This window comes from Meriones unguiculatus, chromosome 2 (genome assembly GCF_030254825.1).
Source record: "Meriones unguiculatus strain TT.TT164.6M chromosome 2, Bangor_MerUng_6.1, whole genome shotgun sequence".
Lineage (NCBI taxonomy): Eukaryota > Metazoa > Chordata > Mammalia > Rodentia > Muridae > Meriones > Meriones unguiculatus.
The window spans coordinates 172440350-173577397 of record NC_083350.1 but is presented as its reverse complement, the minus strand read 5'-3'; the positions used below and the strand labels follow the sequence as shown (position 1 = coordinate 173577397).

Here is a 1137048-nt window from a genome sequence, read left to right as displayed (position 1 = left end):
TTCTTTAATATTTTACAATTCAATTCAGCTTGAAAGTGACTATCTAGAGTTAGCTATGGGTACCACAAAGGCCACAAAGCACAGGACCACAGCTGATCGCCTTTCTTCAGCTTTCTACTGCCCTGAGTGCCCAGGCTGTTTGCACCTGTGTCTGACATGGCTCTACACCCAGGGGCTCCCATAGAGCCCCCTCCCTTTCAGGTTTGACAAGTCAATAGAATTGTTTGTAGAATTTTCTGGAAGTCTTAGGCTTTATTTAGAAGGATAAATGGAAATGCAAGCAAGCACATAGGAGGCCTATAGAGCAAGGCCTGGGGAAGAGGCAGGGCAGAGACAACTTTGCACTCTGACCTTGTTGAATTCAGAACACTGTCCTTCTTCCCTCATCATGACATGTTCAGCAAGAAGCCTCTTCCCCAAGTCTTACTGACTAGAGTTTTCTTGGCTTTGTTTTTAAAATCAAGGTTTAATTACATATGCATAATTGATTGAAACGTTGGCTTTTGACTTAGGGTTTCTTCTGTTCCTATGATAAAACACCAGGACCAAAAGCAACTTGGGGAGAAAAGGGTTTGTTTCAGTTTTCTGTTCCATGTTGCAGTCCATCGTGAAAGGAAGTCAGGACAGGAATTCAAATGGGGCAGGAACCTGTAGTCGGAAGCTGATGCAGAGACCATGGAAAGGTTCTGCTTACTGGCTGGCTCCTCATGGCTTGCTCAGCCTGCTCTCTTATATAGACTCCAGAACTAACTCCCACCCACTTCTGCCCTGAGCTCTGTTGAGAGAAATGCCATTATATGGTTGGGTTTTCTGGCCATCTCATCCCAACTAGGCACCTTTCCTTCAAACCATCCCGTTTATTATCATACAGGACAGTTCCGGAACTATCATACAGTACTGTCCTATCATACAGGACAGTTTTGGAACTTCAGAAGATCTGTGCCGCTTAGTCTCCTCCAGTCTCCTGAAGATCAAGAAGTTATTATAGACCACCCCCTGGTCTTTGACAGTATCTTTCATAATTAAAAAAAGGCATACCCTGCTGAGTATAGCAAAAGTACCATTTGGAATTTCCCAGTGCAGCTTACCACACTGGTAAGCTTAACCAGGCCAGTGTGAATCACGACTGCAATGTGATAAGCGTGACTAAAGATGCTGGAGCGTTACCTGAGCTCTGTCTAATCTCTGTTAATATGGACCTTTGCCATTTTGAATGGCCAACATACCTCTCAGATAGGTCCCCACAGGTTTACGTGCGTCAGATCTTGTCAGCTTCCAAAATAAGAACAGGTCTCAGCAACGCATGGTGTCACTATTTCCGTCACCGGGTTTGTCCAGGGCCCATTCGTAGTCTTCCATCTACCTCTACTTCCAAATGTGCCAGCATCTGTCAACACAATGGATGTTGGTAGGGCCTTCTGCTTGTCGCTGCTGTGGCCTAGACTTGTATCTGTGGGATGAGTACCTGGATTCTCCTATCCTTATTTCCTTCTTAATTACTGTCACGTTCTTGGGCTTTAAAGGGCCCACGTGAGAAAGGTAAGACAGTAGATCTGTTGAGGATCCTCAGCTGTTGATTCTGTAGCAGTAAGGTTTGGTGGGATACTGTTAGGGTGAGGACCCTAACAACAGCATTTCCTATGACCTGGGTGGCAGATACATTCAGTGGATGTTTTAATCATAAAACAGGTTATCGGCAACGCTGCCTCGTCAGGGGATCTGTTTAGCATTTAAATGGAGTACCGGAAAGCACCTTCAGCAAGGGCATTTTGTACTCTTCACCACAGCTGTTATTCAGTCCACCAGGATGGCCATTCCCTCTGGAATCGTCACCTGCTGTGTGAGCATATTATGTGTAGCTTTCTGTGAAAGTGCCATGATGAGCCATGTGGAGATGAATAACTTAAGGCTATTAATATAACTGAATTTGAAACCAAAGACACATAGAAACCTTCAGTCCATTTAAGATAAGGATTCTTAGCTGGACCTGCAGAAGCAGGAAGATTTCAAGGCTAGCATGGGCTACATAGCAAGTTCCAGGCCAACCTCAGCTATATGGTGAGAGAGTTTGTCTCAGAAAACTAAAAGCCAAAACAAAACAATAGCGATTCCCCAAGGAGCTGATGCCAGGCACCCACAAGATGGGACAGTGCCTTCATTTAATAGCTGGTTTCTTGGTTTTACCCTGTCTGTGTGGAATATCTTCTCGGTGAGCAGAGGCCTTAGCAGTCCCTTTTGCTGTGCCAGGACCAGTTCTCTTTAGCTAAGTGTCCCATGACTCAGACTTGTCAAAATCTGAGCTTGGTTCAGGGTCAAGGTGTTTTCTAGTGTTCTCCTTTACACTCATGTTAACTATTACAGGCAACAGCAGTGATTATATGCATATATGTGTTTCTTATTTTTACCTTATATATCCTAATGAGCCACCCCCTCTAACAATGAGTCTGCCACCAGTTCTCAATTCCATTGATAAAATTCCGTTCTACCTTTATCAGCTGCTTGTAGTACAGTCACAGTTTCATATCTTGGATGACTAGTTTCCTTCTATGGTTTCATATGTAGAAATTTAACCCTACTGTCTGGTACAGACAGCGACTAGGTGCTGTGATTTGAAGGCCCTTGGAGGCTTCATGCATTGCAAGTTAACCTCCACTGCGAGGTATTGAGAGGGTGAAAACAACCTAGCTGGCATTTACAGAGCGAGGCTGGGGTGTGGGATTAGATGAGATCATTACCCATCTCGGTGATGGGGGAATCCTTCTAAGAGGGGCACACTCCCTGTCTCCTGCTGTGTGATGCTGTATGCCCTGAGGGTCACCCAGCAGGAGGGCCATTGCCAACCGTGAGCCTGGGAGCCGAGTAAACTAGGCTGGACTCTTAGCAACAGAAAGTGGACTAACACGGTAACCCTCAGAAAGGAAGGCACCTCCTGCGGTCCGCATTCAGCCTTTCTCTCTGCAATTCATATTATGAAGCCAGTCTTGCCATGGAACACGTCACCCAACCAGTTGTCTGGCACCAGCTGCTGTCCTACAATTCAGTTTTGAAATGAACTATCGCTGAATTGGTGTCAGGTCCCACAAGCTAAAGAATGCTAGAGCGATTTCACAGAGCCCAAGACGCTAGTTAGAATTCAAGTTTCCACACACAGGATGCAATTTAAGAATGACCAAGGGAGAGAAATGCACCTGCCAAGTTCAGAGTGGGAGTGGTGTGCAGCGGCAGATAAGAGGTGAGGATCAGGGTGAGACCTGATCTCTGGAGACTCTGTGTCTCTCCCTGTCGAATCTGCTCGTCATCAGCCCTGCACATCCCTGTCTTTACCAACCAGCTTCCGTGTTCTCAGGTGTTTTGATTATTTGATCAGCGCTTCATTACACAGGCAAGACTAATTCCCTGACCAAATAAATAAACTCAATCTCCAAATCCATCTTGCCTCTGGAGCCAGCTGACTGAGAGCTCTGGCTGCCTAATCTCAGGGCTGTACTGTAGCCTGAAGCTGTACTCTCTCCTGAGTGTCTTATTAGCAGAGCAAAGTCCTGTGTCTCACTCGGGACTTTCACCAAGACCAGATGCAGTCAGTGTTGTACCAGAAAGTCATGCGCCCATTTTGAACACTGTGTTTCTAGGTGAGTCTGTCTTATATTAATGTAATAATTACACACACATATATGTCTCACGTGTGTGTGTGTGTGTGTGTGTGTGTGTGTGGCATGGGTGTGGCCAGTTGTGATGGCACGTACCTATAACCTTAGCACTCGGGAGACAGGCAGGAGGGTTGTCCCAGTTTCTAGGACACCTTGGTTTACATAGAGCATTTCAGGTCAGGCGGGGCAAAGAACCTCCACATTTATCATTGAAACTTCTCAGTTGCTTCAACATTTAAAACTTTTATAATCTTGATAGAATTTTGCATATATATGTAATATATATCTCAACCTATCAAGTGAAGAAGAATGCCTGCCGTTGGTCTGTGCTACAGACTGGTATTTCCAAAGTAATATTTTGGACAGAGTATGGGACATGGAATAGAACATGCATTATGGTAAGTTTTATTCATGTTTTTTTTATGATTTTTGTATATGCGTGTGTTGTGTGTGGTGTGTGCGCCTATGCATGTGGATACGTGTGTGTGTGTGTGCAGGTTGACACTGCTGTCTCTCCCTGATCACTGTTGACAGTTCAGCTGGGCTAGGTGAACAGTGAGCTCTAGGGATTCATCTCTCTATCTACCTCTGACCCCAAGGCTAAGGTTACAGTCCAGGCCACCATGGCTGACAGTTCTGAGGATCACACTCAGGTCCTTACACTTGCTGAGCTGTCTCTCCAGCCTAAGATATGACAAGATTTTTTTTTAATTTTTTATTAATTTCACTTTATTCACTTTGTATCCCTCCTGTAGCACCCTCCCTCCTCCCCTCCCAATCCCTCCCTTCCTTCTCCTCCTCCTCCACGCATGCCCCTCCCCAAGTCCCTTGATAGGGGAGGTCTTCTTTTCCTTCCTTCTGATATGACAATTTAAACATTAAGACTGAGCTGTCTCTCCAGCCCAAGCTATGACAAGTTTTAAACAGAGCTTAAAGTACATGTATATTTTAGGATGTGATTTGCTCCAGTAAAAAAATTACTGTATGTGTATTAAGAATACCAGCAAACTTCTCATGCACACGCAGACCATGTGTGCTTTTTACACAGTGCCTATTACTCAGTGCCAGGTAGAGCCTTTGCCTGGCATGAGCAAGTCCACGAGTGAGGCCCCCACTGTGGCAAAAAGCAAACATCAAAAGGACACATTCTGCTTTTCTGAAACCAGTGTACACTATGGAAATCCTATCCAGGGCCATACTCTGCCTTAATTCCACTTCCCAAAGTTCTCATTAATAACGGGACAAAATAGAAGTATCGTGTACACACCACAAAAAAAAGTTGTTATGCAAAAATAAAATATGCAGATTAATGTTCTTGGCTGAAAAATCCTTGTTGAACTGCAGGTAAGATTGCAGAGAAATCACTGGTCAGGACTTCACACCACAAACCGGTTACCAAAGAGAAGGAGATGCCTCAGCTCCTTTCAAGAGCCTCGTCTTTACCTTCCACACTGGCGTGTATTTCTCCAGTAGCTTCTGTATGCTGGCAAATGACCTTCGGGCTAGAAAATTTATGCTTCTGTCTTGACTTTTTACAGCCTCTGACAAAGCCTCTCCCCTCGGTCCCCTCTACTTGGCTGGAGCTGCTGCAGTGTCCTCTCCCAGTGGCAGTCCTGTGTGCCACACTCTCCGCATTCCCTTTACGTATTACTTTAAACGTGGGGACTTTTAAGACTTACTCTTTCATACACACCCATTTCAAAACAATTCGGGGCAATTCAATGCTTCAGACATTCTCACATGTTCTAGATTTATGCAAAACTTGCTTGAACTGTAATAATCTACAGCAAAACAACTTTTATAGTATTTTAGTGTATATAATGAAAATTATTGGAACACATTCCTTTCCTTGTCTTCATTTTTGAGAATACCATCACCAAAGGAGAAAATGTCAACAAATTACTTCAAAAGCTGTTAAAACATTTACCTAAAGTGTATTTTTTTCCTCAAGTTGACCAGAGCTGTACTATTTGTAGTAGGTAGATGAGTAGACAAATATATTTCCTTGCACAAGACATCAATGAACAGCGTCATAAGCCACAAACCTCCATAATTTCTAGCACTAAGTTAGACTGTATCTAGGTTTGGTGGCCCAAGCCTGTCTTAGCACAGGGGAGGCTTAGGCAGAAGCATTGTAAGTTTGCCTGAGCTACATAGTGGGACCTGTTTTAAAATAAAAGGGAAACAAAACTTTAGTGGGACAAATGATGAACTTTAAAAATGCATTTCCTCCAGTGAGTATTAAAAAAGCAACAAAATATGGCTTTTACAAAGGTTGAAAGAAATGGGGAAGAATTTGAATGTTAGAGTCAACTACATCACTTTAGAGAATCTGTTTGCTGACTGGGCCAAAGCAGCCAGAGTTAGAACTTCTGCGCTGTGTTATCTGAGTCTCTCTCGAGACGGCTTCCCTGAGCTTGGCATCCGTGGTTTGCCTTTGGCCTGCCGTGAGGATTTAATTCTGAGGAGCCCCACTGATGTGCTTAGTGCACAGACGGTTGGGCGCTTGTTATTCCTGACTCAACTGCGCCTTCTTCAGAGAACCTACATAGCTTCCCCACTGTCTCAGTCCCCTGTGATTCTCCTCAGTAATCTGGATGTTTTGTTCAGCATTGTAAGCTTTTCAACCAATAGGACTCTTTCTTCGAGTTACCTCCTAACGTCTAGAGCCAAGACTGAGCCTGACCTTTCAACTCTGCTTCTCTTTACCTCACGTTCTCTTCTGTTTTCAGGGTGTCTTTTAGACTGTGCTTTTTGTGAACGCCTTTAAGTCTATTCCACTGTAGAGTGTGTGGCTGGGTCTATAGGGAGTAGATGAGTCCTGTCTTCTAAATCTTTACGAAAGAATACCAATTCCACAGGCTTGACTTTTAAGTAGTTAAAAGTTATTTTCCCTGGGGTTGGGATTGAGGTTTCAGTCCCTCCTTCAGGTTAAATCAAGAGTTTAATGAAGCACCTTTACTTGTGATTCAGTTGCACCATTTGTGAGTGGGTTTTCGTGTCCATTGGCTCAGTTCATTTGCCCTCAACACTGACCTTGCTCTTTCCTGCCTCCTGTCCTCACCTCTGACTCCGTTCCTCCAGCCTCATGTCCATTCTCCCAGGACTCACTTCCAAAGCCACTGCTTCAATCCTGTTCTTCCTCAGAGCTCTTCTAGCCCGGAAGCCTCAAGATTCAGTTTCAGATGCTGATGGCAGTTCCTCAGATCATTCTCAGCTCTCTCCACCATATTTGTACCTCAATATCACAACCCCCCCCCAACACATACACACGATCCATCCTTCCAGATTCATCACTCTGTAACCAAGTCCTTCCTGGCTTCTCTCAGCCCAGAGTCTCTTTGGCTGACCATCTTACACCACAGGGGATCACAATCCAACTCATGTGAGCCTCTGCTTATTGGGTGTATGAAATCATTTGTTCATTTCATAAATTCTTTTTCATCAAAGTAATGCCCAAAATAATTGTAAAAGTTTTGGGATTCTCATGTAAGTGTTTCAGTTTCACACTAAAAGAGGCCGGTGCCAACTTTCAAAAATTTTTAATTATTTTTTCTTTTTTATTATTTTTATTATTATTATTTTACAATTTATTTACTTTGTATCCCAATTGTAGCCCCCTCCCTCATCTTCTCCTGGTCCTACCCTCCCTCCCTCTTCCCTCACCACCTCCCTCTCCTAGTCCACTGACAAGGGAAGTCCTCCTCCTCTACTGTCTGACTCTAGCCTATCAGGTATCATCAGGACTGTCTGGATCCTCTTTCTCTGTGGCTAAGACCACCTCACCAGGGGGACGTGATCAAGGGTAGGGCCACTGAGTTCATGTCAGAGACTGTTCCTGTTCCCCTTACTAGGGAACCCACAGGGCTGCCTATGGGCTACATCTGAACAGGGGGTCTATGTCCTTTCCATGCATGGTCCTTGGTTGATTCATCAGTCTCTGCAGGACCCCCTGTGCCCAGATTTTTTTGGTTCTGTTGCTCTCCTTATAGAGCTCCTCTCCCCTCCAGGTCTGTCTATCTCCCCCTTTTTCCATAAGACTTCCTGCACTTTGCCCAAAATTTGGCTGTGAGTCTCTGCATCAAAATTTTAACTGTTATTATCATATGTATATGCATACATGTTGAGGTAGGAGTACACGTGCTATCTGTGGTGTGCATGTGGAAGTCAGAGGACAACTGTGAATGTTTTGACCCAACCCCCCAATAGATTTTCTTCTAGAGTTATCTATAAACTGATGTAGATGACTGTGTAACTTTCAAATTATCCCTTTTTTTCTTGACACTTGAAAAAATAGTTTTGGTGCTTTTTCAACACTTGGTAGAGAAAAATACAGTTCTAAAATCTATTTTTTATCTCACTGCTCTAGTTTTCTATTTTCTAACTTTTATCTAATTAAAGTATAATCACAGTGGTTTTCTCTTTCCACTTTTTACTTGAGGTGCGGGAATTGAACTCAGGTAGCCAGGCTTGTGCGGGAAGCACCTTACCCTCTGAGCCATCTCACCAGCGCCTGGTGTCAATCTTACTCATTAGTCCTGGAGATCCATTTTTATACTCCAGAGGCTATGTTAAGTACTCTGTACACATTGTCTTAGTCTTCATAATATCTTTTATGGTAGGTGTTTTACTGGTAAGAAAATAGGTTTAGACACACTAAATACTCTATGGCTAGATTTATCAAGTTGGGCTGGACAGCCCAACTCTGAACTGCTACTGTTGTATAGGAAATCTTAGCCACAACATTCTCCCTAGACTATACAGAGAGCGCTAACACAGGCTCAGCACAGGGACATGGTGTTTTTGTCCGTGCTGTTGTCTCCCTTGACACTGGATATTCAGTTATGTTACACTCTGTGGTTTTCAGTCTCATGTTGAGCACACAAAAAAACATTGTTCCACATTGAAAACACTAACAGGGTTTTTTCAGATCTTTTAAGGAAAATCTTTAAAAAATTTTTAAAGTTAACTAAGTCAGATTTTTAAAAAATGAACTGGATGGAAACACGAGTCACTTTTCAGACATCTTTTATCATTAAACATGTCCCCACCGCACACATGATCGGAAGCCATTGTAGGTTCCCACACACGCTTTATGATATTTTTAATAATGGTTCCTTTAAATAACATGTAGTAACTTCCTTATTTTGCTTGTGAAAAAAAGGTGAGTCTAATGTGCAATAAACCCACCTCCTTGACTCAGAAAACAAAATAAAGATGCTGAGTTTCTAGCGTGGCCGTTGCTGTCTGCATCAAAGTGCACAAGACACCCATCCCCAGCTCTCCTGTGTCTATCTGTCCTTTAGTCATTGCCTCACCACCATGGTCAAGTTATGCAGGGTGAGGCATACAGCTAGTATTGTTAACTTAAAGTTGTTATCGTTTTATCATGATAAAAAAAGAAAAGTCACCTCCACAGCGTGTGCCATTATATTTAAGGACATGTTCTTGCCCATCTTTTATTTTGTTAGGTTTTACCCAGTAAGCATGTCTATATCACACAATAATCGGGAGTTGTCATAGGTATTCCCCCAATAAGAAAGGCTAAAATGTGAATTGGTACCAAATGTTAAATTAGAGCAAGCTAGAAGTGATGCTATAAAGTGTTTCACTGTGAATTGTATGGCACACGCTTGTAACCTCAGCGCTTGGGAGGTAGCGACATGAGGATCAGACATTTAGGTCATCTTGAGATACATATGGAGTTTAAGACCAGCCTCCTGGGGTACATGAGACCCTGCTTCAGATATCCAAAAAGAAAAAAAGAAAGGAATATAGAAGCTGTGCAAGACAGATAAGTTATCTGAGGAAGAGATAAATTGGTGTATATTTGTAAGTCACTATTCCTGGGGAGACGTAATCAAGTGTTCACTCATCTGAGATAGGAAACCGGCAACAGAACAAAGGAAGACCACCAAAGTCCGACTTGAACAAATTAGCTTGTTGGGATTACTTCTGGGAGCATGGATGACGCTGGCTACCGAAAGCCCACTTTTGATGACCCATGAAAGCTAGAACCCTGGAGCACTATTTGCAGGCAGCTTGACAGGTCAGAGAATCTCCCGTCCTTGGCAGTATTTACAGCTTATGTAATGTTGGGAAAAATTTGCTTTTTCTAAATACCTCTAAATCTATTACACAGTAAGAATGTATGGATAAGTCAGCAGGGGATACATGAGATCTATCTTCTAAATCTCTATAAAATAATACTAACTCATTTCCACAAGTCTGTCTGGTGAATCTGGTAAGTTACAGAGACTTCCTGAGACTTGTGAGCCATTTGCTTTCAGAGTATACAGAGAAGGAAGAACTTCAAGGACTTGAGCATTGCAATTCAAAGTCAATTTCTACACATAGCACTCTAAAGCATAAACCAGACCCAGCAAGAACTCTGAGAACCCTCCTGAAGAAGCTGAGGACACTAAGAGAAGATGAAACTAAGAGCTATCTGAGAGCCAAAGGCTATCACAGAAACACAAAGGCTGTCACAGACACAGAAAGAGACCGATGAACACTCTGATGGCAAGTGGACATGGCATCCGCACAACACCTGGAACCTTTCCAGAGAAGACTCCAGAACTAACAAAGATGCGAACAGACATAGGAAGCTGCTATGGACACCTAAAACAAAACCCGAATTCATGGAAGACAAGGAGACCCAGCAGCTCTGAGAGGCTCCACCAACACTTAAAAAGAGACTCCAGGATAATGATATTCATACAAAAATAAGGAATTTTGTCCCCTGTGTTTTCCAGAGCACAAAACAACTGGTAGAAAAATCAAAGCATAATTCGCTCAAGGGGCAGGGAAAGCCTTCCCTGTGGAGGGCTCCCTTTGTAAACCTTCCAGGCAGGAACAGGACCAGGTCCCGCTCCTCTAGCTTCTCTAATGGCCCTAATGATCATTCTCTCATGGTTTTAACAGTCATTCCCAGCCTTGAGGCAGGAGAGTGCCCAGACCCCACCCTAGAAGAAAAATCCCACCAATCCCTGGGCTCCCCCAAACTCAGGGCTTGAAGTCCTGCCAATCCTCACCCTGGAAGTCTCTGCTCTGGAGAACCCTGCCCCCTAAGAAATTCTGTATAAGCCGCTACTACTGTTCAGGTCCCTGCTTTCTCCTCCTGGGAGCAGACGCAGCCATCGTTGGATTTGTCCCTGCAAACCCTGGATTCATCCCTTCCAATAAATCCCTTTTATGAGATTTGCTGCCTGGAGTGACTCTCTCATTGAAAGAAGCCAAAAAGCAAAGAAGGGAAGAAGCAAAGAAATGGAGTGGGGTCAGGCTCCTGAGCACCTCTGCTCTGCTGCAGATACCTTCCCCTGGGCGCTGCAGAGCCGAAGAGGAGCAGCACGGAAGCAGAGCTGTTCCACTGAAGCACTCCAGCTCATCCAGGGATATTCTCCCTCAGGGCTGCACCGCCTCAGCTAAGGAGGCTTCTTCCCAAAGCTGTGTGGTTTCCTGGGCTGCTGATTAGGAGGACACTGTCCCACCTCAAAGCTGTCAGAGCCCTGTGGTTCCTGAGCCCCTGAATCCGAGGATACCTTTCCATCTGATCAGGAATGCCAACAAGGAGACTTCTAGGAACAACTGGGAAAACACAGTTAAAAAAAAAATCTAAAAGGTACTAAATAACTTATTAAAATCCCAAACCAAGCTGAAGCAGTAAGAACTTCCTGTCCTCCAAATGGATATCTGGAGAAAGCAAAACTTTACATCAGGAGTTTGTTTAGGTTTCTCAAAGATTGGGCAGAACCCAGGAACACAGCAGAAACCAACAATTCAAGAACAAAAATGTCCCCATTTTAAAAACGGTCCCAATTCCAGCCTAAGGAGCTCCCCGTTTCCTGGGAACAATACTTTCAACTTCCTGACATCAATACCACAAATGTCCTTCCAGCCCTCTGCCCCATGGCTTACACCCTCACTACCCCTATAAAAACCCCAGCCTTTGAGGGAAGTTGGCTCTTTAGCTTTCTGTCTCCTGGTGAGAGCCCTCCTCAGGTGCACGCAGCTGGCCAGTGCCTCGTCTGTCTTCCCTTCTTACAAACGGACATAGAAATCCCTGCAGCGAAAATCCCTGGAGCCAAAATGTCAAGAGAACCCCGGAAAGCTCCTGGAAAGAAATGCCAGTCAGTTGAATCTTTGACAACAACCACGAAGCTTCTGAGATTGTCTCTGGATAAGACTGAGCCCAGAGGAGACTGGACAAGGACCTACAGACAGAGCTAGAGAGGATAGCCGAGGAGAAGCCTTGATGGGTGTTGAGAACCTCCTGAGAATTCTGAAGTGGAGCCAAGACTCAGAAGACAACATACCACGCTTCAAGGGACTGCTGAGAACTCCCAGGGTGGCTCCAAGAGATCCTCAGAACTTAAAGACACGTCAGGTTTGGAGAACGTGCTTCCAAGAAGAAACCCTTCTCACAGATTCAGGTATGACAGGAAAGCCTGGAACACCTGTCAGACAGGGCTTCTGTGATTCTTTTAGTTCAAGGTGCAGGCAAGCTTTCAGTCAAAAGCATGCCAATGACCATCTACAACACTGACCACCTAGAACACTGTCTTAGGGTTTTATTACCTTGATGAGACACCATGACCAGCGCAACTCTTATAAAGGACACGTTTAATTGGGGCAGGCTTACAGTTCAGAGGTTTTACTTTAGTCCACTACTGTCACAGTGGGAAGCATGGCAGCACGCAGGCAGACGTGGTTCTGGAGAGGTATCTGAGAGTTCTCCATCTGGATCTGCGGGAGTTAACAGTCAGCCACTCGGCCTGACCTGAGCTTCTGGGACCTCGAAGCTATAAACAAATGCCAGAGGACCTGCAAGACAGCGTTCGTCACTAAACAAGACCAGCCCCCCAAATGAGGTTCACAAATGTAAACGCCTGTCTATTCAAACAGTGGGCAGATGAGCTTAAGTCTCAAGAAAAGGCAAGCCAGAGAAGGTCTCTCTGTTCCAGCCACAAATACGGGACTGACGGGTGATAGCAAGGTCTTAGGCTGCCTCTGGGAAGAGAAAAGATTCAAGTAAAGATACAGATATTGTGAGGAGCTTCCAAGAACACAGCCTGGAAGATTGGTCTATTGTAGCAAGCCTGAGCGCATCATGGGACAAGCAAACTGCCCCTGGGGCTGCAGGAGCCTGGCAGTTGGCTAATCCAACGAGGACCATGGGTGTCAAGAAATGTGACAAACTGATGAAGACTGTCCAGACTGGGTTGTTTTTTGTTGTTGTTTTGTTTTTTAATGAACTTGACACAGTAGAGTCATCTGGGAAGAGCGAGCCTCTGTTGAGAATATACTTTAATCAGATTGCCTGGAGTTAAGTCATTGGGGCATTCTCTTGATTCATGATTGCCATGGGAGGACCCAGCCCACTGTGGGGGAGCAGACCTGAGCAGGAGCTCCTGGGTTATCCAACAAAGCCACCTGGGAGAGCCGCGAGGAGGAAGCCAGTGAGCAGCTTTCCCCCATGGTGCCTGCCTCCTCCCCTCCTGCCCCTACTTACCTCATTGATTGACTATGGCCTGGACAGGGCCTATCAGCCAAATAAACCCAAGCTGCTTTTGGTTAGGGTGTGTTGTGAATGTAAACAAGTTTTTGTTTTGATCCCAGGTGTAGGATATGGGACTGATTGAGATGGTCCACAGCAGCAAACTGTTTGCCTCATGCGGGCTCTGAGAAGGGGCCCTTTGCCACAGATAGTTTAATTCTGAGGACTCTGGGAGGGACTTAAGGCCAGAGCCAACAGAGAACATGTGGAGCTCCAAGAAACAAGGCTGCTGATGCTTCCCCCCTGCTGCTCCTGATTGTTGGAGATCTCCTGAAAGGAGGGCTTGCCCTAAGGAACCCTACAACCCTGGCCATCAGGAAGTAGCTAAAGAGAACTCCTCCCCCTTTCCCCACTAACATTCCTTCTCTCCTACCTGGTGCTGAAGTGTTGGAAGGGGTTGGGGTGGGAAGGGAGGAAGAGAGATGAAGAAATGTAGAGTTAGAAAGTACAACAATGGTGCTCATCACATCAGTAGAAAGCAAACCAAAACAAAGACTTTGTATCAAAATTAAGCCTATAAATCAAGAGATGAGACATTTAAGACCTAGAAAAATAATCAAAATTAGTTTTGATCTGGTAACATCTTTGATTGGTAATAAAAATAAAACTCATACAAACTGAAGAACAAATGAATACATCCGGAAGCAATCCTTTCTCTAATGAGACAAATGTGACCAACCAAGAGGCAAAAGATAAAATAGTTGTTTAGATAACAATGAAGTTATTTAAATCATAAGATCATATAGAAGCGAAAATAAACAGGGGTAACTTGTAGTCTAGCCAATAAAACAGAGATACTGTGAGCAGTTTGAGAAGAACATGATGAAGCATGTAAAAGAAACAGCAATCCTAAATCAAGTTGCCTTTGAGGTCTCCAGGTTCCATAGTCTATGGAGGGATGGGGTCTTTTATTCAGGACAACAATAAGACTGTTGGCAAGCCAACATGAGTTTACTATCACTATGCACTGTGCACCACGGAAACCACAAAGCCAAGTGAGAAAAAAACTGAGGGGAAAGATACAACAGTCTATAAAGAAGTAATATATGCATAAGGTTTGGAAGCAGAATAAGGTCCCTGTTATGAAGAAAATGCAAAGGTCAAATTCTTTCTCCAAATATAGCAGAGAACATATTTTTGGAGCAAGCGAGGGAGAAGTGTTGACCATCCTTTCCAGAATAGCTAGTTGAGGGACCTTAAAGAGATAACAGCGAGTCAGGGGCTAATGTGTTGGAGGTCTAGAAACATTAAGATCTCGTCCTTTACCCAGAGTGGGAGAGAGAGAGAGAGAGTTCTATACATAAAAACTAAAGGGGGAAAAAGTTTACAGTCCTTTAATGGATAAAGAGGAAAAACTTTCTTGGCTTAAAATGTAATCCTACAGAAGTCCAATGCAAAGAGTAAACAAAGAAAATGCTAGAAAAAGAATGATTTATAAGAGTTCTGTGCTAATGGTGAAGTTGTAACTATAGCACTGTTGAATTACAGCAGAGAGGACCAAGGAGGAGGAAACCTTCTAAGGACAATGCAGAGCAAGAACACAGGAGAGAAAAGAGAAGTAGGATAGCAAAGCAATGGGATATTTAACTAAGAAGCTGAGGGATGCGGGCTGACACTATTTAAGTTACTAACAAGCATAAGTGACACTCACTCCTCCCACAATTTTCTTTTTTGTTCTGGTTTTCTCTGTGTAGCCCTGGCTGTCCTGAAACTCGCTATGTAGACCAGATTGGCCTTGAACTCACAGATGTGCCTGCCTCTGCCTTCCAAGCAATGGTGTGCACCACCACTGGCTGGATGATGCAATTTTTTGATAAAATTAAAAGTGAATTTTTGCCTGGGTTGGCTACCCAGAGGCTATTTAAGCTGTGGGCTGGCTTTCCCCAGGGTCCGAGGATTGTTCAAGGTTTCTGAATAAACTGCATTGAAAAAAAAAAAAAGTGAATTTTTGTAGGTAACAGTGTATAAATAAAATCAGGTTCTCTATGATTTTTATGAATAACCAAAATACTGGTTTATTTAACACTTAATGATTTCTATAGCATTTTAAAGGAGAATACTACAATGTCTCTGTGATTGGCCACATGAAAGGAAGAACGGTTTGCTCTACAGTTGATGAGCCATTTTGGAGAGATGGCTAAGGCTTTTTACTCAAAATTCAACACATACCACTGTTTCTCTCCACCAGGAAATCTAACTTAGTTACAATGTATGACAAGTCACTGCAAAACACTGTATATATCTGAACATCACATTCCTGCTGATAACAAAAATACTTCAGCTCTGAGCTGTTGGATTAATTCCACTTGAGAGAAACTATACACAGAAAAAGGGCATCGGGGTTACGTAGCATATTGCCTTTTAAACTGTTAATTGAGACCATTTCCTTTATATCCCCTTTGGCCTTTACAATAACATCTCCTTTTCTTTACGTGGTACCTTCATGCCCTTTGGCATAATTGCCAGTGCCATTTTGCAGGGCTGGAGCACCCTTGTGTTTGCAGAATGTGGTGATTATGGCCTTTTAAAACTCATTCTTTTTTTTTTGTTGTTGTTGTTTTTTTGTTTTTTTTTTCTTTTAGTAAGTTGTTTTCTTTTTTCTTTCTTTCTTTTTTTTTTTCAATGCAGTTTATTCAGGAACCTTGAACAATCCTCGGACCCCGGGGAAAGCCAGCCCACAGCTTAAATAGCCTCTGGGTAGCCAACCCAGGCGTGCCACGTGGGCAATGCAGATAGGTCCACATACATGGAAGCAAGCCAGATCCTCAGCCTTAGCCAAATGTGGAATTGTTCGTGACAGAGAGCACTCACCATCGGGAAGGTGGAAGGCGGAAACCAGCTCCATCTTTAAGGCATAGCATTCCGCAGCTCTCTACAGTTCCCCCTTTTTGTTTTAGACGCATCAGGCAAGAGTAGAGGTCTGATCTCTGATATTAGAAATAAATTGGGACTTTGTACCGATGTTCGTTTAGGTGTCATCCACCCAAAGAGCATTAAAACTCATTCTATCTTTAGAAGACATTTCCCCTTTGGTTATGATATTCAGCTCTCACAACAAATTGCTTTTACACAGGTACATACATGTATGTATGTATGTATGTATGTATATGTTTATCTAGCATGTAAACTTCTGTCTTCTAGATGAGTTACTATAGTTGGGATTACTATTATCTTTTTTTTTTTTTTTTTGGCAGGGGCTGAGAAGAAAATGCCTGAGCCTCTTCTGGAAAACATGGCTCTCTTGAAATCATTTGCTTAAAATAGATATGCTCTATAATTAAGCGCATTTTATGATTAATTGTACTGATAGCCACATATAGTACAAATTTACTGTCTCCGAGGAGCATAAATATATAATTCAGTATAATTATGCTTGATTAAATCTTGTATCATTTTCAATGAATAGAATCTCAACTACTAATTTTTTCTCTGTCAGTTCACACTTTAGGATTTCTTTTAAACAAGAGATACATACTTTACAGCTTATTGTTACTCCAGGGTCATAAATCTGATAAAATTGTACAAAAAGCCAAGGATGCTGGCTTACAGATACGATCTCAGGACTTGGGGGGCAGGGCCACAGAGACTGAGGTAGGTTTGAGACCAGCCTGAGTTGTAGAGAGAGTCCCAACCTGGGTTACAAACTGAGAGCCTATCTTTAAAAAAGAAAAAGAAAAAAAAAAAAAACTGCACAGAGAACTATTTCAGTGGTTTTCTGTTTTAATACATTTCAGATGATTTTCTTTAATGACAGCGTCATTAGCTTTGAGAAGTTTAAAGCAAACCATTCTTTTATTATAATTCATACATTAAAATTTTCCCAGGACATCAGATTTTTTCAATCAGCCTTTAAAAGTTAAAAGCAATCAAATAATTTTAAAAAATCAGATAACTGAAGATTTCTTAGGCCCACCCAGCTTCTTCCTAGCCCCATGTGGATAATCTTTCTTAACTAGTCACACTTCTCCAGGGAAAGCTGTATTCCCTTTCGCCTTTTCCTTTCCTGCTAGCAGTAAGCTACCACAGCTACATGGCACACATGTAGAAGTTGTACACAGACAATGCTACATATACATTACACACGACGCGTTAACATGTATCCTTGTATCCTGTTACCCTTTGCTTAAAGCGAGTGTCCCACAATGGCAGAACTAGTAAAATGATAATGCTTATTTTTAATAAAGATGGCTGGGTGACTTCTTCTTTGCACATGACTGCAAAATCACAGGTTTAAAGTTACAAGTCCGTTTCTTCTGTTTGGAATCACACTGGATAATGTATCTCAAGTGAAAAAAATGGAGAAATACAGGCAAGCCATCTTGCTCCATCCATGGTGTGGCAAATATGTACCAATGATCTTTTTACATATAACCCCATGATGAATGATACAGTTAAGTCCCAGACTACACAATGTACAGTTCTTATAAAAAGTTATGCGTTATGCTTCGGTACTAAAAATAAAATATATTCTCAAATAGTGAAAATAAGATATCCTTCATGTTTTTATGTCACATTTCCTGTGACCATGCCCCCCCCAAACACCTTTAATGAAATAGTGTGCAACACTAGTAAACAGTGACAGAATGTTGGTGGCTTCTTGACAAGAACTGGCCTAAAACAAAACTGATTTATCTTGTCAATTTATTAAACCGTCTTCCTGATGTGTTTAATGCATGATGAAATATAAAAATAAAAGACAAAACAAACACCTTATGTACTGGAAAAAAAAATCAAGAGTCCATCGGTACCATACTACAAAAACCTGTCTGGATTAATTAGTTGCTACATCTTCAACGGATGCAGCCACTAATCCATCATGGTACCCCATCCCCAACGTAACTGGGAGCCATCAGCTGTGACTATTTGCTTGGCCAAGAAGACACCGAAGGGTCTTTTGGGTCCTTCTCAAGAAAGGGATCCCGTTCCGGTCAAGCGCTGGCTCCACAGACCCGCCCGCAGCAGTCACTGGCCGTGGTCCAGAGCCAGCAGCACCTCACCATCCTGTCCTGGGAGACTGCGAGCCGTCCGAGCGGGACGGGAAGGAACGGAGCTGTGCCCCTCCGCTTTTAACCTGAAAGCAAGCCGCGGCTCTCGAGACACACCGAAGGGTTTACGCGGTCTTTTGGACTGGAGAAGCAGGCACTTACAGTGAACACGGAGGGAGGCATGGCAGAGGGCGGGGACGGCCGTTCAAGAGGAGCCGGGGGCTAGTCCGAAGGCGCTGCCCTCGCCGAGCTGCCCAGCCTAGAGCCCACAGAAACAGAAACACACAGGTTCCCCGGGAAGCGAGCGGGAGGGGCCGACCCCCACCCAGGCGCGGGGCGACAGGTGGTGCGGAGATGGTGGGTGTGGTCACAGGCAAGTCAGCCCCACCGGCTGTGGCGCGCCCACCGCGGCCCCCAACCTGGTGACGGTCCGGGTGCCCCCCGCTAGGTGCCCTGCGCTCAGATGAGCGGGAAGCGGCCCTGGCCGCCGTCGGGGTCCCCGGCACCGCCGCCTCGCGGACGGCCGAGCACCGACACGGGCAGCACGACCTCGGCAGGGCTGAGCTGCTGCAGCCGCATGGACTCCTCGTAGGTGGGCAGGTACTTGACCTCCTCGTAGCTGGGCAGCTGGAGGAAGACAGGGGCCACCGCGCGCAGCTCGTGCTCCGAGACGCAGGCGGGGGGCGGGCGCCCGCCCCCTCCCCCGGCCCGGCCGCCGCCGCTCTCCAGCAGCGAGTCCTGCGAGCCCGCGGCCACCTCGTCGCGCAGCAGGGCGGGGGAGTCGTCGTCGTCGTCGCCGTCGGGGGGCCCCGCCGTCCCCGGGGGCCCGGCGCCCCCGGCGGGCCCGGCTCGCGCCTGGCCCGCTCGCGCCTGGCCGCGCGGGTACCTGCGTGGGCTGGGGCAGATGATGCGCTGCAGGAAGTAGCCGATGGCGAAGAGCACCAGCAGGATGAGCAGCCCGGAGAGCTTGCGGACGAACCAGCCCACGTTGTCCAGGAAGGCGTGGAGCGGCAGCTTGCAGCAGCGCGCGGCCGTGGCGTTGGCCGAGTCGCAGCAGCGCTCCCGCTCGCCGCACGCCAGCTCGGCGCAGCCCCCGCCGCCCCGCGAGGGCGCCACCAGCGCCAGCGCCAGCAGCAGCAGCAGCGGCAGCGGCGGCGGTGGCGCCGGAGCGGCCGCCAGGCCCTCGCCGGGCACCCCGGGACCCCACATGGCCGGCGCGCCCCTCCCGCGGCCGTCCGGCACCGCGAGGCTCGGAGCTCCCTCTGGCCGGGCGCGGCGCCGGGGCCCGCGCTCGCCGCCTCCCGCGCCTCGGCTACCTGCGGCCCGAGCGGTGCTCACTTGGCCACGCCGGGGAGGGAGGAGGAGCCCGGGGCGCGCCGAGGCTGCGGGGGGCGGCTGCTGCTCGGCGCCGAAGCCGCCCCGGGAGCCGGGCACCGCGAGCCGGGGCTGCGGGACGCCGGGGTCCCGGCCGGAGCGTGCGGAGCGTCGGGGCCGAGCAGAGGCTGCCCGAGCCGGACCGCTCTGGGCATCTCGGCCGGCGACGGCCGCGCTCTCCCTCCGGCGCCTGGGTACCCCGCAGCGCTGGAAGGGTTAAGGCTGAGCTCTCAGCCCAGGAGCCCCTTGATCTTGATTAATTCAGGCAGCGCGCTCTTCCCCGCCGGATGGGCGGGGCGCGAGCGCTCGCTAACGTAGGTGTCTCGGTTTTAAGTGATTGGGTTGCCTCAGGAATATTATTTAAATTGACTCGGACCGGGTTTCGCTTACCATCTCTCTTGTGATCTGTCTGATTAAAAATGGATGATGGCCATTAATGGCCAGGGCAGCCCCATTGCTGCCCTAAGGTTCCAGGGTGGGAACTGCTGGATAGTTCTGCTGCCAGGTGGGCAAGTCCGGGTTGTTGGGGAGCCGGGACCCTAAGAAACTCCAGAACAGGTAAGAGAATTCTTTGGAGGGGCTCAAGCTACAAGCCTCAGAAGTAGCCCCAGAGGGGCGGAGAAGCACTCTGTTGAGGTGACCCCAGCTCACCAGCGAGAAGAGAGAAGACCCTTGCTTCTCAGAGGCTCTGGACTCAGCCCTGCGCTCCACGGCGCCCAAAGAGGACAGCGGGGATTCGAGTTGTGGGGTGCACGGGCTCCCTCATGCAGCATAAATAGCTTGTCTGCGATGGCGGGAGAGTGGGGGCCGGGGGGTTGGGAGCGGTAAGCGAGCGGTTGGCAAGGTTCCTGATCTCAGTCTGAGCAAATCTGAGCAAAATCTGAAGGTCTTTTTCAAGGTTATTCTTGTTTGCAAAATCCGACTTTAAAGGGAGTCTGTGTTTCTACTTAGTACTTAGGAAAGGCTCAGCGCATCCAGACCTTTTGACCCCCGGGGAAGCCACGTTGGTTGAGGCAATATAAAACAGAAACAGGTACACAGGAGGACTCCCTGAAGAGAAAAACTAATGGGGAAATTTCAAGGTCGCTGTGAGGAAAAAAAAAAAAAGTAAAAGCTAAAGGACACACTGAGACCGAACAAATCCAGTTATGAGCCAACCTTTCTCTCCTCAAGAGAAATAGATCAAGAAGATCCGGATGGGTAAGGGATGGAGATGAAAACTCTTTACTTCTTTTGGTGGGAACACCTTGCTTTGCTTCAACTCCAAAATGATGCTTTCTCTTCTAGGAGAAGTTTCCAATCGTCACTCAGACAAGAGACTGCATGGGACTTCTTGAGCACAGGGGTTTTCTAGGCTCTCGTGAAGCCAAACCATTTTCTGGCCATGATCGATGGGGAAGACTGGGGCCTAGTCCATACAATCGACAATGCTTTCAGCCTATAGCCAGATGGGGGATGGAAGAGATTTGCTCGGATACAGTGTTGATTGTTATTTTCTGTTTTCCCTGTTCCTTTGCTGAGATTACATTGAAAATGTTTACTAAACATGGTCTGTATTCAAGGAAAACTGTATTGATAAAAATAAAAATTCTCCCAAGAATGATGTGACCTCAGTTCTGCATGCCAGTTTCAAAGAACAGAGTAAGGGAAGGATTCCACAGGGAAGATAAATGCCAAGTGTCTTCTTTCTTCATGACTTTCCCAAAGCAAAGATGAAATTGATGCATTTCAAATAGTCTCAGGGATAAGGCGAGTTTGTGGCTTGAGGTGGGCTGGGATTCCAAAATGAAAGAAATGCAAAGGTCTCTTTAGGCTTTTAGAATCAGAGGTCTTGGGGTTTCTGCCAGTCATCACAGAAGTGATGGCAGAAGGACAGGAGGTGCTGGGGCATTGTGTGGCTGATGAAAGAGGAGGGTGGCCTGCTGGTTATTTTGAAATTTGAAACAAAAGCACTTAAAACTTTAAATTATGCTTTATATATTTATCTGGGGGGGGGAGGAGAATATATTCGCTCCATTCCTTCCCCCATGTGGGTCCCAGGAATCAAACTCATGCCTCTGGCCTTGGCAACAGACACTTTTACAGTTTAAGCCATCTCATTGGCCCCTAAACAACAGCATTTAATTTGTTTCATTTCTGTCTTCTTTTAATGAGTTAGAATTTGTTTACAGCATGTTAGGACACAGTTAAAGAACATAGGCCTGGTATAAAACAAACAAAAACTTGGAGAAGCCTTGCTTGCATGAAAGCAAAGAGTGAGCTCTGGAACGTGAATATGGAATGGAGTTTTTATTTTTGCTTTCCAAACTGATAGTCCCAAAGCCTCATCCATTAGGTCCCTCTGCAGAAACTCCTTTTTTTCCTCAGAGCCCTCAGTTTCACTTAATCCATCTTTACTTGCAGTGTAATTTGTTGTGCACAACCCTTTGGAGGAAGGAAAAGGAATCCTAGAACCGTTGAAGCCTCACAAGAGCTGTGTCCTCTACTTAGATTCTTTTTTCTTTATGTCTAACACACAAATGAATAGAGCAGAAAGATAGAAGTTAGTTACGTTTCACAGGAAAAAGTACAGTTCGTTCAAATTTGCATCAGATTGTGTTAATAGGTGCACGTGAAAGGGAAAAACCAGATAGTGAAAGGTGACTACTTTAATCCAAAAGAGCATGGTTTGCTGAAATAGAGCTTGATAAAAACTGAGAACATCAGGGGCTGGGGAGATGGCTCAGCTGGTAAAATTATTACTGTGAAAGCAAGAGGAACTGAGTTTGGGTTTCCAGCAGTCATTTAAAAAGCTGGGCAGGTCAGCACATGTCTGAGGTGGAGAAAGCCAGATCCTGTAGGCTTGATAGGATTAATTAGCCCTCCGTTTACCAAGAGACTCTCGAAAAATAAGGTGGCTAGCAACTAAGGAAGACACCTGATGTCAGCCTCTGGCCTACACACACACACATAAAGTAAGAGCGTGAGCTGGTCACAGTGGGATATGTGTTCCTGGAAGCTGTCCTGATAGCTCAAGAAGAACTGAGCAGATCCACCATGAAACCTTGTAGCTCGTCACACTGGAACAGAAGAGACTTTTCTTCCTCATATGTGCTGCCCATGGGCTCTTGCCTTCAGGCCCAAGATACAAGCCTAACCTTTCCATGCCCCTCCTTCCAAATGTCTAGGCATGAGCAGTTTGGACCATGTAAACAATCCAGTGTGTAAAAAGCTCTCAGGATGTACAGCGTGGTCCTTCTTGCTGAGGTTGCCTCGCTATAGTTGACTTATTAGGCACCCTCCTCTTGTGGCTTCCCTTCACTTGTAATAAACCTTCCCTGAATAACAGTTGAGGGTTTTGTGAATATTTGTATGAATGTGCCTCCCTAGAAATGATTTGTGACCTCAGATAATCTGCTTTGGAGTTTAAAAAAATGTTTTTATCATGTTTCTTCCCTCACTCACTTAAAAGTATTTAATGTGGGCCCTTCTCTGAGCTAGGTACTCTGTCCCACCCTGGGAATGTTATGAAAGCAAGCCTTTCTCTGTCCTCTGGAAGTTTATTGGAGAGGGGTTAGAACACAAAGAAAAATGGTCAAAGTAATGAACTGACATCCCATTCTGAATGCCTGTGATGGGCAGTGTGCCTCCTGCAACATTTGCTGCTGTAGATGGGCTTTAGGCCACTAATGATAACCCTACAATCAGTCTCAAATCCAACCTGCTTCCCTACAGTGATCTAGGAAAGAGATTGCAGGGCTTCCTGTTCTTCCTGTCTTCCAGTTCTTGACTAGGGTGTAATTCAGATTCCCTCTTTCAACATTATGAGTTCCTAACTAGCCAACAAAAGGCTTCTTCAAGCCACATGCTAGGAGAAAAAAAATCTAAGATGCTAGAAGGAAATGGAGTGCTTTCTCCAGGATTGGAGTCGCAAACAAAAGATTGAGAAATTACAAGGCCTTATGAAAACAGGGTCTCGATATGTAACCACAGGTTGGACCTGTGTTTGCTTTACAAGTTTTCTAAGAACTTTCATGTACATCGCTTTGCTTTTCTCCTTATTCAGTGACTATGAGATAGGTTAGGCTATTATTATCAAGCTAACATAGGTTAAAGCACCTGAATTGGGCTGAGGTTGTAGCTCATTTGGTAGAACACTTACTTAGCATGTGAGAGACCCAGGATTCAGTCCCTAGAACCACAGACAGACAGATGGACAGACAGACCCACACCTGAATCAGCACAAATTACTGACAGTACTGAAAGTGGAATCCAAGGCCTGTCAATCTAGGTCTAGCTGGTAAGGTTGGGTGGGCAGCTCACCCCCTTATTTAATTGGACCAGTGCAGGGAGGGATGTTATTCTTCACTTTGACAGCTCCTACAATATGAAAGAAGGAAATCATGAGACTAATGAGGAAACTGGGCACTGTGTCCCTTAATCCCAGCACTCCAGAGGCAGAGGCAGGCAGATCTCTGAGTTCCAACAAGTTTCAGGACAAACCAAACCAAACCAAAACAAAACTTTTGAGGGTGAAGCTGGAATTAGTCTAGACCATGAATACAAAAGAATTCTGAAACAAAACTTTTATGCCTGTCATTTTGTGGCCACTTTTAGTAACCAGTTACTAATGCTTTAGGTAATAATGTGTTCAAGTCACTGTTTTTGTTTATATTTCTGCAAATAAATAAATTCTCTCCTGCGTTTCAATTAAGCCTACCAATGTACCAAGTCGCCTAATGCTAATCAATATGAAATTATATATATACTTTTGAAAATAAGGATACATTGAGTTTTAAAGCAAATAAATATATAAAATTATTTACTAATGACTTAAATTTCTATATTTGTTATTGATTTATTTTTTTGTTTCAGGGATGGAACCTAGGGTCCTGCATATGCTAGGTAGGAAGGGTCATAGCTTTCATCCGGACCCTCATGCTAGGACTCCAGGCCACCTAGCCACTGGTGGTGGTCAGCCCTTGAGGTGAAGCTATGGGGTGCTGGGGAGGAAGAGGCTGAGCTGGCGGAGGGGGCCTGGGACCTGAGGCTGCTTGACCTCTGAGCTGTTGTATGTAACTAGCCAGGGGTGTGTGCTCCTGTTTGTGTGTGTGTGCTGTACGTGTGACACAAGTATGCAGGTGATGGAGAGTCCAGAAAAAGCACCCAGATTCCTTGGAACTGGAGTTCCAGGCAGTTGTGGGCTACCTGGTATGAATGCTGGGAACCAAACCTGCTTTCCCTGAAAGAAGAGTGCGTGCCCTGGACTGCTGAACTCTCGCTCCAGACTCCAGCCCTGAGCCTTTGTTCCATAATAACTTACCAGTTAATTTCTCATGGCAACCTTGTAGAAGAGGTTGATAACATCCGCTTTATTGCTGACAATAAGAAAGCTAAAACATGAACATTATGAGAAATACTTAGTGAGGCCCTGGCTGGCTGAAATCAGAATTCTAGTTATGTTAACTGAATGAGTTTCTTCATGCTCGTTGAAATTGTTAGATTGTTGAAGTTAGAATACATTTTTTTTTCCCAGAGGCTGATGGCGTAGCCAAATGCTCACATTGGCAGAAAAATCATACAGCATGAAATTATTTCCTAAGAAGAAATAATTTCAGGAGGTGCAACATTTTTATGGTCCATTATTTTCACTTGAAGCCGGCAATACACCTTCTCATAACAAGGGGAACTGCTCATGGCACCCCACCCTGCACATTCTCTGTAAACCTGGGGGCCTCATGACAGTTCCCGCTCCCTCTTCTTCGAAGACTCTGTGCCGGTGGCATGACTCTGTCCTGTTGCTGGGGACACAACACCTGTCACAGACAACTTAACTGTGAAAGGATTACTGTCTTGTGCTTCAAAGGTTTCAGTTCATAGCTTCGGGCTTCACTGATTCTGGGTCCCCGATGAAGCAGAACATGATGGAGGTAGGCTCACATGGCAGGGAGTACTGACGTCATGGTGGACAGGAAGCAGGAAGAGGTGAACTCAGAAGGGGACACAGCCGTCAGGATACGCCACTCCCTCAGCTGGAATTGATCTCCCAACATGTCTACCGTCTCCCACAATTGCACCATAGGCTGGGGACCAAGCCTGCAAGACAGGACCCTTTGGCAGGGGAGACTCCATATGTAAACTATAGCAACTATAGGTCCATGTAACCAGCATCCTTCCAGGGCTGAATGTAAGAAACTAATCCTCCTCCAAGACATCTGTCCTAAAAGATTTCCAGTCTACCCCACATATTTGAAACTTCTTCCAGCAATTCTCATGGAAAATTTATCCAATCATGGGTTTAAGAGGACACCTCAAATATAATCTGAACCTTCTTTCCTGCTTTCTACTCCTTTCCTTTGTGCACATTTGCTTCTACGAGTGGCTGCCCGGTTCAGCTGCTCAACACCCATTTGTGCGATGTCACAAAGCTTTCTCTGTGAGGCCAGCGGGAATGTTTTCCCTGTCTCTGCAGTTCAAAACCATACAAGACACACAAGGCCTGATGATATCTCTTCAAAGCCTTCCACATCCCCAGCTCCACCTTCCCCAGCTGGAAGCTATGCTTCTTCATGATCCGTTAGCACCATCTCCTGTGCGAGGCACTTCTCTCTGCCTCACATTTCTGGTGCGCATGTACACACTGTAAGCTTAGAAGTTTTAGAAATAAGCTTCTGTTAGAAATATATTCTATGAGAAATTCAGGTGGCAAAGTTCTCAGAGAGTCCTTCTCAGGCACCATCTCAGACCTCACTGTTAGAACGACCCTCTCACAGCAGGACTGCTGGACACAAGCTACAGACCCCAGTGGCCATCTTCCTAACAGACATGGCCCATGCATATATAGGCTGACCTGGGTGGCGATGAGAGCAGCACATCCATGAATGGCTTGGAAGACTTAGAATGCCAGGATCGCGCCATCCTAGAACCTCTGCCAAGTTGTTCATCATGCCACAGAAAACGATTTTACGGAATTTGCTTATATTTACGAAATTGGATTTTCAGTTTGTATTTTCTTGTAACAAATTCTAGGGCTCTAATGTCTACAAAATGCAGTGGGTTTTTTTTTCCCCCCTGGGGTTTCGTCTTTCAAGGCCAAAGTGGATTGCTGCCGTGCTAGAAGAACCTGGGATTTGGAGAGTAAGCAGTAAATTAGCCTGTGACTTGCCTCCTGAAGCCCAGATGCTCTAGCTCCTAGAAGATGGAAATTAGGCATTTATTCTGTCAGCACCTGAGCCAGTCTCGAAGGCCTTGTTTTCTCATTGCTTCCTTAAACTTTTGCAGCTCAGCCCTGTACCACAGGGGGGCTCAACCTTGGAGGGTGCAGTTTCTCTGTGGGTAGAATTCTGGTTGCATTCTGCCAGAGAGATACTGGAGGGCAGAGGGGGGTGGGGGCAGGCAAGGTGAGGTCCTAGCAGCTCCTGTGTACCTCTCTTTGGGCTAGCTGATTGAAAGGGGGGCACCCCAAGGCTTCCATAAGACCAGGACCTTCCTTCTCCGGGCTGTCTCCTCTTACCCCGGCAGATTTTGAGTTCATTTTGCAACTAATTTCTTGTTGTAAATTCTTTTTGTGTTAAAAACTCAGAGGTTCTTGTTGTTTGTTTGGGCCCTGTATTAATTTCTGATCTTGTTGTGTGATAAACTAACTGACAAAAGCAACTTAAGGGAGAAGGGTTTATTTCAGATCACAGTTGGTCAGGGTAGTCTAGCTTGGTGGGGAAGTCATGGCAATGCGAGCTTGAGGCAGCTGACCATGTCACATCCTCCAGTCAGGGAGCAGAGAATAATGAACTCTCAGAACCTTCTCCTTTTTATGAAGTCCAGGACCCCAGCTCAGGGAATGCTGCCACCCACAGATAAGGTGTGTATCTCACCTCAACAAACCTAATCTAGATAATTCCTGAGAGACACGTCCAGAGGCCTCGCTCCAAGGTGACTTTAGATGCTGTGGGGCGCACAGGGACACTGGCCATCACAGACCCTGACTGATGCTGTGCCTCTGAGCCATGCACTCCAAGCCTAGAGTGCAAAGGCAGCGAGTTGGCTTCTGATTTTGTGGCCAGAATGTTGTTTCCCTTCCCCCGCCAACAAAGAGGGAAGTTGATTGAAAACACTAGCTCCAATAAGCAGTGTATTAGCTATGTGACCTCGGGCAATTCCTGATCTGTGAGGACTGGGTGGATGGATATTTACAAAGTGCTTAGAGCACTCTGTGAGTGTTGGCCATAATTATTATTTAACCACAAAGGGTATGTGCCTCCTCCTCACTTGGCTGTTGGTTTGATTTTTAAAATGGTGAACTAGAAAGCTATTTTTTTTAAGGTTGCTCATTAATTAGATTTGCAACTTGTCTTCCTGAATTGTCCATAGACAAATGGAATCTATTAACTGTGTAAAATTTAATATTTGGCTTTCAGGCTTATCATTGGCAATACCCTGAGAATTAACATGTCTTTCTCACAGTGTTCTAGAGATGGCTCTATGAAATTCTCCTTTTAAAAGATTTCTTTTCTTTCTTTCTTTCTTTCTTTCTTTCTTAATTCCAAGCCCTGAAGCTCTATCTTCCTTATACAACTGTGAATACTTTCTTCTTTATCATCATGGTTATGTAAATGGTTGTGAACCCCTTTCTATTTTGTCACTAGAAAACATGGAGCTAAAATTAAAGTTATAATATTTACGTTTTTTTAATTTATTCTTCTACTTTAATAGGACCTTTTTTTCTCACTCTGTTGATGAAATGATTGGTTGATTGATTGAAACAGGGACTCATGTAGCATAGCTGGTCTCAAACTTGAGATGTAGCTAAAAATGACCTTAAACTTCTGATCTTCCTGCTTCTACCTTCCAAGTGCTGGGATTATAGTCATGTTCCACCATGCTGGAACAGTGCTCTTCTTCCACCGTATCTGGTTTATGCTGGAATGAGACCTGGGACTTTATGTGTCTTGTGCAAACACTCTACCAACTAAGCTATAGCTCCATTTATTTATTTTATTCTTTATTCCTATCTTGCCATTTACATTCATGTTGTAAGTGACAATATAACTTTTTGTGGTAAGATAAATGAATAACACTAAATTTTACCACCTTTTACGGTATCATCTCAATGCAAAAAATAATCACATTCTTTATTATGTTTTCTGGGCTGTGCATGCTCTGGCATGCTCAAGTGTTTTGGTCACATGCTGGTTATTTTATTTCAGAGTCAATTGTAATAGCCTTTAGCAAATGCTCATGGGGCATGGATTCTGTGGTATGCTATTCTTGTTTAGAAAAAAATGGCTTGTGGTCAAGTCAGTTTGGGAAATGCCCAGTGAACTTAGTTACCTCATCATTTTCTAGAACCCTTACTTTGTTAAGTTATAATGTGAGTCTCTAAGAGGAAATAATGGAGGGAAGAATGGCCCCAGTTTACGTGACCAAGAAACTCCCTACCCTCCTCCTTACTTGAAATTCCAATTATTTTTTCAGTCTTTAGGGCTCTCTTGCACTAGGTGACACTGTCAGGGTTTTTCCTATACAGCCTGGTGCTTTTTCAGGAAGTTCATAAGAAAAGAATGGAAGGGCTGCTGTTAGGGTTTGCATGTGAAATGTCTCTCGTAGTCTCAGGGTTCTAAGCACATGGTGCCCACTTAGTAGGACCATTTTGGAAGGCTGTGAGACCTTTAGGAGGTGGGGTCTCGCTGAAGGAGGTGGGACCCTCTTGACAGGCCTTGAGGTCTCACTCTGGCCCTGCTTCTTGCCAGGTCTCAGTTTCTTGGTCCAGGGACATGTGAACAGGCAGTGTCTGCGTACTTCTGTGTCGCAGTTGTGCGACACTGCCACTACCATGCTTTCCCAGTTGTGCAGGGCCCCTCCTTTTTAAGTGGCTTGTTGTTGGGCATTGGTGTTCAGCACTGAGGAAAGTTACACATGCAGCCGCTAGCCATCAGTTAGGAGCGATCTTCAAGACATTTTAATTTAAAAAAAAAACAATTATAATAATAAAAGTCAATTATTTGAAGGTTAATGCACTTTTTAATTGAGGTACCGGCACTGTTTTTGCTTAAAATCTAGTAGTTTATCTGGTAGTAGAAATAAAAATGTAGGGGCCTCATCATTCATGTGGTACTTTAGCTGTTAATATTAGGCAGCTAAGGTTTAGTATTAGGAGCCAAGTTAGATAGGAGACTAAGGATGGAGTTAGAGGGATTAACTGAGAATTTTTTGACTGACATGCTTAGGAAACAAAAGGAATCACTTTTAGGTAATTTCAAACACTGGACATAATTTTATTAAGATTGTCAACTCTAATCTAAATCAAGCTGTGTAGAAAGCCATATCACCTTAATTTCCTTTTTATTAAAGCAGAATGAGAAACATAGCACTAAGTGAACCATGAAAGAGGAGCATCCTGGGCCTGGCTTTGGTTCAACAGTGTAGCAGCACAGGGCCAGAATGCTAGATTCCTCTGTTTATATGATGTGTTGTTGGCATACTTGTTTTTCAGCTTTTTTGTTGGTTTCTTATATCTACCACCCTTTACCTCAATTTCTTCCAACCCCCAACACTAGGTAGGTGAGAAAGGTTAGAGGGGAGAGGGGTGGAGACCTCCTTGGACTACATCCTGCTTATTAGGGGCATGAGTTCCTAGAGGCAAGTCCAATCTTCTTTGTCAGACTATCCAGCAATCCAGCAATTCAGTAATCCGGCAATCCAGCAGTAGCAAATGCAGCAGCAGGGACAGCAGCAGGGGAAACAGTAGCTGCCACAGCCCCTCTCTAGGCTCTTCCATTTATAACCTCTCAAAAGTACCCAGAATTAAGTTATCTGCAGTTGGCAACAAAAACCACTTCCCTGCCAGAGCACGAGACACAGCAGGGTTAGCAGACCCGTTTCCTCCTGGGATTAAACCAAAAACATATTCACATATCATAACTGGGTTTTTTTTTTAAAAAAAAAAAACAACAAAAAACAAAATTCTCACTGCACTGTATATTCTCACAGACATGATAATTTCTTTAAAAAGTTATTTATTTTCACTTGTGTGTGCATGTGACGTTTTATGCACCGTGTACGCTGCAGAGGACAGAAGAGGGTGTTAGATCCTGGAACTGGAGCTACGGATGGTTTTGAGCCACCACATGAATGCCGGGAACAAGAAAGTCCATCTCTTCAGGCCCGGCTGACAGCCCCTTGCAGCACAGGCTTTCCATCAGAACTGCTAGTATGTGTTTCGTGCCTAATATTTACAAAGTCCTTGCATCTATACTTCTGTGTTCATTATAATGATAAACAGGATCAGGAGAGCCTAGGTCGGTCCAGTTTGGTATGTATGCAGCTAAGAGTTAAAGCCATGGACTGAGACAGATCTGATCTTAGATTCTGTTCTGACATTAACTCTGCAACCTCAGGCAGGTCACCTCGTTGCTCCAAGCCTCACTTCCGTCCTCTATGAAATGAGAGTAATACTAAAATCTAATTTATAAGTTTTTTTTATAAGGATTAAATCATAATCCAAAGAGCTTGATGCATAGTAAGTGCTCAGTAAATACATGATTACAGAGAATTTAGAAGAAAATGAGATTCAAGAAGAGTTGTGTATTCGAGGTTGCAGGAACAGAGAGCACTAAGATTCCAACTCTGGTGTTCTGTTTACAGCAGGAAAGCGATAGGGGCCCTGGGCTGGGTCGGCTGCCTGTCTGGGCATCACTGTTGATGCTGCCCTATGGCCCTCAAGCACCAGCTCTGCCACTGTACCAGGAGAGAATTTCGTGTGTTGGGGGATGTCTGAGTGGTAGTTTCAAGTTTAAACCCAAGTGTTGCTACTTACAGTGAGCTTGGGTCAGTGGTTCCTAATCACTGTGAGGACTGAGTTTCACTGAGATGGTGTTCATGAAGTGAGCAAGGGGGTGTTAGCGCTTGCTGAGGAGGCATCATAGGTTAAGCCTCTGCTCTGCAGCAATTGGGAACGGGCCCAGCCCATACCCAGCAGGGGAGAGACTTAGACAAGCCTCCGTTTATTCCCTCTGCTCAGATGTAAAGAAAAAAATAGGAAGGCTTTCCCATCCCCAGTACTTTTTTTCTTAACAGTTGTGTTTATAAACTTTATCTACATAATCCAAAATAAAATATTTAAGCTGCTTAATAGGCTCTTAAAAGCAAAGATTTGGCAAGCTCTCCAGAGTATGTTTACTGCATCTTGGGTTTGTAGTTACAGTAAGCCAGTATGTATTTTTAGATGAAATTTGAAGTTTACACTTACATATTAGATGCATAAAAGAACACCAGAGAATAGGATATTCCCATGATGCCCCACCAACATTTGCTATTCACTAACATTAATTGGGAATAACAAAAGCATCAGATGTTGCAAAACTGATATCTTGGATTCTGAGGGCTGGGGAAGGGAGGGCGCCCTGGGAAGCAGCTTCCCCAGCACTGGGTTGAAAGGACATTGGAACTGAAGGTTGAGAAGGAGTCAGGAGAAGGACAGACCCATGGATGGTTGTAAAGCACAGGTCTTATGATCTATCAAGTGCAGCAGCTGGGTGTGATGGGGCATTGTAATTCCAGTGCTTGCGAAACCAAGCAGGAAGACCGCAGACTGGGCTAAATGGTGAGTGGAGTTGCAGGTTATCCTGTGCTACAGAATAAAATCCAGAAATAAAAAGGAAATAAGGAAAATAGTATAGACAAAGAGATAACAGGTGTCAGAGTACATATACCATAAAATTGAATAGTAATTCTCCTCTTCCCAGACCTATGATAATATACATATCTCCTTGCCTTTTGCCTCTCCTATGGCCTTCTGGTAAGAACTATTGCTGTCTTTGGTATGTCCCATTTTACATGGCTGCTGTTTTGTTTTGAGACCAGGTCTTACTTGGTTACTTAGGCTGGCCTTGAACTTTCAATATTCCTGCCTAGCCTCCAGTGCTTACTTCAGCTGGAATTCATGGCTTTCCCTTTGAACCAAATGAATATGGCAGAAATGAGCCAGGATGAATTTCATGGCTAGGCTATAAAGTGCAATAAAGCTGTCATCCCCTCTTCTTTCCCTCCCCTTCTCCCACCCTCTCCTTCTCTCTTTCCTTCCCTTCCCTCCCTCTGTTTCTCTTCTCCTTCTCTTTCTAGATAGGACACAGAGAGAGACCTCATGTAGATGGCATAGTTGAAAAGCCACACTCAGTTAGGTCTTTAGCCAACATCCAGTATCATGTGAGTGAACTAACCTCCCAAGACACCCTGCCCTCGCATCCCTGCTGAGGTCAGTGGGGAACTGCCATACTATCACAGTGCTCATTTCAGTTCCTGACTCAGGGAACAGAGGGATGGAATAAGTGGCTATTATCATTTTAAGGTGGTTTACTGTAAAACCACGGGAAACAAGGTGAGTTCTCTCACTTCAGCTAAGTATGAGAACCCCTGAGGCCTTCAAGTACGCCTTGTGACCGTCTGTCTAGGTATTTTAGCGTTGTCTTCCGTCCAGTGGTCACTGCTCAAGCAGCTGTCCCAGCCACGGTTCGTCCAACTGTCACAATTTCAGTGGGCATGATTAGAGCCAGTCTAGCTTGCTTGGGAGCCTTCACATGTAGTGGGAGTGCTTTGATCAGCTCTGCGATTAGCTGGAGAGCATCTGAGAGAGGAACAGGATGGGCAACCAGCCCCTGCTCTGCATGTGTGGGTGCTTTCTGGGGCCTTTTGTTTACACGGCTATTGCATGTTGCTTCCACCCATCACACAGGACTCCCAAACAGGAGGAAGAACAACAAATCTTAAAAAGTGTTTACCAGGTTTTAAAACCACTCTGCCACTACCTTAAGGAAGCCAAACCCCAGTAACAATGCATAGCACACCATGGAGCTGAGAATGCTCCCACTACAGATTTGTGAGGGACATCGAATGTGTATTTTAGTAGGTAAGTGCATCCTCCCAAACCAAATGGAGGGTCCACTGGCTTAAAAACAAAAAAAGTTGTGTATCACACAGCTTGTGACGTTTCCTGTGTGTGTTTCCTGGGACCGATTTTAGCTAGGCTGCAGAAAAAAACATGAGTGACCATGGGACCATCCTTGGCCTCAGCCAGAATGTCCCCATGAACGAATGCTATCATGGTCAGGAGAGACAAATGGCATTAATTCGGCAGCAAGCTTGGGCCTTGAGGAGCCCCACCCCACCCCGAGGTATCTTCTCTATGATGATCCATGTGTGGTGCCATGGGTGCATCAGGCACCTGGTGTGTTCTGTAAGGTGGTTTCTTCAGACTAGGAGCATCTGGCCCTGGCCAGGGGCTCTGTGGAGCACAGCAGGCATCGTTCACAGGCCTTGATGAATTCCTTGATATGACCCTGGAAGAAGTTGATGTTCTATGCTTATTGGATGGGATTTTCCCTCTGAGGAGAGAGGAAAGCTGGTGAGAGGCCATTATAGGTGTCATCCCAGAGTCTGGGCATGAAAACCTGAAGAGCAGACATCCTCCTCATAATCTCAGTGGATTTGGTCTCTATTTCAAGAAGGTCAAAGCAGGTCCCGATGGGGGCAGTTCTCCACTAAGTGGTGATTTGGAAACCCAGGTTCCTTTCATCTCTCGGATCCTTCATCTTCAAGCTCTCTACTAATTTGCTTAAAGCCCATGGAGGCTGAGTGAGCATGCAGGAGAGCTGGGCTATATGTTGAGTCAGGTGTGTGCAGTGCCTCGACTTGAAATCATGGGACTACATCTTATTGCAAAGGAGTTGGGAAGCAGAATCCTGCCCTGTACTCAGGAAGCAGGGATATGGGCCTGCCAACTACTCGCCAGTGTCTTCCATGGAGAAGACAGCAAAGGCTAGGTCAAGATTAATAAAATCTTATGGATGTGGCTCCCTTACACTCATGAAACCCTGCATTCAGTCTTCAGAATCACAAAAACCAGACATGGTGGCATGCGCCTGTAGCCCCAGCACTCGGGAGCCAGGAAGGTCAGAAGTTGAAGGTCTTGCTAGACTACATAGCATATTTGAATCCGGCCTTGTGCTGGCTATGTCAGCTTGACAGAAATTGTAGTCACCTGAGAGAAGGAAGTCTTAGTTGCCTCCATAAGATTGGGCTGTAGGAAAGCCTGTAGAATATTTTCGTAATTAGTAATTGATGAGGGAGGGCCCAGCCGCCCCTGGGCTGGCATTCCTGGGCTCTATAAGAAAGCAGATTGAGCAAGCCATGTGTAGCAAACCAGTAGGCAGCACCCCTCCATGGCTCCGCATCAGCTCCTGCTGCCAGGATCCTGCCCTGCTTGAGTTCCTGTCCTGACTTCCTTGGATAATGAACAGCAATGTGGAAGTATACGCCAAATAAACCCTTTCCTCTCCAATTTGCTTTTGTTGGGTCATGGTCAGCAACAGAGACCCTAAGACAAGCCTGAACTAAAAGAGACTGTCTTAAGTCAAGTCAAATCAAAATGAATAAAATCTTGGGGCCAAAATGGGGTTTCAAAGTTATTTAATTCACCTTTATTTTGATTTTAGTTCCATTTCAAGTCAAGTCAATGAACTTTGTAGACACTATGCTAGGCTCTTTGAGGGCTCCTAAGGAGAAGCTGGGTCCAGATTTACCCAGTGCCTTGCCTTGAAGAATGGCAGTGTCAGTGGGAGGGGGCAGTTGTGTGTGAAGAAATGTGAGGCAGGGTGGGTGGTTGCTAGGCAACAGAGGAAGCTTCAGAGGTACTCAGATTAGGTGTTAGTAGAAGACATTAGTGAGAAGATGGTGCTTCAAAGCTAGTAGCAAGCAATCGACATTAGCTTCCAACAGGACCCGTGGACCTTGAAGATCCTATGTCTCCTGGTTAGAATTTTATACTCTCAACCCAGGTCCACCTCGTAAGAAACCCCAGGGCCGAATCTAGCAGTGTCTGCTTTACCAAGCCTATCAAGTGATTATTCTAATATGCACAGTTGGAGAGTGTGGGTATCGTAGCTCACTTTCTGTTGCGATGATAAGATACGCTGACAAAAGCTCACCGCTCAAGGTACAGTCTATCATGGGAGAGAAGTCCAGGATCCTCTTCCCAGAGAGTGGTCCTTCCTATAAGTAAAGATGGGTCTTTCCACATTAATTAATTTAAGCAAGATAAACCCACACATGCCCATCTCCAGATGGTTCTCGATTCAGTCAAGTTGACAATGAACACTATTATAATGAGCTTCCTCTATTAGCAGCTTAGAAGTTATGTCTTTGTTTTGCTTCTCTGTGTTTAAATGTTGTAAGGTCTTCTTCATCATCAAATACCCAATATATACTAAGTTCAGTCATTTACAGATCAGGATTACTTAATTGGCTAGATTAGATTGAAGGTGCTCTTTAAAGCACCTTATGAATCCATAGGTCCATGAAGGGCCCAGTGTTTCCAATTCCTTTCTTAGAATTTAAACCATGGGCTTTTCCTTTGTGCTGAATTTCACAGAAGCATCAGAACTTTGACAAGTCAAGGAACTAGAATGGCTCATAGGGACCATTTCATCCTGGGCTGTGGACTTCGAGTTCTCTAGGAAACAGAGCAAAGCGATGTAGCAGAATGGCCTACATGACCCGGGCTTGGAGGTTCATCCATGGCCAGCTGCACGTTGGAAAGGCTGAGAGCTCATCACATGCTTGGTCCATTAAGCTGGATGCTTTAGCAGCTCCAACCTGATGCTACAGTCTTGGAGGGTTCCCGGAGATCTGCTGGTCTTTATTCTACAGTGGAATGCTGGAGAAGCTGGATTCCAGTGTTGCAAAGGTACTGGCAGCTACGAGGAGGGGAAGCAGGCAGGCAGAAGCAGCGCCTCTTTTCTCAGACATCTTTACATCTGCATCGCCCCCAGAGGGTGGTGCCCGCTCTAAGACAGGATTTTTTTCTCTCCCAGGTTCCTCCTTCCAGAACACCCTCACAGATCTACCCAGAGGCCTGTTTCTTACTTGATTTCAGATCCAAGCAAGTTGATAAGTGAGATTAATAACAAAAGGGTACCAATGCCCACATACATGTTTTAAGGGGCAGGAGCCCTAGCTTTCAGAAAATCTAAGAGGCCCATAGCTCAAGAACACTACAACAGTGGACCACCCTCACGTCTCTCAGTGTTACAGAAGCTGGAAGCATCAAGGTCTCAAGATGACAAGGAAGAATGTGTCCAGCTGAAGTGGTGGTAGAGCTGAGACTTAGAAACAAGGCTGTCAGACTCCCAAGCACCTTCTGGACTCTAAGAAAAGCTGCCATGTCTGGTCACCCCAATCACAGTTAGCACCACTCCCATGATGCTCCAGCACCCCAGGGCACTGGCCTCTGACACTTGCTATAACCATACATTTGAGTGAGGGTATGCTATGCAGGGAAGTCTAGTGAGAGAGCTGTTAAGAGCACTGGCTACTCTTTCAGAGGACCCAGGTTTGCTTCCTGGCACCCCCACAGTGGCTTAACAACCGTCTGCAGCTCCAGTTTCAGGCGATCCAATGAAACATTGGCTGCTTTGTGGGCAAGGCATGCGCATAGCACACAGATATACATGAAGGCGCCCATACACGTTAGCTGAAAATAAAAACTGAAACATTTTTAAAGAGAAGGACTAGCCTTTCTTATATCAGAGTGTACCTGTGATGGTGGTCCATCGCTTAGCTTTATCACTGATATGAAGTACAGTGGGCCATAATGTATAAACGCCACTTTCCATATGAAATCACAAGGGTAGAATACGCTTATGGGCCAACTGAATTCAGTACTGGTTGTTAGATCTTAGTGTTTTAGGATGCCCAACTATTGTGCCAGTCTAAAGCAAAAGCAATTTGAATAACTTGAAATATAAGTTAATGCAATTTCTTTTTTTAAAAAGAGGTATGTATTTATTTACTCTGTGTGTGGGGGGGCATGCATGCACACATGTATGTGGAGGTCAGAAGACCACCTGTGGGAATCCATTGTCTTCTGCCACCATATGCCCAGGGATCCAACTCAGGTCATCAGGCTCGGTGGCCAGTGCTTTATCTGCTAAACCACCTCACCAGGCAAAGTAAGTGCAGTTGCTTTAGGTTATATTTGGTTAGATAAATGAGCAACTCACCCCCAGATTTCAGATAGGAAAAAAAAAAAAAAGAAGTTGTAAGTTCATACTTGAGAGAGGAGAAATAAAAGTTTGATGTGTTCCTTAAGTTTTCGCTCCTGACAGTGTTAGGCAGGAAGCAGCCTGCCATAGCTCAAGCTATTTCATCGTAATTATCCTTCATCTGCTAATTTCAAGGAAGGAAAAAAAATACGATTTAAATGTGTTTCCGCACAGCTGTTGATTAGGCAGAATGGCAGAGTAATCACGGGAGAGTGAATAATCAGAGCAGAGCTAACGCTGGAACATCATTGTCTGAGGAACTAGGGGCTCCAAAGCCAGAAACAACGTCCAACAAACCAACCATTCCCCTGACATGCCTTCTCTGTGTCTGCCCTTCAGCATCAATTAAACAGTGCAAACTAGAGCCAGTTAATTACATCAATTTTGAGGTCAGCCCAAATCTCTACAACGCTTTTTTTTTTAAATCAATACATAGACAACAATTTTACTAAGAGAAGCCGCGAGTATTTAGCAATACCATCAAGATATTCTAAGCAAGTCTTGTGCCTTATGGCCTCCTTCTGCCCTGTTCCCAAATGAAAGCCTCCTCATTCTGCGCAGGCTTAGAGACGGCCCAGGGAAGCTGCAGCTTTGCAGAGATGAGGGTCTTGCGAGGACCAGCGCTCTGTAATGCATGGGTGTGGCTGGAAAGCAAGTGATGAGCTCACTAATAGGACGGCACCTGGTTTCAAGCCTCAGGGCTGAACACAAGGGGCTCCTTGGAATGCTTAGGTCATCCTTACATTTGTTACCCAGAAGTCCAAAGTGAGCAGAATTAAAGGAAAGGCAGAGGTGCGCAAGCTGAGGAAGAGCGAATGGGGTGCTCACTTGTCTTTCATTGTTTCCTTGATTGAAGGCCACTGCCAATGTCTGTTAGGGCTAGCCACAAGCCAGTGGAAATCACTGTGGACAAAAGTGACCAAGGTGACTGTCAGCAAGGGCGGGGTGGCTGGATGCCCAGGTATAGAGAGAACTGTAACCCAAAGGTGTATTCTAATGAGGGTTACCACATCCGCCATTGTCTTCTGCTTCTGCCTCCTTTTCCTTTTCTTTCCATAGACTTAAATTTTTCGTATCAAATCAATCTTAAAAGGAAATAGCAATAAGGAAATGGATCACCCATTAAGAGTACCTGCTACTCTTTCGAAGGACCTCTGTTAGGTTTCCAACACCACATGATGACTCTCGACCTTATGTGACTTTAGTTTCAGGGGCTCCAGCGTCCTCTTCTGGTCTCTATGGGCACCAGGCATGCATGTGGTGCATACATATATGTCCAGGCAAACACTGATACACATGAAAACAAACAACTGTTTAGATTTCTCAGATTCTTTCCCACAGTCAAGAATCTGAAAGTGCCAGACTCCCTCCACAAAAAGAACTTGAGTATTTTCATGGTGACAGTCAATCCAGGTAAACTGTCTCAAAATAACTATTCTCCAATATCTCTCTTTTCATTTTAACTTTAACAACAAATATGTAGAGCCTGATGGGGCGGGGACACACGCCTGTGTGTTTGTCTCAACACTTGGGGAGTTGAGACAGTAAGGCCAATGGGTTCAAATCCAGCCTGAGCTACATAGTAAGACCCTGTATAAAAACAAAACAAAGCAAAACTAATTTGCATTTTTTTCCATGTAGACTTCCAGTTGGACCAGCACCATTTGTTGAAGATGCTGTCTTTTTTCCATTGAATGGTTTTGGCTTCTTTGTCAAAAAATGAAGTATTCGTAGGTGTGTGGGTTTATTTCTGGGTCTTCTATTCAGTTCCATTGATCCACTATTCTGTTTCTATGCCAATACCATGGAGTTTTTATTACTATTGCTCTGTAGTACAACTTGAGGTCAAGGGTACAGACACTGCCCGATGATCTGTTGTTGTACAGGATTGTTTTGGAAATTCTGGGTTTTTTTGTTTCTCCATATGAAGTTGAGAATTTTTTTCTCAAGGTCTATAATGAATGTTGTTGGTATTTTGATGGGAATTGTACCGATCTGTAGATTGCTTTTGGCAGGATGGCCATTTTCACTGTGTTAATCCTACCCATCCGTGAGCACTAGAGATCTTTCCATCTTCTGATATCTTCTTCAATTTCTTTCTTTAGAGACTTGAAGTTTTTTTCAAACAGGTCTTTCACTTGCTTTGTTAGAGTCATACCAAGGTACTTTATGTTATTAGTGGCTATTGTGAAGGGTGTTGTTTCCCTAATTTCTTTCTCAGCCCTTTTGTCTTTGGTATACAGGAGGGCTTCTGACTTTTATGAGTTAATTTTGTATCCAGCCACTTTGCTGAAGGTGTTTATCAGCTGAAGAAACTCTCTGGTTGAATTTTGGGAGTCGCTCATGTATACTGTCATATCATCTGCGAATAGTGAAAATTTGACCTCTTCCTTTCTGATTTGTATCCCCTTGATTTCCTTTAGTTGTCTTGCTACTCTAGCTAGGACTTCAAGTACTAAATTGAAGAGATGTGGTGAGAGTGGGCAGCCTTGCCTTGTCCCTGATTGATTTGAGTTTGATGATGGCTCTAGGCTTGCTGTATATTGCCTTTACTATGTTTAGGTATGTGCCTTAAAAACAAACAAACAAACAGACAAAACTAAACTACCACCAGCAAAACCAAATGTGCTTTTTCTCTCAAGAGCTACTGAGCCTCACCTTCTACTTAACTACTGCTTTGACATTTTCTTATCTATTCGTATTTTTAATTATGTGTAAGTATGTGTATCTGTGTGTAGCTATGTACACATGAGTACTCATGGAGGACAGAAGAGGACATCAGATCCCTTGGAGCTGGAGTTACAAGTGGTTGTAAACTGCCTGATATGGGTGCTTGGAATTCAATTCAAGTCCTCTTCAAGAGCAGCAAGTTTTTTGTTGTTGTTGTTTTTTTAAGACATTTATTTATTGTATGTAAGTGTTCTATCTGCATGTACACCTGCATGCCAGAAGGGGGCATCAGATCACATTATAGATGGTTGTGAGCCACTGTGTGGTTGCTAGGAATTGAACTCAGGACCTCTGGAAGAGCAACCAGTGCTATTAACCACTGAGCCATCTCCCTAACCCTTGCTCTGACATTTTAAGAGAAGAAAACTGGCTATGAATTACAAAATCACGTAACCACTTTCCCTTTATAAGAATGTGGCAATTCATTAATCTCCATTCATCAAGAAATAACATTTATAACATTAAGGGGAGTGCCTTGTAAAGATACTCCCCTAAGATTGCTTCTTGGAAAATCCCAAACTTCTAATTCTGGTCACTTTGACAGGAGAAGAAGAATGGCCTAATATTTGCAACTTGCATTTAAAATCAAGGAGTTCTTCAGATGTCCTCTTCCCAGGCTCACTTTAGGAGAAGGAAAAAGATCAATAGAAGCTGTAACTGGGGGGCCAGTGAGATGCTCAGCAGTTAAAGGTGCCTGCTGCCACGTCTGAGATTCCCATGGTAGGAGGGAACCAACTCCCAAAAGTGGTCCTCTGACCTCTGCATGCTAGAGGGTCAAATCCCACATGAACACAGAGAAGATGTACTAAAAATAGTGCAACTGTGAGGAGTCAGGGGATGACGAAGACTTCACAGGGAGAAGCAGGAGCCACAGGGAAGAATGGGAACCATGGCAACCTCTGAGGTAGGATTAGGAAAGGGATCATCTTGAAAGATATTGGTTGGTGTTTTCCTCAGTGTTTGGTTTTAGGCATCCCTAGGTCCCTACCTGCTGCAGAACATGACTGGCAAATCCTGCCTGCTACCCTGAATTCCCTAGTCCAGGGCTGGGGCTCCCCCAGAGGCCCTTTACTCTGTAATCCAGACATTTTGGTGCCCCCTCCTCTGATCTCTTTCTGCATCTCTCTTCTTCTCCTTCTCTTTCTCCTCTCTATGTGCCCACTTCTCTACTCTTCCCCTTCTTGGCAGCTGAGAGCTGCTTCCAACAAACCTGCATTTATATAACTTCGTCTTGCCATTAGCTGATTCCGACATTTCTATCACTCGGCTCTGCTCATAAGGTTGTGGGCTTCATTGCCCACTCTCTTAAGTTCCAGTTGGAGCCCTGAACTGTGGTCTTCCAGACACAGGAGGATGCTTAGGCCCTTGGAAAGGAGACTCATTTATGTTCCTCCTGGACTTTTGGCACCAGATGAGTGAAAATGAGAACATGACTGCTTTAAAGTATGGTTGAGGGGAAGGGTTTATTATAGATATGAGAAAGAGTCCAGATATAGATATGTGGAAAGGTCCAGAGTAGGGAGAGAAAGTAGACTAGATATGACCAGTCCACTGACTGGGGCCATGGGGTAGGGGCAGCAAGAGAGGAAGAGGAGAGGGGAGAGGAGAGAAAGAGAGAGAGAGAGAGAGCCACGAGGAGAGAGAGAGAGACAAGAGGAGAGAGAGAGAGGGCCAAGAGGACCAAGAGTGAGAGCCAAGAGGACAGAGAGAGAGAGAGAGAGAGAGAGAAGAACAAAGGAAGCGTGTGGCTCAAATGGCAGGCTTTTATAGGAATAAGAAGCTGGGGGGAAAAAAGTGAGGCCCCTGGGCAGGAGAGGTTTAGGAAAGTTCAGAGAGGAGCCACAGGTCCTGAGTGAGACCTGAGGCCCACCATGCACTTTTGGTATGCTATTAGACACCACAGTTAGCCTTTTGTTCCGAGTTTCTTTGGGACCTGAAAGACCTCAATCTTAGTTCCAGGAAGCAGTTCCCCACATCATTTGTGCCTCTTTCTTTGGCAATGGCTCTGCTTTCTTGCCTGGTATGGGATTCCTGGCAGTGTGCTGGGGGACTTGATCCCATCATCCCATAGCTTCTTTACACCCTCCTACATTCCCATACCCATTTTTTAGGTCATTTCAATGTCATTTAGTAGAATTGATCCAGGTCACTAAGGCAAAGTTCCAGTAATAGTGAGACATAATATTGAGATTAATATTGAGAGTAATATTGAGATTAGTGTTTACACTGCATCATGAAGACTCACAGGAAGCTCTGACGTGCCACGGGGTGTCCAGAGACTTCAGATCTACTCATGTAACCTTCGCGTCTTGTCATTGCCACATTTCATTTTCATTTCACTGGATTTCCTAGTTTTGATGCTCTGCCAAAAAAAAAAAAATGCTCTTGCTATCACCAAGCAAAGATGCTGAGGTGTAAGGAGTCTCTTACACATTGGAAGGGCTTGGATCTAGTGTGAGAACAGGATTGTATGAAATTCTTTGTATGAGCTCATATCCTTGAAAGAGGCAGTGCACATGCTGGTTGTGTGTGTGTGTGTGTGTGTGTGTGTGTGTGTGTGTACACATGCCTCTGTTGAGTCCAAAATCACCGCATGGAGACTGCCGCTCACATATGCAATTGGCAAGAGTGTTTTATTTCTTGAAAACTTGCACACAAGGGTCAAAACACTTCATAAAATGGTGACCCTAGACAAAGGCGAACAGGCCTTTTTATAGGAAACTAGGGGGATTCTAGCAAGGGTTGGGTAATCTAAGACCTCAGTGGTGGGTGCTGGGGAAGCTAAAAGGGTCAGTTCCTCATTGGCTTTCTTCCAGGTAGTTGGTGTGCTGTATTCCTGTGCCATGATGTTTAGCTACAGGATGAGACAAGGCTGCCCAGCGCAGATGCCCCATCTTGAGACAAGATATATTCCCATTCTTGTGGTTATCTCCAGGCTGTTCCTTGGGTAGGGGATTTTATGGTCTTGTTCCTGGACTTGGTGACCTATGGCCTAGTTCCTTTCTTTTAAAGTCAGGCCTGGTCCTGAAATGGAGACACACTGGGGTTTATGTCATCCTCTCACCTCTACCTGCTTCTCCTCCTTGACTTTCCACACCTTCATCTCTGCTGTCACTCTTGCCTGTGGCTGAGGATTTTCCCTTCTGCATTATTAGGCAAATAAGGCAAACTCACATCTGAACACAGGGCGGGATGCCCCTCTTGCTGAATAGAGGAACAGGTGCCATGTTCTGCTTGTGCGCTCTCTCATACCAGGATCCAGTTGCCTTCCTGAGGTTGTTGTCTTTTAGTTTTTCCCTTTTCTTCTCAACCATCTCCCTCCATACCGCATTGTTGCCATCAGTAGCCAAATGTGTCTTGAAGAAAGGAAATCGCCACTTTAAATCCACATCTCTCTGCTGCTTCTCTGCTCTCTTGATAGCACTATTTGGACAGTGGGAAGTGGGGGCGATGATAGGACTGAAAACGGGATACTCTTGGTTTAAGTACAAATGCATTTTAAGTGTAAGGGCCATTTTCAAACAAAGAAGATTGTCTCTCAGGCTCCATTCTCTAAGGTCTTGGGAAGGTGGTACATTTGTTGTTAACATGTTTTGTGTTCTTTATCATTTACAGATGGTGCTCCGTAGGGTGCAAGAGAGATGCAACCCAGGGGCTGAAATAAGTAGGAGATTACCTACCTCATGGTTCAGGTAGAGAGCAGGGTGAATGCCATTTGTCACAATACTTCTGAAAGTCCTGGCCTTTCTCTCTTTCTCTTTTTCTATGATTGCCTTCCATCTGCTTTACTGAACTACAGCTCTGTAGTTCTGGTTCTGGCATGAGCTCAACCAAAGCAAAGTGTAAGGTGAAGTGAGGAATGCTGGCCATGCCAGTGTCCTTTGAAATGCTTTCTCACACATCTAACCAGTGAGTTTCATTTATTCCACTGGTCAGTGTGGGCTTCTTCGCTATAAGGGAGTACAGAGCAGTGAGTAGTTTAGTTTTCTGGCTTTTTTACGAGAAGAAAGGGAGTGAGAAGAGTGGGCTGTGAGTGAGGTTTTGGTGTGTGTCGAATGTGACATGTCACCATTTCTTTGAAGCAGCCCTACTGTCCATTACAGTCCCCACGGGGAGCATTTGAAGTAAATGGCCAGGCAACCCTTGGGGCCAATTAAATTAGGTCACTGGGTAGGGCACAGCATCAGTAACTTTTAAAAGGATCTTTAAGCAACTTCGGTATGTAGCCAAGAACTAGAATTTCTTTTCTAAATGCTGCCCCAAGTGTTAATTCTGACCCAGTTCTCATTGGACACTAGTGATATATTAAAACGTGCTTGCAATGGAGGGGACTTGTTGGTTAGAGGAGAAGAAATGTGTAAGGTGAGATCTAAACTGAGTGAGGAGCTGGGGGTGAGAGAGCTACACCCCCTGTCCCTCCCACAAGCAGCAGAAACCCTCAGTCATTTCCCCTCACACCCAGGCAAAGGCAGAGAGGAACCTGTGGGCTTGGGGACCAGTTCACCCTGATCCAATCTGCACTAAAGGTGAACAGAGCAGGCAGCCTGGGATGGGAGCGGCGATGATGCTCAGCTAAAACCCAGCTTGGGACATCTGTGTAATTGAAATGTCTGTTTACTCCCAAGCCACTTCCGGCTGAGTGGGATGCTTAGGGTTTGAATGCCACGGCTTCTTCAAGGTCACCCAGGCTATTAGCTTTGGCACTGGGATGGAAGCCCCAACCTTTCAATGACAAGGAATGGATGCTTTATGCAAAGCAGAAACTAAACACATATAGACTCATCGCTGTCTAATTATTGTCCAACCTTCTAGGGCCCCCCGACCAAGCCCATCTTACAGAAGTGATGCAGATAGTGAAGGGAAAATCAAACAACTCCGTGCTCTGCATTGCAGCCTGGGCTGTTTGCACCTCCCATGGCCTGGCTTCTCCCCAGAGGCTTGCGGGGCGGAGCTGATGCCCACAAGCCTCTGCCCTGCTGCCCATTATTTAGAATGCCTCCACAGGGGTGCAGACATTCCAAGCGAGGCAAAGAGAAATCAACCATCTTAGGGATTTATGAGGAAAAAGCTGGCGGTACCTGGAAGTCATGCACAGACTGATGTGCGTTTACGGTAACGGGCTCTCAAAGCTCAGTGTCTTAAGTCCTCTAGGTGACGCAAAATGATTGATTCTGAAAATGAACACTGAAGAAATAAATTGATTCCTTTGAAGTAAGCGCACCATTAATTCGTGACCGTAGAATCTCTACAATGTTTTAAAAGAAGTTGACTTAGCAGTTACTTCATTTTATGGAATTAACTCTTCTTTTCCCCCTTCTTTGGTTAAATTATCTTTTTTTTTGGGGGGGGAGGGGGTAGCCAACAAACTTCACAATTCCCAGGAAAAATAAACAGAAACAGCTGTGCATCATGATGTCCCTGTAAAGCCTTACATCGGTATGCAGTTGGGGTTGAAGTCCTAGCAGGGGTCAGGTGCGAGCGATTGAATCTGTGGAAAGCATAGACCTGCCTTCCCAGCCTCCCTGGAAATTGGCGGCAATTTGAGTCATTGGTCTAATGAGATCTCATTGTTGAGGCTGGCTGTCCCACAGAATCTTAGGGGCAGCCTGCTGGAACTCCCTGTGAGACACACTTGTTGCTTGGGTCATGCACATTCAGCTGAGAGAGAGAGAGAGAGAGGGAAGGAGAGAGAGAGAGGGAGGGGGAGATAGATAGATAGATAGATAGATAGAGAGAGAGAGAGAGAGAGAGAGACTCTTCTTTATCAACCTCAGTGACTCCCTCAAGGCTGGCCCTGCAGGAACTCTGGTGACGAGTTTAACCTCTATTCATTCTTCTTGAAAATTTCTTCATTGAGTGCACCTTTCCTGAAACCACACATAGTGGTTGCCTACAGAGGTTAACAGTTATCAGCTCTGGGCTACAGAGCGATTTGAGGCTCACATTATGTCTACATTTTGTTACAAGTCAAACAGACTGTTCAAGCAGATTAATGTTGGTATAATGTTCTTTTGAAATGTATACACCTTGCCCTTGTTCATTCCAATGCTGATTTCTCTCCCCCACTCTCTGGTTTCAATCCCGACATTGCATTGTGATACTTATTCTAAGCATCACCTGTCTCAACTTTGTGTAAACATGCCAAAATAAAGCAACCAGCCACGATGTTGAGCAATAGAAAGGAAGCAGGAAGAGAGGGGAGGAGCCAGAGGACAGGAAAAGAGTGGGAGGCAAAAGGGGGGCAGAGCTAGGAGAGAGCTGGGAGAACAGAGGCAGGAGCAGAGATCTTAGCTGGACTAGACCTAATATACCACCAAAAGCAAGTATAATAGGTAAAATCTAAATGTTAGGAAACTAGGAGGGCTTGGAGGTTTAAGAGGGAGTAATTATTGCCCAGCATTGTGTTCTAGGTTACTTAAATAAACCAAGTCTCTGTGTGGTGATTTGGTTATACAGCTGTTTAGGATTAACAGCAAGCTTTACCAGAAGATATATCAATAGTAAATATTAATAGTCACCTACAACAGATAAAGATCCGTTCTAGAGCTTCCTGTGTTCCACATTGAAAGTTGGTAAAGAGCCCTTATCCCCAGCTCTAGTCCTTCCTCTGACTCTACCCTGTCTGTCCAGTACTTGGGGGAACTTTGCAGTATGCACTGCCATTTGGCTAACTGTTAATCCATGGTAAGGGTCTTACCTCTGGGAGGAGGTGCATCTGGGCCTTGGAAGTGGAGTTGGGGATATTTAGCCAGGAAATTCTGACTCCTGGGTACCCATGGTGCTGTTTGGAAGAGAAGGCAGAGCTCTGGATGGGTAAATCCATTTAGCTTCGTAATTTCTTGGCTCAGTGAGACCCTTTAGGTATTGCTTCAGTGTTCAGAGACATGGTCCCATCTGGCCCCATCTGAGGATGGTGCTGTGTGACAAAGGCTAGGAGGTCACTCTATATACCCAAGGTGCTTTTTATTGGAATCACAGGGAATGCTTTGTTGCTTCTAAAATGAACAATCACTTTCTAGAACAGACTCAAACCAACTCCTACTACCTTCGAGGTTGGCTCTTGATGCCCTTGTCACGTCCCAACTATCCTGGGAGGTTGGTTACTCTATCGGCAGGTCAGAGGATGTGGCAGGCTGTGGAACTGATTCAGTCTGGACAGAGCGTCTCCTCTGAGGCCTTTGCTCCCATGAGGGAAGGCCAATATTCTCGGTGTTCCCTGTCCAAGGCTTTGAGCATGATCCAAGGGACCATGTCAGAGACCCAAACCAAGATGGCAACACCCTGCTTGATACCGAGGTAGTGCACGTCCACCAAACACACTCTTACCAGGAGCAGCAATGCAACTGTTCACCCAGCCACTGCAGCCCAGGACTCCATCTACCAAAAAGAAACAGAGGCTGACATCAGGTCATGGAGATTCTCTCTAGGTCACCTTTCTTCCTTTGCCTTCTGGGTTGCCTGTTAACTTCAGTTCAGAGTAAGCTCAATCATCTCCAAAATACCTTTGACATCTTCCCAAGGTCTTAAGTTAAAAAAAATCCCTTAATGGGCTGGGAGTGGGGGTGACATTTGCCTGGCACATTCAAGGCCCTGGGCCTGGTCTCCCAGCACAGCAAAACACACTGCAAAAAACAATCTTTCAGGAAATGATATAACAGCAGTAATGTCAACAAGGGCTATAACTTCCCCACTTGGGGCATTTACCATAATCCACAACTGGGTACTTTAATCTCCTGGCCATTTCAAGGAGGACCCCCCTTTTTTTTATTTTTAATGTTTGTGTTTAAACCGAGAACCTCACAGTGTGAGACAAGGCATAGCACGGCACAGCAAGGCAAGACCTCTGCCAAGGCTCCCTAGTCTAGTCTCGGAAAAGAAATCTTTTTATCTAAAGTTTTTTAAATTAGATTCATTTATTTGCATCACACACACGTGGTATGTCTGCATGTGGAGGTCAGAGGACATCTTAGAGGATGTGAGTCCATTATGTGAGTCCTGGGGAGCAAACTCAGGCCATCAGGCTTGCTGGCAAGGGCCTTTATCTGCTGAGATACCACACCAGTCTCAGGAAGATAAATATTAATGTTATTTAATGGCTTTAAATATCTCTTCGCAGTATAGGACACCACCCTTAGATGGAATGAAGAGAAAGATGTTTCCAGCCCAGAATGTTTACTTTTCATATCTCTGATTGTTGGGCCTGATAAGGCCTGCTGTATCTACCTGAGCCTGGCTTGAGTTTGGAGACCTGTCTTTAGCTTCCAATTTTAGAGGCGCCACTTCCGGGCAAAAGTGACTCAGCATATCCGCCTTAAAATCAACCCTGCCTAGTAACTGTTACGTGGAGTTTTGTCGCTGGCCCACCTCTCCTTGCACCACCTAACCTTGCCCTCTACGTCATCTTACCTCACTTCCTTAACCCTGCCCCTCCACCCAAACCTATAAAAAGGACTGCTTAATTCAATAAACGGAGTTCCTGCTTCGACAGGTCTCCTGGCTCGGTGGTGTTTTATTCCCTGGGGCATCCGGGAGGTCCAGGCCATCAACACTCATCACCCAGCTCAGCCACGGAGGGCGTCCAGCTGGACTGGCCACCCTCCTCTCAGCTCCACCTGCCGGATATCGACCCAGCATCTGATTCCATGGATTTAGAGGGAATCGGCAGCTCAGGCCTCTGGCACTGTCCTCACAAGTGTGTGTCTCCATGTGGACGAGGCTGGTACTTCATTGAACACTGGTACCTTTCGCTCTGACATCCTCTTTTCCTGGCCATTTTCCTTCTCGTGCCTTAGGAATCTGTCTCAGCTCTTAGAGTCATTTAATATTCTGGATCCACACATCTGGACGCCTCCAGCTTTCTGATGGTGACATCTGCAGGCATTTCCTTTTGAATAATCCACGCTCAGAGGATGATGTCCTCAGACTCAGCATTCTCCTGTACGTGTGAGCGGGAGACGTGCTTTCTAGGAGATGTGGAGATGAAGGAATCAAAAGGAGCTGTAGAAGGGAGCTCTTGAAGGTGACACAGGCTGGGCCTTGTTTTCTGAAGCCCCGAGACAAGCTTTGCGGAAGGGGCCTGAGAAAGGCTGGGGTAGCAAGGAGAGCTGCAAACTGCTGGGTAAGGGCTCTGAACTTGAGCCGTATGGTAAATCCACAAGCATTACCAATGCTATCATTGTCCTGGGAAGACAAAGCAGGCAAGATTTTAGATCCCAGGGAGTTGCCATGATTCTGCCCCCGTAGCTGAAATCCCACTGTCAATGCCAATTCCTTCCCTCTTTCCGTAATTCAGCGTGGATGTGCTGAAATTATTTCACAACTCCTGCGGAGGGCTGCCAATCCTGAAGCACAGTAGCTTTGACTGAGGCATTTAAGAGCCTAGAGCCTATAGGAGGCAGAATGGTGCTGGACCCTCAGGACAGGCCTGGAGAGGAAGCTATGAGCAGGGAGCCAGTAGGGCTCTGGTCTATTGTATTCCCCAGGCTAAGCTCTTGACTGACATCTGCACTGATTGCAGATTATGTTGCTGATACATTATCCATATGGCTCAATTGATAACGTTTTGGCAGCTACACGCTTTATAACTAAAGACTCCCAAGGTGAAGATAACCAATTAGGAAGCTGGAGACGGGGGCCGTGGAAGTGCATACCCTGCTTCCTGTGGGCAAGGATGTGTGTGTGGGTCAATGTCTGGGTCTGGCCCCTGCTCTGCACTGTAGAAAGCCCACCTGCCCACATCACATTCCAGTCCTGACCTGCCTCTCCCTAGGGCTGTCTTGGATGGGCGGCTCTTCCTCCTGCCTCCCATGTGCTCATCATAAAACTCTGGCAGTGTAGCTGAAAGTTTATTTTCAGTGTTTAAGAGCTCTTATTTTAGTCCCAGACTCACAGTCACATGGTGGTGGTTACACTTGTTAACTGGCCTTCATTTGTTCTCTCATTTGTTCTAACTCGTGATGCTAATCAAACGTGACTGTTTCTACTAAAGCTAAAGATTGCCTCATTTACAACTCACCAGTTGGACACAATTGCCCAAGATAACTGAGTGTATGTGTTCTTTACAAAAACACATATGTGGGAGTCTTTAAAAAGATCTTTTTAAATTATGTGTGTATGTTTGTGTCTCGGTGGGGATGTGTGCATGTATGAATGCAGGTGTCCACAGAGGTCGAGAGGAGAATGGATCCCCTAGAAGCAGAGTTACAGGTAGTTGTGAGCTGTCTGATGTGGGTGCTGGGAACCAGATTCCGGTCCACTGCAAGAGCAACACGGAACTCTTAACTGCTGAGCCATCTCCCTAGCCCATACATGCGAATCTTATAGAAGACGTGTGTGTAATTGTCTCAGTTGACTATAAGGTGAACAAATACACAAACATACCATAACCATACAGCATTGTACCACCCAGAGGTTGAAAGGAATAAAGTGGGAGCTGGAGAGATGGCTCAGCAGTTGAGAGCACTGGCTGCTCTTCCAGAGGATGTGGGTTCAATCCCCAGCAACTACATGTCGGCTCACAACTGTCTGTAACTCCAGTTTCAGGGGATCTGGCACCCTCACACAGATATACATGCAGGTAAAACACCAATGCACCTAAACTAAAAATAAGTCTTTAAAAAAAAAAAAAAACAAGAGGAGGAAGAGAAGGAAGAGGAGAAAGGGAGAGGAGGAGGGAGAGGAGGAGAATAACTGCCAATACACATCACTAATACGGACCAGTGTCTGCTGCTGTGTTGAGCAAAATAAGCCAGATGCTGATGGCTGTGCAGACACACCATATACCAAGTACAAATCAGGTAATACCGACTGAGCTAAGCCGGAATGCTGATCATGCCCACGGGAGCTGGTTATTGACTGAAACAACAAATGGGCAACATAAGGGCAAGGTCCTTATGTTCCGCCCGTCATGTCTGCTGCTTAGAAGCAGGCCTTCTTTAAACCGGGCTCTAGAAAATGTAATAAGCTTGCTTTCCACAATGCCTGACCTGAAGGCACCGTGTCACCTCTGAACCCCTGGGCAATCTTCAGGGTAAGAAAACCTTTTAGTCCAAACACTCACAAAGCCACAGTTGCAGCTTGCTACAATCTGGCTGAGGGAGTTTCTTCTCACGTGTCTGATGCCTGAGCTGGGAGGATGTTTGCAGTGGGGTAGGCAGAGGCAGAACCGATTCAGTCTCTCAAGGTTGTTTCTTCTTTATTACCATTGTGTGTGCGCGTGTGTGTGTGTGTGTGTGTGTGTGTGTGTGTGTGTGTGTGTGTGTGTGTAGGGGCATGTGTGCCACAGTATGCATGTGAAAGTCAGAGGACAATCTCATGAATCCATTTTTTTCCTTTTCCCTTAATGTGGGCCCAGGCACCGACTCCCATCACCAGTTTTGTGAGACAAGTACATTTTTGCCTGCGCCTTCTCGCTGGTCCCAAGACTAACTGCTTGGAAAAGGACCCCATGAAACTGGCTGGTGGAGTCCACAGTTAACTGCTCCAGCTTCGGGCTCCGTGGCTGCAAAGTGAGGAATCACAAACAAATACTATCTTCAGAACTTTCTGCTGACCAGATACTGTGACTTGGATACTTAAACTCTACTGTTAGTATCAGGTTTTTTTGTTTGTTTGTTTTTCTCCTAAGGCAGGGTTTCTATGTGTAGCCCTGGCTGACCTGGAACTAGCTCTGTAGACCAGGCTGGCCTCAAACTCAGAGATCTGCTTGGCTCTGCCTCCCACGTGCTGCTGTTAAAGGTGTGTGTCACCACCACCCAGCAACGTTATTACTCTTAAGAGAGCTTTGCTGTCCCCTCAAGGCTGAGGGATCTATGCTGAAGAGGGGACAAAATAGTGCTAGAGACACCAAGAAAAACAATGTCTTCCAGATACAACAGGGCTGGTGCATGTGTGAGCTCCTGGCAGTGGTGACAGCATGCACAAGGCCTGCACAATCCCAACCCAGACAGCCCGGAGCATGGGAGGGGGGCACAAAGTCCAGCCCCTGGCAGAGGAGCTATTGGCATTTGATGGAGGTTGGGAGACACAAGTCGGTTTTCCCTGGAGGGATACTTGGTATATGAACCACCTGCTAGGATAAGCCCCATGCCCAGGAGCAGCTGACCAACACAAACTGGATTCTCTCTCTCTGTCTCTCTCTCTCTCTCTCTCTCTCTCTCTCTCTCTCTCTCTCTCTCTCTCTCTCTCAGAGAGTATGAAGTTAGTAGCTAGGGAGTTGAGGAAAGGAAATAAGTATTACCAAAATCCATTGTATGAAATTCTCAAGAAATAAATGAAAACATTGTTCTGTAGGCTAGTCTTCTATCAACCTGACACTCAAACTTAGAGGTATCTGAAAGGAGGGAAACTTGATCAAGAAAATGCCTCCAGTAGATCTCGCCGTGGGGGAGGGTCCAGCCCACAGTGGGTAGTTCCATTCCTGGGCTGGTGGTCCTCCGTTCTGTAAGAAAGCAGGCTGAGCAAGGCATGGGGAGAAAGGCAGTAAGGAGAACCCCTCCACGGCTTCTGTATCATCTCCTGCCTCCAGGTCCTTGCCCTGTTTGAGTTCTTGTCCTGGCTTTCTTCAATGATGAACAGTGCTGTGGAAGTGTAAGCCAAATAAACCCTTTCCTTCCCAACTTTCTTTTTTTGGTCATGTTTTGTTGCAGCAATTAGAACCCTAGCTAAGGCCAGTGGTTCCAAGGTGGGGTATTGCTGTGACACACCTGACCATGTTTTAGGGAGGATTGTGGAAGGACTTTGGAACTTGGGGCTAGAAAGCCACTGAGTGTTGAGCTCTGTGGGATGTTCTTTAGGAGCTTGGGAGATAAGAAAGTTGAGGGCAGTGCAGAAGATGGAGCCCTGTCTTGTGAAGTTTCACAGGGAAGTTTAAAGACTCTTTTCCGGGCCATTGGCTATTTTGATTTAAGGTTCTGTGGTTCTGGTTAGGTGGGGCTTTAAGAATCAGCTGTGATTAACAAGGCACCTAAAGTGGAACCTTTGCTTTGCTGGATGCTTAATGCTAGTCAGCTGGAGCTGAGACTCTAGTGGAGATTAAGAGGAGCCCTTAATCTCCTGTTGAGGTGAGATCTCCTGGGGAGTGTTTCCTAAGAGCAGAGAGGTGGCCAAGGTTGGACCTTGTTGGCATGTGTGAGAGTCACCCAGGTTGTTTGAAGCCATGAAGGGGTCATGGAGAGCAGCTGAGACTTGACACTCTGAGGCCAGGAAAGGCCATTGGTGAAGGTGCAGCCTTAGTGGCAGTTGAAGGCCCAGGACTAAGGGGGTCTTGCAGAGAAGTTGGGCCTTGGCACCAGGAAGACAGTCTATGAGAGGCTAATGGTGCAAGTGAAGTTCAGTTGCAGCAAGGGACCCCAGCAGTTTTGGAGACGCCAGCACCATGGTATGACAGCCAAGAATAGCAGCAGCAGCAGTGGAGTGGAGCCAGGCTGAACCCAGAAGACAAGCTGTGTGTGCTGCAGAGGGCAGAGCTGGAGGAGTGACTCAGGCTTCCTGGAGAAGCCCAGAAGATCATGAGTGAATCCCAGGTAACTGGACATTGAGTTATATTTATACTGTTGAAATTTGGTTTGGTTTTGTTCAGATTGTGACTGTATCCTGCTTCTTTCCTCTTGAGGAAGGTGTTTAATATTGATTTTTACAGGACCCTGTAGCTAAAAGACTTTGAACTTTTAGAAGAGATTTTGTGTTTTTAGCGAGATTGGACTTTTTAAAAAGACTGCAATTTTAAAATGCTTGAATTTGTAAAGACCGTGAGACTTTTAAAGTTATTTATGTTTTTAATGTCAAAACTTGGGGACAAATAATCAAAACACTAAATTCACAGAACAAAGTGTTAGGAATTATAAAAGAGATGTAGAGGTTACAGAGGTTACACGCGGGTCCACAGATCACACCACGAGATCGGTTCCACGCAGGAGGTTTATTAGGTAGAAGGGGGTTACAGAGAGGGAGGTAGATAGAGATAGAGAGAGGGAGAGAGACAGACAGACAGAGAGGGAGAGAGAGAGAAGGAAGGAGCGAGAAGGAGGACAAGGGGAGGGGCCCCAGTTCTCTTATAGGGGGGTCCAGAGCATGCGCGGTGGTTCCAGGTGGTCAGCAGGTGGTCTGGGTGTCTTTCCAAATGCCTGATACCTGCTGAGTCTGCCAGGCCCCAGGGGCTGCCTGTAGAAATGCCTGCTTGCTGATCCCAACACAAAGAATATTAAAAGCTTCAAGGGAAAAAGGCCAAGTAACAAAGTTACAAAGGCAGACCTATCAGAATTATGTCTGACTTCTCAACAGAGACTCTAAAAGCCAGAAGGACCTGGACAGATGTTCTATAGCCTCTAAGAGACCACAGATGCCAACCTTGCTTATTATACCTATTAAAACTCTCAATCACCATAGATGGAGAAAACAGTATATTCTAAGACCAAACAAAATGTAAACAATATCTATTCCCAAATCTGGCCTTACAGAAAACACTAGAAGAAAAACTCCAACTTAAGGAGGTTAACTACATCCAGGAAAACACAAGAAATATATAATTCCACACCAACAAGAACAAAAGAAAGGAAGAACACACAAACATACACACATACCAACATTGCCAACATCAAAATAACAGGAATTAACAATTATTGATCACTAATATCTCTCAACATCAATGCCTCAGTTGCCCAATACAGGCTAACAGAATGGATGTAAAAATAGAATCTATCACACAAGAAACATGCCTTGGTAACAAAGATAGATATTATCTCAGAGTAAAGGATGGAAAAAGGTTTTCCAAGGAAACAGACCAAAGAAGGAAGCTGGAGTGGCCATTCGAATATTTAGCAAAATAGACTTTCAATCAAAATTAATCAAAAGAGACGGGGAAGGGCACTTCATACTCATCAAAGGAAAAATCCACCAAGATGGCATCTCAGTTCTGAACATCTATGCCCCAAATACAAGGGCACCCACATTTGTAAAAGGAACATTACCAAAGCTTAAATCACACTTCAAACCCCATACATTAGGAGACTTGAACACCCCTCTCTCACCAATGGACAGATCATCGAGACAGAAACTAAACAGAGAAATAATGAAACTAACTGACATTATGAATCAAATGGACCTAACAGATATCTGCAGAACATTTCACCCTAACACAAAAGAATATACCTTCTTCTCAGCACCTCATGGAACCTTTCCCAAAATTGACCACATACTCTGTCACAACGCAAGCCTCAACAGATGCAAGAAAATTGAAATAACTTCTTGTGGTTTATCAGAATATTTTATATATTTGTATTTTATAGATTAAAGCTGGACTTCAACAACAACATAAACAACAAAACACCTACAAACTCATAGAAACTGAAACACTCTCAACTCAATGACCACTGGGTTAGGGAAGAAATAAATTAAAGACTTTCTAGAATTCAATGAAAATGAAGACACACATACCCAAACTTATGGGACACAATGAAAGCAGTGCTGAGGAAAGTTTGTAGCACTTCATAAAAATAATGGGGAGTTCTCATGCTAGTAATTTAAAAGCACACCTAAAAGCTCTAGAACAAAACGAAGCAAACACAAGAGGGGTAGATGGCAGGAAATAATAAAACTTAGGGATAAAAATCAATAAATTAGAAACAAAGAAAACAACTCAAAAGAATCTACAAAACCAAGAACTGGCTCTTCAAGAAAATCAAGATGGACAAACTCTTAGCCAAACTAACAAAAGGCAGAGGGAGATTATCCAAATCAACAAAATCAGAAATGAAGAGGGAGACACAACAACAGACACTGAAGAAATCCAAAGAATCATTTGGTCTTACTTCAAAAACTGTACTCCACAAAATTGGAAAATCTAAATGAAATGGATGATTTTTTTTATATAGATAACACTTACCAGTGTTAAATCAAGATCAGGTAAACAATTTAAATAGACCTATAACCTCTAGAGAAATAGAAACAGTCACTAAAAGTCTCTCAACCAACCAACCAACAACACTGGGCCAGATGGTTTTAGCACAGAATTCTACCAGGCTTTCAAAGAAGAGCTAACACCAATATTCCTCAAACTATTCCACAAAATAGAAACAGAAGGAATGTTGCCAAACTCATTCACCACATTTACAAACTCATTTACCCTGATACCTAAACCACACAAAGACTCAACAAAGAAAGAGAATTTCAGACCTATCTCCCTTATAAACATTGATGAAAACAATATTCAATAAAATACTCACAAACCAAATCTGAGAACACATCAAAACCATCATCCATCATTATCAAGTAGGCTTCATCCCAGAAATGCAGAGAGGTTCACCATAGGAAAATCCATCAATGTAATACACCATATAAACAAACTGAAAGAAAAAACTACATGATCATCTCATTAGATGATCTCATTAGGAAAAGCCTTTCACAAAATCTAACAACACTTCATGTTTAAAGTCTTGGAGAGATCAGGGATACAAGGCACACATGTAAATAAAGGCAAAGTACAGCAAGCCAATAGCCAACACCAAATTACATGGAGAGAAACTTAAAGCAATTCCACTAAAATCAGGGACAAGACAAGGCTACCCACTCTCTCCATATCTATTCAGTATAGTACTTGACGTTCTAGCTAGAGCAATAACACAACTAAAGGAGATCAAGGTGATACAAGTTGGAAAGGAAGAAATCGAAGTATTGCTATTCATAGATGATACGATAGTATACATGAGTGAAATTAACTCAAAAAATCAGAATCCTCCTTTATATAAGTGACATATGGGCTGAGAAAGAAGTTAGGGAAACAACACCCTTCACAATAGCTACAAATAATATAAAATATCTTGGTTACTCTAAGCAAACAAGTGAAAGACCTGTGTGACAAGAACTTCAATTCTTTGAAAAAAGAAATTGAAGAAGATATTTGAAGATGGAACGATCTATGCTCATGGATCAGTAGGATTAACATAGTGAAAATGACCATCTTACCAAACGAAATCTACAGATTAAATGCAATTACCATAAAAATTTGAACACAATTCTTGAAAGAGCAACCATCAACTACATGTGGAAAAATAAAAGCTCCAAAATAGCTAAAACAATTCTGTACAATAAAAGAACTCATAGAGGTATCACCATTCCTGATTTCAAGCTGTACTACAGAGCAATAGTGATAAAAACCACATGGCAGTAGCATAAAAACAGACACATTGATCAGTGGAATCAAACTGAAGACCCAGGAATAAACTCATACATCTATAGACACTTGTTTTTTTTTTTTTGTTTTTTGTTTTTTTTTTTTTTGTTTTGTTTTGTTTTTTACAGAGGAGCCAAAACTGTGCAGGGGGGAAAAGGCATCTTCAACAAATGGATGTCTGCATGTAGAACAATGCAAATAGATCTATAGGTCTCTATTTATCACCTGCACAAAGTTCAAGTCTGGGTGGATAAAAGACATCAACATAAAACCTGATGCACTAAATCTAATAGAAAAGAAAGTGGAGGAATAGCTTTTAACTCATTGACACAGGAGACAACTTTCTGAACAGCTCAGTTGCTAAGATCAATAATAAATGGGATCTCATGAAACTGAAAAGCTTTTGCAAGGCAAAGGACACTGTCAATAAGACAAAATGGCAGAATACAGAATGGGAAAAGATCTTCACCAATCCTACATCTGTCAGAGGGCTAATAGCCAAAACAGATAAAGAACTCAAGAAATTAAATACAAACAAATAAAATAACCCAATTGAAAATGGGGTACGGAGCTAAACAGAGAATTCTCAACACTGAGGAATCTCAAATGGCTGAGAAGCACTTAAAGAAATGTTCAGCATCCTTAGTCATCAGGGAAATGCAAATAAAAATGACTCTGCGATACTAACTTACACCCATCAGAATGGCTAAGACCAAAATGCTCAACATGCTGGTGAGGTTGTAGAGAAGGGGAACATGCCTTCATTGCTGGTGGGAGTGCAAACCACTGTGGAAATCAATCTGGAGTTTTCTCAGAAAAATAGGAATAGCTCTACCTCAAAACCCAGATATATTATTCCTGGGCATATATCCAAAAGATGCTCCACTATACCACAAGGCCACTTGTTCAACTATGTTCATAGCAGCTTTATTTGTAATAGCCAGAAATTGGAAACAACCTAGATGTCCCTCAAATGAATGGTTAAAGAAAATGTGAAACATTTACACAATGGAATACTACTCAGCTTTTAAAAACTAGGACATCATGAAATTTGTAGGCAAATAGTTGTAGGAACTAGAAAAGATCATCCCAAGTGAGACCCAGAAAGACATGCATGGTTAGAACTCACTTATAAGTGGACATTAGCCATAAAGTACAGGATAACCAAGCTACAATCCGCAGACCCAAAGAAGCCAAGGAGGGCCCAAGGGAGGATGCTTGAATCTCACTCAGAGGTGAAACAGAATAGACATCTGAATGAAGTAGATGGAGGCAGTGAACTGGCTGGGAAAGGGGGTGGGGAGGAGGCATGGAGAGTGTGGGGTGGAGTGGGCAAGGCTTCCAGAGAGAACAGAAATCAGTAAGGGGCATCTCTGGGACAGGAGAGGCTCCCAGGAGTCTACGGGGGTGACCCTAGCTAAGACTCCTAGTAGAAGACCTACAGAGTAAAGGAACCTGGGCCCATGGTGGCTCACAGAGAATGAGCCACTAGCCAAAGAACACACATGGGCTGGACTTGGGTTTCCTACACATATGTAGCAGATGCACAGCGTAGTCATCCTGCTGGTCCCCTAACAATGGGAGTAGGGACTGTCTCTGACTGTGTTTCCTGCCCTTGAATCCCTTGCACCTAGCTGGGCTGCCTTGTCAGGCCTCAGTGGGAGAGGATGAACTTAGTCCTACTGTGATTTGAGGTGCCAAGGTGGGTTGGTACCTCTTGGGGGCCTCCCCTTCTCTGAGAAGAAGGAGAGAGGGAAATGGGAGGAGAGGAAGGAGCTGGGATCAGGCTGTAAAGTGATTAAACAAACAAACAAATAAATAGGAAAAAATGGAGAAGAAAACGACAATGATGAAGAAGAAAGAAGAAGGTGAAGAGGAAGAAGAAAAAGATGGGGGGGGATCAGGTAATGAGACTCCAGTCCCAAGTCTGTCCTCAGTATGTGTTCCCTGAGTCTCTCAGGACTTCAGCTGCATTTCATAAACAGAAGGGCTGGCCCAGAAGATGTCCAAGGTGCCTAGCTTTAACTCCTATGGGCTCTAATAGAAATGGATGAAAACAAGTTTGTTTTCCTTTTTGTGTCAAGCTTTCACTTGGGCAAGTGACATATTTTTACATCAAAGGTACTCCAGTCATACCATGTCAGAATTTGCCTTTGGCGATGGAGTGCAGTGTTTCTCTTCATGCTGAGGCAGTAGTCTTCAGCAAGAGATGAGTGAGGTATCTTGTGATGAGACAGTCCTTGGATCAGACACAGCATCTTTCTCAGAAATGCTGTCTTGGTCCATCCACTTGCTTCTGTCTGCCCTCTGCCCACCTAACATTTGATGCTTAAGCTATCCTGTAGCCTTGGTTTGGAAGCCTCCTCAGCAGTTTGGATTTCTGCAGAATGGATTTGTTCCACCTCCCTGGAACCCTAACACCCTTCTCATATATCTTCACCCTTTGATCTCAGCTCCTGCCCTTCCCCCAAATCTGCAGACTGAGCCTTGCTCTAACTAAAGACCATGGTGACAGATGAAAAGAAGGGAACTGTCCTTAGAGACTAAGGTCTGCATGTGCGAAGTCCCTAACATTCCCTAGTATGCAGTCTCAGGAGCTCCCGACACTCCTTCAAAATGGGAATGCCCAGGCCTTCAGCAGTATCACCCTCCTCCCCACGCAGGCTCTCAGAGCTAGCTACGTGCAATCACACAGGTTATGTAGCTGCCCTGTAAACACCCAGCACCAGGGAAGGTCCTTTCTGTTTTCCATGGACTTTGAAGCACAGGTTCTATGAAGAACTCCAACCATCCCAGCTATAGGACCACATCTCCATAGCAACCTCTTCAGGCTCCTACAAGTCAAACCATCAGGCACTGCAGTTCCTCCATAGGCGAAGGTAGAGTGCTTATCTCTTGACCTTTAAGCATCATCATCTGTGCCCACACATGATTAAATTTGCCCATTTGTCACCAGCCAAGAGGAGGAACTGAGCTTAGAAGGTTACGGGGAAACAGCTGTGACTCATAACTCAGTGTATCCTGGTAACATTGATTTGGGTGTTGTAAATCAACATGGCGGTGAAAGCAGCACGGACTTGAGATTTCCCATCCTAGTGGGAAGTGAATATGAAAGTTTACCTTGGAATCTGATTTGTGGTTCCTGCTCTGTTCACACAGGCCTTTGTTCATCTTGAACTGCCTTCTGAGCTTCAGATCTGGTGTGACTGACTTTTGGAATCTGTGGTGCCTTGAAACTCTGGAGCAGCTGGTGTCCCTGTTTCCTAGCTGTCAATAACAGTGTGTTCTTTTACATGTGTATGCTTGTAGCTCTGCCTTCTTGCATGTTATGGCTCTGATAGTTTTTGCTTTCACACTGTTGCCTGCTTTCTTACCCTCTGGGATAAAAATGACATATATAAATTATGCATATGATCAATAATAGACTGGTTAGTGTTAATCTTCAAAGTGATCTAACATTTCCAAACACAAGGTGATTAGCTCTTATTTAGCTCTAGTTTGATAAATTGGTCTTGAAAAACAAGTAACAAAACAGATGTCTGTTGGCACATCAGGTGCCTTTTGACTCTCTATCTTGACACCAACTGCATTTCTCATGGATGCAGGATCTACACACGTGCTTCTAAGAGCACCTTTATGAAGAAGAGGACAATCACTGCATGTGACTGTACAATATATAGACTAACTCCTGTGCAGTCTTCAAATGAGTGTTTATCACCTAACTGTATTGTATAGAAACTTTAAAGCATTGAAAACAGCTAAGCACTTGGTCCCTAAGTGTCACATTCTGAAATTATCATATCCAAGGATGAAGGGTATTTCTCTCTGACTCAAAAACCTCCCATCTCTGGCTCAGAAGCTATTTTAGAAGTGAGATGACTCTGCAAGTTGGAACCAAACAAAAGGAGATGGGAAGCATTTTGCTGTAAGCAAGTTTTTTTTTTTTTTTCAAGCTTTGAAGACAGTTTCAGCACTTGTATAAGATTGTGGTATTTTCTCTCTCAGATTATGCTATTTTTCCCCTCCTAATAAGTTGGAAATTTGATGACTTAACTTCATTAAAATTTGAAACTACTGCAGTGAAATCATATCAATCCCATGGATGTTGTCAAATTTCCCAGAGTCTAGTCTCGTGCCTGCCACTTAACGTCTTTATCAATGAGTGTGTGAAGGATTAATCAGGAGGATAACTTGAACAGCATTTTTCACGTCCTTGTAAGAACTGTTCACTGTAAGATAATCAGTGTGTGCGCACACCTGCTGTGAAAGCATGCCACATGATTGGTATGCTGCTCCTAACACAGGACACATGATAAAAACAGCTCATACAGAATTCCTGAAATGTACAAAACCAGCTGGTATATTTACAAGCCTGGGAAACTTCAGGAAAATGACTCTATATAATAACAACAATCAAAAGGCATATATTTTTACAATGATCAGGGTTTCCAAACTAGAGTTTAAGTAGTGACATTTCTCAGGCTGTGGTGATGCTATTGCATGGATTTTTACAGAGAACATTTTGCTTCTGATATTAATAACTTATCCCAGCCTCTTTCTATTATTTATATTTAAATATAGAAAGAAATCTTTTCCTGTTCCTCTTTCTTTGGATTTTGCTTTTCAACACCCACACAAAACCATGAGTCATAAATGAGACTATGAAAATGAATGGTCCCCATCACATGAGAACACACACTGACTGCCCGCATCAATTCAGATGTTCTCGCTGTCGAGGTAGGTTAAAACTGCAGATGACACAGTATCTATGTGAGTACCATTCAGGAAATAGAGAAGTTACAAAAGTGACACATTACTCTCATTCAACAAAATACACACAAACACACCTTTTCTGAACTTTCACATAAATACTGAGGAAAGGAATGGGATTTAACAAATGGAACAAATGGAGTGGGACAATGGGGACTTAGCTGCTAAGGTTAGCTCTCAACTCCTGCTTAGGTGACCTAAGCACAGCCCCTATAAAACAGACATCGACGTCTGTTTGCTTCCCCAGCATGGCTCCAAATGTGATTTGATAAAACACATAAAGTGTTTTGCGTCATTGTTAAGTTTATGATATATATTACTGTTTCTTAAGTGACTGTAGAGGCAGAAGAATGACCAAGCAGTGGACTAAACTGACAAGCAGATTATAAATTTGACTGCTGCCACAAGAATATTTAATGCTCAAACTTTGTCCATAGGGATCTGATAATAAATTAAGTCCTGTAATACCGAAAGACATAATTGATCACTGTAAGTCAAGTCCAATTCAACCTGAAGGATCTAAGGATGAGTAAGTACCAAATGTCCAGGACAGAGAGGTCCATTGCCTTCTGCAGCTGAACTCAGTTTACAGATACCCAGGAGGGAGCTGCTCTTGCCAAGCTCCATCTCCATCACTCTGGGTGATTTATGAACAAGTTGTGCAAATGTTATGCTCCAGTCTTCACAATGGTGATCTAACCATTGGGGATGGGCAAATCAAAGTCTTAAGGTATATTGAAATGTGATCAGAGGTGATTACATAGTACAATTATTGCGTTGAGATAAGTGGTTTTGGGAGTTTAGTTTTTGGTTTGTTTGTTTTTCATTGTTTTTTGAAATGGGGTTTCTCTATATAGTGCTGGCTCTCCCGGAGGTCACTATAGACTCTCCTGCCTCCTGAGTGCTGGCATTAAAGGCCTATGCACCTGGCTTGGGGCAGAAGTTGTTAGAATATTTGAATTGCTTTTTGTAAATGTTTTTAGAATAAAACTATTAACTGAGCTGGGTTGGTCATATGTAAAGCTAAAATTTTTAAACATTAAAAAAAAATCAAAGGATGATACTATAAATGGTGAAAATGCCACCAGTTCTAAAGAATACATAAGTAAAAATTTGTCTTTCTATCAGGGCAACCCAAAAAGATCTAATTCTCTTCCTTCTAAGAACATACTCTTACAGGCTGGTGTCTGTGCCTACAGACACCTTTGCAAATGAGTGTATCCATATATTATAAATGATATTGTGGAAATTCTTTCTCTGCCCCCTCTTCCAACATCCCTCTATCCCTCTATAATTTGCTTTTTGATACATCATCTTATTCTGAAGCAAAGATTGACCTGGACCCAGCTCTATATACAATATATATTTATATACATATAAATATAAATATATATGTAAATATATATATAACAATGTATCTTGACATTGTTCTATAATAATTTCTATAGATCTGGGTCCATATTTTTAATAGATTCATGATATTTTATTTCATATTTGAAGGTATTATACTTTATTTAAGCAGTGTCTTATTTTTGGATAGTATTTTGTACTTCCAACAAAGCTAAAATCCTTGTGTATATGTTTACCCAATATTTAAAGGGAAAAATGAATTGATACTCTCTGATTTTGTAAATCCAAATACAGATATAATAAAACAAAGAGGTCATTGTTATTTTTAAAGTCTGAAAAACCCTCTAAATAACCAAATGAGAAAACAGGACCAAATGCCATAGTTTCAGGAAACTTGACCTGACACTGGTTAGCATACTGTGATATGGGACCGAGCTCTTCTGGAACCCACACTGAGATCTCATCAGAGCTAGCACCTGGCACTGGAGGAAAGGCAACTGTTGAGTTTCCCTCCTGATCTGCGGTCCTCTGCACCCTCAGTTTCCCTCTTCAGTTTCCTCATCAGTCTTCTGGCCCTCTAATGCACATATTGTTTATCTACCTTTCAGCAAGAGAACTGTTGTCACGACTGGGTGTGATTGCACCTTCTGTGGTAGTGGGTGTGTGAGCGCCTGTCCCTGATAATGCCATTTCACTCACCAGTGTCCTCATCTGAAAATCCTGTGTCCCCTCATTTCTGGAAGGGACAGACAAATGCAGTGGGCCATAAAATGGATGTGAATTACTCTGACATTTGTGGATCACTGTAAAGATGTCAGCTTCCTAGTGATTATTTATCTTATCTCTGCTGCTTTTATGGCCCAGTAGGTCCCAGGGCCTGATGGGAAGGGAGTTCTCTGAAGATGGATTGCACTTACCGGGTTCTCATTTTCTCTGCAGCCAAGCCAGTTTGATTTCATAATGATCCTAATTCCTTTCACTGCCTTAATGGCTGCATCTTTTTCTACCATGGATAGACTTGGGGGATGGGAATTTTTATGGATTTTCCCTTTTGGCTATCGTTCCAAGTGGTAATGCCTATTAGGCTTTTGTTAAAATTCTCTCAAGGAAGATTTCTAATGTCCCTGCTTGCCAATGTCCTGTTGGCAGGAGGCTGCATTGTTGAGCCAGCCAGTCGTAAAATTCTGCTGCCAGGAACCCGGGCAGCTGTGGAGAGGCTTGGGGAGCGGAGCCACACTTCAGGCCGGATCTTCTCTGCTCCATCTCTGACAGACCCTGTCTCCTCTGCCCACTGAAACAATATATTGTTTTCTTATGATTTCAAAAGCAAATTAGTGCTTATAAATAATTTAAACAACCTGCTATAATTTAGGAAGCCAAAAATTCATCCAATTCCTTCTTTACACTGCTTAGAGCTTGTCAGCCATTTCTCCAGCTTTCTCTCTGTGCTTCTACGAGGCGTTCCAGTCTTCTGCCACGGTTGAGTCCACTAGACTTAGTTCTGCACTGTGCACTGACAATTACACGTGGGACTTTTTCATCCTTGCTAAAATCTGTTTCGTTTTTGTTCGAGTATTGCACAGTCTGCAGAGGTGTATTTTGCTTTTATTAGACTCCTACGTGCATATTTTTGTCCCTTCCAATATTTTAAAGTGGCCACCATAAACATTTTGTTGACGTTCCTGTGAAGGCTTGTAGTAATATTTCAGTTGGGTAAGTTGCTGGGTGTCTCAACCGGCTCCTCTAGAAAAATCTTAAATGTTGAGCTGTGGAATAAGAGAGTGGGTAGTGCTTTGTTATTAGAGAAAATCACAGTGGGACGAGGAAGTTCTCTCACACCAAGGAGGTGTGGGCTGTTTTTCACAGCTCCTGCCGGCTTCCACCTTGTGCAGAGGTCGTTCTGAAAGTCTCCCTGCTCGCTTCCTGGGTTCCTTGTTAATAAGGAAAGCGGATCTGAGATGTCAGTAGCTGCCCGTGGCTGGCGTGAGTCAGCACCACACAGCGGAGTGCCAGCCTGGCCTCCGCAGCCAGGAGGCCTCACTTCACACACTCACTCACTTACTTGCTTACCTTAGCTTTCACCGTGTGAAGTGAAAATTCCAGCGAGCTGCAGTGAGGAGTCAGTGAATTCCTGTGAGGGAGACCCCTGGGGCTGCCTAGGCGATAGGATCAGCACCGTTCTGGCACGGGCACAGCAAAGCCACTTCTCAATTATCTAATCTCTGCCAGTGCGGCCTCGCCAATCCCTTATTGCAGAGGAGGGGATTGAGCCTGCAGAGCCCACATAACTGATTAGCATGCTTCTGCTGGGGGCTTAGTTAGGGTCTGTGAAGAGACGCCGTGGTCACGGCAGCTCTTAGAAAAGAAAACATTTAATTGGGGCTCCATCACAGAGGTTCATTCCATTATCATCATGGCGGGAAACATGGCGGCATGCAGGCAGACATGGTGATGGAGAAGGAGCTGAGAGTTCTACATCTTGATCCACATGCAGCAGAAGGAGATTGTGTGACACTCTGGGTGTAGCTTGAGCATAGGAGACCTCAAAGCCCACCCCCACAGTCACACACTTCCTCCAACAAGGCCACACCTCCTAATAGTGCCACTCCCTATGGGCCAAGCATTCAAGCACTTAAGTTTATGGGGGCCACGCCTATTCAAACCTCGACAGCAGCTAATAGAAGAGATGCCCATACTGATATGGCTCACGGGGAGGGGTCCAAGGCTTGTCCAGGAGGGCTGTAACAAGAGGATTTTTCAAAAGTAAATATGGATTATCCAGAAACTATTAAAAATTGTCCCATTGAAATGGCTCAGTCAGTAAAGTGACTGCCACACAAGGGCCTAAGTTTGGATCTTTGGTCCCCAGGTGAAAAAGCCCAGGGCTGTAACCCTAGTGCTGTGTGGACCAGAGACCAGGGTATCCTGAGACTTCACTGGCCAGGTAGCCTAACCTAATTGTTCAACTCTGGGTTCAATGAGAGATCCTGTCCTAAAAGATAAGGTACATCAGGATAGCGGAGACATCTAATGTGAATATCTGACCTCCACTCGCATGCAAATTACACACACACACACACACACACACACACACACACCATTGACAGTACAGGAGCAAATAGGGTGAAAGGAATAAGAATGAGAGTAAGATTTCTCTGAACCCACTTTTTTTTCCTATTGTTTTGACTTTTGAGTGTTCTGTTTTACAAACTGAAGACTCAAACTAAATAAACCAGGCGTAAAAATTTGTATACTAATATAAGTTATTACTGCGTCTTGATAGCTAGAAGCCAGACATGGTGGCACACACTTAGAATCCTGGTACCTTGGAGGCAGAGACAGGAACATCACTCACAAATCAAGCAGCCCGGATGACGTGGCAAGATTTTGTCTTGACTATCCAAGGGGAAGAGACCATGGGATAAAGAAACAAATTTATAACATGAAAAAAAAAGGTGCAGATAATTTTTTAGCACAAAATTTCAAATGCATATTCTCAGTGGAGTATATTCTGAGGTGACGAAAAGTTCTGGATTTAACAGTAGGGTTGTGGTTAACAGCAGAGCTGATAATGAAATTCTAAACAGTCTTGTGTGTATTATCAGATAGATGGACTTAATAAACACATTAATATTTTTTTGTGAGCCAGGACTTCCACAATGGGTGAAGAGGGAGATGGAAACAGAGTATGGGGAGACGCTGGAGGAACCCTGAGCTACCAGATTTGAATGGAGGGGAGGATCAGCATAAATGTGTGCGTGTGTGTGAGGGAGTGTGGGTGAGTGGGTGTTTTCTTTTTTTTTCTTTTTTTAATTTAATTTTATTTTTTTCTTATCAGTTACATTTTATTAACTCTGTATCCCAGCCGTGTCCCGATCCCTCATTCCCTCCCAGTCCCTCCCTCCCTCCCTCATCTCCACCGTGCCCCTTTCCAGGTCCACTGAAAGGGGGGGACCTCCTCCCCATCTGATCCTGTTTTATCAGGTATCTTCAGGACTGGCTGCAAAGCCCTCCTCTGTGGCCTAACAGGACTGCTCCTCCCTGGGGGGGGTGGGGAGGCCAAAGAGCCAGTCATTGAGTTCCTGTCAGAAATAGTCCTTGTTCCCCTCACTTTGGGAAACCAATTGGTTACTGAGCTACCACAGGCTACATCTGAGCAGAGGTTCTAGGTTATATCCATGCATGGTCCTTGGTTGAATGTCAGTCTCAGAAAAGACCCTGTGCCCAGATATATTTGGTCCTTGTGGAGCTCCTATCCTTGGGTGTTTTCTTATCTGCACACCGATAGTGACTAGAAACAAGGATGTCCTTGACTAGAAATGAGCATGTCAGAGTACCTAGACTGGCTCCTGCTTCCCATTAAAGAAATCAGTGTTCTCGGAAATGCCAGAGTCCATGCCATGGACAGAAAAAGTACAAATGCAGCCTGGAAAATTCTGTTGGGTTAAAAAAATAATGAAATGCTGAAAGACTAATGGGGTCATGCGGAAAAACAAGCTTGAAGGGGCTCCTACAGGCCAGCTGAGCCAACAGCACGTTGAAGAGAATGATAGCACCAAGTAAGGGCAGAATAAATGGTGACAGAGTGACAATGAGAAAGAGAGGGCCGGGACCATCGCTCAGAATAGCATGCTTGATTAAAGGGGAGGGAGAATTTGGAAAAACTGGAATACGACTTTCACATTATATAATAGTATTACATGAAAATTAATTAGGGGGATGGGAAGTTGTTGCTTTGGTTGTACCTGGTGGGAAAGTTCTGAATATTTGGTACATGACAATATTTAACATCACTGACTTGTCTTTTTTGGAGGGGGTGGTTTTGAGATAACTTATCTCTGAGTTATGACATTAGACTCATATTCTGAAGCTTGTTTTTTGATCTAGGAACGCTGGGTCATCTGTGAGGAAAGCCTATATTGAGAACTTGCCTGGATAGGATGGACCGGTTGTTAATTAATGAAGGAGCATCTGGTTCCCAGGAGACAGGACCATTCTCTGGGCAGGTGGTTGTGGCCGTGAGAGAAAGCCAACTAAGGACGGGTCAGCGAGCAGGCCAGCAGGTAGCGTTCCTCTCCTCTTCATGGCTTCTACTTCCGGTTTCCGCCTTGGCTTCCCTCAGGGATGAAGTGTAACCTGTGAGCTAAAATAGGCCCCGCCTCCCCTGAGTAGTTTTTGAATAATGTTTTATCGCAGCAACAGAAAGTTTAGAACAATTAAAACATTTTTAAAAAAATCTTTGAAATGATTCATGTTCTGAGGTTTGATAATGGTATATCAACTGTAGAAAATCTGAGGAGATACAGGGATAAAGCCATATGATAACCACAGCTTACTTTCAAGCAATTTAACAGAAACGAATACAAAAGTCTGTTAAGGTTTTCTTTTTGAATCTTAGCAAGTTTTTAATCTATTTATGGGCACATAAGCAGTTTGAGTGCTCATCCCCTTCCAAACTCAGTTTGAAATTTAATTGCCATTGTTGAAATATCAAAAATTGGGACTTTTAGGATAAATCGGTGGGGCATACACTTTTAATGATAGCACTAGGAAGGCTAAGCAGATGGAATTCTGTAAGTTCAAGGGTAAGACACCATGTCTCAAACTTTGTGTTTTTTTGTTTGTTTGTTTGTTTGGTTTGGTTTTACCAAAAAGAAGGGGGACTTTAGTCTGGCTGTGGAGATGTCATTACCACGAAAGTGGGACCATTATCACAGTGATAAGGTTTTTATAAAGGGATGTTTCCTGTGCTTTTTACGGCTCTCTTGCTTTAACCTTCCCAGCTCATCTTGACACAAGTGGACCTTTGTTAGCATGCTGATTCTGGACTACTGAGCCAGTCCTTTTCCTTCCGTGAGGGTGACCCACGGAATTGTTTGAGCAACACAAAACTGAAAAAGGGCAGGCACACGGTACAGGGAAAGACATCTTCACTCTCTTCTTCTGAGTCCTCCCCAACAGTAAAGATTTTTCCACCTAAAACAAAACCTTAACTTGTTTGCATTGTTTTCCTGAAGGAAGCTGGGTGGTTTTCCCTTTTCTGATTTACTGGTGCCATCTTCCTGTGATCAACCCGATGTGAAACCTCTACTTGCCCAGTCCAGTATGTCTCGTTTTTCTGAGTGTCTCTCCTTTTTACCTTAAAACTTAAATATGCTGAAAACAAACAAACAAACAAACAAACAAACAAAAGAAACACCTGTATTAAAACTCTACTCTGCTTCATAAACTGTCTAGTCCTAAAATTCTTTTTAGTGTCAAAACTATGAATCCAGTTTGGCCTGAGTCTTGAGGTCCTTAGTGACTAGGGGAGCCTCTAAGACTGGTGAGGGTGACACTGGGGGACTGCAGCCCTGCCTCTGTCCCTGCAAAAGCTGAAAGGAATGCTCCCAAGTAAAAGGAATGGATTCTCCTTGGAGAAATAGCTGAGTCATAACAAAGACAAGGAGAGTAAGAAATAAACCAGAATATTTCATTGTACCTGAGAGTAAGGAAAGAATTAAAAAGCAGTGGAAACTTGGTAAAAGGTGCTGAGGCCAGATACAAAGGGTCCAACTCACCAAATCTAGGACAACTTGGAAATCAAAATAAATAATGACCAATTAAAGAAAAATGCATCAATCAGGGATTGGCATTTCCCATAAAGGACTAGATGATAAATATTTAAGTTTTTAAAAGCTGTACAGTCTCGGTCACAGTTATTCTGTTCTACTACTGTAGAACAAAAGTAGCCCTAGACATTATCGAAATTGATGGGTGTCTGTGTTCTAATAAAGCTTTATTCACAAAACAGGCAAAATGAAACAAAACAAAACAAATATGGCCCATGGATGAGAGTTTGCCTACATTTGTGCAACTAGAGAAACTGCAAGAGGAACAGATAAGTAGGTAAAATAGAAAACTTGCTGTCACAATAGAACAGGAAGTAATGAAAACATAGGCATGTAGAAGTAGAAAAAAAAACCAATAACATGGCATCCATCACAGTGACTATTCTGTGAGGATCACCAATGATACTACAAATACTGCATAAACGAAGAGTGAGGAAGGAGTTGCTTACACAGTTTCTGAGCATCTCCATAGTGAGTAATTACTAATTACCAAAGGGGAAGATATCGCTACGGTGGGGCATCATCGTAATCAAATAATGGATGTTCACCAGCGAGGGGATGGATCCACATCAATTTCCCCCAGCTGCATTCCATAAGGCCCCTCCTGTGATATTCTTGCCAAAGAGACATGCCTTCAGCCCAACCAGGAGGCAGACAGTTTGAGTTGTTTCCAGTGAAGGGTGTCCAGGGAGTGTCAGAGGAGACGGCAGCAATGTGTGTGTGGGAATATGGGTACTCGTGCACACATGTGTGACTGTGCGTGTATGGGAAAGTGTTAGTGTGTTAGTGTATATGTGTGAGTGTGTGGTGTGTGTGTTTGTATGTGTGAGTGTGTGTGCCTATATGTATATGCATATGTGTGAGTGTGTGTGAGTCTGTGTGTGTTGTGTGTATGAGTATGTATGTGTGTGTGTGTGTATGTGTGAGTGCATGTACATATGTGTATATGAGTGTGTGTGTCTGTGTATGCTTTACTGAGTTGAATACCAGGCCTCGCTTGTACTATGCAGACTCTTACTAAAGACAAACTTTCAGTCCAGATACTGCAGGGCTGACGGCAACAGTGGCAGGGTGAGGGCCTGGCTCACTGCGGGGCTGTTGCGGGGCTGCTGTGGCTGTCACCAGCCGGAGGCTTGCACAGCCCCAAGTCCCTGCCGTTAGAACGGGTCACACGTGCTTCAGTGCTCTGCTGTTACTTCGTCTTCCTTTTGCTTTAGGTTTAGACAGAATTATTTATTTGTATGTCTATGTGTAGTTTTGCCCGCATGTATGTATGAGTGCCATGTTCATGCCGGAGGGCAGAGAGGGAACTGGAGCAACCTGGTCCTGGAGTTACAGACGGCTGTGAGCTACGGGTGGGTGCTGGAAGCTGAGCTCAGAGCCTCTGCAAGAGCAGCAGGAGCTTTCAGTGGGGCCTACTGACTGTCTCGATCATTTTGAAGGAGGATCCTGCAGATTCTGTTTTCTGGTCTGGTGACAGTGATAGGACCGTGGCGTTGGCTGCTTATCTTGGCTGAGGGATTCACACCTGTCCTTTAGTTTTATCTGGAGACGCCTTGGGTTCTGTGATTCCAGTGATCGCTGGCAAACAGCAAACAGCCAGCTTCATGGAAAACCAGCACACACCACTGAGTGCGTTTGCCTGCTCTCCTGGTGTGAAAACGCTCACCACGGGTGGGCTATAGCTCAGTGGCTGACTGTGTGCCTAGCACGAATGAGGTCCCAGGTTTGACAACAATTCTTGTTCACTGCTGCTGAACGCAAGCTGTCAACGTGATGCCACCTAAGCGATTGGGGAGATATGAAATAGCGTATTGCTATTGGCACTTGCACTACACACATGCACCAAACATTGTATGGCCTTCCAGAGTACTGATAGCAATAGACACTCGTAAGGTAATTAGCACGTGGTTTTTACACATCTGTTGTATTATTATACTGTATTATTTGCATAGTCTGAGTTAATCTGTGATAGCTAAAGTGATATACAGTCAGATGTCACTGAATGATGGGGGTATGATTTGAGAAATGCATCACCACACCGGTCCTCACAGTGTCAACATCAGAGGAAGAACAGACAAACACAGATAGCGGGGCCTGCGGCACAGCTTGGCCACGTGGCCTTGCTTATTCCCCTTTGAGGCAGGCAATTGTACTGGAAGGCACAGGCAGCCGAGCACAGAGGTAACTATTTGTAATTCAGCGTATATGTGAACATAGGAAAGGCCCAGCAAACACATGGGATAAAATATTTAAGCGATGGTACACTTTTAAAGGACATTTCCAGGTGTGTAGGGTGGAGAACTTGGAGAGTGAGTGATGAATGAGGACCAGAGCCCTGGGCACTGCCACAAGCTCCATCAGCATGTACATGTAGGCTACACTACATTTTATTGTTGTTGTTGTTGTTGAGACAGGGTTTTAGGTAGCCCAGGCTGGCCTGGAGCTCACAACATAACCAGGGATGAACTTGAATTTATGATCCTCCTGCTCCCACTTCCCAAGCGCTGACAAGATAGATGTATGTCACTTGCCTGGCTTTTCTGTGCTAAAGAGTCTTTTTAAAAGGTTTTCTTTCTTTAATGATAAATTTACCTCAGTTTAAAAGAAAACTTTCTGACATTTTTAATAGTACTTATCTTAAACACATCATTCAGCTGTGCAAAAAATAGACATTTTTGTGCTCTCACTCTGCAAGCTTTCTTCTGTTTTTTTTTTTTTTTTCATTTTGTCAAGTCTTTGAGCAAAAAATAAGACATCATCATAGACATGAGGTTAGGCCAATGAAGGACCAGAATCACCGGCGTCTCTGTCTTCTACCTTATTTGCCCTCCTGGAAGGCCTCAGGCTCAGTGTGCATGGAGTTGTCATCCTTGACTGCCAGTGTCTTCTGGGATCCCCGAGGGAGGGACCGAAGCTCTCCTTGAGGATCTGTCTCTCACTGCAGAAGCATGCTCACCACAGTTGACACTGTTCGTTCCTCCGTAAGTAGACAGCACACCACAAACTTTCTTTTTCTCTTTATTATATCTTAGTTAAGTTTTTTGCATGGCCGGGTGGGGGAGGGGCAGGCGGGAGCTGGAGTCCAGGCAAGCACACAGTACACAGGTAGGGACAGGAGGAGAAGTCACAGGAGCTGGTTCTCCCCTTCCACCCGGGAGCCCTGGGAACGCAACTCAGGTTCTCATGTGGCAGGTGCAGCTAGCGGCTGCTGAACCACCCTGCCAGCTCCAGTACAGACTCTAGAATCGGGGGGTCCATCCACATACTTTTTTTTTCTTTTATGTATCCCAGGCTGGTCTGGAACTTGCTATGTAGCCTGCATCCCACATAGGCCTTGAACGCCACAACCTCGTGCTTCTGAGTGCTGGATGTTAGATGTGTGCCACCACGATCACACTAGGCCGCCCTTCCAGCCTCGTAAGGAGCTTGCTGGGGTCTGCAGAGGTTTCTTCTGAACCCTGAACGGTGGGTTCTCAAGGTGGTTGCTTTTATTCTCCTGCTGCTCCCTTGTCTTGCCAATTCTTTGTTCGATCATCCCTGTTCCAGTCTAAGAAATCAACAGGCAATTCCTTGGGAGCTATCTCTAAGACCAGTGTTTAAGAAAGACCTAGAATGCATGTGGAGAAACTCTTAATGACCTAGACTAAAAACCAAACACAGAGCCAGGTGCAGTGCTGCACACTGGCTATCCCAGCACTCGGGGAGGCAGAGGCAGGCAGAGCTCTGTGAGTTCAAGGCCAGCCTGGTCTACAAAGTGAGTCCAGAACAGCCAAGGCTACACAGAGAAACCCTGTCTCAAAAAAACAACACACGAGTGCATATCTCTGAGCACTGTGATAAAGCAAGAGGGAAAGTTGCCTCTGATATTAAAGGAAGAGTCTGACCTGGTGACTATGTTGAATTTACAGCTAGCCACGGCTGGTTTAAACTGCTCAGGAAGTCTTATGTATTCATTAGCTGGTGTGAAAGTCAGTGTGGACTCTACCAGTGCTGGTGTGAAGCCAGACATAGAATTTTTTGAAAATTACAGATAAGTTGGCCATAGAGGAAAACTCACCAGAGCAAATCTTTAATCTAGATGGAATCTCCATATTCTGAAAATGGTGCCTAAGAGAACTGTTATCCCCCAAGGAGATAAAGTCACTCCCAGGTTTCAAGATCTTGAGGGACAGGACAGCAGAGCTGACTGGGAGTGATGCTGCAGGCACAAACACAAACCCTTTGTTAGCCGGCACAGTGAGAAGCCAGGCTTTCCTGCATCAGGGAAACACATGGCCAGTGTGCCACAGGAGCAGTCAGAAGCCAGGCACAACCCTGGTCCTCTTCCAGGATGGCCTCCTCATTTGCTCTGCCAACAAAATGGCCAAGGGCTGTTTTTAGAGAAAAACACAACTTTTAAAGTGTCTCCTATTAATGGCATTCCCACACGCACTCCTGTTGGTGATCTGTGTCTGTGTCAAAGCCTGTTTCTCAGGGACTGGGAGGATGGTATCACAGGGAAACTATTTCCCATGTGTTGGGATCCCCAGCAGCCATGTAAACGTGGGCACTGAAGCCCATCTGTAACCCCAGTAAGCAGGAAGTAGAGACAGGCTCTCCAGAGCAAGCTGGTTAACTAGACTAGGCAAATTAGCAAACTCTGTGTTGAATGAGAGACGTGCCTCAAAGAGTAAGGTAGAGAGTGATCAAGGAAGACACAACCTCAATCTCTGGCCTATGTGTGTGTGTATGATACACATACACACACGCACACACGCACAGACCTGCACATCCATGTAAAAACACATATACATACAGAAATTCTGTTTCTCTCTACAAACACTGCCTCTCTGGTCCAACTAGCAGATCAAAGCCTGCTTCCTGAGTCCTTTTGTCCAGATGTTCTGCCATTAAGGAACACAAGGATGCAATTCTGGATGGATGCTAACATCTACAGCTTCATCAAGAGTTCTGCTCGGGCTCAGCACGGTGGCACAAGGCTGTGTTGTCAGCACTCAGAAGTGCAGAGGCAGGAGGCCAACCAATCTACACAATGAGTTCTAAGCCAGTCGGGGCCACACAGACCTTGTCTTGATAACTAACTAACTAACTAACTAACTAACTAACAACTAACTAACAAACTAAAAACCAGCTTTGGTTTGAGGTATTGTCTTCCAGTGAATTGTGAAAGGCCCATGGAAGAGGACCCTCAAGAGGTTTGGATGTGACTCCGAAGGGCTTGTTAAGGATGTGGCGACTCTAAACATCAACAGGCTATGGTTGGTGGAGAAAACTTTTACCTTTGCTGTGGATGCAGATGCCCCTAGAGAGGGTCTTGTCACCTTTATGCAGTAGATGCTTTAGTGGCCCCTGTCACTCATTTCTTGTTCATGTTCATGTCTATAGTGAATTGGAGCCAACCTGACTAGCAAGAAATAACCAGTATGGATTTTCCATTCTGCAGTTCTTACTTTAAATCTTGTTTTCAGGTCAATCACTCAATGTGGCTTCTCACCAGTAATAACAGATGTAAGGCATAAGGTTATGTGTAATTCACACGCTGGTTTTTGTATCCCCCATATCTGGTTTCAATTCTTGTTCTAAGAATCTCCCGTCTCAATATTGTGTAAACACTGCTCCCCAATTGTATAAACAATTTACAGTTTACAGCTAGTCTCTGAGCAGGGGAGAGAATAGGGCTGGACTTTCTGCTAGCCGGGGAGGAGAGAGAGGAGGATGTAGATTCAGCCACAGGAGAGGTCCAACATACATCAAGAGAGGAGCTAGAGCAAGGAAAGCTACAAAGCATAAGTATCTCTAGGATGTACACTGGGAGGAAGCCAAATTAGCTAAGAATAAAGTAATAACTGCTCAGTTCTTGTGCTGTGTTATTATTAAACAAATATAAAAGAGGCTCAGTTATTTGTGTGATAGCCAGTTTAAGAGAGAAACTGAGAAGAAAACACAAAAAGATAACTTCAACAAGTAGCAGTGGATTCTGTATGGTTGGAGGCTACAGTGAATACATCACAAAATTGAGTTAAGCACAAGAGAAAATGATGTTTAAAGGATTAGTAAGCTCCATGTGGATGAAGCTGCCAATGATGTTGCATAGCCAACTATAATCTTTTCTCAAAACAGTTTCAATTTACATGTTGAGAGCACTATACACATGTATTTTGACCAAAATACATTGCATATGTATATGGGAAGGAAGGGGTATATGTGTATTTTTACCATATCTATCCTTCCTTCCCGTTTCAACCCCTTCCAGACTCTTTTTGCCATGCTCCCTACTCCTCTCCCAACTAAATGCCTCCTTGCCCTTTATAACACAGTTAGTGTTGTCCGTCTACTCACGCGTGTTATTCACTGGAGTGTGGTTGACATGACACGGACCATTCTCCAGAAAACTGACTCTTGCTCTTCCAGCATCCTTCAACTAACAATAACTCTTCAGCTAAGAGCGCCCATACTGTCCACACTGCCCATGCTGTCCACGCTGCCCATGCTGCCCAGCCCATGCTGCCCATGCTACCCACGCTGCCCACGCTGACTGTCCTGATCTTTTGCAGATCTTATCCTGCAACTGTAGCTGCTATGAGCTCATGAGCTGAGCGTCCTGTCATGTCCTCAGAATGCGATTTCACAGCACTCCTCCTCCTCCTCCTCAACCTTTGGCTCTTACAGTCTTGTTGCCCCCTCTTTCTGGATGCCCCCCGAGGTGTGAGCAGACAAGGTGTGATGCTGATGTCTTATTTGGGGTCAAGCACTCCACAGTCACTTATCATCTGCACGTTGACCATGAGTCTCCGTATTAACTGCTATCTGTGGCTGATTGGGGTTGAGAGCTGCACTGATTTATGGAGACAAAGATAAGTGTTTAGGAGGCAGGTTGATACTTAAAATAACAGTAGCAGGTTCTTCTTTAGGGTCTATAAACTCTCCAGCCTTGTGACCAGGTTTATAGTGGCAGAGGGATTATACTCTAAACTAACAATAAAAGGTATAGACCAGTAAATACATAAACTAGTAACTTAGTCGTTGTCATTGTGTAATCGGTATTGTTCTTAATTGCTCATGCCATGCTTGTATAAAGCCTGTGACATTGAGGGACCACCCGCCCTGACTGAGAGAGTGACTCAGGAGTGTGAACCCTGGAAAGTCCAAGCCTCCAGCAACCCGCTAAAACTGAAACTCATCAGGGATAATAAACTCTCCGACCAGTACTCGCCTTCATCAAGAAACGTGTAAGTGCAGTTCAGGTCCTGATGCTCCAGAGACAGTATCAACCTCTCCCTGAGGTTCATCCACAATTTTAGGGTTAAAATTGAGGCAAAAAGAAAAGGGGGGAATGAGGGACCACCTGGGAATGAGAGAAACAACTGTGATTATTTGAATTGAAGCCAGGTGCAGATAACTCTTGAAGGGCAGGGTGAACTGTTCTGAGAAAAACTATCTACAACCAGCTGTAAACTATCTTCATGCTATTCTTGCTGACCAATCAATGTACAGAGCAAAAGTGGTCTGATTTTCAGGTATAAAAACCCTGTACTTTGCATGTTTGGGGTCGTCTCCTGTCTTTGGAGAGGCGACCCTATCGCGATTGGAATAAACCTCTTGCTTTTGCATCGAGTTGTGGTTTGTGAGTGTTCCTGGGAAGGGCACGATCCTGAGCTCCTGAGCAGTGAGACTCCAGGTCTTACAACATCATAGCTTTGCTTACACCAGCATTGCCTCCACCTTGTGAGAAATGTGTTTCATGGAATGGGTCTGACATATTGGCAATAGGGAATTTTCATCTCCATCATAATCTTGTGAGGCCACTGCTGTATATGTGGTCTATCATCGAGCAGGAGTCACTTTTAATTAATCACCATAACTTTTGAAATAATAGGTGGCTTAACAGTTCTCTTATAAGGGCTGTCAAGATGGCCCAGCAAGGTGAAGGGGCTTGCTCCTCCCCTTATTTCCGACGAGCTCTCTTACTGATGCTGGAGTTCATCAATTCAGCTAGACAGGTCGGCCAACACGCTCCAGGGATCCTCCTGCTTCTGGCTCCCTAGTGCTGGGATTACAGATGCACTGTGCCACATTCAGTCTTTAATCTGCGTGCTGGGGTTCTAAACTTCGTGTGTGGCAAGCCGTTTTCCAAGTGAGTCATCTCCCGACTGTATGGTACCTCAGGATACACCTTCCCTGAGCAGCAGCCTTCTAACTTTATTCCCACTTACAGATGAGGACTCAGAACCACAGGTTCTGATCAAGGTCACACTTGAAAGTGCGGAACTGTATTTGATGATGAATTCTCATCTGTGAAGCAGGTACTGCCTGTTCTGTTTAAGAGACAGCAAGAACAAGGAGGGATAAGTACGTAGAAGCTCATTAAAAAGGTCACGAGGAGACTGTAACCATGGCCACCGGGGCTTTATGAAGCAGTAGTTGTCATCTTTTCCCTCACAGCTTTCATTGGCTTCCTGGTGTCTGTCTGATGAGGTTCCTGAAAGCCTTTCTTACCTGGGAAAGTCTCTTTTGTTCCACACACTGTAAACAAGATAAATTATAACTTGAAGATTAAGAGCACCATGCTGTCTCCTACTTAAAGTAATCTCCCTGGGGGTTGGGGGTGCAGATCAGTGGAATTTGTAGAGTTCTTGTCTAGTATGCATAAAGCCTTGGGTTTAATCCTCAGCATCTCATAAAATAGGCGGGGTGGCTCATGTTTGTAATCCAAGACGTGGGAGGCAGAGGCAGGAGGAGCCAAAGTTCATGGTCATTCTCAGGTGTGTAGGGAATTTGAGGCCCCTTAAGACCTTGTCTCAATAGAAAAAAAAAAAAAAGGCAACCTCCTTTGAAAAATCCTTACTACTTCTTGTTTTAAATACCCCTGGCTTTTATTTAAGTCATTACTTACATATTCCAAGGGCAGAGGGCATGGTGTCCCATGCAGGGCCACGTGGATTGGTGACAGAAAGAGAAGAGGAGAGCCTGGGATACAGTCTTTGCTGTGGTCTTTTGGGGGTGGAATGGTCAAGGCCACGTAGATGTGGCACATTAATACTAGAGGTCTCAACATTGTCAGCAGCTCAGGGCTACAGGAATAATCTATGTTGTCTGGGACTTGGCCTTGGCTGATTTTAGGAAAAGAACAATATCGGCTTGGTTTCAAGAAAGGAGAGTGGTTGGTCAGCTGTATGAGAGGTTTGGTAAACGCAGGGAGCTTATTCTCTTTACAATAATTAGCTCATCTTATGACAGGCTGTCTCTCCAGGAGGGGCAAGGCCCTTAACTAATATACCTTTCTTCTCTTCACGCATTTCCAAGATGGATTTTTGTTGTTGTTTTGTTTTTCGAGACAGAGTTTCTCTGTGTAGCCCTGGCTGTCCTGGAACTCTACCCGTAGACCAGGCTGGTCTTGACTCAGAGATTCACCTATCTCTGCCTTCCAACCGCCCGGCCACCAAAATGGAATCTAGTAAGAGAGGAATTTAGGTCAAATAAGAGAACAGGTTGACAGCGTCACACATGTCTTTGGCTTTCTCCCTGGTGTATCTCAATGTCTGTTGAGAGCCAGCTCCTGAGAAGAGGTATAGGGGCTGAGGTTCACCTGCTCAGAGTGACAGCTGACTCCACTGGCTCTCTGGGGCCATGGTGTTGGCACATGTCAGATTATCCAATTCAGCTATTGCCTCTGGATGGGAAGCCCAGCTACTGTGCCTTCTCTCTCAATCCCAGCCTACCAGGATCATGGAAATTGGAGTCTGGCAGGTGAGCCATTAAGTGATGACAAGTGTGGCTGTATCATCCCAGAATATTGCTGACCTCTGAGTCCTTGCTGTACTTTGGTGGGTGTGTTGAATGATGGGCACGAATAGTCTTACATGGGTGCAGTGGGGTGTGGCCTTGTGAAGACCAAATGACCTGTCTTAGTTTGCAAAAGGCAGGTAGTAACATGGATATTAATTGCAAAAAGGCATTATCTGAAGTCTTTACAGAGATGAATGTCTAAAACAATAAGCAGATCCATTACCTAAGATCATTCTTAATGGAGCAAGGTATTCATTTGGCCCAACTGAAGTTCTTAAAATCAAAATGAAATTATGGCTAGACCACAGTGCTTGGTCTCTTGCCAAGTCACACCTCCAGGAGGGATTCTGCTGACCTGCAGGATACTGTTTTGCTAAGGTCATCTGTCTCAGGAGAAAGCAGAAGGAAGATGTCTGCAAGATCTCACCCCAGGACCTTCAGGTTTGCATCCCTGACAGGGAAGAAAACGTGTTCTTTGTTCTGCAACTGTAACAGGTTTGAAAAGAATTGAGGGGCTGGGAAGGCAGTTCAGAGTGCATACTGCTCCTTCAAAGGGCCTAGTATCCCTAACAGGCACCTCACAACTGTTTTTAACTCCAGTTCTAGGCCTCTGCCATCCTCTGCATGCTTGCATGTGCACATGAGCATACACACACATACACACACACAGAAATAAATACACCTTTAAAAAGCAGAATTGAATCAGAAGGTAATGCTGTATTTCTGGCATAAACTTTGCAAATGACATCTCTTTTGTTTACTTATTTAGATTCAGTTCCTTGTTCTTGAAGCCTCAGCATCTCCAGCTCTTGAAACATATATGATCCACTGAATGTCTGTATATTCAGAGACTGGTGATGGAGGGGAACTTTACTCCTGAGCCACCAAAGAACCCATGGATCAAGAAAATCTCTTTTGTCCACTACAGAGAAAAGATGAGCAGGGAAAGGAGGATGGAAGAGATGGAGGAGGAAGTACAATTTAGCACAACCCTGTTGAGATTAAGGCTTATGTGAGACTTCCACAAACCTTTCCCACTCCCTCCACCATATTCTTGAGCTCCATGGATGGATTCTCCATCCTTTCTGCTTTGTTAGAAAAGCAGCAAGCAGACAGAAATGAACACCAACTTGAAGTCATTTTTCTTATTTGCTCCCACGCGCATATAACCAAGCCTCAAATCTAGTGTCCCCACAGAACAGAACCAGCACCAGGCTACCCCAGGCACCTGCCCGGCTGCTAGACTGACTCAGAGCTCTACTGAAAAGCCATCCCTGTCTTCCTGTCTCCCATCTTGCTGCCTCTTCTGTCCACCACCACTAGAGGAACCTCTGCAGATACAAACCAGCTCCTGTTGAGCCTTTCAAAGGCTTTCAAAACCATGTCACTAAAAAATAAATAAATAAATACATAAATACACAAAAGTCACGCTTTACCATGAGCTCCAAAAACCAATATGAATGACTGTCTTCCCAGAGCCTCATCTTCATTCATCCTGCTCTGCTGCCTGGAATTTTATTCCCCTGGCTCTCCATATACTCTCAGGCCTCTGGGCCTTTATATACTCTAGTCCCAGTGTCTCGAATGGTCTTTCTCTGGATAGTCTATGGATCATCTTCTCAGCCCCCAGAAATCTTGTATGAGTTCTCTGCACACACAGGCAGAGGAAGGAGGCAGACATCTGAGAGTATCCATGGAATTTGAGCTGGATGAACAGAGAAGCAAGGACAAGAGTGGCCTGAGTGACAATTTAAAAGTCATAAATAGATGGATTTTTCAATCTGTTTGAGGAATGAGATATGTCAGAGCTAGGTAGCAGTACCCTGAAGTACTTAATGTTGGATGAGCTGAGTACTTTGAATTAGAAGAGATTAGAAGGCTTCAAAGACAAGGTCTTTGTAATCTTCTCTTGGCAATCCCTCCAGCCCCTTTCTTAAAAGTGAGTCATAGGACACAATTTTGTTTCCCCAAGGATGGTCATAGAAACTAGAGTGCCACCCCATCACCAGAACCTTCTCTCCATCACAGCCATCCATACGGCCTAGAAAAGTCAAACTCCTTTCTTCCTTCTCCCACAAAGGTTCTCATTCCAGAGGGGTCCTGCCCCATACCCAGGAGGAAGACAGTGTAGAAGGTATTTTTACATCAGCACACAACCCCTTCACCTAGGTACACATCTGCAAGGATGCCCATTTGTTACAGAACCTAAGCTTAAAAGTACACCATTTTTCCTGGGTATTTTGGGCTTTGTTTCTGGAGTTTTCTGTGTCATGTTAGCCTTTGGCAGAACAACTTTGTTCTGCTTTCCTCTTGTCAACCTTTGGTATGGGAATGTTGGTTGTGACCCTTGATGGGTGAGATCAGAAATTGCCTTTTCTGTCCCCACAAATGGGAAGTTGGGAGGGCCTGACAGAGTGGTCAAGATTTCAGAGGGTCTGTCGATATTAAGGAGCTGAGACATGACAATGAGTAGCTGGGTTGGGGTATGGACCAGATCATAGGGGGAAGAGACAGCAATGGAGACGGTTTTAGGAGAGGCATCAAGACGGAGGAAATTCCTAAGAGAAGCAGAGTGACAGGAAGCTGAGAGCTAAAGCATGTCCCCAGGAGACTGTAACAAGGACAGGAGTACATGAGCCTCCCAAGGACCCAAGGTCGAAAAGTGCTGGAAGTGCAGTGTGAGAGGCCAGAGAACACCTTCTTCCCTCTCCAGGGTCAGTGGCATGAGGCTGGCATGGGCTCCAGGAGGCCTCTGGGATCATCCCAAGGCGAACTGGCTCCCGCCTCAGTAAGAGAACTGTAGTGGAAGTTTTGGTTTCTTTAAAAACTCAGTTATGTTAGGTAAGCAGATTTTTGTTAATCCCAAATGTGGGATATGGGAGTGCCTTAGTTTGTCCACAGTTGATAACAGCCTCGTAATCTTTGTCAGCTGGAAACTGCCTCCTGTGTGTGTGTTCGAGGGGGGAGGGAGTTGGTCTTTGCCAGCTGGAGTTAGTGGAATGCTGAGGACTCTGGGAGACTATAAATATGAGAGCCCAGAAAGAGTAGGAGAGGGCTTCCTGGAGACAGATGGAGGAGGAAGAAGGCTGCTTATTCGTCCTGCTGCATTTGGTGCTTGCTGGACTGCTAGATATCCTGATGACTGAGATTGGTATTTTCCCAAAGAACCCGATGACCCTAACCAGCAGGAATTAAGTCTAAAGAGGTCTACGTCCCCTCTCCTTTCTAACCTTCTTTCTCTCCCACCTAGGGTTGGGCTTTTGAAGAGAGTTAGAAGCTTGAGGAACCCCAAATAAAGTGGAGTTTAAAAACTAGTGCCTACAGTGAACTTAGCACTCACAGGTGACAAGAAGTTTTGCTGTCGACTATGAGTACATTAAGGACTTGGGGGAGCAGTTTCAAGTGAGGATGATGGAGAATGGGTTAGGAAAGGACACAGGGACAGCCTGAGAGTAAACAGCCGGAAGAGAAGGAAATCTGGGGTCTTGGGTTCTTTCAATAATGATATAAAGAGACAAAAGTTGGAGGCATGGGTCATGGCTCCTTCTACTGGTTTATATATTTTTAAAAACATTCGAAATGTTTTCCTTTTTTATGTATATGAATGTTTTGGCTGCATATATGTCTGTGTATCAAGTGTATGCCTGGTGCCTGACGAAGCCCAAAGAAGGTGTTGGGTCCTCTGGAACTAGAGTTACAGATGGCTGTTCATGTGGTGCTGGTAAATGAATATGAAGACACGGTTGCTCCTAGGTATGGTCAAGGAAAGGGTTTTTTTTAATAGATATGAGGAGAGAACAGCCAGGGCACCTGGAAGAGTTCAGATTGAACATGGCTGAGGGGGAGTAGGAAGCAAGAGAGAAAGAGACGAAAGAGGGCAAGCAGACCAAGAGAGAGCCGTGAGCAGACCGGAGCGGAACCAGAGAACACTTGGCCAAAATGGCTGAGTTGCGTAGGAAAGAGAAGGTGGGGAAAGGGAAGCTAAGCTCAGGGGTTGGAGAGGTTTAGGGTAAGGGGTGGGGATGAGAATTTCTGAGAGGAGCCAAGACTCTGTAACAGGTACTTGTGATGCTGAGAGAGCCTGGCTGCCAGCACCAGATTTGATGTGTTAACTAACACCTTTTATCATTTGTCCCAGGTTTCTTTGGAACCTAACAGCCTGAATTGAACCCAGGATCCCCAGAAAAGCAACCAGCTACCATTGGTTGACATTAAGAAAGGAAAGTTTTATTGTTTTTTTTTTTTTTTTTTTTTTAAATTTAATCATACAGCTGGACCGACTCAGCAAGTTGAATCATAATCTACTTGTTAGGACTTTTTGTGGCAGAAACAATGTTAGGATTTAAGTAGAGTGCCTTGACTCCAAGTGACCAAGGTATTCCACAAAGATCACACCACTCAAGAGATCTCATGCAAGAGGTTTATTGGGGGTCAAAAGACTGTCTTGCAGCAGGGGCATGAGAGAGACAGAGATGGAGAGACATAGTCAGAGACAGAGACAGAGAGGCGACAGAGCAAGAGAGAGTGAGCAGGAGCACAGGAGAGCAGGACCTTTTAAAGGGTACAGTAATCACATTTGGCGACTGGTGATGACATAGCTTCTGGTGCCGAGTCGGCAAAGGCAGGCTGGGGCTAACACTACTATTGTGAGCAAAAGTAACATTTTTGGAAGTCACTCAAATATAAAATAATAATGCTCATGGACAAAAAAAAAAAACATAATTCAAGTAATTTCAAACAGTATAAATTAGAAAATAAAGGTCACCTACCTTCCATTCTCACTTCCAAGAGGTAACCACTAGAAACAATTCTTAAACATCCTTGCAACAAATTTTAATGCATGTGAGATGGATTAGGAGAATTTCTTTCTCTGGGTTTCCAGGCCATGTTTAACACTAAACATTGTCAAAGCACTGTTAAAAAACTATCCAATCAATATCTCTGAGTTCTTTTTGTTGTTGTTTGTGAGTTCTTATCATAAACATGGCTTCTGACGTTTCGGGAAAAGATTTGGAGATGGGGCAACTTGACACTCTAGTTGCTAGTTCTCGCCCTTCCTCCACCCCCACTCGATGCCCCAGCTGCCCTAGAGCAAAGAATTATCGGTCAAATAGCCAATCAATCCTTACATCAGCGCTGGCTGTTGAGAACACTCCACAGATGCTTCGAGGAAACTATGTGACAGATGCTTGTCTCGCATCTGAAAGTGCAACCCCAGCCAGGGCTGTTTCAAATAGCTGGCACCAGCCTTTGCCATCACAGGGCTCAGTGATCCGAGCCTGTGTGACCTTGCAACCGTCTCCACTGGGAGAGAAGGGGAGGACACAGAGAAACTGCTGCCGCTGGCGCAGAAGCAAAAATGCGGCCACGGCTGCAAATACAAGCCTTCGTTCTCACAAAAAGTTGACTGATCGGCGCAATCACTTCCTCCCTGGCTACGTACGCAGGCCGTGGTCTCACCTGGTGAGCCAGTCGGGAGACACCAGCCTGCGCTACTTCCCCTCTATGTTCTAATATTAGACGCAATAAAAGACTTTTCTGGAATGGCTTTTCCTTGCCAGAGGTCACGGCAGGAAAGGAAGCAGCAGAGACACGGAGCGGTGAGGAAGGGACGGCCACTTTCACAGAGCAGCTGCGGCAGCATGGCCAGCATGCCCGGCTATTGGAGGTGGCAGGGTGCCCGGCTGCTTTGATGGCTGCCGCAGAGGCTGAGCCACGGAGACAGCCCTCCAGTGTATAGGACAGTGGTCGGGGCAAGAGGAACAATGAGAGCAGAGAGAGCAAAAGATGGGAGAGGGCTGAGATGGAATCATAGGGGACTGTAGTCAGAAGAGAAACCGCCCTGGCCCCTCAGAGATTTCTGTCCGGGTAGAGGTGAAAGACTCCAGCCAGCTGCTTGTGACACACGAACGCTACAGTGCTTTAAATACAAATAGATGGGATCGTTTTCTATGTGACTCCTTCACAGCTTGGCTTTATTCATTAATAGCATACTTAGTATACAGTGCATGCCTGTGTAAACATCTCATTCTTGTACAGAACGTTTTTAGTGCACCCAGTCCATTAATCTCCTGTTGTTGGACACGCATTTCTCATTTTTGCCTTGTAAGCAATGTTGCAGTAAATATCCCTAACTGTAAGGTTTTGGTTTCCTTCCTTTTTATTCAGTTTTGTTCATTAGCTGTATGTGTGTTGTTAAAATAGTTGAGACGTTATTATTACAGCCGCAGATGCTCAAGTATGTACAGAGCAGATGTATAATTATGCAGAAGTTTCTGGGACTCGATAGACGTTGTTTAATCCAAGAGCTTTAAATCTTTGGTTTTACAAGGTATCTTCTTGCTCTTCAAAGTATATGTCTATCGTGTATCTTGCCTGACAGCTGGGCCTAAATTGCATAGCCTTGCCTTTGTTATCACTTGGGAAAATTTCCCTCTGCTATATTATTAAACATTATTTTCTGTTTAATTCTTCCATTCTCCTTCTAGGACTCCTGAATTATCTTCCTAGACCTTTTGTTATTGTCCAATAGGGTTTCAAGAGTTCGTTAAGGTTTTACATGTATTTTTTTCCTGTTCTTTAGATGGAATTATTTCCAATGGTAAATATTCAGGTTCATCGACTTTTCCATTATCATCACCATTCTTCTATGAAATTATTTAATTTTGTGTTTTTTTGAGATAGGGTGTTGTCAGTAGATCAAGGCGACCTTGAACTCTTCAATCCCCTGCCTCAGCTTCCCATGCACCAGGACTGAGGGTTACAACATACTCAGCTTGAAATTTCAACTTTAATGTAAAAATCATTCTCCCAGTTATTTTTGCATTTCAGATTGTTGTTTGTGAATTTCTATTGATGTTTTCATCATCATCATTATTATTTTTTTATTCTGTTGAGATTCCTTGGTTCTGGGAAGATACACTTCTCTATTTGTTTAACATCGAGGGCTCACCCTTCCTTAGAGTAAGGCTGGGGCTGCTGTCCTCTGATTGCCTTTCCTCTAGAGACTGGATCACAGTTTTAAATGTCGAGTGATCTCAGATTGCATCTTGAAGTTGTGGTATACATTCTGTGTTGTGTATACTTTCAAGGTTATTGTATATCCTAGAGTTTTTGTAATTTTTTTTGTTGAAGGCAATTACTTAATTGGACTGAAGCCGAAACCTACCTTCTCATTGAGTTCTGTGTCTTCAAGCGGGTATAATACGGAACCTGATTCCTCTAGCTGAAGAAAGAGGAAGGGACAATAGGAAAGAGGCACAAGATAGGAGGGTGGGAACGGAAATGATCAAACCAGATGTGCTGGTGCATGCCTCTAATCCCAGCACTCAGGGAGGCAGAGGCAAGCAGATCCCTGTGAGTTCGAGGCCAATCTGGTCTACAGCAAGTCCAGAATAGCCAGGGCTTGTTACATAGAGAAACCCTGTCTAGAAAAACAAAACAAAATAATCAAAATACATTATATGCATATGTATGGAAATATCAACATGAAACTTGTTATTCATAATTAATGTGTTATTAAGAAAAAAAAACACCATTTTTTTCCTTACTCGCTAATCAGTGTCTATTCTACTTTTTGCTCTTTCTAGTATGGCTTTCTTGTTTCCTTTATTAGTTTACACTCTGCTATCATAGTCTCCAAGTAACTGTGCTATCTTTTCAGATTCTATCCCATCGCTTGAATTTCTTTGAGTTTTGTTTTTCCCTGCGTTCATACCAAGTCTTTGGAGCACGGAGAGGAATTTGGCTGAGATTCGGTTTCTGAAGTGATCTGTCTGCTCTGAGCCTTTACTCTGCCCTTTGCTTATTCCTCCCCCTCCCTCCTTGCTCTACAGGCTTGAACAAATTTACCCTGCAGCAAGTCTCAAGTTACACCGAAGGAGGAGGATATGATGTAATGATGAGCTACAGACCCTGGAGCACACAGGTAGACGTGAAATCTCTACTCTACCACACAAAATAAAGGAGGTAGAAACACATCTCCTTTATTGCCTTGTGGCATTTTTCCTAATTTTAGGAATTAAGTGCTGAGCACAGTGCCTTGTGCACAGTACTCAATATCTATGGGAGAAAGAGTCTTCTGCTTATTACTTGGGTAAGGGAGCAATAATACTTCAGCTATTATTTGACACACAGGCACAAAGATGGCAATTTAATTCCCGTTTGGTTTATTTCCCCCAAAGTTACAAGTAGATTATGTGTGACGGTGGTTATCTAACAATAAAGACCTATCTCCACGTGGTGGCCACACTTAAGAATTAAGAATAGTCTCAGGTTCTCAGGTATGGATGGCATGTCCCAGAGCGGGCCTCAGTCAAGTCAGACATTGGTTGGCTGCGCCCATAAGCTGTGAGCCACCTCTGCTATGGCATAGCTTGCAGGGGGACACTCCTGTAGAGCAAAGGATGGACGGCTGGGTTGGTGTTTGTGTGTCCACTCTAGTACCATGCAGGGTGCCTCTGGTATCGCAGATGCTAGCATATAGGGGAGGAGGCTCTCTGTAGGCGCCCACTTGACTTCTCCATGTTCTAAAAGTTGTGGAGGTGTTGTCTCCAGCAATGGGGACTTGTTGACAATTTGTGGAGCACAACCTGTAGTTTTGGCAACAGCGTGCGTTGTTTTGGCCAACAACTCAATTCAATGTAACCCAGTCCCCAACCTGGAAACTTTATTTGGTGACAAGAGATGTCCAATTGGGGATCTACCCCCCACATTATTTGGTGATTTCATTTAGAGTATACATACATACATATCAGTCTCTCTCGGTATTCCTTCCCTTGTCTCCCTTTTCCGTCCTCCTTCCTACTTGATCCTCCCACTCCAGCCCCACTCCCATTTACTCATGTCCCAGAGTCCCTTGCTCTCTACCTACCTTCTATGATTCTATGGACTGTAGCTTGCTTAACCTTGATTTACAGCTAATATCCACACATAAGCAAATACATACCATTTATCTTTCTAGGTCTGGGTTAACTCACTTGAGATGATTTATTTTTCTAGCTCCATTTATTTACCTGCAAATTTAATAATTTCCTTCTTTTTTTTAATAACTGAGTAATACTCCATTGTGTAAATGCATCACATTTTCTTTATCCATTCTTTGGTCGAGGGACATCTAGGTTGTTTCCACTTTTGGCTATTATGAACAACATGGTTGAGCAAGAAAGTGTCTCTGCAGTAGGATGGAATATCTTTTGGGTGTTTGCCCAAGAATGGTGTAGCTGGATCTTTAGGTAGATTGGTTCCCATCCTTCTAAGGAACTGCCACATTGATCTGCATAGTGCCTGTACAAGTGTGCATTCCTACCAGCCATGGATGTGGGTCCCCTTAGTCCACAGGAAACTATGGTAAAGCCAAATACTACTATTCTGAACAACAACAAATGACTCCTAACGGCATTTTTCCATACTCATAGATGAGTGCCTTGCTCAGCCATCATCAAAGAAGCTTCCTCCGGCAGTAGATGGGAACAAATACAGAGACCCACAGTCAGACATTATGCAGAGAATAGAAGCCTCAGAACACTCATCACTAATGGATATCTCCATCAAATCCCTCCCTTCAGGGCTTAAAAAAAAAACCAAAAAACAAAAAAAACCAAAAAACCTGAGGAAGAGGAGGTGAGAAGAGTGTAGGAGAGTATGGAGGACACCAAGAAAACGAGGCCCTTTATGGCACATATGAACTCTCAGAGACTAAGGAGCATGCACAGGGCCTGTGGGTCTGCACAGACCGGGGCCTAGAGATAAAAGGAGAAATGCACACATTTATGCACCCATCCCTAACCCAGAAGCTCTCTCTAATCGATAACAGTGCAAATGAAACTTGTTTTACTCCAAGGAAGTCTCACTGGGGAAACAAACTACTCTTACGGTTGGGCTGCGTTGCCAGCAGCTAGCCGGCCAGCAGAAAATGAACCCTGTGGCATTGGAGGTTCCTGGTCTCATGATGTCGTGTCGGGGCTTTCTGCTTTTGCTTTTTAATTTAGTCTTATTTTGTGTTTTATATTTTTCTCTCTTTTTATCCTACGGGCCCTTTTTGTAAATATCATGGCTTCCAGTTCTGTTTTTATGGGACTGCTTGTGTAAGCAAGTGGTTCGCTGTGTCTGGGTCTGTTTCTTGTGCTTTTTCTTGGGCTCTTTTCCTTCAGTTTGTTTCCTATTCTGGTGTGTTTGTTTTATCTTCATTTATCTTCTAAGGCAGGCTTAGATGTCTGCCTGTTTTCTAATAAGAGACAGAAAGGGTGTGGCTCTAGATGAGGAGAGTGAGGAGGCATTGAGGGAAGGGAAACTATAAATCAGTATATATTAGGCAGGAAAGAAATCTGTTTTCAATTAAAGGAAAGAAAAGAATTAGAAGTAAAAATCTGCTCCTTCATAGATGCTTCCTGTTGAAGCTGCTGTGACGGTTGGTCTCCCCTCTCACACATATGCACGCTCACACACTCTCAGATTGGCCAGCATCTGGACTTTGTGCTGGCTAATCCTTGGCACACTGCTTAATGGGTGTAAGTTTGTTTCCAGTGTAGAATTTCTGTCTGTCTTGGGTTCAGGCCTCCCGAGTTTCCCTTTTTGCAGGGCTTGGCGGCTTCAAAGAATCAGCTCTGAGTCAGCCTGAAGCACTGTCCCAGGGAAGAGGCCCTCTGTTCGTGCTATTTCCTCCTCACACCCGCTGTTGCCCTCCCAGGCCCGCCAGCTCTGTAAGCAGTGCATCCAGCATTTCCATCAGTGTTTCACGGGAGAGAAAATACCTCTGAATTAGCCTTCTTTAAAAAAGATGCCAGAGAGCACTGTAGTTAATATTGCCTGGAACTGAATCACAGCAGACTGGACATAAAGGCCAAAATAGGCCTTGGCTCTGGGGCTTGCAGTTTCTGAGATCCAGGCCTTTTGTCAGAGCTTTCCTTGGGTAAAGCGAAGTCACAATCCATCCCCGGTTCCTGGGGACTCTCCATTGCTGTGGGTGGCATACACTGGCTCAGAGTGGTCACCTGGGGAGGAGATGGAGGAAACACCACCAGTGCAGGATGGACGGGAAGACCCCCCAGACCCTGCTTGTGGAGTTCCTACATCATTGGTGACAGCTTTTCTGCTCGGCTTGCTACTTTCTTGTTGCCATGGCAACACTGGCTGACAAGTCAATACCCACTCCTGCCTTCCAAGAAACTATCACTTTCCCTCTTCAGCATGAGCTCAGCAGGCATCTGCTCGCAGCACTCTCCAACCCCGTCTCCATCTGATTCTCAGGGACTCTGCCCCTCAGCTTAGGCACTGACAGGAAACTCTTACTCCTCATTTTCAGGGATGGAGCTCCTGCCTTTCGTCCTTTCTGTATATTCCTAATCTCCGCTTGCAGAAAACCTGTTCCTTGAGGGAATAAGTATTTCTTGTCGTTCTAAACCGTCGCTTGTTGATCCAGTCTGCTCTCCTGTTTCTTTTCCCCTGATTTTATCAGAGCCCAAAGATTTTCTTTTTTAAACTTTTAATTTTGAAGCACTTTCAGACTTTCAAAAATAAATGGCAAAACTCCCACATACTGTTCAGTCCTCAAACACCAATACAAGGGTCGAAACCAGGCATTCATGGTCACAATTCCTTCAGATTCCTCGAACTGTCCCATCACCTCCATTCTTCTGAACCAGGATCCAGGTCCAGGCTCACATCGAGCATCATATCTATGTCTTAGTCTCTCTAATCTAGACAGTTCCTTCTCCCTTTGTCTTTGCAGACACTGAAACTTGGAGGGATCTGCTTGTCAGTTTTGTAGGACATTTCTAACATTTGGTCTGTGTAATGTCTCCTCATGGTCATACGCAGGTTTTCGCATATTTACTAAGAAAATGCTTTACAGTCATCATGCATGATAGCATGTGCCCATCATCTCAGCGTATGGGTTGTGAAAGCCAAATGATCAGAGTTCAAGGGCAAGCCTAAGCCATATAAGAATAACCCGTATCAACAACACAAAACAAACAACCAAACAAGCAATAAGCCCAAAGGCTGGAGATGTAGCTCCGTTGTAGAATACTTGATCCACAGCACAACAAATGGCAATGACAGAAGCAGCTCCCATCACACTGTGTGAGGACACAGGATGTCTGTTTGTGCATCACTGATAATGTGGATGTGGACCGTTTGACTAAGGTGGTTCTGACAGCATTCACCACTCTAAAGCTGTGGCTTTCCCTGCATACTCAGTGGGACCCTCGTAGGATTCTGCGTAGCTCTGCTGGTCCTCATCATACCCCCGAGCACTGACTGACTTTTGGTCATTCTGGACTTTGATGATTATTGTTCTGGTGTCTTTCTGATTCCCAGATTTTAGACGGGGCTGGAGATCTAACTTACCCAGGGTGCACCGTTCAGTACCCAGCCCTAGGATGACCACAGTGCCTCCTGCAAATGAACCTTAGGCACTTCAGGTGGACTCTGGATCACGGGGAACTTTAATATGAATTGCTCTCTTTCCCTTCTCTTCCCTGCCCACCTCCCATCTCCTATTTGTGGAGACAAAGAGGCCCTCCTGATGGGATGGCAGTGTTCCTGATGAGACACCAAGAAGGGCTATCACAAGTAAATTGATCATGACTTAATTATTAATTCATGCTCCTAAAGTACATACTGTGGAGATCAGTGCTCTAAGCCAAAAGATCCTTGGCTCACATTTTTAGAACTACTGTCTTAAAGGACGGTTGCCTAAGCTCAGATCATCAAGGTAGAATATAATAAAGCAAGACCTAATGTCTTCAGGGAAAACACTTCTCAGTCCATTTGGAACTATGTCATGGAACTGGTGACCTTGGGATCGTTTCTAAAACACTCGGGCAGAGTGTGGTTGAATTTGGGGGAGGGCTTGGAAGAGGTATACATTTTTGAAAAGTGCTATAACTCTGGGTCCTTGGCAGGAGGCCTGCCGGATTCTGTTAATCCCCAAATTGTGGATGTTTATTAGTGTGAGTTAACATGATCTTTCTTTTTGCAATGAATGCCACAGCTAGACCTCATGGCGATCCAGTTGGACTGAATGCTATGGCAAGGGAGGCCAAGATGATACAGATCTATACACTTTCAGGTGACTGCAAAGCAGACAAGTGGGATTTCTGCTCATGGGAAGTCTCGCTGGGAGTTTGGACCCCCTGCTTTTTGTCAGGGCTGGGGTGTAGAATCAAGAGATGGACTGCCTGTTTTTGAGCAGAGGTCAGCAGTTTCCCGGTAAAGCCAGAGAGGACGTGAGGCTGGCTCTCACTGATTTCCTTGGACCTGTAGAGCAAAACTCTATACAACTAGGATTTTCCTCGTAATTTAGGCAGACTCTTTGCTCAACACCTAGGAAATTCTTTCTGATCTGCCTACAGAGCTGGAATCACCTTGTAACAATTCAGAAAGACACTTAGAACCAAGTGTAGAATTACATACTTATAATCTCAGCACTTGGGAGGCTGAGACAGAGGGATTGTGAGTTCAAGTCTAGCTCGCTACACAATGAGTTTCAGGCCACCTGGCCTATGTAACAAGACTTTGCATTCGTACTTCCTCCACCCCCTAAAAATACATAATGGGCTGAAAAACCCAGGCTGGAGGGGTGTGGAGTGATCAAACCCATGTCAGGACCATTTTTATAAGGGGTATTAATTTGGCTTTCTGTGAAGTGACCATCACACAGTCCCTCTTCCGGAACACACCAAGGTCACATTAGAAGAGAATAAAGGGCAAAATGTCCTTAGAACAAAATACCATTCCTTTATTAAACGAATCATGCTGTTCAACACTTACTGAGTGACTAGTCAGTGTCAGGGACCTTGCTGGGTCTAAGAACTAAGGGCAATAAACGGGACAGCTGATGTCTCACAACTGGGGAAGCTGATTGCTAGTGGAGGAAAAAATCAGAGAAGAAATAAATGAGCTGGTGTAATATAGATGATTAGTAGAATAGAGAAAAGAAGCTAGAGGGAGGTGACAAGGCCTTGTTTGGAGTTTAAGGATGGCTCCTTGGCTGGGCATGGTCTCCCTGATCTCAATGCCTGCATCACTCTGGTGATGTAAAGGCCCATGGAGTGGGGGTTCCAGGCATTGGGGCCTCGCATGCACAGGAAGAACACGGGGAAGGTCAGTGGGGCAGAGGTCAGAGAGCAGGCTGGAAGGTGAAGGCAGGGCAAGGAATCTAGACAAGATAAAGGCAGTAGGCAGAGGCTGTGTCACGGAGTCTCTTAGGTCTAGCCAGGAGTTATATTCTGAAATAAGGCTTGGAGGGCTCTTCTTGTTTAGCACACTCAAGTTCAGTGTAACAATTAGCCTCTCCTTGGTTTCACAGTTATGGTACGTTAATGGCAGCTAAAAAGCCTATCGTTCCACCATCAGAAGGTGGGATTTATTTCCCTCGCTCTTGCTTCTGGGCTGATCCTGTGACTGCGCTAACCAAAGGGTGCGGCAGAATCAAGATGGTCGGCTTCCACTTCCTCCTTGACAGATGGACTCCTGCAGCCTCAGCTGCTGTCTAAGATGTCCTCTCACCTTGTAAAACACACAGCAGAAAGCAAAAACATACAAACAAAAGCCCAAACCCAAAACCCCAAAAACCAAACCAAACAAACCCCAGGAAGAAGCAGACGAGAAGCCCTGAGGTACTGAGGTGCCCAGAGCCAAGCTGTACCAACTACTCGTGCCAGCACCGTAGCCATGCTGGTGATGGAGAAACACGCTGGGCTTTCTGTCTCAGCCCACATCACACTGATCAGAAACACACCAATCCTGGCTACCTTGTTGTGGGCCTTAGCATGGTGCCCACATTAAATGGCGGCCGTTTGCATTCACTGTGTATCGGGTACTTTGTCACCCAGCTGTAGGTCCCTGGAGAAAAGCTTTGAACAGAGAATTGGAAAATCACCTCTCCGAGCAAAATCAGTGGCTTTACAAGGAACTGGGACAGCTCAGCTCAGGCAGCTGAGAGGTCATGGAGAAGGCTGGCTTGCCAGAGAAGTACCGTCCTGAGCTGGAATCACTGCACTCTGAGCCTCTTGGGAGTCTGCTTGAAGAGGTGACACCCTGCCACTGCTGGAGTCCTTGGAAAACAGGCTGTGTACAGAGTAGAGAAATGGCTCAGTGGTTAAGCGAGACTTCCAGAGGACTCAAGTTCAGTTCCCAGCACCCACATCACAACCATCTGTGACTCCAGCTCAAGGGGTTCTGATACCCTCTTCAGACTTCCCTGGGCACCTATACACACGACTTATAATCATGCAGACAGGCACGCATTCACAAAAATAATACAATAAATAAACTGATAAATAGATGCAGTTTGGGCAGTGGCAGGAGCAGGCCTGTCATGACTCCCATGAGTTAATGTGCTATGTTTGCACAACGCTCCACGCATTGCGTTTGCCCTGAGGACCTTCTCCCTTTAATTTTTAGCTGCTGATCAAAACCAAAGTAAGAGCTACTGTAGCTTAACACCTCTCTACCCTTGCTCACCCACCCTCTTCATTTCCTGTGTGTGCCTGCTTGTTTTTGATTTTTATTCTCCATCTTAGCAGACAGAGTTCCACATTTGCCTTAGAGGATTTGGCAAGCACCAGCAAGTGAGTTGCTGTTGCTTCGATGTCCTTTAGTTTTTGTTGTATTTTTAAAAGCCCATTGCTTGTTTCCTTGTGAGTATGATATAAAGATTTCCTTGAAAATAAAGGAAACGAGTCAGTGTTAACGATTATATTAGGTAAGGAATTGTACAAGTGGTAGGTACATGCTGTGACAAGATAGGATGGCGTTCCAGGTGTCTGGTACAAAATGCCGCTCCATTGAGCATCCCCCAGGCTCTGTCTATGGGCCTCACTTTGAGTTGTCACCAACAGGAAGAGCTGACAGAGCCACTGACTATGTATTCTCCTTTTGTGTACACTACCGTACGCCTTGAATTCAGCAGAGGCAGGATGGGGGAACCTGTGAGGGCCCACAGGTTGAGCCCACATATTGAGCATCGTCTCTAAGCCTGTAACGTGCAGCTGGTTGGCAGCTCTCTCAACGGCCCTGGACCGTGAGCCACCGTACCTGCCCTGGAGCCACCGTACCTGCGCTGGGACTTCTGCCCTGGCAGCTGTGTCAGCTCAGCTCTCTCTGACCTTCCCCCTGTCTGCAGCTCTTGCCTCCCTAATGCGCTCAGCACTTTTAGCTGTTCTGTGATAGTCTCTGAGGGCGCAGGGATGAGAGCCTTGCTGAAAATGTGCATCTTCTGCAGAAAAGGGCCACAGAACACTTAGAGAGGAAAAGGGCAAAAGATCAAAGCGGTTTGGAACAGAAGGGGGAAAGAAGGGGCCATAAAATTTGAATGAAGAGCCTGGAAAAAGGAACAGGGGAAGGAAGATAAGGCTTTGTTTGTAGTTAGAACTAAGAGGAGAGAAGGGAGGAGGATGGGAGCCCTTTCAAAGGAAGGGCTGCTTCAAAGCTTTCCATGCTGATTTTGTCTGATAAAAGCAGCACAGCCCACCCACACTGTTGATCTTGGGTGCTGGACGAAGCTGCAGCATTTTTTTCTCTGGCACACAGGTTCTGTGGCTCCCCTCCCAGGTGTCACCTCCCCTGGGAAGTCTCCTCAACTCATGGAGTCTAAACCACAACTCTCCTTGCTCCCTAGTTCTGATCTTACCGTGGGTTTATTACCTGTCAACAGTTGATTTTACTAGGTCATTATTGACTGACATTCCCCATTAGATAGTAACTCCACTTTTTTCCTGCCAACTTCATTTCCTCATCTATAGAGGCATCAGTAAAAAAAAAAAGTTTGGAGAACTAATCCCATTAGTCAATGTATTTCCCTAATAATTTATAGAGCATGACTAGTTTCAGAAGGCTCAGTATGTGCTGGACACTACATACATTGTGCTATATTTAATAACTAGCGGTGATGCGCAATATAAATATATTGAGCAGTAGGCACTGCACACAGTGATCTAAGCAGCAGAGATCCGAAACACCGTGAAGATCTGAGAACCAGGAAGGAGTAGAGCCCAAAGCGCACAAAGGTGGGCGTGGCTTACTCCACATCCCACTAGAGCAGTGCTGTATTTGCATCCTGCTGTAAGCATGAAATGATCTTTGCTGTCCAAACATCTTCCAGAGGAACTGAGAACCCCCAGGTAGGGCCCTGGAGGATTATAGCCTCCTTTTAGACTGCCATTATAAGTATTTAGGCACCCGCTTCTGGGTTGCCTAGCAACCTATGATGTCATCACGCGTCACCCTTTTGTGTCCTCTGGGAAACCATGTCCTTTGAGCATCATCCATTCGGGGTGGCAGCAGGCTGAGGCATCTTGCAAGGCTCTCCTGGGCCAAACAGTTCTCTGTGCCTTTTCTTCTTAGGTGAGAGGCTATGGCGGTGACAGAGCACACTCACGTCCATGTGCTCCTTCTGTCTGTCAGCTCTCTGTGCTGTCGGTTGTCAAGTCACGTTTTCCAAGTTCACTGTTACAAGATGGCGGCCGTTCTGACTCAGCCAGCCAAGCAACTGCAGCAGACTTTCCCTGGGCTCACCCCCAAGAGAGAGTTCAGGTTTACCTGGCACAGCAGCTTGAGCTTGCCATCTCAGACAGTGTCTTCCTAATGCTTTCTGCTCTGCTTGCTAAATCTGTTCTGACTACTTCAAATGCTATCATCCATCATTCCCTTCTGGTATTTACAGTGTCCACCTTAATGCTCCTGGGCAGGGCTGAGTGCGTGCCTTTGTCCTAAGTCACTTGTGAGAAAGTTAGTGAGGGTGGAATTAAATCTTGTGCTCATTTCTCTGCATGCTCTCCAGCTGCTTTCTGAGACAAACCTATGAATTATAAATTGTGGAGAAATCTGTATTTATCTTTCTGGGCAGGTCTTATTCTCTTATGTTACACTAGGAAACTGAGGCTTAGGATGGGCAAGGCACCTGTCACAGTCTTGTGGGCACTGGGCAGTGGTGATCTGAACCTAGAAGCCTCTGACTCCGGAGCTCATCCAACCAGATCCGGCTCCTTGACTCTCGTGTTGCCTCTGTTGAATCCAGTTTGGGAGCTACTCAACAAAGAAAGACTTGGGTATTTATGCAAGAAGAACAAAGGCCACATGAGTGACTGGGTTAATCAGGGTAAGACAGTTCAAAGCCAAATTAAAAAAAAAAATCTCCAGTGTGAACGAAGCAGACAGAAAATATTACAGGCTTTTGGAAGGAGGTCACTGAATACAAGGCTTTAAGAATGTTGTGAGCTGAGGGAGGCCAAGAAGCACAGAGAGAGCGTGTGGACCACAGGAGGAAAGCATCCTATCCAAGACATGCAGGGAACCAGCCTGAGGCATCAGGAGACAGTGGGGGCGGGGGGCGAACAACCAGACATGAAGGCCTTGACGGGAGATGCGCAGCTTGAGGAGGTAGGGCAGGGGGCCATGGAAGAGCATGCTGGCAATCTGGACTCAACTTGAGGCAATCCAGAACCATGAAAGTAGAAAGGATGAAGGGGGGATAGTCTGAAGAAGACTTGGGGTGTTTTGTTTGTTGCAAACAGGGCTCTATCTTCAGTGGGAATCACAGGAACGTGACTCCGAATATCCAGAATGTTGCTTTGAAGGCACACTGATGGTGGCTGATGCCATGATGAGTCAGTCCTTCCTGAGTCGGCTACCCTTCTTCTCTGCTTCCAACACTGGGTTGGAAGTGTATTCCTGTACTGCATAAATCTTGTGGACTGGGGACAAACAGAGATGTCGCTGGGCTTTGTCTCAAGTCATCTTTCCAGCTTCACTTCCCTCATCTGTATGAGGACCAAGCTGGTCCAGGCATTTTCTAAGGGTCACACTGGGGTACAGGAGCATGTGAGTCACAGGCATGAAGGCTACTGGCAGAGGTGGACATTCACACTCTACCTCTGTGTGTACATGCGTGTACATGCTGAAATGTCTGTAGTCAAATGAGATGCTGTCTGTGGAGCACACATACAACCAGACTCCTTACTGCAGGTGGAGGATAGAGTGTGGAGTTTCATTACACTCTCTCGACCACTTTGACATAGATTTACATTTTCATATAATGAAAAGTTAGGAAAGCAGCACACACGCCTGCATTCGGAGAGCCAGGCTGTGGAGGATCCACGGTGGCTGCTGAGTGTTCACTGCAGCACCTACAAAACAGCCTGACAGTGTGGGGGAACCGTAAACCTGATACAATAAAAAGCAATTGGCTGTATCTGGCAAGCTCTATGGACCCTCGCCTTCAATCACTTGCTGACGAGAATATTTCCTCAGGGTGTGTCTGACCTTTTGACATTGTGGCCAGACACTGTCATCTGCAAAAATTATACTTTAGAATCACGCAGTTGTATTACAAAATTAAAAAAAAAAAAACAAAACAAAACATAATATTTATGGTCTGTTTCGGGCCACTTTTGTAGCTGTCCTCAGCCATAGGAAGCCTGTGTGGACAGACCCACCAGGGCGAGTTGTTATTTTCCTGCCTAAAAGTGCAGCCTTCTGCTTTTTCATTCCTTAGGGAGTTTTTGTTTTGTTTTGTTTTATTTTGTTTTGTTTTGTTTAGCTGCAAGTTCACCTTCTCCCATGGGCCAAGGTAGCTGCTCCATCAGGGACCAAACAGGAATGATAATAGAGTTTCCCAACCTTTTGACACAAAATCTAATGAGTGTGTCTATGCATTGTGCATATCTGTGTGTGCATTTTTGTGTATGTGTATTTTTCATCATGGACAATCACAACTGAGATGTACGTTTCTCAAATAACACTTTTTTGCTAAAAGGAATCAGTCTGGTGTTTTCTGTTTTGTTCAAATCTGTCCGTTTTAGTCCAGTATTATAAAAGGTGGTTTTGTTCTACCAAAAGGATTTCAAGATCACTAGGGGATTACAGCCTTCTCTTTAAAAACCAAACTGGCCATTTTACCAAAAGCAATCTACATATTCAATGCAATTCCCATCAAATTACCAACACAATTCTTTACAGACCTGGAAAGAAAAATTCTCAACTTCATATGGAATAACAAGAAACCCAGAATTGCTAAAACAATCCTCTACAATAAAAGATCTTCTGGAGGTATCTCTATCCATGATCTTAAGCTGTACTATAGAGCAACAGTTATAAAAACTGCATGGTACTGGCATAGAAACAGAATGGTGGATCAATGGAACCGAACAGAAGACCCAGAAATAAACCCACACACTTATGGACACCTGATCTTTGACAAAGATGCCAAAACCATACAATGGAAAAAAGATAGCATCTTCAACAAATGGTGCTGGTCTAACTGGATGTCTACATGTAGAAAAATGCAAATAGGTCCATGCTTATCACCCTGCACAAAACTAAAGTCCAAGTGGCTCAAAGATCTCAACATAAAACCAGACACATTAAATCGGTTAGAAGAAAAAGTGGGGAATACCCTAGAACTCATTGGTACAGGAAACAACTTCCTAAACAGAACACCAACAGCACAGGCTCTAAGAGCAACAGTCAATAAATGGGACCTCATGAAACTGAAAAGCTTCTGTAAAGCAAAGGATACCATCATCAAAACAAAACGACTGCCTACAGATTGGGAAAGAATCTTCACCAACCCTTTATCTGACAGAGGGCTAATATCCAGTATAAATAAAGAACTAAAGAAGCTGAAAAGCAGCAAACCAAGTAATCCACTTAAAAAATGGGGAACAGAGCTAAACAGAGAACTCTCTGTAGAGGAATATCAAATGGCAGAGAAACACTTAAAGAAATGCTCAGCGTCATTAGCCATCAGGGAAATGCAAATCAAAACGACCCTGAGATTTCACCATCAGAATGGCCAAGATGAAAAACTCAAGTGACAACACATGCTGGAGAGGTTGTGGAGAAAGGGGATCCCTCCTCCATTGCTGGTGGGAATGTAAACTGGTACAACTACTCTGAAAATCAATCTGGCGCTTCCTCAGACAATGAGGAATAGTGCTTCCTCAAGAGCCAGCCATACCACTCCTAGGCATATATCCAAAAGAGGCTCAAGTACACAATAAGGACATTTGCTCAATCATGTTTGTAGCAGCTTTATTTGTAATAGCCAGAAGCTGGAAACAGCCCAGATGCCCCTCAACTGAAGAATGGATGCAGAAATTATGGTACATCTACACAATGGAGTATTACTCTGCAATGAAAAATAAGGAAATCATGAAATTTGCAGGTAAATGGTGGGACCTGGAAAGGATCATCCTGAGTGAGCTGTCCCAGGCAGAGAGACACACACAGTATATACTCACTCATATAGACATATAACATAGGATAAACCTAATAAAATCTGTACATCTAAAGAAACTAATCAAGAGAGAGGACCCTGACTAAAATGCTCAATCCCCATCCCGAAAGGCAAAAAGGATGGACATCAAAAGAAGAAGAAAACAGGAAACAACCTAGGAACCTGCCACAGAGGGCCTCTGAAAGGCTCTGCCCTGCAGACTATCAAAGCAGATGCTGAGACTTATGGCCAACTGTTGGGCAGAGTGCATGAAATCTTATGTAAGTGGGAAATAGTAAGAGCTGGAGAGGACAGGAACCCCACAAGGAGAGCAACAGAACCAGAAAATCTGAACACAGGGGTCTTCCCAGAGACTCATACTCCAACCAAGTACCAGGCATGGAGATAACCTAGAACCTCTGCACAGATGTAGCCCATGGCAGTTTAGTGTCCAAGTGGGTTACATAGTAATGGGAAGAGAGACTGTCTCTGACATAATCTGATTGGCCTGCTCTTTGATCACCTCCCCCTGAGTGGGGAGCAGCCTTACCAGGCCACAGAAGATGACAATGCAGCCACTCCTGGTGAGATCTGATAGGCTAAGATCAGAAGGAAGGAGAGGAGGACTTTTCCTATCAGTGGACTTGGGGAGGGGCATGCGTGAAGAAGGAGAAGGGAGGGTGGGACAGGGAGGGGAGGAGGGAGGGCTTATGGGGGGATACAAAGTGAATAAAGTGTAATAAATAAAATAAAATAAAGATTAAAAAAAATACCAAACTAGTTAGGGGGGAAATACACTGGGCAGAAACTTACCGCTCAAAACATCTGGTGTCAGAGCCTAAGCCCCAGACAGCTGGAATTCATTTTCCTCTGACAGTGGAAAAATCTTCCTTCAAGTGCGTGTAAGTCAGATCTGCAGCCCAGCCAAGGACAGACTGAAATGCCGCATTTTCGCAGATTTGCTAATGGATGATCAATAAGAAGAGTTCCCAAGACCCAAAAGGATGAGGAGTCGGTTGGATTGGGCTGTATGTGAGCCATTTCAGGACAGGGAAATAAAGAGATCATGGTTGTTAGGGGCAGCTGAGGCAACCTGGCAAGGCAGTGTGTGTCTGTCAGGACCAGAAATTATGCTTTGGATCTCATGGGCGACTGTCCAAGTGATTGTAGTCCTATCACATAACTCCCCTGAATTTCATCTTTTCTCGTTAAAATATAAGGATACTATTTCTGTGACGATAAGATAATGCCGGCTTCTTTATTTCTTATTACATTAATTCGTGTGTATCTGTGTGGGGGCAGGTAGGGGATGGGGGTAGGAGGTGGGGAGTAATGGGTGTTGCCCATGGGAGTAATGTTGGACCATCGAGTGCATCTGGAAGTCAGAGGACAATCTGAGGGGGCCAGTCCTCCACGCCAGGCGGAACTCAGGTCATCTGCCTTTTACCTACCGATCCATCATCCTGGCTCAAAGAAGAAAAGATTAGCAGCTATTCCAAATCTCAACTCAAAGGCAGACCTTTAATGATCATTTTCTTCTTTTCCTGCCTGGCACAGAGGCCTTTAAAGCTTTCTTCGATGGCTGCTCCAGCCAGTGATAAATTCCCTTCAGGATAAATCTGTCACCCCTGCGTTGCCCAGAGCCTTACAGGAAGGTTGAAAACCAGGACAAAATCTAATAGAGACAGGAAGGAAGTGCCAAGAGATCTCCAGACCAAGTGACCGGGGCCTTGGCTTGCCAGACTGAGGGTCCCGTTCCTCCCTCACCCACTGAAAAGGTGAAATACCATCTTCAAACATTCTCTGCTTGTGCTTTCTTAGACATTTAGCTTCCTGGGCACTATCTCAGATTCGGTGGCTCACAGACATTCTAACGGTGTCCAGTGATTCATCAAGTCCTTTCTAGTCCGACCACCATCTTCCCAGACATCCCATTCTCCACCCCGCCCCCGCCTTTCTTCCTTAACCTCCCTGCATTGCCAAAGAGACTTCTGCTGTGATGCGTGTCCCCATCCAGTCTCCACTTTGCAGTCAGTCAGAGAGATGGCTTTACAGAGCAAACTGATGCCGATACCACTGTGGAATCCTCCCTAGTGACTTCTCCATGACTTTCTTGTCCCCCCTCCCCCAACACACACACACACAGTCCAAATTCCTCTCCTGCTTGTCCCCAGGTTCATCTTGACCTTCCCAGTACCTTCATGCCTTCTCTTTTGTTCATCTGTCCCATTGAGATGCCAATTTGGCATATCAGAAAGAGTGTCTCATGCTACTGAAGAAGGCTCAGTGCCTGAAAAGTCAGACCCAGCCCGGAGCTGTGGTGCATGCCTTTAATCGCAGCACTTCAGGAGGTAGAGGCAGGCAGAACACTGTGAGTTCAAGGCCAACCAGGTCTATAAAGTAAGTCCAGGACAGCCAAACAGAGAAACCCTGCCTCAAAACAAACAAACAAACAGGAAAAAGAAGAAAAAAAAAAAAAGGAATAAAAGAAAGAAGTCAGAGCCTGAGAGAAAGAGCAGATCCTGTGTGCCAGCTGAAAAATTCCTAGTTATTTCCCTGATACTAATTAGGTAAAATCAAGTTTACTATAGTCTCATCATTTAGGTGCAAAGATGACTCCAAGATTTTCAATGGGCTTTGAAAAGCAAATAGAACCCAGGTGTCTTTCCCATGCCCTCCATGATACCCTGAGTAGTACTTGTAGCTGCTCATTATTTCTAGGTCAATTGTGTTGGCTAATTTCTCCCTACTCACCGTGGAAATTATCATGCATTATGGTTATCCGTCCACTTATTAAGTATGTGTGCTTAAAGCACTCTGTGCTTGATAGGGGGTATGTGTTTATGAAGTGCCTCTTGAATGAAAGTTACGGGTAGTCAAAAGTGATGCAATTGAATAATGGTCCATAATTAAGGCAAAACCACGTCAGTTAAATAATGAGCTTGAAGGAATTAACAGGTTTGCTTTCATTTCCTCTTTGTCACTGGCATTATTTAACTACAAAGCACCATCGACACAGTGACAATGAAAACTCGGCTTGGCAAAGCGGGGTTCCACCCCAAGCAAGCCTCGCCCAAGAATCTTCCCAAGAAACACTAGAGAGGGCATCAAAGAGTGAGAGGGACTGGATGATTTATTCCCGGGGCCAGAGAGGCTCTCAGCACAGGGTGCTCTGGGTAGAGTGTAGGCAGCTTCCTCAAGCACAGGAGAGCAACTCTCACCCACGGTGTTTCCTAAAGTGGTGACTCCCACATCAGGACTGATTTGGGGGTGCTCCTGAGGCATTTGGGGTATCAGATGAGATCAACCAGCCCAAGAGTTAGGATGGAGAGACAAGCAATAGGTGTCTTCAAGACTTCCCCCACACGTATAGGGCTTTCTTTCTTTTTCCTTTTCCCCCATTGGTCCAATACTTTCAAGACTCCACCTGAGCCTCCAACTCTTTATTAAATTGCCTCATCTTTGGGTTCCTTGCCTATTAGCCGTGTGTTAGCCCGCCAGCTGGCAAAATGAGGAGGAAGCAGGTAAGCCATAATGTCCAGGACAGCGGGGCAGGGAGAGTGGAAGCAGGATTGTTATAAAAGTATCTTTTATCCATCTGGTTTAACTGTCATCTCAGAGGCTTGCTGCCTCTGTCTGCTACCCTAGGCCTAGCCCTGGAAGCTTCTAGCTCCATACAATCTTATCAAGGTCTAGAATGTTTTCAGTCTCTGAGACTTACTGCCTAATAAGCTCACCCTTTTTTGTTCTTTCTGAACTCTGGCTGGCTGGTTCAGTTTAGCTGTTCTGGCTCAAACTTGTCTCCAAGCTGACTGATTCAAAACTGGCTTTTCTCAGTTTCTCACTGAATTGCTCTGCTTGGCCACATTCTAACTTCGGCAATATGTTCTAATCTCCTTCTCTGGCTCATTCTCTCTTCACCTTTGTCTAGCTTATTCTCTCTCTATACCCTGTCTCTGTACAACTGTCCTAGAAAACTGCCCCACACCCTCTCCCTGCACTGCTCCTGTGTAAGTAAGCTCTCCTTATTCTCTGCTGCCACAAGAGTTGGGCATATCTTACTCTGTCAAATCTTTCTCTGATTCATCTCTCAACTGGACAGGACTGCTTCCTTCCACCAACTAACTTCACGTTCATTGTTTGGGATTAAAGGTGTGTGCTAAGGGCGTGTTTATAGTCCTGCCAGGGTAGCCGTGTTGCTGGATTAAAATCCCTCTACAGATGGCCAGATTTTGCCAAGATCTAGTTCTAGCAGAATAAACCTCCCCCCTTACTCTTTCTTTTTAAAACAACAACAACAACAACAAACCAAAATCAAAAAGACCTGCTCCCATAACAAAACAAAACAAAAAGACAAAAACATTTTGTTAGGTGTGGTGGCTCACACCTGTAATTCCAGCATCTTTGTGGTTGAAAAGGAGGTTGATGAATTACACGCAGCTTGGGCTATCAAGTAAAATCCTAGTTCAAACAAATGCGGAAACAAAAGCACTTGTAACGATGCTTTGTTGTGGGAGGCAATGAGTAGGTCACATAACGCCTTTCTATCTGTAGTCGGAAAGGATTCCCTAATTATAACATGGAAATCACCAGAGAAGTAATCCAAGCATGTGTTGCCAGAGAGCTGAGTGCCGCCCAGGACGTCAGGAGATGATGGGGGCACCTGAGGCTTGGATTTAAATCTGAGAACCCTGGGAGGGTTCCCGGTGAGATGTGGCCCTGTGGGCTGTTCAGAAACTCAGAGACGGAAATACTGCCTAGGGTGGGACCATACAAAGCTGCCTCAATGTCAGGCCTCACTCTCTTCCCACCGGAAACGAGGAAAAGGTGACACGTAAAAAACCTGATGACATTCTCCTGACGAGGCCATGTGCAGCCGTCATCAGCGGTAGGTGCAGAGTGGAGACACTGAGCAGCCTGAGTTTTTTCAGAGCCATACTCTCAGGTAAAGCCAGACACTTGATTCCACCATAAAAAAGACTTTGAGGTTGGGCCTATATGAAAGAGAGCTAGGACTTACTAAAAAGTGCTTTTTTTTGGACTGTGTATATTTCCTGTGTGTGGAGGCCAGAGGCTGATGCGGGATGCCTTCCTCTGTCACTATTTTGAGGCAAGGTCTGTCAATCCAGCCTGGAGCTCTCCAGTTCAGCTAGTCTAGGTAGCCAGCTTGCTCCCCAGCTCCCCTGAGATTACAGGTGATCCGCCACACTCACCCAGCATTTACAAGGGTGCAGGGATTCCAAAGGAGACCTCGTGATTACGCAGGAAGCACTTTTTTCTCAAAGCCATCTCTCCAGCTCTTGAAGGACACATTTAAAGCACAGAGTCAATTGGGGGGGAAAAAGGTACTAGATGCTGTGGGGAAGGACGCGATAGTTACAGTACCCGTATGTAGAATTGTGTGAATTCTGGCGCTATTCCCTTTAGAGGGTTGTTAATGAATTAAGTGAGACCACGCGGTGGCTCTTGATTTTTCCCTGGGCAGAAATACAGTTGATAACTTAAAACGAAGGTGCCAGGAAGGAAGGAAGGAAGGAAGGAAGGAAGGAAGGAAGGAAGGAAGGAAGGAAGGAAGGATGGTTTCACAGTAAGCAAAGTTTTAGACGAATTCTCAGACGCTAACTGATACAGGCCACACCTGAGGTCAGATGCATCCATGCCTTGTTTTTACTGCTCTTTCTAACATCCTATGTGGAAGCATTTTGATATGAAAGAAACGCTGTGTTGGCAGCCCTCACAGCGCAGCCCCAGAATTCTACAGAGCGGGGGGCTTTCAGTGCTACCTCACGGCCCAGTACCAGACACACAAAACCAGCGCCTCAGTGTGGGCATATTAAAAAGGAGCCTAACCTGACAGGTAAGTGGGTTTGTGTTCTCTTGACACCCGAGGGTCCAGGTGAGATCCTGTTACACAGAATTCTGGTAGCTGGTGGCCAGGGCCCCTCGGGAGTTTGAGAGGGAAGGGCATGGAGATTGTTACTCGCTGCAACCTTCTCTTGGGAAATCCACCAGTGTGATGGCAAGAGAAAGGGATCAGGGAGAGTTTGGGGAGTAGGATTAGTGCCCACCATGCTTTGCACAGGGTTTCAGTGTCCCCCAAAGCTTCCTGCGCTGCCCCACCCCTAAATGAAGAGCTCCTGGCAATCAAGGACTGCTGAGAAAAGGAGAATTCCTCATTCCTTGGGGAAGTGTACCCTAATGGTTATTCAATCCCTAGTGGTCAGCCCTAAAAATATACACACACTAATGCACTCAGCAGTTTGTATTTATATGTTTACACACACACACACACACACACACACACACACACACAGGTAACAATTAATTAATGAATAAGAGACCAGGAATTCAAAGTGGGGGACACAGGAAAGGCTAGAGGGAGGAGAGAACTATGCAATCATATTTTAATAAAATACTCAAAGAATTGGAAAAAATTAAAACCTGCCATGCTGGAATTTTATCCCCACGGTGAAGTGTCCTGAGGGTGAGTGGGAACAATGCTACTGTGGTGTGTTGCTCCCTGATGGTGCCTTGGAAGTGCTCAGATTCAGATAAGGCCATTAGAGGAGATCCTCTAGTACAGAGCTCTGGTAGCTCTCCAAGAAAAAAGACATGAGCATTCACACACACACACACACACACACACACACACACACACACTGCACATGAGCACACTTGTATGCTCCCTGTCTCTTGCACTGTGATGCCCTGAAGTGGCTCAGACTTTTCCAGCCAGAAAACTGTCACTGAATACAGACCCCAGATCTTGACAACAGGAACACCACCACAACAAAACACAGCTCTGACCTCACAGAGGCTAATAAGAGCCAGTTTAATCTAGAACCAAATGTCAGTGACCATGCCTCGGGAAACATAAATTTACCTCAAATTCCAAGGAGGCAACAGTTCCACAAAGTTTTTATGGTAAAAAACAACAACAGGAAGTCACAGATAAAAAACACTTTTCAAATACGTTGGTGGGTCCATCAGGTAGGCAGGTTACAGTGAAACAGAGAAATCTCTGCTATAGGACTCAGATATACCTGATGACAGGCTTGGCTTTTGGGTTGGTAGAAGCTAGTGTCGTGCTAAGTTAATGTACCCCATAAGGTTTCATGTGATAGTCACAGGGTGTTAGCTCAGACACAGGGGCAGGAAATGGGTGGCTATTAGGGGACTAAAGATGGCCCGAGAAAATTTGGCTCTGGACCTGCAATGGTCCAGCCTCTCCACAGTCACTGAAGTTCCAAGCAGTTAACCAACCTTTGTAGAGCACACAGTGGAAGATGCGACTTACTTTCTCCTCCTTTAGTGTAAATATAGAGGGATGTGAGCAGGAATATACCCCACTCACTTGCAAAGTTAGCCTGCCTTAGACATGCTGTTACAGAAACAGATGCAGATTAATACAATCTCTGTATGTAAATTACCCCAGAGCACTCACTCACCTTCTTCTCTCCATGTGAGGTAAGACAGACTAGAACCAAAAGGAGAGCTTTCAGTGTAACCACACCCGCCATTATCACACCTTGCTTGCATCCTCCAAAACTGTGAGAAATTAATCTTTTTAAATTTTTTAGCTGATTTTTTGACAGTTTTGTACAATACATTTTGATCATACTCATCTCCCATTAACATCTTTTATCTCCCTTCTCCTTCTTCTGGATTCCTTCTTCCTCTCAAGTTCTCTTCCTTCTTTAATGTATTAAAAAAAAAAAGCCACTAAGTTTAATTAAAGTTGATTGCACAAACATGATTAATTCTTATTTACTAGAGTATGGGCAACATACCAGTGGCTACAATACTGAAGGGAAAAAAGTTATTCTCCCATGCCCAGCACCCATCAACCTCAGGCCACTTCTCAGGTAGGTGTGGGGTCTCTTGACCCCCTCCCCCACACTGCTGGAAGGTTGATGGATTGTACATTGTGAAGTCAGCTGCAGTGCTGTGAGCTCATGAGGGCCATACATCATGTCCAGAAGAGAGTGACTCACAGCAATCCTCCCCTTCCTATTGCTCTTAAATTCTTTCTACCTTGCTTTTCCAGAATGTTTCTTGATCCTCAGTGAGGGGTGCAGTTGGTGGTGATATAAATACCCTGTTTAGAGTTAAGCACACAGAAATCACTTACTCGTATCAGTTTGATAAGTTATGAGTCTGCAATAACCACTGCATACCATGTAAATAATCAGAAGGCAGTTTGACAACATAGTCCGATTACCAAAACAGCAATGCCAGGTTCCCACTTCGACTTGTGGCCTCCCTAGTCATAGGCTTTTGAGCAGGTTTAAAATATCAGTATGACTTCCCTTCTGTGGAATAGGCCCAAAATCTACTCAGAAAGTGGTTGTTTACCCCCATAATAGGCATGACATGATTACACCAGTGGGCAGATCGTGCCTGGAAGGATGGTGTTGAGAAAATATCTTGTGTACTTTATGGATGCAGCACCTGTTAATTAAAAATCTGGTGGCCAATAGCTTAGGCAGGAAATAGGAGGTGGGACATCCAGCAGGCAGAGAAAGGATGCTGGGATAGAGGCAGATGCAGGGGATTTGACCTGCAAGATGTGAAGAAGACAGATGCATGGTGCCTGAACGCAGATAACCAGCCATGTGGCTAAGTGTAGATTAGTATAATGGGTTATTTTAGGTTAGGGGCTAGTCAGAGAAGAGCCTAGGTATACTGCCTAGGTGTTTGTAAATAATATTTTGAGTCTTGTGAGTCATTATTCCAGGAACTTGGGACTGGGAGGAAAAACACAATCCCCCACAAGAGATGGGTATTTTAGCATGCAGGGGTAGCTCATGGGGAAGAAGGTACCAGCTCCATTCCAGCTTGGAACCAATGGCTCTTCATTGCTTCTGATCTATCCAGTCTCTAGAACCTTGTAACGGTGTCCTAAACAAATGAGGACCCATGTGAAAGATGATCGGAAATGCAGTAGAAACATATGAGTAGTGCTAAATCAGAGGAAGAAGACAAATGAAACATTTTCCCAGAATTGAACAGAAACAAGATGGCACAGACAAGAGAGAAGGCACAATGTGCAAACCCAAGAATACAAACACATGAAATAGAAACTTCTAGAATGAGAAGACAGAGCAAAAGCTGTGATTAAATTTGAGTAGAAAATTACTGTTATTTTCTCTTCACACTATTACTTTGCTTTCTCCCCCCCCTCAGCCGATCATAGAATGTGCTACTTAAACGCTCATAAAACCACAAAGTACAAACAGCACACAATTCAACAGACAAAAAAACAAAAAACAAAACAAAACAAAAAAAAAAAACAAAACCAACCAAACAAACAAAAAAACCCTCTTTTTAGAACCCCTATTTTCTTTGCATTCTGAAGGTAAAGATCTTAGAGAACTCAGGGAAGAAGCCAGACTGAAGGACCATGTGAACCATGTGACTGACAGCGCTCTGGCCAGCTCAAGTGTGGTAAACATGGCTCCAGTAGGCCTTGCCTTTCTTCCCATTTCCTCTGCTTTGCTAAAAACTGTTAGCTTACATCCCTAAAGCTAGTCACCAAGGTCTATTTCCTTACTTGGCCACTTCCTCCTCCTGAGGCTGATTACCAAGGTCCAGTGAGCAGGCTCGCCTAATCAACATGCCCACTTGAAATTAAACAGTTCGTGCTAGCGCAGGGTTTTCCCTTTATCTTCATAAACTGTCATTTGCCTATGGGACACATCTGTCTTTTCTCTATCCAGAGACATTCCTTGGCCCCCAGGACAAATATCCCTACCCCCTGCCCTTGCCCCCTTTTTTCTTCTCTCCTTTGTTACCTTCCCCTTCTCCTTCTTTCTCTATCTCTGTCTTTGTTTTTTTTTTTTTTTTTTTTTTTTTTTTTTTTTTTTTTTTCCTCCATGCCTTCTATCTCTCTGGGGCTAATAAATCTCCTTTGTGCTGAGAACTTGGTCTTTGGGTGTCTTGCATGTGACTTAGCAAAGGCTGACCCTTGAAGTGAATGTTGCTGATATCATCCAAATGTGTGGACCAAGGATGACTATCACATGGGTGGCCCATTGGGAAGTGGCATCCGGTAGGACCAAACTTAGAGAACCCCTCACTTTGCTCTGGTGACCATGGCTAACCTGTGTTGCAGTTTCTGTGGCTCTGAGTGTTACAGCCTGAACGTGTTTCTTTTCCCACAATTCATGTGTTGAAACCGATAGTGTGATGGCTTTGGCTGTGCCTGGGCCCTTGGGAGAAGATTAGATCATGGATGAATGAAATTAGTGTCCTTAGAGATGGCACCCCAGAGAGTTCCCTTGTGGCTCCTCTCCTGGAAGGATGCAGCATTCTTGATCTATGATCCAAGGAAAAGGTCCTCATCAGACACTGAATCTGCAGGAGGCTTAATCTTCTACTTCTCCACCTACAGATCTATAAGGAATATTGTTTACAAACCAATAAGTCTATAATGCTCTGTTACAGCAACCAAGACACTAAGTGGTCAAATCTAGGACTCTCACAAGGCTGGACATTTGACCCCACAAAAGTCAACAGCCAGTGGCAGGGCTCTTGGCCACCAGTAATCACTGAGTAAAATGGTATCTTCAGGAAAAACCTAACAGCAAGTTCTAGTTGGTGATACATGATCTTGGGACAGGGGTCAAAGATCCAGAGAAAAATCAGGCCTGATTACTGCTCACCACAGAACTAAATGTCTTTGTCCTTTAGTTGTGTTGATGATGTTCAGTAAACCAAGTTGTCAAGGGAAATCTAGGTAGCATGATCTCTGAACAATGATGCATTTTAAGTGCATTTATCACAAGTGTGTTTGATGGGCAATCTTTATTCAGTTGTATTTTTAAAAGAAAGCCCTCTAAAATCCGGGCTAAAGCTGTGTATTCTAAAACTCCAACAAGAGGTCATCTCTACAGCGAGCAGTTCCTGCTTCGCTGGTAGAGAGCTCAATTGTTTAGGGCTTATAGATTTAAAGTGTGTGGGTGGGTGTGTGGGTGTGGGTGGGTGTGTGGGTGTGGGTAGGTGCAAACGTTTTCATGGCTTTTCTCCTCCCACTTTCATGGTGATTCATGGAAAATTTATTACTTATTTGGCCTTGTGTGTTTTATAGAGGTTCATTTACACTATGAAGCCACATTTATTGGGCATTTACTTTGGGTCACCTTGACTGATAAACTGGCCTTTGATGACAGAGTACTACGCAGATTTGGAAAGGTGTTCTCTGGTGGACAGAGGTGGAGAAAACAATGAGCTGTTATGTAAATTATAGTCTCTTCTAGTTTAAGAAGGAAAAAAAATCACATTTGGCCACATAATAATTCAAGAATATCTGTGTTTTTAGGTGCAGACAAAATTAGAAAAGATTGTGAAGAGTAAAAGAAAGTAGAGTTTACTATGATGTCTATAGTGGTCTAAAAGGAGAAATAGGTCAGGCTGAAGTAAATCGCTTCATTCTGTTATCTTGAGTATATTCACTGGTACACTTTTTCTTCCATTATTCACTACTGAATGTAAATCCCATTAAAGGGCACAGGATTCTTTTTTTTTTTTTTTTTTTTAATTTGAACAGAAGGAACTCTATTGGCTAGAGGATTTGGTCCATGGAGAATTCCTAACACAAGGATCAACATGCTCAAACTTTTGTAGTGAAACTCGTAAGAGCCAAGTCTCATGTGACAAGCGTACGTTATGCCACGAGTTAAATGCAAGGTTATTTGCTGTGTGGATTATGTTAGTTGCTAGGTCCTTGAAATTAGTTCATTGCTGGGTCCAGACCCCACACAGAGTATCTTGGCTGAAGAGCTCCCCTTTCTCTCCTAGCAGGTGGCCTTGACTTAGGAAGGACATGCCAAAGAATGAACCATACACGGAAATTCTTAGATTTCAAATACCTTAGATGGAGGTATTTGGTAGTGAGGGCATGGGTGAAAAGGCATGTCATAATCTGGAAACTGAAAGGCTAGGATTGAGGATGCATTTGAACAAGAAGACTCTTAACACAAACTTCGATAAACTTGAATGCATAGTTGAGAATAAACACGAAATGACAGTGTTGCCAACTACGACTTTTATCTTTTATGTTTATGTTATGACAAAAGAAATAGGGAACATTTTTTGACAAAAATGTGTCCAGATGGAGAGGTGCTTCGGGGAGACTGCAGTTATCCAGGGCTTTGAGAGACGGCACAGCAGGTAAAGCATCAGGTCCTGGGCTTGGATCTTCAGCACTCAGCTGAAAGTGAGAAGGCATTGTGACATGGATCTGTAACCGAGGCCCTGTGGGGGGTGGATGGACAGACAACAGAGACAGTAGGATTACCACAGCTAACTGGCTCACTAGCCTAGCTGAATCAACGAGCTCCAGGTTCAGCGGGAGACCCTGCCTCAAAACACAGGGTAGAGCATGATTGAAGAAATCATCCAATGTTGACTGACCTCTGGCCTACACACACACACACACACACACACACACACACACACACACACACACAGACCTACATGTGCATAATTTTATGAATATACATATATAGCATGCACACCAGATAGGTATTTTTTTTTAAATGGCACACAACTATCCAAGGTTTCTCCCAAGGAAAGTCATGCCAGTTCCCCTCCATTCAGACAAAGACCTTGTACCCTGAACAGCTTGCCTGAACCTCATGTGTTTACATAGTTTTCTGGGTTCTGGGAGGGTCAAACAAGCTGGAATCCTTGGGGGAAGTTCTGTATGTCAGATGCATGGCCTCAGTGGAGTTGTGGGGTTACATCTGGCAGGGGCACGAATGTCTGGACTCTCACCCTGTTCTGTGAGGAAGCTGGGCCACCAGCTTGTACTTGGGGTGGAGCTGGGCTGGAAGGGAAAAGACTTTTGATGCAACTCTATGCCTCTACAGATGCTCACAACCCTGCCATCGCTCTGGACCACGTCGCTGCTTTGAGGTCCTGCATCTTCAGCTCCTGCCTCCCTGCCAGCATGAGCCTCCACCTGAATCTTCAACTCCATCAGCTCTAGGCCTTCTAATTCCATTTTGAAGTCTTTGTCCTTACTGGCCCCTGTTTTCCCCAGGAGCCATACTATCTTCTAGGATAGGGAAAAGATACTTTCCCTTTGGACTCAGCGGTCCTAGAAGCTGGAGTCTTTCTTCCTTTCTTCTCTCTGGAGCAAAGGCTGAATGGTTTGTAGGCAGGGATTTTGCCTGGAAAAGCGAAGGTGGGGTGAATGCCAGCAAGACGTTTTTGGTGAATTCTTTGAAGTTATGAGATTGTCAAAAGGTTACTGGAAGTCATTAGATTGGGAGCTTTGTGGTGTCTGAATTGGTGGTGTGGACAGGTCAAGTGCAGGAGTCTTAGGCTTGAGCCTCCAAATTTCCTTCTCAAGCATCCTAATCATATTCCAAGCCAGTAAGAGGGCCATAACTGAGAAAATCCCAGCGTTGGATCTTTGTGTGGGTTTTAGTTTTAAGCATCTCCACCCATCATACACAGTGTGGGAGAGGAAGAAATCCCTAGCTCAGTGGCCTGGATACAAATTCTGGCTCCAAATCCCCTTGTCACTTTTCATTCCTTAGAGGAGGGCTCTCCAGGAGGAAGGTCCATCAGGCCTTTCTTTCCTAGCCAGAACGCTGACCGAATCTATGCCTGGCCTACAAATGTCAACCAAGTCTGTTGGCACTGTCCCAGTATGTTACCCGTACTGTGAGTCCAGGAGGATGCATGTGGCCATTCCTGCTTCTTTGGAACAGGCAAAGGGGATGTGGTTTTCCTGGTGTAGCATTCCCCAGCTCTCTGCACACTCAATTCCATGGCCTCCTCAAAGGGATTATCACAGATTTTTCACTTCTGCTCACTATGGGTGATAGGCGCGCTGGGGGCTAATGGGAAAGCCATCTCAATGAACCCATGTTCTCTGTAACCACGGGTCAGTGGGTGGCTGTAGGGAAAGGCTTGTCACCTCAGCTTAGCTTTCTTTTTCCCCACTGAAACTCTCATAGGGAGAAAGCCTTCCGCTCTTCCGTCTGCAGGAAGTTGACCTCTGTTTGTGGGGCCACTTCTGGCCCCTCTTGGCTGTTGGGGAACACTGGTAAGTCATTTGGGGCTTTACTCCTGACAACTCCCCAGTCAGTCCTTACCTCCCTAAGCCGGATAATTCATTTTAGGTTAAATTTGATGACATTTATGTTTCAGTGCCTTTGGTTATTAGCAGAGCTGCTGAGATGCCAGCCAGCCAGCTGATACCATCCTGGCAACAGATACTTCAGTCTAATAACGCTAACTTCCAAGTAGGAAAGAAACTACAGACTCTGGGGTGCTTTGCCTGCTGCATGAGCACAGAACACATGGAAGAGAGGATAGACTGGCAAAGAATTGTGATGCAGTTTTCAAAGTGAGGCTGGTAATGCCAGCCAAAGGGCAAGGAATCCTCCCACCCAAATCCAGCAAAAGGGGCTTTAAGGAAACCCAGGGGAAACCCAGCTGTGGGAAGAAGGTGACTTTGAGAGCTAGTGCTGAGGACACTGATTTGAGAAGTGATGCTGGGTGTCTAGGGGTGGCTAGCCACCAGCTTTCATTATGAGCAAAGGATATGACAAAGTGGGATGTAGGCATACTCTAAAAACAAACTCTTTTGTTTATATTTCTTATCTTTTCTCCCTACTCTACCCCAATCCCTTCCAGCACCCCAACATCAGGTAGGAGAGAAAAAAGGTTAGTGGGAAAGGGGGGGCAGATCTCTTAGATGTTTCCTGCTGGTAAGGGTCTTTGGGGTCCTTGCAGCCAGTCTAATTCTCATTTCAGATCTTCAACTTCTTGTCTCACAACAGCAAACAGGAGCAGCAAGGCGGAAGCAGCAGCCTTGTTCTTTCTCAGATCTCCACACTCTCTGGGCTCTGACATTAACTCTCTCTCCAGAGTCCTCAGATTCAAACTGTCTGCAGCTGGTGAAGAGCTCCTCTCCAGGCCCACGCAGAGCAAATAGTCTGCTGCTGTGGACCATCTGAATCAGTCCCACATCCCACACCTGGGACCAAAACAAAACCATGTTTATACCCACTTCAGTGGGACGAGATGGCATTAATAGACTCTCCCACACTAAAAGCATGTGTCTCCTGCACACTGCTTTTAGGCCATAGCATGAGAACTGGATGAGGTCATCCAGGTCTTACTTTAAATTTCTCCTAGAACCAACAGAGCTGAAAGAATGGGCTGCCCTGGCTGGGTTCCTAGAGGCCGAAGTTTTGAGTTGGGTACCAGAGAAGTGGAGATGAATCTACTCCAACATAGCTGCAAACTAGATGATCTGTGCTCTTGTTTGGGGCTCTGAGGTAGAGATTGTTTTTGTTTTTGTTTTTCCAGTCAATCCAATCTTGTTTCTCTCAGAACCAATCTTTATGGACTTTACAAAGAGTTTCCACGTATTCACTTCTGACCTGCATTTAGCTTACTTTGTTCCTCAAGGAGATTCACGTATGCTTTGCTGTGAATGCAGGATCGAGTTAATTATCAGCAGAGTAAGTTTTCACCAAATTGTGCTGTGCTTAAATATGCCTAAAATAATCTGCCCGGGGTCAGACTCCTGAAGTTTGACTTAACACCAGCTCCAGAGTCTACTGGACCAGCTACAGAGTCTCCTGAACCAAAATGTCTTCTTGCCCCCTGTGGATCATCGCTTTGCTGGCCAAGGAGATCAACATCATCCCCCTGCCCACAACCCCCAAGGCTGGGAGGCCCTTGGGCTGGATAAGCATGAGCATAGATGACCAGGCAACTTCTTCCATGCGGCCTTCCAGTTGAGGCCCTTATAATGGTCTGTAATCAGGCCTGACAAATATCCCACATGGGGTTCCCTCCCGGAGCATCTTAGCCGTGGAAGCCTTTGTGGGATACATGCTTTCCTTCCCTTGGCCAGCTCCCCTCCCCCACCAGAGGCCAAAGTACAAGTGATGGCCACAGATGTTCAGAGCTTCAGAATTCACTTCTCCTAGTCAGGGTTGCCATAGCAATGCCAGCATCCCTAATTCTGCATCATATTAAACAAGAATGAATGGTATTCTAACCTAGCAACTGTCAGCTCCAGAAGCATGGTGGATAGGAGTGAGCTAGTTAAAACAATCTGTCTGTAGATGTGGAATCTGCAGAGCCCCAGTTTCCTTATTCCCTGGCCACGTATTCAGTCCATGAGCCGAAACTGTCTGTGCCTGTTTCTCATCAGTAGAATAGGCATATCAACGTCTCCGCATGCAGGTGCTCTGGAGAATTAGATGAGGTAATTCATGTGAAGCACCTGGCTCAGGGTTTCACATGTGACGTGTGCCCAGTGCATGACAGGTGTAGGGTAATCAGGTGCCTGGGAGAAGGAGGCTGGCTGTGAGCACCTTGGCTCCTTTGTAGCTTCAGAGATCATTCCCCAAGCTAGGAGGGCATTGGAGTGACTTCAGATCCTTGCTTCAATCTTCTTCAAAGTAAACCGTCATGCCATAGGGCTCTGGGGTCGAGGCACTAGTTCAGATCAGAGAGGGGTTGTCTGTTTGCCAGGTCTGAGAGTGGCTGATGCCAAGTGTCTTATTGGAAGAAAACCAACTGTTCAGACACTTCCCATTTGCTCCTACTCAGGATAGAAAAAGCTCGAGTGACTCGGAACTTCCTCAGGACGCCTCCTCCTGTGATCTTCCTGCCTCAGCCTCCTGAGTGCTGGGACTAGAGGCACGGGCCACCATGCTCAGCTTTATAAATCATCTCCTAAGAAGAAAAGGATTTTCTGCCTTTTAAAGTAGTAACTGCTACTTTAAAACTCACTCATGATATTTTTATTACACTTAGTTACTTATGTGCGTATGCACAGGCGTGACTATCACAGTGTGCTTGTTGAAGTCAGAGGACACCTTTTATGTATCTTATTATTTAATTTTAAAAATTTATTTTATGTGTGTGGATGTTCTGCTTGCATATATGTTTGTGTTCTGTGTACATGGTGCCTGCAGAGGCCAGAAGGCGCTGGACTCCTTAGGACTAGAATTACAGATGTTTGTGAGCTTCCATAAGGTGCTAGAGATTGAACCCAGGTCCTCTGGAAGAGGAGTCAAGTGTTCTTAACCACCGAGCTATCTCTTAAGCTCTTTTTTTATTATTAAAATATAATTACATAATTTTCTCCCTTCCCTTTACTCCTTCCAACCTCTCCCATTTATGGCCACCTTGCTTCCTCTTGAAATCATGACCTTTTTTTTTAGTTGTTGTTATATATGGATGTCTAAATATCTAACTACAACCTGCTAAGTCAGTGAATTTGTGTTGGTTCAGGGAAAACCATTTCGTACTAGATAATCTCTTAGATGGCTCATCCCTGGGAAATGAAACTGTTTTCTCCCGCATTTCAGCATCCCTGGGTTGCCTGTGGTTCTTTGTCTGTGGACCCTGTCAGGTCCAGCACTTCCCCGTCAGCATGTCTGTTGCTCTTGTACTTCTTCAGGGCTTGTTTAGGCAGCAACGTTGTAGCGGTATCATGGGTATAGCTCTCTAGGAGACAAAAATCTCTCAGCAGATTCTCTGGTCTTCTGGCTTTTACAGCTTTTCTGTCTACTCTTCCAAGGTGTTCCCCAAGCCTTAGGTGTAGGAATTGTGTTGGAAATGTATCCACTGGGGCTAGAGTACCCAATAATCAGTTTTTTCTGCATTCTGACTAGTATTGGTTTTCTAAAATTGTCTCCTTCTGTTGCAAAGAAAAATATCTTTGACAAAGACTGAGGGCTCCACTTACTGTGGGTGAAAGGATAGAGATTTAGGATGCAGTTAGGAATTATGCCGTTTAGTAAAATGGCAATAGTAAAGTCCTAAGATCCATGACCTAACCAACCCTGAAGTGTTTGACTAGGTTTCCAGGAGTAGGAATGCTTTGTGTCCGGCTGAGTGGGCCTTGTGGGCCATGAGAGAGCTGTTGGTTTCGACCTTCCCAAGACATGAGTGCCACTCTTGCTCTGAGGGTTACTGCGGCATGCTGGCACCATTGTGGCTCACAGGAGTCACAGCTGGGTGGCACTCTGTTGCCTCCCTCTCTTGGAAGCTTGCATGGAGCCTTCCGGCACTAGGAGAGCTGGTCCTCAGGGAGGAGGCTTTCGAGCCAGAGCCAGCCCTGAGCCTCCAGGTCTTGTGTGTGAAGCACATGGTTCTTCAGCAATACAGACTTGCTTTCCCCTCGAGGAGGCCACCAGGGCAACAGCAATAGCCTGCATTGTTTGGGAGTCCCTTGGCCTCACCTGACAACTGAAATGGGGGTGTCTCATGCTTGGTGTTGGGTTTTTGTTAGGTAATCTATAGATCTTGGGGAAAGTATTAGTTCAAGTGGGTCAACTTCATTTGAACCATATAGGTATACACAGAGACCTATATGCATTGTATACACAATAAAGTTAGATAAATAAACAATACGATTCTGTATGGCTTTTTCAGACCTCCTTAGTGTTATTACCCGCTTCCTTCTGTATTGATCTCTTTTTTCCCCAATCAGCCTCCTAGTCTTATCTATTTCCTCCTTCAACTCACTTATACACTTCTGTTTTCTGTCGAAGACCAGCTTCAACATTCATCTTGGAGAAACTGAGTCAGGGCATAGATACCGCTGCTGCTGGCTGGCTGGTGACCTGGCAGAGTTTTTTTGTGAGGGTATTTTCCAGGGCCTGAACTGGCTGTGGCCTCCAATGATAGTGGTGGACTAAGGAGCCAGAATTAAATTGCTGGCAGTGGGCCAGTGCTGATGGCTTCCTGGCGGGGACTAGGGCTGTTGGCTCCTAGTGGGGGCTTCCATTGGTTGTGGCAAGCATCTAAGAAGAAAAGGAAAGAGGGAAAGAAAAAGATCACATATGCACGCACGCACACATACACACACACTTACGCTTGATAAAGTAAGACAGACTGCAGCAGGTAGGTTCCAACAAACTGCTTTTCTTTATTTAACTTCTCTTCATTTAGTTTCTCTTACAGGCTTCTTCTACTTTACACACACACACACACACACACACACACACACACATTCACATATTGTGTGGATGAAACAACCTCCAGAGAGGTATCTCCAACCCAACCTTATATACATACATATACGTACATCTTGGTGGATGGCACAAACTCCGAAGAGTTAGGCCCAAACCACACACTTTTACTCTTTTTCCTACAGCTAACAAATACCAGCAAGACCTTCCAAACAGTAAAAAAAAAAAAAAAAAAAAAAAAGCACACTGCTGTTACATTCTATTTTCCTTAAAGTGAGTGATTACAATGAATATACATAAGAAAAACATGTTCCCCAATACCTTCACATGATCAAACGTTTAACATATTATGGGTAAAAAACAAGTTATTCCCAAAAACCCATATACACTTGTAACTAAACAGCTTGCTATAAATTAACAAGGTGAGCAAGCAAGGTAATTTCTCAGCCAGCGTTTCTTTACCGGCAGGCTGCAGTTTGCAGTAACAAACAAAGAATTCATTATCTTAAAAGATAATCTTATGAATATCTTAAAAGAATCACAAATCTAAACTTATGTATAAAAAACAATCAGCCCACGGCTGGGATACAGAGTTAATAAAATGTAACTGATAAAAAAAAAAATAAAAAAAAATATTTAAAAAAAAAAGAAAAAAAAACAATCAGCCATCTTTACTTTAAATCTTTAAGGTAAACATCTGCTCATTAATAATTTTTATTAAATCATAACAGGAAGCTGAGGGCAAAAATGGGTACAAAAAAATTAATCACCTTGAAGCCCAGCTTCAGTGAGAGAATCACATCAGCTAGTGCTAATTGGGGTATTATTCTTGCTCACCAACCTCAACAAGTCCCTGGCTTTACTATTAAGTGTATTTCCTGAACTTCAGAAAGTTCTCTAAGATTTTCTACATCAGAACTAGTAGAAAAAAAATATCCTTACCTAACCTTGCTAAACAATCTGTTTTTCCCTAAGATTTTCTATGTCAGAGCCACTAGAAAAAACATCTTTACCTAACCTTGCTAAACGATCTGTTTTTCCAAATTCTTGCTGAGGGTGGTGGTCATTGCTAACAATCTACACCTGTAGGTTCTTTTCAATCGTGGTGGTTAAATCATTAATCTGCTCCAGCAGCAATGCCTGAAAGAGATCAAACGTTGTTAATTCTAAGTGCCAGATATACCGCCTAGTCGCGGGCTGGAAGCCCCTTGGAGTTTTCACAGAATTCATGTCTTAGGAGGACTATGAGGTCCGAAAGGATAACAAGCAGAACTATGCTTGTTATAGCAGCATGAAGTCCTCAGGACACAAGCTGAGACACACCCATCCTGGCTTTGATAACTGGTGAGCCACATTCCATGAGTTCTAGAGCTGTTTTGCTGTTGCTCCTTCATGGTTCCCAACAATCTCCTCTCTGGTGTTACCCCCACCATGGGAGTGGATGTTTTTCCTTCTACTATGTGGGTGAGAGGGGTCAAACTCAGTTGGTCAGATTTGGTGGCAGGAACCTTTACCCACTGAGCTGCCCGGTCAGCTCAACATCTTTTAATTCTGCAGTAGCACACAGAGAGCTGTCGTTCCTGTAATAACAAGGCCTTCTGGAATAATTCTGAAGGAGCAGCCCAAGGCATCTACAATGGAACGGGAGTGTACTCTAAAATAATGATGCAAGTCTAATACTGTAAACATGATTTACCATCATTGGTACGGGCCAGGCTCCTCCGAAAGAAATATATAGCACTGTACTGTTCTGACAAATGTGACCTCGCTAGGTGTTAATTTTCAGCTCCATTATGACTGCATGAGGCTATAACGGCATATGCTCTCCACCGTTGACCTAAGTGCTGTTATGTGGTGCACACCTGTATCTTTTCTAGAAATACACTCCCGTGCTGCCCATTTGTTTAAATCATTACATGCGGAACTGTATCTTCCCAGGCACGATAGGATCAATACCAACTATCGATCATACACTTGGGCCGTCTTTCATCACCTGTCACATTCTGTAATGCTACCTGCCATTCTCAAGCGGTATGTCTGATCGTGAAGACCATGCAGAAATCCACAACGAAGTGCAATTTTGAGTTTCATATGCGATGTAGCTCGCACAAACACTGAGTGTGGCAGTGGAGGGTTGGAAGACTCACACCCAAGCGTGGCAAGCAGGAGGAAGCAGTTAACAGCAAGGGAAGAGAAAGCCAGGAAGTGAGATTCAGCAGGCACGTATCTCTCAGTTTTTCTCACTTGCCTCTAAATTAAAGGCTGGGACAACTGAAACCTCTTTTTCTGTTCTTCCTGCAGCTGTCTGGAAGCAGAAGGCTGGGGTTCAAGTCCAGTTTTCCCTTTTACTAGCTACGTGACCGTGAGAAGTTTACATCACACCAGCCTGCAGATCTGGGAAGAGTAACTGCTTAGCACGTCATGAGAATCGAGTTATTGTATCTCCTGTTCTCACAACAGTTCTGCTGGGTATCGAGTACAGAGTCATTGTGAACAGGACCCAAGGAAACATGATTGGCACTTATGGATTGTATATTTTGGATGAGATGTGATTCCTGAAGTTTAAAGACCGGGCAGGCCAAAGCCTAGAGGTCCACAAGCCCTGTGCCGCCCAGTGCTTCTTGGTCAGGGAGAAGGATGTCAATGCCTGAATTGCTGAATCGAAGGTCATCGGCACTGCCACTCATGCAAGGCTAATCCAGGTCCAAGAACAGTTGAGGCATTCCTTTCTTCCTCTTCCCATCCCTTACATTTTCTTATGTTGGGTTTCTCAGCTCTGGATCTACTCACACAGAGTTGTGATTCTCACTCCTATTCCCTCTGTAACGTCGATCCATAGCTGGCATGTGTAATTATGAAAGCACTTGGTCAGTTGTGTCTTGCCTTTATCAGAAGGTCTTAGCACTGGTCCAGCCATGCTTCTAAGTTTCTACTGAGAGGTTTCAGCTTTCGGGCAGGAGGAGGACCCTGAGTCGGATTGTTCTTTGGGGTAAGAGGTTTATTAGAAGAGTTATTTATGTGAGACAGGCAGCAGGAAGGCTGTGCTTCTGAGGAGAGTTGAGGCCCATGTGGCAGACTCGAGGCTCCTTTTTACAGATTTCTGAGTAAGGAGGGAGGTTGTCATAGTAGCCCATAGTATGTGCTTGCAGTCAGACTGTCTCTGAATCAGCCATGAGTATGGCAGAGCAAGACTCCAGAAAAATAAGTCACTTTGGAAATCCTATATTTCAGGATTTGTCAGAGATCAACCAAAAAGGAGGAGCTTTACAAAATGTCATGGCCCTGGCTAACACCTACTATTTGCTTTAGTACTCAGTACTCACTCTCCCTTAATTAGTCAGCAGTTAGCGATCAGTACTGCTCTAGCGGAGGACCTAGGTTTGGTTCCCAGCATTCAAACCAGACGTTTCATAGCCACAGGTAACTCCAGCTTCCCGGTCCCTGACACCGTGTGCTGGCCGGTGGGCACTGCACTCAAGACCGCAAGTCCACACACAGTCACACATCTATGCACATACTTCAAGAAATAAAATCTTTAAAAAAGGTGGGGTGAGCCTTCTTCAGAAGCACCCGGTGTCTTCTGTCTGCTGACTTTGTTTCCCTAACAGGGTTACAACCTGCCCACTCCCTCCCACAGGCTCTTCAGGGATCCACCAGGCTTTTGCTCCATGAAGGACATCCTGGCTGAAAACTGAGGTGTTTTTCAGTTGCTTTTGGTCTCTTGAGCGTGGTGACACCTAATTACATCCTTGGCTAGCAAAAGCACAAAATCCCAGCGTCAAACGCGGTGGTGATTTGGTGACAGGATCCCACCCCACTCCCTGCAGTTATTTTGCTTGGTCTGCGATAGTCTGACAAGACTGTTCAGCTTGCACTGTTTAACTGATCATTTAATCCAAACACGATTATAATGTAAAATATTTTAAGCATGTCAGGGCAGGGTTTCCTACAGGTAAGAGGTGTGGGGGACACAGCCCAGGTAAAAAAAAAAAAAAAACTTAGGTTGTGTCAGGCGGCCCTGGTGGGGGCCAAAATGGAAAGATGTTGACTTGAGTCATTGTTAAGCAACGGGAAGGCTCGCTGTCCACTGTCTTTCCCATAGCTCCACACTTGCTGCCAGGTGTCTGTCCCCGACCCTCTGTCTCACTGTCCTAAGCCAAGGAGAACCTGTCAGTCAACTTAAACACCCGGTCTGTAAAGAACAAAAAAACTTTATTTGGAGTTAGGACTGAAGGGCCGTAAGACAGAGTAGGGGTTTATGGCGGAAAAAGAGCATAATAAGACAAGGTAGCTGAAAGGGAAACCTCTGCTGGAGGCGGAAGAGGATGTAAAATCTACCAGGCCGGCGTGATTGGTGGCAGGTGAGGATGAGCGCGCATGTGCACAGCAGAGCATCGGGAAGGCCGGTCTGATAAAGGGCTCCTGTTTGTCTTAACACAGCGGGCACAACCCCGTTATCCAGATCCCTGGAGGCGAGGTGGGCAAAGCTCCCACGCCAAGCAGAGCCTGAGGTGTGCATAAATCCTGCTTCTCAAGCCCAGCCTCCTGCCTCCGCATCGTTTTAGTCTGTCCTTTATCTGCTTTCGTTTATGAGGTAAGTTACCTCTGCAGCTCAGGCTGACCCTGAATGCCAAGTCCTCCCGCCTGAGCTTCCCATGTGCTGGGATCACAGGTGTGCACCCCCACACTGACCTCCGGTTTCTCTTCAGACACATTCCTTCGACTTTCCGGTTGATCTTCAGCCACATTCTGCCCTTAGGGCTGTGACTCAGGTGCATCTGAAATACTTACTGAAAGGGCAAAGACCTGGACAATCTGCAGAACAGAGCTGAAGAGGCGGGGTTGTGGGGCAGAAAGAAAAGCGGGGCCGTGTTCAGTGAGGAAATGGGTGGTGTTCAGACGGGAGACTAGCCTGGTGTGGTCAAAGTCTCCTCAGAGTGCCTTCCCTTCAGACTTTATGGAGAGGAGTGGATGGGTTTTCAGCAGTGACCTGACAGCTGGTCCTGCATGGTCACGAAGAAAGTCTATGTCAGTGACCTGAACAAGATTTTTGTTAGGGAGAGAAAGCAGGAAACAGCTGATCTAACAATTCGTGAAACAGAGAACGGGAAGGAAGGGTCTGTGCCTGGTGCTTCTGCAGATAAACAAGGAGTCCCTCTGAATCTTCTGTAATCATATCAGGGGGGCTGGCTATTTACCCAAGTCCTGATAACACCACAGGCTGCAGAATCTCGGAAGATGCAGGTGATTAAGTGTCCTGTTTGTCAGAAAAGGCCCAATATAATTAGTCTAATTTATAGACCCAACTCCAGTGTGAAGAAAGGATGCCACAAATCCCGAGACACACCTGAATAAGGACACCTCTGCCCCATTACCGCACTTCATGCCTGCACAGCGGGTAGGACATTACGTCCTGGCCTGCACTGGGCATCCTGTCACTGAACAGGAGTAGTCAGCACTAGAGTAGCCTGGAGGGCAGTGCTTCGCCCAAGGCAAGAGCTGCCCCGCAGTTTCACACTGAGTGAGGGTGTGGACCTGATGCTGAAGGGAGCTGCATATTTTCCTGAGAAAATGGAAAAGAAGACTTTTAAGTGAAACCTGAAGCATTAATTTTTATTTAGAAAATAAAGTTAACACACAGAGTTAACACAATTTCATCACGTAAAATCCCCTCTAAAAGTAGAGGCTGGGGCTGGGAAATGGCTCAGTGGGGGAAGGGCTTGCCTAGCCAGTGTGAAGACTGGAGTCCAGGCCCCAGAGCCCACATAAAAAGCCAGGTGGCCTGCTTGTGAATCGCGCCTTCTGCAGAAGGGATCTCAGGGCAAGCTGGTTCAGTGAGAAACCCTTCTTCAATACATGGTGGTAGAGAGAGGTCTAGGAAACCACTCAGCACCAGCCTCTGGCCTTTACATGCACTGGCATGTATATGAACCCCCCCTCCACACACATATGCACATGCATACACACACATATACCACATACACATACATTTCAAAACAAAGCAGAAATACAGACAAAAGAACAACAACAACAACAAAACGCTTGAAATTCAAGCGAGTTTTAGAAAATTGTGCACAAAATTTGTGGGAGGGGCTCTCGCTTTAGACCGAGCTCCTGTTCTAGACCCATTTTCCTGATGCAATTTGTTATCCAGCCCTCAAATCAGGCTCAAGAGAAGAAGGAAGCAAGAATTTCAGAGGCTGTTAGTGTTCACCCTGAAAGGTGCACTCTATGCCTTAACTTTTGTAAGGAAAGTAAGTTTGAAACAACCAATCCACTTTTTGTTCTTTGTTTCTGCTTTCTTCAGCCCTTCATGTCAGCAAAACCAACCTTCTCCAACCATCTGAACACTCACTCCATTCTATAGAAAGCAGTATTGTCTGATGCTAGATTTACAATTAAAAATGGCTGAGACTGCCGGGAAATGTGTTGTGTTCTGTTGCTGTGTGAAAAGGCACCATGACCAAGGCAACTTACAAAAGAAAACATCTAACTGGTGGCGCTGCAATAGTAGCTGAACGCTTATATCCTCAACCACAGACGGGAGTCAGACAGAAAGCGAGACTGGTCTTCACCTGGGTATTTGGAACACACCTCCCCCAACAAGGCCACGCCTCCTAATTCTTCCTGACAGCCCATCAACTTGGAACCAAACATTCAAATACATGAGCCTAAACTTGTTTCTGAAAAAAAGATAATAATAATAATAATAATAATAATAAAACTATTCAAATATATGAGTCTGTGGGAGCCATTCTTATTCAAAGCCCCACAGAGAGCCATCAAGAAAACGGCAGAGCACCGACTTGCAAACTGCAATGTAGATATTTTCTAGGTACAGTCCACAAATAGAACTTCATTCCTGCAGCGTGAGGAGGGCCCGGCAGCAGATAGTCTATGTTACAAGGGGAGATCAGTGACAGAGGAGCTAAGTGAATCATGGGGGTCACCCAGCTAGTAATCATGAGGGCCCCAGTTGGAGCCAGCCATCTGGGACTACAGCGGCTCTTGCTGCTTACTGTGCTACCCGGGCCCAATCTCCTTTCTATGGATAGGAAAATGGGATCATCATCATTTCTTTTTCAGCTCTGGCATTCTGGGCAGCTTCCCTAATGCAATTTGCAATTCCAAGGAAGAATCTAGCAAGCTTGGGAGCCCTACCCCACATCACTCAGTTTAGAAAACGAGCTATACTCACTCTCCCAACGGCTGGCTGATTTACTTTTTAAGCTGCCTCTCCTTCTGGTGCAGAATCTAAAATGATAATTGAGACCTTAAGGGAGAAGAGATGAAAAAGAGACCAAAAGAAGGGAATTTTTTTTTTTTTTTTTCTGACTGGGTTGTTGGCCAAGGACCAAGACAAATTAATTATAAATAACAACTGCTTTTAACTCATGGAGTTACTTCTTCTCTTATTTATAACAATGATAAAAGTCAAATTGTAAGTGACCAGAGGTAGGATAAACTTTAATTTCTACAAAAGTCTCTTCAGCAATCACAGGTTATACATTCTGTCAGTTCTCAGGACCCAACATCCCACAGAAAGGTGCCATGGCTGAGCACTTTAGACAGAGGGTATTGAAAGGCCTTAGCGGAAAGGTCCCTCTGACACCCCCTGCCCTCCTCCTATACCCCTGTCACCCTGTCCTGATATCCCCTGTCCTGCCATCGTCCTTTCCTGACATGGTCCTTTTCTGACACCCTGTCCTGTTATCTCCCATTCATGTCATCCCCCTTTCCTGACCCTCCCTGTCCTGACACCTCATGTCATCCCCTGTCCTGTCATCCCCCTGTCCTGACAACCCCTTTCCTGACTCCTATCCTCATTTCTCTGACAAAAACTAGAATTTTTTTCTTCCCTCAAAAGGGATCACGAAAACCAGACGCTCCTCTCCACCCCTGTCCCAGACAGGCATGGATACTAGGAAACCACGCCCCGCCTCTGTTCCCTCCTTGAGAACCCTCATTCTAGAGACGTCTGCCTGCAAATGCAGCCAAGTTTTTTTTCAACATATCCCCACTGTGCCTTTTCACCCAGTTGCAGTCCTACACAGAAGTCTTTTTTTCATTGAGACAAGACAAAAACATAGCCTTTTTCTGCCTTTAAAGGTCATTATTCTGAGGGATATTATGCTAGATGAAGTTTTACTGAATACATTTGTTATGCTTTTGTCTTGCTAACCTGTATTTTTTTGAAGAAGTGTTGCCCATGACCCCTGTGTGGGGTAGAGAGGGTAATTCCTTCAACTCTAAGCTAGTTGCCTGATTTATCTGGAGTCTCAAAAAAAAAAAAATCAACAGTAAAATCAAACAGTAAAAACGAAATGGCTTTCGTTGTCTTTGTTTTTGATTTTGATTTTTTTTTTCCAGATAGGTGCTTGCTATGTAGCCCAGGTTAGCTTTGAACCCATGACCCTGCTGCTCAGAAACGAGCCTGTGACACTTTATGATCTATGAAATAAAAGGGTTTACTAAGCTACTGCCAACAAAGAAAGGACCAGGTTCTGGGAGAAAGTCCCACAAGTACTGGCAGTGGGCTGGGGGGGCAGCTGGAAAATATTCATCAGGGTCTATGGGCAAGGGTTAGAAAGAGGTTGACGCACACTGTCTTCCTCCATTGCTTTCCATGTTACTTTTTGAGACAGGATCTCTCACTGAACCAGAGCTCATGGATTTGGTCAGAGAAAATCAGTGATGTGGGTGTTGGGCCATTCAAGTAGGTGAGCCTTCTCTCCCTTTTTAGGTGAGAAACAGGTATCTAGGAGTCAATTCTCTCTTATTTGTCAGCACTTAACAAGAAATACCTGAAAAAGCCCTTTCTATGGGGCAGAGAGTATTCTGGAGGTAACTCTTTCATGAAACCACAGACGCTTGAGTAGAAGGGGGGGCGGTGACAATGTTCTTGTCCCTGGAAAGAAATTATTTTACTAAAGAGTAGATTTTCCTAAACAACAAGCTCTCGACATACATATGAATCCTCTTTGGTTGCTAAACTGTCTAGGGCAACAGAGAAATACACCTGGGTCTTCCCTTCATGATTTCAAAGAGTGAAAAACCTATGTTTTCAAAGAGGGTGGCACAGTGACCTGAGCCAGCATTCATGCTTAAGTTGTCTACAAAGCCTGGATAGGTCTTTAAAATCTCAGCAGCATCACCACCACCACCATCATCATCGTCGACCAAAGAGACAGCTTAGCCTGGAAATCACTTGCCTGACAACCTGAGTTCAATTTCTGGGAATCCTGTCAAAGGTAGACGTGGAGAACCAACTCTGTCCTCTGACTTGTACAGGGGTGCTGTGACACACACACACACACACACCCTTCTGCATCATATCACACACACAGTAAGAATAACCAATAAAAACTCAGCTGAGCGTGGTAGCCCACACCTTTAATCCCAGACCTCAGGAGGCTCTGCGAGTTCAAGACCAGCCTGGTCTACCTAGACAGTGCCAGGTCTTCCAGCACTTCAATGCTCCAGGGAAATGCTGTCACTTGAAGCAAGGAGAACGAGGAGCTTCAGTATCGGTGTGCAATGTCTAAGAGAATCTAGAAATACTTTCATCAGCAGATCACATCAAATTTCCCCTAAGACCTGCTACTTCTTATAATCCTTTCACAACAGTCTGTTTTAGTGACTGTTCTATTGCTGTGCAGAGGCACCATGAGCAAGGCAACTTACAACCACAAAAAAGGGAGCTTGTTTATAGTTTCAGAGGATGAGTCCACCACCACCACTGGAGCCTTGTGGCAGGCAAGCAGGCAGGCATGGTCTTGAAGGAGTAGCTGATAGCTAACATCTTATCTGGAAGATGTTAATCAAGAGGGGTAGGGTTGGGAGGGGGGAGAGGAAACAGCCTGGGTCTGGCATGGGCTTTTGGAACCTCAAAGCCTACCCCCACAACATGACCATACTTCCTAGTCCTTCCCAAACAGTTCCACCAACTAGGGACCAAGCATTCAAACATATGGGCCAAAGTGGGATAGTGGGGAGGGGGTTCTCCACTTTTCTGAGGAGTGGGAGAGGGAGAATGGGAGAATGGGGAAAAGGGAGGGAGGGAGGAAGGGGGCATGGGATCAGGAGGAGATGGGGGTGTGTGTGATCCGGATGTAAAGTGAATAAAAAAATAAAAATATCACAATCTGAAACTAACCAGACCCAAAGTCTAGCCATCTCTTGAACTATACAGTTAGAGGAGCCATTCTGAAGCTATGGAGCTTCAGGTTGGAGTTTACCTTTTCCATTTTAATGCTCTTCCTATATCACTTTATGCATTTTAACATCCCTTCTTCTACCAAAAATTCTGATTAAAAAGATGTTATTATTGCTAACTATGAGAACCAAATATATTTAGATTTTTGAAAAGTATACACAAGAGAAATAACAAAGTATATAAAACTTTTGCTTGGTGCGGGGAGGAGGTTCAGCGTGTATGGAACCTGCTGTGTAAACATGAGAACCTAAATCTCAAGAACTCATCTAAAGCCAAATATGACCACACTTGCCTGTAGTCTCCGTGATTCTATAGCGAGATGGTAGCAGAAACAGGAGGAGGATTCCCAGAAACGCATGAGTGTACACACTGATAAACAACAGAAAAGCTGTCTTAAAGAGGAAGGCAAAGACCAAGACTGAAGGCTGCCCTCCAACATCAACAGGCCATGGTATCGGCTCCCCCACATCATATACACGAACACACACACCATTTAACCACATCAGATGCACTTACTAATAGACAAGTAAACTTTTGTTTAATAATTTATATTTAATATTTAAAAATTATTCCTATCCTATACATACAAGCAACACTAAATGGAGTCGGAAGGTTGTTCCTTTATATTTATGTGCATATATTATGTATATTGTATCTAACATGTTATGTATGATATATGTTATATATACAATTATATATATATAATTAAAGGAGAAAAGAGCATGGATTTGAGAGGGAATGAGTGCAGATATAAGAGGGGTTGGAGGGAAGAAAGGGAGGAGGGGGAATTTATGTAATTATATGTCATTAGAAAATATTTTCCCAAATTAAAAATTATTAACCAGTAATTACTCCCTTTGCTTAATTTAATATACCATCTTAATATGTCAAGTAACTTCAACAAGTGTGTCTGCATGAGTGCATGTGTGTAGGTGTGCTTGCATGCGTCAGGGTGTGTGTGTGCAGGAGCCAGAGAAACTTACGGTGTTGCTCCTTCGGTACTCTTCCCCTTAGTGTTTGAGATGGGGTCTTTCACTGGAACTAAGGTTTACTGATTTGATGAGGCTGGCGGGCCAGAGGGTTCCTGTGTCACCTCTCCAGGCCTGGCTTTTTACTGGGAGCCGAGGCTCAAATCCTGCTCCTCCTGTTTGCAGGGCGAGCAGTTTACTGGCTGAGCGTCATCCCTGGCCCTGACATAGATTTTTGAACCGTGAAGTGTTCATTTCCAAATGTTTATCCCATTTCACGCTCAAAAAATTCACTTGTTTTAGCAACTGTGTCTGAATTGCCTGTACAAATTTTATGAGGTGTTGGGTAAAAGTAGCCGACCATCATCTCAAGCATTTGCATTTCCATATCATGTGGATGGTAGGTAGTTGTTGCCTAAGCCAGAGCTCGAGTGTTAAATGCTTGGCGATTAGAGAACACTCAGCTGGCCACGTGGTTGATCACACCTGAAACCCAACCAGGAAGCCTGCAGTTTCCAGGCCTGGTTGGGCTACATATTGAGACCTTATTTTTAAAAAAAGGAAAATTAAGTAAATGCCAAAATTGAGGTTAACATCTTTTCCTATTGTAGCAGTATACACAGAAACACAGTTACAAATGGAAATTTCCTTTATAGATTTTCATTTCTTTTACAGTGAGCTTCACTGTAGTCTTGAAGTAGAACTTGGGAGGTGGAGTCAGGAGGATTAAGAACTCAAGGTCTTCCTTGGCTACACAGTGGGTTCAAGAGAAGCATGGGCTACATGAGACCCTGTCTTTCTCTGAAAACCAAAACTGAAAATGCCACAAGTTCATACTTTGGAAATTGATTTAGTTGCTAGGGTAAGCCTTAGATCACCCCCGAATTTGGAAGTACACATATGTGGTCTCATGTAATGAGGACAGTCTAGACAACATAGCATGACCTCATCATGAAAGACGAGAACAATGGAATGTGTTTACTGACTGTGGACTTTAGGAAACAGTCCTTTAACAAACAGGACAAAGGAGCTCTACCAAAGGGCTCCCCATAATAAATGAGAACCTCATAATGCTTTCTTTTACCATTTGAATTTTGGAACAGAAGGGAGAGTTGGATAAGTGTGCTTAGGAAGGAAGATGGTTTGTGTTTGGGAAAGCCTCTTCCGAGCTTTTTAAAGTTGCAGTCATTTTAGAGAGAATCTTGCAGGAGAGTAAGTATCCACAGACAAACTACTAGCTTAGCATACCAACTGGAATAATCTTCCCATGGTAATTGTTGAATACATCTAATGTTTAACTTAGGTTGCCAAAGACCTATGTTTCCAGATCCCGAGCTCTGCCAGACTCCTGGGGGCACTGTTGCCCTTCTCAGTCCTTTACCTTCCTGCCTACGGATCTTCCCTGAAGGATGGAAACTGTTACCCAGCACTCCACACCTTCCTTCCGTTCTTACATTCTTCCCACCCTCCCTTTTGCAATGTTCCCTGAGCCTTGGAAGATGACCAGAGATGTCACAGAAACAGGCCACCAATGGCACAGTAACAATCACTTGTTCTCAAGAGCACCACCAGTGGTTATGAGTCTAGGCTGATAACAGTGACCGATGGGTGTAAACACACGTATTTACAAGGCCAAGTACATCACAGCCATCGAGAAAAACCACAGAAGTTGCTTCTCCATGGGACCTCTGACTGCCCAGCTGCAGGCTTTGTTCTTCCTTACAGTTCGAGGCTTGAAGTCCCTCTCGCGGAGTAGGTCTTATATCCAGTGGGAAAGCTGTTGGTTTCACCCACAATAGCCAAGCCACTACTGCATACGCAGGCACATCCTGCCTGGCACATCAGTATTTTGGCACACAGGGTACCTAGCCAAGCAGCAAGGTCGGTGACAGTTCTCCACTGGTGGCCTGAATGGCCCCTTCTAGCACTATGAAAGCCAGCCAGCAGGTGGGAGTTTCCAGTTCAATCCCACCTTAATTTCTCTGTGTCCTACAGATGAAGCATGGGCATTCGTTGTTTTCAGCTACAGGGCCTTTCCTCTATTTCTAGAATACAACTAACAGCAGTATCAGTAGATTTCATGATTTGTGGGGCCTCGGGGCTTCCCTGACCTACAACTCACAGGAAGGTAGTCCCCATCCAGCACTGGCATTTTCATTTCATAAACTTACGTACTTTTCTACTGATATAGGGTGCCTTTTGGATATAAGCTCTCTTGGTTGATGGTCTCTTACTGGGGGATACTCGGTGTCTTTAAAGGGACAAGTATCTTAGGACAGCCTGCATGCCATGGGTGCTGGGGCTTGCAGGCACCATAGCTCCCTGCTAGAAGTATACATGCCATAGGGTTTGATTCTGTGCCACACCAGAAAGCAGTGTGGCCAGGAGGCCTTCAATCCAGTAATAATAATAATAATAATAATAATAATAATAACAACAAAGCTGTCTTTACAGTCACCGAGATGGAACCAGTTATGGATTCCACCTCCTGCAATGCTTTATATACTTCCCACAGTTGTTGTTCTGGTGCTATGTCCATCGCTTCTGTGACTGAGATCAAAACTCTACAGGAACCATGTGCCCAGTCTGCTTTTTGCCATTGGAGACTTCTAACAGGAAGGGACACTGGGGTATTGGGACACACAGCTGTTCCGCCTGTCCTCCAGCTGTTAGCCTGGTCAAAAGCCTCCCGAGCCTTTTGTCCCATATAATACTCTTTACAAAGTTACATGGAGGACAGACAGCTTAGGCAAGACAGAGCATGAAAGAATGCCAATATCTTAAGTGTCCCCCAAATGCTTTTGGCTTCTTTACAGCGCAGGCTGCTGAGGGATTTTGTCAATAACGTGGTCAGGTGTCTCATGCTTATTACTGGGCCATAACGCCGTAAGCCTTTTACAGCCCTCTCGGTCCTTGCACCTTGTGCAGACTGAGCTCCCGTCGGTCCTCGTTCCTTTAGCTGCACCTGTGTCTCTTCCGTGGATTGCTAAATCTGCAAAACACTCAGAGCCGGCATTATGTCTTTTCCAGAGGATGGGTGGGGCTGGGCACCATCCCAAACCATCATCTCATAACAAACAATGGAGACACGAAGATGGCCTTGGTGAGACACCATCAAAGTCCCTTGTCACCTGTTCACAAGTGTCAGGTGATCCCAGAAGTCCACAAGTAAGAAGATACAAAGTGGAAGGTGAGAAGCTCTAACACGGGACGCAAAGGTCCCACCCTTCTGAGACAGTTGCTTCCTCCACAGATCAAAGTCGGCTGCAAAGCATGAACGAGAGGTGTTAGCTTGCTTGCTTGGCTCTCTGTAGTCCTTGCTCATTCTGTACGAGCCATTGCATTTCCTTATCTTGGAGCTCCTCCATGGGGTCTCCCTCCATTTCTCTACCCTTGATGAACTCAGGGCCGTGGGAGAGCAAGGCCCTGGCCTCCCCGGCTGTGCCTGTTGGGTCCCTGGGTGAGAGAGACCCTGGGGTGGAGCTGTGGACATAGCTTCAGCCATTGCCTCCCATGCACCATACTGGACTATTGGGGTGTTCTGTCTGGGCACGCCATCTCCACCCCTTAGCACGCATGGCCTTCTGCTAGAGGAAACTGCAACCTCCTACGTCTGCGGGGACAACTGCCTACCCCCGGGACAGGCTTGATCACCCTTCCCTGTACTGTTCTGTCACAGATGCCTTCTGGGAACTGCTCCACAGGCTTTAAAGCCTCCAGAAGCTCCTTAGCACACACTTTGGCTTTCTAACAATTTTTAGCAACTCCAGCTCAAAACAATCTTGCCACATTTGTCACTGAGTAAGGCAGATAGACTTCTTTCCCTGCTTTATCATTTTCCCGTCTCCTCTAGCTTGCTTTCTCACTTTATGGACACTCTTTACATGCGGCTCAAAGTCACTAAATATGCCAAAGCCTTTCCTGCTTTATAAAGATCTTGCCCTACGAAAGGGCTCAGTGAAGACACTAATGGTCCATACCGGCCTCGAGGTCTGCTGGATGAGTTTTTTAACTCCTCTGTAATTCTATCTGGCCCACTGAACTGGGCTTCAAACACAGCTTCCCTTATTCCTAGCTCCCTTAATAACGCCTTTTCCTCCTCTACTGTTATCTATCCCTGGATTTATGGAACTTCAGATGGAGATAACCAAGTGTTCCTAGCAGCTCTGATGAGCCAGCCTGTCATGGACTGCCTTCCCTCACACTGCACAAGGTATGCAGCCATAGCCTTAGGAGTGTGGCTTGAGGAGGGAAGTTAGAGTACTCAGTTTTTCTGCCTCTACAGCAACCAGACTGGCCCCATCCACTCCCATGTCCCACAGCCTCACAAGGCAGGCTGTGACAGGCTCTTTTGTTGCTTGTTTAAGTCTTCCCCAATTCCAGCAGTTTGAGAGAGGAGCATTTCCTGATCATCGTAGTTTCTTGTACGGTCCATTATTAAGGCCTCCATCTTTACATCGGATAACAGATTTTCCCTCTTTTCAGTTACAGGTCCGAACCTCAGGGCATCTTCTGTTGCTTTCCCGTGTTCTCCTCCCTCTCTGAAACTTCCCCTGGATTCTAGCCTAGTTCCTTGCATCCCAGGAAGGGCTTTTGAGCACAGGTCCAACTTGTCCTCTCTTTTTCCTTCCAGTCCCAAGCCCTAGGAAGTGGCAAGCCAGCACCTCCACCTCACCCTCTCATTTATCTACTTCACTAGCCAGATCCTAGGCTACTGTGGAGGATGCTGCCTCATCTTTCTTTCTTGCCATTGCTCCTTTACACAACCAAGTTCCTGTTTGACCACCATCTCAGCCTTGGACACATTTCTAACCACACACAAACAGTGGCCAGGCAGCCCCTGCCACGGCTTGCCAACACCAACCCTTGTGCACTGATCTCAAAGACTGCAAAATTTCCCCTATACCGTTAACTGTTTTCACAGCATCTCGGTGTTCACGTGGTGGAGCCCACACACCAAGCAGGCATGTCCCCCCACTGCACGGAAGAAGAAGCTAAGGCCGAGCCTGAGGATTAGGAGTATCTATGGGAGAATCCCAGATGCTCCCCCCTTGGGCTTCTCAGCCTCAGCTGCATGCCTAGAACCATTCACTTACTCCTCCCCAACTTTGGTTCTGTTGTGTCCTTGTTTGGGTGCCAATTATGTTGTGAGAAAAGTTTTCCTAGGGAAGGAGACCCAACAGATAGGAAGCCCACAACAGACCAAAGTACGGATAGCACAGAAGTCCAACCTAGTGAGCTCTGAGTTTAATTGGGATTACTTGCAGGGGTATGGTGGTTTACTTAGAGCAGCAGAAATGACTCAAAGACAGGTGCATCACCAAGGCCCATCCCAACCTGGGTGACAGCTCACAAAAGCTGGAAACTTGAGCATACTGGCCAGCTTGCAAGCATCTCCAACAGGATGGAGAGTGTCCTTTCCAGCTGGTCTAAACCCTTTCTAGGCAGCTCAGCTGGTTTATGCTCCTTCTAGTCAGTTGGTCTGGTCTCAGCCCAGCACGTCTGAGAGGGACACTCAACATTTATTACTTACTATGGCAGGGAGGGGTCTGGTGAGTCTGGTCAGTTTCAGGTACTTCGGGAAGCTATCTTGAGTTGTTTACCTTCCTGCTCAAAGAGCTTTCCTACAGGACGGAATGTTTCAACGTTGGAGGAAACTGTTTCACAACCTGACTCAGGCCAGAGGCCTCACTCTCAAAACCCAGCCTCAACCTGCTCCAAGGTCCTGGAAGATGAAGCATGATATTGTTCTCAAAAGCTCTGTCTTCAGGAAACTCAGGTGCCAAGATTCATTAGATGAAGGGAGGAAAGGCAGGGGTAGAGTTGGAAAGCTGCGTGCTCTTCCCAGCGTTGCGGCTAACCTGACTTCCTGGGATAGTAAGAAAAATGCTGCTTTTCTGAAGTTAAACATCACAGCAGTGTTTGGACTTTGTGTCAGTCACTACAATAATTAAGTAATATGGATGGGCATTCAGTATTGGGCTGTTTCCTGAAGGTGACTGGTGGTTCTGCATTCAGTAAATCTAGAGAATATGATATTTTCCTTAAAAATGTTGATTTTCTTTTAAAAATTCAAATTAAAAAAATTTTACATGTAAAAATGTTCCATCTGCATGTGTATCTATATACCAAGTGCATTTAGCTTGTGCAGAGACCAGAGAGGACGCTGGATACCTTGGAACTGGAGTTACAGGTCGTTGCGAGATGCCCTGTGGGTGTTGGGACTCGAACCTAGGTCCTCTGAAGAAGCAGCCAGTACTAGCTGCTGAACCATCTCTCCAGGCCCAAGAAAAGGTATCTAGCAGTTAAGGGCTTAGTCATTTACATGCATCTTGTCTTTCAGGAGTAGTAGCCTGACAGAGGGCAACTTGGAAATTTGTCCCACGATTACAAACTTTAGAAAAGTTACTCCATTTTGCTAAAAAATAAAAAAGAAATAAAAAATTGGCCTGGCACTTCTCACATATAGCACCAGCTTGTGTTTCAGAAAGGGGGAATTGGGCACAATTTCTTTTATAACTCATCACAATTTAGAACAGTTGCTTTCAGAAGGAGCCACAGGTGTTAAATTTTAGTTAAATCCAATTATGATTGCACCAAATTGCCACTAGATGTCACTATGAATCAAAACTATTTTAGACAGAACTACCCCAAACCGACCCAAAAGTGCACTATTAAGCTCAAGCGACTCTCCCTCACATACAGTCAGGTTATGTATTAGGTTAGAGGATTCTCTTCATTGTGCTTGAAGGCATCACCTCCACAGCTCACTGGTTTTCTAGGTTGGTATTTATGCCACAGAGGTCAAGGGTAGCCCCAAGAGCATGCGCAGATCTACTTCTTGGACAGATGCTAGATTCTACGGCTGCCACCATATTGTTTAACAAAACTCCGGAGACTGGGAAAGCCCAGAGGCAGAAAGCTTCCAGGGAAGGGAGTCGTTGCTTTCGAGTGATCCCGCGGCCGCTGTAGACAAGGGAGGACCGCAGGCGATGGAAGCGGAGCTTTGGGAAGGGATAGGGCGGAAGGATATTTTGATCCTGGGTGGCTCCGGGTTGTTAGCTAGCAGGGTGCTGTACATGGATGTGGAGATGAGGTTTTTCACGTGAACTGAAGAGCATGATGTCACCTGAAGTGTTGACTGTTTAACCTCCTGAACTTTCCTCCCTCCATCTTGGATCTTTCTAATCAAATTTAGGACACCTCAGAATTTTCCTTTTGTCACAATAGCAATTAGATATCTCAAAATAGTGATAATAATAAAGAAACTGGCTTTTTAATCTGAGCAGTGCTCAGAACAGGGACGTCTTCTCTTGGCCCTCCCTGAGGCTCTTGTAGTGAGCTGCCGTGGCTGAGTAAGACACCCGTGGATTCCATTTTTCTTTTGCCTTGCTGTACTACAGGAATTTTATTTTTCTATAGTTTGTGGTTAAAAGCTCAGGAGGTTGAGGATCCGGGAAGGCAGCCAAAAAACATGTCACCTTCTGAGAAACAAAAGCCATCAGGATAAAAAGCATGAACTGATTTCCAAGGAAATAACATACGTGTTTATTGGTAAGAGGGAAGAAGCTAGTTCAGATCAGAGCAGCGCCTCTCAAAAGGAGTGGAAATAGGACCCTTCTAGAAAGAAACAGTCTTAACGGAACATAGCTTCTTCAAGTGGGTAAGAAAATGTGGAAACATGCTTGCTTATTGTAGGAGTTCTCGTGTCCGTGTGTGTGTGTGTGTGCGCGCGCGCGCGCGCCGTATACGTGTGTACATGTCTGTGGGCCTGAGTGAGCTTGTGAATGTTTCTGTGTGTAGGCCAGGGGTGAAGTCAGCTATCTCTCACACATTCCGTGGAGAGCTAGGCTGAGAGACCACTCTTTTTTTTCTGAGTTATTTATCTATTTGTTGTTTGTTTGTTTGGGACAGCGTCCGTCACATCACTTAACCCAGAGTTCACCAATTCAGAAAGACTAGCTGCTCAGTGAGCTCCTGGGACCATGATTCCAGGCGTGAGCTACCACGCTCAGCTTTTTTGATCCTGGAGGTCTGCACTTAGTTGCTCTTTCTTTCCCAGCATGCCCTTTGCCAGCTGAACCATTCCTTAGCCCCTTGGAATTTTTGGGCCGTGAGCATACATCTCCTCTCTGACAGGAGCACCTAGCTCTCGGGTTTCCACTGGCAGAGGCTGTTGAGAATCTTCTGTTGGGAAGACTGGGGCGGTTAGGAGGGATTATTTAGTCCTCCCAACCAACCTTCAGAGTTGTGAGTAAAACCTTTGGCTAAACCACCCTGAGCCTCCTCCTGGGGTAGTGGGGTGAAGATGTCCTAATTTCTTTTCTGTTGCTCTGATAAAATAGCCCTAGAAAATCAGTGTAAGCAAGACAGTTCGAAGCATAGTCCAGGTTCTCGTCTGTCATTGGTACATCACAGAGGCAGGCGCTTGAGAGAACCGGTCACCTCACGCACAGTCGAATGAGAGCCCAATGAGTTAGCACACACATGCTGCTGCAGGCCCTCTCTCCTTTTCACTTACCAGAGGCCCGCTCATGCAGGAGGGCCACCCCCTCCTGCGGTGGTCATCACTCCCCAGGTGGCATTGGTAACAGTGAGAGTGTGTGTGAGAGTGTATATGTGAGAGGGTGTGTGTGAGAGAGTGTTTGTTTGTGAATGAGTGTGAATACGTATATGAGTGTACATGTGTGAGAAAGTGTGTGAGTATATGTGTCACAGTGTGTGTATGAGTGTGTATGGGTGTGTGTTTGTGAATGAGTGTGAGTATGTGTGTAATCTGTCTGCTGACACGGCTTGATTTCTAAAGTTCCTCAGCTAAATCCTTCATGTCAGCACCATCACTTAACACACCTTGAAGCCTGTGGCCAGAAGGCCTTTTCTGACCCAGCATGCCTTAGGTTTTCTGTTCAAAGTGCTCACGAGTTAGTAAACACCCTTGCACGAGGCACGCTCTAGACACCTAGTAGCTGCCTGCAGAAGGTTCTAGCTCCTGCAGAAGGTTCTAGCTCCTACAGAAGGTTCTAGCTCCTGCAGAAGGTTCTAGCTCTCCCCTTCTATCCCGTACTCGTTTCTTCTCCTTGGAAATAGAAATTTGGAATTATTTCGCCATTAGTCTTTCCCTCAAATTTCTGCAGTCTTGTTTACAAAGGGGGAAAAGCTTTTATTTTGTGTTGTAAATTCCTCAGGGCTTACTTACATTAGCCTTGGCTGTGTTCTTGTTTAAAACCTCTTCAGGGGGTAAATAATTTATTTGAAAGCTAGTAGAGAAAAGCACTTTAAAAAATTAAACCAGGCCAGTAGATTTGAAGAAAGGGGGAGCTTTACCTATTTTCAGATCTAAAGAGTTTCTCTCTCTCTTTTTTTTTTTTTTTTTTTTTTTGCTTTCTGGTTCTAACAGATAAAAATGGCAACAATTTGAAACCAGGTGTTATTTTTTTCATTTTTATTATTCCAAGTGTTTGTTCTTAAGGAAGACAGTGAGGCACATGTTTAAGGGTGTGTGCGAGGAGCCTGAAGATGGAAGTGTGGTGGTCAACGCTTCCACAGCAAATCCTGAGCGCAAAGATGTTCCCACATCCAGATCTGAGGATGGACCAGTGCCCCTCGCCTGGCTAATGCTCCCACAGCAGTGGAGGGCTCTGTGCGGTCCGAGGCTGACTTGCCCTGAGCTTCCACAGCATCGCATAGGAAGATTTACCTAGGCAGGAGGTCAGGGTGGATTTGTAACTTTCAAACACGGACAGTTATTAACTTAGGAAGGCTCAGAGAACCACTTTTTAAAACTTCTCAATGGCGGGGGGAAAAAATGATCTCATTGACTACAGACTGAACTTAACATTTTGAATTTTGTCAGTTTTTTTCCAGGTTGGCAAAATGGGGCTACCTTTCCACCCTGGATAACCGGAAAAAAAAATCACAGCTTCCAGCCAGCCATGAGACCAACAGGAAACACCCCTCACCCGACTGTGCATTTTGCTGCTGGATAGGTCAGGTGTGTCCAGTGCATTCTAGGTTTTTGTTCTTGTTTGATTTGTTTTGCATTTATAATGCTGAAGACTTGAGTGGCAGCGCAACAGCAAAGGGAGTTTGGCGGCCAAATAACAGAGACGTGGGCTCTTTACTCACAAAGGTCTCTCCACTCCCTCTACTTACTGAGCTGTCTCACGGGCCTCCAAATTAGTGATTTTGAGAGAGTTTCACTTTGTGGCCCAAGCTACCCTGGAAGTCATGACCTTCCCCTGTTAGGCCCCTGAACGCTAAAACTGCAGTCTGCACTATCGTATCACTATCACGCACATTTTTAAGTCGGTGAAGAGCAAGCGAAGGTTTATTATTAACGTTAGGACTCTCGGTGCTCATTCGCACGCACCGCTAGCTATGCGATGAACTAAGTGCATTTTGTAGCAGAAATCTAAAAGACAGATGTCTGCCAGGCTGTAATTGGAACCACCCACGCCCGCACACACTGATTCGACATTACATAGAGAGCTATTTCCAGACGAGGGACTTGAGACTACAGAGCATTTTAAAAACAGCAGGGCAGAGCCTGAGGCGAGAAGACCCACCCAGGGCCTGGCTTTTTGCTTTTTGCCTCTGCAGCAAAGGTTTGGTGTGCACCTCATAGAAAAGATTGTCCAACAATCACACTGAAAATCGGGGAAAGCTATCTGTGTGCTGAGCCTCCCCCAACCCCGTCCGCCAGAAGCCTGAGGCAGGCTGTTGGTCATCTCCATCCTCCCCACACAGCCAAAGCACTGACTAACATCTGAGGACCAGTTAAGGCTTATAGAAATTTTCTTGCTGATGTTGTTTTTGTTTTTTTCAAGACAGGGTCTCTACGTCACAGATCTTCTTGTCTCTGCCACCCAAGGGCTGGGATTAAAGGCGTGTGCCACTTTGCCCGGTTTAGGCTTAAGACCTCTCTGAGTGGTTAAATTTGCTATCAATTTTGAGAATCACTGGTTTATCAGCTTTTTTTTTTCTTATGGGACTGAGGATTAAACCCATGACCTTACTTTCATTAGGCAAGTGCTCTACCACTGACCCACTCCCTAGTTTAATGTATAATTCTTGGAGAACGATGGGGAAAGTGCTTTTGTACCTCTGTTGAACTGATTGAAAACCCCTATTTCAGGCCTTTGTGTTTAGCTATAAAAGCTGCTGCAGAATTTCAGAACGTGTGTAAATCTGTGTGTCAGGGACTCGAGGTGAAATATTCCCAGACACGGAAGTATACAACTGCAGTTGGGGTGACAGGATCTCTCCCTTCCTTCCAGAATAGCACTGATCTTTTATTTTAGTCCACTTGGCATTTGATAAGGGAATAATTTAGCCTGGTGGGTCATCAGTCGTGTGTGCGTGCGCGTGTTCGTGCATGCATGTGAGTGAGTGCGAGAGAGGTATCTTAGGGAGTGTTTAATTTTGGCTCGGCTCATGGCTTGAGGGTACAGTCGGTTCATCGTGGCCGGAAGCCACGGTGGCAGGAGTGTCAGGCAGTTGGCCACACTGCGTTGGGAGTCAGGAAGCAGAGGGAGATAAAGGCTTGTGCTAGGCTCACACGCACTGATTTAATCGCCCAGCCCATGAACTGGCTTACATTCAGGGTGCTTCCTCAGGTAAACCTTTCTGGAAAGTCGCCACAGACACACGCAAGAACGTACTTCCGTGCTGGCTCTGGACCCTCTCAACCTTCTTAATGCCACGACCCTTTAATACGGCTCCTCATGTTGTGGTGACCCCCCAACCATAAATTATTTCGTTGCTACTTCACAGCTGTACAGTTGCTGCTGTTGTGATCCTATGGTAAACATCTGAAATGCAGGCTATCTGACATGTGAACAGGGGTCGTTTCACAGCTGTAATGTTGCTGCTGTCGTGATCGTAACGAAAACATCTGATACGCAGGCTATCTGATATGTGAACAGGGGTCGTTGGGTTTCTGGAGGGGTCGAGACCCACAGATTGAGAACCACCCCTCTACTGTTAACACTGACGATTAAATTTCACACGGAGTGATTTCTAAAGAACAAAAATACATTTCTTACAGATTCTGGGGGTTGGGAAACCAAGGCCAAGGAGAAGCCTAGGCATCATTACATAGTAGGATTTAAGCCTCTTTACGAGAACACTACCCACACGGGAAGGCCCGCCCGCAGGCCTGATGTCTAACTAAAGGACTGGTTTCCCACGAGGTTTGGAAAGACCCAAGCATTCAAACCTAAACATCCTTGTACTTGGGAGAACCTCGGGCATGAGCAAGCGGGTTCCTGAGGTGCCAGAGTGCAGACGAGCAAACAGATCGCCAACCAGTGCCTAGGCCAGCACAGCCCACAAGGAGGCTGGCGAGGGGTCAGGGTGCTTTGGGCAGCACGGGTGCGCGCACGCAGGGCCCTGGCGAGGCAGCGGTTCCTTTCTGGGAGCCCGCATGCCCTCTGCGAGAGGACGAAAGGGCGCTCCATGCCCACAGTCTCCAGGCAGCCCCTTCGGGAACCTTCAGCCAGGGCTCTCTTACCATCAACCCATCAGAAGGCGAGAGCGCCCCAATTTTCCCCCTCACAAATACAGCACCCCGAAGGGAGCTGTGCCTGCCTAGAGCGTCTGGGAGCGCAGAGACGGTTCGCCTCGGAACCCCGGCCCGGGTGGGGGTGGAGGGCGGTCCCGGTACAAGCGAGGGATGCTCATCGAGGATGCATAAAGCCAGGCCAAGATTCTGAAACGAGAGAAGGCTGCTTTCCACCCTCGGTCCTCCGAGCTGCAGTTCTCCGCCTGACCAGGCGGCGGCAGTGCCTCGGACTCCAGGCCCGCTCGCAGAGGGCTTTTTGGGGGAGTCAGAGCAGACAGCTCCCCAGAACGCGCGAAGGTGGAGGTTCTGCCCCCGGCTCTAATGGATGCTGCGGGTGCACGGTCTAGGCAGACCTGGCCGAATGCCACGCCCTTGCAGCCATGGCTGAGCTCGGTGTTACTTATTTGCAGACATTTCAATATAACCAGTCGGTTCTTTTCTACACGTACACAGGTAAACAGCTTCATTGTGCTTCCCAAGACTTAACTTATTTTTCACTCCTGCAGTTTGAAAGTCAGAGAGGTTACCGCACCCTCACGGCAGGGTTTCGATTTGACTTTTCCTTCCGTTGAGCCTGGGGTCTCCAATAAGGTGAAGCCTGAAGTTGGATAGATGAGAGGTGGTGTTTATATTTGATGATGACGTCGGAACTGCAGCAAACATACGTCTGGGGATGACATGAAACTGTAAAGAGCTTTGAGTCTGGTGAGGAACCATCCGGGCTCCCCCACTCTGCTGCCTTTGGTCTCTTCCTTCACTGTAGTACCTGCGAAGGGTACCCCCTAAGCCTGGCTCACAGGCATCAATCTCTGTGCAGAGGCAAAAAAGGAAGAGACCAAAGGAAGTAAAAACCGCGGGGACTGGACAGCTTCCTGCTCTTCGCTGTTGGTGGCTGGCGCCTTCCTGTGCATCGCAGCGCCTCCTCCTCGCTGTGAGACCGCCCCAGCAGGGAGCTCGCCGGCCAGTATTTTGGTTCACCTGGTCTTGGGAGCTTCTCACTCTCAGACCAACCGACAGAGGAGATAAAGAGCTTTGTGTTGGGTCGTCCGCATGGTCAACCGGCCTGGATGGAAAACACTCCTCTTGACAGAGAGTAGGATACACCTTCCCTGAATGTGGGTGACACCATTCCATGAGCCAGGCCGCTAGATCTAATAAAAGGGGGGGGGGAACCAAGTGTGACCAGCGCCCTCATATCTGGCTGCCAGCTTTCCCACCTCCATGAATTGTGCCCGCTTGTAAATGGTAGGGTAAACCCTCTTTCCTGAAGCTGCTTCCCGCCAGGTATTGTCATAGCCCTGAGACAAAGAAACTAGAACCAACACAGGCTTCTTCGGGGCTGGAAGAGCTGCCGTATGAAGGGACTATGCAGTGCTGGCCGAGGGAAAAGTACGCTTTGCCACAGGTGCAGATCTGGTCAAGTGGACACGTGTTGTGAAAGATTGGCTCGCTCTGCGAACTCACTAAAATTAACACGTGGAGTGACTCTATTGCAAGAGGCTGGATTGTTTTTCAGGCCTTTCGTTGAGACCATGTGAGTCTTTTATTTTTCATCATCTCCCAGTTTGAGGTTCATGCTTTCCCTAGGCCTTTTGAACAGGAACTTAAACAGGAGGAAACAGCAATTAAACAGGAGTTATGGCTGAAGCCAGAGAGTTTGTGTATTTTTTTTTTACAACCATGAGGCTTGGGAAATAATAAGCGTGTAACAAGTTACAAGCGCCGTTGGGAAGGCAACTGTAATGTGCCACTGGCGTTGGGATTGCAGGTTGGAGGGTGGGGAGTGGAGAGAAGACAGAACATCAAGTTAGTAGCCGGGGTCAAAAGCCTCACTCTCTGTTTTCAAGGTGCGTCATGATGGGGTAGTTAATTAACCCTTCTGAGCTTGGATCTCTGCCTTGGTAAATGGTCCTTATAGACTTATCAAAATGATTCAATGAAGATATGAAGCTTATCCATACCTATAAGTTCAAACCCTGCATTCTTCCTGTCCTCTTCCTCCATTCCTAGGAGATCTGACTCAGTGGGCCCAGGAACAGTCTTCACAGATCCAAGACACAGTTTTCCCTCTGGTCCTCAGAGCATATCTTAAGAAATGCTCTAGGGTGGGTGAGCAGCCAGTTTCTGTGTCTTGAACAGGCCCGGTACTTAGGAAGCCCTGATCCTGGCCACCTTTGAGCTCAAGTTCCTTAATATCTTTTTTTTTTAAAGTTATTTTTAAGTTAGCGTGCAAAATGTTACTGTCATGTCCTGTTATGGCTCTTTATACAGCTGCGCCAGCCTCCGTGTCAGCGAGGCGCTTCCAACGCTGCTGCCGCCAGCCACGTGACCTTTTTTTAAAGCCGTCCTGTAACCTGTAGGTCACCGTGTGCAACTGATGTGTGATGTGGCGATTGACACTGGGGGAGTGCAGGACCCAGGCTTTAAAGGGCCACGAGTGCTACCTGAAAGCGGCTCTCACTCACTTCAAGCTTGGGCACAGCACACGAACCGACTGCTGTTAAATAAACCTGACATCGTAGCAAGGAAGCACTCATCTATGTCATGGACAGAGCTTGCTCACAAGGGTATACCCAAAAACATGCACAATTGTTATGTTAATTAAAAAAATTGGAAGACTTTAACAAGATGGAAATGTTAATTCTCCTTATATGATTATTTCACATTGTATATACATTTCAAATTACTCATTGTGCCTGGTAATTCTGTACAGTTGAAGTTACTTTTTTTTAAATGCCCTTTTAAAAGCATGAAAGGGTGACTCATGCCATCTAGTGGTTTTCAGATACGCGACTGATTGCTCTTGGCTCTCACAACCTCCCTTGCCTGTGCCTGGCACCTGCTACTGATGGTGCTTTTCAAAACGGTCCCATGCTGTTAACCATGAACCCAGTCACCTGCCAGAATACAATAAGCATCGATTAGAAACACCTGTAACACATTTCAGGTAAAGGACTCGGTCTGCAGACTGGGGAGTTGGCTCCACAAGTGAGAGAATGGCTCGAGCATGGGGACCTGAGTGTGAACCCCCAGAACACACATAAAAAGCTGGATGTGGTCACGTGCTCGGTGCTGTGAGGGGTGGAGACAGGAGGATCGCTGGGGCCTGCTGGCTGACAGCCCCGCTTCAGGACCCATTCTTCCTTGCTCCTCAATGCAGAGTACAGGCACAGGTAACCAGGCCTGTAAACCATGCCTGTCTTTTACATGAGTGCCGGGGGTTCAAACTTGCAAGAGTTCTCACACTTGCAAAGCGAGTGTTTGTATCCACTAAGCTGTCTTTCAGCCTGATTTAAATTTTTCTGGGACAGGATGACACTACATAGCCCGAGATGGCCTTGAACTTGTGATTACTCTGGCTCAGTAGACCAGATTAACTTTTTAGAATCATTTTAAATGAGTTGGTGCGTTATGAGATGTTTGTGTCTCCTGCCCCTTTCTGGGCTAAGATGTCGGCCAATTTAATACTGTTCATCATGGTTTGGGACTCTTACTTCCGTAGATATGTAAATCTGTGGCAGACACAGACATCTGGTAGAAGAGAGGCTACAGTCCAAGGGAGGAAGTCATGTCAAAACACATGGAAGTGTCTAGAAAGAGCTTTTTAGGCACAGGGTTTTCCAGTGTGGAGGATGACAATGTAGTGCAAAACTTTCTATGACACTTCGTCGTAAGGCGGGCAAGCAGAAGCCTCGTAAGTATATAGACAATCAAATGCTTATTTCCAATAACCCATGTCTCATCTGGCAAGTGATGGCAGTCATCCTCCTGTCTCTGAGCTACTCCTCCTGTCAACTTCCATCAACCTGTGTAGATCTTGTCTCCTGGACCTGGGAACTGAGGACCCGAAAGAATGAGGTGGACTGCAGCCCAATGCTTAGACAAGGTTAATTCAGTGGTGTGCTTTTATATATGACTGTAACAAAGAAAGCCAGGATCCGAGGAAGGCTGTTTGACTTCAGAAAAACATGTAAATAAATGCCAGGAAGCACATACTAAATAATGACGGAGCAGCCTTTCTCAGGACAGATCAACTTAAACATAATTTTCTGGCATGTAGTATAGATTACATCTGGGAAAACACACAAGCAAGTCTCCTATGGTGACCTTGTCTCTCACCCCAATCTCCCACATTTCCTTACAGTCGCACCGACCTGATTGGTGGTTGCCGCTGCTTAAGGCCAGCATGGGATGGGCTGATTGGCCTTTCAATCACTTAAAGGCTGTTACACTGGACAATAAAGTTAGATCTGCACCTTTGAGTCTGGTCTCAGGAATCTGATTCCTGGGATTCTGCGTGGGTTCCATCTCCACTCAACCTCTTCCCTCGCTTCCTGATCCCCACATTTGTTTCCTTGCAGGGGGAGGTTTCAAGGGGAGAGGTCAGATATGAAGGGATAGGGAGATGAGTGGGACTGGGGTGCATGACGTAAAATCCACAAAGAACCAATAAAAAGTTTTTTAAAAAGCAGCGGGCTTCTGGATGTGTAGGTATATCTTAAAGGTGGTTAGCACGTCCTCCTTAAATAAGGAGAGTTTGTTTTGTTATAAGTGACTGGAAAACTGTGAGAGGAACTAATAAATGCCTCACTCATTCTTGTGTAGAATGAAGGCTGGAATGCCCTGAGCAGATACAGAGTTAGGTACCCTGGCTAGGAGGCTGGGGAGTGGGGATAAAAATGGCTGTCAGCTGGAGCAGGAGGGTAGCAATGCTGATGATCTGAACAGAAGTCACGGATGTTAGAATATGCGCACTGAGGACACTGAACTTGAGGCGTGATAAGGGGCAGCGTTCCGTCCTGCACAGCATTTCGATAGCCGCTGGGAAGGTGCCATCTCTGCCCTGGAAGGTGAGCATGAAACGATCTGACTTAGTGTCTTACTTGTAATCCAGGTGTGTCCTCGGGGAGGGCCGTGTCTAGTACGGAAAGTGTTGGCTGTTTGCTTACCAGCTTGAGTTCAGAGAGCGATGCAAATTCAGTGGTGAGCTCAGGGCTGCCGTCCTGTGCTACCACCGTGCAAAGGGCTGGAATTCCAGCTCAGGTGACCTCAGCAGTGGCTTACCTGTCTTCAAAGCCTCTGTCTCCATCTGCCTGAGGAGGGCAACATCCCTTCCGTCTTCTTGCTATGAGAGTGACAGAAGCAGATGCCCGTCAAATTCTAGGTACGCAAGAAGCCACACTAAAGGGTAGATGATGGCAGTCTGGTGCTAGAGACCCAGCGGGGATAGATTGTGATCGTAGGCGCTGAAGCAGTGCTCAGTGAGGCCACTGGGTGGCAGCAGTGGAACTCAGCCAACACTTCACAGACCCCAGAAAACCAGTTGTGTGTGGGGCTCAACCCAGACCAGAGAGTTTTTTCCTTTGTTTTTAAGCTTCTGGGAGAGAGGGGGAGAGGGCAAGAGGGAGAGGACATTGTTATTCCTAAACTCAAACCTTTGATCACTTACTGTTTATGTGGTTAAGAAACACTGAGCTGCTCCTCAGACTCTCTGTTAGAGGCTCGTATGGAACTCTACCCCCACTTTTTCTTCTCTAAAAATGTAAAATTGCATAAAGGTGCCACTAGAAGTCAGAGCAGTTTTCAGGTAGGTGTGGTTAATCGTGACTTCCGATGTGGCAGAATTTAGAACCACTTAGGAGACACACCATGTGCGAAGATGCTTTCACAGCAGTTTAGGAGGAAGGAAGACACGTGCTAAAGATGGACAGCACTGTCTTATGGGGCTGAGGTCCTAGACTGCATGAAAATGGGAAAAGGAGAGACCTGAGGCCTAGCCTCCATCTCTCTCGGGTCCCTTGCTGCTGACAACATAGAACCAATCACACTGCTGTGCCGTCCCACCACAACAGACGGTGCCCTGCACCCTGAAACCGTGACCCCAATAAGCCCTTCTTTCCTTAGGTCGCTTCTTGTCAGGTAGTTTGTCAGAGCAAAGATGAAAAGTAACTAATAAACAGGCTTCTCTACGGTGGAGCGACCGCCCAGCAGGTTGGAAGCCTTCAGCAATCCTCTGCAGCAGGGCGAAGAGGACAACAGACAAACAAAGATCAAAGGACTTCACTTTAGAGTGCTTTTCCAAGCCGTCTCTTCTGCTTCCTGAAAAGCCAAGCTCTTTTCCAGGACGGTTCCTGAGGTCTGCTGCCCTCTGGCGTTTGCAAACAAACTCCAGCCCGCCTAAGGTGTTCTCTTAATTCACTCACACCGAAGAGCAGGGGTATGCTGGTCTCCCTGCAGAATTTCAGGTATCTCTGTAGAGGACATTCAAGTTTCATCCCTCACCCCACCGTAAGACTACAGGGTGTGACTTTCAGTTCCGGGTCAAATTACAGATGAAGAGAAGAGAAATCACCCTTTAACAGCTGCTCATGTTTTCTTTGTACTATTATTTACTTTTAAGTTATTTTGGAGGGAGAGGGATCAAACCCAGGGTCCTGAATTTGCTACTTAGGTGATGTGATTGGGCTTCACTCCCAACTCTGTGAGCCACCTTTTAATTATTTTATTTTTTTAAAGTGTGTGTGTTCAGGTAAGAGGCCAGAAGAGAGCATCAAATTCCCTGGAGTTATAGGTAAATGTGAGTCATCTTATGTGGGTGCTGGAAACCAAATTGGGGCCTCTGAGAGAGTAGTATAGACTCTTAACCAGAGAGCGTCTGTCTATACAAGTCACTTTTAATAGCGTCCTCTTCTGAGATTGTTGTCATCTTGGTTCTGTGGGCATCAGATGGCTTTGAACTCAGCTCTCCGATGCTTGAATGGGGAGGCTCCATGGATGTAGTCCAGGTAAAGTAGCTCACGCAGCTATTCGCACTGGTTTGGGATAACTGTATGTTCCCCTTCTTTCTTCACTTGAAGAGTAAAGCCTCTTCATCTCCAGGGTGTTTGTATTTAAAACCAAGGAGTTTCCTATTCATTCCTGAGCAGATGAGGAAGGGGAGGGGACTGTTCTGTATCCTGGGCTCACAGGGTTGTACTGGTACTTGTTGGATTTATAGGAAGTTTCCTCCAATGAATTCTCATGTGGAAGTATATTTCATGCCGTTCCCTAAGGACCCCTGTTTGCTGATTGTGTCCCCATAAGATTGGTGGTTTCTAGCAGGTGGGGCTGGGCGCTTGTCCGGAGTCCTTGGGGTAGAGAAGTTGGTGCCTGCTGAAGGGCTTAGCCCAGCCTAGGGGACCCGGGATGCAGTGCTGCCATGGGGTTTCCAGGCAACCTTTCCTGGCCTCCGTGACACTCTGCTGGTCTGGGGAATTCTGACGATGGCTTTCCAGCTCCTGATGCCGGTGGGAGGCCCTGGGTGAATTCGGGCTGCTGGTCAGCCGAGACCTTCAGCTGTGCCCTGGAGTCCAAAGACGGAGTGATGCCCATTTTTGCCCTGTGTTGGTGGACATCCCTCGGTTGGAGTCCCTTGGGCCAGTCCTCCACCTTCTTCTGGCAGGAACCTATCGCTGTTGGTGCCTGTCTCAGGAGGGCCACATGCATTTGCAACAAATTCGGTTTTCAGGTGAGAGGATGCTCCTTGCACTTATAGTAGCAGTTTCTTCTTGGGCAAGCTATAAAACTTTTCAAGCTATAAAATAAAAGGTGAAAAGCTAAAGGTTCTGTTATTTAGAGAAATAAGTACACAGGTGGCTTCCATGAATTCAGTGAGGTTTTTTATTTTTATTATTTAAGTGTTGCTTTAGTTTCAAATCCTGGTTGAGTGAGAGTATTACTTCCTTTTCTGGTCTCTGCGACAGAATACCTGACCAGAACAACTTGAGAGAGGAGGGTCTTGCTTTGGCTCGTAGTTGGAGGGGCTACAGTCCAAGGGCTGGGAAAGGCTGCGGCCATGGCGTGTGAGGCCATTCATCACGGCTGCAGTCAGGATGGAGAGGGTTCACGCTGACAGCCCACTGAGCTATACTCTTCAAAGCCCGCACCCAGCGATGATCTGTTTCTACCATCCAGACACCAGCTTGAAAATTTCACAGCCTTCCAAAAATGGTGTCAGTAGGTGGGGCCCAAGCTTTCAAACATCTGAGCTTTAATGTGGGCTCATTTTACACTCAAATCATGATAGAAAATAAAACTTACCTGGAGCGTGCATTGGAAAACCAGTGAAAAGTGGAGCTGCCAATGTAGGCGGTCATTGAGAAGGGAGGGGTTTTGGGGGTGGGGAGGAGGTTGTTACCAGGAGTCCTTTGGGACCCCCGAGCTGCTTCAGGAGCAGTGCAGAGCAGAGCATGCAATGACTGCTTCGTGTTATGGTTTGGATCTGGCGTGTCATCAAAGGCCTTGGGTGCCTGCTGGTGGCATTCCAGGAGCGGTGGAAACCTGAGGAGGTGGGGCACAGTTGGAGGACAGAGGTCTCAGACGTTGGCCTGAGGGTGACTTGGGAAACATCCTCCCGCGCTCTCTGCTTCTGCTCCACTGTGAGGAAACCCATTTTGCTCTACCTCTGCCCCCAGCCATGGTTCTTCCTCCTCACATAGGGGTGCAGAAGCGATGGAGCCAATTCCCTGAAAGGTCTCAGACTGCTGGGAATCGATTCAGTTAACCCAGCTGCTCGAACGCTAGAGAAACACTTCGCCAGCTGAGCTTCAGCCCAGCCCGGGGGCTGTTTCTAAGACTTCCACAGCCTAACAGGAAGGAAACCACACTTCCCAGTGTGGTATGCTCTGCTAGCAAGAGATTATTTTTCAAGTCTGGTAACCGCTTAACCCCAAACCAGATATTTAAATTATTTCTGACTTAAGAGGCCTACGAACCTGGTATGTTATGACATGTATAGTTGTTTTGAAACAAGCAACACACACACACGCTTTACCTTTTCCTTCGGTAGCTGAAAATAATTATGGAGAACAAATACTTTGTTGATTATATTTTGTTTAGAAAAAGAACTGAGAAATGTGGGGAAGCCCTCGGAGCTTTCTTTTCTGGCTCCTGTTAGGAGCTGGAGGCCCAGCTATCTAAGCAATGTGACACTTTCTATACTTGACATTCCCTGGGGAGGTGGAGCAGGACAGAAGCCCCAGCCACTGTAATGACCGCGTAGCTGTGGGGAGGGATGTTCCCTGGCCTTCCTGTGGTAAGGATGTGCGTCTGTCATCTACTCGCCATGAGAACTCATACGGCTTCCAGGCTCAGGCGTCTTCTCTACAGTGAGGGTTAGCGGAGGCTCCTGACACACCATCGTAAGCGCCTCAAAACTGCCTGCTACCTGGCAGGCACACCAAGCATTAGCTGCTAATTTTCCTACTAAAAGGATTCTACAACTGCGTTACCGGATGCTCCATCGACACCCTGGTTTACAGTCTTCCTCCCGCTTTGGCGCTGGGATCAAACCTGGGCTTTCACCCGTGGCACACAGAGCTACCGCCTCAGTTTCACACTCCAATTTGATTTTTTTAAAAGTTATTATATTATCTTTTTGTTTTATTCTATTAGCGAGATACACTCTCATTAAATAGCCCATTCTATGTCCTCTAACTCACAATCCTTCTGCCTTAGTCACCCCAATATTCAGATTATATATTGGCCCTTATATTGCTATTTTAAATCACTTAAGGACACATAGATACAACCGAAGTGTTCTTTTCAACCAGGTACATTTCAAACAACTTGTTGGTAAACATTCAATTACAAAAACTCCAGTTCGCTTCCAGTCTTTATTTAAAGCACACCTCCTGACAATGCCTAGGACAAATGCAACTAGTGTGTTCCTCTGTGCAGATACAAACCAGTGAAGGAGACCTTCCCCTCGCTTGGCTTGACTCAGAGAGGAGTCAAATAGCCGGTGTCATTCTCAGGAAGGAGTGACCAGCTGCTGCACAGCCCATGAGATTCTTCCCATCCAAAGCGTGGACTGCGACCCGTGCTGCTCGGAGAAAAAAGCCCCCTGGAGAACAGTCCTTTCCTGGGAGGAGCCCTGGCCTGCAGTTCCCCAGCTATTTGTTGAATCTGGCCTCCAGTGATGTTTATCTGATGGGCAGAGAGTAGGAATCTGGACAGTGAGTTTGTCACGGAGGAGAGGCCACAGTTATTTCCCTCCAGATCCCTGGAGATGAGTGGGAAGCCCATTGGGTGGGAAGAACCAACTTGGAAAAGGAGCCTCTGTAAAGAAAGGTCTGAGAGCCTTTTCCTATTAGGAAGGGACACAGCTACCCCAGAGCCAAAGGTTGTGCTATTCTGTTGTGGGCCTCTCTAAATTCACACAGCTTAAAGAACTACAAAGATTAATTCTAAGACCAGAAGGAAAGACACTTCTTCAACCAAAGGAAGGCAATTATACATGGGGTTCAGGAGAGCATTCTACATAATTTAAGCAAGTAGAGAGTTTTTCTGTTTGTAATTTTAAAAAGGACTTCCCTCTGAGAGCCCAAAGGGTCACAAGAATTAGAATAATTTAGAGAGCCTGGCAGTACAGTTTTTTTTCCAAGTTGAAGAGTATGATAATGTATTTGTTTAATGCACAGCAGGTCAGGGCCTGTGGTTGTCAGGGAGAACATTTTTGTGTGTTTTACTCTGAGACTCAAATGTTGAACAAAAATAATAAAGTAATTCTTAAACATCGTAATTCGCACAGCCACTTGAGTGTTGAGCCCTGCCTCGTCTCCCTGAGAAAAACAAGATGAAGGGGATGGGGAAAGGAGTCACAATACTCTGGCTATTTTTTTTTTCATGTATATCTCTGTGGTATGTGTTTGTGTGATGTGTTCATATGTGTGTGCAGGCGTGGTGCAGGGATGTACCCAGAGCTCATCAGTTTGGCTCGTCAGCCCAGCCGGTTTGCTCCAGTATTCCCGAGTCTGCCTTATGAACACTGAGATTACAGGTTGGGGGGCTGGGGATGTGAACTCAGGTCCTCACATTGTGAAACAAGCCACCAAGCCGTCTCCACAGCCCCACTGTGGCCATCTTTGCAAGGCTGGGTTTGTTCAAATTTTATCAGAATTGTTGTACTTTTTTTTTTTTTTTTTTACCGTCAGCTGGGCCCTAACTGGTGGCATCTAGGAAGACAGAACCACAATTGGAAAAAAAAAAAATGTGTTCAACAGACTGCCCTGGGGGTAAGTTGTGGTGACATTTTCTTGATTAATGATTGATGCGGGATGGCCGAGCCCAATGTGGGCAGTGAAGAGTAGCGTGGTGGTCCTGGCTTGTATAAGAAAGCAGACTGAGTAGACCAGGGAGAGCAAAGGGTAAGTAGCATTCCTCCACCTCTCTGGATCAGTTCTTGCTGCCAGGTTCCTGCCCTCAGTGGTAGACACACAGACAGACACACAGAGATAGATAGATAGATAGATAGATACTCCAAGAACATCTGTCAAGTGCTTGCATCACTTTATTAAAACCACATAAGTTATGTTTCAAATTGATTTATAAGAAATATTATAATAAATAGTACATAAATAAATATAAATAAGCTCATATACTTTCATGAATATAAAATATAACAATAAATATTTTTAAATAAGTGGTGACTGAGTGTTTTCATAAACACTTTGGTACAAAAAGACTAGCTTATCAGATCTTGCCCTTCTGCCGACACTTTCAGGGAGGACATTTTCTTACAAACAACGTGCATAATAAATATGAGACATGACTGAAGGGGCCGTGCTGAGGTAGCTGTGCCACCGTTGATGGGGGGTGGGAATGTGATAGGAGCATCGGTTTCTGCAGGAACTTAAGGTCAACTAGGCTAAGGTTTCCTGACTCTTAGCCCACCTCGTATTAAAATTTCTTTGGTTCATAGTTTTGCAAAGAGGGCACTAAAGGGGAGGGACTGGGGCCTTTCAGGAGGAGTTCAGATAGCTCATCACTTTGTTGATGGTCGTGACTCGGATGCTGAAAGCATGGAGTTGAATGCAGAGATGCATTTCCAATTTGATAGGGTCTCTTTCTGCCAGGTAAGGTTTCCGGGGCACAGTCTGCCCATTATGATTCAGAGCCTAGAAAGAAACAGCAAGCAGGACATATGTACAATTTCAAAATTAAAGCATTGTCTGAAAAAAAAAGGGTGAAGTCAGTGCCTAGTCCAGAGCCTGCAACCTAGCCCCTCACATCTAGACCCCCTTCACATCTCCTCCTGGGTGGTGTTCCTACAAGAATAGGGGGAAGAAAAACTCTCTTGCAAGCACACACCTATGTCTTTAGTGAGCTCTGAACTGCCCAGAAAAATCATCATTGGGGCTTGTCTCTCAGAAACTATGAGTCTATGAGGTGGCATCTGCAGCAATAGCTAGTTAATTTTACCAGGTTCTGTTAAGAAGCCCAGACCCTTTAGAAGAGGAGCTGATGGGGTGGACTGTCGATTACAGCTCACGATCAGTAACAGACCTATTTCTGATAGAAACACCATTTGTGTTAGATAAACAAACCAGTAGCATGCTTTTCACTCATTCCTTTTGACTTGATAACATAGAATAAGAACTTAATTTTACATGGTGTTTAATAGTCTAGCTTGCTCCTCACAAAATCCCAAGAGAGAGGTAGGGTATTTAAAGTCATCACATTTTACAAACATGCAAACAGGAGTTAACTCTGTCAGCATGGTTGTCTGGTTCCTGGTAGACCTCTTTCTACTGCCCAAATCACCTGACTTCTGGGCTGGTACATGCAATATCAGTTACAAATATCTGTATGGTTGTTTGGCACATCTATAAACTTCACTGTCTTTCAAATAAGTAGCCTGGCTAGTTCTATGTTAATGTGACTCAAGCTACAGTCATTTTGGAAGAGGGAAACATCCGTTGAGGAAAATATCTCCACCAGATTGGCCTGTAGGCAAGCTTGTGGTCATTCTCTTATTGATGATTGATGTGGGAGGGACCATCTCACCCAGGGCTGGTGGTCCTGGGTACTACAGAAGGCAAGCCAAGTAAGTCACCAGGGTTCATCAGCATCAGCTCCTGCCTTCACTTGCCTGGAGGAAGCTATGGGCTGCAAGCTATAAGATGAAATAAACCCTCTCCTCCCCAACTTGCTTTTGGTCATGATGTTTCATCAAAGAAATAGAGGCCCTAACCAAGACAGTGTATATGAAATGAAAATGCTTCTCAGACAGTGACTTCTGAACATATTTCATCCCTTGTCCTAGTTATCAAGATACTCATCTCTCTTGCCTGTGTTATCGCTGTTTTGTGTTTTGTGCTGCCATCATAAAGCAAGGTCCCACAGATACCTAACACCATGGATTTCTCTACGTGATAGATCACTTTTCATTTTGCTCACATTTTGGTTCAAAATAGATTTTAACTAGACACCAGCCCCACTTGTTTTCCCTAGTAATACCTGAATATGTGTGCAGCCCCTAAAGTGCTCATCCTGCATTTTTAAAAAGGGATGTGTGAATGTTTGTGTGTGTTATACACATGTACACATGCATATATTTGTGCCTACAACGTGCAGGAGCCAGATAAAGAAGTCTTATGTTACTCTCCATCTTATTCCTTTGAGGCAGGGTCTCTTCCTGAACCTGGAGGTTTCATGGCTAAGCTGCAGCAAGAAAGCCTCAGTGATCCTCCTGTCTCCACTTTCTTAGGTTATAGGCCAATTCAAGACCACATCCTGTTTGTTGCATAGGTACTCCAGTCCAAACTCAAATCCTCATGGTTGCCATAGCAACTGCTTTTAATCACTGGACTGTCTCTCCAGTCCTAATCTTAGACCCTTAAGAAAAGAAAGTATTTAAAACAAAAAAACCTTTTGTAGGGGGCCCTAGTTCAGCCTTTTACAGGCTGTCTGATCTTGGATAAGAATCATCACTCTCCTAAGCTTCAGTTTCTTCCTTTGTACAGACCTTATTTGCTTGCTGTGGGGATGGTACGAGAAAAAGGCATTTGAAAAGAGCTTGGTGAATGGTGTACATCATGAGGTCAACAAATAGAAGGCTGCTTACATTTGCCACTACTGTAAAGGGCTCCCTCAAGGCTGTCCTAGCAGATGTAACCTTACAAGGCCTTTCATGGGCACTTGGGAAGTGGAGGCGGGGCCACTTCAGGTCTCTCCCAATCCAAGAAGGGCTGATTCTATCATATGTAATAGGAGGAAGCCTCACCTGCATCAGCTCATCAATGGCTGCCAACATGTCCTTGTCCAGAGTGATCTGATTCTGACGCCGAAGCTCTGCGTCTATGGCCTGGAACTCTGTCTGGTAAATCTTCAAGTCCTCATAGATGCTACTAAGGCACAGGGTCTAGATGCCAGGACAGGATGGGAAAGAAACTACTGAGATGGGCTGAAACTCCATGACCCTGCTGCACTTGAGAAAAATGGTGTGTCTTACCATCATGGAAGAAGTCTTTTGGGGAAGCAGGCAGCTCCCTCTCTAGAAGAAAAAATGACCAGACATCAATATTCTGAATCTGTCATGAGGAAGACATCTCTGTATTGCTTACTTACGATCATGGAAGAAGTCTCTCCAGCCAGGCAACTCTCATTCTAGAGGAAAAAACATATGAGTATTATGAGTATATTAGTTCCTTTTTTTTTTTTTTCTTCAAGATAGGGTTTCTTTGTGAGCCCTGGCTGTCCTGAAACTCTCTCTGTAGACAGGGCTGGCCTCAAACTCAAAGAGGTTTGCCTGCTTCTGCTGGGATTAAAGGCTTGCACCACCACCGCCCAGCCATTAATTCTTAACATAAATCTCTCTGATGGTTTATCTTCAACTAACTTTTCATTACAGTAAAAAGCCTGGCAAGCTTTACCATCATGACTGCTTTTGTGTGTTTGTGTGTGTGCAGGTGAAAGCCAGAGGACGAGCTTTGGCATCTTTCTCAATCGCCTCTTCAGACCTTCTGTTTTCCGACACAGGGTATCTCCCTGAATCTGCAGCTGGACCAGCTGGGCAACAAGGCCTAGGTATCCTCCAGCCTAGTGCTGAGGCCACATGTCAAACCATCACAGCCAGCTTTTACATAGGTGTGGGGACTTAAGTCTCATGCTTGGGTACAAAGAACTTTCCTGAGCTTCACCAGCCCTCCCCTCCCTTTTTAAAGATGAGATCTTATTCTGTAGCCCTGGAAGCCTAGAACTCAGTCAGTATGTAGACCAGCCTGGCCTCTATGTCAACAGAGTGCTGGAATTAAAGGTGTGTACCACCACACCCAGCTCATAATTATCCAGTATATCCTTCAGCTTCCTGAAGTGTTCATATTGTTGTGATGTTTTTCTTCCCCAAAATGTAAACGTTTGGAGACAGCTGAGGTTTGCTGCACAGCTCTTGTGCTGCATGTGTTCTGGGGAAAGGTCCTCCATACCTTGACCAGTTCCAGTGGTAAACAGGCCTTCAGTGTGCTGGTTTTGTCTTTTGTGATGTCTTCGCGATCGAAGTCTTCAGCACCACAGTAGTTAGTTAGCTTTTGTCTGGCCTGGGAAAACCATAAAAAGAAGCTGAAGTGATAGTCTCAGCAAGACAGCTGGCTCCCTCGGAGACTGGCGCCCCAGGGTACCAGAAGTGCCTGAGTTGGCTACTCCGAGCCTTCATCTCTTTGACCTGTAGGAAATTCAGAAGAGTCAGGCCTCCTACGTTCTCTCCCTGCCTTCCCTCCCACTCTGCTTAGGCTGTTTGTCAGCAGGGCGTTTTTCCACCATGGGAACACTGTGGTCCTTGCCACAGGCCGTGTTAATCAGAATCTGCAAGGCACTGGGATGCTTGCTTCTGGTGAATCCTGATGTTTTTTTCCTTTTGCCAAGCAGCTGTGCTGCATGAATATCTTTTTCAAGTGTCAACTTCTAAAGGGGAACTGTTGAAGTCACAGCTTGGTGGCTGTAGCAAATCTGCAAGCCCTAAATACTAGTTGAGCTTAATTTACATACACGGGGACTATCTCTTACCCCGTGGTGTGTTGGAAAGCACCACTGAGCAGAATTACACAACAGATTAAGAAGTCAAGAGCTCTCTGATGGAAGGTTGAGATAACTTTTACATTCTGCTGTAGTACTAGGGATGGGACACGGAAGGGACAGTGATATGCCCTCCTGGATTCCAAGTTCAACTAGGGAAAAATAACCCAAACTCAGACAAGATGGGAGTGGAGAAAGGAGGAGCAGCTAGTTAACTTTGAAATCCTACATCGCCTCCATGTCAAACCTCACCTCAGGAAGGCAGCCTCTCCTGTCTGCAGGTATTCCTTAGGGAGCCGTCCTTAAATTTTTTCCTTAATTTTAAGGTTTCATGTGTGTAAGTGTTCTGCCTCCATGAATGCATGTGTGCCATGTGTATAGTGCCCACAGAGGCCAGGAAAATGACAGATTCCCTAAGACTAGAGGCACAGATGGTTGTGAGCCACCACGTGAGTGTCAGGAATCGAACCCTGGGCCTCTAGAAGAGCAGCCAGCACTCTTAACCACTGAGCCTTGAGGAACAGTCGGCAGCCCATCATGTGAGATTAGAAGAAAAGGAAGGACTTCTCCAAGAAGGCTTTGTGGAGTGGAGCTTATCTTGGGATAGTCATGGGCAGCAAGCTAGAAGTTCCTCAAGAAAGATTTAAAAACAGTAGAAAGAAGGAGTCTCCCACTCTTCCCCCTCCCTCCCCCCCTCCTCTGTTCCTGTCCCCTGCTGGGGATGGACCAGAGCTCCTCATTCATAAATAAGCCAGAACTCTGCCCCTGAGTTACAGTGGCAGCTCCAGGCTATGGGGAACACACCAGTGTTTACCATAACTTTGTAGCGAAAGTGAGAGGAAATCACTGTAATTTTACAACAGAAAAGGATAGGTTGCATTCAAATATGAAACCTGAGAAAATTGAATTGAACTATAAAACCGGATCACACCTGCCCCAGAAAAAGGAAGGTTGGACATGACCTCTGATATCCCAGTCCTCCCTGAGATGTGCCCATCCAACAAGAGCTGCATCACTGTGTTGGCAGTCAGTGAGCAGAGAGAGCTTCACCTTTATGGCTTGTGAAACACAGAGACTGTACGGTGACTGTCTCTCTCTCTTTCTCTCTCCCTATTCCACCTGCAGTGAGGCAGAGCAGGGAGCACCGGACACATGTCCTATGTGCAGCCAGGCCGGGAGGGACATTGTAAGTATCCACTTTCCTGCATGTAGACACAGTCCAGACTGATGCCATTACAATTTATTACCATCCTCCCCCCTCCCCGAGACAGTTTCCTTTAGATTGTATTGGAAGGTTTGAACCGTTTCCCCTACCGCTCCTGCCAGCTACCCAGGAACTACGGCTTCCTAGCAGATACCACCCGGTGGGTTAGAAGTCATTTCAACAGTGCTGGCTTCGAAGCCAGAAGGACACTCACCGTCTTCAGCGCGTTGTCCGTAGTCCTGAGCAGGGTTTGGGAGCTGTTAAGACACCGGGCGGGTCCGGAGACCGGCTTGGCTCTGGCCAAACTGAGGTGGATTAGGACAAGGGTGACCAAAAAGAAGAGGCCTGGAAGGGACAGGAGGGGTAGGTCGAGCCTGTCAGCCTGGCTTGGCCTCTTTCTTCAGCCGTTCTTGGCATCTTTGCCATCCATTTCTTCTGAGGCTGACCTCCCTCCACCCATGTTTCAACCCCTTCCTCGGGGCTGACAGATGGCTGAAGACCTCCCGGGTCTTTTTGGGGGGGCACTGGCTGAGACCTGCGTTTTTCTTCAAGGCTGGGCCTTAGTTTTCTTCTGTGAAATGGGCGCAGTGGTAGCACCCGGGCTGCTGCAGAGACCATGCCGGTGCAGCGCAGACCCAGCACGGCCGTCCCTCCCATCCTCCTTCCCTTGGCGGGCAGTTGCTGTCCGCCCTTTCCCCTCCCTTCGTGGGTCCAGGGCTTCTGCCTGCCCTTCCGCGGGCCTCCTTCCCTGACCCTGTCACCCTCGTCCCGGGCTACTTACGGCGTGACTGACGCATGCTGGGCCGGCACTGAACAGGACAGCTGAAAGCTGGAGGTGAGGCAATTCGTACACTGACCCCAGGGGACACATTTTTATAATTGCCTGGAGACCCGGCAGGACTTTCCCAGGACTGTCTCTTGCTTTCTCTCTCTGTCTCTACATGAGCTTCTCAAGGACGCGTGCGTCGGTCGGTCGCCCCCGGGGCGGGTGGAGCTTTCGGGTTAACTCTCGGAGTGCGCTTCTGAGGAGGTTCCGGGACCGGCCCGCCGCCCACCGCAATCAAAGCGAAAGGGAAAGCGGCCGCGAGCGGCTGCTCCTGTCCCGGGACAGGTCTGCCTCCCCCACTGCCCCCTAGCCACAGGGGGCTGCGCCGTCTCCGCCGTGGACGCTGAGTCTGACTGAATGTGCTTTGCGAAGGTGTCTGCCTTAAGCATTTAAAAGGGACAAAACCAGTGTGGCTAAATAACTCTTAGAACTCGGTTCTGGCAGTTCTGATTCAGTGCGATGGCTGCACAGCATGCTGGGTAAAAGGCCAAGAGAGCGTAAGCCCATGCATGTGGCTCTGCAGAAGTCTAGGGAGCAGCGAAGGCTCCTGCAAGCCTACGGGGTCTGCAAGGCGGCTTTACAGGGCTGCTAGTGAACGAGTTCTGGAAATGGGAATCAGCTCTGTAGGGAGGTAGAGAGGAGACGGACCAGTGGGTGCTGCAAGCTGTGATACTGGTGTAGATGTAGCAGGCCACTGCTGAGGTTTTGGACAGCATCCTTAACCTCTCTAGAGTTTAGCAAAGAGAGAGCCTTGGCTTTGCATGATGGGAAGATCCCTTCAGCAGCAATGTAGAAGCCTCATGCCAGTGGTCCACTCAGATTCAAGGGAGTAGATGGCAAGACATGGTTACACCATGGCTCCATTCAAGATGGGGAGCAAAGGTGAGCGGAGGGGATTCCCAGTGGGGCAACAGGCTACAGCTTGGTAGCTCTCCAGGCTGAATGGGAATTGTTCCAGTTCACGTAGGAGAGGAGTAAGAACTTAGAGCTTGCAATCACAAGTTGTGATTTGGAGGTTTGGGGTAGCAGGTTCCCTGGAACTTCACTCATTTCTACCCCAAGACAGTCTCACTGGGCATGCACAGAGGGGAGGGCTCGCTTGGCCATCAGCTCGCAGCCAGCCATGTGTCTGGCTATCTCCAGACTCATACAGGGAGGAGGTCAGAACCATCTGGCATGCTGTGAGCACCCAGCAGGGAGGGCCTCTGCCGAAAAGGGCATCACAAGGCCAGCAAGAAGAAAGCTCTGATCTGTAAGGTCCCCGTGGCTGTGAACTGGGGACAAGGGACAATCGATTTTCAGAATACATGTGCCACAATAGTTCATGTGAGGCAAATGACAGGTGTCCAGCGGTGCTTGTGTCTAGAAGATTAAGATGATGGAGTTCATCACTCCTTTCCTAGAAGGCACACCTCTTACAAAAACGCAATTCCTGCTCTCTAGATGAGCCCAGAGCCTCTGTTCAGGGTAGCTGTTGAGATATAGTTCCTGTCCATGCTTTTCTAGTACAACCTTTTCATATTTAAATCGATACATGCATATAATCTGTGTTGGTCATATTCATTCCCCACGCCTCCACTTAACTTGTAGACCCACAACCTACCCTCCACTTCCTTCTGACTATCATGTTCTAAGTTACTTTTTTAAAAAAAGAACACATGGAGTTCAATTTGTGCTGTTTATGCACTCAGGAGTATGGAGCCTTCCATGGGAGCATAGTCAACTAACCAGAGGCCACGTCCTTAAAAAAAAAGAGAAAAAGCCTGAATGTGCCCCTTGAAGAAGCCATTAACGCCAACAGCTCCTCAGCTAGGGGTCGGGGCTCATGATCCCTTCTGGCTCCATGCTGGGATTTTGACCGGGGTGATCATGGGAAGGTGCTGTGTAGGAACCACAGCTGCCGTGAGTTCCTGAACACAGTGTTCTTACGTTGTCCGGAAGACACCGTTTCTCCTCAGTCTTCCCAGACCTCCGACCTCTACATTTCCCCCCTCTCCTCCTCCATGCTCCCTGAGCCTTGTGGTGAAGGCCTTGTGTGATACGCTTGTCTCATTCATAGGTGAGCACGCCGCGGTACGTATTCTCTGCCTACTTTGTCAAATGTTTCCTGGTGTTTTTGCTTTCTTCTGTAATATTACTTCTCTAAGATTTTGAAAATACCTACTAGGACTAATATATGCTATTTAGCATTGTATTGGAGATGGTGGTCAATGCTAGAAGTAAGGAAAAACAAATAAAAGATTTTAATGCTGGAAACAAAAAAACAAGACCCATCATTTAACAATATTTGGTGTTACAGGCTTTTAATTTCAGTTACTTGTGAGGCTGAGGCATAAAGTTCAAGGCCTGCCCAGCTACAGAGTGACAGGCCACCCTCAGCAAGTAAATGAGATTCCGTCTCAAAGCCAGAAACTTTTTAAAGATTTATTATGTATATAGTGTTCTACCTGCATGTACATCTGCACACCAGAAGGGGGCACCAGATCTCATTATAGATAGTTGTAAGCTACGTGTGGTTGCTGGGAATTGAACTCAGGACCTTTGGAAGAGCAGCCAGTGCACTTAATCTCTGAGCCATCTCTCCAGCCCAACAACTACTTTCTTCTTCCTCTTCTTCTTCTTCTTCTTCTTCTTCTTCTTCTTCTTCTTCTTCTTCTTCTTCTTCTTCTTCTTCTTCCTCTTCTTCTTCTCCTCCTCCTCCTCCTCCTCCTCCTCCTTTTCATCCTCCTCTTCCTCCTCCTCCTCTTTCTTCTTCTTCTTCTCCTCCTCCTCCTCCTCTTTCTCCTTCTCCTTCTTCTTCTCCTCCTCCTCCTCCTCCTCCTCCTTCTCCTTCTCCTTCGCTGGTGAGATATCTCAGGGTCAGAGCATTTGCAGGCAATTTTATGTGTGCCATTCATCTTGAGTAAGTCACTATTTTCAGCTGTTTCGAGGATTATTGATAGCAGCCATAGTTTCAGTTTTGAGTGAGTGAATTTATAAAGCAAGCAAAAGTCAACACAAAAGTAAATAGCAAGTGGCAGTAGAAACAGGGAGAGGACAAAAATATATCATCAACTCAGGGATTCCTAACGTCGGGCAGAAATGCCTGGAGTAGCCTGATTTCGAGAACAGATCAGATCAGGGCCTTACAAACATCCACTAGAAACTGACTGGGGAAGGCAAGGCAGTCACCTAGAGTTCCAGGTTGAGCTTTCTTCCCCAGAATGTGTAGCCTGATGTAATCAGCTGTGGAAAGTTCCTAGCTATTAATTAGCTCTTCAAATAATGCCTGTTGTTTTCAACTTGGTCTCATTTTAGGTTTCAATCTAGAACCTCCTAGAATTCTAACCACACACAAAGCCAACCTTTTAAAATGTTCTATCTGTTTAACGATGCTTTTTGGATTTTCCTCCTCTTTTCCAGGAACTGGGCTCTGGGTGTTTCCATCAATCTATTTTCTACAGTGCAGTTCTAGGCCACTAGCACTTTCTTCACTTATGCTTCAACAATTGCCAGATTCACTTACTGAAGGTTAATTTCAGTTACTGTTTGTTTGTCTTTTGGTATTAGAACTTCTACTCGGCTTTTCAAATTATAGAGACTTCAGTTCCTGGATGCGCTTCTCCATCTTGTCATCTGTTTTCCTTATCACGTTGACAATCTTTATATTCTGAGCCTGATCATGCCAACATCTGGATCACGAGTGTATGATCCTAACGTACATTTCCCTCTTGACCCTGTCTCTCCACTGCTGGCAATTTTCTATTGACTGGTAGACATTCCATACGAAAAATTGTTTGTGGTCAGGGGGGTTAGCAGTCAGACCAAAACCCAGAAGCCCCTGAATCCACCAGGGATCAAGCTGGCTGGAGGCTCCATTTCTAAAAGCTAGTCTTCTTTGTATGTATTTTTGGAGTGCGGCTCTGGAGAGTTCCTGCCGGAAGTAGGTGCTTCCTGAGGCCTCTCCGCTCTGGTGGGCTCTTAAACCCAGTGTTTATTTGCTCATCTCCACAGGACCATGATTACCTTTGCATAATTTCTCAGCTACTCTTTGCTCTTGGCTAACTCCTCCCCTGCTCTGCTTACGGAGGAGCAAAGAGCAGCTCTTTCTCCACAGGCATCTCCATTTTACACTCTCCCTTCAGGATTTTGTCTGAAGTCCTGGTTAACTCAGTGACTCTAAATTTCAACTTTTTTTTTCTCTTCATTGAGTCTCCCCAAGCCTGATTCTCTTTTTTGCGAACAGCCATTTTCTGCCCAGCTTCTCAGTTTTCCTCCCATCCCCACTGTGCTTAGGAATTCGCAAATGCCTCAGCAGAGAGGGCCAGAAAGTTGGGCTTTTCCACTGAGTTTTCTGTCTTTCACAGATCTTGTCTTTTCAAGGTTCTAGCTATATAGAAAGCTCATCAAGGCATCTGGAGTAGAAGAAAAAAGAAAAAGGATTCTTTTAGCCATCTACCAGCTTCTCCACTGAGGAGATGCGTGAGGATGGACCCCAGGGCTGTGCAAGCCTTCTACCACTGAGACACTCTCCCGTCCCATGCAAATGAAGGGACTTTGAATGTGGAACTATGCCCAAGGCTCCGAAGTTGAAGATTCAACTGCCCCTGTTCTTTTTTAAAAGTAGTATACTACTTAATATTCTCAGTGCTGGATGGACTCTGATAGTCAGAGACAGTAATAATGTGAGCGGATATTGTTATTATTACCTCTGAGATGATTGGTTTTGATTGTCAGCCTGATTGAATTAAGGAACGGCTAGGGGATCAGTGCAGCCCACCTCTGAATATGTCTGTAATGATGTTTCAGAGGCAGCTGGGCCATGGGAGCTCTGGCTTAATCAATGGATTGATCCCTTGTTGAGTGCGTAACGTGAGAGCATTATTGGGAGGTGGCAGAAGGGAGAGGGCTGACCAATCAGAGGAAGGAGGCCATTGGCAGAGGGCGTGGGGGTGGTGGGGAGCGTCCTTGGGGTTATAGCTCATCTGGCTCGCTCTCTCTCTCTTAATTTCTGCCCTTTTATTACTTGAAGATGTAATAAATAAATAATCCTTGGCACATACCCCTGCCCCATGCTATTCTACCTGAAACAGAGCCGCTGACCACGGAGTGAAGGCTCTGCAACTTTGAGCCAAAGTAATACTTCTGCCCTTAGATCCTTTCTGTCGGATATTTTGGTCACAGTTTTACAAGAGTAACTAGGACAATCCTCCTCTTTACAAGTGAGGAAACACAAGTACAGGGAGTCAGAGGTGGTGTGAGCAGCCGTGCTGAGATTGAATCTATGCGGTGAGATCTTCCTTTTCACACCCCGAAGTTCTCCACACAACGAGGCACATGGACAGCCACTCACTGGAAAGCGTTTGAACTTGCAAGTGAATCAAAGCCTAAAGTTACATTTTACCATTTGTCCTTGTGGCTTTCCTTGTGTTACTACCAAAAATATTTGTGAAAATGGAACTTAGTGGGACTGGAGAGATGGCTCAGGGTCCTGGACCCAGCACTTATCTTGGACTGGGAAGGGATAGCTCACAACTGCCTGAAACACCACCCTCAGGAGCTCAGCACCATTTTCTGGCAGGAGAAGACGCCTGTACCCGTATGCATGTATCCCCACACAGACAAACATATGTAGACGCAGAATTAAAAAAAATAGTGGAGGGGAAAATTTTTATGGGGCCCTACTCCTTAGACAAAACTCCAGGTAGCTAAGGAGTGCTGACCCTGGGAGAATTAACCTTCCCTAGGGTTGAGCCTTTTAATTGGTTACCCAGTACCAACTGGCCATACAAGCAACACTAAACGCACATGGCAGGTTGTGTTTATATAGTTACCCACATATATGTACCAGCGCCCATGAACTTGAGAGGGAGTGAGGTGGGGCGGGACACAGGAACGTTTGGAGGGGGGAAGGGAAAGAGGAAAACAAAGTAACCATGTTTTAAATGACAAAATAAAAAATTCTAAAACGAAAATGGGAGTTGTGGTTGTGTAGTCTAGGGCAGAGACTCCCTGGTGCCTTCTGGACTGGGCGGAGCTCCTTGCTGCTGTAGCTGTAAGAAGCTGAAGCTCCCTTTGGGCAGTTCTAGGTTACTGAGAGTCTCCAATCTATCTCACTGTGTAGTCAACCATCTCTCCTGCTGGGGAGGAAAGGCGGAACCACACAGCTCTGCTCACACACCTCTGCTTACTCGATGACCAGATGCTTGGGAAATTTACATGGACTGATGACTTTGGTTTCAAAGAAAGGGGAAGGAAAGCTGACAGAAAAACACTGGGCCAATTTGCGCTTCGGCGGATTAGCTTTCTGCCCTGACTGTTTCCTTTGGTGTCAGAACAAAGCTTTGCATTCCAGTTGGTTTCCAGAGAAGAAGCTGCAGGAGGGATGAGACCTATCTGACATCCCACAATCTGTTGTTTTTACGGAGTGAAATGCCCCAGTGTTTCTGTGAGGACAGGAGTGCTCCAGAGGTCTGAGAACACATTCTGTGTGTGGCCCCTGCTAACAGCATCCTTTACCTAACAGGTGTGGAACAGCTCTGAGCAGCTTCTCTCTAGTAATGTTCCCACGTCCAAAAAATATATAGCTCTATAAAGAGATTAAGCTAATGCATTCTTGTAACGCAATAGAAAATGATCTATTTTGTATTTAAACGGGGCTAAACTAATTTCCTGTTTCAGGGCAGCCATCTGACAAATGGATTCGACAAATCTACAAAAGTGGATTCTACCAATTCTACAAAAGGCCATTACCATCTGAACCAAAAATTGGGGGTACAACAAATAAAAAAAATACGCTGAATTGTGTACAAAGTCCTATGAAGACTGCCAAATTAATAAGAATGTTTTGTTGTTGTTGTTGTTGTTAACAAACTTTTTTTTTCTTAAGCCTCATAACTCAGATCTCTTTGGGGAGTTAAGGACAGATGGGTGCCTGTAGGGCTGTGTTGTGGGGATGAACTATGAGACTGTTTACACTGATTCCATGGCTTCTAAATTGGATCTGTTTCCCCATAAAAACACCCAACTGTTTCCTTTGGAATAATAAAGAAAAATATATCACTGTTAAAATATTATACAGAATGCAGAGAATGCCTTTTAGAAAGACTGTTTACTCCAGTAGAAATCAATAGGATGATATTTTGTTTGTTTTAGTTTTTCCAGAAAGGGTTTGTCCACGTAGCTCTGGATGTCCTGGAACTCACTCTATAGACCAGGCTAGCCTTGAATTCAGACATTCTCAGGCCTCTGCCTTCTGAGTGCTGGGATTACACGCATGTGCCTGTGGCTGTTATTTTTTAACACCAGGGTCTTTTGTGTAAATAAGATAGTTGAGCACCTTTATTCATTAAGCAATGTTGTTCTTCAGGGAAGTTTGGTACTTTTTCTACTTGTGTTGAAGGGATTTTTTTTTTTAACCTAAAAAAGTATTCCAGCTTGAGTGATTCAGGGAGGAGTGGCATGACTGCTTGCTGGTGACAGTCGCTAATGTTTATTGAATGCGTGTTGTTGCCAGGGATTGTCACAGACAATTTCCCATCATCGTTTTGTTCAGTCCTCGTGAACCCTATCTGCTGTCACTGTTTTACAGATTAGGATACAGCTTTTGAGAGCTATAAATCACCTCCTGAGGTAAGAGGTGGGATTGGAACCAAGCATACTGCTGCTGCTCTCTTAAAGTACAGTATGGGGAGGGGATGCTTGAAGATACAAGAATAGTGCGCAAATACAGCCTTTTTTTGGAAAGGGTTCTTGGAGTTCCTGATTAAAAGCCTTTAAAAACAGTGTTTTGTTTGTTTGTTGTTGGTTTGTTTTAATAAACCACAGGACTCTAGTTTTAAGGCCCTAGTTAGCAGCACCAATTTAAAACTTGATAGTATAGACACATAAAAGAGGGAGAGTGAATGTTTTTCTGTGCTCTAATACTCAACACAGAACACCCTGCATCTGGTAAGGTTTGGGGCCACTTTTTTTCATTGACTTAGCTAATGATATTTGCTATGGATCATTGTTTGTGTGCGGCTGATGCGGCTGTTTATCTGCTGTTGCCTTGCTGAGTCCATTGCAGGACCCAAGAACGCAGTTCATTTTGCTTTCCTCTGTATTCCCAACAGACATGACAGTATTTGGACAAAAGACGACATTACACCAATTTAGCCTAACCGTCTTGTCCTTGTTTTTTTATTCTAGAGTTGGGAAGTATTTCATTCATGAAATAGAAGCATTCTGATGAACTGAGCACAGGAAGTTGGAATAGACAGAAGGGAGCTGAATTGCCTAACTTGGTGTTCCAACCTGTAATGCCAGCATTCAGGAGCCTGAGACAGGGGGATCCCAGTCAGCCAGCCTGGGTTATATACCATGAAGCTTGCCCCAAACAAACAAACCAAAAACGAAAACAAAAACAACACAGGGCTGACAGAAGTGGAAGCATCCCTACCCAGAAAAAGAAAAGGAAAACCAGAGAGATTGATATCTGGGGAGAGTCAGAGAAGCAAAGCAATGGAAAACCTAGCTGACAGGTTAGCAGGAACTAAGACAGAGGGGAGTTTGTTACAGAGTGAGCGAGCAAAGGCTGACAGTGGCTCCTTGTTAGCTTCCTCTGCACTTCCTCACTTAGACATGGTTGGAAGAGCAGCTGTGAAGCCTGCAGGAGGTGGAGGGCTTTTCCTTCTCAAGCCATACCCTGAGAATGAACACAAAGTTGGAGTTACTATCACTAAGAACCATTTAAATCAACAGTATTGACGTCACATTACATCTCAAAGGTAATGCTCAATTTGACGCTGAAGATGGGACATTGGGACTCCTGGTTTCATCAGAAGGAATAGTCCATTTATTTAAAGCTGGATAGAGATGGAAGAGGATTTTGTGATTCACTGATAACATTGCTGAGCCAGCCGCTGGGACCATATATATCACAGACCAACAGCAAGAGGAGGGGCTGCCATGGAGCTAGGCGGAGGCTGTCTATAGCTCCAGCAGCGATGGAGGTTTTGATGGCTATGGCGGCTACAGGTGGGAATGGTACCTTTGAGGATGGAGTGAGGAGTGAGCCCTGAGGATGGACACAGTGCTGTTGCCCATGAGCAAGTTTGGGTTTCTGTGGTGGTTACTTTGTATGTATGAGAGGCTTGTCTTTGTGTGTGTGTGTGTGTGTGTGTGTGTGTGTGTGTGTGTGCAACTGAAAATAACATTGCTGATTCTCAGCGCTGGGATCCAACTCCAAGTCATGCTGATTTTGGAGCTGATGACAGAGCAACAGAAGCAGATGTAGAACCCACAGTACATGAGGATGCTGCCTGCCTTGTGCAAAGATTAAAATAATGAGCTGGATCAGTGAGCCTTCCTGGAGGTGTCCCTGGAATGGGAGACAGGGAAGGAATAGATCATAGGGAAGGAGATATATGTTTTAAGAAGGGGATTGGAGAGCCATTAGAGTAGAGGCTACCGAGCTCCTGATAGCTCGGGTGGCGACGGCCATGGTGGTGAAGGAGGGGGAGTTTACCATGGCAAGGTGGCATGGTGGGGGTGAGTGTTCTCGATGTACTAAAAGCGAAGCCACCAACATTCAAGTCCCTCAACTACTTCTGGTCTGCTCGACTTTTTCAGATTTCATTTTGTATTTTAAGAGCTTTATAATGCTTGAAGGGAAATGCTTTCAAAGTATTGTTTAGGTCTGGCAGGTCCGGGGGTTCAGGTTTTTAATCACAGCTGCTCAGAAACACAATCTCAGCATGGAGCTGGCGGGGCTGGAGGGCGCAAAGTCTTAGCACCTGCTGGAGATGTGTTGGGCTCTGACAGCTGATGGTAGAGTTGTATTTTTTTTAAAGGGTGTGGCCCCTGGTAGGTCAACCACACCCCAAACAGGCCACAAAAAGAGATAGGAGAGGGGAGGGAGAAGAAGGTGCATCTGAGAGGAGGGGGTGACTATGACCAAAATATACTCAATGAAATTCTCAAAGAATTAATAAAAATTTTAAAAACTCCAAAAGGACAACGATTACCTGGGTAGATGGGACATTTTTTTTTTTTAATCATCATAACACGACATTTGCCAGTCTCTAAAAACTAACTTTCATGAGAGATGATACAAGGTTTCCAAACCAGGAAATCCATCTGAGATTAAAGGCAGAGGCAGGTGTAGGGCACCCACCTGCAGCCCCAGCAGAGGAGAGGCGGGGACAGGAGACTCAGGGACCCACAACTGCCAAACTGGAAAGTTTGTCGCACGAGTTACTGTGTGAAATTTATCAGTGACACAGACAAAATAATGCAGAAAATGAGTACCCTAGTAGACCAATAAGAAAAATCAACAGATAATTTGTGAAAAAAATTATAAATAATGAATATATAAAGACAACAGGAATCAAATACAGGTAAATGAAATAATTTTTTTAAGTTGAAAAAGGTGTAAAAAGTGAATTCATAATGAAACTTTCTGAAAATAAATTTGAGAAAGTTTATTAAGAATCTTAAACTTTTGTAGCTTTTGCTCCCAATAAAGCCAGCAAGCTAACTCTAAGAAATTTCAGGAATGGGAAATGTCGGGATCAGTAAGCAGGCACCTCTACGGCCAGCCCCAAGGGACCTGACAAACCGTTATCAGGCATTTGTGAAGACACCCAGACCACCTGCTGATCACCTGGAACTACCTGCGCAGGCCCTGGGTCACCCTATAAGAGAATTCCTGGAGCCCCCCCCCCCTTCGGCCTCATCTCTCTGCGACCCCCTTCTCCCTTCCCCTAATAAACCTCCCAGGTGGAACCGATCTCGTGGTTGATTTGTGAACCCGCCGTGTAATCTTCACAGGCGCACATTTCCTAACAGGAAAGGCATATTTCGTAATAATGAAATAAATGCAAAAATATATGTAGGTCTGACATTAGAGAGATTTAAATGTAGTATATTATAGAATATCATGCAGACTCACAATTAAGTTACATTTGTCAAAATAACCTAAGAACATTAAAAAAAAAAAAAGATAAAAGCCAGTCAGTCCTGTGTTTAAAAAAGTGTCATAAGGCAATTTGGGAGGAGGCTTAAGGTGCTGCAAAATGACTAAACCTGAAGCAGCCTAGAACAGGGAAGTCGGACCGGGGACAGTACAGGAAGTGGGAAGAACCTGCCACAAACTTCCTGTGCAGGCAACAGGAGATAAACACACAGCTGGACCAGCCCGAGGCGCCTGGGTAAGGTTTGGCGGTATGCTTTCATGTCAGGGTAAGGAAGGCATGTGGGGGGTGCTTGTTTGAGAAATCAGCCATTCAACAGAAAGCCACCAAACATGTATGGGTACTGTGTGCCCGGCACTGTCACATCAGGGTGTGGTGGTATGTCGTGGATTAAAACAAAGGCTTCTATCCTTGGGGATGGCTGGGAGAAGGACACAGACTACTTATTAAGCTCAATAAGCTGTGCGATTGGTAACAGTGGAAATGGGGGACCTTGGAAGTCCCAACCTGCACCTATTTTAAGTCCATTCCTTGTTCCCCCCTTAGATATTTTTGAATTATTTTAATAAATTCTCATAACATGTGTACGGAAGTGTAGACAGCCCCTTCCCTGCTTTGATTTCTGAACAAGTGTTGGATGGGCATAGCAAAAGGTAAGATTTTATAAGAGGGAGTTGCTTGACGAACAATTTATCAAAATAATTGCTTGGTACACGCGCACAAAGCCACCTTCTTTAGAGGGCTAAGGGTATGTCTAAGCGGTAAGGTACCAACATAGCACGTACAAAAGCTTGGATTTATCCCCATAACGGGTACCCCTCAAATTAACAACATAACTAAATATGGAACTGTGCAAATATGGTGATTGCGACTTTATCAGATAATAGCACCTGTCCAAAGTGAAGTGCTTGGGGGTCGGGGAGGGAAGCCCAGTGGTGGGACGGTGGAGAGGGTGAACATCAGAGGCACTGCTGATTGCCTCTTTTCTGTATTTGCTTCTGCCTTGTTTACTTTTGAAATGGCCAATGACAGCTGGGCGCCCTAGTGCATGCTTGGAACCCCAGCTTGGATGCTGAAGAGGACTTTGGGTTCTAGGAAAGCTTGTCTAAGAAAACAACAAACACACATTCAGAAAGCAAACAAAAAGCCAAAGCACTCATTACGTAATTCAGTCACCGATGCTGGCTCAAGTACAGTCTTGATAGAAAGAGAGGTGTTTATATAATGATGTTGTTTATATAATGTCTATTGTTCTTTGCCCTATGATTATCATGGCGGTATTACTAAACCACTATCACAATCAAATAAAGATCAGGTACCTGTTAGATCTTATAATTGTCTTATTTACCTTGGGCTGGGCAGATGTTTCACCTACACTGTCTCAATATCCTCACCATCCATCTCCCAGCTCCCACCCAATGCCATCCTCCTTAACCATCCTCATCTGGGCTACCTTCCATCCGTAATCTTATAAATACTTGCTAGTATTCTTCATCTGGGCCTTTCCACATCATTATTAGAGTCTTTCCTCCCAATCCACATGATTCCTTTTTCATGCTAACCCATTCTGGCATCCTCCTTCCTCCTCTCTTCTTGTCCACCTTTCTGTTTCCCATGAGTCTCCTCTTCCCAAAGCCCAGGAACCTTAGCCACACCTACCCAACTCTGTCCTGCCCAGGTTTTAGGCCTTTTAATCAACCAATTAGGAAAAATGTCTTAGGCAGGTTTGCAAAATAAAGGTAAGTGTATCCAGGCAGTAACCAAATCTTGAGAGAGCCAGTAATTAGCATCAAAATACGAGCATCAGATCAACCTCCGACAGGAGGGAGTTCCGTGGGTGTCGCAGCTAGCGGTTACTTACTACTCCAGTATAAAACAGGAAGGCACGAAATATACCCTACATAGCTAAGGCCAAAGAAAGAAACAGAAAAATTTAAAAATAAATATGTTTTGCTCATTAGCTCTGAAGTTTTCAAAAACACTTTGACCATGTACAACTAAAAAGCAAAACAAAACATCACCGAGGCAGGGCTGGAGAGATAGACGGCTTGGCAGTCAGGAGCACTGGCTGCTGTCGCGGAGGACCCGGTTCATTTCCCAGCATCCTCGTCCTCCCGCATCGAGCAGAGAGCTCCAGAGTCTGGATGTTACTGATACGGGAGTGTGACTGCCACCTTTCAGGGATACTTCCTTTGCTTGCCAAGGAGTCCGTACGAACAGCTTGTGAACAGTGTCCCAGCATGCCTCTGTGAACCCCCAAAATGGGTCAGGAAAGCATTAAGCCGAGTGTATTGCCACTCGATGATAGGTAAGAACACTAGCATAAAAAGCTTTTATGTCGGTCTCAATTATTTAATCTCCGCCAGTTCAGATGAGCGTCCTCTGCCTTGGTGCTAATAAACACTGGCATGTGCAGTGAAGCGAGCTGTTTCCAAAGCATTCGGGAACGGGAAGAGGGGTGTCAAAGGAGCTCGGGAAGCACAGCGAAGAAATGGCGTCTGTGAAACAGCTGCTGTTTAAAAAAATGTGCCGGGATACCTACCAACAAGACTGTGCATTTACACAGCAGGTCTGTGAAATGCTGGTCATTTTGAGCCATTTGCTCTGATGGCACAGACACCTCCAACCACACGGGCTGTGTCTGTAGATAATTTCTGAGACTAATTCTCTAAATTGCACTTTTAAGGTAATCACAAAGGTATGAGATTTCCTTGTTGGAAGGAACCTTAAAGGCCTTTAGTTCTGACCTTTTGTTCAGTGGAAGCAGTTCTGTTACTCAGAGTGAGGAGGTGACCTGCTAAAGTCAAACTGATGGATCATGTCAGGGTCCGGAAGAAACCCGAGGCCTCTCAACTCCCGCTAGAGTCCTTTCTCCTGCTCTGCCTGAAAACTTACCTGTACGGGCCATTCTCACGTGGCTCTGAGAACACGTATAGAAACCCAGACTTCCAGGGTCATACACACAAAGCCATGTTCTGTGTTTCTGAGGGCAGGTTGATGGGTGATTTTGGGTTTTATGTGTACAAGTGTGTGTGTCCCTTTCTTTGTGTTTGTTGTTGTTGTTGTTCTTCCTATAATGAGCCTGCTATTGCTTTTGTGTATTCAAAGAAACTCAACCATTTTAAGAAGGATTTCAGGGTCCAGGTTAGAAACAGGTCTCATACACATGTAGGGAGGGCAAACACTCTACCAAGTGAGCTAAGTATAGCCCTATCTACAATTCTTTATACTTTAAAGCATCAAGACATGACATCTCATTTTTGTTTTTTAGACAGGGTTTTACTATGTAGCTCTGGAGGCCAGTTCTGGCTGGCCCTGAACTTGTTGCGTAGATCAGAGTGACCATGAACTTTCATGGTTCACCTGCCTCTGCTTCATGTGCTAGAATTAAAGGCATGTGCCACCATGCCCACTTAAGACCTCATTCTTTACACTCCCAGTAAATGTGTGCTGCTCTCTTTGCTCTTATCTCCTCCCACAGCTCATCCTACTTCTTGGAAATGATTCTGAGGTGAAAACTGTAGTCTTTTGAATTTTCACATAGATGTTATGAAGGGAGCATCTCTCAGTTTCCGTTAGACTGATTACTTTCTTTCTTACAGGATATATTTGTTGGGTATAAAATTTGAGGTGGCCTTAATTTTCTTCTTTTACTGATGGCATCCTTCTGCTGCCTTGTGATTTCTGATGTGTTCATTAAGAGATTAACAGTTTAACAGGTGCTTCTTTGTAGCTAGTTTGGATTTTTCCTACTTAGATGCTTTTAAAGATACATCTCTGCCTCTACTGTAATGATCTGATTTTTTTTAAGCTATTTTGCTTGGGTGTTTTAGTGAGTTTTGAATCATGGATTGGTATCATTGACCAGTTTTGGAACACTCTCCGCCATTATCTCTTAGAGAGTCTTCTATTATATGTAGGTTCTTTTTGTCAAAAATTAAATGCATGATAGACCTTCAAGTCTGTCTTTTATGTTTTTATTCTTTTCTCTGTGTTTCTGCACTGCACTGTGGATATTTTTTTTCTGATCTATATTCTAGTTCACTTAATTTTTTTGTCACCTATTTCTGGAGAGGCTAAATTCCCAGCAACCACATGGCAGCTCACAACTGTCTGCAACTCTAGTTCCAGTGGCTCCAACACCCTCTTTTGACCTTCCTGGGCACCAGAACAGTGCACAAAGGTACACTCATGCAAAACACCCAAACACATAAAAAAATAAAAACAAAATAAATAAAGACTACAAAGGATTATAATATTAGGTGATCTCTGGCTTCCAGAGAGCAAAGATAAAGAGGCCAGATACAAATTTAGTCAGACTTGAAGGCTAGGGCTTGGGCTTTGGCATTCCTGGGAGTCCAGTAGAGAGGTGAGGAAGTTTTGTCCTAGTGGTCCTGGAGAATTCCCTGCCCAGAAGCTTGGGAAACAACTCTAGTTCCACAGCGATCACTGCTGGAAATATTTCCTGGGCACTGAGGCTGGGAGGCTCTCCTGTCTTCTGTATCATTCCGGGTGCAGTTGGCAGAGGCACTTGCTTATTTTAAAGGACAGAGTGGTCATTTTATACTTTAAATGGCTGCAGAAGTTTGTAGTCATAGAAGAGTTTTATGACTCATCACTTGTGATCATGAAGCCCAAAGGAGGGTTCATTTGGTCCCGTGTAGCCCCGTAAAAGCCAATGACTCAACAGAGTAGCAGGAGAGGGAAAAGAGTCATCTAGTGGCCCAACAATGAAGATGAGGGAGACCCTGCTTACAAATCAGCCTCTTCATGCCAGAGAATTGAGGAGCTATAGATACATGGTAGGAATAACGAGGGAATGAGGGAGGATAATAAGAGGGAGAAGTATTCATGTCTTTTCTGAGAAGTAGAGAAGACCTTTCAGAAACTAAGGTAGCACCACTGTTAGGCCATCATTTTCCTTTGGTCATGGTGCCTGCTAGGTATCTTTAGCCCACAGGTCAAGGCTTCAAAAAAGACAGGAATAGTTTGAAGACAGAGATATTTCAGCCACTATATCAGACACCTGCAGGTCTAAGGCAGAAGTCAGTATTTTCAACTACAGTGGATCTCAAGTCCTAGAAAAGTAACCTGGGCTACTGTTACCACCATAACCCACACAGTTGAGTGCAATCTATAGCAAAGCTAGTGGGAGTCTAGTAAGATGTTGCTCGGCTGTTTGATATCCAAAATTAGTAATTTTTAGGTCAACAAGACAAATGAAGAAAGAAGGTTTGTTTCAGTTTTTCCTTGGTAACAGTCTCTAATACATACATACACACACACACACACACACACATATAACATATATATATATATATATATATATATATATATATATAAAACAAAACCTTGAAATCTAAACCAGATGGCAGCTCCAATTATAACATGTTCCCAGGAGAAAAAAAGATAATATTTAATGTTATAATTACAGATATATCCAAAGATATCTTAAAAAAATCTCTAAGAAAACACATCAAATTCTAAAGAAAAATTTGTATTTTGGGTAGAAAAGTTTAAAGGAGGGAACAAGAAGGTAGAAAAATCATGGCTTAGGCAGGGGCCAAATAAAACTAATGATGTAGGAGAACCATAAGGAAGTCTAACACTCAGTAAATTAATTATGAAAATATTTTTTAAATTAATAAAAAAATTGGGTCAGGTATAGTTAGTACATGTCTTTAACCCTAGCACCTGGGAGACAGTGGCAGGCTGATCTCTATGGGTTCAAAGGCCACCTTGTCTACACAGTGAGTTCCAGGCCAACCAGAGCCATATAATGAGACCTTGTCTCAAAAACCAACTAACCAACCAAACCACAATGACCAACAACAAAAGAATTACAATGGAGTGAGTTACCCCAAGTGAGCTGATAAAGCTACTTCTCCAGTCTATAGACTATGAAGTTAATGGGGAAGGAGAGGAAGAGCCAGTATTCCTGAAAACAACCCCTTACCTGTACTCCTATAAACAACCCTAACAACTCTCATTGGGCCTTTTTTTTTTTTAAAGACATGAAAGAAGGGGACTAGTTGGGAAAAGGAAGGGAATCAGTGAGGTGGAGGAACGCAGGAAAAGGGAATGGGGTGAATATCATCAAAATACATTATATACATATAGAAAAGTTAACATACAGAGAAACTCATTATTATATGGAACTAACATGTGCTAATGAAAAAGTAGAAAAATGAGCAGTTCAGGCTCCATATCCCTGCCCATTACAGTGAGATCCTGAGAAGGGGAGGGGGGAGGGCAGAAATGGCAGGGGGTGAAAGAGACCTCAGGCAGCAGTAGGCACAGTGAGAACAGACTTTTGGGAGACACCTTCAGTGAGACAACTTATTTCATTGGGGGGAAAGAAAGGCTATTTAGACCTTGTGGGTTTAAGGGGGAAGGGGCTTTCAGGATAAGTATACACTATTGGCTGGGGCCAGGGTGCTGGAGATGCCTCATTTGCATGAGGAGGAAATCCAGGCACTGCTAGACACGATCTTCTAAGGGGAGAGGAAGTTTAACCTGGCTACCAGACTACATGACCTCTTCTGGGAGGGAAGGGTAGGGTAAGGGGCTACCTGCTCCAGGACATGCAGGCCTGGGGCGGTGGTGGAATAGTCCTATTTCTGTCAACCTCAGGACAAGATTTCTGGGGTTGGGATATGCCTCCACCCTACTCCTCTCTGGGCTGGTCCCCCGTCCCATGGCTCCCTGCCCCCCCCAAAAAAAACCCTTACATATAAGTGTACATTATTTGTATAATTAAAAAGATAATGGAGGTTATTTGGGACCAGAAAAAAGGTGCTGTGTAGCCTACATCTAAATTAGAATAATACACAAATCATCTGTGATGTGGAACTAGAATGCAATTCACTATCATTTCAGAATGGCACATACTAAACATGAAGGAAGAGCTAGAAATACAGGAGGAGGTATCTAATGTTCTCAGCCTGTGTGGGTGGCGCCATCCCTGGGCTGGTAGTCCTGGGTTCCACAGGAAATCAGGCTGAACAAGCCACGATGAGCAAGACGCTCATCAGTACTCCATGGTCTTCTCCTCAGCTCTTGGATCCAGGTTCCTGCCCTGTTTGAGTTCCTGTCCTTATTTCCTTCAACGATGAACGGTGAGGTAGAGAGTAAGCCAAACAAACCCTTTCCTCTACAGATTGCTCTTGCTCAGGGCATTTCATCACAGCAATGGTGATGCTACTGTGGTAGTTTGAATAAGATGGTCTCACTGGCTCACATATTTAAATCCTTAAGTCACCAGAGACTGGAACGCTTCCATAGGCCTAGAAGGATTAGGAGATGTGGCCTTGCTGGAGGAAGTGTGTCACTGGGGGAGGGCTTGGGGGACTCAAAGGCCCATCCTTGCTCAGGTGCTCCCTCTGCCTATGGATCAAGATGGAGCTCTTAGCTACTTCCAGTGCCTGCCATGCTGCCCCCGCCATGATCATAATGGATGGAGCCTCAGAAACTGCAAGCAAGCTTCCCAATCAAAGGCTTGCTTTTTTTTTTTTTTTAAGAATTTCTTTGGTCATGCTCTTTCTTTAGAGCAACTGAACAGTGATTAAGACGTCTAACTAGGGCAGCAATTGGTACCAGGATGGTGGGTAATACTGTGACAGACCTGACCATATTGGTTTGGGGACGATTTGAGGAAGGCCTTTGGAACTTAGGATGAGAAATGCCATTAAGTGTTCAAAGCTTGGTGGGCTGTTCTGTAGGAGCGTGGTATGAGTGTTCTAGGTGGTGCAGATGGTGGAGGCCAAGTTTGTAAAGGTTCAGAGGAAAACAAAGACCCTCATGTACATTTTGTGTCAAGAATATATATTTGGTCAGATGGAGCCGAAGACTCAACTGTGATTTACAAGAGAACAGAACCATTTACGATGGAGCCTTTGCTTTGCTCGGATGCTCAGTGCGGGTCAGCTGGCGCTGAGGAGTTAGCAGGGACTAAGAGACCAGCCCATTGATTTAAAGTCTTCCTTGAAGTGTTTCCTCAGCATTAGCACACACGAGCCATCTTCCAGAAGTGGCATGCTGGCAGCCAAACTTAGTATTGGCGGAGTCACCAAGGTGGCACTGGTCTCAAAGGCCCAAAGGGGTCATAATGAGCAGCTTGGCACTGCGTAGCAGGGCTGGGGTCCTTGAAGAGAGCCCAGGAGAGGCTACTGGTGAAAGTGCAGCCCATCGCAGCAGAAGACCCAGCATTTTGGAGATGCCAGTACCCATAGATGACCATCAAGAACAGCAGCAGTGGAGTGGAGCCAGCCAGAGCCCAGAAGACAAGCTGGGTGCGCTGCAGAGGGCAGAGCTGGAGAAGTGACCCGAGCCCTCTGGAGGAGCCCGGAAGATAGTAAGTGGATCCCAGACACTGGACATTATGTTATTTACACTGTCGGAGTTTGGTTTTGCTTTGATCGATTGTGACTTGATTCTTCCCTCTTGAAGAAAGTATTTAACTTAATGCTGATTTTTAAAGGAGCCAACAGTTGAAAGACCCTAAATTTTTAAAAGAGATTTGAATTTTCAAAGAGGCCTGATATTTTAAAGAAACTAAATTTTCATGCATCTGAATTTATAAAGTCTGTGAGACTTTTAAAGTTTTAATTAGGAGAATTCCCAGCATAAAGGAATAACAGATTGAGGAAATAAATATGACTATTTTTCTGATCCGGTTGTTATATGTTACACATGTCATGCCTTATATCAAACATACAATTTAATTTAAAGAATGTGTTCATTTAAAGAATGACAAACCACTATTAAATAGTGGTTTAATGGTGGTGACAAACCACTATTAAAATATCTCTTACGTTCTAAGAGGCGGCAGCTTTTGCTGGGCCTCCCAGCCAGAGCTAACAACACACTTCAGATCTCTGTGTACTGTCCGTTTGTTCAGCTTGCCTTTAGGAAAACAATGTAGCAATCAACCTTGCTTGCCTTGTATTTCCCAGTTGGTGCACCTTTACATCCTAAGCTAATGTGTAGCTGTAATCTTAAATTACGTACTCATCCATGCCCCTGCCCCAAGAGTAATGCAAGGATGTTGCAGGCATGTTATAACAATCATTTGCTGAAGACAGCAAAAACAGATATTGAAGGCGATTTTATGAAATGAGTCTCCACCATGGATGCTGAACACAATATACAGATACTGCTTACAAGGATGCTCCTTTGTCATCTGAGTCAGTTGGGGTCAGTGACTTAAGCCCCTTATAAAACCCTCTGAAACATTTCTGTAAAGCATCCCCCATTCCTTTCCCACAGGATACTTTCTGTGATGCTCAATAAAAGAGAGGGCAAAGCCATTGTTAGGGGACGGACACCCACAGGTACAGTTGCACAGTCGCAGGCACACACACTCTCAAACACACGAGCTGAGTCATCAAACAGCCCCTCGGCAGGCACAGACTCAGCCACGAATGACAGATGGATGAAAGAATGGAAGAGTGAAGGAGAGAATTCAAATCTGGGCTTGATCTTGATTAAATGACGTGAACAGTGAGGGGTGCTTTGCTTTGATCTCTGTTTAATGTGATAGTGGTGCATTATTGGTGATTCTGAGTTAGATTTTGGTGCCCTACATGAGGAAACTTTTATGTGTTTAATGAACACGCACTCACGCGCGCACACACACACACACACACACACACACACACTGCTGCCCTATGTGTATTGTATCCTTTTGTGCCCCTGCTCATCTGCCCACAGAAACTCCTCAGTTTCTTGTTTCACCATTCTCTGAAGCTTGAGTCTAATGTCACATTCTCTCCAACATTCTCCTTTTTCAAATGCTCCCATATCACTGAAAATAGTTTTGTACTGGAGGAAGTTTTCCTTTCAGGCACTCTGGCTCTGGGGCAGCCACTGTTTTTTTGGGGGACAGGCTTCAGGGTTGCATTGCAGTGTATAACTCAGCACACAACACTGAGCTAGCACGTAGGAGGGTAGAAGATCACCTTCTGTCACCCATCAGCAGGGGCTGCAGCATCTGGAGGCATTAGTGTCTGTCTGTCCGACATAGCCTCTTCCAGGGTTTAGGCTTTCTCGCAGAGGGTGGTACCTAGTTCTTCCAAGAGGGATAAAAACCAAAACAAAGAGGAAGCTGGCTCAGAAGCTGGTTGGCTCTGGGTATGTCATGGAGGAGCAGAGGAGGAAGGAGCAGTGCAACCAGGACATCATGAAGTAACTGCATTCGCCTTTGACTCAACGGGTGAATACTCACCCTTTTTTTAAAGGAGGTAAGGTTGTGTGGCCTCAGGCGTAGCTCTTTTCATCCCCCGGCCCTCACTGCCTGCAATTTCCGGGCTATCCCATTAGAAAATGACATTATTTAACCCCCAGATAGTTAAGATAGGCCTGTGTGTGACCGAAATGAGCTCAGTGTGACCTCAGTTTCCTCAGACAGCTAACCCCAGGTCATGTCTCTGCCACTTCCCTCACTCCACCGCCCTGACCACTCAAGTCCTTGAGTTCTTCCTTCTCAAAGTCTCTTACATCTGCTCTTTCTCCTAACTCCCACATCACCGTTTCAGTTCAGGCAGTGTGGTCCCCAGGACTGTTTTCTTTGACTCCAGCCTCTCTCTACTGTGATCTCCACCACTTGTTTGTCTGCCAAGGATGGCTACTTCTCCATTCAAAGCTCGTTAGTGGTTTGCTCCTTTTAAATCTTGTCTTGTGGCTCTTTGTGAGCTAATTCCAGCTGCCCTTTTAAGTTCTGTGTAGTGGGAATTGAATTGGGTTGTAGACTAAACAGCTGCAGGAAAATGACCTCAAATCCGGTACCTTAAGAAAGATGAATGCTCAATATTCTCTCTGGGGCTCCAGAGTGTTGGAGTTATAGGGATGGATCATTGTGCCTGGCTTCTTCCTCACTTCTTGATCTGAGACCTCTATTGTTCCCTAACCTCAAACATCAGGGAAGCTCTTTCAGTGAGATGCTTAGATCTGAAGAAAGTAGGCTACTGTTATACCCATACCCTCTTTTATGGAAGAGGGTCTTCTTTCCTGGGTCTCAAAGTTGCAGATGGAAGATTGTGGAATTTCTTGGCATCCACAGTCACGTGAGCCAATTCCAATAAAAATATCACTGTGTGTATGTGTGTGTGCCCAATTGGCTTTCTTTCTCTTGGACCCCTAACCATTATCTATACATACAAACTGATATTCCACAAAATTAAATGATTGTGAATAAACTGGTATAAAAGCAGCCAAGGGTGGTTGTTTCCTTGAGAGGCCAAGACAAGAGAATTGCTATCTCTTCGAGGTCATTCAGAACTATAAAGAAAGTACCAGCGAAGCCAGGGATACATAGCAAGACCCAAACTAAAAAGAGGAAGGAGGAAGATCTTTGACGACCATATCCTATATTATAAACAGGATACCTAATATTTTATAAAACGCTGTTCTCCTTTTCAAGAGAGAAAATGAAATGAAAGGAGTCAGATATTTTTTCATTCATTCATGGGATTGCTCTGAAGATGAAGCAGTACTTTCCCACCCAAAAGTAATGTGCGAACACATTTACTCCTCAAAATTACTTTCAGTTAGCTACATTAATGAACGACAAGTAACATCAAGAGAGATGGGAAGGCCCCCATCTTTTAAATTAATCAACACAAACCCCTTTCTGTTGGCTTAGTGATAGAAAGATTTGCATAATGTCCTGGTTACCATGGCTGATAAACATCCTCTCCTTTAGTTAACTCTTAATGGAGAAGTCATGTAAGAGCCTGTAAATGACCGCATGAATTATGTATAAAGGACTCAACTCAAGCCATGCATATAAAATGGGCATTAAGACACAAGCTTGGCTTTATTATTCTTTTATAAACTGTCCCACACAGAACTCACTAGCACAGCCATAGCCATTTTCTGGCACAAAAATAGAGTTTGAGTGACTGGTTTGAACTAATTTACAAAATGGAGACAACTAACTAAGAAAATAAAGCTTATAGATGCAGTCGGCATCTGGCTAATAATTCTACCAGTGCCTCTTAAAATCGTGTATGTCTTGCATAATGTTCTGTACATTCAGTGGCTTGTGAAAGAGGATCCCTTCTTTGCCCATTTAGCCAAGGAAAACCAATTTTAGATTGGTGAGTAATTTGTTGAGGCACTCAGAGGGACCCAGAGGGATCCATAACCACATTACTTAAGGAGCCCAGAGAAACAGCACCAGCAAGGCCTAGTTGGGAGTGTGGCAAACGTCATGTCTGAGAACCAGTGATGCCGACACTCAGCAGAGTGCATGGCAGAAGAGAGATGTCCCAGGCCAGATGGAAGAATTTTCTTTCCTCTGTCCTTTGTTTGTTCAGGTGCTCAAAGAACTGGATGCCAGCCTACAGTGGTGAGAGTGGGCATCTTTTTACATGGTTTGCTGATGTAAATACTAACCTCTTTCAGAAACAATTTCATATACACACCCACAAACAGTATTTCATTAACTATCTGTGCAACAGCGATGTTAATCTTTTATTACATTTTAGTGGTTCCATGGTGTGTGTGTGTGTGTGTATGTGTTGGTGGGTATGACCACAAGCATGACTGTGCATGTGTCACAGCACACATATGGAGGTCAGAGGACAACTTGTGTGAGTCAGTTCTCTCCTTCTACCGCTGGGTATCAGGAATTTGAATTCAGATCATTGGGCTGAGCTATTCTGTTGGCTCTGTGATGTTAATATCGATTGTTAAACTGATAGGAATCAGTTAGAATCACCAAGGAGACAAATTCTAGGTGTGTCTGTGAGGGCAATCTCAGAAAGATTGAACGGGAGTGAGAAAACCCACCCCCAAAGGAGAGTGACACATTCCCTGGGGGAAGCTGGCCTTGTTTAACACTCACTGCCCTCTGCTCCTTCACTGTGGGTGAGCTGTACCCAGCCTGTGTAAGCTCCTGATGCCCTGACTTCCCAGCACGGTGCACCCTCAAACTGTGAGCCAAAATAACCCTGCTTCTCCATAAGTGGCTTTTGTCCGTTTTGTGTGTGTGTGTGTGTGTGTGTGTGTGTGTGTGTGTTTTAATCACAACAACAAAAGGGTGTTAGATTGTATCTCCTTAAGGTCCTTTATACTTCTTTCTATTGCCTAGAGTGACCCTAACACTCCAACTTGGCTTTTTATGGCTCTTGTCATGTCCATTCTTTAAAACCTGTTTTATTTATTTGTTTTTGTTCAGACTTTATAGTCCTGGCTGGCCTGAAACACACAGAAATCTGCTTGCCTCTGCTCTGATATGCTGGGATTAAAGACATGTACCACTACCACCAGCTCTCATCTTTATTAGTGGTCACTGCCACCAGAGAATCTTTTCTTGACAGGTCAGCATGAATTAGGAGTTCTAGTGCATACTTAATTTTATTTTCATCTTTTCTCTACCCATATTTCTTCCTTCCTTCCTTCCTTCCTTCCTTCCTTCCTTCCTTCCTTCCTTCCTTCCTTCCTTCCTCCTCTGTCTTATCTAACACAATGTTTTCACACAGGCTGGAACCTTATTAGCAGCTTTTCCACTGAGTCTCAGGGCTACAGTGTTGTCTGTCACTGGTGAATAAATTTATTCACACAGTGAATAAATGCCTTTGTTTTCATTTGGCTGAGTCATCTTGGAAAAATATACTGGCATATTTCCACTTGAATTGTTGCTTCATTCACTTTATAAAAACAAATATTTTGCAGTTACTGTCTACTTATGGTGTAATAATAATTGGTAGGTAAGCTGTCTCAAACTTCAGTAAATTAATGTGCTGTATTCCTTCTGTGTTCAGTTCAAATCCCTGAACATCACATCTGACTTGCACTTGTTCATCCTGGAACTCACTCCTTTCTGGGCTCCAAGGATTTGTCCCAGGTCTCATGTCTTCTGTGACCCTTCAGCTCATGGTACTGTCCTCCTCACCCTTTTGTTGTGGTAAGTGTATTGGTCACTCCTCAGGTTGTGGTTAGAGTGCGGCTGCTAACTCTTCAACATGGTAGAGATCTGTGTCTTATTTCTTGCAGGCTTATGGCGTGGGCTCCTTCACACAACATTTGTGCTTTGTATATACTGTAAACCTACGTGACTAACACCATTTTGTTGTTTCTAGTTTGGTTTATTGTAAAAATGACTGTCTGCTCTGAGCAGGAATTGGGCCACAGGAAGACCTGAGTCTAACTTTATGACCAGTGGCAGTGGCAGAGTTCAAGTGTCTTTACAGGATGCCTGAAGCAGGAAGAGTGCTTCCCCTTTTCTTTTTGGTTGTGATTGTCTGGTGAAGTCATTCTTAGCCGGAAATGGGTTGTAGAAATGCAAGAACCAGAACCCTTTGCCTGTCAAAAAAGATCTCCCCCTGCCCCAAAGGTGGGAGATCCTGACAACTGAGCCAATGCCCAATTTTAGCTCAAGACCAAACTGCCCAAGACCATTTTCCTTTGTACCCAGGAAACCCACTTAACCCCACTTACCATGTAAATGATGCTATGTTAAAGACATGCTCATGACATCATCTTCCCTTGAAAAATGGTTGTAATTTTGGAATAAACCTGGCCCTTAGTGTAGAGGCATGGTAAAAATCTCACTATTCTGAATTCCCCAGCCTACATACAGAGAAAGATGCTATTTCAGGTGACTTTGGCTAAGACGCTCGGCATAGATATGGTGACATTTGAGGACAAGCATAGGTCCCGATACTGCTTTCTCAAGAAGAGTGCTTAAAAAGTACAAAGAAAATTTCTGTCTCCGAATCTCTCTCACACTTTCGAGAGTTGTGACCACAGAGACAGGTTCCATTTCATTCTGAAAGCCTTCCTGCTTTTAGTACTTTTTTCACAACACGGCTTTCCTGGGCAGGAGAAGACTTTGAGAGGCATGCTCAGTCTTTTGACTCTGTGACATAATGTTGTCATCAGCAAAGTTCATGATCTAGAATCCTGTTTCACAAAAAAAAAAAAAGTCACAAAATCTCCCAAACTGTTTTGATTATGTTTATAAATTTGTGCTGGGCTGCGTTCAATGCTGCCCTGAGAAGCACGGGACCACAGGTGGACATGTCTGCGAAGCGTCCTGTCAGGTGGCGAGTTCTAGGTCAGACCTCCTCATGTCCAGCCCTGGAGCCCACAACGCTTACAAAGCAGAACGCATCCCTTGTTTCCATCTTATTGTTTATGTCTGTGCCTCCATTGGTGGCAGGCACCCCAGAGACCCTTAGCTAGGGTTGAACACAGCATCCAGCACGGGCAGGCTTTAATATTTCTGAGCAAATGAACACTACTTATAGATGTTTTCAAGTCCAGAAGTGAACTGAGTCTGGCATAAAAGTAATTGGGGGAGAGAGAGAGCTCTTTGCTGAAACAGAAAGGGACCCCAAACTTCCAAATCTTTCACCCCTAGCCACACAAAACATGCGTAGTAGCCCTAGAAATGCTTCAGTCGAAGAAAGTGGAAGCTTGTAGGCTCTTGGGTCTGCCTACTTTTTGTTAGCACTTATTTCCTCACTGTGCCGGCATCCCAGGGCTCTTCCATTTGTGACCGTGGTGAATTGAACACAGCAGTTTCATCCCACCGCTAATCAGCAAAATCCTCTTCTTGCTTAGGCATTTGGGGTGTGAATTCTAAAGATAAGTCTGGAAGCTGCTCCTTTATTAAACCAAGGGGATTGATGTGAGCTCCCATTTGCCTGTGCCAAGATAACAGCAACTTGATTTTCTCAGGCTGTGTCTCCCTTTACAAGAAGAAAGCAGCCTTTGCTTCCCACATGCTGAGGGAAAGGGCTCTGTCAAGCAGTGCAACCGGGCACTGGGTCTCAGGTCCCGGATGTCCAGAGAAGGCAGTGGGCTCCTGGGAGTGCTTGCTGACAATTCTAGTCACACTGTCAAAACTGTGTATCTCTCTCCAATTAGGTGTGGGTGCTTTTTAGGAGCACTTCTCTTCAAGTCCAGAAACAATAGCAACAACAGCTAATCTTTCTGAGCAGCGGAAGCCACTTTGTGAGTGCTTATGCCTGTGTGAATTCACCGAATCGTCACAGCGGCCCTACAGCGTAGGGACCCCGGTGCTCTGAGGTAACGCTTCTGGGAACTATGTGAATCGACGGTTTAAGACCTGCACCTGAGCAGTCCTCTCCACACTGAAGTGCTTTACTTCTTGGGTTCCTGTCTCATAGATTCTCAACCCACTCAGCTCCCCAACTTGTCTCCCTCTTCATTATCCCTCAACCTGACACTTCATTTCCATTGTAGAGTCTGACTGTTAATCTGACCTTTGTCTGAGTAGCCAAGGCTCTGAAGTCACGGTCTTACCGCCCTGCCCTCATACCTCTGTGCCCTCTCAATCCCCTACTTGGGGTCAGCCAGCTGGTTCAAGAACATCTGGAAATAGAGACCATGGTTGGGTAAAAACATCAGTCCTCTTGCTGCAACAGGTATTTTGCGCCCAGCGTGTGGCTGCTTATGGGCATAAGAGGCACAACAATGTCTCATTTTCATCATCTGTAAGTTTCTGCCCATTTCCCTGGTCTCCAGAAAGTGAGATAGAGTCTGCATACGGTGAGTTACTCCTCTGAAAAATCTGCGTTTAGCACATCATTCAGAGCGCAGCTTCTCCAGGGGTTCGAGCAAATTTCTACCAGGGGAGCCACCCTTTCCACCATCGTTCTCATCCTTCACCATCTGTCATCCTCTGCCCCTTGCATTGTTTCTCCACTCTTTCACCGTCTTGTCTTCTCGTCCTCCTGTGAACTGGCCATCGTGCCCACCCGCACCCTCCTCACATTCTGGCACTTCCATCCTGAGTGGCACTGGTTGTTCTTGCTTCCATTCCTTCTGTGTGCGCACTGTTCCTCATGGAGGTCCCAGAAGGCGTCTACGGTGGCTGTGCTCCCAGCACCTGCAGCATCTAGTCAAGAAGCAGACAGCTCTGGACACAACTCTACCGTGGTTCTTACCGCCATGCTCTGATGTGGGACTTAGACCCGTCTTGAAACCCAGGGTCTCTAACGCCGCTGTCTCTTCTTAATACAACTTATGAGTCTAGAGTAACCTGCTGCTTTTAAAAAATGTTCACCACTAAGTGCAATTTTAGGTTCTTTTACACGTTAAAAAGTACAGTTTAGGTTCATGGCAAAATTGAAGGGGAAGCACAGACGTGTCCCAAATGCCCTCTCCATCTGCTGACACAGTTTCCCCTTTACCTGCATCCCAGACTAGAGCTGTACATTTGGTGTCACTGTGGAGCTTGCGTTGACCCATCATTATCACCCAAGAATGCCACTGTACACTGTGTGGATATAATACACAGCGCCACCCATTCCAGATCATATGGGGGTCTGTTATTCATGGCTTTCCTGGAGTCCTTTTGCTCAATTTGGATAGAAATCATGAATAGACAAGGAGCAACTTCCTTAGTGTTGGCAGCCCTGAGCTCCTGCATGCCATTGGCCATGCTTTCCAACCTTAGAGACATGTAACTCTAGGCCCTGAGGCCTGAAGATTAATTATCCAAGACAGGCATTCAGGTCAAAGTAGCAGCTGGACCTTCAAAGCCAGCAGCCCTGGCACCCAGCAGCAGGTAGCTTTGAGTGTTGGGACTGTCAGCTCTTAACTTTTGGCAGTTCTTAGAAACTCCTCCAACAAGCAGGGCTCACTGTCCCTACTGTTCACAATTGTCTTCCTCGTATATCTGAAACCCTTTGTAGTTTCCATAATCACTGCTTCCCAGCCACTCTCTGGAAATCTTTGGCCACCACCAAGTGCTGAGGAAGCTAAGGGCTTAGAGAGTTGCTGGGGCTTCATAGCCTTTGAGTCTCTCTCTAGTCAGCTTCTGGCTGCTGATGCTTTTTGGTACCTGGGGCTTGAAGCCCAGAGTTTCCTTCACTCAGTGTTAGCAGCTCACCACCCCAGAAATCAATAAAAGGACTGTCAGGGAAAGCCCAATTTGGGACTCAAATGGTACAATCCTAGGGCCACTCCCTGAAGTACAGCCTATTTACACAGCTAGGAAAAGGGTGTAATCCATGTGCTTGGATCACAGTTCTACCAGTCACAGCCATGTATGTGTGTGGCTTCTGATTCTGTTAATCACAGGCCTCACTTATGAGCCAGTCACTTTGCCAGGTCAAGAAGGAGACGTCATCTTCCCTACTGAGTGGGACACCCTGCAAGGTTGGGGGAGACATTTGGAGTTTCCTTGTGGCTTGTGTAGCCCATAGCGGATCATTCCAAAACTGGGGCGAGTTGCCAGAAGCAAGTCCTGGCATCCTCAACAATTGTGGTTGCAGAAGCCCTTCCAACCAGAAAGGCATTTCCTTAGTGTAGTCCTCAAGTGTTCAGACAGCTGCAGAGCCCTGAGGGCGGCCCGATCCATTGTCAAAGAAGGGGCTTCTTGGTTGACATCTCCCCACTCAAGGTAACCAAATACACACAAGGGCCTGTGAGCTGCCAAACAAGTGATATAATCTTCAGAAGAAACCCAAGATGGGCCTCCAAGGTGACTAAGTCTAGGGGTCTTGCACACAGTCATTTTCTCTGCTGCTAAAAGGCAGGAAAAATCTCAAGCACAGAAGGTAGAATCAGCAGTTGAAGAAAGGCATTTATCAGGGATGAAGAAACACATGTAGCCAGCACACAGAGGAAAGAGACTCTGCAAAGGAGAACGAAGACTCAGAGCCAAAAATCTGCCTCTTCTGGAGGTCTGGGGCTTCTGAAGCCTTTGAAGAGTCTTCCGCTCCTTACTTAGGGCTGGTCAGTTCTTTAGGATGGCCCATTGGTCCAGAGCTGTTCCGTGACATGTCCTGAACAGGCCTTGAACTTGTTGATCCAGTCCATCAGCAGGGAGCCTGCTGGTGAGAGACAGAAGCCTACTGGGTCTTTGTTTTAAGTTTCAAGGCTTTTACCTCAATCCAGAAGATAGGGGGAAAGGTAGCCATGTGGAAAATTGCCACCTTTATTACTTAGCTATGACTTCTCTATCTTCCTACCTTGGAGAGTCTGTCTATGACAAGTGGCCTAGTGGCTTGCTCCAGCTACTTGGTTTATTTAGGTAAACAACAACAACAGAACAAGCCATCCAAATCTACAATCAATACATGGAAATTTCACTCTCAACAATACTTACAGGTCAGAATGGAGAGTTAGCAATTGTTGGCATATTTATTATCTATGGTTGCATAGAAAATTATGTATTTATTGTTGGCTTCTCTGTGCCAGGAGTTTGGGAGCAGCTTCATTCTGTTCTGGCTCAGAGTCTCTCCGGAGCTAAACCAGGCTCAGTCATCAGAACACCTGGCTAGCATTACACTGCCCTTCTTGCGTCTCAGGCGGGAAGCTGTGGTCCCCTGCCTTTGCTGGAGGGGGCTTGTGCTGCTAAGCCCTTGCTAGTTTGGCTGCTGGCTTTCCCAAGACAGTCAGTGATCAAAGGTGAGCAGGAAAACAGCCTACGGTGTCCCTTATGACCTAATCATTTCTCATAGATGCTGTTTGTCAGAATTAAGTCACCAAGTGTGGTCCACACTGACAGTAGAAGGAGTTATTCTGCATTCTTAAGGGAGAGATATTTTTGGATATGTTTTATGACTACCATGCCTACATATCCTAGCCATGCTGCTGAGAGCTATACAAAAGGCTAAAGGTTGTTTCGTAAAGCGCTGATTGTTACATCACACAATGCAAGCGCAGACTTACACGCTACTCTGTTTTCCTTTTGTGGGCCATGGGTGCCGTTGAGAGAAACAGCCACAGCAAAATTTCTCCATATATGTTCCTTCCTCCTCTGTGGGCAGAGCCTAAGACCCGTCCCTTGTTTATTCTTGTGTGTAGGTCGGAACAGCTGCCCAGGTTTATTGCAGAGTCAGATTCCAGGAAGGCATTCATTTGTCCAGACCTTAATTGCATACTGTTTCCTTCCTCTGGGAGCCAGGGGAGGATGCTCCATGTGAGCTTTGCTTGTAGCATCATTTTGTGAACCAAAACTGATACTGCATTAAAGTTCTGGGCAAACACAGAACAAACGGCAATTAGTCTTGTCATAGCTCTTTTTTTTTTTTTTTTTTTTTTTTTTTGTTCTGACATGAGACATAACATTAAAAATCCTAAAGTGAAGACACCTATGTGTTTTAATAGCTCTTTTTGGTAATTTTCTGTTCTGACATGAGGCATAAAATTAAAAATCTTGAACTCAAGGGACCTATGTGTTTACCATGAAGCATTATGGATCTTTAACCTAAGAAATAGATGATATTTCAATGATTCCTATCTTTCCTTTGTTCTGTTACTATAAAAATTTCATGAATCTTCTTCCACGCTGGATCATGTAATTTGGGGTATCCTAAACTGTTTCCAGGCCATGGTCTCTTAGATTTGGTTCCAGAATAAACTATCTCTTACTCTTTTTGTGTTTTTGTGTCAATTTCCAGCAAACTGAGTTTGAACCCCAGAATCCGCAGATGTCATGGCAACTCCCCATCCCATCCATCCATAATTAATAATGATATTAATAATAATAACAAATTTTTAAAACTTAAAAAAAGAGAGGAATAATTAGTGTGAGAAGCAGAAAGCTTTCACTAGAAGCCCTGAGTAAGCAGCAGCATCACTCCCCGGACATTGCTCCCAACAGTTACACAGTGTAAAAGCTCCTGAATATTTTCGTACCAGTTGTTAGGAAATCAATATAATAACAAAATAGAAACAAAAGAGCATTGCTCAGCTGTGATGTTTAGAAGAGATTTCTGTGGCTTCATAGAGAAATGTGCTTTACACCTTTGAGTTTCATATCCTAAACTTAGAAGAGGCAGAAAGGGGCATTGTCCAGACCTCCAGTTCCTCCTAGGATAGAAACGTTCTTTAATAATGAGGTAGGCTCGCAGGCTCTGACTCATTAACACAGTTCCTGGACATGAATGAACTCCCCAGTTTGGGCTGACAGATACTCTTAATTCTCTGGAAACAGCCTGATTTACGCAGCAGGGTTTTCCACAGAGCTGTGTAGCCATATCAGCTGTGAAAGGTTAAGCAAAACAAAACAAGGCGTCAAGTTTGCTTGATATCTGTTGTGGCAATGGGGCTCAAAGATAACCTTAAAGTTGAGTGGCTTCCCCATAATCTGGCCTGGAGTCCCTCTTGGGATTCTCCTTTTTTCCGGTTCTGGGAGTCAGCACTTCCCGGTTCCTTTTGGGGGTATTTCTGAGGTTACAGATAGTTCCATCCTTTGACTCCTGCTGGAAGATCTGAGCCACAGCTGCATCTGCCAATACCCCCTTCCTTTAGGAACGTTGTGTGGGAGAGGCTCCTAACGTATGCACTGAAGGGAGATGCCCCTTCCTGCCAGTGTTACAACTCCTGAAGTAGCACAGAGAAGTGCATCTTGGGAGATAGCACAGTAGGTAGAGTGCTCGATGCACAAGTGTGAGGACCTGAGTTCAGAGCTTGAGCTCAAGCATGTCAGTGCCAGTTTAGTGCCGGGGCCTGTCTGTGAACCACAGGCTTCTGGGATAGAGAGGGCAGAACCATGGCTTGCCAGACTAGTGGCGTGCCTGCGCTCTAGGCTCAGCTGAGAGACTTGCGTCAATATTTAAGGTGCAGAGAGACTGAGGAAGACATCGGATAATGAGAAGTACTAGAAAGAGGTTGTATCTTCAAAAGCTGGTTGACTGATTAGAACTAGTGATGTGGAGAGAATATGGAATGTTGCAGCCCCAGAGCCCAATTACAGTTTATCTTGGGCTTTCTTTCACCTACCAAATAGCCATCCATCCCCTGACTTCCTGGGGTTCCTGAGGTCATGGTTCTTAGAGGATAATCTACTACTGCCATTTTGCTACACAGGCACAATCCCTAATAGCATTTTAGATACTTATCTTTACACCCACAGATAAGTGTAGCTGTCATCACCCATCAAAGAAACTCCTCTTTGCTTCAGATGGAGACAATTACAGAAAACCACAACTCATCAAAATTTGTCTGTTTTGGGGGATGCCTAACCCTAACAGATTTATTTACAACACATCTCTTCTACCTAAAGCTGGGAGAATATCACAGAAGTAGGAGCAGGGGGATTATAAAAGTCAGAAGACCAGGAAATCCGCTGCAGGATTTTGTCTTTTAAATGATAGGGAAGCTACACCCATGAAATTTCAACAATATGGCTGCCTAGACAAGACCGGAACAATAACAGTATGTACACACACACACACACACACACACATACACACACACATATATATATATTCACAGTAACATCTGGAAAAATAATAATTAAAGAAAGAGTTCAAACCTTTTTAGAACATACTGAACTCAAATACTTGGTATTACTTTAACATGTATTTGGAGACATTTAAGGAAAATTTGCATGAAAATGAATTTATGATCATGAGGAATACTCTGATCATGCCTTATGTAGTTTTTGTTTTGTTTTGTTTTGTTTCTGAGTTAGTGTCAAGAATTGGTAGAAAAAGGCTGGAGAGATGGCTCAGCAGTTAAGAGATCCAGCTTCTCACCTTGAGGACCTCAGGTTCAACTCCCAGCCCCTATATGGCAGCTCACAATATCTGTCACTCTGGCACACCCTTACAAAGGCACACATGAGGCATAACACCAATGGACAGAAAATAAAAATAAAAATAAAAACAACTTTTTTAAAAAAAAGAATTGGCAGCAAAACTTCATAGTGTGGTGTACTGAAGTTAACAAAGCTTTGAAGTCAGGCTTTCATGCCATTAATGTCTGAGCCTCAGTTTCCTCACCTGTGCAGTGGCTAGGTACCTGCAGCTGCAGAGGCTCATGGTCATCATACTGCCTTATTTCACGGTCATTTCCTTACGCCTCATGCTTGGGTCTATGTCCAAGTCCTTGGCTCTGAACACCGGATTCTGCTGACTATAGATATTGAGACGTTGAGACTTCCTCTTGATCCTCCTCGGTTCCTCTTCCAGGCTACCTGCTTGCGTAATGGGAGGAAACCTCTCATTAACAGGGGAAGAAAACTCTCCCTGCCCTTCAGGAGGATGGGCAAGCAAAGGTGCCAGGTTCAAAGTTCCCATGAATACCTTTATTTGAAATGTTATGGGGGGTGTCCTCCAGGACACTGAGTAAGAATACTGAGAGAAGAGTTGAATCTGCTTGAGTTTGGATTAATTAATGAATGAAACTAATGATCTATGATGTGTGTATGTGTGTGTTTGTGCATGTGTGCATGATGGAAATCGGGGGAGGAGAGGAGGGAAAGGAGAGAGAAATGATAGTCCTAAGACTACTAGAAATCTGGAGAGCAGGTTTTTGTTCGTTTGTTTTTCAGAGAGATTGTGTTGATTTATTGATGTTGCTTTGTAAGAACAAATTTACAGCTCAGGGAGGTATCCTTGGGGTAGGGGTCAGGTGGATAAAAGGCTACACAGCAGCTTTGATGTAGGGTGGCAAGAAGGCAGCCCTGCCAGCAGCTGGTGTGTTTATAATGCAAGGCTGGAGATGGGTGGCTGTGCCTGGCAGCAGGCTGCTTTACCTTCCCCTACATCACGCCCACAATGACCCCCAGAGGCAAGAACTAGGAAGGGGAGAGCTGCTGGCATCTCCCAGTCTCTGGAAGCTGGAGAACTGAGGAACTAGGTGTTGATGTAGGTGTGAAGCCACTGTAGACCTTGCAGACCACAGGAGGGGGGCAGCTAGGAGTCCAGGAGGAGCCGAGGAAGCCGACCCACATTCACAACATCAGGGTCCTCTGGCTGGGAAGACAGCGGCTTCTAGGGCAAAGATCCTCAGGAACTCTGCCACGAGCTGTTGAGCATCTCCACTGACTTTAGTCTTGCAATCCCTGAGGGGCAGATGCAGTAGTCTGCTCACCAGCTCCTTCTGGAAGCTGCTGGTTTCCTCCATGGCCAGGCCACTGTTTGTTTGTTTGTTTGTTTGTTTGTTTTTAATTCACTTTTCTTTCATATATTACATCCCGACTGAAGTTTCTCCTTGCACCTCCCTTCCCACCAGCTCCCCATGCACTCTTCCTTAGTTTCCTGTCAGAAAAGGGCAGGCCTCCCAGGGATACCAACCAAACAAGGCACATTAAGTTACAACAAGAGTAGGCACATCTCCTCATAATAAGGCTGGATAAGGCAACCCAATAGGAGGGAAGGGGGCACAAAAGCAGGCAAAAATAAATAAATAAATAAATAAATAAATAAATAAAGTCAGAGACAGCCCCTGATCCCACTGTTAGGAGTCCTACAAGAAAACCAAGCCACAGAACCATAACATATGTGTAGAGGCCTAGGTCAGACCCATGTAGGCTCCTTGGTTGTCTGTTCAGTCTCTGCGAGTCCCTGTGGGCTCAGGTTAATTGATTTGGTGGGTTTTCTTGTGGTGTCCTTGACCCCTCAGGCTCTTAGAATCCTTCCTCCCTGTATTCTACACGATTCCCCGAGCTCCACCTAATGTTTGGCTGTGGGTCTCTGCATCTGTTTCCATCAGTTGCTGGGTGAAGACTTGTGGAGAACAGGTTCTTTTTTGGGGGGATGGGTTTATTTTTAACTTACATCTGTCAGGTCATGCTCTATCACTTAGAGAAGTCAGGCGGGAACTCAAGGCAACAGAACCCATGGGTGTGTGGACGATTTCCTTCCACATGTACTGCTTTGTGCAATAAGTGGATCTGAGTTCTAGACATCTTTCAAATAGGCCCTATGGAAGAGGAGCGACTGAAGCAGATTCTTCCTACACGCAGAGACTAGATGAGAAAATAAGGTGGTGAGGTGAGTGTATACCATAGAAAGAAGTGTCTCAGAGAGACAGAGAGTTGGCTTCACTTGGTGTGAAACACATGGTGGGTGCATGTAAGAAAAGCTGGGTGAGCTGTGATCCCAGGGCCAGAGTACACACACTAACCTAGACGTCTTCCCTCCCTCCCTCCCTCCCTCCCTCCCTCCCTCCCTCCTTCCTTCCTTCCTTCCTTCCTTCCTTCTTTCCCTCCCTCCTTCCTTCCTTCCTTCCCTCTTCCCTTCCTTTCTCCGTTTCTCTGCCCCCCCCTTAAATCAGATGTTCTTCAAGGAGTCTCTCTCCACAAAGAAAGAGGACTGGGCTTAAGGACAGCTGATGATCTCATGACAGCTTTAATATGGTGACATGCGCCCTTCAGCTGATGATTTCTGCAGCAGTCAGGTCCAGCTGTTGGAGTCTTATCGGATGGAACTGACATGCACACCACTAAAGGAAAATGAAGGAAAAATCTGATGATGTCTTTACACCAGCTATAAACGTTGGTCACTCCCGATACAGAAAGGAAAAAAAAAAAGCTTTCAGTAATGCAGAATGAGTAAAGTCTAAATGTGCAAATAAGGACACAGCAGGCAAACACCTTAACTAAAGCCAACAGCAGCAATGAAAATGTTAGGGGCAGGAGGCTGAGAGGGGAGAACCCGAAGGTGTCCCCACCACTTGGGGCCTAAACAAGGGTTTGAAGGAAGAGGAAGGTTTATGTCTAGGCATATGTAAAGCACCTGTGGTTGACTGGCAGTTGGCAGCTGTGCGCTCCTTGAAAATAAGGCTGTGGCCTCCCTGTTCAGTCCTCCATGTCTGATCCAGGTTTGCCTTGTAAATTCCAAGTTAACAGTCTTGTCTGGATACAGATAACACGCCTGCAGTCAGAGCTAGACCTAAGAGTAAGAGTAACAAATGGACCCTGTCTTTAAGACACTCCTTGGGCTAGTGAAAAAGGATTTGTGTGAGCAGGTGAGCGTCGATGAAGAGCACAACAGGGCCAGTCACAAGAACACTGCCCCGAGGAGGTCATGTTCAGCCTGGATCAATGACAGGAGGCCTTAGGGTTTTCTTTTTATCAAAAAAATATTAGGCTATTAAAAACTCATCATGGAGCTGGGCATGGTGGCCCACACCTTTAATCCCAGCACTTGGGAAGCAAAGCCAGGTGGATCTATAAGTTCAAGACCAGGCTGGTCTACAAGGTGAGTTCCAGGACAGCCAGGTCCACACAGAGAAACCCAGTCTCAAAAAACAGAACAAACAATGACAGCAAAAACTCATCATGGTGTACATGTCTGTGATTCCAGCACTCACATGTTAATGGTAGGAAGATCAGAAGTTCAAGGTCATCCTTTAGCACATAGGCAATTCAAGGTCAGGCTGGACTACAAGAGATCTCTTTTTAAAAAAATTAGGTCAATGCACATTTGTTGAACTAAAGGAAGTTTGACAGTGAGCTTGAGGAGAGAGGACTGGAGCGAAGGGTTAACTGAGTTGTGTGTGAGTGTCGAGTTGTGGCAGGGTGTGTCTGGATGTGCAGTTGCTCAGGGGTGCAGTCAACCGAGGTGCAGCTTGTCCTTTGCTGTAGGGTTTGTTCTTGGGCAGTCCTGTGGAAGTTAGGGTTTGCCTAACTGTTTTAAGAGTTGCTGCTGGTATTGTTTCCTCTCCACTGGCATGTCCCGTTAGAAAATGAGCTAGATTCTTTGGTTAGTCCACCAATGGAAAGACTTCAAAGGAAACACAGAAACACAAGAAAAATAAAACTGAAAGACATGGCTTGACAAATATGCAAACATACCACAACACGCATCAAATAACACCGTGTGCACATGGCAGATACATATATACCTTATATATAACTATATGTATATAGTTGTATATATAGCTTATTTATATACATACATATCTATCTTATATATAACTAACTGTATATAGTTATACTACATAGTTATACATAACTATATATAGTATATATCTTATACTGTATATACTATATAATTAATATAGTATATTTATATTTATAACTATATAAATATACTATATTATATAGTCATAGATAAGATATATGCATAATATATAACTGTGTATACCATATATATATATAACTATATCTATATAACATATATATGCATACTATCTGTAGGACTACCTCAGCCTGCTCCACTCAATATGGTGGTGGCTTGTTTACAGACTTGAGGAATCAGCCAGGCTTACCAAATGCTTGTTGTATTAAGGTAGCCAACCTCAGGGTCGTCAGGTGGGCACAGCACTAGGACCAGAAAAGGTCAGGTGGAGTCCCTCTCCATTCTGTCAGGACTGCCTGTCACTTGAAGTGTAGGCAGACCCAGGGTTCAGGGGTATCTGAGGAGTCTCCCTCTCATCCCCAACCACATTCACACCACAGCGCATCATTGGAATCCTCCCCCAACTGGTCGTAAGACACTTTACTTTACAGTCCATCTCGAAGCATTGCCTGCGTTGCTTATCCTTCTGAAATGGGTGCCAGCTCTTGTTCTGGGGCTTTATTTTTACAAACGAGCCCAGTACTGTCCAGACCTACAGGCTATAAAAGGCTTCTGAGCCGAACCAACTTTCTGGACTTGGCCAGGAAGCCACAGTGTTCCTCTCCTAAGAGAGAAACACACATTCTCATAGGCAGAGAAGTAGGCCAGGCTTGCTTTTTTTTTTTCATAGAGAAAACAGGCTTCATTTTCCCCCCCTACTGCCATAGAAACCAAACAGCTTGAACAAAATTTTGTATGCAAAACTATCCCAGTAGTACAAAGAAATAAGGCTAATTCAACAATTAGACATGTCTACAGATAAATACACAGGCTATAACACAAATATAGGTTGTCACAGAGCAGATTTTTAAGGAAAACTTTAGTCTGTAATATTTACAAATCACATAGCTGATTATATATAAATTTAAATGCGTGCAAATCTCTTTCTTCAAATGGATTTTGCTTGAATCAAATAGTTTAAGGACATCACTGAATGGGATTCGTAAGTCAGAAAATGATTTGCTGTTAGTCTGTAGTGTCTAAGTTTTAGTTTTGAAAGGTGTAGTCATCACACACAAAAAAGGGAGGGTAGGCAAACACATTATCAGCTTTCCAGTGTTCTAGGGCAAGGCTGGCCCCAAACTCACTGAACAAGGAATGGGGTTGGTACAAGGTGGGCTGTGTTTGCCAAATGCGACCTGGCGCTGGAGGTCTGTTGTCAGGTCTGGAATCAGAAAATGAGCCCTGTGAGACACCCAAGGGCTCCGGGCAGAGCCGCTCTCCAGCCTGTCCTCCCAAGGCCGACCAAAGGGGTCCCGGGACAAGAGGGCTAGCCGGTCATCACAAAGGGACATTTGCTCAGCGTGCTGGAGAGTACCAAGCTGCTGTATTTTCTTAATAATTAGATTTGAAAATTTGTCCTTAAACTTGTACACAAATGCTTAAACTTACTAGGATTACATGTGGTGTAAGAATAAAGTTGCCCCTGTGGGTAGGAGGGAGGGGAGGGACGTAACAATGAGAGAGGCATATCAGTTTCAGAACATCAACTGTCAAGTATTTTATTTGGCCATTTGAATATATTTAGTTCAATTTAATTTTTTTCTTTTTTTGAGGGGGGAGGGAGAGGTATTTTGAGACAGTATCTTATATAGCCTAGGCAAGTCTTTTTTTAATTTATTTTATTTTTTTAATTAATTACACTTTATTCACTTTGTGTCCCCCATAAGCCCCTCCCTCCTCCCCTCCCAAGCCCACCCTCCGTCCCCCTTCTTCACCCATGCCCCTCCCCAAGTCCACTGATAGGGGAGGTCCCCCTCTCCTTCCTTCTGATCTTAGTCTATCAGATCTCAGGAATGGCTGCATTGTCATCTTCTGTGGCCTGGTAAGCCTGCTCTCCCCTCAGGGGGAGGTGATCAAAGAGCAGGCCAATCAGTTCATGTCAGAAGCAGTCCCTCTTCCCATTACTATGGAACCCACTTGGACACTAAACTGCCATGGGCTACATCTGTGCAGGGGTTCTACGTTATCTCCATGCATGATACTTGGTTGGAGTATGAGTCTCTGGGAAGACCCCTGTGTTCAAATTTCTGGTTCTGTTGCTCTCCTTGTGGAGTTCCTGTCCTCTCCAGATCTTACTACTTCCCACTTCTTACATAAGATTCCATGCACTCTGCCCAACAGTTGGCCATAATATGTTTCAGCATCTGCTTTGATAGTCTGCAGGGCAGAGCCTTTCAGAGGCCCTCCGTGGCGGGTTTCTAACTTGTTTCCTGTTTTCTTCTTCTTCTGATGTCCTTCCTCTCTGCCTAGGCAAGTCTTAAACTCAATATATACACAAGGGTGACCTTGAAGTTCTGGTAGTCCCGTCTCTGCCTCCCAATTGCTAGATTACAGGTTTACACTACCATATCTAGGCTTTAACTTAATATTCTTTTCTCTTTCTGATAAATGATTTCTGTATAGATATGACATCATTATAAATGAGCATCAGGACCAGTGAGATGGCTCAGCAGACACAGGGGCCTGCCACAGGACCTAATGACTTGAGCTTGGTTCAGGGATCCACATGACGGAAGGAGAAAACTGACTGTTATAGATTGTTCTTTGGCCTCCATACATACACTGAGGCACATTCACCACCTTCACCTCTCCTACACACAAGAAAATCGGTAAGTGCAAAAATATCTTAAGTGAATATGCATACATATGGGACAAAGAATTCACCACAACCAGCTTTAGGCTCTTTATCACCTATCATATTTCCTTGGTATCTACAGTTGGCAAGTATCTCAAGGGATGTGGACACCAAGGAACAGACATGCTAAATGTCATCGGACACTTGACCTTCCAAGTCAGTTGTCCCTCTTAGTAATGCTGCTACGTGAAAACCTCACATACTAAAATTTCTGTTTAACTACTCATTTGAATCAGGTGTTCGGGGCAGAAAGGACACAAGAAATTGCCCCAAATCCATGTTATTTGGCATCTGCCAATCAGCCAAGATCTCTAGCAAATGTCTCATCCAAGGCCAGCATCCCCTCCCACTGTGGGTTTTTTGGGGCAGAGGGGCTCTATGAAAAGCTGAGTGTATAGTTAAGGGTCCTTTCATGAGCAACAGAAAATAAATGTCTTTACAAAATAATTTCAATTAGCTTTGGCCCAATGATAACTAGCTAAGTCATTGGCGAATAAATTATATTGGTAGAGAAAAAGGCCGCCACTTTTCAAAACTAGTGCTATATAGTCGTGTTTCATGTGATGTTAATTGGTATACAGTAAAAAACTAAGAAGGATCCTTCGGGCATGTATTGAGCAAATTATCACCCTTCATAAATGTATAATGCACACTATCAGGTAAAGATTCTGAGAAGGTCTACAGATTTGTACTTAAGTCGTGCGTTCAATCTTAGTGCGTGAACTGACAAAACAAACAATTCATGTGTTCAACATTACTTACTGCGTACTTATTTTGCAGCAAACCGTTCTAGGCCCTGGAATAGAGTGACATTCTTAAACTTCGGGTTTCCACCACTCAGGAGAGCCTAAGTGAGATACTTCCGACGTAAGTAACTTCTGCCAGGAGTGCTTTGTTTGCGTTCTTTCAGAGGATCTCAGTGTGCTGTGGCAAGGAAGGCCTGATGGAGCAGCTTCATTCGTGGCTGTGGGAGAGTGTGACAGACTAAAAAGCAGAGATGTGACAGGAGCCAGGGTGTGGGTGCAATCTTCATGGCCTACTGCTGGGGAGCTACTTCTTCTGGCAAGGCCACAACTCACAAAGGTTTCAGAGCCTCCCAAAATAGCACCAACAGCTGGGGGAAGACGTTCAAATTCTGAGCCCATGGGGGCACCATTTGGATTCAAACCTTAACACCCAGACTGCTCTGAAACTCACGGGTTCTGGTGGTTCTTCTTTGTCCCAAGTAGCTAAAACTATCCATATGCATTGCCATGATGAGCTGGGATTGTGGGCTTTTCCTATTCTAATATGAGCTGTAGGAGATAGCCAGGTCTCCCATTTTATACTGGCATTCCGGCTGGCAGGTATCTTCCAAAGAAGAGAGTCTTCTTTGGGGAGCTAAGCTTCAGGCACTGGAGGGGATCTGGAGCGTGGGCTGGGATGTGCTAACAGGCTGTAAATCATGAAACTGAACGCATGACAGAAACTCATCTAAGGCAGAACAAAAGCAGCCCCTCCAGACAGCAGTAACCACGCAGAGCCAGTGCTTGGGAACAGGTGGCATCTCAGGAAATCTAACAGGTGAGGTAACGTTTGTTGTCCAACTGTGATCTATGAAAAGCCTCCAGCGCTCTCAAAATCCCTCAAGCTTTTCAGTAAGGGAGGTTGCCTCTCTCCCCAAATGGGGAGAGGGCACTTCTGCATGCTAACTTCTCAGCATAAAGGAGATCTGTTACCCCAGAGGGATGGGGGGACGGGTCTTCAAAGGTAGCCGGCAAGCAACAGCAGCAGTATCAGGACTGAAAGTAACAAGCGGCAGCAAGCAGGAAAATAAGCAATAAGCAAGCAAACATTTTGTTTGTTTGTCTTTTCAGGAGTGGGTTTTTAAGGAGAAAAGGTGGGAGGCTGTGCTAGGGTGAGTTGCTAAGTCCTGGTTGAACGTGTTAGCTAAATAATGAATTCTGATTGTTGGACCTTGGTGTTTTGTCTCAGGAATGGTTCAGTGGTCAAATAAGGGAGTAAATCTTGGGGGTCTAACTTTAAGAATGCAATCTAATGGTTTTTAGCAAGGGGGAGAAGAAGGGTAAAAGGCAAAACTGTCGACACCATGTTTGTCACGCTCACGCCAAATAGAGCCCCTCAGCGTCTATCAGCACTGCTTTCAGGCGCTGGTGATCTTGGCTGTGGTGGGGAAAGAACTTTCAAGGATGCAGGTGATAGCTAATGCACTGCGCCTATTCCTATACAGCCGTACACGTGCAGCTGCCGTATTGGAAACGGGCATTTCCAGAGAGAAAGTCAAAGGACGACTTCCACAAAGGCGCACACTTCCAGGCTCCCTCCTGGCATCTGGAGCAAAGGACTGTAGGTGGAGGTGCAGAGTGAGCCCTGTGGATTTGAGGTGGCCCTGCTACAGTATTTTACACATCATTTCCTGTACTCTGATGGTCTCAGCTACTCTCGTTCGTTCTCTGAGTGCCGACAACTTCCGTAGGTTTTTCTTCATCAACTTACTTCCCCAGCTCATTCATTATTTTCATGGATCACCAAGATTCTTTTGGCTTCAGAACTTATTTTTGGAGGCCACACTTAATCATGGCTTCACATAGTGAGGTCCCCTGTATCAATATACTATCAAGGCCTGATATCAGGGGAGCTGCAAACTCAGGCACTTCAGTTTTGACACTCAGAAACAGGATGACATACCTCAGTGGGATAATCATCATTTTATTATTATGTCAACAGAGGAGGTGAGATATCCCAGCTTTAATTATAAAACCACCTCAAGTTTGTTTATTTATTTATTTGTTTATTTGCGATAAGGTAGTCCAGGCTGACCTTGACCTGGCAAGCAGCCAAGGATGAGCTTGAATTTCTGGTCCTCCTGCCTCCACCTTCCCAGTGCTAAAATCACAGTTGTGCTGGTTGCAATTCTTGATTTTATGTGTTCCTGGCATTCAAACCCAGGACTTCGTGGATGCTAAGCAAATGCTCTGCATTCCCCCTCGTGTTACTTAGCTCTGTTGCTGGAGGCTTTTGTAACCCAACCCAGAACAGGTCAGTTTTTCCTACTTGCCATCTGAAATGTCTCAATAAAGACGTTTGTGATTTTGATTTAACACACAACTGCTTGTTCCTTGCTTGATAATTGTTCCTTACTCCTGTTGTGAAGGCTGAGGTTATGTTTTAAGTTTAAATTACCTCTAATGAGTAAACCCCACACACCCAAGAACCGATAACTTCCTGGAATGCTGGGGGCTGCTGTTTATGTAAGCCATGTGTTTTTGCTTCTGTAAACAAGCTTGATTTCCCCAACTGCACAGGATGTGTGCTTGATCACAAATAGGAAGAAGTGTGTCATGATGTATGTTTTAGAAGCCTCTGACTAATGTATTTCATGGCCATACTCTGGGAATCCCTGGTAGGGACCTGGCTAATGTCCATAGTCTTGGCCAGTATTTAATAAAGCTTGCTTCAAATTTGGCTCAAAAATTATGGCAGTGGGCTTATCCTCACCCAGTGGGATTAACACTGTTGGAAAGACTCCAGAGGCAGTTTCTATTTGTCAAGAGGACTCTGAAAGGACTAGTGTGAGCTTCCAAACATCAAGTTGTCTTTTCTCTCTGAAGCTCCTCTGAAGATGAGGTACAGTCTAGAGCATGCTGTGGCCAGGAATCATTGCTGTCGTTCTGTCTATCCAGAGACCTGTCTCACAAAGCCCAAGTTCCTGGACAACAAGAGGAAATTCATTCACCCAACCCTCCTCACAGACCCACAGTTCACATTTGTGGGAGCTTTAGTTTCCCTCTTTTTGAGGTAACCAGCTTTCTTCCACCTGACCTGAGCTGGAGCCTCTGCCTCACTTTGGTTTTTACAGTTAGTGCGGTACCAGGACTTAGGAGCAGGGTGCCCTCAGGGTCCTGATCACAGGACTGCTTTTTGCATGCCTCACCGTTCCACTGAGCCTTCTGGGGTTTCTCAACCACTGGTTTTGAAGAGTGAGACTCATCGGGGCAGTTTTTGAAGTAATGATGTAATGCTCTTTCTGGTGCAGTAGCCATGATTAGGAGTTGCTGTTCAAATCTTCCCAGGCGCCCAAAGAAAGTGAGAGCCCATGTCCACTCTCTTCTGTGAAACACCCATGTTCTCCTCAGGCTTCTTCCTTAAGGCCTGCCTTTGGTTCCCTCTGGTGTTTGATACAGAAAGTGAACCTGTCCTCACGGGTGGAGGTGGGGCAGCTTGAACAGACTTTCCCTTCCTTTTCCCAGAGCTGCGCCTCAGTGAGCCTGTTGAGTTTCCTCAGACAGAGCCCAGTCAGATGCTGTAACTTACCAATCACAGCTCAGGTCAATCATCGCTCATCTCTCCTGTCTGTACGTCCTCTCTGAGTGCTATTGCTGCTCTGACCTTCACATTAGGTGGGGCATCCATTCTTTACAAGCTGAGATTTTCTATCTGCTACTGTAGAACCTTCCTAAAGTATTTACATATATAAAGGGGTGGGGTAGATGGGTAGATGGTGGGAAGGAATAACACTTTCCCAGCTATCAATGGATGCCAAATAAAAAGTCCATGAACAGGTATGGACTAACCTCTTTTTGAGTTGTTGGGCAGTGGGCTTCCATAGATCTCCCCAAATGACATGCTATTGTCACTGCTCTTCATTACCCTCCAGAACTTGCTGGTAAGACTGTATTGCAGAAGATGCCACCAACCTGAATCATAGCACACGGAGACTGAGGAAGAGTCTTGACCTTGAATACCTCCCAGCTACTCACTAGTGCAGTCAGATGTTGAGCCTAGACAGTCATACTCTCTTCCAAATTAATACTCTCCTGCCTCAATTAGAAAGCACACACCACTGTCCCTGGAGGGGGGCGGGGAGAGTAGGAATAGAGGAAAGGAAGAAGAAAAGCAGGTAGTTAGGCTTCCAAAAGGAGGTACCCCCTTTATACTGAGTTGACCCAAGTTTGGCAGGTGAATAGAGAAGGAAAGATACTGCAGAGAAACAAATTTATTAAAGCACACACACACACCTAAGGGTGTGAGGAAGAAATGAATACTCAAGGAAAGCCAAATTCTGGAAATGAAAATCTGACAGTGCTGATTACGGAAGGAGGGTTGACTGTGCGTAGGAAACAGATTGGCCGGGAAATCAAATCGGGCAGCAAGACAGGGAGCGCACTGAATTCCACACAAACTTGTTCGGGTTTTGTCTCAGTGGCATTGCAAAGTGGTGGATATGTTTCAGGCAAGGCAATGGTTAACACTGACATAGCACTGTGTTTAGGGGGTCCCCCGAATCCGTGTTTCCTATTTCATATTCAGGTATCCTCATTGCTTATTACCGTAACTTTTTTTTTTTTTTTTTAAATCTTTGAGCCTACCTCTCTAGCCTTTCTCATTTAAGCAAATGATAAAAATACCAGTGTCTCAGGTCAGAAATGTGTCTCTCTGTGTGTGTGTTTTGTCACCATCAGCCCCTAATAGGTAGTAGCAATCCAGCTGTTACACAGATGGCCCTGGTTAAATTAAATTAATCAAGCAAACAAACAAACCAAACCCGAAGTCGTGAATCTGGGGAAGTGACTGAGGGAGCTGAAGTGTTGACAGCGACGGGAAGGAGAAAAGATGTGGAGTGACTGTATCATATCCATGTAAGACATTTTTAATACAAATTAATCGATGAAAATGGGGGAGTCATCCTCAGTTTCTTGCTTTCCTACACAGCCTGCATCTAATCTGTCAGGGTGTTCTCTGCGAGGTCTCCGAGTCCATTCACTGCCCTCATATCCATCCTGTCTGGCCCTGCCCCTGCTTAACTTTCTTCTGTCCCTAACTGTACTAGAAACTGAAGGGATCCTTGAAAACAATCAGACTATGCTAAATACCTTTGTCTTCTAGCACCATCTTGAATCAGAGTGGTCCTCTCCGCGTGTGCTAATCAATGTTTAATTGCTACAACAACAACAACATCCTTGAAGTGAGCATCTCACGAAGAAAAGAGGTTTACTTAGCTCACATATTTGGAGCTTCCAAGATTTGGCAATCCCGTTGGTCAAGCATTTGGTGAGATGACATCACAGTAGAGCGTGGTGAACAGGGAGGGAGAGACCCAGGAGCCATTATTTTATAACAACTCATTCTCCCATGAAGTCGCTTACTCTATGAAAGCAGTGTTGACCTCTTTTGAAGGTGATGACCTTGTCCATGACATAATCACCCTCATTATGCAGCACTTCTTCCTGGTTTTGGGTGTGCACACAGAACACAGAGCCCTACACTCATAAGCCAGTACTCTACCACTGGGCTAAGTGCCAGCCCTAGGCTCCATCTCTTTTTTTTTTCTCCTTTCTCCTTTCTCCTTCCATATATTATATTTTATTTTATTTTTTTCACTTTTCTTTCTTTCTTTCTTTTTTTTTTTTCAATGCAGTTTACTCAGGAACCTTGAACAATCTTCTGACCCTGGGGAAAGCCAGCCCACAGCTTAAATAGCCTCTGGGTAGCCAACCCCAGCATGCCACGTGGGCAATGCAGATAGGTCCACATACATGGAAGCAAGCCAGATCCTCAGCCTTAGCCAAATATGGAGTTGTTTGTGACAGAGAGCACCATCGGGAAGGTGGAAGGCGGAAACCAGCTCCATCTTTAAGGCGTGGCATTACGCAGCTCTCTACAGTTCCCCCAGGCTCCATCTCTTAAAGGCCCCACTACCAACCTGGTCACTTCACCACATTGGTTACAGCATATGCTTAGAGGACACACTATGGCCACAGCCAACCCACGGCGTTCTCATGAAGGAAGAGCTGTGCTGTCAACGCCAAGCAGTCAGGCTTTCAAGATATCCAGAGTGCTGCCTGCACCTTTAATTTTGATTGGTTTTTTTCAATAGATTTCATACGATTTTAAGGGGAAGCTTGTTTTTATTTGTGCCTTTCATGATACCTACAGATTAATGTCATTTCTTTATTTTTTATTTATTTTTATTTATTTTTTTAATTTTATTTTATATGCATTAGTTGTGAAGGTGTCAGATCCCTTGAAATTGGTGTTACAGTTGTGAGCCACCATGTGGTTGCTGGGAATTGAATTCAGGACCTTTGGAAGAGCAGCCAGGGCCGTTAACTGCTGAGCCATCTCTCCAGCCCCCGCCATTGCTAATTTTACTATCTAGTATACAGTTGTAGACTATTTCTTCATCTGTCTTCCACCCTTCCAAGATCCACGGCCGAGACCACCACAGGCAACTGGCAACCCTCTTGTGACCCACATGTTTCATGGCCAGCATGTTTTGTTGACCCCTGACACTAATTCAAATCAGTTGCCAACATTAAAAACTGGTCAGTTTTATATAGTAATATGAAGTTATGGCTTCTATTGGGAAATAGCAAGCTCTTACAATTCTTGCCCATAATCCTTCATGGGAACCGTTGGCTAGAACAGATTAGAGGCCACCCTATTTAGAGGCCTGAGGATACTCCCAGTTTAACACCATCACCACTGCTCTCTAGGCCCCACATGCAGCCAGCTTGCTCATTTACTTTGCCGGCCCAGCGCCTGAGGGCTTTTGTACAAAATAACTCCTGCATCCAGTTCACACTATAGAGCCACAGCTTTATTCGTGGTCTCGTGGGCTTTCAGTGCAATGCTTCTCTGCTCTGGTCTCCCCCTCTTCAAGGGCCAGGACCAGTTGTTCTGAGCGTGTGGTCAACATGAACTTCCTCTGGAGCAGTTCAGAGCAAAGTGTTCGGAAGGATTTGCATGCAGAATGCAGAGAGACTGGAGGTATGCTGTAGCCGTTTGGTTAGGAAGGGGTCAGGGAAAGCTCAGAGATGTCTCCCAAACACTCGTGTAACAAGATCAGCGAAGCTCTTACTTTTCGGGCTACTGATAGAAAAGGATAGCCCCGATAAGGAGATTGGGTGAACACAGTCTCTTTCCCCACACCAGTCTCTGCTCATAAGACCCACACTCCAGCTGTGGCTATCACAAAAGTTTTATTACACACACACACAAAAAAAAAAAAAGTGAATTAAGTCTGTTAAACAAACAAAATCCTTGGGGTTTGAGTACTATACTTTCTGTTCTGTTTTTCATTTTCATCCACTCCTTTACTCTTTCAGATGTATGGCACACCTATAAAGCATGGGTGCCTTTTCCTTATCACTGTCAATAATCTTGATTGTGTTAACCCATGTGATCAAAGATCAGCATTGGTATTTATTAAGCAAGTATGTTGGCAATAAAAAACAGGAAAAGTTCCATTACTTAAAAAAGAAAAGAAAAGAAAAGAACAGGGTGCCCCCTACCCTTTCACTCTGCTCTGTCCCTTGAATTCTTCCACAGGTGCTGTCTCCAACATCATCATGAGTCTCTTTCCTGAACTTCCCCAAACCCTTAAAGCTCAATCTTCCAAAAAGGTGGTATTTGAAGACCAGGGCTTGGAGCTAAGGACATTTAGATCACATCCTGAGGGTGGTTCCTTGGTGGTAAGACGGGGCCCTTGTAAGAAGGGCAAAGGGAAGGAAGCTTGCTCACTCTTATATAAGCAGACAGCTAGATGCATGGTGAAAAGCCACAGTGTGGGCTCAGCTACACCTTGGGCATGCTAGAGCCCTGATTTTGGCCTTCCAGCTTCCAGAGACAAAACAAAAAATTCAGTTTTTGAGACACCCAGTCTGTGTTGGCTTCTAATAACAATTTGAAAGGAACACAATCTTCAAATTGCCAAATCCTGAGGTTCCAGTCTTGCCAAGCGGACTCTGGCCAGTGTGAGAGATAAGCCGAAGGTGCCAGTCCCCTCCACTCTTAGCCTCTGCCTCTGGATTTTAAGTGCAGTTGCTCAGCACCCAACAGCCCTCATTGCCGCTTGGAGACTGGGGATTCAGCGCACTCAGCTCCTGGCGTTACAGGCCCTTGGAAGGCAGAGCTAACAACTCTTTTTGTCAGCTTGAAGCTCTTCTGCAAGATGGGCTCCCCACAGCCTTGATCTTTTCAGCTCTTCTGCCTTCCTTCCCAGTCTCTGCAGTGTGGACTCCCTGCCGCTCCCGGGGACTCTTCTGCTTCCTGCTAGCTGCTGCTGCCGCTCCTGGGTATGCTTGAGGTCGGCAGCCCCAGCAACTGCCTGCTCTTTATGTTACCAGCTTAGCCTTGGCTTCACAACACAAGACTGCAAATGGGCAGTAACATCCGTGGACGATGCTTTACTGGAGCTCGGTCTACAACACCGAGGAAGGAGTAGGCAGATGTTAGACCTACCGCTACTCCAAGGAAGGAAAGAGGCATATGAGACTTATCCAACCAGTGGGTCACAAAGTGCGCCAGCCTCCATGAGCCGAAGAGGGATGGCTCCCCGAATAGATGAGGAAAGCTATGTGTGGGACTGAAGCAGCCTGGGCTGGGTGGCCTCAGGTTTGTGGGAAGCTGCTGTGGCCCAAGCAAGTCCTACAAAGTGAAGCTGGGCTCGGAGCAGGCAATTAGGGTAGAGCCAGCTGTACTGGGACTGTAGGGAAGTGTCTTCAGGCTGCCCAGAGCTGCTCTGAAGTCTTCAGACTTCTGCAGCTAGATCAGTTTCCCTGAGTAGCCAAGCGATTTGCCAACAAATCGGAGAAACAAGAGGGAAGCAGTTACTTGATTGACAGCTCCCACCGTTCCCGGCAAACACTGGGGCTGACGTTCTGGTTGCCCCTGCCTGGCCGACCTCCAGAAGAGATAGCAGTAGCCTGAAGACACTTCCGGCCTCAGAGCCCTGGATACAGCAGCTGAGCTCCTATCTGGTTTTTGATCCTGCTGGGCCTAGTCAGACTTTATGCCGGCACAGGCTGATCTGTCAAACAGCCCTAACTGCTTGGGGGGAGTCAATTTCAGCCATTTAAAGAAAAAGGCACTTCAACGTTCTGACATGAGTCAACGTTTTATTTTCAGGGAAGGTTGTCTAGCAACGGGTAACCCCAATTCTAGCCTAACAGCCTTGGGGGACAGTTGGATTCATCTGCTCTGTCTCAAGTTCTCAGCTGTTTTCTAGTGGAGTGTAGACCACCCGCAATGGTGGTGGACCTTTCCCGCTCCCCGTCACAGCCAGGCTGGCTCCTGACATGCTCGCTCTCATCCTCACGCTCTTCTTGTTCCTGCACCGCTCCCCTACCTTTTCTAGGCTAGAACTCTGCAGAATAAGTTCAGACGCACTTGTGAAGCTTTGCTTTTCAGGGTGGGCTAGCTGCCCCTAAACCCTGTCATTTCCTGCAGAACTCTGCCGTGAGAGCACTACGCTTGGAAGTATCAGGTGTGGAAATGTCTCCCTCGCCTCCTGGTAAGAAAGACAAACAAACACGCCCGTGGGATAACACAAATGAACGAATCCTCTCCATACAAACAAAATGAAAACGCAGGCAAACAAACAGTTCTGTCGTAGTTGGTATGTTCCACAGGGACCAGCAGAAGCCCTGTCCACTCCTCTCGCTGGCTCTTGAGGGCTTCTGCCTGGTAGACGGGTGTGGAGAGACGGAAGTGTGAGCACGCGGCTCACAGGCTCTGGGTTTTTAATCTCAGTGTGCACAGTATAACCTGGAGCCTGGTTTACAGAGCAGACATGTACAAGAGATGAAAGGCAGGACTGGAAGAACAGTGAAGAACTGGAAATGGGAAAGGAAAGTGTAAGAGAGCGAGCTAGTCAGCAACACACCAAGAAAATAGACAAGAAGAGAACCCAAAGGGCAACAGGAGAAAGCTGTTGGTGTGCAAATGAAACACATGTGACTGACCTTGGCTTTACTGCCCTGACGGGAACGTTTGGTTCTGTGCTTGATGGCAGCATGGTGGCAGATCCCCCTTCCATGCACACCCAGTCTTACAGCCAAGGACTGTCTCCCTGAAATCTGCTAGGACGTGACATACCACAGCCTGTCCCTTCACCTTCCTGAGCTCTCTCTGTGGATGTCAAGTCACAAAACATCCAGAGGATTCTTGGCCAGAATGCTTCACAAGGCATCACCAAGCAGCCTGGCAGATTCCGTGGCCTTCCTTTCGCTCTGGGACGCTTTCTTGAATGCAAGAAGATGTCTTTACTTTCTGTGCCACATTTTAGACATTCAAGTCACAATGGCAAGGCCGCTGGCCATGTTTTGATTTTTAATTAGTTCTCAGAGTTTTGATATAATGAGAATAGAATGCCATTCAATAAAGAGAAGCTTGCTTTTTGTTACAGATTATTTTTTTAATTTTGTTTTGTTTTTCAAGATAGGGTTTCTCTGTGTGGCCCTGGCTGTCTTAGGACTAGCTCTGTAGACCAGGCTGACCCCAAACTCAGAGAGATCTGCCTGCTTCTGTCTTCTAAGCCACTGCCCGGCTACAGAGAATATTTTAAAAATAAGTAAAATATTAATTTTTTTATGTAACCACAAATACCTTCTTCTGTTTCACTTACATAAATATTTTCTGTGTGGCTGAGGACCGTTTATGTGTGTATGTCATGTACCATCAAGGTGGACATTAGGTAGTCAGGAGGAAAAAAAAAAACTATTCATACAGCTATACTTAATCCAAATTATTTTTATTAGGTTTTTTAAAGCTGAACACCATTTAAGCTGAAAAATAAAGACACTTTTAGCTTTTTCCTTATAAGAGATCTGCTTAATTTTGTTCTGTATATTTAAAAGAACTTGGTTTTAATAATCTGAATATAAGAGTACTGGCCATGAGGAACCAAAATGAAAGTTTTTAATGTGATCTTTTACAGAAGATGAGGAGGAGGAGGAGAAGAAGAAAGAGAAGGAGGAAGAGGAGGAAGAAAAGGAGGAGAGAGAGGAGAGGAGGAGGAAGAGAAGGAGAAGAAGGAAGAAGAGGAGGATGAGGAAAGGGAGGAAGGGAAGGAGGAAGAAGAGGAGGAGGAGAAGGAGGAGGTACCTTGACTGTCCTGGAACTTACTATGTAGATCAGCCTGCGATCAAATTCAGGGGTCCTCCTGCTGGGATTAAGGAGTGTGCCTTCACTGCTGGTTTAAGATTCATAATTTTTGTCTTTATGAAGCAGGGCTGCAGGTCAGGCTCATTTCAGACCAATCAGAGTACAGCACCCTTGGCCACAGGGCTGGACTTATAGATGGGCCTATCATCTGATCACAAACCAGTAAGTTCATATGGGAATAAGACAGTCTAGGTGGCTTTGTCAAGTGCAACTTCATGCCAGGGAATGTAACTTTGGGTAGTAACTTCCAGCGAGTTTGTTGTTGGAGACAAGAGCTCATGTGGGCAAGAGCAGTCTTGAACTCATGATCTTCCTTGGGTCTGCCTGCAGAACACGTCACCGTGCTTGGTTCCTTAAGCTAGTTTTGTACCTGAGAGAAAGAAATGTCTTAGGACATTCTTGTTATTGACTAGGCCAGTTCAACACCCTCTAAAATGTTACTGGTCCCAGGAAGTATCAATTGCTTGCTTATTTATTTATTCGTTTATTTTTGCTTGCCAGCATGTTAGTGTGTGTCTACTTTACTAGTTCCTAGTGGATAGTATGATGTTTTAAGACACCATAAAAGCAGGGCAGTGATGGCACATGCTTTCAATCCCAGCACTTAAGAGGCAGAGGCATGTGGATCTCTGTGAGTTCAAGGCCAGCCTGGACTACAGAACAAGTTCCAAGAGAGCCAAAGCTACACAGAAGAAACCTTATCTCAACAAAACAAAATAAAACAAAAACAAAAAACAAGACACCACAAGAATAATACCTTTGTTATATATATATATATATATATATATAAAACATATATATATATATTTCAAACACATTCAAATACATTTTATCATGTTAGTTAACAACTTGGTTCTTATCATTTTAAGGCTATGATTGATGCCAAATATGTCCTGGGATGGTAGGCCACCTCCCAAAACCCGCATGTTCATATGGGAATAAGACAGTCCAGGTGGCTTTGTCAAGTGCTAATTCACGTCAGGATCTCTGAATACTGGGTTAATGTTGCTCATAAATTAGGAAAATCCTTCATCACAAACTGTTAAATCTATGAAAGGACAGTGTGTAATCTCCTTTCCTGCATGTGTGTCTGTGTGTGGGCACACACGTGGAACATACGCATGTGCAAATGAGTGTATGCGCGTGTGGCAGCTGGGCGTTGACACTGGGAGTCTTTCTCAATTGCTCTGCATGTTCTTTACTAGGCAAGGTGAGGCTGAGGACCTGGAGCCTGGTAGTCAGCTGGGCAGCTGGCCTCTGATGTGTCGGGTTGCGCTCAGCCTGCCACACCTTACCAGCTTTTGTGTGGGTCCTGGGGATCCGAACTCCGGTCCTCACACTTGGACGGCAACCACTTTATCTACCGAGCCACCTTCCCCATCCTGCTCTTACTGAGCACTGGAGCACAGTAAAATATTTTCAAAACCTTTCCTCTTCTTTTGTTGCGGAAAGGACAAATTGTGTTGAAAACACTGACCACCCTGCAATTCGCTTTCTTGACTCACAGTCACGTGGGCTTGTATCTCCAAGATTAGAGCCATTTCATGTCGGGCAGCTTTCGTGACCTCTTTAATTTCTGTGGCTCAGCAGCCGGGACATGGTGGACCTGACTTGTAGATAATAAGAAGTGAACTAACAGCGAGTGACTCCAGGCATTAGTAATCTGTGGAGCACTGGTCTAAGTATGTCATGTGCAAGTCTTTCATTTCCTAAAACCACTCCAGGAGACATTATTGTCATTAGCCCTATTTTCCAGATGAAAGAGTGGGCTGGTGTTTTAATTAGCTGGCTGAAGGTCACAGAGTGGCCTGGTAGATGACTAAATTTCAATTCAGGTAGTCTGCCCTCGCTGGCTGCAGTGAGCTCCGCACTGGAGACCACCTCACACATTGTCTTCTTGGCTTCCATTTGGTTGTCTTAATTGTGTGTGTGTGTGTTATTTGCACACTCGAGTATGCTGGTGAGTGTACCCCTGTGACTAAGGCCTGGGTGGTGCTTCCACTTTCTCTATTACTCTCCACCTTATTGCCTTGAAACGATGCCTGTCCCTGAGCAGAACCTCTCCATTTTCGGCCAGGCTGGCTGGCAGCAAGCTCCCGACTCCACCCCTAAATGCTTGGTTACAGGCAAGTGCAACCATGCTTGGCTTTTTTACCCGGATGCGATGGATTGGCACTTAGGTCCACAGGCTAGCAAAGCGAAATTATCTTGCCATTGAGCCATTGCCCTAGACTTAAACCTTGATCTTATCACTGAAATATACAGGACATGGATATAAGTTCATGTCCTATCACATGAACATAAGATCCAGTGTGATAAAGGCTATTATATATGTTTTGTAATTTTTCAGTCTCTCAAATGGGGTTAGCATGCATTTCAAAATGACTGTGTCATTTAAAATATTCTGTGGTGTCTAATTATTCATCCCTAAGCCAGAACTATAGTTCTTGAGTAAATATGTATTTCAGGCCTGAAAGAAATATTTGTTTTATTATTTTAAAGTTATGTGTATGTGTGTGGGTATGTACATATGAATGCAGTGCCCACAGGGACCAGAAGCAGTGGATTCCCCCTGACGTGGAAGTTACAGGTCCATTTGGGCTACCTAGTTTGGGAATTGAACCAGGAAACTTGGCAAAAGCAATTCACTCTCTTACCTGGTAGACCATCTCTCCAGTCCCATGTCATACACATTTTTCACTGCTATTTCTTTTGTCTTATCTTGGCCACCATCAAATTTCTGAGTGATGTTCAGCCACCCTGGCTCTCCCTGCTAAACTCATCTTAGGAGAATGTTCTGAAAACCAAGAATCAAAGCTGATGGGACACTGAGAAGCTGAGCACAGAAGAGGCCTAGATCATGCTGATCATGAGGCCTAGACTGCAGACACCCAGTGGGGTGGAACACAATGGCATCTCTCTAGAACACAATGACAAAACTGGACAATGTTTTCAGGGCTGGGTTCTGGAAGTTGACCAAGACCAGAGCAGAGGCTGAAAAGCTTCCTTGCCCATGAGGGACTGTTAGGGTTGGTCAGAGTCTAAATTATTTGAGTTGTTCTCAAGGTGAACCTACTTCCTGCCAGACTGCAGGAGAAGACCACAATGTTGGTGGCAAGTGCGAAGGGAAGGCCAGACTAGAACCCTAGAACAAAAGGTGAACCATAGAACAAAAGGTGACAGCGGAGAACTCCAACAGAGAGATGGTGGGCCTTGTGAAGTCCCTCCCCGCAAAAGATCTGAGGTGTCCACATCTTCCTGGGCCATAGAGGCTGAGGCCTTGCAAGTGAGATTCAGGGGGTAGGTGGGGCACCCGTGGGCACATGAGGGGCTTCCTAAGCAGGTAAGAACACTGTCACATCCAAGGTCAGGTTGATTGCTTCTTACACAATTGTTGATTGGTAGAGTTGTATTCTGGAAAATCCCTTTGAAAGAAAATTCAGCAATACCATCAAATGACTGATGTTTAATCTTTGCTCTGGAAGTGTCACCTTTGGGATGTTTGCAAAAATGGATACTAACAAGAAATGAGTTAATTAAAGTGCTGTCTCTCAAATGGAATACAATACAGCTGTGAAGAGGCAGCCTAAGGGGGCTGGCTGAGAATGATCTATAAAACATCTTCAGTGTTCTAGCATTCTTCTATCTATCTATCTATCTATCTATCTATCTATCTATCTATCTATCTATTCATCACACTTTTTTGGTGTTCCTCTTTGAAAAGAAATGAGAGCTTATACGCCTTTTTATCCAACCTTCCAAAAACTTGGGACAGGGGTGGAAGGTAAAGTTAGGTGTGAAGATTTATCCAGCTTCCGCTGGCCCATCAGGTTCTGCAGCTGCTACAGTTGCCGGGGCCACCACAGGAGCAAAAGGGTAAGTATTTGTGTTTTTGGGCTTTTGTTTGTTTGTTTGGTTTGATTTTTGTTTGTTTGTTTGTTTTGTTTTGTTTTGAGACAGGGTTTCTTGTGTAGCCCTGGCTGTGCTGGAATTCATTGTGTAGACCACACTGGTCTGGACCTCAGAGATCCACCTGCCTCTGCAAACAGAGTGCTGCGATCAATGGTGTGCGCCACCACCATCTATGTTTTCATTTTTGAAAGACAGTAAAGCACAATGTCAAGGATGGACAAGAAGTGACTTATACAGAGCATGGCACTTTGGGAAGCTTTTATGGCAGTCCTGGTGAGAACTGACAATGCTCAGAGGCATTGGTCCTCAGCCTGTTCAGGAAAAATGTATGGGATTCATTTAGAAGTGGTAACAGCAGGTCCTGTTGGTGACTGCATTTGAACTAATAAAAGAAAAAACAACAACAACAACAACAACAACAAACATGTCAGACATAAGCCTCAGGTTTCAGATTTGGATACCTGGACAAAAGACTGGACTATTTGCTTAGCAGGAAGAAATCAAGGATGAGAAGTTTTAGAGGAAAAGATAGTGGGGACGGGCTTGAAACATCCTTGGACCTTTTAAGCAGAGACACCTGCAGGCAAATGGGAATCCCAGGCTTAGAATGAGAGGGGGGTTAGCCAGCCATAGATTGAGGAATCGGGAGACCTCACTAGTTTGAAGGGCAGCTAGGAGACAGCCTCTTCTTTTGGGGTCCTCTAGCTGCTCCTCCTCAGTGGTTTCCAGGATTTCTTATTAGAAGGCCATGAGCAGGAACAATTCAGGCAATGCCATCTCAACCAAGTGCCACAGAAATGAAAAGTGAAACCACAGGGGGCAGATGTAAAAACCAAAGCAAATTCCCTTCTTAGAAACACTTTCTTTATTTGATTCTTTGGTTTCTATTTGTGCCAGTGTAATTAAAGAGCTTTGTTTTTTTTTCCGAGGAATCTCTTTATCTGACCACAGGGATTTCCCTCTGGAGGCGCAGTAAGACCCTGAGACCTCAGAACACCTAAGGAACCTTCCTGACAATCATCCTGCTAATGCCTCATGGGAAATTTGACCTTTGGTCTAGACTGCAGGTGCCAAATGAAACTGTGGTCTCACATTCACAAAACACCCCATTTATCAGACCAAAACAGGAAAGCACATGGCGGGTTGTGGACGCAGTCATTCTAAATGGCCCAGTTATTTTCCTGTGAATCCAAGGGATCTAAAAAGAAAGTCATCTTCCTTGGCCAGGTTTGCTTTATTTTTTTCCTCTCAAGAAAGAAGAAATGGGGGCTAGGAAAATGGCTTAGTAAGTGAAGCCTCTTTGAAAAGTGTGTTTATCTATGTAAAAAAGTTTCACAGAGAAATGAAATCTTTCTAAAAATGAAATACAATGTTATCAGGACTGAAATATAAGAAGAAAGTAGAATGGGAAATAAAAATTTCTGTCTCTTAACAAATAAATTTTAGTTAAGTAAGAATTCATATATATATGTATATATACTTACATTTATCTATGTATATGTACATACACATATATAAAAACATTTTCCTAAAAGTCTGCCAGAGGCGGAATCCAGAGCTTTGTGCATGCTAAGCAAGTGCTCTGCTGTCAAACTACTCACTCAACCCATATATCAAAATGGATATCATGATCACACGACTCTTGCACGCGTATCCCACTGCATACATTTGGGAAAAAAAATATACCATTGACTATGTCAGATATATTTGAAATTTTCACATTTAGAAAATTTTGGAAATAATATTATTTGCGGTTCTTTAATCATAGGGTAGAAAATCTTAGGCCAACTTAAACGTGAGCAGGGAACATATTGTTTTATTTTGGGGGAGGGAGGCTTTACAAAGAGCCGAAGAAGTGATACAAGTGCACACGGGTGGCCATCTGATTCTGATCCTATGGTTACTTACTACTAAGCTTCGGGAAATGCCCTTCTTACCCCCTGTATATATTTCCCTTTCTGCAAAATAAAAATCACACCAGCTTGCCTTTCCTTGTTCTTAGGAAAGTTCTGTGACCATATGAGGTAATAAAGTGGGATGAAAAGACCAAAATTGTTTCCTGGGGGTAAGCTGAAGATCTCTGGGAAGTTTCAGTAACTTTTTCAGGCTGTAAGAATACTGGCTAGTTCCCCAAAAAAAGGTAAATGAAAGACCATCTTATTATTACCTCTATTTGGACCTGACTTCCCACTTTTTCTAGGAATGATACAGTCATTGGAACACTGATACGCAAACTAAACACCACGGGATCAGAATTGTCTCTGCAGAAGGAACCGTCTGTCTGTCAAGGCTAAACCCAAAGCTCTACCCTGATCATCAATAGGAGCAACCAAAATGTACACACCAAGACAGCCAGGAAGTTGAAAGTCCTCTCAGATGGCTGTGAAAGGTCAGCCACTCTACACTCAGGGTACCGATGAGGTTCTGCCACACTCATGCATGTTTGGATACCTGAGGATGGTCAGTTCATGATCCATGTTGCCCTCTTAGCTTGAAAACCACCTGCTGTCCTATATGTAATTCAGTTCCACTTAAGACTGCTTGACATTTTGTGATTCATTGATAAAGCACATTAGGCTCTGATATCCAGTATGCCTCACGAAGTTTGCCTCAGGATCTTATGAAAGATTGAATGCCTTATAAAGACTTGGGAATGCCTTCATCCTAAAAAGATACAGAGTTTGGGGCCCGTGAGATGGTTCAGTAAGTAAAGGCACTTGCTATTAACCCCGACAGCCGGAGTTCAATCCCCAGGATTCGCAAGGCTGAAGGAGAGAAATGAGAAATTGTCCTATGACCTCTCCATGGACAGCTTAGCTTGGCCCTTGTGGGTGCATGCGTGGGCATGGGCGTGTACTAGCAAACACACACACTTGCATGTATGTACTCACACACATGCACAAATAAATTATTTAAAAATACATATGGACTTTTAAGCAGATGTATATGCCTCAGAATTTAAGGAAGAAATGATGTGATGAGTGGTGAGAAGCGAGAAGATTCTCTGTAGGATAATATGGACAGTTACTGAAAGGGGAAGATAGTGTAAGCAGAGGAGACTAAACAACAGAGAGGGAAAAAAGGAGAGGGAGGAAGAGAGAGAGGAAGGGAGGAAGTGTTGTGGATATAACATGTTTTTGTTTTGGTCCCAAGTGTGGGATGTGGGACTGATTCAGATTGTCCACAGCAGCAGACTATTTGCCTCATTTGGGCTCTGAGAGGAGCTTTTTGCCAGCTGCTGATAGTTTAAATCTGAGGACTCTGGAGAAAGAATAAATGCTAGAGCCTAGAGAGTGGAGCTCTAAGAACAAGGCTGTTCCTGCTTCCCCCTTGCTGCATCTGGTTGCTGGTGTGAGACAAGAAGTTGGAGATCTCCTGAAAGGAAGACTGGACTGGCTCCAAGGAACCCAACAACCCTAACCAGCAGGAAACAGCTAAAAGAGCTGGATAATACAACAAATAGCAGTAAATACTGAGGTCAGGACCTTGGGAATGCTAGGCAAGCACTCTATCAGAATTCCCTAGAACTATTTGTTTTTGTTTTTTAAAAGACAGGTTTTCACTATGTATCCCTGGCTAGCCTGGAGCCCTCCATGTAGCCCAGACTGCCTTGAGACTCATAGCAGTCCTCTGCCTCCCAAATCTTAGAATTATACATGTGTACCACCATACACAGATAAATCAAGACTAGTTTGAAGTCTGAGAAGAATATGGAGAAATCAGCTCGGCTCAGCACACATAAGCAGCTAGCTTTTCTTGGCTATAAACACTCTTAGTCATTTATCATCCACATTGTCTTATCCTCAACTTGCTTCAGTTATTTGATTATGTTGTGATCCCTCGAATGTGCATAATCACAGTAGTCCAGTAATCAAGCTGTCATGCTCCATACTATGAACCCATGAGATCACTTTGCTGTCCCCCTTTCTCTCTTTTCAGATGTCTCTAATGCTAGTTTCATCAAACACATCTTCTGTTCTCTTCCAGAATCTTGGAGGATGAAGTCCTCACATTGTTCACTCTTTTTCTGCTTTTGGCCTCAAGATTTGTGGGGTAAAGCCACTGTCTTCGTAAAAGCTCCATTCTCCATCTTCTCACCTGTGATGGGTTGAGAATTGTCTGTTTGTGATGGCATGCATGACTGTCCTGGAAGCTGAAGCCCAAGGAATTCCCAGCGAAAACCCTTTCGATGTTGAGCGTGGGGCAGATTTGAGCTGGGAATGATGATGAGTGCTTGTCTTAGGACCCTGAGGTCCGCCTTTCACTTTCTGGCGCAATGTGAAACAGCGACACTTGCCTACTTAGTTGGAAGAAAGGCAAGTCCATGAGTTTGTAGTTGAACATCTTCCCTTGAGTTTCAAAATTCTGAGCAGGGTTGTTTACTTGGACCCAGCTTGTAAGTCCAACAGGGTCCTGAGATGTGAAGTCAGTGCACGGATGAGGCTTGTGGGGAGTACTCAACAGTGTTAGATACCAACCAAGACATCCATGGTTCTGTAGCCATGAGTTCTTCACAAAAACCATGATTGAGGAAATGATACATATATGCATACTAAAAAGAGGAAGCGGGCATGTTGAAAATTTTTTTTAGTGGCTTAGCGAGTGCATTCTTACTACATTATTAACATAACATCTATGCAAATCAGGGGGCTGAACTAATTATAAAAGGAACAAGAAAGGCAAAAAACATGGCAAGGAAGATGGTTGACCTAGGTAGGGCTCTTTTGTGTGAGACGCAAACGAACATTAAACTTGAAGAGTTGCCCCCAAAGTCTTGAATGAGCCCTTTGGTGTTTTGTTTTTAAGTACTGGTTTTGTCTCTTCCCTCTGAATTACACTGATTTATATTTCTCAGATGATGTTTGCCTCAGTGTTTGGGAGGAGGTGGTCCCCAAGATCAGCTTGGGAAGTAGGGAACGCTCAAGACTTTTCACTACAGAGCGCAGGAGACTCGGCACCGCTGCATGGACACCGTCTACAGCCGAGCTCGGGTCAAGCCTCAGCAAGAGGCTTCAGGTGGGTTATATACTGCCTACAAACCGGACAGTTGTTCGGCCTCTTTTCACAAATGCCTTCTGGACCTTAGCACTCCTAGAACTGGGTGGGCTCCGTTCATTGGGTACCGAGCCAGTGACTTCAAGACTGTTTCCTTGGCAACTGCAGATTGATGAAAGGCAGGCTTTGGTTCTCTGGCTCCCTCACCAGATTACTCCAAGCAAGATGCTTGGCCTGAGAGTTCAAAGTACCAAGGTGTGTTTAGAGAAAACTGCTATAACAAGGCCTTAGAGGAAGCTGCTGTCTCTATCTAAATTCCACACTCCACCTTGCACTGTGTAACACAGACTGGGAACTCCAAAAAGGCCTGTGTGGTATTTCACTCCCGCTCTTGGTTTAGCCAGAACTGCTTGATATGGGTTTATGACTCCCTTGCAAACATCCCCACTTCCAATTATTTTTCTGAGGCATTCATTATTTTCCTTTAAAAGTCGCTTAGTAGGGACTCATGCTGAGAGTGGAGGAATGATTTTTCTCAGGGAAGAATCCCCTCCTCCCAGGTGGGGATACCTGTAGTCATCCCTGAGATCACATAGGTGACATTGTACAGACTGTATTTATGGTGCATGTGTGTGAAATACATATTTACATATATATATTTAGTAATATATGTTGAAAAAAGAGGCTAAGATTTGAGAAAGAATAGGAGAGATAAACGAGAGTTAGGGAATGGGAGAAATGCCATTTTAATTTCAATAAAAAATAAAAAAAATTACAATAGAAAAGTTGCTTAGCCTGACAGAGCTGCCATATGCTGTTCTTGGCCTGACTTGTACCTGAGACAGTGACATGCTTTAAAGTCAGCTGTCTTATCAGTGGGCATGAGAGTCTGTTAGTTCCCTGGAAAAAGGAAATGGATGGTTTGTGATAAACAGGAAAGCTTTCTCCTGATAGCATCCTTACTGTCTCCTTTGTGAACATCTAAACTGTTTGGGAGGTGAAGGATAGGCACAAGGCTCATTGAAATGTCATGTCTAATACACAGGGAAGCTCGGAGACCAAAAGAGCCCAGCGTAAGGTGAGATGGTGTTTCACTACAGGCTGTGATTTCTTCTGAGGACAGACATTGGGAAGGAAGCAAGTTTATGAAGCAGAAAATTAAAGAACCCATTTCTACCCTCACTGTGCCTTACCTGAGTTAGAACACACATGTCTGTTTTCTGAAAAGCCAGAAAACAGAGTATTGATTGAAAATAAAGAATCAGGCAATCTTGTAGTAAATAATCAAAGCGAAAGCTTGAGTAAAACAGAATTATTTCCCCATAGCCATCCTTTTCTACTTTCTGCACGTATACCTGGCTCAAAGAAATGAATTCGATAACTTTTGAAGCAAGGGCTGTGTTATAAGTGGAGCCCAGTATTAATCCAGAAGAGCAAAGCACAGAAAGAGGTGTGTTCTTCGAAAGAACTTACTGCAACTGACTTTTCTTGGCAATTCTTTGTAAACCAAAGCCCCAGACTGTAAAGTCCTTTGGCTTATTTTCATTTTGTACAGGCAGGTGATTAATTCATAAATTAGCTATATTACTTTATATTGACAACTGGCTATAAGCTTCTACTAAAGTATTCCAAAAAAATCATCGCCCATCAGCCTATATCAGCATGAATGCACCACAGCTTACAAAATAAGTGAGCATCAGTGCAAATGGTATTTTGTACTTCCCAGAATTCAGCTGGGGTTGAAATAATCAGTGTGCTCATGAGGACTTAAGGAACCCAAGGCTTTTCCACATACATAGCAAAGAGATCTCCTATGTTCACTTGCCGTCATTATAAAACTCCGTATTTATTTTTAGAAAGGATCCTTTGTTCATAAATCTTATCTTGGCCTTCTTTTGATTTCTGCCCCATGGACAGAGGATAGAAAAGGAAATAGGACTTAAACTAAGCTGGAGGTCAGTGGACAGAGAAAGAGTGAGTCACTCATTTTCCCGAGAAATGAAACAGTGTGGTCTATTGGTTAACAGTTTGTTCTCCTAGACCAGAACTGGTTTTCTAGCTCCTTCTTAAACAAGGCTGCCCTTGCTGAGGATCTACATTTGCTAGTTAAATGCTAATTAAAATTAAACTAAAACAAAACAAAAAAGACCCCCCCAACCAGATTCAACTAAGTGTAACAGTCCAATTGTCATTGTTTATTTTTCACTCCTGTTACACCCAAACATGAATCCTACTAGAACAGCAGGCAGCCGCCCCATGCAGTGACTCAGGGACCCACACTCCTTCCGTCCTGTGGCTTGGCATCTCCTAGGTTTTGAGATTGCAGCCGGTGTGAGGAGAAAGATGCTGGGCAGATCCTCTTCAATGCCTAAGCTGGAGCTAAGACACATCATGGCCATTAACACTTAATTGGGAAAAATCAGTTAGTCATGGAGCCACCGTAGGCACAGGGAGCTGGGAATGTCTCTGTCTGATAAGCCATGTCCTAGGGACAATTCTGAAACTATGTAGAGAGAGGCATAGATTTTAGTATATGGACAGCTATATCTGTGATAGGGATATTTATTAGAGATGACAGATTCAGTAGAAGAAATCAACAGCTATCTGCTCAAAGGTCAAATTCTTTAGGGAGAAAAAGGAACCAATCATGGGGATTAAACCTGACAACAGTGAGAGATGCTGAAGTGACAGTCCATCTACAGGGCATATTCTTCAGCCAAGAAGAGAGGCGCTGCCCGTTAGGAAGACGGGAGTGCTGGCGGTCAACCCTAGAGTCTTCAAGTATGAGTTGTCAAGTTGTCGGCTTGGTTCTTTGCTGAGGGCTGTCATTACCAATCGGCAGAGGGTTGCCTCTGCTCTTAAACAGGAAACAGAAAAATCGGAAAATTCTTTTAGGCTACATGTACATGTACAAAAGAGTTCAAAAGGAGTGTCATTGAAGCTCAATGTTTAAATGACAAAAATGGGTTGTGTATTTGTCAGATACAGGTCTAATTTTGTCACAAAGAATCATACTTCTCTGCTGTGGCCTTGCCTGGCCTTCCCTGTGCTCTCTCCCTGAACTCTGAGATATAGTATAATATTAAGAGACAGGAAAAACAAAAACAAAGAGCAATGAGCTGAACACAGAATAAAAGGCAAAAGGAGAAGCTAAGCAAGCACAAGCAAAAATGTGACACAGTGCAAAACTTTGGAAAGATCTCCAAAGAAAGTGGTTGAAAAAAGCAGGGCCCACCAGTGTCGAGTTTTATGCAGTTTAAGAACAATGGATTGGGTCTGTGGTTAAATGACTTAGACAGTCAAAAAGAGTGGCCCGCTTCCAAATTTTGGGCAGAGTGCAGAGAATCTTATGAAAGAAGGGGGAGATAAAAAGACCTGGAGGGGGCAGGAGCTCCACAAAGAGAGAGAGAGAGAGAGAGAGAGAGAGAGAGAGAGAGAGAGAGAGAGAGAGAGAGAGAGAAAACTGGGCACAGGGGTCTTTTCTGAGACTGATACTCCAACCAAGGACCATGCATGGAGATAACCTAGAACCCCTGCACAGATGTAGCCCATGGCAGCTCAATGTCCAAGTGGATTCCCTAGTAATGGGAACAGGGACTGTCTCTGACATGAACTCAGTGGCTGGCTCTTTGACCACCTCCCCCTGAGGGGGGAGCAGCCTTACCAGGCCACAGAGGAAGAAAATGCAGCCAGTCCTGATGAGACCTGATAGACTAGGATCTGATAGAAGGGGAGGAGGGCCTCCCCTATCAGTGGACTGGGGGAGGGAGAGGGGTGGAAAAGAGGGAGGGAGGGTCTTACTGGGAGGGGGTTACAGTTGGAACACAAAATGAATCAACTGTAACTAATAAAAAAATAAATAAATTTAAAAGAGTGGCTAGGACATTTGCAGAAATAGATGGAAATGGGAATTATTATACTGAGTAAAAGAATGCAGAAAGACAAACACCACCTGCTTGTGATATTTACTGCAAGTGCACACCTGTGTGTGTGTGTGTGTGAACATCCACGGACAAAGCAAGTTGCCGAATGCTGTTTTATGTAATCCCACTTTGATGGAACACACTGGAACACAAACATTCCCATGTGCATCAGGAGGTGCAGAGGAAGGGTGGAAGGACACGCCCACAGCCTAGCACTGTATTTATTTAGAGGGAGGAAGAGTGCTCCACAGTGTAAATGGCTGGGTTGGTGTTTTCCTTAAGCAGCTCCACTCTGTAAACTAATACACGAGAGACAAACTGACCAGGTGTTGTCAAATCTAGAAACGGGGAACGCACAGCTTCCCCACCCCGAAGCCGTCTTCGTCATCTTTTGCTTTCTCATCCAGTGGTTCTCGTTGCTCTTACGGCGAGTGCCAAAGCGCTCTCCTGCACATGACTGTTTTAGCCACTCTCTGCAGTGGATCCAGAGACAGTATTAGTAGGTGACAAGACACAGCGCCCCAGCAGCTCTCCCGAGATCACACCCCCAGGAAGCTGGCAGAGCATTTCTTAGCCAGATCTGGATCTGGGGCCAGAGTATCGTTGAGTACAGCTCTCTTCATGTGGGAAAGAGAGGTGGTGTCCTACTTTCTGGGTCAGTTCAGCTAGCTGACTTCACTTGCAAGCATCCCAATTTACGTGTGAATCAAGGAGGACCCAGCAGACCTTGAAAGAACAGCTTTGGAGGTGAGCCGCCCAGGACTAAGGAGGTTTGAAATTGGTTACTAGCTAACTCACCTTTGAAACTCTCCAGGGGAACTACTAATCTCCTAGCAAGACTGACCCTGGGAGGACCCTGCGGGGCCTTTTGGTGCATTTTCTGGTCTTGTGTCCTTCCTAAAGTTGTGATAGTTTTGGGCTGGGGAGATGGGTGGAGAGACAGGCTGTGGGTTCCTTCAGACATGTATTTGTAGCTGTAGAGAAAGCATTAAGACAGAAGACGGCATTGCTAAAGTTTGCTGGGTTGGTTAATGCTGGCAAGGGGCTTTAAAAACTAAGGCTGTCTTTCTTGGCAAGTGGCAGCTTCAGCTGTGGGTGTCAGTGCAGGAGGCTTAGATGGCCAAACTCCTCTCTCTCACCTGAGCAGAGGTGTGGTCATACTTTTTCTAACTTTGTGCTCTCCCAAAGGCTCACATGAACAACTGGCATTAATAGGACATAATACTTGAACTGAAGAAAAAAAAAATCACGACACTGAAAAGCGTAGTTTAGCCATAAACTAAAAAAGAAATTCTCTGACTCTGGTTGTCAACTTTGGCATTTGGTACCTTCTACAGGTACCAAGGGGCTGATGACCTAAGTCAATCCCTGGAACCTATGTTGTGGAAAAGAGAATCAACTCCCGAAGCTGCCCCGATCTCCACACATCAGCGTGGTGCCTACATCCACCGCCAACCAGTGTTACATAAAACATTAACGATGCCAAGGCCATGATCAGACCCGAGCGCCAGTGGCCTCTGAGGCTTCCATGTGATTTCACTGCACGGCTGCAGAGGAGAAGCGCAGGCCGGGCGGGAGCAACACAGCTCCAGAGGGTCGCTAGGCGACTCACAGAGGTTGCTGGAGTTCAGCAGTCATCGCCATCAGGCCAGTCACCAACTCTCAGAGCTGAACGACATTCAGGATGGCAGTCTCCTATTGTGAATGGAAATGCTGACCGAGGCTGCAAAGGTGATGCGTGTTACAGCTTAAGAGGACCCATTTTGCCGAGCACGAGCCAAGGTACCCCCCTCAGTGACTTACAGTGCTGGAGTACTCCTGGGAAAGGGGCTTGGGGTAGGGGTTTCTGACGTGTCGCCTATACGGTGGACTCCACAGAGAAACCACTCATTTTTCTCCGCTGGTGGTTTTCTAATCCGTCTGTGCACAGCAGCTACTAAGTGAGTCTCTCTACCTACTAGAAAACAGCCTACAATCTTCTCTAGCGCTGAACACTTTTGGGATCAGTGAAAGCACTTTGAAAAATTACAAACAGCAATAAATAGCTTTAGAAACACAGCAAACGTGCCATGCTAGCTTTCCTGTAGAGCCTGAACAAAAGTCTAACTTTACTTCAGACAGAGCACCAACAACAGACCAACAAAATGGTTCCACTCATGTCTAACCTGAGGAATCAGTGGGCTGAATTGGAGTTGTTCACAGGAGCATGGGCGATTAGCTACAAACCCGACGTGAGTCCTTCAATGCCCAGCAATTATTAACTGCTCATACATCCCCAGGCAGCGGAGAGGCTCCGAGAGCCCTCCCACCCTTCAGGAGAGAATGCCAGTGGGCCCAGTCATGGGAGGGTCTTGTGCAGGTAATCACAGCTGCTCTGTTGTGTCAGGCTGGCATTCCACAAAAAGAGTACAAACACTGTTTGGTCACGGGGCACGTTTGTTAACTGGAGTTTTGATAATTGGCCCGACCAAGCTGAATGGGTATTAATGAGTGGAAACATTCCACACGGGTAGCTTTAGCCAGTCCCGGAATTGCTGGCTCTGCATCATTGCCATTGTGTCCACTCTCTTACCTTGCTACCTCCTTTGGAGCGATTGGCACTTTTCATGGAGAGGAGCTTTTTGGTGGGGATTTCGTGGCAAAGGAAAAAGGGGCAAGGAGGCAGAGCCAGTGTTTTTGTTAGTGAGCAAAAGGACATATCATATGAAACAAAGTTTTAATTTTTATTTTACATATTTATACATAAAACTTTCAAGGAACCATGTGGATCCAACAGAATGTTAATAGCACATCTAAGAATGAACCTCAGGTAGTCAACATTCACAAAATGTTGAAAACTGATTAAAATATACGTAGTATGGAGAGCTACGACTTCACTACGGGGCAGGCATGTGTTTTGACTTGTATAGCACCGTCATTTACAGTTCCTCTTCAAAACTACAGTGAAGAATGGAAGTAGTCAATGGTCAAATACTGCTCCAACTCAGAGTCTCTAAACAAAGAAAAATAAAGTTAAAACTACCCTCTGCGTATCCACTTTTGGTGGTGGTGTTAAGCACTGTACATTTCTTGTAACAATATCTCAGTAAAAGGCCTGATAGTAAGTGGCACGAGTAAAAAAAAAAAAAAATAAAATAAAATAAAATAAATTAAGAAGCGAAGGCCAGTCACGGGACAGTAAGCTCGGACATTACCAATGACTAACACTGGTGTCTGGTTCAGAGCCACCTTTAGCGACAGCATTTTTTACGACCACGGAAGCAAAGTAAATTCTAGCTTGTCCTCTGGTGGGTGCCTCGCTTTCACTTCGCAGGCATTTTCTCCGCCATGTGCTTCTGCTGACTCTCGGCGTGTCTGCAAAAGTCAGGGATACAGCCGCTCAGCACTGAGAAGAAAGACCCAGACTGCTTTCCAACCGACAGCTCCAACACCCTCCACACCAACATTCAGGAGGGGACCCCGAGTCAGGGAGGAGTGCCTCCTTTAAGCTCCATTGACGGTTCTAGGTTTTACAGTAGGCGATCATGATTCCTGGGTTTTGTGACTCTGAGGCTGGCAGATATTAGCACTCTGAAGAAGAAAAGTGCTGTGTCTAGAGATGTCAAGAGGTGAGGAAAGGGGATACCTGCATCAGTGAATATTTAAAATGTGTTGTTTTTTTTTTTTGTATGCCAGCCGTTGCACCCAGGGCTGAGTGAGGCTGAGGGGTCCTTGTAGGGAATGTCCCAGTGGACACAGCTAGGAGGGGAACACACGGCAAACGAGGAAAGGACAGCCAGAAAAGGAGCATTAAAGGTGGGACTGCAGCTCCATGCGGGGCACTTGCCTCGCACGGAGGATGCCCAGCACTCCCGAAACCAAGAAGGTAAAACAAACAAGTCAAGAGCAGCTGTTGCCATCGAGTGGTCGAAAGTGAGCCGAGGGCTTAAACACACCCAGACGGGGCAATTAACTAAAGCCAACTGGAGCCTGGGGCTGGCTAATTTGCTCTTAGGAAAACTTAAGTCAAATACATGATGAAAAGCTCTCTGTGGATACAAAGATTTCCCACGTCAGCTGAAGTCCCCCACCCCCAGTTCATCCTAAGGGCATAGTCACGACAATAAAATGGCCAAGGAGGCTGTGATGCAAAACTTGGACCAATCCAGAAGGTGGATGGTGGGGACAGGATGGAGGGAATGGCTAGGTTCTTAGAAATCTCCTGAACAGGCACAACCCAAAGAATTGTAAGATCTGTAGGCTGCACAAGTTAAGGGTTTTGAAGGATGATTTTAGGAAATGACAAATCTTGTGTGGGGCTAGGGCTGTGGTTTCCAGCTGTCATCAGGGTTGGGGACAGCAAGGGTGCCATCTGGATGTGGGGAGTCAGTGACGCCAAGCTTCATGGCCTGGTTTCATGCAGAAGGCGTCCTCTCCGTGGTGCACAGAAGGCAAACCACAAGCAGTTTCAAAAACCGGGCAAGTGACAACAGCAGCCTTGCCACATGTGGAAACCCAGGAACACAAGCAAAACACATTTAGCAATAGGAACCCAGGGAAATGCTACTATTGGCCTTCCCTCCCCTAACAAAGCAGACCACCTTCCCGCTGATGGAAATGAAGAGCTATGGATGCCTTTCACATAGCAGTCTATGAGCATGTCAAGCAAAATCAATTCAAGAAATGTCCTGATGTTCTGTGATGGAAGATTCACTGTAGCTAACTGAATTGTAGTTCTTACAGCGTTTGTTTTAAACTATGTGTGCACCACACAGAGGTACATACATCAAGAAACTTTCTGCAGGGGCAAGAAGTGGCAATAAACAGCTTTAGACTACATTAAAAGCTATGAGGTTTTTTTTTTTTTTTTTTTTTTTGAGATACCCATAGGAAGGATTTTGTTAAAATTTTGAGAGGGAAAGACTTTCAATAAACCTTTTCATTAATCGCTTTACATTAAAGTCCTTTATAAGATGTGTGTCATTCACGCCCTGCAAAGATGTCTTTTTTTTTTTTTTTTAAAGTAAACAATCATTACTGAGGACCTGCTATGTGCACGGCAGGCCCAGTGTTGAAAGTGAGACACAACAAAGAATCAAAATGGTGTCATCTCTGCTCCCAGGGTAGAGAATTTATAGTCCTCTGGGGAGAAACAGGGGGGGGGGGGTAGGGGCAACAGTCTTGTTTGGGTGTTACTGTAGTAATTCAGCTGCTGGTAGACACCTTCACCGATGAGGCCTACGTTTTTCCTTTGGCAGATGAGGGATGAAAGAATTTAAGACAAGGGTCTGGGAAATAGCTCAGTGGTTACAGCACTCGCCATACTAATGTGAGGACTGCAGTTTGGATTCCAGAATCCTTGCGCACATGCGTGGGTGTGGAGACCCGCCTGTAATTATCGGAGAGAGGGACTCCAGAGCAACCTGGCTAGTCAGACATCAAGCAGGATTCTTGCCATCAGCCTGGGGCTTTCACATACAGGTGCTGACCGTGGCTGTTAAAACCGAGCCTCAGCAGTATGCAGCTTTGGTTTTATTACCAAAAAAAAATTGTTCTGGTGACACTGCATGATTAGAAACTCATTGTCACCTGTTCCTCACGGAGGCGGGGTCCCATGGCCGGGCCGAGAGCACTGGCACTACTTATGTCTTTGGGCTTCTGGGGGTGTTGTGGAGCACATGCTTAATGCTTTATGTCATGGTGGTGTGTGAGTCCTTTCTTGGGGAGTCTCTACCTTCTTCTCATTCTATTTCTGGACTCAAAAGCAGCCACTGTCTCCTGGTTTAAGAATGCCATAAGCACTCTCTAGGAAAAGGCGCCACCATCCGTTTGAAATCACAGAAACCTCTGAGGTATTGTATGAGCTTATGTACATCATCTATAACACACATGTATGATTCATCCTGTATGTGTTTGGTGGGCTTTCCGATGAGGGGGTCTACTAAGAAGTGAGCTATCCTGACCAGCACTAGCCTGACTTATTACTCTAGCCTGCTAGGCAGCTTGACACTCAGCTCTCAGTTTCCCCACGGTGACGACAACATGGTGGCACCCAGGCTGTGGAAGGACACCAGGATCCCTGCCTTCCTGAAATGGCAGTTAACGGTCAAGAGATGAGCCACATAACTGCTGTCCGTTTGTGGCACCAACCACGTGGCTACTCCTGTACTGGAAACCAACGATAGAATGGAGTGGATGAGGGCCACCCGCCTCGTGGGGAACAGAGGTTGTTCTAGGCTAGAACTGTTGCCCTGATTTAGAGGAAAGTGTCAGGAGTCCTCCTGGATAGACAGCTCTCACCATTCTGGGCCGGGTGGTAGCAGAGTGAGTAAAGTACTCGTTCCAAAAGTGTGGGGACTGGAGTCTGGAACCAGCGTCCCTTGTTATCTTTAACTGTCAACTTAACCTAGCTTGGAGTTGTCCAGAAAGATAGCTTTGATGGAGTAATTGCCAAGATCAGATTGACTGGTGAGCCCAGCAGTGGGAAGATGTCTTCATTTTAATTGATTTGGGAGAGCCCTGCCCATTGTGGGTGGTGCCATTCCCTGGGCAAGTGTCCTGGCCTGTCTGAAGAAGCTAGCTGAACACTAACTGTAGTGAGCTGGACAGTAAACAAGACAGGAAACAGTACTCTTCTGTGGTTTCTGCCTTAGAGTTCCTACCCTGAATTCCTTCAGTGATGGGCTAGAACCTGTAAGATGAAATAAACCCTTTCCTCCCCTAAGTTGCTTTGGTCATAGTAATTGCTGTAGCAACAGAAACCCAACTAGAACATCACAGAAAGCTGGACAAGCACCCTGTTCTGCAGATCTAAGACTTGTGACCACAATTTGGGAGCTGGAGACAAGAAATCCCTAGAAGCCCAGAGAACAAGAGATCCTGTCTCAAGCAGAGAGAAAGCCGAGGGCAGACTCAGGGTTGTGCTCTGACCTCCACATGCATGCCCCCACCTCCCTCCTCTCTCTCCTTTTCTTACACACACACACACACACACACACACACACACACACACACGCACACACACAAAAAATAATGCATATCCTAAAGAGGATTTTGAGCCTCTAAATGGCAAATATCAACAGCTGTTTGCTGAGTTAGGCACAGAAGTAAGGGATTAAGTCTCAAGAGCTAATTGTTGCCCTTGTCTTTCAACTTCAGTCTCCCTAAGGCTTCCTTTCTCCTTAGGAAGGGGGAAACCAGACTGACCTAGTCAAGTCTTCTATGTCCACCAGCATGGCATCTTGTTCTGTGTGAAGCTCATCCCGAATGAGGAGCAGCTGGACCAACTCTTCATTCAAACCTGGGGCAGAGAAGGGAACATTAGAAACCAGACTAAGCCACAGCTAAATCTGAACATGCAACTCTGAATGGCCCAGTATGTATGTTCACAGACACAAAAGTACATCTAAACAGTTAAACATCCTAAGAATCTTTTCTTCTTCCATTGTGTGTGTGTAGCTTGCATGTGAGTCTATGTATAATATGTGCATGTATGCGTGCATAACTGTACACATGGGAGCCCAAAATTTATGTTAGGAGTGATCATCAATTGCTCTTCCACCTTGAAATAAAGACACCTTACAGTCACACCCACAGCCCACTCACACGGCTAGTTTTGCTGGCGAGCTCGCTTTAGGGATCTGCTCTCTCCCCCTCCTAAGGTAGGATCCCGGTGAACCATCACACCCAGCCAGCATTTAAGTGGGTTCCTGGAGCTCTGAGCTGTAGTGGCCTCTTACATTAGCATCTTCTATGGTCAGGTGAAACACCCATTGGCACAACATGACCTGTTTGTAAAGTTATAAAGGTGCCAGAGAGCTGGGCACTGCTGGTGCACACCTTTAAGCCCAGCACTCAGGGAGGCAGAGGCAAGGCGGATCTCTATGAGTTTGAGCCTGGTCTATAAAGCTAGTCCAGGACAGCCAAGGCTACACAGAGAAGCCCTGTCTTGAAAAAAACCAAACCAAACCAAACCAAACCAAACCAAACCAAACCAAAAGGTGCTGAATACAAGGATTAAAGCACAGACTGAGTATCTTTTATCCAAAATGTTCAGGGCCAGAAATGGCTCTGCTTTCTAAGTTTTTTGAGTCAGAGTATTAATATAATCATTTAGATGATTATAAAATATAAAGAGGGTTGATAAAAGTTAATCAACTCCCAGTCCAAACTATGAAACTCTTTGGATATTTCACAACATTTTGTATTTTAGATTTAGAATACTCAACCTGTATTTTCAATTCATTCATAGTGTAGTCGGAGAAGAAATTGCTAGCCACTAGAAAAAGAGCTGGATGTAAAAGCAGGGCTTTAGGGCTGGAGACACAGCTTTGTGGCTAAGAGCACTTTTTGCTCTTGCAGAGGATCTGGGTTCGGTTCCCAGCACCTACATGGGAGGTCACGACCATCTGTAAATCCAGTTCTAGAGGCTCTAATGCCCTATTCCGTGCTCTGCAGGGACTGCATGCATGTCCAGGCAGACAAAACACTCATACAGACAAAATAAAGATAAATGAAATTTAAAAACCATGTGCTAAAGAAATGTCTTTAAAAGAAAAGTCAGGGCTTTGAGGAAGTGTAAAGAGCCGTGTCTGGATTGTAGTAACTTATTTTGCATGTATGGCTGCATAACCCTTCATCTTGAGGAGCTGCTTGAGCAGCTGTGACACCTAGCTCAGAGGGAGGGGCTAGAGAGGAGCGTTGCTCTGAGAAAGAATATTCTCTGGAATCTTTCTCTTGATTCTAAAACATTACCTGGGCACTGAACACTTCTCATTTTTTATTTGGGCCTAGTGAAAAAAATTATTTTTTTCAGTTGCTCCTGGATGGCTTTCTCAATTACCACCCAACAGTGTCCACACATAGGAACCTTAGTGCACAGGAAGTTTGTTTTTGCAGACCTCTACCCCAAGACCTATATAAACTTTTAAACTTTCTATTAAGGAAAATTTCAAACTAGCATAACAGCAGAGAAATCCAGTTAATGACTCCCCACAGACCCTGCTGGCTTCAACAATGAGTAGCTTGGACTGAATGAGATGCTGAGACTCATAACCAAGCATCAGGCGGAGCTCGGGGAGTCATAAGGAAGAGTGGGAGGGAAGGACAGAAGGACCAGGAAGGGGCAAAAACACTGCAAGAAGACCAACAGAGTCAACTAAACTAGACCCATGGCAGCTTACAGAAAGGGGAACACCAACCAAAGAGCATGTATGGACTGGACCTAGGCTCCCTACCCATATGTAATGGATGGGCATTTTGATCTGCATGTGGGTCCCCTAGTAAGTTGACTGGGTGCTGTCTATGACATGGACTCTGCTGCCTGCTTTTGATCACTTTGCCTTAGCCAGGCTGCTTTGCCTGGCCTTCATGGATGAGGCGGAGCTCAGTCCTGATGTGACTTGATGTGCTGGGGCGGGGGGGGTTGGGCGTAGCTCCCCTTTTCTGAAGACAAGGAGATGGCAGATAAAGAGGGAGGGAGGGAGGAATGGGGAGGAGAGGGGGGGCTATGATCAGGATATGAAGTAAATATATGAATTAAAAATAAATAAAAAACAAAACCATAAAAAGTTAAAACAAAGCAAAACAGTGATTAGCTTGAATCATTTCTCTCCTGAGTCTATAGGACCATTTTCCAGCCATGACAGAAACATACCATTTTATCATTTTATCAGTAAATGTATCACTATGCATATCTTATATTTTTGGTTGTGAGCCTAGCCTTTAACGGCTGAGCCATCTCTCCAGCACTATACATATCTTAAAGAAAGGACTTTTTAAAAAACTCACAAGATTCCCATACCTTTAGCAAACCTACAATAACAGTGATAACAAATTGGTCTGTTTGAACGTATTTGATGGGCATTTCTCCTGCCCCTTGGAATTCCTTTCAACTGTGTAAATCCATGGGATTATACAGCCATATTCTGGGGGCTGGTGACATCACCTGGCTGACCATGCTGCCACGGGGGACTCCATCTTTTACCGGGCCAGCCATTTCTCTGTCCAATAGATGACCTCCAATGAGGGCGGTCCCTACCAACTCCCCACCCTCTCTGGATGCTTCGAACTTATACTTTGTAACTTTTCCATATTTGGAAATATACATTCGCCAGCATAAAAAAAAAAAAAAAGTTAAGTCTCCTTTGATGCGCACGATGACAGATAACTACAACAAACGTGTGCATAGTAAGGTAGAAGGGAAAACTGCAAAGCTTGCAGCCATAGAAGCTTATTCCAGAAATACATGCAGTTAAATGCATGCCCTGTGCTAGGAGCGAGCAATTTAGAAAAGGCCTGTAACCATGGTGAACACTGAACGATTTTGAAAGCTTCTGACATTTTATAGCTTAAAGGAACAAAAAGGAAAGGAAACAATAACATAGAGCTGTGACTGTCTTGATCTTGCAAACATGGAGGCAGCCCAGTGAAAACACCGAGTGATGGCCCCACGGAGCGATGGCCCCTCGGCGTCTTCCATGTCCAGCCTCCTTCCACGCGGCCCTCCCACTTACTTTCGATCTGCGAGTGGAGGTCATTGACGATCACTTGTAGCTGCCCAATCGTCATGTCTCTCAGGTCGGTGGGCTTCAAGCTTCGTTTCATCAAGCATTCGCTGATGTGAGGCATGTGAGGCAGCTGGGGACACAGGGGCGGCGCGGGTGTGAGCAGGGCACCACCGACCCTGGGGGAGACCCAGCCTCACCCTCCCGCTTCTGTCCAGGTTGGGAGCCTAAAAGGCTTCCCAGCCCCTGAGCCGCCCAATGGGGGCCCCGCAGCTAACATCCATTTCCTACGCTGATGTCCTCTGCATGCCCAAATGATACGTTGTGGGTGATCACAGGCTTTCTGGTTGGTCTCTGACACCCGAGTGACAGGGGACATAAGTGAACAGGAATAGCCCGGATGAAACGAACAACCTCGGCTGCTGTTCACTGCGCTGTACCTTACCACCAGCACGTGCTGTGCTCTGAGGGCTTTTTTCCTGGGGTCTTCAACACTCCTACTCTCACCCAGGCGCTGCTATCCACACTGCACATGGGAAAACTGACACGGGAGCCCCCCCCCCCCCGCTCCCGTCAGACCCCTGCGGCAGGCCAGCAGCAGAGCTGGCCGTGACTGCTAAGTCCGGGGCTATTCATCGCACCATACTGTCACCCTCGGAAGGTAGGGACAGCGACATCGCACTTGGGATAGAACACAGGAGCACGGGAGACCTGAATCAAGGGCCAGGGTTTACTTCCGTAAAATGCTGCCCATGTGTTTCTCAGTGTGACAGTAGAAGAGAAAAGGAAACAGGCTTCGTTCTTTCTCAACTGCTTTTAGCCAACGGCCTCAGAGAAACCCAAGTTTGCATAATTCTGGGAAAGAACCCATCCTCAGCCCCAAACGCTCGCTTGCAGGCCAGCCTCCGCTGCTTACAAGATCAGCGACGGGAGACTTTTTCCTGTTCTGTTTTTCCACTTCTACTTGCATTTTGGCCATTGGTTTGGCCATGGCCAGGGCCATTTTGGCTTCAGCTTGTAACTTCTTTTGCCTTGTGAGGAAGTCCATGTCATCCAGGGATTCGGATTCCTCCTCAGTAGTGTCTCTGTCAGAGTAGGAAGAACTCTGCTTGCTCTGGGAAAGAAGGAAAAACAGCAGCTTCAGACGCCACTCCAGGGACCACGCACTCAGGAAAGGGCACTGGCACCTGGGTCCTCTCTCAGCATGGCTGGAAGGCCTGGCAGTAGGGTCACTACCCACGTGATCTGATTGCAGCCTGCCCGTTGGTCCCAAGAATCCTACAAAGGGGCCTACTTAGAATGATTCTGTTCTGAGCACAATCAGAAAGAGCAGGAGAAGTTATCACGGGGCTGTGTTTAGTGATGGCAACCAGAGCCAGGGTCTGAGACAGTTCTCTAAGATCAGGCATCCAATGGTATCTGCCCTATGCTCAGAGGCCAATACGCACCTGCTGGTCATCGGTACAAAGGTGAAAGCCACCACAGAGGGGAAAACATCTGAGCAGCAAGCATCCATGGTTATTCTAGACTGAACACTTGGGAGAGGGCTGAGCCTCTAGTTCTAAGCCCGACAGGGAAGAATTTTCTCACACGTGTATGTATGTGTGGGAGAGTTTCCTTATCTAGTCCTGGCCACGTCTGAACTCACTGTGGAGTGAGGGCTGACTTCAAACCTTGTGATCCTTCTGCCACAGTGCTGGGATTACAAGCACACACCACCACGTCCAGCTTCCTTTTAAAACCTCTAAAAGTGTAAGTGATTTCTCTTATCGTCAACAGCTTCGATCAACATTATTAACCTCATCATGCCGTGATTTTGACTTTGCAGGCATTGTCATATTCTCGAAGCATGTGATCTCCCAAGATGCCTTTTCCTCCCGTACCCCTTAGAATGGCTGCTCCTGGTTCGCAACAGAGTAAAAGCTGAACAGCCAGGAAAGGGGACAAGGCGAGGCCTCTGCTGGTGGCCGTGTGGACTTACCATGGGGGACAAGGGCGTGTCCAAGCTGGTTTCAGTCTTGCTGTCATCGGCATCACTGTCCTTGTCACTGCCACTGTCGTTGACAAAGCATATCTGGAGGTTCATCCCGCTCTGTAGTCTGGGGAGGAACAAACAAGGCACCAATCCATGTAACTATTTGTTATCTGGCCGTAGCTAATTAACTACACTGAATTTACCAACAGAAAATAGTTTCATGAGTTCTTCATGTGAAAAAAATAATTCTATGTTGGAGCAATGTTTTTGTGTGGTGTGTTAAGGTTGTCCTTGCGGATTCAAACGCTGGTTTCAGGACCAGCAGAGAGCTGAGCACAGACCTAGCATCACCTGTCTCAGGATATGTAGACATTGCTCTCCAACTCCTTCAACTGGTTACCTCCTGGAGAAAAGGCAAGAGAGAGAGGCAGGACTTCTGGAGAGAACAGCGCTCAGGGAAAAAGAGGCACGAAGAGTCACCAACTGGATACGGAGAAAGTTGGACTAGTGAAACTGAGGAGTTGTTAAAGAACCACGTGCTAAAACATAGATGAATACAAAGGGGTTAACATAGACTATAAGAGCTATTTGGAAACAACACGAAGCTAAGGCCTAAGGCTATAAAATAAATATAAGTCTCCATGTCATTATTAAGAGCTGCGGCGGGCATAGAGAGTCCGTATGCTTTTACTTCTACATTTCTTTTTGTGGTTGTTCATGTTGGGACAGGATTTTGCTATGTAGCCTAGGCTGGCAGTCCTCTGCCTCAGCCTACTCTTTCCTGCAAATAGAAATCTCATTTTCCTGCAAACGGACCTCCCAGTATTCCATTCTTTTTTTTCCACATCAATTTGTTGCTTAAAGTTAGATGTTATAGCACCCAGTGGATAACAAACACATAGTTGGGACACAGGAAAAGATGCTTTGCGTTAGCAGTTCTGCCAATCCAGGTGAATAGACTTCAGGCGATAAAGTTGTGTGATGCAACTTAGGGGTCTGTTCTGGAAGGACAACGCAAAGAAGTTCACTGTAGCCCGTACCTCAAGACTACAGCTCTCTGAAGAAAGTCTCCCTCCTTTCCAGTAAGAGGGGATCACTTCAAGGAAACCTTTATTTAAAGCAGTTGCCAAAAGCCAACGGAGGAAGCTCACTTATGTCACTCAAACACCATAGGTTTGTCCACCCAGAGAAGCATAAAGACATCCCCAGGTGTTCAAATTACTAGAACACACGTGCTTCCGCAGACCACCTCCCGCCCTGCACCATGAGAAGACACACTGCTCGGGAGCTCGTCAAGACTCTGAAACTCCAGAAAGGATGCTCTTGGCAGCGGAGTCAGGAAGGGCAAGCACTGGCGACGAACATGGCCAGAACGGGGGGCTCAGCTCTCGGTCCTAACTTGCTTTTGAAGGTGACCCACATTGCAGTACTGTTTGGTGATTCTCAGCATCTCCAATACCCCAGGCCTAGGGAGAAGCGAGGGAGACTCCGGTGCTGCAAGGGACCACCGTGAGCCAGTCTAAGCCAGCTTTCGGGTAGAGGACACCAAACCTGCTCAGGTGTTACTGCTGTCATGAGGCTCTAATCCAACACCTGATATTTGTGTTTGGTGCTATTTATCCTCAGGAGTGAGAAACTTTGCACACATTGCTCATATGACTGATCTGACTGGAAACACAGTATCCATTCAATTGCCCGACCCTCCCCCACAACTGCACCCCTAAGTGCCTCAGCACTGCAATTAGGATGGGTATGTACTGCCACCTATCGTTAAATTTTATAATTACACAAGCTCCAGCTGACTGCGCCTTCTCTTCCTGAGTAAGTGCAGCCAGGCCACAGTCTCTGAGATGACTGGTTCCAAACCCCGAGTTTGTCCAGAGCTTGGCAGGAGGCTTGACGTGTGCTCTGTACGTGGGAAGGTGGGCAAAGGGACAGAGTCTCTTGGAGCTGACATGAGTTTCTAAAGGAACCTTACTCTAGCACTGTTCACCCATCCACTGCCATCTGAGGCTGTCAGCTGTCTGTCCATAACTAGCCCTTCATTGGTGCTGGGACATGCCTCCCTCAAACTTTCTTCACGTAGCTAGCAGAATCTACCACGTTCAGGTTTCCCTTTGATCCAGACAAATCTAATTTAACAAATTTGTGATATATGCAGTTTGCCTAAAAAGTAGATCCAGGCAATTTTAGCAATAAACTCAAGATCTAAGGTTTGGAAGGCGACAGCAAAGACAGATTGGGAACACGTTTCTATTCCACCCGAGTCTAGGATTAGGTAGCATCTCCCAGGTGTGAGTAACATCTTACAGAGAAGCATCGGCACGCTGGGGATCGACTGTGGAAATATAAAACCAGCAAGAACATCACGGAAACAAGTCAGGTGCCCAAGGACAGACATCTTCGTTCTGAAGAAAGTAGTATTATGAATTCTGTAGCTCTGCTCCAAGCTGGTCAACCACCACAAGAAGCTTCTAACACAATAGCCCCGTGGGAAACTGAACGGAGCTTGGGCGGGTCGGGGGGGGGGGGGGGGAGAGGGCTTGTAATTCCTTACAGTGGTAATCGCCAAGAATGTGACTCCCAGGGATGCTGTGACATCACAGGGTTTCAGTAAAGACATCTGCAGTGGGCTCCCATTTCAAGAGGGATTTTTCTGCCTTTAGCCTTTAATCGCATTTGAGGAGGAAGGCAGCTCTGGGTGAAACTCAACCGCATTCCCCAAGCAGAGGAGTAATGGCTGTGGGGTAATGGGGCACCAGGTCTTCTAAAGGCCCCTGTGCCACAGAGCCAAAGAACAGATAATCCCCATTCTTGCCTCCCAGCCTGGCAATGAGATGCGCAGCTGTCTGCCAGGCTTATTTCTGAAAACTGCGCTTCCCTGAGTCTCCGCCCCCACGGTAAGTCCTGCAAAGTTCAGTCTGGGCCTCATCTTCCTCTGTCTCTCGAGCACAGTGCCATGAGAAAACAACAAGATTTTGTTTATGAAAGCTATCATTTCAAAGTATCTCATGCAGGGTCATTTAATATTAAAAAAAAAAAAAGATTTATTTATGTGTGTTTGTGTCTGTGTGAGTATATTTACATACATGAGTTTGAGTGTCTGTGGAAGCCAGAAGAGGGTATCAGACTCCTTGGAGACGGGTCCTCTGGAAACGGGTGCTGGGATCTGAAGTCTGGCCCAAGCCATCTCTCTAAGGCCTTAGCTTATGTTTTGAGTGGTATTTAGCAAAACAATGCATTAAAAAAATGCCACTGGTAGGCAGTCTGCCTGGATGGTTGATTTTACTTCTGGAAGGTCTAGGCAGCGATTATCCCAGGAACCTCTTGCTGCCAGAGCTACGGACATGGAGCATCCCATCTGGGTCTGGATAGAGGGTTGCTGTTGGAGAAGGCTCAGACCCTGAAGATGTATGTCTACCGAACAGACACAACAGCATGACCAGAAGTGGCTCCCGTGTGATGGTCTTGATTGCTGAGGTGGGAGGGCACTGGGTGGAGAGATTCAGCGGCTGTGTTTTACAGGGAGAAGACCGTCTCTTGGAAGAGGGCTGCGCTGACTTCAACTGCAGTTATGAGGAACGCTGTCACAATGTGCATGGGGCTGGGAGGATGGCAGACACAGAAAGCTCTTTGCTACCAAAGGAGATCTCAAAACACAGCCAGTGGCAATACAACTCGGTAAAACAACAAAACCCAAACCCCAAACCAGCTCTTCATCAGGCAGTGATATACACTATACCCACAATCCTAGCACACAGGAAGCAGGGGCAGGAAGGTTGAGACTTGAGGTCGCCCTGGTCTGCATGAGGAGTTCTTGTCTCTAAAAGCCAGGGGACCAGCATACAGCTCAGTGATTACAACAGTGGCCTAGGACAAACAAGGCCCTGGATCTGATTGCTAGTACTGATGGGGGAAATCTGTATCTTTCAAAAATATGAAGACAACACTTGTGTTCTCTAGACAGAAGCAACTTCTTGGTTTAAGTTTTCTGGTGACTTCCAGGAGGGCAGGAAAGATCGTAAAGTAGGTTCTTGTCCTTGGGCTCAGTTTGGGGTGGTTAAAGTCTGGTCTGAGAGCAGCTCTGAAGCCCAGAGTTCCTCCTTGCTTTCTGGTTCTAGAAATTAGGATCTGGCTTAGGTATCAATGCATGATTATTTTTTTAAAAATTAATTTACTTATCCATTTTACATCCCAATCGTAGCCCCCTCCCTCCTCTTCTTCTGATCCTATCCTCCTTCCCTACTCCTCAGAAAAGAGGAGCTCACCCTACTACTAACCTACCCCTCTCATTAAGTCCCATCAGGACTGAGCACATCCTCTTCACTTGAGGCCTGGCAAGGTAGCCGTGACATGGGAATGTGTATACGTGTGTGTGTGTGTGTGTGTGTGTGTGTGTGTGCGCCTGTGTGTGTGCTCGCTGTATGAGTGCACATGTGGAGCTCAGAGGAGGTTTTCCTCTACCTCCATGCAGTTTATTCTTTTGAGACAGGGTCCTTCACTGAACCTGCAGTTTTAGCTAGGCTGGCTGGCCAGTGAACTCCAGGATCTGTCTCCATGCCTCCAATCCTGGGGTTACATGCCGTTGTCATGCCCAGCTTTTGCTGGGGATCTGAACTCGGGTCCTTGTGTTTGCACACAAGCATCCTCACTCACCAATCCATCTCCCCTGTTTTAAAATTCCACAGTCTTACAAATAAAGCTGCTACGAACACAGTTGAGCAAAAGATGCCCTTCAATGGAGGAATAGATACAGAAATTGTACAAGGAAATCGTGAAATTTGCAGGTAAATGGATGGAGCTATAAAAGGTCATCCTGACTGAGGTAACTCAGAAACAGAAAGACATTCATGGTATATACTCACTTATAAGCAAATATTAGCCGTATAATATAGGACAGCCATCAACAGACCTAAACACTAAGGAGGACCCCTAGGGAGGATGCTTAAATCTCATTCAGAATGGCAAACAGGATAGACACCAGAAGCAGTGGAAGAGAGGAAGCAGGAGGGGAGTCTACTATAGAGGGTCTTCTGAAAGGATTCACCCAACAGGGGATTGAAGCAGATGCTGAGACTCAGGGCCAAACTTTAAGAGTTCAGGGAGTCTTACGGAGGAAGAAAGGGGTGGGAATAGAGTGACATGGAGGGGACAGGAGCCCCACAAGGAGATCTGAGCCTAAGGGGTCTTGCAGAGACTGATGCACCAACCAAGGACCATGCATGGAGAGGACCTAGAGCCCCTGATAAGATGTGGCTGACTGGCACCTCAATCTCCATGTGGATCTCTGAGTGAGGGGAACAGAGGCTGCCTCTACCATGAACTCGGTTGCCTGCTCTTTGATCACTCGCCCCTGGTGATTCGGCCTTACTAGGTCAAAGAGGAAGAGGGTTCAGGCAGTCCTGATGAGACTTGATAAGCTATGGGCAGATGGCAAAGGAGCAGACTAGGGGAAGGGGATAGGATTCAGAAAGAAGGAGGGAGGGTGGGACTAGGAGTAAGTAGTTGAGGGAGGGGGCTTCAATCGGGATATAAAATTGTGAAAAAAATAAAAATTAAAATAAAAAAATTCTACAATCTTCTCTCATACCTTGACTCCACCATCAATCCCTGAATAGGCTCTCGTGCTGGTGGATGTGTGTCTTCATCTCAGAGATCAGAACCAAAGCCCCAGGAACACAAGAGCTCTGACGAAAGCAGTGAATGCACCCCAGTGTCCTCTAGCTGGCTGCAGACGTTTGAGCAAGGCCATCCACGCTCAAGTCAGATCAGCAGAACTGCCCAGCTGAGGTGGGCTCTGGAGAAGGACCCTTACCACTGAAGGCAGTGGGTGTCACTGAGTGTCATCCTTGTGGCAACGGGTAATGGTCTGAGGTTGCACGCAGAGCAGGCGATCACACGCTGGACTTCCGATTTTTGAATCCAGTGAAATGTCCTCCCACCAAACCTTAATCAAGTCTTTTTGTTTAGTAGAAGCTACCTCTGTTTGACAGCATAATTTTACAGGGCTCATGCCTCCCATCGTTGCTAGTAATTTCAAGGCGACTGTACAGCCTACCTCAGGAAACAGAGCAAGAGGGAACTTCCATATGCCTATGGGTTTCCGGCTTGCACTGCTCATTAATCGTCTACAGCCAGTGTGGATTGCTAGCCACGGCCTGCAGTGCCATTCATAACTCAACAGCTCCGACTCGTTTGTGGCCAAGCTGTTGGAATACATTATTTCCATTTATTTGAGTGGATCTTTGATGCATTATTCAAAGGTTTTATACATAATGAATACTCACCCATATTTTTCATGGCATTTTTTTTTCCTGTTTCATATTGATTTCAAAAGGGACAGAGCATAAAATATGGATTATAACTACCCAAGGGTATGTATAAATGCATTTCATTTCTCTGGGACTATGTCATGATACATGTGAGAACAACTACTAAGTTTTGGGTGAGTGCTAGCTGCATGCTGTGTGGGAAGGTTTACCAAGTCAAGAGGACATGCTACTGCTTGGTAAAGAACTGTAAGATACTTCTCCATCCCACAAACTCTGCCTCGTTCTTTCCCCCCATTTTCTGTGCCTTGTAGATATTTACCTTGGAAACTACACTAATGCCTACTGCTGTTTAAAAAAAAAAAAATGACAAAGGAACGAGATTTCTACTTTTTCCACATTTATTATGAAAACCCAAGGCTACAGCTTATTTTATTCTATTGGGATTGTGTAAACTTCCTCTTGCTTAGGGGTATAGTCAAGAAACAGGAAAACACTCTATTGGACTTTAAAAAATCATTTTGTCTATGTAGTAGCTGCTGATGTTGCTGGTTCAACAGATGGCATCACCACATAGAAGCACCGTAAATGATTTTCCTACGCATGCATGCAGAGAAAAGTATTGCTTGATTGTTCATTCCTTCATTCATTCATTCATGGATCAGGCAACACACTTTTTAATTTGCTACAGCACCACTACACTCTATTGGTTTTAATTTGGATTATCTTGCTCATTCCAGTTCATTGTTGGACCTGACAGGCCTTTTATTGGTTCTTGGCCTCTATAACTGGAGGAGGCCTGGCAGTTGAGAGAGCACTGAACCCAGGTTTTCTAACAGGTAGCAAGTGCCTGAGTCATCAGTCAGAAATGTGGAAATACACACAGTGGAAGGGAACTCAGAACACTTGGTGGACAGTCCCCCATTCCATAGATGCAAAAGTACACACTTTTGCTACCTGGACATTAATAAAGTAAGGTGCTATCCAGGAATGCTAAAGCAGAGCGCTTCAGATTAAAGGAAGTAAGGCTGGCAGACGGATGAACCCAGGAGAAAGCCGGGAGGGCCCTTCTCCAGAAACTGTGTGTTCAGAGAAGCTAATGGGTATTTCTAACTAGGTGCCAGCTAATGGGTGCCAGCTGATGGGGGAACGTGTCACTTTATGTCTTGTCCTGACCTGGCATCTTAAAAGATAGGGAAATAACTCTAAAGGCGGTGAATGTGTGAACCGCTAGCTATCACTGGGGTTTCTTCTCTGTACCCCCCGAACCCCCCATTCTGCTCCCACCTTTAAGGCTAGTTCTCAGTTCTCCTTTCTGTACACGTCTGCAGCACGGCTGACAGGCTTCCAAGGCCTCAGAGTCTCCTCAGTGGCTAAGCAGCTGGCAGAATCAGGGCCTCCATCCACCAGCCCATTCCCTAACCGAGGCCGGGGGGGGCTATAAATACTTGCATTCCTCAGACAGCTGTTGGTTCTCATTCCACATCAGTGTCAATTTCCTTCACTAATGACCACTTCCCCGTAATTGAATTTGGAATTACAGGATTCTAATGTCGGGAAAATGTATTTCCAAGAGGAACACTCTCCAGTATGAATGGAAGGCCCAAACAAGCCCTCTTAGGTGGTAATAGGCACAAAATAGCTGTCCCTCCTAGATGTCAAATGTGGTCTACTTTCATCTTAATTGAGTTCTGATAATTTCCAAATGGCCTATTTATGAAATAAAAAGTTGCCATTTTCGAGCATCTATTTTATGCCAGGCCCTTTACCTACCTTCCTTAGGAAGTACGGCGTGGGGACCTTGCTTTACACATGAAAGGTAAAGCCCCAGACAGGTAAACTGCACAAGGCCCCAGGGGCATGTGTCCTCCCTGCGATAGGACACTTTAAGAAGGGTAGAATGAATTCATAAATGAGAGAGAGAAGATGAAAAAAAGAAACAAAATAAAACCAAAATGAGACAAAAAGCTGGAAATGGAAATGCTTAAGAATAAACGGTGAAATATGATGAGTTACTCAGCTAGCAAACGCACTCACTCATGCATGCACTCATGCATGTACACACACACACACACACACACACACACACTGGAATAGCTATAAAGGCCTGATATAGCCTTAAGTGAGAAAAAAATGGCCATAAACAGTAGCTACAGTATGATTTCAGTTTTATACACAAAAATGCATACAGAAGGGCCAGTAGCTGGGCGGGAGAGACACACCTGCTGTGTCTGATGAGCTAGGTTTAGTCCCCAGGACTCACCATAATGGAAGGCACCGACTCTTACAAGTTGCCTTCTGTGGCCACGACTCACACGTGCTCCCCACCCCACAAAAAGAGAGAAAACGTAGGCAGTATTTCAAACATATAGGTAAGATGGGAAAAAATAGACCTAAAGACTTTTTTGACGGAAGACATTAAGTTGACTTTAGACTTGTCTCTCTTGAACGCCTCTGAGCTGTCATGTGTGGGTGCATAGTAAGGATTAAAAAAGGGAAAGGAGAGAAAGTGAGAGTTGGCGGCCGAGCCTGTGTGCTGGAGGAAAGGTGAGTGGGGCTCAGCGTTTGACAGCTGCTGTCTGACTCAGACCACACTGAAGCACGCCGTGTATGACTCACGCTTGAGTCAGTCCAGGCTCGGGTTTGGCAGGCTGCTCTGGACAGTGGAGATGATCCGTGGGCAGCTAGGAACCCGATTCCTTGTAAGGGAACAGTTCTGTGGACAGTCTCTTATGGTCGCCCATGGGCAACCCTCCCAGCCTCAACCCCATTCCTCTCCTTGAGCCGGCCATAACCATAGACCCTAATAACTGGCGGAAATGTAAACTGTTGCATTTTTCAAAGCCAGCCATTCTGCTTACTCTGCGCAGGCCCTGAACTGAAAGTTCTCTCTCCTGTTGATAGCTGCTAAAGCCATGCAGGGTAGAAACGTAAGCCTTCCTTTGTCAGGTGTCTAAGTGCCTCCTGTGAAAATATGTCGGACAAGGGCCAGCGACTGTGTGATCTTTGAGAATAACTGGCTTGGTCAGGTTTGTTTGTTTGTCTTTTGGTATTGGTGATGGGGTGATGGAACCCAGAGCCTCTCACACACACCAAGATCAAGCTCCACTGAGCTCTGAAGTTCTAAATGAATACTTTAATTCAGATTATTTTATACTTTTCAACATGGAAACACAGCTCTCGCCTCTTTCATGGTCATACTGAGAAACGCTTAGAGGTGGCTACTTGACCTTGGTTCCATAGTAAGCTTTGCCTTAAAAACAGCCCTTTCAAGGTTACCCTCTGGGGCTGAGGAGATGGCTCAGTGGTTAAGAGCACTTGCTGCTCTTGCAGAAGACCTGGGTTCTGTTCCCAGCACCCAGCCGGCAAGGGTGCCGCTGTGGGGACAAGAAAGACAGAAAGGTGCTATGGGTGGTGTAGGAGAGTTCAACTCTGATGGGACACGTTCCAGGAAACCTTCACTAATGTGTTTCTTACTTTTTTTTTTTTTTTTTTTGGAGCGGGGTCTCATGTGCAAGAGACACACACGATAAAGTGTCTGTCCATGAGGACAGCTGCACACATGAATTCATAGCACTGTTGTTGCTTTCACACATGATCTGTGTGACCGAGCCAGCGGCATTCCAGCATGGAAGGGAAGGAGGTGCACGAGTCCCTACCCTTGACTGAGAAGCCGCTGGGGGAGGGAAAGTCGGGGTTTGTTATGGGTGTGGCCCCCGGCAGGCGGCTCATAGGCCAATAGATGTCCCCACCCCAGCGTGTGGGCAACACACGCGGGACGACGTGGAATAGCAAACAAGAAAACACAAAGCTGGGAGGGGCTGAGAGGTGGCAGGCAGTTCTGAAAGGAGTTAGGGGGAGAAGTGGGGATGAATGCGTTCAAAATAACTGTGTGAATTTCTCAAAGAACTGATAAAACAGCATATAAAAAAGTACATGTCCAAAGAAGTCTAAAATGCGTCTCTCAACAACTAACATCAAAATTCACAGTGCCGAGGGGGCATTTAATAGGCAGTAGTGTGCTCACGCGAGTGCACATGTGCACACACACACACACACACACACACACACACACACACACCCTTCATGTGCTATAATGAGCACTACGCAGAAGCAATAAAAATATAACAGAAATAACGATAGCAAATAGACCAGGCCCCTTTCTGGGTACTCTCTCGCTGTCTTCACGGGAACCTTTCGAAGAAGGCACAGTTATCACCCCCATTTTACAGATCAGGAGACTGAGGCACAAGTGACGTCATCAGCAAGCACTACCAAGTGGCAGTCAGGACTCCAAGTCAGGTCCTACCCGCCATGCTCTCCTCACTTCTAATGAGTGACCCAGACGGCGCTCTGGAGCACGTGTAGGTGCAGAGGCACTGATGTGAACGGAGTGAGGGGGTGCAGCTCGGCTGAGCTACCCGGCTGAGCGCTTGACAAGTATCAAGGTTCTGAGCTCAGGGACCAGCACCGAGAGAGAAGAAGTGATGCTCTGAAACCCCAGACATCCAGCTCACTGCTGTCAGCGGTCATAACTTCCAGGCCCAGCCCACGTGCGCGACCACTGTCCAAAGGGCGTGCAAACTGCGCTGGGGGTATCATGAGAACATGTCAAAGATGATGCGAATGAAAGCTAAATCCTTGAAGCTCTTTTAATTAACCATTCAGCTGTCCGCCGGAGCCATTTTTAATATAACATGTACCCTGTGACCACCCCGCCTATTTTTTTCAATAGCTCAGACAATTGAATTCTCATTGTTGATAAAAAAAATTCATAAGACAGGGTACAGCTGGTTATGCCTTTAGCAAGATGTCAAATTCAGCCTGCACAAAATTAATTGCACCTAATTAAACTGGGGTCATTGGCATTATTGTAAAGCAAGGGTATTTATTAGACAAGGAAAATTTCACAAATACCAATTTACTTTTCTTTCAGTTTTGTGAAAGAGAAGAATTGCTTACTTAATTAAATTTGCTTTGCTGTTTTAATCTTATTACTTCTCAAAAGATCCACTTTAAATCCCGCCTCGCTTTTGAAATTGGGTAATATTTTAGAATACTAGAGGTCTTCTTGAAACAGTCAAAACAGATAGGCTTTCTGGGGAGTGCCAGGTGACTACAAAAAGTTAATGCACAGCCATGATCTGCCGTGATGCTGGTGCTACCAACTTGAAGAGTTTCTAAAACCAATGAATGGCATACATGTGAGGTTAATGTGACATTTCAAAGGTGCACCGTGCCCTACAAATAAGTCACTTTGGTATGTACATCTTATTTCAAGGAAGATGCTGCAGAGCCAATCTCGCTGCACTGAGGCAGGTCTTCCTCTCTCTCATGCTGGGCTGATACAGCCGCTCCTTTCACTTCCAGGAAATTATGCAAAAATTATTACTGTTAAAAGTCAAGACAGTGATTCATTTTCCTGGCAAATAATGCTGGCTTGTTTCACACACACACACACACACACACACACACACACACACACACACACACACAGTTCTCATATTGAAAGCTCTGTGAATCTCATTTCTTTAAATCCTCCTTGTTTCACTGTTAACGGGTCTAGCTAAGCTGGCCCTGCTTCCTGCCCTCCACCCAAACACAGAGGAGGTAGCAGTTGCTTGCTACTGGCCTTGCTTCAGCCACTCGCTCAAACATAGAAGGCCAAGAAAGAAACGAATTCATTCTTCAAACCAGCTGCTGAAAAACACTCTGGGGAGTTTGTTTTTATCGTACAGCCTGGAGGGGAAAACACGGCTCATCTAGGCTAGTCAATGGCGCCACATGCATGATAAAGATGCTTCTCTACTTACATAGGTCAAAGAAAATCCATCTCGGAGTTAAGGTAAGAAGAGAAGGAAAACCAGGTTGATCTGAGGCTACTGTGAAGAAAGGAAGGGGATGTTTTCTTCTGGGTGCCAGGTTGGGGTGGAACGCTCACAAATTAAAGATTTCCTAGCTGCCTATGGGTACTGACTATTCCAACAGCTAGGCCTGTTCCTATCCCCTCAGTGCTAAGCTATGTCATCTTAAAATGTGGAAACAATAACCTATCATTACCGTGGCCAGTGAAAAGTTTCCAGGGAAGCGTTATGCTAGTAGCAAAGGAAAGCTGGGAGCAGTGACATGCTAGTATACTCAGCACTCGGGGGACTGTGGCAGGTGGACTGTGGCAGGTGGACCGAAGGGTGAAGGCCAGCCTTCACTAGAGAGCAAGATCTGCTCCCCACCAAAAACACTACCCAACCTGGTATTTCTTGGAAACCTCATTTCAAAAAATTGGTAATCCATTTTTCTTATTTCCTACTAAGCAGTTAAGACCTTCTTCAAAATGATAAAAGAACGACAAAGATCACAGGGTCTCAGGCTAAGCAGGCGATTATGTCCGGATTAGCAAATCTTGAAGGGAAATGTGGCACTCCGCGGATACCACACTCCGGTGCAAGTCATGTCTAATGAGCTGTGTTATGCAGCAATAGCCAACGTTCTTTGGCTATAGTATTAGGCATAAAAATGTCTTTATGGGATTATTGTAAGCCTAGCTTACATTTAACAGCTTACCACTTTTAAGAAACTGCTTTAAGAAATATCAGCACCTAGAAAAACCCAGCCGGGCTGAAACCTACTGGACCACCTCATACTTGAACACATTTGGACTCTCACCTCCTTCAGATCTCTTAGAGAATATGACTATTTTTTTTTTTTTCGGATAAATTCACATCCTTTAGAAAACATAAACAGGAGACAGATTAGGTTTCCAAAGATCCTTTTCACTTCAGTAGGCCCTGCCTTACAAACCAAGCTCACAACTTCAGAATCCAATATTTGGCAGGGTGTTTTTGGACAGGGTCTCTCTTGGTGACGCCAGCTTGCCTGGTGCTTGGCACACTGGCCTCCAACTCACTCTAACCCTTCTGCAGCAGTCTTCTTGGTGCTGGAGCCTGCACTATCAAGCCTGGCTCTGCCAATTAATCTTAAACCCTGCACTCCATTTCATATTGAGAACTATCAGCTTCAGTGTAGTGGATTCACAATAGGTCTCTCCGGTTCTGGTTGTTTAACTAACCCAACACACACCTGTTCTTGCACATTCTGGAGTGCCGTACTGCTGAGCCGACATCCTGAAATACCTTTGTAGGATGCAAAGCATTTGCAGCCCAGTGAAGTGCTTTTGGAACGACTGGCAGGGACTGGGTGGGAGGGAGATGCAGAAGGGAGAGAGTAACCAGCATACATTCTAACCAAGCCCAAAGAAAAACTACATCCCAATAGCCTTGATGACCACAGGTTATGTAATAAGGATACATAAAAGCAGTTTTCCTGGAGTTCCCTCCTCCCCCACCTACATTATGGCTGATGAGGATGATGACGGTCAATCATAACAGACTTTCTATTTACAGGATAAAGTGATGTTTCTTGGGAACACTTAGGATCCTCATTAAACATAATCTTGAGGGAAACTAGAAAAGTCATCATGGTCTCACAGATGATGGGCTCTTCTCAGAACAGAGATGAGCCCATCTGAAAGAACAGGCTATAAATAACCTCTCCAAGGCAAGCCAACAAGCACAGCTTGTTATGTGCTACCGTGAAGCAGATTTGTGTTTGCATAGCTGTCTCCAGGGGGAAGAGGAGCCAGTGCTTTTCCAATTTGGCTCTGCTGGAAGTCTCAAGTGGTTCTGGGAATTCTCGGGGGACGGGATGGAGGGAGGCACCAAGGATACAGAAGGCGGAAGAGGAAGGAAAGGAGGGAGCATTTTCAGATGCCCCAATTTCTGACTATCAGTGCTCCTCAATTGGAAAGGGACCATTTTGTTTTTGCATATAGGGTTTCTTCATGGAATTTTACCTGAGAAGATATTTCTGCTGAAGTTGGGTAGGTGTACTTTTTTTATTCCCAGCACTTGAGAAGCAGAGGCAGGCTACTCTTGGTGAGTTTGAGGCCAGCCTGGTCTACATATTGAGTTCCAGGCCAGCCAGAGCTACATAGTGAGGCCTTGTCTCAAAAAACAAAAACAGAAAACCAAACCAAACCAAGACAAGTATTGCAAACCTCCATGAGACTTAAGCATAGTATAGTGAATATCACTATCTCTCTGCTCTTAGGAAACTCTACTAAACTAACATCTGTCAATGAAAGAAAGATGGAAAGAACAGGGAAAAAACAGCACATAAGAGTATGAAAAACTCTGGAGGATAATGTGAAATGTACAGAGGGATTTAATGTGTGTGTGTAGTCTTGATAAGGGTAATAGGGATAAACAGAAACCCAAATCAAGATCAAGGTAAGTATGAAAACAACGGGAACATGGATGTTTCTTTTTAATAAAGCGGCCAGGAAAGGTCTGAGGAGATGATACATTAAATAAATAAATAAACCAATTAAACTAAAACCTAAAAGTTTCGATTCTTACACTTCTGAAAGTGTAAAGAAAATGGAGAAATACCTAGAAGAATACATCTCATCAGAATTGACTCATGAAAGAAGTAAAAAGGTGCAATAAGATACCATTTAAGGAATGGAAGCAGTTTTGAAACAGACACTTAGCTAGCAGACCAATGCTCGTGACTTCACAGAAGCAAATCATTACAACCTTATGTTGACATTTTGGGGGATAATATGAAATTTAAGTGCCCGCTCATTTTTAAACCTGCATAATTCTAAAACCAGAAAAAATATTATAAGAATATGAAGGACCCATGTCAATCATGACTATAAATGTAACAGTCTTAAGCAAGATAATAAAAATAAAATGGCTGAGCATGGTACATGCCTGTAATCCCAGCACTCAGGGAGGCAGAGGCAGGTGGGTCTCTGTGAGTTCAAGGCCAGCCTGGTCTACAAAGGGAGTTCAGGACAGCCAAAGTGACACAGAGAAACCCTGCCTTTACCACCCTAAATAAATAAATAAAATTTAAAAATAGATAAAGAGAGAAAGAAAGATAGAAAAAAGGAAAAATATGAAAAAAAGATAATTTACTCCAATCTGCTTAGGTTTATATTGGATAGGCAAGGATAATTCAACATTTTGAAAATCTATAATGTATGGCACTGATTCATTAACAGATCAAGATAAAGTGACAAAGATATTTCAGCAGTGAAGAAAATTCATGTGGTAGAATTAAAGGTCCACATGTGATCAAAGTTCTTTGTAAATTATTAATAGAAGGGAACACTACTAATTCTATAAAGAGAATGATTAGATAAAACATATAATTAACATCACCCTAAACAGGGAAATTGTAGAACTAGTCTGTTCAATATCAGGAATGAGCTAAAGATTCTAACCACTGTGATTTCATTCACTGTTTTCAGATACCTATCACGTACAAAAGAAACAGGGACAGAAACCAGAGGCACGGTGTTGGAAAGAAATAAATCAAGCCACTGTACTTTGCAGAAGATAGTATTGTTTAAAAATCCCCAAGCCTTTGGTAGCCCACAGATAACTATGAGAAATTACAGGTGATGTCAGCCATAGTAAAGCAGGTATAGGACCCACTGGTGATAGAGCACAGTGGTAGTGCACTGCCTAGCACGCACAAGGGCTGGGTTTGAACCCCTGTACGGAAAGGGGCTAAAGACGGTAAGCTAGCTTAAGAGGTTAGTTGCATTTCTCTTCAGCAGCTACTAACAAGAAGACTTTATTAAAGAGAGTTTAGGGTGGCAGAAGAGGAAGTATGTACAAATAAGTATATCAAAGCTTCGGGGCATCTCTAAATGGAAAAACACAAATCCTGAGTTTCAAAAAGATGTAATAAATGAAAGACAGACCATGTTCATAGATAAGAAGATTTTGTATTATAAAAACGCAATTCTTTCTAAATTGATGTATACATAGATTCAATGATGAGCTTTAGAAAATCTGTGAAAGCATTTTCCTGAACTTGATTAGATGATTTAAATTTACGTGGAGGAAAAAACAAAACAAAACAAAACAAAACAAGATGTCTTCTCTCATTTTATTAAGTGTTAATTTTTTTGCTTGGTTGTAAAAGATTAAGGAGACTTGACTATCCAAGCATTGTGATGTATTTTGAAGCTATAGTAATAAAAATTATAGTTCTGGAGCAACAGTAGAAAAAATGAAATAAACAGGTGAAATAAATAGTGTGAAATAAATAGTCCCATGACTGTAGCACATGAGCAAGCATGACCTCCGAGATCCTTGAGTAAAGGATGGGTTAATCGTCAAACAATAGAATTGTTGTTATAAGGGCAAGAAAAAAGCAGTTTTCTCTCTATAACTTAAAAAGAAATCAACCCAGTGATTACAGACTTCTAAAATTTGAACACTTTCAACTCTTGGTAAGAAGACTTGCAAATATCTGTGGCACCATGAGATAGAGAACGTTTTCCTTTGGTTTTTGAGACAGGATTTCATATAGCCTATGTTGGCCGTAAACTTGCCACCTAACCGAGGGGAGTCTTGAGCTTCTGATTCTTCCACCCACACCTCCTGTGTGCTGGGATTACAGGCAAGTGCCACTATGCCCAGTTAAGAAAGAATTCTTATGCAGAATTACAGGCAACAGTGACTAGAAAAAAAAATTGGATTATCTATATTAAAATCAAGACTTAAGGTCACAAAGACATAGGAAAGTAAAAAACAAGTTACAAGCTGGGAAAAGGTATTTGCAATGTGTATTTAGGATTCATAATATGAAATAATATTATGATTAAATAACCTTGATTAGAAAAAGGACACACATTAAAAGAAGAAGAGGAGGAAGAAGAAGAGAAAGGAAGAAGAAGGAAAACAGAAATTTGAAATAATACAGACATTTCACAGAAGCAATACAACTAGTTAATAAACACAGCAATATGCTGCCATATTCCTATTCAATTAACAAACAGTTTTTGAAAGGCAATTTAAATGCTGAAAGGTCTCAGAGCCACAGGATCTCTGATCTACAATGCTGGTAGGAGAGTATCCTGTGGCTGCTGTGTTGGTAAATGATTGGCATTATCTTGTCAGTGTGAACATTCACGTATTTTTCTCACAGGTCCGTCCTCACGTGCACACCCAGAAAAATTCTCCCACCTATGCAGAAGGCATGGACAAGAGGGTTTATGAGCAGCAATGTGACAACAGCAAGTATTCTAAAGCATCCCAACGACCATCATGACAAAAGTGGCTCTATAAACTACTGTAGTCACTCGGTAGAGTATACAGTGGAATTTATGCGTACTTGGGCAGAAAGTATAAAGAGCCAGCTCCTATCCCTGTTACAACAGCGATGTGCCTCAAGTAACTGAAACATGCTACACGGGTATACTGGCTGGTTCTGTGTCAGTTGACACAGCTATAGTTATCAGAGAGGAAGAAGCTTCAGTTAGTGATCAATGGGGGAGGTCCCAGCCCACTGTGGGTGGTGCCATCTCTGGGCTGGTGGTCCAGGGTTCTGAAAGCAGGTTGAGCAAGCCACAGGGAGCAAGCCAGTAAGTAGCACCCCTCCACAGCATGAGCTCCTGCCTCCAGGTTCCTGCCGTGTTTGAGTTCCTGCCCTGACCTCCTTTGATGATGAACAGTGCTGTGGAAGTGTAAGCTGAATAAACCCTTTCCTCTCCATCTTGCTTTTTGGTCGTGGTGTTCTGTTACAGCAATAGAAATCCTAACTAACACAATGGGTCAGGTGGAATGTCTGATCTTATTAACACACACGTTAGATAGTTAACTGATCCTAAGAAAGGAAGGGTAGGTAGCAGGTCTGTGGGCGGAGTGTGATGAAGATAAATTCCCCCCCCCCTTCTAGAGTTAAAACAGTAGGTGGTTATTTGAAATAAAACCTGGGAACAGAAGCATGCTATTTAGAGATACGTCATCGGTAAACACCTGAGGCAGCAGCCGAAGAGCTACACCATACCGCTTCTAGAGAGGAGAACAAGATGGGGGAGTGTGCATGAACACACCTTACAATATACGGTTTTGTACATTAAAGACCGCAGGAGACGGGGAATGATGAATATGATTACTGCCACCTTCCTGGAGACATGTAAACACTTCATTAATATGTAAATACACACTTGTTTAATACGTAAACACACTTTGGATTAATATGTAAATACATCCTACCAAAATACCTGACAGATCACAAATATACTAAACACATCTGATAAGAGTATGTAGGTCTGAGTTTACAAACGAGGCCTCTCCCCACTTGTACCAGATGGAAGCACACTGCTGAGCAGGAGACGGGTCTCCTAGACAAGACACTCTGGGCCCTTGGGGCCAGAGCAGAGGGCAATAGCAAATCTGAAAGGCCATTACACAATGGTCCAATCTCCTTATTTCCCACTCAGAGGCATAAGGATGAGTAAAACTAAATGAACTCTTATTGTCATGATGCAAAGTACATTAAGAAAAAGCCCCAGGTCTCCAGACCAGAATGCTTTGTGGCACAGCCACTGGGAGGTGAAACGCCAGTGAGCAGACTAACTTTCTAGCTCCTCGGGGGAATTCTGTGGGAGGAGGCTGGCACCCTGCGAAGGAAGCGATGCCTAACATTCCATGGGCCAGTTAGTGCTTGCCCCATAGTGCACCCACTCACCAGAATCTTGAAAAAAACATGCACTCACTGGAGCATATCTGTCCTCCAATCTGCGCTCGCTTACATGACTCTCTAAGGATCAGGCAAGGCTGTTTAAGATCAGACAGGGCAGGAAGAGGGGGATGTCGGGTTCCCTCATTCTGGGCCTCACATGTGGCAGGGATTCGGTAGTGATCTGATTGACTGACGGCATGCGCACGACCGTTTGCTGTTAGCACTGGGCTCAATGCGGTCAACATATGCAGCATTTACGTAGGGTGCATTTGCACTAGGCTCAAAGGACAGAGAAACAGACACCGTGAAGGATGAAACAGGGGATCAAGGGCTGCGGATGGGTCTTCTGTTACCCTCTTCTTCATGAAAACAGTGTTGAACATGCTTTCATCAGCCACTCGCAATGTGAAACTTTGAAAATTATCCATTTATCAAAGTAGTCCACGGAATGGTGGCATGGTCGCCATCTAGGCGTGGCACAGACATGTGGGATTTCAAGCTCAGCCAAGACACACTGAATCAGAACCTTCACCGTAATTCCCCGGGCGACACTGATAAACACACTCAAGGTTGAGAAGCCTTCTTCGTCTTCCTGGCAAAAACTGGAACCTTCACATATTTTATTTGGCATGGAAAGCTATGCAAATTACCAATAAGACCTTGAAATGAGTAACGATAAGGGAGTAATGGTGTCCTAAATCAGTGGTCCTCAACCTTCCTAATGCTGAGACTGTTTAATACAGTTCCTCATGTTGTGGTGACCCCTCTAACCATAAAACTGTTTTTGTCACTACGTCATAACTGATTTTGCTACTGTTATGAATCATAATGTAAATATATGATATGCAGTCTATCTGATAAGCAACCTCTGAGAAAGGGTCATTTGACCCCCAAAGGGGTTGCAACCTGCAGGCCCAGAACCACTATCCCAAAATAAAGACCGAGAGAAAAAACTACCTGGCAATCTAAAAACGGTGAAGAAGTCAGTGTTCCGTTCAAAGATAAATGAAATACAAAAAATGTGACCTCATGTAGCTGGGCATTGGACCATAGCAACAATCACCACTGAAAATAACCCAACACACAAGTGGGGAGGGGTCTGCCTAAGACCCAGAACTAACCACGCAAGGACACAGGGATGCTGTTTATTAGACATGTAGGCATCACATGGTCCGCCCCGGAAAACCAGCTCAAAAGCACACTCACCTCGATGAAAGGCTTGGCTTCCCACTCTTGCTGCAGCTGGTATAGATTCCTGGGCCATCGTCAAAGAAGCTTCCAAGGGCCAGCTTCTGTCTGATAGACTCTCTCTCATTTTTCTGTGCCTAAAATTTCAAGGAAAAAAAAAAACAACAACAAAGAGCCAATCAGTGGGCAGACACAACTCAAGCACAGGCAGTCCACCTTGCTAAGTACACTTCTTAGAACGTAACATTAGACAGAAAATGTTTCATTAGCCAGAGATGTTTCAGTTATTAAGAGCTGAAATAAAACCAGTCTCTTCTGGCTCGAATTCCAGGTCTTTGGTGCTGTTTTGTGATCTCCGGTTCAGGTGGTCACCGAGGTGCCCACTCCATCTTCACTGGGTTGGTTGCAGCTGGTTTTTAACAACCATCCTTCTCAGCCGCTGGTCAGGGCCAGCCAACAACTTCTCCTAAATTCAACCGCTCCAGGCCCAAATGAGGCTTCCCCCCAGATCTTTCCTTCTCTCTCCCTTGCATGTCCCTTCCGCCCACACTCTCAATAGCAAGAACAGCGACTCATTCAGCTGTGCATACTGCATTCTGCGAGCTGGCTGATGCCATGGATTGGCCTGGCACAGAACCTACCAGACCAATACTACAGCTGCCTGCACTGGGCTTACAGTCTGGCTGGCAATGACCGTTTCTGTCTGGGAGTCGGCCTCCTATTACCAGAGTGTGTATGAGCATGGGTAGATGATGCCTGTGATAGTTGGAGAATTGTAATTGGCCTCATCGGCCTCATATTTTGATTCGGAGCATGCCTAGTAAAAAGACTTGAACTATGCTACTGTGATCATTTGGTTATGTTTACAATACCCGGCTTCCCATTAAATGCCCCATAAAAACCCACCACGCTGAACTTTTAAGCCCTTTAAACAACAGGGGAGAAGATTGGAAATTATTTCCTTAGTTAAAAATAAAACTGCTACAAAAACATCCAGAAAACCTGGGCTGGGAAGGTTTGAGGGTTTCATATTTTTGTGGGATGATCAGATTACAAGGGGGACCGTTTTCCGTGCTGAGCGTTAAGGACTGCTCCTCCCATCCTTGCACGGCCAGAGGACTTAGTGGTGCCGGCGTTCTCCCTACAGAAGGTTCTGGAGCCGCACCTGTACACGCTTGTGCCAGGAAGATGAGCTGAGCATTGAGTTGGAAGGATGGGCTGGCAACTGACTTACTTAGTTCCCACGTGAAAGACAGAACAGCAAAGACTACTCCACGCCCCAGCACACTCTGGTCACATGTGGCCGTCTGCATTTCAATCTAACAATTGGTTAATTAAAATTTAAATCCAGTTCCTCAGTCGATCTGGCCTTATTTCAGGAGCTCAAGAGCCACTGGGGATGAGTGAGGATATCATTGGACAGCACAGTATAAAAATATGACAGCCCAGTATTTTACAATGATTCCCATGCTCTAGCTTCAACAAGCTGTGTCAGAAAGAACGAGGGTTTTTAAAGCACACATTCTAGGGTGCTAGATCCAGACACTTAATTTCAGAAGTTTTGAGAACTTGTAATCCAAAGAAGCTCACCCCTACTCTCCTCTTCTCCAACATTTTTTAATTCTTGAACACCAGTAATTTATACTTTGCAATGATATCTGTCTATACAGTCAGTCTCCCCTTCTCCCACACATGTCCTATGCCAAGGAGATCGTACAGCCACAGAGTGAAAGAAATATCTGCTTTTATATGGAAAACAAAACAAAACAAAAACAAAAACAAAACAGGGAAGATGCTGATTTCATTGTTGCTGCCCTGTTCCAATACAGAGCGCTAAAAAAGTCACTATGAGATTGTCAAAGAAAGCAGGAAGGCCTTTCATGTGGCCGACCACTCAAAACTGAAGTACTAGCGTCTCCCCCTCTCCAACATAGGCCAGCCTCGTGAGACACGCCCCATACCATCTGCATTTAGCACAAATTTAGTTCAAGTCAGTGAGCCTATGTCTCAACCACAAGTCCCCAGCAGTCAGAAAACTGCTAAGTAGAACTAAGAAAAAGCCAGGAGATAATATGAGTGGTCATGATTAACGGTCAACAATTTGCTCCTCCAACACTGATCTGCATCTATAAGATGCTTTGATGAGGGGCAACAGCTACCTCCCCGCTGTGGTGTGTGGGCACACCCTTGGTTTCCTGTCAGTTCTTTCTGGAATACAGAATGCTACAGAGACTGGGGGAGCACTATAAAACATTTCCCCCTCCCCTCTGTTTCCCTTTCTGGATCCCACTCAACAAAATAAGGAAAATAAAGAGAGTATAAATGTTAACGTTAATCCTGTTACTTAGAGTGATCATTGCTAACAGTTTGTATATTTCTTCCTAGTTTTCTTTTTTTAAAACTGAGCATATACTGAAATTTTCCCATATAAGCACTTCATATTCTTTAAAAACACACTTTCAAACGATGGCTTAGCATCCCACCCTATGGAGTCTCCCTCCACAGCTAGCCATTTGGGGTTGAGTCAAATTAAAAATAGCATCTTCACATAAATTCCTGCCCACGTGTCTGATGGTTTCCCAGGGATGGGTTCCTGGAAGTGGGATTGCCAGATCAGCTGTGTGTGAACATTTGTTGAAGCTCTTGACAAATCCTGTCACACCGCTCCAAAGGAAAGCTGTTCCACTTCACATGCCCACCAGCACTGCAAAGCCGGCTTCTGTGGCACGGGCTAACAGAACACTCGTTCTTGTTTTTAGTTTGAGAGGCAGTCATATTCTCTTTGTTTTGCTGTTTTTTTCCATTCATCAGTGAGAATAAATGTTTAAGTGTTTGTGTTATTACTGTATTTTCTTTCCCTCTGAATTACTTATTCCCAGGTTTATTTTTCTACAGAGATCTTAGAGTTTAAATTTTGCTACATGAGGGGAATTTGCCCTTTTGACTTTTAGCTGTGTTTGTGGTTAAGTCGATAGCTTGCTTCCTCTGTCGCATTGCTGGTGGCTTTTGTGCATGATGACTCTGACTTTGTCTCCATCCAGACTGGAGAAGAATTTCTGTTAATGGTGAAGGGTGAACTGAGAGTTCTTAGCATCTGGCTGCTGGAGATGTAGCCAGCGATAACCGCTAACATCATGGCTAATCCAAGAACTTCTGTTTTGAAGAAGAGAAACAGATAACAGAAGGTGACCCTCGTGTTAGGGAGAAGAACAAGGGTTTGAGTTGATGCTCTCTGGTTCTGTAGCTTTTTTCTCTTCTACATTCAGAAGAAAAGTGTGCAGGTGAATAATAGTAACGAGCATGATGGCGGGCCCATTGTGAGACTAATGATGGGTCAATTTCTTTGACGTGGATGTGTTGCCTTTCCAGAAAAGCACACAACACTGGGTTGCAGGCAGCATACTGCCACAGACCAACTGTAAACAGAAATCTCTGCAAACACTGAGTTGCAGAGCATGCATTACCACCAAGCAACTATGCAGAGAGGCAAACAACTTCCGAGCCACCTTTCCTCATCACCACAGCTCGGCCTTCTTTCTGGAACCTCTGGCTCCAAGTGTTTCAAGTCCTACTATTCCACTATCTAGCAAAGCAGGAGTCTTTTGTTCTCTTAGGAAGTCTATCCATAGGGTAATTGAGATGCTCTAGGTCGACGCCTTTGGAGAAGGGGGGTGGGGCGCTAAGGCAAAATGACACTGGTTTGGACGCACTGTGGCCAGCAGGGCCGCATCCACTACTTAGAAGCATTGGAAAACATGCTCCTAGAACAAGATCTAAATGTCAAAAACTGAAATTGCTAGCAAAGAGCTGAAGAGTAACCAAGGAACAGTGGCCAGGACCACAAGGTAGAAGAGCTGCTCAGAACCAAGATGGAATTGAAATTGTGCTGAGATATTGATGCTTAATCAGCCCCAGGCAGGTTGCCCTCAGCCACAACTTCAATTCTCACTGCCGCATACTGGGTCTGGGCAGACATGACTTACGTTGGCCATCTAGGGCGCAGTGCAAGCTATGGATGTCTCACGGGACACTACACACAGGACACTCCATTCCCAGGGTGAGATCACTCTACTGCAATCTCCCAAATGTGGTAAGCAAAGTATTTCCTAAAGGAACCAGTAGGGTGTTCTGCTCGGGCAGACACTGTCGATTTGAAACCCACCTGTCTCCAGGTCCTTCCTATACTGTCCTCAGGACACAAACCCCTCCCTTCTATCCATACAACGATAGCATCTGGACATCCTATGCTAGGTTCTTCCTGCTCACTTTGGCCTGTGTCACTTTGTTGGCGGCATCATGATAATCACTGAAGCAGGGGGACCTGCCATTTAACATCATAACCTGCACAGAAATTTCCAAGGGAGGGACTGGGCACTTGTCACATTTTTAAACTCTATTTAACTGGCTCATAGTGTTTACACGGAGACACACTGTGAGGCATACTGAACGCTCGCTGGGAAACAAAACCCTAAGCCTAATCATGAAGTCACTGGCGTTGAGGACACTGCTTCCTCCTCCTAACTCAGTCACATCCAGAAAGGCTTGTCCGGAACTTTATCTCCCCCAAGGATATGTGTGTTTATAGAGTTTCTGCCTAAAACATCCCAGGACCTAATTGACGAGAATTGCACAAAAACACTGAGAACTGATGTAACTGATGTTAGAGATGGCTCAGCGGTTAAGAGTACTGGCTGCTCACGAGCCTTCACTGCCCTTTCTCCATCTTCTCTGCTGCTACAAACTGAAGGAATCGCTTGCAAAGACAACGGGGTAAACGCAGCGGGCTTCCCTATCAGCAAGTCTCCTATCTGAGATTCAACAGTCAAGGGCGGTATGCGCTTGCAGGGAATCTGTCTGGACGAAGCATGTGCACACACGTCATTCTTGTAATTCCCTGAGTGACTACAGACAAGATACTGATACAATATCTATATTGTATGACAGACAAAGTATATGAGAGTCTATGCAGACTCTGCGCTCCTTTATGCTGGAGACTTGAACATTTATAGAATTTGTTATCTGTGTCTGTCTCTCTGTCTCGTGTGTGTGTGTGTGTGTGTGTGTGTGTGTGTGTGTGTGTGTATCTTGGAAGCAATGTCCCACAGATACTTTCTACAAGGCTAACAAGGAAAATGGTGCTCACAGAGGAAGAACTTTCTAGGTACCATGGGCTGTATCATCATCTCAGGAGCCATGAGTCTCTCTCACCTAGAGGAAGTCAGTGTTCCAGGAGTTGCTAAGGTAACAGTTTGCCAAGTGGACACTATGCATGTACACACACACACACACACACACACAGACACACACACACGCTCTCTGTAGGTGACACATGTTAGCTGAGTCAGTAGTTCCCCAACGTGTATGTGCATGGCCATCACCCAGAGGGCTTGTGAAAGCACAGGCTACGGTTCTGTGCTTGAGGTCTGGCTGAGAGCGTGCGTTCCTAACAAGCTTCCAGATGCTGCTGATCTAAGCACAGAGTTAATTCCCCTTCCCCCATGCCCACATCTGTTCCATGTGGCATGCCCGGCCTCTGCAGCCAGGGGCATGTGATCTGGCTAGCAGTCTGGCCTCCCCTGTGAGGATGCCTGTTTTGAAGCAATTAATGATCTTCCTGACTCGGTGCAATCTATCACCTAGTGATACCTGGCTCCTCACCATTAGCAGGGTCCACCGGGGAGCCCCGCCGGGATTCTGAGGCTCCCTACGGAAAAGCACTCTTCCTTTAGGAAATGGTGGTCACTTGTTTCTCTCCTCTGCTCGGAAGACAGCTGGGCTGTAATAATTGTAGGCAGCTCTCTGGTGTGGGCGAGGGCTGAGGCTCTAAACAGCAGGAAGCAGACACGCAAGATGTATTTGTTTGGAGGCATTGACTTTCTTTTAAACTGAACAGTAAAAAGAAAACTCAGATATATTGATGATACTCCTTAGTTATTTTCTTGCCGAGAAAAACCATGGATTTGTAACAAGATCGGAACAGAAAAATAGCATTTTATGAGAAAAGAAATGGAATACTTTTGAATGTCAAGTGCATAAATGCTTGCATACTTCGATTTACTTCAAATTTTTGCATTTTATTTTATTTCCTGGGAAGTGCTTTTAAATTATGAGTGGATAAAAAAATTATGAGTCGATATAGTAGTTAAATGTCATCAGATCTTTCCCCAGTATGGCTGAAGAGATATTAAGCCTGGACCCTTTCTTCTTCATTTAGTATTTCTGACATTATCCAGCTCACACAGTTACACTAAACATTCTACAAAAAGGTTATAATTATGAGATGTCAGCTACAGGTTTCCTGAATTGCCTTGGAAATTTCAGGACCAGTACTTGGAAAAGATGGCCTTGAGTACCTATTATCCAGGAGGGGCATCATGGCATACAGTTCATCTGTTTTACCCGAGAACGGCTGACATGCAAAAGCAGTGGGCTGCTAGTGTATAGGACAAGCTGTTTGCCTTAGTTAACTGTGAAGGTGGCTTTCAACAGTGTTGTTGAATGTCGGCCTTCTCATGCTCTAAGGGAACCAAGTGTCGCTATACAAAGACCCGATACCGGAACGTTCTGATGGTTAAGGCAAAGGTGTCTAATAAGACCGAGCAGTAGCTCGGCAGTTGCTCAGAATGGAAACTTTGGTGATGGGAGAAAAAACACAACTATCAAGCCTGACTGCTAGAGGCGTTTAAAGTGAAACCCCAAAGGGACGCAGCTGCCTTTCCACCCTCTGAACAGCATATCCCAGAGAACCTTCTGGAGCAGCCTGTGCTCGTTTCTAGTTCTCAGATGACTGCTTGCACAAATGACTTCTGCACAGGACGGTGTTATCTGGCATCTCTATTTTTAACAGGTGCCAGTTTAGGAGCCTGTAAGCCCATCACAGTCACTGAGTATCACTGTCAGGAACACAACAGTCCCAAACACTGCCTGGTTATGAAACGGCCCTGGGCAACTGCCAGGAAACTGGTGTCTTCAACCCACCAGCAGGACGGGCTTAGGATCTGGGAGAGTGGAAGACAGATGGCCGATCTGTCTTCTGGCAGGAGCTGGGCCAGAAGACACAGGCTGGAGACTGACGCTACCCAACTTACAGAAAGTCTTTCAGCCTCAGGGTCTTTGTTTTACTTTTTTTTTTTTTTTTGAAAGAGATAATACCTATGTCTCATGTCATTGTCGTCTAAACTATTAAATATAGGAAGGACCCGCCATGTTGTCTGATGCAGAGAGAAAATGATAGCTGAGTATTTACTGATGGTAGCTGATGTTAAAAGGATTAAAAGGAAGGGTGGGCAAGATGGGGAGTGCAGAACAGGAAAGAAAATTTCAGGTGCTAGAAGTATGTGGAACAGGTAAATCCACAAAGACAAAGTAGCTGTCAAAGGCTGATGGACAAAGGGATGATTGCTAATGTGGAATGATTGCTAATGGTCCCAGGTACCTTTTGGGGGAAATAAAATGTTTTTGAACTAAAAGTGTACAAGGTTGTGAATATACTAAAAACCATTTTTAGAAAGGTGTGGGGGGGTTGTTTTGCTTCGGTTGTTGTTTTGACAATGTCTCACTATGACGTTGGCTTGCTAGGTAGACTAGGCTGAATTTGAACCTGAACTCACAGAGATCCTCCTGTCTCTGTCTCCCAAGTGCCGGTATTAAAGGCACGTGCTACCAAAGGGAATATTAAAAGGGAGAATTTGATGTATGAGAATTATATATCAGTTTTCATAAAATACCGCGCTGACTCCCAAAAAGAAAGAGCTAGAGGCCTAAAGTAATTACTAAGAAGAGAAGAAAGTAGAGAAGGGAGGACCCATGGGAAGGGAGGACGCCATGACAAGAAAGGGGATGCAGATGGTCTGCTCATCGAGAAGAACCCCAATGTGCTCAGTGTTTCTGTGAGCATTCCAGAAGCAGCCCATTCCCTGACCGTGACGGCCGACTGAGGTGTGGCAACTGCATGACACAACTCACCAAAGAAAGGGAGATCCTGGTCCTCAGGCTGGAAAGGAATGGCGGGTGCACACACACACACACACACACACACACACACACACACAAACACACGGGACGCAGGGCCCACGCTTAGGTGACTAACATGATTCTTTGAGTATATTCGTGCCTCTGAGACAGGGAGACGTGAGGGTTAATGGGGGTCGGCGGCTGCTTTGCCTCAGTAATTGTGTGGGGAGGGCAGAGCTTGTCAGGAATGGCAGCTGGCATTCAGTGCTCCTGTTTATTGCAGTTTATCTCAGGCAGTCATTTCCATTCACCTTTTAAAAAAACATGAGGCGCAGCTGTGGCTTCACGTTAAATATTTTTCCTTCCAGCCTTTTTTCCCCCCATGGGGTCCTCCCTAATCTTTCACTGTAATTAGATGGAAGACACCCGGGACAGCACCTCTGTGGGACAAAGCTGAGCCTGCCTGGTCCTGGGACTGCGGGACTGCGCTGCTTCCCTTATTCTGTGCAAAGTGGCCTGGGAGCAGAAGGCAAATGCAGCCCCTCTAAGCTTCCTCGAGGACAGAAGTGGAGCTAGTCTCAGCCAGTCCTCAGCCTCAGGATTTGTGCTAAACCAAATCCTGGTGACTTCCTCTCTCCCCTGTCTGCTGATGTCCACTTGGATATCCTCTATCCTGGTATAGCCTTGGGTAAAAAATAATAATAATAATAAAAATGGAGGTCTGTATTGTATGTGGACATTCTTCCAGGCAGCACCTATTCAGATAGCTTATTTTTCTGTTCCTCCTTAACTGGATCCTAAGCTCCTAGATGGAACACCCCCCCTCCCTTCCATGATCTCGGTGTAGTATATAAGAGATAACTAAGGCTGCTGGCAAGTGATGGAGGAGTGAATGAAGATGAACAGATGCTGAGGCCTCCTTGTCCTGACACAAGCTGTGTGGTTCTTCCTTCCTTCCTTCCTTCCTTCCTTCCTTCCTTCCTTCCTTCCTTCCTTCCTTCCTTCCTTCCTTAAGATTTTTTTTAATGACTATGAGTGTTTGGTTGCACACATGCATGCATGCCACATGTGCGCCTGGTGTCTGGGGAGGCCAGAAGAGACTGCTGGATCCCCGGGATGGGATTTACAGGTAGTTGTGAGCTGCCATGTGGGTGCTGGGAGCCAAACCTGGGTTTTGTGCAAGAGCAGCCCATGCTGTGGGTGCTGGGCTGTCCTCTCTCCAGCCTCCGGGAGCTCTTTGAGCAGAGACTCAAAAGTGGCCAGAGTGGAGCAGGGAGGTGGCAGTCTAAGCCTGCATCCCTCACCCGTGGCTAAGATCTCCACGTCTCCTCCTAAGCACTACGATCTGTTTGGGTTGGTTTTACTATCATTATTGAATAAGCCGGGTTCTTAATGAAACATCTTTCTTACAGGCAGGGCCTTCCCCAAGGAAAAGGGGCAGATGCACAATCTTTTCCTTCCTCTGCCTTGCTGAATCTAATTTTAGTCATTGGAAAGTGACCTTTCCCCCTGAAGGCTGTTTGTCTGACTTTAAAACAGCCCTGTAAAACAATCCCTATACGCATGTGGTATTTATTAATGTGACCCATTCAGGGAATTGCTACATCTGAGCAGCAAACTGATTTTCCAACTGTTTTTGACAAAGGACCCCATTGAGGGGAGCGTTCACAGAAGAAGAAAGAAGGTTTCATTAGGACTTTTATTTTTATTTATAAGCATTTTATTCTCTCAATTAGCTATTTGTGGATATGTTTAAACATTTAATTTATGATGCTAAATCAATATAACCTTGGAATAAAATAATATATGCATACATGAGGCACAGGCCCCGATACATTTAACTGATGGGTGCAAGATCAAAATGCCTGTAGAGTACTTTTTATGGCACCTAATTGATTTTTTTTTCCTTAGTCAACCAAAGTCCAAAAACATTAGGGGGATAAAAACTCTGAAAAGGAGGACTCTAATTAGGTAAAACGATTTTTTTTATACTAAGAATTATTTTTTCTCATCTCCGCACTTTGAAAATAGCCTATGTTGCTCTATTTCAGCAGAAGCTCATAATGAAATTATGTGATTTTTTTTTTCTAAGCACAACGAAGCCTTCACAGCGACTACAAGCGTAAACAGCACTGCACAGTCACGAAGGCGCTTGCCTAAGGACGGTAACTAAGAAGTGGGTATGGCAAGGAGCAAACTTTATGCTTAGGGTCCTGAACACCACCCTCTTACCTGTGAACACCCTTCATGTCTAGAAGATGCACCTGATAGGTCCTGAGACCACACGTGGCCATCTCCTGCCTGTGCTTCATGGTAGGCGACACTAGGTTTCCTTAAAGCTCCTAGAGCCACGCCCATCTGTAGCTTTGGCCAGCCCTGTCGCAGGTTGCCAGTGTAGCTCACTTATTCCGGGCATCTGGTCCCCTCCCTGTTTCTAGGTAGGGTACCAGCACAGTGGTCATGATTTTATTTGTTAGGGAATTGGCAACGGTATGCCTTTCATTTTTCCTTAGTGTGAACTGATCTGGCTTTTTTTTTTTTTTCTTTAAATCTGAAAAAAGAGTTCACAAAGAAAACCAGTTCTTTGGCACTGAAAACAGGACACAAGAGAACTGCACCCTTGCTCTGCAAGGTTGGATAAGTGATCTGACTGACGGCAGAGTGTCCCAGGTGACTTTTGTATATCAGCTTCCGCCGAGTGGGGGCAGGGTGGACGGCTGGGGTTTCAGGACACACAGTCACCACACTGAGTACTCAGTCCCTTGTCAGAGACCACCAGGGGTGAAAACTACACAGGGAAACACGCCGGGTCACTGAAATCTCCTGCAGTTAAGTTATACCCATTGAAAAAGGAATGCAAATTATTACGAAACAATAAGAAATAAACACTTGAAAGAGCCTCTGCATTGACGAAAACTAAGGTGCAGGTGTCACAGAAGACTATGCTTGAGGAATGCGCATTCATTCCACAGCCTTCTTCCTCAATCTCACTCTGGGCGAAAACGCTTACATCTCTGATCACTTTTCTAAAACTCCAGCAAGTTTCACTGTTCTGCTGGACTTTATTCAGTGATAGTTACTTCTGAAGAGAAACAAACCTTTGTTTCCAGGTCCACAATGGAGGGTCCTATTCTTCATGTTGTCCAGCTAAGAACTACACTTGGCTTTTGTCAAATAATAGGCGAGGAAGGCCAGTGTGTGTTTAGGCTTCTGTGGACAGACAAGCATATACTTGTAGTTTGATTTCATGACCTCACCCATATAACTAAGGCTATTTTTACTTGGGCCTGTTATTACTAGACGATCACCACATAAAACATTCCCAAAATATACTTACTGACTTTCAAAAGAAAAGGCAAGAAGAGAACATTGTGTGGATTTTTTAAGACCCCAAACTTCTCCGTAAAACTTTTTATTTTTCATTGTAAAAAACAAAAACAAAAACAAAACAAAACAACAAACTTAGATCAGTTAGCCCTACCAAGTAATTATTTCTATTGATCTGTCCATAATAAAATATGTCCATAATTTGAAAAAGAACCCCTCTGCATAAGATGCTGCTTAGCAATGAAGCATACAGTAGAACTTGTCTCAGCTTTAGAACACTGACATGTGGGGTTTAGCTGTTGCTGTATTAGTGACTGTAAGCCGGGAAGATCTGGAGGTCTCCGGGTTTACTGTGGATAATTCTGTGCATTTAGTTTTTCTTCATTCTATAACAGCAATGACCACCGTGGGTGGAATTTGGCAACCTTCCTCCAGGGCAACTTTGCTCACGCTTAGGAAAATGGTCCAATTGTTTATAAACAAAAGAGCCCCCCTTACCTTTTTATAATTCCCCTCCAAATCCAATGGGGATTCTTGACTGATGATGTCATCCATTCCATCACTGTCCAAATTCATCCTTTAACTCTTTAGAATTTCACTTAAGAAACAATCTCCCATGAATTCTGACAGGCTGAAGTGCCAACTGCCCAGTGCCTAGGTTACCACTCATGCTGGCATGGACAGTCAGCTAAGCGCCTGTGCCTGGCTGTAGTGTCCTTGCCCCTTTCTGCCTCAGACACTGCCCCGCCCGGCCTGCCTGGCTTCTTTCTCCCGGGCACTGGGCAGCTGCCTGCTCTAAAGCCTCCTCTGTTCCTGACAATCAGTTTGTTGAGAGAGACCGGCCTTCCCACCATCTGCTGTCACCTTCCCTGAATGATCTGGCCCAGATTCTTCTCCACAGCACCTTCCCTGCTCCCAAAAAGGAGAATGGGAGACCGTAAGCTTCAGCTCGCTGACCTCACTGCAGTTCAGGGCTCAGTGTGAACCAGAGCTTGGTGGGGCAAGGAACTTAACTGTGAAGCCAGGAGACTGCAGGATAAAAATAGAAGCAAAATACTTACAGCCCAAGAGATCTCACTGCGAGCTGAGTCGGGTGCCCCACACAAGATGAATACTATCATTTCAGGTGACCTGTAAGACAGGTACTTGCCATTTTTTTTCTTTTTCCCATAATCAATGGGAACGACTTCATTTCTGTTTTCCAAATCATTCCTTAAGATAAGATGTCAAAGTTTCATCATCTAAAATGAGCACTAACCCAAGACTGAAACTGATTCCAATCCAGAGAAACCCTCCTCTGCCCCAGGAGCATGGCTTTGTTCTGCTTATATAGGCAAGAGAAAGGGATCCATCAACTTTTCTTTAAGATTCAGGCACTGATGGACTTTTTCACAGAAGCATGCTCTCTTTTCTATTGCTCTCCTTAGCCTTTTCCCATGGCTTCTGGTTTTGTTTATGGGCTTTACATGCAGCCAGGGAGAGGTCCACAGCTGGAGGATGTTTTGCTCAAAGAATCAGGCAAACAGAAGTTCACAGGCACACGCTCACGCATACTCATACACATCAAGTTAATACTCCCATAAACTAAGAAATAAAAACGCCATCACTTCACAACAATAGTTTGCGGGAGGACAGGAACTCAAAGGCCAAGCTTTCACTTAGCAACAGACTTTACCTTCTGACAGGCTCGCAAGGAAAATCACAAATGCACTAGTCGATCAATTCTCCAGGACACATTCCTGAGCAATGGCAACATTGTTAAAAACAGTTTTGAAGCAAAATGCCATTCAATATAACCTTGTTTGGCACATCAACCTATGCTGACAGGCTCACCTTTAGCTGCTTAACTGTTTTCCCTCCATAAATATAAATTAAGTTTGTGTTGGACTGTGATATAAGCTCACCTCACTGTGGTTTATGGTAGCCCTGTTTCTATCAAGCAAATATTTTCCTCTTGCAGCCCAGATCCAAATCTAAGTCCTTTTATTCCACTCTCCTCTCCGGCAGTCCTCCTCCCCCCACCCCCAAGGGGATGAATAGCCCTTTTGTCAGGTATCACAGTGACAAGTTTCATCTTGTGCAAGGGCAAGGCTTCCTTTGCTGAGACCTCCCTGTCTTACTCTGGTCCGGACCCCTGGACCCTCCTTCCAGAAGGAAGTGTCCTGGAGTGTTTGTCTGGATTGTGTGGCAGTGGTGGCCACGGAGTGCTGGCCAGGGCTGTGAGCACCATGCAGGGCAGCCCCCGAGGCCAGGCTCTGCTCTGATCCTCTGTGTCTTAAGTCTGGGCGGAGGGGGCTTGGCTGAAATGAAGGAAGCGCACATCTTCCGTGAGCTGAAACCACATAGCAGCAACAGTTGTGCTTCCCCGGGGCCAGGCACCTCCACGCGCCTCTTGTACCTTTAATCCTTTCAATAACCCTAGGAGTGTGTAGTATGGTCAGCTGCATCTTACAGCTGAGTGGGGAGAGGCCCCAGGGATGTTAAATAACTCTGCCAAGGCATGGTTGCTAGGTAGCAGTCAGGCAAGAATTTGAACCTAGGTTCCCTGCCTTGGTGGCCCACACAGTAAATGGGGGTGCCAGCCAGAGCCCCCTACTGGCTGCCCCGGGGAGCAATAAACAGGCGTGATGAAAGCTTATTTTTTAAAAATTAGGACGCATGGAAGAGAAACCCAGCAGCACCCCCCAGTCGCAATGTCAGATGCTGTGCTGTTTTCTAAATCACACATCTGGAACAGCCAGCATGCACCGCCTCACACCTCCTGCTGCGGGTGCCTTCGGAAAGGAAAGCAGAGCTGCTGGCCTCGTGACCTAGCACACAGTCTGCTGAGTTTTCTCCTCTGCTTTACCACGGTGGCTTCTTTCTGACAGCTATTACTTTTTAAGGCTCCCCCCCCCCCGATTTGTGTGTAGTCATTTAATTCACCCTATAGTGTCCGGGACCTTGTATTGCACACGGTAAGTGGTCGGTGAAGAGGTCCTGCCTATGTGAACAGGAAGAGGCACATGTGCTGCCGGAAACGCTCCCTCTGGATGAGCTGCCCCCAGTGAGGAGCAGTAGGCGCCAACATTAGTGTTTTTCAACCTTCACTGTCTCGGGGACCCACACGAGGCTGGCTGGCTGAAGGAGGAAGGCCACCTGCTTGCAGGATGCTCCACAGAGCCTTTAGGATAGCTCCTTCAGGAATTCTGAAGGAGCTACACACCCGACAGGAAGGAGCCTAGAAAACTAGCTTCCCCATAGGAGAAGCGAAGTTACCGCAGCTGGACTCATTTCTGCTTCCCTGCTCATTCTACTTCAGGTTCAATTTTAGTCACTTATTTGGGTTCCTATGGTAAGTTACTAAGCAACCAAAAACCAATAACAAGCACGAATAAAGCTCTAAAATCAGAAGACAATAAGATAGACAAAATTCTAATAATACCTCTTTACCTTCATTTTAACTAGGTTAGCTTCAGCACACAGTTGAAATCAGAAGAACTGAACTTTTATCATTATACACAGAAATTATACAAATAATAATACATTTTGTATTATATATAATATTTATTGTGTATATTATATTTACAAATATTACATACAATACAAATGTACTATTATTTGTATGATTTGTTGTATAATTAATGTGTACAATACAACATATTATTAATAATTCATTAGCTATGTCTATATATGCAAATGTGTAAACACATATATCAATAATATTGGATCTTTTAGAAACAGGACACTGACTCCAACATGGAAATTCCACTTCTGTAGTCACTACGAGGATCAGCAATGGGAAAGCGCTGAAGGACCTCCCACCTCCTCCTCCTCGTGAGTGCTGTGTTCCCACCAGCAGCCCAGAGCTGCCTCCGAGAGAAGGCAAGAAGGGCAGCAATTTCACAACTCTCTAGATGAGTTCTCACACACAGGCTCACTGCCCGAACCCGGGAGTCGGTGTCCCCTCATGTGTGACAAAAGTGATCTTTGATGCTTCCGGTTTTGCTACTCCGGATGACTCTTGGAGTAGAGCTTCAACAAAACCTCTGGAAACACAAACTCTCGTGCGCAGCTGCAGGCGTGCCAAAGCAGAAGCCGCACATATGGAGAGAGATCCCTGTGACCTCTAAACGCAACTTAGGTTTCTGAAACACTTCTAGAGAACCTAAAGGAAACAAATCATGAGTAGCCATCTTTCTTCTGTTTCAGATCGCCTTTTCAGACAGGGTGGGAAACTCCTCTGATTTTTGTTGCTTAAGATCAACAGTGTAATAAATTCCACTTCCAAGAGGTCCTAATGAACACAAGACTGGAGGAAACAAATCCAGCCACCTCGCTGCATGTGGGGCGGGAAGATTTGCAGTAGCTACCTAAGCTAGGGCCATCACAGAACGCCTGTCCTTCCCGCAGAGACTGCTCTAAAAGGACCTACCTATCCAGCAAGACAAGCCTAGACACTAATGCCCTCTGAGAAATTGTGCTTATAGCCTTTCCAAACCTGAGGTTGAAAGCTCCGCTCCCTACCCTGAAATCCAAGGACGCCAAGCTATGCTCTGAATGGCAAGGCATATTTCTCCTGTGATCTAATGCTTTTAAATGATCATTATCAGCCATTGGTGGAAATTATTGACTCTGAGAACCCTGAGCACATTACTGGGAAATCACTTATGGACTGTCAAAAGCCTCTCCTACTCATAGGTGGAAACTCAAGTTAATCTTCATTAACCCTTCAGCTTTCTGATCCCTTCTTTTAACATCCCTGTTCCCACCTTCAACATTATAATCTCTTTCAAATCATTTTTTTTTTAAATGTAAAGCTCAACTGAATTTGGTTTGCTTTTCGATTAAGGTATTTATATGGCTAGAAAAAAAATCCATGCAAATCTGCAGCACTTTAAAAATGTAGGTTTAAAAATATTAAAATAATGACACTGGGAGGGATGGGCAAGGTACTGCAGCCAGCCAGCGTCACATGCTTCCCGTATCCAAGGAGCGCGGACCACCTTTGCAGAGCTTTCTGCCAGGCTAAAATCCCAAGTACTGGAACCTCCCCCGCACTCGCGGCCACGGCCCAGCTTCCAGGTAGGACCACTAACGCCCGCATTATGTTCCTCTCTGTGTCCCACTCCATAATAGCTCCCCTGTGCCAGTTGCCGCTAGGCTTCCCTAATGGCTGCTTTCTTTCAGGCTCAAGCAATTTTGTCAAATTACTTTCTATTTCAGGAGGCTTAGTAGTTTCTGACGCTTCAATACGGTGCACGTCACAAAGTTTGAAAATTTCCCCTGGTATAGAGAATATAAATACATAATGAAAAAAGGCTCGGTTGGTTTACTGCCCTGTTCGTGTTTTCTTTTGTTTGTGAAACTGGGATTGGTCACCAATAACTGGTGAGGATTATGTATTTATATGATACATAATTGGTCAGGATTATGTATTTATATGAACACCTGTGTGCATGTATATATGTGAATGCAGGGTCTCTACTCTCCCAAAAGCTTCCGTGCAGTAATATGTACCCCAAAGGGGTCCCATTACTTTTCCATCCCGTATCACCACTATCCTTTCCAAGAGAAAATAACAGGTCTCTGGATTAAACTGGAGTTTAAATATTTACTTCTTTAAATTGCCAAGTCTGATTCACGAAGACCGAGCCCTTACAAGAAGGCCCTGTACTACAATACATCTCTGTCAGATGACATTCACAGTGAATCCTTTCACTTGCCGGCTCTTGTCACTTGCCCTCCTTTTGTGAGAAAGCAGAGACTTAGATTTTCAGACAACTTGGCTAATGACATAGAGGCATTTACGCCCAGAATTACTCTCTTAATTGTTACTGTTACCAGCTCCTTATGAAAACTGTATCTCAGCAGACAGAACACGGCTACTCTCTAACCAGGCAAAAGCATGAAGCTAGAACACCCAGGACTATCTACTGAGCAAACAACACTTCCTGGCAAACCCAAACTCTACAAACTAATAGAGACAATCACTTCACTGAACTTATACTTAAAAGCCTGCACCCCAACAGTGCATGAAAATGCTTTGGAGTTCCCTTTTCACCCTGAAGCCTTGTGTTTTTTCCTCTGTGCACATGAACCCAGGCTTATTCTGGCACTCTTGGGAGAACTCCAATTTGACACCCTGTTCCTTCATTCTCAGGAGGAAGAGGAAAAGGAGCTGGTGTCAGTTGGGATACATGGCTTTCTTTGCCCCTCTTAACCCCGACACCTCCCTTAACCACGACATGATCCACCAGAACCTGGGTGTGTCGTGTCGGACTGGTTACTGCTTTCTCTACTGAGAATTTGAGGGTGTCTCAATGAATGATTTAAACTGATAGGCTCTCTAGCTTGATCATTTGAGACCGAGATGGGGTATCTTTTGTTTTGTGAGCTGCGCATGACATTTTTCACAGTGTTTTGCTCTAGAAAACTTAGTGTTCTCCGAGGCAGTGAAGTTCTTCTTCCATACAGTAAAGGAATTAGTGAAATATGAGGGGCTGGCGAGAAGGCTCAGCAGGTAAAAGCACTTGCTGCCAAGCATCATTACCTGAGTTCGATACCTGGAACCCACAAAGAGGTGGAGAGAACCAACTCCCACAAATTGTGCGCCGTGTTCCCCCAGCTATGCAAGAAGATAAATAAGTAAATAATCCCCAAATTTCAGAAGTTTTAATGTATGAACAAAAGCAGCAAGGCTTGGTAGTGCAAGCCTGTAATCCCAGCTACTTAGGAGGCCAAGACACCAGGATCATTGAACTGTAGTGTTTCAAAGTCAAAACAAGGAAAGACTGAGAACAGATGATGCAGCTCAGTGGTAGACTTGCCTGACATTCAGGAGGCCCTGCCTGGGCTTAGTCCTAAGCAGGGGTGCAGGGAGGGAGGAAAAAGAAAGGGAAGGGGGGAGAGGAGACTAGAAGGAAGGAAAGAGAAGAGGGGAATGGAAGGCAGCTTGGGGGAGAGTACCTACCTCAACTAAGTATGGGTATTTTGAGTAAGTGTGGAAGCGCCTGGAGAGAGACTATGAGGGTCACCTTGGCAAGATCCCTGAGGTGAGCTAGGGAAGCTAAATGTAAGGAAGGACGAGGAAGGACTGAACGCAGGTAACAGACGCGAGTTATGGGAGAGAACAGAAAGCTAGTTAGCTTTATGGATTTGTTTGTTTGGATGGTGGATAGGTGCATAAAATATATTCGGCACCAAACGAGTAAAACTTAATGTGAAGCTTCAGAGCTGCGTTTGAATAAGAAGTTCATCAATCTGTGCAGACGCTGGGTCTGGCTAATTCTGGTGTGTGATGTTCTTATTTATTTGCACAGGTTTTTAAATAATAAAGCTTACAGGAAAAGGTTTAAAACGGACCGGAAGATATATCATGAGTTTCAGCTTGGCAAAATCTTGGAGTGAAATTAGCCGGCCTGCGGCATTTCCCTCAGTAGCCGGGGTGGGCTGGGATGCCGGGTGCATCACCTTCATTCACTAACTGTGTTACCCTAGGTCTCTGTTCTGTCTCGCAGGGTGTTTAAAGCCTTGGGAGTGGAGGCTCAGAAGCCTGGGAGCAGGTCCCTGTAGTGTGGGGGTCGCTGGTTCCTTGCTGCAAGGCAGAAACCTGGATTGCTCGCAGATTCTTGGGGCTCTGAACATACCAACTGTAGGAGATGCAGTTGGGTTACAACACACATTTATTGGCTACATAATCCACGTGTAAGGCAGAGCCTTCTACAAATGGACACAAGGATCTTGTCTTCAGGAGTCTTCCTCTAATGGGAGAGGCAGGCCCGCCTTTAAGCCTTGTAAAGAGGTGCTAACGGAAAGAAGCCTGCTGGGGAGACATTTTGGTGGTGAGGAGGAAGATTTTCTGCAGGAGGTGGTGGCATTTGCGCCTTGAAAGTAGCTGGCAAAAGGTGTGGGCAGGTGGTGCGTGGGTGGAAGGCATCCCAGCTGGAGACAGAACTGCAGGGAGAAAGTGAGGGGGCAGCGTAAGATCTGGAGGGAAGGAGGGAGAGAGGGAGGGAGGGGGAGGGCGTCATCCAGGGGTTGGATCCCTGCCAGGCCTTGAATCCATGCAAAAGGGTCTGGAATCTATCCTAAGGGACTGGAAAAGCATTAAGGATTCTTGACCACGCTTGAAGGAGGGACTTTGTGCTGGGGAAGGGAGGTGGATGAGACTTAGTCACATGCCATTTTATCTTTTCTCTTTCTCTTTTCTCTTTCTCGTCTCCATTCCCACAGTAGCTCGGAATTCAAGGGTGTGATCTGCATCAGAGCTGATCATTTCAGCGATGGCAAGGCAGGGATGAAAGCCTGCCATTGTTTTCACTTGGTGTACTTACCCCAAAACAAAACTGCAGGAGAAGAGAAAAAAAATATTGGGAGTTTTTAAGCTCCGTGGACCCCTTGACCTAAACTTGTGCTTACAAGTTAACAATATTTCTAAGCTGTTTATCAGAAAGCATTTAGAAGAATTTGGCCTTTTGAAGGCTGCCAGGCCTGAAGCTGTGGGCAAGATTCTTTCACGAAGAGATTGGCCTCCTCCCAAGACTGGCGAATGGAGGTCGACAGCTCTTTCTTTTAACAGGAGTGAGGATGGAAAATGACAGTACATGTCTTAGAGATCTGGAGGTTCATGGGAACCTGGGGGGTGGGATGGGTGGCAGGGGGATGATAAAAGCAGGATGACCTGAAACTATCAGGAAAACTTCTGCAGCAGAATTCCTCTGCCCATTCTCCCTTGGCTCAAGTTGCTTGGAGCACAGAATATCCAGATACTTGCTTAAGCTGAGACCCAGAAGCTCTTGGGCTGGGCATAGTCACCCATGGGGAGAATTGATCATACTTCTATCAGCCCCAAACAGTTGAGCCTGAAGTGACTTGGCTTGACTCATGGCTTGATGAGGTTCCAGAAACACAGAAGAAACAGTCGCAGGAGCAAGGTAGCTCTGAATTGATGGCTGGCTTGTTTTGTGCAAAAGGGTGGCCTCTGGCAGAGAACCAGAGAATGATCATGCTGTGTCAACAGGCAAAACCCCATTTCAGAGATGAGAAAATTAACATCAAGGGCATCTCAGCAAAACAGTGAAAGTCCATAGAGGGAAGAAGTTGGTCAGACCCATATTCTCACCATTCTTGGCAACTTAGAAAAGAACCCACTTTTTTTGTTGTTGTTGTTGTTTTGTTTTTTGTTTTCAAGACAGGGTGTCTCTCTGTAGCTTTGGCTTCCTGGACTTGTTTTGTAGACCAGGCTGGCCTCGAACTCATAGAGATCTGCCTGTCTCTGCCTCCCCAAGTGCTGGGATTACAGACGTGAGCCACCACTCCCAGCTACAAGGACCCATTTTCATACAGCAATGGAAACAGACCACAGACAAATAGTCAGGTAAGATGTGTGCTGATCGATGGTAGTCAATGCTTAGTATAGAGACAAATTTGGGAACTGTAACGTAAATGCCGGAATAGAACTAGGAAAAGTTGAGGCTTGAGGAGTAAGTCCAGAGAAAAGGCCTGAAGAAAAGAGCAAGGCGTGGGGTAGGGCTGACTTGTGCATTAAAGGATTGCTCAGTGCATCCTGAATTTCAGATAAACGGTGAACAAGTATGAACCCTGTGCTAAATGTGACAACCCTAAAGAAGGTGTAGGGGAGGAGCGTGTGCCAGGTAGACCAGAAGGACTGAACAGAAGAATAAAGGCAAGCAGAGCTAGACTCCGGAAGAGTGGACCTTACTGCTCTAAGGCCCAGGCCCCGTAGGTAACTGGTTCCTCTTCTAAGTGGAATGATAAACTTTCAGAATATCTGGAGATGTGGCATCTGATCAGACTTTAACCATTTTAACAGCTCATTCTAGATACTATGTTGAAAAGAAACTGGACAATCGGAGAGCAAGGACAGAAACAGGCAAGCCACTTAAAGTACTTTGTTGCCACATGAGGATGATACCAAAGGTAGCGGCAGCAATCTCCATTTCTACATGTGCACCAAAATATGCACATAATGTGCAGGAGACTGGAGCCTGCACCCCCACTCAAGGCCAGGCCATTAGCGTGTTCTCCAGAACATCACCGATGGGAGAAAAGTGATCAATCCTCCAATAAAATTCTCTTAACTCATTAAGAATGCCAGCCTGCTGGGAGTGGCAGCACAGGCCTTTAACTCCGGCACTCAGCACTGGAGAGGCAGAGATGAATTGAATTCAAAGCCAGCCTTGTTTACATAGTGAGTTTCAGGTTAGCCAGGGCCTACAGAGTGAGATTCTGGTTTAAAGAAATAAAACAAAACAAGACCCCACTAATGTAAGCAATATGCCACAACCACTCTGCACTGTCATTTTTTAACAAATAAATAGGCCCTTGTCAAAAAAGGGGAAAGTTTCTGAGGAAAAAAAAAAATCAAATTGTTGATATCACCAGTGACTTGGAACTACATCAAGCTAAGGACTCAGAGAAATCACTTTTTCTAAAACCCAAACACTCATGATGCCAGATGGGTTCTAAAACTAAGGCTTCCAAGGGGGATTAAGACTGGCTTCAAGGCTAACATTTCTGTCTTTGTTAGCTAGCCCTGAAGGAAAGCATTTCAAAAGAGTCCACACATGTGCCCCCATCGGTGATACACAGTCTATTAACTACCATTACCACCTGAACACACATAATTTTACAGTGGAAATAAGCAATAAAGACTTCAAAACTATTAGGCACACAGTGCCACTGTTAAATACTGAGTTGCTGTCAAGTCACATCTGTCTTCCTTTGGAAGAAACATTTGGCTAACATGGCCCCTCCTTCTCCAGATGAAATTGCTGATACTGACCAGTCTTTCACCTTCCAAAAACAATGAGTTCATTCTCGGCCTAATGAGAAAATACAGGGAGTACCCTGCCCTTCAACATAAATTGCAGAGCTTCTCTGAAGAGAGATGGAAAACTATTTTAATTATGACAATAATTTAATCTCCTGCGGCCGTACTGAGCCATCCACACACCAGGCTCTCCACGGCTGTCTGACATTCCCTACCCTAAATGTGTTGACTCTTTCCTAAGCTCTCCGACTTTCTCATGGAAAGAATTCCCGTGAAACACAATCTTCCTACCTAAGGAGGATCGATTTATGTCCCCTAAAGTGAATATGCTGTAAGACAGGCCCATGATTATAAAATTCCAATTAATAAGCACAAAAAGAGTGTTCTGTAAGCACGTCTTACTTAGCTAGCAACAGCTGCCCTGGGTCTTGTGAAATGCACCATTCTGCTTGCAGACACTCACACTGAAACGTGACCCTCAGGAAATACCTGCCCGACTCACTAACCCACCTCCCACAGGGAAGAGGCATTGTTAGGGTAGAGAGCTGGTCTCTGAGAAACTCCACCAGGGGAGAAACAGCTCTGAGTCAGCCGCCCAGGATGTGGACCAACCATGCCCGCCACTGCATAGGGCGATTGCTCTGAGAAGGTTCTTGCTGTTTACAGTGTTGCCTCCACAGCCTGAGTGGCAGGAAGGAGTTATGAAACATTCTAGAAGGCAGCTTTGGAAATTGTCTCAAGTGTTTAATTCCTAACCCCAGGTAATAAGCGAGCACATGAAAGGATGAACATGTGTTACTGGAGCCTTCTCTATGTCAAGTTTTTAACCCACGCCAGCACTGCCATTCTTACCTATTAACCATTTACAAGAGCGTATTGGTAAAAATAGGCGCATGAAGCGATGGGAGTGCAACCTTCAGTGCCGAATGCCTGCTGACTGGCTTATGAAAAATTCCAAGATCATCAATTAGGACTCTTGATTTACATCATTTCCTCACAGACAGTCTTAAAAACTGGACGCTAAGTAATTCACCTCTTACGCAACGAACAGTAATTACATTTTCCGGTGTTGTACGAACCCCCTTGGATTCAATCACAGTTCGGAGCAGCTCCTCTTATTTGCACAGACCTACAGCGTGCAGAGCACGCATCACCTCCCTGTATTCCACAAACGCTTTAAAGGCCAAAGAAGCAGTGTTTCTGCCCCATTACTCCTCGGAAAGCCTCATTAGAATTCAGATACTGTATGCGATGAAGGCCGGGAGTGGAGCCCAGGATGGAAAAAAAAAAAAAAAAAGCCCCTGAAAATCCGACCAGAGGCAACCTGCTGCCCTAGAGAAGAGGAAGGCCTCTCCCATAGGGCGAGGGCCTCAGAATCAGGCTTTCCAACCTTACCTGGTACGAGCAGTTCTCCTGATGTACCATCTCAGAGCATCCTAGGGCGCAGACCCTAAAGCTGGACTGCTGGGCGAGGCTGCGCAGGGGAAGCGCCCGAGCATCCACAGGCGCGGGAGAACGCCCTGGTTAGGCAGGGGCTCCCCGCAGATTAAAATGGATGCTGTTCCGCTGAGCAACCTGCGCAGTGGCACGCTGTGCTGGGAAGCGCGCAGCCACCGAGCTCGCTCTGCAGCCGCCTCTGCTCTGCTCCTCGGGAACCGGGAGGCAGGCTGCTGAGCCGAGCTGGGACCGGCCTGGGGGAGGGGGCGGGCGCATCACCCGCACAATCAGCCAATTATATTATAGGCACAAAGAAAAGGATCTGTCTGGGGCTGGTGTGACCTTCTGGTGCTTTATGAAGGCAGTTAACTGATGTGGAAACATTCTAGCACTCATTAAAGAGAAAAAGGCCAGTGAGGGAGAGAGAGACAGACAAAAATCAATGCTGCAGCTGGACATTCCTAACCTGCTGCAGCACCCTTCTTGCCCACTAATGCTGCTTGGTTGGTGCTTATCAAAACCAGGCCTGGAAGATCTTTTCAGAACTTTTAACGTGCCGAAGGGAAAACAGCCCATTCTGAACACTGACATGCAAGGTTTGTATTCATCTTAAAGTATCTTGTCAACTTTCTAACTACAGGAAGGACTTTGTTTAAAATATGTATTATTTTAAAAAAATTTAAAAAATTTTTTAAAAATCTCATTTACTTTTTTTCTTAACTGTTTTTAAGGCAGACAAAGGTATGATGGAGTCATTATTTCTACAATTTGGGGGGGAACTTAGTTAAATGTTCAAGTCGGTGTAATGTATTCACTGCATACAGACTAAAGACTAATTTTTAAGGTAAGGCCTTGCATGTGTACTTTACACTGTATGAGGACTTGAATTATAGGCACCTCACTATGACACAGACTGTCCTCAGAGTCTGTAATGGGAAGAGCTTGGGACCTGCAGATCTTAATCAAATGAAAGACAAGTTGGATCGTGCATGTTTCTAGGAGAAAATGGGGGCCAATCTCTGAATGGTCTCCAGGGCTCTGGGGTACCTAGGAGCGAGCAAGGAATTTTTCAACGTAATGACACAAAGTTAAGGGGGGAAACAATAAAATGTCCTTATTTACATTGCTTGGCTGCCCCAAACAATTCACACTGTGGTGTCGTTTATTTGTGTCTCCGTGCAGGGTAGGTGTGGCACACGTGTGGTGATCAGGTTAGTTCTCTACCACGTTGGTCCCCAGGATCAAAGGTCAGCAGCCTTGATGACAGCACTTTGACTCACTGAACTGTCTATCACTCTGGCCCTTTGACAGAAATGGTCCTCAGAGAAACCCCAACTGGCTGCAAACCATCATACTGTAAAGAAAAAGTTCCCAAAGACGACGTTCTGAGCTACTTCCTGCTTCCGCTTCACGGTACACCCGTGTGCACGCTCACTTCAGGCCTCCTATTAGGAGGATTAAAAAGTGACAGAAGAAGTCCAACCCGTGTTCTCTAAATATGAGCAGTGGGTTCTTGGAAAAGGCACAGTGGATGTGTGTCCTGCAGAACCGTCTGTCTGTCGCTCCAGTACAGTGGGAGGTGGCCAGGCTGGACAAGGAACATAAGCTACCTGAAGCAGGAGTCTGGGGGTAGTGACAAGTGCACTTAAACCTAAGATGGAAGAAAGACTGAGACACTGCTGGGAAGCAAAACAATAAACAGCGCAGCCCGCCCAAATGCAAGCCTCCCTGCGGTCCACACAGAGCGGGGACCAGTGTGGAGCACAAGGGAGCAGGTGACGTGAGTGGCGCTCCCACACTGTCTATGACAGAGCAGCTCACTTCAAAGGCTGTCAGAACTTCACTCCAGCAATGGCTGTCATCTCCTGACTCTGGTTCCGAGTCTGCGAGTCTAAGACAGGCAGACAACACTCTCTCTCTCTCTCTCTCTCTCTCTCTCTCTCTCTCTCTCTCTCACACACACACACACACACACACACATACACACACACACACACACACAAATTGCTTTCTGGACTCTGTTCTTTTCCAAAAACTGAGGGTTCTGGGATATATTACATAGGCTCCTGAAGATATTTTAAATTTATTTTTATAATCTAAACATGATCCCACTCTTCACAGTTGCTGTTCCAGAGACAGTGGGAGTGAGTCAGAGGTGGCTTTTTGGAGAGAACAGATTTCTGACACTCGTGTCCCATATGCTGTCAAAACATACTCCTCCCAGAAGGTATAAACAAGACAAAAGGGATAGGTTGAACAGGCTTGTATGTGTAACTGTCCACCAGAAAGGACTCTGTGTTATGATTTAAATTATGATTAACCAGTACAGAAAAAAGAAAGAAAGAAAGAAAGAAAGAAAGAAAGAAAGAAAGAAGGAAAAGAAGGAGGGAGGGAGGGAGGGGAGAGAGAGAGAAAGGAAGGAAGGAAGGAAGGAAGGAAGGAAGGAAGAAAAAGGAAGAAAGGAAGAAAGAAGAAAGAAAGAAAGAAAGAAAGAAAGAAAGAAAGAAAGAAAGAAAGAAAGTAAAACAAAACCAGATGCCCAAGAACATCAATTCAGCAGGACATAATACTTGTTATTTTCATCTAAAAATACCGACAAACTTTTTGTTCTAAGTACAGTTTATATAGCACTGATTTTTTTTTTAAATCTTTTAGTTTCACTTCCCATTAAAACGACTGAGTTGAAGGACAAGTGCGATGTCCTAGTGCTCCTAAGCCTGACCTCAGCTCGATTCCTGATAACCGCACGAAGAGAACAGAGTCCATAAAACTGTTCACTGACCTACACACACACACACACACACACACACACACACACACACACACACTTAAAAAAATTAAGTATTAAGTTGAGTGCCAAGCACTGTGATACTGTGATATATCTCTGTAATTCTAGTTCTGAAGAGGAGGATTAAGTGTGATGACAGCCTGGGCTACACACAATAAAATCTAAAAATAAAGAAAGCCGAAAATTGTAAACTATTGGTATTTCATATTTAGATGGGACTTCCAGAAACTATTTAATCCAAAATTGTTGCTTTGCAGTTATGTAAACTGAGGCCTAAGGATGCTGTAACAAGGCTACTAACATAGAAAGAGTATCCAAGGGAAGGAAACTGAGAAAGGAACACCGGTTTCCAGGTTCCTATCAACTGAATAATCTCTAGGTCCAACAAGGCTGCTTTTGCCTGATAAAAAAGGCAGTTTACCCACAGTGCAAAGCCATGAGGAGGAGGCGCTTCTGGGAGGTCATGAGGAGTAACCCTCAAGAATAGGATTCACACCCTCATTAAAAGAGGCTCCAGGCAGTCTTGCGCCTCCTAGCACCTATGGGCACAGTGGGAACGGGCTGTCAGTGAATCAGGAAGCAGGCCCTCACCAGGCCCTCACCAGACACTGAGCCTGCAGTGCCCTGCAGCGCCTTGCTCGGGACCACCGAGATTAGACTAGAGTTCCGATGTTAGGAAGCCACAGAGTTTCTAGTTTGCAGTAGCTTGATGGACTAAGACAAACGTTCAGTAGGACTTGGCAGAAACCAGCTCACCTGGACCAGGCCAGAGCAGGAAAATCCAAAATCTTCGTGGCTTCACTTAAACCTTAAACCTCACTTAAACCTTCACCTAAACCTCATTCAAAGTATGTGTGCAAGGAAGAAAAGCTAGAGCACTTCTCAACTAAGATACATGCTTATGCCGCTATAAAGTAGTTGTGTTTTTAAATCCCCCCCCCCCAAAGCTTCGTTTCCCTATTGTGGCAAATACGAGAAACACATACAGATTTATTTTTTATTTTATGTATATAAATGTTTACTTGCCTGTATGTCTGGGCACCATATGCATGCAGTACCCACTGAGGCCAGAAGAGGGTCAAATACCCTGGAGCTGGAGTACAGATGGTTGTGAACTGCCTTTGTGTGCTGAACTGACCCCTGATCCCCAGGAAGAGCAGCCAGTGCTCCTAACTTCTGAGCCATCTCTCCAGCCCCAGAGGGCTGGTTTGAACAGTAACTGCAGTAGTAAGAAGTCACACTCACGGGACAAAAGGAGCCTGGGTCAGGGACTGATGTGAAGGGGGCGAGCACAGGAGACTGTCTGGCATAAGCTACAACAGCAGACTGTTTGGTTTACATGGGTATATGCAAGTCAACCTTCACTGAGTAAAATATTTAAGACTTGTGCATCTTATTATATATAGTATTTACCTCGAAGAATTAAAAAGAAAATAGGAGCTAGTTAACACTTAAAAAAAAATTCTAGTTAAGTGTATGCAGGCTAACGTATTTACAGGGACACTTTCTGATATGAAACTTACACTGAGATGAACCAAATGAATGACATGACTTGCTGGATGAGTAGAGAGCTCTGTCAGTGGAAAGCTCTGGCCAAGCATGTTTAGTAAAACATCTGTTGCAGACTCTTAAGTGGTACATAAACCACCATTTGTAAAAGGGTGAAGATTCATGGGCTCCAAAAAGAAACTAACATAGTGTCTGTGAAATAGAGTTCTGCTTTAACATGTCCACAATGAAATGTCAGGGGTTGTAACTGACATAAGGAGGACAAGGCAGATGACCAAGGCAGTAACTTTCCTTCACCTCCACTCAAAGCAGCCAGGTATCTTGTACCTTTAAGGTCTGTGACTTTTTAGGATGATAAAAGAAAAGAAGTTGAGAGGAAAATTAATCTTGTGGACTTGTGAATCCTTGAATGGCCAGGCTAAAGAAGGGGAGCTCTCTTTGTTGTCACCAACACTTGTATCAACTCTAACCTTTGAAGGTGCTTCACAACCCAGCAAGCACTTCCCCAACAGCTCCCTTCATCCTTACAACCTTATCATTAAACAGATTCCTGTGAGGTGCAGTTCAAAGCAGGGTGCCTGCCCTGAGGGTTTGTAAGACTACAGTACACAGATAACCGCATATAAGAAGGCGTGAACCAGATGCCTCCAGAAAGACCTCGTGTGTGTGTGTGTGTGTGTGTGTGTGTGTGTGTGTGTGCGCGCGTGCGTGCGCGAATGGAGAAGAGGAAGAGAGCTCTCAGCTAGATGCGAAATCCTTGCTCACTCTGTACTTCACTCCTTGAACATCCATTTTTCTTACACTGGTTTAGATTTCCTTAGAGCTTCGATCTCAACAGGCACAAGGGAACAGGGCTTATCCTGCCAATGAAGAGACTCGGGGCAGCCTGGAATAGCCAACAAGTCTCTTTCTCAGAAGCTAGCAATACATACATACATACATACATACATATATACATACATAATCCCTCCAACAAACAAATACTCCCCATACAAACACACACGCTTGAGCATACAAACACATACAACACATACATGCACAAATGCTTCAAAACAAACAAACAAACAAACAAACAAAACCCCAGATCCTTCTTCTTTGTGTATGTGAAAAGTCTGTCCATTGTGTCAGCTTTGAAGACAGAAGATGCCATAAGAGCAAGGACAGCCAGGTGCGCTAGAAGCAGGAGACGAAATTTCTCCAGAGCCTCTCAAAGGAACATCCTGATTTTTGTCAAGTGAGAGGCCTGTCAAAGTTTGTAAGTCCATTGTTATAATACAATAAATTCATGTATTTCTGTTGACTTAAACTGACTTGATGACTTACAACGCACGCATCCAAAACTAATCTTTCGGTGAGAGTCCGCAGTCTAAGGGCAAGAAGCCAGGGGGATGTGGTCGGCACAGTGAGAGGAAGGTGAACCACCATGCAGGGGTGAAGGAGAGAGCCAGGGGAGCTGACAGACATCAGCTTCAAACACTTCAGTGTGGGAGAGACACCCCCAAAGCCACGTGTCCTGACAAAGAGGAAGTTCTAAGTTATTCTTATGGAACTCCGAGCAGTCCAGTGTTAGCGATGGAAAGCCCTGCAGCCTTGGTTAAGAAGTTCAGAGAGTAAGTAAAGAGAGCGGTTTGTAAACAATCTTGTTGACCAGAGTACCAGGTGGTTCCATGAACGTACTACAGAGCCTTACTGGTGGAGGACCAGTGGCTGGAGAGGTGTCTCTGTGGTCAAGAGCACTCACTGCTCTTCTGGAGGACCCGGGTTTGATTCCCAGCACCCCCATGGTGACTAACAACTACCTGTAACCCCAGTGCCAGGGAATCTGTCACCCTCTGCTGGTCTCCACAGGCACCAGGCACACACGGACAGACAGGCAGGTTAGAAAGAGAGACAGTGTGTGGAGGACCACACATGAGGTGGGCATCAGGGAAGGAAACAGCCTTAAGGGAGGTGTGAGACCTGAAGTCTGCAATGAGATCAGAGAGGCTGGACAATTGCAGGGAAACCAGGAGTGTTATTGTATTCCTTGAGAAGTCTGGTAGAGAAGGACCACAAAAACAAAGAGGGTAGTTGGAACTCCTAAGATGTGTTACGTGTAGGTAATGAACACGCAACAGCTGAATAGGTGAAAAGCAGTGTGCGTGTCAGCATTAGACAATGAATAAGCCAGCAGACACAGTCAGATTTCATGAAACATGTTCAGTGCTGCGTTAGACCTAAACCAAGCGGGTATGCTGAGTAGAGCCACGGCCGGGAAGAAAGCCAGTGCCCATTCACACACTGTTCAGCAGATTCCAGGACGGCTACTGGTCACTTCCATTCTTGCCCAGGTTGTCCTCTGGATAAGAGGTGAATTACAAAAGCAGTCAGCGGAAATCGCCTCTGTTTCTCTGCTAAAGGAAGTGTGTGCTGCTGACGGATACCTTCTGTTTAATTGGGAATCATTTTCAAAACCTCTGCTCTTGGTGCAGAGCCTGACGACCTATCAGGTAGCCTGCTGGGGAGAGGCTGGGCACATGAGGGCTGCAAAGTCCTAGCTGAAGGCAGGGCGGCCCTTTCACAGCCCTGCCCATCGCAGTATGTCAGCGCACCCCACTTCCTGTCTTTGCCTTGAGTTTTAATTAGATTGCTGAACGAGCACCTTAACTGGGGCTGTGACACTGGCCTCAAGAGAATTCTACCTCAGAAATGTTTAGAAGACCAAAAACTGGAACTTAGAGGAAGATAAAAATTAAAAATGAGACACGTTTTATATATATATATATATTAAATATATATATATTAAATATTATTATATATATATTAAATCCCTGTAACTACAAGCAAGAAACCTGAGATACTTATAAATAATGTAAAAGAATTTGCTCAAGTTTGATTGTTCTGACTCTGGCTTAATGCTTATTATTTTAGGCTACACTGAAAATAACTTCCTCTGAAGATTATTAGTGTGAATCAGTGGGGCTGATTTTTATTTTGTATAATATTACAATCTCCCTTTAAAATTAAAGTGTAAGTGCAAAATGATTTTTTAAAAAAGTTTTTATGAGGATAAAATTAACTTGAGCTCAAGCTTGCATTTCACTAGATGGAAACATGGAATTCTTCTGTTACCTACAAGTGTTTGAAGGCACAATATTAAAGATGGCTCTTACAGTCTCGTTCCAATTAGAGCCTGACATTTCTTTTTCTATTTTGCTCGGTTGTGGTTGTGTCTTATCAAAAGAATCCCATTTCACAGAGGCAAGTAGTGGCAAGGGGAAGCAGCTCTGTGTGATGTACGCTCAAGTCTCCGGAGAATTCCCGGCTGAGCACATCACAGAGAAGAGAGAACTTCCTCACAGGTGATTTGCTGACAGTATACAGCAACTGCTCACATTTCTTATAAACAAGATAATAAAAGACAGAAGACCGATATTTGTAGCAGGACTGTCCATCTGTGACAAGACTTCCTCATTTGATGGGCAAGGCATTCTCTTATCATTGTGCAAGCTGTGCCAGGCAGATGAGCCTTGACCTCAGCCTGGCATCGAGCCAAGCCTGGCTTCTTGGGCAACTCAGATCATTCTTCCTGCCTAGAGATTCGCAGGCATGAAGTTTTCAGGAAAGCTGGCACAGAGCTACCACTTTCACAGTCAAAGGCATATCAACGAGTTCAACTATCTGAGAACCACGCAGAGCAAACTCAGTCTGCCGGTGTCAAAGACGGAGGTGGGAATACTTTTCATAAATGAGAAGGGGGTAGACTCTCTGTGACATGCTACATTCTTCTCATCACAACTCCACAGATTCTTCTACCAAGGCCTACAGATGAGCTCATGTGTATATGTCTTATGGATTATTTTCACATTTTAAGACTCTAATTTCCAGTTTTATGTTTAGGGAGACTTGAGGATGAGGTGTTTAGCAGATCATTATCATAGGTGCAAATTAGCCTCTAAAAATACCTGCTGCTGCCCTGGGTTTCTATAGACACAGCATGGAAGCAGGCAGTGTTATTGCGGAGCTCTCCCTACAGAATAATGAGACAGTTATATTTCCACGGGAACTGCCAAGGTGCCTGTTTACGGCACAGTCTTAGGTTTCTCCCCAGTGTGCTTTCTGCCCAAGGCAAGACGAAATTTGCATGCTGTAGAAAATTAGCAATTGATGCATCGATGCATGGTGCAATGTCTACGCGGCTTTCTTTCCAGTTGTTTATATCCTTAATGACGGTTTTGCCTTCACTTCTGGGGTGGGGGGAGGACAGGACACTAATGAGGCTTCCAAATTTCCAAATAAAACCGAACAGGTTTTCCCAGAGAAGCCCAGAGTAACACCAAATGTGTGTGTGTGTGTGTGTGTGTGTGTGTGTGTGTGTGTGTGTGTGTGTGTCCCCGCACACGCATGCGCGCATGGGATGATTAGGAGAACGGGCACGCTTTCCCTTTGCCCTCTGGGTCTTCGAGTAGCCTTGATAATCTTGTCTATCAATCTAGGCACATTTAGCTGAAGCACTACATGGAATTTCAGACAACAGCAATAACGATGATGATGGGGTGGTGGTGGTGGTGGTGGGAGTGATGATGATGATGGCTATTTACTCCTCTAAAGCTGGGGGAGGGGTTGATTAAAATCAGTTGGAAAGGTGACCTCTAGAGGACAGTCGTGTTTATTCAGTTAGCTTCAATTACGGATAGGATGACAAAACAAGAAGACCCCCAAAGGCAAGAGAGAAACCTGTGACGTCTAAAGAAACAAGAATAACATAAGCACACAAATTTAGTCATGTCAGTAAAGAATCATAAAGGTTACAACTATGTCCAAAGTTTCCATTCAAGCCATCTTATATGTCTCAATAGTGGAGACAGCCTTGGACCAGGATTCATGGTCATTTTTGGCTTCGTAGTACAAAGGCATCCTGGTGACATGAGACCCTGACGCAAAACAAAACAGGAACTATTTCCAGGCTTGAGAGTATATGTTTCCTTGGCCGACTGCTTCACAGCTAAGGCCCTCTATTCCCTGACGTATAAAATAAGTTGATTTAAAAATTGTCTCTTCCCCTTTGGGGGCTGTGAGGTGACTGTGTTTGAAAATCAAGTTGACTTTTATATCCTGTGTTTTCCAAACTAGCAATACAAAATTCATATAACAATTTATGTTTCATGCACAGCATGGGATCAGTCAGGAAAAAAATAAACTAGACTTCAAGCAAAGTTAAATTTCATTAAGGTAAAATCAATTACTAATTTTTGTGTGTCTGTGATTGATGTGTGTGTACACTCGTGTGGGCGAGTGCGGGCACACGTGTCGTGGCAGTTATGTGGAGGTCAGGGGACAAGCCTGGGTCTTGATCCTCGCCTTCCACCTCATTTGAAACAGGGCGTCTCTCCTCTCTTGTTCTCCGTGGTGTAGAGCACGCTGGCTGGTCCACGAGCTTCTCAGGCTCCCCGTCTGCACTTCTCACCTCCTACACTGAGAATGAGTTACCAAGACCAGTTCTCACCTGGGTTCTGAGACTTTGAACATAGGTCCTCAAATTTCCAGAACACAGGTCCTCCCATTACCCACTGAGCCATCCAGCCCTCGGTTATCACTTTATCACCATGGAGGGATAAATTATAATAACATATGATTAAATAATAATAATGATTAAATTGTTAATATACTATCTAAAGAACTATTAAAACGCAACACTCGTCCTTACATACACTTTTTCAAATGCAGGAGTACTGTTCAAATGCTCTTATTTGCAGTGGGGTGGTGGCTAAAAGTTCCTTCAGGAGCGTTCTGGGCAGCAACATGGACTGATTTCTCAATCCTTTGCCGTCTCATGGCCTTACCTGATTTTAGCTTAGAACAAACAGTAGTCTGAAAGTTTTTCTGATGTGTAAGAAAATTGCCAGAAACACATGGTCTAATGATCTAATTAACTTGTCTTACTTAAAGCAACTGAACTCAGATGCCTCTGTTTTTGAGGTTTATCTTCCCAGGACATGAAAGTACTGGTTAGGAAATGATGGCAATTGGAAGAGAGTTGGAAGGTGAGCTCCCGAGGAAGCCTGACGTCAGTCATGGACTGTTCCAAAGCATTCAAGTCAATCAGGATGTTAAATCTCAGCTCCTCTAAAACTCAAATTTAAGTCAGTTCTCCTTTGAGAAGAGCAAAGCCAGACTTTTTCAGGCACATCCTGGGCCCTCAAGACGCTCACCTGTAGAAATGGTCAGGGCTTCTTCATCAGTTACCAACTATGCCGAGACAGAAATGAACAGCCTATTAGAGGCTCAGTGCTCTGTAGGTAAGCCTGCTTTACTCCCATGACTCCGCTCTCCTTCTGAGACGACACTGAAGGGGGAAGCCAGGTTGTTTTTATTCTCTGGCTGTGTCCACGCATCTGTGGACAGTACCAGTGGACTTCTGGAATCTTCCTCAATTATTTCCACCTTGTTGTTTTGAGTCACGGTCGACGCTCACCACACGGGCTGGCCAGGGAGTAAACCTGGGGCCCTCCTCTCTTGTCTTCTGCAGCACTGGGTCTGCGGCATCCAGGTTCACATACACACGCACACACACCCCTGCCAGCGGGTGCTGAGGACTGAACTCAGGCCCTCGGGACTATACTGCCAAACACTTAACCAACAGCGCCATCTCCCCAGCCCCCATGTTCACCCTTGACACTAACCTACAGGAGGAAACCATAGAAAAAGCTGCATGATCCACTGGTGCAACAGCTCTCTGTGTCCCCTTCCTCTTGCTGCTGTCACTCTCTCATCCATACAGTGAGTGGCTGAGGCATTTGCTCCACACACCTCAGTGGAAACGCACTGATGAGCATGTAGGGCTGTTCAAGACTCTCACAATCAAATGCCTTCCCCCGAGCCCAGCGGAGAGTTCTTCCAGAGAGCTGTCACCACAAGTGCAGCAATCAGACCTTTAGCCCGATTTTTTTTGATGGCGTGAATTTATAAAATACCATTTAGAAAGAAATTTAAACCCACTACTCGCCTTGTTCCCCTGGCCTGATAATTTCTTGCTTCTTGATTTAGGTGTCAGTGTTATAAAACATTAAGGGCTGGCAGCCTCACCCTTCCAAATTAGATATGCTTTTCAAGCTGTAACGGATGATGTCACGTCTAGTCTCATCTCAGTCATTTCCCACAACACTTAAGATCACACCCTAAACCCTACCACTGGCACTGAGTTCACCTCCAGACCACCATCTTGCTCACTCCTGCAGCTTAACTCCCAAACACTCCCCCAATGCATTAAAGGCTTGCTCACCTCCATCTGGAACCAATAGGTCCTTTAGTGGGTAACGGAAGACGATTAGGGCCTTTCCTGTCTCCTTCCATTTCGCAACCTGGGTACCACGAGGTTAATAGGTCTCCTTTGCTGTGTTTCCTTATCATAACGTGCCTTGCTGCTACAGGGCCAAAACTTGGAAAATGTGAGTAAAAGTGAACCTTTCCTCTTTTTAAGTTGATTTCCTCAGGCACTTTGTCAGAGTGACGCAAAGTGAACTTACTCACTGAGCTGTAAGCCACTGGTGGCCTTCCGACATCCGGGAAAAGCCATGCTTGCGCCTGCTCAGGGTCTGCACAAGAGTGGCTTCTTCTTACCCTGGACACTAGTCTCCCATCACACAGGTCACCTCTTTCCCTAGCCCCTATTTTAAACCATGTTCTATAAGGTTTCTTCCCCATACCTCAGTTCAACGTGTAACTATTCAGCCAGTTTGGAGATGTACGGGGTTGAACTGCTCCATGAGACAGTTGGAGTCCTACTGCTCATCTCTACAACCCTACATCTAGCAGTACCCAATGGCTGAACTAATGAACACAAGCCCCAGGAAAAGTCTCTTCCTTCCGGGAAGGGACGTGCCCTTAGCCAGCTGTTCTGACTGCTGGAGCCAAGCTGTACACGGGGCTACTTGCTTGTCTGAAGTCAGCTGAAGCTCACCTGGGAGCCAAGTGGCTGACCGCCAGCTTGGAACTAAGCCTGGGAGGCATTTTGGCCACAGTTCCCTCTTCAGTTTGAGCCATGGTGATGGCGGGCTCTAGGGGGAACCCCTCGCCTTGCACATCTACCCACCACGGGGCCAAGACTGGCTGCATCAGCTGGACCTAAGGGCAAACAGTTGCTGACAGGAACTCAAGCAAGGTTATCAGTTACTAAACTGCAGTAGCTAACTGCTCCCAATTCAATATGAAATTAGTGAGTGGAAAGAGGTGGGGTATGGAGTCTTCCCCACCCCCACACAGCTTGCCACCTTGAGAGACGGAATTGCGGTGAAGGGATAACCTGGTAACGTAAGCGGCTGACTTCTCATCGCCAACTTGCACACGCTCTGAAAGCACACTGATAAATACCTAAAGTCAATTCTCACCTTTAAAGAACGACAAAGTACCCTCAGCGGCTTTCTAAGCAAGAGAACGGATGCTAAGAGACCAGTTTGAAGGCAACCTGGGCCTGGGGAAGATGGATACCTTTATATTTGCCTGCTGACCGTGGAGGCCCAGGTACATTTTTAAAGGAGATGAAATAATAAAGAGAACAAGCTAACTGTTAAGACCAAGGTGAAACTTAAGAGTTTAAGCTGTGGCTTTCCATAAAACATTCTAAAGTGTTATAGAGATAGTGAGTATGGCTTGTGTCTCTTTGATCCATCTTCTTTCTTTTCTTGGTGTGTGTGTGAGAGAGAGAGAGAGGACACCTGTGTATGTGCACATACATTAATATGGAAGACAGAAACCTATGTCCAGTACCTTCCCCAATCACTCTCCATCATAATTTTGGGGACAGTGGCTCTCACTGAACTTGGAGCTTGCTGATTCAGCTAGACCAGCAGACACCAAGGTTCCGCCTGTCTTTTCTGTGGGGCATGGATTGTAAGAGAATACAGGCACGCGCGGTTTCTTAAACTTGAGTTTTAGGGGCTTGGATTCAGGTCCTTATGCTTGTGTGGCAAGCACCTGACCCTCTGAGCCATTCCCCAGCCCCCACATTCTCTCTGTAGAAAATGATTCCCATCCTCACCACAGTGCCACTGAAAAGGGGGGTCACACAAAAGAACTACGGAGGATGCCGTCCTCATCCTCCAGGATGTGGTGACAGATCAGGCATGGGTCTGTGTTTGGATCAGAGAGTGCAGACCTGGACAGGCTGACTACAAGCTGTGGACTCTTTGTTAACATCAGTCCCCAGGATCTCGGCTTGAAGGCCACACCTGGGGAGGGACTCGGGGTTTTCCCAGCCAGTGAGTAGGTTAGAATCCTGTCTGCATGGACAAAGGAGGACAGTGTGGTGCGTGCTCCTGCTCAGCTCTGCCTGTTACCTTCTTGAGATAACACACTACAGGAAATCTATGTTTCCTGTGCAAACAGGACAGCTCCCAAATCCAGGCAAGCAGTGCTCTGGAGAGAGGATTTAGTGCTTTGCTGTGACTGGCAGTTCAGTCGGGCTTTGCTTTTAGTTAAGAACTTCCCGTAGAGGAAATGACACTCAGGAGGGAGAGCTGAGGGAGAAGACAGAGCTAAACTCTTCCAAGCGCCTCCCACTGGCCAGCTGCTGAGTGTCAAGCTGGCCTTGCTTTCACCACCATTTTTTTCTGGCTCTAATCACATCTTCCTATTCTAGATTCCAGGACCCATTACCCTAAGCCCTCCCTCCCCTCAGCTCACTTGCCCCCTCCCACTTCACACTTACTCGGTTAAATCCCACAAAGTACTCTGTGTCAGCTCTCAGGCTGACATAGATGGCTAGGGAAAAACTGACAGTCAGACTAACTACTCTTTCTTTAAATTCATGGCCACTACCATCAAATTTGCCCTTGGGAAGGTCAAATTTCCTCCAACCATTCACTCACACGCTCTCCTGGACAACCACAGAACTTTCTGAAAGAGCCATCCAGACTCACTGCCTGCAGTTTCTCTCTATCCTTTATTTTCCTTCGAACACTTTCCAATGAAGTGTCGCCTCCGCAAGCAGCTGCCATATATCTCCCGAAGCCCCACATCAGCCTGTAGTCTTCCCTGTGTCAGATCCTCAGTAGGAAGGAGACAACCCAGTCACCTTCTGAGGCGTCCAGCTTCCTCTGGTCCTTTCCTGAGGTAAAGGCCTCGTCTCTCTTGGCCCCTTTTCCTTTCTCTCTCTCTTAATGTACAAGAGAGAGAAATTCCTATCCAATATGGCAGCCACCAGCTACACATGCCTACTTAAGTTAAACACCGTGTCCTTCAGTTGCACACATCATGCTCTAAGTGTTCCCAAGCTGCATGGCTCTAGTGGGTAGACTCCTGGACGACACAAAGAATTTTCTGTTCTCCCTGAATGCTCTACAGAATATAGCTTTCCTGCAACATTGGAGGCTTACTCACAGGACCAACTGTCTTTGTGTCTCTGTCCCTCCCGTCTCTCTGAAGCACCTTTCATCTCTTCCCCAATGACTTCCAGACTCCTGTCTCTCTCCTGGACATTTCCCTGGACTCCAGACTCCTTTAACCAAGCTCCTGGCCTCTCCCAACCTCTGACCCCCTCAACCTCCTGCCTCACAGTCTTTCCCATTTCACAGTAAGCTTCGTGCTCTGACCACATCTGAGAGTCATCCTGGACTCTTCCCTGCCCCTCTTCCCACAATCTTCTCTGGTTGACCTTTCAGAAGCCCTTGGGGTTATCAGATTCCACCGTCTTTCCCTGGATTGTTACACACGTATTTTCCCTGATTTGGCCTAGTCTCAGCAAAATAACCAGAATATAACAAGATAATCTGATTCTACCATTTCTCTTCAAAATTTTCTAATAGCTTCCATCTCTCTCAGAGCAGACACCAAGCCTCAGCCAGGAGGAGCCAGTGTTGCCTGCCTTCCAGGACCAGCGAAATCTGTTCTGCCTTCTAAGTCAGAATGTACCCGAAAGCCTTCTGCAGCCATCCTCGGGAAGGCTGAACAATCAGTTGAGTCTTCTGGGAAGTCTTGGGGGGGTTGTTTCTGTACTCCTCCACAAATGTTGCCGTGGTAGAGAGGTCTCCCCTGACAACCCTGTGGCCATCTCTCCTGGACAGCCCTTCCTAACCCACTCTCCTCTGTTCTCATTTCTGCATTTATTCCATGCTAACTATGACATCGGTGCTTGGCTCGTTCTGGCTGAGCTCCCAGCTTACAAAGACCTCAAGATATCAGGAGACAATCTTGCCCAGTTGTTTCAAGCACAACCCCAGGAAGTCACTTCCTTGCACCATCTCTGACTGAGCATGATTGGTGGAGAAGTCCACACACATTTTCTTTCCTCTTCCTTGGGTTCCGCTCCCCAGATCCTCCAACCTCTCATCAGGATAAAGTTCATTTAATTTCAGGCTGAATGAAAGTTACAGATTTGAAATGTTCTTATAATCTACTGACTCGACTATGTATATAATTTCCCCTGAAGAATGACTTGTCTGTAATTATTACCTTTAGAGGTTTTAATCATTTCATCTCTGAGGAAGCTATAATTCCAAGTGCCGGGTCCTGGTGTCTGAATTCTCTCGTCAGAAGGAAGTTCCTAGTATGTATTTTGATTAGAGTGGGTTTGGTGGGTGGGAAAAATACCTCAGCCCCGCAGCTGGCTCTACAACTTTACAGTTAATCTTTGCGCTGTCCTCTGGGGCCACAGGCATCTTTTACACGGTGTCCATCTGGACTCGGGTGGCAGGGTTGGGAATGGCCAACAGCAGCATTGTCCGGGCTGTCATGTGTCAGCCGGAGCGCTTCGCTCCAACCTGTGTGGTGGCTCCTGGAAGAGCTGACCAAGCCCAACCAAGACCACATGAGTCAGGGAGGGATGACTCCCACCCAGAAGCTGATTCCCTGGGCCACCCACGTTCGAGAGAATACCCACTCAAAAACCCCTTCATCCGAGACTGGCTCCGATTAAAGGAAGCAGGAAGAAAAATGTGCCTGGTAGGGTCTAGGGGAGTTTGCCAGGCACTGGCTCTGCCACTTGCTGATTCCCGTAGGCCACGGGCAAGCAGGAGAATGGGAATTAGGTTCAAGAGGTACTACCTGGCCCTTCAGGCCTTCATTGAGATGAGCCGTGATTGATTATCTCTACACAATTCCAGTACCTCTAAATTCCTTTAGAGAGTATGGATTTCTGTGCTAGGCAAACCACATTTCCACCGAGAAGCAGGGCCACGGGGGGTGGGGGAGGTGCTTTTTCAACTGGAGCTGCTGGTGGGGAGAACACGCAGGTGACGGTAAAACAGGGAAAGAACACCAGAATTTACTGTAATTTACTTCCAGTGGCCGCTGCTCGGTACTTTTTCCGTTGTTTGTTTGCCTCAGAAAATGTAAGAGGTACTTTCAGAATGAGCCCATCAGTTCCTTTATACCTTTCTATGAAGAGGTAGGATCTAATCCTTAGACTTAGCCTGGGTTCTGTAGACTGATGATGCGGACAGAGGGAACTTGCACCACATCTTAGGAATAAACAGCTATGGAGGAGGCCATGGGCGAGGAACCGAGGCCTCCAGCCTCCAGCCACGTGTTCCTCCTGTCCCCAGCCAAGCTTTCAGATGGCTGCAGCCTCATAAGCCACCCTGGGCTAGAACCAGAGCTACAGAGCTTTGGGTGGGATTCCTGGCCGTCAGAACCTGGGAGAGAAAGTCTGTTAGGTTAAGCTGACGTACACTGTTTTTACAGCGACGGATAACTAGGTCATAGGATGAGGACCACACAGTCGGGCCTTTTCATTTCAGATAACCTGGAACGTGTGGCTCTGCCAATGTATAAACAAACAAACAAACAAACAAACAGGCTGGGCAAAAGGAAGAGGACGCAGTGTGGGTGCGCAGTATCGCAGGGCCTCCACATGGGTCACAGCTGACCCCATCTGCAGCTTTGGGCACAGCCTGCTCAGAGTGAGGCCCAAAGCTTCACAAGGCCAAGATGGCCAGCCCTTGCCACCGTGGTGGCACTGATGGCAGTGCTGGTGTCTGTGTGAGTGACACTGCTGTGGTGTCTGCTCCAGGCTGCCCACGGCCATACAAAGACTCTGACGCTGCCTGGTGGGCCACTGGCCCCGAGTTGTCCCAGGGTGCTCAGCCGTGGCTGCATGCTGGCCCTTCTTGGTGAAGATCCGAACCCAAGGGTATAGGATAATACTCCCGAGGGGCACGGGGCTGACAGCATTGTCAGGAGGTGTGTAAGAGACTGAAGGCCTCACACTGTTTGCGCAGTTTTCTGTTGGTTTTGCACCTTAATAATCTTACTGCCCCTATTTCAAAGTAAATCCAACTACTGTTTATATACAGCTTTTCCATGTTTTTTTTTTTCCTCCCTAGAACTTGAGTGTGACACACAGCTCTCTAACTTGGGGCATTTTATGAGAGTATGGAGGAAAAAAGCTCCTTCCTCACTGAGCATTATCTGAGCATGAGTGAAAGTTCCAAGCGCAGCTTGCTCCTCATGTATGCACCTGCACTGTTACCCTAGCTTTTCCCGTCACTGATATTTGATTCCTCATCTGAACTACGAGCTTTATTGAAGGCTTAAGCTAATGTAGGCATGTTAATAGGGGTCAGGACTATAGAAATGAAATGAGATATATTTGCATACAAAATACATGTTATGCGTGTATTTTGTACATGCTTGTTTGTGTATGCGCAGGTGTGCATATGCATGCAATGTGAAGGTCGAAGGATAACCTGGTATCATCCCTCGGGAGCTATTTTTTTGTTGTTGAGACAAGGCATCTTCACTGGCCTGGATCCTGCTAAGTAAGCGAGGCTGGCTAGGCAGCAAGGCTAGGTGCTGCGATTACACGTGAGTGTCACAACCACACCTGGCTTTTTCCATATGGTTTGTGAGGATAAACTCATGTCCTACCTTCCGGCCCCTGGGTTTGAGTCTGTGACACTGGTTATTGGTTAGGACGTGTGATCAAGCCCCGAGTGGCGGGGTCAGGAAGGTGTCTGCAGGATGAGTGCCCTCAGTTGCACTTCAGGGATGAGGAGGGGCTAACTGAGCGGATAGGAGACAGGATGGAGAAACAAGTCAGGCAGAAGAAGCCACAAAGGCACCAAAGTGCGAGCAGTGTAGGTTAGGTGGTTCAGGAGAATGGTTTCATTAAAGCACAAGTGGAGAGAAAGTAAAACAAAAGTAAGTTGGGCCCAAATATAGGATGCCTCTGGTGCCCATATAATTAAAAATAAAATTTAAAAAAAAGAATAAAAGATTGGAAAGAAAAAAAAAGAAGCCTCCTGCCACCTTACACCCGGGCAGACCTGAAGTAAGTATCAGTACATTCTAAACAAACAAACAATCAAATTACCTATTTCTCTTTATTTTTCAAGAAGTGGAAGCTCTAAGACTGCGTAGCCAGGAAAGTTGGCAAGAGCAACCTAAAATCATGTCTTCCCTTTCCAGATTCAAGACCTTGCCATGTGAGGGTGAGCAGAAAGAATATTAAAGACGGGCCATCATAGTCCCTTTACAGAGGGAATATCGGGGTCTGTGTTGGCTACTTACCATAACTCTGTAACCAACTACTTGGCAAGAAACACAAGGAAGAAGGAAGGACTTATTCTGGCTTATGGTTTGGAGCTAAACATTTTATTACGGGCTGAGGGCAGGGGGCTAGGGGTATAAGCGTAGAGATCTCAGGGAGTATGATGTGGTTTGCTTACATCTCTTCCAGAGGACACCCAGACAGAACCAAGACGGGATACAGCCCACAAGACCACAAACCATCAGTCCACTTCTTCCAGCAAAGCACCACTGCCCGAAGATTCCACAACTCTGTTGGTTAGTCGTTATTGTCAACCTGACACAACCTAGGCCAGTGGTTCTCAACCTTCCTAATGCTGTGGCCCTTTAACATAGCTCCTCATGTTGTGGCGACCCCCACCACGAAATTATTTTCACTACTCCTCATAACTGTAAATTTTCTACTGTTACGGAATGTAATATAAATATTTTTGGAGACAGAGGTTTGCCAAAGTGGTAGTGAGCCACAGGTTGAGAACTGCTGACTTAGAGTCACTTGGGAAAAGGGAACTTCACATGAAGAGCTGCGAGATCAGACTAGACTGTGGAGGTCTATGAGGGATTGTCTCGAGTGTTGATGGAGGGGGGACCAGTTCACTACTTGCAGACCATGCCTAGGTGTGTCTAGGCTGTATAAAAAAAGGCAGCAGAGTATGAAGAAGCCAGTGAGCAGCACTCTAGTTCTGCTTGAGTTCCCATCTGTTTTCCCCTCAGTGATGGACTGTGACCTACCTAAAATGAAAGAAACCCTTTCCTCGCCAAGTTGTTTTTGGTCACAGCGACAGAAAAGCAAAGTGGGAAACGACCTTCCAAAACAGCACAATCAAATGAGGATTAAGCATTAAAACATGGGAGGCCGTGAGGAACATACACCTCCAAACCATAGCAGGTTGATCTCCAGTGGCCACATAAACTCCATGTAGGCCAAGCTAAGACTTTCCGGGTTGTTCTCCACTGTGACTGACATCTTACTGTGTCCTTCAAAGGCCCCCACGATTGGCCCCTTACTCGCTGGCCCCTATCTTAGGGGAGAAGAGTGCTGAAGAGTTCCCTACAGATCAACAACTGGAAGGAATGAAGCAATGAGACAGAGCAGAGGTAGGCCCTGAAGTCCAATGCACCTGTAAACAAGGGTCTTACCGAAGCAGCAGAGAGCCTGCAGCTGGGTTGGACCTTCTAAGTGGTTCCAACCCTGGAGAGAGCAGACCTTGCTTGAAAAAGGAGGCACTATCTCAGGCAAAACAGCTCTGGTCTCAACTGTGCGCTGTCAGCTGCCAACATTCCTGGCAGCTGAAGGAGCACTGCACTCCTAGAAGGAGGGGGCAGAGTGTCATGGCAGTCTGGCCTCCTTGTCTGTATGGCTCTGGTGGTGCTTCCCCACTTGATTACTCAGTCTGCCCTCTTCCAACAGAACTTAGGGGCTGGGTTTGGGGGTTCTATTATGTGGACTCTAGCTTTTGTGTATCATGTGAGAATTAGATATATCTCTCTGTTGAGACTTCAACAATTCCAAAAGTTTTACCCTTATATACTAGTAGGGTTTATGGAAATGATTCATAATCAACATGTGTGCTGACTAGTTTAATATCAACATGACATAAGCTATAGTGATGAGAGAGGAGGGCACCTCAATCGAGAAGACTACCAAACTATATGTCACTTAGTTTTGTGAATCACATTTCACCATTTATAGCAGGGAATAATTAAAACAAATCTTATTTTATACAAACTCCAGGATTGCTAAAAGAAACCTGAAGGTTTTTTGTTTGTTTGTTTTTGTCAACTTGGCACAAGCTAGGGTCATCTGGAAAGAGGGAACCTCAACTGAGCAAATGCCTTCATAAGATTGGTGTGTGGGAGCATTTTCTTGATTAATGACTGTGGAAGGTCCTAGCACACTGTGGGGCCACTTTTGGGCAAGTGGTCCTGGTGTTTAAAAAAGCAAGCCAAGTAGGCCTTGTAGAGAGAGAGAAGGGGGGGGGAGAGCAAGCCATTAAGCAGTGTTTCTTCATGGCCTCTGATTTGTTCCTGACTCTAGTTTCCTTCCTTGACTTCCCTTCATAATAGATCGATTGTACACTCTAGGATGAGAAAAACGCTTTCCTCCTGTGTTGTCTTTGGTCATTGTGTTTATAACAGTGAAAGCAAACCAGGACATATAACAAATTCAAAATACTTTTAAAAAGAAAAAGCTAAAACTAGTGTTTAACAATGTTAGGTAATAAACACACACCCATTCAAGGGGGAAACACTGAGCTGAAAAGTGAGATATAGCTATTTCTGAATATGTATGTTTATAAATATTTCTAAAGGAGTGGGGTAGAAGATTTGATATTATTAAGACATAAATTCTTCAAATAGATCTATGAATACAACAAAAGTTTTTTAAAGTTCCAAGTCTTTTGGGCAGAAACTGATGAACTGATTCTAAAATTCAAATGAGCACATGAAAGATTTAAAAAAGCCAAAATGAACTTGAAAGGCAGAAAGGGAAAAAAAACAAAACAACAACAACAAAAAAAACCCTTATACTTCCATTTTAAACTTTATCATTAAGCTACCTTAATTAAGATAGGATGGTGCTAGCATGGAAAGACAAATAAATCAACGCAGTAGAACCAAGATTCTACAAATAAATCTTTGCAGTCATTAGGTATTGATTTTAGGCAAAGGTACCAAGGTAACAAGACAGTGAGAAAGGATAGACTTTCTGACAGACAATGATGGGACAACTGGATAGCTGAATGCAAACAAACAAACAAATTAAAAAAATCCAAATGTTTGTTTGTTTTCATGGCAACTTGTCCTACTTTGGTTCCTATTGCTTTGATAAATATTATGACCGAAAATAATGTGGGAAAGAGAAAGTTAATTTTCTTATACAACTCTCAGGTAACAGCGCAGCACTGAGGGAATTCAGGGCTGGAATTCCAGGCAGTAACAGAAGCACAGACCACAGGTGAATGCTGCTTACTGGCTTGTTCCCAGGTTCATGTTCAGTTACTTTTCTTATCACTCAGGACCACCTGCTGTAATGAAGTTTTGGTTTCTTTAAAAATTCAGTTACATTATATAAATTTGTTTTTGTTTTAATCCCAAGTGTGGAATGTTAGTTTGGGCTTTAGTTTGCCCACAGCTGGTAATTGCCTCCAGCAGGATGTGGTCTTTGCCAGCTGGTAAGGCCGGCCTCCATGCAGCACCGAGAAGGGTGTGGTCTAGGACTCTGAGGGATATAAACAGAAGAGCCCAGAGAGAGAAAGTATGGCATGTCGAGTGGCAGTTTGGAGAGACCAGAGATGCTTCATGGCACAGCAGTGTGGGAGAAAGAGACAGAGGAGACTGCTTGCTGCTTTTGCTGTTGAGGGAGAATTGGTATTGCCTCAAAAGAACCCATTGACCCTAAGCAGCCAGAAGAAGTAAAGGGGTCTGTACCCCAATTCTCCACTACCTTCTCTCTCCCACCTTAGGGTTGGAGGGTAGGAAGGGAGAGGCTTTAAGGAACCCCAAGTAAAGTAGAGTTTTAAAAACGAGCATCTATAACCTGCCTAGGAATGGCACCGCCCACAGTGGGATGGACTATCCTCCTCACTCAACAATCAAGAAAATGTTCCACAGACATGCCCATGGGGTAATATGATGGAGGCGACTCATGACTGGGGTTCCCTCTTCCCAAGTGTGTCAAGTTGGTAGCCAAGATTGGCCATCACAGCAACATTATCATTCCTAATGTGTAGAGAGTGAAGATAAAACACACATCTAGCAATGAACAGAGCAACTGTGGTACAGGTGTACAATGAGATAGTACTGAAATATTAAGAGGGACACAGTGATACATGCTACATCATGGATGACTACAGAAGACAGAAATAAGGGAGATGTGGGCAGCCACAGGTGAAAGATGACATACTGTATAATCCTGTTAGAATGAAACACCCAGAAAGCACAAATCCACAAAGCCAGAAAGCACATGAGTGGTTGCCTGGACTGAAAGAGGAATGGAATGTGACAGCCAATAGGCAGAAGTAATACTTCAGGTGACAAAAATGTTTTATGTTTGGATTCTGCTGTGTCTGTATAACCCTATACATTTTCTAAAATCACTTATTTGTGCCCCTAAAACAGGCCAATCATGTTGGCATGTAATTGTATTTCAGTAAAACTGTTAAAAACTAGAGAGCTTATTGTGCCCACACAGTGAAGGTGGGCAAGTCCAGGCTGGTCTGATGGTGTCTGATCCTCCCAAGGAACAGACTTTCTATCTGTGCCCCACCTACCTCTCCTGTGCTCTTGACCACACACCGACTTCTTTCCTAGTTACAAAAGAGAAGAAACTAGACAGTGAAGAAGACATTGGCCACTGCCATCAAACCCTGTGATGTGTGTGTGTGTGTGCCCAAAGAGGCCAGAAGAGGGAATCAGAGCCCCTGGAGCTGAAGTTACAGGTGGTTGTGAGTCACCCAATATGGATGCTTTAAACTAAACTTGGGTCCTCTGCAAATGCGGTGCTTTTAATCATTGAGCCATGGCTCCAGCCCATGGGTTCTCAATCTGTGGGTCCCTGTGGGTCTTGACCTTTGGGGGAGGGTCACATATCAGATGTCCTGCATATCAGATATTTATATTACAATTCATTAACAGCAGCCAAATTACAGTTGTGAAATAGCAACAAAAATAAGTTTATGGTTGGGGTCCCCACAACATGAGAAACTGTATTAAAGGGTCACAGCATTAGGAAAGATGAGAGCCAGCCACTGTGCTAGCCCCACACAGGACGGTTCTTAACCTCAAAGAAACATAGGCCTGTATGCTGTTCCCCATCACCTAAGGCCCATTAGCAAGAAAGAATGGCAGGGCCGCTCACAGCCTTGGTAATGGAAAATAGTTCTTGCCGTCCATCTAAACACAAACCCGGCCAGCACTGCTCACGCTGTTAGTGGTGTCTGGTCATGAGGTGATGAACCAGGATGTGCTTATCATTCACAGCTGCTAATTAAAGTGAAAACTAAACGAATCCTCAGTAAAAACAGAAGGGTTCCAAAGAAGCTGTGTGTTAGCTGAACAAATGTTCACTGTTCTTTATATTTTTAGTTCCAAGGCAAAGAACCTGAAGGCTGGGGACATTTGGTACAGTAGAAAAACAGGCTTCTCAAGTTAGAAATGCCTGCATTTTGAACCTCGGTGGTATCCTGAAGTAACTATGCCTTGGGCAAATGTCACTGTAGCTCAGCCTCAATTTCTTCATCTTTACAAAGGGCATGCTGACAGTTGCCTCGAGGGTAAGGAGAGGGCTTCACAAACAGGGTGTCAAGCCTTGCCCTTGCTTAGCCCTCTGCTCTCACACAGCAGAGTGGTTCAGCTGCCTCACACAGCCAGCAAGAGTGAGGACTCGCTGCTTTTCCTGCCAAAATTAAACAGCTTTCCAGCCACAGTTCTCCTACATTTCCCAGGCTGACTATGCTTCTCAAGGGAATTCCTAATTAGAGATCATCCATTCAACACAGACACAAACACACACTAATTTGGAGGAGGGGGAGGGGAAAAACCCAACCTAAAAAAAAAAAATCAAAAAACACCCCTCCGCCCCAAATTCAGAAAAACAAAAATAAAGATAAAAGCATACAAAAGAACAAAATTCTAAAAATACTTAAAAAACAGAAACAAAACAAACAAACAAAAACCCTCAGAGTATTCTAATCTTTCTAATGGTTGATTCTTTGACTCTTTTGCAAAACCATAGACAGCACTTGGGAAAACAAGCTGACCGATCCATGTCCTGGGCACATGACAAAAGGCAAGAAGCCGGTTTGGGTGCTTGTGAAAGTGAATGTGGAGGTCATCACACAGAAGCTTGGGCCATCCATAAAAGGAGGAGAGAGGGTCAGAGGGAGGGAGTGGGAGAAATGGCATGGGGGGGGTGATATGACTACGAGCCTGTACCGAGATACAGTCAGGGCTGGACAGACAGCTCAGCAGGCACAAGGCCCTGCTGCCAAGCCTGACAGCCTGACTGGAAAGAGTGCTGAATCTCAAAGGCCTGACCCTCCCCATACACTCGCTCTCTCTCCCCTTTACACACACACACTAAGTAAAAGTAAAAGAACAACAACAACAAAAGGTGTCCTATTCAAACTGGTAGTGATCAGCCTACAACTTTTAAGTGGTCTGCAGTAACTGTGGTGCTTTTCACAGCTGCCAGTTAGCACTGAGACTGAACAGAGTCCCAGTCCCCATTTCTGCAAGAAAGCTATGCCACAAGGGTGAACTCCAAGGCTGTTAATGGGAATATAGAACAAATACCTAATAGGTCTACTTGCTGTCTACAAAATATCAAAGGTGTCATCATGGTAAACTCACTTGGTGTGTCTAATCTAATGACAGGTGCAAGCCATGCCAATGTCAGCTGTATTAGTGGCCTTGCTGCCTCCCTGTGCCTCCCTTATCTGAGGCTGCAGCTCACCCGAGGGTGCCCTCCTCCTGCGGGAAGAGGCAGCGAGAGTGGGGCGGAGTCATCTGCGCGGACCCCTGGGCAGCAAGCCTTCAACCCTTGGTTAGCAGCAGCAGGTCTGCTTGCTAAAGCCAAACAGCTGTCAAACACCTGCCCCTGTCTTCCAGAACTTTCCTCAGATGCCAGATTGAGAAATTCTATCTGTCCTCCAGTGCCCTCCACAGATAATAGCAGTTAATTTCTAATCCTTGCTTTATACAAAATTCCCCTAGCTGGAGAGTTGCCTCATTTCACACTTGAGTTAGAAATCAGTTACAAGCAAAAGAAATCAAAGACATTCTCTCTTTTTCTTGGGTGTCATCCATTTTCTTGTATAATGACCAAACCTCTGCCTTTCCTTTTTTTTCGTACAACCCAAAGCCAGGAAAGCAGTTAAAGTCTTGTATTTCCAAGTGGACAGCCCAGAGAGAGGCTGCATATGGCACCCCTTCATCAATGGCTCAGGTCTGGCACACAGCAGCAACCCAAGCTGGCCTGCTGAGTGGTGGTGCCTCTGGCCAACTGGAGCCAGCCCACAGCGCAGAAGCAGAAAAGAAACTGCTATTCACCTGTTCCAAACGTTGTCTTGCAGGCTTATTGCCTCTGTCTGCTAACCTAGGCCTAGTCCTGGAAGATTCTAGCCTCTGTACAATCTAACCTAGGCCTAGAATGTTTTCAGCCTCTGAGACCTAATAAGCTCACCCTTTCTTATTGAACTCAAATCTGGCTGGTTCATCTCAGCTGTTCTGGCTCAAACTCCTCTCCCAGCTAACTTTTTCATTCTGGCTTCTCTCTCGGCCCCTGAATTGTTCCGCCTGGGCTCAAACTAACTTTAGCAATCTGTTGTAATCTCTTGGCTCCTTCTCATTCTCTGGCTCATTTGGTCTTCACCTGAGTACTCTCTTTCTCTGCAACCTGTCTCTCTGTTACTGTCCTAGTAAAACTGTCTCCTCTCTCTCTCTCTCTGCATTGCCCATAAGTAGCTTCCTTTTCCTCTCTCTTTTTGTGAGAGTTGGGTGTATCCTATTCTGCCCAACCTTTCTCTGATTCATCACTTGTTCTGCCCTTCAATTAGACATCACTTTCAAATATGGGTGCTTCCTTCTGCTAACTAACTTTACCTACAGTGTGTGGAATCAAAGACATGTACCACCATGCCTAGACCTAAGCTTTTCTTCACCTGAAACTTGTTCTATACCAGGCTGGTCTTGGACTCAGATCTGCTTGCCTCTGTCTTCTGGATTAAAGCTGTGTTTGTATTTCAGTCAGGTCAGACAGATCGAGAAGGCCTTTGGATGTGATCTCTTGCCAGAGCAGCTGTGTTCTGAATTAAAATTCCTTTACACTGAACAGATGCTCAGGTGTGCCTTCTGGGCTATTGGAATACTTTGTATAACATATAGTTTACAGACACAACTGACTGCTGACTTCATCATTGTGTGTCCTCTATGAGAAAAAACATAGCTGAATAACACCTGCACTCCTATTTCTCTCTTTGTTTGTTTATATATACTTATTTAAAAGTGTCTCCCTGCACAGTACAGGCTAGTAGGGAACTTGCTATATTCGGCCCAAGCTGGATTCCTATTTGGTCTCCTCCTGCCTCTGCCTCTTCAATGCTGGGCTAATAATGGGGGGAGGGGTCTTCACCTACCCAGGCAATGTTCACTAGGAGTGGAGGTATGCATCATGTACCTATGTCCCACCTCCAAAAGCATCCAGGGAAGAGAACCATTTAGTTAAGATTGACAGGGGTGACCAGGATTGCAGCACTTTCTCTTAGAATGATGGTCAGGAAGGCCCGCACATGTGTGCTCAGTGTTTTGTGTTTGAGATGGGGATCTCACTCTGTACACCAGGCTGGCCTGGATGGAACTCGCTTGTAATCCAGGCTGGCCTCAGACTCTCAGAAATCCTGCTTTAACCAGCTAAGTGTTGAGAGTCACAGGCAGGGAGCCACCACACGAGAGTCCGTGCTGAGTCATAAAGGGACCTGAAAGGCTTCTCATTAAAACTCACGGCTTGTTAAAGTTCTACACCGTTTATTTTGCTCACGACGTCCTGTTCTGTGAGGGTGGCACAGCTCTGGGGCTTCTGTGTGGGAAGCAGCAAGTCTCTAGACTTTAGAGCCAATGCTTTACTGAAGACACTAGGGGTCAGCAGATTCCCAAAAGTTGTGAGTGAAACCAGGAGCCCCGGTGTCCAGGGGATTGCTGAGTGATGCCCACAGGAAGTGTCTAACCAGCACTGTAGCTGCTTCCCCAAGCCAGGCTCTCCTCTTAGCAGTACCTTCAGCTTTTATCTGGGTCCCTGACGTCCTCCTGAAGTGCCTGGGTGCTCAGAGGCGCTGGTGGGGTTAGTGGCACAACCCAAGCTAATTTGCATTACACCTCTCACAGCACTAGCCCTGCCGCTGCCTGCCAGTTCATTGAGACATGGCCTTATCTGGACCATGAGCTCCTCCATGGGACCGCTTCTGGGGCTTTTAAGATCAAATGGGATGGAGGTGAGAATGAGGGTTGGGGCAGGGACTGAAGAGATGACTCGGCAGGCAACTAAAGACCTCACTGCTCTTATAAAGGAGAGGCGTTCCGTTTCTAGCACTCAAGCGCCCACATCATGAGTCTCAGTGCTGACTGTGAAGATCCTTCTCCTGGACCCCACAGGCTAGGTACTGCATTCACACATTTGTGAACACACACACACTTACTTAAATAATCAAAATTTACTAAAAGATTGCACACACACACTTACTTAAATAATCAAAATTTACTAAAAGATTGAATGGAGGGGGTAATGGACAAATTTGCTAAGGACACCTGGTTCTTCTGACAGAGTTCCTGGAAACCTCCCCCTAACCCCTCCTCTAACTGTGTAAGAAACTCAAGGCTACGGAGTCACATGATCAACAGCCTGGCAATAACCAGGTGTGGCAATGAGGGGCAGCTATAGAAAGAAGCTGACTGCAAGAAACACAGCAGAGGTTTAATAAAATGATCACATTTAGCCGGGCCTGGTGGTGTTAATGCCAGCACTAGGGAGGCAGAGGCAGGCAGATCTCTGTGAGTTTGAGGACAGCCTGGTCTACAATGTGAGTCCAGGACAGCCAGAGCTACTTAAAGAAACCCTGTTTTGAAAACAACAACAACAACAAAATGATCAAGTTCTGGGTAAAATCCTATTGAGTGAAAGAAACAAATTCTAAATTGTGTGTGTGTGTGTGTGTGTGTGTGTGTGTGTATGTGTGTGTCCCTCCCTTGCTGAAAATGGAACCCAGAGCTTTGTTGAGGGGCGCTCTTCCCTTGAGCTCCAGCCACATCACAAGTGATTTCTAAAGAGCTTTCTAGGTGCTTAAAAGCCAGGTTGAATTTTTTATTATATATATTTTTTCATATTTGCATTTAATGGCATCTTACATAACACACTGAGGGACACAGCATTTCAAGCTGGAAAATGTGAGAGCAAATGACCTGGAAGTTAAAACTTTGTGAGCTGTATGCCAGCCCAACCTGTGCTGGGGCACCAAAGCTTCTCTGGGTGACTGAGACCATGTACCCAGATCTCCTGACTGGGGAAAGGGCTCTAGCCTCTCAGCTGCTGTGAAGACCATTTCATTGCTGGGTCCTCCTCCTTCCCATGTGTTCAGCAGCATGTGTGTGTGCCTGTGTGTGTGTGTGTGTATGTATGATATACATCATATATATATATATATGAAACGTACTGATCAGAACTACACTCTCTGCCACTGCCTCTGAAGAGCAGAGTTGGGAGAGTACAGGCCTCCACTCCAGCTGTCTTCTAAGGTCCACCCCCTACTCTGCCCTAAGCACTCTCTGGGTCCTCAGGGCTCAAAGGCCTGGGCATTTCCTTCATTACCAAGATGGTTATTTGAAACTTAGCAGACAATCAGAAAGAGAAGGCAGGGAACACTACGGCAGTCAGCTCTCCACAGCAGTGAAGACTGCATCTGCCGATCAACTGCAGAGAAAAAGCATCTCTAAGAGGTCTGGAGAGTAGGTTTGGTGGCTAAGAGCACAGGCTGCTCTTCCAGAGACCACGGCTTGGTTCCCAGTGCTTACATGCAGTGGCTTACAAGTATCCCTAATGCTTTTTCTGACCTCCTCCTGCACCAGATGTGAACACGGCACATACATATAATGAAAGTAAACCATTCCTACACATAAAATAAATAAGTCTTTTAAAATTAAAACCAAAAACAAAAGACACTTAGGGCTGCTGAGATGGTCCCTGGACATAAAGGTGCTTACTGCCTGATGACCTGAGCCCAACCCCCAGTCCCGCTTCGTAAATGGAGAGAACTCACCCCTGCAAGTTGTCCTCTGACCTCCACACATGAGCTACGGCACATACACACAGATTTGAACAAATGTAACAACTGTAAAGTAGCATCGGTAGTGAACACGTGCAGACCTTAATCTTGCGATTATTCTCTAAAGAGCTCAGTCTAAAAAGTATTTCCATCATGTTTGCCCCGTGTTCGTTATTAGAAGCAATCGACCAAGAGCTCAGTGTTTGGGAGGCCATGCCTAACAGGCTGTGTATAAACACTACTTGGGAAGTGAGCACCTGTGCATCTTGGTAACCATGGGGAGTCTTGTAATAGTCCCCAGGGAATACCAAAGGATGACATATGACCCCAGGGAACAGGCAAAACTGACTCCACCTTTTGGCTTCCCTCAGTTTATTACATACTACAAAACAGAGCAAAGGTCCTTCGCGTTCGTGTCCCTTTGATGAGATAGAGCTCCGTCTACAGAGGGTATGGATGTTGGAGTTCATCACCTCAGCTCAAATCTCAGCAACTCCCCTGGGATTGGGTGACTTCATCTCTATCTGTAAACAGGTGATGGATGAAGCCTGTCCTTCTGGATGCTATCAGGTTTTTCTGTAACATGGGTTATGATTTTAGCATTGAAAACAATAGCTGCTAGGACTCTAATCTCAATAGTCCGTAGGAGGAAAGCATGCCGTGACCTATAGAAAAGCAGCCAGCTCTTGACGCATTCCCACTGCCTCTATTTATTCCCACCTGTGCCAAGATTCCCTAGGTATACACTGATAAAAGTTGGTTGCAAGAATTTCCAAATGCAGTTCCCTGCATACAAAGAGAGACACACAGGGCCTGTATCTCTGATTGATTGGAATCTTAGATAAGCCACAGCACTCTGAGAATAATTACAGGTTTAATGCTTGTGACTTAGTAACCATCTGCTCCCTGGAGAGTCTAGGTGCAGTCTCAAAGGACGTACTGAAGACTTAAAAGTTACGGCCCTCCTTGCTTTTTCCTCTGCTGCAGGTGTGTCGTGCATTGAGGCACGTGAGTGCAGTTGTGGGAGTCTGTGTGTGGAGGCTGGAGGACAGCTTCCGGTAGCATCCTCAAGAATGCCATCCACTTCTTTGAGGTGAGGTCTCTTGTGGGCCTGGAACTCAGCGATTAGGTTAGACTGGCTGGCCGGTGAGCCCAGGATCCTCCGGTCTCCAACTCCCCAGCACTGGGATCATAAGACCAATGCCAGCCACCAAGCCTCGCACTTTCAGATGGGTTCTGGGATAAACTTCAGTTTGTTGTGCTTGCAAGACAAGGAATTTCTCCCCAGCCCCATCTTTCCTTATTTTATTAAAAAAATAAAAATAAAAATTTCTAAGGATTTTAGTCAGTCACTCAAAATCAGGTGCCCAGAGGGAAAGTTTAGAACCCACATATACACCTATTCCAGGATTCCTGTCAAGGCGGCAGACACTGGGCTATCTGGGGACCAGAGCAGTGATGGAAGCAATCTCTCCATGCTGCATGGCTGCATGGCTGCACGGCTAACCCCTTTCCTCCTCTCTCTGGCAAAATTACCAGTTTCCCACAACATCTGTAAAGTGGCCTTAAAGTGTCCCTTCTCCCGAAGGGTTGGATTACATGATGACGGGTGCTTACACAGCCATCATGGACCATAAACAGGTACAAGACGAGGATGGGCCAGAAGACCAAGAAGAATCCACAGCTAACATTCAGGCAGAGACTTCAGCCGGCTTGAAGCTGCCGTAGGTAGCAGACCTCCACATTTCTTCTTCCCTATTCCTTGTGCAAACCCAACCCTGAAGCTCTGATGTTTGGAACATGGGTTATTCACAGTAACAGTCTGAGACTGCTAAATCTACTCTTCATGTTTCCTCTCCCACTTGTGGTATCAGAGCCACGCTGCTCCTAAGATAGTGAGTCACCTCTAAATGGGCTTCAGGCTGTCAGTCATTCCCCTCATACCTCTAAAATCCCACTCACAGCTTACAGAATGAATTCTACCCACATACATTATATTGGAAAGGTAGGCTCACTGATGCAGAAAGGAATTGGGACTTAAAAAAAAAGCTGGGCATGAAACCTTTTTTTTTAGAGAAAAGTGATCTATTCAAAACCATTGCTTTTGCCTACTGTCACTGGCACTTTTATGGAACTAAGAAAATGTTCCCCAGCTGCAGCAGGGCCACCTTAAATTTCTACAATTAAGTGATTTAGGCTCTTATTCCCAGCTTCTTCACCTATAAAATAAAAGCTCACATTATACCTGCAAAAAAAAAATTAATTGACCAACTGAGCTAATGTGTGAAGGTCTCCCAGTACTTAAAGGGTGATTCAATAATGTACTGGCTACTTTTACATCAATTTGATACAAGTTTAGAGTCATTTGTGGAAACCTCAACTGAGTAAATGCCCCTACCAGAATGACCTGTGGGCAAGGCTGTGGTACATTTTATTGACTGATATTGATGTGGGGTGGGACGGGGTCCAGGTCACGTGGGTGGTGCCACCCTGGGGCTAGTGGTCCTGACATATGAGCAAGCCACGAGGAGCAAGTCAGTAAGCAGCACCCCTCCATGGCCTCTTCATCAGCTCCTGCTTCTGGGTTCCTGCCCTGACTTCTCTTTATGAGGAACATGTCAGCTTCCAGCCACACCACTCCTAGGCATATATCCAAAATATGCTCAAGTATACAACAAGGACATTTGCTCAACCATGTTTATAGCAACTTTATTTGTAATAGCCAGAATTTGAAAACAACCCAGATGTCCCTCAACTGAGGAATGGATACAGAAATTGTGGTACTTTTACACAATGGAATACTATTCAGCAATTAAAAACAAGGAAATCGTGAAATTTGCAGGCAAATGGTGAGAACTAGAAAAGATCATCCTGAGTGAGGTATCCCAGAAGCAGAAAGACACACATGATATATACTCACTTATAAGTGGATATTAGACATATAATATAGCATAAACATACTAAAATCTGTACACCTAAGAGAGACTAAGGAGGAAGGAAGACTCTGGGTAAGATGATCAATCTTCATTAAGAAAGGCAAACAGGATGGACATTGGAAGAGGGAGAAAACAGGGAACAGGACAGGAGCCTACCACAGAGGGCCTCTGACAGACTCTACCCAGCAGATGCTGAGACTCATAGCCAAACTTTGGGCAGAATGCAGGGAATCTTATGAAAGAAGGGAGAAATGAAAGACCTAGAGGGGAGAGGATCTCCACAAGGAGAGCAACAGAACCAAAAAATCTGAGCCCAGGGGTCTTTTCTGAGACTTCAACCAGGGACCATGCATGGAAATAACCTAGAACCCCTGCACAGATGTAGCTCATGGCAGCTCAGTGTCCAAGTGAATTCCCCAGTAAGGGGAATAGGGACTGTCTCTGACATGAACTCAGTGGCTGGCTCTTTGATCACCTTCCCCCTGGGTAGGAGGGGGCCGCCTTACTAGGCCACAGAGGAAGACAATTCAGCCAGTCCTGATGAGACCTGATAGGCTAAGATCAGATGGAAGGGGAGAAAGACCTCCCCTATCAGTGGACTTGGGGAGGGACATGGGAGGACATGAAAAAGGAAGGGTGGGATTGGGAGGGGATGAGAGAGGGGGCTACAGCTGTGATACAAAGTGAAGAAATTGTAATTAATAAAAAAAAAGAAGAAAAAGCTATTTTTTAAAAAAGGACATGTTATCTGAAACAAAACCTTTTTTCCCCAAGTTGCTTTTGGTCTTGGTGTTTCAGCCAAGGAACAATGTTTGTTTGTTCTTTTGGTCTTTAATTGATACAAGTGAGAGACTACTTGTAAATTTGCAGAACTGCATTCTTATGCATGAGTTTTTATAATCAGAGTAGCCTTAATTACTAAAGATTGGATTTCTTCAATCAGAATTGTGACAACAGCAATAAAATGATTAATTGTAACCATAAAAATTGCTAACATGTTGTGTGATTATCAGATATTAGGCACTGTGCCAAGTCCTTTATTTTCGTTATTGCGTTAAAATCCTGTTTTCCCCCCCATCCTCTAGAGATGTTTGCGGGGTGGGAATAAAAATGAGGATATGTACAGACACTGTTTACAAAAGGACATTTCAAGTCAGACACGGTAGGTGGTGATGTTCACCTTTAATCTCAGCACTCAGGAGCAGAGGCTGGTGGATACCTGTCAGTTTGAGGCAGCCTGGTCTACACAGTGAGTTCCAAGCCAGCCAGGACTACATAGTGATGATAAGGTATACAGAAATATGGAATTGTTACTGAGTGAATAGCTAACTCCTTTTAGGAGAAAAAGACCTGAACGGATTTAAACTATAATGGGTGGATCTGTTTTCTTTAAAGACTTAAGACAACATATTGATAAATATTTATGAAGTTGCTTACTCTAGAGAAGATGACAAAATGTGTATGCAGAACATACTGGACTCCCTTCCTTCTTTCTTTAAATATTCTTCATCATTTGATCTGGGGAAAAATAAGCATCATATAATTCTTAAGAAAAATAGGGTGCTGGAGAGAGAGCACCACATCAGGAAGGGCCGAGAGCTCTTCCTGCTCTTTCAGAGGCCCTGAGCCCAGCACCCACTCCAGGCAGTCAGCTGGAACGCCAGCTCCAGAATACCCTGTGCCCTCTTCATCCGCACAGACAGCTGCAGTAACATGCATGTCCGTATACAGACATAAATGCATACACAAAATTTAAAGTAAAAATGAAAGACTGACTGACACGTGCTGCACATGTACAATTATACATACACGGAAATATAAATGCTTTTTCTCTTTTGCTCATGAGTAATGGCTTATGTTCCGGAAATGTGTGTGAGCTGACTGAAATCCTGAAATTTCCCCCCTTAGAGAAACAACATTTCAAACATCTTACTTAGATTAACTGCTGTCATCCCCAGCAGAAAATTCCTGTGTGTGTGTATGTATGTGTGTGTACATACACACTTACTTTTATACATAACTTTCCCATAACTGCAAGAATAAAAATTAGAACTGTCGTTCATTTTTATTGCATACAAAGGGGGACTATAAGCTCTAGGGTTGGGAAATGAAAAGGAAAAAAAACAAAAGCCCAGATTCTAAAACGGGAATTTCTCAGGTTCAAATCACATACTTTTCATTTTTCAGTACAGCCAGAGCATTGGGCGTGAGCAGTACCACGCAGAGCCCTTATACCCCTGCCCTCCACAAACGGGGATTCCCCTCTGCTCCGTCTGTATTGAAGGGGTGTGAATCTGACCTGTGAGCAGAAGGCCTCTGAGCCTGCCTGTCACTCTTCCCCGTGAGAACTCAGACACCCCTGCAAGAGCAGGTCAAGGGCCCACAGAAATGGAAGAGGGCCCTGGCACGGCTCGGCTCCTCTTCCTTTACCGGGACCCTCAGCCTAGCACTCCCATGTGGAGACCCTGCCAGACCGCTGCAGAGCAGCAACCAATACTGAAGTCAGTGCTCCTTAGGCCTGTGGTCCGCTAGTGTGACAGGAACTGACAGTGACATTCTGTCCTCATGGGGGGCTGCGGCTGTGTCCCTTGTGGGGAGCAGAGGAAGCCCCGAGTGACTGAAGTCTGGAGTAAATGTGTACTGTTTACATGGGCATGGCCATGGCAAGGACTGGTGCCTCAGCGCTATGGGAGAGGTAAAGCCTTCCCTGCATGAGGCTCAGAGGGATGGAAAGACTTCCTCTGATCTAAATGTGAATGTCGACAGTGTATGCAAAAGAATGTCCGCCATAGCTTTCTCCCCAAGTTTTTTTATACCCATCCCCAGGTGCTTGCTGCTTCCTATAGAGGCTGCTCCTACTGAGCTCAGCTAAGCCTACTTCCTTGTTCAGTTGTATATACTCTTGTTTATCTATATGTAATAATCCCACCTCCTGATTCCACTGTATATACTAAACAGGATGAGCTTTGGGAATGCCATGGCTTCTCCATCAGAGCCCAGGCCACCCAATCCCAGCCTTTCTGTGCATCCATGTTTGTCTTTTCTTCCTTCCCTTGCAGCCCCAATTGGTCAGCCCTTGAAAGCTGCGCAGGATATAGAAAATCCTGCATCAAGCAGCTCTGATTCAACCACTTTCCTGCATCTGTTGGTGGGAAAGGGAGGACCCATGAGGGGTTCAGAACAGATTACAGACTCTAGATTGGGATCAGGATGACTTTTCCAAGCAGACATGTGACCGTCGGGGCTGACCTGAGGCTTGCCTACACTTGACCCCTCATTTTATGGTAGAGATTATGAAAGTGGGTTCAACACGGTCACATCAGTGTAAGTTCACGTACTGTCACTCATGCCATCACATTATATGGCAACTGAAGCTCCACTGAGGTGGGGACACTGCTTTGTATGTGAGTATGTGGCACATGACATGCTCCATTCACATGTGGGGAATGAGTCAGTGGATGGAAGCGAATCTCCTTTCCGGAAACCTTTCCAGGCCTAAGCCCTTCCATCTACCCTGCAGGACTTCAACTCAGACATTCTAGCTCAAGTGAACCCAGGCTTGGCTGCAGCTTCCCCCAGCCAATCTCTGTCCTGCGTTAGCGTTCCAGACTCCAAATCTACCGTTTCCACTTTACTGAAAATGCCTCAATAAGTCTTCATCATTCTAGGATAAAGTCCAAAATTCCTGACGAGGTTGAGAAGAACCTGGCCCCAACTAGTCCCTCCCACCTGAGCCAGAATTACTGAGCACTGTGTCTGGGCCCAGCTCTCCCTCCCACCTTCCAACAGGGTGTGGTAAACTCCCAACAGCCACTGTCACCTCTTTATCTCTCCTTCCCCTTGCAGTGCTCCTTACAACCCTTGTTGGGCTGTCCTCAGGTGCCTGGTTAACTGCCCTGCTTTTGTGCGGCCTTTACGATGCCTCCTGAAAGCAGCCTGGCAACCCTTACTGGATAAACATATTTGCTTTTGTGCCAGTTTCACTGCCATGAATGCTGTGATCCTCTACTCTGTGACTTCACAGATGAGAAAGTGAGGCTTTGGAAGGTTAAGCCACTTGCACAGGGCTAGGGTTCCTGTGCTCCAAACTTGGCTGTCTTTCCACTACTTGGCCTTACTTCACCTTTCTTTACCCTGAGGGTAGCTAAGGCTGCATACCTGAGCCTGACTGCCCTCCACTGTGCTGGCGGCCCCTTTTACCTCAGGAAGAAGGAATGCCTGAGGAAAAAGAATTTGCTGGTGGCAGCTCCTATATGAGCAAAGCCTCTAGAACAGCAGAGTGAAGGAATGTAGGTCAAATAATTGCCCGGCCCAGTCTCTCCTCAATTGCCTAACTTTTGTCATTTGCATACGTGTGGCCACAATCGAAAATCATCAGATGGAAAATTCCAGCATAGCAGCTGTCACGAAAACGAAGGGTTTTCAAGTCCTCTGTTTTATCGCCTGCTCATTCTAATTCAAAATTTCACATTCCACTACTGGTGAACGGCCAGCCGTACAGCAACCACGGCGAGGGTCTGCAAGAATCAGCCTCGTTGGGCAATGGTAAATATGGACAAGGGCTAAGGTACAGCTCAGTGCTTGACTAGCACACCAGGGTCCCCAGCACAGAAACAAGGAAGAGATGATAATGATTACAAAGATGAAGAAAACCAGCTAAGGTCAGTTATCGGTCAAGTACATCCTCGTATCAAGCCTGCTATTGACACCCACACTCCACAGACATAGAAAGCAAAGCAAAGAAAGTTCATGGAAGCTTTTCAAGACTGAACAGCTAACGGGATGAGAGGGGTTAAGGAAAGAGCTTGTCAGTAAACTGCCTGCTTGCAAGCTTGAGAACCTGAGTTTGAACGTCCAGCACCCACATGAGCATGATAGTACACACCCGCAATCCTAGAGCTGCAGAGGCAGACAAGAGGAGCCCGGGGTTTCCCAGCCAGGAAGTGAGCTCGAGGGTGAGGAAGAGATCTTGTCTTCCTCATTGAAGGGCAATTAAAGAACCTGACACAGAGAGACTCTCAACACCCAAACACACACACACACACCTTCACATACTCACACACACACACACAGACTCAAACACACGCACAATACCCAAACACACCCACACAGAATTACAATACATAAACATACACAGACTCACAATAAACAAAACACACATGCACAAACACAGCCTCACAATACCCACACACACACGCACACACACACACAGACTCAAACACACGCACAATACCCAAACACACCCACACAGAATTACAATACATAAACATACACAGACTCACAATAAACAAAGACACACACACAAACACACACACACACACACACACAGTCTATCTGGTTCCAAGCCTATTTTTTCTCCCCAGCTTTCTAGTTTGTATGAGACAAATGAATAGTAATACAAATAAATCATATTTATATTCTCCAAAAGAATCAATTTAAAATTTAACAAACATAATATTATTTCAATAAAAATTTACATCTTACCAGCACCCTGTTTTCAATAAGAAACTTTACAATATTGATCCTTTCTAAGTAAAGGTAGAAAGAAAGAAAAATGCCTTGTTAGAAGAATCTGAGGGCAGGATTTATATAAGCATAAATTCCACAATTAAATGGACATGGTACATGTTTTTTTAGTCCCAGAACTTGGGAGGCAGAGGCAGGGGTATCTCTGTGAGTTCAAGTCAGCCTGGTCTACGAGTATTCAGGATAGTCAGGGCTGTTACACAGAAACACCTTTTCTTGGGAAAAAAAAATTCTCACATTTGAAAACTAGACTCCTAATAAAATAAAGTTTTACAGTAACCTGTGAGATACCGTTATTAACATACAAAAAGTACATGTTGAGGTTCAAAAGCATGTGAGGTGTGATGTGTCAAGAGGAGGCCACGGGAACCAGTGGGGCCAGAGCCTCCCACCAGCTGACATGAGGTTGTGTAGCAGTTTTAACCTTCCATCCCGGAAGGAGTCTCATAAAGACACTCCATGCTCAAGGGGGCCTGAAACAGGGTATTATAAAGAAGTGTGTAAAGACACAGGAGGTCCTAAGGCAGCAGTTATTAACCTGTGGGTCACGAACTCTTATCAGCTAGCTTGCATATCAGATATTTAAACCATGATTTGTAACAGTAGCAAAATCATGAAGGAACAACTGTATAGTTTTATGGGGGTTTTTTGGGGGGGGTCACTGAAATATGAGGAACGGTATTAAAGGGTCTCAGCATTAGGAAGGTTGGGAGTGGCTGTTCCTAGGAGAGGTGAAATATTCCATCCGTCAGGGAATGTTCAGAAAGTAAACAACTCAAAGTCGGTTTAGGAAGTCCCTTAAACTGACCAGGTTCACTAGGCCCCTCCCCCTGCCAGTGTGTAAGCAGTGAAGACTGCGGAGAGACTCTACCACATGCTGAGCTGCCAGAAAGAGGCTCGGGCGGACCGATCTACCTGGAAGGGTGGCCACTCTCCACACTGTTAAGCTGCCTGTGGGCTGTGCAGTGCACTCCAGGTTCCCAGCTTTTGTGAGCTGTCAGCCATGCAGGGGTGGGCTCTGGATGCAGCTGTTTCTGAGTCATTTCTGTTCCTGGTAAATAACCCCTCAGGCGTATTTCTCCAAATAACTCCAATAAAACTCAGTGGTTCATCAAGCTGGACTTTGATCTGTCATCTGCCCCCTAAGTGGGGCAAGTAGACATTTGTTCACAACTTCCCAGGAACAGAGTCAGAAGAACAGGAGAACTGTTGAGAACAATTTTGAAGGGTTTGAGGTTGAAGCAGTAGACACAAATCTCTTTGGCAACCAGGGTCCAAAGACAATAGTCAGAGTCAGCTAGTCATGGAAAAACAGACTAATTCAGCAGCTTGTCCTATGAGTCCTTGTTCTAATGCCATGACATCATCTGGAGGAAGACACTGTGGGGTTTGTTCAGAAACTTGCAGTCATTTCCCTCACTGGCACTCAGAATGGAGAGCTTTAATTTTTACCTTCCATCCATGATGGTCCTCTCTGTGCCCTCCTAAGAGTTGTTATTACTCTGCTTCTCTGCAGTCAATACAGAGCTTGTCGCCAGAGTTAGCACGATGCTTGTCCGTGGCAACCCATGTCCCAAATCACAACTCCGAATGCCCCTTTTCTCTCTGCATCATCACCTAACAATTGTTAGATAATGAGAGTCGTGTCTGCTCCCATTTTCTACAGGTGTCTTTGCCTGAGCCATGCTGTGTTTACAGCTTGTTTTCCTGTAGGGAATCTGGAAAACATGGCTCCTGAGCATGCATCCCACTAGGTCTCCCTTACCACAAGTTATATTACATATATTCCAACCTTTGTGTCAATGACTCCCCCAAACTCAGACTTCTGTCTGGTTCCTCAGTGCTCCTCCAAGCTACCTTCATACACAGGTCATCTATCTACCTGTTTGTGTGGACTTTGTTTCTGTCATCTTGTCGTCTACAGCTCCAGCCTCTCCTGGTTCAGGGGTCCTCACTCAGGACTGTGGTCTCCCTGCTGGAATAGACTCACCACTCTGCATGTCTCTTCCATAAATAACACCTCACCCCCACACACTTGTTGAGAATGGTAGTTCTGAAAACTCAGATCTCACCTGCAGGGGCTTTGCCCAATCCAATCACCTTAGCATGACAAGGTTCTAGGTATCTAGCTCTTGCCTAAATCCTTCATTCAAGTGGTTTGCTTCATTTAAAATATAGATTTCGATGGTCGGTGGTGGTGCACACCTTTAATCCCAGCACTGGAGAGGCAGAGGCAGGTGGATCTCTGTGAGTTGGAGGCCAGCCTGAGCTACAAAGCAGAAGAAGCAAGCTTCTAAAGAAAGCGAGTTACAATGAACAACACTTGCTGACCTCTCGCAGTCCCGTGTCTGCCCAGACCCTTGAAAGCTTGCCTGTGCCATTCATTATCTCTATGTGTCGGAGGCTAACGTACAGTGGGTGCTTGGTGGATCATCGCTGCAAGAGCACGTTCAGTAATAAGCCACACCCACAGCTCCTTGAGAACCTTTGGTTCTGGTAGCAGAAAAGCACCCCCAGTTGAGAGAAGCCCGCAATGCGGCCGAGCTCACGAGATTCTAGCGTTACACAACCCATTTCTAGAATAAGTTCTTACGGCATCTGAAAATTTAAAAACCGGTAGCATTTTTTAAAAATGGAATTAAAATTCTGAACACGGTGCCTTCCTTCCAGCCTTACACAGAACGCTCCTCTCTCGCCTTCAGATGCTGTAGGGAAAGGAGGCGGGGAAGGAGGCCTGACTCAGAGGTTGCTCTTCTCGGCAGAGTTGAGGGGAATGTCTTCCGGCTTAGGTGGCACGGTACACTACCCTCCCCAGTATGGCTAAGTCTGAATCCTCAGAGCCCGTGACTGGGTCTTGACGCTTTCTTGCAAGCAAAGGAGACTTGGAAGGTATGGGGAAATTAAATCGTGAGGTGAGATTATCCGGGATAACGCGGACGGCCCTAACACAATCGCAAGTGTCCGGAGAAGAGGGCTGCAGGAGTGTGAGAGGGGAATGTGACAGTGGATGGTGATGTGAAAAGAGTGCAGGGCAGTGAACCACAGCATGCAGACGCCTTCTAAAAGCTAGGAAAGGCCAGAGAACCTCTAGGCCTGCAGGAGGATGGTCTTTGATCCGTGAGACCATTTCAGATGTCTGGCCTCAGAAAGGTGAGATAATAAATATGCACGAAAAATTGTGGTAATTTGTTACTGCAGTGCAAAGCAATAACAGCAACCGCCCTTCTCCAATGAACAACAAAATGGCTGACACACAGGAACTATGAGCAAAAACCTGGGACATAGTTTCATCTTTTGTCTATATGCTACGCCAGTATCTTTGACCTTGCGTTCTTGTTAGAGCCATCTGAGAAGCTTCAATAGACAGACATAGGCATCAGGATAATAGAGTCTGACAGATAGTTCATAGCACATACATACTAATGCTGGGCCCCGAGTGAATCAGAATCTCTGGTGAGGTACATAATACCTTGGACGGAACGTGTTAAAGCCATTTGAGGGTCATGACACACAGGAATAGTAAGAACCCCGCCTCATAATGACAAAGCTAGGGTGGATTACAGCTCTTTACAGCCATCTCTCCAGCCCAGAAACAGTTGTTTTTGTTGTTTTTTTTTTTTTTAAGGGAAGACTGTGCCTTCACTTAAATTCTAACCAGAAAAGAAAGCATCTATGAAGGGCACGCACCACAAATTCTCATGCGGCTCACATTCTCTTTTCATAAAAACAGTGTGTGGCACATGTAACCAAAAGTCTCACAGGGCTGGGGCAATGGCTCAGTCGGTAAAGTGCTTGCTGGGCCAGTTGGAAGGCTTGAACCCAGATCCCAGCAAGCTCGTAAGAGCGGGGTGTGTCGGGGTAGGTCTGTAAATGCTGGCACTGTGGAGGTGGAGCCAGGAGGATCCTCAGGGCTCTCCTCCACATGTCCCTGCCTCTATGATGTTACCATGGAGGGTCAAGGGCCCTGGACTGTCACCCCTGCAACTATGAGCCACTCCTTCCTCCTTGAAGTCGCTTCTGTCAGGCATCTGGCGGCAGTAGCAGCTTCGGTTCTTATTGCAGATCAGCAAATTGGCATCAGCCTTTTCACACATCAGTAGTGTGATCTTGACTGGCTGAGAGCCACCCCTGAGAAAGAAACCTAACTTTCCTCTGAACACAAAATCAGCTTTGGGGCCATGAGGCTAAAGTGTAAGTTCTGGATCATACAGACCCGGCAGTTCTCAAAGTGTGGCCCCGGGACCAGCAGAATCAGAATCACCTGGGGCTCGTTAGAAACAGGAGTCCCTGGACCCAGGCTTCCACAAGCTATCAGTGTTTTAACAAGCATTCCAGGGGATTCTCTGTCTGCTCAAGCTTCAGAGGCATCAAATGAAATGACGTCGTTATCTGGAGGCAGGTGCAGTAACAGAGGGGAGGGAAGGAGGAAGGGAGTGATGAGTAATTTTATGTGCCAACTTTACTAGGCCAAAGCGCCCCACTGTTCAGTCAAACATCAGGCAAGATATCCCTGTGAAGTCAGCTGACTTGCAAAACAGTAGATTCTTTTCCATATAGTACGCCAGTCCACCCACTCAGCGAAAAAGGAGACAACACAGGTCCCAGAAAAAGGGACTGCCTCTCAGCTTTGGAGTCCCAAGATACACATCAATTCTTGATCACCTTTCCCCTTCCCTCTACACACACCACACACACACACACACACACACACACTTTGGTTCTTTCTTTGGAGAACTATGATTAATATGGGCTTGGGAGGAGAGATTTAAGGCAACCTACATTAAGAGTAGGAATTTATTCCTTTCTTTTCTTTTCTTTTTTTTTTTCCCCAGTATACCATATGTTCAACAATTAGTAAACCCCCATATATTTTTGGTAAACTCACTAAGAAAGGGCAATGGATAATTTGGCCCTGAGGAGTCTCTTGGAAAAGCACCAACCCCAAAGACACCTCCACTCAATCTGTGTGGACAATAAACCTCTCCTCAGGAATCTTCCAGACTGTATACATGAGCCAACGGGAAGTCACATCCGGGAACGTGTTGAGTGTGCCCATGCTTAATTTCTTTAAGTGGAAGAACACTTGGCACTCGGCAGGCCCCTCTTCAGCTTCATGCCCAGCCGTGGCCCTGCTGTTTTAAGTGTGTTGGTGTGGTGGCTGCATCTTGTCGTTACTGCCAGGCTTTATATCCAGAGAGAGCTTTTAGGGTAGATTCTTATCTGGGCATTGCTCTTCTGATAGCGTGAAGTTGAAAATCCAGCCTTAAAATATTGTATATTTTAGTACCTTCCACAACCCATAATGGAAAGAATGTGGTTTCCTGACAAGAGAACAGAATTCACGACTTGCACATTGCAAATTTCCAGGGGGGTGAAAGCTAGAAAAACGAAAGGCAAGGTTGCCTCTGGGCTTTAGAGATTGTTTTCAGTACACTGAAAGTCATCCTGATGAGGCCATTATGTGTCCTCCAGGATGGTAATGTTATCTATTACATACAATTATAAAGGAGTAAAAGCATACCTTGGTTAATTTTCTTCATTCCTCCCACTTACGTCTAAATCAAGTTTCTCGGAAGCTGTGCCAGGTTCTCAGTGCTGGCTGACCGTGTTTCAGGCTCAAAGTAGGAAGAAGAAGGCAGCTGGCCTGAGGGAGGACTTGAGACTGCACATATGCCACCAACACACTACTAATCCTCAGGCTCGCTCTTTGGGAACCTTGTCCAAGTTCAAATGTGTCCTATTATTTTGTTGAATCTGTTTTCAGTCACATATAAAAAACACGATGAGAATGAGAAAAGGATTCCTTATTACACCGCACATCCATTCGGTCCATCTAGCATTTCACAGTTGGCACAAGAGCCTCTTGAGCAGCCCAGGCATGGTGAAGGGCCACCCCATGTTCAAAGAAAACAAACAAACAAACAAACAAACAAACAAACACAAAGGCCCAGGGCAGCTGGGAATGTCTGAGATGCAGAAGGATTCGTTGGAAATGTAGAGAAGGAGGCTCATAGGCCTGTAGCCTTTACACAGACCAAACACACGGCCATACAAACAGGTTGTGGACTCAGCAAACATGCTCCAGCCATCTCCTGCTGGAACTGCTCTGAAATAAATTTCAAAGCAAGCCACTTCAGAATTGGCGATTCTGGTGGCTTAATTCCCTGATATCTTTGTGGAAGTTGCTCCATCTTCGTGGGTCTTTTCTCCTCATCTTCTTACTGACAATGTGCATACGCTCAGATCCAAAGCTAGGCCTTCTCTTGCCCGTCAGTACCAGAGCTGACCAACCATGCCTCTATGCTGGCTCCTCTGCCAGGCTATGTCTCTCTGAGTCCTCTGTTCTCTTCAAAACCATCCTTCCAAGTTAGTATGTCAATTAGTGCCACCCTTGATTGGGTCTCGAAGTACAAGCATCCAAGGAACGCCGAGAGCAGGAGAAAGAGTATTCCCAGGGAAACTAACTCCAACAGGTTATCCCATACCAAGTGTACTGGTAACATTATACAGGCAGGGCAGGTTGTGTTTATCATTTAGGAGCACACACACACATACACACTCACACACACACACACACACCAATTAAAGAAGAAAAAACAAAACAAAAAAACAAGAAACCCGAACTGTCTTTAATGCCTGCATCAATCTATTTCTCACAAAAACTTCTGGTTTCCTGAAGGACGAAGAGATCATTCCAAAGTGAAGCGCACACAGGGCTGGCCCAGTGTGGGCCTTCAGGTCCGTCAGCTCCGCAATCCAACGGCACACCCTGCCTGGTCTCTCTGGGACTCAGCTGGGCTTCTGATGGTGAAACATACCACACTCATGGCTACTCCGCTCCCTCTCCTGCAACCTTCCTTCTCACTCGGCACATGCCTCAGTATACTTCAGAGGAGAAGAAAATCATCAATATTTTAGGAAAATGTATTTTCGAATAGGCCTATGCTAATAACACCACCAGTGTACATTATTTTAAAATCCCTCAAGTATGTTCTGAGTCCACCTTGACTAAGTTGAATCATTTAAGAAATACCAATAAAAAGAAATTTGAGGTGCTGGGAATCAAACCCTAGACCCATACACACTAGGCACCACTCTACCACTGAGCTGCTGAGCCAGCTCCTTCCTGATTTTTGGAGAAAAGCTCTCCTTGTATCGCTCAAGATGGCTTCATACAGGTCATCCTTCTGCCTCTGCCTCCACTGCTGATTTTTATGGTTGTATGCACCACACCTAGCTGAGAAACACAATGCTTTCATAAAGCATCTGTGAAGTTCAGGAGGCCTGGAAGGGGGTGGCACTGACGCTCAGACAGCTGTCACCACACAGGTGGTCCAGGCAGCTCAGACCAGGAGACGTCTAGGAAGTTGCTGGAGTAAGACGCCAAAGTTTTAGATGGCTATATTTGCCGAGCAGACCTGTGCTTAAATCATTCTAAGGAATAAACAGTTTCATGGCATGCAGGGACAGCGAGTGAGCGTGCCTTCTAGGTGTCTATTACAGGGCGTTCAAGCCCTGTGATGGAGCTGGGGAGACAGCTGTGTCTGTGAGCTGCCTGCTGGCCACGCAAGCGTGGGGAACGGGTTTTGGTCTCTAGCACCCATGGGAAAGGAGTTTGAAATTTGCTGACCTGTTAGCCTAATCGAATTGGCAGCCAGCTGTATCTCAAAAACATATCCTAAAGTTTGACCCTTGGGCTTCACATGAACACACACACATACAAATTCTCTCTCCTTCACACATACATACAAGCATGCACATACACCTATATTCACCCAAATGTATGTACAGTTAAAAAAAAAAGGCATTGTAATAAAAAAAAAAATCAGATCTTACAATAAACGTTATTGCCAGGAAAATATACTGAAGAAAAACTTATTTTCTGTAATTATAATCTCAAAAAAGGAAGAAATTAAAAACAACAACAATCTTATTTTCTGTTAGAAAACCAAGGTAAACATCTGTTTTTCCCCCAAAAGGGGGGATAACAATTTTGTGATTTAAATGGTCAACCTACAACAGTGGCAAGAAAGAACACAGGCAATAAGCACAGAGTAGAAAGATGTATTGAAGTTTCCCAATCAAATATTCATGGCCCAGAAGGGAATCTGATGATTCCAATCAGTTTGTTTCATATAAACCAAACAATCAGAGTCTTTGAAAGTAAGAGCTGTCCTGGCTCTTTTGTTCCCACAAACAGGGTGTTCAGTGGGCACCCTGAAAGAACTGTTAAAACTCACAAACATCCTCTTTGTTATTCAAATTGATTAGGAAAATATATTTTCTTCTGACAGAACTGGGTTGCTTTTTAAGGAATTACTTGTTTCAAATTACAGCCTTCTATTGGAGCAGTTGAATTTGACACCTCATGCATAACTCAGGACTTGCCCACTTCCTAAGAAAAAAGGCTGGGCCCTGCGGGGATGGTTCTGTATTTACATTCAGCCTCACACATCAGCATTTACCAGGGTGAAGCTGCTGGCTGTCAAATGCTGGCTCTTAGTCAATATTTAATCACTGTGCAGTTATGCAGGGAGAGGGAAGCATTCCGTGCCCCAATAACATGGCTTTACTATGGAAAGCCACTTTGATTTGTCTATGGAAGCATGGCTATGGCTCTCAGAGAAGTGATCAAGCCGAGGAGGGTCTGTACAATGCCCCACTGCAGCATTTTAAGAAATAACTAGTAGGTGTGTAAGATGAGTCATATTCGTGTGACTTTCTAAAGCTGTATTACAGAATGTGGGCTTCTCTCTCGAAAACATTTTTTTTTTTAATTTTATAGATGGAGAAACTCATGCAGAATCCCCCACAATCCTTATCGAGTTCTTAGCTCTTGGCCAGGCTTAGTTACTAGGTTACAGGGCAGGCAGCCACATTAAGGCCAAAGGTCAGACTGTTTCTCACCTTTACTTCAGGTTAAAGTTCATTGTTCTTTTTTCTCCCCTTTTTATATGTGTGTGGTGCGCATGCTCTTGTGCCAGCTGTGTTCCTTGATCTTTCATGTACTAAGGCAGGGCTTCTCACTGAACCTGAAGCCCAGCACCATCTTACTCCAGAAGTACTTTAGGAATTCCCCGAGATACTTCCCGGCATGCTGAAGTGTTTCTTACAAGCAGCAGAAGGATGGATCCCATTTCATCACCCATCCTCTTAGCCTTTTTTGGGGAATCAAGTCCACTGATAGTGAGAGATGTTAATGACCAATGATTGTAAATTTCTGCTGATTTAATGTCGGTGCTAGTGTTTGTGTGTGCTTCCCTTCTTTTGTTTTTGCTGGTGCAGAATTATTTCCTGTATTTTCTTTTTTTTTTTTAATTTATTTAATTTTATTTTATGTGCACTGGTGTCAGTGCACTTGGAACTGGTGTGGGTGCTGGGAATTGAACCCGGGTCCTTTGGAAGAGCAGAGAGTGCTCTTAACCACTGAGCCATTTCTCTGGCCTATCCTGTATTTTCTTGAGTGTAGTTACCCTCCTTGGGTTGGAGTTTCTTCTAGTATTTTCTGCAGGGCTGGCTTTGTGAATAGATATTGTTTAAATTTGGTTTTGTCTTGAAATATCTTGTTTTCTCCATGTACGGTGATCGAGAGTTTTGTTGGGTATAGTAGTCTAGGTTGGCATATGTAGAGGCTACAAGTCATCTGCCCAGGTCCTTCTGGCTTTTAGAGTCTCTGTTGAGAGTAGGTATGATTCTGATAGGTCTGCCTTTGTATGTTACTTGGCCTTTTTTCCCTTGCAGCTTTTAAAATTCTTTCTTTGTTCTGTAGATTTAGGTGTTTTGATTATTGTGTGGCAGGAGGATTTTCTTTTCTGGTCCCAGCATATCTGACTGCAGGCAAACCTCCTCACCTTCCCAACTTTTGACATGGATGCAGGGCCTGGAACTTGGGTCTCCACGCCTACATTCGAGCCATCTCTGCAGCCTCAAGTTTTGCTCCTGACTGATTTGTAAACCATTTTCTCCAGCCAAACACAGCGCTAGGACACCATTTCCTTTTCCATTCCTTCGGCAAGCTAACTAAAAGAGCACAGGCCATCGCTTAAAGGAAAATGGCAAAGGAAACAAATGGGCGATGGCCACCGTCCAGGGAGTCCTTAACCTGTCTCCCCAGCAAAGCTTTCCTGTTTCCTGTGTAGCAGGTGGCTCCTCTGTCAAGACGTCAGCTGAGCAGAAGAGGCTGTTACCACGGCAAGGAGATCTCCCAGGATCCACGGGGAGGGTGGCTGCATCACACAGTCAAGATGGAAGGGACACTGCAGAGAGGGTGAAAGTTGGAGTGGGGAGCCGGGATGTTAACGCTGAAAATGCCTGGGCTCCAGGTCACAGCCACTCTCCTTCGTTCTTCCCACTAACCAATGGCTGAATGAGCAGGTGTGAACTTGCTCAACTCCGAGACATGCAGAGGAAAACATTTTCCCTTCAAAGTTGCAAAGCAGACCTGCCCTTCAACAGCTTTTCATTGCAGGTGGAAGAGGCAGGCTTCTCCTTCACCTCCTCTGGAAGAGGCAGGCTTCTCCTTCACCTCCACTTGCTACGATTCACTGGTCATGCCCTGACAGAGTAATTACCCTTCTTCATTCCAAACCCAAACTTCAAACTCCAATCATGCAAATCCGGTGGCTGGGCTGGGAAAGGGAGGGCCTGTCTTGCTTCTCCAACAACACACTATAGGTTCCAGAAGGGACCAATGGGAAGAGTTCACACAGCGTGTGTGAACTTATAAGCAACTGTCAGCCTCTCTACCCCACGTCTTACTGGTGTGACTGACATGTCTGTGTTAACATGGTCCCATCTCACGGTATATCTGGATCTGCAGAAACCCCCACAGATACGCTCACTTCCTTCAACCAAAATACTCAGGAAGTTTCCGAGGCCTGAGAATTACACATCCAGTCATTACTAAATTCAAACAGCTCCCTTCTGCCCAGTTCCCTAAGGCGCCATTCCACACCACACCACACCTATCTAGGCACAAAGAAATGACACTTCAAGATCTGGAATTATTAAAAAGAAAAACAAACACGGAGGACAAGTGCCTAGAGTACAGCAAACTCCACCCCTACGTCTGAACGATGGAACTCATGCCATTAGCAGGATAGGATGAGTCCCATGTGCCTGCAACACCATCCGTCAAGTCACTGATGCTACTTACGTCCATCCAGTCACCCCATAAATGGCATGATGGGACACAAGGGCAGGAGAGGTGGGCAAAAGGGGTGCGGGGCAGATGTCCTGGGGCAGAGAAGTCCAGTGGTCTGTGTAGGTGTTCAAGGATCACGTCCAGTTTATAACAGCTTGCATATCTCTTCCACTTAGTGTGGTTATTCCCCCTCCTGGAACAGGAAGGACACTGGGCCAGGTGGGCCTGAAGGCCGATCAAAATTCCAGGATTTGGTTCAAGAGGTCTACTTAGGTGACAGCAGGCCTACAGCTGTCACAGTCTGAGCCTGACACTTAGGACGAAAGACCATCTGCCATTACCAGGGTTCCTATCCTGTAAACAATGAAGCCGTCAGTGCTGATACTAAAGCAGAGAATGGACAGGAGGTGGGTTCACTGGACATAGGCAGGAGCTGAGGGAAGAGAGGAAGCCACACTTCCTCCAGGACACAGGCCGGACAGCAGTGACCTCTGACAGCTCAGAGGATCTCACAGCCAGCACTCTGAACCTAGCTAGAGTCAGGCTCTTCCACCCATGGCAGGGCTGGAGGAGGGACCACTGAGAAGGAAGCTCCCAGAACATGAGTCAGCTGCCTGTAATCACTCACTAACCAAAAGCACACACCGCACAAACAAAAGAGGTCATTCCCCGAAAGGAAGCTGCAGAGCCTCAGGAAGCTAACTCAGGCTGCCCTTCGCACCCACAAACATCCTCTCCCGGACAGTCAGCTGAAGATGATGGTCTGGGAAGCCAGTGTGGTTCTGCCTGGAGGAGAGCACCTAATGAGCAGGAAGGAGCACATAAACTGAAGCAGTCATTCAAAACATTTGGGAAACACAGTTTTGCTGAAAGAAATGTTGGGTTAGTGCTAGCATAATCTACAATACATCAAACATGTAATTAGGAAGGGAATTTCAGCGAGCCTTGCGCCTCGGGGAAGAATCCCCTGATCCTGTCAGACAAAGGCAAGGAATGAGTAAACAGGAAACCCGTTTTAATGGGCTACATTGAATCACTGGAACAAGCTTCTCCTGGAGACACACTATGTGCCCAGTACCCGTTCAGGGTGCACTTTTAAAACTCTGATCATCTGGTCAGCCAGCAAATGTTGAACACCCCAATTTGCCCATTTCTCTTCCTCTTTGTGGGTCTGCCGGAGTCTCGACACTTTTCCTATGCCATTTCCAATCTGGGGAGTCTCCCGGGCACCTTCCATGTAACCAATCCCGTCCTCCTAGCCATAGGCTACTTCCACCTGTGGGTTACACCCCGTCACTCACCCTCTGCCAGGCTTCACCCAGCACATTCACAAAACCCCACCCCAGCTTAGCTTTGAAGGCTCCCATGTGGTTCCCTAGTGAGCACAGAGTTGGCGCCAAAGAGCAGCGCCAGCTGTGGCTGTCTGCAGCCAATTTAGAAAAGACAGTGGGTTAGCACGCAGACTGCCTCTGCTTAGGGACTCCGGATGCTCCTCACTCCCCGCACCCAGCTTAGGAGGTTCTTTCAACCTTAGCTCCGCCCTTGCTTCTCTGACTGCCTTTCTTTCTTCTCTGCCCAGGTGCCTCAGTGCCCTGGGGTCAAGACACCCTTCCAAGCTCCTATCCCCGATTGGCCTTGCTTCTGTTCTGTCTCTGTCTCATACTGGCCTTCCCCACAGAGGCAGCTGCAGGGCTCCCTGCCAGAGCAGCTTAGGCAAAACAACTGGAAGGAGAAAGAGGGAAACCCCATCTTCAAACTGCATTGACAAAGCAAACACTAGCCAGTAGCCTAGCTTTTATTTACATAAAGACTTTGGGGGTAATGTAGGCTATGTTATTTATTAATTTTGTCTTGACAGTTTTAATATAACTTTACATCTATTTATGCATGTATTTATTTATTTTTGATCTTTCAAGACAGGGTCTATCTCACTATGTAGGTTTGGCTGTCCTGGACTGGCTTGGTAGACAAGGCTGCCCTCAAACTCACAAGAGATCCACCTGCCTCTGCCTCACGAGTGCTGGGATTGAAGGTATGTGCCACTAAGCCCGGCAACGTTCAAGTTTTTAAAGTCACTGCAAATCCAAATAAAATCTGCGATTTAGGTCATAATATGTGCCACTACTCATTTCTTGATTTTGACAGATAGTTCCTTAGCGGTAACATGAGGAACGCTCATGTTTCTGCACAACCTTTGCAACTTTTCTATGAATCTACAATTACTCCAAAATGAGTTTTGAAGGAAAGCCGATCTTAATGCTTCCTCACTTTTGAAAGAAACTAAATGAATAACCCAGACTTGTCTAGTTTGTTGTCTGTGTTGACTCTGTACTTAGCCAGAAGTTCTGATCAGGAAAAAAAAAATTAAAAAAGAAAAAACAAACAAACATCCAGTTATCTCAACAAATCCTTCTCCATATTAAGAAGAAAAGCTGCAATAAAGAAAATCTGAGTGCCACCCAGCAATGTTGAAATGTCACTAGTTTCTGGGTAAAATGGAAAGTCTTGTAAGTTTGGTGGGTAAGGACTGTAATTGTGTCGAAATGAGTAAATGAACAGTAGAGGGTTGGGGTGAATACTTGTCCAGCAAAGGACAAAGCCCCAGCACAGTAATAAATCAAGCATGGAGGCACATTCCTGTAATCATTGCTTCGGAAGCTGAGGCAGGGGGATCAGAAACTCAAGGTCATTCTTGGCTACACAGCAAGTTCAAGGAAGAGAGAAGGGGTGGAGGAAGGAGGAAAGTAAGGGTAATGGCTTACTTTTTAGTCTATTATGACCTCCATAATAGACTTTATTTAGAGGCTAAGGCAGGAGACTCCTACGTTGAAGGCCTTCCTGGCCTACTGAGTTCAAGGCCAGTCTGAACAATTGCTTGAAACCCTGTGTGAAAGTAAATAGTGAGGGCTAGGGACAGAGCTTGGTGGCAGAGCACCAGGCTAGCATGTGTGGGGTCCTGGGTTAAGCCCTTGATAGCGCTCCCCCTCAAAATCAACACTCACCAACCATTGGAAAAGGGTCTCAGATGACTTTCCAACAATATAGGAACCGAGGCTGCAATCCTTCATTACAAAGTGTTTACATTTCAAATAATCTGTTCTTAAAGAACCCTTATCTTTTCACTGTTCGTAATAATGGAAACTGAATCTAAACAGCAATCACTTTTGGAACTGCTCTGAAGAGGAAAAAGAAACTAAATGCTAACAAATGAAGTGCCCCTGAAAAATTAAATGAAACAATGAGATGTGTTGTATTTCCTGTTGTTTTTCCTCTTGTTATCATCATTTCAACCTATGATAACCCCCCAAAAGAGGGAAGAAACCAGAGAAGCCCCTTCATTAAATCAGAACAGCTTTCCTCATGGGTTCTCTTTGAAATCCTCATTTCTAGAAGCTCAGGAGACCTCTCCGTAAACTTCCCCCTTTGCCCTGACTCACCCCACTTCAGGTAAGGCATGTCACCTGCCTGGGCCTCAGTTCTCTCATCTGTAACTTCAGGAGGTTGAGGTGTGGGAGGAGAAACTGGAAGCCTGAAATCGTACTCTGACCTGCAGTTTTGTTTTTGTTTGGGAGTTGTTTGTTTGTTTGTTTGGTTGGTTGTTTTGGTTTTTCGAGGCAGGGTTTCTCTGTGTAGCCCTGGCTGTCCTGGACTTGCTTTGTAGACCAGGCTGGCCTGGAAGTCACCGAGATCCGCCTGCCTCTGCCTCCTGGAGTGCTGACTGTGTTACCGCACCTTGCTCCTTGCCAGTATTTGATAGTCAAGGTATTTATTCTGTTAATTACGCTGGGGGATACATATCTGACAGCACATGTATGGAAGTCAAGGGACAACTTACAGGAGTCGCCTGTTTCCTTTTACCGCATGGGTTCGGTAAATCCAGTCAGGTGGTCAGGCTTGGCCTCTGGCACTCTTATCCCTGGAGCCCTTTCACTAGCCCGGATAAGATATTTCTTGACGTATCAGAATTCCGAAACTACATTGTGCTGTGTCATTAAGGAGCAGGCAAGGCATAAGAGCCTCCTGTCTACCTCTGGGAGACATTGCTCACCTGGAAGATAGCTCCTGTGGGTTACTTGTCTGAAAGCAGTTGAATGAACCAATCTTGCTTCTGGAGTGTGACCGTTCCCAAAAGACATGAATCAATGCCGAGTCAAGCACAGTGGAACGTGGTGGGGAGGGGAGATTACCCAGGCCACAGCACAATCAGTCCTGTGCATCTGTCTTCTTAAGGGTTTCTATATACCACATGAGAAAAAGTGAATCTGAGAAGTAAATCACTATATTCCATAGTAAATCAGAGATTTTTTTTTCTTACCGCCTTTCCCTTACTCATTCCTTCCAGGATGAGATCTTATTTTGAGGGCTATTTGGGTCAGACTATGGAGTCTCCGCAGGCTGGATAAAAACATTAACAGATCACTGGTTACATAATTTAAGTGGTCAAAAATAAAATCCCAACCGTCTGCTCTTTTGCTCCTTGTGGAACCAATTTTACAGTAAAAACAGAGCAGATGTGAGCTCGTAGGTGAAGCTGCCCATAATAAATGGCCAGACCAGGTCAAAATGGGTCAAAAATTTATAAGATTGCACAAGAAAAGAAATCTGTGATTTTCATAAGTGGGATAATATTTAGCTACTTGGGCCATGAGAAAAACACCACAGAGAATTAAATTGATCTTGAAACTATTTATAAACGTGTTATTTTTAGCAGAGAGAAGATTAGCCTCGAGGTTCTAAGACGCTGTACCAGTCTCCCAGAAGTTCAGACCCTTACTCTGGATATAACTGAATACTATGCTCTCTCTGGGTGGAAAAGAAAAGCAAGAGCCATTACACTTCTGAGCTTGATATTAAAAACGCCAACATTTCATAACACAGCAGCATTCCTGGCATTGTTTTTTTTTTTGTTGTTGTTGTTGTTGTTTTGTTTTGTTTTGTTTTAATATCCTAATTTCAAATCTAAATTTATTCCACTGCCAGGGATTTTAGGAACTGTCAAGAAGTTACCTCATCCCCTTTCAACTATTTTAGAAAACTAAGCTCTTTCCATTTGTGGTAAAAAGAAGGAAACAGAATCAAGTTGCGTTAGCTTAGGAACTACAACAACTTTCCCATTTTTTTTCCCCAGCATGCCTGTAACCACTTGTTAGCAGCACCCTCCTCACAGCCACTGGCCAGGGGGAAGGGATCCCTTCCTCCCCATCCTGTAGCAGAACATGAGGAGACCTGGCAAAGGGTTCCTGCCACCAGAGGTGCCCCTTGGTAGGTAAGTCATTTTCTCGGGGACTTTGGAGAAAGCACAGAGAGGTAACTCGCCCAGAGGCTGAAGGGGAAAACAGGAAGACTGGAGGCCATACTGGAAAGAGGTTTGTGGAGGAAGCAGTGTTATTGCTAAGAGCCTGGGCAGCCATGGATCGGCAGGCCACTGTATCCAGGCCTGGCTGCTAGGCTGTAGAGACAAGGTGGTGCTGAGTTTCTGCCCTTTGCCAAACATCCTGTGACCAACATCATCTGCCTATCTGAAACGGTGTAGCTTTTGCCCATGGGCCTAAGAAAGCCTAACCCACACACTTTATTTTTTTCTTTTCTTTTCAGTTTTATTTTTTCCCACGTATAGCTGCTTTGTCTGCATGTCTGTGCACTGCATATATGTGGTGCTGTGGAAGAACATAAGAGGGCACGGGGTCACTTGGACTAGAGCGCAGACCGTTGTTCAGCCTCCTGTGGATGCTGGGAATCAAACCCCAGTCCTCTGGAAGAAGCCTTAACCACGGAGCCATCCCTCTATCCCAACACACATCTTCTTGATCACAGTCTTCTGTAATATTTTGTGAAACAAGAGCAAAACAAGTCAACAACAAAATCCAATTATGGGAATAGCTAAGGCATATCTACCTGCCGGAGTTTTGATGGGATCAGTCACCTCTCTTAGGACACAGGAAATCAAGGCCTTTGAACAGACAATAATTCAGAAATCAGCTGCTAACTAATGCCCTTTAAGCCACAAAGAAACAGAATAAAACACCAGGAAGCAGAAAGACCTTCCATGCTCACTGACCGGTAGAATGGATTTTTGTGAAAATGGCTCTATCACTGAAAACAGTCTACAGACTCAACATGATGCCCACCAAAACTCTGGTAACGTTCCTCACTAAATTTCCCAATAACATATGGGCTCTTTTTCAAAAGATCAAATATTACCAAGTGAATATTCCCAAAAAAGTTCACCATCCTTAGTCATTTAGTAACAGAAATTACCCTTTGGAGATTCCACGTAAGCCCAGTCAGACTGGCTGCCATCAAGAAAACCATGACAGCAGGTGTTATGGAAGATGTGGGGGCAAAGCTTATTTTACTGCTGATTCGGGTGGAAATGGGTGCCAACACTATGGACGAAGCATGAAAAATAAAAACAGCTACCATAGGACCCAGCTACATAGCTCAGGGGTATACACCCAAAAGACCCTGTCATGGAGACACTTGTATGTGCATGTTTGCTGCTGCTGCTGCAAATGGAACTTGTCTAGGAGTCCATCAATACATGCTGGATAAAGTGTACAATCACATGGTAGAGATTTATTCAGCCACAGAGCACAATGGAACCATGACATTTTCAGGGAAGTGGATGGGAATGGGCAGTATCACGATGAGCCAAATAAGGAAGACTCAGAACGAGAAATGCCAGGTTCTCTCATAGCGTGTGTGTGTGTGTGTGTGTGTGTGTGTGTGTGAAGCTAAGTCATGAAACTAGAAAGAAGACTATGAGAAGTAAAAAGATCTTAAACAGAGGAGAAAAAGAGAAGGGTAATGGAGTACCTGAGGGAGCAGAAAGGGAGCTGTGGGGAGGGGAAGGGGCTGAGCAGGAACTGGGGAAGGAAGAGCATGGAGAACAAAGCCAGATGAAGATTTCACAACAGAACACATTCCTGCAGAGGCTGACTTTTAAACTAATGAAAAATAAAGACACAGGAAAGTGAAACGCAGCAAGTTAAAGGACGGTAGATTTAAAGCCATGCTTTACCCTGAAAATGTGTGTGTTTTATAGTTGAAGCGCGTCTGAAAAAAATCTGTAGTGGCACAAGCAAACTAATTAAAAGTTTAAAAAAAACCACTGGAAAGTGCAGAAACCTCACACAGGAAAGAGAAACCTCACACATGCCTCCTTCTCCTTCTGCCCATTTTTCTATTCTCTGCTCTCACCCATCTCTCTGACTAAGCCAAGTGCTCCAATTTAGACTCTTTCGTGGGCCTTACAAATCACAAATACCTTTTGTTGAGTGATTACTTATACGCCAAATGACAGGTCACAAGGTCTGAGTCCTACCATCTACTAATTTAGATTCCAATAAACTGAAGGCAGCCTGAGCAAGTGTGTTAGCACTCATTAGCCAGAACAGACTAATGTAAGGCTGGCTGAAGCTCCAGAGTCACAAAACACTGCTCGCTACTGTTCACAGATAAGGTCTTTGAGAACAATTTGATCCTTTTTTCTTCAAAGAATTGCCTTATTTACCTAGTAGACCAGAAAAACAAAAAGTCAACATGGATGCCGGCTACTTTCAAATACGGGAAAAAACAGAGAACAAAAACTGATTACATTCCTAAGACACGAGGTGGAAAGAGCACCTTTTAGGGCTAAGTCTGTGCAAAGGGTTTGCCTCTCTGTACACAGTGACGGACCTACAACAGCACAGAGCAACAACATAATGTCTTTCAGAAGAGCACAACCCAAGCTCTGTGGTGGTGTCCTAGCCCACATTGGTGCTCCGGTACCAACCCTCACAGCAGGCCCTACTCTCCACTCACAGTAGTTTGCCTGGATTCCTGGATTGAGGCTCCACAAAGGCTAAGACAGTCTCCTGAGCACCATGGACGGTCCTGCAGGACGGTCCACTTAAGTTGGACTGCCTTCTCCACAGCTCCTGGTCATAGGCTCTTCCTCCGTTCAACCATATCCTGGGTTCCTGGACGGCTTCAGCCCAGGGTCTTTTCCCTGCAGACCCTAGGCACTGACTGAGTTTCCCATTTCTCAGCCTGCAGCACCAGCTGAATCCCTTTCAAAGGGGCTTGGGCCTTGCCTTGACTTCAGGGACACCAAAGTGGGCTGTCCTCCAACTTGTGTGATCCTCATGCCTCCAACTCCCAACCGCAGGACTATAGGAGCACGGCACCACACTACCACACTAGGCCTGTGAGTCGGGGTATAGCCTGGGCTATCCCACAACTTGCTCTGTAGACTAGGTTGGCCTTGAACTCAGAGATCTGCCTACCTCTACCTCCAGAGCCAGAACTACAGGCATGTGCCCCCACATCCGGCAAATACTTTTTTTTTATAAAGCCTTTTCCTGTTTGTTTTTGTTTATTTGTTTGTTTTGTGTTTTGGTTCATAACAAACTATCCCCTTACAACATCTGGATCAGCTGTTCTCAACGCAACCCCCAAAGGGGTGGCCTATCAGCCATTTACTTTACAGTTCGTAACAGTAGCAAAAGCACAGGTGTGAAGTAGCAGCGGAAATAATTTTATGGTTGGGGGGTAACACAACATGAGAAGCTGTATTAAAGGGTTACAGAAGTGGGTCCCCAACAGACTCACAGTAGTCATAACGCCACCTGTTCTAGGAGCTCCAGAATCACAGGGCAGCTAAGGAGGCATGTGGACGCATCTCTTAAGTTACCCAGGAGGAGATTTCAAAATTTTGAAAGCAAAACTACACAAGTCTTTAGGGGAGAAGGCCCAGGAGTACAAACTTCTACTTTAATATGCAAGTGCAATATCATATAATTTGAGCAAGGTTTTAAGGAATAATGATGGGATTTATGGTTATTAGAACTAGTAAAGTTCATGATAGCCCTCGGGTTTGAGAAAATTAAAGAACAGAAACAAAAATATGGTATCAAATACACTAGTTAACCAACTAGCTAGCCAGGAAGCACAAGAGGTCTGCTTTCCGAGGAAGGCCTCGAACCCTCCTCTCTGTGTAGATAAGAGACACACCTATAGGAAGACAACAACTAGCCACAACCACCGATACAAGACCACCAGTAGCTAGGCTGTCCCTTAAAGCCTGGGACCCGGGGCAGAGCTCGACAGGGCTGATTTGACTTTTGTCAGCCACAAGGCTTTAAACAAGTCCCTGGACCTTACTTGAGTCCAAGATGGCCTGTAAGTTTAAGGAGGGCTTTAAAGTCTGATCCTCCTTTTTCATCTCTTAAAGTGGTAACCTTAATTTGTCTAATTTGGACATTTGGCACGAAATCAAACATGACAATAAAAAATTGAAAGCCCTTTATGACTCGGGTACTAATAAACGGAACCTATGTGGAATAAAAGTTCAGGGAGAGAGGGGCTGCCCAGAGCTCAGCTGACCTCGCAGCCACAGGTCAAAGCTCAAAGACGCCTGGTGGAGGCTGTGGATCTGCTCCTGCACATGATTCCTAGCTGAAGCTGCCCAAGCATGCCTCCTCAGGAGTCCCAGCAAGGACCTGCAGTTCAGAAATGCAGGGCAGAGCCAAGCAGGGCAGATAAGCTGTTAAGTCAGCTGGCGATGACAGCTTCCATCTGCATCAGGGTTTCAGATCACCGTGCTCCTTCAGGGGGTTTAAGCTGCTACACACAAACCTATGAGGAGGCACAGTTCAGTCACAACAGTTCAAAGGACCCTTCTTCAACACACACACACACACACACACACACACACACACGAGAGAGAGAGAGAGACAGAGAGAGAGACAGAGAGAGATTCAGAGTTAATGATACATTTTCAAATTTTTAGTAATTGTTCAGTTATTCTATTAATGTGCGCTGTGGTTAATACAGAAACTCACTGGTCAAAGTGCAGAGTTAACTGTCAGTGGAGCGCCCAGCTGCCTATGGGAGGGGGTACCCCCCCCACATCCCACAAGGCCCAGGGGCCACAGAGAAAGAGGGGCCGAAAAGACTGTAAGTGCCAGAGGATTGGGAAGGACAGGAGCTGAACGGTGTCTTCTAGACGTGACAAGTGTGCTCCGTTCGTGAACGCTCAGCAGCTGTGGTTGCCTCCACAGGACGACATGACGAAGCCCATCAACTTTAGCATGAAGTGGAAAGGAGCTCACCAGCTCCATCCCTAACTGAGGACTATGGGCAGTTAATGGCTTCTGGGGAGGGGGGTCAGGGGTGGTCCGTTTTCTTTAAGGGTGAGTGAGACCTCTGGTACACTGACCACGCTCCAGAGGTTGACTCCACACTGAGGAGTCTATGGGCAGCACAAATTAGAGGCAGTGGGTTACAATAAATAGATAGGATGGATGGATGGATAGATAGATAGACAGATAGATGGATAGATACACAGACAGATAGATGGATAGATACACAGACAGATAGATGGATAGATGGCAAGATCACAAAATTGGCATCTATGTGAATATGATCAAAATACATTGCATGGAATTTTCAAGGAACAAAAATACTTTATTAAAAAAAGTTTCTCACTTTCGGTATTCCTTAAATCTGTATCTTTTCTTCACTGTTAGGCACTGAATCTAGGGCCTCTAGCATGATTAGACAAGGACCCTACAACTAATGTTAGATATTGAACTCAGAGCCTTGAGCAGGACCCTACAACTAAGCTGTAGCTTCAGTTTTGGCAAGCCAATTTTTTTCTAGCTGGTTGTGGCACCACACACCTTTGATGCCAACACTCTAGAGGCAGAGGCCGGAGAATCTCCAAGTTTAAGGTCAGCTTACTCCATACAGTGAGTTCCAGAACAAACAGGGCTATATTACAGAATATATATAAATATAGATATATATATATTCTTTTTCCCTTTGTTACTATATTGTTACTATTATAATGTGTAGGTGCATGTGTGTACAGTGTGGGTACGTGTGTGTATGGTGTGTGTGTTGTTTGTATAGTGTGGCTCCATATGTTCTATACTTCCAGGAGATCAAATTCTGGTCATCAGGCTTGGTGGCAAGCACCCTTTCACTGAGCCACCTGGCTCTTTGAAATCTTGGTTCATGCTGATGCAGAAGCCGGTCTCTCACAATCAAGAATCAGCACACATCAGCAGAGTAGGCAAAGATTTGACCCTCCTTCTAGATATTTCAGGACAAACTGTTGAACCGTAGAACAAATACATTTATGGCTCATAATATCTTTTTTTTTTTACTTTTTATTTTATTTTATTAATTACAGTTTATTCACTTTGTATCTCAGCTAGCTGTACCCCTCCCCCACCCCCTCATAATTTCTAATCACAGAAACAAACAAAAACCCTTTACCATTGTTACAAAGTGTGTTTTCTGATAGAAATGATACTTGTAGCGCACACAGTAAGTTTCCAATGTTAGGTCCCAGACTTCATAATCATCTAACTTTACATCTAAACCTTCCTATATATATTTTGTAGGTGCGGTAAGGGATTTTAATTCAGTCTAGAAAACAGGGACTCGTGCAATTTAACCATAGCCCAAGTAACTAAGAGAAAAACCGCTCAGCCATTTAGTCACTTCTGTAGCATTGTGCTGAATAACTGGGCTGTAATTCTTACAGAACAATACATTGAGTATAACTGGTAATTAGCACTATTCTAGGGAGAAATGTAGGTAATTTAAAGTTTGCTACTAGCTAATAGTATAAACAAATAAAAAGACAAATTATTTCTAAGTACTTTAGAAATAACCTCATCAGGAGGTTTACTTTCAATTAATGTGTCAATTAAAATAATTCTTAACTTCTCATTAAATGAGGAAAATATACCTGTCAAGGGCACTAAAATATAATACAATTACACTTTTAAAGGATGGGTCTACAACTAGAACCCTTATCTAATTTTTAAAAAAAATGGCATCTCTCTTCTTTTGAACAGCGTTGGAGTGAGTTTGGTTAGATATAATGGATGATCTCTTTCCTACCAGCTTTCCCAGGAACCTGAGCAGCAGAATTCAAATGACACAGACCAGCCGCTAGGAAAGGTGTACAAGTCAGGACAATGGCGCCGAGGAGATGGCTCTGGAGGTCAGAGCACTGGCCACCACGCCTGATGACCTGAGTTTGACCTCTGGAACACAGATGGTGGTACATACACACCCAGACACATGCATGTGTACACACTGGCACACATACACAGTATGTGTGTGGGGGGGGATAAATAAACAAATAAAATGTAAAGAAAAAATGTTAAAGGGTCAAGGCAGTGGCCACCTAAAATGGTACTTCTTTGGAAAGGGAAGGCAGCATCTAGGAAACTGAACACACGCCCACATACCATCCATAACAACACCCACATATGTATCTAAAGAAAATGGAATGGAGGTTCACATAACGATTTGTGCATAACTGGCCACAGAACTGTTACTTATAATAGCTAAAAACTAGAACTAATCCAAGCGCCCATCACCAGATGACTAAGGAATAATATGCATATCCGAAAACGTAAGTCAATTTATAGTACAGAAATCAGGTCAGTGATTACCGGGAAGAAGACAGGGAACGCAAAGGGACTCAATGATTCTTTTGGGGCTGACAGAGCTAATACCTTGACTTTGATGATACTTTCACAGCTGTGTCAAAAGCGATGCAAGTACTATAGAAAACATGCCGCTTACATTATACATCAGCTAGACTGCCATAAACAGGGCGAGGCTTCTGTGTGCGCGTGCGTGCGTGCGTGTGCGTGTGTGCGTGTGTGTGTGTGTGTGCGCGTGCGTGCGCATGTGTGTGTGTGTGCGCGTGCGTGCGCATGTGTGTGTGTGTATGTGCGCGCATGTGTGCGTGTGCGTGCGTGTGTGTGTGTGTGTGTGTGTGTGTGTGTGTGTGTGTAGGGCACATGCAGTCGTGTGGAGAAGACAGTCAAAGGGTAACCTCAGAGGCCAGTCTTCACCTCCTACCTTGTGTGATATAGGCTCTCCCTGTGCACACTACTGAGTATCCCATGCTAGTTGGCCCACGTGCCCTGGCAAGTCTCTGTCTCCACCCCCCATCTCTCTGTGGGATTATATGCATGGACTACCATACCTGCCTTTACCCAGTGAGCCAAACCCCTAGCCTAACAGATCTGCTTTTAGAGAATATACGGGGGCAGGGGGGAGAGCAGTTTCCAGACGTGGGTTAAACATGAAAGATCGCACATACCAAAGGAGGAAAACCCTCATGGCAAAACCATGAAGAAAGCAAGAGGATGTTTTCCCATTTGGAAAGGAAGACATTGAGGCAGTGGGCCTCTACCCCACCTAAGGGAAGAGTGCAGGGAGTCCCATGAATAAGAAAAGTGAGTTGCAGGAGGGGGCTAGAGAGATGGCTCAGCTGTTAGGAACACTGGCTGCTCGTCCAGAGGTCCTGAGTTCAATTTCCAGCAACCACATGGTGGCTCATGACCATCAACAATGGGATCTGGAGCCCTCTTCTGTCTAATGCTCTCTTCTGCCATGCAGGCATCATGCAAATAGAGCACTTGCATACATAATTAAATAAATTCAACAAAAAAGAAAAATGAGTGCAGCAGGACTGAAGTAAAGACAGATGCAGGGGGAGGCCAGCATGCCCACCGCATGGGGAAAGGCCCTCATGAGAAGGAAGAGAGACGGTTCTATTTCCCTTGGGACTGTCTGCACCAGTTCTCCAGAATACAAACAGGCAGGGAGGAATGAATTTAAGATGAACACAAACTTCCTGCAATCAAAGCTCTTATCTGACAACAAAACCAACCTCCAGGACTATCTTTAGTCTGTATCTGGCCCTTGAGTTCGTCAAGAACTAGCCCACCTACGGAAGACAGGCCCAGGCAAGACAACACATGGGCAGGCCCAGTCCTGCTAGGGACAGTCCTCTCAGGGTAGTTGTGGCTTTGAGGTAGAATTTCTGAGGTTCCTCACACATGGCAAGCTGGAAGTGAGCCACTGGAGATAGGGCTGCAGAATAGTTTACACTTGCTGTAGCGGTTGGCAATGGAGGACTGTGAAGGAGCCTCTATCTCCGGGAAGGAAATAGCAGCTGCTTCCATCAGGGTGACTCGGGGCTTTCCCTGTTATGACCCCAGAAGCTCTCCAGCAGCCTAGCTCACATCCTTCCATCATCTCAAAAGCAGTGGGATTGGTTATTTCTTAGTTTACTTCTGTTCTTACTGCATCTCTCAGGGCTTCTGGTCTCAACTGTAAGGCAAGGGCTCTGGATGAGATCTGGGATATGTGGGTGCTATAAACACTTCTTTCCTTGGATAGAGAGAACCTCAGACACACCAAGTACACACCTGTAATCACAGCACTTAGGAAGCAGGTGCAGGAGGAACATGAGTTCAAAGCCAGCTTCTGCTATCTACAGATCCTCATGCAGCCAGCCTGGGGTACATAACAGCCTTTCTAAATTCCAGATGACCAGGGTTCAGTTCCCAGCACCACATACTGAGCCATCCCCCATAAGCCTTGGGCATCTGAATAGTTGGTCCCCAATTGGTGGCTGTTTGGAGAGGATCAGGAAGTGTGATCTTGGTAACGTAAGTTTGTCACTGGGAAAGGGCTCTGAGATTTCAAAAGACAATTGCAATTTCAAGTTAGCTCCCTCTGCCTCCTGCTTGCAGGTAGAGATCTGCCATCAAGGACTCTAACCTTCTGGAACCATAAGCCCAAAGTAAACTCTTGAACAAATTGCCTTAGCCATAGTATTGTATCACAACATGTAGCAAAGTTAACTAAATGCAGTAGCTTTCAGCCATGCACAACTCCTGTTCAAAGGAATCCCACACCATCGTCTAACCTCTGCAGGCACCAGGCATGCTCATGGTACACATAGGTATATCACAGGCAAAACAGTCATACACATAAAGTACAATAAATAAACCTTAAACTTTATTTTAAACAATTCCCAAGCCGAACCAAAATGGCGAGGTAAGATCCCTGTACCTTCAGCTACATTCCTTTCCCTTCTCTCTTTCTCCCTCTCTCTCAACAGGGTTTCTCTGGGTAGCCTTGGCTGTCCTGGAACTCACAGAGATCTACCTGCCTCTACCTGCCTCTGCTTTAGGGAGGGTGGCCAGGAATAACCTCTCAGAGCTGGTGAAGCCGAACAGAGACTAGCCGAGGCAGAGGAACCAAACCGATAGAGCAACTAAAGAGGTAACAGCAAGGACAAATCCCTGCTGTTGGCTCTTGGGTTCTGTGGTAAAGATAACCACCCTCCTGCACCCTCACGGATGCAGCCAGCCCTGTATGTGTGTTGACATACCACATTCTAAAGAGCAGCACCACACCATTGGACTAGACCGTCTCCTTCACGGTAGGCCTTCTACACCAGAGATTTGCTGTTCTCAGGCTCCTGACCACACGGATGCTTAATGATAAACAGGATTTACACGATGTTTTTAAAACTTTCCGTAACAGGAACCCACAGTAGATGGCCACAGAGTGCATGCACAGAACAAAAAGTCATAAAAGCAACCTCTATGTGACTGAGTATGTATATATGTATGTATATACTACAATGTTTTTAAGTATTAAGATGACTTCATGGATAACATGGAAAACAACATTCTAAGCAAATATGTAGTAATAACTTTATTCAAACACAAATCAAAACCGGCTTTTGAGATGGTTCAGCATGTGAAGGCACCAGCAAACCTTATGACCAGTGCTTAATCCTCAGGGGCCACCTGAAGAGGGAACAGACTCCCAAAGGATTTTCTTTGACCTTTGCATGTGAACCCTGGCACATGTACATCCCTTACCCCAACAAATATATATATGTGTGTGTGTGTATGTATATATGTATATGTGTATGTATATATGTATATATAATAGAGTATAATATATAATTGTATATAGCATATATAGCATAACATATATAATATATTATATAATATATACCATCTATAACATACATCATCTATATGCTATATATGATATATATAGCATATATATGATATATATAGCATATACATATGAACTATGTATAAACTTCTTTAAAAATAAAAACAAAGTGCAACGACTTCTAAAAATATCAAGAGCATACATTTTTAGAAGAGGTGGGGGCCTGGTAATCTGGGAAATCAGGAGAAAGAAGCTCCAAATTGCCGACGAAGGTAACACCTTAGGTTTTAACGGCTTCCCGATAGTGAGGCCATAATGACAAAAGAAAGCGTGGGCACTGGGATGCCAAGGGCTCTGTCAGGGAACCCTTTAAATGTCAAGTTCCCAGAGGGTGGACAGTCCATCCCCTATCTCAGCTCACCAGACTCTCAGCCCAGTTACAGCTATGTAACTGCTTATCTTCAATCATTACTCAAATCCTGAGAGTTTGATGGGGAAAGGCTGCTTCCTCTTGCAAGGTACAAGAACTAACACGGGCTGTAATGGAAAGATTCCGTGTCTGTTAGTGACGTGGTAAACTGATAAACAGCTGGGATTAAAGCCAGTGTGTTCACTTAATAGGTAATCTCTCAAGGGGCCCTAACCAAGGGCTCCAACGGACAGACGCTGCCAATTTCTCTGTGAAACCCTGTGACCACCCTCACCCCTGAAGTCAGAAGGGCATGCACCCAATTTCCAGGAGCCCGGGAGACCCAGAGTAGCCAAATTACACCTGCAAGGCGAGCATTTTCCTACACTGTCACACAGCTGTCACACGCAGAAAGCAGCTCATTTAAACTGTGCCCTTCAGCCCTATTTAGGGATATCGCTAATGATTTCAAATTACAACTGTTGCTTTATCTCAAACAGTGATAAAAGGGGGAGCTACATTCATGATGCTTTTCTTTTAAAGCCATTTATCTGCTCTCCTCTCGGGGGCAAAAAAAAAAAATGTTGAGACAAACCTGCCTGAGCTTATTATAGATGCAGCCCTCCTTCTCTGCCCTCCTCCCCCTCTACGCCGGCACCCCTCCCCGTCTGGCTTTTCCAGAATTGAGGCAGTAGCCTCCGGTAAGGAACTATAAGTGGTTCTTTTTATCAAAACAAGAAGGGATGCGCCGGCAGGGAGTGAGTCAGGCTAGGGAGGCAGCAACCCCCTCCCTCATCCTGGCAGTTCAATTCACCCGGTTCCTCCAGGTCAGCAATCGCTCAGGTTTCATGGAAGAAAAGTCAAAAAGGGCCTTTAATCCACCCAAATGCAGGAGCCGGGATGAACACACCCGGCAACAGATCTGAGGTGTGGGCAGGCGACTGCGTGCACGTGCTCGGGCACAGCCCGGCCAAGGGCGAGACGTGAGTGGCAACGCTAGGAAGACCCTCCAGGATGGACAAAGCCACAACTATTACAGTGTGAAACAGCCCCCTCAGGCACCGGCTTCGGTGAGCAAATCTCCCTAGATTTATTTTCAGGCAAGTGACTCACAACCTAGTCTCCATAAGTAATTCCATCAAAATGAGTCGCGGGTTCCTCCAGCCCGACTTTCCGCTGCCCTCTGGCTGCCCCTCCCTTCTCTCCGCCCATCCTGAAAACCCAGACAGCTCACAGACTGAGCAAGCGTACCCCAGGGGAACAGGAGGCAGGCTCTCCGGCCCAGCCCCCACCCCCGGGAAAGGATGAATGGGGCCACCACCGGCGGGAGCGCGGAGAAGGGGCGTGTGGGCTGCGCGCGAGGTGTGTACACGGGTGTGCGCGCGTGGGCACGCACCCCGGCCAACTTACAGAGGTGGAGTTGGTCCTCGCCTGACCCTGGTTTCGCACCTCCTGCTCCCGGAACTGCAGCCCGGCCAGATGCTTCTCCAACGCCTCCCAGTCCATCGGGGGCACCGGGGGTTCTTCCGGGACGCACGTCCCGCCGTCCGGAGGCTGAAGGCAGAGCCCCCCAGATGCCCGGCCCCGGCCTCCGCGCCGGCTACCGGGAAGCTGGGTCTTCTGGAGAGCTCGGCGCGGAGCCCGGGAGGCGTTTGGCCGGCCGGCCACCACCACGTTGCCATTGTGCCTGAGGTCTTGAGGGTCGTGCGGGTGGAGGTTGCCGTTAGGCACGGGGGACGGCATGGCGCTCCTGTCCCCGCCGCCGCCACTGCGGATCCTGGCGCTCACGTCCCCCGGCTCCCGGACCGGACAGCGGTCATCCCGATACCCTCGATCGTCCTCTTCTTCCTCCTCCTCCCCGTCTTCCTCCGGAGCCCACTCATCAATCACCTTCTTCTGGTAGACCGGGAAGGGCTCTTCATAATCCTCCAGAGCAGACACCAAGTCCAGACTGCCCCCCGGCGACGATGAGGATTTGCACTCGGAGCAAGGGGTCACTTTGGTGGAGTTGGACTGCGAGCTGGCGCGGCTGCTGCTGCTGCTGCTGCCGGCGTCACTGCCTAGATCCATCCCATCCTCTCGGTAGTCCTGAGGGGAGGAGGCAGAGAGAGTGAGTGGCCGGGTCGAGCCCGCTGCTCAGGCCGCCCGGCGCCCGCCCCGACCTCCCCGCGCCCGGCGCCCGCCTGCGGTGAAGTGCGATCGCCCTAAGGGGCCTGGAGGCGGGAGCCAGCAGCCGCCTGAGCCACCCCCACCCGTCCCCGCACAAGTTGACTTCCTCCGGGTAACTAACCCGCAAATTAGCAAAGAGGTGCGCGGCTACGGGCGCGCACTTTTCACCCTCGGAGCCCAGGGCCGCGCGCGGACTTTGTGTTAACCATTTTGCGCCAGGCGCGCCCTAGCACTCCGCCCCAAGGATTCTCCCAGACACTTTCCCACTGAATTCCGATTCCCTGGGGGCGGGACCCGAGAGGGAGGCAGAAGCTGATTTCGCACCTCGCGGGGGCACTGGGACCACCCCCCACCTGGCCCCGCCCCGCCCCGCCCCCTCCCGGCGGCCGCTGGGAGCCCCGCGCCCGGCGAGCTCCGCTTTACTTTCTAAGGAACCGCAGTAGTCGCAGGGCGCATCCCGCCTGCGCGCCTCCTTGGCCGGCCTCTCCCGGGAAGGATGGGGACGGGGAGGGGCGGGGGGGCGCTGTCGGCCCACGCCCGCAGGATGGCACTCCTCCACTCTCGCTTCCGCCAAAGGTGTGCGGGGGCCGGGACGCAGTGACGGTCGCTGCAGGCGCCGCCGCCTTGGGGGAAGGAGGACGCACCCTCCCGGCGGCGGCGGCGGCGGCGACAGAGCGGGTCCCGCCACGGAGCATGCCCAGAGGCTGCCGGGTGCGGTGCAGTCCGCTCGCCCGGTTTTCCCCGCCGGAGGCTGGGGCGAGAGGCCGGCTGGGAGAGCTCCTGAAGACCGGGGATGGGGGTGGGGTAGTACCGGCGCCAGGCTTGCAGACCTCGCCGCGCGGGAGGGCCGCGCCCTGGGGAGGGTGCTGGGTGCTGAACGCACCTCAAGGCCTCTTCCGCTGGGTTCTTTACCAAGCCAATGCCTCCTGGAGGGTCGCGCGGGGCCCGGCCTCCCCGTCCACAAGGAAGTCCCCAAGTGAACCTGGGAAGGACCTCCTGTCACCCTCACAAGCAAATACACAAGCCCAGTGAGAGCACCAGTGACCACTGGTCAAGCCCCATCAGTTCCTTTCCACCTTTCCCCTTGCCGCTTCCTCGCCCTTCGCCGCCCAGCTCCCGTCACCGCGCCCTGGTATCCACTTCCAAGTTCAGGCAGTGGGTGGAACCTGTTGCTTTTGCTCACGTTTCCTTCCTCTTCCCAGCGGCACTGAGGATGACCTCAGCGAGGTGTGCGTGTGGCTACGAGGGGGAATGTGAACTGGGACTATAATCTAACGTGGAGGTCGGGAAGTAGGGTGGAGATCTGTCCTGAAGGTGGGCGCCAAACGTCCCTTCCGACAGAACGGATCCAGAAGATGGTAAAGGAGAAGGAAAGGCGATCCAGAGTGGTGGTGCCCCGGGCACCTTGGCTGGCTTTGCTGCCTTTTTTCCTTTTTTTTCCCCCTGCAGGAAATTGAATCAAAGAAATCTATGAGGAATTTTCCAGGACCATACATAGGCTACCTGAACTTGCCAGCTCTTCTCTTTAGGAAAAAGGCTGGATGGCATGAAGATCTTTGCTTTGATGGACTGCAGAATACCTTTTAAGGACTAAAAATTTCCTCTGAGCGGTCTTGCCCCGTAAGTGAACTAGGAATGAGTCCTCTGCTGTGAGAATGGAAGAGTGCTTAACTCCACATGGACTGGAGAAAACCAGTTTCCCTGGACTTCCAGAGTTAGGCCTGTAACTAATTTATTCCAGCAGGCTAGTCTGGACCCAAACACCCATCCATGCTTGGCACCCCCCAAATGGAGGAGCAGAAGCATGCTTGGGATTCCTTGGCAGGGAGTGGCTGCCACTCTGGCCATCAAGGCTCTTGTGGGGACTTGGTGCAGCCACCCTTTGTCCCTTTGTCTCAGAGATTTCCTCTCCTTAGGTAAGCCCCTGTCCAGGAAATGTAAGCAAAGCTTTTAGCTCATCTGGAGGCAGCAATCCTGTGAATAACAGGAAAAGAGGCCTTCTGGTCTGGCCAACTCTTCAGTGGGAAGGGACTGGTTATGACTTAAAATACAGTTCACAGGAACATCTGTAAACAGCCTGCTTAGTGCCCCAGATACGGTTTGAGAGGGGGCAGGGGAGTGTTGGCTGCCACTGAGGAGTGTGGAGGTGGTCCTGGGTTCTGTGATGTGGGGGGAAGCAGCATCCTAAGATCCGGCCGGAAGACCACCAGGTGACATGACAAAGCTTAGGTCATGACCCTCCGCCTTGTCGTGTCACATGGTGATGTAAGCTACGCAGAGGGCTGGAGAAATGGCTCCCTGAGTAAAGTGCTTTCTGGAAAAGCCAGGAACTCAGTGCTCCCTGTAACCCCAGCATGCTGGGGCTGGAAGTGGAGACAGGTAGATCGCTGATATTGGGAGTCAGGGAACCCCAAACTACAGCCCCTAGGTTCAGAGAGAGACCCTCTCTCAAGAAAAAAATAATCATAATAATAAGGTGAAGTAACTGAGGAAGTCATTTTAATGCCAAACTCTGGCCTCAGACGTTTCTCCACGGGCAAGTACACTTTCATGAACATGTGTATGCACATGCGTATAACACACATACACAGAGCTACCTCCTCTGTGGCAGATGCAGGTGACAGGACCCTCATAGTGACAGTCCAGTTTTTAAGCACCAGGCCCTCCCGAGTCACCCACCCACACAGCTCATCAGCTCTGATGCTCTGTGATCAGGAAATGTAAAATAAAGCCTAAATGAAACATTTGGCATGGTAAGTGCACTGCCGAACGAACATGCATGGTGTTCCAGAGCCGCCTGTGAACACCTTGGGGTTATCTGTACTTTCACATTATTTTCTGACCAGATAATCTGGGTCAGATGGGAAGTACCCAGTTTCCTTTTCTCCACTCTGCATGGAAGGTGCTTGGCCAGTTAGCATCCTGTCTCCAGGCTCCTGCCAAGGGCCCTCCCACTTGGGAACAGGAAGGCCTGCCAACTTCAAGGCGGCAATAGTTAGCAGCTAGGTCCAGCAGGATGGAGAAAGGATTTGCCAAGTGTTTGAAAACTCGTCTTCCTCTTCAGGGAGCCTTCTCTCAAGTCAGTTTGGTGTTTTCTTCCTTAGATCTGTGCCCTGAAACCTCTGTGAATCAGACATCAGAGAAGTAGGACAAGAGAGAGTCCTCCTTCCAGAACCTTCCTCATGCATCCTGTGCTGCCAGTTCAAGAGTCCCTCTTGAACACCCTCGGCCCTCACCCTAAGCACTGCACTCTGAAACAGTCTCCTAACTAACCCCCGACCATCCAAGAGCACCCTTCTTAAGAGTGTAGACCCCTCCACAACTCCTCAAGGGTTGCCTCTAAGGGACCTGCTTCCCATCACCACCTCCAACTTCTTTCGACTTTTTTTTTTTTTTTTTTTTAATTTATCCTAAGTCTCAGCCAACAGGTCACTTTCTCTTCTAAGGTTTGGCTGCTTCTTCCCGCTCACCTGGGTCAGAGGACGTTCCCCTGAGCCCACGGCATTCACGTCACTGTGATGTACACTACCAAAGTTGCCTTTAATCCCTCAGCTTCTCTGAGAGCCTCAGAGTAAGAATTATTAAAACTCAGGCCACACACGTATGTAAAAATAAATGCAAGGTTAATGAAACTCTTACTTTGTAAGTATCCTAGTCGAGGGCTCTAGAGGTGTAGCTCAGTAGTTAGAAGGTTGATCTAGCATAGCAGAGACCCTGAGTCTGATCCCCAAAACCATCTGAAATGGATGGTGGTGACACAGGCTCAGACAATCAAGAGGTGGAAGCTGGCGTTTCAGGCTCATCCTTGGCCTCAGCCACCTGGCTGTCAAGTTTTAGACCTTATCAAAAATCTTACTCTAACTTGTAAAACAAAGCAGGCTATATCTTTATACCTCGCTGTTATGACTTTAAAATCCTTATGTGGGATGGGATTTTGGTATGGAAGAGAAAAATACCCTGAACTCCATGAACAATAGGGCTATGAAAGGAATAAAAGCTTGATAGACATCTGTTGTCAGGCTTATTATTAATATTTCCCAACTTTCAATTGATCCTCAAATTTTCTGCGAGGAAACTATTTTCCTACTCATTTGCATGTCAAGAAGTGAAGGGCTGTGATATTAGGTAATTGTCCAATATCACAACTGACTGAGCCAGGGTTTGACGCTGGATAGTTTGGGTTTAGAATTTGTCTTCTTATTCCCTCATCTATAAGCCCAGTAGCTCGTAGTCCCATGTGGATCCATTTAGTAGGAGAAAAATGTCAGAAAGGGTCTCCTTGCCACATCCTCAGCATCCTCAGGCTAACTCTGTCTCCTACCAGGAAAGGCTCGGTGGGCAATGTTTGTGTCTGTGTCTAAAGCAGCTGGCAGGTTGTCTAAGTTCAGCAATATTCAACAAATGAGAGATCAAGCTAGAAAAGGAAGAGTATAGGGCCTGCAAAGATGGCTCGGTAGTTAAGAGTATTTGCTGTTCTATGCAACAACCTTGGGATCCGTTTTCAGCATCTACATTTGTGTTCACAATCTATTTAACTCCAAACAGCCACTTCTGGTCTCCAAGAACATGGCATGTTCAAGATACACATACATGTGTGCAGGCAAAAGACTAATAGGAATAAACAAAAAATGTTGATGGGTAGTGGTGGTGCTTGACTTTAATCCCAGCACCCAGGAGGCAGAGGCAGGCAGATCTCTGTGTTAGTGGCCAGCCTGGTCTACAGAGTGAGTTCCACGACAGCCAGAGCTACAACAGGGAGACCCTGTTTCAAAAAACAAACAAACAAAAGTTTTAAAGGACACTTCAGCAAAGGAAATGCCATGTTGCTGTTGGCTACATGTGTTAAGTTCCTTCCCTGTCTCCCCCACATCCCCAAAAACATTAATGTTAGGTCGGGTACTTATTTGTCACAGATAAGTAATTGTATTCCTAATCAGACAGTGTCCCGGGAGAAGATGGTCACGCCCCTAAGGGTTAGTGCTGTTTCCAGGGTTTTAATTTGTGAAGGCAACATCCAAGGAAGGATCTGTTTGAAATACAGGAGTCATAAAAAGTGTTTGTACAGGGGAAAGAATTCTTTGCAAAATCTCCAAGCTGGTTCTGAAACAGCCCCGACACTAAACTTTCTTTAAATTGTGGCATGTATAGTAAGTACTAAGGAGCTGGCTAGCAAAGGGCCTGTGTGTCATTTGTATTCCTGTGTGTGAATTCCATGCAAGTCACACACAGGACACAGACGTTCTGCTCTTTCATCACCTGTGTGTAGCTCTCGGGATGCAGAGCAGCTCTGTAGGGCGAAGTGTCCTAGATATAGAACATCTGGGCCTTCTCTCCAGCCCAGTCTCCAAACAACTTTATGACCGGTTTGCAGATGAAAGATTGTGGGCTGCATGTTGAAGGCATTTGGCAGTGAGTGAGTTTTCTTCCAGTCTAAAGGCCCTATGGATTTCATCCTAGGAAAGATGGGAAATGTGATGCAAAAATGTCTCTCAGTCCTTTTATTACCTTACTTACCAAAAGATACCAAGTCTCTCTCCTTCCCACCCCCTTGCCTCTCACAGGGGTGGGAGGGAGAGCCCACCCTGAGGTCATGAGAGCCTGAGAGCTGTCCCCCGCCCTCACCAGCATTCAGGAGAGCAGCCCTGCACCTCACCTGTGCAGCACAGCAGAGCTGTGACACCTGTCCCTAGCTGGCTGTGACATTAGGTGAGCTAGCCCAGGCAGTGCTTGAGAGCTCTCACCCAGGTGGTGCAGGCTCAGGAGAGCTAGCCGGCTGACCAGCTCAGATACCTCTCAGGCCCAGATCCAGGGCTGCAAGTTGGCCCACCCCAACATCTATCTCATCTATGATCTGCTAGAGCACGTGAAAGGGCTGGTCCTACAGAACCAAGACTACAGGAACTCCATGACACAGGGCAACAACAAGATAGCCAAGAAGAGTGACCAAGTATTGATAGTGGAGCAGAAGCCAGAGGCCTCGAAACAGACTCATGGCAATAAACATTTGCAAATAAAGATGTGTGGACAAAAGCGTGTATACTGTGGGGCACATTGTGACACACTACAACATCCATGACAATATTGGCTTCTTATTCTATCTTATTTTATCTTCGTTTTGAGGGGGAGGTTGCAAGGACAGAGGGCAGATACAAAGGGACTGGGAGATAAGTGGGATTGGGGTGCATGATGGGAAATTCACAGAGGATCAATAAAGTTTTTTAAAATACCAAGTTAATTTCCTGCATTAATCTAAAACCAAAGTATATTCCTGTTAAGCCGGTGGGCCCTCTTGGGTGCGTGGCACCCCTACAAGGAGTCATTTTTCACTTACCTATCTGTGAATGCATCGTAGAGATGGATCCTCAGCATATCTGAGATTTTATTTTCCATCGCCATTGACAGTGCTGTACTATAATAGAAAAATCTCTTCAAAAATCACCACTTGGGCCATCTACATTGGTTCGTAGGCATTAGTGACCCAAAAAGGCTAAGTGCAGCAAAGATGTTATCTTTATCAGAGAAAAGTCACATAAATATGTCCACCAGGCCCTCACCTGCACAATAGGTCCCTACTGCTGGGACCATTTGGCACTATTCACGTAGATGACAATGTCAACGGACCCCTCTAGGAATGTGTAGAGCACAATATAAACAAAGCATCCAGGGGCCCTGCTGGGATTCCATTAGTAGGAATTTTGCTCTCTTTTGACAAGAACAAGAAAGGGAGCGTGCGATACTTCTAATGAAGTCCTACCTTGGAGGCAAAGAACAATACGTCAGCTGCCTAGACTTTCCTCCTGCGGAAGTGTTCTGCCATCACCGTTCACATACTTCAAGCCCTCGGCAGTTGAAAGGTCTGGTAGCAACCCTGAGCTAATTATCTGAGCTTCCCTGGAAGGTATAACTCAGCAGATCATTACGACAAGCTGGGGAAGGTTGTAAGACTCACTCTGAGGGTTCACAGTAGCATCCCAAATGATAGGCCCGGAAGCCTGTGTCATTTGACCACGGCACATGAGCAGCTGCCATGGAGGACTGGTGTTTCTGTCTTATGCTTCCCAAAGAGCATCTTTGCAGGAGACTCGGGGAGGTGTAAACTCTTTTCTGGTCACTTCATGATACAACTTGGCTGCTGGTACTGCCAGTACCATACACAGTGGACACACTTGTACGGCAGGAAGGAACTTTTCCAAGAGCATTGGCACTGGGTCTGAACAGCCCTGCATTCAGGGCACGGAAGTCCCTGCAGCTCTCTGGCCCAGTGGCATCCTTGTGAAGTGGACACTAGGAAACTGTCTGAGCCTAGAAACTGCTGAAGCTTCATGTACTGTGTGACTCAGATGGCTGCAAGAACCAGGCAAACGCATGGAGTGAGACTAGGGCCACCAGGGAGGACCAGGGCAGTCACTGCATCATTGTAAGTTCAAACTCAAAACCAAGAGTAGGTTCATTCTCTGCCCATCTCTGTATCATCACTTGAACTTCAGTTCTTAGCTCTAGGCATACAGAATTTAAGTCTGCAAAGTCAGAGCTGAAGAACTGGCACCTTATAAGACTTCATCCTTGCTGTCCTGTATTTATGGTCCTTTTCCATCGCTGCTATCTTGTGTGGCTGGTCCTTCCCCATCTCTGCTATCTTGGCCTAATTGTCAGCACTAATTTTTCGTTCTCCAAAGTGTCACAGCCAAGTTAGAAGGTAATTGTCAGGTCTAAGTGAACTTTGGGAAAGAAGTTAATTTTATCCAAATTCACCCAAAGTTTCAGATGAAGGTAAGTACATTTGGTGGCATTGCTCTGTATGTTGAACACAGCTTAGTTTAAATAAGCTCCCAAATATCTCAACAAAAATGAATCAATAAAAGCAATGTGTAGTAAATTTAAAAAAAATAGAAAATACCTAAGAGACGGTTAGTGTTTGGAGCAAATTCATAAAATTCACAAGGAAAAGCATAATTACTCATTTTGTTGTTAGACAAGGTCTCACATGTAATAGACCTGGCTGGTCTGGAACTCACTGTGTAGAATAGGATAGCCTCAAATTCACAGAGATCTGCTTTCCTTCCAAGTGCTGGGATTAGAGGCATGCACCACCACGCCTGACTATAGTTATTTCTTAAAAAGCTACCAGCAGGGTGGAGGGATGTCTTAGTAATTGATAGGACCCGGGTTTGATTCTTAACACTCTTCTGGTCTCCAGAGCCCCTGTACATATGTGGTACACAGATAGACAAGCTGGCAAAACACCCATACACATGAAAAAAATACGTAAGAATAAAAAGCCAAATGAAAATTTGAACTGGAGCTAGATTAATCTTCAGTTAGTCAAATAATAGCATTGTAAAGCTCTGGATTTTTTTCCTACTACAAAAGGAAAGACGATAAAGACACCAGCCTAGAGTAAGGGAATTCATTCCTGTTTTCTACAGGAAGGAGACTAAGAGGAAAAGGTCAAAAAGAGCAATATCTTAAAAGCTTATGTGTTTTTTAATGGGAAATTGATTCTATGCAAATATGTCACAGAGTTGGCATTTTAACTTTCCAGGCTAAAAGTTAAAGGAAAAGGTTAAAAAAAAAAAGTTAAGTGAAAATCTTTTCATCTTTCTTCTCTAATGTTAAGGTTTGTGGTATCATGAGGGGAAATTCTATACCTTTATAACATTCTTCTCAGTTTCATGGTGTAAATATGGAAGCCACTCTGTCCCCGATCCCTCCCAGTCACACCACCAAATGGAATTAGGAACTACTACTGCTGCTCTGCTTGGCCACAGGACTCAAAGGTCTCCTGTGGGAGGAAACGTAATCTGTGCCTCCATCAGAGCAGACTTTCTGGCTGTGCATTCCACTTATCCTCTCTTCCCTTCCTCAGCAAACCGCCTGCACCCAACCCCTTGAAAATCTGACCCTAAGACACTAAGACAAAGGCTGGGTATAATGCCAGTGTTCAGGAGGCAGAGACAGGCTGATCTCTACAAGATTGAGGCCAACCCAGTCTACATAGCAAGTTTAAGGACAGCCAGGGCTACATAGCAAAACCCCATCTTCCCCCTCCCCCCAAAAAGGACACTAAGACAAAATTATCATGTATGGCTGTGTGTGTGTGTGTGCGTGCGCGCATATTTGGAAGCCGTTGGTCAACTTCCAATGTCTTCTATTGCTGTGCGCTTGTTTTTTGAGACTGTCTATCAGTGAACCTGGAGCTAGCTCATTCTTTTGACTAGACTGGTTAGCCAGTGAAACCCAAGGATCTGCCTGTTTTCCACAAGCCATCCCCCAAGCCTTGGGTCCATAATCACAAATAGCCTGGGCAGTGTTAAGTGTGTGCTGGGGATCTGAACCCACTTCCTATGCCTGTCCAGCAAGCTCCTTCCCTGTGGATTCACCTTCCCAGCCCACCCCACCCACCTTCTTTGTCCTTGCTGTTTGGCCCTTATGAATAGGATGTGTGCTTGGAGACAAGTTCCTGGGCTTGAGTAGTCTTATAAATTTATTTTTCTATGTCTAACTTTTAAAATTTAGTGTACAGTGCTAATGACTTTAAAAGTATCAGGAAATGCTCCTTATAAAGCTATTCCATGAGAGAACCCATAAACAAAGGATTTAGAAGAGACAGTGTTGAATGCACATGACTATTTAGAACTGCTCCTAGTGTCATTAGTCCCAGTGAGCAGAAACAGCTGCAGACACATTACCAGCTTTGCTAAGGTTACTGATTATATTTTAAAATCATATATAGTCAATGGCCTATGCATGATTTTCTAGGACCTTTCATTTTGTTATACAGTAACAGGTTCATTGATGCTCAATATTATGTGACTATTTGCTGACTACAAAGAATGCCTTTATTAGGATATGCATATTTATTCCATTTCTCTTTCAATTATACCTACATTAAAACCTTCATAGTGAAGTTTACAAAAGCCGGCTACGCGCATGCAGTGGAGCCTGTATGACTTGTGACCTCCTGCTTTGTTGCATTGAGGCTAATGATTCACAATAACCTTCAAGGATGCAGATTAGAACTGGGGATGCGGTTGGGCTCTCTGGAAAATGCTGCCACTGTGGCCAGCAGTTGAAGGCCTGGCTGAGTGCAGGGTCGGTGCTACAGGGTTGAGAGAGAGAGTCCTGATGGATACTGCAGTTTCCCAAACTACACTAAACCCATTCTTTTCCTCACTCTTCTTAATCCAGAAATAGGAAACAATCTACTTCTTGCACTTTTCCAGTGATATAAGTTCTGATAGATGTTCTTCATTAATCTATTCCAAGTGGAAATTCTATTATAAGACAAGCTAGTAGACCATGATTTGATGTGATAATCTCAGAAACAAAATGTTTTGTTAGCCAATTTTCTTTAATAAATAATTGAAATTTAAAAACCAGCATCAGCCGGGCAGTGGTGGTACATGCCTTTCATCCCAGCACTCTGGAGGCAGAGGCAGGAGGATCTCTGTGAATTAGAGGCCAGCCTGGTCTACAGAGCAAGCAAGTCCCAGGACAGCCACAAGCTACTCAAGAAGCCCTGTCTAGAAAAACCAAAATCAATCAATCAATCAATCAATCAATAAACATAAAACCCAGCATCACGTCCCCTTCCTTGCTAAGAGAATGGATTCAAAACAAAGCAAATCTCTGAATATGCTGTTGTTTAAAGAGAGGCAAGTCTGGATTGCTTTAGAACTTGTAACGAGTCTACTTTCTAGACCTTTCTTTGTATAGTTATACTCCTCAACCTAAACACAAACCATTCTCCTGGAGCAGCTGGTGCTCTGAATCACATGGAGCCAAACAGCAGTTAGGCCAACACCTGGATACCACCTCTGGGGCCCTGCTTAATCATAATCTGTATTATACATACATACATATATATTTTTAAGTGGCTCATTCTAAAATCAAACTCATTCAAAAGGAACACTTGAGATCACTGTTATCAATAGAGTACAAACATCCCTTTGCTAAAGTAGAAGTGGCCTGAAGTTTCTGTATTTCATCAATGTTCAGACACTCTTTAGAAATTAGGAAGTATCTTGCAATCAATGGCACCTCGCAATTATTAATTACAGTGCTAGATTCAGATCTACTACTGAGCCACACCCCTTGCAATTATGATTGATAAATAACAGAAGTGGTCTCATCCAGTGCTGGGGATTAAGCCTCATGCCTCATACACACACACCAGGCAAATTCTCTGCCCTTGGGACCCACTGCTGTTCTGTGAGATGGGGAGTCAGGTGGGTGAGTGTGTGTGAACCACAGAGGGCAGAAGATGGTGGCATTGGATCCCCTCAGGCTGGAACTCTAGGCAGCTGGCTGTGAGCTGCTTGAAGGGATGCTGGGATCTGAGCTGCAGTCCTTGGGAAGAGCAGTATGCAGTCTTTAACACCGAGCCACCTCTCCAGCCCCATTGCTGTTCATAATGGCACCTAAAACAATGACACGCTTCACATATCACTAACACATGGACTTGATGAAGTATAGTGCACTTTATATGAGCAGTATTAGTAACCTTTTATAAACCAAAAAAGCAAACGCAGCACCTGAGAAACGCGATTAATTGAACAGAAGGATCAACATTGGCTCTCCTGCTGGATTATCACTGACGAAGGTAAGAATTCACACCAGTGACAATCTACCAGCTTTTAGTTTAACCTGTGAATTAGAGGCCAGCCTGGTCTACAGAGCAAGTAAGTCCCAGGACAGCCACACAAAAAACTGTGAACACGTGGGTGGACAGTTAACCATTTCCTCTGCTATAATTCTGTTACATGCAGGGTGTGAAAGCATAAGGCTGTGATCTCAGCCATTGGGAGCCAGAGGTAGGAAGATGGGGAGTTTGAGGCCGGCCTCAGCTATGTAATGAGTTCAAAGTAACCTGGGCTATGTGAGCTGCTGTCTCATATGAAAAATGTATTCGTTTATACTTTGTATCTTCAGAAAGTGACATTTTAGCATGTCTGTGATCCCACTGTCACCTTCCTACAGGCATGGCCAAGACTTCAGTTATAGAGGGCTTGGGGCACCTATGATTACACCTGAGCATCTTCTGCTTGGTTTATGAGGCTGGGTAAAGTTGATTAACAGCACTGCCTATACTTTCCTAAATAATATTCTCTGTGAAGTAACAAGGTTTGATGCACTAACTTCTCTTCCCCGTGCTTGAATGTAAATAGACGACTGTTAAAAATACATGTAGTTGAATATCATAAAAAAAAAAAATAGTGTGTATCACACTGTTGAAACACCAGAGAAGGATTTAGCAGAGGTTCATAGTCATCAGGTGACTGAAGAGGGATGCTGAAAGGCAGAGGAGGGAGAGGTTGCCAGAGGTCCTTGCATAGGGAGCTGCAGCCTCAAGAAGATACCATAGGAGGCTTTGATGCATTCTTCTGTTTATTTTGCTGTTTATTTAACCAGATACCTACGTGACAGACACTGAGTTCTGGAGAGAGAAGTGAAAGAGGCCAAAGGGCACAGCAACTAGGAAGGCAAAAGGATGCCAACAATTACAGCCAACAAGGATGCAAGAGGTCACAGTCAGGGTTCCAACTCTCAGGGGAGGCATCCTCAAAGAGTGAAAAAAAAATGCCAGAGAGGGATTAAACTCTATGTGGGTGGCTTAGAAACCCCTCAAAAGAAAAGAGGTGTTTGAGTTGAATCCTGAAGTAAACAAAGTTGCCGAAGTCCTCCAGGGGAACAATGACTAGGGGAGGGTAGCAGAGGCCTCCCTGGGTGTAAACTCTCCAGGAGCTCAGAGAGATCCATTTTATTTCAGCCCATTAGACCATTTTCTGCTCCTTAAAAAACAATCCCTCCTCCCCTTTTTAAAGCTCATTTTAATAAGGAAACGCTGGCTTCACATAAGTGAAGAGTAGGATGGGGTTTCTGTAGCTGTAAGCCCCACTGCAGCAACTCCACTGCAATCTCACCCCGACCCCGGCCTCTCACCGCCCTCCCCCCACTGGAATATTTGGAAGTGCGTTCCAGATAATCATGCCATTTTAAGACACTGACTTTCCATCTCATCAGCCTAAACCCACGTCACAATCAAAGCAGCACGAATCTTGCTCTGTGGCTCATTAACCAAATAACCAACACCAAGATCAGTTCTACCCTCTAATAGGATTTAGAAATAAGAGAATATTAGAGTGATTAGGCATAATTTCCAGAAAGGGATAAAACCAGAGTAACTCATAAATAATGTTAATCTGTCAAATTCCTATCACATGCATATTTAAACTTATTAAATATATGGGTAAAAATCAAAGGGATTTTTAATTTTTTTTAAATGTACAAACTAAACTATGAAAGAAAAAAAAAGTCATTGAAGTAACTACTAGAATAAAAAAAGAAGAAACCAAGAACAGAAAGAGTCAGGAGTTGAGGGTGGGGCGGGAAGAACACTTAGTGCCAGGTGGAGTGTGCCAGCCATTTAGAAGCCACCGAAATGGATTCCTCCCATTGGTAGTACTTGCTGTGCGCCACCTGTGCACCAGGCCCACTTGGCTCCAGCGGAGGGTGCCTTGGCAAAGCATCGCAGCATCCTTGAAGAGGTATCTATCTGACTCAGCCTGAACCTCACCCAGATTCTATATTAAACACCTGAGAAACGAGAGCAACTGGAAGGGGTTCAAAGAAGTGGAACAGAAGATAATTAAAAGAGATTGATTTTAGCAGAAAGTTCAGAGAAACCAAATGCAGGGAACATGGCAAAGCCAGGGATCAGAATAAATGAGCTAGCTGAGGTTCAGTGTGACCACCGAGCAACAGCAGGCAGGGCTGCCAAGGGCACGGTGCTCACCTGGCACTGGGTGGTACCACAGCCGCATCCTACAGGCTTCTACCCCAGGGCTGCCACGTAGTGGAACACCTTCTGTAGTCAATACCAGAATAGCTTCTGGAGGGGGGCTGGGGGGCTGGGGGGGGTGGTCCTTGCACCTTTCCACTCTGGCAAGTAGGATGGCCAGGAAAAGTATTTCCCCTTAAATGTAATAATGTTCTCCACTCCCACAAAGTATTTTCTAGTCAGTGTGTGAGTGAGAGAGAGAGAGAGAGAGAGAGAGAGAGAGACTGACAGACAGGCACTGACACGTGATGGTAATCCTGGCATCTAAGAGAATCAGATTTTCAAGGCCAGCCTCAGCTACCTAATGAGTTTCAGGCTAACCTGGGCTGTGACCTTCTCTCAAAAATGACACATGTAGCTGGAGATGTAGCTCAGTGGCAGGGCACTTGTTTGGGATACCCAAGTCCCTGGGTCAAATCCCCGTTACCAAACACCCATGACACAGACAAAGAATATGTCCAAAATGAGCCAGAATAAGGTTTATCATTGCCATTTTTCTTAGTTAGAGTTATGATTGCTATGATGAAACACCATGACCAAAACCAACTTGGCGAGGATGGGGCTTATTTGGATTACACTTCCACATTGTGGTCCATCACTGAAGGAAGCCAGGACAGGAACTCAAACAGGGCTGGACCCCAGAAGGCAGGAGCTGTCGCAGAAGGGTGCTGCTTACTGCCTTGCTCCCTCTAGCTTGTTTGGCCTGATTTCTTACAGAACCCAGGACTACCAGTCCAGGGCTGGCCCCACCCACAATGGGATGGGCACTCCCACATCAATCACTAGTTAAGAAAATGCCCTACAGCCAGATCCTATGGAGGCTTTTTTTTTTTTTCTCAGTTGAGCTTCCCTCCTTTCTGATGACTCCAGCCTGTGTCAAACTGACACAAAAGCAGCGGGCACACCATTCAACCTCCATTTGTATCACGGCTCACTTCCAGGACAGAATTAATAAGAGGCCAAGGAACTTCCTTCTTTACAAAATGAACAGGAAAATAAAAATAATTGAGTTCAAAACCTTTGCCACCTATGTCACAAACAGGGCTTAGAAAAATGGATAAATGAGCCCTCCACAGCACACCCAGATGAGGAAGCTGACCATGACAGTCTTCTGCCTCGCGTTCAACAGTATGTTCATGGAAATATCCCTGTGGAGGCAATTCCAGGCTTTGAAGGGCAGTCAGTGTTTCTGCTGTAACCCTGGGGTGGCATCACCCCCACCAAGGGCCTTCTGTAGCACTTTCTTGAGGCTGAGCTCAAGTGCCTCACGCACAGGCATTTCTGATCTAAGACAAAGAATTCGGCCACAGCTTCTATTTCAGACTTAAGTCCAAGCTCCCAGAATCCATCCAGACGTGGGTTTGCGTCCTTGCTCCCAGCTCCAGGAGTGCATTACCATTTTTGGTAACGTGAGTGGACAGGCCAGGAGTTTGAACTATGCTCTTTAGTAATCTAATGATGAGGCTTGGTAGTTCTGTATTTCAAAGGATGAAAGGCTCCAAGCTTGTGCAAAGAAGGCAGGCCATTTTCAACTCTAATTTAGAGTTGGTTTTTGTCTTTCTCAATGAGGAAGATCTCAAAGAGGCAAAAATTAAATAAGGAATCTGGATTTTCTTTTCCCCCAAGGCAGAGTTTCTCTGGAAATCCCTTGGGTGTCCTAGAACGCACTCGGTACACTAGGCTGGCCATGAACTAGAGATTTACCTGCCTCTGCCTCCTGAGCACTGGGATCAAAGGTGTGTGTCACCATCACCCAGCTGAATCTGGAAATTTTTACTAGTAAGTTTATACTAATTTTTTAAAAAAATAAATATGAAATGATCTATAAAGGCTAGGCAAGACTAATATTTTAACATCCATGTGAAATGTGCATCTTGGCAGAAATACAGTATTAAAACTAGTATCTGAAAAATTATTATTATTATAACATCAAAGACTCTCTTCTCTCTTGCTTGCTCTCTCATTTCTAAGAAGTTCAGGTCTTATGGTAGGAATACATGATTTTAAACTAAACTGACCTTGGAACTTTGAATTGATTGGTCTTATTCTCTAGTTTCACATTCTTCCTTGCCCTTCATTCAGTGAGCAAAGATTAAACATTGCCTATGTCAGGGACACAACTAAATGCTGGAGAGTCAAACAGCAGCCTACAGACTGGCTCCCTCCCAGATGCGAGAGAACTGGCGGAGGAAGAGGGATGCAAAGAAAGACAGCCTGGTTGTGCTGGGACACCAGGGGAGGAGGCCTCGAGGAGGAGAAAGGGAGGATGCAGAGATCAGCCTCACAGGAGCACGCCGGTCTGAAAGAGTCCTCCTCTAACATCCTGTTTCCTAAAACCAAGGTGACCTTATTCAAACTTTGTGTAATTCACTGCTAGGCCCAGCAAGGTGTCCAGATGCGAAGGGTGTGCTTTCTCTGAAACAGAAGACTGCTGCTCCCTCCCCACGTTTGTTCTTGGCTGGACAGTGGTGTGTAGGGCCACAGCCTGAGACCCTGAGATGACAAAATTCTTGTTGTGTTTTGTTTGGAGACTGGGCCTAATGTAGCCATGATAGACTTGAACTCACTTTATAGTCAAATGACCTTCTGCCTCTACTTCCCAGTGCTGGGATTATACAACCATGCTCAGTTCATGAGGTGCTGGAGTCAGAAACCAAGGCTCTCTGTGATCTAGGCAACTCTACCAACTGAGGTATATCTCAGCCTCCCCTCTGTTGCCCCCCGCCCTCTGAGACAGAGTTTCTCTGTGTAGCCTTGCTGTCTTAGACTCACTTTGTAGAGCAGACTGGCCTCCAACTAACAGAGATCTACCTGCCTCTGCCTCCCAGAGTGATGGGATTACAGGCATGTGCCACCTTGTCTCTGGGATTTAATTACTATAGGAGAGCCTAACTGCTTTTTATGTTTTGGTTGTTTGGTTGGTTTGGTTTGGTTTTTTACAATACAGAGGGTTGTGTGTGTGTGTGTGTGTGTGTGTGTGTGTGTGTGTAGCTGTGGCTGTCCTGGATCTCACTCTGTAGACCAGGCTGACCCTGAACTCACAGAGATCCACCTGCTTCTATCTCCCAAGTGTTGGGATTAAAGGTGTGTGCTACCACTGCCCATCTCGTTTTGTTTGTTTGAGACACAGCCCTGATTGTCCTGGAACTCATTATATAGACTAGGCTGCCTTCAGACCCACAGAGATATGCCAGCCTCTGCCTCCCGAGTGCTAGGAGGCAGGCAGAGGTGGACTGCTACAATACTTTTGTACCTTGAAAAGGGAAGGTGTCAGGGACTGAACCCTAGACCTCATCCATACTGAGCATGCATGCTCTACCACTGAGGCACACCCTTCCCTAGGTACTTCTTAGTTCCTGGGCTGATAAAGTTTTCTCGATAAGTTTAGAGAAGATGTAATTTGGAAGGAGGGGTAGTCTTGCCTTCTTTCTGTTCTTCCTCAGTTTCACTCAGAAACTGGAAGGCAGGATATGAGTTGATGAGCACCTGATTCCTTCCACATAGAGGGAAGGTTGGTAGTTACTATATGGCCAGTAGCCATGCTTGGCTCTGAGACTACATGTGGGAAGGAACCTGCTTTGACTGCCAAGGCACCTGTCACTCGGTGGAAACACTCACCAGTAGACAGACAGCCGTCACCTACATTTTCCTTCATTTTACCTGCTTGTAGGCTCAGCCAGTGGACAGCATGCTTATCCCAAGGGCAAGAAGTGGGTCCTGAGAAGGTGAGTCACAGGCTTCTCTTGCCTTGGGGGCTCCTGCAAGTAGCGATATTCTGGGGACCACTACTCGCTGAGGGGTGCAGAATGCGGCTATGACAGAAGATCCTCTAAAAGTCCTGGAAGCTGACTTGCCTGGGTTGGGGACATGGAGCTTATGCACCTGGAAGCTATTTGCAGTTTTAATACTGTAGTAAAATTAGCACTAAAATGCCTGCAATCTCTTCAAGATATTTTGATGTTACCCTTTCAGCAGAAAAAATGACGACCTGGTACCTGTTATTCATGTCATTAGACACAGGTTTTATAAAATGATACAAGTGGGATCATTCCTGTTGACCCTTCCTGGAGGAAAATTACATATTGTTGTTTAGGGAGTGTGTGTTATTTCACCTCTCCCTGAGAGCTGGAAGCAAATCAATTCTTTCTCTGAGGAACAGGCATTTGAAAACGCAGGTGGATGGCAGGGCGAAAGTGCGAGGGGTCTGGCTCACACTGGAAAGACTCAGCTCTAGAATTCGACGCCACCAAGACTCCTTAACGAGTAAAGGAAACCAATTGATTTTTAAAATGGAAAAGTCAAAAGGAGATAAACAGGGTGTCACGAGAAACAACATACGCTTAGTAGGCTTCTTTTGTTTGAGAAAGGGTCTCATTGTGTGGTCCCAGCTGGCCTGGAACTCAGGGAGATCCACCTGCCTCTGCTTTGCACTGGGATTACAGACCCTGTTTGAGGTTGGTCTAATGCTAACTACTGGACCTCAAGATCTGGGTATACCTATCCTTGTTGTGTAAACCTGTCTAAGTCATTATATCTGATTGGGTAATTAAATCACCTATACCTGGGCAGGGCAGATGGGGTAAAGGTGGCTAAGGTTCCCGGCCTTTTGGGTTCAAGATGGGAAGAGAGGAAGATGGGAAGGAGGATGCCAGGGTGGGTTAGCATGAAGAAGGAATCACATGGGCCTGGAGAATGGCTCAGATGAAGAATACAAGCAAGTAGTTATAACAATACGGATGGAAGAGAGGACGATTAAGGTGGATGGCATTGGATTGGGGCTGGGAGATGGATGGTAAGGATATTCAGACAGCATAAGTAGGAATACCTGCCCGGTCAAGGTAAATAAGGCAATCATAAAATCTAACAGGTGTCTGTGCCTTATTATTTGTGATAGCGGGTTAGATAATACCTCTGTGATAATCTTAGGGCTAACAATAATAAACATTATAGAGCCCAACATTCTTCTTTTATTTACTACAACAAGACCCGTGACACCGTCCTGACAATAGCCTTCCTTTTGAAGGCAGGATCTTCTAGAAACCTTCTTGCTATGTGCCTCATTCAAGCCACTACCGTCTCCGTTGCGGATGCTGGAATGACTTCCTGTTAAAGCCCGTTCTTTGACTTATGTGCTCTTTCCATTCTCCCTCCACTTCACTAGCCCAAGCAACCGTATTCACTCATTCCAGACAGGGCCTCAGACTGTAGCCTTGGCTCCCCTGAGAACGCAGAATTTCTATGTAGCCCCAAGCTGACTAAAGACCCACAGCCAGCCTCCTGCCTCAGCCTTCTGAGTAGTGGGATTATAGGTAAAGTCTAAGACATGATTTATATTTCTGAGACATGGTCTCACTGTATAGCCCGGGCCTATACAGTGTCCTAAATATAATATGTAGACAAGGCTATCTTCAAGAGTGCTGAGGTTAAGGACTGGGGGCCATTGTGTTTGATCCAAACTGATCTTGTAAGGATACTTTTTAAAGTCCAAAATGCTTCAGTAGCTTCCCACTAAACTAAGCAAGCTGCCTTAGGGTTCCAGAGACTTCTTTAATAGAGACCACTTCTTCAGCCTAGCCTGAGCAGGACAAACCTGTGTGCGTGCCACTAAGCAGCACAATGCATGGACTCAGCACCCGGACTCGGGCTCCTAAGTGCCAATAACTTAACCTAGCCCAGGCTGGCCTATAGCCTTCTAGAGTGCTGAAGTAGTTGTACGGGTGGCCAGCCTGGGGTATACGGAGAACTTACTTCAAAAGGAAGAAGGAAAGAGGGGAGGGAGACAGGGCAGGAGAGCACACATACAGCCTCCCCACTGTGAACAGCTTTTACATTCAGTTTCTGCCTTCTTTCTCTCTCTTTTTATTTTCTGTTTTTCTTCTCTAGGATGTAAGTCCTGCTCAAACAATCTCGTTTCTTTCTGGTGTATATTCAGTGCCTAGGGATACATTTAATAAGTGGGTTTTTTTTGGGGGGGTAATGGATACCATTAAGTTATATCATTTTATTATTCACATCAAATGTTAAGATGAGCCGGCCATGGTAGCTCACACCTGTAACCCCAGCACTCAAGAGGCAGAGGCATGAAGACTACCATGAGTTCAAGTCCATTCTGGGTTACAGAAAGAGAACCAGGCCAGGCTACCCTACAGAGGGAGACCATCTCAAAACGAATTTAACAAACAACCAAATAAATGTTAAGATGAAGCAAAAAGGCATTATCAAGCTCATTTTTGTATAAAAGGCTGAGAAGGTGCCGCGCACTGTCTGTTAATGTTGGAGGGAGGGCTGACGTGGGCACAGCATTACCTCCTTATTAACTTATACTGGATTGTTTCAATGTAAGGCCATCGGTTGTGTCGTAATGAAAGACTTTTGCATACAAGGCTGCAGTGAATGTGCTCCTCCCCTCCTCACCAGTTTACAGCAGACTGTCTACATTAGTTTCTGTTGCCTATAAATCATGTGCATCCTATTTTCTTTACTTTTACATTTTCCTTTTACTTTATTTTTATTATGCCTTCTCCAAAAAAGAAAAAATAATGGGAAAAAAATGGAAAAATGGATTTCCCCTTCTGAGATGAAAAGGGAAAGGCAAGTTTTGTTGTTCCTTATGGAGCAGTCATCAGAATGAAATGCAGCTTGAGCTTGTATTTCTTATCTGAGCGTGAGATGTAACAGAAGAGGTCTGTTTTGGGCAAAGTAAGACATGATGTGAGGACATTGTGCAAGAGCACATTGCTGCAGCATTTGGGGCTTCACAGGCGTGGCCTGTCACTCTAGAACCCCCAACAATTAGTGTGTCCACGTGTGACTCCTCAACCCAGCACCCTAGGCAGCCACTACCAATGAAATGTTGTTGACAGACAAATTTGAATTAACTTTCCGGCCCAAGAAGAGTGGAAAGAGAGAAAACTTTCTGGACATGTCTGAGTTGAGGATCAAATCTCCCTCTTGTCACTAGCGAGAATTTGGTTATTTGATCACTTCCAGTTTGCTTTAGGATACCAAGCAGGTTGGGCTATTGGGAGAATTTCATATTATATAAGTAAAATACAATGTTTGTATGATTGGAGTTCAATACACATTAATAAGTAAATTTGGTGTGGGATATGAAATCTTTTTTTTTTTTTTTGTCAAAGGTAGTAAACCCAGCAAGGACTCTTACTTCCTGAGCTTTTATCTTTATCTTTGTGCCCATTAGTTAATCCAGTTAGACTGTGAGGTTGACCACCCACCAACGGGATGAGAGGCTGCTACCTGACCTATATCAGGGATTAAAGGTGAGGTGGGAGCCATCTTGTCCCTGGCATGCTTTGGGTTTGGTGCACCCTTTTTACAAGAAGAATTGCCTTGTTGAGCTACTTTTATTTTGTTCTTGTATTCCTTTGTTCAATACCAAGATTTTTCTTTGTTTTTTAACAGGGAGATGGCTGTAGTACACACACACACACACACACACACACACACACACACACACACACACACCTGAACAGAAGAGTACAGGGCCTTGGAGCACTAGAGCTGAAACTTAGTGTTGGGTTATAAGACCTATTCCCAAAGTGGGGCTCCCAGACTATTGGGAATGACAGAAGATTGCAGATTTTCTGGCCCTAGGCCACATCTGTGGATACTAACACAAGGGATAGGGTCAAAAATCTGATCTTAACGAATATTTTATGTTTCTTATAGTTTGGAAATTATTGCAACAGAGAGAAGGAAGTCAGAGTAGTCAAGGGTAGGTGTGATGGAATGGAAAGAAAAATGTTTGCTCCCTCCTGTGATGGTTAGTACAGAAAAAGCCAGAAAGCCCTGCCAAGCACACATCTCTGGCAAGATCCACAAGCCTCACGCCTCGCTCCAGTGACAATTTCCCACAGGCAGATAACAGCTTGCCACAAACATCAAGTACAAATCCAGAGCACACTAGAGAAGTGTGTACTTATCTCAAAGGCAGCCCCAAGGCATCAATGTTGTTGTAAAAAAAAAAAAAAAAAAGAGTGTTGGGCTATATAATGTTCATTATTATTATTAGCCCTATAATTATTATGATGGTATTACTTAACCCGCCATCACAAATAATAAGACATAGATACCTGTTAGATTTTATAATTGCCTTATTTTCCCTGGGCTGGGCAGATATATCACCTACATTGTCTCAATATCCTCACCATCCATCTCCCAGCCCCCATCCAATGCCATCCACCTTGATTCTCATCATCTGGTCTACCTTCCATCCTTAATCCCATGGTACTTGCTCGTATTCTTCATCCGGGCCTTTTCACGACATTATTGGAGTCCTTCCTCTCAGCCCACATGGTTTCTTTCTCCACACTAACCCATCATGGCACCCTCCTTCCTCCTCTCTTCCAGAGCATCTGTCCCCCATGATTCTCCTGTCCTCTCTAAGTCTGAGAACCTTAGTCACGCATACCCCGTTCTGCCCTGCCCAGGTATAGGCCATTTAATCAACCATGCAGGTATGTCTTAGGCGGGTTTACAAAATAAGGATAGGTATAACCAGATCTTGAGGGCCAGTAACACCCATCAGACCAACCTCCAACAAGGTAGGTAACTAAAAACTTTCCCTTTCCCTAAGGGAGGTGCTACTGTTCTTGACTGTTCTAAGTGCAGCTTTAGCTGAAGCCTAGACACTGGTGAAGACAATTCCCCAAGTTTCCCCATCATGGCTGCCTCATGAATGAATAAAGGCATCTGCAGAAGTGGAAGCAAACAGCTGGAGATGTGGCCAGAGATTCAGATCAGCTCCACCCAAGCCTCCAGCTCACCTGCCTAATGTAGGACCACTTCCTGCTCCTCATTCCAAGCCTTTCTTCTTGTTTCTCCCATGGGGTTAGAGGCTCTAAAGAACACAGTCCACAGCCCTATGAGACCCAGCAGCTTTTCACAGATCTACCATCACCCCAACAACTACTTTTTGGCTCTACTTAAGCACAGACTTACATTTTTTTTTAAATTAAAGAATGAATTTATGGGGCTGCAGAGATGTCGCAGTCATTCAGAGCACTTGTTGCTCTTACAGAGAACCCAGGTTTGAACCCCAGCATCCATATGGTGGTTCACACCCACGTCTAATAAAGCCCTAGTCTCTGGAGATCCAACATCTCATGATCTTTGGAGGCACCAGGCATACATGCAGTGCACATACATGCAGGCAAAGCATGCATACACATAAAATAAAGTTTAAAAAATTGAACATTCATTTATGTATTGTTAGAAATATACCTATACTTGCAAATAGCAAATCCACAAGATCCAGTGCTGGCATCTTTTAAATTTTTTATTTTTGTACATATATGTGGCGTGTGTATATGTTTGCATGTATGTTTTCATGTGTGTTTTCAGGTGTGTGTCCACAGACAAGTCAGAGGACATTGGATATCTGCCTTGATTGCTTTCCACCTTTTTTTGTTTGTTTGTTTTTATTTTTTATGATAGGATCTCTCACTAAACCAGAAGCTAGTCAGCTAGGTCCTGGGATGTACCTGTCTCTGCTCTTCAACAATGGTGTGGCAGACTTCTCGGTTCTTCTGATTTCACAGCAAGTGGGCTTTTATCAGCTGAACCCCCAGAGCCACTGTTTCATGAGTGAGGTACACCAACTCTGTTAGGTCCTGTTAGGCATTGGGTACAGTGACAGGGTCATCTGCAGTGGCCATGTTCCTGACTCTCCCCGTGTGTATGTTCTCGGGGACCATTATCATTCCTTTATGCACATGAACTAGACACAGACACACCAAGGAAGAAGCCTACAGTCTCACGTCTAAATTTAAACTGTCAATTCAGTGGAGTCTAAATCCAGCCTGTTGATGGAAGAGGTATTAATTCAGACCAGGAGATCAGATGTGGGGATGGGAGGCCTTTCAGCTTTGCCAGCTAGTGTATGTGCTGTGACACGTACCTGAAACACTTCTGCTGGTGAAACGTCTCTCTACCTTCCAGAGATGGCAGAGAGATTGCCTTCCATACAGAAGGCTGTCTTATACATTCCCGTTACAGGAAAGCACCCTTGCTCTCAGAGCGGCCTGAATAATGAAAACAGAGCAAATAACATCGGCATTCTTAAGAATGGATGTGAATGTGTTAGGAGGATTCATAGAAAGGCAGCAACTGGTATTATTGATGCACACGGAAGAATTGCCCTATAATAGCAAAACAAAATCCCTTAAATGCTTTTTATTGGACTGAACCCCTTCTACAAAGATGCTAAGATGGTTTACTGTTGCTCTTCAAAGAGCATGGAATGGTTTTACGCCTACGGAAAAAGTCACCTATTCTTCGTCTCTGAACACAGAATAAGTGGAAGTGAGTTTGCTGTAAGAACACCCGCAATAAGCCGGATTCATAACTAGGGATAGGGCTGGAGGGATGGCTCAGCCCTTAAAGGCTAGGCTCACAACCTTGAATAACTAGGGATAGGCTTCCTGGGAGCTGGTGTCCTTCCCTACAGGCGCCTGGGAGAAGGAACGGACCCACTGTGGTTCTAAACTTGTGCTACAGAGCTGCTTCCTGCTTCCAGACCTCGTCTCCTCCTCCAGGGGTGATATGTTTCTCCAGGTCGCAGGGAGAGAAGAAATGAGTTACTCATTTACTTTGCAAACAAGGTCACTAAAGTGCACACTAGCTACGAAACTTCTCTGCAGTCATAGACTAAGCGAAGGGACTGGCGATGCAGCCCAGACCTGCCGAATTCCAACTGGTCTTCCTACGTAGTTGGAAAGTCCCTTCTAATCCACGTGTTTGGGGGAGGGGGCTGAAGCATGCTTCAAGTAAATGGCCCTGTGAAGTCATACAGTAGGCATGCGGCTGAAGGTCACTGTGTGAGATGTTTAAGAAGCTGTATTTTTTAAATGCCTTGACTTGGTTTACAGAAAATCACAGTGTATGCCTTGTAGAGAGTTCCCAGGGGATGAGATTTTTATTTTCTCGGCCACATGCATATTGAAAGCAGTATACACACATGTATGTATGCATGCATGCATGAGCAAGTGTGTGTGTGTGTGTGTGTGTGTGCAAACAGATGCTCTTTATGCCATGCTGCCCTTGGAAGTCAGTGGACAATCCTTAGGAGCCAGTTCTCTTCTGACACCTTGCAGGATCCAGGGATTGAATTCAAATCATCAGGCCTGCAAGCAGTATTTTTGACTCGTTTTTCTGCATTAGCTTGATGCAAAATGAAGCAGAAGTAGGCCGCTAAGCCCAGACCTCGCCTATGTTGTGACTGTGAACTTTTTGCCTGGGCAGTAGCATTTGTGAGAGAAGGTCAAACTCAAGAGAGTCCTTTCTGAGTTCAGAGCTCAGTGAAGCAAGCCAGAGTTAGGCTTGGCCCACCTTTCAGAATCCAGGCTAGAGAAAAGCCCTAGAATAGAGGAGGCCCTGTTGATCAAAGCAAAATATCTCCAAAGAGTCTTTAGGGAGCACCGACAAGTGCATAGGACACTCATTAGTTGATACATTAGTTAATAAATTCTTCAGCGGCTACTCAGATATATGAATATTTTTACAAGACATAGAGTATGTAAGGAATTTTAATCTAATTTTAAACCTTCCCACCACTGAGCACTGCACCGAAACCGGCTGGCCTCAGAATGATGAATAGCCCTTGACTGAGCAAGGAGGAAAGGCAACCCCCAAAGCCCTGCAATGCACTGTCTCTCTTTTAAATTCCTGGGCAGACTTCTCTTTTGGCTGGAGCTGATGAATGGGCTTCGTTAAAAGGCTTGGGACAGGAGATAAAATGACCATCAAGTATTTTTCCTTCTTTGCCACACCCACTTCTCCTTAGGCTATCAATAAAATCCCAGTTCAAAATGAATGCTCCTTAGCCTTTCCTAGACACACGCCCTGCTAGTGTTTGGACCTTCAAAAGTTCTGTTGCTCGATTTCAGATTGGTAACTTAAGAGGCTGTAGATCAGGGGAGGAACCATCTGGGAGCTGAATTAGTAAATGATGGTGGTATAATCAGCTTGAGTGCAGCCAAGTCTTCCAGGCTTTGGCTGGTGGATGACAGGATTCCAGAGCGCTTGGGGGATAACAGCCTCAGTTCCCCAAACCAGAGTCTTCCTCATCCAATTAATCTCTTATTATCACCAGGCTTCTCAGAGGTACCCTTCCCCGGTCCCACCTCGAGTCTGTGACAGCCAAGCCTTACTGTCACCCACACGAAGGGTTAAGTCTGCAGCTTCCGTGCCCCAGCTGCTGCGAACGGCCCTTCCTTCGCCAGTACTTTTCTCCCCTGCAGTCAGCCCTGTACTCCAGCTTCCACAAAGCCACCAGCACTTGCATTGTTTCCTCGCGTCCCCGCTTGCTTTAAACTTGCAGCTCACCAGTTTATAAAGCTCAGGAGTCTTAAACTTACCCCTCATGGCGTTACCTAGAATCTGCTCTCACTTTTCCTGTCCTGGAATGCCTGGAGGCTTCCGGGATGGAGAAGTTAGACGCATCCCGCATCCCTGCTGGCCGCATTATCGCACGTGTCTCTATTAACCTTGCATTTCCTTGAACTCAAACTTCTGCAAGCAGCACCCTATCTGCGGACCCTAAATTTCTCTAGCCTCTTATAAACGCATTTGTAACTCATCTTGAGAACAATTCTGGGAGGGGGCGGGTGAAAGTGGGGAGAGAAGGTTTGGGAACTCACCTGCAGAGCAGCAGCAAGGACCGGTTACCCGCAAACTTCCCAGAGACCGTCTGCAGCCAAGTGTCTTGGCCTTAAAGGGGCAGGGCACTTTTCACCATATAAGGAAGCCAGATTTGCTTCTCTACTGCTTCGACAAGGGAGCTGGTTTCTCCGTGTTGAGGAAACTTCTGGGGCATCTGGAGCCTGTCAGTTCCCCCCAGGCAGGTTAATTGAGCCATGATAAGGTGCAAGAATGTTTGTTTGGGCATTTTAAAGGCCAGGAAAACCTTTATAGGGCTTATCTTCTTACAAAGAGAATTCCTGGCAACCTGGAAGTTTTCCTGACTGCCAGGAAAGGGTTTCTGCTTCTAGTTGGGCTTTGGCTTTGTGGAAATGAGTGCTCTTCTCAACCACGCAAGCAGACTGACTGCTTTCCTCCTGAGAAGGAGGCAGAGGCTTGGGAGAGTGAGGAGGATTGTTATGAGACTTTTGTTTAAGACAAATTACTTCTGCACCAGAGGCAGGACAGGAAGGTACAGTGAGGTCTAAGCAAAATTAGGATCAGCGTATGAAAGACACCAGTGGCAAAGAGGCTGGAAGCCCTACACTATGGCCTACAGGTAAGAAAATAAAGCACGTGCGGAAAAACAGCAAGTGGAATGAAAATAACCCATAAAAAGGGCAGCCCTTTCATGGCATTCTGGAAAACTTCCAAGGTTCTGGACCCAGAACTGCTGAGCTTTGGACCCTTTTCCAGCTCAAGCATTCCCACTGTTAGAAGTGCTTTCTCCTGTTAATAAACCAGCTATGCACACATGCATCTGTGTGGAATTTCTTCTTCTGGGACATAAGAACCTAGAAACCCCACCGGGCGCCCACCATCAACCTCCATATCTACAATAACACACCCTAAAGATAAGCGGTGTTTATTTTGCTCCTTCCCCAACAGATAAATGCCCACTGTCCTCCACCAATCACTGCTCCAGCAGCCCCCACTCTTAAGTGCCCCTCTTAGACTCAGCCTCCAGCTGAATCTGGCAGCTGCCTTCACCTTCCAACAGCGTTAGGGGAATGTGTTTCAGCAAGAGAAAACATTTCCTGCTGCTGATATCTAAATGCAAAGCTGTCTTGTTCATTTGGGGGTGGATTAAAGGCAATTATAAAAGGCTAGCTTCTAAGAAGAAAGTGGAATTTAATTTAGTCATCACTTGGGTGGTAACATGCCTCTTCTTTGCAGCCAACTGGCTGTGGTCCTTTGAAAATGCTTTTAAGCCTGCCAGGTAGCTCTAGCCAGCTCCCACTCTGCACTGTTTAGCTAACTCTGCCGAGTGCTGCCTTGTACTGTAGATCTGGGATTCTTTAAGAATGTAATTTGGCACCTGGTTATAAAGTCTCGGGTTACCTTCTTACACAGATCCTTGTTTGTGTGTTTAAGGACAAAGAGCACTTCATTTTCCTCCATACATATGGTGAAAGAGGCATAGAGCAGACCCGGAAAGACTTGTCAGATTCATTCAACCACGTGGAAGCAGTGGTTTCTGTTTGGTGTCCATATAGTTTTGTGACTAAAGTAGATGCTTGCTAAGTTCTGGTTATGTGGTTGTTGTCAAATGGACATGGACTTCTTTGCTTCATTGTCTCTTTCAGCTCAGTTAGTGTTTCTTTTAAAGGGTAGAGAGCAACGAAGATACTTTTTAAAGTTTTCATTCTGCTACCTCTTTGATCCATTAATATGACTCCAAGGAAATAACTCATCAGAAGCAATACATGATGTGAAGATGCTCCTTATATTGCTATTTGTAATGAAGAAAATAAGTGACTTAGACCCCAAGATCACGAACTTGGTATACCAGCTCTTGTTTGATATGTGCAACATACTATGTTAGAAACTTACTAGGGACAGCTCAAGCCTCAAGGACAGAACTCTGAGATAGAATGGCCATCATGCCACTTCCTAGGCCATAAAACAGAGGCAGAGAGCTTCAGAAACTGATTATCTATCTATCTATCTACCTATCTATCTATGAGTGCACTATCTGCAGGTACACCTGAATGCCAGAAGAGAGTACCGGATCCCAGTATAGATGGTTGCTAGCCACCATGCGGTTGCTGGGAATCAAACTCAGGACTTCTGGAAGACTAAACAGTGCTGTTAACCACTGAGCCATCTCTCCAGCCCCTAGTTTGGGTTTCTATTGCTACTATGAAACACCATGATCAAAAAGCAAGTTGGGGAGAAAAGGGTTTATTGGGCTTACACTTCCACCTTGTAGTCCACACTGATGGAAGTCAAGACAGGAACTCCAACAGGGCAGGAACCTGGAGGCAGGAGTAGAGGCAGAGGCATGAAGGGGTGCTGCTTACTGGCTTGCTCCCCATTGCTTTCTCAGCCTGTTTTCTTATAGAACCCAGGACCCCTAGCTTAGGGATGGCACCACCCACACCCATCAACCATTAATTTAGAAAATGCCTTCTAGGCCTGCCTACAGCCTGATCTCATGGAGGCATTTTCTCAATGGAGAGTTCCTGTTCTCAGATGACTGTAGTTTATGTCAAGTTGACATAAATCTAGCCAGCATAGGTATGTTCATTCTGTACTGAACATCATTATAGGCACTGGAGACAGACAGACTGACAATTCAGAAAGGAGCCTGCCTTCACTCAATGGTTAAACAAAGCAAGTACACAAGACATGGTGGTTATAATCCCAGCATGCTAAAGACAGGCGGGGAAGGCTGAGGGAACTGCATGTGTGTCTGAACTGGAGGAGGGTAGCAGCCTCTGCTACATAGTGAGGCTATCTCAAGAAAACACAACACAACACAACACAATAAAAGAACAACTCTGAAGGATGAGGAGGTAATGCAGTTGGGAAAGTGCTTTCCAGGCAAGCTGAGTCCCTGAGTTCAAGTCCTCAGCATCCATGGAAAAAGCTGGGATTAAAAAAGCTGGGATTGAAGGTGTGCATTACAACCACCCAGCTACAAGAGTGTCTTTTGATGGTGCCTGTTATGGTTGAGAAATAAAATATCCTCTGCAGGCTCCAGGTTTGAACACTTGGTCTGAAGGTGGTGGAGTTATTTTGGGATATTTGTAGAACCTTTAGGAGCTGGGTCCTAGCTAGAGCATAGGCATCCTTGGGCCTTTAGTGTTATATCCAGACTCTTTTGGTCCCAGCTGTCTGTTCCTGATCTATATTAGGGCAGGATATGAAGAGAGAGAAAATCAAGGTCAAGTTGGAAGGGAAAGGAGCCACTCGCTCTGGACTCTACTTGAAGTTTCTCCTAAAGTGAAAGCCTATAATTCAAACCAAGCCTAAACAAGACCTGAAGAAAGACAGCACCAGAAGACACACTGAAGTGGAAAAGAGAAATCCCACAGGGCTCCACCCTGGTCAAGTAACTACAGACAACCAGGGAATGCGGAGAGCAGGGGAATCATTCTTAAGGATGAGTCTCCAGACTGGCTTTCCAATGCCAACTGGTCACTGTGATATCATATACATACAAATAATACTGTCTCAGCAGGTATATTTTTGTGTATTTCTATGATTATATATGTGTGTACACAGATATTCATTTATATGAGTATTTTTGCGATTATGTATATGTACACGTGTGTGTGTGTGTGTGTGTGTGTGTGTGTGTGTGTGTGGTGTGTGTACCAATAACAGTAAAAGAAAAATAGATCATGGATTTGAAAGGGACGAAAGACAGGAAGTGGGGAAGTAATGTGATTATATTTTAAATAACAACAACAACAAAAAAGAATTTGAGAAAAATTAACATCTGCTTCAAAGGTTGCCCACACAGGGGTAATATTCCTTTCTCAAAGAGATATTTCCAAACCAGAATATTAAAATAGCAATGAGCTATGTTTAAGACCTGAGAGCATATGACCCGAGAGAGAGCATATTACTCCTCTTCCAAATGTGAGCCTGCAATCTTTTGGGAATCCCATAAACAACACCATCAGGTTTGTTTACAGTGAGAACAGATCTTAGCTCAGGTACAGCCCTAGGGAATAGAGTTTTACTTCTCACTTGTATTCAAAGTAAAACAGGAACCACCCTGTAATCCCATCTAGCAACCCCTGGAGATGTAGCTTCAGATTCTGACCAAACTGTGAGTATTAAATGTGACTCACTTCAAAACACACCCATGTTTGGGTGTGTGCACCCGGTTTTTTTCCTAATGTCTCTCTATTGACCCATCACTTACATTTATATTAAAATCTCTTAATAAACTCCAACTTGCTTCAAACTGACTTGTTCTATAGTTCTGTTCTGTGGCAAAGTCAAGAATCCTGTGCTGCTCAGGGTCAGCCACTTTGGACCCAGAGAAGAGCATGTCTGATTGCATGCGGGTTGATGCCCCAGGTCCCGCCTCTGAGAAAAAGGTATCGGACGGGTCTGATGCTCTTTGGGTGGTTGACACCTAAATGAACATCAGTACAAAGTCCCAATTTATTTCTAATATCAGAGATCAGACCTCTACTCTTGCCTGATGCGTCTAAAACAAAAAGGGGGAACTGTAGAGAGCTGCGGAATGCTATGCCTTAAAGATGGAGCTGGTTTCCGCCTTCCACCTTCCCGATGGTGAGTGCTCTCTGTCACAAACAACTCCACATTTGGCTAAGGCTGAGGATCTGGCTTGCTTCCATGTATGTGGACCTATATGCATTGCCCACATGGCATGCTGGGGTTGGCTACCCAGAGGCTATTTAAGCTGTGGGCTGGCTTTCCCCAGGGTCAGATGATTGTTCAAGGTTCCTGAATAAACTGCATTGAAAAAAAAGAATCCTGTGCTGGTGGCTCCTGACACACTGTCTCTGTAAGTGTCATTTGGTAAGCTGACACTTAGACTGACTTCTGGAATGCCTTTTTTTTTTTTTTTTTTTTTTGCTAGGATGAACCCTACCTCCCCAAGCCATGAACCAATGTAAATATTTTACCTGTTACGTTGCTGTGAGGGCTAAAGTTATATTTTAAGTTTTAATTACTGTGCTTAAGAGATCTATAAAACAAAAAAGGCCTCGAAACTATGAGCCCTACTTGCCCAAGGACAGATAACTGCCTGGAATGCTGGGAGCTATTCTTCATGTAAGATAACAAGAAAGTGTTATCACTTCCATAAACAAGATTTCTTGCCCCAACTGCACAGGATGTTTGATCACATGTAGGCAGGCAGGGAGTGCATCAGGATGTATGCTAACCTCCAGATGGACGAAGGCAGGAAATACATAGCCTTGTGGGTTTTGCTGCTGTAACTTGCGGCCATTCTCTGGGAATCCTGGGTATGGATCTGGCTAGTCATCTATATCCTGGCCCATATTTAACAAAGCTTGCTTCAAATTTGGCTAAAAAATTCTGGAAGTGGACTGTCAGTTACAAGCAAAGAAACCAACAAAGGTAATTGGCTGTAACATTATTAGGGGTGGCGCTCTGCTAACAGAGCAGAAAGAACGTCAAAGAAAGCATTGTGACCCTAGAGAAATGAGCAAACAAATAAATTAAGGTTTTTCTTTTAAAAGTTAATTATATAAACTATAATTTAGTTCATGAAATATAGGTTGGCTTAATTTATTTAATATTCTAGTATGCTTATTGCCTGGATATGTATGTTGGCATCCTTAAGCAGGCATCTCTACGGCCAGCCCTAAGGGACCCAACAAACTGGTTATCAGGCATTTATGAGGCCACCTGCAGACCACCCGCTTACCACAGGAAACTACCTGCGCATGCTCTGGGTCGCCTTCTAAGAGAACTCGAAGCTCCTCCTTCTCTCTCTCTCTCCTGCCTTGTCCAGAGACGGTGTCTGCCACCCCTTCCCTTCCCCTAATAAACCTCCCACGTGGCGTGATTTGTGAACCCGCCGTGTAACTCTTCAGCACAATTCTATCAATATATCTCTGTTAGGTGCTAGAAATGTGGGGTATCTTCCCTGGAAAGCAGCTGGTACCCAAGGAGCCAGTCCCAGAGAGAGCTTACTTTGCTGCAGACAGCAGAGGTATGCAGTGTTGGGATAGCCAGGCTATTTGGAGTCCAGATGATGACATCATGTGCTAGAAACACTGGACAGGGGCCTGTAATCCCAGCACTCAGGGAGGGAGAGGCAGGTGGATCTCTGTAAGTTCGAAGGCAGCCTGGTCTACAAAGGGAGTCCAGGACAGCCAAGGCTACACAGAGAAACCCTGTCTCTTTAAACAAAAGACGGAGGAAAAGAATACTGGACGTGGAACTATAGGGTTCGGTGTTTGCCCTGTTGGATTTGGACTTGCTTTGGTCACCTTTTCTTTGCTCTGGCCTATTATCATCTTTGGAAGGCGCCTGTTTACCTCTGGGCCGTTGCAGGTTGGAAGTGTGTGACTTTAGTTCTGGGTTTTTGTTTTTCTTTTTTCATTTGATTTTACAGGAGCTCAAGCGGTGGCCTTGAGAGGAACAGTGCTGTAACTGTGGGGTGATTGGGACTTTCCAAGTTGAACTAAAAGCTCTTTAAACCGTGAGCTGGCCATAAGCCTGTGAGAACCAGAAATGGCATGTTATGAATTCGTAATTAGTGGGGGCATCTATCCCAGTCTCACCTCTCGCCTGCCTGAGAGCCCTCTCTTGCTCTCTACTTCCCGAGAAAGCCACACCACATGTTCTCACCATCATAAAATTGTCATGCCTTGCCCGCTGTAATGGCATGTACTTTATCCAACCTCGAGCCAGGTAAATCCTTCCTCATTTAAGTTGTTTCTGTTTTATCACAGTCATGAAAAAGTAACCAGTGCAATCATGGTATAGTATGTTATATATGTTAGAAAATTAAAACATGAGTACAATAAAAACAAACTAAGAATCACTGTGAGTCAGGTAGTTGTAATTCCTTTGATGGACACGCACTTTTTGGATCTTGTGGTGAGAGGTATTTGTAACAGATATTTTATGTATGATTTATTTATTTGGTTTTTTTTTTCTCCAAGACAGGGTCTCACTGTGTAGCTCTGGGTGTTCTGGAACTCACTATGTCGTCCACACTGGCCTTGAACTCACAGATATCTGTATGCCTCTACCTCCTGAGTGATGTGATTAGAGGTGTAATATACAGTATTTTTTACATACTTAATATTATCCTTAGAGATATCATAGTTGTTTGGTTTTAATATACACTTACCCTTATTTTTTGCTTAAAAACAGTTTTTGAAAGACCAATTGCAGTTTTTTGGTGACTTTTAATTTCTTTGGTTCAGAGTTTGGTTTATTTTTGATTGCCTTGTGGGTTTTGCTGCTGTAACTTGCGGCCATTCTCTGGGAATCCTGGGTATGGATCTGGCTAGTCATCTATATCCTGGCCCATATTTAATAAAGCTTGCTTCAAATTTGGCTAGTCAAATGGAGCGTCAATGCAGAGTTGACTTAAGTTCCTTCTATTATCGGTTGCCGCTTCCTCAAGATCAAAGAAAAAAAATGCAATGATAGTGATCTCAAATTCTGGCCAAGAAACACCTGCTAAATAACTGCCAATATCATTTGACAATTTTTTTCTTCAAGCAGTTTTGGAAGCTCCAGTTGTATTTCTGTAAAGGTTTGCACCTGGGCAGTGGCACAGGGCTTTTACGAGGAGCGCTATTAACAGGATTCTCAGTGGAGTTGAGCAGAGAGAGGCCACAGAGAGCCCTGTTTTATAGTACAGTAAGGTTAGCCATTTACTGTTCCCATAAGCTATTTCACTTGCAATAAAGGTCAATGGGCCTTTTTAGGGAGGGGAGACAGACCCCTGTCTCAAGCTGCCATCTGTAGCAGCCAAAATGACAGGCTTTTCTGGAAAGAAGTAGGTTGTTTATTTACCAGGGAGAGTGCTTTCATTTGACCAGTTGATAGACAAGGATATAAGAATTCACTGATACCAGTGCAGAATTTCTAAGCTTGACCTTGCCTGCAAAGCTGAAAAGGTACGGTGGCCTGTGGATCTGGTTGCTATCTTGATATGTGAACTCTGCCAAGAATGGTAGCATTTCTCTACCTGGAACTCTCTCTGCCTACATTTCCAGGGTGTTGATGTTCCAAATTCCTGTGCATCGGAGACAGTGGAGAGGCAAAGTATAGCATAGTAGAATGGTTCCACTTATTATCGCTTTATCCTTACGCTGGAATTATAGGGTTCCACCACCACTCTCAGTTTATCTGTCACAGGGGTCTGAACCCAGGGCTTCAGGATGGAACCCAGCCAGGGCCTGCCCAATTGAGCTGTATTTCCAGTCTGTTAGCTTTTTAGAAAAGAGTTCTACTTTATTTTAATTATGTGCCTATGTCATTATATGCATATAAGCGCAGGTGCCAGCAGAAGCCTGGGGCACCAGACACCCCTGGAGCTGTATTACAAGCAGTTGTGAACCACCTGACATAGGTACTTGGAGCTAAACTTGGGTCTTCTCTATGAGCAATGTGTGCTCTCAACCACTTCAGCCCTCTCCTGCCATTTAGTTATTTAATAAGGAGACAATATCGAGTGGACACTGGCCTAAACACAGTGGTGTGTAATATTTCCTGAAGAAATTAAGAAATTTTGAAGATTTCGTATTTTTATTTGTGTGTATATGTGTGTGTCCCTGTGGTCGCCGAGTCCAGAAGAGGATATCAGATCTCTGGAGCTGGAGTAACGGGTGATTGTGAATTGCTGCATGTAATGTTCTGTGATCTGAACTCTGGACAAGCACTCCTGGCCACTGGACCATCTCTCCCTTGCAGCAAAGGATTGAAAGCCTACTTTTAAAAATTACCATGTGGGGCTGGAGAGATGGCTCAGTAGTTAAGAGCACTGTCTGCTCTTCCAAAGGTCATGAGTTCAATTCCCAGAGACCACATGGTGGCTCACAACCATCTATAATATGAACTGATTCCCTCTTCTGGCAGGTGTAAATGCAGATAGAACACTCATATACAAAAAATAAATAAATCTTTAAAAATTACAATGTAATGTAAATAAATTATCAGAAACTTACAGGATGGAAAATGATATATGGTCTGTGTAAATACTAGATTCTAGAAAGAATAGTGTTATTCTGAAAGGGACTACAACTATTTCCTGTCCTAACAACTAAAGCAGGGCTGGGTTTCTTTCCCTGTTCTTTCTTACTCCTCTCTTCCTTTCTCTTCCCTTACCCACTATTCTTTCTCTTGCTGGTTGAATGCTAGTAACTTTGAGACAACAGAGATGGAAAATGGATGCAGTACTAGCTGGAGACCTTGGAGAAGAGCTGAGATTCACCTCATCCACATCAGGCCCTGAACTGGCTGAGCAATACATTTTCACCGAATGAATAGTTAAGCTTTTAAGTTTGTATGTGGAATTTTAGGTTGGAAGCCCCATCTCCAGCTGTCCCAACAAGCTAGGCTAGCAAAACCACCCAAAGCTCTGATTAAAGAAGCTAATAGCGAAGAAACTAGACACAGATTTCATCAATAAAAGGGGGCTGATGTCAGGGTTCTGATTTGAGCGTCAGAGGAAGGCTTGGGACAGGCGGAGCATGCCTAACTAAGGAGTCCCTGGTCAAGCTGTGATCATGCACAACATGGTCTTTGTTGTAGTCCTTTAAGGTGGACCAGTCTTGGTCCTTTGGGATGAGTCCTGTGCTTCAGGGTGTTGCCCTCCTCTGAAAGGATCTATACCCGCAGGCTTTGTTTCTGGAATCCTAGGTGACTGAAGGTTGGATGGCCTATCTTTGTGCTTTCAGCGTTGTGGGCCAGTACAGTAGGAGGTGATGGCACGTGCCTATATCTTAACATTTGGAGAAGTGAAGGCAGGAAGATCAGGAGTTCAAGGTCATCCTTGGCTCTGTAGTCAGTTGGAGTCCAAGTTAGGTTATATGAAACAGAGTCTCAAGAAAAAATCAACTTATTACTCCTATTAATAAGTAAAACTAGAACAAAAGCAGCCTCTAAATCCCTGCCACAGTGTGTTGGCATTTTAAGGCAGCACACATCATCCAATGCATATCACACCACAACTGATCAAAGCAATGTGGGCATATTATAACTTTTGATAAGTGTATCAGGAATAAATAACTTTAAAAAATTTAAATTCCACTGAATGAAAACAGAAATCTTGTTCATGGAAATAGGAATGAAGGCAGTTCTGGTTATGTCACTCTCAGAATTATATGCATGTAGTGATCTATAAAACCATTCTATAACAATCTATCAACTGCCAACTGAATTGAATCCTATTTTAATTTTATTGAAGGCAAAGATTTAACAATCATTTGACTTGCACAGGAATTTGTTACCCAGACTTCCACGTGATTCATTTTCTTAACATTCTTACCAACTTCTAAAATTATTCTTATCCTTAATTAATTAATTAATTAATTGTGGGCAGGGCCTCGATCTCGGGGTACTTTGCGCATCAGTACGGATCACCATCAGAAGATCCTGTAAGAATATAGTGGAAAAAGATGCCAGGAAGGGACTCTTCAAATAGAACCTCTTATATGAGATCTGGCCTTTTGTTTATTTAAAACTATATGTGTCTGTGTATCTTCGAAAGTCTCTATGAACAGATACCCAGAATAATTATGCCCCCAGTAAGGACACTGGTCTAGGGAAGAGGGGTCAAAGGCCAGGAGGTGGAGCCCTTGGGTTAGGAACTCCTAAGGTTGAGTTGGGTTCCTTTCCCTGCGCTTTCACCCTCCTCTCCTTTCCTCCTCCCATACCCACTTCTGTCTTTCTTGCTGGCTGAATTTTAACAACTTTGAGACAATGGAGATGAAAAATGAAAGCAGGACTGGTTGGAGTCTTGGAGAAGAACTCCCAAGGAACTCCTAACCCAATCCTCTTTGGATTATAGACTTTTCCTGAAACTCTGGGCTTTAGGTCTTTCCAGAATTTTTTGCTTAGCCCATCTTTTCCTGTCTTTACTTCTGACTCTCACTAGCTCACCAAAAAAAGGCTCATGATCAAGACCAAAATTTGCAATATGTAAGGAGTCATTTTAAATCCGTGAGCCAACTCTGATGATTCCAGCAGAAAAGAGCTTGTGGACAATGATATGAACAGGTAGTTCCCACGAGAGCTTCCAATAGGCCAGTCCCATAGACAATGTTTAAAAGCACTCTGAGATCATAGAGATGTCACTCAAGACAATAAATAACGTTTGGAAAATCAAATTAGAAAAATTTGATTAACATCAACATTTGGTGGTGGTTGGGTGGAGAATGAAGGGTTCAGTGAATGTTGGAAGCTATTACACAGTACACATAAAAGCACAATTGAGCTCACAACCCCAAGTCTCAGGATTCTTCTAGTGAAGAAAACACAAGTGTTGGAGGAAGATTCAGTCTCAGGTAATATCACAGTGTGAATTTCAGTCAAGGTTCTTTAGTTTGCAAGTGTGTTTGAAATGCCTCCTCTCTGTTGCTTTTTCCTGGTTCTCCTGGCCATGATTCTCAATCAGTTTAAAGGAATGGCTTGTGTGACAGTACACTGATTGACTTCACCTGAGAGGAGAAACGTGGCACGATGGGTTTGGTTCATCTTTCAGCATTCACATGTAGAACTAGGGTTAGTTTTCCTACAAAAGACAGGATGTGAGCATTATCTTCAGTGCTGAAGAAAGGAACTGATTTAAAAAGTCCAATCTGGGATGTGAAATAAACTCTCGCCAAGCAATGAGGTAGTCTTTTTCAGCCCTCTGGAGACAGTCTGACTCTGTAGCTCTGGCTGTCCTGAAAGACGCTGTGTAGGCCAGGCTGGCTTCAAACTCATAGGTATCTATCTATTTACCTGCCTCTGGCTCCCAGTTGCTGGAATTAAAAGTGTGGGACACAATGCCTGACCTAAAAATGTTCTGGAAGAAGACAAATGATGTGGGAGTAGGCTCGTACTGAGGAGAGAGCGCTGAAAAGGAGAGTATACAATTTCCTTTCACATTTTTAACTTGCTCACAAAGAAGGGAATATTACATATAAAGCATTAGTTGTAGGGATAGACTAGGGTGAATAGCTAGTCCTTCTGAAACGGTTTCTTTCTAAACGAATCACAATTAGCTTTGAAAGCATTTAATAACAATAATAACAACAATAAAAAACAAGATTCAGGACTTGTTTGGCTTTAAGAGGTCTGTAAACAAGAGTAGAGCCTAATTCCCGGGGGACAGATGCTGGCCTGGGACGCAGGCACAAGGCGGCAAACAGTTGCCTGGTTCTGCCAAGCACACGGCAGGCTTGGCCACGATGGCAAGCTAAATGAGTACTGTAGGTGGACGATGAAGACAGCCCCCATCTCTTCTTTAGGCTCTCCGCTTTTCTCGGAGAGCTTTCAAGCCCTTTGGCTGAGTTTAATGAACGTGTGCTGTGTGAAAGCATGCAGTGTAGGGAAAGGAGTATGGGATTCAGTCACGGAGGACCCAAGTCTGCTTCACTGGATATCTTCTTGAAACCACAAGCCTCCTGAGCTACAGTAAGATGAAGATGGTAACAGGTTATCTGCTTCCTTATATGCTTGCATGAATTGCAAACATACACACTGCATGGATCTCCTCCCATCTATCTATCTATCTATCTATCTATCTATCTATCTATCTATCTATCTATCTATCTCTATCCATCTACAAAAAATTTGTATATTACAAATGCCATATATATCATATATATATACAGAAAAATATATAAAAGTATATATATGTTACAGCAATAAAAATTAGAAGCCTAAACTCTTGGCTCAATTTCAATGAAATTATAGATCATGACTTCTTGGGATTCAAGAAGAAGGAGAAGAGGAGGAGGAGGAGGAGGAGAAGGAGGAGGAGGAGGAGGAGAAGGAGAAGTAGTTTGGATGACCTGATAGCTTTCAGAAGTGTTCATTATGAGTCTTCTCCACAGGTAAAAAAGAAAAGGTTAAAGAATATGTATTTCTGGTGAAAACAGGAGCCCCATAAACAAGAAATGTTGCTGAGAGACAAGCCATGGAAACAAAGGTCTTTATTTAAATTCAAATGTTTTAGAATGTTTAAAATGCCACAGAATTTTAGAATATAAGAAATTATAGCTCTTTCTTTTAATGTTCATGGAATCATCTTTAAGATATTCAAATTTTAACAATAAATGTGGACATTAAGCCCAAAGTCTGTGATTACCACAAAACTCATAAAATACATTATGTGGAAATTGTATTTGTTTTCTTGGCTACAGGAAATTGTATTTTCATACAAGTCTTTCACTTGCTTGGTTAGAGTTACACCAAGGTACTTTAATTTATTTGTGGCTATTGTGAAGGGCATTGTTTCCTTAATTTCTTTCTCAGCTCATTTGTCTTGTGTATACAGGAGAGCTACTGTATTTTTTTTTAGTTAATTTTGTATCCAGCCACTTTGCTGAAGGTGTTTATCAGTTGTAAGAGTTTTCTGGTAGAATTTTTGGGGTCACTCATGTATACTATCATCTCATCTGCGAATAGTGATACTTTGACTTCTTCCTTTTCAATTTGAATCCCCATGATCTCCTTTAGTTATCTTATTGCTCTAGCTAGGATTTCAAGTACTATCTTGAAGAGATACAGAGAGAGAGGGCAGTCTTCCTTGTCCCTGATTTCAGTGAGATTGATTTAAGTTTCTCTCCATTTAGTTTGATGTGTGCTATAGGCTTCCTGTATATTGCCTTTACTATGTTTAGGTATGTGCCTTGTATCCTTGATCTTGCTAAGACTTTAAATATGAATGGGTGTTGAATTTTGTCTGGCGTAGAAACAGACTAGTGGATCAATATAATTGAACTGAAGACCCAGAAATAAACCCACACACCTACAGACCCCTGCTTTTTGACAAAGAAGCCAAAACCATATAATGGAAAAAAGATAGTATCTTTAACAAATGGTGCTGGTCTAACTGGATGTCTACATGTAGAAAAATGTAAATAGATCCATACTTATCACCTTGCGCAAAAGTAAAGTCCAAGTGGATCAAAGACCTTAACATAAAACCAGACACACTAAATCTATTAGAAGAAAAAGTGGAGAAAAGCCTTAAACTCATTGGCACAGGAGACAACTTCCTGAACAGAACACCAACAGCACAGGCTCTAAGATCAACAATAAATGGGACCTCATGAAACTGAAAAGCTTCTGTAAAGCAAAGGACACTGTCAATAGAACAAAATGACAGCATAAAGACTGGAAACACTCTTCACCAACCCTACATCTGAACGAGAGCTAATATCCAGAATATATATAGAGAACTCAAGAAATTATGCACAAACAAACCAAATAATCCAATTAAAAATGGGGTACAAAGCTAAAGAGAGAATTCTCAACAGAGGAATATTGAATGGCAGAGAAAACACTTAAAGAAATGTTCACCATCCTTAGTCATCAGGGAAATGCAAGTCAAAACAACTCTGAGATTCCACCTCGCACCCATCAGAATGGCTAAGATCAAAAATTCAAGTGACAACATATGCTGGAGAGAAAGGTGAACGCTCTTCCATTGCTGGTGGGAACACAAACTTGTACAATCACTTTGAAAATCAATCTGGTGCTTTCTCAGAAAACTGGGAGTAGTTCTCCCTCAAGACCCAGCTATACCACTCCTGGGTACATATCCAAAAGATGCTCAACCATATAAGGACCTTTGCTCAACTATGTTCATAGCATAATAGCCAGAATATGGAAACAGCCTAGATGTGCCTCAGCTGAAGAAATGATACAGAAATTGTGGTATATTTACATAATGGAATACTACTCAGTTATTAAAAACAAGGAAATCAAGAAATTTGTAGGCAAATGGATGGAACTAGAAAAGATCATCCTGAGTGAGATAACCCAGAAGCAGAAAGACATGCATCCTATATACTTACTGATAAGTTGATATTAGCCATATAGAATAAATGATATTAGCCATATAGGATAAACATACTATACTAAAATGTATAGACCTAAAGAAGCTGAACAACAAGGAAGACCCTAGGAAAGATACTTAATTCTCTTGAAGAGGGGAAAACAGGATAGACACCAGAAGCAGTAGAAGAGAGAGAGGAGCCTATCACAGATGTCCTCTAAAAGACTCTACCCCGCAGGGAACCAAAGCAGATGCAGAGACTCACAGCCAAACTTTGGACAGAATGCAGGGAGTCTTATAGAAGAAGGGAGAGATAGAAGGACCTGGAAAAGACAGGAGCCCCACAAGGATACCAACAAAACAAACAAACAACAACAACAACAAAAACTGTGCCCAGGGGGAACTACAGATACTGATACATCAACCAAAGACCATGCACAGAGAGGACATAGACCCCTTCCCCAGATGTAACCCAAAGACAGCTCAGTCTCCATGTGGGTTCCCTAGTAAGGGGAGAAGAGACAGTCTCTAACGTGAACTCAGTTACCTGCTCCTTGATCACTTCTCTGTGGTGGGGTAACCTAGGTAGTCCACAGAGGAAGAGGATCAGGACAGTCCTGATAGGACCTGATAGGCTAGGGTTAGATAGTAGGGGAGGAGGACTTCCCCTATCAGTGGATTAGGGGAGAGAAATATGGGAGGAAGAGGAAAGGAAGAAGGAGTGTAGTACTGGGAGGAGATGAGGGAGGGGACTACAACTGGGATACAAAGTGAATAAATTTAAAAAAATAATAATAAAAAATAAAATAATTCTGGAAGCTAAAAAACCATAACTTTTATTTGTTTCTTTGTAGGCTTCTTGACTTGAGGCACAGCCTGTCAGTTGCCGCTGTATTTTCTCAACTTCCACATTTGGACTGGCCCACAATTATCTTTTAAGTGGAATGTATTATTGGCACTATGATTTGGATATGTCCTCTTCGAGACTCATGGTAAAATCTAATCCCCATTTAGAGATACTAACAGAGAGGATCAGGAAGAAGCTTGAAGGAATGATAAGGGCTCGGCTCTTAGCCGATTAACGGATTAATAGGTCAATAAGTTGTTTCCAAAGTGAGTCTTAAATAAACTTTAGTTAGCCTAGGTCACTCACGAACTCCCTCCATGCCCTCTCAGGACCCTGCCAACGAGAATGCCATCACCAGCTGTGGCCCCTTGACCTTGGACCAGAACTGTGAGCCAAAATAATCTTTTCTTTGTAGATTACCCAATCAGTAACCCTGTGTTATTAGGAACTGAAGAGGACTAAGACAGCCAACATTAAAATTTTCAAATGAGTTTTTTCAAATAAAGTTCTGTATAAAGATGCAAAATAGGTAGACATAAAGGTTTACTGTCCTGTCTACTTCCACCTACTTCCATGCCTTCTGGTATTGGGCACTTAAAATGGTTGGTTATGAGATAGATGTGCAGCTATGACCTAAGTTTGTCTTTGATCAGTCAGTCATATGCACTGAAGTGACATTTATCAGGTGGCATCCTCTCTGTCTTGCCACATCAAGTAACAAGGCCTTGAGTTGTCAAGGGCACGCTGGAATTTTTATAGCAACATTCCTGCCACCAGCTTTGTGGGGCCAGGGTGTGGGGATGGCTGCTCAGTACCCTCTTTTAGCTGTTGCTACTGCTGTTTATGGCTTGTGTAGGCATAACGGGGGCACAGCTCTGGAGTCAACAGAGCAACAGTGCTTCCTAACCTTTGGGGTTCCTTCTGAACTGTTGTGGGGTGCGTGCCCTTTTGATTTCCCATCAGCCTCACTCAGCTGGTTCGTCCTGGCTCTTCTGGAAGCCCAGCCTCCGCTCATTTTAAGCACCTCATTTCCTGTGCCAAAATGCTTTGCCCTTTGTGCTTAAAATAGAGCGATTCCTGTCATCTGAAACAGAACCATAATCCACAGGAAAGTGAAGAAGGCTGGCAACATCTGGTCCCTGTTTGGTTACGAAGATAGTGGCTGGGGAGGGACAGCAGACCATTGGGTAGCATCGGCTCCCCTGTACCTTGCTGTGCTCCCCAAATAGAGGCTATTTGTCAGCTGCCATTTTGTTCACTGTTCTTCAAGTGTTTGTTTTGACAGACATCTGATTTTTCTTAATTATTTTGCCTTTGTGTCCTATATTGAATTCAGCTCTCACTGATTCTTATTCAAACTTGGTTTGAAAATACAGTTTATTTGTTTGTTTCCACGACTGGAGGGACAGGTCAATAGTTAACACTTACTGCTCTTCTACAGGAGTTCAGTTCTAGAAGACCCCCAGCACCCACTTCCGGCAGCTGGCAATCTCTTACAACTCCATCTCCAAGGGTTTTCTGTAGCTTCTGGCCTCCTTAGATACGCACACTCATGTGCACACAAACAGACATACACACGTACACACACACACTTACTAAAATACATCTTAAAAATTACTTTTGACTCCTTGAAGAAAGTAATCCTTCCATGTTTTGAGCATACTTCAAAATAGTGTCAACTCACCTAGGAAGCTCTACACCTAAACGACTTTGGTTGAGTCTCTGCTTCTTCTACCAAAATATAAAATTAGTTTTGCCAGCTTTAGTGATGCTGTTGGGTGAGTTGTAATGGCACTTCTGTGAGGACACAGCCAGGAACTCATGAGACGTTTACCCCTCTGCGCTACCATGTGAGTGCTGAGAATTGAACCCAGATCCTCTGGAAGAGCAGACAATGCTCTGAACTGCTGAGCCATCTCTCCAGCCCAGAACTTTTTTTGTTGTTATTATTTAGTCTTGTAGTTTCATGTGTTCACATTTAAGTCCTCAAATGCTCTTGAGTTGCTTTTTAAAAGTTGAAAATAAATTCTGTTTTATTATTTTTCAAGACAGGAGGATGTAGCTAAGGATGACCTTGAACTCCTGATCCTTCTGCCTCTACTTCCCAAGTGATGGCATTCCAGAGATGCACACTCTATTCTAAGTTAATGCAACACAGGGATTCATATATATTAAGAAAGTATTCTGCTATTGAGCTGTATCTCTCGTCTTCCTTCTCTGCTTCTTATCCTCCGCCTCTCTCTTTCTTTCCTCACATATTTGTGATGCTTGGAACACAAACCAAAGCTTTGTGCATTCTAGGTGAGGATGCTACACCAAGCTGTGCCCAAGCCTGATTTTTATTTTGTTTATTTTATTTTTTGTTTCTCTGTGTCACCTTGGCTGTCCTGGACTCACTTTGCAGACCAGGCTAGCCTGGAACTCAAAGATCCACCTGCCTCTGCTGAGTGCTGAAATTAAAGGTGTGTGCCATTACGGCCAGCCTCTTTTTTTTTTTTTTTTTTTCTGGTTTTTAGTTTTAATTGACAAAATGGTGATTGTACATATTTATGAGGTATAATATAAAGTTTCAGAATATTTAAATTGTAGGATAAAAAATCAGGCTAATTAACATACCTGTCATTTCTTCTTTGTGGTAAGAACATTAAAATCTATTCTTTTAGCAGTTTCTGAAATAAGCAATTCATTGTTATTAACTATCGTCTTCTTGCTCTGTAATGTATCACCAGTCCTTATTCTCCCTGTTTGATACTTTGTAATCTTTGGCCAACTTTTATCTTTTCTCTGCTAACATCCCTTTTCCCCATTTTGGTGACAAATGTTCTACTCTCTATATTCCTATGACTTCAAGTAGATAGAATCTATACTTGCCTCTTTTTTTGTTTGTTTGTTTTTGTTTTTTAGATAGGGCTTCTCTGTATAGCAGCCCTGGCTGTCCTGGACTCTCTTTGTAGACTAGGCTTGTCTCGAACTTATAGAGATATATCTGCCCCTGCCTCCCGAGTGCTGGGACTAAAAGCCTGCACCGTCACGCCCGGCACTTGCTTTTCTGTAAGGACCTATTTTACTTGGTAGAAGGTCATTCAGCCATGTTGGGGCAAATAACCTTTTTTTTTACCCTTTTTTTGTAGTTGAGTATTACTCCAATATGTATATATACCATATACATCTATTGATGGACACTTAGGCCACTTTCCTATTTCAGCTACTGTGAAAAGCTCTGAAGTAAACATGGGAGCACACACACACTGACTTCATACCCTTTGGCTATAAACCGAGAAGTAGGATTGCCAGATTGTAGGTTAGTTCCATTTTCAAATTTCTTGTGGCAGCGCCATATTGTTTTTCCAAATGGTTGTACTACTTTACATTCCCACCAACAGCATACAAGGGTTCCCTTTTCTTTATATCTTTGCCAACTCTAGTTTATTCCTTTTTAGTCTGTTTTTTTATAAACCTTTCTAACAGGTGTGAGATGATTATTGGACTGCACACCTGCTATATCCATATTTAATCTTCTTGTAACAAGATAGATAATGAGTAAGTATTTAAATCAACTGCCCCCACTCCTACTGCAGTATTCTGTTATTGTGGTGGAGGCACCTTTTCCCTTAGCCTTTCTGTTTTTCTGTCCTCAGGCAGAAATTTCCTCCGAGTCTCAGCAGACCAAGGTTGTTCCTGGTTGTGTTTGAAATTTTCAGTCTAACAATATTTTAAAGGTGGGAGTTTTGTTTTGTTTTTAAAGATTTATTTATTATTTATACAGTATTCTGCCTGCACTATGCATACACACCAGAAGAGGGCCCCGGATTTCATTATTAGATGGTTATGAGCCACCATGTGGTTACTGGGAATTGAACTCAGTACCTTTGGAAGACTAGCCAGTGCTCTTAACCTCTGAGCCATCTCTCCAGCCCAAGATGGAAGTTTTATACCCATGGAATACTAACAGTATGGTTGCCTGTATAGGCACTATATACAAGACCTGTACAAAGACAACAGCAGCTCATTTTCAACATCAGTGTGGGAACTCTCACAAGGCCTCATCCCTACATGAAAGCTCCAGGCAATTGGCTGATGAGAAACTCAGTATTCCCCAAGAAGGAGTCCCTGAGAGCGTATCTAATCCCAAATGTTATCCCTTAACACGTGTATATATAAGCAACACTAAAAGAACTCAGCAAGATATAGTTATGCATTTTTATTTATATGTAGCAATAGTAATTGAAGAGGTCGTAGAGCTGAAGGGGGTATCAGGGACAGGGAAGGTGCTGGGGAGGGTGTGGAGGGTGAAAAATGTAAATACTGCAATCAGGTATGAAATTCTCAAAAGGGGGAGGGGTCGGAGCGATGGCTTAGCGGTCAGGAGCGATGGCTTAGCGGTCAGGGGCGATGGCTTAGCGGTCAGGAGCGATGGCTTAGAGGTCAGGAGCAATGGCTTAGCGGTCAGGAGCGATGGCTTAGCGGTCAGGAGCGATGGCTTAGCGGTCAGGAGCGATGGTTTAGCGGTCAGGAGCGATGGCTTAGCGGTCAGGAGCGATGGCTTAGCGGTCAGGGGCGATGGCTTAGCGGTCAGGGGCGATGGCTTAGCGGTCAGGAGCGATGGCTTAGCGGTCAGGAGCGATGGCTTAGCGGTCAGGAGCGATGGCTTAGCGGTCAGGAGCGATGGCTTAGAGGTCAGGAGCGATGGCTTAGAGGTCAGGAGCGATGGCTTAGAGGTCAGGAGCATTGGCTGCTCTTCCAGTCCTGAATTCAGTCACCAGTAACTAAGTGGCAGCTCACAACCATCTATAATGAGATGTGATACCCTCTTCAGGCATCCAGGCATTCATGCAGACAGAACATTGTATTCGTAATAAATAAATGTTTTAAAAGTTCTCAAAAAAGTAATGAAATAGATTTTGAAAATGTGGCAAAGTTGAAGCATGAGAGACATTCAGCAGCAGTGATTTATTTCATGATTGCTATTGAATAAAGATCCCAGAAGGTACAGATTTCTGTCTGCATAAATGGAAATCACTATGTTTGAGGAGCAAATAATTGCAGTTCTCAGGAGAAACATCCAGCGTGTGATCTGTGCTAACCTGTTTTTCTTTTATAAACATTTTATTTTGATATAATTCACACAGAGTTCAGAATACTACGAGAGATCTTGTATCATTTGGTCAAAGGCAGTACATACAAAAATTTAGGTATTTAAATTTAAGTATTTAACTGTTGTAGCACATGTTACTTCCCTTGTTGTGACGAAATGTCTGATGAAAGCAACTCAAGGAAGGAAGACTTTGCTTTAGCTCACGATTTAATTAGGTATGTCGTCCATTATGGCAGCAGGTGTATGCTGTAGCTGATCACGAAGCAAAAGGCAAGTAGAGCCAGGCTCTAAATCCTCAAGGTCCATCTTCAGCGGCACTTCCTAGAGACAGTTCCGCCTCCTAAAGGTCCTACAACCTTCCCAAAGAGCGACGCCAGCTGGGAACCAAGTGTTCAGACACTTGAGCCTATGGGGACAGTTCACAGCTAAACCACACCAGGATAACACCAGATCTAGGATGCCAACATTGCTATAGCCAAGAAGAGGAATATTTCTACCTTGATTCCTTTACTATCCCTTCTTTTATCTGCCGTGATCACTCCTCCCCTATCCCCCGAAAATGGCCTTAACCTTGTTTCATTTTAAGAATGAATTAAATCTTTTTGTAGCAGTAATGATCATCCCAGGTGACGCCACTGTATTCGCCACCACTCTCTTCCCACGTTAACCCATTATTGCCTCCTTCTTTCCAACTTCTCTGCCTCTCAGGAGGCTGCCCTCTGGGGGATCACATTGCTCAGGCTTCCTTCTTCTCTGGCTTCCAACTGGGCTGGGCTCTAGAGACATTAGCCAAGGAAGAAGGTGTTGGGGGGCGTTTTAGAATTCATTCTCCTGTGCATTTCCCTGACACAGTTCCTCATCACGGCTCTAATGTTGGCTACCTTAGCTGGTTCATATTTTCTACCTGTTAGAGCCTAGGCACTGTGCTAGGTACTGCTTAGGCTCTGGTTTCATTTCCTCTTAGCTTTATGGATGGTGACAGCTCCTACTTTTTCATGGATAGCTCACTTTTTTTTTCTTTTTTCTGTCACGGCTGTAAATGTTGAGAAGCTCATGAAACCTCCATCAATCACATTATTTGAGTACCCATTTCTCTTTGCTGGGACCTCACTGATGGTGACTTTATGAGCTGATTTAACAATAGTTTCCCTGTGCTTCTGATTTGAGGCTTTTTAAGAATGCTGAATTTCACTTATCACATTTCCATCCATCTATGCAAACATTTAATAATGTTCATTCTAATATATTTTATGTCCATCATTCCTCATCTTCTGTTTTTGACCACTAGCAAAACTCCAAATGCTTCATCTAGATAATTTGAGTTCTGCACTAGGAATATTTCGTCTTTTATCTAGTTACTTCCTTTCTATAGTCCCAAAAGAAAGGATCAAGTTTTATCTGAAGAGCCATCCTGTGTGCAAGATGTATTTATTTTTCTACATCACCAATATTCGGAATGAGTTCAGAGTTTATTTTTGAATTATTACCACGGACCTTCTCTTTGTGCTTTCATCGCTCCCTGTATAAGGTGTACAAAAGCCATGTCCTTTGACTCTATGTTGGTAGGACCCAGACCCGCTTTGAGTGTGGTAGTGTTGTAGTTTGAATCATCAAGGACACTAGCTTGGTGTTCTAGAAGACAGGAGAGCTATTTTGAGAAGGAAGAAGGGATGGGAGGAAAAGAAAGATGAAGAAAGAGGAGAAGGAGAAGAAGGAGGAGGAAAAGAAAGGAAGGAAGAGGAATATTAGAAAGGATAGAATGACCTAGATGAAAAACACAAAGTCTCTGGCCAATTGAGTTCTGACTATTGAGTGGCAAAGCGATTTTGGACAAAGAATTTGTCAGTAATGACTTTGATAGACTGAAGATTAGAAAAGATGCAGGAATCCAATAACAATTAAGATTGAATTTCCTGATAGAGAATAATTCTTTGATCCAGGAAAAAAGTTTCTCAGTCTGTATAAAAGTAAGATTTAATTAGATTTAAAGTAAAATGAAAAGTCATGAAGTTTCACACAAAGTCTGTGCTCCCTTCATTAATGGTTGGTTTGCCATCCTCACTGCTGGCATATTCAGAATCCAAGGGTCCTCTGTCTCCTTATGCTCTCCTTATATGTCGTGTCATGTCCATCCATAGACTAGAGCCCAAGCTTACTAAATAGGCTATATTTGACTAAATCACTTTGTATCATTACCTAATTTGTCTTATTCAGCAATCAGTGATATTTTCTTGATTTTACGGATAAGAACTCTTAGGCTTAATAAAACTTATAACTGACCAAAGGTGTACATAAAATGAAAACATGGGAAATTTTGTATTTTTAAAGATTATGATACTTTGTCTTGCAATGAGGCGTATCATTTTTAACCTGGAAGTGGAAAGAGAGAAAGGTACCTTCCAATGACCGGACTGTTCTTTTTTTCCCCCTGGATTATCCTTTAGATATTTTGTATCTTTGATCAAGAGGCAAATATCCTGAGGGAGCCAACGTAGTGGTTTGACTAAGAACGCCCCCCCCCCCCGCCCCCGGGCTTGTATATTTGAGTGTTTAGTTACTAGGAGCTGCACAATGTGAAGGATTATAGGGGTTAGTGGATGTGGTCCGTTGGAGGAAGCGTGAGGTTTCAAAAGCTCCTGGTCTCAGTCTTTCTTTCTCTGCCTGTAGATCAGGATGCAGCTCTCGGCCACTGCTCCAGTGCCTGCTGCCATGCTTCCTGCCATGCTGATAATGGACTAAACATATGAAACTGTGAGCTAGCCCTCAATTAATATTTTTATGAGTTGCCAGTTTTCGGCAACAGAGCAGTGACGAAGATAGCCATATTTGTATAGCCCCTCATAAAAGTTTTTATAGTGTGTGGGTAGATCTTTTTTGTTTTCGTTTGTTTTTTCTATTGAGGTGGGGTCTCATTCTGTAACTGGGATGAGCTGGCACTCACTATATATACTGGGCTAGCCTTAAACTTGCATAATCCTCCTGCCTCTGTTTTAGGAATGCTAGGATTACAAGTGTGATGAGTCACCAGGCCTGCCTTATGTTGTTCTTGATGTAACACTTATCACTGAAGTTTGTGCTTGCTTGTACCATTCCCTGGCTCGACTCTGTTTTTCTTCCTCTAGACTGTAAGCTTTTGGTAGAGGTTATGCTTTGTTTTTCTCCATTACATGGGTTGACATGTAATGAAAGCCTGCCAATCATTGGTCATGTGAATGATTTCTTTATTGCATAGAATTACAAACTCACAGTCAGAAGACACTCCGTTCACCAGAGATTCTCTGCCGTCATTATAAACGACTGGTCAACCATATGACCCTGAACATTGTCACTGGACAAGAGTCTGCCCAGGCTGGAATTCTTGGGGACTGCCCTAAGGAGCTCTAGTGTGCTCTCCTTCATCACCCCAGCAGTTTCATCTACATCTTCTCCTCGTGCTCTGAGTACCTGGCATCTGAGACTGTCCTCATGAGGTCATCTTGACTACATTGTCTGACCACATGTTCCTAATATTCAGATCTTACAGAAAACATTTAGACTTTAGATATGTTCTGCCCAGATTTACTATATTTTCAACAGAGATTATATTAATGTCTCACTGCTGATCCATACTGAGCTTTTGGACAATCCGGCATCCATTTCAAATAAATAGTGGGGATAATTTGATCATCGCCCAATGTCTTCTATGTACCTGTGTTTGGTCCCTCTCTTTCATATCATTCTATTTCCTTTGCTGCACTGGCAATCAAATGTTTTTCCTCCAGTCCTGGGGATTGGACCCAGGGCCTCACATAAGCTTGGCAAGCATTGTACCACTTAACCGCAGTCCCTGGAAATCAAGGACTCACTCTACTTGTTTAAGAGAGACTGGTAAGAAACTTTAGGTTATATGGAGTAACCGAGTTTTAAGGAGTCCTAGAGTGTGCTTAAACTGGAAAAGCCACAGGTGGAACACCTGTCGATAAAAGCCATCACAAAAGCACCTCCCAGCATGCTGCAGGTGTGCCTTTTCAAGTGATAACTAATGATGTTAGCTTTCCCAGCACACTGAACTCAACCACCTTGGTGGTTTGACAGTCAAGTCTTCACCTACACTAAGCTTTTCTCCTGTAGTACCCTGTAGCCTGGGTTATCTCGTTCTCATCCCCTTACTGCAAGCATTGAATGGGCATCTCTGTATCTTCTGGTCCTCCTCGGGAAGGACGGAGGCTGGTGGGTTGATCCTTATCTAATATCTTTTAATTTTGCTGAGACCTCCTCAAGATGTCAGATTTCAAAACCCTGCTTCACAGTAAAAAAACAAAAAAGATGAATCATTCATTCTTTCTTATTCTCAGGCCTACTTTCTCTGATGCAATGTAGTCATGTAAAAGAAAGCTGGAAAGGAAAAAGTACAAAATGAATTTTTAAAGATAGCATCTTTCTGCACTTTTACTGTTCACAAGCACTATGTGTGCCTGGGCTATTGATTCTTTTAGCCTAAGAACAGGATCTAAATAATTCTAGATAGGTTTTTTTTATATTGAAAATATTATTTCCTTTTGAGGAAATTCCTACTTTAAATTAACCATAGAATTGCCTAATGTAAGAATAGCTTTTCTCTCAAAAAAATCATTCACCAAAGAAATCTCTATTAAATTACTTCTGGGTACCAGATTTGCTCTTCTAATTTCCTTATTAAAAAAGGATGTGCCTGGGAACCACAGGAATCAATATGCCATTTGTTAATGAAGAAGGTAAGCTAGCATTCTAGCACAATTCTTCTGTGAGAAAATTCATTCATGCATGCGCTGAGCTGGAAGGCATGTACATACACATGCCCAGGTAACATGGGAAGCACTCAGTCGTTTTTAGGTTATGAGGCAAAGACAGCCACAGAAAGGAGGTCAGGGAAGGCTTCCCAGAGCAGGTGACAGTTACACTTTAACTGCTGGATGAGTGGGAATTTATCAAGGGGAGAAATACAGGGTGGAGATTTCAGAGCCTGCAAAATGCTGAGGCAGGGGAATAAGGATTATGTTTGGAGAATGGCAAATTGCATCGAGTTGGGCCACATTGAAAGGCCTTTGTTCAAATATACTTCAACACAGAGAGAAGAACTCGGGTTCTCTGAAAGCCTGTTCCTACTTTTCCCCCACTGACAGAAGCTTGGCAGTGTAAGCAGATCTCACCCAAGGCTTGCTGTGTGCATGGACTCAATGATGCCGAGAGGCAGTAGGCTTTCAAAAATGCTTCAGGGTATGAGAAGGCCAAGATGTATTAGGGTGGACTCCGCTATCAAGGTTGTCTGGGAAAGCACTTTTGCTTGTCTTGTGATATGTTCTGCTCAGGGACCTCTGGTTCAGATCTACAGTGTATGTGCAGCACAATTTACCCTAATTTCTACGGCAGGCCATCTACAAATATGGAGTGAAATCCACCCCATGCTACTTTGGTGCATTTTTTTACTGGCAAGGTTCAACTCAACTTTTCTTCTGTCAAGTGTACTTAGGTTGGTTCTCACACAGCCCAGACTGGCCTGAAATTTGTTATATAGACTACCACAAGCTTGGAATTCTGCTCCCCCTGCCCTACCTCTTGAGTGCTACCATTACAGGTGCTTTGGTATGACCGCATTATGGGGTGCTGGAGATAGAAAACAGGGCATTTGCAGGCTAAGCCGGCTCTCTACCTACTGAACTACATTCCCAACCCCCGATGAAGTAAACTTTGGATTCAATCAAGTTCTCCAGAACTGTGTTTGGCATTGCAAGCCAAGTTCTCAAATCTTTTGCTTATGTCTGATTCTTCTTTCCTGCTTCAATCCAAGCAGAAAAGTATCACACTGGATTGGAGTCACCGGGCAGAACTAAGATCAAAGCCTGAATTAGCTCTAGGCCCCAACAACAGTCCTCTCCTTTACAGCCTCAGTCATGAAGAGTGTGACGGCCAAGGAACGGGTGTGTATACACGGTCAATTATCCTGACAGTTATCTAAGGAGGATTTGTCATTTCTACGAGTGGAGATGAATGTTGAAGGGTTGCATTGTATGTTTTAGTGGACAAATCTAGTAGTTTTAAAAGCTGTCATTACTAACTTCTACTGTGCCTTGGTTTTGGAAGCAACCCTTCTAGTGGACTGAAAAAAAAAATCGAAAGGTTTTAAATGTATAAACCAAGTGGTTCGTGGTGCAGCTGAAGCCTAGACAATTAAGTTCATGAATACAATTGAAGTTTCAGTCTTACACGAATTCTCATTTTCTGAAAATTTCAGTCAGGACTAACATGAGCTTTGAAATTCACCTGCTACAGGATATTGGGCAATTTATTTTCAGAGTGTATTATTTATTTATTTATTTATTTATTTTTTAAAAAAACTTTCAGCTTCTTGCTCTTGCTCGCCGACATTGTCAGATGTAGAGAGTTCTGCACCAGGCACCTGGAGTTAGGATGCGACCCTATGGGCAGTTACTTTACAGATGCTCCCTGGCAAGGAGAAGTTTTTCTTTTTTCTGCCTGTGTACATTTATGGGCTATTTGCCAAAGGGATGACAAAAGGATAAATGTGTAGGTTTGCTCTTTTGAACAAACAGCAACCCGGGAAGTGCTTTTTGAAGGAATTAGCCGGCCTGACTTGCTGGACAGTTTCATGGTCTTCATACATTGTTTTAAAGCGAAGGGTCTCAAGCTTGTCGCTTGTCTAGGCTCTCCTGTGTGCGCTGTGTTGCCTTCTCTGTTGGTTGAAATAACTTCGTTTGCTCTGCAGGCATAAAGCTATCACAGGCCTGCATAGGGTAAAATGGGTGGCCCCATGTCTGGAATCCCAGCCTTCAGGAGGTGGAGGCAGGAGGATCAGAAGTTCAAGACCAACCTGGACTACTACATAAGACCCTGTCACAAAAACATTTCCTTCCTTCCTTCCTTCCTTCCTTCCTTCCTTCCTTCCTTCCTTCCTTCCTTTTTTCTCATTCATTTACATATCAGAAAGGATCAAGGTGCAACCTACCTTTAGGGCTGAAGAGCTGGTTCAGAGGTTAAGAATACTCACTGCTCTTGGAGAAGACCTGAGTTTGGATTCAGTTCCCAGCACTCACATGGTCACTCACAACCCTCAGAAACTCTAGTTCTAGAAGAACCAGCACCATCTTCTGGCATCTGTGGGTACCAGACATGCATGGTGCGCACATACGTACACGAAAGCAAAGCACTCACACACATGAAATTAAAAAATAAACCTGAAACATAGACAGGAGGCTGGAGAGACGGCTCGGTGGTTCAGAGGGCTTGTTGCTCCCAAAGAGGACCCAGTTTTGATCCTCAGCACACATTTGCTGGCTCACAACTGAGTGTCACTCTAGTTCCAGGGCGTCTGACACCCTCTTCTGGCTTCTGTGGGTACAAGGCTTGTACATAGTGAGCATACACACATGTGATCAAGACGTTCACAAACATAAAATAAAATAAATCTGAACAATAACATACGGCCAGGAAGTTCTATATAGATGAACACTGGTTATTCTGAAAGCTGTCTTGTGTGTTCAGAATGGGATGGGGTGGGGTAAGGGACGACCAGGCAGATACCCCAAGGTGTCAGGCAGGCTGGCTGCTGCTGTCTACAGGCAGGGTGTAGACCAGGACTTTCTACTGACAGCAGCGATGTGGGTACATAAGGCTATACTTTGGCATTTATAGATGCTTTCAGAGAGCCCCCGAACTCATAAAATTATTTAAAACTCCCAGATTAGAAATAAATAAATACACTATGTGGGCTAAGTGTTTGTGAGCTACCTATTTTTGGCCATAAGTGTAAATTCACTTGCTTTGTTTATTACAGAGGCTAGGGTTCCTTTCAGGGCTTGCCATCATTTTTTTCTCCTTGGGCTCACAGGTCAGACAGTATAGCCAAAACAGAGAGTTCCAGGTCCAATGTCTCAAAAAAAAAAAAAAAAAAAAAAAGAAAAAGAAAAAGAAAAGAAAAAAAAAAGGAGCATGATAGAAGACATTTCACATTGATCATTGGCCTCCACCTGCACGAATTCAGGAACACCCACATACACATATCCATACATGTACCACACATGCACACTCACACATACAAAATGATCGATTATATAGGCCACAAATAAAACATGGACTACAAATCATTCAGATTATAAAAACTGCAGGTGGTTGTCATGGTTAGTTTACCCATGAATGAAGACGTAAATATTTTCTTGTGCAGGGCTGGAGAGCGAAGCTAGGGCCCAGTTCCGTGCTAAGCAGGCACTGCTCTGTGAGCTACCAACCCCAAATATAACTTTTTCAAAGGTAAAACTCACAGGCATACACTTCTTTGATGGGTATGCGATTGGATTTTATAGTCACAGGCAACGCACCCATTTCTTGGGCTACTCAAAAGTTCCACCTCTGTAACTCAGTTTCAAGAGGGTACGCTGTGGTTGGGGTGGGGTAGACATAGGTGGCTGGGCGAGCGGGAAGCCTGCGCCGTTGCCTCAGCTTTGCTCTGAAGATGAAACTGCTCCACCAAGGAAGTCTATGGATACGAAGACAAGACGCATACATGGGCTCTCATTCTCCCTTTTATTCTTTAGAGTTAGTTTACCCAGGGTTTGAAAAGGTGCTAGGCAGACGTGCACAGCACAGCAGAGAGCACCTTTGTTTGACACTGACGATCTCGGACTTGAATGGCGATGGCAGTCTGTGTAACAGAGAGAGGGTCTAATCTCGCCACAGCTTCCTCTCTCGATAGGGTTGCTCAGACCAGGAAGCCGTGTAGCTATTCCAGCAGGATATATTATTGCATGTTTACTCCGCTGGGCCTTGTGCTTAACATTTAATTTCATAGCAGGGGATGGAAACATTAATTATCTTCATTTGTAGATGAGGAAAAGTCTCAAGTTAATTTACTCAAGATCTAATAGTGGGAAGTGGCCTTTACATTAAAGTCTAGTTTTTCTGATTACAGTACCTTGTCATATCATGGCTGTGGGCTGTAATTTGTGCCCCTGCTCAGCCTTAACTTATGAGTTAGTAACACCTTTTCCAATGGAAGAAGACTGTTTCTACCTCTGTAATAACAAAGCAGTGACTATTCTCTTGCACACCTATACTCTCTTATCCAGATATATGCTTAGGAGAAATATTAAAATTGGTACCACCCAGTGGATGGTGGTTAGCCCAGAAGGTTGTGACCGGTCAAAGTGAATCAGGGTCTGTGGAGTGCTGAGCTACACATGGAACATCTGTATCACAGCCCACCCCACAAGGCTCAGGGTACATGGAAGAAGAAGGAGGTTCAGGCTGTAGAAACCGGAAGTGGCCAGGGACCAGGACAGAACAGTGTCTTGTGGGTGTGACAGATCATTGCCCCATGAACTCACAGCAGCTGTGGTTGTTTACAGATGTGAACCTAATCAGCGGTCCAGCATCTGGGGGGGAGGGGCTCATGAGCCTTTACTTCCAGCTGAGAAGCTATTGACAGTTGATGGCTGCCAAGAGAGGGAGAGTCAGTTTTCTGTAGGGGCGTGGTCCCTGGTGTGTTGACAGGGTGGACGGCCCCCAGCCGTGTGTATGTGGGCTTGGTGGGTTATGCAAACGACAGAAAATGAGATGACGAGGTTGGGAGGGAATGTGGGAAGGTACGGGTGTGGATTCAGCGGGAGTTGGAGGAGTGTGAACATGGTCAAAATACCTGTACAAAGTTCTCAAAGAAAGTTAATAAAATGTATTGATATTTTAAAAATAAAATTGTACTATTGTGTATCTGATCTTTAACATCTTACTCCAATCCTTACTATTTCATGGCATTGGTTTGTTAGAGAAACCACATGAGTTGTCCTAAGGAAAATAGGGTTTGGCTGGCCTCCAACTAGCGCTGTAGCTAAGGCTGGCCTTGAATCATCTTGCCTTTGCCTTTCAAGTGCTAGGATTTTAAGAGTGCTATCATGCCTCACTCAAGTTCAAGAATGGTCTTCCTTCCTCCTTTCCTCCTTGCCTCCTTCCCTCTCTCCCTCCACCCCCTCTCTCTGTCTCTCTTTCTGTGTAACATAGTATATTATGTGTGTGATTGTGGGTACCTGGTTACTTCTGATGACTACAGCAGAGGAAATGGACGGCCTGATGTCATGAACACAGCAACTGCACTTGTCTTCCTAGCTGCAGGCGGCAGGCTCCAGAGGTCACCCCCTAATCACCTTCTGTACCTCTCATTTCCTGTGTCCCGTCCAGAGCCCTGGGGCAATGGTCCAGCACAAAGAGCTTGCCAGCTGGGGCCATTTTCATTGCCTCCTTGGCTTAATGACACTCTCCTTTTCCCTTAAACCACTACAGAGTACTGTTTGGAAGGGAATTTCCCTGCAACCCTTCAGCACCTGCCTTGCTTTACTGATGAAGACATGGAGAGGCTGCTTCTAGGTTCTGCCAAGGTTTTCTGGTCTCCTCATGCTCACCTTTTCCTCTGCTCTTGGCTGTGATGCTTTGTATAGCTTTACTTTACAGCCTGAGCACCCTTGCAGCATAACTTTGGTTCTCCCTTCTTGCTTACTCCTTAAGTTTGTGTGCTGTGGATAAACTTTTCTGAAGGCTTCGCTCAATGGCACCCTAACTGGGTTCGATTCCACCTTCAGTGCAGGACCCTGCCAAGAAATCAGATACATAATAACTTTGCAGTCAAGAACTCAGGCTCTGGAAACAGGTTGACCTGGGGTCAAGACCCAGCCAAGGTATTGTCCAGCGGTCAAGTACAAATATTCATTTCATTCTTCACAATATGGTTAGTATTTATTACGTATGCTTCTTGTGAAGATAAAATGAGATAGGGATGCTTGGATCCCTATGTGGATGCTTGGATCATGGTAAATGCCCAGAGAATGGGAGCACCATCATCAGCTAGATCATCTTAGATCAAAAATGGTGATGCTATGTCTCTAGGCCTTTGACTTCACTGGGGATGGAGGCACAGTGTATCAACCACTGGCATTTAATGGAGAGCAACTATATAAAATAATGATGTAAAGTCAAATTCAATAAAGCTGAGATAGCTTAATGCAATAAAATGTTTCTAGGGTGAGAACTGTAAAATTACAGAACTAGAAGGGAGTTTACAAGCAGACAACTTAATCTCTCAATTTTGAGTCAAGACAAGGGAGGTGAAGACAAGCTGTAAGATCTCTTTTTAAAACTTTTTTTTCTCTCCTCAGTCCTGTTGCTACTTGAGTCTGTTACCCTTCACAGTTACCTAAAATTGTCACTTGAGAATTATCTGTCAGCCTCACACAGATGACGGGATTCTATACCAAAACTGAAAGAAAACTCTGTGTTGTATCTTTGAATAGGGGGAAAGAATAAAGAATAACTTAATTATGAAGGAGGTGGGGATTAGAGAAATGGCTCAGCTGGTAAGATAGCTTGCTGAAAAACTTGAGGACCTGAGTTCAAATCCCCAGGACCCACGTAAGAAGCTGGGTATGGCAGCACAGGACTATAACCCTAGCTCTGTAGGAAGCAGATTGAAAGATTGTTGGGACTTAGACGGCTAGCATAGCTCCAGGCCTAGTGGGAGAGCTTGCCTCAAGAAAATGGGCCAGGGGGTGGGAGAAAAGACACCTGGCAGTGTCATCTGGCTTCCACACACTGGGTGCAAGCCTCCCAACAAATTCTCAGACACATACAACATTCCACACACACACACACACTCTCTCTCTCACAAACAAGGGGGAGGAAAAGAGACACTCTTAAAAATTCCTGGGAATTTTTCAGGAAAAATTTTTAACTCGTTCTTTGAATGGTGTGGCCAATATCCATCACATTGGTCCCAGAGAATGGATTCAAAAGGTCAACAAAAGATCCAAAAGATACAATGAGTTCCCTTTGAAAATAATTGCTAATCACCATGATAATACACAGAGGAGTTAGTTTTGCTGTCTTGCAGCATCTAAATGTTCTGAGGGGAACTGTGGAGGATGCCGAGCAAGCCTCCATGACTGGCCTTCACTGAAGGCAAGCTTGGGTGGTGCCGCATGTATGGATTAAAGGTGGCTAAGTTTTCCATTTCTCTCTATCCTTTCTAATCTCTTGCTAATTATTATGCACAGACAAATACGGTTATCAAATTTTAATTGCACCGTCACAGACTTTGTACAAATGATCACAGTAAAGTAGCATTTGCAATCTGCTTTGGTAATTTCGGACTGTAGCTGTGCCTTAATTCGTGCAATTGAAGTGCATTTTATTTGTCTTCAGAATCGTTGTTATTCTGCCAAACTTTTATTTTCTGATTTAAATTACTCATTCCAGTACGGCTTTTCTAAAAGCTTGGTTGATTCATATCAATACAATAACACACTTTGTTGTTCAGTATCTTATACTCAAAATGCTTCAAAATTCAAGCTGATGGTTTGACCCATTCACTCACTCAACAAGAGCACCAAAGGATATGCTGTATTCCAGGCCCAGTATTAGATCTTGAGTATTGGGGACCCAGAGTTCTCCCTGTCCTTACCTAGAGTCTAATGAAATTGTGCTCATCTTCTTGGCATTAAATACAATCTATTCAGTGACCATCAACTTTCTAGACTTCTCTCTCTTCTTTCAGCTTCTAGATCCAAGCATATTCAAAACACACTAGATAACCCTACTAGTCTGAAAGGCATTTCACATCAGCATGTCCCAGTCTTTGGTTATCATCTTAATCACATAGTGGGTCTTCATCTAAACACTCCGAATATAAGACAGTGCTTACAGCTACCTGAATCCAGACATTTGGATTGGACTTATCTATCACTGCTCATTCTCAAGTGCCCTTCTTTCCATTAAGTCCATCAACTTTGTCAACTCTACCCTGTGAGCAGGAACCAAAACCTTTCCACTTTCCCTCATTGCTCCTGGTGCTAAGTGGTTCAGCTCACTGCCATTCGACACTAGGGACTAGGTGGATCTTAATTAGTTTCTGTTTCTCTCCAAGATGGCCACAGGGACCTCTCAGGAAAATTAAGTCTCACCATGCCACTTTTCCTAACGCCAGGCAATAGGCTTCCCATTGTTTAAAGGATAAAAGTCTAATTTCCTTAATCATGTCTTCTGCAGCATCCATCGTCAGCATCCCTTTGACCTCTCCATCCTACTAGTCTTGCCAGTTTTCTGCCTTTTTTCATTTGTAATGGACTTCTCTCACCCAGGAGACAGACCTCCACCAGTGTACCCTTGTATCTAGGCTATTAACGGGTTACTTCCTTTCCTAGATCACACCTCAGGCTCACCTAAAGGATGGCTCCCTTGGAAATGAGAACACTTTCCTGGCCTTCAGAGTTGTATTAGGAGTCCCCAAATACATGAAAACTTTCATTTTTCATCTCACAACACTTAACCATTATATCATTTACTTTCCTCATTCTTGTGACCAAATGTTTGACAAAAGTAACTTAAGAGCAAAATGTTTAATTTGGCTCACAGTTGAGTCTATCATGGGGGGGGGCAGGCGAGAGGAAGGCATGGCAGCAGGCAGCTCTAAGGCTTTAGGGTTATGAGGCTATTTGCTCAGATCCTAATGGGTCAGAAAACAGAGATAGGGGAAATGCTGGAGTTCCGTTGGCTTTCTCCCTTTTCCTTTTTTTTTTGTGACCAGCCCCACCCCCATGGGATAATGCCTTCTATATTCAGTTAGTTTTTCCTCCCCCAGGTAATCCTGTCTAGAAAAGCCTGCCCAGACACACCCAAAGAAGAATGTCTCATTAATGCCCCCCTCCAAGGCATTTCTTAATATAATTAAGTTGACCTTTGGTATTGGTCATCACACGTTATTTCTCACGTGTCTTTCTTCCTACCAGCCTGTCAGTGCAGGAGAATAGAGAACAGGCCTAATTTGCTCACAGTTGTTCGACACAGCAGAAAATATTGTTTGAACAAATGCACGAGATTAGCTAAGTAAATGCTTCTTGATTTAAAAGATACATTTATTTATTTATGTGCATATGTGTGTGGCCATGAGTGCCGAAGCATGAGTGCGGGGGTCAAAGAACAATTTTCAGGAGTAGGTTATCTCGTTCTGCTTGTGGATCCTGGGGATTCAAACTCAGATCTTCAGGCTTGGTGCAAGGGCTTTTCCATGCGGAGTCATCTTGCTGACTCTTAAGTGTTACCTTTGATATTCTAGTGATATTCTAGTTACCTTTGATATTCACAGATGCTGAGTGAGTGATGGCCATCAAAGTGGAATTAGGACTTAAGGAATATATGTGCCATTTAAAAAGAATCTTTTTCCTAAGCTGTGTATGTGTGTGTGCCCTTCAAGGCCAGAAGGTGTTGGATCCCTTGGAACTGGAGTTACAGGTGGTTGTAAGGTCAGAACTGACCTCTGGTCCTAGACAAGCACAGCAAGTGCTCTTAACTACTGAGACACCTTTCTTAGCCCCTGAATGAACTATTTTTAACACAGTGTATGACACACAGTAAAGTGAATTGGAAGGACCCGAACCAGTTAAGTTCATGGGAAAAGGGGCATTCAAGGGGAAGAAAGAGCTCCACTTACGAAATTATGGCATCTGAGCCAGCAGGAATTTTAGGTGTTATGCAATATTCCATATGGATTGGGAAAAAAAAAATACTTGGATACATGATAGCTTGGTGGAAAAGGAAACCACAAATATGGACAGGACCCAATGTGGTTTGAATATGAAATGCTCCCTGCCGGCTCATGGTTTAAATGCCTGGTCACTAGCTGGTGCCATTCTGGAAGTTATCTTTGGAGATGGGAGCTAGGTGGAGGAAGATTGTGTGTGTGTGGGGGGTAGGATTTTTGTTGGGGCTATATTGTTCCTGGTGACTTCTTGCCTTGCTTCCTCTGCTTCCTGACTGACAGGAAGTAAACAGCTCTCCACTACCCACACTCCTCCTGCTGTCATATTCTTGCCCAAGTAGATGAGGCCAGTGACCATGGGCTGAACTTTCTGAAACAGTGAACCTAAGTAAACCTTCCTTTTCTTGAGTTGCTAATGTCAGGCACTGTCACTGATAATAAAAATAATTCAGGATATGAGCATTATGCTGCCTTTCTCCTAAGTGGCATATCTGTCTCCTTTCTATCAAAAGGCAGGCCTTTGTTCCTTTGAGAAAAATATTCCTCCTTCTTCTCCCATGTTTCCTTTCCCCTTTCCCTCATCCTCTGTCTCCTGTGTTTGTCCATCTGGGGCAAATAAATCTCCTTTGTGCAGAGAACTTGGTCTTGGGAGTCCTGAGCCGTTAACTTTCTTTTCAGCATCTGTTTCACAACTCCTTCTCTCAAGGTTCAGGAATCATTAGGAAGAGGGGAAGAAAGACTGTAAGAGCCAGAGAGGGTAGATGACAGCAATAACAACATTTAGAGAACCCTGCCATGTCAAGGAAGGGGCTTTGGAGGCCAGAGGCAGACCCTGTAACTAAGTGATTTCAAGGGGGTTTATCAGGTACTCACAGTACAGAGAACAGGAAGAGAGGAAGTTTCCACTCATACCAGTCCAGCCCTTGAAATGGCTTTTTGTTATGGTGTTTGTCACAGCAACAGAAAAGCAAAACAGAACATTCATGAACCAAGACGTCTGACCTTCATTTTGAAAGGATTCACGATGTGAAATGATACGTTTAAAGAACTGTTCTGGTGCAGGGAAGGATGAGTCTGAATGGAGCAAGTGGGTCAGTTGAGAGAGTAGAATACAATTCAGGGCAGAAATGATAAGGATTCAAATACGGCAGAAGTGAAACTAAACCCAAAAGGCTTTCAAAAGCTGAGAAAGGGCTAGTGGACTGGACATATCTTGTGTTGATTTTAGAATTCTGGTTTAGATGATCAGATGGATGGTTGGTCTTCTCACCAAGACTTCTGGCTGGTTTGGAGAGAAGATGAAGCTAGCTGGGAGGGATGAAACATGGAGGCATTTAGGGCAGCAGGATACAATGTGACTAGATCCTCAACACAAGGCTCACAAAGCTCCTGGTAACCAGAATATATCCAAAGGGGCTCAATTATGTGTCTTACCCTGGTTCTGGGTACTTCATTAAGCTCCAAAGTCCTCCAGGATGCTTGATGCCCTCTTGTGTCTTCAACATTTCAGAATCCTCAGTGAGAAAAGAGATGAAAGTAGGAAAATGCCACCATCATGACGCAACAAAACAAATCTCTCAAGCCAAACCAAAGCACACAATACGAACAAAACTAAGTACCTAGACTTTGGATGGAACAGCTGGGCGTTTCTAGAAAAACTGCCACCTAGAAACCAAAATTCAGGATTTTGGTGAGAGTAGGGGACAAATGTCAATTTTAGGGGGTAAGAAGAATGGATGAGAATAAGAAGGCTTTTGAAGGAAGGACATTGGAATGTAATAAGAAAGTTAACAGAGAAAGAGGATTATAGAGAAGTGGCCATTTAAAGCCATTTCAAGGGCTGGACTGGTGTGAGTGGAAACTTCCTCTCTTTCTGTTCTCTGTGCTGTGAGTACCTGATAAACCCCCTTGGAACCACTTAGTTACAGGGTCTGCCTCTGGCCTCCAAAGCCCCTTCCTTGACATGGCAGGGTTCTCTAAATGTTGGATATGTTAATCAACTCCAAAGTTGCAAAGAGTGATTTTATTTGGAAGGAAATCTTGCCATAGAAACAGGAGAGCAAGCAGTTGGGATGGAGCTTGTCAGCCACGGTGGGGACAAGCTTTGTAAATAAATCACCCTGCTAATTGTACTACATAGCAGTCAGGCCAGCCCGAGACCTGGTCTGAGGGACACAGTGAGCTTGTTCAACCAACTTATCAAGAATCAGAAAGCAATTGAGCAAGCTCGGCTGGAAGAGATTGAAGGCTGCTGTGTGAAGTCCACAGCCCTGGTTTCAAAGCAAATTGAGCTGAAATATCCATTTATACTATCAGCAGCTTCTGGAATTAGCAGCAGGCCAAGGAGAGACTTTTGTATTTGGAACCAATGACAGAATTTGTTGTAAGGCTAGGAGGCTTTGGGTAAGTTTTACTGTGTGAGCATTTGATTTTTAAAATATGTAGTTGTTCATAATTTTCATCACAAAAATATTCTGTGACTCGGCATGGGATTTGACAGGCCTGAAAAAGGCCCCCCATGTGTTCCAACCCTACTGCTTAAATAGAGCCTGACATGATGAAAGGGAACTTCTGCTCTTGAGAAGGCCCAGGCTTCACAGCGGAGTGTGTATGAACTCACTCCCTGTGTGTTCTCACCGAGGACTGAGTTCCTGGCCCAGGCTGAATAGAGGACAAAGTGGGAACTGAAGCACGAGATGGTAGTTGCTTTGGAAACACCAATCACCACATATCTGTTCTGAGCTATCAGGTTCTGTAAGTGACTTAGGAATGGGTGGGTTCCCTTTCTGAAGCAATGTTTCCAACCTATTGACTGAAATCTTAAAAAGGGGAAAGACTCAGTAGTCCCATTTTTTTTGTGAAGTTCATTCCTAGGTGAACCTTAAATATCCCCAACAGGAGTATTTTCCTTGTTGTTTGTTTGAGGTGCAGGCATGGAAAATAAACGCTGATTGCCCAGGACTGACGTGGACTCTCCCTCTCGTCATTATCCAGAATGTGCCAAGAGAATCATGGATGTTGTCCTCTATTCCTAATGCTTTACCTAGTTTGTCTTTGAAGCCTTTCAACGCTGGCTGAAAGGCACTGTACACACATCGAAAACATTAAGAGCCAAGTTCCCAAAGCTATGGCTCAACTCTGTGACGGATGAGATCCACTTAATCGTTTCTGATAATTGTATCTGCTTGGTCTATATCCAAGACTGCTGGCAGAAAAATCCTCTCTCCCTCTCTTTCCAAATGTAAAGTTGGAAGATTTTGCCAGCTCTCATTTTATGTGTAGCTTTTATCTTTGAAGGAAACAGGGGTCTTAGAATTTGCATTTTTCTGTAGTAGAAATTTCTCCACCAAAGAAATCCAAAGGACTCTTTAGACTAACAGATACTGCAGTATTTCAGATGATGAGTAGAGTAATTTGTGTATTGTTAGTTTACAGCATCACTTTTTAAAAAAGTTTATTTATTTTACTTAATATGTGTGAGTGTTTTTCTCTATGGATGTATGCATAGCACATGCATGCCTAGTTCCCTTAGAGGTCAAACAAGGGCATCTGAACCCCTGGAACTGGAGTTACGGATGGTTGTGAGAAACCATGTGTCAGAAACCAAGCTTGGGTCCTCTTCCAGAGCCTAAGTGCCCTTAACTTAGGATGAGCCATCTCTCCATCCCTCTGACATCAACTCTTACTAAGGATAGCATCTCTCCATTGGTATTCAGGGGTGAACTAATGACCCCTGTGATGTTAAGGATGACATTCTTAATTCTGGGATTTAAATTTTTTTCATTTTACCTTCATAACTGCAGCTAAGTTAATGTTAAGTCTTTATTTCAAAAGTTCAGTGATCCTGAAACATTATTTCTGCCTATGCTGTGGGAAGCACATGGTAAATTAATACATTGTGATAGAATTAGGCTCTTGAATCTTACACACTGATTGGATTCCATTCTACAAAACTGCATGAATTAGAGGAACAGATGAAGACCAGGTAGCAGGTCAGGGGACCTCAATATACCTCGTCGCTGGGGTGAAGGAGTTCTGCTAGTGACGGTGAAGAGGGGCCGTGGGTACTTCCATGGAGGATTCAGTGAGGAAAAGCACCAATGAATTCAGAAGAACTGGGGAAAATAGGGAGACTATCCAAAAGAAGACAAACTTATAGACCAGGCCATTTAGCTCTGAGTTGCTGACTGCTGCATTATCATTGACCTTCAGAGAGGTGACCCCAAATCTGCAGGAGACCAGGTCCTCTTTAGTTACTTGAAGTGTCTACCCTTATCAGAAATACCATCTGTGGGTACAACATGGCCAGCTTCACCATGCTCCTGCCTTCATTCCCTCCCTGTCATGATGGACCCTGTACCCTGGAACTGTGTGTCAGATGAACTTTGCTCTTCTTGAGTTACTTCATCAGACATTTTGTCACAGCCATGAGAATGGGGATAAGTTCAGTTATGGAAACAAACACCTGCATCCTCCTCCTTTTAATTTGTAGAGATACTGTAATTTCAAAGGAATTTCAAATTTTTTGGGTTCTTGATCATTTCTGATATTTTTGGCTCTGAAATTTCTCTAAATGTACTAATTGCCTTTTCGTTTAACTACCTTTGTGTGGGATTTCTAGTATGGAAGGTCGGAGTAATTTTCTTACCTGTTTCCCTGCTGGTTTTTGCTTTAGGTACCTTGTCTCTTTGTGTGCTTGCACGAAACAAAGCACTTCTGAGGATTCCCCAAGTCTAATACAATTAGGTTTCTTCCCTTAGGTGAAAGTCAGCATTTGCCTCCAAGAAGGTTCAGGTTCAGCATGGTCTTGTGATGCTAAGCTGCTTTTGCTTCTTGGCTGCAACACAACTCGTATATGGGTTCCAAAGACTCTTACGGTTGTAGCCTCTCAGAACTGAGTCCCCCCTGTCTTTTCCTCCTGCCTGGGCTTTGTTCTGGGTTAAAGCAACTTCCTGGTGGCTATGGCAGGGACTCATTTCTTTATAGCAGAGCCGTTCATGTTTCACTCTAACAGGGCGTTTGCCGTTTTAGTCTCCCTTTGAGGGGCCTTGAGATCTGATTTCACTCACCTCACCCAGTGAATCCAAGGAAGCCACAGTTTAATCTCACAGTCTAAATAGGCAATCACCCTTGGCACCAAAAAAGCTTCCGGCCAGTGGCTTCCTTCTATGTTTCCCCACTCTTGGATTTGGCATCTTGGTGTCCTGGCTTATTAATGTTTTAAAATAAAGACTAAAGCACATATTATTCAGTACTTTTTAGCAATTTTCAGTGGAAGGATCGGTGTAAATAAATTAGACAATCATAGCTGGATGCCAGAAGTCAGACCTGAGATGCAGCAGGAAAATTCACACTCAATGTACCTGGAGTTCTGCAAGACAAAGGAAACTTTGACTTCTATAGGTCTTGGTGGGTAGAGGAGGGTAGGGTTTGGCAACCACCATACCATGTGACCTAGCCTGAGAGGCTAGAACTTAAGAAGATACTCATAAAGATGGCTATAAGTCACAGTGTTTTGGGGTCTGGGCAGTATCGAGGAGGGCAGGTTTGCAGCAGTGAAGAGAACTACAAGGCAACAGCATACTTTTTCAATTCTCCGTCCCACAGAGAGAGACGGCAGGGAGAAGGTGTGCTCTAATTTCTGGGGTGAGGGAGGCACCCGGAGGGTTGGTGGCTGTGACCTAACACCCATCGGCAACAATTAGTTTTTCCTTAAGAAATTTGGGTCTTTGATTCTAAACAGAACCTAAAGCATGAGCAGGAAATCAATAAAGAAGCTGATATTTATAACACCATGAACTTCCACTAAAATAAAGCCTTCTTTACTTTGGATTTTGATGTTAAGACAGGACATAGCTCTGTCATTAATTTTGTATAATTCTGTTATGACCTTAACTGCGTTAGTTTTGCTAAGTGCTATGAAAGGGTGTGAGACAAATAGAACAGTGATTTCCTATTATGAAACACATGTCTCTCGGAAGTGAGTATGCCTACAAAACTGTGACTTCCTCCAGGGACAGGATTATTTGTCCATTTTATTCACTGTTACATTTTCAGGGCCCAAAGGGGTCTTGGTGAGTGGTGAATAAACGTGTCCTGAATGCAGACAGGAAGTGGAATAAAGCACTTTCAAGGAGTTCACCCAGTCTGAGGGTGGGAAGGACTGCGGGGCTGGCCAGTTACATAAGACATAGCTGTGGCTTGAAGATGGTTTTGAAGTTTGTTGGGTGATTACGTATTATTTATAAGGATGCTCTGCTAGTTAACTTTAACCTTCCAGAACCCAGAGTAAGTCAACTGAGAGGAAATCCTCAATAGAGGAATTGCCTAGATTGGATTGGATTGCCACAAGAATGTTCTGATTATCAATGCAGGAGGGCCTGGGCCACTCTAGGCAGCAATGTCTCTAGGTGGGTGGTCCTGAGATACGTGCTAAGGATGAGCCTGTCAGCAAGCAAGCCAACAAACAGTGCTCCTCCAGGGCTTCTGCCTCAAGTTCCTGCTTGAGTTCCTGCCGTGACTTCTCCCAACGATGACCTATCACCTGCTACCTTCGGTGAAGGTACTCTATCACAGTGATAGGAAGGAAAGCAGAGCAGAAGCCTTGAACAGAGGGTGCTTTTAAAACATAGACATTTGCTTGCAGAAGTATGCTTGAGTTCAATACACAAATTGAACTAAGTTCAATACACAAATTGAAATAAGGCCACTGAGAGAATGTACTGTGCTGGGCCTGCCACATGGACCAAGCCACAGTGTCAGGCGGCAGGAAGAAGGCAGCCTTAAGAGGAAAATTTACTGGGTTATGTGAAGCAAACAATTTAATTACTGGTTATAGGTGAATGGGCTTAGGCTCTGGATGGCCTCCAGCCAGCTATCTGAACCTGAATGGTTTAGAGCAAAGATTAATACTGGTTTAATGAATGAGAGAGAGGTTGGGAAGGAGGTCCCGGGATGCAGGCTAGATCACCTGGTCTGAGTACTGAAAGGTATGCTTAAACCCCAAGTGAGCTCTTAGCCTTCTCTGCTGTTACCCGGGTCAGCTTTATGATTAAAGACACCAGTGGATGACACAAATGAACCGTGGTTTGAGCGCTGGTTGTTAAATCTTTACCTGATGAACTTTTATGGCAGCACATTGACAGAAGTAATCCTAGTCCCCAGAAGTAGATCAAGTCGGTCAGGCTATGATGTCATCCTTTGTCTAGTGTGCTCAGGTCACGAGGTTGATTCCAGTCATGCATATGTGTGGTGGATTGAATAGATATGGCCCCATAAACTCATGTGTTTGAACGCTTGGCCCAAATAGGGAGTGGCACCATTAAGAGGCGCGGCCCTATTGGAGTAGGCATGGTTTTGTTGGAGGAAGTGTGTCACTGTGGGGGTGGCTTTGAGGTCTGATATATGCTCAGGCTACACCTAATATGCCAGACGGTCTCCTCCTTCCTGCCTGTGGATCAAGTGGTAGAATCCTCAGCTCTAGGACCATGTCTACCTGCATGCCTCCATGTCATGATGACATTGGACTAAACCTCTGAAAATGTAAGCCAGCCCCAACAAAATGTATTCCTTTAGAAAAGTTGCCTTGGTCATAGAGTCTCTTCACAGCAATAAAACCCTAACTAAGGCAATATGGTGACATACTCAGATGGTTTCTAGAAAAAAGAACACAGTTTTTCTTTGGGCAGATTTAATCCTAAAAAGCCACAGTCTTGAAAGACAAAATCTTGAAAGAATACCCACATATTTTTAGAAAATTTTAATCCTGAATAATTAAAAGCATAAGTGTTGGAATCCTGACTGAAATTCTTTCAAGAATATTGCAGCTTTGACTGTAATTCTTGTCGGGAAAAAATGTCATATAAAGGAAATAGAAAAGATAATTTTGGGGATAGGGTTAATGCATTTTCCGGTTACGCACAAAATAGTTGTGATTATGAGTATTCAGTTGTCAGAATTCTACTCCCTCACTCCCTCATACATAGCATCCTGTTTGCCTTAAAACAAAACAACAGCAAAAAACCAACACTTTATCAGAAAATCAAAGTAATAAAAAAAGTCCTTCATATTGGCGAATGATGGCATTTCCATCCATTTAAACACATTTTGTTTTATTTTTAAGTTTTGTGTATGAGTGTATGTCTGTGTCTGCGTTTTTGAACGTGAGTGTCAGTCAATTCTCTTCTGTCATTTTTACATATTTTAAAAATAAACATAACAGTAAACAAAGCGGGGCTGGGGGAATGCTTTGTCAATAAAGTGCTGGTGGCATAAGCTTGATGACTTGAATTTGCATCCCTGGCACCCATACAAAAAGCTGGTGCAGAGTCTGTAACCCAGTCTACTGTCCAACTAGCATCACTGACTCTATGCTCATCAAGAGACCCTGTCTCAAAAAAACAAGGTAAAGAGCAACTGAGGATGACTAGATGCCTCATTCTGGCCTCCACACGCACACGCACATGCACACACACACACACACCCTTATATCACCATGCACACACACCATACACATTAAAACAAAACAAAACAAAACACTACATGCACACACAGTAAAAAGGACACATTTGAGGGTTATTTTTGTTTTTATGATTGCATTTTGGAGATTTTGATCATTTTATGAGATTTTAGCATTTAGGATTATGGTGCTTGGAATCCTGTCATTCGGAATTATGAACCAGACGTTCTCAGTCCTGATGTGGCTTGATGAGGTAGGGTGGGTGGGCTGGGAAGGTGGGGGGGCTCCCCTTTTCTGAGGAATAGGAGAGAGGGGTTGGGGAGGAGGAGAGAGGGTGGGACTGGGAGGAGAGAAGGGAGGGTGCTATGATCAGGATGTAAAGTGAATAAATAAATTAATTAATTAAAAAAAGAATTATGGGCCAAACTTTTTTTTTTTTAATTTAAGATTCAGTGTTCTCAAAGACTCAGCACCTGCGCTCAGCACTCTCCACTTGGAGTTTACCACTCACCATTGAACTTACAGTTCTTGGCATCATTGTGGTCCCACAGGAAGTGGTACACTGTGAGCACCGCAGCCTCAGCTGGAGAAGCCGCTCCAGTTGACTTCCCTGGTCCGAGGCTCCACCTCCCAGGAGCCAGCCCACCCTCCGACTTTTCCAGCAGCTGTGACTGTACCCAAGGTGTACACTTGCTATTCACTTACCATAGGAAAAGGGAAGAAACCCGTATTTATTGAGTGCTTTCCGTGGGCTAGACCTCGGACCATGCACTAAATTTAAGTTACTTTTTGTAAAGTTGCTTTCTAAGCCGTTACTTTGAGCTGAGCTGAGTAAAGAGCAATACATTTAATTTATTTAGTGACAGGGTCTCACATTTCTCAAGCTAACCTAGACCTTTGCCTCCACCTCTTCTATCTTGTCTATGTGGTGCTGGGGACCAAACCCAGGGCCTTGGGCCTGCTGGGCAGGCACTTCCTCCAACTGAGCTACATCCCAAGCCCAGAGCCTGTTACGTTATTTGGAGGAAAGATGAAGAAGGCGCCTTGGAATGCCAGAGTAAGATAAGCATGTTAAATGGGCTTCCCTCTGGCCCCATCCTTGTACAGTTCATCTGTTATAGTCTCCAGTGCATGAAGAGGCTTGTGGGATGGCACTGGGATAATGCCAGGTTACGCCAAACAAACTGAAATATTTAGTCAAAGTCCAACCGCCAGCAAGTAATGAAAGGAAGAGACGAGAAAGCCGGGCGAGGAGACGGGCAACTTTCCCTGAACTGCCAGTGACTCAGAATTGTTATTCAGGAACAAAAATGAGTTTAAAAATACTGAGATAATGTGGGTAATGTTTCTAGCAAACCATTAAAGAGGAAAAAAAACCCCACTAAAACTCGAAATGATTGTCTACGCTCTAATTGTAACTGCACGAACATAGGTATTCGCCTAAATTGGAAGTGGAAGGAAGCATGAAGTAATGGAAATGGATGTTTGTGAAGTGGAGAGCTCGGGTTGGGGCCTGCGGATCCCCAGTAGGCGCACATCTGACGGAGCGGGAACGTTCCTTGCTCCCTCATCCGAACAACAGCTGGCATGTAGATTGCGTCTTCCTATGAAGGAGGGCTGCTTGGTGGTCCTTAGTTTTTGACACGACTGGGGCTTCACCCGCAAGAGGATGGATGAAGTTCTGTGCAGCATCATCAAAAAAAAAAAAAAAAAAAAAAAAAGGAAGATAGTGGGAGATCTTCCGCATCCTGTGCGAGCTCTGTTTGGATATCCTGGCTGTTGGAAAGAAAACTGTGTTGGCATCGCTTGTCCTTTGTGGCATCCTTTCTGATTCTCTGCGGTCTGACAGGCATCTATCTGCCGCCAATAAGAACATATGCCGGGCTCGGCCACATGACCCAATGAACACGCAGCAAACACTGTGATCTCCTTGCCGTCCTGAGAACTACCAGATGAAATATTCTTTCTGTCATTGCCTCTCTTGCCTCCTGCTCTCCTACATTGCTGAAGATGGCGATTATGCCCTGGCCAAAATGAAAGAGGATCCGGATGCTGTTCCTCACTGTCTCCCACTGGTACCCCAGCCTGGTCCAGAAACCGGTAGACCAGGGCTCGTGGCCCACGATGGAGAACTTCAGCACTAAGTGTGCAACTTAGATGATTGAAAGAGCAACCGGAAGCCATGTGTCTTTATTGCAACACCCTTGACTACCAAGTTAGTGAGGTGGAGCCCAAGTACTACAGAGGATGGAGAAGACCCATTTGCTGTGAAGCGAGGTCTCTCACAGACGGCAGATGAGCTGAGATGGCGCTGGGTGCTGAAGAAGGTAGATTTGTGGTTCTGGGTTCCAGAAGACTCAGAGAAGCACACTTCTTGGTTCTGAAGAGCCTGTCAGCAGGAGAGCCTGGCTGGACATGACAGTGCCAATGACGGCACTGATGTCCCAGACGGCTCACAGGACTTGGATTCTACCACCTGCTTGAGCATTACAAGTCCTTGTATTTTAGCCTCAGTTTTATTCTGACCCCTGGCTGTGCTCTTCACTACCTGATCTGGGGTCATCTCGCAGTGACCTGGGTGGTTTTTCGTTTTCAAGGCTTAACAGAAACCTTTTACATAACATACTGTGACCATGAATGCACACGTGAACATAGATGTTCAAGGGCCGGGGAAGCTTGCGAAACGGCCACAGTAGCCCCTTCCTCGGCTGCTGCTATAATGACTTACAGTTGTCTTGCACTGATTATTTATATTCTGCAGATTTTCGCCTGCAATGCCAAACACGAAGTGGGGACAACCCAGGAAGTTCCCCAGTTTTCAGCGTTTGCCATTATTTATCCGGGTCTTTATTCTTGGAGGAGTCAGGGCCATTAGGCTAGTCTTTATGCCCTCTACCTCTCTCTGGCAGAAGTGCTCTCTTTCTCTCTCTCTCTCTCTCTCTCTCTCTCTCTCTCTCTGACAATTACTTTCTCTGACAGCTGCTCATGCCCTACCCTCCCTCTTTCTGAGGAAGAATATCTCCTTTTCCCGGAAGGAGAAGGTGATGGGTATTGGACATCTACACAAGCAGAATTTGTAGATCTTAAGCAAAGGACAAGCAGAAATTAAACTGCATTCTTTAACCTGAAAAACTAAAAATATACAAAAGAAAAAAAAAGTGGTGAACTTGCCAAAGCCTGTAAAAATTTCTGCTACTTATGTCACTAGCTTCATAATAAAGCAAATAAGAAAATGTCACCAGAGAATTGGATTGCCCTTTCCTTTTCATTAAAAGTATTTTCCCGTTCCCTGGGAACCTAGAGGCCACATCAGACAGAGAAGCAGGTAGGCTAAGTGTAGGTTTGCACCCCTCCCTCCTCTTCTTCACATAGCCCCTCACTGCTTCACCCCCAGCACCGTGGTAGACCAGCTGCTGTTCCCCTCATCTCCAGCAAATCACAGAGATTTTCTCTTCCGGCCTCCCCTCCCCCACTCATCCCCTTACTGCAGCCCCATCTCCAGCAGGAACTCTCTGGGAACCTGCAGGCCACTCAGGCCAGGAAAGCAGGTAGGCTAATTGCAGATCTGTATATTGTCTCCAAATCCAATCCCCAGTCTCACCCCAGCTCCGCGGCAGGCCACCGGCTGCGGCCTCCCCTTCCCCTCCGCTCCACCTCCAGAGCGTCTCTTCCAACCTCCCTTCACACTCATTCCATTGGCCCAGGCCCCAACTCCAGCAGGCATCTTCTGGGAAGCAACCCACCAGCCAAGCCCGCCAGAGAAGTAAGTAGGCCAGGGAAACAAGTAGGAGAGCTTTGGCTCTTCATTCTTTCTCTTCTCCTCCAAACCCAACTCCCCCTTCTCGTTGTCAGCCCAGTAGCAGACTTCCTATTGTGGCCTGTTCTCACTTTCTGCCCCTACACGCAGGGGGCTAAGCAGATTCTGGTGGAACACCGTGCTTTTCTCTCTCCTGACAGAGTGGTCCCTGTCCTCATTTCTAAGTGTCAACTCTCAATAAATACCTAGAAACACATTCTACCCAGAATCTCCAGTAGCCACACCTATCAGGAGTCCAGAAGAATTTCCCATTGGTCAATTTTCCTATTAGAATCAGAGAGGTCAACAGAAACCAAGGAACAAAATACTCAGCCAACAGAGACAAGTCTAAATATCAGAACTTAGAATTACAACCATCCATAACTCATATTCCTAGATTCCTGCCTAAAACACAATCAGTAACAGTCAGGACAATACGTCACCACTACAGCCCAGCTCCCTTTCTGCAGTAGGCCCTGGGAAATGCAGCATAGCTGAGACATAAGACGAACAACTCACTAATGAATAAAAATGTGTCAAGACAGAAATGAAAGAATTTCTGATTTGAATGAAAATGAAAACTCAACACACCTGAACTTAGGGTACACAATGAAAATTTAAGAGGCAAGTTCATAGCATTAGCAAAAATTCAAGCGATCTCTTACTAGTAATTTAACAGCACACATGAAAGCTCTAGAACAAGAAAAAAAAAAGTCAAGAAATAATCAAACTCCGGGCTGAAATCAATAAAATAGAAACAAACAAACAAAAAAACAATACAAATAATCAATGAAACAAAAGTTATATTTTTTTTAGAAAATCAGTAAGAGCAATAAGACCTTATAAAAATTAACTAAAAGATGGAGAAAGACTAGCCAAATCAAAAAAATTGGAGATGAAAAGGGGGATATAACAATATACTGAGGAAATCCAGAAAATCATAAGGACATGCTTTATTCATACCTGTATTCTACAAAATTGGAAAATCTAAAAGAAACAGACAATTTTCTTACTACAGATAATTTTATTCCAAAGTTAAATCAAGATAAACCATTTAAACAGACCTATAATCCCTAGAGAAAGAGAAACAGTAATTAAAAGACCCCTTACAAAAACCACAAAAAGCTCAAGGCCAGATGGTTTTAGTGCAGAATTCTACCAGACTTTCGAAGAAAAGTTAATGCCAATATTCAGATTCACAAAATAGAAACAGAAGAAACATTGGCCAATTCGTTTTATGAGGCTACAGTCACACTGATATCCAAATCCCATAAAGACTTTTCAGAATGTCATGCAAAAATGAGTGTTGTATGAGGAGAATTCTGAGTGCTTGTGAGGAAGCACCAAGTAAACAAGACGGGAGTCCTGTGACCTCAGTTTCTTCAGAACACAGAATTGTTCTTGGAATGAGATTTTGGTTCCTCCCAGGTGTAGCAGAGAAGAGTGAATTTCCTTGATTATTCATTGCAACTGACAATTGTTATTTGTTTATATGCCGTGTGCAGCTTGTCCTTTGATTATATACAGCTTGAACTTATGAGAACTCTACTCATTTAGACCTTTCTTAACCCTCAGAGTATAAATTGTCTGATGCTCTGAATAAAGTTGGCTATTGCATGAGACTTTAGTCTGCCTCAGTTTTAGGCTCTGTTTTTCCTTTAGAGTGGTAAACAAAGAAAATTATAGACCAATTTCCCTTATGAACACAAATGCAAAACTCTCAATAAAATACTTGTAAACTGAATCCGAAAACACATCAAAAATGTCATCCACCATGGTCAAGTAGGTTTCATCCCCAATATACAGGGATGGCTCAACATACATAAACTGACAAACTTTATCCACCTCATAAAGAAACTGAAAGAAAAACCATTATTAGATACATAAAAGGCCTGTGACAAAATCCAACGTCCTTCACAATAAAGGGCTTGGAGAGATTATGGATAAAAGGGACATACCTAATGTAATAAAAACAGTTTACAGCAAGCCTACAGGTGACATCAACATAAATGGAAACTCAAAACAATTCTGCTAAAATCAGGTACAAGGCAAGGTTGTCCACTTTTTCCATATCTATGCAACATAGCACTTGAAGTCTTAGCAAGAGAAATATGGAAACTGAAGGAGCTTAGGGAGAGTAGAAATTGGAAAGGAAGAAGTCAGATGATATAGCTTACATAAGTGATCATAAGGAGTCTACCCAGAAACTGCTACAGTTGGAAAACACTTTCAGCAAAACAGCAAGATACAAAATTAATTCATAAAACTCAGTAGTCTTCCTATAAACAAATGACAAAATGAGAAAAAAATCAGAGAAATAATACCTTTTACAATTGTCTCAAAATATCTTGGGCTTACTCTAACAAAGCAAGTGAAAGGCTTATATGGTAAAAAGGTTAAAAAGGAAAAAATTGAGGAAGATGGTAACACCTGCCATGCTCATGGATTGGTAGAATTAACATAGTGAAAATGGATGTTCTACCAAAAGCCATCTACAGGTCCAGTGCAATCTCCGTACAAATCCTAATAAAATTCTTCATTGACCTTGACTGAAAAATTTTAGCTTCTTATGGAAACAAACAAACAAACAAAAAAACCCAGAATAGCTAAAAAAAAAAAAAATAATAAAAATAAATCCTGAACAATAAAATAACTGCTGGAGGTGTCATCAGTCCTGACCTTGAACTATAGAACTATAATAATAAAAGGTTTTGTGGCATTGACACAAAAGATAAAAACTTATCAATGGAATAAAATAAACCCATACACCAAAGACACCTGATTTTTGATTTAAAAAAAGCCAGAAATACACAGTGGAAAAAAAAGAAAGATTATTAACAAACAGTGATTATCCAACTGGAGGGGTGGATGGAGAAGAATCCAAATTAATTTATACTTAGCATCCTGCAAAAAAAACAAAACAAAACAACAACTACAACAACAACAACAAAAAACCAACCCTCAACTCCAAATGTATCAAAAACCTCAGCATAAAACCAGATACACTGAACCTGATAAAATAGAAAGTGGGGGACAGACTTGAACTCATTGATACAGGAAAAGACTTTCTGAACAGAATATAATTCCCACAAACACTAAGAGCAACAAGTAATAAACAGGACCTTATGAAACTGAAATGCTTCTGCATGGCAAAAGACACCATTATTAGAGCAAAGAGGCAACCTACTGAATGGGAAAGTTTTGTTTTTTTTTTTTTAACCAACCATTCATTTGATTGAGGGTTAACATCTAAGAAATATAAAGAGCTAAAAATACTAGATATCAAGATAACAAATAACCCTATTAAAAATGTGGAATAGTTCTAAACAGAGAATTCTTTGTCATTTTTCTCTCTTTCTTTCTCTTTTTGGTTTTTTTGGACAGGGTTTCACTGTGTAGCCTTGACTGTCCTTTGATCTCTCCTTGTAGACCATGCTGTCCTGGAACTCACAGAGATCTACGTGCTTCTGCCTCCTGAGTGCTGGGATTAAAGATGTGCTCATTGCCACTGCACTAAGCAGAAATCTCAAAAGAGGAAAAACTCAGAAGACAGAGAAACACTTACAGAAATGTTCAACACCCTTAGTCATCAAGAAAACGCACATTGAAACTACTGTGAGGTTTTATCTATCTGCACTAGTCAGAATGGCCAAGAGAAATAAAACAAAGGACAGCCTATGCTGTTGAAGGAGAAATAAGGAGAACACTCCTCCATTGCTGTTGGGACTGCAAACTTATACATCCACTATGGAAATAAATCAGTGTGGCAGTTCTTCAGGAATCTGGGAATTAGGATTCAGTATTTCACTCTTTGCTATATACCCAAAGGATGCTTCATTCTGCCACGGAGCCATGTAAGCAAGCATGTTTGTTGATGTTTTATTCATAATAGCCAGAAATCGGAAACAACCTAGATGTCCCTCAACTGACAAGTGAATAAAGAAAATGTAGAGGGGAACTTGGGAGAGAATATGGGGAGAGACAGCTAAAACTAAGGAGCATTTGAGGGGCAGTATGGAAACCTAATATAGTAGAAGCTTCACACACACACACACACACACACAAAGCTATCTAAATGAAATTACAGAATAATGAAGGAGACAGAGCCTCAACTGGACATTTCTTGTCTCTCAGTGAATCTTCCAGTACTCAGGTTGGGTTACCTCTAATTGCGTTGTTGGCCAAAGGAGTCCTATGGGAACGCCCCCCCCAAACAAAACAAAAACAAACAACAACAACAACAACAACAAAACCAAAACCTAGGCTGTTTCTAAGGCCATACGTTGCTCTCTAACTGATGGAAGACAACATTTAAACAACTCATTGAAAATGGAAAAGTGAAGCTCAGGCCTACCTAGAGCCTTTCCCCCACGGGCTAGTGTTTTTGCTATCAGAAGGTATTCTGCATGATACCAAAGCCAACATGAACCCAGCTACAAACCTTTCACTCTACAGTGGTTTCCTGCCTGCAGGATATGCTAGTGCAATAGTGGCACAAAATGTGAGGGAGTAAACAAACAACGTCTGATTTGACTTAAGGTCCACTCCACAAAATGGAATCCATACCTGATGCTGCATGGGTGACCCGGACCTGAGACTAGATGGCCCAGGGACATAGGGTAAGACCAAACTCTATTGTTTACTAAAGAAATGTAGCAATAAATTGACTCCTAATGACATTCTCTAGGTCATTGCTTTTCCCAGTCTTCATCAGAGAAGCTTCCTCCAGCAGCAGATGGGAACAGATGCAGAGACCCATAACTAGACAATAAGCAGGATAAGAGTCCTTGGAACACTCAGTCCTAAACTGGGTATCTACATCATATCTTTCCCCTCAGGCCTCAGGGAACCCTGCAGAGGAAGAAGTAGAGGAAACGTCAGAGCCAGACGGGACAGAGGCCTTCTGAAGACAACTGGACCAGCACACTTAGGAACTCACAGGGACTGGGTCCATGCACATAGGGACTGCATGGTCTGTACCAGATGGGGGCCTAGAAATAGAAGCAGACGTGTCCCTGTCCCTATGCCACAGCTATCTCTAACTGATAGCCACTAGCAAATGAAAATCGGTTTCCTCCCAGGGAGTCTTACTGGGGAAATAAACTACTCTTAAGGGTAGGCGCCATGTCCAGCAGCAGACGGCCAACAGAAAGTGAACTCAACCACAGCCTTACAAAGACATTGTTTAATGAAGTCGTGTCAGGCCTATATTTTCCCAAATCTTATCTTTTTATTTATTGATTCATTTGTTTGTTTATTTATTTACTCTTACCCTACAGGCACTTGGAATTTACATTATAGCCTCTGGTTTTGTGTTTTTTTTTTTTATGGGATTCTTGACTGTACAAAAGTGTGGATCTTTTCATCTGTATTTACATCTTGTGCCTTTTTTGGGCTCTTTTCCTTCTGTTTGTCTTTGTTTTTTTCCTATTCTAATGTTTAAAAAAATCTTATTACTATATTATGATATTATATATTATTATATATGTTGTAATATATTATATATTATACTTATTACTATATTATTATCCCATAGTAGCCTGTTTGTTTTCTAATGAGAGAGAGAAAGGGTTGGAGTGGAGGTGGGGAGGACCTGGGAAGAGTAGGGAGAGAAGAAACTGTGATCAGAATATACTATATGAAAAAAACCGTTTTCAATAAAACATCTTTTCTTCTCCTCGTCTGAGTTCGGGAAATTGCTGTTTTGCTCATGTTCTGCACAGCCCTCAAAGCAAAGAATGAATGAAGTGTGTAGCCCTCTGCACTGCAGAAAGGACAGCACCATCATGTGCCCGGGGCCTGAGGAACCAGCATCACGGAGTCCGAATTGAGGAGCTAGCGTTCAGAAACCATCACTGATGAGTCAGTGATCACTTCCCAATGTGCACAGCACTTTTCTGCTTTCTCTCAGGTAAATTAAGCATATGTGGATTGCAAGCCCTCGGCTCTATCAGTGAATATCCAAAACATATGTGCAGCAATGGGAATTTTGGTCATATTGAGACTAAATAGAAATAACACCTTAAAATATATATTTTTAGACTGAGTATTCAGAAGAGAACATGGAACACAATTCCTTGGATCTTGCTATTCATGAGGTAGTGTGTAAAACTGGCTAAATAAGAGACACGTAACGTGTTCTGTGTTGTGAGTGTTGAGGAGAAGAGAACGCAAAGAAGGGAGACTGGCAGAAAAGAGCCCTTGGGAAAGGTGGAATTGGATTGGCTGCATGAAAATGGGTGGCTGTAAGCAGGGCTTTATGGGGAACACTCCTAAGAAAAGCATGGCACACACTTTAATTGCACCCTTGGATGCTAGAAGTAGGAGAGTCAGGAGTTCTAGACCAGCTTCAACTACATAGCAAGATCAAAGGTGGCAAGGGCTGTATAAGATCCCATCTCAAAAATTCAAGGATATGTGTGTTGAACATGTGTGTGTATGTGTGTGTGTGTGTGTGTGTGTGTGTAGAGAGAGAGAAGAATATGAGGTGAACTCATACTGTCTTCTAACCCCCAACTACCTAGTCACAGGCTCCTTTACTGTGGGCAAATAAGGTCAATTTTGGGGTCACAGCATTTGTGTCTTGTCTGCACTAACCGTCAAAGCCAGGGAAAACTCACCCTCACACACCACAGTCTTCAGATCTGGGCGTCTCTCCCTGTTGTGTAGAGAGGATGAAATCAATTCTCTCCTACCACTTTGTTCTTTGAAAAGGTATTGGAAACCCCTTTGGGGATCCCTCCCCTCTTCATAATACATATTTGCCAGTAAACTCTTTCTCAGTTTAAAAGTAATTCTCTGGGGTTACAATCATCTTCCCACATGCTTGAGTAATGGAGAGGGTTGCAATGCAAATTTAACTACGACTTCCTAAACTCGGACTGAGAACTAACTTGGGGATTAGAGGAAATAGCTCATCAATAGCATCCTCCGGGCAGCACTGACTACTGAGCAAGTGTCTCCTGTGTTTCGTCAGCTCCCATCCCTGCCTAAATAAATAGCTAGTGAAGTTTACAATTAGCTTGCATTATTTTATTGGGATATATTATTATGTCAACCTTAAATATAAATAAATTATAACTATGTTTTATTGATATCAATAATGTAAATGTTTTAACATGAAAAGCAAAAGTTTTTACCCATCTTGTGTCCAATATGTATGTATAATAGCTACCATCTGAACTTACTCAATTTATTTAATCAAAGCTTTTTTTTTTTTCCTTTGAGACAGAATTTCATTACATATTCTAAGCTGCCCTTGAACTTGTGACTCCCAGCCTCAGCTTCCCAAGTGTTGGGTCTACAAGGATGAGCCACCATGCCTGGCCAATCAGAACTCTGTGAAACAGTCAATGTACTTGGAATGAAGAAGGTGATTGCCAATCATCCATACTTTAGTGTGAATCAGACTCTGTAGATTGCTTTCATTCACTTGGAAAAAATGATTTTTAGTGTGGAAATGGGACTTGGTAACAGAGTTGTGTGTCAAGGGGGAGACAAGGACAACTTAGGAGAGTTCAGGCTTGGGTGAGGATGCTCTTGTGAGGTCAAAACACTGGGTACTTGGGAAATAGCATACCTAAGCCACAAGCTCAAAGAGATGAGATGTACATTCAAGGCTTCTTCAAAAGGTTCCCACTCCAATTCCTAGAGCTCTCATGTGTTTGTGAAATAGCTAGAGGAAGAAACACATGCCCGGAAAGGTCCACTCCAAGCTGGACTCTGGACAGTGACAGATGGGCAGTAAGAACTCTGTGCTCAGAAGAGATGGCTGGAGCTGTGCCCCCAGAGCAGCGGAGCAGGCTCCTGGCATGGAGATTGCCCTGGCTGCCCCATTTCTCTAACACTGAGGAGCCCTGGGACAGGAGAACAGGCAGAAGCCTTCAGAGGGAGTTAGAAGTTGTCAATTAGGCTATTAATTGTTAATAAATATGCTCCTGCAAGGTGGAGGCAGGAGGATCAAGAGTTCTAGCTCATCCTCAGCTACATAGGGAGTTTGGAGCTAGCCTGAGTATACAAAAACAATTTACCCTAACCAATATATTCTAGTACATAAAAGTACCTGGGAGATTAGGCTCAGATTTAGAATTCTAACACGTCTTAGAGTTCCTACAGAGTATGGTGCTGCCAGGAGGAAAATCTGGCTGAATTCATCCTGTAGGCCACTCTTTTCTCTCCTTATTTCTGTGCCCTGGGACTTCGTGAGCACACATGTGGATGTTCTCAGTTGCCTACCACATGTGCAACTTCTGTCTGGATTCCTCCGTAGATTTCTGTGTGTGTCTAGTGGCAGAACCTACCTTTGGGGAAGGCTGGTGGGGAAGGGCCTTTGTGAGCTAAGAATGCTGGCTAGGATCATTTGAATAGAGAATCCTAGAGTCCCAAGTGCCTGGATCATCACCTAGAAGAGCAGCCGTGGGGTTCAGGTAGACAAGACCCACTGAGTCTTGATACACTGGGAGAACACACAGCTTGGGGTGTGGCTGGAGCTGGCCCTCTCCAATGGGAAGGGGTCTTCTTATCTGGCTTTGGAAACTCAGTCCACATCTAGAGGTAAAGACATGTTTGCATATACCCATGGTGCTTTTCTCATTGCCCATGTCAAGTGGGAAAACACTTGACATGAGCAATGTAAAGAAGGAAAGGCTTGTTTTGACTTGCAGTCTGTCATGGTGGGGAGGCATGGTAGGAAAAGCATGAAGCAGCTTCTCTCATCACATCTACACTTACTAAACGAGAGAGGTGAATGCTGGCACTCAGCTCACTTTCTTTGATTCAGCCTATATAATAGTCCTGCCGACATTAAGACTGTATCTCCCCTCCTCACTTAAACTTGTGTGGTAGCTTCCTCATAGACAAATCTGGAGCTTTTTCTCTTAGGTGTTTCTAAATCCAGTTAAGTTGACACTGGGGAGTTCTATCTGATAAAAGCACACCCACCTGAAGATGACATTTCAGAGAAATGTCACTGTTTATTTGTTTTAAGAGATGGAAGAAACTTTCTCTACTCAGACCAATCTAATAATTCTGCGTTAAGAGAAATTACCTCACATTGGGCAATTACTTAAACATCCACTCTAACAATGAAACAAACATTCCTGAAGTACTCAATGAGCTTATTAGCTAAACAGTAATTGGCTATGATTTGAATAGAAGATATTTCAAGATGTGAGCAGAACAGGCCTGTTTATGTGTAGCATAATCTAGTGTTTGAGAGCACTCAATGCAGACAGCGGGAACTTAGGAAAAATATCCTTCTTAGAAGGAATACACTTTTTTTTTGGGGGGGGGCTCGAGACAGGGTTTCTCTGTGTAGCCTTGGCTGTTCTGGACTCACTTTGTAGACAAGGCTGGTATTGAACTTACAGAGATCCATCCACCTGTCTCTGCCTTCCAGAGCGCTCGGATTACAGGCCTGTACCACTGCACCCAGCGGAAAGAGTACCTTTCGTTATAGGAAGAACTATAAAAGAAAAATCTTTCTAGAACCTTCCATGGACAAAGAAAAACCTCAGTTTTGTCAAAAATGGCAACACCCTGTACTTTGCCTAGCCACAGCTGCAAGTTTTCTTCCGGGGGCAAAGGTGAGCAGCCTCCACAGTTCTGTGTAAGGGTTTCTTTGCCAGGTAGGCAGGACTTTTCATTCTCTCTGGTGTTCCAGCGAGAACATTCTTGATGCTAACTGTACTGACTACTAAGTGAAACTGGGGCTGTTCCTGAATTGTCCTCACCAGAGCTAAGGAAACATCTAGTCTTGTCCACAGCTATGGTGTCCCGATCCATTCATGCAGGCCCAGACAGCAGATTCTGGTGTTGGTAGTGTACTCCAGAAAGATTGTGTGGCAACGCGGTAACTGTGCACGGTAACTGTTCTAGGAGGGTCAGAAGCCAAGAGCACAACTGGACTCACACTTGAGCTCAGCTTGTCACTGTCTCCTTCGGGGATGGCATGCTGGCAGTGCCTTGAGTGCTTTGGGATGCCCGAGCACATGTGCACAGCTGTGGTTTTGCTCACAGAGTGTGTTATTATGTATGCCTTTGTCGGCTTCTCATTGTTAGCCACAGCAAAAGTGGGATTTTATAGAACAGAAAGAGGCTTGCCCTGCAGTCTTCAGCCTTCCCGTTTTTGTCAGGAGATACACAACTGTGTCAGAGTAGTAGGTCAGCAATTTCTGCCCCGGTTTCTCTAAGGACATAACAGCTGCCTTTTTAGACCTTCTCCACCTCTGTCTGAAGCTCTGCTTCCAACCCTCTGAGCACAAGCTCATGCCTGTATCCTGAGCTGTTTCTGGTCTCTCTGGCCGGACTCAGGATGACTACCTTCCTTCTTCCTGAAGTTGGAACAAAGGTGTGCCCAAAACTCACAGGGATTTTCTTGCCTCAGCCTCCTGAGTGCTGGGACTAAAGGTGTGCGCCACCAAACCCAACATGCATTTCTCTTTCACTGAATGAAAGTTAAATGAAGCCTCCACATGGAGTCTTTGATATTAAGTCACTTCCTGGTGGGAAACAGCATACATATGTACATATATGTATGTATACACACATCCATATCTGTATCTTTGCAGGGCTCTTTTTTGTCCCTGCTCTTACTTCATGAATCATTGCCAGTTAGAGCTAGGCTCATATGTTCAAGAGGTATGTTCTGTGGATCCAGGTGCTCCAGATACAAATCATATTAGGAAGTGACCTAGTTAGGATTGCATTTTTCTTGGTTCTCATGTACTGATCAGTGAATTTGCTTAAATAGTCTACGCTTCCTTCTTTCTCCTGTTCTCAATTCAAATCCATTTTCACCCCTAGGTGTAGGTCTTCTCAGCGCTGGCTAGATTCTTGGATCTTGGGTCTATAACTAAAACACCAGACTGATGTTCTGCCTCGTGTGGACAAGTCTCTTACAATGTAAAAATGTTTGCACTTGAACTTCCAAAAACCATTTGTCCTCCAAGCTTTGGTCTAGTTCCCTGCTGGATATGTCAGGCACAGACATGGGTGATGAGTTGTCCTTCTCTACCTGGACTTGCTTCCCATTTCTCTACCCAGCGAGGGCAACTTAGCTTAGCGTCCCTCTTCAGATTGAGATCGGTGCTCATGTCCTGTGCTAGGTCATAACATAGATGGGACTGCCTTTCAGGAGTTTGTAAATCATGTTTTGTGCACAGAGAAAGGGGATGGCAGAGGGAATTTGCCATATGAATAGAGCATAGGTGTTACTCGGGGTAGAATTTGCTGATGGTTTAGGTTTGGAACTGACTTTGATAGACAAAGAAAGCATTCTCATCAAACGTGGAACGGTTACTTTAGGGAGGTTGAATAACTCCCTGGAAGTGATTGAGAACTTGATCTGAGACTCCCGGGTGGTAGGTAGGAAAGTTTGCAGGAGGCAAGGGATGCATGGTGAAGTCCTGAGAGCAGGGATGGGAATTGATTCATTGCTGTGTCTTCAGGCACCGTTCAGTGTCTGAATATGGACGGTATTTAGCATGTATCTATCTATTTATTTATTTATTTTGAGACAGGATTTCTCTGTGTAGCCCTGGCTGTTTCGGAACTCACTATGCAGATCAGGCTGGCCCAAAACTCACAGGGATTTTCTTGCCTCAGCCTCCTGAGTGCTGGGACTAAAGGTGTGCGCCACCAAACCCAACATGCATTTCTCTTTCACTGAATGAAAGTTAAATGAAGCCTCCACATGGAGTCTTTGATATTAAGTCACTTCCTGGTGGGAAACAGCATACATATGTACATATATGTATGTATACACACATCCATATCTGTATCTATATGTATGTATGTATGTATGTATGTATGTATCTATCTATCTATCTATCTATCTATCTATAGTCATCTCCTTGCCTTTTCCCGTTACTAAGTGGCAAGCTGGCTTCTGCATGTCTAAAGATATGTCTTGTTTCCTTTAGGGAGGAAGGATTTCACCTACCTCTCAGAGGAAGATTTCATCTCCTGGGCCTGTGCAGGTGCCCCCATGAGAACTTGTCAAGTCAGCCTTGTTACAGCTTTTGATAAATGCAATGAAATACGAAGTAATTCCGATATCCAGATGTTTGAGAAGTGGTATAGAGAAGAACCAGGAAGTCAGAAGCAGGGAGATTAGGTGGCAGAAAGAAGGAATAAACTGCATTTGGTTTTGGGGTGCTGGTCTAGTGCCTGGGATGCAATCATGCAGGTTGCTCTTGTATAGTACCACTGTCTTCAGCCTGCTGAAATGCTTGTACCGTCTTGTGCCCAAAGACACAGGCTCAAACATATCCTGCTTCCTGTGATTGTAGCACCTTTATTAAGGCAGGGAGACACCTAACAGAACAGTGCTGAGAATACTTGCATAGGTCTGTGTGTAAGAACTTGATATATGACAAAGATCGTACCTGGATTAGTGGGAAAGGGACTCTGTATTTAGTTATGATTCACACACACACACACACAAAGTGTTAAGGTTCATATAAAAGTGAATTAATTCCGAGCTGGGCATGGAATCCCAGCTCTCTAACAGAGGAAGATAGCTACAGGCTCAAGGCTAGCCTTGGCTACGTAGTGAAACCTTGCCACAAGAACACAAAATAAAATGAGAGGTGAATTTCAGATAGATTAAAGGCCTTAAGTTGAAAGATAAAATGACAGACCTAACAGAATGAAAATGAATAAAGCTCTTTATGATCTTGGGAAGGGAGGGGCTTCATAAACATAACTCAAATAACAGAGGCTGTAAAACAAGATGATTGTGTATCTGTACCAAAATTAAAGATCTCTATTAATTGAAAAAAAAAAAGGCAGAGAGACAACCTATCATTAACTGAATAACAGAACAGAGTTTGTTTTCAACGTGTGTGCTGGACAACTGGAGAAGGGATGAAACAGTCAGAGGGGAGGCCCTGTGGTCCTCTTCTTTTCGGAGTGACAAAAAGCCTACACACGTGGCTTGTGTCTCCCTTCCCTGCTCACGTCTGAAGCCTGTGTTGAAGGGTGCCGTTACCACCGTGTATCAGCGCTGACATCACTGTTTCGCTAAATGTGCATGCCTCCTTTCTGTATTTGCTTCTGGCCATAAGAGCCCTGTAAGGCCGGGGCTGCTCATGGTCCTTTATAGACAAGGAGGAAGCAAGGTCCAGGACCCCCCAGTGGGTTTCACAGAGTGGCTTCTCTCAGTGTGGTGTAAATGATGACAGGAGACTGAGGGGATGAACTTTGCATTGTGGGATGACCCCTATGTTCTGGCTGCTGGGAGAGCCAAACTAATCGTGACAAAGAAAAATATCTCCGGGCCTTGCCAAGCTAACCTGATTAGGGGGGTGTGGGAGGCAACACTGCCACTAGTTAGGAATCACTGCTCACAGGACAAATGTGTGACCCAGACTGCAAAGCTGAGCCTGCCTGCCTTCCCAGCCAGCCCTAACCCACTGAGAAGAAAAGTGACGTAAGAGCAGCGTGCTTATGTGAACACACAGCCTTGCACGGCAGCGTCGTCATCTTTTCTGCTCTGCTTGTCAGTTCAGAAAAAAGGAGACAACAGCAGCTGCAAGTATTATTAAGTGCTTACCCTGTCTCAAGGACTGTGCCTTGTTCTCGACACACGCTTGCGCACTTAATCGTTTGTAAAGCCTTGTGGGAAATGATATGCTAGAGCTTTGCCACACACACAGTAAAGCCGATTGCAAGGAGAACATGCTGGCAAGCATCTGTAATGACCTTCAAAGTTTAGATCCGGAGTCCTGTGTGTAACCAGGTTTTGCCGCCACAGCTATAGAGCATGCCTGGCCAAACTCGAGCTGCCATGGGGAGAGTGTTTTGAATAATTGTTACCTAGCCAACCAAGTAGCTTATGTGGTCATACAACCCCTTTCGGTACCAAGTGCTCTATTTCTGTGTAATTGGCTGCTTGGAAAGAGAGAGAGAGAGAGAGAGAGAGAGAGAGAGAGAGAGAGAGAGAGAGAGAGCGCCTGCTGGGAAAATGGGATCTGCTTACAATTGGCCTTTGAATTTCTGATTCTTGGCTCCCTGACACTGTCACTCTCAGGAGGCCCTTGGTTTTGAAATTATTCTTTTTTTTTTTAAATTATTCATTTTGCGTGTATGAGTGTTTTACCTGAATGTGTTTCTGTGCATCATGTGCATGCTGGTGCTGGAAGAGTCTGGAAGACGGCATTGGATCCCCTGGGACTTGAGTTACTGATGGTTGAGTGCCACCATGTAGATGCTGGGAATCAAACCTAGGTGCCTGGGAAGAGTAGCCAGTGCTCTCAACCCTCCAACTTCCTTGAAAGTATTTTCTAAATCAAAATTCCAGTCACAGAAAAGACACGTGACTGATAGCTCATTGGATTAAGCCAATAAGTAGAGTGATCATTTCAAGGAGACACAGTTAAAGTCTAATTAATAGAAGTATTGGATGCAGACAGCATACTCCATACAAAGGAAAATCTGGTGCAGGCATTAGTCTATATCTTGAGAATAAACAGAATTACATTCCAATTGACATAGAGAATTCTAACTTCAGGTCAGTGATTATACTAAAAATCTTTCCTGTTGGCATTGGTTTATGGAACACAATGATTGAACAAGGTGCGGAAAGAAAGATGAGCCTGAGAGGAAGAGACATAGATGCTAATTTAAACAGAAGATACCTCGGCCATAAAGAAGTGGGGAAAGGGAGTGTAAAAAATGAACCAACAAGGATAAGCAATCTAAATGGTTAGGACTAAGAAGGAGGCTATAGGTTTTTGTACTTACATGGGAAGGTATGTCTTCCTGCATTCATCATTCCTCTGTAAGACCGCATGGCTAATTGAGTATATGTAGTATTGACAGAATGTGCAAGAAAGCATGGCCCATGTAGCTGAAGAGATCATTGGAGAGAGTAGAGGAAAAGGCTTTCTGTGGCACATACCCATGACCATGACCACATGCCTGTGCTTATGGAAAGCCCAGCCGATAGAACTTTGGAGTTCTTAACGGTTATTAAATAAGGGAAACTGGTGGTGTTTCCATTGCCGATGAAGCTCTTATATTTATGGTAGTGAGGCTAGCCTTTAACGGCTGAGTCATCTCTCCAACTCGAAGCTCTTTCTCAATACACTTTTTCCATGTGCCACGTCCCCATCACTCCTGGACCCCAGGGAGGATGGGTTTGGCCAAGACGAGGCTCAGCAGCAACTCCAGTGTGGTGTGAGGACATAGCAGAGGAGGTCCTTAAGAGGACACACTAACATGCTCCCTCTTTAATTTTAATATCCCATTAAATATGACATTTCATAGGCTTAGTGGCCTGTTCTTTTTATAGAAAAATAAACATTCTTGTTCATATAAATTATCCAGCCTACACAGACTTGAGGAAATATGACACTATGTAATAAAAGTAGAAGGGTTAGTTTGAGGCCAGCCTGGGCTACAGAAGATCCTGTCTCAGAACACTAAGAAAAGTCGGGATTAGTGAGGGGGACGCCATCTGAGCTTCCCCTTGCATTGAGTTTGTTTATTCTGCTTGACTTTAGTCAGGCCTGTCCTAATAGCATTAATGGTCTAATCTAAAAGTAGATGCATTTATATAATCAAGACTTTACTATTAAACAGAGCAGACTTTGCTCATATCAGCTCATTTCCTGAGTTTTGGTTGATATCTTCCCTCAAATGTTTTTTATCTGCATAGAATTCATGGACTGATGCATCTCTCTTCCCCCAAAGGCCCTTACCATGGAGTTCATGGCCCAGGGGAGATAGTGACTCAGGCTCCTGCCATAGTCTCAGGCACCCCTCGACGCATGACTTGAAAAGCCCAGCACCCTTCGTCCTGGGCTTGCAGATAAAATCCAGCAGGCTACCTTTGCAAAGAGCCTCCCCATTGGCTTTTCAACCCCAAGCATCAGGAAACCTGTCAAGTATAACGTGGGCACAACATTCGGAGCTGCAGGATTGTTCAGTCATTCTCACATGGCAAGGCACTGGCAAGCATCCTTACATGCATGAAAACAGAGTAAAATGAGGGGTTGGGAAGAATTTGAAGATGATGAAGGACCCAGGGCTTGGGAGGACATGTCTCTTAATGTAGGAGAATGGAGACGATCTGCCAGTCTGGTCTCCAGTGAAGCCAACTGTCCAGCCTCAAACTGCTTATGCCACATTGTGACTCGAGTGCTGCCATTTCACATACATCTTGTCCTCCTTGGAGACCTTCCTGGCTCCAAGCACTGGCTCCACCATGCTTCATGTATTGAGGTGGGCAGAAGGCACCTCAGACAGTGACTCAGGGTGACCGTAGTCGCTGTCCAGTTCCCTTTCTGTCGTCAATCAACCTTTGACGATGGAAATGATAAGGGCACGTGTGACTGTGATCCTTCCCAGTACCTCTATATGCTGAAAGACAGGCTCTCTCCTGATTTACATACATTGCTTCTGACCTTTATAACATGACTGCAAGGTATTGTTATTATTATTATTCCGGCCTTCCAGGAGAAATGGAAGGTCAGAACTTAAAGCAGCTGGAACAGGTGGAGTGCTTACTGAATGGCTCAAGCATGCCCCGGCATGGCCAACACAGGCCTGAGCATGGCAAACATGCCAATGACAGGTTTTGCCCTATCCTTCCTTTCCCTCTCTATCATACTAAAACCCATTAGATTACATCCTAATGCTAGCCCCCAAGGTCCACTCCCCTCTGGAGTCATTCCTGAGACTAAACTGCAAAGTCCAACAATTAAAATTCATTATTTGGCTAACATGTCTGATTAGGTCTTACCAATGCACCCTGACACAGACTCACTCTGTTTCTCCTTAGAAACCCGCTCCTGCAAAATAAAACAAAGAAAACAAAACAAAACAAAACAAAACAAAACAAAACCAAACCACAACAAACCCCTCAAAACCACTTGCTGGCACTTTCTGGTGCTGCTGCTGCTTGCTGTCTGCGTTTGTGGCTTCTCCCATTGTTTGCCCTTTGAGGGTAGTAAGTCTCCTTTGTGCTGAGAATTTTGAGTCTGGGTGTGTCCTGTACCAAATCTGAGGGGGCCATGCCCTCCCTTACACTCACTTGCTAGTAAAAGGTACCTTGATATTTTAATTTCAGAAATCTGATTGCACCAAGTGAGGAGAAGAAAGGAGCGGTTCTGTACCTCAGGACGAGGAAAGAGAGAGAAGGGGCTGGAGCTGACTGAGCGGCATCTCTAGAATGTCCATGTAGTAGCCCGGGCTAGTTTCAGGAAGCACTTTTTCTTTTCCACTGATGCCAACCTGGACACTAACTCCTTTGGGAGAATTCCCTCAGAGAAGCCTGGTGCTCTGGCCATATCGGAGTGTGCAACCTTCAGCGCTCCCCTGTAAAGGCCTTTATTGCAGGTCAGGCAAGGATACAAGTCCTTGCTGGACTATTAAGCTGGGCCACCAGAAGCCTGAGGATTTGAGCCAAATAGTTTCCCTTCAGTTAAGACAGCCTGTTGGATTAAAACAACTTTCTTGATGACCTCCTCTGCACAAGCATAAGGGCTTCATGAAGCAGGCTAGGGGGTCACTGCTGCAGTCAAGTGCTGAGCCAGGAACTTGGCCACTACTGAACACCTCTTTAAACAAAACTTCTTACTGGCTTGGACCCAGGTTCCAAACCTTGCCAAGACTCTTCTTTGCTTCCCTCCGTAAAGCAGTGTTTTGAAAACTAAAACACAGCAGCAGTCAACAAAAGAACAAGGATGGCCATAGTATTACCAGAGCACAGCATCCAAGGTAGGGCAAGAGGCATCTTGGGATGCTTCCCCGGGTTTGACTGTTATTGTTGTTGCTGTTGTGTGTATTTGTGTGTACACACATGTGCACATTTGTATACGTGCATCTATATATACATGTCCACGTGTATATGCCTATGCATTTCTGTATGCCTAGGTGTGCATACATGTGTATATGTGCTCACATACATGTACACATGCATGCGTTTCCATGTATTCATGCGTGTGCCCATGTGTGATTGTCAACATGTTTGTATGCAAGTTCTCATATGTGTATGTTTGTGTACGTGTGTGCACACATGCATGCGTACATGCTTACGTGAATGCTGGCATGTGATGTAAAGTCCGTGGCTCACTCGGAGCTACGGCTGGAGAGGCTGAAAAGTATTGCCCCCACTCCTGTGACCTCAGCTCTTCTGTGTTTCTAATGAGACGCCGTTACAGACTCTTCTCCTTCAGGGTCTTTCTGGCCCTGGACTCAGCATTTCATCTCAGAAATGCCTCTTGAGATTTTGGTTGCTGCGTGCACCACCATCACCACCGTGTCAGCCCAATCCTTTCCCTGCCATACAGCACATACCTGCGGTCTGGCTGGGTCACTGGCTGCCCTGGTAATTCATGTAGGTGTAAGCCAGGAAACCCCCTATATAATTCAGTTATCGTTTTCACAATCTTTCTCTTCATATATATAACCATAAACTCCCACAAGTTTGTAACAACCACGAATGTAAGTAAAGATCCCTTACTTTAGAAAGATAATTCTAAAATGTATTTAGTTTTATTCTTAGTTATGTGTGTGTTTGTGCCTGTGAGTATAGGTACCTGTGGAGGTCAGAAGAGGGAGTCAGAAATCCTAAAGCTATAGGCTGGAGCTCTAAGCATGTCACAACTGCCTGAGAGGCGGGCAACTGGACCTGGGTTCTCTGCATGAGCAGCAAGTGTTCTGAGTTGCTGAGCTATCTCCCCAGCTCTCAGAAAGATATTTATTGAGCAGATGGCAACATGGAGTTAGAGGAAGACTTGAGGTCATCATTCTAGAGAATGTTGTGTGGCACAGTCCTCCACTCCTGCTTTGCCTCAGAGAAGGTGTGTGTACGGTAGTCTGCTTCCTGTTTGCTGTGACAGAGTTTCGAGGACAGTTTGATGTCCTCTTGGCCATCTTTGGGTTACTCGGTGTTTGATCTGCTGCGAAGCAGCTCATGGGTTCCCCGGGGCTCATCGCCACGTCATGCTTTTCATTGGCTGACTGGAGTTGGAGCTGTTGAAAGAGAGGTGGCTGTGGAACAGGGAGGTATGCCGTGGCTCGTTTCCCATGATTCCTTGTGCTTTCCCACAGAACCCCAGGAAATGCTTGTGATGAGGATAGGTGCCTCACTATCTCTGCACAGTTGCAAGACAACTGAACAGCAGCAGTTGGAACAGGAGTCCCCAGGGAACCAGGGAGATGCCAATCTGAGCAGGCAACTAGTCACCCCAGAACCTCTCCTGAGTAAAAGGCCCGCCCCTACGGAGACTGCTGTACTCCAGCTCAGCCGGGAGATGCTGAGGAAGGAACAGCCATCTTTAGACTATGTGTGTGTTTGTGCATGTGACGGTTAATACTGACGTCAACAAAACCACTGTGAGTGAAGGTGTCACCGTCCTGCGAAGCAGAGGTTTGGGCTGAGCATAGGCAACTATTGCTATCTGCTTCCTGACTGGATACCATGCGACCGGCCGCCTCATGCTTGTGTCCACACGTTCCCTGCCATGATGAGCCTTCACCAGAAACAGAGCTAAAATAAACTCTTCTTTTCGGAAGAGGTTTGTACCAGGCATTTTATCACAACGATGAGAGAAAGAACTTCTCTAGCTATCCCCCATGACCTTGCGTCTTTGGGAAGTCCTATGCACACAGCACTCACTCTCCAGAGACCCCCGGACAGGAGTACACGGGATTTCGCAAAGTGGGCCAATTGTAATGGCCTTTAAAGATGCATATCAAAACAATCTTACGTTCTCATTGTGTGCTTGTTCACATATAGGAGGGACTCTGCCTCTTGTGTGAGGTGTGTTGAGAGTATGGTGGCCTGGGGACACCTGAGGAGGGAAGATCCAGGGCTTTGGCTTCAACTCACATTTGCTCTGATGGGGATAACGGTGATGATTTGAAAGAGGTCATGCTAGCCCTGGAGCTGGCTCCCGGAAGCAGGGGGATGACACGGCTCTGTTGCAGATGCCACGTCCCGATCCTGGCTCCTCGGGAAAATGAGGACCATCATGGCACTAACATCATCACTGTGTGATGTGATGGCGACTCACCGACATAATGTATATAAAGTACTTGTGAGAGTATCTGTAGAGTGATACTGAACAGAAGTGTCTATCGATGGGCGAAAGGGGGGAGGAGGGAGAGAAAAGGGGCAGGTTAGCCCGCTGTGGAGTGAGCTATGAAAGAGTGTGAGCAACTGGCCTTGGGGTGGGCGGGGGGCTTGGTTTTCATGTGCTCTCATGGCTCAGCCATTTTGGGATGGTTGAGGGCAGTTCTCAATCTGTTTGATTTTCAGCTTATAAGCCTGCTTTGAGACCCTCCCTCTTCGGAGATGAGGTCCCAACTATACATACTTCATCAATATTAAGGTTCTTCAGTGTCAAAGGCTTTATGATGAACAAGAATGACACTGGACCGAGGGTATGGACAGTAAATACTGCTTTTTAAACTCAGAAGGGGAAATGCTAATGTCTTATTTGGCTTCATAGCTGTCTACTCCTCACTGCTCCTTACTCAAATAATTGCTCTAACATTACAAATTTCATACTTTAGACATATTCTTCTATCTGGCTAAGTGATGACTTAGTCTGTGAGAACAGATGTTGGCTTCATACTACTTAGGAAAGAAGAAGTTTCTGATATCAACAGTCATGGAGTATTGCTACCAATACCGGTATAGGCCATTAGAAGACGGTGTTAATTACAGACCAATAGCGTCAGGATGAAACTGGAGAGAACTCCTTTTCATTGTAACCCTTTTCCTGTCATTGGTGTGTTGCATGTTACAAGCCTGCAGTCTAAGCGAGACATTTTCAAAACTGGTTCCATGGTAAAGTGAGCTGGTGGGCTTTCGGAAGACATCGCTGTATGTGTTTTCCTCATACAATGGTTTGGGTGGATCTCAGCTGTCATCACGGCTGTAGTTACAGCTGTTTAGCTGGGCTAATCCGTTACGTTTTCACAGTGCCTTTGAGTGTTCTCTCCACAGCTGCTCTCAGCCCACGCGAACTGAAGCATCAGGACCACTGAGTGCTCTTGCAACACTGAAGCCCACCCCAGAGTCATGGCTCAGTGGATCTGGGATGGAACGAAGGGTATATATTTCTTGAAAGTTCCTGGCCTCTGCTCCTGGTTCCACATCTTGGGGGTCATTTGCACACCCAACTAGCACCCATCAGGATTCAGGCTCTCTCTAGTTTCAGTTCTTGCCCATTACCCTTTTTTCCTACTTCCTTCTTCCCATCCAGAGAGCCTCGGGCAGTGTGCTTGCTTTACCCGGAAGATGAGTCTGTGATGGGCCTTTCCCTGCAGCGCTGGTCCATGTGGCCAAGGCGACAAACCACTACCCCAAAAAGACTCCACAATGCCGTTCTCCATTGGCACTGGGTTTCTTCCAGTCACCATAAGTTAGGGAAATTGTATTGAGTTTGTTCATGTTAATATACATACTTTTGCAACATGCTGTTTTTCATTTAATAAAGTCTTCATTCCCGCACCCAATTGAATGCAAAAATGAGCTACAGTTGTCCTCTTTGTGAAAAGGCACCAGCAATGCTTTCATGCATTTTGCACCACTCCGAGCCTCCTCAGACCATAGTTTGTAAGGAATAAATGGGAACATAGAACTGTTGTATTATCAGCAGTAGAAACTCAAGTGTGGCACTGAGTGCGTAAGTAGCCGATAGGTACAGGGTCTCCTGACCCTCTACCTACACTGGTCAATGTCTCCTTTTGTGGGGGTGATGAGATTGCTCCAGGAGAAGGCACTGGGCAGAGTGAGAGTGAAACAGTCTCTTCCCATGTAGGTTGCTGAACAAGGCTCACCTGATCCCCTTAAACTCCAGGGAAAGGACCGAACCCAAAACCAAACAAACACATAGAAATCCAGATGATGACATCAGTGACATTGTTCATTGTGAGCTTTGCTTTTTCATTATGAGTTGGTGATTTTAAAAGTAAGGAAAACTTATCGGGTCTGTCAAAACTGAGGTCTGAAGCAATTCTATTTTACACGTTAAATGTCATTATACATTAATGAAATGGATAATTTTGATTTTTTTTGTCAGTGAGAACTACTGAGAATTATGATTAAAGCATTTATCATCTATACTATCTGTTTTATGCTTACCTATGACATAGCTATATATCAGGCGAATATACAACTACATGTGTAAATAAATATTCACATATAAAGAAATGCACAAAAATATATACATCAGTACATTCTAACATATTATAAATAAGTACATAATACCACAGTATCAGTAGGAAGGAAATACGTGTGTGTTTGTGTGTGTGTGTGTGTGTGTGTGTGTGTGTATCCACCCGAGGAAACATGTAAACAAGGAAAATAGCTACTGCCTATAGCAATTATTAGCATCCTAGTCATTGTACTAGGTGACGGGTGTGTGTATTAATACACACACACACACACACACACACACACACACGTATCAATTGATTACACTTCCCGGGAGGTAGGTACTTTCATTGTCTTCACGCCACACAGGAAACTGAACCACCCAGAGGTAAATGATTCACCTGAGTCTTGGCTGCTTACAAGAGAAGAAATGCCATGTGAATTCAGCAGAAACGTTCCTTTTAAGATCTATTTTTATTTTTAATTTTTATGTGTATGTGTCTCTATGTTCACCTGATTCACGTGAATGGAGAGGTCCATGCGTGCAGGTGCTCACAGAGGCCAGAGGATGATTTTAGACTTTCTAGCTCTTGAGTTACAAGTGGTCAGGAGTTGCCTGATATGGGGGCTGGATCTGAACTCTGGTCCTCACGGCTGGATAGCAAGGGCTCTTAACCACCGAGCCACTTCTCCAGACCTTCTCTTTTATTTTTAAATTAGTTTTCTATATTTATTGAAAGTGTTATATGTATATACAAAGTACTCTATTTACATGATATAAATACATCACGTAGAGCTGACAGAAATTTGATTTTGCACACATTAACTCATAACAACTGAAATAGACTATCAGCTAGTTAATCAGTTTACTGTGTCAGGTTCTTACTGTGCAGTTTAGGCTGTCCCTACATTTGTGATCTTCTTGCCTAAACTTCTCAAGTTCTGGGATTACAGCTGTGCACACCACACCTGGCTTAGGCTCTACTTTTTTTTTTTTTTGGTATTATAGGTTTGCTTTCAAAAGCAGTTTAAGGGAAAAAAGGCCAAATGGTATCATATTCAATCAAAGAGGTGACCCTGTGGGTTTGTGCCACTGGCTGGTTCGTAGCTGCCATCTGTTAGGGCATCCTTTCAGATTCAGTCCCCACCCCCACCCCCACCTCCCAGTGAGGTTGCTCACATGGTAGAGATAAGCGGAGACTGGATTAAACCCAAAGCCTTCACCTGCTGTCTCCTCTTTCCTTTCTTCCTGGGGATCATTTCTTCAGGACTTGGATACCTGACTTCAAAAATAGGCTCGAACTCACCGGCCATCAAACAGAGAGTCTTAACTCTCTCCAACAGCTGCTGGAGTGAGAACGAACTAAATGTGGCATCAGGAGATTTCAGTGTCCACAGGAGACAAGAACACACAAGCCCATCTTTCTGCACGTTCCCTTCCCCCATTTTTCACATTTTAACCTTTTGCATGAAGGAGAAACAATTGATGCCGTCTGTGAATTATTCATGTCACTTTCTGTTCTGCCAATTCCAGCTCAGCACACATTTGAAATCATTAATATGTCATGACTTTTGTTCATCTGGCTTTCTCACATTTTTTTTTCTCCAAATAATGCAGTACCACAAAAAGGCACCATGACTCATTAACATGGATATTATTTTTAGATTTTTTTTTAGTTCATTCTTCTCAACCTTATTAACACAATTTTAGAAGGATCGACTGTTTAGTGAAATAGATACTGAAGACGCCATGCCTTCAGTAGGCTGTTGGGAACAGTGTCATCAGACTCAGGGTAGCGACTGGAAATGAAGGCATGTCAGATTAGAAAACGGCTCCACAGTATGGGCACCTGTCTACCACGGTTACAGAACGGGCCCGGTGGGTGAACAAGCTGAATGCTCCTGCCAGTTCTGTATCTCAGAAGGAACATTTCAGAAGGAACTGGCTCTGCAGCTCCCTTTATGACGTCAGGGCTCCTGCTCACCTCCTCCTCACTTTGGCAGGCAATTTGCAGCCCTTTCTCGTGGGAGGAAGTGAGCCATGCCCTGCACTTGGAACACTAGCCAGACTTCTAAGCCTAAGCCTCTGACTGCCAGAATGATGCTGGGCCAAAACCAGCCTTTGGATGTGACCTCAGAAGCTTCATAGCTGTAAGTCAAAGCAAAGGGCTTCATGCAGACAATGACATCCGTGGTTCCAAGCGCCCTGTGTTCCAGCTTCTGTCTCCTGGAGAACAAACGTATCACCATAGCAACCAATTCACGTACTGCACAACTGAGATCCTCAGATCCTTCCAGTTGCTTCTTCCCCATGGATGGCACTTATTAATTCAACATCAGATCTAACAATTAGCTTGTCTTCAGGAAGCTAATATCTCTCTTGATTCCCGCTGCTGCACCTATGCCTAGGAGCTTCTGGGTGCTTATCACTGCTTCCTGGAGAGTTAAATGACATTCAGGCAGCAGGAAACGTCTGCCAATAAAATCAAAATCTAAACTGGTTGCCTTTTATTATCACTTAAATTATTCTCTCCACTTGACATGGATTTATTGGTCAGTTTAGACTGTGTGACAGATTTGGTTGTAGTCACTTGGAGCGTGACTAACAGCCTTAACTACAAGCCTATAAACGGAGTGTGATGTGCCCAGACATTATCACCATCTCATACTATCTGTAGGCTAATTACATAAAGGCTAGAAGAAATGGACGCGCTAGAGGCGGTGGCATGAGCCCAAAGGGGGATGTGTGTGCTCTGGTGGCTGGCTTGAGCTCCCAGGCGAAGCTGTGACAATTGAGGGGCTCACTGGTCTGTGTCTCTGTTGGAAGATGGTCACTTTTGTCCACTCCTACTGATTCAGGGTTGCTTTGAAGCGTATTTCATCCCAAATGATTGACATTACATTTTTGGCTCTTAATGTGCGTAGACTTCCAATGAAAGTGTGATGCGCAGGGCAAAGCCATTACATTTCTAGTCTTTGCTGTGTGGTTTGCGAGAGTGTGTTCTTAAGAGACAATCCCTACCCAGTCAGTATGAATATGACTGGATAGTAACATAGTCAGGTGTCCCCAAGGGCTCCAAGGCGCCACTTGAAAGAAAGAGGCTGTCTTGTGAATATACCTCATCACCATGGAAGAGGCGGGCCTGGGAGCAGTGGGCTAGGCTTGGGATCCCATCTCTGTCACTGCACAGATGTGTAGCTGGGTGGTTTGCAAATCCCTCTGAGCCCTGGTTTCTTCATCCGGAAACTGCACACACGATTTTATCCAGAGTGCTAAGAAGCTAATGAAGGTAATGGCTACTGCACGGAGAGCACACTGGGGCTTTTGCCACATGGACTGTTGAAGACTATTGTCCACGTGGCTTAGTTTTTCTCAGGGAAACCATTTGAGGGGGTCATCATGTAATGCCGACAAGAAAAACCACGGAGGGAGTCCAGTGACTTTCCCAAAGCCACCAACCCAAAGCGTTCCATAACCTCAGAGTACCGTGTTATTGTATGGGCTACTGAAGGCTTTTGCATAGATGACATGGTGACATAGCTACTTGTGGGTCAGTGGAGTGTCACCTTGGAAGTACAGAAACCTGGCGGTACTCAGCCCACACAGTCCTAGCTGTGACACCCACACCACACCTCACATTGTCTTTTTGGACTGTGTCCTTCTCTCTCTGGGTAACATTTCAGTGCTACAGATCACTGAGCACTGGGAGGGGTTAGAAATTTATACATTGTTCGATGCGAGCGAGAACTAGTTGGCTGTGGATAAGAGGCTGGTATTCGCCGAACACTGTTGCTACTCCGTTTTCACTCACCCGAATCAGGATCGGCTATTCCAAAAAGGTTGACTTTTGAAAGTCATTCATAGCTTTTTATTCCACACTTAGAGATGAAAAGGAAGTTGATGAAAAGTCTGGTCACCTACAGAGCAGCTTATCCCACTAATGAAGTAGCTACTATGTGCTAGATGCTTCCTTTTTCATTTTGATAAAGTAGGCCCCGAGGGTTCCCGAGACTTGTTTAAGTTCATGGAACAAAACAGAATGCAGAATGCGTGCACAGATTCCATGCCCGTGACAGCCTAACTGTACTCCCCTGAGAGGGTCTATGGGTGACTGGGAGCCCAGCTAAGGAAGTGACATAAAGAGCCTGGGCAGCAGCCAGTCCTTGCTGGTCCTGCTCACTGTCAACTACCAACTGTCAAGTGCTAAGAAATCAACGTGCTGCTTTGAATGTGTGCAGATTGTCTGCATGACTTATGAGAAATTCTGCTACTTAAAGTCACAGCCTCTATTGTAAAGTTGCTTCATTTTTCAACAAGATAGAAATTGACAACGTGCTGTTTCTCGGCTTCACCCTGTCCACACCTAGGCTCTACCTGGATCTCTATCACACATGCGTGCGCGCGCGCACACACACACACACACACACACACACTGCCCTATGGCCCCATTTTCCCTTTCACACAGACGACTTAGGTCTCCATGTCACGTGCCCCCAGGACTCATATGGACGGGTGCACTTCAGATATGATTTCCTCTGAGGTCTTTCCCCGCAGTGAATGGCCCTGATTCACTCCCCTTTCTATTGCCTTTAGCGTGACCTTCACAACACCCGTGCTGGCTCTGACAGTTGTAATGCATTTGTACCCTGTATCCTCCCAACCTGGGCTGCCACTTGTTAAAAAGAAAACCCAGCAAGGAGCAGGTTACACCGGGGTTCGCCCACTAGCTCAGGGAAGCTAACTCTTCAAAACCTCAAGGTCAGCAGAGACTTGGTTGCTTTTATTCCCCTTTACGTACTTAACAGGGGCCATGGATGTCGAAATAACGACATCGGCGAAGACAATAAATGCAGCAAATGCATATTTGCAAAGTAATAAAAGGAATTTTTTTCCAGATAGTAACGGCATCTTGAGGGTGTAACAGGTCCTAATGAAGGCAGGAGCCTGGGTGATGAAGAAATTGCCTGTAGACTGCCAGTGTGTCCCAAGTGCACAAATGCACAGCAAAAGAGTGCTTTACTTTCCTCTGCATGTTCAGCCTAATGTGAACAACTCTGCTGTATTTGTGATGTTTTGAAGAGTGCAACGATAAACTGCTTTAGGCTTTTGCATATCCTCTACGTTTTTTTTTTTTTTTTTTTTGTAAAAAGAGAGTTTACTGACCTAAAAGTAATAGAAAATGACAAGAAAAATTGGTTGAACACTTTCATAATTATATGATTTTTTTCCCTTTTATTTTCCAACTTCTCTTCAAAGGTGCTAATGGAAATTGTCAAATCTTTAGTGCACTTATGGAAATAAAATGCATTAAACATCATTGAGGTGATAACCAAACAAGCACATTGTAAGCAGCAGGTGGGGCCGGCTCAAATGAGGCTCTTTCAGACAGCGGGCTCCTTCTTCGCTCAGGTGTCGCTAAGGGTTGGGCTGTCTGCCCTGTCTGCTTAACGAAGAAATAAGTGCAACCTGGGGTTTCACTCCGGATTGATCTATTACCTTACTAAACACACCTCTTCCTGTTATCCTTTGAAAACTTCCAGTTATCTAAAAAAGCAACACATCCTGAACAACAGTTCCAACAAAAATGAAATATCCCTGTGAGGTTTGTAGTCTTTGTTTTCTAATTCTGCCTATAACTTCTTTTGTTATGATGCCTTTATTTCTCTTTTGCTTATAAACATAAATGCAAAGTATTATAACAATAATTAAATGATAGCAAATAACACTCAGGCAGTGCTTAGGCTACATCAAGTATTTTTTAGGACTAGACAGATATTGTATTATATTATTCACATACCCCCTATCAAAGATGTATTCATTCCTTCATCTTATTTTGTAGATTAGGAAGCTGAGAGACAGAGAGGTCAATTAATTTGCCAAATGTCATGCAGCTACTGAATGGCAGACATAGCATTCAAGTGCAGGTATTCCTAATTGCGAAGCTCCGTGCTCGCTCATGCTCAGTGTTCCAGGCCTGTTTCCATGAGCGGACTGTCCATCATTCCGACCTTGCCACACACCTGACGACATCACTGCTCTCCTTCTGGTGGGATAAGGATTGATCCAGATGTTCATGGGCATGGCTACTCTGCCTCCAGCCCATGACGACACAAACATGTGGATTGTGTTAATACCGCTTTGTACATGGATCTATGCACTGGCGATTTTGTCTTTCTCAAATTGGGCTTTTGGGACAAAGGGAGTCAAAGAATAGGCACATTTTAGATCTTGATAAATGTTACCACCAGCTCCCCCAGATGTGGAAATTTGCAGTTGTGCTAGGAGGGAGAGGAGGTACCTGCTCACTCTACTCATCCTCAGTCTCTTTTTGCTACCTAGTCTTCTGAGTAAAACTAATATTGTGGGGCCAGCAAGATGGCTCCGCAGGGAAAGGTGCCTGCTGGGAAGCCTGTGATGGGCGGAGATTCTACTAAGAGCCACGTGATAGAAGGAGGAAACTGACTCCTGCAGGTTGGGCTCTGACCTCCTTACATGCCACGTGCTGGCTTAGTCACATGCTTATATGCACACACACACAAATAAATATATTAATCAATAAAGAACTGAAGAACTTTTATGAATATATAACTTTATAATGGTTGACACTTTATATTTGTTTGCTATTTTATTTTATTCCCAAGACAATATGTGTGGGCTGATCATAAAACGCTTAAGTAAGTGGAAACAAAAATAATTAAATGGTGGAACTGAAAGTTTGGAATTTTCCCAGTTTTAAGATTGGTTTTTCCCTGGCAACCTTGTCCATTTTTGCTATTCATTCTCATCCACCTCTCTCATGCTCCAGAGGACCAGGAAGGGACAGACCACCATCTGTCCCTGGCAGGTTTGTGCCAGATGATCTTCCAAAGTCCCTCCCAGCTCAAAAATTCTTGGAAAACATGATTTTTTTTTTTTAAAGTCAAGCTACAAACTTCAGGATTCTGGCTTGTGATTTTATAGTGAGTGTGTGGTTCTATTAAAACAAACAAACAAACAAACAAACAAAAAAAACAGAACAGGTAGCTATACTATTAACATATGCATTAGGTCCCTGAGTCCCAGAAAATAGAATCTCTAGAAACATGGAAGCAAGCAGAACTGTTTGGAGGTGTTACACTCAGCTGCTGTGGAGGGCACAGAGTACCTGGATCCTCCTGTAATGATGCTCATTTCAACTTGCGTTAAACAGACGTGTTTTAAGCAGACATTGATGGATACTCACTGAGAAGCAGTGATTGAGATAGACTTCATTAAAGGGATGGAAATCCTTTGATCTATTTTTCAGAGTTCCCAAATCTGGTTTATCCAATGTAGACTTTATTTTGTTTTGCTTTTTACCCACTTTACAGGTTTTTTGTTTGTTTGTTTGTTTGTTTTGTCTTTGGAATGGACACGTAAAGCATGGTGCGGCCACTGGATACATGCATCCCCTGTGCAGTGACCTCGTTGGCATGCCTAGTTCCCTAAACACCTAGCATCTCTTTGTGTTGAGAGGGTTCTGATTCTGCTCTGTAGTTCTTTATAAAACCTGTAGCTGGAGGGAGACAATGCAGTCAGTCCTGATGAGACCTGATAGGCTAGGGTCAGAGGGAAGGGGAGGAGGACCTCCCCTATCAGTGGACTCAGGGAGGGGCATGGGAGGAGAAGAGGGAGGGAGGGTGAGCTTGGGAGGGGAGAAGGGAGGAGGCTACAGCTGGCATACAAAGTGAATAAATTGTAAAAAATAATAAATTAAAAAAGAAAAATAAGACTGTGGTCTCCCTCTGTGCCTCAGTGTTATCTCTCACCCAGCTGTGCCCTGGTGTTTTGGTAACTGTAGCTTTTCTCGGTCTTACCTCTTCTTCCAAGTCTCCAGAGACAATATTCTACCATCTACTTAAAAAATTAGCAACATTTTATTTATTATTATTTTTTGTGTGTTTGATGTGAGTGTAAGTATAGATGTACCATAGCATTCATGGGGTGGTCAGTGGACAACTTGTGGAGTTGGTTCTCCTGTCTTTACATGGGTTCCTGGTGAAGCCTAGAGAATGGTTTAAGGTTTAAAGCAAATTCTATGGTCCCTGGGAGTAACACACAAGAGATTAGAGTATTGAGCAGATGGTACAGAGTTTGCTTGACCATGGCTATGTTTGATAATAAATCTATCTGGGACTGAGATGACTACCCGGAGGGTACTACCCGGAGTGAGGAGGAAGAGGACATGGAGGAAGTAGCAGAAGATACCCATAAAGTTCCTCCTTTCATAGAGGAGAAGGGAAAGTCTATAATTCAACCTGCAGACCAGACCTCATTGATGGTCCAGCACAAGAAACTCTGATAACTGAGGAGTACTGACCACCCTAACTGCTTGAATTGAGAAGGACTTCTTAGAAAGGCCCCTTACAAAGCTGTCAGCTATAGAGGCAGACAGGATCAATTTGAGTGTTTGGAGGCAGAAGAACCATGTAATATAACCACCCATCCCTAGTTAAGACAAAGGAAGGCTGCAGAACTTGAGGAAATTAGAGAGAAACCTGTCCACCACGGACTGGCTTATGTTACTTTGTGTGACTGCTGAGTCCTGTGGTGGTCTTCATGTGGTAGCTGGGGCTTGGAAAACCTAAGTGAGCCACACCATCATGAAAGTTAAATTCCTTAATGTTTTCATTAGTTGAATGTCCACACCACACAAGCTAGAATCATCTGGGAACAGGATCTCTCAATTGAGAAAATACAAGATTGCTCCAAAGGTAACTCTGTCTGGCATTTTCTTGATTACTGGTTCATGGGGGATGGTGCCAATAAGAAAGTATGACCTGAAAGTTGTAGGATAAAGTAAATCCTTTCCTCCCCAAGTTGCTTTTGGTCATGGTGTTTTATCACAGAAATAGAAACCCTGACTGAGACAGCTGTTAAAGCACTCAGGAGATGAGGAGAAAACAGATTATGGGTTCGGTCAAAATTACTTGTGAACAAATGTGTTAAAATTTGTATTGAAGAAGGGGAGGGGAGGGAGGATTCTGGGAAGAGGGACGGAGGGTGGGACCGAGAGGAGAGGAGGGTGGGGGCTACGATTGGGATGTAAAGTGAAAAAAAAAGTTGTATTGAGGTGAATCCTAGGGAAAAAAACATAATACAAGACAAAATGTTGTGCTTGTGAGTTTTTGGGAGACTTTAAATCTGGCCAGCAGTTTACCAAACAGTTGAGCAGGGTAGAAGAGAGGAAGGTAAGGAGTTCCCCTCTGTACCCCTTGCTACAGCAAAGGATGGTTCCTTCTAGACCACTGAGAGGTTCCTTCAGGTGAGGACCACACACGGTGGCCAGAAATCTCATGTCAAACTGTGGATTCAGTGATCCACTATAAATGTGCAAAATACTGGAGCTTTGGTAAATACTGGATTTACCAATGATTTTCAACAACCAAAATCACCAGGTGTATACAGCATGGATGGACACTGAGCTAAAACAACACAGGTAAAAAGGACCAAGCTTATCCTAGATATTGGTAAAACTCTCCTTCCCAAGAGTTTATGTGTGTATGTCTCCACTGCATGAGAACATTCTTGGGGCAAATGTATTGCTGGGGCACATACCACTGTTATAGAGCTTTGCCGAAGGGTAGAAGAAGTTACGCATTATTGGGTGGAATGGAGACCTGCCATGTTGCCTACGCAGGATAGGGCGGTGAATACCAATCAGTATAGCCTGCCTGGGACTATGATGAAATCACAGAAACATCAAGAGGTAGAGATTATTTGCTCAGCCTAAAGCTCATTGAACAGCTTAGGACAGCCCTCGAAAAAAGACATATGGGTTCTGGAACATGACTGTGGATTATAGAGAGCTCTAGTCGGTCAGTACCCCTTCATATTTGCAGCATTGGTCTTTTTGCTGAACAACTGACACAGGCAATGGGGTCTCTCCATGCTAATGCTTTCTTCTTCTTCTTCTTCTTTTAGTATTCTCTTAGCTTCTGGAGCCAAAGACTCACTTGCGTTCACTCAGGATGTTCAGGGGACCTTCAGAGGACTCCCCCAACTTTACCCCCACAGTCCTGCTGATCATGATGGGTGGGGGTCTGGGTTCTTGCTTTGTTATCCTTCCCACCCTATGCAAATGTTTCTTTGCATACATAACATGATACAAGCCCCTGAATGTTTTACAGATTTAGAAAAGTACCCAAAATAGATAAAGGTACATCCAAAGTTGTGATGATGGAGCTGGGCACACACAACGTGCAAGGTCCCAGCACAGCTGTAAAATTTGTGTTGGTATGACGGTGTGCGAGCATGCATATCAGGCCTGACAGAGTTGCTGAAAAGGTTCTGTAACAACCTGTGCCTGTAAATGTAAAAGATCTGTACTACTTTCGGGGATCCTGGAACACTGATGGATTTTCATATTCCACCTCACCCAGGATGCTCATCCTCTGTGGAACCTGATAAGGAGGAGGGGCATATGGGATTGGCATAAAAATGACAAACATGCTTTTGTGCAGACTATAATCTTTGTACACAAGCTAAGCACAGGTGGGCCTCATTGTCCCAATGTCCCTTTGTGTTAGAAACTACCAGAAGCCCAGAGACTGTAGGTGGGGGAGCAATGGCAAAGAGTAACCTAAGCCAATGGTTGTAACAGAATTTCTGTCTTGGTCATGGAGAAGGGCAGAATCCCATTGTGCCGTGCTAGAATTGCTGGCTGTATGGAAAGCACTGCAATGGGTGGAATCCATCACTGGCCCCATCTCACTAACAGAAAAACAACAATTAAAAAAAAAGCAGTATTCAATTAAGTGTCAGACTGAAGGCCTTTTAGGGATGGCTCTTTCGGGGATGGCACAGAATCAAAGTCTACAAGGTGGTGTTTGTCTCTGCGGTAACGTGGCATGGTGTCTGTAAACCCTCTCATCCAAGCCGTGCAGGCTGTGCTGGGGCCAGTTCACTTTCAAACCAATGACCCCCTCCAATAACTGAACCAATAGCTAAGCTAGATAGAGTGATAGAGGAGACACTGCCTGTCCCTGGATGTCTGATGCAGAGATGAAATAGTAGTAACGGACAGATGTGTAAGTGTAAGTGAACACAGTGACCGTGTGTCTGAAGAAACGAGAAGGAAATGTAGCCACTGAGCGGAGAAACGAGTAACCAGTATTACAATAACCCATGAGGTTTAGCTTGTGACAAGCTGCATTGATTATTGGGCATACTCAGAGGCCACATTTTACAGCTGGCCCAGTGGGAAAAGGAGAACTGGCTGGTGTTGGGTACTCTTTGCAGGGGCAATAGATGTGGAAGGTAATATATAATGGAGTTCAACAGGAATCAGGACCCCAGGTAGGTTTTTTTGTAGCAGACTGTAGCCCACTGAGTCCTCTAACACCAGGAAGCACAAGCCGACAGGCCATCTGCTCTCAGGTGCCACTAGAGGCTGCTCACTGGGTTCATGCAAAATCTGGTCACAGCGGAGCCAACAGAGGATGGAAATAGCTAAGGCAGTTGACATCACTGTAAAATATTTTGATATCTTATGTGTTGTCCAATCACACGAGGCCTTTCTGTTTAGGTGCTAGGATGGAGCATGTTTAGCCATAGAAGTTTCACTGTTGCTGTTGAGAATTCTCAGAAGTACACAGCATCCTTTTTAACACAAAGACCTTGACAGAGAAAGATGGTCTCCCCAGAGCTCTGTCTCTCTCTAATTCAGTGACAAAGTTCTACAGGTAGCATTGGAGACTTCCAGTCTTGTTGTATTTTGTGGACAACTCTCATCTCTCTGGCAGTTTGGTCATCTATTTCTCCAGCACTGCCATACACTGAACTCACATGACTCATGGCCTTGCTTGACCTTTGACACATTTTTCACTGTCTCTTTCTCCCTTATTTTTATGTTTCTTATTCTCCTTGGCTTTGTCTCACAATACTTCCCTCCAGTTTTTCTTCTGTATTTCTGCTTCTTCCCTTTCTGCAAGCTTCACTGTTAAGTTTTTTTTTTTTTTTTCAATGCAGTTTATTCAGGAACCTTGAACAATCATCTGACCCTGGGGAAAGCCAGCCCACAGCTTAAATAGCCAACCCCAGCGTGCCACGTGGGCAATGCAGATAGGTCCACATACATGGAAGCAAGCCAGATCCTCAGCCTTAGCCAAATGTGGAGTTTGTGACAGAGAACACTCACCATCAGGAAGGTGGAAGGTGGAAACCAGCTCCATCTTTAAGGCGCGGCATTTCGCAGCTCTCTACAGTTCCCCCTTTTTGTTTTAGACGCATCAGGCAAGAGTAGAGGTCTGATCTCTGATATTAGAAATAAATTGGGACTTTGTACTGATGTTCATTTAGGTGTCATCCACCCAAAGAGCATCAGACCCGTCCGATACCTGATACCTTTTTCTCAGAGGCAGGACCTGGGGCATCAACCCGCATGCAATCAGACTTGCTCTTCTCTGGGTCGAAAGCGGCTGACCCTGAGTGCAGTGCTTAGCCTTGCATCCTGAGCGTATCATTTTAGCTTTTTATGGTATCCAACCATGCTTGGGGAGACTGTCCTGCTTCAATGGCTATAAAGGCCTGAATAATCATGGCTGCATTATGCTGTTGTGAGACTCTAATCTTGCATATACACCACAGGCAAACCAAGTTTTACCTCTCAGTGTGATTACTTTCTGGATCCTTTCTTGGATGTTGCACACTGTTTCTTAGCGCCCTCTACACTGGTTTGGGCACCTTATCTATCTTCACTCTTTATGGATACTTTCCAGTCTTGAGTACACACTGCTCTCTTATGTTCCAGACCCGTACAGACAGTGGCTTCCTTGCAGCTCTTGATGCTAACCCTCTATACTCTGCTCAGACCCCCTTAAGTCCCTTTCTAGAATTTCCATATGTCACAATCCTCGCCCTCTCCAACGCCTGCCAGAGGCTGCCTTTGGGTTCCTGGTACTGCTTTGCCTGAATGCATCGAATGTTGCAACTTCCTGTGTGTTCGTGTCGTCCGTTTCCCTCTGTGTCCCATTGCCAACCCCTTGACAGTGATCACTGGTACAGAATGTGGAAGACGCGTTTCCTTACGTGGTGAGCTACACTGAGGCTGCAGGAGGCTGAGGCCAAGATGGAGTTAGAAGTTATCAGGTTATTCCAGAACTGAGCACAACATATCTGAGGATAGAAGGGAGGAAGAGAAAGAGAAGACAGAAAATTTGTAGAGCACGAGGTGGGTTTGACTCCTGTGAAGAGAGGAAGAATGAGCCTCAGAGAGAGCCAGGGTAGTTCTGAGAACATTCTGAAAGTCTAATGTGGCGTTCCAAGGTAGAGGCTGCTTTGAGAAGAGGCTCAGAAGTGAGTCATATGACCCTATGTGGGTCCAGCTGGAGGCTGCCTGGCTTCTGCTCTCAGCTAGAAGCTGTTGCTGGGAGCACCAGGAGCTACCAGCTCTCAGATCCACGCACCGCTTACTTCGTGGCTCCACAAGTGTGTGTGTGTGTGTGTGTGTGTGTGTGTGTGTGTGTGTGCACTTCATCCATCCAAGTTCTTCAGGGCCCCGGCTAGAGCTCTCACTCTAGAATATTTTCCTGTGATCACATCCTTGTCTGCTACCCTCCTCCCATTTCCTCACTTTCCCCACACCCTTACTAATCTCCACGGGAAGCAGCACTTCCTTTTTTATCAGCTGCAGGTGAACTCAGAGAACCCAGTCTAAGGTTGACAAATCTATCATGCTGGGTTTTTTCCAGGAACTTTATAACTGCATGAAACCTGGACACAATCATATTTTGTGGGGAGCCAATGAAGTCCTGAGTGAATGTTTATGGATGACAAGGGCACAGCCATGTCAAGGATCTCAGTGCCTCAGACCCATGGGAATGGCAAGGCTTTCCTCAGTCAGGCCCAGGCAAATGGGAAACCTTCCTCTGGCCCAAATATGGATATTTATGAAAACTTGACATTTAGCTAAAACCACTAAGTGCAGAAAGCATGGACTGCAGCTTCGTCCTGGATGACTGCAACCTGAGACTGTTTCCCTACAGAGGTTAGTTTATTAGTCCCCCCTTCCTCTTCACCCCCTTCTTCCCCTCCTCCTCCTAGTGCTTCTGTATATAATTAATGAGCTGAGTTTTGGGTTGCTATTGATGCACGTCTCATAAAATGCATGACCTTCCAGACCCCAGCTTTTCTGTACATGTGTCTGTCGTTTCTTTATTCCCCTAGCTAGGTCAATCCCCAAAGCCCTTCAGGCCACATCAGTCTTTTCATTTAGACTTTTCATTGTTCACAGCAAGCTGCACCTCCATTCACCTAGTACCTCCATCCTGAAATTGGCACCAGTCCTTTATTTCTGCCCATCTTTGCTTTATGCACCTAGTTAGGAGAAATACTAATTTCACTTATCATATTTTCTCAGATCTGGCTGGGTACGGTGGGTCATGCCTGTAATCCCAGGTACTCAGGAGGATGACAAGTTGTGGCACAGTTCCTTTTTAAGTTTCTCGGGCAGTTCTCCTGTGCGAGATAGTGTCAATTGGACACAATCTAGAAGCAAGTGGAAAGAGAGCCTCACCAGGGACCTCCTGTTGTGGACTTATGGGAAGGCTCGGCATCTTGTGGACCATGGCATCACTTCATGGGCTAGGCCCTGAGCTTGAGGAAAGCTGAGAACAAGCAACTGAGAAAGCAAGCAGGGGAGGACCCATGCATTCATTTCTCTCTGTTCTTCATCGTGGATACGATGAGAAGAGGTGCTTGAATTTCTCCCTCAACTTCCTCTCAATGGTGAACTATAACCTGAAATTGTTTCCCCCTAAGCTGTTTTTGTTAGGATGTTTTATCATAAAAGAAATAAAACTAGAAATAAAACCTTCCTATTCCATGGCTTCTTCCTTGCCATCTTTATGCCAGTGAATCCCTCTCTGGACACCCTCGCCCAACCCATTCTCCACAGCACACAGGCCAAGCGAACTAAGCACACAGTTGGGGTCTGGAAGAGGCAGAACCCATGTATCATTGCAAGACTACAGCGGTCATTCTGGAGGTGGCAAGCCTGCTTTCTATTCTTGAGTGTGAAATGGGATTTAGAGTAATCTACTACTTTGTTCCAGGAAGAACCTTTCGAGTTGTCTCTTTTGATGAGAGAGGTTTAAGGAACAGACAAGTGTCTGCTTTGGAAGAAGCCAATGTCATGGGTGCTCTTTGGCTAACAGAAGTCCTAGGCCTTAGATACATTTGCAGGTAGAATTCCTTGTTTTAGATAAGGGTGATCAAAGGGAAGAGGGGAAGCAACTGAAGGAGGCACTTTCTTCAGTTCATGCTCCAAGCACATTTTCTCTCACTCCAGTATGAAATGTCTTGCCCTTTAAGGACTTCTAAAAATGAAAACAACTGCCTTGCACCCTCTCCTCTACTTGGTTATACTAGATATATTAGATAAATTGAAAAGAAGATCAAGACAAGTAAATGTTCTGTATGTCACACTTGTGGGAGCTGGTGTGTGTTTTAGAAGCAGTCAGATAGTGGCAAGACTGTCAAGGTTCAGCTTAATGCTTTCATCACAGCCTTCTCCCTCCACGCCCATCCTGTGACATCCTTTGGGGTGGGCTGTCTGCTCCCATCCTCATCTCCCATCGTTCCAAACTTATGTCAGGCACTCAGGACTTTTGTCTCTTTGACAACTGGTCTCGCTCTCTGTTGCAGAAATGCTGACATTTCAACTTGAAAGGTTAGAAAAACAGATATGCTTTTAATTTTGTAAGAAATAATACAATGACCCAGCCAAATTAGCTTGAATTTGGTTGGATTACTCAGTCTTTAGAATTGTGCTCTACCTTGCTTCCTCTTGGAGAAAGAAGCACCATTCTGGTCCTGTTTATTGGTCACTGTGAAATGAGTGTTCAAACCAGCCCTGTGTTAATCTGCCCATGGTCACTAGAGCAAAAGAAAAATGGTTTTCACAGAGATCCAAATGGCTAAGAAAAAAGATCAAGAGGAACTGTGTGTGTGTGTGTGTGTGTGTGTGTGAGAGAGAGAGAGAGAGAGAGAGAGAGAGAGAGAGAGAGAGAGCTGTGGTTCTGGGCATTCATTTCACAGTTGTCATAGATAGCCTGCAGGAAGCAGAGAAGATAAGCATTTGTACTTATTCAGTCTACAGTATGTAATAAAATATTTCCATAGATCACCATTAGTGACAAACCTCTTCTAACATGTTTGGTAGACTGTTTTGATATACCAAAACACACAAAATAAATTTAATTGAAGCGCGATGGTTACTTTCCACTGTCAGTGTCGCTGCATTCAGAACCATCATGGAAATAAACCTGTGCATGCTTCTGTGAGGGTGTTTCTAAAGACCCTGGGTGGGGACGCTGACTGAATCCTAGAGTAATCGTGGGCTGATGCCTGGCGTTTGTCTTCCTCGTTTTCGAACTGTGAATGCAATGTGACAGCTGCCTCAGGCTCTCACCTCTCCACCTTCTCATACATGGTGGATTGTGTCCTCAAACTGGGAGCCACAACAAACCCACCCTCTCTTGAGTTGCTTTTGCAGGTATTTTGTCCCAACAATAAGAAAAGCAGCTAATCCAAAGAGTGGAGAAAACACACTGCTCAAAAGTCAGGGAGACACATTGTAACCTCAAAGGCAGTTTTGGATGCTCTGCTTATTTGAAGCTTAATATAAGCGAACGATGCACCACAGCTGCTGAGAAAAACACGTTCTATCTTAGAAGTAGAATGTGAGAAAAGAGGGTGGTAGGATTACAGTTTTGTAGAGACCTGTAAGCCATACGTGGTTGGCTCTTCCCCTACTCACCAGGATTGAACCCTGCGCTGTACCCGTGCTAGGCGAATATGCTTGAGCTACGCACCTCCACGCTGCATGTAAAACTAAAAGATACACACACCGACAATTTCTATGGTTTATGTTTAATTGGAAAAGTAGAGACCATGTTTAAATTTCCTGTAACCACTGTGAGTACATCGCGGTGGAGGCGTGGGTGCCCTCTGCCCTCTCCATCGACTTCTGCCTCTATGCAATTTGGGAAATATTGACTCCTAGAGTGAAATCATAAAATCCACTACACACTGGGTGATGAGAGAGAGTCTATGCCAGATTAAATATGCATTAAATGAATATGGAAGAAAACATCAGTTAGAGAGGTGGAACACAGGGAAGAAATGACTCATAGAGAAAAGGAGCCATCGTGGCTAGCTGGGATCAGATCAAGGAGAAAGATCAGAAGCTAGGAGGTTTTGCAGAGAGACAAGAATATTCCTATAAGGCTAAGTGGCTACTAGTGCCAGCTGAGCAAGCAGGAGGACCTGAGTTAAAATCCCAGAATGCACATAAAAAGCTGGATGTGGCCACGCGGGAGCCTGTAACCCTGGTGTTGCTGGACACAAAGACAGGAAGGGTTCTGGGGCTTCATAGCTACTACCCTAGCTCCAGACTCAACAAGAGACTCTGTCCCAAGGAAATAAAGCAGCGTGTGATCAAGTAGGATAGCGATGTTCTCCTCTGTGTGCCTATCTATGCATACAGGTTTTCTAGAGGCAGGGGTGGGTTCCCAAAAAGCAACAGGATCAGCTTCTGTTACACCCTTAGGACAGGGCAGGGGAACTACGGGGCCAGCATTCCTGCCAGCACTGGCAACCATTGCAGCTCTCCACTACCATTCAGGTTGACTGTGCTATCAGAGATTCAGGGCTATTTCTGCTTTACCTTACTTAACCCTCCTAGTAAACAGCGAGACACATCTCCTTGTGCTTAGCCATTCTGCACACAGGGAAATGAAAGCCCCACAAAGTCAACTCCCTGACCACAGAGTGAATAAAAGGCAGAAGTAGGCTTCAGAGCCACTGTCCCCTCCCCATCCGCCCCCAGCTGCTCTGTTCACAATAGAGTAAGTTTGCAAAAATGAGCTGCATGGAGATCTAGCTCAAATTGAGATCAAAGCAATAAAAATCATCTCATGTAAAAGTTTAACAAAATCATTTCCCTTCTCTGCCTTAATGTAGACAGCCTTGGTGCTTCAATAAAATGTCCATAAAGAATTTATCACCAATATCTTACCCTTTAGAGCCTAGCATTTGTTCTCCACCCCTGGAAGGGTATCCACGGTCAAGAGTGGGTCTCTGATATTTCCCAGTGCACTGTAATGTGCCCACGTGCCACCCATTTGGGTGAATTACACTCACCGAGGAGCCTAGGCAAATGCCAGACACTTGCTTTGTAATCCACACATGCCGTTTTTTTTTTAAATTTCCTGTGAAATACTGCTTCATTCAAGTGCCTTTTCTCAGTCAGTCGTAGGATGTGGTTGCAGTTCTCAAATGAAGATTTGAAAATAAAAAGCCCTATTCATATCCAGCTACTGAAAACCAGTTAAAAACCACCTCCTTGAAATCGATGTTAAATTTTAAGGGCAAAACTGTACTAACTCTTAGACAAACGAGAAAATGGGAAAACTGTGAAGAACACAGGTCTTTGCAAATATGGGCAAACGTTAGAATTATTAAATCTGTACACAGGGAAGTCTTTAGAGCCCGACTCTGGTGCCATCAAAATCATTAATGATGAATAATTGATTATCCAGAGAAACACAAATCCAAATCAATGATAAACGCTGAAAAGAGAACTTAACTTTTCTGTCAATTCCAGGCTGGAAAGAGAAGACACAAACAGGAATATAAACCTTCTTGTCGGTAACAAGTGCAAATAATGAACACCCAAGGAGAGGCCGCTAGGAACCAGTGCAGGAGTTTCAACAGTTCTCCACTCAGCTGCGTGGTCGGCATTACCTCACATAGTTTACTCACAGGAAACCCAAATTTCTATTTTAGGATTCTTTTCCCCCAAGCCCACATAAATAGTAAAGGAACAAACAAGGAATCCTAACCCAGGTCATCTGATTCTCAGTTAAAGCTGTGTATCCCCTGTGACAGGCCACCTTCCAAACAGATTATGCAAATAAAATCATTGTCTCCCAACCCTGGCAACCGCTGCTTCAGAACTCATTAACCTTCCTCCTATCTCTTCGCAGGGTGAACCAGCAGCTGAAGAAGCCAATCTTTTCCCTGCATCTGTCAGTCCCAAGGCCACTAGTGTGGGACTTCCTGGCCATCCTAGAGGACGAGGCCTTGAGGTCAGGCATGGGAGCCTGTCTGCATTTCTCATTATGGGCCCGAACCTTCTCTTGGTCTGAAAGTTTTTGAAAAACCTATCTTCTTGTTTGGAAGCTCATGATAAAAATTCCAGCCCATGTTTCTTATAAATTAAGGCAGAGACTATCTCCGTTTTTCTTTTGTGTATAGACACAACTTATACTGAGTTGAATCTGACCACATATAGGCAGGAAAGCTAATGTTCCCTGCTTCCCTCCTAGGAATAAGATAAGGTTTATCCCTAAAGATGGAGGCCAGAGGATTACTCAAATCACCAAATGGAGGGGATTAGAGTTGGGCCCCAGACGGAGACCTGCATTGTGGGGCTGACCCTGAGAAGGGATTTGTGGATCTCTCTCACACAGTGGCTGGTAGACTCAGGATTAGAGCACCTCCATTTCTCATCTGTACCTCAGCTCTCAGATAACTGCACACCCTGGAAATTGATGTTCCATATCCTAGAGGAACAGACAGGAATGCACTAACAGTTTTTGTGCTTATTGTTACATGGCTTTCAGGCTCTCTTATCTTCCATCTCCAAAATGTAAGAAGCATCAGAGCATCAGTTACTTCTGTGGGGTTCAATAAAACTATCAAAGGGTAGGAGATTATCTGCATTAGTCAATGGAAAGCCACTGGACATTAACCCCAGCTAAGGTAGTTGCTTGCTACTGAGCGGGGATAAAAATGGCAAGCAGAGCTGTCGTGAGTAAGTATGTGGCTGCTCTTTGTTGACAGTGTCCCAACAGCTTTGTAAACATCATGTCTTCACAGCAAAGTTAAAAGGGAGATAGTGCCCTATTGTGCAGAAGACCTGGCAGACGCTTGGCAGGTGAGCGATGCTCAAGGGTAATTATGTCATCAGCTAATGATTGAAACCAAACTCTGCTTTAAGGCTTTGTGTAATGTACATCTGACGGTCTTCCAGCTCAGACAGGGTGATGAACATCTAAGAGGAGACTTTATGAGGAAATAAAATAGCTTAAAAAGCATAGGTCGTATGGTTTCCTTAATGCACAGACTGCTTTTATATTCTGGCAAGTATGTTCTCAATCCTCCTTGGGTTACTCTGACAACTCTAGAACATGCTGTGTGCAGGAGAGGCAAGGAGAGCATGCATTTGTTTCGTAAACTCATACAAAATAAAATAAAACATTTTTTTGTCTGCGTCTGATTTGGAAATTATCAAGAGTTGTTAAACGGCACAATTCTGTGAATGAGTTGTATGGATAAGCCGGAGAATAGAATTAAAAATTAATAAGGGAAAGAAAATAAGTGTGATCATAAAATATCACACTTAATAAGATGTAATTATATGCTCAGGAGCGTTTGCTACCCTGTCGGCATTTGCTCTCTTGTTGTTGTACTTCACCTGCATGTAAGAAAGCATCCCAGTAAGAGGAAACACATTTAATGCCCACTGAATAATTTGGAAGCAGAGGCAAAAAGATCAGGGTTCCAGGTCATCCTTGGTTATAGAGTGAATTGAAGGCCAGCCACAGCTACATGAAACTCATCTCTAAAAGTAAACAAACGAATAAATAAAATTTAAAAATCAATTAAATGGTATAAAAGTGGTCTGAAAGCAAGGGTTTAAATTTTTAGACCATTATTCCTTGGCAACTTCACACACATACACACACACACACACACACACACACACACACACACACACATACACATACATATACAATGCATTTTTTTCATTATCTTATCTCATCTATTTTCAATGCTATTAAAACTCATTTCCCCATTATGTTCCCCTATTACTTCAAGGTCTTTGTGTGTGTGTGTGTGTGTGTGTGTGGTTGCTTGTATGAAATGGTGGAGAATTAGGAAGGACAGCTTTGAAGGGTTGAATGGGTGAAGAGACTTACTAAGAATGATTGATAGGTGGAGAGTCTTACTGATAATGATTGAGCTATGTGCTTGGTGAATTTGACCTTCAGTTGTCTTTCTTTTGAAAAAAAGACAAAACTGACCACTTTTGATAAAAGTATAAAAGCATAACATTTTAAAATGAAAACACAAGTTTTAAATTAAGACTTTAAATGAGTATGAAGAGGCACAACAGGTTAGAAAATTATTTATTAATGATGTAAATGTTTGGGTCATTCAGAAGACTATTTTCATTGGAACATCTCACAAGCATTCAAGACAATCGCTAAGGATTCAGAGGATGTTGCAACTTCCATTTCTACTCATTTTCTGTAGTCTCGTGCTCTTAAGGTTTCTGTTTTGGTTCATATTTTATAATCTACATAATCTACCAGTTTGTTATCATACATATATGAATAATGTCCAATACCTATTTGTAAGGATGACAGTGTATATATAAATATTGACATATTCATTGTTGAGGAGGTGTGAAATCACCATACTTTGGCAAAATGCTCTAGACCCAAGCAGACCCATAAGTGGAACAAGCTCCCATCTAATTACTACCCAGGCCTGCCTCTTCTTAGCTCCCCAGATCAGGCACAATCAGGGTGGAATGGTTGAAGACACGGGTCAATCGCAATGAGAGCAATAAAAGCATCTAACAGCAGAGCCTTAGTGACTGATTGTTTTATATCATAGACCATAAGGGGTCTGGAGATGACTTTGAAAGGTTCTACTATGGAGTCATTCATATTCTCATATCTTAGCAATACCCAAGCCCTACAGAAAGAAAACAAGATGGAGTAGCTTAGAGTGACATTCAGCTAGCCAGACGTACAGTCTTTTCCAGCTATGAGTTGGACTTGATGAAGCTGACTAAGCTACCATTGCTGGGTTAAAGTTCAAAAGTAGAATCTCAGTCTAAAGTGCTTCACTTTCAGGTGGAGAAATTAAAGCATGAATCTAGTGAGATAACGTAGTGACAGTTTTTGGCTTCTTTAAAAACACGGAAATGTTATGTTAATACATTTTTGTTTTAATCCCAGGTGTGGGATATGGTGCTGCTTCAGGTTGACCATAGCAGTTGACTATGATTTGTCTTGTGCTCTAGCACAAGATTTTGCCAGGTTACCTTTGGAATTCTGGGGACTCTTGAGAGGGTATATGTTCAAGAAAGGGCATGTGGCAGCTGATGTTCCCCCTGACACTGCCCCTGCTGTTCCTGCTGTTCTTGCTGTTGCTGGTTGCTGGTTACTAGTTGGAGATATCCTGACAACAAAGATCAAATTTGCCCCAAGGAACTTGATGTCCCTAATCAGAAGGAAGTAGTCTAATGATATAGATTATTTTGCCTCTAGCCTTCTTTCTAGTGTTGGGGGGGTTGGAAGAAGTAGGGGTGGTGTAGAGAGGTAGAAAAAAATAACCCAATTAAATCATCAAAGAGTCTGGTTATAAGAGAAGGCAGTGTACAGTTGAATAAGCTCCTTGATCATCGGGGCTGGGACTTCTGCTAATGACATGCCTTTGCTGACCAGTCTAGGAAAGTCACTAGGATGTCAGTTATGAATTATAAAAGGCAAAAATCCTCACAACATGCAGAGAAACTGTTGGGATTGAGAAGCCTTTACTGGTGCAGGTGAGTGTGGTAGGAGTGAGGTTTGGAAGACCTTACAAAGCTTGCAGAATTAGCATACAGAATGAACACAGTTGATAGAGATGACTAGAAAGCCCTCAGCTGAGGCTGCTTAAATCTGACCACTGGTAGAGGGTCAGAGGCAAGCCAGAGTGTCTGAGGGCAATTTGGGACTCATTAGAATACTAAAACATACAACCCCCTGTTGAGATTGAAGATACTAATGACACATATGATATATGAAGTTGTATGTAGAGCTACATGCTACACAGCATGTACAAGAAAGCTTTCACTGAGCCCCAAAGAACACACTATCTAAATTATCTGGAAAGACCATACGATGTGACAGAAAGCCCCAGTACTTTGTAAAACACTGCCATTGAACAACTAAACTATCTCTCTGTTTTGGCCTGCTTCCTCCTCTGCAGAGAAGTATATCTCAGTAAATTGCCCCTGCTTCTAATGCATTTGGTATCTCATTCAGTTCTTTGTTACATGACATAAGAACTTGGATCTCCTCTGGAGGGGCCCTCAAAACTCTGCTGTCATCAGTATCCTTAAGGAGCATCATCTTGTCTATCATCACATTTAGTTAGCAAACCAAGGTGCCTGGTATCAGAGTAAGCATCTCATTAATGTAGGATGTGAGGATATTCCAGTGTTTTCTGAGCCAGCCTCAATCTTAGCCAGGCTCAAAAGGAGGACATGGTAGTTGAGAATATGAAAATATTTCATTTTATAAGTGACACAACAATAGTAATGGACATTAAGTGAAAATTACAGCTTTGGGTTAACAGGATGAAATCTCTGGCCTGGGTAGAATATTCCAAGTGACCTCAAACATAAATGAGTTAATCCAGTTTATCCCACCAATTATCTGGTCAAAGAACCCCCTTCAGAAAGGTAGACCACCCATAGAAGCCAGGCTTGCCTTCAGCCTTGATGAAGAGAGAACAGAATAATTGTCCCTTTCTGTACTTTACTGTAATTTTCCTTCCCAGAATTCCCACGCCTCCCTAGAGTAGTCTATGAGCTGCTACAAGGTTTGGCTGTGTCTGTCCATCTTTCTGAGTCCTAACTCAAAAAGGCATAGTGATTTCTTTTTTTCTTTGTTTTGGTCTTTCTTTCCATTACTGGCGAGAGAGAGAGAGAGAGAGAGAGAGAGAGAGAGAGAGAGAGAGAGAGAGAGCGCCTAAGTATGCCTTTTCAGAATCTCTGGGCCTCTTAACTCTTTCTCTGAAAGTCTCTTCTCTGTCACTTGGCTGCTTGTCTCTGTATGGCTGACTTCCATGCTGGCTTAATTCAACTGACCTGTCTTTTTCCTCTCCTCTCCTCCATTCCCCTCCTCCAGGCACCTGCTGACATTTACAGCCTGCTTGCCCTGGGGATTTTCCTCTAAACTCTAATAAAACTGTCCACTTTGAATAAACTTTGCTTTTACTTGATTTTCAAACCTTTGCTGCCTTTTAATTCTTCAATCAGCGGAGAAAACAAACCTGTTCTTGTGTCCCCAGGCAGGATTTACCATACGAATGTAAATTCTATGTGACGTGTTAGCCTTTCTTTCCCTTTTGTGTAGCAAACCCTGTGTGTGTGTGTGTGTGTGTGTGTGTGTGTGTGTGTGTGTGTGTGTTGAGGAGGGGTGTGGCAGAGAGAGCGACAGAGAGACAGAGAAAGACAGAGAGGGAAACTGACACAGGTTAGGGTCATTTGGTAAGGAGGAGCCTCAGCTGAGAAAATGCGGTGGGTAAGCCTTTGGGGCATTTTCCTGATTAAATGATTAGTGCTGGTGCACTCATCCCTTAGGGGGCAGTACTGCTCTTGGGTGGGTGGTCCTGGATGGTATAAGAAAGCAGGCTTAGCGAATCATCTGGAACCTGCCAGTAAGCAGCACTACCTCCACGGCTGCTTCAGTTCCTGCTTCCACGTTCCTGCCTTGAGTTCCTGCCCTGATTTCCCTCAGTGATGGATGCTGACCTGAGAACAAGACCTTTCCTCTCTCCAAGTTGATTTTGGTCGTGGTGTTTTATCACAGAAATAAAAATTTTAACTCAGGCAAGTGTGTATTGTGTTACATGGATGAACTATATGTAACATCTAAAAATATCTAAATTCACCAAGTCTTGGCCTTAATTCTATAGGCATAAACCATTTAATATCTTGCTTATTCTCTCAGTGACAGACTATTTCAAACATGATAGAAATATGGCTTATGATGGTGTTTTTCCAAGTGTTTTTATAGCTAGTACTTCAAAAGTTTTCCTGTTCTTTTTTCCTTCTTTCCTTTCTTTCTAAATTGAAACCAACTAAGAATATAATGCAATGATAACTTTCAAAAGGAAAATATTAATTATTTCACTTTCTATGAATTTTCCAAAGGAATCTTTGAACCTCTGTACATTCCATTCATTTAAACATAGGGTTTCCTTGAATGATTTCTGTTTAGTGAGTTTCTGTGCCTCCTATCTGGGCAGCTACCTTTCCTACCTGGATAAGGTCTCAATTTTCTGGCAAACCCAGCAGACAGGTTGCTCAGGCCTCCAGGTTCCTCTGGCTTCCTATGTACAGTGGAGAGCTAGTAAGCTGTCTTTTTTTTGGGGAGGGGGTTGTGTGTATGTGCTGCTCTTATGGAATTCTTTAGGCTTTGCTGCAGGTACTCGTATCACTGTCTGTTCTCTAAATTTTGAGCTCCAAGAGAACTGTGATTGTGTCTCCTCTATTTCTATAACTTTGGTGTCTAGCAGTGCTCTAGCTCCTGAAACACGCTGCTAAAGAAAAGTGAAATTTAAAAATCTTGTTAAAGAGCAATGAAAATGACTCCAAAGTCTAACATAGACTACTCATAGTAATTGACTTTCTTTCAAATCATCAGCTGCTCCTGTATTCAAGAAACCTTTCAGCTGCTGTAACCAAATGCCCTGTATTTGATCATGTCAGCCGGGGCTATCAATAATTTAATTCTGTCACAGCCTCAGAATGAGCCAGAGAATTTCAGGTAGTTATGTTTTGAGAGCATGAATAGCTCAAGCTACAACAGACAAATATTAGAAAGGCAAGATAACTTGGCTTTAGTCCCTTCTTTGAAAATTGTTTATTTTAGCTTGTTTCTATCATCTTACATTAATAGCCATAGCTCAAAAGGAATTATTACTTTAATATACTAGAATTCTCTTCTGGTCCTAGGCAGCCATGCAATGGATGCTTTAAAACTAGAGTCCCTTGATAAATTTATTTTATGCCAATTGACTCTGGATAAACATAAATGTTTTCACCTGTGAATCTGCACTTCAGGTCCTGCTGGATCGGTGCATTGCGTGTGCCGATTGCTTCCTCATTTAAATTAAGGGAGGAAAACAGCTGCAAATTTTATGACCTAGATAAAAATCATATTTCTTTACAGTCTCTTACCCTTAGAGCTTGATAACTTAGGTCCTGAGAATTGATTTAAAAAACAATCTAATTTCCTGCTTGCTATTTATGGATTTCTCTCCTTTTCTGTTCTTCAATTAGCTTCAGCGGGGAGAGCGGAGCGGCCAGTGTGATGCCTATAGATTGAGTATCTTGTGTTAATTCAAGCCTGAAACACTGCAAAATGAGAACACCGCTTGCCGGTTAATCTTCATTGTTAACTTGATTGGATTAGAGTCACCATGGAGACACACCTGTGGGTGTGTCTGTAAGGGCATTTTCTGAGACTGTTGACTAAGAACGGAGGACCCATTCTAGTTGCACCTTCCCCCTTGGGCTGGGCTTCCAGGGGAACAGCAGCATTTACATCTGCTTCCTGGCTGCAAAGGTAATGTGTCCCTGCGCTCTGGCCACCACCAGGGGACCCGCAGGTTGAATGCCCCAACTGTAAGCTGTAACAGTTCCTTACTTTCTTACGGTGATTTTGTTAAGTATTCTGTTACGACAAGAAAACTATCTGTTAGAACCACCAACGAAATCTTTATCTTCTTCAAAAGACTACATTTTGGTATGATTCTTTTTCCTTCCATGAGTCTTCACATCTGCCTCTAACATTGACAAACAAAACATATTCTCATCCCCCACCCCCCAAGCATTCATTATGTCAATGATAACTATTTTCTGGAAGAAAGACAGTTGAATTGCCGCCTCTTTATTTCTGAGTCTCTTGGTCCCCCCTGCAAAGGACAATATTTATGCTTCTGAACAGTCCTCCTCATCCTAAAGCTTGTTTCAAAGCAGTTTGAGTTTCAAAGCAGTCTGAGCTGAAATGGTGGGGAAGCATATGGCACACTGAGGTCTGTCAGCGGGAGTAAGGAAGTAGGGCTTGGAAGCAGGAATGATTCGTCATTCATTTGTGTGGTTATCTGCTCACCCAGAAGCGCCATGTCACACAGAGGAGTCTGATTCTGAGGCTCCCCACAAGGAACATACAGGATGGAATGGAAGAAGAGGTTGAATTGCAATGTAACTATGCTGAAGACTGAGGATACTCCCACAGACAGGTGTGTGAGACCCACTGATAGGGCTCGTCAGCTTAAATTGGTCCTATGCTTGTCAGTCACTCCTCTTGGCCCGGATTCCTGGCTGGAGATTGCCCTTCCTTCTCCTATCATCCTGCAGATATAAACCAGGAAACATGTACTGGCCAGGAGCACCAGCCTTGGGCAGCTCTTTGGATTGGCCGTTTACTGGGCAGTTCTGATAGGGAAATATTTGATTTAGTGCCCTCAGAGAGAGGATGCAGAGGGGACAGATTCACTGGGCAGCACACGGGGTGTTAACTGCCTGTGAAGTTAGAATTGTATATCGCACAGTGGTTCCACTTTGGAACTCAAGTTTGCAGTGTCTTCAGAAATTCCTGGCTCTTCTCATAGAAGACAAAAGCCTAAGCAGGGCGTTTATGGATCAGGTGGAGCTGTGCAAACACTGCAGTGGAAGTTTAGTTTCTTTGTTTGTCACCCATAATTTCAGCTTGTGTTGTCAAATTTGCATTTGAAGGCGCTATTAGACCACAGCATCGAAAGTGATAACAGTTGCTGCAAAATACCAGGAATCATAAGAAACAGGAGAAAACGCTCTGGAAAGAATGGCTCCAAATGCAGTAATTATGCAGAGCGGCGACGAGCCTCATTCACACATAATGTATACTTTGGGTGAGGGAGGAAGTGCTGTACAAACAAATCTGAGAGGAACCTACAATTCCCATCAGCCGAATGCTGTGCTGGGAGCTCCTGTGGCCAGACAAGCAAGCATCAATTTGCAGTGGAGCACAGGCACCTGGGGAAATCTGTCAAAATCAGTTTGGAAGTCATAACAAAGGAAGATACATTGGGTTTGTTTGTCTTTGTTAAACCAGCTACCAGCCCCGAGAGGTAGATCTCTAGCTGTGCAGGTTATTTTGGCTGGAAAACCTTTCTTCCATTGTACCTGTGTGTGTGTGTATGTGTGTGTGTGTGTGTGTGTGTGTGTGTGTGTGTGTGTGTGTGTAGGCAGAGGACAATCTTGGGTGTCGGCTTCAGGAGTTTCACCCACATCTTAACTGGCCTGGAGTTTACCTTCTGGTCAGAGCCCCACAGGTCCTAAGGTCTTCCTCACTTTCTGGTACTGGCATTACAAATGAGTGCTACCTGGTGTTGAGCTCAGGTTAAGCTCGAAGACAAGTGCTTTACTGACTGGAATCTGCCCAGCCCCTGATCTGTAAAGAGTGAAACATTTCCATCATTTCCCCCTTTATTCTCTTATTTACAGTGCACCAAGAACCACTAATAGTATTTCATTTCTACCTCCCAGAGGCAACTCATTTTACCCCTTTCAATGGCTTTTCTCTCTGGGACACACTCCTCCACATTTCTAGCCAGCATATTAATGTCACTATTGCTTGTTTACCGCTTTAAGCAGTATGTCTTTCCCTCCTTTTATTGAGCTCTCAAACTTAATTTCTCCATAGTCTATGCTGGTCACCATGTCGCAACATTTGTTTAAATTAAATAATCTGTGAATTATTTTCACTAGATACTGTGTACTGGTGTGTCAATAACTTATTCTAAGATCACAGACCCTCCTCTCCACATGCTTAAGTGCTTTCTCCACTTTATGTGTGGGTTCACATCTATGTTACAGAACTCCCATTCTGCTTTGCTCCAAAGACACATAGGATGCGTATTTACTAATGCTTTCCAAACATGCGGTGAGACCAGGCAATCTGACCACTCTACTCTCTTTTAAACAGACACCTTTTAGTGCCTAGCCCTTGTTTTACTACTTCAAACCAGACTGTTTTCTGCAGACTCATTGCTGTATGTCAATATCTAAGGCTTTCTCTTGACTCGAATCTCTTCACTTTACCATCTGTCCTGGATAGGTTTCTGTCAAATAGATACAAGCTAAAGTCATCTGAAAGGAGGGGACCTCAATTAAGAAGATACCTGCATAAGATCTGGTTGTTGGCAGGCTGTAGGCATTTTTCTTAATTAGTGATTGATAGTGGAGGGCCCAACCCATTGTGGGCTGTCCCATCCCTAGGCTGGAGGTCCTGGATTTTATAAGATGACAGAATGATCAAGCCATGGGGAGCAAGCCAGTAAGCAGCACCTCTCCCTGGCCTTTGCATCATCTCCGGCCTAAAGGCTCCTGCCCTGTTTGAGCTCCTGACCTGACTTCCTTCTCTGATGAATAGCAATGTGGAAGTGTGAGCCAAATAAACCCTCTCCTCCACAATTTGCTTTTTGGCCATGGTGTTTCATCACAGTAAGAAAAGCTCTAACTAAGACCCATGCCAGGTCCTCTTTGTCTCTGCTCACTCCTGGCAGCAGCTGGCCAAAGGACACTTAGTGGGATGAAGCAAGAAAGGCTTGGTGACAAGTGTTTGCTCCCACACTGTGGACATGTATTCCACACCCTCAGAGGAGATGGAGACCCAGGAAAACCCAGCTGGTACTCGCATCCTGCCTTCTCCTCCACTGAGAACTTCTGCTGTGGCTCCTCTCCCTCTCTGAAGAGCCCTTCAGGGTGGCTGGGCAGCTGTTCTCCAAGGAGGATCATCTCTTTAAAGCTGGAAGCTCTGAACGTCTTGGCTTGTTCAGGGCTGGGGCTTTGGATGGAGCTAGAACTATGAGGATGGTCACCTGATTTTGGACAAGAGAGGGTTCCTAAGCTACACATTGATTTTTTAGAGATGACTATGATTTTGACTCAACTTGAAATTCTCACTAAAATCTAAGCACTGAGAATTAAGCTTTACCAGTATTGTTCTACACCATCTGCAATTGGTTGCACATTGAAGAAAATAGGACATTAGCACATTTCTCTGACACAATCTTTAGTTAAAAGCTGTTCTATTAGGTGTTGGTTCATATTGTTATATGCAAGTCTCGTTGTTTTATAGGGCAAGCTATAAATAGCTTCACTTATCAAAATTATCCCTCTCACTGGTCCCCAATGGCCAGAAGCAACTTCAGTTACCTCCTGTGTCATCTGCAGTCATTGCGCGTGGGGTCTTCTCATATATCAAGTGAACATCTGTTGTATTTGTACCAGGTCAAGTCATCTTCCCGTGACCACAATCCTGACCATGTGTGCAGGTTCCTTTCACGGAATAGTGGCATCCTCGGCAAAGAGGCAGGCAAGTTCAGGGAATGCTGCAAGATGGTCTTCTAACCTCTTCAACCTGTCCAGAAATCTCATGCTTCACACTGCTTAGCAAATCTCAACTAGCCACTGAGGGATAAATCTTCATGGTTTAATTCCTTAGCTGTGTCAAGGATGAGATGAAAGCCGGATGCACCTGGCCTCACTTTTCTTTCACCCAGCTGTAGAGCACATCCCTAACACATCTGGAGTGTTACACCCCAGCTCTCTTACAGTTTCCCTGGTGGTGATACAAGCAGATGTTCAAAATGTCCTGAGGTACCTAATGTCCTTGTCAAGGTTTTGCCCAAATTTTGGTTGATAGCATCTAACAGTTTCTAGAATTCTTTGATCTTTCTTGTTCATAAGGTCTCTGTCAGTTCACACTCCTGACTCCCTGCTCCTTGGATTGCTTCCAGAGTCTCTGGGAATCGTAAGATGCACAGACAGGCTCAGGCTCAAATTGCAATTACGAGTGGTACCATTTCTGAGCTGGTGGTCTTGGGTTCTATAAGAAAACAGGCTGAGCAAGCTATATGGAGCAAGCCAGTAAGCAGCGTCCCTCCATGGCCTCTGCATCAGTTCCTGTCTCCGGGTTCCTGTCCTCTTTGAGTCCTGCCCTGACTTCCTTCAATGATGCACTACAATGTGGAAGTGTAAGCCATATAAACCTCTTCCTCCCCAACTTTCTTTTGCTTATGGTGTTTCATCATAACAATACTAACTAAATAACATACACATTTTCCATGCTTTTGTTCACCTCTGACTGGAGATCTTTAATTAAACTCTCATCACACATGATCTTAAAAGCTTCTGTAAGTTCTTGCCTCTTACTGTTAGGATGATTGGCCACAACATCCTCAACTGACTGCTTTTCTGTCCCAAATCCCTTCACTGATTTATGGAGAATTTCTGTGTCTCTTATAACATCAAAGCTGGGAACTGGCTGCATTGCTCTCCAAATGTTCCAAGTCATTGCAGTAGGCTGGCTACAGTAGGGAGCTTGCTCTCTACCCTACAGAGGAGGCCCTGGCACCTGGGATGGTCTACCACCATAAGGGCGGGCGTGTGGCTGTGTATAGCCAGCAAAGTCTGCTGCACAAGTATGGCCCCACATCTTTGGTGTAGATGAACTCCAGGACAGGACTGTTCAGTCTCCATCTCCTTTGGAGCTAAGGTTGCAGGATGAGTAGGGAGCCAGGGTTCCTCAGCAAATGCTGGGATGGATCCGAACTTTCATCCTCATGCTATAACCTTCAACCTTAACTGCTGAGTTCTCTCCAGTTTCCTCCCTTCTTGAGCAGAGTTGGTCTCCTCCTTTTCCTTCTGCTACTTCTCACATTGTTTTACAAACGGTATTTACTTTCTGTCTTCCATTCTGGGCCACGTGGTTCTCGAGCTCTGAGTGCATGTCATATTTATGTTCAAACTGTGTTGAGTGTTCAGTGAATTAAATGTGGGAAATCGCTTATGCAATACCTGACCTGTCTGTAAACACAAACAAGTCCCAGCACCCCCACCCCCCTTTACATCCTAGGGCTCAGGGAACAAAATCAGCAACAAACAGCAGCAAGCATCCTAACAGCCAACACAGCTTCAAGGTCCTCATGGGCTTTCACCTACTCTGTTTTGCCTATTCTTTTGGCTTTGCCACAGCCTTGGGAAAGGAGGTAGATTGGCCCTTAAGTGATAGATGCCTAGGATCAGGGAAGGTTTTGATGAGCCTAAGGTTATAAGTCATCAGTATTATCATGCAATAAAGCATTTTTATTCTAGAAATCACAATTTGCTGTTGATCTGTCAGCGCCAGGCCCATAAGAAGCATGGATCTTCCTTTAAGCCAAGTGCCCAAACCCAGAACAAATAAGAGTTGGGAGGAATAAAATATTAATTCAGAAGTTCAAAGGAAAGCTCAAAGTCTTTGTCCAAATGGGATAGCTTACACAAATCTCTGAAATAAGCAAACAGAGAAGATTTACCCAGAGAAAGAAACCCAGCATGACACAACCTGCTGTGCTGTGCTGGGGTCGCCTCCCGTCTTTCTTTACAGTCTTGGCCTTCAAGTCCTCTAAGGCTTTAAAGACCTTCCAGAATATTTTCAATTTAATTCAGCATATCATTGTGATTATTTTCTCTATAATACGTTGGCTCTAGCCATGTCATTTTGATGATTTCAATGAGATTTCTTTTACAGTCTCGAGTGTTTAAATATTTGGCCTCTAGTAGGTGGTGCTGTTCTGGGAGGCTCAAGAGGTGTGACTGTCTAGGAAGAAGTTATGCCGTTGGCCCCACGCAGGCTTTAGAATTTGAAGAGCCACTTCCTTTAAAGTTGGCTCCCTCTGTGTCCTGCTTGTGGTTCAAGATGTGAGCCCTCAGTTTCCTGCTCCGGTTTACTGGCTACCACACTTTTCCACTATGGCAGAATCTTATCTCTCTAGAATCACAAACCAAATAAATCCTCTCTTCTATAAATTGTCTTGGTGTTTTATCACAGCGATAGAAAAGTAGATAATAGAGCCATATTACTAGGTGATGATTTCTTGCTCCCCTGTATGAAAAGTTTTGGCATCCTATTATCTTTAAGTGACTCATTTCAAAATCGCAGAATTTGTCTCTTGCCCCAGTGCTTTTAAAGTTGGCTCAAGATGTACTTGCAGAGAGATGCATGCTCATCAGGCTCACTGTGAGTTAGGCTTTCGCTTCTGGATGACATATCACACTTCAGTGTGAGGATCTGGCTTTGTGTGCCAGTCAGACCTAAGCGCAAATCCTGGCTCAGCTGACACTAAACAGTTGTCAGCTTGTGGGCGATTATTTTGCACTTTTGAGACTTCATTTGTCTTTTGTAAAATGAAGATTATAATAATACTATAATAATATAATAATATTATTCTTGAATGAAGCCCTGTGCCTAGACCAGTGCCTGACAGGTAGTGACTTTTTCACCTTTTGCCAAACACACCTTTGTGGACATAATATATTTCCCCTGTCATGCAGTTTGAGTGTAAGAAAGACTTAAACATATCTTTTAGAGTAAGTTAGACCCTGTGTTCTGCATTTTCACTAGGAACACCATAATTTCCACTGTTAGATGATGACTGACTGGCAGTGCTCTCTTCCCTGAAATCTTTCTAATCCTAGGGTATGTATTAAAGCATGGCTGGGTGTGGGGGTGCACACCTCTAATCCCAGCACTCTGTGAGTTCAAGGCCAGTCTGGTCTACAGATTGAGTTCAGGACAGGAAAGGCTACACAGAAAAAGAAACTCTATCTCAAAAAAACTGGAAAAAAAAGGAAGGTTCTTCAGGAATTACTCCAGGGAAGACATAATATCACAGTTAGTAGGTTACCAGTGTGAGGAAGAGATTCCTTCCTTACAACTGAATGGTTCCCTAGGTTTGTCCTGAAGTGTGAAAAGTACTATTACTATTTATAGTTTCTATCACAGGCAAGGTTTTTTGTTCGTTTGCTAAGCATTGTCTGGTGGAGAAATGATTTAAGCTGTTGGGTCTGTTATTTTATATAGCAGTCTCTTCATGCCTCAGGTGAGCCTTTGTAAATGGATGAAAGACACAGGACCAGTAGGAGTTGGTGAGAACATGCTTGACTAGGCACCCCAAGAAGCAAAGAGGGGAGCAACTGACTTCAGTGGCCAAGTGAGACAATGGCCCAAAGGGAACATGGTCTCTAAGTGACTATATAAGTCCACTTAACAGACCACTCCCCAGGTAAACAAGTTATTCCTTTGTTTTTTGTTATTGTTGTTATCAAGCCTAGAAAGAAGGAGCTTAGCTCCAGAATGGGGTTCCCTTTATCTTGGTTTTAAAAGCTATCAAAGGAGAGAGAGAGAGAGACCGAGAGAGAGAGAGAGAGACAGACTATTGTAATCATGTTCAATCCTCCTGAAGGGAAGCTTACTGTTAACCTGGGAAAGGTTTCAGCAGCAGGCCTCTCCCATCCCTCTGCTGTCCTGTTTTGTCAGCTTGTTTCTCTGTCTTTTATATCTACAGAGAAGTACAGTCAATCCTCTGGTAGAGAGAGGGAAGCTGTGCAGCTTGAGGATGGAGAACGAATCTGTTCTGGGGTGGGTGGGTGAAGAAATGCTGGGAGCTGAGGAGCAAAGCTTTGGAGTAGTTAGGTGTACTTTGGAGTGCTGGTTTAGACTCAGGATGCTCAGGGAGCTTTGCCACAACCCCAGCCCTGAACCAGTCCCTCAGGGGCTGTGGCCTACACACTTTTTGCTTGAAGTAGGTTTTAGGGGTGGGGAACTTCTGGGTAACAGATTTTCTTATTCACTTATGTTCAAGGTTATTTTCTTGGCACAGATAGTGCTATATTATTTGTAGCTGTTCTTCTGATGTCTATGTGAGTTTAGCTGTCTGCCCTGCTCATGGTTTTGGGAATCATTTATCAAAGGATTCCATGGTTCTTTTTTTAACACGATAGGGTGCATTTATTTATTTATTTATCTCAGGGAAAAGAAACATGTACATGAGAAATCAAATTATTGGTGAAAATATTATTGCAGGCAGGCTTTCTACACCTTCTCAGAGATTCAGTCACCTAAAGCGCAGAACCTTCCTGTGCACACAAGCATAATACAGAAATATCTCCTACTGCACCAATTAAAAGACAGACATTAACTGACCAGATTAAAAACAAGGCCCATTATGTTCATGCCACTATTGAATCCACGAGCATATCTCACCATGCTTGTTATCATTGTAGCTCACAGTGTTCACAGCTGAGTAACACTGTTAATGACTTTTTCAACAGTCTGCATAAAACCTTCCAGTATTATAAAAGCTAGCCAGCAGGGGAGGAAATTTCCTGGTCAGTACTGACTCGATTTGTCCATGTCCTGTGTGGTGGTTTGTACTGGAATGGTCCCACTAGCTCATATATTTGACTGCTTGGTTGTTAGGGAGTGGCAAAACTTGACAGGGATTAGGAGTTGTGGCCCTGCTAGAGAAAGTGTGTCACTGGGAGTGGGCTTTGGGTTTTCAAATTTGTAAGTCATGCCCACTGTCTGTCACTTCTTGCTGCTTGCTAATGCATAAGTAGAACTTTCAGCTACCTCTCTAGCATCTTGTCTGCCTGCAACAAACCAAAAAAAAAAAAAAAGGGAAACAAAAAGGCAGGCACACAAATACTACCATCCTGATGAGACCTAATTGACTAGGATCAGAAGGAAGGAAAAGAAGTCCTCCCCTATCAGTGGACTTGGGGAGGGGTATGTATGCAGAGGGTGGAGGAAGGGAGGGATTGGGACTGGAGGAGGGAGGGAACCACAGGGGGGATACAAAGTGAATAAAGAGTAATTAATAAAGAAAAAAAAGAAAAAATAAAATAAAAGGAACTAACAATAATTGATTATTAATATCAATATCAATGGACTCTCTAATAAAAAGACACAGACACAGACTAACAAAATGGATATGTAAACAGGACCCAACATTCTGCTGCATACAAGAAACACACCTCAGCAACAGAGATTGACTTTACTTCAGTGTAAAGGGTAGAAAAAATGTTTTCCAAGAAAACAGACCCAAGAAACAAGCCAGAGTAGCTATCCTAATATCTAATAAAATAGACTTTCAACCAAAATTAATCAAAAGAGATGGGGAAGGTCATTACCAAAGGAAAAATCCACCAAGAGTACATTTCAATTCTGAAAATTTATGCCTTACATTTGTAAAAAAAAAAATTATGTATGCTACCATACTTCTCACCACAATGATAATGGACTAACCTCTGAACTGTAAGCCAACCACAATTAAATATTTTCTTTATAATGTTCCTTTGGTCATGGTGTATAGTGGAAGTTTGGCTTCTTTAAAAACTCAGTGATGTTATATAAACAGGTTTTTGTTTTAATCACAAATGTGGGATATGGAACTGCTTTTAGTTTGTCCACAGCTGATAATTGCCTCATGTGTGGCTCAGAGAGGGGCATGGTCTTTGCCAGCTGCAGTTAGTTTAATTCTGAGGACTCGGAAAGGATATAAATAGCAGAGCCCCAAGAGAAAAGGATAGTTCAAGGAGACAGTTGAGAATGATGAGAGAAAGAGAGAGAGAGAGAGAGACAGACAGACAGACAGACAGGGACACACACACACACACACACACACACACACACACACACAGAGTTATATAAAGGAAATCAATCTACCAAGGAAATAGAAGCTATAAACAAGCTGGTATAGCTATTCTCTTATATGACAAAGCATATTTAAAGGAGATAAATTAGGCTATTATATATTAATAAAAGGAACAATTCATCAAGAAGATATGACAATTGTAAATACACATGCTTCAAGGGTTCAGCTTCCAATATTATAAAACAGACACTCAAAGGCAGGAAATGTCATATAGATCCTGATCTAGCAATAGTGAATGACTTCAATACCTCATTCTCATCTTTTAACACATACTTTTTAGTTGATTAGTTTTGTTTGACAATGTAATATCTATCATTTCTCTCTCTCCCATCTCTATTTATCTATCAGTCATATTCTGATTATTCATCCCTCCCTTTTCTTTTGTCCCCCTCCCATCCCTGTCAACTCTTCCTCATTCTTCCCTTCTTTTTCCCAGGTTCATGGCTTTAGGATTTGCGTTGTAACTTATTTAATTTACCTAAGACCATCTGTATGACCCCTGTATTGGAAAAACCCATTGGAGCGTGGTGGGATTATTGATGGGTACACAAATACAGGTTATGTCTTTTTTTTTTTTTTTTTTTTCTTTTTTTAGCTTCTGGAATCTAACAGTAGCAAATAGTTTGGCAGTGAAAAGTAGGCTCCCTGAGTTCTGCCTTCATCCAAGCCTGATTGTTGGGTGGCCCATTCTTTTACAGCCATGTAGGCATCCACAGCTGCTGTGAATTCATGATTGCAATGGTTGTGTTTTGCCCAGATGACATTTTCAGGCTTTCTCACTGTTTTACAGTTCTTACATTCTTTCTGCTTTCTTTTCTGCAATGTTCCTGCAACCTTAGAGGAGATGGTATAGCAATGCATCACTCTCATCATTAGAGAGATTTTCCAATGAAAAATCAACAAAGAAAGAGCTAAACTATACCTCAGAACAATTGGTCTCCAACAGATAAGGAATACATATTTTCCTCAGTGTCCCATGGATTATTCTCTAAAATTGATCATGTTATAGGCAACAAAACAAGACACGACACAAAAACATCAAACACATAAGAAATAAAATTTACATAACTGAAAAATAACTCCTTGTTTCTTTTCAGACTACAGTGGAATAAACTAGAAACCAACAGCAAGAGAACTCACACAAGATACACAAATAACTGGAGACTGAACAAAAGAAGTAAAAATGATACCACATCCTATCAGAACTGCCATAAACCTAATAACTGGAAAATTGATAGCATAAGTGCTTACATTAAAAAGTTAGAAAGGGAGAGAGGGCTCAGTAGTGAAGAGCACTCTCTTGCAGGGGACCTGGGTTTAATTCCCAGCCCCTTCAATGTTAGCTTGCAACTCCAGTCCAGGGACTCTTCTGGCTTCTGTAGGTGCAGAATAAACACACATGATACATAGCTATACAAGCAGGCAAAATACTCATACACATAAAATAAACTTAAAAAGTCAGAAAGACCTCAAATAAATAGCTCAACAATTTACCCTAAGGTTACAGAGAAACAAGAAGCCAAACACAAATGTGGCAGATATCAGGAATAAGAGAGATTAGGGCAGAAATCCATAAGATGTAGACTAAAAGAATAAATATTACTAATCAATGAGTTCTTTGTAAAGATATGCAAGCACCAAACTAAAAGAGAAAACTCAAATTAACAAACTTACAGGTAAAAAAGAAGTTGTTTCAAAACTCCACCATTAAAAACTTATATTCCAAGAATTTGGAAATGGATACATCTCTAAATACGTACTGACTGGCAAATTTAATCAATAAGAATTTTTATTTATTATAGACCCAGATTTTGTTGGGTCTAAAATAAATAATGAGGTTGAGGCTGTTATTAAATCTCCTCATAAAGGGAAGATGGAATCACTGCTACATCTCACTGAACTTTCGGGATCTATTTCTGGTGTTTCTTAAGTGCTTCTATAAAATAGAAAAGGAAAGAACAATGCCAAACTCATTACCCTTATACCAACGTAATGTAAGGACAATAATAAATTATAATTCAATTTCCTGATGAATGTTGCCTCAAGAATTCTCAACAAAATACTTACAAGCTGAGTTCAAGGGCATGTTAAGAAGATTATGTAACAGGGTGAAGATGGTTTCATTTCAGAGGTGCAAGGTTGGTTCAATGAATGTCATGTAACATAAAAGTAGATGTAAGGATAGAAGTCACATGATCGTTTCAGAAGATGTAGATAAAACAAGTTGATAAAATTTAACACACCTTTATTATAAAAGTCCTGAAGAAAACAGGGATAAAAGGTCGATATCTCAAAATAACAAATGCTACATGTGACAGGTTTACATCCAGCTTTACAGCTTGCCGGCAACTGGTCTCTTCCAAAGGCCTGAATGAGAGGGTTGTGCTCACTCTCACTTCTCTACTGGGAATCTTAGTGAGAGCACCCACACAAGAGAATGAGACAAAGGAGATACAAATAAGTTGTGAAGAGCCCAAACCATTTCTAGTTGCTGATGCCATGATCCCAAAGACTTTAAAAGAGCCTAAACACTTTACCAGAGCGGTAGATCTGAAACACTTTTGGCAAATTGAAGGGGTATAAAATCAACATACACAAATTAGCAGCTTTCCCATATACTAATAAAAAAAAAAAACGACAAGAAAGTAGGAAAAATATTCTTCATATCAAAGCTTAAAAATAGCTAGGAATAAACACAGCCAAGGAAGTAAAAGAAACCTACAAAGTATACCTTAAGACACTGAAGAAACCTGGGAGTGGAGGTGCACACCTTTAATCCCAGCACTAGGGAGGTAGAGGCAGGTACATCTCTGAGGTTAAAGCAGCCCAGAGCTACACAAAGAAACCGTGCTTCTGAACACAAAACAGAACAAAAAGGCAGTGAAGAAAGAAATTTTGGAAAGTGAAAAGGCTTTCATGTTTGTGAATCACCGGAATATTGTGAACATGGCTGTATTATCAAAAGGTGGGCTGTGGATTCAACACAATAACCATCAAAATTCCAATGATAGTCTTAACAGAATAGAAAAAAATTAAAACATACATGGAAACATGAAAACTCCAAATAACCAAAGCAGTAATCAGCAGAAAGGCTGGTGCTGTAGGCACCACAGTGTCTTGCTTCAGATTATATATCACAGTGATAAAGACAGAATAGTACTAGCACAAAAACAGACATGCAGATAGTGGAATAGAGAACTCAGCTCTGTCACAACACAGGACATCTAGATCAGTCTCCCCAACATTCAGGAAATGCCACAGTAGAAGTGATGGAAAGACCGCAGGAACCAGAGGTTGGGGAGAAGTATTGTGAAGCAGTGTCTTTTGGACATGATAGGGCCCTAGCACTCATGAACTCACTGCAGAAAGTTGGACTAGTCACCATTTTATCCTGTGTGGTTAAGGAATCACGAGGCCCCACCCCTCTCTGAGGGACAATTGGGCGGTTAATGGATGCCGGAGAGGGGATGCAGTTTCTTCAGCAGTGTACCTGCTGCTAAGTTACCCACGTTTTAGTAAATTCACGATCATGCAAGCAACCACAATTTAAACTCAACGGTGGAAAGACAGCAAAGTAGGAAGAGGCTTAGTAGAAAAGATTTCAGCAGGAAAGATGGGGAGGGATAAGATAGGGTAGTTAGGAGTGGAGAAACAGTATCCATCTTGTTGAATGTGTCAAAGAACAAAAAGAAAAAAGAGAATATAAGATTCAGTAATAAATCCCCTCTAATGTTTGACAAGTGTGTCAAAAGTACACACCAGACAAAAGACAGTTTTTCAATAAATGGTACTGGAAAATCCTGGTTTCCACATGTAGAAGAATGAGTTACATGGACATTTCTCACTTTTCACGAAGGTCAGTTCAACATGGGTCAAAGAGCTTAATCTAAAACACCCACATGCAGCTGTTCAAGGAAAGCACTTGAAGATACAGGCACAGGTGAGAACCTTCTGAAGAGGACAGGAAAGAGCCCAAGGGTTTCAAATAGGATTGCGTGAAATTAAAAGGCTCTGCTCAGCAAAGCTGAGAATACGAGAATCGGCAGACTAGACTACAGAATGGAGAGAAACTTTGCCGGGGGCTTGCTTAATATTTAGAGTATATAAAGACATGCAAAAATTAAACACCCTAAAAGCAAATCTTCTAATCAATCAGTCAGTCAATGAATGAAACACAGTTCTTAAGAGAGAGAAAAAAAAGAAAGAAAATAAATATTTTAAGTGTTCAACAGCCTTAGACATCAGCAAAAACATTAAATCTCCTTCAAGATTCCATCATACCTATCACAATGATGAACATCCAGAAAACAAATGAAATAAAAAAAGCTAGTGAGGACGTGGGGAAGAGGAATCCTTATTCACTGCTGATGCCACTGCTGATGCAGTAGAACCACCATGGGAATCAAGGTGGAGGCATTTTCCAGAGCTCAAAACAGGGCTTTGGCTGAGCTCAGAGGCAGAGTGCTTGCCTAGCAATTGCCTAGGTTCAATTTCCAGTATCACAAACTGTAGCGCACAATGTATTGGCAATTGGTCCTGAGCTTTCTGAGCTTGCTGGGATGTTGGTTCTAGAAGGGGGATGCTATAGAAACCATACCTCCTTTTCAGATTAGGGCGTGTTTGCCACAAAATGTCCCTCAGGGCCCCTTATCTGACGTGTCCCGGGTTCTCCTCACTCCATGACAGGGAGGAAAGACAATAAAGCAAGGGTAAAAACATCATGTCCTGGAGAAGAGCTAGAGAGTAGAGCATTTCCAAAAGAGGACAAACCGGGTCCCACAGAGAACAAAGTACTTTTTTGTCTCATGATATAAACGTGCCTGCGGTGGGCAAGAAGCTGAAGTCAGCCATGGGGAGCTCATCCACAGGAAGCTCACCTGGGAGCCCCAGCTGACTTCTCCAACTTCCTCATTTGGTTCCTGGTGCATATTGAGTGTGCTTCGTCTGCCATGATTTGCTCTTTTGGTTGGAAGTCTCACCTGAGGGGACACTCTGCTCTGCCTGAAATGGGAAACTCCAGCCGGTTGCTTTAGTGGGAAGTTCTCAGTCAGTTTCTGTCGGATGTTTTAAGTTCCCAACCTGATGATGCTGTACTCTCTCTCTACCTGCCACTTGCTGTGTGTGTTTTTACTTTTGCTTGCTATACAACTAATAAACTCACTCATTCAAGACAAAGAGCATGGCTATCACACATCATTCTCCGCAGTGTACAGAAAACAGGCGAATAATCAAATAAAAGATAAAACAGCCATATGAAGCAACCTTCCAGCTTCTGAGTATAGACAGAGTTCCCAGTGGACCACAGAGGTCCGTGTTTATAGAAGCACCATTCTCAAGAGTTGAGAAATAGAACCCGTCTAATTTCTATAAGGCAATGGAAGAATAAAGAAGTGAGGTACATACACACCATGGAATTTTATTCAGTCATGAAGGAAACTGCATGGAGCTGGGGATGATTCTATCAGGTAAAGCAACTCAGAGCAACACTTTCTGCAAGTTTGCTCCCACACACACATGATAGATTGCAGTTTTTACAGATGTGTGCATAGAGGTCTCTGTGTGTTGGGGGTTGTGTGAGTCATGAAACTAGACAGAGGACCATGTGCAAGAAGGGGTCTTGGTGGGGAAGGTAGAAAAGAGGGCAGTGGAATTCATGTGACTTGCAAGGCCCCTAATCTGAGGTCGCCCTTCTCCTGGGAGCAGTTTGAGGAGGAAGAGGGTAAGCAGGCAGGCACAGGGTTAGGGGTAGAGGAGGGGAGCAACAGGGTAGAGGGGTGAAGGATCAACAAAAACAATGTATGGGTGAAAATGCCATGAGGAAACCTATTACTTGTATGCTAGTTAAAGAATACCGATGAAAAGGTAAAATAATGTTCCAGAACAGTCTACTGCAGTGTTAAGTGCGTTATTTATAATGCTTACAAATTATTCAGCTGAAAGAGTTAACTATGATTCAACTCTGCTAACTATGTTTTTTCTAATGGCAAATATATAGGCCATTGACAGTTGTAATATAAGACCATAATAAACATCTTCGAATGTGTGGGCGTGCCAGAAACACATTACACGTGTCTACACACATGTATAGCCTTGCACAGGCCTTTCCGCCTTGTGAGTCAGCTCCTTGCGAAACATGTTCTGTATTGGAATTATTATTAATGGAGAGTAGTGTACCTGCTGTCAAGTTACCCACATTTTAGTAAATTCACGATCGTGCAAGCAACCTCAATTTAAACTCAATGGGGGAATATATATATATATATATATATATATATATATATCAATTTTTTTTTGAGGCTTCATTTGTGAAACTTACTGCAATTGTCATGGTTTTTCAGATTCAGGGGCGAAGGAAACTTTAATTATGCTCTAAGCCCGACATCTTATTCTGTGAGATGGAACTCTGTTCCGTTTCCACAAACACCTCAGAAACATCCAGCAGTTCCTTCAGCTGTGAGTCTCTCCAGTTTAGACAAACGCTTTGTTTACATAGCTGTGCTAGACCGAAGTCGGAAGAGCCCTCTCCCCTGAGCACCGCTGGGCTGGAGTGACAGAGGTCTCAACTTTGCTGTCTTGGACTTGCGTCTCGCGTGGTCGTGTTAGCTTCTGGGGAGCTCGGCACCTGCCCGTGTACTTCGGTTGGCTCCCTGCCTGCTGGCGAGGAACAGCACCGGCTTAGCAGGCCTGTGTCTGGAGCAGTGCGGATCTGGGGCCTGTGTTTGGAGCAGTGCGATCTGGGGCCTGTGTCTGGAGCAGTGCGGATCTGGGGCCTGTGTCTGGAGCAGTGCGGATCTGGGGCCTGTGTCTGGGCAGTGTGGATCTGGGGCCTGTGTCTGGAGCAGTGCGATCTGAGGCCTGTGTCTGGGCAGTGCGGATCTGGGGCAGCTGACCGAAACAGCCTCTTCAGGGTCACCATTGGAATCCCTGGAACTGTTGAGTTACTTCTTCAACAAAGTGGAGTGCTGCTGTGATGAAAGGCAGGGTCAGAAGCCATGCCAAAGGCCTCGTATCTGAGAGACAGATGTCCTAATTTTCACATGCGCACGCGCACACACACACACACACACATACACATACACATGCACATATGGACACATACACACGGACACACATGGACACACACGGGCACAGACACATTGCTGTGGCTTCCGCAGCCTTTTAGAAAAAAAGTGAATGGCCATTGTGTTACTGGAAGTTGAGAGAATTAGCAGGCTCCTTGGGGTGGGGGTGGGGGTGGGGGCAGTGTCATAACATTCCCCAAAGTTGGTTTTACTCTTAGCACTAGAGATATCAATGAATAGCATGAAAAAGCTGGCAATAAATTTCAGTTTTATTGAACGTGCCCTCACAATGCCCAAACATTAGGAGAGCTCAGAGCCTGTGAATAACTTTTCTGCCCTTTGGAAAGCCTGGCTGCCAAAAGGAAGCAGTCTTGAATGTCTGAGATTGTCATCTCCCCTTCCCTTACTGAATTCCCAGTGAGTTTGGGAGGACAGGTGGTGTGTCTTGGAAACGTGTATAATTCCTCTTCTCTCCTGTCACTGCCTTCTCAGCCTTCCCAGCTTCCTCCATCCAATAAACCTGCAGGGCTTTGGGCGGCAGCCCGAGCGGATCTGTCTATGGGAAACCGGACCGCATCACCTACTGCTTCTCATCACCTGGCTTGCCTGTGCTTCTCTTTCTGACCACAAGGTAACTCAGACACCTCAGAGATGCCAGAGAACTGGGAGGCACTTGCTTGCTTACCGAAGCACATTAACACGGGACAGGTTTCACATGGCCAGCTGTTTGTGCAAATTGCAGAAAATATACGTTTTTGGGTGTGCTCTGACTAAAAAAAATTCCAGGATAAGAATATTTCTTTTTGTTTTGTTTTAATTTAAAACAGAATTTGTAGATAAAAGGGGGAAAAAAAGGATCACTCTCGCTCTTTCCTGTCCTGTCACTTTCCTCAACACAGACTGTCAATTGTGGCACTAGGTAAGCTGCACACCGCCACCACAGAGCAGTGACCACACCAAAAGCTGGTCATGAGAGAGACGCCGTCACCAGTGTCTGCTTGCCTCCATTGGTCTTTCCTCAGAAATGTCCCGCCAGCTGAGCTATTTCTCAGAAATTACAGGGCCAACTTCTTTGGCGAGGCGAGGCGATGAAGGAATAGATAGGACACAGGACATAGTACATGATCTTTTCTTGGCAGCTTTCTAGGTACTGAAGTCTCTAATGGTTGCCATTGTCTAATACCCTTCCCCAGTTGAGACTGGGTGCATGTGTATTACAGATGAGTTAGATCTTCAATGGATGTGCTGTGCTACAAATGTAACCCTGGACTATCACTGTGGTTTTAAAAGGCATTTATTTCCTTCCCTGTTGCCCACTTTTCCTATGATGAACTAAAACAGCATCTCAGATCAATATGGAATATGCAATGACATCCAGGATATATTGTAATAATTGTAAAATTAACAAGGCATCGTCACATTTTTTTATTTTTTATATCGCTTTCAGGTGAAGCATTATGCTACAAACCCACTGTGCAGTCAGAAAGCAGGTGTGGAGAGCGAGGCATCTGCACTGTGGCAGGGAAATGGCTCACCCACTTCTCGCTGATTTGTGATGCCTCCGTGTATGATCTTACAAGAAGATGGGCCCTGACCTGTGTCGGCGCAGCCATCCATAAAGTGGGACAAAGGCATCTTCCGTTTACCCAGACACAGTGTGCTTATGAAGATAAATTTGCTCTTATTAACGCTTTTACTACCTGACAACAGCTTTATACATCGCTGGCTTCGTGTTTTAGCGCTCCCTTTTCTTAGGATTTTATTCTGATGATGATAAAGCAAACACCGAGGGCTCGGAACCTTGACTATGTAATGTTACACAAAGCACCGCCATTTGTTTGCTCTTTCCAGGACAAATAAAGCTAGAAAGCAGAGGCTAGCGGATCACTCATGCTGCAAACTTCTGGACGGCTGCCTAGATTAAAAACAATAATAACAACAAACAGAAAACGCCAGTTTCCCCAGCTATACAAATTTGTTTTATGGGCTCAATAAATTCTTGACAAATAAAAAGGCCAAAGCAAGCTGCAGCCTTTGTTTGGCTGGAGCCAAAGGGGATCCATTTATGGGGAGGAGAGAGAGTTTTCCTCGAGAGAGGGGTGCCAAGACTTGGAAGGACTCGGGCTGGTGGGAGGGCAAAGCTTACAAGGCACTAATATTGGCAGCTCAGTGGTGCTTCTGTCCCAGGCTCTGTTAATTCCCCTCTTTTCGGAGCAGGGGGAGAAACCAACTTTGCCCCAGAGGTGAAAGTTGTCAGGCGTGCAAGTCGCAGCCCAAAGTGCAGGCTTCTTCTCCCTGTTCAGACTCCATCCATGTCTATCGTGCTCTCTGGTTCCTCTTCACCTGAGCATCATCTACAAACACGCTGTATGTGCCGGGCAGTTTGTCTACAGCACAGAAGCGCCTTGCTGAGAGCCATGAGGATCACCTGCATTCAAGTTAATGGGGATCCACGGCCGAGAGGGGCGTGCTTCTCTTTGTCCCGTAAAGATGCCAGAAAGGCCGCCCCCCTCCGTGTAATTTACCGGCTCAAATGCAGTGGCCGCTGCTCTTAGCCTCCTGTCTTCCTGTTCAGCCTTCAGCCACTGTGAACATCTGCCAGTCCAAGTCAGGTGTAGACACTCTCTCCGCAAACAGTTCCGTCCGCAGACAGCTTTCCCCTTTACCACACGACACCTGATTCTATCAGACACCTCCTTCACCGACCCCTGAGCTCAGGATTAATTTAGACTAGTTGGCCAAGGAGTTCAAGAGCGCCTCCATCTCCGCTCTCTTCCCTGCGCGTGTCCAGGTACAGGTGTGCACCACCACGCCCACTTTTTATGTGGGTGCCTTGGATCCGAACCCAGGCCCTCAAGTTTGCAAGGGGTCTCAGCTTCTCTTCAAGCTGTGCCGAAACCCTCTGACAAAGATCAACTTAGGGCGGACAGAGTTCATTTGAGCTCCTAGTTTTAGGTTATGGTTCATCATGCGTGTGAAGTCAAGGCATGAGCTGCCTGGAGAAGCTGGGTCTTCTTACATCACTCAGAGGAGCAGGATCGGTGCATGGGTGCCAGTGTTGACTTCACTTTCTCCATCTTTATGCTTACTGAGTCCGGGACGCCGGCTGAGTGAGCGCTGCTACCCACAATGCACAGGTCTTTCCGCCACAGTTGACGTCATGAAGATAATCTACCACAGACACATTCAGAGGCCCAACTCTAGAGCGCCTACTTTCCCCTGAGGTCCGGTCAAGGGATGACCTCTGAGGAAACTTTTCTAACTGCCCATGAGGGGGCTGACACCCACGTCCACGCACCCTCAGTGGGCACCGGTTATGACAGCTATGGCACATTTCCATCCGCACATCTGTCCTCCGGTCTGCATCTCTTGAGCGTTCTGCGAAGCCTGGAGGGCAGCGTCTGCCAGTCCCTATTTTACTGTGTCCCTTGGATCCAGCATGAGGCCCACAGGAAGCAGCCTTCTCTTAAACGTCTGCGAAATGAATGCAACTTGATTTTAGGTTTAGATGCGCAGCTCTCCAGTGAAACTCACCGGAAATGGAAGCTATTTTAATTTCAGGCTTCCTCTTCAGTGTTTCTTTACTGAAACACAATAATATAAACTACACAATAGCCTTGGTGAACTTGTTATTTTCAGTCTTCTGAGAACCATGAAGGGCTGGCGGGGAGGGCTGGGAAGAAGCACAATTGAATGTGCTGTTGTTTTTGTATTGCTTTTCTTACCTGAGCTTCCCAAAATGCAAATGGAAAACAGAGCAACACTGTGGCTAAGTTTAAAGAGATAAAGCAGCCGTGACCCCAAAACAAAACGACAAACAAAGCCCAGTTAAGGGTATTCACCCAGAATTCTTAAGGAACACTGTGAACAGCAATTTAACTGAAGTTGGTTATGAGAGGAAAACTTACATAAGAGAAAATGAAATCCCTACCTGGAAAGGACATTTACAATCTGGTCAAAGAATTCATGCGTGAGAGTTACAGTTGGAGGGCGTTGCCTTTCGTGGTGTCAAATAGAAGGCTCACGCTTCAGATTCTCAATTATTGTGCAAAAGGAACATTATTATTATTATTATTGTGTGTGTGTGTGTGTGCGTGCACACAATCCGCTTTCTCTAAAGACACATAAGAATGTGAGAATGCTCAACTTCACAGGCTCCGGCTCCTCGCTGCCTTTATTGAAACCCCGGCTCTAATATTTCATACTTGTGTAAACTTGGGCACGTTAAAGGATCTCTCTGAGGGGCGAGTCCTCATCTGTGAAATGGAGATGATAATGGTATCTTTCCCATGGGGATCTAGGAAAAATTTAGTGTGTAAATACTTTTACAGTAGTGAGCAGCTCAGTGTCAGCTGGTGTTATTACCACCTATAAAATCATCATTGTCACCACGAGCACCAGCACCACTGTCATTGAAAGGCCACGGTGATTACAATCTGCAGAGGAACATTGCCCCCTTGGCCTCTGGGCTGTTATTCCCTCATAATTTTGCATAAAATTCAATTTTTTATTTAATGCTTTATTTTATGTGACCTTACAGTTTGAAAAAAAGTAAGCACAGTGGTTATGTTTTCTTATTCTGTCTTAAAGTATACACTATTAAATTATAGCTGTACATATTCATGGGGTTAAAAAGTGTTTTTCATCTCATTTGCATTTCAAAAACATAATAGGTGAAGAACAAATCATCAATTTTTTTATTGTCTCTCCTTTCTTTTTCTTTATTATTTTATTTTCAGTAGGTTATAATTCTTCCAGTCTGAGGACAGAAGGTTGCTCAGCAGTCACAGACCAAAGCTGGTTCTTTCATTGACAGTCTTGATGGGCTGCTGTATTTATTCTGCCTGTGGCTTAAGAACCAGCAACCAACCTGTCCTGTGAAGGACTGAAGGGATGCTTATGGATCCAGTCAATCCCCTTAACAAAAAAAGTGGGCGTTGATGAATAAGACTGACAGCAGGAATATCTTTAACTGTGTATAATATTTTAAGTAAAATCAGACATATATGCTTAAGTTAGAGAAAAACACACCAAGCACAAAATAATTTCATAAACCTATTGATTATTTAGTTAGCCAGTTTTTCTGATTGTCTGATAAGTAACTGTTTTAGAACTGCCTTCATATCTTTTGTACTTTTGTGATTGCTCTGAAAGAATCATGTAGTTCAACATGAAGTATAACTTAAAGGTTTTTTTTTTCTGGTTAGTAGCATAAAATATAAAATAAATATATAAATATAAATAAAAAGTCCAATTTTGAGGTCTTTTTCATATGCTCCACTATTGAGATAGACTCATCCAACAGTATCTTCCTTTCTGTCTTACTGGATCTCAGAGATGAAAAATGATGATGTTGGTCTCAGTTTATAAAGCAAATTCATTGTTTTGTTATTTACCTAGGTGACCAAGTGTTTTCAGAGCTTTAGCAATGTCATTTCTGTGCTTAATTGTCCCTGTCTTCATCTTTGGCCAAAAGGGAGTTTTATTTCTGATCTCTTTAAATTCATACTGACTTGGAATTTGGTTTTTAAAAAGTTAGAAAATCCAATAGTCAACTTGTTAATCAAATAATAATTAAAGCAACACGAGAAAAACAACTGTAATACAAGCATTTGAATGAGATGAGAACTCAGGTCCAAAGAAAAGACTTGCCTGACTGAGAAACCATTCACAGGTTTCTGATAGCTAATATCCCCGGGAAAGACTTTTTAATATTTACTGTTTTGACCTCAATATTCTTTCTCTGAGGACATTTTTAGTAGAATCATTGCAGTCAGGATCACACCACATGAAGCAATTTGGTTTCTGAAAGTCCTTTCTGGATTAAGAGCTTTGGGTCAACTCAACTTCCTGATTAATTTTCAATAGAGTATGTTTAATGATTTGTAATTTCTCTCCACTTCCCTTTTGATTTTACTGAAATTATTTTTACTAAGATCAATTCTTTTCACTTAAATCTTATGTCAGTATTAATTTTTGTCATTGATAAGTTATTTTAAAAATTATTATAGCTTTAGACAAAATAAGTTTTTCTTTCATAGTCATTATTTCTGCAAAGTGAAGTTCCTTGGCCTAGGCTTTTCCTAACTAAGTATCTCAAGAATAGTTTTATATTTTCACTAACTTTTAGATAGTAAATTTTTATCAGTATATTTTAATTCTTGAATACTTTTCAATCTAATATTCATGAGGAATTTTTTAAGTATTACAAATAAGTACATAATAATTGTACATATTTTGAGGGTGTTGATTTTTATATACACAGTACAATGTTCAACCTTTATATCTGTTTCTTAAAAAATTATTTGTATGTGAGATAGAACACTTAAAATTCTTTCTTCTTGGGAATATCAACCACACTTGAGGACAAGTCTCATGTCCAGGAAGAGCTGGTCAAAACGTCATGGTTTTTGTGAGATTTTTATTTTGTTATTTTCTTCTTCTTCTTCTTATTATTATTTTAATATTCATTTTTGAAGGTGGGCACAAAGTTGAATGGGCAAGGGGTGGGGAAGAGAACATAATATCAAAATAAATTGTATGAAATTTTAAAAATATAAACACACACAAGGATTCTTTCTTGCAGCTTTTCAAAATCTACACAAGCCATTGTTATTTTTTACCCACAGTCATTCTATTGTACAACACAATGCAAGATTGTATCACTTATGTCACCAAAACTTAGTAATAAGTGACTAACTTTTTATTCAGTTCATAATGAATTTTTTTTTTCACAACTTACAATTTGTGGATACTTATTAGCTATCTCATGAGAAAAACTGTATGGAACGTTTGTTTTTGAGAATGAAGGAGAGAGAGAAAGAGAGGAAGAAAGCTCTATCTATCTATCTCTAGAGAGGGAGAGAGAAGAAAGAGAAGAGGGAGGGGAGTGGGACAGAGGAAGGAAGGGAGAGAAGGAAAGAAGTATTCAGAAATATACAAGGAGTACAATTAGTCAAAGATAAAGGCAAGGAGGGCTGGAGGGACACAGTGATCCGGGGAAGCAGAGGCGATGGACATCTTCAGTGTACAGCTAGAGTCAAGTATTTGTCTGGGAAAATATAAAGTGTGCTATTCATTAGCAGGATACTGATAGAGTCCCGGTTTTCATTTAGCTTACTTACAATCTCACAAATATTTAATGAGTAGCTGACGTGCCTAAGGACAGGGACTGTAGGCCTAGCTTCTAGAGCCTGACTGTATTAAAGGAACTGAGGTGTGTCTATGTGCGCTCGTGTGTGTGTGTGTGTGTGTGTGTGTGTGTGTGTGTGTGTGTGTGGCTTGTGAAATGATATGCCAAGAGGTTAACATTTGGCTTCTGAAACTCACTTCTGCTCTGCCTCTGCAGGCCTTGTGCCATTCTGTCCATGGCCAGTGGTTAAAGTTTCTTCCTTGTAAACCAATGAGGAGAAATTTTAGGGCAGGAAATACTTGACCATCTTTTTATTATCTATTTTTTCATTTTCACAAATGTTTTGCTAGATTATAGGTACTTTTATTTCTTTAGGAATGATGGTTTCTTTTATTTGTAAAATGATGTGAGATACTTGGAAGAGAAAAAAATGTATGAAGACAGAAACAACCATGAACAGGAGACTTTTAAAAATACATTATCATACTTTATTGTGTATTTATGATCATTGTTAATGAAAGGAAAGTTCACACTGAAGAGGTCATGACCTCTAACTTCTAAAGCTCATACCTTAACCCTGACCTAACCAAATGTACCTCCTTCCTCTATAAATGGGGATAATTCTTACCTTGCCTTCTTCTTAGAGTTTTCAAAAAGACAAAACATTACAATAAACATGAAGCTTTTGTTGCATGCTGTAAAATATACTAGATCAGAGTAATGTCATTAAATATGGAGGTTGCTTTAGACGTTGGGTAACTGATGAAATCCTGGCACCAGCCACATAAGGGAGGGGTTCTTCTTTTATATTTCTAACCATAGTCCTTGGCGTCATTAATTCTAGAGCAGAATGTTTTAGTGGTGGGAGCCTGCATGGGTACTTACCTCACAGTGCAAGTAAGTGAAGGAGAGACTGAAAGGGGCCTCTGACAAGATACAGAGAAAGGTCACAAGTCAGTGAACTAGTTTCACCAAATAGCTCTATGTCCTAAAATTGCCAGGACTTCTGTAGGCTTTTGTAGACAACTCCCATTCAATGCATAATGGCATATTTTCAAAACACAAGCACACTTTCCATTATGGGCAAGGTTGATTTCTGGGCTCTTCCTCTGATATTTGCTAAACAATAACAAGAATTTTAAAATTCTTAAATAACAAAATTTTAAAATTCACCATTACAACACTATTTAGGACATAAATTTCAGTTAATCCAGCCTCCACTTGAGCAAAGAGGGCAATGTTTTTTTTTTTTTTTTTTTTATGCTGTCCTATGCTAGATTATGAGTCCAGGCAAAAGATGAAACGCTACACTAATGACAGCTTCGAGAGATGTAAACAGAGCCCCAGCTTCAGAAATTGTCTGCCAATAGATTTGGTTTCAAGCTTCACATGATAAGTGTTTGATGTGGAAAGAAATCAGGGCACCCGAGTGGAGACAGATGAAGGGGGAGGCTACAGGGGCTGCTCTCTGCAAGTGGCTTGGAACTGTATTTGGTGTTCCAAGTATGAAAACAAGCTGGGTGGATGCCTTAAGGACAAGAAAAAAAATAAATAAACAAATCCAACTCCCTCAAAGCAAAAACAAGAAGAGGTCAGTTGCGGCCCATCGCCCTCCACAAGACCTTGGATTCGCGCCTGGTTGATGAGTAAGCGAAGAGGTTGTTCTGCTTGCATACTGACGCTCTCTGTTGGTAATTTTGTCCTATCAGTGTGTCCTCCATAATGCGTTTGATATCGTCTGCTGTAGTTTGCCTCAGCCCTGCCATCTCAGCATGAACACTGGCATAATACTTGATGGGAGATTTTTAGTTGAGGGAATGTGTCTTCTCAGTAAGACAAAAGCTTTTCCAAAGTAGCGATTGTATTTTATTCTTAGTTTGAATCTCTAGAATGTACTGTTTACCTGGACTGTATTTGATCTAAACAGGATAAGTGGATATGGCTTAAGTCAAAGGATGGTCAAGCCAGTGATCCCACATTAAGGCCAACAAAAGTTAAAGCGGCTGAGTGTCGCACCTGCCCATCACTGTGCATAAATTACTATAGCAACAACAGGAAAAAAGTAGAACGGAAAGATGATTGGGGGATTCATGGAATTATTTAGAACATCAGCTATCTTCTCCTTCCTAGACGAAGAATGTATCAGATAGTCTGAGGTGTTTCACAGGTGAACAAACCTATCTGAAACCGGAAAGCTGAGTACTCATGGACCTCTGGGACAAGGCGTTTGCGAATCATTCTCCCAGACACACACGGAGACTGCTGTTTGTGCAGTGTTTCACGAACACTGTCACTGGGGAAATTCAGCATAGCGTGGTGCTTGGCACTTTTTACTCAGAAGGCTGGGAATGCAGCATGGAGCATTGCAGAGAGCCCTGGAGGGTACGGCTTACCTCTGAGTGACCTGCAAACTTAGCACGGGGACGAAGGGCAAAATTACTCTCTGTCTTTCTCCTGGAGAGCGTCACTAGTGCTTCATGGAGCAGACGGTTTGTTCCCTCTGATACTTGTAGCTATCAACTTAACCTCAAGGTAACTTCCTTGCATGAGGAGAGCCTCAGTCAAACAACTCTAATGAGAATCTGTCCTAGAGCATGACCACTTAACTAGCTACGATGCAAAATAGCACCGTGCTGGCTTTCCTCACTTAGAGGATTACAGATGTGGTCAGAAAGATTTCCAAAAGTCTGTAGGCATGCCAGCCCTAAGTGAAACCGATGGAGTTCAAACCAGTTTCAAACCTACAAACTAGTTACTAGGATTTCAAATCATTTAAATATATTTAAGTGTGTGTGTGTGTGTGTGTGTGTGTGTGTGTGTGTGTAAGTGCTCATGTGCATTTGTGATGGTGCACATGGGGAGGTCAAAGGACAGCTTTCAGAGTGAGTTCTCTCCTTCCACCACATGAGTGTTGGGGCTTGACCTCAGGTCATGAGGCATGGCAGCAAGTGCCTTTACCCGCCAAACCATTTCACTGGCCCATTAATTTATCTTGCCAGCATTTGAATGTCTGTCTGTGTACTGCTGTGACATTTAATCTGGCAGGATAGAAACATACCTGAATAAAAAGGGATTCCTGAACCTGCTGCTGGCAGCCTTCTAATTCTTCACCCGTTTAAACTTTATCCCTGACTATGGAACTGAAGGTTTCAGCTTCATGGAAAACCTGATTCTCCTGACTGGGAAGGTCATCACCGATATGCTAGCACATCTTGGGCTGGCCCCATCGGGAACAAGTTTTCTTCACCCTTGCTGGTTTTTCCTTGGTAGGAGAGATTACTTCTCCTTTTTGCTAGACCCGGGGCCCTGTACCATGCAGTTTGCTTAAATGGTGTTCACTTATTTACAAATAATGGCTGCACATCACTAGCTTCAGCTTGTAAGGTACTGGAAAGCACTATAGGAACTATTACATGAGAATGTGTAAGATAGACCACAAAAGGCTTTCAAGTTCTAAAATGGATATTATTTTCTTTCCCAGACCCCTCTTCTGAAACTTCAACTTTTTTCAGTCTTGTCTGTCATCTTGGATACTGTCATTCCTCTGGTCTAAATTTCAAGAATTAAATCAAGTTGCTCGGTCCTGTTGAAGATGCGGAAAAACCTTAGTTAGGTCTCTGTAGTCCCTCCCTGGGCTGCCATCTGCACAGTCTACAACTCGAAGTGCTCAGGGAACACCCCCTATGCCAATTCCCTGGCTTTACAGCTATAGCCACCTCCCTCTTCATTTTGAAGATAGCTGGTACACCAGGAGGTCAGTGGGCATGAGGACCACTCTGTGTCTACAAGCAGCCTCACACTTGGTGATCAGGAAATGGCCTGCCCTCTCTGACCTGGCATTTACAGATGCTCATGCTCTCACGCAGTTCTCTTCACTAGCAGATCTTGCTGCGGCCAGTGACTAACTGAATCTCATTTGCCTTGTCACTGACTGGGTGACTGTAGTATTTTCCCTGGAATGTGTCACAGAATGCTGGGCAGAGGTCCCTTCAGAAATTGCTAGATTTAGGGGCATTTTAGGAGAATGAGGCTCTGGGGCATATTTTAAGAGAATTAGGCTGTGGGTGGCCATTGTATTTTGGAAGCCTGGCATCCTCTCCATCTTCATCTGTATGGCTCTCAGGACACAACAGCCGATTAAGCAAACAGCCAGGCTTCATGGTTTTTCAGGCAGTGTTTCCATCACTGAAGGACATAGCGGACTGAACAATTTGTGTATTTGGGGTAAACATATTTCAGAAATGAATGCATTCAGCCATCTGAGTTTATACTCAGACATGAAATTATGGTTAAATATAGAAACAATTGACTCCCCGCTATGCTGAAGACACTGGCAAATGAGTTTTCGAGAGATTAGCTCCATAGATTTCCCAGCTTCAGTGAATGATGGCTGGGGTTTGTGTTTTATGGACTCCTGCACCATTTGTGATGGACACAGAATCTTGGATGACTGATGGCTGGTTGATTGAAAGCCAAGCTCTCAGAAGCGTTATATGTGGACATATAAAAATCACTTGGCCTACAATTTCAAATATTGTATACTCCCTGGAATGGACCGCAGCCAGTGTTTTTGTTACTAACTTCCTTCAATTAACTTTGCTTTATCTTAGCAGGTGAACATGTCTGATTGTCACCCAGTGTCAGAAGGCAATTAACCCACCGACATAACACAAGGAAAAACATGTTCAAAGACAAAGCAAACATGCTCAGGAAAAATTACTTGGTAATTTTTTCTTCTTAATTAATTTCCCAGCCATCAAAGTCTATCTTCAGCTTTTGCTTCTTCGCTTCCCTTTTGCTGCAAGTTCCTCTCCCTTTTTTTTTTATCAGCCCTCTAAACATAGAGGACCAGTATGTCTCCATGACCCCAAAAGTCTGTGACAGCTACATTGCCAGGGCCTTCTGATAATGTCCCAGGACCTTCCCACATAGGGGAAAGCCAGGGTTAGCAGAGGGCAAATCCTGGAGGGGCCCCAGAGTGACTCTCTGAATAACCTGGGGGTTTTCCATGTTGTGGCTGAGGCAGTGGGAGAGAAAGCCAGCGAGTCAGTGGAGATGAATCAACTCAGTCTTTCTGAACCCAGAATGCAGAAATCATCCCTCTGTCTTCTGTTCTACCCAGGGTTAGAGACATCTGGAAGAGAAGCAAGACTCAAAGGGTCTGGAGAGATGGTCCAGTTTGTCAGATGCTTGCTGTGGAAGCACGTGTGAGCAGGAGGATCTGACTTTCAGATGTTTTGCACCTATGTAAAGTCTATGCTCGGTGACATGTGTCTGGAATCCCAGTGAGACTGCTAGGATGACAGGTGGATCCTAGGATCTCCCCAGCTAGCCAGAATTGCCAAACAGTGAGCTTTAGCTTAAGTGAGAGAGCTTGTCTCAAAATATGTGGTAGAAAATAATGGAAAAAGATAGTGAACAGCAGTCTGTGGCTTACACACACACACACACACACACACACACACACTCACATACGGACATATATGGGCACACACACACATGAACCCATGCATACACACACTGCCCAGTTTAAAAACAAGTGCTGCACAGAAGTGCTAGCTGTGCAAACTTGCCAACACAACTTCTTTTTTCTTCATAAAGGCACAGTCCTTCTGAGCTCCATCCTCTTCTCAAATCCCGAATTTCTTCATGTAGACAGAGAGGAGGGAGAAAAGTGAGGGTCTCGATGTCTGGGAGAGTCCTTACTTATTTTTGCTTTATACCAGGTCACCTGATAGGTGGAGGGAGGCCTGCTAGGGACTTCTTATCCCTCCATAGGCTCTCAGCAGAAGAAAGTTCCAAAGGCCCAGGTTCATACATCTATTGAAGATGGTTTCCTTAAAGCCTTCACCATTGCCCAGTCTGGGATACTCTGAACTACAGCAGCAGACTTCTGGAGAGTAGGGGTCTGCATTAGATTTGTCATTAGGGCAGGCTAGACAGGAGGGAGCTATCTGGTAGGACAACCAGCTTGCTTGTCCTCAAGGATCTATTCTAGTTGAGTTTCCACTGGCAAGTCTTCTTTCCTTAGCTCCCCATGACTTCACCCAGGCACTTACCCTGGAATCCTGACTTGGTCTGGCTTCCCAGTCTTAGTGTTAATACCAGTCTTTACTGAACATTCCAATATGTGTCAGGATCTCTTCCCAAGACTCCCAAATACGCTCTCCTTTAGTCATCACAACACTTACTTTCCTCATTCTACAGATGAAGAATCTGGGGTGGTACAAGATGAAAATATTGCTCAAGGGCACACAACTAAAATGCCTGCTCTCTTCTAAGCCAAGGCAAGAGATTTAGCTGCATAGGTACCAATTAACTCTTTACTTCATCCATTTTTCCTTTTCTGAAAGTCAGACAAGTCATCTACTCTGGAAGTGGAGAAGGTCCAGTGGAGGCTGTTTGCCCCTTGGATAAGCACATCTATACCCCTGAACACTCAGCTGTCCATCGTTCTTTCTTCTCTCGGTTTGTTTAGGCGTGGGTATTGAGCATCACATGGAGACAATGGACTTGTGTTATGAGAGATGCTGGAACAAAGTATTGAGTAAGCAAAGTACAGGGAGCCACAAATGCCTCAGAGAACAAAGAAAGGCTTTTGCAGAGAGAACAGAAACCGCTGGATTGGATTTAAAGGACAGACATCCTCCAGGTGCAGAGGGCTGAGGGCTTAAGAACAGGAGCAGCATATGCAAGGCTGTGGGTGGTAGGAAGGGGCCTGAATGTTCCCCCGAACAAAAGCATTCTGATGTTGCTCTAGGGTAGGGGATAGAAAGAGTGGGTAGTCTCATAACTGGGTAGCCGCCTTTCTGTCTCTGAGTTTGTGGAAGTGTCTGGTTAAGATCTCCATGGATAGGGTCAGGGCTTGAGACTACAGAGAGCAGGAAAAAGATTGTGGCAGCTGCACTAAGAGACCATACTTTACCTATGGGGAAAGCAGAGAAAGAAAGAAATCTGACAACAGAGCTCAATGGAGGTCACAGGTCTTCATGGAACCTTTCCATTCAGAATGACAAACAGTAGAAAGTCTTATGGCTTGAATGTGGAATTTCCCTTGTAGACTCATGGGTTTGAACACTTGGTCTCCAGCTGGGAAACACTTGGTGCTGTCTGGGAAGCTGTCAATGAGTGTGGCTTAGAGGGAGGAGTTGTGGGGCAGGTTGTTGAGCATTAGAGCTTGGCTGCCTCTGCTTCCTGGTCTCTGTAGAGATGTGACTGGTGACCCACAGAGGACAAAGACTGGGCTTCCCCTGATGCCATGTCCTCTCTGTCACTGTGGACCAGGTCCTCTGAAAACTTGACTCAAAAATTTACCTCTCTTGGCTGTAAGGTGTTTTCTTACAGTTAGGAGAAAAGTAGCTAATACATGTAGGATAATCTCATGTCAGCTCTGTAGAATGAACACAGGGTGGAAGTGTCACAGCAGAGGACAGCAGTTCTACATGCACCCATCTTCCTTTGCTGATGTGGGAGAGGGGATTGGTCCATTTCCAACAGATAGAGAGCTGGGTTATGGATAGTCCTCATGCAAATTTTGTTTGCAAATACTAGGGCAGGGTATAAATGCCAGGCCCAGAGAAGGGTGGGGGTGCTCTAAAGAAGAAGGAGAAGGAAGAGGGGGAGCAGGAAGAGATGAAGAAGGAGGAAGAAGAAAAAAAGGAGGATGAGGAGGCGGATAAAAAGAAGGTTGTTCCCCCCTGCTGTTCCTGGTTGCTGTTGTGGTTTGATGAAGAGAAGTTAGAGATATCTTGACAATAAAAGATTGGACTTGCCCTAAGGAACCCAATGGCCGTAATCAGCAGGAAGTAGTCTAAAGAGTCCTATGCCCCCTTTCCCCTCTAACCCTCTTTCTCTCCTACCAGGTGTTAGGGAGTTGGAAGGAATAAGGGTTGGAAGGGAGGTAGATATAAGAACCCAAAGTAATAAAGCTAAACTAAAATACCAACAAAGGAGATAAAATGATGGGGGGTGGTGTGAGAATGGTAGAGGGGAGTAGAAAGAGTTCCTTTCTCACATCATGTTCCTTAACAGTAAAATCATAGAAGGGAGAAATAGAGGAATAATAGAAGTCAACACCCCAAGACTTTCCTGAGCCTAACGTGATTAGTTTTACAAGTAGATGGGGCTTTCTGGGAGAGAGACTGTAAACACACATAGAGAGAAATGGCTCAAGGGCAAGAAGGCCGCTGCTTTGGATGGATGGGGGGCACGTACTGGGTTGACTCATGCCCTGCACTGGGATCATGGGATAGGTGGGGTGGGTTAGGCACTGACTTCTCAGTGTGGCAAGGCTGTGCCTATGTCCAGAACATGTCAGAGTCTGTGAATATTGGTCCTGAACTTGTTCTTAGCTTTGGGGTCTGGTCATAGGTCCATCCCTCTGCTTCTACCTTGGGTCCCTCTGGTTTAGTAGAACATAGGCCCCTCCTTCTGAGGTTGCCAGAGTTATCAAATAAAAGTACAGGATTATTTAATCTTGGAATTCAGGTAAGCAAATTAGGACATACACTAAAAATTTATTTGTTTAACCGAAATTCAAGCTTAAAATCCTATTTTAAATCTGGAAACACTATTCTTTCACTCGTTTACTTCTTTTTGTTCCAAGGCTTCTGAGTTCATGTTTGAATGTTTCTGCCTCTGCTGCTGATATTTTGCCTATCACTGACCTGAAAATGCTTCGTATGGAGTGAAGCAGAACACTGCAGAGAAAACAAACTCCCTAAAAGTTTTTAGAGCTGAGTCCCTCTGACTGAAATCCTTAGCAGATTCGTGTATTAGTTCTAATTTTACTAAATAATTTTGTCACGTCTTGTTAGGATGTGTGATCTCGGTTAGTACAATGTGTAGCATGCATGCATGAAGTTTATCTAAAGAAACTGACATCTAGTTAAAATTGTGTGTGTGTGTGTGTCTCACACGGTTGTTTAGAATAATCTTGCCTATGTGTTAACAGTAACTGTCTCTTTTTTAATTTTTTATTTAACTTTTATTAATTACACTTTATTCATTTTGTATCCCCCCATAAGCCCCTCCCTCCCCTCCTCCCAGCCCCCCTCCCCCTTTCTGCATGCATGCCCCTCCCCAAGTCCACTGATAGGGGAGGTCCTCCTCTCCTTCTTTCTCATCTTAGTCTATCAGTTCTCATCAGAAGTGGCTGCATTGTCAGGGTTCTAGGTTATCTCCATGAATAGTCCTTGGTTGGAGTATGAGTCTCTGGGAAGTTCCCTGTGTTCAAATTTTCTTGTTCTGTTGCTCTCCTTGTGGAGTTCCTGCCCTCTCCAGCTCTTACTATTTCCCACTTCTTACCTAAAATTCCATTCACTCTGCCCGACAGTTGGCCCTCAGGCTCAGCATCTGCTTTGATAGTCTGCACGGCAGAGGCTTTCAGAAGCTCTCTGTGGCAGGTTCCTAGGTTGTTTCCTGAGTAACTCTCTCTTGCTAATATTTAGTGCAATCATATTTGATTAATATTTCTGTAGACTTTTAAAAGTATTATCATGAGAATGTAACATTTCATTATAAATAACGAACCTGTCATTTAAAAAAATTTTTTTTTCTTATGTTCTAAGATGACACAGCTTTGAATGTCTTATCAAGTTTGGTCATATAACTGAACGCCCTAAAAGAAGAGCTCCTAGAAATTACACATTGCTTCCCTCTCTCACCACAGAAAAAGAATTTATGGTTTGGAGCTCAGAAATTAGTGTTTTTGAAAAGGCTCCCAAGTGGTTCTGATGGAGCCTAAGTGGTATCTGCCCTTGAACTGCCCTTCAGGAGGTAGGGACTTAGAAACAAACAACTTAGATTCCTTCCATGTGAAGAAAGCCCTCCTCTTTCTGTGACAGCCTTAATGAGGATGAATAGCTACCTGTCCAATGCTACCTGCTGCCAAGTAAATTTCCTAAGTGCTGCTGGAACCATCCTTTGAGCTATTCTGCCTATTTGGACCAGCAATCTTACTGAATGAGAGAGTGAGCGAGCGAGCGAGCGAGAGACAGACAGACAGACAGAGACATGACAGAGACAGAGAGACAGAAACATAGAGGGAGAGAATGCGTGTTTTTCTGCGTGCACACATGTGCATGCAGATTCATGTCTGTGCACGCATGCACGCATGAATCTGTATGAACACAGAGGCCATAGATTAGCATCATGTGTCTTCCTCAGTCACTCTCCACCTAGTTTTTGAAGTAGGCTTTCTCACTGAGCTTAGAACTCACAGATTAGGCTACACTGACTATCCAGCCAGCTCCAGGGAATTTCCCTTTCTCTGCCTCCCCAGTGCTTGGATTGTAAACCCAGACTGCCATATTTAGGTTTTATATGGGTGCTGGACATCCAACATCAGGTCCCCGAGCTCCTACTGCAAGCATTTTCCTAATTATTCTGTCTCACAGGCCTTGGTGTTCTTTGTGACACGTATTTGTAGTTTGAAATGGGAGGGTCCCAAGCTTTGCTGTGGATCTGCAGAGGGTGGTTGTGGACTGTTCTTGGGCCCAACTTGGAAATGGGAACTTTCCTATTCCAGCCAACCTGGGAGCAAGGCAGGAGGTGAGCTAGTGAGTTGTTACCATCCTGGAGCAGGGGAGGCTAGGCTTCAGAGCACTGGCAGAGCTACTGTCCATTTATAAGGATGTGTGTCTCAGTATTAACACACGCCTGCCCACTATCACATTTGATAGACTGAGAAGAAGAGAGTGAGAGGAATCACAAAGCTAGGTAAGCAGCCTTGATGCAATCTGCTTTCATTTGTCACTTTCTATTCATGGCATGGCTTTCTAAATTAACTTTTATCTTTGAGTCCTGATTACTTATGGAAATTAGAGTCCAGTCAGCGAGGCTAAAGTGATTCATTCTTTCTGCCTTCCACTTAGGGGACAGGACACTGCCTCACAACCCTTAGCTTCCCCGACAGTTGCTGCTTCTTATCTTTCTGGGGAAAGAAAGAAGGATGGTTAGAGGAAAAGACATTCCTGTGACCCAAAGTACCCGGAGGCAAATATCCTATCACTCAGTTTCCTTTATCTGATCTCTGACATAGTTTTTCATTTACAAAACCCTAGGTTTATCTGACAGATTTAATTTGAGAAAAAAAAAAGCATTTAATTTGTTTCTGGAGTTTCAAAGGATTGGTCAGTTATCTTAGAGCAAAATAGAACAACCAGCATAAAACTCATATATCCATCCATCCATCCATCCACCCACCTACCCAGTAATTTTATGCTGAACAAGAAGTATGTAAAATTTTGAATAAGAAACAGTATCGTCTTTAAGACATTAATAAAATTAGCAGGGAAGATATAGGCCCCAAAGTGTGTATTTTAAATGTTAATATAAGAATAATTATGCAGGAATGATTGATATGTATAAGGAGATGTTCAGCAGGTGAAAGAGATTGCTGTTCAAGCACAAGGACCTGAATTTGAATCTCCAGCATCCATGTAAGAAGGTAGGCATGACTCCATGCAACTAGACCCAAGTCCTGGTGGGAGGAGACAGAATGAAAATGTGGGCTTGCTGGCTGCTAGCCTGGGGGTGGGGGGTAGGCAGTGAGCTACAGGTTCGGGGGAAAGACCCTGTATCCTAGTTTTGTCTCTTCTTTATGATAAACACGAAATCATCTTGTGGGAGAAAGGGTTTATTTTGTTTATAGCTCCAGTTCACAGTTCACAACTGAAGGCAGTCAGGGCAGAAATTCCAGGCAGGAACCTAGAGGCAGGAACGGATGTAGATTCTATGGAAGAAAGCTGCTTACTGGTTTGATCCCCATGCATTGCTTAGCCTGCTTTCTTGTACATCCAGAACCACTTGATGGATGGCACCATCCACAGCTGGTTAAGCACTCCCACATAAATCATTAATCAAGAAAGTGGTACCCACGGCTAAACCTACATGCTAATCTGATGGAGAAATTTTCTCAGTTGAGGTTTCCTCTTTCCAGTTAGCAGGCCTTGTATCAAGTTGAAAAACAAAAGCAAACAAAACAAAACAAAACAAAAAACAAAAGCAAAACAAACAAACAAATGAACCAGTATACCCTGTCTCAAAAGAATAAGGCAAAGAGTAGATGAGGAAGAAATCTGATATCTTTCTTTGGCCTCTGTGCATAGGTGCATGTATGCACACAGACACACACACACTGTACACTAGAGAAACAGACAGTACAGTTCAAATCCTGTTGCTTTATATACTGTCTCTGCAAACTTGGGCAAAACATTAATCTTTTGGTACTCTGGCGTTTCACTTATAAAGAATGGTAAATGTCGTATGTATTTCATCTGCTTTTTAGGAGGATTAAATATGTTATCTATTTATTTAAAAGAACCCTGAGATTGTAATATGAAAGGTAAACATAGAATCAAATAGGGCATTTCTGAAAATATTTCTAATTCCTTCCTAACACTCCTCTCAAGCTTCTTCTGTACCTGTTTTCTTCACCGTTCCTGAGTAGCACACATCTGGATTTTCATGATAAACCCAGGCACTAGAGAGTAATTGGTTATAAGAGAAGACTCTCCTCTGAAAGAAAATGCCAAGTTAAGTCTGGAACAGGGCTTTTGTTTCTAATAGGGCCATTGACTGTTGTAAATATTTCTTAGGCCATAGTGATGCATTTACAATGTGCTAAATATAATCATGGTCACTTAGGGAGCAAAGCCAAAATTGGCTGCTCAGAGATGTTTACATTCTGGAAAAAGGCAATTAGCCAAAAGAGAAAGAGAAACAGCATGGGTGGGACAGGTCACCATTCAAAATAGGTGGGTGGGGACAGAACTCAGCGCGACAATATGTGAGCAAGGGCCTGGAGACCTCGTGGCTGTTGACCGCATATGGACCGGAGGAGGACTGTTTGAAGTACGTGTCCAGGTCCACTGTACTGAGGAAGGGCACACTGGAGGTCCAGTCAGAGGGAAGTGTGCCTGGAGTTGAAGTAAGAAGGGTAGGAAAAGAGAGATCAGCAGCGGAGAGACCTGTCCATCCTTTCTGTGCAACAATGGCTCCCTAGCATCTCAGGGCTACTGAGAACACGATCTGTGGAGGGCCTGAGTTTTTAACATTTCTTCCTCTTATTTTTTTTTTAAGACAGGGTTTCTCTGTATCTCTGTGTAGCCTTGGCTGTTCTGAACTTGCTTTGTAGACCAGGCTGGCCTTGAACTAGTTTTTAACATTTCTAACAAATACCCAGGAAAGGCTGCTTCTGGAATCTGGGGACACAATTTGGAGACCCCTTATGTAGAGCACAGTTTCACTAGTTTGTATATTTCATAATGAGTCAGTTGTATTTATTGTGCAAGCTTCAATATTTTGTATGACATCTCTATACATGCAAATTATCTATAAAACTTGAAAATATGTTTCTTATATTCAAATAATCAGAACTGTTTTCTTTCTTCGATATCTCTTATACCTCCTGCCCCGTATGTATATTTGATGGTGTTGCTGGGTACCTGTATTCCTTCCCAGCTGCAACTTAGGAATCCCAATACCAGGACATAATAGATTGCATCCATAGGTCAGCCTAGTAGCCCTGTATCTGCTCTCACCTCTTCAACCATCTGGAAAGGAAGCTCAAGGTTTGACCTCAAACTCAGGGTAGGGTGGAAACAACTCTTACAGTGTTTCTGATTTAAGCTGTTGGCTGTGATGATGAAGTCCCACTGTAAACACATTTTATTATTGTCACCAAATGAGAATTTGTGGAAGACTTTGATACCATCATAAATTTGGGCCTTATGGAATAATGTTAATACTAAAAGCCTTTTCCTGGTGTGCCCATTAGTTTTTGTCAACTTAACATAAATATAGACATATCTGCAAATGAGTAGCCTTGACTGAAGAATAGCCTTCCTCAGATTAGCCTGTGGGTGTGTCTGTGGGACATTTTCTTGACTGCTAGTTGGTATTGAAGGGAGTAATGTGGAAGACGCTGGACTTTATAAGAAAGCAGTTGAATGCTGTAAGCAGAGCCTAAGAGATTCCGAGTGGGAGCTTGGAGGACATTAGCTATGAGAGCTGTGTGGGCTGCTAAGGCTAGCTCAAGAGGTTTCAGAAGGCAACAACATTAGCAACCAGGCGGGAGACTTATTCTTAAAAATATTTCGTTAAAGAATGGCTGCCGCTTACCTTTCTCCTAAGACTCTGACAGAGACAAAACTGAAAAGTGATGGGCTAATTTCTTTGTAGAAAGAAATTTCAAGACAACCTAATATTGACTGTCATGTGGGTATGCAGGGCTACCTTGGGAAAAAAAAAAAGCAACAGGGGCAGAAGGAAATAAAAAATGTACGGTATAAAGAGCTCCAGAAAACTTAATGTCGGAGCCAAGGTTTGTACTGAAAGAGATGAGATTAAGGAAAGGCCTGACCGAAGTTGGAGTAAAGAGAGAGGTGCCCCCAAGGCAAGACACCATCCATCTAAGCTTTCATCTGCTGAAAGGAAAAGGCCGAAGGTATTTTTTTTTTTCCTCCTAAAAAGCAACAACCAAGGAAATCTGCTGCAAATTTGTTTCAAAGGTCCCTGGCTCCATCCCAAGTGAGCAGCCAACTTTGGCACATGCTGTCCATGTGATTTTGGCTTGAGAGTCGTGAAAGATACGTAAGTAAGGGGTGGTGGAGTCTTCCTCCTTGCGTAAGGAGAGCCACTGAGGCCAGGGAACATGTTGCAGTTCCTGAAAGGGCAAGAGGCCAGGAGAGATCTCTGCCTAATGCTGCTAAAGTGAAGCTTGGATTGCACTGGAGACGCTATGATAGTTGACGTGCCAGAGCCATGAGACATAGGCCAAGCAGAGCCGCACACAAGGTATGGAACCAGCCTGACAGAGACGCGTACTGCAGCCAGCAAAGCATGACAGGCAGAGCCATCTCAGCCCTTTGACATCAGAGACAGAGCTGCAGCATGTAGAGTTTTTCCTGCTGGGTTCGGGTCTTTACGTTTCTTTTTTCCAGTATTTCTCACTACGCCCTGATTCCTCCCTTTTGGAATGGTAATGAGTATTCTATGTCATTGTATGTTGGATGTATGTGATTGCCTTTTTGGTTTTATAATTAAGAGATTGTCTTAAGTCTCAGAAAGACTTTGTACTTTGTACACTGAAGCAAAAAGACTGTAAAAGACTATGGGGATGTTTGAAATTGGGCTAAATGGATTTTGCATTATGATATGGCTGTGAGCCCATGAGCCTCTAAAGGCCAGGGAGCGGAAGGCAGTGGCTTGAATGAGGATGGCCTCTTTACACTGATATGTTTGAATACTTGGCCCCCAATTTCCTGAAACTGCTTGGAAAGGATTAGGAGGGATGGCCTTTTTGAAGGATGTGTGTCACTAGTGATGGCTTCAAGTTTCAAAACTCTTGCCATTCCCAGTGTGTGCTTCGCCTCCCGCTTGTGGGTAAGGGATATGTGCCCTGAGGTGCTGCTCTAGTGCCAGGCCTGCCTCCCTGCTGCCATGCTCTCTGCCAGGGTGTCAGTGGACTTCTATCCCTCTGGAACTGGAAGCTCCAAGTAAACCTCTTCTTCTGTAAGTTTCCTTGGTCACGGTGCTGCATCACAGTGATGGAAAAGTAACTAACACACCAAATCAGCCAGGAGAGCAAGCCAGGAAGAACCCTTTTTCCTCGTTGTGTTTGCTTCAAGCTCCTGTCTTGGCATCCCTCAATGGATGGACCTGTAAGATGAAATAACCCTTTCCTCCCTGAGTTGCGTTCCATCAGAGTGCTTTATCCCAGCAGGAGAGAATCCTTCTAAGACACGCAGACTTGCTCTATTTCCTTCCATCAGAGCACACGGCCCTGCCATGTATTCAGAAGAGAAGATGAAGAACCTGCTGTGTCACACACAGCCCCTCCTCAGCCGGGTGGCCCTCCTGTCTTGAGGAAAAAGAGGCAACTAATCGCTAGACCTCTGAGGAATACAAGATTTGTGTGCATGCTTTTTAAAAAAGAAGCTGAAGTAGTGCTCAAAAAAAAAAAAATCCAGAAACGCCCTGGTAAGTACTTGATGTGAGGAGTGAGTGTGAAGACTGTTAAGTGGGAAACAGGGCGGGAGGGGGGCTGAGGAAGCACGAATCAGATAACTTAATCACTGCAGCATGAGGTCTGTAACGTGTGCAACCTACTGGGTATTTACTAGCTTTTGCAAATTAGGTGGGAGTGTGATCTATAGGCTGAGTATGGACAATTATGCATCATCTGGGCACTCGAGAGAAGAGGTGCTCAGCCACAGAATGGAGATGCAACTGGCATGCTGAGAATGCAAATAATGAGGACACACACAATGAGTACAGAGGGTAGCCCGGCAGTGATTGAAACCACGCACAGACTAATGGAATCATTTCCTCCTGACACGAACTGTTTCTTCCAGGGAGAAGCTGAGCTATAAAACGTACTCAGTGACTCTGATTTCTGCACCTAGCTGATTAATGTCAAGCCTCGGGGGGATTTAAATTATAAAACAGTGCCTCGTATTTTGAAGCAATTACTGTGGCGTTATCACACACGTATCTCTCTTCAGTTTTCTCTGACGTTATATTCTAGGTTTGTAGATAGTGCTTCCTTCTCAGTTGATAGCAAGGGGACCGTCCACTATCCATTTTAGCAGAGCCCACATCTCAGTTAAGCTGATGCGGTGCTCACCAAAAGGAACAGTGGCCTATTACTGTTCATTACTGTCCTTTCGTGAAGACACCGCCTCAGGGATGCTCTTCAACCAGTTGGACCATTTTGTGTGTCTGAAAACTCGTAGCTCACTAGTAACTTTGGTGACCACCAGGGAAAGTCATTAGGCTTGGGCCTCTGTTACCTTGGTTAGAGTTTTTGCTGTGCTTTATTATGGGCGATCTTGGGAGAGTCACTTTCATCTCAGAGAAAAAAAAATCTCAGTGATCCCAGCTGAGAGGCTGTGGGCAGATCAAATACGCATTTAGTGTAAATATGTTTTCACATCCTGAAGTGCTGTGCAGAAGTTTAGTGTTTGTGTGACTAGTATTTGAAGAGCGAAATTATACATTTTTTTTTCAGAGATATTGCTGGAGGGTATGAAATGTTTAAATAAATGGAGTGCTTACATGTAAAAAAAAACATTGTATTAACAGTAAAAACTGAATTAAACACCTGGGAGATGTGCATAGCACGTCACAGCGAGTAGAACAGAATATATATCTGCATCAGAAACTCATGATCCCCAACTATATTAATTAACACGAATTTGCATTAAACAAACTTACTTCAGATAGAATGAGTTATCATAAGTTAAGAATAATGGTTTCGCTGGGCATGGTGGGAAGCAAGGGTAAGTGGAGCTCTGTGAGTTCAAAGCTAGCCTGGCCTACAGAGTGAGTTCCAGGCCCCTAGAGCTGCATAGTGAGGCCTGTCTCCAAAGAGAAAGGAAGGGAGAAAAAGAGAAAGAGAAAGAAACAGTAAAAATGACTGTAAATTTTGAGAGCATAATGGTTAATTTTGGTTGTAAATTGCTCAGATCTGAGATCAGCTAAGGCACAGACCCCCTAGGCTGACCTGTGAAGGTACTTTCTCTCCCCTAGAGTTGGTAGCATCTTTCAGTAGTGGCCCAGACAGAAAGAAAGAAGAGCAAGGCTGTTTTGCTTGACTGCCTTTGTTTGTTAATGTTGAATGCATCTACCCTGTCACTGCTACTGCTGTTGTCATCATTTCCTACATCGAAACCCAACTTCTGCCTTCCCATATACACAGAAGATCTGAGGCTTTCTAGAAATATTTCAGGCTGAACTTGGGGGAATCCTGTGAAAGAAAGGAAAGAAGGATTGTAGAAGCCAGAAGGGTCAAGAACACCACAGGAAAACCCATAGAATCCACCAATTCATAGGGGCTCACAGTCAGTAAGCCTGCATGGGTCTGACCAGGTTCTCTGCATATATGTTATGGCTGTGTGGCTTGGTCTTCTTGTGGGGCTTTTTATGGAACAGTGGGAGCAGGGTCTGTCTCTGACTCTTGCCTTCTTTTGGGACTATTGCCCTTCTACTGGGTTGCCTCATCCAACCTTAATATGAGGGGAGGTTATTAGTCTCACTGCAACTTGATATGGCATATTTAGTGGCTATCCATGGGAGGCTTTTTCTTTCCTAAAGAGGGACAGAGGACAAGGAGTGAATCTGGAGAAGAGGGGAAGTGGGAGGGAGAGGGACTTGGAGGAGAGGAGGAAGGAGAAACTGGGGTTGAAATGTAGTATATGAGAGAAGGATAAAACAAACAAATGAAAGAAAAAGAAAGAAAGAAAGAAAGAAAAAAGAAAGAAAGAAAGAAAGAAAGAAAGAAAGAAAGAAAGAAAGGACATTCTTTATGCCGTCACTGACACAATGGGGCTGAGGGAACAAGCTTGATGAACTGAGCAACCATGTTCTCAGCTTCTCCAGCATGTTCACAGTCACTGTGGGACTACCCAGCCCCTACTGCATGAGACAACCTAATAAATTCTCTCTATTAACATATGTCAATTTTATCATTTCTGTTACTCTACAGAACCTTATTATTTATTGACACCACAAGTAATTGAGTTCTGAGTCTTGCTGGAGCACACATGGTTAATTTCAGAGTACAACTGTAAATAGAGCTCTTATTTCTAAATTTCCTAGTTGTTATTTGTCCATATTATAAAATTGTGCAAATTATCTAAAATAGTTTAAAAAAAATCACAAACCAATCCTGACTTTGCATCTGGATTTTTGGCTTACAAATCATACTCAGAATATTTTAAGATGTGGGTTAAGGAGATGGCTCAGTGAGCTTTGCAAGACATCCTGAGTCTGGATTCTCAGGTATAAGTAAAAGACAGGCAGTGCAAGTGTCTATAACCCCAGAGTTTCCCTACATGGAGACAGGGCAAGACAGAATTGCCAGCCTGGGGTTGGCAGCAGCGAACCAGAGAGAGTGTCATCAAGGTGGAAGGTGAAGGATGACCCTCAGGTTGTCTTCTGTCCATGACAGGCACACAGTAGCATGTGTGCTTACACACACACACACACACACACACACACACACACACACACACATTTATAAACACCCTCTCCAAATAAATAAATAAATATTGCAAAATGCAATGCTAAGTATTATATAAATGTGACCCACAATTCAGCTTTAATTTATAGAGTAAAATAATAATTTCTCCAACCTGTGAAGATGGTTTAGAGAGAAATGTAACTTTCATATTTCCTGCAAAACATGAACTCATACAAAGGAAATAATATTAAATGAGCCTTACTGAAATATGTCAGCTATAGCACAATATTTTTGAAATAGCAGTCTTTCATTTGAGATAATTGAAGATTTACGTTCCTTGATCTATGTGTCTCCCTCAGCCAGCTTCATGCTGTCTTGATTACCTAGCTAAACACTATCTCAAAATTGAATTAGCGTTATTTTTAAAAACTTTTTTGGATATTTGACTTCTTTTCTCTTTCCATACAAATTTTAGAATAATCTTCCAGGCGAGACTGGGAGTCTAGGCTCTTTATACAGTGTTGTCTGAGGCCACAGGTTCAGGGCACACTGATGTCTGATGTCATAGGTGGGAGGCACACGGATAGTTGATATCACAAGGGGGACGCTCTGATGTCTGATGTTGTTGTTGTTGCTGTTGGTGATAGTGTTGGTGGTATTGGTGATGGTGGTGTTGGTGTTGGTGTTGTGGTGATTGGTGATGATGGTGGTGGTGATGGTGGTGGTGGTGAGGGTGGTGGTGGTGATGGTGATGGTGATGGTGGTGGTGGTGGTGGTGATGGTGTTGGTGATGGTGGTGGTGGTGATGGTGTTGGTGATGGTGGTGATGGTGATGGTGATGGTAGTGGCATATTAATTACGTGTTGGCAAGTGTGGACATTCTGGTTCCTTACCTGGTTTCCTGAATTATTCTAGCATGGGGTCTGGACTCCTATGGCTTGTGCTATCATGGTTTGGCCTGCCAGGGGTTCTCAGCATTATCCAGTATCAGACTGAAGCAATGCGAATATCGTGTGAAGTTCTTTGTCTTACAGGGGTTCCATTGGTCAAAGAAGTCAGGCATCTGTTGAGATTTCTTTTGCTTGCATCCATTTTCTTTATCCTTAAGTCTGGGACAAGGAAGAAACCCTCCCTGAAGATCCAGAGGTCTCGGTCACCCTGCCTTCTTTGCTTTATGGGCAGTAGCCAAGATTTTTACATGTAGGCAGTGAGGGAGAGCCATCACAGCAGGTCTGTCCTGTCTTCCAAGAAACAGAAGTTCTCACCATAAGCTGTAATATTTGTTCATCAAAATGCTATCAGCAGTGCTTAGTCTTCATTGTAACTGTGAAACAGAGGTGACAGGGAGAGATCGTGGTGCACACCGAGGGGCTTTTCAGATCAGAGGCACGGTTTTTCGGCCGGACCTGATCACTCTCTGTGAGGTGTGGCAGGAATGTTACATTTGCCACAGTCTCCAGAAGCCCCCAGGATTACGGGAAGTGCTCGGTGTGGGCCCTGCCTGAGACTCCATCTGCCACTAGTTTTGATTCTAAAGAGGAAAGCCGTCTCGCTTCCAGCCATGGTTTGAGCCAGGTGGAGACCACTGGGCCTTTACTCTTCTCTCCATTCCTCGAAAGACAGCCAGGTCCTGTTATTCTCAGAAAATTATACTGGGGTTATTCATGTTCTCTCATATCGCTGAGAATGTGACTTAAACAAGCTGAATTCCCGCAGGAGCCAGCCCCTTCTCTCTAGCCTTACTGTTTTTTGTTGTAAAAACACTCAATACTGTTGGGGGGGGGCATTCTGTACTTTATCCAGTAAATATTTCATGAGACATTCAAGCGGCACTGTGAGTAGAGGCATGTTTTTTCTCTTCTGGATTGTTAAGAGCTTCAACTCTCGAGCTCAGCCTTCACCATCCGGCTCAGCGCAGGCATCTCTCTTTTTCATTCCTCCGACCAGTTGGGAAAAATTGATGCCCAGTCACCCGTGAGCTCCAAACACAAGGCAAAGAGTGAGGCAGGGTGTCTGTCCCGGCTCTGGAAATGCCAGTACTTAGAGATGCTTAATTAACAATCGTGCCATGGTTTTCCAGGCTGTTTCCCACAGGTTCCTCCAATCAGAATCTTGGGGGAACCCTCAGGACAGAGTTGCTGTTTAATAGATGGAGGGATGAATGCATAGATAGGAGGCTAATGTGTGTATGTATAATTCATGAATATGTAAATGTTCTGCAGTGGTGGTGTATTTAGACCATAGCAGAATCTTAAATGTTTTGAAATGTGTAATAAACTAGACCATGTGCCTCCAATATTCCTGTAAATTGGCTAGTTTCTGCTATTCTGACAAGCTAGTTTCTGGTTGCCTTTCTCAGGTCTAAGTTTTATGCTGCAGACAGGGAGTGTGAGGGTGCAATAATTTCCAGGCCTGTCTTTCTTCCCCTTTGCCCTCATTTTCTGTGTCCTCACTTCCTCCATTGATCTACCCTCCAAGGTTAATGTTTAAGAAATGAAAAAAGGAAAACTCACTCTTAAATGAAATCGAAGTCAGGCAATGCAGTTGTTAGATTTGATGCTCAAGATTGCTTTCCAGTCTTCCAGACCCAGCTCATATTTTTGCTGTGGTTTGAATGCAAAATGTCGCCAATACTTCCATGCATTTTAATGTGTTGTCCCCAGCTAATGACACCATTTGGGGAGGTTGTGAAACCTTTAGGAAGTAAGTTTCTGGGGGCAGGCCTTGAGGTCTTACAGCCCAGCCCTAACTCCCGAGTGCGACCAGCATCCTCCTGCCCCTGCCACCAGGCTGTTCCCTACTGGCTGCCATGTCTTTTCTGCTGTGATGGGCTGCATCCCTGTGCAACTGTGAACCAGAATAAGCCTCTCTCCTGAAGCTTTCTGTACCTGGGTGTTTCATCACAGCCACCAGAAAGCAACGCAGATGCTTCCAGTCCTCCAAAGAAAGACTCCCACCTTCTGTCCTTTCCGTGTAAGAGGATCTTCACAGACTGGAGTCTCTCCTTAGCAGCCTCTGGCTGTGAGTGCCTTTCACTTCCTGCCTGGGCTGTCTAACACTGGTGCTTGTATCTTATTTCTCCACTATGTTGTGAGCTCCTGGAGTCCAGACTGGTGCCAGCCCTTCCACAAAAGCTTAGGCATAGGAATCCTGCCCCCAAGATAATTGTATAAAAAAATGTATAAATAATGTAAAAAGTAAATTCTTCCAATGGGTACCTAGCTCTGCAGCTATGTTATGCTGTATTTGAATTGTTCTTATTTGTCCAGATTTTATCCCTTAAATTGCTACTATCTACCAAGAAATGGAGAGGACTGAGGACATGACACATGTCCTGAAGATTTTGGTCTTTTTCTTTTTTTCCACATTTCTTTTCTGTCTGTCTATACGTCTGTCTGTCTTTTTATGGCATGCATGTGGCAGTCAGAGGACAACATGCAAGAGTCAGTTCTTTTCTATCATTTAGGTCCCAGGATTGAACTCAGATTGTCAGGCTTGGAAACCTTTACATGCTGAGCCATCTCACCAGTTCCTGGATTTGTGATAATCTGTGATGTTTACAGACACAAGGTTTTAAAAAAATCTATTGAAACTATGTAAGGTTCAGACTTAGGATTGGAATGAAACATAGTTTGGTGATGGAGTAGCTGCCAAGTGGCCATGAAGCTCTGGGCTCATATTCTTCCACTACCATAAAAATCCAAACCCAAACAAAACAAACACTAAAAATGCACTGGGTCTTTTAGCCAATACTTGGGACTGCGATACTGAAATAATAAAGCCCTGAGCTTCTTATTCCTAAATGCACTTATACAGTGATGAAGGGAGGAGAACATGAGGAAACACAACCGGGATATTTATCCAGAACAGATAAATACTGTGAGAGGCAAGATAGCCAACCAAATATCCACATTCTAATCTCACACGGTCAAGTGACTGTGTCAGTGTATTTAATGATCTTGAGGACATCAAGCTAGAATACTTGGAGGAACAAAATACAACTACCGAGCTCCTTTTGGGGAGGGAGGTGAGGCAGGGGAGGAGATACTACAGTAGAGGTGACAGTGGTAGAGGAAAGAGAGAAAGAATGTCCTGAAGACTGTGTTGACAGCTATATGACTCTGAAGATTGAGGCCAAGAACAAAGAGCAGATAACACAGGTGACCTGTAGGAGCTAAAAAAAAAAAAAAAGTCTCCCTTAGAGTCCTTGTTGGTCCCAGTACTGTAAGAAGGTGAGTCTGTGTTGTTGTAAGCCATTTAATTTATGGTAATCTGTTGCAGAATTTGTGGTTAACTACTACATAAATATTACAGTATATGTAAATATAATTTAAATCCTACATACATAACTGAAATTTTTCTTCAAGTCATATTAAATGAAGTAAAATAATAAGAGGTGAAATTAATTTAACTAATGTATTTTATTTAATTCAATATGTTCAATTATATACTATATTATATATATTATATAATAAACACTTCATTTTAAGATAATATTTTTTATATTTTTGAAAACTTAAACAAGCAGGTAACACATTTTGATCATATTCACCCTCTCATTTATATTCATATTTTTAAACTAACATCTAATTTTATATGCTTTTTTTCTTGTTAACTTTTAAAAATTCAATATATACTTGACACAGCACAGTTCCATTTTTTTTCCAGCCAGTTCAAATGTTTGGCTCCTGTCTGTGGCTGGTGTCTACAGTATGGGTCAGCCTGGACAGAGATCTTTCAATCACAGTCCATTGGATCCCTCTCCATGCCATTCAGGTGCGGCTTGCTGCCGGCATCAGCATCTCCTGGGTGATTGACAACATGAGCATCCCTGTTGAATGTTGCACAGCATTGCTCTGAAGACCCCATCATTCCCACAAAAGCTCCTTAAATATTTGTTTCAAATGTCTCACTCCCAAATCATCAACATTTCTGGTAATTTCTTTACAGATTTTTAACTGTTGTTGGGAAAATTCAGAGTTTTCCTCAGAGAATTCTTTCTGCTGCACCTTTGGTCCTCTGCAATGAAAGACTCCTTATACAGTAACTTGGTGTTTGGTCCAGCTGCCCTCAAAGTAGAGTGGATATGAGTCTATTTAAAAAGTTAGCCATCTCACTGAGTAGACCCTCAGTAAAGCCTAAAAACATGTCCCAAACCACCTGCTTTCAATAATGTCATGTTTAGTCCATGTTAAATGTCTGGCACAGCTGCAATATGCCAATCCTGTGATAGGGCAAGACAATGCAGAGGTTCCTCCATTTTGTGTTCTTTTTGTTAGTTTTAAGACAGGGTTTCTCTGCATAGCCTTGTATGTCCTGGAACTCACTCTGTAGACCAGGCTGGCCGCAAACTCACAGAGATCTGGCTGCCTTTGCCTCTCAAGTGCTAGGATTAAAGTGGTGTGCCACCACCTGTATTTTTGCTGAGGCCATTTTAGGTTTAACTAGGATTTGATCTTGATGGAGAATCCTGTGGAAAGTAACCCAACTCTACTTCAGGAACCCAAGGTCAAGATGTCGCAACTAACTTATCTTAGCTTCCATTAAACAGCTTGCTTGCTTCAAAGCTCCCCCTGTAGCTACTGAGTAAGATATCAGGATGTGTTTTTTGTTTGTTTGTTTGTTTGTTTTGCCTTTAAAAACCCCTCACCCTAGACACTCAGAGCTACAAATACCGGAGTGTAATCCCAGCTGGCTGGAAAAAAGACTTTCAACTGGTTATAAACTGTGTGTGAGTGACGTCTCTGGCAGGCTCCCCATAACAACCCCATTGCTTGTTTATAGACATAAATTATTATTACTGAGAAGGCTAAGACTTGTGTCACCTTCTTAAATTATTTACAGCAACCAATGTTTCTGCCTTGGGATTCTGTGATTTCCCCACTTTGAGATGGGAGCTTATCAATACACTTAAAATTAAGAGTAAATTAATAGTAAAATTAACACAATAGACGTGGGTACTCCAAAATGATAAGGAAATCATTTGACCAAATTAATACCACAAAAACATCAGCAACTGGGTGAGATAAGGAGATCCAAGTATAAGCCTGGAAGACTCAGGTGCTATCCTTTCCTGGGCAACGTGTCCATCCATTCACATAATTTTTCACTCTGTTATTTGAGGGGAGGAATTTGGAAAGGAATCTCCAGCTGGCAGTAGAGAAAAGCCAGTTCTTCAGTATTTTACTATATAAATAGTGCAGAAGAAGAATGAAAAGAATGTTCTTTATTAATGTGTATATGTGCACCATAGTAGAAGATCCTGGGGTGTTTCAAAACTATGATAAAACAGACTTCTGGGACCATTGAGATGGCTGAGTGGGTACAAGGGTCTTTTGCCAAGCCTGATGACCTGAGTTCTGCTCAAGGAACCCATACAGTAGAAGAAGAGAACCGACTCCCACAAGTTATCTCCTTATTTCTACACATATTCTGTTGTCATACATGCATGTGCACTTACACACACACACACACACACACACACACACACACACAGGTTTTGGTTTGGCACATACCATAGTCTGGTCTTCTATGGTTCTTTTCAGCTTCAAAGTTGTTGGAAAGCAGATAGCATGCGAGGGCCTATCTAGCAAGTGCCCCAGGAATGTAAGGGAAGGTCAAGAGCAAAGCCAAAAGCCAGGGTGGTCGGTGATCAGCTTTCAGGGTGTTGTTTATTGGCAAAAGGAAGAATTCACTTTAACAGACATACATGAGTAGGGTCAGAAGGGAGGCAGTGCCGTGGGTCCATCCTCTGTTAAGATATGAAGCTGAGACTTCCCTACAAAGCTGGAATTATACTTCCTTGTAAAGTGTAAGAAATATTGGACAACAGCCCCCTATCTGATGTGGAGTTGGTGAAACTCTTCCCATTCTTTAGGCTGCCATTTTGTCCTCCTGGCTGTATCCTTTGCCTTACAGAAGCTTTTCAGTTTCAAGAGGTCACATTTATTGTTGATCTCGGTGCCTGTGCTATCAGTTGTCTCCTATGTCATTTCCTACTTTCGCTTCTATCAGGTTTAGTGTGTCGGGTTTAATGTTGAGGTCTTTGATTCATCTAGACTTGAATTTTGTGCAGGGTGATAAATATGGATCTATTTGCATTTTTCTACATGCAGATATCAGTAGGAAGGCTATTACTTTGCATCCATTGACCTCACTGAAGGTCTTTATCAGCTTTAGGAATTCCCTGTTAGAATTTTTGAGGTTGGTTCTGTATATTATCAGATAATCTGCAAATAACAATCCTTTAACTTTTTCCATTCCAATTTGTATTGCCTTGATTTCCTTTAGTTGTCTTATTGCTCTAGCTAGAGCAGCAGGAAGTACTATAGTGAATAGATATGGAGAGAGTGGGCAGCCCTGTCTTGCCCCTGATTTTAGTGGAATTGTTTTAAGTTTCTGTCCATTTAATTTGATGTAGGCTATCGGCTTAATATAAATTGCCTTTATTGTATTTAAGTCTGTCTCTTGTTTCCCTGATCTCTCCAAAGGCTTTTTCAGCATCCAATGAAATGATCATATGTTATTTTTTTCTTTCACTTTGTCTATTTTGTAGATTACATTGACTGATTTTTGTATGTTGAACTATTGCTGAATCTCTGAGATGAAGTCTTCTTAATCATGTTGGTTGATCTTTTTGATGGGTTCTTGGATTTGGCTTGCATATTGTTGAATAATTTTTCATCTATGTTCATAGGAGAAATTGGTCTGTAATTCTCTTTTTTTGTTGAATCTTTATGTGGTTTGTGTATCAGGGTAACTATGGCCTTGTAAAATAAATTGGGCAATATTCCTTTTGCTTCTGTTTTGTGAAATAACTTGAGGAAGTGCTAACTCTTTTTTGAAAGTCTGGTAAATAAATGTCTGTGTTAAAACTGTCTGGCCCTGGGAATTTTGGTTGGAAGACTTTTAATGAATGCTTCTATTTCCTAAGGGTTATAGGTCTATTTAAGTTATTTATCTGATCTTGATTTATTCAAAATATGTAAATAACTCAATAATTTAGACATTAATACACCAAATCATCCAATTAAAAATGGGATATAGAAAGTCAGGAGGTGGTGGCACATGCCTTTAATCCCAGCATTCAGGAGGCAGGCGCAGGCAGATCTCTTAAGTTCTGAGTTTGAAGACAGCCTGGTCTATAGATTGAGTACCAGGGCAGCTAAGGCTACACACACACACACACAAATAAATCTGTGTCAACAAACAAACAAACAAACAAACAAAGACAATCTCAATAGAGGCAACTCAAATGGATGAGAAATGTTACACATCCTTAGCCATCAAGGAAATGTAAATCAAAACCACTCTGAGTTTTCATCTTAAGACTACAGAATGTCAGAATGGCTAAGATCAATAACACAAGTGACAGCTCATGCTGGTGAGGATGCAGAACAAAAGCCACTGTTGGTGGCTGGTGTGATTACAAACTTGTACAGCTACTATAGAAATCAATATGGCGGTTCTTCAGAAAAATCTACTTTAAGACCCAGCTATACCACTCTTGGGCATATACCCAAAAGACACTCCATTCTACCACAAGGACACTTGCTCAAGTATGTTCATAGTGGCTTTATTTCTGATAACCAGAAACTGGAAAGAACTTGGATGTCCCTCAACTAAGGATAAAGAAAATGCGATACATTTACAGAATGGAATATTACGTTAGCTATTAGAAATATATATATATGTGTATATATATATATATATATATATATATATATATATATAATGCGATTTGCAGGCAAATGGATGTAACTAGAAAAAAAATCATGCTAAGAGAGGCACCCCAGACCCAGAAAGAAAAACATGATATATAGTTACTTACAAGGGGATGTTAGCAATTAAGTAAAGGATAATCATGCTACAATCTACAGACTCAGAGAATCTAAGTAACAAGCAGAGCTCTAGGAGGACTGCAGGGATCTCCATGGGAAGGAGAAACAGAATAGATTTTGTGGGTGGACAGGGAGCAGGTGGGGATAGGAATAGGTGGGTGCTAGAGGGACAAGGGGAAAGAGTACAGGGAGAGATGACTGGAGTAGGGGGACAATTGGGGGTGGTGTGGAAACCTAGTGCAGTGGAAACTTCCTGGAATGTATGAGGGTGATCCCAGCAAGGTATCCTAGTCATGGAGAATATGGAGCCTGAACAGTTATCTTGTGTAATCAGGCAAGGCTTCCAGTGGTGGGACTGGGACACCAACCCAGCCACAAAACCTTTGTCCCACAACCTGTCCCGTCTGCAGAATGTCTGAGGAAATGGTGGCTTTCACTTTTGGGAGTGGCCAAGCAATGACTAGTTTAACTTGAGGCCCACACCACAAGAGGGAGTCCATGCCAGACACTGCCTGGATGGCCAGGAACCAGAAGCTGGCTAGCCCAGAGACCTAGGGTAGAACCAAACTCTTATAGCTCCGTACCTAGCCCAATCTTCATCAGAGAGGCTTTCTCCAGCAGCTGATGGGAACAGATGCAGAGACCTACCACCAAAAGTTAGGCAGAGCTCAGGGAAATCCTGGGGAAAAGCGGTAGGAAGGATTGTAGGAGTCAGAAAGGTCAAGGACATTAGGAGAACACACCCCACAGAATCAACTAACTAATCAAGGTTTATAGGGGCTCACGGAGACTGAAGAGGCAGTCTCAGAGCAGGCATGGGTCTGTGCTAGGCCCTCTGCATACATACTGTAGTTGTTTAGCTTGTTTTTTTTTTTCCTTTCTTTCTTTTTTTTTTTCTCAATGGAACTCCTAACAGTGGGAGTGGGAGCATCTCTGACTCTGTTGTCTGCTCATGGGACCCTTTTTCTCCTACTGGTTACTTTGCCAACTCTTGATATGAGGGTTTGTGACTAGTCTATTGCATCTTGCTATGCTGTGTTTGGTTCATGTCTCAGAGAGGCCTGCTTTTTTTCTGAAGGGAAATGGAGGAAGTGCAGTGGATCTAGGAAGAGGGAAGTTGCAATGGTGTGATGGGAAGAAAGGGAGGGGACTGTGAGGAGTGTAGGGAAGGGACGCTGCAGTCAGGATGAACTGTATGACAGTAAAATATATAAAAGAAAAAAGAAATATGGAATAATAGTCTTTTCTATTAAATACTATAAATCTAATATTTTGGACAAGTAATCACAATGTTTTTATGCAAATGTTTTAATCCTCCCCACTCAGTAAAGCCTTTGTTTACACAAAGGCTCAGGACTCTATTCTAGGAATTTGATGGCCTGAAGTAGTGACCCTTTTCTCCTTGAAGCATTGACTCCTTTTCCCTTATTCCATCACGTCTGTGTTGCAATTCTTTTCAGATTAAATGGAAAAAGATTGTGAGGTCGAACCTCAGCCATTGGAGAAAAGACACAGCCACTACTTGAAGTACAATAACCAAGTGTACTTTCCTGTCTAGATGTGCTTGCTCATCCCCAGCTCACCCTATTGATCAAGTGTAAAGTCTGTTCTGCCCAGACACCTCGGTAGGATTAGTGGTCTCTTTGTGACCCTTAACATATTTCTTACAATAGCAAATTCATGCTTTGCTGGAAAGGTAGACTAAAGATTTTAGTCTCTGGAAAAAAGAGGTTTAAAAAGTCTCTAGTAGAGAGAGAAAATAAGAGAACCATGGAGAGTTCTGCTTAAGAAAGATGCTTGCTGACAGTTTGGCAGAACTGAGGAGCAACAGGACTATCAGAATGAGGGAGCACAAACAAATCCCAGATCCAAGACCAAACAATGTTCTGTAAGGTGACTCAGAGCACAAAGAAAGGAGAAAAGACCTAATCCAGAGTGAGATAAGGCATTATCTCAAAGGCTCAGAGAAAGGGTAAGGTGACTAGAATGCATGGAGCCTTGGCTGATGCTCCAGCATCACAAAAGCAATCACATGAGAATAAGCATAAAAGAAATAGCAATTAAACAGATAACAGAATGCTATTGAGGTTTTAATTAGCATATAGCAATGATATGTGCAGTAACATGAGTATCATTGTAGCACTCCTCTACTTGTACGTAATGTATTTTGATCATATTCAGCCACCATCACCCACTTTTGTCTTCCTCTCATTCTAGCTGATCCCATTTCTCTTCTCACTCACCCCCCTTCTACTTTAATGAACAAACAGAGGAACTTTCAGACTGGGCACAGAATGCTCAGGAAGGTGCCAAATAAAAAATACCTGCCAACTCATCATTCAAAAAAAAAAAAAAAAAAGGTGTGATAGTCATTTATGGCAAAACTAACTAACAAACAAATGAATGAACAAAAACTATGAGTTTACCACCCACAGGCAATCACTAAATGAACTCCCAAAGGATGTGTTTCCTGAAAAATTAAATTCAATCCAAAAGAGAAAATTGAGGCATAAAAATGACTAATGAACCATGTAATTAGAATAGGAGGCTAACTATAAGTAAACACTGGTTGCATAAATCAATAGACAAAACGACATGAACAACAACATTCTGATAAAGAAAAAAACAGCCAGAAAACAATGAAAATCATTGACATGCAAACAGGAGAGGACAGCCAGAGCTGCTGTTAGAATGAATGCAAGTTATTTACAAAACAGAAATAAGTCGGTTATAGCTAAAACGCTGGCTCCAGATTAGTGGAAATCCACTCATTGTCTCTTTGCAAGGGCTGGATAGATAGCAGAACCACTTAGAAAGGTTAAAAGGGAAAAGAGCACCAATACACTTCCAGGAAACTAACTCTAAAGTAGTTTGTATTGTAATATAAAATCAAATGGTTCCTAGAGTGAAAAGTGTTGTCAGAACTCAGAGCCACAGCATAAGGAGAAATGCCCTTGACTAGAAAGTGTAATATTTCTTACTAAAATAGACCTAATAACAAAATATGAAGAAGTAAAATTTGCATACTTACAAGAAGACACTGGCAAATCCTCAATTGACCTGTGAGAATTCAATGCTGTATGATAAGCAATTGTCAAAGAAGATGAAACCTTGGTGATAATATAGAAAATATCAACATCATAATTATCATCTTTGCCCTGTCCCACAGGCATGTGCTCACTCCCACCATAATGCCAGAGAGACACATATCCACCAACTAGAAAACATTTACCCTTTTCTTTTGTTAAAAAAATGACTGAAGGTGTTGACGAATCAGTTCCAACAATGCATTAGAAAGTTATCAAGCCAATTAAGGTAATCATTAATGTGAAGTTTATCTTAAGAAATTCAGCAGGTCCAGGAGTAAAATAAAAGCAGACTGGGCATTTGATGAAAGTCAGTACAATCTAGTGACAAAAATTTTTTGTGAACTGAGAAAGGAATTTAATTAGGTGCATGTGTAATGGTGAACATTATACTTACAAGTTTAAAATTATTGTGTTTAAGAGAAGTACAAAAAAAAAAAAAAGCCTCTAACCTGTAAGACCCAGCTGTCCAAAGACAGATAACATTCTGGAATGCTGAGGATGTGTTCTTGTAACTGCTCAATTTTTTTTCGTGCAAAGTTTCTCTAAACAAGTGTGCCCCTGACTGCACATAAGCAGGATATGTGCTTGGCCGCATGTAGAAGGATGTGTACCTGATTTCAGGTGAACAGGAAGTGTGTCAGCACGAAGACAGGAAGTACTTAGCCTTGCGAGTTTTGCCTTGCGAGTATAACCGCCCGAGTAGTGTGCTTTGGAAATGCATCTTGAGAGTGCTCTCAGGTACAGGCCTGGCTCCTCACTGGGTGCTGCTTCCTGAGTAAAGCCTCCTCTTTGTTAAAAGGTATTTCTGGTCAGACTGGTGAGTCTCTGAATGACCGCAGACCATAACACATGAAAAGTATCAACAAAAGCCTTTCTCGGAAGTATATAATTGTGGAATGTTAGCCATTTCTTGTACAAACTAAGGGTGATAAAACAGGCCCCCACTTCTACTCCAAAGTTGAGCTGAGAGCCTAGCCACTGAATTAAAAAGAGACAATAATATATGGACGGCAAAGAAAGAAATACAGTTGTTCTTAACATGATTTTCTATGTAGAAGCCAAAGGACATGCAGAGTAGAATGATTGTAATGAATCAGAGGGCTTAGCAAGCTTCTTGGGCTAAAATAATACAAATCTGCACCGTTAAACCCAGAATAAAGTTAACAAGCTGAGCCAGTTGAGGTAACAAGCTAACAAGCCAGCTCCCCTGCAATGACTGAAGTAAAACCGGAATAAAGTTAACAACTGAGCCAGTGGAGGTGACAAGTTAAGAAGCTAGCTCCCCTTCATGGCCTCTGCATCAGCTCCTGGTCAGGTTCCAGCCCTCTTTGTGTTCCTATTCTGACTTCCTTCGGTCATCACTGAAGGAAGGACTATGATGTTTAAACCAAATAAACCCTTTCCTCCTAACTTGCTTTTTGTTATGTGTTTTGTCATAGCAATAGCACCTCTAAGGAGGACATGTGTACGAATTCACAGACTAGAGAAAGAAACAGCAGGGTGCTTAACTGCCAGTTATGATTCAGAACATATAAGCAAGTGCAAAGCAACTGAAAGCCACCAACAGCCAACAGATGAGAAAAGACCAGCAAACTCTCTTGCATTTGAGGCTACAACCTCACTGCTGTACTGGGCAGCATCTGGCACAAACCAACCATCCTGCAGCTGCAATGGGAGGCATTTCACGACTTAAAAGTGAAAATATCAAAAATTGCAGAGGTGTGGAATAAATGTTTACACATTAGGGATGAGACAGGGGCTCAAATATAAAGCTCATGAAAATGCAAAAGTTATACAGCTGGGGACAAACTGGGAGATACCTAGAAAATCACAGCTGCTCCCCTCTTACAAACTAGCCATATGAACCCTTGTGCTGAGGAGATTACCATGGATACTTAAAGAGGGAAAGCTCCCATGTCCATTGTGGTTAACTATCTGAATGTTGAGGCCTTGTCCTTTTGGCATAAGTATAGCCATTTTTGTTTCAGGCCCACCAGCCACATCATCTCAACTTGTTGCTGGTGTAAAAGAATCTCTGTACAAGGTCAGCTTGACCAAAAACTATGTTTATGTTCAGCATACACTGTGGCCTTGTTCTTCCTAGAAATTCGCCAACCGTAAGCTCAGCTGGACCTAACCATAAACCTCACGTGGGACCAATGAAAAAGATCAGCTAGAACTGCTTTGTCTAGTTAGCAAAAATAACTTGAGCCAGAACTGACCACGCTGAACCACTCTCCATCCCCATGTACAAGCTAATGACTGTGGAAAACAATGTCACAGTTAGGCTTCTGAGTTCCTTTCTGTGTCCCTGACCACAGTCAGTCTTGGGATTTTTGGGATGATGCGTTTAATAAACTATCACTATCTCACTGAGATTGGTTCACTAGTGGTGTGTGTGGTATTTCTTGAACTATAACATGAGGATATTTACAGCATTCTTTCTCTCCTGGTCTGCTTCAGCTGCTCAGCCACAGAGGATCTTCTTGTTCCTAGTTCATACTAGACACATTTCACACTAGACACAGGCCCTTTGCATTTGTTGTTTCTTCTTCCTGGTAACTCCAGAGTTCAGTTTTTACTTGAACCTGAATACGCCACTGAGATTTTAGGCCTTCCTAACTTACCTTCAGTACCAGCTCTATCATAAGCATAATATATACCTTATTTATTTACTCCTTTGTAGAATGTATGTTCACTGTGTACCCTTTGATCTGCTTTTGCTTCCTAAAATGTCTCTGGTATCGACCACAGGACCTATTTCTCAAAAAGATGAAGGAACTCTGTCCTGTGTGGAAGCACTTAAACACGTCCATTTATATCAACATCTTCTCCGCTGAGAGAGAATACAGAAGCTACGCTGTATGTCAAGTGAGGAAGCAAGAAGGAACGTTAGTGGCCGGAAAGGAAGCAGAAGTACCAGTGGCCCAGTGAAGTCCAGGTGGGTGGGAATGCCACATGACAAGTGTCTAACATCCTCAAAGGACCTCAGGTGAGTGCGGTCACCTGTGTGGAGTAGAAATCTGAAATCTGGCTGGATGGTTAGCTCCGAGCACATCGCACAGTCTAATAAGCATGCCTCCTGTTCTCACCAGCTCCAGCTGAAGAGAGGACGGAGCCATGCTAGCCAGCTCTCAGGATGCGGAGCCTCGTACCTGTAAGCTGAGCACTGAGAGCCAGGTGTGACCTTGACTGTCCCCCAGGCTTGGAATTGTTTGGTTGCTTAAACATGCCTAGCCCCAGGGAACGCCAGCTTCCGAGAATGTTACAGAACAACATAGCATGCTTGGAAAAAGCAGAAGAAACTACTTCTTTAAAGTTGAGTTTACACACAGGTCTGATCCAGAAATCCACTTTCTGGGTGCATACCTAAGAGAAGAGGTGCTCTGTAGTCCAGAATGTGTAAGTGTGTAATAATGTCTGAGCTAGTTCCAAAGCCTGGGACTGGGCACAGACCAAATACCCATCTAAATTCATAGAGATAAGAATAATCATTCTACACAATATTGTATAGTGATGAAAACGAACAAGGTACTGCCATATGGTTGGTGTTAAAAATCACAACATCAAGTGAAAGAAGCAGATTTCAGAGTCAAAAATTATGGTGTTAGAAGGCATGTTCATTCCTATGGGTGGGGGTGGTACTCCATGAAGCACAGAGAGTTTCAGGGCTTCTGGTGGTGCTTGTGGTTTGGCTTTCCCATCGTGAAATCTCATCTAACTGTGTGCTCATGGCTCATGTGCCTGCATGGTTGGCGAAGTGGCTATGGCAACAATATGGCATGTGGCAGGCATTGGTAGATGTGGGACACTGAAGTCTGACAAAGAAAATTTGGGGATGGACAGATTAAGCAGCATGATTGAAGAAGTGATGAAAGGTTAGGTCAGGAAAGCCTGTGGTTTGGCTGAGAAGTATGAGGAGGCTTAAAGGAGACAGGAATAAATGTTTACACATTAGGGATGGGAAACGATACGTGGGCAGAGGTCAAAGGGGCCTTTGTTTAGTCAGAAATAGGATGAAGATTAATCACTAAGGGAACATTAAATGTAGGTGGGTAGGGGTGAATGGAGCATTTCACAATCTTAGGAAAATATACAGGTAGCAATTTCTTGTGTTATGTAAATTTAAGTATAATGATAAATATATTTATATATAAATGCAGGTAAGTGGACATTTTACATATTACATGTATATGAATATGCATCTAGTTGTGTATATGTAAATATGTTCAATTGTATAGGAAACATGCTATCTATTTGTCGAGAAAATGAAAAATAACAGTGCAGAGAAAAGCATGACTTAGAACTCCATTTTCAGATAATGACATTGTGGAAAGCTTTGTCTGGAAATGGTGAAGATTTAATTAGTGACTCAGCATAAATCACATCAAGATTTACAGTGAAAAGGATCTGAGCAGAAAGCTCAGGTCTTCAAGTGTGGTACTCTTGTCAACCCCAACTTCCTGTTAGAGTCTGCATTATCAGGCAGTGGGACAAGCTGGCAAAGACTTTTCTTTCCTTTCTCCCCTCAGATAATTTAGTTACCACATTCCTGTTAAGATGAACATGTCTAAAGGTGTCCAGTCCAATTACAACCTCCACCCTCCCCCAATAAAGGTATGCATGGGGAAGGTGAAGGGTGCTTGTCTTGTCAGTCTGGAAGGCAGGGTTTGAGAGGCTGAACGCAGGGAACAAAGAAAGGAGCTGGGTCCTGATCTAGCTGAAAGATCAGATAGTGGGTTGAGGTTCTAGAAGGCAGAACTTGGGAGTGAGGAGTAATGATTGCTCAACTGTTGCACCAAGTTTATTAACTTTGTCTATCCCGGCATACTTTTCAAATCTTCTGTGTGGCTTCGTTTGGTAGAGGAGAGACTGAGAACAGACTTGTAAAATTTCTGTAAGCCAGGAACGTCAAAAACCCCTTTATAGCCATGACCTGGGCACACTGTGACCCGACTAACAAATCTCTGAAATTTTGGACACTCAAGGATCCTGTCTCTTTTTTTGACCAATTTTGTCACAGAACCTAGACCATGGCTCTGAGGAAGTCTGGTTGCCAAGAGGATTTTTACTCCATCTTCCATCATTATTGTGTCTTCTGATAGACATGAGGCTTATTTCCCTTCCCTGCCAACAATAGCTCTGGTATTTTGGAACTGTTTCCTTGGGAAGGACATTCATTTGTGATGAATGCAGAACAGTTCCCAGAAGTCCCCATGTGGCCGCACCCCATGCTTTCTTCCTCAGGGAGACTTTGCAAGTGGCTTTCTCACTCCCTGTGATTATCATTTAGATCTAAATCTCTTTATGTATAAATATGTATATATCTGAATTTCTCCAGAGATAATGATGGTGAAGTGCAGACATCCAAAGGCAAGGTGGTCGTTTTGTTTATGAACTAAAAATGTGCCTGTTTGTTTTTTTAATGAAAGAATGAGAGAAAAGGTGGGGAGTTGGGTGGGGAGGTAGGGAGGATGTGGGAGGAGTTGGGGAAGGGAAAACCATGATCAGAATATTTGTATAAAAATTATATTTCCAAAGGGAAAAAAGGGAACAAAGGACTAAAAGGATTTAGAGTTGATTTCATGGGTGTAAATCAGAAATAACAAAGCCCAGAGCAGCAGAGACTTCCAGGAAAACTGACCTCCATCCAGCTCAGGAAATTCAGGGAAACAGACCTACCCTTACCTGCTTAGGTCAAGGGTATTTGGTGCTCCTGTAGTTTGTTAAAAAGAATTCTGGTGCTATTCACAAACAGAATGCTTAAGTTTACTCTAAGGAAACAATTACCAGGAAAGGCAAAACCACAGTGGGAGAAAGAGAAGGACCTTCCGCGCTCACATCAATGCATGTTAAGAATAATGGCTGAGCTTCATTTTTCCAAGGGGACTAATTTGTCCCTTTGTTTCACTGGATGTTTGCCAAGCCCCCCTGAGTAGTTGAGAAGGTGTGCCACAGACCACCATCTACCTTAGTCCATTAAAATTGATGTGTCCTTCACTTCATTCAGATTCACACCTAGAGACTTACGTTTACAAACAAACTATGGATTATTGCCTCGATGAAAAATTCTTTGCACAAGGATGAACTACAGGATTTCTTTAAGTAACATATTTCCCTGGTGTGTTTTACAATACAATTCTTGGCATGGTAATTTGATCTGCATATAATTTTCCAAGCCACATACACCTGCTGGGTCAAACCGGGTCAAGAGTGGAATGCCTGTATATTCATGATGGTTACTGATGTGGCTAAGCACCTCAGCATCGAATGTGTAGGGGTCGGATCTGTCATTGAGCAAGTTCCTGATCACAGCTGCTGCTGCAGACAACTCGCAGAAAGCTTTGTTTTCTGGCTGCTGATCTCCTGTAGGAAACCCAGCAGGGAAGGGACAGGCAGACCTTGCTTTAGCTTTACACGAAGAGGAAATGTCTTGATTAGTTTCTGGACTGACGGATTAAGCATAGTGATTTAGAATCATTCACTCACTGTAATATATGCAGACATTTTTGACTTAAACTGAAAATAACAAGCAGGGCTGTTATTAGACACTAAGAGGACAGTGTATGAGGATACAGGATGCACTTAAGTGAGGATGCTGACACATTAACTATGAGTATTTATTACTCACTCTCTTCCCAATGGTTAAAACAAAGAATTGATCCTGAAGACAATGTGATTAAACATGGAGGCTAATTCTGCTTCCAAAAGATGGCACCAAAACTAAAGCTGCAATAGAAATGTATTTGCCAAGATATCTAGCTCCAGTTTAATATACGAAAGGCTGGAAACATTCAGGTCCATTAACCACAAAGCTGATGGGATGTTTCAAGGCTCGCACATCACGAGGCAGTTTTGTGACAAAAATGACTGGAGTCCCACTTCCATCTGCTCAGGGCACTTGACACTTGCCAGCCCAATGAACTGCCCAGAAGTGCTGCTGGCCCCTCAGTATTTTGAACACAGCTTATCAGCAGGAAGAACCATTACGCAGCAGGAAAGAGATACAATGAGGACAATAAGCTGAAGGGGGTGACTGGAGAGCAATAGGGGAGAATGAGAGGGATGGGAATTTACATGAACAGCAAGTTCAATGAGGGGAGTAAAGTCAAATGACACGAGGGAAGGTGACATGGGAAGACAGTGAGGGTGTTAGTATGGAGAAACAGAGGGTGATTTAAAATATCAAGAGGAAGAACAGCTCTCAGAATCGAATGCAAACAGAGAAGCAGAGCGAAGACCATGTGTTAAAGGTGAAGACGCCACAGGGCTCAGGAACTCTATTTTGAGTCTGTAAAACAACGGGCCAGAAAGCTACTTCCTGCAGGCAGCTTCCCCATTAGAAGCAGGAGTCACTCTCCTGCACTGGTAGTTGTCATTTTGGGGCACAATAGCATATCTGCTATATTAACTCCTGACTCAGCTTCCTTCTGGCCTGCAAGAAGAAATCAGAGTTCCTGGTTTTTAACTTGCACCCAGCAATGGCCTGTTAATTTAGCATCGTGTATATGTTATATTTACATACTTTTCCAGGACACTGTGTTACTATTGATAACTGACTAGACAAAAAGAACTTGTTGGTAGCATTAGAACTACAGTCGTATGGGGACTATACTTATAAGAAGCTAAAGTAGGTCCTTGACCTGCTGTTATGAGTCATGGGAAAAGTGCTGATGTATTGGACACATGTAATGCATACTCTGCTTTTTGGTGAGATTTTGTTTAGGACTGAGCAAGAGCTAAGGGGGACTTCTACACTACAACAAGTTTCCTTTTATTTGTAGAAAACTGCCAGGCATTTGGAAAATGTTCAATTTGTCTTGAGTTGAAGCCAAATGTCCCTAAAGTTTGACTACAGAGGTTAATACTAAAACCATTACTGCATAGCATGCAAGCATGGAAATGCTCTGATGCATCTTGTGAGTTGCTGGCTCAGGCAGAGGTGGAAGGGTGCTGATTGACTAGGAGGGGATGATGCCGGAGTATGGGATGAAGAACTATATATACATCAATAAGAGTAGGATCATATAGCCCGCACCTTTGCCCAAACTGAGAGATGAAAGGAACCCAGCAGGCAGAGAGACACTAGAGTCTGTGAATTTCACATTAATGTCTGTAAACATGAGCCTGTAGTAGGTGACTCCATTTTAAAACATTTAGATGCAGGTATTTTGGCTTTGAAATGCATAAGGCAGTAGTTTGCCCATAGCTAGAAGGTTGTTCAAATGCACAGACTGTGAAAACAACACATAATTCACACAGTAGGCTATGATAAGCTGGCCTGCTTCTGCCTTAGGCTTGAAAGCCATCTTATAGTAAAAACCAATCAGGCTCATTCTTGTTTATGATTAATCTCTGCTTCTCAAGGATTGGGCTATGCCCTACATGTAACCTTAACTACAAGTGGTTCTGTAATGCCTATTCCAAGAAATGGCAGCCATGTCTTTGTTCCAGAAGGTTGTTTTGACTACCTGGTTATGCCTAGCTTGTTATGACCACCTTGTTAGGACTGCCTTGCAGCCGTGTCTTTGTTCCAGGAGGTTGTTATGACCAGCCTCGTATGCTTAAGTTCTGTTTCTGAACCCCACCTATTTTCAGGCCAGATCCTCCATTAGAAAACCCCTACTCCTGGACTATAAAAGCCTATCTCACCCATGTCCAGGGCTGATCTGCTGAATCCTGCCTTTAGGGGTAGACAGCTTGTATATATTAATTAAAAAAAGGAGCTTGCTTTAATTAGTTGTTTGCTTTAATTAATTTGGCTATGATTTGGGTCAGTGGTCTTTCTCCTAGTATTTATGGAATTAATAGTTACATGGGATTCACTCTAAGATTCTTCTAGTTTATCGCATGCCTAAAAATGTCATAGTAAAACATTGGGGTTAAAAAGCAATACTTTTTAACCTATTGTCTTGCAATAGATTCTGCACAGAAGTTAAAACCATACTTAATATGAGAGAAATTAGAGCTGGGATCTGGTCCTTTAATGCATTTTGGAGATTCAGGCAGGAATTCTCATCTGCACAGTGTTTCCACTTCTTAGGAAATTACTCAGTCCTGAGCAAAAATTCCTTATATTATCTTAAAAATTATTATTTGAGAATAATTTAAAAATTATTATTTGAGTAAAAAGAATCCTTTTAAATGGACTAAGGCCTTGTACCAATCCTCTTACGCTTCTGCTCCTTGGCTTTCTTTCTCTGTTACTGAGAGAGCAACATAGACCATCATATTATAGTTTGGAAACTGTGGGGTTCCACAGCCACAGATAGTGCAGAGCAGAAGAATGAAGGGGACACAGTATGCGCTAAGGAGTTTGTGATGGGACAGCAAAGCGTCCTAGAAAACTAAGGTAGAATTTATGGTAGAATGACCACAGAATCACTAATACCAATAACCAGTGTATGTTGGTTTTGAAAACAAACCATTACAGATAGAAACACGAGGCTCAGGGCCTAGCAGCATACTGTTAGTTTTCTAATCAGAATTACAACAAAGATAATGCCTCCTTTTCTCCTTATTAGGGTTGCTTATGGCCAATCTAATACCTTCAGTAGAGATAAAATTAAAAAATTGAAAAGCAACCTGGGGCTGGAGATATGGCTCAGTGATTAAAAACACTTACTCCAAAAATTTAAAGAGCTCAGGTTCAGATCTCAGAACCCAAGTAATAAGCCATGTGCAGAGTTAGGAGGATTCAGGGAGTGTTGTGGCTTTTAGCCTAGTTGAGAATTTGAGTTCCAGGTTCAGGGCTGAGCCTCTGACTCATAGTGGACACCTGAACCTCTTCTGGCCTCAGTACTTGCGAATAGGCACATGCAATGGCTTCCACATGTGCCTGGACACATACAAATCCATCCATCCATCCATCTACCCATCCATCCATCCATCCATCCATCCATCCATCCATCCACCCACCCATCTGTCCATCCATCCATCTACCCATCCATCCATATATCCATCCATCCATCTATCTGTAAAAATAAAGCTTTTAGGAAAAAATCCAGCCTGATGCCTGCTTCTAGTGAACATGTATGCAGATAAACACACAAGATTTGATCACCAAGAATGAGCAGTTTGTTGGTTATCTAGTCCAATTTGCACCAAATTCAGTTTAGTAGAGTGTCCAGTCTATACATACTATGACCATGAAAAAGCCATTCGGTGGTAAACACATGTCTCTGGATCTTGTATAACAAAAGTCAAAAATCAAAAGACAGTGTATCAAGTGCCAAATAGCAGAAATCTTAATGGGCCATAAAGATTACTGGGAAATGGGCAAACAAATGGAGCTCAGGCTCTGCAAGCGTACATATTTGGCCTCCTTAACCTTCCACTGTAACCAGGCCAGAGTCACCAGCTATACTGGATTTGGCCTGTTTCTTTCAGTAGTGAAGGGAATAGGCTCTGCCCAGGAACCTACATGAAAAGTGAAGACTCAGTGCTGTTCTGAACTCATCCATTTCAGTTTTTTACTTGTAAGAAGGTACCAAGAAAGATCGACTAGGCAGACAAGATTAAGTTCTTTTTTTTTTTAATTCTTTCAGAATATTTGGTGTGTGTGTGTGTGCGCGCACACACATTTTGCTGTTAAACAGGTAAGAATAACTTTTGCTTTTATTCTCCTTTTATCTAAAATCTTCTGTGTATTCACATCAAATTCGATCCCTTCCTTTTCCTCTCCAAGGGCTGTAAATTTCTTTTAGCTTAATGAAGAAGGTAGAGGTAGAAGCATATAAAGAAGGTGAGAGCATTGTATCTGCCACAGCAACTTGGGAAATACAGGGTCCACCCTACTTCCTAATATGTAGGCTATATGCCTGGAAGGGGGTAGCCAGATCATATGGCAGACCTCACTTTTAGAGCTGTGAGGGATCTCCACACTATTGTCCAATGACACACTGATTTGCCTTGTTGCCAATAGCACAAGAAGGTTTCTTTTTCTTTAGCTCTTTCCCAGGATTTGTTATTTTATTTTTGCTAATAGTCTTTCTAACTGGAGCGAGCGGATGTCTCATTGAATTTGGATTTGCATTTCTCTGATGGCAAGATGGCAATATGTTTATTCACATATTCTTTGGTCATTTGTATGTCTTCTTTTGAACCTTGTAAGTCCTTGCTAAATGTAGAACAATTCACAATAGAACCAATCCAAGTACCGATCAAGTACATATACATATATACCATTATAAATATATGTGTGTGTTAAGTATATATATGTGTGTGTGTGTGTGTGTGTGTGTGTACACAAACATATTTGTGTACACACACATACACACAGTGGATTCTTAGCTACAAAAAAGAGTAAATTTTGTAATTTCAAACTACAAAATAGAAGGATATAATGTTAAGTAAAATACACCACACACAGAAGACAAATACCTACATTTTCTCTCGTATACTAATGATAGTTTAAAATAGTAATTACCAGAGGTTGGGAAGCTGGGGGAGGTGAAACGGACAAGAGGGGGCTGGATTTGATCAGTTCATGCTGTAAGCTTGTGTGCTGGATAGTTTTATGCCAACTTGACACAAGCTAGAAAGGAGAGAACCTCAATTGAAAAAATTCTTCCATAAGATCTGGCTTTAGACCATTTTCTTAATTAATTAGTGATTGAAGTAGGAGGCCCCATTGTGGACGGTACCATTCGTGGGCTGTTGGTCCTGGGTTCGATGAGAAAGCAGGTTGAGGAAGCCATGAGGAACAAGATAGCAAACAGCACTCCTCCATGGCCTCTGCATCAGCTCCTGCTTCCAGGTTCCCGCCCTGTTTGAGTTCCTGTTCTTTGATGATGCACAGTGATGTGGAAGTGTAATCATGTATGTGTCTAAATATATATATGTTCAGGCACATATGTACACACACACACACACATATATGTGTGTGTGTGTGTGTGTTCAGAGAGCATTGTACGGAACTGACAGCTATAAGTCACCTGATGTAGTTGCTGGTACCCAAACCCAGGTACTCTGTAAGAGTAGCAAGTGCTCTTAACCTCTGAGTCCCTCTCCTGCCCCTCAATTATCAAATGTCACTTTTCTTCTCCTAGGCAGAATAATAATGGCTATACCTAGACAATATCATTCAAGGCAAAACAATGAACATCCAGACAATGACTAGTTATTGCTACAAAAGAAAAAAAAAAACAAACAAACAACTCAGAAGTTTTCTCATGACTGAATTTGTACAAAATCCTGTGTAGGTGAATAAAATAAAAATATAACTCCTTTCTGTCATTTCTCATAAGACAAAAATGTCAATTTCCTTATTTTCCATGTCTGTTTTTTCATCTTTCACATTTGGATGAGTATTTTTTTATAAATAAATCGATTTTGTTTCCTGACATTAACCTAGTTAAGCCATGAGCTGCCGTCTAGAGCACATACACAATAATTTCTAGTTGTATAAAAGTTTTGTAATGGGAATATGGGCTTACCGGAAAGGAAAATTATTTTCCTTACCTACACTTAATAGGTATTGTCAACCATGCATTATCTTTTGGGTTTCTAATTTGTAAGGTGATATGATGGCACTTTTTGACAGTCACTAAAATGATGTATAGCCATAAAGATACAGTCTCATGGTTATAAGAAAGATTTATGATTTGGGTTATAGAAGATATTTTACTCCTCAGCAACACTATAGGCATGCTTGAAAGCCCAACAAAATAGAAATAAATGTTCAGAATGAGCAAGCTTGTCAGGTAATAAAGGAAGTTCTTCAAATCAATGGTAAGGTTACAAGGGGGCTGGAGGCTTCCTTACGGCCATAATTTTAATGCTGTTTAACAATTTCACCCCAAATGTTTCTAATCTGTATCTGTTTATATTTAGAAAGGTAATTTTCCTATTAAAGCTGCAACCCCAAAATATATTGAATCTTTTTTTTTTCAGAGTGCTAAGTATGTAATCTTATACCCAAGAGTGTGTTTTAGGAACACATGCAAAGGATGTTTCCAAAAAACTGCATGTATTCAAAGCCCTTGCTATATGGCAGAACAGTCTTAAAACTGAGTCGACTACACTTAGGTACAGCAGGCCCGTCACACCTAGAGTCAAGTTTGAAAATGGAAGCCACCACTTCTGTTGATTTGTGTGTTGCCAGGGAGTGAGGACTGAGACGCTCAAGGTGAGCTGAGTCGGGGAGGGTCCCTGTCCAAACATGAAGAGTTCTCGCTAGAATGCAGGGAGGAGGCGGAAAGGATTAGTGCCGAAAGCGAGCACTAATTAGGAGAGTCCGAGTTCTATCTTAGTGAGCCCCCCCAGGGTACCGCGGTAACACACTGTTTTTGTAAATGGTGCTCGTGCCACGTAAGGCTAACACTTCCTGGGAGTGACGCCTCCCCTGGAACGCTGGCGTTTCTAATGTAGCTTCATATGGTGACACAAGAGTATCACTTTGACCTCATGATTACTCTTAGCCACTTTCATTCAAATTTGTTAAATCTCTTAAGTGGAAAAGACTGGGTGGTCATAAATAACATTCAACGGCTGTATAACAACAAAGTCTCCATGGAATAAACATTAAGAATCTCCATACCTGGAAAGCATATGTAAGTGTTGGACTTTCTACTCAGCATGCTGTAGGTTTTATAATGAACATATTCTTAAACCACTGAGCCATCTCTCCAGCCCCCTTGAACATATTCTATATCATTATTTTTATAGTTAGCAGGGTTGGGAATTTTTTTTTTAATAAATACCAATTCTATTCTGTTGGAGAAAATGTTTTTCCTTTGTAGTCACATGCCCCACCACTGCATTAAAGCTGTGATACAAGGGAAGAAAAGAGTCCAAGACTATAACACCCAATAGAAAAACACGGCAAAGGAGGCTGTTTGAGGTGGCTTGGTCAGTCTTGATCAGGTGAGCATGTGTGTGGCCTGTGCCACCATGCTCCATTGCACATTCTGGCATGCCCTTTTGAAAGTAAACCTTATCATGACAGGTATCTGTAAGGGAATTATATTCTCTATTTTATTCCTTCAGGGCCCCTGGGCTTATACACTAATGGGATACCAATGTCTGTAAACTTCATGAGGGTTCTTTTAGGAAACAAATAACAGCATTAGGCTCCATTTCTAGAAAAAATAGAATTTGGTATAAAATTTGTCCAGAGCCAGTGAAGAAGCTGTGGGCTTCATGCTAGGCCCTCTCTCATTTAACTGGGGACTTCTGTTGTGGTCTGAACAAAATAAGTATCCCCATTAAGAATCAATGAACATAATTTAGAGACTAACTACAAAGTTGACTCCTCAAAATTCATGATTTTGTACAAAATGTAAACATATACTGTATGAGGTGGTGATGCTGATTTCCAATGATGGATTGATCTGGCCTCCATTATCTTCTTGGGTTTGGTTTTACTTTTGACTTGTGCCAAATGTGGTGTATGCTAGTGTCCATCAGAGAGCCATTTCCCAGTAAAATAATCTCCCTTGGAATAGTTAAGTATGCCTCAGACACTGATTACATACAGCTCACCCTAAGCACATAATGATTTTTTGCCTTGGGATCAGAGCTATGAGATAAGGTTAGGCAGGTGAAAAACAAACTTGGTTACAAATAAAAGCAGTTAAATATAAGCAATTGGAACTTTTCGCTTCCTTCATGTATGTGTAATAGAGTATCTCCAGGTAAGAAGATAGCCATGTGAAGGTGGACTGGCTACAGGATCCCAAGAACTACTAATTTAAAAGGGAGGAGTATTATTAGAGATCATGATATATTGCACACCATTAACATGACAGTTCTCCGGAATATAGAGCAATAAAGACAAAAGGCAGTTAAATCTAGTGATGTAGATCAAAAAATATAGGAACCACTCACCTAAACAAATAAACAAAAAGCAGAACTAAAGAAGGCATTTTCATATATTGAATCTAAGGATTTAGTATTCATTTAGTAATAACAATCAGTCAAAATTAACAAATAATGCAAAAGATAAAGAAAGTGCAATTAATAGCATCAATGTGCTAAAGAAAAGACTTGAAATTCAAAGATTTATGCTCATTTCAGCAAGTTGGAGGAAAAAGTAAATTAAACATCCTACACACATACGCACACACAAAAGACAAATATCACTCTTTTAAATGTCTTAAAGTAAAATTTCATAAAGCAAAAGCAGCGTTTACTTCAGGAGAAAACAAACACATAATTGGAAGATCAACTAAGATGGCTCTTTAAAACAGCAAATAAATGTGATAGACTCCTCCTTCTAGAATCTTATTTCTCCCCAGGTTAAAATATGAACTTTGGACACCACACATAGCAAAAATCAATCCCATACCCCAATTCAGAGTTACTGGACAGTGAACAAAACCAGGTAGATTCGGGGGGGGGCAGGGGCAACGCTCAAATTTGTGAATTGTCTGGCTTTATGGCTTTTAACAAAACAATAGGAAGAACAGCAGCACAACTTAGGTAAAATCAGGGCCCCATGGATATGCTAGATGGCTTAGGCATCCATGACAAACCTCATGGACCAGGTAGCTTAAACAAGAGAAATGCTTTCTTTGAAGTCTCAGATTTGAAGTTCAAAGGCAAAGCAGCAGCAGGGCTGGTGACTGAGAGGGCTTTCCTGTTGGATGGAGAAGGGTTGCTGATTCACTATGTGTACACGGGACCTCTCCTTGTGTATGTATATAGAGATGGAGCAAGCATGCTCTGAGGGGGTTTTATCCTATTTGATACAGGCCTACCCTTTATGTATGAATTCAACCTCAGAAAGTCCTTCAGAAGCCTTATTTTCCAATACAGACACGCTGGGTTTAAGAGCTTCAATGCAGATTCTGGAGAGATTAAAACATCCAGCCTATACCATGAGGTAGCTATGATTCTAGTAGCAAACAGCCCTTTCCCTGAGAAATTAGAGTCAAAGAAATTGAAGAATTAGCCACAGACAGAACAGCTGCAAGCAGAAGCTTCAAATTTAAAAGTGGACTTCACCTAAATTTTTAGTGAATGGATTATATCTTTTATGGAAAAAGACTCCAGCCAGGTGTAAAAGAGATGAACTTAACAGAGCTGACACCCAAGGAAAGTTTGCAATTTCAGTCCCACCAAGTTAAATGATTGTAAACATTATAATATCATATACCTCTAAGGAGCAAGTCAGAATCCAGAGTTTCATAATGACCACGATGTCCAGCATCCAATTCTCCAAGAAAGTGGGCAATGAAAGCCATCTCACAAGTAAAGAAAATCAATGGCGTCTAAATCTGAGATGACTCAGACGCTGAAATCAGCACCATACTCTTTTAAAGCAGCCACTGTTCTATGCTCAAGGATGAAAAGGAAATTTGCTGACCGCAAATGAAAAGATTTTTGAAGACCTCAGCAGAGAAATAGAAACTACAAATAATCAAATGGAATTGTAGAACATAAGATGACAAAATCTGGAAGTTTTAAAATGGATGTACTTAACCATGAAAAGGACATGACAGATGAAACTATAAATGAACTTCAAGAAAGAGAAATAATACGAGGTAAAGAATTTGGAAAAACATAGTCAGAACCTCAGAAATTTGTGGGATAATAACAGGAGGGTTTCAGTGGAGTTTTAAAAAGAGACAGAATGGGATAAATTACACAATTTTTGGTCATGGGAGAGAAATGGAGGAAAAGATAAAAAAAGGGAAAAAGGGAGGAAGGAAGGGAGGATGTGAGACAGAAAGAGAAAAAAAAACATAAGCCTCAAAGTGTGTTTTTTATGTAGATTGTATAATCCTTAAAAGCAGAATGAGTACATATTGTGATGAATTTAATGACAATAACCTTAAAAAATTTTTAGTGAAAACCACAAACTTTCTTTAAATATTTGCCAAAACTAACTTCAGAAGGAAGAATAAATATGTGTAATAATCTAGTAAGGAAATTAAATGGATGAAATGCATAAAGAAAAGTCCTTAGAAAGCACAGGTTAATGGCTTCTCTAACATTCTTCCAGTTCTTTAACACAGAGATAAAACCAGGTATGTCACAAACCTTTTCAGGGTACAGAAATTCACAGGACACTGTCCACTTACTTTGTTCTTGACTTTAATATTAACTTGACTTTAATATTAATGTATGACAAGCATATTCTCAGAATAAAACAGGCAATTTCTAGTCCTTTCTGATCAATCTTATTTATGAACTTAAGCATGAAGAAATTAAAACCCAATATTAGTAAATTGCATTCCAGGATAGAGAAAAAGAATAATGTTACTTTATAGTAAAGATGAGTTTATCAAAGGGTTATAAAAATTGTTTAAACATTCAAAATAAATCCATCAGTGTAACTCATCACCTTAATAGGATTAATGAGAAAATGATATGATTATCTCAGTAGATAGAGGAGAAGCACTCAAATTCTGCATTTATTTGTGGTTCAAAAAATCTTAGCAAATAATAAAAATTCATTACGTATCACAGAATTTTGATGAAAGAATATATCAATAGAAATAAATTGTATATGTTTGAAAATGAAAGAAAAAAACATTATGAGTACAGTCAATATGGTTATATATGTAAAGATGCTGATGAGTGTTGAATTATCATTAAGATTAAAAAAGTTCTTTTTGGGACTACCCACCCATCTGACCCCAGTTGAGGCTAACTGAGGACCTCAGAGAGCCCTGTGCCCTTCTCCACATGTTAGAGAATATCCACCCAGAACCTGCTGACTTCACAGGGGTTTGCTCCTAAGGTCAAAGCTACACCTTGCCTGAACTAGGACCCCTTTCAATATCCTGGTTTCCCACCAAGACTAAGCAATCCTACAACTGGACCTCAGATAGTATTCAGCTATTTCAAAACCTGGCAAGTTGTGGTAACAGCACAGAGAGATCAAAATATCCATTCAACTAAGGTGAGACAGCCATTTGTAAGAAAATACACGATCAAATACTTCACTCCAGGTTCAGTGCACACACACACACACACACACACACACACACACACACACTCACACACACCCTCACATAAAAATGACAATAAATTTCCTCTAAAAATTGAGATGCCCATGGTAAAAGTCCCCTTTACCATGGAACTGTCACTAAAATAGACTAAAGTAATGGGACACAAAAATTCTTTGAAAAGATTAAAAGGATTGACAAACAATTAGCCAAACTTACCTAAAAGAAAAGGCAACAAGAACCAAGATTAATCAAATTAGAGACGAAAAGGGAGAGATTACAACAGACACTGAGGAAATTCAGAGAATCACGAGGTTGTATTTTAAAAAGTGATATATTATAGTTACCTGGAAAATCTAATGAAAGATGGATACATTTATATATGCATGTGACTTATCAAAGTTAAATCAAGATGAAGTTAATAATTTAAACAGACTTAGAACACATAACAACATAAAAGTAGTTATCAGAATTTCCCTAGTGATAAAAGCCTAGGGCTACATGGATTTAGGAAAGGATTCCACCAAACCTTTTAAGAAGAACTAATGCCAACACTCCTCAAATTACTCCATTAAGTAGGAAGTGAAGGAACATTTCTAAGTTTTTTTTTTTTAAATAAAGTCACTATTGCCCTGACAGCAAAACCAGGTAAAGACTCAAACCCAACAATAACAAAAATAAAATTATAGAGTAGCTCTCTGATGATTATAGACTCAAATATTCTTAATAAAATACTTGCAAGCCAAATTAAAGAGTACATTAAAAAGATCTCTCATGGTGGTGGTTTGAGTAAGAATGGTCCCTGGGCTGGAGAGAGGGCTCAGAGGTTAAGAACACTGGCTGTTCTTCCAAAGGTCCCGAGTTCAATTCCCAGAAACTACATGGTGCCTCAAGATCTGTTGCCCTCTTCTGGTGTGCAGGCACACATGCAGGCAGAAATCTGTATAAATAACAAATAGATAAATCTTTAAAAAAAATTAAAAGACATTTTAGTTCATTGAACATTAAAAAAAATGGTCCCTATAGGCTCATATATTTGAATGCTTGGTCACTAGGGAGTGGCACTACTTAAGAAGGATGAGGAGGTGTGGTCTTATTAGAATAGGTGTGGCCTTGTTGGAGAAAGTGAGTCACTGGAGGTGGGGTCTGGGGTTTTCAAAGGCTATACCAAGTCTAGAATCTCTCTCCTTCTGCTCCCTGTGGATCTGCAAGTAGGCCTCTCATCTACTTTGCTGGCACCATGGCTGTTTGTGAGCTGCCATGCTTCCCCCCTCAACATACCATGATGACAATGGACTAAACCTCTGAAACTGTAAGCAAGGAACAATTAAATGGTTTCTTTCATAAGAGTTGCTGTGGTCATGGTGTTTCTTCACAGTCATAGAACAGACTAAAATGCCATGATAATTTTGGCTTCATCCCTGAGATATGGGAATGGTTCAACATATGCAAGTCAATAAATTTAACTCACCACATAAATAGACTCCAGGAGAGAAACAATGTGATCATTTCATTAGATTCAGAAAAGGCCTTTGACAAAATACAACATCTCTTCACAATAAAAGTCCCGGACTCCAGGAATACAGGGGATATATCCCAGCATAATAAAGACAATATATAGTAAACTCACAGCCAACAACATACTATGTAAAGAAAAACTCGAAGCTTCTCCAGGGAAATCATAAATAAGACAAGATGTTTATTCTCTTTACCCTTGTTCAATACAGTATTTGAAAAATTAGCTACAGGAATAAGGTAACAGAATGAGATAAAGGCGAGATAGATAGGCAAGGAAATAATGAAAGTATTCTTATTTGTAGACAATGAGTGTATGGATAAAACCTCTAAGAACTCTGCCAGGAAACTCCTGAAGCTGATAAACACAGTCAGCAAAGTAGCAGAATACAAATTAACTTACACAAATTTGTAGCATGGTACTGGTATAAAACTAGACACATTCATCAATGGAATAGAAACAATGGCTCATACTACTATAGCTAGCTTGAGTTTTGGTCAATAGGGCAGAAATATACATTGGAGAAAGCATCGTCAACCAATGGAGATGGTCTAACGGGATCATTACATATAGAACAAAACTAGATTCTTGTCTCATATCATGCATAAAACTCTAAATATGTCACAGAGCTCAACATAAGACCTGATAGCTCGTATCTGAAGAGAATGCAGAGAACACTTTTCCACTCACAGGAAGAGACTTTTGTACACAGGACTTCAGATGCACAGGCATTATGACCAACAATTGAGAAATGGGATCTCAGGAAGCTAGAAAGCTTTTGTACAGCAAGGAAAACAAATAATTAAGTGAAGTTGAAGTTGCCAGAGTGGACGAGAATCTTTGCCAGCTATATGTCTTATATAGGATTAATATGATTAATATCCAGCGTATACAAAGAAAAACTCACACACACACACAAAATCAAGGAAACAAATGATCCTATTAAAATGGGCTACAGGTCTGAATACATAGAGTTTTCAAAAGAAGAAATACAAATGGATTAAAAAAATATTTTTGAAGCTGTTCAATGTCCTAAGCCATCAGAGATACATAAACTGTGTAGCACTCATTTTAAAAACTCTGCTTTATTTGGGGTATTTGTGCTTCTACCTCCTTTCCACCAACCACGGAAGCCTAGTTGGAGAGATAAGGTTGGTGGGGAGAGAGAGTGCAGACTCCTTTACTTTCCCAGCTGTTTAGGGTCAATGGTTTCTTTAGGGCTTTACCCATCTCTGTGAATGGCAAATGCAGCCAGGTGTCTCCTCCAGACTACTGGAGTTTCTCTCCTTCTTTCTGCTCCAAACCACCACACTGTCCATCCCTTTGCTCTCTACAGACTGCCACACGCCACACACCAACACTGCATGCCATGCCTTCTGTTTCTTGGCTCTCTAATTTATATCCTCAGAGCTGTAGACCATGCCCCTCTCCATGGCAGGCTGCTACCAACTGGCAAAAGCTATATCCTGCATGAGACAATTAACAACTGTGACTAAACTATAGCCCAACTAAAATCCCATACTTGGGATTAAAACAAAAACATATTTACATAACATAACTCGGTTTAAAAAGAAACCAAAACTTCCATTATAAAACTGCTTTGAAATTTCATTGTATCCCAGCCAGAATTTCCAAGATAAAAACAAAATGATAATAAATAGTATCACGGGGCATGGAGAAATCAGCCTGGTACTGACCTGAAAATTTCATCCCCATCGTAGCTTTCATCATGCTAGGAGACAGTAAGTACATTACCAGGAGAGAAAAGTAATAAATAGTCTTACCCAACGCAAACCATAATAATGTCTGATCAAGCGAGACATGCCCATTAGTGTAATAGTGGGACCAATCAGCCATTTTCTTCCTCCACATGACTAAAGTCATATCTGGCACTCTTAAGTGAGGCAAGAACCCAGGCTGGAGAGATCATAGACTGAAGAGCTTAAGTTAGCATGGGTGATTCCATTTTGAGTTGAGAAGCCATCTTGTGCACACCTGTGACTGCGGGGTTGAACTCAGGTACCAGGAAATATCACAGAATGTGCACTTGGCAGAAAACAGAGTTAACTCTCCTAGCAACAGCTTCCAGGAAATATCATAGAATAAATGCTTGGTAGAAAATAGAGATAATTCCCTTGGCAACAACCAATGAGAATCTGGTGGGAAAATTTTCCCCAATGTTCCAGATGTAGTTTAGAAGAATAGACATTGTAAGTTAGGCTTCAGCTAAAAAGTACCTCGCCCCTCTGACTTTTACTCAATCCTGTAATGCCAAGGCATGGAACACCCCAGCTTGCAGTTTTTCCCTTTAAAAACTCTGTTCACCCAGGGCTCAGGGTCCCACTTCTCTACTGCTACGTCAAGGAGACTCGGGTCCCGTGTTCAAACACGTAAACAATAAACTCTCATGTATTTACAGCGGAGTTGATTCCTGATAGTCTTTGGGGTCTCATGAACTGGGCATAACCAGACCCTGGGGGGAACCTACCACTATTAAATGACCAGAGCAATAAAGTGCCCTGTACTTGTCTTCACACCTGCAGATTAGTGTCTCTCAACCCTCATCAGAGAGGCTTCTTTTTGCAGTAGATGGAGATTAATACAGAGACCCAGAACTGGCTAACAGAGAAGAGACTGAAAAACACTTAGCTCTCAACGGGGCCTCGATAGCACAGCCATTCCTCTCAAAACTCAGATTCTCTGAGAAACCGAGGACAAGGGAATCCACAGATTGTGAGGAGCAAAGGTCAAGTAGATGGTCCTCAGCAATGCAGTCTTTTCTGGAAAGGAAACTGCTGTTTCATGCATGAATTCACTGCAGCTGTGACCATACACACACAAGACCAACATAAAATCACGAAAGACAAAGCCCACATGTGGAGGAGGGAGGAAGGGATGTAGATCCCCCCTAGCTGAGGATCCCCATCAGTAAATAGTTGCCAGGGGGAAGAGGAGCCAGTTGTCTTGGAGGGTGTGTGGAACCCTGAGATGCTGTCCGTCTTCTCTTAGACAGCTCTGTGTCCATACCTGTACAGGTAGCACTGAGCAGAGGGTTTTAAAAAAAGAGCAAATGAAGTTGGGAGGGAATAGAGGGAAACTGGAGGGAAGGAAATGAGGTATGAGGATGGATTTGATAATTTACCTTTTGAAAACAGAAAATTAAAACATTTTAAATTGAAAACAAATGTTTTTGCCAAACCGGCGCATTGAGGGATCTACTAGAGCAGCTGATGTTGCTGAAGTTTTAAAGGTTGAATTTGTGAAGCCCAGCTATAGGACTTTTGGGCACATACCAAAAGGGTTCTCAACCCTACCACAAAGACACTTACCAAACTATGATTATAGTAGCTTTATTCATAAGAACCAGAAACTGGAAACAACCTAGATATCTCTCAGGTGAAGAATGGATAAAGAAAATATGGTACATTTACACAAAGGAATATTATCCAACTGTTTTTAAAAAATGACATCATAAATTTGCAGACAAATGATGGAAAAAAAATCATCCTGAGTAAGACAAGCTAGACCCAGAAAGACTAACATAATCAGTGTTTAGCCCAATTGACATTTGAGAGCTTCTTCTGTTGGCAATGGGAGCAGATACAGAGACCACTGCTTAACATTAGGCAGAGAGGGAGCCCACATGAATAACAACATCACGCCATCCTACCTAAGGACGGATCAATAAAGATATATAAGACCTATACAGAAAAATGTAAATATTTTGGAGAAAGTTTAAAAAGAAAGTAGTGGAATGGAAGCACATCCCATCTTATAATTTTTAATTTTATTATTATAAATTTTAATTATTCCTAAACCAATATACAGATTTAAAGCAATTGCACTATCCAGACAGATCTACATCCACTTGTGCCAAAGGACACCGTATACAGTGTGTAAAAGGCAGCATTCAGTGTATAGTGGTGTGCTGGTTGCCCATGCATATGTGAAAAATGGTTTTTGATCATCACAAATGTCAATCAGTCCCGGGAAGACTGCTGGCTTAAATGAAAAAGGGTCATGCCAGTGTCTTTAGAATATACCAGAGGATCTTCATGATTTTTGGAATAGGCAAAAATTTCTTTCAAAGGAAAAAAAATGATGCTAACTATGTTTAGAGAGATGAAGACATTGATTATGTTAAAATTAACAACTTTTCACCAGACACATTTATGAAGTGAAACAGTAATTTATGTATGGGAAGAAATTTGCAAAACATACAACCAAGAAGGACATATATGCATGTATGGGTGCTCAGCTTGATTAGTCTTTAGGGAAAGTAAACCAGCAAGTATAGTGATTGCTATCTACCCAAGCGAATGGCTGAAACATCAGCAACCTAGCCACACAATTATGTTGAGCAACAGGATTTCATGTGCTGATGGCAGAACTGAAAGTTGGTGTAAGCTACATTGGAAAACTGACTGACTTTATCTGTGATGCTTGAACATGTAGACACCGGGCCACTCAGCAATTCTACCCTTAAGTATATAGCCAACAAGTATGTCAACGCTCTTGAACCCTTGCCTATCATGCTCTAACATGGCAGCACCCCCAAGAGAACTTGAACACGAGGATGGTTAAAGAAATTGTAGTGGAAAGATAGTGATGAATATGAAAAAACCACTATATGGAGTAATTTCATAAATGCAGTGTAAACAGGAGTTTGGGTATAAATAAGCACAGAGATAATATAATCCATGATAGGATGTATATAAATTCAAAAACGAAACCAATCAATTGTGATAGAGTCAGATTAGAGGTTGGCATTGTGGGTATAGGTGGGGTGATGATTGGGAGGTGCCCTGCCAGGGTCTTCTGATGGTCAGATTTGTTATCTTTCTAGATTTAATTGGTCATATATACTTGTGGTCATTTCCTTTAGCAAGTTGTTCGCTAATAATTCATTTTTTTCTATATGATTTAATAAACACACACACACATATCTGAACTCATTGCCCTAAAAAGCATGATTTTACTGTAGTTCCCTATACTCAGAAAAACATATTCCTGATACATTCCTACCAAGAAAATTTGGAAAAGGCCCCTGAACACTTGAGTCAACTGATTTTATGAATTTTGTTGCAGAAACAAAGTACACTTGACAATCTGCAGCATGTGTGCTAATTTCTTTATTTTTATCTCAGTACTGAAAGGCCAAACATATCACTCTGTGGGAGGCAGAACTCTGTTCTCTCAATTACAGGAATCATAGCTCAGTGACAAAGCCAGCAAATGGCAGGCTTGGGAAATTCTTTGTGAGAGAACATAACTTATCATTAAGTATCCCATCATACCTCATGCTGAACTGACCTGTGGGTGGCAGGGCGCCTGCCATTGCCGACTTAGTTCCTCGGCCCTGTTCAGCAGAAGGCCTCGACACTCGGAGCAAACCAAACAGCCCTCTGAAGGAATGCTAGAAAGGCTTTGGGTGTTACCCAACAGAGGATTTTCTTGCTGAAACTGAAGCTTAGACTCACCATTGCAATATTAAGAAAACGCTGGTGTATTTTATTTTCATTTATAAGGTACATTAAGATGAAAGAAGAATTAGAGAAGGAAAATGAAACCCTGAATACCATTTACCATCTAGAATTTTTCACAAAGTCATTTGCATTTGGGACCACCATACAGACCTAAGCTTCATCTGTAAATTGAAGACAGGCGAAACGTCAGCCTGGAGAATGTGGCTCTATGTAATCCAGAGCAATTTCACAGTTCCTTCCAACTTTATTATTTCTGATTTTGTTTTCCTCTGTGAATGAACCTTGAATTTACCATTTTAGGGAAAAGAGAACTTTTTCCTTTATAGAGTGTGAGCTTCATGAACATTTAGAGAGACTTTGATGATTTGCCTTTACTTTTAAAACCTTCGCAACCATCGACTCATTGGAACTGCTTTTGGAACAGTAGGGTAGGTTTGTGTTGATTTGGATCAAGTAGGGATTGACATGAGCTGTCCATGCTCACTCGTTCCTGTTTCCTCCCTCCCTGCCCCCGCCCCCACCCTGCTGAGATTGGGTCTGGAGAGAGAGCCATAAATCTATCAGCCACCAGAGAGCGTACCATGTCTCGTGGATTTGCTACAGTGGATCCGTGGAAGCCCCTTAGGTAACTGCTCTCTGGGAGGTAGATTAATCAGCCAGGGAAAGCAGCAGAGAAGCCGTCATAACTCCAGCGCTCTTAATCCGTTCCATGATCCAAATGCACACGTCCCATAAAAAGCTCCCTTAAAAAAACATTTTAGAATGTTTATGCTCCTCTCGCCATCTGCTCTGACTCGTTTTTGTATCATCCTGGTTTATGATCCTCCAAAACGCATATTACCCGTTTTCTGAATGGGCTTGCTGATACTCTTTGCTGTCAGTTCCATCTAACTCCCGAGTCCTGTGTATTTGCGATTCACAAGGGCAGCCGATGTGCCCATCATTTCCACTGCATCAGCCGCTCAGTTCTTGGGCTTAAACTTCTGTTCAGTGTCTTTATTAGCTCCCCAGGAATGCGGCCATGGAGTGAGTCTGCTGCCTCCTCAGTCGCCTGTTACGCTAATGAGTTTCCAGGCAGTATTTTATCAAAGCAATGTGTCAGAGACTTTCTGTTATTGCTTCGTGTTTTGATGGGCTAGTGTTAGTTGTTAAAGGAGAACACACACTTTCCCCCTCCCCTTGACAGGCACATTGAGGGCTTTCTGCAGTAGGTGCCAACGCAGGACCATCTGGTGGACATTTAACAACGGTGCGTTGTTGCATTGTTAACTTAAAGCTCGTCTGCGCCTTGATAAACACATAATGCGCCTCAAGAAATTAAGACGAAATTAAATGTAAATGTTTCCACAAACTATATTTCCTTTTCTTTCCATTCAGTCATCTGTACTTGTGCTTTCTGCCTAAGCAAAAGAAAGGACTACTTCAAAACTCCCCTAGCCTTCCATGAGACAAGGTGCCAGAAGAAAGGCTCATCCTTTTTCTTCTAGACAGCAGCTGCAATTGAGGCCCAATGGCTCCACAGTGGTCTTGTTCAATTGTTTAAGTGTTGCCTGTGATTTCTGAAAATTAGCTAGATGGTTAAGAGAAATCTACCTCCCCTTGGCACAAAAGGCCCTGTGTGAAGTAAAGTATACTGCAAATTTGCTGAAAATATTTCTTATCCTATTATCAGTTTGGGCCTCCAATTTTACACATGGTTAAATGCTAAAAATGCATTGTCTTCTTTTTCCTACATTTCTGGGAAAGTGCACCAAATAGCCCTTTCCACGGTGAAAACTCACAGATCCAAGGGAAGGAAGAACATTTCAAAGCCATCCCCAGTGGTTGGCATTCTTTGGAACAAATAAGTTTTTCTCTTAAGCTATCAGGCCAGGGGCATTGTACTCGAGATAGGCCTGTTTGCCTTTCTGAAGAAACATTGGGGTCTAAATACAATTGAATTGTCCATGATGTAAAAGGGATGGAGAGAGCCAGAGGGCAAGTAGAGGGGAAGAAGAGAGAGAATGAGAGATACAAAGTAGGAGAGAGAGAGAGAGAAGAAACCAGAACAAAACAGTTTATATACATTTTCTGAAAAGACATTTCCCAAAAAGAGACATCCAAATGGCCAAAAAGTATATGAAAAAAAAATTCTCACAACGAAGATACAAATTCAAACTACAATGAGATAACATCCCGTCCTAGACAGAAAGGTCATAGTTAAACAAGTACTGCGTGTACTGATGGTCCGAGCGGAAGCTGGTGCAGCACTGAGGAAAGAAGTAGACACTCCATATGAAAACTAACAATAGAACATGATATGATCCAGCCACCCTATCACTGGATCTACATCCAAAAAGATCAGTATGTCAAAGAAATACCTGTGCTTCCATGTCTATTCCAACACAATTCACACTAGCCAGAGTATGAATTAACCAATGTGCCCACTGATGGATGAATGGATAAAGAAAAAAACATACAGGAATGTTATTCATCCATTAAAAGGACATGCTGCCATCCTGTCATTTTTAGAAGTGTGGCAACATGGATAAAACCGAATATGATTATGGTAAGTGAAGTAAGTCAGGCACAGAAAGACAACTGCACACTATCTCACTCATATATGAAATCTAAAAACAGTTGCTTTCAAGGAAGCAGGGAGGAAAGTGGTTTCTAGGGGCTATGGAGGACTGAGCAGTCAGGATAAAGGCAGACTGGAAAACAGCTAACGCCGGCAGTGCCACAGGAAGAGCAAGCTCTCACAGGAGGGTGAATGTGTGTCATAATAATCTGTTATATTTTATAAAGAAAGTTTCCAGCACAAATGACTGACAAGTGTTTAAGGAACTGGAGGTATTCCACCTGATTCTGTTTCTGTCCTGACTACTGTTACGCATACATCAAGTTTACTGCAACTCATACGTATGCACAATTATTGTATAACCAATAAAAGCCCCAAAGGGGATTCAGTTCACAATGGTTTTTACAAAACGCAACTCTGCCATAATGGTCTTATGACTGTGTGACATGCTCAGTTCTATGCTGCTTACAGTTTGACAGATGGACCGGACTTAGGGATCTTTTGTTATTATATGCATACACCCAGTGTTTGCTGTATATAGTAATAAAAATTGTGGTACATAGAAATGCTTTGACAGCATGCGTGTAAAGGTTAATTTCCATGTAAGAATACCACTGTAATGATGTTCAGCATTCAGTGGTAATATATGGCCATTCATGTGTGAAGGCATGTCATTCTACAAGCAGCAAAAAATAACGTCTCTTTGAAAATATGTAAATTTGAAAAAGACCATTTCCATACGGAAATAAAACAAGGAAGTGACTTTATGCACACATAATCACCAGGAATCTTTTGCAGAACTATCAACAGCTTTTCTCAAGAAAGAAGAGAGTGGTGTGGATGAGATGGCCCAGTGGCTAAAGGTGCTTGCTGCTAAATAGGATGGTCTTAGTTCAATCCCCAGGACCCACAGGTGCCCACATTCTCATGCTCAGCCATCCTCATGTCCAAATAAGGTAGCACCAAAAGAGCTAATTAAATGTTGTTTCTAGATTGAGCTCTGAGGATCCACCCAGCCAGCGCTGGAGAGCATGGTTGTGATAGCTGAAAGAGTTTCTTGTTGCACAGGTCCCCAAAGACAATCAGATGTGTTTGTCTAGTTCCTACACTAAACACAAAACCTGGTGTCCAAGGTGTTCATACTAGGTCACACAGCAAAACCCACTTTAGGGTCCTAGTCTACTTCTCCCATTATTCAACAGAAGAACTTGTCTTTTATCCACATTCCAGTTTGTCTAGGGTAAATATCACACAGATTTTGTTCCTTATAGGTTTGGAAAGTGGACATAGACATTTGCCAGGATGTGGTTTGGAGACCTTCCTGGCATTTCAGGGACATCGTGGTAATGAACTGGACACAACTGGCTGCGGGAGGGGCCAAGAGACGAGGGGCTGAAGTCATTAACTGAGTGGGAATCTAATTTTCAGAGTCTAAAGATCTCTGAGTGTACTCCTAGGAGACTCTAACCCTTAATTACCTTATTTCTGGTAGCAGGTGGAGAAATTCCTGTGGGTACGAAGACTTCTCACTCATTTCTAAAGTGATGGGAATGAAAAATTGCCAAGGCACTGACAACTGAAGAGAAATGTGGTGTTCCCAGCTCTTTTGAAAATACCTTATTTTATAGCACAGACCCAATTAAGAGTCAAGAAACAGGAAAAGGTAGAGGTGACACTAGAGAAGGGAGAACGTGGTACTATTTTGAGTTTCATCTTTGAAACAGTATTTTTTTTATACTACTGGAATTCTTGTGAGGGAAGAGAAAGCTGGAGTCTATGTATCTATCTATGTGTCTAAGTATCTACATAGCTATCATCTACTATTCACTTATCTATATAGCTACATATCATTTATTTAGCTACCATCCACCTATATCATACATCTATTAATATAAGAATATAAGTAATACATATCAATCTAATATCTTCATAGATATAAGCAGACAGGTAGACAACAGATGGATAGATGATAGATTTTTTAAAGGAAATTTTCATTACTTTAAAATACCATGAAGAGACCCCTTTTTCCTGACTAGAAAGCACCTCTTCAGGACCAGAGTTCTCACATGAGATTTCCAGCAAATACAAAGTTATATTTTTGCTTTCTAATGATTGCAGTGTATGTGGTGCCATAGCATGGTTGAATGTCCTTTCCTTTTGTTATCTAGCACACACAGGAATAAGAAGTAGAATTTTAACAAAAGCAACCAGAGGATAAAAATGTATTAAATAAAATTAAATGGAAATAGAAAGCTATGTTGGGGTTCATTCCTGAGGCAGTCTCACATTACAGAGACACACAGGACTATATATTTAGTCTCAAGGATCTGGCATTTTAGACAAGATTTATGAAGGTAGAAAGGACAGGAAAATATGCCAAATGAAAGCAGCAATATTTTGCACAATCTATTCTGGGTAAACAGATTTTTTTCTGTATCAAATTATTTAGGATATATTGATTATTTTCTACTTTTTAATTAGGCTTTTAAATTTTCACTTCATTAATGTTCTAATATTGCTGATTTGTATGCACTGAAAAATTCACGTGAAGCAAAGATTGTTAGATTGTAAGCACTAAATTAACTGCTGATTTTTGAAAATTGACTTGTTATTGACTATCAAAACAGTGCAAAAATCCATTTGGAATATAGACAGATGCTCGTAAGTAAATTTATCTGTATGTGTGTGGTGTGCATGTGTGCGCACATGGGTGATGTTGTCACTCATGCATATAACTGTGGAGACCAGAGGTTTTCATTGGGTAGCTTTTTTTTCATCATTCTTTATCTGGAGCTCATGTATTATCTGGACTGGCTGGCCAGGGAGCCCCTGGAATCCTCCTGTATATGTCTCCCAGACGTGGGACTACAGACATGGGCCTCACTCTCAGCTTTTTTACATAATTTGCTGGACCAGAATTTAGGTTTTTGTTTTCCCGTAGAGCCATCTTCCCAGCCACAGATAACGTTTTAATGAGTACTATTTAGTCAAATATTCTACCTTTATAGACCACTATGGCATTACAGAGCAGTGATTTTTATACTGAAGCCCGAATCAATGATATGCTTAGTGTCAGGGATTCCTAAGGAGGGTGTCAGGGAGGGTGAAAGCCGAGGAGTGAACAGCCGTAGGTGGGGGATTGTTCCTCAGGGCACCAGACTGGAGTAACACAGAAGTTCTCGTACACAAAATGCCTTTGTTCGGATACAGAATATTCTTGCCAAAGCACAGAGATTGTGTCTACAGTGGATGCTCTTAACATGAGGACGGGTGACACGGAAATGCAAATACCTGCCCACTGGCAGCCATCCCGGGTTAGGCAATGGACATTTAAGAAGAATAGCATGGGGGGAATGTCTCACTTCGTGTACTCATCAGTGAACAACACGGGAGGCAGTTACTCAAAATGTCTGAAAGCAGTGTTTAAAAAGTTCTGCTGCCATCACACAGGAGGTGTAAAGTCTTAGAAATTAGCAAGAAGAACAATAGATTTCCAAATGTCCTCAAATTCAAGTTCTGCACAAAGGACTTTACAAAGAGCACAAAATACCCTTTATTTTTGTTAATTAAGAAGAAAGCACTTTATAAGTGAGAAAAAATACCAAGAGGGGATTAAGTTAATTCCTTACCTTGCACAGGAGAGAGGGAGGGGAAGTTTTGGTTACACATTCCCTTCCTCCCACGCAGTTGCTATCATGGATGTTGTCTGTTGCTTGAATAATTTATGGCTATACCCTCAAATTTTCCTCTTTTTTTTTTTCAGTGATACTGACTGCGGTTTGGATTTCCTACTTTAAAATTACCTTCTTGCATTACACCTTTTCTTTCCAAGTTCAAGGGCTTTTGCTGTAATCACTGTAGTCACGTGCCTGCCTGTGACACATGCTGTCCTGGATTTCTCAGAATGAGAACATCTGGTCTTTTGCTCCAGCAACACGGCTAATCTTCCTTGATCCTCGGCAGTGTACAGATCAGGTCATGAGAAAGGACGTTTATAGTGTGTGTGGGAGTTAACTGAGCCTATGACTGTTGTCTTCACGGCTAGGCATCACTTCAAGTCAATCCTTCAGGGACTGGCTTTAACACTGATGTGTGTGTTTGTTAATGACATTTGTTACTTTTAATAAAGGATGGATATTTGTTAGTGACATTTGTTACTATTCTTTAGACTAAGTTGTTTAAAACTTTCATCAGCTGCCAGGCCTGGTAGAGCGAGCCTGAAGTTCAAGAGTATGGAAGTCTGAGGCAAGAGGATGTGGAGTTAAAAACCAGTCCTGGGCTACACCGTGAGACAGAGTTTCAAACAACTAAAGACAAACAAGCAAACAGCTGAAAATGGTTAATCTCTTTTAAGTCCAGTGGAGATGCCATCCTAGTTTTACAAAAATATATTTCGTAACTGTAAATGCAGACAGAGAAATTAATGTTATGCCAGACACCGTGCAGAATTTTTATATGTAGGCAAAGCCTCCTCTCTAGAGAAGTCATGCCTGTGGTTTGTCATCTGAATCCAGGTCATGGAAGGGACCGAGAAGGAGCATCACCAGAACTGTGGTGCCCATCAGGGTTAAGGTTAGATGAGCAGGGTCCAGCGCGATGAGGTTCTTGCTAGTCTAGGAATAGCAAGAACCCTTCTGCTTTTTGTTTTTTGTGTAGTTGAATCTATTTTCTGCATCAGAGAAAACTTACAGTATCTTTCTTGTTACTTTTTTTTTTCCAGACAGGGCTTGTCTGTGTAGCCCTGGCTGCTCTGGACTCACTTTGTAGACCAGGCTGGCCTTGAGCTCACAGGATCCCCATGCTTCTGCTTCCCTGGATGCTGGGATTACTTACAGGCGTGTGCCACGGCCCCCAGCTTTGCTACCTTTTCTTGATCCACTCCCACACCCTTTAGGTTTCACCCTGCCCCACATCGTCTCCCTTCTATTTTATATCATATACATGTGTTAGATACATATTTAAATCTAGCTGTACATTTTAAAAATCTAGGTTAAAATTATATATTTACATATTTTATGTTATAGTAAATACATCAGCATATTATATTAAATGCAAATATATTATATATTTTATATACTTATATATAATTTTTTGAAAATCTAGATCAATGAAGTAACACACAATATTTTTCTAAGTTTGAGTCACTTTCCTTAAAATTATCTTCAGTTCTGTTTATTTGCCTACAAAGATTCTAATTCTTCTTTATGGCTAAATAAAATTTCATTGTGTGCGTTCAGTATGGCTTCTTTATGCGTTCTTCTACTAATAGACGTCTGGGCTGGTTCCACATCCTGGCTCTTGTGACTTATAAACTAGATGTACTTCAATAAACGTGGATGTGAAAGCGTCTTTGTTGAATGCAGACTTGGTTTCCTTCGAGTATGTATTCAACTCCAGGAGTGGTAGAACTTGATCTTTTGGTTTTTATAGGAACTTCAACACTGACTTCTGTAGTAGCTATATCAGTTTGCATTTCCATCAGCAGTGAATAAGGGTCCCCTTCTTCACATTCTTTTCCTGATATCCGCCATTCTGATTGTGTTAGATGAGCTTCAGTGTAATTTTAACTAGAAATTCTCTGGTCATTTGTGCTTATTCTTTTTAGAACTTTTTGTTTAATTCACTTGTTTATTTATGGACTGGATGGTTTGTTTGTACTGTGTTTGATTTTTGTCTATAAAATTTAGATATTAATTTCCTGTTTGGTATACAGCAGGCAAAGGCTTTCTCCCATCCTGTAAGCTGTTTCTTCATTCTACTGAGTAGTTCATTTGCCATGCAGAAGCTTTTAAAATTTGTGAATTTCCACTTGTCAATTCTTGGAATTGTTTCCGGGGCTCCTAACACCCTTTTAAAACAAGTCTTACATAAACACCACTCTGCTCAGTGTTAACCTTCCAACATGGTGTGTGGATGTGGGCAAAGATGTGTGGCAGCAAAACTTATTGGAACCACACATACATAATAAAGCAAGAAACCCCCTAACATAATTCAAAGTCAAAAATTTGTAAGAGATGAGCTTTATGTATTTATTACCTGTAGTTTTAATTTGACTCACTTAATTATAAATTCATTTAACTAATTCTAAAATAATGACTGTTTAACAGTGGGCTACAAAAATCCTGATAACTTCATTGGCTTTGGCTCAGCTGTAGGAGATGGCGTCAGTCCATCTTTAACTTCCCTCCCTAGTCTGTCTGCTTCCCTTCCTTTTTACTCCCTATATGGGACATTTGGAGGAACAATTGTCTATTCTATTATTCTGTTTTCTTATGCCCTTGGAATGGTCTAGTCTCTGTTTTGATGGGTTGTAGTTAGATACTTAGAGGTGACATTGTCCTGTCTTCCTGTCTGTGGTGAAGGACATTGTGGTGGTTTGAAGAAGAATGGCCCCCATAGGCTCATATATTTGAATGCTTAGCCATCAGGAGTAGTAGTACTTGACAAGGATTAGGAGGTGTGGTCTTGTTGGAGGAAGTGTGTCACTGGGGGTGGGATTTGAGGTTTCAAAGCCCAAACCAGGCCCAGTGGCTATCTCTTTCTGCTCTGCATAGATCCAGATGTAGAACTCTCAACTATTTCCATAGTACCATATCTGCCTGTATGCTGCCATGCTTTCTACAATGCTGATAATGAACTAAACTCCTGATATTACAAGCAAGCCCCAATTAAATGCTTTCTTTGATAAGAATTGTTAAGGTCATGGTGTCTCTTCATAGCAATAGAACACTGACTAAGAAAGGCATTTTGGAGTTTGCCTTGAAGATTGAGACTGTAAGTTGGGAAGAGCATAACAATAAGACTGTATCTTTAAGAGAATTATTAAGACTGATGGGTCAAATAGAAGGGAAGGAGGACCTACCTTACCAGTAGATTAGGGGAGGAGCATAGAGGGAGAAGAAGGAGGGAAAGTGGAATTGGGAGGAGATGAGGGAGGGGGCTACAGCCAGAATACAAATTGAATCAATTGTAATAAATGATAATAATAATAATAATAATAATAATAATAATAATAAAGACTGACTGGCTAATTCTTATCAAAAGCCTAGACTGTTATTTGGGGCAAAAGTCAAGTTTGCAAACCTACTTCTTCTTTTTTCTTTCTTTCTGAATTTGGCTCCTATTACTTGTGAAAGAATGATGTATTATGGTGAATGGGTTATGGTGAGGGTGAGTGACTGACTTAACTGCAAGAAAAATGGTAGAGATGCAGAGAGCAGACAGAAATTTGAGGAGTGGATTGATCTAATATAATATTGTAAAAGTGACTCGTCTGGAACTAGTTTCTGTACCTGTGATGACTAATTAAAATCTGTGATCATGGCAATGTTCTTTGTTGTCTAACTTGGTAGCCAATAGTTGTAGATGGCTACAACTACTTGAAATACAGAATTAAGTCAGTATACCTAAGACAGTTAATTTAATTCAGTAGAAACAATTTTATTTTATTTTTAAATAGTTGCATATGACCAGTTGTTCCATATTGGGTAGTGTAGCTCTATGACAGGAATCAGCTATGATATGCAAGCCAAATCTAGTCTGTACTTTTTTTTGGTATGGTCTATGGTTTCTAAATTTTTAGTGCTGAAATAAATCAAATCCACACACATGGTGGCACTTAGACTTACATCAACTATAACCTATAACGTTTAATATGGTTATAATGGAATATGGTTTTTAATGGAAATGTGTATTAATTCTCCTTGTAGATATTGTATTAGCCACTCTAGAATGATAATGGTTACAACAAGGTCAATATACTTGCTGTGACACAAACTAGTCTTTCTTCACTGAAATATCCTGAGGTCCTCAAGGAGGACAAAGCTAACTGAGGAGTCTCAGTCCTATAACAGGAAGGCAGGAACTGAGCAGAATGAAGCCAGGTGCAAGACAAGAGCTAAGAAACTGAGGCCCACAGTGTGACTAGAGGAGAATCAGGAGCAAGAGAGACACACAGACACGCCATAACAGCTACTTCCTGGGCATGCTTTGGGACAGAATAGCAACACAGCTGAGTCTACAGGTAGAAGTAAACCAGTCCTACTTGTACAATTAGAATAGTGGTCTGAAGAGCTTTTAGAAAAGTAAGGGGGCTTTTCACCATAGCTATTTATCTATGAAAGAATTTTTTCCCCTTTTTCTCTTTACTATTTTCTTATACAATAATCCTTCCCCTTACTTTTCTCAGTTCCCTCTCTCCCCCTCCTCCATTTCCATTCAGAAAAAAAAAAGATCAGGCCTCCCAGGGATATCAACTCTCCTTGGCATAACAAGCTGCAATAAGACTGGGCACAAATCTTCATATCAAGGCTGGATAAGGCAACCCAGGTGGAAGAAAAGGGTTCTGAGAGCAGGCAAAAGAGTCAGAGACACCACCACACTTGCCGTTAGGAGTCCCACAAACACCTGAAGCTAAATGACACAGCGTGTGTACTGAGGCCTCGTGGCGACCCATGCAGGCTCCATGATTGCAGCTTCAGTCTCTGTGACCCCTTGTGAGCCCTTCTTAGCTGACGTCTGTGGGCCATGTCCTAGTGGTGTCTTTGACCCCTCTGGCTCCTTCAATATTTCCTCCCTTTCTTCCTCAGCATTCCCAGAACTCCACCTCATGTTTGACCGTGGATCTTTGCATCTGCTCCACATCTGCCAGAGGAATCCTCTGAGAGATTTTTAATAGGAAGGGAAATTGCAAAGTAATACTGGATGTCAAATATCTAACTATAGTGGAAATATAAAAATAGTATATCGTTGTTTTACCCTTGTCCTTGCACTATATGTTCATTGTCTCTCTCATGGAACACACCTCCTTTAGATGTACCTATTTTATAGTTTAAGAAAATGGGACTTAGACCAATGAGAAGGAGCTGTTTTTTCTCCTGTGCTTTCTAGGATGATGTATTCTAGGAGGCTTCTTCCTGCCAGAGGGAAGAATGTGACGCTCATGGAATTGGGGTGAAGAGTCAGTACTACTTTCCTAGATGTAAAATCTGGTTTACCTGTTAAAGCATGGATTGTGTTTTTTCTGTACTCCAAAGTATCAGACAGCATAAGCTTTAGGAAAAAAACAATTCCAAATCCTTCTGGTCTAGAGACTGTGAATCTGTGCAGAGTTGTATCAGATGGACCACATGATGAAAAACCCACTTCCCCTCTCGGGTTAGATGCGGCTGTGGGATGGAGTTCTGATTTGTGAAATGTGGCAGGTGACATATACAGCATCCCAGGGCGTGGCCCACAGACTGCCACATGACCCTACACTTCCTCTTTCTTTTGATTCCTGGTGAATGGACATTGACACCCAGGGCAACCATGGGATGCACATACTGACTATGGCACCGCCTCTGTGGCCTTAGTCTCTATAGCGTGTGGAGGACAGCTCCCCATCTGTGACTGTTGAGATTCAAGAAGAAATTAACATCTACTGAGTAAAACTCAGTGGGGTTCTGTCTGTCAATATAGCCATCACAAATCTACCCCAGCTTCCCTTCCAAATACCACAAACAAGTACTTATGTAGTTCATCTCCTGACATGATCAAGTATGGTTTATTTATTTATTTATTTATTTATTTATTTATTTAATTTTTATTTTGGGGAAGCAAGGGCAGATCGTTTTGTCCTAGAAAGAAGCTGATGTTTGATTGGCTTATACAGTAACCCAAACATATCCAGGAAAGGTGAAATATTGCAAAGGTAGAATTCTAAAACAAACAAACAAACAAACAAACAATCCACCACCACCACCAACAAAACCAACCATCCAACAAACAAAAAATAGAATTCACATTTAGGAAAGAGAAGTTTCTTCAGGTCAGTATCATCTTTAACCCTTACAGATGACAAAGAGTGTGTAAAGAACAAAGACAACAAAAACTCTTGCAGTCACAGGGAGGAGGAAGAGGTGACACTTTGCTAGGGAAGTTGAGGCTGAACTTTCAGGATCCAGAATTAACATGATTGCTAACCAGAGAATATCCTCAAAAAGTGTTCTGATGTATCTTGTCTGGGAAATTACTGACTTCTATAAGAGTTTTAAAAGCTGAGTGTGGTGGTGCATGCCTGTGATTCTAGCACTCGGGGAGGCAGAGGCAGGCGGATCACTGTGAGTTCAAAGCCAATCTGGTCTACAAAGCAAGTCCTGGACAGCCAAGGCTACACAGAGAAACCCTGTCTTGAAAAAGAAACAAATAAGCAAGCAAGTAAGCAAGCAAGTAAGCAAGCAAGCAAGCAAGCAAATAGTGTTAAAAGCTAAAAGTTGCCCTCTCTCTTCTCTGTCTACCAGAAGACTCTATGCTCAATAAAGACCACAGCACTCTAACTGCGGCTTTGAGAAGCTGATCTGAAGGGTTAAGCTTCAGTGTTCCCTTGAAACTGACAAAATTGCCGCATGCAGTACCATAGGTCAGAGGTTAGATGGAGGCAGAAAGTTCAGTGAATGGAGGAGGAATCAGGACCCTGGAGATGTGAATTCTCCTCAAGCCACTTACTGGCTGTGAACTTGGAGAGCTTATCAAATGTGCCCTCTCCATATTATAATTGGTTTATTGGCTACTGTGAAAAGCAAACAAAACAGGGCATTAAGATATTTTCCCCAATAAAACTCAAGGTGAAAACCATGTAGGAACCCTACACGATTCAGGATGGCTGGCTTCTTAATACCACCCCTCTGCTTCTTGCACACTTCTTTCCTTTTCTTTCCTTTATCTTAACCTGTGGGGTCCCTCCCTGTGCCAACAGTATACCTGCTGTGCCCTTCCTACCACCTCAGCCTCTTGCCTCAGCTCCATTCCTTCTTAACTTTATGCTTGGACTCTAGCTTCCTTCTCCACCTGTCTCTGTTTAGTTTGGTCATTCATCTGTGCCATTTGGAGAATACCCATTTTATTCACTAGATCATGAGCAGGCATGAAAACAATGGTGAATTACCTCCTAAACTGACCAGCAAATATTCACCTACTTCTTTAGATGTTTGTATAACACTTTGGGTTGATTTTCTGGGTAAATTCATACTGAAAGTGTGCATTATACTCAGAAAGCACATTTTGTGGTTGGAATTTGTTTGGTGACTTTTAACTTGCTTGATATTGATTGTCATTACATTCTCACTTGCAATGGAACCATGTGACAGCTGCTTGGCAGAACCCTAAGCATTAGTTTCTTTGAGGGAGCACAAAGCTCTGAGAGCCTGCTTAGGCCATAGGAGCATTCCCACGGAGAGCATAGACTGAGGTAGTTATCCTGGCTGGAATTCAGCCATGACAGTAGAAACAACACACATTGCTGCAAGCAAGCCCAGGGATCTACTTTTCCGGCATACCTCTTGCCTTGAGGTTTGGGTATCTTTTCTTTAGGAAACTATTGTATTTGCTTTGCTTTTATATTTCTTCCTATGATTCAACAAAGAAAAATTAAGAGCAGAAATAAATAGATGAAGCCCATGGCAGTTCAGTGTCCGAGTGGGTTCCATAGTAATGGGAAGAGGGACTGTCTCTGACATGAACTGATTGGCCTATTCTTTGATCACCTCCCCCTGAAGGGGGAGCAGCCTTACCAGACCACAGAGGAAGACAGTGCAGCCACTCCTGATGAGACCTAATAGACTAGAATCAGAAGGAAGGAAAGGAAGACCTCCCCTATCAGTGGACTTGGGGAGGGGCATGTGTGGAAAAGGGGGAGGAAGGAAGGGATTGGGAGGGGAGGAGGGAGGGAGCTACAGGGAGGATACAAAGTGAATAAAGTGTTAATAAATAAAACAATTAAAAAATCTTTAAAAAAAAGAATAAACACCACAAAGACATTAAAAAAAGAAAAGACCAGCAATAAAAACAAAATTTCAAAAACATTTATAACACAGATTATTCCGAGCAAAGCTCAGATAATTTAATGTTTTGCATTTTCAATGTGCACACAAGTGAGCCGAATGCTGTTTAGATTTTTCTGGGTTCTTTCTCAATAATGGGTCAGATAAATCACTGTCTCATCGCCTATTACGTTCTTGAGATTGCACCGCCAGTGACTGGCAGTAAAAGGCCCCAATTCAAACTCACTTGTGTGCAAAATACAAACATTGTTTACCATTTTTATATTTATGCCAATGATTATAAAATAGTCAACATCCAAAAGGCATTTAGAAATAAAGCAACATATTGCCTACAGAAAGAAATCTCTGATGGAAATTTTTCTCTATTTCCAGCTGATTATGCTGCCTCACAATGAGACAGTGATGTGAGATACGCAACAATCCTCAGAGCTCCTTAGAGTTTTGCTATCAATTACGGAATAATAAGCCGAGGAATGCAAATGTGCTGCATATTAAGAAAAAAACAATACTTTTGTTTGGCTTAATATTCTGTTTCTCTGTGCCTATTTCAAAACTCTTTTTTTTCCATTTTTTATTTTTTATTTTTTTTATTATTAGTTACATTTTATTAGCTCTGTGTCCCAGCTGTATCCTGTTCACTCATTCCTTCCCATTCCCACCCTCCCTCCTTCATCTCCTCCCTGCCCCTTTCCAGATCCACTGATTGGGAGGACCTCCTCCCCTTTCATCTGACCCTGTTTTATCAGGTATCTTCAGGACTGACTGCAAAGTCCTCCTCTGTGGCCTAGCAGGACTGCTCCTCCCTAAAACTCTTATGATTGACCCAGTTTACTGTACAGCTTTTCTTTGTCTCTTTTTACTCTCATGTTGAAATAATGCTTGTGGTTGCAAACATTCGTATCATTCACCAGGCTTTGTACATTCATCCTCTGCTTTGATTTGATATTACGCTTCAAAGAAAAACAAAACAAACAAAACAAAAATCAAGGAAAACACTTTTCAAGACCTGTAAGATGATTGTCTAATGTTTGGTTAAATGGTCACGAGGAGCCTAGACTCATACTTCACTTCTTTGAATCTTTACTGTTGGTCAAAGATAATCTTGTTTGTTAACTTAAGCTCGGGGACATACATTTCCGGATCAAGTTGCCAAACAACTGTGCTGTTCTGTTGCTGAATGGAGAGTTGGCTTTTTCCACTGGCCCGCCGGTTTCTGCAGGTGTGGTGTCTTGCCTGTGGCGTGTTAAGCTGCTTGTGTGCACTTTACAAATGGGAGAAAGCAAAGTAGAGAAAAGGTAGTGGTCACACGCAGAGAATGTGATAATAAGCCCGTTCCTGGGTGGGCTCGAGATCGGGCTGGAAGAAGATGTCTTTAAAGGTGAAACTTCAGTTGGATCTTTCGGGGGATGACGGCCTGACGTTGTCAGGAAAGAAAAGCAGATGGCTATCCCAGGTGGCCGGGATGGCACGAAGCATCTCCAAGAACCACGTTAATGGTTACAGCGAGTAATTAGTGTAGTTATTCCCTAGTATGTCTGCAAACGTGCATTTTATAAAATAATTTATCACTATAGGTAGTGTCTGATTCTCATGAGTGTTGGTTAAAAAATAATTGCATAAGGTTTTATTAATTAAAAATAGCCAACCTTCATTAAAAGTTTGGACTCTCTCATGTTCTCTTGTGGTGAAGACAAGTGTATGTGCTATAAGCCAGTATATAGATTCCATTTTGGTCGTGCTTTGATGAGGGCAGTGAAAGGTTTGGGGGAGGTTTTGCTTCTTTGGATTTTTAACGGGTAGACTTGGGGCTGTTGTTGTGTTGAAGGTCATTACTCCCTGGAGGATATCAGAGAATGTTTCTGCCATGTCACACACGCGTTTCAACCCCCCGTTCTCTTCTCTCCTGTGATCAGACCCTCATATATTCTGGGCAGTGTAGTGCCTCTATAGGACAGAGGCAGAGGCAGTGAAGGACTCTCCAGCAGGGTGGCCAGAGAGTCCGGCAGTGTGAGCGATTTCTGTTAACCTGCTAATTCATTTCCCTCCTGCCATGGAGCCCTCCGAGGGCCATAGCAGAATGAAGTGCCCACTGAAAGCGAAGCATGAATCTGCTCAAGGGTGCCACAGAGAAGTGGGAGCCTGCATGGGCGAAGATGGATATTGCTTGGTGTCAGAGGGCTGCTGGAGAAAAAGACTGGAGGGCAGGCAGAGGCCAGCCATCTTCTGGGAGGAAAGTAATGGGCAGGCACACGAGGCTGGGAGAGCGAGAAGGATAGCCAGGCTTAAGATACAGTCAGGCAAGTAGAGGTACTCCTGAGCTTGGAGCAGCCGACCCAGTTGCCTTGCAAGGAGAGTTGGAAAGGCAAGGCCGCTGGCTGAGTGACGTGAGACTGCCTCTTATCCGCAAGAAAGTGGGTGAAAGCGGGCAAACATGGTTGATTGTTTACACCTCGCACAAATGTCGCCTCCTTACTTCCAACCTCGAACTTACATTTTCACTAGTCAGTAGCACTCCAAGCTACTATTTGTTCAGATTTTATTCAGTTAATGAAAAGAGCGTTGCTCGTCAATGAGAGTATGTTAGATAACCAAGGATTACTATTGTGTGTCCTGAGGTCACGGTTTTCAGTCAAGTGGCTCTTCTGACTTGTGCAGTGTTCCCATCGTGTGTGCTTGGTATCCACATTCTGCAGACATGGCAGGCATACCCCTAGGTGTGCGCACTCTAACTTGTTACTACCAAGCAGCAGTAACAGTTTCTGAATATGAACTGGTCCTAGTGATTGACACTGGAAGCACTCAGGTTGCCGGTGTCCAGGTTGTGACCTCTTCTAGGCAGAAAAATTGTTCCTGGTGCATGAAAAAAGTACTTGGCAGAGGCTGGCATTTGGTGAGGAAATTTTATTTCAGCTTTATTTTTATAGGATTCTTTTTCTTTGGGACCGGGACTGAATTGAATTTTGCAGTTCAAACAGGCCTGTCTGGGAAATCCTGAAGTAGTCCTGTGGCAAATCATCCCTTTCTTACCATGATGGCTGCTTGAGGTGATATCCATATCTCCTGCCTTATGAGTGAGCTGAGCACTGGACATTCTGTGGCTGGGGTGGGACATTCTGTGGCTGGTGTGGGGCGTTCTGCAGGTGGTGTGGCCCATGGAACTGTTTCTCAAAACGTGAAAGGACGGCTGAACTTTGGGACGAGATGTCAAGAGGTACCGTTTGGTGGACTTGTTTCTGTGTGTGCGGGCTTGTGTGCATGTGTGTTCTTTAGTGTATCTCTTTTATAAAACCATTGAACAACTCTTGCCTTTTGCTTGTTCTCAACCAATGTCAATAAGGAATTTTTGATGTGGCAGAAAAACTGGAGCTTGGGAATAGTGAGCAGTTGTCCATCCTAACTAGGTCAGAAAATCTATCACACTAATTTGCATTTGTAGTAGGCAGACTTCTTAATAAATTGCTTGCGAGGAAAGTGGATTTTAATTGGGGAGGGTAACTAATGTCCAGTGTGATTGATCTTATTAAAAAAATAAATCTTTCATTTATGAGGTTTTAATATTTCAACCATGAAATTAGCACTGTTATGTTGTAAACCTCATTTGAATTGTTTGCCAAGGCATGAGTGAAAAACAGTTTCAGCTCATATAAAGTCACACGGCAAACAAATGATGGCAGATAACTTGCAGTGGCTTTCAGAATAATGTTCCTCTGACAAGGTGATTGCCAAGTCAAGATTGATACATATCTCGCAGAAGATGTGTGGTGATAACCACCTCCAGGAGTTTATTACTTCACAAAGCATTAGGATAAGTTACCTCCGGAGAAGGAACTCTGGTATCTCTGTTGCAATGAATAATGTGAAGCGTTGTGGAAATCCGTGCAGTCCTATTTATAAAGGAACACCTGGGAAGCTTTATTTGGAGCTTAGAACAAAACATAAAATCGTTGAGAACATCATATTTAAATGTCCTCATTTACATAGGCAGATTAGCAATGGTAAAGCGGCTTTGCTGATGATCTGTCTCCTCACGGAATGGAAAGGCCCAGCAGTGGAGCGCCCGTGAGTGGGGGCAGAGGGCAACCCTGGCATTGGCGACTCTGTGGTTTCTTCTCTCCCCACCCTTTTCTGCTCTTATCCTTTCATTCACCCCACTGTTTTCTGGCCCAGCACAGTGAGAAGAATTGTATTCTCCTCACAGAAAAAGGGAAAAGTCTTCTTCCATTTAAGGTTCTGTCTGCTGCAGATGTTGGAGACACAGACGTGGGCCTACACTGCTATAAGGCACCGTTAGAGCTCCTTATCGTCAGATGTTTTACTCTGCTTAAGTAGAAATCGAAGTAAGCCCTAGGATCAAGCGCTCTGTCTTCGCTCTTCAACCTTAAACTCTTTTTTAATACATCTTTCATGAAGTTGTCTCTAGAGGAAAAGTCAACGAGAAGAGTGGGAAATATTTTGCCAACATGGAGGCCAGAAGAAAAGACAATTTAAATATATTTTGAGCATGTGCATGGAAATGAACTTTATTTTTGGTGAGTTTGATGACTAACTGTAGTTATGACTGGTGGGAAACTGTGAAGTGAGGCAATTCTAAATATGTGTTAAAAATGGCATTATTGCAGAGAATAAAGTAAACAGCTCGGTCCAACCTTAAACAAAACGATGCATTTTTATTAATAGAGAATACGTTTCTGTAATCCCACTAAAGGAAAGACATGAAAACCAACTCACCAATTCAGCCAGGCTGGCCACCTGTCCCAGTCACTTCAGACAGACAGACGAACATACCTGGGCTGCCTTCCCAACTGATACAGTTATGGAGCCCTGGAATTACCTCAGGCCATGTCTATCCTAAATCAAGAAAACTGAAAATGGCTAGTAACCTTGGCCCTTCCTCTCTAGCCTCATGTCCTTATTGCCCTATGTTTACATATTCATAGCTCTCTAGGAGTTAGCAGTGTTAAATTTGCCCCTCCCAACACTATTACCAACACCTCCAATCCATCTCAATAACAATATTACCTATGTCGTTGGTATTGCCATTAAATGGCTGTTTCAGGATCTCAGGGCCAAGAGTTATGCCTCGCTTTGCATAACACACAGGGCTCCTCAGCTCATCACTCTATCCATTTACCCACCCCTACATTTGGCAAAGGTTTACAGAACATCTCCTATATGCTAGGGACTGCTTTAGACACTAAGGATATAGCAGTGAACAAAATGGGCAAAATCTTTGCTCAGGTAGCGCTTGCACTGCATCGAGATAGGCAATAAGCAAATAAATGGGAAAATGTAGGATATTATCAAGTAGAAGAAAAACGAAGCAGGGAGATGACACCAAGGCAACTGGCGTGAGTGGATGTGCATCACACCTTTGAGGAGGAGAGTCGAGGTAGGCTTCATGGACAGAGGGACACTGAACAAGCCCTGAGGTGGACAGGGAGCCCCGAGGATGCTGAAGGGAAGAACTTCCCCCCAGAGGGCACCGTAATGGAAGCGGAGCGCTTCAGGCAGGACCCCGAGTGCTGTATGTGACTGGAGACTGAGTGTGGAGAAAGAACAACCGTCCAAGGGGTCACCCACTGTCGCAGGTGAGCTCATCGGCCACTTGCATTTGTCCATTCTCCCTGAATCACCAGACCTAGTGACCTCTGGGCTCAGCCTTCTGTCACTTACACAGTCCCTAAAATCTCAGGTTTCCGGGGCCTCCTCTAGACTCCTGCCATTTCCTACAGAAGACACTGCCACACCGCAGGGCAGGATGCTTAAGGGAAGACATTCAGCTGACCAGAGTCTCCCTTCTGCTCCAATGCCTTATGCATATAAGTGGTTTTATGTATTTATATGAAGTCTGGGATCCACAAATGAGAGAAAATAGGAGATTTGTGGGTATTTCTTTTTGTTTGTTTTGTATGTTTGGCTTATTTCACTTAACATTATTGTCCTCAGTTGTATCCGTTATCCAGAAATGACAATTTCATTTTTCCCATGGCTGAATAAAGCTCTGTTTCATACATATACCACATTTTCTTCATCCACTCATTTGAGAAATTCCTTACATGTGTGGACTTTCTTTTTTGATTTCAGTTCCGGTTGTAGTAAAGCTGACAACGAGCAAATAGCCGTCCCAGGTTTCTAGGCTGGTTCGATAACTTGGCTATTGTGAATATTACAACAATAAACAAAGAAGTACAGGTAGCAGTGTGATATAGAAAGCACATGCCCGGGGTGCTATATTCAAGTCTTATGAGTTTATTTTTAAGCTTTAAAGAAAGGTCCACCCTGACATTTATAGCGGCTATACCAGTTACACTCCCACCAGCCATGAATAGGGTCCCCTTTATTCAGATTCTCACCAGCATTTGTTTATTTTTGGTTTTCCTTATGATAACAGTTCTGACTGAGATAGACTCTCAATGTGTTTTTTGTTTTTTTTTTTTTTGTTTTTTTGTTGTTGTTGTTTTTTTTTTTTAATCTTATGGCCCCATTGTTCTCTGGTTGAGACATCCCTCTCCTTAGTTTACTTTCACTCCTTTATCAATAACCATGGTTTTGAAATATCTTTATTCCATTCGATATTACTCACATACTATGATCGCTTTTTTCTATTGCTTTTTTAATTCTTTTATTTTTGAAATCATAGTATAATTCCATTTTCTTCTTCCCTTTCTTCCCTCCAAATTCTCCCATATAGCCCTCCTTTCTGCTTTTCAAAAATTTTAAATTGTTATTACACATATATATGCATACACATATATTCCTAAATTCAAAAAATGCACTTCTTCATCTATATGTTACATATACATACACACATACACACATATATATTTTCAAGAGTAAGCATTTGCTATTGGAAAACTATCTGTGTTCTGTCCTGGGGAAGGCTACGTCTTCCACCCTCAGCATGCCTCAGTTGCCTGTAGTTACTTGTTCAGGGTTGAGGCCTCTTAGGCTTTCCTCCATTCACTTTGGTATGTCTATTGTTGTCTTTCTTAGGCAGTTATGTCAGGAAGACTTTATGGGCAGAGCTTCTGAAATTATGAGGAACATTCCTCATAATTTCACACTTCTGAAATGATGTGAGCACAGTCTCACACCAAACTCCTCGATCCTTTGGCTCTTAAAGTCTTTCCATCACCTCTTCCACAAAGCACTCTGAGCTTTAGGTGGAGTTGTTTTTTGTACATGTATCCACTGAGACTGGGGTGTCCAACTCTGCATTTTAATTGATTATTGCTTTCTGTAATGTCTCTGTCTGTTGCAAAGAGAGGTTTTCTTGAAGAGAGGTGAGCACTACACTTGTCTGTGGGTATAGGGACACATATTTAAAGTGTAGTTAGGGATCGTGCTGGTTTAGAAAAGTGGTTGTAGGTTTTCCTTCAAGATGCATGTCTTCACTAGCTCTGGGTACTTGGCTAGAGAAACATTTGTTTTTATCTTAACCTCCATTGACACAAAACACACCTGAACACATTGTCTTCCTTCCCTGTCACATGAATCTCTTTATGAAGGATGTTTTAAGTCCCAAGCAATTTGCTTTAAAGCAACTCTATATTCCTTGCAAATCTTAATATAAATCCTTTTGATATGTTTAACTAAGATTTGCTAAAATAAAACCCTGGGCCTCTTTCTTCTGACAAAACTGCACTCATATTCTTATCCTCTGTTCACATTTTCTCCTGGGGGGTTTTGTCATCTTTATTCTGCATGACTGTATTTATGCAGCAACTGGAAAGACTTCAGGACACCTATTTCACATGCCTTTATTTCTACATGGTCTTTCATAACTAACTGCTTGCAGAATTATGACACCATGCACAGACATATAGCTAATTATGCTTTTGGACTTAGTGGGATGAATATAATTCTGTCCTCTGATCACAAGCTAGATATTTAAAATTTTAATTGGCTATTATTTTTCCAAGTGAGCTTATTATAGTTTGAAGTTGAATTAAATTGGAAAGTATATGTGAGCAAAATTCGTGTACTTCATGTTTGAAGTTTAATGTTACATATATTTCTAATAATAGATTAGCAATTATATTGTTTGTAGCTGTGTATATTTTACCCATGCATTGTGACTAGATTTGAGTATGTGTTTTATGGTAAAATCTCTTTATAATGTATGGTTGGCTAGGACATACCAACTCAGAGGCCAAGCCTACTGCAATTATTTCTGATTATTTTTAAGAATATGGTTTAAAATTCAGTATATTAAGATCCATACCTAATTTCATTTAGAAGTGTTTATCACTCCAGCTGTACTTAGGGTGTTCAGACTCTTCAAGCACTGAGAGTGACTAGACAGTAGCAAACATGAACCGTGTGTGTTGAACATGCAGAGCCTTGGCGGCATCTTCTCTAACTACGGGGCAACACACTCAGCTTACACCTTTTGTTCAAACATGACATACCCAAAATTTCTAGAGAAGCCATTACCCCCGAGTTTTTGTGTTACATCTCATGATTTTAAACCACTGGCTGACGCTGATCTGGACTAAGCCATGATGGAAGGATCTCATCTCTGAACACTGCTCTGGAAGTTCTACAGCTTGCTTAGCTCCTCAGTGCATCTGCACGTTCCTTCTTATCAAGGTAAGAATGTCCTAACCCTCTCACAGGTGCTCTGCCCAGAAGAGACACAGAGCTCAGCTGAGCACAGTAGATGGAAAACAGCAGGGAAGGAAGGGGAATGGGGGGACCTGTTCTCAGAATGGTGGGAGAGAGCAACTGAGCAGTGTTCAAGAGACTTTTATCTTTATATGCTGTCTTTGACTCAACCATTATGCTCCTATACATTTATTAGTAAGAAAACGACTAATATTAAGTCACTAGGTTTAAAGTGATATATGCCTATAAGGTTGGCCATCTTATATGTGGTGGTTAATTTTGAAATGACCAAAACAAGCAATGGTTGCAAATTGAGTCAACTGTGGTATCTCTTTTGTGTAACGTAATGGTTGGTGTATTTAGATAAACACAAACACTATTTTAAATGAAAGGAACTTGAAGATACTATCTATCTTAAAGAAGTTCTAAGCCTAATTCATTGGGGTGGAGAATTAGTTGAATGTTGTCAGTTTTACACACTACAACAGATAAAGCGTTGAACAAGAAATAAGCTGGAAGAATGTGTGTCTGCAACAATGATACAGAATGTCACCATAAGGTAACCCAAGGCTTATAAAATGCACGGGACAGTCAGGACTTTACTGCAAGGCTTTGGCGGCATCTGCAAGTATAGCTTGAGCATATTGTTTATGTCAGATCTAGCCGTTTGAGCGCTCACAGAGGCAGCGCCCCTCAGACGGACCTGCCACTGGGCTGTTTCCTGTCTTTGTGTCTTGGCCATTGCTGCGCATCTCAGAAGCTCCTGACACATCTTCTCTTCTCGAACTGTTCCTTTTCCTGTCAGGTTCACCCTGACAGCCCTTTGCTGAATCCTTTCTCCTCACTGTGCTCCACCTCACAGTTTTTCATCTGTTTAGACTTCTGCCTTCTATACCTGGCTGAGAGCTTTCATAAAGGGCAAGGTACACACACACACACACACACACACACACACACACACACACACACAACTGCATAGTCTCCATTAACCAATGTCAGAGCAATTACAGACTTGCCTTGTTAAGGTCTCTACCAATTATCAGCTGGAATTGCACTGTGCACCTTCCCGCGCCCAGACACAACTGTGTGTGGTGGCCTTTTGGACCTCAGTGGCCTTCAATTTCATGCATACATTTGTCTTTTTTCCATTACTAAAAATACCTTTAGGGCCTGCTTTCTATTTGACTGAGTGATTACATGCCTGTCCCCAGATCCTAACTCCCAATATCCAGTACCAAGATATTGTTTTGTACAATCTTCAGCCATAGCTTTATATTAAAAAGTCTGTATTTTTATTATATAAGCTCAAATTTTCCTTGGTTTGGGACATTAAGGGGCTTTACAATTCTATTTTAAAATATGGGGGAAAGGGTAGCATTAATAAAGATAGGCCATTATATAATTCCAACAAAAAGTACTCTTTTTGAAAATGCCTTCTTTTTATTATTCTATCAATTGGCAGTCAATCTTCTTGACACTTCATCTCAACAATCTGTAGATGAGAGAAGTTGGAAAATTAAAATGAATTTTTGTTGGGGTCATTTGAATTTCTTTTCTTAAAAAATACTTATTTTGTGGGCATGAGTGTTTTATCTGCATGGATGTCTGTGCCCCACACAAGTCTAGTGCCCTCAAAAGCCTTGGGGTGGGGTTACAGACAGTGTGAGCCTCTGTGTGGGTGTCGGAACTGAACTCAGGTCTTCTGGAGGAACCTCTCAACCACTGAGCCATCTCTCCAGCCCCTCATTTGAGTGTTTACCTTCTCAGAAGCTCCTGACCCACCTTCTCTTCATTGCAATCTTTCAGATTTTGGAGTGGCACTTAAAAACGTATAACGATTGTGTGGTCTCCATAGTAGTCTTATCATTGTCATCCACAAGTGTGGAAAAGAACACTGTGGGGAGTCACAATGACTCTCCCAAATGCTACATATGCCTAACAACTTCCGACCACAGACTGTCTCCTCCACAGACACCGTGAAGCCCTCTTTGCTTGCTCTTTCCCCTTGAAGTGAGATAGCATGGCCCTTTGTAGGCTTTACCCTAAATTTGGTTTATAATTTTAAAATATTTATTTATTTTGCTTCATGTGTATGAGTGCTTGACTGCATGCATGGGTATGCGCCACATGTATTCATATGCACTATGTGCATGTTTGTCGGCCAGGAAGGTAAGAAGAGGGGACTGGATGGCCTAGAACTGGAGTTACGAGTGGTTGTGAGCTCCCACGTGAGTGCTGCTAACCGAACCCAGGTCTTTTGCAAGAACAGCGAGTGTTCTTAGCCGCTGAACTGCCGCTTGAGCCCCGGAACCACCTTTTTCCTTCCTTCCTTCCTTCCTTCCTTCCTTCCTTCCTTCCTTCCTTCCTTCCTTCCTTCCTTCCTCCCTCCCTCCCTCCCTCCCTCCCTCCCTCCCCCCCTCCTTCCTTCCTTCCTTCCTTCCTTCCTTCCTTCCTTCCTTCCTTCCTTCCTTCCTTTCTACCTTTCTTTCTTTCTCTCTCTCTCTCTTCTTTCTTTCTTTGTTCCTTTCTTTCTTTTACATTTCTATTAGGGTAGGAGTTCGTAGAGGTTCAGGTATAAGCCTTTAAATTTGGAATACCTCTTTTAGGTTCATAATATCTTATTTTATTAAATATTACTTTTTGTTCAATGTCATATATTCTTACTATTATAAAACTTGGCTTTAAATGAAAGTCATATATTAAAAAAATGAAATGGGATACAAGTTAAATAAATAGAAACCATAGATTATCTTGGCTTAGACATATAGATTTTCCTGTCAAAAATTTACTTGGCTTTTTAGGACTAAATCTATTCTGAAATAAACTTTGACATGATTTAATAAAGATGTGTTATCATTTTTAAAGTATTTTTATTAATTCTTTGAGAATTTCATTAAAACTTACTTTGATCATCTTCACTTCTCCCCTGACTCTTTTTGGCTCCATCTCCATTTCCCAACTTCCCAACATTGTGTCTTAAAAAAAAAAGTCTCACTGAGCCAAATTTGTGCTGCCTATCTTGTATTAGACGTGTGGCTTTCTCTGAAGGGTGGTGGGCCTCCCAGATATCAGACCCTTCATGAAACTGACTCTCTCTCTCCCGCTAGCTCTCGATCACCAATACCTTCAGAGCTGGGAATGGAACTTCATGGCCCCACCTTCTCCTTCCTTGCTGGGATTTTATCTGGCTTGAGCCTGCACAGATCTTGTGTAACCTCTCATAAACACCGTGAGTTCCCATGTGCAGCTGCCCTGCTGTGTCTGGAAATCATAACCACAGATGATCTTGCAGTTACCTGCTGCCACAGTCTCTCACAGTCTTTCTTACTGTTTTCCTTCCATGATCCCTGAGCCTTGGGAGGAGCGGTTGGGATACAGATGTTTCATTGAAGACTGAGAACTTCACATTTTGTTTGTTTGTTTGTTTTCTTTTTTCTCCTTTTTTTTTAACCTGTTGTGAGTCTCTGTGGTAACTACCATCTATTGTAAAAAGAAGCTTCTCTGATGAGGGTAAAAGATGTGCTATGGCATTTCAGCAAGTCATTAGGAGTTGGTTTAATATTATGTCCACTTAGCAGAGTAATAGTTGTAAGTTCTTCCCCTGGGCCTGTGTGTGGCCTGTGGCCTGTGGTCTGCCTAAACTCAGGTTCTTGGTGCTGATAATGGTACCAGCCATGGGTTCCCCTATGTAAAATGGGCCCTGGGAAGTTAAATAACACTAAAGACCTTTTGAAAAAAGTATGGGAATCTACTACTGTAGAAGCTTCCTAACATATATACATATGCATATACTTATACAACACACACACACACACACACACACACACACACACTCACATACCCTCAAACACTCCAGGCTAGTCCCATTGCTCTTGGTTGTCCTCAAGAACTTGATGATAAGACCGTATTGCTGACGACGTCACATGCTTGCATCACAGGACATGGAGAAGGCGGGCTGGTGCTCATCAGCTTCCTCCTTGCTTGCTGCCCTTCACAGTGCTCTGTGATGCTGTGCACGCCACTCGAGGGGAAGGGAGGGGAAGGTTACCATCAAGTGCTGTGGACCATGCATGCTACAGTAACGGCCGGCCTGGCAAGGTAGGTCTTCTAGTGTAAGAGACACAACATGGCGAGTGTTACGGGAGTTACAAAACACTCTCTAATTGTTACTGGTACATTTTGCTTTTCTTGTGTTTATAGGAGATATCATATTTCTAGAAATGGTTGGAAAAATATGAGAAGGTGATGAAAGTCCAAATCCCCATGCCTGCATTTTCACCTGCTTTCGGTCCTAGAAATTATCTCTCTCAGTTGCTCAGTCTTTCAATGTTTTATAGCTAACACTCTGAGGGAGTTTTCTCAATGGGTGGAAAATGGGGCAGCATATATTTTTAGGAAGCCACAGCAGTTCCGTGACAGCTTTGCAAAAATAAATAGAACATCACAGAATGCTTTCGCTGTGGATGTAAGTCTGCAAAGTTATCACTGTTGTAATGCCTTCAAAGAGATTTTTAAAAGAAACTCATCTCCAATTAAAAGAATTTCAGTGTCCACAGACATACAGAGAATAACAAGGGAAAAACTACATATTCACCAGGAGTGTGAGTATTCAGACATGGAACTAGCCAGCCAAGCCCTTTCAGTGCCCTCCCTGGATCTCATTTCTTTTTTCCAAAAGCTACCGTTATTGGAACTAAGTGCGTGCTACTTCTATGCATGCGTTTTCATTTTTATTACATGTGAATACATCTAAAGTAATAAACTCAAGATTTCATATCATCTTGTATGTTCCTAAATGATGCACAAATGGTTTTGACTTTTATACATCCTCCTGTCGCTCACATCGCTTCTTTTGCTCAAAAATTGTTCCTGAAAATTATCCATATTACATATAGTTCCAGTTTCTTTTTTTTGCAGTTATATAGAATGACATTGTATTGATAGAACATACTTTCATTTTCCAGCTTCATCATAATGGACATTTAGGCCCATTCATCACCCTTGTTACTACCAACAAAATCCCATTGGACATTTGTTCACAGACGTGAGGTTCCAAATGGAGATGTTACAGTGAAACCTGCATCAAGTCTTTCATTAATGGATCCCACTAGTTGTGCTAAAGGTGTTTTCTTTGTTCGTTTGTTTTTAAATTGACTACCTTTCCTGAGTACATACCTTCACAGAATGTCATTTTAATAAACTAATTACATGGCTTTGGTGTGCATTATACACACACACACACACACGCACATACACACACACACACTTAAACATCTCTTTGTATATAATTATATTTACACATTTGTATGTGTATTATGATGCCTATGCATCAGTGAATTAAAAACATCAAACCTATTTATTTAGAAAATATTAAGCTAGTGATAAAATTTAATTCCAAGGTTTGGGGGCCTAAAGGCCAGGCATCTTTAGGAGGGACACAACATGTATGAGTAATACTATCCATTATCAACGAAGATCCTACAAGGTATTGTACATTATAATCCCAGCACTTCGGGAGCAGAGGGAGGGTTTTGACAGAAGTCTGTGGCCGGCCTGGTTCACAGAATAAAATCTTCTCTCAAAAATTTCCCAGGTTTACAATACTAAAATGTTCTCTTCATTGCAAAATCTACTTAGTTAATTTTTTATGTCCAATCCAAACATCACTCCACTTTGAAGGTGTGTATTTATTTTGTATCTTACATTTCTGTGGGATAGCTGTTCTGAAAGTCCTTTTTCCTCATAGTGAAGGGGAGACACTCACAGTATTCATCTTCCCTGAAAGGGAAAAATGCCAGTTCAGCTTCACATTTGCTAACACTTCTCTTCTTTTCTTCTTCTCCTCCTTCTCTTTCTCCTTCTTTCCTTCCGTCTTTTTAAGTGGAACTTGGATGATAAAAGACTTTATAACCATTGCTCACTTTAGTATAAGAAAAACGAAAATGTCCTGATTCTAATAATGCACCTCACAGAGAATGTGGCTAATGACTTTGGATTAAAATTTTCCTTGCTGTGTTGGAACCAGGCGGGAGCAGGAGCACCCGGTACTCTCTATTTGGGAAACATCTTTCTACCTTCAAATCTCCTTCTCTGTGCTGTCAACGCTTGGCTGCTTCTACCTCATGGAAGCTCAAGGTTGAAAGTAAACAGAAATAAAAACCTGGGTAGGAGGTCCTGGATGGTATAAGAAAGCAGAATATGCAAGCTACAGTGAGCAAGCCAAGAAGTAGCTCCATGGCCTCTGCTTCAGTTCCTGCCCCCAGGTTCTTGCCTTGAGTTCCTGCCTGCTCTGACTTCCTTCACTGATGGACTGTAAACTCTTTTTCTATCCAAACTGCTTATGGTGTTTTCTTATAGACACTGTAACTAAGACACAGGTAGTAACTTGTACATTTACTTGTTATGCCATGCAATATTTCAATGCATGTGTTTCCTATATTCTCACCAAACCAGAAAAATCACCATTGGTATTACTTCATTATTTACTGTGTCTGGAACCTTTGTATTATTAGATCTGTTTGGATAAATAAAGCACTAAATGGATGAACTGGATTTTAAACTCAAACCTATTTCCTTCCCATATGGTCATTCTGGCTTTTACATCCCAGAGAGGAACTCTTGAGTCATTCATTCCTGCATTTATCATAAAATGGTCAGAAAGGAGGAAGCAGAAACATATGAAGTTTCATAGAGAGCAGAGCTTGATCTGTGGCAGAAACTATTGCAAGAGCTAGTGGGGGGGGGGCTGTGCTGGTTCATAAAGAGGCAATTTGAAAACTATGTTAGGAGTAACGTAAAAAGAAACCAGAGGCAGAAGGAAAGATGGCCATTCGAGGACAACCAAAATCATCTCAAACCATGGCTTTGGAGATGCTGAGATGCGACCAAACTCTTGATTTGTTTGGAGGCTGAAAAGAGATATAGGGAATTTCTGGAAACACTGGATATAGAAATACATGGATGCAATATGAAGAAAAGAGAAGAATTCAGGGTAGCCCTGAGTTTTGTTTTTTGCTTGAATATGAAATGATATTTTCTTTTCTTTTCTCAGGGATCATGGAAGGAAAACAGTAAGAAAGACTGTGAGAGACTGTGGCAGCAGGTAACTGCAAGATCGTCTGTGGTTATGATTTCCAGACACAGCAGGGCAGCTGCATATGGGAACTCACAGTGTTTATGAGAGGTTACACAAGATCTGTGCAGGGTCAAGCCAGATAAAATCCCAGCAAGGAAGGAGAAGGTGGGGCCATGAAGTTCCATTCCCATCTCTGAAGGTATTGGCGATCGAGAGCTAGCAGGAGAGAGAGAGAGTCAGTTTCATGAAGGGTCTGATATCTGGGAGGCCCACCACCCTTCAGAGAAAGCCACACATCTTTTTTGTTAATTTTATTTTTTTCTTATCAGTTACATTTTATTAACTCTGTATCCCAGCTGTGTCCCGATCCCTCATTCCCTCCCAGTCCCTCCCTCCCTCCCTCATCTTCTCCCTGCCCCTTTCTAAGTCCACTGATAGGGGGACCTCCTCCCCATTCATCTGACCCTGTTTTATCAGGTATCTTCAGGACTGGCTGCAAAGCCCTCCTCTGTGGCCTAACAGGACTGCTCCTCCCTGGGGGGGTGGGGAGGCCAAAGAGCCAGTCATTGAGTTCCTGTCAGAAATAGTCCTTGTTCCCCTCACTTTGGGAAACCAATTGGTTACTGAGCTACCACAGGCTACATCTGAGTGGAGGTTCTAGGTTATATCCATACATGGTCCTTGGTTGAATGTCAGTCTCAGAAAAGACCCTGTGCCCAGATATATTTGGTCCTTGTGGAGTTCCTATCCTTTCCCCATCAGACTAACTCCCCTTCTTTCTTATGATTCCCTATACTCTGCCCAAGGTTTGGTCATGAGTCTTTGCTTTGAAAACACTGCTAGTTAGAGTCTTTCAGATGCGCTCAGTAGACTCCTGTCATACGTTCAATGCACATCCCATCTGTCTTTCTAAACAAGGATTGATCATCTTACCCCATGTCCGCTCAATTGATTATCTTTTTTAGGTGTATAGATTTCATTATGATTATCATATCTTATAGGTCTATATAAGTGAGTATATCCCATGTTGAAATGATACTTTTCATGAATGCTTATGAGTGGGCTTGAGAAGGAGTGTAAAGAATTCTATTGGACATGGAAAGGCAGAGACTGTGATTGAATATACTGGTGGAGATGCTGAGCAGTTGAGTACCCAAGCCTAGTGTCAGGGGATGGAGTCAAAAAAGTCATGGACTTACTTGAGATTCAAACTGTATTTAGAATAAAAAAAAAGTAGACTTAAATAAAAATAGTTTTTAGTAAAAAATATCCTGCTTCTCTTTCTCTACTCATAAAATAGTGTGACTCATTGCCAGTACCCAAATAACAACTTCATGACCCCTGATTGTCATTAACAAGACTCATTAATTCATTTATGCAAGGTGGTAGAATTGTTAGGTTTGGTTACACTGACCGTCAGGAAAGAACTGTCTCAACTGTTAATAAACTGTACTGAACTGAAATCTGGTTCAGAATTCATTATGAATCACTGTATAAGCAAATAAATAATTCCTTTCAGAAATGCCTTATAGTGTCTTATAGTGACTGATTCTGTAAGTTGGGAAAATGCATCAGCAAACACAAGTTTCAAAACATCACCAGCACAAGGGTTTTCCTGATTCACATGTAGCTTCCTGTGTTTTGGACAATTTCCTGGTTTCTTTTCTTCTAGGCCCGTGGAGAACTGGATCATCGGTGAAAAGTACTTGGGCTCAGAAATGTCGGCTTCCAGCTGACCAGAAGTTAATTCCACACTGATTTGGTTATCACAACTTCCTGCTGATGAAGGCTCACTTCCCATCCTTCAACTGAATCGACTGAGATCACTTTTCAAATGGGATGCTAATGTCAGACAGGCATGGTATTTTATAAATAAAGAGTACAACCTTGAGCTAGGAAGATGGCTCAACTGGTGAAGCAGCTATCACCCTAGGTACCCAGTACACATGTAAACGCTGGGCAGGCATGTGGCCTACCTGATCCCCAATGATTAGGAGGTGGAGACAGGGCATTCTTGGGGCAAGGTGGAAGGCTAGACTAGTTGAATTGGAGAGTTCTCAGTTCAAGTGAGAAATTTTCTCTCAGTGAACCAAGGTGGAGAATTTTGGAAGATGTGTGGTGTCAGCCTTTAACTTCCACGGCACCCATACGCACATGTGAACACACCTTTATACCACCATAAACCCTCTGTCCCTCTCTTTGTCTATCTGCCTCTCTACCTCTCTGTCTTTGTTCTTATCTTACCTCATGTGTCAATGGGTATTTGGAACACTAAAACGCTGCTAACAAGGGCTGCTAGACCATGTCTTAAAATATGAAGAGAGAGGCAACCGAGCTCCCACAGCTTACCCAGGAGCATTTCTGCAGCCATTCGTATGGGCGACAGGCGGTGTGAGCCTGTGACTATCAGCACTGTGACGGAAGCAGGCTAGTTGTTTTGTTGAGCCTGAGAAGTATTTGTAGAGAGATGCAGTTCCTGTCTTCCTTCAATCAAGTCTGTTCAGATGGTCTCCACAGCATCAGTTCACTTGCAACAAAGAGTGGCAGCTGGGCTGGAGGGAGCCGCGGTGAGGGCCAAACATCTGGCTCGAGTCCTAGTTCTGTCATTCAATTAGTTGGTTCAGAAAAGACACACAATTTAAATCTCAGCCTGGTTCTCTATTTAGAATAATGAAAGTGGGAAGGTAAGAGGAAATAAATGTGAGTCTTCCTAATGTGAAATGTCAATAGTTGTGGTTAAGCATCTGTGAGGCAAATAGAAAAATAATGGAACATTGCAAGCATGCAGAAAGTGTTGTATAATAAGGAAATATGCATTAGCACAGCTTGAGCACAAAGCACACTACAACAGCCAGGGTTTTGTCCTTGCATCAAATCCTTTCCCCATGAAAAAATAACTGGGAATCTAGCAGGTATCCATTCCAAACACATATTTTGCATGTGCAAAATTATGTAATTATTGTACATACATGACTTCTAACTAACGCAAACAATACACTATCATGGCATACTTTAAATTTAAGCAAACTGTATCTTGTTCTACTATGCTGACACTTCAGTGTCTAGGAATGCATTTTGGGGAAACATCCTTACCCTGTAGGTATATTTGAAAATTTGTCTTTTCTGACAAATTACTCTTACAATAGGTAATAATGCACACTTCTCTTACTAAGGTTTAGATACCTCAGTTTTTCCCAAACTTGGTACTGTCAGAATTGGTGGCATGAGATGCTCTTTCTTCATGGCTACATCTCTACATGTTCCCAGTTAGTGATCCTTGCCTTTTGTCCATTTCTGCTGCATTCACATCCCCCTACACCCATCCTCTCTCTCTCCTCCCCCCCTTTGCTCTATCCTTACTATTGATTTTAAAAGCCTTTTTCTATATTCTGGATGCTAATCTGTTGTTGTGTTTTCACTTTTCTAATGGTGATTTTGATGCATTTGAGTTGAAATTTTAGCATGACCACACAACAGTTTTTTATTTCTCTGTAGTTTTGTTTCTCATGCTTTGGGTTTTCATTCATCTGTAATTGGTCTTGTGTATGCCAAAAGCCATGGGTCACCATTTTGTTTTTCTTATAGTTAATAGTTTCAACATAATTTATTATTATTATTATTATTACTGGTGTTTTAGAGACAGAGTTTCTCTGTGTAGCCCTGGCTGTCCTGGAACTTGCTCTGTAGACCATGCTAGGCTTAAAGTCATAGATCCACCAGCCTCTGCCTCCTGAGTTCTTGGATTAAAGGCATGCATCACCACTGCCTGGCTTGATATAATTTATTAAACTATATTTTCTTTCTTGAGATCTTCAAATTAGATTTTGCCAAATGCCATCAACACACACACATATATCCTTATGGGCTATTTATCTATCCTTGTATGGAAATTATACCGTTAAAATTACATGGCTCAATAATAAGTCTTGGCTTAGAATATCAACAACCTTGGCAACTCTTCCAACCCTGTTCTCCTTCCTTATTGTCTTGGCAGTGTGCTTTGTATTGTGTATACATCATCTTGACAAATAATTTGGGAAATCCTGTGAAATTTCCATTTGGTTGCATTGAATTCACACATCAACTTGGGTAGACAGAGAGGAGGTGATGCACATCCCTTATATAGCAGTTCAAATGCTGGCCCCACGCCAGAGCCCGGGGCAAAGCTACACAGGGAGCATCTTGATCTGGACCTGGCTTCTTACAGCCCCTACTGTCTACATCCCACGTGGCTCTCTGCTCCCACACCAGGCACCTCTTCCCTGGGAGAGAAAATGCTCCACACTTCGCTCTGTTTTCCTGAGTGTTGCAGATTCTCTTCTGCTTGGAGAGCTCTTGGCTCTCATCTCACTAACTCCCACTGTAGGTACATGTTTTTTCCTTGAGAACCCCCTTTGTCTTGTTCAGTAGAGTGATGAGCACAAGGCATCCTCTGGCCTTGTGCCTCCACTGCCATAAGCCTTCTACTGTGGTACAGTTGGTTTCCCTTTCCTATGGGCTCTCAGCTCAGTGAGGACAAGGATTACTCTGTGTTCTTCCCAGAAGTCCCTCCTGCAGTGATGACTTAACACTGGCCACCTGGTTGGTACTCAGTAAACATAGCTTTGTATGTTGATTATTTAAAGAAGGGAAGTGTTTGTGATAGCCAGGCTTTTTCTTGGCGATCTGCTAAGCGTGTACAAAAAGTTGAACTTGCAAGAAGGGGGACCTAGAGTCTGGTGGGTTACTGGACTTGTATGTGTCAGTCATCCCAGACTGTCAGAAGTAACTGATGGTAGATGGCTCAGTCGGCAAAGGCACTTCCTGTAAGCCTGATAACTTGAGTTTGACCTTGAAGTCCCAGGACCCACATGGTGAAAAGGAAGAAATAGCTGTACAAATTGTCCTCTGACAATTGGGGACTCGTGCTGTGGTGTCTGCATCCCCCTTCCTCTCCCCAAAAAAACTAAATAAAGAAATAAATTTTAAAGAAGAATTAATTGATTAAAGATAAGTGTACAAAAAAGCTACTATGTTCCAATCAGTTTTTCTCTTGAGTGTACATAGGTTTTAGGATTACTTCAGCTATTTTAATTTGTTTAAAACATAAATATACCTTAAAGTTCCACTGATACTTTAGTAACTTCGGACAGATCAAAATTATAAAAAACACTGAATTCCATGGCAGGTAAGAATTGATTTTATTCAGATATAAGATATTCTGAGAGAAGAATTTTGAGAGTTTCTAGTTAACTCTGCACTCCACTCTACATCACTTCCCCTGCTGTTTCTCATTTGTCTATACCAGGTTTCAAAACAATGGATGAGATGGTCTCATATCTCTCATTGCTTGACTGTGAGCCCCTGTTGTCTTTTCTGTCACATGGTCTCTTGCTATTTCTTCTTCCTTCCACTTGTGGCTGTCTTACTCCTCACTCCTGATCTGAGCACCATCCTGTTTGGTGTGGCTTCTGACCACATGGCCTAGGGATGGAAGGCCAACGCCAACACTGATTCACCACAGGAGGCCTTCACTCTTCCTCTCCTCGTTCTTCCTATCACAGTCTTTTGCTTGTATAATTCTATCTCCAGTTAGGTGAGTGCCCCAAAGGTAGGAGCCTGAGTTATTCTGCTGTCATCTTTGAAGTCTGGCAAATAGAGGGTTGTCATTGATGACCTTTCTTAGCTTTAACAGATTTATTTACTTATTTTTGGTTTTGATTTTTGTCAGTCACATTACTGATTCAGCTTTGTCCCCAGCTTTTAAAACAAATTCACTAGAGAAATTAAATATGTATTTTTTGATTGGATTCTAGATAGTCCACTTAAGTTATTAGTTTTATTTGATGAGTTGATAATCCAATATGTAAAGATAAAGTGATAAACTTATAAAAACCAAAATAATTTTATTTTAAAGTGAATTTCTAGTAGGAAAAAGTTATCAACTTGTCAATACAGGACCAACAACATCTTGATTCTTTTTTAATAGGTATGAGAAGGAAGTACTTGCATCCAAGGATCCAAAGTTCTGCTATGATAACACCTAAGCTAATTATGTAAAAACAGCCTCAGTCTGGAAGCTTTAATGTCATTTTCCTGCTAAGTTCTTCTATGAACTATTCGACTCTTCGCTTTCCTTCGCTTTCGACCTCCATTTTCTCCCTGGTGAAGGAGAACTGATTGCTCATCGTTATAACCAGGCAATATCTGGCAAAGGCCTCACCAACTGCTGATTTTGATACTGGTGCTCATGCTCCATGTTTTAAATGCAGCATTGTCATGGCTCACAAGCTCTAGCATGCATCAAGTCACCTGGAAGCGACATATCTGTCAGCTCTTAGGTGAAGCAAATGCCGCTGATCCAGGACCATGTTGAAAACAGTTGCTTCTCCTCATTTCACCTTCATCACAGTTCTTTGATACTGACATTTCTGCAGAGAGGTTAAGTCACATCGCAGCTGCATCAGCTGCTAAGTAAGTGAATTCCACGAGGGGTTGAATAGCCTTTATCCATAACTTAAAAATATCTGCAGGAGATTATGATGCCCTCTGTTCTTTGAATTGTTTTATATAAATGTTTCTAAAATCAAGTTTTATGAAAGAATCAAAGGGAGAGGAATATGCAGGGGGCAGGATGACGGATACCTGATGAAAGAATTGTCATTATTGGACACTGTGGTTCTACCTAATGGTACAAACTGTTCATCTATTTGGTTAGCTTAGTTGGCTTGGCAGTAAAAAATCACTTGAATTTCAACTTAGTAAATCCTTTTTAACATGTCAGTCTATCTATCATTGCAAACACACACGCATTTGCGTGCTTACACATATACATGCACACATGTGCGCGCATACATGCATTCATACACCTGCGCATACTCACAGACATGCCATGGTTTGTATGTAGGGTTCAGGGAAGAATTTCGGGAGTCAGTTATCTCCTTCAGCTTCTCAGTTCTGGAAGCCGAACTCAAGCTGTCAGCTTGAATGCTAAGTCAGCCTTAGCAGCCAGTGTCTTTATTCAAGGATCCATCTTGCCAGCCCTCAATGTCTAGTTATGTCTAGATATGGATTCCTAATGGTTGCTTAATGTCTTCAAAGAGATCACATTATGATAGAATTGTGAAGAGCAAAGTTATGCTATATGCAGAAGTAGGCAGTGGTAGTAAAGAAACTGTCAACGTTTCTTTGCGAGGATTACAGCATTTTCAAAGTTGGAAGTACAGACATGACTATTGTGATGTATTGTGATGGCTTTAGGTATTAAACAACTTAATGAAAACTTTCCACATTGGTTGGGTCTGTCTGTCTTTGTGCCCATCTGTCCCTCTCTTTCTCTCTCCCCCACACAAATATTAAATAAAATTAAAACACTTAACAGATTGCTCTGAAGAGAATGTATGGTATCATTCCGTAAAGCCTGAGTCTAATCTTTGGAAACGCAACAAGGCTCTGACATTCTTCTCTGTGCTTTGATGTTACAAAGCTAATCACACAGACATTAATGGTGCAGAGAAGAAATGAGGGCATAGATGAGAAAAATGTGTCTCACGCTGAGCTGCAGAAGCTGACTGTTAAAAAAAATACACCAGAAGGTTAAATAAAGAAGACCCTAGTCTTAATTGTAAGAGGACATAATTAGACAGGTAAATGACAATGTCAGTGAATTAAAAACTATTTGCTGAATACTTAATACACTATGCCATCCCTGCCCCCACAGAAGTCTATAAACTGAGATTGTACCTCATCACCAGTGACTTCTGTGGCATTTACGGTCAGGGAAATATGGCAGATGTTTACACCATAATGTGTTGAATCCTGTCTTTACTAGTAACTCCAGCCACTGCTGCTGTACACAGTCAGCTCTCAGGAACTTGGGACCCAAGTATTTTTCTGTAACCAACTGTCTCTTTAGGTGAAATGTGCCTGATGAGAGACTATTTTGAAGAGATGTAGATGGAAACATGACAGCATTTCCTTTTCCCAGTTAAGGCTGGATTGGTCCTTAATGTCAACACAAAGAATGCATCGACAGGACAGACTCTTCCCCCACTCAGCCCTTTGGGTGATTGCTCTAGGAAGTAAAAAACAGACCAACTCAATTTCCTTTTCCTCTGACATTTATCGAAGTAAAAGGATTAGATTATTTTTAGTTAATCTCCCTAACCTTTCCTTTCTTTCACAACCTGCAGCAATTTTCTCTCACAGTGGAAGGGATATTTGTCATTCTTTCACATCTTTTTCATATTCGTGGATAGAATTGTTGCCCTTTGAACAAGACAATTATTCCCTAAAACATAGAAATGAGTTTACTTCCCCCATGGTTCTGAAGTAATTATATAAACAAAATTTTAGAATGCAAGTGAGAATAGAAATAGAAAGAGCTGTTGGCAGAGTTAATTGGCTGATCTTTTTATGTAGATCTAATTTGGGATGTCAATTGAATTTTTGGAAATCATTGCTTATTTCCTTTGAGAATTATTTATTGCTTTGCATAATTTGGATGTATAATGCATAGTTTGTTCGCTTCTGTATTATAGCTTGATTGAGAAAAACTACTTCTATCAGGCATAAATTAAAAAATATTTTTGAATCAGGTTTTCTACCCTTCCAGTATTGGTTTAGAAAAATATACAGATTTAAAATGAGCATGTAATGAATTGTTAGACTTAACCACAGTTTAATTATTTCCTGACAGTGGAAAGACAGTAGAGGCACAGTGTGAGGTACTTAGGGGATGTGAACTTTGTTCTGAGCTTTGTCTCTTAGCAGTTGTGACCTTGATAAACTCAATGCACCTCTCCCCAGTCCTCCAACATAAATGTGTAAAATAATCTAACACTGATAACTCCTCCAATCCTTCTCTCTCTTCTTACCCTCTCTCTCCTTCCTTTCATTTCCCCCCTTTCCCTCTCTGCCTCTCTCTTTTTCTGTTACTTCTTTTTCTTGGTCTCACTCCCCTCCTCTTGTAGGAGACAGCACACTGACTTCAGAATTAGACAAATGTTGTCTGACATGCTAATTCTGCAACGTGGTGACACTGGCAGTTTGCCTCACTCTTCTGGCCCTGTCTCTTGCATTGTAATACGATAATAATCCACACTTTCAAGGTGACTTTCAAAACTGCGACAGCCTAAGAAAAGCACATAGCAGAGATGCACACCAACCCCTCAGTAAATGACAACTGTTTCTCTATAATGTGGCTGTGAAGAGTACGTGATAGGACAGCTATAAAAGTCCCATATCAACATGAAAAATGGTGTCAACTTGAAATGCAGAGTTAGCACCTGCTCCCTTTGTAAGTCTAACCGAGTCTTGAGTGTGGTGGCTGGGCTTGGTGCCAGCATCGCTCTCTTCCTGCCTGCCCAGAACTTGCAAAGTGCCTACTTCCGAACTTCTGTGGATTTTGACAAGTTCATAAACCTATCAAATGTCCCTTACAGAGTGACTCCTTTGCAATTGAAACTCAAGCCGAGATCTTTCTTGGTAAAGCCGACAAGTATTTTAAAAAATGATATACCAGGTAACTGAGCATGCAATCTTCTTGGTGTAGTTACATTGACTAGTGAATCATGTCCCTCCATATTGGCACCTCTATATAAATGGACAATCTGCCAGGTGCCCTTTAGGAAGAAATCTAAAGACCTATTCGTTTCTCTCCACCCCAGGACAGTCCAATCCTTCCTCCTGTGGAATTGCATAGTAAATCTTATCCCCTCCCACGCAAAGGGTTGCACTCTGAATTCACAGCATCGGCAGACTGCGGAACAACTCATTCTTAGCATCATCATTTTCCACTGCTTACGTATCTGTGTGTATGCCCTTGCACGTTTATCGAAGTACGTGACACACTGTAGGCAAACGGCAGATATCTGTTATGTTGGTGATAAAAGCGATTATTTGTGTCTGTATTCTGTAGAGAAAACGTATCTGACTCTGAAAGTTCACTTCATTTCTCCCTCTTCACTTGATTGCTCTCCCCACGTTACACGTTCATATATCAGTTCATGGTACTGACAAATGCTGTAACTTCTGGAAGTAAAACTTAGGAGCACCGTTGTTGTATTTACCCTCTAAGTAAGACCAAAGATGCTCTGAAAAGCGACCTAACAGAAGCGTAAACACAGCTTCATTACGAAATATTCAGTTTGTATGACATCACCTCAGTACACCGAGAGCTCTCTTCAGATTCAGCGAAAAGTGGCCAGACCCAGGGGTTCCGAGTGCATCTTCTGATTTCATTCTCACCAGATTACATACATCAGACATGTAAAACTTTAAAATAAAGACACCTTGTCATATTCATTTAGTCTGCCTTAGAACTCGTCTCTCCACACATTTGACTATTTTAAAATTAGCATCTCTTTGTGTATGATGTATGTCTGCACACATGCTCAAGTGCATGTGTGCGGGTACCAGTGTGCGAGGAATGAGTGTGGAGGTCAGAAAATCTTGGATGTTGGTCCTCACTTTGTATCTCAGTTAAGACGGGCTTTCTAATGTCCGCCACTGTGCGTACCAGGATGCGTAGCCCATAAGTTTCCAGTTCTCCTGCCCCCACCTCCCACCTTTTCACAGGAGTGATGAGATGACAGACACTGTAGCATTAGTGATCAGACATGAGGATCCCAGCTTGGGTCCTTACACTTGCTCAGCAAGCGCTTTGCCCCTGAGCCCTCTCCGCAGCCTCTGACTAGCTTTTAGAGCGTCTATCGATTGTTATGTCATGCTGTGGAATGGGAGCTTCGTGCTGTTCCTATGTGTGAGGGCCTCAGCCCCATGGACTACCAGGCACAAAGTACTGCTCAGAGGGCATTCAGTTCAGAAACATACAGCTCAGTACTTAAAACTATGATGCAATTTGTTTCCCCCAAATGCTCACACATTTAAAAAAAATGTTTTGGTTAGCATACAAAGAAATGCGGTTTGTTGTGGCATAGTCACACATGCATGCCATTACCCTTTGTTCTCCATCTCTCTCTCCTCTTATGGGTACCCCTTTTTTCCCAAATAGCTCCTGTTTTCAGGGAGTACACACTGTTACACTCTGGCCTCCTCTCCTTTTCCTATTTAAAGCTCTTCTTTCCTCCCCTCTTATGTTCCCTTTCTGTTTTTATCCCTCTTGCACTTGGATAGGTGTCAATTTCTCTAGATTTGGAAAACCTTCCTCCATGATTTATTCAATTTTTTTATGCTGTTGGCATGATTTCTTTGCCTTCTATACCTATAATTTGTAAATGTGTGTCTCCAAACTCTTCTATGTTCTGCTTGTATTTTTAAGTTTTTTTTTTCTTTCCTTGACTTGAAGGGAAGATTCAACTCTCCTAGCTTGTCTTCAGGCCTTCTTGTTCTGTCTTCCACACAGCCCAGGCTTTGTTGGTGAGTCCTCTCTGTGAGCTTTATTTGGTCTACTGAATGTTCCATTACCAGCATCCTTTTAGTTTCTTTTCTTTTTTCCAATAATTCTATCTTTTTATTATTGAACTCTGTGATTATAGCTTGAAAAGTTTTCTTCTTTAATTCAGCTGTTTTGTCTCATTGAATGCATATCTTCTTTGAGTTATCTGAATATGTTTATAGTCATTCTTTTGAATTCTGGGAAAGTTCTTTTAAGTTGCTCTCATTGGGGGTCATTTACATGGGACTGGCTATTTTTGGAAGAAACACATTGTCTTTGTGTATGTGTGTGTGTGTGAATGTGTGTGTAACTTTTGTTTCTTGTAGGAACTTGCACATCTAGAGTACACTGTTGGCTGAGGCTTCCTCTCTCTCTCCCTTCTGTTTAAGTGTCTTTTTTTCTTTCAATGGAGACATGTGCATTGTCAAGAGAGGCCTAAGCAGGGTTGAGGTGTTTTTTGTTTTTGTTTTGCTTTGTTTGTTTTGTTTTCCCCTCTGAGGGATGCTAGTCAGTTTTGTGCGCTCTAGCTCTGGTCTACAGACTCCAGGTCCTTCCCTGTTTCTGTCACTGCATGTGGTTTCCTGTGCCTGGGTGTCCTACTCTTATCCGTTCTGATCTTCCTTTGCTTCTGCTGTATCCACCTCATGGCTTGGGTTCCTGCAAGCCAGATAGATGCCCTAATGCATAAGGTCTGGCCTCATTCCCACCTTTGCCATGTGTTGTTGGTTGCTGTGCATCTGGCTTTCCTGGCTTGGGTAAACTCCAGCTTGTTCTCCACTTTTGCAGCCTTCACTATTGTGGGTTTCTGGTCTTGCATGGCTGAGTGAATCACCCTGGGGAAAGTTCCAGGCCACGCCCCGTCACCACTGCTTGCTGTGAGGCCTGCCCTAACCTGGATCGGAATCCAGCCTGTCCCCATTCACACACCATTTATACATCATCCAGGACATTTCGTGTCTCTCTTCCGTGGGTCAGGTCTGCTCATTACTGTAACATTTCTACTCTTCTGTCCTACATGAATGGCAGCTGGATGGGGATAGATTCCTCAAATGAGAGAAAACAACGATACTTGTCTATGTGTCTCTTATTGTGTTTAACATAGTGTTCTCTAGTTCCACCCATTTCCTGATAATGTCACAGGTTTTGTTTTTTTCACTTCTGAATAAAATCAGACTGAGTACATGTACCACTTTTACCAATCTGTTTGTCTGCTGGTGGGCCTCTGGCTGGTTCCACATCCTAGCTGTTTTGAGTACAGCAACAACGGACATGAATGTTCAAACATCTCTGTGCTGTGCTGACTTACAGCCTTCCAGGAATGGTCTAGCTGAATCATACAGCAGTTCTATCGCCATTGTATAAGGAACCCCCGCATTCCTCAGTGGCTGTGCCAGTTTACACTTCCATTAGCTGTGGAAAGGGTTCCTCCTTCTTCACCTTTATCAGCATTCCTTGCAGTTTGCTTACTTTTAAAAATCTGTTTATTTTTGACATCTTAATGTAATTGCTTTGTTTCTCCCTTCCCTTTTCTTTCTCCAAACCCTCCTACATATCTCTCCTTGTTCATTTTCAAATTAATCAGTAACTGTTGTTACATGATTATACGTAGGTGTATGCATCTCTTTGTAAATGTAATCTGCTCAGTCTGTATACGGTTACATGTATGTTTTCGGGCTGAGCATTGGTACCGGATAACTAACACCTGCGCTCTCCCTGGGAGAGGACCGGTCCTCCCACTCTCAGCGTGCTTTGGTTGCCTGTGGTCTTTGTGTAATATTGATGCCTCGTGAACTTCCCCCCCCCCCCCCGTCCACCACAGTTTGGGTTTGATGCTAAGAAAGCAAATTCTGCCTAGGGTGAGATGGTTCTCAGATTAGCTTTAGTTTGGATTTCCCCGAAGGCTAAGCATGTTAAATACTGTTTCAAATATAGTTTTCCACCTGTGCTTTTCCTTTGAGAATTGTTTAAACAATTCAATAGCTCGTATATTGATTGGATGACTTTTTAGATATTTCATTTTTGAAGATTTTAGAAACAAGATTTCAGGTATTAATCCCCTGTCTGCTTCTTTCCCTTCTATAGGCTCACTGTTTTTGTTGTTGTTGTGCAGTAGCTTTTTAATTTTATGTAATATAATTTTTCAGTTCTTGGAATTATTTCCTATACTGCTGGACTCTTTTTCTAAAGCCCTCGTCTATCCCTGTATCTTGAATGAAGCATTTGCCCATGTTTTTCTTAAGCAGTTTCAGAGTTTTAGGTAGTACATTAAGATCTTTGGCCCATTTTGAATTTTTTTTTTTTGATTTTTAAATTTGTAATAAAAGATGATGTAGTTTCAGTCCTCTGCATTCAGATACCCAGGATTCTCAGCACAGTGTTTTGAATAGGATTTCAAAAATAAGGTAGGCTGTAGCTATGTGAATTTCCTTCTGGGTTCTCTATTCTATTTCAGTTTTGTGCCAGAAACATGCTGTTTTTATTACTATGGCTTTGTAGTATAGTTTGAGATCAGACTACCTGATACTTCCAACACTGTTCATTCTGTTTGGGATTGATTTGGCTATTTGAGGTATTTTGTGCTTCCACATACATTTTAGAATTATTTTTATCCAATTCTGTCATTGGAATTTTGATGGGGATTATTTTGAATCCTCATCAAAAGAATCAAAGATTGCTTTTGGTAATATGATAATTTTCACAATCTTAATTCTTCCAATCTATGAGGAATGGAGGCTTTTCCATCTTCAGTATTTACCTGATGTGTCAGTTACATTTTATTTTTTGGCAATATCTCATAAAGCCCAGAGTGAGACATTCTCACTTTAAAGGAGAGAGTGAGATTTTCAACTCCTTATTTTGATATTGCACTGTATGTCTAAGTACCTTAACTGTATGTAAAAGTATGACTGAATAAATGCAATGTTTTGTTGTTTATGGAATGGCAATTTAGCATGAAGTGTTGGCTCGTTCCTACCTGACTAACATTAAAAGTATCCCTAATCACATACATCTTTTGGACTCAGTACTCTCATTTAGCATGACACAAGTTCACAGAGACAAATGGAGTGAACACTGGAACAAAAAGGGTAGAATAACCATTTTAGTATTCATCAACATATGATTATTAATGCTTCATTTTCAAGCCAAATTTAAAAGAACATACTGTAACAGCATTGTATAATTAAAATAAAAGTTAGATAGTACTTTTTTATAATTTAATCAAAATGTGAAATGAGTCAGTGTTGTGGCTCATGTTCTATCACTGCGCACAGAGAAGCAAGAGCAATTAAAACGTTACATTAGCTCAACACTTATGAATTTGGGAAATAAGCATGTACCCTAAAAAAGGACCCTAGAGAAAAGCAGAGCCTAAGAATTACCGTTTCATTCAACTTGTGCTCTATTATTTCGGGAACTCCAGAATCAGGAACAAAATTCTCACAGCTAGGCTAATTACTTTAATAAGGCCTGCATTATTTAAAAATAAATCTAAGCGGATGTCACAACTGGATCTGGTAACAAATATTTATCCTCTCCCTGGGCTTTCTCACTGTGGCATTGAACAGTTGGCTCCTGGACTCCACTTTTGGTGCTGTCAATTGGCTCTTTAACCCTTGCCAAGTAGACAAGGTAGATTGCCCATTCTCTGTAGGCAGCCATGTCATTTCTGTGACGTTTTTCCCCAGATGTCTATTTTTCTCGTAGTTGCCAGACTGTGCCCTAAGAGAGCCATCACCTCTGCTGCTCTGCTTCCATAGCCACATCTCAGCCTCCTCATTATCTTCGGAAGACACTCATTAACATCTGCATCGTGCCTAGCATCACACCAGGCCTGTCAGGGCCGCAGGAGGAAAACACAGTGCCTGGTACTAGGAACATTTCAACAGAGTGGCATTTTCTACAGTTAACTTGATAAACTTACTTATGATCAAGTATTGTGGAGGATGAAAAGAAATTTATCCCACACCTTAGATGGGCACTATAGTTTAACAGGACCTTTAAAAAAGTAAGTAATACAGAAACTAGATCCGTGTCACAATACAACAGTCTTTATTTATTTATTTATTTATTTATTTTTTTGTGATGAGGGGCATTTTCATGTTTAGCAAACAAGCAGCCAGTTTTCTTAGGTGGCTTTAAGTCACACAAGCTTTTTATAGATATTGGCTTTTTAAAAAATAAAATTTTCGGTCCAATTATGGCTTATCTATTTGTTTTATCTTCATATCACAGATATATAATTTCTAGATCGCCCTAGGTCTTGTGTGGACTCAGAGTAGATTGGAATAGATTTTGCATTTGAGTCACATGCATCCTTCTTCACACTGAGAAAGTAGCCGGGCTGCTGAGGGCTGCACTGTCTGTGTTACTCTCTGTCCAGATGTCTACAGAGTAGCCCTTAAAGGGTCCAGCCTTATTTGAGGACTACATTACCTTGTGGAGAAAGACTTTCACCTAGGGCAATAGGACAGAGACACGTCTCTGCATGACATGTGAGGCAACTGTAAGCCCCAAATACAGTGTGACTAAACTCAATCAAACCCAACAAAACAACAACCACAGAGGTAAACTGCCGCTCTCAACTGCACACCACAGTCCTTGCACTTAAAGAAAGTAAATGGTAGCTTACTCGGCGGAGGAGAAGCCTCGCCATTTTAGAACTGCCGGACTCCACACTGCAAAGTCATCTCCTGCAGCAACCTGAGCAGACTGCTTTGGGTTACTGTCACCACCACATCCCTCAGACAACTGAGTGTGGGCAGTGCCAGGTTCCCATTTTCCTTGCATCTTTTAAAGGAATTCTTTTTCAAAATGTGATGTTTGGATGCAGATGTGTCTATGGTAGGGTGTCGGATCCTCTGGAAGTGGGCTCGCAGACACTCATGAACTGTCACATGGGTGCTGGGAATAGAACTTGGGTCCTCTGGAAGAACAGCCAGTGCTCTTAACTGCTGAGCCATCCCTCTAGCCTTCTAGATTGTTCTTTGAACACAGTTTTATTTGAGTAAATAATACGTTCAGTGAAACATCTCCTCCAGATACTCCTGCAATTAGGGTGGCTATCTGAGGGTGGCTATCTCATGAGATATCAAGAGAAAGGACCTCCCCATTCTCTCTCTTCCTTTGCGGACTCTTGCACAGAAACCATGAGAACAAAAGCTACACGCTGAAGAGAAATAGCAGATAGACAGGAAAAGCCTGTGACTTCAAGGATGGCGATGATGCTGCAGAGGAGCAGAGCAGGCTGCAGCCATCTTTCTTGTGTCTTTATGTGACATGAATAAAGCAGATTGCTGCAAAAAGCAGATTCTTGACAAGCATTGAAAATGCTTTCTTTTGGTATTAGAAAATGTGTTCCTGAGACTTCAAAAGTTGTAAGATCTAAAAGGTGGCTCAAAACCATCTGTAGCTCCAGTTCCAGGGCACCTGACAAATTCTCTGACCTCTGCAGGGACCAGGCATGGAAGCGGTACACATATATACATGCAGGCAAAACATTCAGTTTTTTTTAAAGCTAGACATGATAACATTTGTCTGAAATTGCAAAACTTGGGAGTTGGAAGATCAGCAGTTCAAGACCAGCCTTGGCCGCATAACAAGTTTAAAGCCAGTCTTGAACACTCTGAAACTGTCTCAACAAAATAATTTTTAACAAAAAGTCATGAAATGTGAAAACATAAATTTCTAGAAAAAACTAGAGAGCACAAGTTCCTTGACATTGGTTTTGGAAATAATTTACTTTTGGATATGACCCTAAAGCACAGGTTTTAAAAACGGTAAAATGAACAACCCAGATGCCCCTCAACTGAAGAATGGATACAAAAATTGTGGTATGTCTACACAATGGAATATTACTCAGCAACAAAAAATAAGGAAATCATGAAATTTGCAGGTAAATGATGGGAACTGGAAAGGATCATCCTGAGTGAGCTGTCCCAGAAGCAGAAAGACACACACGGTGTATACTCATTCATATAGACATATAACATAGGATAAACCTACTAAAAATCTGCACACCTAAAGAAACTAATTAAGAGGGAGGACTCTGACTAAAATGCTCAATCCCCATCCCAAAAGGCAAAGAGGATGGACATCAGAAGAAGAAGAAAACAGGAAACAACCTAGAACCCTGCCACAGAGGGCCTCTGAAAGGCTGTGCCCTGCAGACTATCAAAGCAGATGCTGAGACTTATGGCCAACTGTTGGGCAGAGTGCATGGAATCTTAGGAAAGAAGTGGGAAATAGTAAGATCTGAAGAGGACAGGAACTCCACAAGGAGAGCAACAGAACCAGAAAATTTCAACACAGTGGTCTTTTCAGAGACTCATACTCCAAGCAAGTACCAGGCATGGAGATAATCTAGAACCCCTGCACAGATGTAGCCCATGGCAGTTCAGTGTCCAAGTGGGTTCCATAGTAATGGGAAGAGAGACTGCTTCTGACATAATCTGATTGGCCTGCTCTTTGATCACCTCCCCCTGAGGGGGGAGCAGCCTTACCAGACCACAGAAGATGACAATGCAGCCACTCCTGATGAGATCTGATAGACTAGGATCGGAATGAAGGAGAGGAGGACCTCCCCTATCAGTGGACTTAGGGAGGAACATGCTTGAAGAAGGGGGAAAGAAGGTGGGATTAGGAAGGGAGGAGGGAGGGGTTTATTGGGGGATACAAAGTTAATAAAGTGTAATTAAAAAAAAGAAAAAAATTATTACAGTCCACTAAAAAAAAAAGGTAAAATGGTATTAGTGGGACTACAACAACAAAAAGACTTCAGCACAGAAAAGAAGCAAGAAACAATATGAAAAGATCACCTACCACACAGAAGAAAATGCTTGCTAATATGTCTGATGAGACATTATGTCTAAAATGTATCAGGAATGCTGTAGTTAAGGAAGAAATAACTTGATTTAAAAAAGGGAAAAGAATTTGAATAGGTGTTTTCACAAACAAAATTTAAAATTGGCCAATAGGTACCTAAAACTCTGCTTAACGTCTGCTTAACTACAACAGCGGCAGAACTACAAGGTCGTATTACCTCTCACCTGTTAGGATGACCGTAACCAAAAAGTCAAAGGTTCTGGAGAGGAACTGAAGGAACAGGCAACCTTGTCTTCTGTGGTGGGAATGCAAATCATGATGACTAATTATTATGGAAAAAAATTTTAGAGATTTCTGTCCAGTAAAGTTATAACTGTGTTGTAAATTATGACACGATCACCAATCCTACTTCTGTCTATTTATTCAAAAGAAATGATATTAGTGTCTCAGAGAGACATTAGCAATGTTGTACTGACTGTAACACAACTCACAACAGCTAAGGTGCGAAAGCCTAAGTCTCCATCAAGAGATGATCACAAAGGAAAGTGTTATTTACAAACACATGCCCACCCCCACTCCCCATACACATTACAACATTATTCAGTCTCCAGGAAGAAGAAAACTCCACCATTTGCAATAATGTGAACTAACCTGAAAGATATCACGCTACAATCAGGTACAAAAAGATTTGATAGTAGTTATACTTGCATGTGGAGAAAAAAAAATCACAGAAGCAGAGGATAGAATGGTAGCTATCAGGGATGGAGGCTGAGAGGGATGGGGAGATATTGACAAAAATATGCAGTTTCCGTTATGAGCATGAAAACCTTCTAGGGATCTATTACATAGCATTGCATATTTGAAATTTGCTAATAGGGTGCATCCTAAGTGTTCTTGCCACACGCTAATGATGGCTATAGGAAGAGATGGATGTCTTAATTTGCCTAATTATAATAAGTTTGCCATGCATATCAAAACATCACACCATAAAAAAATGAAACAAATATTAGGCGTTATGAGATCTTCACTGGAGTTCATGGTCTATCCACCTGGCATCCCAAGACGTAAGAACTGGCAAAGCTTTCTGCAAGCTCTAAGTGGGCATTGGGAGAAACAGCTCCCGGTTCTTTGCCCAAAGGGACAAAACTAGTAACGAGGAACTCAGCAGCTAACATACACATAGTGTTCTTTGATGGTAAATTGTTTCTGAAAACGGTATGTCTGTCACTTACCCACTTCCTTCTAGATATAAAGACCATTGTACATCTGGATCTTAAGTTCTCATAACACTGCTGTGGAGACACTGTGTGGTAGATTGTTAGACGTACAAACACAGAAAAAGAGCCGCTTGCTCAAGATCACAAAGAGAAGTGGGAGAGCCTTGCCCTTTCAGCCACACGTACGTTCTTCTCGATAAGCCCACAGGTAATCGTATACCTTATTTAACTTGGTAAACACTCAGACATAACAGAACACTTTCTCACAATTTCTTTAAGTTCTAAATAAACGGCTCCTTCTACCAACGTGCAGCACCCCAGAGCTTTCCTGAATGCCTCCTCTCACTAATTAACTGCGCTACGGGTGGCTGGTTCTATGTGTGTTTTCATATCTGAGAGACCAGGAAATGGAAGCACTTAATGGTAGCAAGTACTCAGTCCCTAAGAGAAAGCCGTGGCTGGGATTCGACCAGGGCTCTGGGCTCCTGGGTCTTCTTTCCTTTCCTTCCACATCTTTTAGTCTCTAAGAGCCACCTTGAGATCACACCAGGCAATGCCAGCTGTTCAGGACATATGAGAGAGTCAGGGAAAATGGATTTCCTGAGACCAGCATGGAACTGAACATTGATTTTGAGAACTCTGCTTTTATTTGGGCAAGAGAGAAAACCCGGCGCATTCCTCAAGGTCAAACAGAGAAGGCACTGTTTAGTGCTCTGAGTACAGCTCTGAAATGGCTGTCCACGTCCAGGATGTAAAATGCCCATTTGCTCTTTAAAAACAAAGGACAGAGGAGTGGGCAGCACACTGAAAAACTAAATGTTTTCATCCTTAATAACACAGCTTGGAAATTAATGAGCTGTAGGAATGGAAAGAGACATTTTGCCAGGGCTCAGGCAGAAACCTGATGGGATTCTATGCTAATGCATTGGAGAGCTTTTTAATTGTTTCTCCAAATGGTCAATAGTTTTAATTCATATGTAGTCTGCGATTTTAATCAGCTGGGCAACTATTTTTCAGGTCCCTTTGCTCTTTCTCACAGAAAGTGCAAAATTAGCGATATTTAAGCAAAAGCCCTCATTGAATGTTTCAAGGATAAATGGCTATATTTAAGAAAATAGAAGCTGGGACCTAAAATTCTATCAATGGTGTGTAGAGGAAATTACCTTCTATGTCATGTGGACTTGTCCACTTGGTCCTGGCTTAGAAAATTCTGACATTAACTGGCTGGGAGCATTTGGAGGACCTGGACTAGCATGAGCAAATTCAACCCTGGCTGTACCTTCCTGTGCTCTGGCAGTTGTATCTATAATACTAGCCAGAGGAGGCTGTGCTTGCCTTTAGCTAAGTTTTTAAACTTCTCCAGTTTTGATGATGTCATATTGACATACACATTGAGGCACTAATTAGGACATTATTTATTTATTTATTTATTTATTTATTTATTATAATTTTAGAGTTTTTTTAATATAATTTTTTATTTATTACAATTTATTCACTTTGTGTCCCTGCTGTAGCCCTACCCTCATCCCCTCCCAATCCTGTCCTCCCTCCCACATCTCCCCCCATGCCTCTTCTCCAGTTCACTGATAGGGGAGGTACTCCTCCCCTTCCATCTGACCCTAGCCTATCAGGTCTCATCAGGACTATCTTCCATAGTCTTCCTCTTGGCCTGGTCAGGCTGCTCCCCTCTCAGGGGGAGGTGATCAAAGAGCTAGCCATTAAATTCATGTCAGAGCCCCTGCTCCCCTTCCAAGGGAACCAACTTGGGCACTGAGCTCTGTTCTTGGGCTGCCTCTGTTCAGGGAGTCCAGGTTATCTCCATGAATGGTCCTTGGTTGGAGTATCAGTCTCAGAAAAGACCCCTGTGCCCAGATATTTTGGTAGTGTTGTTCTCCTTGTGGAGCTCCTGTCCCCTCCAGGTCTTTCTATCTTCTCCTTCTTTCATAAGATTCTCTGCATTCTGCCCAAAGTTTGGCTGTGAGCCTCAGCATCTGCTTTGCTACCCTGCTGGGTAGAGTCTTTCAGAGGCCTTCTGTGGTAGGCTCCTGTCCTGTTCCCTGTTTTCTCTTTTTTCCGATGTCTATCCCATTTGAATGAAGACTGAACATATTTTAAATACAGTGACAGTAAAGGTTTTCGCTGGCACCACATGGTTGATCTATAAAAGAATTGCTTAGCAGGTTCTTCTGGTTTACCAGCAACATGGCATACATGACTAATGATTCTCACTTAATCAGAATATAACGCATATAACTATGAGTATTAAAATAGAATTGACTGGCTCTGGTCCTAATCTCTCTGTGTGTGTGTGTGTATTTGTGTGTGTGTGTGTGCACGTATGTGTGTGTATGACTATGAATGCAGGCACACACACACACCATAGCTCATGCGTGGCGGTCAGAGAACAACATTCGGGGTTCCACCTCCCTTGTGACACCATCCATGCTGTTTCTGACCCTGCGCTGTGCACTGCAGGTTGTCTGGCCGGCTAGTTTCTGGGCAATTCTGTCTCAGCCTCCCACCCTGCTGCAGGAGTGCTGGGAACAGATGTGAGCTGCTGCATCCAGCTCGCCATTGCCATTTTAAACACAAGAGGAGGATATTTGCCTGCAGAACTGTCTCAGTTTCTGTTGTGTGTCGTAAGTGCAATGGAACATTCCCCTCTTCTCAGAGGAAGTGGCTTACACACTTGGGAAGCCGAGGTAGGTGGACTGAAAAAGGTTTGAGGCCATCTGGGATACATCATGGGTTTCAGGCTAGCCTGGGCTTCAAGAGGAGAAAGTCTCAGAATACCACCAACTGTAAGAAAGTTCCGCCTTTGTTATTTTAACTGTTGGATATTTATGATATTACAGACTCAGTGAAAATATGTTGTTTTCTTTTATGAATTCATTGTACAGCAAAGACACTCCACATTTAGACTTTCTGAACTCTGCTTACCATGTCACAATAAGGCTTTGTCTTCTTGTTAGCAATTATGGTCACTGTTGATCAATATGTCATGGTGTGACAGAACATTACAGACATAAATACATACACATTTATATGTTTTATATCCATGACTTTAAATCTGTCATTGAGTAGAAAGTCAATATGTGATGCAAAAATGTTATTAATTTCACCACTGATTTTGTTTCTAATAAATCCCAATTCAGTATGTTTTGATACAGTGAAATATAAGAGGCTGACATAATTCATGCTTCTTTTTTATAATTAAATTTATTTATTTTTATTAATTACAGTTTATTCACTTTGTATCTCCCCATAAGGCACTCCCTTCTCCCCTCCCATTCCCATCCTCCCTCCCCTTTCTTCACGCATGCCCCTCCCCAAGTCCACTGATAGGGGAGGTCCTCCTCTCCTTCCTTCTGATCTTAGTCTATCAGATCTCATCAGGAGTGGCTGCATTATCATTTTCTGTGGCCTGGTAAGGCTGCTCTCTCCTCAGGGGGAGGTGATCAAAGAACAGGCCAATCAGATTATGTCAGAGGCAGTCCCTCTTCCTATTACTATGGAACCCACTTGGACACTAAGCTGCCATGGACTACATCTGTACAGGGGTTCTAGGTTATCTCCATGCCTGGTACTTGGTTGGAGTATGAGTCTCTGGAAAGGCCTCTTGGTTCAAATTTTTTGGTTCTGTTGCTCTCCTTGTGGAGTTCCTGTCCTCTTCAGATCTTACTATTTCCCACTTCTTTCCTAAGATTCCATGCACTCTGCCCAACAGTTGGCCATCAGGCTCAGCATCTGCTTTCACAGTCTGCAGGGCACAGCCTTTCAGAGGCCCTCTGCGGCAGGTTTCTAGGTTGTTTCCTGTTTTCTTCTTCTTCTGATGTCCATCCTCTTTGCCTTTTGGGATGGGGATTGAGCATTTTAGTCAGGGTCCTCTCTCTTGATTAGTTTCTTTAAATGTACAGGTTTTAGTAGGTTTATCCTATGTTATATGTCTATATGAGTGAGTATACATCGTGTGTGTCTTTCTGCTTCTGGGTCAGTTCACTCAGGATGATACTTTCCAGGTCCCACCATTTACCTACAAATTTCATGATTTTCTTATTTTTCATTGCAGAGTAATACTTCATTGTGTAGATGTACCACAATTTCTGCATCCATTCCTCAGTTGAGGGGCATCTGGGCTGTTTCCAGCTTCTGGCTATTACAAATAAAGCTGCTACAAACATGGTTGAGCAAATTTTGGATATATGCCTAGGAGTGGTATAGCTGGATCTTGAGGAAGCACTATTCCTAGTTGTCTGAGAAAGCACCAATTGATTTCCAGAGTGGTTGTACAAGTTTGCATTCCCACCAGCAGTAGAGGAGGGTTCCCCTTTCTCCACAAACTCTCCAGCAAGTGTTGTCACTCGAGTTTTTCATCTTGGCCATTCTGATGGGTGTAAGGTGAATTCATGCTTCTTAAGCTTTCTGGAGCTTTGGCTGTATTTGGGGTCCCCATGGTCCTCTCTGGGACTGAGATTGATACAAATACCTCCTCCACTTGTTTCAGCACTTGGCTTAATAGCACACACGGCATCTGGGAAACAAGAAACCCTGGGTTCCCACAGAGACAAAGTGTGATTGATCATCCATTTATATCATGGAACAGATGAACTTGCTGGTTCGTTAGAGAGTTTCTACTTTTCTCACTGTTTGCTGCAGATTAACTGCATTATATCTCTGCCTATCAAAGGATATGGTACAACATAAGGCAAACCTTTGTTTTTATGCTAGAAATTACCAAATACCATCCTTGACAGAGATGGGAAGAAGAGCCAGCCATGAACATGCTTCCTAAATTTCAATTCATTTAGGAAAAAAAAATCCCCTAAACAGCTGCCTGGTTAATGGCTGGTGAAGATAGTGGGAGCCACATCAGTGGTTTCCAAACTGTAGCTAAGTTAATTGCTTGAGAGGCTGCCTTGAAGGTAGGCTGACTATATGGCTTGCATTTTGTGAAGAGAGACATTGATTTTAAGAGTTCTCTCTTATCTCCTCTTAAACAGAAGCAGGGCAGTCCAGACCCCTAAGGCTGAGCTGTCTTTCCTTCATCATCTTTCCCGTTCTCTCACCCTCCCACTCCACTCCCTGGCTGTTTGCCCACTTGTCACTCAACGGAAAGACACTGCTCGCTGTTAGACAGAAGAAAGACTGCCCCTGTCACATCTGCTGCAAGGGTACAAGGGCCATCTGGGCTCGACTTCACCCCAAGTATCATTCCCTAGCCTAAGTCTTTTTGCATTTTAAAGGTAGGAGACATAGTGGGAGTGGGAGTTTGATGGCTTTTGTACCATTTCATACTCCTTAGTAGCTAATGTGTATATGTAGGAGAAAAGCAAACTGAAAATAACAGCTATTTCTAGTCCCAGTTAAGGAATACATATTTATGGAAAATGGTTAATAAGAGAGTCATTTGCCATAATTTTCACAGTGCTTTATAATTAGTACCTGCAGGTCAGGACGCACAACAAGATGATTAGATTCATGAACTGTGTTCAGTGGTTTCCCCTTGGCTCTTCCTACAGCTCACGGACTCATTCAGCCTCAGTAACTTGTGTTTAGAAGACTGCTGCTCAAGGTAGCCTCAGAATTTAACTCCTTGTACTTCAGGACTCTTCTCTTAAAAGCATGGTTTTTGGTTTGTTTGTTTGTTTGTTTGTTTTTGAGAGGCATGGTTAGTAAATATGGATGAGTGCCTGCTTTTGCCTAAGCAGGCACTAGAATGAAGGAGAGCATGCAGTGTGAAGGATAACGTTGTCATTGGTGCCAAGGTCCTTGTCTCCAGCTCAGCCTTTCTCAAGGATGCTTACGCAAAGTGTCATTTCTAGTGCCTTACATCAGGATCACAGTGTCAGCTTTCTAATCGGACATGGACCCTCTCCATCCCACCACCCCTATATGTGCATACACACCCTTGACAGAAAACACTTTCTTCCAGCTTGCTCATTGTCATTTGGCTCTTTTGCAAGCCACTGTGCCCAAACTGTACCCCCCTCTGTCTTTCTGACTGATTTTCTGAAATATTCTGGAAGGATCAGTGAGGGGATGCACTTTGCATTCTCTTTTTTAGATTGGGAGGTGATTTTCTTTTTTATTCATGATATAGTTAAAGGAGTGATATTAAGTATGATAATTACTGTTTTCCCAAATCACATCAGGCAACAAAGTGCTTATTAAAAGCAAAGACATGAATTACATGGTACTTTCTCTTGCCAGCTTGCTGGGCTGGGCGGCAGAATCAAACATGAGGCCACCTGGTGCACCAAACTGGTAAGAACTCCCACCTCTCAGATCTCACAGAATAATGAGCTGGTGATCGGGGTACAAGACTTAAATACAAATACAGCGTGCCTGGATAAATTAGAATATGAAATAAGCAACATTTTTAAAAATATAAGGATGTCCCAAACATTGGATGGAACAAATTTAAAATAAGAAAATTGAAATCCAACTTTAAGTAGGTATTTTGTATTTTCCGGGCCAAACTCAGTAAGTGAAGATGCAAGAATGAAATTACCGGGTTCATTCTGTGTTAGCAAATCACTTTAGCATTCTGATGTGTGTATATGTGTGTGTGTGTGTTTGTATGTTTGTGTGTGTATATGTCTGTGTGTGTTTATCTGTGTGTGTATTTCTGTGTATGTTTGTGTGTGAATGTCTGTGTGTGTGTCTGTGTGTGTATCTGTGTGAATGTATATTAGTGATTGGAGATCCCCTTGGTGTCATTTCTCAGTTACCCTCCATGTTGCGTTTTTGAGACAGAGTCTGTCAGATCCCCATAGCTTGCTGAATAGGCAAGGCTGGCTGGCCAATGAGCCTCAAGGATCTGCCTGTCTCTAGCTCTGAACCCTGAGATTACACATGCCCCGAGCCTACTTGTTTTTTCATGTGGTACTGGGCATTACAATCAAGTATTCATGCTTGTACAACAAACCCTTTATTGACTGAGTTGTCACACAAGCCCCTAAAATTTCAATCTTTGCCCCTAACACCTTACTCTACTAGTATCGCTTGATGTAGAGGCTTTGACATTCTGTCTTTCTAGGTTAATATTATATTAAATGGCTCATGCAAAAATATTACTTTATATATTGCTGTCTATTAAGAGAAAAAGCACCTTAATAAGAAAGCAAGATGTGAACTTGCCACCGTTTCCTAATGATGTATCATATGTACAAAACCAAAGCTCCATCAAAAAACAAAGCAATTAAAACTGATAAACACATTTAGCAGAGATGAAAAGTTACAAATTCAACATGCAAAAGTCAGCAATGTTCTTATATGTCAGCAATGATCACCCAAAGGAAATGAAGAAAAACTATCCCATTTTCAGTAAGAACAAATAAAAATGAAAAGAGTTACATGCTGTGGTAATTTGAGTAAGAATGTCTGCCCTCTTCATTGACTCATATATTTGAATGCTTAAGGAGTGGCACTATTTGTTGGAGTCTGTGTGGCCTTGTTGGAGGAAGTGTGTCATTGGGGGTGGGCTTTGAGGTTTTAGAAGCCCAAGCCAGGCCCAGTGTCTCTCTCTTCCTACAAATTGTGTATCTGGATGTAGAATTCTCAGCTTGCTTTGCAGCACCATGTCTGCCCGTGTGTGCTTCCATGCTTCTCACCATGATAGCAATGAACTAACCCCCCTGAAACTGTAAGCAAACCCTAATTAAATGCTTTTATTTTTAGAGCCACCTTGGGCACAGTTTCTCTTCACAGCAATAGACACATGCTAGTTTAACCAGGGAGGTGAAAGATTTACTTACAAAAATATCTAAGACTATGATAAAAGAAAATGGAGAAAACATGAATAACTGGAAAGCTATTTCATGCTCAGAGAGGGAAAGAATTAAAACTGAAAGTGTCCATACTCCTACCCAAAATGATTACAGATTCATGCTATGTGTATCAAAATTGTAGTATCATTTTTCATAAAATAAAAAAGTAAAACACATGAAACCACAAATAATTAAAGTAATCAAAAATGAATAACTTTAGATGTATTATATGCTCTAATTTTAAAGCCTATTATACAGTGATTGAAAGCAAAGTTGTCTGTCATTGGTCTAAAAACACATACTGGCTGACAGAGGGGATAGAAAGTGCAGAAATGACCCACACATTTATGCAGAATTGATTTTTGATGAAGATGATAAGACATGTAATATGCAGTGACTGGGAAAGAACAGAAAGCTGCTCAGTGAGTGATGCTTGAGAGACTGTATACTCATGAGGAAGAGTGAAGGTAAATCGTATAACACACCACATACAAAGATCAATGCTAAAACAACTAAAGATTCCGAGACTGGAACTGTCTGAAAAAAAAACCTAGGGGATGAGCTCTAATACAGGTCTGGGCACTGATACGTTTTAGAGATAGTGGAAGGCATCTGAACCAAATAGAGAAAAGGACAAATAAGACGCTATCACTCAAAAGGGTTCCACACAGTAAAGGAACCAGCTAACAAAGTGATGAGGCAGCCTACAGAATGGGAGACAGAATTTGTCGAGCATTCATTTGATTAAGGTACTAACAGCCAACACATGTAAGGAACCTGGCAAGTGACCCAGCATCCTCCTTTTTGCTTCTTCTCCTCTTGACACTCCATCTTTGAGAGTCTCCTGAAGCTCTCCAGTCTACTAGCCCACCTCAAGATTCTCTTTAGCCATTTATATAGCACAGGTAACACACCTGGTTCCCTTGAGTCCCTCTCCGCTGTACTCTTTAAACTGCTGAACCTACCATTCTGATCAGGGCCTGGGCCAGCAGACTTAAAACTTCTATCAAAAGCCACAACCAGAAATCTAACTCCAGAGGCCTGGGTCCCATGAAAAAGTAAGACAAAATGATAATAAAAACAAAATGAAACTAGACAATCCTTACCCCTCAAAGATTATCAGTACTATAGGATGATCTGTAGCCAAAATAGCTGAGATGAAACTCAAGGTACATAGTACAAAAGAACAATTGTAGGAAGTCTCAGTGAGTTCAAGGAATTCAATGAGGACATGAATAAACACCTGAATGAACTATGAAAGGACAAAGAAAAAAAAGATACAAACATTAGATTTAATTTCGTAAGAATGATCATCCTATCCAAAGCAATGCACAGATTTGACACAATTTCAATAAAAATCCCGATGACATTCTACACAAAAATAGAAAAAAAAACTTAGAATTCATATGAAAACACAAACACCCTGACAGCCAAAGCAATTCTCAGCAAAAAGGATAATGTTGGAAGCACTACTATTCCTGATCTCAGGTCACATTAGAGAGACATAGTAATAAAAATGGCACAATAGTGGCTTAAACACAGACATGTGCATCAATGGTATGGAGGTTTCAAATTTAAGCTCACACCATTATGCATACTTGATATTTGACAACAGTGCCAAAATTATACACAGTAAATAAGACAGCATCTTCAACAAATACTGTTGGGAAATTTGGATGTCTACATGCAGAACAAAGCAGAATTCTCTCCCAACCCCCCAAAGAAAAATCAACTTCAAAATACAATGTGAACTTCTGAAACTTCTAGAAGGTAAACACTGATAAGGACTTTTTAATCTAAGAGTCCAGTCACTTAGGGAACAAGGACAATTGACAAGTGTGAGTTCATGAAACTAAAGCCTTCTGTATGGCAAAGGGAAGAGTGAAGTGACAGGGCAGGTAGAGAATGGGAGAAAACCATTGCCATCTCTATATCTAATAGAGAATTAGTACCTTGAATACATGAAGAACCAAACCAAACCAAACCAAACCAAACCAAACCAAACAAACAAACAAAATCACAAAACATCAAGAAAACAAACAACCCAATAAAAATAGTCTACAGATTTGAATAGAAAAATTTCAAAATAAAAACAAAACTGTCAAATGAACACTTTAAAAAAGTTTGTAACACCATTAGCTACCAGGGAAATGCAAATTAAAACTATTCCACCCTAGTCAGAATAGCTAAGATTCAGAAAATGAATGACAACAAATGCTGTCCAGGTCTTGGAGAAAGAGAAGCCTCGGTTCATTGTTGGTGGGTGTGCAAACTGGTGCAGCAAAATTGCAAATTAATGTGGAGATTTCCATAAAAGATAGGACGGAACTACCATATGTCCCAGCAACCCTACTCCTGGGACCTTTTAGTCTTATTCAGGCACTTGGTCGCCATGTTTATTGCCCTTTATTCCTAATGTCTAGGAAACAGAAACAGACCAAACGTCTACCAGTTGATGCATGAGCCATAAAAACATGACACATGTACACAATGGAATTTTATCCATGGGATTTTGCAGGTAAATGAATAATACTGGAAAACATTACACTGTAGAGGTAACCCCAAGTACAGAGTAACAAATGATGCATGCTCTCCCTCATAAGAGGATACTGGCTTTAGATCTCTAATTCTGTGTGTTCAACTTGGGGTCTGATAGAAGCCAGGAGTCTAGGAAAAGGCCACTGGGGGAGGGGTGCCTTGAGGAAGGGACAGTAGGAGAATGAAGGTAATTAGAAAGTAGAGAGGGGAGCACTGGAGGTGAAAAGGTTTAAGCACAGAAGAGGAGGAAAATGAGAAAATGAGAGGCTGAGGGAGGGATAAAAAAGGAGGATGACAAAATGATATGTGAAAATACTCAGCATCACTAAATTAGGGAAATGCAAATTGCGATGACAATGAGCCATCACCTCCCACCTGTTAAAATGGCTTTTATGGCAAAAATAAGTGCTGGGGAGAGTGTGGTGAAAAGGCAGCTCTTACACAGTGTTGGTGGGAAAGTAAGTGTAGCCATCACGAATAAAGCTTTTGGGGAGATTTCTAAAAGTGCTAAAATGAGCCTACCTCATGCTCCAGTGTTCCAACTTCTAGGCAGGAGACATTGAAGTCACTGTCAAAGGCATATCTGTGAGTATGTCCACTTGCCCACTGGCCAACTGAAGATGTGGAATCTCAAGTCCATCAACAGATGAATGAATGAAGTCATTGTGGTATCTATCTCTTTCTCTTTCTTTCTCTCTCTGTCTATCATCTGACTATTGACACATGGATATAATGGAGTACTGCTTAGCTCTATAAAGAAGGAATTCTATTATTTTTGATAACATGGATGAACTGGCAGAGCATCATGCTAAGGAAAATAAGCTAGGAACAGAAAGACAAAGGTGACACAATACTATTTCCACATTAAACATGAAAAGTTCCATGGGTAGAAGCAGAGAGTTAGAACAGTGGGCACCAGAGGCTGGAGTTCTGGGAGAGGAAGAAAACAGGAAGACATTGGCCAAATGGTACAAAAATTCAGAGAGGTCAGTTTGGGAACGAATTTCATAGCATGATGGTTGTATCCAATCAAATGTAATATGTATATTGAAATAAAATTTAAATGTTTCACCATCTTAAAAGTGATAAATGGGGACTGGAGAGATGGCTCAGTGGCTAAGAGCACTGTCAGCTCTTCCAGAGGTCTTGAGTTCAATTCCCAGCAACCACATAGTGGTTCACAACCAGCTATGCTGGGATCTGATACCCTCTTCTGTCATGCAGATAGAGCACGCATATACATAATAAATAAATACATCTTTTAAAAAAGTGATAAATGTGGAAATGGACATGTTAAGTAGCTTGATTTAATCTCTGTGCATTGTATATAAATCTCAAAATGCCACATTATATATAATTATGATACGTAAAGGTAAGTAAATACTAACAATGCATCATCATTATTATTTATTAATAATATTTATTACAGAATTATTATTAATTAATATTAATAGTAAATTAAAAGTTGTTGCATAACACCTTAGCACCTAATTTACCATAGCTTATATTTACATATACAGATTTATATTTTTGCTTTGTTATGGCTTTTGTAGAATTGTCTATACTAGTAAGTGAACAAAAGCATTAAATAAATCATCTGCTGGCTGCTCTTGCAAAACTTTTTTATTTAAAACTAATACATCCAACTCTTTTGAACCTCTTTCAATCAAGTGCTGCAGTTACCTTTGTAATTGCCATTGAAAATTAGTCTATAAGGGACACTATACCTGAGAAATTTAAGACATACTTTGATAAAAGAACAAGGCTGGGGATTCAGAGTATTATAAATATTAAGGATGATAACTCTAACTCAGTAGCATCTCAGATCATACCCATAGTATGCGCTACCATACAGCATAGTATGGTGAGTACAGCAAATCAGTTTTGATTTATCAGCTCTACAGATCCTTGGGACATCTGGGGCTCTCGCCTGTAGTTTCATTAAGGTACCTGTAAAGTCCCTTTGACTTAACTGAATGAGCCATCAATGAGAAATACAGTTGTGCTTCTCTGATTGGCCTTTTAACCTAGCTGTTCCAACTAAAGTTCCTGGCGTGAGATGGTCTGCCCTGTTCCTTAGTGGCAAACCCAAGGCACAGCTTGTGTGTGCAGATCAGTGCTTGCTTTCCCAGACACAGAGTAAGATCAGAGGCATGGGGGTCTCCTTCAGTTGGCAGAGCACTCGCCTAGAGTACATAAGACACTGGGTTAGCTCCTCAGTACTGCATAAAATGGGGGTTTCGGGTTGCACCTGTCATCGCAGCACTTGGGAAGTAGGGATATGCAGTTCACAAGTTTGCCCACTACATAGGGAGGGAGGCTTAGGGTAGAAGAGATCCTGTCTCCAAAATACAAGATGAAACACAAAAAGAAATGCACTGTGTCTAGCTTCCTTGCTCTCATCAAGAGCTCTCTACAGATGCTTCAGCCCTGCTGGACCTTTTATCCCATATGACCTTCTGTTGCCCTTCCCTAATTTTTCTGTTTCTAGCTCCATGTGGAGTGATTCTCAGATGATTTAGCGATGCTTTTGGAACTGTCAAAAGGAGAGAACAGAAATGGGTCTGGAAATTTTAAGCATGTAAAACTCGAAGAGAGTTTTACGAGAGCCCGCCTCAAGTGTCGACAGGAAGCTGTAATGAAAAGTCAAACCAATACGTAGGGATAAACAAACTAGGGTCCAGACTGGGCTGTTTTGTTGGAAGTGCTTTGCCCGCTATCAAGCTTATTCCTTTAAAATGTACACCACCAGAGTGTTTAGCAGTCTTGCAGTTCCCTCTTCTCTGATGACTCTAGCTTGTGTCAAGCCAACATAAAAGTAGCCGGCACACTATTGGAAGTGAAGTATTATTGTGTCGTGGCCTAGGCTTAAGTTTTAAAGTAATGTTCACAGCCGTCCCAGAATGAGTGGTAGGTCACCAGACATACTTTGATGACTGGTGCTGAAGTTCTCTGGGCAGGGTTCTGCTTGAGACAGATTTGATCAAGGATGTGTCTCACTTGGTCAGTTTTTGGGCTTTCATTTCCCACATCTTCACTTACCTCGAGGCTTCCCTACCTCTTACCTTATTTACTATCCAGAAAAAGACGCTCCTCATGTTACGCCTGTTACTTTAAATGTAATTCTTCTGTGGGATTTATAAAATAAGTGTGTGTGTGTGTGTGTGTGTGAGTGTAGGTGTGTGTGTGTGTGCATGCATGTCCATGTGAAAGCTTAAAGTTTATATTGATTTTCTTTCCTTTATCACTCTCTACTGTTGTATGAAATTAAAATTTACTATTGGTTTATTTTCTAGTAATGCTGCTGTTAATCCTCAGCAGGTGTATAACCAAATCACCACACAGAGACTGGGTTTTTAGTTAACCTAGAACACAATGCTGGGCAATATTTACTGCCTCTTAAACCTCAATGCCCTCAGTTTCCTAACATTTAGATTTTCCACATTATACTTGTTTTTTTGTGAAATCTTAGGTCTGGTTTATGCTCCATGTCCTCCAAGCTTCCAATCTCTCTCCTGCAGCTCTGCTCTCCTTGTGCTCTGCTCTCCTCCTGCTCCTCCTCCTTCTCCTCCCACCCTTTCCTGTTCTCTAGCTCCTCCCTTCTTTCCTGTCCTCTGGCTCCTCCCATTGCACAACATTGTATCTAGTTGCTTTATTTGTGTCCTGTTTACACAAGAGTTGAGACAGGATGCTTATAGTGAGTATCACAATGCAATATCCAGATTGAAACCAGAGAGTTGGGGGTGGGGAAATCAGCATTTGAATTAACAAGGGTAAGGCATATACATTTTAAAAGAACATTATACCAACCCTCTACCTTATTTCTGAGTCAGGATCAGTTACTGAACCTCGAATTCACCTAGATTGGTGAATTTCAGCTAGACTGGCTCGCCACCGAGCTCCCAAGACCCACCTGTCTTGCTTGGCCTTTCAGTGCTATGGTAATAGGAGTGTGCCAACATGTCCCAATTCTTACAGGAGGGATAGGGGTTTACACCGGGAGCCTCATGCTTGTGCAGCAGGAGTTTTACAGAGCCGCTTCTCATGTTCCTCTCTGAACTCTATACCTCAGCATCTGGGTATCTTTATCTTCTCATTAAGAAGAGTGAGTTTAGATGCAACTTAGAAGGTCTTTTAAGTACTGGGGTATGGGACTAAGCTTTCTGAAATATGAAACTTACATTAACTAAGATACTTACTATGCTAAAGATTCTCTTGAATTGGGACTTAACACTGCTTCTCCAATTGCAGCAATTTGTGACCCATCATTTTAACATCGCTAAAGCCCGTTTAGTGACCCCAAAATGACAGGAGCATACCTTACAAACTCATTCCATGTTTTTTTAGTTGCACTGCTTAAAAAAAAAACAAAAACCAAAAAACAACATGAAGTTTGCTTAAAGATCCCATGGCCTAGGGGACCCCAGCGAAAAGGGGGTAGAAAGAATGCAAGAATCAAAGGATGGGGAGAAGTGCTGCAAAGCGTCTCTCTATAAATCATGGCCGCTGCAGCTATGAACACACAGCTGCGGCCTATGCTCAAATAAACAAGCCACTGTCTGCGTTCATACAAGCACTCTGTGTTAAACCTAGTTGCCAAGAAAGGAAGAAAGAAAGAAAGAAAGAAAGAAAGAAAGAAAGAAAGAGAGAGAGAGAGAGAGAGAGAGAGAGAAAGAAAGAAAGAAAGAAAGAAAGAAAGAAAGAAAGAAAGAAAGAAAGAAAGAGAGGCAGGGAGGGAGGAAGAAGGAAACAAAGAAACAAAATAAAGGAAGAAAGAAGGAAAAGAGTTGGGTTGGGAGGGTGTCATCAGGAGTGAAAGGGAGACAAGAGGAGAAGATACAGGAAATATTACAGTTTGTCACCAGCCATAACGATTCCTCCCTGTTTTAGGACATTCCCTTTTGTAATTCAGTATATACAAACACTTGTCAAAAATTTGAAAAAATTCATATCCTGTATGAAATGGTCAAAAGCAAGCAAAGATGAAATCTAAGCGGGGTATTTTTTTTTTTTTTAGATGGCAGCCACCTCGTAGGGAGCGCTGAAGAAGGACCTAAGCGGGGTAGTTTACTGCTATCTCTGTAATGAGAAGATTGGAGGTCGTCAAAGAGTGTAAAATACAGGTTACTTAAGAATGCTTCAAAGGAGATCGGTCTACACAATAAACGGATAAGAAATAGCCTGTTTCCAAAGTGGATCAGTGTCCATCAGAAAGTAGCCATTGTAGTTAGAGGGAACTTCAGTCTACATTTTGGTACAAGAAGAATCTGTGTGGAAGACTGAAAGATGATTTCAGGACACAGGAGGGACTCGAATCGGTCACAAGACGATCATTTCAAATGATGTCTCACAAGTCACTTAGCACCGGAAACAACAGCCACAATGACTTGTCCCCGTTTTAGAACATCCCCTTTGGTAATTCAGTATGAAAAAGGAGAAGGAAAATGTCCGCACACCAACACGTTTCTTCTGGCTTCTTGATTTCCAGTGTTTTGGTGAGCTTTGCGCAGGTTCTGTGCCGTTGTTGTCTTTTGACTTCTTTTTCCCCAGATTTTGTCTACACCTTTGGAATCCTGCAGCCACGTTCCACGTAGCGCAGATTTGAGCACATTAGAAACCATTTTCTAAATTTGATAAAACTAGGTTTCAGCCCTAACTATACTGCCACAATCATACAGTACAGGCTGTAGTGAAATTTGCTGTGAAGAATTAATAGAATTTCCCAAAGGATATATTTTCCTGTCAAACCTAATCCTCACGATCAACAACTGTAGCTCCAAGTAATACTTGATGATTTCTTTTATTCATGCTTTTCCAAGCTTATTCTTACATATCCTCCAGGGTAACTTTTATTATAGGAATTGCTGGCTTTTCTGCCAAAAAAGAAACATGCTTTATATTCAGATGGCAGGTAACAGAGTCAATGTGGTTCTTCCTAATGTTACTTTAAGAAATATGGGCAATTTTTATAATTCTTATTATTCTCCAATTGCGGTCTGAAGCACTGACATTGTCCTCTCTTTCAGGAAGTGGAGATAAATTAGGCAATTGCCGTCAATACTGCTCCACTGGACTTTCATAAGTAGTTTAGTTGCCTAGCTACACAGGTTTGTGTACAATTGGTCCAGCCATTTCACTTTGAGTTGGGGCAATATGTTATTTCTTAATTGAATTCATTGAGAAAACAGAACCTCATTGTTTTCTATGCAGCTCAAGATAACGACCTCACACTGGGCCTGGTGCTTCAGGGTTCCATGGCCCTAAGGTGTTGGCGCAGCTCAGCCAGGGAGAGTCGGAGGTCAGACCTTTGACCCTCCGCATCTGATGCCACTGTGACGATTGCACCGGATGCGCAGCTTTGCAGGGAGACGGAAGCCAAGGGCAGGGCCATCTCTGTTCTCAGCTCCTCTGCCCATGACTCACACACGTGCCCCTCCCCCATCCCTGATCCATGCAGCTCAGGCCAGGACACCCCGACAGAGGGTGGATCTTCATTTTGTAGTCTGAGAACAACGCACAGGCCATTTTCCGTCAGCAGACAGGGGATGCGCGATGTCCTTATTCTCCTCCACATTTCTCATCTCTTCCCCCGAGACCTCTAAATGCCTCTCCCTCAAATGTTTTAATACGCACATTTAATTAAGAACATTGCAAGTGTCAAGAGTTTATTACTGAGGCCACAGAATGCACTAGTGAAAGCGACTGGTATGTGTCAGTCATTGTGTGGTGTGAGCCTGGAAGTTACCGAATCTTTCTCTAACCCAGATTCCTAATTGACACAATGAAAAACGCAATGCTTTGAGGCGGCCAGTTACACAGAAAGACTTGGCCCACTGCCTGGCAGTGTGAACTGGGTAAGCATTTGCAGCTGCGTATAAGCAGCGATGCCTTATTTTCTCTGCACATGCCTCTTTAAATATCCACTTCTGCATCATGCTTGTTCCATTCGAGATCACAACAATTGCTTCCCATGCTGTTTTATAGTGCTGGCATTCTAATGACTGTACTATTCTACCCCATACAATGTCCAAGTTGACTTTATCTTTTCCCTGCTATCAACACTGCTGTAATAAATGCCTTTTATTTGAACTAATAAAAATACAAACAAGCAAAAGTGGGGCATATTTATAATTCAGACATGGTTTTCTGAGTGGGGTGTGTAAGTTTTACTATTAGGGACGAGGAGAGCTCATCAATGCCACGGTCTCTTACAGTAAACATTTATATTTGCCGCTTTCATTTATTGTACAATTGTTTATATTTGCTTTTGTGCTGCTAGTGACTATGTGCCCAATTATCTGCCTCGGAATTCCGATGTTTTTTAAGAATTACATTTGCGAAGAAAACAAAGTGCCTCTGCTGCCGTTATTTGAAAGCCTCCATCTTCCCACTGCTTGTCTTTTAATTTTTATCTATGGGAGATGTATATGATTAGATAGTAGTTTGACTGTTGTTATGTACTGATAGTGTTTTTAAATTTCTTCGACTTCTTGGAAATAATTTAACACTTAAGATGTTCTACTGATTGTCAAGCAATCTTCATGAAATTTAATTTTATTTTGTGGCTTCGGATATGAATCTAAATGGAGAGCCCTCTCTGCACGTAGCATTCTGTGACAATAGACCTTGCTTTGATGAGGCTGCCTGAAAAACATACTTAGTCACCATGTAGGCAGAGGCTGATTGGGTGTACTTGCCTTCACCATAGCGGTCCATCTGTCCTCCCACAGATGAATCCCCGCTGCAGCTTTTTGCTTTGAAAGACATTTGAACATCTGGTAGTGCAGCCAGCTCATTTCAGGGAGAGACTTGTAACTGTCCATTTTCTCTATATATTGTGTGTGTGTGCATGTGTGTGTGTGCAGTTAGAGGCCATAGAAGGACTCTGGGTATCTCCTGGGGGGTCTAGTATTATTCCTTTGAGAGTGGTTCTCTTATTGAACCTTGCTGCCTTGGGCTTTTGGCTAGGCTATCTGGGCAGTGAGTTCCCGATACCTGCCTATCTCAAAGCTGGGGTCACAAGCATGCACAGCCAGATCTGGAGCTTTACGTGGGAGTTTTGGATTTGAACTTAGGTCCTTATGTTTGTTCAGCAAGCATTCTTACCCCCTGGGCCATCTCCCCAGCCCTCCACTTCGTTTTTAGAGGTTTTTTTTTGTGTGTCTAACGAAAAAAAAATGTAATCCATAGACAACAAAATCCAGCCTTCTACACACTTAGAAAATTCGCAAAGCCATAACCATCACTGTCTTTCCAAATTCTCCTGTTCCCCTTTTACACATCTTCCCTGCTCCTCCAATCCAGTCAACTATTTATTTGATTATTTCCCCTATTTTTTACTTCTCCAAAATGGCATATAAATAGAATTGTAGCTTAAGACTGCATTTTGAGTGTAACTCCTTTATGATATTGTAACATTTCTGAAATACATCTATGTTGGTGTGGAAAATGTAGATTTTCACTCCTAACTACTTCTTTTTCTTCCTTCTTTCCTTTCTTCCTTCCTTCCTCCTTCTCTTTTCCTCTTCCCACTTTCCCTTTCCCTCACTCTCTCCCTCCCCTTACCTCCCTGTCTTCCTCTTTCCAATCTCTGTGGTACTGGGGCATGAACGTAGAGCCTAGACTACGCTAAGCAAACACAAAAAGCAGTCCACCAGCTCTGTTGTTTATGCCAGTTTTTGAATATAGCACAATTTGTTTATCATTCACCAGCTAAGATACATTTTTTATAGCCTTTGGAAGCCAGGAATAATATTACTATAAACAGTTGCACCTTGGCTTCTGTGTAGGCAACTGTATTTGTTTTCTTCCCACTTGAATTTTCAAAAATATTCAGTTATAAGAAAATACTGTTAAGAATTGGTTGGTGTTTATGTAGCTATTTTTATGGGCAAGAAAATGACATCTTATGGCATTTATTTTTCTCAACTACAAAAGAAAGTAATTTAAGGGGTTTATATTTTCTAAACTCTTTAGTATACATGGAAGTAATTTTCTTAAAATACAATATACATTCATCCTTACCTAAAATTATTATTTGGTAACATTGTAATTCTGTTGTTAATGTGAACAAAGTATTTTAAAATATTATCTTTGAATAGTTGTTTCTGAAAGCATAATGTAGTGATTATATGTTATCTTGAATTTAATAATTGTGTGAATATTTTCTTTTACGGCAAACTGTTGGTTGCTTACCAGTTTCAACAGTGTGTGTGTGTGTGTGTGACTCTGTGTGTGTGTGTGGTCACACATCTCTTCTCTATTGTATAAGACTGCTATTTATGTTTAAACATATAAAGCATAATTACTTTGGGAATTCTCTTTACTGCAATTAATAAGAATCAAAATGAGTTTTTGTTTGTTTGTTTCTGATTTTGGTAAAAATCCTGCTGGTCATAATTAATCACATCAATAAAATCTTTATTGTTTTAAGATAATGAAGTTGCTTAATCTCTTGGCTAAGTGAGGAGATGGAGCTGTCTGTGCAGCCTATCTAGTGACACAGATAACCCTGCTTTAGTTAATATGTACCTTCTGAAAATGATCTTACTCTGAGAATTTTGACATGTGCCATGTCGAAACTGTTCATTAGCAAACTTGCCTGCTATTTATTCCAGAGTTTTCTGGGTTGACTTATAACTGCTCATTTAGATTCTTTTTTTAGATATCACCAATAATTTTATTACCAGAAAACATAGAGGGACAAACTTTGAGTAATTGTGAACCAAATTTTTCCTGGTTTTCTCAAATTCCTAGGATGACATAAAAAAAGAGTTTTAGCGTTTGAGTACTAGAATGCTGGAGCTGGGAGTGGTGGCGCACGCCTATGATCCCAGCACTCAGGAAGGCAGAGGTAGGCGGATCTCTGTGAATTCAAGGCCAGTTTGGTTACAGAGTGAGTCTAGGATAGCCAAAGCTACACAGAGAAATATTGTCTCAAAAAACAAAACAACAACAACAAAAAAAGAAAACAAGAAAAAAAAGCAAGAAAAGAAAGAAGACAAACTAGAATGCTGTATGTAGGGATATATATCTACAGGAAAAACAAACAAACAAACAAACAAACAAAGAACATCAAAAAGTCTACCTTAAAGATAAGCCTAAGAATTGCTTCAAGAAAATGACAGAGACCCTGAAAAATACACCATAACTGTTCATTTATCAAAATTTATAGCCACTAAGTGTCCAAGGAGATACGAATGTCACGTGATAGACTAAGACCAGAAGGAAGGAGAGGAGGACCTCCCCTATCAGTGGACTTGGGGAGGGGCATGCATGAAGAAGGGGGAGGGAGGATGGGACTGGGAGGGGAGGAGGGAGGGCCTTATGGGAGGATACAAAGTGAATTAACTGTAATTAATAAAAATAAATTAAAAAAAAGAAGAAGACAGGTTTTGAACAACAAAGTTATACGGACAGGAAGCTTCAAATGTGACGTTCAACAAGAGCTGAGGGTCCTGTCTTTAGTATTCACTCAGGAGACTAGAGAGAAGAGCTACACTGAGCTAAGTCAGTGTTGGCTCTGGAGTCTCCACCACAGTGTGGGCTTGTAGCCATTCAGCACAGATCAACGACCCATAGGAACTCTGAAACATCAGACACCGCCAAGAGCTGGTTCATTTGGTCATGAAGTCAGACACTTCAATTAAAAAGTTTTGTTTGTAAGGTGGGATTAGGAAAGAAGGGGGGAGGGGTTTAGGGGAGGATATAAAGTGAATAAAGTGTAATTAATAAAAGTTAAAAAATAATAAATAAATAAATTTTAAAAAAGGAAAAAAATTTTGTTTGTTCAACTGGCAAGACTTACTGCAGATAAATGAAGTTGATTATTTTTTTCCATCAATATTCTTAGTGTTTAAATATTGCTTTGCATCAAATGAAATAAGTAGGATGAATCTATGATTTCTTAATTTTTTTCAAGGTTTTGTTAATAAAACTAATCTTTCAAAAGAAAGTTGCTGTTAGCATATAGGCAACCTTCTTCTGGGTTGCCTAGTAACCTATGATGTCATCATGTGCCACCTACTAGGTGTGGCAAACGTGGTTCAGCTGCACTATAAAAACTATAAAAGGACCAACTGCCCCTTTGTCCCTCTATTAGTCTCTTCTCTTACTCTCTCCACTTCATTTTCTTGCATGGGGGATCCCACCATGTCTCTCTCTTGCCCCCTCTCTTTCTCTCCTCCTTCATCCAATAAATCTCTTCATGTAATATCTGTTGTATGCATGGTGCCATTTTAAAATAAATGCTAACAGTTGCTTTCTGCATAAATCTTAAGACTGGGTTAATTATCTTCTTTTCAAAGTCAAGGATTAAAATACAGTGCCCGAGCTTGTCATTTTTATATGTGAACACTGAGACAGCAAGCATGAAGTCAGCCCTCCAGCCCGCTTCTAGAAAATACTAAGAAGATGGTAAAAGAGGCTAAAAGAAGGTGTTGAGATGGTTATCATAGGCACGTGACCTGACTTTTAAAGTGACAACTAGAAACTAAAACACTCACTGAAGAATTATTAATTATGCTAACATCTATATAGTCAACTTCATTGTACCCACTTAGAGAAAATAAAGTTTTTCAACAAAGAAACATACTTACTATCTAGTAAGTAAAAAAGACAAGCTAATTGGGGCTGGACAAACGGTTCAGTGGCTTAGAGCACTTGTTGCTCTTGCAGAGGATCTAGGCTTGATTCCCAGCACCCATATGATAGCTGACACCAATCCAGAGCTCCATTCCAAGATATCCAATGCCCTCTTCCGGAGTCCTTGTGCAAGTACAGGCAGCACTCATGCTAAGTCAATTCTTACAAAAGAAAAATGAGATTAGATAAACACGTTTGTGCGTGAGTGCTGTTGTGGATGTGCGAGAGGCGGAGGTAGAGACAGGGAAGTGTTTGGTGAGAGCTTCAGCAACCCACTAAGAGAGGTCACACAGAACAGGAAGCAGTTTCATTATTTTCATCTTTACTTCGTTCTTTTAAAATGTTAAAAATTACACTTATTTAGGATCTGTCTCTGACTTGAACTCAGTGGCTGGCTCTTTGATCACTTTCCTCTGGGGGTACAGCCTTGCCAGGCCACAGAGGAAGAAGATGCAGCCAGTCTTGATGAGACCTGATAGGCTAGGGTCAGATGGAAGTGGAGGAGGGCCTCTCCTATCAGTGGACTAGGGAAAGGGTATAGGAGGAAAAGAGGGAGGGATGGTGGGACTGGGAGGAGACAAGGGAGGGGGTCATAGCCAGAATACAAAGTGAATAAATTTTAATAAATAATAAATTAAAAATTACACTATTATTTATTATTAATGTGAGTGTGGATATAGACATCAGAAAACAACTTGCAGGGAGTTAGTTCCCTCCTTCCACCATGTGGGCTCAGGGGATGGAGCTCAGGTCACCAGGCTGGCAGCAAGCCCCCTAGGCACTTAGCAATCTCATTGTCCCCTATTAGTTCATTCTTATTATTGTTTGCTACTTCCAGTGATTTTTCATTTGGAGGTGTTAAAAAAAAAAAAAAGACAGGAAAAAAAAAAGATAACAGGCAAAGTGCCAACCTGAAAGGACCCTGAGAATAACTGGTTAGAAAAATACTAGAAAAACCAGGAGATGGCATTCGAAGATTAATTAAGGAGGATGGGCTCAGAACCTTGGCTGGAGAGAGAGCTATTCTATTGGCAGCTGGATGCTCATTGCCTTTCTTCTGCGGCCAATGAAGCTACTTCTCTGCCAATCTCTGGTTCAAATCCTACCCCTTCTTACACATACTGACAGCTCATGCAGGAGAGTTGTGAGAGCAGCTTTGTTCTCTGCTTAATTCCAAATCCAGTAATGACACACCTCCTTGACTCTTGTCCCCGGCGGTGTTTTCATTGGTCACTTGAATGATATGTCATCAGAAGAGCAGCTGCTGTGGGGTACTCTTCTTTAGATCCTTTCAGAGCTTTCTGGTCTTTAATTCTGAGGAGGACCATGACCATTTTTATCCTTTTTATATGGACTGGGAAACTGAGTCTCAGCAAATCTTGCCAGAAGTCAGGGCTGGTGGTCAAACTCCTGAGTTCCAACCCCTTTGTTCTTAGACTTCACCCAGCACTAAGCCTGCAGGTGTCTGCTCTTGTGCCCACAGAGATTATAACCTTCTTGAAATTCATTTCTGCATTATTCCTTGTCTTCAAATGAATTACTCAATTAAAAAAAACTTTTTATAATCATGTTTGAAAGGATTTTTTTCCTAAAATTTGCTTACATAAGTTATCTCTAAAAAACTGTCTAGCCCTGCACATGCTATGGAAATTCATTCAAGAGACAATCAGCTCCATCACTAATCAGGTCATATTTAAATGCTTTGCTAGAGTTTATCAATATTGCCTGCTTTTTGGTTCATTTAAGTACTTTGGACTTGTAGTGAAAGAATCCTATTTCCCATTTCACAACAAGGACCCAGGCACTCACTAGCCTTTATGCCAACATCTACCATCAGATCTTTTTTTTTTAAAAAAGATTTATTTATTTATTATGTATACAGTGTCCTGCACACCAGAAGAAGTCCCAGATTATAGATGGTTGTGAGCCACCATGTGGTTGCTGGGAATTGAACTCAATGACCTTAGGAAGAGCAGCCAGTGCTCTTAACCTCTGAGCCATCTCTCCAGCCCCTACCATCAGTTCTTAATGGAACCAACAGCACAAAAGAAAGATTCCTTCAAATCAGAGTGTGGCACTGTATATAATGAGCCATTAGCCTCAGCACAAAATCTGATTTCAGCAGAGAGAAATATTTACAACAGCTCAAAATAAACATTGACCTTGGTTTTTCTTTAGCCAAAATTTATTTCCCATGTAATTGAATTTCAGTATTTACCCGAAAAGTCAAAATCTATTTCCTAGAAGCCTAGGATATCTCATTTAGTCCTACACAAAATATTCCCACAATTCCCAGTAACTGTAATTCAATTACTAAATTTTCCAAAATCCTAACCATGTCTCTCTCTGTGTCTTTCTCTCTGTCTCTCTGTCTCTCTCTGTCACACACACACATACACACACTCAGACCACTATACATCAGCCTAGGAATGTGAGAAATCTTCGTCTTTCTAGCTCACGCTTCCTTTTGTTCAGATTATCTTTGGCCCAAGAAACAGAACCATGACTGAGGAGGACAGTAGAATGCTTAGCTTCCTACTTCATACAGGGGGTAAAAAACTTCATACAGAAAAATCCCTTTGGAGACAACAGTCCACAGCTCTCTTTTGAGTCTAGTTTCTTGAGGTGAAGAGCAGAATCGCTGGAATGAGATCCCTAGGGCTGGAACACCATAGGTTTCTTCACGTGAAGAAGAAACTAGGTTGTCTACGAGCACACTTCTTCAGGCAGCTTTCATTTTTGAAACGAGAGAAATTAAGCCCTCCTGTTACCCCTTCAGAAAGACAACTCTTGTTTCCAGTGAAAATTCTGTAATTCTTATGCCAATGTGTATTACATGGCTACTCAAATATTAAATACTGAGAGGCAACATCAGGGCAGAGAAGTCCAACCCTGTTCTCCTGTATGAGCACCAAGCAAAGCAAACAGATGAGGGGGATAAATGAAAATCAATACACTTGAAAAGGCCTCTTTCATCCAATTGATTCAAGCTCAGTGGATAATAGCAGAGCACAAAGTGAGATGGTGTTAACGTGGCCCGGGCACACATCCCATCTACAGGAATTACAGTAAGCGAATCAAGGCATGAGGGAATTTAATGGACCACAGTGAACTCTTTACTGTGGAGTTTTACGGATGTTTTTAATATAGTCTTATCACCATACTATTTGAACTTCAATGAAGCAAGATAACACTTTATGGTATGCATATTATTTTTCAAAATCTAGGATGCCAGAAGAGCAAAGTGTTATTTCGAGTTAGGAAAGGCGGACGGTTGGAGTTAGAAGTTGGAAGGTCTTTAGAGAAGAAGAAACAGGAGTTTCCAAAGCCATCATTTGTTGCTCAAGGTGGCAGAGAAACTTGTTGGCTTAGTTCCCCAGAATGCACGTGACTGTTATCTTAGGGGATGCTGGACTAAGCACGCAGGCTATGACAGATGAAACATCAGAAAAACACATCAGCTGGTTGCTAGGCTGAACTCTCTCGTTGCTGCTAAACTTTCAGAAATTCCGGTGGTAGAAATAAGCCCCCGGTTATAACAACAAAACTTACAGACAGCATAAATGGTATCCATGGGAACCAGTTAAATGATTATAGCACACTGAGACAATAAATTATTATAAAAGTGCTAACACATAATTTGAGGATGGTTGATGTGTAAAGATACAGGAAGACAGTATTTATTTTGTTTTTTTCCATTTCTTTTTGAGACATGATCTCACATAGCTCAGGGTGGCCTCAAATACAGTGTTTTGCTGAGCATGGTTTTGAACTCTGCTCCCTCTGCCTCTACCTCCCTAAGCATGTGCTTTTAAATGTGAACAACTAGCTCAAAAATAATATTCAAAGTGATGTCATTTATATTAAATCCGAAAGCTTCTTATAAGCATCTATGATCTGTTTTATATCTATATATATTATCTTTCTGTGATGTTATACTTTTGGTTGTGGGTAGCAGGTTTTGGGGAACAGAAATTTAGTAATGAACAAACAGTTCAAGTTACTAAAAAGGTCTCATTGACTAAGGAGTAAATTTTAAGTCACTTGTAGTTAAGGATTACCCTTTGGCCTCCATGGTCACTGTTACTCTGAGTCAGAGAGTTGACCTGGAGTTTACTGTGACTCCCAAAAGTCACAGATCCTTCAAGTTCTAAGAACTTCTTTTGACAGGCCTATTTGCAAATGTCCATGGAATTCATGAAACAGCAGCAGACCTCTGTGTAATAGTGTCTCCTACATTGCTTTTTCAACATGGCAGAGGAACATGACAGATTTTGTCTGCTTAAAAGTTAGCGTGTGAGACCCTTTGCAATTACTTCTGACCTACATTTTCTATCTTATTTCTGGCCATTCTGCTCCATAAACCTTGTTTCTAACTCCCAAGATACAGGCTGCCCAACCACCTCAGTTAGTCCAACTTTATGGTTGGCTTTAAAGTCAACTTGCTCCAAATTACAGTCACCTGAGTAAGGAGTCTCAACTAAGGAATTGTCCTAAATGCCTTATCTGCCATGGGAAGACCCACCCAAAACACAGACAGCACCTTCTGGTAGCATCCCAGAGGAAAAGGGCAGGGCAGAAGGAAGCTCATTTGTTTTTTCTTGTTGTTTGTTTGGCCTCCCTCTAGCTGCTAGTTTGACTTAACCCATGTGTTGTTGTTATTGTTGCTGCTGTTGCTGCTGCTGCTGTGATTCCTTCACTGATATTAGGGCCAGGGTTTTCAGGCTTCCACCTTGGACTAAGGACAAAAGGCCATCGAGGAATCGTCCAGATTTTCAGTGCCATTTTGGGACAGCTGAGGCACACAGCCTCGAACACTAGCATCTGTGCGAGATGGCCATTTGAGGACCATTCCAGGTGCCAAGGCACCCAGCCGTAAGAGCCCAGCAACTACAGCTTCTCAGCCTGTCAGTTGTAAAGAAACTGTTGTGACTCTTTCAACATAAGCTGCTTTAATAAGTCACAAAAACTCAAGTGACAACACATGCTGGAGAGGATGTGGCAAAAGGGGAACCTTCCTCCATGGCTGGTGGGAATGAAAACTTGTACATTCACTTTGGAAATCAATCTGGCTCTTTCTCAGAAAATTGGGAATAGCACTATCTCAAGTTCTAGCTATACCACTCCTGGGCATATACTTAAAACATGCCCCACCATTCAATAAGGACATTTGCTCGACTATGTTCATAGAAGCTTTATTTGTAATAGTCAGAATCTGGAAACAACCTAGATGTCCCTCAACAGAAGAATGGATACAGAAATTATGGTATCTACATAATGGAGTACTATTCAGCTATTAAAAACAAGAAAATCATGAAATTTGCAGGCAAATGGATGGAACTGGAAGAGATCATCCTGAGTGACGTAACCCAGAAACAGAAAGACAGGCACGGTATATACTCACTGATAAGTGGATATTAACCATATAAAATAGGACAGCCATCTACAAACCTAAAGAAGCTAAACACTTAGAAGGACCCTAGGGAGGATGCTTAAATCTCATTCAGAATGGCAAACAGGATACACACCAGAAGCAGCAGAAGAGAGGAAACAGGATGGGAGCTTACTATGTTTAGAGAGTCCTCTGAAAGGATTCACCCAACAGGGGATCAAAGCAGATGCTGAGACTCAGGACCAAACTTTGGGCAAAGCACAGGGAGTCTAATGGAGGAAGAGAGGAGTGGAATTAGAGGGACACAGAGGGGACAGGAGTCCCATAAGGAGACCAACAAAACTAAAAGTTCTGAGCCCAAGGGGTCCTGCAGAGTCTGATGCACCAACGGAGGACCATACATGGAGGGGACCTAGACCACCTGCTCAGATGTGGCCAATTGGCAGCTCAGTCTCCATGTGGATCTCTGAGTGAGGGCAGCAGGGGCTGCCTCTATCATGAACTCAGTTGACTGCTCTCTGATCACTTGCTCCTGATGATGCAGCCTTGCCAGGCCACAGAGGAAGAGGATCCAAGCAGTCCTGATGAGACTGAACAAGCTATGGGCAGATGGCAATAGTGGAGAACTCCCCCTTTCAGTGGACTATGGGAAGGGGATAAGGGGAAGAGGGAAGGAAGGAGGTAAACTTTATTTGATCTCTGTCTTTGGCTCTTTGTTGGTTATCTTCATAGTTACACTGACTAACATAAAAACTTTCCTTTTGGATCTTTATCTTTTGTGGTTTGGACAGAATTCATTTCTCTGGGATGTGCCCTTGTTGAGTCAAAGCTACACTGTGAATCATGTTCCCTAAGCCACAGCAGGTGTCCAGACAGAGGTAGGCAGAGGGGAAGAATCTTAAAACATATAAGAAAGCATGAGATGGTGTAGTGAGAAATATAAGTATAGAATTGCCAGCTTTGCTTTATGGTTCCAGGAGTCAGCACAGGAAGATTCTTGGGGGTCCTGATATGGTACCCTGAGGTGCGTTTCACAGTTGCCATGGTAAAATAAACAGGGTGTGCACCTTAATGTCCTCATGTGATCCTCCTCTGTCCAAATCTCTGCGTGAAGCCAGCCTGTACTTGGGTTATATTCCAGTAACAATCTGATTTTAAGTTAATTATGCCTTTAAAGAGTACTGCCTAGGTGCAGCTGCAGTCTCCATTCTGGGGTGTCTAGCCTCATATATTCCTGGCTTTGATAGATTAACTTATCTTTGCTTTGGGGGCTACACTCAATTTAATTTTTACTCAGTGCCATTTTTTTTTCAGAAACATTCCTTTGTGTAGAGTTTGGTCACATTTGTCAAGTACAGTTTTCACCTAGTAATAAAATAATTTGTTCAGATGTCAACCTTCTGTATTAGGTTGTATGTAAACTTCTCCAGGTGAAGGCTGTCACCCCCATCTCTAATTCTACCCCTTTAGGTTCTGATGTCACTATGTAAAAGGCTGGCAACAATTGTAAAACGTATGAAAAACTGATTTGCTGTTAGGAGCAAGAAGCCTGGAAGAGTGGGGATCCTTTCAACCTTCATTTTGACAATTTGGATTAGTAGTTTCTGGGCCAGAACCCTAAGATGGTTGCAGTGGAATCTATGTGCTCTAACCTCAGCATCATTCCACCACTGCAAGACAAAGGACAGTGGCAGTGGCAAGCAGGGAGACTCTAAGAGGGTAAGGGATATGAAAGGGTGACAAAGATGTCAGAATCCATGTCTGCAGAGACCACATGCCTTCATCACATGCTGCACAATAAACCCAGAGAGAGGAGAAACTTAACTATCCTCTCTAATCTGAATTGTCAAATACATGTGTGATTTTAGATGCCAAAGTTTACAACAGTGATGAAGAATGTAAGGACAGAAACAGGAGAAAGTTATTCCACAGAATCTCAGATGCTCATGGAAATGTGTTAAAGTGCATTTTTAAAAGCTCTTGGCTCCCCTGCACTTCCCAGAGGAAACATGGTTCCCCTGGAGCTGTCCTTCTCTCTGTCTCTGCCTCTCTCTCACTTTAAATCAGATTTTTAAAAAAGACCATTTTAAGCCTTTCGTTTCTTAACTTCTGAGCTCCCAGGGGTTAAGGATTAATTCCCTAGTGGCATTTCACCATCATTTATCAAGTTCAGATGTTGTAAAGAATTCTTCTTCTTCAACGAACAGATTCTCTGAGCAATTATCTCTCTGTGCTTTCCACTGAGGTGAGTTTGGCATCAGTCCAAGAACCCCTTTCACTACCTATTACAAGCAGCAATTACAACCATCCCAAACCATTAACTTAAAAAAAAAGTTATCTCCCTGTTAGGAGGTTAAACTAAATGTGTAACTTTCAACAGATGTCTTTGTTTTCAGTAGTCAAAGAAGAAAAAAAAAGAAGCAGAAGAAAAAGGAGGAGAAGAGAAGAAGATGAAGATGAAGAAGAAGAAGAAGAAGAAGAAGAAGAAGAAGAAGAAGAAGAAGAAGAAGAAGAAGAAGAAGAAGAAGGCAGGAGGCAACAGCTGAGCCCAGAAACTTTCTGATATCTGGCTGGGGTCATCTTCCTGGCTTATGGGTTGGCTTGGGGAGGTTATATCTGTCAAGAGTGGCTTAGGTATTGTATATGAGCATGGTTGTGTAACCTGGGAAGAGGTGGACTTTTTTCAAGAGAGGTAGACGTAGTAAAGTGGGCTTGGGTGCCCAGTCCCAAGAAAGGACAGTTATCAGAAAGAAAAAGAGGACTAAAAAGGGAGCAACATGTAAGGGTCACAGAGATGAACACATTTTTCAGAAATCAGTCGGAGTTCATGTCGCAATATTTAACATTCCTTTTGGGCTATTTCTCAAGAATTCTGTGGCAGCTTACATACACATCAAGATGAAGTGCACTGCATTATTATTATTATTATTATTATTATTATTATTATTATTTGGTGCATGCTATATGCCTGTGGGTTCACTCGTATGCACTTGCATGTGCACAGTGAGAGGACAAACAGATGTTATTCCTCAGATCCTGTCCACGTGTGGTCTGTGATGCATTCTCTCACTGGCCTGCTTGTCATTCATTAGCCTAAGGCAGGGAGCCAGCAAGCTCCAAGGACCTGCAAGTGTCTGCCTTCCTATTGCAAGTGTCATAAGCATGTGCCACCATGTCCAGAGTTTTGGCATGGATTCCGTGGAGTGAACACAGATCTTCATGACTGTTCAATAAAGACTTTACTGACTGAGCAGCCTCCCCAGGCTGATAATGTTCTACTTTACATATTCTTCATAGAAGACATGTTTAAAAGTTTTACTAACTGGCAAGTTCATTTTGAAAAGGTAATATATTTTGTCATATATCAAGGGGACCCGGGAATGGCTCAGCAGTTAAAGTTCTTATGCTAGCATGAGGATGGTAATTTGGATCCCCGTTACAGATATACAAATGCTGGGTGGGCGGTGTGACCTGCCTGTAATTCAAGCCTCAGAAATGCAGAGATGGGGATTCCCAGAGTACACTCATCAGCAGAACTAGCCACATTTGTGAGCTCTGAGTTTGAGACACCTTATCATAATGCATGAAGTGGAAAGGAGATTACAATTCCTGACACCAACTGCAGGCCCACACATGCACACACTAGTATGGACACACACATGTACTAATACACTCACACATACACACTTGTACACCACAAACACACATTCACACACACAAAAACACAAAAAGGGAAAAAAGATTTTTGTAGTATTCATTAAAATATATAGATCTTCCTTTGGCCTGTCATATTTTAGTCCCGAATCAGTATCTAATGCATGCCGTTTAAAATAAAATATCAATAAAACTAATCATCCTCTCTCCAGCTTCCTTTATTCTTTTCATTAAAGAATCTACAACTAAGGTCTCATATTCATACAGTTCAACCCATATCTGCTTACAATAAAGTTTCCAAAGTGTTGTACCAACTTTCTGATTTCCCACCCTCTACTGATCTATCCATATCAGACATTTATTCATCTATATCTCCATGAATCCATCCATCTATTCCTCTGTCTATCTGTCTGTCTGTCTGCCTGCCCATCTGTATATCTATCATCTATCTATCTATCTATCTAATCTATTTATATCTATCTATCTATCTATCTATGTATCTATCATCTACCTTATCTTTTTATCTGAAAAAAGAGAAACAATAACAATTACAAGAATGGGTAAGACAAAGATATTTACCATATTTGTTTTCAAAGTTATCTCTTCATACAGTTAGCATGCATCATTAGCACAACGCAGAATACATTCTAATTTGTGGATAATTATCTCCAATTAGATTAGCCATCATTCTTGAACATATACTAATTATTAAAGCAGCATTTCTTAATGAGAAAGTTGAGCTAATTGCAAACATGATCGTCAGTAGTCATATCCAGTTTTTCCTATAAAAATAATGCAAAAATGAATATAAAAGGAAATAGTGGTGCTTACAAGTTTTTAAAAATTTTTTTGTCATAAACTCCTACTTGAAAAGTCTTTATCAAAAGTATATGTATGGGTTTTACTTTGCCACTTTAATTGTATAAAATCAACCAAGTAAATATGTACAGCATGAGGGTGATGCAGCTTTCACAGCCTTCTGCGCTTACAGGTGTGTTTCTAACAATTTTTAAAATAAAACTTATACATTTTCCTGCTTAGTTTTATAAAGATACACACCTAGAGACCGACACAGTCAATTTCTTCACTCTTACACTTTCAAGGTCAGGGTCTACGCAAAGCTGACTTAGTGGTTTTGTATAGAAAATGCCCATCAAGATCTTAATAAATTTTTATGAGGTGGTGTATTTCACTCTGTTTAACTCTACTTTCCTGACAACTTATCTCTTTTCCAAGCTCCTCCACCCTCCACCGTGCTTAAGCCATTTATGTAATTACACAGATAGGGTGATAGATCTATGTGTGTGGGGGTGCATGATGTAGGTTTCTTGTGAGATCCTTTTTTTCATGGCAATTCTTCTGGGGTATAAGGCATGCTACAAATTTTGTTCATCTTTCCAAATCAAAGTGTGAAAACTCCTTGTAGCCGTATAAATGAAAAGATCAATTTATCTGATTTTCTTTAAAATGAAGCCCATTATTCTCTCTTATCATTTTCTCAGCTTAGAATAAAAAAAAAAACACGGGGATGCTTTTATTCGTTATGTTAAACAGTTTCTGTAAGTCTCAGCATATTCATCTGAGTAAGCTAGGGATACAGACTGTGAGAGGACATCCCTCACAGCCAGTCATTGCGCGTCCACCCGGCTCCTGAGGGAGGAGGAGAGAGCCACAGAGAGAATGTGATCAGTCACCCTAAAGTGGGACTGAAACCGTCTGATCAGAGTGAAAAATTCCATTAAGTTATTTTATTAGGTCGGAGCTATATCTGAGTGGCCATTTCAGAGAGGCTTAATACTGTTCAGTTGGCTTGGATGATCTTCAGTGCAATACAGGTGTAACCTGGGCGCACAAGCCATCCACATCCCTCAGAGGGTGGGTATTTCTGACTTCCACCAACCCAGGCTAGCTCATACTCAAAGATAGCCTCACCAAACCTGCTTCCTGGTGTGTCGGATTTTCATTACCTAAGAATTTAACTGAAAGGAAGGATTTGTTTTGCTCAAAGTTTTGCATATTTCATTTCATCGTGATGACCATGGATGTCCACACGGAGTGTGGGAGAGACTGCCCACACAACATGCTTTCTTACTTCTTTGCTTTGCTCCATCTCTGCCTCAGCCTATGGTAAGGTCTTCCCTATTCCTACCCCCGCTCCCCCCCCCCCACACTGCACACCACACACACATACGCATCCACAGGAGGAAAGAATTTATGTAGTGTTTATTAAAGTACACAGATTTTTCTTTGTCTTGTCATATTTTATTGCTGAATTAGTATCTAACACATTCCATGGTCCTCTGTAAACACCCTCACAGACACACCTTTCACTCATCTCCCAAGCAGTTTCCAGTATAACGAGGCTAACCATGATTAACCATGAAGTTAATCAAAGTTAACCAAATCCGAGGATGAAATATAAGCAATCATTGCTTAGGGCTGCCCACATCTACACTTGCCTGCCTTGACCTCTCTTTACTGAACTCATCACCTGGTGATTCCGTCCATTCAGGATTCGTGTTGAATGGGTTTCCTTAGGATCTGGCTCAAGAGCTGATAACACAGTCACTCTTAGGAGTCCTGTTGTAGATACCAGCTACCACACCCAAGACAGAGGAGAGGAACACTAAGGTCCTTTAGCGCAGAATACAACTTGGCTGAGAAGAGCTGCATAAACTGGCTCTCAACTTTGGCTATTGATTACATTCACATGAATCATGCTTTAAAATTCCGGATAATTATTTCTCCAGGTTCCACTATGTCATAATGAGAGGGACATGCTCACACTTGTTTCTTAAGTTATACATGCCAAGGCCAGTCAGTGATGAGAGTCATTACTGTTCTTGAATCTTCAAAGGAGTAAATGAGAAGGAATGAGATGGGGATTCCAAAAGTCTAGACAGGAAATTACAGACGGGAGGCAAAGACACCTGGAACTGCCAAGTTCTGGAAATATCATGCCCTGTCTGGTGCTCAGGGACAGGGTGCCAGAGAAGAGGATGGGTCTGAAATCACCATCCTGAGATGGAGGGCAGGTGGAAGAGGGCTTTGTGGAGGAGAGGCATGTGCACATTAGGGCAAAGTGCTAACTAAGCCTGCCTCCATCACTGTCAAGGTGCTCTAGAGTCTAAAAAGTTAGTCTAAAAAGTTGAATGAGTGGAAGCCTTGCAGACTTCTCTGCTCCACCCCTAACTGAATGCTTCTAGGGAGATCCCAGCCTATGCAGAGAGTTGAGAAGTTGTTCAAAATATTATCAGCACACACAGAGATCAATTTTAGAAAAAATGAATGTATCTGTTACATTTTCAAATAAAATCCTTTTGATTCAGAACATGTTCAAGATTGTGACAGGCAATGAGTTTACGGGAGGTCATTGCGTTGAAGGAGAGAATGGATGTGGCCCAAAGCCGGATTTGGATAGTAAGTGCCACACTTCTGTTCTGATTGTGTCCACTGGAGAAGGCTCTGAGGACAGTGGCTAAAGGAGATTACCAAATGACATTTTACCACCATAAATCAAAAATTCTTCATCTATAGTATATGTTTTAGGAAAATGTACTCTTTTGTCCTGAGTCTAACTCTGTTTCAAAAGCCTTAGCTACCGTGAGGATGTATGTTAGCTACCATGAGGATGTATGTCAACACACATCACAGGATTCTCATGGGACCCTGCAGCTAGAGACACTTTTTGATGTTTAGATTCAGGAACTAGAGCCCACTGATGAGACACTGCTCACTTCATATGCCTCACAGCACCACCAAATTGTGAATTTATGGTAGGAATCCCTTGTTGTGACTTTTACTGTCAATCAAAAACATAGTCATGTAGAACATTACTGAATGTGGGACTACCTACTAGCATAACAAAGGCAAGGGCACCTCTAAATTAAGTAGAACAACTCACTGACCTGGAAACCTTGAACTCTTTATTAAAAATGAGTCTGTTCCTGCCAATAAGAAAGACGTAAATGCTCACTAGTAAGAGACGTTGATTCTTTCTGATCACTTGTGGCACTTTCTTCCCCACTCACAATGCCACAGAGGCTAGGATTCCATGTACTCTATCTGTATGTTTCCTCTTTTGTTTTGACCATGTGATACTTTCTAACAGCCCCCCATGTTCTTCCCTCCCCTTCCTTTTATTCCTCCTCCCAAGCTCACTTTTTTTCATCAGTTCTATCCCATAGACAAACGCTTACTTCCAAGATTGTTCAATCAATTTCTGTAAGATTAGATCAAGGTCTAAAGCTATTTCTTGTTCAAAGCTAACACCTGTGTGCCTTTGGACAAATCACTTTGAACCAATAGCGATTTGACATGCAGCTATCTACGTAATTCACGAAATACTTAAGTTTCAGTTAGTATCTGTGTACTTATTTTTTACTTTATTAAATGGAAAAAAAGAGTGCCTTTTCTTTTCCAAGCAGTGAAAATATCTTGAGAAGTATTATAATATATGGCTGAAAAGAATTCTTACTCCTATTATTAAAGTATTTTTTCTTCATTATTGCAATGTCTTTGGGCCTGTTGGAATCCCAAGCTTCATTTGCAAAGACACAATTAAATGACTATTGACTTCATTTTTCTGTATCTGTAATAAAAAGGGGAGGACAAAGAGATACAGAACATTGCTCTTTGCCAAGAAAAACTCCCCCTTTCTTCTACATTTATTCTCAGGCCCCCTGCTTGAGTTTACTGCCTTGTGAATGGCTCTGGTTCAGCTTGCAGCCTTCTGTTCTTATCCAAGATCTACCCACCATTTTACAAATGGAGTCAAGAGAGGTACATTAGATTAAATATTGATTTAACTGTAAATCCATCCTTCTAATATTTGGGAAAGCGGAAGGGCACCAGGCTAGCAGCAGGGAAGGCCAGGCCTGCTGGATGATTAAGGCAGGGTGTGGTGGAGTCAAGGGCACCTGATACACAGCACCGAGCTGAGACATGCAGTGACAAACTGTGCTTTGACTGTTGCTTTCTTTTTCCCCAATTTCAATAGCTCTCCAAAACCTTGGGCTAAACAAGTTGTTTTTTAAAGAGGGATGGAGAAGGACACTGACAAGGCTGTACAGATCCATTTCCTATCTCTCTTGTTGACCGTTCTGAGTAGTTCTTCAGAGAGAATTGTCCCTTTCTGGACCACTTCATACTGTCCCGAGGACCACGTTACTTCAAAAGGAGATGAAGTGCCATTGTCTATAACACAGGATGACACACTTGATCGGTAAAACGATGGTCCCGTTTCTGCTTTTTTTCTATTACTCTTGTTCATAAGCAACAAGGATGTGTTGCAAAGGTGGCTCTCTTGGTTTGTTGGACATCCATTCAAGCTTATCTTCTATAGAAAATCCTCTTGTGGGGGTGGGGTTGTTGGGATCAGCAAGCAGACCTGGAAAAGTATCAAGGCAGCCTGTTCTTCCTGGACTTGGTCAACACTTCAGCCTTTTGACCTCCCTACGTCGCCCCCAGTGTCAGCAGGAAGTAGCCAGAAGAGAATCTACGCCCGTTATCCACCTGTTGTTAACAAAAGGCTGAAGTGGTGTGCTTCAGGACCAGGACAAGCAGCTCCAGGTTCTCCCAACGTTCCCCAGTCCTTCCCCACTGCCTTGCACGGCTGGCAACTCTCTCTGTTAAAAACCCTCTGCCCTAAATTTTCCAGGGCAGAGACTTCTCTTATTCTTAACCTTACAACCTGACCATTTGTTGCTATAATTCCCCTCTCTCTCAACCTCTTACATGACAACCAAGAGCTGCTTCCAATGAGCCTAAATTTATATACTTTAACTTACCTTATAAAAGGCATCCCAAGCTCCCTATTTTTAATTATAGAAAAAGGGGGGAATGTTGGGATCAGCAAGCAGGCATTTCTACAGGCAGCCCCTGGGGCCTGGCAGACCCGGCAGATATCAGGCATTTGGAAAGACACCCAGACCACCTGCTGACCACCTGGAACTACCCGCCCGCATGCTCTGGACCCCCCTATAAGAGAACTGGGGCCCTCCCCTTGCTCTCTCTCTTCTTCTCGCTCCTTCCTCTCTCTCTCTTCCTCTCTCTCGCTTCTTCTTCTCTCTCTCTCCTTCTCTATCTCTATCTACCTCCCTCTCTGTAACCCCCCTCTACCTAATAAACCTCCCGTGTGGAACCAATCTCGTGGTGTGATCTGTGGACCCGCGTGTAACCTCTGTAACGTCCACATCTCTCTTTTTTATAATTCCTAACAGGGGTGAGCTACACAGATTCTCACACTGGAGCTTTGGCTGGCCAAGAGCTTTCTATGCAGACCAGCCAGGCCCTAACCTTGTGGTAATTATCCTTCTTTGGTCTCTTAGGTTCTGAGATTAGAAATATGCACCAGTACACCTAGCTTCCGTAGCAACTTTTAAAATGATACAATTTCGCCAACACACAGCAGCCTCATTAGACACATGCTGACCACCACAACTGATGCAGGAAGACTAGACTGAACAGTGGGAAAAGATTGCCAAACATTTACCTATTCATGAAGTTATTTAACCCTCACAGTGACATAGTGAGGATATAATGTCAAAGGCAAGATGGTTATTCTGATTGAAAAGTGAGGAAAGCAAGATTCAGAGATGTTACAAATGTCCTGAACAATCATAATGAAGAGGCAATATGGCAGTGAGAGGCTAAAAAATGGTCTGGGCAGCAGTTCAAATTCGTGGTCTGGTTAATATCTGGTCTGGAGGCAGGGTTAGTTTGGAAATCACAGTGTTTCAGATATCCTTGAATTTGAACATCTATTTCCCCATCATTTCCTCCACTCCAATTTCTTGTTCCAGAGTACCACAAACCTTTCAGCTTATGAAGGCATTTGGGTTCATGATTCTGACTATAGACCAGATTATTGGAAAGTATGCTGAAAACGAACTAACTTCTTTTGTACTTGGACAGCCTTATGGCTCCTTAGTTCCCAGATAACTCTCCTGTCATTCAGCCATTTAGTCAGACCAGCAGCAAGGCCCTACGTGATGGTGGCCACGCCATCTTTCAAGGCATGAATTAGCCTCCATATCCTCCAAAAAATGTCCTAATCACTTTAACCCAGACATGGTAAACAATTATAGTATGAGTGTATCCTTGATAAGTGATGGTTCAACTCATGATTTTCCTCCTTTAATGTGATACAAACCCAATACACATCCCAGTGAAATCTTACACTGAATTTATTTATCTATTTTCTGAAGCCCTAGGTATTGAATGGGTTTTTAATTAGATTTTTTTTCTGAGCTAGAGACACATGGTGTGATCTTTCTTCTTCATGCTGGGCAGCAGCAATGAGCCACATTTCCCAGTCAGCCATACTGTCACCAGGGTAACTGATGGATGCTCCACAGTACACTGTGATGCTAAGCTAAGATCTTGAAGACATCCTGCCTTTGTAATGAGCATATCAAATGCCATTTCAAATTACAACAAGTTTACTGGGGTCACAACCCAATTAAGTTAAAGAGCATCTATGTTTGTTATCATGCAGTTAATTATTGTTTTAACCTATACAGTTAGATAACATTATTTAACTGTTCACACAATGTACATCTGTGTTGTATAAATCAATTTTATACTTGGTAATTTTATATTTATATATATATGAATATGTGTATATATATTATCTTTACATACAGACTACATGTTACAGTAATCTATTTTTTTGTGTCTTCTTCATACTTAGGACTTATTCTATGTTCTTATAGATGGTTAGGGAAAAGGTAACTTAAATAAAAATACATGTAATGACATACTATTAGCCAAGTATTATCTGGACATATGTCCAATTTTCCATGAGCTCTGAACCCCAAATTAGCAAGTAAAAACTGCTGTGCCAGAAATTTTATACAGAAGACATTATAGCTTTTCTGATTTCACCAAGAATTTCTATGATCTTTACCTAGAATGGTTTTCAAGATATCTTCCTGATAACACTTAATAAAGTATCCACGATTTCTCATGTATTACGCTTCTGTCAAGGGCCAAGAGGATCCGTTGAATTTTCTGTTTAATAATGTGTATGCATGGGGTGGGGTGGGATGTACAGATGAGTGTAAATACCAGTGGAAGCCAGAGGCATCAGGTCGACCTGGAGTTAGAGTTCCAGGCAACCGAGAGCCTTCCAGTGAGGGTGCTGGGAACTGAAGTTGGGTCCTGTGCAAGTGCAGTGTGAGCTCCCGGCTGCTGAGCTGCCTCTGTGGCCCAAAGACTAAGAGTCTTAACAAATCAGGTTACCTTATTTTCACAATAGGTCTCATTTTCACTGTACCATTGAGAAAAACTGAGACGAGGATTAGTACCTGGCCAAAGTCATGCAGTAGTGTCTTTTACTACCAAGTGTTTAAAAAACAAACAGTCTCAGAGAACACCCCTGGGCCCATATTTTTGGTTCTGTTGCTCTCCTTGTGGAGCTCTATTCTCTCCAGGTCTTTCTATCTCCCATTTCTTTCATAAGATTCCCTGCACTCTGCCCAAAGGTTGACCATAAGTCTCAGCATCTGCTGTGATACACTGCAGGGTAGAGCCTTTCAGAGGTCCTCTGTGGCAGGCTCCTGTCCTGTTCCCTGTTTTCTCCTTCTTCTAATGTCCATCCTCTTTGCCTTTCTGTATGGAGTTTGAGCATTTAGCCAGAGTCCTACTTCTTGATTAGTTTCTTTAGGTGTACAGATTTTAGTAGGTATATCCTATATTATATGTCTAATATCCACTTATGAGTGAGTATATACCGTGTGTGTCTTTTTGCTTCTGGGATAGCTGACTCAGGATAATCTTTTCCAGTTCCCACCATTTACCTGCAAATTACAAGATTTTCTTGTTTTTTATTCCTGAGTAATATTCCATTGTGTAGATGTACTACAATTTCTGTATCCATTCTTCAGTTGAGGGGCATCTGGCTTGTTCTGACAAAATCTGGGCACAGGTTTTTTTTTTTCTGAGACTGATACTTCAACTAAGAACCATAGATGGAGGATAAACTAGAACCTCTGCACAGATGTAGCCCATGGCAGTTCAGTGGGTTCCATAGTAATGGGAACAGAGACTGTCTCTGACATGAACTGAATGGCCTGCTCTTTGATCACCTCCCTTTGAGCAACCTTACCAGGCCACAGAGGAAGACAGTGCAGCCACTTCTGATAAGACCTGATAGACTAGGATCAGAAGGAAGGAGAAGAAGACCTCCCCTATCAGTGGACTTGGGGAGGGGCATACGTGGAGAAGAGAGAGGGAAGGTGGGATTGGGAGGGGAGGAGGAAGGGGGCCACAGGGGGATACAAAGTGATTAAAGTGTAATTAATAAAAATGAAAATAAAAATGAAAAAGCAAACAAACCCTTCAAGTGTATAGTAGAGTCCAGCACATAAATGCCAAAAATATATTGATGATGTTAATGTGGAAATCAAGCTCCCTACTCCCATGCCTCTTTATTTATTCTTTATTCCCTGCATGTCTTGTTTTGCTCTCTTTTGTCACATGCATCAGCAATGGAAAGTGGCCTGAACACATATTTGATCACAGGAATTCTTCCTTATATATAGCTCCTAACCACAGAGCAACAGGCCATGTTGCTCTCCTCTGAAAGCCACAATCATTTCCATTGCCTCAAGATGATTGGTTAACTTTTTAACTTCTTTGCACACTTCCAAGTGCTAGAGTCAGGGCCACATCTCTAGGTTCCTTGTTGAGTGACACAAGAGGATTTTGGGTTTGAGGTTAACCTGGGCTACACAGCAAGACTGTATGAAAAAAAGGAAAGGAGAGTCAGAGTGAGAAGGAAGAGAACGTAGGAGGGAGGCATGAGGGAGGAGGGAGGGAACGAAAGAACTTAGGAAGAGGAATAGAGCAACAGTCGGTGAACTATTTACTCGGCTGCCCTTTTGCGGTTGAGACACGTTCTCTGTCTGTCAGCTTGCCCGCGTTTGTTGACATGCACACAGACAGCGTCCCCTCTATTACAGCAAATGTTGTCTTGTACTTTTCTACTTTTTATCTGTTCCTCACAAGGAGTGTCCTGCCAAACCCTAAGATAGATGACCCACTAGGCTTAATTAGGAGATATCATTGTAACAGTATTAGCAGTGTGTGTGTGTGTGTGTCTGTGTGTTTGTGTGTGTGTGTGTGTACATGCACTGTAGCAAAAAACATTCTCTTTGCTCTGATACAAAAAGAAAGGGATTACACACTTATCAGAGTTGAACGAATCTCTGTGTGCCTGGTAGATCAGTTGGAAGCCCGTAGGACAAACAATACCCTGAGTCCAATATTTTAGAGCTTTTACAATTTCAGTCCAAGAGAACTTATTATGTTCCCCTAACTCCCTACCTTCACCATCCAAATTGTTTTGATCTGAATTTTGCCCTTTGCTTTCCGATTTCTGTGTGTTCTTTGTTTTCTGTCCTCTGCATCTATGATGATTCTGTTGCCTCAGCATGGAACATCTATCCTTCCTGATCCTGAATATAAATGCCAATTCCTGCCTTCTACCAACAAGTCACTCTTGGTACTCAGGATAGCCATATTACAATGCACAGACACTGAGAAGATAAGCCCAATGGCCAACTTAGGCATCATGTTGGCTCTCTAATTAGGGGAGTGGCGGATATCTCTGACACAAACTATGTTGCCTGCTTTTTTATCACTTCCTCCTAATGGGACTTTCTTAACAGGCCACAGGGGAGGAAGCTGAACTCAGTCATCATGTGACTAGATGAGCTGGGGTGTTTGGATATGGGGGTTCCCCTATTCTAAGGAAGAGGGGAGAGGGGAGGAGGAAGGGAGGGTGGGAATGGAAGGAGAGGAGGGAGGGGACTATGACTAAGATGTAAACTGAATTAATTAATCTAAAACATACAATAAAAAAAATCACTCTTGGGTCCCCCCACCCCTTTTCTGTCTAGAGGTCATCTGTCTCTTCTCACTCTGTGTGTGACTTGTTCTGTCTCCCTTCATTCATTCCTCATATTAAGACTTATCTTAATTCCTGTCTTAGAATGTAAGATTGTAAATGCTTTTGGAACATGATTCATGGTTGACTATCAGCTCAGAGTGTTTCCCTCAGAGAGATTCAGCCTACGTCAATTGATGCAAAGGAAATGTCTTTAAAGAAATACATCAATTTTTTGAGTCATTTAATAGTTTTCCCAGCTGTTGGCTGTGTTAGCTGACGGTTTCACTTCATCATGTCCTCTTGGCCTATCCTGGAGCGTCTCCATGGATGACTCTTGCGCATATACATGCTTCTCAAGCACATTCTCTGATTCCCTGTCTTCAGATGTGCTCCTCTCCACACTTGCAGAATAGGCTACAAGTACTTCCTTCCTTAGGAGGAACTGGTCAACAAATGAAGAGTTGCATAAGTGTTCCATCTCCCTCTCCTGTCAGTGATGCCCTTCTTACGTGAGTGCCATGCAGTTCCACAGAACGTATCTAGACATTGAACTCCTCTAGCTCATGCTGTTCTGCATGTCTCTGCATCTCTCTGCCTTCTATCTATTCCTACTCTCCCTTCAATAGCTCTGTTCCCTAAATAGTTTACTTCTCCTAAATTCTCTTCTTGGGATCTGTAGTTGTTGTTGTTTTAAATTTCTGTCTCTCTAAATTTATTTCTGTTTTGCTTTTTGAGATTCACATTACATCCTGGTGGTAGCCCTATCCCTCCTCCCCTTTTAGTCCTACCTTCCTTCCCTCTTCCCTCCCCTTTCCTCAGAAAAGGGGAGCTCCCTTTCCCATCCACCCCAGCTCATCAGGGTGCATCAGACTGAGCATGTCCTTTTACCCTGTGGCCTGGCAAGGCAGTCCTGCCAGGGAGAAGTGATCAGAAAGCTGGCGAATGAGTCCTTGTCCAATGTAGTCTCCCGTTCCCGTTCCTTTACTAGAGGACCCACATGAGTCCTAAGCTGACCATCTGCTACATCTTTGTAGGGGACCTGGGTCCCAGTCATACATGGTCGTTGGTTGATGCTTCAATCTCAGCAAGCTCTTCTTGGCCCTGGTTAGTTGGCTCTGTTTGGTCTTCTTGTGGAGCTCCTGTTACCTGTTACCTTTTCTCTCTACTCCCACTTTTCCACAAGACATCCTAAGCATCACCCAATGTTTGGCTGTGAGTCTCAGCATCTGTTTTGAGGTGCTACTGGGTAGAGCCTCTCAGAGGACAACTCTGACAAGCTACTGTTTGCAAGGTTAGCAGAGTATTTTGAATGGTGTCAGGGGTTGGCACTCTCTCATAGGGTGGGTCTTTGGTTGGGCCAGGCATTGGTTAGGCATTCCCTCAATCTCTGCTCTATCTGCTATATCTTTATCCCTGAATATCTTGTAGGCAGGGTAAATTTTGGGTCTATCTAAGTTTTTGTGGGTGGGTTGGTGTTCCCCTCCTTCTGTTAGGAGACTAATCTAGTTAGAGGGTGCCCTCTTCAGTCTCTATAATCTCTGCTTCCAGGAGTCTCTGCTTGAATCCCCCTTATATCCTTCCAGGAGCCTATCCTGACTTAGTTCTTCAGCTTGCCACAGAAATCCACTCCCCTCAGTTTCTCTTTTCTCTACAGGCCTTCTGTCCTCTTTGCCCCTACTCTCCCCAGGTCTGATCTCCACCCTCTTAACTCTCTACACCCCCATACTGCCTTGTTCCCTGTCTTCGACAACTACCTCTGTCTAGTCTATCTTCCCTTCAGAAGTGAAAATAGAATAGATACCAGGAATGGTTGAAGAGAGGATAGAGGATGAGATTCTACCATAGATGTCCTCTGAAAGAGTTCATCCAGCAGGACTGAAGAAGAAGCTGAGACTCAGCCAAACTTTGGACAGCACACAGGGAGTCTTAAGGAAAAGTGTGTGTGTGTATGGGGGATAGAAGGACCAGGAGAAGACAGGAGCGCCACAAGGAGACCAATAGAACCAACAATTATAGGCCCAGGGCACCCTACAGAGACTGATGCACCAATCAAGGACCATGCACAGAGAGGACCTAGACCCTCTGCTCAGATGTAGCCCATGGCAGCTCAGTCTTAAAGCAGGTTCCTGAGTAAGAGGAACAGGGGTTGTCTCTGACATGGATTCTGTTGCTAGCTCTTGGATCACCTCCCCCTGGCAATGCAGCCTTGCTTAGCCATAGAGAAAGAGGGTACAGGCGGTCCTGATGAGACTTGGAAGGCTGGGATCAGATGGTAGGGGAGAAGGACACCCTTTTTCTGAGGACTAGCTCCACCAAAGCCATCTGAGGCTGCTGGGGCTGCAGCCGGAGTTTACCAGAGAGAATTCGTCTTGGAATTATTACTGTTTTCAGTGTTGAGAAAAGGGACCGGCTGTACTGGAGGGCCCAAGAAATCCCCCTTTTGCTGTTTGGATAATAAAACAAAACTGGTTACCATATGTTTGGGAGTTCTCAAACATGCTCGCCTAGAATGCTGAGGATTTACAGAAGCAGCACATGCCTGAAGATGAAATGCCTGATCAGAAAGGTTCGCACTTGTAACAGTAATGACATTTTTACCATTCAAAAAGAGCAATTTGCTTTCCCAAGTTCTTCCTCTCCCTATCTCTGCCTGCTAGGAAAAAAAATCACAGTCTCACACATGAAATATTTTCAAACTAGAGGTGGCAGGTTTATGGAGGATTACACTGAATGTATTTGGGCTCCGACCAACTCTCGCAGCTCTATATTATTCACGATAAGCATGGTTTCCAAGTCTTGGCTTGTCAATTTTCCCATTAATTGTTAATATAACAGTGAAGTCTCCCTGGGGTGTGTGTTATTTTCTCATTTGTAAAATCATAAGGCTTGGGATAATCCCTCATTAGATCAACAATATTCTCATCAAATGAATGTAACATTGTCCATGTGCGAAGACTCTAGTTGACTGTCACAGTGAAGTGCTGTTCTATTACTCAGTGGATTTGTCTCCTCAGCTTCATCTTCAGATCCATTTTTTGAAGGTTTGGCAGCTTTTACTTGGACCGAAGCGGTGGTCTCCCAGTGAGGCTTGTCCTGCCAGAGTCCTCTAAACATCTCCCTCGCTGTCATCGTCTGGTTAAATTACAGAGCTGAGCAAGCGATCATCTGCTGATCATCTGCTCAGCAATGGCTGCTAATTTCTGTGGAGGCACTTTGAAGTCCCTGCATCCACCCCCTCCTTCTACAGAGGATGCCCTTTGCTTCCTTTTTAGAGGAATTTGCCTTCCCTTTTAGGGCACTCTTCTCAACACCTCCTTCCTCTCAGGTGTAGGGAAGACAGCTGGATGCTGTGTTTCAAAATTGTGGATCTTGCCTTCCTCTGAAGGCCAAGATCAAAGGTCTGAATCTGCCTTCTGCTGTCTTTGCTATCTACTCTCCAAATGCACAGTTTTCCTCCCTAGCCGAGGCCCTGTGTGTTATTGTTCTTCCTACCACTTATCACCCTTTTATCAGCCTTTTCCATATATGTATACAGAGTTCCTCCAGTCAGGGTCTATGACTGTTTCCTCTTCATTACCCATGGGACACTATGCCATCTGGAGACTGCATTTGTTGCATGGTGGTTAGGAGTCATCCTTTGTGGTTTTAAATTTTATCACTCTACTCCTCCTCCCCTGCCAAGAAGCTGCTTTTTAAGTTGTTTCACTTAAAAAATGGGTAACACTCCTTACTTGACACCATTGGTGTGAAAGTGAGAGTAGGCAGGCAAGGAGTCAGACATGATGTAGCAAAGAAAAATGAGCTATAACTTGGTTGCTGGGTCTTCTGGTTCAGTAGGGAGTTACCTGTGAGGTTACCAAGGAAACTACAGGTGCATCTCAGTACTTAATTATTAAAGTTCCTCTTTGTAGTTAGAGAACCTTAAAACTTCAGCTGGGTTCTTCCCACTATATCAGAAAATAAGGCATCAGACACTTTCAAAATGCCTCACTTTTGCAACAACAAGCATCCAGACAAGGAGAGAAGAAAAAACCTCAGGGACATATTGGCCCTGGGGCGAAATGAAACTGGGAAAACTTAATAATGATATCACAAGGAGTGGGGAGACTTTGTGAAACTACTTACAAATCCACAACACAGACATAATGGGCTATCTGAGCACCATCAAGTTAACATGCTCCAATTTCTCTTTGGAGGTTTCTGTCACTTTGCTTTGTCAAATAAACTTCTGCTTAGACTACCCATGTTGTTCAGCTGAATTCTTTCAAGCAGACGAGCACACAGGAAGATTCCAACCCCCCAACAAAAGATAGTTCCCATTATCACCCAGAATCCAAATTGTTAGCTTAAAGAATGATGGGCCTTAGCTACCTATAAAGTCTCCTTTGCTTCATATAAGGTTTACTATTTAAAAACAAACAACCCATAAACAAATGTGTGCGTGTGTGCATGTGATGTGTGTGTGCCTGTGTGTGTGTGTGTGTGAGAGAGAGAGAGAGAGAGAGAGAGAGAGAGAGAGAGAAAGAGAGAGAGAGAGAGGTGCTATTTGAAGGTCTCTCTTTTGGCCATACAAATAAAAAAAGGAAAACTTCTTTTCTGTGATAGATCAGTATATTCTCATGCAAAACAACAAAGCTAGAAATGTCTACATTAAAATCCTTGTGGTTATGGTTTCTAAATGCAGTCATACTAACACAACTCTCTTTTCTCTTGGAAAAATGCCAAACAGCTCTACTGTAGGCTGTAAGAAGTAAGAAACAGAGATGCATTCTTCTCCCCATCAACATGAGCTTTCAGTACCAGTAAAGGACCCATTAAGCTGAGTGACATTACTAGCCAGTGACATTGCCAGTCATTTTTGCTGAGTTAAGCAAATGAGCAATAGCAACTACATTTGAGTCTGGAATGGTTTATGGGTGTATGTAATTATGTAGTAAGACAGTTTTTCTGTTCAAATATAGTATATCTCCAGAGAGTACAGCCATAACCTATTTGCGGACAGGTTCAAATGATAGTATATTAATAAAAAGTCCACTTGAATCTCTAGAATCCCAGGGAAAGACAGACCTCTGGGCATTCTGTGTTGGGGGAGGGGTGGTTCTGGATTGCTTTACTTGAGGTACCAAGACCTACCAAGTGTGAGGGGAACTCCTCTTTTTAATGGAATCCTAGAGTGCGTAAGAACAAGAAAGTGAGTAGAACAGAAGCACTCATCACTCTGTTCTTGATCACCAATGCAAGGTGACAAGATGCATTAAGCCTCTGCTGTTGTAGCAGTCCTGCCATGATACACTGTGACTTGAACTGTGAATTGAAATAAACCCTTTCCCCTTTAAGTTGCTTTGTTGGGAATTTTATCACAGCAAAAGGAAAGGAAACTAAGATAGCTCATAATGAATTAAAGGTAGGAAAAATTTAAGGTATTTATCAATAGAAAGAAAAAAATTATGATTCTATTTTTGCCAAAAAATGGTGAAATGAAGCCCATTTCTTCACTAGCTGTACATATTGCTTTCAACTTTGAGATGCAGGCCTTGGAATCTAAATGCATTTCTTTAGTAGACAAAAGACAGCAAGATGCAGCCTTTTCATTGAGCAAAAATCATTAAGCAAAAAATTTTGAAGAACCACTCAAAAATGACTACAGAAGAAAAACATATAACCTGCATTCTTCAGTATACCCCATCTTATAAATGTTGTTTTTATTTCTTCAGTGGATTGGATGAGATGAGAACAGCATCCAAGCTTTACAAATACATGGCTTGGGCTGAGCTCAGAGGGTTTCTATTTCTGCTCTAACTAACCCTAGTATAGGCCTGGAAGCTTCCATACTCTTTACAGTCTAATCTAGGCCTAGAAAGTTTTCAGTCTCTGAGACTTACTGCTGAATAAGCTCACTCTTTCTAGCTCTTTCTGGCTGGTCCAACTCAGCTGTTCTGGCTCAAACCTCTCACCAAGTTGATTTATTCAATCTGGCTTCTCTCGACTTCTCACTGAATTGTTCTGCCTGGCCTCAAACTAAGTCTGGCAATTTGTTCTAATCTTCTGGCTCCTTTTATCTTCACCTGCCACTTGTCTCTATAAAACTGTTCCAATAAAACTACCTCTCTCTGAACTCAACTGAAGTTAACTGATTCCACTTTCTCCATGCACTGTTCTCTTAAGTCCTCTCTTTTCTGTGCTGTACTCATGAGAGTTGGGTGTAGCCTATCTCTGACTCATTCTGTCAAATCTTTCTCTGATTTGTCACTTTGTCTGCCTCTCAACTAAACACCACTTTCAAACATGACTTCTTCCTTCTACAAACTAACTTTACTTTCCTTGTTTGGGATTAAAGGTGTGTACTAAAGGCGTGTCTGTATTTCAGCCAGAGGGATTAAAAATGTGTCATTCCAACTGGATCATACAGACCAAGAAGATCTTTGGATCTTGCTATAGCAGCCGTGTTGCTGGATTAAAATTTCTCTACACCATCTGAGTGCTTGGCTGGATGTGGGCAGTTCTTTGGAGAAGACTGATTGGGATTAATATTTGGGTTCCCTGGGTTGTAGGGTCCCTGACGCTTAGTGGGGTACGCTTTGGGCTCTTTGACTATCAAATCAAGGCTCAGTGTCAGTTTTCCTGAAAGTGAGGGGTCTTGTGATGATTAAGACTTTTCAGCCAGGCTCCCATATTTCTAAGAGTTCTAAGGAATTCCCAGGTAGTGGAGAGGGGGAAAGCTCTGGATTTCATCCCTGTCCCCTCTTTAACACCATGGTTCTACATTTTATACTATACACATATGAAATCTGTTAAGGTTGTTTCTTAATACTTAGAAGAATATTAATCTACACAATCAAGAATGAACATAAACACTCATGTAATATTTATTATGTACTAGACTCTTTTCTAAGCCCTTGTTTACATTTATCAAATTGCTTTATTTTATAACTCCCAAGGACAGTGCTATTATCCACACTTTACTGTTAAAGAAACTGAACTGTTAAACAATTTGCCCAAGGTAATAAATCCTATAGGCAATAAAACTGGGATTTGAACCAAAGCAATCTGACTCCATTACTGGTTCATAATCCCAGTGCCATGCTCCTTCTCATAGTTATTCCTGCTCAGAGTCTTTGACTCCAATGCTAGAAACTTGGTCTCATTTAAATATAGACCTTATTTTATAAAACTAATCTAGATTTACAAATTATTCTCCATTATAAGGCTGCCTTTGATCAAGAATTCAGGCTTATTACCTTTCAGCAAAGGGCGGGTAGGAGAATGACTTTTGTTTTTCCTTAGTAGAAACTAGACATTTGAAAGACAGATGAGGATCAATTTTCTTTCTCTTTTCTTTCTTTTCATTTACTGATTATCATTTACTGCTAATCTTTCATAGACCAGAAACCAAGCTGAACAGTGGAGACAAGAGAATTGAAGTCACAGTTTCTGACACCACAGATCTCAGAATCAGAATGAAATGAGTATCTGTAAGTCCCATAGTATATTCGTATACTCAGAGACAGCCATAGGCAAGTATGGCATGTCAATAAAGATCACCAGCTCCTTGGTGCTGAGACAAAAAAGAATCTAGAAGAAGAACCTTCACGTGTTAGACAATAGTTACAGAGAACTTTGGCATGTAGTAAATGGAGATGTAGCACAGATGAGCACAGAAGCTTTGAACAAGGTATACAAATCAAAAGGGGCTCCCTTTGGCTAGTTATACATATTCAAAGTCATGAAGATGAAAGGTACCATAATATTCTTGAGACTCTTCAAATAGTTGGCATTTTGGGAGAGATAAGAGGTAGCAGGACTATTTGCACAATTGGCTCAAAAGAAAAGTAAGGACCTGTTGAAGGAAAATGTCATATGCTAAAGATTTTGGATTTTGTTGTCAAGACAATGAAATGCAGAATGGAATTGTGGCAAAGGAATTCAGGAGATAAGAATGGAAAGGATAAACAATGTTTAAATAGTATAAATAGAACGGCATCTCTGTAATCCAAGGCTAAGATCTGGAAGGAGTTGGTCATATTCATGTTATTTACCCTATAGCTCCTCAGAGTTGCCCGACTCATGAAGCTTAGACACCTGGTGTGTACCACGTGCAGATATCCTCACTTCCTTCCCCTTCCTGGGCATGTAGGCCACAGCACCCTGCACAGCAAACATGCTGCTTGTTCTACGTGTTTTGCTCCTTTGCTGACCCTGAGTCCCACCGTTCTTTTGTTTTCCATAGTTTGGTCAAAATAGACTTTACCGTCCAAGTGTAAGTCCTAATTGAAATATTGAAATGTGTATAAGCTTTGCTCAAAACTAGGCTACTGTTGAGCACCAACCATGGAGACAGAGCTTTATCTGAATTCTCTCTAGGCCTTAATACGGCTTGCACCTCCCAGCACCCACATGAGGCAAGTATTCTTCACATTTTACTGATGGAGAAACGAACGTACAGAGACATGACTGTGGTTCCAAGAATAGGAACTGAGGGATACCTGCTTAGTTGTGCTTGACAGCAACACCTACGCTATTGCTGCCTATGCAGTTTATATAAAGGCTTGGAATAAGGTAAAGATACAGTGTGCCTGAATGTGCAAGGGTGTGTGGAATGTTTCAGCTTGAGTTGTTGGTTACCAGTGTTAATTAAATCACTGATAAATTGCAGGGTTACACAGGCCACACCTGTGGAGTGGTTTTGGCCCCTTTCGGCTCACCCTCATTTCCCAGCTGAAGCACTCAGTGGCTGTCAGGTCCTATCAGTTAATACACATGCTTAGGACTTCCTTATCACACAACCAGGAACCATCCGGTCCTTTTGCCACTTGGCCTGGCTGCCTGTATCTCCTGCTGGGTGATAACATTCAGCGAGCTTGGCTCTGCAGCTGAATTCAGGTTCATGCAATTCTTAGGCCCGTATGTCCCTCCAATGTCTGCAACGATTTTGAGCTTGGTGGGAGAGAAAGTCACACCTGCTTAGCGTGAGGAGCATCACACATGGTCTGAGGAGATGACATCCCCCAGAGTGGCATTTATGTGGCAAAAGGAAGCGCCACACAATTCATTAGCATCCATCAAGTGCACAGCAAGATCAAGACCCCATTACATGCATCATGTCTGAACAAATGTTTCTTCTTTGTGACCAGCCTAAGGCAGAGGGCTCTTTACCCATGTCTCTTTGTTCACATTTAGTAATTTTGGAGGTGCCAGAAGTCCAAGGGGGCACACTAAAGCAAGAAGACAAAAACTAGCACTAGGTAGAAACGTGACAGCTCTGAATTTCTGCATGAGGGCTAGCACTTGTCCCTTTAGACATGAGGAAAAGAAACAAACAAACAAACAAACAAACAAACAAAAACTAGGGACTAGTTTTGAATTGCTGGCTGTTTTGATATGTTTTGATAGCTGAATACATAACGAAGTTATGATAATAACAGTTTATGAAGGATGTTCCCCTCAAGTGTTCTCTGAAACTATGCGTCTATAAAAATAAAATGCATATTGTGTGGAACATCTCATTTAGCCCACACAGTAACCTTGTTCTTTGTCGTTACTGTTGTTGAGCCAGTCTCTCCCTAGATGACTCTCGCTGGCCCAAACTCACAGCAGCCCAGGGTGACCTCAGATTTCGGGGGCTCTTGGCTCAGCAGAGAGCTGGTGTTCCAGGCAGGTTTCCTCAGCTTGGCTACAACCTTGCTTCTGAGCATGACTTTTATTTACATAAGGAAAACTCTGAGGCTGTGTGAAGACATGTAGATTTTCAAGGCTCTGACTAGCAATAAAATGTATTAACTCCAAAAATTCTGCCTCAACGCATAAAGTATTCACTGCCCCGACTCACAGGTGTGTCCGGTGGCTGTGGTCAGGACCTGCCATCCATAGTCACAGAGTGTCTAATTCTAGGCAACCAAAGCCGAGTGAATCTGTGAGCACCACCTACTCCCTTCCTGTCCCACAGCTTGAAGACAGAATGGGGATGGGAGCAGTATAACCTAACACCCAATTGTGGGTAACCAGATGTGGGTAGCTCACAGATGTGTTTGTTTTCCTACATTTTATTGTGTGTGGAGAACAGAAGAAGGCATTTGATCCCCTGTACCTGAATTTACAAGCAGTTATAAGCTGCTCAGTGTGGGCCCTGGGAACAGAACTTGGCTCCTCTGCTAGAGCAGCAAGTGTTTTAAATTGCTGATCCACCTGCCCACCCTCTACACTGTTGTTTGACTGCCCCAAAGCCATGCCCAACCATCTTCTCTTCTGCCTGCTTCTCACAACTCCACAGAGGAGAAACTCAATTCCCTGCTCCCAACCCTCCCCTTGAGAGTAAGGATGTCATCTTGGACAATGATCTGTGAGAACAACCTCCTGGAGAGACTTTGAAAAAGCTTGTCCCAACTTGAGGACCATCCCATGGGAGACAGCCAACTCCTGACACTATCAATGATACCCTGCTGTAATTACAGAAAGGAGCCTAACATAACTGTCTTCTGAGAGACTTCAGCCAGCAGATGATGGAAGCAGAGGCAGAGACACAAAACCAAACAATAGGTGGAACTTGGAGAATACTGTGGAAGAGTGGGAGGAAGGATTGAGGGAGCTGGAGGGGTCAAGAACACCACAAGAAGATGATACTACAGTATCAACTAACCTGGGGCCATGGGGAGTCACAGAGACTGAACCACTAACCAAAGAGTATGCATAAGCTAGACCCAGGCTGACTACATATATGTAGCAGTTGTGCAGCTTGGTCTTCATGTGGGTCCCCTAAAAACTGGAGCAGAGAGTGTCTCTGACTCTGATGCCTGCCTTTGGATCCCTGTCACTTCCCCTAGCTGGGCTCTCTGTGGAAGAGGATGCACTTAGTACTGCTGTGACTTGATGTGCCAGGGTGGGCTGGTACCTATGGGGGAGGGGCTCCCCTTCTCTGTGGAGAAGGGAGAGAAGCATGATGAAGAGGTGGTTGTGAGGGAGGGGCTGGGAGGAGAGGAGGGAAGGGGCTGCCATGGGGCTGCAAAGTGAATCAATAAATTGATGGAAAACAAACAAACAAACAAACAAAAGGAAGTAGGCACAGGGAGCTTGGAGCTTTTACTGTGAGCACATGTCACCTGGAGCCTTGGAAGCCATCCTGATGCCCTGAGAGGAAGCATGGGTATTGCTGATACACTTACCCAGGACCGGCTATCAGGAAGAAGCAGAACCAATGAAAGCTGACTCTTTGTTGATCAAGCACTGTGTCTTTAAGGGTTAAGCCACAGAGAGTTCGGCTTGTTGTTACCTGCTGCCTTACTTAGCCAACTGGGAGCAGGAAGCAGAGGACAGAATCTCTACTTTCTCTCCTCCTCTCTTGGCCTCTGGGAGAGACCCTGGATTCCGGATTGTGAGCTCTGTTAGAATGCGGACAGTGTTTATCTTCGGTATAGCAGCATTCCTGCAGCAGCAGAGTAGATGTTCGATAATTATTGGCTGAATCATTTTAATTAATTACCACAGATATACTCTGTGCACTCCAGTTGTATATAAGGCATGGAGATAGAGTTAAATAAGAAGAGGTGGCCACACACACATGCAATGTTAACGTGTGGGAAGCGCCCAACTACAGGGTGATAGCAAGATGTTACTGGAGAATAGGGTATGGTATGTGTATGTGTGTGTCCACACATGGCTACAGAGAAACTTACGGTGCAATAAAGACAAAAGAGAGACTTCTAACAGAATTTGATATATTTAGCTATCTTAGTGTTCTGCCCCAATATTTATTCAGTACATCCTTTGTTCACATCGCTCCTATCATTGCCAGAGCGGCTCATCCTCACCAAGCATAGAACGCACCAGTTCCTGTTGCTTTGTGAGTCACATATATGTAATTTTTGGTTGCTCACCACAGCCTAGGACATTAGGTGCTGTTATCCTTTCATTCACAGATGGGAGAAAACAGAGACTGAGAAAGATTAAATCAACTCTACCCCCACACAGCGAGTAAGTGACAGACAGAAGTGAACCCAGGCCATACGCTGCCAAAGGGCAGCTTTTAACCAGTGTGTCGAAGCCACGTTCACCATTCTCATGTGTTTCCAAACAGTTGACCAGAACGAACATAGGTGCTCCTTACATTTGATCGAGCATTTTTTTTCCTGGGCTCTCATCCAAGCAGGAAGCAGGCCCCTCCTTTGCGCCTGCAGCAGTCCCCCCTTTTCTTACCGAGCACACAGATAACCTGGAACATGACTCCACTGATTTCCACCTTCGTTTTAAATGTGGTAAACGCAGTTCCAACCTGGGCTGAGAAAATCTTTCCTGCATATGGAAAACGAGTCTAAAGATACTTTCCACTAAGGACATTTTTTTCCTTATGAAATGTGAGAACTGTGAAGTCTAATTACTTAGCTGCATCAGATATGCTTTTTCAGCTTCTGCTAGACTTAGCTCAACACAAACTGTGCTCATCCTTGCATATACAATGAGCCGCATTAATTCCTTTCCCCTCCAAGCTCACTGAAGGAAAATGGTAGCAGAATGGTGGGGGAGGGCAAATTCATCTCCTGGTAGCATCTCCATGGGCAGCCTCAGCTCAAAGCTGACTCTGTCCACTCTTCCACGGTTGCCAGCTAGCTGGGGTGGCCAGAATGCACAGAGAGTCTTTGTTTTTCCCGAGTATTACATCAGAGTACTTGCTGATGTCTGCAAAGAAGAGGTAACACAGTTCCATGGTCTTCCTTCCCGACTCTCTATTACACTAGAAGAGTTAAGTATTCTCCAGTCCTGTCTCAGACACCCCATGGACATGATGGAATGATCTATCCTCAGAATTGTGCACAGCCACCCAGGCCTGCGTGTGCAGAACAGTATATCACCGATTATTTCAGACTGAATGAATGTCAGGCTCTTTAAGTATATCACCTCTCCAATGGGACATTCCCCAAACCTCTTAAAAAAGGGTACAATATGGACATTTTTTTACAACATACCCTTTACTTTGGCTGCTTTTGTGCATGCAAGACCATGGTATAATTAAATCAAAAAGAGAAAAACTATATTTTTATGCTGTTGGTATCATTTATATGTAGAGAAAAAGCAGATTTGGTCCCATGACAATAAAAAGCTTTCACTTTCATCATGTGTACATACACTCTTCATTGAACCTACCTGAATATTTGCTGCCTGTGTACTTCAGCCACAGTATTCTTATTAGCACTTAGTAGGCATCACAAAATGCTTAGCCTCCAGACATTTGGAGGCTAATGGAGACAAATGGAGGTTTGGTAATCCTCCATTAACAAGGTAGAGGTGGGCAGCCTTCCCTCAGCATGTGGGCTCTACGTGAGTAGACCATGGCGGGAGAAATCGTGTGGGTTCTAGTGCCAGATCACTGAAGGACTTGGGATACATCCCGCCTCTGTCAGTGTCTGCTCTAGGGACAACTAGCACGCCAGAGAGGTCCCCAAAGGGGCTCATAAAACTTCCTGCCAAGAGCCAGCACCAAGTGTTGCCAAGTGTTCAGAGACCTGACATGGAGGTAAATTCTCTCCATATTCTGTCCAATCATCAGGCTCGGCCAACCACACACAGACCTTTAGCCGGGACCAGCAGCCAGGGGACTGGCAACAGCACTGTGATCTCGTAAGGGTTTTAACTTATTACAGTTTAGAAGCACCTGTTTAGCAAATAGGCAATTAACATAATGTCAGGTAAAGAGGTTAGTGACCCACAACAGAATGACATCAGCGTTGTCATGACAGCACCTTTGCCATCAGCTGTAATGACTGAGAATAATGAAAAAATCTGAAACATTTTACAGATTTTCTGGTGTTAACCTTGTGCTTACTTTTGTGGCCAATCTCTTCTGTTTCCTCTTTGTATTTGCTGTACTTGTAACTGTTACTTGCTTCTTTGCCTCTCCCCAACCCCCATGTGTTCACTTTCTCCTCCTCCCTTCTTCTACCTCTGTGAAAAATTTTTATTCTCAAACCAACCAACCTCAAAGAAGGCTCTAATCATTCTATTTCATTTTTCTGTTTTTCCTCCTCAATCCCTGTTCCTCTTCCATCTCATTGGCCTCTCCTTCCTGACAAGATACTGTTTTGAGCACCACCCATCTCTATAGTTTCTCTCAAGAGACCCTACCTCCCCCCCACTGTTGCCCACAGCACTTTTTGCCCACTAGTGACTGCTCTGCCCCTGCCAATGTGTGTGGGTAGCCCTGTGGCTTTTTCTACGTCACCGCTGGCAGATTCTCTCTGGTGCTGTGTTTTTTTTTTGTTTTGTTTTGTTTTATTTTGTTTTTTCCCCTCCTCTGGATTAGCCACTGGACTTCTCTTTTTAAAAACAACTCTTTTTCACAGAAAGTCATTCACTATGTACTTTGAATTGGTCTTGAAAGTCAGGCCCTAAGGCAGATTTCCTTCCTTGGAGCTTTTGGCTCTAGTTCTATTCACAATTCCAGCCCTGACTTCCCTCTTTATGTCTTGAGCCCCATCGTCTATCTTATTTACTGGAAGTCTTGCTTTGGGCTCCTGTGCTAGAACATCTGTCTGATGTGGGGAAGAGGGATGCAGGGCTTTCCTAGTAGACTACTCTACTGAAGGATGCTATTCTCTTGGTCTTCCTCATAGGCCAGACTTTCCCCTCTCACTCTTTACAAAGTCTCAGGGTGCAGTGATTCTGTTGTAATATTTGGCAGTTTCTGCTGTGGGGTTTTTATCCCAACAGTGCTCAGATGGACAGGAAAAAGACACTAACTAAACATTTTGCTTTCTCATACCACTTCTTTTGCCTTCTTTGTCTCCTGTGTAATGGCTCCAGTGCCCTCAATATTCACAGAAAACCCTTGGGAGACCCGACACACAGAACCAGAGCAGAACGTCGCCTCAGGAAGAAATCCTTTCTGTCTGGCACAATCACTAGCTCTGATTACTTTCCCAGCCTACTGGTTTTACAAATATAGGTTGTATCTAAAATTAAAATAGATGACTCCATTTTAAACAAATTATAAATATAAATGGAGAAAATTTTTATAGACTCCTTTCCTCTGGTAAATAATTAATTTTTTAAATTTATTGTTTAAATAATTTATTCACTTTACATACCAATTGTAGCCCCCTCCCTCATCTCCTCCCAGTCCCATCCTCCTTCCCTCTTCCCCTCTCTTCCCCTCCCCTAGTCCTCAGAAAGGGGAGCCCTCCTATCAAGTCTCATCAGGACTGCCTGCATCCTCTTCCTCTGTGGTCTGGCAATGCCCTGCCTCCCTCCCCAGGGGGAAGTGATTACAGAGATGGCAACAGAGTCCATGTCAGAGATAGCTTCTGTTCCCCTTACTGGAGAATCCACATGGAGACTGAGTTGTCTATTGGTTACATCTGAGCATGTATGTCCTCTGTACATGGTTGTTGGTTGGTACATCAGTCTCTGCAGGTCCCCCTGGGCCCAGATTTGTTGGCTTTGTTGGTCTTCTTATGGAGCTCCTGTCTGCTCTGGGTCCTTATATTCTACCACCCTTCCTAAGACTCCCTGCACTACCTAAGTTTGGCTCTGATTCTTATCATCTGCTTCAATCCCCTGCTGGGTAAAGTCTTTCAGAGGACATACATGGTAGGTTCCTACCCTGTTTCCTTTCTTCAACCATTTCCAGTGCCTATCCTATTTGGCCTTCTGAATGAGAATTAAGCGTCCTCCCTAGGGTCCTACTTAGCTTCTTTAGTTCTGTGGATTGTAGTACGGTTATCCTGTATGATATGGCTAATATCCACTTATAAGTGATTATATACCATGTGTGTCTTTCTGATTCTGGGTTACTTCACTCAGGATGAGTGAAAAGATCAGGATGATCTTTTCTAGTTCCATCTATTTGCTGCAAATTTTATGATTTCCTTGTTAGTAAATAACAATTTAAATAAAACTTGTTACTTGGTTAATAGATGATCAAAATTGCTGTGGAGCAGCTATTTTATAAAACTTGAGAAGCAATTCAAAACAAGATGACCATTTCTGATCTCAGCACATGAAGGGTCACACAGTCCTTTGTTCTCTGGGTTTGCAAGCCTGTCTCATTCATCCACACTTTTTTTTTAAGGTAATTTTTTTTTTAAAGTTAACCTGGATTGGGGATGGAGGAAGCCAAGTGGAACCAACTTATTATCCTTTGCCAGGTTCCATGTTTGAAAACACTTAATATTCCTTGTTCCTCTTCTGCCTCTTCCAGGTCTACCCCAGGGGCCGTGGCATCATTGATATCCATGAGTGACCATGGTAACAGTTTAGTAACCAGATGATAAATCCATCTCTCCTGTCACATGCAACAGAAGTTCTTCAGAGGCTTTATTTATGCAACTTAGATTTTTCAGGCTTAAAATAGGAGGTAATTTTATTTCACAAAGGCCCCAGGCAGCAAAGCATCTATTTTACACTCCTGGACCTCACTGAGGATGTGTCGTAACCTGCTCTTGTGTTTATCTTTCTGCAAATGAGTGACATAATATGAAGATGCCACCTGTTTCATGGTAGGAGAGCAGGAGAGAAGCGGAGGATTAATTAGTTAATATCTACAAAGTGCTCTGCAGATGGAAAGTGATACGCGAGTGTGAGTTTTCATTATGGTTCGCTGCTCTCTTTGGTGCCGACCGGGGAGGCAGAAACAAATAGGTTGATTTCTTGCAATAAGAAGCACAGCTCTAATTTATCATTTAGATGCTTTGGTTTTCAAGAAGTTCTGTTGTGATGATGGGAATATTTATTCCCAACCAGAGTCCTCTGTGGGAAAGGTAAAGAATTTGCAATCTTTAAGGCACCAGAAATAGGGACCTGAAGAAAACCTTTTATGAAATCATCGTTAGCAAGCATGTTTTACTCTTCTTTTCCTTTGGGAGAACAACCAGTTTGATTTTAGAAGAGTATGTAGAACCTGAAATTGTGCTTCTCGGCACATGGAGAATTGCCTAACAGAATTGCCTGCCTGCTTCCACCTTAATTCCAAGCAATGGAGTGCCTAAGGCAGCATTACTCACAATCGCCACACATTGGAAACTGTCCAAATGCCCTCTGAGAGTTGAAGAGATGGATAAATAATTCTACATTCACAGAGAAGAATACAGTACGGCAGCGGAAATGAGCGATCTGCAAGTAAATCCACTCCAAAGCATACACTTCACAAACATAATAAAAACAGAAGGAAGGTGAACACCAGAAGAGCACAGGCTTTATGATTACACATGTACAGGCAGCAGTGAGAATGAAGCTGCACTGTTTTTAGTGAGGTGAGGGGGTTACCCTTGCCAGGGCAGGGGGCAGGGTGGTAACTGGAGGGATTCATGGAGGTTAGTACTGCTGTCAATGTTCTGCTTCTTGGCGTGGTGTTTGCGTAGGTATTGCCCTAGGCAACACCTGTGGAGAAAATATTATGGAATTTATACTTACTACTTATATAAGATTCTCAAAAAAATATAAATAAGAAACAAAATGCTAGTGAAATGTTTAAGAAAAATAACAAAATAATTTATTCCAATAACATTAGGTGAGCTGAATTTCAAGGTACCTGTAAATAAATGTATATAAGGGCTTTGCTAGTTACATATCATATAAGAGCTATGCTAAGTACATGCCATGTGTGGACCATGCTAGGTACATGGCATGCGAGGGCTATGCTAGTTGCGTGTGGCAGAATTCCCACAAGCTAGGACATTTCAGGTGAAATTCAAAGACTTTCCTAAAAACTCATTTATGTCAGAGGATAAGGTAGTGACACGCTCTCCCCTTTTTAATTCATAGCAGCTTGGCCCCCACAGATTCCTGCTAGGCCTGTCACTGTACACACAGGACTGACAGCCTCAACTGATGACCTTTAGTATTTAAATTCAATAGTGAAATGAGAAAATACAATGGGATGCTCACTCAAATACCCCACATTTAGTCTCAAAATTACCGTTGGAAAAGTTTGTCCTAAGTCCTCATTTAGCCTGCTTTCTCTTGGGTTTCTTTTTGAATGACGGTGGTGCTTACACAGTTTACAGAATAATTGAAAACACTGTCCCTGAAAGGGTAACCATGGGCTTAAAGAATTGGGAGTGAGTGGAAAATGAGGAACTCTATAAAAACCAAACCCAGTGGATAAAATGAATATCCAATTTGATTATTTTTTCAGAACACATAATCCAATCCTCAACTGCAGTTTGTTAAAAGCCACAAGTGGAGTTCTTTATGGTGACTCAGAGATGTAAATATCATACTTTTGACTTCTGTTGGCTTTTCTAAACCAAAACTTTATCCTGGCTTTTGGTGAAGTAAGAGCAACCCAGTTTTCATTTGATACATCTGTGACAGTTTACTGCGCATACATTCAATCAATATTGAAACAATTCAGAAGGTGACTGGGCCTGAGCGCGTAGCTCAGTAGCAATGTGAACACCTCCCATGAGTAAGACCCTGGGGTCAGGCTCCAGCACCCTACTCCTCAACTGGCTTATTTTTCTCCTTTTGCATTGGATAAAATCTTTGATTTCTAGAATAATGAAAAAAACCAGAGCCACATAATCCAGTGTGGAATGGGTCTTTGGAATGTAGGACAGGGTTTTTCTCCATCCGCTGCCTGGCTACTTGTGGCTGTGATTGCTTATTCAACTGAACAGTGCTTCCGACATTTGAAGTTTACAAACTTTCTATGATGCAGACACAGAGAACAGTACAATTCTTGCTCTTGCAAGATACATATTTCACTAAAGTCATAACAAACTATGAACTTAGTAAATGAGAGTATCATGTCACATGAAAGAAGGTAACAAATCTTTTGGCACAAGAACACAAAACCCACCAGGAAAAAGGGCATAGTGAGCACAGACTCATGGTGCATGGAAAGAGGTTAAAAAGTTCAGTAGATAGGTCAGAATCTCTGGTCTCACTGAAAGGGTGAGTTGTCCCCTGAGGGACACTGTCTCCTTTCTTCACAGGAAACAAGCTGGCCTTTAGCTTTACTCCAAAAAGAATTGTTCTGTTTCAAAACCAATTGTATGTCATGCGGCCATATTGGCTGTTTTTGTGGTCATCAAAGCAGGTGGCGCCAACTGCCCACCATAAGCCATTGACATGTTTTAATAAGGCTTCTCAGTAACCAACAGACTAACTTGCTTCTTGGGATGATCAAATAGAGCCAATTACATTTAGAGGACATCTGCCAAAAGCAATGCACTTCGTTTCTGAAAGGTTGATAATTATGTCATTCTCTCCAGCAATAGTCAGACAGCAAGATGGGCGGCCTTTTGAGACCTCTTCTAGTTCTGGACAATCGGCCCCAATGATCCATGAAGAAGAGATTTCTCCCTTATTCTCAGTAGTCTAAGTGGCAACCAGCCACGAGCTTTCACTTCATTAACTTATGAATTAGAAGTGAGGAAGGACACGCAAGTGACTTTAAGGTCGTAATCCAGTCTGAACGTAATGCTTTCCCTGTATGCCGTCCCATCCCTGCCACCTGAGGAACCTATTTATATTTTTATGCTCCTTGACTTTTTTATTAATTAATTCAATTTACATCTCGGTCATAAGCCCCTCTCTCCTCTCATCCCAGTCCCACCCTCCCTCTCCCATCCACTCTCCCCTATTCTTTAGAAAGGGAGCCCCCCTACCAAGACACCCCATTTCATCTATTCACATGAGGACTGAGTTCATCTTCCCCATGACCTTAGGGCAGTCCCATCAGTTGACTTTTAAAAACTGTGTGCCTTTGTTCTAGCTACCCCTCACCCCCAAAAGACCAAGAATCCTGTGCTCAGTTTGAATCCTCATGGTGTTTTCTTCCTCTTTGTGTGGCCTCACTCTCCCTGCAATTTCTCTTTCTTTGCCTCCTAGAAGCATTTATTTGGTTTTGATACTATATCTTGGCACCACCCATAGACTTCATTGGACAGTTAATCATGTTTTATGTCTGTGCCCTCAATCCCTGATGACATTGAAAGACCCTCCAGGGCTTTGCATTTCTGGGTCTCTGCCCAGATGCCTTCACATTTTTGATGGATGGTAATGAGATGGCATTAGTTTGGAGACTTGATTGCATCCAGTAAGAATAGATTCCAGTTTTTCCCCAAGAATTCCTTGAATGTTCATGAGCAGAAACTGTGAGAAAGTCCAGCTGTTTCATCTTATCACCAAGTTTTTACATGCCCAGTCAAAGGTGATGCCATTATGGGTACAGGCCATTTTATGTGCAAGATGACAATCTGCTCTCTTAGGGTCACTACAGTTACACAAATAAAGGCACTAAGTATGACATCCTACTATGTGCCATACCAGAGGCTAGATGCTTCTTACGAAGTGCCTGCCAATCTATGATGAGAAACAGGAACAGAAGAGGGGTTTACTGCTCATGTTCAATAGCCCTCAAGAAGAAGCCCTGGAGCCTCCCAGTCGGGCTTGAAATGAATGCTCTCTACCACAACAGCGTGAGTGACCCTGTAGCTACTGCCTGCTCTCTTGTTCATAAGCAGCCACAGATTTGAGTAGACTAGATGCCACAAAATGTATCATCATTCTCCTGTGCAAATGAGGAGAGCTGTTTGGAGCATGCTCAGACTGTTACAGTGTGTAGAGGGCAAAACCTTGATTAAATCTGAGTGTTAGTGGAATGAGATCTTCCATTTTTTCCATTGCTGTCATGGTTTGGATACAAATGTTCCCCCACAGGTTCAGGATTTGAGTGCTTGGTTTTCAGATGCTGCCACTAATTTAGGACATTGGGAAATAAGAGATAAATACAGCAGAGTAGGAGGGAGCATGTTATTAGAGGTAGATCTTTGGCGATATATTACCCGTGGCTACTTCCTGTCTTGTTTTCAACTTTCTGCAGAGGGTGAAGTAAAGATCTGTGTTCTGCCACTCTCTTATTACCATTACAACCTGTCCAAGTACATGGGCTCAGACACTAAAACCAGGAGCCAGAAGAAGTCATCTCTCTCTCTGCCCTTTGGTCATAGATAAACAAACGTAACTAATACCTTGTCCAAGACTGAATAGGTGAGGGTCTCAGAATGAGCAATTAAGTGCTTGTGGCCACAGAACTTTGCCATCAACTTCCCTTTACTGTACCATATTGCTGGATCTGGGAACTTGAACTGTGCACTTCCAATCCTGTCTAAGAATTCATCGGGCCAGACCCACTGAGGCAATAGTCTGACAGCAAATAGTTTCTTATATTTATACATGTATTCCGGGGTTGCAGAGATGGCTCTGTGGGTAGGAGCACTTGCTTGGCAAGCATAAAGATGTGAGCTCAAATTTCCAGCACCCGCAGGCGTAGATGGGCATGGCTACATGTGCCCACAACCCCAGAACTAAGAGCAAAGGTAGTCATCTGTGGACAGCGTTATTGACAGTTTGCCTGAGTCACCTGTGAAACGCATGAGTGGGGCTGCATCAGCCGAATAGTCAGACAACCGTCAACTGTGCAAGTGCAACCAAACTAGCGAAGCCTTTGAACTGCTCTGTGCCTTGTGGCCACCAAGTCTTACTGGGTGGCACAGCGAAAGGGTGAGATGCTGAGAGATCTTACCTCAAAACAATTAAGGCTCAGGACAACTGAGGAAAACGTTTGATGTGCTGCTCTAGACTCCCCGTTGGTGTATGTACCACATAGGTATACATATAAGCACACACAACACAGACAATCACACACATATACAAAGCACCTAGTACACACGGATACATAAAAGACTGTCAGAACATGAGTGATAGTGGCTACAGTCAAAAATTTGTAAAATTTGAAGGAAAAAAAACATATATAAGCTAGAGTTAATAAAATTTAGAAATTAATAAATACCAAAATTCTGTACCTTTCTTTCAAAAGACACATTTTTCTCAGAAGAGGGCAAAAAGTTTCCCTGTCCTTAAAACAAAATAATGACTTAGGGCAGACAAGTTCAAGGCAAGTTGTAATGGAAGTAGCTCACAGAATCTGAGTGGTGTATGTCCTTTGACTTGACACCTTTTCCTTTGGGAATATATATTTTACATCAATGTGCCAAATGTGCAAAGATTCTTGTGTGTGTTCTTATTGTTTGGCTAGCAAAAACCTGGAAACAACTTAGATTTTTGGTGATAAAGAATGAAATAAATCAGATTATACCTGGAATTTTCCAGCTGGCAGTTAAAAGCGAGAGATTTGTGTTTGTGTGTCTGTTGTGTCTGTGTGTGTGGTGGTGGCATAGCTCCAGGACATGTCAGTTACCTACTGTCATGGAATCATGGCTTAACAAATCACTGAGCCCAGCAGCCATCGCTATGTGACCATTTCCCAAGCCTTGGTGGTCACACGGGGTAGCTGAAAGGCTTTGCTGACCTGGCCCCACGCTCATAGTTGAAGGTTGCCAGGCTATTGGGCTTATGGAGCCTGGGCAATAACCTGGCTCTTGCATGTCTCGAAGGTGAGCCAGGCAACCTGTCAAGATGATGAGAGAAGTTTACAGGAGCGTCTCACTGCACAAGTGTCTTTCCGATACCCTGCTACCCTGCTTATCAAGAGAAGGGGCCTGACTGTGTCTAGTGCCAATGCCAGGATTATGAAGGTATGTGCAGGTCAGTTTCCCATGGCAGGAGAGGACTGCAGAGTTCCAGAATGGAGTGAGGATCTGGTACCACAGCTGCAAGCTGCCAAGGTTGTCAGAGGGGAATCACATTGTCTGTGATTCCATCTGTGCATCCGTCTGTCTGTCTGTCCAAGAACATGTACATATATGTATGTACATGCATCTATAGCTCTATTTGTACCTAGACATTTTTAGAAGATTTTCAAGAAAACGTAAAAGAATGGTTATTTCTTCGGAGTGTGAGCATATCTGATAAACTTTTAAGTCAATTTTAGAATCTATATTATTTGCATGGTTATCATGAACTGACTAATTTTTGGGAGGTTGTTGAGGCCATGAGGTTCAGGGTGATTGTGCAACTCTGACTTTGGATCTCCAATTCTTCCTGCTAGTTCTGTCTCGTAGGTTGTAAACAGTTCTTTAGATCCCCCTGCTAATGACTGAGCCCCCGGCTTGAGAGCCCCGGCACTGCTGAAGAAGAGCTCATTAGCAGGCAGGATAAATCACACAGACTAGCCTTGAACAAACGCTGCCAAAGGAAGTGGACAAAAGGCATTGAAATATGACAAACATAACTGTCCCTGTGAGGGGAACCGCTCTTGGCTGAAACAGAACACACAACCCCTTTTCATTTCCAGCTGCATAATAGCTTGGTGTTGACCCAAATCATAGCAACATCTGTATTTCTTCTGTGTGGCTGTGTCTGGCTTCAGGTTTCTTCCATTGAGCCATACTCGCCCTCCCAACCACAGGGCTCTCTCTCCCAAAGAAAGCAGGAGCTCTAACCACACAGACAGGTCTGATACAGCTGCTGCTATGCCATTGGTACTCTGCTATTGTTACATCAATTTAGTACCTGCTGGCCTACCCACATAGCCACACCACATGGGTGTGTCAGATACTGAGATGCTGAAAAATTAATGTCTTCCTACTTCCTTTGGATTCTATACTAACAATACTAAATCAGGGCTTTAAATGTGGAAATCAATCCAGATTTAAGATTTACTAAAGTTGGTTGATGAATTATTGACCGTTTAGGGGACCACAGTGCAAAAAGAATATCTAATTAGGTTAGCAAATAATATTTATGGGTGGTCTTCTAGAAAAATAATAGAAGAATTAAAGAATGCGTGAGCTATGAGGATTTGGCAGCTTGTTCTGTGCCAGACGCTGCTTTAGGCATTGAGGATATCACAGGAATGAAAAGATATGTGCTGCTCAGAGTTAGGTACGACTTTTCTTGATAAAACAGCTAAGTGAGAAGAAATAACTAGATAAAGGAAATAATATCAAATGGTGATAAATACTGAGAGTGAGAATGAGAGTAACAAGATGGATCCATGAAGAAGAAATAGACCAGGACCAGAGATGAATGATAAGGGAGACATGTCCAGAAGACACACTTGTCACATTTTTTCTAAGACATAAATAATGAAATAACTCCATAACCATGAGGAACATCTATGAGTGAGATATGGGTAAGACAAAGCTCCTGAGATCGGAGACTTGGAGCAGACACTAGAACTACTCAAGATAAGTAAGAATAGAAGAGATAGAAGAGCCGTGAGATGAGACAGAGGGGCAAGAGGGGGATGGATCATGGATGCAATGGAGGCCATCTGTCATTGTTACTTGCTGACACACATTGGGTTTTAGCCCATTGCAAGAGCACCAGCACCTTTCCCTGATGAGAACAAAATTGTCTTTTCTTCTTTGCCTGTTTGGTTGATAGAGTGCTGTGGTTGATCTGGGGCTACTATGTCTTCAAGTGTTAATTGCTTGTCCTCTGAGGCCTTTACTGTTCTACAAGCAAATGCTCACATAAACCAAGCAATGACGTGTAACCTTGCCTCCCAGATTATCCCTGATCAGCCAGTAAAATTACCTATACCTGGGCTGGGCAGAAGAAAGGCAGGCTAAGGTTCGTGGGTGTGGAGGGCAAAGGAACCACAGGAGAGAAGACTCGAGGAAGGGGAGAGGAGAAAGGAGCAAGTCACCACGGGTTAGTGGTAACAAGATGCATGTAGCCAGGCGGAGCTTGCTCTGAGGATTGGTGTGAAAGAGAGAGGCAGCCCAGATGGAAAGCATGTGCAAGTGTTATGGAAATGTTGGATGGAAAGTAGCCAGGAGAGGAATGATTAGAGCAAATGAACTGGGAGGTATGGAGAAAACTAGGTAGCTTAGGGGGTTTATCTACCCATCTCTAGTGTTTAAGGTTATTAAAATTCTAACAGGTTCCTGTGCCATTTCTTTCTATATAGCAGTTAAATGATAACTGCAACATTAATGATCATAGGAATCAATATTGAATATTAATAATAATACCACAACCAATGAGAAAGAGACAGGAGAGAGCGAGCTTCGAGTTGGGTGGATAGAGAGTAGGAGGATCTGAGAAAAGCTGGGGCGTGGAATATGTGGCCAGAATATATTGTATTAAAATTTTATTTTTGCCAGGCATGCTGGTGCATGTCCATGATCCCCACCACTTGGGAGGCAGAGGCAGGCAGATTTCTGAGAATTCAAGGCCAGCCTGGTCTACAAAGTAAGTCCAGGACTGCCAGAACTACTATACAGAAAAACCCTGTCTTGAAAAACCAAAAACCAAACCAAACCAACAACAACAACAACAACAACAAAAACCCAAAACTTATTTTCAATAAAAGAAGAAACCAAACACAACAAAAATTGCACTGTAAGATGGTTAATTCTCTGTCAGTTTGGTTGGGTTTAGAATCACCAAGAAACCGAGGCACTTCTCTGGGTGTGTGGGCAAGGGTGTCTCCAGAGAGGATTAAGGGAGGGAGATGACCCCTCTGAACGTGGTGGCACCCACATACTGCTCCTCCCCCCGAATAAAATGCAATCAGGAAAAACCGACGTTGCCCTTTCTCTGCTTCCTAGTTGCCGCTGGAGAACGGAACCCCCTGAACTGGGAGCCGAGAGGAACAATTGTCCCTGCACGTGTTTTGTCACAGTGTCAGGAACAGTATCGAAGGCAGCATACATGCTGACGCTGTTGCCCAGACTCTGGTCTTCTCACAGCTTGTGACCATTGCAGCATGTGTTTGCTTAAAGAACAGTAAAGCAAAAATGTGTACAAACTCTGAGTAAACTCTATTATGCATTCATTGGACTCATGTATTTATACATTTCAATTTCAGTATTAACTTTGCTTGTTATTTTTTTTTTAATCCTCAAAATACCTAGTATTACATTATTTATTCCATTTTATAGACAATAAAACAGGAATTCATATGCTTACAGCAATTTACTCAGTCATTCCCTGTTAAGTGTGGAAAATAATATTTGATACATATATAATTTAGTCTCCGGATCTAGACTTTTTCTCAACATGTCGGTGTCAAATCAACTGTATGCTGATTCCTTTAGCCTGGCTGTTTGTGTGATGTCAAGATAACATATTTAACCAGGGGATTTAGTCAGGAGACATAGGCACAAGCATGGGCATTTAAAGAGAGCAGCTGGCATATGTGGGCATCCACAGGTATTTGGCAGTGTGCTGCCATCCTCAAAGACCCTTCCAACTCAACAGCATAGTCAGGAGGGCTGGAGAAAGCCAATCTGACGCTGAAACCAGAAGCAATAGAAACTAATGTGAATGGAAGGCCCAGAGCGCTTGCATCAGTTATCGGCTAAAGGAAAAATAACAACATCCCCCAAGGACCTGAAACCACACCTAGAGTTCCAAAGCCTAAAGTTCCAAGTATTCAGAATATGATTCAGACATCATCCTTTCATGAGAAAAGGACTTGAAGAAAGAACAACCAAGAGGTCCCAATGACACTTCAGTATGCTGCTTTTAAGATATACTACATATGTTATTATATGTTATTTTAATATATAATGTCTTTATATTCTAATTTTAATTTTTATATTTTTAATATTTAATTTTGTAAGGCTGAATACAAAGAATGAATGGTTAAAAATTTGAATCTGTAATTAAACAGCTACCAAAAGGGAATAGCTAGCTTTCCATGGCTGTGGACTCAAATAGCATCTCAACTGTGAAGGACAGGCCGTTGATAGAGGACCAGAAAAATGGAATGAGTCCCTATCATGGAATTTTCAGAAGCCCGTCTCGTGATCCCAAATACAAAAACCTCACTGGAAGTATAGCTGCTAGCAACAGAGGGCTGTAGCCTGCTATCAGAGAACTTTACGACCGTAGTCTCCAATCGAGCACCCAATACTGGTCAAGCCTGATGGCTTTTAGTCACGTGGCAGAGATTACACAGGTGGAAATCGGGGGTATGTGGTTCATGATAAGGTCGCAGAACCAGCCGTCGGGACTGCCGCATGGGATTCTGTGCCAGAGAGCTGCACGCAAGGTAACTCCCCCTAACCAAACAACGCTGCTCGTAATGGAGACCCCAAACCCCCACTGCTATACTACGGCAGGTACCACCCTCACTGCTGAGCCTCCTACCTCTTACCGTGGACCTAATCCATTTGTCTTCTTTCTGCTCTATTCTATAGGGTGCATTAATTCACTGCCAACCGTTCCCTTGCTCACCGGACAATACACTGCTTACCTTCCCAGTACTTAGTCAGAGACACTTTACCTTTTATCCTGGACCATTATTCCTATATCTTCGATTTAAAAAAAAACCAAAACTATTTGTTCTAATCTTGTGTACATGGTTTGTGTCTGCATATGTCTACATAAGTGTGAGTGCCTCTGGAGGCTGGAGGTATCAGATCCCCTGCAGCTGGAGTTACAGAGAGTTCTGAACTGCCTGGCGTGGGTGCCGGGAACAAAATTAGGTTCCTCTGGAAGGGCATTTGCACTCAGACATCTCTCCAGCCCTCGTTTCCTCATTTTTAAGTGGAAGACAATAATGCTTACCAGACAGACGTCTTGGAAGGTTTAGAGGTGACACATGTAAACCTCTGTGAAGGTTGAAGAGAGAAAATATTAATGTTCATTTTCCCCTTTCTTACACTAGCTTGGCAAATGTTCCCAGTGCTGACCTTGAAATGAGATTTTCTTCTTATTTTGGAAAGGGGCAATAATTCTGGAGCCTTGTCTTCACTTCCATTGCAATAATAATAGAGAGAAAAATAGAATTTCTCCTTCAGCCACTGTTCCCTGTCACTGACTGGCTTCTATGGAATGTTGGGTCACATAAGGCCCACAAAGAATAGAGGAGTCAGTCTTCTCTTGTGATGTCCCCAAAAGAGACCACTGGAAAGATTCATTACACAGTGGTCAGACAGCCACACCTCTAGCTCAGCCCCATTGTTGATTTATGTGTTATTCTTTTGATTTGCATACTACAGAAAATACCCAATCTCATGCATTTACATACATTTAGACTTTTAATACTGAGAAGGGAAAAGGTGAATGATGCATTCCCAATAGCTTCTCAGCATTTTGGCCAAGAGTAGCTGTGGAAAAGCCCTTCCCGAGGCTGACCTGATGGCAGAGACAGCAAAGTCACAGGACTTTAGAGTCAGAAGAGAGCTTGGTTAAGTGTCGACCAAGAGGATTGAAGGCTAGAGAAGAGCTGGAAAACGATTGTTCATATAAATAACTTTTAAAATGTGCCACCTTGTGTAAGAGCACTTAGGTATACAAAGGAAAAATATGGAGTGGAAAGAAGACAGAGAGGTGTATTAGGTCCACCACCAGAGGTAGGAGGCTGAGCAGTGAGTGTGGTACCTGTTGTAGAATAAGGCAGTGGGAGCTTGGGGCCTCCAATATGAGAAGCATTTGTTTGGTTAGGGTGGGTTATCTTGCGTTCAGTTTTCTGGCACAGAATCCTAGAGCAACAGGTTAGGAAGCTACAGCTGGGTATGTCACCTCTGTGACAGAACTACTTTTCTTGCTGACTAATGGATATTAGGTTCCGGCTTTGTAACTGGGTACTGGCTGTTCATCATCTGTATAAAGGTTCTTGCTTTCTTGAAATTCCATAGTGCAACATGGCTCCACAGAGTTCCCAAAACACCAGTTTGGATTCGTACAATTGATTGGTCCCTTTCAAGCCAGGAAAATAGATTTTCTCCAAGTGCACCAGTGGTCTCTTAACGTATCGTTGTATATCACAATGGTACTCGGCAGGTGTTTGTGGTATACCGTCGAACCTTGTATGTCCAACTAAATTGCAAACTGATGCTTGAATTCTTTAGACAGGCAGGCAGGCAGGCAGGCAGACAAACAGACAGACAGCCACCACTAGGATATTAATTAGAAAGATAATAAAAAAGCTTTTAGATCCCTGTTTGTAATTCTAGAAAATACACAACAAAATTTTTAACGAAACATTCTTTACTGTCAAAAGAGTCTTAATTTGGACAGTAGTCCTGACATTAAGAAAGTCAGTTCTACCTTTGATAACATGTCAGCTTGACAGAATATTAAAACTGGAATGCAATGGTGGACCGGGAAGGTGGTTTGAGTCCATAGGCTTTGGGTTAAAAATCTTGCTTTATATGCAAACACAACATTGTATACATAATAAATAATCTTTAAAAAATCTGGCTTCCTCTCTTCTGCAGCTAAGTGATCCTAGGAAAAGTTGCTTGCCCTTTGTAAAGCCCAAACAGAGACAGAGAACAGTGACCACCTGCTAGGTTTGCAGTTCACATAATCTCTGGCATGTAACAAATATATTGCTTTTAGTAATAATAATGTATCAATTCTGTTAAATGTTAAGTGACCTTTACTTCTTGCTTTGATGACTTTCTGTTTTATTTTAATCCTGGGCTTTGTTCAGTTACTATCATTCATTCTTCCTAGAGCGACTCCATTGTCCCTGTCAGTGTTGGTCACTGTACCTCATAGACAGTGCCTGTTTCAGGAACTTGAGCTTTTCAAAGTGACTTTTGGGCCACTAAACCGCAATTTTAGTGGTAGTTACATTGTTACAAAGGAGCAGTTCTCATTGCCTGGCCAGTGGCCTGAGACCCAGAACCAAAGTGCACGTGCTGACAGAGTTTTGTGAGTGGGTGACATGAGAAATCTCAGATTTTAGGTTTAGAGTTTCTTCGGACTATCTTTAGAGTCTTTCATTATCAATCTTCCAGTATTTATTGGTTCACCCATATCTTTGACCTTCTGCTTTCTAACTGCTACTCTTTCATGTATACACTGCAGTTCAAGGGAGAATCATTTATATTCTCATTGATGTAACAGGTACATATTTAATCCTCTCCAATTTTTGCTACCAAGGAGATATATCTCAGTTATTCATCTCTAAGTCCTATCTGGCCACTCACAAAAGAGATGTCCTAGGAGCTGTGGGATTTCTACCCTTACAAATGAGCTTTAGTCAGTTTGAGAGTTCCTAATACTTCTCAGTTTAGACACTAAGTTAGGTTTACACTGAGGGGCCACTAAGCTTGATTTTTGGAGTGTGTTTCTGTAGATAACTCACAATGCATGTGGAAAAGAGGAAAAAAGAATTAAAAGTTGTAGAAACATTTCCCTGGTTTTGAATACTGGTTCTTCTTCATTTCTATAGCCTTCTTCTCTGCCACTTTTTTTTTTGTTGTTGTTGTTACATGTACTATAAGAATGCATTTACCTTCCCTTTTAAATAAGAGATGAATTAGTTCCTAATTGATGGCCTTGGTGTGAAGATAAAATGGACCTGTGTGTGTGTGTGTGTGTGAGAGAGAGAGAGAGAGAGAGACAGAGACAGAGACAGAGACACACACAGAGAGACAGAGAGAGAGAGAGAGAGGAGACATATAGCAATAAATTAAAGACATAACTATAAGATAAGGAATGGTAACCACTTACATTACCACCCAAAATGACTGATATCAGCAAACAGGTATCATTCAATATCGTGTACCAGGACAAGTATGGGGCTTTTCACTAAGTCAGGATTCATTTTGCACACACTCTTGCAGTACAAACACCCAATCAGACAGTGCAGGTCTGATGTTGCTAGAAACATGAATATGTACCAGACTCCAAGTGAACATATCCGTCAGTATACTGTCCTCCACCCATGACCATCTTCTAAACCCCTCCTTCACTCACAAGAGTATACCTATCCATCCAGCCAGAGCAGGAAGCTTGGAGTCACCCCCAAATTTCCCGATCTCACATTCCCACGTCACCAAATTCCATCAGTGATTGAATCCTCTGAGCGCCCTTACTCTTCTGCATGCCCTCAGTGTCTGAGTCAGTCCATAGCACAGGTCCCCAGCTCCACAGCTGATGCCCCAGCCAATCCTTCCTGTCCGTTCTTGCTCTCTTGCCTCCATCATTGCAGTCACTATTCCCAAGTTACTTCTTTTTTGAGAGAGCCATTTAGATCCTTTTTATTCCTTGCATTGAAATTCCCGCACAACCACTGCTAACCCGCCAGAGACTCCGCTGTGACCTGAGGGCCCTTGTTCAGTTGGCCTAACCTTATAAAAATTCTAGACAGCGCATTGTCTTAAAATGTAGTTGTGTTTTCAGTTTTTATTGGAATAGGACCGTAGGCCGCAATCCTCTCACTCTGCCACTCGGACTGATGTGTTGAGGGCTCAGCCATGACTCGAATTGTTATGAGCTGGAGCAGGCAAGATAGGTAATGAGATGTTCACCATCCCTGTGGTGCCTCCAAAAGTTGAGGCCCTTAAAGGAAAACAAAGAAGGAAGAGATTCAGAGGGATTTCCCTTCCTCCTCCAAATAGGATCAACGCCAAGTGTCCTAGCCAGGTTTCCAGAGTCTACCTCTATCCTCCACTAACAGCACAGGCAGGCACTGGAGAGCCAGTCTCGCAGAGCTGGGTTTACAATCAGAAGGCTGGCCTTGCCATCTGGCTCGCTGTACATATAAGCGCAGGAAGTCACGCAAAGCCCAGGTGTCGTTGCTCCCTTTGTAAGATGTAGAAATTAGCTTTAACGGCTCCAGCCATGTGGTTCCACCATCCACAGGGTGGGAGTCAGCAGGAGAGAGAGGCAAAGGGGAAGGGGCAGATAAATGTGCTACCGGGCTAGAAGAACAGGTGACGTTTTCCACATGCTCACTCATCCCATAAATATTTATTGGGCATCTACTGCATGCCAGGTCTGCGTCTTGGACCTCAACCTAGGCACTGAATAAAATTCCACCGAATGGTAGAAATAGTTTATCTATAGATAGACACTGCACAACTTAATTGCTTCCAGGTGAATGCCCCACTGAGCCCACCTAGTTCAAGGCTTTCCTTATAAAATGTATCATTTTTTTACATTATGCCTTCAGTACTATACATTAAACCCCTGCAATAAAAGAAAAAGGTCCCTAACTGCCACCTTGAAATCTAACATTTCCATGAAATAATTTTAATTCATGAATTTATCAGGATTGCTATCAAAATGATTGAGAGCGTCAGCCCCAACAACAAAAAGTCTAGAAGAACCAGACCTTTAAGAACTGATCTTTTTTTGTAAGCAGTAGAAACTTGTCCACTATAATGGGACAATTTAAATGCATAACTGTTAAAACAAACTCCTTAAACTATTCCCTGCATGTCCCAGCATTCATCATGTTGACTAGTGAGACATCAATTTTTCATAAAATAATATATAAGTGAAAAGGAGACATTTAAAGGAGAGGAAAAAAATTGAATGTGCTGTTTCAGCTCGGGCTCTGATGATTCGGGCATTTTATAAGGTGATTAACTGGCTGGGTGACCGGGAGAGGCAGGTGTCACTGGCAGAGATCACAGGCAACCTCCATCTCCTGACATTTCTCACTCCTTAGGCTCCTTTCCACAGTTTTTTTTTTTTTTTTTTTTTTTTTTTAATTTTGAGACAGGGTTTCTCTGTGCAGCCTTGGCAGTCCTGGAATTCACTCTGTGGACCAGGCTGGCCTCCAACTCAGAGATCTTCTGCCTCTGCCTCCTCAGTGCTGAGACTAAAAGCTTGTGCCACCGTTGCCTCACGGGCATTTCCTGTGCGGCAAAAAGCAGCTATCTACATGATGAATTCTACACTATTCTGCCTCTGCTTCCACTGCCACAGATAACCCGTGTCTGTAGCCCAGTATGGCAGGGTGGGTTAGGACAGGGGCCACTGTGTTCTGTGGAAACTTAATACCCGTGCTGCACTTCATCTTGGTAATGGGGAAGAAAGCTGAGGATGTTGGTTTTTTTTTTTTCGTTCCAAGGGCCCTTCTTGATAAACTCATGTTTACAGGAGCTACAGGTGTTCTGCTTGATTGGATGCATTTGTTTATTTATTTATTTATTTATTTATTATTTTTGATGGTGTTTTTTAAATGGAAATATTTTTTTTCCGACAATATGTTCTGATTGTGGTTTCACCTTTTCCAACTCCTCCCAGGTGCTCCCCACCTCTCTACAAAATCCAATCCACACCCTTTCTTCCTCTATTATGAAACAAACAGGCATGTAAAAACTAATAAAAACAAATAAAAAAAACAGATTAGGATAAAACAAACAGAAAGAAAAAGAAAGAGCCAAAGAGAAAGCACAAGAAAAAATTTTAAATGGGTGCAACCTGGGTGTCTCCAGGTTGGTGTCTGTAACATCATCCCCATTCACAGAAATTTTATCTTTAGTCTAGGATACCATGACACAGAACCTCCAGGAAGTGTTCTCTGGCTCCTTTCATTTGGTGAATAGTTGATCATCCTCATCCCTGTCCAAAGAGACTGTTACAATATCACAAAGTGAAATCTTAATCTCAGAGTAAAGCTCATGTTGATTTTGAATAAGAACAGGCGGCTAAATTTACAGCAACCTTGAAAATCAGTTACTGATACTAAGCAACTACTTTAATATTGTCCTGAAGTATAATTTCTGCTGAATATCATTTTTTTCAGAGTCAGAAAACCATCAGGCATGCTGCCCAGAGAAGCTCTTTTCACCCCAAAGGAGCCAGTATCCACTGCATTCCTTGAAAGCCACTGTGTCAATGCCCAGGCAATGATCGCAATGCCAGCTTAGTCCAAAATGTCAGCCAAGTGCCACTTTGCTCTAACATGAACTCTTTCGCTTGTACAGCATCTAATGTGTTTACAGAATACCAGCCAAGGGTTGAGACAGAAAATCAACCAGTCCTCATTCCCACCCTTAGCAACTCAACAGTACCAAGTACATATTGAACAGCTACCATGTAACAGGTCTTCTTTGCTCCCTTGAGATATGTTAGTAAATGAACAAAGGCAGGAACTGTCTTGTGCCTGCATCCTAGAGGAGAGTCAGATAGTGCCCATGCTGTATGCACACATATTGTTTAAGAAGGAGATATTAGAGCAGGGTGAAAGTATCAAGAGCGATTATTAGTAAGACAAGACTGTCAGAGACAAAGGGATGCTTGTCTTGAAGGTCATCAGCTATGCAGGTGTAGAGATGAGCCTTCGAAGTGGAGGGAGCAACCAATGAAGGGTCCTAAGGTGGAGTGTGCCTGGGGTATGCAAAGGACAATAAGAGGACAGCAGGGGAAGGTGGGAAGTAATAGGTGTGGGAGGAGAGATGCTTGGAGAGGCAAGGGAGACAGTGCAGGTAGCCATGGGCAGGCTGGCTCAGAGAGCTTAGAAGCCAGTTGAGATTTGGAACAAAGTGGGAACTGGCTGACTAAAATTCTCATGCATCCTAGGGGCATTGTGTCAAAAGCAGACCACAGGGACAGAGGTAAAGCAAAGGGACCAGTTCAGAGGCCATTAGACTTCCGGCAGTGGTGGTACAGCCCAGAGCCTAATGATGTTAATGGCAAGATGAGGTCATGTTCTCAAAAGAAAGGGACTTCTGGGTCGTATATGGGATATGAGACAAACGAGTAAAATCTGGTCCTAATGTTCTGACCTAAACCAACAGATTTTCTAAAATGCAAAGTTCCACGTCAATTAGAAACTTCACATGTGATGCATAAGGCAGCTGCCAAATCCAGATGATTGGGGCTTGGGTTCAAAGGCCACTGTCTCAGCACTCATGGCTCACTAGCTACCTGGTACCAGTGGGATTTGCCTAAAACTCCGTTTGTGTTTTATTAATCCACTCCTTGTATAACTTTCAGTACCAGCTGCCTTCAGTGACCAACTGCACAGAAGAACGTTCATAAACAAATGACAGTAAATTAAGTGCCTCCTTGTAAATCCAGTTCATGAGGTAGTTAACATTTGCCCACATGAAATGCACACTTATTTGGTACTTTTACAGCATTAGCAGTGACTTAACTAGCAAGTGCTCTTTAGGCTCTTATAAACTATCTTGGACTCTGTTATCCCATGCATAAAATATCTTAACTAGAGCACAGCCCACTGCTCCTGAGAGATGAGGGCTTTGGAGTCAAACTAGACCTGGTAACAGTCTGGCGAGCTACAGACTGAGTGGCAGTGAAAGAGGCGCTAAACCTCAGTTTCTTCCCTGTATTCTTGGGCTAAAAATCCCAACTTGCTTGGAGCTTGTGAAGATTTTGAACTACATATATAAAGACTGGAATTTGGTGGATCCTAGGAAATAGGGTTGCTATCATAGCCTGCACCATGCAGCCGTCAATGGCTATTATATATTGCTGTGGCTTAATGTTGATGTTTATATATGAACACACTCTTCATAGGATTTAATCACAATGACAATGATACAACAATGCCAGGCAGTAGACCCAAAGCAGATTCAAATCTTTCTCTTTTTAACTCAGAATAGCCAAGGGAGTTCTCTGTGCCCCTGTGGTGGGTTAAGTTTTGGTGGCCCATATATTGCCACTGGTTATGATGGACGGAGACACATGTCAGCCTTAAACACATCAGCAGTTGATGGGAAACGGGGCAACTGACAGCTGTCTCCCTCTGTGGTGCTCTTGCAAGGATGAGAATACAGAGGAAGACTATCGGCCAGAGGCCCAACATAAATACAATGTGTTATCAGCCACCCCCAATTTCAGACCTGCTCATCTTCACAGGTACTTCAGAAACCTTCAAAGGCTTCTTGACTCAGCATGTCAATGGGGCTGGACTGTCAAACTTTCCTTCCTGGGAGAGTAAGATTCCTTTAATATTATTCCCTGAAAAATCAACCACACTCCATGTTCAAAACATATGGGCAGCACAAATTAGAGTCCATAAGCTGAAAAAAAAAAAAAACCCTCAATGTTGGGTGGGGAGGGAAGAGGGGGTAGATCTAGAAAGAGGTTTGAGGGGGGAGATAAGATCAAAGCACTTTGTACAAAATTCTCAAAGGACTTATAAGTCCACACACATACATACACACATATAGTCATTTGTGTATTTTTTTTTTCTGTAACAACATCTAGCAAACTGGGATACCAGGTAAATTAAACCTACATTCTAGAGATCAGAACTCCAAACTGCTTGTGTATTTTTTTGCAGAAGATCCAAGGGAGGGTCTTAGGAACATCACAGTGTCCATAGAACTCTCGACTTGCTGTGCAGTTCTTTTGGAAAAGATGAGGAAAAGGCACGTACTCCATAACCTAAGTTGCAGCAGACAGATGGAAGACCTGATCCACCATGGCGGACATGGTGTTGGCATCATGTTGTCTGGCTGACCTGACAAGGTGGATGCTATCAAAACTGAAGCGGGGAGAGATCACATTAAAAAAAAAAGCCTCCTCCCCATAGCCCGTCCACAATAGGGCTATGAAATGAGAACACAAGTTACTGCTCCCTCACAGGGCTTGCTGAGCCCTGGTTCTCAGAGATGTAGGACTCTGTCTGTCCCCGACCCCTGTCCACTTCCCGCCGGGAGGCCAGGCACCTTTTCTTTTGTCACTTGCTTAGTACCCACAGTGCCACTAAAGTAGCTAGCTGTATTCTGAATTACAAAAGTAAGCTAATCCTGCCAAAGGACCTAGAAGATTCTTACAGACAGACCCAGGCACAGCATAGTAGATTGTACTTACTAATAGAGGACTAGTAATTGTGGGATTCTAATCTTCAGGCTTGTATGAAAGCCCTAAAAACCTTTTGGGGGAAATTAAAACTCACTCGTTCCAGTAATTACCACTGATATCGCTCCATTTTATGCATCAATGTTTAACCACCGCAGGCTATAAAAATCATTGGCTAATGAAAAGAACATCCTAGGTTTTGATTTATTGTCCCTGCTATCAGAGCCGACCACAGCCACCTTTACAAATGTATAAACAATCTCAATGAAGGTTTAATGTGCTTTTATCAGGGGTCTCCACTATCCGTGCCCTGGAGATGGAGCTCCGTATGCCTGGAATCGTGTAATTAAAATCCTTTCACTCAGAAGAAAAGCAATTCGGTTATCAACTAATTTATGAAAGCTGCAGGAAGACTCTTCGCTTACCAACAGAGCCTCGGCAGGAGTTCTGACCCAGGCATGGGCATTATTAATCACCACCGTGGCTTTAGAGGCACTGAAGTTTGCGATGTTGAACCTTCCTGAGAGGCTGTGTCTGTATGGCAGTAACAGATGATGGTGGACAGATCCAAGTACCAGCATTGCTTTCGATTACCTGCCTTCCTGCCAGAGGGAACTGAACACAGTTGTAGATTCTGAGCGTTTTGTTTGTTTGCTTGTTTTTTCTTTTCTTTCTTCTCTTCATTTACATAGATATGTAGACTATCATTAACTAACTGAAAACAAAAAAGAAAATCAGATTCTGTCCTCGACTGGTGAAAGCCAAAGACACACCTGGGCTGTGGCCAGGAGGAAGGTGCTGGCAGAACAGGGGCTAGATGAGCTAGTCATTGTGTTCTTCTGGGATGGAAGGGTAGGATGCTCTTTGGGGACAAGCTGAAATTGCCCAGCTTGTCTCAACTGGAAATCAGGCAAGTGACAGGTATATACATACATGTCACACAGGTCTTGGCTTTCAGAATTCATTACCCTTTCCTCAAGCCAGAACTAGCTAATTTACCTCCAACCCCTAGCAAGCAAAACTTCTTTTTTTTTTTTTTTAAGTTAAGGCTGTGAAGAAGAATGAAGTAAGAATTGAAGAGCTTAGACGGCCTTGAAGATTTACGTGTGATATATTACTATAGAGTAGTTAACCTCTGATGACAAATTCAGGTGCTTAAAAAACCCACCACACCTAAGAACTGTAAGTGTCAAACAGCCTTTCAGTGGTTGATACACTCTCCTGACTCTTTCCTAAATGTTCTCCTCTCAGTAAGCACCATCAATGTTGGGTCTAAAATCCAGCTCAAGCAGAAATAGCAGGAGCGAGGTCCACAAACGATGGTGCGTGAACTCAGGGGCCGCAGGAAATCCACAGTCAAGTTATGCAAGTTGGTACAGACATAGAGAGACACAGAGTGGTCACTGTTCCAGGCAAACCCACAAAGTTTAGCACTTGGAGAAGATGAAAGAGAATGACAGACATCCCCTCAGGAGACCCCAAGGCTCGAAATTAGCTCTTTCAAAATCCCGCGTCCTTCACTTGGAGCCCAAGGGAAGAACAAATGAGTCACACAGGCACCGACTTGGAAGCTACATACAAATCAAGAGGTTCCAAGATAAAGGGTGAAGCTGAAGGGTGTCCCAGGGAATCAGATGGCCGGCGGTTTTCTCGAGGAAGGAACCACTGACTTTGTCAGGGTGGCCAGCTTCTAATGTGGGACTGGCCCAGGAATGTGAGTTCCCTAGAAAACCCTTGTTGCTATGGCAACTTCTGGTGAAGTCCAAGAGGCATGTGCAGCGCACGCTGCTGTTGCCGCATTTTTGTGTGAGTATGTACGGAACCACAAGCCTCTTCTACGCCGATTTTGCGTCCTCCAGAAGACATTTTTTATATCTATTTGCTTTTTTAACCCATTGGCTTGAAACACAGATTGCCTCAGTCAATTGACACAGTGTGACAATTAACCTAACTTAGGGCTTGTCTTTGTGACACGTGGGAGATGCAGCTCTCCCCACAGCCACTTTGCTGTTAGAGACCCTAACTTGCTCATTCCCTTCCCATGCCCTCCCCTGCCTCTCCCCTTTCCCTCTTCTCTCTTCAAAGTGTCTTCTTTGAGATGTGCTGCTTGCCCATCACTCTGCTCAGCTCCTCTCCCCTTCCTATTTGCTCTGTTTGTGCTCCTCTGATTTAGAGTCCCAGGTCTGAGTACCCAGGCTCTCCCTTTCCTACACCTAAACACTTAAAGGTTACAAGTCAACAGTTGACTCAAGCATCTCCCTTATTTTATTCTCTTGTCTCTTGTCAAATACACATTCAAAACTTGGAAGATTTTGAGGTATGTATGCAGCTATGGTTTTATATGTTCTCTTAATACTAGAAATATTAGAGAAATAACAAAACTGAGTAATATTTTGGTAAGAATGTTAATTAGTACAGCCATTTTGGGAACCATATGTGGCCTCTCGTGTGTGTGTGTGTGTGTGTGTGTGTGTGTGTGTGTGTGTGTGCGCGCGCGCGCGCGCGTGTGTGTGTGCCATGCTGACCTCAGACTCACTCTGCAGCAAGAATGACTCTGGACTTTTCATCTTCCCGCCTCTACCTCCCAAGGGTTGCTATTATAGGCATGCATCCGCCTGAAAGTAGGCTTTTTAGAAAACAAAACCCCAGAAACAGAATTACAATGTGGCTGAGAAATCACAGCTTGGAGATTTGGAATCAGCAATTTTAAGATACATCTTCACCTCAATGCCCATTGTGGTATTACTCGCAATAGCTAGAGTGTGGCATTAACCCAGATGTCCCTTGATGGAAGGAGGTACAGAAGAGCAGTACATACACAGTGGATTATTAAGTGGCCTTTAAAAATAAATGTTCTCACTGTGACAGCATGGGTGGGATTGGAGACCATTATGTTAAGAAAATATAAACCAATCACACACACACACACACACACAAACTGAGCTCTTCACATTCTTAAGTATATATTGAATCTGAATCAACCAAGCTTCAAGCAACTGAGAATGATGGCAGGCAAAGATCAAGGGGGAAAGAGGAAAATGATAATCCAAGAGCACAAGGCTCAGCTAGGCAGGTGAGCAATGATTTCGTCTCTGGGATACATTGCTCAGCAGGCACATATAGCAATCAGTATATGCTGGACATGTCAAACCTCCCATGAGGATGAGTTTCAAAAGTTCTCACCTCAAAACTGGTAAGTACTTGAAGGGCCAAACATGTTAATCAGATCCAATTTCTCATTTCACAATGTATTCATAGATCATAACATCACAATTATAATTTATCTATTCACAATTCAAAAAACTAATAGATCAATAGAGGATATTGAGTCATTTTGGCTTCAGTACCAGAAATCCTAAACATCTGCATAGCTTTGAATTTTTTCTTTTATTTAAAGAGACTGTGTTCCTGTGGCCTAGTGTTTCTGGTTTTTAGGGGTCAATAAAATGTAATATAATACTCATAAATATTTTCATTTAAACATAAAATTAAGAAGTACATGTAGTTCATAAATTAGTCTCATAACTGTGTTTTCTTTCAGATGTTCTGTGATTATAATCAAGGTCTCCATGCATTCTGTGTTCTTCTGATGCTGATGATCTGAAGTGGGAGTCGGCACACCTTTTCTAGAAGAGATGACCACTAACCTCAGCACTGAGGCTGCAAGCCTCTGTAGCCACTGCTCAGCGCCGCTGAGGAACAGCCAAACAGCGTGTGTAACAGGTCATGTGGCTCTGTCATTTATGCACACGAAAATCACAGTTTCCTGTTATGTTTTTTAATAGCGCAAATGTCACTGTTTTGATAATTTATTTTTCAGAATTGTTTTGAAAAATAAAGAAAAATACAGAGCTTGTGTCGACCGGATTAGTTCCTCACACTATACACATTGCTGACCTTTAGCCTAAACGAGCAGAAATAAAGTGAAATCTGTTTCAAATATATGCCAGGCTTGAATATGTTATAAAAATAAACATAACTTCTTGCATAGAATTATTTTGATTCTAAGCCAGCCATAGCGGCACATGCCTGTGATCCTAGCATGTGGAAGGTAAAGGTAGGAGCAGCAGGAGTTCAAGGCCATCCTTGGGTATACAGTGAGTTAGTTCAAAGCCAGTCTTGGCTACACAGAACCTTGTTCAAAAGGCCATAAAACAACCAAAATAAATAACTAACTAACTAGATAAATAAATATTTCATCCTGAAATATTAAAAAACTATCAAAATAAAATAGAAAAATGTGTCAGTCATTAAATTAAACCAAAAAGTTATAAAAAATTAAACCAAAATTACTTAAATATTTCACATGTGCTCAGCTCCCACTTTTATTGCCATAATTCTTAGCTCGTTAGTAATTCCAGTTCCAAACACAGGCTACTTTCTATATTTTTTGAAATTGAAGGTCTTTGTTTTAAGCCCCTTCTGTTCCATTCTCAATTCTATTTAACAATTTGTGCACTTGAGAAATACAGCATGGTTTATTTTGAGACTAATTTTTTTCAGTGTCCTATTTAATTTATAGTCAGCCTAAGAAATTGGAGATAACAGCTCTTAATTACTAAAAAATTATTTAAAATGCTTGGGCATGGTAAATATTTCATGTATTCTTTGATCAATATGAATAGACTCATTTTGATCATTTAGTCCAATAAAATTCAAACATATATGGAATGTTAGTTGTTATAAAGTTGCACAATAGAGTATCTTAAGAAGTTGTTCCAATGACAAAAAAATTACCACTGGTAAATGATAGCGATACTCCTTGCATTTCATGATTGCATTATTTCATAAAGCATTTCTATATACCATTGATGTTAAATTTTAAAGCTTCATGGTATGGGAAATGGCTTATCTATGCCCTTTTCCTATGCTTAGTACCTCTGCCTCATTCAATTGGTGACATGCTACTTAGCTGAACTTGAACAGTCCTTCATCCAAGAAGTTTTCTCAGTCTTTTCTCTAGAAGAATTAGATGTTCCAACTTCATTGTAATCAACAGACTTCATAATTACTCTTCAAACGCACTCAGCTGTTATGGTAAGGGTAGGCAGATGTTTTGACTTCCATGTGACCAACAGACTTCACATTTTTCTCCTAACATACTCATCTATCTTGGTAAGGATAGGCTCACATGTACACATTATGTGCTTCCAAGGGTTTGGACCATCATTTCTTCATCTTGCAGTCTTCAATAGCCATGACGATTCTTGGCAGACAACATCTACCAGGAGATGTATAACCAATTGATCTGTATGGTCAACATATATTTTAAGTGCCTTTTATGTTATAGGGATGATACTGGGTGCTAGGAATGTGAAGGTAAATAAACATAAAAAGTTCCCATTTTCATTCATTTCATTCTAGCAAAGTAAGACAGACAATAAACAAAGTGAGGAAATTAGTCAGGAATAGCCATAGGAATGGAATTAATAAGAGATAGGCAGGTAGAGAGCTATCTAGCTAGATAATTAGCTAGATATAAATGATGTATAATGATAAACATGGACACATGAGAGACTGGTGAGGAATGATAAATAGGGATCATAGATAAACAACTGACAAGAGATGATGGATTGTAGATAAAGCAGGTTAGATAGATGGTAAACACATGCAGAAAAGTTATAGGTGCTACAGAAGTATAGATTATAGATGGTAGGTGTAAGTAGGTAGATAGACAAAGACCCATTCTAAGATTTGACTTCTGTGTTCATGGATGTGAAGATAAGTCACTATCTGCCAACTTGAGCTACAGAACCTAGAAAATAGGTTGTGTCATTTAGTCCAAAGCTTGAGAAAGACGATGACAATGACACATTTTTTTTTAACATAGAGAACATGATGCTAAGGGAATGTTGCTGTTTCTGGAGTTTAAGGACCTAAGAACCAGGAGCTACAATGTCAGAGGGAAGGAGAATATTGAGGTTCTAGCTCAAGAAAGGGGAGAACTGACCATTCTCCTGCCTTGTACAGTGCCTGAGTCCTTGGTGGGTTGGATCATTTTTTTTGATTCATCTGTTATTCAAATGCTTTCCTCCAGAAATGCTCTCAAAGATATGCCCAGATGTAACAGTCACTCCCTGGCTCATTCAAATCGACTCAGAATTCCACACCACAGGCTGTAAGATGGGTGGAGTATCTGAAAGTCCCCAGTGCCATAGACAGATAGACGTTGAGCAAGGGCAGTCATAAGGCATCCTGAGACAATGATTATTCAGCAAGAATGCTACATTTCAATGAGAATTAAGGAAGGGTGGAAAACCTTTCTCTTGTGGAAAACTAGAGAGAAAGTGAAGGAGTGTAAGCACTTTGTTGAAGACAGAATGGGAAGAGAGGAAGAGCAGTGAGAGCAACCCAGGACACTGCTATAAAGACTGGCCTTTGCCCCATGGGAGAGCGTTGGAGGTTTTGAGCGTAGTATTGATATAGTAGATATATATTGACCTGTTGAAATAAGGCACATTAGAAAACTTGATGCATGAAGAAGATATCATTTGCCAAGATCACACAACTGTTACACGGAACAAGGATATCATTTGCCAAAGTCACACAATTGGTTCACGTGAGAGCTTCGCATAGGCTTCTTGGTCTACGAGTCTCATATGGCTTCCCCAGGAGTAGTTTTCAGGAAAGTGATTTTGGCTAGAAAGAATAATTTACTTTTTTTGAAAATTGTTCATTGATTATCTCTAGGGCCTATTGATTATCTTGAAGAAAAATCAGAAAAGAAATTATTCAATCCCAATATTCTTAGCAGGCAACCTCAGCATTCTTCATGTTTTCAAAATGCTAATGTGTTTGTGACTGTCCAGACAGAATATCAAGATCTGAGGCCAAATTGCTCACTTTTTAGTTGCCCGCCTGTGGGTCATTTATGTACCAAAATGTCCTTCTTATTTTATTTGTATGTATGATAAGCATCACATGAAAGAAGTTAACAGTGAATTTGAAAGTGCTCCATCATTCCTTTCTTTCAGAAACAAGAGCAAAACCCAAAGTCACCATACCCTTGCATGTAAGCACTACATATATTTATTTTTTTCTACTTAATCTGAGATTCTGTAGCTACAAATGATTGACCCAATAGTAACATTATATCAGCATAGAATTGACCACTGTGTTTTGAAATCTGCATTCTTGGAATGAGAAAGAATATCCACCTCTATAGCCGTCAAATAACCCACAATACAACAAAGAATCATCAGCATTGTAACAAGGTTAAATCTCATTATCTAAAGAAAATCCCCAGACAACACATTTAGATTGTTTATCATTTCATTGGCAAAAGAATACCATAGGTGATTATTAAACGAATTACTGAAACAACCAAAGTGATGGAAGTTTCAGGATTTGAAGATAAGAGGAGCTGTAAATATCTAATAAGTTTTCACTGAAGATAATAAACTGAAATAAATAAAAAAATAGTTGTCACTGTCATCACACAATTCTTGGAAGCAGAGAAAAGCACTTCTGTTTTTATGAAAGAATATAAAACCCCAGGAAGGAGATTGTGGATAAGAGGCATGCCTAGAGCTGTTCCCAGTTGCCCTCCTCCTCCCTTCCTTGTCTCATAGCACCAGCAACCAGAGTGAAGCATCAGGAGGGTGAAGTCATCTCTGAGCAGTAATAATTCGACTTATTTATGTGATGCTCAGTGATTACAAAGGGCAGTCACACACATGGCATCTCATCGGCTTATGTTTCAGTTTGGTTACAATCAGTTACCATAAAAGTACCGTAACTAGTATCTGACCCTGTCTTTCTTGACTTAACCACTCACTGGCTCTTCAGGTCCACCCCTCCCACACATCTGGATTTAGAGCTGTGTTTTGTTTGGTAAATAATGAGCCATATAGTCTCTTACCTGTGTCTCTCATCATACCTGCTACCTAGGGCTTACCTAGGGTGTCTGCTTTGGGTTTGGCTATTGACACTTCAAAAGATAATTTTGTTGTTGATGTTAATAGTACAGGCAGAGGCTGTTTCACAGGGTTTTCATTTTTTTTTAATTTTTTTATCAAGAAATAAAAATTTATAAAGTGGGGATTTTTGGCATTTCTGCTTTTCTGTGTTCATTATTGCTTCAATGACTCATTACAAGTTGCTTCTATTAGGACTTAAGCCTTGGTCTTCTGATTTCTAGAACAGTGCTGAGAGTGGGCTTATCTCTATGAAATCATATGGCTTGTTTCTAAAAATTAGCATCATTAAATAAGTGGGAATAAATGTGGTGGAGATAGGAGGAAGGCTGAGGAAAGCCAAAAGATGAGGCTTGATACATTAAGAAATGTATAGCAAAGGAGAAGTGAGGAAGCATCCATGAAAACCAGCTAAGAAAGGACTAAAAGGAAGCCAATAATCAGGAGTCTGCAAAAACTTGTATGCAGATATGGCAAATAGGCTTGATGACAATCACTTTAGGTGCATGTAAGAATGAGAGGTTTGGACAGGTTTGCTCTTAGTTCAAAGACTAAAGATGGGAACAAAGGGAGGTGTTGAAGGTGGTTCTCAGAAAGTCCTTAGTTCTACATCCGACTGCTCATCAAAGGAGCAAACAGGGGTCATTGCCAAAAGACACCAGTGGTAAAAATGCAGAGAACAATTGACTATGGGATTTCTATGCCTACTGATGCATCACAAACACCACCCCTGTATCAAATGCTCAAGGAGCACGGCACAAAAGGAGACAGAACGAATGTAAGAGCCGAAGAACCATGCCATCTGCTGACAGAGTCTTCTGTATATGACCAAGAAGCTACATTCATGGAATTTCAAAAATATGGTTGCCTAAATAAGAACTGAAAAATTTCAACATCACTTGACACACCAACATGGAAAGGGGAAATCTCAGAAGGTCCCATCCCTAGATAAAGAACTGAAGGCAAGGAATGACTGTGAGAAAGAATCAGTCTGCTTAAGGAATGGTACCTCCTGATAGATGATCCAATCCAAACAGACAGCCCTGAACTCATGTGCATATAAGCAACACCAAATGAGCTTAGCAGATTGTACTTATAAATCATATATATATATATGTATATATACATACATACATCTTTATATATGTAACAATAATAATGAAAGGATAAGAGGTCATGAATTTGGGGAGTTGAGGAAGCCATGGGAGAGTTAGAAGGAAAAGAACAGGGAACAAAATGATGTAAAAATCATTCCCATATATGAAATTATAAACAAGCAAACAAACAAACTAACTAAAAATTAAGTAAAGGCTCCTGAGATCAGGAATTAGACAAGAGCTAGAGGTTTGTAGTAGAAATAAAGAGAACTATCATAGAAAACTAAAGAGAGCAATGTGCTCTGTTGAGCTCACTAGGTGAGGAAGACAGAACAAGCCTGAAAAACCTCCAGTTCCCATGGATTGGTAGACTTGGCATTACATTATTAAGGAAGTCATGATGGTTGAAGAAATTGACAATTTTAAGTGTTATTATAATAGTCACTTTCACACCACTATGAACAAATGCCTGACAATACCACTTATAGGCAGATTTATTCTGGTTCACACTTCAGAGGAAGATTCAGCCCATCCAGGCAGGAGAGGCATGGCAGTTAAAGTGTGTGAATGAATTCTGTCACGAATACAGTCCGTATTTCCTATTTGCTATTCATGTCATATAAGCAAACTGCCTGGTGTGAAGGCATGTGTCTCCCATTCAGCTGGCAGGGAGACTTATTAGAATAAGAAACAACTTACAACATTCAGGTCAGAAAGCCCCGTGTGAGGTTGAGCTTCTGACTAAGTGGGATCCACCACCAGAAAGGTTATCTGTGTGGGGCAGAGCTTAGGGCAATTACCCGCTACAGGTAGTTACCAGAAAGAAGGGCAATAGTGCCAAAAGCAAAGCTGGTCTCAAACCCTCGGACCCTCCCTTCACGACCCTACGTCAGTCAAACAGTCCCATGCCCACAGGTCCCTAAATTATTCTACCAGCTGGGAATGAAGTATTCAGACACGTGCACATACGGAGGGCGTTTTGCATCCAACCATAAGAACTGTTGTTAAACAATGACTATTTTTCTTTCCTATGACGTGAACTTCTTCCCTCAAAGTGTTTCTGAGATGCTGCTGGCCCAGGCAACATGTCAGAAGACCCCTTTGGACTAGCAGGTGCGGAGCACGGAGATGAGGTAGTGTGCCTTTTACTTCACGGGGGCCAATTTTTAAATCCAGTGGGGACTGTGAAAGAGGGTTCTGGAAGGTAGGAAAGGAACGTGTAGACAGAAATTATTAGTCATATTAACAAAAGAACACAACTGAAGGTGAACTCTGTGCCATAAAGGAGCCAGGTATTACCGTTAATATTTACAAGAATGGATGCTTGATGGTAGGAAAAGGGTAACTTGTGCAAGGGAACAGGACGACGAGAAGATTTGAACCAGTATCTCTTTGAATTTAATGTCTTACTCACTGAGGTATGCTGACTTCCATTAGTGTTAAAATCACCATTGAAAACAGTGAGTCTAGAAATGAGTGCTGAAATTCAGTATGGAAGATACATTAAGACCGAGATGGCTTTCTTCAGCAAGACACAGTGGAGACTCAGGTTGAGAACCAAAGCACAGGTGCTACTGCTTTTGGCCACCGTGCGTTCACAGGAGTTGAGGGGTGAGATCCTTCTGAGCGTCCTGGGTTGGGAGTTACACCAGAAGGAAGTGAGACTCTGGCAGCATTACATCGCAATATATAGCTCCAAGTAAGATCAACAGCACTGTGCATAGATAATAGGAGCCTAGGCTCAGAAGTAGAACTATCTCAGTGAATATCATTTATTAATTTGGCAAATGTTTGAAGAAGTTATCACATGTTCACCAGGGGCTGCTGGTGAACATGTAGACAAGCTCCAAGCTCTCCTGAAACTGAGAGAGAGAGAGAGAGAGAGAGAGAGAGAGAGAGATAGAATCAGAGAATGGTAGTATTTTAGAAAGTGTTTTATGCATCATAGGTTTCTGACCTTGAATTTCCACTTTCAGAGAGAAGGCTAACATGTCTCAACATACTGCCCTATAACAGAATAATGTTATAAAGTAGTCCACGCCATTCAGTTATAATTACATGATATTCTAAAAGCAGAATATCTGTCTAGCGAGAAATATTAAGTCAGGCCAACATGATCATGCTTCACACAAGAAGCAGGCTATCTTTTAGGTAGCCCATCAGCCTTTCACTCTTCAGAGAGTGGATATGGGAATGGATTTGACTCAACATAGGTGCTGCTCGCAGCCTACTGTCAGGTTGTTTTCGCTATGATGCTAATGGCAGTTTTTAAAGCCAATATGTGGATGCCTGAACTCTAAAACTCATACGAACTTTATTCTGCACTGAAATGTTTTCAAATCTGATAGGCTATCTATGCCAGTGAAATGAGCCAATTCAAGCCAAATTAAAAGTAAAAATCCAAGTTTATTGGGGACAGCTTTCGGGCAGGTTCACCAGTTCCAAGGAACTGGACCAGGGGAGGCACCATGCAGGGGGAAACAGAAAAATGGGGGAAAGAGGGAGAAAGTGTGCATGTGGGGGGAGGGGGAATGAAGGGTGGGGGAGAAGAATCCCCATCCCTGGGCTGAAAAGTTCAGGACAGGGGGTGGGGTATGCTGGCCATGCCCAGGAACAGGTAGGGACTGAGGGATGCTGGGAGAACCTGGGAGCCAGGCCCGCTTTGATTAAACGTCACCGCAGCTACCTGTCCCAGTTCTGATTCCCAGCAAAAACATCAATAAATTAGAAAGGCTAAGGAAACAAATAGTCCCCTTCCTCTTTACTCCCATAGAAACATGTGTATTAGGAATGGAAATACCCAACAGGGAATTTGATAAACTCTCTTTCTTTCAATTCTCATCCATCCCGATGGGAAAGAGCTGTATAAACTATGTATGATTGAAGGCTAGGTAGTCAAGCGGAAGCCTTGTTGTGAGTGTGAACCTGCGACCCTCTTCCTCACAGTCACTCCAACTCTTTGAACTAGTTATGTTCCTCACTGGATTTGCCTAGACTCACAAAGCTTTCTGTTTAAAATCAAATTCTTTGAAAAGTTCCTGACAGTAAATTAGAGGCAATATTCTTCCTGGGAAAACCACAGGGAGAATATCAGAACATATTTATTTGATTTTCCTCTTGTAGGTCCATTCTACCAGTGCTCATGGACTACCTGTGTGGCAGACATAAAGGCCTTAAGACACCAGTGCCTGTAGTGCAGACAGCAGCAACATGCTTCTTTTCTCCCTGAGTGCGAGTTTGATTGCCACAAATGGCTTCATCATCACTCTGCTGCTTATACCATATACCAGTAGTTCTAGGAAATCCATACCTTTATGGGTACTGAGCCCTACCAAATAAATCAGAAAGTCTTTTCATTGAGTGTCTACTGTGGGCTAAGAGTATCATTCTCATAGATTGTGATTTATGGGACACTTGGAGGATGGCATCAAACTCCAGACCCCTGCATCCTGGCTGTGCTAAGTGTGCAGTTCTCCTCAGATCAATGGGGCATCAGCAGAGCTTTGGTAGCAAGACATGGTATTGACAGAAAATAATAACAGGCCTTTTCCTTTGGGAAAGTCCCAAACTCTGTTTCAAATTATTACAATATTATAACCAGCAATGAGTACAGTGGGCATGTGGTTTGTGAGTGAAACAAAGAAGCAAGGTTCGCCACCTCAATTAGAGTGGCCAAAGAACTTCACAGTTTGCACTAAAAGAAACATTATGGAATTTTGACTTCCCTTTCCCCATTGATTCCAGGTAGGTTATTTTTTTTTAAATGTCTTTTCAGCACCAAGTAAATATAGAACTTGTTATACATTTCAACAACCATATATTTATTTTCCTGGCAGAATGGAACTAAATAACAATAAGCAAAGACCTTCAGTGAGCCAGTGCCCACTGCCAACACAGGAGCAAACCTGCGAACGGATTGGTGCTGCCGGCCAACCGCCACAGCCTGTAGAGAAGAGGGGAGGTCGAGCATCCTGTTCAGATGTAAAAATAGTAGTTTGGGGGTGTCTATGGGATGGAGGTCGTTTCGATAGGGGAAGTGAAGACACAGAGTTAATGAGACATGGGGTTCCCTACTACTTGCTCTGGGCAGATGGTACTTGCACAATCCTGTCTGGTAGAAAAGAACAACGCATGTTGTATTTATTCAATATTTCATTACTGGACAACTTGCCAGGATCCACCATCCGCTAGGCTTGTTAAATCACATTACAGACTTTAAGGGCAACTCAAAGCAATCCCACTTTGAAAATCAGGAACAAGACAAGGCTCCCCACTCTCTCCATATCTCCTCAACATTGTTCTAGAAGTTCTAGTTATAGCAATAAGAAAACAAAAGGAGGTCAGGGGGATACAAACTAGAAAGGAAGAAGTTAAAGTATTGCTATTCAAAGATGATGTGATAGTATATATAAGTGAGCCCAAAAATTTCACTAGAGAACCTCAATACCTGATAAATGCCTTCAGAAAAGTGGCTAGAATATAAGATTGATTTTAAAAAGTCAGTAGCCCTCCTGACTTTTACAAAAGACAAATGGGCTGAGAAAGAAATTAGGTAAACCACACCCTTCACAATAGTTACAAATATTGTAAAGTATCTTGTTCTAACTCTAACCAAGCAAGTTAAAGACCTGTATGGCATGAACTTTAAGTCTTTGAAGAAAGAAATTGAAGAAGAAATCGGAAGATGGAAAGATCTCCCATCCTCATGGACCTGTAGGATGAACATAGTAAAAATGTTCATCTTATCAAAGGCAATCCACACATTACGAACTTATAAATCAACATGTTAACTGCTCAATCCATTCCTTGTCCTCCTGTATTTCTCTCCACTCTTTCTGAATGTAGGAATTTTGTTTGGTATATAAATATAAGGTCTTTGATCATTTTTTTTTTTGGAACATTGTAAAACATCCAACTAAGGTGACTTACTTGTTAGCCCATTTTCTTTTGTAAAATGTCTTCATTTTACTCATTTCACTTTTGACATAATAACGTGTGAGTGCTTTTCTGAAACCGGGCTGTGGTCATCATCAACTGAATGTACTCGTATGGGAGTAAGAAGAACAAAGGAAAGTTTATGCTCAAAATTATCCTAACTGAGAACGCCAGGTGTGAGACACTGAACGGTGGAGTAAAATGGGGTGAGTGGGCATTCCTGAGGCTCTTTAGACCGTGGTGCTGGTTATACCTGTCCCTGCCAGGTTGTCCAGTCTCTGTTACCCCAGCTCAGGAGAGGCTGATGTACCTCACTCATCCCATAGTGGAAATCTTTGGGTGACAAAGCCTAGGGAGTATCCCAGTGTGATGAGCTTTGGGGCTCAGTAACATCTTGCTCTGCATTATGAAAGCTCCACCTTATTCCAGAACCTTGGTCACAGTGGGCAACTTTAATTATCCAGATACATGAGAATTTTAAAGTATCAAAACCACCCAATCAGCCAACCAAAACAACAAAACAAAACAACCAACTAGACCTGGTACCAAGAAAAGTTCAGCAGTAAGTCTTATTGGCACTCCCTCCTTCACAGCTGAGACTGGAAAATTCTGTATCATGTGTCTGAATAAAAATTGGAAGTGGAAATGTACATTTAATGAATGGGGAAAATGTTAATTTTTGCTCACTTGGCTCTTTAGACATATGAATAATTTAAAATTATCTTCATTATTAATCAGTGCTCACACAGATTTAGTGACTGACAAATATTTCATTGTAAAAGTAGGAGAAACATGATTAGATGATTAAAACTCAGCACTATGCAAAAAAAACCTTCTCTTCCCCTTTCCTCTCCTGTGCATGGGGGAAGATGACAGTCCTGACAGATATGAAGGTTCAGAGGAAGAGGAAGGAAAAAAAGGAAAGGAGGGAGGAAGGAAGAAAAAGGGGGATGGAGCAAGAGAGGGGCTCTAGAAAACAGCCAGGCCGAACTGTAGGGAGCATTTATTATGGTAAGGAATGCGACTTCTCCACCTTGCTTCAGGCTCATAGTCCAGCGCTGCTGTAGACTCAGGGGAAGAGGATGTGTTGTCATTTGCAACCACAACAAAAGAAAGTCTCTGAATTGAGCACTAAGCAAACATAAGCGCCCACAGCCTGAAAAAATATGTCACCACTTTTCAGATGACATCCTAGAAACAGGCTCCAAGGAGCCTGAATTACCAGAGAAGAGTTCCAGCTAAGACATCTTCTTATAGATGATGTGTTTGTAGTTAAGAAAATTTCCTTATAAACGTGCCCATGGTATCATATCTGCTTACAAAAGGCCCGATGAATCCTGTCACATGGCTGGACGGAGTTAGTAGAGTCCTTTCCTTTTCAAGCTCTACCGAGAAGTATTGCTTCCAGCAAAACTCCAGTTCAACAGGTATGGAAGCTACATCTGCTCCCGCAACCAGTCAGGATGTGGGCTCACTGTGGTATGGTATATTTTTATGGCACAGGAAGAGGATACTGTTGTTTTTAGGTAGAATACACAGGATGTGGAAGGGTAAAGGAGCTAAAGGCCATCAGCACTGCAGAAAATGCTGTGCACCTTCATCCCCTGTGGCAGTGGGGCAGAGGGTAGACAGGGCAATTCTTATGTAAATTACCTGAGTGGAGTCTGGCAAATGTCTAGCAGCTACTTATCTGCCCACCTCCTTATCTAAATATCAACTCACCCATTTTCCAAAATTTGTGCTCATGGTACCTTGGACACTGAAGTTTGCAACATGTCCCCAATTGCTCCTTATACTCTTTCAATACTGCTCCGTTTTCTTGTTCTCTTTGTAGTTTCGTTAAAGGCTTGTCTGGGAGATTTTGTTGTCGAGGACGGAAGGCCAAGGATGGGGAGTCGGCACACAGGAAGCCAAATGGAGAAAAATTCAACGTAGTCACTGCCCAGCTACTGCTCTCTTCTCAGTAATAAAATTCCTTACAAGTTATCTCTACTTGTCTCCAATTCCCTCCTTCCTTCCCTTCCTCAAATCTCCTTTTCTTCATTCTTTTCTTTCTTTCAGTTGTGGAGGCCAAAACCAGAGCTTTGCATGTGCTAGGAAAATGCTTTACCACTGGGCTACAGACCTGGCCCCAGCCCTCATTAAAGACAGCCAGGCGGGCTCTCACCAACACTCTTACACCAAAACTGCTTGTGATAAAGACATCACCTCCCTCCTCCACACCATTAAAACTCATGGCTTATCCTCAGCTCCACCTTACTTATGTTTATCTCAAACTTCTCCTTGTCATGTGTCCCCCATTGGCTCCCTGAAGTCACGTGATCTTTATTTTTCAACCCCCACCTTTACTGTTCTGTATTTAGGTGTCTCTAGTTAGTTCTGCCTTCTCCCTAATTATTCATGCTGAAGGCTTTAAGGGTGCTTTTTGGTCCTAGCTTTGATTCTGTGGTTTTCATATCTTATGTTATCTAGCCTGGTCTGATGTCATATAACATTTATACATCATGAACTCTCAAACTGGTAACTCTAAATGTATTTCCAGCTCCCAGATTCCACATATAGCCAAATATCCCTAGAGAGTTGACATCTTACATTAACCATTCCTCAGGGTTAGCGATACAGTTCAGTAGATACACAAGAAATGAGGCTGGCTTCCCAACACATACACACTAAGTATGATGGTGTACACCTCTTATCCCTGAGCGAGGGCGGGAGAGGCAGAATAATCAGAGGTTCAAGATGAACCTGACTGTATAGCAAATTCAAGGATAGCCTTGGATACAGGAGACTAGTACAAAACAACACATCTCTGTCTCTCTCTCTCTCTGTGTCATTCTCTCTCTCTCTCTCTCTCACACACACCCCACACACACCAGATGGCTGAGCAAGTAGAGGCATTCATCGCCAAGTCTAATGTACTAAGTTTGATGGCCAGAACCCACTTGGTAGAGGGAAATCTCATTTTTTTTTTTAAAAAAAAAATGTATTTAATTTTATTTTATATGCATTACTGTGAAGGTGTCAGATCCCTTGGAATTGGTGGTACACACAGTTGTGAGCTGCCATGTGGGTACTGGGTATTGAACCCAGGACCTTTGGAAGAGCAGACAGTGCTCTTAACCACGGAGCCATTGCTCCAGCCCCCCCCCCCCAAGGGAAATCTTCTGATGAAGTAAATAAGTGTAAAAATTAGAAACAAAATCCAAAACTTATGTACTGACTTTTCCTGTATCTGTGATATTCATATTCTTTCTGATCATTTGAAAAGAATTTGAACTTTCCAGTTCCCTGGCTCAGAAGTAAATGATTTTTTTAAGCTTTCACAGACTGGTCTCAAACTCAGGGCCTCAAGTGTTTCTTCTGCCTCGATCTCCCGAATAGTTGGTAGTACAGGCATATATTACCATAAAATTATGTTATTTCCTAATACTATTTTCTGATCATAACCCATGTTCTGTATAGAGAGTGATCTATCCAGACTCCAGCTTCTGGGTATACCATGGTCTGTCTCCACTGACATCACCTTTCCCTTGAATTCCCATCATAGATCCTCCATATCTTCATTGCACTCTATGATCTATTATCCCAGGTCAGAGGAGTAATTCTAAAGTCTAAATTGCACCAATGTTTCTTCACAACCCCCTGCAATGTTTCGCATCTCCCTCAGAGTAAACCCAGGTTCCAGGTACTGTAGAGCGGTCTATGGTCATACTTGCCTTATTCCCCTTCCTCAGTTACTTTGAAAACCTCACTACCCCTTAGTCACTGCTCCAGCCAAGCTGGCTTTCATGCCCAATCTTTGCACTGGTGGTGTCTTTGGATGGCAGTACTCTTTCCCCAGAAGTTCCATGCTTAACCTTTCCCTATGAGGTCTTTGCCAAAATGCCCCCTCCTGTAAAAATGTCCCTGACGATCATTTAAAATGACACTACTATCATTTCCTAGCACTTACGAGTTTCACTCTGGCCGTTTCTTTGCATATAACTCTTCATTTTCTAATATGCCAAGCAATTTACTGAGTTATTTGTGATTTATTATTCGCCTCCACCAGCTGGACTGTAAATTTCACATGGTTGGGGATTTGGATTTGCTCACTGTTTCATCCCAAGTGTCAAGGATGGTGGGTAGTATTTTATACATGTTCATGTGATGAATAAATAAGGGTGAAAATAACCCAGATGTTGCACAAGGAAAATCAAGAATTCCATAGCAGACACCTGGCACCAGGGAGGTGTTGGTGGAGGGCAGATATGAGGGTCTTTCATCTCCAAATCACCAGCATTGAATATGACACCTGATGTTAAAAATGACTGATCAGTCATTACAGGATAAAGCTTGGTTTCATTAAGGATAGAAACCTACTGATGCTCTTGAGAAGAAAGGCCCAGGGCAAGGAGGACATGATCCTGTCAACCTCATGTAGAAAGAGAATGAAGGGAGAAGGCAATCAGCTGGATCGGAGCTTAGCTTTCTTCAGATGCACTGGTTCAAGTGCAGCTTTATAATAACTTGTCATAGCTCAGAATCAACCTCAAGCAATAAATGCCAGTACAGTGAGTAATCCCATTCGTGGTTTTCTGGGAAAGAAGAGACTGACGACCCAAAGAGCAGACACAAAGAACAGACTGGCGACTGTAGCATGTTAGATATGGGGAAGAGGCTAACAGTAAAGGGTCTGTCAGGTCAAGGCAACTCCTTGTGGCCTTAGCACTGGTCTGTTTCTTGTTTTGCATGCTAGTGACAAGAATCTCTGCATGTATTAAAATTCTCAGCACTGTGAGCTAGAAAAAAAAAAATGAATGCCACTACATGTAAATTTGTTTAAAATGACATCCCCCGTTTACAAGATACTGCTGATGCGTTGCTAAAATCTAAGCTGGAGGCCACATGCTCATAAATTTGAAAGGAAGTGGAAAGCTTAATGGTCCCTGGGCTCCTCATGATGCTTGCACTGAGCATCTTTGGATGATCAAGGAGGACTCCTCTGGGCCCAGATATTTACATTTGTCCAGTCATGCACTATTTGGCAATGGAAAACTCTGGTTATGTGCTTACTCTATGGTGTCATTTGTTAATGCCACTCCGTCAGAGATGGCCGGTCATCTCTATGTGTGCTGTTAGCTAACAAACAAAAGGGTATGCAAAAGTCTTGCTCATGGTTTCTGCTCTCGCAGCAGGCCTGTTGTTCTCAGGAAGTGCATCTGCTTAGATCTGCTTCTCTTTCAGGCTTCCTTACTTCAGGTTTCTATCAGCTGGCCCTTTTACAAGAGACTGGTTTCCTGAAGTTGCACTGTGTTTGATACTTGCTTAAGGCACAAGCTGTTGTTTTCTCCCACCTCACATTTTTGCTCTATTTGAATTCCAAATTAATATGTGGTATTAATTTATTTTCAAATAAACTTCATCTTGTGAGCCTTGAAGTTGTTGCATTTATTAGTATGGTAATATCTTAGTTTGTATATATCTTACAGTTTGCCAGATACTTTTCTCTGTGTAGTATCTTTTCATCTCATAATAAGAAGTGGAACTGACATTTCAGGTAAGATCATTTCCATTTTAAAAATTCTGACTCAAGCTCTAAATTGGTTAAGTAACTTTCTCAAGGTCACATGACCCATCAGACATGCAGTGTGAGAATTAGATTCCATTAAATGCATGAGATCAGTCACCTTCGCTCCTTTAATGAAAAATGAATCCTCACACCATTTTATGTGACTCTGAAACCTATTGGCATACAATCATCTTTGCCTCATCCTTTAAAACGTGGGTGAATACTAAGTATCACAGGCATTTGACTCAATTATCATATGAAATTCCATATGCTCTTCAGCACCAAGTCACGCTTACATTTTTATTTATTCTACCAGAGGCTATCCTGTAAGTGTTGTAGAACACCCTCCCTCATCGCCAGAATCACACCTCTTTTACAGATCGCCTTCTAGATTTAACAGGTTGAGGAATTGCAAGTCTATGTAAGATACCAATTATAATTCCACCCAGTTAGTGGACAGGTGTTTTAGGCACCCATCTTGTAAAGTCTTCGCTTAGGAAGCTTAAAGGCCAACCAAGTCCTCCTGAGAGCAGATTCTTCAATAGCAAATGGTCTTTGGAGGGAAGTGAAGAAACTGAGTTAGGGGTTTTTTGGGTTCCCTACTTGCTCTTGCAGTCCACACTGTATACGTAGAATTCCTGCCAAGGGCATTGTTTTCCAAAAGGAAGTGCCACAATAATAGACACTTTGTACGTGCTTCAGACTCAAGCCACAAAGACCCATTTGTGTTATCTCCCAATAACACTCCTGGGTTTGATTCAGCTCTTTCCTCTCCTGGTGGGAGACCCCCAGGACTGACTATGAGAAAAGCTAGCGATAATAAAAGACAGACACATGCAGCAGAAATGCACAATCTGGCCTTTTAACGGTTCCCCTGACCTCTCTCCTCTCTTCAGGTCATGTATTGGCCATCATGACAGCCCTTGATAGCTCCTGGTTTTTAGTGTACCAGTTCTCTTCTGCCTAGCTTTCTCCTCTTACCTCTGCTCATTTGTAAACCTTCCCCCAGGCATGGTATTTTGTTCTTCAAAATGTGTTTCAAGTGATGCCATCCACCTCACGTCTGAGGGGACAGAAGGAACTGTGCTTTATTCGGAACTCCACCCTTTACCCAGGATCCTCACCACGCTTCTCAGACTTAATCCACAGTCGAGCATGCCGGATGAGCAATCCCACGGTGCCAGCTCCTATGTGTGTCTAAGCTCTCAGCAGACATCCAGAAAGTGGCAGATGCTGGCTAGATGCTCAATAAATATTTTTGATTACATAAATAGATAGAGAGATACTATTTTAGAATTCATACATATTGATACAATGGAGGAAATAAAACCAATGAACCACACACATCGACTCTGTAATGACGAGCCAAACTCCTTTGTTTCAGGAATTTAACTGTCAGAATCCACTCAGGACCCTGGTTAGTGAGTCACCTTCTACATGGTAATTTCTCCCTTAAGGCCATCTATTTAGAAGGGCATGCTTTCTGTAATTTCATTGGTGAACTCAGCTGAGCATTTTTGATTGGTTGTCCAATGCGCATGTGTGTATGTGTGTGTGTGTATGCTCACACTTGCTTAACTCTATGTTAAGCCCATCATTTGAAATACACGCATCATTCTAGAACATGTAATCCTCATTGATCTTGAAATATATTTGGTAGAAAGCTTTCCTTACTCTTTCTTCACATTTGGGTGTCTGTAACACCCCAAGAGTGTCTGTAGCCCACCTCCCAAACTCATGTTTTCTTAGCTTTGTTTTAGTAACAAAGCCTAGCAGAGTAGACAGTTAAACATGAATTCAAGTGATATTTCAATTATAAGAGTCACCTCTATCCTGAAACACCTTCTGTCTTTAAGAGCTCATTCTCCAAATTCGTGTTAAAGTGTTTTTTATCTTAAATCTGATCTAACCCGATTCAAATAGTGCAGTGAAATTATGAGAAAGGAACACATAAAGCTCAGTTGGTTGTTCAGACTTATTTTCCTTCAGATATTCAATTTAGTTTAAAAGAATTGAATTCATTTGCCATGTTCTCTTTGGGAAGCATTGTGAGAGGTATAATCTAAAACCGCGCTCTCTTTTGCATGGCCTCTGCGAGAAATGAAGGGGGCACACAATGTGTGCTTCTCCTCTAATGAAGGCCCTGCTCTGTCTGTCTGCCTCGGTGTGAATTGCTCCTCCAGACAGAAAGTTAAAACTTTAATGAGTCAAAAATTCTCCCAGGGCCTAAACTACTCCTAGGGAGTAAATGAGATACCTTTTCATGCTTAACCCTTTCAGACCCCAAGACCCTTTGGAAAAAGTTGCCAATGCTTCAAGAAACTCTTTTTCACTGTCACAGCTGTCTCGTTAATGATAGGTAATATCTACAGACCATTTTTTTCCAAATTACAATACCTAGTTCATATTCTAGCAACAACAATGAAAATTGTCATATTTCTTAGTCTACTGTTCTCTAAAAAGGACTGTAAGGACAATCTCCTAAAGAGTGAAACTACTTTTGAAACCCAAACAAAAATTCTCACCAAAGCCTTCCTATGGCCACCCAGCCTGAGGGACTGAACTCTGTATGCAGGAGGGGAGAAGGCAGATGAACAATGGCTGAAAGGAGCATATCACGTACAAGGCATGCTAAGCGTTTCCTTGGCCTACACAACACACTCAAAGGAAGAGCACAACTGAACCCCAAGTGGAAGAATTCCTATAGCTAGAGCTATTTTTCAGTAAAGAATTTTTCAATATTGTTTGTTTGTTTGTTTGTTTGTTTCAATTTCTTCATTTGTATCCTGGCTATAGGCCCCTCCTTCATCTTCTTTCAGTCCCTCTTCTCTCCATCTTCTCCCCTTATGCCCTTTCCCTAAAGAAGCTAAACAACAAGGAGGATCCTAGGGAAGATGATTAATCCTCATTCGGAAGGGCAAACAGTATAGACATCAGAAGTGGGAGAAGAAAGGGAACAGGACAGGAACCTTCCACAGAGGCCTCTGAAAGACTCTACCCATCAGGGTATTTAAGGAGATGCTGAGTCTCATAGCCAAACTATGGTCAGAGTGCGTGGAATCTTTTGGAAGAAGGGAGGGATAGAAAGGCCTGGATGGAACAGGAGCTCTACAAAGAGACCAACAGAGCCAAAAATCTGGGCCCAGGACGACCTGCAGAGACCAACATGCCAACCAAGGACCATGCATGGAGAGAACCTAGACTCCCTGCTTAGATGTAGCCCATAAACAGCTCAGTCTCAATGTGTGTTACCTAGTAATAGGAACAGGGACTGTCTCTGACATGAACTCAGTGGCCTGCTCTTTGACTTCCTCCTCCTCGGGGGTAGGGGGGTGGAAGGCAGTTTTGCCAGGCCACAGAGGAGACAATGCAGCCAGTCCTGATGAGACCTGTTAGGCTAGAGTCAGATGGTGGAAGAGGAGGACCTCCCCTATCAATGGATTAAAGAATTTTGAATCAAATCATTCCTTCCAAATTCTAAAACAAAGCACTGAGTTTAAAAATGACCTTGTGAAGTAGTTTTTTTTTAAAAGTAATATTCTAACTCACTAGGATTTAATAGCTCCCAAGATTTTATTTAATTTGTCCTGGTAAAATTTACCTTCATCAGGAAATATATAATAGGGTAGGATTGTGGACTGAACACAAAGGGTGGGCTACGAAATTACAGAGAGGCTGGCAGGATTGTTAAGGAAAGAGGCTCTCCAAGAACTGAATATAATTTTGAATTCAGGATAAATACTGAGGACCAGACACACAATAGATTCTTATCAAGTCTCTATTCATGCCTCTCGGGAAATTGATTTTCAGATTCTGAGTTTATAGCTATCTGCTTTTGTATAATGTCACCTTCCTGTGAGCTAATGACTAAGATGAATGTTCCCAGCCCTGGCTATTTTGATTAGTCATTTCCTTATTTTTGCTCTGACATTTCCTTATTTTTGTTCTGTAATAGTGTCGGGAGGCTCAATGCAAGATAGACGCTGTGTTCAGAAGAGTGTCATTGATGTGTGCCCTCTGACAGACTTCCAGGGAGCAAATTATTAGGTTCCTTTTCATGTTTTCGGAAGATTTACTCTGTTTTTAAAGACACTTTTCCAATATATTTGGGGTGCGTGTTGAGGGATGTATTTGTTCCCATGTATTTGAAAAATCACCAGCTATGCGCAAACCAGCCTGGCTTGTTATAATGTCTTCAGGATAGAACTCCGAGGGCTGCTGATGAGACTCAGCTTCCCTTTACAAGTCTGGTAGATATCCAGCAGCCCTGGCAAATGCTCTGTCAATATCACAAAACATTCAGTCCATACCAAAGATACATTGGGGTTGACCTGCTTAATCTCAAAGCAAGGTTAATGTTTATTTTTCTGTGTGCATGGATATTTGTTTGTGTATGTGTAAATTCGTGTATGCATGTTCATGTGAGGTTAAACATACAAGTGACTGAACATTCATGTGAACAAGCTTAGACACCATCTTCCTCAGCAATGTGCACTTTGCTGTTTTTTTTTTTTTTTTTTTCCTGAGAGGTTGCTCACTGACCTGGAGTTTGCTGACCTTGCCAAGGAGGCTGACAAGTGAGCTGGGACTGCCTGTCACTGGCACATTAGCACTGGGATTACAAACCCTCAGGGATGTGACTAGCTTTCTGTTTTTAGATGGGTTCTGGGGATTGAACTCGGGTCGGGTCCTTGGGCTTGCATGGTGTGCTGGATAGTTTTGCGTCAACTTGACAGAAACTAGAGTTATCTGAGGGAAGGGATTGCAACTAAAAAAATGCCTCCATAAGATCCAGTATAGAGGGGCTGGAGAGATGGCTCAGTGGTTAAGAGCACTGTTTGCTCCAAGGGACCGAGGTTCAATTCCCTGCACGCACATGGCAGATCACCACTCCCTGTAACTCCAATTCAAGGGATCTGACAACTTCACACTAATGCACATAAAATAAAATTAAATAAGCTATTTAAAAAAATCTATCTATCTATCTAGATAGGGTTTCTCTGTGTAGCCCTGGCTGTCATGGAACTTGCCTTGTAGACCAGACTGGTCTCAAACTCACAGAGATCCACCTGCCTCTTTCTCCCGAGTGCTGAGACTAAAGGCATGTGCCACCACCACAGGGACATAGGGCATCTTCTTAATTAGTGCTTGATGGGGGAGGGCTCATCCCTGTGGGTCGTGCCGTCTTTGGGACTGGTGGTCCTGGGTCCTATGGGAAATCAGGCTGAACAAATCAGGAGGAGCAAGCCGGGAAGCAGCGCTGCAAGTAAACACTCTTGCATAGCTTCTGCATTAGCTCCTGACTCCAGGTTCCCGAGTCTCTGTCTTTACTTCCTTCAGTGATGGAGTGCAATATGGAAGTGTCAGACAAATAAACCCTTTCCTCCCCAACTCGCTTTGGTCACAGTGTTTCATGGCAGCAATAGAAACCCCGAGACACACCACACAAGCGTGTCACCACCTGAACCCCCTCCCTGGATTCACCTGTGGCATCTCAGCAGCACAAGCAAAGCAAGAGGCCCTTCTGGTGCTACAGGCCACCATGCGCTGACTTGTTTTTATTATCACCACGAAGAGCAGCAATACAGTCTCCCTGGCATCTCACAACTTAACAGTTCTGGTCACGATGTGGAAATAGAAGCTGCAAGTTCGCTTTACTCTATATGAGCCTATTTACCATGTGGTTTGGTCATGCTGGCCCCGTTAGTCCCCTTTAAAGAATTTTCCTTTCCCTAGCCCTGAACTTATCAGATGTGGAAGTCAGAATTAACCTTGTTCATTGAGATTATTTTAGGTCACAGTGAAGCTGTTTTCTCCCATACTCTTTCTTCAGGAGAATAATCACTCTATATGCTTCTAAGTTCCAATAAGAAGATTGCTAAACGGGATGACTTCATAAATTCAGGACATGAAATGAAGATTCCTTCTCTCCCCAAATAACCATTGAGAAACTCAAGACACATCTTTCTGAAAGAGAATACGCTACCTCTCACAATACCCCAAAGGAAATTCTTATGAATTAATGCAGTGATAAATACTGCAGATATAGCCCCTCAATATATAGTAACATGCTGTTTTCTAATTAGGATGCAGCAGGATCCTCAAACACAGTCTTCCTTTCATATTAAGAGCCAGAATTAGAATAACATGTAAAAGACGACACTCGCCCAGGCACGCTTCCCCGTTCTGTACTTTCAGTGAAAGCTGACTAATTTCTGTTTAGAATGTAATGAAACCGTGGAGTGCACCTCATCGAAATAACAGATCTGCTGGTCGTGTGGAAAGTCAGCAACTAGCAAAAGTTTCCTTTCAATTTTGTTGGAATTGTTTAGGACATCGTAGGAAATAAAAGCACAGGTACAAATTTAAAATAACCCTGGGGTTTGGAACTTAGTTTTTTATCAAATGCGATTTATATGTCACCAAGAAATAAAATAGTTTATAACTTTTTACTGTTCAACTAGTTGAAATTAGCATAAATGCAGGAAGTAGCCCCCAGCTCCTGGAGGCTTACTTGGCTAGCAGTAGAGTAGAGTGAAGCGTTCCCTGGGCTGGGACTTCATTTCCTCTGGGCCGAAGCATGCACGCAGTTTTGGGCTGCTCACTGGGAGTTGCGGGGAGAGGGAAGAAAAGGCAGGGCATTTTCTTGAACACTTGGCACATGATCGGCAAAACGGTGAAACAATGGTAAGAACAACTAACTGATGATTTCATTCTACATCCCAAATATTCCACCTTAAAATTTTCGTTGGCACAGTAAATGAGGACACCGAGAGAATATTAAAAAGCTGAAAATCCTAGACCTACAGGCAAGGTGTTCCCTACCTGAGTTTAATGTGGCCCACAGATGACAAAGCCAGTCCCTGAGTTACCAAAGCTGATGTTTCGCAGATGGAAACTGACTGAAGAGAGAAAGCCTTTTTACTGGAGAGCAGATACAGGCAGAAAGAGCATCCTGCCAAGGGTGCTGGTTCCTGAAACTGGAGAAAAAGACCCTTTCCGTTGTGGAGTTATAAAGGTCAGTTTGCCCATCCAAGCTCAAGGACGGGCTGGGAGAGCTTGGGACAAAGGAAAATAGGGCCTGTACTCTCGGGATGTAATTTCTTAAAGCTTCTTTTTTCAGCTTTGAACCCCCAAACGGCAAGTGCCAGGGTGCACTTACTGACAGGACCAAATTCCGTTGAGTCAGTTCAAGAGTAGATAGACTCCACAAGCCTGGGCTCAGGAGATTAGCTTCTGTATTGAAGTAGTGGCTCACTTGAGAATACGACCTCCTCAGATTAACTGATGTCCAAATTCAATCATGGAGCACTAGTAGTTACCATCTTAAAGAGCTGCATCTTTTCAGCTATGTGTCAGAAGTCTGTGAAAAGTCTGTTTAAGTGTAAATAAACTTTGTGCCATAGTATCAGATATTTTGTCACAATAAAAGTACAGATTTTTATTTTAAAAATGAAAATAATCAAGAAAAATTGAAATGTTGGTGCTGAAATTTTCTTTTAAAAATAGAAAACCCATTTTGCTGTTGTTGTTGTTGCCAAGTCTCTAGCAGAATGAAGCAGCAGAGATGGCTCATAGTCACAGAACTATATTTTTTAAGCCAAATTCTTCTTTCTTTCACTTACAACAAAGGTATAATTTTGTGGACATATGTAAACTCCTAAAATAACTAACTAGATAGATGAATGAATGAATGAATGAGTAAATAACAAGCAGAAAATTCTTGTTTCCTTTTGGAAAAACTAACATCCACTTGCTCTTTTAATTTACGTTTTGTTTCCCTCTTCACCCCAACAAATATGTGTCATGAGTGGAAAGCAATGCTGTTTTCCACAAGAACTTTGAATGTCGAGACTCTGCTACATCATAATTTTCTATTCTAGTAGTCCGTCAAGCAGGGTATATGGAGGCTCTTCTGGGCTTAACTTCCCGTGTCTCCTCACATTGGACACAACCAGCTAAGTTTATAACTGGGTTCTGAAAACTGAGCCTGCACATTGGGTTGGAGTGCCCAGCCAGTTCAGGGTGACTTAGAATTAAAGAAGACTGAACAAACAGATGGGCTGTCTCCATCCAAATAGGTATCTTTTTGTATTTGTCACATTCCTCCCAAACACATTGCCTACCTATCACCTTCACAACTTCAGTCCAGCTTGTGTATCATCCGAATTATTAATTCCCTTGTCCATTTAAATTGACTACTTTCAAAAGCAAAACTTAATTAACCAAGTTACTTTGATCCTAAGTGGTGTCTGTGAAATCATGGTTCTGACATAGCATTTTTTTTCTATGTTAACTTTGAAAACACAGCCATAAAAATATTTGTGTCTTAGCAAAATTGAAGCTGGGAATAGATTGACGGCTCCCAAGGAGGAAAAGAGGAAGGTGATAGCATATAAAGGGCAGCTCAGCAGCCTCATGGGGCTTCTGTGTCTTGACTGTAGTGATCACACAAATTTACATGTGAGGACATTGAATCAACTTAGAGTTTTTTCTTTTTCTTTTTCTATTTTTTCTTTTCCACTTTTTCAAAATTACTTAAAGTTAGTGGACTGTGTCTTTGTCAGCTTCAGGAATATATATTTCTGATATACATATGTGTGTGTTCATTGCAGTATTTGGGATACATTTGTTCTAATATGTGTTGTTTATCTGAGATACAGTTTTGGTCAGGCATATTTTATTTGCTTGGTTGTGCCTTGATATGTGCCAAGGCTGACCTAGAACTTAGGGTCTCCCTGCCTCCCATCCAATATTAGGATTACAGGGCACCATCTAGGTTGGCATCTTGTGTTTTATACGGTAATTATACATTTAGCCTAAGAGAGAAAGCAGGATAGCTCTCTAAGTGCATTATTGGTAGAAAACAGTCACAAGTGCTTGAGGCAAGAGCACAGTTGATTTAGCTATCAAGCTGAGTGAAGCCTGTGAACCCTGTTGGGAAATGGAGCAGACAAAGTGCTGTGTGGATTTGAAACTCCTGTAGTTTTTCCACATAGTTTAGTGGTGTGGTCAGAGCTCTGTTCACTGTAACCTCTGTTCCTTGTGCTATAACATTCAATTCCTTAGTGACCCCATTCCTACCTCACCCCAAAGCAAGGGAATTATTCAGGCTTAGATGAAGAATGACTTTCCAAGTATCAGGGAAGAAAAGACACACTTTTTATATTTATTTATTTATTTATTGAGACAGGGTTTCTCTGTGTAGCTCCAGCTGTCCTGAAACTCATTCTGTAGACCAGACTGGCCTCAAACTTAGAGATCTGCCTGCCTCTGCCTCCCAAGTGCTGGGATTAAAGGTGTGTGCCATACCACCTGGCCACTTTTATTCTTTTAATAGGAAGAATAAGAAAAAACAGATAAATCAGAGGCTAGAGAGATGGCTTAGTGTGTAAAAGTGTTTATTGTGCAGCTGTGAAACTTGGGTTCCATTTCCCAGAACACACATAAAAGGCCAAGTGTGTAGTTCAAGTATCTGAATCCCAATGTTCCTAGGCAGAGATCGGAGGTGGAGCAGGAGAATCTTCAAAAGCTTACAGGCCAATGTGCCTGATGTAGTCAGCGGAAAACCAACAAAGAGATGTTTGTAAAAAGGTGGAAGATGAAGAACAGATTTATTCTCCGACCTCCACATACACACCGTGACATTTGTCCTCCCACACTCACACACATTCACACACATGGACACACACGTACACACAATGCACACACACACACACTCACAGATACACAAACATGCTCACATGCACACACACTAAATGCACAGATCATATATATTAGAAATCATATATATTAGAAAGTTGAAAATATTTTTTCACCTCAGTAGTATCCAAAGCTCTCCGGTATTAATGGTCTGTAACCTCCTTACTGATGAAGCCAATGGTTGTTTTTATTTTACTGTGCCCCCGAAAATCTGAGTAGCCAGAGCCATTCTTTTCCTGTCAAAAACCAGCTCCTCCTTTTGTATAACACTAGCACAACAAATACATTCCTTTGGCACGTTGGTCTATGCCCTTTCTGCTCATCTTGCTCTGTACTCGTGTAGCATGAACTGGGAGGTGACAGAAAACAATTGGTCTAAGAAGTTATCTTGAAAGTCCATCTCCCACACACTACAGCGTCCCACAGAATGAAACAGCGCCTGGGCCTGCATTAGCTTCTGTAGCTACTCTGTGGCAGTGTGTGCTGCACAAGATGCTGGCTATTTTTCTCTGACTCTTTGAAAACAGAAAACCGTAAGTAATGCTGAAATGGGTGCCAGCGCAAGCAATGTGGTTTGGGGAAAGACAGCACTTAGACGGAAGAGCTCTGGGTGTGACTCCAGCCTTCACCTACCAGCCCCAAGAATTTGGAAGGGACCCTTGGCCTCTCCAAACCCTGTCTTTCTTTGTGCATTAATTTATATCTGCACGGTCAGCACCCTTGGAAAATCACTGTTGCTTGGGAAGGCACAGAAAAGGAGATCTGCTCATCACAGACTGCTTTTCTTCAGTCCCCCGGCTTTGTGAGCAGGAAAGTCTCTGGAACACCTCAAGACAAGACTGACACATCATTGTCTCCATCAGATTCTGAGACTTTACCAGGTCTCTGAAGAGAAGAAATCATGCTATTCTTACTCGAGAAGCAATTTGGAAGTATATACACATTTATCCTTAAATTTTTTGTATCTTTGTGTTTAGGTCATGGCTCCTAATCATTTTCAGGATAGTACAATTTATCCATGTTTCTTTTTGAAGTGGAAAGAATCTTGAAGTAATTAATCCGTTTCCCCAAGAAATTACAGACAAAAATCTTAGTGAGTTAGGTCTCTGTGAAAGTTAATATTAACAATATCAGATTAATTTGAAAGAAAACTTCTGCCCTCTCCCGTTCCTATCCTCACTACTTGACACACTTGTCATTCCTGCTCACAGAACAGCTCCAGTGACGGGCATTATGCTGCTACTCATTTGGATTGACCTAAGGAGTTAAGAGGTTTAAGGAACCTGCCCACAGTCATAGAATTAACAGGAAGTAGAGTCAAATCCTAATCCAGTTCTATCTGAATACACTAGGTGATCTTTAACCATCTCCTAAAGTATTATAGTGCTTTCAGAAGAACAGTAGGAAGAGTAGCATGTGAAGACCCTCTCTTATCTCTGTCCCCATTTACATTAGAGACCATGAACATCACCTCACAATTTAAGGACTGACGTAGATGCTGTCCATTACCATTGGGGAAAATCAAATGAGTTCTTGGAAGCATGGCTGGCATGCTAATCATCACCAATCCTGGAAATTGTAGCTCTGAGGACAAAAAGATGGCATTCATTTAAATAAAATAGAAGGTTCTTGCTCAGTCCTATCCCAGTTACACCAGTCACCCAGCACATAACTCTTGCATTAGGGCTCAGTAGTGTTGTTGAAAAGGCAGCCAAACTATTAAACATATGAGCAGAGATTTTTTTTTTCAACTGCTCTTTCCTCATGAAGAGAAAAGGTAAGGTATGTATTAAAGAAGGAACTGTTTGCCCAGGACAGTTCAAAATGGGTGGAAGCACTATAGCAATTTCCTTACAGTTGCATACTTCCTTAGCTTATTAAATTTTGAAGAGGTTATCAATTTGGAAAATAACCTAAAGAGTTTATGTTTCATAATTTTACTTTATTGCTGAAATATTTATGCAAATATTCAGTGTAGGAAGATGCTGCCAGATGGAAATGCAATAGTTGTGGAATTCTTCCTGGCATTTCCGACAGAATGTATAATATCAAGAATCACTTTATGCTAATGTTTTGCAATGGAATACATATTTTATAGCTACTTTGAAATGCAAATTTAAAAGATCTGAAAACTCTCAAAATCATGCCAATGTAAAGTAAACTAATATAAAAAGAAGGAGTTAGATAAATTACAGCCATGCCAGATCAACTGGATTTTGGTAAAAGTAATGAACCATTTCTTTATACCTGCTGTGTAAATACTCTTTGATATTTAGAAACAGAGCTGTGTTTGGCCAGGTTAACATTAACCCCAGGATCTTATGACACCTGAACACTGCCTTCTGAGGACACATTTCTACTTCACTTCCTCAATCCCATTTTGATCTGGTAAAACTTGTGATGGGGGGGTTTATGGGATCCGATTGCATCCAAGCCTGGTTGGAAAGTTTGAGCTATGCGCCACAGGTGAGTTTGAATCACGAGAGGGTTAACTTGGTTTTTATCAAAGATCACTAGCACTGATACTCGCTCACTACAGCTTATCAAGTCAATTCTACTGCCATGGCTTACAGTTTGTAAGAATTATGACCACACCCTAACCCCATCATCCCTAAAGCCTGTGCTCAGAACTTGGCATTTAACACTCAGACCTGTGAAATGACATCAAAATTCACAGCCTTCTCACTGAGTTCATGGAACTATTTCCTTTTTTCACATTGGGATATATTTCTTCCAGGATTAAAAAAAAAAAAAAAAAGGCATTGAATTTTGAAAGGTGTGATTGTTCTTGACAATGATCTCAATTTATATTCTCCCCTTTGAGCTATTTTACCACTAATTATGACTCAGAGATTGAATCTGGGCAAAAAAAAAAAGAATATTTGTGTGCATGATTAAAATAATAAACCCCAAAGCTTGATTAAAATAACCATTTTGGTTCACTTCATGTCCTAAATATACTCTAGAGTATTTTCTCTTGTCCCATTCCTCCCCCTTCCCAAAGCTATTAAAGAACAACAAACACATTAATACCACAGGGATTTTTTTTGCAGATAACAGAATATTCTAATGCAGAACTGATTTGAAAGATGTTGCTGAATTCCCTATTACTAAAATATATTACAGTGTTGATTTTTTTTTTTAAACAAAGCCCATAGCATGTGGAACTAGTCATTATTCCACTCGTGAAACTGCAGATTTGCATGCAGGTGGGTGAGGGTAGCTTCGTAGCACGGGAGAACTCACTGATGGAGGGGAAGTGTCTGCCAAGTGTGGTTTCCTGTATGATGCTTCAGCTCTCATCGTTTCTGCTATGACAACGTGCGGAAACTGTGATTCATGATTCCTCGTGATCATTTTCATCTGCTCCCTCTCACCGAAAGGAGCTTGTCTGAACACCCACTGCTTTCTGGCCCACGCCTTTCCACTCCCTGAAGCCCACAGACACAGACCTGCTCAGTATGGCATAGCTTATGGTCCTGGTGCATGCTTCTGCCGTCCATACATGGGGACTGTTCGGGGTAGCTCTGCCGAGGACAAAGTGTGTGAGGAACTCAGATATAGTCAGTTGGGTGTGAAGCTGTGGGAGGAGCAAAGGAGGAAAAACGGAATCTCCCACCCCGCCTTTTTAGATGCCCCGACCACCATGAATGGCCCCCTGCCCAGCAGTGTGCTTTGCATTTGCAAATCCCAGACCGAGACCCCAGGGGTTTTATTTATCCATGAAGAGAGTCTACTTCTGTCTGGAGGGTGTAGGCATTGAAGTTTTACACAAAACTCTTGTTCAGGTCATTAGAATTCCAAGGTGAGTTGCTGTAAGGTACCCCTGAACGCGCCAGTGACCACAGTGACTTCCGTCACTTAGAGGAGATGCTGTGGGTGATTATTCTTCACAACAAAATTACTATTCTCAACAGTGCACGAGCTTAAGCTAATGCGAAGTGAATGTGGCTCCCGACACATTTGAGGTAAATTAGGAATCACCATCTGGCAGAGAGCGTCTCTTCTTAAAATTGCTCTCTCCTTTTTTTTTTTTAATTAAAATGTGTTTTAATTAAAAATAGACATGTCAAGAAGTGCTGTATATCAATTACATGACTGACAATATGCTTACATTTTTTTTTTCTAAAACATATGAACCAGAAATGGGATGTCATGTTACCTCTCAAGAAAACAATGCAATTCAACCCAGAGAAAGTGAGGTTTGCCACTGGGAGCCATTATACCTATATCAGAATTCAACTAAATATTTTCTGAAATGTCTTATTGCTTTGAAAAAGAACATTAAAAGGATATTTACTACTCATTTCATGCAAATAATGGGGCTTTCATTCATTCCTTGCCATGAATGGTTTGGAAAAGCTCTCATGTTCTCAGGAGCCTAGTGGGTGAGCTTGATATTCCAAAACACATCTTTAATGCCCAGTCCTGCTTTGAACATGTGTGTGTGTGTGTGTGTGTGTGTGTGTGTGTGTGTGTGTGGTGCACATGCATGTATACCTGTGAATACAGAATACAGAGGTCAAGCTCTCCTGTTTTTCACCAGGAACTGTTCATAATTTTTTTTCTTTTTTAGTGAGGTTTTCTCACTACTACTTAGGGTTTGCCAGTTTAAGTAGCCTGTCTGGCCAGCGAGCCCCCGAGATCTGTTCATTTCTGCCTTCCTAGCACTGAGGTTACTAGTGCCAGCCACCATCGCTAGCTTTTTACTTAGGCCGGGGACTAAACTCAGGTCGTCATGCTGAGTGGCAAACACGTTATGGAGTGAGCTATCTCTTCAGTCCCTCAGGATCCCTTTGAGCACTTTCCTGTCCCTTTTCCAGACGAAAAAGCACAAAACAGTAAGTGCAGCAATGTGATGGGTAGAGTGTGTAGGTGACCGTGAGAGGTGAACATTAAAACCGCAGGAAGTCTCCACACACACACACACACACACACACACACACACACACACACACACAGAGTCATACACACACATGGATGCACACACAGGCCCACACTAGTGTGTGTGTGTGTGTGTGTGTGTGTGTGTGTGTGTGTGTCAGAAACCCACAGAAGAGAGAGGGAGACTAAGAGATGTTGTCAGATAAGTGAGTCTCCCTGGCATTAAGACCAGTATTTGAATATTCCCATAATTGCCCGAGGGAGTCCCATGACAATTATGTCAGAATACTCAGCTCTAAATGGCTGAAGTTTAGATACGAATGGTCACAGTGAGACACATTTCTAGCAATAATCATGTAGTTTTGAACTTTGACCGATTTTCTCAATTGACACATATCACCAGATTCTTCTTTCTTGGAAATGTTTTTTTCTGTTCTTCATCTGACAGTTTATTTTGCTCCACGATGTCACTATAATTTAATTTTAGAAAGAAAACCTTTGTAGATGTTTTTAGTGGGTGTTTTGTCTGCATGGGGTGCCGGAGGAGGCTACCAGAGGGCCTCAGATCCCTTGGAACTAGAATAACAAACTGTTGCGTGCCGCCTTGTGGGTACCGGAACCTGGGTCAGTAGACGTCCTCTTAACTGCTGAGCCATCTCTCTAGACCAGCGTTTCATTAGAAACCTGTGGTTTGCAACCCCTTTGGGACTCAAATGTCCCTGTCACAGGGGTCACTGGAGACTGTAGGAAAACACAGATACTTACATTACAGTTCCTAACAGTAGCAAGATGACAGTTGTGAAGTAGCAATGAAAATGCTTTTAAGGTTGGGGGTCACCGTAAAACATGAGGAGCTGGATTAAGGGATTGCAGCATTAGGAAGGTTGAGACCCACTGTTCTGGCCCCGACCGGATTAAATTTTCCTAGTAAACCTTTCTGTTTCAGAATAGTTTTACATTTACATGAAAAAAAATGTGGAGGGAGTACTGAGTTCCCAGTTTCCTCCACTATTAACATATAAATCTCATGCTATTAAAAAAAACAAAGTAGCTACATTATTGTTAGCTTAAGTTTCTGTTTGACTCTGATTTCCAAAGCACCTCAGGTCCGTTTCTGCTGGATTCACTTTCAGGACACCTTCACTACTTCTTCTTCTTCTTCTTCTTCTTCTTCTTCTTCTTCTTCTTCTTCTTCTTCTTCTTCTTCTTCTTCTTCAATAATTGATTATTTTTTAATTTTATTTTTATTACTTATAGTTTATTCACTTTGTATCCCAGATGTAGCCCCCTCTCCATCCCCTCCCAATCCACCCTCCCTCCCTCTCCTCCTATACCCCTCCCCAAGTCATGCTTATCCTGTCTTTGGCTTCCTCTTGGTTGGGGGGAGTTTCTCAGATGGTTCTCATTTTGGATGACCCTGATACACATGATAGTCACACCATGGGTATGACCTGACTCATACACATGGGACAGGTGTCTGAGTTTGTGTTTCTGGAGGAAGATCATAGGAAGTGCTATGTCACCTCCTCCCATCAATGGAACTTCCTGCTGCTTCGGCACAGGCAGCAAAAAGAATAACTGCCCATGCCTTTCTTTGTTTTAGCTGACATCTATTTTATTAAGTTTTGCTCTTATTAGTTTTTACATTACACGTCTTTGTGTAGGTTTATGGATGTGAGGGCAGGTGCCGACAGAGGGCTTTAGATTCCCTGGTGCTGAATTTCCAGGCAGTCATGAGCCACCTAATGGGGGAGCCGAGAACTGAACTCAGGTCCTCTGCAAGGGCAGCACATGTGCCTTACCTCTGAGCCATTTCTCCAGCTCCAACCCCTAAGGTTTTTTTTTTTTTCTCATAAAGTTAATAGTTCTAAAATATATAATTCTTGACATAATGTATATATCAATCTTACAGATCAAGTTGAAAGACTGCTTTTAAATAGAACTAATAGAATCGGATGCCAAGAGAGTCACCACCTGTTTTAATACATATGTGAAAGTGGCTTTTGATTTGGATGTTGATCCAAATCATCCTTACTCCTGCCCTAAGAGAAAAATTTTAAAACGATGTCAAACAAGCTACCAAAATAAAACAAGAGCCTGATAGGGTATAAACATGCCTAAATTAACCTCCAGAAAAGGGCAACTCCTTCATGGGGAAGCAGAGAGCCATAGCTGCTCCACAGAGAGGGGTGGGAAGGAGCCAGCCAACATTAGACAAATGTTGAGCAGCTGCTGGTGGGCTGGCGTGATGGATTGTTTCCCGGGGAGGCCTAACATCTGTGAGAATATTCATTTATCCACATACTCCCTCACAGGTCTTTCGGGGGTATGAAAGGAAGTATGACCAAAGCACAGAAATCAAAGGAGGCGAGCTGAGGGTGTTGTCCCTTTGAGGTACGTAGCCATTGTCCCAGGTCAAAGTCCCCTGAAAGGTGGAATTGTTGGGGGACTCTGGAGAACAGCTGACGGAAAGCACCAGCAGCCAGCAGCAGAAGAAGCAAGGGCGTGCCTTCCAGGCCATTCCAGGACTCCAGGATGCACAGGGCAGCAGCACTGCTGCGGACTAGCGGGCTGGAGATCGCCACTGCTGCAGAACAGGAAGGGCAGGTGACACCCAAGCCAAACGGCAGCTGGGCGGTAAGCAGGGAGGGATCACCCATGGCTCCAGAATTTGGCAGCTGAACTCTAAAGCACAGGGAGGCTTCTGGAATCTTTCCAGAGCTTTGACATAAAGCCGTGTTGAAAGGAAAGGCTGGGTCAGCCCTCTCAGGTATCTACAGTCAGGCTTGAACCACATAGAGAGACAGGTGCAGGAAGCCCCCAGTCTGAGCAAGCACAGTTCAGAGCCGCAGTGAAAACTTCATAGAAGAGGGGTCTTATCCTTTCTTCAGTCTCTGCTGACCGTTTATATTAAACACACACACAATCATACAATGTACAAAAATATTAAGAAAATAAGACTCGTGATCAAGAGAGGAAAGACTCAACAAAAGGAGATCCCAAACTGGCCCAGAGGTAGGATTTTCCACATGAGGTGATAGTAACTATACTAACTTTGTAAAATGGTCTAGAGTATGGGATGGACACAAGAATGAGTGAGTGAGCAATTTTATAATTTAATTCACATATTGAGTACAATATGAATTTTATACTTCAAAATCCTTCATTGATTACTCCATGTAATTCTGTGTAAAATTGTAAAATATAAATTATTTTAAAGTTATGTCCTGACTATAAAGATTCCAGTATTTTAAATATCTCATTTATTATCATTATTATTGTGGGTTCTGCACATTTGATTAAAGCAACAAATTTTGAAAGATAATTATTAAAGCTCAAATTATTTTTATTAGAATAATATTATTTGCGAGCTGAGTCAAATTATTTTTCATTTGATAATTTATTATTAAGTAAGAATTACCTCTTAACAGAACAAGACAGGTTTATGATCGATTCTTTTTCTATTTATCATTTTAAATAAGCCTGAGAATCTATATGAGAATGGATAAGAATTCATTTGTTGACTAAGTCATTGATAATTCGACTTTCACCACCACAACATGTCATCAAATAATGTTTGATTACCTATCAATTGATGATTGTGTTGAATCCTCTTCAATTTTATTAAAGACAAATAATTAGAAGTTATATGACTTGTAAAGCTATTTGTTGCCCTGTGTTGAAGTTAGGGCTACTATTGCTATGATAAAACAGCATGAGCGAAGCAAGATGGCGAGGAAAGGGTTCATTCAGCTTACATTTCCACATCACAGTTCGTCATCAAAGGAAGTCAGGCCAGGAACTCAAGCAAGGAGGCAGGAGCTAATGCAGAAGCCACGGAGAGGAGGCTACGGAGGGGTGATACTAGCTTGTTCCTCATGGCTTGTTCAACCTTTCTTGTAGAAGCCAGGACCACCATTCCAGGGATGGTACCACCCACAATGAACTGGGCCCTCCCTCATCAATAAAAAAATGTCCTACAGGCCTATCTGTAGCCTGCTCTTATGTCTGCGTTTTCTCACTTGGCTAGCCCCCTCTCCGATAGTTCTAGCTTGTGTCGAGTTGACATAAATTAAGCAGGATGCCTAGTTATTCGACTCAGTCTTTTCATTAAAATCAACATCAATGTGTTTTTATCTCAGAGATTCAGGTGCTGCTAAATACAGTGCACACAATTTGGGATGGATGGAGGATCTGTATTTTTAAGTAGAAGGGCAGCTATGGAAGAAGGAATGTTCTCAAGCGTGGTCATTGTAAAGAATGCCTAACTGAAAGATGAGGCTCTGAACGGCAGTCCATTAAGTTCCTTCCATGCCCTCACAGTCTTTGGCAAATATTTTTGTAACTGCACTTTGAGTGCCATGGACTTGAAACATCCGCTAAATAAGTAAATGCTTAGACTGCGTTCCTTTCTCTCAAAAGCTATGGAAGGAAGCATTGTTCGTAGATAATCGAATCACTGCATCAAAAAGAGCTTCATGTTCTATAGAAAATACATCCATTTCCATCCAAGGAGGGAACTTCCTGATTCTCCCACCTCTTGAGGAAGCTTCTTGAAAGAGCCAGTGGTTCTGGGGAAGGTGATGCTGTTACCTTGCATGGTCTTTAAAAAGCCCATTGGCAGAGATAAACAGCAGTGTTCATTTGTGTGGAAACAAAGAGTTTCTTTACCAAACTAGCAAGAAAACAGATGTGTGATCAAGCATCACATTGCTGTCATCCTAGTCAAAAACACTAAGGGCCTTTCTTCTAATTATGTCATACTTGGTTGGCAAAGACAGTGCTTGTCATTTTAAAGATTTCAGAAACCTTTGTGCTTTCTAAAACGAATCAAGATGACAATTCTTTGATGTGGGTACAACAGAAGAGATCCAAAGCTAGCTTCATTTGACTATTTCATGAGCGTGGATGAAATAGTCTGTGGCTATCTATGGGGTCCAGGAATATTTACACCGTTAACTGTCAGCGTCAGGAAATGACCCCAACACTAGAGATGGATCATGCTAGCAAAATGAAACAAAATGAAGTATCATGTTTCTTCCTCAGTTAGAAGCTATCTCCAGGGTGTGTGGGTTCGAGTTTCTAGTGGAATGTCTTTGGCTGGGAGTTGTAATACACTTAATATATGTTCTTTAAGCATAGAATTTTATTTGGTAAAAACAAAAGCACTGATTATATCCCAATGTGCTGAAAAGGAGTCTTAGGATCCGCCATTGAATCCAATACCTGAATAGACTTTTCAGATAGCTAACCAGCAGTGGGAATGGATTTGGGTTTTCTTTGGTTATTGCTGTGATCCAAGCAACCATAATTATTTACCTGGATGGCAATAATAGCCTCTGAGTTCGTTTTTCTGTTTTCACTCCTGGATTCAAGCTTGTGTTCTACTTTTAATGGTCCCTTTCATTGTTTTAGGGTCCTATTTAGTATGGTCTTCCATTGTCTCTGTCCTCTCATCTGCTGCTAAACTCTGGCTTCCTCTGCACCGGCCACACTGAGTCTTGACTGATCCTTGTCCTTGTCACATAGGCTGCTGTCTCAGCCCACCTCTTGTTTCCTCAGCCTATCCATAGTGGCAGAGCTATCTGGAAGGCTCCCCACCATCTTTCTCAACCATCACCTCCACAGAAGCTTTCCCTGGCTCTCCTACTTAGGGTTACAAAGCTCAATGATTCCCTAATATCTTTTTGTTGTTTCGTTATATCTTATTTGCATTTTTTAACTTTAAAAAATTTATTATTTTTTATCATAATTTATTCACTTTGTATCCTGGCTGTAGCCACCTCCCTCTTCTCCCATTCTACCCTCCTTCCCCTACGCCCCTCCCCAAGTCCACTGATTGGGGAGGTCCTCCTCATCTGACCCTAGCCTATCGGGTCTCGTCAAAACTGGCTTCATTGTCTTCCTCTGGTCTGGCAAGGCTGTACTCTCTCTCCCCCAGAAGGAGATGATCAAAGTGCTGGCCACTGAGTTCGTGTCAGAGACAGCCCCTGCCCCTCTTACTAGGGAACCGGCTTAAGTCAAGCATTTATATCTATTTTTCTCACTGTGGTATTTCCTTTCTGGCCCAAAAAAAGAACTCAGCAATTCAGGTTGTAAAAGAATCTACCAGACTTCTGCTTCATCATAAGTGGTAATGAAAAAAAAAAAATAATGCATGAAGTTAGCTGACTGCTCCTTGACTTTCCTTATCTCCTCTCTCTCTCTCTCTCTCTCTCTCTCTCTCTCTCTCTCTGTGTGTGTGTGTGTGTGTGTGTGTGTGTGTGTGCGTGCATGGTTGTGGAGGCCAGATGATGATCTTGGATGTTGTTCCTTAGGAGACACCCTCAGTATTTCTTTGACACAAGGTTTCTCACTGAGATCTGGGGCTTTCCAACTTGGCTAGACTGGTTGGCCAGCAAACCCTGGGATCCACCTGCCTCTACCTCACAGGCCTGGGATTATAAGGAAGTGCTAACCAACCTGTTCAGCTGATTTGAGTTCTGAGGAACAAATGCAGGTGCTCATTCTTGCACAAGAAACTTTTTACTTACTGAGCTGTTGTCTCAGCCTGACATTTTTCAGTATCAGCCTTGAAGAAAAACCCAGTGTAAGCGAAGATGAATGCCATCTAGATAATAGCAGGGTGTGTTCATGACTAATAAGTATTTTAGATGCAATAGGAAGGCTATGGTAATGGTTTCATAATGCTTGATTGGATCCATGTCTATCTCCTGCCACCACACAACTTGTCTCTATTAAAACACGACAAGTAGTACAAACTAAAGAATGTGTTTCAAGATTTCTTGACAAAATAATTTAGACATAAAGTTTTTACTTGGCCCTTAATAGGACAAAGAATAGAAACCATGGCTCATGTTTCTAGCCCATCTGACTAAGTGAGCACCATTTAGTCATTTTCTAAATCTAATGTTTACTTGAAAACTCATATTAGCAGCTGCTGGGATGGATGCAATAAAGGTGGCTGACTCTAGCAAGGGCAAGGTTATAGAATCTCTCAGGCATTGCTCACATGAGTACAATATGATACAGCCATTCTGAAAGACAATTTGATAATGTCACATATAAATAATTTATCCCAGCAACCCACCTAGTTCTTTTACTCAAGGAAAATAAAAACCTACATTTATACGAAAGCTGTATATGAATATTTATGACAGCATTATGCATAAGCTGTAACTAATTATACATAAACTGTAAACAGTTCAAATACTTAATGAGAGAATAAGCCAACAAAATTACAAACATACAATGGAATAGAATAGTATTCATCCATATAAAGGCTCAAACACATTTGCAGGTATTCAGGTCACTGACACATGATAAGGATGAAAAACAATCATATATACGTATCATGGTTTTCTTCTGTTAATTCTTTAGTCAAACCAGCCCACATTTCTTAACTCTTAATAATGCTAACCTGTTCTTTATCCCATGCCTTCTCCAAAATGGCAGATAAATGGAGTTATCCACTGTGTAAGACTGATAGATTTCTTGTGCTTAGTTGATTGCCTTTGAGAGCCATTCATGTCTTAGCAAATACCACTAGTTTGAGCCTTTATATTGATGAATACTATTCTGTTCCATTGTATGGTTATAATTGCACCTAACTAAGCCATTGAGCTCCATGTTTCAAAATTTGCAGGAATATATTTAGGTCTCCTTTTTCCTATTATCTGTTTGGCCCAACAACAACAACAACTATATATTTTTTTCTTAGGATTCAGAATTAACTATTTAGAGCATGTTTCTAGCCCATTACTATGAAATGCTAATCAATCACCTCCTATATGCCAATGTTTACTTAAGAAATTATATTCTTGCCAGTCCTGACAAGACCCGATAGACTAGGATCAGAAGGAAGCAGAGGAAGACCTCCCCTATCAGTGGACTTGGGGAGGGGCATATGTAGAGAAGAGGGAGGGAGGGTGGGACTGGGATGGGAGGAGGGGGGTGTTCACAGGGGGATACAAAGTTAATAAAGTATAATTAATAAAAATTAAAAAATAATAAAGAAATTATGTAAATTGTATATAAGTTTTGAGTATCTCCCAGCTCCAGGTAATATGGAATTTCCTAAAAGCTGATATAAAGATATTCTATATTTTGGTAATTTAAAGCTCAGTCAAGAAATCGGCCTAAGTTTGGCTTCAAGTTAGTGTGTCCAAAAGAGTTATTGAAAGAAATCTCATGTTTGTAGCAACAATCTTTAATATCTTCTATTTTCCATTCATGTCTCCTGTGACCTTATCTAATGAAACGATGACCAGTGGATAAATTGTGAATTTTAATTTTATCTTTACAGGAAGCATCAAGTATGTGTGTGTGTATGTGTGTGTGTGTGTGTGTGTGTTGCTAATAGTTACATATTGATTGGTTTCCATATAACAGAAGAATAAGATCATATTAGTGAGATCCTGAGCACACATTTGTTTATTTTAGATACTATAAGAAGAGTTTTGCTTCATATTTTCAATTATTCCTCCTATAAATTCTTACAGAGCTTGGATTTCTAAGCCTTATATCTCTCCTCTGGGATCTAACTGTCCCAGAACATAAATGGATATAAAGAAAACATGCTTGCAATTTTAATTTTATAGACAATTCAGCAAATATTGCTTATTTTGAAAATAAGGAAACTGATGGATTTTGTTGCACAACATAAAAAATAAAAATGAAAACCCCTTTGAGGCTGACAGTTTTATCTTTTGAAATTATTTCCTCATATTTTCCAAGGTATGGGCTTCATTTCAGAAGCAACACATTTCTGCACCGTCCCATTCACTTGGCTTAAACACAGTGGCCACTCTGAGATGCCAACATACTCTGAAGATGATGAGGGCCAACAACGTAGACTGAGGCTGGTGACAACTCTGCTAGGGGACTTGAATCCATAAATAGTGCAGCCCCCCCCCAAACATCCATGAGACTGCTGTGTAATTTGATGGATAATCATCTCTCTCTCTCAATCAGTGATGTGTGAAAATTTACAGCTATGTCCCAGATATGTTCACCCTGAAATCCCCAGTCTCCTGTGCCTCATATAAATCCTCTGCACTGTCCAATGGACCCAAGATTTTTCAGATTCCTGAGCTCAGATGTGTCATGGAGCTAAGTGGTTTGTAGGAGTTCTACTGCAAAGTCACAAGCCCTTCTCGGTAAGATGTAAACAACTTGCAGTTCTGGTGTTCCTGGTAGATGAATATTTCATCTTCAGGAGAAGCTTAAAAGTAAAGAACAAAAAGATTCAGGCTGTTTTCTTGAAAGTTGCAAAAGACAAAGATGAAGAAATGTTTGGTGCTTTTCAATATCTAGATTGACATGATTTAACAGAAAGAATATAGACTTTTGAGACTAACTTGATGTCAAATCTCAATTTGATAATTTATTGATTATGATTTTGAGCAAGGTGTTTGAATCACTAGTGCAAAATTAAGGATGGCTTAAGGATTAATACATATTTTAAGGATTAACAAAGGTGAGATAAGCAAAATAATTGAAAGCTACTTAATGACTACCTATTCTCAGCAAATACTTGGCAAAGTGCTCTAAATTTGAGATTAAAGGAGAACCAGTCTGCAGGGAACATATTCTGAGTTGAGGACATACACAAAGAAGAAGACAGTGATACTAGGTTGGCTAAGACGTATGAGTTTCATCCTCCGAAGGAGAGATGCGCTGTCAGGAGTAGACACTTGAGGGCATGAACTCTGTTACAGTTTCACTCATGAGCTAGGACCAGCAGAGCCTGTGTAAAAACACGGGAGCTGTGCGCGTGGCCGAGAGTGAGGCCAGGAAAGTGAGCTGGGACAGGAATGACGACAGCATGAAGGGCAGCATGATGACAGCACGGGGTACAGCGTCTTGCACTGTTACGGAAGATTTTAATCAGAGAAAGGTTGTTCTTTAGGTCTCATTCAGGATGCAGAGAGATGTGTATCATTGGTAGGACCGGAGGCAGAGAGACAGGTCAGGGGGTGAATACATGGACTGTGGAGAAAACAGTTAGGGTCAAGTAACCAGATGTCAGTGGTGTTGGTGAAAGAAAAAAGTGGTCCCATTTAGAGCTGCAGACGAGGCAAAATAGATAAGACAAGAGGAAGCTGGTGAGGTAAGGTGGGGAGTAGCTCCTGAATGGATGGAGGTGAACACACTCTGCTTTCTCAAGGCAGATCTACAACAAGCGTGGGGGCAGAGTTTGGATATGCAGAGCTTGATGGATGAGGAACAGGAGTAACTCTAAGTTGCCATCTGTAGCATCTCTCAGAGTTCCCTATTGAGATCAAACCCAGGTGCCCACCACAGGAATCATCTCCATAACATATCCTTAATCCCGTGTTATCCCCACTTTCCCAGTGGAGCTATCTGTGATGGACACCTTCCTCAGTTCACTGCTTTCCTTCAAGTCCTGGCATGGGAGTTTGCTTACAGAGAGCCACCAAGCCAGACACTCATCGCAGACATGAAGCATGCACGTCTCTATACTAGAAGAGGTCTGGGAAGGAGAGATAAACTTAGAAACTCCCACATATAAGAGGTGATGGAAAGGCAAAGTAAGGAATGAGTTCACCTTGAGGAAAGGAGCCTGGGACAGTGATTGTGACATAAGAGAAATGAAAAATAATTTCTTCAAAGTTTGGGGGCTGGATAGCGTTAGGACATTCCAGCTTGTTCTTTAATGGTAATCAATGTCAGGAAAGTTTTCAAAGTTGTCTGGAAACACTGGACTAATTATTTTATAGTTATATAATCAATCTAATTTATGGTTCTTCTGCTGTACCTTGAAAATTGAGTATTTACTGGTCCTTTATGAGCTGTAACATTTTATGGCCTGTCAGGGCATTGATTGATACAGTGCACTGAAAAATAATCACATAACATTACCTTAAAATACGTATCAGTATCTGTCATTTTGACAGTGGAATTGCAACACTATAAATCTGCAAAGATTAAAAATTTTAAGTGGAGTGTTCTAAGTCAAATATTTATTAAAATATCTCAACTACAACCAAGAAAGAAACAGAAAAAATTCTAATTTGACTCCAAGAAAAGTTAGCTCTGGGATTCTGGGATCACTACAGCTCTTCTATTTTTTTTTTAAGTTTTTAAAGTTACCCACTATTCTTATTATGTATCTCATGACAAATATTTTCCAAACTAGCATGCAGCCTTAGAAGATATCAAGTATTCAATTTCATTCCTAAGCAGTCTCTGAAAATAGCAAAAGGAATTACTGATTTGTGCATTCTTTGATAAGTCTACTCTAAAAATCTGGAGAAAATAAAAAATGTAGATGATTGACTATCACCAACTTGAACTAGCTGGCTGTACCTACCGAGTCTTGCTATAGCCTTCCTTCATATACTATATTTGACCACCATTTTGCACAAACCTCCTCACCTGATCCCTAAAATCCCCACAATAGCATGCTGACCAACTTGTATAACACAACTGCAAACTACTCAAAAATAGGAATCAATTCCTAGTCACCCATGTGCTTTGGGGGTATTACAGTCCAGTAGAATTTTCTGGAATGAAGTAAATAGTCTTCTACTTCATCAATACAAGGTCATTTGTCATGTTTTCTGTGGCTTAAAATATGGTTGATGTATCAGAGGAGTTGAACTATGAATTTTCTTTAAGAAAATCAAACTCAAATAGGTCCAAGTGGCCAATGACTATCATATCCGATAGTTCAGCTGAAGGCCAGGGTCTGGAACATATTTACTGAAATGGACACGACTTCTCTGTTAGGTCACCTAGGTTTTCCCTCTGGCCTATCTCAAGTATTTGCTCTACTTTAAATTCTTCTCAATCGCTTCAGTGATGGAAACCTCTGAGCCATTTTTCATTTTGCCCATCTACCCTCCAGGCCTGGCTGACGGTGCGTCCTTCTCTGTCTCAGGGCCCCTTTAGACCACAGATTTGTTTCTTTTGCCTGTTTCTCCCTCATTCCTCACTTCTACAGAGGCTATAAAACAGGACTGGATTTCCACCAGGGTCTCCTTCACAGCGTGCAACCATAAAACACAGAAGCAGAGTTATTAAAGCCTCAAGGGAAAATGTAGGAGCAAAATCTCAGCCTGATTCATTAGGAACAGTTATTATAAACAGTGGGCTTGCCAGTAATGACAGGAAAACTAATTTGCATTTGCAACAAAATTATGCCACACACACACACTGCAGCTCACACCCTCCTGCCTATTGAATCACTGAGACTTTTTAATTAAAGAAATCGTGCCAACTTAGAAGGCTTTGGGGTCCTTGGCTTCTGTGTGGGGCTCAACTTGAAATCTTTGCTAACAATGTGGGTACTATACAAAATTTTAAGGAGCTAAAAAGTCCACTCAACACCCAAGAGGAGAAACAGCTCTGAACTATTAGGTACTGACAACGTTACGGGCAGTGAGAGGAAAAAATAAATAAAACTTCTAGCCGATCCTGGAAGCTTCAGGTACTCTAAGGAGGGGTGTTCTAGGAGGAAGAACAAAAGTTACTACTTCTCCTACGCTAGGAGCTACTCAGTCCCAGATCCTATATTCTTCCTCTTGGCCTCTCTCAGGTGTCAAGTTCAGTACCGCAACTGATGAACTCTAGAGCAGATCATTTAAGTTTTAATCATTTTCCTCTCTCTATAAAATTCTATAAAATTATCATGAATCATACTTTTAAAGATAGCTTTGATTTCTTTATAATTATATATATATATAAATAAATAATAAATATATCCTAATTCCATTCTCTCTTCTCTCTTTAAGTTTCCTCTTCTGTAAATGTTTCTAAGAGCTTCATAATCATCTAAGGATGAACTCTGGATAGGCCTGTGCTGGCTTGGTCTGCTCGGTGCTCCAGGTAGCTGGGTTTGGCACTCTGCTGAATTCAAGCAATGTTCCGTGGAAGGAACTAGAACTGCCTATAGACACACCGCGTACAAAGCTGAGCTTAGCCAAGTATTAGCTTGGGGTAACTAGTTTTGCCCTTGGCTCTCAGCTGCCTCATTCCATAAAGTGATCAAAATAACAGCTGGGGCAATATGGTAGCTTTTATGAGAACTGAATTAGCATTCTCTGCATACAAAACTGCTACAGCATCAAACAAATCTAATCTTAATGTCACTTTATCATTAATATGTATAATTTACATAATTAGCATGTTTATTAAATTAGTAAAAGACTTCAACTTAATAATAGAGCGTCTTTGGTAAGGGTAGGGCAGAGGGATAGAGAAATGGAACCCTCATCCTATAATATAATGTTTGGACATAACTATAATGAAGCAATATGTTATATAAGAGAAAAATGAGTATCATAGTTATGGAACCAAGATTGGCTTAGTATACCTTTGGTATATATATATATATATATATATATATATATATATATTCTGCCAAATGATAGGCTATAGAATAATATTGAGCTCCAGAATCTATATTAAATTGGTTTTATCTATATTAAATAAGTGTTTAATATTCTCTTTAAGGTCTAAACAATAATAGTCATCGAATTCTGCTATTCCCACGAATCAGTCCCTAGCCCAATAGTCATCAGAGAGACTTCTTCTGGCGGCTGATGGGAACCCCACTGCCAAGCATTAGGCAGAGAGAGCTCAAATTGGAGATCTCCATCAGGTCCTTCCCCTTGGAGCTTGGGGAACCCCTGCAGAAGAGGAGGAGAAGAATTGTAGGAGCCAGAGCAGTTGGGGGTACCAGTGAACCATGGTCCACAGTTTTAATGAAGCAAAACTCGTAAAACTTCACGAGACTGAAGCAGCAATCATGGGGGCTGCATGGGTTTGTGCCAGGCTCTCTGCATATATGTTATGGTTGTTAAGCTGGTTTTTGTAGGACTCCTAAAAGCGGGAATAGGGGTGAGGCTGATTCTTTTGCCTGCTCTTGGGCCCTTTTTCCTCTCCTGGGTTGTGTTGCCCAGCTTGATCAAAGGGTTTTGCCTAGTTTTAGAGCACCTTGTTATGCCATGTTCCACTGATATCCCTGGGAGGCTTGCTGTTTTCTGAAGGGAAATGGAAGAGGATTGGATCTAGGGAAGAAGGAAAGTGGGGAGGAGGGAGAGGAACTCTTGTCAGGATATATTGTATGAGAAGAGAATAAATAAAAATTTTCATCAAATTAAACTGTATTTTCACAAGGGTAGTAGTGAATTAAAGATACAAAGTAGCGTAATAGTAAAAAAAAAGTGTCATTGTGAACTAGTTCCACCATCTTCTCAAGACCTTGGGCAAGCACTCAGCAAGTTACTGAGCATCTCTATGCTTTAGCGCCACTGCTACTGTCTACCAGTGAGAGTCATAGCACTAAGAGACAGGGTTGCTACGAGGAGTAAATGAAGCAGAACATGCAAACCTCTTAAAGCAATGCTTGACACGTTCTAAGAGCCCAGTCATTGTTCAGTGTAAACATGAAAGGTGACTTACCACAGGTATTTCAGCTGTAAAAGCCCATAGCTGTAGTCATCCAAGTCTTTCAGTATTCAGCCTATTACTACAGGTAACGTTGGAGGAGGTTACTGGTCTTTTTTTTTTTTTTCCAAACTAAAAATGTTAAAGGAAAAGGTAAACAATTGACACATCCTGTGATTGGATGGTGGTTTGTTTGTTTTTAATGAGGAAGTAAGTTAACATTCCTACCCTGGACTGCAGCCATGCTATGGCGAAGTAAAGGAACAGCAGGCATTCTTACGTGTAATGGTGATGACTAAATAAATATTAACAAAATACCAGTCTGAGTAAGAATTACATAGACACCTTATATATGATAATCATATATTTGTCCCATAAGCCTACTTTCCCAGACCAAGAAAACTAGATTTTAAGAAAATTCTAGAGCGTGAAGGTCCATGAGAGTTCATGCACTGTGTTGTTCACCGTTCCCCATAAAACACGGTAGCACACAGAAAAGGTAAGTGATTTACGACTAGCTCCCAAAAAACAACTGTGAGTCCCTAACCATAGAGCTGGGGATATTAAAGCAAAGAGCTACACAATTGTCAAGACAAACCTGGAGTAAATTTATGACTGTGCCGTAAAATACTGCTAAGGCTCATCTCAGTAATTAAGATGGCTTCTAGAGATGAGGGCAGGGTTTCATTCTTCTCTGAAGACTGTCACAGTGATAGGCATACTACATGCTGTATGGAACTTGTGGAATTTGTTTGTATTGTATGTAATGGAAACTATCCAGTGAGCACTTGGTTCAAAGTTATAACACAGCTACCTCAGAAATACAGAAACTTTTTCTAAAACCAAGTACACCCTTGATCAGGATTATTTCAAATTATGTTAAGTAGACAAAGTGTCTAAGGCAAGATGTTTTGTTTCACTATTTCATTTTAGGCTGATCAGAGGAATGAGATTTTATTTCTTGTGAAATGGCTGTGTTTCTCAGTTTCTTCAATTATAATCCCAAATTTCAGCTTCACCTTCATCATAAACACTTTTTGTCCATCGATGGTCAATCTTCTATGAGAGAAAGAGACCCTTTAATATGGGTGCTAATAAGGGATTAGGTAAGAAATCCCGTGATATAATTCAAATGTTTCAGACATGTCCTTTCTTGGTTTCAGGTTGAATTTTTAGGGCAATAATACCAAATGTCAGAGAGTTTTTTTTTTTCTCAGTTTGCTCTTTAGTTGGGGAAAATTAAAAACACACACAATAAATACACAATATCAAAACATGAATAGATAATATTCAAAGAAAAACACAATTTTACAGAAAATTTCTCAACCTCAATCACAAATTAAATTGTCCTCATATATTATATTTTACCTATCAGAAGCACAATGGTAAAAAGGACCAATAATACAACTTTGCTGTCTCACTACAAGTAAAAGGACACTACACACTCATCCAGCTTTGTAGAAAAGCTGCCTCTGCCTCTTCCCTGTAGAAATATAGAATATAGATAGACGATAGACAGATTAGGTAGATAGATAGATAGATAGATAGATAGATAGATAGATAGATAGATAATGCATATAGACAAATGGGCAGATAACTTTGCTAATAATTTTACTTTGAAGAATTATATTATAAATATACTCAAACATATGTGCAGAAAGGCTGAAAATACCAATAGATAACAGTTAGATCATATATAAAAATAGGACTCTAACCCACAACAACCTAATCAGGAAACTAACCCGTTTCCTTCGGTAAACAGACGGCTATGAGTCAGGGTTTCAGGAAGACAGATTGCTTTTTCTGATAACAATCCAGGAATCTAAACAGCACTTTCTTCAGCAATCATCACCAATTGACCCTTTATTTATGAAAATCTAATTGTGTTTCTAATTGTTCTTCCCTTTCTAACTTAGCACCAATCAGAGAAAGCTCAGTATGCATTCCTAACCAATCAAATAAGCTGTCCCTCTCCTAGACAGCCCACATCTCCATGCCAACTGTCTCCAACCAGTCTCTTTACATGAGAAATCTGCTTCTTACCCCCCTTCAAAGTTTTCCCTCTCCTCTGCCAACTTTTGATAATCTGCCAAATACAAGTGGCAATGGCCAACTCAGAGTAGGCTTAGCTTTTCTCAATTAATCTTTATTTGTTTCTACAGTGTGCAAAAGCTACATAAAGAATATTTGTTCCAGTGATTCTTAATGCATCAAAGGGCTAAAAGCAACTGTCCATCCCAAGAAGAATTCCATTTATGAATGTGGTCCATTCATAAATGGAATTGTGTAGACATATTAAAAAGAAAGAGGTCGAGGGATGTGTGTGTACATGGACATTCACCAAGGTAGACCTTGTAATAAAGACATTTAAAATGTGTATCAGGAAATATGCCTTGTAAATAACAATACAAGCCTAAATATCTCTAAGTCAGCTCACAGGAACTTGATAAGAATAGTTGTTTGGGGAAGAACAAAAAAGAATGGGATGCCAATGTACTTTTTTATTTTTAATTTATTTTGTTACATGTCATAAAAAATAAACATGATTCATGTTTTTTGAGACAGGGTCTCATGTGGCCCATGCTAGCTATGTAGTCAAGGCTGACCTTGAACTTGATGATCTTGCTGCCTCTATCTTCCCCCTATTAGAATTATAGACTTGTGCTACCAGGACTCTTATATGAGGTACTGGGGAAATCAAGGCTTCCATGTGGTAGGCAAGCACTCCACAAACTAGACCACATATATTTTAATAACTTTTACAATATCTGATATAATGAAAGAGTTGCCACTTCCTCATTAAGACCCTTAAACCAGGCCTTATCTCCAGCCTCCGGCCTACCAATATCCTATGGAGGGCTCCTGGGCCCCAAGGGCATCTAGCCTGTGACTCAAGGCTCTACCCACCTCTGAAGGAGACCAAAGTTAATCAAAACAGATGAAGAAGGACACTTCATACTCAGCAAGGGAAAAATCCACCAAGAGACATCTCAATTTTGAACAACTATGCCCCCAATACAATGATATCCACATTTGTAAATGAAACATTACTAAAGCTTAAATCACACTTCAAACCCTACACATTAATAGTGGAAGACTTCAACATCCTACTTTCACCCATGGACAGATCATTGAGACAGAAAGTAAACAGACAAATAATGAAACAAAACAGACATCATGAATCAAACGGACCTAACAGATATCTACAGAACTTTTCCCCCAAACAGAACAGAATATTCCTTCCTCTCAGCACTTCACAGAACCTTCTCCAAAATTGACTATTTAGTCAGTCAAAAGCCTCCACCAATATAAGAAAATTGAAATAACCCTTTGTATTTTATCAAATCACCACAGATTAAAGCTGGACTTCAATAACAGAAACAGCAAAAAGCCTACAAAGTAATGGAAACTGAACAACCCTCTACTCAATGACCACTGGGTCAAGGAAGAAATAAGAAAGAAATTAAAGACTTCCTAAAATTCAATGAAAATGAAGACTATTGCCAACATCAAATTAAATGGAGAGAAACTTGAAGCAATTCCAATGAAATCAGGGACATGACAAGGCTGCCCACTCTCCTCATAACTCTTCAATATAGTGCTTGAAGTCCTAGCTAGAACAATAAGACAACTAAAGGAGATACAAATTGGAAAGGAAGAAGTAAAAATATTGCTATTCACAGATGATGTGATAGTATACATAAGCGAACCCAAAATTCTACCAGAGAACTCATACAGCTAATAAACACCTTCAATGAAGTGGCTGGATACAAAAAAAATTACTCAAAAAAATCAGTAGCCCTTCTATGTACAAATGATAAATGGGCTGAGAAAGAAAGTAGGGAAATAACACCTTTTCACAATTGTCACAAATAATATAAAATATCTTGGTGTAACTCTAACCAAGCAAGTGAAAGACCTATAAGATAAGAACTTCAAGTCTCTGAAGAAAGAAAAAATTGAAGAAGATATCAGAAGATGAAAAGATATCCCATGCTCATGGATCAGTAGGACAAACATAGTAAAAATGGCTGTTTTACCAAATGCAATCTATAGATTCAAAAAATTTCCATCAAAATATCAACACAATTCTCTATAGACCTTGAAAAAAATTCTCAACTTCATATGGAAAAACAAAAACCCAGAATAGCTAAAACAATCCTGTACAATAAAAGAACTAGTGGCATTACTATCCCTGATTTCAAGCTGTTCTGCGAAGCAATAGTAATAAAAACTGCATAGTATTGGCATAAAAACAGACAGGTCAATTAATAGAATCTAATTGAAGACCCAGAAATAAACCCACACACCTCAGGACACCTGATTTTTGACGAAGGAGCCAAAATTACACAAAGAATACAAGGAAACATCTTCAACAAATGCTACTGGTCTAACTGGACGTCTACATGTAAAAGAATTCAAATAGATCCATATTTATCATCCTGCATTAAACTCAAGTCCAAGTGGATTAAAGGCCTCAACATAAAACCAGACATAGTAAATCTAATAGAAGAGAAAGTGGGGAAGAGCCTTCAATACATTGGTACAGGAGACAGTTTCCTGAATAGAACATCAACAGCTCAGGCACTAAGAGCAATTAATAAATGGGACCTCATGAAACTGAAAAGCTTCTGCAAGGTAAAGGAGACTGTCAACAGGACAGAGCATCAATCTACAGAGTGTGAAAAGATGGTCACCAACCTTACATCTGACAGAGGGCTATTATCTAAAATATATAAAGAAGTCAAGAAATTAGGCACTAACCAAATAACCCAATTAAAATGGGGTACAGAGCTAACAAGATAATTTTCAAAAAGGAACCTCTAATGGCTGAGAAACACTTGAGGTAATGTTCAATGTCCTTAGTCATTAGGGAAATGCAAATCAAAATGACCCTGAGATTCTATCTTACACCCATCAGAATGTCTAAGATCAAAAACTCAAGTGACAACACATGCTGGCAAGGATGTGGAGGACGGGGAATGCTAATGGGAGTGCAAACTTTTACAACCACTGTGGAAATCAACCTGGAGGTTTCTTACAAAATAGGGAATAGATCCACCTCACAATCCAACCCCAGCAGATACCCAAAAAATGTTCCACCATACCACAAGGACACTTGCTCAACTATGCTCATAGCACCTTTATTCATAAATGGCCAGAAACTGGAAACAACTTAGATGTCCCTCACCTAAAGAATAAATAAAGAAAATGTGGGACATTTACATAATGGAATACTACTCTGCTTTTAAAAACAAAGACATCATGCAATTTGGAGGCAAATGGATGGTACTAGAAGATTATCCTGAGTGAGGTAACCCAGACTCAGAAAGACATGCCCAGTATGTACTCACTTCTAAGTGGAGTTAGCCATAACATACAGCATAATCATGCTACAATCCACAGACCCCAAAAAGGTAAGTAACAAGGAGGGCTCAAGGGAGGATGTTTGAATCTCACTCAACAGGCAGAATAAAATAGGCATTGGAGGTGGATGGAGGGAGGAACTGGGTGGGAAAGTGGGTAGGGAGGGGAGCAAGGGTGGGGATTTGGAGTAGGGAGAACAGGGGAGAGAGGGCCAGGTAGGAAAATGGAAATCAGTGGTAGGGGTATCTCTGGGAAGTGCCAGAGACCTGGGAAAGGTGAAACACCAGGAAGTCTATGGGGCCACCGTAGTTGGACTCCTAGCAGTGAGGATATGGATCCTGAGATGGCCACCTCCTGTAGCCAGGCAGGACTTCCAGTGGAGGGATAAGGACACCAACCCTTCCACAAAACCCAAAATTTATCCTCTCTGCAAGCTGTGTAGGGACAAAAATAGAGCAAAGACTGAGGGAGTGGCCATCCAAAGACTGGCCCTACTTGAGACCCACCTTATGGGGGAGAGCCAACTCCTGACACTTTTAATGTTACTCTACTATCCTTGTTGACAGGAGCCTAGCATAAGTCCTCTGAGAGGCTTCACCCAGCAGCCAATGGAAACAGATGCAGAGACACACAGCCAAATATCAGACAGAGCTTGGGGAATCCTAAGGAAGAGTTGGTGGAATGACTGAGGGAGCCTGAGGAGTCAAGGACTCCACAAGGAGACCTACAGAGTCAACTAACCTGGACCTATGGGGGCTCACAGAGACAGAACCTCCAACCGAAGAGCATGCATGGGCTGGTTCTAGGCCCCTTACACATATGTAGCAGATGTGCAGCTTGGTCATGTGGATCCCCCAGCAACTGGAGCAGGGGCCCTCCCTAACTTTGAGGCCTATTTGGATCCCATTTTCCTAACTGGGATGCCCTGTCTGGCCTCAGTGAGCTAGGGTGGGCCTAGTCCTGCAGCTACCTAACGTGCCAGAGTGGGTTGGTCTGCCACATAGTGGGAGCTCAACCCAAACCCAGCAGGCCAAAAGTCCAGCACCCCACAGCCATGCTTAGGAAATCAGCCTTATGTTCAGTTCATTTAATGACTCAGCTCTAGCGCCTTATCTTTTTCTCCTTATTATCATGTGCTTACGTTCACGGTGTGCATACATCCGTGTATATGTTTTTGAATGTGTGCGGGTACATATGCATGTAGGTGTGTGTGTGTGTATGTGTGTGTATGTATGAAGTCCTGAGGTTGATATCAAGCACCTCCCTTGATGGGTCTCCCACATTATTATTTGAAGCAAGATCTCCCAGTGAAAATCCAAACTCAGCAACATGGTTAGCTTTGACAGGAAGCTTGCTCTGGGAATCCCGCCTCTGCCTTCTGAGCCTGCAATAGGTAGGCCTCCACAGCCACCATGCATTTATGTGGGTTCTGGGGATCTGAACTCTGGTCCTCTATCTTCTTGCTTGCCACCAGCCTGAATCCCGTGCTCTGAAACCTCCACAACCTCAGGCCCCTCTGCCCTGACAAAGTGATATGAACTATTGCTCAAGATGGTTCCTAGAATAATTCTTTGTGCATGGATACATATTGAATTCAAAGCAAAAGATATCCCTGAACTTAGAAGTAGTAATCCATGAGATATTTCCCAACTGTCACAGTTACTGACTATAATACTGAAATCACTGCACTACACTTAAGAGAATTATGAAAAGAAATTCCAAAATCTGTACTTAATGCCAATGTTTAAATGCACACATTTATCTAAAAAAGGCTTACAAAATTTCATCTAAATAGATGATTTTGTCTTCTTTAAATAGCAATGAGTTCTTGAGATGGAAGGTTAAAAGCCAATAAAAGAAATGTATTTTTGAAAAATGAAAAATTTCCTCAATTCAGATTAAATTGTTTTCTGTAAGAATAAATCATTGATGGGGCTACCTAGACACAGTAGGCAAAAGCACTCCCTGACAAACCTGTCAAGTGGAGCTCAGTCCCCTGGACCCATGTGGTAGAAGGCGAGAACAGACTGCTGGGGGTTGCCCTTCTGACTTCCACATATGTGCCATGTGTGCAAGCCCACATACATATCGTCACAATAAATTAATAGATATAAAGAAAATGTTTAAAGAATAAGTCACTGTCAGAATTTTCTAATGTTTAACTATCTTAGCCTAAAAGACTTTACATAAAGAAGAAAATTCTATCTCTGGAAATAGTAGAAGTGTTTATCTCCCAGATTCCCAGTTATTTATTCAATTAAAATGCAGAGATCTTCATATCATCATAGAAACATGAAAGGTCCCACTACTGAAGACACAACACATGCACAAACTGAAGGAATGTTTCTTGAAATTAGGTTAGAATAACCATGGAATATCAAGTTTCCACTTTAAATTAATTACATCCAAATCTTCCCAGGCAGATTCACGGAGTTCCCAGGAGCCACACTGCCGGGAAGGTGACAAAGGGGCTGTCACTGGAATCACAGGTAGCGATACTCTGGCACAAACTCATTCCTTGCTGCCTTTGCATGTTTTTAAAATTATAGAACTTAAAAAATATCCACTAGCAAAAATGCGCTTCATCCATAGAATCTTTGATCATTATACCAGCCAAGATTACACTGTTTTTAACAGAAATACTATAACCCATCACAATGTGTTTGAGATCATAGTCCTCAAAGACAAGCCACCATGAAGATCTGGGCTGGCATTTGATTGATGGCCAGAGAAGAACCACCTGAACCAGGTAGCCAAGGCGATTAGTCTGTTATGGCTGCTGTAGCAAAATACCTCAGACTGGATGACTTATAAAAGTGGGAACTTATTTTTCACAGTGATGAAAGTTGGAAGTCTGAGCTCAAGATGCCAATATGGTTGGCTTCCTGTGAGGACCCCTTTTGTGCACATTCAGCCAAATACTTTCTGTGCCCTCACAGGTGGCACAAGGCACAGGGACAAGGCAGCTTTCTAAGTCTTCTTTTATAAAGAGAATAAATTCATTCATGAGGGCTCCATCCTATTGACCAATTCCCCTGCCCAAAGGCCTCAGTTGTTAATGACATCACATTGTTGATTAGGTTTCTACATAGAAAATAAGGGGTGATAAGCAATCAGACCAGAAGCTAAACCAGCTGACATTACATGTGCCGCAAAGTGTTGCTGTGAGAATGTCAACAGAGCAAACCTGTGAAATACTTCAACACTTAATTGGCCAACATTAAATACTGCTTGACAGATTCAAATGAAAAGTAAAGCATGATTATGAAAGACCTTGAGAGAAGGCTTTTATCACTAATTATACTTGGAAAGTTGAAAATAACACATGGGTGCTTTTTTTTTAACAGAAGACTCTCAAATTTGAAAATCAAATAGAAATAAAGCCCTAATGTTAGAGAAAGTATCTGCTTATTGAACTAGACTTTAAATATTAACATCAGCGCCCAGTGAAAGTTGTTAACTGTTGACATTTTAATGGGGCTTTAACATACTGGGTAAGTGATCTGGCCTCATTCTTGGCTACAGTCCATGGTCTTAAGATCATACCTTCAGGAAGTGTGCAGACATGTGTGGGAATTTATAACATCCATTTAAATTGTTTACATCAGGGGATTCCCCCCCCCCAAAGTTTTTAGATGCTGATAACTGTCTCCTATTTGGTTCTATCTTCTACAAACAAACAACTGAGGCCTTTTGTATCCCAGTATATGTCATGGTGACCCCAATTACTGCTCACTGGTTTAAGCTCAACACGGCAGGAAAATGAGTCCTTTTCTCAGAAAAATTTCCACACCTCATGACACCATACTCTACACTTACACGTGAACCAGACAGCCTAGCATCTTTTTCTAGGGCATTTAGATGGTGATGTCAATGTCAGTGATCCCTCTAGATCTCTGACATGGTCTTGGGGGTTGATATGGAATACAAGTGACATCTAAATTTTAAAATGCAAAAAAATATGGGAATTATCCAACCCACCCCTTCACATAACCGATGATCCTGACACAGTAAGTGCTTTGATGGAAATACCTTTTCTTCCATTGAACCCTCTGTGCTTGCTGGTATGTTTTGTTTCTCACAGGTCGTAAGACTTAAGCAGATTCTGTTCTACAAAACAACTCCTATCTTGAAGAACATGGATGAGCACAAAAAAGAACAGATGAGAAATGGGTAAGAAAGAGCTCACTCATAGAACACAGATAGCTTTTGTGTTTCTCTTTTTGCCACTTTTAAGTATAGCATAAAGGCATTTGTTTCTGCTTATTAACTGTTTCCTGTAGTTTTACAATAGTTTATACTTGGGTCATAGGGTTGACTGGGACAACGAGTCAGAAATGATCTCTGGCTTCAAGGTTATTTTCGGCTTGCATTTTGCTGTCTTTATTTTTATATTGGAGACTACAGAGCTAACATATTCTCATATATGCAGGTATATAGCTATGGAAGTTATGAAAGTGAATTGTTATCTAATTATATTTCCTTGTTAGTACAGCATATTTCCTTTAGAGTGTACCAGCACACATCTTTACTTCATATCCGATAGTCAAAAGTCAATGGCAAACCTGTTCCAAAGGAAACTGCTGGCAGAAGGAACGGAATGATGTGATTTAGCCTATAGTAACCTCTAGAATGGAATCCTAGAACACTGACCACTAGGACAACTCAACATAGGGGTTGATGTAAATAGAATATATTTGAACTCCAAATACTGACTTTATGGCCCCTGCTGAGTAGAAACAGTACTGGTCTCAAACAAACAACAAAATTACAGAGAAAAGTACCTTTACAGATTTTCTGTTACCTACAAAAGGCAGGTCAACCAATGACCCAAAGTCTAGGGAGAGTCAGGTAGCTACAAAGGAAAACAAGATGCAAGCACTGGACCAAACTTTCACTCCCAAAATATCTGTTCATTACAAAGAGGAAAGCCACCAGGGGGTCACCCGAGAGGCTGTCAAGATGCAGAAGCCCCGAATCAGTACCAACATCATAGTGATGGTGCAGACCACTCCTTGCGTGATACACCCAGACAGGAGTTGTATTGCTGGTTGCTCTTCACCCCAAACCCATAACTTCAATGTGACTCCAATAAAACAGCAGACAAATCAAAATTATGGGACGTCTTAAAAATGCTAAACAGTATGCCTCAAAGGTGATAACAGAAGACAAGGGAATGACAAAGAACAATTTCAGGCCCATGGAAGTGAAGGAGGCATGTGAGGTCAGTACAACTAAGGATCCTGTGTCAGATGCAGAAGTGGGCAGAGGACAGCAGTGGAAGATAGGACGAGATCCAAACTCTACAGTGGTTATTGGTGCCATTATATCAACTGAACCACTTTTTTTTCATGAGAGCTATTGTTTTGTTGGAAGTGCTAAAACACACACACACACACACACACACACACACAGAGCCACACTCTTCCAGTCCCAGATTCTGCGAGAGCCGTGGGTTACTGTGCAGACAAGGCCAAGTCCCAGAACCACACCACACACAACCAATTCCACAAAGGCACAGAAATGGCATCAAGAAATTCCAGTCACAAAGATATGAATCTCTAAAGGGGTGGATCCCAAGTTTTGGAGGAACATGCACCTTGCCAAGAAGCATAAGAAGAAAGGCCTAAAGAAGAGGCTGGCAAACAATGCAAAAGCAATGAGTGTGCCAGAGACCATCAAAGCCCTTGTGAAGCCCACAGCCAGCCGTTAAGCCCAAGATGCCAAAGGCCCCAGCCGCAAACTCAGAAGTCTGGTTTTCATCGCTCACCCCAAGCTTGGGAAGCAGATTCAAAGCTACATGGTGAAGGGTCACAGGCTCTGCCAACCAAAACCCAATGTTCAAACCAATACAGAGGGCACAGTTCCAGCTAAGGCCCAGGCTTCAGTCCCATCTCAGGATCCCAAACCTGCCCAGGCCCCTGTGAAGGCCTCATGGGAAAGGCTTTTGCCAATGTGAAGACAGATGGACTGGTGTGACACACCCACCTACACACTATTTACAGATGACCAGTGTCCTATGGTGTTTTTACAAAACAAACCTGAGGCAAGATCTGTTAAAAAAAATAAAAAGGAAGAAAAACCTACAGTCACAAGGCATGGGAACCCTCTGTACTATGCTTAAAGGTCTTCCAAATCTAAAATTATTCTGAATTAAAATTCTAAATGACAATTCTAAAGATCCTCTTTTTCTTATTTCTGGGTTAGAAAATTCAGAAGATATTATCAAACTCACATTTTTTTCTAGTTTTACAAAGTGGCCTTTGTGAATGTCACTATGGTACCTGAGAAGTAAACATATTAACAGACAAATACAGAATGCATCATAGTTTGGGGAGATATAGCAACAATACAAATGCCACAAAAGCAAGAGCCTCTGTTCACCCACTATGCCCTTACTGGCTGCATATCTTACTTTAGAAATAATTTTCTTAACTGTTTGGGCTCATAAATCTTCCATAATCCCCATAATCACTGATAAAGAGACTCCTCTTTTTGCCAACTCTGTATGTGCTCTAAATCACAAGGACTGTAGAGGATTTTACTAAGTGGCTTTAAGGTAGCTAATCTGGGCTACAGGAGAGCAAGCAGGTTGACTAGCTTTCTTAGTATGACACAAATACATTGGCGATTTCTCCAGAGGAGTAAAAGCAAAGAGAAAGATGACATTTGCGACTGAGTCTAAAAAATAACGCACGTTTCTGTGAAAGCAAATGGAAGAAAAATGCTTCCTACCTGACCGTTGACTGTCTGCCTTCTATGCAGAAAATGTCATGCGTGATGATTTTTACTGGTTCATGGAAGGTATGGCAGGGCCTTAAGGAATGGCTAATTTATCTTTCTAGGTTACAGGTCAGTAGAGCACCAGAGGGTCACACGGGAAGCTTATTGTAAGGGCAGGAGGGAGATGAAACAAGTACTTGGTGACCTAACTGGTGAGGAATGACACATCTTGCTATGCATTGCCTCACACTCTTTTTTTTTTTTTTTCTTCCTCCTGGGTGACTGTCAGGCCTCACTTGCAAGAGGAGTTACGAACTCAGTTCTGTCCATGGAACATGTGAAGAAGCGATATGTGTCATTTGCAGAATGGCACGTGACATGTCTTCTCTTTGTCTTCTGCTTCTTTTTTGCCAGGTGCTTATCCTCAAGAGTCCCTCCTTGCTTGTCCCTTGTCACAGAGAAAGGAGTCCTTGTCTTTAGAGGGTTCTGCACCATGATGTACTAACCACCATTCCCTCCCCAACGTGATGGACGATGTGAGTGGAAACAGACACTCAAGCCACTAAGGTTGATGAATTCTTCATTACAACAGGTGGCCTGCCATTAATAATAGTTTCCTTTATGATTTAGGAAATATCGATATAGAAGCACTCTGCATCTCAACCTACTAAGCATTGTTTGTTGTGTCCAGATGTCAGGGAGACATGCTTGGATGTTTTTCCAGCATCTGCCCCATCTTTGTCCTTTTGTCTTCTTGTCTGTCATCAGATTATTGTAGTTGGGCTTTTGATAAGTGAGGTGATCATATACATATACCCCAACATGATGACTAGCATGAACCTTTCACTTTCAAATTTTGTATTTTAAACTGTATGGTTACTCTAATCTTGAGCAATCTTTTTGTCTCCTGCTTGGAAGTGTATGAAATAAAAAAGCATGACTGAAATAGATATGTCACAAGGAGTATCTTATAATTTTATGAGTATGTGAAGTTGCATGTTTCTTCTATTTCTCTTTTAGATAACCAAAACATGCACTTTCTATCCAGGATATTACATTTCTTTCCTAGTATATCAGTTGCAATGATTAGAAAAATGATAAAATGGGAAACTCATAGTATATCCCTATAGAATTATTCAATGGCTTAACAAATTGTTTTGCTGAATATTTCATAGTACATTATAATTACTATGATGGGGTTATAATTTCAGTTATCAGGTGATAATAATTTTAAAACTATAGCATAATAGTTTGGGATAAAGAAAAATCTACCCATGAGCTTAGAATTCTCATGAGAAATATAACTGGAAAATAGAAATGGATCACCCACGCATCTGTAAACTTAAACTTGTATTAAAATCTATGCATAAAAATTAATTCCATGTGAATTTTTTCCATTTGAAAGAATTTCAAATTGACAAAAAAATACTTTATTGTCAAACAGGGAGCAATTCTTATTTTCTGCATCATTAATTGCAAATAGACATTTCTTCACACTCCTTTGAGATAGTTTGAAGAAATCACTTTAATTTGGACTAATTTTTTTTCCAAAACAGGTTTTAAAATGAAACAATAAAAGGGAAGCTTTAAGTTTAATGATGACGTCAGGGTTAATTAGAAATTAACCTTAAAATAGTGTCTTCTTAAACAATTACAGTGAAGACCCTTCCCTTCCAGGAAAAGACAGTGTGGAAAGGGAAACGGGCTTTGTGAGTATAGAATTGTGACTAACATCACATAATATAAACACATAAATAGCAAATTCATCTTTCCTCTACTTCCTCAGTTATTCAAACCCTTGCCATCCTAAAGACAGATCACAATCTATTTTAATTCTAACATGCAAATGAGATTGATTTTATTCAGGTCACCATCTGAACCTACATCATTGAAATCTCTCTCACCTTAGCTCAAACTTAGTGTCAAAATGCCACTAACCATTCATGAGAATTAATCACAAAACATGCTGAAATTTTGTGTTATAGCTTGTACCTGCAGACCTATTTGAAACGTGTCCTACTTCATTGAGTTTCTGTCTGAAATAGCTGATTTAAGCCCTTGATATAGTAGAGCTGGTCCCCCATTCATTGTGTTATCATTTTATACAGTCTGTCCATAAAAACCCCAAGAGAAGAATGCACTGTCTGTCCATGAAAAATAACTCACCCTCTGAGGCTTATGGAAACAACAATAGAATTTTAAATACCTTGAAAAAGCGAGGCATGGCTATTTGTATGATTTTGTCAGCGTTCTTCTGGTTGAATGGCAACATTCAAATATAATGAACAAAGGAACACAATTAAACCTGCACTCTACTAAGAAATGGAGGGCTGAGATTTTTGTTACTTTTCAAAAACAAAAGCTTCCAAAATGTAAAGTAGTGAAATAACATGGCTGCTGGAGAGTAAGGGATGAATTATTAGACACAGTAGTGAATGTCAAATATAATACAGTGTAGCAATATTCTTCAGTTTGACTATGGCTCTTTTATTTCTCATTCCCATGTATACCCTGCTGTTAACTGTTCAGCTCCCATCAATTTTATTCTCATCAGTAGATGCCCTGGTCAGACACAAAGACTATCTTGGTTTAATTAAATGTCCCCACTAATAAGAGGAAGCTAAGCAGGCATGGGCATGCCTAAAGCGCCAGCTCTCACATTTGAGCAGGTGGTAACAAGCCTGGGGCTTACACTGAACTCTGGATTTTATATCTTCTTGAGTTAAAGACATAGAAAAACTTCTCAGAGTCTTGAGGCCCTGCAGAATGAGAATAATTTATACTGAGATAATTATTATTGATTTTTGCTACATGGAACTCTGTCATAATGACATCAGATATATTAAGCACCTAGTGATTTTGCTTTCCGTTAAACTGTGACACAAACATTTCACTATGGACTTTTCAAGGGGTTTGGCTAAGCCATATTTATTGGAATTATGGGTTAGGTGTTGAAGACATTATTAGTCACTTTCAGATCGAGCAATAATAGCATGGGTACCTTTGCCTCCGCTGTACCCATTTTAGTCTGATAGAAGGAAATTAGAAAATGAGGAAGGGAAATAGTTGTGTGTGATCCAGTAACCTGAAGGGGACAGGACACCCTCCTCATGAAAATGGGATTCCACGGCTCATCAACATTATCAGGTGAGCATGACTCATCAGCCATATCCACATCTGTGGGGTGGAAATCGGATGAACTAATAAATGGCTGCAGAATGTCGAGATTTTTGAGAGCAACAGAGAACAGAAATATCAATGTGTCCATGGCTGCTCTTGGAATACTCTTAATGGGCTGACCATACCTATTTGAACTGTTCCACACCTAAATTAGAGACGAGCCTAATTTGTAGGATAGCTTTGAGGGATTTCTCTTGCTGCTGGTTTCTTCCTATTGCTTATGTGTTACATAACACAATCATTTGAAAATTAACCACAAATTTCCTCACCCCCAAACCTCAATTCTTAAAAATCAATTTTCCCTGCTAGTCACTGCTTTGTGTGTATGTAACAAATCAATGCCTCGTGTTTTGTCTGTGCCACTCTGAATATTCATTTAACCCCCACAAAAACCCCCGGAGAGTGCTGCTCCAATTTTCAGGGCAAACCCTAGGAAAGCTCAGCAAATTGCCATAAGTTGTCAGACAAGTCAACATATCCCAAGACTGATCTTTGATAGGTTTCAATCTTATGTCCCAAAACCCTTGAAAAATTTAGAATGCAGCTCCTGTCTTACATGATATGACCATGAATGGTCACCTTGTACCCTGCCTTTGCCTTTTCATCGTGCTGAATCAACTTCTCATCTCTGTTATTGGTTGACTAAAACTCACTTGACAGAGCGTATTTAATTTAATAGATTCACCCTTTCAGGACATTTATTTACATCTCATAGCTCTTCCTATATAGGCAGCACTGGAGCAAATATTTTCTCACATAATCCCGTTTTTCTTCTTCTTGGTGTATAATTCATTGCTATAGTTAAGTCCTCAGAAGTTGTATTGTTTGTTTTGGCAAGAGATAAAAACATAAAATAAAATAGTTGATGATTTTAAATGCATATATATGCACATATACATTTTAGAAGGCTTTCTGTAAAAAGGTTAGAATTATAGTACATTATTTCGGCATTTTCTGTGTATTCCTGTTGTGTGCTGAACACACAGCTGACTTTGTGTATACAAACAAACCCACCAGATTATCAGGTCCATCCTTTCTAATACATACTGTGTAATAAAAAATTACCTAAGTATTCAGATTTCAACCAAAGAGACAATTTACCTTTGGATATAATCAACTGAATTTTTCCTGGATATTATACTGAAAATTCCAAAAATTAAAATCATACCGTTATACTAGTTACTAGAAAGTTCTGATATACACAGGAAAAGAGGAATTAAAAGCATTATATCCAAAGGTGATAATGTCACAAAATTAAAATAATAAGAATTCAACACATCATGACAAACTCCTCTCGTGGTCTTGCACTTTGCTTTAAATTTGTTCTAATTGGGTTCCACGTGTTGGGTATGTGTGATAAGATGTGACATGAAATGATTACAATAATTGTGGCTTCTCTCTCTTTCTCATGTGTATATAACTAAGGAGAAGCCACATTTTGCTAACATAGGCTGTGAATTACAATAAAAAGTAGAATCACAAGCTGGACCAAATACTGAAAATGTGCAGCAAAATGTGGAAAGAACAGGAAAATGGTTGTCATTAGTTGAAAGAAAGAGAGGATTAAAAACACACACAAACACACTCCCTCCCTCTACTTTTTCTTTTGTGGAATATGGCTACAAGCTAATGAGATTTGTTTTTGTTCCTAAAACAATATTTACCAAATTATAAGTAATGACTTATGGGCCAATTTTTTCAATTAAAGAATTAGTGGAAAAGTTTAAAATGCAAATACAGATTAGCCAATTGATTCACATTTTTTTCCTGAGTTACATTAAAACAAAACTCTAAGCAGTTCCTTCTAAATGATTAAAAATCCAAAGGTTAGCATACTGAAGTATTTACATCTATTTTCCAGGAAGGAAGGTAGCACCTTTAGTTGCCCAGTACAGTAAACATTCCCATGCTTTGAACAGATCCTTGGACCATTTACTAAAGCTCAGTTTCCTCTTCTGTGAAATATGTAGGAATATGTTATAGCATTAATAATATGTATTCTGGATGATTAGTGACACTTGGTAAGTTCTCAATAATGACGTATTATTCAGGGTTCTCTAGAACAGGACTTACAGAGTAAACAATTACAGGGCAATTGTTAGTATGGCTTACAGGCTGTGGTCCAGCTAATCCAACAATGGCTGTCTACAAATGGAAGGTTCAAGAATTTAGTAGTTGTTTAGTCCATGAAGCTGGACGTCTCAGCTGGTCTTCAGTATACACAAGAATTCCAAGGTAGTAGGTCCTAATGTCAATGAAGGAATGGACTTGCCAGTCAGAGTGAGGGCAAGCAGGCAAAGAGCAAGAGCTTCCTTTTTCTATGTCCTTTATATAGGCTGCTGGCAAAAAGTGTGGTCCAGATTAAAGGTGGATCTTCCCACCTCAAAGATCTATATTAGAAGGGGTTCTTTCTACTTCAAATGACTTAATTAAGAAAAAAAAAATCTCTCACAGGTACGCCCATTCATTTGGATTTTAGTTAATTGCAGATGTAGTCAAGTTTACAACCAAGAATATCCATTACAAGCAGTCAACTGATTCAGTAGTGTTCTGGAGGTGCTTAAACAGGCCTCCATGGGCAGCATTTATACCACACAAATTAGCCAACAATATTCATCAATAACTAAACAATGAGGAGGACCCTAGGGAAGATGCTTAATCCTCATTCAGAAGGGCAAACATCTTGATTCTCTGATCTGGCCCAAAATGGAAATAATAATAACTAATACATAAAATTGTTATGGAGATTAAGTAAGACAATATGTTCTCAAGTGACCTATATAAAGGCCTTTGATACTATTCAAGCTTCTTTTCTTTTTTAAGACAAGAGAATCTTATAGATATTATAATAAGAAACTCAGAGAATTTATTATTGATGAGGCATGATTTCCAGAGAATTGGAAGGATGGTGACAGATACATCCAGTCTGTGGCCAACATGCTGTAGATACCCAGGATAGCTATGGATGGTGCCCAATACAGATCTGTAAACTTAATTAAAGCCTGTGAGTGAGTGTGTGTGTGTGTGTGTGTGTGTGTGTGTGTGTGTGCATGCTTATTATTCTTTTAATTCATCTGTGCTTCTCTAATGTGACCTTGGTAGGAGACAACTTCATTCCATACTATCAAAGGTTTGATATACCTGTAGGGTAATCTGGAAGTGTCAGCTTTGGTCAAGAAGAGCAATATTTATTTTTCTGAGAAAAAAGAGAAAAAGGTAAAAGTTAATTTAAATATAGATAAATGTACAGATATAGAATGGGAAGGTCAATAAGCTTACACCTCATGGCCTGTTTCCTCTGTGATAATAAACAAAAAAAAAGTTGTTTGTTTTTTTTAAATCTATGAGCTAAGGAGTTAGGGAGTAAAGGAACATGAGAAAGTGAGGAGGTCCAGGAGAAAGACTGAGCAGCCCCGTGAACATAGCTTGGATTGGAGACCACCTTTATCAGGCATCCCTTTATTACCAAGCCAGCCAACCTTGAGACATGTGCGGAAGACGAAGGCATCCAGTAGCATGGATTGGAGCACCAGATTTTGTAAAGCAAAGGCCACAGAAAACAGAACAATTGAAGGTTCTACTTCAAGAAGGGTAGGAATGTGAGTGCAAGAGAGAAAAGTGGGGAGTCCAAGCTGCTGTAAGAACCTAAGGACATAAGATGAGTCCAGAATCCATAGATGTCAATAATTGTAAAGAGCAACAGCCATGAGGATAATGGTGTGACACAGAAGAGGATGTTGTCTTAACTGCAAGTCCAGGAATTTCTGAGCTAAAAGTCTTCCGTGTCAAAATAAGGTTTGAATCAAGCCAGTGTTAATCAGAGATGAGTCTTCTAAGAAAGGAGGTGATGAGGCCAAATAACAGAACTGGAGACTATGACAAGATAGAGGATACATTTGTAGAGTGTCTGAAAAATGTCTAAGAGGATTAGAAAGAAGGAAATAGAGCCACAAGCTCAAATTAATTAAAATCTAATTGAAACCAGTAATAAAACACTTTGTTACTTCAGAAGAGGCAATGCAAATGTATCCATGTGCTTCTGTGAAGAAGGCTCTTGTTCCTTTATAGGCATGTGGCAGCTATAAAAGGCTTGAAAGCTGGGTGAGAGCTAGTTAGTCCATGAGGGCAAATATAATCATGAAAACACCACTCTACATTCTTTAACAAAAGGAAATTTTTGGAAGTATCAGTTAAATAGAATAATGAAGAGAATTGTGGAATGTACCCATGGTATATACCAAAAATTTATATTAACCCTCTAGAATAATTTAATTATTCCTCGAAGAAAAATAAAAAAACAATCAGCTTTGTCCTAAGTTCTAAATCCTAAAATCACAGATGTCTTGTAAATTGCCAAATTTCCTCCCAGCCTTAGAAAACAATTAGATTTTACTTGATTATTCTGTGGTATGAATTATCTCTGCAAGTTAAAATCAAGTTCCTTGTTATGGCAGAGGGTTAAAGATTCTTTAACAGAACAACACCAGCCAATGGAATGTTGGGTTGAAGCAACCTGTCATCCTGACATCACAAGCTTAACTCTCCTTGGTACTCCTAGCAACCAACAGGCAAGCATAGCAACAGCAGCTGGTGCACCGGAATGGCATTGTTTAAAATAAATATTCTTCCGAGTTGGCATTTGCAAGTGATCTTTTCATTTCCAGTGTTGAAAATGTAAGTGTGAACACGTCCTAAGAAAACAAGTGAAAAGAAAAAGCACTTAGGTATGAGAGAACAATCATGAGAAAATGCTCACTTCCGAAAGAAATGTGTGTGTCTTCCTTTACTGCCATCAGTATTCCACTCTCAGAAGAGCCAGAGGCTGTATGCCCAATTGTTCTCCAAATTTAGAATGTTACAATGCTCTAAATAAAAGCCATCTAGGTTATTTCATTCCTAAAGTACTTGAAGAATGCTTCCCATGTGCCAAGAGCCACAAACTGCCAAGAGAAGAGATACAAGTAAAGCCTACAAGTAACTATCAAGACACTGTGTGGAGGAGCAGAAGCATGGCCTCTGGGTAGAGAAGTAGGTCTAACTATGGTTTACATCTTATCCATACTGTGACTGGCTAATTACTTAGTTCCCTGATGTTCAGTCTTATCACTGAAAAGCAACAGTAACAGTTCTAAAAGTTGACGTGAGGCTGAAGTGAGTTAATTTATACAAAGTGTTGTTTAAAATAATACCTGACATAGCAAGGGCTGTAGATGAGTGTGCTCTCATTAATTTTTGACTCAGAATGGGGAGGATGTCATAAGATTGGCTAAGAAGCCATGCAATGACTAGCTAAGAAAGAGGCAGTGTAGCGTGGAAATTGGGCAAAAGTCTAAAAAGGAGGCAAGTTGGTTTTTCTATGGATAATGATGATAAAGGTACTCCATCAACAGGGAGAAAGAATAGACTAGTGGCTTGGGGAGGGGAGAGGGCAAAGGACATACAGAGGACCAGAAGGGAGGCACTGGGCATCACTAGACAGTGTGATTCTTCAGCAGCTTTCAGGATAAGTGCAACAGGTCACCGCAGTCAGTAAACTTAAGGAACTCCAAGTGTTTGATATAATAGCTAAGTTTCAGAAATAAAAATGCAAAGAGTTGAGGTTTATTGGAGGTACAGAGGAAGGCTGTGGAGTGGAGGAGGAGGTGGCGAGAAGGGAGCTGCAAACTCCAGTGATGTCACGCTGAGGAGCTGGACCTTACTATGTCAGCTGGTGTTCCTCAGTGTATCACAGCATCTTCTCAGGGTATCAACTTGAGAACCTTGTAACATGTTGGTTAATATGTATATGATATATATAACATGAAAATATATAACAATATATTAATATAATAAATATATAACATATATTTCTTAGGTGAAGGACAGGGTTTTGAAGTTAAGAGAAGATTGCAGAAAAAAATGGAGGCAGAGGAAGAAACTTTGGAGGAAAGAGAACATCAGATAGCCCACTCACACCCCTGCCCTCAGCTTCTTCTTCTCTCTCCCAATCCTGAGAGATATAAGCATCTTGTCTCCACGATGGATTTGCAACCATCAGCGTCACCTGTGAATACAGGCTTTGAGATCCCAGCACTTGGGAGGAAGAAGCAGAAGGATCTCTGTGAGTTTAACACCAGCTTGGTCTAGAGTGAATTCCAAGCCAGCCAGGTCTACAGAGTGAGGTACTGTCTCAAGAACAAACAACATTCAAAAACCCTTCAAGGCTCACTGTAGGCGAAGTAACTCCTTCATACAAAAGTTACAGCAACATCAGAAATGAGCTAGCCTGTGGCCATTTTGTGACATTCCAAAAAACATATTGCACAAGATCAGGAGGGGCCTGCAGACATGTAGAACCACTGTTACAACCATTGTCACGCATGGAGTGACCCGCCCAGGCAGCCCAAAAAGAATCCCCCTGTGTCGGTCACCCTGTGTTGGATGAAGATCATGTAACATGAAACAGACACCTTGGATAAAAGCTATGGAGCTACAGGAGTGAGAAACACATTTCTCTGTGTGAATAACCTAGAGATTCTTCTCAGGACAGTGGCTATCTATCTGAAAGCATCTCCATGCTCTCCCAGACGCTTTTCAAACTCTCCGCATCTCTGAATGCTTTCTTGCTGTGTTTAAAGAGCCACCTGTGCCTTCAATTTGACAGAATGGCATATGGGTCTGTTGTATTTCACACAAAGCAGCCGCTGTGCATTTCTGTTCCTGTTCGTGGCTAAAAAGTCGGTCTCTGCTGAATTTCAGAATGCCGGGGTAAGCAGCAACGGGCTGACTGGAACAGGTAGGACAAGTTCCTGTACAGCCTTCAAGGACAGGTTCTGACAGCCAGGTGTGAAAACACACACACACACACACACACACACACACACACACACACAGATGCACTCTCCCCCACACTCATGCATACATGCTCTCTCTCACACACATATTGTTCTCACACACACATACATACACACATACCCTCACACACAAGAAGACTCTTCTTAAAACCTGAGGTCTATAAATTCCATGCTTTAAAATTAAATAATGATTTAGTGCTGTCTTGGTTAGAAGGCTTGGCAAGCTGCTCAGCCTTAAATCTTCTAGAATTTGTATTATGGAAATGCAGAACTTTGAATAAAGAGTTAGAGGATAAAGACACTCACGCACTGTGTGAAGCTGGTGCCATCTAGATTTCACCAGGGCCTGGACGTCTACAGATCAGACCTCTTCACCTTTGTCTCCTCCCTTCTGTATCACAGAACGATCTCTTAGAGTGGTTCTTCTCCCAAGACCCCACAAAGCATAACTTCCAATATCTAGTACCAAGAACAAGTGGGTAGGTGATAACAGCTCTAGCGGTAATTGTGCTCGCCAGCTATTTTTTATATTTAGGTTGATCTTTTCCACCCAGAAATCCTATGTCAAGAACAGATAAGAGCATTGTCTTTCCTTGTTTCTGCATTTCTCAAGAAAATAAACACATTCCCAAACAGGGAAACCAGCTGAATATGGACCCCTAACATTAGGGTTTCTGGGTTCGTGGTCTTCATCGCCAAAGCTTTTCTGCACAAGACCTCAGTGTTGAATGCCAGAAGCCCCAGAATCTGGGTTTGTGACATTGCCTCTTTCCCGTCTTCTTCTCCACCCCAACTCAAGGCCACACGCTCATTAGTGTGAGCTTTCTGCTTCAATCAGAGTTTACAGGATATTACAGGGATGTAAAAAGCAATTTTCCTATTCTCAACAGACAGATTGAAGGACTCACGATATCATATTCTTTAAGTGTGTTGTCACACAGTAAACTGTAAGCAGAAACTTTCTTTTAAGTTCTTATTTAAGATAAGCAGAAAAAAGCAAGATAGAGTGAAGTATAATCCTTTCAGGGTGCGGAGGGACAACCTGAGTTTGCATGCTCGTTACAGGGCCACAGAAGGGACTGGAGCAGTCAGCTCATGTACCAGGAAAGTGCAGCATGTAATAAACTGGCTAAGCATGACTGTGGTTGCTTCCATGGTTTGGGGATGGGAGCCAACCAGGCTGTGATTCCATGGTGTTCCAGAACCCTGGAGTCACACTGGAGTTTTGAATCCCTGCCTGACTCGTGTCTATAAAGACAGTGGGCAGTTCCTTGATATCTCATTCTTCTATTTCCTCCTCTGTAAAATGATACTGCTAATAGGATACATCAACCTAGGGACTAAATGAAATAACATTTGAAGCACTTAGTGTCTGGCACACGAACAGTGACTGTCTATAAAGAGTAGGTACTACCTTATTCCACTTTTTACAGGGAGAATGGATTTCTTGTATAATTTTGAAAATTTAAGAAGACTAAGCTAGTAAGAGAGAAGAGATGATTTAACTTCCAAAGGACATGCTAATGAAGTACTACAAACCAAACAGCTTGAACAATTGTGTTGTAATTCTGAATGCTAGGACTCCATGACCAATGAGCAGATTTGGGATGTTTGAAAGGTATAAGAGAAAGATCTGTCCATGGCTCCCTTCTTGCTTCTAGTGGTTTTTCTGGTGACCGTTGGCATTTCTTTGCTTGTAAAAGCATCATGCAGCCCTCTGCCATCATGTCCATGTGAAATTCTCCCGTGTACAAGTTTGTCTCCTTTTATGCTGACATAAAGGATAATGGCTCACCAAAAAGGGGTTACCTAACGTCATTATCTGTGAAGATGGGCCATGTGTTGGTCAGCCTTCTCATTTCTGTTACTGAGAGACTGACTAAAACAACTTGAAGGGGTCGGGGGATTACTTATTTTAGCTCATGATGTCAGAGAGTTCAGCACATAGACTATTGCTTCCATACATTTGGGGAAAATAACATGGCAGCAGTAGTGTGAAGCACAGACTATTGATGTGTTGGCACATAGGGAGCAGAGTGAGAATCACAATGGAGGTGGTGATGAGTTACCCTCTAGGATCCATACCCAGCGACTTACTACCATCAGCTGGGCCCTAACTCCTAAAGCCTCCAGAACTTTCCGTAATAGTGTCACTAACTGAGGACAATGTTTTCTGCTCATGAGCCACTGCAGGATAGTTCATATTCAGACCACAATAGATTGTAACTTATAAACTACTGTTACCAGTGGTTAGAACGTCATTGATTTGGGGTACACATGATTCAATCTAAATTGCAGAGAAAATCAAATTAGAAGTTATTCGAGTTGTCTAGATATTTATCTAGGGCCCTAGCCACATAGATGGAAAACACAGAGGGGGATACCGTGCGAATTTGTTACTGGACCTTTAATAAATACTTCCAGCAAAAACTATTAGAGTAGTAAAGTTATACAACAGGAAGAAACCAGCAATGAAGCACTTATGTTCCAGGAGTCCCTAAGTTGTTTGGTGCATCACACATTGTAGTACAAACATGTCAGAGAGCCTGTGGGTGACACACATGTGTGATTTGTTACCAGATATTTTACACACAGGAATACCTCTACATCCATGTGGGTGACTTGTGATGTTTTCTGGGCAGAAAGAGGGGAAGACTAGTAGGAAATTGTTTGGGAAGTGTTTGAGTAAGAGGCAAGAGGCTTCTGGTCTGTAGGAGCTTAAACCAGGGAAGATGTCCTCCAGGCTTTCCAGGTTCTGAGAAGCTTTCAGGAACAGTGATAGGGGTGGACTTGGCAATTTACTAAGGTGGCCAAAGAAAGGTTTTGAAGTAGATAACATTTGAAGTAGATGGCAAAGCTCTGAGGACAGTAAAGGAAAAGGGTGAAACTATTTGACTTGAGAAAAGAAAATTTTGGAACAAGGTAAAAGGCTTTAGCATGAGAACATTGATTCGAAAAGATCAGCGTGTTTTTTTTTTTAACTTTCAGGGACTATATCGTCTCTAGAATATGGAAGCAACATAAAAAATGGAGCTCACTTGAACAGAAACATGTCTGACTTTTTTTTTTCTCTTAAAATTCTAAACTCACCAGTTTGGAGGAGGTCCATTATGTAATGGAAGAGCTATTATCACCTCTTAAAAATCTGAATGGCAACACCTATCTTAAAGCATTAAGTATAAATGTTGGTGCAGATGTCAATAGGTCAACCATTACAGGTGTCAGTGTGGCAGTTCCCCAAATGATTGAAAACAGAACTGTAGTATGGGCTGACAATCACACATTTTTTTTGGGTTTGCAGCTAAAGCAAATGAAATCACTATGTTAAATCAGATTTGCACCTCATGCCCATTGCTGTACTAGTCACAGTATCCGGGATACAGAGGAAAGCCAAGTGTCAATGAATGAAAGATCAGAGAAGAAAGTACTGCATGGTAGAATGTAACTCAGCCTCAAAAGGAGAGAAGGCTTCCCATTTGTGACACCATGAACAAACATGAAGAACAACAATGTTGAGTGAAGTCAATCAGACATGGAAAGACAAATACCGCATGATCTCCTTTATTTGTTGACTAAAAAAAAAAAAAAAAAAAAAAAACAAAGAAGAAGAAAAGGAGAGTGGAATGATGGTCCCCAGGACCTAAAAGGTAAGGAGAATTGGGAAACGGTTACAGGGTAAGAATGTATACTTATTGGTTCTGAGGATGTGACTAATGCATATCATGCTAACTATGATTTGGCGATGAGTCACACAGTGCTTGCTGGAAATTTTGTAAGAAGGTAAACTTTAAGCATTCAAACCACCCAGACAGACAGAAGTCATAACGACAGGTAATAACGGAGATGATAACCGATTGGATGGTGGTAATCAGTATATAATCCTTATGTGCATCAAATACTCATGCTAAATATGTGCAAATTTTTGTCAATTAAATATTTTAAAACACAGTGCTCAGTGGTTAAGAGCATTTGCTGATATTGCAGAGGTTCTAGGCACCATGATGGTGGCTTACAACTGTCTGTAACTCCAGCTACAGAGAATCTGATGCCCTTTTTTGGTTTTGACTGGCACCGCATTCATGTGGCACAATGAAATATATGCAGGCAAGACACTCATGCACAAAAATTAAAATAAACACATTCTTTAAAAATAAACACTCTACAGGATCTGGGGTCTGTAGAAACTCAGATCCAGCTAAAAGGATGTGGATTTACCTATATTCCCATATATGTGAGTGTGTGTGCTTGTAATACACACAGATAATATGTATACATAAAATATATACATATAACTACAACTATATAAATTGTCTGTTGAAATAATGTTTGTTGACACATTCTTACCTGTAAAGAACAAAGGCTTCAAAGTATGGAAACTGCTTCTCGGAATCTTGGTTGCTTTCTTCCTTCTCTCAGGAAAATCATCATTTATTGTTGAAAATTGAGATTTGGTACAGTGAAATGTAACTGCGCAACGTGGCACAAAACCCAAACACTGGTAATCTCTGAGGTTTCTGGTCTAACTGTTTTCCTCTCACAGTTATTCTTCATTTTGCTTAAGTCTTTCAGTAAGTAGCATAGACAAGTATATTATTAATTACATATTAAGGATAATAAATGCAAGCAAATTCCATTAAAATGTAAGCAATATCTATTCTGTGTAATTTCTGAGAGATAATACAGTGGCCAACACCAACCACATCTGCCTTCCAGTCACAGTCGAGAAGGAAAAATACGAACACAGTTTCACTCAGTGTAGTAGCAATGGAAAGCAAGATCTATTAAGCTGGACAAATGGCTCTGTGAGTAAAAGCACTTGCTACATAAGCAGAAGTATCTGAGTTTGGATCTCAGTGCCTTCATAGAAAGCTTCTCTCCTTCCTCCATCCCTCTATTCCTTGCTCTATTCCTTCTTCCCTCTACTAGTGTTCTGGTTTGGATTCTATTCTGAGATTCTTAATCCATATGTTTCTAACTCTCACGGACCAGACAGACATGGTACAGAAAATATATCTATAAAAACTGGAGTCTCATTTGCAAATAGAAACTTGTTGCCAGCCTAACCATTCGTGTAAGCACCTAAGACCTACGTCTTATTTCTATGGGTAAAGACAGAAGCCCGTTTTCCTCCCATTCAGTCTTTTCTTCTTTGAGAAGTTGACTCTTGATTCCCTATGAAGACTTTAAAATGTTTTGAGGGGAGAATCTGAAAAATAACTACAAATATACTTGGCAGGATTTGAATAATTTTTCAACTTTCTGCAGTGTATGCAGACAGCAGACAAATAAAATTATAAATCATGGCATGCCGCTTGAGAGTTTTGTTGAATGAAAAATGTCATCTCAAATCTTAGCCAAAAGGTGGGCTGTAAATAAGTGCCCACATATAATGAAGTTATAATTTCTGAAGTTGTTTTATCATGAGGGGCTGAAGAGATATTTTTTAAAGCATCTCATTAGCAGCCTTGCCTTTTAAGAGCTTCTGGGAAACCACAAACAAAACAGGATGATAGTAGTGTTTGCCATTTATTGTTGATGAGCAGGTGGAAATACACAGGCATTTGATGCTGGTATGCTGAAACTTGTCTACATTTTCCTTCACTGCTTCAAACAAACGTTTGCGGCTTTTGGAAATGGGCCACCTGAGTTAGTATACAAGCCTTCAGAGTTACACCTCCGCAAGGTCATAAGAAGCAACTAATCCAACTTTTTCATCATACCAGTGTCAACACACATCCCTACGGTACTTCAATGCTTGGTCCACACTGTTCAGCACTGTTCAGGATGGATGCTCACACAGCTCCAGAGGCATGTTCCTGCAGAGTATTAGCTTTGGCATAGGACAAACCCAGCCTGTTCTATGGTTTCTAATCTGAATTTTAAAGTATGAATACGCTGTTAATCCTTGGTCCTGTTGGTTCTTGGCAGTCTCCTATGTTACTTTAATTTTCTCAAGGAGAATAATGATGTGAAGAAAGAATGAGCATCTCTCTTCATTGCATGCTTTCTGTCCATTTCTTCCCTTTCACCTGGGGGAGGGGGTTATTCTCTACCTTAACTATTAAATTAATTAGTCTGCAAAGCATCCTGGCTATGACAAGTCCCCAATCTCCAGAAGGTAATTTGATATCAAGACAATAAATAGAGAGAAGGAAGGATGGAGAAAAAGACTTGTGCCTCTGATCTGTCTGAGATTCCTTTCACATTAACCACCTGCTCCTGGCATCATTTATAATTCCTCCAGACAGGCTGCTCCTTTGCATTGTTAATATGTCTCAGGAGTGCATCAGTACTGCAGACCACAGGTCACAACAGAAACAGGGCTGAGTGTCACACCACTTTCTCCCCACGTTAACCCTTCTCACCTCTGCGTAAACATGGTGCCCACTAAGATGAAGGGATGAAGCAAATTCGGCTGCCCAGATATATTCACAAAAGCCTCAGGGACATCCTTTCAGATTTTTTAAAAGATGTTTTCCCTTTGGATTTGGAAGCACAAAAGCACAGTTAATTCTTTATTTAAAGATGACATACCAATGTTCAAACAGTAACTTCAGAAGTGATATCAGAGTTTGTCCAGGTTATTTGGAGAGAATATTTTTGTATAAGTCTTCATGCATCCATTAACCAGACCAAACTGCTATCAAGATCTTCATACCCTTCATAACCCTCTTCTCTCTATAGCTCTCTCTTCTCTCATTATATGATTTCATGTGCATGACATAATTCCTATGACTCTCTAAAGCATTTGAATAGAAATTGATGCAAATATTCAGAACTCTGTGTACTGAATGAGTACACCAATGAAAATGCAAAGTCATGGAATGCAGTAGTTGGAAACATTAGCAAATCATCTTAGTTATATAGCTTTTATTTACATTCTAGGCCCTGCCACAGCACCTGAAAAACACAACCTATCAGTCCATGTGAGTTTCCTGCTGAGAATATGCTAGCCCAATGCTTAGTTCTGCTCTCTGGGTTCTCCTGCTTGCTGAGATTTCACTAGTGTGACTCTTCCTTTTCTTGACACATATTTAACGCTTCCTCTAAAAACCACCCTACTCCTAATATTGTCATAATGGATGACTGGAAAAGACAAGAAGATGCATACCTCTCACAAGGCACAGAATATTTGTCTCAATTAGCTAGTCAACTAGCCAAGATTTTATAGCTCAGAGTCTATTGTTGAGGCCAATCCAGTAAGAACATGCAAGAAATTTGTCAGCTACTCTGTGCTTGCAATGTGGCTCCACAGATTTTTTTTAATGAAAATTAAGTGACATCAAAAGAGATAATAGCAACACAAATGTCATTTTAAACTGGAATTCTATCAGTAAGCCTCTCAGAAACATCACTACTAAAGGAGGCTTGATTCATGATATTGAGTATGTGTGCATTTTGTTTCATTTTTCTTTAGATCTGCACACAGTCTGTACTTCAGACCCCCAGAGCAGAGCAAGTAACAGACTCGAGCTCCTGTGACATGACTTTAAAGAGTTTCAGTTCATGTGATGTATCCCGATGTGATGCCGAGAAGATTAAATCAGACTCCATATATCACATCTGACACATCACTGCTTTTCCTCCTTTTTTCTTCATTTCCTACTTGCCCAGGAAGCTCCACTTTCATCAACTGTGTGCTATCCTGACAGTGCCTCAGAAACTGATTTTGCATATGAAGCTCTGCATTAGAGTCTACAGAAAGCTGTTGAATATTAGCCATTTACTTTTCCATTTTAAATTAGAAAATTCTTTTATTTGTCCAATTGTATGTTGGCTGGGAACAAGAGCAAAGAAGTTAAGAAATAAAGTTTTGAGCCAGATTCCTTTCTGTTCTGTCTCTTACTAATAAGAGAAAGCTACTCAACCTCTCCAGATATTTACCTGTAAATAACCATATATATATGGGTTGACCCTTGTCAAAAAAAAAAAAACAAGAAAAAGCAAAAAAGAATGTGTTGACTAATGCAAGGTTGCTTGCCATTATTGACATATTTCAGTTATGAAGAAGCCTCATTTCCTAAAAGCTTTAGATGAATCTGTCTTTGCTGCTCTTGGTTATAGAAGCAAATAGCACTCCCTGCTGACAAATCTCATGTCTGTTGATCTTTACGAAGATGCAAACTTCATTTAAAAGAGTAAATCGGTTTTTGAAGAAGAGGGTTGGAAATACTGTAAGGGTCCATGGTTGTGGAAGACTGGGACAAGACAGTGCTTTCTGGAAATAAGAGCTTTGAACTCATGAACTCATAGCAGCTGTGGTTGCCTGCACAAGACTTATACAAGATCAAGCCGGTCAATATTCCAGAATGGATGGGAGAGGAGTACACAAGCTTCCAACCCTAGCTGGGGACTATGGATAGTTGACTGCTAGAGGAGGGAGAAGCAGCTTTATTCAAGAGTGTGGTTCCCTGTAGCCTGAACATGCTCTATGCATGGCACCACACCCATGCTGCACGGGGAACATAGTCAGACTGCTTAAAAAATAATAAGAGGAATGAATTTGGAAGTGGCCACGTTGGAGTAGAGGAGTGGGAGTGGGGTATGAATATAATTAAAATATGCTGTATGTGTGTGCCAAAGTATCAAAGAGTTAAAAGAGAGAGAGAGAGAGAGAGAACAAGAAGGTTTCAAACCGTGCTGGAACTGAGCAATTCTTCGCAACTCCTTACTTTCTAATACATCAGTATTTCTAAAATCTAAGTGAGTTCATTTTCAGGCACAAATATGGGAACCTAAAATTTTAAAATGAATCCCATCCAAATGGAAAAAGCCATTTGGAACCAGCTCCTCTGAATTCAGCAAGTTTTCCTTTCTTCTCTCTTCCAAAATCATCAAAGTTAAGTTCCAAAAGGGTGAACCTCTCTGCTCTCCATTTTAATTAGCCTGTTCTGTGGTGGAGTTGCTAAGGGCGACACTTGCAAAGCCTAAAAAGTTTCTGTGACTGTTGGGTCCACATGACCGCTCAGAAGCCACCCAGCCATAAACAGCCCACAGGGCACAGGGAACTTCCATGACACATGGATGTGTGGATGGCTGCTTCCCCAGCCCTTTCCTCCTGGCACAAGTCAGAGGTGCTATGCCAAGGGTGAACAGTGGGTACAGGCAGCTGCTGGTGGGCGCTGGAAGATGGCCTGGCACAGTTCACCCCTCATGAAGGCTGAATGCCATCCCTTGGGGACAGGACCATCAGGAGCCCAGAAAAACACAGCTTTTAGCTGCTTGGTGCTGAAAATTTCAGGCAAGATTCCAAAAGCCCTCAAAGCTAATGTCAAACTGACAAAGTGCCAAAAACCTCTCTGGCGTTAAATTTCCACTCTTTATTTCCCCCTTCAGGTTAACAGCTTGTGGAAATAATAATGTGATAATGCCACCCTGTGTTCCAAATATCTCCAAGCACCATCTTGTTAAGTCTGGTGTCCCTTTGAGACTAATGGGAATGGAGCCGGCTCATTCGTTCTACAGAGGAGAAAACCCCACAGGAGATGGGTCAAATGTCTGGGCAACAGCCAAGCAGACTTATCACATAGGTTGCAGGTCTGAATTAAGTTCTCAGACAAGGCCCAGTGTTGTAGAAAAGGGCCTGAAAAGCTCAGCTAGCATTAAAAAATAAAATAAAAAGGGGCCAGAGCAGGACTCACACAGGATGCTAGATGGATTAGGGTAATCAGCTGGTGAAAGTGATCAAAACACACCCTGAGAGAGGCAACGAGGCTTAGTCTTCAGCACTGTAATAAAGCAGTTTGGGCATACGGCCAGCCGGAATGGGTGAGAACCAGCATGGGCCATCACTAGATCTAATGAGGCAGTAGGGGACTCTCATAGCCCCAGGCACAACAGTGTGTGTGTGTGTGTGTGTGTGTGTGTGTGTGTGTGTGTGTGTGTATTTGCGTTCCCCTTTCCTAGGAGTACAGAGCCTTTATGGAAGTAACACTTTGGAAAGGGACTGTAGCCCCTCAATACAGAAGCATCCTTCTCCTGCATCTTAGCAATCTCACCCAGGTAATGGAATAGTTGAGCTCAAAATCTTTAATCTGAATGAAGTGTCTCTTAGAGGAGCAAGCAACAATTTAGAATATCATGGTCATTGTACCCAAAGTACTTCAACAATATTTTCCCTTGCCTGGGGTTCTAGACAATCAAATTCCTTTAGTTCCTGTTTAATTTTAACTCCCCAGACTTCCTGGCCATTAGTGTGCTTTTAATGTATCACTTTTTGTCTGAAATTAACCAGGGTCAGCTTCCACAGTTAACAGCCTGAAAGACTAAAGCAGACACGGAACAGAGTTCAAGGTGTGGAAGAAAGAACTGAGTGCTCTAAATTTCTTGTCCCCTTCTTATCGCTTTGGAAATGAGAACTGCATTTCTGAGTCTTCCTGACAGTAGGTGTGTCGTGGATCTGGGTTCAGCCAGGGATAATGTGAGTGAGGTGCTGTGTGCCCTTCTCAAACAGGATCACCCAGGCCGCCCACATGTTGCTACTCCATATTCTGTGTTGTGACTTCTGGTTTTCTGGAAGGAAGGTAATTACATGTTACATGTTGGCTTTGAGAGCCATGTGCCAGAGAAGGCAGAGCTCATGACATCCTGAGTTTTCTGAACAGCTGTAGGAGAAAATACCGCTCCACTCACTGGCTCACCAGTGTCCAGTGTTAACATCTAGTTATAAAATAAACCTCTGGGCGAGGGCTACGGCTCAGCAGACAGAAACAGTAGCCACACGAGACCTGAGTCCCATCCCCCAAACCCACGTACAAAGTTGGGTACCAAGTGTGCATCTGCAACCCGGCATTTTCAGAGATGGGAGGAGACGGGAGAATTGGCCAGAAGCTCACAGTACAGCAGCAGAAGCAAGAGAGACCCTGTCTCAGCAAGATGGAAGGCCAGAATTGACTCCCACAAGTTATCCTCTGACCTCCATAAGCGTCAGGGCTTGCAGACTTTGATTATTTGGTGTCTTTATGAGTGGGAGCATAACTCCGAATAGAGTTTTGGTTGCTTCAGTAACCTTACCAAAGAAACATTAACTAAGAATCTGAGTGACTTGGAGTCAAGTCTCTCATGTACGCTATGTGTAAGCAAGTGTGTCCATGCAATCATGTATGGGCTCAGGCTTATATAACCATGTATGTAAATACATGTGTTGGACTAAATAACCCCTACGGTCTTCTCCAATTTGAATGTAGAAGGGAAGCAAGAATATAAGGTTGTCTCATTAAGAAGAGGAGGGCTGGTGAGAGTTCAGCAGTTAAGAGCATTGGCTGCTCTTACAGAGGACCCAATTTGGTTATCAGCACCCATGTTGCATAGATAAAAACTGCCTATAACTCCAGCTCCAGGAATATAATTCCTTCTTCTGGCTTCCACAGGCTCTCTCTCTCTCTCTCTCTCTCTCTCTCTCTCTCATCTCTCTCTGTCTCTCTATGTCTCTGTGTCTGTCTCTCTCTCTCACACACACATTGCACACACACACACACACACACACACACACATCAATTGATTTTTTTTAAGAGGAAACAAACCTCTGGGGTTCTATTTGTTGTGAGTGAGCCCCAAAATACGCCATGTATTTAAACAGTTAAACAAACAAACATTAATGAAGCATTCACATTCAGAGCAACACTGACAATATTGAGCTTACAAACTGATAGCATTCAGATTTGGAATTCTTCCTAATTATAAAAAAGAAGTGTTAACAGCTGGGACCCTCAGAGTCTACTATTAACTATAGATATTCAAGGTAGGCAGATGCAGGCAAAGACCAAAGCAGCCCATGTGACTCTGAGGATAACCACAGACGTGGTTAGAGATCAGTAGTTCTAGTTCTGTGTTTCTTTCCCACACGTTCCATCATCTCTGCAGCAGAAAGAACAAAGACATAAATTATACTTCTGGCTCAGCTTGTTCCCTTTTATTCTATTGTTTCCCTTTTCCAACAGCTCCAAATAATGCATCTCACTCTGCTTCCTAGACATTTTCCAACTCCTGAGGTTTAAAACAGTACCATAACCTCACTCTTAAAAGATTGGCTTCTTGGGACCTCAAGAATGGTTGGTTAATCACATTAGTCACATTAGTCCTTAAAATGACACAGTGATCAGAGTGTATAGCCAGCGAAGGTTAACTGAATGAAGGTTTGTCTTCATTGTTAAAATTTTATTTTATTATATTTTAGTGTGTGTGTGTATGTGTGTGTACGCCAGAAGAGGGAATCAGATCCGTGGAGCTGAAATTATAGGCTGTTGTGTGCTACCCAACATGAATGCTGGGAACCAAATTGGGTCCTCTGAAAGAACAGCAAGAGCTCTTAACTGCTGAACTCTCACCAGCCCTTTCTCTTTTTAATGAGGTAACATTACACTCTTGCCGCCCCTCCATGTTCAAATTGGGGAAGACCTTATGGATTATTTATCATGATATAGATATTATTTATATCTATATAGGTATTATTTATCTATACATGGTCATAGAAGTATGATCACATATGTGATTGCACAGGCACACTTGCATACACATAATGTAGACGAGAGACTTGAGTACAAGTCATTCAGATTCTTAGTTAACACTTCTTTGGGGAGGCTATTTAACCAACCACAACTCTATTCAGTTAGAATTATAATTCCATTCACAAAGACACCAAATAATCAAAGAAAATTTACATACGATGCCTGTATTTATGTTTCTAGTATTCCCACACAAACGAGACATGGAAAAATTATATAGCTTTCTCTAAGGCATTGAAGCCTGATGTCATTGCCTCATTACTCTCAAACCATTAGACTCAACCAACATTGGGTCACTTTGAAAGCCATATTGATACTTCACGGAGAATCAACATGCTTCCTTGTATCACCACCTTTTCTACCTAGTACAGTCTTATCAAGGCCAGCCCACCTCAAACAAATTCAAGTGGAGAAATATTTCTGCCCTATCATTGTAATGAATAAATTCCAGAGATGAAGACTCCAAGACACATCCTGAAGATGACTATAGCATTCACCACTGTAGAGTGCTAGATTCTGAATTTGTATCACTCAAAATTTGTTCTTAATGGAGACAGGTTATGTGTGGCAATGTGTTGCATGCAGAAATACAGAATCTATGACATAAGAACAATCCAAGAAAGATGAGAGTTCAGAACATGTGATAGATCAAGTAAGATGGAAATGATGGTTGTACATTCCCATGACTAAGCTCTAGCTGCTTAGGTTTAGGCTTGTGTATTCTGAATTATGACTAGGTTTTTAAAAATTATTATTATCATTTATTACAATTCATTCAATTTGTATCCCAGCTATATTCCCCTCCTGCATCTCCTCCCAATCTTTCTCTCCCTCCTTCTTCTCTCCCTTTGCCCCTCCTCTAGTCCACTGATAGGTGAGGTCTTCCTCCCCTTCTATTTGGCCCTAGCCTATCAACAAACTAAGTAATCCAATTAAAAAATGGGGTACAGAGCTAAACAGAGAATTCTCAATAGAGGAACATCGAATGGCGAAGAAACACTTAAAGAAATATTCAACATCCTTAGTCATCAGGGAAATGCAAATCAAAACAACCCTGAGATTTCACCTTATATCCATCAGAATGGCTAAGATAAAAAACTCAAGTGATAACACATGCTAGAGAGGATGTGGAGAAAGGGGAACCCTCCTCCATTGCTGGTGGGAATGTAAACTTGTACAACCACTATGGAGATCAATCTGGCACTTTCTCAGAAAATTAGGAATAGTGCTACCTCAAGACCCAGCTATACCACTCCTAGGCATATATCCAAAATATGCTCAACTATACAACAAGGACACTTGCTCAACTATGTTCATAGCAGCTCTGTTCATAATAGCCAGAATCTGGAAACACCCTAGATGTCCCTCATCAGAGGAATGGATACAGAAACTGTAGTACATTTTCACAATGGAATATTACTCAGCTAATAGAAGTAAGGAAATCGTGAAATTTACAGGCAAATGGTGGGAACTAAAAAAGATCATTTTAAGTGAGGTATCCCAGAAACAGAAAGACACACATGGTATATACTCACTCATAAATGCATATTAGCCATATAATATAGGATAAACGTCTAAAATCTATACTCCTAAAGAAGCTAAACAATAAGGAAGACCCCAGGGAAGATGCTCAATCCTCATTCAGAAGGTTTTTTTGTTTGTTTGTTTTTGTTTTTATGAGAGAAACCCAGGTTCACTTACAGGCTCCAGGATGTGAAATACAAATGAAAATGAAAAAATCTGTAATACCTAGACTTATATCTCGTTTTTAATCTTTTAACTGAACAGATGGCCTCCATGAAAATTCTCTAAATTCTTTTAAACTCTCTGAAACAGTTCAGATAACTTCATTATTTCTAATAATGATTAATACAAATCCCCAATTGATATTCTGTAAATATAGATTTTTTTATATAGGTCTAGCATACAAGATGAAGTTAGAATGTTTCTTATATGTATAACTGGGAAAGTGAAAGAGCAACCAACAGTAAAATAGAGCAGCCAAGACGAAACTCATCGGAGGACCTGCAACTGAAATATTCCCAGTCCAAAATTCTTTGAAATATAAGACTGTTCGAGTGGCGTAATGTACAAATTGTTTGAAATTTTAGATTGTCTTCAGATTATATATATAAAGTATATGTAAGAAAATAGTTAATTGCATGTTTAGAATTGAGTCCAAAATTTAAAATCTGTGGTGCCAGGAATTGCAGATAATGGATCTCAATGTGTGAGAGCTGAATGAATCTACATTGATGCATAAATTCAGAGGTATTTCTTGGGAAACTGGGTCTGCTCTTAAGACCCCAACATCTATTAAGTGCCACTCATAGTGGCAGAAACCTTTTATATTAAGTCCAGAAATCATTTGGGACCAACCGAATTTAAAGAATCCCAGGAACCCAGTACCTCTCTGAAATATACTTTCTTTTACAATAGCCTACTCTCAAGATCGCCTGTATGAGGAAGACTCTAATATGACTGTGACTGGGGAAGCCACATCTGCAAGTAGCTTTGATGAAGAAGGATGCAACAGTAAGAACCATTTCCAGGCCGGAAGAACCATTTCTAAGATCAACTTCTCTGACGACTAAAAAGGGTTAAATACAGAAGGGAAAGCATACCTATCATCCCTTTCTATGGCCAGCATTCCTACAAAGGATTTCAGCTGCAGTGGGGTTTGCTAAACAGATACATCCCTTTCAGCCAAAGGTTATAGAGCCCTGCAAGGGTGGGAGGCCCACAAAGCTGTGAGCATATTTTTTACATTGGCAAGAAAAACAAAATGTCAGTCAACTAAATTTAAGATTGTTCACACACATCTGCTACCAACAGAATGTTGTAAAAAAGGAAAAAGAAAGAAATGGAGATAGCTCACAGTCTAAATAGATCTGGGTAATTTCTGTTGTTTGGATGATTTGCACTCTTTCAACAGTGATTGAAATGCTATCAGAGCAGAAGCTAACATCTGTTGGTGGCTTGTCATATAGCAACAAGTTCTAGTTAAGCAAATACATAAACAACCATGTCTCAAACTGTCTAAGCTAGGTAGCTGTGGTTATAAATATCTCACCAAAATGTTTTCGAAAGAGGAACAAATGTAAAATGTTGCACTCCTGACAATATCATACTGTATCATGTCCTTGAGAGACTTAACGGGAGAAAAAGATTGACAGATAACAGATCTCTGAATCTAGCAAGCCTCAATTTAGGAGTCACGGCAGACACAGGTTATGACAAGAGCCTCACATTGTCTGTATTGTTGAAGGAGAATCCCACCACCCAGAAAGACTTGTCCAAGGCCCACCTCCACTAGGGAATAGACACAGCACACAATAAAGGGGATATTAAAACTTAAAGTCACACAGTATGCTTTTCAGAGGAAAAAAAACCCCACTTCTCCCTAAAACCCAGGCAGAATCATAAAATCTCAAGCAAACAAAACTAAAAAAGATAAATCTATCTTTCACACATTTCAAAGTGGTTAGTTATTTTAAATATTGAGATCAATTTAGGAAAACACTAGTGTATCAACGAAGCAAAGATGACTATATATATATATAACAATATCACCTTAAAACAAAACTAAGTCACAGCTTTTAAAACTTTGTGCTTCATACACTGCCAAGAATGAGCACCTTATCTAAAAATCAAGTGCCAGGTTACTGGAATAAAGATTAATAGTAATTCACCTGAAAGAAATGTCTATACTTGAGGTTTTTAAATATAAGAACTATTAAGAGAAGTAAATTTTATGTCACAATAACATTAAAAGAGCTTCATTATACTTTAAAGAAAACGATCCAGTATAAATGTCTAAAACTATATTTAATGGCCTGGAGAAAGATATTTCTTAAATTATGTTTTAAACAGCTCCATGCTCTCTTACACAACTCTGAACAAAAAACCAAAATATCTGCTGGGGTCATGATTGGTAGAAATTCAAAGTATCTTCTCCATTCATCATATGAGATCTTAATATACAGCTGTCTCAATGGCTGTAAGGACATGGTTAAAGAACGATTTTTAGGGGAATGAACTTCTTGGTTTTGAAATTTTGTTTTAAACAGTTAAGTTAGAAAAATTTGAAACTAAATAAATATTTTTAGTGATGGTAAAATAACAACTTCAACAGCCTATATGTAATCATTTGACAAAAAAAAAATAGTTGCTCATAACTTTCCACCAGTTTTCACTGTATGAATTCAATGCAAGTAAATGCTAGTGTTTTAAGTCACTGAATATCTCATGTGTTTGAATATTAGAACAGCTAAGCGCTTGTTTGGAGTTGAAACTATAATCCATGGTCTAAGAGTTTAACTGTTCTTCAGGATAAGATTCCTTCAGAATCTTGTCTTTACAGAGGTAACAAGCTGCACATTTGCAACTACGTATGTATGGCTATGCAATTCTGTTCCAAAACATCTGGTTTGTCTAAGGACAGTGTAATTAACTGGTGTTGATTTTTTAAGTTTTTACATTCAAAATGCAAAGTACAAACGTTCACATCAAAGACTGCAGTATTAAAACATTTTTAAATTAGTATTTTGACTTTCTCCAAAATGAAATTGAAGTATCACTTAAACATGCAGTGGAGAGCCGGTATTTTACAGCGTCGGTCTGAGTGACTCTCTCACAACTTGGGGCCACTTCTCCGCACACATCTAAAACGTGCTGGGTGCACAATGGATGATTGGATGTGGAGAACTTACTCTGTCCGATTGCTTGTCTGGGCCACAGTCCCACGCTGCCCTTAAGCGCTGGTCAGACCTCTCCATGGTGCTGAAGACTTACCCTTGTCCATCTGAGAAGGGTGGGCTGTTCACTGAAACTGGCTCGGAGAGGAACCCCTGGGGAGCCACTTAGCAGATAAAGTTACCTGGAGAGTTCCAATAGCACATGCTGCAGGGGGAATTGCTTCTCCCCTTTGGTTAGCGACCCAGGCAGCTCAAAGAAAATTTGGGATCAGAGAGCTTCAAAACTGAAGAAAAAGAGAGGGTAAGTTCCCTGACAGAGAAACTGCCTGTTTTTTGTCTGCATTGTTCAAATTGGAAGGAAAAAAAATAAAAAATAAACCACAGAACCAGGCTCCTTGGAGAACAGAGGAATCCAGACAAGTTCTTGATCTTAATGAAGAGAACAAGCCCCCATTAGTCAAAAGCAGTTGTTCCACTTCATCTACATAGAGAAAAAGGAAAAGGAGAGGAAAGAAAGCCAAGAATTCCACAAGGCACCATGCACTGTGCAAGCAGCTTTGCCTCCCTCTAGTCCCGGCTTCTGTCTGCTGGAGATTCTCACAGCAAAGACCAGATTCTTCTGCCTCTCACAGATTATCTCTTTCTGAGGCTGGAATGTATAAAGAGCCACATGACACCCAATGATGTCATCTTTAAAGCAGGTCACAGTTGCTGCTGTATGTAGATGAAGTCCTTCTATTAAGTATTTAGCATAATGATTTTTTTGAAAATCTATTTGCATCAAATAACCTGCTCTTCTACCAATATGCTTAACCCTATCACTAGACTGCCTCAAAGAGAAAATCAATTCACAGCTCACATATGAAGCAGTCTCTGGGTGAGCCAGGATGAGCTGCTGGTGCTGCCTCAGGAAATGAGTAATTATAATTAACTCATAAAGAGTACAGTGATGAAGCCCCTCCCTCCTCCCCAGGAGCTATGGTAGAAATGAGAGGATTTCTTCAGACACAGAATCTACTCTGAAAACAACTCAGAGTTTTTAGCACGTTAAAAATCAGACCACCATGATTACAAAATAAAAGCTAAAGCAACTTCCTTTAACTCCTAACACTATTTTATTTAATGGAATAGAAAGTTTCAGAATAATTGAAAACTTACTGCTTCTGAAAAGACTAAATTTTATTTTCAAAAGTTGATAGGGAACTTTCTTTAATTATTTATAGATGTTTTAAAATCAGGATGAAGAAATAACTAACATGTTATTTATATAATCTGTATAAGTCGCTGTAAGAGATAACATACAGGTATAGGTTTAAGGAACTTATGACGGGATGCCTATTTTTATTCTGAGCACCAGGCTTCATTTCTAGTTCTATTTGGATACATATCCTAATTAAAAACGTTCAGTAATAACTGATAAACTGCCATTCAGTGACCTCGGTGGGTTATTAAAAAGGAGAGGAGCATGCATGGGAGGAAAAAAGTGGGAAGAAAAAGGGGAAGACTCAACGAGGAGGGAGTGGACGTGGACATGATCAAAATTCATTATATGCATATAGAAAATTATCAAGCAAAAGTTGTCACAAAAGTTCTAAATACAACACTCAAATATTAATATATCCCATTGCATATAAACATGTAAAAATAAAAGCAAATAAAAATCAGAATGCTATGTATGCAACAGGATAAAAATTGTTGCATTGAGTGTTTGTGTCACCTTAGTCCAACTTCAAGTTTCCCTAAGGAATCACTTTCCTAAAAGCCCTTGGCCACCAATGTCCATTTTTCCTCCTCTCCGTGCAGCAAGATTAGGAACTACGACCTCTGTGGTCCAGATTTGCCTCCATGCTCGGGCGTCCCTCAGCTTTGCCTTTGGGTGAGACCAGCATCTCTCAGTGCTACCTGTGGCTGTTAACAGTTTCTGATTCTACAGTCTAGTAATAGAAAGCTCAGCATTGCCTCTGTCTGAGTTATACCCAAGATCCTCAAGCTCAGTTTGGATCTTTCTTGACTCATCTCTCTTATCTCCCAAGAAGGAGTTTCTCAATCAAGAAGAAAAAGAAACTATCTACTAACTTCTGAAAACCCCACTTCTAACAACATTGTTTTGTTGACTGGACTTGGTTGGGCTATAGTATATGTGTGTGTTATAATATATATATATATATATATGTATATATATATATACATATATATATACATTCTATGATCCAGTTAGCATAAGAAGTTTCATGTGCAAACTAAGTAAATAGAACATTCATTTGTACAATGTAGTTCTATAATATAGGCCTATAAAGGAAAACGCCAAAGCCTCAGCTAAAAGTAGCCACAGTGCTCTGCTCACTTGTGAATTCCAGCGCATGCAATTTTTCTTTAACAACTCTCCAACTGAATTTCATGGATCAGTTGTCTGCTAAGATAAAATTAATATTCTATTTCGTGGAGAAAGAAGCTTGGAAATGTGGGAAAGTATACTTCTTTTTGCATGTGTAAGTGTGCTGTGACACAGCAGAAATCTCCCAAGTCCTAGGGTGAGTGAATTGATTATCTCATCTCCCTTCCAAGTAACATCTGCTAATATCTATAAAGCTACTATTTCTGGTACCACCATCTGGAAAATTCTGCTCTAGAAGATATTGTAGCAGTTAGATTTTATTAATAATAAAATGTTTCAAGTTTCTACAGAAGTAATAAAACACAATCTGAGTATCTCCAGCATGTGTGTTCCAAGAGTGGCCAGTCACGCTCAGGGAGTTATATAAATTCAGCATGGGTACAGGTTGTCGGGTTTGCTTGCTTTACTGGTAAGCACTGTGTCCTGGTGTCCTAGTGAGGTGGCCCAGCACATAATAGTCTCTCATTTATTTGCAGAAAAAGTGAATGGAATTAAGGAGGAGGATCTAACCCAGGACATGAGTAACTGTGCCCTCTACCCCCATCAAAGATGTCTCATTCATAACAGGCAAGCCCAGACAAGCAGCTATGAGAGTAGAACTCCTCCTCCAGTCCCACCACATCCCGCCTCTCTTTCGACCCTGGTACATTCTTCATTCTTACAAAATGAACACAGTGATCTCATGTGGTCTGGTACAATATTAATGAGGGTGCAGTCTGGATCTAAGAGAAAGGCCCACCCCATTCTGTCACTTAAGCTGTAGAGCACAGACAAGACCAAGCAAGGACAAGGGCCAGGTCTGCGCTTGAGGAAATGGAAACAAGATGAGATTTCTGTTGTATGTACTATGTTTATCGAGTACAAGGTACCTGTGCTTTGCATCTTCACATAGGCCTCTACATAAACTTTCAGTGCCAAAGCCATCTTAATTACATTAGGAGAGTAAAGGAGTCAGCGATCAATGAAATCACACTTTTGCACATCACTCAAAAATTTTAAAATTTTTGTTTATTTCTTATGTTTTAAATATCCATATCCGTTTTAAGTTTTGAAATTATTATTATTATTATTATTTTATTTGGTATGGGTGTTTTGCCTGCAAATATAAATGTCTGTGAACCACATGCATGCTTGGTACCTGCGGAATCCAGAGGAGAGCCACCATGTATGTGCTAAGAATCAAACCCAGGTCCTCTGGAAGGGTAGCCAGCATTCTTAAATGCTCAGCCACCTCTCCAGCCTCATAGCATTTTGTCATTTTTTTTTTAAATTAAAACATAATTGCATCACCTCTGCCCTTCCTTTTCTCCTTCAAATTCCTCTCAGGTCCTCCCCCATACCCTCTTTTTCTTCAGTTATTATTGCTGTGTGTGTGTGTGTGTGTGTTTTCATAAATACACAAATACAACCTGCTGAGCCAGTTTGTGTTGCTTGTATTTAGATGATTTCAGGGATGACCACTATGTGTTGGGTAACCAAGCAGAGGCTCATCCCTAGGGAAGACTAATTCTCCATTGTTCAGCTGTCATTACTTGCCTGTAGGTCTGTCTTTGTGTAGGGTTGAGGCCCCATGGGAATTTCCCCTTCCATATTAGCATATCTGTTAGTGCTGTCATTGTTCAGGTCTTGTTCAAGCAACCATATTCAAGTATCATGGGTACAGCTTCCTTGCTAAATCTAGGAGACAAATTCTCATGGCAGGTTTCCTTGTCCTCTGGCTTTTACAATCCTTTTTTTTTTGGGGGGGGTGAGGGGGAAGAAAGGGTTTATTTCAGCTGGCTCTTACAATCTTTTTCCTCACTTCTTCTACAGTGTTCCCTACGCCTTGGAGGTTTTTGAACCCCAAACCAAGACAGCTTGCCCAATTTTAAAAACCTGCCAGGGGGAAAAATGTCTTTAAACTATAAAGTTAAGGAATTCTGGGGAAAGAAGTCTGTAATATGAGTAAATAAATAAGAGTGTGAAAACACTTTTATACAAAAATATCTTCTTGCACACTGTCATGCATTGTTGTACATTATTTAAAAGATTCCTGAAACTTTGCAAATTTATTTCCAGTCACTCAGGTTTAAGGAGGACTGTATATGCTCCTATAGAAATCAGAATCCTTCCTTTTTAAATATGGTTACTCTATTCTCTGTGCTATTTGTGGGTCTGAGGCATGGGGTGGAAAATGGAATTTGGGTACTAAAACACTAAGACTCAAGGGACCTAAATTTGTAGCAGCTGGGTACAAGCCTATAACACGCCTCTGACCTGGAAATTTAGGTTATTAAATTATTAAATGCACACAAGACTTGCATTATCTACAATTATGACACTTGAAGTTGCGCTGGAAAAGGCCCCAGCAACGCCGCTTTTAGGACCCAGTGTGCCCTCATCTTACATGGGCATGACTTGACTGTAAACCCCTTTAGTTACCAGATTTCTCCTGGGGGATTTCAAGTCTGGATATCAGAGACCCAAAATGAGTGGAAAGACTTGAGCACGATGTGAGACAGGCTGAAGGTCTGACTTTAGGGCTATCACTGACTTTTGAGGTATTTGGAAAGCTTTGGCGGGTCTAATGGCAACCATTCAGCGGATGTCTAGACATCCTTGCTAAAAGCTAGGGCCGCTGAGACATCAAAAGAGCAGACAACCCTTTTCTCCATGATGAATGAGGAGCTAGGACCTTCAGGTGGTCCAAACGCCTTTCCTGGAACTTACTCACAACTATAATCCCTTCGCTTGAGACTGAGGTGACCCCTGGGGACTGGGTTTCTTCAGTTGCTGGGACAGAGCTCACCTCTCTTTCTATGGACGAGAGCCTCCCAGTCGTCTGGGAAGAGGAGAATGATCTCACCTCCTTCACTACGCATGGACTCTGATTTCTTGGGAGATGCCCACTCATGCTCCGGCAAACACTCCTGTTTTGTTTCCTTCTTAGAAATTAAAAGTCTTTGGTAAGAATGACACTAAAACACATGTTGAATGACGTTCATATACATGTATGTGTATCTGAATATATAGTTGCTTGCACATACGCACATACACGTTTATTCTAGGACAAGCAGACTCTGATGGATGAGTTTGGACTCTCAGACAGATGCTGGGCCCCAATCAATACCAAGTCAAAAAACCTTCCTTTCTGCAGTGTGCAAATTTCCCACAGGGCTACAGCAAAAGTGCACCGAACACTACCAAGAACAGACCCAACCATTTTTTGAGAGCTCCAGGCTCTGTGCGGAGCTTTACAGATGGCATGCCAGTTCATCCTCACAGCAATACCAGTCCTTCTGTGAGGTGGGTGTAAGTTCCAGCTGCAGAAGAAGGACTTCTCAAGTAATGTCTTAGGCTCATGGAAATAGTGGAGACTCTATTTTAGGCACACGTTTTAATCAAACCAGCAACTCAGTCCGTGTTCCATACTGCCTCCTACAGGCTGGAGGATAACATGAAGCCCATTGGGAGGAATGGTCTAGAGGGGCAGGAGGGGTCTTGGCAACCATGTCAAGCCAAATGGGACTAAAAACTCCTCCAAAGAAGTTTTCTCCTAAGACCGGAGAGTTTTCTGACTTTGTCTGCAGGGATACATGCTAGTGACTTCTAAACAGGTTACAGGCTCAGAACCTGAACCTGATTAGACAAAAATTCAAATCCTTTAGGCCTGAGAACTAACTGTATTTTAACATGGCAATCTGACTAATACAAAGAACACACTGTTCGTTATTGTGAAATCATGAATGTTTCTGAGGTAGAAAAATTAACTTTTCCTCACCCTGACACCTACAATTTTCCCAATAACAGATCCCCAATATCAGTTGCTATTCAAGTTTCTTGTTTCTAAACCAAAACTTTCCAGTTACCACAAGATGCACTACAGTATGAGGGCACTTAATATGCAAATTGCTAACATAACTTAATATTATCTTCCCTCCTGTTGCTCTTTAATTTGGCGCTGAACAGCTGAGGTTTGAGATTTTAATCAAAGAGCACGGAATAAGGCAATTTATAAAATCAAATGGGTTTTTTCAATTGTTTCACTCACTGTTTAGAGCTATCAAACTGTAGCCTTATAAATCAGCATTAGCCGACTGCTACCCCTCCAGCTTGGCCATGCCTAAATGCAGGCTTGCTTTCAAGAGACGTGAAATGATGGAAGGGAGAAGCATGCAAGCTCCAGACCAATGCGTAACCCAAGGGCACTTGCTTATCTTTTAAGTTTCATTCTCGTCATCTGTAAAATGGAGATAATTGTGCCTCCTTCGTATGGACACTGAGAAAACCAAATGAGGAAACCGATGGAAAGTATTAGCAAAGGGCTGGGTGTGTAACAAATCTTCAGCTGAAATTGAGAGCTCATGTTTAAAATGACTGCTGTGATGGATTCTAAAGCAGACATACTCTGAGAACTATATTACCCACTATGCTCTGCCAAAACAATGAGCAGAAGCGCTCAGAAGCGCCATTGTCAAGTCAGTGGAAGGACTCAGATCAAGGAGCTGGTTTCCCATGTAAACCATTCCCTGTGATGGGCAGCCGGGGCAAGACAGGCAGTAACTGCAGCTATGACACTGGAGAGCAGCTGATCTAGTGCAGAGAAAAGTCATACAGTTAGTCGATCAGAGTCAAGGACAACGATAATGGTCAAGGCAGTGACAGCAAGAGGTTCAGCAAAATGGAAGAGAAGAAGCATGAGTCAGGCCCAGGGAACTCTCCAGGGTGACAGCAGTTTTCGCCTTTGGCTGAAGGCCTGAAGAAGTAAAGAACAGATAACATGATGTGACTTGATGACATGCGACCTGATGGACTGAAGCACCAAATCTCTGAGCGGTTTTTGTTGGTCATTGGCAGGACCTCCTGTCTCTAAGACAGGCTTAGTTCATGTTGGATCAGGGCCATCCTATTCTCTGCATAAACCTGAGCCCCACTCACAATAGGCAGGGAAACCAAGCCTCCCACTGTGGGCCTCCGGAGAGGACGTAGGGTGCAGTGTGTCTAGCAGGTAGCTCAAAGTAAATCAGAATAGTCCACTTTATTTCCGTGTGGGCTGCAAGCCCCAAATGATGTAAAGATTCTGTTTCTGCAAGGGCCCCTGTTGCTGTGATAATCACGGAATATAATGAACGTTTATCCAGCTACAGTGACTTCAAACCACTAAACACATTTTTTTTTAATTATGCCTTGTAGACTAGGGCGGTAGCTCTATGGTAGAATACTTGCAGAACCCATGTAGGCTTGATGTCCAGCATTGAGAGAATACAATTAAGTCGTGGATATTTTGCTGTCCTGACAGCCTGGAGGCTTGGAAACAGTTCAGCTTCTAATATTGCTTAGGGCTTACAGTTTGCATCTATCTTATTTTTGTACAGTTGGGTCACATGACTGCCATCACGAATATCAAAGTCAATATAATCAATGACCTCTATCAAAGTCATGAATATAATCAATGACCCCTATCAGAACTCCGAGCAGGCTCTGCTTGTTTTCTGATGGCAAACGTCAGTAATGATTCTTTCATAAAAATCTGTTTGACTCCCATGTTTTGTAGAAATCTAGAGACTTCTTTGCCCTTCAACCCACAGAGCTAAAGGTGACTATCAGATTGGACAAAGCTTATGGAAAAAAACCAATCGACAGGGAGAAGTTTGCACGAACTAAGCTCCTCTATCAGAAAAAGACGCAGGGAACTCGGGAAATAGGGTGGTTTAAAGGGCTCAGTAGCATGAGCAGACACAAATGAACAGGACGACCCACAGGTGTAGGAGAGCAACCATTTACTCAAGTGTTTACCAAAACACTTGAGGTGCTCGGACTGAAGGAGTGTGGCAGTGAAAAGGTGAGGCTAAGCTCCAGCCTAAGATTTCAACAACTACCAAAGGCAGAAGAACACACCCAAATGATGGGTCTCTGGGCGGCAAGGCCGCTGATTGCCCTGAACTGGGTCAGAGCAGCCCTTCTCGACCTTTCTAAAGCGGCGACCCTTTAATATAGTTTCTCATGTTCTGGTGACCCCAACCATAAAATTCTTTCCGTGGCTACTTTACAACTGTAATCTAGTTACTGTTATGAACTGTTGTGCAAGTATTTCTGAGCACAGAGGTTTGCTGCAGCGGCCGCGACCCACAGGTTGAGAACCACTACTTTGGCAGGGTCAGTGAGTGTGAACCCCTGCCTCACAGACGAAATGATTTCTGAAATCGAGTTTCCATCCTTCAAATAGAATCTTCACAATCATTTAATTGCATTTTTTTTTCTATTGGCATTCACAGCAAAGGCATCCTAAGCTCTCAATTTTCACTTCCTTTTTTGCTCATAAATCAAGCTCTGCCCAGCTCGAAGGTCCAGCATTTCCCAATGCGGTTCTCTGGCGCCCTCTAGTGACCGGGAGGCCAGTGACCGTGAATCAGTTCTCAAAATGCCCAGTCAAAACCGGATCTGCCTCTTCCACTTCCCATAGCTGTAAAACCAGCTTACTCTTTCTTCTAAAGCAAAACAAAACGAAACAAAACACCGTATACCGTCACAAAACTGTTAGACAATATGCCAACCCGTGTAGTCTTCTGAAAACACATTTCAAAGAAAGCAACATTTGTCTGATCTCATCACATGGCTGGAAAAAGCAGGACCGCAAAGTAGAGAAAGATTTTTAAAAAATAATAATATACTTTACATAATCACCTCCTCCAAACTTTTCATCGTTTCAGTGACTACGTATGAATAAATTATCACAGTGCGAAACTCACTGGTCTCCAGTTTACCAGCCCCTAGTGATGACTTCTCCCCCTCATCCCGCCAAACACACAGGCATATTGAGAGCTTAAGAAACCCAGGCTTCACCCATATCCCTGCACTGGAGAGTTCTTAAACTGGTGGTCAGTGAGACAACCATAGTGTAAAAGACCACGTTTCTCCTTTACACCCTCTTCATGGCCGACATCCCTTCAAACTCTGGACTCCAGGCCTCTCCTGGAGAACTGTGCTTGTCAAGGACTGTCCCGCTGCTGCGGGTTTCTCTGGGCCCTGGCAGCAGCCCATTTAGCCACCGGACCCTCAACCCCTATCAGCCGTTTCAGTTTATGATCACCTTCAGTATTTCCTGCCAAGAGTTCCCTTTCTAATCCTGATGGCGGATCTGACTTTCAAACCAGATGAGTGTCACACAAGTGCACACCAGAGGAAACACGCCACAAGAACGGGGGGGAAGGGGCTGCGCCCACCCCAGCGATAGAGAGGTGAGATCGCACAAAGTCCCCTCTCTGCGGATGCAGTCAAGTTCAGAGCCCCAAGGTTGGTTCACTTGCAGCAAATAGGCAACACAGACATCACCCTCGCAAACAACCCAGAGGCCTTTTCTGGGAACCAGAGCCTGGACTGTCCGCGCGTGGTGCAAGCCAGTCCAAGCGGGCTGACGGGGCACTCACCGGCGTGCTGCTATCGGAGAAGGTGTTCATGCTGACAGAGCTGCTCAGTTTGTCTGAGGAGACAGAGGGTGGGGACGGGCTCCTCTTCTCCAGCGGGTCCTGCCTCTGCAAGTACTCTCGCCATGCTCGCTGAATGCTGCAGAAAAACCCAGCAACGTGTCACTGTCAGCCATCACTGACAGACTGGGGAGGGCACAGGGGCTGGGGTTGGTTTTAGAGACAGGGAAACTGCAAGACAGAGTGTGCTTCAGGAAGGGACACTGGGGCTTTAGCTCCATTTTGGCCACCGAGACTGGATTTCAAAACAAAACAACAACAACAAAACCAATTAGATTGTCTCTCTCAGACTTGACTGGGCTAACTCAGTCTTAAAAAGTCAATTTACTCGGGTGGAGGGGGACCCACATCAGTTAAAGTCACACTGGTTTACACACTAAATGCTTTCTCATTTATGGGACACCAAATCCTTCTATTTCTCATCTTTGAGAAAAATGAACAGGCTACTGACTATATATTCATTCATTCTGGATAGAGACTACAGAGCACATTTCTGGGATTCGGCTCACACTGACCTCAAGGTGAAGGGTGGCAGTGTGTCTGTGGGGCCAGATGCAGTGGTCTGGTGGCCCTGAGGAGGGGACAAGACCACCTGAACATTACAGTCATTTACTTGACATGCTCTGGAAGCTACAGAGGTATAAAGAAATGCCTGGAAGTGCCCTGTGCTTTTTAAGACACTTAAGTAACAGGTCACTGACTTTTTGTTTTGTTTTGTTTTGGCTTGTTGTTGTTTTGAGTTTCTCTGTGTAGCCTTGGCTGCCCTGGAACTCACTTTGTAGACCAGGCTGGCCTTGAGCTCACAGAGATCCATCTGCCTCTGCATTCTGAGACTAAAGGTATGCACCTCCACATTCGGTTTTTCCTTTTTTTTTTTTCCACTTGAACCTGTGGTTAATATCAGAAAGAACAACAACAACAAAAAAAAAACCAAAAAAACAACAACAAAACACATACATACACACACACACACACACACACACACACACAAAAACATTTTGAAAATAGGCACCTGTCCTGTTACTCAGTGAAAGTTAAGGAACTTTTCATGGACCAACTTTTCGTGGCTCCAACATTAAGCTTTAATTCAGCGAATGTGATGGAGTTTTTTCCTGGGCACGAATGTGCACACCAACTACCAGGATTCAGGATTCTGAGGTAAGAAAGTAGACGCCTCTGTCCCAATCTCTGTTAGACTCCTAGAGGCACCAGGCCTCCTGCTCTTCTTCCATGTAAGATGAATCACTAATGTTACAGGCATATGACTAAACTGATACCTCTTTCTCGAAGACATCACCTCTCATCAGCCAGCAGATATAAAGAGCAAAATATCCCATCATATTATTGAACTTGCATTGCTTTTCTAATTAATCAAGGCTTTGTGAGTTATAATGCCCAAGGAAAATTCCAGTAGGTACTATGAAAGCCATACCTCGGATTCAGAGGCCAAATCCCTGAGGCTATGAAGCTTAAGCATGACGGATTCTGCTTGGAGGTCAGATTCCTCTTCTAGGACCTTGTTCTGTGTTCCTGGTGGTTTGTGTAAAATTCCAAAGAAAGATTTTTAAGGCCTGTGGTGGTTTGAATAGGAATGGCCCTCATAAGCTCATTTATCTGAATTTTTGGCTACCAGGGAGTGGCACTATTAGGAGGTGTGGCCTGTAGCTGGATCTTTGTCTACTTTATGGGGTATTTCTACCATCCTTCTCCCTTCCAACCTTTCAACATTAGGTAGGAGGGAAATAAAGGCTAAAGGGGCACTCTTTAGCAATGTTATCTTTAGACCACTTCCTGCTGATTAGGGCTTCAGGTTCCCTGGGGCAGTCTTGGTGTCTTCAGGATATCTCCAACCAGAAACAGTAGGAGCAGCAGCACTGGATACACCTCTCTCAGGGCTTTTACGTTTATATACCCTCTCAAGAGTCTCCAGAATTCCAAACATCGTACTCTTGCAGAAACTATCTGCAGCTGTTGTAAAATCACGCTCCTGCCAGAGTGCGAGGCAACGCATTGTCTGCTGCCATGGGCAAACCTGAAACAGCCTTATGTCCCACACCTGGGGTTAAGACAAAAGCATTCCCATGAGATTTCTATAATTGTAAAGAAGCTGAAATTTTCACTACAGTGGCCTTGTTGGAGTAGGTGTGGCCTTGTTGGAGGAAATGTGTCATTGGGGGTGGGCTTTGAAGTTTCAAATGCTCAAGCCAGGCCCAGGGTCTCTGTCTGCCTTCCTGCTGCTTGTCGATCTAGATGTAAGCCTCTTGGTTCCTTCTCCAGCACCACGACTGCCATCATACACTCACGCTTCCTACCATGATGATAATCGACTGACCCTCTGAACCTGTAAGCCAGATCCAGTTAAATGTTTTCCTTTATAAGAGTTGCTTTGTCTGGTGTAGCAATAGAAAGCCTAAGACAAGAGCCCTCCTCATACAGCTCAAGCCCCCCTAAGGCAAGCTCTGATTCTGTCTGAATGATTACTGCTCACTGCTTGAACAAATCCCTTTTTGATTTCTTCCCTGGGTTCAAGGTTTTAAACAGAATTTTTTTCCTTTGATGTTTTATTTTTCTAAACCCAATTTAAAGTCTTACAGACGGCTGGTGGTCTCACTGTTTCTTCTGTGACATTCTTTATCAGAGAGCAAAAAGCTTTTGGAAGCTACTTGTGAGTAACATGATATGAAATTTTGGCTATTTCAGAGTTCAGCTAACACTTCAGGAGCATTTGGGATAAGCCTTATCTTTTAAGTCTCAAAAGATGTTCCTTTTTTTTTAAAGTGAAAACTTGAAAAAAATATATTGATGGCCTAAATAATATCCAAAATTTTGTAAGACTCCAAGGCATCATTCTCTAGCCTTTGTTCTAATAAAATCAATCAATCAAGCAAGCAAACAAACAGAAAACTACCTTGATCATTCAGAAAATAAAGAAAATGTGCCATTTAAAGCTTGTTACACTTTAACATGCTGAACACCAGGGGGCAGTATAACACTTTAGAGCCTCAAACATTGTTGCACAAACCCAAAGTAAGGGGTTGCAAAGAAGTTGATTAAACATCCCCCTTCCCTCCTAGTTTTATGGAACCCAGAGGGTGACATAGTAATTTTTCTTACATCAAAGATTAATAAAGCAGGGTTCATTTCTTCTAAGTGGATAGATATCTTTCATTGAAAAATACTGTAACAATATCTAATACCTTTTGAATTCTATGAATATATACAGTAAAGTATTAAATATTTTAAATGTGCATTAAAAACATTTCTATGCTCTCTTAATTTCTTAATACACGTTATTTTGTTTTTGAACACCTGACTTACAGCTATTGTGCACATATATAGAAACAATTATATGTAGTTAAAAGAATATTGTCCTATTATTATTGATCTTTGTAATTACAATCTTAAAGATCATATTGCAGATTGGATAACGCCTTTAAACTTATTTCAGAGGTTAAAAATAACAGGCCATTTATTCATATTAGGTTTTTATACTAAATTATGACATTATATATTTTTTTAATGGTCTCTGGGCCCGAGAAAAGTATTTTTATCCAACACTACTTATTCACCTTAAACTATGCCTCCAACATGACCAGTAAAGTGTTCCAGTATCAAGTATGGTTAATATCATCTTCAAATTCTGGAAGAGAAGATTAAAAGAGAACCTTGACACTCCTCACTTACTAGTCACAGGCATCACTTTTCCCTGCTAGCTTTACCATAATCCCCAACTCAGGAACCTGTTATGGATGCAGTATAAAATACAGATTGCCTTGACAGTTTTATTTTTTAAATTAAGCTATATTATCACATAATGCTTTAAAAACTGGTTTAAATAAGGAGACTATCTTGCTTACTCCTACATCATTTGTAACAGAAGCTAAACATTTTTTTTAAGTCATTTCTTCTTAGGTTATCAGTTCTCATTTCTCATTTCTCATGTGATTTTCTGGCTCTGACCTTTGTCGGTTTATTTCCATATTTTTTATAGCAGGGGCTGACAGTGAGTACCATTCTCATTGCTACTGGATAGCCGAACACCTGAGAGCAGAAGAGAGGGCTTCTATAGGTGGGCTGAGATGCTCAGGGAAGATTTCGGGGAGTTCTGGGTTTGAAAAGTTCCTAGAAGGTGGATTCGAGGTGAAAGAAAAGGCATGAAAAAGGGTAGTTACCAGGCAGGGGGCTCTAGTGAAGGTGGTGAATCTAACAGAATGTGGAGACAGCTCCCTCACAGCTTATAGTTCAGAGAAATTGAATCTTAATTCAGTAACACTCTTCTCATCAGGAAGACAGAGTTTTAATGAGATGGGATCCGTAGGAAGCCAGGAGTCCAATACGAAAGAGAGCTCCCCCAAGATGCTTTTAAACACTGAAAACCAAGCCCATCAGATTGTGTCTCTTTCCAAGAAAGTCCAGTTTCCTCCCACAAGACTAAAACCCTGGGCGAGATGATCGGCCACACGTATGTGCCACCGTCCTGTAGTTGTGGGATGATGGTGAGTCACTGATTAACAACTGTTTCTAACACCATGTTTAGAAACAGCTTAAAGATAAAGTTCTGCCTCGAGAGGAAGTGTGCGTGGCATGATAGATGCTCTTGCCTGCTTTCTCTTCTCATTGGCTGTGACTTAAGGAAAACGTGGCCTGCCTTTTGCTCTTCCAAAACAGGGTCATAATGCTACGTTCTTCCTAATTCTTTCAAGAGGTCAGCTGATAGCATATGCTTGCCAGTTAGCTGCACACCTGACAAACAGAGCAGGTCTGTATACGCTATTATCACTACTTACAAAAACACAGGACATAACGCTTTCAGGTTACGTGCAAATCGCATATCGATGTGCTCTTCTGGGTTCCTAAAAACTCCACAGGCTTTGACTACCAGGTAGACATATAAATATTCTTGAAAAAGATACATTTTTGCAGAGAAGATAGAGTAGGATGAACTCTTTTCTCTGATGCTCTCCCAGAAAGGTCATTATGGACCTGCTAGGGACAAGCTCGAGGGAGGACAGAGGCTGCCAAGATTCCCGATGCCACATGGTAGGTGAGAGCCGGGCTGGGCTTTGAATCTAAGGCGCTCACACTCCAAAGTTTGTAATCTCAACCTCTCTTCCCACTTACCTTCTTGAAGTGGAAGTTTCCGGTTTCTTTGAAGACTCAGTTTTGTCATGTGATGTTTTGCTGCAAGCTGGGCACATGATATTTGGTTGGAGGCTGGCTTGTGGGAGGGCACGTGATGTTTTGCTGTGAGCTCTCTCGTGCAAGGGGCATGACTTTGGCATGGCATACATTCTCAGCTGAGGAGAAGAGATATATAGAGGCTCACCCATATTGAGGGTTTGCTTTTTGGATCTACATTACTGTGCTGATCTTTGTGCTTCGATGCTTGACTTTGCAGAGAGAAACACTCCAGAGAACTTCTTGGGGCAATCAAAATGAGTCTTGTGGCTTTTGCTGACTTGTCATGTTGCTAGTTGGTGTTGGCCTTTGGACTGGACTGCTGGTATCCTGACAACTGAGTTTGGTAATCCCCTGAAGGCCCATCGACCCTAATCAGCAGGAAGTAGATTAAAGAGGCCTACAGCCCTTTTCTCTACTAATCTCCTCCCTAAGGTCGGTGTGGTTGGAAGGGAGGTAAAGGTGTTTAAAAAGCTGGAATAAAGTAGGTTTGGTGAAAAACATACATCTTCTATCACACTTTTGGCTGCAGTCATGTTTTAGTAGTTTATGATAAAACACTGACCAAAAGCAACTTTGGGAGGAAGGGGTTTATTTAAGCCTATGGGTCCACCATTGAGGGAAGCCAGAACAGGAGTTCAAGGAAGGAACCCGGAAGCAAGAACTGCAGCAGAATACATGGAGGATGCTGCTTACTGGCTTGCTTCTTTAGTTTTATTTCTACAACTCAAACCACCTGCCAAGGTATGGCACTACCCACAGTGAACTGGATCTTCTGATATCAACTACTAATAAGAAAATGTTCCTGAAAACACCCACAGGCCATAGGGATAGAGGCGATTCCTCAGCTGAAGTTCACTTTTCCCCCAGGGACCCTAGCTGCACCAGTTGATATAAACTAGCACAAGCAGGTGGATATTATGCTTTAACAATGCGATTCAGCCAAGCTTTTTATGAAATATTGTCACAAATTCTGAAAGCTCACAGGTGTTTTTCCTTGCAATTTATCTAAACTTGTCAAATATATATTTTAAATGAAAAACAATGATTAAGGTGCAATACACTTTTAGGTTGTTCTATCAGAAAATATTGAGTAGCGGTTTAAGTTGGGAGACGTTTTTTGACACTCACAACCTGTAGACTGAGGCCTAGACATGAAGTGTGATGCTGAGGGGACTGAGAGATGGCTCCATTTTCCACAAGGCACAGACATTCATTTGCTGGACATGTTCATGACCAGTCTGTTCTAGCCTCCATTCAGAGCATCCTTGTCTTTCCTCCCTAGGCTGGGCCAGCATCCTTCATGTGGTGCTTTCACTTGACAGTCTGATGTAGGCTTCTCCTGATGTGTGGGAAGCCTGCCTTTCACTCCCACAAATACCTTCCCTAAATTCTGCGTCATCCTGATTATTTTTCCCTCTTGACACAGCCCACTGATCATCCAAGTCTGAAACTGAGAATGGCCTCCTCCTGGCTGTGTTTGTGAGCCAGGTAACATGCCTTTGCTGGCACTTTACATACCCCCTCCCCGTTCTGTCACCTATTCAGGCCTCCAGGTCTTTCTTCTGACTTCACCCCACCATATGACTGCTGTGCTTCCTTCCAAATGCTTTCCTTTTCACAGTGTCCTGCATGTGCGCGAAGCCAACTGAAGGAATCCTGTCCTGCCCCATACCCTGTGCTTGAGTTCACACTCACTCGGTCACACAGGTCAGGCTGCTGCAACTGAGAGACGTTCTCTTCTTGCTCGTCTTTTACAATTCGGAGATCTGCCTTCTGAGAGCTCTTGCTGCCTTTGCTGTTCAGGGCTTCCCACCGGCTGTCCATAGCCTGCACTACAGTCTACAGTGCCTCTTCACCGGGGAGGAGGGAGAAGTCTCCAGAAGAGTAGATGGATGATAAAATGACCCCTAGTCTTCTCTTTCATCAGGAGCACACTGATCTTCATGCTGTCACCACCAAGAGAGGTCGGAGCCTAAAACAAAGCCTGTGACACTGGAGGGTGACCCTAACTGCTCAGACAAATGCCACATTTATACTAGCTCCAATACGCCTGATCATTATCCCTTGGGAAGCAAGGATGGATGTGCCCTCCCCTGTAAAGGTACCAAGGTTTGGGGGGGGAGTTGTCATAAAAGACCTCCCTAGAAGAGCAAAAGGCACAGCCAACGAGGGGATGAGGCTGCATCGTTGGTGAGACCTTGGGGTAGGCCCTGTGGCCTGTCCTCCAGGACGCCAAGCCTTGGAGTCACCTGAAAGGATACAGCTGCCCAGAGGCCTAAGTGCTCATCTTTGGCGGGAAACCTGGACGGAGTTGAGTACAGGGTGGGTAGGACAGTCTGGGACAGAAAGGAGAAGAGGGGAAGGAGGGGAGAAGGAAGGGGAGAATAGAGGGGGTGAAGGTGCGGCTGTGTGCCCTGTGCGCTCTGTCTCTGCCTTCTGCTGCTGTCGTCTTTGCGTGTGTGCGTGTGAGTGCATGCGTGTGTCTGTGTGTGTGTGTGTGTGTGTGTGTGTGTGCATGTGTGCCTGTGTGCCTGTGTGTCTCTCTAAGGGAGTTGTGCAAGCTGCCCTGGGAGTTAAGAATTTAATAACCAGATTAGACAGAACTCACTGAGCTGGAGTGAACTCTGATAGGACTCAAATTCCATTATTGGGCAAGATTGAGTTCTCTCCCCTCGGCCCACTAGAAATGGGGCTCAGAGTTATTAGGAGAGATAAAAAGCATTCATTCATACTTCACTGAGCTGAGACTCCTCCATCAAACCAGCAAACAAAATCCTAAAGCCTCTGCTCTCTCGGCCAGCTGGACTCACAAACTCTGAGATTTATTTATTTATTTATTTATTTTCCTCTACTTATTCTTCCTTTTGCCACCCGTTCCTCTGCCTTGATATATTGGAGAGGATGATTATATATATCATATATATCACAGCAACTTGCCTCTGCTGCACCTTTTCATTTAATAGAACTCATCTTAATGAGCTTCCTAACAATCCTGCAACCTGTGCTTGCTTATACTCCAGCATGCTCTGCAGTGAGAACACACTTGCTCTCACGGAGCAATTCAGTATCCAGATTAATTCCAGCCAGGAAGGGAGGCACAGAACTTCCTAGCAGGGTACCTGGCTTGTTCAGAAGCTGTCTCTGGCTTATCAGGAAGGGGAGGCTGGCTGCTCCCACTGTGGCAATCTTCTTAAGGGTGTGTATGGCTGGTACAAATTGTAGTGGTGTGGATGGCTATTTTCTTCCCTCAGCGGGACATTATACTCCTGTCATTCCATTCCTGTTTAAATCCTTAATCTAGCGATGACATATTGTTCAAAGCTGCACACCCCCTAGGCATCCTTCTTCAGAGCGACTTCCTCAGGCGTCTCTGCAAATGATCTGTAGTTCTCAAGTTCAAACATGTTTGAACTCTATGGGTGTTAAACTTCTTAGACCTTTAATAGGAGAGGGGAGGGAGAAGGGGGAGACTGTGTACCAGCATTGGCAATTCTCATTTGTGTCTCTGAGAGAGACGTGAACTGAGAGGGAATCACAGAAATTAGTCGTGAGTGGAATACTCTGGTAATTACCAAGAAGATGCTGGTATCTCCTTTCTCTCCTTAAAACACCTTGCTCAGTCATAGGGTTTATTTCCCCAGTATTATTTCATTAATGTTACAGCACAGTTAGCACTATTTCCTGGTGATAGTCCCTTATAACAGGAGGTGAGGCTCATGTGGGTCTGTCTTGGGAGAAGCTGTGCAAAAACAACCTCCCTTCATGGGAGCAGGAAAGATAAGGGTCATTTTCCCCAGCATGGGAGGTGGGAATGGAAATAGGAAGAAATATGGGATTTAAAATACAATGTCTGTGCAAGTATGTAAGGTGATGGCTCCAGCAGATAGATGAAAGAATGAAACATGATAGAAACACTTGTGCTAGACTTGAAAGGAAAAAACAGTGTGTGAAAATTTCCTAAAATATTTCCGACAATTTGCCCAGTAGATGGCGGTATGGGCCATAAGCATCTCTTGCTGTATAGGCCCTGGCTGAACCCACAGCAGCACATAGATGTGAAATAAAGAAATGCATGTTTCTGTTTCACAACGCTGTTTGTTAACACACACTCACACACACACACACACACACACACACACACGTAGAACTAAACACTTTATGTCACGTTGCAAGGACTCACATTTTCACCTTTGATTCCAAGGGCTGTAGGCTGAGGGGATATTTTTCAATGTTATTCTCCACATCTGTGGCCAGCTGGTGGCTAGAAAGAGAAGTAATGTGTCAATATAGCTCAATCCAGAAGTTCATTGTTTACAATGATAATGCTTCTAACTTATATGATTTTGAAAAAGGCCATGTAGATTTATTAATGGAATCCTAAAAGTGACTTCACTGTAAAACTATTGCCTTCTCTGCTGCCTTTTCTACCCATCTCTGCTACTCAACTAAATATTCACAGCTAAAGCATGAAAACTGACTCTTTTGGATAAATAAAGAAGAAAGGTTGGCCTTTCCCAGAGGGGTTAGACCCAAGGAAAATAGTACACACCTTGGAATGACTAGGGATTTATAGAGAACTTAAAAAAAATTTTTTTTTGAGACAGGGTTCCTCCTCCTCCTTCTTCTTTGAGACAGGGTTTCTCTGTGTAGCCCTGGCTATCCTAGAACTCACTTTGTAGACCAGGCTGGCCTCGAACTCAGAGATCTGCCTGCCCTAGAGAACTTGTTTTAACCCCTTACTTTCTTCTTATTTTTACCCCTTATGTATCCCTAAAAAGGCCACTTGCAAGGAGCTGTCTCCTTCAATCCTGTAAGCTCTCCCTGAGCTCCCATGAACTATGAGCAGCATGGCCATAGCTTCTTGCAGATATGGCGGTCCCTCACTGGGTGCTCACTGGCCAGTCTGAATGCTGTCCTTGCCTGGGTTTCAAAGAGTGGATAAGAAGTTTAGAGTGAAATAACAAAGCATAAAACAGAAATAGAAGTAGAAACAATCAAAGGCTATTTTTTTTTTCAGAGATAAAGGGTAATTTAGCAGAAGTGGGTGATAAAAAAGGGAAGATAGAAAGAAATAACTTAGAATAAGCAGGAACAAGATTTTGTGGTCATGATGTAGATGGAAAATCTGAAGCTCAGTGAAGTCCATCCCACACTGCAGAGAACTGCATTGACACTGTCTTGCTACATGCTCTCGAAAGACACTGGCTGACAGATCTGATATCAGGCTTGAGATACTCTGATTCAATGCAGTTTAGAGTTTGGGCCTTTTATTGTACTGTCCAGGATCCATGCCCGCACTCTTGGATAGTTGTTTGCCCTCTGGGCACAAAGCTAGAGTCATGTGGGAAGGGGGAACCTCAAGAGAGAAAGTGCCTCCACCAGACTGGCCTGTAGGCAAGTCTGCGGGGAAATTTTCTTGATTGATGTGGAAATGCCCAGCCCACTGTGGGCAGCGCCAGCCCTAGGCAGGTGGTCATGGGAGGTATAAGGAAGGTGATTGACAACAACCTAGAAGTAAACCAGAAAACAGCATTCCTCTCTCTAGGGTCTCTGCTTCAGTCCCTGACTCCAGGTTGTTGCCTGAAGCTCCTGCCTGATTGCCCTCAACAATGAGCTGATATAAACCCTTTCCTCCCCAGGTTGGTTTTAGTCGGTGCTTTATCACAGCAATAGAAAAATCAAACTAGGATATCAGTTATCGTGTACATGTAAAGTGTGTTTGGAAGAAAAATTTATGTGTGTTTAGGTTTCTTTAAAGGCCAGTGGTGACCTACGAAGCTGTAACAATCCACCAGTGTATGGGACCTCCAGTAGGAGAGCCAAAGCTGCAGGGAAGCAAAGGATTTAGAGCAGGGATTATAGACAGGAGGTTCGAAATTGATGCAGGAAATTTAATCACACTGTGGATCCTGAGATTGTGCACTGGAAAAACCTATTTCTAATTGTGGTATGCCTCAGCCCTAGCACACAGCTTTAATCCAAGAGCTTTCTGTACACAGAACTAAGTAAAGTTAACCCTAGGTCAAGAGGCAGAGCAAGCAGCCAGTTGACCGGAAATGAACATAGGGAGTGAAAGGAAGTCTGGAGGACGGATGGAGAGACGCGCAGGAAGTAGAAAGGAGGAAGTTTTAGTTTGAGGGTTTTTAAGGACAGCATGGAGAAAGGCTTTTTCCTTCTGAAGAGGGAAGGCCAGCGGGGTGCTTTCTCTGCCTCTCTGAGCTAGCAAGTCTTTATTGGTAAAAATCGAAAGTTTGGGATTTTCTTTTTTTATAACAACAGGAATGAGCAGAGAAAGGGAGAATAGTTAGACGGCTACACACGTTAACGAGAACCATGATTAAGACAGCAGAAAAACAAAAAAACAAAAAAAAACACAGACATGTAAGGGGGAAAGTGATCTAGAGCTAGCCTATTGGGGTCACTTGAGTAGTCTTTCCTATACCCCTACTGAAAAAACATGACAAGGCAGGTAAATTCTGTATGGCCACGAGGTGGTGCCATGAGCCCAAAATAGCTCAGCCTGATTGATGAGGGGTAGGAAATGTCCCTGTGGCACTGGTATTCAGAATTTGCTGTTAATTCTTTATTATTCACCCATGCGATTCCAGGAATGACTCAAAGCCTAGGGTCAAAATCGTGAGATGGCTTGTTCTCTCAGTCTGGGAGGTATGCGTTATAAATGTGGGTACTGTGTATAACTGTGTGTGAGCGTGACTGATGTTATTAAAGAGGAGACATAAGCAGAGCCAATGGGGGGGATGAGCGTGCAAAGACTCACTTCAGAGTCACGTGATCTTACAGGGCAGCAGCCTCATAGCAAGGGTGTTTTAAAGTTTGAGTCTCTTCAGCATGCCATGAATTCGCAAATTGGCAAAGAGTACTTGAAGTAGACAATATGAGCTGCAATAATCAAAGACAATGACAGCACTATTTAAAAAAGAACACACTTAAATGGCCTGATTTGGGCATTTAACTTAGACATTACCAACAAGCTATGAATGGCAAACATCTACTGGATTAAACTGACTAGTGCTGGTGCAGTTCATCAATAATTTTCTGTAGTCATTATATGTCAATACAACGGTGGACCACGCAGTCACAAATCTCCTACCAGAGATAGAGCCTAGTTCGATAATCACAAAAAAGAAAGGCACTCAGACTAAGGCCTTTCTTACTTAAGTTAATAAGTAATTCTCACAAACAGTAGACTCCCAGGAAGCCTCCTAATTAATAGCATCACCATTACTTGTCTCCATTTTTGGACACTTACCAAGCTCTATTGTATCTGTGTGTATGTGTGCACATGTATGTGTATACACACATGTGTGTGTAAATGCCCTCAACTGGCCTTACACGCATGGAGCTGTAGCTTCCCTGCCCTTCACACTGACTGTCTACCACAAAACCCTGTTGAGCATTTGGAATAAATGTAATGTTCCAAAGGGGAATAACCGATCAGCTGCTTTGACACAGCGAGCACTTAACTTACGGTCATTTTGAATAGCGGAGGTGATTTACATCAGCACCTAAGTCAGCTACCGCTGTAACGAAATACTCAGCTGCTCACTCAAAGCACCCCAGGTTTTTCCATCAACTCTGACAGTTTTCAAGGGCATAGTCCTGCCTGGAAGCAGACCTGGAAACATTTTCCAGCAATCTATGCAAATGTACGAAGAAATCCATGTAAATACTGGGTCTGGTGCCCATCGCATCTGCTTCCTATCATTGACAAGCCGGACTTAAGAGACCGTCTCATTGGAAGCTTTTCCCTGCATGAAAGGGCTTGTGCCTGCCTGTGGGTTTTGAAGTGAGCCTGCTCCCATCCTGGAATCTTCCACCCTCACAGGATAACACAGCAAACCTGCAAGACCAACAGGCCACTTTCAGCTGCTTTTAGCTTTCCTGGGTCCCTGGATAGCACAAGAGAAAGAATAAGCTGGCATTGGGGGTGGGGTACAAGCTCCCACATACTTCACTGTTGCTCACGTGTCTTCCTGAGAGCAGAGGGCTGGGGAAATTTACATGGTGGTGGTAGTGGGAGATTAAAATGGAGCTGTGGTCAATTAGCAAGGAAAAAAAAAACAACTTTTGGAGTTCATTTCCTACATCTAAATCAATAATGAAAAACGAACACAGCTCAGTTGACTGAATGAATGGGCTGCACATCACAGAGGCAGTGTGCCCTCAGAGAATACCGTGGCTTGGGGAGTTTGTTGAGTAATTGCAAAGACTGAAAAGCATCTCCTCCCTGGTCCTCAGGCCAGTGCCTCCTCAGAACCACATGAAAGGAGCTGTGAGATGCTGTCTCCAGGGCCCCAGATCCAGGTTGTCTAGGGTAGGGCTTGAGCGGGACATTTTTGGTAAGCTCTCTGGCTGACTCTAAATATTCAGGACAAAGAAGTGTTATGTAGACCTAATGTCATTATAGCATCCATAGAAGAAAAGTCTTCCCCAAATGAGCTAAAATTGTCATTATTATTGTTTACATATACATACATAAATGTGTGTGTGTGTATGTGTGTGTGTACATGTATATGCTAGTGAAAGCGTTGCTAGGAAATGGTTAACTCTTTTAAATTTAAGTTTGTTTTCAATGAGTGGAGAGAGCTTGGGCACACTAAGGGTGACAGTCCTTGCTGCGCCATCAAGAAGCCTAGAAATCAGGCCCCAGCACTCATGAGACAAACTCAGAGGCTGATGCATGCCTGTGACCTCAGCTCCCATGTGCTAAAGACAGGGAGACCTCTGGGCTCCTTAGGCCTGCAGCCTAGCCATGGGCCCCAGGTCCAGGAAGAGACAGATAGAAACCTCTCGGTCCTATTCAACAGTAACTAATATAGTGCTCTTTCTTCACTCTTTCTCTTCCCCAGCCTTCCTTCCCCAGCCTCTGGAGACTCCCATTCCACCCTTCACTTCAATGAGATCAAATGTTTTGGGTTCGATATATGAATGGTATGAAGAGTTCTTTCAGTATCTGACTTGTTTATTTAATATAATGTATATAAGCTTATCCATATTATAAATGATGACAGGATTTTATTCTTTCGTAAATGCATAATATTCCATCCTGTATATGTGCCACATTTTCTTTATCTGCTTATTGCCCCTGAGGCCATCACCATGTCTTGGCGGTTCATGATGTGGTAACCATGAGAGTACAGATGTTTATTGAAAAACTGTTTTCATTTCTCTTGGATGTATATTTTGTAGTGGGATTTCTTTTTTATATATAATTTATTTAATTTTTATTTTATGTGCACTTAGTGTGAAGGTGTCAGATCCCTTGAAATTGGCATTACAGACAGTTATAAATTAACTGCCTTGTGGGTGCTGGGAATTGCATCCAGGTCCTTTGGAAGAACAGACAGCACTCTTAACCACTGAGCCATCTCTCCAGCCCCTGTAGTGGGTTTTCTAACTCATAAAGCTGCTCTACTTTTTAATTTTTGGAGAACCTCCACAGGATTTTCCTTAGTGAATAAGTTCCTTTATTCTTATTTACTTATCTTATGAGACCAAGCGTAATAATAATACCCTAAATCAAATGTGTACATAACTCAGAAACTTCATCTAACCAATAGAGAAAAACTGTCCTTTAGTAGGTGATGTGACAAGGCCATGAACCACAGAAATGAAAAAACCTAAGATGCTCTGTCCAAACACCCACTTAGCTGTGAAGGGAGGGGGACTGGCACTTAGGGTGCCGTCTGTCCTGGGCCATCTCGCTTGATGCCTTCAAGAAGATTTCCCAGCTGGTGATGATATCTTTCTTTATTAAAGATATTTGAACCTGGGTCTCAGGTGGTTAAATGATGTATCCAGATTCACAAGGCGAGAGAAAGGCAGGAAGAGAAATTACACCTAAGGTGCTCCACTTACAGAAATATTTCCCACATCCTGGCTGTTTTCCCTTCTAGGGCACTCCTTGTACCTACCAGCTCAGTTCTTAACCAAAGCATCCACTCTGGTGTAGTACAGGCTGGAAGGCTGTTTCCATAAACCCTGTTCACTAATCCTTGTTCTGCTTCTCAGAACAGAAGAGCAACTTAGCTGCTCCTTAGAGACCATTCCTTGAAGCCTTTAACTGCAGCCATTGTGCTTCTTCTGAGACTTCTTTTCTTCTTCCCCAGATGCTCGTCTTTAGTTCTTTGTAGCAGTTCATGTGATTTGAGAGTGCTCACGGTTGTAATTTACCTACTTTTGTATTCTCACAGCTACTAACATTCTTTCTTCAGTGCCAGAACCATGCGTGACGTGACACCCATACATGTTGGCAGTACATGAGGCCTCAGCTGATGGTTGTTGACGTAAGGGAACTGGAGGCCTCCGCCCTGGGTTTTATTCTGATCTTTACTAACTAGTGGAGGATAAGTAACTTGGAGAAGTTTCTGGAACTTCTCTTTATCTCCTTTCTTAACTGTAAAAAGGTCATAATCCTGCCCATGTCAAAGGCCATAATCAGAGTTGGATGAGGAAACGTCTGTTAAGCTTTAATAATAGAGACTACATTGTAAGCCCTTTTCCTTTGTCTTGACATCACATTTGTTCATCAGTTGGACATATTAGTGTTTTAGAATCCTTATAAAACTACAAGCTAAAAGTAAATAAGCCCTTGAAGCCTTTGGTCTCAAGTGGAAATCGGATGGGATTCTCATACACTCTAAATGTATTCATTTTTTAAAAGGCAAGTGTAAGATAATTTATCTTTCTGGTTTGCTTTTTGTAGAGCAATTTTTTTGTTTTATTTCATGTTGAAGTGCTATTTTGAATGTACATTCTATTAGTCTAGTTTGCCCTTGCATTGCATCCAAAATTATGCTTTCCTGTGGTTAAAACCAAAGATAAAACAGAGTTAAGTTTCAAGTTCTTGGACCTTTACACCAGACATCTTTGCATTTCATTGCTTAGTTAGTGAGTAGAACTAGCCCTAATCTATCTACCTATATCCCAATTGAACACCTTTCTTAGCCCAAAGATACCATAAGCAAGTGTCAAATTTACTTATTCGTTTTTGTCTTGTCAGAATTTATTTTTCATGTCATCTTTCCAAGCTAGCAAATAATGTAACTGTCTTTGAATGTTTACTTACTTCTCAAGCAAATATTTTCCATCATCAACTTGTTCTAAAGAATTCTGTAATCTTTTTAGTTCTTCCTGTAAAAGAGAAAAAAACCACAAATTAATATCTTGTGTTTTAGTCAATATTGTTTGAGATCAGTTGTTAGCAACATTGAGGTAATGATTGAATTCTGGAGAGGGGAAGTAGCAATGATTAGGGCTTTAAACATGCAATGTCATTTAATAATTGCTTTACTTGGAATATGATATGTAAGTCAACTGATTTTTTTTTCATCACTGAAAAGAATGCTTCTTACTATTTTTCCATGATGGGTATGTTTTTATGAGTCCACATACATACTCTTTCCAAATAGGAGTTTACAGTAGATTGCTGTTCGCTAAATGTGGCTCTAACTAGAGTGTGTGCTGGATTTGGCCAGCCAACAAACATTCTTTCTTGTATCATGGTAACCCTTTCTATGTAGTCCACATGTGCACTTGTACACACACACACACACACACACACACACACACACACACCCCTCCTCTGAATTTTAAATATTTGTAGTCACGGTGATCTCATTTCTATGACTAGAGGGATATTACATAAGTTGATGTGGGTACTTGACAAGACTGCAAACAGATTCTCAGTTTTAATAATCACTGAAGAGGAAACTAAAAGAGGGTATGTGGTATTCTGTTCCCGGGATGACCATTCCCTTAGGCCGTACTATGTGGCCTGTCCGCTGAAAAGGCTGATGTGACTAGTCCCAAAGGGAAGCCACAATCCCTCACTGCCTGAGGGGTATTGATCTAGGATTTCTAAGGACGCCAATAACCCAGGTGCCCAAGTGTCTTACGTAAAGTGGCATAATGTTGGCATATCTTTGTGTATACCTTACACAGCTCTTGGCACTGCTTGAGGTCATAGCTGCACTGCATTGTGCATTTCAGAACTTGACTCAATGCCCACCTCTCTCCAGTCCCTCTAATCTTAACGGCTGGGCTGTTTGCAATGCTAGTTCTTCATCAGCAATAGCCTCTTCCTTCAACTGCTCTGACATTCCCTAAGTTATCTTGTTTTAGCAGACCCATGCCTTGTCGTTTTGGGACTAGCTAAGTTAAGGCGAGAACGAGATCAACAGCCTGTCTTGAGAAGAGTTTGAGCAGTTGGAGGATTTTACTAACGACAAACGTGGCCGAATCCCTCTGTCTTCTTTCCTAAGCCCTGTTAGGGAGGCACTATTTCTTCCTATGAGCTCCGTGGTACATGGGCCAGAGACAGGAGGGGTCCTCCTTACCCCTGATACGTCTTCTGGGTTCTCTCTATCCCTACACACCTCAGTTCTTCTGGCAACATACCAACTGCCCCTTTGGGGCTTTGTTTGCCCTGTCTGTCATTCTTACTACCACTTCTCCCTACTTCCTGTGGAATTTCATCCAGTCTAGATAAAGAAGTAGTTAGATAATTGATAGTTTGGTAGATAACCAACAGTCCTGCAGAACACCCTTCTCAATTTTGTACTTAATATTTTGCTATTACAGTAAAATTCTTCTTTCATTCTATCAACTTATTCTTCACATCTGTTTTCTTCTCTCCAGGGTTTTCCACTTACTCTGTCTTATCTCACCACACTTTCAATGGCACAATCAGGAAGTGCAAGTTATAGAAATAGTGGTGCTTAGACTCACTTTTATGGAGAATGAATTTGTGTGTGAAAAAAAAAATCTTCAGTTATTCTTGAAAGCCAGTGGTGAACTTTCAGGCCTCACGCATTCCTTTTCACCCTACACATTATGGTTAATAAAGAGCACGAGCTCTTGGTAGTTTGCCCAGATTCTCATCTACCATGTGCTGTGACGTGTGCAGTTGAGAGAAGAGCAGGAAGGAAAGGGTTCGAACACCCTGTGCCAGGCACTTTTCTCCATTCTTCAACTGGGGGACTTTCCTGGGTGGGACAGGCTTCATTCAACCTGACCATGGATGTTCTAGGAAACTGTATTAAACAGAAGGTCTAACAGAAGGACTAACCCAAGCATTCTGAACAGCTGCTCTCCTGCCTGGGGACTGATTTAAGCCTTTAGCTATTTCAGCTAGCCATACAAAGCCTCTCACTTCAGCTGGCCCAGAAGTTTCAACCCTTGTCCTCATCGTCTCAGAGATGAATTGTGAAGTTTGGTTGCTCAACAATCCCAATTAGAGTTTCGTTTCTGAGAAAGTTCTGTTTTCTCATTAAGAGCATATATAAATAGTCTCTGTCAGCATTTTCTCACACTAGTCCTCTCTGTGTTTAATTTTGTATCTGGCAATTTGTTTGTTTGTTTGTTTGTTTGTTTTTCCCCAGAAACCAATAGTAGCTCCTTGATGCTGTGAGGATGGAGTCTATGCCTATGGCTGAGGTCTTTCTTTTTCTCTTTTCTTTTTTTTTCCCCCATTCCAAGACAGGGTTTCTCTGTCTTGGCTTTCCTGGACTTGCTTAAATCAGGCTGGCTTTGAACTCACAACGATCCGCCTTCTTCTGCTTCTCAGAGTGCTGGAATTAGAGGTGTGTGCCACCAGACCAGGCCATGGCTGAGGTCTTAACACAGTAGAAGCCAGCTGGCCTCTTTCTGCTTTTCCTTCACTCTTCCCAGACTCCCCTAGGCCTGCTCAGATGAAAGGTCACACGGCAGCATAAGCCACGTGCTCTCATCCATGACATTCAATGGCTGTCTTCTCAGCTCATCCATTCTTCTTTCAGGAAGCCTCTAACACCCCTGCCCCTCCACAAAGGTCTTCCCAACCCTCTGAAAGGGTTGTGTCTCTGGCCCAAGTTGCTTAGCAACTGTCATTATTCCAGTTTTCATACTTTTTACCTTCCTCCCCAGCTAAATCCCTGGGGGTCTGAGCTGATGACTCATTCACCTGGTGTATCCACCTCCAGAATGAAGCATCTGTGGGTAGCTTAATAAATGCATGTTGAGTAATTGAACTGGATCTGTTGTTGTGTCAGAGATACAGATACTTTAATAACCCCAGGTTTATAGTTTCAGCTCTTCTAAATATTCCCTTTCCTGCTCCCAACTATTCCTCTGCGTTTTAGGGAGCTTGTGATTTAGGTTTTGGTCAGCCACGACCCTTTGTTCACAGCTCTTGGGAGGGAGGCACCGAGAAGAGTGAGAAGAGCAGAAGATGGTAGCAGATGTGACGTACGCTCTTGCTGGAAAGCAGGTTGGTGGGAGGTGAAGGCCATAGCTCCCAGAGGCCTCTCTCATGGTGCTTCCAGCCACAGTATGGTAACATCTCCCTCTTATTCCTCCTCCAGCATCCTTACATCCCTCCATCTCTTCCCTTATGTTCTTTCCCTTCCTTTTCTTCCTCTCTTCCTTCTCCTCTCCTTTCTTCCAAACTATCCATTGATAGCTCCAGATTCTTCCCCAAGCCTGGAGCATCACCCCTGACCCTGCCTTCACTTCCTTGTCCTTTTCCAACTGCCCTCTTAGGTGGGTTATCTGCTTTAGCCCTGGGCTCCAGCTAAAACTCTAGAATCCTAAGTTGCTTTTGCTTGCCCTACCTGGCAATTCCAACAAACACAATGAGTAAAAGGAATAGTCAGATTAAATAACAGAGTATCACATCTACTCAAAGCCGATCCCTTGTAGGAGAAGCTGTTCCACCCCAAAGGTCCCAACTTACTTTATGTCTCAGTCTCGCTAAAATAAAATAAATAGTAAAATAAGCAAAAATAGGGCAATTCCTACCAACTCTATTTGGCTACTGTCTGTTTTAAAAATTTAAGCTCAACATCTCTGCAAAACACAAGTTGAATTATTCAGGTACAACCCATAAACACAGCACCACCGTGGATTTGAACTCTGTTATGAGTGGTGAGGGAGTGCAAGCTGTACCGTTACGGTGAATAATTGACCAACTCTATGTCAGGCTTCCCACTGCCAAGAAGAGTTTTTTTGAAGTAACTTGGGTGTGACATATTAGAATGAACGGCCAATAGGGTATTTGACTTTTTGTATCCTGCTTCCCCCTACCGTCTTTATCTTGCCAAGTATTCTGTCAAACACAGTGGGCTACAACTAAGAAGAGACTGGCAAGTTCATCGCTGTTGGCCCCATACTCAGCTCCTGGGCCTGCACAACAATCAAGATCTTGTCTGTCTGTTTCTTTCCTTTGTCTTTACCCCACCTGAGTTCTAAATAGGTAGAGTATGTTGTTCGGACAGGTTTAAAATCAGAAATCTTTTCAATATTGCCTTTCCTCTAAAGTGCACTTATGTCTAAATCGAACCTTTTAACTCGTCTGAATTGCACATTGGTCATGTTATTCCCAGCATGCTCCAGGGCGTCTAGGGAAACTTAAAATGTGAGCACAATCTACAGTACACTTCATTCTATAGCAATGGGTGACAAAATCAGTGACACTCACATAAATCAGGTTTTTTTGTATGTTGGCAATAATTTCATATTAACCTAAGGGTAACTATTTGAACAGAAGTTAAAAGCCAAATGTGCTTTTGATGCTTTTGACTATTTAATCATTCAATTAAATATTAATGGGTTTTTTCACTAATTCTCCCCCCCCATCCTTTTTTAAATGGAAGTATAATAAGGGCACTAAAAGGGGGGTTACTAATGTTTGCATAATTTGGAAAAGTAGAAGACATAAAATCTATACTAATTTTAGCTCTGCATCATTAAACATGAAATATTGATTATTACTCTTTGTAGCTGAGTTTATGAAGCTAGGTAGGCTGCTGCGTCCACATAAAGTGAGTCTGATGCTTTGCCCTTGGACCCCAGCAGCTGTAAATGATGCCCCTGGTGACAGCTGGGCGGCAGGCATTCTGAGCCACAGCCTTAGGAGATGGATTTCCCAGATTAGGCCAGGGATGACCCAGCTGCACAGCTCAACTTCAGAAAATTAAATTGGAGGGAGTCCAACCTCTGTTGAAATAACTGTGTGAATTACAACGCTTCTATGGGCCTTGTTATAATGTAAATGTACTTACAATTTACTGCCATTTCCCCCTACCCCTGCTGTGAATATGGGCATTAATAGTCATCCCATATATTTAAAGGCAAAAAGGCATCAAAAAACAAAATTGCAAGACTAATACTTTCTCCCTTTGGAAGAAGGCAGGCAAGTTTTCCTTTTCTTTTTTCTTTTGCTATTTTCTTTCTTTTTTATTTTCTGTCAAAAAGAGCGTGCAGTTTGTTTATGTATTATGCATTCCTGCTCTTTACAGCTGGCAGACCTGTAAATTTCACAGGGAAGTTACCTAGCAGCTGAACATGAATTTGTAAAGGAGGGAAAAATTGGCTGACGCGACATCAACAGCTCATTTAAGAGCCTCATTCAGGTAAGTTATGGGCACATAGGTAAGATGGTAGACCTTAAAAGACATTTTTCCTGTCTTTTTCATGTCCTAGCACTCTGAGGACATTTTGACAGTCCCTGGGCTGTTAGAAGGGCTGGTGAGTTTATGGCAGCAATCATCAGGTGAGGGACAGAGAGTGCAGGACCCCCTGTGCCTGTTCATAGCACAATTGTTATTCACAGTAAACATAGGACACAACAGGCCTTCTGATCGCTCACTCTTTATTCCTGTCTGGCTACCCACAAACACGCATGGGACACTCTAACATGTGACTTCCAAATCTGAGCATCAAGTACCTGAACTCTTTTAAACCAATACCAAAGGACCGTGTTACACACCACTCAATTAAAACTTCTGAGTCATTGTCCTTGCTCCCTAGGTCTGAGGTCATCTCAGTCCTCAGGATTCTCTTAAGAGTGCATGTTGTTTTCAGAAATCCACTGACAATGATATCACTTGGAGCAGCCTTTCCGTGACACCAGCTAAGCTGGTGGAATGAGTCAGCCTCACATTATTTTGAAAATTATGCTTCAGAATGAAATGCCCTCTCTATCCTTTTCTAAGCTGGAGTGTGTTCTCATGAGCTTTTGCTGACTTCAGGTCACAGATATTCTAATGCTATCCCTGGAAAACACTCATTATAAAGAATATTACACACACTAATAAATCCAGACTGTAAGGTAGTTAAACAGCATTAGTAATGATTTTAAAATTGTTGCTTTACTCAAAGTTCTTTTAGGGGGCTGATGAGGTAGCTCAAAGAATAAAGGCACGGACGGCCAAGCCCAGCATCCTGAGTCCCATCCCCAGGGCCCATAGGGCAAAGGAGAGAATAGACGCCCACCAGTAGTCCTCTGATCTCAATATTCATGCCTTGGTACTCACACACATGCACACAAGTGAGTGTGTGCATGCCTGTGCGTGCTTGCTTGCGTGCACTAGCGCACAGGCGCACACAGTTCTTTTTTCAAAAAGTATATTCAGTATAACAGCAGGATACGTGTAAAAGAAAACCAATGGAAACTAAAATACTAGGCACTAACATTTCACACTTTATGAATTTTTACATTTGGGGGGTGGGCAGCTAAGGAGAGTGGGAATCCCAGAGACGTGCTTCACACTGATAACTTAAATATGAAAATCTTATAATCTCACACATAAATAACTGTCGGAATTCAGATAGAATAGCAAATCAGGTATAAGTGAGTGGGAGCCCCATGCCGTTCTGAATGCCAGTGCTTTGCTGTGGTCCTGTGGCACCGGAAAGCAGGAGTTGGAGCATGAGTCCACTTATCCACATTTGCTTACTGTTAGCCTAGCCTAAATGAAAATAATCTTCAGGATTTAAAACACCCCCAACCGCCTACACATACAGTTTTGTCTCTTCACCCCACCCCTGAAATCCTTCAAAATTCATTTCAAAGTGAGGTTTAATATATTTGAGTATTTCCTTCTGCAGCCAACTGCAGCGCCATTTTACTACTATTGTCCCTATTAATATCTGATGAATTTTATTACTTGCACAAACTTTTCAAATCATGTCTGCAGGGACCGCACAGTGGCCCAGTAAAGCATCTGTCATGTGAGCCTGAGAACCTGAGGTCAATCTCCAGGAGCCACCTAGCAAGCTCAGTGAGGCAAGCTCAGTGTGGTGGTGCATGCTGGAGTGTCAGTACTGCAGAGGTGAAACAGAAGCGATCACTGGGGCTTACAGGCTGGCCAGCCCAGGCTAGTCAGGAAGCCCCAGAGCTCCAAGATCAACTCTAAGAAACCACACCCAACGTTGACCTTTGGTCACCAAAGCACAGATACAAGCATGCACTGTGGATGTATGTGAGTGGGCACACATGCACACACCGGCACATGTATGAATACTCACGCCTTCCCATATCCACTCAAAATCGTGTTTGCAAGAGATGTAGTCGGCCAATCTGAGCAGCTTGATTCCAGAGTCTCAAACTCACCCTTTCCACTCTGGCCCCACGAATGAGCTGAGGCCAGAGGTATGGCAATCAGCAACTTTACTTCACCAATGGAGCTCGTAAAGACGACGTTACAGTGATTTGCGGTATACTCATATTTACCGTCTGACACATTCATGGTACCTACCTGCTTGCTTTCTGATCTTAGCTAACCTGTTTTCTGCCTGCTAGGTGTCAGTTTCATTGTTTATAGGATGATGGCGTCACTGGCCACCACACATTGCTATGGAGGACTAATTACAGCGACAAATTTAAAAGTGTTCAGGACACTCTTGGGTGCTGACATCCTCAGGAAGAGTCGTTAAATTTCACAGTGGAGACAGCAGGTATATCTCATCATTCCTGTGGTGAACTAGACTGGATTGCTCTCTTCTGGCTGTGGGACCCCCCTCTCTGAGACTAAGTCGTATCTTCTATAATGGGGATATTAATTGTCCTAAACTTCAATAGTTGCTAAGAAGTATAACAGTCTAACCACGTGCAAATCATTGTCTTACACTAGAGAGTGGGTTAATTTCATCGTTGTTTGCATTCTTTATTATTACCCGTCTCTCCCTTGGTTAAAACATTGGCATACACACAGACATGTATGCACTAGTTTTTCAAATGCTATTTTATTTGGGGGTTCCTTAAAGCTTATACCTCCCTTCCAACCCCCCAACTCCAGGTAGGGGAAGAAGAAGGTTGGAAGGGAAAAAGGGATGTAGACTTCTTTACTTCTTCCTGCTGGTAGGGTCATAGGATTCTTTTGGGGGCAATACCAATATCCTTCATCAGGAAATCCAGAAGTCCAGGTAACCAGCAAGCCAACAAGAGCAGCAAACAATCCTCCTGGGACTGTTTCAAGCCGCCATGCCTTCAGCTTTTAGGCTGTCATATTTATACCCCTCCAAGTCCTCAGAATTTAACTAATTCCAGCTGGCAAAGACTAAGCAACAATCAGCTGTGAACAAAATCCAACACTTGGGATTATAACAAAAACATGTTTACATATCATAAACCAAAATGTCCACAACACAGACACCTTCTCCTGGCTCTCTCTAAATCTAGAACTTTCTTTCTATTTCCTAGCTGTTCAATGTCATTCAACTTCCACTGTCCTTAGTTGCGAAGTTATTGCTGGCCAGAGTGAGCAAGCTTACATACAGTTTTCGGACAGTTGCCTTCCTGGAACCTTTCTTCCTCTCCATCACTAGCAGGTAGATCCTAAGCACTTAAGCCTCACAGAGTCCCAGAGAAGAGTGTTTGTGCCCCGCTGTGGATACATCTTCAGCCCCTTCACCTGACCCTTCTACCCTTACCACATGCAAACCTCTTACAGGTTTAGAGGTTAGTGGTCATACTCTCAGAATCGTAGAATGAGTCAGTCTCAGTGCCTGGATGATTTAATTAAATCTGACAGTCAGGTATAGTGGCTCATGCCTTTAATTCACCACTCAGGAGGAAGGCATGAGGAGGCTCTCTGTGAGTTGCAGGCCATCCTGGTCTACACATTGAGTTTTAGGCCAGCTAGGGCTACATAATGAGACCAAACAAAACAAAACAAAATCCACATAAAACAAGGATAAAGCAAAAGCAACTCCTTAAAAAGGGAAGCAAGAGAGTAGTGCGCACTACAATATGCAGTGTGCACATAGATCATATCAAGTAGCTCCGTCTTGTCCCCATAATTATTCCTGTCTTTCCGTTACCTGGAGGGCAGTGTCAGAAAATGTCAGACTTTAAGCCACAACTTTGAACCTGAAGGCAAAGGCTTTCAAGGCCCCAAAGACACATAAACACAAGTAGTGTCCCAATTCCACCAAAGTTACTTTGAAACCTTCATTTAAATCTTTCTCTAGAAAACAATTATTAACATTGAGGAAGATAGTAAAGGGATGCTATAAATCAGCAAACTTTGCCCCAGCCATTTGAAGCAGCCCAGTCATTCACCATCCCAGTCATTATTTGGAAAGTGTAGTCAAGTGTCAGGCACTGTCCTTAGTGTGAGACTCTTGTGAATGAGACAGTGGACACAGCCCCATTCTCCTGCCAGGTGAAGTCTAACATCAGCGGAGGAGAAAGATGTCTGGTAGCAGCTGTTGAAAATGTTCACATTCAAAAATTGGTTTATATATTTTGAGGCTGGGAGCAGACTGCAGAGCAATTACACAAGCCTGTGTGTTTCAAGACATTATTCTGGAGAGGGCTAAGGAAAGTGGACTCATGAGCACATAGGGGCTGCTGTTCCTCATGGTTTTCCATGGTCTACCAACATGGAGACTGTGTAAGGGGCAACAGAAATTCCACCAGAGTTCAGATGTTAACTGCCAATGTGGGAGTTACAGATGAGTACATCTATTAACCAAGAAAAGCCAAGCCCACCAGAGAACAAAAGATAGTGTGTCAGGAAGGGCCTTGTCATGAGCCATGACAGCACTGCCAATCAGAATGACCACTTTCTCCCTGCATATTTTAATTGATTAGCAAGCCTCTGAGTATCACACTATGGCTAGTAACACCTGGAAGTCAGAGCTTGCACAAGATTAACCCTTTAGAGTCATACATTCTAAACCAAGTGTTGATTTTCTTGAGTAGGCAAAGCGACACAAGGACAAAGTGGTATTAGGTTCATGTAAACAGAATACCATCACTTGAGACCAACAAGGCAGCCATCATTTTCAGTAGGACAGCATCATTCTCTTCACCTGGAAAAGCCCCTCTTAGTGCCCATTACACTCTAAAGTCTTAGCCATTCCCGGAACTGCTTCACAACACATGGGTGAAACACTTTGCTAGAGATAAGTATTTTATTTTAAACAGATATATAGTAGAATTGGTATTTTCTCTTCAGACTGTGATGGCAGAATGTGTGGAAAGAATGCCTCAGTCCCAAGAGGACATCAAGCTTTAGTAGAGTCCTTTGTATTGCAGCTACTTTTAGGGTATTTGCATGTTAATCTCTATGTACTCGCGAGATCGATGCAATTGATATTTAAAAAACAAGCAAACACACACACACACACACACACATATGTATGAGAGCCATCTAAAGATGGAGGACAAGGAAGGAGAGAGAAGATCAGGATCAAAACATGGAATGCTGACCCCACTACCCAGCACTGATCAAATCCACGAGTGTGGCCCCTAGCCTCCAGTGGAGAGCCCCATGGAAAGCTCTGCAGTGGAAAGTTCTCATTCCCAGCTTGGTTAGTCCTCTTCTTTCTCTTCCAATTTTCATTAACTTGCTTCCTGGCTTGCTTTCTTATTCTGCATTTAGTACGAAATTGTCATGGCTAACATCAATGAAATTCTCATGACTGGCATGCTAGGTTCCACAGTGACTGAAGCTTCTTGATGCCTTTGCAGTGATATCACATTTACACTATGTTGAAAAGGAACTGCATGCTGTCTTTTCCATGAAACAGCTACAGCAGTCTCCACTGAAACTGTCTACTTTGCTCTATGGAAATCCACCTAAATCCTCTCTGAGGAATGCTCTAGTCAGAATCAGTAAGAAAGCTCTGATAGAGAGAATCTCCAGGTAGCCAACATCTGTTGAAGTGCATTCCGGTGGTCCTAGCTGTCAACAGCTTTGAAGCAGGACAGCCACTAGATCCATAATGCCACATTTAGAGCCTATTCTAATACCAAGCATTAACACTGTTGTAAATTGAACAGAGTCAAATAAATACATTCTGGAACAATCCCTTAAGGGAAGAAATCTGATATTTCAACTCACCACGCCAAACACAGAATAATAAAGATGCTTACTCTAGGCAAGGGGGTTTTGAAGATATCAATAGAGGAGTTATATGCTTTAATATACCTCGGAATTCAGTTAGCTGCAATTTCATGGTAGCTAAATAATTTATGGTAATTGACAATTCATTAGATTGTAATTCACCACTGCCAAACCTATGGATTTCCCGATATCTTTTACAACACACATTTTCAAGGGGAGGCATGGCATTTACTATGTTCATTGCTCCCACAACTGCCTAATTTTATTAGCTTAGAAGGTAGGCTATTACTTAAACCTGGATCATTTGGAGGTTTTCCCCTCACACAGAGACATAAACCTAAGAGCGTTGCACTATCTCATTAAGCCTTCTGATTCCAGCAGCTGTCTGGCATTAGCTGAATGCAATCCAGTACGTGAGCTTCGCTGGCACCCTATACACCCTGCTCCACCCACAAAAGCACAGGCAGAGTGGAGGCATGTCTGCCAGCGCACATGGCGCTTACACAGCTCACGGACAGCCTGGTGGGATTATCAAGTAAATTCTTGTAATTGTTATCCAAGGCAAGAAATAAAACCTTACCAAACATGCCCCCCCCATTACAGTTCCTTCCTCTCCTTGTTATGCCCTCCTTACATAGCAGAGGATGACTTTGAACTTCCGAGCATCTAGACCTCCTCAGTGCTGGTATTACAGGCATGAGCCACTACACCTAGCCACTCACTAAGCTTAGTGTCCTACAGTCCCGGGGATCAAACCTAGCTATTAGAACAAACCAGTCAAGACTTACAAATCGAGCTACATTCTCAGCCTATGAAAGTCGTGAGTTTTGAAGTAATTACAGATTCATAGAAAGTTCTGAAAAAATGTATAATAGGAACATTTATTCTGTTGGCGGTGGAGGTATTTGTGTGTGTTTGTTTTAAGGAAGAGTGTTACTGTGTAAATCAGGATCATCTCAAATTTGCATCAATTTTCCTGTCTCTGCCTCCCACATGTTGAGACAGCAGGCCAGTGCCACTGTACCTGGGAAGCACCTTTTATTTTAATAACTGGCCTTAGTTCTGACTCCTGATGCTAGGCCTTACAAGAGCTTTGGCATCTCCAACTGATAAGAGCACCTTTCGTATGTTGATGAGATAGATGATGGTGACTGGGTCCCTAGATGGCTTCAGGATGGGCTGGTTGTGTTATTAACTAGTGATCATGAATATATCGTTTAATCAATCATGCTTATGTAATGAAGCCTCCATAAAAATTCTGACAAATGGGGTTCAAAGGCCTGGCAATGATGTGGAGCTCTTGAGAGGCTTCTCATCTGGAGAGGGCTTGGAAGCTCCAAAGCTCTTCCCATAATGCTTTGTCTTATGCATAACCATCCATTTTCTATGCTTGAATTACAATCTTGATAAGAAACCATTAAAGTGCTTTCTTGGGTTCTCTGAGAAAATTTTCTCTCATGATTGAGGTTGTGGGAACCCCTAATGTGTACTTTGTCAGATGGAACTGTAGAAAGCCATCTGGGACTTATGAACAGCTACAGGGGTGAGAAAAGTCTGGGTAACTGGAGCCCTTTGATATATGGGATTTGAGGCTAACTCCATGTAGATAGTATCAGAGTTGTATTGAATCACACTAAAATACCAAAATACACAGTCACTGTTAGTGCAAAACCTAAACCAAACAAACAAACAAAACCCATACACATTCGGTGTCAGAAATATTGTGACTATACAGAGATAGGCTTGGTTTTATGTTGATAACTCACAGAATTTACTCAAATGTCATCCATTATATAGACACTCTATATTCATAGGTTACCATATACGCAGCTTTGGGTAACCACAGCCTTCATCAATACACAGACCTGTCCCCTCACCATTAGGCACCTCACAGAATCTTCTTATGGCTTCAAACACCCCTTCTCATCCTAAATCCCATGACTCTTGATAATTATTCATTTATTTCCCATCTTCATGACTTCTTTAAGAATATCAGGAATAAACTAATATAGCATAAACCTCTGAGAATGACTTTCCCCACATATCATCATTTCCTTTTGACCTACTCACTTTATCTAATAATAGCTGTGTTCTTTTATTATTGAGTAGCAAGCCGTTATATTGTTATGTTGATTGGTTAAGGATAGAATGATTGAAAAACCACACAGATTGAGTCCAATTTTAGCTATGCTAATGAAGCTGCCAAGAACATTTATGTATGGATTTTTATATGAACATAACTTTTTTTCCATGATAACCAAAGAGTGAAATTTCTGAGTTGTATGCTCAGTGTGCATGTGGGGTTTTTTTTTGTTTGTTTGTTTGTTTGTTTTAGAAGAAAATTAAGCTATTTTCCAGAGTAATTGTGCCATTGTACTATTTCACATTCCTACCACTAATACATGAGTGACTCTATCTCTCTGAATCCTTTCTAGGACCCTACACTTCCAACTTTAAAAATGAGCAGTATGGTGCTAATTTATAGATTTCTCTGTGTTGCTTTTCTTTTCATTTCTATTAGTTTATGAAGATTCTAGGCTGGTAAACCTACAGAGTTTCCTAGTCTGGTTTTTCTGAGTATATGCTCATATGAACTTCAATTACAGGCTGGAAGCAGAGATTTAATCAGATCTAATATGGCCCTCTGTGGAGATATGGGCTGTGTTCTTTCACAGGAGCCTCACAGTGGTCTGATGGTCTCTGTACCTCTGATGTTAGCCCTTGAAGCTCAGGGCATGAATCTATTCATTTGTGTGTGGCGGGTGTGATCAAGGCCATATGCTCATTGGATGTTTTTATTTATTGGGTGAAACAATTGTCTAAAAACCCTTTCCATTCTCATTTGCTTTATACAGGAGTAGCAGGGTAAATGCTGGTATTTTTCTCTTTTTACTCAGCCTTCAGACCTTGCCATCTTGCCTGCTGCCTAATTATTTTTCTACATCACTAGGAATTCGTGAATTTGAACAGATGCAATCCTTTTTTTCTGATTGTGGTGGATATTTCTAATAACTACTAGTTTGCTTTCTATACGACTTAAATCATGAGCTGTGGATGTAGCTCTGTCAGGAGGGTTCTTCCCTGGCTTGAGTGAATCTCTAAGTTTGATCCCTAGCACTGCAAACTAATCCCAACACTTCAGAGGTGGAGGCAATAGGATCAGGTATACAGGCCATTACTGACTACACAATGAGTTCAAGACCAGCTGGGCCACATGAGAACCTGTCTCAAAACAGACAAACAAGAACACCCGACATGATTCCACTTCAGGGCTATGGGAGCCCCTTCTAGTTAGCTCTTGAGTCTTTTTGACACAAGCCCTATAAAACCTGGCAACTTCCTGACAATTGGCTGTGACAAACTTGTGTGGATCTGCACATTTCCTGCCACAAACCCAGAATCAACCATTTTCCCCCAAGAAGCACCCGCTCCTTCTAGTGGAAAGGAATTTTTTTGTTTGGTAGACATTGCATTTGGATGTGACTCCAATGTCATTTTCCTTTCCTTTGGTGTTCTTCCTTGGGGATGGACTGCCTTGACTCTTCAATATTTGGCATATTATCTAAACTTCCTTTTTCTTCTCTCTCCCTTAATTTCTTTTGATTTTTTTTTTAGCATTTTCCTTTATTACCTTCTTTTTCACTTATGGAATTACCCGTGTGCCTATTCAGTCTTATGTTTCTATTAGCTTAATGCTCATTTCTACAATTTTAAGTTCTAGTTTGGTTCAGTCCCCTCCTTGGCAGAGATGAGGCTGTGTGGACAAGTGCTCCAAGACAAAAGAGAGTAAATGAAATGGCTTTTAAAAACTGCTTATAAAAAAACAAAACAAAACAAAAAACTTCTCTGAACTGCATCAGGGCTGCGACTTCAGGTATCTGCGGCTTAGAAAACGCTGGACCTGGGCAAGGTGTGGAGGCTGCCAGGTGGGCCATATCTAAATCTCCAGGGAGCCTTTGCGATGGTGAGCAGGACCTCGAGGCCTTTCAAAGCACTGGTGTTTGTCTCTACTTAGAGAAAATTGTTATAATTTATAATGACTTTGCTCTCTGTGGGAAAACACTCAGGAGCAATCACCTGCAGGGCATTCTCTTCAGAATTCCATTCAGGCTCTTTTAAGAACAGGTTTTCAGAATAGCATTATTTAACCCTTCAAGGTCTGTTGTCAAGTCTGTGTGGTGCTGGAGAAAGCAGCCTACAGGGTGTGGAACACTTGGTGTCAAGTTGTTCTAGTTATTATATTAATTAATTGGACATAAAATATAAGGATACTATATCAACCAGGGACATCTTAAAGAAGAAGCAATTGCAGCACCAAGAGGTTTTCCTGAGATCACACAAAGCAGCTCTGCTCTTGAATATAGGCTTGGGCTAACTACATGAGCATAAATTGCATTACCTTCTGTCTGAAATTTGAAAACAACAAGACAATATAGAGCTAGAATCCAGCCCATGCCCGTTGGCCAGCTGACCTTTACAAAGACACTAAGAGTAGCAACTGCTTAAAGACAATGTTTTCAGGAAATGGGGAAGGGAATATGGGAGCATTAGACAGCCACATGCAGAAGAATTACCCAAGACTTTTATCTCTCACCAGTTACAAGAAAAAAAAAAAAAACCTTAGAAATTGATAAAATTCTTAAATATGAAACATGACACTATGAAACTACCTGAAAAAAAAAACATAGAGGAAATGCTTTAGGACATTGGTGTGGACAGAAATTTTAGACATGACCCCAAAAGCTTAGGGAAGACAAGCAAAAATAGATGAGTGGAATCATATTAAACGAAAAGCTTTTGTACAGCAGAAGACGCCATCAACAGAGTTCAGAAATAATCTACAGAATGTTGGAAGATATTTGCCAACATTACCTGGCAAAGAATTATTATCCAGACTATACAAGGAACTTTAAAATATCAGCCCCATTAAAAATGGCCAATATATCTACTTAGGACATACAGGTGGCTAGCAGGCACATCAAAAAAAAAAATGCTAGTAAAAATCCCAAAGTAGTATAACCTTGCACTAGTAAGAACAGCTAATCTCAAAAGGTTCTGGTGAGGACGTGGAGGCGATGGGATCCTCCACACTGCTGATGAGCATTTAAATTAGTATAATGATATGTAAAACAGTATAAAGGCTCTCAAAAAGATTAAAACCATGATTATCACATGAGCCAGTAATGGCGTTCCCTGGAGTATGGCCAAAGAAATCGAAATGGGTATGTGGGAGAGACATCACAAATCAAATCCCTGTTCATCGCTGAACTACTCACAAACAGCACGAGCTGGAAACAGCCTCAGTGTCCATCTGCTGGGGAATGGGTAAAGTGTGACACAAATACGGTGATGACTGTTCACCCATGGAAAGAAGAACATACTCTCAGGGTGTCCCTGCGGGTGGAACTGAAGATTATTAGGCTAAATGAAATAAGGCAGGCACAGAAGTGTAATGCAATGTCGCTCACACAAGGAACCTAAAATTTGACATCACGGACATCAAGAGTAGAATGGTGTCTATCAAAGGCTGCAGAGGACAGTGGGAGGAGGGATGGGGAAAGACTGATGTGCAGTTTCAAAAGAGAGATGAGTCCCGCTGCTCTATTAGACAAAATGATGACTGTGGGTAGAAAGAATGCACTATGCACTCAGAAAGCTAGAAAGCAGGAATTAAAAGTTTTCACCGTACAGAAATGACAGACAAGGAAAGGAACATGATAACCCTGATTAAAATTATTCAATGTGCCAAAACATTAGGTGCTATTTTATATATAATATATATAAGTATTATATAATATATATTATATATTATATATAATACTTATTTTTATGTATTTGACAAATACAAAAACCTGAAAACAACTAAGCAAAAAGGAGGTGTTACAGTCTCTGAGAGTGTTTGGATCTCAACTCCATCACTCCAACATACCCACATGCACGCACGCACGCACGCACGCACGCGAGCACGCACGCAGGCAGACGCACACTCACACAAGCATGCAGACATACACAGAGTCAGCAGCTAAGCTCTGGAACTCCTGAAGTCATAGTGTTTGAAAACCACATGGCTGATGTCTACTTATGTTCCATGTTCACCGTGGACCCACCTTGGGTGCTGGGGTTTCACTGCATTGATGATGGAAGTGAAGTATCTCCCGCCAGCAGTTTCCATCCATGGAGGCCAAATACACAAGCAACTACACTAGCTTTCCCGGGCTGCTCTAACAAAATACAGTGATTTTAATATATATATATATATATATATATATATATATATATATATATATATCTTGAATTAGAAGCCCCTGAGGAGGGGCCAGCAGAATCGATTTCTTCTGAGGCCTCTCCTTGAGATGATTGCTCTGCTGCTGTGTCCTCCTGACCCCCCTGGTGTGTGCACTCTTCCCTTCTATCTTTCCCTCTTTTTATTCGGACACGAGTCCTGGAGCCACATCTTTAGGACCTCAGCTAAAGTCTTTGTTTGAAGCCTCTGTCTCCAAATACGCTGTAAGATACCAGGGTCTGGGCAGCATATATATCTGAAGGGCACACAGCTCACTTCACAGACAGGAGCATTCAGTGAGTCACCGGCACCTTCTCTGTCCCTTAGGCTCCCTCCCCTCTGTACCTGCTGCTAAAGCTGCCTTTTAAAGCCTGACAAAGTGATAGGAAAAAAGATTGTCAAAGACTCTTAAGGATGCACGTGTCACAGAAATCCGGGCCGTGGGAAGAACGGCAGCGCACTGCCGGGATGCTCATCTCTTGTCCATTAGGCTTCTTTCATGCCTCAACGAGGAGGAATTTCAAAACCATAAAGGACAAAGAAACCTGTCAAGCTTCTCCGAAGAGATACCACTGGGCAGGCAGGAAAGCATCCCATTAGGCAGGGTTTTTTTTTCCCCACTCTTTCTTGCCTGGGGCCTTGTACAATGAGTCTGCCATCAAGGGAGTAAGTATTGCAGGTTTGGGGTGTGAAGTGGAAGCTATGAAGAGTGATTTCATCCTGGTCCACAAGCCATTTCTCAGCTCTGAACACATGAATCCCCTAACATTGCTGACCTTATAAGACCAGTCCTTCCACATCGTTACCAAGACAACAGGCCCAACAGAATGAAAACGTTCAACTCTCTAGCAACAGATTATTAATAATTTTCTACAAAGTATTGTGGTCCTTTTGGAAGATCTTGGAATATGCTTTTCAAAGTTTGCCAAGAGATTGTCCCTTCTGCTGAGCCCTCAATGCTTAGAGAGGGTCCTACACTATTCTCCCATAGAGATGCACTGTGAAGTTAGAACACAGTATTTCTTCCCCTAGCTGAGGAAGTTCCTCCATCCTTCTGCAACACATCTCTGTTTAAGCAGCCCTTTTCTGATTAAAACTGATTAAAATCAAAGTTTCGAGAAAAGATTCAGGGTCTGCTTTTGTTTTCCACAAAATTCTTCAAACTCGCCCAGTAAATGGGGATAGCCAATGGTGGAAGGTAGTTTCCTCAGTCATTTTCACTGGAGGTTCTAGGAGAAAGAGTAGGGCTAGCACAACGTTCCCACAACCATGAACATGCTAACCTATGGGGTAAGGGGACTTTGCAGACACTGAGATGGGGAGGTTATCTTGGACCTTATGAGATCATGAGAGTTCATATATGATGGCGGAGGGTCAGCATCAGGCAGGGCTCGGGAGACAGTATGCTGTTGGCTTCAGTAGTGGAAGAAGGAGCTACAAATCAAGACTTGCCAGAAAAGCCTAAGCAATAGCCTTTCTCAGAGCCTCCAGAAAAGAGAAAGCCCCTGCCCAGATCTTGATCTTAGTCCAGTGAAGCCCATTTCATACTTCTGACTTTTAGAACTATAATCTAATGCCTTTGTGTTGGCTTATGCTACTTAGAGGACATTTGTTCTAGAAGCAGTAGAAATCAAATAGAAAGATGCTCTCCATAGAACCCCCAAATGGGACTTGAAATACAGAAGAATGCCCGCTTTATATTCATCCATTGATATTATGAGCAAGTGTTACTAGTTACCAGATCTACTTTCAAAGGCCAGGTTATTCGAGGGGTGTCATATAGTTCAGCTAAGCCACAACTGGTTGCTGACACAAGTTCTAACCTACTAAATGTATGATTAAAAACACATGCTAAATGTAAACGATGACAGGATGACAGTACTGCTATTCTACCTGCCTCACATACAGGCCCATCACAAGCATGTCCCAAATGACTTCCTGTCTGCTTATGTGCTCAAATTTAATGCCCCTAAACACACATGACTCTCTTTTGGGCAACTGTCTACCTCTGTGCCTAAATTTCAGCATCATCTCTGGGGCAGCACTCAGTGAGAGCCACAGGCCATGTCCCCAGGCCTTATGACTACATTTTTTTAACATACAATGTTTGTACAACAGTATTCAAGAACCCATGGGCTTTGGGGCACAATGCTTAGATTCAGATCTCAGAAACTCTAATTGATAGCTCTCTGACCTAGAATATTCAGTTCAATGTGGGAGGGGGGAGAGAGGTAAATGGTCATTTTATCATGTTTAAAATGGGAATGATAGCAAACATTATCACATTTTTTTGAGGCTTGTATGGGAAAAAAATTAAAAATACCAAGAATAGCAACTGCCCTGCAGTAAGCACCCCCAGGCATGTTATCTTATTTATTGTTGTTGTCAAACACCATTGCTCTGCTGTGTGGCCTCCACCAAAGCTGAAGTAGTGAAGACTGCTTAATCCAGGTCCTCAAGTCACCTTCTTTCTAGTAAGAGATCCAGGAAGGGAAGACAGCCAAAGTGACCTGGTGAGTGTCTCCATGTATAAGCAAGCCCTGTGACCATGTCTGTGAACCCGGAAGCAAGGAGGTGAGGGGAGGGGCAGCTGTGCACTTTGCAGAAGGCTGTTTCAGCTGTGACCTGGGAAGGAAGGACTTGGTTGATATTAGAGTTTAGATAAACAAGAAAGAGGACCAGGGGTAAGATGATCAATCCTCATCTAGAAAGACAATGGGGATGGACATTAGAAGTAGGAGAAAACAAGTAACAGGACAGAAGCCTACCACAGAAGGCACCTGAAAGACTTTACCTAGCAGTGTATCATAGCAGATGCTGAGACCCATAACCAAGCCTTCGGCAGAGTGTAGGGAATCATACGAAGGAATGAGGAATTAGTATAACCTAGAGAGGACAGGGAGCCCCACAAGGTCCAAATATATCTGGGCACAGGGGTCTTCTCTGAGACTCTTTATCCAACCAAGGACCATGCATGGATATAACCTACAACCCCTGCTCAGACATAGCCCATGGTAGCTCAAGATCCAAGTGGGTTCCCTAATAAGGGGGACAGGAATTGTTTCTGACATGAACTCAATGTCTGACTCATTGAGCTTCCCCTCTCCCCCGAGGGAGGAGCAGCCTTGCTAGGCCACAGATAAGGACATTGCAACCATCCTGAAGATACCTGATAAGCTAGGGCAAGATGGAAGGAGAGGAGGACACCTCTTCTCAGTGGACTCAGAAGGGGGCAGGGAGGAGATGAGGGAGGAAGGAGAGGATTGGGAGGGAAAGAGGGAGAGGGCTACAGCTGTGATACAAGTGAATGTATAAAATTATTTTAAAAAATATTAAAGAAAAAACAAAAAAAGAAAAAATAAAATAAAATGACCTCCAGGATTCGCATCGTTGAATATTTGCTCTCCAGCTGGCACAGCAGCTACCATGGAAGCTTCTAGAACCTTTAAGAGGTCTAGTTGAGTGAAGGGCATCTTTGGGAGTGGGCCTTGAAGTCATATAACCTAGTTTCATTTTCTGTCCCATTTCTCTGCTACCCAGTTTGTCTAGACAAGGCCATGCAGCCACAAGCTCCCATCTCTATGCTTTCTCTGAAGCAAAGAGCTGCATCCTCAATCAGCGGTTAGAAAAGTAACTAACATAAGGGAGTAATGAGTCATAGAAAGAAGGCTGTGAGGCAGCCTGGAAAATGGACAGGAATGTTCTGATTAGAGAGAATTTAGGAGTGGGGTGTCCACTAAAGAAGGGAGAATGCCTGAGATAAGGGGCAACTCTTCTTGATTGAAGCCTTGCAAGATGAATGCTCTTTTTAGGTCAACGTGCAAACTCAAGATCACTGTTCTAGATAGTATATGTAAGGAGAACGCATACTCCAGAATAACGCCAACGGAGCATGAGAGAATGCCCAGCAGATACAGAAGACAGAGTTCAGCTTTCCTAAGAGACAAGCCTTGAAGAAACATTTTGAAAGCTGGAAGACAACTTAGTTATTTGATGATAAGAAAATAATAACTAAATGTTATAAGTGTGGTAGAAAAATTCTCTAGAAAATTTTCAACCCTGGGCACATATCATCATCATGTAGACACCTAGGGAAAACCATAGGTTCTGATCCTAAGACCATTTAAGTAAGAGTATAGATGGAAGGGATATGTCCAACAGCATCAGTGTCGATGATGCACAGCTGGGGATGACAACTGTAAACTTGCTATCGTCTGTAATGCGCTACGAGTCTGGGAAGAGTCCACGCTTTTCCATTAAATAATCTAACTCAGATTAATGCTTCAATTCAAACTTGCTGAGCTAATTTGAAGAAACAATCAAGCTGTTAAAATGGCAAAGTGGAAGGTGAGCTGTCAATGACTAAATCGACCCTGGGATCTGGGCTGTCTTCTTACCTTCATGTAGGCTCCTGTCATTGACTCCTGTGTTTTCATCACATTGTTTTGTTTGTAAAGATAACCTTAGAAGTTGTTTTGATAATTTGCCTGTGACCTTTTATTGTACGGACAAAGTGAGCACACCATTAACAGAAGATGGAATGTGTGCTGCTGTGTGGTCATTTATTTGGCAAAAAAAAAAAAAAAAAAAAAAAAAAGCATGCATGTCAGTCAAGAAATAAGTCACAGGCTGCAGAAAAATGTCCTGCTGAACAGAAAATTAGGCAATGGTCAGGAAACAAAGGGCACTATAATGGAAACCTTTCAAGCTTGAATTAGGTTACTGACTAATGAGGATCCTGTAGGGAACGGTGATAAGAGAGCTGGATGTTTATTAAAGAACTATTCATGCAAATTACCTGACTGATGGTGTTTCTGGCAAGGCCTCTAAGATCCCCCTGATAAGGCAAGACCTAAGGGGAGGCAGCCATTAGGCAATTTAGACATGGAAGCATGTGAAAAAAAAAAGTAATTAAGAATTTTCTTTACCTGTATTCCAGGAGGAGAAGGTAACATTATTTATCAAAATAAGGAGATTTCAGCAAATGTAGTTTAAGAAATTAGACCTGACTGGCAGTTTAAAATGAAAGGTCTTTCACTGGCTATTTATCAACAAGAGTATGATAGATTGAGGTCAGGGTGGCAGAGGCCCGTGGGTCACGCTTACTGTATGTCTGAAGTTAGCAGTAGGAGGGAACAATGGAGGACAGAGGAACTTCTAGTTTCTTTTCTGTCACACACACACACACACACACACACTGGTGGGAGAAAGCCCACCAGTTCCCACCAGAGCTGGTGTGCTCAGGCAGTCCCGTCAATCAGGGAGACATGCCCCTGTAGCTAAGGGGTAGGGCTCTAGGAGCCCTGGAGATTCCTGATGACTTGAACCAGCCCAGTCCCTGACAGACGGTTGGTACTGGTCACATAGAGACAAGACCAGTTATAGCGCAGTGGCAGGGAAAGCTGTGCTTCAAAAAGCTATGCATTGCAGACATATTCAGCACTTTCTGATGGGCTAGCCTGGCCCAGCCGTTAATCATCTTAAAGGTATTTACAACTCCGTAGATGGTAGAAAACTGACAGCAATGCAGAACAATTCTTCTCCATAGACCCACACCCTGCCCTCCCCAGGGCAGGGTCAACCAACTTCTCTTTCACTATGGAAGAAGGTAATTTTACCTCTACTCGGACTCACATTTCAATATTTCTGACCTAAATATCTCTCTTGTCCCCTCCCCCATGCCTTCTCCCTCTCTGTGTTCTTTTGTTTGACCTGATTGTGATGCTTTTGCCCATTTTTACAGTTTTAGACTTGAATGAGAGCTCTGGTTTTTCCCTTGATCAGTTCAAAACACATTCCCCTCTCCCTCCACCCCCAAATATGGCGCTGGGACAAGCTGAGCATTTTATGCTTGAAGGGGTTTAAGGAGCCACTGTGGAGGAGTGGCTTTCTATGAAGAGAACCATAACACCCTTCTCTGCCTGGAGAGGGGTCTTATACAGGGGAAGAAGCAGCTTTGTTACTGACGATGAAGAGACAAAGAACAGAATCCAAGCAAGACTTCTACTTCTACCCCCACCTCCTGCTGCTGTATCACACTTAACTCATATCAACTTTCTTCATGAGGGTGCACATTTCCTCAAACCTGAGCAAAATGTTTTCCAGGATCGGCCACATCATCAGGGCTTCACTCCATAGGACCCTTTCGTCATGTGCAATTTGTGTTAGGTAAATTGATGTGCTTTTATTTTATGAACCGTCTTTCTTACTGGAGTTCCAGGCATGGACCACAACCCAATGAGTACATTGTGCAGGAGGAATTCAAGAAAAGAGGAAATTACAGAGGAAAAAGTTGTTTTTCAACCCAAAGCCTTCTTTTGAAGTGCTCTTAGGTCAGGAGATTTCCCAGCAGGAGCAGACAGAGGGGAGCTACCGACACACCCTCTGGCTCCAAACTTGAAGAAAAACTACAGACACATGGTCAAACTCAAAATGAAGAAGGGGGAACCTCTAGGTGCCAGAAAAGGAGGAAAAAGAAACCAAGAGCCACAGCTGGAGCCCGGAGGGGCACAGAGGAGCAGGGAGCACCACCTCTCACTGTGCAGCCCCTACCTGCTAATAACGTGGGAAGAGCCTTATTAGCAGGTATCATAGCCTGGGGCCCAGTGGGCAGTTCACCCGCCTGTGAAAGGGTGCAGACAAATGGCTTCCAGTGGCCTGCCATGGCACATGGAGAAACTGAGTCATCATTGAAAGATGGAGACAGACAGCCTGGGTTTTGTACTTTGGAAGCTTGAATTTGAAACAGTGGTTAGACAAAAACCTCAAGCCAGAGAAATAAATGGAAAAAAAAATTGTAAATTAATGAATTCTGTGCAACTCTAGCAAGAAAAGCTTTGAGGAGTTCAGATGAGACAGGCTGCAGGTGGAGGAGCTAGGGCTGTGACAGGAAAGACCCCCAGCAGGCAAGATGGAGTCAGGAGCTCTGTGGGAGGCCAGAATAAGCCAGCATGGACTGAAGTAGGAAAAAGGAGAGTCACCTATGATGTCTGAGTGTATCTCTATTAATACAGGAATAATGAATGCCCTTAGTAACAGGAAGAGAAAGAATAAAGAGACAAGGCAGCCTGGCATTAGAGATGGTAATGGCTCTGTTTTGTATTTGGGTCATCAGGGGGGCCTGCAACTTAGACACATAAAACTGACACAAAACTTGTGGAAGCAGAAGGCTAGGCTGGGACAGGGAGAATGAGAGTTTTCAAGAAAAGCAAAGGATGACCAAGAAAAACCCCAAACCAAACCATGAACTGAAAGGATGGGCTTTCTGTCTTCAAATGAGAAGACTAATGAACAGGTCAAGCCTCCCATCTAGGCATGAATGGAAGGCAAAAACTACATTCCTGTGGCTGGGTAAATTCCTCTTTCAGAGTCCTCTACCATAACAATAGCAATGTCAAGAGTGACCATGTCAGAGAGAACCCCTGCCCCCTTGTTAGGACATCCACATGAGACCTGAGCTGCCCATCACAGTCAAAGAGGACACATGCAGCTCTGCTAAGACTTGATGAGCTGGGATGGATGGGAAGGGGAGCTCCTCTTTGCTGAGGAATAGGGGAGGGGGAGGGAGGAAATGGAGAGAGGCTGGGACTGAGAGGTGAGGAGGGATGCAGCTAAGACCAGGATGTAAAGTGAAAAACAAGTTAACAAACAAACAAATAAATAAAACATCTTTTAGAAGAGCTGGCTGATCTGAGACTTGGAGAGATGAGCTGTTTACCATTGGGCCAGTATTTCCTGAGCACCCACTCTGATGGGTATCTGCTCCAGTCCACACAGTATCTCCTTTCTTCTATTACTAGGCTTTAAAAAACCAGGACACAAAGCAATGAGCTTCAGTGTGGGCTTTTCATGCATACTTTTGCTCTTCTTGGTCTTTGTTATCCTCCCCCAAGCTCTTTCTTGTTTCCGCCCTCTTCCATTAACTCTCCTGCTTTCATGATACATGTATCCTGCTGCCCTCTTTCCTTCTTTCCTAACTCTTTCTTAAGACCTCTTTTCCCAATATCTTGGTCCCTTTTCTAGTATCTTGACTTATCAACACACACACATGCATGCACATGCCTGCATGATCTCACACGCACACGCATATGCAAATCAAGACTAAGACCCACATGAGAGTTTGTCTTTCTGAACTTGAGATGCTTCATCTACGATAAGAATTTCCAGTTCTATCCATGTTAGTACCGTGCTTTTATCTTTGCAGCTGAATAAAATTCCATATGTGTATACAGGACCACATGTTCCTTACTCTTCATCTGTCCGTGGACCTGGGCTGGGGTCATTTCCCAGCCATGGTAAATAGTGTGGCGTTAAGCATCGATGGCAACTAAGTACGACTCCCATATAACGTAGAGCCTTTGGTGTATAAACCAAGTAATGGCATGGCTGGGGCATCTTTTCAGTTTTCTGTGATGCCTCCATGGTGGCTTTACCAGTTTCTACTTAGATCCTCAATGGATAAGGGTTCCTCTTGCCCCACATCTTTCCCAGCATTGGCTGTTTATTTGTTTGAGGTTAGCCATTCTTTCTTGAGCAAGACAGAATCTTAAAGGAGTTTTCATTGGCCTTTCCCTGATGACTAAGGATATAGAACACACGTTCAAATGTTTACTATTTATTTCTTCTTTTAAGAGTTTAGACAATAATATAGTGTCTTGCTTAAACCGTAAGTAGCCCTGTGCGGAGGCAAATAACTGAATGTGACATTTGTGGAAAATGTGGCAACAGTAAAAGGTTTTAGAACATAAAACGATCAAAAATGAATTCAACACCAAACATATAATAATGAATCCCAAATCCTGCCCGTGTTGCACTGCTGGCCTCGTTTCAGCTTTGGTTCTAAGCATATTACATACAAATGTGCACACCATCTTATCATGTAACATCCGTGAACGCTGCCTGAAACATCTTGGCTCAAATCAGAGACTGTATAATACAGGTTGCAGAGTTCTATTACACAAAGTCTTGCGCTCTTACAGAAAATGTTTTCTTTACAGAAAACAACAACCTAATATTTTCCTATTGCAATTTCTCATCATGTATTGAATACGTGTGTCTTTGGATGATATTGTGTTTGGATGTTTGATTTTAAAACCTCAGTTTGACTTGCTCTTTTAAGTTTTATGGAATGTTTTTAAATGAATCTTGACTTGGGGTTGGAGAGAATTTCCAACTCTTTACCTGAAATGGGCCTGATGAGACCTCGACCATTTTGCATTACTTATATAAACAGAATGATCACAAGATCAAATTAGTCAACAAACCTGAAAATTATTTGTGGCCTGAAGTTTCAAATATTGATCCAAGATTTAATTGTTTATGGAAAAATAAGCAAGCTTACAGAGACTGAAGCACCAACCAAAGATCATACATGGACTGGACCTAGGCCCCTGACACATATATAACTGATGGGCAGCTTGGTCTTTTTGAAGATCCCCTAGCACGTGCAGCAGGCATTGTCTCTGACACAGACTCTGTTGCCTGCTTTTGGATCACTTTCCACCAGCCGGGCTCTCTTGTCTGATCTCAGTGGAAGAGGATGCGCTTAGTCATCATGCAACTTGATGTGGTACCAGGGTGGGTTGGAATAGAGGTGGGGGGAGTCTCCCATTTTCTAAAAAGAAGGGGAGGGGAAGGAGTGGGTGGAGTAGAGGGTGGGGCCAGTAGGAGAGGAAGGAGGGGGCTGCAACTGGAATGTAAAGTGATGTAAAATAAAAGCATCAGTTTTTCCCTTTTTTATTTTAATTTTTATTAATTACACTTTATTCACTTTGTATCCCCCTATAAACTCCTCCCTCCTCCCCTCCTAATCCCACCTTCCCTCCCTCTTCTCCACGCATGCCCCTCCCCAAGCCCGCTGATAGGGGAGGTCTTCCTCTCCTTCCTTCTGATCCTAGTCTATCAGATCCCATCACGAATGGCTGCATTGTCATCTTCTGTGGCCTGGTAAGGCTGCTCCCCCCTCAGGGGGAGGTGATCAAAGAGCAGGCCAATCAGTTCATGTCAGAGACAGTCCCTGTTCCCATTACTATGGAACCTACTTGGACACTGAACTGCCATGGGCTACATCTGTGCAGGGGTCTAGGTTATCTCCATGCATGGTACTTTATTGGAGTATGAGTCTCTGGAAAGACCCCTGTGTTCAAAAAAGCATCAAATTTTTAAAAAGGAAAAATAAGCAATAATGTGCTTTGTTTTAGTAAATGGGAAAGCTGTATCTATACCAAACATTTGCTTTAAAATAAATTTATGTACTTTTACCAGTATATGTGTGTTTTGTACACCTATTTTATCTATCTATAGAACTATGGCTTTATAAAATTTTCTCTGGCTCCTGTGCTGGACAATGGGATGTAGGAATCGAAATCCCTGTCTTTAGTGGGAAGAGTTTAAGCTCCATAGAGAGCAAATAATACAAGGCAGGGCATGGTTAAGCAGGGTCTTAGTGGAGGATGGCCTATGATAAGCTCGAACGGGGAACAGAACGTCTTCCCAGGAGGACCGATTCTTGACTCAGTCTCAAGTAATCATCAGCATTAAGGTAGTATTTATCAAGTGCTGGGTTTGTTCTAAGTAGCTGTCCTGAACATTTAACTCATTTCATTTCTGTAGCATCCCACATGGTAACCATGACTCATATTTCATAGATGACAAGATAGGTGCTGAGGTGGACTTGCCTTCAATATCCCCGGTAGGAAATAATAGTTCTGGGAGCTGAACACAAGTGCTCTGCTTAACAAGTTCATTTTAAAACCTCCATAGTCCCTGCCTTTAAAAAGCAGCCCTGAAGTTCAATAAAAGGAGTGGGATGAGTGTTTTTTGTTTGGAAAAGGATTTTCAGTAAGACAACAAACAAACAAATAAACAAAAAATCAAAACAGCAAAAAACAAAAACAAAAACAAAAAAGACATGGTTCAGTTATGATGGGTTTTCATCATCAACTCCCAAGGTGGGAGCAGGGATCTGTTATGGCTGTATCATGCCTGTCTTAACTGTTACGTGATATTGAGCTTTTTAATTCAAATTTGAGCTGTGATGTCTTTTCTCAGCAGTCTCTTGTGTGGGGAACGGCTGTAGCTGTTACAAACACCCCTGCCATATGAGCTTCCATGCCTCCCCCAGTACCTAACATGGTCTGCCTTCTGACTCTCTCTAATCTGGCTCAGGTTTTAGTAATTTTCAAATTTCATTCCCACCCTCTTTTCTGACTCTTGTGTGCCATCTCTGTCATTCTTTTGAAACAGTAAAGCAAAGAAATAGAAGATCAACGACCCCAACTTTTCTTCTAAACTACTCACCTGCAAGTCCAGTCAATGGAAAGACTTGTAATTTATTACCTTTCAGACAGACTGGATACCTGCCGTTCCTCTTTCCTTGTTATTCATGACTACAACCCACAGTTGACAGTAAATAGGTGCCTGCCATTCTTCTCAATACATGCTCCTCAACCTCTATGTATTTTGAACTAAAATACAATTTTAGATTCTAAATGTTATTGTGTGTGGCTATTACTTGCCCTTCATGTAAAGGGTGAGCAATGGAGGGTCAGTTTTTAGAGCAAAAATTCTCTAATTGTGATACTGTGCAATACCACTGTTTTCTCTGGAAGTTTCTGGAGGTGATAATCTTTAAGTTGACCAGGCTAACGTTAAGCAAAATACTTAAGTTTGGGAGAATGAACATACAACCCACCAGTCCTCACCTTGCTCTTGCTGGCTTTTCTCATCCACACAATGGCAAGTCCCACACAGTTAAAATCCACAGTGGATCATTTTAACAGGCCTCCTTCACAGAGTAGCATAATTTGTTGTGGTAACTATCTGACAGTCAGTCATGCTCATGTTCTTTTTCTGTGATTCTTATTCTTGAAAACTTACTCTCAGTTTTCAAACAATAATTTAAAATGATTTTTACTCCATTTTAAAAGACACTCAGCAAAATTTTCATATATGAAGTAAAATCATTTACCTTGTAATTTTGTTCTATTTTATTGTTTTATGCAGTCATAAATACAAATTTCAAGAGGTCACACAGAATTACAGAATTGAAATAACTTACATTGTTTACCTTAAGAATCTATACTCCATATGAGCCTGTTGTAGACACACCCTGACGTGAACACGATGACAGTCATGAAGAACATCTAAAGTGACCAGATAATTTCTGAATATTACATACTCTCTAAGCAAACACAGGGAGCTGAGTGTGCTCATCAGTGTCCATTGTGCAACTCAGACTCCATTCTGTGCGGGCTAGCGTACGCACAAAGGCAAAGTAACGAAAATGTGCCAATTTTTTACTTACATAAATGTCACTTAAACTCAGCAGTTTTATAGAAATTGCATAAAATTATTGACAAAATATTGAGCTATGTTGTCACTGATAGCTCGATTTTGTTGGTAAGTCTTTAAGCACTGACTTGTAGCTGATCTTACAAATTGAATGAGTTTTGTCTGAATGATGAGATACCCAGTGACCACTCCCCTTGGCCCACTCTGGGTGGACTCAGCCTCCCTGAGGCCATAGTAGCACTCCCAGCCCACAGCCTGTTCCCTTCTCAGGCCCACAGCCTCACTTTTCCTTATTTTTGTCATTGTATTTTGGTATACATTGCATCTGTGTAACTTACTTGTGTTCTATTATGTCATTTAAAGTATAATAGCTAGAATCTAGGGTTCGCAAAAGTGGAGGTGAATTGCCACCTCTTGGCTTCAGAGTAATGCCAGCTGAGTCACATTGTCCCACATGCCACACTGGAGAATCTTTGCTTGCATTTGCTGATGGCTCTAGGTGTTCCTTGGCTTGTCCACAGAACTCCAAATTCATCCTCCATCATCCTTTGTCCCTTTCTCTGCTCCTCTTTCTTACCATTGGATATAAGATATTTAAACCCAAGACAGTGTCAAGCCAGAGATCTATAGGTCCATAGACATCTGCAAAGATTAATTTTCCGAATTATACCAAATTTATGTTTCTTGGGTTGGAACATAGGCACACTTGGAACAGCCCACTTGAATCAAAAGCTTCCCATGAACAGAAATTTGGAAAAAATGAAATTGCCCTTTGTAAATGGAAGACCATTATCCAAGAACAATGCCCTGTGTGAGGGAAAAATGTCCTATGGAAGGACTTAAATTTTAAGGAACACAAGATGTGGAAAAGAAAGGTTTCTGTTTAGTCTTATCTCAGAGGACAGCAATGGAGGCAAGAATACCACGGAGAACCTTTTGTCAAGCAGAGGCTGCACAGGGTAATTTGGGAACTGTCTGACACATAAACTGAGGCCCCTTCTGATAGAAAAGAGAGTAGAAACGCTTAGAAGCCCAAGGCATCAGGAAGACCATTTAGGCTGAGTGTAGTACAGCTAGTTTGGTGATGGCTTTGAGGAATAGCCTGGGCTCTTTTCTATCATCCGTCAGGAGCTCCCTAGCAGCATCCACATAGGGCACTTTCACACTGAAAGGTCCCTGGACTTGATGGTCCATGAAGATTCAATGAGCTCATTTTTCCTCCCTTCTAAGTTGTTTCACTCCCACAAATGCACATTCATTATCTTGTCAAAACTGTGCTAAAGGATAATTTTTAAAATAATGGTGCAGTGCCCCATAGCCCTAATTGCCTCCAACCTACTGTATATTTGCTTTCTTAGCAAGAGTACAAATGAAGTCAGATCTGGCAGCATTTATTTTCAGCTTGTTCAGCTCAGGATGCTCGCTAGAAAAAAAGAAGAAGAAGAAGAAGAAGAAGAAGAAGAAGAAAAAAAACAGTATGGTTTTCAAGCGCCTCCGAGGCTCAAGATGAATTTAGTTATCACTGCTCCTAACACCAACCAGATGAAGCTACAGGCCTAAAACTACCACAAATATTCCCCAAAGATAGATCTTTTCAGAAACGTCTTTCTAGCCATGTTTTACTATATCCCGCAAACATGAGCCTCCCAAAGAAATCTTATTTACAACTTCCATGAGTGAGACTATGATGCCTTACTCCCATGATACCAGAGCAGAAATAGCTCTGAAAGGCATAAATTGTAACAGTCAAGTGATTTTCAAAGTCATCTTATTTATTTGTTTATTTATTTATTTATTTTTAATCAAAATGGTATACTAGACATTTATTTTTGTCCTTAATCATGTCATAGCTTTTAACTTTCCTATTTTATTGATAAGAAAAATGCTGATGGAAAAATAAAACAGTAGAGCTAGTGCATATATATATATATATATATATATATATATATATATATATTACTACGCACAGATGGATGTTTAAACCACTAGAGTTTTATACATGAGTTTCTGAAGCAGGTAAAATATTGCAGACTGTGAAATTAACTATTTTACTTTATAGCACAAAAATAAAAACAGCATGTATCTATTCAGGTGCTGTGTCTTATTTAAATACTGTATTGGTTGGTTTTTATTGTCAGTTTGAGAAAACTAGACTCAACTAGAAAGAACCCTCAGTTGAAGACTTGCCTGTGGCCATTTCTGTGAGTAACTGATTTGGTTGATAATTGATGTGGCCCACTGTTTGATAATCGTCTAGCCCACTGTGGTTGGTGCCATGCCTAGCAAATGGACCTGGGCTCCCTAAGGCAACCAGCTGGGCATAGGGTAGGGAAGCAGGTTACTAGGCACAAGGATTCTAAAGAGATGGTACCCGGGGCTGGGGTGGAGCTGCACAGAGCACCATGAAGGAGAAGGTGGAAGTGAGGAGAACCTGAAATGGCTGGAAATTTGGAAGCAGGAATATTTAATTTGCCAGAATTTGTGTGATACTGACAAACATGTCCCAAATGTTCACATAATGGAAATCCAACTGCTCTGACACTGCTGTCTCTTTGTGAGGTAATAGATAATTTGATCCCACCAAAACAATAGTTTGAACTTTCTACAATTTTTTGAGTGCCTGGGTCCTTGATCTAATAAAATTACTCAGTATTATGAAAGTGGAGGTGACAAATTATATAAATCGTGACTTAGGTGGGGGCTTTTGCTCACACATAGTTGACCTGGATAGTGTAATCAAAACACAAGCAATCAAACTTTCCAGCAGAATGGAATCTCAGTAGCTCCTCTGAACATGGGTGTTTAGTAAGTTGTAGTTCCCTGTACCACAGAAGGGCGCAGAAACCATGCAATGGTGCTTTCCCAGCTCTGCCCTGTGTGTGTGTGTGTGTGTGTGTGTGTGTGTGTGTGTGTGTGTGTGTTTCTTGGCCAGTTTTAGCCTGGTCTTCTCCCTAGATCATAAGAGCTTTTGTGGAGTTTTGTGACACCTGTTAGAAAATTATTAAAACAGAGTAGTTTGTTGTGATGTCCAAAGCTGAAGTTTCTTTAAGGGGTGAAGGCAGTCTGGAAACTACCCATTGTATCTTTGAAGTTTCATCCCAGAGAAACACTGCATGACATGGAATTTCTTGGTGCTTGTTAACCTGACACAAACATGTGAGGCCACTAGGACAGTCTCGGAGTGGGAACTAAGGACGCCCTTTCCCTTCCTTTCTGCCACCTCTTCTAGCATCTGTTGGTCCCACAGGTACAGGAAGCAACTGGAACAAAATCTAAGTGATAAAGCACTGAAGCATATTATTCATTCAGTCCTACCCAGAAATCTCCATGTTCTGTCACCCCTCCAACCTCCAGTCACATACCCACACAAGTCCTCTATTTCTGAAGTCTACCTTGCAAGAACAGGAGAGAGGAAGGGTCCTTTTACCCCCTCGCAAATCCTGCTTTCTCTGTACTGAGAACTCAGTTGTTATTTGTAGACCCATGATTAATTATGGAGAATTGAAGATGGCCACAAATTTTTCAGCAATTATTTCACTGATAAATACCACTCATACAACCTCCATTTGGATCCAGATAGGTTCTAATGACTGAACCAACTTAATTTAGTGGAAGTAACTCTGCTCTCTGGGGACTCAAAGCTCTAGATGCTAATAGATTACACTTTTTGTATCTTGGGGCACCAGGTCCAAGAACGTCCAGCCACCAGACAGTTTCAAGATAGCCACTTGAAAAACGGCTGGCCAACTCCAACCCAACCATTCATACACTGGTTCCAGGGTGACAAAATGAGGCCTCTTACAAGTCCCAGACTCCAAAAATGCAATCTAGAGGTGAAATGATGAGTATCAAATATTGGAGGGCCGTGCTGGAGCTATGCCAACCTATCTGTGGTCATTTGAACCACATTATTCAAGGATCTAGCAAAGTGGGAGCAGAGAACAGTGTTCCCTCTGTGTCCTGCATTTAGAGTAAATCTACAAAGCTGTAGAACATAGGAATTGTCATATGTTATGAGACTAGTTTTAAGCTTTAGGAAGTTAGTTATAAAGTATAGCTGTAGGACTCCTTAATAAGTGGGCATTCATGTAGGGAGATCCAGATGTTTTACACCGATAAACACCTGCCTCCTCACGCCTAGTAGAGCTTGTTTTTATGTACAGAGCTGTGACCCTCTGTCTTCTACAATCTGCACGGAAGCTGAGCCTCATGAAGAATTCTGTTGTCTTTTCTTGTGTATCTGCTTTCTCACTCAAGGGGATTCTCACCTTAGACACACACACACACACACACACACACACACACACACACGAGGAGGGGGGAGAATCTTTCTCCTTGGACACCACCTATTCTTAACAATGTTCTCAATGAACAAATGACAGACATTTCAGGCCTCTTTGAGAAGGGTGGGGATGGATTAGGCTTCTGGGCAAATAAATGGTGCTTATCTTGATGTTTGGAACCATATTGTGTCAGCAGGACAAGTTAAACCAAAAAAGCTAAGAGCTAAAGTACCTAACCCTCATCACTGCTGTGAATTTGAGTTACTGTAACCACTTAACAGTGAATACCAACTTTGTCATTTTAAGCAGTCATAATCACCCTGGAGGCCACCCTCTTCTTAGCTGTTGCTGACATCCTCAAACTCCTTCCTCAAGTCCTTTTAGGAAACACACTAAAATAATTGACTTGTGTAAAGAGAGAATACCCATGCCAACCCACCCAGTGAAGCTGGAGGCTTTAACTGTGACTCAAAGAGAGACAGCTCATATAAACTAACAGAAGTCATTCAACTCATTTATAAGGATTAAACGCCAATAGAAAGAGAGTGAGTTAATGACATTTCTCAGAATGCTAGATGCACAAACAGTTAGCAAGTGTGAGTCTAAAAGCAGTTAGCAATGTAAGAGTCAATTAAAAATCCATTGCACCTTATATAAGAAAAAAAGAATCTGTTACTTTTCTAGGCTCAGCTGTGCTCACTGGGCTGAAAGGAAAGCTGACGGAGACAGCTCTCTCCCCTACTCGAAGCTACACACAGCAATCTGCACAGTCGTGCTCAGCTGCCACTTAGCCCCAGAACAAATGCAGTGATTGGGCTTTTGTGGGTTGCTCAGCTTGCCACTGCACAGCCTCCTACACTGTGTCAGTTAACAAGTGCTAACAACACCAAAGGCACTCATAAAGGAATGGCCACCATTTTGTCCTCTTTTCAAGAGAGAACCAGCCTGAACCCTGGGAAGGATGAGGAGGAGGCATCCATAAGATGGCATGTGGAAAACAAATTCCCCCAGGGATCAGAAACAGAGGAACTTGCTATTAAATCACATGCTCTCTTTGCCTTTGCTTCTGTTTTGGTAAGACCTCTGGCCTTTTAGTTTTCATGTTTGGAATATGAGATCAATCTGCCAAACGATCTGTACCCTGTTCCAACTCTCAGATTATTTTACTCTTCTCCTGGAATATTCCAAAAGTGATGAGAAGACACTTAACCACTGAAATCTTACACTTAAACACACACGCGCACTCTCGCGCACACACACACTACCTTTACATATAATTTCAAATAATCTCAGAATTAATGTGATTCTAGAAATAAAGTAACTCCCTTGAGGCTGCAAATACTCTGAAAGGAGCAGGAAAGAACTTGTCCCCACCCCCCATTTCTTAACCTAGTGTATTTCACGATCCAACACTCTACGCATTGGGGGTGGGATGGGTCAACTAACCCTTAAACTCCATGAAGGTAAATCCTGCTTACCAACCCAGCATCAACGTGACAAAGACACAAGCAACTTGTATCCTCACCTCATTGATGCAGAAATGAGAAAGAAAGAAAAAGAATCAAAACTCAGTATAGTCCAGGTAAGGTGGTGGAGCACTCTTTTTAATGGACAGTGGTAAATACCGAGGTTCCTGGCTGTTCCCAGTGCTGAGGAGTGACATTTGCTCATTCTTAAAAAGGGCATTTTAAAAGGCTCAGGGGCTATCATAGAAGAGAGGACAGAAAGAATGAGAGAGCCACAAGATACAGGTTAGGGTTTTGAAATGCCTCCTTTTGAGTATGACTCATCCACTGCTATCATGATTCCATAGCAGCTGCATTTGTCTCTACTGGGCCTGAGAAATATTGGGCTTTTCATTAGTCAATCATAGATCACCAAGGGGTTCATGAGGCCCTACCCCTTCCTGCTGGACTATGATTACTAGTGGATTTGGGGGGGAGGGGCAATTATATCTTTAGTTAAGTACCCACAGGTGAGCATATCAGGCTCTAATGGATGGTGCCAAATTCATGGTCACACAGCCGACCTGGTTTAACTCAGTGGGCCAAAAGCAAAACAGAAAGAAACAAACATGAAAAATAGAGTTATAGGGAAAGGGATGTCAATAGGGCTAGGAGGAAGATAGAAGATGGTGTGAGGATGAGAATAACTAGAATGGACAAAACACATGTATGAAACTGTCAAGTGGTGCCCTTATTAAAATTGCAAGAAAATACTTCCAAATAAAATTAACTCCAACATTCCAACAAAAACAAATCTTCCAATAAGGAAATGAATCGAATATATACTTTTCAAAAGGAGAAATACAAGTGGACAGTAAATACATGAAAAAATATCCAACATCCTTATCCATCTAAGACATGCAAACGAAAACTACATCAATCTTCCATACTGCAACATGGCCCATAGAGTCAACTGACCAGCACACAAGTGAGCTCAGAGAGATTAGGGAGCCTGCGTGGGTCTGACCTAAGCCCTCTGCATACATGTTATGATTGTGTAGCTCAGTGTTATTGTGGGACTCCTAACAGTGGGAGCAGATTATCTCTGATTCTTTTGTCTGTCCTTAGGACCACTTTCCTCTTACTGGGAAAGAGGAAAGCCTTGCCTAGTCTTTATGTGAGAATATGAGCTCCTTATGCCGTGCTTGCTTGATGTCCTTGGAAGGTCTGCTTTTTTTTTTCCTTAGGGGAAGTCAAAAGGAGGTAGAACCAGGGAAGAGAGGAGGTGGGAGGGGAAACTGCCATTAGGATGTGATATATGAGAGAAGAATAAATAAAAAGGAAAAAAATGTTAAAATTCCATCTTGCCCAATTTAGAAAGCTAGGGTTAAAAAGAAAAAAGGTATGACAACAAAGTGGTTGAGGATGTGGAGGAAACGGACTTTTGATGCTGTCTGTGGGTGTGTCAGCTGGTTCAGACCTTATGTAAGTCTATAAGAGGTTCCTCAAAAACTAAAAACTGAACCTCCCATATGGTCCAGCTATATCACTCCTGTGTATACACTAAAAGAGTCTAAGTCAGCGTGCTATAGCTACTTATTCTTCCAAGCTTGTTGCTGCACTATTCACAAGAGCCAAGATGCAGAACCAGCCAAGATGTCCACCAACATGTGACTAGAAAAAACAAAATGAATGTATATTCAAACATACATGTAAATATATGCAGACCTAGAGTTTTATTCAGTTATAAAGAAGAATGAAATCCTATCATTTTTAATAGATAAGCCCAAAGATCATGTTACTAAGCAAAACAAGTCAGATCCAGAAAGACAGGTATCACATGACTTCTCTAAGATGCAGATCTAAATTGAAAATGTACTCATATACATATATATGACATAAAATAGAAGGGAGACTATGTGCATCACGGGCGGGGTGTCTAAGGTTGGAAATGAACTTCCACAGGCCATTCTCTATCCTCCTGCTCCCTTTATTCTAACACAATTTCCTCTGCGATAATGTAATTTTGTGCTTCTGACTCTTCAAAATTCTTTTTGTTACAAAGCAAGTTGTTTTAAAACACCATAAAATTATATTTTAATGACATTATTTTAAAACTCTGTTTAAGATAATACAGCATGCTGTGTTGCTAATGGTTTCTCCCCCTTTAGCTACTCCTTGAAATTACTGTCTTCATAGGGGAAATTGCCCCTTGTGGTGGTTTGTATGAAAATGGCCCCTATGGGTTCATACTGAGTGGCACCATTAGGAGGTGTGGCTTTCTTGTGGTACGTATGACTTTGTTGGAGGAAGTGTGTCCCTGGGGATGGGCTCTAAGGTCTCAGATATTCAAACCGGATCCAGTGACTCACTCTCTCTTCCTGCTACTTGCCAGTCTGGATTAGAACTCTCAACTATCTCTCATGTGCCATTTCTGCCTGCATTCCAACATGCTTTTCACCATAATGACAATGGACTAAAGCTCTGAACTGTAAGCCAGCCCCAGTTAAATGTGTTCTTCTATGAGCACTGTCATGGTCTTGGAGAGAATGAGTACCACTGGGGAGTGGACTTGGAGATTTAGAAGACTCTTACCATTCCCAAGGTACTCTCTCTCTCTCTCTCTTTCTCTCTTTCTCTCTCAGCCTCCCAGTTGCACATCAAGATGTGAACTCTCAGCTGTTCCTTCGATATACCATCACAGATTCTAACTCTCTGAAACTGTGAGCCAAATTAAATACTTTCTTTTAATGCCTTGGCTGTGTGTTTTATACAGCAATAAAAATGTGACTAAGACACATATATCTTCCAGAGATAAAGTTATAGAAACCTTTAGGGTAAATATTATTATGCTTATCGTATTATCTGTATTCACAAACCACGTACAATAATGGAAAGCACCTCATCTCCATATTCTTTGGGGGAAGTTTTCTTATTTTTCAGAATATTCTGTTAATATTTCTCTCTTTTTGTTTTTTGGCTTTTGTGTGTCTGAGTCTTTGCATATGTGTAGATGCGTCTATGTGTTCAGGGCCACATGTGTACATACGTATGTGGAATCCAGAGCTTGACTACAGATATCTTCCTCAATAGCTCTCCACTGCATATTTTGAGACGAAGTCTCTTAGACTTGAACTCAGAGCTCTCTGATTCACTTAGTCTAGTTAGCTGGCTTTCTCCAGGGATTCCCTGTCTCCACCTTACAGCCAGGGTACCATACTCACTTAGCATCCCTGTGGGTACTGAGAACCCCAACTGTGGTCCTCACATTCACAGAACAAGTCTTTACCCAATGAGCCATCTTCCGAGGCCCTAAGGGAATGCTTTTTAAAAGTTTGTAAAGCCTTATTTATTAATCAGTAATTTCCCCAAATAACCACACATTGAGACTATGATTCATTTCAAAGCTAGGCACAGAAGTGAACATAAGTAATCTATTATCTCACTATTAATCTATCTTCCTCCCATCCAAGGTTCCAAGTACTTGCATTATTATCTCCTTTGGAATCCATTCATTCTCCTCCTCACCTGCACATCTCTCTCTTGGTGACCCCCTCCCCATTGCCTCCCACCTCAGGCCTCAAGCTCCACCACCATCTCTTCTGCCTAATCCAAAGCTTCGCCATTTTTTTCTTAACCAATGAACTTTAAATTAGGTGGAACAAGGTTTACACAACAATGACAGGTATATGTGAGAATGTGCTCCTCTGGGTAGGGACCAGATTTTGGGGGTCAGTAATTAGCATTAAAATACATACCATCAGAACAAACACTAACAGCCTTAGTTCTTTTTATAGGGCCTGGTGTCATTCTGTGTTGAACCTATTTCAAGATAGAAATTTCTGGTTAGGGGATATTTTAAATTATTTATTTATTGATTGATTCTATTTACATCTGTGTCATAGGCCCCTCACTCCCCTCCTCCCAGTCCCCCCTCCCTCCCGTGTCTCCCCTTCCCTATTGCTCAGAATAGGGGAGCTCCCCTACCCACCCACCCCAGCTCATTCAGTTGCCTGAGGACTGCATTTGTCTTCATCTCCTGTGGCCTGGTAAGGCAGTCCAATCAGGGGGGAGTAATCAAAAAGCAGGCAACAGAGTCCATGTCAGAGATAGCCCCCACTCCTTTTACTAGTGGCCCCACAAGAAGCCCGAGCTGCCCATTGGTTACATATATGTAGAGGAGCTAGGTCTTGTCCATGCATGGCCCTTGGTTGGTGCTTTAGACTCCATAGGGCCCTTTGGGCCCTGGCTAGTTGGCTCTGTTGGTCTTCTTGTGGAGTTCTTATCATGTCTAGTTCCTTTTATCATTTCCCCCACTTTTCCACTAGCTTCCCTATGCATCACCCAATGTTTGGCTGTGAGTCTTGGCATAAGTTTCGAACAGATGAGGCTGGGAGGAACCTCTCAGAGGACAACTCTGATTCCTATCTGTAAGCATAGCAGAGTATTGTTAACAGTGTCAGGAGTGGGCTTTCTTTTATGAGGTGGATCTTAGGGTTGGGCCTGGCATTGGTTGAACATGCGTTCAATCTCTGCTCTAACTGTTCTATCTTTGTTTCTGCAGGTCTTGTAGGCAGGGTAAGTTTTGGATTGAAGTTTTTGTGGGTAGGTTGGTGATCTACTCCATCCACTAGCAGTCTTGCCTAGTTAGAGGGTGTTCTCTTCAGTCTCCATGGCCCCTACTACTAAGAGTCTCAGCTAGAGTCCTCACAGATGGTGCTGGTCTAACTGGATGTCTATGTGTAGAAAAATGCAAATATATCCATGTTTATCACCCTGCACAAAACTCAAGTCCAAGTGGCTCAAATACCTCAACATAAAAGCATATACACTAAATCTGCTAGAGGAGAAAGTGGGGAAGAGCCTTGAACTCATTGGCACAGGAGACAACTTCAGATCTGAACACCAACAGTTCAGGCTCTAAGATCAACAATTAATAAATAGGACCTCTTGAAACTGAAAAGCTTCTGTAAGGCAAAGGACACTGTCAATAGAATGAAACCGCTGTCTACAGATTGGGAAAAGATCTTTACCAATCCTACATCCAACAAAGGGCATAATATTCAGAATATATAAAGAATTTAACAAATTAAACACCAAGAAACCAAATAATCCAATTAAAAAATGGGTACAAAGTTAAACAGAGAACTCTCAACAGAGGAATATTGAATGGCAGAGAAACACTTAAAGAAATGCTCAAGGTCCTTAGTCATTAGAGAAATGCAAATCAAAATGACTCTGATAATGCTTCTTAAAAGGTCTAATCCCCCTGGTAAATAGGGACAGGCATCATCCAGAGGAAGGGAGAAATTACAAATTGGAAGTCGTCATGTTTTATTGTTTAATGCACTCTTCGTTGCACATTTTATTACATAATCCCAGAAACAAATGGCTTTTCCAGCCCAGGAAAGACACAATTTTTTGGAATTCTACAAATTCCTTTCTATTTTAAATCTTGAATTGACTTCTGGTTGAATGCTGTGTGTACGGCAGAACAGACTGGCGGATGCGCACCATCACGTAGCTTTTTCCATCACTACCCTTAGCATCGCCTCCTCAAGCACACGGCCCACCCTCTGCCTCACATGGAACATCTTTCCCAAATGCTTTTGCTCTGAGTCTCCAGCCTGCCAGTCTGAAATCTTGAGTCCCTTCCTGCCTGGCTGCAAATGTAAAGGACCGTGGACAGGATGTTTGCTATGATATGCTCGCCTGTGGCATCAATTATGCTCCATTAAAGTAACGGTTGAGTCTCAGTCATTTGATGTCTTCTCTGTGACTGAAATTTACTTCTTGATGACACAAGCCAATGTAGACATTTCATGTCAGTGACTGACTTTCTTTCATGTGGTGTTTCAGTGGCCTGGGCTCTTTCCGTCTTTTGGGAATACTATGATGTTTCATTTATATCCAGACAGCCACATCTTAAAGTTTTCTTTTTATCCCCGAGAAAGGGCTCGCTCACTCTCTTTGGCTCAGCTTACATACAGTTGATGCGGTCACCAAAGGCTGAGACGTGCAGTCTAGGGTTTCTGAAGGGAAGGAGGCTGGGTTCTGACAGGCTTCTGTGCTTGGCACAATCAGAAGTCTGAGCTGATTGTACCACTCGCTCTACAGTGTGAAAAATACATACGAGCTTTCTAGTCTGCTTGTAGACTTTGCAATTTATGACTTCATTTACATTTTCTCTGGATCACTGAAATTATAGCATTGCCAAAAATTCAACCTCCCTATTAGAAAGAGAAATACAGTGGAAAGGACACAGGTTTCAGCATTCCGCACAATTGTACTCAAATCTTATTACATGTTATAACTAGCTTTATAGTCTTTGGTAAGTTACTGTATTCCCCCTCTCTACCTCCTCACCAGTGAGTGAACCCAGGACCTGATGTATATACACTAGGCCCACCCTCCAGTACTGAGCCACACCCCTAGCCTTAATTCACAATTTTCTCGAGGAAAAGATTGTTTTGGAGACATACATGTCAGAACTAACCACTAACATCAGATGGGCAAAGCTAACAGCTCCCGGGCATGCCAGTCTATTGCTTACTTGGAAACACACCCAGAGGAAGCATGGTGGCCATCACTGAAAGTTCCGCCCTGTCAGCTGGAATGGACTACTTACTGTACCTGTGGCATGTCTTTTATACTCTAGGTGCCCAGTTATGTTAGACGCCATTATTTCCTCCTTCCCTCTTTCCAGTTGTTGAGACTCAGAGAATCTCACTTTCATGGGGAAATGGTGGTATGGAAAAGAGCATGGTATACATGCTCTGCTACTTGATTAAAGTTTCACAGTCCATCTAGCTAGCCCATAACCACTGAGAGAACATCTGTTTCTGCCACACGGCCTCGTTTATTAGGATAATGCTCATTTCAGAGCTTGCTGGAGAGCACTTTTTATCAGAATTTACAGGACTGCTTTTAAAAGCCATGGTCTTAGGGCATTTACAACTCAACCAGAGGGGAAAGCAACCTTCCCCGGACCATTGGTTCCAAACCAGAGCCCACGGAACACAATGAGCCACATTGTGGTTTGTCCACCTACGCTATGATAGTGAAAAATAGGAATGGGTTGCCAACATTTAAAGACCATAACACTGCTTTGAAATTTCTGGCTTGGTGTCGGGGGCAGGAAAAGCTGACATGGGGTCCTCAATGCTACAAAGCAATAATGTAGCCACCAGGGAACCATTGCACTCTTGTGTACCCACACAGCTCCTATATCCCCTGCCTGTAGGTAACAGTTTTTGGCTTTTGTTCTGGACCCCGTGGCCCTGAAGTTTTTACTTTAATGTTTCTGATTCTCGTTAAATACATTCGCATCATTTCCTAAGATCTCTAATGTTTTGTAAACTGTGTTCATATTTGAGAATGCATCTCTTTCTCACTGACCTAACACAGGTTCAGATGCTCTCATTTCAGCCAGCTTTATCTGGATCGAAGATAGAGCTGAAAGAAGGAACAAAGAATCAAAAGATTCTTTTGAGCAATGGGCTGAAAGACAAGAAATGTAGGTGGAGCTAGGACGGGAGTAATAGTTGTGAAAACTGACAGTGGCAAGACATTTCAAGGAGGGCAGAGCAAACGGGAAGTGGCATAAGGCTGGATTTCAATTTCAACATTTACTCACTCATTTCTGCCTCCAGGAAGGGCCGACCAGACTTCCCACAGTCTCGCTCCCATTTCAATCAGCTTCAGCGTTCATAGCTCTCTCTCTCTCTCTACCTAATGGTTTGGTTATAGACACATGGCAAAGGGAACATAGGAATCAAAGTTACACCTTACTTTTTAAGTGGAAAGATGAACTTGGTACCTTTAATGAAAGAAAATGGAAAAAGAATGTTGGAAAATAAACAACATGTTTTTTTTTTTTTCTTTTTAACATACTGGAGCATGGAAGAATGTGGAGCGTCAGCTAAATGCGGAAGAGAAAAATTCAGTTTAGCATATAAGATTCAGGCTGTGGACGCAGTCAGTGGTGTGGTTTAAAGGCTGATCACATGGACTCTGGAGCCAGAATGCTTGGGTTTGAATCCTACCTCTCCTACTTTCTATCTAGCTGTGTGACATCTGATAAGTCATTTCACCTTTCAGTGTCTTTGTTTCCTCGAAGAGATGATAATCATTAATTGTGCCTGCCTCATAGAGCAGTGCAGGAATGAACCTGGGGCTTGAGAAACACAAGCACTGTCACAGGCATAGAATAATGAATATTCCCCCTTGGGAAAACAGCCCCCACCAAAGAGGGAAGGAAGCCAAATGCAGAGCCCTGTGGTGAGGCAGAACTGGCAGATTGGCCCCAGAACAGCGGTTTTCAAACGTGACTGCATATTGTGATCACCTGGAGAAATTCCAAAACTACTGACGCCTGGATCTCTCGGTCCCAAAGATTCTGACTGAATTGTTCAGGCATGTGGCCCCAGTCTGGGGAGTTTTAAAAGTTACTCAGGTGGTTCTAACATGCAGCCCGTTTGGAAGAGCATACTTCTAAAAGTGAGACACAAGCTCTAGGACCCCCGTGGTAAATGAGATTGTCCGTCACAATGTAGGTCTAAGTGGAAATGCTACTGAGTCTTCTCTCATCAAAATGCCATGTCACGCTTGTTGGGAGATATTAAAAATAATAGCAACCACTTCCTAGCAGTTACAGTAAAGTGACACAGTGACAATGAACATGGACTCTGAAACTGGTTAAAACCACAGCTCTAGCTCCTGCTGCGTGAATCTGAGGAAGTTACTTATCTCTTTGTTTTTTACATTTCTGATCTGTAAAATGGGAATTCCATTACTATCTGTCACAAAGGGTGATGCACATTAATAGGTGAAAAGAACCAGAACTGTGCATTGGTACTGGGCAAGAACCTTTTAAAGATTTGCCCTTTATATCTTTGATGTCATTATTAAGTATCTGTTCTTATCTAGACACTATTGTACTATGTACTGACATGTCAATTGGAGTCTTATATTTCTCCTACCAAAGATCAATCAATAAAAACATACCCATTTTCTCTTTTCCACCCAAGAGATAGTCTGATAGACCCTTGCACAATAAGTCTCCTACTCATCTACACAGTGGGGATGCTTGCCTTTGGATCTCCAGCCCCGCTCAGTACAGTAGATGCTGTAGTTCTAGGATGCTCTTTCAGGATACCAAGTCACTCATTTTCCTGAGGCCATGGACATTGCTTCTCTGAGGGACCATATATAGAACTGTATTCTATGGATACTGGTTCAGGCTAGGTAAGTAATAACTTAGATATGGGATTATTCTCTAGGGCCTTATGTTTGAAAGTCCTACTGATGTCTCTGCAAGTTGTGTTCATATACTGGTAGGACGATTACCATGACATAGAACAGAAGACAAAGATCCAGGTCCTGATAGCAGTGGAAGGTTAAAATGGGCAGACCATGTAAGGCTAGAATCCTCATAACTCAATTACTACACTCAATAGAGTCAGTTCAGCAGGCCCCGCATGTCCAGGATGTTACTGTGTAGCTGAGGGGATTGTAAGTATCATCAAGAGGATCAAAGATGTCCAACCTTTGTAGCTAAGAGCCAATGTAGAAGCTTTTATAAAACCAGACTCCCCATTACAATGGATCTGATCTTAATATGGTAGAGACAGAGTGGTGACAATTAAGCATCAGAAACAATGGCAAAATCAGAGTGGCTTAAAAAAGCATTCAACATAGAGAACTTAGACATGGTTAACACAGCATACATTTCCAGAAACAAGTCGGATGGACAGCCAACCAATGAACTGCATGGTCCATGTAACACAAAGACATTAAAGGTAGATTACCGGGATAGTCAAGGTGTGTGTGGATGTGTGTGCATGTGTGTGTGTGTGTAACTTTCTTGCATAATTTTCATTTTTGAGTGAGTTCTTACATCTATACCACATTGACCGAAAGAGAGGCTGAGCTAGGAGAAAAGATGCTGATCTATCACAGCAAGCACATAGGATGCTTTCCTCAGTGTGTCCTCCAAAAGGTCTTTCCCCAAGACCATTTCATGATATCCAGATACAGAAGACAAATGTCAAAGACTTTAGAGGACTTCAGCACTTTGTGGCAGGAGGCCTCTGGCACGGGCTCTACTGATTTCGGCAGAGCAGTCACACAACCTAGCAGCCGTGATAGTGATAGTGCAATGGAGGGCACACATGAGCTCAATAGCAGGGTTGCTCTTTGCCACTGAGTTTTATCGGGCTCTTGCCACTGACAAATTTCCCACATGCCAGTTAAAAAGAAAAGACCAATAATCCTCCATATGGCATGGTCCCTTGAGAAGACTAAACATTCACGTGGTGGCAAGTTTATTGCATTGCACCTCTTCTAATTAAAAGGGACTAGTGATTCATTACAATTAAGTTTGACATGTGTTCTGAGTGTAGATTTGTCTTTTCTGCTTCCAGTATATTAAAGCACACACGATGTTTGATCTTCTAGCCTGAAACCACAGAGTTAATGTCACATTGAACCACAAACCCCATTCTACAGCCAGGGACATCAGAGCATGCATCTGTCATATACCGAGCAGGCTAGAACCTTCTGGTTTCATCACAAGGCTCCTGGGTATCAGCTTGGAGATGACACCCTTCAGGAAAGTACCATAACAAGATGTAGCCAATGGATGGGAATGGTTCACGGACATAATTTCTAATGACTAACTTTAAAAAATTGTGTCTCATGTTCCTCACTTTGGGTCTTTTAGGTCTTCAGGTTTCCACTTGAACAGAGCAAGTGCTTCCCTTTAGCTTGGGCTATAGTTCTTTTGTATCCATGCTTGGAGGTGAGATGTGGCTGTCACAAACAGAAAAGCTGGTGACCCAGGATCCAGCTCCATCCGGAATGAGAGCCTGGGGTGGGTGTCTCATAACATCAGGTCCACTTTGACCTGCCCATATCAACCGCTGTATTTCATAGTCCATGTAACACAAAGAATTAAGGGTAGATGAGCAGGAAGCTCATGAGTGGCTGAGTGGCTGGGGCAGCAGCTTTGTCTGTAAGAACAGCTACATTACAAGGGCTAGAATTCATTTTTCTATCCTTCAGCTGACGAAATTCTCCTGGATTCTTTAGGACCTGTTGCCAAATTGGGTGAACTTAATGTTTCAGCACAGCAGATTCACATATGTAAGGTATGAGCTACAGTGGGTGTTTTGGTGTGATTTTAAAATCACACTTGAGGATCAAGACACTCATTCCCCCAATGTAGCTTGTTGGCCACTGATCATATACAATTATCCCTTCAAGTAATTGTTCTTGGCTGAAGAGGACTTCCTTGTCCAAGTTTATAACCTCCTTGGTAGGCAGTCAACAATCAATGGCTGGCCCTTACAAAGGATTTTTTTCTTTAAACCCCCTGTTGCTCAGGTCTCAACAACTACGAAGGCCCTTTCCAGCCCTAGAGTTCCCAGTGGGACTCAGAAGAGCTTCACAGATCAACTTGTATCTCCATGCAGTTCTTCCTTCTTCCATCTAGGGTACCTGGCATACAAGGGAACACCATCAAAAATACTCTGTCGGCAAATGCCCATCTTAAGTCTGGAAGCACCGTGGCACAGCATCCCAATCACGGAGTTTGGAAGTAAAAGGTAAAAGACACTTCTCCCAGCCCAAGTTCACCCTTGATGGTAGTGGAAACTCTGTCTGCCTGCTAATCATGCAGGGGACAGGAGTGCAGCGCAGTGAAAGAACATGAACTTAGCCTGCAGGGGGCCTGGCTTCCAGCCCCAGAACTAAACAAATGGATAACAGAGTGTGTCAAAAGAGAGATCAAGATTCTGATTTTTTTCCAAATACAGGATCATATATACCTGCAACAGCAATCTCCCCTAAATCTCTGGGCATGAACTAATGTGTATATTTAGCAAAGAGGAAAGACCTTCTTCTTGCCCTCTTCAACTTAGAAGACACGGTGTCACTCATTTGGGAAAATAGGAAAGCTTCCTCAGGGAAATAATTTTCTGCTGAATGAGAGAAAGGGTTCCAAGCAGCCTCAATGGTCTCCTATATGGTGAAATGTAGTGGAGATGCTGACAAGAAAATCATCATAATGATAAAATATAGAACTCTATACAGTCCCTAATGGGGAGAATGGGAAATGGAACTTGAGTCCAACTGCCTCTGTTTCCAGAAGAGAATTTTTAACCTTGGCCTGAATGTTTTCAAAACGGCTTTACACTAACGCGTAGTAGAGATAAAATCGCCCTGTTAAAATATCTATAATATTAATCACCTCAGGGGAATGCTGTCAGGCTTCGTGAAGTACTTTGTAGTTCCTCAGATAAAAGCAGAGATAAGGTTGCAGTGTTATTATTTTTCAACGTGGAGGGCTATTTGGCTAACCCTCTGCATGAACTCACTCCAATAAAGCAACTCACAGGCCTACAGAAGCTATCAATCTCGTTGCCCACTTCATTTCTGTGGCAACAGGGCAAACAAGATGACTGATATCTCCGAGGACCCTGGAAAATGCCACAACTTCACCCTCGGGAGCAAGAGACACGGGCAGAGAATGCTACAAGGTGTGTAACAGACATATCCTTGCTGGCCTCCTCCAACACTCTGGGGCAAAGTCATTTTAGATACCCAGTTCGGGAAGAAGTATTTCCACCATCAGCCTAACCTCCCCACCTTCTTCATCTTCTCCAAAGAGGCGAGGGTGGCTGAGCACACCAAACATCACTCTCCCCGAGCAGAGCCAGGTACAGGGTCCTTATTCCTCTCTGAACAAGATGTGGCTGAGGGACCTGTTCTCACCAAATAATTACTGCCCTCATGCCTGGGTGAATGATAAGAGAAATTGAAAAAAACCTCCCCCACTACCTCCTTCTGACTAAATATTAAGCTCTCTGGGAGTCTAGGGCCTAGTGAGTTGAAGAATACTCCAAAAAAAGAACATATATAGGGGGATGAAATTTTTTTTCTCATTTTTACATAAGAAAAAGAAAACCAAACATCTGGTTGTGGAAACACTGGAATTTACTTGCTACAGTAACACTTACAGTTTAACATTACCTGAAATTCCGCAAGAATAAGTTTTCAACTATTGTAATACAGCAGATACTTCTCCATGTATACTTTTAATCCTGATGTTAGCCTGCAAGGCAGCTACTATAATTATCCTGATTTTATAGATGAGACAATCACACACACACACACACACACACACACACACACACACACCCTTCAACAAAATGCCCAAGCTACAGTACATGGAGGCAGTAAGACCAGAGCAGGACCAGTTCTCTATGAGTTCAATGCTAAGTGTTCCTTAGCTGCAGGACGCTGTGTCCACTTCTCTCCCTCCTTTCCTCTTTCTATTTCCTGTGTGTAAGGCTGCGGCCTCACCAGGGCACACACCTCATGGATGACTTACTGTCTGGAGTAGCTATGTTCGTGTCACCGTGACACATTATCTGGTGGCAACAATGTCTGGGAAAGAAGGTTTATTTTAGCCACTTTGGCTCACAGTTTCTGGGGGTCCAGGACAGTGTGGTGAGCAGCTCAGTAAAGGAGCACATGGCAGCCATTCGCCTCCTACCAGATCAGGAAGTAGAGACCATCACCTGAAGCTAAGGGCCAAGTGTCTCTCTAAAAGCTTCGCCCTTAATCTTCTGCTTCTGTCAGCTAGGCCCCATGTCTTAAAGGTCTTCACAGTCTCCCAGAACAGTGACACTAGTGGGGAACCCAGCATTGGGACCCCACGTCCGTGAGAGAGACATCACATTCAAACTAAAACACTGTCTGGAACCTGCCAAATCCAACAAGGCACCGCAGTTTGCAGCTGTAGCTGCAGCTGAAGAACTCCTTCCTTGGCCTCGCTTCATCCTTTGCTCATCTGTCCATCACCAGGGAAGAAGTCATTTCCCAGGGGGCTTCCCAAAAGAATGCCTTGCTCAGTGTCGGCTTCCCAGGCGAGAACACCAACATAAGAAGCCAGCACTGCCTCCCTTCCACAGATCTTCACATAACGCTTGGCAGAAGCCGTTCCCTGGAACCGTTTATTAAATGAAGTACTTGTGCACTAAGCAAGTAGCTGTTTTTGTTTTGTTTTGTTTTTAAATAATTTGCCAGGAGAACTTTGGGACCACTGGGTCAAATGATGCCACAAACCCAAGGGTCTTTCTTGGCAACAGAAGAGTATTTTCTTCCTTGCACCAAGTAGAGTGCTAATCACCATTCCCATCCAGGTAGACCTGGATACTCTGGGCATCCTCTTCAGAAGCACTGGGGTGGGGAGTGATTCCAATTCAAACTGTTTCTACCCTTCACACTCTGGCCACGGCCTCTATATTGCCTGAAATTCCTCTATTAAGAGTCAACCTTTGACAAAAGTTGAGAGTTTTTATGTATTCTTCTCTGGATACAAAGAGGTTAGCTAGGCTATTTCTTTAAAATCGCATTTGCAGGGCTGAGGAGATGCCTAAGCACTTAAAGGCACCCCCTTCTCTTGAAGAGGACTCAATTCAGTTCTCAGCACTGATGTCAGGTGCATCACCACTGATGTAACTGAGTATCGCACACAGACATACACATAATTTAAAAATAATCAAACAGCTGTTTCAAAGTGGAACTTGAGAAGGAGACAACAGTTTTAGTTTTAACATAAAGGTTCTGCTTTTGAGGAGGGGGGTGTGCAAAATCAGGGCAAGGACAGGGTGGGGGATAGCACTTGGAGCATAGAATACCAGGCTTGCTTGCTTTATCCATATGCTCAGAGAGAGTCTAAGCCTGAGATGATGATATTCACAAAAGAACGGGAGCCTATTTACAGAAGGAGAACAGTATTACTCAAACTTGAGTCTTCTTGAAAGGGACTTAGGAAACTCAACTCTTCACCCAAACTAAACACTATTGGGCTTCGGGAGAGATGCTGTAATAGTTCTGGTGTCCACCAGAACTGTCTTGGGTCAGAAAAATCCCCACAATTAGTTTCTAAAGCTTCACTTACTATTTAATCAGTTTCAGCATTACCTGTCTCTAGCCCCCTCTAGTACTGTAGGCTGAGGTCTGCCCACCATGAAAAGGATGAAAGAGTCAATATTTGCTAGAACAACCCAACTTTGAATGTTCTAAGGACTACTTTAGTGGCTAGCAAACTGAAAACTAAACCATGATTGTTAAATACAGATAGCTGAGCTTGGTAAAAATGATCAATCTGAATCCCCAGCCTCACAGGTGAAGTGACAATAACAAAAATGCCACTCGACACCCATTTGAGCCCAGCCTTGACCTCCAACCTTTCCTTCCCTTTGACAGGCACTCTCACAGCGGTTGCTCCATCACATGCTATTCTGTGACTCTATTAGGTTAAAGTTCTTCCCCGTGGCACAGAAACTTGCACAGGCCTGTCCCAACACACGGTGTGAATTCAGATGTACCACAAAGTTTCAGAAGGACGAGAAAACTACTCCTTTTTCCAGTTCCATTACTATAGCCTCTGTGAGCCTGTAGTTCTATGCTGCCTTTGATTCTAAGATGCAAATTACCCTGGAGAAAAAAAAATCCCTACCATTAAATAAACAAAATGTTTAAATTGCCTTTTAATAATTCAACTGTTCAACAATATTTCCTCAGCTCCTCCTATGAGCTAGATTCAGTGGCTTTGCAAAGGTGACCTTTGATTTAAGTCATAAGAAAGAAGAGGATAGCAAGAAGAAAGAAAGAAAGAAAGAAAGAAAGAAAGAAAGAAAGAAAGAAAGAAAGAAAGAAAAAGTCTACCACAGTCAAGAGCATCTAAGAAGGTGGGCAGAATCCTGAATGGACGCTTAGAATGAAAAAGGGACAGTTGATCAACTGTTGACACCAGCCTCGCAGGTGAAGTGACAGTAACAGAAAAGTAAGTAACTACAAGTAAGATAATCACAATAAAGTATCCCTACTTAAGAATGCTTCAATATTGATCCATTAGTTGTATTAAAAGTACCATGTAATATAAGAGATTAAGAAGCAAATTGGGCCTGTAGTTAATAGGAATTCCCTCTGTAATCTCTTAGCAATTTTCTGTTGCTCTAAAAATGTTTGTTAAATAGACTATTTTGTAATGAGGAGAAGGCCTGGAACACCAAGGGCAGGACAAAGCATCCAGTACACCCTCCTGTTGTGAACATTTTGGTCTATGATATGTAAACATGCTTTTTGTTATAACCCCAAATGGGGCATTTTAGTTTGTCCACACCTGATAATTGTCTCATGTGGAGTGTGGTCTTTGCCAGCTGGAATTAGCTGAACCCTGTGGGGTATAATAGCCCAGAGGAACAAGGCATGGTGGCTTGGATGGAGGGGAACTGCTTGCAGCACTTGCTGGTTTGCTGGTTACCTGGCCTTCTGGATTTCCTGAGGACGGAGATTGGTACTGTCCCCAAAAGAATCCTATGACCTACCCAGAAGGAAGAAGTAAAGAGGACTTTGTCCCCTTTCTCATACAAACTTCTTCTTCCCCTACCTGGAGTTGGGGGTTGGAAGGGAGGTATAAGCTTTAAGGAACCCCCAAATAAAGTAGTATTTGAAAAACTAGCGCCTACACCCTCCCTCCTTTCCTTTTCCTCAGAGCATCCGAACTTCCTTTATGAAATTGTTTCTCGCTTCGCCTGTCAATAGCTTGGGGGTTCATCCATTCCCAGTTTTGGAGAAATGCTCTCCCTGGCTTCAGCTCTCCCACCCACCCTGTCCGGGAAATTGGCTAAAATCTTGCATGTGCCAGGTCTGGTGGCACCGGTTTATAATCTCAGTTACTCCACATGCTGAGACAGAAAGACCACAAACCCGAAGTTGGCCCGGGCTACAGAGTGGACTCAAGGCCGGCCTGGGCAACTTAGTGAGACCCTGCCTCAAACTAAAAAAAGAGGATAAGGATGTAGGTTATAGTACAGTGCTTGCCAGTCATAAACAAAGGCCCTGGGTTCAAGTTCTAGTACCTCAAACCAAACCAACCAACAAGCAAAACCAGAGGCATGTAATGAGCCAGAGCAATGGCATTCAGGGATTCAAATCCTTTCCTCTTCCTCCTGCTGTGGATGTGAGGACATGAGGCAGCAGGTGCCTCAGCTTTCCTGTCACCATAGGAAAGCAAGAAGGAGGAAATAGGAGGGTTTGGAAGGATCAGAGGAAAGGGAAAGTGATTTGACTATATTATAATCTGAAAGACTGGAAACATCAAAAATAGAGAGAGAGAAAACAAAGAGCATTGGACACATGAGATTGCACTCACACAGAGGAAGGGAGGTGGGAAAAGGGACTTTTGGTGTCATCTTTTGAGATTTCCTGACAGCACCTGTCTCAGAGGACAATACTACCAGAGACATAGAAAGTTCCAGTTAAACTTTTAGATCTACTTTGAGGCTGGCTTCAAGGCTGGCTTGTGGCCACCTGAGCAACTTGAGCAGAGCACGCAGGAAGAGAAGCCAGACCTTGATGACACCTTTCTTGTGACAAAGACAAGGTTGATGAGAGGGATGCAGTTGTCACAACCTTTATGGTGCTGGCTTATTAATTTGAAAACAGTGCAACATCAAGGGTGAAGAAGTTAAGCAAATAGAGCCTTGAGTTTTCACTCCGGGAAGTCTACCTAAGGCACGCTGTCTTCCATTTCTGGGCTTGCAGCAGTAAAGGTCAGAGGTTTGTTTTATTCCATATTCAGTTTCTAGTCAGGAATAATCAGTTGGACTCAAGTGCCATGGAAGGAAAAGCCACTTTTTTTCTGTTCGCCTTTTATACAAAGTCTTAGTGCAGCAGCAAACATTTAATCAGAGCTCTGCAAATATGTGTTGGATAAAATGCTGCAAAATGTCTTTAACTATAGAATAGATTATCTACTAAAATCTATACTCCTAAAGAAGCTAAACAGCAATGAAAACCCTAGGGAAGATGTTCAATTCTCATTCAGAAGGGCAAATGTGATAGCCATCTGAAGCAGGAGAAGACAGGGAACAGGACAGGAGCCTATCATAGAGGGACCCTGAAAGACCCTACTGATTGAGGTATGGAAGCAGAGACTGACTCATAAGCAAACTTCTGGCAGAGTTCAGGGAATCTTATGAAATAAGGGGGAGATAGAAAGTCCTGGAGGGGACAGGAGCTCCAAAAGGAGACCAATAGAGAAAACAAAACAAAAACAAAAACATAAACTGAGCCCTGGAAGCCATGAAGAGAATGATACCTGAACCAAGGACAATGCATGGAGAGGACCTAAAACCCAGTCTCACATGTAGCCCATAGATTCAATCTCCAAGTGGATTCCCTAGTAAGAGGAGCAGGGGATTTCTCTGGCATGAACTCAGTGATAGCTCTCTGATCACCTCCCCCCTGGGGGGTGCAGCCTTGTCAGGTCATAGAGGAAGACAATGAAGCCAGTCCTGCTGAGATCTTGATAGGCTAGGGTCAGAGGGAAGGGGAAGAGGACCACCCCATTAGTGGACTTGGAGAGGGGCATAGGGGAAAAAGGAGGGAGGGTGGGATTGGGAGGAGATGGGGAGGGGGCCACAGTCAGGATACAAATTGAATAAATTGCAATAAATGATAATAATGAAAAATGGCGAGAAATGCGTGTCTAATCTAGTGTCTTTAGAACAGAGACTCCAAGGCTAGTCAGAGAATTAAGTGCCCAACACCAGCATCTGAACTCAAAACACGCAGGGTTCCTCTGTCTGCATGCCACAGCAGCCTCACTTGCTTTTCTCAGAAAATGAGCCATGAGATGGAAGGTAGCCTTCCAAAGATGACCAGCCTGACATTCTGTATTCTCTCACCCTCCGCGCGTTCAACCACGCTGAGCTGGCCCAGACCTGCTAGCTCAGATTGACAAGTGAGAAACTGCTGCTCGCTCATTAGCTGCCTCTTTCTAGACAGGAAACAGCTTTTCAGAACAACCAGCAATTCAGCCTGTTTGGCAGGGAGGGGGGGAGCAGCTGAGCCTGGAGGTAAGCGAGTGCCCAGGAGTGACTATTTCTTGGTAAAGTCAGCATGTGAGGCTTTTGTGGAGCTTCTGTTTGCCGCTTACACAAACACCGAGTGACAGCTATGCAGGAAAGCCCAAAGTGCCTCCCACAGTGCTGGAGTTTCACGAATTGCTGCAAGGTGTGCTATCTCCTCGTTAAATAAGCGACTCACTGACCCAAAAATATGCAGGCTCACCACATGAAGCACTTTATTACTTTTTAAAATAAGATAAAATTAGATTTAATTGCGGTACAGGATACTTACAATTGGGATAGTTATAAACCTAGCTGTCATCCTCCTATATCAGTCCTTCCCTCAGTATTCACTCGATATATGCAGTCCGGAGCATGCATCACAGTGTCACACTGTGCTGTGATCTGGGGGACATTCAGAATCCTCAGGCTTGTGTACATCCTTTAGAGCTAGCCCAGGGCTGGAAAGCTCTGTCCTCACTGCCCTTGCCCCTCACTCCAGTGCTACCTCCAGCCCAGCTCACTCCCTTGTTGTCAGACCTTCATGGGTAAATCTACCCGGCGAGTTAAAACATGGACACAAGCTCTCTGGTACTCCTCCCCTTGAAAGAGGAATTTCTCCCTTTGAGGGTGGATTGCCCTTAGTGGCTTGCACCGCAGAAGTGACACTGAGTGACTTCCAGGAAAGTCTGAAGATATCTGCGGTCTCCTGGTTTCTTCTCTTGGAACTCCTGATCTCCGGGGAATCACCTACCAAGCCATGAGGACAATCAAATAGCTTTGTGGAGTAACTTACAAGGTAAGGGATGGTGGCCACATGACAATAGTCATGTAAATGTGTGTTTATACTTGAGTCCTCCAGCTTCAATCAAGTTTTTTTTAATTGATTAATTTATTTAGTCACTTTATATCCTGATAACCCTCAGTCAAGTTTTAGGCATTGCGAATCAAGTAATATTTGGCTATACCCTTATCACACGCGGTGAACCGTATCCCACCTTAGGCAATTCCTATTTACAGCTCCAGGGCTATGGTTCTGAAGCCAGCAGATGTTGGAGCTTCTAAATTTGATTACCAACTTTTTGTCAGAGAAAAGTGATAGTTCCTATTGTAATGCGGCTTCCTGGGAGCGCTCTTATATTTCTTATGGCTTCTTTGGACAACATATAGAAAACAAGAGTACCGGGAAGAATACGGTGAGGTAAGTTTGAAGAAGCAGACCAAGATTAATGACAACTTTTGTAGAACACAGTAAAGAGTTCGTTTTAAGCCAATGTGCATCATGGCCTGACCTGGGCTTTGCCCTTTAGCTGTGGCCTAAGTAACTGTACAAAAGAGATGGCAGGAAACTGTCGGCATACCTGGCCGAGGAATGATGGTGACTCGAACAGGAGCAGAGATGGCGACAAGTACATAGATACAAGAGTCCGATGGTATGTGATAGATGAGCACAACAAGCATAACTGCCAGCCTGAACAACAGCTCAACGGATAGTGGCATGACAGCTTGCATGACCTTTCAAGCACACCGCCACAGAATAACAAGATCTGTCTGTCTCCAAGTTATCTCTTAAGGGAGGCCACTGGAGAAAGGCATTGAAGTGAGGCTTCCTTAAGAAACAAAACCTGTTCTGAACCTTTGAAAAGGTTCATATTTTGAGCTATATGTTTGAAACATGGGGACTATTTTTTTTTTAAACTGGAGCTTGGCCACGCTGATAGTTGACAATAAGAATTGGGGAGGCAGGAGAGAAGTCTGGTTGAGAGGCGGGAAAGCAGAAGTCAGTTATGAATCCATGATATTAAAAAGATAGACTCCTGAGACTGTCTAGGCATACGGCCCAGCGCCCTCAGGAAGGACCGTGAAGACAGCCCACCTTAGATGATTCCTTACAGCCACGGCTCACTTTGGAGCACAGCTTTGGGGTGTAGGGAAACCTGTCAGGGGGGGGGGAAACAAACTTGATAGTGACGTGAAAATCTGTATAATGAGTTGCACACGTGTACATTAATGTTATGTATAGCAATCTCTACATAAAGCAAATCTGTGAAGAAAGCTTGACACGTGCAATAGAAAATGAGCAGCATTTCTTTGTAAAGGTTTTCAACCTCTCCTTGCTCTATGACATTTTCTCCTGACTTTATCTTCTCCCAAAGCACCTTGCCTGTGGCCATACTCCCCCTGGCATGACTCAGAACTGTGTGCACCCCATCATCACAATCAAGACCTCTTGATCTTGTCAGTGTTGTGCCAATCACTCCCCCATTACCACCACCTGGCCAGAAACTTCATTCAGTAAATATTTACCAGCCACCTTCCATGAGCAAATACTGTGTAGAGACTTCACATACAAAACTAAATGGAATTTCCAGTTTCAGAGAATTTGGAGATGGAGCTAGGCTTGACACAAATGGCTTCCACCTACCTGAGTGGGTGCAGAGTTCTGTAGCTATGCCTGTAACTGGGAGTATGTATATGAAAGGTTTCTTGTTGTTGTTGTTTAAATAGTAGTGTTGATAAAAATTAGCCAAATTTTAAAGAGTACAAAAAGAGCATTTTTATTTCTTGTTAATATTTGTTATTTATTTGTGTGTGTTTCTATGGGTAAGGTCACTCATTTATGCAGATACCTATGGAGGCCAGAAGAGAGTATCATAGACCCTGGTGCTGGAGTTACAGGTGGTTGTGTGTTACTGGACCTGTGTTCTGAGAACTGAACTAGTGTCCTCTGAAGGAGCAGCAAACCTTTAACTCCTGAGCCATTTCTCCAGAAGACTATTTTAAAATTACATTTATCTATGTGTTTGCTTGTTGTCTGCATATTTGTGTATGTGTGTGTGTGTGTGTGTGTGTGTGTGTGTGTGTACTGTTTGTTGGATGCTTGTTGGCAAATATCTTTTAGAAGTTGAGCCATCTCATAGTACCAAAGGAGATTATCTTTTTAAAAAAGAGAGATTGACAGCGGAGCACTGGATTAAAATAGTTGTCACACAATAAGCCTAGATATGTTGAAAGGACAGTTAAAGCAAAATGTGTAGAGAGCTAAGTCAAGTGATCAGGGGAGAAGTCACACAAAGCTTTCAAACACATGTGAACACACAGTACTTAGTTTGTCAGGAAAGATAAGGGGGCATTTAAAAGGATTTAAAGAGAAGAATGAAACAGTCAAATTCCCAACAAGCTGTTCACTCCAGCGTCCACATACTAATGTATAAGGAAGAGGAAGCAATATCAATTTGGAGATTATATAAGAATTCAGGACACAGTCAATAAACGTCTAAACCAGAACAGGGCTTACTATTTTGGACATGGAAGGATTCTGATGTAGGTAGGGGATGAGCCTCGTCATGTGATGGATAACTCAGGGAACATCTGTGGGTAGAAGAGAAAAACTAAAAAGCACCTGGCAAAGAAGAGTCTCAGCATGCTGCACCTGAATGCCTCTGGAAAGCTCAGGAAGATATCCTCATCCACCATGAGATGACAAGATCAAAGCATAGAGTGGATTTGAAGAGATTTGAAATTATCAAGGATCTACGTGAATTCTGTGGCTGAGACTTCCTGATCAGAAGAACCACAGACCAAAAACTGAGTGTTTTTAAAAAATAGAAGAAGACACTTGTGAAGTCCATGAAATGGACCACACAATGGACCGCTGGGCCATGCTTGCTTTTGTTTCAATCAGACTCCATGAATAAGAAAGAGGATGCCAGAGTTTAGTGGATGGAAGGCTTGAAAATGTGGAGACTACTTTTGAAGAAAGTAGTGTAGCTATTGAGGGAAGAGGAGAGGATAGCAGGAGGATATTGATCCAGGAGATCACTGATTTCATTGAGGGTTTTTACTAATGTACCAAGCAAAAAGCTTTAGGTGCAGGATCACACACACAACTTGGTGACAGAAATTCTCTAAGCTAAAATATAATTAGGCCCAGTGATATAGATCTTAATCTCAGCACTCAGATGGGAGACTGAGATAAGAAGTTTGCAAGTTCAAGGCCAACCTGGGCAACTTAGATGCTGTTTTAAAATGGAACATTTTATAAGGCTGGAGATGAGATGGCTCAGTGCTTAAGAGCACTGGTTGCTCTCCCAGAGGTCCTGAGTTCAATTCCTGGAAATGACATGGTGATTCAATACCATCTATAAAGGTATCTGATGTCTTTTTCTGGCATGCAGGTGAACATACATATAGAAAATTCATACATTAAAAAAAAAAAACCCAAACAAACAAATAAATAAATAAATTTAAAAGGCTGGAAATGTGTCTCATTGATACAGTGCTGTGTAGCATGTGGGAGGCTCTGAGTTTCATCTTCAGTACTGAAAACACTATTGAAACTTATATATATATATATAGTTATATATAAATATATTTATATAGTTATATATATTTCTTTGTTAATATTTATATATATATCAAAGAGAATGCAAAATGCTTCTAATATTCCATTCTATTAATGTGGCTGTATTAGTTTTGGAAGATTATAGATGGTTTTATATACCTCTCTCTCTCTCACACACACACACATATGCATGTATGCATATTTCCATGTTCTCTCCAAACATTTTTTTGATAGTGGGGATTGAATGTAGGGCTTCATGCATGCTAGGGTAGTGTTCTATAACTGAAATTTGTTCCCAGCCTCTCCCAACTTTTCACTAAAAAATTAAATATGGGAAACAGTAAAGCAGGTTTGTCCCAAATGTACTCTGCCCATAGCTTTGACAGATGATGAGACTACTCATTTAAACCATTTCTTAAAGATTTGCTTTTATTTATGTGTATGGGTATTTGTCTGTGTGAGTGTATGCTGCTAGTATGAAAGTGCCATTGGAGGACAGGGCTCTAGATCCCCTGGAGCTGAAGTTACAAGTGGTTGAGGCCATTCTGTGTTGGTGCTTGGAGCTGTACTTTCATCCTCTGGAAGAAGAGCAAGCACTCTTATCTACTGAGCCATCTCTTCAACCCCTAAATTGAAAACCTTTAAACTGATGCAGTTTTAAACTGATTTTAGTGTATGACTGAAAGAAAGTAAAATTATCTCATTAACTTTTATATTGAGTACATGTTGAAATGGTCAAAGTCTTATATAGTTCAATTAAAATATAAATTATATTACTAAAACTAACTTCAACTGCTTCTTTTAATTTTTAAATATAGATAAAACAAATTTAAAATTAAAGTTACGTATATTCCCTACAGCAGAAAATAAGGCTATTATTAAAAAGTAAAATTTTACTTGATTTCTTAGATGCATTGGTCATTACAAAATCTACTGTTCCTTTTAAATAAATACATACATACTACTAAATGTAATAAGATGAGTTGGCTATTTAATAATCAAACATTAGGTTCTTTAGAATCAGATGTATAAAAAACTCCTACAACTGAGAATTAAGATAAGCAAGTTAGTTAAAAGTGGTCAAAGGTTTGGACAGAAGCATCACTGAGGGTCTAATATGAAAAAATAAGTACATAAAAAGATGTCCAGCATGATTAATGAGTCATTAGGAAAATGTTTATACCAATTAAAATGACCAGTTAGAGGACTGATCATCCTAAGCACTAAATACATAAAACAACTGCAATCCTTATGAATCAATAATAGGATTATAAAATGGCAAAGCCCTTTGGAGAAAAGCATGACAGTTTGCTGTTCATTGCACATACAGAATTCAACTCAGAATTCTAGGCAAAGACCCCACTAATCCAAACAAATATGAGAATGAAAACTCCCTTCAGGATAGCTCACACTGAAGCCAAACTCTTTACCCTTAGTGGATAGTAAGCACTGCTACTTGGCAATAAATTGGAGTAAGCCACTAACCGATACAACAACCTGGACATATATCAAAACCATGATTCTAAACAAAATTCTAGGAAAAGGAAGCACTAGTCAGACCAGTGGCTGCCAGAGCTTAGTTATAAAAAATTGGGACTTATCAAAGCAGCAACCGAGGAAACTGTTACAGTGATAAAATGTCCTCTGCCTTGACTCTCATGAGGGCTATATCATTGCATTTGTTAATGACCATAGATTCACACATGCAAACTAGCCGATAGTGGGGCAGTAAGATGGCTAGGTGTTAAAGATGGCTGCCACCAAGCCTGATGACCCAAGTTCAGTTCCCAAAATCTACATGGTAGAAAGAAAGAATTGATTTCCATAAGTTGGCAAGTTGTTCTTAGACTTTCACATGTGTGCCATGGCATACACACACACACACACCCCCATATAAATACCATATACATACAACACACATATACATACAACACACATATACATACAGTACACATACAAACACACATATATATACAACACACATCATGTAGAAATAAAAGAAGGGAAAAGGGAGAAAGAAAGAAATGGAAATAGTTTCAGCTAGAAAATTTATTGTATATAAGTTGTCTCATTAGAGTTGACTTTTAAAGAGTAAACCAGTTCTCGATGCAGAGCCCGGTTCCTCCGACTCTTTTCCACAGTTGCTCTTAGCCTCCTCTTCTAGTCCATTTTCATTCCTTTGTTTCAGGCTCCTACCTAAAGAAAGTTTCTACCAGGGGAAACTAGGGGCCACATTGGGCTGGGATGAAGACCAGTACCTCACTCAACCAACACCAGGAAAAAACCTCTTCATGCAGTAGATGAGAATTAACACAGAAACCTACAACTGGAAAATGTGAAGAGAATGAGAGACTTTGGAACACTAAATCCTAAATGAGATGTCTTCATCAAACCCCTCCCCTCAAGACGGAAAAGGTAAAAAGACTGTGAAAGCCAGAGGTAACAGATAATGCCATGACTTCCAGACACATGGCTGATGATCATATGAACTCACAGAGACTGTGGCAGCATGCACAAGGTCAGCTTCAAGCCAGATGGGGTCCCAGTACTGACAGGGGGAAATAGACATGAGGTCCTATTCCTAAGCAGGAAGCCATCTGCAAATGATCCTGCTGGCAAAGGGAAAATCAGGTTTCTCCAGTGCAGCGTCAAGCACATCACCCAGCTCCAGGACGCGTCTCATCCTCAGGAGTAGTGGGATAAATGAACTCAATGGAACTTTGTAGACTTTTTCTTTAGTTTTGCTTTGTTCAGGTACTTTTTTCTTTTTTATAATTGGTCTTTCATCTGTTTATTTTTATTTTAATTTTTGTGAGAATTTTTTTTGGTGTTATTTCTTATTCTCCATGTTAGAAAGTGGAGAGGAAAAAGAGAGGAACAAAGTTGGATGAGTATGGAGGTAGGGAAGAGTTGGAGATGGAAAAACATCATCAAAATGTATTGGATGAAAATGTTATTAAATTAATAAAGTCAGCTGAAAACACTGAGGAAATGGCATCAAATCAGCAATGTAAGTACCCATACAATGTAAAAAATGAAAATGCCACAGTGTTGGTAGAAGAACTTATGAAGCAGAGCGGTCTCTTGGATAGAAGTTTGGCAATATCTGGTAAAATGACACAGCTCCACATTTACAGCTCCACAACTCTACTCAAATATGCTCTCTTGAGATGGGCTCAGACATGTACAGAAGGAGATGTGCAAAAAAATGTATAGCCTGTGTCCATACAAAATTCAATAAAGATGCTAAGAAAAGAAATTGCAAAGCAGTATACAAAGTATCCCATGCTTTATAATTTTGAGTATTAACAAATGATAACTAATAAGCTAATAATGGGTACATTTCAGTGTTCCATACATGAACAACTATGGATAAGGCACACAACCACCAACTTGGGATACAGGATATGCCTTACAAGACAGAATAATAAAATCAAAGATCAATATCTATTACAGGAATATCTATAATAACTCACTCCTATAAAATAGTGTAAAATATTTATTGCGTAATTGCAACATTTATGACTTCTGATATGTTTTTTTAAACCACAAAATATACATTATACATTTTAATCAAGAGGACATCTTATATTCAACAAAAGATAAATATTTGAGCATTAAAAAATTACCTTTTATTTAAAAATCATTAAATAAATCAACAAGAGATCCCTGCTAACAACTCTGGCAAAAGTTCCCTGTTCTACCAGAGGCCACACTGGTACCCAGAATCCCAGGGAAGACCCTGCCTGCAGACACCCAACACTTCCTCAGAGCCTGTACAACTTTCTCCAACAGTACCCCCTCCCCTTGTCTCCATATCGCAACTCCAGCAGAATTCTCTTGCTCTACCAAAGACCATCCTGGTAACTGGAACCCCAGAGGCTATACCAGTTTCCAGAAACCCAGAACCTCAGAGGTAATGCTGGCGCCCCAAACCCAAGACGTCATGCAGGCCACCAAAACCCCAGTGGAGACATACTACTGGACCTGAGGACTTACTAGACACGACAACAACACACCACTCAGGCCCAAAGACCAGAAAGGAAACAAAAACCAAGGGAAAAAAACACACAAAGATAAATTTAAAAATCCACACCTACACCTATAATTACTCCAAACCCAGATGCCTAGAGGCCGTCATAATAAAACAATCAACAATAGCCAGAGCAACATGTCACCACCAGAGCCCAGTTATAGCAGGTCCCAAATATTCCAACATAGCTGAAGCACAAGAAAACAACCCTAAAACCAACTTTATGAAGATGACACATGTCCTTAAAGATAAAAAGATAAATCCCGTAAAGAAATCTAGAAAAACCACAAATAATGAGAGGAAATCAATAAATCTCTTAAAGAAAGCCAAGAAAACAAACAGGTGAAGAAAATGAATTAAACTGTTCAAAACCTGAAAATGGAAATAGAAGCAATAAAGAAAACACAAACTGAGGGATCCTGGAGATGGAAAACCTAAATAAGTGTAGAGGAACTACAGAAGTAAGCATCACCAACAGAATAAGGAGATGGAAGACAGAATCTTAGGTATAGAAGATATGATAGAAGAAATTGATGCATCAGTCAAAGAAAATGTTGAATCTAAAAAATTCCTGACACAAAACATTCAGGAAATCTGATCATTATAAAAAGATCAAACCGAGGAATAATAGAAATAGAAGAAGAAGAAAAATCTCAGTTCAAAGACGCAGGAAATATTTTTAACAAAATCATAGAAGAAAAATTTCCTAATGTTAAGAAGGAATGCCTTCAAAGTTTTAAGAAGCTTACATAACACCAAGTAGATTGAATCAGAAAGAAAAAGTCCTCTCACCTATACTACTCAAAACACTAAACACATAGAACAAAGAAAGAATAGTAAAAGCTGCAAGGGAAAAGGCCCCTTTCCCTTTGTAACATATAACATATAAGCAAGTAACATATAAAGGCAGAGCTATTAGAATTATACCCGACTTTGAGGCACGATATTTGATTCCATTGTGAACCCCGAGATTGTGAACTGTAAAAACTTGTTTCTTGTTTGGTGAGGTTCAGCCCTAACACACACCTTTAATCTAAGAACTTTCTGTTTATTGTAAACAGGTGATTGTGGTGTAGTTCAGCCTAACATACTCCTTTAATCCAAGAGCTTTCTGTACACAGGATTTAATAAAGTTAACCCTAGGTCAAGATGCAGAGCATGAAACAAGCTGACAGGGATTAAGAAGTAAGAAGAGACCTTGAAAGAAGAGTATTTAAGACAGTGTGAATAAGTAGAAGCTTTTTAGCTTTAGGCCTTTGGCTTCTTCCTCCTGGGCTGTTGGTTGAATTAGCAAGCTTTTGGCTTTTAGCTTTTGGTTTTTGTCTTTTTCCTTCAGGATGTGAACTGAGTAGGAAGGTCAGTGGGTGCTTTCTCTGTCTCTATGAGCTAGCAAGATTTCACCCCCATCCCCCGCATCTGGCTCCTGAGTCAGATTAGTAAAATTGAATGCTTTGGGATTTTCTTTCTTTATAACAACACAACTACTCAACAGAGACTCTAAGTCTAAAGAGCCTGGGCAGGTGTCTTGGAGATGCCAGCCTAGACTACTATACCAAACAAAAACTTTCAGTCACCATAGACAGAGAAAACAAGATATCTCATAGCAAAAGCATAATTTAAACAATATCTATCCACAAATCCAGGGCTACAGAAAGTACTAGAAGGAAAACTTCACACCAAGGCAGTTAGCTACACCAATGAAAACACAGAAAGTAAATAATCTCATACAAAGGAAAAAAGAAGGGCAACACACACACAACTGACAATAATAAATTAACATAAATTAGCAATCACTGGTCATTAATATCTCTCAATATCAGTGGACTCGATTCCCCAGAAAAAGATACAGACTAGCAGAATGGATATAAAAACGGAAGCCATCACTCTGCTGCATACAAGAATCATTAAAGATAGACATTATCTTGGAGGAAACGGTTGGAAAAAGATTTTCCAAGCAAACAGACCCCAAAAGCAAGCTGATATGGCTATTCTAATATCTAACAAAATAGACTTTCAACCAAAATTAATCAAAAGAGATGAGGAAGAGCACTTCATACTCATCAAAGAAAAAAAATCCATTAAGAGGATGTCTCAATTCTGAACATCTAGGCTCAAAAGGCAAGGTCACCCACATTTGTAAAAAGAAACTAAAGCTTAAAAATCACACACTGAACCCACACATTAATAGCAGAAGACTTCAATATTTCACCTATATATTTCACCTCATGCAGGGACAGGCCATCCAGATAAAAGCTAAACGGAGAAATAATTGGGATAACAGATGTTACGAACCAAATGGGCCTAACAGATGTCTACAGAAGATTTCATACAAACACAAATGAATATACCTTCTCACCAACTAACAGAACTTTCTCCATAATTTGACCACATACTCAGTCACAAAGCAAGTCTCAGCAAATACAAAAAAAAAAAAAAAAAAAAAAAAAAAAAAACAAACCAAAAAAACTGAAATAGTTCCCTGCATCCTATCAGACTACCATAGATTAAAACTGGATTTCAACAACAACAGAAACCCTACAAATTCAAGAAAACTGAACAACTCTACACTGAATGATAAAACTGGATCAAGATAAGAAACAAAAATAACAAAAAAAAAATGAATGCAGAACATACCCAAACTTATGGTACAAAACGAAAACATTGCTAAGAAGAAAGTTCATAGCATTAAACATCTTCATATAGAAATTACTGTGATCTCACACTAATGACTTAACAGCACACCTGAAAGTTCTAGAACAAAAGGAAGTAAACATACTCAAGAGGAGTAGAGGGCAGGAAATAACCAAACTCAGGCCTGACATCAATAAAATAGAAACAAAGAAAACAATACAAAGAACCAATGAAACAGAGTTGGTTCTTTGATTGTTGAAAATTAACAAGATAGACAAATCCTTATCCAAACTAACTTAAAGGCAGAGAAAGAATACCCAAATTAACAAAATCAGAAATGAAAAGAGGGATATTACAACAGACCCAGAGGAAATCCAAAGAGTCATTAGGCCATATTTAAAAAACTGTACTCCACAAAACTGGAAAATCTCAAAGAAATGGACCATTTTCTTGATAGATACCACTTACCAAATTTAAATCAAGACCAGAAAATAAATTAAATAGAGCTAAAACACTTATGGAAATAGAAGCAGTCATTAAGCGTCCCAAACAAAAAAAGCCCAGGGTCAGATGGTTTTAGCACAGAATTCTATCAGACTTTCAAAGAAGAGTTGATACCAAGACTTCTCAAATTATTTATTCCACATGCTAGAAACAGAAGAAACATTTCCAAATTCATTTTATGAGGCCTCAGTTATTGGTTATCAGTTACCAACTCCTGTGCACATACTCAAAGGATGTTCCATCCCACCACAAGAACACTTGCTCGACTGTGTTCATAGTAGCCTCCTTCATAATGACCAGAAATTGGAAACAACCTAGATGTCCCTCCAAAGGATGGATAAAGAAAATGTGGTACATTCACAGTGGAGTATTATTCAGCTGTTAGAAAAAAAATGACACCATGAAATTTGTAGATAAATACATGGAACTAGGAAAGGTCATCCTGAGTGAGGTAACTCAGACCCACAAAGACAAGCATGGCATGTACTCATGAGTGAACTAGTCAGCAAGGCTTCCAGTGAAGGGACCAGGCCACCAACCCAGCCTTGAACAGTTCAGCCTACAATTTGTCTGCCTGAAAGATGTGCTGCTGTAAAGGTGTTACATAAATTGTGAATGTGGCCAGCAAATGACTTGAGACCCACGCCCCGAGAGGGAGCTCATGCCCAACACGCCTAGAAGTCAGGAATCAGAGGCTGGAGAGCCCAGAGACATAAGATAGAGCCAAACACCAACAACCAAAATAAGTCAATGAAATGATTCCTAATGAGAAAGCTGTGGTCAGGATGTAATATAGGAAAGGAATACATTTTAAAAACAGAAATAAAAAAGAGAGCTCCCATGATGTAGAAAAGAAAACCAAAAAATGTGAAACTGGATCAAGTAGACACAAAAATAACAGTACTTTAAGCTTCAAAAATGAAAAAAAAACATGGAAATTAATTTTTTTCAGTAGATTGAAAACAAATGAGACAAGAATGAAGTAAAAGTTTAGTGGGGAAAACTCTGGAGAAAAAATAATAAGAGTCACAAGAGAAGACAAAGGCATATATAGAACATACAGAAATGTTTCAGGAGAGATAATGACTTAGAATTTTCTACACTAAGAAGAAAAGAAAAAAAGATAAGCCTTTAGGTGAAAAAGCCACAAATACGTCACATTTAAAATCTGTTCACAGATACAGTAGTTAAATTGTGGAAAAGTCAAGAAAAATAATGATATGAGGACAAGAAGCATTTCTCACAGGGAATGACAAGCAGATGATAATAAGCTTATTAGTAAAATGAGATATAGAGAGCAGCGGGGGATACCTTCAGAGTGTGGAAGAAAATATCTAGAATTTTCTGTCTCAGTTAGCTAAGGAGGGTGAAAATATTGAGAGAGGCATACAAGAAAATTATTACTCATGATCTCTGAAGGAACTACCATGAAGGGACATATTTCTATAAAAAAGAGACATGCAGAAAGGAAACAAAGGAAAGAGAAGACAGAAAAGAAGTTTATAACACTTGTTTATAAATCCAAAAATGTTTTATCATAAATTCAAGAACATTATAAATATGTTCTGTTATTATTGCTATAATAATAGAAAATATACCCTCCAAAAATACGGTGAATGCTTTTGGTTGATGATAATTAAAATCCTCATTTTGAGTTCTAAACACAACCCATTTCTGAACACTATTAATGCAGATAGATTTGACAATAAACTATAAAAATGCATGGTATAATTTTTATTTTAGGCACATGGGTGTTTTGCCTGCATGTGTATATGTACAATTCTTCATGCTGAAGAATCCAGGAGATGGTGCAGAAATCTCTTTAACTGGAGTTGAGTACCAGGTGCTGAAGTGGGTTCTCTGAAAGACCTGTGAGTCCTCTTAACCCCCAAAACATCTCTCCAGCCCTAACTGGTACCATTTAAAAAAATTCCTATTAATACCTGGTCTTCAGGGATGCCTAATGAGTGCAGAGGGCAATACAAACACATTTTATCCACTCTATGCTCTGTGAGTTACTCTGTCTAGCCGAGAGGATAGAATAGCCAAAGCTGGACAAGGCGTTATGGCGGATAGTCTAGTCTTCAAAGCGAGATTGGAGATCTTATTCTTACATGTATTGCAGCTACTAGTGAGCAGTCTTATGAAAGGCTATTCCCAGACATGGAAGGTGATCTGCTACATTGTCTTACATGGTAACACGGAAAACTAAATCACTCCTTTGGGGACCCAGCACAGAAAACAGGTAATAATTGGCATCTCCTGTAAGTTCTGTAGATATTGCAGGCCTGGTGAATAGACACGAGTTTCACTAGTGTGCTCATCACCCATCATAGAAAGAAAACAGTTCTGCTGCCCTCCTTTGGTTGTTCCCTCTTAAATGGAACCTTTAAGCTCTTTCTGTGTCACCTGTGAGGCAATTAGCATCACTCAGAAAATACCTGAGCAGCCCCCTCAGTGCAGAGGACCCATGCTGTCACTCAAGAAAAGCTACAATTAGGAGCTGTAGCAAATGTGAAATTCTACAGATTTTCCTTTGAACCAAGAAAAGCTACAGCACCTGAATGAAATGAGAGAAAAACCTAATGCTAAACACACATATGCTTCGTACATTCAAACAGTTGTAGAAAATTTGAAAATGGAAAAAGACACAATATATAATCCTATCTTGGTAATGTGGCATTTATTGTTTTGGTTTATTTCCTCATGGTGTTTTTAGTATGTATACTTCTTTTGTGGTTATAATATGACATTTACGTATTTTAAAATCAGATTTAAATGACAAACATTTTTTTCATGTTGCTAACGTCCATAGCTATGCCATTATGAGGTTATACCATGATTTATGAAAGCAAACACCTACTCATGGATATTTGTACATATGTTATATTTTGATCATTATAAAAACCAATTTCAGAAACGCCAAGCTTATAGCTGTTTTCCAGATCTAGCTTATTTCTTCCCATTGAGTTTTCTAAATGGGATTACTAGATCAACAGACACAAAGGTATTCATTAATCTCAACATGTATTGCTACAATATTTTCAGTGTGTACTAGCAGTAAGAGCAGTATGGCTCAGCCCACTCTGCCTCTGTTAGGGCAGTCTGTCGAAACGTTACAGCAACCCCTCAGTATCGTGTTGGTCCTAGGCTTCTAAGTTCTCCCCGCAGCTCCATAGGTACTGAGTCAGATCCCTGGGTTGGGGGCAGAAATCTGTATTTCACAAGCCCCCCAGGAGGTCTGGAAGGTGACCCAAATCTGAAGAACATTGCTGTGACAGCAGCGCGCTGCCTTTCCTACACACAATAACCTTTAGAGTGCCACAACCCATCCGAGCCCCAGGCACAGTCGCAAGAGTTCAGATTTGCTTTTCTGGAGAACACAAGTGTCTGTGTCCTCTGGAGAATGTTAGCTTTCATCCAGGGCTGGAACCCACCAGCCTCAAGTAGGGGCGTTTGCTTGTGATTCTGGAATCTGTGGTACCAGGATCACCTAGGACCCTGTGATAGTACAAACTCTTGGCACCTACCCAGAACCCTTTTTTTTTTTTTTCTGGGGGTCAGGGGTCTCTTCAAGTTACCTTTGTTTAATAAACTCATAGATGCTGAAGTTTGAGAAGAGCTCATCTGTCTGATGAACTATTTAGTTACAGTGTCTGTGCAGCACAAGTACCCATGCAGCCGCAATAACATTGTAACAACACTCCATTCTCTTCAGGTAAATATGATTGAAGAATCCGAAAGAAACATTTAAGGGAGGAGTGATTTCTTTTGTCTCCCAGTGCCATGAGCTTTAGCCAGTCATAGCGAGAAAGGTATGGTGGGGTTCACAGCCATGGGAACATGTGGGGAGACTCCTCACATCAGAGCACACCATAAAGCAGAGAGCACCCAGAGCTGGGGTTGGGCTATAAAGTCCAAAACGTGCTCTTGATGACTCACTTCTCCCAGCAACCCTCACCTCCTAGAAGCTCCATAGCTCCCAAAACATCACCACCACCTGGAAAACAAGGGTTCAGAACATTACCCTGCAGGGAAGCTTCTAGAATGTTCTGTCTACTGTCTTTCTATTTGTCAGTCTGTCTATCTATCTATCTATCTATCTATCTATCTATCTATCATCTATCTATCTATCTATCTATCTATCTATCTATCATCTAACTACCCATCTATCATCTACCTACTGTCTATATTTTTTTCTTTCAACCATCTATCTCTATCATTATCAGTCAGTATCTACAGGGGACTAGTTTAGAACACCTGGGATACAAACATCCACAGATGCTCAGTTTTTCATTTAGCAAAAAAGCATACCACTTACAAATCACCTATATTCAAATTATAAAATAACGTGGTGTTTTTTGTTTGTTTGTTTGTTTTTTTAGTCAGGATCTCGTGTACCCCAGGCTGGCTTTGAGCTTGCTATATAGTGGAGGCTGACCTTGAACAGCAAGTTCCTTTTCTTCTCCTTCTCCTTCCTTCTCCTTCTCCTTCTCCTTCCTTCTCCTCCTCCTCCTCCTTCTTCTTCTGCTGCTGCTTTTTTCTTCTCTTTCTCCTTTCTCTTCCTTTTCCTCTCCTTCTCCTCCTCTTCCTTGTTCTCATTCTTCTGTTCTTGTTCTTCTTCCTCTCCTTCTCCTCCTCCTTTTCTTTGTTTTTCTTGTGCTTCTGTTCTTGTTCTTTTTGTTGGTGTTCTTTTCCTCCTCCTCCTTTCTTTTGGTTTTTGGAGACTGGTTTTCTCTGTGTAACTTTGGCTGTCCTGAAACTCACGGAGACCCACCTACCTCTTCCTCTCCAGTGCTGAGATTGAGCTTCTTGATCCCCTTGCCTGCTGAGGTTACAGGTGTGTGCCACCTGTACATGATGTGTGGTCTAATAAAATCAAGATTTCTGCATGCTAAGTATTTTACCAATTGAGCTACAGCTCAACCCTCCAGAATACTTTAAACCATCTTCAAATTACCAATAACATTCATGCAATGCAAGTGTTATGTAACTGGACATTATGCTGTATTGCGTAAGAAATGATGACAAGATAAATATTTTGTATATATATACTCAATATATGTGCAGCTTAAAAAATACTTTCTCATGTGTAGTATATACATGTATACATATGCATTGTGGAGGTAAGCATATGGAAGCCACAAGTTAAAGATGGTTGTCCTCTCTCCCTCTGCCTTAGGTTTGAGGAGGGGTCTCTCACTGAACCATGTGGGCACAGATTGTCTAGGCTGGCTGGCCAGCAAGCTTCAGAAATCAGCCTATCTCACTCCTCCAGCATTGGGGTTCTAGGAGTAGAGCCTAACCTGGACTTCTGAACTCAGGCCTTCACACACTTGCACAAAAGGCACTCTTCATTGTCATCTTCCCAGTTCCCCTCAAATTGGTTTCCAATCAATCTGCAGTTGGTTGAGTTCAATGACGTGAAATCCATAGATACCAGGGGACTGTGTCTGCATCTGTATGTGTTATACACATGTGTCATATATGTAAGAAACAGAAATCTATGAGCATATGAACAGATCTGGATGTATAGAGAGAGACTTACTAAGTTCATGAGTGGTTGGTTTTTAATATTACTTCATTATTGTCATTATATTTCATTAATTTCTAATTCAACTAAACATTTTGTCCATATTTCTTCATTCACCAACTGATATCCAAGAAATAAAGTCTGAGGTTTTGACTGATAAAATATATATTATAAAGAACTGGCTGGTTACTAAATTACTAGCTTATAAAAACCAAAATAAAGGTGACAAAACTTTGCACAAGTGTAAGGAGAGACCAGAAAAGTTATTTAAATATAATCATGCCTAGGAGAATGACTAAAGAAAACACTGCACCTTAATTAGCTGAGACTGGAAAGCTAATATTAGATGAGACTAAAATGATGGATGACTTCACTGCTCTCTTTTTAAATTGGGCTTCAGGAGAGCAACCCACAGCTGAAGCTTTGGAGCCAGATGGCTGTGGCTAGAAAGTATGAGAGAGCCCGGGCTCACAGCCTCTGTGGTCCACAGCACCCGACCTTCTCATAGGGCTTATTGGCTGTGATCTTCATTTCTAAAATGACAGAGTAGACAAAAGTGAATTCCAATGCCTTTCAGAATGCTTAGAACTTTCCCACTTGGTCAAACTCCTTTTTTATGCGAGTAGTCAATGTGGTTGGAGACTGATCTACTGGCTGCTTTTAAAGATGCCACTGAATTAATTCCACGGCCCAGATTCAAATGTTACTTAGAAATGACATTTTAACCCAAGGCAACAAAATGAGAGTTTAACTGTTTATTTTGATGTCTCTGACTCATTCAGATTAGAATTACAACTTTCAACCTTATGATTATTCAAAAAAGAATATGCCTTCCAATAGAATTCTGTTCTGAGTTATGAATCTTGATCTACTTTCTTGTGATCTGCAGTAGAATTGCTTCTACCACTGGTCATGGCGAAGCTACTTCTCCTACTTGCTCTCTTGTTACCAGAGCAGAGGCTCCGCCATCTCTGCAGGATCATATGAGGAAGATGTTTGGGAGCTTAGGCAAATTAAGCTTCTACCTCTGGTGTTTTGGATTTACAGTGCAAAGTAACCAGTCTGTTAGAGTCCGCTGAGAGAGAGAGCACAGAGATGTGGGTCATACCTTGGTTAGACCAGTTCTGCTGAAGGTGGGAAATCCTCAGATCCAAACTGAACTGCATCTGCAGGTAGCCTGACTTATCACAAATGGGGAATGAGTCTTCTGACCTATCCTGGAAGGGTTGCTATGGAAGCAAATGTTGTGAGGAACATGAAAATTCATGTAATAAAGCTTTATGGAGGCATCAGATCTCATAGGTGATGGACCCAGTTATTCAGTACATTTAAATGGCAGGAGAATATGGCTAGGGTTTCTGGGCAGCTGAAATGTCAGCAGGAACACTTTGAATAGAACAGCACAAGAGAAATCAACATGGGTCAAAGGCAAACTTGGTGAAAGCTCACTTTGTTCAAGACCACCAGCCAAACTAGGAAATGCCAACAGTGTCCCTTTCGGAACTCAATGACACTGTGTGGGGAGGATAATGAATGACTCCTGCTTCCCTAGCATCTGGACATGCATTAAACACATGCGCCTTAGCAGCAGGTCTGCCTCAGCTTGCCAGGTGTCATTTTCAATGGCCTGTGGGAAGTCATTATAATGGAAGCCCACTAGGAATGCCAAAGTACTGTTTTTGTCTTCCTTTTGAGCCTTTGTGGATATCATAGTCAATCACAAGCTGATCTGAGGAAGGCATTCAACTTTCCCTTCGCATAAAATATGTCTATAGCCACAGGTAGCTACCCTCCAGGCTTCAGGCAGCACCACAGCTGATAAACACATGTAAATGGCCCTAACCCCAAATGACTGCCCTTGGTGCAATGACCTGCAGAATTTTCAAATTCTTGAACTCATTTATAGCAAATCACTTGACTTTATTTTTTTTTGCAGGGTGGGGAGTAGGAGGTTGAGGGAGTTGATATCAAAGTTTAATTAAAACCCAGGGTCTACAATGAATTTACTTTTCTGAAATAGCCAAGACTTGCACAGGCATAATTAACTCCAAGGACATGGAGAACAGCATGTAAGAATCCTCTTGTCAATAGATCTCAAACTTACAAAGCTATGATTGAAAGAGGATCAAGCATTTTAACTCTATTTGCTGCATTCCTCGGCTAGCGTGACCCAGGTCTAACACAATCTTTGAAGAGTGTGCTGTCACCGGCGGAGGCTATTACTGAGTGGGGAACAGGACAAGGGTGGCGCATCTTCTGTACACTGCAGAGGCTCACTCAAAGTCAGGTTCAAAATAACTAATCTTTCTGATATTTAAAAGGAAGGTTTGGAAATTTTATGAACATGGAAAATAGTTGCCTAGCAACTCTTTCTGGCCTTGCATGATTATGTTATGATTTCCACCTGCTAAAGAAAGGCATCAATAAAATTATTTCTTTGCAAATCAAAAAAGTAGGGAAATGAGCCAGTGACTCAAATGAATGCATGCTATGCTTGCTTGCTTGATTCCAGAATTCCAGAGACATATGTGTGTTTACTTTCTTAAAAGATGCTAATATTTCTAAAAATGCACTTTAATGAATTTTGACAATGGCCCAGGCTTTCCTAAATGAAGCTTATTTCAGCAAAGTTTCGGTTGTAATTGAAAATACAGAAGCAGCCTTCTGTTCGTGCCGCATGTGCAGTTGTCTGAGTGATAGAACTAAAGAGAATAAGCAAAGCCTTCCACCCCCACATCTCTCAAGGATACAGAGAACCTGCTACACCACCCTTTCAGGTGGCGTCTGATCAGAGGGCTTGCATGAGCTCACCACCGTTGCACAAGCGTGCCTCTGGGAGGGCTGGCACCCTAACACCCTTCGGTATATAGCAGCATTATGATACATATTTGGGTGTGTGGATAGAATGTTCAAGGCCTTGAAAAGAAACTGAGCTTATGATATGACCCTCCCCAGTGGTGTTGTCAATCATCATTAAGGTGTGTGGCTAAGGCTGTGACTGAAGACTTACATCCAAATGCGAGTGCGAGGGTGATGGAGCAACCATCTGGGAGATGCTTTGTCATCATGTACCTTCCCAAATGGCTCTGGAGGCTGTAGGGGAAGGGGTGTATGGTATGCAACAATATCTGAGGTTGGGGTTTGTGCTCTCACGCAGCTAAACCTAATCACAGCTATAACAGGCTTATAAAAAAAAGCTCAACAGGAAAGTTACTGAGAATGTTTTTGTAATAATTTAAAAATAATGATGAAGCCTATCCTTATGGTACAAAGTTCTAATTCCAGCCTCTACAATTCTTGACTCAGGAAGTGAGTCAAGAGGATTTCAAGTTCAAGACTACCCCGGAAATCTTAGTGAAACCCTGTTGAGTACACATCTGTAATCCTAGTACTCGGTAGGCTGAGGCAGGAGGATTTCTATGAGTTTTCGGTCAACCTAAACTACAGAGTGAGTACCATGCTAGTCAGGGTTACATAGGAAGATTGTCTCAAACAAGCTAACAAACAATAGTACAGAATATTATGCCTGAACGTCAGTGGCAAAGTCGACATAGCCAGCCCCTCCACTGCGAACATCTGGCTCTGCATGCAAAAGGTGAGTGGAGGGTGGGCCCTGTGGCTGGGGCTTCTTTCCTTCTGCAGTGATTGCACCCTGTCAGAGAGAAAGCTGTTGATGTCAGACAGATCCTCTTGGGTTTTATGGTCCCTGATCAAGTCACATGCAGTGAGTTTCAAGAGGCTACAACTCTGGTGCGCTTAATCTAGCAAATAACTTATTAACAAACATAGATTAAGTATGTTATTGATTCATTCTCAAGGTTGCCTTACCTAAGTCCCTTTGATAGGTGGCTTAGAGCTTCTAGACTAAAGACAGATGCTTGTTAGATCTGAACTCAGACTGGCTTTCAGACTTCTACACACACAGGCTGCTAATCACGCAATACCATTCACGGACCAGCTAATCTCCTCATAGCCCAGGCATGCACATCCAGACCGTCCTAACACCAGCACGGCTCTGGAGCAAGCAGCAAATGTTCAATAGATCACAGCCATGGTAAGCATCTCTTCTGTCCAATGTTTTCTGAATGTTGAGCAATAAACCAATTTTAGTGAAGAAAAACACTATCTATGTCACCAGAACCTATCATCAAAGAAGTGGTGTAGATCATAGTTTCTATCATAAGACAATGTAAATTTCTAAATCAACCGTGAAAGAAGCTGATTAGGTTGAAAGTACTGTTATTAAAAATATTTAGAAATCCCAGTTGTGATCACATCTTTCCTGTGTCTTTTTTAAGCACATAAATAAGCTATTTAATTATTGATTATATTTGCTTGATTTCCTTTCCTGAGGCAGATCTCAGGTCGGTCTTGCCTGAACTTTGCCCTGTACACCTAAAGTTGATCTTGAATTTGAGATCCCCTTGCCTCAGCCTCCTGAGTGCTGGGATTACTGGTGTGCATCACACCTTATCTGAGGCCTTGGTCCCCAAGTTCCTGGTCCTCCAAGAGCTAAAGTGTTTTTACTGACAGATTCAGAGCCCCTACCATTCCTCCAGGAAACCTGATTAACAAGCCCATCACAGTCCGGTACAACTGAGGATCTCCTCTGTAGCTCAGTTCATCAAACCACACAGGGCTAAGCTCACTCAGCCTCTTGACCCTGTTCCTCCTGCAGCTTCCTGTGAAAACCCAGGAATGGCAGAGGACCATGCTCTCCCCTCTTTTGCCTCACGATGACCTCATGCTTCCCCAGAGAGCCTGGCACAGCCTTCGATGGCTAGAGGCCTATGAGAATAAATCTCTGCTTTCAGATGGCCAGGGCCATTCCTAACCTGCACACCTCACCATTCCTGATTAAACAGCTCGAGTCCACACTTGAGGACAGCAGCAGTGTGCCTCACACTGTCCTCAGTGTTCGGTCTTAGGATGAGTGTGAGTGCCACTAGAGAATGTGCAGTCATGACAGGTGACATGGCTGTATCTGCTATTCCTCTCAGTTGTTCCTAATCTGGCTGTGGTACCTATATTCATTAAAAAAAAAAATGTTTCAATTTAGACATGGATAAGAATAAAAAACATTTCCCTCTTATGCAAGTTCACTGATTCTTGAGTCACACACTGCAAGGACCCAGGTTAAGAAATCCCATGAGCAGGGAATTTATTTTTACAGTGACAGCAAAACTATCAACTTCCCAAAGCTCACTTCAGGTTTGCGTTCGGAAACCTGCCTTCCAATGAGGACAGCCAGTGACATGAGCAAGAGGCCTCACCGTGTGATAGCTGAGCAGTGGTGTGAGTCACAGGGGAGATTCTTCTGTCTCAGAGCCTTGCTGCACCTCGGAGAACTTCCTTCATTCCACAGAAGTCTCTGACCCCCGTGCTGGGCTCACCACTCTCGTGCGGCAGTGCCACAAGTCACCAAGCCGCCGCAGCTATGGCTCGGAAGGGAGAGACTCAGCCCAAAGACACATGTGTCGTGTTGCTGGGTCACAGAACAGTGCCTTATAACTATTTTGAGCAGAAACTCCGGTTCACATTACACACTGTGTGCCTCTATCATTACCACACACACAAAATAACAAGAAAAAGAAACTTTGATACGATACGAAAGAAAATCATATGTGCACTAACCCATTGTGTCAAAACATTCTCTGTGTCCTAACAATTCTCCCAGGAAATAGTGACTTCCACTAGTACAGAAATGTTCCTTGTGCGTTAGCTGTGGTGGGAAAGAGCTGGAAACAGTGCGATGTCTATCTGTAGAAAGCTGGTTAGAACAAACAAACAACAACGACCTAGTGCATTCGTGCATACGATTTAGATTTTTCAGAAAAAGAAGGAAGCTTTATGTACTGAAATGGAAACCTCGTCAAAATATGTTATGTGAGAAGCAGCATGCATCGATGTACTGCGCAGTGAACATGTGCTGCTTAGGTGTGAATGAGAGGAAAACCATGTGTGGCCCGTGCGTGCGTGCGTGCGTGCGTGCGTGCGTGCGTGCGTGCGTGCGTGCGTGCGTGTCTAAGAAACCAACAGCATTGGAGCTTTGAATGTGGACCACTGGGAATTGTGCACATGTTAGAAAGAAGGGAAAACTTTCATCTTTATGCTACCTCTGTCTCTACCTATAGATTCACATTGCTGCCAAGACCCTGTGCTGTAGTGTCTCAGCCCAGACGCCTTTGCTAGACTGCCTTACAGCTGTACCTCACACCCACTAACAGGCTAGCGTAAGTCCATTACTTTCATTACGTAAAGACAAATGGCTACTTACCAAGCCACGTTGCCTAAGGCTTCTTTTGACTAGAAACATTACATGTTCTGTTGTTTACTTGTTTGTTTGTTTTCGGGCAATAAAGCCAATCCCCAGAAACAGTTAACTGCAACACAGAGGCAAGCTCTACAATCCTGAACTCATGAATTTTAAAGGCAGCCACTTCTAAATACATTTATTTGGAGCAGACCTACCACAGCTTGTCAAAGAAATAGTCAAGTTTTCTAGACCCTGGTTGATTGTAATTACCTGGGATGGGATTGGGGGGGGGGCATGATTGTCCACAGAGCAAATTATGTGTGTCTAATTTCATGTCCTGAGCCAGCTCCCAGACAACTACTTTCCTCTCCAATTTTTTCTAAGTACTCTCTCCTTTCCTCCTATTACCCAGCCTTGTGTTAGGGGAATGCAAACTAATCTCAGTATTGGACTAAGAGAAGCACAGCTAGAAAGGCAAACTTGCCAGCGGCAAGATCAGACAGTGCCACCCAAACTTAAACAGAACTGGCTTGGAGATTATCTGCTGTTTTGAGCCACTGAGTACAGGGCTAAAGTGTCCAGGCGTGAGCTATGAAGACTTAAGAGCATGAAAAACAGTCTACTAAGCCCTGGGTATACTAAAAAAAAAAAAAGTTTTTATTTAGTGAAGCATTGGTCTCTGTACCTATCATGGCAACAGGGGCCTTCTTTAAAGAAGCTTAATTCACGTACATAAAGGTATGTAAGACAAAAGTCAGGCACCAGAACTCTTTCTGCCCATCCGCTCTGCCTTCACTAGCTTCCTATAAAAGGACCCAGAGGCAATGCCATAAAGTCTCTGTGTGCGTGTGTTAAAAAAAACCAAACAAACAACAACAAAAAACATTGATCAAGTTCAGTGTGCTTTGCCTGGTGTTCAAGACTCTCCAGAGACAGAGTCTCACCTGCTCGCTTCACCAGCCTCCGCCATGAGCCATCAGGTGGGTCTGTTTGTGGCTCCTAAAGTATGCTGTGCAACCAGTGCCTCCTTCCTGGTCAGCTGAAGACACTTCCCTCGCTTGTCCATGTGCCACTCACAGCCTCCAAGGATCACCTCCCTCAGGAAGTCTTCCCCCTGCACTAGCTTTTTCTTGGCCTCCATCCATTTTCCTCACTTTTTAAAACTGCAGTGAAATTAGAAGGAGATTCAAAACAGATTAGCAAGAGATTCAGAATTCCAAAGAGAACCTGGTTTGTTGATTCACCTCATTTCTATGATCTACCACACAGCAGAGCTTAAGGAATATCACCAGGAGGCTGTGAAGACCTGTAGAGCGCTGAATGAACAGGTCCATTGAGAAACGGGAAGGCATCTGTTCAGTCGCCATGATCCTTTTCAGGTGTATGTGTTATAACAATTCAACTTTCAAAATAGGATGGCCGATTTCAGCATTAAACAAAAGAGCCAAATTTCACTACTGTAGAAATTATCTGAGAATCACTGAAGAAATGCTTGTTCATGTCCATCAATTGTCTCTGCTGTTTGAATGAATGAAGAGTACATATTTTTGAAGATTTCAGAGTTATTTCATTTCTGTAGAATATTATCTGTCTTCTAGAATTATAATTGATAGTTAAGGCTTCTGGTATTTATGTCACACAATAATAAAATCGACACATTAAAGCTATTGTGAATGACTGGAAATTTAGTGAATGACTTGTTTCTAAGGGAGTGGGGAGGAGAGTGAAGGAGGTAGAGTATGAGAGAACATGTTCAGAGCACACTTTAAAAGTAGACTTCTTCTCCTTTTTAAAGACTTGTTTGTTTTATGTATATTAGTATGCTGTTTTCATGCACACCAGAAGAGGGCATCAGATCGTATTACAGATGGTTATGAGCCACCATGTGGTTGTTGGGAACTGAACTTAGGACCTCTAGAAGAGCAGCCAGTGCTTTTCACCTCTGAATAATCTCTCCAGCCCCAAAGTACAAAATGTACAAAGTACAAAGTATAAAAAAGGATTTATATAACCCAGTATTACACACACACACACACACCACAAAGAATTATCTCCCTCACAATTTCCTGAAGTCAAATCTTTTGTTATCTGAGCCTAAAGACCAGAGGAAGAGAATGCTAGTATCTTAAAGCATTCTTTTTCATCTTCTGTAAAGATATTAAAGTTGATAGGTTGAATCTCACCTACAGGTTTGGCAAGAACAAATGACCAATGGGTTGTTGTCCTTCACTAGAAACTATCTAAAAACATCAGCCACAAGAATCACTGAAAAACTTGGCCCCTTGAACTCAGTAGAGACCATTTCTGTTTCATGTCTTACAGTGTCTCCGTCACACTGCGTCTGAAAGAGGGAGAGATAGAAAACTGAGGTGAAGGTAGGGTACGAATATGAAGGGGGAAGAGTCATATGTAAAAGATGGAGAAAAGGAGAGAAGAACAAAAGGAAAGTGTGAGAAATAAGAAATCTAGGTCTGTGTCAGAAGTGTTGAATATGACCAGTCTACAGGGCATCAGACAGTCGTGACCACAGACTACACCCTGGATGGAAAGAAGGCTGCAATTCTTGACTTAAGTCATAGACTTCCAACCCAAAGAGACTTGGCTCGGAGCCCCCAGAGATGGTAGACCAAAAGGACATTTCTCTATTGGAAAAGCCTATTCTGGGAGGAGATGTAGGCATGTCTCCAGAACTGAAGCAGAGGAGACAGAGAAAGGCCAGGGGCAAGCACTGGGGCACCTCCTTCTGGAGAGGCTCTCCATGCCTGGACCCTTCAATGGGGCAGGGAAGGAAGCTTCACCTGGGAAAAAGGGCTAATGCAGACTGCTAAACAAAATGATGAGGGTTCTATCCATAGAGAGTAATTCATAAATGGCTTCAATATTTAATTCTGCATCAAAACAGATGATGTGTCTTCGCCTCTCCCTTTTTGCCACCATGACTTAAGGCTCCTCTTTTCATATGGGACACTGATCAGTCCTGGCAGTCTGTGTTCCCTCCCACAGTGCCACAGCACTGCTGAACCCTTAAAGTGGAGCCCAAACCAATGAGAAAGATAAATAAATAAATAAATAAATAAAGTCACTGAAGTATAACCAAGGAACCAGTCCCCTGAGGAAACTGCTACTACAGAGGACCCTGGGGTCACAGCCCTAGACTTGTCCTGACACCACTTCGCCAGCAAAATGGAGGGCGCATATGGACTCATGATCTATCACAGGCACGTGTTACCGGTAGATCCTGTGAGCCTGGGAGAAAAGACACTTGAACGCAAAAGGTGTCACTTGAGTGGTCCCAAAAGCACCCTCTCTAACTTTTTACCTGATAGCTTTTTACGCAAGGTCAGCAATTGTCTCTTTACACTCACTTTTATTACTTAGTTGTTGGACAAATCGTCTAAATTATGTAATTACAAAAGTAAATACCATGTGTGTTGATCTCTGTTCCACTTTCTGTAGGAAAGAAATGGCTGCCGTGGGTTAGAGGATCAAACTGTGTTTGCTGAACAAAAGAAGGAATCATAAATAGCTACAGTAAGCAGTAGTCTCAAGCTGAGCAGGTCTTTATGAACTTACTGGGTTTTCATGATGTCATGGGCATCTATTGTGCTATTTTATAGTGGAGGATCTATGGTTATTTGAAGTAGTTGATTACAGAAAGTTAATTAATAGTATATCTTTAAAAGATGATTTATAAAGATCACGTGTGTGTGTGTTTTTATGTGCATGATGTTCCGAGAATTGAACTTAGAACTCCACGCATGCTCAGTGATCACTCTGCCACACAGTCACACCCCAGCCCAGATTTGTAAGGATTTTTATCTCACCTTTTCCTTAAAATATTTTTAGATATGATTCTACATTTTCACAACTGCATCAGGCATTCTTAAAATTATATTTAAATTTGTTTCAGAAATTTATACTTGATGTTAAAAATTTATTAGTTCTCAGAGAATTTCATAGAATATATTTTGGCCATATCATTCCCTCTCCCAATTCCTTGAAGATCCCCCATTTTTCTATCCATAAAACCTATGTATTTTTAAACGCACCAAATCCAATTTGTGATGTCCATATGCTGCTGTGTGTGTGGCTATCCGTTGCAGCTTCGTTGACGTAACAATAATGCCATCCTTAAAAATAAAAACCAAAAACAAAACAAAACAAAAAACCAAAAACCAAAACAAAACCTGACTCTCCCTCTCCCCAGCAGCTAACAGTTGCCAACAGCACCTCAGCTAACAGCTAGAACCTCACTCCCACTTGAGATTTATCTGGTTTGAGACTGAGGGACTTAGTTGTACCTGCTGTCATAATAGCTATCGCTATGAGTTCATATGTCCAACTGTCCTGCTGTGTCCCGAAAACACTGTTACCATTTCGTCATTCACCACATCCGGCTCTTACAATCTACCTGTACCCTCTTCTGCAATGACCCATGAGCCTGGGGAAGAGAGGGTATAGTGCAGAGGTCCTACTTAGATATTTTGAAATTAAAAAAAATAAACTTGATAGATAGATAGATAGATGTTCTGCGCTTCCTTGATTCTTCAATGTTATTTCTCCATTTTTTAATGACTCAAGGTTATGAAAGTACTGTGGGACTCAGAATCATTGCTGCATATAAGTATGAAAGTCTGCACCATCTTGTGCTCAGAACATCCCAGGCTGCGCTGTGGTGCTTCAGCCTGTCATGTGCCATCTTAGCTCATCTTCTAGAAGTGGATTTTTCTCCTACTGAGGAAGGAGAAGGAAAATAAATCTCATTGATTTTATCCACAGTGTTCCTATGAAAATGGGTGATTTGTTTTATTTATTGTTACATTTTCAGACTATGTTGTCATTATTAATTCTGTCTCCCTTACTGGAATTGGAGTTAGGGGAGAAGCAATGACTAATTGCTGATTTCCTTTGTGTCTCTTCTCCACAAACACAATAATCTGGGCCACAGTAAGTTCTCAATTACTAGCTATGGAATTAATTCTGTGTAATTCTTAAAAAGAAGGTATTAGCTACTTGTTTTAAGTGAAGAAAGTAACATTCAAAGAAGTAAAAATTACCACATGCACTTAGTGAGTGATAGGCTTGTGTTTAGTAAGGTCTTCTGGCTTCAATGTCCATTGCCTCCTTGGTTGCAGAATCATAGTTACATCTATAGTGGAGGATACTTGAGACCCGTCTTCACCCCTCTAATGCCATGGTCCTCAGAGAATGTGGCACTGGAGAAGTAGATCTCCAAGAAAAAACAAAACAAACAAACAAAAACACATGGCCCCAAGTTGTCAGAATGAACAGCTCAGCACTTATTCCTGAGCACAATACAAACTCCATTAAAACAAACATGAGCTGATTCACAGGTGTCATTACAGAACACACATGAGCATCACATGGCAGGTCCTCAGCGTAGGTGTCATAGATGCCTACCTTGTGCCCTGGGAAGAATTTTGTACCATTTGAAGTTTAACACATTTAGAATTGTTAATATACCTAGAAATGAGTTCCCTGGGCTGGTGGGAATAGCCTCGAGTCACAGACTTAAAATGCAAAGCTTGGATGGAGTGAGTATTCAGTTTAAATGTCTTCCGTTTTATTTTGTTTTCATGAAGAAACTGAGGCCAGAACAGCTAAACGATTTGACTGAGCTCTTCTAGAACCTGGACCATGAGAGAGATGATGCCACAAAGGGTAGGTGGGAAGAGAGGCAGGATGGGGGACAAAGAAGGCTGGAGGCAGTGGTGGGAGATCGTGGGTTGAGAAGATGGGAGTGAGGCTGCAACAATTTGGAGGATACTACCCAGCCAATCTGGACAAAATAGCAGACTTAATCCAACTTGGCTGGATCCAGGGAGCCCTGGCAGGTTACCCTGGCTTCCAAAGAACAGACTGGCTGGCATTCAGGCTGGACACATGCAAAAATGAGGCTTGGTTAAGACAGCAGAGTGGTTCCCACACTACTAAGCTAGGCAGCAGACATCTGCCTAACTGTGGATTTGGGCAATCTCCGGTGGTAGATGCATTCTGCTCCTTCCAGAGAGCCAGACCTCTGAGGGCTTTGGTCACCGCACCCCAGTGCATTAGAGAGGAAACAGGAAGATATGCCAGTGCCCTCCCTCCAATCCCCACACCTTCTTGCTCATATATCCCATACTACAGCCTTCTCTGGCTGAAAACGTGACTGAAAGGTACCCACAGAGAAGTGGATGAATAGGCTGCCATCTTGCTCTCAGGGTAGAAATATAAAAATACCAGTGCACTTGTCCAAAACACATACATCAATATGAATCTTGAAAGTTGGTTAGAAAGGAAGGAAGCAAACACTTTAGTGACACATGGAGGGGATTTTGAGGAAGGATCAGAAACGAAGTTTAGGTAAATCTGCTCAAAAGCCATTCAGTCATCTGTTGTTTTGGAAAATGATGAGTATCTGTGCCCTGGGGCTACAACAGGACATAGAGCTAATGAGGATAGATAGGCAGTCCTTGCCTTGGAGATACTCAGCATTCGTATTTTTGCATATGCATGTGCAAAGGTTGGGGGTGCAGTGATACAGATGTTACAGATGTTCTTGATGTCCCATAAATGTCTTTCTTGGTTCTTCCTGCTTCAACACATGACTGCAGGTCATGCTGAGCCTACTACACTTCTCTGCAGTCACATATTCAAAGCAAAGCTCAGGCCAGACTCCCAAGGCCCACTCTGTGCTCCCAAAGCCAGCCTTTAGTCACAGCCCTCTGCTCATTAACAGAACTGCAGGGCAGCCTTTAGCTGGCTCCTCTCAGGTTGGCCTAACTCAGAATGACTTCTCATCAGGGTTCTATTCTTGGCTCAGGGCTGACTCTTGGCAGAGGGGGAGGGGTGTGCATGGCAGAGTGGTGCTCCAAAGCAACCCACAACCCCCGGGGACTGAGAATATGAACTCACCTTCATTTAAGGCAGCGGTTCTCAACCTTCCTAATGTTTCGATCCTTTAATACAGTTCCTCATACTGTGGGTGGCTCCATAAAAATTATTTCATTGTTACATCATAACTGTAAGTTTGCTAGTGTTATGAATTGCAATGAAAATATCTGATGTGCAAGGTATCTGATATGTGAACACAGGGGTCACTACCCACAGGTTGAGAACTGCCGATGTATTGTTAGTTTGGGCATGTTGGGCAGGCTAGGCAAATGAATCCATGTGAGAAAAAGCAAGAAAGACTCTCCCTGGTGCAGGAAAGCATATAAAGAACTCAGGTGTGGGGGCATGGGGAGCGAGTGCAGCAGATTGCAGGAAGAGTGTGAGGGAGGGGGCCTGTCTCCTACCCTTGGAGGCCTTCTGAGGGAGCTTCGCTTTTCTCCTGAAGTTTGAAAACACAGAATGAAGGCTCGGTGTCAAACGGGGCATAAGAATAATGGGATCTGCAGAGTAAATCCTTAAATCCAATTTACTGTGTGAAGATTGCAATGAATGAAAATAAATGTTGACTCCCCTCTCTTCAATACACTGGGAGCCAGCCCAGATTTTTAAAAGCTGAGCCAAAGTGAGCACTTTCCCAAGAATAGTACATTCCCATTCTAATTCTCCCTTATCTTCTCCTTTTGCTTAGAGAAGTCTTGCGTTATTCCCCAAACAGCCTCTTAATGTTTAATGTTTTGCTAATATAACTCACCCGGAACTACCTGAGAGCTATCTGGACTAGAAAAAAAAAATGTTCTATTTTTAAAACGCCATGAAAAAAGACCCTAGCATAGAAGCTGCTCCCATCCAATATCTGAGAGAGCTATGGTCGGTATGAATAATTCAGAAACAGCTTCAGACAAATGATCCTGGGATTATATGGAAATATGAAAAACCCTCCCGAGAATGCCGCTCCTTTTATTAAAGCTCGGCTCACACTCAACACTGTTTTCTCTGGGGTCGTTTCTGGTACAAATGAGCAGTCAATAAGGTGGGATCTGCTCCGGCTTGCGCCCACGTGAGAGGAGGCTGGGAAGGCATTTGGAGTTTTAAGTCATTTGTATCTTGTAAATTATTAACCATTGTGGGCTGGGTAAAAATTAAAAGTGAGAAAATTAGTCTTCATTTGTTTATTTAATTATTTAGCGCGGAGTCCCAGGCTTCCTTACAAAACATATAGGGGTGTGCGACCCTTATTAAATGCTTGTGCTAAATGTGCACAGATGTGACACAATTAAGCAATGATAAAGGTAACTAACAGAGCCCAATCAGTCGCCCTGCTGCTGTGGTTGGCAGAATGCTCCATCCTGACTTTGTTCATTAAGGTATCTGCCAAGGTGAGTTAGACTAGAGAATGGCTGCTGGGAGCTACACTTTGCCTGAAAATGCATGTAACCTTTGGCATTTTCTGCCCTAAATGAAGGCACTTATGATAAATATCCATCTTTGGCAATCACATATGGCACCCAGCGTGTTGATAAAGCCGATAGATGGGCGTGATTATGCAATGTCAAAGAGAATGACTTTGATGGCAAGGGAATCCTTGAGGAAAATTTCACTGCAATTAGGGAAAGATGCTGCCGGTGAGAGGCAAAAAGACTCCTTGGTTTCAATGTATTTAAGCTAATGGATCACTTTGCACCAGGAAGATGTCAGTCTGTGGGTGCCATCAAGCCCAAGAGCCCAGTTAGTCAAACCTATGTTCTTACAGATTGTCTTGAGAGCATCTCAGCCCAAGTGAAATTTTGGCTTAGCACATAAAATGAACAAGTTAAGAGCGAATGCCAGGAAATAGTATTGTTTATTTCCCATGCTAAGAACACATTTGTTTATGTAATCAAACATCTTTACATGGAAAAATAATTGTATGAAAGATATTGAAGCAAAGGAAAAATAAGAGTAAGGAAGAAATAAAGACCCAGGAAGGAGGGCTGAAAGATGATGAATAAAGTTTCAAGTGTGATTCCCAGGAGTCAAAAATAATGAGGAAAAGATTCAGGGTGTACACAGGAATCATAAAAAATGGACAAAATGCACAAAATAGCTAAGATATCTATTATCCTAAAGCTAGGTGCTAATTTGAAATCAGCAAGCTAACAGAGCTAATGTTCAGAAAGGCCGTGAATCGATGTCTCTCAAGCCAGAGGTTGCATTAGCAGACACACTTAGAAAAGCATGGCCATTTGAATTCTAATTCAGTTCTAATTCAGTGGATTTGGGATGGAGCCTACTAATGTTTGCTTTCTTTATTTCTTAAAAAATTTAAAAGTGTGTGTGTGTGTGTGTGTGTGTGTGTGTGTGTGTTTGCCATATGTGTGCAGGGATCAAAAAAAGCCAGAAGCAGGTGTGGGATCCCTTGAGATCAGAGTTACAGGTAAACCATCCCACATGGGTGCTGGAAATTGCATTCATTTCCTCTGAGGGAGCAGTAAGTGCTCTAAGTGCTGAACCTTCTCACTTGCCTCTACATTCTCTATCTATCTATCTATCTATCTATCTATCTATCTATCTATCTATCTATTTCTCTATCTATCTTTATTAAGTAGTAGTATTTGCTGTTATTTTATTGTTTATTTGTGTGTGTCCAGGAACAACTTTGTGCAATTACTTCTCTCCTTCCATCTTTACATGGGCTCCAGAGCCAAACTCACAATGCCAAGTTGTGCAGCAAGTGCCTTTACCAGCTGAGCCATCTCACTGGCTCCAATTTGCATTTTCTGCATCTCAGATACTATTAATACTCCTGGTCTATGGAAGAGGCTTTGAAAACTATTGGCATAAATGGATTCAGCAGAATATCTAACACACAAATTCACAGTTCACATTTGGTAAATCTACTATGATAAGCATCCTTAGAAATGACACCAAGCCATCAGCCATGTGTTTTGAGGACCAGTTAAGATTTAAAAAATATGTAGACAAGCCAACCCCAAAGACTGCACATATTAGTTATGTGAATATAAACTGAGACACTTATCAAGAATTGCGCAAGGACCAGGTGGTGGTGGTACGTGTCTCGGCACTCAGGAGGCAGAGGCAGGCAGTTCTTTGTGAGTACAAGGCCAGCCTGATCTAAAGCATTAGATCCACAACAGCCAAGGCTACATAGAGAAACCTTGTCTCAAAAAAAAAAAGAACAATCGTCATTATTTTATAACAGTTGTTTTCAATGCTACATCTCCTTTCAGATTTTCTCCCCCAATCAAACCTACACCCCAAACAGAAGTGATGAAAGCTTTACTCTCTGAGACTGATGGGAAGCCACAGTCAGTTTGTTGGATGGTTCAAGTTCTGGGTCAAGGTCAGTCCCAAGTTAACAGCAGGAAGCTCTGAAAAAGCAAATGCCCAGAAAACTTGGTACTCTGTCTCTCCTGGCCTTATATTTTCTGCCTTGATGTGAGAACAAGTCCACTAGTCTGTCCCGAGATGTACAGCTTGAGGAAGAGGAGGAGCAAAGGCTGGGATTGAAAAGCCATATGCTAGTCAACTCTTTAAGAACTGGTAAAAATGAGAGCCTTCAAACCAGAGTCAGGATTTGAAGCTCAGTCCAGACTCCGGGAGAAAATTTAAAACAGCACTTCCCTTTGCACTCGGCAAGTGTCTCTTCTCTCTCTCCTTCCTTCTGAAGGCTTGACTTACTCAAAATTAGCATAAATTCCACACTGACATAGTGAAGAGAGATTACACAAATGTGAAAAAAATGAATCTAATGCTCTCAAGGCTTAATTCTGCAAATGAACGGAGTGTGAATTTACAGATGACGGAAACACCATATAAAAACAGGAATGAAGCCTTTCATTTATTTTAATAACTGACATTGATTTTAATTATTTATGATAATCACTCAAAGCATATTTTTAACCTTAATGAAAGCTGAGGAAGCTAAGCTCATTAGACAACCATTGATGACTTTATCCTGGCTTGAAAATGAGATGGAATCACAATGTTCTCAGCAAGAATGTCCCATCTCATGAACTGATGATGAGATTCAAATCATTCTTTGCCATTACTTTATGCCTGGGGCTCCTATTCACATATTTGAAAACAAAATTTAAACCATTACTGTCCTTCCCAACTATACTCTCATACTTTTGTGGAATGCTCTGACTTTTGAGTGTGTTTTATCCTGGTAGATGAGAGCTCTAAAGTCCCTACAAGTTAAATGTTTTGTCAAAGATTAAACACAGAATAATGTCAAGGTCAGACTTAAGAAGCAATGGTATCCCTAATTCTTGCCCCTCACCATCCAAGTCCTGTGAGGAGGCAGGGTGAAACGGAGGCTGTATTAGAAGGTTAGGGGTTGAGCAACCTTCTCCTAATTCTTTTTATGTAAAAGAGATATTTAGAGGCTGTGAGCAGAGAAAAGGGTCTACAAAGTAGTCACTCAATGTCCCTGTGTGACATTCTATTCTATTCTATTGCCTCCTCCTGTTTTCCTTTCACCTTTCAATTTCAAGCAGCAACAAATCCTTATGAGCACTCCTTCTCACCTACTCCTCCACCTGAACCAGGGGTATCTGTTTGCCACGCCCACAGCTGGAGCTAGCCATTTCTACAGATCCCACTAATATCTGAGTCCTACAGGAACCCCATGCTACATCTTGCCCATCACAATTCATATTTTTCTTGTAGATTTGCTTCCTTTTATCCCATCTTAGTGTGAGGGTCACACCAATTTGTATGACCCACATCTCTCTTGTGTAGCCTTCTCTGACTCAGCAATGCCTTCGCAGTGGCTCTGATAACGCTGACTCAGGCTATGGGTCTGTCCTTTCTGCCTATTCATAATTCTCAGAGCCACATGCCACTGTGATCTACCTATTGCCTTGCATGAAGGTAAGCCTCAAAAAGCATTTGCTAACTTTACTAATACTTATTAAATTTACTATTATATATCTAGACCCGGTGAGTTTTGTTGAGTAAGGGATGAGTGGAAAACTGAAGAAACTAATAACTGATAGAATACATAAAGAATGTCAGGCAACATGAAAATGAGTTAATTATACATTTTCTTTTTCCAGGCAAGCTCTTTTCCAAGTATTTCAGGAAATGTCTTAATAAAGCATAATCAAGAAGACCATTTCAAGAATCAAAATGCTCTGGTCACAAAAAAAATCTTTGAAAATTAATTTTCACTAATCTCAATAAAAAAAAATCTTTGGAAAAATTTAAGCCATATATGATATGCTTTGTTACTCATATGAGGAAAACATGAGGAATCCATCTTAAGATGGATTGTTTGTGCTTGCCACAGAGGAACTCCTAAAAAGCCCAAAAGATGCTTGACTCCACCCACAGGCATGTGGCCATGGATGCCTTCCACACCCCACAGACCCTTCCCTGTTCTAACTCTATGCCCATCACTCTTAACAGGTGTCTTTCCCATCTTCATTTTCTTTCTATATTGGTAGAGAATCACCATGGCAACAATCTGAAATAAATCAGTTCAGTTCCTGCTTTCTGGATGGCACAGCCTTGTTCAGGGGTCAGATTTCAAAAGAAAGCAGAGGACTGAAGCTCCTGACAGATGAAGGAAGCAGAATCCCCTGCTAACCCAGACAGCACCAATGAAAGGAAGCAGGAGATGATCTCATCATCATTACAGGCCCAGCACGGAGGCCGGGGGAGGGTGAGAAAGAAAAAGAGAGAGACTCAAACAATTTTCTTGTAAGGAAACTTTTAAGCATCCCCGAAGCAACGTGGAAATAATTTAAGCAAAGAAAAAGAGCACACAGCTTCTTTATTTGAAATGAGGCTATTTCTTCATGGCCAATTATTTAAGGCAATTCCTTTTAAAGCACTCATGTATTTTCTTCTGTGGTTACCAAGGCTGTCTTTCCCACCCAAAGTACCAAGACTTTACAACGTCTGACCCATTCTGCTAGGGTGATTTTAAATGTGATAGAAAGTGGTGTGCAAGAGAGAGAGAGAGAGAGAAGACTAAGAAGCACATCAGAGCTCAGGGGATCTAAGAATCAGCTATAGGTCAACTGTTTACACAGAAATGTGACCTAAAACAGGTCACTCCACATCTCTGCATACTGCATCCCTGATCCTGTGTGCTCCACCAGTAGAACAGGCTAATCATGTTTGCATACCTAACTCACGGGATAATTGTAAAGATTTGTGTTGTGTGTGTGTATGTGTGTGTGTGTGTGTGTGTGTGTGCAAACACACACAATTGCAGGTTGAGGGGTGGGGCTGTCACTCATATCTGCGTTCTGCTTAGGTCAATAGCAGAAATCTTGGTGTCTCTTAAAACATGTATGTGAGCTGTTCTGTGCCTTCACACAAAACCAAGTCGACTGTGCTTCCATAGTTGTCTTTAGATAATGGGGGTAGGGGTGGGGGAAGGGTGGTGAGCGAAAGGAGGGAATTAGGGGGCTTAGATTCAATATGAGACCTGCAAGTGAATGACTGCCCCAACTTGAAATGTCACCTCATGTGCTCTGGCATCATTTGCCTCTCTGATTTCCATTGTGCTTTGCTTCTATTCAGTGCTTGTGTCCCCTCTAAAAACTGTACTGAAAGCTCCCAACAGATTTGTAACTAAGAATTAAGTCATGGGCTAGAGCTGTCATGAATGGATTACTGCTACCCAACTAAAGGGCTCAAGCACATGGCGCTGTTCTTCACCAGTGTCAACAATAGAGCGTTTCTCACTGACGGCCCACAAGGCCTGCATACATGCTGTGATGAGCGCAAGATGTCATGTTCTCATGGGACACAAGCCACAGGAATTTTTACTTCAGTTCAGTATGAACCCTTGGGAAATGAGTCAAACCATCATCAGTGCAGGACACAGGAACAGAGAGCTTTGTAACAGCAATGGCAAAGTAAAACACAATTCAGGCATCCATCTCCCCCTTCCAAGGAAGTGTGGGTATGATGCTCGAGTGAAGCAACTGGGCTAAGGCCATCAGCGCAGAGGGAGAGCCCAGAGGAAGCTGCAAAGACCTATGGAAAACCAGCGTTCGGTGCCTGCATTGTCAAACCAGCTGGACAACTCTGATTTTATGTTTATTTCCTTTAGCTACAAAGAGGTTCTGCTTCCCTGGCACTGATTCAGGTTCACATGCAGCCATGAAAGGACAGGAGAGCATGGGCTGATGGGCTCACGGAGAGAGCTTTGCTTCCTGAAAGAGGTTGAATTTGTGGCTTACCACAACTAATGTTCGTGTGTGGCCGTGATTCCAGAAGAACCCGTCGGCGCCCTTGCTCACTGTGACTCCTCAGATGATTGGGAAGAAAATACAGCTTTGGACAGAGCTGCGACAGGAACCCTGAAGCTCCCCTGCTTCTGGTTCAAGCTCTTTCTTACACACAACATATTTGATCTTAGGTACCTCAGTGAAAATGACCTAAACAGTTCACACTGGATTAGCATGTAATTTTTTTTTATTAAATATTTTTAGACAATATATTTCGATCCTGTTTTCTTTCCCCTCTCCAAGTTTTCCCAGGTCCTCCTCAGCTTCTGCCCCACCTGAATTTATGTTTTTTTTTCTGTCTTTCTCTCTCAAAACAAAACACAAATGACAAAAAAAGCAAAACCTCACAAAATGAAAAAACAAACAAACAAGCAAAAGATAATAAGACAAAAAAATGCCAAAATAAAACAAAAGTCCCCCCAAATATCACTGAGTTAATTTTGTGTCAGCCAACTGGCATGTACCATGTCCTGTTGTGTGGTTGATATACCCAGTCACTTCATTGGAGAAGACTGATTTCCTTTTGCCAGAGGGATCAATTCAGACAGCATCTTGGTTTAAGATGCTGTGTCTGCTTCTCTATCCCAACTCCGAGGCTAAGTCTGGCTTGAACCTGTAGAGGTCCTACATGGGCTGTCACACCATGTAAATTTTAAATGGAGAGGTCTCACAGCTGGAGCTACAGCTATAGAAGGCCCCAGAGGGTTTCGACAAGCCAAGTGTGACCCACAGACACATGCACACAGCTCCTCATTGCTCCATCCATGTTGCCTTATCTCTGGTTTCTTCTCCTTCTCCTGGGCTCTCTGGGCAGAGGATCTGAAGTCAGAAGGTCGTTCTTACTGTGACCTAAGATTAAGACTCTACATTTTTCTAAACACATAAACTACACTATACCACGTGGACCCCAAAGTAAACCGAGACTGCGCGTGCACACAAGGCGCTAACATGCATGCACCAGCTACAGCAAATGGACCACTGGGATACCAAGTATTGGGAGAGGATCCTCTGTGTCCAGTGACATACTCCTGTATTTTGCAGTATGCTGAATGCTCTACATCCTGTTCCATTTTGCTGTGTCCCTAAGGATGCTAGGATGTAGCCTTCTCAATGTTGGTCTCTATTCCACCATTTCAGTGAGTTCAGGACCTCAAGTTTACCTCTTGGCCCTATTGGTTCCTGGATGTGCAACTTCAACCATCATGTCTTTGCTGTATGGTATCTTTGTCAGGAAAATAGGCCTGATGCTAAGTCACGTATCCAATCCTCCCTCAATGTGTGATACAATTCTACACCTGAATAAGACTGCTAAGTTCTCAGTAAACCCATCTCGGTTGTAAGGTGCTTCCAGCAGTGGGCAAGGTGAGGTGAGTATCTTCCAAGGAGGAGTCCAGCCCACTGCTTCGGAGAAGAGTGTGTCCCAAGCTCCTTGGTGAACTCTGGGGATGCTGTTCCTCTGGTTCTTCGGAGCAACAGCCTCAACAGGTGGAAGCTGCTATTTCCCAGCTGCTAGCCAGTCAGCCCAGCCAGGCAGGACTCTGGCAAGTGGAGTCCAGCCCCAGGGAAAATGTGGTGCACCAGATATTGTGAAAGCAGACAACGAGGCCACTGTAAAGATACATGTACATCATATCAGTGGAAAGGGAACAACCGTGACGTCATGTGAAAACCGGGACTCTTCCAGTTCCAGAGTCACGGTGGAAGGTGTGACAGTAGGCCACCTTTTAAAAACGGAGGTGTTTTTAAAAGTAAATAGTAATGGGAAGAGGGACTGCCTCTGACATAATCTGATTGGCCTGCTCTTTGATCACCTCCCCCTGGGGGGGAGCAGCCTTACCAGGCCACAGAAGATGACAATGCAGTCATTCCTGATATGATCTGGTAGACTAAGATCAGAAGGAAGGAGAAGGGGACCTCCCCTATCAGTGGACTTGGGAAGGGGCATTCATGAAGAAGGGGGAGAGAGGGTGGGATTGGGAGGGGAGGAGGGAGGGGCTTATGGGGGGATACAAAGTGAATAAAGTTTAATTAATAAAAAAGAAAGAAAGAAAGAAAGAAAGAAAGAAAGAAAGAAAGAAAGAAAGAAAGAAAGAGAAAAAAGTAAATTTGTTTGCAGATATAGTTCTACATGAAAGGAAATAAACATAATGAATTCATTTCTTTCCCCTTTCTTTATCTCAGGACCAGTGTTGATGGCAGTAGCTTAGTGTCCATTTTCCCATCAATATGTCAGAGGATGGAGGTAAATAAAAATCCAGCATTCTTAATATGCAAAACCTAGGAAGAAAACATTCCTATGTCACATCCTCCTCCTCTTCTTCTTTTACTTTTTCTTCTTCTTCTTCTTCTTGTTCTTTTTCTTCCTCTTCTTCAAAATATACTTTATAGAGATATGGACCAGAAAGTGCAGCCTCCATTAAATATTGGCTTGGTTTCATAAAGACAGAAAGCCATCTGTTGCAAAGCATCAATGAAAACATAATTGTTCACTTCTAGGGCAAGTAAAAACCAATCGTAAATCTTGTCTCCAGGATCCCATTAGTGGAGCCAAGTAACTTCTTTTTTATATATAGGTCAATTTGAGGCATAATCCTAAAATTGGTTCTTATCAAGACATTCTGCAATATGTACACAGAATTACACATGAAATATCAGGTGGAGAGTATGAGTTCCATATGCAAAAGGAAAGAAGCATAAGATGCTGGAGCTCACCTTTTGGGTGAGCATAGATGCCAGGCAGGAAAGAACAGAATTCAAGCTAAATACATCAACCCCACCAGTCACCCAAAACACACAACCACGCATAAGGCCAAGTGTTCCTTTTCCAAGTACAGGGCCAGCCCTAATCCACAGCTGACTATCCACACCAGAGTCTTCAGTATTTAATCCCCACCGTTACTGTAACTGACTGTAAAATCACCACATAAACACATAGATTGGAGTGTCTATCAAAGTGTTCCCAGAAAAGTTTAACTAAAGGATGTGTTATTTTTTAAAAAATGAAAATCCCTAAAATGTTCTGTTTTACCAATGAAGACTCAGGAGCCAGATGCTGGGGTGAAAACCTGCTAGCTCAGAGAGGCAGAGAAAGCACCCAACTGACACTCCTTCTCAGTTCAGGTCCAGATGGAAAAAATCCAAAGGACTCATTAGCTCAACTGACAGCCCAGGAGGAAAAGGCCAAAAAACCCAAGGCCAAAGACTTGCTAGCTCAAAGCCCAAAAACCAGGCAGCTGAGGAGCTGAAGCCAAAACTAAAGCCAGAGTTTAAGCAAAAAGCTTTTTCCTACTTCTCCATGTCATTTTAAATACCCCTCAACTCAAAGTTTCTCCTACTCTTTCATCCCTGTTAGCTGGTTTCTTGCTTCACCTCTTGCCCTAGAGTTAACTTTATTAAATCCAATGTACAGAAAGCTTGTGGATTAAAGGTGTGTGTGCTAGGGTTGTTGACAATAAAAAGTTCTTTTTTTATTTTTTTTTAAATTTTTACCTTTTATGTACATTGGTGTTTTGTCTGCATGTGTAAGGGGATCAGGTCCCCTGGAACAGGAGTCATAGACAGTTGTGAGGTGCCATGTGGGTGCTAGGAATTGAACCTGGGTCCTTTGGAAAAGCAGACAGTGCTCTTAACCGCTGAGCCCTCTCCAGCTCCCAATAAAAAGTTCTTGTATTAAAGGTGTGTGATAGAGAACAATAGAACAACCATACCAGACAAGAAACAGGGTTTTACAGTTCACAATTTTGGGGTTCACAATCACATCAAATAAGGCAGGAAGAACCACCTTGGATCTGGGCTGCATCATCCCATAGGCCAGGGACCTAAAAGGGAGGAAGTGAGTGCCAGCATCCATCTTCTTCTGCTTCCTGACTATGAATACCATGTGACCAGCCAGCTCATGCTCCCACCACCCTGTCTTCCCCCGACAATGGATGAGATCCCTTCTCAAACCATAAGTACAGTAAACCCTCTCTCCCTTAAGTCGCTACTTGTCAAGGATTTGGTCACAGCAAAGAGAAAAGCAAATAGTACAGTGCTTTATAGAAGAGTCTCTCTTTTGCCCAAACCAGTGCTTTACTAACCGGCAGGTTATCTATACACAGAACATTCAGAACAGAAGTGTTAGTTTGAAAAAAAACAGGAAAAGCACAGAATTTCAATCCAGGATTGAATTCCAGCTCCTCAGTACTACCCACAAACTTTTGGGAAACATCTTAATCTTTCTAATTTTTATGCATTTTCACTGATAAAACCATAAAAACTTGGATTATTAGGAGAACGAAGACCTTTTGGGTTTTCTATGAGAAGGGCTAAAATGCCCATCAGGTTTCACAGAGCACATGAGGTTCCATGAGGTTCCTCTGGTCATTTGTTGACTACCTCTAGGAGAACTGTCAAATTCACACTATGACACCATTACGCCAGCAGGAGGAGGCAGGAAAGAGAAACTCAGATTTTCTGCTCTTAAAATAAAAGCCTGGGTCTGAAGCTACCCCATGTTTCCTGGGCCATAGAGGTGTCACTGAGCATGCTCATTACTCTCACCTTGTAGAGCTGTTTATGAGATTAGTACTAAATCCTGCAACACTCTAATGTGTGAGTTCTTTATTACACTTTTTTTTAAATCATACATAAAAAAACCAAAGGGAGCCATACAGCAAGATAAAGTGTTATGCTGGGATCATTTAAAAATATATATATTACGCTCATTTGCTTTACTTCTGAATTGTTTAAAAAAAAAGCATTTAATTTCAAGTTTAACACATCCTTGTGTGATTTTAGAGATTTGTTTTACTTTGTATGCTTTGAGTGTCAGAGATTAAAATAAAATAGATGAACTAAGGCAGGGCCATTCGTTACTGATATTAGACTCAGATCACTTATAAACGGGCACTAACCAGCTTGACTTAATCCACAGTAATCAAGTGATGATTACTTAATTTAAATAAATGCAGAAGTAAAAGAAGAGTTGAGGTTACAGAACTGTTTGATGAATGGAATTTATGTGCTGTAGAAATACTACTCCATTTTTGTTTTGTTTTTAAAGACACCATTGTTCTATCATAAACCAGTCACAGGTCTGAAATCCAAGGAAAACTTTTAAAAGATTGATCCTTAGACATTTTTTTCTTCTTTATCAGACCCAAGAAGCACAGAGGTCAGTGCACTGGCTGGGAAATGTTCTTTAATATCCTTTGTAGCCCCCTTCATAAAGAAGTATGAAGGTCACGCCAATAGCTCTAGGTATTATTTTTCAACAATAAGCAAACTTGAATTGTGTGAAGGATTTTTCTAAAGCTCACTGCATTTCTTGACACCAGAGGCTGCCAGCTTCTCCTGACACAGAAATGCTTTTTGAACCTGTGCAGCCAATTCATGCCACACTCCAGACGCCATGACAGTCGGAGGTCAGAGGTAACAACATCTGCAATTCATTTAATGCCCTGCCCTGCCCTTCTCGGATTAAGTAAGCAGCTGTTTAACATGAGCAGTGCTGTTCCCACAAAGTTTCCGTATGGAAGTCCTGACCAGGGAAGTGACAGTCTGAGGAGGTAGGACTTTAGAAAGGTGATTAGAAGGTGGAGCTGCTCTGAGTGGTGAGAGTCCTTACAAAAGAGACCCTAGAGAACCTTCGCTCATGTATCACATGAGGACACAGAAAGAAGAGAGTCAAATGGGCAGGGGATGCTAAACAGACACCGAATCTCTCCTTGCCTCCAGAAACCTGAGATTTTTGTTTTTTTCAATGAACCATCTGGTCTCTGGCACTTTGTTACAGAAGCTGAAGTTGACTAAAATGCAAGTAAGTTTGGCCTCAGATAGAGCATTCTGATTTTTGCCTATAAATTAGCACCAGAAAAGTGTTTTGCTGGTTGATGTCCCCAATAAAATGCACGTAAGGCCATGATGCATTCTGAGTTTAATGCAAAGTGTAAATCTTCCCACATGAGCATAGGGACTAGTTGGATCTGGTTGTGTGGTGTGGGACATTCCATAAACATCTCTATACAGCTGTGTCGTCTACAAAGAGATAATAGTAATATCCTAGCTAAAGACGCAGCCCAATGCTAGAAATTTGTGTCACATCCATGGAACTTTGTTTAACCTCAGCAACGCAGAGATAAGGGGGTACCTTTCCTTTTTGGGTGACACTTACCAAGACACACAATTCCCTTACCAACAAGAATACGGATGTAGCCTATAGGCAGCTCAGTCTCCATGTGGGTTCCCTAGTAAGGGGAGCAGGGCCTGTATCTGAAATAGACTCTGGTGCATGCTCCTCAATCACTTCCAGGAGGAGGTGATGGAAGGGGCTGCTATCAGGATGTAAAGTTAATAAATTAAAAAAAAAAAAGAATATCTTATCTGATGTGTCACAATTCCTGTGCAGTGTTGTCACCAAAAACTGACTCTGAAATCAGGACATCTGGGCTTAGCTCCTCCCTCCTACCACCTACTACCCATGCTGGTATCTTCAGAAATCTTCTCAGCCACCGTGTGCCTCAGTTTCCCTTCTGTAAAGGCAGATAACAGTACCTAGTCCTTTAGACTATATATCTTTAATGGAGCTACCATTTTATTTAAATTTATGTTTTGTAACTTATTCACTTTACATCCCAATTGTAGCTTCCTCCCTCATCGCCTCCCATCCCACCCTCTCTTGCTCTTCCCTTCCTATTCTCTTTCTCCTTTCTCAGAAAGGGAGAGCCCTTCTCCCCTACCATCTGACCCCAGCCTATCAAGTCTCATTGTACTGCTTGCATCCTCTTCCTCTGTGGCCTAGCAATGCCTCCCCACCCACCAGGAGGAAGTGAGGAAAGAGCAGGCAACAGAGCCCATATCAGAGACAGCCCCTGTTCCCTTTTTTAGGGGAACCACATGGAACTACCATTTTAACAACTATTTGTAACAGAGCCTGGAACGTAAAAAAGTTCTATGTAAATAATTAGTGAATAAATAAATACACACTGGCCTTTTCCCCAGAGATATTGCCCAGTATGCTGGCCCACTGTGCATATGAGTAAAGTTTCACAATTGTCAAAGGTTCTGTGTGGCAGAAATGGATGGCTAAGTTTTTCATTCTTCCTGGCCACATAGACTTTGTAGCCTGGGCTCATTTGTTCTTGAATATGACCAGCAAAGGTGAGAAATGATTTGTACCATGCCAAGGTTAGTCCACAGTTAGTCTTAATGCAGCCTTTCATAAGCTTTCTTCCTCAATACTTTGATACAGATAAACACAGCAAAAAAAAGGAATCATGTGTTGGAGAAAGGAACCTGAATGTCGTTCACTGCATCTATAAGAGATAGAGAGAAAGAGAGAGAGAGAGAGAGAGAGAGAGAGAGAGAGAGAGAGAGAGAGAGAGAGAGAGAGAGAGCAGCTTGACCTGAACCCCTGGCCTGACCTGTTTTGTCGTTAAGAAATAAATCAATCCTATGGTAAGCTCTGATTTCATGACAGAGGTGACAGAGGCTAGTAATTCCCCTTAATCACACATTCCATTTTCCACAGTTGGGACTGCTGTAGTGGAGGTATAGTTAGGCCACTTGGGTAGAGCTGAGGTTAGATGCTGGAGGAGCATGCTGATACTGAAAAAGACATTCAGAGAGGAAAATGGAGTGGTAGGCCAGCCAAAGACAGTTGCAAGAAAGCCTCCCAGGAAGTGTCAAATTTACATCAGAAACACAAGACTCTCAGAGGAAACATGAGTTGAAAGACGTCTGCTGTCAGCACAGCTGCCCAAAGCACCAGGACACACACTCGTCCACTGGCTCCAAATAACATCTTGAAAACAACTTCCTTTTGTTCACCAGCATTCCTCTTCCCACCAACACAAAACCAAACAACAACAAAAACCAGAAAACTTTGGTTGTATTTGGCTATAAGTCTTAGGATATATTCTGGGTTAGGCTTGAGTTTAAAATGAAGTGTCCAAACATCTTTCCAAGCAGTCTTGTCTGACCAGAATCCCCACATTTCTCACAGCTTCCAGCTGAAAGTATCATATCACATGCATTCCGCATTCTCCACAGAGTTTGAATATAGTTATTTTCCATCCTGAAGCCCTGAATGGGTGAACACTGCTTTGCAGGAGCAGTATCCCACAACTTATGTGAGCATGAGGAAATAGGCAAATGTTTATGACAGGAAGGTTTGGATCATGTCTGGACAGCTTCTGAGAAAGGCAGCTTGGATACATCAAGTCAGTTCTGGGAGAAATGCCACCTATCTGAACCTTAGCAAGCCATCCACTGAAAGTCCTAGGAGAGCAGAAAAGGCCACTAAAAGGAACTTATATCTGCTTTTTTGGCGTATGTATCTTCTACTTATTCTTGTATTTGTTTCCTGACTCCTTAGGCAATAATTTAGATACAGCTAAAAGATCCAGCAAATAAACAGACCCCTGAAAATCTAGGAATGCAGGACATACTTACAGGCGATTCTACTGTGAACCCCCACCTCTTAGAGTTCATGCTGCTGTATAGCCAGCTCTCCTTGAGTACAGGCTTCCTTCTGCCTTAGAAAATGCAACAAAACTTATAGATTGTGATGGTTGAGTGGCTATGGCTGTCCAACTAATAGGATATCTAGACCTCTCCCCACTGACTTGATGACAAAAACATCCAAAATGGCAAGGACAGCAAGATAAGGAGCTACAGTAGCCTCTGGGAGCCAAGGGAAGACTCTACTGCAAGTGAGCAATACAATGAGATGAGGCCCTTAATCATGCCTTAAAACCAGAAAAAAAGTTTTGTTTTTTTTTCAATGCAGTTTATTCAGGAACCTTGAACAATCCTTGGACCCTGGGGAAGCCAGCCCACAGCTTAAATAGCCTCTGGGTAGCCAACCCAGGCGTGCCACGTGGGCAATGCAGATAGGTCCACATACATGGAAGCAAGCCAGATCCTCAGCCTTAGCCAAATGTGGAATTGTTCGTGACAGAGAGCACTCACCATTGGGAAGGTGGAAGGCGGAAACCAGCTCCATCTTTAAGGCATAGCATTCCGCAGCTCTCTACAGTTCCCCCTTTTTGTTTTAGACGCATCAGGCAAGAGTAGAGGTCTGATCTCTGATATTAGAAATAAATTGGGACTTTGTACCGATGTTCATTTAGGTGTCATCCACCCAAAGAGCATCAGACCCGTCCGATACCTTTTTCTCAGAGGCGGGACCTGGGGCATCAACCTGCATGCAATCAGACATGCTCTTCTCTGGGTCCAAAGCGGCTGACCCTGAGTGCAGTGCTTAGCCTCGCATCCTGAGCATATCATTTTAGCTTTTTATGGTATCCAACCATGCTTGGGGAGAATGTCCTGCTTCAATGGCTGTAAAGGCCTGAATGATCATGGCTGCATCACACTGTTGTGAGACTCTAATCTTGCATATATACCACAGGCAAACCAAGGAGACCAACACCAGAAGGCCTGCTAACGCTCCCATGCCCGCTCATTCCTTCAGATGATTCATGGCTGCAGCAATCCATGTTGATAATCCTGTGGCTAGTCCTGCGTCCACTCTGGTAGAATTTACTGTGACAATGGCCACTCTCAGCTGCTCCATCGTAGTATCGAATTCTCCAGTCCAAAAAAGTTTTTTCCAAAGGCACTAATAAGCAAATTTTCCTCCAGTTGAAGCCCCAGACAGGACCAGTAGACACTTCATTTGAAGTCTGGGAGATCCTATACACAGGCTTCATTTAAGTGCTACCTTGGCTCTTGATTCATAAAATTATGAGATAATAAATTTGTTGTTTGAAGCTTCCAGATATGTGATACTTTGTTACACAGAAATAGATAACTAATACACATTCTCACAGCATCACTGAGCACCGTTGCCTCCTATTCTGACAATATTACCTTTGCAGTGTTCCTTTTGTACCTTGAGTATGGTGCTAGAATTGAACAACATTCAAGCAAGTTATGAAATGTTTTTAGCACTTCTTATGATATACTCTATGTAAAATATAGGTGTCTCATTACCCTGTGTGTGTGAGAAAAAGAGAGAGAGAGAGAAAGAGAGAGAGAGAGAGAGAGCAAACATGTACAGTGTGTGTATGTATACGGGCATACTGGCTAGTTTCATGTCAGTGTGACAGAAATCTGAGTCATTCCTTGCCTGTGGGCAAGCCTGTGGTACACTTTCTTGAGGATGATTGATGTGTGTATGGGGGAGGGGGGCGCTGTGGGTGGTTCTACCCTTGGTCTGCTGTAAGAAGGCAGACTGAGCAAACAATATGGAGAAATCTAGCAAGCAGCATAACCCCATGGTTTCTGTTTTAGTTCCTGCCTCCAGGTTCCTGCTCTGAATTCTTGCCCTGACTTCTCCTGGTGATGGACTATAATATGTAAGGTAGAATATACTCAGTCCTCCCTAAGCTGCTTATGGCCATGGTGTTCTATCAATCATATCAATAAAAACTCTAAGACAGAAGGTAGGTATATGTATATGGACATATAAACAGAACCAAAGGTCTACATCAGGTGTCTTTCCCAATTACTCTCTTCCTTATTTTCTTTGATTTTTTTTCTACATTCATTCATTTATTTAGTGTATGTGTGTGTGTGTGTGTTAGAGGACAACTTGCAGGAAGTGGTCTTCTCCTTCCATCACATGGATGTTGATGATTTCATTTAGACCATTAGGCACTAACTTTGAGACTCTCTCACTGAGCCTGAAGCTCACTGGTTCAGTTAGGCTGGGTAATAAGTTCCCATGACCTACATGTGCCCAGCCTCTTGGTGCCGGGACAGAGGTCTTCCGGCTGTGCTGAGGCCAGGCAGGTGCTCATGCTCATGCTCACTGACTTAGCCGCCTTCCTAGCCTTGCTCAATCCTGGTCTTGTTGCTCTTTATTTTCGGTTCTGCATGTGTATACTCGCCCGTGGGGTGCACATGCTCTACAAATCTGCCGCACCCCTATCCCCGGGACAGGCTTACAGTCCCTCAAAGATCTCACGTAATTTGCTGTTAGAGACTTCATTTTGCAGAAGATAGTGAGCATCATTTGTATCTACATCACATAGTAAGTATAATTTCCTCTGTAGTAAAAAGTAAAATGAGAAAAGTTATTTACGGTTTTGCCTTGAAAATCAGTTGGCCCTTAACCCAGTTTAACTAAGAACGTCAAAGATTTCTTGGCAATTATCATGGTAGTTGGAAATTTGTGAAAAGGGAGCCTCTAACCTTCACATGTTTTCCAAGATCATGAAATTTTCATAAATACTAAATTGAACGATTAATGAACCTGGCATGACGTTAGTTGAGGAGATGCTTAATTAAATATTTATTAATATAATTTCTGAAGCGTTCTCTAAGAATTTTGGAACCAATGATTTCTTATTCAGGCTTCAATCTGCTCTGATTTCTCCTGAGAGCCTCGTGTGTCCTGGGCTCTGTGCCAATAACATGTGATAAATAGAAGAGGTCTGCCTGTTTTCTTTTTGTATGCTTCCTTTCCTTTCTTACTGAACTGATAATTGTTCATACAAGTGAATGTCATACATAGGTCAAAGGTAGCCACAGTCTTTAAAGAAAAGTAAAAGAATGCACAGAGAAATTGAAACCAAAGGCTGTTTAATTAAAATCAAAATCTAAATACACACATATACACACCATGGTTATTTGCTGCTTTGCCTTAAAAAATAGTGACCCTGGGATTTTCTTAATTCTAAACTAAGGTTGCATACAGAGCTGCTATTCTCAGCCTTGTTTTTCTTTCCAGAAGAGTCAGTGGTAATCTCTTTCTCTCCCTCCTTTGATATTAGGAGAGACAAACAGGTGATCAATAAAGCTCCATTCATCGCTGAAATCCTTGGGGGCCCTGTGTCCATGTGCAGGAAGCAGACTTGAACTAGACCTAGAACACCAGCAATCATGCCGTTTGTCTCTGGTCACGCAGCTTCATTGTGCTGATCTTTCTCATGGAAATTATGCAATGAAATAATTTATGAATACCCAAGCAGATGTGAAGTTATGCTCTCTCAGCCATTTTAAAGAAGAAAAACCTAACCAAAAAAAGTCTTCAAAGGATGTCATCTTAGCCCAGGCATGGATGTCATAAGCAAGAATGGATCTCTGGCACTTCTGTTTTGTTTTGACAGCAGCATCCAGTATCTCAGGGTGGCCTAGAGTTCACCACAGTGCCAGGGATAACCTCACTCTCTGATCCTCCAGCCTCCACTACTGAGATTGCAGGCATTCATTGCCACATCCCATTTATGTGCTGCTAGAATTGAACCTAGGGCTTCTTGCATGGGAAGCAAGCACTTTAGCAGCAAAGATTTCCCCCAATCCCCAAATCAAATTCCGTAATTGCTTCAGGCTTAGAAGGGACAGATCAATTATGGAAGAGAAATTAAAGAACATGGCCACAAGGTAATCTCCAGCTATTGTCCTAAGCCTTAAACAAAAGCAGCAGAACTTTCTCAACTGAAAACCAGACTGTAAAACTTTTAGGAGAAATTCTGCCAATTAGTACAAGATCTTCAGTCTTTAATATATATATAAAAAAAATATGTTTACAAATGAAAGAGCGTGTCAGTGCGCTGGCTGGAAGGCTGGCACAGTGCTTTGCTTGTGTGTGAGTGTGGGTGGGCTTGGTGTAAGGAATGGGTAATAAAAGGAAGTTGTTCTACCCGCCAAAAGAAATCAGAGCCCTGTAGACAAATGAGAGCTTGCCAGATCCAGGAGTAAAAGCAACATGTCTTTATATTTAAATTAATCCCTTCCCACCTTCCCCAGCAGGAATAACAAGGAACACAGCTGCTCCCAGGAAAAGGCATTAGGAGGAGCTTAGAAGTGTGGAGAGGGCTGAGGGCAAAAGAGCCTAGCAGCAGGGAGCGCCTAGCAACCCTTAGAAAATACAGTGCAGTCAGGACTGCACTGTCCCTGGAAGGGGCACCAACGCTTGCCAGAACCTAGCCACCAAGGCAGGAAGGAGGCAGAGAGCCCCAGAGCCTCTTTCCCATTGTCTTCTGATCTTCTCTGCCTCTATTGGCCAATTTTGACTGGTAGCCAGCTAGACAGAAAACTTTGACAATGCCTTTATAGATCTCAGACACAATCAGACCACAGAAAAAAAAAATGATAAGGGAGGGGATGGGAAGAGCGAGAGAGAACAACCAGAATGCCCCTGAGACACAGAGAGCAGGCATCATTAAGTTGCTCCTTCCTGGTTACAGAACCAGCACAGGTGGCCAGAACTCAGGACCTCCTCCCACAAGCGTGTACTCACCCCTCTACGCCATCCTCACAGCCCCGTACCTCACATGTGCAAACCCTTTGCTGTTTTCCAGTTCTTCCAAGCATTTCCCCCAGAAATAGCCTGGAGGGGTAAGAGGGTTAGATTTTTAGTTCTATTTTACAGACAAAGCAGCTAAGGCTCAAAGAAGTAATTAACACTCTTCTTCTAAAAGGTAGGTGATAATTAATGACTTTGATCCACTGAATGGAGCCTGCCTAGTACCTAAGTTAGCAAAATGGAGGAGATTAAGCAAGGATCTGATGATGTTTAATTTTTAAATGAGGAAGCCGCTAACGAGTATTTATTATGATAATCCTTATTAAGTTTGTGAATATCTCCCATCATTAGTCTAAATTTTATTTTCCCTAAGAACTTATAAACAAAGACAAGAATTAGCATCCAGTTAATTAAGTGTTTCGAGTTTCTTAAACAATCGACCTTAAAGCAGATTCTACTGCCAAAGGTGGATGTCATTTCCTTCTCTCTAGTGAGTGCTACAAGAGCATAGGCTTGCAGCCTTCATTATTTAACAAAATGAAAAGAGCTAATTTATAACAAAAGGGACATAATTACACACACACACACACACACACATATATATATATATATATATATATGTATGTATGTATACATATTAACCAGGAGTATGGCTACTAAAATATCTGTTTCCACACAGGAGTAAATGTGACCCTTCCACTCCATTCTAATTCTGTCTACCTCTGCAATCACACTGCACTAGTTGAGAGTGAGTGTTTCAAAGATTAATCTACCATCTCCACAACCTTTTCTATTTGACCCTGCCTCTTCATATCACAGCTGTTCATATCAGCATATCATAGCTGTTGGTGAGATAAATCTATACCCATGGGGCTCCTGTGGGCCAAGGCCAGGTGCACGCATGTGTCCCTTCTTTCTCACCTCAAGCCATAGCCTGGCATCCCATTTCAGACAAGAATATTGAGTTTGCACAGCTCACCAGGGTGTGGCCAGGGGCACTCACATCTCTGATCACTCTGCTTCTTCCCCTGTCATCTAACTCAAGGTCACCTGTACCCTTTTTGCCCTTGGAAACTCTAGAAATAGGTTTGGTGCAAAGCATGAGAGATGGAAGGAAATTACTCTCACGGGAGACTGGGGAGATGGGTCCTGGTCAAAGTGTTTGCTGCACATGCAAACATGAGTCCGATACCCAGCAACCACATAAAAACACTGAGGAGGAAGGATGGAGGCAAGAACTCCCCAGGGTTCCCTGGCCAGCCAGTCTTGCCAATCAGAGTGCCAGGGTCAGTGAGATATTCTGTCTCAAAAATGGTGAGGTAAATAGTGGTGGTAAAGGATGCCCACCATCCACAAGCAAATCATACATGCGCAAGGGCATCCATGTGCACATATATACACGCTATACACACATGTACATAGGTACACACACACACACACACAGTTACTCTGGACACACAAAAAGGCAAAGCTGTATAGACAGATGTAAGCCCCAGAATCCTGCTTATCACTATTTGCCAGATCCAGGAGTAAGTAATGTGCCTTTATGTTTAAATTAATCTCTTCCCAGCTGCACCCAGCTTTAACAGTAATAAGAACCAGCACAGGGCTGGTTATGCTCAGTGCTTAAGGGCACTGACTGCTCTTCTGGAGGTCCCATGTCCAATTCCCAGACCGACATGACAGTGCACAACCATCTGTAACTCCTGTTCTAGGGGATCCAACACCACCACATAGATATACATGCAGTCAAACACCAATGTACATTAAAAAAAAAAAAAAAGAACCAGCACAGCTGCTTCCAAGACGGCCTTAGGAAGAGCATAGATAGAGGTGTGGAGAGGGTGAAGGGCAAAAGTTGGGGATGCTGGAAGCGCTCGGAGACCAGATAGTAAGGGTGCGTTAGCGGCCTAAGAAAACTTCAGTGTCGCTGGACGAGTAAGTAAATTACACCTGACAGGGCTGTGTCCAAGGAAGGTGCAGAGCTTGGCAGGGCTAAACTCTGTGGTCTCTGAAGGTCAAAGCTCTCACTAAGATTCCTCTCTATTTCCAAGAACTTGTATCTCACCATGCACAGTCCATGCCATCCATCCACAGGATACACTTGTGTAATGCTAAGTACACATATACAGGGACATACATACACACACATACATACATACATACATACACATACATACACACACACACATATATACATACACATAAATACACATATACAGGGGTATAATACACTCGTGTAATGCTAAGTACACATATACAGGGGCAGGAGTGGGCACGAATCCGGTGAAATGTGGACAAAGTCTGTGCTGTGTCACTGTCCATACCTGATATGATACTGAACTATGCTTGGTCAAGGAGTTGCCATTGAGTGAGCTGTCCCAGAAGCAGAAAGATGCACACACGGTATATACTCACTCATATAGACATATAATATAGGATAAACCTGCTAAAATCTGTACACCTAAAGAAACTAATCAAGAGGGAGGACTCTTGCTAAAATACTCAGTCCCTATACAGAAAGGCAAAGAGGATGGACATCAGAAGAAGAAGAAAACAGGAAACAACCTAGGAACCTGCCACAGAGGGCCTCTGAAAGGCTCTGCCCTGCAGACTATCAAAGCAGACGCTGAGACTTATGACCAACAGTTGGGCAGAGTGCAGGAAATCTTTTTTTTTTATTATTTTATTTTATTTTTCTTTATTAATTACACTTTACTCACTTTGTATCCCCCTCCCTGTGGTTCCCTCCCTCCTCCCATCCCAATCCCTCCCTTCCTCCACCCTCTGCCTGTATGCCCCTCCCCAAGTCCACTGATAGGGGAGGACTTCTTTTCCTTCCTTCTGATCCTAGTCAATTAGGTCTCATCAGGAGTGGCTGCATTGTCTTCTTCTGTGGTCTGGTAATGCTGCTTCCCCGTCAGGGGGAGGTGATTAAAGAGCAGGCCAATCAGTTCATGTCAGAGACAGTCCCTGTTCCTATTACAATGGAACCCACTTGGATACTGAATTGCCATGGGCTACATCTGTGCGGGGGGGGGGGGGGGCTTAGGTTATCTCCATGCATAGTCCTTGGTTGGAATAGCAGTCTCAGGAAAGACCCCTGTGCTCAGAGTTTTTGGTTCTGTTGTTCTCCTTATGGAGTTCCTGTCCTCTCCAGATCTTACTGTTTCCCACTTCTTTCCTAAGATTCCCTGCACTCTGCCCAAAGGTTGCCCATAAGTCTCAGTATCTACATTGATAGTCTGCAGGGCAGAGCTTTTCAGAGGTCCTCTGTGTCAGGCTCCTGACTTGTTCCCTCTTTTCTCCTTCTTCTGATGACCAGCCTCTTTGCCTTTCTGGCTAGGAATTGAGCATTTTAGCAAGAGTCCTCCCTCCTGATTAGTTTCTTTAGGCATACAGATTTTAGTAGGTTTATCCTATATTATATGTCTATATGAGTGAGTATATACTGTGTGCATCTTTCTGCTTCTGGGATAGCTCACTCAGGATGATCTTTTCCAGATTTCACCATTTAACAGTGCAGGGAATCTTATGAAAGAAGTAGAAAAATAGTAAGATCTGGAGAGGACAGGAACTCCATAAGGAGAGCAACAGAACCAAAAAATCTGAGCACAGAGGTCTTTCTTGAGACTGATACTCCAACCAAGTACCATGCATGGAGATAACCTAAGACCCCTGCACAGATGTAGCCCATGGCAGTTCAGTATTCAAGTGGGTTCCACAGTAATGGGAACAGGGACCGTCTCTGACATGAACTGATTGGCCTGCTCTTTAATTACCTCCCCCTGAGGGGGGAGCAGCCTTACTAGGCCACAGAGGAAGATAATGCAGCCACTCCTGATGAGATCTGATAGACTAAGATCAGAAAGAAGGAAAAGAACAACTCCCCTATGGACTTGGAAAGGGGCATGTGTGCAGAGGGGGGAGGAAGGGAAGGATTGAGAAGGGAGGAGGGAGGGAACTATAGGGGGCACACAAAGTAAATAAAGCCTGATTAATAAAAATAAAATTAAAAAAAGAAGTTGCCATTGGACGGAAGTGAATGAAGGTTATGTGGACCCCCAGTTTTCTCGCTCAAAATTACATGTCCGTCTAAAATTACCTCAGAATGCAGCAACATTTTGGTTTGTTTCTAAATGAAAAATATTGCTATTTCTAAGGGCTAAAAGGTTTCTCTGCTGAGATTTGCTTCTATGCCACACTCTTCTCTTCAAAGTTCTACCTCTTGCTCCTCCTCTTCTCTCCATAGATTTTCTTCTGAGAACTCTTTCCCTTCTATTATGCAGAGAAAATGGGACCATTCCTATGATTAAAGCAGCATAGCTACAAACTGGAAATGTTAACAATTACATCAGAGACTTGTGACTTTTTTCTTCCCTATTCACCCCAAGTTGGTAATGTTGTTATGGTGATTTTTTTTTTAGTTAAAGTAAAAAATGCATTTTTCTTGAAGATGAGCATATGATGAGTTGATGTATAAGGCTGTTTTCAGCAGTGAATAGAATTTAACAGCTAGAGATGAAGGGAAGACAGAAAGAATGCTCTAGGCTATAGAAACAGGGTAAGCAAAAGAACAGGCAGAAAGCCACGGGTGTGTGTTTAAGAAAGAAGCGACCTTGTTAAGAAAGAGCATCCAGGAGTATGTGAAAAAAAAAATGTACCATAGGCTGGCCCAAAAATGATGATTCTGCCTGTGAAATGATTGGAGAGAAAATTTTTTTAACGCATTGTGGGGTGGGGTGGGGAAGTGGCTCACTAGGTAAAAGAGAGATGCTGCACAAACTCAGAGCCCCAAGTCTAAGTCCCCAGAACACACATAAACGCCAGGGTCATAGCCAAGCATCTGCCCTCCAGCACTGCCACACAGCTCTCCCACCCCTCTGGGCCAGTCAGGCTGGAGTTCGCAGTGGAAACACAACAACAACAGACATGCTTCAAACAAAACAAGACAGAAGACAAGAAAACATTCAAGGTTGTCCTCTGACAGTTGCACATGGTCTGTGACACATGTAGATCAACATTCACATTCATGAATACACACACACATATACATGCACACATGCACGCACACACAAACACACACCAGACAAATGACCATTGTCTAGAGAAGGCATTTTTCTCTATGTTTGGGTAGAAGAAAGGAAAGTCATGTGTCTGCCACACACCCCAGGGAAGACTGGCTTGGCAATGGTGTCAGGGGGAACTTGGAAGATGAGGATAGGCTCTCCTTCTAGTGCCTGGGCACAACATGACAAAGTAGGAAAGTTACACACAGAAACCAGGAGACATGTGTGACAACATTGCAAAGACTGTAGAGTCCAACAAACTCTTCTAGAAAAAACTATGGATGATTGTATGTACCAGATAACAAGATAGGGAAAATGTATTTCTAACTTCCATTCCATTATCACATGGATGGAAATAGGCTTGCTTCTATAGGTGAAATGCCAGTGTTAGTTTAAAGTAATTCTTTTTTTTTTTTTTTAACTCACAGTGATCAGCCTGCCTTTGCCTCCCAGAGTGCTGAGATTACAGGCATATGCCACTGCGCCAGCTTGAAATTAATTCTTTATGTCTGGATTTCTGTCCGTTCTTTGGATTCTTAAATGAACATATTCACAACCAAGTATAATCTCAGTTATTACTAATTTTCAACCCTAAAACTGTACTCAGCATCTGCCTCGAGACCCTGCAGGGTAGAGCCTGTCAGAGGCCCTCTGTGGGGGGGCTCCTGTCCTGTTCCCTGTTTTCTTCCTTCTCTGATGTCTATCCTCTTTGCCCTTCTGAATGGGGATTGAGCATCTTAGCCAGAGTCCTCCTTCCTGATTAGCTTCTTTAGGTGTACAAATTTTGGTATGTTTATGCTATATTATAGGTCTTATATCGACTTATGAGTGAGTATATACCCTGTGTGCCTTTCTGCTTCTGGGACACCTCACTCAGGATGATCTTTTCTGGTTCCCACCATTTGCCTGCGAATTGTTTTTTATCACTGAGTAATATTCTATTGTGTAGATGTACCACAATTTCTGTATCCATTCCTCAAGTGAGGGGCATCTGGGCTGTTTCCGGCTTCTGGCTATTACAAATAAAGCTGCTGCAAACTTGGTTGAGCAGATGTCTTTGTTGTATACTTGAGTGTCTTTTGAATATATGCCTAGGAGTGGCATAGCTGGATCTTGAGGAAGTGCTATTCCTAATTGTCTGAGATAGCGCCAGATTGATTTCCAAAGTGGTTGTATAAGTTTACATTCCCACCAGCAGTGGAGGAGGGTTTCCCTTTTTCCACATTCTCTCCAGTTTGGGCAGAGTGCAGGGAAACTTATGAAAGAAGTAGGTGATAGTAAGACCTGGAGAGGACAGGAGCTCCACAAGGACAGCAACAGATCCAAAAAGTATAGGCACAGGGGTCTTTTCTGAAACTGATACTCCAGCCAAGGACCACTCATGGAGATGGCCTGGAACCCCTGCACAGAGGTAGTCCATGGCAGTTCAGTGTCCAAGTGGGTTCCATAGTAATGGGGACAGGGACTGTCTCTGACATGAACTGATTGGCCTGCTCCCCCTGATGGGGGGAGCAGCCTTACCAGGACACAGAAGAAGACAATGCAGCCACTCGTGATGAGACCTGATAGACTAGGATCAGAAGGAAGGGGAGGAGAACCTCCCTTATCAGTGGACTGGGAGAGAGACAGGGGTGGGGAAGAGGGAGGTAGGATTGGGAGGGGAGGAGCGAGGGAGGTTCAGGGGCGATACAAAGTGAATAAACTGTAATTAATAAAAATAATTATTAAAAAACTGTACTTCAAGTTCAGTGTCTCTCTAATTTCTTCTATAAATACACTCTCTCATATTCTCTTCCATTGTCCTCTGAATGTTAGCATATGTCTGACCAAAAAACAGAATCATGTCTCTAGACTGTGGTTTATCCAGCAAAAAAAGAAATGAAAAAAAGAAAGTCTAAGTAGGGTTAGAGGTTTGTGGAGATGGTAGCCAGTAACCAGGAAGCACAAATTTTCTATTTATTTTCCCTCATAGCCTTTCAAACATAATAGAATAAAAGTGGCCTGGGTCTCTTTTTAAATAGACAGCAGTAATAACTTAACAAAAGATCAATGATTATCGTTGATCACCTACGTAAACAATGAAGCTCCGGGACCCTCTGATTAAAGCATAACAGTCATTGTACTTCTGCAATGCAGCAAAATCTTCTGCATCTATCAGGAAACCCAAAGGCTTTCCCACTGGTTTTTAATTAAATGTCATTCCCACTGAGTTAATAAGCATGTTATCAATAATGCAACTTTCCTTTAAAGTTTTGATAATCGCTTGAGCTACATTTTACAATTACCAATAATAGATTGGTTAAAAGTCTCCAATTCTCACCCTCAACATACATGACTAAATGTATGTTGCCTCCTGTGCTCAGGAACAATCCACCTTTCCATTCCTAGAGCTTTAATAAGCACAAGTCATGAGAAATTGATGTTCGCCCCGAGAATAACATACAACTGGGAAGCTCAATCTTGAAACACAAACAGATTGCTTTATGGCTAAAAGAATAAGTTCTGCCAAGATTAAAAACAACTTCAGTTTCCTAAGCTCTTATTTTGGACTAGAGCTGTGATAGGAGTTTTTATGGGAATTTCATGAGTGTTCGCTGCAAATAACAATCAATACAATATACAGAGGCCTAAGGGAGGCAGGGATTAGAAACCTGGCCCAGATTCCCACAACCCGTCAGTGGAGCCAGAATACCAGAATGTGTGCGGTTTCCATAAGTCCCCAATTCTCTCTGTCTGATAGGCTTTTCCTCATTACCCTGAGGAATGAAGAAACGGTAATAGGCCCCAGAAGGACCATAGCACAGATAATATTATATCTATTTGGCCATCATGATGGCATGAGAGCAGATGTGGGGAGATCAAAAGCTACTGTGGAAATACTGGTGGAGATGAAAGTCGCGTTTTCCAAACAGGCAGCTGGGAGAAATGAGCAGCAGGAGTGCTGGAGCACTGGGGAACAGAGAAGAAGAGAGAGCCATAACTCTGAGGAATGACTCTGCTTTTTTGTCCTGGGGTGTTAAATGGCAGGCAATAATATGTAGAAAAAGTGGAACAACATTAAGACAGGCATAAGACACGGGACACCTTCAAAAGAAGTTGAAAACCAGGTGATGAAGGTCCCTAAAGACGACCTGAAGGACTTTGGCCTTCTACACTAGAATCTAGAAAGAGGAACAGTTTATGCAAAATTGTCCCTGATGTTCTCATGGCTCACAGGAATCTGGGTGGGGGTTCTGATTTCCTATGTACTCAAGTTTTCTCTATCCCACTAAGTCAGTTGCAGGCAAGCTCTTTCTTTAGAAAAGCCTCTAGCTCCTCAACTTTTTAATGGTCTCTAACTTTTCAGCCTACAGCTGGAAGGTTAAAATATCAAGTTCGAGAGCTTTTAAGAGTTTTAGTACTTGAATACAGAGGAGCAGAAAAAGCCAATCCCTAGCTCATGGCTTGCAAGCCCTGGTCCATTTAGGCATTCTATTTAGAAACCCCATCATATCCAGCCATTTAATATCTTAAATACCAACCATTTCTAACCAGGGGAAGGAGTCAACCCCCTAGCCCCACCCCCAACCCACCGAATCTTAGCAGCTGATTGGGCAAAAGCATCCAGGAACCTAACAGTCTATAGTAAGATCTGGAGGAGGCACTCACAGCTATTTTGAGTGAGATGGGAGTCAGGAGAGGTATGAAGTTAAATATCCAGCGATGGGGCAGGAGAGAGATTACCAATGTGGGAAAGAGATCCCTTCTCATCTTATTTCACTTTAATTGTTTTGTCCACTAATGACACCATGGTATTCTGCAACTTGACTTTTTCACTGCCTATCATAGTTAACATTTGCTGTTTTAGAAGAAGTGGGGAATCTAGTGCTCCTACTTTTCAAGTTCAGTGACTGACTGAGGTAAACATGGCCTTCCTCTGAAATTTCGAATAAAGAAGAAGCATTGCCATAATAAACAGCATCACCGTTCATCTTGGTAGTAATTACCCATTCATGACAAACCCTCTTAAGATTTAAGCTCTAGTTAAAATACAGAAAGATGAGCAGACTGGAGTGAAGCTTTTTTATTTACTTCCAAAGTGAGAGTGCCATTCTGCTACCCAAAGACTTCAAGAAAAACCTGACAGTTCGGATTACTCCCATCTCCGGAATGGCTGCAGTGGAATAAGACATTAATAAACAATCTGGTGTTTTCTCTTTTATGCTCGTGTTATTTATTTGTCAGTTCGATTTCATCTCTATTTCAAAAGTCAGTTTACTGTAAAAGGCCATATTCAGTAGAAGATGGTTAAAAGCAAAGCTATGAAAAAGATACCAAAACCTTTTCAGAGAAAATAGGAAATAACTTGATTGAGATTCCAAAGCAACACGTTATTCATGTGAGTACCAACTTTGCTCCACGTTCCCCAGAATAGAAGACAAGACAAAGGAAAGGGGGAAGATGGTTGTACATTTCTAGATGCCCACGATGGAGTATGAAAGAGGGACATGTAAAAAAATAAATAAATAAAGAGGGACATGTTTCTCTGTCACCAATCTTAGGTCAAACAGGGGCTGCAGATAGCAAAGTTTGGTCTTAGAAGTTTTTCTTCATTTCATTTTTATCTGTGTCTGTAATCTGGAAATTGTTTTGGAGTCATTCTTTGCAAATTCATGTATTGAAAGTCTCACCCCCACTGCGCTGTTATTTGCCTTCATGAACAAGGTCCATGTCTTCATAAGAGGGACCTGGAGAGATCTCTATTTTTCTTTTCTCCATGTAATGGCACTATACAAAATCGGCAGAACCTCTGCAATGCAAAGGGTTCCTCACTAGTGCATGACTGGTGGAACCTGACTGACCCAGGGCTTCCAGCCTCCCTCCCAAACTAGGAAACATAAAATCATTGTTATAAACCTCCCAGTTGAAGATAATTTGTTATAATACCCTGTTCTGACTAAGGCATAGTCGTAGTGTCTAACAACTTTATGGGGAGCTGCTCATGCTGAGTACACTCTTTCAAAGAAATGCTGTCGCAGGATTCAATGTTTTACAATGCAGAAGATGGAGAGCCAGTGTGCCTCTTCTTCTCTATCGAGTGTCAGTTTTTCCAGGAGTATGGAAACCCACAAAAGGCCAGAATTTAAATGACAAGACTCATGTCAAAGGCTGTTTATAGTTTCTTTTCATCGCTAGCTAAGAGAGATACACATACCAAAAATTTCAGCTTTTAAAAAACTATGGTTTAGATTTCCATCAAATCTGGGACTGGAGGTCCTGCAGAGACTGATGCAACAATCCGAGGACCATGCATAAAGAGGACTAAACCCCCTACTCAGACATAGCCAGTAGGCAGCTCAGTCTCCATTGGGATCCCCAGTAAGGGAAGCAGAGGCTGTCTCTGACATGAACTCTGATGCCCACTCTTTGCTCACTTCCCCCTGGAGGGGTGGCCTAGCCAGGTCACAGGATGCAGGCAGTCCTGATGGACTTGATAGGCTGGGGTCAGATGGTAGGGGAGGAAGGCTCCCCCTTTCTGAGGACTAGAGGAGGGAGATAGGAGGAAGAGGGAGGAAGATGAGGAAGATAGGGGAATGGGGAGGGAGGGTGGGACTGGGAGGAGATGAGGGAGGGGGCTACAGTCAGGATGTAAAGTGAACAAAGTATAAAAAATAAATTTAAAAACAGGAAAAAGAAACATGGTTCAGTTTATAATTTCAGGTATTTGGGTATGTGTGTGTGTTTGTGTGCTTGTGCATGTTTATGCATGTGTGTATATGTACATGTGAGTGCATATGTTTGTGCGTGCATGTGTGCCTGACCACCTATGCATGGCTGTGTTTGTGTGTGTTTTGCATTTCTATGTGTGCACATGTGTTGTGCTAGGTGGCATGTATGGAGAGGCCAGAGCCAATGTTGGATGTCTTCCTCAGTCACTCTCTACCATGTTTTTGAAGAGCGTCTCTCACTGAGCATGGAGCTTGCCATTAGGGCAACACTAGCTGGCCACTAAGCTCCAGAGATCTGTCTCTGTGTCCCCAGCTTTGCGATTACATAAATGCTTCTCCATCCTGCACCTTGACTCACACCCAGCATTTTTTTGTTAACTTGGGTGCTAGGGGTAAAACTCAGGTCCACATGCCTGTGCAGCAAGCGCTTTCCAAATGAGCCATCACTTCAAACTCCATAAAGCCTTGTAAGAGATTGCAGCAGCGAACTGAAGCTCAGACAAAATAACAAGAGGAGCAGAAATATCAACCTCTCTTTACCAGACCAGTATCACACATGGTGGATTACTGAATATATCTAGACAGTATTTTTCCACTTTTGTCTAAGTTAACAGACACTCTAATTCATTCAGTTGGCACACACATTTAAAAATGGTCAGATTACAGACCTAAGTACATTATTCTTGAGATGACCTATGACATGGGGTTATAGAAGAAGAAAGATATCACAAGGGCCCTTGAGGGTCTTTGTTCAATGGCAGAAACTCAGTAGACATTTGCATCTTGGGAATTTGCTCTTCCTCCTTCATCTTATTTAAAAGAGAACATGATGTCTAGAGAAAGCTAAATCATCTGGAGATAAGGGGCATATAGAAGCCAACAAATGAGAACTCAGAAACCGAAGCAGGGAGCATCTTGGGTAACTGGTGCCTCAAGTATTCTGCCAGTTCAACTGTCTACAATGAACTCTCTACAGCACAGGAAAAGCAAATGCCTTTTCAGTTAACCATTTAATATGTTTTGTTGTTGTTGTTATTGTTACTATAAACAAGACATAATCCTTAACTAATTAACTATCACTCTAGCCTCTTTAAATTGCTCACTCAAGCACTAAGAACAAGGCTGCAAGTCCAGGGTGGCTGAGAAGGGAGAATCCCTCCCTCAATGCAGTGTGCATTCTTGTGGGCAAAGCGGTGTTGCATAAGCAACAGGCCCTGTTTTCTTCAGCTCCTCAGGCTACAAGTACATGTACAAAAAGAAAATATAGGCATGATATCACATTCGTTATTTATGGACCATTTAAAGCATGATTCTCTGTGCATCATTGAATTCAACCTGTGTTCAGAGATTAGAGAAAAAAGCACAGTGCACACGGCATGGAAGACCCACAGTGCCCGTGCAGAAGGTCCTCAGCCATTTTCAGGGCGTTATGTTCACAGAGAGCTTCCTAATTCAGCTGGTTATTCTGAGACCTTGACTCCAAGTGTTAACCTGCTAGGCACCACCCTAGCAGGATGGTCAGTGCTCTGCCACAGTATGAATCAAAATCTAGCCCAAGCCCCATAGGAGGGGGATCCCGTGGAAAGCCATTGGGAACCTGAGGTCAGCATGGCTTGGTGCTTGGACCTAGGATCTACTCTGATGAGAAGGAAATAAGAACGACCACGGAACTAAAATTCTTGGAATTTTCTGCAAAGCATCTATCTTCTTCTGCTCTAAGCTCTGCCATGTGAGGTGTTCCAGAGGAAGAAAAAGGCCAAAAGGCCTCTTGTTTCACTTCTCAATGGATAGGAATCTTCCCTCAGTGGTAGAGATTAGACACCAGCTGTTCAAGAAGTTTACAATATGAGGAGATGATGCAGAGATGTTACTGTCACAATGACAGGGTAGGATCTCTAAACACAGAACAGCAAAACGGTGCCGTGTGTGTGTGTGTGTGTGTGTGTGTGTGTGTGTGTATGTGTGTGTGAACAAATAGCACAGAAGTCCTTGTTGGGATGATATCAGTAACATTCAGATTAGGGGTGGTTGGTCAGCTAGTAAAGTATATATCTAGCAAGCATGTCCTGCTTAGGGTTTTTGTGTTTGTTTGTTTGTTATGTCAATTTGTCAGAAGTTGGGTCATCTGAAAAAAAGGGTTCTCATTCGAGAAAATGCCTCCATAGCATTAGCCTGCAGGTTAGGCTGTATTTTCTTGATTGCTGATTGACATTTGAGGGCCCAGTTGCTATAGGCAGTGCCATCCTTGGGCAATTGGTCCCAGGTGGAATAAGAAGGGAGCTGAACAGGCTACATGGAGCAAGACACTAAGTGACACTCCTCTGTGGCCTCTGCATCAGTCCACTTTCTCGAGGTTCCTGTCCTGCCTGAGTTCCTGCCCTGACTTCCCTCTGTGATGGACAGTTACGTGGAAGTGGATGTGAAATAAACATTTTCCTCCCAACTGCTTTTGGTCCTAGTGTTTAATAACAGCAACAAAAACCCTAAAACAAAGCACAAAGACCTGAGTTCAAATCCTCAGAACCCCTATAAAAAGCCTGGGGGCAGCAGCATTCACCTGTCATCTCAGAGATGGAGAAGTGATGAAAGAACGTCCCTGGGCCTTACTGTCCATTTAGTCTAGTGGAATAGATGACTATCACCCAGGCTCAGTGAGAGGCCCTGCCTCAAACAAGAAGGTAGAAAGTTACTGAGAAAGATATGTCATGCCAATCTCTGGCCTCCACAGGTTAACGTACATAGGTACACACACTTCTGTGAACACACATGTGACACCCCCATTTACTAGATCACTTAATTAGTTAGCTAGCTAATTAACTAATTAGCTAACTAACTAACAAAACTCAGAGTCAGGAGCCAGCTGGGTGGATTTGAGTCCTGGACCTGCCACTTACTAGCTGTCTGAGCCAACACAAGCTACCTCATGTCTATGATGCTTGCTTTCAAACTGTGAAATAGAACTGCCGGTAATGACTTTTACCTATTTAACCTCTCAGAGGTCATATGAGCTAGTATGTGTAGGAAGCCTCTCGGAGTGTCTGGAGATGGTTACGTGTTGATGTCGACTGACGGCTCAGTCATTGTTGCTGTATTGTTTGAGTCATTCAGATGCAGGAGGTGATGGTGGCTGAAAGAAGCGGCAAGGCCTTTGATTCTGCCCAGATCAAGGCAGGGTCTGTTGAGGCCTCCGACTGCTTCTGTTCTCACGGGCTGCTGTCTTATTTCTCTCCAGGTAGCCTTGACCGCCTCCAGCGGTTCTCAGTGCTTCTGTTTCCCTCTCTCAAGCTCACACTGACACCATTTGATTCTGATTCCTTAAAGTTTCATTTGCTGCTGCTGCTGCTGTTATAACAGTAAAGCTTTAGAAAGCTTGTTGTTTTGTTGCCTTTGGAAAAATCAGTGTACTTATAATCAATATTTATAAATACATTCTGTGTGAATAAAGTTACTCTTTTAAAAGACTGTTACTTTAAGCTACTTTGCACCTCAATATGGATACCTTAAGGCAGGCTGGCAGATAACGGTGAAGCCCAGAATGATAATGAATGGTGGGTAGAAGAATCAATCTTATTAACTGTCTACCTAAAAATACTTACAATATATGGCAGTCTTTGTATATACATAGGTATTTTAAATGAAAGTTTTCCATCTGGTTGACAATGTGACAAAGAGTCACAGACTGTTTAACCAAAGCCCCAATACCAGGCATAGGAAGCTCTTTTGATTTGTTGGTCAAAGTTGTCCAAGAGACTCTAAAACCATGATAGACCATTGCTGTTGCCTTTGGTTGATTGCCACCACCAGGTGAAAGGGCATATTGATGATGATACCATGCACTTCAGACACAGGACCAAGAGAACTTGAGAGGAATCTGACCTTAAATCCTCCTTCCTAAGAACTAGCTTTCCTAGTACCGGAAGTTGGGTGTCATTCAAGCTTCCAAAGGAGGCGAGCAACCTATAATCCTACCCAGTTATGATACCTATAAATCAAAGCAGCAACCAGCATGGTATAAATCACCCTAAGGGTACAATGGTTGTATGCGTACCTTGGCAGGTACAGCTTTCCAGTTAGACTTAAGACCTGCTCAGCCAGAGAGAAACCATGACTGTTACTGGAAGCCTAGTCAACTACCTGAAGATAGTGAAGTCGTGAATCTTGGAGGAGAACCGGCAACTACCACTTAAACCAGCAAAATTCCTAACTACAGTATATATCCTTTTACCCACAGATAGTATAGTTTTCAGTGCTCCTCAGGGAAACTTCTCCTTCAAACAGACAGAGACCATTACAGAACACCATAACTGATCAAAATGCAGAGTTGTGGAGCCCAGTCCCAAATGAATCATCTACAACACAACTCCTACATCTAAGGCTCATGGATCATTGTGAAAAGAAGAAAGAAAGATTGTACAAACCAGAGAAACAGGAATGTGCTGTGAGATTGTGTCTCCTAGAAATATCAGAGAAACTATATCCATGTAGTTTCATAACATGGATTACTAAGCATGACCCAAACAAGAACCACACAAAGAGACATAATAATGTGGAAGAGGGAAAACTCAGGAGGCCTCAAATCTAGACAAAGAACTATAAGCAACCAAGGAAAGCTGAGAATGGGAGAAATAGTCTTCCGTTGTCTTCCTTGGAAGAGCACACAATTGTTTATCAAGTGGCCAGCATTGAAAATACACACAAATAACAGTGTATGGACCGAGCAAGTTTTATGTTTATGTTTAGGAACACACACACAAATACATAAAACTATTTAAGACTAATGGAACATAAATTTGAAGAATGTCAAGAAATATGAGAGGGGCTGGATGGGAGAAAAGGGGTGAGGCAAGTAGTACAGTTATATTACAATCTCAACAACTAACGATTATAATTTTAAAATGTATGGGGGTGGTATACAGGAGATGGTAGTGACCCAGGGTATTTTGTAGACACTGTAAAGCCACTGTGCTTTGTTTTTCAATTAATTGTTAGAACCGTTCATGTTTCATAACTATCTTCTCTGGTAGACTACACACTCTCCGAAGGTAGGAGCTGTTTCTTTGCTTGGTTCTGTATTTTGGGGGCTTGCTATGTCATATTTCAACTTGTAGATACCCAATAACTGTTTGCTTAAAAAAAAAAAACCTGCCAAACAAGTTTCTGATGTACAGTTCACAACCTGAAGACCCAAAACAGAAGCCTGAATCCGAAGCCATTTTTTCTTTGTACCACTAGTCTTTAGCTTTAGGAAACTTTAGCTGCTTTGGTAAGGTGCCAAGTTCTTCATAGATAATAGCCTTTGCACATGAAAAAGGTTTGATTTTCAGTTTGTTAAATAAGAATCAACTAAGTAGAAAATTAAGAAAAACATAGGCAGGGATGGGGGAACCACAGAACTTGAGCCTGGAACAGGATTGCTGACAGGCCCTGGGCCAGTGCACACAGGGAAAGCCCTGACACACAGATTCTCTGCATAAGATCATCATAAGGTCATAACTGGTTCCACAGCTTTCCTTTTAAATATCTTCAGCAACAGAAATGGCCTAGTAGAATAAAGGGCAGAAGAAAAGTTCAGACATCTGCAGGTTTGACAAAATTAGGGGTTCGGTGATTAGGGTTCCTTAGTGATGTTTATGAGGGATTCACCTGAGTGTGCACTAAAGGTTAAGATTCTATGTGTGCACCCCACCTCTTCTGCTTGTCTGTGTAGCCCTGGCTGTCCTGGAACTCACTTTGTAGGTCAGGCGGGCCTCAAACTCACAGAGATGCTCCTGCCCCTGCCTCCCGAGTGCTGGGATTAAAGGTGTGCTCCAGGACCACCACCAGGCAAGGTGTGCACTCTTAATGAGAGCTGGAGAAGAGGGAAAGGCAGCAAGTACATACTGTTCTCTTCCAAGTGCTTTACACACGGGCAGTAGACGTGATTAATAAGAAACGCTCATTAAACGTTAACTAAAGGAGTTTGTATCGTGAACTTCTATCATTATTTCCATATAATTCAAAGAACTTAGGCCTCCTGTGTCTATTCACCCTTTCCGCAGGGCTAGCTGGAAACAATGATCCTCCTTGGTAATGCCTTCACTCACACAGAGAGCTAAAGACATGCCCTCTGCTAAGGAGGAGTGTTCGGCTTCTATTTCTCCCACGGATCTTTAAAAGAGGATAGTATTGGAGAAAGCAGACGAAGCCTTCAATACTTCTCTGAGCCAAATACCAGTGTAAGCTTCAAAAGATGCTTTCTTATAGGATCCGTGGATACAGGTGCTGGCAGGAGACAAGCAAGACTCACAGGAGGATCGATTGTAAAAGACCTAAGCAACAAGGCAGAAGCTCACCACAGTGATCTGACAAGGACATGCTTCTCACCATGACTTCCAATTGCTCCTCTTCCCCCTCATCAGAATGAACTAGACAAATGCCAAATCTCGCTATCTGTGATGTGGAAAATGTTGCCTGTTCGCTACAGCTTGTATCCATCTAAAGGGCATCGCTAGACCCCCATGGTTCCCCTGCAGGTAGATGGAGCCTCCAAGACATCATCGGCCCTTGGAAATTGAGCAGAAATTAGGCATTCCGCTCAGAAGATTTGCCTTAAAACTCACTTGTGCAATTCTTTGTGCTCACTCTTTTTGGCCATCCTTCTGCTCTCTGGGAAGATGAGACCTAGACAATGATAGAGCCACAAAAGAAAGGAGCCCCACTCCAGAAAGCACACAGGAAGTAGAACTCTTCCATTCACCGATGCAAACTGACAAACAGAAGGGGCGCGGAGGGAGGGGGCGGGACAGGCAAGAAATAAATGTTTTTGAAGCTGCTAAACTATGGGAGTTGCTCCTCAACTAGCATGCTGACCGAAGAAGGCAGCTGAAAACACACACACCCCCCCCTATGGAGTTGGGGGAGAGAGTAGAAAGCATGGTGTGTTTTCCAGCAGAGGCTAGGCCTGAGAACGTCCTCACAGGGAAACAATCCATTCACATACGGGCTATTTTAGAATGATTTACACACTAATCCCCCACGGTGCAGAGTCCCAACAGACCTGACCACTTGCACTTGCTTGGTTTTGTTGCTGACTTGCTTCATTTTTACCTATAGAAACACACTGGTAGAGAGAAAATAAGGGAAAAGCCAAAGTTAAGAAAAAGGGGTGTGGTTTTTCAAGAAACCCCCGAACATTTCAGATGTAAGGTTTTTAAACAGCTTCCTAGACCCCTGTGACCTCCTTACTCACTTCCTTGTGCTGTTTTCACTGGGGTGAGGGTGCAGAGGAACTCAGAGGTTAGCTAAAGAAACTACTTAAAACCACTTAGAAACAAGAAGTCTTACATGAAATTATACCCACAGTGCTCCTAAGTATAAAAGCACAAAAAAAATTACTCACACACCAAAGAACTCCCCTAAATACACTGTCCTATTTCCACACAGGGGAGTCGGTGCACCTCACGTATGCAGAGAAGATGGGGTCTGTTTCCGACACTCTGCACTCTGAAAGATGGGCTGAGCAAATGAGCTGGCATCCATTTTGCACAACACTCCGACTAATTTCTTTTTCTTTGGGGTGGAAAAGAAGAAGAAAATAACAAAATTATCCTTGGCAGACACGAATGGAGCTGAAAAGAGGAATCCTCTAGAATTACTATCTAACTTTCTATTGTTTCTAGCAAGCTTATTCCATCCAATATTTGCATTGTTCTTAAACTACCCCGCCTCTTAATTTCCCAGTGCCTAAAAAGAAATATTTGGGTGCCTTTCTTCCCATTATGGCATCATTTGTCTTATTCACTACTTCAGGCTCCATAGAGTCGGTACAATTTATATGGTCAGAGATCATTGAATAAGCAGCAGCTAATTAGGGTTGTGAGTCTTCCATCTCCAAGTGCCTTCCCCATCCAGCTCCTCTGCTCTCCCAACTGGCTCCTGACAGGTACCGATGATATAATTACTGTCTCAGCACACCGTACCGAGATGCCAGGAATATCACTTCCTATTGTGAGGGTTGTAAGGGCAGGGCTATCTTTAAACTCAACGTTGCTTATTAAATGAACATAAAGCAACTCAGAGGACAATAGAAGACAATTCTTTCAATAGAGCTTCCCTATAAGAATATTCACTTGCTTCACCATGACAGATGCTGTTACAGGGGTTGTATGTAATTTCTCTTTCTTTTCCTTCTCTCGAATGTGGTTGCTGTCCTGATGATAAATCTGCTGTGTGCACCCAACAGAAGAATAACAGCCAGGGCTTTTCTGTATGCCAAGGCCAAGGGTCACATCTATCATCTCGTCACCTCTGTGCTCCTTTTAATGATCTCACTTCAGTCAGAAACTTGACTTCAAATCATAAGCCTAAGGAGAAACTGGATTTTAATTTACAGAAGCACCAATAAATATCTTTTGTTCTAAGACAATATTTCATAATGAAGTTGGGTGTCTCAGGGCTCTTTAAGCCAAATGGCAGCTATAAACATTTTTCTTGGTGGCGTGGTGTTTCACTTCAAATCAAAGCTGAGTTCACCTACAGCCCATGAACCAAAAACCTATGACAAGAGTCCATCCTGCCTTTCTAATCTGCTACCTGAATCGATCACACATTAGAGGAGAGTTTTCTTAAGATGGTCAACTCTTTGGCAACTTCGGAGGTTGATTTATCCACTTGACCATTTCAGAGGAGTGTTTCTTCTTTCTCAGTGCCTGGCCATGTCTCCCTCCGGGCCCTAAATGAGCTCATAACGTGGGCCACAGTGTGGCGGCTCAGACAAGTTCACACATTCATCTAGCTCAGGGATGGTATTGAAGAGCCACAGCATGTGCTTCTCCGTGCAAGGGCCTTCAGACTGCAGAGCAAGTGCTCAGGTCTGTCACACTCTTGGGGAGATTTCACACCAATTAAGAGCTCTGATGGCCTGGGGATCAGAGGCAGGGCGGGGCCGAGACTGTTCTTCAGCTCTGCCCGGCCATCATTGTGGGCGATATTAAAGCTTTTACCGAAGGGATTTATTAGTTCTGTGGGTCTAAAGGTCTGAGTTAAGTGTTTTCTTTTTCTTTCTTTTATTTTATTTTTTCTCTTTCAAGGAGGGTGGGGGTGGGGAGAGGCTTTCAACTTCCAACAAGGAAGGTGAGTCCATGTTTCAAGAGAACAGATTGAATGAACTCAAATGTGGCATTGTTACCAGTGTCTGAGAACCTGAAAAAAAATTCAATTTTATGGGTCAGGCTAGGCGACACTGTGAGGCCCAAAACTAAATGAATGGCAGGAGTCTCTAGATTTTATATACTCCATGTTAGAAGGAGAAGGATGTATCAAGACCATCACTATTTCAGTCAGAGAGAGAGCACCTCTCTCACTATTGAACAAATCTGTCACAGAATTAGGACAGAGGATTCACCTCAGTTCACCACGCCTGTATTGTCTGTCTATCATCATCATCATTCTCTCATACATCCCTCTAGCAGCCTCCCCTCCCTCTCCTCCTCCCAGCATTACCCCTTCTCTCCACCCCAGACCCATTCTTCCTCTATTTTCCTTCAGAAAAGAGCTGCTTCCCAGTGATGTCAACCAAACAGAGCATAACAAGATACAATAAAACCTGGCACAAACCCTCATAATCAAGGCTGGATGAGGTGACCTAATAGGAGGAAAAAAGTCCCAAGAGCAGGTGAAAGAGTCAGAGACACTTTCACTCCCACTGTTAGGAGCTCCACAAATACCCCAAGCTAAAACAAACAAATAAATAAATAAATGAGCAGCATTTTGCAGAGTACCAGCTCAGTGCCATGCAGGCTTCTTGATTGTCACTTTAATCTCTCTGAACTCCTATGAGCCCTGCCTCGCTGATTCTGTGAGCCGTGTTCTTGTGGTGACCTCACCCTCCTGGCTGCTACAGTCCTTCCTTACCCTCTTTCATTTTGCCTGCAGGGCACCATGTAAAAGACACTTGCTAAATGAGAGAATCTTCCAGAAAATTTAGCACTGTAAATAGACTCCATTGCAGTCTTCTGCAAAATGTTCTCATTACATTTGGTTTCAAATAATTGGGGGGAAAAAATCAAGACACAAAGTTGTCTTACCTTAAAAACTATAAAGTTATTTAAATATATTTGTCAAACTAAACCCTTTATTCTTATTGTACTTTTAAGAGGCTATTAAATCAGAAAAAAAATTAAATTAAGTGCAAATAAAATCACAAAACCAAAAAAAAAAATACAAATCCAATTAATATCATTATTTAAATGTGGCAAATCTGTAGGGTTTTGCCGAAACTGAGTGACATGGGGTAGGAAGGCATTGCTGGCTGCTAGGGCTCGAATGAGCTGTGCTGGGGAGAGACGGAGTATAGAGTAAGAGGGGCCAGCCCTGCAGAACAAGCCGTACTACACAGGAAGACTTCCTTGCAAACGGTGCGGCAGTCTCGGTAATGCCGCAGAAGGATCAAGTGGAAGGAGAGAAAGAGGCCCTGGAGAAGAGTGACTGCTGTGTCTCCGCTGGGTGTGGGGAAATCGGCAATCTTCAAGAAGACGGGAAGGTGTTATTTAGAAAGAAGACTTCATGAGAGAAGATGCAGAGGAGACACATGCAAAGGCACAAAAGCCCAAGTGTCTAATGAGATGACAGCAAGAAAGATCACAACAGCAATTCTCACACAGCAATTATCTGTCCAGGCACGCTGACAAACTCTTTGGTGCATTATTTCATTTAAGCATCGCAACACGCTTGCCCTGTTTTATTGCTTAAAAAAAAAAAATTGAGTCTTAGAGAGGTCAATCTGCCCAAGATCCTAGGTGATCCACTGAGTGGCACTGCTCAGGTGGAGGCTGAAGCAAGGGCTTCACAGCTGCATTTCCCACCTCTCCATCTGCTGCTCAGAAGGCTATAAATAGCCTGGGATTGCTAATGCATGAAGTCAAGGTAGAGAGAAAAAGCACATCTGATTGCTAGAACACCACATCAGCTCTTGCCTGTGTGACTAAGTCATGCGGCTTCTTTAGGAGTACTGCTTCGCTCTCAGTCCACGCTCACAACATTCCAGAGTCTGGTTATATCAATCCTGTGTTTCCTTCTTGTCAGGAGTGTAGAAAGTTGATCTGCTTATTGTTTAAATTTCTAAAGTGCATGTGATGAGTATCTTCAGAAAATGGTCACCTTTATTACAAAAGGACAAATCAGAACACAATGGAGCAGGACACAGTTGCTGTTAACCTCAGTAAGCTCTGTGTGTGAGGTGAGGTTCAAAAGTCCCAGATTGACATCTGGTTCCACCACCCAGCTTAAAGCTGAGTCTGTGAGACAGTGATCCCACGTGGAAGCTTCCTATCATTGGTAAAATAAAGAGCAATCATGCCTACATCTCAGAGTTGTCGAAAGAATTACATTAGCTAATATGTACAATGTCTGACAGTCCTGAGACCACACTCAGGTCCACACCACACCAATCCCATTCCTTCCATGTGGTAGATGTGTGTGTGTGTGTGTGTGTGTGTGTGTTTGTGTATGTGTGTGTGTGTGTGTGTGTTTCATTGCAATAGTTTCAGATATCTGAAGCCAAGGGAGGGGGGAACCAGAAACAAGAGTGAATTTATAGCAAAATCATTTGATGTTTGATGTAGTTTCTTAACTAATCCAGCTTTGTGAATTACTGCTGGAGAGGTTTTTGGTTGCTTGCTTACCTACTTAAGCAACCATGAGTATAATGCTTTCCAAATAAGATGTTTCTTTCCCTCGAACACCCCTAACAGCAAGGCTGACCTTCCTTTTATTCCCCTTTCTCATAACCTGTTTATATCAGAAGAAAACACTCAAATCCCGAGGTAGTGCATTTGCTATATATACTTACGATTATATACAATGTACATGTTGCTATACAAGAACTGCTACAAATTTAAAGATTGAGATTTTTCTGGTTAATTGTCATCTCTAAAGATGCTTTATTCTGCAAGATGAGAATATAGTCAGGTTTGTATGGAACCAGTAACTAACAAAATATATGCAAATCAAATAATTGACTTTAACCAGATCTTCAGTGTCTTCATTGCTGACAGAAAAAGGAAACAGGAAAGTTTAATCCCAATTTGTCCATATTTACATTTTCTAAATAAAGCTGCAATCACAGTCATAGTTTATTAGGACTCCTTGCAGACTATTTACGTTATGAAAGCTCTTTTTGCTTATGCAACTTAGAAATTAATGTCCTCTAAAATCCTCATTATGCAGACTGATTATTTTCTACAAAGGTTTCCGAAAAACCCAAATGCAACATTCTAGCTATGTTGGGGAAGCTCTGTGGGCAAGAGTTGGGTTATCTGGGGAGTTGCTTTGGTTCAGGAGCTGTCTGCTCTCCTCAGTACTTGACACATCCATAGTCCTCAGGGAGGGCGTGGCTGTACATAGAGAATCGTCGGGAATAAAGCCCATATTTGTGGACTCGGGCCTTCTTTCAACTCCATGTCTCATGTTTGGTAATGTGTCTCAGTTTTCTGGTCCATAGAACACAGTGTCAACAGCACTTAGTTCATAGGCTGTGAAGATCCAATGAGGTAGGAGAGATCCCCAGCACATTTCATTACCAAGCAAATGACTACCATCACTGCCACACTTAAGCAGGCTATTTAAGCTACCGTTAGCAGATAGATGGTCATTTCTGAGAAAAAAAGGCTTTAATCTCTCTCTCTCTCTCTTTCTCTCTCTCTCTCTCTCCATCCCTCCTACCCTCTCTCCCCTGCTCTGTGTGTGTGTACTGTGTACAGTGTCCCTCTACTTCCTTTGCCTCTTCTACTTCACTTGCTAGTCCAGCGACTGGCAGCCCAATATCTTCCTGAGTTCTAAGCATTGCAGCCCTCTGGAGCTAAGCCCCTTACACTTGTCTTCTTTCTGTGTCCTTCCCTTCATCTGTGGACAAGCCCCTCAAGGATCCTGGCTTTGGCACCATCCACATAGGATGACTAACTTGCATCTATATCCCAAGATCTAGACTCTCCTGTGAGCCTTGGGCTGTTATACTAACTCCCTGTTTGACAAGGTTCCTGAACGTCTAGAAAACACTGCAAATAAATCAGGTCCAAGACAGACCTTCTGGCTTTCTACCTGACACCAATTCTACCCCCAGTCTTTACCTCTTCAGCTAACGGCTCTGTCATTCCTCTAAGCTGAGCACATCTTCTTCCCTCTCACTCCTCAACCTCATCTATCCTCCTCTATCGTACTTCTTCTGCATAAATGTACAAATTAGCAAACTGAATTTGCTCTTCTTTTGAGTCTTACCGAGACCACTCTGGTTACTTCTCATCATTTCCATGGCTACTACCTTGAGCTGTTGTTAGTTTCCGAACCAGTATCTCTTCTCTCATTCATTTCTTCTACCATAATAACCAAAATGATCTTTAAAAATACAAATCAGTAACTCCATGGTTTTGAACTTTCAAATAACTCCCTATCATATCCACAATAATTCCCAAATGTCCTACAAGGCTTTGTCAATCACCTGTCCATCTACCCCACTTCCTTCACCCTCTTACTTCTTTATCAAGCTGCACACCCAGGAGCCTTCTTGTCCTTCATCAAGTCACAGTCCTTATTTTCTACTCCACCTCCATTTCGAGGTCTCTGTTGCTCTTATCTTGGGTTTTTGTCCATGGCTTCTTCCTTTTCATTCACATGTTTGTTCAAATGTCCTGATGCATCAATCTGAATTACCAGATGATCATTTCTTAACAACACCCAAAACTATGCCTTCATTGTCTTTATTGTATTGTCATGAGAACGTTAACTGCTTTGGAGCAGAGCCTGTGCCTGTTAACTCCAAGTAATGTTTGCATTCAGATTCTCCAAGACAGTATTCAGAACGTGGCAGGTACACTGGTGGAAATGTTTTTGATGATTCAGTCTGTTATATTTCTCTATAACCTGCATCTTCAGCAGAGATTGGGTAAAGAGCCCATTTGTTAGTGGTGATTGTAGTTAAATTATCAAAGGGCTTCTAAGTCTACAATACTACCTCACAAATGAAAATTGAAATTTTCATTTTTTTTATTTCATGAGTCAAATGAAAATTCCTTCTGGACCTTTCCATAATTCATCTGTGTTTGACATTAACAACTCATTTCATCTTCTCAGGCTTCAGTTACCTGAGATGAGCATATTATTACTTACTGGCTGGATCTTTTGAGTGCATTGAGAATATCTTGGATTCAGTGCTCAGGTCTTGGTTTCCCTCTTTAACAACAACATATTTTAATAAGAATCTACTATACTGCAGAGTAGATGAGTTGTTGAAAAGTCAACCACTCAAGAGAGAAGACAGCAGACACAAGCTTAGACCTGGGTTGTTGAATAGCACAGCAGCATAGTAAAGTATGAGCCTGACATCACCAAAGGAAGCCCAAGTTCCAATGAACACAGAACAGGGAGGTAAACATATTGGAGGAAAGATCGTGAAAGTCATCTGGGTTAGTTTACTTTCTATTGTAATAAACACCATGACCAAAGAAAGGTTTACACATCCCAAACACAGCCAGTCATTGAGGGAAGTCAGGATGCAGGAGCCAGGCAGGAACCATGAACAATATCTGCTCACCTGCTTGCTTCTAGAATCACATTCAACTACCTTTCTTACACTTCCACAGGACACCCTGCCCAGGGGTAAGACCCCCCAGAGAGTGGCGTGGGTCCTCTCACACCAACCAACAATCAAGACAGTTTCACACAGGCATGCCTACAGGCTGATCTTGTTTCCTCAGTTGAGGTTCTCTTCTACCAAGTGACTCTAGTTTGTGACAAAAACTAACCAGCACCATATCTCCAATTTTATTACATTTAGGAAGAAATCTGTAAAGAATGGACCATAGCTAATGCTGTTGAATTGGTGATCATGGAGGCCAAACAACCATTTCAAAGACTCTCTCATACCTTAGGACTATAAAGTACATAGCTGGAACCTGGGTATGGAGAATGGTGAGGGAACAGGCAGAGTGGACAGGTACTTTAGGGCAATAGTAAGCAATGAATGGTGAAGCTATACCAACCAACAAACAAACAACTCAAGAAAATGAGGACCAAATCATAGTAATGACCATTTTAAAGACATATCAAAATGGTGTCTCATAAGGAACATGCCTTAGGGAGGAGGGGTGAGTATGCTTACAAGGACTAAGAAGTAAATAAACTAATAAAATAAGAGAGAGGCCTTCATGGTTTGCTGATCAGAGTCCAGTGAACTCAAGAGTAAGTTGGCTCAGTTACGAATCTGGTCCACAGGGGAGGAAGGCATAATAGAGCAACTGAATGAGAGAGGTAAAAGAAAGGCCAGAGATATGATAAGTAGGAACCTGAAGGGAAAACATGCTGGGTGGCTCCTTTGGAGATGAGAAAATGGTCCTGCACAGCTTTTTCTTTTCTCCTGAGACCAGCCCACAGTTTCATTGTTTGTTTGTGTGTTTTCTGCAATGCTTGGTATTGAACCCAGGACCTTGTACATGCTAGACAAGGCCTATCTGACTGGCTGCCTCCCATCTTCTTTGCTCATTTCTGAACTCATGATGAAACACTGGGTTTAGATTAACTGGCAAGTAACTTTTAGAATATTCATGAGCAAAAATTGATTATTTCTCAATGTTGAAAATGACACACACACGCGCGCATAAAAAAATAACATTAATCCATAGTAGCCTGACTGCTGCTATAAAAATAAATGAAAAGACTAGTACTATAGCTAATATAAGATTTAGAGTTGATTGGAAATGCACTTGTACTTGGAATAAAATTGCAGAGAAAATCCTGTGGCAATGGAAAATTATTTTTATGCAACTTTTACATAAATGGAGTTGGATCAGTGCAGGGTGGCCATGTCAGTAATAGAGAACTCAGCTTTGTTACCAGTGGGAGGGAGGAGAGACGGGAAGAAGTTAGGAAGGAAGGGAAGTGAAAGGGAGGAAATTAAGGAAGGGCAGAAGAGAAGGAAGGGAGGGAGAGAGGTGTGAGGAGGGAGAAGTCCCTCATTGAAAGCAAGAATTTCCCAATTCATGAGAAATATTCCTCACTCCTCTACAATGCAATCAAGAAAGAACTACATGTAAACCAAATTAAAAACTGAAGTCAACTGTGTTTTCACTAAAGGGAATTGAATGATTATGGCTTTGCTTAAGCATCTCATGAAGTACTACAGGTGAGCATGGAAGTCCCTGCAACACTTGGGTTAGCCAACATTTCCCGTCTGGACATTTGTGATCAGCACAGGATATTGCAGTAGAAAAATTACCAACTCTTCCAATCATGGCCTAAATAGAAGCCTAATTAGTGAACTAATGGTTATTCTTCTCTGCTATTCATTCCTGGGAGCTTATCATACCTGCTCAATTTCTATAGCTATTTTTTTTCTGAAATTCTGAATAGATTTGGCTTTTATCATTCCTCTCCCTAAGTGCTTAGATGGATAAATACTATTATGAAGGCATGCCGCAAAAGTGAGTACATTTTAATAGGATTATGATAACAGAATCTTTATCCAAGGACTGCTGCAAAGAGCAGAGAAGGAGACTTCTGTTTTCAGATTAGAGCTCAGGCTTTGAAATGAAAAGTGGATTATCTTATTAGCTTGGAAACTGATGTAAAGCACTCAAGTCGTGTTTCTTGTTTGTAAAAGGAACCGTTTCAGGTGAACATGCTACTGGTACTGGTATGACACGTGTTTCACAAAACAGCAAGGGAAACTACAAAGACAGCCCTTCTGGTCCTCTCATGCCAGCTGTGAGAACTTTTTTTTTTTGAATCTCAAAAGCAATCAAACCCCTCAGTAGCTAAGACCTGTGCAGCTGCTGTGTGTGAATCGTGGATGAATGAAACTGTCGAGAACCATGGACTCACAGAAACTTGGATAGAAATATTTTCACTTCCACTGCAAAACAGTCCAATGGGTTCAGCCTTAGCTACGCTTAAGAAAAACTGTGTTTCACTGAATATGGAATAGGAACAAGGAGTCTTGGGGTTAATGAAATAATTGATCCTGAAAGATAGGACTACATCTGATGAAACTTAGGAAGATCCAAGTGTGGTGGAGGTAAAGGGGCCTGGAGGTGTGTTATGGGAGTCAGCAAAGGTACTTTGCTTTTAGGTACTCTCTTCTTAGCTGTTGCTCTGTGGGCAATGATGAAGCCCAGCTAAGTCAACAGCCAGAGCTATATTCAGGAGAGTGGGCTGCACCCTTCAGTCAACTCCTCCACCCTGTGGAGTAGCATTGCTGCTACCAGAAAAACATGCACATCTGTAACAACGTGTACAGAACAATACCAGCACACCAGCCGTCACTGGACACGATCCCCTTCAGCTTCGCCTCTTGACGGATACTCCATACTCCCACAGCAAGCACCTGTCACAGCAAGCATTCAGCCATAAGGAAACCATCCATACTCATGGATCAATTATGTTGTATATGTGGTCAGGAAGAAGAGAGAGATGCTGGTGCTGGTCCTCAGTTCACTTTCTTCTATTCAGTCCATGATCCCAGTCTATCCCACCCTCCTGCTGTGCACATTCAGGAGGGTGGATCACTGTGCTTCATCAGTTAAATCTCATGATACACTTTAGAATTGTGTTGCCATAGGGATTCTAAATACAGTCGGGTTAATAAAGAATATTAACTATCATAACCCATTTTGAAAATTTTAAATAGGAAAACATTTCCATTTCATGTTTTCACCTAATACTGTGGTTTTGAAAGGTAGTATTAAATAAATATCAGCATGCCAAGCCTTAGGACATAATTTTTTTGAAAGAATTAGGTGACTTATTAGCAAAAAATTGAAATGATATAATAACTAGGAAAAGGAGATATTCAAAATATGTAATTGTTTGCTCATTGCGCCAACTGCTTAGCATCCAGGTTTGTGGAGTGACTATATTTTGGAGGTAGTTTTATAAAAGATACTGGAAGAGTATTTTGTATAAAGCTGAGGGTTCTCAGAAAGTCGTACCAGTGATGAGGAATAATTTCCTATTATAATTTCGTATTTTAGTATGAGTGTAAACAGTTAAATATCAATTTGGTTATGATGAAAACAGAGTAATGAGGACCAGCCATAGGTAACAAAGACCTCTTTAAAATTCCAGTTGACTCATTCAGTGTCAAATCTGTCTCCCAAAATATAAGTCCATGAAGTTAAGATCCAGTAGGCATCCAGGTCTTCCACTGTGTGAACCCCATCGCTCTGATCTAACAAGGATTCTAAGGGACCCACACTGTTTCCTGTCATTTTGTGTTCCTCAGTGTACCAACTCAGGATGACACATTGGGCTGTCTTCACTTTGTAGATGTACAAAGACACACAACAGTGAAAGAGAAGCAGCAAAATGTGAGCTCTTACTCATAACTTTAACAGGACAGGAGACCGCCATAGAGGACATCTGAAAGACTCTACCTAGCAGTGTATCAAAGCAGATGCTGAGACTCTTGGGCAGAGTGCAGGGAATCATATGAAAGAAGGGGGAGTTAGTATGACCTGGAGAGGACGGGAGCTCCACAAGGACCAAATGTATCTGGGCACAGGGGTCTTTTATGAGACTGTTTCTCCAACCAAGGACCATGCATGGATAAAACCTAGAACTCCTGCTCAGATGTAGCCCATGGCAGCTCAGCATCCAAGTGGATTTCCCTAGTAAGGGGAATAGGGACTGTCTCTGACATGAACTCAGTGGCTGGCTCTTTGGCAGCCCCCCCCCCCCAGGGAGGAGCAGCCTTGCTAGGCCACAGAGAAGGACATTGCAGCCAGTCCTGGTGAGACCTGATAAGCTAGGGTCAGATGGAAGGGGAGGAGGACCTCCCCTATCAGTGGACTTAGAGAGGGGCAGGGAGGAGTTGAGGGAGGGAGGGTGGGATTGGAGGGGAATGTGGGAGAAAGCTACAGCTGGGATACAAAGTAAATAAACTGTGATTAATATAAAAAATAAAAATTAAAAAATGTGAGCTCTTACAGCTGTCCTCTTACCTTTTTCTCAGGGCCTACACTTGGCTCTAGGACCAAACTAATTGGGGGGGGGGGCATGTTATGGCCAATAAAGATTGTTAATTTAGCAAAATCTAAAATTACCAAGACTCTATGCCCCTGGCCATGCCTGTGAGGAAACTTCAGCATCAGGTTAAATAAGAGGGGAAGATTCACCCTAACTGTAAGAGCACTCTGTCATGGGCTGAGATTATGAACTGTGTAAAAGGCAGGACAAGCCAAGCGCCAATGTTCATCCCTTTCTGCTTCAGGACTGTGAAGGAACCAGCTCCTGATTTCATGACTTTCCATTCATCTTGAATTATATCCTTCGGACCGTGAGCCAAAGCAAAGCCTTCTTTCCTTGAGTTACTTTCGTGAGACAGAGCGTCACAGAGACAGAGCAACTAGAATATTAATGGACAGCGTGTTGCTACACTTTTTGTTTGTTCTTAATTTAAATGAATTTTTTTAATTCTTGAGTATTTTGATCAAATTCATCTCCCTTCTCCAACACATTCCAGATCTACCTCTATCCCTCAGCTTCGTGTCTTCTTTTTCTGCTTTACGCCCCTCTAGTACAAGGTGTGTTGCTCAAGTATTGGGCTCAGGGCCACCCCCCCCCCAGGACCACCCCATGTAGCACTGTCTACCTACAAGAAGTCATACCATTAAAGAAAACTGACTCTGAAGGCATAGCACACCAATCTCTTCTCAGCTAGGAGTGGAAATTCATGCTCACATCCTCTCTCCATGGTGGGATTTTATCTGCCCTGAGCTTGAGTAGATTTTGTCCACACTGCCCCAATAACTATTATATTTACAACTGCCCTGTTATATCCTGAAAACACTGTCTCCTTGTAATCATTCACCTTCTCTGTCCCTTACAACCTTTTCTTCCCTCTATTCCTCAGTGATTCCTGAGACTTGAGTGGAGGAATATGATATTGATATCCTATTTACAGCAAAGTACTCTGTAATCTCTTATTCACTGCATATTGACCACTTGTGGGTTTCTGTTAATTACTGCCTATGAAAAAAACAAAAACACAAAGCTTCTCTAATGAGGATTGAGATTCTGTAACTATGGGATGTTGATAAATCATTAAGTTAGTTTAATGCTATGCCAATTTAGCAGGCTGATAGCAATATGTTCTCCCCTAAAGTTAATGACCTGTCTAGGCCAGGTTCTTGGCCCCAGCAATGGTGTCAGATATGGGTTGAACCTAGAGGAGCAAACCTTAAATCCAAATCAGAAAGTATTTGATTATTTCCATAACATTTGTGCCACTGTTACACAAATGGGCCTACCTTGCCAGGCCAACTATTATCGTAGCTCATAGGCTTCACAGCTGGATAATATTGATTGTTTTTTTTTCTCTTTTGGTAGTGTGTAAGCACCTCCTATCCCTATGAGAGCTAGCTACTAGCTATGAAGCTTGAAGGTCAGCACTAGCTTGATGTTTCTCTACCTTATGATTCAAGTATGTGGTGGTGTCTTCAGCAGTAGGCTGTCATTACCTGATTCTGGAGGGCAAAAAAGAGCAAAAGCTAGATTAATCTGTGAAGTTTGGGATCTGTGCTCTAGCCTATATTTGTGGTTGAGATGTAAACAGAGAATGCTCAAGGATAACAGAGGTTAATGCAAATCCAGGCATGTGTTTCATCATTGTAGGGGAAGCATGAAGTTTGTACAAAGTAGTCAAGAAGCAGATAAATGTGAGAGACAAAACTTGGACTACCACAGAGGGATTTTTAAACAACCTGCTGAAACTTCAGGAATGAGGAAAGTCTAAAAAAGCAAACAAAAAACTGACCATATTAGGCAATTGCATCAGATTGTAAACCCACTGAAATGCCATTATTTGGAGGTACAATGTAGAGATGATGGCCCTGTTCCTTCCTCAGAATACTTCAGGGTGTGTCCTCTCAGTACAAGACATTCCCTTACATGATCACAATACAATATCCAGCTAAGAAAAGTCGATTAGCTTTAAACATCTCATAGACATTCAAGAAATACCGTGTCTCTTATTTCTGTTAGGCTGTCTCCTATGGTCTTTGTCATAGTGGAAGTATAAGAAGAACCTGGTTTCCAATTAAGGTCCACAGGGTATATTTTGATTCTCTGTCTCTGTTCCTCTGCCTTCTTCCCTTTCTCCCTCTTCCTATCTTCCCCTCTCTCTGTCCCTCTTTCCCTCTTTCTCTCTTTCTGGTTCTTCTACAGATAAAATAGTGTCATTGCCTTTTGCTTGTCATGTTTCATGGCATTGACTGTCATAATGATACCAACCACTAGTCTTAAAATGTCTGACATTTTGAGTTCATCTGATTATTGGCTTATGATAACATTCTAGTTTGACATTTTTGTCAAGAACACTATGGAGATGGTGTTGTTCTCTTTTTCCTGGAATGCATTAAGAAGTAGATAACATCAGGCATTCCACTCTTGATGACACTAAGTTGAGTGATATTCTCAAGATCTATCCATTTTGGAGGCACACATTTCTCTAGCAATAATCTAAGTCAACAGAGGTGTGAGAATTGGAGACTATGAGAACAATTTGAATTTGTAACATGATTTTAGCATCCACTAATCTTTGCCATCACATTATACATTCATTAGTTGATATTGTGTGAAGATGGTTTTCTGCATCCCTCTTTTCTTTCTTCCGTTTAGTTTCAGAATCTCTTTCCTGAGGAATAGTATTGCCCATAGGACATGCATAGGTCTTGTGTCCTCAATTAAGAAATCAAGATGACGCCATGGACTTCCACTGGCCAACCTACTCTAGACCATCCTTCACTGAGTCTCCCTTTTCAGGTGATTCTAGACTGTGTCAAGGCTACAATTAAAACTGACCATCACATAGCTTAAGCAGACTAAAACACTCTTTCTGGAATTTTCTATGTATAGACTTATAATCAGCCATGTCTCCCAGGACTATTACATCTTATCAATGTTATAAAAATTACTGAAAAATTGATAAATTATAAATGACAGTCATCCCTAGACCACAAAGGGAGGGAGGTCACTAAAATCTTAGCTCCAGAATCATCTCATTTCATCTACTCAATGCTGACCTGAATTTGCGCCAACTATTTTTCTCTTCCTAGATCCACCAGTATAACACCCTTGAAACGCGCCTCCCACTTCTCAATCCCAAACAAGTCTAGCCAGCCTCCTTTGCTATTGGTTTTATGAATGATGAATCATGGACCAGTCTCAACCATCCATTATCTGAGCAGCACACTTACAAGAAACAACTCTCTCCCTCCTACAACATTGTGACCATGGAATCTCTGCATTCCCTTGAAAAACAAGTTACAGTGGGCATTGAAAACCTCAAGTTAAAAGACAAGAACAAAACTTCATTAAATCTCACAATATAGAACTTGGATCCAAAGTGGGGGTAACTTGTCCTTTTATTTTCCTGCCAAGACTTTAAATGGATGAAATGAAACGTACACCTCACACTTTCATCCTGACATCTCTTTTCCTGGAGGGAAGGTAACATCTGGAAACCCTAGGCTAGCTCTTCTGATTACCAGCTGCATAGCAAATTTATTTTACATTTCTAGTCTTTCTCTCCTCACCCATATAACATATTCGATGATAGCAATGACTTCATAGAAGTGTTATGATGATAGAATAAAAAGCCTGCTAAAGAGAGCTCACAACATCTGGCATTTATTAGCCAGCGGTATGCATCCATCTTGTTATTAACAGAATGGCTCCCTGGGCAAGCTCACAAAAATCTTACCTAAGTATTCTCATGGAAATAGCCTTCTGATTCTTCAGTTTTCTTCATCTCAGCGTCTATTCTTACATCCTAGAAACACCCTCCTAGACGATTCTACCATCTCAGAATCAAATACATTCAAACTGAAGTTCCCATCTCTAGGATACTCAATTTTATTCCCTCACATTTTTAAACATTTTAAAATTTCAGGATAATCGAAGATCCACACACAATTGTAAAACATAGCACAATGAGCTACTGTGTACAGTTCACGGAGTTGTTTTACATAACAGTAGTGTAATATCATAAGCAGAAATTGCTACAATCCTCCTTCCTTAGCCAGATTTCTTTAGGTACTGTATTACTTAGTTCTGCATAATGTTATCTCTTAAATGGGTTCAAAAGGTCACTGTCACAGTCAAGATGCAGAAACTATCCATTACAGGAATCCCTCATAATACCGTTTCATAGTATCCTCTTTCTCCCTCTCCTCCCTAACTCGTGGCAGCCACTTGTTTATTCATCCATCAGCTCTTTAACTTTATCACGCCATCACACTTATAAGAATGGAGTCAGAAAATAAAGTTTTGGCACTTCCTTTTGAAGAGTGCATCATGGGTCCCAAAGTCATGAAAGTCAAATGATTCTTTGCTTCTCACCGCTGAGTAGAGCACAACCATCTGATCTACCACAAGCAGGCTGAGCAGCCTCATCTTTAGGTCTAGGTGAGTAGCTTTCGGGTTGTGTTCGTTATGGAGAAAGCTGACACGAGCATTTGCTTTTCTGCTTCCATGTAACGAAGCAAACTCTGTGGTATGATAAGCACACCACTAGTGAAGTTGACCCATTTTTCTCGAGTGGCTTTTTCATATTGCATCCCCACCAGACATGTGTCAGTGTCCAGTGCCTCTGCGTCTTCCTCAGTGTTTCCTGTCATTGGTACTTCTTATAATAACAACTTTTATTAGTGTATGTTGACATAGCTCTTTCATTTTAATTTGCATTTGCGCCTATAGCTCATGGTTGTGCCAGGTTTTCACATGTTCATTTAGGATCTCTGTGGCCTCTTCGGTGAAAGGCTTGTTCGTTTCCATTTTTCTAGTCTGATAATTTGAGTTATATATGGTTGGCTTCTAAGTTTCTAAGATTTTAAATATATTCTAGATACAAGTTCTTTGCTAAATATGTGACTTGCACTGTATCCCAGCCTACAGCTTGCCTTTTCTTCCAAAGTCTTTCACACGATAAGTGTTGATGAGCCCTGCTTGCTAATTTTGTGTGTGTGTGAGTGTGCGTGTGTGTGGATTGTGCTTTTTCAGCATCAATTCTTCACTTAGCCTTAGGTCCCAAGGACTTTCTACTTATGAGGTGTCTCTAAATTATTTTTAGTGTTGTATTTCACATTTCAGTTTCCAATTCATTATAGTAAGAGTCCTTTAAAATAAGACATGTGGGCAAATGAAGGGTTAGCTTTCCATGGAAGGTCACCCTTACCTTATCACAGAGTCCGGACAGCCTGGCAGATTCTTCAGCTTCCCATGGATGGCCACTGAGCCTTGTTTAAACAAGACGACCTAAGGCTTTTAGAGACCTGGAAACAATGTTTTCTTGGCCTTCCCCTCAGCTTTGATTAGAAGGTCACTTTTTTGTAGTTCCCCATGACACTGCTAATCTTCCTCCTCAGACAAACCTCTCTGCACCCAATTCTGCATGCCACTGACATTCATAATCCTCTCTGCTCCATCCAACTTTACCTCTACAAAATGGGGCTAAATTAAATTTAATTTAGAGAACTAAATTAAATTACATGCAAAGTACAACAAAAGCTAACCTAGATTACAATCAGCTCTCCATGTATTAACCATCACTGTATTTATATTGTAATAATTTATAATATAATTAAATTTATAATTGTAATAATGACCTTGGTGCATCTCATTCAATAGCTTAGGTGTCCATTATGTATCGATTGTTTACTCCTCTTCTTCACCAATCAGGTCACATTTTCTATAGTGTAACTCACAGTAGGGCACTATAGCCTCTGAAAAAAAAATTTGAACTGAATTACAAATGTTATTTCAATTACTATGCCAGCTTAAAAAAAAAAGAGCAATCCCGCCTCTGAGAAAAAGGTATCGGACAGGTCTGATGCTCTTTGGGTGGATGACACCTAAATGAACATCTGTACAAAGTCCCAATTTATTTCTAATATCAGAGATCAGACCTCTACTCTTGCCTGATGCGTCTAAAACAAAAAGGGGGAACTGTAGAGAGCTGCGGAATGCTATGCCTTAAAGATGGAGCTGGTTTCTGCCTTCCACCTTCCCGATGGTGAGTGCTCTCTGTCACGAACAACTCCACATTTGGCTAAGGCCGAGGATCTGGCTTGCTTCCATGTATGTGGACCTATCTGCATTGCCCCCGTGGCACACCTGGGTTGGCTACCCAGAGGCTATTTAAGCTGTGGGCTGGCTTTCCCCGGGGTCCGAGGAGGATTGTTCAATGTTCCTGAATAAATTGCATTGAAAAAAAAAAAAAAAGAGCAACTAATTTTTACTTCTAATCAACAGATTGTTTAATTGACAATTGATAAGTAGCCCTCTTCTTCATGTTTGTGTGAGTGTGTGAGTGTGTGTGTGTGTGTGTGTGTGTGTGTGTACGTGCGTATTTTATTGCAACTTTGGAAGTTAAATGACTTACGGAAAGAAAGGACAATCAGGTTACTTAATAGAGACAGAAAAGTAGACACCAGCAGTGGTGGCTGCTCCTCCTCTTCCTCCTCTGTCTCCTCCTCCTCTCCCTCTTTTCCTCCTCCTCTTTTGCCTTCTCTTCTTCTTTCTCCTCTCTTCTTTTTCTCTTTTTCCCTTTTGTTTTTCTTCCTTTGCTTCTTCTGCTTCTTCATGATCCCAGCACAATCATATTTTTTTAAGAGCAAAACCAATATGCAAACTTTATTAGACAGATTCTATTGAGTCCATTTTCACATTCCACCAGACCTGACTTTCCCCACACTTTTGGAAGAAGATGCATTAAGAAGGGTTAGTGAAGAAGAATTAGTTAAACATTGTGGCAGAGAATGAAAATTCAGGATTCTAGAAGATAAAGCTGGTGGAAATGGAGAGAATTTGACAGACCACACTGGAAAAAAAATGACAAATTCATGTGTAGAAAGAAGTTATATAAAAATAAAACTTTCTAGAAAAGCAGCAGAATCTTTTATGCCACTGAGAAGCTCAGAATACAGACGTAATTAACTACAAAAGGAGAACTCAGAATGTTTGGGTACAAAGTTAAAGCTGGGTGGGAGGAATAAGTTCTGGCGTTCTCCTGCACAGTGGGGTGTCTATAATTAACATAGTGGAACGCGTTCTTCGAAATAGCTAGAAGAGAGAATTCCACGTGTTTCACCACAGAGAAATGATAAATATTTATGGAGATGGGCATGCAAATTGTCTGACTCGATCATCATACAATGCATATCTGTATCAAAACCTCACACCACGCTGTGAAGTTTTACATTTACATATCCACAGAAGGTAAAAGAAAACAACCTCAAAATCTCTCAAAGGCTGTGAGCAAGAATTTGAATTGCCATTTGCTGCCGCAAAGCTGGCTTTGGTTTCAAGATGCACCATCTCCAGCTCAAGGGAGGAAATCTTGGCTAAGCCATCACCGGTGCCAGTGCCAATATTTGGTTTAGGGAGAGGCATGTGACACATTCTGAGCAACGCGGTATGAAGGAGGGTCCACTGAGACATTTGTTTTGTTCTTAAAATGAACAGATGTGAGAAAGGAGCCTTGCTACACCTTCCCTGTCTTTGCTGGCATTATGAAGATGCCGTGCTCTGAGCTCTTGAGGTCACCACACAACCATACAAATAGCTAGAGGGTGGAAAACCAGAACATTATGGAAGGAATGGGATGCCTAATGAAATAACACTGGTTCAGGAAAGAAACGGGAACACCTCTAGCTCAGGATACCTTGTTAGCACAACAAGCCCCTCATTTTAGTCAGCGTCATGGATTTTCTGTTCCTAGTCTACAAAAGTCTATCCACTGACAGTGCTTTGAGGTGGACTCTGTACATGCTACTGTCTATATATGAAATGCCTCCCCCAGACTCATGTGCTGTAGGCTTGGTCTCCAGATACGTTATTTGTGGAGACTGAAGTTGATCATGAGGGCAAGTCCTTGTGGGTACCTTATCTGTAGGCCTTTGCCATCTCTCTCTTCTGTCTGTCATGAGGTAAACTGCTCTGCTTTAATCTCCTCACCATGATGGGCTGAAAACCTTTGAACCCATAGGTTAAGCTATTGGTCTCTCTCTCTCTCTCTCTCTCTCTCTCTCTCTCTCTCTCTCTCTCTTTCAAGTTGTTCTTTCAGGAACTTTGCTCACAATGATTTAAAGTCCAACACACTAAGTCTTCCTGAAAGAGAGAGTTTAAACAGGAAGCATGCAGTTTAGTTGGTTAAAAGGGTGTTCACACTTCCAATGAATATTCCAGAAGACAAGCAGCCAGGCTTGCTGTACACATGGTGAGGGAGAGGGATAAAGAGCACCGACACAAGACACAGGAGGCCTAGGTTCAAAACCCACCTCGGCAGCTCACCAACTCTCTAGCCCTGGGCAAGATGCTTTATTGGAAGGAACTTCAGGCCCTTTATTGTAAAATGCCACAGTCATGCCTACCAGCGTGGTTGATACGGAGTATTAAGTGCAATCATGCAATAATAAAAGGCCTGTCAAATAGGAAACAGAATAAATGTTAGTTCCTTCTCCCCTAATTAATCCTTTGCTAAGACGAAACACTAACTCAGTTTATTAGACCATTAATTCAGATGCCGTCTTTCCAAGAAGAAATTACTCTGACAGTTGGGCTCGCATCATCAAGAGTAATCTCTGCTGAAAATCTTCCAGTCTTAACACTTCTCCCATGAAGCTTGGTGTGTTGCAGAGGGCTCAGGCTGGGTTGCTCCAGCCCTGGAGAAAATTGATGTGAGGATCCACAATCAAAGGGCTCCCACACCCTTGATTGTTTTATTCTCATACCTTACAGAGAGTATGTGGGTGGAAATAATGGACTTTGGGGAAGCATGCTTGCAAGAACTCTCCCTCCAAGTTATTTCCACCCTTTCTGTGACATTGCACTAAAAACTAATCATTTCCTGATAATTGTCATCAACCTTTTGAATACAATTAATTAACATACTGTCCTAAGGATATATTGTGTCTGGAACATAGAAAAAAAAAAAACAACAACTAGGACTTGGTTTTAACAAGAAGCATTCCTTACTACTGTCTTAGAAATACAGGCTGTTGTAAAGGTATTCAACTTTAGGATAAACAGAAGTCATATTTACTTAGTCATTAATTTACTTGCATGCCACATAATAACAGGACTAATATTGGTTAATATGTAACTAGAAAATAGTTGGTTATCATGAGTCTTAAAGATGCATCCACAATTTGGCCGAAAAGCTTTACTTCCAGAGATTTATTTTAAAGAAAGAATCGAGTGTCTATGCCACAATTATTTATTCTGTGTGTGTGGGCATTTTTCTGATATGTATGAGTGTACATGTGCGCTGCAAAAGTGTTTAGAGTCCGTGGAGGCCAAGGGATGGTGCTGGATCCCTGGAGGTGGAGTTGGGACATCTGGGAACCGATCCTACGTCCACTTCGAGAGCAGCCAGTGCTCCTAACCACTGAGCCATTCCTACAGGCACTGATTTTTTTAAATAGTGTTGTAAGGAGAAAATGGTCTAATAATTCAAGTTTAGATGATTCAAGGGAGTTTCAGAATGTCTACCTAGTGAAATACAATATAACTACTGAAAATGTAATTGTGGAAAGATATTTATTGGCATGCAAAGATTAACATGACATATTATTGGAATTTGAAAGGTTGTATACTATATGCAGTGTGCTGTCATTTAATTAAATGTACTGTATTTATGCATAAAACTTTCAATATTGTAAGCCAAATAAATATGAACACTAATCCTATTTTTGACATTCTGATTTATTGTTTTTGTAGTAAGCAAGAAGCAATCCTGTAGAAATGTAATTTTTAAAAACTCAGAACAAAATAGTACTTTCAGGTTTAAACAACAGAGAAAGTTTGTCATTGTTCATCTTATAGACTATCTTAGTTTGCCTTTTGCTGCTGTGATAAAAAAAAAATTTGCTTTTATGTTTATGCTTTTATCTTAGTTTGCTTTGTGATAAAACATTTGCTTCTAACCCAAAGCAGGTTGGGGAGGAAGGCTTTCCTTGGCTTACACGTCCACATCACACTTCTTCACTGAGGAGCTGGAGGCAGGATGTGGATGCTGTGAAGAAACTCAGCTCGCAGGCTCACTAGTCATGGCTTGCTCAGTTTGCTCTTCCAAGCCAGGACCACCTGCCCAGGGATGACAAATCCACCACAGGCTGGACACCCCCACATCAACCAAGAAAGCACTCCACAGACTTGTCTATAGGCCAATCTGATGGAGAAATTTCCTCAGTGGAGGCTCCCTCTTTCTGGGTAACGTCAGTTTGCTTAAGTTGACAAAAACTGACGAGCACGCTGATTCTCAACTCTAGCTTTGGTCTGACTTAGGATACTCGAGAGAAACAGGATAAGAAAATCTTGGGGCTGTTTTCTTGGTAGGTGTAACTCCTCTGAGGTTAGAAGACCTGTGTGGTGAGTCTCTTCCTTTCCACTTATCCTACTACTGACCATGAACCAGACAGCCATGGCACAGATTCAAGCAAGACATCTCACATCTGGTGCTGCTGCAGCCTCTGTGCTGATGATGGGGACCATCGGGAAGATTTTGTTCCTCTGCTTGTCGGTTCTTTGTGTTTTCTTCACTAGTGTACAACCTGATTCGCATCCACTCTGGGAAGTAGCTCCTGCCTGTCATTTCCAAGCAGGCTCTAGCACAGCCCCGCCAACTGACCTAGATTCAGATTTGTTTATAATATCAGTAATTTGTGATTGTCTCCGGCTTTTACCCACACCCAGCTATTTATGCTGTCAAGCCCTTCCAAACACATTTCACCAAAACTCTTAACCACAACGTTAGGAGATTAGAGCTGTAATTATTCATTTTATAGATGGAGGAAAGGGTTGACCATCATCGTATAGGTAGTAAGATATAGAGTCAAAATGAAAAGCCTGCTCTCTTTGGATTTTCTTCAGAGACCTTGTAATTCAGTGGTTCTCTGCCTGTGGGTGGTGGCCCCTTTGGGGTGGCATAACAGATAACCCGCGTATCAGATATTTCCATTATGATTCATAAAAGTAGCAAAATTATAAAGTAGCAACAAAATAATTTTATGGTTGGGGGTCACCACAGCACAAGGAAATGTGCTAAAGTGTCGCAGTATTACAAAGGTTGAGAACCGCTGTTAAATGCGCTTGTTTAAATAATGATTTAATGGTTGCCTTTGGGAAAGAGTTCATGTGGGCACTGGTGGGTGTTCCTACACCTGAAAACATGATCCCAAAAAGGTAAGACCGAACCACTTCCAGCCACAGAAGGGATTTGCTACAAGTCAACGCTCTTGGCTGCTAGTGGCAAGGACGCCCAAGACATAACCTTAAAGCCTGTGTGTGGAGGCTCCCTGCTCGCTGGCTGCCTCCCAACCCCTGCAGACCTCAGGACCCTATGTAGAAAGTGAGCTTTTATAATGCTGGTCCTAAGCATCTCCTGTGTGAGCATTGAATGAGATGCTGTATGTGTAAGCAAGAAGTCTTGGTTATGCCTGAATAGCACCGCTTCAGCCTCAAACCCCAGTCAGCATTTTAAAACAAACAAACAAACAAACAAAACGAATGAGGGATTTTAGAGATTTGGGGAAACCTTAATGTGAAGAAGTCCCCCTGGTAGCATTTCCCCAGGTTTAGCATTAGTAAGTCCCTGGGAAAGCTACTGGCTCAGGGACCCCATCTCCTGTCTAATGCCTTTGACGTAAGGATTCCGTGCTCGGTGCCGAAGACCTTTGTCACGGGACTTAAGACTCTCCTGTGAGTCAATGTCATAAAATCCCCTTACTCATTTTGGATTCTGCTCCCTGGGAGCAAATCAGAGCTTTGGCAGAGAGTTGATAGATACTTTGTTTTACCTTCATGTGAGAGCTGGCACAATTATTCAAAAATTACTCAAGGCTTAGGATTATGGTGGCATGAGGGCTAATCTTAAACAAAACAAACCGAAAACCTAGTATTAGACTTGGCAGAAGTCAGATCTTTCATGACTATTTAAAAAAATTAGCTTCAGTTATAAATGTGATACGTGGTCATGTTTGAAAATGTAAATGTTCCACTTGAGGCGAAAAGAAGAAACCGCACTACATAATTTCCGCTCCCCCTTGAGGGCGTAGACTTTGAACATCTTCTCTGACCACATGTGCAAACGACTGTAAATATCCCTTTTAATGCAATGCCACCCTTGGACACTGCTCCTGAGAGTGCTTTTCCGCTCCTGAAAGTTTGATTTCCGTTTTCATATCCACATGCATGGCTGTGACCGTTTTCAACTTTCTCCCACAGTATCTCATTACATGGCTATGTCACAAATTGTTGTTTTCCTCTGAATGGAGACTTGGTTATTCATGGATTTTTAGCAGTATGAGCATCTTCATTCAATTATGTGAGTGTGCCAAGGAGATGTCATATATGTGTGCACATACATACATGAGTATGTGGGTGCATGAGTCTCCAGGTGTGCACACAGGGTCCAGAGCAAGCTGTCAGGAGTTTTCCTCTATTACTCTTTTCCTCACTGCTGTGTTGCCTGGAAAGAGAGTCTCTCATTGAACTGGACGCTTGTTTTTCCAGCTAGACTGGCTGGCCAACCAGCTCTTGAGAACTGCCAGAATCCTCTCCCCAGTGCTGGGGTTACAGGTATACTCAACCATGCCTGGCTCTTTTATCTGGCTCTAGAGGTTCAAATCAGGTCTTCAGGTCCTCATGCTTGCAGAGCAAATGCTCTTACCCAGTGAGCCATCTCTCCTACCTCCTGCAGGGAACCTCTCAGAGAAGTCACATCAGTAAGTCAAAAGTATGGTAGCTCATGACTGCAATCCCAGCAGGACTGCAGGGAGACTGAGGCAGGGAGGTTGCTGCTAGTTTGACGCCAGCCTACGCTACATAGTGAGTCCCAGAGCAGTCTGCACTACGAAGTGAGATACTTTCTCAAAGCATCAAACACTGCTAATTTAAATATTGACCGACACTACTAAGCACCTTATCTTGATAGTGGCATTATTTGCTACTCTTCAAACACAGAAATGAGGATCCTCTGTGCAGGTATAGACTGCAATAAGGAACTGGACTAGTAAACTGAGGCACGTGATATTAACAACTCAGCGGACACCAGATTAAACACCATGAGCCCTTGATAACGAGAAGTGGCAAGTGTTTGACCTCAGCTGTACTGGAAATCTCTGAACCTTCCACTTTAGCAACAGTGTTGGAAAGGACTGACTTTCATGAAGGGATTAACAGTCTTGGTACTGGTGTTGTGTGCTATTGCCATTCCAAGTGCACTGCTCACATTAAGTCATCCACTCCTTCCAACCCCTACAGGGGAGGTGCTCTTAAGTTACAGACAAGAAAAACAAGGCATTGAAAACTTAAGTAAACCTCCCAGGGCTGCCCAGCTGGTAAGTGGTAGAACTCCATTTGAACCTCGAAAGCTTGGGCCCAGAGACAGATACTTTAAACATGGTAAATTGTACCTCTGTGCTCATAATGATATGCTAGTCACATTTATGGAAAACCTAGTCTGTGCCAAGAGCAGCGGAAACACAAAGAAGAAAATGTTGTTCCCACCGCAGTCATTTAAAGTGGCTTTCTACGCTGTATTCGCCCTCATCGGAACGCCACAAAGACAACAGCACGGTCATATTCAGCTACTCACATGTGTGTCATCACATATGACAGATAGTGGCAATTTGCTTTTTCTCCATGAAGTTCAAAGTGACTGTGCTCCTCCAGTCTGGGGCAGGGATGCTAAGAACCACTGTCTTTTGGACACCACCTGGTTGCTGTGCACATGAACTCACAGCAGATGAGGTTACATACACCAGGCCTATACCAGATAAAAAAATCAAGCATGAGTAGAGAAGCAGCTACTGAGCCCTGGAACTTGCTGAAGGGCTATTGGCAGCTGATGGCTGCTGGGGCAGGGAGAGTCACTTTCCCCTATTAGCCCCTGGTTAGTTGCCCATGAGCCAGTGGATGGCTTTCTGTCCGGGCAATATGGACAGTGCTAACTAGATTCTGTGGACAAAAGGAAACTGTTAGCTCTAATTGCCCGGTGCTGACTAAAATTTAACATCCTCAGACATTGGCAGGATTGCCATCTTCCCATTGTCAATATGAACAATTCCACATTGAAAAGAAGGGTCTAGCTTGGATGAAGGAAAATCCACCCCATTACAGAAACAGGTCACTGGACTGCAATAGCAACCTCAGTAGGAGCAGCATTCCCCATCCACAAGTCTAGATTTTCCAACATGTGTTTCCATAGCAGGTGAGAGCAGCAGGAGGAGGAAAAGCCTCCAGGGAGTGTCTCCTCATCACCATTGTTCCCCTGGCTCAGTGTCTGAGAGCTCAGGACTGGGTTCAGATCTGTTCTCTTCCTCCCCACTGTGTGGATTTAGCTTCTCTAGCCTCGACTATGAAACGAACCTAAGATTCTACCCTAAACAGACAGGATAACTCAATTCCTAATGGAAAGACACCTCCACCCATCCATCATTGCTCCTTCTCCCATGTCTTATTCCTTTTTGTTTTGGTGGGAAAGAAAAAAAAAATACGATGTTTTATAGCTAGATCTAGAACCAAAAAGAAGCATGGCTTGTGGAATTCTGTGCTATGGTGGTCAGAGTGACTGATAATACATACATACATACATACATACATACATACATACATACATATATATATTTTTTTGCCAGGTAGTCGCAGTTATGAACGGTCATCAGACTTATTGTTATCATCATCACAGAGCCAACTAGTGAGCAAACAACACGTTACCCTACTGTTCTTTTATTATCCCAGACATTAGACACAAGCCAGTGCACATGGTTATTCGGTAAGTTTTGACAGTTAATTTGTTTATCTCTTTCAAGTTTTCTTTATTTTTCGACTTTATTTTTCTACTGCTGTGGATAGAAACCAGGGCCTCCTGTATGGTAACAACTGCTCTACTGCTGAGGTCCATCCCCAGCCAGCAAAGTTTTCTTTTTCATACATTATGATAGTAATGTAAAGTTAATTAAAGGCTTTGCCTGCACTGTACAATAAAACATGACAGCCAGAGCGAATATGCAAATTTGACCACCACATCAGTCAGTTTTAAGAGCAATTAAATATTTGCTCTGAGCACCTCAGATTACAAGGCAAATCTTTATGAAACCCACTCTCTGTTTCTGTTCTTACACTAGTATCCAGGCTGTGCTGTTATTCTCTTATGTTGGGTTTTCAGTTATATAGTATGTGAGTCTTCATTTGAAGATATTTTTCTTCCTTGTTCATGTTTGAGCAATTAATTACCTCTGTCCTTTTGTTAGTCGGGCAACATGACGCAGTGGTTTAGATTCCCCCATGAGAAGGTGTCAGCATCTCATGGCAACAGTGTTGACCCTGTATCTCCCCACAACGTGAGCTGAGACCTTCAATTAGATGGGCTAGCCTTTGCCAGTGTTTCTAGTCAGGACTGTTTTTTTATGATGCCAAGACAACTTTGGACAAAATAAAGTATAATGACAATGATTGATTCATGCTGCCTGTTAGAAATTTATGGGTTCAAAGGAAATGTTTTTATAGTTGAATTTAGAAAGGTAAATGTATATTCTGTCAGCATTTTTACTCTGTGTCTTAACCTTATATTTAACGAAGTATTTTTTTTTTTAAGTCTGAATAGCAGTAAATTTAAAACTAAGCGAAGTTTGAGGAGATGAATAACAGTGCCTGAGATGTGTTCAGCTGGAGCAGCAGCTCTCAGCTTGTGGGCCGTGACCCCTTCGGGGTTACAGATCACATATCCTTCATATCAGATATTTACATCAAGATTCATAACAGTAGTGAAATTACAGTTATGAAGTAGCAACAAAAATAATTTTATGGTTGTGGTCACCACAACATGAGGAACTGTATTAAAGGATCACAGTGTTAGGAAGGTTGAGAACCATTGAATTGGAGGGTCTGGGAACTAGGTAAGACAAGCAAGACAGGCACTAGAACGCATGTTTCAGGATACATCAGACACCATGGTGCCTTCACTCCAGTGTCTCGCCCACCCCACCCTAAGTTCATCTAGTGGACTCTGAGGAGACACAAGCTTGTCAGAAAGAAGGTTACACCACTCACATCTCTCTCCCCCCAAACCATACTTGGCATTGCGCTGTGGGAGAGGATAGCCTTAGTCCTACTGAGACTTCATGTGCCAGGGTAGGTTGGCACTCATGGAGGACCTCCTCTTCTCAGGAAAAGGGGAGAGAGGAATGGTGGAAGGGATGTGAGAGTGAGACTGTAGAAGAGAAAGGGGCTGTGATCAGGCTGTAAGTGATAAGACAAATTAATTAATGAAAATCCAAAAAAGAACTGCAATCAATGAAGGTCTACAGAAAAAAAGGAAAAGAAAAACATCATCCATGCCAATAACTCAGAATATTTCACAGCTTTGGATCTTACATTATGGTCTTTGACCCTTTTGAGTTTGTTTTTATACAAGGTTAAGAGATGAGGGCCTATTTTTATTTTTCTCCTAATGCATATTGTGTTTCCCTGCTTATTGTCTTATTCCCCGCACATTGTGTTAGAGGGGTTACCATTTCTTTGATGTGTTTGTCTCCTTTCTCAAAAACAGATGGCTGTAGATGCGTAAGTGTGTGTGCTCTCTATACGATTATATCAATCTATATGTATGTTTTTATTGCAATACCATGATGATTTTGTTGCTATGGCTCTGTAGCATGTCTTGAAATTAGGTGCCAGTATGCCTCCAGTATTGCTCTTTTAGCTTAGGATATCTTGAGCTCTTTGGGTCTCATACATGCATGTGAATTTAGGATTTTTTTTTCTAGTACTGTGAAGAATGTCATCGATATTATAATATAGTTTGCTATCAAATCTATAGTTTGCTATTAATTCTATCTATGACCACGAAGGGCTTTTTCTTCCTCTAGTGTTTTCTTCGGTCTCTCTCCTTAGTGACGTAGAGCTTCATCCACAAGCTCTGTCACCCGTTTCATGAGGATGGATCTTTGCGCATTTTTAGGCCACTGTACATTAGACTGTTTTGTTGAATTCTTTCTTGGTGAGTTCATTATTGGTGGATAACAAATCTCTAAGGTTTTTATATTGATTTTGTAACGTGCCACTTTGAAGAACTACTTTTTCAGTTATAAGAGTCTTTTACTGAAATCTTTGAGGGTTTCCATATAAAGAATTATATCATCTGCAAGCAGGGATCATTTAGGAGAATCAAGAATTGAAATATGGGATTACACCAAATTAAAAATATTCTTCAAAGCAAAGTAAACTCTCAAGTCCCTTTTGAGCATTGTCTTCTCCTTATCTGTGACTTCAGTTAATCTCAGAATCTTTTTTCTTTCTTTAATTCTTTATTAATTACACTTTGAATCCCCCCCTGTGGTTCCCTCTCTCCTCCCATCCCAATCCCTCCCTTCCTCCAGCCTCTGCATGCATGCCCCTCTCCAAGTCCACTGATAGGGGAGGTCTTCTTTTCCTTCCTTCTGATCCTAGTCAATTAGATCTCATCAGGAGTAGCTGCATTGTCTTATTCTGTAATACTGCTTCCCCCTCAGGGGGAGGTAATTAAAGAGCAGGCCAATCAGTTTATGTCAAAGACAGTCCCTGTTCCCAATACAATGGAACCCACCTGGATACTGAACTGCAGAAAGGCAAAGAGGATGGACATCAGAAGAAGGAGAAAAGAGGGAACAAGTCAGGAGCCTGATACAGAGGACCTCTGAAAGGCTCTGCCCTGCAGACTATCAATGCAGATGCTGAGACTTATGGGCAACCTTTGGGCAGAGTGCAGGGAATCTTATGAAAGCAGTGGGAAACAGTAAGATCTGGAGAGGACAGGAACTCCACAAGGAGAGCAACAGAACCAAAAACTCTGAGCACAGGGGTCTTTCCTGAGACTGATACTCCAACCAAGGACCATGCATGGAGATAACCTAAGACCCCTGCACAGATGTAATCTCAGAATCTTAGAGATACACAAGTACAAACGCAAATGCACAGACATGCACAAAAGCTCACTTTGTATTTTTTCATCTTTCCCATTCTTTACACACCTAGTTCAAGATCTCATTCCTTATAATTAAAATGGCCTTCTAACAGGTGTCTCTGTCTCCAGTTGGTCTTCAATCATTGCAGCCACTATACTATGGCCACATTCACACATACCATCTTGATCACACCAAGAAAAGAGACAATTTACAGAATGGGAGAAGGCCTTTGCCAGATGTTCAGTTCCGGAACATACAAAAAACATAAAAGCCTTAACAATCGAATAAATAATCCATTCGATAAATGAACAAATAATTTGAGCAGACACTTCTTGAAAGAAGAAACACAAACACTCAGTAAATATGTAGAAAGTGCACAACATCTTTAGAATTAAGAAAATACAACTGAAGACTAAATTCCATCTAACTTCAACCAGAAGGAATATTACATTTAAAAACAATAAATACCAATGGAGATGGAGGAAAAATGGGACTCATATACATTGTTGGTGAGGATATTAGCTATTATATTCACCATAAAAACATTATAGAAAGTCTCACAAAAGTAAAATTACAATTATGTTATGATCAAGTCATATCACTCCTGGGCATATAAGTAAAAGAAATGAAGTATGCATACATTTGAAATACCTGAATACTGGGAAAGTTTATTGTGGCACTATTCACAATAGCCAAGTTATAGAGTCAATCTAACACATCATTAGATGACTGGATTAAGAATATAAAGTATAGATGAGGAAAGGAGCATTACTCACCCATAACAAACAATAAATCTACATCATTTGCAGGAAAATGGCTATAACTAATATATGCCAGAAACAGAAACGCAAGTATGGCATATTTTCTCACATATGAGCTAAAATAAAACTTAGAAAGACAACCTGAAAGGGGCACAGGGATTACTAGGGACAGGTGATGGGGAAGTGAGGACAGAGGGACAAGAATCATGAGAGAGGATGTGTGGAAGGGTAAATACAATGAAAGAACTGTCACATTGAAATCCATCAATCTGTTCAATTAACATCACTAATAATTACAGAAAATAGTTCACAAAGAAATGCAGTTAACTGAGCCTCTAGGTATAGAATGCTCAAACATGCAACAGTTGTTAAACAAGGCCATTCTCTTCCCAGGAGCTGCCAGCCACTGACAGTAGACACACAAGCCTTGACCATTCGGCCCAGTATGGACTCCAGTAATACAGTCTAAAACCATTCAATGGCCAATTTTGTTTCTTTTCTTCCATCTTTATTGTCCTATGAACCACTAAGTGCATTAAGGCTCTTATCATTTCTTCGCAGAGGACCAAAATGACATATGCAGTAAACAACTAGGCTTGCCAGTTGGTATTTGGAGTTAGAGGTGAAGTGATGGCTCCAATGATTATTTTATGTTATGTAATTATCAGAAGCCTTGATTCTGGAATCCAGGTTCAAATTCCAAGCTCCTCCATTTATTCATTATACAATTATACAAGGTCTATTACTTCTCCTTGCCTAGTCCACAGAATGGGAATATTAATAGTAATTGAAGGCTATGTGAGCTAATTCACTTAAAGTACTTAGCACAGGTGCCAAAGAGAGAGGTCTGAAATTAAAAGAATGTGTTGCTTTTGCAGAAGACCCAGGTTCAGTTCCCAGCACCCTCATGGTGGCTCACAAAAGCTTGTCACTCAGGTGCAGGGAATCTGATGGCCTCTTCTGACCTCTGATTGCAGAGCACAGACACAGTGCACATACATGCACTCAGGCATAAACACATACACATAAAATACACATACACGCAAATATTAAAGATACAATACTTAGCATAGTGCCTCTCCCACATCTGACAGACAGAAGAACATGCTCAATAAATGGTAATTAAAGAACACACACACACACACACACACACACACCGAGATCCTGTTTCAGAACGCTGTTCACTTTCTCCTACTAAAGCAAATGAAGATAATTAGAAGCACTTTGAAATCATGCTTACAATTTGTTTCTCAATTCCTTTTCCTATTTCTTGGGGTGTGGCTCCTCTCCACACAATTCCTCCCCTTCCTGTCCACTGCTGTCATTTGCTTCTTCCCCTCTTCCTTTCTCATCCACCCCAAGTGGCTATTCCTTCTCCTGCAGAGCCTCGTGAAGAGCTCTTCTCCATCCCTCCTGTGACTGTCCAATCCGGCCACCCCTCCAGACAGTGCCATTTTGAAAGCAAGTAGAACAAATGAGAACTAGTGGAAGGCTCAAACTGTGCTGAGTTGGGGGGGGGACCTTCACACACTGCTGCTATGGAGAAAAATTCTCTTGTTTTCATAGAAAAAAAAAATCCCTACCCACCCACCCCTTTGTCTAAGACCAGGAAATAGTTTGACAGTGTGGTGCTTAGTAAATGGTTAAAGAATGAATGATTTCAGTTGAAGATGCTTGTCAGCCAACAAGCTGACAAGTTTTAACACACATGAGCTGTAAAAATGAAGTGTTTGGTAAAGCAATTTCAATCCTCAAATGAGGACACTATTGCATAAGAGAAAGTGTATTTTAATCACTTAAGTGTGGGAGTCATATAAATGGGTTTTATAAAATAAATACCTAGTCTATCAAACATCCAAAAGTAAGCAGGAGACCTTAATCAGGGACATAAGGGGAAAGCGGTATGCTTCCTTTTCACCACTGGGCACATATATTTCCTGCTAAGTAGCACTGAATGCTAGCTTGTTACCACACAGTTCCATAAACGCTCAGAAAATTAAAACCTTTTATTCCCGTAAAACTGACTTCACACAAAACTGCCAACTTCAGAAGTAGGGTTAGAGTGTTTTGTGATATGACTGAGTGCAAGAATTGTTTTCTTACAATTCTTAATAACATCTGTATTAGCAAAATTATGATACATGCGAAGTCGCTACTGATTCTTCAGCTGTCCTGGCATTTAACTGAAACCATCAGGATATTTATATTCAAAGGTGAGATTCTTACATGCTAGAAAGCACAGTCTTAGCTGTATTCATAGAACTGGAATAGACAGTGCCTAAAATAAAAGCCAGTTATGTACAGAGCAATATAGGAACATAACGTCAAACGTCTCACACTGGTTTTTAAAGGCTCCTAATATTTTGCTGTCTCAGGGAACCACCCCTACATCCTGAAATTCTTTATGCTCCTTTTAATAATCATCAATTGTACATGGTTGGTAAAAATCACTACTAAAAGATATGTAATTAAAAATCACAGGTAGCCCTCTCTGAGCACACCACTAAGTTGTAAAATACTAAATTATGAGAAATAAGAAGGAAAAGTAATATTCACATTAACTTTCAGGAATATTTACTTGTACTGATACTACTGATACTACTTGTATTGATAAACTGTGTTACTGAAGTTTTCAATCATCTTAAATTCAAAGAAAATAAATGCCTTTTATATTTTATAGTCAATGTCATGAAGAAAAAAGTGATTAGCCAATATAAAATAACGAGGCTATTTACCACCTTGTTTACAAGTACAAGGAACTAGCAGACAGCACAGGCATGAACCCAGACTTTTCACTTACCTGGTTATTATTTAAGATGCCTCCATTTTCAAATACCCATACCTACTCTACATCCAGAACACTCATTTGTAAAGGTGAATTTTGTTTATTATTATTATTTTTTTTGAAAATCACTTTTTTCCTGGGTTCTGACTTACTTATTTTCTCATCTTTACAATCGGTTAGTACTGGCCTCCAAGAGCAAGAAGACCATGCAAAATGACAAAGATAAGGAAGCAAGTTGCTTGTCACCTTGGTGAGCAATGCTCAAGAAGTGTTTCTCGTTGGCATGCGACGCCTTACAGTCGTAATTAGCTCACCACGACAATTGCACGCGCACACACGTGTTCTGCAAAACAAGGCTTTTAAATAAAATAACGCAAGTGTCTGACTAGCTTCAGGGTTTGAATTAACAATTAAGTCTGCACCTTAAATCGTTTATCTCTATAACTAGAGGAGCAAGTTCCGAGGATGTAAATCTCACCCAATAAGACAAGGGGCGGCCGAGCGCATTATTAATTGCTAAGCAATTTCTTAATTTTACACTCTAACTTTCAGCGGTAGAAAATAAGCACGGTGATGGATGAGCCCACACACTCCTGCCGCTCTGTGGGAGTGCAGCAGCCACACGCACATCCTGTGCACAGCGTAAACGCGGTTTCTACAAGCCAAAGTGCATTACTGGATTCAGCTACGGCAAACCCTCTCCGTCTACTTATCACGCGAGCACTAATATATAGAGTAGCAAAATGCCTGCTGAACGCTGCAGCTCAACATCCCCCCCGGGCTTCCTCGGGAGCACAGCCTCGCCTCCTCCCTCAGCGACTGCTGAGTTTTAAGAAGATGGGTGACTTGGGGTGGGGATGCTCGGCTGCAGCCAGGTAACCCTACTCTGCAAATCTCCAAAGCCCCACGCTCCTCCCCACTACACCACACACACACACACACACACACACACACACACACACACACCTTTCATTTGTTTTAAGGGGAGAAAATGGTTTTAAATAGCTATCTAAAACATGCCATCTTCATGGGTCTGAGAATGTTTTTCTTATACTTGCTGCTGATGTATAAGATATTTCCAGATCTGATTAGAAAGACTGGCTATGCATAAAAAGTCCTGCTTTCAACAAGACTCCTTTAGTGAAAGCTGCCTGAGCAGACATATGTGCACATAAATTACCCATATTTCTCTATACACATGAGCACATTAACAAGCATGCATGCACACGCACACCAAGACCTGCAATTAATCCCCTGTTCTTTAAGCCCCCTTTCATGGGCTTTTGCATGCATGTCATTCAAAAGAGAGATCTTTAGAAAAAAAAAATGGTAAGCAGCTGCAGCTAATGCGCTCGAAAGTGACAGGTTAGAGAAGCAAATACGTTACCAGTCGCATTTTGAAGTTTCTCGAGCACCTGCAGGTTGGAGGAGACTGAATCAGAGGCTGGCGCGCCGCGTTCCCTGGAAACACAGAGCCCGATGTGGCTGTGGGGGAATGCGAAGCGAGCGTGAGGCTGGAAACCTTTGAGTTGAGCTCACTCTGAGCACCACAGAGCCTCAAAGAGGAGGAAGAAAAAAGGCAGCCCACAGACAGCGAGACGAGAAACTTCTGGCACCTCTCCAACTCAGGAATGAATTCTCTGTAATTTGGAGATGGATAGTTGATGGAAATGAAGAGAAACTTGGATTTCCCAGCGAATTTGCTCAGCCACACAGAAAGGAGCAGGTAACAGACGAGCTCATTTGAACAGTCATTCGGGAATCAGGAGCAAATAAAAAATTAAGAGAAATTCTTGTTGGAAAAATATGAAAAGGCTGCTCCAGCCAGCTTCCCCACTGCCTTTCTAAACTTCAGAATGAATTGTTCCATCAGCTTTTTTGCTGCACGTTTTATTAATCCCAGTGCAGAGGTAAACTGGAAAATCTAATTCCTTTTATGTAGAAAACTGGATTTATTGCTTCTTTTTATAATGCACTTTGCTCATATAAATACACAGGTTTACTTACAGAGTTTCATTCCTCCTGAAAAGCCACTACTGTTTAGTTCAGATAAAATGCTGAAAGGCTTACATACAGCTTTTCACGGAGTAGAGAAAAAACTCCTACTGCTCAGAAGCTGAGCTGAGCACTGATATTCAAACACAGAGTTGGAAGCACAGAGTGTCAAGGAGGAACCCCAGACCACTAAGCGGTGCCTTAGAGATGCAGCTTTGCAGGTGCTCTGAGCAGGCAGGTTGGGCTAACCCCTATACATATATCCATAATCAAGGATGGAAAGAAAGGAGCTTCAGCAAATTCAGTTCTTAAGGACAATAGCCATGATTTTGCTAGGCTTCCAAACAGGCTCATAATTTCTAAGGAGCACATATGGACTTCACCTTGTCTGAAGAACTCAACCTCAGACAGAGAGCTGGGTCGGCAGGCATTGCACTGTAGCAATCTATATTCAAATGTAATGAGCAGAGGACGGTATTACTGTGAGGAATGTTGTCATATTACATTTTGTGTGTGTGGCTTAACTACCCATCCAACCTTGCAAATGGCCATTTGGCTGGATTCGATAGTGTATATGCCATTGATGGGAAGGAGGAAGGAGGAGGCAGGAGACTGATCTTATTTGTTTTACTGCAGGAGCATCTTTGAGAGGCTCAGGGATAAAATACCCACGCTGAATGTGGGTGTAATTCCTTCCAAGGCCACACTTACCAGGAATAAATCTATAGTGGAATTAATGATGACCAATTAAGCTATTTATTATTTTAACTCCTGAGTTCAAGGGCAGCCCAGTGTTTATGTTTATGGATAAGGAGTCCACGGCCAGACAGCTAAAGAAAGCTGGATTCACCTTTAAGCAACGTTCAATAAACGCATATTGCCTAGGGCACTTCTAAGCCTTCTCACAGCCCAGTGCTCCTACGGTCAAAAATGTTTTATTTCCTCTCCCAACCACTTGCTTCAACCAGTCATCCAAAAATATTTACTGAGTTAGTTGCCCGGTGCTGTGCAGAACAAGACATGTAGACCCTCCTCAGTTTGCCACTGTCGGTCTCAAAGTAGACTCTGTAGGAGACACCAGAATTACTGATGAGTGCTGGTGCTCAAAGCAGCCCTCCCTCCATCTGGGAGTCACTCTTAGTGGTGGAATGAGACAAGCAGAGCAACATGCAAGCTTTGAAAATCACCCTACATGATTCTGATGGGCCCTACCTCACCTCCCGCAGATGCAACTGCCATTCAAGTTCATGGTGACAAAAGCCCAACAGCCATAAAAAGAGGAGCAAAGCCCACAGCTGTAAGACTAGGTCAACAGAGTTCCTTGAGCTGACCACGCATCTGGGCTAGCCTACCATTGGGAAGTTTCATAGTTAATCAGTTTGACCAAAAACCCGCATCTGCAAAATTCTGAGTGAATCTGAAAGCCAAAGCTGAAGGCAAAATATAGCTTAAAACTCATGGTTCATTTACACAACCCCTCTTACCACTACTGCCCCACCCCTGCCCCCTTTCTCTGTAGAACAAAAGGACAGGATTCAAGTCTACAATTATCCTACTAGAGACCTCCTTGAATAGGGCCAATATATACCACATTTGTGCCCAAGAGAGGGCAAGACTCTAGGTGAGAACATGGGATTTGTGGCTTAGCAGTACCTAGTTGCAGCAAGTTAAATCTGGTTGGAGAAAACCTTCATGCTGAGAACTAAGGGTCCCAGTGCTCGTAAGAGTGACCTTCTATGAGAGTGCATTTCAAACAATACAAAACAAAAGGAACAACAACAGGAGTGTTTTCTAGTCAGGCCTACTGAGGAGTCCATACCATCAGCAGTGCTTTATTTGCCAACTCCCACTGTTTTTTGCTTCATCAGCTCCCTCAGCCCCCATCACAGGGAGCATCCAGGTGAGTATCAGGTCTCAGAACTTCAGTTGGGTGAACACAAAAATGGCCAGAAGCCAGGCTGCCACATGATGCCTCCAATAGATCCTCTTCAAATAAGTGCAATGGCCATGAAAGGCGGGCTCAGGAGTCACAGAATAGCTTCCCTGGACCCTCTAATTGCTGGTGGCAAGAGTCCACAAAGGTCATTCCTCAGAGGTGGAAGAAGAGAATTTGCCAGACAGTCACAGACAGACTAGACTGCCTGCTCCATCCCCTCAACTCAGCCCCACCCCCACACACCACTACCACAGTAAAAATAAGAATAGTTCAGAGCACAGGTCACCGTTGTCCTCTGCAACGAACAGCACTTCATTCACTTGGGAAGAATCCAACCCTGATGGATGTCTTGCAGACAACGACCACGTGATCGAATGAAACATAAACCACCTCATGTAATAACGCTATTAAAAAATAACGATTTTCTGTCTCCCCTCGCTTTCTTTTAAGAACACTGGAAAATCTTGAAACAAAAAGACACAACCAAAAGCAGGGAATGTTCAAAGATATTCGAGACAGGCAGGCCTGTGGTAAAAGACTGAATTCTCTACTTAGTTGCCTTGTGCCATTGGGTAAGCCTGAGGCTGGGGATGTAGCTTCGCTGATGGAGCTCTTGCCTAGCATGAACAGAGCCCTGGTTTGATCCCAGCTCTACATAAACCAGGAGCAATGACGCAGGCCTACAGTCCCAGCACTCAGAAAGAGGAAGAGGAGGACCCAAGTTCAAGTTCTTCTTCCACTACATAGCGAGTTTGAGGCCAACCAAACAGGATATAGAAGACCTTGTCTCAAAATTGAACAAATAAAATTCCTCATGTTTACTCCCTTTGTGAAAGAAACCAAAAGCTCCTTTAGAGAGTTATAGTGTGACTTAAAATACAAAAAGCATCTGACAGATCCTAAGTTACTCAAGAAACAGAAACTCATGACAAAATTTCCATTTGCCTCCGATACCTATTGGCTTGTGTGCTCCTTGAAACAGGAACAGAGGTCTCTGTCCCATTCCTCAGACCCAGAGTGACACAGCCTGCTACAAACTTCGTTCTTTTTTGTGCACTTTGTCCTTTTCTTTCCTTTTCTTTCCGTGCACCTACCGACTACCGTATTCTGGGCTAGGGCTCCAAGAACACGCAGCAAGAAAAGGAAGGAAGGGTGCCCTATGTCCTCCTGTGACTCTCAGTCTGGTGAGGACAGGAAAGCTAAATAGTGCCATGAAGAACAGGAAAAGGTAAAGGAGTTTGCTAATTAGTTCATGATAATCTTCTTAGGGTTTTGTTCACAGTGACCCAGACAATGGCAAGGACACAAATGGAAGAAAACCTGTGAGTGCTTTGGGTAATTATCTTAAACCTGTAGACTCGGGCTGATGGGCTGGCCCTCATTAAATGGGAGATCTCTCCCAAGAACAGTCCCCTGAGACCCATCACGCCAGCCCAGGATGCCCTTTGATCTGCCTCATAGTCACCTTCATCTCACCAACAGACAAAAATGTCCTGGTTCCTGACCTCATCGTTTTGCATTCTAAAATACAATAACATGGTGAGATGGTTTGGTTTTGTTTTGCAACACAAATTTTAATTAAAGTTCTAGGGACCCGGCCTAGGATATTTATCTAAAGAGAAGCAATATCTGGTTCTGTAGATATAGAGCATCCTTTAACAGAGATCTCATACACTGTGGTGGATGACAGTCACATAAGGTGTGCCCTTCAGAGAGGAGGGTGAAGAGAGAGCATTCGATTGTGCACGCACACACCCCTGGGCGATTCAGTGCTCGTCCTGCCTAATGAGGACAGAGACAGGGAGACAAATGCTCTCCACTTACTTAAACCATTCAGATGTTTAAAGCAGTTAACCAGTTAACGGTACAACATAAGGGCCCATCTCTCAAGAGCAGGAGATTACCTTTTGTTCTCCCTGATGGTTCACGTTGATTTAAAAGGCTTGGCTAAAGGAAACAGCAATGGATAAGAATTCCTGCAACTGCTTGTTGTCAGATGTTGGTCACACAGCTACACCCATAGAGTGATCACCCGAGACACTTCAGCTCAGTGCCACACATACTCAATAGTAAATGGGTTTAAAATCACAGTGAAACCCTCACTTTATAGCTAGCATTTCAACAAGGTTATTGGTACATCTATGAATTTTGTATTTCTGTTGCCTCGTGCTAGCTGCTTTCCACATCTCTGACAGTCTCCACTCATCAAGCCAGCTATAGAAAGGGAGCTTCCAAGCCTAGGTGTTTTACCAAGCCTACAAAGTGTGCACCCACGCCAGGATGGACAGTGCACACTCATCCTCATCCCTAACCATCTGGGAGGCCTTTGATGCTCTGGGTGGGGGTAGTCATGAGAGATCTGTTGGGAGCTCTCCATCACAGCCAGAGGGGCTGAGAGATTGGCAGCCTCTGCTACCAACCCACACCCAGAGACCAAGGCAGTGCAGCAATCACAGATGCTTCCCCGCCGAGGGGTGGATGGCTTTGCTGTGGGTCTGTCTGCCACAAAAGCTCAGCCAACGTCCTGGCTGGAATCCACGACTAGATTGGTGGACTGGGGGCTGGTATGGCGCTATTAAGCTCCATGTCCCTGATTCTGTGGGTGTCACTGCTTAGGTTCAAGAGACAAAGGATAAGGAATTAAACTTATAAGAGAGTGATAGAAAGATAGCTCACTCTAAGCCCTTATTTATCTAGGAGAAAATTGATCTGTTGTCCTCACATACATTCTGGCAAGTTACCAACATCTCAGCAAAAGTGCTTCAGTTCTAGCTGGTGACAATAGATATAAAATCCCTGGATGGGATAAGATACTCTTATGTATATCATTCTATATTTATTGCTATATGGATTGCTATGAACAAATCTATTTTTGAGCTGGGATATAGCTCAGAGGTAGAGTGCTTGCCTAGCATGCACAAAGGCCCGTGTTCATTCCCTTCCCACATTACATATATGTGTATCTTTAAGTGACAACAAGTCAAAATACTTTCAAGCTCTGAAAAAATCAATCAGTGAATATGAAAGCCTGGTACAGCCACCACACACAGGACCCCAAGGCATGGAATGAAGAATTAATAGCCAGTCAACTACCACTTCAGAATCAAAAAGTTGAGTCTGTAAGAGTCGGGAGCTTCCTCAGCCACCTGATGAAGAGTGGAAATGCTGATAGAAATGATTCAGTTTCTCCATCACCTAACACCACAATTTAGACTCAAATCCCTTGTCAGTATGAAGGGACCAGCGTGGGGAGAAGCAGCATTCTGCTTATTTCACAGTGTCACTGTGTGGGGAAAAAAATCATACCATATACACCAAATTTGAACACCAAAAGGAAAAGAGTATACAAACAGGTTATAGCCCCCTCAAGCTAAAGGTTCCAGGGACCCACTAATAATCACTACTGCTTTGTCAGTATGCACAAGGGGAAAACTGCCTGTTAGAATCCAAAGGAAGAGTCTCCGTGGAGCATTAACCAATATGAAAAGAGAGGAAAGAAAACACATTTCCCCCATGCCTGACAATATTCCGGACAGGGGCAGTGCTGATTTCAATTACATGCTTGTAGACTGGCTATCAAAGTTCTCGCTCAGCTGACCCGAAGCCTCACAAAGTGGCCACCACTAAGACTCACCGAGTCTTAGTTTCTCGTATAAACAGTAGTTAATATCGATTAACCTTTGAGAACGTGACTAATAAATGGAAAGGTCAAAGAATTAACACAGAGACAAACACAGATATCAGGCACAAGTGTGATGTCGCCATAAATGCTATACTCTCATGGTGGCTAATTTTAATATACTAGGAATGGCTCTCATGATAAATAATCTTCCATAAGAACTAAAGTGCGTTAAAAATAGGGGCTGAGTCTAATCTTTCTCCTTGTAGCACTCTGATTAATCCCACATCTGCGGTGGAAGCATAAATATTTATTGAAGATGTCATATTGGTGTCATGTGCATGTTTGAAGTATCAGCAAACACATCGCATTCAGCTGTGTATCATTCAACTTCCCCAATTGAAAATTTCAGCAAGATTAATTAAATTTGTAAGTTACGATGGAATCACCCCCCGGAGGAGGAGACAGGCTCTATGGGCGCAGGCCTGACTGGCACGCAGTCTCATTGAAGGTGGTCTCAGCAGTGGGGCGGCAAGCCAGTGCCTTTGCACCCTCCACTAGCCCAGCTCCCCTCTCCTCATACCGCTGCTTCCGTCTAGGGAGGTCTGAGGTCTTGCAGACGCGTATACCCAGAAAATAATATTTTCTCTGTTCCAAGCACCAGATGCCTACTGCCCACTGCCTGGGGCAGTGTATGCTCACAGTAATTACACCCCTTTGGGATTGTGGACCAAGAGGACAAGTGTTCCCAGACCTCATAAAGGGACTTGTGGAGTGAGCTATGGAACTGCTCTCTAAAAGGGGGCTGAGTGTGACGCCTCTAAACCTGGCATTCTGAATCAGGAAAACTGAGCTCAAGACTAGGGTGATGCTTGTAATGTATTCCCTGGATGATAAAATAAAAAAGGACTGAAAAGATGGCTCAGCCATTAAGAGCACTTGCTGCTCTTCTAGAGGAAGCAGGCATGAATCCCAGCAACCACATCGGTGCCACACAGGCTTGTCATTCTAGTTCAAGGAAATTCAATTCTCCTTCTGACCACCACAGGCTCTTGTATGTGTGTGTATGTGGTACATACAAACACACACAGGCACACACATGTGCACATAGAGTAAAATAATAAATGTTTTTAAATAATTAAATTAAAGCAAAGTAATAAGGGTCAAGGGGATGATTGAGTGGGTAAAAAAAAAAAAAGTTTTTTTGTACAAGCATGAAGACATGAATTTGGTTCCTTACCACCCACGTAAAAAGCCAGAAATGGCCACTTGTGCCTGTAACCCCAGCACTGGGAGGGAGGCCAGAAGCAGAGGGATTATTGGAGCTTCTTGGCCACCATCGCAGAAAAACAGTGATCTCAAGGTTCAGTGAAAGAATCAAGACAGAGAGAGACAGAGCAAGACAGGTAACATCATGTTTGGCCTCTGAATACACACACACACACACACACACACACACACACACACACATTCATTTTAAAGACAAGATTTGTTTCTATTCTCCCTCTGATTCCCCCTCCCTTCCTCCCCCTCCCTCTCCTTCCTCCTCCACCTCCCTACATCCTCCTCCCTCTTTATCTCTTTCCACTTTTAACTGCTAATATCGTTCTTCACCTAGACGGTATTAGCCTTGTTCTGCCAATGTGACAAATTCCTTCATTTTGTAAAAATGAGAAATAGAATCCTGAAGAAAATTCTTAGCTGCAACAAAAGTAACAACGTCTCCAATTCAAAGCAAATGCCTGTCCCCTCTCCTTAAAGCACAGTACCACGTGGCCGCAGCAGTGGGTCCTCTCCTCTCAGTAGTGATTTAGACACCCAGAATCCTTCTATACTGTACCTATCACCCTCAAAGTGTGGCTTCCAGGGTCACTTTGGGAGCCAACCTTCTATATCCAGCAAGGAGAGGCACATCACTTCTGATCACATTCGTTGGCATAGTGCCTTGGCCATCATGTACCAAAGCCTGGGGAGTGAAATTCAGCAGGAAGACGGAGAAAGGATTTGGTAAGTACATAGCCAGTCCCCAGCAGACCAAGTCACCTTCCTCCCAACCCAGCAAGTTCTCCATAAAGCGGTCACCCTCTTAGTGATAGTTGACACTGTCATTTAATCACGGCAAATGAATTCTTAGTGATAAGCAAATGAATTCTTAGTGACCTGCTGATAGTTAAAATGGCACATTTGTGGGTAGACTGAAAGAGAAAATGTGAGGTGAAGTTCTGGAGTTCGGGGCATACCTGTTCTAAATAGCATTCAAGACTGATTAACTGACTATGGCAAGCTAAAATGTTCCAAGTTAGGGACACAAATTATCTTAGCCTATTTACAGTCTCCCTTAATAGATGTCTATTACCCACCTCAGTGTGTGACATGACACTATTGTGATGATTGGGCAAATACTTTTTGTAATGTTCAAACATGACACGCATCTCCCCTCAACCCAAAGCTTAACCATCTCTTCAGCTAACATCTAAGGTCTAGAGCAGTGACAGGCCTGCTTAGCTGTAGCCTGCCTACCCAAGGTTTCCATTGATACATTTGGAAAGTGTCTTGATTTATGAAATTTGTTTACCATGTTACAGTACACTGTTCATGAAGCCACTACTGCGCTGAAGCATTATATTTTCAGAGGCACCCGTGTCGAGCCATCGTGACTCATATTCAGCTCTGGGGTAGGGGGGGAGAACCCTATCTGTTGTGCCATTTATGTCAACAGAAAAATCTTAATGTGGGGAGAGCAGAAATCAGATTCAGACAATGAAACTGGGATACTCTATAGAAAATATTTTTAGATAGAAAAAGTAACCTCAAATGTTAAACTATACATAAGAAAAACATAGTTAATGGAGAATAGAACAAAATTTAAATAATAGCTAATGAATAGAGGTTGAAAACCTTGATTGACCTTTCATCCTGAACTAAAAAGTTAAAGACTTTTAAAAGCCAAATGACCTGATCCCATACATATACCTATAATAATATCAATACCGTGGATAAACATAAATAGAAGTTGAGAAAAATCAAAAGTTATCCCAGTATATCTTTTGGTAGAAAATACTACTTAAAACACTACTAGGTTTGGTTTTCTCTAATACACATTAATTTAAAAAAAAAGTTGTGAAAATATTTAAGTAATATATAACAAAAAATTAGGACACTGACTGTTAACTTGAAAAACATTGAATTTTTAAAAATTAATTTTACATCCATATTAACATTTGTATTTATTTAATTTCATTAGGCATTTGCTGGACACTCCTCTCAGAGTTCTTTGCTGTCCACTTCTTGAAAATGACCCTATCAACCTTGACATTTGAAAATATTTTAAACTCTTCCAAATCTTAACATGAACTCCATGACCTTATTTTGACTAATACCCAATCTTTCCTGTACAAGGACAGGTTGACGATGATGTGAAAAACGGCCATGGGTTCGGAGGCATGCTTGATGGAGTTAATTAAGTTGTAGTCGGTAATGGACACCCGGAGAGTTCCCCATTCTCAGAACCCATTATTCGAATTTCCTGTCCCACTGATTTGCCGATCAATCATTGATCATGTGTCGCCGGTGGCATTTCCTGTCTTGTCAATCTGTACTAAAACATTACTGCCAGGCTGCTGCAATTTCTGAATTTTTCCTCCCTGCCCCTGTGAAGAGAAGCCACCTCTAGTATGTTTCAACTTCTCTGGTTGCGCTTTTGCACACAGGAGGTAAGAGGTTGCAAAGCTGTCTGATGTTATGAGTGGACTCAAAATCTGAATGTTGTAATATTGGGCCAATTCCTCTAGACCCAGGTGAGGTGCAGCCTCGTCTCTGTGATGGAGGCACAGATGCCTTCACTAGAAGGCAAGGGATGGGTTTGCTCTGATAAACTTGCTGAAAAGCTTTGAGTAGAAAGAAACGCAGAGATGACATGGAGAGAGGGGTTTTGAGAACAGAATAAGTGATAAGTGGGTTGCGGATCATTTCACAATCAAACTTCATAAAAACTACTACCAAAGAGTTGGCCAGAATCTCAGGAAAGCCGGCATGCAAACAAATGCCAAAAGCATATAAAGAGTTAAAGTCAAATGGTTGGTAGAAGACTTTTAATGATGTCTTCATAATGATATAATGACTCATACTGTCAAATGCAAATATGCTATTGTTAGAAAATGTTATATGTATATAATGACGTACAGTTGATTTTTAAATCAATTAGCAGATCTATAATCATTTTGTGGTCAATTTATATTTTTTCAAGATATACTTTTACTTGTGAAACTATATAGCTTTGAAGAAAGGACTCTAAAAGATAGATTGATGCCCTTCCCAACGATATCTACTTCCTAATCTCTAAAACTTGTGAATCAATTATATTAAATGGCAGAAGGGAATTAACAGTGTAGATGGGACTCTTTTAATGACTGACTTTAACATAGATTTACTGAGATGACTCAGATAGCCCCACAGTCATCAGCGGTTCCTTAAAAGCAGAGACAGAGGGAGAACTGTGGTCAAACTGACACAACATGAAAAAAACTTCCAGCCATGGATGGTTTTGGAGGTAGAGGTGGAAGGCCAGGGGCTCAGAAATCCTGGCACTCTAGGAACCAGAAAGCAATGAAAAGATTCTCCTATAGTGCCTTCAGAAGGAACAAGGCCTATTTGACCCCTTCAGTTGAGCTAGGGAGACCTATGTCAGACTTCTGACATCCAAAAATGTGAGATAACCAATTTGTTTAACCAATGTTTTACAGTACTAGGTGTGTAGAAAGTTTGCAGTGGCCACAGAAAACTCATGCAAATGGAAAGACTTTAAAATCCTTCAGCCTTCTAAAATTTAATTATAAATCTTCATTTTTCTCTCATTTTTCATATATTCTTAATATAATTTTTATGTACAATTTATTCACTTTATATCCCCGCTGTAGCTCCTACCCTTGCCCCCTCTCAATCCTACATTTCCTCTCTTCCTCGTCTCCTCCCACGCTTCTTCCCCAGTTCACTGATAGGAGAGGACCTCCTCCCCTTCCATTTGACCCTAGCCTATCAGGTATCATGAGGACTGGCTGCATTGTCTTCCTCTGTGGCCTGGTAAGGCTGCTCCCCTCTCAGGGGTTGGTGATCAGAGAGCCAGCCACTGAGTTCATGTCAGAGACAGCTCCTGTTCCCCTTACTAGGGTATCCACTTGGAGACTGAGCTGCCATGGGCTATATCTGTGCAGGGGTTCTAGGTTATCTCCATGCATAGTCCTTGTATGGAGCATCAGTCTCAGAAAAGACCCCTGGGCCCAGATTTTTTTGGTTCCATTGTTCTCCTTGTGGAGCTCTAGACCCTTCCAAGTCTTTCTATCTCCCCCTTCTTTCATGAGATTCCCTGCACTCTGCCCAAAGTTTGGCAATGAGTCTCAGCATCTGCTTTGATACCCTGCTGGTAGAGTCTTTCAGAGACCCTCTGTGGTAGGCTCCTATTTTGCTCCTTGTTTTTACCTTCTTCCAATGTCTATCCCGTTTGCCTTTCTGAATGAAAATTGAGCATCTTACCCAGGGTCCTCCTGTGCTAAACAAAGAATTATCAATAAAGGAATACCGAATAACAGAGAAACACTTGAAGAAATATTCAACATCCTTATTCATCAGGGAAATGCAAATCAAAACGACCCTGAGATTTCACCTTACACCCATAAGAATTGCTAAGATCAAAAACTCAAGTGACAACACATGCTGGCAAGGATGTGGAGAAAGGGGAACCCTCCTCCATTGCTGGTGGGAATATAAACTTGTACAACCACTTTGGAAATCATTCTGGTGCTTTCTCAGACAATTAGGAATAGTGCTTCCTCAAGATCCAGCTATACCACTCCTAAGCATATACCCAAAATTTGCTCAAGTACACAACAAGGACATTTGCTTAACTATGTTTATAGCAGCTTTATTTGTAATAGCCAGAACCTGGAAACAACCCAGATGTCCCTCAATTGAGGAATGGATACAGAAATTGTGGTACATTTTCACAATGGAATACTACTCAGCAATTAAAAAGAAGGAAATCATGAAATTTGCAGGCAAATGGTGGGATTGAGAAAAGATCATTCCGGATGAGGTGTCCCAGAAGCAGAAAGACACACATGGTATATACTCACTTATACGTAGATATTAGACATATAATATAGGCAACTGATACACAAATCTTCATTTTTAAGGAAGAGTAAATTAATTTAATACAAATCTTCATTCATGTTTTAAAAACCACAATGGAAAATTGGTTTTCAGTATCAATAAAACAAGGCATCAGAAGAAAGAACGAATCAGAAAAATGTATGTGCACCGCTTCTTATTTCCAGAGGCAAAATAGACGTAAAACTCAAAAGTGCAGATGAAATTTTACCTCCAACCTTCTTGGGCTACAGTGTGTCCCTTTGTCTTTCACAATGAAGTGCAACATCAAATGACACAGGAAAACTATGACAAAAACTGCCTCAGAGAAAGAGGGCTGTGCCTGAGACACGCCCTGCCCTGGTGTGTTGCCTTGGCATTGCCCTGAGTTCTGGCGTCACATTCAATTTAAAGGCCATGGTATAGCATTTGCTTCACTTCTCTGATGAGAAGACGTATAGAATATCAAGCAGGTAGACTGTGACAAGGACGAAATTAACTGTTCCCAGGGTGATAACAAAACCCCAGCTGTTTCCCCTTCTTCTGGCGCAGTGTAGCAGGTGTCTGCAGTAGGATCAGTCTCATCACCATCATTAAGTCGCTAAAGTTATTTATTCTCTTACCTTCAAGAACCTCCAAAACCCAAATTCCACATACACTGTGCTTAACTACAAATAAGAAAATCAGGCAACAAATATGATAAATCCAGTAAGAGAGGGCAAGTCATGAATGAATGCTCTATTAGCATGGCCTCATCCAGAACTAGAGAGTTCTGGTTGTTCATGTCCTGAATGGACAGGTCCCTCTAAAAAGTGTCCTACTCCTGGTTACCATGACACGTGCAGGAAGGAGAATCCAGGTTCCTGTGTTCTCAAGTCCAAATGTTGATCTCTGAGGACCTAGGTTTTTTAGACTAAAAACTAAGGGTCTAAATCAGCGGAAGTAATAGCTGAGTTAATAACAAGTATAAAATAATGTTGAATCTCAAAATAAGAAAGGTGTTTCCTTTTCAATGTCCCTTTAAGCTTCTCTGTAAAGGTCAAGGTAAAAGCCTAAGCTTGGTGCTGGCATTGCTTTGACAGCTCCCTAATACCAGCAAATCTTCGTTTTAATAAAGAGTGGGTAGGGCTTCATTTTAGAACTTTCCAAAGGTATCTAGAATTTGAATATTGCCTTGTCCTTGTTGGTTTTGGTTTTATATTATTAGCACATAAAACCAGTTTCTTTACACTTTTACAATATAGTTTATTTAAGGCATAATGTAGTTCATTTAAATAAAAGGTAGTTAATTCAAAAATAAATATAAATGGGGAATAGCTACACAGATATAAGAAATATTTTTACAGATCAGTGCCGAACTGACTTCTAGTTAAAGAACTAATGTGTTAAATTGCTTGTAGTGTTGTTTCCCATTCTAACACTCCATTATTATGGCAACTGCTTGGCATATTGTCTATTTTGTTTAAACAGTGAGACAATTCCTGGACTTCTACTAGTAAATTAATGTACACATTTCTTCTTCCCACAAAACAAGTAAAGTAGCAAATTTCCCAAAGACAGGAAAATGTGTGTGACATAAATGTGTATTTAGTGAGCACATGAATTCTTGCTTCTTTTTTGTGGCTGTTTCTGTACTATAAAAGAATCATGAATTTAAATCCAAAATTGAGTTAAGATAACTGCACTGTTTCTCCACTCTTGATTTCTCCAGTCACCTACAGAAATGATGAGCCCAGCTCAGGTCAGACGATACATATGTGTAGACGACAATTGTTAAGAATTATGTGTTTCTGGGAACACCTGCACCTCTAAATTAGGTAGCTCATATATAAAAAAATAAAGATGGCTTTATAACGAAAAGACTTGAGGGTGGCAGGGAGCTCCACAGCCTAGAGCCCTCCCTGCATTGGCAAAGGACCCGATTCTGTTCCCAGCACCATGGCAGGCAGTTCACAACGGCCTGTTGCTCTAGCTCTTGGATCCAACAGTCCCTTCTGTCCTCTGTGAGCACCTGCACACATACTACACACAGAAAAGCAGGCACGCGTGCACACACACACACACACATACACACATACACACACACACACAATTAAACTCATAGGTTTCCCATTTTAATGGCTTATTTTCAAAAACTCTCACCTCTGACACCAGAGTCAGGGTGAATTTCTGCCTTTCTAATACCATTCATTGATTAAGTAGGATTAAACCCATGCTTATTCAAATGGCAACATTTCCTACTTCATTTTCTAGACAGCCACAAAGATAAAGAAGGGTAAAAGAAACTCATGGAAGAGACAAGGTCTAGCAAAAGACGGGTCTCAGACCAATAATATCCGTGCTTTTGACAAGATAATTCTGAAAGTGATTTTCCTGAATGGGTTGAGAAGATGATTTCTATCATCATAAGACTCTTACTATCTTGAATTATGTTCAAAAATCAGTTAATTTTAAACAGTATTTTGAAAACTAGTACACATAGAAGATAATTTAGCAGATAATAAATTTAGGTTTTTAAAGTTTAATTTAGGTTTTTTAAGTAATCATTATTTATTATATTTTATAGTTAATGTTAGGAATTTCTTATACATACAGTTATTTTAAAATTTCCTTTCTAAGGCAACTGGCATTGCCAATATAAAGATGAGGAGTGATACTCAGGTTAGTAAGTTGCCCACAGAAGTTGCTAAAATAAGCTCCTTCTCCATTAGCTTACTGCTTCTTAGGCTTTTGGTCACAGTGATGAGAAGAGCAATTCATATGTAATATTTGGAATGAGAAGTGGGAACATAAACATGGCCATGTGGCTCCAAGAACTGTTTGTGGGAGAAATGTAGAAGAGTTTAGACATGTGGATTAAAGCAGGTTCCTTAAACTCTTTCTACACGGGACTCCTTTTCACACAGGAAACTCTTAGATGGCCCCAGACACATGGAGGTATAAAACAAGCATGCAGACCAATCATTCACTGATGATAAATCATAAAGACATATATTTACGCTGGGTGTGGTGGTGCACACCCGTAATCCCAGCACTCGGAAAGGCAGAGGTGGGCAGATCTCTGTGAGTTCAAGGCCAGCCTGGACCACAGAGTGAATCCTGGACAGCCAAAGCCATACAGAAAAACCCTGTCTTGAAAAACAAAGAAACAAAAAGACATGTATTTAAAAACAATACTTTGTTATACATGTACATGTTACATATAATTTTTATTACTTATTAAAATTATACAAATTCACCTACTAGTGAGATGACTATTTTTATATAATAATAAATCTTTGCTGAACATTTGACAATGCATGATTTAGAACATCTTCAGTGTTTCTTAGAGTTGATATGTATTCTGATCCTATAGTTTTCAACGTTAAGATGTCACTTTACATAAATATATAGGACAAAATGATGAAAGTATGTTTAAGGCCATCCCAGAAGCCATTGGATATTCTGTCCTAACTCAACACCAAACCTCATTTGGCTTTTGTGAAACTCAAGCCAGGAATCTAAGCAATAGTTTTTAAAAACAAGTAGTCTAACAAGTGACATGGTTAGCAAGCCGAAAGCAGGAAAGCACTGAAAAGTATGTTCTGTAATTCACCGTTATGTTGTATAAAGTCAGAACACCTTGAATGTTGGCAAACCTGCTGTGATTCCCAGCATATGGAAGCCTTCCGTCTGAGCTGAGGCGCTTCCGGTAACACCATCAACAGAAGGCATGACCAGTAAAGGGTGCGTTTTCTACGTTCAGCCCCAGACTGTAGTTCAGTCGGACAAGGTGTTCAGAAACACCTTGGATCCATTACACAGCTGATTATTTTTTTTGCCGTTGCTCACGTAGAGGTATTTTACCATTGCTATTTTTTTCCTGGCCTCCGAATTTAGTTATATGACTGAACGTGAGCCGTTTTTGAGTAGCTGCTGGCGGGGTGCAGCTAGAGAATACTATAATCCAGACTTACTGGATCTCTCCTCTCGGGGGAGAATGGGAGGCAGGAATGCCAGCAGAAGCACGTAGAGAAAACTTGCATGCAAGGACTTTTAGAGAGAAGCAAGGCCTTGACTGGGAACTGAGCAAGGCTCCATTTTGTTTTATATTCTGGCAAAGAATCTGTCTACATCTGCCCTATCCTGAAAATGTGACTGAAATGGGGATGAATTTAAAAATAATGAGCTAGGGTTTTTGGTAAGAGGGATTTGAAGGGTGTATAATATGTAGGCAGTGACGTGGCTATTGTATGCCATGTTTTCCAAGACTTACAATGAGAAACAGAAAGAATAGCAGCAAGACGTAGAAGATCTACAGTTTGTTGAGAAAAGGGGTGTGAACTCTATAAAAAAAAAAAATGTGACCAGAATTGTTGAACAGAGCTTGACTTTGAAAACAGGGCAGGGTCAGAGTAATTAGGTGTAATTGCTAAGGATAATAGCAAGAAGCATCAGATGTTGTGAGGGCAAGACCCCACTCAGCTCTGTAATATAACGGTGCAGACTCGTTTAAAAAGAAGACTGTCTATAGATCTATAAGATATGATAAACATAATGAAATCTATACACCTAAAAAAGATAATCAATTGAGCGGACATGGGGTAAGATGATCAATCCTCATTTAGAAAGACAGATGGGATGTGCATTGAACGTATGACAGGAGTCTACTGAGCGCATCTGAAAGACTCTAACTAGCAGTGTTTTCAAAGCAAAGACTCATGACCAAAGCTTTGGCAGAGTACAGGGAATCATAAGAAAGAAGGGGAGTTAGTCTGATGGGGAAAGGATAGGAGCTCCACAAGGACCAAATATATCTGGGCACAGGGTCTTTTCTGAGACTGACATTCAACCAAGGACCATGTATGGATATAACCTAGAACCTCCACTCAGATGTAGCCTGTGGTAGCTCAGTAACCAATTGGTTTCCCAAAGTGAGGGGAACAGGGACTATTTCTAACAGGAACTCGATGACTGGCTCTTTGGTCTCCCCACCCCCGAAGGGAGGAGCAGTCCTGTTAGGCCACAGAGGAGGGCTTTGCAGCCAGTCCTGAAGATACCTGATAAAACAGGATCAGATGAATGGGGAGGAGGTCCCCCCCATCAGTGGACTTGGAAAGGGGCACGGTGGAGATGAGGGAGGGAGGGAGGGAGGGACTGGGAGGGAATGAGGGATCGGGACACGGCTGGGATACAGAGTTAATAAAATGTAACTGATAAAAAAAAATAAAATTAAAAAAAAAAAAAAGAAGACTGTCAGAAAAGACAGAGCCTTCAGAATACATTTCCGGGAAATGGCTGTCTATGTCAGTGTCTTCTTAGGTTCAGCCACACCAAACCACGAAGGAGCAGCTTAGGTTCCGGCACATGGAAGCTTTTGCAGTTGTGTAAGCCCGTGTGTTTGAACACCTGGTCCCCAGCTAGTGGTGCTGTCTTGGGAGGCATAAAACCTTTAAGGACAGAGGGCTTAGGTGAAGGAAATGGGAAGCTGGAAGATGGCTCTCGAGATGTAGAGCCTAGGCCTGCTTTTGGCCTGCCTGCATGTAGAATGCCGCACCAGACAGCGTACTTCCTCAAACTGTGAGCTGAAATGGAACTATTCTACCTTAGGTTGCTTTGTACTTGCTCACAACCAAGGGGAAAGCAGCTAACAGTCTCCTCTCTGTGTGTGATGAGGCTGGTCAAAGCGCCTACACATTAAGACAGAGACTGATGTCTCAGGAAATAGGCAACATAATTCCATAAATAAAACTAATCTGTAGAAAATACTTTGCTTATAATGAAAGCTAATGTCCAATCTAGCTCGCTAGCCAGGCCTCCTTGTTTTCTAACTCACGTTAGAAATGCACTGTCACCCTTGGGAAAACGAAAAAGCTGAGTGTCTCCAGTCATTTCTCAGATCCCACTTCTCCATGTCTGCACACTGATTTGAAGCTTCTAACTTTTCCACTCAAAGTGATTTTTTTTCTTTTCCTCTTTCCTGCAAGAGGGAAAACTCTGTCCCACACTCACTCTGCTTCAACATCACAAGGTTTTAATCTACAGACCAATCTTTGCATTACACAGCCAGGAGAGATTTCGTGGGACTGAATGCCTGTGATGACAGCAGTCCTTCATCGGGATAAATGCCCTTCACTACCTCCCACACTTACGCCGCTATATTGCAAGGTCTTTATCTATTTGTTGGTCTTGTCCTGTCTCACTGTTCCCTTAGAGAAGATTTATGCTGTAGTCACTCTTATTTCCAGAAAGTGGACTGCCACTAGTTTTAACACACTAGGACCTCATGAATTTGTACTGAATGAAGGAATGGATGAATGAATGAATGAATGAACGAATGAACGAATAGGCTAGTTGGGGCTGCTGCAATGATTCTTTCCCATCACTCCACAGCTCAAATCCTTTAAGTGGCTACACTAAAGCACGTACTCATTAAAATTAAACTATCTGGGGTTTGGGGAGCTGGCTCAGCAGCTCAGAGCTCTCTGTGAGAGCGTGAGGACCTCAGTTCAAATCCCTAGCACCCACATGAGAAGCCCCGTGTGCGCCTGCAACCTCAGCACAGGCGAAGGGACTCAAGGGGGTGCTGGGGTCGAAACAGCAAGACTGCTGGGGCTGAGTGGTCATCAGCCTAACTGCAGCTTCAGTGAGAAGCTCTGTCTCCAGGAAAAGAGGCCGAGAGCAACAGACCCCGCATCCGACTCTGAGCTGCACGTGCGTAGATATGCCTGTGCGCCTCTCCCCCACCCCCACCCCCGCCAACCAGGATGCACGTCCACACAACTGAAAGAGCGAAACGTAAAATCATAAGAAGGGGATGGGAGGCGGGATTCATCCCAGTGGGGTTTTGAGAATTACTTTTATAGACCTGAAAAGTAAAACCTAAATTAAAAACACATTCCATGCACCATAGGGGGAAAAATGGCAAAAGGGAAAAGTGAGACTCCAGCCCCGGCGGCTGTGTCTGCCTTGCCCATACATTTCTTTCTGTATGGGACACTAGCACTCTGCGCCAAGAGATTTGGGGCTGATTTGGTTTGGTTTGGTTTTACGAGACAGGCTTTCTCTGTGTAGCCTTGGCTGTCCTGGGCTCACTTTGTAGACCAGGCTAACCTCGAGCTCACATCGATCCTCCTGCCTCTGCCTCCCAGAGTTCTGGGATCACAGGCGTGTGCCACCACGTCAGGCTTGTGCCAAGAGTTTTAAAGCCAAATTTGCTCTCTCATCCACGCACTGCAAAATATCAATAATTTCTTCCAGTAGCGCTATCTTCCCCAGACATTGCCGACTAACCTGATGAGAGGCGCTGGTACGGCAGGGAATCTGGAGCAGGACCTGAGGAGAACGCTGTTTTCCAACAGTGGGCTGAAGGCGTGTGTGTGTGTGTGTGTGTGTGTGCTGAAAGGCGTCTTTAGCCTTCACTGTGCTTTCTCCTCTGGTCCCAGGGCTCACTTCCCAGAGCGCGAGCCACATACGTTTCTGCCTACCCTTTATGAAGCTGAGCCAGCCGGTTGTCACCTTGTCACTTCGGGTGGAGAGTTTTGAACGGTGCCTTACCTGAACGCTGGTGGGTGGCCAGTGCTGCTGCCTCACCTTGTTTAGAGCCGAGCTTAAAACGAAATAAAACAAAATCCAAAACACTCGTTCCCCTCTAGAGAACTAATTAGAGGGGAACGTGAATGCTAAAAGAGCCACCTCCACGCACCATGCGAACTCAGCTCACCTCCCCGTTTGAATTTATCATCAGGCACTTCAGAAAGGTGCCGGTTTGTAGTTAGAAATGAGCAGGGTTGGGTACTTTCTGAACCTGGCTTTCAGGGCAGTTTTCTAAATATTCAGGTGAGGGCCACAGAAAATGGCCCTTGCTTGCTGCTGTCCACAAGAAAACAAGAGACAAAACCATCAGACCATCCATCCAGTCTTCTATCACTGAGAATGCATAATCTCGCTCAACATTTTTTCTGATATATGAATTAATTGGTCATTATGTTGAACAATACTGGATAACAAAAGAGGTTTTTTTTGTGTGTGTTAAGTCCCTTAACTGCTGCCTCAATGCAATCAAACAGCCTCCACGTAGAGTAGATTCAAGGGCACTTTGCCGATGTTATTATTATTAAACATTTAAAATGTAGTCAGGGTGAAGGTAGCCACCTCAAAGTAAATCGCAAGTCACCCTGAGTCTATTAATATATAAAGTTTTGTGTGAATAATAGATTGTGTAATTTGCAAACATGATTAACAATTCATTTGGTTGGTTCTCTAGAAGTTTCTAAATGGCTGAGTTTTGAAGTGTGAAATTCAGACGTATAAATTGCCTTTATGAAAAAAAAACTGATGTTTGTGATTAATTCACTATAGGGACCCTGCTATTAGAAATGAAATATTTAATGATTCTCAGAGCTGAGTGAGTAGTTGTGTGCACAAATGAAAAAGCATCTCCATTTCTTTCATTAAAAATCGAGAAATTTCTAAATACCATTCCCATAAAGTGACTATCATGGTGCAAGTAATAACAAGTGTCCCTGGGAGGGGAAAAAACCACTTCTATTTTTCTAATTAATTTCATAATCAAGATGGATGCCTTACTGGAGGGTGTCTGGCTCCTTTTGTTTTGCTTCTAATATCTACAGCTTCCAACATGTAACAGCTTTACCTAGCAGGGGATGGTTTCAACGCCTTTTCAAATAAAAATTTTCCTCAACTCAGTCCTGAACCCTAGAGCACTTTCTCTCTCTGCACCTTTCGGGAGGAAATGTATGGGCAATGCAAACACAGCTCATCTCTGCTCCCGGAAGACGGCCGCAAAGCAGGAAGGTGCTCCAGATCATTTTCCTGGGTGCTCCTACCTCTGCCACTCAAAATTTTAATTATAAAGTGACATCTAATAAAGCAGAATGTCAGAGAGCTGCTGCAACCACACTTGCCTTGCAGTTTCACTGTGGACTGGCTCTATCAAAAACCTGCCCTGCCGATCATTTTTAATTAAATAAATGGTAAGCCCTCCCAGACCAAGAATTACAATGAAAATCGGCTTTTCGGCGGAGCAGCTGTGTAAACGGGCTTTGAAATTAGTCACTTCAAAGCTGTGCTTTACAGCTTCCATGTGTCTTCTGCAGCCCGTGTCAGAATGAGAAAATGAATTTTTTTTTTCAAGAACATCCCAGTCATTTGGGGTCCAATCCATTTTAATGGTGTCATAGCTAACTCAAATCTCTCAGTCCCAAGTAGCTGGGCCCAGGGAGACATGATCAAAAAGTGCCATATGAGCACAGTGTTTGCTTTAATTTAGATGGTGTTGACAGAGCGATGGGTACTGTAATAAAACCGCCTGGCCTCTTGCCCAGGGGATGTAAAATCTAAACAAGACAAACAAGAATATAATGAACAACTTGGGCTGACAGGCAGTGGAGCTGTAGATTCCAGACTTCCCAGGAAAGTTTCTGGGTAAACGGGGAGGCATATCATCAGCTGTTTCTCATACTTCACTTTGTAGGGCCCTCAGTACCTTTACCTGTCTCTGTCCTGGAGGATTAAGATAAGGCACCAACCAAGGACCATGCATAGATTGGACCTAGGCCCCCTACACAAATAGAGCTGAAGGGCAGCTCAGGCTTCATGTGGACTTCCTAGTAAGGGGAGTTGGGGCTATCTTTGACATGGACTCCGTTGCCTGCTTTCTGATCACTGGCCACAGGGGAAGAGGACTCACTCAGTCCTGATGTGACTTGATGTGCGGAGGAGGGGTGTGGCTCCCTTTCTCTGAGGGACTGAGGAGGGGCAGTGGGGGAAAGGAAGGGAGGGTGCCCCTGGAGGAGAGGAAGGAGGTGTCTGTGATCAGGATGTAAAGTGAATGAATAATTAATTTTTTAAAAAAGATGAGAGCGGTGGGAAAGTGAGAGACAATGAGAATTAGGGTTGGACAGGTGAGGAAGGTCTAGCCAACAAAAGAAAAAAGCAGGGGTGGGGAGCGGGAAGGGAGGATGGAGATGATGCATGCTGCTATGATTGACATGACCCGGGATAGCATGAAGAAGCTTTTAATTTGCATCTCTGAGAACACAGAACTCCATGTAGAACCAGAAGCAAGTCTTCATTTTGCAGTGAGCACTCGCTTTTTCTTACCCTTTATTGACGATAACCTGACACTGTTCGTGTCTATAGCCTCGGGAAATCTCTAGATTTGCATCATGTGTGAAGAGAAAGCTTGCACTTGTCAAACATTCCAAGGAGGGACGAAGTCAGGTTGAAGCCTGTGGTTTCCTGACATTTTTTTTCAAATAGATCTTAGAAAAAAAAAAATCGACTGTGAGCCTTGTTTTTATATATATATATATTTTATTATAATTTCTTTCTCATTCTAAAAAAAATTATTAATATATCTAATGGATTCATAACACCACAAGCTTCGTGTCACAATGGAGAAGACAGTAACTGGGTAGGGTTAGGAGCAGCCACCACTAGCATAACCTCTTACTTTCGAAAGTGTCTTGGTTAGGTGGGGTAGGGGTGGTACACACCTTTAATCCCAGAACTTGTGAGGCAGGGGCATTCAGAGCTCTATGAATTTGAGACCAGCCTGCTCATAGAGTGAGTTCCAGGACACCCAGGGCTACACAGAGAAACCCTGTCACACTCACACACACACAAAGAGTGTCTTGCTTTGAATGAATGTGAAATTAAATGGATATTCTATAGCACTCTATAGACAGCAAATATATTGTGACACAAACTTTGGAACAAAGTCGTTTCCCAGTTGTGTGGGAATCACTGGAAGGAAGTAATTTCGTTTTATGTCAGTTGAACTGGCTATGGGCTATCCATGTAATTGCTTCATTATTTCTGAAGGCATGAGAACGCTTCAGGAAAATTAACGCTGGAGCTGATAGGCCAGGCCGTGTGAAGCAAGTGTCCTTTCTCAGTGCAGAGAGCCAGCACCCAGGTTTGGAGTAAAGGAGTGTGGAAGGGCTGAGCTAATTCACCCTGGACATTGGGGGTCTCCTGTCCTCAGCGCCCCTAACACTTAGACATTCCTATATCATAAGCTCTCCGGCTTCCGGGCATTTGGACCACACCGCCAGCTTTCCTGAGTTTCTTGCTTGCAGACTCTAGGGCTTTGGGCTCTAAAAAGCTTTCTATAGGGCTTCAACATATGACCCTTTTACTAAAGCACTTCCTAGACAGGGCTATCATACACACTTAGTTCCTCTTCTGAAAATTCTGATACGACTTGCTTGTGTCCCATTTCCTAAAACATGTAACAGCACATAACTTTGGGACAAAGTCTTGAGGTGGCCACAAGCATGGGGTATATTCACATACATGCAGCCTCTGAAGTATCTGTTGGCACCAACACAGAGGGCACACATAGCTATGGTTTGCTGTTGGCATCACTGTTCTTGTCATCCTGTTACTACTGATGATTCCCAATTTGTCTTTTAATTCATTCTATAGGGATTTGTGTTTGTCTGTTTTGTTTTATTACTTTTGACTTTTGTTTGTTTGGTATGGTTTGGTTTTTAGTTTGGGGGGGTTGTTTTGTTGTTTGTTGTTTTGTTTGTTTGTTTTTCAAGACACAGTTTCTCTGTGTACTCTTGGCTGTCCTAGAACTCGTTTGGTAAGCCACATTGGCCTCAAACTCACAGAGATATGCCTGCCTCTGCCTCCAGAGTTCTGGGGTTAAGGGAATACCACACCACGCTCTGCTCATTTTTTAGTATTTGATAAAGCTAAACTAACTTATTTTGGTCATTAAGAACAAAAGACTATAGAATATTATTTTATTTTTCTTTCTTTTCAATTTTTTTATTAATTACAGTTTATTCACTTTGTTATCCCAGCTGTAGGCCCCTCTCTCATCCCCTCCCAATCCCACCCTCTCTCTCTCATCTCCTCCCATGCCCCTCTCCAAGTCCACTGACAGGGGAGGTCCTCCTCTCCTTCCCTATGACCCTAGCCTATCAGATCACAGCAGGACTGGTTCCATTGTCTTCCTCTGTGGCCTGGTAAGGCTGCTTCCCCATGAGGGGGAGGTGATCAAAGAGCCAGCCACTGAGTTCTTGTCAGACAGTACCTGTCCCCATTACTAAGGAACCCACTTAGAGACTGAGCTGCCATGGGCTACATCTGTGCAGGAGTTCTAGGTTATCTCCATACATGGTCCTGGGTTGGAGTATCAGTCTCAGAAAAGACCCCTGTGCCCAGATTTTTTGGTTCTGTTGTTTTCCTTGTATAGCTCCTGTCCCCTCCAGGTCTTTCTATCTCCCCCTTCTTTCAAAAGATTATCTGTACTCTGCCCAAAGTTTGGCTATGAGTCTCAGCATCTGCTTCAATACCCTGCTGGGTAAAGGCTTTCAATGGCCCTCTGTAGTAGGCCTCTGTCCTGTTCCCTGCCCTCTCCCTCTTTTAATGTCAGTCCTGTTTACCTTTAAGAGAGAGGATTGATCATCTTACCCAGGGTCCTCCTTCTTGCTTAGCTTCTTGAGGTGTTCAGATTTTTGTATGTTTATCCTATATTATATGTCTAATATCCACTTATAAGTGAGTATATATTGCGTGTGTCTTTCTGCTTCTGGGATACCTCACTCAGGATGATCTTTTCTAGTTCACACCATTTGCCTGCAAATTTCATGATTTCCTTGTTTTTCATTGCTGGGTAGTATTCCATTGTGTAAGTGTACCACAATTTCTGTATCCATTTCTCAGTTGAGGGACATCTGGGTTGTTTCCAGATTCTGGCTATTATGAATAAAACTGCTATGAACATGGTTGAGCAAATGTCCTTGTTGTGTACTTGAGCATATTTTGGATATATGCCTAAGAGTGGTCTGGATCTTGAGGAGGTACTATTCCTAATTGTCTGAGAAAGTGCCAGATTGATTTCCAAAGTGGCTGTACAAGTTTACACTCCCACCAGCAATGGAGGAGGGTTCCCCTTTCTCCACATCCTCCAGCATGTATTGTCACTTGAGTTTTTGATCTTAGCCATTCTTATAGGTGTAAGGTGAAATCTCAGGGTTTGTTTTGATTTGTATTACCCTGATGACTAAAGATGTTGAGCATTTCTTTAAGTGTTTCTTTAAGCATTTCTCTGCCATAGATAGAAATCTGTTAGAAGAAAACATGGGGAAGAGCCTGGAACTCATTGGCACAGGAGACAACTTCCTGAACAGAACACCAACAGCACAGGCTCTAAGAGCAACAATCAATAAATGGGATTTAATGAAGCTGAAAAGCTTCTGTAAAGCAAAGGACACTCTCCTCAGAACAAAACAACAGCCTACAGACTGGGAAAGGATCTTCACCAACCCTATATCTGACAGAGGGCTAATATCCAGAATACATAAAGAACTACAGAAGTTACAAAAGCAACAAATCAAGTAGTACAATTTAAAAAAGGGCTACAGAGCTAAACAGAGAATTCTCACTAGGATACTATTTTATAAAAAATCACTTTGAGAATTACCTAGTTACTAATTGCTTCAGGGAGAATATGGTAATTGAAGTCAAAAATCATTAACAGCTTTATAAATTAATACTGTCCATCTGCAGTCTAAGTAGGCTTAGCTTAATGAAGTGTTTATCTCCCAAATAATAAACGTATTCGAGAAGAAATTAGTTGACCAACCCTCAGCATATGTGGTTAGATCCCGTACTAGGTGGCTTATTCAACTGGCGACTTTCAAAGTCATGGTCAGTACAAAGGTTCCAAGTTCTGGGCTGAGGCTACAGCTTAGTAATAGAATGGTTAAGTGAGAAACACCGCTTTTAGTCTTTGTTACTGCAGTAAAAAAGTGTACATTTATATCACTTCCATTTTTAGGCAGAACATGGCATGTTGAACAGTTTCCTTCCATTTTGTACATGCTCAGATGCCCTCTTTGCTGTGTTTAGCTCTGTGGGCTCTCCCTATATTCTGCCCTAGAGAATTCTCAGCCTATCTGTCAGTTTATCACTGTCCCTGTGGAGGCAAAGCTTTCCAGGTAAAGATTCAAAACTCACAATGAATGAAAAAAAAAAAAAACTACAAAAAACAAGATTCCTCAAACTTAAAAATAACAGAGAAAAATTAAACTGTTGAAAGGATACAAGAACTTTGTAGGAAAAAAGTTTTAAATATTTAATGTATCTTATGAAGTCTTTTTGGGAGATATACATATGATTAAAATGCAGTTTGTTTGTATTAAAGTATTTAAATGTTATGCTTTTAATATAAAATACATATCCTTACTTCTTCCTTGATGCAAAGGTACACTGGGAATTATGTGATCATGTGTAATTTGTTAAATGCAAATCACATATTAAATATTCATATACAATATTTGCATTCTTAAATCATAACTTTTAAAAGGAAGAGTGCATAAGGGGAATGAAATCTAAAGTGCATTACAGTGAAGACACCAAGGAAAAAAATTTAATATGCATGATAGACAGAAATTTCTGCTGCTACTGGCAAGATAACCAGGGGAATCTGCACTGATTTGAGATTTAAGGATCACAGCAAGTGATGTATGAAAAACAGAGGCCAAATGGCAACTGAGGTGGTGGTTAGCCCTACCCCCTCACTTCAAGAAAGAAGATACAGAGGTTCAAAGAAGCTAAGTGACCTGAGCTTTGGTAGGCCAAAAGAAAACAGATGCCAGTTAGATTCTATGACAGATGTCCAAACACTTGAGGTGCCCTCTACCCTACATCTTTTCAACTGTCACTCAGCCCAGCTCTCTCAGATGACATGTTAGGTAGACTGCATAGAATCCAGCAACAGGAAATTAAAAATCAATAAGAACACTGATAGACAAATGATAATGTCTGATGCTGGCTGAGGAGCCCTGAAGCATATTCATACATTGCTGGCAGCAATTTGAATAGACAGAGCTTTTTTGGAAAGCAATTTGGCAATCCTTATCAAAAGGAGGCCTTTAGAATGCTCGTATTTTTCTTTATAGTAATTCCAAATTAAGTAAGTGTAGGAAGTAATGCTAAAACTGAAAAAGTCTATGCACAGAAGATTTTTTCACAATAGTATATCCTAAAATTTTGAAATGACTTAAATTTATAACAATGAAGAAACGGCTAATGAAAATATGATTTATTTCCTGCCTTAAAATCTCAGGATAATTGAAATGACATTAGAGGCTGGAGAGTTGCCTCAGTGGTTAAGAGCACTTACTGATCTTGCAGAGGACCAGAGTTTGATCCCCAGCACCCACGTAGTGGCTTACATGGGTCCGAAACTCCAGCCCTAAGGGATCCAATACCCTCTCTTTTCCGACCCGCCTGGGCACCAGGCACACTGGTGGTATGTACAAATCCACGCAGAAAAATACTCATACACATAAAATAATTAAATAACTAACTCTAAAACTTTTTTTAAAAAAAGAAATGAGTAAATACATTTAAATAAAGCTTCTATAGAACTTTTAAAGTTATGAATGCATCGATATTTTAAGAATGATGGAACCTATAAATCTAGCAGGAGAACTGTGTGACATCTACTCGTATTAACCTGAAAATTGTAATGAAAGCACATCTAGTGAGAGTGTGATGCCAACATCTATATTATCTCCAGGAAAGAAAAAATTGTGTCAGAAACTCTTAAGCCAGGGGTTATAAACTGCATTGTATGCATTTCTTCACTTAGATCATAATTGGTAAGACAGGGACAAGGTTCAGGAATGGACATTCTCAAACAGACATTCTTTGTTTCAATGTTTCAAAAAGAAAGGTTCTTTCTACTTCCTCAGATTTCTCTTCTTCTAGCCTTCGTGGGTTTCTGCACTCTTGCCTCAGCAGATTGACTTGAAATTGGAAACACTTGCTTTTGAACTTGCACCTTATCCCTACACACGTATCATAAATGCTCCACTTCAAAGCTAAAGAGACAGAATTATCAGCTAATTTTTGCCCCGATTTTGTTGAGTTTTTATTGCTTTAAAGTATGTTTAGACTAGATCTAAAAATATCTTACAACAGATGTTTTTCTGAACCATCACTTACTCTCATTTCAAGAAGAATGTTCAATAAAGTTGTTAAATAAACTGTCCTGAGCCTGTAATGGATTCACTCTTTAGGGGATGCTAGGGAGGACAAATGAGCAGCTGGAAGTGGGGTTTGGAAAGTGTTATCCTAAAGTAATGTGCTTTACTGGATGTGTTGAACTGAGGATATCTAAAGGGCCTCAGATTTGATCTCTTTCTGATCTCCTGCCCTTTTGCTTTCCTCCCCTTTCCTCCAAGGCAGACCATAAAAGCTATAATTCCCTTTCCCTCAAAATGGATAATATAAAGCTGAGTTATTCTCCACCAAAGCCAGATATAAACCCCCAAATGTTACTCTTATTCTTTCCTACATCTTTGGGAAAAAGTTGTTCATAAAGAAAATCTCTGACCAGCTTTTCTAAGCAATACCACAGGACTTCATTCTGGTAGGGTCCCTGTCCCAGGCCCTGAAAGAAGGATGGTTATGCTGCATTGCCGTGAAGAATCTGGACAGGCCTTGCTGGGTTGCATTTCTCATTTTACTATCATAAGGTCAGGCTCATTTTTTCCAACCATATTTTTATATGGCTGCCCATTCTTTCTTGAATCTAAGTACAATACAATACAATAATGGACCAGCACCCAAATCTCTAGATCTTCCTTTATGGAGATGCACAATGTTACAGAAGGCTTTGATTAAACAAATTTGCTTCATGTTTGTCCCATTAATCTGGTTATGTTAAAATTATGTCAATTGTGACCCTATGGTAGGAGAGGAAAAGAGCACACTTTTGTAACTTACTTTAGTATTTTTAAGATCTAACTTTAAAGTCAATTTTTTAATGGAACTTTCTTGTGACTCTTCACATTTAAAAGATTTCAAGAAGAAAATCATGAGAAATCACTACCTTCAATACCTTGGTATCCCCTTCTAGCAACATGGTGGTCTGGCTTGAGATATACAGAAGGAGTTCCTATAAGCAAAGAAAGAATTAAATAAGGAAAAACATTTTAGCAACAATGTTGAGGCTCAAGAGACCCCCAGAGATCAAGAGGGATGGATAAATAGTGAGAGAACAAGAACAAATAACTGAACCTCACGTGGTACGATTAAGCAAATGGAGGGAGAGACAAAGTCAGTGGGTGTGCTGGACCAGATGCCAGTGTATAGATGAAAGAATGGCTAAGCCTGACGCTCACGGCTTAAGTAAGGACCTTAACATAGAACAAGGCTTGGCAATATTCCTTCCTTTTGGAGAATGCAAACTGGAGCCCTAAGAGTTTCCACAGAATTCAGTCCAGTTGTTCATGAGCCCCCAACTTTGAGCTCATCATACAAACGCCATGAAAAAAGCCTTCATGAACAAGAGTCAACAGATAATTTAAAAGCCACCAGGAACTTTGGAAATACCAGATGTGTGTTAAATCCTGAGCATTAAGTAAGAAATATAGTTATTTGGAGTCCCTGGAGAAGAGAATTGAGAAAATGATGGACCAATTTTTAAAGAAATGATTTTGAAACTAGGTGTGGACCAAGCTGAGAGACTGAGGCAAGAAGATTGCTGTGAGTTTGAGGCCACTGTGGGGCAACAGTGAGCTCCTGGCCAGTCTGGGTCAATAGTGACATCATAGAAATGTAAGGAAAAGGAAAGGTTGCACTGCGAGAGGAAATGATAAAGGTGACTCTAAGCCTAGATGACGTCAGAAGCCACCGACACAAAGACAACGTTAACAGTTGAGGTGAAAGAATAACAGTATAGACAATGTCCACATGTAAGCCACTCAGTGTGTGTGTGTGTGTGTGTGTGTGTGTGTGTGTGTGTGTGGTATTTAATGTTAGGGTTTGACATACTAATAATGAACTTAGACATCATTGGATTGTTAAAATTTTATGGTACAATCTCAAAGCTAGTGAGTTGGCTCACTGGGTAAAAACACTTGCCATGCCAGCCTGACAACCTTCTCAATCCCTGAAACCGGTATAAAAAGCTGTACTTACAGGCATGCATCTGTAATCCCAACAGGCCTACAGAGAGATGAGAGGCAGGGATGGGAGAACTGTCAGGAAGCTTGCGAGACAGCTAGCCTGTGGCATGCAGTTCAATAGAAACAAGAGCGGCCCTGCCTCAGAAAGGCAGAAAGAAAAAACTTACTCCCCCAAACTGTTCTCTGACCTCTACATGCTTGCTGTGGGACATGCACATTTGTATTCATACACACTCCCAGAGGGGAGGGAGGGAGAGGCAGAGAGAGAGATGTACACACACGCACACTTAGTAATGATTTTTTTTTTTAAAGAAAGACTAGGCGCGGTAGTGCACACATTTAGTCTCAGCACGCTGGAAGCTGAAGCCGTAGTTTATCCGTGAGTTTGAAGCCATCCTGGTATACATAGTAAGTTCCAGATTAGCTGGAACTACATCATGAGACCCTGTCTTAAATTAAAAAAGAAAGAGGGGTGAGGGAGAAAAGAAGCAAACTTCACCTAAATCAAAATCACTGGAAGTAAAATGAAAATCAGCATGATACCAAGAGTAAAGCTGAGCAGAGTTTCCAACGCTGTCAGCAAGGACAGGCCAGAGGCAGCAGTGCCAGAAGGGCCTCAAGAGCAGCAATACGTGTCCAAAAGAACACTTTTTTTTTTTTGAAACAGGTTTTTTTCTGTATAGCTCTGGCTTTACCAGAACTTGCTCTGTAGACCCATCTGGTCTTAAACTCAGAGATCAATCTGCCTCTGCTTCCCAGGTAGAGCACATACTACTAAGCAAAGTACTTCTTTTAAGTCAAGTGCTTGGAAAAACAATTGAAGGAAAAAACAAAACACAAACAAATAGCTCGTGAACTAGTTTTTTTTTCCCTGAGACAGACTTCCCAGAAAGGCTATCCATTTGCCCCTATTTCAAATCACCTTCAATCTGTGAACAAAGCCTAATTTGAGAAATATCTACTGGTTCCTCAGAAACTGTCTTCTCAATTCAGTTATAACAAAGTCCATCTCATTTAAACACAATAGGAAGAGGAGTATACTAATCTTATACAAAATTGTTGTTAAAAAGATAAAAATTAACCACAAAATACAATACACAATTAGACAAGAAAAAATATACATTACCTGAAAGAAAATTGTTTTAGCAACAAAGAATATGCCCATAAATAAAATAGCAAGACAATGAGATGCAAATTTCTTCCACTTCAGGAAATAAAAATGCAAACAATGAACAAATGGAATACTGAGAGATCCTTACGGAATTTTGAGGAGTAAAATACCCAATAAAAAAAGAAGATATATAAAGGGTAAAACAAAGTAGAGAAAACAGTAGAAAATAGGAGAAAAAGAAAATAAAGGCCTATCATGCATGTATTCTGAGTACCAAAAAACAAAAAAAACAAGATCAATAAAAGACAAAAATTAAATAATTCAAAACATGCTTAAAACAAAAGACTCAGGTATTCATATTAGAAATCTACACAGCATTGCCAGATAAAGCACACCATAATAATTAAATCCAAAATAGTCTCTAGTAAAATTACTGGACTTTGAAGTAGAGTGAAAACTGTTACCTGAATACTAAAAAGAAAAACAATCAGTTTGCAGGTGAGGAGCATAAAACCAAAGTGATACCAGACTTCAAAAGTAGCATTTGATGTAGAAAACAGTAAAACATTTAGAATATTCACGGAAAATAACATAAGCTGAGAATTTTAAGTGATAAAATTTTATGTGTTACAACTGTGCAAAAATTCCAGTGTATTTAGGCGCCTTTCCTAAGCATTATGCTAGAAAGTGATCTTGGGACTAATATGACATTGTTGGAGAGCTTTGACATAAAGAATGAACTGAGCCCTGAATTCATTTAACTGTAAAGTTGATATCTAAAATAGGAACTACAGAAAAAATTAATTTGAAAAATGTTATACAATTTGACAGTATAAAACTAATGGAGCTGACAAAAACAGTATGGCGGGGAACCAGTGAATAGAAAGTTGACCAGGTTACCAATTCCTGAGAAAGGGCAGAGCCAGAGGTGTGTAAGTTTAAATCCTGGGCTTAACTAAGGCTGTATTATTACCTCACTAGTACCCCAAGACAACTTAGCGCACAGCAGGCTCCTCCACAGAGCTGCAGAAGCTCCGTGTTGGTACAGAAGCTTGCAGCTGCTGCATCCAGAGTCTAGATCAGGAAGCAGAGGGGGAAAAAATAACACTCAAGGCTTACCCTCACCCTCAGGGACTTCTGCACACGAGGCTCTATTCCCCAAAGGACTCATAACTCCCAAGCAACTTCTCCAGGTGGAGCTCTCCTGTACAAATGAGCCTGTAGAGGGTACTCTCCCCCAAGCTAACAGTTGCTTACACATACAGGAAAGGAACTGAGTGAACAGGACACTTCAAATCATAGCCACACTTGGAAATTCATGCAGGAATCACACAGAATAACAAGTTAAAGGATAGAACTTTAGATTAAGTAAGATTTGTCCTAAGGTTGAGTTTTAATTGCCAGCATCAGTATGAACTCAGGAATAGCGCTTCCTCAAGATCCAGCTATACCACTCCAAGGCATATATCCAAAAGAGTCTCAAGTACACAATAAGGACATTTGCTCAACCATGTTTGTAGCAGCCTTATCTGTAATAGTCAGAAGCTGGAAATAGCCCAGATGGCCCTCAGTGGAGGAATGGATGCACAAATTGTGGTATATCTACACAATGGAATATTACTCAGCAATAAAAGACAAGGAAATCATAAAATTTGCAGGTAAATGGTGGGATCTGAAAAAGATCATCCTGAGTGAGCTATCCCAGAAGCAGAAAGACACACACGGTATATACTCACTCATATAGACATATAATATGGGATAAACCTACTAAAATCTGTGCACCTAAAGAAACTAATCAAGAGGGAGGACTCTTACTAAAATGCTCAATCCCTATCCAGAAAGGCAAAGAGGATGGACATCAGAAGAAGGAGAAAAGAGGGAACAAGTCAGGAGCCTGACACAGAGGACCTCTGAAAGGCTCTGCCCTGCAGACTATCAATGCAGATGCTGAGACTTATGGGCAACCTTTGGGCAGAGTGCAGGGAATCTTATGAAAGAAGTGGGAAACAGTAAGATCTAGAGAGGATAGGAACTCCACAAGGAGAACAACAGAACCAAAAAATCTGAGCACAGAGGTCTTTCCTGAGACTGATACTCCAACCAAGGACCATGCATGGAGATAACCTAAGACCCCTGCACAGATGTAGCCCATGGCAGTTCAGTATCCAAGTGGGTTCCATTGTAATAGGAACAGGGACTGTCTCTGACATGAACTGATTGGCCTGCTCTGTAACTACCTCCCCCTGAGGGGAAGCAGCCTTACCAGGCCACAGAATAAGACAATGCAACCAACCACTCCTGATGAGACCTAATTGACTAGGATCAGAAGGAGGGAAGTCCCCTATCAGTGGACTTGAGGAGGGGCATGCATGCAGAGGGAGGAGGAAGGGAGAGATTGGGACAGGAGGAAGGAGGGAACCACAGGGGGGACACAGTGAATAAAGTGTAATTAATAAAGAATTTTTAAAAAATCACCTAATTCCTTGCTCTTTCTACCATATAGAGAGATATTCCCCAAATACCTAGATTAGTATTAGTCCATGCTACTCTTGGTATAAGGAATAAACATTTCTCAGAGGAACGATTTGACCAAGTAGTGGTAGGAAATAACTACCCTGCCGTTGGCCGGCGCTGCCAAATGGGTCACCGAAAGAGTCAACATCAAGAGACTCCTGCCGGCTGAAGGCGGTCTAAATAATGGCAACCCTGGAGGGACTGCGCCTGCGCCTGCAAGAGATTGAAAGGTGTGAACTGTATGGAAATTCATGAGTTCACAACTACATCGTTTGAAAAGGGACAAAAGTAAAAATGTAAGCATCTTATTGATCATTTGGTAAGAAAAATAGACAGTAAATATACCAAGAAAGTTGACAGTGATGCAGAATGAAATTTCAGGGCTGGACGAATCGCTCAGTTGGTAAAGTACTTGTACAAACGTGAGGACATGAGTTCAGATTCCACATAAAAGCTGACAGAGCACGGTGTGTCTGTAAGCCAGCCCTAGTAGGGCAAAGAGAGGTGGATCCTAGCATCTCACTGGGTAGGCAGAATTGCCAAATGCATGAGCTCCAGGTCTGTGGGAGACTGGGTCTTCAAGCATGAAGGGAAATAATAGAAAAAGACACCTGATGCTGACCTCTGGCTTACACACACACACACACACACACACACACACACATGCATTCTTGCATAGACACAGGTATGTAGACACAGCATGGTCCCCAACAATGCATGGGAAAAATGTAGGGAAAGAAGGAGATGATAAACAAACATCCAATAATCTTAATAAGCAGATAGAAAGAAGCATTTTCCAAAAGTGAAAAATGAAGATATTTTAAATATGGCTTATTGAAAGTAAAACACAAAACTTAAAAGCCATGAACACATAATGTGTAACACACACACTTACACACACACAGAATTTTTTCCCTTCATTTTCTACACACACACACACACACACACAAAAAAAAAAAAACAAAAACAAAAACAAAAAAAAATGTATTTGACCTTCTCAGTATTCCACTTAGTAAATGTAGGAGGGACATGATAGAATAAAAGTAAAATTTTTCCTTTTAAATGTCAGACAAAATGGTTGATTCAAGTTGCAATCATTAACAGTGAAAGATGAAAGAAAGGACTCTGGCTGCGATCACCAATTAATTGGGGCATCATTTGGAAAAGGACAGCTCTGTGCAACGTGCCTCCTGATGAGGCCCGGCTGGGACATCGTCTCACACTGAGAAAGAGCACTGCTTTTAGAAGCTGGGTTTGAACGTGTGAGAGGCCTCTGGGGACATTCTTTCTCACCTACGAGATTTACAAGGAATGAAAGAACAAGGGAAGTGATGCTGCAGGGACCAGGTGAGTCCCAAGTGTGTCCTAGTCCACAGCACGGTTCTCCAGCAACACGTCAATGGCACAGGAGAAATACAGGGAAAGAAAGGAGAAAATAAACAATTTGACAAACATACATAGATAAATATGACATATCCCATGAGGATGAAAATTTGAGATATTTTAAACATGTTTTATTTTAGGTGAGTTAGAGGACCAAAAATTAAGAGGTGCCGTTTCTAATCGAGTTCTTTTTGTTTTTTTTTTTTTTTCAATGCAGTTTATTCAGGACCTTGAACAATCCTCGGACCCTGGGGAAAGCCAGCCCACAGCTTAAATAGCCTCTGGGTAGCCAACCCAGGCGTGCCACGTGGGCAATGCAGATAGGTCCACATACATGGAAGCAAGCCAGATCCTCAGCCTTAGCCAAATGTGGAATTGTTCGTGACAGAGAGCACTCACCATCGGGAAGGTGGAAGGCAGAAACCAGCTCCATCTTTAAGGCATAGCATTCCGCAGCTCTCTACAGTTCCCCCTTTTTGTTTTAGACGCATCAGGCAAGAGTAGAGGTCTGATCGGACAGTCTCCCCAAGCATGGTTGGCTACCATAAAAAGCTAAAATGTTATGCTCAGGATGCGAGGCTAAGCACTGCACTCAGGGTCAGCCGCTTTGGACCCAGAGAAGAGCATGTCTGATTGCATGCGGGTTGATGCCCCAGGTCCCGCCTCTGAGAAAAAGGTATCGGACGGGTCTGATGCTCTTTGGGTGGATGACACCTAAATGAACATCGGTACAAAGTCCCAATTTATTTTTAATCGAGTTCTTAAAAATAAAAAAATAAAGAACAATAAAACCGCCATTCTGGTGCTTGCTAGAATTCCGTATCCTGCTGTTGAAATTGAACATTAGAAATACAAACTGATATGATCAAATTATCCTGACACAACCAAGATGACCATTTGCACCTATCCTTTGGAATGGGATTCCTAGGAACATTTCTTAGAACAATCTTGGCAAATGTGTATCTAGGGCCTTGTAGAGAATTCTCCACAACTCACTTCACAAAAGCAAAATACTGGGAGCAATCTGAAGAGCTGTAGCTAAGAAAATGTGCAGTAAACTGTGATATATTTACATAATAGGCGATCACATTTCAGGGAAAATAAATGAACTCTGACTAATGCAACAACATGAATAAATCTTTTTAAAATCATAATATTGAGCAGAAAAAGACACTTTCAAATATCCTATTCAGTCTGATTCTAGTTTGTGCTGCGCTCAAAACTAAACATTGAACAGCATACTGCTTAGGAATATAAGGATTTTTATATTAAAGTGAAAAATCAAGGAAATGAAAAACATAATGACAGCCAAGAAAATGGTGATTCTCTTCTCTTGAAGGTAACAAAGAATGTGATGAAGAAGGAACCTTCAAGAGCTTTGGTACAAAAATCTCATTCCTAAGCAGGAAGTGAATTTATGAATGTTTGATTTTTTACCATGGCTTACAATGCACATCTAACATGTATTTGAAAATGTAAAACCAAGAGTTTTTAAGGGGTTGGGTACGTCTCCCAGCTACTAGGGTATTTGCCTAACATGTACAAGGCGCTGGCTTTGATCCCAATGCCCAGCACCACATCAACAGAACGTGGTGGCACATGCCTGGAATCCCAGTGCTCAAGAGGTAAAGACAGGCCTGTCAGAAGTTCAAAGTCATCTGGGGAGATAGATAGATAGATAGATAGATAGATAGATAGATAGATAGATAAGATAGACAGACAGAGAGACAGACAGACAGATAGAGAGAGAGACAAATAAAAAGCTTAGGTACCATCTGCTCATACAAGCTACCTATAAATTAGTACTATCAAATTCAGGGGGAAAATGATAAAATAGACAACCTCTTCAAATGAGCAGCTGTCTCATTAGCTTTCACTAACAGAAGTGTGAGGCTTTATTCATTAATGTTAGTGTTAGATTCTAATATAAAGTTTGTGCTTTCTAAAGACAAGCATCATGAGGAAGCAACTGACTGTGTGTGTGTGTGTGTGTGTGTGTATACAAGAGTATTGCACACACACACACATTAGCAGGTAAATCAGTGTTGAGGGAGTTGAGTGCTTGAAGAATTTTAAAACATTCTTAGCTGAGAAGTGTCAGTACACACCTTTAATCTGGCACTCTGGAGACAGAGGCAGGCAGATCTCTGTGAGTTTGAGGCCAGTTTGGTCTACAGAGCGAGTACAAGGACAGCCAGAACTACAGAGAAACCCTGTCTCTAAAAAGGAATCTTAAATTTCTTGTGAAATAAAATGATTTGTTTTTAGAACTGAAATTGGCTAGATATTAGGAAAGCCAAGCCAATTGCTAATGCATTTGCTTTTAAAACATTCCTCAAACAGGCATGAAAGGAAGCCTGGAACAATTGAAGTTCTTCCTTGTAGGTAAGGGCAAGTAGCCACAATCTTGCCATTAGGGACTGCTCTGCTGCCTTTCTGGTCTGTTGTTTGCCATCTGTGGTGTCTTATTGGCAACAACCAGTTTTCAAGTAAAGCGTAAAACTATTCAAATCAATGCTTTGGGCTATTGTGTTTACTGAAACAAACATGGCAGCCAGAACTGGTGGCCATGTTTTTGATCTTTGGCTTCTGAGAAGAAAGCGGACAAAGAGGTTTCTGAGCAACTACAATTGGGGCTTATCTTTCATTTTTGTCTCTGAGAGCCATTAGGTGATGCTTAGCTGTCCACAGAATGTCCACATTTCCATAGCCTGCCTGAGTTATAAACATTTACACTCACATTCTATGAACTGTCTGCTAACAACCAGTTCCACAGTGGCTATGACCAATTGTGCATCAATTTGTGCAACTGCATGAATGTTTTATCTAATTTTGCCCTTATTGGCTCATAAGATAAGTACGGAAGTTCAGATACTACGTATAGGAAGCACAATTCTCAAAAACAAATAACTTACCTGACACCAACTAGGAAATTACTATGTGTACTGGAAATCCAGTTTCCTGTATCTTCAATTGCGTAGGCAAATGATAAAATTAAGAATGTGTATATAAACTGTTGGCACTATATAATGAAAGATAATATCTATGAGATAAAGAGATAGTAGAGATTTTGTGTACCTTAACTCATTTACAAAACAGTAACAGTGTAGTGCTTTACTAACACCTAGGTTGTGGTTATCATTACTTCATTCCTTTCCATCTTCATCTTCATCCTCTATTCCATGGGCATCCCCTTGGACACCCAGATCCAAAACACACCCCAGGTTTTGTGCTCTGAACCCATCTTCCCTTCAAATATGGTACATGGCTCAATCTTCTCTTTGTCAGACAATGAGGGTGGGCCTCACAATAGCCTCCCCACTTCCACTCTTGCTGTTCACCACTCTAGAATAGACTCGTAGGAATTCTGATCAGATTGTCCCATACAACGCTGGTGAGTTTCCAGGCTCCAGGCAAAAATCAATCAACCAATCAATCAATAAATAATAATAATAATAAGGACTTAATTATGCAGACTAAGATGAGAGGTGTTCACACCCAAATCAACTTGGGTGGGTGCTGGGAACCCTACAGACCTCATCCTTTTCCTCTTACAGGCAAAGTTCCAGACTACCTGACACCTTTCTCAGGCGACACCTTTCTTTTTCCTCCAGGCTCCATTTTATTTTAGTGTTAAGAGAATTTAATAAAAACAGAAGTGTAAGACAAAATAGGTAGGAGTTTATTTTGTTTTGTTTTCATTTTTTTCAATTTATTAAAAATAGATTTTTCTCACAAAATATTTTCATTTGTTTTGTTTTCATTTTTTCCTTTAATTGAAAATAATTTTTTTTCATACAATATACGATGATTATAGTTTCCACCCCTCTCTATTCTTCCCAGGCCTTCTCCTCCTCCCCTCCCACGGGCATCTACTTCCTTTCTGTCTCTCATTAGAAAAGAACAGGCTTCTAAGAAAAAACAAACAAACATGACAAAATCAAATATAACAAGATAAAGCAAAGGTCAAATCACCATATAGAGGCTGGGCAAGGCAACCCAACAGAAGAAAAAGAGTCCCAAGAGCAAGCACAAGGATCAGAGACCCACTTGTTCACACACTCAGGAGTCCCACAAAAGTGCTGAAATGAAAGCTATGATACAAATGCAGCTGTGTGCACGCCCTGTGCTTGCTCCTTCAGTCTCTGTGTGTTCGTGTGTAACTTCCAGAGTTGACAAGATCCCTCTGAGGTCTTGATCTCTTGGTGTCATCCATCCCCTACAGATTTTACACTTTCTGCATCCTCTTCCCCAAGGTTTTCTGAGCTCTGAGGGGGAGGAGTTTGATCGAGATAGCCCATTTAGAGCTGTGTGTTTCAAGGACTCCTCCAGTTAATGTCTATCTGTGAGTCTCTGAACCTGTTTCCATCTGCTGCAGTGGGAAGCTGCTCTGATGATGACTCAACAGGACACTGATCTGTATGAATAGCAGAACATCATCAGGAGTTATTTTACTGATATTTTTAGACCTGTAGCATTTGGTTTTCTCTTAGGTTCCTGGCCTATACAGTATTTGGCTCTTGGTTACCCAGTGTCTGGTATGGGTTCTATCTCATGAAGTGGGCCTTACGGTAAATCAGATGTTGGTTGGCCATTCCCACAAATCCTGTGCCACCACAGCCCCAGCATGTTTTGCAGGGAAAATGGTTGTAAGCCAAAGGTTTTGTAGCTAGGTTGGTGTTTACATTTCTGTTTTGGTCACCTGCAGAGTACCTTCCCACACAAAAGACTCTAGAATTTAGGAGCAAGGACTCCATGTAGGCACCATCTTCTCCATGTTCAATTAGTTATGTGAGTGTTGTCTTGGCAATAGAACCCCTCTATCACTATGAAAAGAGCAATCCATTGTCTTAGCAACAGCCTGGAATGTTTTTTTTTTTGAGGGGGGGTCTATGGAACCTCCTTGGCCAACAACTCAATTGGATGCAGCCCTAGTCCTGGTACTGGAATCCTTGTTTGGGGAAAAGAGATGCCCAGATGGGATTCCATATTCCTTCATTAGGAGGCCTCATTAGGATCACCTTCAAATATTTTAGGAAGTGTCCACTGCCTTGAGCTTCTGTATCATTCCTCAAATGCCCATTGATTCCTGCATTCTCTCCCTCAGCCCTATCTCCATCCCCCTTCCCTACACCGTCCTCCCATTCTATCTCCACCTGCTCCTAGACCACCCATAAAATCTATTCTGTTTATGCCTCCCCGGGAGATTCGTGTATCCCCTTTGTCCCTTCCTCTATACCTGACCTCTCTAGATCTAAGGACTGTAGGTTGTCTATCATTTATTTAGTGGCTAATATCCACAGCTAAGTGAATACGTAGCATATTTGTCTTTCTGGGTCTATGTTACTTCACTCAATATGATTGTTTTTCTAGTTCCATCCATTTGCCTGACAATTTCACGATGTCATTTTGTTCAGCAGCTGAGTAATATTTCATTGTGTAAATACACCACATTTTATTTATCCATTCTTCTGTTGAGGTACATCTGGATCATTTCTGTTTTCTAGATATTAGAAACAGAGCAGCAATGAACATGCTTTAGCCATTGTTGTTGTAGGATGAAGTGCCCTTTGAGACTGGAATAGCTAGGCCTGGAGATAGATGGATTCCCAACTTTCTTAGGAAACACCATATTGATTTCCATAGTGGCTGTTCAAGTTTGCACTCCCACCAGCAATGAAGGAGTGTTCCCCTTACTATACATCCTTGCCAGCATGAGCTGTCACATTTATTGTTGATCTGGTATAAAATGGAATCTCAAAGTAGTTTTGATTTGCATTTCTCTGATGGCTAAGCGTGTTGAGTATTTCTTTAAGTGTTTCTCAGCCATTTGAGTTTCCTCTCTTGAGAATTCTCTGTTTAGATATGTACCCCAGTTGGATTATTGGGGTTTTAATATCTAATTCTTGAGAGTTTTTAATGTGTTTTTATATTTTTCCTCTATTAAATGCAGAGTTGTTAAAAATCTCCCATTCTCTAGGCTGCCACTTTGTCCAAATGATGGTGTTTTTTTGCCTTACAGAAGCTTTTCAGATTCATGAGGTTCTGTGTATTAATTGTTGATCTTAGTGACTGTGCTAGAAGGGAGATATTAATGATAAAGGACTGTCCTTGGTCCTCCACTCAATCTAAGACAATCACGATCAGAAATGAACCAACCTCAAAATGCCTAGTGACACAAGCCAGAGAGGTCAAATTCTCCCCAGGCTCAAGAAGGTAAGGCTGGGGCAGAAATAGCACTAAGACACCCTCTCTGCAGAGGATGGAGTTCTTCAGCTGAAGAACAGGGCAGTCATCTAAAATCACATCTTGCTGAGAGTGGAAACATTCCAACTGTCTCTGCACCCCAGTGATCCTGATGGATGCCATAAGTAACAGTAATTACAAGTAACTGGCCTTGGTCTTCAAGGTTCGCTACAACCCAGGAATATCAGGAGCTCCGAGGCTTTACTTATGGAAAGTGCTGATCAAAGCATGTTTGGTCACTGCAAAAATGAAGAAGCCAAGGGTTTTTTGATGCCTAAGAAGAGACAAGAAGCCAAGATAGTAAAGAAGGTGCTCCTGGAAGAGGCAGCAGCAGTAATGAGAGACAAGGAAGAGAAGCAGCAAAGCATCAGCTGCTCAGTTGTTTCTAAGTTCTGTCTCCCGTCGGCAATCATTTACTTCCAGCCCTCCCAACATTGCCCAGCTCTCAGCTGTCTGGGACCTGCTCTCCTCCTGTGTCTGTTGCCTGGCTGCTCTTTTAGAGAGAACCTAAGTAGGACATTTACACTAATAGCAATCTTGTTGCCACGAGAAACAATCCTTCACCTAAAAAAAAAAAAAAAAAAAAAAAAAAAAGCTTCCTGGAAGGATTTCACGCATCAGGAGATAAATGGAGGGCAAATTCTACAGCTGAAGAAGCATCCCCCTAAATTCTACAGTATGAGTCGCCCAAACCTTGGGACACAGAGTGGGAAGATGGCTGAGGGAGAAAGCAAGCAGAATAAAGAGGAAATGAAACTTTGAACTGTGGGCGTAGTCGAGATGTGCATGGAAATAGGGTGATTGGCACTTCTGTTTAGGTTTCTTATGTTTACCCGCCACAGTGAAGTGTGGTGGTAGATCAAGAACAGTAGTTACTCTAAGGGAGAAAAGCAAATGGTGGCTATGGAGACGGGATGTGGGGACCTTTCTATGGCTTCCTACCTTGATTTGTGTGGTGGTTACACAAGACATAATCATGTAAAACAGAAGCTATACACCTAGCATTTGAGCCTTTTGCTGTGTGCCAATTATCAATAACTTTGAAAGTTAATTTTAAAAGTTAGGAAATGTTATTCAACAGTTTGTCATCTTATGTAAGACTGAAAAATTACATGCTAAATTTTAAAGATGTTGAAATTGAAGGGTAGATTACAAATACTGTAACATTTTGTAGCTAACCATTATCTGGTGTAAAATGGCTAAACCAATTCAAAGATCTTTAGATGTAAGTACTTGGGTCCAAAATAAGCATCAAAATATCAATAAATATATTCCATTTTCATTTAATTCTAAACAATATATTTTTTTTCAATGCAGTTTATTCAGGAACCTTGAACAATCATCTGACCCTGGGGAAAGCCAGCCCACAGCTTAAATAGCCTCTGGGTAGCCAACCCAGGCGTGCCACGTGGGCAATGCAGATAGGTCCACATACATGGAAGCAAGCCAGATCCTCAGCCTTAGCCAAATGTGGAATTGTTCGTGACAGAGAGCACTCACCATCGGGAAGGTGGAAGGCAGAAACCAACTCCGTCTTTAAGGCACGGCATTCCGCAGCTCTCTATAGTTCCCCCTTTTTGTTTTAGACGCATCAGGCAAGAGTAGAGGTCTGATCTCTGATATTAGAAATAAATTGGGACCTAAACAATATATTTTATGCAGCCTTAAGCAGCTGCTTAAAAGGCAGCTAGAGATATTTAAGAGATAGATGTCAACTCCCAAATCATCCCTCCGGCCTCTTTTACCTTTGAAAATTCCGACATCTAGAATGGAAAAGATTTGGCCATTTTCATAGTCTTTAATATAATTTCCTGGCTTTGCATAAGAAATATCTAGTGTTTGGCTGTAATGCTACACACAGTACTATCATCAGAAACATTTGAGTCAACAATTAAAGAAGAACTTGGAATGTGGTAGTTTGAATTAAAATGGCTCTCATAGGCCCCTAGGGAGTGACACTATTAGGAGGTGTGGCCTTGTTGGAGGAAGTGTGTCTCAGTTCTCTTCCTGCTGCCTGCGGATCCAGAAGTAGAACTCTTGGCTCCTCCGGCACCATATCAACCTGTATGCTGTCATGCTTCCTGCTATGACAATCATGGACTAAACCTCTGAACTGTAAGCCAGCCCCAATTAAATGTTTTCCTTTATAAGAGATGCCTCGGTTATGGTGTCTCTTTACAGCAATAAAACCCTAAGACAGAAGTTGGCACCAGGAAGTAGAGAGTAGAGTGTGGGTATCAGACAGCAGAACTCAGCTGAGGAGGAATTGAGATGAGCAGGGTTTGCCAAGGTCACACTCACACAAGCCCAGGGCCTTGGCAAATCCGTTGCAGTGCAGTCCTCCTCATGATTGTTGGCCGTAGTCTGCAGAAACGTCAGAAGGTGTCTCCTGAAACACCTCAGTGCTGATGGGAAAGGAAAAACAGGACCTCTCATGGGAGCAAGAGTAAGGATGACACAGCGTATCTAGCTTCACTTGCTCAGCAGCAGCACTTCCCACTCCATCTTCTGCCTATTGTCCCTCCGAACTGCACTCAGAGATTAGCAGCAGCAGCTTCTAAACGCCCGCAAAGCTTCACTGCCCAGCAGCTATTAGTTCTTGATTGCTGTGACCCCCATGGCTCCTCCTGTCTCCTTTGGTGATTTCTCCTGCTCTATCTGGCTTAGCTGTGGAGCTTCTCACATACCGTTTTCTCTTTTCCTTTTACTCTGCCTCTTGTCCTTGGTTATCAAACCCCACTCCATTGTCTAGGTTTGTAAAAGTCTGTACATCATGTAATAAAGAGAAAATGAAATATTCTGATTTTCTGTTCTCTTTAGTAGTAAGCCCCGTGTTTATTAAGAAATAAGAAATACAATTCTTTACACACACATACATACACACATACATTTTCCCCCTTCAGAACTTGAACTACAATCGTAGAAATTAGATATTTGAATTCCTACACAGAAGATGAGTGGGAGGAAGATGGGTGACATAGAAAGCAAAACAGAGACAGGCTGAGCTGGGTGATGGTATTAGATTTGAGCAGAGACCTGACAGATGATGAATCTGAGGGAAAGACTCTCCAGCATCTCATGGCTGAACCTCACCACACACCGCAGATCTTTTCCAAAAATCTAGTCTAGCACAAAATTAATAGTGTGATGAGACCCAACAAATATTATCCTGTATCCTAAGATATGCTTATAAGTAGAGAATGATTGATAGTTGAATCAGTGGTCTAATATAAATAATTGGCTAACCTACAAATGGTGCACATTTTATTTTCCAGTGACAGGATTAGGCCCACTGCCTTTAATATGAAGAAATTATATTTGTGTCCAAGCTGATTAGTGTGTTATTGCAAATTAGCTTTTTCAATAATTGGTTCTTTTTTTTTTTTTTAGAGATACCTATAAGAAGTCTTCTCAAATCATGTGTTTGCTTGAAGAATCAATTCCAAGTTTAGCACTGAAGGATGAGGTATGAATTCCTCTGTCCTGGGCATAGGACTGAGAGCCTGGTCACACAAAGTGTGCTCCCTCTAAGCTACAACCATGGACATTTGTTTTCAGTTTTCATTATGAGGTTATCTTGCTAAGTTGCCTTACCTTTATGGCCCTCCTGTGCCACCTTCTTGAGCAGCTGTGTTTACAGAGTTGGGTTGTGCCAGTAGGGTCAGTGAGTTGTAGTTATTTCCTACCTTTCATTTAGTCTTCCTGTCTCACAGAAGAAAAACAAGGTAAAGATTGGGGCAGTGACTCAAGGTGATATCAATAATATGGCTGAAGACCCTTCATTTGTCAATGCAGAACACCTCAGCCTTCTGGAAAGAATGCTAGGAAGGAATAACCTGACAGGATCCGAGACTGGACTTTGAAATTCATGGGTCTTGTCTGATCCATGTTCCAGAAATCAAAAATGTGCAAAAGCCAAGAAGTAAAATAGATGGCAACCTGAAAAATCAATCTCACACCCATATTGTGTTCAATCCTCTGCGCACCGCGCTGCAGGGTCTCACACAGTGGCAGCCATGCAGGCACTGGACGGCAGCAGCTTCCTTCAGGACCCACAATCACCTTCTTCCTCTTCCATCTGATCCTTAGTGAATAACGGGGCCCAGAACCAGCAGCGATCATGTCAGCCAAAGCCTCAACTCAGATTTGCAACCCAGGAAGTCTGCTGGCAAGGCAGGCAACAGTGGGAACAACTCTTCTCCCACTCATCCTGCATCTGACTTCCAGAGGAACAAAGAAGCCACATTGTACAGCGAGCCAAACGTGGCTGTGTGGACTGGCCTCTAGGTTGTATATTTCCTCATTATTAGCTCAAATGTCCTCCAACTATAGAAGCAAATGTTCACACATCTTAATTTTTTTAAGTGCCCCTAAAGAGCAGATTTTTTGCTCTTTAGGATCAGCCTGCTTTGCAAACCACTCAGAACTTCATCCAACCGATGTGACTGGAAGACAGGACCAAGTCATGAAGCTCCCGCTGTCCCTCAGAGCTGTCTGATCCAGACAGGACTGATTTGAGTGACGGGAGAAATTATGGTGATGGGGGAAGGGAGGGTGGGGGACCTCTTGCTGAGTCAGGACTCTGGTGCCACCAGGATGGACAGTGCTCTCCAGGTACAGTGTGCGTTCTGAAAGGCAGCTCAGCAGCAGTAAACTGCTTCCTTAGGGCCAAGATGACCTACAGTCTTCACTTTCTAGCACTCCCATCTCATTCCTGGGCAGCCCCCCTCATAAATTCACCCTACGTATTTATTTACAACAGGAACCTTATTTAAATTGCATTTTCCGAGACCTGGAACTCAGAATTCCGCAGGACTGTAGGCGACCTTTGCAAACATGACATGGACATGAGAAGTCCATGTCCTGCACAAGTGTGCCTGCTCTTCCCCGAGATTCTATGCTTTTCTCTCTTCCTCCTCTTTCGTTTTCTGTTTAACCCCGGTGCACAAAAATCTCTTCGAATAAACTCCAACTCTACTCCACAGTGGCTCATCCTCAAATTCTCCCCTGTGGTGAAGCCAAGAGTCCTGAGTTTGTCTGGATGGAGGTCCCTGGGGTGAATCCTAAGCTGCCGCTAACAGCAACATGAAGCTGTGTGTCCACCCTGGCCACAGCCGACATGGAGACTCCACGTGGCTCTGTCACCTGTGTCATCCCTCTTAACTGCCACCCCCCACTCCCATGGGGTCTTTGCTTCCCTCCCCCTCAAACAGCTGCCTCTTATGATAAACCTTTGGATGGTTTCGTGATTTAAGGGATTTAGCCTCTTAAAAACAAAGCCATCCAATCCAACCTAGAACCAATTGTTTCATAGTGTTTTTTTCTTGTGGTTATACATTTTTTTCTGGGGATTGTCCTCAGTCCCCTCAAGTCCTACACACTGTTATTTCATCATTCACTCAGGTCATCCATTTCTAAGATAGCATGTTAGATTCAAGGTGAAGTTCATGTCACCAAGCTTCAGAGTCAGTACTTGAGTGAATTAAAGAATCCACTTATAGGCACAGCAAATGTACACCATGGGCTCTGAAAATCTACAATTAACTTCTAATCTTCTATTACTTAGCAAAATGTGTTTCCTTTCCTTTGCTAAGTCCTGGCCTCCAGCTCTGCAAGACATGCATACATTACTTCATAGAAAAGGTGGATGTCAGGGTAGATTGAGCTCATTTTTCTAGTGACCAATTCAGTGTTTCATTAATTTGATACATTTTCTACCCCCCCCCCCCGCCCAATAAAGACATAAAAAGTTCAAAAAGAGTAGGATCATCTCAGTGTTCACATTTTTCTTCCTCTTGGGCAGTATGACTATATTAAGTTATAAATGCCATGCCTTTATGTGCCTGTATTCCCTAATATAATCAGCTCTATATCGGCACCAGAATAGCATCTACCTTGTTTCCAGGATACAAAATACATAACCTTCTTGGGGAATGAACCCTTGGATGACTAGGGTGGTGAAGATACCAGGTGGCCTCACATAAAAGAGACAGGGAGCTGCCAGCCCCCCAAGAATGGTCTGATCAGAGAGAGGCTGTTAGAGACTGGAGCTTGGTGGGACTGCCTGGAGCATGGCTCAGGTTCACGCCCAGGAAGCAGAGCAGAGAGATGGCCTGGGTCCAGCATGAAAATGGGAAGGAGCATGGAGCTTTCCCAGAGAGTGCAGAAGCTGACTAGGCACACTCCTCCAGGACATGCTTGAGCTGCAACAGTGAGCTTTCCAAAGCTCCCATCAGCCAGGAGTCTCTTCAGCCTTCTGGATATCACCAGGACCTGGAATCACACCTGCCATGTGCTCCAGAGCCACATCATAAAGCACGTTGTGAAATGAGAAACATCAAAACTCCAATCCTCTAAGCAAATAGTGATACACAAGTACAAACAGCAAGCAGATTGGGGGTATGGGTGGGAGGGAAGTCAGCCCTAAACACAGGATATCTTAGCTGAGTTTCCTGAACACACACAGGTTTTACCTTCAGGCTTCAAAAACTGACCAAGGCTGGCAGAGCGAAGCCCTGCTGACAAAGGTACTAGCTTTGAACACCTTTCCAAGCCTCCAGGCTAATGACAAGGGTGTTTATTCTCCAAATGTGATACCATCCGAGGAGCAGTTATCCTACACTGTAAGATCTCCAGATCTCCTCTGAGAATTAATGAGCTGCCATCGTCTTCAGCAGGAACCTAATCACCGAGTCTCCACAACCAAGGCTGAAAATAGGTCCCCAAAGATTCTCACACCAGCACATTCTCCTCTAGTGGGAAAAATCATTCCCTTTCTTGTTTGTATCACTGATATGGAGGCAAGCTGTCCATTCTGATGGCTACTTTGGAAAGCACCAGCTGCACTATTAAAAAAAAATAGCATGGAAAATTACACCGAAGCACAGTGTCATTACTGAAAACACAGTATACAACTGCATGGAGCAGAAATAATTTTTGTTGAGGACCATGTGTGTGAACGGCACAGAGAAAGGGACCAAACGGACAAAATTTGTCTTATTTAAGAGAAATTCATCAAGTGGAAGACAAAAGAAGTGTCTCATTGTTTAAGATGACATATACCTGGGCTTCCCCCACGTCATTCAAAGGGCCTTGATGCCCAATAAAAACTAGTTCAAATATAAATCTCACACACCTTGCTATCCCTAAAGGTTAAATGCCATTTGCTTCTCATATAAAGGTCTATGTCTTTAGCCAGTAACAACGGATTTGTAGCAGGCTCATTGTTAGCTTGTTTGTAGGATTCAAACGTGAGGCCTTTTCAGTTCCTGACAAAAAGCAACTAGATGGTCAGGAATTATAAGCCTTGTAACACCCACCTGCCTTTGCACCAATCTAATAGTTTGTCTGAGTCGTTAGGTTAAAAAGCTCAGTTGCCCTCTCCAAAACTCAGAGAGAATCATAGAAGAGAAGGTAGAGAGAATGTGGAATTCCAACCACGATTTGGCTTCGGCACTCTTGAACCACAGTAGTGGTGGTTACCTTCACAAGCTGTTGTCCCTCAGGATTCTGAACGCATAGAAACAGGAGCCCCGCCCTTCCCTGTAATGACTTGCTGGGAGAGAAGACATTTTAAGTAGTATACTTACTAGTAAGATGCTCATGCTCCCACCCTCCCTCCCTCATCTCCTCCCATGCCCCTCCCCCTCTATCTGACCCTAGCCTATCAGGTCTCATCAGGACTGGCTGCACTATCTTCCTCTGTGACTTGGCAAGGCTGCACTCCCCCCTCAGGGAGGTGATCAAAGAGCAGGCCAATGAGTTCATGTCAGAGACAGTCCCTGTTCCCCTTACTAGGGAACCCACTTGGATACTAAGCTGCCATGGGCTACAACTGTACAGGGGTCCTAAGTTATCTCTATGCATGATCCTTGGTTGGAGTATCAGTCTCAGGAAAGACCCTGTGCCCAGATATTTTGGTTCTGTTGCTCTCCTTGTGGAACTCCTTTCCCTTCAGGTCTTTCTATCTCCCCCTTCTTTCATAAGATTCCCTGCACTCTGCCCAAAGTTTAGCTATGAGTCTCAGCATCTGCATTTGATACCCTATTGGGTAGAGTCTTTCAGAGGCCCTCTGTGGTAGGCTCCTGTCCTGTTCCCTGTTTTCTCCCTCTTCTGATGTCCATCCTGTTTGCCTTTCTGAATGAGGATTGGGCATCTTACCCACGGTCCTCATTCCTGCTTACCTTCTTTAGGTGTACAGATTTTAGTATGTTTAACCTATATTATGTGTCTAATATCCACTCATAAGTGAGTATATACCATGTGTGTCTTTCTGCTTCTGGGATACCTCACTCAGGATAATCTTTTCTAGATTCCCACCATTTGCCTGCAAATTTCATGATTTCCTTGTTTTTAATTGATTAGGGAGGAAATGAGGAAGGGGGTACAGCTGGGATACAAAAGTGAATAAACTGTAATTAATTAATACAAAAATTAAAATTAAAAAAAAGGATGCCCATGCTCCTGGAACTAACCTCCCCTCACACACTTGTAAACAACCCTAACAAAAGCTTAGGCGAGGAAGGGGCATTAATGGAAGGGTATTAGTTGGGAAGAGAAAGGAAATAAATAGTAGTGGGAGGGGAACAATAAAGAGTAATGGAGTTTAAGTTGTCCAAACCACATTATATGACATATATATGAAAATGTCATAAGGAGATTCATTGTTACCTACACTTAACATATACTAACAGGAATTTTAAGTCTCAGTCCCATCCTAGTGCTGCTGCCTTTGAGGCAGCCATGCATCACCAGAGAGCTGGTGACCCAAGACGGTGGGTGGCCTACCTTCCTCTCCCAGTAAGCACTATTTTTAGGAAGCACAAGTAATGGCTATCTACTAGGTAATTAATCACAAACATGTTTTTATAACAGAGCACCACTTTGTAAGTTATAAACTGAAGCCAGGGTCACAGGGAACAAAGATTTATACCAAGACAGCATTAGAAAAAAAAATGTTGTTTGCTCCTCATTGGCAGAAAGGGACCAACTTAGGGAAACACCTAAGCTCCCTTGCAAGGGACTAGAGTTGTTCACAAAGAGCTGAGTTGAATGGGAGAAGGAGTGAGTGAAGCTAGGAGCCAGCTCCTACAGAGCAGTTGCCAGGCTGGTTACAGTACCCGTCACCCTTGTCCATCACTTCATTTTTTAGTTTTTTTTACAATTTATTCATTTTATATCCCAATTGTAGCCTCCTCCCTCATCTCCTCCCAGTCCCACCCTCCCTCTCTCATCTCCCCTATTCCTTTCCCCTAGTCCATCTTACACCTATCAGAATGGGTAACATAAAAAACTCAAGTGACAACATAGGCTGGAGAGGATGTGAAGAAAGGGGAACCCTCCTTTATTGCTGGTAGAAATGCAAACTTGTACAACCACTTTAGAAATCAATGTGGCTCTTTCTCAGAAAATTGGGAATAGCACTACCTCAAGATCCTGCTATACCATTTCTGGGCATATACCTGAAAGATGCTCAACCATACAACAAGGACATTTGCTCAGCTATGTTCATAGCAACTTTATTTGTAATATCCATCTCTTATCTGGATGTCACAAGGTAAGAACAATACCTTTCTATCAGCTAACACTCAGAGAAAGAGCGTTAAAAAAAGAAAGACATGTAAGCTTGGACCTTTCACACATCAGTCTCTCATAAATAGACCCCACTTCTGTTTTTAATGAAAAACAAAGATTAAAAGGCTATAAAGCTTGAATTCTAAATGTTAATGGTTATCTCTCAGTAGTAGGATTGTGGATGCTCTGGGTTCTTTTAATATTTTAACTAGTAGTATAGCGATTTTCTAATGTGAGCAATTAATATCATCAGTATTTAGCTTTGCACGTGGTCAGATAATACTGACTCAGTCCTGATGCCCCAGGGCCAAAGCATGAACAGTCCTACAGACATCAACTCAGTCTTGCCTCTGTTCCCTTGCCTCTTTCTCTGCTTTCTAGGGCTGAGGCACAAGCAACCTTCAAGAAGCTAACTAAAGTGACTTTGACTTTGGTGACTCAAATGAGCCCAGCAAATGCAACCATTACAGGATTCATGTTAAAATGTACACAGAGGTTAATCAATTTTGAAGACCAATACAGATCCAAAGCAGTGACAACCCTTGTAAATTCCCTAAGGAAAGAGCAGGAATTCACTGAGTAATGTGTAATAGCCATCTTCCCAGAAGAAAATGAGAAGCCATTTATGAAATCTTCCCATGTAGGAAGACTAATGTGTCTATTACAAGCAAAAATGTGAGCTCCAGGTCCTCTCATTGGGGACTGATTTAAATGCAGTTTTGCTAAATTAGGTATAGAGAATATGAAGGAAAAGGCTAACAATAAAGTCATATAAAACAGCATATCCTTAGTTGAAAAACAATACATATGCCAACACAAAGCAGCCGAGTAAATGCTTTCAGAAACAGTTTTTAAAGGTGTTACTAAGTACAGAAACAAGGCATTGTTTTCTCAAATCTGCATCCTATTAGTGAGATGCTATTTTAATGTTCATCTTATCATTAAAAACATAACTCATTTTAATATAACCAAACATTAACGAAAATCAACTGCACTGTGCAAGCATAATTATTTTTAACTAAATTTGACTTTAACTCTAGAAAGCCAGTGTTGTGTGACACTGTTCCTGGGGAGACCTGAAAAAAACAGAAGCTCACTTCAAATAGGGAACTGATGACAGACCAAAGTACAGATACCACCAAAGTCCAACTTGGTGAACAAACACGTTTCATTGGGGATTAGTTACTGGAATATGGGATAGGGCTTAGTTATAGGAACAGAAATGACTCAAAGATAGCTGCATCACCGAAAGCCCCCCCACCCCACCCCCTGCAGTATGGTGGCAGCTCTGGAAACCTGGCACAGACTACACAGCCTGCAAGCAGCTCAGCAGTTGGAGGGTGTCTTCTGTTGGTGGCTCTGTTGGTCGGAGACGCCTCAAAGCTGCTCTGCTAGTCTTTGTTCTTCTAGGCATGTCTGCTGACCTCTGTCTATTCCAGCTGGTGAGGCTTGTCTAAAAGTGTTCTTTGCAGCTTTGCCTCTCATACAAGTCACTGCTTGTATGAGAGTGACTCTCAGCAGCCTTTGCTGCTTGTAGTAGAGGAGGGGCCTGGTGAATCTAGTCAGTTTCAGGGACTTCCTGAAGCTATTTTGAATTTTTAATCTCCTGTCTTAAGAAGTTTCCCTGCAGGATGGAGTGTTTTACCTCCATGCAGAACATCTGGTTGTTTCACCTCCTTTTTAACATTCTGTCCTAAAATATCCTGCTTCGTGTCACTCTTACATCCTATATCTCAAGAAGTTTTCCTCCAAGATGGAATATTTTAACATCAGAGGAACCTGCTATACCACAGCCAGCAGTAAAAGCCAACAAAGTGATATGAAAAGCCAGCAAATGGATTCTAACTCTTTAACATAGTCTCAGCAGAAATAAACACTGAAAGACACATTTTCCAATCCATACTCTAATCTCTTTTTATTTCCTAGTGTTTCTGACTTTTAATCAAATCATCCTTTGGAGAGTGGAATGTGCCAGCCATTTTGGCACTTTAGGTTGTGTTTGAGTTCCTTTTTGTCTGTTAAAGAACAAACATAAGAGTTCATCAGAAACATGAAGAACTCTGCTTAGAGCTTCCAGGAAGACATAATCAAAGGACTGGAGCAATGACTCAGTAGCTAAGAAGACTTGTTGTTCTTACAGAGGGCCTGCGTTCAGTTCCCAGGAACCACTTAGTGACTCACAGCAATCCGTAATTCCAGTTCCGACCTTCAGGGCACCAGGTATTCTCATGATACATATACGTATATACAAAATACACACACACACACTCAAAATAAATATGTCTCAAAGAATCGTAAGGATAAGTAAGACAATATTTAATAGTATAGAAATGTTCTTTCTTAATGTGTGAGCCTCCTTTATAGGGCAGAACACAAATATGTGTTAATCATGCACCGCTCTGCATCTGTTACAGTAAGAAAGCTCAGAGGTTCTGTAGAACAACAAAAAATATAGACCCCCAAGGTGCATAAGGCTGTGAAAAGCAGCCAATGCATAGGCAGCAACAACAGCAGGTGGAGAAGGTATCCAGGGTACTGAGCTCGAGGCCATGAGCATCCTCGAGTGTCTTGCAAAACATAAGACTGAGTTACAGCAGATGGTTCTTGGCCACCAGAGAGCTTGGGTACCACATGCCTGCCTGCCCAATGAACGAAACACCGTGGCACTGAAGAGCTAGTTTATTCTGTCCAAGTCTCTTGTTCTCTATAGTCTCACTCTGGAAATTTAAAAACAAAGGCAAAGAAAATGAATCAAGTTAAGGTAACAATGATCTGCTTTGAAGAACAGCCCCTCAAGAACATGGCTTCTGTTCTGCCTTTGAGGAGCATGTGACATAGTACGCTTTTAGAAACAAGGATACGACTATTACCTGAGGTAGCATTCAACCAGTCTGGGAAAAACAAGTCCTTGTCATTCGAATAAGGCATCCGCAAGAAGTTGTGTTTCATTCATTCAGCTAATGAACCCTGAATGAGTGCCACTCGCCCGTGTGTGAGGATTTAGCCTGGACTATGGGCGAGATGCTTGCCCTCAGAAAATCTGTATTCTAGTAGAAGAGATGAAAAAAAAATTAGGAATAAATAGGACCAGGTAGTGTAAGTGTTGGAAAATAAAATTAAGACAAAAGAATGGAGAAAATACCTGAGCAAGGGGGAGAGGGAGCTAGTAAGCAGTGTCTTTAAATCCAGCATTCAGCAGGTAGAAATAGGCAGATCTCTGTAAGTGCAAGGAAAGCCTACTCTACTTGCTGAATTTCAGGCCAGCCAAGTAGACACAGTGAGACTCTGCCTCAACAAAGAAGAAATGTAAAGGTTGTTTTTATTTCCGCAGATAATGGGATGAGATAAGAGCCCTACCCAAGCCTTACAAATACATGGCTTGAACTGAGTCCAGATAGTTTCTATCTAACTATCCCTAGGCCTAAGCCTGAAAGCTTCCAGCCCCTGTACAATCTTAACCTTCTGCACCTTGAGGGCTTCAGCCTCCAGCCTGCATCAGCTAACCTGGGCCTAGAATGTTTTCAGCTTCTGAGACTGCTGAATAAGCACAACCTTTCCAGTTCTTTCTGAATCTGGCTGGCTGATTCAAATTGGGTTCTCTCAACTTCTCACTGAACTGCTCCACTTGGAAAAACTGCCTCTAAACTCTATGAAATGAATTGCACCGAACTGCGCTGTCTCCGGGAACTCCCTTGCTTTCTCTCTGAGCTGCTGCTCTTAAGTAGCTTCTCTTTCCTGTCTGTTCTCCTGAGAGTTGGGAATATCCCATTTTTGACTCATTATGTCAGATCTTTCTCTGATTTGTCACTTTGTCTGCTCCTCAATTAGACTTCATTGTTTGGCATTAAAGGTGTGCGCTAAATTCCACCCAGAGGGATTAAAGGGAGTGTGTACTAAGGGAATGTCTGTATTACACCCGGATCACACAGAGCTAGGTCCTTACCAAAGCAGTCAAGTTGCTGGATTAAAATTCCTCTACAAGAAAATCATAATAATAGACTAAAATGTTTTTTAAAGAATGGGAATAAAGGAGGCTGGTGGCTGTTTTAGGTAGGAAGCTTAGAGGAATTCACATAAGCTGCTCCAGAAGGCTGAAGTCACCTTCAGGGAGCATGTAATGAGTCATAAGGTGTACCTGCTGCACAGGGCGTGTTTACTTTTCAGTTCACAGGAATACGTACTGGCACAAGCACTTGTATCAGACAACTGTCTGGGCACCAGGAATGCAGAGTGGCTCATGTCTGAGGGAGGAGGCCTTCCTCAAGTAAACATCCAAAGGAACAGAGAGCCTCCGTTTTTGGTCCTTACAAATTTTAAGAGATGGAAACTGCACTTACCCACAGTGACGTAAGAAAATAGCAAAGACAGAATCAAAAGTGGCTCCGTGGTTAGAAGTCCTCGCCGCTCTTCCCAAGGACCAGAGTTCCCCGCATCACACCCAATGGCTCAGTGTGGCTTGAAACTTTATTTCCAGAGGATCTGATTCCTTTATCTGGCTTCTGTGGTCATCTACATACATGTGACACATGCGTGTGTGTGTGTGGGTGTGTGTGTGTGTGTGTGTGCGCGCACACACACACACACACACACCCACACACACACACATAAATAAAAATAAATGTTTAAAAAACAAAGGAAGAAAGGAGTAAAGGATGGGAGGTATAGCTAAGTGGATAAAGGCTCCTGCCGATTCCAGTCCCTGGAGCCCACATGCTAGAGAGAGACAACTCATACCCTTGGATGGTCCTTTGGCCTCCAAATGTGTGCTATGGTACTCTTATGTACACACGCGCACACACACACACTAAAGCACTAAAGCCATCATGGGTCATCAATACTCTGACATACAGTGACTTTCTCAGCAAACTGAGGTCACCCAGGGAGTGAAAAACCAGCAGCAGTCGTTTTGTTTTGATGACGGTATCCCAAACGACTGCCTACAGATTGGGAAAGAATCTTCACCAACCCTTTATCTGACAGAGGACTAATATCCAGTATATACAAAGAACTAAAGAAGCTGAAAAGCAGCAATCCAAGTAATCCAATTAAAAAATGGGGAACAGAGCTAAACAGAGAATTCTCGACAGAGGAATATCGAATGGCAGAAAAACACTTAAAGAAATGCTCATCCTCATTAGCCATCAGGGAAATGCAAATCAAAACGACCCTGAGATATCACCTTACACCCATCAGAATGGCCAAGATGAAAAACTCAAGCGATAACACATGCTGGAGAGGTTGTGGAGAAAGGGGAACCCTCCTCCACTGCTGGTGGGAATGTAAACTGGTACAACCACTCTGGAAAGCTATCTGGCGCTTTCTAAGACAAATAGGAATAGTGCTTCCTCCAGACCCAGCTATACCACTGCTAGGTATATACCCAAAGTTTGTTCAAGTACACAAAAAGGACACTTGCTCAACCATGTTTATAGCAGCTCTATTTGTAATAGCCAGAACCTGGAAACAACCCAGATGTCCATCAACGGTGGAATGGGTACAGAAATTGTGGTATTTTTATACAATGGAATACTACTCAGCAATCAAAAAGGAGGAAATCATGAAATTTGCAGGCAAATGGTGGGATCTAGAAAAGATCATTCTGAGTGAAATATCCCAGAAGGAGAAAGACAAACATGGGATATACTCACTTATATAGACCTATCAGATATGATAAACATAATGAAATCTATACACCTAAAAAAGATAATCAATTGAGCGGACATGGGGTAAGATGATCAATCCTTGTTTAGAAAGACAGATGGGATGTGCATTGAACGTATGACAGGAGTCTACTGAGCGCACCTGAAAGACTCTAACTAGCAGTGTTTTCAAAGCAAAGATTCATGACCAAACCTTTGGCAGAGTACAGGGAATCATAAGAAAGAAGGGGAGTTAGTCTGATGGGGAAAGGATAGGAGCTCCACAAGGACCAAATATATCTGGGCACAGGGTCTTTTCTGAGACTGACATTCAACCAAGGACCATGTATGGATATAACCTAGAACCTCCACTCAGATGTAGCCTGTGGTAGCTCAGTAACCAATTGGTTTCCCAAAGTGAGGGGAACAGGGACTATTTCTAACAGGAACTCGATGACTGGCTCTTTGGTCTCCCCACCCCCGAAGGGAGGAGCAGTCCTGTTAGGCCACAGAGGAGGGCTTTGCAGCCAGTCCTGAAGATACCTGATAAAACAGGATCAGATGAATGGGGAGGAGGTCCCCCCCATCAGTGGACTTGGAAAGGGGCACGGCGGAGATGAGGGAGGGAGGGAGGGAGGGACTGGGAGGGAATGAGGGATCGGGACACGGCTGGGATACAGAGTTAATAAAATGTAACTGATAAAAAATAAATAAAAAAAAAAGAAAAAAAAAAAAAAAAAGAAAAACCAGCAGCAGAAATGCCCACCCACATGGGAGGGCCAGGGTCCGAACAGGCGCCATCGTAAGGATTCCCCCTAGTGGAGAAGAAGGTGCCTGCTTGCGTGCTAGCAGAGAAGTTAAGCAGACACCTGAGTGTCAGGAAAAGTAACAAGTTATTACCCCAGCTTGAGAAGGTCCCACAAAAAGGGAGGTGGAGATGGGCCCATGGACAAAAAGGCTCTTGGGCTGGGAGGCTTCTTACCTAATCCTGTGCCCATTTTCCTAGGTGCAGCAACAGAGGTCCTGAGAGGTTAAGTGGCTTACTGAGATCACAGGTCTAGACACCAGGAAACCCACAAACACAATGACATCTCCTTGGAAAGAATGTTTGCATTAAATATTGTAGGTACAGTTAGAACCCAAGATGAGGAGTGGTATTTTTTTTAATTTGATGAAAAATAAGAAAAACAAAAGAATTAGGACCTGGAATTTTCTCAGTGGACTCAGAACTATCATCAACATAAAAAGTATCTAAAAGCCCTCGCTATAAAATATAATCAGGAATGTATTCTCAGATAAAACCGGCCTCACATATAGTAACCAGGAAGATTTCCAGCCAGGTGCAGGGTGGTGGCTCACTCACTCCGCCAAAAGCATGCCTCTGGGTGTGGGTGCTACATGACGGGGACACAGGGCAGCCCCTGCTCTGTCTTGGACCTCTCTTCTTAACCCTCTGCCCATCGGCACAGGAAAATCATCAAGGGACAGTCCTAGAACATGAGAGTTTGTTGCATTAATGTCCATCTTCTCTCTGTTCTTCCTTCCTCCTCCCAAGACAGAAAAGCATCACTTTTTATTCTCTTCTCTATCACCTTTACATCTCTATGATGAAATATCTAACAAAAGCAACCATGGAACAAAGATCCATCTCTACTCCTTATTTCTGGGGAGTTTGTATATTGTGGAGGTAAAAGCACGCTGCAGTTTCTGTTGGAGAAAGCAAAGAAAACAGAAAACCCAGAAATGGGCCTTACCTTCAAAGGCATTCTGCTAGCGGCCCACCCGCTCCAGCTAGATACCTCTTAAAGGCTCCACACCTTCAAAACTAGCACTAGCAACTGTGGAACACACGATCAAACATATGAGCTTATGTGGGACACTGTAGATTCATGACCCAGCACCTCCTTTGGAATCTTGTACAATAGAAGGCACCAAAGGAAGCCCAGGGCTCTGCTGACACAGGCAAGGGCAATTTCTAGGCTGCTTCTTCTTCTTCTCCTTCTCATTGTTTGAAGGAAGGAGGTGATGATACCAAAAAAATAAAAAATAAATAAATAAATAAATAAGTCCCCATCAAACCAATATCCTGGCTTTTGAGGCTTGCTAAAGTAATAGCTCTGCATGTTTGGAATTCTTTATGTTCTCCATGCCTGCACATCAACTGCTTAGATAAATGAAGACACTCCATGGACTTAAGAAGAAAAACTGCCCAGTGCCACTAGAGTGACTGGACATTTGGATGTTTCTATCACAGATATGGTCTCAAAAAGGGGACTGTCTATCTGCCTGCACAGAAGAGTTTGTCAATGGAATCAAATCCTAGAAAGAGAACAGCCTAAAATGTTTACAAACTGTCAGACCCACAGTGGAAGGCTAGCAGAGACATGAGAACATTCTTTGAGATCCTGTGAGAGAATGGAACTGGGAAGCAACGCCAGAATGAACCCCCAGACTCTGCTCACATCCCCCATGCTGAGTCTCAGAGGGAGGCACAGGAGACCTGCTTTCTGTGGCACTGGCTCAGTTTGCTGGCTTGCTTTCTCATTCAGCTCACACATCTAGGCTCTTCTGGAGCAGACCGTGTTCTTTTGCCCTTCATATCTGCTTCCTTTAAGATGTCTGAAAGTTTGCTGATGCCTTTTTGCTCCAGATCACCAAGCCTGTTAGTAGCATTGCTTAAAAATAAATAAAAATAAAACTAGGTGACTACTGCAGTAACTTCTGCTCATCTGACGTCCTTCCTTCCCAAGCTCCTCCTTTCTCTTTCTGGATTCTTCCACCACAAATGACAAGCTCTGGGTTTAAATGTCCTCTATGTGACTGTGCTGTGAGGACCTGCCCTAACATGCCATGTCTGAGTTTCTGAATTACCTCCTCAGTCCCTGACCAAATCCCTTTCTTCATTCACCGCCTTGTGCTTCATTTTCTCTCTGCACAAAGCTGTCTGCTGTGACCCATGTTGCCACCTGGAGAAACAACCGCACATACTTGTTGCTCTATCTTTTTGGGCATAATTCTTCAAATACTTAAACTGTATCCCATAGCCCTTTACCTCCCTGAAGACTTTACCCATCTCTAGATATAAATTAACGAAGAAACTACTATATTATCCATCATTATTACTTACAGAAGGCATTTACATTGTGCGTATTATTATTCTGTTGTGTATAATAACATTAATTAGATTTTCTTCGGGAGGACAGATGAGGACCAAGACATAAGAAAGCAAAGAGGCCCACCTCAGCTCTACTTAAGAACTTAAACCAGAGAAACACTGCAATCAACTTCTTTGTGTGGGTGTCCTTAGGTGCATTCACATCTAGCCCTTTAATCAAAAATAAAGGGTCAAATCAAAATACTTTCAGAAATTGCAATGACTCAGTTCAAGAGGACACACTGCTGATGTGTAGATAATACAATTAGCTCATGACAAGGACATAAACCTCTGAACCAGATGGCCTTACAATTGAATTTCTCAAGAAATTTGGGAACTTATTACAGGAACTGCTCTGCACTTCCAGGAGGAGAGCAGAGTTTTCTACCAGAGTACAGAGATGTCTCAGAAATGCCTGAGTGATTGAGTTTTATGCAAATCAAATCACCACCATAGGCTAAGGCCTCTGCATCTCTGTTTCCAGGGATAACAATATAAAACCTCCTGGCAGGGAAGGAGAAATCAGATAACTTTTGTAAGGCATTTGGGAGAGGGCACAAGAGGTCAGTGGCATAGGGGTGTCCACAGGAGCAGAAAGAAGAGGTAGGGAAATAAGAGTCCTTCCAGGGTTAGGTGTCAGTGGCTGGATTGACTCTAGAGTGAGGAAATTCTTGGTTCTCTTTTCCCTCTTTTTAGCATCATCCACATTTTATCAAGATCCTCTTGCAAGCCCGACTCACTTTAAGGGGAGAAGCCAGAAGAGCCCCTGGGGCTGGAGGTGCAGGTAGTTGAGAGGCATGTGATGTGAGGGCTGGAAAAGAACTCTTGCCTTCAGAGGTTGGTCTGAAGGAATTGCCCTTAGCTGCTGAGCCATCTCTCCAGCCCTTACACATGTGTCTTTAGAGCATTGTTCCCTCTGGTGATTGTTACACTAAAAGTTCGCCTCAGAAATAAAGGCCCACGTTGACCCCTTGGCACTGGCAGCCAGAAACTGAGTCCAAAATGAGTGACCATAGCTGAGCTCAAAAACTTCAGTCACCAGCATCATGGTTCAGCAGGTAAGGGCACTCGCCACCATGCCTGATGAACTGAGTTTGGTCCCTGGGACCTAGATGATTAACACACACACACACAGACACAAAGTTGATAAAGAAAAAAAGTAAGTAAATAAGAGAGAACCAAGAAATAAATAAGGGAAGGCCTCATGCTCACATGTGGCCTGGGAGCCATTCACAGCTGCAGAAAAAGAACACACTCCCCCAGAATGCACAGCTTTCAAGTCCAGGCTTCCTGTAGATGCCGACTGAGCGCAGTGGGGACTTTTTGTCTACTCTGTGCCTTTTCTGGTCCCCGTGCCGCTTCCCAGAATGCTTTGTTTCACATACACCAGAACTAGCTGTCATCTCTACCTGCAGGAGCAGATGCTCTGACAGGAAATGATTCACTGGACCCTGGGAGAGGGCTGCCACGAGGGCGTCTCCTCTCAACCCAAGCTCTCTGGCACTGCCCTCTAACCGGTAGTGAGCACTAACTCAGGCCACCAGGCTTCTCTCACAGCTGGGCAGGGTGATGCTGACCTCACTCAGGTCAAAACGAGAACTACTTGAAGCCGAACAGTTGTTTCTTTCCACCATCACCTGGGTAATAGGAAGCCCTCCATATCATTTAAAATGAGTATATTATACAACTAAGAAAAAATGAAGGTGTTTCAGCGTTTCTATGAAAATGGAAACTTTCTGCTTTTCATACTTGTCTCCCACTGCTAACTGTGTCAACAAGGACAGCACAGTCAAGGAAGAGAAATAATGTTTTCCTATCAGCCATCAAAATTCATGTACATAATTATTGTTATCATACATTGCTATGTGAACAATGTTGGTTCACTTACACATCTCCAAAATAATATGCATCTTAAGAAGGCATGCAAGTGACATTTACCTAGCTCAGAAGGGTTGTCTTACTATAAAGCAAGGATAAGCATGAAATTGAAGGAAAATTGTTAATCAAGTAATTATCACATAGATAATACAAATAAATTAAGTAGCAATTCAATTAAATCCTATGGTGGAATTGGTTTTTGTTTCATTGGTTTTGGTTTTTTGTTTGTTTGTTTGTTGTTTGTTTGTTTTGGTTTTTGGTTATTTGAGGCAGAGTTTCTCTGTATAGCTCTGGCTGTCCTGGATTCACTTTTGTAAACCAGGCTGGCCTCAAACTCACAGAGATCCACCTGCTTCTGCTTCCCTAAGTGCTGGGATTACAGGCGTGTACCACTGTACCTGGTTATGGTGGAAATCTCAAAGAAAAATAAATAAAATAAAATATTTGGACTAGAGAATGGACCAGACTCATGGGGAAGACAAGATAGCCAATGGTATTCTCAGCAAGAATCCTGCACACTGGTCTCCCTGGTAGAGCTCAGGTTCAGAAAGGTCTAAAGAACAAATAAAACAACAAACACAACCACCACCACCACAGCACTGCTCCAAAAGAACACAGGCCTTGTCAGGAAGCTCCCCTGCTTTGTAGGGCTTAGTCAAAAGAACTCTGAAGCAGTTTGCATGGTTTTGCCCCTGCAGCTTCATAGCCTCTGATGAGGACCTCAGGCCAGTGAGACCTCTGTCCTTTCTATGAAGAAGCTGGCACCACAGCAGACCTAGGTGACATTGAGGTGTGAACAAGAACACAACAGATGCCACAGGAATCAGATTGCCAGAGGCCAGATGGGGCTTGAGACATCTCAGCAGATGCTGCTAGAGAGAGAGACATGGGGATGCCTGGAGAGCAGATGTCCTGTGCAGCAGACAGCAGCCTGGACAAAGGAGCCTCACAGGCCTGATGCTTCTCCTCACTCAGCACTGCTCCACCTCCTCAGAGCCTCTGAGCATTGAGAAGCAGTGCCTGCTGAGTGGCCCATGGTGGAAGAAAGGGTTGAGTGGACAGAAAACAAGAGGATACTTGACTATGAAATCTACTGAGCTTTCCAAAGGCATAAGGCCATGAACTACGTGTTGTATTACACAAGGGACGCCTTGAGAACTCATTACTTCTACAATAAAACCCCAAATCCTCCCATGCGGGGCATCCGCCAGCTTCTTCAGGCAAGGCGTGTTACAAGTGTGTCACGGTGATATTGCAAATTGATGGTTGCTGACCAGGACTTTAAAGGAAAGCAAACTTGAAGCTTGAGAGAGATAAGAGAGCTACGGGTTGATGCAAGGGGCACCTGATTTGCAACGAGAGGCTTGGGCTACATGGCAGGGCTTGCCTAGCGACTTTGGGCATACCACTGAAGTGTTCCTGGCCTCTGTGTTCTCATTTATAGAGTAGAGGTGATGGATTTTTATAGAAGAGAGATGGTTACAGGGCTGCTGTGAGAATACAATGATAGCGTGTATGGGATAGTGCCTTGTAAACTCAGAAAACCACAAAGACTCTTAGCCTTCATTGTCACCAGTGAATAAGGAGCAGGCTTGCAGCAAGCATTTCTGCAGATTCTGAACAAATGCTGGATTCTACGGCATTCTGCACAGGCTCGAAGTATCTAACTTGTTCTGGTTTTGGCTCTTTGTAAGAATAATGTTATCAAAATCAATTATTAAATAGATGTAAATGCATGCTGGATAACTAAAATAAAATAACTAAAATAAAACGTTCATACTTTTCTCTTTCTTTCCCCCACCTCTGTGTGTATATGCTTGTGAATGTGCTTTTGAGTGTGTGTGTGTGTGTGTGTGTGTGTGTGTGTGTGTGTGTGTGTGTTTCAGTATGGCCTCACTCCAGCCTTGTTTGTGAGAGGAAGTCTTGTTCAGCGCTGCACACCACAGGCTAGCTGGACTGTGTGCAATCTTTCAGGAATTCTCCTGTCTCTACCTCACATCTTGTTACAGGCCAAGGGGATTACAAAGAAATGCTATACCATCCAGCTTTATGTGAGTTCTGGAGATCTAGCCTCATTCCTCACACACTTGTCCAGAAAGCACCTTAGCCATGGACATACATTCCTAGTGCCCATGCTACTTTTACATATGGAAATTCACCAAATTGATACAGGAACATCCCTGCAAATCCTCCAGGAAGAGATGCTCAGTCTGGAAGTGGAAATTGTGCTCTTACCCTTGGAACGGACTTGAATCATCACTATGAAGGTGAGTTGATCCATCCAATGAAAGCAGTTACAGCCGTTTCTCAAGGAGTGGGCGTAAATATTTTTACACAGCATGTAGCAGTGTTTTTCCTGCTCTGGATTCTCCTAGCTTTTTGAGGGTACCTGCTATGTTAATTTCTACTTACCTGTTTATCTTTCTCCTAACCCCCAACTTGATTGCTAAGAACCCATCGGGAGAAGGAGGTATTTTCCATGTAAACACAGACAGCCAGTATGTGTTAAAACGTCCTCATTATTAAAAGTCTTTCCCCACAACCTGTGTACTTCTCCCTAAGCCTAATCCTTTCTTTGGAGGCCCATGCTGTCCTCTTAAGGAAATCCCACAGCCCACCTAAGAGCCTGAATGATCCTGGAGCTCACAAAGACCCCCATTCCCCAGCACCAGGAGAGCTTCCTTTCAGCTCAGAAGACTTGCTTTACACCCCAACAATATGGCTGCCGAGGCAGGACCTGAATAACGACGTTATCAATAGTCGTACTATCATGAAACCTCAGAGTGCCACCCCTGACAAAGAACTTCAGAAACTGATGACTGCCAAAGAGGGAGAATTAGTCATCCCAGAGATGAGCCTCTTAACTGGTTATCCAAAGCCAAGTGATAATATATATACAAGCAAGGAACACTAAATGGCGTTTATACATATGTGTAATGATAACAATCGAAGAAAAAGAGACCATGAATTTGAGAGTAAATGAGGGGGTACAGCCAAAAGATTGGAGGAAAGAAAAGAAGAGAAGAAAATTATGTGATTATATTTTAAATTCAATATGTAGGTAATAAAAAAATTGAAAAAATGTAGTGGAATTCCAAGTCAGAGGACTATGCACATAGCAAGCATTCAATGACGACAAAGAATGGAGCAATTAGAGGATTGTTTTAATCCCCTTCTCTTACTGATTTAGTTCTTGGCACGCAGTTGGCTCCTAATAAATACTGTGGAGTGAATTGTATTGGTTAATCAGCTCAGAGCTAAATGACTGTTTGCAGAATGAATAGCCTTTAAAAGCTTACTTCCCACATCATTATCGTCACCTTGGCACCTCCTCTGACATCTGGACCATATCTCCAACTGCACCCTGGACATTTCCTCTCAGATGTTCTGCCGGCAGACAGAAAGGGGAGGGGGGGGCTAGTAAATTAGAAAGGGTGAAAACAGGTAATTGAATAAGGAGGGTTGACGGGTTTCAGGGGGCTCACAAATTTCAGGTTGCCGTGAGTAAGTGCACACCATTCTGTCCTCAGAAAATCATGGACACAGCAGTCAGGGGTTCCCTCTTTCTAAAAGCAAGATGGACACATAGACCAAAATGCAAACTAGAACTCTTAGTTTTATTTTTTACAGTTGCTATTCATTGAATTCTACGCTTTCACGGGCCTCGGAAGCTGTGGCTCATCGCTGGATCTTCACAGAGCCTCTCAGGAAGCCGTGGTTGTCTGTTGCTCAGTGTGTCCTGTTCTGTTTCCCTTCATCTCATTTTTCACCTCTTTCTTCTCATCCAGCATCTCCCACAGTGTTAAGGTTTTTTTCTCTTCTGAGTGCAGATCTTGTCCTCTGTGTTCAGCAGCCTCATGGGTCACACTTATCATTTCCACCAGTTAAAAAAAAACAAACAAAAACAAAACAAACAAACAAAAAAACTCATACAGGCTGCTTAAAAGCTTTCTTTGCTTTTTTTTGGGGGGGGGGAGGGGACATGAAGGTACTTTTTTGTTTGTTTATGATTTATTCATTTTATCTCCCAATTGAAGCCTCTCCCTCAACTCCTCCCATACTCCCTTTTCCCCTCTATCCCCTCCCCCAGTCCACTGAAAGGGGAGCTTTCCTCCCCTGCCATCTGATCCTAACCTATCAAGTCTCCTCAGGACTGCCTGGATCCTCTTCCTCTGTGGCCTGGCAAGGCCGAACCCTTGAGCAGGCAACTGAGTTCATGTCAGAGATAACCTCTGCACCCCATACTAGGAAACCCACATGGAGACTGAGCTGCCTATGGGCTACATCTGAGCAGAGGTTATGTCTCTCTCTGTCTCTGTCTCTCTCTTTCTGTGCGTGTGTGTGTGTGTGTGTGTGTGTGTGTGTGTGTGTGTGTACGTGCACTCACGTGCACACGCGTGCATTCTTGTTCATATGTATAGGAGTGCGTGTGTGTACACAGGTGTACATGCATGCATGTGGAGGCCAGAGGTTGATGTCAGGTGAGTCTTCCTCTTTAACTCTCCACGTTATTTGCGGAGGCTGGGTCTCTAGATGAACCCAGATCTCTCGATGCGGCTTGTCTAGCCAGCCAGCCACTTGGCTCTGGGGATTCCGTCTCCACCTGCGAAGCACTGGCGTTGTAGGCAGGTCACCATGCTCACCTGGCTAAAGGCTTTCTTTCTTTTTTTTTTTTTTTTTTCTTTTAGGGTTTTTTTTATTTTTTTATTACTTACTACATTTTTTATTATTAATTACACTTTATTCATTTTGTATCCCCCCATAAGCCCCTCCTTCCTCCCCTCCCGATCCCACCCTCCCTCCCGTTTCTGCATGCATGCCCCTCCCCAAGTCCACTGATAGGGGAGGTTCTCCTCTCCTTTCTGATCTTAGTCCATCAGTTCACATCAAAAGTGGCTGCATTGTCCTCTACTATGGCCTGGTAAGGCTGCTCCCTCCCAGGGGGAGGTGAACAAAGAGCAGGCCAATCAGATTATGTCAGAGGCAGTCCCTCTTCACATTACTATGTAACCCAATTGGACTCTGAACTGCCCTGGGCTACATCTGTGCAGGGGTTCTGGGTTATCTCCAAGAATAGTCCTTGGTTGGAGTATGAGTCTCTGGGAAGTTCCCTGTGTTCAACTTTAATGCCAGTTTAAAGTACAACAAGAAAGGGTAGGTAATAATTGATGTCTATCCTATTAGACAATTCTTTAAATTCATTTTATATCATGAAGCATTTCTCTACATGAGGAATTTAGACACTCAATGATAATCATTTTCTTGTAACATTTTTTAGGGGGAGGGGTTGGTGCTTTGTCCTCATCAGTATCTCCTGGTGGGGTGCAATTCCACTCACTCAGACACAAAACCTTGATAGAAGATGTAAGGGCAGGCATCATGTATATGTATTTGGTTAAACACCCAGACCCAGTGGAAGAGCCATCCCACTGTACAGGATGCTAGCCTGATAGCATACGAATTCTTAATGTGTATGTTTTCTCTAACCTGCCAGTCACATAAATTATGTCCTGGTAGAAATACCAAGCCTTCAGTCTCCTGGGCAGTTTACAGGCCACAGTGGATTTCCTGGATGATGTCTGTCAGCTGGGTAGAATTCTGCTAAGATAGAGACTAGGGACCAAAGGTAAAGTTAAGGAGTTTAGGGGAAAATCTTTACCTTGGTAGTAGACTTGAAACTTTCAGGCCGGTGGTCCTGGAGGTTGGAGATGTGAAAAGGAGTGCAGAGACCAGAGGAAGGAGAGAGCCCACCCTCAGGAATAGGCATTGGGTGGGAAAGCTTAAGCTGTTGACTAACAGAAGGACTTATCAGGCCATGGATACCAGAGTCCATTTGACCTGGGACAGGTGGGTCCCTGAAACTTACATATATGTACTTTTTTAAGTTAAGGGGGGAAAAAAAGATGTAATAGTTTTAGATATATTAGCATGACCACTGTCTGAAATCTGCACCAAAATCCTCTTCGTAGAAAAAACAGCTAACAAGGGTCTGTAAGCAGCTGGAATAGACTCATGCCTTTGAGCCATGGCAAGAATAAGACCTGAAAAGTTTTCAACATGATAGAAGCATGTCTGTGGATATATACATTGAATAAAATTGTTTTCAGCATGATTTTAAATCCATATTTAGGAATTTAGAAGGAACTTTATGTACTATATTTAGACATATTTTTGAGCCTGTGACGGATAACAGTAGCCAGGGCTTTAGGCCCGATTAATAACTTATCAGAACCCCACCAGTGAGTATGTTAAAACTTTAGAACTCTTGAAGTCCTAACCACCTGTATCATCCTAAATCTTGTTGGCCACATACCTTAAATCACTTCCTCAGACCTTTACATCTTGCATACACTTTTCCTTTTATTTGGAAACATGGGATCATTTACCAAAAGATGTAAATGTTTAATTACAGAGAGCGGTCATTGAAATGAAAGTTCTTTAAAATTGAGGGAAAAAATAAAGCAAATTTTGTTGGTAACAACAGTATGGTAGCTTGATTTTGTTCTTACTGTGAAACCTGTTTCGTGAGTACATCTTTTTCAGGAGGAAGCCTGTTGGCATTTGCCTTTCTCAGCAGGAGACCTAGTAGCTCTCAGAAAAATAAGGCCTGATTTTTACATATGAAACGGACTGGCAGGCATTGGGGAGAAGATCATAGTTTCTTGTTTGACTTAGTGTATCTCAAAGAGCTAAATCTTAACAAAGTTAGCAAAGACAAAGAAGCGAGACTTTTATTTTCAAGTCATTGTTTGCTAGCTTAAATAGATCCCAAGAATTTATAAACTGCATTTATTAAATATACATTGTTTCTTATCTAAAAAAAAAAGAAAGAAAGAAAGAAAGAAAAAACTTAGAAGCCTGGTGCTGAACACAGCAAAGGCATAAATGCTCAGACATACATCTCTAAGTCAGTTTCTATTAACCTGTGTTTAGTAGACCTTTATAACCTTAGAAATTTATAAACCTCAATCATCAAACATATGTTGTTTTTAAATCCTAATTTCCATAAATCTGGTTCATGGTTTCGTCCTCTTCTGTCATTTTTTACTCTTAGGACAAAAATCATCATACAAAAATCCATCCTAATTTAAATTTTCTTAGATGCCTCCTGTTGCCTCCTCAGTGTAAAAATAAAGATACAGTGATAAGCAGAGGGCTTGGTAGGTATAAGAAGTTTTTCAGGTGCTGCCTTATTGGTTTATACTGTCAGATCACCTTAACCAAGATGGCAGTGAAGTCATATGGCATGTCCTTTCTTTAAGCTAAGTCAAGATGGCTGCCACCCACATGAATGCTCCCTTCCTGATGGGGTCAATCAGCCAAGAGGGCACCAAGCCATAAGGTTGCTATTTACTCTGAGGTGAGCTCCTCAGGCACATACCCTTGAAAAAAAACTATATATATATTTTCCTACACAAATGTTGAATCTAAGTTACCTACAAACATGCTGTAGATTTTTAACTACCAACCCTTTCTATTACAAATTTTAAAGTTATCTTCTTATTACATGTTTTAAAGGGTTTAACTACACCCAATGACCTTAAAAATCCTGCTATAGAAAGTTTACACGATGGTCTTACAAATCTTGACATAAAGTTTATACTTTAACAAAAGTTTTATAGATATAAGAAAGGGAAATATTTTGAGAGTTAAGCAAGCAATCCCTACTGGGGAACAGTTTGCTTTGTAGTTGTCTTAAAGCACGTGGTGCCTTCTCCTGGACTGTTCTGCTTTGCTCTCCTTCTGCCTGTCACAGGGTCACGTGATGCACCTGACCCAGGACAGAAATTTTGGAAGAAACTTTTAAACAAGCATGCTTGTATCTGGAGAGGCAAGACAAAAATCCAGCTCCAAAGACAGCTTTGTTTTCAATAAAGTAATAAAGCCATATGACCATTTTTTATATTACCCATACACAAAAGACATTCGAATCTCTGTAAAAACTGAATTTAGCTATCAGAGGGAGGGACGAAAGAGAGTATCAAGAAGGCTTAGAGAGAAGAGATTTTTTTGAGAGAGGAGAGCAAAACAAATTTAGAAAGAAGAGATTTGGGGATCATTTGTTTGTACAATGGCAGAAACTGTTACAATGTGTGAGGATTTGAAAATTGAGTGAGCCATCTATGGCCATTGAGCATTACTGAGGAAATGCCATTTTCAGTAAGACAGTGAAGCTTTAGAGAAATCTGAGTATGGCCAGGAAGAAGGGCAAAGCACACTCTAGGAAGAACAAGCTGAGAAGCAGTGGGGAGGGAACCAGGAGCAGCAGGGCAAGGAAGAAATGGGGGAGACTTTAGGAAACAGGTGGCAGGTGGGAAGGGAGACCAAGGGTGGGTGAGAGAGGGGTAAATATCCTGGTGGCAAGAATTTCAATCTGGGGCAGACCCAAGTAGACCAAGTAACTTGTCAACAAAAAACTTTCCCAAACCAACTGGAAAAGATCATCCTAAGTGAGCTATCCCAGAAGCAGAAAGACACACATGGTATATACTCACTCATATAGACATATAATATAGGATAAACCTACTAAAATCTGTACATCTAAAGAAACTAATAAAGAGGGAGGACTCTTGCTAAAATGCTCAATCCCTATCCAGAAAGGCAACGAGGATGGACATCAGAAGAAGGAGAAAAGAGGGAACAAGTCAGGAGCCTGACACAGAGGGTCTCTGAAAGGCTCTGTCCTGCAGACTATTAAAGCAGATGCTGAGGCTTATGGGCAACCTTTGGGCAGAGTGCAGGGAATCTTATGAAAGAAGTGGAAAACAGTAAGATCTGAAGAGGACAGGAGCTCCACAAGGAGAGCAACAGAACCAAAAACTCTGAGCACAGGGGTCTTTCTTGAGACTGATACTCCAACCAAATACCATGCATGGAGATAACCTAGGACCCCTGCACAGATGTAGCCCATGGCAGTTCAGTGTCCAAGTGGGTTCCATAGTAATAGGAACAGGGACTGTCTCTGACATGAACTGATTGGCCTGTTCTTTAATCACCTCCCCCTGAGAGGGGAGCAGCATTACCAGGCCACAGAAGACAATGCAGCCACTCTTGATGAGACCTAATAGACTAGGATCAGAAGGAAGGAAAAGACCTCCCCTATCAGAGGACTTGGGGAGGGGCATGCGTGCAGAAGAGGGAGAACGGGAAGGATTGGGAGGGGAAAAGGGAGGGAACCACAGGGGGGATACAAAGGGAATAAAGTGTAATTAATAAAGAATTAAAAAATAAAAAACAAACAAACAAACAAAATGTCCCAAAACAAACAGGAGAGACACCCTTTCCATGTGACGGAGCACGGGAAAACACTGAGCCACCAGCATGGCTTTTGGAGCAGAGATAGTAGGCTCCAGGAACAGACACAGAGAAAGCAAGCAACTCTGAGATGACAGCTTACCAGGAGAGAGCAGGTGAAGGAAGTAAACAGCTGAAGAGGCAGACTCTAAAATTTAGAGCTGAATATGGTGGGTGGCGGAAGGCAGCAGAAACAAATGATCCGTATCTCAAATCAAATTAGCAGCCTGGTTCAGTTAGGAGAGGCCAGGTCCCTTGAAAAGGGGGTCCATTTTTGTCCTTCAGTGGCTGACGTGGTCAAGTACCTATATTTTTATTTTTTAATATTTACATTTTATTTTATGTGCATATATGTTTGCCTGCATGTATGTAAGTGCATCACATGCGTGTATTGACCATGGAAGACAAAGAGGACATTTCAACTTCTGGAGTTGTAAACAGTTGTAAGCTTCAACTTGGATGCTGAGAACTGAACATGGGTCTTCTGGAAAAGCAGCCAGCACATTTACCCAGGAAGCCATCTCTCCACTCTCACTTTTTCTTTTCTTTCTGTCAACAAATGAGTGTTGCTGTTGTTGTTTGGGTTTTTTTTTTTTCTATTCCTTTTATAGGTATTCTATCTTTATTTTTCACTATAATATAGAAGTTGGAAACTCTCCACATAAAATTTCATCTGGTGTTCACCTTTTTCAATTGTTCTGCTTATATTATAAAGAGTAGAGTCAGGAACATGGAGGCTGTAAATCCCACACCAGTGTGCCTACCTTCAAGTAGCACAGACAGTTGCCAGACAAATCCCTCAACAAAAGGACTAGTGGTCAGTCTTCTAGATCTCATAGTATTTGCCAACATTAATTGAATCTTAGCCAATGTTATAAAGATGGTCATGTCATCCATAGCATGATAAGAAGGGTTCTCTTACTCTGTTTTATACATGAGGACCTGCTCACTCAGTTATGGTGTTGGAATTTTTCTTTGTTTGTTTTGTTCTGTTTAGTTTTTCAAGACAGGGCTTTATGTAGCCCAGGCTACCTCAGACTCATTATTCAAATGTCTTTGATTCTGAGGTGCTAGGATTACAGGTAAGCATCACCCTGCTCAGTTTAGAGTCTGGGACTGAACCAGAGCCCACTGTAACATAAAGGAATCTGGCACAGAATGGCAGAGTTTTGCTTCCAGTGAAGTCTCTTCAATGTCAATGCACTCTGATTTATAACTGCACGAATGACAAGGAGTCACTTTCATTACAAAAAACAATAAGAAGTCTTGTACTAAATATAAAATAATGAAACACATGGTGAACCATATGTGACAATACATTTCACATTGACAAAATTGACAATTTTGGGTCTTACAGAGAAATGAAAGTGTATAATAGAAGTCCTGAAGGGTTTCACACTGCATGGCACTAGTGAGAAACAAAATGTATGCAGATTCACTCCTGGTTTCCAAGACAGGCTTAATAAAGGACGTTATTCCTTGGCATAAGACTTTTTCATTTTGTGTATTAACTGGCTGGTGAAGATGAACTAAACCCAGCCTCTGTCTCTCTTTGCTATCTAACAAAGCTTCGGCTTTTGTGCCTCAGCTTTCATGAACCGAGTGACATCGATGCAGCAGCTACAGTACACAGATTTTATTGCCAGTAATTAATTTTTCCAACATAAATAATTTCATTTTATTTTGGGATACAACTTCCTTTCCTTACACCCTGCCTTCCTTTATATCTAGGGGTACAACGAAGGCCCAGCTAAGGAGCACCATCCATTTCCATGTTCTCAGAACAAAGGTGGACATGACTCACGACCAACCAGGCAGAACCAGGGGGTGGCTATTCCAAAGAAGCTGCAGAAAAGTGGGTTCACCTACTCGTTTCCTTTATCTAAAAGAAAAAGCATCATTCACCTACTTGTCTTCATAATCTAAAAGAAAGATTGGAAGTCTTTGTGTTGGTCATTTCTTGGAAAGAATCTTCTTGCAACTGAAGTCAATGTAGGAGAGGGCAGATCTGAGGAAGACATAGGCAGGCAGCTAGAAACATAATTTAAGTGCTGAGCTCCAGGAACCCCTGAACTCAGGTGCCATTTACTCTCTACTGTGTGATGTTTGTGTGTGCATGTGAGCACAAGTGTGCAGGAACACACACTTTTTCTGCATGTGCAAGTTCAACGTTCATGCTGACCTTTGAAACAGAAGTTTTCCTTGTAAGTTATGTGATTCAAAAATTAAAATGAAAGCATGAAGAAAGTGGCTGGAGGGTGAGATGTGGAGGAATGATATGTGGAAGAAGGAGTTTATTTCAGCTTACAATTCTTAGTCACATTCTATTACTGAGGAGAGTCAGGGCCGGAACGGAATTCAAGGCAGGAACCTGGAGGCAGGAACTGGAGCAGAGGCCACAGAAAAGTGCTGCTCACTGCTTGTTTTTGTCTCATAACTTACTCCACTGACTTTCTTATACAAGTCAGGACCACCTGCTCAGAGGTGGCATCACCTCCATGGGCTGGGCCCTCCCACGTCCATCACTAGTAAAGAAAATGCACTACAGTCTTGCCCACAGGCCAACCTGATGGAAGCATTTGCTCAACAGAGATCCATCTTCTCGGGTAACTCTGGCTTGTGTCAAGCTGCCAAAAACCAAACAACCAAATAAACAAATAAAAAGTGAAACAAACAAACAAAAAGCCCAACCCAACAACAACACAACAAATAAAACCAGCCAGAATGACACTGCCTCTGTGGTTAGATCTTTCCCCTTACCCAGCCTCCAAATCTTTCTAACACAACCCCTGCAATGTTTACCCTTGGCATACCTTCTCTCTCCTTTTGAAGTACCAAAGATTAGGAATTTGTTCTCTGCACTGATACAGGGGACCCGACCCCATTACACATGCAGACAAAACACCAATGTGCATAAAAAATAAAAAAAAAAAGAGAAAGAAAAGAAAATAGCATGTGTGCACAAAGTTGGGGAAAAACATCTTTGTCCTACTTGTTATGTAGGCTTCTTTGGCAGGCCCCTGGGAATTAAGATGATCAAGATCAAATTAAAACAGGAAAACAACTCTCAGTGATGAGTCACTCAAAGGCTTGTTAGACTTGGCCCTGTGCCATCTTAGCAAATAGCATAATTTTAAATAGAACTGACAAGAGAGATGAGCAGGACTCTGAACTTTAAGGGGCAACAAATTGCAGGAAAGTAAATGCATAAGGAACTGATGGAAGAGGTAGATAATCATATGGGTTTTGCTAGTTCCCAGTGGCGTCTTGTTTCCAGTAATAAACGTGTATCCTTTTCTCGGGCTAGGGATTGTGGTGAGATGGTTCGAAAGGAGAAATTTATGCTGTTTCCAGGTGTATAGGGAAAGACAAACAGCTCACACTGTCTCTACGGTTTCTATTTTTCTCTTGAGTGGTGTGTATTAAAGCCACGTAAGCTGACCCTCTTCAGAGTAGAGGTGGAGGCTACAATCAGGCATGAGCTGGATCTTGGCCCCATACACATGTGCAGCCTGTTCTTTATGTGGCTCCTTTAACAATTGGAGCAGGAGGTGGGGTTTTGGGCACTGTCTCTGACTCTGTTGCCTGCCTTTGGATCCCTTTCCCATAGTTGGGCTGCCTCGTCTAGCCTCAGTGGGAGAGTACGTGCTTAGTCCTGCTGTGAGTTGATGTACCAGGATAAGTTGGTACCAATTTGGGTGGGGTTCCCTCCTGTGAGAAGAATGGGGGGAAACAGTGTGGGGAATGGGAAAGAAAGGAGGGAAGGGGGCTTCAATCATGCTATAAAGTGAATAAATAAATAAACTAATGAAAGAGTATACAATCAACATGAAACCAGAGAAAATGAAGATATCAACCTTTTCTCTGCCTCTCTTCCATGGGCTTATGTGAATAAAATGTGCTTATAAGTAACTACAAAGACAACCTTACAGGAAAAAGAAAATCCTCCTAGACAGACAGAGCAGCACATCGGTAGTGGTTAGGGATGCTGGAGTTAATGCCTGAGGTTGGTACTATTCTGCTTTTCTTCTGTACAGCCATGATAGGCTGCTCCCAGCTTCCACAGATGGCCCTGGCCTGCTATGTACAGTTCTCTAGACCCTTATTTCTGAAACATGGAGAGACCACATATTCTAATGGATTGCTTCACTTTGAGACATTGTGCTGCTGGCTGTTGCCATAGCAGCTTTTCAGCAATCATACTAGGCATCCACTGCCATAACCTGCAAGAGAAAGGAGTCCTCAGTGATCCCACCCCCGACACACACACAGAAAGCAGAAATCATGGAATTGGTACAATTATATTAATTTCAAGTATCTGCAAACATGAGTTTTAAAAAAAATCTAGTACTAGAAGAAAAAAGATAAAGAGCTAGGGACAGATGAAAGAATGAAGGCAAAATGTTTACAAAATATGTTTACGTTAAACTATAGATGAACAATTCTTTCTGTGCTTTCAGTAGAATCTTCTAGCATGGGGTCTAAATAGCACCTTCTTTTAATTCAATCCATAGAAGACATTGGATTAAATATCTACCAGTTTCAAGGGGGTAGACTTCCTTCCATCAAAAACTGCTTTTTGTTTGTTTGGTTTTTTTTTTGTTTGTTTGTTTGTTTAAATGGTAGGCACAAAGCAAGATATAATCACTCTGGATTATAGATGAACTTTTCACGTGATCTTGGTTCTTCCTTTCCAGTCCCCTCCCAAGTCTTCCATGGACCACACAGCTCCTGTTCCTCTAACTCTACCAGGCTAGCTGGGAAGAATTTGCCCCATGAATTCAACTTTAAGATCCTGCTTTTATTTCCTCTAATCCATCTCTTATTGGATATTTCTTAATTTGGGACTTATTTTCCAGGCCATCACTTCAATCTTCAAATGATTTACAATCTTTGGAATTCTCATTTAGAAACTGGTCAGGTCTATTAATCACCAATTCTGCGTCTTCACTTCATCTTTGCTTCATATAGCCTTAAAATGGAGCTGAGGAACTTTATAGTCATTACGCTTACTCCAAATGCATTGAACTTTTCACTACTGTTTGGATGTGTCTGATTAGGAGAACCTGAGAAATAATTGCTAGAGTCTGGAGTTAGGGCACGCACCTGTGCACACCCACAGAGGCCAAGTAAAAGCTTTGGATATCTTCCTCTATTACTCTCTGCCTTGTTCCTCTGAGGCAAAAAAATCTCTGACTGAATTTAGAACTCAAGTGGTTCAGCTAGGCTGTCAGGCAGCAAGGCCCAGAAACCCACTTGGAAAGATGGCTCAGGGCTCACGAGCACTTTCTAGGCCCTACTTGGACAGCTCATAACCACCTGTGACCCCAGATCCTGGGGAGATGATGCCCTCTCCTGGTCTCCATGAGCTCCTGCACAAATGCGGTACACATAAACTCACACAGGCAAACACATACACATAAAAATAACATAAATAAATAAATCTTTTTTAACAACAAGTTAAACAATTCTCTGTTCATAGGTCCCGAGGTTTCAGGCCATGCTCACCTGGCCGCATTGTTTTAGGGCCTATGACGAGGCTACAACCTCATGGCACAGGACATGTGGCAGAGCCACGCTGCTCACTTCACAGAGGTCAGGAAGCAGAGGAGGGGCATGTTCCTGATGCGGTACCTCAGTGGCAAGCCTCTAGTGACCTACCTTCCTTACTTCCGCTAGGCCCCACCTCCTGGAGACTCCATCACCTCCCAATAGTACCACAAGCTGGGGACCACGCCCACAACACGTCGGCCTTTGCCGGCTGCTTCAGGGCTCCACTGTAACACACTGGTGGTTGGTGTGGGTGAAAATAGCAAGACACCTGCTCCTTATTGCCTGGCGAGAGCCCGGGATGGTGAGCACCTCGATACCTGTAGTTCTGTAGGGTGACATAGCACTGGCAAAAGAGCAGTGGATGATTCCCACTAGCAAAAGGGAATTCTAGGTGGATGGTGATATGTCTTACTTTCAGCCACAGATCTCCGAGAGTCCATGAGCCATGAAGAAGAATAGAAAGTGTGATGCTCTCGTAAACCCAATAGATGAAAATAATTCAGTCTGAGTAACCGACAGGTAACTATTCCCACCACAAAGGAGCATCGTTGTCTCTCAAAGACTGGGCTTGAGGACAGGTAAGCTGAGTTCTTTTCACCCTGAGATTCATGCTCAACTGTTCCTCTCTGCTCTGTCCACCAGTTTTAAGTATGGGGTCTTAAATTTTTCCTTAATTTAACTAACACAAAGGACAGATAGCACTGGAATCTAAATGTCATCGTTTTAGTTGTGACTCAATCTGCTTAATAGATAAGCAGGGGGGAAAAAACAGCTCGCAGCTTAATTAGTCATCAGCAGAATGACTTGTGTAGTCATGTGCTGCTCACATCTGTGCGCTGAGAGGTTCAGTCAGCTGCCACTTGGGCACCTACTTGTGTCTCTACTGGATGCCGGGTGCCTTCTGATGGCATCCACAGAGTCTTTCTGCTAGGCTCACCCATTTTCCTTCGAGGGAGCAGCATTGCCGCACCTCCTAGTCTTTATTCTCTGGTCATTTTGGTGTGCCCCTCCCTGGATACCTGAGCTCTAAAGCCTAGATATCCACAGCCACCACTCCAGTTGACCATGGGAGGACTCACTGTCTAAGGCTTCAAAAGCATCAACCAGCATTGTAGTGTCCTCAACTCAGAGACAGGTTTGAGGACATAATCAGAAATAGATTTGCTCAGAAAAAGAAAAAAAAAGGAAAAGAAAAAGAAAAGGAAGAACGAAAGAAAAGATGAAGGAGATCTGGGTGTGTTTGGGATGCGGTCCCCGGGAGGATGGGAGATCTGGGTGTGTTTGGGATGCGGGCCCCTGGGAGGATTCTGGGGTAGATGGCAGAACACAGCTTAGACGATGAAACAAGCTGAAAGCGGGTGAATTCTATTTCATTTGGCATAAGGTCTAGAGATAGTCACTGTGGGCTCAGACGGCAGCAAACCAGTCTGTGCTTCTTCAGATCTACATATTTTGGGGAAAGATGAAAAAATGTTATTCATTTTTCCAATGACTACTGCAAGTACCAGAGTTCTTAAAATATCCAGGTACAGCTAAGATCTCTTTTCTGTGGGCACAGATACACCCTTCTCAGGAAGAAGGAGCTTGTTTCTGAACTTGTTTCTCAGCCTTCAAGACCCTACAGTTTGAATCATTTTCTCTAATGGCTTTTGATGGGAAAGATGACATAGCATTACCCTCACAGCCTCAGTAGTACAAAAATTACCAATATAATTTTATAACAAGAACACAACTCTATCTATAAACTCTATTACTGCTATCCTGAAGGTCACCTGTAGGTATAAAAGTTTAGCCTTTTCTCCATTATATTTGCCTTTGTCGTAATTTGGCCTCATTATCAACACAAGTTTCGGTCATTTGAGTGCTAGTGCATTTCATGCCAAAGTTAAGTCTGATTTTTTTTTGTACTGTTCTTGAACCCATGGCAAAGAAGAATGCTTCAGCTGTAACAGGGTCAGTATCTTCCCCATGCACCCCCTTCCAGTCAAGTTCTGATGGGCACACCCTCCGGCCTGCCCACAAGAGTGCAGTGAGGCTCTGGTAAATTTAGACTAAGAAGCATGAAAGCCACGTTATGAGTCCTATTACCTCAGAATTCATCTGTCTTATTTCCTTTCTAATATGCCTGGTGACTGTTTTTCATTGTATTAGAGACTAGTACTTAAGTGAAAATGGAGGAAAAAAATAAACGAAAGCATTTGTATTGATTTTTTTGATCTGGATCCTCAATCAAACTGTAAGTCCAAAACTTGCCTTTTCAATATGCCTTTTAGCTACTGTTTTTCTCCTCTATTTCTGCACCATGAATCCAGGTTCCTCACTGCCCTCTACCATTAAAAGGCCATTTCCTACTCTGTGTGTTTCTATAATCTGAGAAGTCAGCAAAGTGTTTCACCATATTTTCATTTACACCTCAATTAAATTTAGACATGAGATAAACCCTATTATGACTCGACCTAAAAATACCATAGGACCAGGAAATAAAATTTTAAGTTCTGTTTGCTCTGAGGTCTATATTGGTTTCAACTGAAACAGCTAAATTTACTTTTTTCCAGGAGAAAACATATTTTCACCATTTGTTTTATTTTTAAATTTTCCCAAAGTTTTAAGCAGACTTTTAAAGGAGAGAAACCACCAAATACATCAGCAATACACCAAATACAAACAAGCACCTTATTGAATCACAAATATGTTCCATGTGCTTGCACCTTGACTGTGGGAAAGAGGAACTTTGAAGAAAATCATAGAGCTGAACAATAGGCCAGAACCACTCAGAGCAGCTTCATCTCACACATGAGGATGCTGGGGTTTCTAGGGGAGGGAGAGGGGTTTTAACAGAAAAAAAAAAAACAAAAAAACAAGGAAGCAGATGGTGAAATGGAACACCCACCTTAGCCAGCCACCCTTGCCCAGGTCTCATTTTCGTAATCACCATCAATGATGGTGGATGGCGGGCACTAGAATAAACTTCATTTTAAAGGCAAAAGGCCTAACGCATAAGATGATGTTGAAATAACTTCTGGGTCCTACAGCGGCAGGACCTGATCTGAATCTAGATCCATGGCTTTGCCTCCAATCTGTCAGCTTTTGGTTCCCAAGCCAGCAAAAATTTCCTCTTTTACCTTCCTGTGAAATTAGCTGAAGGAGTGTGATTCCAATCTTTATTTATTTTCATGGCCTATCAAGATGGTTCACCAGGTAAAACCTGAATTTTGTCCCCAGAACTCACACTGGAGAGGGAAGTGACTCCCCAAAGTTGTCCTCTGACCTCCACACAAAGCCATGGCACTGGTGCACCCACAGCACTCATGCACATGCGGGTGCTCACAGACATGCATGCACGCATGCACACACATACCCATACACACACTCGCACACACATTCACAGAAGCACACACATGCACACACATACACGCCAATACTAATTAATTAAAGGTTAAATTTTTAAAATTATTTCATATCAGTACTAAGATGATGTTTGCTCTTTGTACTCACAATCTCACAAACATATAGTAGTCTTCTTGTTTTGAGAGATCATACTTAATTCAGAACTCAGTCATTCTGAGAATCTATGTCTTGATGTAACAAGATGTTTATAAGAGTTGCAAAAACATATATTCAGAACAATGTACTCTCCTAATTTTCTAGTTTTGAATATATAATTGTTGGAGCTTTCCCAAACTGCTAAAAGAAAATAAAAACCTTGAGACTAGGTAATTTATAAATCGAAGAAATTCACACTGGCCCAGAGGCTGGACAGGCCAAGATCAAAGCCCCAGCAGGTGCAGTTTCTGACTAGGGTTGCTTTCTCTTCCCCCAACATGGCGCCCATTGCTGTGTTCTCACGAAGTAAAGAGTAGGAAGGGAAGTGGGCCTGGCTGTTTCCCCTATCCTGAAAAGACACTGATGTTATCCATAAAGCCAGAGCTCTCATGATCTGATCATCCCTAAGGGATTCAATTCTTGATATTGTTGCACTGGATGATTAAAGTTTCAACTGAATTTGAGGTGGGACATTCACACTGTAGCCACAATTGCTTTTCTTTAAAAATATCTTTTCTATATTCAGATGTAATGAGCCCTTTATTTTTTATTATTTTATGTGAATGGATATTGTTCCTGCATGTATGTCTACATGTGTGTCTGATGCCTGAGAGACCAGAAGCCAGAAGTTGGTGTCAGATACCTTGCAACTAGACGTCTGATTGGTACTGGAAATGGGCCTTGGGTCCTCTGGAAGTACAGTCAGTGTTCTTAACTGATAAGATGTCCACCAACTCCTTTCTTTTAAATGAATTAAAGATAAGTGTTTATTAATTCCTCACATAGCTAAAATGAATAGATCCAGAAACCATAATCTATAGTGGAGTGGAAATTTCCATTTCTTCAGAAACTCAGTTATGTTATATAAACATATTTTTGTTTTAATCCCAGGTCTATGGGGCCCCTTTAGCTTGTCCACAGCTGTTAACTATGTTTGTCTCATGCTCTGGCAAGGGAGTGATCTTTGCCAGCTGCAGATAGTTTAATTCTGAGGACTCTGAGAGGATATAAATACCAGAGCTGGGAGAGAGCGGGAAGGAGGGGGGCTCTGAGAAAGAAGAAAGCTGCTGCTACTCCCTACTCCCTCACTCTCCCCGTTCTGGTTGCTGTTGATCCAGTTGGATGAGAAGTTGTAGACAGATATCCTGAAATGATGACTTGGCTTGCCCCAAGGAACTACATCCATAACCAGCACAAAGTAATAGACACACCTTTCCCTTTAGCCTTTTTTCTCTCCTACTTAATGTTGTGGGGTTGAAAGGTATTAGGATGGATAAGGGTTGGAAGGGAGGCAGAGGCATAAGGAACCCAAATAAAATAGATTTAAAAATACAAGCTACACCCTTTAGTTCTTTGGAATTCTTATTTTTAACTGAAAATAGATTTATTTTCATACAGTACATTCTGACTACATTTTTTTTCTCCCATATCCTTGTAGACCCTCCCTCCCACTCAAATCCACACACTGTTTCTTTATCTCTTATTGGTAGTGCAAAATGAATCCTGTGAAAAGTATGTTTGACAATCAGTGCTCTAGAACATCTACTATTAACTGTAATTCTGCCACAGTGTGCTGTTTCTCTCCCTCCATCTCCAGCTAGGGCCAATAGGACACATGGGATTCAATAATCTTAGTGCCATAGGATATTTAAGAAATAATAAACATGAAAAAAAAATCCAGGATGTAAATAGGGTTGCTGTTTCTCCATGCACATAGAATGGTAGGTGGTGTTGAGAGGGAGAACCTCGCTTTATAGAAAATCTTAGAACATCCAGCCATATAGCTTGAAGAATGGTAATATTCTCAAAAGCAAGACAAGATTACGAGGTGAGGTGGGCTATGGCAGGAGAAATGACTTGGTTATTAAGAGCCCTAGCTGCTGTTGCAAATGACCTGGGTTCAATTCCCAGCCCCTACATAGTGACTCACAACCCATCTGTAACTCAAGTCCCAAGGGATCCAATACTGTCTTCTGGCCTCCACAGGCACCAAGTGTGCATTAGGTACACAGACATGCATGTAGGCAAAACACCTGCACACATAAAATAATTTTTAAATTCCTGGTTTTCTTCTTGCATACTGAGATTTTTGCCACTATTTGTGACTACAGGGTAACTATAGAGTTGTATAACAGTGTTCAGCACATTAAGCATTTTTAAATGACAAAGCAACAGTCCAATTTGTCCCCTCATACCTTGCCCCAATACATATTTTATATCCCCTTCCTCCACTGAAATGCCCAGCCTATCTCCCTCACTGCTGCTTTCTGTGAGAGAGATGTGTCTACTGACCAAGCCTCTCTCCACCCTCCAAAGAGCTGTGATCTGTTTTTGTCAAGAATTGGGTGCACTGATACAGGTCAGGGAAAGCAGTCAAGAAGTTTACCCAGAGGCTCTTGCAACTGAAAAAGGAGCGGGATTAGTCAGCTCTTACATGGATTTGGCTGGGCTTCTTACATCCTTATGACTGTGTGAAGAATGCCTTTAGCATCCATTAGTACCTTGGGGATTGGGTACCAATTCTATAATCAGTCTTATTTTCCTGGCAACTTTCATAATGCAGGGAATTCATCAAAACTGCAGGAAGGCAAACAATACTAATCTGCAGAAGGCGAATAGTAACACTGCAGCCATGGTGCTCAGTGTGTGCCAGGCCATGCTATGCTGCTCCTCCTGTGTGACCTTATTACCAACAGGAGTCCTACAAGCTAACATGTCCACTGTGCTCCCTTCCCACCTGACAAACAGCAGCTTAGGCAGCACAGCAGTTTGTTCAGACTCACCCAGAGGGCTAGTGATAGAGTAGGGGGATTCTCTCCAGTACAGCGACAAAGTAAGGGCACCCACCAGTTAACGCTCCTAATGCACAGCATCAGAAGGGATCCACTGCGAAGTGGGCAACTAGGTGGCATCGGCGTAAAATGCTGCCCTGCTGAGTGATGGTCCTGATTCCTGGAAACTTTGCAAGAGTCACCACTGATAAGACTGATGACATTTTCTCCCGAGTGGGTTTTTGTATTTCTGCCCATCTCTCACTGGTACTGCTATATATTTCTTGATTAGAACAGCACCAGACACTGTAATATCACTTTGAGTTCCACTCGGTGCTCCCTCCTTGGCCTTAATTCAATGGAGGAATGATTTACTTGCAGATGGAGCGTGTGCTCCTGTATATCAATGCCACCCTTACCCGCTCCCAGAAAGATTTAGTAGACACTATATATTAGAATAGCAATTATCACATAATGTCAGAACATTAAGCATTTTACATTTCCCAAATGATACATGAATAATTTGAGCCCTCTGTGTACACAGCCCTAATAAATCAAACATTTAATTTTCAAACACTTTTGAAAGCTATAAACGCATCTCTTAACTTTAAAATGGTCCACAGACTTTGCCTTGGAGCCTGATTTATCTCTCCATGGATACATGATTAATTCCTGGCCCACGAATGCATGTGCAAATACCTTAAATTTTTAATAATTTAGATTTATTTTAAATCATTCTCTAATATCGGAAAACACCAAACATTATTGAAACACTCAAATATTTATGATCACAACAAAAGGAATCAGCTTTCCAAGCAAAAAGGAACTGGGACAACTGTGTTGTTAACTGGATAAAATTTGATGATGGGAATTGGCAATGAGTTTCAGTTCACTGACAGAGTATATGGAAACAAACACAATACACTTTTTCAGATTGCCAACTTTAAGGGATGGATGACTGAGTTTCATTGTTTGAAACTGTCCTGGTTTGCTTTTTGTTGCTGAGATAAAACACTGAGTTTTGAGAGGTATAGAAAGGACAGAAAGAAGAAAGCAGAAACAAAGCCTATTTCAGTAATGAAAATGAATCATTTGGCCAAAGCTGATATTTATTTATGGTATAAATAGGAATTTCTGTTTTCCCTGAAATTCCAGCTATGAATTTGTCTTTGGATGTCAACAAACCAACAAGAACTAGTCAGTGCTTGTTTTGAGATTGTTGGACTCTGGAAGATACTGGAGATAAGGGAACAACAAGATGGTTAAAAGGTAAAGGTGCTTTTTGCTAAGACTGGCAACCTTAATTCAGTTCCAAGAACCCAATAGGTAGAAAAAAAAAAAAAAAACATGCTTACACAAGTTGTCCATGATGTCCACATTCATGTTGGTACATGTGTTCATATGCACACACACAAACACGTGCACAATAAATAAATGTAAAAAATGTAAATAAGAAAATATAAGATGCTTATATTCTCAATGACAGAAAGATATGCCCAGTTGAGAAGAAATATCTTCTTGGAATAGCAAAGACTCAACACATGACATTTTCCAATGATGGCTATCACAGTATTTCCCACCTACAGGCGTTTGTACAGTAGGACACATTGTCATCAAGAGCTGGAAATTTCCTTGGGCCTGGTGACTGCTTTGACCAATGGAACTTTTCACAAGTCCCGTTGTTTCAGGCAGTCCTTAGCTGAGCTGTGAGCTTCTACACATTGCATTTTGAAAGCCAGTTACCATATAAGAACAATGGCCCCAACCGGACATGGTGACACATGCATGTAATCTCAGCACTCTACCGAAGGCCAGCCTGGTCTACAAAGCAAGTCTGGGACAGCCAAGGCTACACAGAGAAATCCTATCTAAAGAAAAAGAAAAAAAGAAGAAGAATGGCCTCAAGAAGTCAACCCTGCCTGAAGCCCAAGTTCAGCTGGGAAGAGCTCGTAGCCCGAAGAAAACGAAAGAAGTCAAGAAGTACCAAGCCACCAGGCATGTGCATCCTGGAATCAGCCCTTTCCTCAGCTCGCTCCCCTCGCCCCCAGTTACACCTCATTGTTTAGAGATGAGTCCAACTTGAAATTGTCCTGACCGACCAAATCATGAATAAAATTAAACGCACATTTCAAGACCCTAAATGCTGAGGCTGTTTGTTTCACAGAATAAGATGCCGGACAATGACTTCAGGCTAAAGGATGGACATAAGCTTACATGATTATGGCCAGATGTAACCATTTTTTTTATTCATAATAGGGAAAATATTAAATCCTCCCTTTTGAAAAGAAGTCCTTGTTCGAAATAGTCAGCACACATGAGGCTTTAATAGCTAACCAAGATGTACTGGCTGACAAAGATATATTCTGTTGAGGCTGAAGTAACACAACCCCAGGTTCAAAATGACAGGAGAAGGCTTCTCTCTGATGGAAAAGACACTGCTGGGGAATTGTGGCTTTTCTTTCTAGCTCTTTGATCAGCATGCATTGAAAACAGCACAGAGGCAGAGGAGACTGTAGCAGGGATCTCCTGATCATGGCCCCATGAAGACTACGCTTCAGTTTTTCTCAGTTTAAACAAAGCGAGCAGGGCTTTTTGTACCATTTGCAGCTATCACAGAGAGAAACTGTGCCTGAGGCATCCCCTTGGAAGGGCTTTGACAGCAAGCTGGCCTGCAGTCCTGGAACAGGCAGCAAGCCCCAGAGGAGGTGGATGCCAAGAAAAGGTTCTGCACACACTGAAGAAAAGCTCTTCAGTCCTCAGAGGATCACAGTTATATTGACGGAAACTTGGTGATGATTAAACATTGATATGTTGCCTCATTATCTGTGTGTGTTCGTAAATCTGGTGTATATCATAGCTCATTAAGAGGTACTATGCCTGATGTGCATGTCCACCATTCTAGAATCAAGTGACCTCAGTTTGAATCCAGGTCTGCCATGTGCTAACTTGAGACTCTGGGCATATTGCCTGTTAGAACCCAGATGGCCAATATGGCAGCCATAGCCATATGTGGCTGGTGAGCACTAAGGGGTGCAGCCATTCTGAATGCAGAAGCCCAGTAATTGTGAAACACACATAGGGTGATTAAGAGTGAGTATTAAAAATGTTGTCACTATTTCTGCACTGATTACCTGTGACATTTCAGATACTTTAAGTAAAATATCCAATAAATTAACTTTGCCTTCCTTTTACTTTTTTAAAAATATGAATACCCTGGCTGGAGAAAGGGCCCAGTGGTTAACAGCAGTTGTTGCTATTAGAGGATCTGGATTCAGTGGCCAATAACTACACAGCAGTTCACAACTGTCTGCATCTCCAGTCCAAGGGGTTTCATCACCCTCATCTGGACTCTTCAGGCACCTGGCACACATGTAGTAGATATAACATAAGAAAATAAGTTAAAAAAATAAAATAGGAATATCATAAATTTCAACCCATATTTGCCTGTCATATTTCTTCACTAAAAGGATCATAATAAATTCAGCGTAGGGTAAAGTTATCCACTGTAAGCACCTAAAACAACACTTGGCTTACAGGAAACACTTCTTCCCTTCCTCCCCCTCCCTGTTTCTAGTGCCTTGCCTTCCTTGCTTGCTCCCTCCCTTCCCTTCTCTAGTCATCCATTTATCCAGTAAACATTAATTATGTCAGGCACTCCTCCAGGTGTTTTGGGTAACAGCATTGAGAAAAGACAAGAAACAAAACAAGATGGCCCCTCTCTCAATGGTAATAAGAGTTATGTATTTATGCTTGGTCATTATTCATGGAAGCCAGGATACCTGTTCAATAATTCTGATAGAATCTGCTGACTTCTGTTCTTGGGTACATTTCTTGGAAATGTCTGTTGCTGTCCCTTGCTGTTAACCTTGCCTGTGGAGAGCCCAGCTGTTAGAGATATGAGGTCACAGGAAGGTCTATCTCTCTGGAAATAGCAGGATGCCCAAGTGCAGTAAAGATGCCAAATACTGACCTTGTAAGCCCACAAAGCAAAATGCAGGAGGAAAGGTCAAAGACAGCAGATTGGTAGGGAAAGGAATCACGAAAGACATGGAATGCAGAGCTGTGTCCTCAAAAGACCTAGGCGTGAAACAGAACGAAAGGGCACAGCTCTCAGCCTCTATGGTTTATAGCAGAACAGCATGCAAGAGGGACTCTGTCTTCCCATGTCAATGTCCTTTTCTCACATGCATTTGTGTCTGAGGAATCCATTTTTTATTTCTTTCCCGCTACCTGGTAATAAGAAGACGGTTCCCAGGATGACAGAGAAGACCATTCCTCAGCCAAGCCTTACACAGAGAGTTCATACCAGTGACCTTATGATGAACTTGAACCTCTCTCATTTGCTCCCTCGGATCTCCATCTGTCCCACTCACCCCCAGTTCTTTCTGACCCCTTCCACATTGTTATCCACATTGTAGCCAAGGGAAGAGACTTGTGGCCTTACTTCTTCCCCTCTTCAGCTAACCTCCAGCTCACTTCCTATTGCTCTCAGAAAAAAAGATCAAGATTGTCTGTGAGAGGAGATGGTTCTGTGCCCACCTCACACCTTCCCACAGTGTGCATGTGGGTCAGCGGCTGCTCCCTCATATCTTCTCTCATAGTGCAGGTCACATGTACTGGAGGGGTTCTTTGAGCAATGTCACTTCTCTTTGTATGAGGTGACCACAGAAAATAGAAACTTTGAAATCTCTGCTCACCATGAGGTCACACCATTTAGCACAGGTTCTGACACATGGTATTTGTAAAGTATTTTTTTCATCCTTTACCTCCATTTTATGTGAAATTGCATAAATAAATCAATGTGAATATTGTCTCCAATACGTCATGGTATATGGTAAGTACTATAGAAGTGATCTTTATTCATTTTTAATTACCTGAGTTGGCTTTGGATTTTACTCCACCTAATAAACTTTCAGCATTTTCCATGACTTGTACAAATTCTTAGGTTTGCACATTTGGTCCTTGTGTGTTAAAATTTAGTATAAATATAAAACTTAAATATACTAACCATGATAACCTCTAAAATTGATGTTACATTACATGATAAAGAAAGCAAGGAAAGGCTCCCTTCCTGTTCCCTCTCTTCAACCACTTCAGGTGTCTATTCTATTTGCCCCGCTCAGACATAGCCCATAGGCAGCTCAGTCTCCATGTGGGTCTTCTAGTAAGGGGGGCAGGGGCTGTCTCTGACATGGACTCGGTTGCCTGCTCTTTGATCACCTCCCCCCTGGCAGGGGCTCTTGCCAGGCCACAGAGGAAGAGAATGGAAGTAGTCCTGATGAGACTTGATAGACTGGGGTCTGATGGTAGGCAGGAGGGTTCCCCCTTTCTGAGGGGAAAGGGATAAGGGGGAAGAGGTAGGGAGGGTGGGACTGGGAGGAAAAGAGGTAGGTGGCTACAATTGTAATATAAATGGAATAAATTATTTTTAAAAAACAAAATAAAAAAATAAATTACAAAAAGAAATCAAAGAAAGAAAACACATATTTGTACAAACACATTCTTAACAAAGTATGACAGGAACACTCATATCAATTAATAATGCTCATTTCTGTAACTAGTCACATAGCTTGGCTGTTATTTATAACTACCTTCCTCTACTCACATTCTGTATTTCCTCCACCTTCAGCAAGCACCTCAGATGGTCTTGGCTCTTTTCTTGGAGGAGCAATCCATACTTTTATTCCTGAAGGCTCTGTGCCCTTGGTCATCCTGCCTAGATCTGGGTGTTGTAGTTTCCCATTGATTTCAATCACAGGACTTGGTAACAGCAACTATCAGGTCAGATACTAAAGGCTCTCCTGCACTCCAGACATAATCTTTTACCTCCACTGTGGAGAAGAAATTCAGTTTGCCCATCTGGACCAATCACCCTGCCTAACACTGTAACTCGTTTCTCAGCCTGTTGACTTGAGGACATCAGAAACCCAAAGGGGTTCCCAGGGGAAGTCTGAGCTTCCAGTTCAACAGAATGTCTGCTGTGGCTCCTGGCAGGAGCTCTTCTCTCTAGAACCAAACTTCTAGGCCAGCAGAACTTCAGGTCTTGTGAACAGGAAGCAAACTTTTTCCTAATGGGTCACTAGGAGTGATAGTGAGGGGAACTATTCCCTTTTCCACCTGTTGATTCCTGGACTTGTGAATCCTGGCTATGGTAGAAAGCACAGTATATATTGGACACTGATCAAAGCATATGCCACCCTCTGGAGAACCCTGTCCCAACACTTCAGGATGCCATCACCTAATTGGCTCTATAATTGTGTCTTCAAAGGGCTATTCTGTCTTTGTGTCAAGCCAGTTGCTTCAGGATGTTGGATAACATGATAAGATCAGTGGATTCCATGATTGTGGGCCCACTGCCACACTTTTCTGGCTGTGAAGTAAGTTCCTTGGTCAGAAGCAATATTGCATGGAATACTATGGCAACAAATAAGGCTTTCTATAAGTCCACATGTGGTAGTTTTCACAGAAGCATTACATTCAGGAAATACAAATTCATAACCAGAATAAAACTCTATTCCAGTAAAGAAAAAGTGCTGTCCTTTCCATAAAGGAAGTTGCCTGAAGTAGTCATCCTGCTACCAGATTGCTGGCTGGTCAATCTAGGGAATGGTGCCATATCTGGGGCTCAGCTTGATCTCTGCTGTTTCCAGATCTGGCACTCAGCATCAGCTGTAACCAGGTCAACCTTGACAGTTTATGTTATTGAGCCCATTCCGCCACCCCCATCTCAGTCACCATGGCCACTTTGTTCATGGGCCCACTGGGCAATGACAGGAATGAATGGCTGGGGAAAGAAATAGACTGTCCACAGAATGGGTCATCTTATTTATTTGATTGTTGAACTCCTCCTCAGCCAAAGTCACCTTTTGATGAACATTTACATGAGACACAAGAAACTTCATACCTTTCACCCATTGGGAGAGATCTATCTATATACGTTTTCCCCAGAGGTCTTTCTCATCAATTTTCCAGTTATGCTCTTTTCAAGTTCCTGAACATCCATCCAATCCATTGGATACAGCCCATGAGTCAGGAAACAATCGCACATCTGTCCATTTCTTTTGCCAAACAAAAAGTATGAACATGTGTACCTCTTGAAGTTCTGCCCACTATGAAGATTTCCCTTTGATTAGTAGCAGGTGGCATTGCTGTAATGAGAATAGAAACCATAGACATTTGCGCAATTTCTCTATGTAACTTGTTTGTGCCTTCAGGACCTGCTCAAGGACAATAATATATATGCCACATCCATTTGATAATGGACTGCTGTTGTGCACATCCTACTTTATGACCTGGTGGGTCAGATAATGCCCAGCTCATAATGGGCCGCTCAGGTCTCATGATAAGTTTGTGGCTAATTTTTAAATGTAGAAAGAATATCTTGTATATTGTATGGATGCATTGCCTGTCAAATAAAAAACCTATAATAAGAATAAACTAGAAGTTGGTACATCCAGCAAGCAGAAAAGATTCTACGGTAGAGCCAAGCACAGGAGATTTACTCAGAAAGATGTGAGGAGAACAGATGCATGGTACCTGAGCAGAGGTAACCAGCCACATGGAAGAAAGTATAAAGTATAAATGGGGTATTTTAAGTTCTGAGCTAGTCAGAGAAGAGCCTAGCTATATGACCTAGGCATTTCTACATATATTTTGAGTCTTGTAAGTCATTATGCCAGAAGCTTGGGGATGGGAGAAAAAAAAAAAAAAAACACGCACCCCAAATGCTAAATTTTCAGTTTCCATTAAGGCCCAAGAGTTGTCCCTCAAATGGAGAATAGTTGTCTGCAGATGATGGTAGAGCCTTGCTCCAAAATCCCAAAGGTCTCTTCTGTGATTCACCCATAGGAGTCTGACAAAGGCTTTAAACAGCATCCTATCTGCCACTGACACCTTAAGTAACATCATGTCTGCTAGATCATATGGTCCAAGTGGTAGAGCAGCCTGGACCTGTTGAAGAACCTTCTCCTATTTCAGGACCTACTTGAAATCAGCTTTTCTAGTCACTTGGTATATGGGCTGAAGTAGCACACCCATAGACAGACCAATGTGATAGCTCCAGAATCCAAATAAGACAAACTAACCATTGTGTCTCTGTCTTGATGGTGAGAGTAGCTAAGTGCAATAATTCATCCTTTACCTTAGAAAAATATCTCCTATGCTCCATGCCACAGGAATATTACAAATTTCATTGAGGTAGAAGGCCCTTGAATTTTTATTGGAATTATTTCCTATTCTCTGATGAACATTTGTTACCAACAAGTCCAAAGTGGTTGCTACCTCCTGCTCAGTTGGTGCAGTCAGCAAAATGTCATCCATATAGTGAACCAATGTGATATCTTATGGAAAAGACAGATGATCAAAATGCCTTTTAACTAAGTTATAACGCAGGGCTGGAGAGCTAAATATATCCTTGAGGTAAAACTGTAAAGGTATATTGTTGGCCTTGCCATCTTAAAGCAAATTGCTTCTAGAGCCCCTTATGGACAAATAGCAAGAAAAATGAATTTTCTATATCAGAGCCATTTATCATGCATTGGGAGCTATGTAATATGTTCAAATAAGGATGCCATATCTAATACAACAGATACCATATGTAATAGGAATCACTACTTGACTGAGTTTTCAATAGTCAACTGTCATTTTCCATGATCCATCTTTCTTCTGCACTGGCCAAATAGGAGAGTCAGAGGAAACTGTGCTGGAAACTACCACCTCTTTCAGTACCATCATGGTGATACCAATTTCTGCAATTCTTCCAGGCACACAATACTGGTTTTCACTGGTTTCCATAGCCTTTCCAACTATAATAGCTCTCACTCCACTGGTCAGTAAAAGAAAATAATAATTCTGCCAACATATATATATATATACATATGTGTGTGTATGTATACATATATATATGTATACATATATATACATGTATATACACATATATACATACAAGAATTCAGTTGTTCAGTCCATGAAGCTGGATGTCTCATCTGGTATTCAGTATTCCAAAGAGGGTAAAGTAAATTGACTTGATAACCTGATAGCAAAAGTGAGAGCAAGCAGACAAGAGAAAGCAAGCATCCTTCTTCTTCTTCCATGTTTTTCATATAGGTTACCAGGAAAAATTATGGCCTGGGATGGATCTTTCCACCTAAAAAAGAGTTAGATTAAAGACGTAGTTTTCCACCTGAAAGATCCATTCAGATTAGAAATGGTTCTTCATACTTCAAATGGCATAAGGAAAGAAATTCTTCACAGGTATGCTTAGCCATGTGGGTTTTAGTTAAGTCAGGACATAGCCAAGTTGACAACCAAAACCAGTCATCATCCCTTTGGGAATTCCCAGGATGTCCTCCCTTTCATTGTTATTAATGCCTCAGGTCCTGTTGGGTCAACACCACATACCAATCAGGAACTGAATAATTTTACTCATTAATATTTAGCAAAGAACATTATTTAAGTTAAATACCAGTAGTTACTATAGATCATAATTATCAAAACAAGAGATGTAAAGGAAAAAATCTCTGAGATAAGTGATTGATTAGAATTACCCAAGCAAAGCTAGACATAAACTGAATGATTGTGTGTGCTACTTCCTGTATTTTTCTTAACAAGTAGGCATTACAATCTCATTTTACAGAGGAATCTTAGAAAAAGAACTGAATATTAAAAACAGCATAGACATTTCTACAAGGAATACATATGTATAGCCAATAAACACATTAAAAGATGCCCAACTGCATTAGTCATTAGGGAAATGGAAATCACATAAGTGAGAGTACTTCATAGCCACTCTTATGGCTATAATAACTTTTAAGTGAAAAATAGTAAGTGTTGTGGAAAATATGGAGAAGTCACAATTCTCAAGCAATGCTTGTGGGAGTGTTAAAGTGGTTCAGCCATTTGGAAAAGCAATCTGGCAGCTCCTCAAATGATCAAACCAGGAGCTATCATACAACCCAGCCATTCCATTCCTAGGAATATGCCCATGGGAAATGAAAACATGTACACAAAACCTTCACAGTAATGTTCATGGCAATAATGGTTATAATAGCCAAGAGAAGTAAAGGATCCAAATAGTCATGAACTGATGAACGGATAAGGAAAATGTAACATTTCCAAACAATGAAATATTATGAGCCACAAATAGGGATAAAGTTTGGATGCATGCTACCACAGAAATAAACCTTGAAAACATTATGTTAAGAAGACAGGCAAAAATATCACATATTATATGATTACATTCATCTAAAACATCCAGAATAGTGAAATCCATAGAGACAGAAAGAGTGCTTGCTTAGAACTGGAGAAGGGGGTAGAGGATGTGGAAATGACACCTAAGGGATAAAGGGTTTCTCTTTAAGTCATAAAAAAAAATTATAAAACTGATTATGGTAAAAGTCACACATATTTTTATGTGTACCAAAACCCCCTGAGCCATAAAATTTAAGTATCTAGATTATATAGTTTGTGAATAAAATATCAAGGAAGTTATTTTGGGTGGTTGAAGTAGTAAAACCAGGAAAGCTGTGATGTCCCAGCACTTAATAGGTCTTTGTTTTTTATTTCATCTTAAGATAAAGTTTTGTTCCTCAATCGTGACACCAGCTGCTCCGCTGCCCACCATTTCAGCAGTGCCCTTTAGCACCTGTAGGACTCATTAACACTATGGTTTCCCAACCTTTTATGACTTGATAGTTTTTCTGTTTCATTTTTATTTTATTCCATCCATTTGGTTTTCTCAACAAAGTACTGAATTGTTACAGTAACTAATAAAATGAGCCCTTAAACAACACTCCTTCAAATGAATCCTAAGCTATAGACAGCGGGTGTTTATGTAGAAACCATTATTTTCACAGTTCCTTGGGCAGGCTGCAGAGGATGCCTGCTGTTTGCCCAGCTCTGGGCTGGATATTGTGATGAGAAAGACAAGATTTCTATTGGTAAGGAGCTAGGATCAAAGGCCCATCTCTACCCAAAGGCAGATGTTTGGGATCGACTTCACATCTGGATGCCCAAATGCACTCCAGTATATAGCCAAGTATCTTCTCAATGGCCTGAGTAATGTACATTTTTGCCATGGTCTCTGATAAGGTGACCAAAACCAATCCCATCATCAGACACTCCTGAAAAGTTATTATGATGAGATATTTGCCTAAGGTGGCTAAATAGGAGGCAAGAAAAAAGTAGTAAATGACCTAGAAGTCTTTTTAAAAATCCAGTTATAAAATCTGTGTCACAACTTTTCTTAAGATTCAGGAAGGAAAGTAGGATTCTGCTGTTACTTCATTAGTAACCCCTCAAATCAAGCTTCTTATAATGTAGCCACTTTTTATCACTAATACACAAAGTGTACTAGTTAGGGTTCTGTTGTGGTAATAAAATACCATGATCAAAAGCAACTTGGAAACTAAAGGGTTTATTTCACCTCACAGATTATAGCGCATTGCTAAGGTAACTAAAGACAGGGATGCAGACTGATAACCTGGAGACAGGAACTAATGCAGAAGCCGTGGACAAATGTTTCTTGCTAGCTTGCTCCTCTGCTTTCCCATACCATCTGGAAACATCTGCCCAGGGGTGACACTAGCCCCAAAGATCTGGGCCTACCCACATCAATCCTTAAGAAAATGCACCCGAAATTTGGCCATAGGCAGATCTTATGGGAGCATTTTCTCAATGGAGAGTCTCTCTTCCAAAATTCTAGTTTATGTCAAGTTGACATAAACTAACCAGGATACCAAGCATAGTATTTACTTTCTTCTTTTTAAAGTCTCATGGGCTTTCTGAGGAAAATAGACTTATTAAACAGAATTTGAAATGTTAACCACATATTTGTCACATAGCACAAAGGGTTGAGACACTCCAAAAGACAAATTTCTCCTCTAGTAGGACTCCATCATCTCCATCATGTGCCAGGACGACCCTGGAATAGACACAGAATGCTGCATCATGCTGACGAAGGATGAACATGTCCTCTGAGGTGTGCCAGCTGGGTCCAGGTGGAAAGATTTGGGCTTTTTTTTTTTTCCTGCTACAATGCAGAATGTGTGGTAAAAAATTTAACACTGCTTTCAAACTAAGTCTGGCCTTTCATCATTAGAATATCGTGTCTGGAAAGAATGTCCTTGTTCTCCTTAGGTCACCCTGGCTATCCTGGCTCGGTGATTTGGGATAGTTGCTGATTCTGCCACAGCCTTAGGCTGGAAGCTGACCGTGTCAAATGGTAGCAAATTAACTTACTGTGGGGCTTTGGTATCCCTCTTGTCCATCCGCCTCCAGAAGGGATAGGAACTGGAGGTGAAGATCAGCCTTGTGAGCTATGCCCTCATGATAGAGCGCTGAACACCGAAGCAGGAGGAAGCTGCCTACACCATGTTCACAGTCACACATGAATGCCAGAAGGATAAGACCAGCCTGACTCCTGAGAAGAGGAGGACTGGAGAAGTTTCATGACTGGCTCTTTTCCTGAACATTGCTCTAGCATCTGTCTTTTTGTCTGATTTTAACTATAGCCTTTCCTTGTTTGTTTGTTTGTTTGTTTGTTTGTTTGTTTGTTTGTTTTTAAGTAACAACGAGTACAATGACAGTGAGTAGTCCTATAAGTTATTAGAGAACCATTTTACTCATAGGATAGTGTAACCATATTTTGATAGTGTAACTCATACTTCACTGAGTTCTTTTTCCTACCACCCTTCCCCATCCCAATCCCTTCCAACCTCCCCAACACTGGGTAGGAGAGAAAGAAGGATAGATGGAAAAGGGGATATCAATCTTGTGAGAGTATTTCCTACTGATCAGGGTCTTTGAGATCCTTGGGGCAAGTATGATCTTCATCATTAAGATGCTCCAACCAGAAACTAGCAATCCAGCAAACAGCAGCAGCAGCAAGGGAGCAGCAAGGGACAAGCGAGCGGCAGTGTGGGGAGCAGCCTCTGCCACCTCTCTTGGGGCTCTGCTGCCATTGATACATCCTCTGAAGAGTCCCCAGAATTCCAACCATCAACTATCTCCAAGTGGGAAGATCATGTCCCTGCCAGAGCACACGAGAAATTATAGTCAGCTGCTGTTTACAGTCTGAAGCAACCCTGTATCCCATACCTGGGATTAAAACAAAAACACATTTACACAACATTTCTGTGTTTTTAAAGAAACCAAAATTCTCACTACAGGATAGTTTTGGAACTTTCCCCAAACTCAAAGTTGGTTCTAGAAATGAGGGGATTCTTAAGTGAACTGTGTTCCCTCTAACTCTGCAGTTATATTAGTGAGGTAATAACTCAGCACAGACATTGCTGGTCAGTTGAGATCAGGAAGACCATACTGCCTAATTCTTGGGTTCTGTCTCTTTCAGCCCCAGCTACTTCAGTTTTAGCTGCAAGCTTGCTGGAAACGTAGACAATAACAATCTAGTCCAGATCTGCTGTTAAAACTTTAATTTCACTGGAGAGATGGCTCAGAGGTTAAGAGCACTGGCTGCTCTTTCAGAGGTCCTGAGATCATTTCCCAGCAATCACATGGTGGTTCACAATCATCTATAATGAGATCTGGTGTCCTCTCCTGGATGTAAGGAGAATATTGTACAAATTATAAATAAATAAATCTTTTTTTAAAACTTTAATTCCAGAAATTAACAACTAACTGATTGTTCATTAATGTATAAAATCCCTGGTCTTTATTATTACCAATGCCATAAAGAAAAACCCAACAGAATAGAGAGACTTGGGATATATAGCATTTGTACACAGCCTCTGGGCCTCCTGAGGCAAAAAAAAAAAAAAAGGCCAAAGAAAGACATGTTGTTAGATAACATAGGAAATTTGAATGTAGAATAAGCATTAATTAATATTAAAGAACTGTTTTAGGGGTGTGACAACCCTAGCAATAATGTAAAACTAAAAAAGATGTGCATTTAATTCATTAACCATCAAGTAACCTGAATATGTAGACCTGAATCCATAAGAAAAAAGGAAGTGAGGACAGAGATAAAAGACAGTATGTTTCTAATTTTTGCAGCTGGGTAATGGGTACGTTGTGTTTTATTACTACATTTTAATTAATTTTATTATAACTTGAAAATTTACATATAATATATTAAAACTATAATAAGGAATATGTATTCATAAACTATAAATTTTTAATTAAAGATAATCACCTAGAATGCCTACTAAATGAGATTTTCAGGCCCCTAACTCAAAACCACTGAATCTAAATGTGGTACGGACCCAAGCAGATAAGATTCTAAGATGGAAGGTTCCCGGCTTTTCTATGCCCTTGGGCAATTTTCTGCTCTACTTAGGAAGAAAACTCTACGTCATCTACGGTCCCAGGTTTCCTGGGCTCATGAAGCCCAGATTAAATTTATGTGAGTTAAGGGGCAGTTCTTGGTCAGGCAGCCTAACGAGTGTTATTTCTGAAGTAAAGGAAATTAAAAAAAAAAAAAAAAAAGAAAAGAAAAGAAAAGGAAGGAAGGAAGAGAAGAAGGAAGGGAGGGTCTAGAAGAAGGAAGGAATGGGAACATCTCTCCTCACTGACCTATCTAATTTCACCCCAAATACAATCATACCAGAACTCCAGCCACCAAGAGGAGAAATAGACAGAAGAAAGGTGAGGAAGACATTCTGTGAGGGAAAGCGATAAGTCACTAAGATGGAGCAGGTGGGCTTCTCCCAGACAACAGAGGTGCTGAAGCCTCTCTCTCCTCACTCACACCCCACCTCAGGTCAGCTTCCCGAGAGAAATTCCAAGCAGCACTCTAAATAAAGATTCCACGCGCCTGGTTTGCACCTGTGATGAGCTACCCACTGTCTTTAATGAGACCGGATGTCCAGGCCAAACCACAGGTACAGACCCTCGTCATTTTCAAAATGCTCTCAGGTAGCTCCCGGCATCCATGCCCTTCAAGCGAGCGTGCATTTCCAGTCCCACATACATGATAACTCACCCTGCCGCAGCCCCTTCGGTGGCTGAGATTTACAGAATCCTCTCCACCATAAATATGCCAGCGTCGGCACAGGGAAGACCTAGGACAGCTTAAGGATGGAAATTGTGTACATAAAACGAGACACAGAAGGGTAAGTGTCCCTCCAGATGATCTATGGGAAGGGAAGATCTCCAATGATTATGTGTCTCTCCTGATAGACTAGCCTTTCTACTTGATTTTGGGGTTTTGCTACTGTTGTTTTGTTTTGGTTTTGGATGAGGGGTTCTTATGTAGCCTAAGTTAGGCTTGCATGCTTTACAAAGTGGAGATTGACCTTGAACTCCTGATCCTCCTGCCTCCACCCACCTCACCAAACAACACATAGATGTGTGCCATCACATTGGGCTATTTTTAGTTGGCTTTTATGTGCATTGTTTATTTAAATCTCAAAAGCTCTGAAAGAATTGATTTCTGTTTTGACCAAGCTGAAATGATAACTCTTAAATCCCTTTTGTAAAATGGGACTTTTATTGTTTGGCAGGCCAAGGAAAACAAAGGGAAAAGTGAAACCAATTTCTCCTTTTCCAGGAAAGTGACTGGTTGTTCATGGCAGAAAGCTCATCACTCTTGGGACACCAGGCCTGTCACCCTGTGTCTATCAGTCCATTTTCATTCATCACCCGAGCCACAGCCAAGAGGATAAGAATTGCCGATTAGACCTTGCTTCTCCCTGAGAAGCCTCCATGAATCTGAAGGCTCCGTCTTACTCAACAACTATAATTTATCTTCCTTTCTGTTTTTTTTTTTTTTTTAAATCTGGGTTGATATACACATATTGATTAAGTAGATAAGCTGGGAGGGAGGGACAGGGGAACACAGCACTGCCCTGCTAAGTTTGTGGCTCACTGCTGAAAGAAGAGCCCCCTGCTGGCTCCCAGAGTATAGGGAGGGGTCTCTTTATTAGCAAGATGACCTCAGATTTATTGTGAGACTGAAGGATGCAATTAACAACCGGGCTGATTTAGAAAAAGGGCAGGAACGGGTATTTCTGTGAGTTTTAAGAAACAGATTACTTAAAAGAAATCTCACCATTCGGAAGACCAAACCCAGTTCATAAGCAGCTACTGCAATCTAACGGCTCCCCAGCTGCCCTGACTACAGACCAGCATTCCCCGTGTGAATAAAGCACGCTTTTATTTTTAATTGTGTGTTTATGTGGATGTCTGAGGAGGGGCATGACTACTTGAGTGCAGGTGTCAGTCAACTCCATAAGAGGGCATCGTGTCCTGTAGCGCTGGAATTACACGTGATGGTGAACCACCGTTTGTGGTTGCTGGGAGCTGAACATGGGTCCTCTGTAACAGCACATGTTCTGAGCCATTTCTCCAGCCCTGTGAACTGAACCCTACTCGTAATTTTCAGCCTTAGCTTCCATATTTGATCGCTCCAAACTGAGGCTTCACACGTTGGTTGCTTTAAGTTGTCCGATAATAGCATGAAATGCTGTATCTGAGAAAACTCAGAAAGGACTGCTCGGTTCTGCATCTCATGTGCAATGCTAATCCTTCACTCTGCATATTAACACAGCTTGTAAATAGCAAGGTTTTTACTCACTCTCATGTTGAGCTTCTTTCCCTGCCTGCCTCTGATGCTCAGAATCAGTGGCTTTTTATTCATAATACATAGGATATGATTGCTGGCATCTATAATAAGTAGTATATGAATGTTGGCACATCTATAGAAATGAATGCACTTACATCCTATGTCACTCAAGTTCAAATATACTTTTAAAATTATACTGTGTATGTGGTGAATGTGTATGCTTATGTGTGTATGTGCACATGTCCATATGAGTTCATATGGAGTAGAGGCTAGAAACTGAAGTGATGCTGTCAAAAGCCATGAATATCCAGAGCCACCAGAAGTTGGAAGAAACTGTTAGTCCCAAAGATAAGAGGAGAAAAACCACTGACACAAATCATTACAACTATCATCCCCATCCACAGACACCCACACATACACATAATTTAAAATAAAAGTATGTTTTATCTATATGTGGGAAGGCTGGTCTGTGAGGTTCGGCATCTGGGAGAGGTTGGGCTGAGAGCAACAGTTGAATAGAATATACATATTTGCTTATGAGCTGGGTTTGATCTTCTGAATAGTGACTATTAAATCAATTAAAGCAAACAATTACTTAAAGCAAGATTTTTTTATTTGAGTACATGGGTTGCCTCTCCTTATGGTGGATTTCAAGAGGTCAGCATTGGATATGAGGAAGACAAGGCTTTTATAGCTCAGAGGTAAGGGATTTCCAAATGATGGATTTGGAGGGTGAGATAGTGAAACAGTGGAATTACCAGCACAGAACATAAGCATAACAAGTTAGTCCTAATGAGCTCTTGAAGCAGAGGCATTGTTGCAAGAGGATCATAACGAAGCAGTCATAGTCATGACAAGGTGGTCATAGTCATGACAAGGTGGTCATAGTCATGACAAGGTGGTCATATAAACTTTTGAAACAAAAGGAGGGTTGTTATAAACAACTTTTTGAAACAAAGAAGTGATTATCATTCCTAGAACAGGCAGTACAGAACCATTTATAGTTAAGGGTATAAGTGGGGCATGGCCCAATCCTTGAGAAACAGAGGTTTAATCACGAACAGGAATGAACCTAATTTGTCTTTACCATAAGATGGCTTTTAAGCCTAAGATGGAGGCAGGCTGGTTCTTCAAAACCAGAACAAATACTCGCCCCTCCCCCCAAAAACACACACATGAAATCTTCAGGAGAAAACCAAGCCTCCAACCTCTTGGCTGGGCCTGTACAGACTCAGGAGCCATGAAAGAATATATTTCTGTTGCTTTTAAGGCCAGTTTGCTGTTGAAGCACTAGTGACATACTAGGGTAATAAAAGTACAATATGAACATTCTGTAACTATACTCTCTTCCCCTCTTTAACCTCTCCATCGCTTCAGTGTCCTATTTGAAATCTGAAAAAAGTGTCTCAGTTCTGTGAAAAATGGTTTCGAAGATAGTAAGTTGATCAGACAGTTCTAACATTTATAGGAAATCTATCAAATGGATGTACCATACTTTGTAATTATTAAATTTTAACATGGAAATTGAAGCTGATTTCCCCTGCCAAAGGACTAGGAAAGCCTTTTCTTACATGAAAAGTAACACAGATGGATTTTCATATGTTAAATAATATGAAACCTTAAATTTTATTACATGCTCCAAAACCATTTTGCTAGATAGTAAGATAAAGAAATCTCTTTGACAAGGTTTAGCTTTTGCATTTCATACATAGTAGGTGAAGAATAGATCACAAGCTTGTTTTTTCACTTATGTGTTTTGACGTGCAATCCACAAACAGCCTGGATTGTACTTCTATGTGATCCATGACCTGTTGACTCTGGAATTTCTAGGGACTGGTTGCTAATCTTCCTAGTGGAAATAGTCACCTGTTAAATGACTTTTGATCCTGGTTATCAGTTAGATAAAAACAATTAAGTGATTCTTTTTATTACCCTTGAGTCCCTCCCTCACATTGCCCCCACTGTAAAGAAAACCAGATGATTTACATTCAAGTAAAATCTTTCCAGATGTCCTGGGAAACCTAAGAATATCTACCTATCTTATCTCTCTAGCCAAAAGCCAAAAAAATCAAAATGAACCTTTTCATGTCAAAATAGACATCTTTGTGGGACTTGGAAGAACTCCTAACTCCTTTCCAGGCTAAGGGAAAAGTACCACATTCCTCATATGAATAGGCCCACTGGCAATTGCCTAATGCTGCCAACTGTGGATTCTGGAAACATCTCAACAGAGATCTGAAAAAAAAATGATTTTCAATATAAATGAATCTTAATGATCTTCTCACACTCAGGAGAGGTAAATAGACATCTACCCTCACAGCTCTTTATATCTTCCAGTCTGAGGAATCTAGCCAACATCGCTGTCATATAATGCCAAGTACACTTCTATCATTATGATGTGCGACTGATTTCCCATACTCCCCTTGTCAGAGCTCAGCAGAATGGTGAGTAAAATATTCCTGTCTGTCTCCAGCTCTGCAGAGCAGCTACTGAGAAGGGCAACAGCCAGTGACAAGTTTGTCATTATAAATTAAAATATTAAGATTACCATTGTAAATTTCATTTCCCTTCTCAAGAGATATGTTCTACAGCTGCTTAGGAAAGAGGGAAAGTTGAACCAGAGAAGTAATCTAGATCCGTTTCTAAGTATTCAAAAAAGATGTCATGTGTTCGTATTTCTCAAGTGTTCCCATCAAGCTCTGCTTCTTCTTCGAAGTCTTCTTTTGAGTAGCAGCCTGTCTAACTAGCCAAATGATCAAAGCCAAACCCTGGAGCCCTTCATGCCTCCAGCTTCCAAATGCCCAATTCTTCAACCACTCTGGGGAACACTTCTTAAAAAAAAAAACAAAAACAAAAAAAACAAAAAAAAACCTCTGTTTTTGTTGTTGTTGTTTCTAACCTCCTATCCCAAACCATCACATCTCCTGACTAATTCATAGCAATGGCTTCTTGATTGCCCACTTTTACTCGATCCCAATTTGTTTCCCACCCAATTGTAGAGCATACTTTTTTGAAAATGTTAACTGTGTTCTCTCTTGCAAGCTACTTGAGAATCCCTTGCTGCCCTTAATACAAAATCTCAAGCCCTTCATTTGCCTGCAGAGCTCTCCATCACCCAGTCCTGCCTTTCAGTTCCCCATCCTGTTCTTGGCCACAGCCACTCACCCTCTGGGATCTGGCTTAGGTCTCAGCCTATTTCTCTCCCACAAAAGCCTGCCCTGTCTCCCAAGCCAAATCTCTCATTCCTACCTTGCACCATGACTTACACGCAGACTCTTCTAATAGAACAGTGTTTGATATCCGTCCTTCCTCAACTGGACTTCCCATTGCTGAGGAGCAAAAGTCTCTCTGTTGTTCACTACTCTCACCTCAGCAATGTACCACAACACCTGTCCTAGTGAGTGTTTGGCAAATACATCTTCATACATAGTATAAAAGAAACCCTGCCTTTTCTATCTTCCTACAATTATCAAAGAGAGAGAGAGAGAACGAAAAACTAGGTAACATGATCTCAGTGTTACTCCGTTATCTGTGTATCGGCTAAGCTTCGGTGTAACTTTCATGCATTTGATCTGTGTGAAGTGGAAGGCCTGTAAAGGCAGAACCAAAGGGCTGAAGTGGCCAACATTTAACTAAAACTTCAAGGGGATAGACCTAGTATCTTTTAACATTTGTTTTAATTATTCATATCTTAATTATGCTCAAAGGAAATAATACAAATATATTTTATGGATAAGCAGTTCAGAATATTAAACAGCTTCAGATGTCATATAGGTGAATCTATAATCTCAAAGTTCTGTGTATGCCAGGGTAAAACTTTAAAGTGCAGCAGGAAAGAAAGGGCTTACACATCACTTATGCATCCCCTTTTCAACATCCAGTTACTGAATTCATCTCATTCACCAAGGATCTCCATGTGGAAGATAAAGGGATACATGTGACATTCCGGCTTCACCACATGGCCTTCACAGTGGCCTTGCGGGATGGTCAGGGCACATACCTTCACTTTCCCTTTACAGATGAGGAGAGAGAGAGATTTAGAAGTCAAGCCACTTCCTAAAAATAAGATAAAGTACCAAATGCAAGGCATAGCCTCTGCACCCAGGCTGCTCTCCTTCTAACCTTAAAACAACACCTGTCCTTCAGCATAGCCTTGCTGAATTATGGATGTGAACTCCGTCTGGCAGTTGTTCAGATGCGTGGCTCTGGGGAGGTGCCCCACACACAATGAACTAAGCAAATCACAGTATGCAAATTCTAGGCTTAAGGTGAAGAGCCAGGACATCCTCTCTGACATAAGGGGAGCAAAGGAACTCCCTACAGCAAGTAGATGAAAATCACCTTCTAGACTGGGAGGTTCATGCAAATGGAGGGCAATGGAAACTGGGTTTTGCTTTCTGCCTCACACCCAGAAGTGTGAAGACATAACACAGAATTATTTGTTCTGTGCCCAGGTGACCAGCTTCCCCAGAAGCTGCAACTACTTTTACCCAGAGCCACTTCTTCATAGCTTGAACGGATGCTAATGAAACTACATGCTGGCTAATAGACCATCTGCTACATTCAGTGTTACAGAGAGGGAGTGCATACATTCTCTCAGAATTTAGTCCCTGCTAGCTCCAGGGAGACCATGGCTCTTCCTGGCTTGACAGCTCCAGCACAGCCTCTGGCTCCAGCATTTTTCTCCCTGTCTCTGAGAGAAACACAGAGCCGGCAGAGGAGCTGCTCACCCATCACTACTCTGTCAAGGGAGGCCATTCAGGGCAAGAATTGCTCCTCAGGGAACCTGCCATCTCCCCAAAGATTGGAGACAAAGTATACATCCTTCCTCCTGCCTCCATGGGAGGGCGGGGTAATGAGGTGCCCAATCCTGGAAGGATCCCCTGGACACAGTAGTGTATAAAGATGGCAGAAGCATTCAGCAAAGTCAGAAGCCCTCGGCTTCGGTGCAAACCTTAAGTATTTCGGATTCCAAACCTTTAGCGTTTTCTGAAAGGAATTCTATAGAAATCAAAAAGTTATTCAAAAGGGGGAGGGATGAAAGGGGAGAGGAAGAGGGTGAGAGAGAATTCTCTTCACAGTTAAAAACACTTGGGAATCAGTAAGATTGCCAGAACTTCCTCAAGAGCCACACTGCTATGAGCTAAATTATAATATTCAGCGTTTTCATCATTTCCCTAATCTGTGTAACACATTTTTAACAGAACAGCTATATCCATTGGCATGCTGTTGGCTGGGAGTGGCACTACCCAACCAAAAATATCTCAGGCAATGTAGACAACTAAATATCTCACACAGCAACCATCACACCAGGCAGAGGAGAGGTGTTTGTTTGTTTGTTTGTTTGTTTGTTTGTTTGTTTTTGTTTGTTTTGCTTAGCCAAGAGCCTCAGGGAGCTGGTGTGAGACACTGAGGATTTGTTGGTATTTTCCTCCTGGGAGCAGACCCGGAACAGTCAACTATCACCATCTCATACAGCAACATTCCCAGAGCAGAAATATGACTCCCCCACTCCCATGGGCCTCTCTGTCTTTTCACCAGGGAGGAAAATCTTTTGCAGACACTATCAGAGAGCTGCTGCTTGCCTATCTTTACCCTGAAAGCAGGTCAGTGTGACTGAAAAACTGGGAGATGTCTGGGTTTCCCAGGACTCTGTAGGAAAACACAAGCACGAATGAAGGGGGGTGTCAACTCAGCAGGGTCAGGCAGCCAAGAGCCAAGCTTCCTTGGGGCTGCGGTTCTAAGCCCACAGTGGGGTTGTTGCAGCTCTGCTTCCTAACATGCGATCTGGGAGTGTTCCAACAAAAGTCATCTATCCTAACCCTTGGCCTCAGAATGAGACCTTACTTGGAAATGACAGCATTGCAGACATAACTGGCTAAGATAAAGTCATCCTGGAAGAAGGTGGGTCATGAATGTACTATGACTGCCCTTATAAAAAGAGAACTTTGAGCTCAGACACAGAGGCTGGGGGAATTGTAGGAGAAAATGAAGAGAGGTGATATGGGGAATAAAAAGACCACCCAAGACTTCCAGAAAAACCCCAGAGGTTAGGACCAAGGACTGAAACATGTTGTATGTTTGCCCTCAGACACCCTGGTCTACCAAAGTGAGTCGAGCCTACAAACTCCCTGATCTCACGTTTCTAGGCTCCCGAGTCTAGCGTCATCTTTGAGGTGATACATTTTTGCTGTTTAACCCAACCAGACTGTGACATCTTGCTGTGGCTCCCATACCAGACAATCCACCCTTTCATAGATGAGAAGGTGACAGGCCCCCTCCTCCTCTCAATAGACATAAGAATCATGGAGTGGAGAGCAGACTGTTTCCAGAAAGGAGTAGATAAATGAGGACCGAGCTGAGACCCTAGCAACCATGGTTGTTTCTTCTGCTGGGCCACCAAGAGAGATACCATGGCTACTGCAGAAGGTTCCATGGGTACCTGATGCTGATGGCAAAAGCAACCAGCACAAGCATAACATTCCCCTAAGAAGAAAAGCCATTAGAACATGGACCCTGGCTCTACACAACGAAAGCTCAACCGAGCCTGGAAAGAACCAGAGACTTCTAGGTTATTACCATGCATGGTCCTTGGTTGGAGAAACCTAGAACCCCTGCTCAGATGTAGCCCATGGCAGCTCAGCATCCAAGTGGGTTCCCTAGTAAGGGGAACAGGGACTGTCTGTCTCTGACATGAACTCAGTGGCTGGCTCTTTGACCTCCTCCCCCTCCCTGAGGGAGGAGCAGGCTTGCCAGGCCACAGAGGACACTGCAGCCAGTCCTGATGAGACCTGAAAAACTAGGGTCAGATGGAAGGAGAAGAGGACCTTCCCTATCAGTGGACTTAGAGAGGGGCAGAGAGGAAATGAAGGAGGAGGGTGGGATTGGGAGGGAATGAGGAAGGGGACTACGGCTGTGATACAAAGTAAATAACCTGTAATTAATATAAAAAAATAAAAATTAAAAAAAAAAAGCAGAGACTTTAACCAACACCACTGCACACATGGAGCCATGCCCAGACCCTTCCCATTCCTCCTCTCATCTCACAATCTCTCCTTTTGCCCTTTCCCCTCTTTGGTAACAGGCTATATCTAACTCACAACTTTGTCTCCAAACAGGGCTGGTCTTGTAGATGTCACTCAGTGGAATCACAGAAGGCTTCGCTCTAACAAAGCCCTGGTATACGGGTTCAATGGGTTGCTGTTGCCATCTTGGGATTTTTAATGTTTTAAAAGAGTGGACTTACAATCTTTATTCTGTTCTGGGCTCCGGAAAAGCTGCCCCTTATCCTCTCTTTACTCTGAAATCTACATTAAATTACAGTGCATGTCAAAAGCCAGGAACTGATTACTTTTGCAATTCAATACACCACTTGTGCTGTAGGGAAATGAACTGAGACTCCTGGCTGTGCCGACCACCATGTGCCACACTCCTGGGATGAATAGTGTGGGCGCTATCTTTCAAATTGTGGGTTGCAACTTTTATCAGAATAGTATTTTTATTGATTGTTTGGGAAATTCCCACAATCCACCCTGATCACTCACTTCCCAGTCCTCCCAGATCTATGCACCCCATCCTTGCGCCTTCCCCTGCCCGCCAAATACAAAGAAAATAAAAATGAAGAAGCACACCATATCGAACTTGTGCTGCCCACATAAGCATCGGAACATGGTCAAACTCCCAGGGGCCAACCTCTTAGAGATAACCGAGTCCCCACCACACCCCACCACCAGAGCGATCAACTGTGAAGAGCTACACTTCAGTATCCTTATCACAATTTATAAGGGCTCTCTTAGATTGCTTCCTGTCTAGACTATTCCACATTTTTTTTGGAGGGGGGAGTAAGGGGGTTGTCACAGAAGCTTTCAATGTCTCTCATTTTCAACTGTAAGTCTGCAGTCAAAGATACCACTACAAGAGAAGCTTCTTTGCCTGTAATAACTTTAGGCAGCAGAGATTATCAACTTCCACATGGTTTCTGGTGATATCGTGGGCATTGGACATTCACATGGCCTCTGGCAGCAGCACAGACCACGGACCTCAACATGGTCTCCCATGATGGGTTGCAACTTTAGTGGGTCATTAGATCCTAACACTGAGTTAAGGCCAGCATGGCTTTAGAGTGACATAGGTTGGAATGGATTAGATTGTATCAAAGGCACAAAGGCAGACTGGAAGTCAGGGAAAGCTTTATAAACTGTTATTTCAGTTATAGAGGTTATAAGGTGAAATTCCTTTTTCTGGGACTCAATTTCAAGAAGTTTAAAAGATGTTACATCAAGACTCTAGATTTTAGGTTGAAGTAAAGGCCACACCCAGCATATCTTTACTGGAACACCTGTATGCCTGTTCCTGTGTGCTCTCCCAGGATGCTTCTACCCTGCAAGGTCAAGTCAGAGGATTTGAAACATCAGCTGAAACTCTTTTCCAGCCCTTTTCAAGGCAACTTTGCCAAAGCTATGTGAACTAAAGCTTGGAGAATGTATCTGTTCATTTAAAGGAAAAAATAGAGGTCTGGTTTTGAGAATAAGAATACATAAATAACCATACAACAAGGATATTTGCTCAACCATGTACATAATAGTTTTATTAGTAATAGCCAGAAACTGGAAACAACCTCGGTATCCCTCAACAGAAGAATAGATAAAGAAATTGTGGTACATTTACACAATGGAATACTACTCAGCCATTAAAAAGAAGGAAATCATTAAATTTGCAGGCAAATGGGTAGAACTAGAAAAGATCATACTGAGTGAGGTATCCCAGAACCAGAAAGGCACACATGGTACATACTCACCTACAAGCAGATTTTAGTCATATAGTACAGGATAGACATACTACAATGCACAGACCCCCAAGAAGATAAACCTAATGGGTATCTTAGACTTCATGTCAGCCTACTAGTAGGGGAGGGAGGGATATGTCTGACACAGACTTTGTCCCCTGCTTTTTGATCACTTCCTCCTGATGGGACTTCCCTACCAGGCCACAGGGGAGGAAGCTTCAGTGCATTGACACAAAGCTCCAACTTTCAAATGCCACTACCCTGAGTGGCTCTGAATTGGTAGGACTTTCTATTGTTATAAAGACCTTGATCACTCCTGATACTGGAGTCTTTTAAAAAAAAATCTCATGCTAAGACATATTTATGAATCATCCTAAGTCACATCACAAAAGATTCAAAACTGATGACTCCGTTCTAAGGAGGAGTTGGTCTCGTGGCTGTGGTATGCCAGAGCACACAGGTTAACATCACTTGAACTGTATTTTTATCTCAACCCAGAAATGCTATAGCACAATACAAAAAAATAACCTCTTCAGTTTTATTCTGTCAAAGTGATTCTTTATTAGGTTATGTTTAATGGTTTAAAACGTCGTTTGCCATAGAACATGTCAGTGCATTTTATAGCGATCTTCCTCCAACAAGTGATGATGTCAAGAAAGTAATTAAGCGTCTCTTTTTCATTTTGGCATTGTTGCCAAGTTCTCAAGTTCCTGAGTGTCAGAGCTTCTGGCCTTTAAGAGGAATGTTACAAAGAACCAGGAACAAAGGAAGGTGATCCACTTGGCACTCAATAATGAAGCTCTCCTTGTCTTTTGGTAACACTCTATCTCAAATTATGCCTGCCCAGCTTAAGAAGGAATGGCCAAATTAAGCTCATGTTTATTAATTAGCTCATTACATTTATAAGGCAGGAAATAAGCTTGTTAAGGGAAAGATCTAGTCCTTTTGCATCCCAGAATTAACCTTTTCTGAGTTCAATTTTTTTGGAAATAAAATTAACAATATTTCCATCAGACCACTAGAGTCAGAAAGGCAGTTTATAAACCCAACTATGGGGAAAAATACTTATAAATCAAAACTACAGTCCATGCACAACACTCAAATCTGTTTCTGAACTGCTCTTGGCATCTGCATTGAATCTGAGTTGATTCAAGATTAAGCTTAAGGATCATTTGCATATCTGCACAAAACCGTAGCACACTTGAGCACTACCTCCATCAGCTTGTTTGCATGGAAGCACTAGAGAAGTTCCTGTCACAATATGCGCACATCCCACACAGGTCTTTTTTAGATTTTTACACCTGCGGGCAGTCAGACACACCTCAGATATTCAAAATAAAAATGCTTGAGATATTGACTTTCCTCAGCTGTGGCTTCTTTGGTACAGTCCCTGACCTACCTAACTTTCATGTTCTCTGAAAACAGACCTGAGTTTAGGGCAAAGCGGAATAAGAGTGAGAGGAGTCAGAGCGCCCCAAGGTCAAATCTCACAGGAGGTGGCTTGCATTTCTTAGATTCTTTACTATTGCTATGATTGCATACCATATCCAAGGAAACTTACAGAAGAGTTGCTTTGGAGCTTACAGTTTCAAAAGGTTAGAGTCTGTGACCATCATGATGGGGAACATGGCAAGCGGCCAGGCTTGACACTATAGCAGCAGTTGAGAACTTAGATCTTGAGACACAAGCACAAAGCAGAAAGAGCTAAGAAGGAATGGCATGAGCTTTCAAAACCTCAAAGCCACCAGTAGCACACCTCCTAATCCTTCCCAAACAGTTCCACAATTGGAGACCAAAGCTATGTGGGCCATCTTCATTCAAACCACTGCAGGTGGGCTACGTCTGCTCTTTATGAAATGAAGATGAGAACACCCATCTTGAAGTGAGGAGTGAAACACACAGAATTTGATAGGCATTTAATAAACAAAGTGTCCTTAAAGATGCAAACTCTTTTGTCTTTGTGACTATCATCAGAAAATGAGAAGAATGGAGTTGTTTCTTGTAGCCTTGGATTTGACTTCCTTGAGATTTGCAGCTTCCACAGAAGCAATACTGCATCAGCTCTGAGGTGAGACAAGTTATAAAACACCTGCTTCTTCCCTCTCCCCTCTCCCTTGAGGAAGTCCTTGGCTTTTTACTCAGTGATGTTGTACTAGGCACTTTTCTACTCTGAACACTTGGACTTCCATAATTTAATAAGAAAGTGATTATGTCATCATAACAGTAGCACTTTTGTTTAGTGCTTACTACATGCCAGACAAACCTTTGCTTTTATTATCTCACTTATTGTGATGATGAGATAATAGGATAATAGTGGCATGATAATAAATAAGAAAGTAGGTATATTTTAAAATATTTTTAAAGGGGTGTGTGTCTGTGTGTCTGTGTGTGTGTGTGTGTGTGTGTTTGTATGTGAATATGCACACAAGTATCCAAGGTGTTGACAATAGAAAGGTTACAGGTGCTTGTGAGCCACCCAAAGAGGAAGCTGGGAACTGAACTCAGGTCCTGTGCAAAAAGGACAGATGCTCTCAACCACTGAGCCACTTCTTCAGCATCAAATTCACTGTTTTTATTCTGAATGATGCACAAATAGCCCAAATAATTGGTCAAAACTTGCACAAAAAGCAAAATGACAGGCTTCAGGCTTTATAATTCTGTGCTATTTCAGCATTCCCAGAAATTATCACAACATAATGAAAAGGCAACCAACTATATAATAATAATCAGAGAAATATAAATTAGAGCAAAATGAGTCTCATTTTATGCCTATGAGATGACAAGTATTGCAAGGAGAACCAATGATAGAAGGTGGGCACTCAAAGGCCTTTGAGTCAGGACAGACATGTAAATAGAATTAATTATTCTGTAAATATTAACTAATAATGGTTATTAACACAGCAGCAGTTATTCCTTAACCCACTATTTCATAAATAAAAGACACAGCAACTTGTTAGCTTTATAATAAGCCTTAAAACAATAGGGCTGGGCAGACAGCAACCCCCGTAGGCTTCTTTCCTATCTCCCAGCCACACACCCCATCCCATCCCATAATCATTTCTACCTAGGCTGCTTCCCATCCAAAATCCCCTTAAATACTTGCACATGTTCCATTTGGGCTGCTTCTGCTCCATCAGCCTAATTCTCAGAGCAAACTGTTCTTGGCCATGTGCTGCTGGTTACCCTATCGTGACCTGCTCATTTCCTCCTGCTACATCTTCTGCTTCCTCTCTCCTCTTCCTCCTGATGGTCTCTCTAAGACCCCAAGCCCAGAAACCTTCACCCCACCTACCTCTCTTCTGCCCAGCCCAGGCTGTTAGTAGCTTTATTAGCCAATCGGCAATTGGCGATAACTGGGGAGCAAAGTTACAAAGCATCACTTGGTGTACGTGAGAATGTGCTCATCTAGGGTGTAACCAGATCTTGGAGAGCCAGTAATTAACCATTAGATACGTAGTTCTAGACTAGAACCAGAACAGGGAATGCAAGTGTGCTGGCCCAACAAGCCTGCTCCAGGATCGTGTCCCAGGAAATCATCATGTGCATCTATAAGAAGAGGAGTTTCTAGTTCTTCGCACCATTTGCCAATGTGGGTGTTTAAATGAGAAATGCCTCATAGCCTCCAGCCTTTGAACCATTATCCCTGGGGCGGTAGTGCTGTTTGGGAAGCTTTAGGATGCGCAGCCTAGCTGCACTGTATGTCACTGAGGGGAAGCTCTTATCGGCTGACAGCCTCACCACACTTTCCAAGTTCCCCCTTCCTGCCTCCTGCTTCCTGCTTGATGTTTGAGATAGTATCTCTGGCTTCCTGACCTGCTACCACATCCTCCCTCCTATGGACTAAGAAATAGTTCATAAAAAATGTATTATTTCTTATCCTGCTGAGACCATAAGCCAAATAAACTCTCCCTCCAATAAGTTACTTTAATCACAACATTATAAAAGTAACTAATACGTGGATAAAGTAATAATACATGTGGGAAGGCTGTCCTGGGCACCACACCATGCTGAGAAGCACCCTAGGGCCCCATATCCTAGAGGCTAGGAGCATCTTCCCCTATTTTGACAACCACACATGTCTTCACATATTCCAAGTTATCTTTAGATATGCAAAATCATGCCCAGATAAGAACCGCTTCCATAGAAGAACATGTTCCAGGATGCTCACTACAGGGTCACTTGGGAGGTGGGAACAGGCACTCTGGGGTTGCCATCTGAAAAATAAATAAGTAAAATGTAAGGGATGCCCAGTATGAGATAGTAAGCTGACGTCAAGCACAATGAATCAGATGCGTGCAGTAGAAACATGGATCTTTACTCACAGTCCTGAAAAAAGAAAGAAAGAAAGAAAGAAAGAAAGAAAGAAAGAAAGAAAGAAAGAAAGCAGAATCAAACACAAAACACAGATTTATTTATACAAATGACCAGTATTTGTTCACAGAAATATATATAGTTTGAATCTATATATCTACATCAGTGTTTGAATATATACATAGATTGATAGATAGACAGACAGACAGACAGACAGATAGATAGATAGATAGATAGATAGATAGACAGATGTAGATACCTGGGCCAGTAGGGACAAGGATGGAGCAGTAGAGGAATAAAAGGAAACAGAGGAAGAGTGATCTCATTTCAGCCAATAACAATGGAGGTTAGGAAAGGATAAACTTATGTAGGATCAGATAATAATGCTATATGCTCTAAGGTCAGAACCATGTTTTCAGCTGCTCCAAAAAGAATGAATAGACTGGTAATAGATGATAAATACAAAATTGCAAGTGTGTGTATGTGCACGTGTGGGCGCGTGTGCATACATGTGTGCGCATGCATGTATATGTGTGTGCTCAAGCATGTGTGGAGCAACTTGGGAATATATTTCAGAATGGTTTGTGTTGTCACATTGATGATATTCACATTCCATCTCGATTCGTTGTCTTCGTTGTACAATCTGAAATTCTTAGATGTCACCCAGCTTGTCCTGGGACACGGAGCTTGATCCCTGACTCCAGAGGCCGTCACATTTGTGTTACATGTGAAGCTGTTCTTTGGTCAGGGACACCTGGACTGAACATCTCAGCTTGTTTCTCATGTGGAGGTGGGCTGGGGCATCAAACCCTGTTTGTTCACAGGCTCTAGGAAGAATGCCCCATTACTGCTAGGATCAATCCTCTGTCCTTTCTCATCATCACGAGTGTAGTTAAGCCACCAGGATCTATTAGGCGACACTGCTTCTCATAAATAACCCTATTCCAACTTAGCTTATCCATTAAGATTTTTCTAGACTACCTTAAAAACCATAGTGACGGCCGTTGCTCTTAGTTTAAGAACCTATGTTTCTGAATTTAGCATTCAATTATTTTTGTGATCTGGCCTAAGGCAGTGTTGCTTCCAAAGAATAATGGGATCTGGTTAACTGAACTGTCATCTCAACACTAAACATTCAGTTATTCTTTAGTCAAGACGCTGCACAAGTTATTTACAAACTTCTAGGTGGTCCTATTAGCTCTTCAGGACTATCCAGATGTTATGTAAGAATGGAGGAGAATTTAAAAGCAAGATCACGTGGGGTAAAGAAAATAGTAAGCTTTAGAACAGGGTGTCACTCACAGATAAATTTGTGGCATATGAAACCACAAACAGAAAGGACCAACTGGTCAACCAGTAAGCAATCGGCATGCCTAACATAGGTTTACGACACTCGGGCTGCTGGGTGGCTCAGCAGTAACAGCAAAGCGTAGCTTAGCTCTTATCTCCAGAGGGAAGTGCAGCAGGGTGATAGGTACTATGGTGCGGCGAGTTGAGGACCACCATCGAGAGGAGCCTAGGGAGCCTGGTGAGACGTGATGAAAAAGCGCCATCAAAAAGACTGCCAAAAAAGGGAGCCTCAGCTAAGATCTGAACAGTGGATACAAAGCTGAGGCTGCCGGCGTGCCGGGTCCTGAGTCAGCAGACATCAGGGAAACCCATTACAGGCAGAGACAGTGCAGTCCAAAGGTTCAGGGGACATGGCAGGTTCAAGAACAGCACTCTCCATCTCCGGACATATATATTCAATGTGTGGAAACAAGACAAAAAGCTCATCCAAGCTACACGAGCCTGCAGAAAGGCTGTGGGGGTGGAGCTAGTGATCTACAGACCCAGAACCCTTGACAAATGTCAAGGGTAATGTGTAAGCCTCGCTGAGGCCCTGAGTTACAGCTAGCACGGTGCCATGAAGGCTGCTGTTTTTCCTTCAGATGCCCCTGGCGCTCTATTTGACATGGCTGTGGGAGCCAAGCAGAGGAGAAGCATCGCTCAGGCGTTTTTGACAGAGAAGACACCGTCAGACAGAAAAGCAGAAAAGGAAAGGCAGACGCAAGGGCAGCAGGAACTTGGCTAAATGAATAGCCGTGGGAAAAGGCAATTTCTGTGTGGTCAGGAGAGGGCAAGAAAGACTTAAGAGATTTCCTCCCGTGCTGTTCCAAGTTCACTCGTCTTGAACTTTGGATCTGCTACCAGAGAGGGCTTCCTGCGAGGGAGATTTGTGTGGTCTCAGGAGTGTGGCCCAAGGAGAAATTGCTTTTTTAGCTCCTGCTGAATGAAGTTCTGTGACTGCCACTGGTCAGATGTCACAGCGGTCAAGAAAGGATGTTCTCTTGCCCTACCTTTGTGGGGTTGGTCCTGGGAATGATTAAGGCAGTACTATGCAGAGATGATAAAATACATGTTATTAGATGGGAATAATCTAAAGGAAATATCATGGTGAGGAAATCAAGTGAAAGAAAAGTAATTGCCTTATTTATTTTTTAATTTTCATTTAATTTTAGCAGCACTGAGAATTGAGTGCAGACCTTCTGATGCTGGGCGGCCACCTAATTGTTAAGCTGGCTCTGCCCCCGCCCTCCACCTTTCTTTGTCATTGTTTAAATTTGGTGAAAGTACTATGTTCTGCAATATTTTTTCTTTTTCTTTTTTTTTTTTTTTTTTGAGACAGGGTTTGTTTCTCTGTGTAGCCTTGGCTGTCCTGGAAGTCAGTATGTAAACCAGGCTGGTCTCAAATTCACAGAGATTCCTGCTTCTACCTCCTGAGTGCTGGGACTAAAGGTGTGTGCCATCAAACAAACAAACAACAAAAAAAAAAGGTATGCGCCATCACCACCCAGCATTGTAATTTCTATTTTTAATGTAAAATACTTACTAAAACTCAACCTAGTCACTTGGCTAAACCTTTCTGCTTTTTAATATATCTTCTTTTTTTAAAGAATGTGTGTAATGAATTAACTAAAATCTGAAAATGGCATGCCTCCCAAACAGGAAGAGCCTGGCTACATGTTTATCTGCAATAGGAAGCCAGACCATGTCCTTGGAAGCTTAAGAAAGGAAAGCATTGCTTGGATATTTTTGACTGAAGCTTTGAAAACTAGTATAATTTGGAAAGCTGCACAGAACCAAGGCAGTAAGGGATGGGACGATTTTCCAGGCCCTTTCTGTTCCTGTCAGATATCATCGGGCACTCTGGGGAACCCAAGTCAAAGGTATCTGACTTGAAAAAAGAGCTAGGCATGAGCACAACCGTTTCAAAGCAACACTGAGTATGAGAAGGACCACAAAAAGAGGCCAGAGAAGAGCCGTGGGAAAGGAGACATGCGCTGTACACAGATGGCTCAGTCACTCTTTAGAGGAAAGTGCTGCAAGGGTCATCACTATTCCCCTCTGGACAATGATGGCTTTTATTCCACCCCCTTTGTCAAGAGAAAACACTGGGTGGAGAGACAGCCATTTCCAGAGCTGCTTTCTTCTGGGAGGGGTCCTTGGCAAAGTCATGAATGCTGATTATACTGTTTATACACAGATAAGAGTAAAGAAGTCATTTGTTCTTGGGGAATTTTAATGTGACTGTGGGGTAAATGACACAGGAAGGAATGGAGGGAGGTCAACAGGATGGTTGTCTGATGAAAAACACGAGCCTTCCATCTCCCCTCCCCCCGCACACACACACACACACACACACACACACACTCCAAATGAGTACATGGACTAACCACATTTCAGGACCGTTGTACCATATGGCCCATTGACTTCCCAGGGGTCGAGGGGCTTTCCAATAAAGCGTGGCCTTTAGTGTCTAGCATATATCTATATCCTGGATTTCTGCCTTCCAAAACAGTCCTGGACCTCAACTTCTGTGCTTCCTGGAAGTCAGTTTTACATATTTAAGAAGATTGCTCCAGAGTTGCTGAAAAGACCAAATTAAAATAGAACTAAAATAAAAAACACTGTGTATGTGTGAAAGAGTATGTGTGTAAAATCAATAAATATGAGTTCCTACCTATTACTATTTATTGAGAAATATGTTCTTGAATTTTAAGGAGCTGACTTAAAAATCTTAATTATAAATTGTGAAAAAATCAAAGTCCTATTTTAATTGCTCATAAGACTTCAGTCATAGGTGAAGCGTAAAGCCAGCACAGGGGCATGCATTTTATGTAAGTGATAAATTACTGAGGACCTTGCATAAATCAAAACTTGCATAATTCATGACTAATTTTTTCACTGGAATAAATATAAAGTCTGAAGATGCTAGAACATAAATCCACAACCATTGGAGCATAGTTTGCCTTAATGCAACCCTATATTTCCTCGGCATTATCTATAATATTTTACAAAGTGCTTTCTCTGAAATTAACTGTAGTAGGTAAGTTTGTTTCCACTGTGTTTCATTACAACTACCTTCCCTTTCAAGTATCTTTTCAGAACCAGTACCAAAATGAGTGCCATCAGTTAATAAGCAGTGGATTCTTTTTTTTTTTTTCTCAATGCAGTTTATTCAGGAACCTTGAACAATCTTCTGACCCTGGGGAAAGCCAGCCCACAGCTTAAATAGCCTCTGGGTAGCCAACCCCAGCATGCCACGTGGGCAATGCAGATAGGTCCACATACACGGAAGCAAGCCAGATTCTCAGCCTTAGCCAAATATGGAGTTGTTTGTGACAGAGAGCACTCACCATCGGGAAGGTGGAAGGCGGAAACCAGCTCCATCTTTAAGGCATAGCATTCCGCAGCTCTCTACAGTTCCCCCTTTTTGTTTTAGACGCATCAGGCAAGAGTAGAGGTCTGATCTCTGATATTAGAAATAAATTGGGACTTTGTACCGATGTTCACTTAGGTGTCATCCACCCAAAGAGCATCAGACCCGTCCGATACCTTTTTCTCAGAGGCGGGACCTGGGGCATCAACCCGCATGCAATCAGACATGCTCTTCTCTGGGTCGAAAGCGGCTGACCCTGAGTGCAGTGCTTAGCCTCGCATCCTGAGCATAACATTTTAGCTTTTTATGGTAGCCAACCATGCTTGGGGAGACTGCTTCAATGGCTGTAAAGGCCTGAATGATCATGGCTGCATTACACTGTTGTGAGACTCTAATCTTGCATATACACCACAGGCAAACCAAGGAGACCAACACCAGAAGGCCTGCTAACGCTCCCATGCCCGCCCATTCCTTCAGATGATTCATGGCTGCAGCAATCCATGATGATAATCCTGTGGCTAGTCCTGCGTCCACTCTGGTAGAATTTACCATAACAATGGCCACTCTCAGCTGCTCCATCATAGTATCGAATTCTCCAGTCCAATTACCTAAAATATAGCTAGACAATTGTTTAGACAGATTTGCAGCATGGGAAAAATTCTCATATTGTATGCTAGTGACACAAAGTCCAGCATACTTCCATTGACAGCCAAGTTGAGCGATTTACCATAGGGTATCAATTTGCTCCAAGCAGTGGATTCTTAACCTTCAGCATCAGCCTCTGGGAAGTCCTCCCCATTCCAGTGACCCCCATCCCACCCCTCCAGCTGCTCAGCCCAGAAGCCTGACCCACTCTTGATCCTTTTCTTTTTTTTTTTTTTTTATCCTTTTCTTTTACCAACACAAAATCCAGAAACTCCTGTTGGCCCTAACCTGAACGCTTTTCAAGAAACTAATCCTTCCTCATCACTTCCACCTCTGCTCCTCTGGTCTGTAGGAAATGGCAACAATTCCCCAGGGGACTTCCTGTTTCACCCTTGTCCCTAGAGAATGTAGTTCTACCGAGCACAGGGAATATCCTCTAAAATTACGTCACATGTCTTACACGTAGATCACAGGTGTGCAATACTTCTGTTTTCACTCACGGTAAAATCTGACTCTATGCTGGAGCCTCCCAGACCTCCCAGGCCTCATCCACCAACTCTTCCTTTTTCTGTTCATTCCAACCACAGGCTGGTGGGTTCACAGGCACGGCAAATGCCCTGTGGCCTCAGAGCCTGTTACACTTTGGGTGTGAAATGCCCCCCCATAAGCCCATAAACACCAGGTGGGTACTGTTTGGGAACATGAGCGCTAGCTGGCAGACATAAGGCACTCGGGGTACCCTTTAGAAGATTGCAGGCCAGTCCCTCCTTCCAGCCTAGCTGTTCTTCACCCAAGCCCATAGTCGCTGTCACTTCTGTAGCATTTTTTTGTATTGGCCATGCTGTTTATTGCTATTTTTCCCATGAGGTGTAAGTTTCATGAGATTTGGGATCTGGATCTCCTTTGCTCTACCAAGAGTGAGTGTGAGTTTATAGAACATAAAATACTATCATGGCAAATAAATAAATAAATAAAAATAAAAAGTCTATGTCAATTCCAGTTCCTACCCAAATATCCAGGCACTGCTTGGTAACATCAGCTCTGCAGTCAGTGGGAGATGGAACATCAGATTTGACTGTGCCAGCTTGTCCTTGTCAACAGGCATTGGAGAATAATAACAAAGTATTTCATTCCTTAACAGAAGTGACGAACAATAAACACATTGTCATAAACATATATCAGACTTTTATTTGCATTGTAAAATCATATTGGCAGCTGTGCAACAATAAAAAGTTAAATAAAAAGTTAAGATCATGAGTTACACAAGAAACAAATAAAATCTGGTCCCTCTGCTTTGGGGTGTGCTGGCTGTGTGTGCTGGCCATCCATCCCTGCCCTGGCGAATGACGTTAATAAGCTATATTCCTGGAGCAGCAAACATCTCTACCCTTTAGTTACTATTCTCTGCCTCGGTAAAGAAGCCACTTGTTAGAACCTGAAATTCCTTTGATTTCAGACTAATTTTCTCTTGTTTTATCCTAACTCAGTGATTCTTCACAGAGATGAAATATCAGAGTTGCCTGAGGTGCCTGTCCACAGTGTATGTTCCTGACCCTTTCCGGAGCTATCCGGGCACTGAGCCTTGGCAGGTGACGAAGGGGAGTGTTTATGAAACAGTGGTACTAGGGAAAGCACTCTGATAATTCCAAGCTGCTCCTCTGATTCAGAACCAATGGTGTAGCAGATACATTGGCTGAGTATTATTCCTGTACGTTATCTTAATTGAATGCTAAGAGAGTTGGGAGGAACCCTCAGTACTCAATGGCACAGTATTTACAAGTTTACCAAAGCAAATGTCTCTCTACCGAGGGAAGAGAAACACGGCCAGTCAATGCCATGGAATAATAATTCTATACAGTGAGTAAAGAGAGGAATTATCAAAGGTCGACACAGGGAGTGGAAGTCTGGAAAGCTACTTGAACTTTAACACATCTTACTTATGAATTATTTTTGTGCCTCAGAGAACAGAACCCACAAGCCGTCCAAACATTCTACCGCCGAGTCCACATCCCTAACTCACTGATACGCATTTCCTGCCTGGGTTGGAAACATTCATTTCTTTAGTTCTAACACTTCTAAACATATCAGTGTCAAGAATAGATTTCCCCAGGCCACTGTGATCCAAATCAGTCTTCATTTTCTGTAATTTATCTCACATCCCAAAGGCTAGAAGACACAGGCTCTGAAAGGTGGATTTTACCAAAGGAGTAAGAGTGAGGAATAATTCAAAGTTAGGGCACAGAGGTGGGATGAGGAAGTAAAACAGACCATGAGACCAGGAACAGTTTCCAAGAGGAAGCAACACTTTAGTCTGTACATGATGGACATGCAAGAGTGACCCGGACCAGAACATGAAGAAGAAAAGGCAGAGAGAGAGAGAGAGAGAGACTGAGAGAGAGGGGGGGAACATGTAGGCTGGACTAAGATGCAAAGGGGACGTATATCTTGAGAATGAAAAGAGCCAAGTGCAGTGGAGCTGGGCTCAGCAGGCAGAAAGACAAGTTAGCCGTGCCATCAAGGTTAACACACAGTCTGTGTCAAGGGATTTGAACTTTATCTCAGGGTTGAAAGGAAAACACAAACAAAAGGAGAGGTCTCTGCAAGCTTTGCAGTTTGGGGATATGCGAGCATGGTTATAGGATGAAATCTGTGACTTTCATGTAGATTGTAGAGAGACCAGGTAGGAGGATACAGGAGAGCTGGGAGGCTAAGCACCCTTCTCCCTATTGTAAAGTGGGAAGGGGCAGCAGAACCTCCAAAGATTCTTCTCTCTTGGGAGCTTATGTTAGTCTACATCAACCTAAGAAATCAGAATAAGCCAGCTGTGGTAGACCAAGCCTATGACTCCAGTATTCAAGAAACTGAATAAGCCAGCTGTGGCAGATGAAGCCTGTAGCCCAGGACTCAAGAGACTGAGTCTGGAGAGTGGCACATTAGAGGTCCACATGGGCTATGTAGTCAAATAAGGGCCAGATAAAGTAACACAGAGACACCCTAACTCTAAAAATCAAAAAAAAATGTATAAATAAGCCTACTCTTTTTTGAATATGTTATCAATCCCCTTGTAACCAAGAACTGCCAAACCATCTTGGTATCTGAGACTGTACTGTGGCCTCTTTGGTACCAAGGAATCATTCAGAGGCTGTTTGGTCTGGCTTGTCATAAATGTCTTGCATCTGCCTATGGATCAGGATGTAGCTATCAGCTACTTCTCTAGCACACACCTGCCTTCCACCAGGCTCACTGCATGGTGATGATGGACTATTGCTTATTGGAGATGAACATGTAAAGAATGGCCTGGATGGCATGAATGAGACCCCACCAGGAGTTAAAATAGAAGACAAGAGAAAGAAGAAATAGAAGGGAAGACAGAGTACAAATTTGAATGGCAGAAAGGCACTTGGAGAGACAAATATGCCAAAAATATTGACATGAACACCAGAGATTAGCCTTTTGGTATTCAGGTTCACAATGTAAGGTGTATCAAATGTCACAAGTGGGTTTATGTGAACACAGATCACACAAACCTTTTTTGTCCCTTGTTTTGTCTTCTTGGGATCAATGCAAGTTCAGTTCCTAGTAACAGCTGGAGGCCGTCGATGCACTCCTCAGAGCTGATTAGCAGAGATGTAGAACAGTGGGTTTGCATTAAAACAAAATATACTGGGGAGAAACTTGGGTGCAGATCATAGGACTTGATGAGGAAGGAGACCTCGAAGTTGAAACTAAAAGTTGCTGACAACCAGAAACAGAAGCTTCTCAAGAAATTGGATATGCTTGGAAAGAAAAAGAAAAGGGATGAGAAAAAGCTAAACAGCAGTAAACATACAAACAAAATCCTCTTCTTCCTCTCCCTTTCCCCCTTCCTCCTCCTCCTCCTCGTCTGAGACTTCAAAAAGCAGCATTGTGAGTGACTATAAAGGGAGAAGGAGAAGAAGAAAAAGAAGAAAAACAAATGTTCAGAAGCTAAAACCAATGACTCTAAAGAGGACAAGTCTAAGAAGACACTTCATCAAGAACTCTCTAGCAGTCACGGTGACAGGGAAAAGCCAAGAAAAAAATTAAGGCTTCTGAAACAAAAGATTTCTGGGGAGAACAGCAGATGGGTCTGTTTTGGTTCTGAGAAAAGCTCAAAAGCTATCGTCATAGTCCAGAGAAGAAAAGTCTGACAGGATGAAAGAATACAAAGTCACTGCAGGGCTGAGGACAGCAGAAGCCCAAGCAGGAGTCCTGGTAGTCGTAAGCAAAGGTGGATGAGGGACTGGCCGCAGCGAGGCCTCAGTGAAGAGCAGAATGGAAGAAAGGACACCACAAGCCATGCGCCGATGGGTAGAGAAGAGAGAATGCAGTGAACACCTGTGAGATAAAGGGAGCAGCAGAGGGGTCAACAGCATTGGGGCAATGACCGGGGAATGAAAGGACTCTGTTTTCTTACTGAATATCTTTATCAAGAGCTAACACACACCACACACAATTTAAAAATCTCTTAATTAAAAAAAAAAAAGTGTTTGCACCCAGGGGAGACTTACAAACACTAAAGGCCCTGCATACACAGAGATCTTTCAGTGACTGCAAAGACAACTGTGGTAGGAGTTGTTCCACAAGAACAAAGTATGCTGGCCATAGCCTCTGAAGTGTGAGCATGTAGGGTCAATGCCATAGATGTGTTACAAGTTGCAGTAATTTACACAAAAATATTATCTATCGTTCCTCACATTTAGTTGGTGATACTAATGTAGAGTTTTATTGCTCTGATAATTTTGTTTCTGCTTTCTTTGTACAGTGTAATTTTATAGTTGATAAAGATATGAAGATTATCAGTTTCTTTGATCAATAACAATACTACTAATTTTTTTTAACACTGGAGATACGCTATATATTTCTCTTTAGTGGAATTCCATTTGGATCAAGTTGAGAAATCCTGCCCTATATCACAGCCTCCATTTCATTCACTGTGTATCCCCCACTCTCCACCCCTACCTATTCCATAACTTAAGGAGCTTGCCAATGGCCTTCAGCTTCCTACTTTGTGGCAGCACCTGTCAGCCTCATGGACAACTGGCCCTCTCATGAAAGTTCACAGTGATTCAAGGACATGCCATCATGTCAGCCTTGACACTCATGGAAGTAACACACAGGAATCAACATTCACACTGTTCAGTAAGTGAGATGCACTGGGCACTGCCCATTCAGGATGGATGTCTGTAAGGCACAGGGATGGTCAGAACACTGCACTTCTGCTGTGTGTCACGCTGAATGATCCATCCCAGCCGGGTCCTTCCTCCTCAAGCAAGGGAGAGCTCCTGGAGGGTCCTGTTATCTTACTAACATCAGACCACTCCACAATCTGCAGAGCTGCCCCTCCTGGATCTTTTCTCAGTGCCACAACTGTTTACCAAATTTCAGAGGACAACATAATGGAGGAGCAGGGCATACAGGCAACAGTCTGGGAAACATAATGGGGGTTAAACTTGTAAGCTCTGAGCCAAATATCCTGGGTTTGGATCTTAGCTTCCATAACAAGCCAGGATGACCTCAGCAAGTTATCAGTGTTTTTACTGTTTTGTGAAAGGGGGTTGTGGCATAAAGCTAAATTCTAAACTGGGTTTCTAAGGATAATTAAGAGATTGCTTAGAAAGCTTTTAGAACAGTACTTGTCATTCATTACTGAGCTCAAGAGCATCTTTCTCTCCTGGAGTGGAAGACAGAACTAAAATACCCCAACCCTGCAGGAAATGTCCTCCTTGACAGAGACTTTATCAAAGGCATCTTAGATTAAAGAATACTACTCCTAATGTTGGTGTTGGGCCACAAGTCTCCCTTTGTACCTACTGCTACCCAAGAGAATGTCTATTTGGCAGCAAAATGGACTTGGGGTGTTCTACAGCAGAGAATGTATTTGGGAGAAAATGGGAAGATTGCTTACCCACAAGCTAATGCCTCACCCATAGTGTGAAAGCTGGATTTCATACCAAATGTACCTGGACACCAAAGTCTCAGCCTTCTGGTATATCATGGCCAGAATCCAAAGTTACTGACCTAAAAGAAGAAAGGAGTCTGAGTCCCCCAAGAAGTGGCTCTTAGAGCTGAGGAAATGCCTTAGCAGTTAAAGCATTCACCAAGTAAGCAGGAATATCAAGCTGGGCACAGTGGCACATGCCTATAATCCCAGCACTCAGAGGCACAGGCAGGCAGATCTTCGAATTTGTGCCTAGCCTGGCCTACAGAGAGGTTCCAGGATAGCCAGGGCACACAAAGAAACCCTGTCTTGAAGAAGTCCCCAAAAAGAAAGAAACAAAAAGAAAGAGAGAAAGAGAAATGTGGGAAGGAGGGAGGAAAGAAGGAAGGGAGGGAGGAAGGGAGGAGGGAGGAAAGGAGGGAGGGAGGGAGGAAGGAAGGAAGGAAGGAAGGAAGGGAGGGAGGGAGGGAAAGAAGGAAGGAAGGCTTATGGACAGAAGCTGAAGTTCAAAGTTCTGATCTCCCAAACCCACATAAATCCATGTTGGATGGACAAGGTAGCCCACGTATAATTCTAGCCTTAGAAGACAGAAGGGACTCCCAGAGCAAGCTCACCGGGGAGACTAGATGCCTCTGTAAGCTGTGGGTTTGATTTCAGGATGCTGCCGGAAAGTCTAAGGTGGGAGTGTCCCAACATCAACCATTGATCTGTTATACACATACACATGTACCCATACAAACACATGAACATGCAAATACAGACAGGCACACATGTGCTCGTATGCACATACACAAAGGAGAAGAAAAACGTCGTTCTCACAATTTGGTGTTATTCAGAATCACCTAGGAATTTATTTGTTAGTTAGTTGAGGTTCTTTGGTTTTTAGAGACAGGGTTTCTCCATGTAGCCCTGGCTGCTCTGGAACTCACTCTGTAGACCAGGCTAGCCTTGACTCACAGAGATCTGTCTACCTCTACCTCTGGAGTACTGGGGTTAAAGGTGTGCACCATTGAGCTGCCTGGCTTCACCTGGGGACTTAGTACAAACATTTGATAAGGTCTTGTCCACCAATGAGCTAAGTCTATTGTGATTTTCATTAACAAGCCAATTTTTTTCCAACATCCCTGTATCAGTTATCAATTGATGTGTGTGTGTGTGTGTGTGTGTGTGTGTGTGTGTCACTGTGATAAACATAATCAAGCTGTAAGGAGGAGAGGCTTACATTTGGCTTGTGACTTCAGAGATACCAGCCATGGTTACTCAGCTGTTGCTTTGGCACACATGACACATCATGGTGGAAATATGTGATGGAGGAGGTCTCTTCACCTCATGGTGGCCGGGAAGTGGGGAGAGAAGGGTGGCAGAGGAGAGGAAAGGCAAGAGGTGGGCAGGCATGAATCTCTGTGCTCTCTGTAAAGGAAGGTCTCCAGTGGTCTAACTTCCTTCTTTCTAGGCTCCACCTTCCAAAGGCCTTCCAAGAGCACAATGCGCGGAGGACTAAGCCTTCAACCTACAGACTCCTTTAAGGGATGTTTGCATTGTAATTGTTACAGCCCCCAAATGGGAGAATTACTGGCCCCAAGTTAGCAAATCCAACACTAGATGTCCCATCCACTGGAATTCAACACTTAAGGGAATACCTTACCTGAACCCTCTTCAATCCCAAGCTCATCTCTCCGATACTACATGAATATAATTAATAAAGTTGTGAAAGCATTAATTGTGTTTAAGCAATGCTGTCTATACACACTGTGGCATTTCAGAAGGCATTTGGAGAAGTTTATTTTAGACTCGGGGATTTACAGCTCTCACATTGTCTCTCTATTACAGAAAGAATACTTTAAAATTATGATGTGAAGACATTTAATTAAATTTTAATTGAAATGACTCCGGGAAGAAAATTATAAATAGCACATTTGTCTTCACTGTGTTTTCATTAAAAGACACAGAAAGTGATCGATGCATGGTGAACAATGAGCTGCCTTGCACAGAGCATGGTTGCCCAAAGCAGAATCACAGAACTTTCTAGAATAATGGGCTAGAATTGCTACCCCCAACCAAGGTATCCAGAATTCTCAGAATGAATCTCAGAATTCTCAGAATGAGGTTCTACTAAGCATCTTTTAAGAGTGAGAAATTGGCAGTATAGATAGAGCTAAAGCTGCAACTCAGTGGTACAGATCTAGAACTTTCCTAGCAGACGAAAGCGGTTGACACCTAAGGGGGAAAAAGCCACAAAGAGGTGAGTTTTACGTACAGTTTAGTGGAGTACTATATTCTGACCTTTGTCCTTCACTTTAGAGCACAAATTTTACCACAGCGTAGTAACATAGATGGCTTCACAGTGTTCAGAAGAACAAAGGACACAGAAGGGGAATTCCAGATCCCAGAAACCATCATGCTGGGCTTTGAATTCTGACCCCATCCCAACTCTGCAAGCCCACCATTTCAGACACTCAGTCATCAAACCTAAAAGCCGCTCTTTTCCTTACACTCCACAAATGACTCAACAGTAAACTGCATTAGTTATTTCTGCTTTTCAACTATACCTGGAATGCAACCTTTTCTCCACCTCACTACCATCCAAACTCACAATCCCTCAACTGTGTTACCGCACAGCCTCCTAAGGATTCTCCATCTTGTTGGCAGGAACCACACAGCAGCTTCTTTCTGCCCATGTGGACTCCTTTTACTCAGAGTAAGATCACTTTGCTGCTCCTCGGGCCCTTCAGCCACACTCTCACCCAGGACGTATTGCTCTTCCCACTTCTTAAAATTCTCTTGCCGCTTGTGACAGCTATTCTTGATTGTCAACTTGACTCTATCTGAAATGAACTACAGTCCAGAAAGGGATAGCACACCAGTGAGATATTATTGTTGCTTGGTTGGAAGTGGCTAAATCCACTTCTCAAAGATACTTTGAGCTAGAAAGACACACCGTTTTCTGGATCTCGAGGTGGGAAGATGCACACTTAACCTGACCACACCGTCTGCTGAAGACCTATAAGAGGAGAAGAGAGACATTCTCTAAGTTCTGTAGACTCCTGGCTAATCCATCTCTCTATATAGCTACATGCCTTGCTTTCTGTCCTTCTTCAGTAACACTTCAAAGGTTACCTTCTGGGTGATGTCTATGAACTTTGTCCTTATAACTGTTGTGAAACGCATAGAAAACACCAGGAAGACATTTAAAAAACATGACAGCAGAAAAATAAGAGGAGTTGGTTTGGGGACATAATGAAGAAAAAGACTCCCCCCCCTTTCCCTGTTATTCTTTTATATTTGATAATGGAATAATTAATGAAATTTCACATTATGATAACATGAATAGCTACCCAGACTGGCTCATAGAAATCCCACTAACCCTAATAGTTCTATAGTTTCTGGTTGATGTGCTTTTTTAGTCTCTTGTGATTATTATGGGCTACTCTGGGAAGAAGTCTACACACTGAGTAGGACCTTGTGTTCTTGAGTCTGCCATATGTCTAGAGCTTTTGTTTTTCTCGTCCCTCCTGCCATGTTGCTACTTACATGACTCACTCCTGGTGGCTTCTTGAAACACTAGCTCCCCCAGCCAATGTCTATGCCTCAGTTCTTGGCCATCTGTGAAACGATAATGTTTCTTTGGTTTGACCCCGTGTGAATCACTCTGACCTCTGTTGACGGAAGGTGGTGCCCTAAAATAGTCAGGTAGTCCATGGTGCTCAGAGGACATCTGTGTTCATTGCAGCTGTTTACACTGCTGGGGCATGGGCCTGGGGTTTATGGCATAAGCTCTGAGACGCTCACACTGAGGCTCTTTGACAGAAAAACTGAGAGGAGAATATGGAGGATGGTGACGTTTCCTTCACAAGCAAAAGAATGGAGGTGCCTCGCTTCAAGTAGCTAACCTCCGTAAGCAAAGCAAACTCAAACATTCCTCTTTCTCCGCAGATCTCCACATCCCCTGGAGGCCGCGTGATCTGCCACTGCAGCCAGGCGCGGAACTTCAGAAGGAAACATTTTCCAAAGTTGCAAGGGTGAAGCATACTTCAGTGTGTGTCCCCAAGGGTGCAGCTGAGATCGTCCAGCAGGTGTGTCTAGTTCAAAACAACTGCAGCTGTCCCTGCTACCACAGCTGGGAGCTGGAGAATAAGCAAGCAGGACTGAAGAACTCAGATTGTGCTGCTCAGAACCTACCAGGGCTCGAAATGCATTCTGAGAATTATCTCTGAAGCAGCCATCCCCAAGATGCTTAGAAACTGTGGGCTTAAAAAGAGGGAAATGGTTTGGTGTTTCATTTGACTGTGGTCACTAAGTTGTGACTTAACCCCATGGCGTTGGGGTGTTCATCGAACAGTTCTTTCTTGAACATCCAACATGAACTTAAGGGATCTCCACGTGGGAAATAATCCATGCCACAGAATGTTTCCTCGATGATGATGGTGATGATGATGTAGATGTACATGATGGTGATGATGATGTACATCATGATGATGGTGATGTACATGATGACCATGACAGAGATGATGATGTAGATGGTGGTGATGACATAGTTGATGATGATGACATTGATGATTATGTGCATAATGATGATGATAATGATGATGATGATAATGATGATGACATAGATGATGATGATGATGTTGACTTAGATGACCATGATGACTTAGATGAAAATGATGTACATGATGATGAGGGTGGACTGAAACTATATGCTATATTAAATCCTTTCCTCCCCAAGCTGCTCTTAGACAGTTTTGTCACAGGAACAGAGAAAGCAGCCAAAACACCCTTCTGCAGTCACTCTTAATTTCCACGGCCCAGGCCTGCTCATCGATGTCTATGTTTTCCTCCTGTACACATGTGCATCCCAGGAAAGTAAAGATATTTCTGCCAGCTCGCCACTGCACTTCTTTAGTCCCTAGGTCAATATCTGCCACACACTAGGTGCTCAATAATTATTTGTTGAATAAGTAAACCAACTGCTCCAGGATGTCCTCAATCTTCTTCTTACTGTAATGATTTGTGTAAGAAATACTTGATAAATAACAAAAATCAAAACTTAATGAATTTTCCTTTGAGATCTAGGGAAGAATGTTGTTTGGGGTAAAATGTTAGAACTGACTAGAAACATAGTGGAAAGAGGTGGTTAGGAAATCAAAAAAATGAAAGAAAGCCATCAGTGGTATCGATTGCGCCTATGTGATACTGGCTGGCTCTTCAATTTGTTTTCATCTTAGTTTATGTTTAAGCCAGTGCCTCCAAAATTACTGTTTCTGACTGGCGGTCAGATAAATTTCTGACTTTAAAACCACTTTATTTCAAGCTTGACAAATGGCTTTTGTCACGAGGCAAAGTAATTAAGGAAGCAGTCTTCACAGTCACCAGGCTGAGGCTGACATTGCTTCCTTCCCAGTGTTTTGTTACCTGCCTCGTGGACTTGGCAGAGCTCACAGAAAGGCTCAGGGCTGAGTTAGGTACATTCCCTCCTGGCAGGAACTTTGTCAGAAAGATACATCACTCCCTCTACCAAACAGCCTCTGTGTCCAAGGACCATGACAAGCGTGCTGGCACAAGCAGCCAAGCCCCTCTTGCCACCAGGAGAATTTAGTTACTAAGGATGAATATTCCCAAACTGAGGCCTTCTCTCTTCGGGGGTTCCCCACTGTGCCCTAGTCATACTCTCCACAGATGGCATTGTGTTAATAATGAGATGTCAACATCTCCAAGCAGGTTCTTCTGAGCACTAGAATTACCCTCTTGAAGAAGAGAGGGAAAGGAGCCCAACACGCTTGGCAAAGGACAGTCTCTACAGCACATCTCAACAAACAGGATTTTCCTAAAGGCTTAACGTAAGTAATTGACTGTAATGTCTTATAGCTAAGAAAGCTGAGTCTCAGTGAATAGCCAACCTCTATGTATGTTCAGCCATGTGCCCATGGGCAACAGGGACACGTTCTGGGAAATGTGCTGTCTGTCGGCTGATGTGATCCTTGGGGGACATTGCAGAGAATAATTGCACAAATTTGGATGGTGGAGAACAATCCCTTGGCAACGGCAGTTTGATGAAATCAAGGACTATATTAACTGTGAGACGGCAGTGTGTGCAATGACATAAATGTGGCGCACTTTCACAGGAAACGTTTGGGGGTGGACATGGAGAGAAGCAGTGTGACTTTTCCCTCCGGGCATGGTATGATCATGCCATCACTGCCTTGAAGTAGAAACTACCCTGACCTGATAGCCATGACAACCAAGTAAACAGAACAATACGGTGATAAGTAGGTCTATGGCAATAGCAAAGAAGCTATTGGTACTTCCTGTAAAGGAGGGTGGAACGTCGCAGAACCCTTGCCTGGAATTCTAGGCAGTATTCCCATCTACCTACCCTGACCCACTTACAAGCTTGAGAGACGCCGGAGGGCACAGGAAGTGAGAGGTTAGCTGAGAGTGAAGCCTAATGACTCAGCCTGTGTAAAGCCACCATCCTTGTGTAGGAATTTGCAGCGGTGTGTCCACTCACAGGTCACCCAAGTCCTTGTGGCTAGCTATCAGCCATACTTGGGACATAATCCTAATGAACTCACTGATTCACCAACTTGGGCTTAAACAGAAGGAATCCTGGCTCATGTCCTATCTGAAGTGAAAAACCATTTGTTCATGTCTCTACTAAAAAAAAAAAAAAAAAAGACAATGCGACAGATATGCACAGAGTAAGATTTCTAGATTATGTGGTTATTCTCCTTTAAGATGGCTACAGTATTTTACATCCCCACTTATCACTGCACAAGTTTTCAGATTTCTCCACTTCCTCACTGATGCCTGATAGTTTTATTAGTAATCTTCTTTATCTGATAGTAGCCATGCTAATAAATGTGAGTTGTCTAAACATGTTTTTAATTTTTATTTCATCGATGATTAATAATATTGAGATTTTCTTTTTAAGGTGGATAGTGGTAAACATGTCTTTTGATAAAACTTGTGGATGTGTTTTGTACAATAAGCCCCAGTGCTTACTCTGTCCTTCATTTCATGGTATTTTTTAATGACCAAGGTTAAATTCTGCCAACCCTTGTGGGCATTCTCAAGCTTCTTTGTAATTCTATTTTTTTTCACAATTTACTCATTATAAATCCTGATTGAAGCCCCTCCCTCAGCTCCTCCCTGTCCCACCCTCCCTCCCTCTTCCCCCATTCCCTTCCTCTAGTCCACTGAAAGGGGAAGTTCTCTGCTGCTGCCATCTGCCCATAGCTTATCAAGTCTCATCAGGACTGCCTGGATCCTCTTCCTCTGTGGCCTGCTAAGGCCACATCATCAAGGGCAAGTGATCAAAGATCAGGCAACCAAGTTCATGACAGAGGCAGCCCCTGCTCCCCTTGCTTTGGAACTCACATGGAGACAGAGCTGCCAATTGGCTACATCTGAGCAGGGGATTTAGGTCCTCTCCATGCATGGTCCTTGGTTGGTGTATCAGTCTCTGCAGGACACCCTGGGCTCAGACTGTTTTTAGCTTTGTTGGTCTCAAGTTCTAATCTGCTGAAATATATCTTCCCTTCATTTCAGAATAGCTACCAAATTAAGATGCACCATGCTGGTTATTTATTAACTGTGCACATTAGACTCCATTCGAAAAGCTGACATATATGAAACAGCCTACTCACATGAAATCTATACAGAGAGAAAAGATAACATCTTAGCAGGAGGTGTTGTTCTTTATACTCCTTCAAAAAAGAAAAAGTAACTGTAACACAGCACACAGATGTGTGTTGCTCTCCAGAGACATGTGTCTTTCACACAGAGGAAGCACTCTGGCATGTCCTTTCCTGACTTGCTAATTGTCAGAGATGTGTGTTGTATAAGACTTCTCAACAGGCCTGGGGTAGCTGGACCACGCACAGCAGTAGTCTTGCAGAATGATAATGCTGGACAGCTTCCCGGGCATGGTTTTAATTAAGGGCCTCAGTTCTGCAAGATCAGAAGGTGTCTCGAGTGTGGATTTATCTCTCCTGCTGTAACGCTCTTGAGAACCCTTTTGCAGGTAAACTGAATGAGCACTTGTGAGCTTGGAAGTGTAAACTGTCTCATGGCAATAAAGGAAGCCCTGCATTCACAACGCACAGGGAGAAAGGCTGCAAAATGCTTATCTCCTTAGCACTATATGGCCATAGCAACCATCAGCTCTCAGCAGCTGCACTTACTGGCACTGAGGCTTCACAAGGCTATTCCAGCCAATAGCCAGCTGTGAATAAGGTACAAAGGTAGGAATGGGGGTATAGGAGCATGGAACCCCGACACTTACTGCTGCTCTATTGGCAAATAATATTTTGGGAGTAGGATTCAAATGTGTACCCACTGGTGAGCATAGCAGGCTCCAATAAAGAATTCCAAACCTATGGTCACAGAGACAGCCCTCATTAAACTTATTTGAAGGAAAACAAATCACAAATGTGGGAAACAGATTTGTTAGGAAGGTGGGCTAGCAGGGGTGGGAGGAAAATAGAGTTGACAAGAATAAGCAAAGTGCATTATATACATGTATGAAATTCTCGAAGAAAAAAGTTTATTGTTGAGAGAAAAATGAAGAAATCTGAAATAAATAACTATATACCTCTGTGTCTTCAAATAAGACAAGAACAAAGACAAATTCAAATCATGGATAGAAAAAAATCATAACGATCAGGAGAGAAATTAATGAAATAGAAAAGACAGAGAAGACCCAAATTTAAAAAAATTAAAGTTGTAAAGTAAGATATTATAGTAAACATCAATGAAAGTTAAAGATTATTGGAACATACTTTCAAAACCTACGTTCTAACAAATTGGACTTGTGGAAGAAATGAATAAATTTTAAAGCACATATGACCTGCCAAAATTAAACTAAGTAATAAAAATAAGTTAAATATATGCATGATAAGAAATGAGATTAAAGCAGCAATCATCAATCTTGGATTTTAGAGAAGCCTTGGACCAGATGGCTTCATCGCTGCTGAATCATAATGCTGTCTGTCTTACAGAACTACAGCAATACTTCTTGAGCTAACCCATAAAATAAAGGCAGAAGAACCACTATCAAACTCCCAGAAGCTATATAACCCTGACACCAAACCAGATAAAACAAGGACAAAAAAAAGTTACAGGCCAATATCCCTAACAGACATTCATGAAAACCTCAATAAGATCCTTTCAAGATGCATTCCACTACACCCCAAAATTTTCATCCATCATTACCAAGTGGTCTTCACTTCACAGACATAGGAATGGTTTAACAAATCTGAATCAGTAAGTATAATAAGAGTCACATTAACAGATTCAAATAAACCACATGATCATCTCAATACATGCAAAAAAAAATGTATTAGATGAAGTTCAAAATTCCTTCATGATGAAAACCCTGAAAAAACTAGGACTAGATTTTTTTTAATTTTTATTTTATTTAAATCTATTTACTTTACATCTCAAAGGTGCCCTTCCCTCTTCTCCTCCCAGTACATCTCCCCCCTTCCTTCTCCCTTTCCCTTTCCCTTTCTTCCCAGAAAAGGGGAATTTTCCTCCTCAGCACATCAAGTCACATCAGGATTGAGCATAACCTCATCCACTGAGGCCAGGCCAGGCAACCCTGCCAGGGGGAAGTGATTCAAAAGCAGGCAATAAAGTCTGGTTAGAAACAGCCCCCACCTCCTCCATTTGCCAGGCGACCCACGTGAAGACCAAACAAGCCCATCAGCCACATATATGCAGGGGCCTAGGTCCAGACCATGCCTGCTCCTTAGTTGATGTCTCAGTCTCTGTAAGCTCCCATGGGTCTGGGTTAGTTGTCTCTAACAGAAAAATATAGTCTTCCAAAATCCAGAAGCTTAGACACCAGCAAATAAGCATAATCAATAACACTCAAGACAATATGTCCCCACTAGAAGCCAGCAACCTTATCACAGTAGGCCTTGAGCATTGCAACATAGCTGAAGCATGAGACAAATTTTCTTAAATAAATCTATGAAAACACAAACAGTGGAATGAAATGAATAAAACAGTTTAAGACCTGAAAGTGTAAAGTAAATTAATAGGTAAAACCTAACTTGGGGAAATATAGAAGTGAAAAATTTTGTAACCCAAAAAGAAATCTCAGAAGCAAGCCTTATGAACAGCATACAAGAGTTGAAAGAGAATTTCAGACATTAAAGGCAAAATAGAAGAAAGAAATACATCAGTCAAAAAAAAAAAACCACTAAGTCAAAAAAAATCTGGCACAAAACACCCAGGAAATCTGGGATATTATGAAAAGACCAAAACTATGAATAATAAGAATAGAGGACAGGGAAAAAATAGGTTAAAGGCACAGAAAATATTTTCAGCAAAATTATAGAAGAAAATATCCCTAATTAAAGAAGGAGGTACCTTTCTAGGTAAAAAAGGCATAAAGAACACCAAATAGACTGGACCAGAAAAAGAAATTCACCACAGCACATAATAATCAAAATAAACATACAGAACAAAGAAAGAATATTAAAAGCTGCCAGGTTAAAAACAAAACAAAACAAAACAAAACAAAACTAAGTAACATACAAAGGCAGGCCGATTAGACCTACACCTGACTTCTCAACAGAGACTCTAAAACCCAGCAGGGACTGGAGAGATGTGCTTCAAACTCTTAAGACCACAGATGTCAGCCAGGCTATTATACCCAGGAAAACTTTCAGTCACAGAGGCGGACAAAATGAGATGTTTTGTGATAAGGACAAATTTAAGCAGCATCTACCTATAAGTATAGCCCTACAAAAGGCAATAGAAGGAAAACCCCAACCTAAAGAAGTCAACCACGCCCAAGAACATACAGAAAATAAATAATCCCAGACCAGCAAATCAAAAAAGCAGAAAAGAGGAAACATACACACACACCGACCTCACCTCTACCACCAGCAGCAACAGCAACAACAACACAATACCAATATCAACAAACACTGCTCACTGATAGCTCTTAATGTCAATGCAATCTATTCTCCGATAAAAAGACACAGACTAACAGAATGGATAGGAAAACAGGGCCCATCCATCTGCTGCATTCAAGAAACATACCTTAACATCAAAGTTAGACATCATTTTAGGATAAAAGAATTGGAAAAGAATTTCAGGTACATGGACCAAATGTCAAATAAAAACTAATCACAAGAAATAGGGGAAGGCACTAAACATCAGCGAAGGGAAATTAAAATTCTTGACACCAAACATGAGGGCACCCGGGTTCATGAAAGAAACACTACTACAGCTTGTGGTGAGTATTGTTCCTCCCACACTGGTGGGAGACTTCAATACCCTACTCTCACCAAAAGACGGGTCAGCCAGACAAAAACAAAACAGAGAACTGCCAAGACTAACTTATGTTATACACCAAATGGACCTAACAGATACAGAACAATTCACCCAAGGCCCCTTCAGGGGTTGCTGAAGATAACACCTAACACAACTCATTGAACAGGAAGAAGTCGAGCTGATGCCTACATAGAGCCTTCACCCCTACATGCTAACATCTATGGTACAGAAAGATATTTTGTATGCTCCAAAGGGGAAGCATGGACATCAACCCAGCCGCAATCTTTGCATCTACAATGGTGCCCTGCCTGCAAGATCTGCCAGTGCAATAGTGGCACAAAGATATCGAAGGAAATTCAACTTCTGAATTTACTTAATACCCAGTCCATGAGATAGAACCCATGCCAAGAACCTGAAACTAGAATAGCCTACAGACCTAGGATAAAAACCAAGTACTGTTGTCATTATTATTATTATTAAAAATTACAATACAATTATTTCTAATGACATTCTACTATACTCATAGATGAGTACCTTGCTTGCCCATCATCAGAAAAGCTTCCTTCTACAACAGATGGGTACAAACACAGAGATACATGGCCAGACACTATGCAGAGAATGTGAGACCTTGAGATGCTCATCCCTAAAGAGCTGTCTCCACCAAATCCCTCCCCTGGTGGCTCAGGGAACCGTGTGGAAAAAAAATGCAGAGTGTAAGATCGAGAGGGTATGGAGGCCACCAAGAAAATAAAGTTCTAACAACCAACAGGATCTATGTACATACGAACTTACAAAGACTGAAGCAGCATGTACAGATCCTTCACCAGATAAGGTACTAGAATTAAAAAGGAGAAGTGGACGCATAATTCCATTAACTCAGAAAATGTCTCCAATTGATAACTGTTTGCCAATAAAAATTTGGTTTACTGCAAGGGAATCTCATGGTAGAAACAAACTACTCTTTTTTTTCTTTGTATTAATTACACTTTATTCACTTTGTATCCCCCCAAAAGCCCCTTCCTCCTCCCCTCCTGGTCCCACCTTCCCATCCCCTTCTTCACGCATGCCCGTCCCCAAGTCCATTGCTAGGGGAGGTCCTCCTCTTAAGGGTGAGCTACAGTCCCAGCAGGAGACGGCTGGCAGAATATGAATTCAATGGAATCTCTGCAGGATCCTGGTCTCAGGATGCCATATCAGGCCTTTTCTTTTCCTTTAACCTTTATCGTTTCTTTTATTTTTCTTTTACTTATACGTATTTTCTTTCTTTTTGCCTTACAAGTCCTTTGGGTACATATTATAGCTTCCAGTGTTTTTATGGGATTTCTGAGTATGGAAACAGTGGGTCTCTGTCTGTGTCTGTTTCCTGTGCCTTTTCTTGGACATTTTTCCTTCTGTTTGTTTGTTTTGTCCCATTCTGATATGTTGGTCCTTATTTTATCTTGTATTTTATTTTATCTTATTATTTTATGGTTATCTCTTAGAAGTCTGTTTTCTAATAAGAAATATGGTGGTTCCAGACAGAAGGGAGGAGGGAAGAAACTGGAAGGGTGAAGCGGGGGACCATAAACAGAATACACTATGTAATTTTTTAAGCTCTCTTTTTGGTTGCATTTGTTTGTTTCTCAAATTTTTATTTATTTTTCATACAGTATTTGATCATATTCTTTTTTTCCTTCCATTAATTACTTCTTTACTTTACATCCTGATTGAAGCCCCTTCCTCTCCTCCCAGTTCCTCCTCACATACACTCCTCTCCTGCCCTTCTCCTTCTCCCATTCTCTCTTCTCCTTCTCCTCAGAGGGGAGGTTCCCATGGGTATCAACATGCCCTGGCACAGTAAGCCACTGCAAGACTAAAGACATCCTCTCCCACTGAGGAAAAGAAAAGTTATTTTTCATAAAAGGGGAAAATGCACAAATAGAAGAAACTATGTATGGCATAATTGTGTGAATTACAGGGGGTCAGGGGGGTCAGGTACATAGCTAATAGTACGATTTCTTACAGCTTTTTCAGACATTCGCAGTGTTATTTTCCCCTCCTTATTCTGTATTTCCTTCTCTGCCCATTGCTAAGGAGCCTTTTCTTTCCTATTTCCCTGGCCAGCAGAGAATAAACTCCAGCAAGTTGTCTTCCCACTGCCACACAAGTGTTGTAGCATTCACGTGCCCACACGTGTATACACACACAAATTTTTAAACATAAGATGCTTATAACATCTTATAACACTTATGACACTTTACATAATGAATCTTCCACTGAAATAGGATGTTTGACATTTTCATCCAAGAGGAAATTGTAGATATGTCAATTCACTTCAATAATTTTCATATTCACTAATATTCCACATCAAATACCTAGGACATTGTTTGGAAGTTTCAAAAGCTGGTTTAAATTATTTTATTAAATTAAAAAAGAGCTCACAAAAATATCTATGGAAATTTTTAAAATAATAAAAATATCTGAGGAATATCTTCCTTTTTGGTGACAGGTATTGAACTCTGGGACTTGTCATACTAAGCAAGTGTTCTACCATTGATCCCCATACGCCAGTTCAGATCCATGGATCTTTACAAAATACTGCAAAGATATCAAGACACATTAGAAAGTTACTGTAAGAAAAGCAAAATAGGGTTGATACAAAGTTAAATGAGTTCAACAGACTAGAAAGATGGATATGACCAGCACACACATAAGCAAACACATATCCTGAATAAAAGAAAGCATGATTTTCAATGATGGTAGATCAATTAGATACCATATGGGGGTGGGGTACAACCTCAGCTTCTAGTTCACACAGACATATAAATCAATTCCTAACAGATTGTGAGCCTAATTACTAAAGGAAAAATAAATCTATGGGCTAATATATGAGAATATGACTTTGGGGAAGCAAATATTTCTTCATCAAGATGTAAAAGTCTTCGACATAAGGAAAAGACTGATAAACTTATTTAAGTTTAAGAACATAAGTTCTTATCTAAAAAAGAATGCCAACATCTAAAAAGGAAAACAAAGCTTCATGCATTTCTAAACTGCTTGTAGCAGATAAGAATTATTATCCAGAAAATGTAAAAGACTACAACTTAATAATAAAAGAAAGATAAATATGATAAAATGAAGGGCCAAAGATTTTAAAGGACTCATTTTTAAAGATAACATTTTAAAGATGACATTTTAGTGGCAAAATATATAGTGAATAATGTTCAGTAGTATCAATCATCAGGGAGGTGCAAATTAATGCTGTGGTTAAAGCTCATTACATATTCACCAAAAAGCTAAAATTTAAAAACATCTAACTGCTGACAGGAGTACCTGTAGCTTCTGATATGAGTGTAAAGTAGTACAATCGCTTTGAAAACCTAAGAATAGCTACTAACTCTAAACACATGCACTGTGGCTTGCAATGTTAAGCATGCAGCTAACACAAGCACATACGTAGGTGCACTTAAAGACAAACAAAAATATCCAGAAGGTAAATTGTTCGTAATTGCAAAGAACTGCAATAAATTTGAAGGTCCGTTAATGACAGCACACAAAATACCGTAGTACTAAGATGAACACTAAAAAAACAAAGACAGGGGTAACATCCAACTAGATACTGGAGGGAAGGAGATGAGAGTACACTTATATCACATTAAAACACAAACAAGGCTCTCTGTCCATCCCTGTTCCAGAGAGAGCCGCATCTTCTTGTGCAGTGCCAGCGCATCCTTTAGAAATCACGGTGAAGGCTGGAGTGAAAGGATTTGGTTGTATCTGAAACCTGGTTACCGGAGTTGCCTTCAACTCTGGCAAAGTAGATTGTTGCCATCGATGACCCCTTCGTCACCTCAGCTACGTGGTCTAAATGTTCCAGTACGACTCTACCCAGGGCAAGTTCAATGGCACAGTCGGGCTGAGAACAGGAAGCTTGTCATCAACCTGAAGGCCATCGCCATCTTCCAGGAGCGAGATCCCACTAACAGCAAATGGGGTGATGCTGATGCTGAGTGTATAGTGGAATCTAGTGGTGTCTTCACCACCATGGAGGAGGCCGGGGCCAAAAGGGTTATTGTCTCTGCCCCTTCTGCCGATGCTCCCATGTTTATGATGAATGGGAACCATGAGAAGTATGACAACTCACTCAAGATTGTCAGCAATGCTTCCTGCACCACCAACTTCTTAACCTCTCTGGCCAAGGTTGTCCATGACAACTTTGACATAGTGGAAGGACTCATGACCACTGTCCATGCCATCCCTGCACCCAGAAGACTATGGATGGCCCCTCTGAAAGCTGTGGCGTGATGGTCGTGGGACTGCTAAGAACATCATCCCTACATCCACTGGTGCTGCCAAAGCTGTGGACAATCTCATCCCAGAGCTGAATGAGAAGCTCACTGGCATGGCCTTCTGTGTTCTGACCCCTGATGTGTTTGTCATGTATCTGACATACCACCGGGAGAAACCTGCCACGTATGATGACATCAGGTAGGTGATGATGCAGGCATCAGAGGGCCCACTAACCAGCACCCTGGGCTACACTGAGGACCACATTGTCTTGTGATTTCAACAGTGACTCCTACTCTTCCACCTTTGATGCAGGGGCTGGCATTGCCTCAATGACAACTTTGTAAAGCTCATTTCCTGGTATGAAAATGAATTCGGCCACAGCAACAGGGTGGTGGACCTCATGGCCTGCATGGCCTCCAAGAAGTAAGAAGCCCTGGACCACCCACCCCAGCAAGGACATGATAGCAAGAGAGAGTCCTTTAGAGGCCCTCGCTGCTGAGGAGTCTCTGTCCCAACTCAGCCCCTGACACCAAGCATCTCCCTCACAGTTTCCATCCCAGACGCCCCCAGAATAGCGGGAGGGGCCCAGGGAGCCCTAGAGTAATAGCATCAATAAATTTCACTGTACCCAAATTTCAAAACATAACAAACAAAACAATAGCTCACAGTGACAGAAACCATAACAGAAATTATTTTTAAAACATGACAAGGAGGGAATTGTTGGAAGTTTCTAGATTGCTGATAATTGCTCTAGTTATTGAGCCAAAGAGCGTTTTTTTGGCTGTTCTCACTTTGCAAAAAAAAAAAAACAACCTTATCCATTCATAATTTAAAAGTTACCAAAGAAAAAAAGCATAAAAAGGACTGGGAATGTGTACGGTGAAAGCATGCGATCTGGGCTTGGATAGTCAGTACCTGCATAGGAGCTGCACAGCAGCACACGTCTGTAATCCCAGTACCGGGAAAGCAGAGACAGGAGAATCCCCGCGCTTACAAGCCAGCCAGGCCAGCTCAGTTGCTTGAGTTCCAGGTTGAGGGAAATACCTTAACTTAAAGGAGAGCAACAGAACAAGAAAATTTGAACACAGGGAACTTCCGAGAGAATCATACTCCAACCAAGGACTATTAATGGAGATAACCTAGAACCCTGACAATGCAGCCACTTCTGATGAGAACTGATAGACTAAGATCAGAAAGAAGGAAAGGAGAACCTCCCCTATCAGTGGATTTGGGGAGGGGCAAGCATGCAGAAAAGGGGGGGAGGGTGGGACCGAAAGGGGAGGAGGGAGGGGCTTATGGGGGGATACAAAATGAATAAAGTGTAATTAATAAAAGTTAAATAAAAAATAAAAAAAAATAAGATATCAGCCGGTGCGATGACTCAGTGGCCGGTCAACCCGAGTGCCCTGAAATATGCACCCACATGTATAACACACACCCCACACCACGCCGTGGGCATGCATGCACTCACACACATCACTAAGCAAGTAAATCAATGTTTTTAAAGATAGAGAGCAACTGAGGAAGACTCCAGATGTCAGTCTCTGGACCCCACATACAGACACATGTGTATCCGTGCACACACATACAGTAACACATAAACAAAATATATTGGAAAAGAAAAGAAACTCGGGCTAAGAGGAGTCGTACTGGGTTGCTGCGGCCTTTGTGCCAATGACTAGTACCCACACAGAAAGAGGAAAACGTGGACAGAGATACAGGCCAAAGGATACTGGGTGAAAATGGACAAACAACAGATGCCACACGATGTCAAGGCAGATGGACAACCAAGGACTGCCCCAAACACCAGAGGAAGAAAGGAAGCACAGTACTCCCTAAGATTTCTGAGAGGGTACGGTCCTGACAGCACTGAGTCTGCAGAGTTCTAGCCCTTTGAAACAGGAAAGAATACGTATATGTATTAGATAAAGTTTGTTTTCATCTATTCAGTTGGTAATAATTTATTTTTAAGTAACTTTTATTTCCTCTATAACAGGTTTACACATGTATATAATGTGTCTTGATCATATCCACCCCAACTCTCTGTCTCCTCTTTCCATTTCCCTTACACATGCCTCCAACAGAGCCCCCCTCCTGCCGTCATGTGCTTTTGTTAATGATTGATGATGGAAGATTATAGAAGACAGGAGAACAAGGAGAAAATTCATTCTAAAAAAAAAAAAACCCAACCATCTATCACTATGAAAATGTCAGCAAATGGGTGGATAAAGACAGATAATAGATAGATGATAGGTATGTAGATAGATAGATAGATAGATAGATAGATAGATAGATAGATAGACAGACAAATGATAGATACATAACATATAGATGAATAGATACATACATACATACACACACATAGTACATACACAGAGCGACATACACAGCCTAGAACTAGAAGGAAAGTCAATCCTTAAATCTCTACCACCTGGTTGTCTTTTGATTTAAGGGGAATTTACTGATCTTATGATATTATCAAACCCTAATTCAAGGCCCAGATATAAGCATAGATTCTTTTGGAGAATGTATATAGAAAACAGGTTTCTTAAAGAAAAGGAACTGTGAGCACTTTTTAAGGTAAAGAGCTTGGCCTGGTACATCTGAAAATTAGAGGTGGAGGTGTTTTGCTTATAGACTAACCAATCTGCCTTTAAGAGACAAGTGCTCTGACATATTAAAAATGTGCCATTAAACTCAACAAAGAGTTTAACAAATACTTGCACAAACACTATCTTGGGCAACCCAAATAAAACCTTCAAAAGCTTAAGCAGCACACGGCAGGAACAGAGCAATAACCTAGGCTGTTCCATAAGTGTTCTTCAGCTGTGGACAGAAGGGGAAAAAAATGGCTCACCCATAGGAGCAGGACTCCACAAATGATAATGGCTACAGTACCAGGAGGGTGGATCCGGTAATCCCTGTGCCAGCTGCTGGCAGGAAAGGGAATGCCGCACAGAGGCGGGGCACCTGGAGCCTTATTTCTGACTCTTCGTCTTCCCTCCGGTGAAGTTTCTACCAACGGCAGCGATCTAAACGTTCTCAGTTACCAATGGCGACCAGAGCTCACACTGCCTTAGGTTCGATGTGAAACCAGCAGATCGGGCCGCTTTTGCCATAAAATCAAAACCTACACAGAAAGATTACTTTGAGATGGTATGGCAACAAGATTGGTAGCTTGCCGTCTTCGGTGAATAGAAGGGGCGTTGCTTTTCAATGAACCCAGATGCCAGTTCAGGCTGGCATGGCCCCCACAGGCCTTGCTGCTGGCTTGGTCCTCAGTTTGTCACTGTTGGGAGGTGGTGGCGCCTTGAAATTGGGTCTTATGGGAGCTCCTAGGTCAGTGGAGATGTACCCTCGAAAGGGATTATGGGGTCTTCCATTCTCCGCCCCAACCCTCCTCTGATTTCCAGCACTCTTGCCGTGATGTTCTGCGCTTTTGCAGGTGATGGCAGCAGGGGCACGGAGAACGGGAGCCTAGATAACCTTTTTTCCTCTATTAAGTTCATTCCTCTGGTGTTTCGTTACAGTGATGCAACTCTGGCTAACAGAAAAAGGTCATTTTCAAACGAAAAGGTGCAATAGCGCAGGTATAACGACGGTTATCCAGAAGCTGTAAGAACCTGCCTGAGGCTTGGGTCACACCTGCTGCTAATTTTGAAAAGAAAAAAAAAAAAAAAAAGTATGCCTCCAGGACATCCCGGAGATAAATAAGAGGAAGCCGAGCCAACCATGGGAGTCCTTCTTCACGGAGCAGCAATGCTGGAGCACTCATTGATGTGATTTGCATGTGCTAATCACAAAGCCTTTTGACTATTAACTCAAAGCCGCAACTAGGCAGCAGTGTTCACTGTTGTAATTACACATGGTGTAAAACAGGCTTCTGTTTAAATGGGTGCCCGAGACTGTTCTGGTCTTCAGCACCGAGCTCACTAGCGCAGGCGTTGGTAACACGGTTTGAGTCAACTGCATGCTGCGTCCACAGAAGCGTCCTGTGTTGGAAGGATGAGCTTCAGTGGGAAGGTACCTGGTGGTGGACCCTTTTGAAAACGGGGCTGAAGGCAAGAGAGGTGCTCAGAAACCAGCCCCCCACTCTGTGGCATCCTGTACCGTGAGACAGACATGTTCTTCATGGCTTACTTAGCCTCGGTATTTTGTTTCAGGAATGCATAATAAACTAATAACTTAGCCTCGGTATTTTGTTTCAGGAATGCATAATAAACTAATGGAATACTTAAAGCCCAATCTACACACGACCTTCCAGGACTGTGTTCTAGTGAAAAGCGACATAAGCCCAACTCTCCACTCTTCAGACGGTAGTAACATGGCTACCCCTCCCTTTCCTCAGGACTTTCCATGAAAGTGAAAAATGGCCTTATTGTCCAGTCAATGATAATAATTCTTTGTCTGTCCTTCCTCTGTCCTGGTTTCTTCCTGTTGCTGTGATAAAATACCCTGACAAAGGCAACTTAGGGGAGAAAAGGTTTATTTTAGCCCACATTTCTAGGGTATAGCTGGGTGTGTCCGCATGTGCCTTTGATTCCAGCACTCAGGAGGCAGAGGCAGGCGAATCTCAGTGAGGCCCAGACCAGCCAAGGGCTACAGAATGAGACATAATGAGAACTGAACCAAGTCACAGCCCACCATTTTGCCGAAGTCAAGGTTGCTGATGCCACATCTGCAGTAAAACGCCCAGAGAAAATGCATTAATGCATGCATGCCAGTGTGTGGCTCTCTCATTTTCACTCAGTCTCAGGCCTAGCCTAGGAAGTGATGTCACCCACAATCAGTGTGAGTTTCCCTCATCGGTTAACCTCCTCCACCAGCCAACTTCATCTAGAAAATCCCCTATTGAGACTCTTCTCGGGTTTCTAGATTATGTCAAGTCGACGATGAAAGCTACCAGGCTAGAGATAGAGCCTTCCATATTCTTCCAAGTTCTGTTCCCAGCTCCCGCACCGGGTAGCTCACAACTGCTCCAAGGGAGCTTATGCGCTCTTCTGGCTAGCACACAGACATAAAAATAGAGTCATTTTAAAATACATTTTAAAAAGCCATCATACTCTGCCCTATCATTTTGAGTATTCATCGCCACAGGACATGCCCGTTACATAGTCCTGCTGCTTCCATTCTTGGTATTTGTTTTCTGTCCCCCGCCATTATAGCGCAGTTACCTGGAAGGCAGTCTTGGCTGTTCCCTTACTCCCTGGCAGACAGTAGGCCTTGAGCAAATAATTGCTTAGGAAAAGAGTAAATAGCAGAAAGTAGCAAGAAATAAAATCGTATAAGCTATAAATAATAGAAGTTGAACATTTTCTTAGTTGTTCTTAGATTAGGGAACAATTATTCCACTTGGGATGTTAATAACCCGGCAATAAGCTGGAATTTTCTGCACTAACTTTCCACTGAGCAGAGAGCTGCAGGGCAGACCAATCCATGCAGTCCTCCACCTTCTCCATCTTGATAATTTAAACAGTGCAGACCTGTTTAAAAAATAGTAAAGGGATCTAAACCTATGACTGCTTAGAGGACAGGGTCATCAGGAGTCCAGGGGGAGTTAAGAATCTCCCCCAGGATAGAACAGTCCTCCGAGTCACCCACAGCCCCTTGTGACTGAAGTAGGAAATTGTATGGGGTTTCCCTTGCGAGCGTCTGACCTCTAGCTGTCACATGGGGTGATAAAGTGCTCCTGCTTATTATTATATACCTTGTGTGGGTAATGGATGGCTTCTTGGCTTTCCTGAAGGCAGTGCTTTGTTTCCGGGCCACCTCTGAAATCTGTTTCCTTTCTTGGTGGCCTTTCACTGAGCACTAGTGTACTCGTACCTATTCTTCATCCTTGTCGGGCCTGGACTGAGGGAGCATTTTAGAAAATGAATCTGAGTGGGCTTCGCACCGCAAGTAATCTACATCCCATAATTTTTCAGTGTGTTCGTGCCTGCTCTGTTAGGCGCTTTGTGCGGTGCTTCAAAGAGCTGTTCCTGGCCCGAGGGGCCTTCACATCCCTCCCTCTCTCCCACACAAGTAGCTGCTGCGGGGCACCAGAAAGAACACACACAGAACTGTTTTCCTTCTACCACAGGGGAGCCTGAACTTGGTGAAAAAGCACCCCTATGCCTTCACAGACAAAGCCTGTGAGGCTAATGTCTGGTTTCTAGGGAAACCTTGGAGTAACTGCACAGACTCCACAGGAAATGCATCACTGTTAAATGGATCAGGCCCTGAGAAGCCCGTTCCACAGACTCCCAGGAGTCCTGTTGGATTCTCACTGTCATTCAGGACTTGGTGCTGCCCCTTTCTGGATCACCTCAATCAGTGGTGAAAGAGTGATCGTGGGGACAGGCAGTGGTTTCTGAAGCTTTGAATCCAAAGTGGCCTGTGTCACTGTACTCGTATTGCAATGGTCGAATCAAGTCTATTATAGAAGGACAGTGTCCTTCCTTCCATGGATCACCAAGCCTGACTGTCAGTATGAGGTCAGGTCCCTCACTCCCTCACTGCTCCTGAAATGAGCAATAAATGACAAGTGTCCATACACCTGTGACTCTCTCACACCCATAAAGCCGAGGATCATACAGAACAGTCAGCTCCTTACGGAAGCTTAAGGAAATTTTCAAATATGGACACAAAGGGCCAAGATAACAGAACTCAGGGAAGGGGCAGAGCCATCTGTCAGCGTTTGAAGAAAGCACTTCTAGCAAGACAGCCTCATACGCTGGCAATGACGGTATCAATGCAGTGACATTTTGCCAAATGTCAAATGAGACAGAGGCAGTCCCCTGTGGATGTCACAAACAAAACCCACAGATTTGTCAGCTGGCTCTTTGTGACAGCCATTTTTGATCACACTATGCTTCAGGTACTCCCCCCTTAATTTAATTTTGAAAGTAAGTATGCTTCCCCCCGCCTTGGTGAGAATGTGAGGTTTGGAGCCAAAAATCTAAAGAACTGCAAGTGTCTGAACGAATTGTGGAAGACCAATAAAAGCAACAGTCAGAGGTCCATAGAACCAGCTATCCTAAATGGAGACCCATGGATTTGGCTTAAAACCTAACCCTCTTTCCTTCAAAGTTAGCCAAATCGTAGAGGCAGCACCATTTTAATTTGACAAAGTAAACAGCTTTCAGTCTCAAGCAGCAAAGGCGGACAATGGGCTTCTGTGGGTGGAGAGAGATGGGCTGCCGTTGCCTTTGGTGCATGAAGATGCTGGCCCCTAGAACGGCTGCAGGGCTAGGCGCTCCTAGCGGAGAACTCGCTCATCCTCTTCTAAAAAGAAGCAGCTGCATGTCTGCTTTGTAATGTTTTGAAGGTTTATTTTTTATTTATGTGTGTGAGAGAGAGAAAGGGGGAGGGAAGGGAGAGAGAGAGAGAGAGAGAGTCAGGATGTCACATGTGCCTGAGTACCTGGAGGCCAGAAGAGACTGTCAGATCCCATAGACCTGATGCTGCAGGCGGTTGTGAGCTGCCCAGTGTTGGTGCTGGGAACCAAACTCAAGCTCTCTGGAAGAGCAATAAGAACTCTTAGCCACTAGCCCCAACTTTTAATTAAAACAAAAAAAAACAAAAAAAACACTTGGTGTGTGCCAAAGAAGCTCAATGAATGTTAGAATAAAACGATTGTAGTTTGAAATCCATCCACAATCAAAACCTGCTTTCTCAGATCATAAATTCACTGGAATTTTGTGTATCATTGTGTACATTACTCTAAATAAGCCTACCATTTAAACAACCCGATCAGGAGAAGGCTTTTATCAAAGCTTCACTAAAGATTCTATTTAAATGCAGCCTTTTCCGTTAGCATTTAAAAATCAGCTTTTAAAAACGTCCACATTTTGGTTAATAGCTAATATGTTAGGAGAGTGTCCCCTTCCTCATTACTCAGTATCCTGATGATCTGTAAGACTCTTCTGTTAAATAGATTTCAAAGTGATATCAGAAAAAAAAATTCTCCAAACACAAAGAATTCTCACACTCTGTGATCAGTTCAGTGAATAACTGTTGAACGCCCCAATAAAAGGAGTAATATTTTGCAAGCAATAAAAATACAAATAATATTTTTCTGAAAGTATGGATTAACCACCATTAACTTCATTTAATGACTTAAATCTCAAAAGCAAATGGCATATTGCAATTTTTATTTTTCAACAATAATGGTTTGTGAGATAATTAGGAATTAAAACATGCAGCATTTCTCCCATATGGCCTGCTCTAAAATACATCTCAGCCATTCCAACCCCTCACATCTCTCCATGTCCTAGAAGCACTCCCATCCCAGACATAAATGTCACTTCCAACCAAGATTCCAAAGCCACTAGCTCTAAGCTGCTTCTCCTGGCAGGACTTCAGGGGTCATGTCTGTGGAGTAGGCCATGAAGCACCTTACAAGCTATGAGAGTCCAGATAATGAGTCATGCTATAATACTCTAAAGCTTCAGGTTCAAACATCCTCCCCTGGAGAGATATCATAATCAGGAAGTCCAAACAAAGGAAAATGGTTTTACATGATTTATGACCATGCCCTAATATTTTAAAATATCACATAACCTTCCCTAATTTTTATTACTCGCTGGCAAGATGGGCCACATGCTGATATCAGCTGAAAATAGGGATGAAATGCCAGGAGTAGGAGGAGTAAGAAGACTTATCAGGGAAGGAGCCGAGTCCAGAAATCTTCATTAGCAATCACTTCCACCTTGTAATGAGTTTCTGGATCAGTAGGGGTGAAATTGCATGCCAAAATTTCACAATAAATTATTCACCATTTGAACACAGACTAGCCATATCATTACCTAGTTCCAAGCTTACAAGATTGAACTTATCAAACGCGCTATTGAACAAGAGCCTGCCCTCGTTTCGAGTGCAGCTGCCTGCTTCCATGATGGATTGAGTATGGCTGAAGGCTCCATGACACGGTCCAGTGACCAGAGACCATATATCAGTGATCGGGCATACCGAGCTGTTGTTATGGCGTCAGTCACTAAACAGGTCCTTTAAGGGACTGCTACCAACATGGAAACTCGAGGCTGATCTGGGCTGGCTTCTGAGCAGCTGCCTCACAGAGGACTTCATGACAAGGTACCACAAGTGCAGTGTCCCCTCCCCCAAGTAACACCACCCCATTCTGAAGAAAAGCACTGCGCCTTAGTGGTGTTTCAATAAAAAAGGTTCTGGGCAGCTTTAAAAGACTTTTAAAGATACTTCTTGAGGGCCCACTCATGTATACCAACATCACATTTCACTTTAAGGCTATCTTTTTTTATTAACACCACAATGAAAGGATACACACATCCCTAATGGTACTCCAAACATGTCAGCCCACCCAAGATGTAAATAAAACAAGAGAGGGCTTACCTAGCCATCACAGTCCCCATCATGCCACCATGATACCAGGCACAGAACTACAGGATTCAGGGCTGCCTTACTTGGGTCCAGGCTTCCTTTGACCTAATTCCTGCTTGCTATTTTTTGTTACTCTTTCCACATGGGAATACGTTCTGCTCCACCGCTGTATTTTGAATGTGTTCAAATGTATCATTTTAACAAGGACCCACAAGCTGAAGAGTGAGAGAAAACCCTAGGTTTGAACGTCTAAGAGATGCTGTAATGGTTGAGACTTTGGGGAGCAGAAACAGAATGGATATGAAGTGTTTCCATCAGACTCACACGTGAAGGGCTTGTCTGACAGCTCTCAGTGCTGTTTATAGGTGATGGCGTGCTTACCTTTGCCCTGGATTCAGTCCCTAGTATCACATCAAGCGGCACAGCGGCACATGCTTACCCCCCCAGCATGCGAAAGGTGGAGTCAGGACGACCAGCAGTTCAAGGTTGGCTACACAGCAAGTTCAAGGCCCATCTGACCTAAAGATCTACATCTTCTTAAAAAGTGGTTGAATAATGAAGGTGTAACTTCATTATGTAATATATGACTTTTCATCAGCGCATTAGGCTGGCTATTAGGTGAGGCCCAGCTAGAGGGAGTGGGTCACCTCTCACTGGTCACCACATGACTAATCACTTGTCTCCTCCCTTTCACTAGAGGCTATTGAACAACAGACATGCCCCTTTCTCCCACCCACTCCACCCCTGCTACAGACTGAATTTGCATCTCTTGCTCAGAGAAGGAAAGGGCTAGATGCGCCAGAGACAGAGCTTCCCTCCTGGAAAGAGTCACACAGTTATGAGAGTTTGTCAGACAACCTTTCAGGAGCCTAGATCATGACAGGTGAGACCACACATGTACATGAGCGCTGCTTAGCTGTGCATGTGTGACACCCTCTACTTAGACTCAAATCTCACAGGAAGGCTCCAAAGATGAGCTTGAGAGAGCCCTGGGCCTCTCCCTAATGTTCCCACATTAAATCAATCTCCTTTTTCTGCTGTTTACTGTGTCTTTAATTGAGGTATGGAAGATGGTGACCCAGCCTGTCCTAACAGAGCACCAAGGCCCAGGTTCTGACCTTAATAACCCCAGTACTAACCAGGAGCATAGGTATGAAGGCGCTCTCTCTCTCTCTCTCTCTCTCTCTTTCTCTCCCTGTGTGTGTGTGTGTGTGTGTGTGTGTGTCTTTGTCTCTCTCTGTCTCTCTGTGTGTGTTTCTCTGTCCCTGTCTCTGTCTTTCTGTCTCTCTCTGATTTCCAGCTGTACCTAGCTGAGTAACCTCCTCCATCATGACAGTCTCTCATATGCTCATGAGAGTTACCTCATATGCTCCTGTTCCTTGTCATCTGTGTTGTCTCCCATGTCCCTCCACTGTGATAGTCTGCATTACTTCATGCCCAAAGTGACCGGCTGAACTCCCTGAAGCTCTAGCCTGAAGCAGACTTTTCTCCACAGCATCAAAAGATGACTAAGTTCAGGCATGGTGGTGCACATCTTTACCCCAGCCCTGGGAAGGCAGAGGCAAGGGATCTCACTGTAAGGTCCTGACCACTAAGAACTACCTAGTGAGGCACTGACTCTAAATAAAAAAAAAAAAAAAAAAAAAAAAAAAAGACAAAAAGAATAAAGGAAACCTAAGGACATTGCTCAGTCTGTGAAGCACTTTCCATGAAAGTGTGAGGACTGAGTATGATCCTCAACACTCATATGAAAAGTATAGGCAGTAGGCACCTCTAATCCTAGAACTGGGGAGGCAGGTATAACAGGGTCTCTGATGAGTACTACACAGAGGCACATTCACATGCCAAAACATGTACATAGATAATATATAATATTTTTCAAAGACAGCTGAGAGAGGGACCAAGAAGGGAAAAGAGAGAGTGTGCCAAGTCAAAGATACTTACCTGAGCCTGGATCCAGCACTACCCTTGCTATCTGCCAGGCTTCTGTCAAGTTTTCCTCATAAAGTTGCTACCGTGAACAAGAATTCCTGAAAAGAAGCTGTGTCTACAAGGGCTGACTAATTGAAATTTCAGTGTGAATTTGGAACACTGCTGGTGCAGAGCCTAATTACAATTTCTCTTGGAGCTATCTCTAGTGCTCCAAAAATCCATCCCCTGCCCACCTCTGTGTCAAACCTAACATCCTGATAAATAAATAAAAACAGTGGATGGTAGTAACTTAACAAAACCGAATTATTAGCCAATCGAAGGACTAAGGATGCCATCAGCCAGCATCCGAGGCCAAGAGCTGAGACACCCCCAACCTGGTGATGCTCTGCTTCTCCAATGCTTCCTGATTTACAACATCGTTTGTTTTGTTCTGGTAAAAAAAAAAAAAAAAAAAAAAAAAAAAAAAAAAACTCTCCATTAAACCACTTCCGTGTTGGAACATGGGACTTGGGCTAACCTAAATCTCCATCCTCAGGCCCTGATCACTCAAAACTGGCTCCAGAAAAACCTATCTCTTATTCCCTATGAGGTGAGAACTGTGTTTTTGCATCCCACTGTCAGAAGAGAAATGAAGCCAGCAGGGCATGCTGATACACACTTTCAATCCTACTGTCTCAAGAAAAAAAAGCGGGATCAGCTTCAACTTTTAGAATTTTGATACACCAAGAACTGAAAAAAAACAAAATCATCTGCATCTATAAACAACATTTACCCACAGAGACATAAGCATATTCATTAAGGCTACAGGATATGAAATTGTAAACAATATCCTACAATAAATAGCTCGACAGAAAGCTGCCTTATACAGGTTAACTGCACTGACTTGTGAGTTTGGTGCTTGCTTGCTTGCTGGCTTGTTTGTTTTGAGATGAAGCTGACTGTGCAGTCAGCTTTGACTTTGCTTTCCCCTAAGCATTAGGATTACAGGCATGTGCCACACACCTGACTTGGAGTCTTCAATTTCCGAGAGCATCTCTGAACTCCCTAAGTGGCCAGCCACTACACCAAAGAGCATGCAGCACCCGGGTCCCTATAGACCCCAGGGCAACTCCCCAGGGCCTACCCAAACAAGCCTATGCATGCTCTATACCTGCCCCTTCCTTTCCCTCAGCATGAGGCGAGAAGGTTGATTCCGTTTGCTCTGGTGGTAGTAGATCCTCTCTGACAGAAACATCTAAGAATTCGCTAATGTATCAGAATTCAAGAAGCACCCAAACGGAAATAGGAAGAAAGACAGAAAAGGTGATACGGGGAAAAGCAAGTAGGGGAGGTGGGGTGTGTGTCTCTCTGATGCCTTTCGACACACCATAGCACCATAGAAACCTCCACACTGTCCTAAGCCATCTTAAGGAGCATCACAGGCTGATGAGGAAATGGGGAAATGGCTTCTGGCTAGGGTACAGAAGGGGAAGGACTCGGTTCTATTTAAGGGTCTGACCACAGAGACTTTGATCATGCTCCAGTGAGTACACAGACAACACAAATTGGACTTTAAAAAAAAAAAATCTTATTTTCATTTTTACTTTTTTTTTGGGGGGGAGGAGAAAAGGGGGTCACAAGGACCAGGGGAAGACAATGGAAAAACTGGGAAGTGAGTGTCATCAGGGTGCATGATGTGAAAGTTCCAGAGAATCAGTAAAAATTTTATGTTTAAAAAAATTCTTCATGCCAGACGGTGGTTGTGATGCACGCCTTTAATCCCCAGTGCTATGGAGGTGAAGCAGAGGCAGGAGGATCTCTGTGAGTATAGCATGTGAGGATAGCATGGTCTACAGAGTGAGTTCCAGGACAGAAAAACCCTATCCCCAATCCTCCTCAAAAAAATTCACAATTCATATTTCAGGCAAAAATTGGCAAGTATGTGTGGAGGTAGAGAAATATGCATACTCTATGGCTCTGTAGATCTACCTCTAAGTGTGGATCTAAGCATATATGATATTTGTTTTGTAGAAGAAAAAGGTTACTAGAAGCCTAAATGGCCACACAGTGGTAACTGGCAAATAAATTATACATTATTTACATGTTATATTTCCTAAGGTATTAAAAATGGGATCACTCCCTATAGAAATCAGTATAAAATTGTTTTTATATACAAATAAAATTATCATATGACCCAGATATAACACTCCTAGCTCTATACTTGTAGCTCTCTATATCAACATGCCACAGAGAGATATTCATTAATGTAGTATTCACGATAGTAGGAAATGGAACCAGCCTAGATATCCATCAACACAGATTATAAAAACATGGTACTATGCACAATGGAATTTTATTCAAGTGTAAAGAAAAATGAAATGACATTTGCAGAAAATACATAGAACTGGAAATCATTATGTTAACAAAATAAGCCAGACTGAAAAGACAAATATTTCATTTTGTCTCATGTGTGAAACCTGGATTTGAAAGAGAGAGAACCAGAAGGGGTCAAGAGCAGGGAAGAACAGACCTGAAGGGTAGAGGAGAGAAAGGGGGTAATAGAATACAGACAGCATAACAGCAGAAGGGGCTTCAATCTGTAGGAAAAAGAGGACCACCCAGAATGAGGCAGAGGCACCAGAGGGGGCAAAGGAGAGCGGATGAGTGTCTAACAAAGTACAAAAAATAGTGACACAGCTGTATGAGAATACTGTAAGGGAGCCTGTTGCTTTGTATTCTTAGTTAAAAATTACTTCTAAAGATTTTTAAAGGGTGGCATTGTACATGGATAAAGAATAACCTACACAGCACATTAAAAAAGAGGAAGGCGTGCAGCAATATGAGTGTGCTATCATTTATGTAGGGATTAACGCACACTTGTTTTTCAATTGCATACATTATCTTGGATTTTTTTTTAAACTTGATTGCCTTTGAGCAAGTAACGAGGGGACAAAGAGGATGGTAAATTTCTTTTTTACAGTACACTCTTTTCCTCCTTCAGAATAGTGTGACATGGGCTCATGTCGCCTCGTCCAAATTAAACATCAAAAATGTATCTCAGGCTAGAGAGACAGGGAAATTGTTGTTCTCGCAGAGGCCCGGGTTCAATTCCCAGCACATTCATGGTGGCAGTAATTTCAGTTCCAGAGGCTCTCATACCCTCTTCTGACCTCCAAGGGAACTAGGTACACACATGGTGTACATACATACATACAAGCAGGCAAAACATGAACATGCATAAAATAAAATATATCTTAAGATAATATTCTCCTTGTGACAGTCAAAGGCTATCATCTGTTACGGGGATATATTGTCAGGACACGGAGTTTGCTTTCCTGTGACAGCTGTAAAGATCCTTCATCTATTTTCCTTACTCATCACCACGAGAGGATGAGCATATGGGCCTTGGAGCTTAGAACAGCCATCTGCATTGATTCCAATGAATGGGGCTTAAATAATTCAAAGACAACACATCTGAAGTTAATTAAAATCATTTGAGCCTCTTTAAATTGCTTTTAGAACAGCATAGAAACAGAATTAATGAATGAAACTCTTATTAGCAAACTATAACTTTATAGCCATCGTGTTCACTTTAGACAAGAAGACCTAAGAAGACAGAGCCATCAAACAAACCTAGGATATATGCATTTTCTGCCAGAAATGTTAGTAAAAACTTGCTCAATGAATGGATGGATGGGAATTTTTTAAATCGTATTTCTTTTACTTTTATGTGCACAGGTGAATCGCCTTTGTGTCTATGTGCAGCACAAATCCAAAGTGTCTGAGAAGGCCAGTGAGGGCATCAGATTCCTGGAACTGGAGTTACAGACAGCTGGGAGCCACCATGTGGGGACAAGGAATCCAACCTGAGTCCCCCGGAAGAGGCTCTTAACCACCAGGCCCTCTCTCCAATCCCATGAATGAGAACTTTTAATTCATAGAAAGATATGATTTCAGCGGAAGAGTCATTGCACACACGCAAGATCTAGTTGAAAGATTTCTCATTTCAACTAATTCTGTTCCCTGTTTTCTTCTTTGAAAGCAGTTTTTCTTTATTCTTTCAACATTTCGTACAATCATACAATGTATCTAGATCATATCCACCCCCACAACCTTCTGTGACTCCCCCACGGACGTTTTAAACACAAGTCTCATCAGCAGCCCTATTGTATCCTTACTCTACCCCATCCACAGCCAGCACGTCAATCCCGCCACCCCCACCCCAGGGCTAAGCGCTTTGCTCTGGAATTTAAAGCAGTAGCTGTTAACTCAGGTCTCAAGGCACACTTTGGCAATTAGAGACCTTTATGTGACGATGTCTTTACGGCAGCCCCGCTGCAGAGCTTCCAGAGTTTGCCTGTCCTGGGAAGGCATCAAGGATACAATTGGGACTTGTGCTGAGTCATCCCCAAAGGCCTTCCTACCTGAGCCCCAAATCTCCCCAACAAGCAAAGAGGTCTCCCTGGCGTTCTGTTCTGAGTATGACGCCATTGCTTTCCCTCTGATAAGAAGTGGCTTTCCACAATTAGTGTTGGAATGACGTTCTATTTGTGTGTGTGTGTGTCTGTGGCTCTAATTTCCTCAGGTGGTGCTGGCAGAGATAAGGTAGCTACTGAAGGAGATGCTGAGCAGCAGGAGCCATGCTGCCTGCCTGGAGATTCAGACGAAAGAAAGAGCGTTCCTTTTGCTGCATCATTAACGGGCCTTTTGCCGGGTGGCCCTATGGAAGGGAAACTCATGCCCCTGGAAATGGGATCACTGCAGCCCTGGATCCTCCTAGGAACACTGGCAGAGCTGGGCTACAGCCCCTATCATGAGGGGTTCATGTTTCATCCAGGGACTTCCTATTGCATTACAGCAATGCACTTCAAATCATCTTGTGAGAAAGTCAGAGAAGAGAAAGCGCCACTCCACACTTCTGCTTCCTCTGTCTGCGGTCCCTGGTCAGCTGACATGCTTGCCTCTGCTTACACAGCTGGTACCCTGGTGCCCGTCAGCCCTCGGATGCCACTGACCACCGCAGCCAGCCAATCCCAGGATGCAGTTCTCTCAAAGCCTACTCCAAATCCTGGGGAAAACTGTTCTGCGCTGGCTTTAAGTGAAGGAGCCAGTCAACTGCAGCCTCAAAACAGCAGGTCAGAAAAACCGTGTTTGGCTACCGAGACCGCATCTGTGTAAAAACAGAGGGCACGGCAAGTTTGCAAGGAACCCGAGAATGCCACCCCCACCTTTCACCATTGCTTCGCCAGGAATGCCTCAGCACGAACTGTAAGGCTACATGCAAAAGACTAGCCAGGTTATGGCCTAACAACAGACCACCTCCAAACCAGGAACCTTCTCCGACAACAAAGGTGACACTCCTGTTTATACCGTGTGACAGCACGAGCTAAGAGGAAGCTCTTCTGTGTGTGATACCCTAATCTGGGAGCCAGGCTGCGGTGCCTGCAGCATCAGGAGCGTATCTGCTCAAACAAAAGACAGGAATGTGGTGACCACGCACAGCCCTTCATGCTGGGCCCACATTAAAACACATCACTTTCTCTTGTATTTCATTGGCCAAACCAAGTCACATGGTACCATAATTTCAGCTCTTCCGCTATGATAAATTGTGACCAAAATCAACTTAGGAGAGAAAAGATTTTAGTTCACAGTTCCAAATTACAGTTCATCAATGAAGGGAAACCACACAGCAACAGGAGCTTGAGAAAGCTGGTCATGTCACATCCAGTCAAGAGGAGAGGGAGAACCAATGCACGCATGCGTAGTGCACAGCCAGCTTTCTCTACTGTGAGAAAGTCCCAACCCAGGGAATGGTGCCAATCCCTTCTAGACGGGGCTTTTCTACATCAACCAAGTCATTTAAGACTGTTCCCTACAGACATGTCCACAGGCCAACCTAAGCCAGGCAATCCTATAAAGGAGCAAGACTTTCTCTCCAGGTGATTCTAAGTTGTGTCTGATTAGTAATTAAAACTAACACCTAATTCATGGAGTCAGTGGGGAGTTACCCAGGATGTGTCCAGCAGGAGGTGAGCTAGACTGTCAGTAAGCAAAGGTGAGGCCATAGTTAGATGGCGACGTAAGGGATTACCTTCTCCTCAGAAGCATCATTACTACCCAGCCATGGGGAGAGCGAGCTAGGTCCACATTCGCCCATTCCCACTGAGCCCTAATGACATCTATTCACTTCATCTATTCCCAAGTGACTGGGCATTCAATTAAGTTATCAGGCATAATTTATTTATTAATACTGGCTACCTTGCAAATTAAAATAGGGTGGGGGGAAATTTAGATCTTTTAAAGTTAGAGTTAAGACAAAATAATGTGCACCTACTTAATGTCTGTAACTTTTCTTAATCACTGATTCTAACCTAATAACATGGGTAACATCCAAAGCTGTGGTCCTTGAAGTCCAGCACCCCATGAAGTCAGTTACTATGACAGTATAAATAGTAATGCTTATTCGAGATATCTTCTTAATGCGGGCTAGGATGTTTCATCAAATAAAAGTTCCATCAATTAAAGGAAATGTCAAGCCAGTAGATGGAGAGGGGGTCTGAATGAGAATAGTTCCCAAAGACTCACATGTTTTAATACTTGGTGCACAGTTGGTGGAAGTGTTTGGGAAGGATTGTCACTGGGGGGCTAGACTTGTAATTCAGTGACAATTAAAAAAAATCTATGATTAAAGTAATGCCCAGGCTGCTGAACCTAAAAGCATCCTAAAGCATCAGATAGGTTTCCTGGTCAAGCAACACCTCAGAAGGTAGAATAATGAAAACTGGTAACAGGAGCTTGAATAAAGAGCTCCTGTGAACTTCAAGGACAATTAATAAATGAAGGTGCTGTTTTCATGGTTGGAGTTGTGTCTCCCAGCATGCATCTGTTGTGTTTAAAACCACCTGTCTTACTTGCCATTAAACATCACTGGCAACCAGATTTGTTAAAGGGTATATTTTGAGGCTTGTATTTCAATCACCTCTACCAGTAAGCAAGCACACATAAAATAAAGGTACCATTTAAATAGGCGAATTGATTTATTTATAAATAGTGCTTGCATAATTGCTGTATATCTGCAAATAAAACAAGTGAATGTCTACCTATTGCTTCCACAGTAAATTCAAAATTAGTCAGTGTTTACATATGGAACTAATGACTTCATATAAAAAATTCAAAAGATAGAAAAATGTTTTTATAAACTAGGATTGGAGGTTTTTCTAAATGAGATATGGTATCTGTAAGTCATAGCAGAAGACATCTTTGTTTTGCCAAAGGTATCATTGATGAACGGAATAACTACAACTAGCAGAAAACTTGCTTAATGGTATAACTTATGATTTTCAAATATGATTAAACCAAAAACAGACCATTTAATCCAAAACATACCCTACAAGCAGGTTAAACTCTGAACAGAGGTCTCCTACAGCCATCATGTGACCTCTGCCAGGCACCATCCACACTGTTTAAACAGAAACCAACCTCAGTGAGCCAGAACCCAAACTGAACCTCACACAAGTCCAAGAGACACATTGGCACCTCCCTGGATACAATATAGACACAACAGACCTTTCTGAAAACGAGTCTGTCTTCTAAGAGTTACACACTCACTCAAATTATGTAAAATCTATGAGGATGACACCAGAAAGCTACAGGCAAATACGAGTTACTAAGCAAGAGGAAGCCTGAAGAATACTGGCTACTGTTTCATTGTTTAATACAATTTAGTGGGATACTGCTGACACTTCCAATAATAATATATTGGTTATAGCCTAGATGAGAAAGGTGGCTATGTGGACAATTTTAAAATTAAACCTTGCTTTGAAAGGATGTTTTGTGTTTATTATAATTCTCTGTGATGCACAGAGAATTCAAAATTACAATAAAAACGTCCAGTTTTCTAGGAAAATGTTCAAGCTTATAAAACGTTCCATTTGCCCTTTTCCACTTATTGCATTTATGGCTTAAACTCCAAGCTAGAGAAAATAACTGGATACCCAAGTGGCTTTTGTAGAGATTCTGAAAATACTAAGCTACAATTTCCTCAAGTGGAAAGTGTGTCTTCTGATAGCTTTTGCAAATGCTGCAAGCAGAAAGTGGAAGACTGTAACAAGTAAGATGCCCTCCATTCAGCTCCTAGACAGATCTCTGTCTGTAAGCTGACTTGTCAAACCCCTAGGATTCACCAGTCACAAATGTTAACGAGCTCATTTCATTTGCCATTGGAACTTCTAATATTTATAAAAAATTAGATTAACAATTTAGAAAATCATCATTATTTGGGCCCGTTAACTGGGCTGCCTATCTGTCTGTCAAATACAGAACTCTGGAAGTTCATTATATATCTTCTCACCACCACATAGGCCAGCTGCTACACCAGGTCACAGTAACGGCAACTGCGGTCATCATGGAAAACCAGAATATAGATAAAACTGCCCTCACAGAAACATCTCATCATGTTCTCACTACTGAGGAACATTCTTGTCACTTCCACTCCTTGAACTGCTAGTTGTCTGATCCCCAACCTGATATGCTTAACACAGACAGAGGTGATTTAACAGAAGATAAATATATACATATTAACATAATGTTTAATGTCCTATCCATTCAGGACGCTGGAGTTGTATTTATACAGCAGAGGCTCTATTCACTCTCAGGCACTTCAATAGCGGGTTGCCTATTAAAAAAAAAATGGCAGATCAATTTTTATTCAAAGTTGATGGTCTTACAGATATTTGAATCATTGTTAAGTCTTTTTATTTTAATTTTTATTTTTTATATTAATTACAGTTTATTCACTTTGAATCCCAGCTATAGCCCCTTCCCTCATTCCCTCTCAATTCCACCCTCCCTCCCTCATGTTCCACTCCAAGTCCACTCTCCAAGTAGAGCGATAGGGCAGGTCCTCCTCCCCTTCCATCTGACCTTAGCCTATCAGGTCTCATCAGGACTGGCTGTACTGTCTTCCTCTGTGGCCTGGTAAGACTGCTCCCCCATTAGGGGGAGGTGATCAAAGAGCCAGCCCCTGAGATCATGTCAGAGAGTATGAATTAAGAGACATACTAATGCTGAGTCTAGACTTCAAGTGAAGGAAACTAACTGAATCTTGTGGCTGGAATTCACCAGTGAAATAAGAATGGCGAACTGAGGTTGCTACATCAGATTTGTTTAGCTTATCAGTATTTAATAAGTCCACACCATTTGATACATGCCATTACAGATCCCAGACCCACAATGAGAACAAAACCAGTGAGGGCTCTACCATGGAGTTTGCGTTAAGAACATAGACGAACCGCCATTACCCAGGGTAAGAAAGAAAAGATCCGAAATGTAATACGGAGAGTTTTATTGCCAGAACTTTAGAGTCACAAATGTTTTCAGAATGTACCATGTGTCAGGAATTGTACTAAGATTGTTGATCAAACATGTTGTTAAATGAAGAATGGTCTATGACATCTTTAGATTTGATACCTGATAAGCCTTTGACCCCAGTTTTCTGAGTTTTTCAGAGAGTTGCTTGTGAGGGTGAATCAGGAAGGAGTGAGTGAGTGAGAGGGGAATTATGTTTTAAAATGTTGGCAAACCAAAGTATAGACAAGTGGGGTCACGACATCAAAGGAGCCAGAAGTCATGTATTTTGAGGTGTTGCTGAAGAAACTGTAGAAAAAAAAATGTATCTGGAAGGAGACATACTAACTGTGTGAAAGTATTTGAGAGGCTGACAAGAAGACAAGGAAGGAGCCTTACTCGTTGCTGTATACAACAGAAACACCACTGACAGTAGAGGTTTTAGAGAAGGAAAGCTTTAGTTCTGTAGAATTGTAGCATGCCTGTGATGATTAGCTTTAATTATCAACTTCACACAATCTAGAATCACCAGAAAAGAGTACCAATGAGAGATTGTTTAGGTTGACCTGTGGGCATGTTAATGAGGATTTTCTTAGTTAATGAATGAAGTGAAGACCTGCTTATTATTGTGGATGGCACCATTTCTTTGGTTTGGGTCCTGGACTGTAGGTATAGAGATGAATCTGAACACAAGAAAGTATGCATGAATTCAATTCTCCTGGCTCTTGAGCATAAATGTGACTAGCTGTTACAGATTCTTGCCTTGACTTCCCTTCAATGATGGACTGTTATCTGAAATTGTAAGCTGAATATTTTGTCAGGAGATTTTATCACAGCAAAGAAATGAAACTAAGATCATGTCTCAGATATAGAAGCCGCTCATCAGTGTAATGGAATGATACATTACTATAAATAAATTTCTGCTCCTGGGAACATTTAAAAAGAGGCTGGTCAGTTCTTGGTCAGAGACAAAAAGTCCTTATTCCTATACTAAATCAGAGGTAAGAGAGATGCTCTATGTCTTGGTTACTGTTCTATTGCTGTGAAGAATGACCAAAGCAACTTATTTTAGAAGAAAGGGTGTAATTGGGGGACTTGCTTACAATTTCAGAGAGTGAGTCCATCTCCAGTGTGGTGGGGAGCATGGCAGTACTGGAGCAGTAGCTAAGAGCTCACATCTTATCTGAAATCTTCAGGGAAAAGAAGAGGGAGAGGGGAGAGAGAGAGAGAGAGAGAGAGAGAGAGAGAGAGAGAGAGAGAGACTGAGTCTGGGCCTGGGGTGGGCTTTTGAAACATCAAAACCCATCCCAGTGATATACCTGCTCCAAAAAGGCCACACCTACTCCAGGAAAGCCACACTTCCTAATCCTTCCCAAACAGTTCCACTAACTGAAGAGCAAACATTCAAATATGTGGCCTATTGAAGCCATTCTCACTTAAACCACCACCACCTGGAGGTGCAGTTCCGCTTCCGCACTCAGCATTCTAGTTTCCAAATGCTTGTGTGAGGAATGATTTGTCCACATTGGAGTTGGACCAGCCTAGGTTAGAGGAGGAAAGTCATCCCACATTTAGTGTGAAAATTCTTGGAAGGGTTTAAAAAAATGGACCCCAGGCATCTAGAACTCACTTAAAGTCGTAACTGTCACTGGGTCGGACAAGGCGACACAAGGAGGGGCAGCTACACTTCTGATTCTGTCAGTCCTGAGTGTGAATGCATGTGCTGTCAGCCAGGGCTCCGGGGGGCGACTACCAGGAGCCTCAATTCAAACCCTGTCAAGCTAAAAGGAGTCTTTTTGATCATGTAAGCAGAGTGACGTAGTTCAGTCTAACTTTAGACATGGCTGAGTCCAGCTGTTGGAACAGCCTGCTTGTTTCCCTGCCCCTCCCCCCTTTTTGTTTTCCTCTGTGCGGTTCACAACTGTTACCTTGAGGAGTATAAGTTAGGTTGGCAGTAACCAATACAGTTTTCAAATTTCTCTCTCAATCCTTTCTAGCCTTTTTGGAAGATGTTCTCACTTTCTCTTGTGCCCTCCACGGAGACTGCTGTCCTAAGTGCATAGATTTTAGTCACTAAGTGTTTGCTCTGTCTTGTCAGCAAAATGGTTCTTGAGCTAAATGAACTGTTTATCCTTTAAAAACCACAACATGAGATTTGAATGAATCTGGCTTTTCGTATCTTTTGTTTAAATACAAGTGGTGTATTGTTTACTTTTTTCATTCCTGTGGTCAAAATGTTCTGGACAACTCTTTATTTTAGCTACGGGACTCAGAGGTTCACCCCATGCTTGCTTGGGCTCCTGGGCACAGGCACCACTGGTGAGTACTATGTGAGTAAAACTCCCCACTACATGGTAGTCAGCCAAGGACGAGACATTCCAAAGGACCCACCCAGTGACATACTTCCCCTAGGCCTCATGCCTGAAAGTTCCTACGACTTCCCTAAATAATGCCAGGAGCTTGGGACCAAGCATTCAACTCACAAACATCTGGAGACATTTCATATTCATACCATAGTAGTGATAAACAGGAATTCTGGACCTACCTTAGTTATCAAAGAAATTATATATATATATATATATATATATATATATATATATATATATTTGAGACAGGGTTTGTCTATGCAGCCTCAGCTGTCCTGGACTCACTTTGTAGACCAGGCTGGCCTCGAACTCAGAGAGATCCACCTCCCTGAGTGCTGGGATCACAAGTGTGTTCCACCATGCCTACCTTCCCTTGAGGTTTTAATGGTAAAGGGAAACAGAATGGACAGCCTTCCCAAACAACCAAAACTCGACTTCCTATTCTTGGGACAGAATAAGAAAATGACTTTCATCTAACTAAAGGGACTTTCTCACCACCTTGTTTTGAGGCTGTCTTGTGAAGGTCTGTATAGATTTCCTTAGTTTATTTTTCTGATTATTGATTGAAAATTGAGTGTTTTATGCTGATAATTCCTTTAAAAGATGGGCTTTGACTCTGCCTGCAGTCACAGAGACAAGAGGCATTGGAGAATACTAGCAGAGGTGAAGCCTGCCTGGAAGCCCCCTGAGTGCCAGTTCTCAGGCCCCAGTTCTTCCCGTAGTCCCAGAGGTGGCAGCCACTGGGGACTACTGAAAGTGACAGCCATCAGGGGCTACTGGGGACCTCCAAGCCTGACAATGCCAGGGACTACCAGATGGCAAGAGCAAGGCAGAGGAACGCGCTCAATGAAACCCAGGGCAATAAGGCACCACCAGAACCCAACTATCCTACTCCAACAAGCCCTGCATATCCTAACACAGCTGACGTGCAGGAAAACCACCTTAAATCTAATCTTACCAAGATGATAGAGACCTTTAAACAGGAAATGAATAAATTCCTTAAAGAAACACAAGTAAGCAGGAGAAATTAACAAAGCTGTTCAAGATCTGAAACAGGAAATAGAAGTAATAAAAGCAAAAAAAAAAAAAAATCCACAATCTGAGGCAATCCTGGAAATGAAAAACCTAGGAAAGAGAACAGGTACTACAGGTGTAAGCATCACCAACAGATTACAAGAGATGGAACAGAGAATCTCAGACATGGAAGATGTAACAGAAGAAATTGATACATTGGTCAAAGAAAATGCTAAATCTAATAAGTTTCTAACACAAAACATCCAGGAAATTTGGGACACCATTAAAAGACCAAACCTAAGATTAATAAGAATAGAAGAAGATTCCCAGATCCAAGGCCCAGAAAATACCTTCATCAAAATCATAGAAGAAAATTTTCAAAGCCTAAAGAAAGAGATGCCTATAAATGTACAAGAAGCCTACAGAATATCAAATAGATTGGACCAAAAAAAGAAAATCCTTCCACCACACAATAATAAAAACACTAAATGTACGGAGCAAAAAAAAAAAAAAAAAAAAATTAAAATCCACAAGAAATAAGAGCCAAGTAACATAATATAACATATAAAGGATATAAAATATATAAAGTATACATACTTTATATATCACATATATAGTTATGTTATATATTTATAACATATAAAGTATATAAAGTATAAACATATAAAGTAACATATGAAGGCAAACCTATTATAATTATACCAGACTTCTCAACAGAGACTTTAAAAGCCAGAAGGGCCTGAACAGATAGATGTCTTTCAGGCCCTAAGAGATCACAGATAACAGCCCAGACTACTATCCCCAGCAAAACTTTCAATCACTGTAGATAAAGAAAACAACTTATTCCATGATAAAACCAAATTTAAACAATATCTTTCCACTAGCTCAGCCCTACTGAGGGTAATAAGGGTAACTACATCCAAGAAAACACAGGAGATAAATAATTTCACTCCAGAAAAACAAAAGAAGGAAAACACGCACACTCACACTACCAATATCAAAATTACAGGAAGCAACAACATTGGTCATTAATATCTCTCAACATCAATGGCCTCGATTCCCCTCCCCCCCAAAAAAAGGCATAGATTAACAGAGTGGACATGATAACAGGATCTGCCATTCTGCTACATATAAGAAACACACCTCAGCAATAAAGGTAGATGTTACCTCAGAGTAAAGGACTGGAAAAAGTTTTAAAGCAAATGGACCCAAGAAACAAGCAGGAGTAGCTATTCTAATATCTAATAAAATAGACAGACTTTCATATTTACACAATGGAATACTACTCAGCTATTAAAAACAAAGAAATCATGAAATTTGCAGGCAAATGGATGGAACTAGAAAAGATCATCCTGAGTGAGGTAACCCAGACCCAGAAAGACAGGCATGGTATATATCACTTATAAGTAGATTTTAATTATATAGTACAGGATAATTATACTACAATTTGTAAAGCCAAAGACCATAAGTAACAAGGAGGACCCAAGGGAGTATACTTAAATATCACTCAGAAGTGAAACTAGAATAGACAGCAGAAATGGTTGAAGAGAGGGGACAGGGTTGAAGAATAAGTGTGGAGGGAAAGGAGGGTGTAGATCAGACTGGGGAGGGGAAGGAGGACAGAGGGCTTGCAGAGAGAAGGGAAATCATGGGCAGGGGCATCTCTGTGACAAGCTGGAGACCTATGACAGGGCAGGCTCCTGGGATGTTATAGGGGTGACTCTAGCTGAGACTTTTAGTAGCAGGGGTCATGGAGACTGAAGGAGCCACCCTCTAACTAGATTGGACTCCTAGTGGAGGGTGGGGAACACCAACTCACCCACAAAAACTTTGATCCAAAATTTACCCTGCCTACAAGATGTGCAGGGATAAAGATAGAGCAGAGACTGAGGGGATGTTCAACCAGTGACTGGCCCAACCCAAGACTCAGTTCATGGGAGAAAACCAACCCCCGACACTATTTATGGTGCTCTGCTCTGCTTGCAGATAGGAGACTAGCACAGCTGTCCTCTGAGAGGCTCCTCACAACAGCGGATCAAAACAGATGCTGAGACTCATGGCCAAACACTGGGCAGTGTGCAGGGAGAGTTGTGGAAGAGTGGGGGGGGGATAGAAGGGCCCAGAGGGGACAAGAGCTCCACAAGAAGATCAACAGAGCCAACTAAACTGGGCCCAGGCAGGCTCATGGAGCTTCACACAAGAACCATGCATGGAATCACCCTAGGCCCCTTACACATACGTAGATGATGGGTAGCTTGGACAGCATGTGGGTCCCCTAGAAAGGGGAGAGGTGGCTGTGTCTGACATGGACTCTGTTGCCTGCTTTTTGATCACTCCACCTGGTGGGACTGGCTATCTAGGTCACAAGAAAAGAAGATGCCCTCAGTTCTGATGGAACGTAATGTGCTGGTCTGAGTTGGTAGGGAGGAGACTTTAGATTTGTGCAGGGTGATAGGTATGGATCTATTTGCATTTTTCTACATGTAGACATCTAGTTAGACCAGCGCCATTTGTTGAAGATGCTGTCTTTTTTTCATTGAATGGTTTTGGCTTCACTGTAAAAAATCAACTATCTGTAGGTATGTGGGTATATTTCTGGGTCTTCTATTCGATTCCTGAGATTCCACTTTACACCCATCAAAATGGCTAAGATCAAAAAAAGTGATATCACATGCTGGAGAGGATGTGGAGAAAGGGGAACCCTCCTTTATTGCTGGGAATGTAAACTTGTACAGCCACGTTGGAAATCAACCTGGCGCTTTCTCAGACAATTAGGAACAGTGCTTCTTCAAGATCCAGCTATACCACACATAGGCATATAATATGCTCAAGTACACAACAAGGACATTTTGCTCAACCATGTTCATAGCAGCTTTATTTGTAATAGCCAGAACCTGGAAACAACCCAGATGTCCCTCAACTGAGGAATGGATACAGAAATTGTAGTACTTTTACATAATGGAATACTACTCAGCAATTAAAAACAAGAAAATCATGAAATTTGTAGGCAAATGGTGGAAACTAGAAAAGATCATCCTAAGTGAGGTATCCTAGAAGCAGAAAGACACACATGGTATATACTCACTTATAAGCGGATATTAGACATATAATATAGGATAAACATATTTAAATCTGTACACCTAAAGAAGCTAAGAAAGAAGGAGGACCCTGGGTAAGATGATCAATCCTCACTCAGAAAGGCAAACAGGATGGACATTGGAAGAGGGAGAAAACAGGAAACAGGACAGGAGCCTACCACAGAGGGCCTCTGAAAGACTCTACTCAGCCAGTTAACAAAGCAGATGCAGAGGCTCATAACCAAACTTTGGGCAGAGTGCAGGGAATCTTATGAAAGAAGGGGGAGATAGAAAGACCTGGAGTGGACAGGAGCGCCACAAGGAGAGCAACAAAATCAAAAATCTGGGCCCAGGGTTTTTTTCTGATACTCCAGCCAAGGACCATGCATAGAGTTAAATAAGTATGCTTTTACAGACTTACCTAAGACATTGAGGAAAACATTGGACAGGCTAGAGCCGAGGTTGGAGCTCTTAGGTTCTCAGCAAGAGATGCTCGGGCAAGGTAGTACTGAGTCAGTATCCATTCTCTGGGGCTGAAGCAGCAAAAGCATTAAAGTCCACCTCACTCTCAAAGGGCTTTCTAAATCCTTTGTTGAAGACAAAACAGTATTTAGTATGTAAAATTTTTCAAAGTGTCTTTCTTTTTCCTAGGTCAAAATGGTTCTAAATGAGCCCTTTCTATAAAAATCACTAAAAGCATACCCCAAGAGATAACCAATGTTTCACTCCTTAATTTACTAAGGCGTTTCTTAGTAAGTCAGAATCTATACTGATTATGTCTGCTGTGCCCAGAACCCACTTCTAAAAGCCCAGGTATTTGCCTACATCTTCTCTAACCAACTGCTCATCTGTGTAGATCGTTACTTTATCACGATGTCATGGACTTGAACCTAGAGAACCACACCCATGCAGTAGAGCTGAGAGGCACATCTACAAGCTCCATGGATACTGGACTCTTTCTTCACTGAATGGTGTTTCACCACTGATGACTTGAATTTTGGTCTACTTGCAGAGACGTTCAGGTTCACATGAGAGTTCTTAAAATAAAACCCTATTCCCCTTAGAACCAGGTGAATGCCATTAAAGTGCCTCTGTAAATATGAATCTGAAGGCATTTGTAATAGAAAATAGAGTGGAAGTATTTTATACTATTATAAATGCCTTCTTTCATCACAAATAATATGGGTAACCCAATAGGAAGACGTTGCATTAAGGAGGTTTATACATGACCTTCAAATAATAAATGTGAATTTTAAAGGGTCAGTGAAAAACATTATTGGGTAGGCTTAAAGCCGTGGAATATTTGAATTTAAAGTGAATGCACATATATCTTGAAAGAATGCCATGCATAATAAACAGAGATTCTCCTGTACAGACATTTACCTGAAATATATTAAGAGAACAAATAACACTATGGAAATACTATACAAAAACCTACATGGGGAATAATACTCATTCCTTAAGCCATAGGGATAAATATGTGAGGCACCTCCTTCTGAGTTGTTGATTATGACCCAGAAACCCCCAAAGGAATATAAGCTGTTGCCATTGCTCTTGGTTGTCCATTGGAACCTGATGGTTCCACCCAATTCTTTTTTTATTTTATTTTTTAAATTTTTTGTTACACTCTTACTTTCATTTTTTCTGTTTTTGTTCTTATTTTTTTTAATTATTACAATTTATTCACTCTGTATCCCAGCTGTAGTCCCGTCCCTCACCCCCTCCTAATCCCATCCTCCTGCCCCTCTTCTCCAATCCACTGATAGGGGAGTACCTCCTCCCCTTCCCTCTGACCCTAGCCTTATCAGGTCTCATCAGGACTGGCTTCATTGTCTTCCTCTGTGGCCTGGTACAGCTGTATTCCCTCCAGGTGGAGGTGATCAAAGAGCCAGCCACTGAGTTCATGTCAGAGACAGGCCCTGTTTCCCTTACTAGAGAACCCACTTGGAGGCTGAGCTGTCATGGGCTACATCTGTGCAGGGGTTCTAGGTTATCTCCATGCATGGTCCTTGGTTGGAGTATTGGTCTTTGCAAAGAGCCCTGGGCCCAGATTTTTTTATTCTGTTGCTCTCCTTGTGGAGCTCCAGTTCCCTCCAAGTCTTTCTATCTCCTTCTTATTTCATAAGATTCCCTGAACTCTGCCCAAATCCTAGGCATATATCCAAAATACGTGAAAGTACACAACAGGGACATTTGCTCATCCATGTTCATAGCAGCTTTATTCATAATAGCCAGAACCTGGAAACAACCTAGATGTCCCTCAGTTGAGGAATGGATACAGAAATTGTGGTACATTTACACAATGGAATACTACTCAGCAATTAAAAACAAGGAAATCATGAAATTTGCAGGCAAATGGTGGGAACTAGAATAGATGATCCTGAGTGAGGTATCCCAGAAACAGAAAGACACACATGGTATATAATCATTCATAAGTGGATATTAGACATATAATATAGGAAAATCATACTAAAATCTATAGTCCTGAAGAAGCTAAGCAAGAAGGACAAACCTAGGGTAGTTACTCAATCCTCACTCAGAAAGGCAAACGGGATGGACATTGGAAGCAGGAGAAAACAGGGAACAATACAGCAGCCTACCACAGAGGTCCTCTGGAAGACTACCCAGCAGGGTATCAAAGCAGATGCGGAGACTCACACCCAGCTCTTTGAGACACCAAATACACTGTTAACAGCACATGGAATAATCAAGTTGTTACTAATCAGGACGCTTTCCTGCTGCAGCCTAGTTTTCAGAGTACTGAAAGGTGCTGTGAAAGCTTTGGGAGGGAGGCAGTCTTCTAGATCTGTGAAGTATACTAACGCCTGGCATAACAAAAATCATATCCTCTGCCTGTGTATCAGTGCAGCGTTCACTTACTGGAGAAATTTTTCTGTACGGTGGATGGTGGTTAACACAGAACCTCACGACTGGTAAAAGTGGAGAACACGAGTTTGAGTGAACTGCTTAGCCACAAATAAGAAACCTGTATCACACTCCTCCCCTAAGGCTCAGGGGCCATTGTGGAAGAGTGGGTGGAAAGGTGGTAAGAGCCAGAGGTCAGAGAGGTCCCGAGCCAAACGGCGTCTTCTGGACTTAGCAAGACCACTCCACTCATGGACTCACAGCATGTGAGTGCCCGCCCAAGGCCTACCTGCAAACGATCAAGACAGCCAACATTCTAAAACGAAGGGGAAGAGGCTCACAAGCCCCCACTCCCGAATGGGGATCTACAGACAGTTAACGGCTTCTGGGGAAGGGAAATTTGAGTTTCTTTAAGGCTGGGGCTCCTGGCAGTTCTGCAGTACTGCCATGGATGGCTCCACACCCAAATATGATCGCCAGAAACCTGGAGCTGGCTGGTTATTTTTCAAAAAAGGATAGGGAGTCGAAAGCACGCGAGGAGTCTGGGGCTAGATCTGGGATCGGTGGGTTGGTGGAAGAAGTGATGGTGAGTTTGGTCAAAATATATTGAGCTACTGCTCAAAGAATAAAATGGTTTTGGTTTTGGTTTCATTTGGTTTTTTTTTTTTTTTTTTTTTTGAGGATGGGAAATTTTCTCCGAATGGAATAATTTTATTTAAGAGTTTTAATTTGTCTTTAAGGGCATGTGTGTAACTGCAGAGGCTGGAAGAGGGCGTTGAATCCCCTGGAGTTGGAGTTTTAGGTAGTTGTGTGCTGCCGACACAGATCCTAGGAATCTAACTCAGGTCCACTGCAAGAGCAGCAGGGACTCTCAGCTGCCAAGTGTCGCCTCAGCCACTTGGTGGCTAAGTGATTATCCTTTCTAAAAACAACATCTAGGCCAGACATGCTGTCATGTGCGTTTTAACCCAGCGATATGGAGGCAGAGGCAGGTATAGTTCTGAGTTTGCAACCAAGCAGGGCTACAAAGAGACAGCCTGACTGAAAACAAAAATTAACAATGAAGCTACAAATTACACCTAACGTGATTTTTATTTTTTTAAAGACTTATTTATCATGTATAGAATGCTCTGTGTGCATGTACAGAAGAGGGCACCAGGTCTCATTATACATGGTTGTGGGCCACTATGTGGCTCCTGGGAATTGAACTCAGGACCTCTGGAAGAGCAGACAGTGCTCTTAACCTCTGCACCATCTCTCCAGCCCCCGTGATCTTTATTTTTAAAAATACAATTGGGTAGCAAAAGAGTAATAGCCACAATGGTACGGCATGGGATTCATTTTCTGAGACTTAGTTTCCTGTTGTTTTGTTAATATACAATTAATAATACAAGTCAAAAGTGGAGCACAGGAGAAAAATAATTCCATGGATGTGACATCACTAATGTGCTTACTGTTTTGTTTTAATGGAAGCAGTTCTAAGTAGCAGCCCAATCTGTGCATTCATAAGATAAAAGATCCAATATTATTAATGTTTATAATTAAATTAGGGTATGGAAATTTATGGCTTTAAAGTTATCTAACATTGGAAAAAATATTCTTATGGGATGTCTTGGAAAATGAACGTTGGACACAAAGACTTAAAACCAACTATTTTAAATAGGCGATACTTTTTAACAGACAGCTCCATCTGAATGGTGACTGCTCCAGCACAGAACTCACAGGTCATGCTTTCTCCCAAGAAAGTGATGCTGAAGTCTCAGTCTGCAGCATCAGGTTCCTGGTCTGTGCTTAGCCCTTAGACTATCAATTATCTGTCAGGTTTTCTAATTTGCACTTTGTTCTCACTTGCTTTCAACCATGGCCCTGCTCATTAGCAAAAACAAGGCACATTTAGAAAGGGGGAAAAAAACCCTTCACGCTAAGATATCCAGATGATATCCAGATGTTATTTGTAGGACTGGTAAACACAACTGGGCACCTGACGAATCTTCAGTTTTTAAGTGAACTTGGGGAAGATCCTCATTTTATTTCTATTGCCATGCTAAAATATCCTGACCAAAAGCAACATAAAGGAGGAAAGGATTTATTCAGCTTATAATTCCAGGTCACAGTCCATCATTTAAGAAAGCCAAGAAAGAGCTCATAACAGCAACACGAAGGCAGACCTGATGGCTTTTCCACACAGTATTGGCTCTGACCAAGAAAACTCACTGCCCAAGCCAAAGAAGTACAACAGGAACTATGGAGAACGCTGCTTGCTAGCTTGATCACAGGAAAACACGCTCAGCAGGCTTTCTTACATAGTGCAGGACCACTTACATAGGAATGGTGCTGCCCACAGTGGGCTGCAATCCCCCCACACACACACATACACACAGAAATGCTGCAATTTTCCCAGCTGAGGCTCTCTCCCTGCTGATTCTTGCACTGTGTCAAGGTGACAGTTAAAGCCAACTAGGACAAGCACCAAGCATAGATATGATGTTTCTCTTAACTTGGCAACATTTTAGGGCATCTTGACTGCTTAAGCCGGGTACATTTCATGCTGAAAATGTTCAGGCTCTCCAGCGCTTTATATTTTCAGGTAGCCAGGAAGCACACGCCTGGCCTATTGTCCTAAATTCGCTTTCAAAGGCGACTTTTTAAAGGGATTTGCAGCTAGAGCAAGGGTGACAAGTTGACCTTTACTGGCTACAAAGACCTTCATCATAATAATCTGCTTTTTTTTTTTCCAGGCTGTAAGAGAATGATTCTCTTGGCTTTCTTGCATTTATTGCTTCTAATATCAGCCCTGGGTCATTATAAATACCAGTCTGCAAAGGGATAGGGTTGGAATGATGATGCCCTTAAAATACCACAAACCTTAATTCCAGCTGGAAAATCAGGTGAAAACAAGACCCTTTTTTTTTTTCTTCCTGTGCTACATGTTTTGGAGAAATGTTTCCCATGCTATTTGCCAAATTAGCCAATAAAAATCTACTATTAGATAAGCATCCATTACACTCCTTGTGTATTTCCTGGCTATTTATTTGTGAAGCATTTTGCCTTGAAGGAAACTATATGTTCATATTCTTTCTCTAGTTCTTCTCCCAAAGAGCCTGCAACACCAGCTGGAGCATTTGTACATTATGAAAAAAAAAAGAAATATTCAAACTCTTCTGAGATTACTAAACGCTGACTCTAAATTAACACTAATTCCTAGAAAACTAAAATGCTGCTATGAGCAGTCGGGGCTCACAGGGCCGGATGATGCTTGGGGTATAACATCAATTCTAATTATGGTAGACACAATTGGTCCATGGACTTAGGGTATAGTTACTCTCATTGTTTTAATGAATAGGTGAAATAGAAATGCCTGGAATCTGGAAGAATTCTCTAGGTTAGAGGCCACTGGAACTTTTCTTTGCCACCAATATAGGAAACATGGGGAATTTTAGAGGACAAGGACAGCACGGCCTACTCTGTCCCTATTTAATTCAGTAATTTGTCTTAAACAATGAACTATGAAGTGACTATGCGATCTGAGCTTCCTTGTCATGAACTGCGTGCTATGTAGCCGGAGCACTAGGCATGAAGAACTAAGACTAAGGAAGCATGAGAGGGTGAGAGAATTGCAGAGGCTGACCAGTGTTGTTTCTCAGCTCCGCTCCTCGCTTCCCTCCCGTCTCTTAGTTCCTGCCTACAGCTTCCTGACGCTTACCAGGAAAATGTTTGCTTTCCATATGGGTTTCCAAATCTACCCATTGCAGGGAAGCCCTCTACTAATCAGAAAGATGAAATGTTTGTACTGCGCAGTATTTTGTTAGTCCTCTTCCTTAGTCATGTCCTAAAACAGGGGGCATGGAGGTGAGGATGAAGACAGCACGTGGGTTAAATAACATGGAGTTTCCATAAAGACACCATTGTTTTCCTGTCAGTCTCTGAGAGCAACACCTGTCCCCAAGCACAACACCATTTCCACAGATAGCCACTGCCAGCTAGCTACAGGGGCAGGAAGCAGCTGTCCTCACTACAATAGGGGCACGCTCTGGATATTAATTCACCTCTCTACAAAGTGGTGTTTGTGAAAGGAAGGTTTTATTTGCGCACTGTGCCTAGTAGAACCACCAACTGTTTTGTCCACCATCACAGCATGCATCTTAGCGTTGCTTAGAATCCATGAACTCATTTCACAGAGAAAAGGCAGCAGGGAGGGTGTCATTTATATTAAAGTGGCTAACTGAGAGACAGCATTACTTATATTTGAAAGCTTGTACTCCTAAGTTGGCCTCTGTCTTGCAGAACTCAGTTGTGTTTCTAAGACAAACTACAATGCAGTGTTAAGATTTCTGTTTCCAAAAGACACAGATTAAGAGTCAAGGAGTTGAGGTGATTGCAGGCCCTCTTATAATACTCAGTTGTTGAAGCTTCCTGTCATGGTACTATTCACCTGCTGGCCAGGCGCTTTCACTTTTCCAGGGGAGGAGATATTTCCATCAGAATATATAATAAAGGTAACACTAACTTGAAAGATGAGCTTGCAACTTGACCATTCATTTCATTCCTTGCTTGGGGAGTCTGTTTCTGTTTACTCCAGGTTAAAAAGGAGACCAACAAAACTAAAAGATCTGAGCCTAGGGGGTCCTTCAGAGACTGATGCGCCAAAGGAGGACCATGCATGGAGAGGACCTAGAACCCTGCTCAGATGTGGCCGATTGGCAGCTCAGTCTCCATGTGGATCTCTGAGTGAGGGGATCAGGGGCTGCCCCTCTCATGAACTCAGTTGACTGCTCTCTGACCACTCTCTCCTGATGATGCAGCCTTGCCAGGCTATAGAGAAAGAGGATCCAGGCAGTCCTGATGAGACTTAACAAGCTATGGGCAGGTGGGAATAGTGGAGAACTCCCCCTTTCAGTGGACTAGGGAAAGAGGAGAGGGGAAAGAGAGAGAGTGAGGGTGGGACTGGGGGAGTTGAAGGAAGGGGCTTCAATCGGGATATATAATGAATAAATTGTGAAGAAAAAAATTTTTAAAGAGAGAAAAGGTCATGGAGGTGACAGGAACTCCACGAGAAGGCCAACAGAGCCAACTAATCAGGGCCAGAGGGGTTTGCTGAGACTAAAGCACCAACCAAGAACCATGCTTGAACTAGACCTATGTCACCTACAAAGATGTCGTAGATGGTCAGCTTAGACCTCATATGGGTCCTCTAGTAAGGGAAGTGGGGACTGCATTGGACATGGACTTACTTGCCAGCTTTTTGATCAGTTGCCCTAGAAGAACTAGAACTACTTTGACAGGCCACAGGGGAAGAGGACATGGCTCAGTCCTGATGCAACTTGATATGGGATGGATGAGAAAGGGAGCTCCCCTTTTCTGAGGAAAAGGGGAAGGGAAGGGGGGGGAAAGAAAGGTGGGACTGGGAGAGGAGGAGGGATGGGGCTAAAACAAGGATGTAAAGTAAATAAAGAAAACATAAAATAAAATAAAATAAAATAAATAAAATTAAATAAAATAAAATAAAATAAAAGCATAGACACAGACTAAGGAAAGTATCCAAGTCTAGGTTGGCTGTGCTGGCTCAAATCTAGAAGCACAGTGCCTGCGGGCAGCTGAAGCAAACACCCAGAGATCCCCAGCCACACAGCCATGACTAACAGATGAGCTGCAGGTTCAGTGAGAGGCTCTGTCTCCAAAATATATGATGGGGAACAAAGAAGGTAGAAACCTGACATCTATCTCTGGTCTCCATAGGCATGCACCCACAAATACACACACACACCCACACAAAGTATAGAGAGAGTTATTTCTCTGAGGTGTAGAAAGTCAAGTGTGTAAAGAAGACTGTTGATGAGAACTAAATTAACCAAATGGCTGTGGCAATTATCCACGGACAGCCCCTGGTCAGCAGGTCTACTCTTTATTGCTTTCTCTGTGACACAAAGCTATAATTATTTCTTCTTTGTCATCTTGATAGTCCTTGGGACCTGATGGAGAACAAAAGGTTCTGTTCCGGGCTCCGGTTGCTCTTCTCTGGAGAGTCCTGTAGCCCACTTGGCTTGGCCAGCATTATCCCTACAGCACACTTTGTTTCTCCCACACTCTCCTCCCCAATGGGTCTAGCAGCACCTAGCATCCGCACCCAGGAAGACCCTTCAGAAGGAATGCTGCTAGTAAGGCATCTCCTACAAATGCTTTCTGCAAGCCACCCCAGACAGCTTCAAGGCCAGTGCTAAGGTATAGAAACTTCCTATAGATGCTTTCCCTAGCACCACAGAGGAGGATTTCCAGCAAATTCTTCTAGGGTACATGTCAACTCCATCAACCATTAGCCATGACCGCAGCCTCACCTCACTGAGGTATCCCTCAGTGAGACAAATAGATGTGGGTGCTTGATATTGCTGCTATTTCTGTATTTTTCAGAATTGTATTTACTTCTTAACTTCAACCTCACTAGTCCAAACTAAAAACTACAGTTACTTTTTTCCTTACATTAAAGTCATCCTGTTTAAAGTACTGTGGTTTTGTCTCTGGATCATACCCTGCTGATGCAGCCAAGCAGAAACATATGTCACAGCTTAATTTATTTATTATTTATTAAAATTTATTCGCTTTGTATCCTGCCTGTAGCCCCTCCCCCATCTCCTCCCAGTCCCACCCTCCCTTCCTCTTCTCCCTTTTTGCCCCTCACCTAGTCCCCTAATAGGGGAGGTCCTCCTCCCCCCTTCTATCTGACACTAGCCTATCAGGTCTCATCAGGCTGGCTGCATCATCTTCCTCTGTGGCCTGACAAGACTGGACCCCCAGGGGGAGGTGAACAAAGAAAGAACTGGCCACTGAGTTCATGCCAGAGACAGCCCCTGTACCCCTTACTAGGGAACCCACTTGAAGACTGAGCTGCCTATGAGCTACATCTGTGCAGGGGTTCTAGGTTTTCTCCATGCATGGTCTTGGTTGGAATATTGGTCTTGGCTGGCCCCCCTAAGCCCAGGTGTTTTGGCTCTGTTGGCCTCTTTGTGGAGCTCCTGTCCCCTCCAGGTCTTCCGGTCTCCCCTTTCTTCCATAAGATTCCCTGCATTCTGCCCAAAGTTTGGCTATGAGTCTCAGCATCTGCTTCCATACCCTGCTGGGTAGAGTCTTTCAGAGGCCCTCTGTGGTAGGCTCCTGTCCTGTTCACTGTCTTCTCTTGCTTCTGATATCTATTCTGTTTGCCCTTCTGAGTGAAGATTGAGCATCTTCCCTAGGGTCTTCATAGCTTTTAAGGGTACCGTATTTAGCATGTTGAGGAATAAAAGCTATTTTCAGATGTTAATATATATATGTATACAGATATTTTGTGAAGTGATTATACCTTTGCAAAACAAAACATTTCCTACTCCATGAAATGATACTTGGAGACGCATCCTTAGGTAAGAAATGGTTTACATAAGGTAATGGGTATATTATGAAAATAGCCAATGACTATGTTTGCCACTCTCACAGGCAGATGAAGAAACTGGGCAGCAATACAGTCACCACCAGTTGTCTGGATAGAGGCTGAGTATTATGGCCCAGTCACTCTAATCAGTTTAGGTGGAGTCATAAAAACTGACTTTTCTGTACATGCCAATGAAATGCAGTGATTAAAAATTCATGGTACAAAAAAAGTGCAAAACTGTTTTTAAAAAACAAGCACATCACATTTTTAAAGAACAGATTACCTCAATCAACTGAAAATGTGAACCGTTTGTCTTTACAGTTTAGTCTGTTCTATAAAATATAATAAACACTGCTGTGTTTTAATGATAAATATGAAACATTTATCGGAGGATATGTTTCAGACTCTCCAAAGGGTCAAATATTTCAGTTCTCAAGATTTATTCTGCTAAAAATGTACTTACTGATTTATAGTTTTATTTAGCTTCATTTATTTATTCTTTTATTTAGAAGAATATTTACAGAAATAACTCTAATTTCACTGTCATTTTATTTCAGTAAGAGGCAAGACTAATGTTGTCATGCACATGTATGAATCCCAGTATAGCACTCATGATACATATATGTATGTGTATATATGTATGTATATATATGCTTGTGTATACTGCCATAGATACGTGTGTGTGCTGCCACACATACATGTCCACTATGCCCCACTGTGTCCCTTCTCAGGGTTCTCCCTGATGACGGCGTGCAGCTCAGGCCAATAAATTGCCATGACTGGAAGCACAGTCTTATTTTAATTACGCTTCACATTTGCCGTGCGCCATCCTGTCAGAAGGCGGCATGAATCACAAGGAACAGTTAGCTCGCTGGGAGAAACCGTGCAAGAGACAGAATGAAGAGCAGCCCCGCCTGTCACTCAGGCCAAGGCGGTAATGACGCCCATCGTCCCGCCCTGTTGGGATCAGACCTGCCTGCTGCACATCTGGGACTCTCCTGCAGAGGAGAGGTGCTGACCCGGCAACCAAGACCTTCTCCTGGTTGCCAGGATCTGGAGAAGTGGCAGTCTCAGAAGAAACATCAGTGCCATCACCTTCACACCCTCACACTGCCGCCTCACCTTCACACACTCTCACTGTCCAGGGCAGCCCTTAATAGAAGCTAGGACCCTTCCGTGCTGGGCATATTAACCTACCCATGAAACAAACTCTTTGTTGAGAAAGGAAATTTTTCCCATGGCTCTGGTCTCTTCCTTGATGTAAACCATTAATAGATAAGGGTGTTTGTTTGTAATTAGAATGCCTAGGGCTGCCTTACCTAACCTAGTCTTCCTACATTTGATATCCCAAGATGGATTGATAACCATGGAGGTCTCTCTTTTCTGAGCCTCTTCTGAGGAGAAGAGGAAGACGGAGGATGGCAGGGAAGTGAGATTAGAGGGAGTGATTTGGAGGAGAGAAGGGAGGGGAATCTGAGATCAGGATGTATAATTAATTAATTAATTAATTTAAGAATAACATGCTATTGTACAGTCTTTGGGTAATTTAGAGGTAAGAAAAATATTTTCTTCCATAGATGTGAGTCCTCAACTAACATATTTTCTCAGAATCATGGGACCGTTTAAGTGTGTGTGTGTGTATTTTATTTAAGTCATGGTGGTAAAGATATATAATTCTAGCAGTTGAGCATCTGGGGCAGCAGGATGGAAATTTCAGACTACACTGAGTTACATGGTAATATCTGTCTCTAACAAAAGAAAGAAAGAGAGAGAGATCTTCCCACCCAAATTAAAAAAAAAAATCTGGTCATGGAGATTTTTACTTAAAGACCTGGATACAGATAGAGTAAATAAACCCTGTGCTTCCTAGATTTGGGTTAAGGTTGTTGTCAACTTGATACAAACTAGGCTCATCTGAAAGAGGGACTCCTAACTGATAAAATGATCCCATCAGACTGGAGGCAAGCCTGTGGTGTATTTTCCTTATGAGAGGTTGATGTGGGAAGGGCCAACCCCATTGTATGTGGTGTTACCCTTGGCAAGAGGTCCTGAGTTGAGCAAGAACACAAGCTGAGCAAGCCAGGTCCACTGGTTTCTGCTTCCGTGCCTGCCCTAGGTTCCTGCCTTGAATTCCTGTCCTGACTTTTCTTCATGATATACTACAACTATAAGCTGAAATAAACACTTCCCTCCACAAGCTGATTTGATCATGGTGCAGTTATCACAGCAATAGAAATCAAGCTAAGGCACCTCCCAAAGAGGCATTTGAAGAACAGCAAAATCTTTCCTACTGGAACTGTCTGGTTAGTTTTGTCAACGTGACACAATCTGGAATCACCGGGGAAGGGAGTCTTAACGATGCTTCGCTGAGATCAGATTAGCTAGTAGACCTATCTGTCGAGGAGGGTCTTGATTGCTAACTGGTGCAGGAAAACCCAGCCCACTGTGGGTAACACCATCCCCTGGGTGTGAATCCTAGTCTGTATAAGAACAGAAAAAAAATTCACTAAGACTAGGAAGCATGCATATGTTCATTTCTCTCTTTTCTGAACTACAGAAGAGCTATGACTAGCCATATTAAGTTTCCGGTACTTGACTTCACTGCTGTACCAAAGCCAGAACTGTGAGAGAAAATAAGCCCTTTCCCACCTAAGTTGCTTTTGTCATGATCACAGCAACAGAAACAAAGCTAGAATGCCTTGTATGCTCCTTCCAGGTTTCATTAAATCACATCATTGTTCCTTTCTTTGGGTTCAAAACCTGATCGTTTATGATGAGAAGGTATGTATGTAATAAAAGAGAAAGCATATTGGAGTAAAACCTCTTTGTGTTTTTTTTTTTCCATACAATATTTTCAATTCTACTGGATTTGTTTTGGAAATTTACATGCCGGTGGAGTTCGGATTGGTTCTCAAAAGATAACAGCCCTTGCAACAGAAAGTTTGTGTTTCAAACAAAGTTTATGAGTTTGAGCTTCAGTGAAGTGGCTAATGAGTAACTTTTTTTGTTTTGTTTAAATTATCTGAAAATTGCAGGTATCATCATGATGGCAAGGTCTGAGGAGGAGAGATAAGCTCTCAGTTAGCAAAAGAAGATTGGAAACTTTCCCACTGTTTAGAAAATATGGTAGTTGAGAAAGTCAGAACCCAGGCTATACAAAAATCTGTCAAGTTGGAATTTCCACTGGTGCTGCCTCAGTGAAGTTCAAGAGATGTTTAGTGTTCTCTCTCTCTCTCTCTCTCTCTCTCTCTCACACACACACACACACACACACACACAGCCACTATAACAGAATGCAAGAAAAAGAAAAAAAAAAGCAAAACGAAAACTGGATTATGAACAGAAAGGATTATGTCCTTCCTTATCTGGTTCTCTCTCTCTCTCTCTCTCTCTCTCTCTCTCTCTCTCTGTGTGTGTGTGTGTGTGTGTGTGTGTGTGTGTGTGTGATGCATGAGTGTGATGCAAGCGTGTGGTGTGTGCATATGTGTGCACTCACAGGAGTTGTCTTCCTTGATCATTGCTGCTTTATTTCCTGAGACAGTCTCTCACTGAGCTTGCAGTCTGTTGTCTCAGCTAGGCTGGCTGGTCAGAAAGCCCCTGAGATCTCCCTGTCTCCACTCTTAGTGCTGGGGTTACAAGACACAGGACACCAAGGCCAGCTTCTATGTGGGGCTGGGACTCTCAACTCAGCAAGTGCTTTAGCCTCTGAGCCGTCTCCTCAGCCCCATCTGTGACACTTTTTGAGTCCCAGCTCAACTGTTTCTACCTTTTGAAGCCCTCACAGATGCACTCCCATCATCACAATTAACTGGTTCCTCCTGTCGGTGCTGTATGGTACTTCATTACCATGCTTATGTTCACCTAACCCTGGTTTTATTTAATAACGGCTTCAAAGGGCAAGAGTCGTGATGCTGGCCATTCGCATATGCCAGAGAGAAGCCATAAAGTGTTTCCCTTAAATGAAAAGGTGAAAGTTCCTAAATGATGGGGAAAAAATATGCTGAGGTCGTAAAAGTCTGTGGGGAGAATGAATTTCCTCTCAGTGAAATTATGAAGAAGAAGAAGAAGAAGAAAAGAAAAAAAAAAAAAAAGAAGGAAAAAGTCATGCTAGATTTGCTGCCGCAGTTCATACTGTAAAGGTTACGGCCGTGGCACATGATGAGTGAGTTAATGCGGACAATGCATAAGTCACAGAGTACAGCAGGAGCTGCAGCTTCCGGCATCCTCAGGGGGTCTGGGAGTGTTCTCTCTGTAGTTGGAGGAACCCCTGTAGCCACTACTGCAACTGCTGAGCTCTTTCCTGTCAGTGCTAATTCAAGCAAGGACAACACAGAGATCAATGCCTGGAGCAGGTTACTGAAAAAAAATTAAACCAAAAAATTGGAATTTTTTTCAAAAACATATAATAAATGTTAGAGGATTCATTTAGGTTCTCCCCAATTCGAACATGACACCCTGTATACAGGTGCCAAAGCATTACATGGCACTCCATGAATGTATACTTTTTAAGCATTTTATGACTTCGGTAAGTAGATTTAAATTACGATTGCCCACAACTAGTTCCTTAGTAAAACGGTCACTCATGAGCCAGGTTTGGCTTTATGAGTATTTATGGTAGGTTATTTCCCACCAATTCTGTGACTTCTTCAACAGTAAACCCCACTCATCTTTGACTCCTCTACCACTCATACAGAGTGAGAATGTACAGATGTCATGAAATTTGCAGGCAAATGGTGGGATCTAGAAAAGATCATTCTGAGTGAAATATCCCAGAAGGAGAAAGACAAACACGGTATATACTCATTTATATAAACCTATAAGATATGATAAACATAATGAAATCTATACACCTAAAAAAGATAATCAAGAGAGCAGACATGGGGTAAGATGATCAATCCTCGTTTAAAAAGACAGATGGGATGTGCATTGAACGTATGACAGGAGTCTACTGAGCGCATCTGAAAGACTCCAACTAGCAGTGTTTTCAAAGCAAAGACTCATGACCAAAGCTTTGGCAGAGTACAGGGAATCATAAGAAAGAAGGGGAGTTAGTCTGATGGGGAAAGGATAGGAGCTCCACAAGGACCAAATATATCTGGGCACAGGGTCTTTTCTGAGACTGACATTCAACCAAGGACCATGTATGGATATAACCTAGAACCTCTGCTCAGATGTAGCCTGTGGTAGCTCAGTAACCAATTGGTTTCCCAAAGTGAGGGGAACAGGGACTATTTCTAACAGGAACTCGATGACTGGCTCTTTGGTCTCCCCACCCCGCAAGGGAGGAGCAGTCCTGTTAGGCCACAGAGGAGGGCTTTGCAGCCAGTCCTGAAGATACCTAATAAAACAGGGTCAGATGAATGGAGAGGAGGTTCCCCCCTATCAGTGGACTTAGAAAGGGGCACGGTGGAGATGAGGGAGGGAGGGAGGGACTGGGAGGGAATGAGGGATCGGGACATGGCTGGGATACAGAGTTAATAAAATGTAACTGATAAGAATAAAATAAAATTCAAAAAAAAAAAAACAAACAAACATTCAGTTCTTGTTACCCTCAGTGAAGTCTGATCCCTTCCCTGGATTTTCATATTTTGTCAGATTTCCTTGGTTAAAGAAACAAGCTCTCATCCCTGGTACCAAGAATAACCCATTCTGAATCCCGCTAGCAGGCTCTGTCTCTTTCGAGCCCATTGGAGCTGTCAGCGAGACCATCTCCGCCTTCAGACAGGCTCTTTCCCCACCCTTTTCCAAGAATAGAGAAAACAACAAAGGGTACAAATGGAGGTTCTTTGATGTCAGTTGGGACTAGCAACTTTTAAACAGGCTCAGACCTTAAAGTGATTACCACCTGAGGTTTGACAATGGAAACACAACAGGCTTGAACTCTCAGAGGGAGCAGAACACGGAAGCCATTCAGCTGGAGAAATACTGTGGCCGCAAAGTTCCCCAGGGGCTTCAGGGTCTCAATCAAGAGGCGGCGCCTGCAGAGCAAGGCTTTGGGTCATCTGTGGGAATGGCAGGAGCAGCAGGACTCCTGACTCCGGGGAGTTTTGAAAATCATAGTCCTGGATCTCTGCGGCAGTTGGTCTTGGAAGCTGAAAGCGTCTTCAAGGAATCCCCCTGTAATAGCTCCGCCAATTACAGTCTTCGAGGCTGAGGCAGGGGTCAGTCTGTCTAGATCCAGGAGGCTGGTTGGAGTGATCTTCCTACCCAAGGCAGATGCATCAGGTGCAGGGAGCCTCCAACAAGTCTGACCCAGCAGGTCTTGAAGGCAGGCTTCGCTAATGACAAGCTGGCAGGATGCAGCCCTGAAGCCTCCCTTATCCCTCTCCTCTGCTCCGACAGTCGCCCTGGCTCTGCAGCCCTGTATTGCTTGAACTTAAAGAGGTGCCAGGGTGCCAACGGGGCCCCAACTGGATGATTGTGGGTATGCAAATAAGGTGAGAAACAGAATTAGCCAAAGAAAAACTGTCAAACCTGGTGGGGAACGGGAAGAACCCTGAGCAAGCCAACAGTTGTCAGAAGTTGACAATCAGGGAGACTGAAAAGTTTCCATCTGTTCCTGGTTGCTGCTGGGCCCACTGTTCCACTTAGCCTGGATTTTTCTTGTTCTTGTTGTTGTTTGTTTTGGTTTTCTGTTTTTCCTATGGCTGCTTTGCTGCAGTGGCAGCCATTTGCAGCCTGATCTCTGCAGCTCCTTGGCCTCCCAGGCTTGAGCCTGCCAGCTGCAGAGAGGGCTGGCCAGAGGCCACCTATCTCTGATATCACGATGCCTCTTTACTTTCTGACCTTGAGCTCTCTTCTCACCACAGATCAGCTTGTACCCTCCAGATACTTACCCAAGTCCTAGCCTGGATTTCCTCACTCATTCTTGTTGCCCTATTAGAGGTTTGACAAGGACCTTAGGAGGAAGAAATGCCCCACTGCCCTGACCCAACACTTGCCACATTGGAGTAGCCCAAATCCTCCCTTCTCTAGGCCTATCTTTCAGTGGCTACCATTGCTGCTTATCTGGAATGTTCTTTAAGCTCAGTTAAGCTCCCAGGAAAAAGTAAGTCTGTTGAGAGCTGTGTAGAAATGTGTTAAAGTATGAGAAAGTGGCAGTGTCGGTCTCAACCATTACAGCTCATTGAGCACCACCACACAGGCATGCCCTAGTCAAGGCAATAAAAGGGGAAGGACCAATGCAAAACATTATCTCCCCATATGTGGTTCTTATCATTAGCTAATGCATCGATCATATATTTTCATATAACATAAATATATATGTAAATATGACTTACTTGTCCTGCTTTTTGTCTATATCCCTTTCTGTTAAAATCCTAATTTCATGAAAGGACCAATTTGGGATTTTTTTTTTTTTACTTCACTGATGTTTCCTAATTGAGAAGAATATCTAACATGTAGTATATTTGGTCAATGAATGAAACACTGAATGAATGAATGAATGAATGAATGAATGAATGAATGAATGAATGCAGTGCCACTAAGAAATCTTACTTCCTATAAGTTCATGGATGCCCAGTTAAGGTCTTTTTTTTCAAGCAAGAGAAGCTTCTTCTGAGTTGATTATGAAGGGAGGGGGTCTTGGAAGGTGGAGTCGGCCCTCATAACGGCCAAAGGTGAGCATATTTGGAGAGCAGAAAAATAGATTGATAAGTGCAGGCTCATAAGGCTAGTAATGAGGGGCCCCATGCCTTTCCAGTGTCTGACACAGGGAAGGGTGACGTCAGACCATAAATACTCAGAAAGGAGCCTCTTCCTCATGGAATTGTTAAGACGGAGAAATTAATCCTGAGCAACCAAATAGCTAATTCTCCAATGGACCGATCAAGCAATTAGCTTGGATTTAGAGACTCCTATTCCCTCACCAACTCCTAAACTACTTTCCCTCCTAGAAGAGAATTTTAATGTATTTTTTCTACAACTGCATGCTTAGATAAGCAAAACCAAATTGTATTAGAAACTTATTAAGCACACTGTAGAATGATGTTTTAAATACAGTTTCAATAAAC

At 42.9% G+C, this 1137048-nt stretch overlaps 3 protein-coding genes and 3 pseudogenes across 9 annotated transcripts; 2 read left to right on the top strand and 4 right to left on the bottom strand.

The window, feature by feature from the left end:
- Positions 1–18504: 18504 nt before the first annotated feature.
- Positions 18505–20290, bottom strand: C2H3orf80 (chromosome 2 C3orf80 homolog). The gene has a single exon (XM_021651576.2). It carries the CDS (start codon positions 19395–19397, stop codon positions 18648–18650), a length of 750 nt encoding a protein of 249 aa, XP_021507251.1. The 5' UTR covers positions 19398–20290; the 3' UTR covers positions 18505–18647.
- A 134998-nt stretch (positions 20291–155288) lies between these two features.
- Positions 155289–162227, bottom strand: Il12a (interleukin 12A). Its single transcript, XM_021651580.2, has 7 exons — positions 161792–162227; positions 161225–161355; positions 159221–159331; positions 158364–158402; positions 158248–158289; positions 158020–158157; positions 155289–155911 (listed from the first exon to the last, which is right to left on the bottom strand). Exons 1-7 carry the CDS (start codon positions 161805–161807, stop codon positions 155756–155758), a joined length of 633 nt encoding a protein of 210 aa, XP_021507255.1. The 5' UTR covers positions 161808–162227; the 3' UTR covers positions 155289–155755.
- A 34170-nt stretch (positions 162228–196397) lies between these two features.
- LOC110557300 (centromere protein X-like) lies at positions 196398–196608 on the bottom strand (annotated as a pseudogene).
- Positions 196609–229665: 33057 nt separating this feature from the next.
- Positions 229666–952474, bottom strand: Schip1 (schwannomin interacting protein 1). Of its 7 annotated transcripts, XM_060378408.1 has the most exons (11): positions 952340–952474; positions 794701–794765; positions 787792–787872; positions 778374–778509; positions 349738–350415; positions 259442–259560; positions 239427–239544; positions 238362–238559; positions 237455–237578; positions 234147–234240; positions 229666–230315 (listed from the first exon to the last, which is right to left on the bottom strand). In XM_060378408.1, the coding sequence occupies exons 1-11, from the start codon at positions 952346–952348 to the stop codon at positions 230264–230266; spliced, it is 1674 nt and encodes a 557-aa protein (XP_060234391.1). In that variant the 5' UTR covers positions 952349–952474; the 3' UTR covers positions 229666–230263. The 7 variants fall into 7 exon arrangements, with proteins under 7 accessions (XP_060234391.1, XP_060234392.1, XP_060234394.1 ...); XM_060378409.1 differs by lacking the exons at positions 778374–778509; positions 787792–787872; positions 794701–794765; positions 952340–952474 and adding an exon at positions 768588–768899; XM_060378411.1 differs by lacking the exons at positions 778374–778509; positions 787792–787872; positions 794701–794765; positions 952340–952474 and adding an exon at positions 350920–351060.
- Positions 952475–1066338: 113864 nt separating this feature from the next.
- LOC110564442 (corepressor interacting with RBPJ 1-like) lies at positions 1066339–1074375 on the top strand (annotated as a pseudogene).
- A 14899-nt stretch (positions 1074376–1089274) lies between these two features.
- LOC110564441 (glyceraldehyde-3-phosphate dehydrogenase-like) lies at positions 1089275–1092148 on the top strand (annotated as a pseudogene).
- Positions 1092149–1137048: the final 44900 nt, after the last annotated feature.

What these genes read in the sequence shown, in the direction of transcription:
- C2H3orf80 (XM_021651576.2), bottom strand. Translation starts at nt 19,397, where the DNA reads ATGTGGGGTCCCGGGGTGCCCGGCGAGGGCCTGGCGGCCGCTCCGGCG.
- Il12a (XM_021651580.2), bottom strand. An exon ending in CGGACAACGCGCTGAAGACG is followed by an intron (nt 159,332 to 161,224) that starts GTGAGTGTCCTT and finishes TGGTTTTCCCAG; the next exon opens with GCCAGACAAAAGCTAACTAA. An exon ending in TACCACTGGAACTGGTCAAG is followed by an intron (nt 158,403 to 159,220) that starts GTATGGAGGACC and finishes TTTTTCCTCTAG; the next exon opens with AATGAGAGTTGCCTGGCTGG.
- Schip1 (XM_060378408.1), bottom strand. An exon ending in TTGGAATCAAAGGTGAAAAT is followed by an intron (nt 778,510 to 787,791) that starts GTGAGTCCTTGC and finishes GTTTTTCTGCAG; the next exon opens with CATTCAGCGAGCATGGCGAG. An exon ending in AAGCCAAGCCTTTCATCGAG is followed by an intron (nt 239,545 to 259,441) that starts GTGAGTGTGCTT and finishes GTTCCTCCCCAG; the next exon opens with ACTACAGAGCGGGATGAACC.